The 1,130,458-nt window shown below is 42.9% G+C and overlaps 27 protein-coding genes and 8 long non-coding RNA genes across 60 annotated transcripts in view; 20 read left to right on the forward strand and 15 right to left on the reverse strand.

The window, feature by feature from the left end:
* LOC307216287 (lipase member M-like) overlaps positions 1–12,295 on the forward strand; it is a gene marked incomplete at its 5' end in the record, with an annotated part of 13,410 nt that extends 1,115 nt beyond the window's left edge. The window contains 8 exons of the mRNA XM_079976441.1: positions 134–251; positions 1,151–1,349; positions 3,564–3,673; positions 5,027–5,166; positions 6,207–6,356; positions 8,468–8,539; positions 9,826–9,891; positions 11,932–12,295. Of these exons, the coding sequence (XP_079832567.1) occupies positions 134–251; positions 1,151–1,349; positions 3,564–3,673; positions 5,027–5,166; positions 6,207–6,356; positions 8,468–8,539; positions 9,826–9,891; positions 11,932–12,168 (1,092 nt within the window). The 3' untranslated portion in view covers positions 12,169–12,295. The remainder of the gene's footprint in view (positions 1–133; positions 252–1,150; positions 1,350–3,563; positions 3,674–5,026; positions 5,167–6,206; positions 6,357–8,467; positions 8,540–9,825; positions 9,892–11,931) is intronic.
* Positions 12,296–18,510: 6,215 nt separating this feature from the next.
* On the forward strand, positions 18,511–37,958 carry LOC307216286 (lipase member M-like). 2 transcript variants are annotated; one of them, XM_079976439.1, is made up of 10 exons: positions 18,513–18,701; positions 19,810–19,917; positions 25,493–25,610; positions 26,130–26,328; positions 27,852–27,961; positions 29,125–29,264; positions 32,762–32,908; positions 34,817–34,888; positions 35,175–35,240; positions 35,996–37,958. In XM_079976439.1, exons 1-10 carry the CDS (start codon positions 18,699–18,701, stop codon positions 36,227–36,229), a joined length of 1,197 nt encoding a protein of 398 aa, XP_079832565.1. In that variant the 5' UTR covers positions 18,513–18,698; the 3' UTR covers positions 36,230–37,958. The 2 variants fall into 2 exon arrangements, with proteins under 2 accessions (XP_079832566.1, XP_079832565.1); XM_079976440.1 differs by lacking the exon at positions 19,810–19,917 and having other exon boundaries at positions 18,511–18,701.
* Positions 37,959–45,786: 7,828 nt separating this feature from the next.
* LOC307216278 (lipase member M-like) lies at positions 45,787–63,086 on the forward strand. Of its 3 annotated transcripts, none has more exons than XM_079976417.1 (10): positions 45,787–45,936; positions 47,602–47,710; positions 50,173–50,290; positions 51,307–51,508; positions 53,561–53,670; positions 54,480–54,619; positions 56,133–56,279; positions 57,672–57,743; positions 60,299–60,364; positions 61,913–63,086. In XM_079976417.1, the coding sequence occupies exons 1-10, from the start codon at positions 45,902–45,904 to the stop codon at positions 62,144–62,146; spliced, it is 1,233 nt and encodes a 410-aa protein (XP_079832543.1). In that variant the 5' UTR covers positions 45,787–45,901; the 3' UTR covers positions 62,147–63,086. The 3 variants fall into 3 exon arrangements, with proteins under 3 accessions (XP_079832543.1, XP_079832544.1, XP_079832545.1); XM_079976418.1 differs by having other exon boundaries at positions 45,788–45,936; positions 51,310–51,508; XM_079976419.1 differs by lacking the exon at positions 45,787–45,936 and adding an exon at positions 46,727–47,034.
* A 15,818-nt stretch (positions 63,087–78,904) lies between these two features.
* On the forward strand, positions 78,905–99,601 carry LOC307216273 (lysosomal acid lipase/cholesteryl ester hydrolase-like). 3 transcript variants are annotated; one of them, XM_079976380.1, is made up of 10 exons: positions 78,905–79,171; positions 80,115–80,327; positions 88,789–88,906; positions 90,649–90,847; positions 91,003–91,112; positions 92,311–92,447; positions 93,490–93,630; positions 95,397–95,468; positions 98,020–98,091; positions 99,064–99,601. In XM_079976380.1, exons 2-10 carry the CDS (start codon positions 80,124–80,126, stop codon positions 99,295–99,297), a joined length of 1,287 nt encoding a protein of 428 aa, XP_079832506.1. In that variant the 5' UTR covers positions 78,905–79,171; positions 80,115–80,123; the 3' UTR covers positions 99,298–99,601. The 3 variants fall into 3 exon arrangements, with proteins under 3 accessions (XP_079832506.1, XP_079832507.1, XP_079832508.1); XM_079976381.1 differs by having other exon boundaries at positions 78,906–79,171; positions 80,186–80,327; XM_079976382.1 differs by having other exon boundaries at positions 78,906–79,171; positions 80,201–80,327.
* A 999-nt stretch (positions 99,602–100,600) lies between these two features.
* ANKRD22 (ankyrin repeat domain 22) lies at positions 100,601–116,419 on the reverse strand. 2 transcript variants are annotated; one of them, XM_079976503.1, is made up of 6 exons: positions 116,200–116,419; positions 107,805–107,996; positions 105,699–105,806; positions 103,313–103,390; positions 102,494–102,592; positions 100,601–100,950 (listed from the first exon to the last, which is right to left on the reverse strand). In XM_079976503.1, the coding sequence occupies exons 1-6, from the start codon at positions 116,218–116,220 to the stop codon at positions 100,873–100,875; spliced, it is 576 nt and encodes a 191-aa protein (XP_079832629.1). In that variant the 5' UTR covers positions 116,221–116,419; the 3' UTR covers positions 100,601–100,872. The 2 variants fall into 2 exon arrangements, with proteins under 2 accessions (XP_079832629.1, XP_079832628.1); XM_079976502.1 differs by having other exon boundaries at positions 105,699–105,802; positions 107,801–107,996; positions 116,200–116,416.
* Positions 116,420–125,071: 8,652 nt separating this feature from the next.
* STAMBPL1 (STAM binding protein like 1) lies at positions 125,072–152,084 on the forward strand. 2 transcript variants are annotated; one of them, XM_079976371.1, is made up of 11 exons: positions 125,072–125,330; positions 137,525–137,605; positions 139,001–139,218; positions 140,569–140,644; positions 141,139–141,234; positions 142,413–142,746; positions 145,219–145,343; positions 146,591–146,728; positions 148,875–148,987; positions 150,613–150,712; positions 151,760–152,084. In XM_079976371.1, the coding sequence occupies exons 2-11, from the start codon at positions 137,525–137,527 to the stop codon at positions 151,814–151,816; spliced, it is 1,338 nt and encodes a 445-aa protein (XP_079832497.1). In that variant the 5' UTR covers positions 125,072–125,330; the 3' UTR covers positions 151,817–152,084. The 2 variants fall into 2 exon arrangements, with proteins under 2 accessions (XP_079832497.1, XP_079832498.1); XM_079976372.1 differs by having other exon boundaries at positions 137,525–137,593.
* A 122-nt stretch (positions 152,085–152,206) lies between these two features.
* Positions 152,207–167,932, reverse strand: ACTA2 (actin alpha 2, smooth muscle). The gene is made up of 9 exons (XM_079976446.1): positions 167,779–167,932; positions 160,914–161,084; positions 158,784–158,912; positions 157,082–157,192; positions 156,335–156,419; positions 156,081–156,242; positions 155,376–155,567; positions 153,289–153,470; positions 152,207–152,556 (listed from the first exon to the last, which is right to left on the reverse strand). Exons 2-9 carry the CDS (start codon positions 161,040–161,042, stop codon positions 152,413–152,415), a joined length of 1,134 nt encoding a protein of 377 aa, XP_079832572.1. The 5' UTR covers positions 161,043–161,084; positions 167,779–167,932; the 3' UTR covers positions 152,207–152,412.
* A 6,163-nt stretch (positions 167,933–174,095) lies between these two features.
* Positions 174,096–188,673, forward strand: FAS (Fas cell surface death receptor). 2 transcript variants are annotated; one of them, XM_079975799.1, is made up of 9 exons: positions 174,096–174,235; positions 176,645–176,819; positions 177,524–177,664; positions 178,640–178,751; positions 180,229–180,293; positions 180,849–180,941; positions 181,902–181,957; positions 184,076–184,112; positions 187,580–188,673. In XM_079975799.1, exons 1-9 carry the CDS (start codon positions 174,176–174,178, stop codon positions 187,861–187,863), a joined length of 1,023 nt encoding a protein of 340 aa, XP_079831925.1. In that variant the 5' UTR covers positions 174,096–174,175; the 3' UTR covers positions 187,864–188,673. The 2 variants fall into 2 exon arrangements, with proteins under 2 accessions (XP_079831925.1, XP_079831926.1); XM_079975800.1 differs by lacking the exon at positions 180,849–180,941.
* A 22,446-nt stretch (positions 188,674–211,119) lies between these two features.
* Positions 211,120–476,210, forward strand: LOC307216339. Its single transcript, XR_013839039.1, has 2 exons — positions 211,120–211,227; positions 475,610–476,210. It is a non-coding gene; the product is annotated as an uncharacterized lncRNA (long non-coding RNA).
* Positions 230,833–273,620, forward strand: LOC307216358. The gene is made up of 2 exons (XR_013839059.1): positions 230,833–230,878; positions 273,320–273,620. It is a non-coding gene; the product is annotated as an uncharacterized lncRNA (long non-coding RNA).
* CH25H (cholesterol 25-hydroxylase) lies at positions 256,173–257,700 on the reverse strand. Its single transcript, XM_079976529.1, has one exon. The coding sequence runs from the start codon at positions 257,637–257,639 to the stop codon at positions 256,680–256,682; it is 960 nt and encodes a 319-aa protein (XP_079832655.1). The 5' UTR covers positions 257,640–257,700; the 3' UTR covers positions 256,173–256,679.
* LOC307216281 (putative lysosomal acid lipase/cholesteryl ester hydrolase) lies at positions 266,151–282,340 on the reverse strand. 3 transcript variants are annotated; one of them, XM_079976429.1, is made up of 10 exons: positions 282,139–282,340; positions 281,631–281,806; positions 281,104–281,221; positions 277,556–277,754; positions 276,894–277,003; positions 275,403–275,542; positions 272,905–273,051; positions 272,339–272,410; positions 269,720–269,791; positions 266,151–266,485 (listed from the first exon to the last, which is right to left on the reverse strand). In XM_079976429.1, the coding sequence occupies exons 4-10, from the start codon at positions 277,687–277,689 to the stop codon at positions 266,252–266,254; spliced, it is 909 nt and encodes a 302-aa protein (XP_079832555.1). In that variant the 5' UTR covers positions 277,690–277,754; positions 281,104–281,221; positions 281,631–281,806; positions 282,139–282,340; the 3' UTR covers positions 266,151–266,251. The 3 variants fall into 3 exon arrangements, with proteins under 3 accessions (XP_079832555.1, XP_079832554.1, XP_079832553.1); XM_079976428.1 differs by lacking the exon at positions 281,631–281,806 and having other exon boundaries at positions 276,942–277,003; XM_079976427.1 differs by lacking the exon at positions 281,631–281,806.
* LOC307216360 lies at positions 285,974–286,300 on the forward strand. Its single transcript, XR_013839061.1, has 2 exons — positions 285,974–286,077; positions 286,236–286,300. It is a non-coding gene; the product is annotated as an uncharacterized lncRNA (long non-coding RNA).
* LOC307216284 (putative lysosomal acid lipase/cholesteryl ester hydrolase) lies at positions 289,664–309,334 on the reverse strand. Of its 4 annotated transcripts, none has more exons than XR_013839012.1 (10): positions 309,088–309,333; positions 308,060–308,177; positions 304,511–304,709; positions 303,849–303,958; positions 302,365–302,504; positions 299,906–300,052; positions 299,341–299,412; positions 296,722–296,793; positions 294,125–294,409; positions 289,664–289,766 (listed from the first exon to the last, which is right to left on the reverse strand). XR_013839012.1 is itself a non-coding variant. In XM_079976435.1 (10 exons), exons 4-10 carry the CDS (start codon positions 304,642–304,644, stop codon positions 294,176–294,178), a joined length of 909 nt encoding a protein of 302 aa, XP_079832561.1. In that variant the 5' UTR covers positions 304,645–304,709; positions 308,060–308,177; positions 308,586–308,761; positions 309,088–309,331; the 3' UTR covers positions 292,685–294,175. The 4 variants fall into 4 exon arrangements, 3 of the variants coding, with proteins under 3 accessions (XP_079832560.1, XP_079832561.1, XP_079832559.1); XM_079976435.1 differs by lacking the exon at positions 289,664–289,766 and adding an exon at positions 308,586–308,761 and having other exon boundaries at positions 292,685–294,409; positions 309,088–309,331; XM_079976434.1 differs by lacking the exon at positions 289,664–289,766 and having other exon boundaries at positions 292,684–294,409; positions 303,897–303,958; positions 309,088–309,334.
* On the forward strand, positions 312,929–313,255 carry LOC307216361. Its single transcript, XR_013839062.1, has 2 exons — positions 312,929–313,032; positions 313,191–313,255. It is a non-coding gene; the product is annotated as an uncharacterized lncRNA (long non-coding RNA).
* Positions 321,015–339,366, reverse strand: LOC307216282 (putative lysosomal acid lipase/cholesteryl ester hydrolase). 2 transcript variants are annotated; one of them, XM_079976431.1, is made up of 9 exons: positions 339,156–339,366; positions 338,506–338,623; positions 336,014–336,212; positions 335,177–335,238; positions 331,095–331,234; positions 330,161–330,307; positions 326,342–326,413; positions 323,275–323,346; positions 321,015–321,332 (listed from the first exon to the last, which is right to left on the reverse strand). In XM_079976431.1, the coding sequence occupies exons 1-9, from the start codon at positions 339,282–339,284 to the stop codon at positions 321,099–321,101; spliced, it is 1,173 nt and encodes a 390-aa protein (XP_079832557.1). In that variant the 5' UTR covers positions 339,285–339,366; the 3' UTR covers positions 321,015–321,098. The 2 variants fall into 2 exon arrangements, with proteins under 2 accessions (XP_079832557.1, XP_079832556.1); XM_079976430.1 differs by having other exon boundaries at positions 321,040–321,332; positions 335,129–335,238; positions 339,156–339,364.
* LOC307216289 (uncharacterized protein) lies at positions 348,590–356,337 on the forward strand. Its single transcript, XM_079976444.1, has 3 exons — positions 348,590–348,792; positions 353,473–353,497; positions 355,179–356,337. Exons 1-3 carry the CDS (start codon positions 348,667–348,669, stop codon positions 356,192–356,194), a joined length of 1,167 nt encoding a protein of 388 aa, XP_079832570.1. The 5' UTR covers positions 348,590–348,666; the 3' UTR covers positions 356,195–356,337.
* Positions 365,989–390,692, reverse strand: LOC307217409 (putative lysosomal acid lipase/cholesteryl ester hydrolase). Its single transcript, XM_079978562.1, has 5 exons — positions 390,443–390,692; positions 387,901–388,018; positions 376,569–376,767; positions 375,829–376,042; positions 365,989–367,225 (listed from the first exon to the last, which is right to left on the reverse strand). The coding sequence occupies exons 1-5, from the start codon at positions 390,569–390,571 to the stop codon at positions 366,992–366,994; spliced, it is 894 nt and encodes a 297-aa protein (XP_079834688.1). The 5' UTR covers positions 390,572–390,692; the 3' UTR covers positions 365,989–366,991.
* On the reverse strand, positions 397,206–470,640 carry LOC307216280 (putative lysosomal acid lipase/cholesteryl ester hydrolase). 4 transcript variants are annotated; one of them, XM_079976424.1, is made up of 9 exons: positions 470,426–470,621; positions 469,680–469,797; positions 411,035–411,233; positions 408,448–408,557; positions 407,060–407,199; positions 405,352–405,498; positions 403,778–403,849; positions 402,350–402,421; positions 397,206–397,594 (listed from the first exon to the last, which is right to left on the reverse strand). In XM_079976424.1, exons 1-9 carry the CDS (start codon positions 470,552–470,554, stop codon positions 397,361–397,363), a joined length of 1,221 nt encoding a protein of 406 aa, XP_079832550.1. In that variant the 5' UTR covers positions 470,555–470,621; the 3' UTR covers positions 397,206–397,360. The 4 variants fall into 4 exon arrangements, with proteins under 4 accessions (XP_079832550.1, XP_079832549.1, XP_079832552.1 ...); XM_079976423.1 differs by lacking the exons at positions 469,680–469,797; positions 470,426–470,621 and adding exons at positions 423,480–423,597; positions 424,469–424,681; XM_079976425.1 differs by lacking the exons at positions 397,206–397,594; positions 402,350–402,421; positions 403,778–403,849; ... (2 more) ...; positions 408,448–408,557; positions 411,035–411,233 and adding exons at positions 437,911–439,083; positions 442,485–442,556; positions 449,259–449,330; ... (2 more) ...; positions 456,467–456,576; positions 457,941–458,139 and having other exon boundaries at positions 470,426–470,640.
* An 838-nt stretch (positions 476,211–477,048) lies between the features above and the next one.
* On the reverse strand, positions 477,049–596,518 carry LOC307216359. Its single transcript, XR_013839060.1, has 2 exons — positions 595,871–596,518; positions 477,049–477,371 (listed from the first exon to the last, which is right to left on the reverse strand). It is a non-coding gene; the product is annotated as an uncharacterized lncRNA (long non-coding RNA).
* Positions 477,398–492,554, reverse strand: LOC307217410 (putative lysosomal acid lipase/cholesteryl ester hydrolase; the record flags this gene model as incomplete). Its single annotated transcript, XM_079978563.1, has 8 exons — positions 477,398–478,426; positions 479,624–479,695; positions 481,647–481,847; positions 486,225–486,403; positions 487,281–487,387; positions 488,560–488,758; positions 491,367–491,490; positions 492,543–492,554. The coding sequence occupies 8 exons, from the start codon at positions 492,552–492,554 to the stop codon at positions 478,193–478,195; spliced, it is 1,128 nt and encodes a 375-aa protein (XP_079834689.1). The 3' UTR covers positions 477,398–478,192.
* Positions 502,443–522,237, reverse strand: LOC307216285 (putative lysosomal acid lipase/cholesteryl ester hydrolase). 3 transcript variants are annotated; one of them, XM_079976437.1, is made up of 10 exons: positions 521,990–522,237; positions 516,254–516,362; positions 513,915–514,032; positions 511,716–511,914; positions 510,070–510,179; positions 508,857–508,993; positions 507,711–507,857; positions 506,203–506,274; positions 506,010–506,081; positions 502,443–505,233 (listed from the first exon to the last, which is right to left on the reverse strand). In XM_079976437.1, the coding sequence occupies exons 2-10, from the start codon at positions 516,353–516,355 to the stop codon at positions 505,000–505,002; spliced, it is 1,191 nt and encodes a 396-aa protein (XP_079832563.1). In that variant the 5' UTR covers positions 516,356–516,362; positions 521,990–522,237; the 3' UTR covers positions 502,443–504,999. The 3 variants fall into 3 exon arrangements, with proteins under 3 accessions (XP_079832563.1, XP_079832564.1, XP_079832562.1); XM_079976438.1 differs by lacking the exon at positions 521,990–522,237 and adding an exon at positions 518,119–518,250; XM_079976436.1 differs by lacking the exon at positions 521,990–522,237 and having other exon boundaries at positions 516,254–516,397.
* Positions 528,674–535,467, forward strand: LOC307216701 (uncharacterized protein). Of its 2 annotated transcripts, XR_013839277.1 has the most exons (4): positions 528,674–528,823; positions 530,523–531,950; positions 533,348–535,287; positions 535,322–535,467. XR_013839277.1 is itself a non-coding variant. In XM_079977199.1 (3 exons), exons 1-3 carry the CDS (start codon positions 528,768–528,770, stop codon positions 534,762–534,764), a joined length of 2,901 nt encoding a protein of 966 aa, XP_079833325.1. In that variant the 5' UTR covers positions 528,674–528,767; the 3' UTR covers positions 534,765–535,467. The 2 variants fall into 2 exon arrangements, 1 of the variants encoding a protein (XP_079833325.1); XM_079977199.1 differs by having other exon boundaries at positions 533,348–535,467.
* On the forward strand, positions 541,492–547,923 carry LOC307216663 (interferon-induced protein with tetratricopeptide repeats 5-like). The gene is made up of 2 exons (XM_079977098.1): positions 541,492–541,695; positions 545,790–547,923. The coding sequence occupies exons 1-2, from the start codon at positions 541,691–541,693 to the stop codon at positions 547,225–547,227; spliced, it is 1,443 nt and encodes a 480-aa protein (XP_079833224.1). The 5' UTR covers positions 541,492–541,690; the 3' UTR covers positions 547,228–547,923.
* ASAH2 (N-acylsphingosine amidohydrolase 2) lies at positions 564,456–601,182 on the forward strand. The gene is made up of 22 exons (XM_079976280.1): positions 564,456–564,641; positions 571,398–571,527; positions 571,689–571,823; positions 574,359–574,420; positions 575,916–576,068; positions 577,018–577,194; positions 579,653–579,780; positions 584,030–584,107; positions 586,454–586,574; positions 588,322–588,447; positions 590,199–590,285; positions 591,477–591,581; positions 591,699–591,780; positions 594,418–594,533; positions 595,076–595,170; positions 596,525–596,564; positions 597,080–597,175; positions 597,723–597,818; positions 598,309–598,452; positions 599,293–599,352; positions 599,634–599,722; positions 600,798–601,182. The coding sequence occupies exons 3-22, from the start codon at positions 571,703–571,705 to the stop codon at positions 600,970–600,972; spliced, it is 2,151 nt and encodes a 716-aa protein (XP_079832406.1). The 5' UTR covers positions 564,456–564,641; positions 571,398–571,527; positions 571,689–571,702; the 3' UTR covers positions 600,973–601,182.
* Positions 601,183–601,332: 150 nt separating this feature from the next.
* On the reverse strand, positions 601,333–646,673 carry SLC16A12 (solute carrier family 16 member 12). 3 transcript variants are annotated; one of them, XM_079976365.1, is made up of 8 exons: positions 646,570–646,673; positions 627,319–627,388; positions 618,380–618,597; positions 611,498–611,601; positions 609,839–609,982; positions 607,390–607,981; positions 606,347–606,606; positions 601,333–605,123 (listed from the first exon to the last, which is right to left on the reverse strand). In XM_079976365.1, the coding sequence occupies exons 3-8, from the start codon at positions 618,487–618,489 to the stop codon at positions 604,876–604,878; spliced, it is 1,458 nt and encodes a 485-aa protein (XP_079832491.1). In that variant the 5' UTR covers positions 618,490–618,597; positions 627,319–627,388; positions 646,570–646,673; the 3' UTR covers positions 601,333–604,875. The 3 variants fall into 3 exon arrangements, with proteins under 3 accessions (XP_079832491.1, XP_079832492.1, XP_079832493.1); XM_079976366.1 differs by lacking the exon at positions 627,319–627,388 and having other exon boundaries at positions 646,570–646,639; XM_079976367.1 differs by lacking the exons at positions 627,319–627,388; positions 646,570–646,673 and adding an exon at positions 622,851–622,977.
* Positions 646,674–656,394: 9,721 nt separating this feature from the next.
* PANK1 (pantothenate kinase 1) lies at positions 656,395–688,908 on the reverse strand. 3 transcript variants are annotated; one of them, XM_079976373.1, is made up of 7 exons: positions 688,411–688,846; positions 672,022–672,374; positions 668,364–668,617; positions 667,032–667,208; positions 665,560–665,683; positions 660,702–660,827; positions 656,395–657,973 (listed from the first exon to the last, which is right to left on the reverse strand). In XM_079976373.1, the coding sequence occupies exons 1-7, from the start codon at positions 688,649–688,651 to the stop codon at positions 657,914–657,916; spliced, it is 1,335 nt and encodes a 444-aa protein (XP_079832499.1). In that variant the 5' UTR covers positions 688,652–688,846; the 3' UTR covers positions 656,395–657,913. The 3 variants fall into 3 exon arrangements, 2 of the variants coding, with proteins under 2 accessions (XP_079832499.1, XP_079832500.1); XM_079976374.1 differs by lacking the exon at positions 688,411–688,846 and adding an exon at positions 687,496–687,645; XR_013839011.1 differs by lacking the exon at positions 656,395–657,973 and having other exon boundaries at positions 665,560–665,696; positions 688,411–688,908.
* A 15,385-nt stretch (positions 688,909–704,293) lies between these two features.
* LOC307216029 lies at positions 704,294–708,976 on the forward strand. Its single transcript, XR_013838890.1, has 2 exons — positions 704,294–705,019; positions 708,589–708,976. It is a non-coding gene; the product is annotated as an uncharacterized lncRNA (long non-coding RNA).
* A 1,105-nt stretch (positions 708,977–710,081) lies between these two features.
* On the forward strand, positions 710,082–752,133 carry KIF20B (kinesin family member 20B). Of its 2 annotated transcripts, none has more exons than XM_079976212.1 (33): positions 710,082–710,215; positions 712,251–712,398; positions 712,685–712,771; positions 712,867–712,986; positions 713,165–713,303; positions 714,487–714,671; positions 717,795–717,852; positions 718,101–718,295; positions 718,488–718,599; positions 719,718–719,786; positions 719,873–720,019; positions 721,250–721,412; positions 722,938–723,261; positions 724,073–724,212; positions 724,873–725,002; positions 726,379–726,601; positions 726,979–727,040; positions 727,504–727,623; positions 729,058–729,217; positions 731,578–732,700; positions 735,175–735,313; positions 736,528–736,650; positions 737,773–737,830; positions 738,478–738,603; positions 739,496–739,635; positions 740,987–741,142; positions 742,716–742,883; positions 743,725–743,868; positions 744,594–744,794; positions 746,916–746,999; positions 747,771–747,915; positions 750,237–750,379; positions 751,809–752,133. In XM_079976212.1, the coding sequence occupies exons 2-33, from the start codon at positions 712,252–712,254 to the stop codon at positions 751,878–751,880; spliced, it is 5,403 nt and encodes a 1,800-aa protein (XP_079832338.1). In that variant the 5' UTR covers positions 710,082–710,215; position 712,251; the 3' UTR covers positions 751,881–752,133. The 2 variants fall into 2 exon arrangements, with proteins under 2 accessions (XP_079832338.1, XP_079832337.1); XM_079976211.1 differs by lacking the exon at positions 710,082–710,215 and adding an exon at positions 710,222–710,393.
* Positions 752,134–767,497: 15,364 nt separating this feature from the next.
* Positions 767,498–895,638, forward strand: LOC307216304 (uncharacterized protein). The gene is made up of 2 exons (XM_079976477.1): positions 767,498–767,766; positions 894,355–895,638. Exons 1-2 carry the CDS (start codon positions 767,746–767,748, stop codon positions 895,294–895,296), a joined length of 963 nt encoding a protein of 320 aa, XP_079832603.1. The 5' UTR covers positions 767,498–767,745; the 3' UTR covers positions 895,297–895,638.
* On the forward strand, positions 788,347–789,262 carry LOC307216715. Its single transcript, XR_013839282.1, has 2 exons — positions 788,347–789,095; positions 789,130–789,262. It is a non-coding gene; the product is annotated as an uncharacterized lncRNA (long non-coding RNA).
* Positions 860,837–861,341, forward strand: LOC307216030. The gene is made up of 2 exons (XR_013838891.1): positions 860,837–860,934; positions 861,047–861,341. It is a non-coding gene; the product is annotated as an uncharacterized lncRNA (long non-coding RNA).
* An 85,028-nt stretch (positions 895,639–980,666) lies between the features above and the next one.
* Positions 980,667–1,024,457, reverse strand: HTR7 (5-hydroxytryptamine receptor 7). Its single transcript, XM_079976370.1, has 3 exons — positions 1,023,721–1,024,457; positions 991,439–992,188; positions 980,667–983,110 (listed from the first exon to the last, which is right to left on the reverse strand). Exons 1-3 carry the CDS (start codon positions 1,024,335–1,024,337, stop codon positions 983,068–983,070), a joined length of 1,410 nt encoding a protein of 469 aa, XP_079832496.1. The 5' UTR covers positions 1,024,338–1,024,457; the 3' UTR covers positions 980,667–983,067.
* A 19,950-nt stretch (positions 1,024,458–1,044,407) lies between these two features.
* RPP30 (ribonuclease P/MRP subunit p30) lies at positions 1,044,408–1,063,323 on the forward strand. Its single transcript, XM_079976484.1, has 11 exons — positions 1,044,408–1,044,542; positions 1,045,751–1,045,806; positions 1,047,607–1,047,663; positions 1,048,800–1,048,874; positions 1,050,489–1,050,560; positions 1,054,053–1,054,142; positions 1,054,880–1,054,996; positions 1,057,738–1,057,767; positions 1,058,767–1,058,804; positions 1,060,358–1,060,437; positions 1,061,883–1,063,323. Exons 1-11 carry the CDS (start codon positions 1,044,461–1,044,463, stop codon positions 1,061,987–1,061,989), a joined length of 804 nt encoding a protein of 267 aa, XP_079832610.1. The 5' UTR covers positions 1,044,408–1,044,460; the 3' UTR covers positions 1,061,990–1,063,323.
* Positions 1,063,324–1,064,834: 1,511 nt separating this feature from the next.
* On the reverse strand, positions 1,064,835–1,076,137 carry ANKRD1 (ankyrin repeat domain 1). Its single transcript, XM_079978391.1, has 9 exons — positions 1,075,985–1,076,137; positions 1,072,437–1,072,616; positions 1,070,190–1,070,327; positions 1,069,991–1,070,098; positions 1,069,050–1,069,148; positions 1,068,423–1,068,521; positions 1,068,152–1,068,250; positions 1,066,364–1,066,462; positions 1,064,835–1,065,869 (listed from the first exon to the last, which is right to left on the reverse strand). The coding sequence occupies exons 1-9, from the start codon at positions 1,076,009–1,076,011 to the stop codon at positions 1,065,759–1,065,761; spliced, it is 960 nt and encodes a 319-aa protein (XP_079834517.1). The 5' UTR covers positions 1,076,012–1,076,137; the 3' UTR covers positions 1,064,835–1,065,758.
* Between the last annotated feature and the right edge of the window lie 54,321 nt (positions 1,076,138–1,130,458).

Consider the following 1,130,458-nt stretch of genomic DNA (forward strand, 5'->3'; position numbering starts at 1 on the left):
CAGCTAAATTGGGACACTTGAGGGGTATGGAGTAGGTCTACCAGGATTCACCCAAGGTGGTCTCCTCTCTGGCAGACAGATTAAAACATTATGAATTAAAACATCTCAGCAATTTATTTTATTTCTTTTTCAGAGTGAGCTGATCTGTTACAAAGGATACCCCAGTGAAGAATATGAAGTCTTAACAGATGATGGCTATTATTTGACAATAAACAGAATACCTTTTGGAAGAAAAAATCTTACAGTCAGAGGTATCTGGTATATATTTATATTTTTAAAAATCCTAAGTCTATGAAAGTGGTATAAGAAAAGCCTTAATCGCTAAACCAGTGCTGTGTTTTGAAAATACTAAAGCTTTACTTAAGCTATCAAAGCCTCAGTCAAGCCCAGAAGCGACTGGTCCCAGAAGGCCATTGCATGACCCCTAGAGCCCCACAAAAGCATTCAGAATCACAGGTGGGCTGAAACTGAAGGGGCGGAAGGGCAGGAAAACCAGCTCCACTCCTTGTGTCAAAAGCCGATTTAGGGGGGCGCCACAGGTTCGCCCGCGGTGGGTGCCAAGCCAAAAGGGTGCTTTGGGGGCACTGCAGCTATGATGAACAACAGAAGGTGAGAGGTGGGAGGCACCACTGAAATTTAAAAGTCCAAAATCTGCCACTGCAAGTGTCCTATGTTGAGCAGGAAGGCCTGAAGGGGGCTTATAAGTGCTTTTAGCTGAATGCAGTTCCAAGCCTCTCTGTAAGTGAGAAGCAGCCCGCTTGGTCAGAATCACATGGGAGCATCCCCATAGAAGCACATGGAAAGCTATTGAGTAGAGCATGCTTTCAAGGTCGCTTCAAACCTTCCAGGAAAGTCAGTGGTGGGGTGCGCATCCCTAGTGCATGTGGGGGCTTTGGGAGCAGGGCTGTTGGCTGCACACACGCCTGTTTCAGTGTTCACATGTTCTTTTGAATGCTTGAATAGGGCTTTGCTAAGAAGCCTCTTCTACAGTCAAGGCTCCGATTCATGTGCCTAGCAAAGTTATTGACATAATGGACTGAAATATAAATGATGGTTTCCGAACATGAGAGATATTTCTTAAAATCATCTTTGTTATCATGGCGCGGAAATTCTCATCTGCTTTGTTTTAAAATTTTCTTTTTTAAACTAGGTCCCAAGCCTGTTGTGTTACTGCAACATGGAATGCTTGCAGAAGCTAGCTTCTGGGTCGAAAACATGGCCAACAACAGCTTCGGATTCATATTAGCAGACGCCGGCTATGATGTTTGGCTGGGGAACAGCAGAGGAACGAGCTGGTCTCAGAGACACCAGAATCTGTCAACTGACCAAGATGAATTTTGGGATTTCAGGTAGTTTGGATAGAAAAAAGTAACAATATCATAGCAATTGACGGTATTATCTTGCACATTAACTATTAAATTATGAAGATAATAAATATTCATGAAATTTGCAAACACCTATTATTCACTCAGATTATTCACATTACAAAAGCAAGCATGGCTCATCTACCTGAGTAATGTCAACAGTGATTGGCAGTGCCTCTCCAGGGCTGATGTCAGAGATCAAACTAGGAACCTTATCCATGTAAATAATGGACTCCTACTATTGAAACAGGCTCCATGCCATCAGTTATTCAGATATACACAAACTGATGATAAACATTCCATGAACTTTCAGATTATGCACCTATCATCTTCTCTAAAGAGATGCTGGTAGGTAGGCTACATACCAGAGGTAATGCTCAATGTGTGAGAAGAATTTTGTGTGTGTTGGGGTAGTGGTGGCTATTAACCAGTGCAATGATATAATTTTGCTGAAACAATTAAGATATTCCCTGCCTTTTTGAAAGACTTTTTGACCACAAAGTCATGGAATTCTTCTCTCTTCTCATCCCTACCAGCAGCATCTACATGTTAGGCATGGGCTTTAGCGGGAGAGATCTGCACAGCATAAACTTATATCCAGCAAAATCAGAGTGCTGTTGTTAATCATAATAGTTAATCCTCGTTAGGGATGGAAGGATCTGTCTGTAGAAGTCTACAAGCTGGAGGTTTTTCACATCCTACAGATCTATGTGTGATTTTCTATGTCTGATGCCTGTTAGAAGTAAAACGTGGATCCCAAGACCCTCAAAATAAATTCTGAACAAAATTGGTGAAGCAGCAAAGAGTCTATTGAGTACAATGCGTTCATGCAAGAGCAGGTGTCCAAAGTAGGAACAGCCCAAATTGGCAAGGCACAATCTTATATTCTTTATACCCAAAGCACAGGTTCCCTCCCTTGTTTCCCCACTGGCAGGGTAAATGCAGGGTTTACAGCCTATCATGACCACCTAATTAAAATACTAAAATCCCTGTCTTTGTTGACATCTCCCATTACTCTAGTTCCAATGACTGCTACTCCTGTTTACCTTTCTCCTTATTTGGTCCATGTTTCTTATGGTTTTACACATTGACTCAAGCAATAAATCCACATCCCAACCACTAGTGGATGTAACCGAGTCCCATATTAGTTGAAACGTACAGATAAATCGCATAACGGCTGCAAACAGCCCTATCTATAAGCCTCCTAACCACAAGCTGTTCTAAAAATACATGTAAGCAAGTTTCTGCTGTCTGCGGTCATCTAACCGTTGCAGCCTTGTGGCCTTTTGAAAAGGCAACATTTTTATTCCTCACAATGCCCCTTTCCCCTGATTCATGTGTGAGGGCACGATTGTGGCTGGGTGAACCTGCTACTCCTAGTTAGGGATGGAAGGATCTGTCGGTTTTGGTTCTCTCAGTTTGTCATTTTTTCCCAAACTTAAATTTGGTTCTCCACATATCTGCAGCAATTTGAAAATTTTCTTTTTAACAAGTCTTCAGGAAAATTCTTCAGTGCTTTAGTGCAGATTTCTCTTGATATATTTTGGTGTGCACATTTTATCATGTCATTTTCACTATTTTTTATTCACAGTTTTGCATAATATGTGTATTATTGCAAACTTTTCATTGGTTGGAGGATGGCATCACAACATATGGATAAATATGAATTTTGAAAGACGACCGTGTTTCAGTTGTCATATTGTCTTAGAAAGTGCGAATTTGAAAAATTCAGGTTTCAATGCAATCTGAATCAAATCCCTTCCCCTTCCCTCATCATACCCTTAATTTCAATAGGGTTACACTGAGCAGGACAGTAACTAAAAGCTATAGATCTCTATGCATGTTGGATTTCCACATACGTACTGTGACCTGCACGATTCCAGAATGTGTGGAAAGAAGTAGAAGTCTACATACTGAACATCTTCACATCCTACAGCCTGCTTTTATGTGTGATGGTTCTTCATGAGATTCATGTGTGAAGTGAAAAAACGGGGTGTGGGTGTGATGTTTAGTGATGTTCTGTTGCTGGAAGCAACCGCTGCAAAATTAAAGTGGAGAATAGGGATGGTGGTGCCATCACCTGGTTCTGCACCCACATTTCAAGCAAAACCTTCCAGAAGGCAACTCTGGGTGAACATCTAGGAGTTCAGATGAAGAGGTGTCACTAATTTTGCCATAACATTTAAACCTTTTCTTCAGTTTCCATGAAATGGCCATCTATGATCTTCCAGCAATGATCAACTTCATTCTGAAGAAAACTGGGCAGAAGCAAGTGTATTACATAGGCTACTCTCAAGGCGCTACTATTGGTATGCTAAAGTGGACTGGTCCATTTTTGTCTCTTTCTCTTGTTCTCTCTCTTTCAAAAAAAAAAGTCTTATGTTCTGCCCTTCTGGATCCTGGAGCCAGCTGTAAGGATTCAAGTCTTGCCCCCAGCACTGGCAATGATTTTGTGAATCTGTCAGCACTGTTTTGCCTGCATTCCCTTCATGCTCTTGCTTAACTCACCTATAGGTTACATTGGACTCTCGAGGGAATATCGGGTGGATATGGTTTCTAGTAGACCAGGGATCAGAAATAACCACCCCCCAGGCTAGATGCATCCCAGATCCAGTTTTCAATTGGCCTTCCGGGTCCCCCCGCCCTGCAACCATCAGCTATTCAGTGGGAATGAAAATAACCTGTTATGTTACAGAATAAAACCTTACAATAAGTCTGACAACTTGACAACCTGACAACTCTGACCCTGCTGCTCACACAGCTATGGTCCAGACCTTCCCAGTGTGAGGTCCATTTTAGGGCTTTACAGTAACAAGGCAAACAGAGCTCAGTGCTTGTCCCATATAACTTAGATTATATTACAGTTGCTGTGTAGTGATACCTTTTAAAAAATGCCTATATGTCCTGAAGTCTAGAATAGGTATCAGCAGGGCTCTTTTCTCAGCCAGAACTTACTGGAACTCAGTTCCAGCACCTCTCAGGTGGGCGCCATTGTCCTTGTAAGAGAACTCATGGTGAGTTCTGACACTTTCTGACACCTTTCCCCCCAGAAAAATAACACTTGATATAAGGATGTTGTTATGTAGTTTTGGGTAGTTCCAGGGGCAGAGTTCATTGTAAATCTGTTCATTCACCTAATGAGTATATCTGTAAAAGAGAAACATTTAAAGAATCACCTACATTACTTTACTGGCAACTGGCTTCAACCTAAAGTGAAGAGGGGTGAGGGTTGGGTTTTTCCACTCTTCACTGCCCCTCAGTTTCTTAACAGCAGCTCCAGTGTCCATATAAGGCAGATATAGGGAACCTGTGGTCCTCTAGACGCTGTTGGACTCCAACTCCCATCAGCTCCAGCCAGGAATGATGGGAGTTGTGTTGCAGCAACATCGGGGGGACCACAGGTTCTCCTCTGCTATAGGGCCAGGGAGCAGAGGTGGATCTCATTTCAGTGGTGCCCTGTGAAATGCCAAAATTCAATGCCTTTAATTATAGTAGCAGAGCCCCCAAGGATCTGCACCTAGTGTGACCAAGTCTGTTGTGCTACCCTAAGTCTGCCTCTGCAGGGAGTACCCTTTAAACTGGTGAATGAATTTCTTAACATGGTTATCAGCAGTTCCAAAAGCCCACTGTGTTTTTCTCGTTCGCCCTCCTCTCCCTTTCAGGTTTCATCGCATTTTCAGTCATACCAGAACTGTCTCAGAAAGTCAACATGTTTTTTGCCCTGGCTCCTGTGATTTCTCTTCAGCATGCAACAAGCCCTATGTTGAAAATAAGCTCCATGTTACCTGAATTCTCATCCAAGGTACCCATCAATCACTATTTTATGACCGCGGAAATCAAGAATTTGCAAATGGAAACTCAACCCCCCTTTCAAAATTTGCTCATCTCCAAATTATGGTTCTCTGGCCAAGTAATATGTACAAAAAAATGCATAAACCAGGGTAAAATATTCATATACAGTAAATAGTGAAAATAACATACAAAATGCATTATAATAGGGAAAATTGCTCTGCAAAAATTATGTGTGCTCAGCAACATTGCATACAAAAATGTGCATTGTTCAGAAATTTTCATGCAGACTTGTTTTTTTTTTTTTTTTTAATCACAAACTTGATGTGGGAATTATGCAGAACTGAGCTTAAGCATGGGAGAATGAGAAACGGAGAAAAATTAAATAGATCAGCCTATCCACACCCACTGGCAGAGGAAGGGGGGGCGTGGGGAGAGCGCACCAGCCCAGGCACCATCGAGGAGGGGGCTACAATCGTGGCCACCCCCGGACACATGCCATGCACCCCCCACCATGCCAGGGCCTACGCCCCCGTGAGCAATGCGTCAAGCCCACTGGACGCGCACCATGCCCCTGCGGGCGGTGCATCACCCCCCCGGGCTCATGCCATGCCCCCACGGGGCTCACGCCATGCCCCCACAAGTGACGTGCCATGCCCCTGGGATGCGCGCCAGCCACTCCCCCACCTACTCTCTATCCCTGGTGCCGGAGCATGCAGCTTTGTCACTGTCCACACCCCCAACCTTCCTGCATTGAACTGGAAGGTCTGAAGGGGACTTTTAAGTAGATTTGGTTGGACAGGCATACAAACCTCCCTGTAACTGGATCTGGGTGTTACCAGCGAATGTGGGAAGGTTGGAGATGGAGCAGGTGCAGCTGGCACATGCAGGCACACTGAGGGCACATGGTCACCACATGCTTTCCTCCTCCTGGTCTCCGATTTAAATCTTTTAGGAGGTGCAGCCAGGGAGAAGGAATTCCCTAGAGACATGTAGCTTATTTTGCCACTTTATGAAAGCTTCATTATATATAAGGTCTTTATATCTTTACAGAGCATGCTTGCCAGAGGAGAATTTGTTTTGTCTCGCAAGCCTGCGAGAGACTTTATGCAGAAATTATGCCACGCTTCTTTTATGCAGAAATTATGTGCGCGTCTCATTTTCACTATTACGGGTGGATTCAATGCAACAAATCTAAATATGGTATGTAGATGTGTGAAGAAGACATAGTAGTTGATTACTGGTTTAGCTATATGTTCTACTTTTCACAAGCTTTCATTTTTGAGGCAAAAAGCTTCCAAAGGGAGCAAAAATTCCATGGCTAATTGAAATCTTGATTAGAGTCAGATGAAAATGCTTTACACACTGGAAAAGTCCTGTTGAACAGAAATAATAATAATAATAATAATAATAATAATAATAATAATAATAATTTATTACTTATACCCTGCCCACTGGCTGGGCCTCCCCAGCCACTCTGGGCAGCTTCCAACAGGATATTAGGTTAGGTTTAAAGTCTACTCACATATCCCAAGCAGCGTCTTAAGTTGTAGCAAAAGTCTTTCTCCAGATCTAATCCTTCTCAGTGGCTGGTTAAATTTGCAAGTTATTTTCTCTCCGCTAGTTCAAAGTAAGCCTGCTAAATAAGTCTGAATTTTATCTTTAAAAAAAAGCAGGAGCCCTCTGCTCATGATGACGACATTCGGAGAGTTACCTAGGCGTGTGTGTTTTCCACTCAATGCCCTCTGCCCCCACAATCCCTCGGGATGGGTGTCAGATATTGGGCAACTGTGGCTGAATCTGCCTCCTCTACAACCCTGGAGGAGTTTTGGGGAGGCTAATTACTCCCACATTCCCTCCCTTATCCACACAAAAAGGCTCTGATGGGAAAAAACACACAGCTGTCAGCCAGTCATTTCTACTACACTTCAAACGTTTTCTGAAATCACTGGTGTTTGCCCAAATTCCTCATTCTCACTGAAACTGCATAGCTGCCTGCTCCAGTCCTTTTCTCATTGCAATGTGTCCCCTCTATTCCCCACTACCACCACAAAGTGGTGCTACCTCAGTCTTGGAAACCTGAGAGAGGCAGATGTGGAGCAGCTCGGGTGACCATTGCTAAACATGAAAGGTGAGCAAATGGGATCCCAGAGAGATTAGAGTTCCTGGGTTTACAGCTCAGGGTTTGTCTAGACTGGAAACAAACCATGAACTTGTGTGACAAGCTAAGCCAAACCATGGCTTAGCTCACAGCAGTGCAAGAGCAGGAGGACCCCAAGAGGAATGAAGCAAACTCCTTTCCAGGAATCTTCACACTTGGAACTAAGCCAAGGTTTTTAGCTTAGCATTTCATGTAAACCAATCCCCAAAGTACTATGCACACACAAAATACTATACAACAAGAAATTCAGATATAATCAAAGGAGTAGCAGTATGACTGGGCTTTTAAAATACTTTAAGTCAGGGCCTTTTTTCAGCTGGAACTCACCGGCACCTCTTAGGTGGGCACTGCTGCCATTCTAAGAGAAAGAGGGAGGCGACCTCTTTTTCTAGAAAAAAAATGGCACTGCTTTTAATACTTTCAAAAGCACAGCATTGGGGTTGGACATTACCTTGACAAGCAGCCACTGACTGATCTGTCTTCTGTGATTTTTTCTCGACGCCTTTCAAAGCCAGCATTGCATCTTGCAGAAGCCAATTCCCAGCTGAGCTATGCACTGGGTAGCAAAGATCGTTTGTTTTGTCTGTCCTGAATCTGCCAACCAAAAGCTTCAATGGGTGGCTTCAGGTTATTGAAATACAAGAGGATGAAACCCCAAACCCTCTCCCTCTGCACCATGCATAATTGTATGCCAAGGGTCAGCAAACGTTTTCAGCAGGGGGCCGGTCCACTGTCCCTCAGACCTTGTGGGGGGCCGGACTATTTTTTTGGGGTGTGTGTGTGGAAATGAATGAATTCCTATGCCCACAAATAACCCAGAGATGCATTTTAAATAAAAGCACACATTCTGCTCATGTAAAAACACCAGGCAGGCCCCACATATAACCCAGCGGTGCATTTTAAATAAAATGACACATTCTACTCATGTAAAAACATGCTGATTCCCGGACCGTCTGCAGGCCGGATTTAGAAGGCGATTGGGCCGGATCCGGCCCCTGGGCTTTAGTTTGCCTACCCATGTTGTATGCTATCCTACTCACGTTATTTCTAGACTAGTTACAGATGTAGTTTCCTTTGCCTGTTCCTCAGATTATTATTTTTAAAAATAAATTTTAAAAATGTGTTTGCTTTTCAAATCAAATGTTTCTCACAGAGCCGTGCAGATGTGTATGCAGCTCATTTTCCAGATGCAACATCATCTAAAAACCTTCTGCACTGGATACAGGTAGAGTTGTGCACTTTTAAGCAGATGTGGTGGTCAAGAGGGTTCTATCGTTCTATGGTCTGTCAAAAATTGCAAACTCATATTGACTGCATTTGTGTGTTCAGACCCAGAAACCTCCCCCCTAAATAAATTCACACTGGCCTCAAATTTTGGTTTTGGTTTTTGGCAGAATTTAGGCCACAACTTTATTGATTACAGAAAGTGAATGGTTGCATAGGTTCTGGTTCAACTAGCTCCCTGCCGTGCAGGTATAATAATAATAATAATAATAATAATAATAATAATAATAATTTATTTATACCCCGCCCATCTGGCTGGGTTTCCCAGCCACTCTGGGAAGCATCCAACTGAATATTAAAAACGGTACAGCAACAGACATTAAAAACTTCCCTAAAGAGGGCTGTCTTCAGTTGTCTTTTAAAAGTAAAATAGTTGTTTAGCACTATTAGCACTGACCCAGGGTTCCAGCATAGGTCAGCCAAGGGGGAACACCTGGATAAGCGGAAAGTTGGGAACAAGCTACCCCCGCCACCCAAATGTCCCCCTGGAATCAGGCACAGGCACAACCCCCTCTCAGGGGCTGACCAAACCATTGAGTCCCTGGATTCCTTTAACGGAATACCCTTACATAGGGATGGCGAGAGCGTTCTCCCATCCCTATCACTTGAACCAGAGCCTATCCGCAACCTTACAAGCTGTGATGATTTGCTAAGTGGCAGGCGAAACCCAAATGGCAACAGCCAATCAGCCAAGTGGGAAAAACTCCTGCCATGCCCCTATCCCAATGACAGACGACACACGACAGCATAGCAAGGTCAAGCACAAAGCCCTAAAAGTAGGGAGAGGTGGACTGGTGTTCCGGATGAACGCGCTGAAAGGGGAAGCTTGCATGGGTATAAATAGGTCCCTTGAACTGTTTGGTCTGCGTCCCATTGGCCAGATTGCACCCAGCTATGAGGGACCTACCAATAGGGTGTTGTGGCTGACCAATCATACCTACCCACAACACAGGGAGTCAGTTGTCCAGGTCTCACTGCAATACCTCTTTAAGGGAGGACCCAATATAACACTTAACTGTTAGAGCTTCCACCAAAGAATGCTGGAATTGCTAGTGTGCTTAACATTCCCTGGGAAGCCTCTAACCACAATTAAACCATTTTAAGTTGGTACTATTGTTCTGCTTCAAGCTGTCTGCTGATAATACCAGCAGTGGCAGAGTTTTCACAATGTTCAGTAATATGTATAATGCATTATCTAATTCTATGGCTCTCCTATTATTTTGATAGATAAGAGATTCGGGGTTATTCAGGTATTTTGACTATGGGAACAAGAATGAGGCAAGATATAACCAGGTAAGAGAGAACAATTTTTAGGTGAAAAAATAAGTTTCTTCACTAATTTATATGTATTCCATTTTTTCTCCATGGAGCTCATACGTGGTTCTCCTCCTCCCTGTCATATTCTCATAACAAACCTCAAATGGGTTGTATCCAACTTAGATCTATTCAGCGTAGACCCATTGAAATGGACGGACTTGAGTTAGCCATGTATAGCTTCAATAGGTTTACTCAGATTAGGACTAGCTTGTCTACAACTCTCCATGTAAGCAGAAGCAGAATATCTCTGATTACATGAATAAACGGACATAAATCTGACATCAGGAACCACAAGACAGAGAAACCAGTAGGAGAACACTTCAATCTCCCAGGACATTCTATACAAATTCTCAAAGGAATTTCAGAAATAGACTGGAAAGAGAAGCTGCTGAATTGCAACTTATTACCAAACTTAAAACCATGGAGAGACCTGGTCTGAACAAAGACATTGGATTCTTATCTCATTATACATGACAAAGCCATTTTTCACCTTCTCACCCCTTGCTTTTTCCTGTAAGACCTATTGCAGTCGTTAAGAGTCATCAACAGGCTCATCACAGCTATCTGCCAATCACCCAATCCCACCACCCTTCTGAGTAATACCCCTCCCCACCTTCTCACTATATAGAAGGGTCTGGTGACTTCTGTTTCAGTGTATCTGAAGAAGTGTGCATGCACACGAAAGCTCATACCAAGAACTAACTTAGTTGGTCTTTAAGGTGCTACTGGAAGGAATTTTTTTATTTTGTTCTGATTACATAGTTACTATGGAGAGACCACAGCAGCTGGTGATCATTACAGTTTGTGGGGTCAAGAATCCTAGACTAAATGAATGTGATGTGGGAGACAAGTTCTTAAGCCCTTAAAGAAGAATGCAAACTCAGTATCACTTACCATAGACTAGAAATTAATTACGCCACATTCCACAATATGTTCTTTTTTAAAAACAAAACAAAACAAAACAATTTTTAATTAATTTTCATTTATAACAATCCAATACAAGCCACATTAATACAATACCAAATTATAATACAATTAAAAAAGCCAATTATCCAATACCAAATTAAACAATCCGTGCTCTAGATTTCAGGGAATGATATTCTTATTTCGTTCAGCTCCAATACTCTTAGTTAGTCCAAATGCGACAGTTCCGATCCTGAGTTCTATTTTTATTTTTAATATAAGCAGGGGTGATGCAGATGCCTGGCTTGGAAACAAACTCTGCAGTAAGAGAGGCCCCCAGAGGAAGTGGCCTTACAGTGATTCAGACCGCTGGTCCATCTAGCTCAGAGTTGTGTCACACCAAGGCAGCAGCTCTCCATGATTTCAGACAGGGGTTTCTGCATGCAAAGCAGGCACTCTACCACCTCCTCAAAATGTGGGGTGAATCTCCCAACTCCCAAACTCCTTTTCCTCACTCAGATCAAGCTCTGTGTGCTTGGAGGGGGTCCCAGAGCCATTTCCATCACCTCAAGCACTCTGCCATTCCCATGAAGGGGACATGGTGCTGGCAGCAAAGAAATGAGGAGAACTCTCCTCTTTCTCCTCTCATCATCATTCTAGCTGCATGATGGGCCACAGACCACAGGGGTAGCTCTTCAGGGGAGCTTGTACTGCCACTCAGATTGCCTCAGGGTTTCCCCCCACCATTGGTTTGGGGTTTTTTTTAAATTCACTTTTTTGCAATTTTATAAACCACAAATTCTAAAAGCAGTTTAAATCATTTATACAGAGGACAGAGGTACAATTACTGTATTTTTATATGGGTTTTGGTTGCAAAATGGGGGGGGGGGGGAGAGAGAGCAGCTAATCCGAGGAGAGCCTCAGTGGATTCACTCATCCCAATTTAAATCATGCTAGCAGTCCATGAGTGTTCTAGTTAGGAAGAAGGAAAATCTATCGTCCATATAAACCTGTGAACAGCCCATAGGTAGTCTGAATTGTGTCAAGGTGCTGTCACAAAGAACACTTGTGTGTTTATGTGTGTTTATTGATCCTCTGTCTTTTACTCTCCAGAGCGTTCCGCCTTTGTATAAAGTAGAAGACATGAGTGTCCCAACTGCAGTGTGGTCTGGTGGGAATGACATCATTGCAAGCCCAGGAGATACAGCCATCTTAGTTTCTCGCATCTCTAACCTAGTTTACTACAAAAATATATCATACTGGAACCACTGGGATTTCATCTGGGGCCTCAATGCCCCCAAACTGGTGTACTGCAAAATCATAGAGTGGATGGGGAAGTCTGTAAATTGATATTTTGCTATAATAGATTTAATTCACCATCTTTTATTAACCATTCTTTCTTTTACACCTGTAACAACAAACCCTGTGCCCTGCTAACATGGAGAGCCCTTCTAGGCCACTGAAACCCACAGTTTGCTTGAGTTGCAAAACAATGAAGCTTGGAACTGTGCAATGGAGAACTTGAGAAACAGCAATGGAATACTAGCTCCGCCCAAGGTATGATGGATAACAGCAACAAATGACAAAAGATAGACATAATAAAGTATAAGGACAGAATAATAGCCACACACAAGAAGATCAAAAAGAGAGTTTGAAGGCTTCACCTGAAGGACTGTTGAAAGGATGTTCTCTTTCTATACCAGTATAGTAAAACATTGGTTCTTTTCTGTGTGGCATTCTGGGAGATTCTGGGAGATTCTGGGAATCACTATTGCCCTCCCTTTTTGCCTTTCTTGAAACACTCAAGCTTCACCTTTTTAATCCTATAGCTATCCTTTTAATCCCCCTTGCACATACCAAAGATGTACCATGCACAACATTCCTTTTCTTAGTTCACCTAAAGTTTACCCTGATATATTCTTCTTCAACATATAATTGATTATGTGCTCTTATGCTATGATCAGAATATTAGTGATTGCTTTAGACATATTATAATCAATCTTAGTTATAAGTGGATTAAGAGCTTTCATACCTGTCTAAGCTCTACCTTGTTTAACAGTCTTTGAACTATTAAGATTAATGTTTATTTGTAATCCTGCCTTGTACCCGCCTTATGCAAATATTAACCAATCAGCAATGAGTTTCTTTGTTTGTATGTTAACTAATCAGCTACCAGCACACTGGTGGCAATGTTTGTAATACTTAATAAAAGAGAGGTTCTGGAGGCTGGCCAGAAGGAACGTCTCTCGATCATCAAACTCTTTGTCTGTCCTGATTCCCCATTCCTACAGACTGTAAATTATTTGATGTGTTAATGCAAATGGAAGTCATTAAAACTGCAGCTGCGGTATAAGGGTTTGTTATTATGACTGGTGTGTCATTGGAATTTATAAGTTTTTGGAATGCAGAGTTTTTGGAATGCAGAGTAAATTATCAAATCATCAATTCTGGCATGCAGGAAGCCAACAAAATAATATAATTTGGCATCTGAACATTTGGCATTAATAATTGTATTATTATTTGATATTATAATTTGGTATTGACAATGAGGCTTTTATTGGGTTATTGTAATTGAAAACTAATAAAATTATTACACAGAGAATCAATCCCTCTGCCCACATAACTGCGGTGAATAGGGGCTGGGGCCTGTCTTGTGACATTTCGCTAAACAGAGACAACTACCATTGAATTATCACTGTAAGCACATAGCATGAGAGGCAGAGGATATCCAGTGATATATTCTCTAGTCCAGAGAAATCCCACTGATTTAGTAATAGATTTTGACTTTGCTCAGCAGACACCTCCCTTTCATTGTCAGGACTTTCAGACTGACCAGACCAATCAAAGGCCTGGAATGATTCTGAAACAGACCATCTAGAAACTCTCTTTGGCAACTGAGACAAGGAGGGTTGAGAAGGGAGGACAAGGAACCTGCACACCCCAAAGAAAGAGCTGAGGCCTATCCTGCAATCTTTTTTTCTAAACAGAGAAAAAACAAATTGTGAATTTTCACCAGAAGAATTTAGGGGCACCAGGGCTGAGCAACGAGACACTTAAGGACCACTTCATCAACATCATCATTTTTAATTTGTATACCATCTTTCTAGCTTACAATACCCAAGGTGGTTTACAAGCTGAAGCAATGTACATCTTATAACAATCTAATGCAGTACAAAAATGTGAAAACAAAACAAAACTTTAAAACAAGCAATCTACATCATAAAAGTAACATTCAACAATCATTAGAATAGCATAAAATAAGAATAATATCAACGTATAAAAGTTAAACAGAAATCCACTCAACAGTTACAATAAATAATTTCTAAACTATAATCACTAAAACAACGGCAAGCCACAGTACATAAAATAATACAATACAAATTGAGAAGCAGAGACTAGAGGGTGGAGCAAGGCAGGTAGAAGGAGGCCTTGCCTGATGAAGTCTCTCCCCTCACAGTTCTTCCTCCAGGACCATCTCCCTTATGAGGACTCCCACAGAGCACTGCAACTGCTAGGGACAGTTTTTGGTATTTGTTGCTCTGTTCTAAGAGGGGTTATGAAACAAGACCATTTAGATGTTGTATGGTCTCCATTTATATGCTTCATACACTGCATATGTCCTCGGTGTCCTCTATACGGCGAAGTTAACTTATTGTTATGTGACTCTTATTTATAAAGTGTCCCTTTGCAGGATCTATTTCATCATGATATCTGCAACAGTGTACTGTTGTCTATTTCATCCTAATTGCAATAAAGTGCTTCACACAATTCTTATTCTATGTTTCTTCATTGTTTATCTTGTACGCACATTGTTTTGAAAACTCAGGAGATACTTCTTAAGAAAGATGCATTGACGTTGGGTAAGGAGATGTGATGCTGGAGTGGGACTAGAAGCGTGATTCCTACATTGCTTCAACTGATCACTTCTGTACATTACCCCCTTTGTAAGAGGAATTTATTTTATTTTCTCAGGAAGGAGGAGGAGAGATTCATAGGGACAGGAGGGGAATCAAAATTTGTGACCTATTTTTGATAATGCAGCAGGGGAGGGAAAGTATGTTTTATGAGCAATCTCCCCCTCTCCAGCCGTAATTAAACCAACCACTGTTGTATCATCTGCAAACTTAATGATCTTATTACTGGGGTATTTGGGAGCACAGTCAGCTGTATAGAGCGTGTATAAAAGCGGGCTCAACACGCACCCCTGCGGCATCCCCATATTCGTGATGAGATCCGCAGAGACGTGGGAACCCAACCTGACCCTTTGGGAATGGTTTGATAGAAAGTCTAATATCCACCTGCACAAACATGGTGGAAGTCCCAGGTCTAATAATTTGGGCACCAATCTATGCGGAAGAATAGTATTAAATGCAGAACTAAAGTCTACAAGTAACAGTCTCGCGTAGTTCCCTTGCTTCTCCAAATGAGTCAGGACAGCATGTAAAGCCATTGCCACAGCATCCTCTGCGGATCTCTTTGCCTTGTATGCAAACTGGTAAGGGTCAAGTCCCACTGACAGACAAGATAAGATGCGCTTCCTCACCAGTTTTTCACCACAGGGCGAAAATCATTCACACTGTCTATCTTTGATGTTTTTGGCAGGGGTATAATAGTAGCAGATTTCAGACAGGGTGGAACAGTGGCTTGGGCCAAAGACTGGTTAAAAATCTTCGTAAAGATTCCTGCCAGTTGGTCCAAACAATCTCTTAGCACCCTGCCAGCCACCCCATCCAGGCCCATAGCCTTCCTCGTGTTTACTTCCTTTAATATTCGCCTCACTTCTCCCTCTTCCACCCTCGCAGCATTTCCTGTAGGTAGTGACGCCAATAGCTCTGGCATCCATGTTGGAGTCACTGTTGGTGTCACCTCAAATCGGGCAAAGAAGGTATTCAACTCTCCCACCAAGGAAGCAGTACTCTCTACCACTGATGAATTCCTTGATTTATAACCAGTCAGATGTTGGACTCCCTGCCACATTTGTCTAGCATCATGATTTCTCAGATGGTCCTCAATTTTTCCTCTGTACTCCGCTTTTGCTTTCCTGATACCCCTCTTCAAGTTCACTCTTTCTATGCCATACAATACCCGGTCCCCAGTTCTAAAAGCAGAATTTCTGGCCTTCAATAATCTCCTAACCTCTCCTGTCATCCAGGGCTTCCTATTCGGATACAATTTAACATACTTTTCCCTGGTGACATTTGCTGTGCAGAATCTAATATAATCCAGGACCGTTGATGTATAAGTTTCTGGATCTTCATGGTCGAAGATATTCCAGTCGGTCTCCTGGAAACAGTCCTGCAGTTGCTGAGAGGCTCCCTTAGGCCACACGGTAACCATCCGTGTTTGTATCTGGCCTTGTTTCTTGAGGGGTGTGTATACTGGTGTCAGAAGCAGGGACACATGATCTGAACCACCGAGGTGTGCCAAGGTCTTGACCTCATATGCCCGTCTAATGTTCGTATGCACCTTGTCAAGAGTATTTTCTCCCCTTGTTGCACACTCAATGTGCTGATGGAATTTTGGGAGTACTGCCCTCACATCTGTGTGATTGAAGTCCCCCACAATAATGTGCACAGCCTCCGGGTATCTGCTCAATTTAGCATTGATGTTTTCATGCATACTGCTCATGGCCCTGCATGCATTTGCAGTTGGTGCTATGTACACTGCTGTTAACACCACTGTTGTAAATTCCCGGGGAAGATAGAAAGGTCTGCATTTAATTGTCAGAAATTCCACATCCGGAGAACAGTAGGTATCCAACTTGACAGAGTCCGTACACCAGTTCTGATTTACAAAAATACACACACACACACACCTTGTTTCTTGCCAGAATCCTGTGTCCTGTCCCACCGGTATGTTGTAAAACCTTGTAATTCAACAGCTGTGTCTGGAATAGCTGAATTTAACCATGTCTCTGTGAGTATCAGCACACAACAACCCCAGATGTCTTCCTCCACTCCTACCCGAAGCCTCCATTCATCAAGTTTATTTGCCAATGATCTCACATTAGCGTAAAAGATACTTGGAAGAGGTAGTTTGCATCGTTGTTTCCTTATCTTCCTTGTCTTTGTTCTCTCTTTCATTTGACCTTGTCCTCTGCAGCCTCTCTTCTGCTTCCGCTCTCTCCTCCTCCTCCTCCTCCTCCAACACCAGTAATTTACGATTTCTGGAATCTCGCACGCCCATAGCTGCTCCCACACAGCACAGTTTCTACATCTGTATCTGCTGCTACTTCTGTCTCTGTACAACAGCATTTCGTTTCGACTATAAATAATTCGTCCTAACAAAGCCTCACTCCCCTCCTGGGAGCTCTCAGCCGCAGTGTTTGCACGCGCCGCCATTCTGAAGTCAAATGGAAATGCATCCAGATCAGTGGGTCCCAAGCTTTTTTTGGCCATGCCCCACCTAAGCATCTCTAAAATCCTGATCCCTCCCCCCCATGACATACAATTCTTATTATTCAAAAAGTGAACTATTCATGTGGAGGAAGCCTAAAGGGCCATTAACTATTAATAACTCATTCTCTAACTCCCCCCTTAAAAATCAAATTGCCCCTCTGGGAACCATGAGTCTAGATAGTCTGTTTCATGAAAGTGCAGCTGATGCTACACAACCATCACTGCCACAAGAACCTTGCACCCAAATGGGATATTTGTGACTGGGCAGTAAAGTCTTTTTCTGGCTCAGGTTTATTCTCTCTGATCCAAATCAGAACCCTGGCATGTACACATAGAATAGCAAATCTGTTAGGGCATTAAATAATCCTTAATTAAGCTACACCAGAAAATAATTAGAAGCATAATAAAACAGTTTTTTAAAAAATTAATCAGAGTGCAAGAGGTAAAGCTGGATTTGGGTGCTGTTGATATTAAAGCCGTGTGATTTGTTGAAGCAATATATGCAATATATGTGGAAGAGGTTTAGAACTGGGTATAGCATAAGCCTGATACAGAAAGGCCTCTAGCTAGGACAAATAAAAGGTTCAGCATAGGCCAAAAAAAAAAAAAAAAGGAGGGAAGAAGGGTAGAACCCATGTCTACAGCCCTCACTCCAGTGCCTGGTCTCTGCTTGCCACCATGACCTGCTGCTGCTGCTCTTCAGTAGCTCTCTTTGGCCATTTCAGAGGCCCTTTAAATCTCTGTTTCATCTGCTTCCATGGCCCAGGATCTTCAAAGCTTTTCAGCTTTTTCAAGAGCCTCCAGCAACGCCTGTCTTCATCAGAGTCCAGGTTGGGGCCTGCGTGCAGCTGGCTTTTGTGCCCAGGAGTGGACCAGAGGAACAACCTCCACCCTCAGTCTTCTTTCCAGTCCACCCCCAAGCCATGTCTAGAAGGTCACCCACTATGGCTGCAAAATGGCCAGCCTTCCATGATCACGCACAAGCCAGATCTGTGCCCACCACGGGAATCTGTGTTGGACCTCTCCCGTGGCCTTGCCCCACCAGCTGAGAAGAGGCTGTGACCTTTATGTGGCAGTGAAGAGCAAATAACAGCATTTTAAAATGTCACAACGTTACAAATAAGTACCATAGAAACCATGGGGATCCACACAAAGCATCCTCCCTTGCCGCCCACTTGACCTCATTAGTGGAATTTCTGAGGTGTGTATAAATTGGGAGTTAGGAGGTATGTAATTCTCTACTAAGAACATTGAGCCATTGTTTTCCATGAAGATGTCTAATAGCTAAAATAATTGCCACAGCATTACTGCCATGTTGCGGAGGCTGAGAATGGATGCTGAAGAACTGGCTAGCAGATAAACAAATCCCTTCTTGTGCAACATGAAGAAGGCGTATTTCTAGTGGTTACTAACGTTGGTGCTGTAGAAGGAAGCATTATTTGAAAATCCTGCTCCTGTCAAAGCACAGCAAGAGGACTCAGAATGGTAATATGGTCACTTATTCTATGTCTGGCAAATCTTTATTTCTTACTATGTTTGGCTCTCATCAAAGATGTTCATAGCTTTGACAGTCAGCATCTCCTATAAATAGCTAAGAAGTTTGATGTTGGTCCTTCCTTAGTGCTCTCAAAGGAGACAGACTTAAATGGAAAGTGAGAACAGCAAGTGGGCTTTTTGGGGTCAGAGTTTAAAAGGCAACAGTGGTCAAACAACGTATGGTGTAGCTAGCAACTTTTTTTTTAAGAAGACGCTTTAAAGCAGGAGTGTGGAAGCTGTGACCATCCAGATGTTGTTGGACTCCAGTTTCCATCACTCCCAACCAATGGTCAGGTACTATTGGTGCATGTGCGAATGACCCACTGGTCTGTCTAGGAGTCCCTTTCCCATCTTTGACTGAAATGCCAGCTGCTACTGTTCCTTGATAGAGAGAGCTTGCCAACAGTGAGCCACAGAATAACTTCTAACCTTGATTTCTGTAACGTGCTTTATATGCAGCTGCGACTAGTACAAAAAAAAGTTATTTAGGAAAACCTTTGCTTGAAAGCATTGCACTGGCTGCCAGTTTGCTACTTAGCTAGATTCAAGGTTTGACTACTTTTGTACAAACTCGTAGACATTTATGGACTAAGAGGTCCGGGAAGCCGTCTCTCCCAGTGCAGCCTACCTCAGTCGCTGAGATCTGTGGATAAAGATTTGTTCATGGTGAGACATGCACCTGTTCATAGAGCATGTTGTAACTTGAGTATGTGTTCTTAAGCACTGCTGCTCCAGTTCCCTGGAATTCCTGCCCTAGAAAGGAAGCAAGTTCTATATTTTGATGTTGGTTGAAAACTTTTCTTCCCAAATTAGCCTCCTTGGTTTTTGCAGCTTTGGCATCATGTTTTTAAGGTTGTTTCATGATTTGTACTAGGTTTAAAATGACCATCTATATAGTGTATTTTTGTATGCTACTCAGGTATTCTTTGAATGTAGAGCAGTTTATACATTTTGGAATATATGAATAAAGTGTATATATTTTGCTAGCATAATTGATTGATGTAAGATCCTCCCCCCTTACTTTGTTGTCTCCTCTTCCACCCCATTTATTAAATAGATTTATGGAAAGAAGTTGTGGTTTCTTGCACTTGCTTGCCTATTTGGTATCCTAGAAGACTTGAGTAGGAGAGGAAGAGTTACAAATCCTGAAGTTCACATGAATGTCGTAAGCTACGTAATCTTTTATTAATCTTATTAGAGGCAGGCCTGAGATAGGCCTGAAATGCAAAAGAGCAGTGTTTGTTCCTTCTGTCTTTCCTCCCCCAGTCTAGAACAGGGGTAGCCAACAAGGTCCCCTCAAGCAACTGTTATGGGGCTCCAAATCCCATGAACCTCAGCCTGCAGGACCAATGGTCAGGGTTTAATGGGAGTTCTAGTCCAACAACATCCACAGGGCCGCGTGTTGGCAATCCCAGGTCAATAACATCATGGGGTGGGGAGATGCAATTGGGAGTGATGACATACAAGCTAAAGGGTAATGCAAAACTATTCCTTGAAGTGATACCGATGAGCCTGGAAAACAGGAAGCAAAGAGTACCAACAGTGCTTCCATTTTCCTTCCTAGTATCATGAGCCTTGTGGAGACTTCTTGACAGGGCTGGCCAGGAGGGAGGAGGGAGGGATAACAGGGGGGGGGGAGTTTGATCCTGGGCCAGTGGCCTGTGAGCAGTGGCGGAGGAAGGGGGGTGTGTGGATTGCACCAGGTGCCATCATGATGGGGGTGACAAAATGCCAGCTGAACTCGATGCTGCCTGTATAGTGGAACCGAGTGGGGTTGAGTTTCATTGTGATGCTGATGCGTCCCCTTCCCACCTCTGTGGCCGGGTGCATGCGCAAGTTGACCAGGCCCTGCTCTCCCTGCCTGTCCATGCACCACCCTCACTCGGGAAGCGCCCCTCTCACAGGCAATCGCCTTGCCAGCTGTGTCCCTCCTGCCCGCCTGCCTCCCTTTCTCTCCCAGCTCCCTTTCCTCTCCAAGCCCTCGCTCCCTCGTCAGCCTCTGTCCCCGCCCAGCTTTGCCTTTCCCTCTCCAGCCACGGCAAGCGTGCCCACCCCCCAGCTACCGTTCCACTGTCAAACAGCTCTTCCTGTTCTTACTCAATTCATGAAGCGATGTGACATAAAATTTATTCCATCCCTCCAATCAAGGCAGGGGTGGGAGACCAGCAAAATGCCAGCATAGTGAGTGATCTGTGAGAAAGTTTTTTAAAAAGAAAAGAAGGAGAAGGGGAAGAAAAGAGAATGAAAGCAGATGCAGAGAGAACAACTGTGAGGTCAGCTCAAACTGAACAGAAGGGTTTAGGGAAATCATCTTCTGTGAAGGACCTCTCTTCTCCAAAGCAGGCACTGAAAAGGAGAATAGCTTCCAGTCTCAGAAGCAGGCAACTTTCCAGTCACCCAGTCCCCTCTTCTTCAGAACTCCTCCTCCTCGCCACCAACTTCCTGGCCAACTTCACAGAGCTCCCTGGTTATCTCTGGCACGTGGAGACCCACGGAGATCGGATGACCCCTCCCCAAAAATCATACCTCCCTGGAGATCAGGGAGCAGAAAAGCAAGGGAAGGCAGGATCGGGCCCCCAGGATTTTTTTATTTTTATTTATTGCAAAGGTGCTTCTCTACAACGGTGCCCCCCCTTCCTTCACCACTGGTTACAACATCCAGGTATCACTAACCTGCCAGTCATTTGACTGTATGGGCTTCAGGCAGAGCAGCTCTCACTGCAGCTCCTTGTGAGTGAGAAGGTAGGATGGGGTGGGGGGGAAGACTCTTCCTGCTTTCCCTTCATTCTGTCACCCCCCCCCCCAAATCCTTTCCATCCTCCCTTCTTTCCCTGTTCTATGATGGATGAAGATTGCACAGCTTTTCACCCATCCCCTCCTTATCTTTGCACTCAGAGACACTCCCCCCCCTTCCATGGGCATAGCCAGGCTTTATTTGGGGGGGGCTAGCCTTTATGTTAGGGGGGCGTGCCCCCTCCCACCCGAAATTCCGACTCTCTGCTGTGGGGAGGAAACCTTCCTCCTGCCTTGCACCAGTATCCTGCAAGGATGCAAAGGAATTCTCCCCACTCACCATGGGCATAGCCAGGGGGTGTAGCTGCCCCCCACAATCAAGTAAATAAATAAAAATACTTAACAAACCGACCAATTGCATTGCAGACAACTCAGTTCTGCCCCCCCAACATAAATCCTGGCTATGCCCATGCCACTCAATGCAGAGCATCTGGGCAAACAATGACAATTAATACAAAGGAGGTTCATAGATATAGGAGAGGAATCCCTTCAATAACTTCCCCTGATTGCTCTCTGCCTACCTGTTCTCAGGCAAGGGGGATTAAGGAGGCAGAGGAAATCTTTAGAAGAGCCAGAATGGTTTTTGGGTTGCGGGTGGCGCTGTGGTCTAAACCACTGAGCCTTGGACTTGCCGATCAAAAGGTTGGCGGTTCAAATCCCCGTGACGTGGTGAGCTCCCATTGCTCGGTCCAGCTCCTGCCAACCTAGCAGTTCGAAAGCACGCCAAAGTGCAAGTACAGTGGCACCTCAGGATGTGAATGGGATCCATTCCGGTGCCCCGTTCGCATCCTGAACAGAACGTAAGGCATGACAGCGCATCTGCGTGTGCATGGGTCGTGTTTTGCCGCTTCTGCACATGCACGTGACATCATTTTGACCGTCTGCGCATGTGCGAGCAGCGAAACCTGGATGTAACGTGCTCCGTTACTTCCGGGTGACTGCGGAGCACAACCCAAAAATACTTATCCTGAAACGTATTTATACCGAGGTATGACTGTAGATAAATAGGAACCACTCCAGCAGGAAGGTAAATGGCATTTTCGTACGCTGCTCTGGTTTTGCCAGAAGCAGCTTAGTCATGCTGGCCACATGACCTGGAAAAACTGTCTGTGGAAGCGGACAAACGCCGGCTCCCTCGGCCTGAAAGCGAGATGAGCGCCGCAACCCCAGAGTCATTCACAACTGGACTTAAATGTCAGGGGTCCTTTACCTTTACCTTTACCTTTACAAATTAGAAGTTCTGCCTTAATAGCCAGGCAGGATAGAAGATGCGGAAAAGGAAAGGAAAAGGAACCTAAGTGTTTACTAATCAATGTGCTGCCTGTAAGTAAGCAGAGTAATCTAATTTGCAAGTAGGTGACCTATATGTCTGGACATAGCTGGTTATTTATTTAACTAATCAAATTATATTGGGTCATTTGATGAGAGGATATTTGCACTGCTGACACAATGTTGTTCCTTTTTTTAACCAAATAAGGTGAATCGATTCTTATCTATAATACCCTTATTAGTCATCAACTCCTACACCTTACCTCTGCCCAAGGGAAGCATGGATGTATTTTGGAAAATTCAATAGCACACAGCATTAGGTCATAGTAGAGAGAAAACACGCTGTTGAACAAAAATGGCACCACTTGATCAGCATTGTCGACATACCAGCATGAAGATGCAAGGTAGAGAAAAGTGTCATTTGCTGAATTTCAGCTAGTCATAAAGTTCTCTAAAAATGCAGGAGCTTCATCAGAGACAGAAAGCTGCATACTGTTACTTGGACTGCATCATCAGTGTTTTTCCAAAGCCAGAATAAAGGGATGCATACACATAATACAATGTGAGAAGAATGTCCCCAAGTTGGAGGCTTCCCATATGGTATTTCCAGCTTCTGCTCTTAGTTGTGGTGTGTTTGCTCTGACACTTCACCTTGCCCCTCATGAGATATTTTGTGTGTTTCATATTGTTACAGGAATTCTAGGGTCTCAAATACATACCGTAATAAATGTTGATAATTGCACAAGGTAAACACGCATGCATAAGTACATAAACTGCATGTTTAATGTAGTTCAGGTAAAGGTAAAGGTAAAGGGACCCCTGACAGTTAAGTCCAGTTGTGAATGACTCTGGGGTTTCGGCGCTCATCTCGCTTTACAGGCCAAGGGAGCCGGCGTTTGTCCGCTCCGCAAACAGTTTTTCCAGGTCATGTGGCCAGCATGACAAAGCTGCTTCTGGCACAATGGAACACCAACACCAGAGCAGCACACGGAAACGCCATTTACCTTCCCGCTGGAGCGGTACCTGTTGATCTACTTGCACTTTTTGGGAGCTCACCCCGTTGCAGGGATTCGAACCGCTGACCTTCCGATTGGCAAGCCCTGGGCTCAGTGGTTTAGACCACAGCGCCACCCACATCCCGTACCACCCACATTTGTACCAAGACTTATATAGTTCATATGCCCTGGCTTATGTATTTATACAGTGTATTTATATTCTGTCAAACCTGAATAAAAATAGCAGAAAATGTAAGACAAATAAGCATGGTCCACTGATTTTATGGCTACTTCTTCTGAAGCACCTTTAAAGGTGCTGTCCTTTAAAGCCCTAAATGGTCTCAGTCCAGTATACCTGAAGGAACGTCTCCACCCCCATCGTTCTGCCTGGACACTGAGGTCCAGAGCCGAGGGCCTTTTGGCGGTTCCCTCACTGCGAGAAGCAAAGTAACAGGGAACCAGGCAGAGGACCTTCTCGGTGGTGGCACCCACCCTGTGGAATGCCCTCCCACCAGATGTCAAAGAGAAAAACAACTACCAGACTTTTAGAAGACATCTGAAGGCAGCTCTGTTTAAGGAAGCTTTTAATGTTTAACAGACTATTGTATTTTAATATTTTGCTGGAAGCTGCCCACAATGGCTGGGGTATAAATGATAACTATGAGTAGATCACAGTGTCTTGAGAGTTGGCCACCCCTGTTCTATACTTATTAGCCAAGTGGTGATTCTTATTGTAGCTAAAACAGTACCATCCATGCATAAAGAGGGAGATGTCAGTAGGCTTGAAGGAACCCAAAATTTGGGAGGAAGTCCTTTGTGGGGGGGGGGTGTGACAAATAATTTTCCGCACCGGGTACCACCTGTCCTTGCTACGCCACTGCCTGTGAGGCCTGGAATGAGGGAAGGCCCAAGCCTCTGTCCTGCCTCTGTCCTGACAAGACATCCAAAATGCCAAAGAAGAGCTGTCTGACTTGGCCTCAGCGCTGCCTCCTGCCAGTGAAGCACTACCTGCCTCTGAGGTCATGCCTGAGGGCTCATCCACACTTCTGCTTGTCCTGTGCCTTGAAAACATGGGTCTGAGTGGTTTTCTGCTTGGCCCTAACCTTCTAGGAATGGGTCCAATGGATTTTCCCCTTGCCTCGCTCCTTTCCCATGGAAAAACAACTTTAGCCCTAAATTGGAGCAAACGTCAATCTGGATAAAATCTGAATTGCCGTCTGCTCTTATTGAGTGCTAAAGAGCTGTTTTCCACAGAGAGAAGTGGTGGGACAAGAAGAAGTGTGGCTAAGACCTGAGTCTAAATCTGACAGTAAACCAAAATTAGCAGCATCAACCCACATCTGTCTCTGAGGAGTCAACAACAGTTGCACAACTCAACTGCTGTAAACAAAGGCACACCTTTGATGAAATTTACATGTGAATATCACTATGTACAACTCAACAATTTGTGTACAAAAATGCACAGATGGTACGCTTGTTGAATGTAGTGTATGAAGATATCTGTAGCTCTTAATCAAGAAGAGAACAAACAGCAGAAACTCAACCATCTCCTGTGCCATCTGGTGACTATACTGTATAATGACACTGTTCACATACTGCTTAAATGTCTCCTTCCTGGCAGATAGATTAAGCCATTCCGAATCAAAAGCTCTCAGCATTTTTTTCTTATTTTTTTCTTTTCAGAGTGAGGTGATTTCCTACAATGGATACCCCAGCGAAGAGTACGAAGTGTTAACGGATGATGGCTATTATTTGACAATTAACAGAATACCCTTTGGGCAAAAAAATCTTCCAGTGGGAGGTATCTTGTTATGTGTGTTTAACAACAACAGCAGCAGCAACAACAAAATCCGTAGTCTATCAGCTGAACATACTTACCGTATAGTCCTCCCCATAAGTGAGAACCCTGACTTTCCAGGACCACATGGAGGCATCCCCCTGGAAGCACATTGAGCAGGGCATGCTTCCAAGCTCCCATGAGACTTTCCGGGAAAGACAGTGAGAGGGCAGACACATCCAGTGTTGACTGGGGCCTTGGGAGCACAGCTGGTGGGTGCCTGCCTATCTCCCATTCCCATTTTAATCCCTCACAAATATTTTGAATGCTTGAATAGCGCTTTGCTAACAAGCCTCCTCTACAATCAAGGCTCAAATTCATGCCATTGGATGAGACCACAGCCCAACCAACTTATGGATGTAATGTACTGTAATATAAAGAATGTTTTAGGAATATGGGAGATTCATCAAAAAACATCTTTGTTACCAGGGCACAGAAATTCTTGTCTGCTTTGTTAAAACAAAGACTTTGTTTTCAAAACAGGTCCCAAGGCTGTTGTGTTGTTGCAACATGGATTGATTACAGATGCTAGCTACTGGGTTGAAAATTTGGCCAACAACAGCTTTGGATTCATATTAGCGGATGCTGGCTATGATGTTTGGCTGGGGAACAGCAGAGGGTCAAGCTGGTCTCGGAGACACCAACATTTGTCAACTGACCAGGATGAATTTTGGGATTTCAGGTAGTTTGAACAAAAAAGGAACAGCTTTACAGCCATTGACAATGTTATCTCCCACTTCAACTATGCTGACCTATTCGTCACTGTTGGGACATAGGTTATTAGCCAATCAGCTGTGATACAATACCAAATTATGAAGGTAAAAAGGTAAAGGTACCCCTGACCGTTAGGTCCAGTCACGAACGACTCTGGGGTTGTGCACCCATCTTGTTCTATAGGCCGAGGGAACTGGCGTTTGTCTGCAGACAGGTTCCGAGTCATGCGGCCAGCATGACTAAGCCGCTTCTGGCAAACCAGAGCAGCGCACGGAAACACAATTTACCTTCCCACCGGGGCGGTACCTATTTATCTACTTGCACTTTGACGTGCTTTTGAACTGCTAGGTTGGCAGGAGCTGGGACTGAACACGGGAGCTCACCCTGTCGTAGGGATTTGAACCGCCGCCTTCTGATCAGCAAGCCCTAGGCTCTGTGGTTTAGACCACAGCGCCACCCACATCCCAATTATGAAGGTAGGTAATATTAATGAAATTTCCAAGCATAGTCAAATCTCGATTTCCAAACACCTCCGTTTTGGAACATTTTGGCTCCTGAACACCGAAAACCTGAAAGTAAGCGTTCTGGGTTTTGAACTTTTTCGTAAGCCAAACATCCGACACGGCTTCTGCTTGAGTGCAAGAAGCTCCTGCAGTCAATCAGAAGCCGTGCCTCAGTTGTAAAACATTTAGGAAGCCGAATGGGCTTCTGGAATGGATTACGTTGTTGGAATGTATTTATTCTGATGGCATGGTTCATGGTTCAAGCAAACATGGTTCATTTACCTGAGTATTGTCTACACTGACTGGCAGTCACTGGGGATCTTCACACTCTACAGCCTTTTTCTATGTGTGATTCCCCTTCATGAGATTTTCTTGTGTGTGTATGTGTGTGATTTTTAGTGATGTTCTGTTGCTGGAACCCATAGCTAAAAAAATTAAAGTGGAGAGTAGAGATGGTGGCTCCATCATCTCATTCCACACACACATTTCAAACAAAACTTCCCAGAAGGCAACTCTAGGGAAAACAGGGGTGGTGCATCCCATTTCACCACTTGAAATGGGAAGTGGTGCCCCACTATGTACCCACTTCCATTGGCACCACCACCATGCGCCCACTTCCACTGGCACCACCTCTGCCCACCCTCCACACTCTCTTCGCCACTGGAGGAGAAGCGGCATTGGCACTGGTTTATGGTGCAATCTCGCCAGATCTCACGGAAATCTCACCTGATCTCTCATGCTCCATGAGATCTCACCATGAATGGGTGCCAATGCTGACACCACCTCTCCACCAGTGGTGGAGGTGGCAAGGTATGAGGGGTACTTGCAAGGCTGCTGCCTCAGGGGCTTCCACCACCTGAGGCAGCTGCTTCACCTCACTTCATGAGTGGACCGGCCCAAATGTGAAATATTTGTGAGCTCATAGGAGTCACTAATTTTGCAATAAAATTTTAAAAAGCCCAATCTTATTTCCCAATTACTATTTCAGTTTCCATGAAATGGGCATGTATGACCTTCCAGCAGTGATCAACTTTATTTTGAAGAAAACTGGGCAGAAGCAACTGTATTATGTAGGCTACTCTGAAGGTGCTAGCATTGGTATGTTAAAATTGAACAATCCCATCTCTTTCTCTCTTTCTCCCTTCTCCCCCCCCCCCCTCTGTTGCTCACTTTGTCCTGTGTTTTGCTGTTTTGGATTCTAGAGGCAGCTGTTCCACTATATGCTGCTCATCCCCTTTTTCTGTGTTGGGAGTCAATCTTGCGCCAACCCTGGCACTGTTGTGTCTGCATTCCCTTTGTGACCTTGCTTGACTCCACTATGGAGTACATAGGGCTTTTCAGGAAAAGTGAGAAGACAGCTTTTTTAATATAGATAGATAGATGATAGATGATAGATGATAGATGATAGATGATTGATAGATAGATGATAGATAGATAGATAGATGATAGATAGATATAGATGGTAGATATAGATAGGGGACAGAAATCACCAGCCTGAATGTAAGATACATCCAATGACCTGTCTTCAACTAGTCCTCTTGCCTCCACCACCCATCAGCTTCAAAAGAGGGGAGGAAAGAGGTTCTGAAGTTAGGTGATGGAACCTTAAAACGTGCCCCATCATCTACCATAAGAGCTCTGGCCCTGCTGCTTACGTACACCTAGAGTTCACAATTTCTCAGAGTGAGATTGATTTAAAGGCTCTTCAGTAACAAGAAAATGTGCTTGCACCATTTACCTTAGACTATCTTTCCATTGCGGTACAGTGGTGCCAGTTCTTAAATCAAGAAAGACCTACAGGATCTGAGTGCAAAGTCTAGAATGGCTACGACTATGTAGTTTTTGGTAGCTCAAGGGGCAGAGTTCATCTGCTCATTCACCTGATGAGCATATAATTAAGAGGGAAACATTTCGAGAACAGAATAATCACAACAACTGCCTTCCTTTCCTGGCAGGTGGCTTCAAAGTTGCAGTGGTAGAGGTAGCACTCGGGTTTCTCCATCCTTGGTAGATCTATTGCTATCCCTCAATTTCCTCCCAGCAGCTGCAGTGATCATTTATAATACATATGGGGAATCTGTAGCCCTCCAGATTGCTGTCAGATTCCAACTTCCATCAGCCCCAGTCAATAATATTAGGCCAGCCACAGGCTCTGCATCTCTGCTTTCAGGTCAGGGAATACCCTTTTGGTAAACTGGAGAATCACTGAACATGATTCTAAATGCTCACTGTGTTTTTTCTCCCTCCCTCTTTCTCCTTAGGCCTCATAGCATTTTCAGCCATACCAGAGCTGTCTCAAAAAATCAAAACATTCTTTGCCCTGGCTCCTGTGATTTCTCTTAGGTATGCAACAAGTCTTCCTTTCGAACTTGGTGTCTTCCTTCCTGAATATTCATCCAAGGTACTGGTCAATCACTATTTCATGACTGATGAAATCAAGAAATGCAAAGCTAATGGGTCCCTAAAAGTCACTTCTACCATAAACCCGTGACAAATATTTCTGGTTACTCATCTAGGTTACTGTGTGCAAGAAAAGAAAGATTCTATAAACTGCATGTATCTATAGAAGAATATAACAGACTACAATTTTTGCAGAAATGTTGTGTTCCCCTGAGATTATTCTGAATGCAGGGCAAGTTAGAAATATGCTAGATAAAAAGTAAATTTTGTTCACATGCAATTCATGCACTGCAAAATTTCATCTACCAAAAATGTGTTTGAGAACCAATCACATCAATTGACTTTATTATTTATTATTAATTTCAGTGATTGGGTATGCATCTGTCAGGTGTGTCTGCTGCACACCCAGAAAGGGATGGAGGAGAAATTTAATACAATTTGCATTTATAAGCAAATGTACCAAATATGCACTTTCAAAAACAATATACAATCAAATTCAGCATCCCGGGTCACAACAGTCGCTTAGGGGGTGGAATGTTGCCACCTCTTACCTACATCATGCCGGCTGCATTGTTGTTGCTGGGGTTCTGCCCTCATGGGACAGCACCAGCCAATCAGCTCTCAGTATGAGTGTAGCCGTGGGCAAGTTAACCATGGCGCAGCCAGCCGTTACCCTGTCTCTCGCCCCATCGCTGGTTCACCTGACCCACTCAGCCTCTTTTCATGCTATGCTCAGATATGACCTTGCGATGGACAATTGTCAGTTGCTATATTGTTGGGGCTGGGTAGGATTTTTTTCACTTGGCAAGTTGGCACCAGCCAGTTGGTTTTCGCCCACCTAGTAGCAATCGTCACAGGTTTTCTGAGGTTAGGCATTGGGTGAGCATTTGTTTGGATGGAAGGGAGGTTGTAGCCTTCGCCTGTCCACCTCAGTAAGGTTATCATGTTAAAGGGATCCAGGGTGTGAATGCTGTTCAAAGCCTGGGTGTGGGCTAGGGCCATGTCACAGCCCTTACAGGGACCCCTCAGGCAGCAGTGGAGCAAGCTGATTGGGTGCCTGGGGTGGCTCGCGTGGGGGCGGAGCCAGCAGGGGCAGGACACTCTGTGGGGCCTCCAAGGGGTCTGCCTACATCCTCCCCCTCAGCCACCCTACAGCTGAGAGGGAAGGTGGCGGGCGGGCGGTTTGGGGCAGTGCAGAGCCTGCAGGCGCCCAAGCCACAGAGTCTCTCCCAGTCTTTTTCCACTGAGGTGGGTGACAAACTGGTGGGTGGCACTCACTGCGGGGCCTGCAGCACGCTGAGCCACGCATCTCAGAGACCCTGCACGCCAGTTTGTAACCCTCCTCAGTGGTGACACCCACTGCACCCACCTTGCGATGCCCCTGCCCTCGCGGTGCCCCTAATGGTGGTTTACCCTTAAGTGGACTCCCTGCAGGTGGGCAGGAGTCAAAATATAGCCTGGTTTCACCCCAGGCCCTAAGCCAAACCACTCACATCTGTAACCAATTAAGTTGTGACCTATTTGAACCCATAAACCAATATATTTCGTGTCAGTGTGCTTTATTGTTCTCCTGGGCACTTTGTGGCTCAGGTGACTTGGCACGCAATTGCTCATTTCTCAAAAATTCCTAATCTGAAGTAAAATGTGCAAATAAATGCATACATTAATTAAAATAGCTTCTGGAATGCATTATAAAGGGAGAAATGCTATATAAAAATTGTGTGTACTAGGCAAAATTACGTACAAAAAAGTGTGTATCTGGGAAATGGACAATGACAATTTTCATGTGGACTTTTTAAAAATAAAAATTGCAAACTAATGTGGAAATGTGAAAAACTGAACTTAAGTGTGGGAAAATGAGAAACCGAGAGAAATGTAATTGTCAGATTCATCCATCCACACATATCCGAGCACAATTCAAAGTATTGGTGCTGACCTTTAAAGCCCTAAATGGCCTCGGTCCAGTATATCTGAAGGAGTGTCTCCACCCCCATTGTTCTGCCCATACACTGAGGTCCAGCACCGAGGGCCTTCTAGTGGTTCCCTCATTGCGAGAAGCCAATTTACAGGGAACCAGGCAGAGGGCCTTCTTGGTAGTGGCACCTGCCCTGTGGAATGCCCTCCCACCAAATATCAAAGAAAAAAAACAACTACCAGACTTTTAGAAGACATCTGAAGACATTTAGGGAAGCTTTTAATGTTTAACAGACTATTGTATTTTAATATTTTGTTGGAAGCTGCCCAGAGTGGCTGGGGAAACCCAGCCAGATGGGCGGGGTATAAATAAATTATTATTATTATTATTATTATTATTATTATTATTATTATTATCATCCCAACCTTCCTTTGCTAAGTAGATCAGTCAGATTATCCTTGCAAGCTTCCCTGCAATTAGAACCAGGCATGTTCAGCTGAATGGTCTTATGTAGGAATGGAGAATCAGGACAGACAAAGAGTTTGATGATCCGAGAGACGTTCCCTCCTCGGCAAGCCTCCAGCATCTCTCTTTTATTGAGTATTACAAACATTGCCACCAGTGTGCTGGTGGCTGATTGGTTAACATAAAGACAAAGAAACTCATTGCTGATTGGTTAATATTTGCATAAGGCGGGTACAAGGCAGGATTACATATAAACATTAATCTTTAATAGTTCAAAGACTGTTAAACAAGGTAGAGCTTAGACAGGTATGAAAGCTCTTAATCCACTTATAACTAAGATTGATTATAATATGTCTAAAGCAATTACTAATGTTATGATCATAACATAAGAGCACATAATCAATTATATATTGAAGTAAAATATATCAGGGTAAACTTTAGGTGAACTAAGAAAAGGAATGTTGTGCATGGTACATCTTTGGTATGTGCAAAGAGGGATTAGAAAGATAGCTATAGGATTAAAAGGTGAAGCTTGAGTGTTTCAAGAAAGGCAAGAAGGGAGGGCAATAGTGATTCCCAGAATCTCTCAAAATCTCCCAGAATGCCACACAGAAAAGAACCAATGTTTTACTATACTGGTATAGAAAGAGAACATCCTTTCAGTCTTACAATCCCCTTTCAGCTTTCTCACTGAATGTAGCAGGGTTGGAGATGGAATAGGTGCCCCTGGTGCATGCTGGACATTGGGATCACAATATAGGTGCCCCCTCCCACTCTCCAATTTTAACCTTTTAAGAGGTGCAAACAGCAACAAGGAAACCTCTAGAGACACAGCTAATTCTGCATACAAAAACAATTGAAGTTCAATATAAGTAACACATTTTGCGAGCCCACGTGCTAAACCCTGTCCCTAGAGCCTACCCCCCCCCCCCCAATGAGACATGACAACAGTGTATGGGTTTAAAATTAGGCCACATTATTGAATTTCAGATGTAGGAACCTTGGCTTAGGCCTTGGAAGGGATCCCTCTCATACCCTACAGGGGCTGAGGATGCGCAGGGCAGTCGGACAAAAACAATTAAAGTTCAATATAAGTAACACCTTTTATATCTTTGCAGGGGCTGCTTGTCAGAGGAGAATTTTACTTGCCTTACAAGGCTTGGAAATACTTCATCAACACAATATGCAGTGTTTCACTACTGCATACAGGCTGTGCATATACCATTTTCCTTCCGGGTGGAATCAATTTTACAAATATAAATATGGTATGTAGATGTGTGAAGAAGTCACAGTAGCTAATTACTGGTTTGCTGAATTTTCATGAGGTTCCATTTTTTCAGGGGTGAAAAGCCCCATGGAAAATTGAAAGCTCACTTAGAGGAAGACTGAAGTCAGGTATGCATGGAAAGCAAGTCTCACTGAGCAGAAGAGAACTTCTGAGTAGATGTGCCTAGCATTGCCCTATTACAGCACACTCCTACACATGTCTATTCAGATGCAAGTCTCATTCAGTTCAATGGGATTTATTGTCATGGAAATGGGTGTAGCATTGCAGCCACTGACTTTTACTGGTTTGGGGGTTGGGGATGCACATGTCTGGAGCCCTGATATGATCTGATTTCAGATCAGAAAGTGTTTTTTTAAAAAACCAACCAACCAACCAACCAAAACAAATATGCCTTCATTTCTACTATACTTCCAATGTTTTCTGGAATCGCTTGCCCAAATTTCACTTTGTAAAACAGCTCAAGTTCTTATTCTGGTCCCTTTTTCAATCAGATATATCTTCCTAGTTCCCTATTACCACCACAAAGTGGTGCTATCCCAGGTGCTTATTTCTGTCTTTGGCATGTGAGAGAAGTAGATGGAGCAGCTGCCAACTGATATTTCCTGTGAAACAAGACCCGGGAAATTAGCATAAATAAGACTAGAAATGTTCTGTACTGCAAAGAGGGGTGTGTGGGGTGTATAGGGAGGGGTAGTACCTTTGATGGGGGACATGTCATGTTCCTTCTGGGGTAGTTTGTCCACCTTTGTCCCCCCACCCTGCACTCTGCTCTTACTTGTGGCTCCTAGAAGCTGTCAGCTCTGCTAGTGGCCACACTCCAGGAACAGCTTCGACTGGCTGGTTAAACCAGGTGAGGGGAGTTGATGGGTCTCAAACTCTCAGTGAGTTAGGGGCTTCCCCTGCATGTGAGCGGACCAATAGTGGATCCAACAGTCAAGAAGGTGGTTTTTTTTGCACATGCTCTAGAGAGAAGTGAGGGGCAGATGGGGCTCATCAACTTGGGAAAGTAGCCCCTCTAATAAAAGGAAGACTCTGATCCTAAACTTCTGTTGCCATGTGGGATATCTTCAGGAAAAAAAAGGCTGAGTAAGCTCTACACAAATCCAAAGACTGTTTGGATGGTGCCTTGTACACCTCCTTCTGGCAACTCCTGCAGCCAAACTGTTGCCAAATGTATTGCTCTGCTTTCCTTTGGACCACATCAGCAAGGCCGAGAGAGGGGTCTTGTTATTTGGGCAGCCTCTATGCACATTGCCCAGACTTGCACTCCAAGGAGGTGACTTTAGCAGTAGCTAACGCACTGCAGAGGTGCACTCTACCCGCTTCTCAAGACAAACAGATGCCAACAACTGCAAAGAAAACAAACATGGAGTGATCACATACATTTGAAGCCATGCACGTCTGGTGTGTTTCACCCCAATTTTGTTCTACTTACTTTGGGATTCCTCATGGAGTTAGCATGCCTGCATCCTGTTTTCATAGTGGCCAACCTGATTCCTATAGGAAATCCGCAAGCAGGGCCTCAATCTCCCTAGTCCTTTTCCCCAGCAACTGCTACTCAGAGGTATATTGCCTCTGTCACTAGAGACATTACATAGCCATGTAGTTATGTCACCCATGAATTTGTATTAACCCCTTTTAAAGCCAATCTTGTTCTTGTAATTGCAAGGGGGAGCATAATGTCCCTCTTCTCTCCATTCTTTGCAAAGTATGCATAATTGTATACTTTCTAGCTCACCCTTTTTCTCAACTAAGCTGCCCCAGCAATTGTTGTAGCACTAATTTGTAGGGTAACTGATATTTTTCTTCTTCTTTCCACTAGCTTTTCTGTTTTCTTTTCTTTCTTTTTTTTAAAAAAGTGTTGTTTTTCAAACTTTACTTGCAGAGTCGACTGGATGTATATGCAGCTCACTTTCCAGATCGAACATCATCTAAAAACATTGTACACTGGAAACAGGTAGAGAGTTTTACACTTTGAAGAATAGAGTTCTATGCTTGCATGTACACTCAAAATCACAAATTCATATAGGTTTTATATAACACTAAACTTTCAAAGCTCACACCTAAGAATTACGGAAGAGTTAGTACACTTAACATTCCCTGGGAAGTCCCTGTAAACCTCTTTGTAAGCTGCCTTTACATTTCCACAATATTGTAGATTTAGTTTTCTCAACGGCAGGGTTTTCACAATCCTCAGTAATACGTATCATATAATATCTATGGCTTTCCTATTATTTTGATAGGTAAGAGAATCGGGAATATTCAGGTGTTTTGACTACGGGGATGAGAATCAGGCAATATATAACCAGGTAAGAGAGAGCAATTATTTTTTTTACAGTGAAAATAGAACTCTGCATCAAGGACACTTATTTAGATTGGGTCTGAAATGAGACTTGTTGCGTACCAGCACAACCCAGATAATGTTAACCATTTAGATTTCTTCCCAGGTGAAAGCTCAATTATTTTATTCATTTATTTATATACATCCCACCTTTTCTCGGCAGAGTTCAAGGCAGCACACACGGTTCTCCTCCTCCCCATTAAGCCTAGAGTGATTGTGACTGATCCATGGTCACTCCATGAACTTCATGAATGAGTGGGGATGTAAACTTTGGTCTCCAAGTCCTAGTTCAACAATCTAACCACAATAGTGCAATAGCTCTGAGTTAATGTGAATATGCTCCCTAAAGGTGTTTTCCTCCACAATCTGAGAGCATGGTGGGCACAGGAATGTGTGTATTAGCCGCTCCTTCAACCCCACCCTTCTGCTGGATCCAACCTCAGACCACACATTTGGCCATAGTCTGAAGGGAGGGCCTGGATGTATGTAGTTGTGTGATTGTGGTTTCTGTCACATGCCTAGAAGCTTAGAAATATGTGAGCTCCAACCCTATTCAAAGCATGTTAGAAGACCATGAGTGTTCCAGTCAGAATCAAGAAAAACCCATCCTTCATATAATCCTGTGAACAGCCCACAGGCAGTCTGAATTGTGTCAAGATGCTGTCACTAAGAACACTTGTGTGTTTATGGGTGTTTAATGATCCTCTGTCTTTTACTTTCCAGAGCTTTCCTCCTGAATATAAAATAGAGGACATGACTGTGCCAACTGCAGTGTGGTTTGGGGGGAATGACATAATTGCAACCCCAGGAGATATTGACTTCTTACTTCCTCGTATCACTAACCTGATTTACTATGAAAATATACCACACTGGAACCACTGGGATTTTCTCTGGGGCCTCAGTGCCCCCGAGCTCATGTACAGCAAAATCATAGAATTGATGGGGAAGTCTCTGTAAATAAATACTTTGCTAAGATGGATTCAACTTCATTTCCTTTATTGACACATCTTTCTTTAACACCTGTCACAACAAACCCTGTGCTATGCTGTGCTATGCTGGTGTGGAAAGCCTTTCTAGTATTTAAAGGTGCTTCATTTTTTTCCCTGGATCATGTCCATTGTTTTGGTCACATTTGCCCCATACATTTGAAGCACTATGATACCGTTTTAACAGTTATCATTTCCCCAAAGAATGCTGGGAAGTGTAGTTTGTTAAGGGTGCTGAGAGTTGCTAAGAAAACCCTGTTCCTCTCACAGAGCTACAGTTGTCAGAGTAGCTTAACAATCAATCCCTCTTCCCAGGGAAAGTTTAATGTGTTATTATGTTTTTATATATGTTGGAAGATGCCCAGAGTGCCTGGGGCAACACAATCAGATGGGTGGGGTATAAATAATAAAATTTTTATTATAATTATCATGTAATAGAATTTCATTGAAGAAATGTTGGTGGATATGTTAAAGCTTTCTTGCATTCATGCACACTTGCAAAACCTGTCCTAACTGGTTTCTCAAGCAAGGTGTTTTAGTGAATTGAGAAGTTCTGTAGGTCCGTATAGTTAAAGCCATGGTTTTCCCAGTAGTGATGTATGGAAGTGAGAGCTGGATCATAAAGAATGCTGATCGCCGAAGAATTGATGCTTTTGAATTATGGTGCTGGAGGAGACTCTTGAGAGTCCCATGGACTGCAAGAAGATCAAACGTATCCATTCTGAAGGAAATCAGCCCTGAGTGCTCACTGGAAGGACAGATCCTGAAGCTGAGACTCCGATACTTTGGCCACCTCATGAGAAGAGAAGACTCCCTGGAAAAGACCCTGATGTTGGGAAAGATGGAGGGCACAAGGAGAAGGGGATGACAGAGGATGAGATGGTTGGACAGTGTTCTCGAAGCTACCAACATGAGTTTGACCAAACTGCGGGAGGCAGTGGAAGACAGGAGTCCCTGGCGTGCTCTGGTCCATGGGGTCACGAAGAGTCGGACACGACTAAACGACTAAACAACAACAACAACATGTATGTGAAAGTGTCTGTGTATGAACGACACTCAAATGAATCTCATCCTAGGTTTGGTTTAATCTCACTTATGAGCAACACCATCACTTTTGGATGGAGTTCCTCAGGGATCCATTTCCAAGCTTCTCTCACTAGTTTCCATTTCAGTAGGATCCATATCCTGGTGGCACCCAGCTCTCTCTTCAGAAATCTTCATCTCCATCCGGTCTTGCAGCTCCTGCTGCCTGCAGCAACATTCGGCTTGGATGTTTCATCACCATTTAAAACTCAGCACAACACAGAGCAAACTTCTCATCTATCCTTCCAAGTCTTTGCCTCCTCACAGAAGACATGGTAACACAGAAATGGGCTTTTTCACTGCTGGTGCCAGTGTTGTGGAATTCCCTCCTGGCTAAAATACAAGAGGTGTTGGTATTCCATTGGATCATGTAAACACACCTGTTAAGGCAGGCATTCTCCTGAAATGAACTCCTGATTTTATTGCATTAGTTTTATGATGTTAATTGTGTGTGTGTGTGTGTGTGTGTGTGTGTGTGTGTATTTCTAATTAAGGGTGACTTAATGCCCCAATGGATTGCCCATTGTTTCATTTAATTATGCATTGATTTTGCATTTGCAAACCACTTAGAAACTATTTGCTAAATAAACAAATAAAATATTGCTCATTTTCATTCATGGACAGTGTCTCCATCCACCTTATTGAATTAGGAGCATTGTGATGCATCCTTCCTTCTCTTTTTCTTGCCATATTTGATCCTGAAACAAATTGTTTGACAACTCTGGTTCACATGTTTCTGCACAGGTGAGCCTAGTAGTCATCTTACGACTTTGACTACAGCAACCTCTCTTTCCTGTCCTTCTGTTATGGCTCAGGCCTCTATCCTGACTATGGCCATTAAAACCATCAATGCCATGTTCATCAGAGAATGTGACAGACACCCTTAGATCCTAATGTGAACTTCCTGTTTGCTCATACTCCTAAGCCCTTTTCAGGCATTCCTATGAAGCATGAATCAGATGTGCCCCTGTCATTGCCACAAGAGCAGATGCCACAAGGTGAGAGGGCAAATAGGTAGGAATGGAGGGTGATGAAGGCAGTTTGAGGCCGGCTAGTCACTTTTGAATATTACTGAGCAGGACCCAGGAAATATCATCTTTCCTGCAGCCCCAACCTATGTACCCTACAAATCTGCTGCAGAAGATTGGGTGGAGATTTTGAGGGTTCACAGGAAGAAGAGGGGAATGGCAAATCACTCCCTCAGGAATGCAGGCTGCACAGTGATGGGTGCAACCAAGTTCCGTTAAAAACACATCTCAATTTTAAAACTTAAACTTTTAAAATAACAAAATTTAAAACGAAAAGGGTGGGATGGTAAGTGTTTTATGAGCATTACATGTAACGTCATAGTTTATATGAAGGAAGAAATTCCTAGAAAATAAAAGACAGTGAATCATATTTTTTTTTGGGGGGGGAATACTACACATTGTTTTTAACGACAGCACCTTGACACAATTTAGACCATCTTGGGGCTATTCGCAGGCTTATATGGAGGGTGTTTTTCCCCTTCTTTTTAACTAGAAGACTCGTGGTTCACTAAGAGGCTTTAGCTAGGGGTAGTGAATCCTCTGAGGCTCTCCTCAGATTAGCTCCTGCAAGGATTCCAGCTTCTCTCTTTTTTATGCTTTTGTCTCCGTGTGCTGCAAAGTTAACTCTCACCACTCCACTCTCTGCTGCTGGACTTCTCCCTTCCCATATGCTGCTGTTAAGTCTTCTCTGCTTGACTCCCACCACTACTTTTATCTTCATTGCCCTCCAGCTGACTGTGGCGCCCAGCTTGGGTGCAGTTGGACTTTATCCCCATCCTGGCTACACCCCTCAGCTTGATCCTGATAGGGTAATTTCAAACTTCACGAACGTGGCCAGTCAGGAAGATGTTCCAGTGGCCAGCCACCATGATGAAGTCATTTCACCCTCTTGGGGGAGGAAGGGAGGGGCTTTTTCACAGGGCCACAAGCGCTGTCCACATAAGTGGCCATTTTCCACCCAAAGCCCAATAAAAAGTACATTAATTTACACCCGCTTGAATGGTTTTAATAGTTTTTAGGGTTTGTAGGTATGGTTTTCATTTTAAAAATATTTTGTATTTTTTATATTATAGCTTATTTTTTATATATATTGTTGCAGGAATGTTAAAAGGAACTGCGCAGTAAAATGAAAGGTGGCTTAAAAACTATTGGCATAGGCATTGCATAATGAAGTTTATTAAGCAAATCACTTTAAGGTCATGGATCGTCTATTCAGGATTCATTTCCACAACATTAACGCCACTGTTTCTGAATATTTGTGCATAATATCCCTCATTAGTAAATTGGGAGAACATAGATGTGCATCAAGTCCTTTTCAGGGAAGAAAAAGCAAACTGCACACTTTCCCATGGGATGGAATGATCACAATTTTCCAAAAAGCCCTGTGGGTGCATTGTCTGTATTCACTGGGTGTTTCCCGTGGAACTTATTAAAACATAATAATTTTTAATAATAATTTATTAATTATACTCCTCCCATCTGGCTGGGTTTCCGAAGCCACTCAAGGCCTATAAACCAAGTTCCATTCAAGACCTATGAATCAAGAAGCTGCCTACAATATTAGTGCTACGCGAGTCTTTACAATAAACAAAACAATCGCAGAATCAAATAGTCTCTTGTGAAACACACAAAAGGAATCTCTGTGGCAATTGGTAGTGGTGGCGTTGTTTACGGAGGCATCATTTGAAGATCCTGCTCCTGTCTAAACAGAGCAAGACGACTCTGGAAGGTAATATATTTACTTATTCTATGTTTTAGGGGTGCAGGATATCAGTAAGCAAAACTCTTGTCTTCAATATATTAGGCTCTCATCAAAGATGTTCATAGCCTTGACAGTAAAGGAATTATTCATCAGTTCCAAGAAACAGTTAATATGTTTGATGTTGGTCTTTCCTTGCTATTCCCAAAGGAGACAGAATTAAATGGAATGCAGGAAGGCTACGTTGACTTGGCTTCTCTGTACTGTGCTCAGAGCTCAGAAAGTAATAGAAGACAAGTAAAATATGCTGTGGCTAGCATTTAAATACACATATATATCTTAAAGCAGTGGGCAACCTGTGGTCATCTGGATGTTGTTGGACTCTGGCTCCCATCAGCTCCAGCCAGCATGGCCAATGGTGGGAACCAGCAATGGTGGGAACCAGTGGAAACCAGCAGTAGAGAGCTAACACTTAACCATCTCTGACAAGGTGAAGATAGCTCTAGAAACTATAAACAATGCAGATAGTGTGAGTTGTGCTTCATCTATTCACACTTCTTGTCTGCTTCCACAGTCTTCCATATATCTTTATGTTTTGTAAGGAACTATGAAGATAAGAATCCTGTGGAGGACTGGAATTTTCAGGGTTGTTTTTTAACAATGTAAAAAATAGATGCAGGCATTGTCTATATTGTACAGTTTGCAACATAATTAGTACTATGCATATGCTAACAAGGTCTTACTGGTTTGACATGTGATCTTGAGGGAAATGACGACTATTACTATATTTATATGCATTTATAGCCTAGTTATCACCATATGGTTTCCAGGCAGGTTACAAACACGTAAAATATGGTCTGCTGTTTTCTTCCATGGGAGAATTTTCACCTTGTGTCATGGTCTTTATAAATGCATGACCTACTCATTCAGAACCTTCTACAGAAAGCCAGTTCCTATTTGCACTAGTGTAAATAAGCTCTGGTTCGCCAGAAGTGGCTTAGTCATGCCGGCCACATGACCTGGAAGCTGTACGCCGGCTCCCTCAGCCAATAAAGTGAGATGAGCACTGCAACTCCAGAGTTGGTCATGACTGGACCTAATAGTCAGGGGTCCCTTTACCTTTACAAACCAAATATTAAAGGAAAGAAATGACAAGATAAGAGCCATTTTTCATAATGACCGCTCCCCGCTTAAAACGGGGGGCGCACTTTGCGTGGATGTGCGCAGCCCTAGATCTGGAGCAGCCCCATCAGCATAGGCTTGGCTTTGCCTCCCCTCAGGTGGGATACCTGGAGGTCTCCGCCTACCTCAGTCAGTTGTCCAATCCCACCTGGGGGAAGCGTTGCCAAGGAGACCAGGCCAGGTAGGGGAGGGATTACCTGCCCACACAATAGAGGGAGGATCTTACCTGGGAATCCTCACTTGGCTCCAGAGCTTCTCCCACCCTACCCACCCTCAGTTAATGTCTTCTTTTGCAGGTTAATTTTTCTTCATAGGTTTTGCAGGTTAACTTATCTTCACAGGTATGCGGGCACTGCTACGTTAAGGTCGCTGTTAAAAGGCCAGAAAGGAATCTCCCTGCATTGGCAGGTTTCGCCTTTCCCGTAGCAAAACGTCACAACTTTGGCGGTATCACGCCTTGGGCGGAATCCTTTAGTCCATCTTCCTCTTTGCGGCGGCGATACCAGGGTTCCCCGTTAAAGGGGTTTCTGAAGGGAGGCTTTGACCGTACGCCGAAAGGTCGTCATTGCTCTCCCCTGCGGCGGCGACATAACGGGGGCGGCTATCTCTGCTTGAACATATGTTCTCCAGAGCCGGCCCATCCCCCCCACACACACACTGGATAACCCTGAAGCTCCCTAGGTCCCCGGCTGGGGACTGGGGAGGGAGAACGCCCAATGCCTGAGCCAAGGTCTACCCACATTTGAAATTTAATAAAGTTGTGGCCAATTTAATCCCATAGCACGTTGTCTTGAGTCGTTATTCCATATGACGGGGGGGGGGACCGCGCGGGATCTGGGGACTGCGCCTGTCCATGCAAATGGCTTAGATGGTACACCAGTGATAAAACTATACAAGATCATTCATACGCTTTTTCTCACAATGAACACAGGTAAAAGCTGTCTCTTTCACATTTGTAAGTGTTTGTGTGAAGAAGTCCTTAACTTCTATTTACAGTTCAACTACTGTGTACACAGACTGTACGCTCATTGAACATTACCTGTGAATAACACTTTGAATATATAGCTAGATTATTTGTGAATGTAATGTGTGAACACCCTTATTGTGCCTTTTAAACAAGAACATAGGAGGCACAGGAAATTCCTGACTTCACCCAGATAAAACTATCCCCAGGGCCATCTAGTGACTAAACCATATAATGACCTTATCAACATACTGTTAAAAGTGGCTGCTTAAAGGTCTACTCTCCAGCAGATAGATTAAAATATTATGAATTAAAATATCTGTTTTCTGTTCTTTCAGAGTGAGGTGATTTGCTCACAAAGGATACCCCAGTGAAGAGTATGAAGTGTTAACAGATGATGGTTATTATTTGACAATAAACAGAATACCCTCTGGAAGAAAAAAATATTGCAGTTGGAGGTTTCTCATAATTTCTTTTTAAAAATAAGTCCAAAACAAATCCCTAGCCTGTCAAGGTGGTAAAATAATAGCCTTGACAGCTATGCCAGCACAGAGTTATATACATGCTTGAAGCGACTGGACCCAGAAGGTTATTGGTTGATACCTAGAGCCCCATTAAAGCATTAAGAATAACAAATATGGGTTTAAACTGGATGGGTGAAGGGCAGCACATATGCTCCACTCCTCAACTGTCTTGGGTTGAGCAAGAAGGTCAGAAGAGGGCTTCAAAGTACATTCAGTTGAACGCTCTAAAAAGTCTTCCTGCACTTGAGAATTCAGACTTACCTGCATTACCAGTTAAAGTGAATGTGAGCCCTGTAAGGAAAACCTGAGCTTATAGGGTTAAACAGCTCAGAGTGTGTGTTCTGCCTACTGTGGGGCGGAGAGAGACCACCTGGTGTTTGCTTCCATAAACTCAGAGAATGCATGGATGATGAACAGGGCTACGTGGATTAGCCCCAGGGCTTTTTTCCAGCTAGAACTTTCCGGAACTCAGTTCTGGCACCATTCAGGTGGGAGACATTGCCATTCTAAGAGAACAAGGGAGACGTTCATGGTAAGTTCCGGAACCTCTTCTTTTAGAAAAATAGCACAGGTTATCCCCAAAATTGTGGAGTTGATGGGGAATTCTCTATAAATCAATATTTTGCCGTGATGGATTTGAGTTCATTGAATATATTGATGCTTCTTTTCATTACACGAAATCTGCTTTCGCACCGAAATCAGATGTGAAGTCAATTAGAAATGGGTCAAGATACAGTGGTACCTCGGTTTACAAACAGCCCTGTTAACAAACTATTCAGTTTATGAAATCCGCAAAATCGGAAGTAGTGTTCCAGTTTGCGAACTTTACCTCAGTCTACAAACGGAAGCCTAACTGTGGAAGGGCACTGGTGGTGGGAGGCCTCATTAGGGAAAGCGTTCATTGGTTTAAGAACAGATTTGTTTTAAGAATGGACATCAGGAACAGATAAAGTTCTGTTCTCCTTCTGGAGTTCTGGAATCTCCTTCTTTGGAGGTCTTTAAGCAGAGGCTTGACAACCATATGTCAGGAGTGCTCTGATGGTGTTTCCTGCTTGGCAGGGGGTTGGACTCGATGGCCCTTGTGGTCTCTTCCAACTCTATGATTCCATGATTCTATGATTCTAAGTTCATAAACCAGGGAACCACTGTAGTCTGTTTCATGCAAGCACTGTGGAACCTTGGTTTAGAACAGCTTAGTTGACAAACAAATTAGCTCCCAAACACCGAAAACCCGGAAGTAAGTGTTCTGGTTGTCGAATGTTTATTGGAAGCCGAACGTCTGATGTGGCTTCTGCTTGAGTGCAAGAAGCTCCTGCAGTCAATTGGAAGCCATGCCTTGGCTTTTTCAAATTTTCAATTTTCAAATTGTTTCGGAGTTGAATGGACTTCCAGAGCAGATTAAGTTCAAGAACCAAGGTTCCACTGTACAGCTGAAGCTACACAGCCATCCCTGCCTCAAGCACTTTGCCCCCAAAGGGGATATTTGTAAATGGGCAGTAAGGTCCACTTTTGGGGCTCAGGCTTGTTCTATTTATTCAGTTTGGCCCCTGGCATGCGCTCAAGCAATAACAAATCTATAGCAGTATAAAAGAATCCTTAATGGCTCAGGATTTTTTCTGAGGCAATGTGGATCCTGATATGTGCCCAACCAGGATTGCGATGAGCTATGTTCCCTCTCACTTGTGAGCTTCCAGCTGCCTTACTCTTGCTCCTATATTACCTGCCCTCTTGCCCTGTAGCATCTGCTCTTGTGGCAATGTTGGGGGCATCTCTGTCTCATGTGTCATAGGAATGCCTGGAAAGGGCTCAGGAATATGAGCAAACAGGAAGTTCATGTAAGGAAGAAAGAATGGCTGTCACAGTCTCTGAGTCATGTGACGCAGATGGTTTTAGTTGTAACATTCAAGGAAGAGGCCTAAGGAATGAGAAAGGGGGCAGAGGAGGAAGGGGTTACTGTAGTCAAAAGTAAATGATTGTGCTCACGTGCACACAAACATGTGAAGCAGAGTTGTCACACAATTTGGTAATGGATGAAATATGGAAACCAAAAAAAGAAGAAGAAGGCAAGATCCATCAAAATATTCAGACTCTGAGCCTTATCAACAAGTTACATTGGGACCCTTGTCCATGAATGAAAATGGGCAGCAGTTTATTTATTTATTTAGCAAGTGGTTTGCAACTGTAAAATCAATGCATAATTAAAACAAACAATGCACTGGGACATTGAGGCACCCTTAATTATAATGCACAGTAATAAATATATAATTAAAAGCACACAAACAAAAACAATAACACACCAGGAGTTCAGCGCAGGAGAATGCTTGCCTAAACAGGTGTATTTTCAGAAGCCAGCAGAAACCCAACACAGATTGGACGTCTTGTATTTTAGCAGGGAGGGCATTCCACAACACTGGCACCAGCAGTGAAAAAGTGCATCTCTGTGTTAGCACATCATCTATGAAGAGGTGAGGATTTGGAAGGAGAAATGAGAAGGTTGCTCTCTGTTGTGCTGAGTTTTAAATGGTGACCATCCAAGCAGGAATGTTGTTGCAGGCAGCGAGAGTTGCAAGACTGGATGGAGATAAAGATCTCCAGGATAGAAAAGTAAAGCTGGGTGTCACCAGGATACGGCTGGTGATGAAATGAAAACCAATGGATTTGATGAATGAACTATGTAGAAATAGAAGAGGCTTGGGTCCCTGAGGGGCTCCATCCAAAAGTGATTGCATTGCTCACAAATAAGCGAGATTAAACTGAATCTAGGATGAGATTCTTTCGAATGGCACTCATACACAGACACCTTGCACACATGGATCTTGTCAATCTACTGAAACATCTTGTTCAGAAACCAGTTAGGACAGTTTTTGCAAGAGTTTATAAATGAAGAAAAGCATCCTGTGATATGTAATGACAGTTAAGAGGTGAGAAGGGGAACACAGAGAGTGGTATATGTTTTACTGTGTGTACGTAGGAGGAGTCAGAAGGAGAACACAGTATGGAAAGTGCGGCACTGGATATAATTGTAGAATGTCACAGGGTATGTATTTACAATGGAGGAAAAGAAATGGCCTTGTTGCCTCTGCAGTGGTGGAGTAACCAAAATATTTGAGCATAACACCTTTCCTGGTCAGCGCTACACCTACAGACCTGGGCACTCACGCATATGACAGTGGTGCTGCCAGAAAGTCATTCATACAGGTAGGATGAAATTGATTTAATTGATGCTGTCTCTATGAATGTACCATAAACCTATTATATTAAATAGGAGCCTAGAAGGAAGCACAGGTATCTTATGTCACATGCCTACATGCAGGAATGCAAAAGGAACTGTGCACTAAAATGTAGGGTTGCTTTAAAATGAATGGCATAGGCATGAAAATAAAAGGTTTATTAAGTAGATCACTTTAGTCATGGGTCACCTATTCAGGATTCATTTCCATAACCTTGATTCCACTCTTTCTGCATATTTGTGCATCATATCCCTTGTTAGTAATTTAGGGGAGAATAGATTCTCAGGACGCAGGTGGCACTGTGGGTTAAAGCCTCAGCGCCTAGGACTTGCCGATCGAAAGGTCGGCGGTTCGAATCCCTGCGGCGGGGTGCGCTCCCGCTGCTCGGTCCCAGCGCCTGCCAACCTAGCAGTTCGAAAGCACCTCCGGGTGCAAGTAGATAAATAGGGACCGCTTACCAGCGGGAAGGTAAACGGCGTTTCCGTGTGCGGCTCTGGCTCGCCAGAGCAGCTTCGTCACGCTGGCCACGTGACCCGGAAGTGTCTCCGGACAGCGCTGGCCCCTGGCCTCTTAAGTGAGATGGGCGCACAACCCCAGAGTCTGTCAAGACTGGCCCGTACGGGCAGGGGTACCTTTACCTTTACCTTACCTAGATTCTCAGGGCAAAAAATGCCCCAATTTCCAAAACAGAGCTGTGCATGTGTTCTGCAGTGATTGTGAGTGGTCAGGTCAAGTGCACTGCTACAGATCATCAGTCACATGCATTTATTTCCTCTACACTGGTCACCAGTTTTAATTAGGTGTTCCCGATGGAACTAACCAAGAATGTTGTGCCATTCAAGTCATATAACTAAGGAAGCCGCCCACAGTATTACTGCTATGCTGCTGATACTTTGGTATCAAGAAGAAAGAGAACCGATTAGAAGGAACTGGCAATTGTAAAAACAAATGTCTTGTGAAACATGGAAAAGGAATTTCTCTGGTAATAGATAATGCTGGCAATGTTGGAGGAGGCATCATTTGGATATTCTGTTCCTGCCTAAACACAGCAAGAGGACTCTGAGTGGTAATATTTTCATTTACTCTGGGCTTTTTTGTATATATTTGTCTGCATTTTGAGGGGCATGGGGTATTGATAAGCAAAAAATAAGGGGGAAGGCAAGGTACAGTGTAGCCTGGAATTTTTAAAACAGAATTTTTAAAACAGAACAGAATGAAGATTTGTAGAGAAAGTTTTTTTTCATCTGCCCCTGTGAGTATAACATGCTGTGACTCAAGCAGGTGTTTTTGGCATGCAGCCCCAGTTCCCTGATATTCTCTTCTCCTAGAAGGAAAGCAAGCCCTGGCATGGTTGAAAACTCTTCTTTTCTTCCCCAATTAGTTTACTTGGTTTATGCAGCTTGGACTTCATGCATTTAACACAATTTTATGTTTTCTATTAGGTTTGATAGTTTATTTTTGTATGCTACTCATGTATTGAATTTGGATTTCAGACATTCTGGAATATTTGATTAAAATGTATATATTATGTCTGCATTGTTTATGAAGTAATTGATGTAGGATACCCCACTTTTCCCCTCCTCCTCTTCCACCCCCCTTCTTTCTTTTTCTTTTTTTAAAAAATCATATATAGAAAGAAGATGTGGTGGTTTCTTGTCATTGCTTGTCTAATACAAGCAACAGGGAGCGCAGAAGAACTGAGTGGGAGCAGAGGTTCAAATCCTGAAGTTCACATGAATGTTGTAAGCTATGTACTCCTTTATAAATCTTATGCAGTGGCAGGCCTGAGATGGGGCTAGAATTCAAATCTGAGGGAGCTGAAGAGCAGCTCTTGTTCCTTCTATCTCCCTTCCTCCAGTCTAGAACAGGGGTAGCCATCGAGGTGCCCTCAAGCTCCTGTTGTGGTGCTCCAGTTCCCATGAGCCCCAGACTGCATGACCATTTATCGGGGCCTAATGGGAGTTCTAGCCCAAGGGATGTGGGTGGTGCTATGGGTTAAACCACAGAGCCTAGGACTTGCCGTTTGGAAGGTTGGCAGTTCGAATCCCCGTGATGGGGTGAGCTCCTGTTGCTCTGTCCCTGCTCCTGCCAACCTAGCAGTTTGAAAGCACATCAAAGTGCAAGTAGATAAATAGGTACCGCTCCAGCGGGAAGGAAAACGCCATTTCTGTGCGCTGCTCTGGTTTGCCAGAAGCGGCTTAGTCATGCTGACCACATGACCCAGAAGCTGCACGCCGGCTCCCTCAGCCAATAAAGCGAGATGAGCGCCGCAACCCCTGAGTCGGCCATGACTGGACCTAATGGTCAGGGGTCCCTTTACCTTTACCTAATGGGAGTTCTAGCCCAATAACATCTGCAGGGGCGCCGTGTTGGCAATCCCAGGTCTTGCACATCAAAAGCATAACTATTGGTTAATGGCGTGGGGATATGCAATTGGGAGTGATGACAAACAAGCCATGGGGAAATGCAAAACTTATTTCTGATGATGCAGAGGAGTATGTCGAACAGCAAGGAAAGACAAACAACAGCACATTCTGTTTAGTGCTGTTTACTGTTTAGTGCTGTTTAGTGCTGTTTCTGTTTACTCTCATTTTCCTACTCATATTGAAATACTGCCCCTCAATGAGGCAAAACTTAGATTCACAGAAAGTTTAGGTGTATGTGTCCCCCCGCATCCCCCCCAGAAAAAAGTGCACTGCCTCTTAGTGTCATGAACCCAATACAGTGGTACCTCGGGTTACATACGCTTCAGGTTACAGACTCCACTAACCCAGAAATAGTACCTCGGGTTAAGAACTTTGCTGCAGAATGAGAACAGAAATTGTGCTCCGGCGGCACAGCAGCAGCAGGAGGCCCCATTAGCTAAAGTGGTGCTTCCGGATAAGAACAGTTTCAGGTTAAATACGGACCTCTAGAATGAATTAAGTACGTAACCTGAGGTACTCAGATTCTCAGCCAGATTGTTACCAAACATTTAATCCCACAATTCACCACATAGATTATGTAAAGACTTCTTGGCAGAGCTGGCCAGAGCAGGGAGGAGGAATGGGACAAGAGTGGGGAGTTTGATCCTGGGGAGGGACTCAGTGGCCTGTGAGTTGCTGTGCTGGATGCTGGTTGGCGGGAGAAAGCCCCACCTCAGTACTATTGGATGTCCCAAGCACCAAGGGAGGGCTGCTGATTTGACCCAGGTGTCTCCTTCTGCCAGCAAAACACTCCCCATCTCTGGGGATGTGCCTGAGTCTGAATCAGACAGTGAGCCTCCTTCTCTAAGGATGGGACACAAGCACAAACACCTCCCTCATTCCCTTAGAACAGCAATAGAGCCCACCTGAGAGGTGCCGGAACTGAGTTGGTGAGTTCCGGCAGAAAGAAAGCCTTGCTTACACCTACCCCATGCTCCTTGGAGCTCAGCATTAATGGACTCATTGTACAATGGACTCATTGTAACATAATCTATGTGGTGAATTGTGGGATTAAATGTTTGGTAACAATCTGGCTGAGAATCTGAGTATGGCGTCCAAGAGTGAGAGCCAGGACTTCTGTTCCATAATACTGAAAGCAGTTCAGGAACATTTCTCAATTCTGAGTGTAGATTGAGTGAGTATGAAGGAGGCAGGCACAAACAACATCACAACCTTCTCCAGTCAGACTTCCTCCCTGCTTTTAGATGTTTTATCATTTGTCTTACTACTTTAAAACAGTAAATTGTTTTGGGTGCCTTTGCAGAAAGACAGTATACAAATGCAATGAAATTAGATGGTGGTGGTGATGTGTTGGTACAGCTTCATTTCATACTGAACAGGAGCTTATTGCAAACTAATTTTAAAGCAAAGAGTGAAAGGGTCTTGTGTGACAGAGTCTACACTTGTTGAAAGTGTCTACACAGCTCAACTGCTTTGTACTCAGGTTGTAAACTTGTTGAACATTACATGTGAATAACACTATGATTGCGCTGCTAACTATTGGTGTATGCAAATATATGGAATGTACACTTGTGGTGACATCTGTTTATGGTGTCTTTTAAACAAGCACAGAGCAGACACAGGAAGGGCCTCACTTCACATAGAAACAACTGCTTCCATTGCCATATAGTGACTGACCTATATACTGACACTATCAATGTACAGTTGTTAGCTCCTCTGTGACAGATTAAAACATTCTGAATTCAAACTTCTCAGGAGTTTATTTCTTCTTCTTTTAGAGCGAGGTGATTCGCTATAAAGGATACCCCAGTGAAGAGTATGAAGTCTTAACAGATGATGGCTATTATTTGACAGTAAACCGAATTCCCTTTGGAAGAGAAAATCTTACCCCTGGAGGTATCTGAAAATATTTTTTTCCTTATTTATAGTTCAAAACAAATTGTTGGCCTATCACAGTTGTATATTAAAAGCCTTAATACAGTGCAGAATTATGTAATTACTAGAGCTTTACATAAAGATATCAGACCCTCAGTCAAGACCCAAAGCGACTCAGCCCAGAAGGTTGTTGCATGACCCTCTGGAGCCCCATTGAAGTGTTCAGAAGAGCATATACAGCCTTAAACTGGATGGGTGAAGGGACAGGTACAACAGCTTCATTCCTCAACTGTCTTGTATTGAGCAGGAAGGTCGGAAAGAGACTGAACACCCTAAAAAGTCTCTCCTCAAATGAGAGCCCGGCCTTATCAGGATCACATGTTGATGTCCTCATGGAAGCACATGGAAATGTCTTGAGAAAGCATGCTTATAAATTCCCTTCAGACCTCCCAGGAAGGTCAATGATGGGATGGACAAGTCCACTTCATATCAGGGCCTTGGGAGCATGGTTTGGCATGTGCCTTCCTATTCCCCTTCCCCAGTTTCAGTGCCCACAGATTTTTCTGAATTCTTGAATAGGGCTTTGTTGACAAGCCTCCTCTACAGTCAAAGTTCAGATCCATGCCACTGAATGAGACTAGAGCAGGGGTCACCAACCTAAGGCCCATGGGCTGGAAGGGGCCCGCGGAGATCGTTTGACCGGCCCACGAGCCACCTGCTAACATGCTGCACTAAACCATGCTTCCGTGGTGCTGGAAATTGCATCTGCGCATGCGCAGATACCAGAAATCACAGGCGCATGCGCTCAGGTGAGAGAGAGATCCAGCCCACGAAGGGATCTCTATGGGACCAATCCGACCCAATCAAGATAAACCTTGCTGACCCCGGGACTAGAGCCTAACAAACATACTGAGATAATGTACTGTAATATAAACTATAATCTAATAATATAAACAAGGGATATTTGTCAAAAACATATTTGTTATCATGGCACAGAGATTCTCACCTGCTTTGTTATAATGGTTTGTTTTTTAAACCAGGTCCCAGGCCTGTTGTGTTGCTGCAGCATGGGATATTTGCGGAAGCTAGCTTTTGGGTCGAAAATCTGGCAAACAACAGTTTTGGATTTATATTAGCGGATGCTGGCTATGATGTTTGGCTGGGGAACAACAGAGGATCAAGTTGGTCTCGGAGACACCAGAATTTGTCAACTGACCAAGATGAATTTTGGGATTTCAGGTATTTTGAACTGTAGAATAAACAGTAATTTCACACATTAACTCTGCTGATCTTCAGCATTTTAGTGCAAATTTCTCCAGATCAGCACATTTTTGTATGTAGTTTTGACTAATGTACACATTTTTGCAAGTCGTATCTCCGAATATGGTACATTTTAAATGTTATTTTCACTAATAATATACATTTTATGCACAATTTTACCGAATACACACATTTTTGTAAACACTGAGTGGTTGCCGAACTTAATCACTCAAAAATTTTAAGGATAGCTGAGTTTTGGTTCTCATATCCACAAATTTGATAAATTCAGCTTTAAATGTAGACTGAATTGAATTTCTCCCTATCCCTATTCATATCCCTTTATGTCAATAGATTTGCTCTGAGCAAGACTATGGCTACAATCTATAGGCTTCTATGCATGTAGCTATCCTAAGAAATGAACTGTAGAAACATAACCCTTTGAAATAGGGACTACAAAATTTTGGATCCCTGCACGATTCCAGAATGTGTGAGAAAAAGCAGAAGTCTACACGCAGGGTTTTTTTGCATCCTACAGCCCTATGTGTTATTTTCTATGTCTGATGCCTGTTAGAAGTAAAACGTGGGTCCCAAGACCCTCAAAATAAATTCTGAACAAAATTGGTGAAGCAGCAAAGAGTTTATTGAGTACAATACATTCTTGCAAGAGCGGGTGTCCAAAGTAGGCACACCCCAAATTGGCAAGGCGCAAGTTTATATTCTTTATACCTGAAGCACACGTTTCCCTTGTTTCCTCATTGGCTGGATACATGCAAGGTTTATAGCCTATCATGACCACCTAGTTAACATACTAAAATCCCCACTTTTGTTGACATCTCTCATTACTCTAGTTCCAACGACCACTACTCCTGTTTACCTTTCTCCTTATTTGGTCCATGTTTCTTATGTTTTTACACATTGACTCAAGCAATAAAGCCACATCCCAACCACTAGTGGGTGTAACTGAGTACAGATAAATCACATAACGGCTGCAAACAGCCCTATCTATAATCCTCCTAACTACAAGATATGTGTAAGCAAGGTTCTGCTGTCTGCAGTCATCTAGCTGTTATAGCCTTGTGGCCTTTTGAAAAGGCAACATTTTTATTCTTCACAATGCCCCTTCCCCTGATTCATATGTGAGGGGACGATTGTGGCTGGGTGAACCTATTACTCCTAGTTAGGGATGGAAGGATCTGTCGGTTTTGGTTCTCACAGTCTGTCATTTCCCCCCAAACTTAAATCTGGTTCTCCACATATCTGCATCAATTTGAAAAAAATTTGTTTGACAAGTCTTCATGGAAATTCCTCCGTACTTTAGTGCAAATTTCTCTTGATATATTTTGGTGCGCACATTTTATCATGTCATTTTCACTCATTTTTATTCACAGTTTGCATAATATATGTATTTTTGTAAACTCTTGATTGGTGTGAGGATGGCATCACAACATGTGGATTAATATGAATTTCGAAGGACGACTGTGTTTCAGTTGTCATTTCGTTTTAGAAAGTGCGAATTTGAAAAATTTAGGTTTCAATGCAAACTGAATCAAATTCCCCCCCTTCTCTCATCATACACTGAATGGTTACACTGAGCAGGACGGTAACTAAAAGCTATAGATCTCTATGCATGTTGGATTTCCACATATGTACTGTGACCTGCACAATTCCAGAATGTGTGGAAAGAAGTAGAAGTCCACACACTGAGCATCTTCACATCCTACAGCCTGCTTTTATGTGTGATGGTTCTTCATGAGATTCATGTATGAAATGAAAAAATGTGTGTGTGTGTGTGTGTGTGTGTGTGAGAGAGAGAGAGAGAGAGAGAGAGAGAGAGAGATGTTTAGTGATGTTCTGTTGCTGGAAGCCATCCCTGCAAAATTAAAGTGGAGAATAGAGATGGTGGCTCCATCACCTGGTTCTGCACCCACATTTCAAGCAAAAGCTTCCAGAAGGCAACTCTGGGTGAACATCTAGGAGTTCAGATGAAGTGGTTTCACTAATTTTGCCATAACATTTAAATATTTCCTTCAGTTTCCATGAAATGGCTCTGTATGACCTTCCAGCAATGATCAACTTCATTCTGAAGAAAACTGGGCAGAAGCAACTGTATTATGTAGGCTACTCTCAAGGCACAACTATTGGTATGCTAAAGTGGACTAACCCATGTTTTTTGACTCTCTTGTTCTTTCTCTCTTTCTAAGAAAAAAAATTGGTTAATGTTCTGCTATTCTGGATCCTAGAGCCAGCTGTAAAGATTCCAGTTTGACTTTATACTGCTCATCCCTTTGTGTTGGGAGTCAGCCTTGCCCCAACACTGGTGCTGAATTGTGAACCAGTCAGTATCTATGGGCCTGCATTCCCTTTGTGACTATGCTATGTCCCTGTGAGGGTACACAGGAATTTTCAGGGGGGAAATGAGAAGATAGTTGTAAGGGTGGAGAAAGTGGTGAGGTGTCCTGTTGACCAGCCCATGGGCCAGAAATTGCCAGCCCTTAGGCCAGATGCACCCCACAACCAGTTTCAACTGGTCCTCTGCCCACCTCCAATCAGCAGTTTAAATTTAAAAGAGAAAATCATTACAAGAATAACAGAATAACCTCAATTGCCTTACTTTACTGGCAACAGATTTTAACTTGATAAGTAGAGAGGGGAGATGGTCAGGTTTTGCCACTCATGGCAGATCTATTGCTTAGCCTCAATTTGTGATCCATTGATCGCATAGGGCAGATATAGGGAACCTGTGGCCCTACAGATGTGCTTGGACTCCAACTCCCATCAGCCCCAGCCAGCATGGCAAATGAACAGCGATAGTGGGAGTTGTGGTCCAGCCATATCAGGAGGGCCACAGAATCCCCATCTCTGCTTTAGAGTCTAGTAGGCCTTTGGTAAATTGGCAAATGAATTTCGTACTATGAGCAGTCCTAAATGCTCACTGTGTTTTTCTCCTTAGGCTTCATAGCATTTTCAGCCATACCAGAGCTGTCTCAAAAAATCAAACTATTTACTGCCTTGGCTCCTGTGATTTCTCTTAAGCATGTGACAAGCCCTGCTTCCAAATTTTCCTTCCTACTTCCTGACTACTCATCCAAGGTACACATTAATCTCTATTTTGTTACCAGGAAATCAAAAAATACGAGGCCAGCAGGAATTTAAGAGTAACCTTTCCCTTAACTTCATAACACAAGATAGACAATTGTACCTGTCACCCTCATAGAGATAATGCTATAAAAGAAAAAGCCTATAAACTGTATGATTCTATATAACAGGTTCACATTTTACATAACTGTAGTGTTGCTCTGAGAGCGTACTGGATGAAGGGCTGTTTAGAAATATAAGAAATACAACCTAAATTTGTTTGAGTTGCTATGCATAGCAAAATTTCGGTGTGTTGTTTTTTTAAAAAAAAAGTTTTGAAGAACCAACACAGGCTTTACTATACATTTCAGTGAGCTGTGGATTGCTCTTACAGTGCTGAACAACATAAAGAGAATAAACCAAGAAAAAAGCCCTAAGAATTAAATATTTCAATCTAGGGGAGAAATGCATGTGTACTTTGTGTTTTTGGTCCACATCCAACTAGGAATACATTGTTGTTGTTTAAAAAATCAGTTTGCATTGTAGGAGAACTTACCTCATTTGCACAATGCACACAAAAAAAAGCTCAGCTGCCATTCAAAAGTGACTCATCTCTAAAATTTGGTTCTCCAGGCAGGTTATGAATACAAAAATGCATATACTAGGGTAAAATGTGTATATCAATCCACATGTTAGCAAAAATAGCAGACAAAAATGGTTATATTAGGGGGAAAATGTACCAAAAAATGTATATATTAGAAAAAATTCACACTGAAGAAATTTCAAGCAGACTTGTGCCTAAAAAAAAATGCAAACTGATTTAGAAATGTGGAGAATTGGACTTAAGAGTGGAATATGAAAAACTGAGAGAAATAGAATCAACTAATTCGCACTCCAACCTTCCTACACTGAGGACTCAGCTATCCAGCTGCAAATATATCATTTTAAGTGCATTATACAGCTGTGACACTAAGTGGTGATGTTGAGCTTATGGCAGATTCAATATATTTCTAAAGCATTTTCAGAGACACATTTGTATGTGTCGAGATTCCACCTGAGTTGGAAGATCTGAAGGGGTCTTATGAATAGATTTGGTGGAACATGGTTACAAGCCTCCCTCTAATTGGAACTGGTTGTTATCATTGTTCCTGATTGAGAAGTATGACCAGCTGGATGCCCTTCTAAATCCCTTTCAGACCTTCCCACAGGAAGGTGGACCAGGTACACCTGGCACCTGCACTGAGGGTACGATCAGCATATGGGTCTCTGTTCCCACTCTCCAACTGAAACCTTTAAGACAGGCTTCCTCAAACTCAGACCTCCAGATGTTTTAAGACTACAATTCCCATCAACCCTGACGACTGGTCTTGCTAGCTAGGGATCATGGGAGTTGCCATCTGGAGGGCCAAGGTTGAAGAAGCCTGCTTTAAGAAGCTGCAACCAGCCACAAAATAATTCTAGAGGAACATAGCTAATCCTGCAAATATTTTTTTAAGGTTAAATTGTAACACCTTTTGTATCTTCCCAGAGCTACTTTGTCAGAGGAGAATTTGTACTGTTTCGCAGACCCGTGGCAGACTTTTTCAGGAAATTGTGCAGCGTTACATTGTTGCAGCAATTCTGTGCTCAACTCATATTCTCAACAGGCGGATTTAATGCAACAAATCTAAATATGGTGTGTAGATGTGTAAAGAAAACATAGTAGTTTGCTACTATGATTGGTTTGCTACATGCTCTGAATCTTCACAAAACTTCGTTTTTGCAACAAAAGCTGGGCACCCAAAGAAAAGCCCTGCAAAAAAAATGAAGACTCAGAATAAGATGGGAATCTTGTACAAACTTTAAATAATTCTCATTGAACAGAATATGGCTTACTTGTGAGTAGATAAGCCTATGGTTGCACTATAACAGCACAATCCTATATATGTCTAGTCAGAAACAATTCTTATAGAGTTGAATGGGACTTACTCCCAGGAAAATGGGTTTAGGTGCCAGAAAGTGAATCTCCATCTGCACTATACAGCAGCTTACCACTTTAAACAGTCATGGCTTCCCTCAGAGTGGTTAACAATCAGTGTGTGGGAAATAATAAGAGTCTGTGAGGGGAATTATAGGAGTCACCAAACAACTTTCAGCACCCCTATCAAACTACAGCCCCCAGGATTCTTTAGGGGAAGCCATGCCTGTTTTAAGTGATGTGATACTGCTTTAAAGTTAGGGTGCAGCTGGCATCGGAGACATGTCTCCTGAAGAAAAACGACATTAAAATTTTGGTTCTGTCCAGCTTATGACCTTAAAGACAGAATGCATGCACTGCCTGCCGAGCGATAAGCAGGATGTGGCCAACTCATCTCAAAGGGTGAATCATCTTTAATGCACCTTGTTGCCTTAACAATTGCTGCTACTAAAAAGCTGGAATTTAGCAACATAAGAAAAGCCCTGGGTTTCTCATATTTGGGTCCCCTGGTGTTGCTGGACTACAACTCCCATCATCCCTAGATAGCAAGACCAGTGGCCAGGGATGATGGGAGTTGTAGTCCAACAACAGCTGGGGACCCACGTTCAAGAAACATTGGAAACCAAAGGCCCATGGTGCCCAGCATCCTGTTTTCATAGTGGCCAATCAGATTCCTACAGGAAATACACAATTCAGAAATATATTGTCTCTGATACTGGAGGTACTGCAGAGCCTTCATGACTAATAGCCACTGATAGAGCTATCATCTATGAATTTGTCTCAACCCACTTCAAAGCCACTATCACATCTTGCAAAAGTGAATTCCCCAGCTGAGCTATATACACTGTGTGACAAAATTATTTGCTTGAACTTTCCCGAATCTGCCAGCTTTGGTGGCCTCAGGTTCTTTTGATGTGAAAGGGAGAAATCTCTCTCCCCCGCCCCCGTACAAATGCACTCTTTTCATCCCATTTACAATTATATAGTATTTTCCTCATCCCTTTTCTAAACAAAATAGCCTTTACTTGTAGGGGAGTTTCGGGGGGGGGGGGTTGTTTTAATTTCACTGATTTTTCAGATTGTTGTTTATTTTCCAAATTTTTCCTGCAGAGTCGAATGGATGTGTATGGAGCTCGCTTTATGGATGGAACATCAGCTAAATCTATTGTACACTGGAAACAGGTAGAGTGTTGTATACTTTTTAGCAGCTGTGATGGTCAAGAGAGTTCCATGCTTATATGCTCACTCAAAAATTACAAACTTTCTGAGCCTCCACCAAAGAATCCTGCAACTATTAGTGTACTTAACTTTCCCTGGGAAGCCAGTACAATAATTAAGCCAATTTAAGATTCAGTTAGGTAGCTGTGTTGGTCTGACACAGTCAAAATAAATAAAAAACCTGTCCAGTAGCACCGTAGAGACCAACTAAGTTTGTTCTGGGTATAAGCTTTTTTTAAAAATAATAATAATAATAATATTTATTGAAATTTCCAGATATGACAGAAAAAAAAAAGAAAAAAAAAAGAACAATATAACATTTACTTTTAGGCCTTATTTTCATTAACGTCTTTCCAGGACTTCCCCACCTCACACCCTCTTGTATTCCAATTCCATTACATTAGTTCAGCAAGTTCTTACCCCAAATTTTATGCTCATTATCATTGACCCATTGTTGAAAATATTTTTTCTCCTAAAATCGACCCCTGTTTTCTTCCACGAGTTCCCCTCTTTAATACGCAGAGCAGAATGAAATAACAAAATAAAGAACAAAGTATAATTTTACACCCTTTGGATTCCAAATTTCCCTCCCCCCCTTTCCCGGTTATGATCCCCAATGTCCATCAATGTCTACTGTCAACCTGGAGACCCCACATCTATGTCCAAATCTCTCTCTTTTCCACTTTGCCGTCTTTTTAATAGTCTTTGCCATCTTTTTGGTAATCTTTAGTTTCATACACCCAATCTTGGAAGGGTTCTATCTCAAGAAGGTCCATTTTCTCCATCCAGATCTCTATATTTCAAAGTAAAGCTCAAATTTTCTTTCTTAGTCCTTTTAAATCTGAATGTCCCAAATGTTCCCACTTCCAGCTTTGTTCAATTCTTATTGTTCTCTTTCCTCACTTTCCTCTGGTTTCTTTCCCTGTTCCACTGCAAAAACGTTCTAATTCCAAAAGCTTGTAATTCCTCTACAGAGGCTTTATTTGTTCAGGAACAAAAACTTACGTCAAGTCCCTTCCATTCTTCAATAGATGAATCTATTGTCTCCTTTAGTGTAGAGACCTCTGTAGACAAAATAATGTTTCATTTCTGCAGTTTTCCCAGGAGATAAAAAGTCCCATCGGATTCCATGCGTAATTTTCCACTTGTAGCAGTTCCTGTAGTGTCCCAAAGCCCCCTCTAGAGGGATTATGGTAACTCAGTTTCCTTCCAGATCACTCCCAAATGTCAAAGTAACTTGTTATCCCTTATTTTCAACAATTTATATCAAAATTGTAACAAATATAACCGGCAAAGTTGTTGTAACAAAGTTCTCTTTTTATTCTTCTACTTTGACAGCTACTTTGACAGCTGTCAAAATCTCTGTGTCTCCTCACCAGGCACTCTCTCGGATCACTCCCGATTCCTGGGGGGGGGGGGTTACACTTTTGCTCACACATTCCACTTTTCTCCTCCAGCACAGTCTTGTAATTTTCCATCGTGAAATTAATAACTTTATCAATAAAAAGTAGACCCTTCTCTCGATCTTAGTTGCCAAATCCTTGCTTTAAATCCTCTACAACAGGGGGGAGACGGACTTCCTTTTTGCACCTCCCCCGCTCGTTCCGAATTTAATTTTTTTTTTCCCTTTTAAATCTGATTTCCCAATTACTCACAGGTTATTCTTTTTAGTCCAAATTTTCAATAGAAGAAGTCAGCGCTCTCCATCAAATGGCATGCGGCTTCGCTCGGCAGGGGAAGCGGAAGACTCATAGCACCACACCACCCCCCGTCCCCCGCTCCGTAGCCTTTAAAAAGGCTCCTTCGCGGGTCGGGGGGGCGCAAACAGTGCCCGCCGAGTCACCATGTCCATGGGTTTCAGCGCCCATGGTTTTTGAGGGTCGCCGGCGCGGTAGGACCCAGCCCCTGCTGAGCAGGCTCCCTCCGGAGCTCGGAGGGAGTCCGCCATTCGGCGATGGCGCCAACCCGGAAGTCCTGTTCTGGGTATAAGCTTTTGTGTGTATGCACACTTCTTCAGATACATCTGAAACAGTGGTCCAGTGACTTCTGTTTCAGTGTATCTGAAGAAGTGTGCATGCACACAAAAGCTTATACCCAGAACAAACTTAGTTGGTCTCTATGGTGCTACTGGACAATTTTTTAAGCCAATTTAAGTTGGTGCTATTGTTCTAATATGAGCTTTCTGAACTGGCATGGCTAAAACCTAGTTTTGTTTATTTAGGCAGAGTAGGGAGCTCTTTTCGTCTTATGAAAAAATGGGCACATGAACACCAAGTGTTCTGCAAATCCCTTCATTTCAGAAAGGGATTCCTCACATAAAATATATTTTACCCCAAGGGATATTTACTGCCATAGAGATAAATTCCAAAAGGAACAGGCAACATTTATAATTAGTCAAACAAGGATTTTACAGAAAAGAATAGGTTGGATCAAAAATAGTAATTTTATTATTTGTAATATGTATCACATAATATCTAATGCTAATATCCAATGCTATGGCTTTCCTATTATTTTGATAGATAAGAGATTCAGGATTATTCAGATACTTTGACTACGGGAATGAGAATCAGGCAAGATATAACCAGGTAAGAGCGAACAATTTTTGTTCAGTAAATATGGTGAAAATAGAAATCTGCATCAAGGACATGCATTTACAATAGTTCTGACTATCAGCACAACCCAGTTGATATTAACTGCTTGGAGTTCTCATCAGTGTCAATATAAGAGTTAAGAATTCGCCTAATTTTCTGATGTTCTTAACATGGATTTGCAAAAGTGATTTGGTGACACAAGCTTATATATATATATCAACATATATCGATATATATATATATATATATATATATATATATATATACATATCGACATATTTCCAAATCAGGACAAAGTTGGGTTTTGTTTTGTTTTTTGTCAAAGTTGTTGAGTTTTTTGGGGGGTGGGGGGAATTGGATTTTTAAAACATTTTTTTCTTTAAAAAAATGCCCTAGTTGCCATACATCTAGGTTTTCCCAGACATTTTGCCAATTCGGTGAAAATTTGCCCAGACCCCATTTTGACAGTCCAATTTTGGGATGTATGGTAGCCCTATATACCTCCCACCATTCATCCATGCAGTTCAAGCTGGAATGGGTCATTGTCCCCTCATTTTATCCACATAACAACCCTGTGAGGTAGTCTAGAATGATTGTGATTGATCCAGGGTCAGTCAGTGAACTTCATGGTTAAGGGGGAATGTAAACATGGATCTCCAAGTACTAATTAACAATCTAACCAGTATACCACACTAGTTCACAGTTAATGTGAATGTGATCTCATCAAGTGTTTGCCTCCACATGCTCAGAGAATGTGTGGTGGGTGGGTGGAGCATGGCTATGTACATTAGATCCAACCTCTGACCACACATTTGACAAAGTCTGCAGGAGGAGCCTAGATGTGTCCAGTTTGTCTCCAGGGATTTCTCGTACCCCTGCCAGGGATTTAATATGGGACCTTCTGCATTCAAAGCAGGTTCTTTTCCACCTCCTTAAATGTGGTGTGAATCTCCTGACTCCCAATCTCCTTTTCCTCAGACCAAGCAGCAAATAGTTGGAGGGTCCTCAAAGCCATTCCCACCACCCAAACCACTCCCCACTTTCCTTCTTCTTCCCACATCATCATGTTATCTGTGTGATGAATTACAGAGAGTGTAGCTCTTTCAGGGAAGCTTTCAACTGTCAGTCAGGTTGCCTTGGGTTCTCCCTGCCCCCTGCTCCATTGTTTGTTTGTTTTGTAAATGTGTAGGCCACTTCATGGGCTGAGGCCATCAAAGTAGTGTACAACAAGCTAAAAAGAAATAAGATAGAATACAAAAAAATACAAACTCCAGAAAGCAATAAATCAGTGTCTACAGTTCCTGGGCTTGTAGTGCAAAACTTTGAAAAACCAGGAGCAAATCTGTGGAGAACTGCAGAGGATCCACCCAACCATATTTAAAACATGTTAGCAGACTATAAGTGTTCTAGGTAGAAAGAAGAAAAAATCACCCATCTATACAAGCCTGTGGACTGTCCACAGTTGGTCTGAATTGTGTAAAGATGCTGTCACTAACAACATTTTTTTAAAAAAATAATGATTCATTGTCATTTACTTTCCAGAGTTTTCCCCCTTTGTATAAAATAGAGGACATGACTGTGCCAACTGCAGTGTGGACTGGCGGGAATGACCTGATTGCAAGCCCCAGAGATGTAGCCGTCTTACTTCCTCGTATCACTAACCTAGTTTACCACAAAAATATGACATACTGGAACCACTGGGATTTCATCTGGGGCCTCAGTGCCCCCGAGCTCATGTACTACAAAATCATTAAGTTGATGAGATGCTTTAGCTGAGATGGGATGCCTTAGCTGAGTCATGGTTGCTTTAGCTGAGATTCCTGCATTCCAGCTCTACAATTCTATGATTCCATGAGAATGTCTCTGTAAAGCAATACATTCCTATGATAAATTTCATTTCTTTCCTTTTACACCAGTCACAACAAACACTATACTTGCATTGACAGCCATGTAGGCCACTGAAATCCACAGTATTTAAAGGTCCATTAACATATGTTTAAAGCACTCTTATACCACTTTAACAGTCATGGCTTCCTGGGAACTCACAGAGCTACAATTTCATAGTGGTTTAACAATCATCCCTCTACTTATAGCTCTTTGAAGGGAATAGTGGTCTTCTAACAGCTCTCTGCATCCTTAATAAACTACAGTTCCCAAAATTATTTGGAGTAATTCATGACTTAGTGTTTTAAGAGTGCTTTTTATTTTATTTTAAGTGTATCAGTTTCCTCACCACTGGTTTGTGTATCCTTAACCACATGATTAAGAATATAAGAATTGCCTTGCTGCATCAGACCCCAGGAAAAAGGCCAGGATACAAATGTGATAAAAGAATTACAACCTCACCACACAACTGATTCCCTGCATACTACACTTCCAGAGTGTTTAAAATGTATGGTGCTGAATGAATGTGGCTGCCAGGGTGTGCAGTTAAGGCCTGGACTATCTGAGTGGGATGCACTAGGCGGGGCAATTCAGTTTTGATTCCCTGAGAGTAAAACTAAATAGAAGATATTGAGTGGGTGTTTCTGGTAAGGAACAGTGACAGCCATTCTAGGTGAGTAAAGTCTCCCTGAGACTCGGTTTACAAAAGAGCGTAAAATTATCTGCAAAAAGGTTATGTCTTAAACTTTAGTTTTGTGTCTCACAATTGAAATCATTATGCTTTAAACCTTCAGAGAATGTAATTAAATAAACATTGAATTTTGTTCCAGAAGTGACTCCTTATACTTTGAACTTCAGGGTAGGGAATGAGTAGGCACTGGGCAGCCTTCACAGAAATACAAACCTTGTTGCTGTCTTGACCATCACTACTACAAATAGTTGATTCTGGAGCTCTCCTAGGGATAACAAGGGGAGTTTTATCTATTAGCACATCTACAAAATTGGTCACATTACCCACAACATCCAGGAACAGAGGGGCAGTGAAGAAAAAACTGCGACTTTCTATCTTTTTATAACAAAATAAAATTACATACTACAATAGCTCCTGGACTGAACGTTGTCTGAACGTTGGCAGGCGTATTACCCATGGGCACCTCACTCCAGTGTCCCCAGTCTTCAAGATCACCCACCAAAAAAACCCACCCTAGGGTGATTTCTATTTCCCATTAAATATATCTGTCTGACATTTGGCAGCTTTCATGTCCTCAAAGGGATAAACATACCTGCATCAAATTCTGGGAGAAATATTATAGCTGGAGGTTTTTACTTACTTTTCTTTTCTTTAAAACATACATTTTAAAGGCTCTGTGCACCCACCCACATCCTCTGATGGACTCGTTTGAAATCTAGTTTAGCGCAAATGGTCAACAGTTGTTTCCTTTGAGTGCTTCAACAGTACAACAAAGTATTCTGGACATTTCAGTGTGCTTTGGTGAGCTTTGAAGAGTGATATTACACGTTTTGAGGGCCATCTGCAACAACGAACCTTCAACTCACTATGATTGAAAAGAAAATGAGGGAGAGGGATACCGGCAGCTTCAAGATAGCAAACCAACCTGTTGCAGTAAAAGATATGAGGCTGCTGGATATAAAAGTGGGACAGTTGCCCACCTGATTAGCAATGCGAGATGGCACCCCAGTTGGGCTTGTTATATGTGTCTGGGGAGACTATAACAGATTTGTCAAGAAGTAGGTGGCGCTGTGGGTAAAAGCCTCAGTGCCTAGGGCTTGCCGATCGAAAGGTCGGCGGTTCGAATCCCTGCGGCGGGGTGCGCTCCCGTCATTTGGTCCCAGCGCCTGCCAAGCTAGCAGTTCGAAAGCACCCCGGGTGCAAGTAGATAAATAGGGACCGCTTACTAGCGGGAAGGTAAACGGCGTTTCCGTGTGCGGCTCTGGCTCGCCAGAGCAGCGATGTCACGCTGGCCACGTGACCCGGAAGTGTCTCCGGACAGCGCTGGCCCCCGGCCTCTTGAGTGAGATGGGCGCACCAACCCCAGAGTCTGGCAAGACTGGCCCGTACGGGCAGGGGTACCTTTACCTTTACCTTTTTACATTGATGTGAAGAAAAGATGAAAACTGCCAATGTGTTCGTCAGCTATGTCTGGAACTATGACCATATAAAGCATGAGTGCTAGAGGAAGTCTCGGTGAAGCCTGATGGGCTGGAAGAATACAAGCTGCCATACTGTGACTCATAGTGGGAGTTTGCTTCAACTGAATACAGATTGGTTCTAACCTTCTAGGCACACCAGCAATTTCTGTGACCAATAATAAAATATTTATTTTCATAGGGTTGCCATAGGTCCTGGACATAGCTGGGATTTGGCCATCGGAAATAGTGTCTGGGCATAAATCCCTGAGATGTATGGGAAACTCTGGAGGTATGGCAACCCATCTCGGGGGTGGGTGGGAGCTCAACAACTTTCATGTCTGGATTTTCACTTTCTAAAATATGGCAACCCTACTTTCAAAAGGGGGGGGGCAGGAGAAAATGGAGGATGGCTGAAAAAGACAAATACTGTATAACAAGCAAGCAAGGGCCAGCCAGTAATTGATCTATGTCATAGGCCATCACAACAGGTCTACTTTTAACTGTTACTCTAAGTGGGGTAACAATTGAAACCCATACAGTTCTAATTCTCCCCCAAAATACAACACAGTCTCAATCCTGACAGGCATTTTTCAGGACTAAAGATCACAAAAAACAGCTTCCTTAAGTCATTCTCCTGTCTTTCATTTTTCTAAATGAACAAAAATAGCGCTGAAGTTTGCCTCTTATTTTGGTCCAAAGTGTTTTTAAAAATCTTACTAGAAGTTTATTCTCTTCCCCTTCGACTGATGACTCAGGTATTTGTTCAGGAATACACCTTAGGAGCCAACAAACTGTGATGACTACCTTTTCATTAAGAAGCTTAAGTATTTTATTTCTTTCATATAATTCTTTTTAAATTTTCATTTCATTTCTATACCACTTTATATTTTTCAGGAAAAAAATCTCAAAGCCATTTGCAACACATTAAAACATCAAACAAAACAATCCATAATAAAACATTACTGAAGAAAATCGAACAAAAAGTATACATTCAAAGCAATGTAATCAACAGGAAAACTGAAGCATTATCTTAAAGATTTCAAAACAAAACATCATATGAAGTATGAAAGATAATAGCAAAACAGATTGGAAGTCGAACGCCTTGCAACTCAAACATTTTGGCTCCCAAATGTCCAACACGAATGCCCAACACGGACATTCCAATTGGAAGTCGCGCCTTAGTTTCCAAACATTTTGGAAGTCGAAAGGACTTCTGGAACAGATCCTGTTCAACTTCCGAGGTACAACTGTCGTTTGTTTGGCAAAGGTCAGGTGATATCAGCGGACATTCCAATTTTCCATGTCTTATCCAAAAGTTTCAATGCTAAAAACAGCAATCAAGATTCATTTACACACTATAAAATAAAACTGTCATGAGTCAAGCACAACCCTGTCACTAGAGTTGCTTGTTCTTCATAAAGAAATTGCAATAGGAATTGGTTGGGGGGGGGGGTTGTGTCAGTGAGAAATTAATTCAAGCCTTAGAAGACAATGGAGGCTTGTCAGGGCAAACTACTTCCAAGAGGAAATGTTCCAGGTCTAAGTGAGAATAATATGCCTGTAGACATATCTATATAGACTTATCTATTTCTTTTAACGATGTATTCTTTGGCATTAGAATTCATATTCCCTAGAGAGAACAAAACTGGCTTGAACCTGCACCTCTTTGGGAGCCAAGGCATTTGGATACATCACATTTCAAGCTAAATTCCTTGAAACATTCAAGTCATTTCTTAAAGATAAAGAGACTTTCTCAATTCATAAAGATTATTGAACTGTAGTTTGCTTTAATCCATAGAGTGAGCTTAGATTCTCCCCACTTTTGCTTTGCATTTGAAAGCTATCAGCAACTATCATCTCCATTATATGCAAATCCAACAATAAACTACAGGTGTTATTCCAATCCTACTAATGATTCTAGCTGTTTACAATGGTTTTTAAGATAAATTATGTATTTTCCCCATTCCTTATTAAAATTTTGGTCTTCCTGATTTCTGATTCTTCTGGTCATTTTTTTACAATTTGGCATAATCCATCAATGTGGCATTTGATTGGCAGAACCACCGCCGCTTGGCCTCTTTCTCCTGTCACCATCCCAGCTTTGTGGCGAGTTCCGGCTTTGTGGAACAAGCCAGATTTAGGACCCAGGTGGGGGTCCTGATCCAGCCCATGGGCTGTAGTTTGCCGACCCCTATTTTAAACATTTTTTTTTCAATTTGTTATATATCATTTCCCAAAATTCTTTTACTACTTTACATGTCCACCACATATGATAAAAAGTGCCTTCGGTAACTGGAAATCTCAGGTGGGCAGAGTACAGTTGTGCCTATGTCCTGTTTGCAGGCTTCTGACAAGCATCTGGATGGCCACTGTGAGAACAGGATGTTAGAGTAGAAGGACCAGCAGCCTGGTCCAGCACACTCTTTTTGTGTCCTTATATGCTAGCCAAGCAATCGTGATAATTGATATATTTCCCTGAAACTCATCAGGGCATCTTAGCCAAATTATCAAAACTGAAATACAGCCTTTCTTTGACTCCAAACATAAATGGGAATGTGTTTCAGATGCCTTCCGACAACAGAATCCTTTGGGCCTTTCAGATCTTTTAGCAATGATCCCATATCTCTGGATTACATGCTATGAGTCTTATGACACAGACTATTTCCCTTGTAATGTACAATAGCAGAGATAACTGTCAAGCAAAAGACATTCCTCAGGTTACAGGTAAGTGGTGTTGGTTTCTGTTTCCTTCACTGTGCAGCGAAATGCTTGTCACGGGACATTGTTTTGCATTCCACAGTCAGAGTACTGTTGGGTTCCCATGGGAATGGGAGACTGGATGTGACGTTCACTGGTTTCCTGTTTTTCACTGTTCTCTCGGTGTTCTTTGTTTCCGAGAGGAGTTGTTTCTCTGCTCTCGCAGAGGCAAGATGCATGTTTGTATTCTCTCAGCATAGAAGTGTAAATAAAGTTAAGAATGTGGCACATACTGCTTATCTTCCGCTGTGTGTGACAACGCTCTGTTTGGGCTCCAGAGAAGACGAGCCTGTATCAGCTTCAGCTTCAGATGGGACAAAGCTGGTCAAAATCTCACAAGTGGTAGCTAAGGGGATGTTCACTGCCCATGCAGCTAATGGTTACAAGGAAAAGGTCATATGTGACTGGAGTGACTTATCTATCATCTTTACCTTATGTTTCTGGTATAAAAGAGGAGCCAAGAATGTCAATCATCAAAGTATTTGAACTTTTCAGCAGAGCAAGTGACTTCTGCGAAAGGTTAGTGTGACAACTTTATTTTATTTGTTTTAGAGCTGCATGGAGCCACATGTGGAGATGAATGCTTGTGTGAAGTTTCAAGATGAACAAACTGAGATGAACAAATTGAGAAATGTTATAACTTGTTTCCTCCTCCCCCCCCCCCCCCTTATTCATCTTTAAAGTAATGTGAGAAAAGAATGAGAAGGGCTTTAGAATGGCATGTGCTTTGATTGAAAAAGGAACACGACAAGGTTGTCCCTTATCCCCTCTGTTATTTATTTCAGTCCTAGAGGTGCTTTTGAACATGATTAGGGAGGACCGGTTGGTGCAAGGAATACAGGTCGGAGTGAAACAGTATAAATTGAAAGCCTTTGCAGATGATTTGGTAATAACATTACAGGAGCCAGAATCTAGTACGAAAAGAGTTTTGGAACTGATATATGAGTTTGGTCGGGTGGCGGGATTCAAATTGAATAAGCGAAAAACTAAGGTTTTGGTAAAAAATCTGACATCTTCGGAAACAGAAAGGTTTCAGAATGAGACAGAGTTAAATGTGGTTAAAAAAGTGAAGTACCTAGGGGTTAATTTGACTGCTAAAAATTTGAATCTATTTAAAGATAATTATGAAAAATGTTGGTCAGAAATTAAAAAGGATTTAGAAATTTGGTCAAGATTGAAACTTTCCTTGCTGGGTCGAATTGCAGCTATAAAGATGAATGTATTGCCAAAGATGTTGTTTTTGTTTCAAGCTCTACAGATTGTGGACAGAGTGGAATGTTTTGGAAAATGGCAGAAAGATATCTCTAGGTTTGTCTGGCAGGGCAAAAAGCCCCGAATAAAATTTAAAATATTAACGGATGCAAAAGAGAGAGGGGGGGAGGGTTGCCCTGCCAGATTTAAAGTTATATTATGAAGCTGCAGCTTTCTGCTGGATGAAAGATTGGTTACTTCTTGAGAACACTGATGTCCTAGATCTGGAAGGGTTTAACAATGCTTTTGGTTGGCATGCATACTTGTGGTACGACAAGGTAAAGATTCACAAAATGTTCAAAAACCATATTGTCAGAAAAGCAATATTTATTGTTTGGACAAAATATAAAGACTTATTAGAAAGTAAGACCCCGAGATGGTTATCACCAATGGAGGCTAAGGCCCGGAAGAGACTCAATATGGAGGCCGGCTGGCCGAAATATTGGGAATTAATAGAAAAAATTGGAGACAAATGGAGGTTGCAGAGCTTGGAGAAATTAAAGAATAAGGTGCAAGATTGGTTACATTACGCCCAAATCCAAGAGGTTTTTAAATTGGACAAAAAGATAGGATTCCAGGTGGAGAAGTCGAAATTAGAGACAGAACTGTTGGAACCAAAGACTAAGGTACTTTCGAGAATGTATAACTTGCTGCTTAAATGGAACACACAGGATGAGACTGTTAAATCAGCCATGATAAAATGGGCTCAGGATATAGGGTATAATATTATGTTTGAGGACTGGGAAAGGTTATGGACCACCGGAATAAAATTCACGGCATGTAATGCTTTGAAGGAGAATATTATGAAAATGATATATAGGTGGTACATGACCCCAGTCAAGCTTGCAAAAATATATCACCTGTCTGACAATAAATGTTGGAAATGTAGAGAGGCTGAGGGGACATTCTTTCACCTCTGGTGGACATGCCCTAAAGTGAAAGCCTTCTGGGAAATGATCTATAATGAACTAAAAAAGGTATTTAAATATACCTTTGTTAAGAAACCGGAGGCTTTCCTATTGGGCATTGTCGGCCAGAAAGTGTTAAAGAAGGATAGAAGCTTTTTTATGTATGCGACAACAGCAGCAAGAATACTCATTGCAAAGTACTGGAAGACACAAGACTTGCCCACACTGGAAGAGTGGCAGATGCAATTGATAGACTATATGGAACTGGCTGAAATGACTGGCAGAATCCGAGACTTGGGAGAAGAAACAATGGAAGAGGACTGGAAGAAGTTTAAGGACTATCTACAAAAATATTATAAGTTGTATGAATGTTAAGTATTTGCACGATTTAGAAAATACCAGCTCCAGCAAATAGGCTTTGTAAAATAGAAAATTAAGTTATAAGTAAGAAAAAGTCAAAATTTAAGGCAATATTTGGTTTAATTTTAAGGTATGAGCAATTGATAAAAATTAGTTTAAATTTAGAAGTATAATATCTGGAAAGTACAAAATAAGGTATGAAATAAGGTAATAATTTGCTGACAAGCTGATTATAAATAACGCAGGGTAAGGAGACGCGAGGAAGTCCAGTTAGTTATATAAGAAAAGTTATATTGAATGGTTGGTTATATTTTTCTCTTTTTATTATGTATTTTGAAAATTTAATAAAATATTTATAAAAAAAAAATAGAATGGCATGTGCTTTGGATTCAGAATAACCTTAATAACAGCTTAGAACAGAATGTGATGTGTGTTTATGTATAGCTTGAGCATAGAAATCTATTCTAAGGTGTGTATTTATAAGTTGGATCTACAGGAAATAAGTCACTTTTTAGGTCCACTGAAATCAAAGCATGACTGAATAGCTTGGATTTCTGTACTGTGGCAAGAAGTTTACTATTTTAAGGGTTCATTGCCACAGGTATGGACATCAGTGTTAACTTGCAATTCTGTTTTGAGAACAAGTCATCTGTGCTGCCTCCTGTGGGATCCTTTGGAGGAACACCAATTTATACATATTTTAAATAAATAAATGCAAAAGCCCATACTCAGATCTGAGTATATTACAGGGACACAAGCATAGTGACTATACCAGTAGGTGCTATTTGCATTTCCTCCAATGTGTCTTTCATTCGCAGGGCCTTTAAAAGGATTTCTGTACCCACTAGAATCATTCTTCTCAGTACCAACTGACTAATACAGAGCACCACTATTCATGAATCTATGCTCTTATTGTTACCTAGGAGCAGGATGTGGCCATTTATCGTTTTTATATGCCTGTCCCAAGGACTTGCACATTCAAAAGAACAAGTGAGAAAAAAAGAAAGCTGTGGATCCTGAAGCATTCATGAATACTGTAAGTTGCCTAGTGATAATTGTTCACAATTAATAGGATACATCATCATTGTCACTAGCATACTTCCTCAAGTAAAAAAAAAAAACAACCATCCTTTTAAAGTCCCCTTCTACATTCATTCTATCTCCTAGAACGGGGATCAGCAAACTTTTTCAGCAGGGGGCCGGTGTAGAGATCTCCGCTCGGCCAAGCTGATAAAGCTCATTTTCCTCCGGAATCGCCCCTGACGATAATTAACGACCTGAGCCTTTGATGAGGCCTCAGGCACATTCCCATCCAGCAGAGAATCAAAGCAGCATGCGGAAGTGATGAGATTTATGGCTACATGGCTAAAGAGTTTTATTTCTCACTACGCAGACAGCAAAGAAAAATACATCCTTTCTCTGTGAAAGCAGAGAGCAACTGAACAACAAAGGAACAAAGGAACAGGAAACCACTAACGTCACATCCGTCTCCTGTCTCCTGTGAGACTTCCAGCAGCCTGGACTGTCTCTGGAATATAAACAGAGCCTTGTGACTCTAAGCAGCTGCTCAGTGGCAAAACAGAAACTACATCCGGTCCACTGTCCCTCAGACCTTGTGGGGGGCAAGACTATATTTTGAAGGTGGGGGAATGAACAATTTTTGCCTGCCTGCAAAGAGGCCTGAAGATGCTTTGCTTTACCTGTCCCAGTTGTCTTCCCAATAGCCACAGTTGGGCTTCTCCAGCCAGCCAGGCACTGTGGTGGGGTAGGAGGCTGCATTGGCCAGCGAAGACAGAAGCAGCAGCCCCGGCAGAAGAGCCGTGGACGGAGGTAGGGGAACTGGGGCATTGCTGGAGTTTTTACCCACCACCTACTGCTGGTGCTGCTTCCCGAGAGTCACTGCAGAGAAGACAGAGCCGCCCGCCAACCCGCAAGCAGTGGCTGTGGCCACCGCAACAACCTGCCTGAATGCTATGGGAGGAATGAAGGAGGGAGGGAGGCAGGCAGGCAGATGGCAGTGAAGAAAGCACACGAGAAAGCGGCTCGGAAAAGGGGTGCCGAGAAGGAAGGAAAGGCAGACTAAGGCAGAGGGGGGAGGAGCAGGAGAAAAATGCAGCAGCAGCCAGTGTCACACACACCCTTCACAGCACCACCTTGCTGGAGTGGGCAGGCAGGTGAGCTGACTCCCGCCATCGATGGGAGAGGGAAAGAACACATGCGCTGGCGATCCATGCGGAGATTCCCGGACCATCTGCGGGCCGGATCTAGAAGGTAATTAGGCCTGATTCAGCCCACGGGCCTTAGTTTGACGACCCATGTCCTAGGACATCCAAACTACCAACTATCCATCTCATGAGCAAGTTGAAAACCTGGCCAGAGTGTACAAGGATCTGCCTTTAAAAATCAAAGGATATTAAATAAATTCCTGACAGGTGTACCCTGCTTTCCCCTGTCTTCTTTAACTCATGCTTCTCCCCATCCCTGGCTCTAGTCTAGTTTATTTATTTACCCACTCCAACTTGAAAAGGAAGATATCACTTCAGAAATCCAGATAAGATGTGTTACAATATAAATCCTTCAAGGAGGGGCTAAAACCCCACTCAAATCTCCCTTGAAGAATGAACTTATCATCCACAAAGGCTACAGAAGGTGACAGAAGATGGCTATATTCTGAGCATAAACAGAATACCATCTGGCATTGAGAGTCAGCGGAATTCAGGTATGATTAATTTGTATGCTGTGGAATATGGGAAACGTCAGTTGTAATGTAAAAAGTGAATTCAATGCACCTTCTTCAGCCACATTGCAAGTCTGCAGTCACAACTGAATTGATAAACAAGCATGCCAGCAAATCTAATGCTGGTTGAAACCAAACACCTTTGGCACTTTCTGGACCATAAAGAAGGCTGATCGCCGAATAATTGATGCTTTTGAATTATGGTGCTGGAGGAGACTCTTGAGAGTCCCATGGACTGCAAGAAGATCAAACCTCTCCATTCTGAAGGAAATCAGCCCTGAGTGCTCACTGGAAGGACAGATTGTGAAGCTGAGGCTCCAGTACTTTGGCCACCTCATGAGAAGAGAAGACTCCCTGGAGAAGACCCTGATGTTGGGAAAGATGGAGGACACAAGGAGAAGGGGGCGACAGAGGATGAGATGGTTGGATAGTGTTTTCAAGGTTACCAGCATGAGTCTGACCAAGCTGCGGGGGGCAGTGGAGGACAGGAGTGCCTGGCGTTCTCTGGTCCATGGGGTCATGAAGAGTCGGACACGACTAAACGACTAAACAACAACAAGGGCAATGCCAACACTTGACACTCTTGGGCAATTACTAGGCAAGGCCTTCCAATGCTTACACCTGACCTGATCAATATTGATTTGATCCACCCTTAAAATTTCCCACAGTAATCTAAATATATTGTTACCGCCAAGGATGCAAATCTCTATAGCAAGCTTCCTACTAAATTCCCGACTCCCTCCTTAATCTTGATGAGAAGCAAGAGTTATACTAGCAACTTTGATATAAGTGGGTGCTTGATGCGAGCAAGGTTTGATCAGGTTGGAAACACCGGCCTATTTAAAATTGATTCTTCCTCTATTCTGCTGCAAGGCATTCCAGGAAATGTAAATAGCCACCCACTGCTGCTCACCCCACCAATCTAGCAGGGTGTGTAACAAAGGACACTCCATTTTCTTTCCACCCACTCCCTTCTCTCTCCTACTCTTATTTCCGCCTTCTCACCTCCTCTCTCAATCACTAAGAAAAGCTAGTGTGACATTTGCTTGAGACATCCAGCTGCATGGTGCATTGTTAAGCTTCCCCAAGGAGAAAACAGGGAAGGGAGTTGATGGGAAAGTGCAAGACTTGATGGCCTTCAACCAGGATTTTATTGGTTGGCATCCTTATCTGTCAGCTGAATTGTGAAGATGAGCTCCAGGTGTTGTGAACATGCTGTGAACTGCCAAATTGGGACATATTTAAATACCCAGATTAAGTTCACCATGGTGGGTTGCATAACAGAGATGAAATGAAACCCTAAATGCAATTCTAACTTCACCGTGTTCTTGAGAGTGCTGGAATAATCACTTTTCTCTGAAGGGAGGTCAGCTGGCCATACATGATCCTGGGTGGGAGGACTTGTCACATAAATCCAAAATGCACTGCACTTTCAAACTGCAAAACATTTTATATCAATAAGTACTCTTTCCATATGCAAAATCAAAAGGCACACTCCTGTCAAATTGAAGTGTTTCAGGCTGCATCCTAATCCCACTTATCTGGGAGTAAATCACGCTGAACTGAGTGGGACTTTCTTCTGAGGAGACATGGTTCGAATCGCACCATAAAATTTCTTTAAGTGCAAGAGTCTGGATAGCCCAGAATTTTTAGTTTTACTTCAGTTCTGAATGAAATACTGATTTGCTGCCTGCTTCAAAATGAAGAATGCATTTCAATGCCTCATCAAGGAGGAAGACTCGAAATATGAGGCAGATTTCATAATGACATTTGATGCTTGTTTTAAGGATGTGTTAGTGATGAAACCCACATTTTATTACATTAATTTGAATAATGTTACACAACCATGTTGTGGTAGGAGGGAGTGGAGTTATTACATATATTTTGAAATAAAATTCTCAAAATCTGAAGGATTTTGGTTAAGATCCCCCTGTCTGTAGAGTACACCAGCAGTGGTGTAGAAACGGGGTAGATTAAAACCACCCTCCCAGGAATGGTGTTGCTGTAATTGATGACTTAACCAGGACAAAGCAGTGGTGAAATCCACATGGCTTGGTGATTGCAGTATCCCAGCAACTGCATGTGCACCTACAGGCTGCCACTAACCCACATTTCCCCAAGCTTGCTGCCTCGTTAGCTCGCTCCATTTCCACTGCAGTGCTACTGCTTCAAAGGGACGGGTGCTACTTCACCCCTTCATTATGCTTCTCCTAGACTACAAATAATTCTAGCTGTAGCATATTATTACAACATGTTATGCTTAATGCTTAATCTTTAATGACTAAGAAAAGCATTCTGTTCCTTCTCTAGTTTTGAAACCTGTGGTGTTTTGCCAGCATGTTTTGTTGGGAGATGGAAGCAACTGGGTCACTCATTTTGCCCACAACAGTCTGGGCTTCATCGTTGTAGATGCTAGCTATGATGCTTGGATTGGAAACAGCAGAGGAAGCACACGGTCCACAAGGCACCAAAATCTGACTGTCAGACAAAAAAAATTGGGGGCTTTCAGGTGTGTGTGTGTGTGTGTGTGTGTTTAAAGCCTATTTACCCAACTTTTCAGATAGAAAGGTTCTCAGAGTAGCTTATAGGTCAATTTAAAAAATAATCCAGCCAGTCTATGACATCTGTCAAAATATCACCAGCGCCACAATTTGTGGGGGGCAGAGGTACACCCTTTATCTGTATAGGCTGAAGGTGACTATTATTTATTAGTTTTATTTATTAGTTTTATATACCACCCTTCATCATAATCTTACGGAGGTTCGCTATGTTTTCCCAGGAAGAAAGACCCGTTGAACTTCTTCCAAGTTGATAGTTAAAAGATTTCGCATCTGATGGAAAGCGGTAAGGCTACCAAATCTTGGTAATTACGTAATTCAGAATGTGAATTTGGTACTTCTGAATGTGAGACCTGATAGTTCTCACCTGGCTTGGATTGTAATCTGAGCCAGAGGAGAACTCCTTTCTGCCACTCACCTCCATATACGACAACTGCTGTTGCACCTGGTATATGCCTGTGTATGTGGAGGAGGGAGGGGCAAACAGGAGGAATCTCTCTGTGAGGGGACCACCATATTCCCATCTGTGACAATACACCTGTCTCTCTAAAGATGGCTTTCTGGGAGAATATTGCACCCCATCTGGCCACTGACTCAAGCTCTCAGCTGCTTAATTTGTGAGTGATAGATAGATAGATGATAGATAGATACATAGATAGATAGATAGATAGATAGATAGATCAAAAACAGATGCTGCCACTGTGCCTCAAAATTTTCACTTGCTTACATAAACCCCATAAATTTCTAAATCTACTTTTGCACCCACCATCAAGAAAGCCCTCTCTCAGGTCATTTATGAGGCAAACACAAGAATGATCTTTAAATACATCTCTAAAAGTATATGTTTACCCAAGCTTTCCTGGACCCCGACTCTTAGTTATTGCTTTTTTTTTTAAGACACTAAACAACAATAAATTCAATAAAAAAAAAGACACTACTCAGTTTTATTTGGGATATAAAGCAGTGGCATAGCATAGGGGGCTGGGGAGGTATGGCCCTGGGTGCAAACTCTTGGAGGGCATGAACCAGGAATGACCCGTCCCCAGTAGAGATCCCCACACCCTGCCTGGCTCTGGCAGCATGGGCTTGGTGGGAGCAGACAGTGAACAGCACCCTCCGCACCCTGCCCTGTGGCAGCAATGGTTGAGCAAGCATGTTCCATCTATGCCTGGCATGTGCACATGCACACACACATGCCCTATGCCCTACGCCCGATATACAGTTTTGTATGTTGCCACTTTGTATGTTGCGATCATTCTGTGCGCTTGAATTTTTCCCCATTCTAGTTTTGATGAGATGGCCAAATATAATCTTCTAGCTGTGCTCAACTTCATTCTGAATAAAACTGGACAACAGCAGTTGTATACATTTTTCATGTATATGAAGAAGTTTAAGAAATTAAGAAAGATCATGTGCATGGGCAAAACTCAGTCATTCCACTTGCTTCCTTGTTCACCTGCAAAACTGTTTTTTTTGTGAATTCTAATAGATTATAACCAAATCTGTGCCTTCAAGACTCATCTACAGCCCAGAACTAATGTTTTTCACTATTCCAGGATGTTTCAACACAGTTTGTGGCTGAAAGGTATATGCAATTAAATTGCATTCTGAGACAAAATGCAGTTAGAAATATGTATTTTTGAGAGGAAAGTTCAGATTTAAATGCAAATTATGGTGAGGGTTTTGGAAAAAGTGACAGATTAATGCAGAAACAGGAAGGAAGGGATCTACAGTATTCCTGAAAATGCAGGAAAGTCTCTGAAAGTCCAACTACTGTTTCATTCAGTTCTTCATCAGCCAATTAGTTCAACAAACACTCGTAAGTAGAAAGATGTGTAATTTCTTCATTAACCAATCTTTTTTTGAATTGATATAATATACATGAGAATGAAAAATGCTCTGGAATAGTGCTCATGAGATTATGCAGTCACTGCTAATTATGAAGAACTGAATAAAACAGTAGTTGCTATCCGGAAACACTGTTCAGCAGAGTTCAGAGTTGGACATCAGAATTGAACATTTGCCGATCATACAAATCTTTACAAGCTTGATCTCCGCCGGGTAAAGTCTGGCACCATGACTTATTCAAGGACTTTCAGAGACTTCAGTTTGGTAGTTTTGATGTTTTGCATTATTCCATAAAGTTTTCTGTACTGTAATTGTTTCTGGCCATCGTGTTGCTTTCGATATTGCTGAGTCATATTTTGCAACACTGGGGTTTGTTTGTTTGTCCATTAAAAGTATGCAGGAAAGAACTACTAAATGTGTTTTCTGAACTACTTCACCAATTTTGGCAACAACAAAATTTTGACACACAACAGAACTATGAAAGGCATAGTTCTTTTAGGGTCTCTTGTTAGACAAGACACCACTTTCTGTCACTGAAATGGGATGACAGAGGGGAGCCAGTTCATTCACCTTCCTCCACCTTCTAGTTTACCCCTCCTTTATATAAAGTGGAAGATATGTCTGTGCCAACTGCAGTTTGGTCTGGAGGAAAAAACCTGCTCTCAGACCTGCCAGCCAAACCAAGAACCTTGTTTCTCCCCAATTCATTACCGGGTGGTCTCATCTGGATTTCGTCTGGGGCTTAGATCCACATCAATGGATGTCTAATGAAATCTTTAATCTGGTGAAGCAACATGCTTAACCCAGTGCTGGGGCTTGGATCCACGTCAATGGATGTATAATATATATGTATGTATAATATATAATGAAATCTTTAATCTGATGAAGCAACATGCTTAACCCAGTGCCCAAATGTGTCAGCATTGACTCAATTTATTTTTGAGTCATCGCAAACAAATCTGCTACCAGTGTCCTCAATTCCTCCGCAGAATTAATTATTATTGCATAATGAGCATGAATCTAAAGCCACATCCTTTACAGAATAGCTCCCTCAGCATTCTGAAAAGGCCGCACTGATTTGCGTCACTTCTGTGAAGGTTCTTGTCGAGCCTGACAGATCTCAAGCCTGCTAGTGAGGGGTGGGGGGTGGGGATGGGGCAGGGAGAACAGGTCAATTCTAGGAAGTACAGAAAGGGATCTCCGAAGCCTCTCGACTGCTGTATGTGCTGTGGAGGGAAAAGAGGGGCAGATGGGGCTCACCAGCCTGAGCCCCATCTGCCCCCCATCTAGGAGAAGGAAAACTCTGGTCCTAAAGCTCTGCTGACTTACAAGATTTCTTTGGGAGAAGAAAAGGCTAAGGAGCAAACCCTACACAAGAGTGGAGTCCCTAAGGCGGTTGGATGGCACCTTCTACGCTTCCATCTGGCAACACCTGCAGCCAAGTTGATGTCTAATGGGTTGGGTTGCTCTGCTTTCCTTTGGACCACATCAGTGAGAGACTGAGAGTTGGGTCTTGCGGTCTGGGCAGCCCAGGGCTTCCACACACATTCTCCAGGCCTGCGCCTTACTTCGGTGCTGCTAACGCAGTGGCTTGACTTAACCCCCGGAGGCAGATGGATGCCAACACAAAGCGGAAGAGATAGTTTACGTCATTCAACAGTTTCAAGTGATATTAGCACCGTGAGGTGCAAAGGGGAGAGGCAGCCTTTCCATTTGCTTCGCTTTGTCCTGCTTGCCGGCTGCGATCAAACGCATGTTGTATTTTTAGACGGACATCATGAAATCCACTTAAGGCTCTCTCAGCCATGTATCGACATTCGCACGCAGTCTCTGTGGGCTGTACCGAACTCTTTACAAACAGTAATGAAGGAGGTAATAATGAGTTGCTAGCTTGGATTTGAAGAACTGCTTTTGGTCTCTTCAAAAGGCTGCGATGATAGCGGGGGTGGCGTGGCCCCGGCCGCAATTTTGTGGTGGCGTCACAGCAGGCTCCTTCAACTGAGCAGGGCTCCGCGCCAGAAGGAGCGTGCCTGCTTGCAGCTCCGCTCCCGAGTCACGCCCAATCCGGGAAACAGGAGAGTGGGCAGCGACGCTGCCCGGCGTAAGAGAGCAACCCTCCGGTGTACCTTCTTGAGGACTGCTATTCATCCAGAACTTTTAGCACACTCCCGTTTTATAAACGATTCTGCGAAGCTCAGTCGGGTCTCTGCACTTCTTTTGAGAGAGGACGACAAACTCGCCTAATAACTTAAGCTGTCCAAATAACGTTAGCAATTGCACTTTAGGAACTCTAGCCCAAAGTAAAAAATTGCAACTGTAACCAAGAAGGGTGAGAATCCTGCTTTAGGTGAGTAGTCTGTTTGTATATATAGATTTCCTTCCATGGGGGGGGGGGGTTAACTCCGGGAAATATCGTTCTAGGCTTGGAGAAAGGAAGCTACTCTGATCAACAAAAATAATAGTTCAGGCTTTTGAAATATTTTAGATGATGAGGCAGTGCTCTGGGAATGGTGAACAGAAGACTTCTCCCCCATTGGGGGGTGTATTTTACAGAACCACTGTATGCATACAATGCATGAAGATGACTGGGAAGTTTTGTTAGTGGAACCACACAGGTCTTGAAAACAGAGACTTGTAGTGCTACATCCCTGAAATCCCAGGGGACTTAGGAATCACTGGATCTCCCTCCCCAAGAGCAGAGAGAGATAGAGATAGTTGATCTAGAAGAGCGAGATCAGATGCTGTAGCTCCCCTACACACCACCACAGAAACTTCCATGGTCCTTGAACTACAAATTTTGGAGCTGTAGTATCAGAAGGACCTTAAAAGAAGAGGGAGCTGGTGCCTGGTGAGAGATTTGCAACATGCTGAGGGCAAACCAGAGGAAGACTTGGATCTGAAGGATCCAGAACTTTACCAGTCCCTCAACACATCCCCCTAACCACAGATAAAGCTACCAGGAACTGGTGTGGTTTTCCCCATTGTTCCCAAATTTGAGCAAGGAAAGAAAATGCTGGGAAACAACATAAGAGTCCAACTGATATTTATTTTTTAATTATTTCAGCATGAATCTCAGAGAGAGAAAAATGCTTTAAATGATGCTCTGATCACATGTTATCCAAGGTCATAGCTTTCCTATCTGTTTTACATCCCCGCCCCCATTCCCAACACATTCTTACATCTCCTCCTTTATGTCAAAAAGGATCCGCCAGGGAATTACATTGGTTTCAGAATTTTCTTTCATGTTAACCAAAAGTTTTGGGCACATCATTTCTGCTTTAAATCGGCAGGAACCACATATGATACTACTACTACTACTACTACTACTACTACTACTGTTGTTGTTATTGTTATGCAACAGCATTGTTCCATACAGGTTGAAGATGTGGGGCTTTATTATAGTAGCATGTTTGTGCCAAGGAATTTACAGCTCAGAAGAATTCAAAGCTTCAGAAAAACCTGTGACTGCACATACAGTGGATCCTGAGTGTTTTATGAATGTTGTAAGTAAGACATACTTTTGACTGCTATTTCTTTGTCATTAAACTAAGAGAGATAAAAAGGAATCACCAGTGCTTGTGCCAAAGTACTAGGGGCTATTTCAGATACTACTAGTAAGTATCTATGGGTAGTAATAAACAGGGAAGGGTGATGCCATCAGGCACATTGGGACAGGCTTGTTTACAGAAATTAGAAATTAGAGGAAATGCTTAGTAACAGAGGAGACACCATCCAGGGCTTTGGGGACACAGGTCCAGGGGTATTGGGCATCAAATAAGGGATGGCTCAGTCAGTAGATCACGAGACTCTCCAAGAGTGGTGTGAGAAATACAGCTGCATCTGTAAAGGAACTCTGACCAAAAAGAAGGAAGGCAATACCGGCTTTTACCCTGAAGCAACAGAAACCCCCTTCAGGCCTGTGGTCCAAATCCAGACTTGAATCATTAGGAGCTTAGGTACCTGGTTGGAACACCATCTTTCTGTCTAAAACTCAGCTCTTAAAAACACTTTGTTCTCACCAAATCCATGTCAAAGGAGAGGTTTTTGGATAGGAGATGATTCTGTGCTGGGAGAATACACATACTGAGATTTTGGGGGAAATGACTAGTTCTGTCTTAAGCAGTAGGATTTTCTGCCAAGCAACAAGGAAATTTGTCAAGGATTTAAGATAATGCCTCTGTTGGGTACATAACGCCCCTTAGGGAGCTGCCAAAATTATGCAATCAGTGCCTAGATTGCTGCAGTATAGACTTATGTCCAAGTTTTTAAAATGGGGGTGGGGAGAGTAGCCCAGGTTGCCTTTTTGGTTGCCAAATCCTCAGCTGGTCTGCCACACATGCACACAATCTACTACAGTAATCTCAAAATCCTTTTTCCTCCTGCTTCTGTACAGTAACTCCCCACAGTCCCATCACAGCTTCCAGAATCTCTAGCAGCACAGCAATGGATCATTAGAAGTTACAGTTGAACTTCTGGCCCAAAACTGCTATTCTCATATTTTTCCAATGAAAAGGAAACCTTGTTTTTGTTTGTTTGTTTGTTTGTTTGTAAAATTGTCAACCACCCTTTGGTAAATTATTCAGCTCCCAGCCACTTAGTTATATTTGCTTGGTTGCTTATTTGCTTTTCAGTTAAACCCATGAAAAAAAATGTTTAACATGCATACTCAGAAATCTTCAGCTCAGATGACCTGCTGTCAGAGAGTGAGTGGAACCTGAAATGTTCCTGGATGCTGTGGGATACTTTCCAGGGAAAAAGCTGGTGATCCAGCTTTGAAGCCCTGATCTTCCTATGGAACCCAGAGATAAAAGAGGCAGTTGACAGGTTAGGCTCCTGAGTGTCCTCTCCAGCAGTTTAGAGCCCGAGCAGCTCCTTAGTACTCCGAGGAGCTCCAAGCTATGAAACTAGCCAGACAGAAACTAAAGTAGCACAATTCTTGCTCTGCTGCCAAAAAGAACACATAATCCTGCCTAAAAGGTAAAGGTAAAGGTACCCCTGCCCGTACGGGCCCGTCTTGACAGACTCTGGGGTTGTGCGCCCATCTCACTTAAGAGGCCAGGGGCCAGCGCTGTCCGGAGACACTTCCGGGTCACGTGGCCAGCGTGACATCGCTGCTCTGGCGAGCCAGAGTCGCACACGGAAACGCCGTTTACCTTCCCACTGGTAAGCGGTCCCTATTTATCTACTTGCACCCGGAGGTGCTTTCGAACTGCTAGGTTGGCAGACGCTGGGACCGAGCAGCGGGAGCGCACCCCGCCGCAGGGATTCGAACCGCCGACCTTTCGATCGGCAAGCCCTAGGCTCTGAGGCTTTAACCCACAGCGCCACCTGCGTCCCATAATCCTGCCTACTATGTGGCAATACAGGCAGTGAAAATGCTCATTTTGCACCCTCGTATTGGAGTTATTTTGTATGATCTGGGGCTTACTGAGACCCAGTGTGAGGGATGGACCTCTGGAGCCCTCAAAGACCCACTGTGATCAACTGGCTTATGCACTTAGAGCATCAGGTTTCTCAACTCCAGAGTAATGTTGACTCGGCACTTGTTGCAACTCCTGTTTTGTGGGATCAGTTTTACCTGATGCAGGTGAAATTATTCTTAGATCTCAGGGCAGTTGCATCCAAGCACATGCCCCCTTGCCCCCTGTCCCTCCTAAATCTAGCAGAGGGGGGCTAATTGGTTGGTTGGGTCTGTTGATTAGCAGTATCCAGTGCACAGCGGAATGATGAGGAATATGTGCACATACTCTATATTGCTTTATTTACATTTTAAAAGCTGGTAGATTACAGAAAAACATCTTTGCCTCTGCCGGAGCAGAAAAGGCATCCTCTCTCCTCTGAAGCACAGAGAGACTATCCTCAGTCTCATCACTGTCATCAGGATAACATTGGAAAATACCCACATTCTCCCCCCACTTGGCATTGTACTCAACACTTCTTGTGAGCTTAATTGTCTTAGAGTCAGTCATCCTGTAAGAACCTTTCTCATAACCTAGAAAGATACCATGCAATCCACGCTTGTCTAACTTGGAGTTTTGTGGTGAGTGAACCCACATGTCAGAACCAAAAATTTTCATGTGTTTGATGTATGGCTTCTTGCCAAACATCTTCTCATAGGGGGTACAACCAATCGCTGAAGATAACCTGCGATTATAACTGTAAGTGAAACATGAGAGAGCTTCGGCCCAATAACTCTCTGGAAGATTTGCATCATGTAGCAAGGTTTTTAACCCTTGAAGCAATGTTTGATTTGCCCTCTCGCAAAGTCCATTCTGCCATGGCGAGTGAGGACTAGACAAATCGTGTTGAATTCCTTTCTCAGTCAGAAAAGCTTCAAACTGCTGAGAAGTGAATTCCCCCCGCGATCTGTGAAAAGAATTTTTACCTTCTTACCATGCACATTTTCCAACCAAGCACAGAATTCCTTGAACCTAGGAAAAGCCTCTGATTTCTGCTTGAGATTGTACACATAAATATACCTGGAAAATGCATCAATGAGAACCATGAAGTACCTATTTCCACCCAAAGAGGGCGCTAGTGGTCCAACCAAATCAGCATGAATAATTTGGTATGGTTCGGTAGCTTGCCTACTAGACACCTTACCTTTCGCAGCCATTTTCACCTTGTTTGCTGCGCATGCCTTGCACTTCATGTGGTACCTGCAGGGTTTAATAGTCATACCTTCAACCAAGGCAGGCATTTTAGATACTGCCTCGAAATTCAAATGACCAAATTTTCGATGAAAATCATGAATACATTCTGCATGCAAACATTTGTTAGAACCTGCAATGCAACAAGTGTCATCCTGCACAACATCATCATAATACAAAACATATAAACGATCAACATATTCAGCATACAATACATAATCATTTTTCTTTGTGATGATCCACCTTTTGTTCTTAAAGGAAACGTCAATGTTCCGCTCATTCAGCTGTCCAACGCTGAGCAGATTATGTTTGGCATCCGGCACATAAAGTACATTCTGTATCGCTAAGTCCAAACTGTGAAGAACAACAGTTCCGTAGCCTTTACTGGGAATTGTGTGGTCATCCGCCTGGTGAATCGCACCTTCCTGCGGTGTAAAAGACACGAACAGTCGCTTATCGTTGCACATGTGGTGCATAGCCGCTGAATCAACAACGAAGAAAGATCTAGACGTCTTCTGGACCTCTGCAACTTTTGGAGTGAAGCGTGAGACCATTGCCTTGGGCTGCGTTGTCCTGGACACCGGACCTTTGCCTTTGCTCTGGCCTTTTCCACGCGATGAGCTTTCGCTGCGCTGCTCTGTTTTGGCCCTGGGATATTTGCATTCCCTCTTCATATGGCCTAGACGTCCACACGAGTAGCATTTCACTGCCTTCAAAGCTTTGGCGCCATCTGGTGGTTCCACTGCATTCTGGGATGACATCTGTGAAGACTCCCCCTTTCCCATGCAGCTATCACCCTGGCAATCTGCTTCATTCTGAATCATGGCAGTATTACAGGCTACTCTGAGCTGAGCATGTGGCTGATCGGCATCAGATTCCCCACTTGCATCAGCCAGCCTTCTGCAGCTAGCCATCTTATGCAGCTTGTTAAAATAAAACATAGTAGATCCAGCTTCTGTCCTCAAGTGAGCCTCTCTCAAAACGTCCCAAATTTCTCTGGCTGAGGTCTTATCACGCAATAGACAGAGCTCTTCTAGGGATACTATCAATGTAAGAGTTCCCCTTGCTTTGGAATCTTTAGCTTTCCATGCATCTGTAATTGGAGCTGGGGGGGTGTCTGTAATAACTTCAAACAGACCCTCTTTCCGCAGAATAGCCTCTGCATAGAGAACCCAGTCCGCATAATTTTTCTTATTGAGCTTGGGAATCCCACAAGCATCCTGAAGGGCCATCATGACTCTGGCATTAGCCTTCTGCGTCATCTCTGCTGCTTTAAACAAGCTGTTTTATACAAGCTGCGTCTGTGCTGCTTCAAGCCTCATTCCAAAGGCAAGTTCAAAAGAGCTTTCCCTCTGCTGCCCTAAATCATGCTGCGTCACTGTTATCTGCAGCTGCTTCAGCCCAAAAGCAGCAAAAGTTACTTTCGATTTCCCCAGCATAGCCGCTGCCTGTTCCCGGCAAACGGACATAAAAGTTCAAAGTCCAGCCATAAAGCCATTAATTAGATGCTGGCAGGCTGCCCGGAGCAGTAGCACATACCTCATCAATCATCTTGACGCGCAGAGCAGATAGCGTCCGATCCGTCCCTTTGCATTCCGATCCTTTTGCCTGCATCAGATGACTGCGTCTTTCTTCTGGGCCCGATAACCAAAATGTTGATTAGCAGTATCCAGTGCACAGCGGAATGATGAGGAATACGTGCACATACTCTATATTGCTTTATTTACATTTTTAAAGCTGGTAGATTACAGAAAAACATCTTTGCCTCTGCCGGAGCAGAAAAGGCATCCTCTCTCCTCTGAAGCACAGAGAGAAACACACTGTGTGAGAACAGTGAAAAACAGGAAACCAGTGTACGTCACATCCAGCCTCCCTTTCCCGTGAGAAACTCCAACAGTACTCTGACTGGAATGTAAACATTGTCTTGTGACAAGCACTTCGCTGCACAGTGAAGAGAGCAGAAACCAACAGGGTCGAGAGTGTGGTTAATGCTTCACAGCATGAGAGGGAGGTCCTTGCTGCATTGAAAGAGGTAGTAGTGTGACTTCTCCTAAGGAGAAATGGTCTAGATGCTTTGGATTAGAACAGCTACCAGTCAGTGGTCAATATCCCCTTTTGGGGAAAAGTGGTGGAGCAACTGAAGACATTCTTGGAGGACACAGGTGAGTTCAGGACTGGCCTTGGTCACCCTGATGGATGACCTTTGCAGAGAGTGGGATGGAGGAATGTGACCTTGCTCCTTTTTGATCTCTTGTTGGCACTTGATACCATTGCTTATGGTATACTCGTGGACCAGCTCCAAGGAACTCAAATTTGGGGCACTGCATTACAGTGGTTCCAATCCTACCTTCATGACCAAGTCCAGACAGTAGCATTGGGAGAGGGCCTTTCAGCCCGCTGGTGGCTATCTACATGAAGCCATTGGGAGAGGTGAAATGGATGAGAAAAAAACAAGCTGAACTTGAATCCTGGCAAGAAGGAGGCACCATGGGTAAGAAGCTCCCATGTCTGAATATTTAACCAGTTGCCTACTGTGAATGAGGCTGCACTCACCCTGAAGGAGTGGGTTCACTGTTTGGGGATGCTTCTGGATCCATCTCTTTCACTGGAGGCTCAGGTAGCCTCAGTGGCTAGAACTGCTTTTCACCAACTGCAACTGGTTTGACAGCTGTGGCCATTCCTGGGCTGGGAAAGCCTCGCCACAGTGGTTCATGCAATGGTTACTTCAATACTGGATTACTGCAATGCATGCTAAGTGGGGCTTGCCTTGCGCTTGACCTAGAAGCTGCAACATGATTGCTGGCAGGAGTGAGGCTATATCAGCATATAACACCTGTGCTCAGAAATCTACACTGGTCACCAATTTGCTACTGGGCCAAGTTCAAGGTGTTACAATTAGTATATAAAGCCCAACAGAACTTGGGAACAGTTTACCTACTAGATGTGCCCACTCAATCACTTTGATTGGTGGAATCGGCAGTACTACAGTTGCCACATGATTTTCAGAGTGAATCACCCTATGCTAAAAGTAAGAAATCACCAGCTGTTTAGTGGTATTCAATTCCAGAAGTTTCAAAAATAATGTACTGCAGCCGCACTTTCAGAAAGGACTAGTAATTGAGGAACAATAATTGAGGAACAAAGAATTATCAACTTGAATGAAATCCCGATAAGATTCTTTTTAAATAAGGAGTGAACACAAATTCTTGACAGAAGCTCTTTCATTCCGGTGGGAACATCCAGAGGGAATTCTCTTTACATACAAGGGAAAGAAACAACAATGTGTGGAAGTAATGAAAGTCACATCATTTGTGAGAAAATATAAAAAAGGCTTTTGAGAACTAGTAGAATGTCAGCTTTTAAACCTCCCCCCCTTAAATCTTCTCTTTTCCTTTCCTTCCTTTCTTCCCTCCTCCTCCTTTCCTTCTTGCTCCTCTCCATCTCTACCTATCTACTTCTTCACCTTCTTCTCTTTCTTCTACTTCAAAGAGGGTCTGGGACACAAGTCAGGCAGTCCTAAGCAGCTACCTAATAAAGCAAAATGCATATTTGAAACATTCAAATGAAATTAAAAAACTGGAAAAAGTAAATGAGTTAGTAAGGAAAGAAAAAGATTTATTACAAAAACCTATAAATAATGAAATATTGTGTTGTTGTTGTTGTTGTTTAGTCGTTTAGTCGTGTCTGACTCTTCGTGACCCCATGGACCAGAGCACACCAGGCACTCCTATCTTCTACTGCCTCCCACAGTTTGGTCAAACTCATGTTTGTAGCTTCGAGAACACTGTCCAACCATCTCGTCCTCTGTTGTCCCCTTCTCCTTGTGCCCTCCATCTTTCCCAACATCAGGGTCTTTTCCAGGGAGTCTTCTCTTCTCATGAGGTGGCCAAAGTATTGGAGCCTCAGCTTCACAATCTGTCCTTCCAGTGAGCACTCAGGGCTGATTTCCTTAAGACTGGATACGTTTGATCTTCTTGCAGTCCATGGGACTCTCAAGAGTCTCCTCTAGCACCATAATTCAAAAAAAGAAATATTACAAGAAATTAAATTACGACAAACACAATATTCTATTGTGTTGGTCGCAATTTTATCACTTGTAACATTATATTACAAGAAATTAAATAGAGAGGAAAATAAAAGGAATGAGGCAAAAGAATTTTGAATTTGAAAATAAATCACTTCCAGCTCTAAGATTCTATGAGGATGAACAACAGGGATCTTTAGTTCTTCATTGGCAAAGCACTTGGTTACCTCAGCTACTCACATTCAAAAACACTCCCTGCTATACAGCTGTCATGACACCTACTACTGCATGCTTCCTTCCCACCTTGCCTGCTATAGCTTGCTCAATCACCTCCTCAATAGCAGCTCTTGCTGTTTCCAGTCCTTCAGCACCTTCCTTGAGGATGGAGACAGCAGAGGAGAGAACCTAGAGCAGGCTTCCTCCACCTCGGCCCTCCAGATGTTTTTGGCCTACAACTCCCATGATCCCTAGCTAGCAGGACCAGTGGTCAGGGATGCTGGGAACTGTAGTCTCAAAACATCTGGAGGGCCGAGGTTGAGGAAGCCTGACCTAGAGGTTTCCAAAGCCATGACTCTCAGTATCTACAGGATCTGAGGCCTCCTGCAGCGCTTTCTCCTCCTTCTCCTTGTCTCCCCTGTCTCCTTGTCTCCCCTGCCAGGTCTCTTCCTTCTGACACCCCTCTTCCTCCACCACGAGGGGCACAGTACCTCACAAGTCACTGGCCCCTTCTTTTGGATCCTCCTTCTCCTCCCCACTTGCTTCCTCTGCCCACATGTCCCCCAACACCTTGCGCTCCTGCCTGTTCCTGTTCCTGCTGGTGAGTTAAGTGGGGATGGCAGTGGATCCCTGGAGGATGAATTTGACTATTTGATGAACTATTAATGTTTTATTATGTTTTTATATAGGTTGGAAGCTGCCCAGAGTGACTGGGGCAACCCAGTCAGATGGGTGTGATTAAATATAAATATAAATATAAATATAAATATAAATAATGAATAGGATATCTATGTTAATTGGAGAAATGTGGGAGCATATGTCATGGTTGAGGCTAAAACTTCCCTTGATGCTTTGCCGGCCAGGGCTCCCTCTAGCTCATGGCAGAGCTCCTTGTAGCTGCTTTCTATCTGCTTGGGTGAAGCTGGAAACTCAGCTGTGGTGAATTTCCCTACTGATGGTGCACCTACTTGCTAACAGAGACAGGTGGGCAGAAGGAAGGATGGACGGATGGATGGACAGCACTTAATTACAAAGGAGATGCCTTCAAGCAAACCCATTCTGTTTTCTCCCCAGAGTGAGATTATCCATTATCATGGATACCCAAATGAGGAACACCATGTTGAGACAGAAGACGGATATATACTTACAGTCAACAGAATACCTTGTGGAAGATACTGTGATGCAGACAAAGGTAATTCCGTGGGAAAGGGTAACACCATAACACTGACAAGCCCTACCCCATCACACCCTCAGATTTGCAAATTTTGGCTATAATCCTAATCCCAACTGTGTGTAATTAAGCACTGTTTAATTAAGTAGGAATTAAGTGTTGAGTCCATTAATTAGTCCCTTCATTGATTATCTGGTAAGTGAAGGTTTGCAGCTCAATGCTAGAGTAATGTTGACATTTGCAAACAAGTTAATAATGGACATTGGTATGCAAGGGCAACACAGGAAAAATGCATTGTCGTGCCATATGTGAAGCAAAGCCTCTTGAACATTGTGATCTACACATTTCAAATGAAGTGTCTTGGGCAGAACAAGTAAAGATGTGAACTGGACTAACTTCCACTGACAGTTAATTGGATGATCCAGATCCATTTCAATCTGGTTTCAGGCCTGGTTATGGGACAAAAACAGCTTTGGTCATCTTAGTGGATGACTTACACCAGGAACTGGACAAAGGTAATGTGTCCCTGTTGGTTCTGCTGGACCTCTCAGTGCCTTTCAGTCCCATTGACCATGATATTCTTCTGGGTTGCTTTGCAAGGATGAGATTGGGAGGCAATGTTTTACAATGGCTCTGTTCCTTCCTGAAGGGGCAAACCCAAGAGATGGTCTGGAGACTCCTGTTTGACACGATGGCCATTGGCCTTCAGTGTCCCTCAGGGTTTTCTTCTGTCCCCCATGCTATTGAAACATTTACATGAAACTGCCAGGAGAGGGTGTCCGGCATTTGGGGGCTCAGTGTTACCAGTATGCTGATGACACCCAGCTCTATTTTGACTTTCCACCTAAATCTAAGGAAGTAATCTTGGTTCTAAACCAGCATCTGTCATCAGTAATAGATGAGGGTGGACAAACTGAAACTTAATCCAGACAAAACAGGGGTACTTTTAGTCAGTCAGAAGGCAGAACAGGGAATAGGGATTCAACCTGTGAAGACACAGATTCGCAATTTGGGAATGCTCCTGGAAGCATGGATGCTCAGGTCTCTGTGGTGGCCAGGAGTGCATTTGCACAGTTAAAGCTAGTGCGCCAAGTGTGCCCATTCCTTGAGACATCTGATTTGGCCTCAGTGACACACACTAGCAGAAGGACATCAATGCAATGTACTGTATATGACCTATAAAGCCCTACACAGCTTAGGTCCAAGCTATCTGAAAAAAAATGGTATTCCCTCATATTAACGTGCCCAGGTTTTGAAATTTTTTGGAGAGGACTTTCTCTCCATCCCACCACCCTGACAGGCATGTTTGGTGGTGACCTGGGAGAGGGCCTTCTTGGTGACTGCTCCCAGACTCAGAACTCCCTAGGGAAGCTAGACTGGCTCCATCCTTGCTGTCCTTCTGCCAGCCGGTGAAGATAATCTTGTTCCAACAGGCAATTGGGAATTGGCTGCTTTTAATGAAAGGGCTGGTGCCGTGCCGTTTTTCTTGTAATTGCTGGTATATTTTAAACAGATTTTATATATGTATATAGTTTATAATTCTATCAATATTTAATTGTATAGTAATGGTTGATTTTTCTATGTTTTAAGCAGTTCTTGTGTTTATCTGTAAGTTGCCTTGAGACCCATCATGGGAAAAAGTGGGGTATAAATAAATAAGTTAATAAGAATACATCAAATTGTTTCCTTCCCACACTGAAAATTGGAGTCCCTTATATAGAATATAACAGGCCGTTAACAAAGCATCTCTTACTATTTTACAGGTCCACGGCCCAGTGTGTTTTTGCAACATGCTTTGCTTGGAGATGCTACCCACTGGATTTCGAACTTGCCCAGCAACAGTTTGGGTTTCATATTGGCAGACACTGGGTATGATGTTTGGCTTGGAAACAGCAGAGGAAATCTTTGGTCTTCAAATCATAAAACAATGAGAAGAAATGAAAAGAAATTCTGGAAGTTTAGGTAAGAAAACAAAGATGGTGGATTATGTCATCACATTATCCATGTAGATATTTTTCTTTGGTTTGTGCTAATCCTTGCCTCTTGTTTATCCATTACTAATGCTAATACATCACCAGTGCTTGCTCATGCATTATTGTGTGCATTTCTCTCTCTAGTTTTCATGAGATGGGATACTATGACCTTCCAGCTGTTATACACTTCATTCTGAATAAAACCGGGCAGGAACAACTATATTACATAGGCCATTCTGAAGGCTCCACAAGTGGTATGTTGCAGAATGCAGGCTGTTTTCACATGAGCATCACAATGGGATGTGGAGATATTGTTCCAATGACACACTGAGAAAAACCAGATCTAGAAAGAAACAAAGCTGTCAGGGGGAAGCACAGCATACAGCCAGCTTCTGCTATGATTTGGGTGTTTGTTTGTTTTTTGAATTGGGTGCCTTTTTCTGAGGCCAAAAAGGTGCCAGATTCAAAAAGCGCAGTCCTGGGATGGAAGAACCACTGCGCTTGGAAGGAACTCCCAGTTTGTTCTTTGAAGCCAGAGCCACAACTTGATTTCAAATTGTGGCTGCAAAGAGAGAATCTTCCCCTAAAGCCATGGCTTGGTTTAAATGCAGGGCTGTAGAGGAAGAAAGGGAAAATCTGTGCTCCTAATTCTTCCTTTGCAGCTGCAGGTTTCAACTCGACATAACTGGCATCAAATGTGCCGTATCGGGGAGTGAGAATGTTGAGTCTCTAACTTGTCAGCAGAATCCACTTTCCCACCCCTGGTTCAGTAGGAAATTGCCTGATACAAACTGTGGATGCACATAGCTCAGTACTGTTCACACTAGGGATGGAGAACTTGTGGAATATTTGTTGTTACACTGTCACTCCCATTATTCTTGACCATTAGTCATCCAGGCTGGGGGTCCAACATGTTCTGGAAGGCAACAGGTTCCCTATCCCCAATCTACACTGGATAGGAGCTTCTCTCCACATTCTTGGACAGGTATCTCAGACAGCCCTCACATGGACCAATGTACATCATCCTAGTTAAAAAGGGCAGAGCAGCAAGTGGAACTGAGCTATCCACCCCCTTGCATTCAGCAAGGCTCCCCTTCTTTATTTAAAAGATTTATATTTTGCTTTTCAATCAAAATGCTTCCCAAAGTGACCTACAAAAATGAACACAAATAAATCATAATACATTTTAAAAACCAGATTAAAAACAGGCATTGAATTCCATTTTAGACAGTACAAAATATTATGAAAACCAGCATAAACTAACATGACCATTCCAACCCACCAAGACACCAACTAGCCATTAAAAGGCCCAACAGGAATGGAATATAAATCTAAAGGCACTCAACATGAAGGAAGACAATTACATTTTTATCAACTGCAAGGACTATAAGTATTCTAGAAAGGTGAAGAAATTGACAGCTTGCTGATTTAGGATAAATTTTATTTTCTCAGGTTTCATAGGATTCTCTACTCGGCCAAAACTGGCGGAAAGAATCAAAGTATTTTTTGCTTTGGCACCTGTAGCCACAGTGACATTTTGCACAACCCCACTCACAAACCTAGCGCATATTCCTGAGGTGATCATACACGTAAGTCTTTCTGGGCACTATTTATATGAGCACAGATTAGGCACAGAGTTGAGTAAAGATCTATATTCATAGTCCATATGTGTGTGTGTGTGTGTGTGTGTGTGCGCGCGCACACACACACACACGTATATGCTAGTGCCATCACCCTGCTCTCATTTGTTTGCCAAACTCAGCGTGCCCCGCTATTCTTCCCTAAGGCCCTAAGAGTGCTGTAACAGTTTCTTATAATTTACTAAGGAGTGTCCCATTAGATCTATGGTGGGGGAAGGCAAAGCAGGAAGTGGCACTCTCAGGTATGAGGGATCTCTTGGCCCCCTTCAGCACTCTGGCCACTATCCCCAGCCACAGCAGTTATTCTCCTGTCCAATCCAACCTGCCATATTTGCTGGTCCTACTGCAGTCTCATTGACATTTGCAATGAAGGAAAAGGCATGCAGCCTGGTTTGTGTTGCAGGTTGGGAGCTCTCCCCTATCCAGTGTGGGCAGGAAAGTTTGCATAGAATATGCTCTTCCTCCCAAGCACAGTACCACTGAGGGAATTGGGAAGCAGCTCCAACTGAGGTGTCATCTGGAAGCAGCGGAAATGCCCTGAGAGGAACCTGAGCTAGAGAGTAGGAGGTGCTTGAAGCACATCTGGGCTCTCCTTCGAGAGCTTTGGAGCTGCCTCCCTCCCTCCCTCCCTCTGCTCATTGGCAGCAGGGCTGGACTTGTGGCATCAGGACTTTAAGCAGCCCTCTGTCTATGTGAAAATGATGCTAATAGAAAATAGGAAATGAGCTATGCTACATAATGACATAGGAAGCAGGAAAGGCACTTAAGTGCTATGGAATGATGCGGCTTGGCTGACTCCTCTTCCACATCCTGGCAGTGCCAGTTGCAAAATGGGCATCTACTGGCAACCCAGTAGCAGCCTGAGAAACCACTATAGACTTCCTTCCCTCCTGCCTCCATACACATTCCTCAACAGTGGGAGTCTGTGGGAATAGGGTGTTGATCTTTATTTGGTTTAGTGGTAGCTAATTTCAAATATATTATTTTTCAGGCAATATTTGGCCAGAAAAATATTTTTGATTATGCTATACGTTGGAAAACGCCAGTCTCTAGGTTTTGCACTTATCTGCCTAAATATTGTGCCAAAGTTATTTCCTTTGTGGCTGGATATAACACCCCCAATTTCAACCTGGTAAGTTATATTCTTGTCTTTGTAACACTTAATGGAAATTTTAGGGGAGCTTGTGTTTAAGTAGGTTAGGTATAAGGGAAAGAGACTGATGACCCTGGAAGTCAAGCTGGAACCATGACACATACCAAAAACAACAACAAAAGAGTTGCGGGCAGGGACAGCACCAGATTTCAGGGTGCTCTTGGCTCAGTGTTATTGATGGTCCCCAGAACACACACAAAGCAATTTCATAGATTTATGGGAATTAAATTTTAGGTAAATCAAAATGGCAGGTGGCCACTGGGGGTGGGGGCAAAGCTTGGCTCCCATTCAAACGTGGCACTACCACCCACTAACCACTAAAATGGGTTCGCGGTGAGCTGGGTAGATACCAGACAGACAACATGGACCTGGTTCTGGAGCTTTATGCACAGCCACTATATTGTTGCCATTGCTTATATGTTACACACCCAATCCCCTGAAGTGAGTTGCAGTCCAAGTGGCAAGGGCAGGGCAAGACCTTCTGCCCCTGAAGGTTGATTCTTTCTCTTGAAAACTAGCCCTGCAATCCCAGGTGAGTTTATGATGAGCAAACATGCTTAGGCACATTTTGTTGGTTTCTGCTCTCTTCACTGTGCAGCGAAGTGCTTGTCACGAGACAGGTGTTTACATTCCACAGTCTGTGCTGTTGGAGTTTCTCACGGGAAAGGAGACTGGATGTGACGTACACTGGTTTCCTGTTTTTCACTGTTCACACTGTGTTTCTCTCCATGCTTTAGAGGAGAGAGGATGCTTTCTCTGCTCCGGCAGAGGCAAGATGTTTTTCTGTAATCTACCAGCTTTGAAGTGTAAATAAAGTAATATAGAGTATGTGGCACGTACTCCTCATCATTCCGCTGTGCTTGGGACACTGCAAATTCAACACATTTGACTTTGAGGTACTTCCTGTTGTTGGATTAGAAACAACAACAGCAACAAATAAATAAATAAAAATTTCCTACCTCATCCTTCCTCCCTAGAGGGAGCACATGAATGGTAGAACAATAGAATTTAAAATAAATAAAAAGCATATTGTAAATAATTAAAAACATCTATGACATATAGATTGTTTGGGGTTGCTGGAGTTGAGGATATATTATATCTAAGCTTAATGAGTGCTTAAGCTTTGTTATGTAAAAGCTTCCAGGTTGAAATTATTGAAATGTGGAAATGGATTACCATTTCTCTCCTCTGTCTAGGGGTAGCAAAGAATTCCCATTCCACCTTTATGATGAACATTTGTTTCATCACACAAGTTCTCAGGAAGGAACACAGATCTGCATCACTTTCCTTCTAATTCTGTGCACAAAGTATTGTTATGTATTGCTATGCATTCATGGGGAAGTCATGCAAATGCATCTAATCCATCATGGCAATTTTGTTGACCCCTGTCAATCCAAGAGGCTTCCTGTAAGTACACATGCACTCTTGCACTATGGATGAGAAGCTGAAATGGATAGGCAGGAAGCCCTAATGGACTGTGAGCTTCCTGAAGCATGTCTGAACCACAGATTCCCTTCGAATTCTAGTCCTACAGTCAGACTGGGCTGGCAAACCTGTGGTCCTGTAGTTGTTGTTGGACTCTATCTGTACCTCATCTTCAGACATCATGACTGTTGTATATTCATTTCTCTGGGAAAAAGAAAGGTCTTTGCATGCTGTTGAAAAGGGAAAAGTGTAAATATCAGGTGAGGCTTCCAGAACAGAGCATCATAGCAGCGTAAGCCATGTAGACTGTTCTATTTCAGAGCCGAATGGACGTGTATGGAAGCCATTCTCCTGCTGGAACATCTGTGCAAAATGTGATTCATTGGAAACAGGTATATTGAATTTTCAAATATTATGTTTATTCAATATTTATTAAAATGCCATTGAAGAAATTCATCATAGTGCTATGTCAATTGATCTGGCAAGACAAGCATTTTGGTTTACCAGACAAAATGATCCCCACTCTCCTCCTCCCCCCAAGCTGTTCCATGGGTCCTCTTGACACACACACACACACACACACACACACCCTGAGCCAACTTGAGAGGAAGGGGGAGGCATGCAGGGGGGAAATACCCCTGTTTGGGGGTTTCCTCCCCATGTGTAATTGAAATTTCAGAAAGGTAGCTCCATGCAAGGACTTTCATGCTAGCCAGCTTTACAATTCCCTTCCCCCCCCCCCAAAAAAGACTTTTTTTCTAATGACTGAAGCGCGCACACACACACACACACACACACACACCTATGGGGTTGCAGCACTCGTCTTGCTTTCAGGCCAAGGGAGCCAGCATTTATCCACAGACAGTTTTCCGAGTCATGTGGTCAGCATGACTAAACTGCTTCTGGAACAACGGGACACCGTGATGGAAGCCAGAGGGCACGGAAAGGCCGTTTGGCTTCCCGCTGCAGCAGTACCCATTTATCTACTTGCACTTTGATGTGCTTTCAAACTGCTAGGTTGGCAGGAGCTGGGACAGAGCAACAGGAGCTCACTCCATTGTGGATATTTGAACCACCAACCTTCTGACTGGCAAGCCCAAGGAGGCACAGTGGTTTAGATCACAGTGTCACCTGCACCCCTGTTCTGTTCTGTATATGTATTGGACTGTGTGCAGTTTGCTCACAAGACTTACTCACACATGCACAGAGGTGGAGGAAGGGGGTGCGGGGTGTGTGCACACCACCCCGGGTGTCATTACTGAGGGGGGTGTGACAAAATGAGGGCTTTTTTGTTTTTAAAAATGGCCTCACGAAACTTTTTAGGAGTGACGTGGTGGCTTAGGTGCCTGCAGGTTCCACGCTGCCTGAAATGGCAGCGTGGGACTTGCTTCTGCCTACCGCCTCTCCCTCAGCTGCCCTACAGCTGAGGGGGAGGCGGCGGAGAGGCTCCATGCAGCGGAGAGGCTCGTGGATCTACCCCTTATGGGTAGATCGCCCCACCCCCGGCTGCAGGACACACACCCCTCACCAGGCACCCGAGCGGCTAGCTACACCGCTGCACATGCATACATACAAGATAGAAGTACTAATAAGGAGAAGTACATGAAGCAGAATGCAGCTATAAATAAACCTTACCTTAAAAAGTAGGACCAAAATGAGGGATAGTCGTAAGGGAAGTGTGACACCACCTATGTAACCATAAGGCTAAGACACACACATCAAAGTTCACACAGACACAGGAATCTGGGATTAATTGGGAATGGGGGAGGAGAGAGAGAGAAATCAAAGGTTGGACAAAACAGAGGCTGGACCAACTTTTTCTAAGAAACAGTGTGAGCCCTGCAACTAGAGAGTGTTGCTGAGATTCTAGCCCTGCAGCTCTGAATCAGCCAAGTCCAGATCCCCTCCTCCCACCATGGCATTTTCTTTATCTGATTGTCTTTTGCAACATTTTGGAGAAGGCTGTGTAGGGTCTTATGCACCAAACCAGCACCTTGAACTTAGCCTGGTAGCTAATTTGGCAGGTCAGTTCTTTGAAGTCTGGTTTTCTTATCTAACTTTTCTATTCTATGTTTCGAAACAGTTAACCCAACTCTTCCCCATTCACTTTCTGTATTTCTCCCATCTCACTTTCCCTTGGGCTCTGACTTTCCCACACACCACTAGAGTCTCTTATCTCTGTCATTTTTCAACCCATGCTTTCTACTTGCTTTAAACTGTGCCGAACATCCTATTCCACATCCCTGCTGCCAATCATTCTAGCTCTTCTGTCACAGCAGGATGTTTATTATTTGTGTCTGCAGATTTTGTAGCTATCTACAGAATGGCTGGAAGCAGCTTCCTCCAATGTTTGGAATCAGAGAAAGGATCATGTGGCACATGAAATCTGACTCTATCTAGTACTTCCCAGAAAAGAATGCAATGGGATTCCATCCATGTACTCATATGGAAATAAAGCAACATTTTAAAGAAGCAGTGTATTAATCCATACAGTGGAACCTCGGGTTAAGAACTTAATTCATTCTGGAGGTTTGTTCTTAACCTGAAACTGTTCTTAACCTGAAGCACCACTTTAGCTAATGGGGCCTCCTGCTGCCGCTGCGCCGCTGCTGCACGATTTCTGTACTCATCCTGAAGCAAATTCTTAACCCAAGGTAATATTTCTGGGTTAGCAGTGTCTGTAACCTGAAGCGTATGTAACCTGAAGTGTACGTAACCCGAGGTACCACTGTAGTTGATTTAAAAAATGTTTTCTGGAACTATTAAATGATTATAGACGGATATTCATAATGAGACCATTATAGCAATCTATCCAAAGAACAGGGATAAATAACAGCAGCCTATCTTACAGGGCTGTTATCAAAATTGCTGAAATCCTACATATGACACTTTTTGCATCTTTGGAAATTATACATTTTACAAAAATGCACAATTTATTTCTAGCTGCTTCTGAGAAAACAATTTGAAGGATATGACCATGGTTCAGAGGAAAAGAATATGGAGAAGTACAATCAGGTAGGGCAGTGTTTGAAATTAGAATAACATCTCTGATAGGTATATTGCACATGGAAACTTTTTTGATACTATTTCCCACTTAATACAGATTAGAGGGGGACCACATTAGATTTATGTTCAAAGGCATGCCTATGTCAGGGAGCTAAGCTCAGCCCCCATCCTCACATATTTTTTGCTGTTATCTAAAGTCCATTTTATTATCTTGGGTGTGTTCAAATTTACACACTATTTTAGTAAACATTCTGTTGTGTGCAATTTGGAGGTATTTTACAGGGTTTTTTGTAGTTAGCTTGCTAGTTGACTGAATGTTTTTAAATGTAGTTTAAAATAGGTTTCATTTTCCTAGTTTTTACATTACTATACATAATGTGGAATAACGTCTGGCTGGAATTGTAATTTACAAGTGTAATAACTGAGAGGTAGATTATGAAAAACTATATATGTTTTCAGAAATACAGTGTGCTGAGACACAGTTTATATGCCACTGACAAATGGATTTTGGTTGTGAAAATGGTTCAGTTACATATATAATACCCCAATAATCTTGCCTCTGGATATATTTTACTATATTGCATGCGTAGGCAAACTAAGGCCCGGGGGCCAGATCAGGCCCAATCACCTTATCAATCTGGCCCGTGGATAGTCCGGGAATCAGCGTGTTTTTACATGAGTAGAATATGTCCTTTTATTTAAAATGCATCTCTTGGTTATTTGTGGGGCATAGGAATTCGTTCATTATTTCCCCCAAAAAATACAGTCCACCCTCCAAAAAAGGTCTGAGGGACAGTAGGCCGGCCCCCTGCTGCAAAAGTTTGCTGACCTCTGCTATATTGCTTCAAGGTTCCTGGCCAGAGGGAAGTTACGAGCAACCTGTGTATAGTCCTATTTTGTTTTATAGGTTGCCTTGTTTTTTATATTATCTGCTTGGAAGGAAGTTTTTAGTGGTCATTACTGTTGTTGTTTTATCCCCAGACAAGGCCTCCTGTATACAGGATAGAAGATATTCAAATACCGATTGCAATATGGACTGGAGGGCAAGACTTGTTTGCACAACCAAATGATGTAAAACTATTACGCTCACGGATTACTAACCTCATTTATGAAAAGCATATTCCCGAATGGAACCACCTAGATTTTATCTGGGGAATTGATGCAACTGAGCGCATGTATATGGAGATCATAGAGATAATGAAGAAGTATCCATAGTGCTGGTCAATGATGTTCAGAAGTCTTAGGGAAGGAGAACATGTACACAGAGATCACGGATAAAGCAATTAGAGCTGCTGTAATTGACCACTGAGAATATTCATATTCTTGTTCAGGGGATATCCATAATCTTTGATGCAACTGTACATAGAAATAACTGAGATGATGATGATGAAGAAAAATCTATATACTACACTCAATGCTGCTTTGGAGATGAAGAAATTAATCCCTCTTTCGCAACCTCTTTTCTTTGCAATACCTTTGTAATTTGGCAAGTGTTTAATAAGGTGTGAGCTGAGAGATATTTCGTTAGTTTTCCCTTGATGCAACTATGTTGTTGTAACAAGTTACATATATGGCAAAACAGCACAGTGCTTCCCAAACTTCGGTTGCCTGCTGTTTTTTGGACTACAGTTCCCCTCATCCCTGACCACTGGGTTCTGCTAGCTAGGGATGATGGGAGTTGTAGTCCAAAACAGCTGGAGACCCAAGTTTGGGAAACACTTTTTATTAGTGCTGGTACTACGTACCCTTGAGTACCCCCAAGAGGGGAACCCACTGCTTTCTACTTTACTATTGTGGTGTTGGTCAGAGAAGAAAACAAACTTAATTAGCTGTTTCCTGGGTTTCTTCCCAAACTTGGGTTGCCTGCAGTTTTTTGGACTACAGTTCCCCTCATCCCTGACTACTGGTTCTGCTAGCTAGGGATAATGGGAGTTGCAGTACAGCTCTAGATGGGAAGATGTATCTGTTTGACATTTGAAATGCACAGGGAGAGAGAGAAAAATCCAAACAGCACAATCTAAATAATCTCTGGGCATCTAAAATTGCTCGCTTATTGGCTCCTTCAGTCTTCCGAAGAAAAGAATGGCCTGTGAACACAGCTAGCAGCAAATACTTCCCAGATTATCTTTTAATAAATATTGAAAAGAAAATGATATCTCCTATTATCATTTTGTAGATCTCTGCTGTTAAGTCTTCTGTCTAATTTCAACCTGTCAACCACCCTGTCTGAATTCCCTCTTCCTTTATCACCCTATTTCCCAGGTCCTTAGTGCGGTTTTGCTTCTACTGGGAGTGGGAACAGCACAAAGTAGAAGAGACAGAGATATTCAGCTTCCCAAGCTTTCTGCTCCTACTGAGGCATGCCCACACAGCCCTTTGTTCTGCCATTTATGATGCCCATGTCATAAATTGGCAGCTCTTTCTAATTCTATGTAGTTGAGAATGTACACCTTGTGTAAAAAAAAAAAAAATACAAAATAGATCTTTACTGATTAATCTGTATACATCAAATAAATAGTATTGTTCATACTCTTTACAAACATTCTTTGGTACAGGGGGAATGAAAATTATGAATAGCTCTTAATGTTCATAATGTTAACCGTGTGCTTCTGGTCAAGTCACATCAGCTATTCATACGGAGCGGCAGATTTTAACACAGTCCATCTATGCTGTATAAACTTGGTAGCTGCTGTAAACATGAGGTTACTATAACATGTCAGTGCTGTGGGACTTATTATTGCCCTCATAGATTCCTCCCCTGACTCGGGCTTGAGAACATCACATTATGGGCTAAGTATCCTTCCTTAACATGTTTTCTATGTTGGTGAACTTTAATCTTCTTGCTATGTCAAGTGGAGTCTCTCCTTCCTGGAAAAAAAAGAGATAAAATAAGCAATGATTTGTGTGTGTGTGTGTGTGTGTGTGTGTGTGTGTGTGTGTGTTAGTTAATAGATATTGCTGGGCAACAGGGCTAATCTTTGAATATGGCTTCTTGTGTGAAATGCAATTCCTTCAGATTAGGGATGGAAAGATTTCCCCGTTTCAGTTCTCTCAAGTTTTTGAGTCTTGTATTCAGTTCTCCACATTGCTTGGCGATTTGTACATTTATTTGGAAAATCTTCATGAAACTCCACCAGCATTTCAGTACGAATCTCTCCTCATAAACACTTGTTTGTGTGCAGCTTTGACTTAATATGCATATTTTTGCCAGCAATTTCTCCTAATATAATTCATTTTTGTATGTTATTTTCACTTGTATTAACTTTTAGGTACACTTTTAGATACACTTTCCCCTAATATATGCATCTCTGTAAATAATGGAGAATGAAATAATGAAAGATGGATTAGTGAGAATTTTGAAGGGTGGCTGTATTTCAGCTCTCACATTTTTTAAGAAAGTGCAGATTGGATAGATTTATCTTTAATAATGAACAGAATCAATCTTCTCCCCTATTCCTACTTCAGATTGTGCCAGCTGTCGCCAGCTGTGGGTTCTAGAGTGAAGGAGAATTTCTCCACTGAAATTAATGGGATTTCTCTTAATAATTCCCAATTGTTTATCCATTTTGAGATCAGTACAAAAGAATTGCCACTGGAGGAAGCAATTTTGACCAAAATATTCCCAGTCTTGCTAATATGAACACTTAATTCTTTGTGCAAAGGAATAAAATACTTCCGCTGTTACAAAACCTAATGACAGAAATAACACACACAAAAAGGAAACAAGTCAAATGCTTTTCTTCAACAAAGGCACAGCTTAGTATTGTGGGTCTCTGAACATGGAAAAAGCATATTTGGTGTCTTCATACTGCAATGCAATATTGCTCACCTTGCAGAAGATTTGAGATTATTCAGTTGGTGCAGGTGCTCTTGAGAGCAGATACAGTGTGTGTGTGGGGGGGGGGGGAATCATTCAGAATGAATAGTATAATCCTGCATGGTCCAGCTCTTACATCTCTCCCATAATCAGCTGCACATTTCAGTTTACAGTGGAATGTTTTTAGATGGTAAAAATTAAATTAGAATGCCCAAGGGTTGAGATTGTTTGCAAGATGTAAATTAGGGATGAGAAACATAAAGCTCTCCAGATATTGTTGGACTTCAAGGTGCATAGCCAGTAGATAGGACTCAGGGGTGATGGGAGTCCAACAACTAGTGACATACCTGATATATGGGGAACTATACAAACATCAAGGCTTTCCTCAATCAATTACATGAGAAACAAATGATGAACAGCCTGGGTCTTCCAGAGGGACAAAGCAGTGCTGGCCTTCATTCTAGAAATGAACAACTACTTGGGACAGCAGGTTCTCCCTCAACAATAGTTGGTACCATCCAGAAGAGAGGATGAACCAGAAGCCTAGTCAAAGTCAGTCAAAACTATAGCTGTATTAAGCTCTGACTTTCTTACCTTGTCCTTTATAGAGAGATCAGAACCTGCTCCTACAAGCAGAGGAACAATGGATGGGTTCTTCATTTCACAGGCATAGTGGAGAGCTGTCCTTCCTGACTGAAAAGAACCAAACAATTACCCTTGGAAAGATATGCATTATTATAGAAGCAGACGTTTCAGTCATGTCCTAATGCTTTTCTGTTAACGCATCCTTTATTTCTAGAGGAAAGGAGAGCTGTGAGCCTTGTAACTTTGTAGCTGTGTTATGCTTCTAATGATTGTGTCTCTCTCTCCCCCCCCACACACACAATAAACCCCTAACGGTTTACTCCAACCTCTGCAGTTTTCCCTGTGTCAAAGTTTATCCTTCAGCTTTCATAGGACATGGACCTGTCCTCTTACACTTTCTAAAACAACTTGCACCCTGATGGAATGGTGGTGATGATTAGGAATGCATGTTACTGTCCTACAACTAGTAAGTGAGGGCTGCTGAAACAGAGTAGGGTGCCACAAGTGCTATAGAAAACAAATGATTTAAATTAATGGCCTCTGTGAGTCCAAACTACACATTTGCAGAGGATGCCCCACATGTGTTTTTTTTCCTGCTCTGGATATTTCCACACACATCCCTCTCTTCTTTGGGTATGGTTATACTTTTGGCCTCCACAGTTGCTTACAGACACACCGTTAAGACCATATCCATGGAAGACAATCTTACTCAGCTACAAGTGATTGCCAAAAAAGAAGATGACTTTTTGATCACTCCCAATGCAAAGAGCTGGGGATTCCACTATATCATTGCCCTAGAACCCTCCAAGGATATATATGTCCACTTACATAATCTGTAACATTAACATCAACACCAGCTCTAAGTAGCATCTTGATAAGATTTTCATTCTGCTTACTTCTGGATACCTGTTCCACAGATGGGCAAAGGGGCATTGTTAGAATGACAGTTTATATTCACAATGAGAAAACTCTCATACTGGGTTGTACAACAAAGAAAACTAACTTCTATTCATGATGTGGAACTTTTTAAACATTTTATCGGCAAGATTATATCAAAATGTTTGTTTCCCCCTAGCCTTCACCACTGAAATAAGCAGTTACTTAGTGAATGCAGTCTGTAGTGATCAAAGTTTAATATGCAATGTCACCATCCTATGCAGGTATACTGTGAGGTGGGCTCCATTCATTTCTGTGCATTGTACTTGCAGTTACAAGAATGCACTACATCATGTTATATAAATTCTGTGTGAGAAGCATGCACATATATTTTTTTTTAAAAAAAAAAATGTCATGTGCATGCCTATTTGCTAGGAAGCTGTAATTGGCTTTGTGGCTTTCTAGTATGGATAGTCAACCATAGAAAACAAGTTCTATTGTCACATGTGTGGTGTGGTGCCGGTGTGGTGTAGTGGTTAAGAGCTGTAGTCTCGTAATCTGGGGAACCGGGTTCGCGTCTCCGCTCCTCCACATGCAGCTGCTGGGTGACCTTGGGCCAGTCACACTTCTTTGAAGTCTCTCAGCCCCACTCACTTCACAGAGTGTTTGTTGTGGGGGAGGAAGGGAAAGGAGAATGTTAGCCGCTTTGAGACTCCTTAAAGGGAGTGAAAGGCGGGATATCAAGATAGAACGTTTTTTATGTACGCAACAACAGCAGCAAGAATACTCATCACAAAGCATTGGAAGACACAAGATTTGCCCACTCTGGAAGAATGGCAGATGCAAGTAATAGACTATATGGAGATGGCAGAAATGACTGGCAGAATCCGAGACCTGGGAGAAGAGTCGGTGGAAGAGGACTGGAAGAAATTTAAGGACTACCTGCAGAAACATTGTAAAATATCTGAATGTTAAAATGATGCTGGATTTAAAGAGAATAAGGCATTGGTGACCTAGTTAAAAGGAGTATGCAAAAATCTTTAAAAAGGAAAAGGGGGAAAGAGATTGGAGTAATATTATGTCAAATTTGAACAAAATGGTATAAGGGTTTAAGTTATCAAGAATAGTTAAGATTTGAGAATGAGAAGAGAAAGGAAATTGGAGACATAATAGGTTGAAGTATATAATTATAAACAAGGTTTGAAAGAGGGTTAGAATTTGCTGAACTTGAATGTGTAAAGGGGAACACAGAGAAGGGAGATGTGAGGAAGTCAAGAAAAGAGGGTTATATAGATAATAAGTTTAAAAATGGATTTTCTTTTTATATGTTTACTGTTTTTTGTTTCTTGTTTCTTGTCTCTGTTCTCTTATGATGTGTTTTTTCCTTTTGTTGTTTTATTATATAAAATCTTAATAAATGTCTTTTTTAAAAAAAAGAAGGGTGGGATATCAAATCCAAACTCTTCTTCTTCTTCTACATGTGACAATCACTCAAGGCCTATGGGTGCACACTGGCTTTTGGAAATATTTGAACGGGCCCCGGTATGCAAAGGATGAGGGTCACTTAGGTCAAGGTTGCTATCTTTGGCACACAAGCCAAGGTTGATATCTAATGGCTACAACCAATATATGTATACAGTGGTACCTCGGGCTAAGTACTTAATTTATTCTGAAGGTCCGTTCTTAACCTGAAACTGTTCTTAACCTGAAGCATCACTTTAGCTAATGGGGCCTCCTGCTGCTGCTGTGCTGCCAGAGCACGATTTCTGTTCTTATTCTGAAGCAAAGTTCTTAACCTGAAGCACTATTTCTGGTTAGCGGAGTCTGTAACCTGAAGCGTATGTAACCTGAAGCGTATGTAACCCGAGGTACCACTGTACTTTCTGTTCTGAGAGTGAGACAATGGGATTACCCAGTTGAGTAGATTTACCTTTTAAAGCAAGGGAGCACAAGTAATAGTTGGGCCCATAAAGTATGTTGTGAGAGAAAATATGTCCAGAAAATGGGGTGTGGGGCCAGTGAGGAACCTTGGCACCTCAAGCTTCAGTGGCACCATGTGCAATGCCAAAATCCAGCATTCTGCTTCTCACCTTCTATTGGATGTCATAATTGTGGCAGCCCAGAGGTTCTGTACCTGGTGCGACCAAACTCGTCATGCTTCCCTAGATCTGCTGGTATCTTACAGATTTCACCAACCTGCTGTCCTCTAGATATTTTGGACTACAACTCTCATCAATCCCAGACAAGGTGGCCATGCTGTTTGAATGTCACCAGGTTGGTGAAGCTTTGTGAAGGCTGGTATATAAAGATGATATTTTCATTCTTTTGCTGAACTTACCATGAGCAGATACCCAAGAAGCATAACAGGCATTAAGATGATAATGAGCAGGTAGTCAAGGAAGCTGAACCGTTTTTTGACAGCATAATGTAAACATGTTCGTTCTTTCTAGAGAGAAGCAGAAGAACTTGCATTATATTAGGCAAATAGCTCCAATTCCCTTCCATTTTATACACAGAGTATGTTAGACATGTTGGGACGCGGGTGGCGCTGTGGGTAAAACCTCAGTGCCTAGGACTTGCCGATCGTATGGTCGGCGGTTCGAATCCCCGCGGCGGGGTGAGCTCCCGTCGTTCGGTCCCAGCTCCTGCCCACCAGGCAGTTCGAAAGCACCCCTAAGTGCAAGTAGATAAATAGGTACCGCTTTATAGCAGGAAGGTAAATGGCATTTCTGTGCACTGTGCTGGTGCTGGTTTGCCAAAGCAGCTTCGTCACGCTGGTCACGTGACCCGGAAGTGTCTTTGGACAGCGCTGGCTCCCAGCCTCTTAAGCGAGATGAGCACACAACCCCAGAGTCGGTTACGATTGGCCCATACCGGCAGGGGTACCTTTACCTTTACCTTTATGTCTGACATATTTGGGGCACATTTTCCTTCTTTTTCTCTATTAGAAATTGCCTATGAGAAATATGCCTCAGTAATGGACTGAATGAGAGCCAACAAACTGAAACTCAGTCCAGATAGGTGGTCCCCTAGACAAACTGGGTGGGATTTAACCTGCTCTTGAAGGGATTACACTTCCTCTGAAGGTGCATGTTCGTAGCTTGGGGGTACTCTTGGATCTTTTGCTGTTGCTCGAGGCTCAGGTGGCCTCAGTGGCCTGGAGTGCCTTCCATCAGCTTCAGCTGGTGACCCAGCTACGCCCCTATCTGGCCAGGGATAGCCTAAATACTGTAGTCTATGCTCTGGTAACCTCAAGGTTAGATTACTGCAATGCATTACATGTGGGACTGCCTCTGAAGACAGTTCAGAAGCATCAGCTAGTGCAGAATTCAGAGGCCAGGTTGCTCACCAGAGCAAGATGGTTTGAACATATTACACGGATCCTGGTCTGATTGCACTGGCTACCAATTAGTTTCCGGGCCCAATTCAATGTGCTGGTTTTGACCTATAAAGCCTTAAAGGGTTCAGGACTGCAATACTTCAAGGACTGCCTCTTTCCATATGAACCTACCTGGACTCTGAGGTCGTCTTCTGAGACCCTTCTTCATGTGCCTCTTCCTTGAGAGGTCCAGAGGATGGCAACACAAGAATGGGCCTTCTCTGCAGTGGCTCCTGATCTGTGGAATGCTCTCCCCAGGGAAGTTTGCCTGGCGCCTTCATTATACACCTTTAGGTGCCAGGCCTTTGGTTGATTTGATTGACATCCTATGCCCTTTTAAAATGTGGCTCTTGGGGGGGGTCGTTATTGGGTTGTTGTTGTTATTTTGATTATATATTTTGTGGTTTTATAGTTTGATTTTAGGGGACGCAGGTGGCGCTGTGGGTTAAAGCCTCAGCGCCTAGGACTTGCTGATCGAAAGGTCGGCGGTTCGAATCCCTGCGGCGGGGTGCGCTCCCGCTGCTCGGTCCCAGCGCCTGCCAACCTAGCAGTTCGAAAGCACCTCCGGGTGCAAGTAGATAAATAGGGACCGCTTACCAGCGGGAAGGTAAACGGCGTTTCCGTGTGCGGCTCTGGCTTGCCAGAGCAGCGATGTCACGCTGGCCACGTGACCCGGAAGTGTCTCCGGACAGCGCTGGCCCCTGGCCTCTTAAGTGAGATGGGCGCACAACCCCAGAGTCTGTCAAGACTGGCCCGTACGGGCAGGGGTACCTTTACCTTTACCTTTACCTTTAGTTTGATTTTATTCTGTGAATAAGAACTGTGCACGTGGGAAAGATTTTGCTGAGACATACCTTCTAAATGTCTAAGCTGTGTCTGAGCGTATTTTTTTTATGTATGGGAAAAGTGAATAACAGCATCTATCTTTTTCTGGATATCTGAGGATTTTAAGCTAATCAAATAATGAGTGAGAAACTTACCCCCTCCACTTCAAAGTATAGATCACATTATGACTTTAGTAACATAAAGGAAGACCTCATTGGGTATACGTTTGCTGAGACTTGCCTTATTTTTTATGTTTACATCAGCTTTCATTTTCAGAAGATAACTGACAATTCTGTTGTGCCCCTTTTTGCAGGCACAAATCAATGGTGTGTCTCCTCCAAAGCTGTCCTGGACATTCAAATAATTACTGTCTTCTTCCAGAAGGAGCTGCAGTTGATTGAAGTCATTATTATAAGCTGCCTGACAAATGGGCTGCAGAAGAATAAGAGGTGGGAAATGAAGACAGTTCAACAAAGTGTCTTAGGTTAACAAACTTAGACTTAGACTTGTGGTGTTTTGCTGACTAGACATGAGCATGCAGAGAGCTTTCCATCTACCCTAACCAGATTACTATAAAACCGCACATCTAGATCCTTCATAGAATTGAAGTGTTGGAAGGAACCCTGAGCGTCAACTAGTCCAACTCCCTGCAATGCAGGAATCTCAACTAGATCACACATGACAAATCATCATCCAGCCTCTTCTTAAAAACATCTAAGGAAGGAGAGTCCATCACCATGAATGTAGCTGTGTAAGATTTCCAACATGGCCAAGCTTAAGGGGAGTCTGGGTGTGCAGCAGAGTAGACAAATGAACACTTCACTGGCAGCTGAAACTCACCTTCACTACAGTGTGATAAAAAAAGATAAAGGTAAAAGACCCCTGGGTGGTTAAGTTCAGTCAAAGGCGACTGTAGGGTGCAGCACTCATCTCGCTTTCAGGCCAAGGGAGCCAGCGTTTGTCCGGAGACAGTTTTCTGGGTCATGTGGCCAGCCTAGCTTAACCACTTCTGGTGCAATGGAACACCTTGACGGAAGCCAGAGTGCACAGAAATGCCGTTTATGTTCCCGCTGCAGTGATACCTATTTGTCTACTTGCACTGGCATACTTTAGCAGGAGCTGGGACCGAGCAACGGGAATGAACCTTGTCACGGGGATTCCAACTGCCGACCTTCTGATCGGGAAGCCCTAGGCTCAGTGGCTTAGACCACAGCGCCACAGTGTGAACTGCCCCACATGAAAGAAAATTGTTACAGAGCATACACCCTTACCACCACACAAGTTTTGGGAATGCAAGAAAACTTAAATATAGCGGAGTAGAGAGCAAAACCAGATGAGAAACCGCTACCTTAGATTGCATAATCAATGCAAGTAAAGCAAAAACACAAATGCAACCCCACTACCACCACTTCTTGATAGAAATGTTTGGGCTAGATCTGCCCACACAGTTTAACTTGCAGTTGCAATTGAAATCCACAGAGTGGGGCTAGCAGATTACTCTTTATAGCCTCCGTTCAAAGGAAAATTGACATAGTCTCATTTGGGGATTTGGGGGATATGTGTCAGACTTGCTTCCTTCTGAATTCCTGTTTCAACAGCAATGCCTACCCCAAAAACAAACAGAGTTCTGTTGTTGTTTTTTGTGTCTGCCAAGGCTGTACACTGTACATTTAAAGCACATGTGCTAGTGAATGTGCATATATCAGCAGATTTTGTACATTCTCTGGTCTTTAGGCATAATCCTCAACAGTTAATAGTAATAAACAACAACAACTATTTTGTTATTTATACCCCCTCCATCTGGCTGGGTTTTTCCCAGCCACTCTGGGCAGCTTCCCTCATATATAAAAACATAATAAAACGCCAAGCATCAAAAACATCCCAATACAGGAGTGCCTTCGGATGTCTTCTAAAAGTCATGTAGTTCTTTATCTCCTTGACATCTGGCGGGAGGGCATTCCACATGAGGTACACAGTAATATTTATCTGGAGCCCCAACCCTTTGTTCTTGTTGCTTATCATGGAGGAGTCTGTGGTGTCTTTGTGAAATATGGCTTACTTCATAAAGACCCCACATTTACATGTATTTACACCTGAGTTTTGATGGAGGGAGTGCAGAATATTCTGAGTGCCATGAAATCAGATGATACTGTATACTCAACTCCTATAAAGCAAAATATACAGCAAAAGCCTCCCACCCTGCCTAATGTTTCTAAGTGAGGAGAAGCTAAAGAAAGAGTCACGTGGCATTCAAAACTGCAGTCACAGTTTAAATCCACAGAGTGGTGCTAGCAGATTAGTCACCATTGGCTCAATCCAAAGGAAACCTGCAAGAGTCACAGCTGAAACACCTGACGCTAAAACATCCCGCGTGCTTCCTTGTTCATCTCACATACAAGAATTCTGGCACCCATGTGGCACCTGAAACAGACCTTTCTATGTAGCAGAGGGAAGAGGAGGAGTGCTGTGGCATCTTACAGACAAACTAGTTTATCATTAACTTTCACAAGCAGTAAGAAGACTGAGAAAGTAGTGAGAGAATGCATACTACGTATTCAGATGGACTGGATTCAAAAGCCACCTGAGCTCACCGTGCAAGGACAAAAACCATACATATGGAAGTCTGGAGAAAGAAGAATTGAGAGTAGCTCAGGGAACGGGGGCTGAAGTAGCATCAGTCTATTTTTTGTCTCTCTCGCTTTCACATCTATCCTCTGCCATGCCATGTATTAAGCTGTGACATATTTTTTAAAATACATTAAAGTGTTTATTTAAATCATTGTCCATTTGCAAATGTCTTTTTAAATAATAATAATAATAATAATAATAATAATAATAATAATTTATTATTTATACCCCGTCCATCTGGCTGAGTTTCCCCAGCCACTCTGGGCAGCTCCCAATCAAATGTTAAAAACAGCACAGCATTAAATATTAAAAATGTCCCTAAACAAGGCTGCCTTCAGATGTCTTTTAAAGATAGGATAGCTTTAGGATAGTTTTGAAACACGCATTTTGAGATGAAAACTCTTTGGGAGACATTTGGGAATTCCAGAACCTCGAGGGGGGGGAAGCCATTCCTGGCACATTAGTCTAGGACAAGGGTAGCCAATGTAGTGAACTATAACTCCCATCATGTCTTATCATTGGGGCTTCCGGCTGGGGTTGATGGGAGCTGAAGTTCCAAGACAGCAGCAGAGCACTACACTGTCCCAGACTGGAATCAACGGAAAGTCATTTATACACTGGCTTTCGCAGATCCCAGATGTTCCAAATGGGCTGGGAGCTGAGACTCAGGCTTCCTTTCAGAATTTGCAAAGATCAGATTCCCCGATCACCCCTCATCTCTGTTCAGTGCTGTTCATGCTGTTCAGTAACAGCAACAGCAGCAGGACACGCTCTTTCCTCACATGTGTAATACATATTACACTCATGTCCAAATCTGGAAGGGCAGCAGGGTTGCATCAGAGAAGCAGCAAGGCCAGTGAACCAAAAGTAGTACAAGACCTTAGGTAACTCAACAGGCTTCACTGCTGGTCACTGACAAACTATGGAGTCATCTGTCTTCAATCTTAGTTGAAGGGAATTTACTAAAAGAGCATTTTTAAAGGATATTTATTACACTAGTCAGAGCTCAGACCCTCAAAAGTGTCCCTTTTTCCAGGGACAGTCCCAGATTTACAGAAACCGTCCCAGTTTCTTACTGATCCTGGAATGTCCCACTTTTTCTTCGGACATCCCTATTTTCATTGGAGAATTGTTGGAGGGTATATGGCTATGCGAACCCCGAGCCAAGGAGATAAGTAACTGTACAACCTTTAGAAGACATCTGAAGGCAGTCCTGTTTGGGGGAAGTGTCAGTGTGTGTGTGTGTGTGTACTATATATATATAATGTTTTTATATATGTTGGAAACCACCCAGAATGGCTGGGACTACCTAGTCAGATAGATAAATAATAAAATTATTATTATTACAATTATTATTACTATGGAATGGGATGTACCTATTTTCATTGAAAAAAATGTTGGAGGATATGAGAGCTGATTTGTAGCTCACTTGGAATCATTTAGCTGCCAGCAAGCTTCAATATTCTGCTCTTGCATAGGTTTAAGACTAAAATACAAAAAAGGGCATTCTTATGAACATTTGTCATGGTCACTATTTTATATGCTATAGTAATGATTTAAACACTTTATGTGGGGATGCCCCTACAGAGGTTTCCCTAAATGGCAGTGTGGCACTGGCAGTCCATTTGAATGTGACATTGCGGGGCACTGGGCATGGGCCACTAATCAGCCTAATAAAGGATAAAGGTGGGGTGGATTATACAAAATGGCAAGAATGACTGGGAAAATCAGAAACCAGAAGGACCAGAACTTCAGCAAAGAATGGGAGAAATTTATATTATATTTGACAGACCACTGTAAACACTTGAACTCTTTGGCAGGTCTTAAATAACTCTTGTAATGTTACATAGACTTTGGACGTAATGGAGGACTGGAAAATGAGGGGGGCTTATAGTATGCAGTTGAAAAAGTTAACTAAAGAACCCACAAAGGGGCAGAGGGAAGTCTAGAGATTTGAAAGGATCTTGTGTAATTTTTATTATTTTTGATTTTGTGTGAATGAATTTGTAAAATCAAATAAAAATTATTAAAAAAAAAGTGGGGTGAAAAACACAACAGGTGCAGGTCCCAACTACCAAGGAAGAAAAGGGGAAACTGGTGAACCAAAATACAGGCAAGGATGAGTCAGCAAAAGAGTCGGCAGCAGAAAGAATGAGGATGAATGGAAGCTCATGAGAGAGAAGAAAAGCAAAAGGCAGCATGTGAATGAAGTAGGGAAGTCAGACCATTCTGGTGAAAATAGAAAAGGGAGCTGAAATTGCTGCAGTTCGCATGTTCATCTGTTGTCATGAATGGAAATCAGCCAAACAAATTATTTTTAGGAGATGTAATTCTTTTACACACTGTTTTGACATTTCCTTTACATTGAAATCAAGGTAAGTTACGTAAGAGGTTATGTAACTTACATTGAATAGCGGATGGCAAGATGTTGTTGCTGGCATCCATCTGTCTCGAGAGACAATGGAGTGTACCTCCAGGGGTGAAGTCAAACCACTGTGTTATATAGCAGCACCAAAGTGGCCTCCCTGTGACACAAGCCTGGGCAGTGTGTGTAAAGATCCTGGGCTTCCCAAACGACAAGACCCCCCCCCCCCCTGCTTGCTGATGTGGTCCAAAGGAAAGCAGAGCAATACATTAGGCACCAGTTTGGCTGCAGGAGTCGCCAGATGGAAGTGTAGAAGGTGCCATCCAACTCTGTTAGGACTCCACTCCAGATTTGTTGAAATGTACTCGGAGTCGAGTGTGGATTTCATGCTCTTTATTCAGCTCATAGTAGTGAGGAATGGGATTTCCCCCGAACTGTCTGCTTTATATACATTATTTACACAATGGGCCCCATGTGATTGGCTAATTCTGGGATTCTCCTGTAGGCCAATCAGGTTGCGGATTCACTTCCACCTGGAGTTGGATTGGGTGGCTCCTGCGGACCAATCAAACTCCTGCATTCTGAATCCTTTTGTTCTAGGACCAATCAGACTGCTGCAATTTGGATCCTATTCAACTCAGTACGTAACATTTGTATAGGTTTTACTCCTCAGCTTTTTCTTCTCCCGAAGATATCTGGCAAGGCAGCAGAGATTTAGAATAAGAACTTTCCTTCTCCTAGATGGGCTACCTTCCCAGGTTCAGGAGCCCCATCTGCCCATCACTTCCCTCTCCAGCATATGCAGAAACTGCCTTCTTGGTTGTTAGTCTTGGCCACTCAATCTGCCAGAGCTTGTCTTCGCATGCAGGGGAAGTCTCTAACTCACTGAGTGTTAGAGACCCATTGGCTACCCTCACCTGGTTTAGCTGGCCAGTCAAAGAAGTTTCCTAGGGAGTAGATGTTGTTGCATGCTGACAGCTTCAATAATAATAATAATAATAATAATAATAATAATAATAATAATAATTTTATTATTTATATCCTGCCCATCTGACTGGGTTTCCCCAGCCACTCTGGGTGGCGTACAGAATATATAAAACATACTAAAGCATCAAACATTAAAAACTTCCTGATAGGGTTGCCTTCAGGTGTCTAGGAGTCACAGGTGAGAGCTGAGTTCAGAGTGGGAACCAAAGGTGGACAAACTACCTAAGAAGGAGCAGGACATGCCCCCCATCAGAGGTACTACCCCTCCCCTAACACTCCATGCACACTGTGAGATGAATAATGTAGTATTTTGTGGAAGCTGAACTGTAGTAGAAAGGAGACAGTGCTGATTGTGACAAATACAGGTCAGAATGGAAACTGTGGCCTTCTCACATCCCTGGTGTGAAGGTAGGGTCAGAGGCATAGATAGGGTCCCTTGCACCCTTGGCAAGCAACTGTATTGGCACAGTCCCCTGGGAGGGGGGGGGGGGAGAATCACTTTACCACAATAGCCACATTAGAAATTCCTACATTTTACATGGCCCAAGTACGCAAGGCATCCAGAGAAAGAGACAGGAAAGGAGGAAGAGTGAAAACATTCACATGCCTTTGGGCCATGGTGCAAGAAGGATGGGAAACTTCTCTCGTGTTTGATCTCACCGCAACAGTGGCAGCACATCACCAAACTCCTATATGTCAAACACTCCATAGTCTCCAGTGGTCTACCTTGCCATTTCACTTACTACTTAGCTCCCATCTCTTGTCTAAACTTACAACCTTGTACAGACAACTGGAGACAGATTTCTGGGGTGATTTTTGCACCCTTACTGGGCCTGTGCCCCCAGCAGGGACCAATTTCACCAATCCCTAGGTATGTCTCTGGGTAGAGTGGTAGTCTGACATGAAGGAGAGAATGAATACGAGAGTGCAAAAGTGGAGGAATGGAGGACAGAAAGGGAATGTGTATGTGTGAAAGAGTATGAAATGGAGAAGGTGGGGTGACAAGCAGAGGCAAAACAACAAACACCAACAACCCTAGAAAAATAACAAGAGACAGGCCCAAGGATTTGACTAAAAGCATGAATAAGGAGAAATACCATCAGCTGCAATGTTAAGAGGGGCAAGATTGTAGCTGAATTATAGTGAAGGGTAAGCATTATCAAAGATGGAGGAAACAGATATGGGAAGAAGGAGGTTTGTAAAGTTGGGAGCAGGAGTCTAAACAAACAATAAGAGTGGATCTACTGATCAGAAGAGCTCTAATCTCACCAGTTGGTCCTGAACATAAGAGACACACGCTGGGGTTCTGAAGGCAGTTATGACCCACAAGGAAGTAAGGCAGTAATGCCTTATACAGGAATGCATGCGTTATGCACCTCCAGTAAAAGCAAACAAACCTGGCCCTCTGCCTTTTGCATTGCAATAAAATGTGTGAGTAAAACAAATAACACAGAGGCTAGATTCAAAAGACCCAGATCATTCCCTGAAATGGAATGCTATCCAACCAGACATGACAACTGGTTCATCTATGTGTACGTCAGAAATGTCTTCTTCCCATTCACATTTAACAAGCATTCACATTTTCTCCACATGCTGTACATTTAGATAATGATCCTTTAAAATGTAGAAACAGGTTTTTCTTGAGCAGTGCAGTAGTGCTACACCCCAAAATCACAAACACCAATAAGTTTTTCTCTGAATCTGGGATTAAATGTATTCGGTATTCTCACGCCCTCTAACAGGAATGCTTCTGTTCAGGGTCCCAGGCAGACAGGCATGCTCTCCTCCAGGATATTACAAGCTGAAATAGGTTCAAGCAAGCCCATTCATTGCTGCTGTCCCCAGTTTTCTGGTTTTCTTTTCCAAATGATACTCAACATTCCAAGGCTCCTGGACGTCACGGACCTTACTCAATCCCTATCACTGAGCTTTCTAATGTCTCTGCATATTTTGGGGTTCTCCAAAGAATGCTGATACACCATCTGCTGTTTCTTAATGACTCCCTGTCTATCAGCACACAACTGTCTAAGTTCATTAATGGGGGGAAACATTTTTACAAATGTATACAGATAGTTGACGCAAAATTACACAATTGTTCAAATATATAGTTTGGTTTTTAAAAAACAACAACACTGGATTCCCCCCTCCTAATCAAGCATTCTATACATTTTATAAAATAAAATAACTATCATTTATTACAGTTTTTTCTTCTTTTTTAAATAAGGGCAATTTTGTGTGTGTGTGTGTGTGTGGCTTGTTTCATTAAGGTTCACAGGCCAGGACTTGAACTAAGCTACAGGATGGGTCTAATGTGAGGTGCACATGAGAAAAATTGCTTTTCACCATTTTTTGCCCCTCTCATTAACAAAGATCTACAGAAATATCCATATTGAGGACTCTAGGAAAGAATGCCCAGTTCATGCTGTTTAGCTGCCATAAACCACAATAATCTTTCAAATACCTGCCCTTGCTATTTGTAATCTAATTCACTGTATGAAAAACTGGTTATTACACTTGCTATGATTATGCCTTAGATCCTCAGGTCACTTTTAAAGTTACACTTGAGGAAGTACTTAAATAAGATTTTATAAATCTTTGAAACAGACCTGTTAGACTTCTCTTGTATTCTAGCAGACAAGGAAACGCCTTACATACCTGTGAGTATAATATCCCCATGGCTTTTTTGTATATTGGGATTCTGGCTGGAATCCTCTGCTCCTTCGTGGATTAGCAGGCTCTTGACTTTGTATTGTCCTTCGATTTGATGAAAATGTAACCTGCAAAGTCCTTCAGCCGAGCACTCTGAGCAGCAAACAAGCTCAAGTATTGTACTCAACTCCCAAGCGCTTCCTACTGTTGGCTGCAAGTTGGCTTTCTTAATCAGTCACACCGAGAGCCAATGGTGTGCTTAGAGGCCCTGCCCAGTGAGGCAGAGGTGAGTATTGCTTTGCAGAAAGACTCCCACATCTCCGTAGTACAAGTTACAACAGAAAGAGAGTTGGCTCACTCTTGTCAGTTTGGCAACATAAATTAGAGGTTTCCTTAAAGGAAGCTGTTGAAATAAAAGCAACAGAAACATTAAAAGCTCTTTTAGTTCGTACAATGTGTCTTTAAAGAGGACCAAACTAGCAAAAGAGAATGAAACTGTAAAACCAGAAATGGCAGAATGATTACATTGTTATTTGAGGAGATACAAGCAGCTGCAGACAAAACGTAATGCACATGAATGCCAAACACAAATATATATATATATCTACACACACACACACACACACACACACACACCTGCCCAGGTACTCATTCCAAAATTGTGACTTCTGCACGAGAATTACCATATTTTCCTGTGTATAAAACTAGGGTTTTTTCCTAAAAAATAATGTCAAAAATTAGGGGGGGGGGTCTTATACACGGATACATCTCTCCCCATTTTCTTAAATCTGAGTCCCCCAAAATAGGGGGTATCTTATACATGGGGGCGTCTTATAGACGGAAAAATATGGTATTCAATGTACTGTGCTAATTTTAGCCACCTGCATCCTCTAAATATTGTAGGTCAGGAATAGCCAATATACAATCGTTCCCTCCAGGTGTTGCTGGAATACAAATCCATCAGCCCCATCCAACATTGATGATGGTTGGGAATTATGGGAGTTGTAGTCTAGATCTAGAGGGTACCATCCTGACTATACTTTCTGAAAGTAACTTCAGCTTGACATTTCTGCATTGCAGGGAGTTGGGCTAGATGACAGTTGGGGTTGCTTCCAACTCTACAATTCAATGATGTGATGATTTCTTGGTGAGTTTGGCAAAGGTTCTGGTTGCTCATTTTCACTGTGGAGTGAGCACGGATCCATCAGTGCTACAAGAAAGCACTCTTAGATCTTGCAAAACAAGTTCAGCAGTCCCACCCTGGTACTCTTGCATATTTATATTTACAAGATCATCTCTTGAGTGTGAGCCCAGTGAGGAGGAACTGATCTGCCCCAAGGCTGCACTGATCAAAGGCCTTTCCACCTTCTCCTAGGGAACTACTGTATGGAACTAAAAAGGTCTCAGTCATCACTCAGATTGGGAGGGGAAACTTGGTGGGTTTTTTCAGCATAGCAAAAAGGAATTGGTTGCTACTGCTTATGGTATATGGAAGGTGAGAACTGACACCTCCAGTCTAACCAAGCCAGTCTACAATTATGTCCTTCGTTTAGTACACAAGATTGACAGATAGCAAGTAGTTCTGGCTTCAGTTCCATTTATTGCTTTGGAACTTTGAAAGCACGTTTCAAACTTTAGCTGTATGGCCTTATGTAAATTTTCTTAGTAGTTCATCCTGTTGATTTCAGACACATTAACATGCAATAAATATTCTTAGGCTGGCAGCATATTCCTAACCAGGTTTATTCTGTAATAAATTTCACTGCTGCTAAAGGTGACTTGCTATCCCAAAAATGATGGACTTTCTTTCCTTGGAGATTGGACGGCCATCTGCCATGAATGTGTGAGTCGAGATTTCTGCATTGCAGGGGGTTGGACTAGATGACCCCTGGGGTCCCTTCCAACTTTTGTTGGCAATACAATTCTGTGATTCTAAATAACACCCCGATCTAATACAGACTTAGGTGCGTGTAAGCTCAATTCTTTCAGCTCCACCTACCAGCAAAATGTAGATCTATTCATGCAGCTTTAATGTTTAAAAGGTGACTAGGATCAGCTCTTCAGCTGCAGAACATGTGGCTGAAATCACTGGCCTCAGTCCAGATGTGTGCAAATATAAAAATAACAACTGCTCACACATTGTCCTTTAATGGAAGCTGCCTGCAGTCTAGGGAAACCAGAGCCAGCCTCCCTCTCTAATATTACTGACTCCAAGAATTCCAGCTTTCTTTTTTGGCTGTTCATTTTGGTTGGCGATTTACATGTGCCACACTCTTTTAATGCCATCCAGAAAGCTACATACCTAAGCAAAGATCCTTCTTTACATGCTTGGAACATAGTGACTGGCAAAGTACGGTAACTAGGGCATAAAAGGGCCCCAGGACAAGCATGAAGTGAAGCTCCAAAGGAAGCAAGCAAAGGCCCAGAGGCAGGTGACATAAAATTTTACAGGTAGGCAGCAAGGTTTGGAAAGGCAGCAATGCTGGGAAATAAAAGCTGCTGCTGCTGCTATTTAGTAATTGTCCTTTAGTTATCTGTTCTGTGTTTTAAAGGATGGTGGGGTTTTTCTTTTTTAATCTGTTGTAAACCACCCTGTGGGTTGTGCAAAGAATGGTATATACCGTATTTTTTGCTCTACAAGACGCACTTTTCCCCTCCGAAAAAGTAAGGGGAAATGTGTGTGCGTCTTATGGAGCGAATGCAGGCTTCACGGGCTATCCCAGAAGCCAGAACAGTGAGAGGGAGCACTGCGCAGCGCTCTCTCTCGCTGTTCTAGCTTCTGGCTTAGCCGCGCGAAGTCTTCGCAGGGCAGCAGGGAGCCTTCATCCTGCTGTCCTGCAGAGGCTTCACGCAGCTATCCCTGGCTTTTGTGGGAGGAGGGGGAAGGGACAGAGCGCGCGGCTCTGTCCCTTCTCCCACCTCCCACAAAAGTCCCCAAGAGCCCTACTCCCTTTAAAGAGCGTGCGGCTCTTGCGGGAGGTCGGGGAAAAGCCAGGAGAGCAAGCAGGATTGGTGCGCACCAATCCCGCTTGCTCTCCTGGCTTCAGGGATAGCCCCACAAAGCCGCCTGAGCAAAGAGGGAGGAGAGCTCCCTCTTCGCTCAGGAGGCTTCTTGTTTCTTGTTTTCCTCCCCTAAAAACTAGGTGCGTCTTATAGAGCAAAAAATATGGTAAATCATCTAAATGCAGAGAATAAGGGCAGAGCTTCATGCATCATTAGTCAGCTCTTCTGACTGCCAAATTGCTCAGACTGGCAAGCCAAGCTGGAGGACGGCTGTTATATTAACCTAGCTAGTCTTCTTTCATCAGGGTAGCACTGCAGAGTAGCAATGCTTGGGATCCTGTGAACAGGAACCTGTGGGCTGGACTGGAAGCACATAGATTGAGGTGTGTGGGTCCCACTATCAGATTTCTTGGTCCAAACACACTAGCGTCTTACACAAAGAGGAGCTCCCAAAGGAACTGAGACCTATCGCAGCGTTTTCTCAGGGAGACGTCACCCTCCCCTCCTTTGCAAATGTAGCACAACTGCACAAAATGCATCTTTTTTTCCAAAAACCAAACCCAAAAAAAACTTATTTCCCTTTTCTTGTCTGTGGTGTCACAAGCAGGAAGGGAGACAGCAGGCAAAGCATTCTCCAACCCTTCTCTTAGTTTCAAGTGGAGAAAGGTTGAACACCACCACCTGGTGTGAAGCTGAGAAATGACAGATTGTCATTTGGGGATGTTTAGATTTGAAATAGGAATGGAAAGCATACCACCACATCTTTCCCCCCCAAGGGATGGATATGGGCATATGTGGTGTGTCCTTTTGCCATGCAACAAACTCATGAATGATCTGGAGTTAAGAATGACCAGTGAGTTGGCCAGGTTTGTTGATGGCTCCCAATTATTCAGGGTGGTAAAGATGAAAGAGGATTGCAGAGCTCCATATTGGGAGAATGGGCATTAAAATGGCAGGTGCAGTTAAATGTAAGAGTAATGCACATGAGGGCAAAATGTAACTTCACACATACAATGATGGGGTCTGAATTGGTGGTGACAGACAACGAAAAGGATCATGAGGCTGCGGTGGATATAGCAGATTGAAAATGCTGACCAACCGTGCGGCAGCTATAAAAAATAAATGTTGAGTTCTATGTTACAGATCTTAAAGAGAATAAAACTGCCATGATTTCCCTGCCTTCCTTTGAATTTACTGTGTGACTACACCTTCATTGCTATGTACCACTCTGGTTATTGCATCTGTAAAGAGATGTTGCAGAAAACAGCAACCAAAATGATCGGTAGGTAACCCCTTGTAAACAAAAATTGTAATGTTTGAGGCTATGGAGAAACATATAAGTTACATAAGAGCAGAGGTTTGACTCGGTTATTTGGAAGAGAAGTGGTTTCAGCTTCAGGGTGGATGTCCTTTTGATAGTTCAGCACCAACTTCTGCAGAGTGGGAAGGGACCCTGAGGATCATCTAGGAACATCAAATGTAGAAATATGCATTTGTCCCTTGATGGGATCAAACCTGCAACCTTGGCATTATCAGCACCACACCCTAACCATCTGAGCTATTCAACAGAGTATACTATTACTATTAGATTGATCGATATATTATATTCATTAGTTGCTTTCCTTACAAAAGTGACCCAAAGCAACATATATTAAAACATAATATGTGTCTGTTGACATACAACCCAGCTTTTTCTCCACAGAAATAGAGATTTCTTAAAAGAGGGAGAAAATGTCACATAGGTGTGGTCAGCAGTGTCATTATTTGTTGAGACAAAGTTTTATGAAGATGGTAGGATAGAAGGTCATGTTGTTCTTTTCCATATAAAGATACATCATGAGGTTTAACGGCTAAGTAAATATGACTACAAGAACTAAGTAAAAAACCAACATTTCAATAAACCCAGTACTTCCACAGTGAAAGGAAAAAAGAGGGCAGTTAAATTTTAACTCATGGGAAAGAAAAAGAAATTGTAGGAAATGAATATAGGAAAGCAGAAGTTAAAAACCATCAAGGTGAACTGGAACTAGAACAGGGTTTTGATTTTGGTTGCGGTTTTTAAAGTATCAACAAAAGTTTTTAAAAGATTTTGGTTCATGTTATCCCAGACAAGATGCTGCTGATTCAGAAACATCAAGTTCTTTTTTAAAAAGCTATTTTTATTAAAGCTTGAAAAACAAAGAGAGAGAAAACAATATAGAAATAACAAGTTCTGAAGGAACCAAACAGTCATTTCTGGGAGGAAAGGTTAAAGGTAAAGGTAAAGGTACCCCTGCCCGTACGGGCCAGTCGTGTCTGACTCTAGGGTTGTGTGCCCATCCCACTTAAGAGCCAGGGGCCAGCGCTGTCTGGAGACACTTCCGTGTCACGTGGCCAGCGTGACAAAGCTGCTCTGGCGAGCCAGCACCAGCGCAGCACATGGAAACGCCGTTTACCTTCCCGCTATAAAGCGGTACCTATTTATCTACATGCACTTAAGGGTGCTTTCGAACTGCTAGGTGGGCAGGAGCTGGGACCGAAAGACGGGAGCTCACCCCGCCGCGGGGATTCAAACCACCGACCATGCGATCGGCAAGCCGTAGGCACTGAGGTTTTACCCACAGCGCCACCCGCGTCCCCAAGGTTACTTATTATCAAACCAAAATAACCCACTCAGATGTGTCATATACTTTAGAGGAAGGATAATCTGTTAAAGGGAATAACAACAAAAAAAATGAATGCTCCTCTAAACTTGTTGACGTTTATAGGACACCAATCTATCGAATAGAGGCATACACATTATCTAGATATATTTATATAGATGTTCTTCCCCAAACTCACTAGGAAGCAGAGTTTATACTGGCCATTGTGAGATATGCAACTAGATATCCAGAAGCAGTTGCTTTAGTTTTCACAGATATATTGGCAAAAGTCTCGTTAAACAACATTTTTCATATTAGAAGCAATTGTATGGGTACTGAACCAATTAAGACTGTGCATATGGGGCCATAAGCTTCTTTCTCTCACTGTTCATAGTGCATTAAAGTGGTTTTATATACAGCATGAAAAACCAATTGAGAACTGTCTTCAACATTTGCCAGTACTTTTCTTCTAGAAAAAAAAGGTGCTGGTACTGTGCACCCAGAAAAAAAGCACGGAACATTTCTATCAAGTAGCTTCTGTCTATCTGAAACATCTGCATGGGATACATTTCAAGGAGCCATATCTGATTCATCAGAATCTAAATGTGACCAAAAGACTGAGCCAGTCAATTATAAAATGAAGCCTGGAAACAGGCTAGTGAGTCACATAGTCTCCTCCACCTGATCCCATTGTAATTTGACTGCAAACATATATAGTATATTGTTTTGAGTGATGCTTTGCTTCAGCATAGGATTTGTAGGTTACCTGGAGCTGTCCAGCCACATGTTCCTTTGCACATTCTGCTATGTAACCTAGCTGCCCAACTAACACAGGATCAGGAAAATCTATACTTGCCTTTGGTGGTTCCATTCTATGCTAGATCTGAAATGTACAGGGTTTAGGCCATTTCGATGTTTACTGTTGAGTCATACAAAGAAATGTATACTTGTTTGTATGTATCTAGGTTGCCTCTGGCTGTATTTTGCAAACCAGATTGTGCCCACGTTGGCTTTGCATGGTTCAGCTGCTGGTTGTTTAGTTGACCTTCTTCAGAGGAGCTGGAAGAACAGAGAAAGCTGAAAAGCAGAAGTAAATGCCCTCGGCTAAGGTTCTGTTCCTCAAAACCTGGAATACTCACTTATATGAGTGGTTAGTTTTGACTTTTATTGGTCTAAAGTGTTTTTTTAAAAAATAAAAATTCAATAGATTGCATTAGTATGAGTGTACATAAATTCCCTTCTAGTCTGGTCTCCTTTGTTCAGCAAAGTATCCAGAAAGGGACTTTAAAAACTGAAACATCACACCCCCATGATACGCACTCTAAAAGCTGATACACTTCAGGGTTGTTGAGGTTTATGATAGAGACATCTGCACAGCCCTGGACATTGTTCTCAATTGTTTCAATTTGTTCAGCATAGCAAGCTAATGTATTCCCATTTACCTTGTATAGATCACTGTGGGAGCATCGGTGCATACAACAGCATGAACAATTGCAGGCCTGAGTCCATAGTAGTCCTACTTAATGTAAGTTAAACATGGAACAAGTGATTCTGGAGTTGCAGATTTGGAGTGGTTTTCAGACTTAACTGCAAAGCATTGCATATAAGTGTGTATCTGAAGAAGTGTGCATGCACACGAAAGCTTATACCCAGAACAAACTTAGTTGGTTTCTAAGGTGCTCCTGGACAAAATTATTTATTTATTTATTTCCATTGTATATAAGTACACCTAATAATTTTATAGATGGCAACCACTTTGAAATTTTTTAAAGGTATTAAAGTGATTTTACACATGCTTCTAAATAGAAAATAAACTTGTTATCTGTTGGCTTCTTCCATCAGCACCGCAACCATGGTGACACTTGTGGAAGGACATTATCATGGAGGCTACTTTTTTTTTTTTTTAAAAAAAAAAAGGAATAGATGAATGGATACTGTAATCTGCTTTTCGCCAATCATACCTGACTTATGCATGTCATTTATTACTGAATTCACAAAGGGGTATTAATTTGTTCCTGCGAACTGTATGTACTACAGCTGTAAAGAGTTAATTTTCCCGTTTCCCCACGCTCTTGCCAGAGCAGCACACTGGGGGACACAATATTCTACCCACCATTATATTACAGTCGGTGAGGAGAGGGTGAATGGCTTTTCCTCACAGCAATGGGAAATAGACTTGGATGAGGTATGTACCTTAACTGTGCAAACATCAAGGGAACTTAACCAGCAATAATATTCTACTGTTCAGAACACAGACCTGGTAAAGGTTTCACAGGAGCGAGCGGAAGAAGTGTGCTGGAGGCAAACAACATGTGATCAAAAAAAGGTCGTTCAGTGCACCCATACATATGAGTCAGACTCTTCACTGCTTCAGCTTTGGTTTACTGTGACTGTAGCCAACAATAATTTCCATGGTAGTTCTTGCACCTGCCATGACACATGAATTACGAGGTTCTGCCCTCCCCTACTTCCTCCTCTGACTTCTGAGCCACATTAGAAACAGAATCATAGAATTGCAGAGTTGGAAGGTACCATGAGGGCCATGTAGCCCAACCCACCTGCACTTCAGGAATCTTTCATGGGTTTGGAACGCACGACCCTGAGATTAAGACTCTCCTGCTGTTAACCCTAAACTTTCTTTTTCATTACTGCTGTTATTGTGAATCGTCACGGTTGCAAACTGATCGCTCTGTTCCTTGAAAATAACAATAGAAACACATGCATCGGTTGGATAGCTCAGTTGGTTAGAGCACGGTGCTGATAACGCCAAGGCTGTGGGTTCGATTCCATATAGGGCAGCTGCATATTCCTGCATTGCAGGTGGCTGGACTATCAGCCTTTCTCAACCTGTGGGTCCCCAGATGTTGTTGAACTACAACTCCCATCAAGCCTAGCGAGCAAGGCCAGAGGTCAGGGATGATGGGAGTTGTAGTCCAACAACGTCTGGGGACCCACAGGTTGAGAACCGCTGGATGACGCTCAGGGTCCCTTCCAACTCTACGATTCTACATCTTTTTTAAAAAACAACAACTGTGCAGGTGTCAGTCCAGCCTCACCAGGGCCCTAATTGCTGCTCATACTACCAACCCGCCTCTCAACTCTTCCCATTCCTGCCTGAGGCAGACTCGAGAGAGCTTTACCGCGCCTTTGCTTTGCGCCCCGCCCAACCGCGGTCCAGGTGTGAGCGCGCGCGTGCGCGCGCGTGGCGCCAGCCGGCTGTCTCCGCTGAGGGGAGCAACGGGCCCTTGGCTCAGCCACGGCAGCAGGAGCCCTGCTGGCGGCATTGCGCTCGAGAGCGGCGCTCGCGGCGAGAGATTGCGGCGCGCTCCGCCCCCGGCGCGTGTCACGGATTAGGCGAGCCGAGCAGCGGGCGGCGGCTGGGCTCGGCCCCGCTCATTGTTGGGCCATTGTGGCGGCGGCGGCGGCGACCGGCAGCTGCCGCCCCTTCTCTCTAGCCGAAGCCCTCAGGCGAGGCGGACTTGACGCGACTCTCCTGGCAGCCATGGCTTTGTGGTAAGCTGGCGCGCTTTCTCCTCTTCGAAGGGGATGGCTTTGCTGCAGAGAGATGGAGGGCGGCGACGGGGGGCTGCGGGGGGGGGTCTGCCTCCCGGAGGCGCCGGGCTGGGCTGCAGGCACCTTGCGCTCCCATTCCGAAAGGGCCCGCTCTGACGCGTTGACAAGGCGCCGACCCTCCGCCAGACAAACCTGCGTGCCTCGAGGGGCGGGGGAAGCCTCGAAGCCCTTGTCTTCCGAGTTCCGCCTCTTGCTGCCACAGCCGGCGAGGAATCTCGAGCTTAGGGCATCGGGAAGACGTGCTCCGTGGCTGAGGCTGATCTGACAGATCCCTTTCCCTGGCCATTATTATATACCGCGTTTCCCTAGAGCATCGCCGCTCGGGAACACGCTGTGCTGGAAAGGTGCTCTTTGGTTGCATGATCGGGGTGGAGTTGATCTGGACAACGGGGCGGGCGGCAGTTCCCGCCCCCTTTGAAATGTGACCGAAATGAAGCAGCTTCAGTCGTTTCCAGATGCCATTTGTTTTTAAAGGGACACTTGGAAGGGAGTGCACATTTCACAAACAACATTATAGAGATCTCTCTCTCTCTCTCTCTCTCCCCCCCTCCCTCCCTCCCTCCCTCCCTCTCCCCCACTCTTCTCTTTTTAAAAACAGACTCCACAAATCCCTTAACAGGCCCACTGGGATTTGCAAATCCACATAAGGATTTGCTACCCCATCCCCACCTCCAAGCACCCCTCTTTCCAGGTAAGTGGCGTTTGCCCTAGGGATTTTATTGCATCTGTACCTCAGACTCATTCTTCACTTCAGAGCTGCAGTTTTCTCTTTGCCTGCCCTCAGCACTTTCGCTGCTATGTTATTGATTCCCCAAGGACTTGCAGGTTGCATCAAGATGGCCTTGAATGCAATACAAATACCTTCTGGCGGTGGGGAGAAGAAAGCAATCAAGACAATAAGGTGCAACTGAGAAGATGCTCAGGGAGAATTCTCACCCTCTCTCTATTATAAATGGCTTTCCTTCTTTCCTTTCCCCTTTTTATAGTGAATACAGTATATGACCTTTATAATTTATCACGCCATTATATATATATTAGAGTTACTAATGTCAGGATTAACACAAGATTCTGTTCATACTTGGGTTCAACTGTAAATTGAACAGCAATTAGCACTCTACCAGGTTTTTGGCCTGGTAATTGCTCTTGTTCTAACAGGCACTTTCTCCAGGGGTGTGTTGAAATATTGCCCGTAAATAGCATTGCCAGAATATGAAAAATAAATGTCTTAAGAAAGTGAGAAAGGAGCAACAACTGTGTGAAATTGCGCTGTCTAGAATCTTGTATTGCCTTTCAATAGATAAAGGCTTGGCATAACCTGAACCTAGCTTGCTGTAATGTATTTTAGTAAGCCAACTAGATGTAAAATTGATTGTATTTTAAAATATTGCATAATGATGTCACATTTCTGGACTGGCTCTCCAGACAAAGGATAATTCATAAGATTAGCAATAAATAGGACTGATACGACTGTAAGAATAGATTAGGTCTTGAGAAATTCAGAAATCCAAGTTGAAAAGTGCTGTCAAATTCTAAATTGCTAAGAATGTGACTAGACAGCCACAGTTACAGATGTCATAAACTGGGATTCTAGTGATAGAAGCTTTTTTTTCTTTTTCTTTTTTAAGAAAACATATACTGTATCTGAATTTGGAGTTTTTGTTGTTGGGGCTGTTGGTGTTTAGACTATATAAAGCTGAAAGTTTTGCCAATATTTGCTTATTTTTAGCAGCTATGCTAATGTTCAGTGTTAGGAAACATTTTAAGATCATAACAAATTATATTCCATTGCTAAATGTGCTCGCTCAAAAATGACCTATCTCAGTAGAGCCTAGGAGCAGTTTACATAGTGAATCAGTGCACTGAAATCATGAGTTTAGTGAATTCTGATGGGGTTTTGAATGTGACTGAAAGTTGAGTCACACAACCCTCTCAGCATGTTACCATCCCCAGAGAATACTCAGCCTACAATGAGTTGACTTGGGAGAGCAGTGTGACTGCTGCTGGCAAGCACTGAGTTTGGCACAGTCATTTTAGAGAGTTGGTAGCAGTCATGTTTCTCCCCCTGGCCTAGTAACTTGTCCTCTTGTTTCTAAGTGGTACTTAATGCAGCAAGCTCTGTCTGTTTTCTAATTGGAAGTAGAAAGTTTTTATTCTATTAAGTAGTTGTTGTTGTTTAGTCGTTTAGTCGTGTCTGACTCTTCGTGACCCCATGGACCAGAGCGCGCCAGGCACTCCTGTCTTCCACTGCCTCCCGCAGTTTGGTCAGACTTATGTTTGTAGCTTCGAGAACACCATCCAACCATCTCATCCTCTCTCGTCCCCTTCTCCTTGTGCCCTCCCAACATCAGGGTCTTTTCCAGGGAGTCTTCTCTTCTCATGAGGTGGCCAAAGTACTGGAGCCTCAGATTCATGATCTGTCCTTCCAATGAGCACTAAGGGCTGATTTCCTTAAGAATGGATAGGTTTGATCTTCTTGCAGTCCATGGAACTCTCAAGAGTCTCCTCTAGCACCATAATTCAAAAGCATCAATTCTTTGGCGATCAGCTCTCACTTCCATACATCACTACTGGGAAAACCATGGCTTTAACTATACGGACCTTTGTTGGCAAGGTGATGTCTCTGCTTTTTAAGATGCTGCCTAGGTTTGTCATTGCTTTTCTCCCAAGAAGCAGGCGCCTTTTAATTTCATGAGTGCTGTCACCATTTGCTGTGATCATGGAGCCCAAGAAAGTAATTGCATATATTTTCAATTTAACAAGGGTGGTGCATGTACAGAAGGAAACCTCATGTACACATCCCTTGCACGGGTTGAAATTATGTGCTCAAAAGTATACAGTGGGCATGTTTTCTGGCTTTGGATCCTTCTGTTTAGATTCTGTGTAATTCCAGATATGGGACTGGTTACTGTACAAAGCACTTAACATTCATTTGGAGGAAGTGAACATAATTCATTTGCTACTTCCTGTGTTACCGATTGTGAAGAAGAGGATCTGTAATTTAGCTCTCCCCTCCAAACCCGAGCAGGTGATCTGAGCTGTCAGGCGTTGCAAAGTGGCCATCTGTTGGGTGGTTTTGTTGTTGTTTAGTCGTTTAGTGGGGTCCGACTCTTCATGACCCCATGGACAAGAGCATGCCAGGCACTCCTGTCTTCCACTGCCTCCCGCAGTTTGGTCAAACTCATGCTGGTAGCTTCGAGAATACTGTCCAAATATCTCGTCCTCTGTCGTCTGTGTTTGCATGGCACACTAAACCAGGGTGCTGAAGCTCAGGTCTGCAGACCAAATGTAGCTCATCAGGCTCTTCTTTCTGGCCAGGCCACACCCCTCATTGTTTCTACTTCATACCTTAGCTTTGTGCTGATAACACCAAGGTTGCAGGTTCGATCCCCATATGGGACTGCTTTATAGTCTTGCACTGCAGGGGGTTGAAGTAGTTGATCCTCAGGGTCCCTTCTAACTCTACAATTCTATTATTCTGTAAGTGCTTTTGTCATGTAGTTCAGACCAGCAAAATGGTTAACACTATTGTTAGTTTCTTTTTTAAAAAATATTTTAATTAATTTTTTTTCCTCAGAACAAATATCCAATATCAATAACATTCATTTTCCAATTTCTCCCCTCCCTATTGACTTCCCTCAGCTTCCATTTCTGGTTTATTCTGTCAAATGTTACATCCTGCTGTTTGTATATAGTATAATGTTGTCACATTGTTAAATTTCTTGTTCTCTGTAAATAAAATTGTAAATGTTTATTTAAAACCTGCCAGGGAGTCCATGTCTGTTTGTTTTTTCGTTTCTGCAAATACTGTATGTTGTAAAAGGTTCCCATTCTTTTTCGAAATCACTATTGTCCTTTTCATGCAATTTGGCCGTTAACTTTGCCAACTCTGCATCAACTTTTATTGCCATTGTTCTTTTGATGGTATTTCTCCAGTCTTCCAGTTTTGTGCTATTAAGATTCTTGCTGCTGTTGTCCATTTTTCTTTCAGTAGCTCTTAAATACCCAACAAACACTATTGTAAGTTTCAAAAAGGCTGATTTCACAGTCATTGCTGAATGTTAGACTAAGTTTTTAGCTAAGAGCAAAAAAAACCCAGTATCAGTTCCAGACTGCAAATGCAACCTCTGGTTAAGCAAAAGCAAGCACTTTGGAACTTCTTCTCTTGGGTGCATGAGATGGGAGCAGAAGAGTATGTGAGCCCAGAGTTTGAGGCAGCTCATTATGGAGTGCATGCATAATTCTAACCTGTAATCTAACACCAAGGCTGCCAACCTTTTAGGGGCTGTGAGCACATTTGCAAGCTAGAGAAACACACACACACACACACACACACACGGTGCATCCAAGCATACACCACAGCCTATTCTATTGGCTACAAGAGAGAAATCTGTGTGGAGAGGGGATAGGACCTGGTGGGCACCAGGGAAGGCCTTTATGCTGCCTGGGCACCCATGGGCACAACATTGGTGGTCCCTGTTTTGACGTGATGTCCTGATGTGCTCCAAATGTCAGTAACTGTTGACAGCCGCTGTATCAGAATGTTAGATTTTGATCAGGAAAATTTCTGGGTTCAATTTTCTGCTGACCCATGCAGTTCACTAGGTGACCTTGAGCTCCATCTAACCTACATCACAAGGTTGTTGTGAGGGTGATATCAGTTAAGTCTTGGGCATGTTGCCTTGGGCTCCTTAGAAGAAGGATGGAATACAATCTAATAAATAAATTAGATGGTTTTTTTATGGACTAGTATCTACTGCATATATATATATTTGTTTCACAAACCAGAACTGCATGTAAGCTGTTCTTTTTAAAAATGGGGGGAACTTCCCCCACCTCCCAAACAACATGTTACTTTTGTGTTATAATAAGGGTATTGCCTACCAACAGGCCATTGGTTAAAATCCCATTGCTCACATGAGTGTTATTAGAGGATACACCAGTCTGCTAGCTATGAGCGGATTAGGAGTGTATTGAAGTAATGGGATGCTTAGAATAATCATGCCAGTTGACCTTAAAGAAGTTTGTAGCAAACAAGCATATGGAATGAACTCTTCTCCATCAGCTGAAGGTCACCTTCTTTTGATACCTTTGCTCTGAGTCAAGTTTAAAAATCAATGGAATGGTTTACCTTGATACAGAGGCAGCATTCGTCAGTATCTTTTCTACACACAATAAACAACCAGGATAACCTGAGATCTAACTACTTCCCTCTTGAAGTAGTTCCCTCTATATGATCTGTTTTATTATGATTTTGCTACACACACACACACACACACAGAGAGAGAGAGAGAGAGAGAGAGAGCCCATAGTCACTTCTGAATAAGTATGCAGAGCATTGCATTGTAAAATCAACTAAACTGTTGTTAGAAAGCAGACATATTAAATGATTGTAATAAGATTTTACAGTACTTTCAACCGACAGAAGTGGTTATATATCTTAATCATGTTGTCATCTATAATGTAACTGCTTAAGCTTTCATGGAGCTAATCTTAGAGCTCACTTTGTACATTCAAATGCAGTTTGCTGCCATTTTAATGTTTGACATTTCTGCATAATTTGATGTGAATATGTATCAGTTGAATGTTTGTGTGCCTCTGTTTGCTTTGTGTTATTGATTTGGCTTGACATGTAGTCTACTTTCTTCAGTTACTAAGTTGCTGTTATTGTTATTATTATTAGCCAACCTTCCTACACATGCACTGTATCAGAAATTTGGTGTGCCCTGGCAGCATAAAAGGAAATAATTATCTCTGTTAGTCATTTGCCTAGTCATCAATGGGACTATTTACAAACTCAGAAGCTGCAACAGTGAAAAAATAAAAAAGTATCCCCAGTTCTGAAAAACTTATATGGATACTTATATAGTTACTTATATAGATAACCTGTAGCCACCTAGTTGACATTGCTCAGGAATTCTAAGAAACCAACAAATTGGTGCAGTTTTCAAAGGTTCAGTCTGCCAAAATGGCATCCATTTGTATCCAAACACAGATAAAAGCCTGCTACTTGATCGCAGGAACCATCATGCAAAATTTGCTTATAACATTCATAGCAATCAGACAAACAAATTTCCACAATATAGGTTGGAAGATGAGGGATAGGCACTTGATCAAATATACAGTATTAACTATGTTAAGATACATTAACTGTTAAAACAATAAAGTCATGAGCAGATAGGAAACTTATACTAATTACAAAAACAAATTAGTTAACATTATGATACAATTAAATTCATTTTTTAAAAAATATTTATTTATTCCATACGTTTATATCCCTCTTTTTCTCTGTGATGGAACTCAAGGCAGCATACATGGGCTTCCCAGGTAGACACTGACCAGGCACAGACCTGCGTAGCACAACCAAGGCAGCTGTCTCATGTGCCCTCAAATCATGCCTGGAGTCATTAGACAACTTGCTATAAATTTAAACAGTGCTAGGTAGGGTTTCTATAAACCGGAGCTTTCCAAACATTTCATGTTGGTGACACACTTTTTAGATGTGCATCATTTCGCGACACAGTAGTTCAGTTTTACTAGCAAAGCAGAGGTTAAACCAGGCATAGGCAAACTCGGCCCTCCAGATGTTTTGGGACTACAACTCCCATCATCCCTAGCTAACAGGCCCAGTGGTTAGCGATGATGGGAGTTGTAGTCCTAAAACATCTGGAGGGCCAAGTTTGCCTATGCCTAGGTTAAACTAACCCCTTTCCAGCTCCGGGAGGAGCATAGGGAGTGTTCATGTGGCACATTAATGTGTTGCGACACATGGTTTGGAAAGCTCTGCTATAAATGCTAACTATTCTGCAAATAGTTCTTCTTTTACTTTTATCCTGGAGCATCAGGGCCAGCCTTTATTTAAAATAAAATAAATTAACAACAGATATCACAGAGGTAATTCTCATTCCTGCAGCAAGCAAGATAGAATAATAGGTATTCTTTGGCAGTGGTCTTTGCCACTGATAACTGACTGCTTTCCTGTTCAGATACACCAGTGGTTTTCAACCAATCTTCCATGGAACCCTGGGGTGCCTTGAGTGATGGTCCGGGATGCCAGGGCAACACTGGCCTTTGTTCCTTTTTCCTTCCCTTCCTTCCTATAATGCCTTCACAGATCTTTAGCTCTCAAAGGCTTGCACAGCTGTTTGTTGCAGCATCCCTGCCTACAAGCTCCCCAGGCAAATGGTGCCTCTGGGGCTGGTTAGGGGGTGCTTCCCAGGCCCCTGTGAGGCAGTGTGAGGAGGCACCTCTCCTTGGGGCAGCAGCTGCTGCCTGGAGGACTCCCAAATAGAGGGGAGAGGGAAGAGGGAGAGGGTGCTGAGGGAACACTCTACAAGGTAGGGTGTTCGAAAAAGGGTGAGAGGCTGCCAGCTCTGCAGGCAAGGGCAGACATAACTGGGCTCTTGAGCTCCACAGGGGTGCTGTAGAAAGAATGTAGTTGGTCAAGGGAACTGTGGACTCAAAAAGGCTGAAAACCACCCACAATTACTCTAGGTGGCCAGCTGGAAAAAACTTTCCTTTCCTTCAAGTTTGCCCCTAATTGCTGCAGGGCCAGGAGGAAGAATCTCCATTCCTGCAATTTCTATAACCTCTTTAATTTCATTATGGCATTAAGCTGACACCTGTGTGGTGGCATCCCTGACTTCATGGAATCTTTGATCATATTTGACTGCATCTTTCGCTTCTTCTTTGGTGATCACTTGCAGCCGAGTAAGATTGTCTTCTATAAACATGGTTTTAAAAGTGAGTCTCTAAGTGACTGTGGAGGCCATTTCTGGATCCACAGGTCTTTCCACAGTGGGGACATACAGTAGGTTTCTGGGCAGGAGTTGATCATGGTGAGGGTTTGCCAAGCGTGCCTTCCTCTTAGCACTTTTCTCCCTTTTGTCCTGAGTTCAAGCATCTTCAAAACCCATGACACCTTTGGTAAAGGCTGTTCTCCAATTGGAGTGCTCGCAGGCCAGTGTTTCCCAGTTGACTGCATCTAATAATGGATAGTTAGTTGACAATATTTGATCAGTCAATTGACCCAAGTGGCAATTCTATAATTAAGCAAGGCTCGTCAGATTTGTGGTGCTTGGGATGTCTGGGCTTCCTCTATGCATAAATCAGACGGATTAGGCAGATAAAATGGCCACTCTGAGTAATGACAGCTGTTGCAGGCAAAATTTGCAATGGTGCAAAGCAGAATAAAACTGGAGAAGGTAATAGAAACAGGGCCAAGAGTGCAGGGGACAATCAGCTTCAATAAAGACAGCTGAGAAAAATAATATGCTGGGACAGTAAATTTGTCCACTGCCAAGGGAACTCTCCCAAACCAGAATGCCAAAGCTAATTTGTGTATTCTGCTTAGGACAGGCATGGGGGACAATTGACTGATCAAACAGTACCTGTTGAGCAGTCAATTAACTTCAATCAGTTATTTCATGCATGAAAATAATGCCTACCTTTTTATTGTATACTATGAGATTGTTTTGTAACAATGACAGAGAATAAAGGCTCTATTTCTGAGCCCTGCAAATGCTAAGTTACAACTTGCCCTGTAATTCCTTCTAAATGCATTCCACGCTCTTACCTTCCTATTAACCACATGACCTAGCTCAAGGGTGGCTAACCATTTTTATTTTTTTCAGTCAAGGGCCACATTCACTCTTGACCAATCCTCTGGAACAGGTATTGCTGCTCCACACACTTGTATGCACATCCAAAGGCACACTGCCTCCCTCCTCAGCTGATCCATGCAGTTGATGATGAGGTGGCCTCCATCCACCCCCATTTTTTTTGCCATAGTCGCCAAAATCAGTAGAGTATTGGGGGGGGGGGGGAGATCAGAAACGTTTTCTTAGAGGACCTGGATTAGAATGCCAAAGGGACAGCAAGGATACTCATCGCTAAGCATTGGAAAACCCAAGATCTACCCACACTGGAAGAATGGCAGATGCAACTGATAGACTATATGGAATTGGCTGAGATGACCGGCAGAATCAGAGACCTGGGAGAGGAGAGAGCTGAAGAAGATTGGAAGAAATTTAAGATTTATTTACAAAAATACTGTAATTTGGTTGAATGTTAAGGAGGATGCTAGATCATAAATAATTGAGCACCACTAAATTAGATGTAATCTGGATGATAAAGGAAATAGAGGAAAGTATAATTTTATTTTTTTTTTGGAGAATTATTAGACTAAATTAAATAATGAGACTTAAGAATGTAAACAAGTTGATAAATTGCTGGAAAAAGTTTTACAATGATGCAAGTGGGAGCGAGAGATGTGAGGGAGTCCAAAGAAGTTATGAAAAGATGTTATGATACATGTTATATTGTTTATTATTTTTGCATTTCTGTATTTAAAAAATCTCAATAAATATTTATTAAAAAAAAAAATAGAATGCCAAAGGGACAGTTACCCACCCCATCCTAGCTTCTCCTACTACCTAGATGCTGCACTGCCAGCTCTGAACAGTACAGGTTTGCAGTTCAGTAGGGAGCAACACACACAAGCAATTTCACATAAGTCACAAGTTCCCGTTTATCAGTGGACTATCACTAAATCCATTGGATTTGATGTGGTGAGGTTTTATCAAGTGCTCTGAAACAGTCAGCAATATAGTCAGCCTCCTGCAGGCTCTGTAGGCTCTGAGAGAACTTCGGTTTTCAGAATAGGTGATGAAATAATTATGAGAGATCTTTGGGGGCACTCTTTACCAACTCAGCTTTTTCTCTGCTATCAGATTATTTGGACACTGGGTGTTCAGTATTTTTATTATTTTGGAGGAAGATGGCACACGGTGAGATAATTGGATAATGTCAGCGTTGTGATAGCGGAATGACTTGAATTGTTATTTGGTTTTGAAAATAATGTGTCGATTTATAGACACAGATGTCTTCTGTTTAGGAGAAAGAGATGATGTAAATACATTCTACTGAAAGTATTGTTGAACAACCTATAAATAGCCTATCCTTCAACTCAGTTTGCCAAAGCCAGTTAGGCAGTCAGAGCAAGTTTTGTTGAAATGAAGGGGGCTGAGTGCTGGAGTTAGATACTCCAGTTCTATTAAAAGATGATAGAAGATGAATGCTTATTAAAAAGATTTTTCAGAAACTTTGCAGAGCTATTTTTGCACGGTCTACAGTTCCACCTTAGCCTGATCCTGTCAGATGCTATTTTGGAAAATAAGAATATAGGTTCATGTGCCACGATTTCTGTGGCTCCTCAGAGTGAAGGGAATGGCACTGAGATTGCATCACAAGAATTCCAAAACATGATAGTACAGCAGCTTGATAGCACTGTGCTGATAACAACCAGTAAGCACCACTGCATACAACAAAGCAAAATAATTTTCAAGCCCACCCTCCAAAATTTTGGGAAGATTATTGAAGTGCATATGAATTGCTCAGTTGGAATAAACCTTACTTTCATCTTGGGATAATCAAGTGATAATGCTGTTTATGGCTGCAAGGTGAAATTACTGCTTAATGGTCCAGAACAGTTGATAGATTTTTCATTAATGGGAGCTAATTGTTAGGAAGTAGTTAGAGAACGCTGAGTGTTTTGACTAAGAGTTAGCAGAGCTGGGAGCATTGCACCAGCCCTGCTAAGGGGGAAGACAGCTGATGCAAGAGGGGTATGTGCTGCTGTGTGTGCATGTGAAGAGAGAAAAAGAAACCACTTTTGGAACAGGGCAGGATACAAAGAGAGAAGCTGTGAATGAAAGGCTGGAAGCATTTTGAAGTGCCATTGCCTTTCCAGGGATCTGGTGTGGCATAGTAGATATTGCCTCTTAGGACAACCACTGCTTTCATGTATGCTCTGCTTGCATATTTGTACATAAGCCAAACATTATAAAAATCTCTTTCCCAAAGGAAAGCAAAACCTGGGAGGTGATTTTCCTGGAACTTTTCACCTCTTAAAGAATATGGAACAATATCAGCATGTAGCTCACAGTCCTAGTAAATTTGAGTTAGCATTTTGCATATGCTTATTTTTACTGGCTAAGATATCTATAGATAGCATTTCTGATGTCTGGTTTTGTCACTTCTCTAAATCTACCAGGGTGCAGGTGGAAGAACCAATGAGGCTTGCAAACTTGCCTGTTGATGTTACTAATCACGTTGTTCCTTTTTCAAACCCTGTGTTTTGTTTCTTTGTCTTCAAAGGGTTTATGCGGCTGGGGGGGGGGTGTTGTTGCTGAGCTCACAGGGCTTTTTTTTGCAGAATCAAGCTCCAACATGCTTGACATTTCCATGCTTGACATTCTGAGATAATGACCTTGGTTTATATGAAGAGAGATCTCAAGGGCTTTTCTGCTGAGTTAAGGTTATGTGAATCAGGTACAGGTATACAGTATTTCACTGGAGATGTGAATTGCTCCCCCCAAAGTAGTTAGTTCTACTGCTATTTATATGGTAAAAGGGATATATCAACAGACCTAAGGTATGGTGTATTAAAGACTGTCTACCAATGCATGATAACAGTGTATGTCTTGCCTGGAAAAAAGTAGTGAAGGAACAAATGCTTTCTTACACTTTACATATTTACTTTGTGCAGTAAAACAGAGAACTTGGCTCTTGCTGTAGTGCATTGTCACATATGATATATTGCTAGGAAGGAGCCTACCATGAAAGTATAGTTGTTTCTTTGTTTAGGGTGCAATCTTATGACCCCTGGGAGGGCTTGGGGCTGTGCTAGGGGAGGACCAGGAAATGGCTTGGATTTAAAACTATCCTAGTCCCCTGATGTGCCCCCAAAGCAGGGAAAGCTTGAGATCACGACACACACACCCCAAGCACTTTTTAGAGGGCAATAGCGCAGTGTGAGAGTGCGGCACTCAAAATGGCCACCATGATCTCACATGAAACAATGTGATGTCCCAATTTTTCCAGGGCAGTTGGTAGGTATATATCCAGAAGATATGGCTACCTTTGAAATACAGGTCAGCAAAGCCATGGTGCTTTAAGTACCAATCTATGGATTCATGATTCATGATTCATGATTCATGATTCATATTTCAAGAGACAAATGCTGGTTGGTTACAGCATCGTCAGTATATTTCCTTGGAACTTTGTCATTGGCGTGAGATGTTGGATGAGACTGCTGTTGAGCACTGTATCTTTTCCCATTCTATTTTTGTGGCTAGATGGAAGGACTGGAGAGGAACAGTAAGCTTGGATTGCAAGCACAAAGTAACATGGAACAACCATTCACTGTAAGTTCTTTGGTAAGTGTTAAGGGCTGATGCTTCACGATGCATGGAAAGCTGCTTATCAGACATGTCTGCTTGAATGGTGTGGATATTGGCTTGAGCCTGTTTTTTTGTGAAGCAAGCATCCCACTCAAGCTCAAAATACACCTTGGAACATGTTGTCCATCTTTCCAAAATGTATTGAGTTGGCATAAAATAAAAAAAGTTTATGAATGCTACTTCTTACCCTCCATCGGGTCCATAACTTTTTACTTTTACTGAACTCCTCTGATAATCATATCATTGTTGATAAGTTATCCTAAACCACTCCTTTAAAGCCTTGCTAGGCCCAGACATAATTAAAAATCACAACTTTTAAGGCTTGTGGTAGACATGACAGAAGATGTGGGGCTGCTGCTAAAAATAGGACCATCCTCTCCTCTTTTCCCCCTCCTCCATAATGTCTACTAATACATAATGTATGGTGAGACACTGTCACAGTGAGAGAATATCTTTGCTACATTTAAGTGGCTGCCACTTGGGGACACAGGGAAACTCTCAGTATGGTGGCCTGATGCCATGTGCTTAAACTGCGAGGACAAGGCAGAGATGCAGGACTGCTGTTTTCTTCAGCAGTCTTCCTTTCTCACTATACCTTTGCTTAAGCCTGAATCATGTCTCAAACTTCCCATATTACATTCCTGTTTATGAAAGAGGCTGAACAGAGTGGCTAAAGGTAAAGGGACCTCTGACAATTAAGTCCAGTCACAAATGACTCTGGGGTTGCGGCACTCATCTTGCTTTATTGGCCGAGGGAGCCGGCATACAGCTTCCGGGTCATGTGACCAGCATGACTAAGCCGTTTCTGGCAGACCAGAGCAGCGCATGGAAACGCTGTTTATCTTCCTGCCAGAGCGGTACCTGTTTATCTACTTGCACTATGTCCTTTCGAACTGCTAGGTTGGCAGGAGCTGGGACCGCTGACCAAGGCTCAGTGGTTTACACCACAGCGCCACCTACATCCTGTTTATGAAAGAGGCCGAACAGAGTGGCTCCGGTTGGTTTAAAAAGTGGCGACTGAAAGCTTTATGATTCTGACTTGCGTATATGCAAACGTGAAAGACAACATTTCAGAACAACAACAGCTGTGAAAAATATATCATAATGGGCATAAAGTGCACATCTCTTGCATCATTAAGCAAAATGATTTGGTTTTGAAAATGTGGTTGTGTCCATGTGCATGGAGTAGCTGGGGGTTGGTTTAATGGGATTTCTCCTCTACTATTTTGCAACAGCTCTGATGGAGCAAAATTGAACCTTGCTGAAACCATAGGTGGCAACTGCTAATTGTGGCTCAAGATTTCAGCTCGAGTTCCTTGGATAAGTTCAGTAACCAAAGTGAAATGCAATTTGTGCTGTCTGTTTTAACAGAAAAGGCTAGCAGCTATACCTGACCACACAGATGTTTCACTGAGCCCAGAGGAGCGTGTACGTGCCTTAAGCAAACTTGGTTGTAACATCACAATAAATGAAGACATTACTCCACGGCGCTACTTCAGATCTGGAGTGGAGATGGAGCGCATGGCATCTGTATATCTGGAAGAAGGAAACCTTGAAAATGCCTTTGTTCTCTATAATAAGTTTATAACGTAAGGATTGGTCTGAAGTTATGGATATCAACCTAATCTTAATTTTTAGAAATTTGAGCTAGGGTTCAAACTGAGATGAGGGATTTCTGCTGGGTGATTTAATCTTTCATGTTGCATTTTGAATACATCTGTGTTCCCCCCCTCCACAAACACACACACACACACACACACACACACACACACAGAGAGAGAGAGAGAGAGAGAGAGAGAGAGAGCAGCTTTTTATTTAACTCTTGTCATGCATCTTCAGTACAAATAACCAATGCATACCTTAATAAGCAGCCAGTAATTACAATGGCCACTATCGCCATGCCAACGACTAATTTCATTCTAGCAAGCAACCTCCATCAACTAGAAACTGCAGTATTTTGCCAGTAAATGGGGATAGGGAGCCCTGCCAGTGTTTCCTATAGAGTCAATAAACTAGGCTGCCAGACCTGCTTCTGTTGCTGAGTCACTATTCCATCCCCTAACCTGCGAGTGAGTGAGTGGAAGCTCGCTATGCCATTTTTGAATTCCCTTTGTGCACCTGTGCCTGCTTCTGGCACTCTCTTGGCAGAGTCTTTTTCCCTTCCCCAAGCCCAGTTTTGTTCCCAGACATACTTTAACACAATAGGCTGCATTATGGATGCAGACAAGCTGCTTTCCATGCTGCCTTCTCATTCACCCACCCCCACACTCACATCTGAGAAAAGGAAACAGAAGTCTTACAGCAACTATGTGTTCTGGGGAAAGCCATGTGAGAAGTTAAATGGGAGAATATTGAAGCTCAGTGGTGGGTCATAAGCTTTTCACTCAGAAGGTCCCAGCCTCAGTCCTTCAGTCTAAATGTTCACAACTATTCAGACTGGGACACCTGCCTAAGTTTTGAGAAGTTGTTTTCAGTTGAAGTATTGAAATAGTGCTGGGCTAGTACTCCCGAGGAAAGAGGCAAGAAGAATTGAAATGGAGGGAAGAGAAGGATTGAAAAATTGCATTGTCAGTTACAACAAACAAAGTAGGTACACCAAAGGATAGTTCTAGTGTTTTGTTTTATTCATTATCTATAGTTCTAAGCATAGCATTGACTGCAATTGAGAAGCATTATTTTTCTAGAAGAGCTGCGTGAGAATGAGTGGCACTACAGCATAGTAAATAGTAAACCAATTGTGCACTGAGAACCGACTGTAGAACTGCAGTGTTGTAATTTAAAATCCAAAGGTACAGAAAGCTGCTGTGAATCAAAAAAGGAACACTAGGTCCAGCCTCATACGATTTATGCAGCCAGCTTTTGTCTCTGCAGGAAAACAATGGTGTTGTGGATATTTCTCAGACATGCAAGGTGGAAAATGTGTGTGTCTCGTTTTCTAGTTTGTTTGTAGAAAAGCTGCCCTGTCATCGAGACTACCAGCAATGTGCAGTTCCAGAAAAACAGGATATCATGAAGGTAGAGTTGCTTTTTTTAAAAAAATAAAAATATCAGGCATTTCAGAGGACTTCTTTTTCTTTTCATGAACCAATAACAACAGCACCACCAGCTCTGCTAAGGCATTTGGGCTCTAAAAGCTGATGTTTCCATCGGTGCTGAGGGCTACAGTATGAACTCTGGGTTTGGAAGCCATGTTCTCCTATGGAGACCAGACTTGATACATTTTCTCGTGATTAAATTATGTTAGCCATTTTACCAAGGCAGCAGTGCCATCATGACCTTTGAAATCTATCAGTAGCAAACACAAAGGCAGTTAAGGCCACTGAACAGCCATGTCAATAGAGGCTGGTTCATAGCTCTGAGCCTTAATTTTTTTGTATTTAATTTTAATTTTATACCAATAGACAAATTGGTTATGAGATCAAGATGGTGATCTGGAATGGGAGGAAGGCAAGTATTTATATGCATGCATGCACTTATTTATTTCTTTATTTTAATTCTCTCTAACAAAGAAACTGAAGGACATAGCTTTTCCAAGAACTGATGAATTGAAGAAGGAGTTGTTAAAGAAATATAATGCAGAATATCGGGAATATATGCAAGACAAGGTAAATTCCACCAGAACATTTATATTGTATGTGTTTTTAATTATATGTGTACGCCATCATCAATATTCTGTATAACAAAGCTGGCAAATATATAAACCTTTAGTAAGGAACCCTATAGGTGAATGATATAATTTATTTAGCTTATAAACATTTTGTGGTAGTGGTGGTAAGTAACACTGTTACTATTGATGATAATAATAATAATGTTAAAAATGAACAAAAAGTGAAACTGAACACTAACGTATCAGCTATCTATTGAGAAACCAAAGTCCTTTGTTACCTCTTGATCCATGGAAGTGTTCCACTGGATTGATGCAAACCTTTCCTCCATCCCCCGGCAACACAGACACACACAAGTAGGCAGCTATGCCCAAACAACATGGGTGCCAAGAACTGTACGGCCCACAGGCAATGCATCCATATTCTGCACTGTACTATTCCTTGCCAAAAAGTTTGGCCAATAATCATAGCCAGCTATAAACATGTGTCAGTTCCTTGGCATTATTTATTTTTGCCATTATTCACTTCCTATGCTTGTGCTCATAGAGGAAAGGATCCTTTCCGAGGCCCAAAATATGCATAATGGTGGAAGACCTACTAAATGAAAAGTTCTCATTTTCACTTGCAAAACAAGTGTGGGTGGTGCAACTGAAAGGGTGAGAGAGCTATGCAGCCAGGAGCAGGGTATTGGACAGTTTACCCAGAAGTCTGTTTCTTAAGGTCCAGTACCAGAAGTAAGCCCTGCAGGGGGAAAGTTACAGGCTGAAGGTTTGTTCAGCATTCTCCCCATCCCCATACACTCCTGGCCTTTAAATAGTACAGTGGTACCTTGGGTTAAGTACTTAATTCGTTCCGGAGGTCCGTTCTTAACCTGAAACTGTTCTTAACCTGAAGCATCACTTTAGCTAATGGGGCCTCTTGCTGCCGTCACGCCGCCGGAGCACAGTTTCTGTTCTCATCCTGAAGCAAAGTTATTAACCTAAGGTACTATTTCTGGGTTAGTGGAGTCTGCAGCCTGAAGCATATGTAACCTACAGCGTATGTAACCCGAGGTACCACTGTACTCCACTTTATATGTGAATGGGACAAGTATTTAAACAATTGGATCTGCCATGTCTAATGTGGTTTGAACCACTGTGGGCAGTACATTGGATTTTTTCATGTAATATATTTTTCAGGGCAAATGCAAAGCTGAATTACTCAAGAAGCTAGAGCAACAGAAACTGATAGAAGCAGAGAAGAAGCGGATTGCACAGATTCGTCAACAGCAGCTGGAAACAGAACAGTTTCAGTTCTTTGAAGATCAACTGAAGAAGCAAGAAAGAGCCCGTGATGAGAAAACTAAGGATAATTCAATTACATCTGAGCAGACTGATGGGAGTACGTTATCGTCATGCACTGCAACACATCTGAATAATTCTTTCCCCACAACAATTGCAAACAAGAGTGATGGACAGTCTCCTCCCATAAGTCGGGCCTTAAAGCCAGCTGCTACTCTAAGTGCTGTTCAGAGTAAGAGAGCAATTTTGTTGTTCTTGTCTTCTTCCCGTGTTATTGCACTGTTAGACTCTATAGCCAATTGTGTGGCTAAGGTTCGCAACAGGTGGCATCCAATATAAATTGGAATACAGTGGTACCTCGGGTTAAGTACTTAATTCGTTCCGGAGGTCCGTTCTTAACCTGAAACTGTTCTTAACCTGAGGTATCACTTTAGCTAATGGTGCCTCCCGCTGCTGCCGCGCCACTGGAGCATGATTTCTGTTCTCATCCTGAAGCAAAGTTCTTAACCCTAGGTACTATTTCTGGGTTAGCGGAGTTTGTAACCTGAAGCGTATGTAACCTGAAGTGTATGTAACACGAGGTACCACTGCACATGAAAGATTTCACCTAAAAATCTACACAATGCCAATGATTAAAATCCCAAACTGTTGAAATATTACAGCATAGAGCATGTTCTGAAACTTTGATACACACATAGGTATCTTTTATCTGGTTAGAAATGTGTTTCCACGTTCTGGATGGGGAACTCTGTAAAGGTTGCCCAGTTACTCGTTCAGACCTCCATTTGAACTGAGTGGTTCTTCCCTAAAAAGGAAAAGCCATGAATAAATAATTGGCAGTTCAACCTAACGAAGGTATCCAAGACAATACCTCACTCATGATATGGAAGTCAAGGTGTGCTTTATGTTGTGTGTTTGTGACTGACTTCTAGTATACCCTATTCGTTGGTTTGCTGAAGGGAAATATTTGGGTCTCAGATCTCCCTTCTTTCAGGCTTCCATTCACGTACAGTGGTGCCTCGCAAGACGAAAAGAATCAGTTCCGCGAGTCTCTTCGTCTAGCGATTTTTTCGTCTTGCGAAGCAAGCCCATTAGCGGCTTAGCGGCTTTTAGCGGATAAGCGGATAAGTGGCTTAGCGGCTTAGAAAAGGGGGGGGAGGGGAAAAAAGACGGAAAAACTTGCAAGACATTTTCGTTTTGCGAAGCAAGCCCATAGGGAAATTCGTCTTGCGAAGCACCTCCAAACCGGAAAACCCTTTCGTCTAGCGGGTTTTTCGTCTTGCGAGGCATTCGTCTTGCGGGGCACCACTGTAGCTTGCATTCTTCCATGCCCCTAGTTTACCTTCATAAAGCTGTTTCTCTGTATTCCTCATCACTCCTTTCCCTTTAACTTTAGCTTTTTAATTCACTCAAACCTCTAAACCTCTTTGAAACCCTGATTCTGGAACTATGCTTCCAAAAGTTCAATAAATTCTGTTTAATAACTGCTCGTTCATCCTGGAATGTTGCCGAACGGCCCAAGGTCAGCTAATGACCTTCATGGTTGAGCAGGGATCCCAAACCAGCTTTTCCACCACATCACACTGGCACTCAAATCCTAAAATGCACACACCAAATAAGTGAGACTGCAGCAACTCTAGTAGCTGTCCAACCTATATAGCTTGTGATATTTTATAGAAATTTCAGCCTCTCTTTGTTGCATAAGCCATTTGCCATAAGTAGAGGGCAACAGAAACAGGCGCAGAAGAAAATCACTGCTAGAAATGGGACAGTCACTTGCAGTGTCTTTATATCTACCCTGAATTCTGACTGTAGCTAGGTAGTGTATAAATTTCCAAAATAAATGAATAAATGCAAAATAAATTATTAAAAAATTAGCCTCCAAATTTGTACATGTATTCAAGTCAGTCAAGCGCTTTTTAAATTGTATTGTATAAGAGCATTTTAATACTGTAGACTTCTGCATAAATGTAAAAAGGTAAAGGACCCCTGGACGGTTAAGTCCAGTCAAAGACGACTATGGGGTTGCAGCACTAATCTCACTTTCAGGCCGAGGGATGTTTGTCCATAGACAGCTTTCCAGGTCATGTGGCCAGCATGACTAAACTGCTTCTGGTGCAATGGAACACCGTGACAGAAACTGCTAGGTTGGCAGGAGCTGGGACTGAGCAACAGGAGCTCACCCCATCGTGGGGATTCGAACCACCGACCTTCCGATCAGCAAGCCCAAGAGGCTCAGTGGTTTAGACCACAGTGCCACCCGCATCCCTTACCTTACCTTTAGGTAAAGGTAAAGGTACCCCTGCCCGTACGGGCCAGTCTTGACAGACTCTGGGGTTGTGCGCCCATCTCACTTAAGAGGCCAGGGGCCAGCGCTGTCCGGAGACACTTCCGGGTCACGTGGCCAGCGTGACATTGCTGCTCTGGCAAGCCAGAGCTGCACACGGAAACGCCGTTTACCTTCCCGCTGGTAAGCGGTCCCTATTTATCTACTTGCACCCGGGGGTGCTTTCGAACTGCTAGGTTGGCAGGCGCTGGGACCGAGCAGCGGGAGCGCACCCCGCCGCAGGGATTCGAACCGCCGACCTTTCGATCGGCAAGCCCTAGGCGCTGAGGCTTTTACCCACAGCGCCACCCGCGTCCCTTACCTTACCTTACCTTTATCTCTGCATAAATGACACTCTTACTCTCTCTCTCTTTTTAGACAATGTAGCTGAAGGGCTGCGAAGTGTGGTTCTGCCCAAGGATCTTTGCCACAAATTTCTGCTGCTAGCAGAGGCAAATACAGTAAGAGGAATAGAGACATGTGGAATTCTCTGTGGAAAACTGGTACAGTTGAACCTTCACATTTGTATGGGGAAGGCACTTTTGATAGTACTGTATTTTCCTGTAATGAACTGATATCAGAGCAAAAGCAGATGTGGAGTGTAAGTGTGCTACATAATTGACTTTACTTCTCAGAAATTCTTACTGAACTGTGGTCTGCTGTTTGCCTTTTGGGGGAGGAGCATAAATCATTGATCTTAGGCAATGGGAAGCATGTAATGCTATTAAATAATTCTGCTGTGAAGTTAGACCTCCACTAAAGGATTTTTTGTAATGGTTTTCATGAAACACAAATGATAATTTGTTGCAGGAAAACCAATATTAAATATAGTGGGAGCTAATGCTGTGGCATATCAGATTCTGAATATCAGATTTTGTGTGTATGTATGAGTGGAGAGAAATTATAGCAAATATCACTTAGCTATTATTGCTTGGATTTTGCTTCCTAGATAAATAATGCACACTGTTGCCTAATGTTCACTTTACACCAATAGTTAACTGCGAAATGGTATCTGAAATACGGCTGATATAGAAAGTACTCAACCTGGCACACAGGGGAAAACATACACAGATATTAAAATAATATATATTCTGGCTAGTAAGAAGATTAAAAAAAATTACTGCATTGTGAAACCCAACCCTATCTATGTTTACTGAGAAGTAAATTCCATTCGCAAGTGAGAATAAGATTACATACTAAGAAAAGGTAGCATTTCCTGCCGTATCTTTACATAAGCATGGCACACACTGGCTGTAGCTCAGTGCTTTTAATGCAGAAGGTTCCATGTTCAGTACCAGGCATTTGCAGGTAAGGGTTGTGGAAAAGTGCTGTCTGTATCCTTGGAGTCACTTCCAGTCATAGCTGTAAACTTTTCCCTTTTCTTGCGAGGAATCCTATTCGGAATAAGGGAATTTCCCTTTAAAAAAGGGAAACGTTGACAGCTATGCTTCCAGTCAGTGTAGAAAATGCCGAGCTAGATGGACTAAAGCTTTGACTCAGTTAATATGGCAACTTTCAATCTTCCCTTTAAATGCTTGTCCAGGTATATAATATTTTAATATCAATGTTGACCTCCGTCATTGCTGCTTTGTCTGTTACTGTGATGAACCTGAGTATCGCTTGTTGTAAATCAGCACAGCAACTATGATAAGAGCACTAAAAACTGATCCGGTTGGTAATGGTGATGGTTCTGGGGGTCGACGTTCGGTGCTTGTTCCCAAAGCTATCTTGCCACACTTTTATTTTACAGACCCATAACGAATTCACTATTACTCATGTGATAGTGCCAAAACAGTCTGCGGGGCCAGATTATTGCGACATGGAGAATGTGGAAGAGCTGTTCAGTGTTCAAGACCAACACGATCTCCTCACTCTGGGCTGGATCCATGTACGTATATACATAAATATGCTGTGGATCTCAGTGAAGAAATAGGCAGAAGACATTCCTTACAGAAACAATATTTTTGGTAAACTATTCTAAGGGTGTGCAATGGGGGGTGGGGAATTGGTTTTGTTTTTAAGCCGGCGTCCTTTTTGCTTTATCTTCATTTTAGTTGCATTGGTTTATTTCCATTTCACTCTGGTTTAATTTTTCCATGGATTTCAGTGGAGACCCATCTTGTCTGCTACTGCCTGTAACATGACACATGCACTGACATTTGTTTTTCACATTCGTTATTGTTTTATGCTTGTCGTAATGGAAAGTGAAAGGTAGTGCATTCAGTTTGTTTTCAAAATGAAAGCACTATCCCTAGACTATTCCTCCTTAACCTTTCTGCTACCCACATGTACCAAGTGTTCTGTAGCCCCTTAGGGCACTGGAAATCTTTCAACAAGTACAGGTCTGTCTACTTTTGTTGACTAGATCTTCAGATTTGTTATGCCTACACAGAAGTGCTTATGATAGCAGGGCATATTGTCATCCCATTTTTTTAACAAAAAAATTCTTGTGTGACAGAAAGAGGCAGATGCATCCTTTAGGAGACATTATAAGTACTACTACTGCTACTGCTACTAATAATGATAATGATGCATTAAAAATATATATTCTACCAGTTTAATTAGGATACCATAAACCAGGACATGTTTTGAGCTTTAATTCAATTAATTAAAACATTTGTTTAAAATATTTTTGCTTAGGCAACTCTATCCAGACACGGAGATGGTTATGTGTTTTAATCTTTCTTACTGTTAATTGTCATTATTTTAAACTGATTTACTGATGTACCTTGAAACTGTTTAGATGTTTTATTATAAATAAGTGGTATGCAACTGTTGTTAAATAGGCAAATTAACAAATAAGTCATTAAATGCTGCAGCCATACAAAAAAAAAAAGGCATTGCAAGAATATATATAGCAACTCTAGGTAGGTATAGACACTGATCTTTTCAAAATTTAAATAGCAGTCACAGGGAAACAGTGACCAGGACTGTAGGGAGAGAAGACAACTTTTTCCCCAACACAGCGTTCCTGATTAAAATGCTGGTGTTATTTTGCAAATGTACCCCCGCCCCCAATTGGCCCTGGTAAATACGACTAACTGGCATATACTTTCAATGTGCATTCCCATTCCATATGTCTCACTTTCCTTTGAGTAGAGGTGGGCGCACATGCTCCCAGACCTGTTGCTCAGCATTTTGGGGTTTTTTTTATCATGCTATCAGTGTTCATACCTGCCCTTAGTGTTCCTGGCAAATGTTAGGCCTATATTTGAGTGCTGTGTGCTGCCTGAAGGGATCCATACAGAACAGAGCACATGCAGAAATCGAACGGTGACCGCTGAAGTATGTTCAGCTCATGCCACGTTCAACCTCAAAGCCAAAGAAATGTCCTGAACAGTGGCTCAGGTGAGCTTGCCAGTTGGACATGTGCCAAAGCAATTAAATAATCACTTCAGTATGTGCCAGGCATTGCCTCCCACATCCCCCAATGCCTTGAAAAGTTCTGCAAGAAAACATTTGCTTGGGGACTTCCCATCCCATTTTGAGGGTGGAGTTTAAACTTCAGTCAATCAAGGGGGAAATTCCTCTGGGGAGGCTGTTTTGTGATTGTCACAGGAGTCAGGCAATTAGCACTGTGCACTGTTTTTTCAGCTACAAACAAGAAAGACAGATTACATCCCCGCCTCCTGTACATCAATCGTTTGTATGTCTGACCAAAACAATGCAAATTTTATACCTATACCTGCCAATTTAATTAAATTTTCCATGTAGTAGTTTGTCATTTTCTGCCCCTATTTCATGGTCAAAGGCTTTAGTTTTCTGTTCCTTTCAGTAATTTCCCTTTCCTTACCAGCCCACCTATGGTGCAGTGAGTAACTTACAACCTTTGCTATGACTTTGAAGCACCCTCTTTGCTGATGAGAATTGTCATGCTGTCTGTTTGGGTGAAGGAAATAACATAAACGGTTGCTAGAAAATCATGCAACAAGCCTTCAGACTAACTATGATTTCTCCTTGATTGTATTTGACCTTGATCTGTTAAAAAAAAAAATCCATCCACTAAGTAGACATTTTCCTTTCTTTCTTTGTAGACACATCCAACACAGACGGCATTCTTATCCAGTGTTGATCTTCATACACATTGTTCTTATCAGCTAATGCTACCAGAGGCTATTGCAATTGTTTGTTCACCAAAACATAACGAGTAAGTTATTTCTCTCTCTCTCTCTCTCTCTCTCTCTCTCTCTCTCTCTCTGACTCCATCCATCAGCAATGTTCAGAAAGATGTCTCTGTAATCAGCAAACTACAGAACTACAGACAAAGTGAAGGATTGAAGTACAGGGTTGAAGTACAGGTTTGGACTGGAACTGTATTGTAACTTGGACTGTAACTTAGACTTAATTTTTATTGTTAATTCATATTGGCAATTTTAAGTGGCAATTTAATTTCAGGGTCCCTGTTTTCTTTTAAAGATTTTGATTACTGTATATACTTGTGTATAAGCTGACTTTTTCAGCACATTTTTAATACTGAAAAAGCGCCCCCTCAGCTTATACTTGGGTCCCACTTACTGTTTGCTGCCGCTGCTAGTGCCACCGCCGCTCTGCCAAGCGTGGCTCCTGTGCTTGCCCTTGCAAGCGGCAAAGGCTGTTACTGGCAGAGGAAGAGGAACGAGCAGCCCGAAAGCAGCCCTTTGGGGCTGCTCCTCCACCGCCTTTGCCGCTGTCGGCATTTCCCACCCTAGGCTTATACTCGAGTCAATAAGTTTTCCCAGTTCTTATGTGGTAAAATTAGGTGCCTCGGTTTATATTCGGGTCTGCTTATACTCGAGTCCATAGAGGTCCACATGCATGCATATCCTCATCCACTCCTCACTGGAGGCAAGTTACTGCCTTGGGTAATTTTGTGCTATAGGCATTTGTTTTTTTAACTCAGTTTATTTGGTGGGAATGTTAATTTGTAGGCATATTTATTTTTTGGTGCAATTTTGCTTTACTGTCATGGGGAATGGAAACAGGGAAATAAGGAGATGAACTTTATTTCAAGTGTTGAGCATAAAACTTGAACATACAAAATACGGCATTGGACCATGTAGCCCAGTGTGATCTCGTGTGGTTGGCAGTGGCTTCTCCAGGGATAGGTTCCAAAGCAAGCATCTCTGCCAGCTTTGTTACTTGATATCCTTCTAGTTGGAGATTAAATCTGAGTCTTTTTAACATGTAATGTGCAGGTGCAGTCAACCTTGATGGATTAAGTTAAAAATTAAATGCTTAATCAACTGCAATTATTTTAGTCTGGTTTAGGCAAGTTCAGAATTTTCCACAGCAGGATCTACTTTTTGGATATTACTCTGCTCATGATGTCACACTGGATGCAGTGTGGCATCATTTGCATCATGTGTGTCCAATACGTGAGGCAGCAGTTACAATCCTACATATGTGATGCAAATGTGCTACAGAAATGACCCATTTCATCACTAGGAGAGAGGAAGTATCCTCTTCTCTGGTGAAGGAACCCGCTCTCCTGCTGGTGCATCATCTATAAATACAGTTGGGCAGAGCTGGATTAATCTTAAGCAACTTTTCTTTCATAGGAAGCTGTTACAGTTGCTGTATATACGTACCTCTTCTGCTACTGGTGCTGCATAGAATTGAGCTGTCCGTGTCTTAGTCCTCAGGTGTGAGCTTAAATTGAAATGCTCCTCTGGCAAACTCCCTAAAGTTGCTCATGCATCTGATTTTTCACACATTATTGAGACGTACATTTTATTTTATTTTTTGCTCTGTTCTGTTTGCTTCCTTGGACATAATACTTTCTTTGCTTTCTAGCACGGGAGTCTTCAGACTTACTAATGCTGGCATGTTGGAAGTTTCTGCTTGTAAAAAAAAGGGCTTTCATCCACATACCAAGGATCCTAGACTATTTAATGTAAGCATTACTTCTCAACAGTTTGGCTGAGTATGTCTGTCTGTCTATGTGTTTGTTTGTCCAGCACAATGTCTTGCAGGAGTGAATTCCATAATTGTGTGAGGAAGCACTTCCTTTTCGTCTTCCTTGAATCTCCAAGAGGGAGAGAAGCTTCTCCCCATCCACTCTCTCTTGTCATGCCCCTGTAACTCTTTTTCACATTTAACAAGCCCCCAATTCTGTAACCTTTCCTCAAAAGAGAGTTGTGCTCTGTCATTCTGGGTGTTCTCTTTGTTTGTTTCTGGAATACGCAGAACTCATCTAGAAAGTGGGAGAGAGGAAATGTGAATTTCTCCTTCTCCTTCCCCTTCCCTGGAAATGTTTATTTTTGCCTGGTGAGGAAGAAGCGTAAACTGCATAGGTTTATATATGCAGCCCAGCTGCTCTGAACTAAGTTAAAGTGTACTCTCTTCCATTTCACCCCATTGTTCCTGCTTTTTGGTCACAATTAAAGCACTAATTTTCCAACATCACAGACACCAAACATCCACTTTCATAAGGCTGCAGGAAAAAATGTGGCTGGTCTTACATTGACCAAGATGTGATTTAGGCTGTATGCACAGCATTCAAAGCATATAAAATGTCCCCTCTCCCCCCACAAAAAAGCATCCTGGAAACTGTAGTTATTTAAGGGTGCTAGGCATTGTGCATTGTGAAGGTTAAACTACAGTTCCCAGAATGCTTTGGGGGAAGTCATGTGCTTTAAATGTATGGAATGTAGGCAGCCTGAGACTGGGGAACTACTGCCTCCAATTTGATGTGTGAGTTACAAGAGATGGCAAGGCAAGGATGAGGAGGGAGAATGCTGCTTTATGGGCACCATGGTTCTTTTCCTCTGAACCAGCACTAACCTCCAGGAGAAGTACCATATTTTCAAACAGAAATGCTTTCATGATCTGCTGTCTCTTAAACAGCATGTTCTCGATTGACTTCAGAGGCAATTTGCCTCTTGCAGCAGATTCCTCACCGACGTATATCCGTGATTGATTTTGGCGACTTCTTTTGCAGATATGTAAACACGTCGCTGGGAAAGATGTAAAAATAACTGTATTGGACCTGAGGTGATGTGGATGGGAAAACAAACCACCTCAAAAACAGCTGCCCAAAGGAGAACATGGCTGCCAGATTTTCCTACAGTGTTTTCCAAAAGTTACTGACATTTTATATTTGTACATTTTAGATTTAATAATTTGATATTTATTGCCCTTTCCCATTTTGAGGTTATTTTGTTGTTCTGTCATGATAGAGTTCATGGTGGCATTCAATCAGGATATGTTATTATGCTGAAATACTATGAAAATAAAGTGGACTTGAAACAGTGACAGTGATGGAACATTTGCAGTGCATCTGAATTTTCTGTCTTAGATTCCATGACTTTTGTGAACTGCAGTTTTTCAGCTGAGTAAGAACAACTGGAGGTGTTTTTATTAAGAAAAATTGCAAGCACCCAACTGGTAGCATGTTTACAATTTATTCTATCCCCACCCCCACCCCCCAAAATACACAGAATCTAATTGGAAACATAGCCAGAGCCATTGTTATTAAGATAAGTGGAATGGAGTTATAAAAACATTGCTATTCCTGAATATATTCACAGTAATGTGCTCGGGGAGAGAGGAAAGGAGAGAGAGAGAAAAAAAAATAGGAAAGAGAGAAGCAGTTTAAAAGCATTTGCGGTGAACAATAGATGGACCAGCTTCATCATATTCTTGTTTGCTGATCCACATTTGCTGGAAGGTGGAAAGAGAGGCAAGGATAGAACCACCAATCCAAACGGAGTACTTGCGTTCAGGGGGAGCAATAATCTGTACAAAAGAGAAATTGATGTAGCTAAAATGCTGTATGCAATGATAAAATGAACTGCATGAAGAAATTTAATTCAGTGGAGTGATGCAAGCCATTCCTATGGCAATAATGGGTAAACAAAAGAGTTTTATCTGTCCATACTTGTGTATCTGATACAAGCAGGTAAGAGCTGCTTCTAAAGTCTTCCTATCTAAATGAGTGCTTATGCAATTGTTTTTGACAGGAGAAAAGTAAACACTGGGTTTCGTTCACCTGGGGCAATTCAGTATTCTTGCCAAAGCACTCTTACCTGATCAGATTTATATTTTGCCCTGTTTTTAAAGGCAGTTTAAATTGAGTGGGTGATTTCCTGCAAAACCTTGGGGAAGATCACCAGAGTACTTACAGGAGCTTAACCATGGTATCATCAGGAAATAATCTAATTACATTTTCTTTCAAGAATTTTTTTTAAATGGTGTAAACTTGCCCTAGAATCACTGTGCTGCTGGGAATCCCCTCTGCTTGGTCTTCTACTTTCTTCAGTTCCTGTCTTTCCCCATATTGGCTTGGGAGTGGGATAAGTTGTTTAGTTAGCTTTAATCTTTTCTGCATCAAGATTTTATTAAGGGCTTTACATATCCCTTTCTGGCTTATCTTGGTTACATTAAACTATGTTCAGCTAGCTAGTCACCTTAAAATATTCTGGCCTACTTTGCCACTATAAATTAGATAATAATCAAATAATGCAGTACCTTGATTTTCATAGTGCTGGGTGCCAGGGCAGTGATCTCCTTTTGCATTCGGTCTGCAATGCCAGGGTACATAGTGGTTCCACCAGATAGTACATTGTTTGCATAGAGGTCTTTTCTGATATCAATGTCACACTTCATGATGCTGTTATAGGTGGTTTCATGAATGCCAGCAGATTCCATGCCTGTGATGGTTGAGAAATTATTTATTTAAAATATATTTGCCTTGGCTTTCCAACTTTTGAGCTGCCTCTCCAAGTGTGGATTATAGTCAAGTGTTAAAATACATCCATTATAATAAATTAGGAAAATGGCAATCAGAAAGAAAACAGAACCAGAAACAATTGATAAACTTAAATACATGCAACAACAAAATCATAAATTCAAAATGCACCCGCTGTCAAGGTCTCGGAGAATGAAATAGTTTTAAATTGGTGCCATATATGTTAAGTGGCAGATGGATCCTAAAATTCTAACCATGCCTTAGGATTGTAGAATTGTGGGTGCCACAACTGAGAAGACTGAACCCAGTAGCCACCAACCTGTGAAGGTGTGGACAAGATGTTAGAATGAACCTTAATGAAATACAGTAGAACCTCGGTTCTTGAATGTCTCCATTGACGAACGTTTTGGAACCTTAATGCCGAAAACCCGGAAGTAACTGCTTCGGTTTTCGAATAATTTTTGGAAGCCAAACATACTACACAGCTTCCATTTTGAGTTTCCCTATTGAATTGAGGCTTCCGCTTTCAGTTTTCGAATGTTTCAGAAGTTGAACGATCTTCCAGAACAGATTACGTTTGAAAACCAAGGTACCACTGTAGCCTTAAACTAATTCAAGGCTGAGAGAAATTGTTATTCAAAGCCTAGCATATAGAAGTCAATTAACTGTGTGCACACTTAACTAGAAAAAACCCCCCAATATCTTGTGGCAGGTTGAAGTCAGGCAAAAGTTATTTGAAGTGCAATAATTGGTTTCTTAAAATGTTTCTTATAAAGGGAATGACAGAGCTGAAAGAAGAATAGAGGCACCTTTACAATTTTCAATGCAGGCTAAGAATTCCTAATACAGTTATTCAACATTTACATATCCAGTTAGAGTTGGGCTTTTCAAAACATGCCAATTCATAGGTATATGAATTGACATTCAGAGACCTGGTTTGAATAGAGATATTGGATTCTTGTCTCATTACACACGCTAAAACTATTTTTGGTCATCTGCATACTATCCCTTGCTTTTTCCTTTAGGACTAATTGCAGTTATTAACAGTCGTCAACAGCTTTACCACTGAGTCAGTCACCCATCCCCTACTACCCTTCTGGAAAAAACCCCATCCCACCCTCCCACTATATATAAGGGTCTGGTGACTTCTGTTTCAGTGTATCTCAAGAAGTGTGTATGCACACGAAAGCTTATACAGTATCCAGAACAAACTTAGTTGGTCTCTTAAGCTGCTACTGGACAATTTTTTAATTTATTTCTACTGTGACAGACCAACACGGCTACCTACCTGAATCTAGAATTCACAGGTATGTAACTGCTTGGACCATCTCCCTGGCAAGGAATGCTGCTACTATATCCAAATTTGATTCTCAAACAACTCTTCCCAAATGTTATAGCTGCCAACAATAATATTCATTTACCCTAAGGCAGCAAGTTCACTTCGCTGTCTTAAGCCTTAGTTTATGCTATTTTTGTACACTTGTCAGGGAGCCAGCTCCTGACAAAACATGTCCAGGTTTTTACCACACCATGGGTGAAATGCCCCACATCACCTCTAGCATATAAAGCAAATCAGAAAGTGAAGTGAACTGAGGGATGGGTGTTCAAGGATCATTGGTTGTGTTGGCGTAGAAGCAGTTATGGAAACCTATAGCCCCTGAGAGGAAGTTGGACTCCAACTTTCATCAGCTCAGCATCCATTATCATTACCAGGGATGATGGGAGTTGTAGTCTAATGACATCCTGAGAACCACTTGTTCTCCATTTTTATTAACCAAGTAGGTGTAGCCATTTAGAGCGAGGTGACTGAATTTCTTGCAGGTGTATAATAATATAATTGGCCAATAAACAGTGTAAGTTATCTTACCAATGAAAGAGGGCTGGAAGAGTGTCTCTGGGCAGCGGAAACGTTCGTTCCCTATTGTGATCACCTGACCATCAGGCAGCTCATAGCTTTTTTCCAAGGATGATGAAGAAGCAGCCGTGGCCATCTCATTTTCAAAGTCCAGGGCAACATAGCAAAGCTTCTCCTTGATGTCACGGACAATTTCACGTTCAGCTGCAGATGGGATTCAAAGCAAACATTTGTGTTTAAATTACAAACCGTAGTGTGTAAATCACACTATTTCAGCAATCAAAGAATGATTGATTGATCTTACTCGGCTACGAGTGATCGCCAAAGAATTTTGGCAATCAAAGAAAGGAACTGCATTGCTTATCTTTAATTCAGTTTTATTCATGATAATGAAACAGGACTCTTGCTTTGCTTTTAAAATTGCAATGTTCTGCATTCAAAATAAATAAATACACATCCCAGCAGGAAGCCCCCAAATGTTACGAATTTGCAAAACATTTTGGGCCAGATTGAACTAGCGGGAGCCAGCACTAGTAGAATAGGGCTTTCACACCGCCTCCCATCTGTCTCCACATCACATCCAGGGGGTCAGGAGACATAGTGCTAGGCAAGATGTGCTAATAGAAAAACTTGTTCACCATTACTGAAAGCAACCACGTGTCTGTAAAGCTCCTAAAAGTATGTTCAGCGAATCTCAATCCTAAGTATTTCTCTTACCAGTAGTAACGAATGAGTAGCCACGTTCTGTCAGGATTTTCATGAGGTAGTCGGTAAGGTCACGGCCGGCTAAGTCCAGGCGCATGATGGCATGAGGCAGTGCATAGCCTTCATAGATTGGCACATTGTGGGTGACACCATCCCCAGAATCAAGCACAATCCCTAGATACAACACAAAACGGGCAGAATTTACCCTGATATCTATGTACTCTTCTTCCTTTTCACAAATCCAAAAACTCCCATCACTTTCTTACCTGTTGTACGCCCAGAAGCATAGAGGGACAAAACTGCCTGAATAGCAACATACATAGCTGGGACGTTGAAAGTCTCAAACATAATCTGAAAAGTAATTAAACACAAACAAACAAAATGAAAGTATCGGGTTTGTGCTATCGTCTTTGTTACTCTGTGCAATAGGGTCGTAACCATTAATTACCAACAGCACATAATTTAAATGATTTCCACAATCCTAATCAATGCATCCAGAACCTGCAAATACAGCAGGTTCCACTAACTGGATCAATAGAACTCATGACTAACAGCAGAAGTTTCCGTTAATTTAGAGAGGGTTAATGTATAACATGACATCTTTTCTAAGGAAATAAAAATCAGTACTATGCAGCTATGGGATGTTTACAAACCTAAGAAGGATTAATAGTCACTTCCATTCCTCAGAAAATTACAATTCTCAGGAAACCAGGGTAGTTGAAATGGGTTTCACACCAATATATATGTGGTGCCATGAAATATTAAAAACATGAACTGAAATCCCAACCATTCAATGAAAAGTAAGAGTTAATCCTTTTATTGTCCTGAAGTACAGAGTCCAATACAGATAAAGGTCACCTACAAACTCAGAAGAAAGAACCAGCAAAACCAGTGTATAACCTACATCAACAATCAGAAATACAGCTGGCATCTACACCGTATAGAACTTTAACAGAGAAATACATAAATATATAGTAATTCAAGGACCTTAATGCTAAGAAGAGGCTGTTTACCTGTGTCATTTTCTCTCGGTTAGCTTTGGGGTTCAAAGGTGCCTCTGTAAGCAGAGTTGGATGTTCTTCGGGGGCAACGCGCAGCTCATTGTAGAAAGAGTGGTGCCAAATCTGTATTAATAAAAAGCAAAGTGAATTTTTATTATAATATTATAATAAACAGCCACAGGCCACCAACCCACCTTGACAATATTTCTGAAGCTCCAGTAGCTACAGAACACTTATGAGACATTAGAACTGAATGTTTTAGACTGCAAGTGCTATATCTCCATAGTTTCACCCATGTCAGCCCAGGTAACCTCTTCTACATCAAGGGTAGGCAGATTTTAGGCTTGGATAATTTACTAGACCCTTGTGGCTCAAGAAGGCAGACATAGATAGCATTGTGGACTGAAGTGTTCCTGAGCACTGTGGCATTTGCCCATTCCTTGTGATTATGTTTGTACAGGGGGATGGGAATGGTTAATGTAGATTGACCAATGAGAAAGCTCAGAGGTGGAGCCTACCTGTTTTTGAGACTCAGCCCAGGGGCTTTACCATTGGAAGATAGGAGAGTCAGAGTCAGACAGAGCGAGTAAAAGATGAATATAGCAGTTGTGACAGAGTGAGAGACAGGGATAGAACTGAGAGAGAAGAGTGTGACAGTGTGAGATAGTGCCACATCTAGTTAAGGGCGCGCATTTGAGAAACTGTTCTGAACATATTTAAAACTTGTTTGTTCTTCAATAAACTTTAATCTTCATGTTGACTTTACAACCTGACTGAGACTCAGTATTTCACCAGAAGAAACCTGGTTGGTGGCAGCAGAAGAATAAAGCAGTGGTGTACAGGTCAATAGTCCGTGAAACGACTGGGGGCTCTGTACAAACGCCACAGGCACATGCTTTCAGTAACAAAACTGGAGCTTGCACACAAATCTGTTCTTACACAAATAATCCTGTCCCCCCCCCCCCAAGCTTTCAGCAGCCTAATACAGGAGGTGGGGAAAACACTTTAATCGTCACAATTTTCAAACCATGCAAATCCCAATCTACTCCTCTGCCCACTCTTGATCTATATCTTCTGCCCATGTGGCTAAGTGCACTGCATAATTCCGTCCCAAACTAGCAATGTCTGATTCAGAACTATGAGAGGTGGTGGTGTCACCTATGTGAATGCAATATGCATTGCAGCTGCGATGACTGAGAGCAATGAGGAGAAACAGCTCCCAATAAGCACAATGTGAGCAAGGATAACCTCCATGGGCAGAAGATGTATACATTACCAGCAGTGGTGGAGAAGCACCCACTCCAGATAAAGGAAGCCCTAGCCACCACTTTCCAGAACTTGTTAATTGCATTTTCTTTCTGTGACTTCTTAATTAGTCTTTATGTAGTTCCAAATCATAGCAGCAAATATGCATTCTTGTGAAGTCCTTACTGGAACACCAAACACCATGAACTTATTGGAAAAAAAATTAACGTCCCAATAACAGAAGATATGCAGATTGTTCTCACCAAAAAGACACAGGCAAAACACAACCTTCCACCCCCCTCCGAAAAAAAGACAGCAAAAAAAAAAGACAGTAGAATCCCTGCTTCTACTTATCATTCATAGAATCATAGAGTTGGAAGAGACCACAAGGGCCATCGAGTCCAACCCCCTGCCAAGCAGGAAACATTCATTTTACATTATATTCTATTTTAATTTGTGGTTTAAATACCTTCTCCATATCATCCCAGTTTGTGATGATTCCATGCTCTATTGGATATTTCAAGGTCAGGATCCCCCTCTTGCTTTGGGCTTCGTCTCCTACATAGCTATCTTTCTGGCCCATCCCTACCATCACACCCTAAGTAAGAGAGGGAGAAAAGGTGACGATGACAACAGGCTCATAAGAAAGCAATGAAACAAAGCAAACAAGATGACCCATACCTTCTATTTTACTTTAAAATAAAAGGTTGAGGAAACAGCCTTCATTGTTTCCCCACCGAGCATAACTATAACAAACGTAATAGGAAAAAGTGGCCAATGGAATAGAAACATAGGAAAGCTGTTTTATTTTGGCTCAGATCATTGGTCCCTTTGGCTCAGCATCACCTACACAGATGGAGTGCAGCTTGCCAGAGTCTTGGGCAGGGACCTGACCCAATAATAGTGCTTCCTCAAACCCTTGCATCCAGAGACTGGACCTTCTGCACTCTAGTTCTGCATCTTGTTCTCACTGTGGCGAACAAGATATCTATGCAAAAAAAATTCCTTCCAGTAGCACCTTAAAGACCAACTAAGTTAGTTCTTGGTATGAGCTTTCGTGTGCATGCACACTTCGCCTATAAGCAGGACCCAAGATTAACAGCACTCTTCCCTCTTGTGATTTTCAGCAACCAGTATTCAGGGACATACCACCTCTGACAGTAGAGGCAGAACATAGGCATTGTGGCTAGCAGCTACTGGTAGCCCTATCCTCCATGAATTGGTCTAATCTTCTTTTGAAGTCATCCAAGTTGATGGCCATCTTTACTCCTGGTACATGCTATAAATATGAGTGAACAGCCATCTAGTGGCAAATAATGGACAGCACACTCTTCTCAAGTGCTCCACTTCCATGGCTCACATTTACAGCCTGATCCTCAACCATGTTTACTTGGAAGGAAGCCTCAGGTATTTCAGTTGGATTTGCTTCCAGATAAATAGTATTGCAGCTTTGACAGGGGAAGAAAAAGAGTCATTTTTAGAAGTGTGTTACAATAGATATATTGGTGGACTTGAATATGTGCATTTTCCATTCTTGTTGGGTCACAATGATTATTTGATACAAGCCACAGTTCCATTTATCTGACATGCAAAGACTAGACACACAAGGCCCCACCCCAACTCAGGTCTATAGCTTATGGATATCTCAACAGTTTCAGGATCATTTTAGGTTGTGAATCTGAAGTTTAATGACGTGGCTATTTAAAGTGCATTACTGATGGATGTATTCTGTTTAGCTTGTTCTGTGATGCTTCCCCAGTGCTATCACATAATTGCTGTCTGGAGAGGCTATAGCAGAACAAAAGTGAAACAAAAGAAACCAGAACATTTGTGGTATAAAAAGTTACTAGATTTCAGCAGGAAGTTGTGGGATATGCACTGACTAAAAAGGAAGAAGTGTGGCTACCCCAAAGCATGTAAAGCTATAAACAGTATTAAAAGCAGGACTGTATATTATTGCCCTGATAAAATCATGAGCACAAATCATCATGAATGTGCAATAAAAAGGACATCCTGAGGGGCCCTTAGTAAGAGGTATCTGACTAGTGATATTTGATTTGCTATGATTACTTGATATTTGTCCCCACCCCAAATTTCTTAAAACTCATCTCTATAGCAATCTATGGTTAGTCTACCAACCTACAAGATGTTCTAAATTAGTCAACTAATTAGTCAATTTTACTAGTCAATTCTACTTGTTGATCAAGGTTCTCCCATTCTACCTCAGCAAACACAAAACCAAAACCAAAAAGCACTGTTGAATGCACATGTTGAAAGAATGTAATTATTCTTTTTTCCAAATTATAGAAACTGGCTGAGGAAATAGGGTTGGCAGCCTCTGGTGAAAGTTTACTCTCTTCCAATATGGCTGTTCAAGAGTTTAAACTGCATTTTAAATTGGACCACAACATGCTACATGGCAAAACTCTATTGACATCAACAGGACTGATCTAAAAGAAATTGGATAAGGACTGTGGCATTGTAAAGGGAGTGTGTGGGGGAAACAAAACTTTTCCTTTCAAGGTCCATGTTATTATTGCTAATGAATCCTGTGGCTTCTGTACCAAGCAGTGTTTCAGTAGCTGAACCAGTTATTCACCTGGTGCCTGGGACGTCCCACGATGGATGGAAAAACTGCTCTCGGAGCATCATCCCCAGCAAAGCCAGCCTTACACAGTCCTGAGCCATTGTCACAAACCAGTGCGGTGCTGTCCTCTTCCTCACACATCTTCTAGAGCAACTTTCTCAGACCTTCCACACAAGTACAGACCTATAAAGAGAACAGAGAAGTCTCAATGTAATAAAAGAAAACATTCCCAGGAGTGGTGGTGGTGGTTGGGGGCAGGGGAAAGCTAGCTTTGAGAGTTAACGGAGTCTGGCTCCAATTAGAAGAGACTTAGTAACAGTAGCAAAAAGGGAATCCCTGTCACCTCTCTCAGTTGTCCTGACATGTAGCAGAGCAGCAATTCATGACTTAAAAAGTGGTGGCCTTTGGGACTTGTGGGCTTCCGAAGGGCCATGGCCATTGTAATTGCCTTGAAAGTAGCCCCAATAGCCAACACTCTTCTACCCTGCAATGCTTCTGGATGACAAAGGAGTGAGAAGGAGGGAGATACTCTAATCCTCTCTGCTACCATCTCCATCCTTGACAGTGAGAAAGGAAAGGTGCTTTTGGAGACAAAGAGGCTCGGTAGGGATATGGGGACATGGATTTTGCCCTGAGCTGGAGAACAGCGGGAACATTTTTCTCTTGTTTGAGGCTTAAGAACCCTCAAAATCCATTCCTTGGTCACTTCTGAGTGAACTCAGGATTGCTAGAAAGCAAATAAGGAGTGAAAAGAGAATAAATAAAGGAAGAAGGAAGAGGAGGAGGATGTCAGAGAAGTTGTGCACCAATGGGGTGCAGTCAAAAAAGATATTCAGTCACAATGGCTGGTTTTAGAGCAATATAACTGTCACCAAAATCCTGCACAAAAACTTAGCCTATGTGCCATTAAATTAATGTAAAACATTCCTTCGTATAAGTACCACATGCTTCTGGAATGCAAAGTCCTCTGTTGTTGTTTTTTCCCATCCAGGTTTTACTACCTAATCAAGAGCTTGCTTTTTAAATGGTTCATTAGCAACCAAGGTGGCAATTCCAGGCCAAACTGCGCACCTTATTTAGGGTCCAGATAGAACATAACCAAGGGAACAAGAAAAATTGCAAACACAACACAGTATGGTCATTTAACAGGTTGTTAGGCAATTTGTATTTAGCTTGTAAGTCCTTGAAAGATAATAGCAGGACTCGAGAGTCAGTAATCCTTTAATTAATCCAAACTTGCAATAGAGAAGGACAGCCTTCAGTTCTGAGCTGTAGACTGAGCCAAAATGGTGATTTACAGTGTATAAAGGTAAAGGTAAAGGAACCCCTGCCCATACGGGCCAGTCTTGACAGACTCTGGGGTTGTGCGCCCATCTCACTTAAGAGGCCAGGCGCCAGCGCTGTCCGGAGACACTTCCGGGTCACGTGGCCAGCGTGACATCGCTGCTCTGGCGAGCCAGAGTCGCACACGGAAACGCCGTTTACCTTCCCGCTGGTAAGCGGTCCCTATTTATCTACTTGCACCCGGAGGTGCTTTCGAGCTGCTAGGTTGGCAGGCGCTGGGACCAAGCAACGGGAGCGCACCCCGCCGCAGGGATTCGAACCGCCGACCTTTCGATCGGCAAGTCCTAGGCGCTGAGGCTTTAACCCACAGCGCCACCTGCGTCCCTTTTACAGTGTATATAAGGGTCTAATATCAGATTATCAGCTATTGTCCTCTGGTCTTTGGATCAACAAAGGCTGAAAGGAGGTTCGGGTGCATCCATTTAAATACACAGAACTTAAACCAGTTTCAGGTATTCATGGGTGCACAAATATATCTTATTAAATAAACTTAAATGTTAGTTCTTTTGCCAACACCCAGAAAGGTGTTCAGTACCTGTTTGAGTGTGGAGAGACACAGCATATATAACTAATCTATAGAGTTGTGGTCCCCCCCCCCCTGTAAATAGCATTTCTGTGCAGTCTAGCTTCTGTCACGGTCTCCCGTTTTCAGTGGTGGAGGAACCCTCTCCAGTACCCTGGGCGGGGTGCCGAGGGGCGGGGCAACATCTGGTGATGCATGCATGATGTCTGTACAGAGTGCGCATGTGCAGCATCCTGTATGGACTGCACACATGTGGCAGCCCATACAGTCACTGTGCGAGAGGCAGTCCATACGGATCCCCGTATGGATGGTGCATGAGAGCAGCAGCCCGTACGGATGCTGTTTGAGTGGCGTCCATACTGACTGCGTGCACCCTCAGCCACTCTACAGCTGGGGGGAGGCAGGGGCCATCTTGTCACCTCCCCCCCCCCAGAGTGGCACCCAGGGCGACCCGCCCCTTCCGCCCCCCACTTCTTACGCCCCTGCCCACTGAGCCAGAAGTGGTTTAGTCTGTCTGTGAACAAACGCCAGGTCCCTCGGCTTGAAGCAAGATGAACGCCACAACCCCATAGTCGCCTTTGACTGGATTTAACCATCCAGGAGTCCTTTACCTTTACTATTCCCCCCCCCACTCACCCATCATGCAGTGGGAGTGAAGATAAAGCCACAGAATGTGGCTGTTAGGTACAGAATTCACCCTCCTAAGAATCTGAGCTTACTTTTCTTAAAAAGCAAATGTTTCTTATCGTAATAGAGACAATATAATTCTTACTTACATTTTTATCCCATCATTTCTCCAAGGGTTTCAGAAGGGGTGTGTGTGTGTGTGTGTGTGTGTGTGTGTGTGTTTGTGTAGGCTTTGGATGTGAGATTTCAGTTTGATTTAGTACAGGGTACAAGCAGTTCTGCTAGTCATGAGGAAACTCAAGTGTAACTTAACCCAACCTAATACTGTTATCCAATTTCTTAATTAAGGCCTGCGGTGCTGGATTTTATCAAGGCAGATAAGATCAAGCACTGCAGGCCTTAATTAAGAAACTAGAAGCACTTGATGTTCTCATCATGAGAGCAGCAACATGAAAGCTCAAACTGGTGAAGGTAAAAATGAGATGTCTAGCATGAATACAAAGAACATAGGCTCTAAATGCCTCTAAGAAAAAAGAATGGCATTTCCTGTGCCTTTCCATTGGTATCTGCTGTCACTAATATTTAGTTCATTTTCTTCCAATGTGGACTCAAGGTGAAGCATTTGGGATTCTCAGGTGGCCTCCCATCCAGTCCCAAACATACAAGATGGTGCCCTCAGAACACACCCTGGGACTCAGGAATGGGTGAGGCAGTGTTCAAAGGAAATGCTTTGTGAGCCAGTGAGCCTTTGCTTTGGGTGTGAGAGGGAACCGAATTCAAATGTCTTCTCAACCTGGGATAAGAGATCTTTAAGCAAATGTTTATACCAAAATACAAATACAGAAAGAGGCCACTTCTATACACATCACACAGGGGAAACCTGGGGTTGTCCCAAATTGAGTGAGCTCAGCAAAGAGCTCCTACTAACCTCAGCTCTTCCTTGGGTGGTAATAAATCCACATTTGCAAATCTATATCTGTCACATTTACATTTTGCATTTTTAAAGGTCCACCTCAAAGAACGTGATGTGTCAAATCACTCTTTGTCTCATCAGTCCAGGTTACTTCACATAAAAAGTGGATGAGGGTATAATATAGTTCATCTGAAATGCTCAGGGAGGGGTGGAAATTAAACCTTAAATTTAAAACAACAAGTAGAAGAAGACTTTTTATATTTAGTTTTACTGAAAAGAAATGTTTAATAGCACGTATTTTGGGGAGCTAGTGGCTATATATACTTGACCATTTTACTCCAAAGCACAGAGGAAACCTTACCTAACTTGAGTGCCTCTAGCTAGCCTGTTTGGAACAAACGATTTCCTAATTAGGAAACAAAGTCTTTCAAATGTCTGTTTTTGGAACAGAGCTGGAGAGGTCAAGGGTGGTTTGCTCAAACTCAAGCCAACTGAGCCAAAAATCCTAAGAGGGAGGGGGGAAGGCGGAATGCTGCATTTCTGCCTGAGCAGGGTGAACTCTAAATGAAAACCATATTTAGTAACTAGGATAAATTCAAGCAGATTTTAACATGTGTCTTCTAGTGACAGAGAAGCAAGCAGTGTTCTAAGGCCCCTGGGATGCTCCAGAGTGCTAAGGTGAAAACTGCAGCTGCTAATGTAACCCAGAAACCTGCAACAAACTGACTGTGTGCATCTCTCATGAGCAATCCTATGCATGTTTACTAAGAAATTAAACCCCAGTACATCTAATGGGGTTTATACATAGGATTGTCTTTTAATAGTTTAATCCTATGGATGTCTATTGAGAAGTAAGCCCTGCTGAGTTCAAAGGAACTGCCTGCCAGCAAAAACGTGACCAGCCCCAACCTGGTGCTATCCAGCTGCTGTTGGACTACAACTCCCATCATCCCTGACCGTTGGTGATGCTAAGTGGGGCTGATGGGATTTGTATTCCAACAACATCTGGAGGGCAGTAGCACTTTGGGGAAAGCTGTCCTAAGATGTGCAATTGTCTGCTAATTCTTGCTTCTGGACAGAGCTAAAAGGCATCCCAGCATACCAGGTGTGCTACAGGAAAGGCAAATCTCATTGAAATATACTGTCTGCATATTGTGGCTTATTTAGATATTAGGAGAAGGAAGAGTATCCTTCTATTTTTCCCCACTTTCCAAACAAACAGACTCACAATATGTCAAAGCTGTGCAAGTGAATATCTACAGTATTTATAAGCTGAAATGACAGAAATCAACACAAGGAGAATTTAAACAACACAACTCCGAGTAAAGATTTACTACTGCTGTCCTTTGCAGGTGCTAGGCTGGGCTATAAAGAGAAGAGTTGCCCTCTAGAAAACCATGGAAGGAGTGGGCCATATGAAGCTCTTTTGGAAGGGATTTCTGCAGGGATGGTGTCACGATGGAGAAGGCCCCGGGCTTTGCGCTCTTCTCTCCCCCTCCCTCTCCTCACATACAAGCACTGGACTGCAGGTGGAAAGGGCACAAGCAGCTGTCCTGTCCTGATGACCTGCAGCCTCAATGCAGGCAAAGCTCAGGCGTGGGGGTGTCAGACACTGACAAAAAACCCATGCAGGAAAAGCAAAAAATGGGCTTCCCCCAGTGAGTGAGTGAGTGAGTGAGTGAGTGGTGTGTGTGTGTGTGTGTTTTCTAATAGTTAAATGTCCAAATATATTATCATAGGCAGAGTTCAGCAAGTACATTATATACATGAGAAGAATGGCAACTGTATACTAAGGAAATGCTACAGTAAATATTGTGGTATGTCAACAAATGTTGTCCACTCCAGTTTGGAGGCATGGTGATATAGTGGAGCCGAGCTTAATATGCATCTATTTGCTCCTTCTGTGGGAAAGGGTAGGTAAGGGGGTTTCCTTTGCATTTATGCTAAAAGGTGATGGAGAGGACCATGCTCAGAGCCAGTGTGACTGGAGGGATTCTAGTGCATGTACCCTCCACTGGCACAGGTCTACATATGAGCATTGGACTACCCACAAGCCCCAACTGGGTACAGGGCATCCATGAGAACCTAGCCTGCAGCTATTATTAGGAGAATAAGATGCAAAATGGGACAAAGAACAGAAAGAAGATAGGATTTCAGCAGTTGTTTATTGCATGACAAGCCATACCTGTTGAATATCCCACTTCTATGCAACTTGCAGAACCATGTCCTCTTTTGCATCTAGCCATCCTAGATTATGCTTTTTTTGGTAGAATATACACTCTATAATTTAATTTACCCTTGTTAGTTAACATCAACACTTACACAGAACAAGGGACAGAGTGAAGTTATGACTCACTAAAGGCACTACTTAGGGGTAATACAGCACGTGAAGTAGTAATAGTAATTTTATTTATGCAGCACTATCAATGTATATACATGGCACTTTACACCACGACATAAGCAAAATACAAGTTTCTCCTACATATCTCCTCTTGCTCCAAACTTAAGGCCGTGACTAGAAGTGAATGCATATGATTTCCATTTGGCAAAAACCCCCGAAGGGGTTCCATGTGAAAATGCACACACACACATACTCAATTAGGTCTCAATCCACCAGTTCATTCCAAGCTTGAGAATCCCAGTGAGGGTGTGAAAGAACCTGTCAAAAGCCTGAAGTGGGAAATCCTTTTCAGGTTCACAATGTACAGATTGTGATCTAATATCCACACAGCTTCCAAAGAGCAAGAACACGCTAGGAACAAATATGAATCATAACTGAGAGAGAGAGAGAGAGACCCTTTCCCAGCAAGGATGCTGCTTAAAGAGCAATGCAGCAGGAGAAATAAATACTCTGGCAGAAAGGCTTACAGAGGCTTAGCTACAAATGACATTGCTTATAAACATCATACCAGCTTCATCTTAGATGTGGAAATGCAAAAGTGAGGGTCAGAGAATAAGGCAATGGCACAATCGAGACAAAATTATAGTATCTTTAAGCCCCACCAATTTCACTGGAAAAGTAAAGCATGTGCTTAAATCCTCTCATAAAAATAAACACTTAACTGGATCAGGACAAACAGCACAATCCAGTGCTTGTTTACTCAGAAATAAGTCCCACATCCAAGAATGTTTCCTTAGAATTGCAGCACAGTTACTTAGGATTAAACTCCACTGAGTTCAGACTGACTTACTTCCAAGTAAATGCGCAGTGCATCAGACAGCAGGAGCACAACCTAAGGGTACATGGAACATCCCACTGAAGTAAAATAGCAAACACCAATTAAGCTCAGTGGGCGTGGATTATTGCACATTTACTCATTTATTGTGTGATGAGCTCTCCTAGGCACCACCAATATACTGGATTGAAACAGCAAAGAAAGTCTCTCTCTCTCCCCCCCCCTCCCTTTCTTTCTTTATCTAAACTCATCAGGCAAATCCTGAAATCACTTCTTTGGTTCCCTGCCTCTTACCTGTCAGCGCTTGGCTGGGGAGAGCTGTTCTGGGGTGGTGCACTGGCAAAGTGAACCTTTTCGGCTTATATAGCTCCTTGGCCTGTTCCCCTCCCACCAGCTTCCCAAACAAGGAGCAGAGCAGAGCTCCATCTCCATCTCTCTGTCAAACAGAGCCATATAGGGGCTTCTGCACAAAACTCTCTGATCTGGGTGGCCTCGCAGGGCCCTTGGTCTCCTCCAGTCTGCATTCCTTTCTGCTGTTCGCAAAGCAGGAGGGAGGTTTCAGCAGCACGGTAATATAAACACAGCTAAAATTCAGGATAGCCGCTGAAAGACTACTGGGGGTAGCACACAAGTGACAGGCAGCTTCTGGCAAGGAGTGCATGTTTGAGTCATGCACCCCACAGCGTCCTTGTTAGAAAGCAGGCAGCTGACAAACAGGGCGTGAGGAGAGCTGCCTCTAGCCTGGACAGGAAAACGCCCTGCCGAGTTCCCTTTTGTCGTGGGATTTGGATCAAGAAATTCTCAGCTTGAAGAAGCTGAGTGTATAGGACTGCACCCCAAAAAGAATATATTTCAGCATTTCAGGGTCTGCATGTCTAACGTTACACGAACTGCAGCTACCAAATGCTGCTTAGCTGCACGCATATTAATTACTCAGTCTCACCTACCTCACAGGGTTGTTGCAAAGATAGAAGGTAAGGTGAGGATGGGAAAGTACTCAGCGTCCACAAACCATGTAGAGAGAAATAAACATGCACAAAGCCAAGGAAATACCCCCACTCCAATTTCTTTAAATGCTTCATCAAATGCAAATGCGTGCCCTCCTCCACCACAATGTCATAAAATGACTTCCAGACTGAATATGAACTGGTGAAGCTTCCCCCAGAGTTGTATTTCCATACTAGATGTCACCTGCTGACATCTTCTTTGAGCCTCAGGTGAAAACTGAGTAAAGGGTGGGGAACCAAAGGTGAGCAATCTATCCCAGAAGGAGCAAAATGTGTTCCCCATCAGAGTTGATACCCATCCCCCAACACCCCACACAGCCCAGTGTGCAGTGTTATTATATCATTCATCATCATCATCGTCGTCGTCGTCGTCGTCATACTGCAGCACTTTACATGGCTAAAATAATAGGCTTCTGTAGTAAATAAAACTTTTTTTAAAAAAAAATGGCGCGCAGCTTTATGAAGCAAAAACAGCTGCACTCCTCCAAAGGAAAATACGCACATGCTTTTGCTTTATAAGGCAAGGAAGCCAGCTGTGTGCATGCAAGGATCGTTTTTGTGCTGAAATTGGGTGGTCCTGTTAAAAATGTATTTGTCTCCCTTCTGATTTAGAAAGTGTCGTGTCATTTTGCTAGCTGACAGGATTTCCAAATGCAGCTGCCTCACCATAAGTCACCAAGGTTCTTATTAAAACACGGCTAGAAGAGACACAGAACAGTTTGGGAGGGAGAGGGAGGGAGGAAGAGACTCTCCTAACAGCTTGATTTATTGCAACTGTCGTATAATTTAGTGTGTCTGCAAAGCACAAATGCAAGTGTATAAACGGAAACGTAGACTCTCTGACAAAAAGGAAGGAAGCCCAAGCTGCACTGCAGACTAGATACACATCCAGAGGAAGGTGCGGGGAGGGAGGGGAAGAGACAAACAGAAGTTTGTCTCAGACTTCCTCACTCCCCTACCCTCCAACATTTCTCTGATGAAAATAGGGACGTCCCATTCCATAATGATAATTTCACTATTTCTACCCCACACATCTTATTGGGTTGCCCCAGCACTCTGAGCAGCCTCCAACATATATATAAAAACATAATAATATATTAAACATTAAAAAAACTTCCCTATACAGGATTTCCTTCAGACAGCTTAAGAGCTGGATAACTCCATACCCTCCAACATTTCTCCAATAAAAATAGGGACGTCCTAAGGAAACATTCCAGGATCAATTTGGAAACTGGGACTGCTTCTCTAAATCAGGGACATCCCTGGAAAATAGGGACACTTGGAGCATCTGCATTTCACATACAGTAAATGCTCTTCCTTTATAGCAACTGGGAGGGGATACTTTTCAGTTGTTTTTCCCTATTAGGTGCTACAAAGAGAGCACAAACCATGCCAACAGTGGCATTTTCCCAGTGGTGGCAACACTGTGCTCCTCTTGATGGGGCAGAGCAAGGCAGTAGTGGGGTTGGGGGAAGCTCTCGGACATCAGCGGTGACAACTCTGCCAGTGCCAACCTAGGGCTCCACAGACCTCACTGTCTCCTTATCTTGCAGTCTACAGAAATCAGAAGATGAAATTTCTTCTGACATTTATCACCAGCTAGCATCTGCTGATAAACTCCCACTGAAGTCATGAGCAATCCTAACTCTTGGATGTATTTTTTGAAGGGCTTGGTATAGTTATTTATTAATATCTCAAAATTAAAAAAATTGTCCAGTAGGTAGTCATGTTGGTCTGACGCAGATGAAATAAATAAATTAAAAATTGTCCAGTAGCACCTTAGAGTCCAACAAAGTTAGTTCTCGGTATAAGCTTTCGTGTGCATGCACACTTCTTCAGATACCTGAAGAAGAAATGAAGACTACCTACCTGAATCTATTAATATCTCATAAGAGATAATACAGAAGGCCTGGCTCATTTTTGGAGATTTAGGCTGCAGTCCTATGCACACTTACTTGGGAGCAAGTCCCATTGAATTCAATAAGTCTTGCTGGTAGACATACATAGGACTGTGCTGTTAGGCTTTTTTTGTTTTGTTTTGGTGTTTTTGATGTTGTGCTTTAACAAATGATGCAAACTACCCCAAGGATTAATGGAGGGTTGAAAAAGCAGAAAAAGGAAATGCTCCTTTGCTGTTATTGTTAGGCTGTAATATTGTACACAAGAAGCAATACAAGCTTCTCAGTCACCACAACTTGCTAGCAGTATCTGCTTTTTGTTTTTTTTTAGAACTTTGTGCATTTCTTCCCCCCTCCCAACTGCACATCCTGTGATGAATTAGAAAAACAAGAGCATGATTTCAAAACTCAGCACCTACGTAGTTCAGTCATGTGGAGAACTGCAGTTAGATTTTGAAATACTACTCTCAGACAATAACTGCACACATCTGCCGGCTATAGGTAGTGACACTGGCTGCCATTTTATTACTCCCAGCTGCCATCTTCTAAAAACTGTGGTTTGCCAAGTTCATGAAAGTGGTAAAGGATACATACCAGTGTATTATGATGCCTTCTAAATGATGGGATGTGAGCCATTTGGCAATCTAGATCAGTCAGATGTCTAGGATGAATATTCCCCTCGTGTCACGTAGGATAAAAAGCAAGAACCAGCAAGGGACGATCACACTGGCCTGAGCTAGCTCAGAAGTCGGTCATCTGCTTTGCGTGCAGGAAGCCCCATGTTAAATCTCCAAGTAGGGAGAGACCCTCTGCCTGACACCCTAAAGGGTCACTGCCCATCACTGTAGACAACAATGAGCTAGATGGGCCAGTAGTCTGACTCCGTACAAGGCAGGGTCCTATGTTCCTAAATGTCCTCTTATTATATCCCTGTACTTTATCTTATCTATTTATTTCATAAACTTTATACCTCCTGATTGATTGAAAGAAAGAAAGAACACCTCAAAGTGGTTTACAAAAAAAGATAAAACAATAAAATTATCACTAGGAAAAATTAACAAGACTAATTTAAAATTTTCAGAATGCTAAAATAACAATAGACTAAGAACAGATGAAAACTGTTTGTGTTTTGTAATTATGAATGTCTTTCAGATCTCACATAAACCCTGTTTCAAAGCAGCTGCACTGGTTGCCAGTTTGTCCCAGGGTCCAATTCAAAGTTAACACTAGTGTTTAAAGCCCTAAATGACCGAGACTCCTGATAATACCTGATAAATCTCACTCCTTCCTTACAGACCCGCCTCAGATGCCAAGATCAGCATAGGGAGCCCTCTTGGTTGTTCCACAGCCCTCAGAAGCTCAGCATGATGGTGGCCAAGGACACAGCATTCTCTGGGGCAGCCCCTAAGTTGTGGAACTCCCTCTCCACAACGGTGCGTCTGGCATCTTCTTAAATAGCTCTCATTTTAAAAAAATACCTCTTTACCCTGCTTTCGACACTTGAGCTGTATATCTTCAAGATCCACCTTATTTCTGTGATTGTAATTTTTTTTTTAAAAAAAAAACAACTGTTTTGAACTATTGTGCTTTAATTCTTGTAATCTGCCCTGGAGTTTAAGGATGAAGGGTGGGGAAATTAATGATGATGATGATGATGATGATGATGTTTCAAATAAGTAAATAAACAACATATAAAACATTACATTTCTGATAGAAAATTACCTCAGAACTGACAACGGTGTAGTACAAAGCTCAGACTAGGGAAAACCAGGAGGGGATTCTTTCTGTAAAGCTGAACATTCATGAGAGCCTTGTGGCTAAAATAAAGACTCTGAGATGGAAAAGCATTTACATTTAAGGCTAACGTTGCAGTGATTGGCTGTGAGCACACTAAGGCATCAAGCCAAATTGTTGTTGTTTTTCCAGTCAAAGGGAATGCTTGGGCTATTTGAGGGGAAATGCTGGTTCTACTGTGAACAATGCAATGACAATTTTCAACATATGGTTTTATGGCTAAAACAAGATACATAATAATATGTGAAACACATATTCCATTTAGTTTCTCTCCAGCTGCTGCAGTGTCATCGTGAGCAGGAGTCTTTCGACCTAATCATCTACTACTTACCTCCCAAAGGAACCATTTAAGGGCAAAATGGTTTTTGTGGTTTCTCAACTGCACTGGCTGCTTGGGTACTCAAACTGAGTGGCTTCAGATTACAGGAAGAGATTGGAGCTGAAGCCCAGCTTACCTTACAGACTTTGGGTGGTGTCTAGGGCTGAGCAACATCTGGTTTTCAGTGTTGTGCTATATCACCAGCTAAACATTGCAATACAGTGGTACCTCAGGTTAAGTACTTAATTCGTTCCAGAGGTCTGTTCTTAACCTGAAACTGTTCTTAACCTGAAGCACCACTTTAGCTAATGGGGCCTCCTGCTGCTGCTGCGCCACCGGAGCACAATTTCTGTTCTCATCCTGAAGCAAAGTTCTTAACCTGAGGTAATATTTCTGGCTTAGCAGAGTCTGTAGTCTGAAGCGTATGTAACCTGAGGTACCACTGTATACTGATATATCGCAATATCTGAAATAAGGATGGAACTACGTAGAGGTGAACTGGGTAATGTTCTGGCAACTGCTACTACCTAGGGCAGGCACCCCCAAACTCAGCCCTCCAGGTGTTTTGGGACTACAATTCCCATCATCCCTGACCACTGGTCCTGTTAGCTAGGGATGATGGGAGCTGTAGTCCCAAAACATCTGGAGGGCCAAGTTTGGGGATGCCTGACTTAGGGGGCTAAAGTTGATACATTTTTACTTACCTTTAACATATTGTTACAACTGTTATTTTATAGCACAGAGCAACTGGGGTGGCAGAAATCACGAGAGAAGCGATGACCGACTTCACAGTTTCTCCCACATCACAATATGGTTTATTTACACATGTATACAACCTGAGCCTGTGATGGAGGGGTACACAGCATTAACACCCCAAAAAGTTCTCAGTTCTTGTTTCTCCCATAGCCACAACCTTTGAATCAAACAGTCACTAAACATCCTCTCAAATGTTGCTTTCTAGCTTGCTGCTTTACTTCTAAGTCACATCACTACAAACTCAACTTTCTGGATTTATCTGTTGAGGGAGGGCCCCCCACCCATTTGATGTCTTTCACCAAGCCTCTTAAGCCCCCTTAATGGCTCATCACCTTGGTTCTCACCTCATCAGAATGCTGGCCTGGCTATTCCAATAATTTGAAGCCACCCCAAACACGCATAGGATCACAGGTTTGGAAGGGTATAAGGAATCATCCAGACTGACCACTCCCCCAAACTCATAACAATATTTTGCATTCTGAAGCGTGTGCTGCATCTGGAGCTGTACAAATTCTTATTCCTAAACAGGAAACCTTTGAGGGCCTTTGTACGCATTTGCAAGCTGGAGACACTATTTTGTGCACCTTGCGCACAGTGCAACCGCACACCCAGAACAAAGGAGCTTTCAAAAAGCCTTGTTCTTTCTACCACTTGTTTGACAGTTGAGGTGTCAGGACACCTAGTGGCAAAGACAGAAGTAACAGCAAATGCTTTAAAGATTCATTTGGCTCACTGCAAGAATGACATGACAAGGTCCGTTTGACTTCAGCTGTTCACAGAAGGGTGTTTCCTTATCGTGAAATAGCACGAGCTCTCCAAAGCAGAGTGTGTCACCGGCCCTTCAAGCCGTGTTTACATTGCTGACTATAAGGGGGAGGGAGTTTCTCAGAAGTGCTCTCCTTTCATTTTCTTTTTACATGCACCGGCGAAACAACATGGCCAAGAAACTTGTTCTCTGCCTCTTAACCCTGTGTCTGGTAAGTATTATTTCCCCCCCACATATCACCTCCCTGTAATCATTGAAATACCTGTTACTAGCCACAACATTCTTATTCAGAAGCATTCTGTCAGTCTGTTGTTTTGAGAGTTTTTGCCAACAGTTCTGAAGGAAGGCTGCATGAGAAACGGTAGTCAGAGAGTGGCAGGGTTTGAAACGGTATCCCAAATGATTGGTTTGGTTTAGTGTTTTGAACAGTGTGGTTAGCTGACCCAGAAACAGTTTGTTTTTCTCTTGTGTAGCGGAAAAGAAGGTACTTTGAGAAGCTTGCACCTCAATAAAGATTATTAAAGCCTTTTTTAAAAAACCACAAATTAAAAGCATTAATTCATAAATTATTGGATGCAGCCTGTACAGTAAATTCCTTTTCTTATCTGGCTATGCAACTATCACCAGCACATGATGGTGGTTTTTTCCTTCCCTCAAACGACTAGGTTAGGTAAGTTAAAATCTTTGGATACTTAGTTTATTATAATGCAATGCTGCGTTGTGTCAATAGGAAGTTGGTCATTGTTGTCAACTGGTCGGGACTTCAGCTTTCTTCCTGAATGTATTATTCACAAATATATTTCAGAGAAGCAACAAATCTCTCGCTCTTAGCACGATGCACTTTAATATCTATGGTTGACTGAGTTATTTTACTTTACAAATTAATCAAAGGGAAGTCCCAAGAAAAACTTGAAGGAAAGAGGGAGATGATACGTGGTAACTGTCAAGTCTGGGCATATGCCGTTGAGCTCAAGTCAGTAAGAAAGTACCTATGAGTCATTAAGTGTTATTGTATTCATGTAATAGAATAATATAACAGAATTTTCCATCCTGTGGACCACCACCTCATGCTAGATATGGTATTTTTATGTGCTCTGTTCTGTAGAAAAAGTCCCTGTCTTTTTTCCCCTTTTTCTTTTAAACTAGCGCATTAGGGACAAGATTCTAGATCTTCCTGTCATGCTAACTTTCTAGACACATGGACACATTTCACTTGAGGAACCGTTTAAAGATGCAATTTTCTCATCTTTAGCAATTTGAAGGAGGGTAGTCTCAGCTGGACTCTATCGTGTGAATTTGCCCTGAACATGATGAAGATTAGAAATTCTGTTGTTTCACTCACCTTAGTACAATGCAGCATACAGTGGTGCCTCGCAAGACGAAATTAATCCGTTCCGTGAGGCTCTTTGTATAGCAGTTTTTTCGTCTTGCGAAGCAAGCCCATTGACAGCTTAGCGGATTAGAGCTATTAGCGGTTTAGCGGCTTTTAGCGGATCAGCTGATAAGCGGCTTATCAGCGGATCAGCTGATAAGCGGCTTAGGGCTTAGGAAAAGGGAGAAGAAAGGGAAAAACCCCCGCAGGAACTCGCAAGACATTTTCGTCTTGCAAAGCAAGCCCATAGGGAAATTTGTTTTGCGAAGCGCCTCCAAAACGGAAAACCCTTTCGTCTATCGGGTTTTCCGTCTTGCAAGGCGTTCGTCTTGCGGGGCACCACTGTATTATTATCAGTTTCTTATTATTGTAGTAAGCATTATATAGTAGTTTTGCTACAGATAAGCTCAAGAGATAACAGAAACAGGAAATCTTGTTTTGGGGGAGGTATGGAAGCATGCCAGGTGCACTAGATTTCTAACACTGTATCTGGCAGAATTTAAACTGCAGTGGCACAGAAGCTGCACTGATTGTGACAAGGACAGGCCGGAATGGAAATTCAGGCCTTCTTAACTGCGTAATCAGGGATGATTGTAAAAGGTGCAGGATTCCTTTGCTTCCTTCACTACTCTGCTCAGGAGGGGAGAACTCCCTTGGTCATTGGTCATGTTGCCTGGGGCTGATGGGTGATAGATTTTTAATGAAATGGCAACATTAACTTGCAAAGCAAGGTCACTCAATATGATACCAGACAGGTTACTATGCTATAAAATAACATTTAAGACACAGCATGCCCTTAAAAACACCAAAGGAGCCACAGCTGAGAGTACTCTGGTTTCCAGATGGGGAAGGGCCTACAACATCCCAACAGCTGCTTCTTCTATTTTTCCTCACAGAAAGGAAAACTTAAGCTATGTCCTTGGGGTGCTTACATCTTCCTTGGGGTCACACCAGTAGCCAAGAGTGATTCTCAAAATTACCCACAAGGAAGCCTCCCCCCACAAACTCAGAACTTCCAGTCCCTTCTGTGCACCCTTCTGTCATCAGAGTATATCTGCTTTGTTCTTCATTTTCATATGAATAAAACTTGACAAGGAGCAATTTGGTTGTCTTTATTGCCTATCAGAATCCAAAGAGAACTATTGTCTTTTCGGAAAATGCCATAATGCATTGAAATGCAATATTTATATATTCTCTCTCTCTCTCTCTCTCTCTCTCTCTCTCTCTCTCTCTCTCTCTCTCATATAGGCATTTGATTTCATTACTCCTGGACCATTGCATGAGAATGTGTCTATGTCTATGACGCCCAGAGCACATAAGAAACCTGGGCCAGTGAAAAGTATTTTTAAGCGGAATGTTATCGGGTGTCGGAATGATACACAATATCTGTTTCATGATCTTTGCTGTGATAGTTGTAAGCCCGGTAGGTATGATTGTAAGATAACTGAGAAGCATTTCCATTTTCAGTAGTGGAGAGCTGAAACATGGGTGCATTTTAGGAACATGCTCACCCCTGTGGAACACTCAGCCTCTCCAGGCAGCTTTATACTTTGTTTTTGCATGAACCTGATTGCAATGCAGTAAATGTTAGAGGGAAATGAATTAGGTTCTCATTGCCAAGGCAACCAGACTGATGCTCCTTCTCTCTCTCTCATCCAGTTAGAGCAGAATACAGATGGGGAAACACATTGAAGCCCTGTGCAGGCATTCTAGTCCCCATGAGGGAGTGGCTAGGGAAACCCAGCCAGATGGGTGGGGTATAAATAATTAAATTATTATTATTATTATTATTATTATTATTATTATTATTATTATTATTTTTATTACAGCCGAGATAAGTGTGCTAACTCTGGCCTCTGTTGCCATCACCATCACATTTCATGTGTCATTCTCATAAGGTTATCTAAAAGGAAAGCATTTGAATATTACTCTGTCAAGCTCCACTTAAGTCACATTATTAAATAGTTTGGAAATGGATACCTAATCACTATCTGGTTAGTATTGTTCCTGCAATGATTTGGTACTTAGGTGGTGCTGAACAAGACAAAGTGATTCAGGAAATCTGAGACATTCAAGTGAATCACACCATCTTAATGTTTAAACTGCTTTTTTGTTTTTTTTAAATAGGTTCCTTTGCTAAACGGAAAGGTTGCACAAAGGACAATCCTACAACTTCTTGTGAAAAATGCATAGATGGGGAAGAGTATATGGATAACTACAATTATCTCTCCAAATGTCTGCGATGTGGTCACTGTGACACGCAGCATGGTATGTTCGCAGTCTAGAACTATTGGTTGTGATGCGTATTGCATTAGAGAGAAATGTTTTAAGTGCATGTCTTTGCAGAAAGCCTAGCATGTGCAACACAGAGAAAAGGCTTCTTGTCTCCCTACAAATGTTCCTCCATATATGCATCAGATTGCATGCTGGGTAGGGTGGTGGTGGCAGCCATTGCACACACTGGCCTCTAGGGGATGGGAACCAAATAACAGAAAAGGACTCTTATTTATTAAAACAGCAAACATTATGTGCTGCTGTGGTGAAGACATGTAGACACATGGAACAAAATAGAACACAATGGGTGCAATATAGAAGTTATATCCTGATTTTCATCAACTGAAGACTCTTAAATATATGATCAAGCCTTTGGCTTTTCATTGAACTTCAAGAACACTTAGAATCACAGAGCTGAAGGGGCCTTGCCAATCATCTGTTTCTTTGCAGGGAATACAAGGCTACAGCAGCCCCTAAGAGATGGCTGTCCAGCCTCTGCTTGAAGACCACCAGTACTTGGTTGCTTTGTTGACTTGTCCTTACCATTAAGAAGTGTCTCCTAATGTTTTCCAGAAAATCATTGGGCCGTAGGCCAGCATGCAGCTATTCTCTGCCATTTCCATGGAGGAACAGAAGCACGCATGCACATGAAAGATGGGAGGGTAGCAGCAAGTCTGATAAAGTCCACTGGTGTGAATGAAATTTAGCACACCTTGGTGGCATAACACACTAGGTAATGCAGTGTAAACAGAACATTAGAAACTGGGGAAGAAGTACTAGCATTATAAACAGGAAACCTAACACAACAATCCCAATGGACCTCTTTTTTGTGACAGTCCTTCAGGAATCAGCTTTGTTTCTCTTCAGATTCCAGTCCAATTCATCTGAATCATCAAAACCTGCCCACTATAAAAAGAACCAGTTCCTATATATGTATATAATTTAACAAAATGTTTCTATTTATTTTAGGTTTTGAAGTTGAAAAGAATTGTACCATCCACCAGAATGTAAAATGTAGATGTAGGTCTGGCTACTTCTGCAATTCTTCTGAACCATGCCGCCACTGTTATCCATGTGATGAGTAAGTCTCCTGCACAGTTACTGACTAAAGGGCAATTTGAATGAAAAACAGGGACCGGAGACAGGATCTAAAGCATTTTTGAATTGTAGATCTTGCATTTGAATCTCTGAACCTGCTCCCAATATATGTGGTCTCGGAAATATACAGTATCCACCCCAAAGTTCTAAACACCTATTGCTTTGATGAGATAGGGTTGACTAGGGATGCATGAATCCTTTAAATTGAACAGAGTTTTGTATGAGATATTCCATGCAGTGCACATTTTGTACAGTTTACAACACTCTGCTCCTTAAATATGCATTTTTGTATGATTTTCTAGGCACTGCTCTTGAAACACACCTTTTGCACATCATACTTCCCCCTGCAAAATAGTTGTTTTTATGCATTTCCCCATAAAATCTGCATTTTTGTATGCACTTCCCCATAAAAGATACAGATCCCCGAATTTGAAGAATGCACAACCATCAACCTCTAGGGAGCCACAGATTTTGCACCCCTGCTCTGTATTCATAGGAATGCAACCCTCGATGGTCTGATTTGAAACTTTGTCCAAATCACAGGCTAGTCATTATGGACTACCATAAAATAAGTAAATCCAGAAGGAAGAGAATGCACAATAATTTTCAAACACTAGGTGGCATCTTTGCTCTTCTTCCATGTATTTCCAACCATTCTCTGGGTGTGTTTTGGAGTGGAGCATAATCTGAAGTACGATATACGATATCTTTATTGTCATTGTCCCATGCAGAACAATGAAATTGAAACCTAAGTACATCTCCCACCATTCCCCTCCAGTTTGGCCAATGGTGAGGGATGATGTACAACCATGACCACACCTTCCAGCTTCTCCGTAATGGATTCTAAGTTTCACCTAAACAGGGACCTGAACCTAGCCTAGAAAGCTACTGAGAAGTGCACGGGCTTATGCTTCAAAGTCGTTTTCTGGAGCAGAATGGAATAAGGGTGTGCATCATCAGCAATAAGTATTGGGCACTCCAGGCATGGTATATAAATACCAAGAGCCCACTCTTTTGCTTTTGCATAATCCAAGGATGGGGAAACAGTGGCTTTCCAGATGTTGGACTTCAACTCCCATCGTTCCTGGCTATTGTCTATGCTGGCAGGGGCTGATGGGAGTTGGAGTCCCGACAACAGCTGGACAGCTACTGATTCCATATCCTTGGCCTAGCCTGTGGAACAGTGCCTTCTATTTGTTTCACATAAGGCTCTAACTTCCAGCTCTGGCCATTGACTTCAGAGACTCTGAGCTAGAAAGTCAAAAGATCTAGATTGCAGCTTCTGGGGGGTCCAGCTTGACAATGTCATTGGAGGATACATTCCTCCAAAAGGAACTTCAAAATTCCTATATCATAATCAGAAACTCAAAAAGCAGTAACTTGAGGAAATTGACTATTCTGCTCTGTTCCCTTGACAGATGACCTAATCTTTCCATTGTTTTCAAATAATTTATTCACAGGTGTAGAGGTGGTAAAATTCTAGAAAGTTGCACCCAAACCAATAACACCAGATGTGACAGAGCAGGTAACTGTTGGGATCTTTGACTTAGCTCTGAAATATACCTTAAACAAGGGAATGATTACAAGAGAAGTGTTGGCTTTCGGTCTGCTATTTCAGATGTATGACAATTTCAATTTTCAGTCAGCCAAACTTTGGCCATCCTATCACTGGTCACATGTGGTGCATTTGAATATGATGGGGCTAGTAAATCAAAAGGTCGTTGTGGGGTTGAGACCTCTCCTACATACAGCACTCACCACTGAGCCTTGGGGTGGGTGGGAAGTGAAAGTCGGCATGGATTGACTCAAAAACTCAGCAACCACAGAGTGAAACAGACAGTTGTGTGAATGGGCTGTCAGTTGTTTTCAATCTAGCTATATTTAAGGGGATGTTTGCATTTTGTACTGAGTGTGGTGGGGCTGGATTTCATTTGTTCATTCTACCCATAAAATGGCTTTGTGTCAAAGCTGAGCCTCATGAAGCAGAGACCTGCCATGTGAGCCATGTAAGTCTAAAATGCTTATTGGTGAAAAGTATCTGCATATTCTGTATGAAACTTTGCAATGTTCTACTTAACAGAGATTGCACAAGATAAAACAGCTTCAATTGTTGTACCCGTTGTAGTCAGCATAGTCATCGTGGCGGCGATTGTCATTGGGGTAACGTGGTATGGTAAGTTGATGCACCTTTAAACTACCTTATTTATGTTCTAAAATATTCCGCAACCTGCAATGCATGCTTGAGGGTTGTACTTAAGGCTTATGTAACATAGACATGGGTCTTTTCATGCCCAGCCACGTTTAAGAAAAGTTTGAGAGATTGTCTCAAGGTTCATGTGAACGTACTTCTACAGAACTAAGGTAGCAAGCCTAACCCCTCTTACCTGGGAGTAAGCACCATTAAATTTTACATGGTTTAGTTCTGAGCTGGTATTCCCTCAATCTGTTTTTTTGTCCCCAGCTTTAATCCAAGAGTGGATGGGACTAGCAGGAAATGTAGTCTTTGTACTTCAGGAAATGGGTTTCTAAACAACTTGTTTAATCGAGGTTTTAAACCCCTGATTAAACATACAGTCAGGAGGGGGTGCAAGAAGGAGGTTATGTGTCACCTCACCTCCCACCCTGTCCCCCCATGACTACAGACCTCTGCAGCAATCAGGATCCAACCACCCACTCATCTGGTGAGCAGAGGGTTCAGTACTGCTCAATTTGGCTGCACGGACCTGTTCACCTGATGGAAGCAGGCTACTGGGAACAGCGCAGTGCAGGGCTGTTTGAAAGCCCTTTTGCAGACAGCCTCATGCTGTTGTTTTCAGGGGTTGCCTATCTCACCTTCTTTCCCCCTGTAATCCATCACTCCCCCTACCTTTTGACCATCTCAGATCACTGCAGGTGGGCCAACCCAACTCGAGACAATCTGGCACTGTCTCATCACAATCCAGCCCAAACCTTGACCCACCCAAATAAGCCCGATACAATTTGGGATATGGACTTTGGTCAAATCTGGTTCACAGCCCTAATGGGTACTTCTAGCCAGTGATGTAGAATTCTATGTCCCTTCCTATTGCTACTCCTGTTGTTTTATGAATGTAGTAAAACAAACAAACCATAGTTCTTTTCTGTGTGGCTGCAGTGCGTAAAAAGAAGAAAACTGCAGAGTACAATAACAAAGAGGAGCCAAATGGAATGGTGAGTACTGTATCCTTTCTTATTTTGAATACAGTGCATGACATTTACAATAAAATGGTATATAAATTTTATGAAATAAATATATAAACATAACCCAAGGAATATTGTAAGAAAGAAAGCAGGGGACAATGTTTTTCCTTAGATGAAAAATAGTTTTGCTTATCTTTGTGCTGGCAATGATGAAATAGCCAGTCCGGCCTAGACCAAAATCAGAACCCTGGTTATATAGTAAATTCAAAGCACATTACAGCTGGCCACATAACAAAGTCCTTTGATCTAGATATGTGTATGTCTTTTTCACATTCTTATTTTAATTGAGTTTTATAGTTAGTTGCAAAAAATAAAATAAAATGTACATTGAGTTGCGTATTGAAAACAAAAAAATAATGAACTGAACTGTGTCTTACTGTGTTTTAATTTCTTGGAAGCCACACAGAGTGGGTGGGGTGACCCAGTCAGATGGATGGCATTTAAATAATAATAATAATAATAATAATAATAATAATAATAATAATTATCCCCCCCCACTTTTACCCAACCTGAAGGCATAGTTTAGATCTAAATAATGCTAGTAAAGTTCATACAAGCACTGAAATGGAGAGAGTCTGAAAGCTGCTGACGTCAATATAAAGGAAGATATTAACACAACCATATATTACATAATCTAGGGACGCAGGGGGCGCTGTGGTCTAAACCACAGAGCCTATAGCTTGAGCTCCTGTTGTTTGGTCCCAGCTCCTGTCAACCTAGCAGTTCGAAAGCACGTCAAAGTGCAAGTAGATAAATAGGTACCGCTCCGGCGGGAAGGTAAATGGCGTTTCCGTCAGCTGCTCTGGTTCGCCAGAAACAGCTTAGTCATGCTGACCACTTGTCCCGGAAGCTGTCTGCAGACAAACGCTGGCTACCTCGGCCTATAGAGTGAGATGAGTGCACAACCCCAGAGTCGTCCATGACTGGACCTAATAGTCAAGGGTACCTTTACCTTTACCTATATTACATAATACGGCAGGTACAGTTTGTCCTGTAATAATCCTTGTTCTTGGGCTCAATAAGCATGTGTGCCTTTTTGCAAACCTCATCACAAACTGACTATTAATCTAATCAGAAGATGGAACAATTTGATGGACCTCTGTGCATCATTTGGCCATAGATGTATTTAAATGCTTCTTTAGATCACATTGAAGTCAATGGTATTTAAATGCCATGAGTAACCTTGAGTTAGTTAGATGAGGGTTTGCCAATGTGGTGTTCCCCAGGTGTTCCTGGACTACAATTCCCATCATCCCTGACCATTTTGTCGTGTTTGCTGGGGCTGAAAGGAGGGCACTACATTTGCTATTCCTGTGTTAGATGATGTATCAATAAGACACAAGGTGCCTGGTATGGTGCCCCTGCTGCAAGGGGCCTTGCACCTGGCCTAGGGGGTGGGGCCCAGACTCACCTTGAAGAGCTAAAAGAAGCCCCTGGGGGGCCACTGGGACATTGCTGGAACAATTCTTGGGTTGGGACAACTGGCTAAAATGTTTTAAAATGTTTTAAACAGTTCTAATTTTGGTTCCTCTGTTTCGTTTTTGTCAGGTTGGTGTTGGTTAAATGTTTAGTTCCCCCCGACTCAAATTAATTACATTAATTTGGGTCGGGGGGGGGATTCTTTCCAGTAGCACTGTTTATTGTTCTTGTAGTTAGTGGTTTCTATTGATTTATTGGTTTGTTGCTTGTATAGGATATTTTGTTTTTGACAGTGTTTGAAAAAAGAAAAAATTCTGACCTCCTTTTTACTCTTTTGCCTAGTGTTCAGACCTTAGTTGGCACAAAGAGTCCTTAAGAAAGAGTACTTTGCAGAATGCTGTTTTTATTCTTAAAAAGTCTCCTCCAACCACGATCGACAGCTTTACACACATCAAACACAACCAGCTTTCTACCATCCAACCAACCCAACACCACACTAACATTGACCACTCTATATATACAAGTACAATTTGGTGAAAGGTTGCATGAGTCATTGTAGGCCGCTGACACATGCTGACTTAGTTCTTTTAGCATTAAAGAAACAGCGTTCAATTTTTAGCTGTAACAGTTTTTAATGTTCATGTTTTGTTTTTTTATATATGTTGTAAGCTGCCCTTAGAGGAAATGGAGCCTCTCCGTTATCCAGGTATGGAAATATATATATGATGATTTCATTGTTGTTGTTGTTGTTGTTGTTGTAGTTATTTATTGAATTTATATACTGTCCTATACCCGGAGGTCTCAGAGTGGTTCACAGAATAAAATCAAAATATAAAAGCACAAAATACATAATCAAAATAAAAACAACCCCATAACCCCCCCCCCCAAAAAAACCCACCACATTTTAAAAGGGCATAGGCATGTTGGCCTGTATACAGGGGTGGAGGAAGGAGGTGCTGTGGGGGCAGGATGCCCCGGGTGTCACCACTGGGGGGGGTGACAAAACGCCGGGTGGCACTCACCGTGGGGCCTGCAGCATGCCCAAGCCAAGCGTCTCTCCAGGGAGTGAAACAGCAGCTTGGGCATCCGCTGGCTCCATCTGCCCCAAACGGTCCGCCCACTGCCTTCCTCCCAGCTGTAGGGCGACTATGTGGGAGGAGGCAGGCAGATTCCGGAGGCCCCACGGAGTGTTCTGGCCTGGCTCATCCTGTCTTGTGGGTGGCTGGCCCCGCCCCTGGGTGCAGGACACACGCAGCCCCAGGCACCTGATTGGCTTGCTCTGCCACTGCCTGTATAGCACAGATTTGGCCATGGCATCATCTTAGTTACAGCACAGACTTTTGCAGTATGCTCTACTTTTAGCAGAGTCTGGAAACTTCAGCTGGTTCCGAATGTGGCAGCTAAATTATAAACTGGAGCTGCCTTCTTAGGAGCATGTTAGGAACTGCACTGGTTTCCAATTGTTTCTGGACCTAATTCAAAGTGCTGTGGCGATCTTTAAAGCTCTTTATCATTTGGGACAAGTTTATCTGAAGGAACCCTTACAGGCAAAGCTGCAATAAGGCCTCCTATGTGTTTCATCTACATTGTCAGGAATAGGTAGAGGACCTTATTGGTAGTCATCATTTATGGAACGCCAGAGAGAAGAGGAAAGCAGGGGCTCTCCAATGGTCTTCCACTATATGGATAAGACCATTCTTTTTAGAATTGGACAGTTCAGTGGTTGTCAGGGCCTGGACTGAGGAGGAATGCTGGAGACCGCCTCCCCCTCCTTCTGAACCTTCCAGAGAAGAGGAAGACAGTATTGATTTACAACAGTGGTTTGCAGAAGGTCACGGCTCAGAGATAGAAGAGGGACAAAGATGATAAATAATGAGGGGCGGGGGGAGGAGCAGAGCCAGAGCAGCTGGCTGACACGTTATCATTAGAAAGCATTCCAGACCCACCTTCTCCCAGAACCCAGCGAGCAGTGAAAGTGGGAGAGCAGAAAGCTAAGAGGCAAATGGCCTTAAGCAGCCACCATAAAGGGGGTGGTGCTGTTGACGATTATGAAGGGAAGGGGGGAGGAGATTATTTGGAGCAATGCCATTACCCCAAGAGGCAACATTTCTAAGCTTCTCTCTGTGAACAATGAATAAAAGACATTGGTAAGAACTTATTATCTATCTATTACTGGCAGTCTGGCGTGAGGGGGAGAGATCGGATTCGCTGAAGCCTGATGGGTGGAGTGCAAAAGGGCCAGCAATGGACCCTGTCTGGACTCTGTTGCCATCACATGATAGGAAGTGGCCCAATCTGGGAACTGGGGTAGTCAATGACATTTTTCCAACCGATCAGCACAAGTGCCAGGGCTGTTGATGCGGCACTGGCTTCCCTTCTCTATGAAGCCCACTCACTGTCAGCCAGGATTTAGTATTACATGTTTAGATATGGATACTAGTGAGACAGGTTTACATGTCTTGCTATTTTTTGGTCACTTGATTGTTTTCTTTTTCATTTGTAAAGCTGTCTAGGGAGCTTCTATGAAATTTTCTATAGCACCCTTGTCAGCTTTTCTCTCATCTCACTTTGATTAAATTAATAATAAAAGTCATGTAAAATTTTAATAAGTGAGCTAGATGTCGCATGGTAGACATATGTAACCATCTCCCCCCTTTCTTTCTTTCTTTCTTTCTTTCTTTCTTTCTTTCTTTTTTTCTTTTTTTTTTGGGGGGGGATGAATAGCATTGCTGAATCAACCCAGGTTTTAGAAAGGTAGTTGTTTGCTTTGAAAGCACACACTTCCCCAAGAGGAAAAAAATGTATCGCCTTGGAGAAAGCATTCTTGTTATAGGGACACTTTTAAGCAAGTGTGACTCACTATACGACATGGGTGGCACTGTGGTCTTAACCACAGAGCTTAGGGCTTGCCGCTGAGAAGGTTCGAATCCCCACGATGGGATGAGCTCCCGTTGCTCAGTCCCTGCTCCTGCTAACCTAGTTCGAAAGCACGTCTAAAGTGCAAGTAGATAAATAGGTACCGCTCTGGCAGGAAGGTAAACAGCATTTCCGTGCGCTGCTCTGGTTCGCCAGAAGCGGCTTAGTCATGCTGGCCACATGACCCGGAAGCTGTACGCCGGCTCCCTCGGCCAGTAAAGTGAGATGAGCGCCGCAACTCCAGAGTCGTCCATGACTGGACCTAACAGTCAGGGGTCCCTTTACCTTTAACTCACTACCAAGCTGTGTAAAAATGGAGGTGGAGCAGTCACATGAGAAGACAGTACCTCCTTGGAATAACATATTTATGGCTTTACATAGGCGTCATATATGTAAATGACAGTAAAATTGAGGAAAATATTAAACAGGCAACTCTCAATTTATGTGGGGGTTACATTCTGGGGATAGCATGTAAAGCCAAAATCAAGTATAGTCAAAACACATTAGGTTCAATGGCAGGTGGGATTGACAAAGTCTTTCCCCCCAGAACCTGCCCCCTTTCTCCCTACTTTTTTTTTAAAAAAAGCAAACAAACAAACACAATTTTTTGGGTAAACACTTAAAGATGAATGAGTGCAAGTTAAATGTGCATAAGCTGTGAGTTACCTGTTTATGCAAATAATATGTTGTTGTGGGTTTAGGGGGTCAGTCTGGGTGTTACCTGAGTACCTTCTAATTCTTGGGTCCCCACACACAGTGAAGTCCAAAATCTGTTGCTGAACTCATTGGACAAGGTTCTTTGCAAGACAATGAGCTTCTCTGTCCAATTAAATGTCCTCAACAGCAACCCAAAAGAATGAGCTAGGTTGCAAGAACAAAAAATGTTGTGGTGCCCTCCTGACTAATGCATGAGCCTTTTTTCCACCCCCCTCACCTAGCTGCTATGTAGGAGAGAGATAGGGGGACAGTTGGGTGTGAGCTAAGCTAGAAGCAGGCTGGGACCTGGAACATGCTTGCTCTGTGCTGGATCTAAATCTGTGATGAATGAAGAAGGAAGACCTTTGGGGTCAATAATGCTGTGAGCCCCTCCATATTATGACGAGGTTGTATATATGCATAAATAAAACCATATATCCTAAAGACACCTGACCTTCATTCCAAGGAAGCCAACCCTGGGAAGCACCTGGAACCCCTCGATTCTCTCTCTGCTTGGAGATTTGGATGGTGTGTAACATTTCCCCCATTTTTCCTTTCTAGATATTGATCTGCTCCCTCACATTCCTGTTATTGCAGAGGAGATGCGGCACTCAGAAGTCATGACTTTTGTTCGGAGACTGAATGTGACATCCAATCGCATAGATGTGATCATGAAGGATAATCCAAATGATGGTGCTGAGCAGAAAATAAAGCTGTTGGAATGTTGGTACCAAGAACATGGGATGAAAGATGCTTATAAGACTTTGATCACCACACTGAGAGACCTTCGCTTTCGTGCCACTGCTGATAAGATTGAACAAAAAATAAATGGTGCAAGAAAATAGCAATCAGGCTCCTTCCTGATCACTGGTTTATATACATTCAGTTGATCTTCTGATCACCTCATGCTTTCGTTGGTGTCATCAAATAGTGGATTGGCTACAAAGTGTATGACTTCTGTTCTCTTAATCCAGTGTCTCTCAATGAGGGGTGTGTGAGGATCTAAAGGGAAGGAGGATATGAGTGCTTCCATGATATTTAAATTCTTTAGAAGTTCAAATGAAATAAAGGAGCCTCGTTTGAAGAGGAGCATGAGATTTGTATAGCAGAGAAAAGGAGGCATGGATTAAAAAAAACATTGAGTTAATTCTTCATTGAATGGGATCACACCAATTCAGGAAAACAAAACAAATAATCATGAAATCTTTCTTCTTTCGCTGGCGGAAAAAGAAAATCGATTTGTCAATCCAAAATTCAAAATTCGGGAATATTCAGCACAGCTCTCTTTCTAAAGTGCTGAAACGATACTGCTTGCAGACCAGCACTGTTTATGTGTTTGTTTATCACTGCAAGAGAGTGGGTCTTTTCAGTGGTGGCACCCTGGCTGTCTAATGCCCTGCCCAGAGTGGCTTGGCTGGTTGGTGCCTGCCTTGGAGTGAATTTAGTGCTATTCAAAAACCTTAATATTATTTTCTAGGCCTTTTAATCTGTTTTAAGTTTAAGCTACTTTTGCTTTCTGTTACTTCTTAGTTTTTATTGTTATTGAATTTCACATGGTTTTATTTCTCCTTGTAAGTCACTAGAGAATGCTGTTGCAGCCTATAAAATCGGTTCAGCCTGTAAATATGTAAATAAACAGTTTATTTAAAAAGGTATCACTATTCTCCAGTATTCTCTCCTCATGAAAAGATGGATCCTATATAAATTACCTGTGAAATTTCTTACCATTCAAAAAATATTATGATTTGTCCAAGCACCTTTATCTGAAACCCACCTACAAATTTCTGTATACCCATTCTGAACATCTTCCAAAGGCCAATTAGGCCTGGCAACAGAGATGTTTGAACACAACTCACCCATTTTTACATATTTGCAAATAACAGCTGGGTGTGTGTGGTCCGTATTAGGACATGATGCAAGAACACCGTTGTTTTACTGCTGTGCCATTTTCCAAAATGGAAATTGCAACCCCCCAAGTATATTTTGCCCCATTAAGAGGAGAGCAAGCAAGAGAGCGAGAGATCTACATATATACATTTTCCCCCCTAACAGTGCAAATAGTATGTTTTACCCTAGCGTATGCAGGATGCGGGAGGTGCTGTGGGTTAAACCACAGAGCTTAGGACTTGCCAATCAGAAGGTTGGTGGTTCAAATCCCCGCAACGGGGTGAGCTCCCATTGCTCGGTCCCTGCTCCTGCCAACCTAGCAGTTTGAAAGCACATCAAAGTGTAAGTAGATAAATAGGTACCGCTCCGGCGGGAAGGTAAACAGTGTTTCCGTGCACTGCTCTGGTTCGCCAGAGGTGGCTTAGTCATGCTGGCCACATGACCCGGAAGCTGTACGCCGGCTCCCTTGGCCAGCAAAGCGAGATGAGCACCGCAACCCCAGAGTTGGCCATGACTGGACCTAATGGTCAGGGGTCCCTTTAGGTAAAGGTAAAGGGACCCCTGCCCATACGGGCCAGTCTTGACAGACTCTAGGGTTGTGTGCCCATCTCACTCAAGAGGCTGAGGGCCAGCGCTGTCCGGAGACACTTCCGGGTCACGTGGTCCCTTTACCTTTATCTTTATTCATTTTTGTACCCATTCCATGGCTGGAGAACTGCAATGCAAAATTTGGAGAAGCATGAGTTTTGAATGAGGACTGCATGTTTCAGTTCGCCTATTGTTTCAGAAAGCACAAATGCTAACTGAATTGAATTTCTCCCCCATGCCTACTATAGGGCCAAACAGAAGTGCCCTGCCATTCCTTTCTAGAAATGGCCCTGTGGATGGGGGTCTCTAACTCCTAACCTACAGGCTCTAAGACTGGATGTGTTGGGTCAAGCAGAAAAAAAGAAATGGGGGGGAGGAGGAGGAGAAAATGATTCAAATATTTCAGGAGCCAGATCAAGCTCTCCTGCTCACAAAGGAGACATAAAGCTGATGTAGATTATACCCTTTCCTTCCTAAAAGGTGCACAGACCTTGCATTTCCGTCTGGTGGCGAACTTTAGATAGAATGGAATTTCCCCAGCAGCTGTGGCTATTCAAACCTTTCTTCTCTTCCTCTTTTTTATTTCTATTTTAAGAAAAGCACCTCAGGAATGAGTCATTCCCTCCCAAGAGAAATGTGTAGGCCTGGCCTATATATTAAATGAGGGCTGTAACAGTGGTTTCAACCTTTTCTCCATAATTCAAGAGGCAAAAGTCATTCCAATTCTCCCCCCAAAAGAAAAAAACACCAGAAGGGGGAAGGAAGAGAAATTAAAACATTTGCACAAATAATAGCAATGCATGTGTTTATTAGGAGAAAATCACACCCAAACACTGATGAATTGTCATGAGGATTTTAAAAAGAAATTAATCACAAATTGCTACAAAAATGTGTAGAGCCAAATTTGACATTGGCAAGAGGAGAAACAGAGAACAAACATTGACAGGTCCTTCCATGGCTTCTGAGAGTAATCTCACTGAAACCAGCTGGGCTTACGTCTAAGCAGACCCCATCAGCTTGGGGTATCTGCGATAGCCATGGTAAACATCAAAGCAGGGCAGTCTGTTATTCCACATGCCTTAAATCTGAATTCTTTTTCCATACTGGCTTCACTGACTGCCAGTCTGTAGTCTCTGAGAGTACAGTGGTACCTCAGGTTACAGACGCTTCAGGTTACAGTCACTTCAGGTTACAGAGTCCACTAACCCAGAAATAGTACTTCGGGTTAAGAATTTTGCTTCAGGATGAGAACAGAAATTGTGCGGCGGCAGTGGGAGGCCCCATTAGCTAAAGTGGTACCTCAGGTTAAGAACAGTTTCAGGTTAAGAACGGACCCAAGGTACCACTGTATTCCTGTCCTCAGCAGGAAAAGAGGTTTCCTGAGCTGTTATGTGATACTTGTATGATGGGGAGAATGTCAAACATCCTTAACATAATCAATCAGCTGAATGTGTTTTCGCTTTGTGAAAGTATCCACCAGATGGCAGCATTCTAATAAGAAATAAATTCAGGAAGTCTTTTTTTTTTTCCAGTAAAGAAATTTGGAGTTCCAATTTTTTTAACATTTCTTTTTACTTTTTTAAAAAATGAGATTGAACCCCAAAATCCTTCCAGCACCCAATTCTTGCCTGCCAGTTACAAAACTATTGGTGTTGGAAGTCCTCTATGCTGACTGCCCTAAGATCTTCCAGAGTGTGGAGCCAAACAACCACTGTTACAAAGAATGAGTCAGTCTGCAAGGCCTGCCATAGTGCTGGCAGCCGTCCCCCCCCCCCCCCCCGCCGCCGCCCAGGAGGGAAATGAATGAATTGGATTGCTAAAAACAAACAAAACTGCCAAACTCATTTTTGGAAATTACTGCCTTTCACACAGCCTGCCACAATTATTTTAGCATTTTTAAAATATATATAGCTATAAAATGATCTGTGCAAGTTATGTTGCTCAAGTTTCAGTTACACTGAAACTTGCAGCTTTAACTAATTTATTGGTTAGGTTAATCTCTCTGAAATCTACCAGTGGACCATAAAAGTGCCCCAATTAACTGTCAAGCAGTTTTAAAAGAACTGCTTTTAATACAAATATTTATAAAAGCTGCAGGTGGCAAGCATTATTATTTTTTAAAGGCTCCCCCCCCAATCTCTCCCACACAGGTGAGAATGCCTCTTTTAAGATTGTTACTTATATATAAATAAAAAACAAAGGGTCTTTTACTTATATATAAATAAAAAACAAAGGGTCTACTCAGAAGTAAGTCTTTGAGTTCAGTGGCACTTGCTTTTAGGTTAATGTGTGTTAGACTGCAAGCTATGCCCATGTGATTACTTGACTTTTTCAACCCCAACCATGCCTACTCAGAATTAAAACGAACTTACTCCCAAGTAAGTGGCCATAGCATTGCAGCCGGCAGATTTTTAAATGCAAGAACAGCTCTACTTAAACTCTGCTGCTGCACACCTGTAGATTATAGTAAACTCCATGATCATATTATCAAGAATGGAGGGAGCATATATTTTAAAATATGACAGGTTGATCCAAAATTGAAATTAGAACTTTTGTAGAAGCAGCAATGCAGACTTTTCTCTTCTTTGTTATTATTGGAAGTCATTAAAAAAAATAATTATGGCTATTGAGTCAGCATCAGGTTAACACAAACCAATTGATCCTTGCTATTTAGAAGTTTGGGACATGGGTGGCGCTGTGGTCTAAACCACTGAGCCTCTTGACCTTGTGGATCAAAAGGTTGGTGGTTCAAATCCCCGCAACGGGGTGAGCTCCCGCTGCTCGGTCCCTGCTCCTGCCAACCTAGCAGTTCAAAAGCACGCCCAAAAGTGCAAGTAGATAAATAGGTACTGCTCTGGCGGGAAGGTAAACGGCGTTTCCGTGCACTGCTCTGGTTTCACCAGAAGCGGCTTAGTCATGCTGGCCACATGACCCAGAAAAACTGTCTGCAGACAAACACTGGCTCCCTCATCCTGAAAGCAACATGAGCGCTGCAACCCCAGAGTCGTCTGCGACTGGACTTAACTGTCAGGGGTCCTTTACCTTTACCTTTTTATTTAGAAGTTTGTTTGTCATTGCATTGTCCCAAGGAATCTGTTTTCCAAAGCAGGAGGGCGAAAGCTTCGCCGGCAGCCATGGGACTGAGTGGTGGTTACGAGTAGCCACAAACGGAAATCATTTGGTGCCAGAGGTTCTCCATAAACTGGAATAAACTGTTCCTCATCAACCACAGCTTGCATGAAGCGGATAAGCATGGTTTGCTAGCCTCAGTTTTAATTGCTGGTAGGAGAGCAGTGAGCAAGCACAACATCTCAGTTGCACTTGGGGAAGTGGCTTTGGGGTTCATAAATAATACTTTTAATTGCCACCAATGTATTTATGTTTTAGCCCAAAGGTCTGGCTTTCTTCCACACTTGCATGCTACTCCTATGAGCTACGTGACTCAAAACATGTGACAGAAATGGCCACTTCATTGTACTTGTTCGGTTTGTATAGTAAGCCCTCTACTCCACTCAAGTCTGTTTACCTTGAGACATTTCAAATCTTGCATGCCTGTTGAAGCACAGGGCTGCTCTTCTTCTTCTTCTTCTTCTTCTTCTTCTTCTTCTTCTTCTTCTTCTTCTTCTTCCCTTGAAAAAAGAGAAAGTACACAAATTTAGTTATTTTGCATAAAAGTACAGTGGTACCTCTGGTTACAAATTTAATTCATTCTGGAGGTCTGTTCTTAACCTGAAGTACCACTTTAGCTAATGGGGCCTCCTGCTGCCACCATGCCGCCGTTGCCCAATTTCTGTTCTCATCCTGGGGCAAAGTTCTTAACCCGAGGTACCACTGTATTGGGACAGTGTACAACAGTAAAACATAAAACACAAACTATACAGTAATCATTAAAGTACCTGCAATTTAAACAGCTGCAGACATCAGTCGACATGAAAAGGGCTTCAACAGATGCTTGAAAGTCAAGGCCAGCCCAAGTAGCTCAGTTGGTAGAGCACGAGACTCGTCATCTCAGAGTTGTGGGTTTGAGCCCTATGTTGGGCAGAAAATTCCCAATGCCTTGCATTGACCCTAGATGACCCTGGCGGTCCCTTCCAACTCTACAATTCTATGATTTCAAGACATGCAACAAACAACATAATGCACCATTCCCTGTCAGAGAAAAAGCGATGAGTGAAGGTCTTGCTGCCTGAGGCATTTGCCTCAACCTTGCCTCATGGGTAGGGTGGGCTAGCCTGACTGAAAATCAAATGTGAGCGTAGCTGCTGAATCTCTACTGGAACAATATTCCACAGCATGGAACCATTGGCATAAAATGTCCATGTTACCAGTGCATGGAGTACAGTGGTCAAGTGATCCCAATCCCAATAGGGACATAGTAGGCATAAAAGGCAATGCTGGTGATAGGCATTCCTAACCACCGAGGTGATGTGGACCTCTAATAACAAAGACTATCCCACAGTTTCCCCAAGCTATATAACTGTTCTTTTAGATGGAGTGAAACCCCTTGAATAACAGGCTACCGGCCTATATTCTGGACACCGGATCCACCTACTCACAGTCGCCTTCTTCCTAGGTAATTAGTGTAATCCAGGAACACCTGAAGTTGCTCCATCACCACCCACCTCAAAACCTTTCCTACTTGAAGAAATCCTGAAGAAAAGATGAATACATCTCTGAAGCCAGCAGAGTGCAATAAATTGGGGAATATTTGATTCCTCTTAGGAATGAGGAAGAAATGGATTCATTTCACTTTCCAAGGTGAACCTCCCTAATTTGCAATTTCTAAATCACACCAGCCTAAGGCTGATGTTCTCAAAGGAAGGGACTCACAAGTATGTTACTCCCCCCCACACCAGATGTTTGATAAGTTTTAGGACTGCAGCCTTAGGAAACCCTTTCTACATGTGTCCATTTGCTAGAGAATGTCTTTGCATATGTATTGTGAAGGATACTGGCTATACCCACCAGCCTAGTTTAAGTATGATGCTGAACAGGTAAACAGTTTGTAACTGTGCAGGGATCCACACCACCTGGATCACGTCTAGTTGTCACACCTGAGGTATCTGTTGAAATATCAATGGTACACTGTAGCACATTTTTATTTGTTAATGGCCATTGAGCTTAAATTGTCTACTCTCTGGAATGCTTTGAGCACAACGTAGTTGTGGCAAATGCGGTATGTGAATTGTGAAAATGCAGTATATGATTATGCAGTCTACCTCCAGGCCACACAACAACAACAACCCAGCAACTCTGGGTTGCCCCACCCCAGATCGGTGACATAAACAATCTGGCTCTTCAGAGAGGAACTCCTGATTAGCAATGGCTGAGGCATTCAGTTTTTGTGACTTCATATGTGAATTTCCACCTCTCAGACTAACGTCCTGATAAGAACTTAGCTATCCAACAGATCTTGCACTTTTTTGAATGTAGCAGTGTAGTTCTCAGCAGTTTAAACACGTAAAATGTGGGTGGAGATACATATTTTGAGAGAAAACACACATATAAATATATATTCAAATACGTATACAGTGGTACCTCGGGTTAAGAACTTAATTTGTTCCGGAGGTCCGTTCTTAACGTGAAACTGTTCTTAACCTGAGGTACCACTTTAGCTAATAGGGCCTCCTGCTGCCGCTGCACTGTCGCGATTTCTGTTCTCATCCTGAAGCAAAGTTCTTAACCCGAGGTACTCTTTCTGGGTAAGTGGAGTCTGTAACCTGAAGCATCTGTAACCCAAGGTACCACTGTATGTAGTTTGAGAGGGTCCCCCTCCCCCCCCAAAAAACCCCCCGCATATTAGTGCAGAAATGGGACAGACTGGACTTATGACTAAAAGCTTGTTTAAGTGACACAAACCAAAACCAGACTCCTCCATCCCTTCTCTTCATACAATTCCAAGAAGCAGAGTGTTACTTGGAATACACATTAAAAACCACTGTTCTAGACTCTCTCTTACATATTTATTTATTTTTAAGCATTAGCTTTATCTTCAGCTGACCACACCCACGGAACAGCTTACACAAGATGAATGACAAATAAAACAGTCCCTCCAGCCGATTTACTATCCTAATTGCAAGATGGGCCCGGGTGTGTGTGGAAACAAACCAAGCAAACTCTGGCGCCAGTTCTTAAAGCTACAGTTACACTGGAAACAATTCAGGGAGAGGACAGTGCAGGGGGAGCTGGTATCCCAGCAGTTCTCTGAATTGGTGCTCAGAGAAAAATCCTATTGATTAATCCTTCACATTTCTATAGAGCATCCAAATGTGTACAATTCTCTGCATGTCTACTCAGAAGTCTCACTGAGTTCAATGGGGTTTACTCCCAGGTAAGCAGCTATAGAATTGCAGCCAGAATAGGCAGTGGTCCCTTAAGGTGCTTAAAGGCAGGCCCAGCTCCAAATTTTGGTGCTTTTTGTCCATTCCCCATCACCTACAGGTTCACAAGGTATGTCAAGGTAAAGGACCCCTGGAAGGTTAAGTCCTGTCAAAGGGGACTATGGGGTTGCAGCGCTCATCCCGCTTTCAGGGCGAGGGAGTTGGCGTTTGTCCACAGACAGCTTTCCGAGTCATGTGGCCAGAATGACTAAACTGCTTCTGGTGCAACAGAACACTGTGATGGAAACCAGAGTGCATGGAAATGTCGTGCCTGTCAGTCTGTAGCAGAGCTGCTGAGCAGAACTCAATATCTGTCTCCACCAGTGGCACCATTACAGCAACACTCTCTGGTGCCCTTTTGTCAGGGTGGGACTGTTTTATTTGTCATTCATCTTGTGTAAGTTGTGTTGATTTACAAAGCCTTAAGTGAGCTTTTAGTGTGGAAGCCCTGCTGCCTCCCAGTAGAGGTTCAGTAGAAACCATCCCTCCCTTGTTTTAGACATATTTGAAAATTATAATTTTTTTGGATAGGCCTTTGCAATATGAATGTTCTCAAAATTTATTGATTTCCTTTAATGGTGTTTTCATTGATATTTTGTGCCAATTTTATTTTTACATGTTATACACTGCCTTGACATTTGTGTGTGCGAAAGTGTGGGTTATGAAATACATAAATAAATGAGCAAAGATTTAGTAAATACAGTAGGTAACTATTATCGCCATACTATAGATGCTTAAGTGAGAGAGGACAACTTGCCTGAAACTGAAACTGATTTATTACATGGTAGAACCAGTCTTGGAACCAAGACCTTCCTCTGCGGAAAAAACAACAATAAAAAATAAAATTGTCCAAGCTTTTTATATTCTGTGCATGCCCTGCTTTATTGAACTGCCACCTGATATTCATTTTATTTTTGCTGATTTTTGCTTTTATTATGAAACTGCTACGGGAGCTATGCTAGCCAAAGGGTAAAGGTAAAGGGACCCCTGACCCTTAAGTCCAGTCACGGACAACTCTGGGGTTGCAGCGCTCATCTCGCTTTATTGGCTGAGGGAGCCGGCATACAGTTTCTGGGTCATGTGGCCAGCATGACTAAGCCGCTTCTGGAGAACCAGAGCAGTGCATGGAAACGCCGTTTACCTTCCCGTCGGAGCGGTACCTATTTATCTACTTGCACTTTGACGTGCTTTCGAACTGCTAGGTTGGCCAAAGGGTAGGTCGCTAAATAAAATTATAAGAATGCAGTAATAATAATGATAACAATACATCCCATCTCTGTCTTGAATATGTTAACAGTGCCTATGCAATAAGTTATTCCAATCAATTTTATGATGCAAACTTCTATTAAAAAGCAAACTTCTATTAAAAAGCTTCATACTACTGTTTTACTGGACCCAGCACCCATTGTCCTTTGCTGGTAAATTTGCTGGCTTTTTCTACATCAGTCTCAAGACGGAACTGTTGGGGGGTGGAATAATAACTGTTTTGCACTGCATGTATTCTTTTAATTGAAACAGAGGTGGAACATTTGGTCAGAGGTCAAGAAACAGCCTGGTTGTGGACACAGCTTTGGAATGCCATGGACCTGTTGTAAATTCACAAAAGGAAATGGCATGACTGTGTACAGTAAGCACAGAACAAAGTGATATTCTAGGAAAATACATCCTCAAAGTTAAAAATATTCTATCTCATTTGGGATATGTATGATCATTTTATAAAGCATCAAGGGACTGGTGATTTTTTTTCACACACACACACACACACACACACACACACACACACACACGGTGCACCAAGAAGTTTGGGGCCCAATGTTTTCTGGTCTTGAAAATACTATTGCAAAGGGGAGGGACAGCAGTGGAGGTGGAGTAGACTTAATGATGCTATTGTAAATACGTATGTGATGGTTGTAATAACCATCACATAGCCTACCGTGTTTGATGGGATGTTAAAGGTGTTGCAGCTTGGCATGAACCCATGTGTACAGTGGAAAAACTATATGCAAACCTTGAGCACTTATTAAAGAAGAGAATGAATAATAGTTTCCCGTGTTAATGTCATTTTGGGGAAATGAAAGGAAGCCAGGAAGAGGGATTCAACAACTATTGTATAGTTTACTGGTTTTCTCTAATCTAAGATAATAAAAAACCTCATGAAGTAGCTTCTCTTTTTATTCAAAGAGTAAACAGTTGAAGAGATTTCTGGCACACACGAGGGATGCACTTTGCCTTCTTAAATAGTCAGCATGTTTCTGAAACGGAGAAACAGGAAACTTTTCCAGTTAGGCTGTGTTCTGACTTCTCCGAAGGCAGTGATGCACAGGAAACAGGGCCACAATGTTAAATGTGCTTGGTATGCCCATTTGGTAAATGTGCACAAGAATAGCCAGCTTGATGCTCTGCAGAGATGTTGTTTGACTCCCTTAAGCTACCACAGCCCATGAGCAGGGGTGGTGGGAACTGAAGCCCCCAACAGCATCAGGAAGGCACCAGATTTGGTCCAAAACAATATTTTGCCTTTACATTTCAGCAGCTGTTCTGAAGGGCAAGCCTACTGGACAGCTTTGATTTGGTCCAAAATCACAGCATACCACCCTAAAAACTCTGGCTTTTGTCTATCAGATGTGCAACTCTGCACTGCAACATCAGACAGTGAACCATTCCAAGGCAAGTAGACTAGACATCACCATATGGCAACCAGATTGACAAAGTTGTTGAATGGTGGAACACAGAGGCAGGGAAAACTCAACCCTTTCCACACAATCATGGTTCATCCATATGCGTGGGAACGTTTTCTATCACGTTAGTCCAGGGCCGTGCCAAGACATGTTGCTCCCTGGAGCCCCCACCCATTTTGAGTATAGAATCCAGTTGGTCTGACAGTATAATTCTTCTTATTCAGCACTAGTGCTGTCAGCAGCACCCTCCCCTGCATCTGGGAGCAGCAGCCCAGCTTTGGGAGCACAAGGCAGGCTAGCTTAAAATGCTCTAGAGGAATGGGAGGGATGTTGACCTCCCCCACATACCTCCCTCCCTCTGCTATGGTAGGGTTGGTCCTGTTTTATGCCAGCAGATGTGGCTGCTTCACAAAGAAAAAAAATATCAATAAACTGAAGTACTTACAAACCAGTGGACTCAAATTGCACGAAAGGAGATTCTGACTAAACGTTAGGTAGAACTTTCTGATGGTAAGAGCTGTTCAACAGTGGAATGGACTACCTTGGAAGGTGGTGGACTCTCCTTCCTTGGATGATTTTAAGCAGAGGTTGGATGGCCACCTGCCAGGGATTCAGTGGGTGGCAGCTAGGGAAGGGACCTCTTTAGTTGTGGCACCCTGGTTGTCGAATCTCTCTTAAAGAAGCTCATTTTGCACCTACTTTGGAATCATTTTGACCATATATTCTTTTATTTGTAACAGAGACAGATGGACAGATCAAAACTGATACAGGATCTTATTGCATTTACAACATACAAAACATATAGTGCACATCACTAAGAATTCTTCCCCTCTCCCCAATAACTCTTTTGTAAGATGTTGCTTCTGCTTCTGCTTAAAACAGAAAACTCTTGCTTCCAGATTCAATTTATTAAGTATTATTCAAGTATTTTATGAAAGCCCTGAGTGCCAAACTTTAGCTGGAACCAAAGGACCCTTTGCACATATGTCAAGAACTTCCATATGCACCCTGGCTTATTTCACCACCACTCATCAGATGGTCCTCCTGATGTTGCCTTACAATTTGGAAATGATTTGTGTGTGGAGTGACATGGGAAGTTGCTTTCAGAAGTGTGGGAAGACAGAGCTCTTAAGACCTGCCAGTTAGGAAGCTTTTTTGGAAGCAAGTCATTGTGTCAGAATATTAGGCCTGGTGTAATTGGTCTTTTGGACACAGCAAGAGTAGGAAATCTCAGGCCTAGGGGCCAAACATGGCCCCCCATGTCTCTCTGTTGGGCCCTCAGGGCTCTGCCAGGAGACAAATGTCACTGACCCAGCCCTGTACTCTTGTCTGGCTGGAATGTATTCTTTTGGCAATGCCTTTTGTGATTATGCCTTTTGCTGCCCGAGATGGAGAGATGTATAGTGGGTATGGCTGGCTAGAATGTAGCCTTATGTGCAAAATCACACCGACAAAACTTCACTTTTGCCTCCGACCAGGTCAATGACAGACATGCGGCTCTCAGAAGGTCCGCACGCCCCTGAGCTGAAAAAGGTTTCTGTCCCTGGTGTACCATAATGGAGGAGTGAGGACAGGAATGTGATGAAATGCTGGGTAGAGGTAGAGTGAGTGACAGATAAGAGAGTGTCTCTGTTGGGATTGACAGCTGGAGGTAGTTAAGAAGAGAGATGCTAAAGAGAAAATGAGGGGATGTGATTGGATGGAGAGTAAAAGGACAGCCAGTTTTGGGGGCATCAGAATAGCCACTTATTCTGGATGTTATGTTTGCTAATTATTCACATGTTGATGCTTTAACTGTCTGTGCTCTGGTCTTTGGTTACTCCACATGTCTCCACATGGATGTACTCAAGTAGGAATGTAAAGTGGGGGGGGGGACCCACTGCTCTATGTAAGTCAGTAGATGGTTGATTTTAAGGAAAGCCTGGACTCAGTGGAGTAGCTGACGAAAATGACTTACTGATCTCCTGGAGATGTCAGAAACACTTGTTGCCTTTTTGTTCTTCCAGCTTCCCAAATGACACTGAATGTCAGCCAATAGCTTCCTGGTAAGCTAAACACAGTTTTCTAAACATTTTCAGACATCAACACATCCTTTTTACCATAGAGGGGAAGTCAGACACCCATTGTGTGGCCTATCTAGAGATTGGCCGGAAGATAATGTTTTGGGGGTTTTTCTGCCTGGCACAGCTTCAGTTACTTCTTTGCAAGGAGCACAACTTCAGGATTATAGAGAAGTGCAAGGAATAACGAGGACCTGGATGGCGTGGATTTCCTGCTACAACACATTCATGACTACTTACCGAGAAAAGAACAAACAAGCAAGCAATAAGAAGAGAGGCATGTGTTTATACAAATGACGACTTAAGCTACAGACATAACATGAAGCCGGAGAAGGAAGATTGTGTTTACACAAAAGAGTGCGGAAGAAAAAGAAAGCCAAGACTAAACTCAAAGGCTCGTGTGATTTTAGGTTGTATCAATAGTAGCATCATTTCCTAGAAATAATAGCTCTACTTCATTCTGACATAGTTTGACCTCACCTGGGGTTGTGTGTTCATTCCATGTTCCTGGCTTTAAAGAAGATGAAGACAGACTGGAGTGGGTTCAGAAGATAGCAGCATGGAAAAAAATGAAAGGCTGAAAGAACTGAGTATCTTTAGCCTGGAGAAAAAGCAATTGGTGGGGGCAAGATAGCACTGTGCAGATACCTGAGGAACGGTCACGTAAAAGAGAACAAGTCATAGGAAGACCATGTCCCAGAGAGCAGGATCAGAGGTTTAAGGATGGTAAAATGTGGTTGAAGATTAGGAGACATTTCTTCATGGTTTGACCATGGAACCAATAACTTAGATGGGTGGTGGACTCCTCACTGGAGTTCTTCAAGGAGAGACCGTTATGTCATCCGTTGAAGATGCTCTAGCTCTGGATTTCCTGCATTGAGAAGGAAGTTATACTACAGAGCCTACAAAACCCCAACTCTATGATTCCAAGACACTGGAATGGGCCAGTATTTATTTAGGCAATAATAATAATAATAATAATAATAATAATAATAATAATAATAATTTATTATTTATACCCCGCCCATCTGCCTGGGCCTCCCCAGCCACTCTGGGCGGCTTCCATAGAAACCAAAAATACAGTAAAATATCACACGTTAAAAACTTCCCTGAACAGGGCTGCCTTAAGATGTCTTCTGAATGTCAGGTAGTTGTTTATCACTTTGACATCTGCTGGAAGGGCGTTCCACAGGGCAGGCGCCACTACCGAGAAGGCCCTCTGCCTGGTTCCCTGTAGCTTTGCTTCTCGCAATGAGGGAACCGCCAGAAGGCCGGGCAGAATGATGGGGGTGGAGACGCTCCTTCAGGTATACTGGACCGAGGCCGTTTAGGGCTTTAAAGGTCAGCACCAACACTTTGAATTGTGCTCGGAAACGTACTGGGAGCCAATGTAGGTCTTTCAAGACCGGTGTTATATGGTCTCGGCGGCCGCTTGGGCCTATTTTGCACATGCATTACTTGGCTTCTTTGCATTTGATGACTGGCACCTGATAACATTGTTCTTTGGGCAGCTCACAGCATCACTAAAATGTTAAAATATAAATAATGTTAAAACAAAACAAAACAAGCAGATTTAAACAGAATTTTAAATATTATCAGCAAGACCTTCAAAAGGCCTGGAAAAAGCAAAGGCTCTTTGCCTCACATCAAAATGACTCCAGAGTAGGTGCAAAATAAGCTGCTTTGGGAGAGATTCCACAACCAAGGTGCTACCACTAAAAAGTTCGCTTCCCTAGTCGCCACCCACTGAACTTCACCTCAGGGTCCAATTAGGTACAAATGGGAGGAGATAACCAGAACAAAACACAAACATAAAATGGTCAATCCACCCAGTGCCAGCTGTCAATCTAGCAATCATATCCAGCATGTGAGAATGTGGATATAACAAGGGGTATAAAAAGGCATTGTTTTCTGATCAACCTTGTATTTGTTGCATGCAGCACTGTTTCCATTCTGTTGTAGTTCATCTTCAGCCAAAAATATATATTAATCATCTTGCTGCCTGCTATGGTGAAATTGTGACATTTATGCAGTGCTATTTTTCTAGAAAAAGAGGTGCCAGAACTGAGTTCTGGCTGAAAAAAGCCCTGCATTTATGTAATTTGCATTGTTACTCCACCCCATTCATTTAATTACAAAGGAAACACAATGCAACTGTGGGATAGGGGGAGTAACCAATTACATATCCTTTACAGATTGAGAGCAACAGCAGCAGCAAATACCAATTGTATTTGCTGGGTTGATTTCTCTTCTGGAATAAGGGAACATTTCTGCTCCTGTTACTGTTTTTGTCAGATTTCACACATTGTTTACTGAGCATTCGTGTTCCTGCTGGGAGAAACATAGTCAAGAGAGCCATTGTTGCTAATGCAACATATGGGCACACTAATTCTTGTTCTACATCTATCAGCTGCAATCAAACACATAATGCAGTTCTTCGGAGCGACTCAAATTCCTTCCCCTGCCCTAGAAAAGTATATGAGCAAAAATGACAGTGAGGCAAAAGAAAAGTAAGTGAACATTATTGGTACTCTCCATTATGCCACCATCAAATCTCTTTAAACAATGCTGACTATTGTTTTTCTCCAGCTAACAAACAATGCTTCATTTAGGAACTGTTTACAAACAGAGACTTGGTTGAGACCAACAAACAAGCTGTACTTGCACAATATTGTCTTTCTTGGACAAAAAAAAATTACATGATTGTCTCTTACTGCATTTTCTCAAATTGTTAGCAGATGGAGGGAAAAGATCTAGCAATAAAGTCATGTACTAGTAGTCAGGAGGAGAAATCTGGGAAGCAGGGGATATGTACACAATGAACCTCTGATTGCTTGGAAGCAGTGGGTGCATATTAAGTAACAAATCTATAAAGACCAGTCACTAGAGTAGGTGGTGGTTAGAGGAAAACAATAAGGTCATTGGAAGGAATGGTTTCAGGCTGAAAATCTTGAATCAATTAGATTATTTTTTTTTAAAGCACAGACTGTCACTTGCATTAGAAGAAAGGCATGTTTGGCTACAGCAGGACACTCACAGGTTATGGGTGAATCAATTGCTATTCTATCCAGAGCAGATGGAGGCAAAGGCAGTTTGCAGGCTCTTTTTACTTAGGGGAAGTTGGAGTAAAAACAGTTTGTTCTGGTGCTCTTTTTACTCCAACTTCCCCTAAGTAAAAAGAGCCTGCAAACTGCCTTTGCCTCCATCTGCTCTGGATAGAATAGAAGTTGATCTCCTAGTCTCTTTAGACGACAGCTTTGGTCTATACCTGGTGTCGGAATTGGGGGACGAAAAGCCAGCTGGCTCGGCCCCAGCTGGAGCATCTCCTCTCTTAGCCTTGCCGCTGTGGAGATCCATCAACCTCTTCTCCTCCGATGTGCATCTGTGACTCAAGCAGCAAAGCAGGCTTGAGCACACATTACTCAGCAGTGTAAACTGCACAACAGATGAGGCTTGAGGCATGGACACGATACTAAGCTACGCATTTATTATACATATATCAGGACAAAGAAAACATGGCTTCTCTCCTTGCCGTTTGTCTCAGAGAGACACAGAAAGCAAAAGCAATACAGAGCGGAAGTTCCACTCATGCCAGCAATCTGTGCTGGAATGTAAACAGACATGTGACCTGTAACAATCCACATATCTGCAGCAAAGGGTGGAATGGAATTCCTAACACCTATTTTTTTTAAAAAGCAGCAGTGGCCAAGGACTGCCCTTCGTAGCTCCAAGGGTAGAGAGTGCAAGGGCTGCAGCCCACATGTGCATGGTAGATGGGAACAGAGGCAAAAGTGAGCGAAGGAACTAATAACAACTTCGCCTTTATACAGTGGGCCAGTTTCTACAGACACTTGCACACACCCATCTATCCTCCATTCAGGAATGCTTTATCTGAAATATGTACAAGTCTTGCATTCAGTTATCACAATCAATAAGTGAAAATTTTAAAAAGAAGAAATATAAGCTAGAGTGGCACTCGCATTCCCAGGTGAGGATGCCTTCTATATGATCAAGTCCTGGGAGCATTCATTAATGCTTTTGCAATATTGAGGCTGGACTACAATAATACACTCTCTTAAAGACTCTTTTGGTTGTATTGAAGCTGTAATTGGTGTGGGATATAGTATATTAAAAAAAAACCTTCCTTGAATGGCTTGGAGCCTATGTAACTCGCAAGGTTGGGAAATTGATGGATTGCTTCACTTACAAGCCACTCCCCACCATGAGCTCTGCCCAAAGCATCCTATAGCAATCATTCAAAACATCAAAATGCCACAGCACTAGAAATCCAAAATATACCCAAACAGAGAACATGCTATGTGACAAAAAGAATTTTACAAACATCAAACAAATTCAATATTACAAAACAACCTAGTCTTTAACTCCATAGCAAAATAATGTTTCTGATGCTGCTCTGGCCTCACTCCATGGAACCTGGCTTAAATACAGTTCAGAAGGGAGGGATAGATGACAGACAGCTGGCATACAGGCTAGATGACAGACAGCTGGCTCCTATATCCAACACTGACACATGGCCATCCAGATGTTGTTGTACTACAGCTCTAACCTTCCTTGACCACTAGCCAGACTGGCTGAGGCTGATGGGAGTTGCAGTTCAACAACATCTGGAGGGCCACATGTCTCCCCTATATTCTATTATTACATTTAAGCTGAACCAAGTTAATCGTCTTGGCTGCACTGCCCATCATTTCAAACAACTGGAAAAGTTATCCTCCCAGCTTTGAAACACTCTTCCCCTTGAGATTTTCCAGATTCCAAACCTGAGATGCAGAACTTTCAGAAAGCTCAGCAAAACAGCATTATTTGGGCTGCCGTTTGGAGATGGGTGTTAACTGGGGTGGTGTGAAGTAACTGTAATGCTGTTTGTATGTTTGTCACGTTTAATCACGTTGTGTTCCATTCTGCATGTATTCTCTTGTGCTTTTAAACATTTTTCCTTCCCCACCCCCATACCATCTAGAGATGAGGCTGAGTAGAGAGTGAAATAATAAAAAACATCTGAACAGAGCAACAACAAGGAGAGGCAAATGGGAAATGGAAACCAATCACAAAGCAAAAGTAACATGAGATCAACTTTTTTTGAAATGCTTATAGGGCCTACGCATGCCACTACATAAAAAATAAAGTTATTTGCTTATAAGTCATCATGGTAGAATTTAGCATTTTGCTGAACACTGTGTCTTCTTAAGGAGGCATGTTTAAATCACATTGCAAAAGACAGGATTTAAGCACCCAGTTGCCTGCTTGATTTGAGTCCTTTTTATTTTAACAGAAAACCTATCTGGAGCATGCCCATGTATTTAAAATAGTTACTGGAAGGCCAACTTACTCCTTTGACACTGTTCTCATCTTGCCCAACCACATATTTAGGCTAACAAAGGACAGAAGGTGAAAGAACGACATGTGCATGTAGTTAGTTTAAAAAGAACACACCCCCCCCAATAGTATCTGAAGCAACAGCATTTGACACATGTCTTCTCATGATTAATCATACTGAGTTCAGTGAGACTTTCTACCAGCTAAGCATGTGTGGGGTTGCAACATAAATGCATTTGCCAGTAGAGATTGACAATGTGATCCTGTAGATCCTCTCCAAATAATAGTTTAGACTGAGTGATTTTTTTTTTTACTTATAAACACAACCTGAACATAAAGAGAGAGAGAGAGATTGCATGTTCTTTTGTGGTTCATGAAAATCTTTAATAAAATTTATTTTTTTAAAAAACAAACAAACATCTGTGTAGCCTGACAGAATGCACTGGAAATCATTGTATAATTACAAATGCTTGAGCGTGTATTCTCAGCTCACTTCCCAAAGATTAGACCCTGTTTCTTCCATTTACTATCCAAATGCACACTATACAAGTTGTTTTTAAAATTTCTTAAATGGGCCACCTTTATTTTGAAAGCAGGTACCAATTCACAATGTGATATTGATATGGCTCAAGGCACCCCACCAGCTTCCAGCTAACTCCCCCCTCAACTATTATTTATCCCCCAAAGCTGCTGATTAGCACAAACAGCACCTTGTTGGCCAAAGAGTAATGAGAGAGAGAGAGAGAGAGAGAGCGCGCTGACAGAAAGCTCATATGTGTCCCTTTTCTATATAGGTTGAACATTCCAAATCATTGTCCCGTGGCTTCTTGGTCTTCATAGTTAAAGTCCCTTGTTTAACCATGCTTTCAAAAAAAGCAAGAACTGTTTTGTGCAGATTTTGCGCTTAGTACTTGATGGTTAAATGGCAGTGAAGAGCAAAGCTTACTGTAATTCTTTCATGGGAACAGAGTTTATGATCTATGCTAGCCAAAGTACAGTCATCTCACTTTTCCAAGGAATCTGGGTAAAAATTGGGTCCAATAGAATTAACCTGAGTCTTGAAAAACATGTCAAGCAGAAAGAGGAAGTGGAAAAGAGCATCACTCTTCCAACTTCTTCCTTTGACCCTTTTGTATTTTTCAAGGGAGAAAATCGATAACCACCCTCACTACTTCATAACTAAATGAGGGGCTCAGAAGCTCTGTTTGTGCCAGGGGAAGACCTCATGGGCACCATTTTGCCCGCAAGCACAATGTTAACAACCCCTGTCTTAGACAAAAGGAGAAAGAAGAGGAAGGAAAGGGTCACATTCTGCGACTATCCATGCTACTGCTACAGAGGAAAGGGCCATATGGTAAATTGCACCTGGTTGGGGCACCAATTCTAAAGCAAGAAACAGTATAGACTCAGAGTAAAAGAGCTACAAACTGTACACAGTACAAGGGCTGTAATTTATTATTATTATTATTATTATTATTATTATTATTATTATTAATGACAACCATCCAACACATTCTCCCATAAAATATGCTGCCCACAGTAGGAATTACAAATATGGTGTCCATGTTAGTTCTATTCTTAAGCAACCTTCGATTCCAGCATATTTGTGCACAAGAACTTGCAAAGGGCAGACTGGTGTAATTCTTTTACAGGTGCAAAAATTCTCACATGCCTAGAATCTTTGGTCTAGAGACAGGTAGGTGTTTGTTGCTCAAACATGGCCGTCTTTCTTCACTAGCTGTGAAAGGCCTAGTGATTTTCTTCTGTCCCCAGATATTAGAGAGAAGGAGCACATCACACGCACGTATGCACACACTTTCCTGTTATACAGTTTGTTTTCTATTTCATGATCAAACATGCCACAAGTTTCAGGTCAGATTAATGCTATTGTACTTTCTTCTGTTCCCACCCACTTTGGGCTTCCACACCACACCCCATTCTAGCTTCCATTCACCATCAAGACAACGTCAGAGGACTTTCCCTCGGATTGCAGCACAAGAACAGGAATTGGCACATGAGGAATCATGTTTAAACCGCCCACTCAAAAGAGTCCTGTCTGCTGGCCTGGATTTCAAATCAGGAAATAGGAAGCATGGAATTCTGATTTCCCAGCAGGAGAAAGAGAGGAGGAGAGACTGCTGTTAAATGCCAAGTTCTAATGCAGTAGATGTTAACCTTTTCCTACTGAGGATCCAAGATTAACTACAACTTGGGACAAACCCGTGACTTATTTCTTTTAAAAAGACTTCTCTAGAGTGCCCTACCCAGATAGAAGGGAGGAGAGGGTTGCTGCATACCTACAAAATAACTACGAAACACGTACACTTTTAGTAGATGTAGCTAGCTATGCATAGCTGAGAAAATCCACCATCAATGAAATTCTTTTTTCTGCTACAACCATTAAAGGTACAGGAACCCGATCTTCCTTCTGCTTTGGACTCTGTGTGTCTCTCTCTGTGTTTCTTTTCCATAAGAACATAATATGCTACCAGATGCTTATGAGATGCCCACATGGAGGATGTGAGTGCAATAGCACTCTCTCCTGTTCATATTCCCCAACAACTGGTATTCCATGGGAGCTCCTTGAGATGGCCTACTTGTTGAGCAATCATCCTGAGTTGCTAGCACAAAGCCTACACAGATGTTATATCTTGTATTTCTTTGGGCATTTTTCTTAAGTTGTTATGTTTTCATCCCACATTCATCTTGCTCTGTTTATTTGTGCTCATATGTCTTCCCATTAGTCATTTGTTCATCCCACTCTCTTTGATGCATTTCCCTGGCACTTCCCTAACGGCAAAAAGTCCATCTCTTCTTTTGAAGTGAATTAGCTGCCCTTTGGCCGACGGAGCACTTTAATCCACTTCAATCACACAGAGCTTAATTGGCCTCCCGCAGAACAGCGACAGTTTGAGAAGAACCCTGTCTCTGATCTTGGAGGTGGAAAATAGCCCTTCTGGATACCGATAGCCTTATTCCCCATGAATTTGTCAAATCCTCTTTTAATCCTTTCCAAGCTGGCGGACAACATTACCTTTTGTGGTAGCAAATTCCATCGTTTGTGTGCCATGTGAAGTGCTTTCCTTTTTTCAAAATAATGTTGCAGTGTTCCTACTGGTGCTTACTTAGCTCAGAATGTAGCCATGTCTGCAACTCAACCCACCGGCTAAAGGACAATGCAGCCGTGTATGTTCAGGGTCTCTCTCTTCTCTCTGGCGATCACTCGTAGCTGAGGAAGATTGTCTTCCATAAGCACAGCTTTAAAGATACTCAGCATCCTGCCTTGATGGGTGAATACATTGGCCTGTGTCCAACTAAATTAAGAGTGGATCTAAATTAGCCACAACCATTATTTTCCAATCCGAGGAGAATTAACTGTGGAATGCCACCCACAGTGTTTATCTACACCACAAACATATGTTGCTTCTCACCATCATGACTCTCTGGCCCCACCAATAATCCTAGGAACCATAATTTGGAACTATAGTTCCCAGGGTCATTGAAGAGGCTGGGTGGCAGAAGATTGATTGTTAAATCAATGTAGATTTGTAGAGTAAGAATGGCCAAGAAATGCATTCCTTTAGGAGCACATGGATCGAGTTATATCCTGGCTCTTTCTCTGGGGTATTATCAATGCCGGGAACAGACCTGTCTTATTTTCCCAGGCCTTTTAAGACTTCCAAAGATCTCATATATCTATTTTTTTAATTCTTTCAATCTACTGATTAATCATTGCATTATTTCATTATAACAGTAAGCTGCCTGGAGAATTTTCGTGTCTGGCAAATAAATATAATATAGATGATCACGCACACATGTTGGAAGATTCAAGACAGACCAAAAAAAGTACTTATTTACACAGCACACAGTTAAGCCACAGAATTCACTCCCACTCGATGTAGTGACAGCCACCAACTTGGATGGCTTTAAAAGAGTGTTAGACAAACTGATGGGGCGTATTCTACCAATTCTACCAATCTCTGCCTTGCTTGAATTTCTTATTGGGTGCCAGATGTGTCCTAGTGTTCTTCTCATTACATAGAAGACAGAATGCTCATGCCTTACATGGTTATATGCCCATAAAGCGACACTTGCTAAACTGAACAGTAGAAGACAGACTCTTTTTTGTAGAGGTTTCAGGACCAAGACTGAATGGCTGCCTATCAGGAATGATGTAGCAGTGGATTAGCAAATGGCTTGATTTCCATACCGTGTGGTCAGAATGGTACTCTCTTTGTCAGCACACATAATGGAAATGCAAAGAGCTTTCCGTGGATGTCATCAGTCCTTGCTTTCTCCATGGGCCACTGCAGCTGTAGCAGGACTGAAACCCCCCCCCCTTTCCCCACTACTGAACTGTTACCTGCATCAGCTGAGTCAGTGAGGATAACTTGCACATTGTGGTAGAAGAATGGGAACAAAAGTGACACCTGAGGGTAGCGTCTTGCCTAAGACTATCTAGTAACTTTGTGCCTTAAGCCTTAAGTAAACCCGTCGCTTGGAAGAGACTTTCCAGCTGATCCTGTTAGTCACTGTAGAACAGGGATGTCCAACAGGTCGATCATGATCTACTGGTCAATCCCTGGGAGGTTTTGGTAGATTGAGGACAATTGCTGGCTTCTCCTTCTGGCCCCGCTATCTAGATCACTATACCGGAAGACAGAGCTCTTGCTGTGAGGCTGACTGTTTCATTAGCGATCTCTTGGTGAGTTACTTTTTTATCTATTCCTTCATCCTGATCCCCCCCCAACAGGATTTCCCTCCCTAAAAATGCTCAACAAATTTGACCTGAACCCCCCCCCCAAAAAAAAATATGGGTAGATCATTGCCAGTTTTTAATTGTGTGAGTAGATTGCAGTCTCTTGGAAGTTGCCACCCCTGCTGTAGAACATTCAATAGTGATGTGTCTCTGCCAACAATTAAAATCATTCTTGTCTACCAGAGCACTTGCAGGCCCTTGATCATCATCATCTCACTTATTCTTTGTGGTTTATTCTTGGCCTACTGTGTGATGTGTATATTGCAACAGTGGTACCTTGGGTTACAGACGCTTCAGGTTACAGACGCTTCAGGTTACAGACTCTGCTAGCCCAGAAATAGTACCTTGGGTTAAGAACTTTGCTTCAGAATGAGAACATAAATCGTGCTCCGGCAGCGTGGCAGCAGCAGGAGGCCCTATTAGCTAAAGTGGTGCTTCAGGTTAAGAACAGTTTCAGGTTAAGAACGGACCTCCAGAACGAATTAAGTACTTAACCCGAGGTACCACTGTATTGTATATTGTGTGGTTATATTTTTTAAAATTGTTGTACACCACTTCAGTGAGTTTTGTGAAAATCTTTTAATAAATAAAAATAAAATAGCAGATAATGAACAAGAGAGAGAGAGAGAGAGAGAGAGAGAGAGAGAGAGAGAGAGAGAGACATAATCAGACCCTGCCTGAACTTCAATAATCAATGTGCTTACTCTGTTCTGGTTGAGCAAACAATGTACTCCCTTTCACCTCCAAGCTGAACTATTATGCAAGAGTATCTCCACAGACAGATCTGGATCCAAATCTAGGAGAGTCCAAAAATAGACTAGAGACAGACATGAAACTCTTTCAGATGACAATCAAGGGAGAATCAGTGCTCTTGCTCCAAGTCTGGGGCAGCTGCAGAACCTCTGCAATGCCAGCGGGCCCATGCACTGCCATTTTGGATTCCAAATACAATGGACACACAAATGGGCTGAAAGCTAAATATTTTATTAAACAACAGGTTGGGGGAGACTGTATCAGACCATGGTCCATCTAGCCTGTTGATTGACAGTGGCTTCCATGGGCTCATATGGAGACTTTTGCCCTTGATTATCACCTAAAAGTGATAATCAAGTTCAAAGGTAAATAAGTGGCTGAATCAAAAGGGTGAAATGTTCATTCATTAGATGATGATGATGATGATTACTATTACATGTATCTTATCACATAAGTATTATGACTTAATGCTTAATCATATATCATATCATCTAGAGCATGAATGGGGAAACTGTGATCTTCCAGATGTTGGTGGACTGCGGCTCTCATCCTCCCTCACTTCTGGCCATGCTGACAAGGGCTTGTGGGAGTTGGAGTCCACCACCTGCAAGCCACAGGTGCCCACCCCTACCATACAGACCTGATAACAGAGATTAGTAACCCATGATTGCAAGGAAGGGGGGAAAGGACCACAAACACAACAGTTGTTAAGTGACTGAAGCAAGCTTTTCAGGACATAAATAGCAGAACAAACTGAGGGAGAACTGAGGGTGAACTAGCTAACTATTCTGCTCATTTGTAAAAATGTTGCACTGAGAAGTACAAAAGGGGAAGCAGAGAGAGCATCTATCGTTATATGCCTTCTTTCAATGCATTCGGTAGAAGTGGGACTTCTAAGTATAAGGTCGCCTTATCCAAGAAAGCCTGTTCTACTGTGGCTAGTGGCAGCTCTCCAGGGTTTTTCCCCACAGACATGAAGGAGGAATCTGGCTGATGCCAGGGACTGAAGTGGGGATTTTTACATGCAGATCATGTGCTCTGTCCTCTGATAAGTCATTCCTGTTACTGGGCTCCAGCTTCCACAAGCTCCTGCAGGTGTGGCTAGCAGTCTGGGAGGGATGGGAACTGTAGGCCAATGATCACATTGTCTTGTTGAGATGAGGCAGAGTGGCTTGACTTTTCCCCCTTGTACCCTCATTGCTTTTTTGCCTCGGGTGGAAAATAGCCAGTGATTCATCAGTGGCTTTCCAAAAGACTCAAGTCAGTGTTCTTGAGCAGGTGGGAAGCCTATATGTGTTCTGCTGTAAGGATGCAGAGGCTCCTTTGTGCATTGCACAGACTCCAGTGACTACATTCCCCATTCACTTTTCACACATTCACTGAACCTGTGTGTGTATTGCTGGGTGGAGGCAGAATTCTAAAGTATCTTGCAGAAACAGGATATGATTTTTACATCGTTCCTGGATTTGGGCTAACCAGGGAGAGCAGACCATGAAGGTCAATTTGCCAAGTCTTTTGAATAGACTTTCTGTGCAGACTTTTAACTGCTGTGCTGGCATGCAAGGCAAGAGTCTTTCCAGCATGGAGAAGCAGTGGTGGGAGCAGAAGTTTCACATGCTGTTTTGATGCTTCACACGCAACTCTTAAAAGCATCACAGACCTGCCCAGGGAAATCTATGGGGATTGATGCTTTTCAACTTTTGACTGAAGTTGAGCTGCTTCGTTGTGTATTTTTAATGCTTTCTTACACTCATCCTGGGATAAGTTGTTCTGCAACTCAGAATAACATTTCCCCTCCTTGCTCTAACTCAGCCCTCACCTACATAAGACCCACCAGATTTTTGGGACTGTAACTCGTATCAGCCCCAGCCAGCAGGAAAATTGTAGACCAAAATGTCTTGGCTGCACCAATTTCTAAAGCAACAAAGAATGAGGCAGAAAAAATGGAAACCTTTTTTTTTTTTTTTTTGTAGAGAAAGGTGGGGATGTGGATTCTAGAAAGTGAAGGATAGATTTTGACACAACACTAGCTTTCCTTTTCTCATTTCTGTACTCTCTCTCTCTATTTCACCTTTACAATAATTTTGCAGTCTTGTGATTATAACCTTAGTGCATCTCCTCCAATACAAAGTGACTCCAAACTGGGACACCAACTTCCAGGGCTGCACTCCAGTGTGAGTCACATAACTCACGCAAGAGCATGCCCCCCCCCAAAAAAAACCACCACTTTTTCCAGCATGGTGCCCGAAAATGTTTGATTAGGGGTGCGGTGTAATATAGGGCTTTTTTCAGGGCAAGAGTGTGGCCCAAAATTGCGCAAGATTGCAGTGGCCATTTGGCCACCTCCCGCCACAAGAAAAAATGGTATGTTCCTTTTCTCTGGGACAGTTGATGGGCATATTAATGTTGCAATACATATGGAGCGGTCAGGTGAAAAAAAGGGTGGGGGCTCCTGCAACTTTAGCAGTTGTATAAAAGAAAGGATTTCAGCAAGTGTTAGCTTGGCAAAGGTGCGGGATATTCTTTTGCATCTGGCTTCTCTCAGTGTTATTATTAACCACTCACTCTTGATTTTCAGTGGGCTAAAAACAAACCCCAAAACTTACTACTCAAAGTTGTTTGTACAGTTTCATTTCACAATCCACCTTTTTAGACATGGCTTTTGACTCTGCATAACAATCAGAGGAAGGGAATTTTCACGCCGCTGGGATTTCCCATGGCACCACAGAGACACAGAGTGCTTTCTGTCCCTGTGAAATCAGCTGGGGATTTCCCCATCCTGAGTGCTGACTACATTCTGCTTGGTCATTCGTATTATTTTGCTTTCCCGCAATCCACCTGTACAAACCCTACCAGATTGATCTATTTATATGCAATATCTGAATCATACTTTAAGGTGCTCAGAAGTGACACAGTTTAAAAATCAATGCAATATCAAATCACAAACTACTTCTACAACTAATAAAGGTTAAAACAGCAGAAAGAAGGGGCACTTACCTACTCACCAGAGCTTGGGTGAAAACAATTGAGCACTTTATTAAGGAGGTTCTATTGCAAGCACAGAAACCCTTTACCAAGAAAAGACAGTTAAGAAAGGCTATCAGTGTAAAGACACCTTCAAGAATTTCAGTATAGAACAAAACAAAGCTAATTTGCCTCACCCTAATATCAACCATTAGAGTCACAGGCCCCCCACCGGCAAACGTGGGTGCTGCAATTATTGCTCCTATTATTATTATTATTATTATTATTATTATTATTATTATTATACCACCTTTATCTGCCAAGGCTCTCAAGATGGTGTACATGGTTCTCCTCCTCCTCATTTCATCCTCACAACATGAGGTAGGTTGGGCTAAGAGATGGTGACTGGTCCAAGCTCACTCAGTGAGCTTCAGGGCTGACTGGGGATTCAGACCCTGCTTTCTAACCATTGTGCCACACTGGCTTCCATTAGACCCAGATCAGAGACCAGTTTTGATACAAAAGGGCATGGATAAAAAAGGGGTAGATTTTCCTTCAGAGAGGGCCTAGATGCATGTTTCCCTAGCACTAGAGGGTGTCATGTTGGAAAACCTTGCTGCTACTCAGTGAATTTCTGCACAGAGTGACCTTGACACAATCTTGCATCAGATGTTCACACCTGGTGGCCATTAAATGGATCTTTTTCCTCTGTAAAAACTGTGCCCAGAATCCTGAGTAAAAAGCTGTATTAAAATGAGCAGTTTTAAAAATTAAAATACTGGGGCAGCACATTTCTAACTGTTCCCTTCGCACTGACAGTAATGCCATTGAAAATTGCCAACTTCTTCAACGGCAGCTGAAATTACTGACTGAAGCAGAACCTTCATTTAGTTTCTGCTTTTTATTGTTTTTAGCCATCTGATCACATTTCTAAAGAAAGCCTGGGTATATGTGATGAGGGGAAGGAACTGAAACAGACACCAAGTCATTTCCTTGCTTGCTTCTGCATGCTGTGGCCGTGATGGGCTTTCATGAATCAAACTAGCCTATCATTTATAGCTCTATCCAAATAAAGTAGGGGTAGGCAACATGGTGCCCTTCAGGTATTTGGGTGCCTGGCAATGATGGGAGTTGTAGTCAACAATATCTGGAGGGCTCTACATTGGCTATCCCTTGAACAGGACATTTCATGCAAGACTGTGCAATATTCCAATAGGCATGGCATGATTTCCTTTTTGTGCAAGATGTGGGAAATTGCTCTTGGGCACAGCAGAGTGTGACAGATCATCAGAACTATCAAAGCAGTAGCAGTTGATACAGTAGTGTGGCTGATGTGCTCCCAATGTTGAGCATCACTGCCAGTAATCAAGGAGAGGGGCAAAGTGGCAAGCAATTTTGGCACAGCGTAGGTACGGCAACAGGAGGAACACCACTGCTGCACCTGCACTGCACAGAGCTCCCCGCGGCCTTGCCGTTCTCCCTCTTGGTACTTGGCAATTGTCATGGACTGGCTGGGTACAGAGGAGTGGTGGGAGGCACTATCTGGGGAATCTCCAAGGGAAGAAGGCTCGTAGTCTGGAGACTGGTGGTGGGATGACAATGAGTGGTCAGAGGGGAAATACTGGGGGAGGAGGTGTTGGAAACTGAGGAGGCAACAGGGTTTAGTGAGCAGGAAGAGGCTGTGGCAGAGAGCAGTCCAGAATCAGAGGCAGAGGCAGAAGCAGAAGCAGAAGCAGAAGCAGAAGCAGAGTGGGGTCAAGAGGCAGAGCGGAGGGCAGCTGCTGAAGATTCCAGAGTGTCTCCCTCTCCTGCTGCAGCCAGCTCCCATGTTTCCCAGAACAGAGAAATGAAGGGGGTGGACCAAAGAGAGACAAGGACAGCCCTCTTCTTTCTGCTGAGTGGGGCCCTGACTTCTCTCCCAGTATCCTACCCAGATGACACAACTGCCCAAAACACAGCTGCTTCAGAAACGGCGCTGAATTTGTGCTTGCTACAGCACCCTTATAAAACCTGAAACACAGATATATTGTTAATGAAGGGATTTTGACAAAAGTAACATAACCCTACTGTGCTCTGCCCTTTCCAAAAGAAACAGAGTTTATAATTGAAGTATAGCCCCTTAGGCCCAGAGTTCTGGGAACTGATGTGAAGCTCTTTGGATCGTAGCCATAAGCCTTTTCTTTAAAAACAAAGCATCACATGCTTCATCCACATCCACATTTAAAAAAAAGAAAAGATACAACAGTTCATGCCAGCTTCAGCATAACTCTCTCCCTGCCTCTCCTAGAATGCAGAATCTGCTGCATTTGGCCAAAGTTAAGGAGAACCTACTTCCAAATCCTGTAAATTCTCCCTTGTTCTCTCTTTTCTTTTCTTTTCTTTTCTTTTCTCTTTTGTGTGTGTGTTTGGGGGGGGGGGAGATAGAAGTGCTTGCAATTTTTTTGTGCCAGAGCAAAAGCTTCTTGTAACCGTTCTTAACCTGAGGTACTACTTTAGCTAATGGGGCCCCTCGCTGCTGCTGTGCCGCCACCGCATGATTTCTGTTCTCATCCTGAGGTAAAGTTCTTAACCCGAGGTACTACTTCTGGGTTAGCGGAGTCTGTAACCTGAAGCATTTGTAACCTGAAGCGTTTGTAACCTGAAGCGTTTGTAACCCAAGGTACCACTGTACCCATTTTTAGGCTTCCTAGCCTTCTCTTCCAGACTCCTCCCCCATCATGGAGTAAATAACATGATTTCTTTGCCTCACTCACATTGCCAATATAATTTGGTTTTGTTTGTTTTTCAACACATGTAAGATGCTCCTAACTGGCCTGTACATGCAAGAGACAAGAAAGGCTAGACCTGGCTGTAGCAACTACTCACTCTAAGCTCCACTATAACAACAATACCTTCTCCTTCTTCTTTGCTGCCCTGTCTCCGTGTTTAGAGGTGTGCCTGGTCACTCTCTTGCTGCTCTTCCATTCATCCTTCTCTCCCTACCTGCCACCTCGAGGATGGGATACAGCCAGGAAGCAGCTGCTCTCCCTCCTGGACCACCACCAGCAACCTGGGGACAATAATGAATGAAAGTGCCCTTTCTGTACAAGCACACAGCCCATGTAGTCAGAATACCTGATGTTTTAGAGACAAGCCATGCACTGGACATCAAAAGATAAAAGGCAGGGGGAGGGGGGAGGACAGCCTGGAAGAAAAAAAGAGCACTGGACCTCACCACGTGCTGCTGCTTTGCACTGCACTACTTAAGAAGAAAGCAATCAGTGCATTTTTTCCCCAAGACACACTACCTATTGAAAGGCCAACATGCCTTCCAACGGGTCCCCTCCTCTACTGGTGGTCTCTAGTGGGCTTACCTAGAGACAGTGGTGACTGCAGCAGTGCTCGAGTTTGTACTGATAAGTATTTTGCTATTCCTGCCACAGCTTTGGTGAGATAAGGTATTGGGCTGGATCATTAACAAAGGGGGACCCCATTATAGAGTCTTGGAGGCTGCACAGGCCTTACATCACTCAGCCCTATTTGCCCACTGGAATCTGGATGCTTGGCCTGTGACACAGTGGAGACCATTGTGCTGGCAACTCCCAGGACGTGGCCGCAGCAGACAGGCTCAGGTGTAACCTAACCTGTCTATGTCTTATGCCTAGGTAACCCCACATTCTTGCTGTAATCACTAACGCTGTGGCCTATTTTAACGCATCTTTGGTTCTCATTCTACCTTAGTTCTGCTCCTGGGAGTTAGTCACCTTGTGCAGGACATACAATTACATTGCTATCTTCACAAGAGTGTGGGACATGTGAATTATTTGAGTTCACCTCATAATTTTCCAGGAACAAATGACTCAGGCATCCCTACTCAGCTTATATTGAAGATCAGGGATTTCACCTAATACCTTCATACGCTCTCTCGCTGCAATATGAAATAATCCTCTTAGGTGCACTGTGCTCTGTCCCATGAAAGCAAAATTAAATTTCCAGCAAGGCAGATCAAAAGAGTATGACTAATACTGGATGTGAAATTGGGTTAGAGACGGATTCTCAAAACTTGGGAACTAAAGAGTATGTCTTCGGCATGTCTATACAGGAACCAAATGAAGAAGTTGGTTATTTCTAGTTTCTTTTTCTCTAGGGTCAGCTTTTCAGTTTCTTTCTAGTGTCAAAACCAAACCGAGGCAAAACTGCACACAGAAAAGTATATATTGGAAGAAATGTGAGCTAAAATGCTGATGAATCTTCATCAGTTTTTAAGTATATATACACTAACATGAAACAGACATGGAGAACTGAACTAAAGGTTGGGAAACCAAAATGGACAAATCTGCCCATCCCCAACCAAAAGGCTTCAAAATTCTTGTTAGGGCTGCTCAGGGTTTCATGGTCACCATCACAACCCTTGGGGCTTGTAACCATCCCAAAACATGTGACAAAAGACTTTCTGAACTTGGTTTCCTAAACCAGGCAGGAGGATTGTGATCTGAAGTGGGGTGTTTCATGATATTTGGCTTCATTAGGTAGAGATCACCCACCACAGTGCTGTGTGTCTCTTTGTGTTGTGGGGTTTTGTTGTCGTTGTTGATGATTGCTGCTGACACCAAAATTGATGGAGTCTTGGAGGGGTCTGGAAGATTTAATTGCGATACCAGATCAGGATCAGGATAAGTGGTTAACCATCTGCTGTATTAGAGTGATCCACTCTTGGAGGCTAATGGGATCGCTGAGGGATTCATGGGGCTATGAAAATGTTACAGCTGGTATGGTTAATGTTGAAGTTTTACTAGGGCCATGAAATTCAGAGATGATCCAGGTGGTCCACACAACTATTCCCCCTTAGGAACATGTGAATCTGCTTTATACTGAGTCCATTTTCTACACCAATGAGCAGTGGCTCTCCAGGGTATCAGACAGCAGGTGTTTCCCTGGCCCACCAGGAGATGCTGGAGATTCATTCAGGGATCTTCTGCATGTAAGTCACTTGCTCTCCTACTCAGCTACATACATGGCCCTCAGGCCTGAAAAGGTTGAAGACCATTGATTCTACTTTAGTCATTCCCTCCTGTTTGAAGGTACGAATCAGAAGGGTGCAATTTCAGATTTCAGGGCTGAAGGATAGGGGTTGCAGGGGGGTGGAGGAAGTGTCCCAGAAAATATATCCCCTTTTAGATATATACAAGATTAAACTCAAATGTATGGTTGCACTTCCACTAAATGCATCAATGATCTCAGTAACACAGGTCAAACAGTCACCATGTGTGGTCCTTGGCATGCACACCAAGGACATAAACCTATTTAATAGCTTATACTATTAAGTTGCTCAGCATGAGAACCACAGAGTTGGCTTGAAGATATAGGTGTGTGGTCTGAAATGTGGGAGAGTGAGAAAAACCCCCACCCACCTTCTGAAAAGATACTAAAGGGCCTTTAGGAATAGTGTTATGGCCTCTGACCAGCTGTTCCTTTTGTCAGGCAGATTGCATGTTACCTGCTCAGAATGGTTGGAGGGTGGGAGCTAATAGGTGACAATTTCTCCTGAGTGTCAGCCACCAGAACTTTGAAAATATGATCTTCCTTCCACTGATGAAGGCATGCATGCCTGTGAAGTAGGGATGGAGAAGAAATTTGATTCAGCTCACTTTTAAAGAACTTGCCTAATTTGCACCCTCCGAAACAATACACAGGCTGCATCTACATTGCTATAAAAAATGCTCTGAAAATGCTCCGGGGGGTGCATTTTAAACCTCACAATGGAAAATTTCATAGAGTTCCGATTTCAGCTCTACAGCGCCATCTGATGCCACAGTGTTACAATGCAATTATAACGTCTCATTTTTAATAATGTGGCTGAATCCACAAACTGAAACACAACCATTCTTTAAAACAAAATAAAAAAATTCCTTCCAGTAGCACCTTAAAGACCAACTAAGTTAGTTCTTGGTATGAGCTTTCGTGTGCATGCACACTTCTTCAGATACACTTCGTGTGCATGCACATGAAAGCTCATACCAAGAACTAACTTAGTTGGTCTTTAAGGTGCTACTGGAAGGAATTTTTTTATTTTGTTTTGACTATGGCAGACCAACACGGCTACCTATCTGTAACAACCATTCTTTGAAATTCACATTTCTCTGAATTTTGCAGCGCAGTTCTCCAGCCAAGCAATGCATATATTGGCATAAAGAATGCTTTGGTATAACACACTAAAAGCATTCTATAAGGGAAAATAGCTTGGGGAAAAGTGTGCATATTTGTCAAAACTGCATAGAAAAATGTATATTACGAGAGATTCGCACTAAAATGATGGCGAATTTCCATGAGGATTCTTCTAAATAAATAAATCACAAATTGCCATGAGATGTGAAGAATTGAATTCAAGATTGGGAAAATGAGAAATTGCAGGACCTGTAAAAACGACAGAGCTCAAAGCATCTTAAGGAATCTTGTGCCTCTTTCTGGAAACTGGCATGGAGTAATAGATGGATGGGAATGTTAAGCCCAGTGGCCCCAATTCATCACTCCAAACAACTCCCAAGCCTCTCATTCTGACCCTCGGGACTCTCCAAAATCACACCACCTTCCGAAAAATAACTTCTACAGGTCCTGCTTTTTACACCTTCCTTGGGTGTTTTTCCTGACTGGAATGTGTCCCTGAACTCTGCTAATGCCTCTTCTGCCCTGGAGGGAGGGATGTACAAGTGTGCATAGAAACGAATCTCTTGTACATAGGTAACATAGGTACATAGGTAACATTGCTCTGCCCTCTTTTGCTTGCACAGCACTGATCTGTGACCCCTGGGAGTCGACCCTTGGCTTGAAAAGGGTTTCCCACCCCCAGGGTAAGGGATCTTCTGCCCAAGAGGAGTTTACAGGCTGCCTGCCTGCATATTATAACTAAAGCAAATCTTTCAAAAACACCAGCAGTTTCTCCAGCAATCCCTCCTTCAAAACCCTGCCCTTGGGACTTCTCATTGCTTAGGGAAGTGTGCAGCATATCGCAAGAGGCTTTCTTTGGAGTCTCACCAAGAACATGCAAAGCAGTTCTGTGTGTTGTTTCACACACGGCTCCCTAGCAAGGTTGCAGCAGCTGCGATGTTGGCTATGACCAATGCCTGGCTATTTGTCTACATCTCTCTTGCACTTAGGGCTACATCCATCACAGCTTCTGTGGAAGCAGCAAGTTGGGAAAAGAATGGCTAGTATTATCAATCAGATTTTCATACTTGTGTTGGTAATCCACCAAGGCTGGTTTGACAAAGCACTGAGCTCAGTAACTGGCCGATTTATCAGCTGAAAGTTCATCCTACAAACTCTGAGAGAGAAGATGGTGGTAGGAGGAGCACATAATGTTCTCTCTGTTGCATATGCTTGTATTGTACTTTGTCATCACCAGTTCCACCAACCATTTCATGATTTATTGATTTACTATTTCCTTGTTTGCCTTGGATGATTAAAAAAGACCTCTGCTTTTCTAAGGAATTGAGTTCGTTCGTCTAATTGTCTGAGATTTTTTTTTTTTTACAAACAACTACTTTAGATTTCACAGAAACATTTAGGGTATTTCCAAGAAATTGCATCAAGTGTACTTAGTGCAGACTTGTGAAGAGTTTATGATTAAGCAATAAAAGTGCACAATCAAACAACATTGTTTCTAATGCATGAAATGTCAGGGATCTGAGTCATGTGATCCTTTGCTTCATGGTTATGGAGCTTCATAGCTACAGAGGTGGCTATGACTAATAGCATCTTCAAAAGATTTCTAGCATTTAAAAGTCGGTCACTGCAGAGTAGAACACACCAGATTGCAGAATCTTATCAGACCCTTTGGGATCCCCTTGGTAGCTGGTGGAACCATACCACAACTTATTTCTGAACCATTGTCAGAGTTGGGAAGCAACACCCTTTGTAGGGTAATGGGGCTGACTTTCCACTGGCAACAACTGCATATCTCATTATTTCTCTTTTCCCTTTAAAAGTAGGAGTAGGGGTCAAAGGGAGTGTAGAAAAATGTATGTCATGCAAATTTGCAAGCATTTTGGGAAAGGATATCCAATAGATATGGTGGCCTGTTGCCAATTAATGCCATGGCTAGAAATAGGTGAATGTGACAATTATGGTTTCTCGTTTTTTCCAATCACCTGTTCATTCTCCACATTTCTACATCAGTTTGTGGGGGGGGGGCATTTGGTCAGCAGTGTTGCGCAAGTTTCTCCACTTTATATATGCAATTTTGCCTTTCTCCCTATGTGTGCACACAATATGAAGCACAATATGAAAAGCGGGTGAGAAGAAAGTTAAGGGGAGCATAGAAGACTGCAAGGCAACTGAGTGGAAAAGTGGCTTCAGATAACTTCCCAGCTCTACTTCTTATCCATCACTTTTCAGTGAGTAGCAATGCTGTTGTTTCACGCTGCCAGGTTTTCTGATTCTTTCTCCCACAATTCATCTCTCTAGGGCACAGATTAGCTGTGATCCAGGGCACAAGGCTGAGAGGGTCATGAGAAATGTAGTTTCCTTAAGGGCTATTGTATTAGAAGGTGAGGAGGACTGACAATTACAATAACCCTTGTAAGAAATACACTGCAATGTCCCACAAAGACAAAGAGGAAGCAGGGGAACATACCTCTCCTCTCTATGTGCTGCTGGTCCTGGCCACTACTTGATAGATGAAGGAAGAGGGAGGTGTTTGGAAGGAGCAGGATGGTGATGATCCTCTAGGATGCCAAGAGCTAGCAATTACAGTCGGTCTTAGGAGAACTACATCTCCCAGAGGCCTCAGGGCTTTGCATCCCAGTGTGCTGTTAATCAGTGCACCAGAAAAATGAAAGTGGAGGAGTACAATACACATGACCTCCTCTCTCCATGCATTGCTGCTGGTGGTCCCACAGCAGCAGGGGGTTTGGAGGGCATGGATGGGCTGAGGGGAAGGAAGCCTGGAATTATTCTGTAGCTCAGAATTTGATTTAGGCAGGGAATAAATTCCAAGGGCTGTAAAAGTTCACCTCTCATTTGGGCCAGCTTTATGAGCCTGGGAAGTTCTTTGAGCCTGAGCTCAAGAGAATTTCATCTGGACCTCTATCCCATTGAAATGCCATTGATGACCCCCTTGCTGTCTTACATTAGGTGACTGTTGATATATAACAGGCAGGGCCCTAGAGAGGCCCTGGGCTCCTCCATTTGTGAGGCCAAGGATGACGGTGGGTATTTAAAATTCTGCAATTCACAATTTCTCCTCTAAAGGACCTAAGATGTTATTGTTAAATACCATGGTGATTTTTAAAAATGCATAAAATTAACACTGAAAAACTTTTGCAATAGCTGAACTTTGTAAACATTTTGGGGCAGGCCGCAGGCCGGGTCTTCCTGTTATATACCTACTGGTATTGACAAGGCATCTGACCCACACCTGAATCTCACGGCTCATAGCCTGATGAGTTCTTTGGTCTGCAGCCGCAATGTGGAAATAAAGGATGAGATTGCCCACCAGATACCAGGCACTCTACTATTCAAATTAGGCCCCAGTCTTTTGTTACAATCCCCTTCTCAATTAAGTAATCATTTTTAATCTAGAATTTAAATTCTCAAAACTTTCTTATTTGTTAATTCAAGCAAGTAAACTACTCTCACTTCATTACAAACAGTATTTCTACCTGCAACACACCTGAGCAAACCTGCTCCTCTTCCTTTCACAGATATATTGTTTCCATTTGCAACTGCAGCTGCTTCTGATGAGTTATCATTTAACTCTTTTCGGGGGGGGGGGGGAATTAGCATCAGACGCCATGTGCATGGAAGTTGCCAAATCAATTAACCAACTAGAAGAGTTACTGTTGATAGCATCAGTTTTCCTATAACTTGATATTGCTGGATAGTTCTGATGAACTGCAAAAGCATTTTTAGTTTGCTTTCTGTTGCCACCCTGGAACTTTTCTTTAGTAGTGCCACTTTGTTTTGTATGATTCCTTGCAAATGAAAGAAAACAACTTTTCTGCTTGTATATGTTGATAATATAATTTTGGTTACTGAGAACAAACAAGATTGTACCAAAACAAGATTGGGTGCTGGCCTGGCCAGGACATAGGCATCTTGTGACAAAGGTGACCTGTGTGCGTGCTTGCTTGCTTGCTTAACAGCTGTTGGAAACTTGAAGGTCCCTGCTTTCCCTTCTTATGGTCTTTATATTGGACCTGGAAACTCCAATAGAGAGCATTCCATGTCTCTTAGGCTCTTAGGTACTTCCAAAAATACAGAGTCCATTAATAAAACACAGTGTTCATTCATAAAGCAGTAACATAAATCTCCTTTGCTACATATTGGGTGTGTATTTCAGCGGTTGAACGTACAGGTTTATGGCCATGCTGTAGTGTAGTGCTTATGTGACTGTGAATAAAAGGTGGCTGGGCTCATCATCCTGGGGTTTGAGGGGGGGGGGGGGAGAGGTGACAAAACTGTTTTCCAATAAGTGCCCCGCCTTTTATTTCCATAGCAAGTCCTTGAGTCTGTACTCTGAATAGTGACACCAGGTGCAGGGTTTTCAGTCCTGCACAGTCTAATCAGGGCTGACCTTAAAGCAATTGGAGAAATTTGGCCAAATTGGACCCCATGGGGGCCCCCGCACCAGGGAAATCTAGATGGATTTTATTTATATCTATAAGATTTTGCAGACTTTGGCTGTGACCTGGGGCCCTACAAAAATCAATAAATCAAATCAATAAATCACTGCTTCAAATTGGGTCCCACTAGCTAGTCCTGAGTCTCATAGTTGCTGGGCCTGAGTTGTCCTGCCCTCGCATGAAGTCTTGGGTTTGCAATTTGGGGAGAGGGGAGGTTGCCTGCTGGAGAGTGGGCAGGCTGGCAAGGCCCCCTAGATTTAGAGGCCCTAGGCTTCAGCCTTCTTAGCCTATACATAAATCCAGCACTGATAACAGGTCTTCTTCCACTACAATGACTACACTGGAATGTACTCCCCAAAGAGAGTTAGCCTCCCTGCTTGTCTACTTGAAAATAGCTAAAACTAGCCATTCATTTTTTCACCATAAAAAGGTGCCAATTTGGGGTGATGAAACAGGCGCCCAAAATGCAGAGCCATGTTTCTATGGTACGCAAACAGGCCACGGCATTTCAGTGGAACACATCACTTTACTTTCAGTGTTGTTTCCACCCAGCTCCTGCTTCATGTTCTACTTATAGAATTTGGTGAAGTGGTTTGAATATTGGGTTAGAACTAGCGAGATCCAAGTACCAAACTCCACTTTGGCTATAGAGCTCACCAGCTTACCTTGGACCAATCTCAGCTTAACCTACCTCTCAGGGCTGTTGTGAGGGTAAAATCACAAACGTTGCCTTCAGCTCCTCAGAGAAAGGGTGGGTTATAAATAATGATGAAGCTTGAATTCATGACACTATTGATGGACTGCATGAAAGTCCTTAATTTCCAGTTGAACCTCAAGTATCTAAATGGAATGACTTTTATTTGATAATGCGGTGTATTACTTTTTGCACAGGCCGTAACCAGCCCTATATTTTCCTGTTCACTGTGAAGAATGGAGCTAGTTTAGATGAGAAGAGGTGTCTTTAGGGGCAAGACAGCCCCTTTTTTCAGTTCCCTCTGAGTCTTCAGCTTGAGCTTGTGTTCCTCTTTAATGCTCATTCCCATAGTGAAGGTGAGAAACTAAGTGAGAAAGGGGAGCTTTCTACACAGCTGCTTACCAGTTATAACATAAATCCAAATTCAGCAGTAATTTTCTTGCACACGCACATGCACACACACATATGAATGTGTGTATGTGTGAGAGAGAGATATTACAAAATTAAAATACATATAAAAATACATCCATATATGGGGGATGGAGTCATACAATGAATCATGAAAAATAATTTGCTAAGAAGACAAATGCCCAAATAATGTTTTACAGTCATCAAATTTTTCCCCCTCAAAATCTAGATTTAACCCAAATAAAACACATTGATTTGCATGCATTAAATTAAATCTATTGGGATGTTCTGTGCAGCTGAAGGGAGAGGCGTTCAAGACAGACATAATAAGAATAACATAAAAATAAAATGGTTTCTATAATCTTTCCATATACTTGATAATCACACTAGTGGGATTTTATACTCTCAGAATCTATGTGAAGAAGAGCAGCCCTAAATTCAAAAACTGCAGGCAATATTCCCAGGAAATTGCTATATTGTGCACTTAGCACAGGGTTTTATAGAAGGGGAAGTTTGGGAAACCAGTAAGTCCTTGTGGGGGGTGGGGGAGTTCCAGCCTTTAACCAATGGAAAAGTATTTCCTTGTGGACAAGTGGGCACCATGTTGTTGACCAGAGTGTGTAAATAGAGAAAAGCAGCCAACATATGCAAATTTTGTTGCATGCCACCCCAATCTCCAAGCGGTGCAAGATTCCAGGAGTTCAGGACGCTTACCCAGGATTCATGTTCCCTTCTGAATGAAGGATAGCAGAGACTGCAGTGTCTTTAGGGTATATGGTTTATTTACACATCTATACAACTTGAGCCTATAATGGAGGGGTTGACCGCATCAACACCGCAAGAGGGTCTTGGTTCTCCCATAGCCAAAATTCCTTTGTTTCCTTAATGGCCTATACTTCAAGAAACTTGTCTGGCTATTTCAACAATCTGAATCCTTGATTAGATTTTAACACTTGCTCTATTCAGGAATTAGAAGGGTCTCAGCATATAGCCCACCCCACTCCCCAAACTCATAACAATATACTTATACATGAACAGAAGCAGTTGTCAGGAGGGAATAGAGCAAAATTCACCCCTCTCTCCCAAAGAGCTGCTCACTGTCCCTCTAGTTGGGACATATTTGTAAACAGGATTCCTGAGTCCAGGTTTTTAGCAGAGACTGTCTGCATAACAAACCCTGTAAAATGGGGCCCAGATTAAATCAGCCTTGGTTTAACCAGAGGAAAGAGTGAGTCTTACAACAAACCCTGGGGTTTTCTTCGCACGTAGTTTAAACCATTACATCTTAAGTCGTTGTTGCAGTGTCTATTTTGAGATATTAAAACCTCAGCAGCCGAAAAAGTTATTTCTGAGCAAACCGCCTCATTTTCAACTATAATAGCCCAGCCACTGCAGCAGTACTGCAAGTTTGTGGTTTTATACAAGGAGTGGAACTTGCTATAGGTACATATTTAATTTTGCTTGAAGGGGCAAAAGGTTTCGTATGGGGTCTGGTGGATGACTCCACCACATTTATAAATATAATAATATTCTAAATTCCCTCACAAGTGCACATGCAGACACATATAAAAAATGAATTGGCTTTTAAAATAGACAGTGAAGCTACTTGCAGGGCTCTTTGGGCAATATTAATGTATTCACTGCAGCTAAAATACTTTAAAAAGAAGCTCATTGTTTTAAGTAGTCTGTGTGACAGAGTACTAAATGTATAATCTTTCAAGAACAGGCAGTCATATTTGACAGTATAACACAGGTATTGTTTATGGTATCCTAAGGAACTGGGCAATATTTCATCTCAGCTAAAAGCATGTCTGTTTTCTTTCAAAATGCATTTTTTACCTTACAGGATAAAAATGAATGTGGCTAATTTGGGTCTGATGAACTAAATACACCTGTAATATATTTGAAAGGGAGAGGGGAATGAGCAAATTTAAAGATACTTGCACACACAAAAAATATGAAAGTACACAATAGCACTTACGTTCCTAAGACTTACAGTGGGTGAGTAATTGTTAACTCAAAGGAACAGGATAACACCGTCTAGCACAATTAAATTCTACCAAGCACCACCCACTCGTGTTGTTGTGCCCAGTGAACTGCGCTGACGATTTAGAGGTGTGCTTCATCCTTCAAGACGTCAGTGGCTGTCTCTATCTCCATTCAAGAGTAACAAAATCAGCAACCACTAGAATCCAGAATAAAAGAGACGGGCTGCCTGAATAAAAACAGGTATTGACTAAATAGCACCATTTAGCCTTGGCTTTATGAAAAACCCTCGATGTTCTTTCCTCTTTTAAAAGGAAATGGAAGTGGGCTATGTAATTTGCTTCTAACAACATGAGGCAGATGGGCTGGAGAAGAGGAACAATCCAATGTCATGTGTGTTATAACATGCATAAGTGATTTCCTGTTTGTTTTTTATCCAAGACATTCTGTTTATATGAACTGAAAGGCACTGGGATGCAGCTGTTCATCCAAGAGAACTCAATATATGAACCTGATCGCCCCTTCTGTGCATGCAGTTGGGTCATGTGCCCTGCTTTAGAGAGGGCTGTCTCAGCAGTGAAATTATAGTAATCATTTCTAAATTTGCAACTCTACAAATAAATTAGTATGTGGAAATGTAATGCAAACCAGTGACCCCCCCCCCGTGTGTGGTACATTTCCTCTTTCTGCCTAATGCAGAAGTGGTTGTCCTATTCCAAGTATAAGTGACCAGCAGAAGTTTGGGTGGTAGTTGGAAGGTTCCTTCACAGCCACTAATGCCTGGCTGGCTGACCGAGTGCACATTTGCTGGCCAAGGGCTTGAGGGTAAGAGGTTCCAATGATCCCCTTTTACGAATGAGGAGGAGGTGCTCTGTCAGGAGTTCAGCCTACACTCGAGTAGGACCCTGGCAGAGACACATGCCCGACTGGCATGTTTTCTCCCTCTTGGTTGATTGTTCAGGAACTTCTTCAGCCCAAATATCACAGCGACCGATGCCAACAGACACCGGAACACTTAGGGATCTGCACAGTTTGCACATCATGCACAACAGACTTCAGCAACTCAGCATTTTGGCTAATCTACTTTATTTACATATAAACACACATGGAGCACTGCAACATGGCTCCCTCTCTCTTTAGCATGAGACAGCAAAGAGAAAAAAGAACAAAGGACAATAGTCCCACGTCACAGAACACAGTAACACAAACATCCTGTCTCTGTCACTTCCCACTCTGTGAAGTCAAAACATATACCGTCATGTGGTAGACAACAATCCCATGACTGAAATCATGGAGCAGGAATTCTAACATGCTCTGCATCTAGTTCATTCTACTCTACCGTGGACCGTCTTTATATCATAACTTTGGACCAGTTTATGCCTGTAGTTTTTGCCTGCACAATCAAGAGCAGAGCTGTTAGATGCATCCATTTCTTGCTCTAAAAGTGAAACTTATTTGCACGAATGGTCAGTGTTATCTCCATGTTCTCTCTCAGCACTGCAGTCATGTACAGACACACTACACACATGGAGGTGATTTCAGGAGGTCAGTTATGTAACTCACATGTGTAACTGACATTCAGACCCATGAAAACAAAAGTGCTCAGACTGGGCTGGATCATTCCCACTGAGATGTACTAATGATGCCTACATTTTACTGCTTCTTAATGACTAAATAAACAAACAGGTAATTTTTCTTACTTCCTAATTTAAATATTTTTCAATAAAAAAAAATAAAAAATTGGACTTTTTATCACTACATTGTCCCTGACAAAGAGCTTTGGCTCAAAATAGGTTTTTGGGAGACTTCTATATGACAACTTGGTAGTTAATATCTTTGCAATCAGTTATACCACTTTAGGATATTGCCATCTCTAGAAGGTTAAAAATAAGATTTTCAAGCCAAATCTTACACTCTGATCTCAGAAGTGCTCCTCTCAACATCCTGTTTATTGAGCATTCATCCTGATTTGTTACACAAATATTATGCAAAGATTAGACTGCATCTGGTCTTTACTGAGCCTCCATTCTGATTTGTTTGCAGGGGTGACTATATAACAATAAGCATATACCCTGCATTCATCCTGATTTGTTTCTGGGGTCTTTATACACCTACCCATTAATTATTTGTTCATTTCACACAGTGCATTTTCCTGTCACTTTTCTAACTGCAAGCACTCCAAGGTTTCTTGAGTAAATTTGCTGCACCTCGGCCTTGGGAAGGGCACCTGTCACTCACCTTATGCTTGACAATTTATAGTTAAGAGTCCTACTACTTCTGAAGGGCTTCAGGTTCCCCCTCTTTGACTTGAGGTGACCTAATACAGGAGAGGATGAAACTCCCGTACCTTTCAAAAGTTGTGTTGAAGGGAGAACCTTTGCTGCAGAATGGCTGAAGAAAACATGGCAGGTGGCCCTGCTGATAAAGCTAATATATAATGGGAATGTCATGTATCCTAAATACAAATTATTGAATGATGGACCCTGTGTATTCAGTTGTGGAATGACCAGATGAAATACCTCTGCCACATTAATTTAATTTTCTATCACAATGTTACTATTCCTCTTTGTTTCATCCCCTCTTTTCCTTACTACTCTTAACCCCTTATTATTGTATTATAGCAATATTTGTATATTTACATTTATATATAAATTTTAATTAAGGACACCCTCCAAGTGTCCTTATTTTCCATGGACAGTCCCGTATTTACAGAGGTCATCCTGGTTTCTTATTTGATCCCAGAATGTCCCACTTTTCCTTAGAATGTCCCTATTTCAAATGTTGGAGGGTATGGAGTTATGCGGCCCCCAAACCAAGGAGATAAGTAACTTTACAACCTTTAGAAGACATCTGAAGGCAGCCCTGTACAGGGAAGTTTCATAATGTTTTATTATGTTTTTAATATAAGATGATGATGATGATGATGATGATGATGATGATGATTGAATAGGACATCCCTATTTTCATTGGATAAATATTGGAGGGTATGCAACCACCCACACCAACATAATGGGGAGATGCAACCGGGGGCGGGGGAGTCCAATAAGGACTGAGCATGAAAAAAAATATATGATAAGTGAGAGTTTTTTGTTTCTTGGTATCTGTCCATTTATGGAGAAAACAAAGTTCACTGGGAATCAGCCAGTTTTCAGCTGTTTTCCCACAGGGACTGCCAATCTGTTTCTTCCAGTAAGTCTCTGTTGAGCCTACCACTCATTTCCCGCTGGAATTCTGCTTGTACATTCCCTCTCTTTTGCCCTTAAAATTACTTTTGGCTAATATCTCGCTGCCTCCAAAGAGTATTATTCAGGCTGCTTCACAAGAATGGAGCCAAATGGTTTTAACAAGCTGGCGCAAATAGGTTTAAAGTTTGGATCTAATCAAAGACAGACAATATAGACAGCAACCGTGTTGAGGGCTGATGATAACTGTGAGTCATTTCAGAAGCAGAAAAACTCCAGGACAAACAAAGGGACAAAAGTAAACCACAATACATCTGTCTAAGCTGTAATGATTGACTTTTTAAATTCTGAGAGGTGCTTGAAAGCTTTTAACCAACAATGGCAAGCAATTAATTAAAGCCTGTTGTTCCCAATGTGTGAGGTAGGCTGAGGATACAGGGGAAGTTTCTAGATGAGGAAAGCCCCCCCCCCCCGAGTTTTGCAATATAACATTCTTCTGTGCATGTTCACACTTGCTGGGTGAAGAAATGGAGAAGTCATCAGCTTGCTACCACCAAACTTTGGGACAAGGCCATCAAAATCAGTTCAACAATGTCCTACTCAGCAGTGGGGGAGATAGTGCCCTCGTGACAATGCTGTTGCTCTCTTCTTTTTCTGGGGAGATATGGGGGGGAATGTGACCTGTTGGCTCTTTTTGATCAGCTCAGAAGTTCTGGAACTAGAGGCACCATATCACAGTGGTTTAATTCCTATTTGCAGCACAGATTCCAGACAGTTGCACTGGAGACTTCTGTTCATCTGCTTAGCATTTATACTGGTTTAAAGATGTAAGGGCCTGGGCAGGGAACAGAAAAATGAGTGGTGGCTTGTTTCTTCCCAATTTTTCAGCTTCTGTTTTGTTTTCTTCATTTTGACACCCAACTCTATATCTCCTTTCCACCAAAATCAGGAGAGGCTGCTCTGCTGTCTGGAAGCAGCAATGGGTGGGAGCCAATAACCTGAATCTTAATTAGACAGAGTCACTGATAGTGGGCCATTTCCAGGTCCAGGAGGTCAGTAGATGGCCTGCTCTGGATGGAGTTGCATTCCTCCTGAAGGAAAATGTTCATAGCTTTCTAGGGCCATCATTGTCACCTGAGATTCAGGTAACCCCACTGGCAAGGAGCTTGCCAGGCATGGCCCTCTCTAACAGTAGTGCATGCCGTGGTAGCTACATCTAGACTACCACAATGCACTCTATCTGGGGCTGACCTTGAAAACTGTTTGGAAGCTGCAGCTGGAGCAGAATGTGACTGCCAGGTTACTGATTGGTGCTGCAAGTTGGGATTGTATGTCAGCAATCCTTAAGAAGCTGCTATTGGCAATACCAGATCTGGTGTTAGGTGCTCACTTTATAAAGTACTAAACATCTCAGGGGCCAAGTATTTGAAGGGGCACCTCTCCCATTATCTGCTCATGTCAGTTTCAACTTGCTAAATCCAACAATCGAGTACCAGCAGCAGTGGTGTAGCAAGGTCAGGTGGTACCCGGTGCAGAAAATTTATTGTTAACCCCCCCCCCCCCACACACACATTGAAATCTAGTTGGACTCCCAAGAGACTGCGAACTACTCACAGACTGGCTGTGATCCAACCATTGTCATTGCCAGGAATTGTTCAGCTTTTTAAAGGGAAGGATTGACCAAAGTTATTGAGCTTTTGGGGGGTTACAGGGTTTGGGTCCTGAGTTGAGGAAGCTTCTGTTTCTCTCCTTCACTCCACCCTCCGCTTGTTTGTTTGCTTGCCTGCCTCCTTCCCATCCTCTCCCTGCCTGCCTGCCTGCCTCCTCCAGCAGCCTGGGAATGTGGGGCTGTCAAAACGAAGGCAGAAGGGAGGAAAGCCGCCGGCAAAGCGCTGCAGCTCCTACCCTTCCCAAGATGACTTGGGGTAGGTGGGAGTCGCAGGCAGGTGGCGAGCCAAATGTCACCCCCCTCAGTGATGACACCCAGGGCGATCCGCCCCCACCTTGCTCCACCCCTGACCAGCAGACTGCCAGATGGCCTTTCCAATGCTAGAAAAATGCAACCTGTGCTGCTGATAGAAGTGGTACGACTCATGCAACACATTGGTGACTAATATACATACAATAATTATGAAAATAATTATACATTCTTTATCAATCTTTTGAGAAAAATACAAAACCTTGTGTAAAGCCACAGAGACTTAGGAACAACCCAACTTAAGATGAACTTATAATGTCTGGTTTTGATGGATTTTTCAAATGTTTAACTCAGTCTCTTGTTTTCTTTATATTTTTAGGTAAGTTCATAAAGATACCAACAAAGGGTAAGTTTGATGTTGTTCACAATACTGAGAGATGCTAGTGAAGTTGTAGATGGATGTTAATGAAGTTGTAGACAGGGTGCTGGTGTTTTGCACCTGTTTCACCCTGGCAGTCCAAGTAAGGTCTAATCTCAAAGCCTTGATATGTGTATTGATATTCAATTTCATAAGGAATACTCTTAAGAGATTGATTTGCTTAGCCTTTCTAAAGCTGACAAGCTCCACAAAGCTCACCAGCATGGGGTTTGCCATAGCATCTTCCAACCAAAATATCTTGCTTTCTTTATTCAACCCATGAGTTTGTTCAGAAGACCAAGGATATGAAAGTCTTTTTAGTGACTTAAGGCCACTTATAGAACAGAGGTTGGAAACCTCAGGTGTGGAGGCCAAACACAGCCCTCTATGCCCTTGTCTAGCCCTTAGGATTTGCCCCAGATTACACCTCCTCTTCAGCCACCCTTCTCCTTCCTAGGTCACATTGCTCACCAGCCCTCCTTTGTTCCTCCATTGAGTGTTTTTGTCCTTGAACTCTGACCATGACCCTTGCCTGGATTAAGGATAGAGGGTGGTAAAACTAGCCTACTGTAGAAAGGTCTAGTTGACATTTGTTATTCTTCCCACTTATACCCATGTGTCCCCTGGAAGCTTGCCCAGAAGGAAACATGCTCCTCTGATAAAGGTTCCCCACCCATGTTATAAAAGAAAAGGTTGCTTGGATCATGATGGTCACATGCTCCACATGAATGGTCACCTCTTTATAGTCCTCCCTTTTTTATTCAGCTACTTTGAATTATTCCACATAATAAATTCTTCCCCTTTCCACCATTATTTCATGTATGCAACATCAGTAGGGTTTGTCCTAACATGTAAACTTCCTCAATAAACCACTTATCTGCAATAAAAGTCTTCATGTCATTGGGTTGTTTGCACATAAATCCTGTTCTTGTCTGATCTGGCCACGGCCATGAGTGGGAACCTGGACACCACACAGGTTGCAATCAGTAAGCTGTGGCAAACCTTTTAAAAATACATTGTTCAGAAAGTCCTTGTGGCACTAAAATACTGGATTTGCTGTCAGAAAAATCACTATAAAAATGACTTTATGTTTTGGCCCTGGGACTTGTTTACTGAACAATAGAAATAAAATACATATGAGAAAAGCATTGGCTTGGAGAAGCATTGGCACTGCTTTACTTCTCACATCGGCAAAGTTATCTTCCCAGTAGACTTTAGTGCCAGTTTAGGTAGGACTTTGTGCAAATGTCCTCTCAAAATCCTGCAGCTGTGGCAGCAGCCAGTCATTCCTCCTGAAGCCACTGCCCAAAGCTCTTTTCTTCAGGTAGAGTACAACACTGTGCGTGCCTTGCAGACTGCCCCGAGCCCTATAAGCTATGCTGCTGTCCTCTGATCTGTTCAACTACCTGATCTGTTCAACGCTGATCTGTTCAACCACCAGTGTTGGAGTCAAGCTGTTGGAGTCAAACTCTGTTCAACCACCCATGTTGGAGTCAAGCTCAAATATCAGTCCAGACAACCTTTGTATGTGGAATGAGGATGGGGTGCCATTTTGTCCTGGCAAAATGTCTTGGACCAGCCCTGCTCTTAGCTTCTGGCAGAGGGTGGGATATTGGGGAACAAAAGGATACCACACATAGCAGTTAAATATTGTATAAGCAGTGCTTTATCTTTTTGGTAAAAAAAAAGGAGGTGCCGGTACTCTTGATAAAAAAGCCGTGTGTGTCAGCAAAAAAATAGGAGGTGTCAATACTTTGTGCCATCACAAAAAATAGCACTGTGCAGAAAGGAATGGAGGCTTTAGTTAGAAATGGGGGCAATACAAGTGTGTCCCTATTTTTATGAAACACTGGAGGATACAGTAGTGTATGGTTTCACACGGAAAAACTCTGCAATTGGAAAAAAATGGGGGGGGGGGAAATCTCCAAACTTCCAGTTGGGGGAAGTGGGATTTTAATGAGGTGCTTTAGTGACAGGACACCTGCTTTGCAAACAGAAGGTCACAGGCTGAATGCCAGGAATCTCCAGGTAAGACAGGGAGAGACCCCATCAGAAAAACCTGAAGAGAAACTGTGAAGTTTCATCAAGTCAGGGTAGACTATGCTGAGCTAGACGGTCTGGTTTAGTCTAAAGGAGCTCCTTGGGATGCATTCTTAAAACCAGAGTTAACAGCCCAAAGGTTGTTTGTGTGACGGTCATCAACCACATAATGATATCGCATAATGACTTATTTTAGGCCTACTACACCTCACATGCAAAGAATGTGTGTAAATTTCCAAGGAAGACGGCAATAGCTTGCTTCCCGAGAAGAGCATCCATTTCCTGGTGGCAATTGCAATGCTTCCCATCTGCTGTCTACTCCTCCACAGGCTGAGTAAGCAGAGGCCAATGTCTCCAAGGGCACTCGAAAGTTGGCAGACGCCAACCCCAACCATATGGTTCAACACACCACTTTCCAACTTATTGCTATTCTTTCACATTAATGCTCTAAGTCCTTTAGAGAGTTTATTTGCCAAGATTTAGGGGCTGCCATAAATATCCAAAGGAGTGTACACATTAAAAACTGCTCTTAAAAAAAAATCAATAAAATGGTGACAAAATAATCCTAATGATCAAAGCAAATGAGAAACAACCCAAAGGAGTTAGCTCCCCAAAATGCAGCAGGTTTTATCTTTCCTCCAGAATGTCACAAGGGAAGAGGATAAACAACAAAACCTCTGCCGCCATGGCTAAAAGACCCAGCTTCTTCCACGCAGATTGGAAGAGGAAACACAGCTTGGTTCATAAACCTTTATTTTGGAGGAGGTTCATATGGAAGTTATTCATGGCTTGCACCAGGCCACTATTTGTTTGTTTGTTTGTTTGTTTGTATGGAATATTTACACCAGGCCTGCTAACCAGAAGTGGCTCCACTGTCGAGGACAGCAGCACGCAAGAGCAGCTCCCTGAACAGCACATACAAGCATGTGTTCGGGTCGGTAGGGGTTAACTGATTCAGGAACCAGAGCCATCTTGCCAATTCCCTTCCATGTCCTTTGCAGGACAAATGGACGGAATACTGCTTGAATAATTTACCTTAGTGAAGGGGCTAATCTCAACATTAAAAAAAATAATAATGGCAGGAGAGATGTATATTCTGAGAGGGGCTGGTGTCCCATTGACTCCCATAGCTATGGGTATGGAGCATAACTGCAATGAGAAGCTGTATTGGCCTCACTAAGGGCTCTTCCATACTTCCTTTTGTGCCATGTTTCTAGGCACAGGTCAGCATTTTAAAAAATATGTATGTGATCTTTTTTTCTGCTCTGCCCCTACACAAAACCTGCTGTTTATCACTGAAGCTGGTGAAAGTAACAGGGCAAAAAAATTAAAAACAATAGAGGTTTGTTTTATTTTATTTTTAAAATAATTTTTATTGGTTTTACAAATACAAAATACAAATAAACACAAACTAGTAAAAAACATATCTATAAAAAGAGATACCCTGAATCTTGAGACTCCCCCCCCCCCATTCCTTGCTTGGAGTCTTATTTTAAGCTTCTACAGCTGCATATTCATCCATATTCCAATTTTTATATTAAACCATATTGTCCATAGTATTTTTTTCACCACAAGTGAGTCAAAATCCTGCTCTTGTTTCCATCTGCTTGCAGTGGTCTCCTGGGTAACTTTTAAATTTTCCCCATTCTTTTATAATTTTTTTCTCCTCTTGGTTTCTGAGTTTTCCCGTCAGCTTTGCCATCTCAGCATAGTCTATCAGCTTGATTTGCCATTCTTCTCTGGTGCAGATTTTGTCTTCTTTCCAGCTCTGGGCTAATAGCATCCGAGCAGCTGTTGTTCCATACATAAAGAGTCTTTTGTGCTCCTTTGGAATATTGGTACCTGTAATTCCTAGTAAGAAGCTACTGAAAAAATTGCTTAAAATAACTTTTGTTAAGAAACCAGAAGCTTTCACACAATAGAGGTTGAAAGTGTGACCTGTGCCTAGAAAGGGCTGGGTGAAAGCTAACTGTGGATGAGCCCTGAGTGACTTGAAAACTGGTGTTTTGTACATATATGGTTTTAAAAATGCTTAGCTATTACATGCTGAGATGAAAACATAGCATGATTCCAATTGCTGTCAGTACATTGAATGACCTTGTCACAACCCTGACGAGGTTGTGCTGAGGGCAGCAGTGTCCCTCAGCCCATCTTTACTCTGCTGGGACTTTTCATCTTCAGTTGAAGACAAACAACTAACGTTCACCCATGCAACCATTAAATCAGCATGCAAACTCAGCATCAGTCATCATTTTCTGGAGTTGATTTCGTTTCCAGACAGCTTTCAGAATGAGGCTATGAAGTGGGGAGGACGCTCATGGAATAAAGCGTGTAGGTCAGGAAGGTGGATTTTGTTTGTTTGTGTGTTACTCATCTGATCCCAAAGAAATAGCTTGTGTTACAATATGTTATTACCTCAAAATGTCCTTGCTACAACCCTATGTCAGGGATGGGACTCTAGAGGGCGAGATAGAGGAGGAGGAATGGTGGTCACATACACCCTTCTCCTGATGCTGCAGGAGAAGAGGGAGACAGCCTTGATTTACAGCAAGGCTTTGAGGGATTTGAGGAAAGTCACAGCTCAGAAAGAGATGAACAGAAAAGTTGGGAAGTGTTAGAAGAAGGGACGGGGGGGGGGGACTGTGGCAGGGCAGCCAGATGACACGTTGTCACTGATCCCCAACGTTCTCCCAAACGTTGGGTGTTCGTTAAGAGTCCAGGGACAAAGGACTCAAAGACATTTGATTACAAGTGGCCACCGTAAGGCAAGATGCTGTTACTAGGGAGGAGGGAGGAGGAGCCCTGTTTAGTGCAACGCCATGCTAAGGCTTTTTGCGTTCTTTTGTCTCTCACTATTAAGATTGAATAAAACTCATTAAAAAGGACTCTACTTGTTTTCTCTGCTCTTGCTGCAACCAGGGAGGAGTAGCTTTCCTGAAGCCTTGACACCCTGTGATTTAAGGTAAATCAGTGAAGGCAACTGGGGCTGCATAAAGCAATTCCCCCAGCCAAAGAATTCTGGTGACCAAAGTTTACCCCTGATGGAGCTATAAATCCTAGCACTCATATTCAATTCAAGTGTCCTGCAGATGTTTTGGGCTACAACCCCCACAATCCCCTCGGGCTGAAGGGCACAAGATTGTTGAAGGCTGCTTCAGACACTGTTCCAATTCCCACTGTTCTGTTCCTGTTCTGGAACAGGAAATTCTGTCACCTGCTATGTCCATGCATCTAATACATTTTGGACCAATACATTTAAAATATCTGTTTGAGCAGGTCTTTTCATTGTATGATCCCATGCGCTCAAATACAGTAGACACCAGCTCTTGCTGACGAAGGTGTTTTATTCCACAGGTATCACACGACAATGATTCATAAAGGAAGGCTCAAATGGTGAGAGTAGGAAACAAAATTCAGTGTCGTGCCATTGTCAGGACTGGAGGTGTGGGATGTTGAGAGACAAAAGTAAACCACTGGAAATAATTAACTTGATTTGGCTTAGCAGCTCAGAAGTGAAGAGCTTATTTTATGAATATAATGGAAAACATTCGTAATGAGCTGAACCGAGAAAGAGAGAGCCAACTAGATTCGTAATCTGACATCAGCTGAAATGTTGCTTGCTATACCAAGAAAATGCCGCAAAGAAATAAGTTCTGACTTCAAGGTATTGTTTATGCAATACTTTCAGCCTAAATCATTACTTTTTATCATTATCAGAAGTAATGGGTACTCAGGAAACCAAAAGACAGGGCAAATAGTAATCTGAGAGCAAAATTAACTAAACTGCATAAGCCGCCCAACCAGTTGCTTTGGGAAAGCTTTTATAGAAACCAAAGATGAGGTGGGCACTCTAGGAATCCTCAGTAATGTCAGAGAAGATACTGGAACCAGATCCCTTGTGATGTCAGTGAACAGGGACAGAGAACCTGTGGTTCTCCAGATGTTGTTGGACTTCAACATCCATCATTCCTGACCACTGACCATGCTGGCTGGGATTTAAAAATAATTTCTGGAGAGCCCCAGTTTCCCCATTCCTATCAAAGAGAATGCTGGAACAAGGCTCAGTGCGACAAATATCATGAGCCGACTCAGGCTGAGAAACAAACAAAATATATTTCTACTCCTGAGTCATGAATTGCCAGGCATTTTGGTTCTGCCAATTGATTTACTTCAAAGCACCTTCCCTGCTGAACATCCGGCATTTGCTTCAAATGTATTCTTATTATTATTATTCCAACAGGCTTTCAGCTGAATTCTGATTTTATTGTCTTAACGCATTTCAAGTTTCATTGTGTCGAGTCTCATGTGCAACACTTAGAGATGACTGTGATTAAGAAGTATACAAATCACTAAAATAAAAACAAATGAATTTAAAAGTGAAATACACATTGACTAAGTTCAGTCATAAAGGAAACATAGGAAGCTATTTTACAGTGTGGTGTAGTGGTTAAGAGCGGTAGACTCATAATCTGGGGAACCGGGTTCATGTCTCTGCTCCTCCACATGCAGCTGCTGGGTGACCTTGGGCCAGTCACACTTCTTTGAAGTCTCTCAGCCCCACTCACCTCACAGGGTGTTTGTTATGGGGGAGGAAGGGAAAGGAGAATGTTAGCTGCTTTGAGACTCCTTCAGATAGTGATAAAGTGCGATATCAAATCCAAACTACTACTACTACTACTACTACTACTCTTCTTCTTCTTCTTCTTCTTCTTCTTCTTCTTCTTCTTCTTCTTCTTCTCGCAAAGTCTCTCCAGGGTAGAGGGAATCTTTCCCAGCCCTACCAGGAGATGCCAGGAATTGAACTTGAAAACGTCTGCATGCAAAACTGGTGATCTACCACTGAGCTATGGCCCTTCCCCAAAGAACAACCAAGCTTCTCACTCTGTTACCACACTGGCTTGGGACATGTACATGAATACACACCTGCAAAGTACTTCTTCAGGTTCAGGGAATTAGCCCTTCTAGAACACAACTGGCTGGGGGCAATTTAGCTCAAATGTGCTAGGAGAATTATTTCCCATTGTAACTCTATTCCCTTCCTCCTTTGTGCATGGGGAGAGGAAGTTCAGAACGAGTACCGGTAGTCTCAAACCATGGTTTCATATCCTAGTTTTGGTAGTCCAACAAACCAAAGTTGTAAACAGAAACTGCAGTTTTCTCGAAGCTGGAAAAGGAGCATGTGAACCATAGGCTCACCATGGGACACTCTCACAATGGGAAGCCACATGGTCATTCAACTAAAGAAGGCTTGCCTGAAATATTAGACCCAAATAATCAAGATTTTTAAAAGCACAACATGAACGTAGAGAAAAAATGCCAAAAATTGTTTGGACAAGTGACATGGGGCCAAGAAGTGAAGGCTTTCCAGTTGGCTCCACTCACAAAACCACATCAAATTGTGCAATATACATCGTAATGCTGTCAACCCATTAAAGACCATTTTCTTGTAAGGATCATGGCTAGCAATCAAAGTTTTGCAATGCTGTGGGTAAATAAGCCGTGATGACAGCCAACCACAAAGATGATAAATGGATGCAGACATTTCAGATCTAGACTTGTTGCTATATTTTAAGCTATACAGTAGAGGGAACTATTGTAAGGTTAGCAAACAGGATATATAGAAGGAAATAGTGCGATGATCACAACTCTCTGGGGGTGCATTGAGTTGTTTTAGTTGTGGTTCAATGAAATTTCGCAGTAGATTTTTAAAAAAATTGTAAGCTGTCTTGAGGGTCTGTGGTGATGGAAAAAATTAAGAAAAATGAAAGGGAGAAGTTAGACAGCACTGCAGTTTTCTTTCACAATCAATGGAACATTTATGTCACCCTCTCTAGTTTTCCTAGTATTAATGTATTCTACACAGATATAAGTACATAATAATATATAAACAGTCCTACTGCATCATGCCAATGGCCCATATAGTCCAGCATCTATTCTCACAGTGACAAACCAGATGTGTATCGCAACCCCACAAGCAGGACCTCAGCACAACAGCACAATCCTCTCCTGCCATTTCCAGCTACTGGTATTCAGAAGCATGTGGCTTCCTATTCAGATATTGTCTGGTTTCTAGGGCCATATTTTAGGACAGGGATGGGAAGTCTGTGGCTTTCCAGCTGTTGCTCAGTTACAGCTCCCATCATCCTTGGCAATTGTTCATACTGGCTGAAGCTGCTGGGAGCTGGAGTTCAGTAACCTCTGGAGGGCCATTCAGTCTCCATCCCCATTTTAGGATCATTAGTTGTCACCCATTTCCAGTTCTACCTGGATACACTGAACAAAGATGCAGGCTCCAAGCTATGGGGATCAAGGAGAAGCAAGCAGCATGGGCAACCTTGTAAGTGCAAAAACACATTCTAGCATCTCAAATACTGCTAGCATTTTTATTTTTATTTTAAAGGTAGACTATTGCAATCCTATAGTCATCCATCTCCTAAAACCTTGAGATGGGAATTTTGATGGTAGGATACTAAGAAATTACTGTTGTTGCTCTTTCTTGACCGTTAGGTAGCAGTCTACTGCATCTCTTTCTTCTATATACGGTTAGGTATGGAACCCAATTTCTAAAATGAACTGCAGCAACATCCCAAAAAGTTATTTTATAACCAATAATACATAGAAAACATAACTTTTGAACACAACACAATTGCTCCTGTTCTGGATTTTATCATGCTATTTTACTGTTTTTGTGTTTGAATGCTATTTTGAGATTTTTCAAAAATATACTAAATGGTTTAGAAATGCCTTTAATTAATTAACAAACAAATAACCAGGTCTACATAATTGTGGTGCTTGCTGTACAAAGATTATTTGTTAACTGAGTGTATTCTTGATTTACTGCTGCTGGGACCCTGATTCTGTCCCATATTTGGGAAAGAGCTGGTGGGAAGATGTCACAAAAATCTTTATTGTTAACAAAGGCAAAATACTTGTCTAGCAAACCATTCTTCAAAATCATTCCCTTCTCTTCAATTGGCAGATGTGCTTCAAAAGGGATCTCTGAGTGAGAATCCGGTGGCATCCCTTTCATAGTGTGACTAAAGACTTCAGCCCTTCTCTCCATCCCAAGACAGCTTTAGAGCTGATGAATAAAGTGGAGCTAAGCATAGATCTGTTTATAATATTGCTGAAAGAAAGAAAGAAAAGGACCTGGGCTAGCGATGTACAAATTTGTCCATTTTGGTTTCTCTACTTTCCCCACCCTTATGTTCAGTTCTCCACTTTCCACATCTGTTTGCAATTATTTTTTACAAAGAAAAAAGTCCTCAAGTAACTTTGTTAGCATTTCAGTGTGCATTTCTCCTCATATACACATGCTTGTATGCAGTTTTTGAAAAAGTGCTCATTTTTACAAAGCAGTTTTCACTAAAATATGCATTTTTATGCATACATTTCCCCTGACCCATGCATTTATATGCACATTACTTGGCTGCATAAGTGCACTACAAAATTCTTAGAATTTCAGATTTCAAAATTTTGTCCATTTATTGTTTCGCAAAGGGCCAATTTATTAGGTTCAGTTGTAAATGCAAACTGTTTTTACATAATTTCTCCCAGAACGCTAGTATGGTCCCTCTTTCTTCCAGTCATCTGCAACATTCTTCACCATTAATATAAACTAACAATATAGTTTCATCCAGTATTAACTGAGCTGACCCCCCACAAAATGAATTTTCTGGGAAATATCTTAATTTACCTCATACAAACACAGATTACTTTAAAAATCCTACACAGCTGAGGAATATTTAATGAAATGTCCTGTGTCAGTTTTGACACCTCCCCAAATAGGATGGAGAATTTGCAGAAGCCGTTTCTGCCCGGCTCAAATGTCTCCTTTTTCTATACTTTATCAAGTTGTGAACTACTTCTAGCATCTGCCTTCCAGACTAACATTCTGCAAGTAAGGGATGCTGGAGTATGATGAAGTTTTTTATCAGGGAAGAATGAATGCTGGTCAGTTTGAATTGCTGCTAATTATATACAAGTGGTAGATATTTATGCCAGTAACTTCATTGCTGTTATTTCTATGGAAAGAACTGTGACCTTTCACAATCAATCTACATACTGAAACCCACATTTCTCTGGAAGCATTCAATTGCCAGGGGTAACAGGATTGAACAAGCAAAGTGTTAGTCAAAAGCAATGAAAAATTCATTAGTTACATCCATTGTTTCTTCCAGAATTAATGTTGGAAAAACTTTTATACATATTCCAATGAAAACACAATTCACTTATCATATATGTTCCAATGAAAACATGACTCACTTATAACTAGAGACATTCTGAGGCACAAATATTTAAGTATACTTTGAAAGCTCCCAAGGCCATAAAACACCCCAAAATCAAATGAAGTATATTGCTAAAGTAAACCAGGGCCAGACGATTACATGACTCTCTGTTCAGGCACATTATTGCCTGGAATCTTTATTTGGTTTTATAAAGTGCCCCAAAATAATGTGCTTATAATTTCCTGGGAAATTCCCGGGTTTTAAGCTAATATTGCACATAACAAGGGATAGGAGAGAAATTAAATTCTCCTCTTATTTAAAGGAAAACCTACCAAATTTGCACTTCCCAAAACAATACACAAACCAAAGTACAGGCATCCTTCAAAATCCACACATGGGAATTTTGCAATGCAACCAAGTAACGTGTACAAAGATGTATATACTAGGGTTATGAGTGCATGAAAATGCACATATCAGTGAAAAACAGCAGAAAAACATGTGTTATATTAGGGGAAATTATTATTACTATTTTATTTTTATTTATTAAAATTCTTTTGCACAAATGGGTATATTGGGTCAAACAGCATTTAAGAAGTATGTATTAGAAATTTGCACTAAAGTGCTGATAAACCTTCAGAATGACTTTTCTTCAAAAAAACAATGTAAATTGATGTGGAGACCTGAATTTAAGATGGAAAACTGAGAAACAGAAAGAACAAAAATTGACAATCTCACCCATTCCTGGACAAAAAAGCAGATTTCCTTTGTTGACTATCAATGTAGTTTGGGTCTCAGAAATAAATTAAGATTAATGTCAGCAGTGGGCTGGTTTTAAGGTGATAAGGCACCACAGAGGCCCTGCTCAGGTATTGTCAGCTGGTGAGTTGAAAGGAGCAGAGAGGTGCTCTCCCTGACATTACACCCTCACACACAAACTCCTTACTCACATAGTTCTATGCACTCAAAAGTTTCTCCAGAATCTGGAATACTGATTGTTCAGGCCTCTGGATTTTGGGGTTGCCTTGGTGCATTCAGCTATACTAACAAAGGCCCCCTCCTCCTTCTGAATTGTTTGCTATGGGAGCAATGGATTCTGGAATAAGAATGTAAGATTAACCCTGCTGGATCAGGCCAGTGACCCATCTAGTCTGGCACTGGGCCGTCATAGTGGCCAACGAGATGTCTATGTGAAGCCTGCAAACAGGACCTTAGAGCAACAGTGCTCTGTCTTCATATGGTTTTCCAGTAACTAGATTTCAGAAGCTTAGTTCCTCCAGCTAGAGAGGTAGAACAGAGCCATCAAGGTGAACTGCCAAGTGGTTGTAAAAGGGCCAGACTTTCTGCAGCACTAGGCACTTGAACATTTCCCTCTGCCCTTATAGCAACTGTAACAATATGGGCAAACCAAAGGGCAGGGCTGAACCAGGTAACTTTTGGCAAGGGAGAGTTGTGGTATGGAATAATTTGGTGAGTCAAATGGTGGATTGAAGCCAGTAGGTCAGTGTGTGTGGTTAAATGTGGAAACAGTTTACTGAACTCACCCCGATTAAAAGTATTCAGCAAAATTATTGATGCTAAAGGCAAAGCTAAGCATGAAGATTGTGCGCTGTCTCCTCACATTTTAAACTTTTGTTTCAATGCAGCTGCAGCAAGGCTTTGAATCTGATCTGAGCAGATCCAAGGGGAAGGGTTTTTAAGGCTTTCCCAAGATAGTTTTCTGATTAGAACTGCTCCTGCCCAGCTCTTTTTGTCCTCACTGGAGAAAATGTAGACGGGCCCCAGTATTTTTCTCCTTATAAGCAGGAAAACAAGGACAGCGAGCAAATGTTGATCAGAAAAATGATCTACAGAGAAAGGATTAAGCACCTCTTCCACACCCGTGCTTCAGTCAAATCCACACACACACACACACACACACACACACACACACACTGTATTAAAGTACAAAGCCAAACTGTCTAGAGATACTGCACATTTCTCCCTCACTACAAGTAGGTAAAATGAGCAGGAAATATACCTGGTTGCTGGCTAACTTAGAAGCTGGTTATCTGTAGTTCCCAAACATTAAGCTGGTGTCAGTGTTGAACTTCTTCTCTTTGCTGTATTGTTAAGCAGAATAAACCACAAAAATCTTGCTCACCAAGTTTCCCAATGCTCACCAGCAGCTACAAATTATGAGGAGCAAAGACAGGGGGAATTAGTTACGTAATAAGTTCCGTGCTCAGTGTAGCAATACTGTACTCCTATAGAATTTCTCTGAACTTTGAAGAGAATAAAGCAGCTGCCTATGGCCAGACAGAGCCCTAAGTTGAAGCCCCCTCAGAGCTTTTTATTGAGTCCAGATGCCTTGCAGAGGAAGAAGATGCCAGAAAACTTTGGGTGGGAAACCCCCAGCTCCTTGTAGCTTGGTTTTTGCCATCAGCCACACATGTGGTTCATTTGTTGCATTAGTCAGTATACAAAATAAACAGCCTATTTGGCACAGCCTCAGAAAGGACTGAGGTTTGGGATGTCAGCCACAAACATGGTGAATAAGTAAATATGCCATAGGCAAACTGAGGAAAGTGCAGCAGATAAAAAAATAAGCGTGCAAATTCAGTCACAGTGGTTGTCCACCTAACCAAGACTCATTCCTAAGAAATGCAAGAAACTCAGCAATGGGTAAAGAGCCATCATAATTAAAACCATATAACAACCTGCTCTGAAGAACATATCTTATGAACGTGAATTCCTCAGCTAAAATGCCTCTACTTTTTCAACCCAAGAGGAAAGCGTTTTTTCTCATGATGGCATTATGTTCAGATCTGGTCTTGTACTTTGGTCCTGCTAAATGCAAAGCTCTACAGCTCATCAAACCCTTTTCCTCTTAGGTTGTGGCTGTTTCAGCTCCATGTCCCCAGGATGCTTGCACATCCTGTTGCTTCGTGTGCTTATGCAATCGCCAAGAGTGATCCATGTCCCACTATGATATGAACAGCCTAGGGCGATGACCTGAATGCTCTCATGCCCAAGGGTCCACATAGCTTCAGAGGTGGGAGTGAGGCTGAGCCACCCAGAGTTACATCACTCCTTGTTTGGAAGGTACAGTCAATTACTTCACAGCCACTCCTATTTCCTGCTGCATCCAAATGTCCTAAATGAAAGCAACACCCATCTCTGTCAACACCTTGGCTTCAAGTTTGAGCCCTCGGGTTTGCTGAACACATTTCTTTGAGCACATTTTATGGCACCCGGATCCGCTGCACTTCATAACTTCACTCTTTGCTCTTGTACAAACGATGAGTGACATTGTTATATCAGGACAAATTGAGGAAGAGTTAAGATACAAAAACACTTGTTTTGAGAAATGATCACAAATTGCCTATAGGCTCATCCAGACTTCCTATTGCACTGTGTCCCCCAGGCACAGGACTGAGGTTTAAAGCTCTGTGTCTTGAGGTTTTTTTGTGTGTGTGTGTGTGTGTGTGTGTGTGTGCGTGTGTGTGTTGGGCATAGCACTTTTCCAGGGGAAACCCATGTTTTACCACTGAATTGGAGCAAATGGCAATCAGCAGAAAACCCGGCTGCTGTTTGCTCTGATATAGCAGTTAAATGTGGGTACTCCTGGAGAAAGTGCCAGGACAATCAATCAATCAATCAATCAAGGCTCAGACATGAAGCTTTAAATCCCAGCCCTGTGCCTAGAAAGGTGGCACAAAAAGAAGTCTGGATGAGCCCTGTGTGTTTCAGCAGTCATCCAGGAACAGAATGAACTGTGTGAGAATACCTCCTCAATAGACCATTTACTTTTCAGGATTTTATATATTTATGTATTTCCAGAGTGGTGCATATTCTAGTTATCTCCCACTTGGACTACTGCAATGCACTCTACATGGGGCTGTCTTTGAAGGTGCCCCGGAAACGACAATTAATCCAGATTTGTGACTGGGAGTGGCCACTGAGACCATATGACACAGGTCCTGAAAGAGCAACATTGGCTCCCAGTACGTTTTCAAGCCGAGCACAATTCAAAGTGTTTGTGCTGACCTTTAAAGCCCTAAACGGCCTCGGCCCAATATACCTGAAGGAGCATCTCCACCCCCATTGTTCAGCCTGGACACTGAGGTCCAGTGTCGAGGGCCTTCTGGCAGTTCCCTCACTGTGAGGTTACAGGGAACTAGGCAGAGTGTCTTCTTGGTAGTGGCTCCCGCCCTGTGCAACACCCTACCATCAGATGTCAAGGAAATAAACAACCATTTGACTTTTAGAAGACATCTGAAGGCAGCTCTGTTTAGGGAAGTTTTTAATGTTTTTAATATTATGTTGGGAGCTACCCAGAGTGGCTGGGGAAACACAGCCAGATGGGCAGTGTATAAATTCTTCTTCTTCTTCTTCTTCTTCTTCTTCTTCTTCTTCTTCTTCTTCATCATCATCATCTTCTGGTTCAATGTTCAACTAAGAAATCATCATTGGCCACTCTCTCATTTAAGATATGTCTTAAAGACTCCTTTATGTAAATTCAGGCCACATTTGCACTATACATTTAACACAGTTTCTGAGCACTTTGAACAATCATGACTTCCCCCAAAGAATCATGGGAAATGTAGTTTGTTAAGAGTGCTAAGAGATGTATTCCCCTCACACATCTATAATTAGCAGAGTGGTTTGGCAATCAATGTCAACAAACCTCAGTTCCCAGGTTTCTTTGGGGGAAGGCATGCCTGTTTAAAGTAGTATGATTATGTTTTAAAATGTATTACCTTGATGGAGGCTCATTCCCTTTCCTCCAAGGACCTCAAGGTGCCACACTTGGTTCTCCCTGCTCTCCATTTTATCCTCACAACAACCGTCTTTGGTTGGTTAGGCTGTGAGATAGAGAGTGGCTCAAGGTCACCCAGTGAGCTTCATGGTAGAGTGGGAAATTGAACTCCCAAGTCCTAGTTTGATACAACTAGGCGTTCAGTATTTTTTCTTCTTCCTTCCTGAGTCTTTGAAAGGTCATATGAAAGGGTGCCAATTTCCTCAAAGATGAATGCCGGCACAGGAAGTTTTCTTTTGTTGCTGGTTGGTTCTGTAGAAACTCCCACATTTTTGCTTAGAGAGACCTGTCTCCCCGCCAGCTGCACCTTTCTGCCTCAGGATCACATTACAATATTCCTGCAGCCCTTATATGGCATGAGGAAGTGAACGCAAGCAGCAGGCACTATTAGAAGAAACCTTTAGGGTGCAAAGATCAAGCGATAACTGGAGTTCATAATTAAAGGCTTCAGAAAATTTTGAGAGTCGTAGATCACAAGAGCATTTGCTTTTGCACTTTATTCAACCTTCCTATAAGATTTAGGGCTCATCCAGACTTCCTTTTTTTGCCATGTTTCTAGGCACAGGTCTGGGCTTCAAAACTCCACTTCTGGGCAGTGATTGTTGTTGTTGTTTGTCCCAGAGCTTTCCCCGAGAAACCCTATGCTTTGCTGCTGAATTGGAGCAAATGACAATTGGATTTTCTGTGAGTGCCAGGAAAGAAACACTCAAACACGTGCAGCACAAAAGGAAATCTGGATGAGCCCTTAGAGGTAGCCAGGGATGGGAGTAAGGGCTCATTCACAGTTCTGCTTGTGCCTTTAGATAGATGCATTTAGATATTCTGAACTAGTGGCTGATGCCCATTGTGACTGGTAGGGCAGAAAACAGGAGGTAGAACCAGAGCCAATAGCAAGCAGAGACAACTAATTCTAGTTTTGCCACCATCCTCCTCCTTGCTGCTGAATTCTACATGGGCAACACTGAGACTAAGGACGAAGGGGAAGTTGACAGGTGTTGTCAAGTCCTGGGCTGTCTGTATGCAGGCAGGCAGGCAGGCAGGACTGACTGAGGTTGGTGGGGCAGTGCCCTCATGTACCCAAATGGACCAGCCTCCACTGCTCTAAACTGAGACCCACCTGTACACTCAGGCATGCTCCTATAATGGACCTACAAAATCAGACACTTGTGACTGATGCACACACAAAAGCTAGCATCTCATCTTCTTTGTCTTGTTGCATTTCCTCCTTTATGGACATCCATACTATTAAAAGAATCCTGCAGAGAAAAGCAGCAGCTGAAATATTTCCCCCTTCCCTGCTGAGTTCCCTCAAGTCGAATGTAATCACCATTGTTACCTGGAGGAAGTGTTGTCACCCACCATCTGTGCCTGATGTCACTGCTCACTGCGCCCCTTCCCTCTTATATTTTTCCCCAACAGGATTTGAACTGCTTTTCTCTCTGTCTCTCTCTCTCTCTTTCTCTGATGTGGCTCAGATGTTGTTCAGATTGCTTAGACAAACACACCACGAGCTCCAGTAGTGATGATGCATATAATCAGATTCTGACTTCCTGGTGCCCTTTACAATGGGTGGCATTTAGGCAAAAGACACCCAAGACATCTCAAGATCATGGGCAGATCAGGAGTGATTTGTTCAAAAATTACATAGAAAATTACTTCTTGCATTATGTTTCATGTGCAGGTTTTATATGTTCCCATGTGGTTAGCTTTCTGCATTGCTAATTTAGTGCACAACTGCTGAGTTAGCATCATGACTGCCTACCACCTGGACACAGCCTAACTTGTAGTCCTGCAGATGTTATTGGACTACAGTTTCCATGTTCTATGACTATCAGCTGTGTTAACTGGAGACTGCAGTCTCCACTGTGTCTTCAGTTCTCCAACGAAGCACAAACCTCGAGTGAGTGCCTGGGGGCTCTTGCCACCACTTGGCAGACAGTGGGGAGGGGGATGGAACTCAACTTTTCTAACACTGTGATAACGTTAGAATTATCACAAGTACAGTGTTTGAATGCACAGCAGTATTGTATTTTTCACTGTGAAAAACAACCATTTTTAAAATGTCATCGAAATCCTGGTAACCCAGGTCAGTTCTAAAAGTAAATATGAACTTTTTGCCCAGGTCAGCTGAGCCTGGGTCTCAGTCCCTAAATCTAATCCTGCTCAAATACCTGTGAAAAGCACTAGCTGCATGAAATATTCTAATAATTTTCCATTACCAGGCAAAGCATTTTCAAGGCTCCAGGTCTCGAAACTGTCGAAAAGAAGAAAGCAGAGCAAGATCAAACATGTTGCCTTTAACGTTATATAGATGGTGTGAACTCTCTAGGAGTTTTTATTTCTGATACTTAACTGGATTTGTTAAAAGTAGGGATATATTGGCAACAACAGCATGAGCAATCAAAACTCGAAACCATCAGCACACCCACCACTTGGCAGACAGTGGCAGACCCACCAGCTTTGCAGAAAGTGTTCACATTTGGTGAATGACTAGTTACTGTACAAAGAGAAATAGAATAAACTATTACAAAATCTCTGACAGCTTCTGGTTTAAGCATGTCAAACAGGAAGTACCATGCCTATGTGGTTTGACCTATTTTCATAATGTAAATCATTTCCCCCTTGATCTGAGGCTTGGGCATAGGGGAAGACCCACTGGTCAGCTTTCCATCAAAGCTGTGCCTCCTTCACTTATTCTGTGCTAGGGCAGAGGAACCCTCCAGATGTTTTAGAACTCCCACTAACCTCATTCAGCATAGCCAGTGATCAGGGATGGTGGAAGTTTTAGTCCAGCAGCATCAGGAGTGCCACAGGTTCCCCAGCTCTGCTCCATGCTGAACCAGAAGACAACCTTCTACGTGGTAAGCTGTTCCTCACATGGCTGTGGTATGTATGTGTGTGACGCACAAACCTATGAAGATCCAACTTGCTTTTACATAGATCCAGGAAGTCTTCCATAGATCCAGGAAGTCACCAACAGAGCAGCTGTGAAGATCAGTAGATAGCTATCTTAATTACTTCCACAGTCCATTTGTACTCTTAAGTGGTGGGTGTATAAGTGTATGTCCTACCTTTCAGTTGTACACCATCAATTAAAACAATATGCAATCCATAAAACAGAAAAGACCAAAACAAAAGAGATTAAAAAACCCAAAAAACAGTACCCATACATTGAAGAGGAAGAGGAATGTAAACCAAGTCAAAGTTGTGGCAGAACAAAAAGATGTTGCCAGCACACCAAAAGAGGGACCAACTGCATTTCCTGGCCTAGGCCCTGTCCTTCACTCCAACCAATCTGACCTCTGATGATGGTTGAAGGGCCTCTGCTGATGAGTGCAAGGGAGGGGCAGGCTTGAGAGACAACACAGTCAGTGTGAGAAGCCAGTAGATCAAAACAGTGATGTACATCGCTCTGTTCCCCACACTTTATTTCTACCACAAAGGTCATCTGCAACTATGAAAACTGTTTTTATTTGCCCTTCTTAGCCTTCCACCTTTACTCAAATACAAAAAAAGTGCAACTAGCCCTTCAGTGCTTTGGCATGAAGAGTGGTGATTGGATAATCACCACTCTTCATGCCTCGGGCAAAAGGAGCTTGCAAGGCCTACTAAGTTTCTTATTGGTATGAGCTTTTCTGTGCATGCACACGAAATCTCATACCAATGCCAAACTTAGTTGGTCTCTAAGGTGCTACTGGAAGGATTTTTTTTTATTTTGTTTCGACTATGGCAGGCCAACATGGCTATCTACCTGTTGCAAGGCCTAGGCAGAGAAAGCTGGGTGAGAATATGAAAGCTGTGTGTGCAAGTCTCCTGTGCCTTGTACAACTCTGAATGTGGTCTCTGATGCAGGATTGGAAAACAGGGCTCTGGTGAGACCTTTCACATGGGTGCTGCACCCATGTTGCAAATGACTCAGGTCCCATCTATTTTATTTAAATGCTGCCTCCACCCAGGCAATTTTACAGGCCAGTTATACTTTACAGCCACCACTTAAACTTTGCAGCACCTTTTAGAGCTGTCCATGCAGAAGATATAATCACACATGGTGAGCTTTGGCTACTCACGAAGGTAACACCAACCCAGACTTAAGGAAGGCATTTGGAGTGACATCAAGAAAATTGTGCCATCCATGTCAGGGGTGAGCCACAACACTAAAACAGTTAAAAACCACCCAATAGCTACAATATGGTGCCAGTCCTGAAACGTGCTGTACTAAAATATAAGAAGTGTGTCTAAAGGTCTCATCATCTGATTTATGGCTCGGTGGCAGGGCATATGCTTTGAGATCAAAGGTCCCAGATCCAAACCCAATAATCTCCAGTATAGATGCACTGAGTCCAGTAAGGATATGTTCAGTCCCAGGCATCTCAAGGTAAGACAGAGAAAGACCCTTGTCTGATACCCAGGAGAACAACAGCTGCACAATTTAGATACAGCATGGAGCAAGATGGGCCTGTGGTCAGACTCAGTACAACGCAGCTTCCTATGTTCCTAGATTTGGGAATTTCAAAACATAAAGGCTTGTTTTCTTGAAGCGGAACGGATGCATTAGACACATGAGTCAGTGTAGTAACATACCCATCAACTGGCCTGATAAAATCGGGGCATCCGGTTTTTGGACACCGTGGATCTCCAAAAATGCATGATCTTGGAGCCCAGAAATAAATGTGTGGGAGAGAATATGCCGGATCGTGACCTAGTGTGAGATCACAGAGCCCCAAAACGTGTGTTTTTGATCTCCATGATATGGCGTGAGGCTGTGATCCCATGCATTTTTGAGGCTAGGTGATCTTGCGTGGGTCACATGACTCACACAGGAACAGAGCCATGTCCCAGATATTGGAGGGTTAAAATGTTGGCGGGTATGTAGTAAGTGGTTTCAGTGCTGGATTCTGATCATTGCTTCCAGTGGTCAAATCCCCACAGAGCTAGCCATGAACTCATATGAAAACAGCAAACCCATGTCTCTCTGGCTAATGTTTCATAATAAAAACTGCTGGATGAAGGGTGGTATACCAATTTTAACAACAACAACTGCAAAGAGGGGCATACAAACATATCCACCCATAAGTGTGTAGATAGACTGCCCACCACCCACCACCCACCAATATCTCTGTAGAAATAGAAATTGAAGGGCCGAGTTAATTACAATATTTGTTAATCATTTCTATAGGATGCCTTTCCCCCCAAACCTTCTACTGCAGGGGCTCTCAGACTTTCTACCCCCAGGGCTCACTTGGAAAGGTTGACAACGACTGAGAGCCCAACAGTCACAGAATTCTGGAGGTAGAGATTGCCATACTACAGCTGGCAGTTACTGACATTTTCTACTGATATCTGATTTGTCTTTGGAAATTATTAAATCCTTCCATTTCCACCCCACTCCCAAACTTCTCTGTCTCTCAGCCATCTTTACCAGCATGCAAGCACTTGCTGGTCCAGCCGAAAGACATGGCTAGCGGGGATGGTGCAGGTAAGTGAGGAAGCAATTTGTAGGCTGTGGCATTGAGACTCAACTGAAAGTGGCTCAAGTCCCATGTGTGGGTCTCAGCCCAAAGTCTGAGAAATTCTGCTGCACTGGAAGTTTCCATTAATTTTTCTTCTATGTTCTGTTATGTTCTGCTATTGCCGGTCCTTTCTTTTTCTCCTTTTCTTTTACTGTTTTGAATTATTTCAGATAGATGATAGATAGATATAAATGATAGATAGATTAGATAGATAGAGGATAGATAGATAGATGATAGATAGTAGATAGATAGATAGATAGATAGATAGATAGATAGATAGATAGATAGATAGATGATAGATAGATAGATATAGATAGATAGATAGATAGATAGATAGATAGATGATAGATAGATGATAGATGATAGATGATAGATAGATAGATAGATAGATAGATAGATAGATAGATAGATAGATAGATATAGATAGATGATTGATAGATAGATAGATAGATAGATAGATGATAGATAGGTAGATAGATAAATAGATAGATATAGATGATAGATAGACAGATAGATAGATAGATGATAGACAGATAGATAGATAGATGATTATGATTAGATAGATAGATAGATAGATAAATAGATGATAGATAGATGATAGATAGAGATAGATGATAGATAGATAGATAGATAGATAGATAGATAGATAGATGATAGATAGATAGATAGATAGATAGATAGATGATAGATAGATAGATGATAGATAGATAGATAGATAGATAGATAGATAGATACATAGATAGATAGATAGATAGATAGATAGATAGATAGATGATAGATAGAGATAGATAGATAGATAGATGATAGATAGATGATAGATAGATAGATAGATAGATAGATAGATAGATATAGACAGATAGATGATTATGATGATAGATAGAGAGATATGAGAGAGAGAGAGAGAGAGAGAGAGAGAGAGAGAGAGAGAGAGAGATGAGAGGGGAGATACTGGAAGTTAAAAAGGAACTGTCCCTATAGAAAAATGCTAATTTGGCTGCACCACAATGCTTAGGACAGGTTATAAACAGCTATATAAGCATCACTGCAACAGCGGTACACCAGCATCGTATGCAAATAGGCCAGCACAAATGTTTAGGAAGGAGGATATTTAGGAAGGAGCTTTTACTGGTTTTTTCCCTTCCTAAAAAGAATATTTTCCAGATTCTGCCATTGATGTAGTCCATATCCCTATGAATGAACTTTAAATGCAGTGTGATTAGCTGGAGGGGATGGCAGAAATCACAGTTTAGGAAACCGAGGATGCTTTTTCTTCATGCAATGATCCAAGAGTGTGCCCCATTGAAAATTCATGGGAGCTTACTTCTGAGTAAACATGCATAGGATTACATTGTGAGGCGTGATCTTCACATGTAGCAGAATGACACAATAAGGTTTTAAAGGGGTAGTTGGGCTCTTCAAATTCAGACTACCGGGGGAGGGTGGATATCACATGATTTAATGCTCTCCTGAAGCTGCAGGTAGAAGATCAACACGGCAAGAAGTGGGCTGGTTATAATAGGTTGTGTTTTTGTTTTAATTTTAGGAAGCTTTTTTACATGTGGAACCCATGCAGTCTAAAGTGGTGTGGTCCACCTTGCCACTTGAGAATTGTATCACCTCTTTCTGCTGTGTATGCAGACTATACATTTGATATGACATATTTCAAAGAATTCTGGGAGCTGTAGTTTGTTAAGAGTGCTAGATATGGTAATTCTGTGAGGCAGAAACTACAGTTCCCTGGATTCTTTGGAGGAAGCCATGTGCTTTAAATGTGTGTTGAATATCCTTTATTGTGTGGATCTACAACTGAAATCCTAGACACACGTATTTGGGAGTAAGTCAAATGTAAATAAATAAAGGTCACTTTTGGGTTGGCATGCATAAGATTGGGTTGTCAAATTGGTCACCTAGAAAAATTTATGCATTGCTTTTGAAAAATAGTGTAGAAAATAAACACAAAAGGGGAAAATTGAACAATATAAATATTTAATTTTCCAGTATAAAATAATAAAACATAAATAATTCTGACTGAACAAATTATAACAAATCACATATCCATTAGATCTATTGACAGTCATCAGAAATGTTATCAGGTTAGATGCTTCTTCTTCTTCATTTTTCTTTGTGTGTCCATATTTTATTTCCAATATGAAGCCAAGATATATTCCATAGGAATCATAATAAGCATTAATTTGACTCTCACAACTCATCTTCTCATTTCAGCAAGCAAAAACTCTCTTACATACACATTGAGCATAAACATTAGCCTTATAAAAGCTTGGATAGCCAAAAGAAAATGGACTCACAGTGATAGCCTCTCTCCGATAGCTTCATTAAAACTGCTTGTTCCAAACAACCATAGGGCTATGCATACTTCACAAAAACTGTTCCATAAATACATTAATATAAATAAATGCAGTGCAGTGGTGTGGGTTTGTTTCCAGATGGTTAATCTGGAAAGGATGGCTGAACTCAGCTTCTGGCCAGCTTCTCTGACATGTCATTTTCCCCGACAGCATGGCTAAGCGTTCCAAAGAGACGGTCCCAGTGGGTAAAGTATGGGGCATAGTTGAATTTGAACTTCAAGTGATGGAGATCGTGGTGTGGTGCTCCTCCATACAGACCAAATGGGACCAGTCTGTGGGTCGACCACGGCAAGTCATAGCCAGAATGATCCTCCACCGCAAACCAGATGTTGGCAACGAAGAATGTCATCTCCGTCAAAGGATGACACTTCAACAGCATTGGGCTGATCCCCGCAAAAAAACCCAGCCAAAGCAGTTCCCACATGCTGGCGTACTGGGTGGTGAGAGCAAACGTAGAGATGTGCTTGTGGTGGACCTTGTGGAAGGTCTTGTAGAGCCATGGCACCCGGTGATGGAGCAGATGCCACAGGAAATACAGGAAGTCAAAGAGCAGCAGGCAGAGCGTTATGTCCAGCAAGAGCCTTGGCAAGGCAGGAGCTTTCACTGGCAAACTCACTGGTCTCCAGTACCAATGAGCGACAGTCACTGGGAAAATGCAGACCAGCTGGTGGTAGACGTTTTGAGTCATGCAAAGCACCATCATACTCAGAGTGGGAGAACTCTGGGGCTGGATTTTGTACTTTCTCAAGGCTGGGACTCGAGTGCTGAAGAAGTCCAGAGCGATGAATGGCAGGCAAAAAGCTGTGTATAGCGTAAAGTTGAACAGCACTGGGAAGAAGGGTGACTTGAGCAAAGCCTCCTGCGTTACAATGAAGTCCCAGACCGGCTGCAAAGTCAGCATGCCTTCCCTGTCCTCCAGCCCATCACAACTGAGCAGCTCTCTGTTCTGAACACTGGAGTTCATGTTGCCTTGTGCTGCTGCTGCCGCTGCTTGTCTGTCTGCTGCTGCTGCTGCAACCGGGCTACTTTTAACTAGCCTTCTTTCATCCACTCCTTCATATGACATCACAAAAGAAGGGGGAGGAAATTCCTTTAACTAACCCGTGCAGTTTCCTTTCTTTCTCAAAGTTAAAGAAAGCAAAACGTGTCAAAGGAATTTCCCCATTGCTTATTTCACGCATTTCCCATTGGCTGAGCTGCCCTTGGCCACGCCCCCTCTTCTGCACATTCCATTGGATTTTTCCATTGGACGCAAGCCTGTATAGCCTGTTGCTTATCCAAGCTAGTTTGTGAAAGAAATGACATTCTGCAGGATGCAAAGGCATAGGGAAATAAAAGAGGAACGCGTGCACAACCTCCAGGCAAATGAAATGAGTAGAGTCTGACTAGGGTGTGTTTCAAAAACTGGGAAAGAAGTGAATCACATTCTCAGATTTGTGAGATGTATTGAAAGCACGAGAGTCTAAAAACAAAACCTGGAAACTTAACTTCTGGCTTCTCAACTGTTGGCATGTACTAGAGCAGGGGTAGCCAAAGAGGTGCCCTCCAGCTATTGCTGAACTTCAATTCCTATCAGCTAATAATAATAATAATTTATTATTTATACCCCACCCATCTGGAATAGGGATCAGCAGATAACTAGGGCTGCTAGGCAATCATGTCCATTTTTGTTTCTTTCCCCCATTTTTCCAGTCTTAAGTTTGGCACACTTCATTTCCACATCTGTTTGTGATTTTTTAAGAAAATAGTCTACATGAAAACTCACCGGCATTTGAGTGTGAATTTCTCCTAATTGTATGCAACTTTGCCTAATACAGTCATACCTCATGTTGCATTAGCTTCATGTTGTGTCTTTTCGGCTTGCAAATGCGGCAAACCCGGAAGTGTATACTACCAGGTTTTGCCACGTGTGCTTGCGCAGAAGCGTTCTGCATGCTTCACACATGCACAGAAGCACTCTATTGTGATCTGCACTTGCGCAGAAGCGCCGCTCTAGTTGCACACTTTTCGGGGTGCGAACAGCACCCCGGAACGGATTGTGTCCGCAACTAGAGGGACCACTGTATATGCATTTCTGCAAAGCCATTTCCCCTGCTACAGTGTATTTTTGCATGTTTTCATTCATGTATGTATTTGTATCAACATTTTACCCGTTTTCCTTTTTTTTTTTTTTTTTTGGTACACAGGTGGCTAGAGAACTGCATTGCAAAATTCGGAGAAGTGTGAATTCTGAAGGATGACTGTGTTTCAGTTCATGTATTGTTTTGGAAAGTTCAAATTAGGTTGATTCACCTTTACATAGGGGCCCAGGGGGGTACAAGGTGCGTGGTTTCTCTGCCCTTCTTTTGCACCCTGTGAAACATAAATGCGCAGAGGGGTTTTTTTAAAAAACTGGGCAACAGCACGCCACCCACCTGTGACTCCCAAGCCTGCCCCTTCAGTCAAAACAAAGCAAGAAGGGGGCAGGAGATCAGGGGAGGCTTGGGAGTCATGGGCGTGTGGCGTGCTGTTGCCCAGTTTTTAAAAACTGCACATTTATGTTTCACAGGGTGCGAAAGAAGGGCTTTGCACCTTTATACAATATGCATGCATGCTTGGGCCCAGGGTCTTTTGCCTCACCATCCCCACTACTGTTGCTACTCAGCTTAAAAAAAATAAAAAAAACCATTGGAAAAAATCTGGTAACCATATCCTAGATGCTGTTGGACTCCTAGTCCCATAATCCCTTATCATTGGCCATGTTGACTGATGGGAGTTGGAGTCCAAAAACTCCTGGAAGGCCACTGGTTCCACCCTGCTATCCAACTCTAAAGACGTGATGGGGAAACGATTTGGGTGAGCCATTAGACAATACTTTGTGGAAGAGAATCTGGGTAAAAACTGCCTTTAAAGTTGTTTCACTAAGAATCCAGGAAAATGAACTTGGGTATGAACTTTCCCCACCACAATGAAGCCAAGCCAGTTAAGGAACGTGCAGCCTTAACATTATCTCATGGAACATAGCAGGTTGGGCCAACAAACCAGGGGACCAGCCATTTCGTGAATATATAACGGGTTTTGACATAATAATGCTGCAGGAAACTTGGGCAACTGACAACATAGTTTTTGATGGTTACCACACCTAAGAAATCAAGGCCTCTGAACCACTCGGAAGGGGACGACCAAGGGGGGGCCTAGTAACTCTGGTTTCTACTCAATTGGCGTCACAGGTTACTGGGTGCTCAGTTTTTGAGCAGCTGGCACTGGGGATCACTTTGCATCTGATTGTATATATACCCATTGAATAAAATTACATATGAGCTATGTCAAAATAAATTTAATTTTTTTAAAAAAATCTGTCCAGTAGCACCCTAGAGACCAACTAAATTTGTTCTGGGTATAAGCTTTGGTGTGCATGCACACTTCTTCAGATACACTGAAACCGAAGTCACCAGACCCTTATCTATAGTGGGAGGGTGGGGTGGGGTTTTTCTCAGAAGGGTAGTGGGAGATGGGTGATTGACTTAACATGCCTGATTATGTCAGAATGGGAACAAATGCTGAAAATGTGGCCCTTCTGATGGGTCAAGCAACTGCTGCACCAAACAGAACTTGTGAATGAGCTATCGTGTTCAGCAGGTGGGAGGAGATACATCCCAGATCTCAGTGCTTTCCTATAGACACTGTCTACACACTCTGCTGCCACCTACTGGGTGTACCTGACATGATGCACACTATACAGTCATTTGTGAACGAAGCCCCAAGCTAAAATCTTGCTTTCTAAAAAAAGGTCTTCTGTGTAACATGATTGCACTGGTGGATGCAGCGGCTAGAGTTGATGCTTGCATGCTTTTCCATCTTCACACAAGAAATTATTGTCATTCTGCTTAAGCAATCACATTTGTTTTCTGCAAAAGAAGCTACATTAGGGGGTTGGCTAGATATTGGGAATCTTGCTTTCAGGCATTAGCAAAAGGTTTCTTTGTCTCTGGCTCTCTTTGTTTCTGTTTCTGTTTCTCTCTCTCTCTCTCTCTCTCTCTCTTTCATACATGTTGCAAAAGCAGCATCCTCCGTCTAAAGATGTTACAGAGCAGGTACAAAGCACCATTTGTAAGTGCCACAGCTGCATCTTTTGATGGCAAATAGCATCAACTCACTTTAAATAGTAGCTTGTTCCAGGAAGGTATCCAAATGAAAGCAAAAAGTGGCAGCACTATCAGATTCAAAAAGCAACAAAAACTCCTATGTCTAGGATCTTTAACTAATGATTTCGCCATTACAATGAAAGCTACTTAGTAAAAGGTGAAAAGTATATATGATCTGAATAGAAACCAGAGTTTAAGGATTAAGTATGTTGCTCTGAAGTGTCCATATTGTGAAATGTAATACAGGGATTTTAGAATATTTGTGAGGTTTTCTTTCTTTCTTTTCTCTCTCTTCTATGTGTCCTCCTTTTTTCCCTTATCTCTTTCTATACTTTCCCCTGTTACTTTTTTCTTTTGCCTTTCTCTTTCCTGTCCCCCCCCCTTAGTTTTACCATATGCATTAGATAGTAAGATGGTATAAATTTTACCTGATAAGAATTATATATATATATATATATATATATATATATATATATATATATGTATATATGAGAAAATGTAGAAATTAAACAATGAGTGAGGGGGGCTTGCAGAACACTTCCCCCCTTTCGTAAGTGCACTTGTTTGCTATACAGTGGTACCTCGGGTTAAGTACTTAATTCGTTCCGGAGGTCCGTTCTTAACCTGAAACTGTTCTTAACCTGAAGCACCACTTTAGCTAATGGGGCCTCCTGCTGCTGCCACGCCACCAGAGCACGATTTCTGTTCTCACCCTGAAGCACAGTTCTTAACCTGAAGCACTATTTCCGGGTTAGCGGAGTCTGTAACCTGAAGCATATGTAACCTGAGGTACCACTGTACTGTGTTTGTTGGTACCACTTTTCCATTGGATCACTGCTGGGACAGCTAGAGGTTACATTGGCTAGGAGAAGGCTTAGGGAGGTCTTGATGAAATGGCACTATAGTATGGAGGTTATTATTATTATTCCTACTACTACTACTACTACTACTACTACTATTATTATTTACACCCCACCCATCTGACTGGGTTTCCCCAGCCACTCTGGGCAGCTCCAAGCAGAATATTAAAAACACAATAAAAGATTAAACATTAGAAACTTCCCTAAAGAGGGCTGCCTTCAGATGTCTTCTAAAAGTCAAATGGTTGTTTATGTCATTGATGTCTGGTGGGAGGGCATTCCACAGGGCAGGTGCCACTACCAAGAAGGCCCTCCATCTGGTACCCTGTAACTTCACTTCTTGCAGTGAGGGAACCGCCAGAAGGCCCTTAGAGCTGGACCTCAGTGAGCTGAACCATGGGGGTGGAGACGCTCCTTCAGGAATACTGGACCAAGGCCATTTCTCAACCCATTTCATGTAATACAGATACATTACATTAATTAACTATACATTCCATTCTAAGCCTGCCAGTTTTCTATGGCAGAGGTTGACAGCAAGAGTACTGAGTTAACATCACCCCCAACTCAGAAATGCAGAAGGATTTTCCATCCCCACCTCTGATTTAAGAATGCTCAAAAGAGTTAACAGTGCGAGCTTAGCATCAGAATTACTGGCATTTTCTAGGTACCAAAGAACGTGTTCTTTACCAAAACCTCGGTCAAGGAAACCTGATGGAGAAAATGAACAGGCAGTTATTTAAAAGGATGGGGAGGTTAGCAGGTGTAGAGTGGTTGCACAAGGAAATGGGCCATTGTGGTCTAAACCATGAGCCTCTTGGGCCTGCCGATTGGAAGGTCAGCGATTCGAATCCAGGTGATGGGGTGAGCGCCCCTTGTTCTGTCCCAGCTTCTGCCAACCTAGCAGTTTGAAAACATACCAGTGAAAGTAGATAAATAGGTACCACTGCGGTGGGAAGGTAAATGGAGTTTCCATGCACTCTGGCTTCTATCAGGGTGTTCTGTTGCACCAGAAGCAGTGAAGTCATGCTGGCCAGATGACCTGGAAAGTTGTCTGTGGACAAATGCCAGCTCCCTTGACTGGACTTAACCATCCAAGGATCATTTACCTTTACCTAATACTGATGCATAACAAGGTACAGGGATGTCTAACCACTCCCAAAAGTCTTCCTTTGTAGACAGTGGATCAATGTTTAGGAACTTCCAGGGACTGCCTGGATACTGAGGAGTGGGCACTGGGAAATGGCTTGCTACTATTTTTGTGTTTTTATGCTGTGAGCTTCCCTGTGATCCTCGTATGAAGGGCAGTACAGAAATTTAATTAATTAATGTAAAATAAAAACTCTTGGATCCAAAATTTAAACCACTTGTTCTGAATTGTCAAGCATTTCTGACACAACTGGTTATTCTTATAGACATTCCTGTCATCGGTTTTGAAATTAAAGCTACAGAAATTCTGACATTTTGGATACCCAAGTAATTGCATTATTTCTCTCTGGTCTTGTACAGCTTCTTGCTCCGTGTGGTTTTTGTGACTAAAAGTGATTGTCTGACCATCTCTTTTTTGGAGAAATACTTCCAGAGTATCATATCTACAGGAAAACTTCTTCTTCCTTCTTCCTTCTTCCTTCTTCCTTCTTTTCCTGCTTCCTGCTTCCTTCTTCCTTCTTCCTTCTTCTTTGGCGACCACTTGTAGCAGAGTAAGATGGTCTTCCATAAACACGGTTTCAACAATGAGTCCATAAGTGACTGTGGGAGCCAATTCTGGATCCATCCCAGCACCCTCCCAAACCCCCCAAACCTAGAAACTTATGCGGCCTAGGACCCACATACCTACAGGACCGCCTCTCCTGGTATGCCCCGCGGAGGACCTTAAGGTCTACAAATGATAACACTTGGAGGTCCCAGGTCGCAAGGTGGTTAGATTGGTCTCAACTAGGGCCAGGGCCTTTTCAGTACTGGCCCTGACTTGGTGGAATGCTCTGTCACAAGAGACTAGGGCCCTGCGGGACTTGACATCTTTCCGAAGGGCCTGCAAGACAGAGCTGTTCCACCTGGCCTTTGGTTTGGACTCAGTCTGACCCTTAAGTTTCCCTCCCCTTATGGTTTTGACCTATGGGCTACTTTTAAAATGAGGCTGCTTTTTAAATTGCTTTATTTTCCCCCCTATTATGTTTTTGTTGTAATTTTATTGGTGTTACCTGCCCTGAGCCTAGCTTTGGCCAGGGAGGGCGAGGTATAAATAAAATTTATTATTTATTATTGTTAATATTATTATTATGCATAGTGCACAGGTTTCTTCATTATTTCATAACTGCAAGTATGGTTCCTGGTGGGTGTGGGTGTTTATGGGTGTGTGGGTGTATTTACTGTGTTGGCCTGAATATAAGCCACACCCAAGTATAAGCCACACCTTTAAAAGTGGAAAGGGGGGGAGAAAAAAAAAAAAAGACAATACTCAAATATAAGCTGCTCCCTTAAAATTCCACAGGCACTCACACTCATTCCATTTTACTGTATGTCTGTTTCCGCAATCATATCGCAAAAGCCAATTTTTGTAAGCTTGCGAATTTAAGCTGTACTTTAACTTTTCACGGTCGGGATTTGGAAGAAAAGTGAGGCTTATATTTAGGCCAATACAGTATATCAGTTGTAAGGTGTCATCACTCTGTTTTCATTGGTTGTTATCCAAGGTTCTAATGGTAGGGGTGGGGTGAAGTTGCTCTGAGAAAACAGTGTGGCAGTGGGGGCAAGAGAGAGGCAAGCGAGAACAGGTTAATATAACAGTTTTAGTCCACTGGTAATGGGTGGAAAGGAAAGAGAAGGAACCAGAGGAGAGAACAGTGGAACTGGCTGGAAGTCAAGGGGAAGAGAAAGCTGGAGAGGAGGAGGAATTGAGAAGAGGTCAAGTAGATCTGGAAGGTGGTGTTTCTAGCACTGAGGAGATTAAAGATGAGGCATTGGGAGGAAAGATGGGGAATATACAGTAGGTTGGAGGAAGGTTCTCATGAGCAATTGTGCTTGTGGTAAATGGCTGGGGGGGGGGGTTAAAGGAGGGGCTATAGAAGAGAAGGAGGGTGGGAGTGGATGTCACTTTAGGCCCTTGCAGTGGCAATATTTACTGGACTGAATGTAGCAGCACTGCAAAAGAATTATGTGCCCCCTTTGTCTTCCTTGTTGCTTCCATGCTTCTCTTTGCAGTTATGGAGAGTGGAAACTTCAGCCCTGATTCACCGAGGAAAACATTCTAATACATGGTCAAATCTTGCATTCCAACAACTAGGGACTGACATCAATGCAATTTTTTAAAGAAAATCATTTCCAGTAAATGGTGTTTAGTCCCAAGATGCCAATTTTTAATTAAGTTTGACACATCGTGTTGCTTTTCAAATCATAGGATAGGCTCTGGTTCAGGTGATAGGGATGGGAGAGCGGTCTCGCCATCCCTATGTGAAGGGTATTCTGTTAAAGGAAGAGAGCTGATCTTCATAACTCTGTTATGGGGAGTGGGGTAGTATCCAACTTGGTCATGTTCATTAATATCAATGAGTCTACTCTGAGGAAAACCTAGTTGACTACTACCCAATATCTTGTTTCTAAAAAGCTTCCTAAAAGCAGTTTTCATGTTATCACAGATGTTAGCAAGGTTTTAACAACCCCACTCTCCATGACAGAATTTGGGAAGATCAGATTTACTTTCAGATTTACATTATTATGCAAGTTTAATGACTTAAAGGCTTTTCCCTTCGTCAGGACTACTGTGATGAGAATGCAACTTAAGTTGCATCTCAATACCCCCATTAAAGATGTATGGATTTAAATACTTCTGAGGAGGCCAAACATTTAATTCCCCGAGGGATTAGTAAACTGCACATAGACATCCTAGCAATTGTTATTTTTATACGGAATGGTTTTCATGGATAACAAAGGAACATATAGCATTTCTGTTTTCCATCTTTTCTACAGGTCAGTTACATTTGGTGTGAGACACTGCTGTCCTAGGCATTGTGAGTTGAAGGGGAGAAAGAGAGGTGGGGGAGAGAAGGGGAAGGTAGGGAATGCTTTCGAGGGTGAATTTTCTTAAGAAATATGGGAGTGACATATCCCAACAGAGGCTCCTCTGTCATTAGTGCTTCTCTACCCTTTCTCTATCCAAAGTGAATAAGAAAAACTAGAGATAAGAAAAACTAAGGAATACAACTGCTAACTAAGGGAGGATTCCAATCTAGAGAGAAACTTATCAAATTAAAGTTTACAACTCAGGGGCAGAAAGGAAGAGAAAGAGAGAGGTTAGAACAGAAACTGGTGAGGGAGCTAAGAAAAGGCAGCACTCTATCCCAGAGCAGATAGATCCCATGGCTGGGAAACAACTGGAATTGGACCAGTTCCTCGTCGGAAAGGAGTTGGACATCACCACAAGTACTTTTTCTACCCTCAATAGTCATGCTGTGCTAGAACAAGAATCTGCTACACAGCATAGATGAAGCGAAAGCAACAAAGAATCTTAGCCGCTCCTAAAACAACGGAGGAACACCCATGGTTACTGACAGAATTAGAAAAGGCAAGGTTACTAAGCAAATCTTTCTTATAACTGAGACTGTGATGAACCTGTATGAGAAATTGAATCTTAAGAAATCTTGTAGTGCTTTTCATCAACACACATTGACAGTAATGGGTTCTGAAGGAATATTTCACATTCACTTATAAGTCTGCATTAAATCCATTATCTCTATGTACATGCGCTGTGGGGCATCATAGCCTATGATAAAATCCAAATGTTCCCATTCAGGAATATCCTTGTGGTAAACTAAGTTTGGGATCTGAGGCAGCAAGAGGGCCATGTCCTTTGAGTCTGCAACCCAGTCGTTTCCACCACTCCAGACAGCTGTTGGAAGAGTCATCTGTTGTATGTTGTAGAAAGGTGGTGTTGACTAAAAGAGAGAAGATAAAAAAAAGGTTAAAAACAGTCTGCAAAGACTTCCTGATAAAAACACACACACACTTGCAAAACACACACATATCTAAGTTGAGGGTTGAACCATTAATGTGCGTAACAACTGGGCATTCATCAGAAGTTGTGCAAGAAAGTGTGCACATAATCCATCCATGAAGAGCAAATTGTGCAGATTGCCTGGTCAATTTACATCTCAGGGTTGTTGTTCCAGCCTCATGCTGGGGGGGGGGAGTCCTGCATTGTAGGGGGTTTGACTCATTGACCCCTGTGATCCTTCCCAACTCTGTTATGTGATGATTCTATGATTTTTTGAGTACCTAAACTTTGTTCTTGTCCTTACTGTTACTAAGCAACTGAGCTTGTTTGTTTGTTTGTTTTTAATGGCAAGTGGCCGAGACCCTGGGCTGCAGGGCGCTCTGCCTGGCTGTAAATCCAGCACTGATTGTCTGGATTTACTGATTGTTCCGAAAGAATGAGATGATTTTCATGTAGCATTAAGCCCAACTATGACTGAGCATGAATGTGCACTCTCCCTAAGAGGAGAGCACAGACACTTTGACCCTTCTCTGGTCTCACTACTGCTGTTTTAACATTAAGGCCAAAACCAGGCTCATGCTTTGTCTCACTCCAAACAAACCACAAGATGGAACCAAAGTTTGTTCTCGTATTTACAACTCATGCAGTGTCTTGAGAAAGACAAGCCACATGCCTGGGTTGAGCAACTTGCTAAACCAAACTACGGATTAGTGTGCAGAATCGCAACAGCAGGAGAGTCAAGGGAAGTGTGAAGTGGCCAGGATCTCCTCTCAGGAAGCTCTTCCACACCAGCATTCATGGCAAGCTTTGATTTGGCTTAGAGTTACCTACAAACCAGCTCAGTGTCTTTGACTCATTACTCCTAAGTGTCATCACTGTGATTCTTCCTACTGCTCCAGTTTTGTTAGCACTGAAGAAACATGATTGCAGTTTCAAGACAGACTCTTCTGGCAAATTTCAAGTATGGCTGTTAGAACCAGACTTATATCTTAGTTAGCTAATCTATAGAGGGATAAATTTGAAAGAAAGAATGGAAGCAATCCTCATGGGTGTGATGTATTGCTTTATAGAAAAATGATCTTCATTATATGACAGGGGGTGAAGATAGGCACCTGGCATATGGCAGATTTGTCAACAAATTTACATCCCCATATTACATTTGAGATATATTTTTTGGATATAGAAATTAGATATTCTCAAGGGAATCTGGAGACCATTCCCTATAGTAAATGTGCATCAAATTTAAGAGATATTTTGGCATATCCTAAAGTAAATCCAAAACCTCTTTAACCCCCTAGATATTATCAAGCTGGACCAAATAATTCCCATGTGGGAGATGTAATGGTGGTAAAAGGTATTCCTTGAGCAATCCTGATTTTAATCAAATTTACCACCTTAATGAAGCATATAACCACAATACTCAAGGGAGTGATTAATGAAGATAATGCCCTGACACACTGGCATGGCCACAAGAAAGATTAAGATCTGGACAGGGGAATGCAAAAGTTGCATAAGGACCAAAAAACTCAATGTGTCATGGCTTAAATATTGTATAGAGGAGCAGCATGATGCTAAATCTAAAGTATTGGTGCTTTGAGAACATACATGGTTCAGAGAAACAACTATAGACACAATTTAAAAGGAAGGAAATAAGAGGGATCTATATTCAGGTAGGTAGCCGTGTTGGTCAGACACAGTCGAAATATATTAAAAAATAAAAAATTGTCCAGTAGCACCTTAGAGACCAACTATATTTGTTCTTGGTATAGGCTTTTGTGTGCATGCACACCTCTTCAGATACACAGTGTGCATGCACAAGAAAGCTTATACCAAGAATAAACTTAGTTTGTCTCTAAGGTGCTACTGGACAATATTATATGTATATATATATATATATATATAGAGAGAGAGAGAGAGAGAGAGAGAGGAATCCTTAGATTAAGAACAGTAGCACCTGGTGGACTTAAGGAGAACATAAAATGGGTGACTGTTATACAACAAGTTGAAGATGTACTTTTATTGGAAATTATGCCACATTTCTTGCCATTCCAAGTTGTTATTATTATTGTCACTGCATTGACACAATGCATGGAATTTTTATGAAATGGAGCTAGATGTTAGAATTTTTCAGCTCTGGTCCATCTGGGGCTGATACGGCTCATCTTGGATCGATCACAGCAGAGTACACATCCAGTGTCCGCAACGAAAGGATGAGGCAGGTATGGCGCTACATTGCTAAAAGCTTTATTCCTAAGCTATGCAGAGAGCATACAAATATACATCTTGTCTCTGTGAGAAGCAGAGAGCAACTCCAACAAAGAACGACAGAACAAAGGAAACAGGAAACCAGTGTACATCACATCCCGTCTCCTTTTCCCGTGGGAACCCAACAGTATCTGGACTGTAGAATGAAAACATAGTCCCATGACTTGCAGCTGCTGCTCAGTGAAGAGGGAAACAGAAACCTGATTATCCATGCAATGGCTATTGTTCGTAAAGTAATAGCAGATCCTCTTACGTGAGTTCATTGAAACCACCCATGACCACTGCACTGTCAAATGTTATTTTGGAAAGTTTTTCAATTTGTTTGTGTTTTTGTTTGTTTATTTGCATATGTTCCTATTTTTGAGATATGGTTCTATGTTGTATGCCTTGCTTTAACAGATGGTTGCCGTTAATTTATTTATTTTGTACAAAGCTGTATCAACTGAACATATTGGCTTTTGACTTCACATAAACAAAGGTGCTATTTAGACCTGATTTGGTGATCATACTATGACAAAAGTCAGGTGTCCGTCCCTCCCACTGCCGAGTGGTGGCAAGAGCCCATGGGGTCCCAGGCACCCATACAGGGTTTGTGTCCCTTTGGAGAATAGAAGACATGGCAGACACTTTTGTGGCTTTAAGAAATATTATTTGGATTTACGTAAACAAATAAGTTAATATATTTATGGGCACAACAACCGTTTAAGTTTGTGTATGTAGAACCTGGTGATAAACTTCATTTAAGTCTGTTACCCTTGACTTTTTAATTTTACCTTGGAACTTCATATTATCCACCATGTGTTTTATGAGCAGCAGCCTTTGCCACGAGTACCTGTGGCCAAGCCTTACCAGTATCTACCCTCATATAAACACCTACAGAGAGAAATACTCCATTGTGAAAAATTCTTACCTGGTTGTGGTGAGCCATGTTTGCTTCCTTGCTTCCCCAGTCAAAGCCTTTGAACTTCCCAGCCTTCACAATCTGAAAAAGAGGCGTGTCATACTTTGAAAAACCAAATGGGCAAAGCAGGTGATATAGAAGTGTGCTATGTGAATAGACCATGGCACCGGCATAAACAGGGATGTTGACTGTGTCAAAAACCATGCTATGATTAAGGCTATGCAATAATGTCTAACTTCATCTTTAGTGAGAACAAAAGTTAATGTAAACATACAAAAAAAGGTACACAAAGCTATTTGAAAGCAGTAGACCTGTTTTTTAGTACTGCTCAACCTTCTACGTCTCCTCAGTTTATCTGATATCTCGAGAATGTTTGACACGTGTCCTACTAGAAATGAAGTGTTACTAAAGTGAATCAGGAAGAGGTTTGCATTGGAATCTGGAAGGAGCACCTTGCAAGGAGCTTTGACATCCTTGACTTCCATTAGGATGCTTTGACATCCATTAGGTAATTGACAGATTGGAGGCCCCACCCTGTTGTTGAACTTTGCATGTGAAACTGATCCTGATAAGAATCGGGCCTGTGGAGCAAAAAAAGGTTCCCCAGAACTGATCCAAAATAGAGAGCAGGTTCAAGGGAAGCAGTGGCTGGGAAGAAACAACTCGATTGTGGGATATATGAGCCTCAAATAACCAGCATGTTTAACCCTAGTTAATTCATGAAGGGTTTAAGACAGTCCAGCCAGGCTTAACTAGGTCACTTTGGAAGGAAGGGCTACCAAAGCCATTATTCATTCTCTTTTCCACCCTGTGAATCCAATCAGAAAGGACATCTTAGCTAGATGCTCCAAGCTTCTACCGTATGGCTTTAGCAAGCCAACTTTGAGCTTCTATACAAATAATTCAGATGACACTAAGTTAAAGTGCCTGTCTTTTCTGGCAACTCTTATGGGAAAGCACATGACTCTGTAAATAAACCATTTATAACTTACCAAACATATGCTCTTTTTCTATGCTAAGGGAAAGAAGGGGAGTTTTGGAAGAAACTTAAAGGGAGATATTTAAAAGTTCTAACAGCCTATATTTCCGTGTTTTGTGATTTTAAATTTCTGCTGGAGCTCCCTCACCAAAGTGAATTTGCCCCAAACCTGGATCAAGGCATGTAGGGAATTCTCCTTTTATTCTTTTAAACCATTTACAAACAAACATTAATATCCAACAGAAATGACTCTCATGACACCAGTAAAATTAGCAAAAATGTACAAAACTTGCAATAAATGTTGGAAATGTAAGGAGAAAGAAGGTACATTTATGCATATCTGGTGGGATTGTAAGAAAGTAAGGGGGTTTTGAAAGATGATATACAATGAACTAAAGAAAATGCTAAAATATAGCTTTGTTAAGAAACCAGAAATCTTCCTGCTGGGAATAACAAGAATGGACATAAATAGGAGAGACTGTAAACTTTTTCAGTATGCAATAACAGCAGCAAGAACATTGTTGGCCCAAAAATGGAAACAAGAAGAAGTACCGACTTTGGATGAATGGAGAACAAAATTAACAGACTATGCAGAACTGGACAAATTAACTGGGAAAATTAGATTCCAAAAGTATCATAGGTTTTTTGAGGACTGGGGAAAATTCACAGAGTATTTGAAAACTGTATGTGAGGAATGTACAACGCTAGTGTGCTTTAAAGAAGCTTTGTGAAAATATAAGGAATATTGTAAGAAGGCAAATAAGGACAGAAATATAGTATTTAATGGCAATATTAAAAATAAGGAATGTGAAGATAGGATTTTAATTACGAATGATTATCAGAGAAGTTGAGGGAGGTCCAATAAGCTAAAATATGTGATGTGCAAATTGATATGATTGGAGTTTTTTGTGGAAAAATTTTAATAAAAATTTATATATATAAAAAAAGAAATGACTCTCATGAACAAGTCAGGTTCCAATGCGCTTCTACAATGCCTCTTCTACTGCAGATAGGAAAAAAACAAACCCATTTTATTTAGTGCTACAAGTCTGTGACTTGTACCTCTTTGTCAGATTGTTCTGTTCTACTGCATTCAAGACCATGTGCTCCCAAATCATAGTACTGCCTTGCCTGCCCAATGATATGAAGACACAGCCTTTGCTAGCCAGGAGCCATGCTGATGCTTTGGACTACAACTCCCATCAGCAAAAGGCAGCGTGGACTGGCTGATGGGAGTTGTAGTCCAATCAGGTGGGTAAAGCTTCCAGTACCACTGGGTTCTTCACTGAGACACAACTCAGTAAAATACCACAGAAATTTAGTATTTTGTCCATCTACATGCAGAGGGACTATTTTGACAATAAAAACAAACCGATTGGGGATATTATTGTATCTGTAGCTTTTGAAATACTCCTGTTTGGAAACATTTAAACACAATAAAACTCTCTCAGCTTTAAATCCTTTCTCATAAAAACAAAACATATTTCTGGAGTCTGTAAAAAGAGAGGCTGAGTTATTAAGAATTTTTCTTTCAATCATATTTATTAATTTCATTCTTAAAAGTCTTTGTCAAAGCCTGTTCTGATTGCCCATTCTTCAATCAATACGAAAACCTTTTTTTAAAAGAGAAAAGAGGATTTCGGTGCCACCTGAGTCCAGTGAAGCATGTTCTGGATAGATGTCCCAGCTGGGAAGTGTGATAAATAAACATCGATTCGACTCTGTAAGAAAGCGCAAAGTGATTAGCTGAATTTATCACAAATTGCAACAGCCACTTCCCTTCCATTTGGTTTGTTTGAACAAAAGCAGTGCACCAGAGCTCAACATCGGGATATCACACAGGAATCCAAGTTTATATAGTAACTCCACTTAACACTTTCCATGGGGCAAGCACAGCACACCGTCCAGGGGGGCACAATACTTGCCTTGTCTCAGGCAGTGGCAAACCATGCTATGTCACTGCTCCTTGTGCAGGAGACACCATGGCACCCACACAGGCTTTTACTAGTGCCCCAGAATCTGAGCTCTCCTTTAAATAATAAATCTCTATCCATCATAGACGCAAAATGATGAGGCAAAATGTGCAGTTATCTTCTTTGTTTTGTCTAAGTGTAATTAAGTTATGGATGGCACAAGTAGCAATCACTTCAGAGAAGCCTCCATACACCTACCTTTTTTTTAGAGCACACTCCTACTAAGTAATCCGAAATCTTACCATATTGAAGTTTAGCACATTAAAGCCATGCAACAGGAATAAAACAGTGCCACAAAGATAATCCATTGGGAAACGGTTACACAAGGAAGTAGCACACCATTTCATTGTTCTGTCTTGAGGTAAAAACTGCTTAGTTCCAAACATTTTCTGCCAAAACAAAAACATTAGTACATAAACCATTTTGTTAGTCAATTCTCTTTTTTCCTATGGATACTTCTAACGAGTAGCAACAAAATATTACAAAAAAAACTGTTATGAGAATCTTCCGCTCAAACATTTAGGATAGAATACCCATTCAAATCCCACAAGCACTGTCAGACACAATGACCCTCTGGACCTTCCAAGTGTCCCTGTTTTCCAGAGGCTATCCCAGATTTACAGAAGCCATCCTGGTTTCTGATTTGATCCCAGAAAGTTCCCTATTTTCACCGGAGAAATGATGACGGGTATGGAGTTTTGCAGCCCCCAAGACAAAGAGATAAGTCACTATACAACCTTCAGAAGAAATCTGAAGGCAGCCCTGTATAGGGAAGTTTTTAAATGTTTAATGTTTTGTTATGTTTTCATATATGTTGGAAGCCACCATGAGTGGCTGAGGCAACCCAGTCAGATGGGTGGGGTATAAATAAAATAAAATAAAATAAAATAAAATAAAATAAAATAAAATAAAATAAAATAAAATAAAATAAAATAAAATAAAATAAAATAAAATAAAAAGATGTCCCTATTTTCTATAGGAGAAATGTTGGAGGTTATGATCCTCTGCAATATTTAAGACACAGACATTGTAATTAGAGCCATCTAAGAGATGTGATGCAGTTCAGGTGCATCTTGCCATGTATACAACGTGCAGCTGGAGTGCTTCTAAAGTGGTTCAGGAACAAGCTAGATGGTAATGGTTCCCACAACAGGAACACTAGTTCAGTAGGAGCCCAAATATGCAAAAGACATGAGTTATGCAAACATTTTGCCAAATGTCCAGTAGCTAAATAGATGTGCTTGAAATCATTTAATTCTCCAGTCATTTCAGGGAAAGTGCCTTACTGCTCTATTGTATGCCTAGTGACTTAATTTAGTGTCATGTCTCCTGACTTCATCCCCAGGCTGAGAAGATGAGAAGTAGCTATTCCTCAAATCTGAAAAGGACAGAAGTGTAGCATAGCAGCCAAGCGTGACTAGAACATGGCGGGAAAACTGACCATGCTCCAATGTTGTTTTATGGATTTATAGAGCTAAAAGCAGCAGGGCAGAAGACATAGACAACACAGGAGACCCAAGTAAACAGCCTCCAGCATGATCAGCGAGTGTCTCTGAGCCCTAAAAATGGGCGCATGTGCCTGTAAATATGATCAGCATGGCTCTCTTCCCCTACAGCTATTCATTGTTAATAAGGAATTAAGTCTGCAACTTTAAAGAAATACAGAAATAAAGGTGGAAAGGGGGCAGGGTTGCAGGGGAAAGGGCTTTGGCAATCCCACCTGCCACTGAACCCAAAAAGTTTTGACTCTACTTGGTTTTGACGTTAAGCAAGATCCCTGGAGCACAGGCTTACTGTACTGTAAATAAAGCAATACTGTTATAAATGCATTCCCATGTAACTGTTCAGAATTATTGCTTTAACGGCAACTGAGTTACCCACAGGTGTGATCTGCCACCATATCGAAAAGATTCTCATGGCAATTTTATTAGGAACCGTAGAGAATTGTGCCAAATTCTTTAATATGGGCACTGGATGCAAACAGTATCCATGAGTATAGGGCACCAACACCTTTCTTTTTCTGTCCACAGCAGAAACTGGAACCCATGACACATACAGCAAGGGACAAAAGCCAGCCCCTCATTCTTTTTACCCCCCAAAAGTCCTGGCGCAGAACAGCCAAAGCGACACTGTGCTATCAAGTTGCAGCATTGGCTAGCTTGAGCTCTTTAGTTGTCCAAGAGCATTATAAATGGCCTCAGGTCAAATGGAAAGGGCATCTCCAAGTACTGTATTTTTCCATATATAAGATGACCTGTTTTGACCCAAAAATGAGGTTCGGAATTTAGGGTCATCTTATACACGGGTACTGATGAGGTGGGACAGGCGAATGGTTTTTTGGCACGAGCCTGAGACTGTAAGTGGAGATTTCAGCAACACGAGTGGAAACCACCTATCAGCTGCCCGATCGCCGCCAGAGGCTGCCAATCACACTCCTGCTTGCTGTGACAAGGGCAGCTGTCTATTGACTGTGACAGTGGAATCGGAAGGGCTAGTGACGGCAATTGGGCAGCTGCAACATGAGCGGTTGTGTGCTGCGTTCCAGTGGGTGAGCGATTTTCAGCATTCCCCCCAAATAATCCTCTCCCCAAACCACCTATTTTTTAAATTTTGAGGCCCCCAAAATAGGGGGCGTATTATACGTGTGGGCGTCCTATAGACGGAAAGGGATGGTACTTAGCTACATCCAGCAATATTTGCATTCTGTTGTTTGAACAAATATTTTGTCCAAAATACGTACTTTGAGCTTAGGTTCAGGAACCATTGCAAGTTTGGTCAAAGCCGTGTTGGTCAAATACTTTACAGTGGCTACTGGGGCCAATGCAAAGAATATTTTGATCTTCTTGGCTAGGTGTGGCATGGTTGAAAATGCAATGAGCGCTGGGGGGAGAGAGAGAAATGAATAGAATTAGCAATGTAGTCTTGAAAAAACCCAGTAACAAAATCTTAAACCCGGTTTTCACATAATGCAAAAGCAATCAAGTACACGGAATTGTATGCCCTGCTTTTTTAAAAAAAATCAAAGTGACTTACAAGATTAGTGAAATAAAACAACAACAGCAATAATAGTAGCTAAAACTGAGGATAAGCAAATCTGAAGTTTAGTTCTCCATGTTTCTGGTATTAACTTTTTGTATCTGTAATTTTATGTAGAAATTGTTTGGTTTGGTTATGTAGTTTTTAATATGTTTTATTTATTTTTATGACTACTTTGCTATATTTGTAATTATGTAAATCTTTTCATATTGTAAGCTGCCATGAGCATTGTTTTAACTGTGGAAAGCAGATGTACAAATAAAATGATGGTGATGATTCCCCACTCATTTTTTAAGTGCTTATGAAAATCATTTTAGAGCAATTTTCTTGAAGCTTGCATGATTTGTCTGCAATCTTCTTATCCAGTACTCACAGTTTTGCAAAGCACTTTTTCCAAATGTAACGCTTTTTTGTATATATTTCCACTCATGCATTTTTACCCTAGTATATGATTTTTGTGCACATTTCTTGGATGCAGAACTTCTTTTCAAAATCTAGAGAAGGGTGTATTTGGAAGGATGGTTGTGTTTCACATATTGTTTTGCAAAGTGTTAATGAAGTGGAATAGGCGTATGAAATCACAGTGAAAAACTGACAGAATAGAAAGGCCAGAAGTTTAAAAGAGAAGCAGCAAACCAGAACTCTATAGGTATTAGGGTTGCCAGGGCTCTAGGGCTGACCTAGTCTCCAGGTTTGCCCGCTCCCCTCCAGGGGGATTGCAAGCTTAAGCTCAGCAAGAGCTGGCTGTAAATTGTAACATTGTCTCTCTGGAGCGCGCGGACGCGGGGGGGGGGGTCTTCCCTCCTTCACTTCTACCCTCTCCTCATTAACCTCCATCTCCAGGGCTTTGTGGTGGGAAGGAGTGCAGAGGAAGAAAAGGAACTGGGCTGGGCTCAAGAGGAGGAGAGCCTTAAGAGTGTGCATATGTGCCTTAAGAGTGTGCACTTTTTATAAGCCCCTTAACCAGTTTGAATCATCACCTATATGGGAAATATCACAAGGGAGGAAAATGCAGGAAACTGAAATGCAGGGATTGTTATTCAAGATGCTTCTCCATAGGTGTCCATAGGTTCCATGGAACATCACTGTACCATGAGCAAGATGTCTCTTGAATTTAATATACAACAGCAACTACACATATAATTATGTAGCGAATAGAATTGCCCGCATATGTTTAAGAATCTTGCTAGCCTACCCATTGTGCTGCCCTGGGAATGACCAACATAAAATATTTTTTCCTGACCAGTTTTGTTCAAGACAAAGTTTATTGAAGCTGGAAGGTCGTATTTAGCCATTTCATCAAAACTGCAAAGAAAAAGGAACATGTTTAACAGACATGTATATGCAGTGGGATCTACATTGTGAAAGCCTAAAATGCCCTGTTCTCTGTCCAGTGCAATACAAGAACAAAAAGATTTTTAAAATATCAGTTTCAGGAAGAACAGTATTAATACTGTGGGCAGGAGAGGACTCTGCTTTCCCTCCAACCCATGTCTGTCTGAGAAGCTTCAAATTCCAGCAGAGATTCAGAAGGAGCAATATTGAGTCTCTCCAGATCAAGTCTAATTGCACCTGAAGTTAAGCTGATCTGCTATCATCTATTCTACGGAGTTCACCAAGGCCACATTTCACCAAGGCCATATTTTCCCCAGGAACAAACAAATTGTTTGTTTGTTTAAAGGGACAACTACCAATTTTACTTACTTGGAAATGTATTTCTATACCTCCATATCATATATTATAAGAGGAGGTGGAAAAACATGGCTCCACTAGGAAGAGCATGACTAATTAAAATTTTCCCCAAAGGGTGAACTAGGAACCAGAAACAAGAAATTAGGTTTAAAAAGCTCACTCTACCTGAATAGCCAGAATTCTTGATGCTTCTCAGTATAGTTGATGTGTTTGTTGGACCAGGTGTTACCTCTGGTGTCTCCGAGCCAAACATCATAACCAGCATCAGCCAATATAAAGCCCAGGCTGTTGTAGTCCATATTAAGCACCCAGTTACTGCTAGAACCAAGCAAGCCATGCTGCAAGAACACTGCAGGCCTGGGACCTAAAAGTGAATAGTTATAAGCATAGCTACAATAAGTCATTTCAGTGTCTCCATCCAATAAGATGCAGAAGGGAAGGGCAAGGCACAGGCAGCTTGACCCAGAACAGCCTCACGTGGCCAAGCTCTCCTCACATTGCACCTCTGCTCTCCTTCCCAATAATCACCAGTGATGGTGGTGTTAAGAAGCCAGGAGAACAATGATGCCCCGCTTGTTCTGTCTCACTGACCACTAGTGTGTATCACCTACTATAAACCTGGGATGCAGAGCAGCCCAGCAATTTCACATGTCTGGAATTTCAGTCTGGAATGAGTATCTTCTAAATGCAATATGGAAAGCAAGGTAGAGGTATTTTTAAGAATCAACATAAATCATCAGTTCAGTATTTGTCACATTTGATTTAAAAGTACTGTATGAGAAATCAGAACACTAGCTTTAATATTGTGAAGGATTGCTTTCATCTATCTGGTATCGTATGAATAGCTCAACTATGTAGACCAATTGCAGGCAGCAGTGCTTGTTAAAGTATTGATTAGAGTGTTGATTAAGCTGAAATAATTTACTGCTTGATCTTTGAACTTGATAATGGAGATTAAAGTAGGCAGCCGTGTTGGACTGACACAATTGAAATATAAATAAAAAAAATAAAAAATTGTCCAGTAGCACCTTATAGACCAACTATGTTTGTTCTGGTATAAGCTTTCATGTGCATGCATCTGAAGAAGTGTGCATACACACGAAAGCTTATACCAGAACAAACTTACTTGGTCTATAAGGTGCTACTGGACAATTTTATTTTTATTTTTTACTTATAATGGAGCTTGGCACTGGAAGCAGGAGGCTCAGTCCATCTGCCCTTCCTTCATTGCATCACCTTTACTGCTCAGTTTTCAGATTATCCTTTAATCAAGCTTAACAAAGGCAACGCCTTTAAGCTCTCCTACCACATTTTCATTGGACTGAACTCCTTGCCCAAGTAAAAGCTGCAAACAACACACATAATTACATTGGTAAATTGAGCTGGCAGGGTCTACATTTACCCTGTTAGCTCTCGCCTTTAAAAAAAATTCAATAAATCTGGCAGTGACTCACTCTAGATGGCTGAAGTACATATAGAATCATAGATTTCTAGAGTTGAAGGAACCCCAAGAATCAACTAGTCCAACCCCCTGCAATGCATGCATCCATGACAGATGCCCATCCGACCTCTGCTTAACAGTCTCCAAGGAAGGATAGTCCACCATATCTCATGGGACTCTGTTCCCCTGTTCAACAGCTCTTATGGTCAGAAAGTTCTTCCTGATGTTTAGTCCAAATCTGATTTCATATAATTTGAATCCCTTGGCTTGCTCCATCATCCATGGGACAGCCCTTTAGATATATGAAGATGACTATCATATCTCCTCTCAGTTTCCTCGTTACTAAGCTAAGCCAACCCAATTCCCTCAACTGTTCCTCATAAGGGTTGCTTTCCAGACCCTTTATCATCTTTGCCATCCTCCTCTGCACACACAGAATAAAAGAGGCTAACCCTCATCTAGTCCAACCCTCTGCAATGCAAGAATCTCAAGTAAGGCATCCACGATAGATGGCCATCCAATCCTTACTTTAAAACCTCCAAGGAAGGTCCACCACCTTCCAAAGGAGTCCATTCCACTGTCAAACAGCTCCTACCAATCAGAAAGTTCTTCCTGATTTTTAGATGGAATCACCTTTCTTGTAACTTGAAGCCATTGGTTCAGGTCCTACACTCCAAAGCATTTGTCAATATCTTTCTTAAATTGTGGTGCCCAGAACTGGACACAGTATTTCAGGTGTACTATGACCAAGGCATAATAGAGCTGCACTATTACTTCCTTTGACCTGTTCACTGTACTTCTGTTGATGCAGCTTAGAATAGCATTAGCTTTTTTTGCTATTTCATCACACTGTTGACTCATGTTCAGCATGTGGTATACTATGTCTCCTAAATCCTTTTCATACGTACCACTGGAAAGCCAAGTTTTCCCAATTTTACATTTGTGCAGGACATGACATTGGTCCCTACTGAAATTCATTTCATTAGGCATCCACAATAGATGACCATCCAATCATTACTTAAAGTTTTGGCCAGTTATCCAATCTGTTAATAGCAACTCAAATCCCAATTCTGTCTTTAGTGGCATTGGATACCCCTCCCAGTTCAGTATCTTCAAATTTGATGAACATCCCCTCAGTACCTTCATCCAAGTCATTTATAAAGATGTTGAATAACAAAGGACCCTGGACAGCACTGTACAGCACCCCACTTATCACTTTTTTCCAGGATAATAAGGAACCATTTGTCAGGAGTGCATGCAGAATCCAGACCCTGTGACTGGTAGGGCCTCGCAGGACTGGGGCCTTCCTGAATTTGGCCTGGAAGGGCAAGGCGCGGCCACATAGGTGAGCCTTGACAGAAGACTCATAGCACCTGGTGGCAAGGGCCAGGAGCAGCATTTCCCTCTGTCTCTTTGCCACAGCAACATGCTACCCACCTAGCTGTGCTTTGGCTTCCTGACTCCTGGTATCCTGACTCTTGGACCCTAGGCTTCCTGACTCCTGGTTTCCTGACCCTCGGACTCTTGGCTTCCTGACTCCTGGTTTCCTGATTCGTGGACTCTTGACTCCCTGACCCCTGGACTGCTGACCTGGACTGCTGATTCCTGTGTCCCGTCTTCTACCCCAGTCCCGACGTACCAAGCCGGGACTCCAACTGCCTGTAACCGGGACTGGGACACTGTTAGTCAGCACTCTTTGGGTTTGGTCAGTCAACCAGCTACAAAATCACCCAACAGTTACCTTATCCAGTACAGTCATACCTTGGAAGTCGAGCGGAATTTGTTCTGGAAGTCTGTTCGACTTCCAAAACGTTCAGAAACCAAAGTGTGGCTTCTGATTGGCTGCAGGAAGCTCCTGCAGCCAATCAGAAGCTGTGGAAGCCCTGTCAGATATTTGGCTTCCAAAAATAGTTCGTAAACCAAAACAGTCACTTCTGGGTTTACTGCGTTTGGAAGCCAAAACTTTCGAAAGTTAGACTGTTCAAAAACCAAGGTACAACTGTACTCATTTTACCAGCTTCTCTGCAAGAATATCAAGGGGGCTTTGTCAAAAACCTTACACAATGTCCATAGCATTCCTTTGTTCCACCAGACTTGTACCTCCATCAAAAACTCCATCAGAAAAAGAAATTAGATTCATCTGGTATAAGGTTTTCTTGCAATAAGTAAAAAGTTTCCAAAGCAAGAAATTATTGTTTTTCTAACAAAAAAATTAAAAGTCCTCACAGTATTTGCATGTATACATAGTATATACCTCAAAAAACACACTCACCCGATTTCTGGTTATTTCGTTTCCCATGAGGAATTCTGTTAATACTCAGGATATACCCATCATCTGTCACCACTTCATATGTCTCACTGGGATATCCTCTGAAAGAAATAATTTCACCCTTGGTGGCAGGGGAGAAAAGAAAGGTTTGGTTGGTGTAAGGCTTGGGTCTCTCCCACACACATGAGATGACTGCGGCAGTTGATTAATTAAGATTTATTGGTTCAACAAAAAGCCCTGGTTGGAACTCCACTAATTTCAGTCTTCCTCCGATGCCACTGAGCTCCACCCCCTTTTCCCCCAACAGGAAAACCCCCACCTCCACTTCCTGTTATTTTCACGCTTCTCGGCTAATCTTATGAGTCTACGCAATCAGGGTGAGTGCATTCTCTCTATTTCTATTTCTGTGTCTGTGTCACTATCAGAGCCTTGCAGATGAATTCGTGCTCTCTGTGTCTCTTCGTCTCTGTGTCTACAAAGGTCAAATTCCTGTGGCTAACTGCTTGTCCCCCCCCCCCCTTCCTCTGTGCCTTCTCTTTCGCTGCTTGTCAGAAAGTCCAGTTCTCTGGCAGTTGGGACTGTAAAACTCCTGGACACAGAAGACTACATCTTTACTAGTAATGTATCCCAAACTCCACTCAATCCTCTTGGACGACTTGAAAATTGCTGAAGATCTTTGTGGAGCGCTTAAGGATTTTTCTTCATGCTGTTGAGCAATAATAATGCATAGGGCAAGATGCTAAACTTGCTACTGCTGATACCTAAATGAAGTTCACAGAGCACTGGGGTTACTGGGAATGCTTAAAAAACAAAAACAAAAAAAATGCTGCAAGCTGCCCTGAGCAATGATGCATTGAGAGGGCAGGGTGCATATTTCAAAATCATCATCATCATCATCATCATTTTCTTGTGCCTGCTATCCCAGCATTCCATGAAAAACAAACTTTAGGTATGTGGAATATAGCACAATTAAGCAGCACTAATAACCATAAATGCCTTGAGTTAAGCAAATAAAAGAATAAAAGATGGATGGCTTACAACATCCATAGTAGCTTCTGGGTGTACAGTTCTTCTTTTCATAAATATTCCTGAAGTAACAAGGGCTTGGACCAATCCTGCCCCCATTATGAAGAGCCACATCCTTGATGTGCATGGAAGCAAATCCATCTTTCAGCGTAGAGTACAAGACTGGGCTCCACAAAGCTGGATTAAAGAATATGCGCTTTAACCTATATCATATACTGGACAATGAATTGGCAGAGAGTGTGGCTTAAATAGCTTGCCACTCTTCACCAAGTGCAACACGTTCCTGGAAGGAAAAGAAACATCCTCTCTAATTGATATCACTTGCCCAACTCCCAATATCATCTTACGCAAACTTCTCAGAAGGTATTTCCACTGACTTCTGTGTGACACCTTTCAAGGCAAGTGGGCATAGGACTGCAGTCTCAGTTCAACAAAAGATTAGTCAACGTGTAACAGATCATTTAGTGCAGCAGTTAAGAGTACAATGATCAATTTGCACGTAAACTAAACTGCTACTGGTGCAGGGAGGACAAGTGCCAGAGCACAAGGAATCACCGTTTACCTTCTCGTCTCAGTGGTACCTATTTATCTACTTGTGCTGGTATGCTTTCAAACTGCTAGGTTGGCAGAAGCTGGGACAGAGCAATGGAAGTTCACCCCATTGCACGGATTCAAACTGCTGACCTTCCAATCACCAAGCCCAAGAGGCTCAGTGGTTTAGACCACAGTGCCACCCGCGTCCCAGGCATATGGAGTTAATGTTGGACTGATGAAAAAGAACACTTTGCAAATGTGGTTGACATGCACAACAGACCTTCTGAGAAAGCTGATCACATGACAACAGCAACCACACAGAGAGGCAGCCACCTCCCAATCACTCCATGGGGTGAATCTGCTTCTAGAATTTTCCAGAGAGTTATGGAGGTCACTGGTTCTCCACAGGACTGTAATCAATACAGCAACTACTGGTAACCTCATGTATATTGTATAATGTATAACTCAAAACTACCCAAGTGTGGTGTTTTGAAACACTCACTTACCCTTAATAAATCAGGATATGCATAAGCCAAACTTGCCCTTGCCCTTTCCTGTTTAGCATGTAAAGGATGCCAGGATCCAGCTCTTAATGATGCCTTTCAATTACATGCACACCCAGAAACTACATGCAATGGCTACATTTAATGCAAGAATTACAAGCCATGCTCCTCTATTGCCCCATATCATCTAACTTATATTAAGTCACCATTTTGTGAGTACCAGCAGGATATGTAGTCCACATGAAGAAGAAGAAGAAGTAGAAGAAGAAGAAGAGAAGGAGGAGGAGGAAGAGTTTGGATTTGATACCCCACTTTATCACTACCCAAAGGAGTCTCAAAGCGGCTAACATTCTCCTTTCCCTTCCTCCCCCACAACAAACACTCTGTGAGGTGAGTGGTGCTGAGAGACTTCAAAGAAGTGTGACTGGCCCAAGGTCACCCAGCAGCTGCATGTGGAGGAGCGGAGACGCGAACCCGGTTCCCCAGATTACGAGTCTACGGCTCTTAACCACTACACCACACTGGCTCTCAACTGAGGGAGCAACTGGGACAACTGAGAATAAAGAAGCATGTGGGTGGGGAAAACATGGCTTCCAAAAGAACACAAAAGCTTTAGAACAGGGGAACACAAGTTGGGGAAATACCAAAAAGCAAAACATGTTTGTTGTACAGAGAAAGGTGGAAAACTGAAGAAGAGGAGTGAAAATCCCAACACTCCTACTTGCTACAGAAAAAACTGCAACTCAGCACACATTCAGCAGCATTTGCTGTGGTGCTGATGGTCAACAGGCAGTGCATATGTGTCTGTTCTGATATACTTCTTTTTTAAAAAAGAAAAGTCTGCTGGTACCTGATTCTGATCTGGAAATGGTCATAACTCTGCCAATAGCAGCAAAATCAGCAACTGCAAACTCTTAGATGAAAACTATGAAAAATAGTAACGTTATTAGAACTCACATTTTGTAAAAGAGAGGAGGCTGTGCCTATTAGTAGCTGGATGGAGACATGGTCCTTATTTATTATGGATTGGAATGACACATATTTGGGGAATAAGATTAGATATAATTTAGCTATATTGTTAAACAGATATGAGTGGTTAAGATAATTATCTATGTAATATTTTTCTTTTTTATGTAGTTTGTTATTATTTGTTTCTTTCTCCTCCTTTTCTTCCTTTCCGGTTTAAATTCCTATTGCTGATTGAGGTGATCCCATTCCTGTTTCATTTTTCTCTTTGGAATTTTGCAGATTTGCTTCCATTGCTTATGTTCTGATGTTCTAAGGGAGAGAGAGGGTTCTTCAAAATGTTGATGTTTTTAATCAGAGATTGGTTCAGAGAGCCAGTTTGAATATCTGAACATTTATTTATGAGGTTATGGGAAGAGTCCGAATTTATATACTGATGGCTGTGTCAAGATTTGCTATTTTAATGTATGGGGACTGGGTGGTGAGTAGGGAACTAATGGAAAACAGACTATTAAGTTGATTTCCTTCCATATTCCAATTTAACCTCTGTCATGATATAGACTCTTGTTATGATTTCTACCGTAGTTCTCTATAAATGTTTTTTAAAACATGCACATTAGAATTGCACACCCCTCATGGCAAGTCATATAAAATGTTTTCCTGCAACTGTAATTATGCTCCAAGAACACCATCTGAGACAAAGGCACGAAAGGTTATTGAAGCACAAATGGTTTAGGCAACACTTTTTAGCTCACTTTTTAGCTCACTTTTTAGGCCCTTTGAAAACTTGGGATGTGGCTATCATTATAGCAGCAACAACCACCTTTCAACAGCCAGTTATGTAGTTACATGACAGGGTGCCAATTAGAAGGAAATAGCAACACCCCAAAGAAACATTAGGAAGGCTTTAGTTTGCATCCAACATTGCTGTTCCACTCATGCAACAGACCTCTACTTGCAAAATGGCATTCCATGTACTCTTCTTCCCCCCTGCAGCTTCTTGTGCACCCTCAAAAGCTGCTCCAGTGTGTTGCAGGACCACCTGGAACTGATTTGGTGGGAATAGGTAAGTCAAGGGAAGACCTTTTGCATGAGTGGAACTCAGTTTCTGCAGTGTTGGCTACAACTCTTCATGTTTCTACTTAATAATAATACTTCATTCACTCCATCTCACAGACTGAAGGAAAGATAGGAAGCTCAAGATCTCTGTGCTGACCTTGAATGGTTTTTACTTGTGTTTTATGCCTTTCAGAGCAAACAGAAATACCAACGTATCTGGAATCACACACCATGCCATTTGGCCACAGATGATCAGACAACATATTCAAATCAATTAGCTACTAGTGATATAATTTAAATGATTATGTAAAACCTAAAACTGTAGTTAAAGGCAGATTCTCCCAAAGCATTTGTTCTCTCTCTCCCCCCCCCCAATCTGGAAGGCCCTCCAGCCTGTTGGAGCTTCCGTACGACCGAGCTGTAATGGCTACTCCTTCAACTGTATTTTCGGAACCCATCCAGGCTCTCCTCCAATGGTGATTAATGACCTAAGCCTTTGAATGAGACTCCAGGCACACTCTCCATACATGCAGAGTATCAGACAGCAGCAGAACGAGCCAGAAATATGTGCTACATTGCTACTTTATTTCTAACTACGTAGGACAGAAAAGAATATGCATCTGCTTTCTGTGAGAGACAGAAAACAAACTGAACACAAAGAAACAGGAAACCAGTAACCTCAACATCTGTCTCCCGTGAGACTTCCAACAGTCTGGAATGTCAATAAAGTCTTGTCACTCCAAGAACTGCACAGTGGCATAACAGAAACCTAACACAGCCATCCAGAGCAGATTATGTGGTTGGTAGTGGATCAATCAGCGCTACAGTTTGCATCCTGTATCTCTAACACAGAGATTATTGTGAAAATGATGTTCAACAACTTCACAGAGTTAGTAGTCATGTTAATGAAATTGGAATATTCATACTTAGAAACCAGATCCTTTGAAAGCCTAGATCTTGTGGGGGGAGGGAGGGGGAGGGAGGAAGAGAACTGATTCCTTCATTTCCCAATTGTAAAGTCACCAGAAGCATCTGGCTTACCCACAGTGGAAACATAATACTAGACTAGATGGACCATCACTTTAAACCAAAAGGACTCTTAATAAAAGTAGTGAGCGGCAGATATTGGACGACCCGCGGGTGAGAAATCCCCCCCTTACCTGGGGGGTGTCACCAGGGATAATTACCCCCATATTATCCCTGATAAATTGCACAACTGGGGGGGGGGGGGGAAGTGTCAAAGGTCATGGCAATCGCACCAGAAGTCCTACAGCTCTATATTTTGGGACAATGTTAATTTTTATTTTTTAAAAAAACAAACAGCAAGAGGAGAAGACTGAAGAAGCAGCTACAGCTCATTAGACAGGAGTTTGTGGTGATACTGACCCTTTAACTCTACTTATAGCATTCCAAAACTGGCCATTTTTTAACTGACTGCAGAATGCTTATGGGAAGCAAGCAACAAGTGGCCATTTACTCATCACCAAAAGAAGATCCAAAGAGAATTCAAGTTTGCAAGTACTTGCCTCTGTGTATACATGAAAATCTTGAAATAATTACTATATTTAGTGCTATTGGTGCACCTATATAATTATATTACTTATTGAGCGCTGGAGATTGCTGTTGTGCTGACATCCTTCTTTGAGGTTTCCTATCGGCATTTGGTTGCCCACTGTAAAAAGATGGTACTTGACTTAGATGAGCCCCTGGCCTGATCCAGCAGGCTCTACCTCTGTTCTTAATCTAAATGAAATCTATGTCACCATAGTGGGGAAGACAGCTCATTCTCCTGTCCACGTGCTATGCATTGATGGGGCATGATGCCAAGACTCCTGCTGTTTTTTTCTTATTCTTTAAACTGGACTTGGCCCAGGCAGCTTTTCAAACAGAGGAGTGTTCTCTAGAAAGTAAGGCATATGGGCACTCTAGTGCCTAGCTGTGTCAAATTGGAAGCAAATGGTGCAAATGTGGTCCTGTTGAGGGATGGGTGAAGAGACTGCCATGCCAAGCATAACATGCGAAGGAGCCGCCACATATGAAAGTTCTGCCTGGGGAGGTGGGGAACCATGCTATCTCAGTGTTTCTCAAATGAATCTTCCTAGGCTTCATATGCTCAGCTGTCACCTATCAAGTGTACCCTAAATGATTACACTATGCCCGCAGGCCTGAATGAGTTCGAAGGCTTAAAACTTGCTTTTTAAAAGACTTCCTATGAAAAATGCTTGCAGTACTGGAGGCAGCTACTATGTCTGGTACAGTGGTACCTTGGTTCTCAAACTTAATCCATTCCAGAAGTCCGTTCCAAAACCAAAGCATTCTAAAACCGAGGCTCACTTTCCCATAGAAAGTAATGCAAAATGGATTAACTGATTCCAGACTTTTAAAAACAACTCGCAAAACAGCAATTTAACATGAATTTTACTATCTAACAAGACCATTGATCCAGAAAATGAAAGCAATAAACAATGTACTGCAGTGACACAATCAATCAGTAGCTGAACTGAGTTCCACGCAGTCACAAAAACAAAACAAAAAAGAGCTGCAAAAAAGAAAGAAAGCAGAATAGATAGCAAAAACAGACAGACCTTGGTGTAACACTCAAATCGGAAGTGTGACACTCAAAAAGGAGCATGTTCGGCTTCTGAAAAAAGTTCACAAACTGGAACAATTACTTCCAGTTTGCAGTGCTTGGGTTCCAAGTTGTTTGAGTACCATGGCGTTTGAAAACCAAGGTACCACTGTAAATGTATGTTTCTGCATCTTCACATAGGAACCCACAAGGTATTTTCCTTAAGCAAACAAAATGATTGCTGCAAAGGAAGCAACATTGCAGGGCAGGCTAAATATTGGGAATCTTGTTTTAAGACACTTAAAAGGAGGGATGGTTTCTTTCATGTTCTCTTTATGTTGCAAGAACAGCATCTCCCAGCTAAAGATGTAATAAACGAGTTACAAAGTGTCACTCATAAGGGCCACAGCTCCATCCTGTGGCATCAGACTGCATCAACTTGCTTAAAGTGGTAACTCGTTCCGGAAATGTATCCAAACTAAAGCAGAAGACAGCAGCACTCTTAAGATTCAAAAGGCAACAGGAACTTCCCTGCTTAGGATCTTCCTAATTATGGATTTTGCACATACTGTATAGTTATAATTAAAGCTGCAAGGGGCTTATCCTCACCACCTCAAAATCCACCTTACAGGTTGCCCGTTTCACTTTTCGCCTATATGGTAGGAATGGTACTTCATTTTTGTACTTTCTAGACTGGAGAAATTGAAACACATAACATCTCTGTTCTTTCAGAATTTAGTTTTAAAAGCTTGATCCACATCCAGCCTGTCACTGCCTCCAAGCACTGGTCTAACACCTCAATGCCTTGTTGTCTCATTTTGGATTGGATTGGGAGCTTTATCTACAGCCCCTTTGCTAATAATCCCCAGCATGTAATCCACCTTTTTCACAGCAGCCACAACATCTTTATCAAGCTCTCTACTCTGACCCCATGATCTCATTCCTGGTCCATCACTGCCAGTACAGACCCCATGAGCATATACAGCATGTGAAATTAAGATTTTATCTGCCCCAGTGTGTATTAGTTTATATACTTCAATTAAAAAAAAAAAATCAAAGGAGGATTTCCCATGTTCCAGGTGGCTAGAGATATTGTCCTCATTAAAGTCTCTGCGTTTTTCGCTATTTTCCATTTTCATAACTCTGATTTTAACTGTCCTCATCTTCTCAGAGCAGTTAGTCACTATTTCTGTGACTCACTCTTTTTAAACAGTTCCTTATATTATTAATACTCAGGAGGCATTTTTATTCCATATTATTCTCTGTCCAATTATTTTGAAGTGCAGTCCTCTTTCTTTGATCCCTCCTTCATTCGACGTAGTCTTGTTAAGGCTCTGGGCCTCATTTCAAAGTTGAAGTTCATGGCGGCGTATCAACAAATTCTTTCTGATCTCTCTTAATATGCTGGTGTGTCTTTATGTTTCCATTACGATATGATACGATACGATAATCTTTATTGTCATTGTCCCATACAGAACAATGAAATTAAGTACTGTATTGTGGGGTATGCTTTAGGATCTGTATGTTATATGAGAATTATTTCGGTTTCTTCTAAAGGTTGTCCCCTGTCTCATTCCCTTAGTTATTTTACATTTTTCAGTTATAACATTATTCACTATCAACATCGCTTGTTGTTCTGAATACATTGCGTCTATTCCATTCATATAGGTCTGTCCAAAGTCCATCATTTCAATTAATATACATCCAGGAGACGTTGTCAAATGTCATTCCTCATCTCCAAATATTCTATTACATCCAATATATTTCTTGTATTGTCTTTCATCTGTCTGTCTGGTAAAAACTGAGCCTGATCAGAATGTATCAAATCTGTTGACTTGTCAAAAGCAAGATGGTTCTTTTAAAATTAGATTCAGAAGCAATACAAATGCAAGTGAGTGAGAAGATTACAGGTTTTATTCCAAACAGCAAGCAAAATATACATTCTCAACCAGCACTTCAATCTGCCACCGAGAAGCCCTGAAGAAGTGGCGAAGTGACCTCCAGGTAGCCTTTGATGCACAGCACTGTGGCCAACAGTCTATGACAAACTTCTGACTGTGATGCCCCAAAACTAAGATATTTTATGGATGTTGTGTCCTGTTATGTCAGTACATCAAGAACAAAAAGCCAGACCATAGCTCAAAGGCTTTTACTGACCAATACTATTCACCAACAGGAAACACGTCAAAGACCTTTTTACAATGCATAGAGAAGGTAATAAAACATAGATAACCAAAGTTGGTAAGAGATAGACAGGAAGCGTTGACCATGTTGGATCACTATCTCCTCGAAATTACAATAATCTTCTGCATTATCCATACCTCCTTTAAAATAAGTTTTAAATATTCCACCATTATCCTGGAAAAAAAGCTTATACAGTCATACCTTGAGTTGCGATCGCTGCGGGTTGCGCGTTTTCAGGTTATGGATGCGCCAAACCCAGAAGTACCGGAACGGGTTACTTCTGGGTTTCGACGCTCGCACATGTGCAGAAGCGCTAAATCATGCTTTGCGCATGCGCAGAAGTGCCCAATCGCGTCACATGCGTGTGCAGATGCAGCGCTATGGGTTGCCAACGTGCCTCCCGCACAGATCATGTTCGCAACCCAAGGTTCCACTGTAATTGTTATTTAGCAGGAAAATTGGTCTATATTTACCCCCCCACACACACACACAAACATACACTTCAATGTCTTAATCTTTGTTTTTCCCCACTGTATGTAAATGAAATACCTTCTGGATATTCCCATTTATAGCAGAATTTTTTATTTTTTAAATGCACCCTTCAGGAACTTATAGTTATTCCTTTTCCTCCATAGTCGTGCTGGAATTTCTTTCAAAATTATCACTCTTTGGTTGTCTATGAATCACTTCATCTCATGATTTGATTGTAGAATCCTGTAATTATCTGGGAGTTTAGGATCACTAAAGAGTCCCCGGCTATTTTTTCCACTTTAGCAAATCTTAATTTTATCCTGAAGATCCCATTTACATATTTCTCCAACTCTTCTTTCTCCACCTCCATCCAAGCTGCCAATTCCATTATTATTTTCCCCTTATCTCTTCATCAATTGTTTTAGTTGAGAGCTCTTTAATTTGTCCTGCCAGCCCTTCCACTGACTTTGTATTACATTCAGTTTTGCCCCCATCCTATCCATTTATTCTTTCAGATTTTTAATATGTTCTGTTATGTTATTTCTCATATCTGTAATTAATTCTGCAAGGTCAATTTTGGTTTCTGGGTCTTGGACAGACCCTCTCTTCTCTTGTCCTGGTCTTTGTTGCCATATTTGCTTTATTTTTCCTCTTCCTTTAAATTTATTTTTACTTTCCTCACTCTTATTTCCCCAGTTAAAACTTCTGTTGCAATTTGCCTCCCTCGACTCCAGGTGTCACTTCTACTCCTTTCTCACCTCCCTCCCTGTTCTCCCTCCTTGTTTAGAATCCTGCTTAGGCTTTCACACACTGTCCACTGCTGAGGCAATCAGGTTTCACAACAAAACACTCTTCTCAGCCAACTCTGCAACTGAGTCCCTGACTCCAAGGTCAGGGACAGGAGGAGGATAAACCATAAGCAACCTCAAAAACGGTGAGAGAAGTGCACACCAAGTACACCTCAAATTTATGATCCCAAAATATAGTCTACTCGCAGGGGCTCTGGGATGCTGTCAAAGCTCTGGCACCGCCTTTCCGAAATATAGTCTAAAGCAGAGGCCAGATTTGTAATCCAAAATTTAAGGAGGTAAATAAGAGGTTCAAAAAAATTGTCAACTCTATTCAGCCTAATCCCAAATGTCTGACAACAATACAGAGTGATCTTCACTCCCCAAAATAAACACACACTTTGATTTCTTCAGTTTTTTCTCTGCCTGATCCACAACAGATATAAAGCATGTAAAGTATATAACCATCAATTTTATTGTAACTAAAGTCAAAAGGGGATATATTTGTATCCAACTCTCACCCGCTAATAGCTGTCTCTCTCTACAAATCCAATTCAGTATATGTTTTGAACTTGCCACGGTTGAAACTCTTAAGACTTTCAGTATGTGACATTCCAGTCAGTCCCTTCTGAAAGTTTTAAACAAAATAAATACCTGGGTGGTTTTCGCTATTAAAGAAATATACATCCCATTTAGAACAAAGACCAGATGCAATATGTCTCTCCATTTCCTGTTTACCAGAGAGCAGATTTACTTTCAGTTTTAATCCAACGCAATTTAAAATATCTACATTCATTATCTAAGCCTAATTTATCCAAATTTCACCTTTTTTATATTAGCAGTGTGTCGTCCTCAAATTATTTCACATTTATGAACTGCTTCCATGCAAAGTATGTATCGCAAGAAAGGAGCAGGTATCTGTTTTTTCACCCCATCTCTACGCAAATTTTCTCTTTTCCAACTGTCTAAAATTTAGTTTATCCAATGTGGCTTTAAATTTGTCAGAAAAGGTTGCCGTGTCCTGGCCAAAGTTCATGGCTTCTCGCTTGAGGCTGAAGTCTGCTTCTTCTGCTTCTGCCGCTCAATCCGTCTCTTCTCCCTCTTTGTCTTTTCACGCGGGGTGTGTGTGTGTGTGTGTGTGTGTGTGGACGGGATGGGATGGGACGGGAGAATCTGCAAAACAGCTTCTGAAGCTCCGCACCCAAACTTTCCTTTTGGGCTTCTTTGGGGGGCACAGTACCCTTGTGCTCTCCCCAGGACCTCTTTAGTGATCAAGCCTTTCCCAGAGGTTAAGGCTCCACTTTGCAGCCATTCGCCTCCAACCCCAGAAGCCGATCAGATATACTTTCAGATATACATTATTATGCAAGTTTGAGGAAAAGGCTTTTCCCTTCGTCAGGACTACTGTGATGAGAATGCAACTTAAGTTGCATCTCAATACCCCCATTAAAGATGTATGGATTTTTATTTTTTTAATAATTTTTATTGAATGATTTTATGTTACAAAAAACAATACAGCCATACTACCACTAAATATAATTAAGAAATAAAAATTACATACATCGATATTTAGTTTATTTGTTATTTGCCGTCTTATTTCCTCCCAAACATTGCATACAACGACACACATATGTGCAGACACCCACACCCCTACACCCGCACACAAAATGATAATAATGAAAGTAAATATTTTTTCCCCTTTTATCTTCCAAAATCTTTTCTTCAACTTTGACTTCCTGTCAAGTCCCTTTGCATATATTTTATCTTACATTTGAATGTACACAAAACAGTAAACCTTTCTATATAATTTTTCTAATACATTCTGAAAACATAATAAATCCTTAATTTTTATCCACCTCCTTTTAGTTCCTTTATCACTCGAATGCTAGCACGGAGTCAAAACTATTATTGTATTTTTGAACATATCTTCTATAGCCATCCCATTTTCCCGCAAATTTTTGCTTTGAGTTTCCTCTGAGTTTACTAGTCAGTTGAGCCGTCTCCACCAATTCGTGTAATTTGATTTGCCAATCTGTTATTTTTGGAGCCTCGAGGCTCCAAAGATCTATGGATTTAAATCCTTCTGAGGAGGGCAAAGATTTAATTCCCTGAGGGATTACTAAACTGCACATAGACATCCTAGCAATGGTTGTTTTTTATGGAAGTGTTTTCATGGATAACAAAGGAACATAGAGCATTTCTGTTTCCCATCTTTTCTACGGGTCAGTTACATTTGGTGTGAGACACTGCTGTCATAGACACTGCGAGTTGAAGGGGGGAGAGAGAGGTGGGGGAGAGAAGGGGAAGGTAGGGAATGCTTTCCAGGATGAATTTTCTTAAGAAATATGGGAGTGACATATCCCAACAGAAGCTCCTCTGTCATTAGTGCTTCTCTCCCCTTTTCTCTATCCAAAGTGAATAATTAGAGATAAGAAAGACTAACTAGAAAATTCCAGCAATACAACTGCTAACTAAGGGAGGATTCCAATCTAGAGAGAAACTAATCAAATTAAAGTTCACAGAGAGGAAGAGAGAGAGAGAGAGAGAGAGTGAGAGAGAGAGAGAGATATTAGACCAGAAACTGCTGAGGGAACTAAGCAAAGGCAGCACCCTACCCCAGAGCAGATAGATCCCATGGCTGGGAAACAACTGAAATTGGACCAGTTCCTCATTGGAAAGGAGTTGGACATCACCACAAGTACTTTTTCTACCCTCAATAGTCATGCTGTGCTAGAACAAGAATCTGCTACACAGCATGACAAAGCAAGAGCAGCAAAGAATCTTAGCCACTCCTAAAACATTGGAGGAACACCCATGGTCACTGACAGAATTAGAAAAGGCAAGGTTACTAAGCAAATCTTTCTTATAACTGAGACTGTGATGAACCTATATGAGAAATGGAATCTTAAGAAATCTTGTAGCACTTTTCATCAACACAGATTGACAATGATGAGTTCTGAAGGAATATTTCACATTCACTTATAAGTCTGCATTAAATCCATTATCTCTATGTACATGCGCTGTGGGGCATCATAGCCTATGACAAAATCCAGATGTTCCCATTCAGGAATATCTTTGTGGTAAACTAAGTTTGGGATCTGAGGCAGCAAGAGGGCCATGTCCTTTGAGTCTGCAATCCAGTCGTTACCACCACTCCAGACAGCTGTTGGAAGAGTCATCTGCTGTACGTTGTAGAAAGGCGTTGTTGACTTAAAGAGAGGAGATTAAAAAAAAGTTTAAAAACAGTCTGCAAAGACTCCCTGCTCAAACACACACACTTGCAAAACACAAACATATCTAAGTTGAGGGTTGTACCATTAATGCACATGTTGAACTATTAATGTGCATAACAACTGGGCATTCATCAGAAGTTGTGCAAGAAAGTGCACATAATCCATCCATGAAGAGGAAATTGTGCAGATTGCCTGGTCAATCTACATCTCAGGGTTGTGCTTCCAGCCTCATACTGGGCAAAAAAGTCCTGCATTGTAGGGGGTTTGACTCAATATCAAGAGGCCAAGACCCTGGGCTGCAGGCCGCTCTGCCTGGCTGTAAATCCAGCACTGATTGTCTGGATTTACTGATTGTTCTGAAGGAATGAGATGGTTTTCATGTAACATTAAGCCCAACTATGACTGAGCATGAATGTGCACTCTGTCTAAGAGGATTGCACAGACACTTTGATCCTTTTCACTACTGCTGCTTTAGCATTAAGGACAAACCCAGGCTCATGCTTTGCCTCACTCCAAACAAACCACAAGATGGAACCAAAGTTTGTTCTCATATTTACAACTCATGCAGTGTCTGGAGAAAGACAAGCCACATGCCTGGGTTGAGCAACTTGCTAAACCAAACTACGGATTAGCATGCAGAATCGCAACAGCAGGAGAGTCAAAGGAAGTGTGAAGTGGCCAGGATCTCCTCTCAGGAAGCTCTTCCACACCAGCATTCATGGCAAGCTTTGATTTGGCTTAGAGTTACCTACAAACCAGCTCAGTGTCTTTGACTCATTATTCCCAACTATCATCACTGTGATTCTTCCTACTGCTCCAGTTTTGTTAGCACTGAAGACACATGATTGCAGTTTCAAGACAGACTGTTCTGGCAAATTTCAAGTATGGCTTGAAATTTAGACATATCTTAGAACTAGACATATCTTAGTTAGCTAATCTGTAGAGGGATAAATTTGAAAGAACATACTGGTGTGATGATCTTCATTATATGACAGGGGAATAAAGATAGACACCTAGCATATGGCAGATTTGTCAACAAATTTACATTTGAGATACATTTTTTGGAAAAGTTGACAGCTATTGTATCAACTGAAGTTATTGGCTTTTGACTTCTCATAAGCAAAGGTGATATTTGGATCTGATTTGGTGAGCATACTGTGACAAAAGTCAGGTGCCCGTCCCTCCCACTGCCGAGTGGTGGCTATAGCCCATGGGGTCCCAGGCACCCATACAGGGTTTCTGTCCCTTTGGGGAATTGAAGACATGGTGGACACTTCCATGGCTTTAAAAAATATGCTTTATTCATCTATTTATGCTTTGAGTCTGCCTGGAGGGAGGCCAGATCTTATGGCATGGTCATTTCAAGAGGAAGTGGTGTGGGCAGCCTCTAGCCTGCCTGGTCAAGATGGGTCTCTGTTCTTCTACCTGCTTCTTCATCCCAGCAACCCTTGCTCAAAAACACCCTTTTCCTGTCCCCTCAAATACACACTCTATCACCTTGGCAACATCTCATTCCCCAGGCTAAAAGCTTTCTCTCCCCAATGGCCCATCAACACTTTTTGTCATGTTAACAGGTTTGGTCTTCACTAAGCCTGCCAATCAGGAATTTTCTGTCTGGCACAGTTCTGCAACTTGTACTTTAATCCACATCCCAGTTAATCAAAATCCTAGCATTTTTTTCATTTCTAGGGTTTAGGGAGATCCCTCCCCTGAATCTATAACAAGAACTACTATAACAAGAACTACAAGAACATCTCATGTGCTATCTAAAGAGTTTCTTTTTAATCTGATTGTTCACACCTTGGAGATGGATTCTTTTGATACATGCTCAGTCTATGGATTTATGTTAAGCTACCCAGTATCTACCCTCATATAAACGCCTACAGAGAGACAAAAGTCAGGTGTCCGTCCCTCCCACTGCCGAGTGGTGGCAAGAGCCCATGGGGTCCCAGGCCCCCCTTACAGGGTTTGTGTCCCTTTGGAGAATAGAAGACATGGCAGACACTTTTGCGGCTTTAAGAAATATTATTTGGATTTACGTAAACAAATAAGTTAATATATTTATGGGCACAACAACCGTTTAAGTTTGTGTATGTAGAACCTGGTGATAAACTTCATTTAAGTCTGTTACCCTTGACTTTTTAATTTTACCTTGGAACTTCATATTATCCACCATGTGTTTTATGAGCAGCAGCCTTTGCCACGAGTACCTGTGGCCAAGCCTTACCAGTATCTACCCTCATATAAACACCTACAGAGAGAAATACTCCATTGTGAAAAATTCTTACCTGGTTGTGGTGAGCCATGTTTGCTTCCTTGCTTCCCCAGTCAAAGCCTTTGAACTTCCCAGCCTTCACAATCTGAAAAAGAGGTGTGTCATACTTTGAAAAACCAAATGGGCAAAGCAGGTGATATAGAAGTGTGCTATGTGAATAGACCATGGCACCGGCATAAACAGGGATGTTGACTGTGTCAAAAACCATGCTATGATTAAGGCTATGCAATAATGTCTAACTTCATCTTTAGTGAGAACAAAAGTTAATGTAAACATACAAAAAAAGGTACACAAAGCTATTTGAAAGCAGTAGACCTGTTTTTTAGTACTGCTCAACCTTCTACGTCTCCTCAGTTTATCTGATATCTCGAGAATGTTTGACACGTGTCCTACTAGAAATGAAGTGTTACTAAAGTGAATCAGGAAGAGGTTTGCATTGGAATCTGGAAGGAGCACCTTGCAAGGAGCTTTGACATCCTTGACTTCCATTAGGATGCTTTGACATCCATTAGGTAATTGACAGATTGGAGGCCCCACCCTGTTGTTGAACTTTGCATGTGAAACTGATCCTGATAAGAATCGGGCCTGTGGAGCAAAAAAAGGTTCCCCAGAATTGATCCAAAATAGAGAGCAGGTTCAAGGGAAGCAGTGGCTGGGAAGAAACAACTCGATTGTGGGATATATGAGCCTCAAATAACCAGCATGTTTAACCCTAGTTAATTCATGAAGGGTTTAAGACAGTCCAGCCAGGCTTAACTAGGTCACTTTGGAAGGAAGGGCTACCAAAGCCATTATTCATTCTCTTTTCCACCCTGTGAATCCAATCAGAAAGGACATCTTAGCTAGATGCTCCAAGCTTCTACCGTATGGCTTTAGCAAGCCAACTTTGAGCTTCTATACAAATAATTCAGATGACACTAAGTTAAAGTGCCTGTCTTTTCTGGCAACTCTTATGGGAAAGCACATGACTCTGTAAATAAACCATTTATAACTTACCAAACATATGCTCTTTTTCTATGCTAAGGGAAAGAAGGGGAGTTTTGGAAGAAACTTAAAGGGAGATATTTAAAAGTTCTAACAGCCTATATTTCCGTGTTTTGTGATTTTAAATTTCTGCTGGAGCTCCCTCACCAAAGTGAATTTGCCCCAAACCTGGATCAAGGCATGTAGGGAATTCTCCTTTTATTCTTTTAAACCATTTACAAACAAACATTAATATCCAACAGAAATGACTCTCATGACACCAGTAAAATTAGCAAAAATGTACAAAACTTGCAATAAATGTTGGAAATGTAAGGAGAAAGAAGGTACATTTATGCATATCTGGTGGGATTGTAAGAAAGTAAGGGGGTTTTGAAAGATGATATACAATGAACTAAAGAAAATGCTAAAATATAGCTTTGTTAAGAAACCAGAAATCTTCCTGCTGGGAATAACAAGAATGGACATAAATAGGAGAGACTGTAAACTTTTTCAGTATGCAATAACAGCAGCAAGAACATTGTTGGCCCAAAAATGGAAACAAGAAGAAGTACCGACTTTGGATGAATGGAGAACAAAATTAACAGACTATGCAGAACTGGACAAATTAACTGGGAAAATTAGATTCCAAAAGTATCATAGGTTTTTTGAGGACTGGGGAAAATTCACAGAGTATTTGAAAACTGTATGTGAGGAATGTACAACGCTAGTGTGCTTTAAAGAAGCTTTGTGAAAATATAAGGAATATTGTAAGAAGGCAAATAAGGACAGAAATATAGTATTTAATGGCAATATTAAAAATAAGGAATGTGAAGATAGGATTTTAATTACGAATGATTATCAGAGAAGTTGAGGGAGGTCCAATAAGCTAAAATATGTGATGTGCAAACTGATATGATTGGAGTTTTTTGTGGAAAAATTTTAATAAAAATTTATATATATAAAAAAAGAAATGACTCTCATGAACAAGTCAGGTTCCAATGCGCTTCTACAATGCCTCTTCTACTGCAGATAGGAAAAAAACAAACCCATTTTATTTAGTGCTACAAGTCTGTGACTTGTACCTCTTTGTCAGATTGTTCTGTTCTACTGCATTCAAGACCATGTGCTCCCAAATCATAGTACTGCCTTGCCTGCCCAATGATATGAAGACACAGCCTTTGCTAGCCAGGAGCCATGCTGATGCTTTGGACTACAACTCCCATCAGCAAAAGGCAGCGTGGACTGGCTGATGGGAGTTGTAGTCCAATCAGGTGGGTAAAGCTTCCAGTACCACTGGGTTCTTCACTGAGACACAACTCAGTAAAATACCACAGAAATTTAGTATTTTGTCCATCTACATGCAGAGGGACTATTTTGACAATAAAAACAAACCCATTGGGGATATTATTGTATCTTTAGCTTTTGAAATACTCCTGTTTGGAAACATTTAAACACAATAAAACTCTCTCAGCTTTAAATCCTTTCTCATAAAAACAAAACATATTTCTGGAGTCTGTAAAAAGAGAGGCTGAGTTATTAAGAATTTTTCTTTCAATCATATTTATTAATTTCATTCTTAAAAGTCTTTGTCAAAGCCTGTTCTGATTGCCCATTCTTCAATCAATACGAAAACCTTTTTTTAAAAGAGAAAAGAGGATTTCGGTGCCACCTGAGTCCAGTGAAGCATGTTCTGGATAGATGTCCCAGCTGGGAAGTGTGATAAATAAACATCGATTCGACTCTGTAAGAAAGCGCAAAGTGATTAGCTGAATTTATCACAAATTGCAACAGCCACTTCCCTTCCATTTGGTTTGTTTGAACAAAAGCAGTGCACCAGAGCTCAACATCGGGATATCACACAGGAATCCAAGTTTACATAGTAACTCCACTTAACACTTTCCATGGGGCAAGCACAGCACACCGTCCAGGGGGGCACAATACTTGCCTTGTCTCAGGCAGTGGCAAACCATGCTATGTCACTGCTCCTTGTGCAGGAGACACCATGGCACCCACACAGGCTTTTACTAGTGCCCCAGAATCTGAGCTCTCCTTTAAATAATAAATCTCTATCCATCATAGACGCAAAATGATGAGGCAAAATGTGCAGTTATCTTCTTTGTTTTGTCTAAGTGTAATTAAGTTATGGATGGCACAAGTAGCAATCACTTCAGAGAAGCCTCCATACACCTACCTTTTTTTAGAGCACACTCCTACTAAGTAATCCGAAATCTTACCATATTGAAGTTTAGCACATTAAAGCCATGCAACAGGAATAAAACAGTGCCACAAAGATAATCCATTGGGAAACGGTTACACAAGGAAGTAGCACACCATTTCATTGTTCTGTCTTGAGGTAAAAACTGCTTAGTTCCAAACATTTTCTGCCAAAACAAAAACATTAGTACATAAACCATTTTGTTAGTCAATTCTCTTTTTTCCTATGGATACTTCTAATGAGTAGCAACAAAATATTACAAAAAAAACTGTTATGAGAATCTTCCGCTCAAACATTTAGGATAGAATACCCATTCAAATCCCACAAGCACTGTCAGACACAATGACCCTCTGGACCTTCCAAGTGTCCCTGTTTTCCAGAGGCTATCCCAGATTTACAGAAGCCATCCTGGTTTCTGATTTGATCCCAGAAAGTTCCCTATTTTCACCGGAGAAATGATGAAGGGTATGGAGTTTTGCAGCCCCCAAGACAAAGAGATAAGTCACTATACAACCTTCAGAAGAAATCTGAAGGCAGCCCTGTATAGGGAAGTTTTTAAATGTTTAATGTTTTGTTATGTTTTCATATATGTTGGAAGCCACCATGAGTGGCTGAGGCAACCCAGTCAGATGGGTGGGGTATAAATAAAATAAAATAAAATAAATAAAATAAAATAAAATAAAATAAAATAAAAAGATGTCCCTATTTTCTATAGGAGAAATGTTGGAGGTTATGATCCTCTGCAATATTTAAGACACAGACATTGTAATTAGAGCCATCTAAGAGATGTGATGCAGTTCAGGTGCATCTTGCCATGTATACAACGTGCAGCTGGAGTGCTTCTAAAGTGGTTCAGGAACAAGCTAGATGGTAATGGTTCCCACAACAGGAACACTAGTTCAGTAGGAGCCCAAATATGCAAAAGACATGAGTTATGCAAACATTTTGCCAAATGTCCAGTAGCTAAATAGATGTGCTTGAAATCATTTAATTCTCCAGTCATTTCAGGGAAAGTGCCTTACTGCTCTATTGTATGCCTAGTGACTTAATTTAGTGTCATGTCTCCTGACTTCATCCCCAGGCTGAGAAGATGAGAAGTAGCTATTCCTCAAATCTGAAAAGGACAGAAGTGTAGCATAGCAGCCAAGCGTGACTAGAACATGGCGGGAAAACTGACCATGCTCCAATGTTGTTTTATGGATTTATAGAGCTAAAAGCAGCAGGGCAGAAGACATAGACAACACAGGAGACCCAAGTAAACAGCCTCCAGCATGATCAGCGAGTGTCTCTGAGCCCTAAAAATGGGCGCATGTGCCTGTAAATATGATCAGCATGGCTCTCTTCCCCTACAGCTATTCATTGTTAATAAGGAATTAAGTCTGCAACTTTAAAGAAATACAGAAATAAAGGTGGAAAGGGGGCAGGGTTGCAGGGGAAAGGGCTTTGGCAATCCCACCTGCCACTGAACCCAAAAAGTTTTGACTCTACTTGGTTTTGACGTTAAGCAAGATCCCTGGAGCACAGGCTTACTGTACTGTAAATAAAGCAATACTGTTATAAATGCATTCCCATGTAACTGTTCAGAATTATTGCTTTAACGGCAACTGAGTTACCCACAGGTGTGATCTGCCACCATATCGAAAAGATTCTCATGGCAATTTTATTAGGAACCGTAGAGAATTGTGCCAAGTTCTTTAATATGGGCACTGGATGCAAACAGTATCCATGAGTATAGGGCACCAACACCTTTCTTTTTCTGTCCACAGCAGAAACTGGAACCCATGACACATGCAGCAAGGGACAAAAGCCAGCCCCTCATTCTTTTTACCCCCCAAAAGTCCTGGCACAGAACAGCCAAAGCGACACTGTGCTATCAAGTTGCAGCATTGGCTAGCTTGAGCTCTTTAGTTGTCCAAGAGCATTATAAATGGCCTTAGGTCAAATGGAAAGGGCATCTCCAAGTACTGTATTTTTCCATATATAAGATGACCTGTTTTGACCCAAAAATGAGGTTCGGAATTTAGGGTCATCTTATACACGGGTACTGATGAGGTGGGACAGGCGAATGGTTTTTTGGCACGAGCCTGAGACTGTAAGTGGAGATTTCAGCAACACGAGTGGAAACCACCTATCAGCTGCCCAATCGCCGCCAGAGGCTGCCAATCACACTCCTGCTTGCTGTGACAAGGGCAGCTGTCTATTGACTGTGACAGTGGAATCGGAAGGGCTAGTGACGGCAATTGGGCAGCTGCAACATGAGCGGTTGTGTGCTGCGTTCCAGTGGGTGAGCGATTTTCAGCATTCCCCATAATAATAATCCTCTCCCCAAACCACCTATTTTTTAAATTTTGAGGCCCCCAAAATAGGGGGCGTATTATACGTGTGGGCGTCCTATAGACGGAAAGGGATGGTACTTAGCTACATCCAGCAATATTTGCATTCTGTTGTTTGAACAAATATTTTGTCCAAAATACGTACTTTGAGCTTAGGTTCAGGAACCATTGCAAGTTTGGTCAAAGCCGTGTTGGTCAAATACTTTACAGTGGCTACTGGGGCCAATGCAAAGAATATTTTGATCTTCTTGGCTAGGTGTGGCATGGTTGAAAATGCAATGAGCGCTGGGGGGAGAGAGAGAAATGAATAGAATTAGCAATGTAGTCTTGAAAAAACCCAGTAACAAAATCTTAAACCCGGTTTTCACATAATGCAAAAGCAATCAAGTACACGGAATTGTATGCCCTGCTTTTTTAAAAAAAATCAAAGTGACTTACAAGATTAGTGAAATAAAACAACAACAGCAATAATAGTAGCTAAAACTGAGGATAAGCAAATCTGAAGTTTAGTTCTCCATGTTTCTGGTATTAACTTTTTGTATCTGTAATTTTATGTAGAAATTGTTTGGTTTGGTTTTTAATATGTTTTATTTATTTTTATGACTACTTTGCTATATTTGTAATTATGTAAATCTTTTCATATTGTAAGCTGCCATGAGCATTGTTTTAACTGTGGAAAGCAGATGTACAAATAAAATGATGGTGATGATTCCCCACTCATTTTTTAAGTGCTTATGAAAATCATTTTAGAGCAATTTTCTTGAAGCTTGCATGATTTGTCTGCAATCTTCTTATCCAGTACTCACAGTTTTGCAAAGCACTTTTTCCAAATGTAACGCTTTTTTGTATATATTTCCACTCATGCATTTTTACCCTAGTATATGATTTTTGTGCACATTTCTTGGATGCAGAACTTCTTTTCAAAATCTAGAGAAGGGTGTATTTGGAAGGATGGTTGTGTTTCACATATTGTTTTGCAAAGTGTTAATGAAGTGGAATAGGCGTATGAAATCACAGTGAAAAACTGACAGAATAGAAAGGCCAGAAGTTTAAAAGAGAAGCAGCAAACCAGAACTCTATAGGTATTAGGGTTGCCAGGGCTCTAGGGCTGACCTAGTCTCCAGGTTTGCCCGCTCCCCTCCAGGGGGATTGCAAGCTTAAGCTCAGCAAGAGCTGGCTGTAAATTGTAACATTGTCTCTCTGGAGCGCGCGGACGCGGGGGGGGGGGGTCTTCCCTCCTTCACTTCTACCCTCTCCTCATTAACCTCCATCTCCAGGGCTTTGTGGTGGGAAGGAGTGCAGAGGAAGAAAAGGAACTGGGCTGGGCTCAAGAGGAGGAGAGCCTTAAGAGTGTGCATATGTGCCTTAAGAGTGTGCACTTTTTATAAGCCCCTTAACCAGTTTGAATCATCACCTATATGGGAAATATCACAAGGGAGGAAAATGCAGGAAACTGAAATGCAGGGATTGTTATTCAAGATGCTTCTCCATAGGTGTCCATAGGTTCCATGGAACATCACTGTACCATGAGCAAGATGTCTCTTGAATTTAATATACAACAGCAACTGCACATATAATTATGTAGCGAATAGAATTGCCCGCATATGTTTAAGAATCTTGCTAGCCTACCCATTGTGCTGCCCTGGGAATGACCAACATAAAATATTTTTTCCTGACCAGTTTTGTTCAAGACAAAGTTTATTGAAGCTGGAAGGTCGTATTTAGCCATTTCATCAAAACTGCAAAGAAAAAGGAACATGTTTAACAGACATGTATATGCAGTGGGATCTACATTGTGAAAGCCTAAAATGCCCTGTTCTCTGTCCAGTGCAATACAAGAACAAAAAGATTTTTAAAATATCAGTTTCAGGAAGAACAGTATTTATACTGTGGGCAGGAGAGGACTCTGCTTTCCCTCCAACCCATGTCTGTCTGAGAAGCTTCAAATTCCAGCAGAGATTCAGAAGGAGCAATATTGAGTCTCTCCAGATCAAGTCTAATTGCACCTGAAGTTAAGCTGATCTGCTATCATCTATTCTACGGAGTTCACCAAGGCCACATTTCACCAAGGCCATATTTTCCCCAGGAACAAACAAATTGTTTGTTTGTTTAAAGGGACAACTACCAATTTTACTTACTTGGAAATGTATTTCTATACCTCCATATCATATATTGTAAGAGGAGGTGGAAAAACATGGCTCCAGTAGGAAGAGCATGACTAATTAAAATTTCCCCCAAAGGGTGAACTAGGAACCAGAAACAAGAAATTAGGTTTAAAAAGCTCACTCTACCTGAATAGCCAGAATTCTTGATGCTTCTCAGTATAGTTGATGTGTTTGTTGGACCAGGTGTTACCTCTGGTGTCTCCGAGCCAAACATCATAACCAGCATCAGCCAATATAAAGCCCAGGCTGTTGTAGTCCATATTAAGCACCCAGTTACTGCTAGAACCAAACAAGCCATGCTGCAAGAACACTGCCGGCCTGGGACCTAAAAGTGAATAGTTATAAGCATAGCTACAATAAGTCATTTCAGTGTCTCCATCCAATAAGATGCAGAAGGGAAGGGCAAGGCACAGGCAGCTTGACCCAGAACAGCCTCATGTGGCCAAGCTCTCCTCACATTGCACCTCTGCTCTCCTTCCCAATAATCACCAGTGATGGTGGTGTTAAGAAGCCAGGAGAACAATGATGCCCCGCTTGTTCTGTCTCACTGACCACTAGTGTGTATCACCTACTATAAACCTGGGATGCAGAGCAGCCCAGCAATTTCACATGTCTGGAATTTCAGTCTGGAATGAGTATCTTCTAAATGCAATATGGAAAGCAAGGTAGAGGTATTTTTAAGAATCAACATAAATCATCAGTTCAGTATTTGTCACATTTGATTTAAAAGTACTGTATGAGGAATCAGAACACTAGCTTTAATATTGTGAAGGATTGCTTTCATCTATCTGGTATCATATGAATAGCTCAACTATGTAGACCAATTGCAGGCAGCAGTGCTTGTTAAAGTATTGATTAGAGTGTTGATTAAGCTGAAGTAATTTACTGCTTGATCTTTGAACCTGATAATGGAGATTAAAGTAGGCAGCCGTGTTGGACTGACACAATTGAAATATAAATAAAAAAAAATAAAAAATTGTCCAGTAGCACCTTATAGACCAACTATGTTTGTTCTGGTATAAGCTTTCATGTGCATGCATCTGAAGAAGTGTGCATACACACGAAAGCTTATACCAGAACAAACTTACTTGGTCTATAAGGTGCTACTGGACAATTTTATTTTTATTTTTTACTTATAATGGAGCTTGGCACTGGAAGCAGGAGGCTCAGTCCATCTGCCCTTCCTTCATTGCATCACCTTTACTGCTCAGTTTTCAGATTATCCTTTAATCAAGCTTAACAAAGGCAACGCCTTTAAGCTCTCCTACCACATTTTCATTGGACTGAACTCCTCGCCCAAGTAAAAGCTGCAAACAACACACATAATTACATAGGGAAATTGAGCTGGCAGGGTCTACATTTACCCTGTTAGCTCTCGCCTTTAAAAAAAATTCAATAAATCTGGCAGTGACTCACTCTAGATGGCTGAAGTACATATAGAATCATAGATTTCTAGAGTTGAAGGAACCCCAAGAATCAACTAGTCCAACCCCCTGCAATGCATGCATCCATGACAGATGCCCATCCGACCTCTGCTTAACAATCTCCAAGGAAGGATAGTCCACCACATCTCTTGGGACTCTGTTCCCCTGTTCAACAGCTCTTATGGTCAGAAAGTTCTTCCTGATGTTTAGTCAAAATCTGATTTCTTATAATTTGAATCCCTTGGCTTGCTCCATCCTCCATGGGACAGCCCTTTAGATATATGAAGATGACTATCATATCTCCTCTCAGTTTCCTCGTTACTAAGCTAAGCCAACCCAATTCCCTCAACTGTTCCTCATAAGGGTTGCTTTCCAGACCCTTTATCATCTTTGCCATCCTCCTCTGCACACACAGAATAAAAGAGGCTAACCCTCATCTAGTCCAACCCTCTGCAATGCAAGAATCTCAAGTAAGGCATCCACGATAGATGGCCATCCAATCCTTACTTTAAAACCTCCAAGGAAGGTCCACCACCTTCCAAAGGAGTCCATTCCACTGTCAAACAGCTCCTACCAATCAGAAAGTTCTTCCTGATTTTTAGATGGAATCACCTTTCTTGTAACTTGAAGCCATTGGTTCAGGTCCTACACTCCAAAGCATTTGTCAATATCTTTCTTAAATTGTGGTGCCCAGAACTGGACACAGTATTTCAGGTGTACTATGACCAAGGCATAATAGAGCTGCACTATTACTTCCTTTGACCTGGTCACTGTACTTCTGTTGATGCAGCTTAGAATAGCATTAGCTTTTTTTGCTATTTCATCACACTGTTGACTCATGTTCAGCATGTGGTATACTATGTCTCCTAAATCCTTTTCATACGTACCACTGGAAAGCCAAGTTTTCCCAATTTTACATTTGTGCAGGACATGACATTGGTCCCTACTGAAATTCATTTCATTAGGCATCCACAATAGATGACCATCCAATCATTACTTAAAGTTTTGGCCAGTTATCCAATCTGTTAATAGCAACTCAAATCCCAATTCTGTCTTTAGTGGCATTGGATACCCCTCCCAGTTCAGTATCTTCAAATTTGATGAACATCCCCTCAGTACCTTCATCCAAGTCATTTATAAAGATGTTGAATAACAAAGGACCCTGGACAGCACTGTACAGCACCCCACTTATCACTTTTTTCCAGGATAATAAGGAACCATTTGTCAGGAGTGCATGCAGAATCCAGACCCTGTGACTGGTAGGGCCTCGCAGGACTGGGGCCTTCCTGAATTTGGCCTGGAAGGGCAAGGCGCGGCCGCATAGGTGAGCCTTGACAGAAGACTCATAGCACCTGGTGGCAAGGGCCAGGAGCAGCATTTCCCTCTGTCTCTTTGCCACAGCAACATGCTACCCACCTAGCTGTGCTTTGGCTTCCTGACTCCTGGTATCCTGACTCTTGGACCCTAGGCTTCCTGACTCCTGGTTTCCTGACCCTCGGACTCTTGGCTTCCTGACTCCTGGTTTCCTGATTCGTGGACTCTTGACTTCCTGACCCCTGGACTGCTGACCTGGACTGCTGATTCCTGTGTCCCGTCTTCTACCCCAGTCCCGACGTACCAAGCCGGGACTCCAACTGCCTGTAACCGGGACTGGGACACTGTTAGTCAGCACTCTTTGGGTTTGGTCAGTCAACCAGCTACAAAATCACCCAACAGTTACCTTATCCAGTACAGTCATACCTTGGAAGTCGAGCGGAATTTGTTCTGGAAGTCTGTTCGACTTCCAAAACGTTCAGAAACCAAAGTGTGGCTTCTGATTGGCTGCAGGAAGCTCCTGCAGCCAATCAGAAGCTGTGGAAGCCCTGTCAGATATTTGGCTTCCAAAAATAGTTCGTAAACCAAAACAGTCACTTCTGGGTTTACTGCGTTTGGAAGCCAAAACTTTCGAAAGTTAGACTGTTCAAAAACCAAGGTACAACTGTACTCATTTTACCAGCTTCTCTGCAAGAATATCAAGGGGGCTTTGTCAAAAACCTTACACAATGTCCATAGCATTCCTTTGTTCCACCAGACTTGTACCTCCATCAAAAACTCCATCAGAAAAAGAAATTAGATTCATCTGGTATAAGGTTTTCTTGCAATAAGTAAAAAGTTTCCAAAGCAAGAAATTATTGTTTTTCTAACAAAAAAATTAAAAGTCCTCACAGTATTTGCATGTATACATAGTATATACCTCAAAAAACACACTCACCCGATTTCTGGTTATTTCGTTTCCCATGAGGAATTCTGTTAATACTCAGGATATACCCATCATCTGTCACCACTTCATATGTCTCACTGGGATATCCTCTGAAAGAAATAATTTCACCCTTGGTGGCAGGGGAGAAAAGAAAGGTTTGGTTGGTGTAAGGCTTGGGTCTCTCCCACACACATGAGATGACTGCGGCAGTTGATTAATTAAGATTTATTGGTTCAACAAAAAGCCCTGGTTGGAACTCCACTAATTTCAGTCTTCCTCCGATGCCACTGAGCTCCACCCCCTTTTCCCCCAACAGGAAAACCCCCACCTCCACTTCCTGTTATTTTCACGCTTCTCGGCTAATCTTATGAGTCTACGCAATCAGGGTGAGTGCATTCTCTCTATTTCTATTTCTGTGTCTGTGTCACTATCAGAGCCTTGCAGATGAATTCGTGCTCTCTGTGTCTCTTCGTCTCTGTGTCTACAAAGGTCAAATTCCTGTGGCTAACTGCTTGTCCCCCCCCCTCTTCCTCTGTGCCTTCTCTTTCGCTGCTTGTCAGAAAGTCCAGTTCTCTGGCAGTTGGGACTGTAAAACTCCTGGACACAGAAGACTACATCTTTACTAGTAATGTATCCCAAACTCCACTCAATCCTCTTGGACGACTTGAAAATTGCTGAAGATCTTTGTGGAGCGCTTAAGGATTTTTCTTCATGCTGTTGAGCAATAATAATGCATAGGGCAAGATGCTAAACTTGCTACTGCTGATACCTAAATGAAGTTCACAGAGCACTGGGGTTACTGGGAATGCTTAAAAAACAAAAACAAAAAAAATGCTGCAAGCTGCCCTGAGCAATGATGCATTGAGAGGGCAGGGTGCATATTTCAAAATCATCATCATCATCATTTTCTTGCGCCTGCTATCCCAGCATTCCATGAAAAACAAACTTTAGGTATGTGGAATATAGCACAATTAAGCAGCACTAATAACCATAAATGCTTTGAGTTAAGCAAATAAAAGAATAAAAGATGGATGGCTTACAACATCCATAGTAGCTTCTGGGTGTACAGTTCTTCTTTTCATAAATATTCCTGAAGTAACAAGGGCTTGGACCAATCCTGCCCCCATTATGAAGAGCCACATCCTTGATGTGCATGGAAGCAAATCCATCTTTCAGCGTAGAGTACAAGACTGGGCTCCACAAAGCTGGATTAAAGAATATGCGCTTTAACCTATATCATATACTGGAGAATGAATTGGCAGAGAGTGTGGCTTAAATAGCTTGCCACTCTTTGCCAAGTACAACACGTTCCTGGAAGGAAAAGAAACATCTTTTCTAATTGATATCACTTGCCCAACTCCCAATATCATCTTACGCAAACTTCTCAGAAGGTATTTCCACTGACTTCTGTGTGACACCTTTCAAGGCAAGTGGGCATAGGACTGCAGTCTCAGTTCAACAAAAGATTAGTCAACGTGTAACAGATCATTTACTGCAGCAGTTAAGAGTACAATGATCAATTTGCACGTAAACTAAACTGCTACTGGTGCAGGGAGGACAAGTGCCAGAGCACAAGGAATCACCGTTTACCTTCTCGTCTCAGTGGTACCTATTTATCTACTTGTGCTGGTATGCTTTCAAACTGCTAGGTTGGCAGAAGCTGGGACAGAGCAATGGAAGTTCACCCCATTGCACGGATTCAAACTGCTGACCTTCCAATCACCAAGCCCAAGAGGCTCAGTGGTTTAGACCACAGTGCCACCCGCGTCCCAGGCATATGGAGTTAATGTTGGATTGATGAAAAAGAACACTTTGCAAATGTGGTTGACATGCACAACAGACCTTCTGAGAAAGCTGATCACATGACAACAGCAACCACACAGAGAGGCAGCCACCTCCCAATCACTCCATGGGGTGAATCTGCTTCTAGAATTTTCCAGAGAGTTATGGAGGTCACTGGTTCTCCACAGGACTGTAATCAATACAGCAACTACTGGTAACCTCATGTATATTGTATAATGTATAACTCAAAACTACCCAAGTGTGGTGTTTTGAAACACTCACTTACCCTTAATAAATCAGGATATGCATAAGCCAAACTTGCCCTTGCCCTTTCCTGTTTAGCATGTAAAGGATGCCAGGATCCAGCTCTTAATGATGCCTTTCAATTACATGCACACCCAGAAACTACATGCAATGGCTACATTTAATGCAAGAATTACAAGCCATGCTCCTCTATTGCCCCATATCATCTAACTTATATTAAGTCACCATTTTGTGAGTACCAGCAGGATATGTAGTCCACATGAAGAAGAAGAAGAAGAAGTAGAAGAAGAAGACGAGAAGGAGGAGGAGGAAGAGTTTGGATTTGATACCCCACTTTATCACTACCCAAAGGAGTCTCAAAGTGGCTAACATTCTCCTTTCCCTTCCTCCCCCACAACAAACACTCTGTGAGGTGAGTGGTGCTGAGAGACTTCAAAGAAGTGTGACTGGCCCAAGGTCACCCAGCAGCTGCATGTGGAGGAGCGGAGACGCGAACCCGGTTCCCCAGATTACGAGTCTACGGCTCTTAACCACTACACCACACTGGCTCTCAACTGAGGGAGCAACTGGGACAACTGAGAATAAAGAAGCATGTGGGTGGGGAAAACATGGCTTCCAAAAGAACACAAAAGCTTTAGAACAGGGGAACACAAGTTGGGGAAATACCAAAAAGCAAAACATGTTTGTTGTACAGAGAAAGGTGGAAAACTGAAGAAGAGGAGTGAAAATCCCAACACTCCTACTTGCTACAGAAAAAACTGCAACTCAACACACATTCAGCAGCATTTGCTGTGGTGCTGATGGTCAACAGGCAGTGCATATGTGTCTGTTCTGATATATTTCTTTTTTAAAAAAGAAAAGTCTGCTGGTACCTGATTCTGATCTGGAAATGGTCATAACTCTGCCAATAGCAGCAAAATCAGCAACTGCAAACTCTTAGATGAAAACTATGAAAAATAGTAACGTTATTAGAACTCACATTTTGTAAAAGAGAGGAGGCTGTGCCTATTAGTAGCTGGATGGAGACATGGTCCTTATTTATTATGGATTGGAATGACACATATTTGGGGAATAAGATTAGATATAATTTAGCTATATTGTTAAACAGATATGAGTGGTTAAGATAATTATCTATGTAATATTTTTCTTTTTTATGTAGTTTGTTATTATTTGTTTCTTTCTCCTCCTTTTCTTCCTTTCCGGTTTAAATTCCTATTGCTGATTGAGGTGATCCCATTCCTGTTTCATTTTTCTCTTTGGAATTTTGCAGATTTGCTTCCATTGCTTATGTTCTGATGTTCTAAGGGAGAGAGAGGGTTCTTCAAAATGTTGTTGTTTTTAATCAGAGATTGGTTCAGAGAGCCAGTTTGAATATCTGAACATTTATTTATGAGGTTATGGGAAGAGTCCGAATTTATATACTGATGGCTGTGTCAAGATTTGCTATTTTAATGTATGGGGACTGGGTAGTGAGTAGGGAACTAATGGAAAACAGACTATTAAGTGGATTTCCTTCCATATTCCAATTTAACCTCTGTCATGATATAGACTCTTGTTATGATTTCTACCGTAGTTCTCTATAAATGTTTTTTAAAACATGCACATTAGAATTGCACACCCCTCATGGCAAGTCATATAAAATGTTTTCCTGCAACTGTAATTATGCTCCAAGAACACCATCTGAGACAAAGGCACGAAAGGTTATTGAAGCACAAATGGTTTAGGCAACACTTTTTAGCTCACTTTTTAGCTCACTTTTTAGGCCCTTTGAAAACTTGGGATGTGGCTATCATTATAGCAGCAACAACCACCTTTCAACAGCCAGTTATGTAGTTACATGACAGGGTGCCAATTAGAAGGAAATAGCAACACCCCAAAGAAACATTAGGAAGGCTTTAGTTTGCATCCAACATTGCTGTTCCACTCATGCAACAGACCTCTACTTGCAAAATGGCATTCCATGTACTCTTCTTCCCCCCTGCAGCTTCTTGTGCACCCTCAAAAGCTGCTCCAGTGTGTTGCAGGACCACCTGGAACTGATTTGGTGGGAATAGGTAAGTCAAGGGAAGACCTTTTGCATGAGTGGAACTCAGTTTCTGCAGTGTTGGCTACAACTCTTCATGTTTCTACTTAATAATAATACTTCATTCACTCCATCTGACAGACTGAAGGAAGGATAGGAAGCTCAAGATCTCTGTGCTGACCTTGAATGGTTTTTACTTGTGTTTTATGCCTTTCAGAACAAACAGAAATACCAACGTATCTGGAATCACACACCATGCTATTTGGCCACAGATGATCAGACAACATATTCAAATCAATTAGCTACTAGTGATATAATTTAAATGATTATGTAAAACCTAAAACTGTAGTTAAAGGCAGATTCTCCCAAAGCATTTGTTCTCTCTCTCCCCCCCCCCCCCAATCTGGAAGGCCCTCCAGCCTGTTGGAGCTTCCGTACGACCGAGCTGTAATGGCTACTCCTTCAACTGTATTTTCGGAACCCATCCAGGCTCTCCTCCAATGGTGATTAATGACCTAAGCCTTTGAATGAGACTCCAGGCACACTCTCCATACATGCAGAGTATCAGACAGCAGCAGAACGAGCCAGAAATATGTGCTACATTGCTACTTTATTTCTAACTACGTAGGACAGAAAAGAATATGCATCTGCTTTCTGTGAGAGACAGAAAACAAACTGAACACAAAGAAACAGGAAACCAGTAACCTCAACATCTGTCTCCCGTGAGACTTCCAACAGTCTGGAATGTCAATAAAGTCTTGTCACTCCAAGAACTGCACAGTGGCATAACAGAAACCTAACACAGCCATCCAGAGCAGATTATGTGGTTGGTAGTGGATCAATCAGCGCTACAGTTTGCATCCTGTATCTCTAACACAGAGATTATTGTGAAAATGATGTTCAACAACTTCACAGAGTTAGTAGTCATGTTAATGAAATTGGAATATTCATACTTAGAAACCAGATCCTTTGAAAGCCTAGATCTTGTGGGGGGAGGGAGGGGGAGGGAGGAAGAGAACTGATTCCTTCATTTCCCAATTGTAAAGTCACCAGAAGCATCTGGCTTACCCACAGTGGAAACATAATACTAGACTAGATGGACCATCACTTTAAACCAAAAGGACTCTTAATAAAAGTAGTGAGCGGCAGATATTGGACGACCCGCGGGTGAGAAATCCCCCCCTTACCTGGGGGGTGTCACCAGGGATAATTACCCCCATATTATCCCTGATAAATTGCACAACTGGGGGGGGGGAAGTGTCAAAGGTCATGGCAATCGCACCAGAAGTCCTACAGCTCTATATTTTGGGACAATGTTAATTTTTATTTTTTAAAAAAACAAACAGCAAGAGGAGAAGACTGAAGAAGCAGCTACAGCTCGTTAGACAGGAGTTTGTGGTGATACTGACCCTTTAACTCTAGTTATAGCATTCCAAAACTGGCCATTTTTTAACTGACTGCAGAATGCTTATGGGAAGCAAGCAACAAGTGGCCATTTACTCATCACCAAAAGAAGATCCAAAGAGAATTCAAGTTTGCAAGTACTTGCCTCTGTGTATACATGAAAATCTTGAAATAATTACTATATTTAGTGCTATTGGTGCACCTATATAATTATATTACTTATTGAGCGCTGGAGATTGCTGTTGTGCTGACATCCTTCTTTGAGGTTTCCTATCGGCATTTGGTTGCCCACTGTAAAAAGATGGTACTTGACTCAGATAAGCCCCTGGCCTGATCCAGCAGGCTCTACCTCTGTTCTTAATCTAAATGAAATCTATGTCACCATAGTGGGGAAGACAGCTCATTCTCCTGTCCACGTGCTATGCATTGATGGGGCATGATGCCAAGACTCCTGCTGTTTTTTTCTTATTCTTTAAACTGGACTTGGCCCAGGCAGTTTTTCAAACAGAGGAGTGTTCTCTAGAAAGTAAGGCATATGGGCACTCTAGTGCCTAGCTGTGTCAAATTGGAAGCAAATGGTGCAAATGTGGTCCTGTTGAGGGATGGGTGAAGAGACTGCCATGCCAAGCATAACATGCGAAGGAGCCGCCACATATGAAAGTTCTGCCTGGGGAGGTGGGGAACCATGCTATCTCAGTGTTTCTCAAATGAATCTTCCTAGGCTTCATATGCTCAGCTGTCACCTATCAAGTGTACCCTAAATGATTACACTATGCCCGCAGGCCTGAATGAGTTCGAAGGCTTAAAACTTGCTTTTTAAAAGACTTCCTATGAAAAATGCTTGCAGTACTGGAGGCAGCTACTATGTCTGGTACAGTGGTACCTTGGTTCTCAAACTTAATCCATTCCAGAAGTCCGTTCCAAAACCAAAGCATTCTAAAACCGAGGCTCACTTTCCCATAGAAAGTAATGCAAAATGGATTAACTGATTCCAGACTTTTAAAAACAACTCGCAAAACAGCAATTTAACATGAATTTTACTATCTAACAAGACCATTGATCCAGAAAATGAAAGCAATAAACAATGTACTGCAGTGACACAATCAATCAGTAGCTGAACTGAGTTCCACGCAGTCACAAAAACAAAACAAAAAAGAGCTGCAAAAAAGAAAGAAAGCAGAATAGATAGCAAAAACAGACAGACCTTGGTGTAACACTCAAATCGGAAGTGTGACACTCAAAAAGGAGCATGTTCGGCTTCTGAAAAAAGTTCACAAACTGGAACAATTACTTCTAGTTTGCAGTGCTTGGGTTCCAAGTTGTTTGAGTACCATGGCGTTTGAAAACCAAGGTACCACTGTAAATGTATGTTTCTGCATCTTCACATAGGAACCCACAAGGTATTTTCCTTAAGCAAACAAAATGATTGCTGCAAAGGAAGCAGCATTGCAGGGCAGGCTAAATATTGGGAATCTTGTTTTAAGACACTTAAAAGGAGGGATGGTTTCTTTCATGTTCTCTTTATGTTGCAAGAACAGCATCACCCAGCTAAAGATGTAATAAACGAGTTACAAAGTGTCACTCATAAGGGCCACAGCTCCATCCTGTGGCATCAGACTGCATCAACTTGCTTAAAGTGGTAACTCGTTCCGGAAATGTATCCAAACTAAAGCAGAAGACAGCAGCACTCTTGAGATTCAAAAGGCAACAGGAACTTCCCTGCTTAGGATCTTCCTAATTATGGATTTTGCACATACTGTATAGTTATAATTAAAGCTGCGAGGGGCTTATCCTCACCACCTCAAAATCCACCTTACAGGTTGCCCGTTTCACTTTTCGCCTATATGGTAGGAATGGTACTTCATTTTTGTACTTTCTAGACTGGAGAAATTGAAACACATAACATCTCTGTTCTTTCAGAATTTAGTTTTAAAAGCTTGATCCACATCCAGCCTGTCACTGCCTCCAAGCACTGGTCTAACACCTCAATGCCTTGTTGTCTCATTTTGGATTGGATTGGGAGCTTTATCTACAGCCCCTTTGCTAATAATCCCCAGCATGTAATCCACCTTTTTCACAGCAGCCACAACATCTTTATCAAGCTCTCTACTCTGACCCCATGATCTCATTCCTGGTCCATCACTGCCAGTACAGACCCCATGAGCATATACAGCATGTGAAATTAAGATTTTATCTGCCCCAGTGTGTATTAGTTTATATACTTCAATTAAAAAAAAAAATCAAAGGAGGATTTCCCATGTTCCAGGTGGCTAGAGATATTGTCCTCATTAAAGTCTCTGCGTTTTTCGCTATTTTCCATTTTCATAACTCTGATTTTAACCGTCCTCATCTTCTCAGAGCAATCAGTCACTATTTCTGTGACTCACTCTTTTTAAACAGTTCCTTATATTATTAATACTCAGGAGGCATTTTTATTCCATATTATTCTCTGTCCAATTATTTTGAAGTGCAGTCCTCTTTCTTTGATCCCTCCTTCATTCGACGTAGTCTTGTTAAGGCTCTGGGCCTCATTTCAAAGTTGAAGTTCATGGCGGCGTATCAACAAATTCTTTCTGATCTCTCTTAATATGCTGGTGTGTCTTTATGTTTCCATTACGATATGATACGATACGATAATCTTTATTGTCATTGTCCCATACAGAACAATGAAATTAAGTACTGTATTGTGGGGTATGCTTTAGGATCTGTATGTTATATGAGAATTATTTCGGTTTCTTCTAAAGGTTGTCCCCTGTCTCATTACCTTAGTTATTTTACATTTTTCAGTTATAACATTATTCACTATCAACATCGCTTGTTGTTCTGAATACATTGCGTCTATTCCATTCATATAGGTCTGTCCAAAGTCCATCATTTCAATTAATATACATCCAGGAGACGTTGTCAAATGTCATTCCTCATCTCCAAATATTCTATTATATCCAATATATTTCTTGTATTGTCTTTCATCTGTCTGTCTGGTAAAAACTGAGCCTGATCAGAATGTATCAAATCTGTTGACTTGCCAAAAGCAAGATGGTTCTTTTAAAATTAGATTCAGAAGCAATACAAATGCAAGTGAGTGAGAAGATTACAGGTTTTATTCCAAACAGCAAGCAAAATATACATTCTCAACCAGCACTTCAATCTGCCACCGAGAAGCCCTGAAGAAGTGGCGAAGTGACCTCCAGGTAGCCTTTGATGCACAGCACTGTGGCCAACAGTCTATGACAAACTTCTGACTGTGATGCCCCAAAACTAAGATATTTTATGGTTGTTGTGTCCTGTTATGTCAGTACATCAAGAACAAAAAGCCAGACCATAGCTCAAAGGCTTTTACTGACCAATACTATTCACCAACAGGAAACACGTCAAAGACCTTTTTACAATGCATAGAGAAGGTAATAAAACATAGATAACCAAAGTTGGTAAGAGATAGACAGGAAGCGTTGACCATGTCGGATCACTATCTCCTCGAAATTACAATAATCTTCTGCATTATCCATACCTCCTTTAAAATAAGTTTTAAATATTCCACCATTATCCTGGAAAAAAAGCTTATACAGTCATACCTTGGGTTGCGATCGCTGCGGGTTGCGCGTTTTCAGGTTATGGATGCGCCAAACCCAGAAGTACCGGAACGGGTTACTTCTGGGTTTCGACGCTCGCACATGTGCAGAAGCGCTAAATCATGCTTTGCGCATGCGCAGAAGTGCCCAATCGCGTCACATGCGTGTGCAGATGCAGCACTGTGGGTTGCCAACGTGCCTCCCACACAGATCATGTTCGCAACCCAAGGTTCCACTGTAATTGTTATTTAGCAGGAAAATTGGTCTATATTTACCCCCCACACACACACACATACACTTCAATGTCTTAATCTTTGTTTTTCCCCACTGTATGTAAATGAAATACCTTCTGGATATTCCCATTTATAGCAGAATTTTTTATTTTTTAAATGCACCCTTCAGGAACTTATAGTTATTCCTTTTCCTCAATAGTCGTGCTGGAATTTCTTTCAAAATTATCACTCTTTGGTTGTCTATGAATCACTTCATCTCATAATTTGATTGTAGAATCCTGTAATTATCTGGGAGTTTAGGATCACTAAAGAGTCCCCGGCTATTTTTTCCACTTTAGCAAATCTTAATTTTATCCTGAAGATCCCATTTACATATTTCTCCAACTCTTCTTTCTCCACCTCCATCCAAGCTGCCAATTCCATTATTATTTTCCCCTTATCTCTTCATCAATTGTTTTAGTTGAGAGCTCTTTAATTTGTCCTGCCAGCCCTTCCACTGACTTTGTATTACATTCAGTTTTGCCCCCATCCTATCCATTTATTCTTTCAGATTTTTAATATGTTCTGTTATGTTATTTCTCATATCTGTAATTAATTCTGCAAGGTCAATTTTGGTTTCTGGGTCTTGGACAGGCCCTCTCTTCCCTTGTCCTGGTCTTTGTTGCCATATTTGCTTTATTTTTCCTCTTCCTTTAAATTTATTTTTACTTTCCTCACTCTTATTTCCCCAGTTAAAACTTCTGTTGCAATTTGCCTCCCTCGACTCCAGGTGTCACTTCTACTCCTTTCTCACCTCCCTCCCTGTTCTCCCTCCTTGTTTAGAATCCTGCTTAGGCTTTCACACACTGTCCACTGCTGAGGCAATCAGGTTTCACAACAAAACACTCTTCTCAGCCAACTCTGCAACTGAGTCCCTGACTCCAAGGTCAGGGACAGGAGGAGGATAAACCATAAGCAACCTCAAAAACGGTGAGAGAAGTGCACACCAAGTACACCTCAAATTTATGATCCCAAAATATAGTCTACTCGCAGGGGCTCTGGGATGCTGTCAAAGCTCTGGCACCGCCTTTCCGAAATATAGTCTAAAGCAGAGGCCAAATTTGTAATCCAAAATTTAAGGAGGTAAATAAGAGGTTCAAAAAAATCGTCAACTCTATTCAGCCTAATCCCAAATGTCTGACAACAATACAGAGTGATCTTCACTCCCCAAAATAAACACACACTTTGATTTCTTCAGTTTTTTCTCTGCCTGATCCACAACAGATATAAAGCATGTAAAGTATATAACCATCAATTTTATTGTAACTAAAGTCAAAAGGGGATATATTTGTATCCAACTCTCACCCGCTAATAGCTGTCTCTCTCTACAAATCCAATTCAGTATATGTTTTGAACTTGCCACGGTTGAAACTCTTAAGACTTTCAGTATGTGACATTCCAGTCAGTCCCTTCTGAAAGTTTTAAACAAAATAAATACCTGGGTGGTTTTCGCTATTAAAGAAATATACATCCCATTTAGAACAAAGACCATTTCCTGTTTACCAGAGAGCAGATTTACTTTCAGTTTTAATCCAACGCAATTTAAAATATCTACATTCATTATCTAAGCCTAATTTATCCAAATTTCACCTTTTTTATATTAGCAGTGTGTCGTCCTCAAATTATTTCACATTTATGAACTGTTTCCATGCAAAGTATGTATCGCAAGAAAGGAGCAGGTATCTGTTTTTTCACCCCATCTCTACGCAAATTTTCTCTTTTCCAACTGTCTAAAATTTAGTTTATCCAATGTGGCTTTAAATTTGTCAGAAAAGGTTGCCGTGTCCTGGCCAAAGTTCATGGCTTCTCGCTTGAGGCTGAAGTCTGCTTCTTCTGCTTCTGCCGCTCAATCCCGTCTCTTCTCCCTCTTTGTCTTTTCACGCGGGGTGTGTGTGTGTGTGTGTGTGTGTGGACGGGATGGGACGGGACGGGAGAATCTGCAAAACAGCTTCTGAAGCTCCGCACCCAAACTTTCCTTTTGGGCTTCTTTGGGGGGCACAGTACCCTTGTGCTCTCCCCAGGACCTCTTTAGTGATCAAGCCTTTCCCAGAGGTTAAGGCTCCACTTTGCAGCCATTCGCCTCCAACCCCAGAAGCCGATCAGATATACTTTCAGATATACATTATTATGCAAGTTTGAGGACAAGGCTTTTCCCTTCGTCAGGACTACTGTGATGAGAATGCAACTTAAGTTGCATCTCAATACCCCCATTCAAGATGTATGGATTTTTATTTTTTTAATAATTTTTATTGAATGATTTTATGTTACAAAAAACAATACAGCCATACTACCACTAAATATAATTAAGAAATAAAAATTACATACATCGATATTTAGTTTATTTGTTATTTGCCGTCTTATTTCCTCCCAAACATTGCATACAACGACACACATATGTGCAGACACCCACACCCCTACACCCGCACACAAAATGATAATAATGAAAGTAAATATTTTTTCCCCTTTTATCTTCCAAAATCTTTTCTTCAACTTTGACTTCCTGTCAAGTCCCTTTGCATATATTTTATCTTACATTTGAATGTACACAAAACAGTAAACCTTTCTATATAATTTTTCTAATACATTCTGAAAACATAATAAATCCTTAATTTTTATCCACCTCCTTTTAGTTCCTTTATCACTCGAATGCTAGCACGGAGTCAAAACTATTATTGTATTTTTGAACATATCTTCTATAGCCATCCCATTTTCCCGCAAATTTTTGCTTTGAGTTTCCTCTGAGTTTACTAGTCAGTTGAGCCGTCTCCACCAATTCGTGTAATTTGATTTGCCAATCTGTTATTTTTGGAGCCTCGAGGCTCCAAAGATGTATGGATTTAAATCCTTCTGAGGAGGGCAAAGATTTAATTCCCTGAGGGATTACTAAACTGCACGTAGACATCCTAGCAATGGTTGTTTTTTATGGAAGTGTTTTCATGGATAACAAAGGAACATAGAGCATTTCTGTTTCCCATCTTTTCTACGGGTCAGTTACATTTGGTGTGAGACACTGCTGTCATAGACACTGCGAGTTGAAGGGGGGAGAGAGAGGTAGGGGAGAGAAGGGGAAGGTAGGGAATGCTTTCCAGGGTGAATTTTCTTAAGAAATATGGGAGTGACATATCCCAACAGAGGCTCCTCTGTCATTAGTGCTTCTCTCCCCTTTTCTCTATCCAAAGTGAATAATTAGAGATAAGAAAGACTAACTAGAAAATTCCAGCAATACAACTGCTAACTAAGGGAGGATTCCAATCTAGAGAGAAACTAATCAAATTAAAGTTCACAGAGAAGAAGAGAGAGAGAGAGAGAGAGAGAGAGAGAGAGAGAGATATTAGACCAGAAACTGCTGAGGGAACTAAGCAAAGGCAGCACCCTACCCCAGAGCAGATAGATCCCATGGCTGGGAAACAACTGAAATTGGACCAGTTCCTCATCGGAAAGGAGTTGGACATCACCACAAGTACTTTTTCTACCCTCAATAGTCATGCTGTGCTAGAACAAGAATCTGCTACACAGCATGACAAAGCAAGAGCAGCAAAGAATCTTAGCCACTCCTAAAACATTGGAGGAACACCCATGGTCACTGACAGAATTAGAAAAGGCAAGGTTACTAAGCAAATTTTTCTTATAACTGAGACTGTGATGAACCTGTATGAGAAATGGAATCTTAAGAAATCTTGTAGCACTTTTCATCAACACAGATTGACAATGATGAGTTCTGAAGGAATATTTCACATTCACTTATAAGTCTGCATTAAATCCATTATCTCTATGTACATGCGCTGTGGGGCATCATAGCCTATGATAAAATCCAGATGTTCCCATTCAGGAATATCTTTGTGGTAAACTAAGTTTGGGATCTGAGGCAGCAAGAGGGCCATGTCCTTTGAGTCTGCAATCCAGTCGTTACCACCACTCCAGACAGCTGTTGGAAGAGTCATCTGCTGTACGTTGTAGAAAGGCGTTGTTGACTTAAAGAGAGGAGATTAAAAAAAAGTTTAAAAACAGTCTGCAAAGACTCCCTGCTCAAACACACACACTTGCAAAACACAAACATATCTAAGTTGAGGGTTGTACCATTAATGCACATGTTGAACTATTAATGTGCATAACAACTGGGCATTCATCAGAAGTTGTGCAAGAAAGTGCACATAATCCATCCATGAAGAGGAAATTGTGCAGATTGCCTGGTCAATCTACATCTCAGGGTTGTGCTTCCAGCCTCATACTGGGCAAAAAAGTCCTGCATTGTAGGGGGTTTGACTCAATATCAAGAGGCCAAGACCCTGGGCTGCAGGCCGCTCTGCCTGGCTGTAAATCCAGCACTGATTGTCTGGATTTACTGATTGTTCTGAAGGAATGAGATGGTTTTCATGTAACATTAAGCCCAACTATGACTGAGCATGAATGTGCACTCTGTCTAAGAGGATTGCACAGACACTTTGATCCTTTTCACTACTGCTGCTTTAGCATTAAGGACAAACCCAGGCTCATGCTTTGCCTCACTCCAAACAAACCACAAGATGGAACCAAAGTTTGTTCTCATATTTACAACTCATGCAGTGTCTGGAGAAAGACAAGCCACATGCCTGGATTGAGCAACTTGCTAAACCAAACTACGGATTAGTGTGCAGAATCGCAACAGCAGGAGAGTCAAGGGAAGGGTGAAGTGGCCAGGATCTCCTCTCAGGAAGTTCTTCCACACCAGCATTCATGTCAAGCTTTGGTTTGGCTTAGAGTTACCTACAAACCAGCTCAGTGTCTTTGACTCATTACTCCCAACTGTCATCACTGTGATTCTTCCTACTGCTCCAGTTTTGCTAGCATTGAAGAAACATGATTGCAGTTTCAAGACAGACTGTTCTGGCAAATTTCAAGTATGGCTTGAAATTTAGACATATCTTAGAACTAGACATATCTTAGTTCGCTAATCTGTAGAGGGATAAATTTGAAAGAACATACTGGTGTGATGATCTTCATTATATGACAGGGGAGTAAAGATAGACACCTGGCATATGGCAGATTTGTCAACAAATTTACATTTGAGATACATTTTTTGGAAAAGTTGACAGCTATTGTATCAACTGAAGTTATTGGCTTTTGACTTCTCATAAGCAAAGGTGATATTTGGATCTTATTTGGTGAGCATACTGTGACAAAAGTCAGGTGCCCGTCCCTCCCACTGCCGAGTGGTGGCTATAGCCCATGGGGTCCCAGGCACCCATACAGGGTTTCTGTCCCTTTGGGGAATTGAAGACATGGTGGACACTTCCATGGCTTTAAAAAATATGCTTTATTCATCTATTTATGCTTTGAGTCTGCCTGGAGGGAGGCCAGATCTTATGGCATGGTCATTTCAAGAGGAAGTGGTGTGGACAGCCTCTAGCCTGCCTGGTCAAGATGGGTCTCTGTTCTTCTACCTGCTTCTTCATCCCAGCAACCCTTGCTCAAAAACACCCTTTTCCTGTCCCCTCAAATACACACTCTATCACCTTGGCAACATCTCATTCCCCAGGCTAAAAGCTTTCTCTCCCCAATGGCCCATCAACACTTTTTGTCATCTTAACAGGTTTGGTCTTCACTAAGCCTGCCAGCCAGGAATTTTCTGTCTGGCACTGTTCTGCAACTTGTACTTTAATCCACATCCCAGTTAATCAAAATCCTAGCATTTTTTTCATTTCTAGGGTTTAGGGAGATCCCTCCCCTGAATCTATAACAAGAACTACTATAACAAGAACTACAAGAACATCTCATGTGCTATCTAAAGAGTTTCTTTTTAATCTGATTGTTCACACCTTGGAGATGGATTCTTTTGATACATGCTCAGTCTATGGATTTATGTTAAGCTACCCATTATCTACCCTCATATAAACGCCTACAGAGAGAAATACTGAATTTGTGAGAAATTCCTACCTGGTTGTGGTGAGCCATGTTTGCTTCCTTGCTTCCCCAGTCAAAGCCTTTGAACTTCCCAGCCTTCACAATCTGAAAAAGAGGTGTGCCATACTTTGAAAAACCAAATGGGCAAAGCAGATAATATAGAAGTGTGCGATATGAATAGACTGTGGTACTGGCATAAACAAGGATGTTGAACGTGTCAAAAACCATGCTATGATTAAGGCTATGCAATAATGTCTAACTTCATCTTTAGTGAGAAGAACAAAAGTTAATGTAAACATACAAAGAAAGCTATACAAAGCCATCTGAAAGCAGTAGAGCTGTTTTTTAGTACTGCTTAACCTTCTACGTCTCCTCAGTGTATCTGATATCTTGAAAATGTTTGACATTTGTCCTACTAGATATGAGTTGTCTGTTTTACGCCTACCTGGAAGCAACTCTCATCTAACTTAGGGGAACTTTAGTAAACACACATAGGTTTGGGCTGAAATTTTCTCTTCCGATCTAATATGAATTCTCCTCTCTGCCTCTGGGCAGCTGGATTAAGTTGGGTGGTTGGATAAGTAGCCCAGGTATCCCATTGCTCAGAAATCAGAATATTGTGCAGGGATCAGGAATTTCCACTCCACAGTCCAACTTAGTCTGCCAGGGGATCCAGTCTCACCCAAACACTTTCCGACAAAGACACCCACTTGCCCATCAGCTGATCTCACTCATTTAAATTCTGCAGTATTCCATGCAAACCTCTTCCTGATTAAGGAAGGAGTTTGCATTGGAAGTGTTACTAAAGTGAATCAGGAAGAGGTTTGCATTGGAATCCAGAAGGAGCACCTTGCAAGGAGCTTTGATATCCTTGATCGTTCTAATAGGTAATTAACAGGTTGGATGCCCCACCCTGTTGTTAAACTTTGCATGTGAAACTGATCCTGATAAGAATCGGGCCTGTGGAACAAAGGAATCGGGCCTGTGGAACAAAGGAATCGGGCCTGTGGAACAATTGTGACACAGTCAAAATTGATATAGGCCACTTTAAAGTGTAAATACATCTGTCTAATCATGTCTGTTCAGAACCATTCAATTGGACTTATTCCCAGGGAAGTGTTTCTAGAAATGCAGACTAAGCCACAGAATCAGAGTTAGAAAACACCAACTCCATCCTAAAGATTATTTCACACAATTGATCCAAAATAGAGAGCAGCTTCAAGGGAAGCAGTGGCTAGGAAGAAACAACTTGATTGTGGGATATATGAGCCTCAAATAACCATCATGTTTAGCTCTATAGGTTAGCATGATGGGTTTAAGACAGTCCAGCGAGGAAGGGCTACCAAAGCCATTATTCATTTTCTTTTCCACCATGTATATCCGATCAGAAAGGACATCTTAGCTAGATGCTCCAAGCTTCTACTGTGTGGCTTTAGCAAGTCATCTTTGTGTTTCTATACAAATAATTCAGATGACACTAAGTTAAAGTGCCGGTCGACTAGTGGGAAAAGACTAATAAGTAACCAGAATCCCCCTAGGGGAAACATTGAAACACTACAATGGCTACAGATGGAAAATTACAGGCAGAGATAGAAAGAATGTTCTTTCTTGTGGGAAAGTTGCAGGAGCAGACTACGGTTATGAGTAAACAACTTATAACCTTGAACTCTAAAATAAGTGACTCTGCTGAAGGCACAATGGACTTGACTGGGAAAAAATCTGCAGCTGAATCGGAAGAGATAACTTCGGAACAGGGGGAGAGTGAACAAGGGCCAGTACAGATGGAGAGTACCAACCACAAGCCTACATTGTCAGAACACAAAGAAGAAGACCCTTGGATTACAAATCTGCGAAAGATGCGAAAGAGGAGGGAGGAAGCCCCTGGAACACTTGGAATATTTGAATTTAAAAGAAACAAGAAATATGATTGGGGCTTCCTCTTTGAGTATGGATTAGCTGACCTTTCGCAGCAGCTGGTACCAAGTACTTTGGATGGAAGAAAATCTGATGAGACTGAGCTAGAACTCCTTCGAGACCCGAGGACCAACAAAGAGGGCTACCAACAAAAGCGGCAGAGAGAGACTGACAGAGACTTAAAGGCCTCAGATGTGAGGAATCCAGGCTAAAAACTGTTTTTGTGGACATGGGGACATTGGGAAGGGACAGAAACCGGGGCGGGGGGGGGGGGGAAGAAAAAGAATTTTTTTAAAAAATGTTTATGACTTTTGTGTTTGATTATTATGACCTATTTTTAAGATAGAAGGGAAATTCGTGGAAGGAATTCGAGTCGACCTTAGAAAAGGATTTAATATTTATGAGAAAACTGGAATTTGGCCAAGTAAAAGGAATTAAGTATTTCTTTAAAAATATATATATATATACAATAATAATATGTAAAGGATGAGAGATATGAACTTGCTGAGCTAATTTAATTGAATTAGGATGTATGAAGGGGGGGTGGGGGGAGGTCAAGAACTGGGGTTAGGAAAGTAAGGATTTGAAACTTCATATGTGTTGTCTTTGTCTGTGTGTGTGTGTTTGTCTTTATAAAATGTGAAAAGTCAATAAAAATTTATATATATATATAAAAAAAACTAAGTTAAAGTGCCGGTCTAGCCTGGAGCCATCCTGATGCTTTGGACTCCAACTCCCACCAGCAAAAGGCAGCGTGGACTGGCTGATGGGAGTTGTAGTCCAATCAGTTGGGTAAAGCTTCCAGTAGCACTGGGTCGTTCACTGAGACACAACTCAGTAAAATACCACAGAAATGTAGTATTTTGTCCATCTACATGCAGAGGGACTATTTTGACAATAAAAACAAATCCATTGGGGATATTATTGTATCTGTAGCTTTTGAAATACTCCTGTTTGGAAACATTTAAACACAATAAAACTCTCTCAGCTTTAAATCCTTTCTCATAAAAACAAAACATATTTCTGGAGTCTGTAAAAAGAGAGGCTGAGTTATTAAGAATTTTTCTTTCAATCATATTTATTAATTTCATTCTTAAAAGTCTTTGTCAAAGCCTGTTCTGATTGCCCATTCTTCAATCGATATGAAAACCTTTTTTTAAAAGAGAAAAGAGGATTTCGGTGCTACCTGAACCCAGTGAAGCATGTTCTGGATAGATGTCCCAGCTGGACAGTGTGATAAATAAACATCGATTCGACTCTGTAAGAAAGCGCAAAGTGATTAGCTGAATTTATCACAAATTACAACAGCCACTTCCCTTCCATTTGGTTTGTTTGCACAAAAGCAGTGAACACAACTTGACGCTCTAAACTGGTTACTAATCCCAATATGATGTTACAAAAACAAAAAAACAAAAAACCCCGGAAATTATCTTAGAGCAAGGCATTTCAGTTTTAACTGTCCCAGAACTTAAATGCATTTTTTTTACATTTTATATATCAAATTACTTGCAGTGCTATTCTATGCACATTTACTAAGAAGCAAATTGTACGGTGTTCAACCAGGCTTCATCCCATGTACCTTTGCACAGGAGAAGAAGAAGAAGAAGAAGAAGAAGAAGAAGAAGAAGAAGAAGAAGAATAGAATCATAGAGTTGGAAGAGACCACAAGGGCCATCGAGTCCAACCCCCTGCCAAGCAGGAAACACCATCAGAGCACTCCTGACATATGGTTGTCAAGCCTCTGCTTAAAGACCTCCAAAGAAGGAGACTCCACCACACTCCTTGGCAGCAAATTCCACTGTCGAACAGCTCTTACTGTCAGGAAGTTCTTCCTAATGTTTAGGTGGAATCTTTTTTCTTGTAGTTTGGAACCATTGCTCCGTGTCCGCTTCTCTGGAGCAGCAGAAAACAACCTTTCTCCCTCCTCTATGTGACATCCTTTTATATATTTGAACATGGCTATCATATCACCCCTTAACCTCCTCTTCTCCAGGCTAAACATGCCCAGCTCCCTCAGCCGTTCCTCATAAGGCATCGTTTCCAGGCCTTTGACCATTTTGGTTGCCCTCCTCTGGACACGTTCCAGTTTGTCAGTGTCCTTCTTGAACTGTGGTGCCCAGAACTGGACACAGTACTCCAGGTGAGGTCTGACCAGAGCAGAATACAGTGGCACTATTACTTCCCTTGATCTAGATGCTATACTCCTATTGATGCAGCCCAGAATTGCATTGGCTTTTTTAGCTGCTGCGTCACACTGTTGGCTCATGTCAAGTTTGTGGTCAACCAAGACTCCTAGATCCTTTTCACATGTACTGCTCTCAAGCCAGGTGTCACCCATCTTGTATTTGTGCCTCTCATTTATTTTGCCCAAGTGCAATACTTTACATTTCTCCCTATTAAAATTCATCTTGTTTGTTTTGGCCCAGTTCTCTAATCTGTCAAGGTCGTTTTGAAGTGTGATCCTGTCCTCTGGGGTGTTAGCCACCCCTCCCAGTTTGGTGTCATCTGCAAATTTGATCAGGATGACCTTGAGTCCATCATCCAAGTCGTTGATAAAGATGTTGAATAAGACCGGGCCCAAGACAGAACCCTGTGGCACCCCACTAGTCACTCTTCTCCAGGATGAAGAGGAACCATTGATGAGCACCCTTTGGGTTCGGTCAGACAGCCAGTTACAAATCCACTGAGTGGTAGCATAGTCAAGTCCGCATTTTACCAGCTTCTTTACAAGAATATCATGGGGCACCTTGTCAAATGCCTTGCTGAAATCAAGGTAGGCTACATCCACTGCGTTCCCTTCATCTACCAGGCTTGTAATTCTGTCAAAAAACGAGATCAGGTTAGTCTGACATGACTTATTTTTCAGAAATCCATGCTGACTATTGGTGATCACAGTATTCCTTTCTAGGTGCTCACAGACTGTTTGCTTAATGATCTGCTCCAGAATCTTCCCTGGTATTGATGTCAGACTGACTGGGCGGTAATTATTTGGGTCCTCTCTTTTCCCCCTTTTGAAAATAGGGACAACATTTGCCCTCCTCCAGTCTGCCTGGACTTCGCCTGTTCTCCAGGAATTCTCAAAGATGACTGCCAGTGGTTCTGAGATCACATCTGCCAGTTCTTTTAATACTCTTGGATGCAGTTCATCTGGCCCTGGAGACTTGAAGACATCTAAACTAGCCAGGTATTCTTCTCCTTAGTTATTCTGGACTGTGTTTCCTCTGCTGAATCATTTGCTCCAAATTCTTCAGGTCGGGCATTGTTTTCTTTATCAGAGAAGACTGAGGCAAAGAAGGCATTGAGGAGTTCAGGCCTTTCTGGGTCCCCTGTTTGCATTTCACCATCTTCTCCTCTGAGTGACCCCACTGTTTCTTTGTTCTTCCTTTTGCTACGAACATACCCATAAAAGCCTTTTTTGTTGCTTTTAACCTCTCTAGCAAGCCTGAGTTCATTCTGTGCTTTAGCTTTTCTGACTTTGTGTCTACACGTGCTGGCTATTTGTTTGAATTCCTCTTTGGTGGTTTCCCCCCTTTTCCATTTTTTGTACACATCCTTTTTTAATCTTAACTCAGTTAAAAATTCTTTAGATAGCCACCCTGGCTTCTTTAGGCACCTTCCATGTTTCCGTCTCATTGGTATTGCCTGAAGTTGTGCTTTTATATCTCCCTCTTAACAAACTCCCAGCCATCATGAACTCCCTTTCCTTTTAGTATTACTGTCCATGGGATCTCCCCCAGCACTTCCCTAAGTTTTATGAAGTTGGCTTTCTTAAAGTCAAGAAATTGAGTCCTAGTATGCTTGGCTGCTCCTTTCCGCTGTATAGTAAACTTCAGAAACTTTATTTAGTAAACTTTATATAGTAAACTTTATTTAGACACTCCCTTGAGTGGCATATTGTGGGGCAGTTGCCCAGGGTGCAAAATTCTTAGGGGTGCAAAATTTCAACACCCAGCAATGCCTCAGTACAGCTCTGCTCTTCCGTCACTGGGCTCAGTCGCAAACAGCTTCTCCATGCAAACCAGGAAGTGACCTCTCCAGACAATGGAATGACTCTTCCTTTCTTATCTCTGTGGCTGCAATCTCCTGGATGCCGCAGATGTCGTTATGTGGTTGAATGTGCACACATATTCTGTCCGTTTCCCTCCTTCCCATCCCACTCTATGTGGTCCCTGTTTAAACAACGCCACAGCAAAGGCAAAAAGATGCCGGTCAATGAGCAGGGAGGCCTTGAGGGAGGATAGGCAGTGGTTGCACATGTGTGCTGCTGTACTTGAGCACAGCCATGAGGCTTATTAGGCTTATTATGTCACTGCTCCTAGTGCAAGAGACACCATGGCACCCACACAAGCTTTTACTAGTGGTCCAGAATCTGAGCTCTCCTTTAAAAAATAGATCTCTATCCATCATTGATGCAAAATGATGGGACAAAATGTGCAGGTATCTTCTGTGTTTTGTCTGAATGTAATTAAGTTATGAATGGCACAAGTAGAAATCACTTCAGAGAAGCCTCCATACACCTACCTTTTTTTTAGAGCACACACCTATTAAGTAATGTCAGGGAACTGCCATTGGAGCCAGAGGAGGAGGGAGGGCTCCAGAGGGATGCCGGAGAGCGTCCCAGGAGGGAGAGAGGCAGCCCATCTGTGGGGAAAGGAAATCAGCGTAGCACCAGTGGAGAAGGGGGGCAGATGGGGGAATCGGTGAGGAGGCTCCATGACTCCTCGCCGGAGACCAGCGGGGAGAGCACGGGTCCTCCACTGCCTACACCCTCCCTGTGCAGAAGACTTCCGCGCAGGGAGAGTAGGCGGAGACTTGGCGTCAAAGAACTTCTTTGCTGGAAGAAGTTCAAGAAACGCCCACTGACGGATTCTGCCAGCGATTGAGACAGCCACGGATGAGTGGCTGTCCGGACAGAAAGGGTTCACCTAGGTGACTCAGCCAGGTGTGGCGACGACTTACGCACGAGCAACCCCCTAGAACCATTACAAGTAATTAGAAATCTTACCGCATTGATGTTTAGCACATTAAAACCAGTTCCGATGAAGACAACACTGCCACAAAGATAATCCATTGGGAAACGGTTACACAAATAAGTAGCACACCATTTCATTGTTCTGTCTTGAGCTAAAAACTGCTTAGTTCCAAACATTTTCTGCCAAAACAGAAATATTAGTACATATGCTATTTTGTTAGTCAATTCTCTTTTTTGCTATGGATACTTCTAACGAGTAGCAACAAAATATTACAAAAAAAACTGTTATGAGAATCTTCCGTGCTGCAGGCTGCTGCCTGCAAGCCTTGCAAGCCGGGCTTGCAAGGCTTGCGGATAGCTTCCTGAAGCCTGGAGAGCAAGAGGGGTCGGTGCGCACTGACCCCTCTCTCTCTCCAGGCTTCAGCGAAAGCCTGCATTCAACCCATAGGACGCACACACATTTCCCCTTTTGGGGGGGGGGAGTGCGTCCTATAGGGCGAAAAATACGGTAACTGCTCAGCATTATTGCTTTAAAGGCAACTAAGTTACCCACAAGTGTGATCTGCCACCATACTGACAAGATTCTCATGGCAATTTTATTAGGAACCGTAGAGAATTGCTCCAAATTCTTTAATATGGGCACCAGGTGCAAACAGTATCCACGAGTATAGAATACCAACACCTTTCTTTTTCTGCCCACAGCAGAAACTGGAACCCATGACACATACAGCAAGGGAGAAGAACCAGCCCCTCATTTTTTTACCCCAAAAAGTCCTGGCACAGAACAGCCAAAGCAACACTGTGCTATCAAGTTGCAGCATTGGCTAGCTTGAGCTCTTTAGATGTCTAAGAGCATTGTGAATAGCCTCAGGTAAAATGAAACAGACATCCCCAAATACTGTACTAGCTACATCCTGCAATATTTGCATTCCGTTGTTTGAACAAGTATTTTTTCTGAAATACATACTTTGAGCTTAGGTTCAGGAACCATTGCAAGTTTGGTCAAAGCCGTGTTGGTCAAATACTTTACAGTGACTACTGGTGCCAATGCAAAGAACATCTTGATCTTCTTGGCTAGGTGTGGCATGGTTGAAAATGCAATGAATGCTGTGGGGGGGGGGGAGAAAAATAAATAGAGTTAGCAATGCAGTCTTGAAAAAATCCAATAACAAAATCGTGTATATTATCAAAATTTACAGACTTTCAGCTGTTTGCAGAGCTGAAAATGCACCTTATACTGACTTCTCCAGTACCACTCTTATTTAACCTCTTCATAGCAAGAATCTTTAGTACTTCGTAGAGCAGCTGTAGCTGGGCACACAACCCTTCAGTTGAGGTTTCTGTCTTGATTTCCAAACAGTAGCTTTTTATGTGAATGACATGCTCTCAGAGACCATGATTAATGTGCCATTTTTCATGACATCTCTGGGGTTCACCTCTCTGACACTATATAGAGCCACCCCTATAACAACTCCACTAAGTCTCAGGTTTGGGTCCTGAAATCTCAGGATCTGGGATCATTTTGATCTAGGACCCTACTAGAAATGGTGAATTATAATCTACACATCACAACAGAAAAGGCCCTGCCTTGTTTCTGACCTACTTAAAACTTTTTGGTGCTGCATGTTTTTTCAGTGGTGTAATAATTGTAAATTTACTTGCGCAATACATTCTGTGGCTAATAACAACATTAATAATAATTTTATTTTTTTATACCCAGCCCACCTGTCTGGGTTTCTCCAGCCACTCTAGGCTGTACTAAGAACCAATAAAACATGAAGTGACAGTCAGAGGTGAGGTGACTTTCAAACCGGTTTGGTTATAGAACTATTATTTATGAGACCAAGAAGGAGTGTTCAGCCAACAAGTTCTCTTCTCCTCTTGTCTCAGGGGCCTTAACACATTACATCCCAGGGTTGTTAAACTATAGCTTCCTGGCGGAAATGACTGGCAGAATCTGAGACCAGGGAGAAGAGTTGGTGGAAGAAGATTGGAAGAAATTTAAAGACTATTTATTGAAACATTGTAAAATTATTGAATGTTAAAATGATGCTGGAATGAAACGAAGTGGTTTTAGCAATAATGTTAAAAGGAATATGTAAAAAGGGATTGATATTAGATGAAAATTCGAAATTACAATAGGTGATGACAAAGAATTAAGAGAAAAAGAGAGGGTATGGATTTGCTGAATTAAATATTTGAATTGGAATACAAAAAAGGGAGGTGTGAGGAAGTCATGAAAATAAGTAAATGAACTGCAAGATATAGAAAGAGGGATTTGTTTTTAATTGTCTTTTGTTTTTTTTAATTGTCTTTGTTTTTCTCAGTGTTTGTATTTTTTGTGTTTTCTCTCTACCATTTTTGTAACTCTTTCTTTGTGGAAACTTCAATAAATATTATTAAAAAAAAATAAAAATAAACTATAGCTTCCTGTTACATCCAGACTGGGAAACTATTACCTAAACTCTGACTGCAAACTAGGCTTGATACTGGTTTGCAATCCAGGATTTTAACAGTTTCTCAGTCCAGACAAACCACTTTTTATAAGCCCCTTAACCAATTTGAATCATCACCTATATGGGAAATATCACAAACGAGGAAAATGACCGCTTCCCGCTTAAAACGGAGGGCGCCCTTTGCGTGGACGCGCGCAGCCCCTAGATCTGGAGCGGCTCCATCAGCATAGGCTTGGCTTTGCCTTCCCTCAGGTGGGATACCTGGAGATCTCCGCCTACCTCAGTCAGTTGTCCAATCCCACCTGGGGGGAAGCGTTGCCAAGGAGACCAGGCCAGGTAGGGGAGGGATTACCTGCCCACACAATAGAGGGAGGATCTTACCTGGGAATCCTCACTTGGCTCCAGAGCTTCTCCCACCCTACCCACCCTCAGTTATTTTGCAGGTTAACTTTTCTTCACAGGTTTTGCAGGTTAACTTTTCTTCACAGGTATGCGGGCGCTGCTACGTTAAGGTCGCTGTTAAAGGGCCGGAAAGGAATTTCCCTGCATTCGGATCCCTTCCAGTCGGGATTCAGGCCTCATCATGGGACTGAAACTGCCTTGGTCGCACTGGTTGATGATCTCCGGTGGGCTAGGGACAAAGGTGAGAGCTGTTTCCTAGTTCTGCTGGATCTCTCAGCGGCGTTTGATACCATCGACCATAACATCCTTCTGGACCGTCTTGAGGGGCTGGGAGCTGGGGGCACTGTCATACAGTGGTTCCGCTCCTTCCTCCTGGGCCGTGTTCAGAAAGTGGTGGTGGGAGATGAGTGTTCAGACCCCTGGGCTCTCACTTGTGGGGTGCCTCAGGGTTCTGTCCTCTCCCCCATGCTTTTCAACATTTACATGCAGCCGCTGGGAGAGATCATCAGGAGGTTTGGGCTGGGTGTACATCAGTATGTGGATGATACCCAGCTCTACCTCTCTTTTAAATCAGAACCAGTGAAGGCGGTGAAGGTCCTGTGTGAGTGTCTGGAAGTGGTTGGAGGATGGATGGAGGCTAACAGATTGAGGTTGAATCCTGACAAGACAGAAGTACTGTTTTTGGGGGACAGGAGGCGGGCAGGTGTGGAGGATTCCCTGGTCCTGAATGGGGTAACTGTGCCCCTGAAGGACCAGGTGCGCAGCCTGGGAGTCATTTTGGACTCACAGCTGTCCATGAAGGCACAGGTCAAATCTGTGTCCAGGGCAGCTGTTTACCAGCTCCATCTGGTAGGTAGGCTGAGACCCTATCTGCCTGCGGACTGTCTCGCCAGAGTGGTGCATGCTCTGGTTATCTCCCGCTTGGACTGCTGCAATGCACTCTACGTGGGGCTACCTTTGAAGGTGACTCGGAAACTACAACTAATCCAGAATGCGGCAGCTAGACTGGTGACTGGGGGCAGCCGCCGAGACCATATAACACTGGTCTTGAAAGACCTACATTGGCTCCCAGTACGTTTCCGAGCACAATTCAAAGTGTTGGTGCTGACCTTTAAAGCCCTAAACGGCCTCGGTCCAGTATACCTGAAGGAGCGTCTCCACCCCCATCGTTCTGCCTGGACGCTGAGGTCCAGCGCCGAGGGCCTTCTGGCGGTTCCCTCATTGCGAGAAGCAAAGCTACAGGGAACCAGGCAGAGGGCCTTCTCAGTAGTGGCACCCGCCCTGTGGAACGCCCTTCCAGCAGATGTCAAAGCGATAAACAACTACCTGACATTCAGAAGACATCTTAAGGCAGCCCTGTTCAGGGAAGTTTTTAACGTGTGATATTTTACTGTATTTTTGGTTTCTATGGAAGCCACCCAGAGTGGCTGGGGAGGCCCAGCCAGATGGGCGGGGTATAAATAATATATTATTATTATTATTATTATTATTATTATTATTATTGGCAGGTTTCGCCTTTCCCGTAGCAAAACGTCACAACTTTGGCGGTATCAGGCCTTGGGCAGAATCCTTTAGTCCATCTTCCTCTTTGCGGCGGCGATACCAGGGTTCCCCGTTAAAGGGGTTTCTGAAGGGAGGCTTTGACCGTACGCCGAAAGGTTGTCATTGCTCTCCCCTGCGGCGGTGGCGTAACGGGGGCGGCTATCTCTGCTTGAACATATGTTCTCCAGAGCCGGCCCATCCCCTACACAAACACTGGATAACCCTGATGCTCCCTAGGTCCTCGGCTGGGGACTAGGGAGGGAGAACGCCCAATGCCTGAGCCAAGGTCTACCCACATTTGAAATTTAATAAAGTTGTGGCCAATTTAATCCCATAGCACATTGTCTTGAATCGTTATTCCACATGACGGGGGGGGGGGACCGCTTGGGATCTGGGGACTCCGCCTGTCCACACAATGCAGGAAACCAAAATGCAGGGATTGTTATTCAAGATGCTTCTCCATAGGTGTCCATAGGTTCCATGGAACATCACTGTACCCTGAGCAAGATGTCTCTTGAATTTAATATACAACAGCAACTGCACATATAATTATGTAGCGAATAGAATTACCCGCATGCGTTTAAGAATCTTGCTAACCTACCCATTGTGGTGCCCTCGGAATGACCAACATAAAATATTTTTTCCTGACCAGTTTTGTTCAGGACAAAGTTTATTGAAGCTGGAAGGTCGTATTTAGCCATTTCATCAAAACTGCAAAGAAAAAGGAACAGCCTATGTTTAACAGACACGTATATGCAGTGGGATCTACATTGTGAAAGCCAAAAATGCCCAGTTCAATACAAGAACAGGCTTGGATCTGGCAGATCAGAGATCATCTCCTCCATGGATCCATCAAGTCACCAAGTCTATGAACATTTGTGAAACAGTTATCTGAATTAAGCCATGACTCATCTTCCTTATATATTTCCATTTTCACTGTTCACTAGCAAGCAGGGCCACACTATGAGCTGTTCACTGCAAACTGAAAATGCCCACCAGACAGTTAAGAGCAACCATGTGGCTGCAATGGGGAAAGCAAAAACATTTTGAAAAAGTCAGTTTCAGGAGGAACAGTACTTATGCTGTGGGCAGGAGACGACTCTGCTTTCCCTCCAACCCATGTCTGTCTGAGGAGCTTCAAATTCCAGCAGAGATTCAGAAGGACCAGTATTGAGTCTCTCCAGATCAAGTCTAATTGCACCTGAAGTTAAGCTGATCTGCTATCATCTATTCTATGGAGTTCACCAAGGCCACATTTCACCAAGGCCATATTTTCCCCAGGAACAAACAAATTGTTTGTTTGTTTAAAGGGACAACTACCAATTTTACTTACTTGGAAATGTATTTCTATACCTCCATATCATATATTGTAAGAGGAGGTGGAAAAACATGGCTCCAGTAGGAAGAGCATGACTAATTAAAGTTTGCCCCAAAGGGTGAACTAGGAACCAGAAACAAGAGATTAGGTTTAGAAAGCTCACTCTACCTGAATAGCCAGAATTCTTGATGCTTCTCAGTATAGTTGATGTGTTTGTTGGACCAAGTGTTACCTCTGCTGTTTCCAAGCCAAACATCATAACCAGCATCAGCCAATATAAAGCCCAGGCTGTTGTAGTCCATATTAAACACCCAGTTACTGCTAGAACCAAACAAGCCATGCTGCAAGAACACTGCCGGCCTGGGACCTGAAGAGGAGGAAGAAGAAGAATTTATACCCAGCCCATCTGGCTGGTTTTCCCCAGCCCCATTGGGAGGCTCCCAACACAATTAAAACTACAATAAAACATCAGACATTAAAAACTTCCCTAAACAGGGCTGCCTTCAGGTGTCTTCTAAAAGTCATATAGTTGTTTATTTCCTTGACATCTGATGGGAGGGCATTCCACAGGGATGGGTGCCACTACCAAGAAGGCCCTCTGCCTAGTTCCTTGCTTTAAACATAGTTACAATAAGTAATTTCAGTGTCTCCATCCAATAAGATGCAGCCTCACCTGGCCAAGCTCTCCTCACCTCACACCTCTGCTCTCCTTCCCAATAATCACCAGTGACAGATGTGTTAAGAAGCCAGGAGAGCAACGATGCCCCACATGTGCGGCCTCACTGGCCACTAGTGTGTATCACCAACTATAAACTTGGGACGCAGAGCATGCCAGCAATTTCACATGTCTGGAATTTGAGTCTGGAACGAGTATCTTCTAAATGCAAGTATTTTGGGGTGCAGCTCACCAGGCCCTGCAGATCTGAATTCATTTAAAGTAGCTGGGTGTTTCCTTACCACCTCTTTTTCTATCTTGGGCTGTAGCTCCATCCTTACATCATTTAATATGCCACCACCAGGTTGGGGATCACTTTCTTTGTGATTTAGAGACAGAGGCAAAGGGACTTCTGGTTTAATCACGGATTAATGATTTTATGGTCTTTATTGTACACTATTTACAAAGTCAACACAAGCTCCGATAATTCACTCCGATTCATCATGTTCAGTTGGCGTGAATGACTTACGACACCTCCCCCAGCATTTCAAGTGTGACAGCTTTACGGCTTTCCTTTTGACCTCCAACCTCTTTGGCGCACGCCTCGAAAGAGCCGACTGTACTTCCTCTCCCCCCCCCTCCAAGTCTGAACGCAGCCTCAGCGGAACTGTTTGCTCTAGCTGTTTCGCTGTTTCAGCTTCTTGCACTTCTATGTTCAGGAGATCCCCCCCCCCCCCATGCTGGTGCCTGCTTCTTCTTCATCTCTGACCAGTGTCTTCTATTATGAGCATTAATTCATCCACAATGCCTTTAATTTATATGACTTATTTCCTACAGTTATTCCTCTAATATCATCATCTGCTCTTATATCTCTCACCAGTACCTCTAAGACTAAAATAAACAATAAAGGTGATAGGGGACATCCCTGCCTTATTCCTTTTGTAATTTCACATTCATCTGCAGTTACATTATTAATTATTAATCTCGCTTGCTGTTCTGAATATATGGCTTCTATTCCTCTTTTAAATGTTTCTCCAAAGTTCATTTCTTCCAGGACATTACCATAAAGGTCCAGGAAACATTATCAAACGCTTTTTCCATATCTACAAACATCATTGCTGCTTGTTTTTCATTTCTTACTACCAGATATTCAAAAATATCTATCATAGTCCTTATATATTCTTTCATATGTCTTCCTGGCAGAAATCCTGTTTGGTCTTTATGTATTATTTGTAATAATATGTTTTTCATTCTATTAGGAAATTGGCAATTTAAATTAATGGAATATGCTGAAATGGCTGAATTAACTGGAAGGAAGTCTAAGAAATCAAAATGACCACAAATATAAAAAAGAATGGGAAATGTTTACTGAATTTTTACAAAGACATTGTAAAAGAAGTTAATACAATAGCAGGCTTTTAAAAACACTTGTAATATTAAGAATGTTTAAAATTGGAAATTTTAATAAATTTAGTAAATTATAGACATGTATAATATAAGATATTATAAAAGAACCAGGAGAGGAAATGGAGGGAAGTCAAGGGGTCTGAGTAATCCCAAAATATGGATTTAATATGGTGTGAAGATTTTTATTATTATTGAAGTTGTTTCTTGTGGTTTATATGATGATAATGTTTAAATGTGAAAATTAATTTAAAAAATTTAAAAAAGAAGACAAAGACAAAGCAGTTCTGCCTTTTCTCTGTCACCCAATAGCATATCTCCATATTCTCCATGCAGAGGACCTAATAGCTCAAGAAAGGACTAAAATGTGTTTAACCTAATCTATGGCCTTTTTTGGAATTTTATAGAAAAAATAGGACCAAAACATATAATTAATAAAATCATATTAATAAACATCCATAACCAAACAGATTGTTGAGGTTTTCTTGCAATAAGTAAATGAATTCCAAAGCAAAAACTTATCATTTTTTAAATAATAATTTTAAAAGTCCTCACAGTATTTGCATGTATACAGAATAAATACCTCAAAAAACACACTCACCGGATTCCCGGTTATTTCTTTTCCCATGGGGAATTCTGTTAATACTCAGGATATACCCATCATCTGTCACCACTTCATATGTCTCACTGGGATATCCTCTGAAAGAAATCATTTCACCCTGGGCAGAAAGGGAGAAAAGAAAAGGCAAGGTTTGGCTGGGAGTGTAAAACTCCTGGACACTTCTTTTCTACAGAAGACTACATCTTTAGTAGCAATGGTTCCCAAACTCCACCCAATCCTCTTGGACCACTTGAAAAATGCTGAAGGTCTTTGTGGACCACTTAATGATTTTTCTTCATGCTGTTGAGCAACAATAATGCATAAGGCAAGATGCTAAACTTGCTACTGCTGATACCTAAATGAAGCCCAAAGAGCACAGGGGTTACATGAAGCAGATGTTTGGAGATACTTTGGTAATGCTTAAAAAACTAAAACAAAAAAATGCTGCAAGCTGCCCTGAGCAATGATGCATTGAGAGAGCAGGGTACATACTTCAAAATCATCATCATCATCATTTTCTTGCCCCTGCAATCCCAGCATTCCATGAAAAACAAATTTCAGGTATGTGGAATATAGCACAATTAAGCAGCATTAATAACAAAAAATGCCTTGAGTTAAGCAAACAAAAGAATAACAGATAGGTGGCTTACAACATCCATAGTAGCTTCTAGGTGTACAGTTCTTCTTTTCATAAACATTCCTGAAGTAACAAGGGCTTGGACCAATCCTGCCCCCATTATGAAGAGCCACATCCTTGATGTGCATGGAAGCAAATCCATCTTTCAGCGTAGAGTACAAGACTGGGCTCCACAAAGCTGGATTAAAGAATATGCGCTTTAACCTATATCATATACTGGAGAATGAAAAGCCAGAGAGTGTGGCTTAAATAGCTTGCCACTCTTCACCAAGTACAGACTACATGTTCCTGGAAGGAAAAGAACATCCTCTCTAATTGATATCATTGGTTCAGTCTTGCCCAACTCCCAATATCATCTTACGCAAACTTCTCAGAAGGTATTTCCACTGACTTCCATGTGACACCTTTCAAGGCAAGTGGGCATAGGACTGCAGTCTCAGTTCAACAAAAGATTAGTCAAGGTGTAACAGATCATTTAGTACAGCAGTTAAGAGTACAATGATCAATTTGCAGGTAGCTGATTCAAAGCTCATCTGGGTGGCCTGAGGCACATTATTTTTCAGTCCGTAATCATATGGAGTTGATAGGTAAAGATAAAGGACCCCTGGACAGTTAAGTCCAGTCAAAGATGACTATGAGGTGCAGCACTCATCTCGCTTTTCAGGCCGAGGGAGCCGTCTTTTGTCCACAAAAAGCTTTCTGAGTCACATGGCCAGCATAACTAAACTGCTACTGGTGCACAGAGGACAAGTGCCAGAGCAGAAGGAAACACTGTTTACTTTCCTGTCTCAGCAGTACCTATTTATCTGCTTTTGCTGGTATGCTTTCAAACTGCTAGGTTGGCAGGGGCTGGGACAGAGCAACTGAAGCTCACCCCATTGCACAGATTTGAACTGCTGACTTTCCAATCAGCAAGCCCAAGAGGCTCAGTGGTTTAGACAGTGCCACCCGTGTCCCAAGCATATGGACTTAATGTTGGATTGATGAAAAAGAACACTTTGCAAATGTAGCTGACATGCACAATGGACCTTCTGAGAAAGCAACCACACAGAGAGGCAGCCACCTCCCAATCACTCCAAGGGGTGAATCTGCTTCCAGAATTTTCCAGAGAGTTATGGAGGTCACTGGTTCTCTACAGGACTTTAATCAATGCAGCAACTACTGGTAACCTCATGTATATTGTATAACGTATAACTCAAAACTACCCAAGAGAGGTGTTTTGAAACAGTTACTTACCATTAATAAATCAGGATATGCATAAGCCAAACTTACCCTTGGCCTTTCCTGTTTAGCATGTAAAATATGCCAGCATCCAGCTCTTAATGATGCCTTTCAATTACCGGTACATGCACACCCAGAAACTTCATGCAATGGCTTCATTTAATGCAAGAATTAGAAGCCATGCTCCTCTATTGCCCCATAGCATGGAATGATACGTATTTGGGGAATAAGAATAGATATAATTTAGCTATATTGTTAAACAGATATAATAATTATCTATGTAATATTTTTCTTTTTGATGTAGTTTGTTATTATTTATTTCTTTGTCCTCCTTTTCTTCCTTTTTATATTGTGAGTATTTATTATCAAATTATGGTTTAGATGTCTACGACCATACTATCCTGAACACGCCTGATCTTGTCTGATCTCGGAAGCTAAGCAGGGTAACGCCTGGTTAGTACTTGGATGGGAGACCGCCTGGGAATACCATGTGCTGTAGGCTTTTGCTGTGGGTTAAACCACAGAGCCTAGGACTTGCCGATCAGAAGGTTGGCGGTTCGAATCCACGCAACGGTGTGAGCTCCCATTTCTCGGTCCCTACTCCTTCCAACCTAGCAGTTCAAAAGCACGTCAAAGCGCAAGTAGATAAATAGGTACCGCTCCTGGAGGAAGGTAAACGGCGTTTCCGTGCGCTGCTCTGGTTCGCCAGAAGTCGCTTAGTCATGCTGGCCACATGACCCGGAAGCTGTACACTGGCTCCCTCAGCCAATAACGCAAGATGAGCGCCGCAACCCCAGAGTCGGTCACGACTGGACCTAATGGTCAGGGGTCCCTTTACCTTTACCTATGGTTTAGATGGCTAAAATAATAAATACTTGGATGCAGAAATAAAAATGAATTATTTTCTCATAATGAAATGAGAACCTGATTGTATTTGTACGGCACAGATGTCGTAAGTCAAATTGCCCTCTGGGAAGGGAGTTGCTTTCTTTCTCTCAGAGTCCCAGCACACCTGTCTCGGCATTTGAGTAAATGATGTCAACTTGGACCCTGTGGAGGATCCATTGGAAATGGGGCAGAGTTTGAACTTCCGGTTTAAATTCCTATTGCTGATTGAGGTGATCCCATTCCTGTTTCCTTTTTCTTTTTGGAATTTTGCAGATTTGATTGCATTGCTTATGTTCTGATGTTCTAAGGGAGAGAAAGGGTTCTTCAAAATGTTGTTGTTTTTAATTAGAGATTGGTTCAGAGATCCACTTTGAATATCTGAACATTTATTTATGAGGTTATGGGAAGAGTCAGAAATTATATGGGAGGTTATGGGAAGAATCAGAAATTAAATACTGATGGCTCTGTCAAGGTTTGCTATTTTAATGTATGGGGACTGGGTGGTGAAGGAAAACAGACTATTAAGTGGATTTCCTTCCATCTTCCAATTCAACCTCTGTCATGTAGTTCTCTAAAACTGTTTTTTAAAACATGCACATTAGAATTGCACACCCCTCGTGGCAAGTCATAGAAAATGTTTTCCTGCAACTGTAATTATGCTCCAAGAACACCATCTGAGAGAAAGGCATGAAAGGTTATTGAAGCACAAATGGTTTAGGCAACACTTTTTAGCTCAGGGCCCTTTGAAAACTTGGGATGTGGCTATCATTATAGCAGAAACAACCACCTTTCAACAGCCAGTTATGTAACTGGCAGGGTGCTACTTATTCACCAATAAAAAGGAAATAGCAACACCCCAAATAAACATTAGGAAGACTGAAATATACTCGGAGTCAAGTGTGGATTTCATGCTCTTTATTCAGCTCATAGTAGTGAGGCATGGAAGTTCCCCCAAAATGTCTGCTTTATCTACATTATTTACACAATGGGCCCCACGTGATTGGCTAATTCCGGGATTCTCCTGTAGGCCAATCAGGTTGTGGATTCATGTCCACCTGGAGCTGGATTGGGTGGCTCCTGTGGACCAATCAGACTGCTGCATTCTGGATCCTATTGTTCTAGAACCAATCAGACTGCTGCATTTTGGATCCTTTCAACTCAGTACATAACAAAGACTTTACTTTGTATCCAACATTGCTGTTCCACTCATGCAACAGGCCTCTACTTCCAAAATGGAATTCCATGTCCTCTTCTTCCCCCTGCAGCCTCCTGTGCACCCTCAAAATCTGCTCCAGAGTGTTGCAGGACCATCTGCAACTGAATTTGTGGGAATAAGTAAGTCAAGGCAAGACCTTTTGCATGAGTGGAACTCAGTTTCTGCAGTGTTGGCTACAACTCTTCATGTTTCTACTTTAATACACAGTTTAATGATAATAATAATACCTTTGAAGGTGACCCGGAAACTACAACTAATCCAGAATGCGGCAGCTAGAATGGTGACTGGGAGCGGCCGCCGAGACCACATAACACCAGTCTTGAAAGATCTACATTGGTCCCCAGTATGTTTCAGAGCACAATTCAAAGTGTTGGTTCTGACCTTTAAAGCCCTAAACGGCCTCAGTCCAGTATACCTGAAGGAGCATCTCCACCCCCATCCGTCTGCCCGGACACTGAGGTCCAGCGCTGAGGGCCTCCTGGCGGTTCCCTCACTGCGAGAAGCCAAGTTACAGGGAACCAAGCAAAAGGCTTTCTCAGTAGTGGCACCCGCCCTTTGGAAAGCCCACCCACCAGATGTCAAAGAGAAGAACAACTACCAGACTTTTAGAAGACATCTGAAGGCAGCCCTGTTTAGGGCAGCTACCACTGTATTTTAATACTTTGGTGGAAGCCGCCCAGAGTAGCTGGGGAAACCCAGCCAGATGGGTGGGCTAAAAATAAATTATTATTATTATTATTATTATTATTATTATTATTATTATTATTATTATTAATTCACTCCATCTGACAGACTGAAGGAAGGATAGGGAACCTCAAGATATCTGTGCTGACCTTGAATGGTTTTTACTTGTGTTTTATGCCTCCCAGAACTCAGAACAAACAGAAATATCAACATATCTCTAATCACATACCATGCTATTTGGCCACAGATGATCAGACAACATATTCAAATCAATTAGCTACTAGTGATATAATTTAAATGATTATGCAAAACCTAAAACTGTAGTAAAAGGCAGATTCTCACCAAGCATTTGTTCTCTCTCTCTCTCTCTATCTCCCCCACCCACCCCAGTCTGGAAGGACCTCCAGCCATCCAGAGGAGATTATGTGGTTGGTAGTGGATCCATCAGTGCTACAGTTTGCATCCTGTATCTCTAACACAGAGATGATTTTGAAAATGACGTTCAACAACCTCACAGAGTTAGTAGTCATGTTAATGAAATTGGAATATTCAAACTTAGAATCCATCTCCCTTGAAAGCCTACATCTTGCAGACAAGTGGGGGCGAGAGAGAGAGATGGATAGGGAAGGAGAGGGAAGGAGAGGGAGAGAACTGATTCCTTCATTTCCCAATTGTAAAGTCGCCAGAAGCATTTGGCTTACCCACAGTGGAATAATACTAGATGATCATCACTTAAACCAGAAGGACTCTTAATAAAAGTAAAAATGTGAAAGGGACCCCTGACCATTAGGTCCAGTTGTGGCCGACTCTGGGGTTGCGGCGCTCATCTTGCTTTATTGGCTGAGGGAGCCAGTGTACAGCTTCTGGGTTGTGTGGCCAGCATGCCTAAGCCACTTCTGGTGAAGCAGAGCAGCGCACGGAAACACCGTTTACCTTCCCACCAGAGCTGTACCTAATTATCTACTTGCGCTTTGACGTGCTTTCGAACTGTGAGGTTGGCAGGAGCAGGGACCAAGCAACAGGAGCTCACCCCATCGCGGGGATTCGAACCGCCGACCTTCTGATAGGCAAGTCCTAGGCTCTGTGGTTTAACCCACAACGCCACCCGCATCCCTTTAATAAAAGTAGGAAAATGAAAAAGATGGGTGGGAGCACATTACAAATGATGCTTGTCAACCTGTGTTCACAAGGTGCACAAAGGTGTATGATGCAACAACCAGGTCAGAATCTGGATGAGAGAACTACATACGCATCTCAAATTCCAACATAGAAAAATAAATGACATATAATATGTATCATTAATGCATGTATGAAGAGAGCTGGCCTTAGGAATGCCATGTCAAGGGATGCTCTGTGCTGAGCTCAGTGACTGTGTGTGTGTGTGTGTTTTATGTACTCTCTGCAGTGGAAAAAGCAAATGTCTGTAGTCTTTCTTCTTCTTCAAGGTTCTACACTTTGTTGGGATACTAACTGCAATAATGATCTTCCTTCCATTGGCTTTAAAATATGTTTCATTTTCCACTTTGTTGTTACTTGTAGTAGGTAAAAATCAGTGTAACAAAGCTTTGCTTTAAGATTGTTACCAAGCGCTTAACCTGTAAGAAGTCAGGTAGGTAAAAATGGTTATTCTGACATAAAGAAGGCGTGTTAAAAGATAACAACTGCTATGAAACAAGAAAAATATATTAAAAGCAAAATAAGGCATGGGTTGGTCATGTGGTTACTACAGCTCTATATTTTGTTTTTTGTTTTTAATGTTTTTATTAATTTTTATTTATAACACTCCAATTAATAACATATCAAATCTTGCCATGTCATAATCCAAATAACAAAGCCAATCATACATTCCCAATTATACAATTTACAGAGACTTCCCATGTTCTGGCTGGTCAGGAGAAAATCTTTTGTTTCTTGTTCCTGCCTTTTCTCTCCTGGTTGTTCACATCATAATTCTAATCTTAATCCTTTATTTTATCTTAATAGTTACTAGTATCGACTTTCAATCGTATTTAACTAATCCATATGTATGTTAACATGCAAGAGGAAATTTGCTTTTCTTCTTATTTGTTCACCAAATGTTTTTCGCTGCAGTCCCCCTCAGAGGTCCCTTTCTCATTCCACAGTCTTGTCTTCCAGGACTCTGGGTTGTCTTCCAGCTTTCCTTTGTTTGATGAAAGGTTAAGAAGTTTCAGGTTAAGAACAGACCTCCGGAACAAATTAAGTATGTAACCAGAGGTACCACTGTATAGATTGTTGGGCAGACTGTTTGCAATATTGCAATGTAAATAAACTGTAATCAACAGAAATAAGTCATTTGGCGATTGATCAGCCTTCTTGGAGACCACACAATCCCGCCCTCCAGGCCCTAGAAGGGGGGCTGCTAGACATCCATTCAGCCTCCTCTCTCACTCATAATGAAAAACTTCTGCAAACAGCTGCACTATTTGTTGTCCCAAATTGTTATCTCAAGTCAGCCATCAAATATTTCCTGCTTCCCTTGAAAAAGGGAGGAATTCTCATTTTTCTGTGCTGTGTCTTATTAAGAAACACCATCTTGTTTCTTCTTTTATCTTTATCAAGTCTTTCAAGACTGAGTAAAGCCACACTGTTGAATACAGTATAATTTCTTGATGAGGCTTGGCATAGAAAACCAATTGTAGATATTAAGAAGAGAAAAAGAATGTGCCAAACACCTCTGTAATCCAAATGTCATGATGAGAATCTCTTAGAAGTCTGAGCTTAATCACCAGGGACTGTACAATTCTGCAGGTTTTTTCTTAGTCTTCTTCAGTCCAGACTATGTCTGTTTATTGTCCAAATCAAATTATTTTATCAAACAGATATTTCTGGCTATGAGAGTGACTTCAGAGAGTGCCAGCCGTGTTGTGTTCTGGGACCCAGTGTCCTGCTGCTTGTACCTTGATGCAAACTGACAATCTCAGACAATCTGTGGGTCTACTAGACAGTCCTCCTCCACCCTGGGGAGTCTGCCAGGGCTAATTACCCCCATATCAGCCCTGAATTACCGGCATGGCTGGGATCCGATCGTATGGAAGTCAGCCATTTCCCACTGCCGGAAACAGGAAGCCCACCTTCACTTTAACTTTAATCGATATACGACAAAAGTTCATGCCAGCAAATGTGATTTCTTGTGTGAAATATACCCCGGTTGCAATCCATTGGTTGTCTCCAGCCCCCCTGAAAAGGCCCTTTCTTTTTCAAATCACCATAAATTACATCACTTTATCATCTTGAGCTGAGAATATATCTAAACATGTTTTTGTGCAAAGTCCCTTCATATCTTGCCAGTTCCAATTAGAGACCTCCACAGAGGCCCGCACCACAAATCCTCAGATTCACAAAGTTCTAATAAAATTCCTCTTGCATTCCATTTAGTTAATTAAATCTTTCTTTGTGAGGCTTGCCAAGTCATGAAGTAGCATGTATAGAAAAGAAACAGATGCTCACCTCAAATATACCGTAGCAAAATGACCAAAGTCCTTTCTGGATCAAAACCTTAGCACCCAGTGACTGGTTTGTTTAGCAGGTCCTTTTTGTCTCCTTCTTTTCAGAACATGCCAGTTTCTGAGTCCAAATTCAAATATTTTTTAAGGAACAGGAATGCTCCCGCTCATGGCGCTGGCAATGGAGAGTTTCCAATTTGTGCAATGTTAAGCACCCAGCATCCCTGCCCCCGCATTCCATTGTAGCAAGCGGCAGATATCGGATGACCCGCAGGTGAGAAGTCCCCCCCTGCCATGGGGGGGTCACCAGGGATAATTGCCCCCATATTATCCCTGATAAATGTTAGGATATTTCCGTTCCACCTTAAGAGGGAGCAGGCTGTGTGAGTCAGAGTCTGCGTATTTCCTGTTCACAGGAAATTTATGTTTTTGCTATTGCTTTCGTTTCTCTCTCTGCGCCAGAACACGCTAGCAGGCGGTCATGTTTGTTCTTTGTTCTGACCAACGTTGAATAAACATTCTAAGTGATACCCTTCTGAGTGCAACTTTTGCTGTGTGAATTCTGCTGATAGAGTGTGCATCAGCCCAGGAATGTGGCAATCTATTTCTGGAGCTGGTGTCGCTAATCGCTGATACTGCGTGACTACAGGAGGTCGATGGATCGTCCGGCAGCCGGCTTGGGGCTCAGATGGATTTTATCTCCCTGGCAGTATCCCAACAACAGGTTCCGGGCCCAGATTCACGGCACTTAAAGGAGAGTAAGAGACTGCGACTGCGACTGATCCAGACTGCTGAGGTATGTGTGGGGAAAAGCGAAAGCAGAGGCTTTCCGTTGCCGCAGCAAAGAGACTTTGATGTCCGGCAGGTCTAATTGGCCTGGGAGCCGTGCCAGAGGCTTCGTGATTAATGGGCTGCCGAGATAAGAAGTTTTTCAAGGCATAAAGGCTCACGGCTCAAGCAAAGAGGTGGAATGGAGTTTTTCCAAGCCTCTGAAGCTGCTGAGTGCCCAAAGTTAAACAGGCACAATTATGAGACCTGGGCTGTGTGGTGTGAGAGCTTGCTGCGACAGTTTGGGGTGTGGCATACTGTGTCTGAAGCCCCCCCCAGTTCCTGTGACAGAGAAATGGATGGCTCAGGATTCGAAAGCCATAGACGTAATAGTCTTGTCCGTCACTCTGGAGGAAATTGCTACGCTAGCTGGCAACACCACTGCACGTCAGATGTGGAATGCTTTGAAGAAAGCTCATCTGCCGGTTATCCCAGCCCAGAGTGTGAATGCATCGGAGGTCCTGGCTGTTTCCCAGAATGCGAGTGAATGCAGGGATGCTGAGGGCACCGGTTGCAAGCTGCAGGGGGAGCTGACTGTGATGTCATCCCAGGCAGCATTCCAGCCTCCAGGGGGAGCCAAGGAGTCGGCAGCTGAGAGCTCTGTCTCTGTTTCTCGTGGGAACCAAGGTCAAAGCCTTTGCAGAGGCCGGAAGGCCAGAGGTAAACAAAGACAGATGCCTGCAGATGGCCAGAAGCAGAAGGGGGGCAAGCTGCAAAAGCCCACGCCAGTGGAAAACAAGGCTTTGTTAGCTGGCACTGCTTCACCAAAGGCTAAAGGCAAGTCTGATGGCCAGGAGCAGGGGGGCAAGCTGCAAAAGCCCACGCCGGTGGAAAACAAGGTTTTGCTTGCCAGAAAGACTGCTCCAAAGGCCAAGGGAAGGTTTGTTGTGGACTCAGGTGCGAGCCGCCATTTATCGAAGGATAGGTACCTGTTTATCTCCTTCACACCTCAAGACGGAGAAATCCACCTGGCTGATGGAAGGACGTTGCAAATTGCAGGAGAAAGGACTGTTAAACTTGCAAGTTTGCATACAACCATCAGTAATGTACTTTTTGTTCCTGGAGCAACGGACAGTCTGCTCAGTGTACCACAGCTGATTGTACGTGGTTTTCAGGTTTCCTTCAAGAGCAACGGCTGTTTCATCAGCAAAGGCAAAGAGGACATTTTGCATGCAAAGTTTATAGATGGTTTATTCTGTATAACTTATGATGACAATGCTATTATGTCTAATGTTGATTCTTGTTGTGTTGCACAAACTAACAAGGTTCTTCATGCAGGATGTATTCATGATGCACATCGAAGATTTTGTCACATGTCTTGGCAGGCGCTGGCCAAGATGCCTGGGTTGGTTGTGTTGGTATCTGCTCTCTTCACTGTGCAGCGAAGTGCTTGTCACGAGACAGGTGTTTACATTCCACAGTCTGTGCTGTTGGAGTTTCTCACGGGAAAGGAGACTGGATGTGACGTACACTGGTTTCCTGTTTTTCTGTGTTCACACTGTGTTTCTCTCCGTGCTTCAGAGGAGAGAGGATGCTTTCTCTGCTCCGGCAGAGGCAAGATGTTTTTCTGTAATCTACCAGCTTTGAAGTGTAAATAAAGTAATATAGAGTATGTGGCATGTACTCCTCATCATTCCGCTGTGCTTGGGACACTACAATTTCAACATTTTTGGTTATCGGGCCCAGAAAGACGCAGTCATCTGAATGCCGGCAAAGAATGCAAAGGAATGCAGAGGGACGGATCGGACCATATCTCTGCGCGTCAGGATGATTGATGAGAGGTATGTTGCTTATGCTCCGGGCAGCCTGCCAGCTCCTAATTAATGGCTTTATGGCTGGACTTTGAACTTTAATGGCCATTTTGCCGGGCACGGGCAAAGGCTCAAAGGAACAAACTCCTATGCTGGGGAAAACCGAAAGTACCTTTTAAAAGTGCCTTTGGAATGAGGTTTGAGGCAGCTGCAGTTAAGCAGAGTGGCACAGGCTCACAGGCAGAGGCTGTTTTGAACTTGCTTTTGGAATGAAGCAGCACAGACGCAGCTTGTATAAAGCAGCTTGATTTAATGCAGCAGAGATGATGCAGAAGGCTAATGCCAGAGTCATGATGGCTAGCTGCAGAAGGCTGGCTGATGCAAATGGGGAATCTGATGCCAATCAGCCGCATGCTCAGCTTAGAGTAGCCTGTGATACTGCCATGATTCAGAATGAAGCAGACCGCCAGGGTGATAGCTGCATGGGTAAGGGGGAATCTTCACAGACGTCATCCCAGAGTGCAGTGGAACCACCAGATGGCACCAAAGCTTTGAAGGCAGTGAAATGCTACTCGTGTGGACGTCTAGGCCATATAAAGAGGGAATGCAAATATCCCAGGGCCAAGACAGAGCAGCGCAGCGGAAGCTCATCGCGTGGAAGAGGCCAGAGCAAAGGCAAAGGTCCGGTGTCCAGGACAACGCAGCACAAGGCAATGGTCTCACGCTTCACTCCAGAGGTTGCAGAGGTCCAGAAGACGTCTAGATCTTTCTTCGTTGTTGATTCGGCTGCAACGCACCACATGTGCAACGATAAGCGACTGTTCGTGTCTTTTACACCGCAGGAAGGTGCGATTCACCAGGCGGATGACCACACAATCCCCAGTAAAGGCTACGGAACTGTTGTTCTTCACAGTTTGGACTTATCGATACAGGATGTGCTTTATGTACCGGATGCCAAACATAATCTGCTCAGCGTTGGACAGCTGGATGAGCGGAAAATTGACGTTTCCTTTAAGAACAAAAGGTGCATCATCACAAAGAAAAATGATTATGTATTGCATGCTGAATATGTTGATCGCTTGTATGTTTTGTATTTTGATGATGATGTGCAGGATGAAACTTGTTGCATTGCAGGTTCCAACAAAAGTTTGCATGCAGAATGTATTCACGATTTTCCCCGGAAATTTGGTCATTTGCATTTTGAGGCAGTATCTAAAATGCCTGCCTTGGTTGAAGGTATGACTATTAAACCCTGCAGGTACCACATGAAGTGCAAGGCATGCGCAGCAAACAAGGTGAAAATGGCTGTGAAAGGTAAGGTGTCTAGTAGGCAAGCTACAGAACCATACCAGGTTGTTCATGCTGATTTGGTTGGACCACTAGCGCCCTCTTTGGGTGGAAACAGGTACTTCATGGTTCTCATTGATGCATTTTCCAGGTATTTTTATGTGTACAATCTCAAGCAGAAATCAGAGGCTTTTCCAAGGTTCAAGGAATTCTGTGCTTGGTTGGAAAATGTGCATGGTAAGAAGATAAAAATTCTTTTCACTGATCGCGGGGGGGAATTCACTTCTCAGCAGTTTGAAGCTTTTCTGACTGAGAAAGGAATTCAACACGATTTGTCTAGTCCTCGCTCGCCATGGCAGAATGGACTTTGCGAGAGGGCAAATCAAACATTGCTTCAAGGGTTAAAAACCTTGCTGCATGATGCCAATCTTCCAGAGAGTTATTGGGCCGAATCTCTCTCGTGTTTTGTTTACAGTTATAATCGCAGGTTATCTTCAGCGATTGGTTGTACCCCCTATGAGAAGATGTTTGGCAAAAAGCCATACATCAAACACATGAAAATTTTTGGTTCTGACATGTGGGTTCACTCACCACAAAGCTCCAAGTTAGACAAGCGTGGATTGCATGGTATCTTTCTAGGTTATCAGAAAGGTTCTTACAGAATAATGATGACTGACTCTAAGACAATTAAGCTCACAAGAAGTGTTGAGTACAATGCCAAGTGGGGGGAGAATGTGGGAATTTTCCAATGTTATCCTGAAGACAGTGATGAGACTGAGGATAGTCAAAAGCAGCCACAGCAACCCACACCCACTGATAAAGGTTCTGATTCTGAGTCTGAAACTGAATTGGGTGATTCAGAGGATTTCAAGAGTGCGAAAGCCTCTATGCGACCCTCTGAAAGCTCTGATCAAGAATTGGAGGAACCATTGTTCACAATAGGTCATTTTTCTCCTAAGAAGGAAGAGGAGAGTGTTGAAGACCTACGGCTAATTCGCAGGTCACAGAGAGCCACAAAAGGCAGACCTCCAAAGGGATTTGCTGATGAGTTTGCCAAGATAGCAGTAACAGCTGTTAAAAGCTCCAAGAAGGTATTTGAACCTTCAAGTTTCCAAGAAATCCAGGATTTGGATTCAAAGGAAGCTGAGCCATGGTTAAATGCCATGAAGGCTGAGTTTGATTCCTTGGAAAGGAACAAAACATGGGAACTTGTTCCAGTAGTTCCAGGAATGAAACTGCTTGGAAGCAAATGGGTCTTCAAAGCGAAGACTGATCAAAATGGCAAGATAGTCAGACACAAAGCCAGATTGGTAGCCAGAGGTTTTGCACAGGTACCAGGTGAAGACTATCACGAGACCTACTCACCCACAGTGAGGTATGAGAGCATTAGGCTTATGCTCAAGCTAGCTGCAGAGGAGAATCTACACATTAGTCACCATGATGTGAATACAGCTTTTCTGTACGGATCTCTAGATGAATCACTTTATATGCTTCCACCTGATGGCGTACAGGTAAAACAGGGATTTGTTTGTGCTCTGAAGAAGTCCCTTTATGGTCTCAAACAAAGTGCACGGTGTTGGCACACAAAACTCACTGAAGTATTGTTTTCTCTAGGTTTTCAGCAAGGGAAAGCTGATCCATGTGTATTTGTCAAAGAGGAGGGGCAAAAGAAACTGTATTGTTTGTTTTATGTTGATGATCTTTTATTCTTTTGGGAAGATGTCACAATGTACAATAACGCCCTAGCTCAACTGAAAGAGCACTTTGACATGAAAGATCTTGGTGAGGTAAACAACTACCTATCTCTGGAAATAGAGAGAGATCAAGATGGTAACATTCTAGTACACCAGTCACGGAAAATTGCTGATGTGTTAAGCAAACTAAACCTGATGGATGCTAACCCTGTAGACACACCGATGACAACAGGTTATAAGGTAGATGACACTGAAGAAGCATTTTCTGACACTACACTGTACAGAAGTGTGATAGGCAAGCTAAACTTCATTGCCAGATGTTCAAGACCAGACATTGCTGTTAGCTGTAATTTGCTAAGCAGACAAGTCAACAATCCTACTGTTAAGGATTGGAAAGCTCTGAAACGCATAGCGCGGTATTTGAAAGGCACTATGCATTACAGACTGAGATTTAACAATCAGAAGTCTGGTGGTCTTGAGATATTTGCAGATGCAAGTTTTGGAAGTGACACTACAGACAGGAAAAGCACGTCTGGAGTTTGCTATATGTACAATCAGGGTCTATTTGATTGGTCATGCAAGAAGCAAACAACAGTTAGCTTAAGTACTTGTGAAGCTGAACTGAATGCACTGTCTTATTCACTTAAGGATTGTGAATGGTTGTTACAATTGTGCAAAGACATGAAAATTCCTGTCAAATGTCCAATCCAGGTTTACCAGGACAACAAAGCATATTTGGCTTTGCTGAATTCTGAAGGTTGCAAGCAAAGCACGAAGCACTTGCAATTGAAGTTGCAACATGCTAGGGAACGTATTCAGAAGGGACTCGTAACGGTGTCCTATATGCCAGGTAATGAAATTCCTGCTGATGTATTGTCCAAGATTGTATCAAGGGATCAACACTGTACCTATGTGCAGAAGTTGGGTTTGTACTGATATTGTACGAACACGCTGCCCAGTGATGTTCACAGAAAGGGGGAGGATGTTGGTTTCTGCTCTCTTCACTGTGCAGCGAAGTGCTTGTCACGAGACAGGTGTTTACATTCCACAGTCTGTGCTGTTGGAATTTCTCACGGGAAAGGAGACTGGATGTGACATACACTGGTTTCCTGTTTTTCTGTGTTCACACTGTGTTTCTCTCCGTGCTTCAGAGGAGAGAGGATGCTTTCTCTGCTCCGGCAGAGGCAAGATGTTTTTCTGTAATCTACCAGCTTTGAAGTGTAAATAAAGTAATATAGAGTATGTGGCACGTACTCCTCATCATTCCGCTGTGCTTGGGACACTGCAATTTCAACAGGTTGAAGGTTTGGACATCAAACCTTGTAAGTTTCACATGAAATGTGTATCTTGTGCAGAGAACAAGGTGAATGTTGCTCCAAAAGGCAAGGAGTCTAGCAGGCAGGCTTCCAAACCCTACCAGTTAGTGCACGCGGACCTGGTTGGGCCACTTGCGCCCTCTTTGGGAGGAGCAAGGTACTTCATGGTTCTAATTGATTCTTTTTCAAGGTACATTCATGTCTTTATGCTTGAGCAGAAATCGCAAGCGTTTCCTAGGTTCAAGGCATTCTGTGATTGGTTGGACAATGTTCACGGTAAGCGCATCAGCTGCCTTTTTACCGATCAAGGCGGGGAGTTCACTTCTCAGCAGTTTGAAGCTTTCCTGACTGAGAAGGGAATCCAGCATGACTTGTCTACGCCTAGATCGCCATGGATGAATGGACTTGCAGAGCGAGCAAACCAGACATTGCTTCAAGGTATGAAAACCTTGTTGCATGATGCCAACCTCCCTGAGAAGTTTTGGGGGGAGGTTCTATCGACGGTAGTTTATACCTTAAATCGCAGACTGTCATCACCTATTGGTTGCACTCCGTATGAGAAGATGTTTGGTAAGAAACCGAATGTCAAGCACATGAGAATCTTCGGTTCTGACATGTGGATACATACCCCACAAAGCAACAAGCTTGGGAAGCGTGGGGCACATGGTTTGTTCATGGGGTACGAAAAAGGTGCATACAGAGTATGGATGACTGGATCTAAGTCCATTAAGTTCACAAGGAGTGTTGAGTACAATCCTAAGTGGGGGGGAAATGTGGGAATTTTCCAGAGTTACCCAGAGGAGGATGAAGGTGATGTGAAAAAACCAGATAATGTTCAGAGAGCTGAGGAAGCTGATGATGATGATGATGATGATGATGATCAGAGTTCGGATTCCAGTTCAGTTGGTGGCGCTGCTGCTGGTGTCAATGGAAGTGATGACACAGCAGACTACAAGAGCGCAAAGGCCTCAGTCAGACCATCTGATGCGTCTGACAATGAACTGGAAGAACCACTGTTCACCATTGGTCGCTTTTCTCCTAAGAAAGAGGAGATGAGTCCAGAGGACTTGCGTCTAATTCGCAGGTCTGAAAGAGAGGTCTCCAAAGAGATTTGCTGATGAGTTTGCTAAGACAGCAACTGCTGTTCTTAGTAGCTCAGAGAAGGTATGGGAACCTTCAAGCTTCAAAGAGGTTCAGGAGTTAACCTCTAAAGATGCTGAGCCTTAGCTAAATGCCATGAAGGCTGAAGTTGATTCCTTGAATAGGAACCAAACTTGGGAGTTGGTACCGGTAGTCCCAGGAATGAGACTGGTTGGCAGCAAATGGGTCTTCAAGGCTAAGACAGACCAGAATGGCAAGGTAGTCAGACACAAAGCCAGATTGGTTGCCAGAGGTTTTTCACAGGTACCAGGACAGGATTACCACGAGACCTACTCTCCCACCGTTAAATATGAGAGCATTCGGCTGATGCTCAAGATAGCTGCAGAGGAGAAACTGCATGTTTCCCATCATGACATTAATACAGCTTTTTTGTACGGGATTTTGGACAAGCAGCTGTATATGCTTCCACCTGATGGAATGCAGATACAGAAGGGAATGGTCTGCAAACTGCGGAAATCCTTGTATGGTCTCAAGCAGAGTGCCAGGTGTTGGAACACAAAACTCACTGAGATGTTGCTTTCTCTAGGTTTTCACCAGGGCAAAGCTGATCCATGTGTGTTTGTCAAGGAGGAGGGGCAAAACAAACTGTATTGTTTATGTTTTGTTGATGATCTTCTGATGTTTTGGAAGAATCAGGCTTTTTACCAAAGCACCCTAGCTCAGCTGAAGGAGCACTTTGACATGAAGGATCTTGGTGAGGTATCCAACTATCTTTCTCTGCAGGTGGACAGGGACCAAGCAGCTAATTTTCTGGTACACCAAACACAGAAAATTGCTGATGTATTAACCAGGTTGAATTTGGTTGATGCAAACCCAGCAGACACACCGATGGTGACAGGTTACCAGGTGGACAGTACTGCTGAAGCGTTTTCTGACACTACGCTGTACAGATGCATTCTAGGCAAGTTGAATTTCATTGCTAGATGCTCAAGACCTGACATTGCTGTAAGCACTAACCTGCTAAGCAGACATGCTAACAATCCTACTGTTCAGGATTGGAAAGCTCTGAAGCGTATAGCCCGCTATTTGAAAGGGACTATGCACTACAGGCTGAGGTTCACCAGTCAGAAGACTGGAGGTCTTGAAATCTTTGCAGATGCTAGTTTTGGAAGTGACACCACGGATGGTACTAGCACTTCTGGAGTGTGCTACATGTACAACCACTGTCTGTTTGACTGGTTGTGCAAGAAGCAGACGACAGTGAGCCTAAGTTCCTGTGAAGCAGATCTCAATGCTCTGTCATTTTCACTCATGGATTGTGAATGGTTGATGCAACTGTTTAAGGACATTGGGGTTTCTGTGAAATGTCCTATACAAGTATATCAAGACAATAGATCCTGTTTGGCTTTGCTGAACTTGGAGAGTTGCAAGCAAAGAACCAAGTACTTGCAGATTAAGCTACATCGTGCAAGAGAGTGTATTCAAAAAGGACTGATTCAGGTGTCCTACGTGGCAGGAAATGAAATTCCTGCTGATCTGTTGTCTAAGGTTGTTAACAGAGAACAACTTAAGGTTTATGTACAGAGGTTGCAATTGGGTTGAACCACAGGTACTACAGGTTACACGGAAAGGGGGAGGATGTTAGGATATTTCCGTTCCACCTTAAGAGGGAGCAGGCTGTGTGAGTCAGAGTCTGCGTATTTCCTGTTCACAGGAAATTTATGTTTTTGCTATTGCTTTTGTTTCTCTCTCTGCGCCAGAACACGCTAGCAGGTGGTCATGTTTGTTCTTTGTTCTGACCAACGTTGAATAAACATTCTAAGTGATACCCTTCTGAGTGCAACTTTTGCTGTGTGAATTCTGCTGATAGAGTGTGCATCAGCCCAGGAATGTGGCAATCTATTTCTGGAGCTGGTGTCACTAATCGCTGATACTGCGTGACTACGGGAGGTCGATGGATCGTCCGGCAGCCGGCTTGGGGCTCAGATGGACTTTATCTCCCTGGCAGTATCCCAACAATAAATTGCATGACTGGGGGAAAAGGTGTCAAACGCTATGGCGATTGCACTGGAAATCCTACAGCTCTATATTTTGGGACACTGTTAATTTTCATTAAAAAAAACAACAGCAAGAGGAGAAGACTGAAGAAGCAGCTACAGCTCGTTAGACTGGAGTTTGTGGTAATACTGACCCTTTAACTCTAGTTTTTTAACTGACTGCAGAATGCTTATGGGAAGCAAGTAACAAGTGGCCATTTACTCATCACCAAGAGAAGATCCAAAGAGAATTCAAGTTTGCAAGTACTTCCCTCTGTGTATACATGAAAATCTTGAAATAATTACTATATTTAGTGCTATTGGTGCACCTATATAATTATATGACTTATTGAGTGCTGAAGATTGTTGTTGTGCTGAGATCCTTCTTTGAGGTTTCCTATAGGCATTTGGTTGCCCACTGTAAAAAGATGGTGCTTGACTCAGATAAGCCCCTGACCTGATCCAGCTTCTGATCTGCTTCTGTCCTTAATCTAAATAGAAATCTATGTCACCATAGTGGGGAAGACAGCTCATTCTCCTGTTCACATGCTATGCATTGATGGGGCATGATGCCAAGACTCCTGCTGTTTTTTTCTTAATCTTTAAACTGGACTTGGCCAAGGCAGCTTTTCAAACAGAGGAGTATCCTCTGGAAAGTAAGGCATATGGGCACTCTAGTGCCTAGCTGAGTCACAATGGAAGTGAGTGGTGCAAATATGGTCCTGTTGGGGGGCCACTAGGGGCGCATTGGAAGATGGCTGACAATAACATCTCTCCGACCCACACGAGGTAATTAAGAGGCTGTGCTGGGAGTATTCAGCTTCCCTGCCCCCCCCAAGGGAATGGGGGGACTGCGCTTGCCTGCTGTGCCCATAAATCACCCCCGGATTCGAGGGGGTTAAGGCACTAGGCAGAACGCCCTTGTGTGGACTTCGGCTCTCCTGGGCGCTGTCTCCGATTCGCGCAACTAGCTGCAGCAACTTGAAAATAAACAATTAGGAAGAAGCAAATGCACATTTTTCAAGTGAAGAATGGGAAGTAAAGACTGCTAATTGAAGGGACCTCTGTGAAAGAAGACGGGTCGGATAAACAGGAATATATCATGAGAAGACACACCAAGGCTCGGTATGTCGGCAGTGGGACTGGATGGGGGGAGGGACTTTTCTTTCTTTCTTCTATGTGATTAACCAATTATCTCCCCTCACAAGTCAGAAATGCCGCTTAAATGACCTAAGCTGGATGATTTAAGACTGTGTGGAGATAAACTCCAACCAAAAGTCTCCAGGGCCAGATGAACTGCATCCAAGAGTATTAAAAGAACTGGCAGATGTGATCTCAGAACCACTGGCAGTCATCTTTGAGAATTCCTGGAGAACAGGCGAAGTCCCAGCAGACTGGAGGAGGGCAAATGTTGTCCCTATTTTCAAAAAGGGGAAAAGAGAGGACCCAAATAATTACCGCCCAGTCAGTCTGACATCAATACCAGGGAAGATTCTGGAGCAGATCATTAAGCAAACAGTCTGTGAGCACCTAGAAAGGAATACTGTGATCACCAATAGTCAGCATGGATTTCTGAAAAATAAGTCATGTCAGACTAACCTGATCTCGTTTTTTGACAGAATTACAAGCCTGGTAGATGAAGGGAACGCAGTGGATGTAGCCTACCTTGATTTCAGCAAGGCATTTGACAAGGTGCCCCATGATATTCTTGTAAAGAAGCTGGTAAAATGCGGACTTGACTATGCTACCACTCAGTGGATTTGTAACTGGCTGTCTGACCGAACCCAAAGGGTGCTCATCAATGGTTCCTCTTCATCCTGGAGAAGAGTGACTAGTGGGGTGCCACAGGGTTCTGTCTTGGGCCCGGTCTTATTCAACATCTTTATCAATGACTTGGATGATGGACTCAAGGTCATCCTGATCAAATTTGCAGATGACACCAAACTGGGAGGGGTGGCTAACACCCCAGAGGACAGGATCACACTTCAAAACAACCTTGAGAGATTAGAGAACTGGGCCAAAACAAACAAGATGAATTTTAACAGGGAGAAATGTAAAGTATTGCACTTGGGCAAAAAAAATGAGATGCACAAATACAAGATGGGTGACACCTGGCTTGAGAGCAGTACATGTGAAAAGGATCTAGGAGTCTTGGTTGACCACAAACTTGACATGAGCCAACAGTGTGACGCGGCAGCTAAAAAAGCCAATGCAATTCTGGGCTGCATCAATAGGAGTATAGCATCTAGATCAAGGGAAGTAATAGTGCCACTGTATTCTGCTCTGGTCAGACCTCACCTGGAGTACTGTGTCCAGTTCTGGGCACTACAGTTCAAGAAGGACACTGACAAACTGGAACGTGTCCAGAGGAGGGCAACCAAAATGGTCAAAGGCCTGGAAACGATGCCTTATGAAGAATGGCTGAGGGAGCTGGGCATGTTTAGCCTGGAGAAGAGGAGGTTAAGGGGTGATATGATAGCCATGTTCAAATATATAAAAGGATGTCACATAGAGGAGGGAGAAAGGTTGTTTTCTGCTGCTCCAGAGAAGCGGACACGGAGCAATGGTTCCAAACTACAAGAAAAAAGATTCCACCTAAACATTAGGAAGAACTTCCTGACAGTAAGAGCTGTTCGACAGTGGAATTTGCTGCCAAGGAGTGTGGCGGAGTCTCCTTCTTTGGAGGTCTTTAAGCAGAGGCTTGACAACCATATGTCAGGAGTGCTCTGATGGTGTTTCCTGCTTGGCAGGGGGTTGGACTCGATGGCCCTTGTGGTCTCTTCCAACTCTATGATTCTATGATTCTATGATTCAAAAGCATGTTTTAAGGAGATCGAGGAAAGTACAAGAGTTTTGGGATGACGCAGTAAAAAACAGCGTCGCCATTTTGGCAAGTTCTGTCGAAAAATTTATGTCTGGGAGGAGGAATGGTTTTGTTTTCATACTGCTGGCGAACCTCCTCAGAGGATTAAAAGAAGGCGACAGATTTGCGAAGATTAATGATGGAAAGAGTGCTTTTATTTATGGAAGTGATGATATATGGAAACCATCTCGATATGGCTATTGGACGAACGGAAAAATTCACACAGGATTACAACTTGCTTTTACCTGCTTAAGGAGATTATTAGAAGAGGTCACAAAGAAAAAAGAAAAATATACGAAAATAACAAGATGAGATGTGGAAACAGCAAGATAGGACTGGATAGAATTATAAACATTATTTGGACAGATTTGTGGACATTAATACAGCAGCAAGAAGATGATTGGACCCCCTTAGGAACTTGAAATATGGGTACCTCCAACAAAAATTTAAAATTCGGCTTTGAAATTTGGAATTTATGTGATGTGATTTGATTTGATTTGATTGGTCGGTTAATAATTTTTTTTAATTTTTTTTTTAAATGGTCCTGTTGAGGGATGGGTGAAGACACTGCCATGCCAAGCATAACATGTGAATGAGGCACCACATATGAAAGTTCTGCCTGGGGAGGTAGGGAACCATGCTATCTCAGTGTTTCTCAAATGAATCTTCCTAGGCTTTATATGCTCAGCTGTCACCTATCAGGTGTGCCCTAAATGATTACACTATGCCAGCAGGCCTGAATGAGTCTGAAGGCTTAAAACTTGCTTTTTAAAAGGCTTCCAATAAAAAATGCTTGCAGTACTGGAGGCAGCTACTATGTCTGGTACAGTGGTACCTTGGTTCTCAAACTTAATCCATTCCAGAAGTCCGTTCCAAAACCAAAGCATTCTAAAACCAAGGCACACTTTCCCATAGAAAGTAATGCAAAATGGATTAACTGATTCCAGACTTTTAGAAACAACCCCCCAAACAGCAATTTAACAGGAATTTTACTATCTAACGAGACCACTGATCCATAAAATGAAAGCAATAAACAATGTAGTGCAGTCACACAATCAATCAATCAGTAGCTGAACTGAGTTCCACTCAGTCACAAAAACAAAACAAAAAGAGAGGCCAAAAATAATGCAGACAGACCTCAGCCTAACACTCAGTGTGGCACTCACAACGGAAGTGTGACACTCAAATCAGAAGTGTAACACTCAAAACAGAGCATGTTCAGCTTCTGAAAAAAAGATCACACTTACTTCCAGGTTTGCAGTTTTGGGGTTCCAAGTTGTTTGAATACCAGGGCATTTGAGAACCAAGGTACCACTGTAAATGTCTGTTTCTGCACCTTCACACAGGAACCCACAAAGGACTTTGTGCCTCCTAGGTGGGTCATAAGGAAAGGGTTAAAATGAGTGTGATGTGATTGTCAAGTGGAAACTGATAGGAGGAGTTAGTGTTAAAGTGGATGTTTTTTGGAAGTCAGTTGAGAGTGGGGAGTTGGAGAAGGAAGAGGGAGGATAAGTCTGTGGGTTGGTCGAGTTGTGTTGTGAGGGAATGAGAGGAACTGTTAGGTGGAGTCAGATAGATAGTTGGGATAATCAGTTTGAAGTTGTTAGGAATGTATAAGACAGTATAGAAACTAAGATTAAGAAACTGCCAAGAAAAATTAACCGAAACATTAAACGTGTTCATGCTTATGAAAATAAACTTGATTATTTGTTAATGTTAACAACTGTCTGGACTCTGTGTGTCCCCGAGGGAAACGGGTTGGTGGCAGCAAAGAGGCAATCACAGTGGTGGCACAGGGATCAATAAACCGTCAAACGTCCGGGGACCCTGTGTGATCGCCACAGTCTTTTCCTTAAACAAACAAAATTATTGCTGCAAAGGAAGCGAAGTGGCAAGGCAGGCTAGATATTAGGAATCTTGCTTTAAGACACTTAAAAGGAGGGATGGTTTCTTTCATGTTCTCTTTATGTTGCAAGAACAGCATCTTCCAGCTAAAGATGTAATAACGAATTACAAAGTATCGCTCATAAGGGCCACAGCTCCATCTTGTGGCATCAGACTGCATCAACTTGCTTAAAGTGGTAACTCATTCCGAAAATGTATGCATACTAAAGCAGAAGCCAGCAGCACTCTTAAGATTCAAAAGGCAACAGGATCTTCCTTGCTTAGGATCTTCCTAATTATGGATTTTGCACATACTGTATACTTATAGTTAAAGGTGCGAGGGGCTTATCCTCACCACCTCAAAATTCACCTTGCAGGTTGCCCGTTTCACTTTTCGCCTATATGGCAGGAATGGTACTTCATTTTTGTACTTTCTAGACTGGAGAAATTGAAACACATAACATCTCTGTTCTTTCAGAATTTAGTTTTAAAAGCTTGATCCACATCCAGCCTGTCACTGCCTCCAAGCACTGGTCTAACACCTCAATGCCTTGTTGTCTCATTTTGGATTGGATTGGGAGCTTTGTCTACAGCCCCTTTGCTAATAATCCCCAGCATGTAATCCACCTTTTTCACAGCAGCCACAACATCTTTATCAAGCTCTCTACTCTGACCCCATGATCTCATTCCTGGTCCATCACTGCCAGTACAGACCCCATGAGCATATACAACATGTGAAATTAAGATTTTATCTGCCCGCGTGTGTATCAGTTTACACTTGCTTGGATTGAATTGCATTTGCCATTTTACTGTCATTTTGGAGAGATCCTTTTGAATCCATTTATTCCTACTCTTTCCTTTCTGTTTCTAAATAGTTGCTATTGTTCTCTAGAGCAAATGTGCTTGTGGTAAGTGGCTGAGGGGAGTTTGAAGGAAGAGATATAGAAGAGAAGGAGGGTGGGAGTGGGTGTCACTTTTCGGCCCCTGCAGTGGCAATCTTAACTTAAACTGACTGTGGCAGCATGGCAGAAAAATGATGTGCCCCTTTTGTCCTCCTTATAGCTTCCATGCTTCTCTTTGAAGTTATGGTGAGTGGAAACTTCAGCCCTGGTCCACCTAGAACAACATTCTAATACATGGTCAAATCTTGCATTCCAACAACTAGGGACTGACATCAATGGAAATTTAAAAAAATAATAATTTCCAAGTAAATGTTGTTTAGTCCCAAGGTGCCGATTTTTGAGTAAGTTTGACACATTGTGTTCCTTTCAAGATGAAGGTTTATATATACCCTGCTAATGTTTCTAAGTAACTACAGTGGTTTTGAAGATATTTTACAAATTTTTCTCATTCTTTTTTTAAAATAAGTTTTATTCATTTTCAGTAAAAATCTTCCAATCAATGACAAATCAAATCATTCCAAATTACAATAATAACAATACCACCAATTATATACTCCAATTATAAAAAAAATCAAAGGAGGACGCCCCATGTTCCAGGTGGCTAGAGATATTGTCCTCATTAAAGTCTGCATTTTTTGCTATTTTCCATTTTCAGAACTCTGATTTTTAACCCTCCTCATCTTCTCAGTCCATCAGTCGCTATTTCTGTGACTCACTATCTTTTTAAACAGTTCCTTATATTATTAATACTCAGGAGGCATTTGTGTTCCATATTATTCTCTGTCCAATTATTTTGAAGTGCAGTCCTCTTTCTTTGATCTCTCCTTCATTTGACGAAGTCTCGTTAAGGCTCTGAAGTTTATGTCAGCATAACAACAAATTCTTTCTGATCTCTCTTAATAAGCTGGTGTGTCTTTATGTTTCCATTACGATACAATACGATACGATAATCTTTATTGTCATTGCCCCATACAGAACGACGAAATTAAGTACTGTATTGTGGGGTATGTTTCAGGATCTGTATGCTATATGAGAATTATTTCAGTTTCTTCTAAAGGAGCCCCCCCCCCAGTTCTCCCGGGCCCTGGGAGAACTGGCAGGGCCCATAATTCACTGTCATTCTGTCCTCAAATCATATATAGAAATAATCCATACAAGCAGATGTGTCTTAGAGCAAAGTATACGCCTTTTGTAGTCCAAACGAATTCCATTCTTTTTGTAACTGCACAATACAGCCGCCATCTTTTCCCCCACCCTGTCCTCAGCCTGAGCTGCTTTCATATCAGATCTTACTCTGTCAGTTCCAGTTAGAGTTCTACATTGAGGGCTGTGCATCATTCAATTGAAATTTCACCTCTTGTGCTTCCTTTGAATAATTAATTTCTTTCTGGGTGAGCTTTGCCAAATCATGAGGTAACAGATATGATGAATGCAAAAAGACAGAGGTCTCTTACCTCATTAATCCACGCATTAAGATGAGAGTCCTTTTAGAGTCTGAAATTTAGCATCCATCGACTGTATAATTAGGCAGATTTTTTCTTTTATCTCCTTCCATCTGGAACATGCTGGTTTTTGGTCTGAATCTTATTACGTTTTTGAAAACAGGTATTTTCTGCTTGTGGGAGTGGCTCCAGAGAGTGCCCGGCTCGTTCTGTGAAATTTTTCCCATTCTTGATTATTATTTTTGTTATCTTGATGTCTGATCTTCACAGTCATCTTTGCCATTTCAGCATAGTCCATCATTTTGTTAATCCACTCTTCTTTTGTTGGGACCTTCTCTTCCTTCCACATCTGGGCTAACAACATTCTTGCAGCTGTTGTCACATACATAAACAGTTTTTTAGGTCTATTGGTATTTCTTCTCCTGTTAAACCTAGTAAGACGGCTTCTGGTTTTTTTATTAAACATTGTCTTAAAAAATAATAAGAATATACCATTTCCCAGAAGCCCTTTACTACCTTTCATAACCACCACATGTGATAGAAAGTACCCTCTCTATCCTTATATTTCCAGCATAACTTAGATGTATTTTTGTACATTTTTGCTAACTTTACTGGAGTGAAATACCAATACCAACGGTCCATCATTTTCATATAGTTTTTCTTCAATGCACAACAAGCCATAAATTTTAAATTCTCTTTCCAGAACCTCTCCCATAAATTAATTGTTATGTTATAACCTACATCCTTTGCCCAGTGTATCATCACTACTTTGACTTCTTCATCTTTTGTCTCCCATTCCAACAGTAGTTTATACATTTTTGATAGAAATTTATCATTATTTCCCAGTAGTTCTTTTTCAAACCTCGAAAATTCCTTCCCAAAACCCACTCCTTTATCACACCTGAAAATATCATTGAGTTGGTGATATTGTAACCAATCTGTTAACAAATACCTTATATCATTACATTCTTTCAATTTTAATTGGTTTTCCACATTCTTTAACAATTTGTTGTAAGTTGCCCATTCTCCTTTCATAATGACTTTTTTGACCAATATTGCTTCTAATGGGGAGAACCATCATCGCATTTTATTTTCCAACAGATTTTTGTACTTTTCCTATACTTGATAGCTTGATTTTCTTATAATGTGATTCAAAAATCCCTTGTGTACTTTTGTTTTCCCATACCACAAATAAGCATGCCAGCCATATCTTTTATCATGTCCTTCCAAATCCAAAACCTCAAATTTTTAGTAGTACTCATTCCCGTAGCCAACAAATAGGACACTTCATAATATAATTTCAAATCTGGCAGAGAGAATCCACCTCTCTCTTTAGCATCTGTTAACAATTTGTATTTAATTCTGGGCTTTCCCTCCTGCCAGACAAATTTAGAAATATCCTTTTGCCACTGTTTAAAGTTTTCTGCTCCTCTGACCACAGGTATCAATTGGAATAAAAATAGCCTTCTTGGCAATACATTCATTTTTATCACTGAGATTCTTCCCCACAAAGACAAGTTCATCTTTCCCCATACCTCTGTGACTCTCTTTATTTCTTTCCAAACCTTTAAATAGTTATCCTTAAAAATATTTATATTCTTAGCTGTTAGCCAAACCCCTAGATATTTCACCTTCTTTTCTACCACCAGCTCTGAACCTTGTATAAATTAGTTTTTCTTTTGTTATGTCATATTCTTTAGCAAGACCTTTGTTTTGGTTTTATTAAGTTTAAAGCCAGCTAGTTGCCCAAATTGAGTAATTTTTTCTAGCACCCTTGGTACTTTTGCAAGGGATCCTCAACAGTTATTACTGTTGCTTTCAATTTATATGATTTGCACCCTACTGTGATTCCTTTTATATTTTCATCCATTCTTATATTTCTCGCTAATGTTTCCAAAGTCAAGATGAACAGTAAAGGAGACAGGGGACAACCCTGTCTCGTTCCCTTAGTTATTTTACATTTTTCAGTTATATCATTATTCACTATCAACATCGCTTGTTGTTCTGAATATATTGCGTCTATTCCATTCATAAAGGTCTGTCCAAAGTCCATCATTTCAATTATTATTTTTTTCATATACGTCCAGGAGACTGTCAAATGTCATTCCTCACCTCCAAATAGTCCACTACATCCAATATATTTCTTATATTGTCTTTCATCTGTCGGCCTGGTAAAAACCCAGCCTGATCTGAATGTATCAAATCTGTTGACTTGCTAAATGCAAGATGGTTCTTTTAAAATTAGATTCAGAAGCAATACAAATGCAAATGAGTGAGAAGATTACAGGTTTTATTCCAAACAGCAAGCTAAATATATATTATCAAGCAGCACTTCAATCTGCCACCAAGAAACCCTGAAGAAGTGGCCAAGTGACCTCCAGGTAGCCTTCGATGCACAGCACTGCAGCAAAGAAGGGCAAAGATTTAATTCCCCAAGGGATTATTAAACTGCACATAGACATCCTAGCATTTTTTTTAATGGAAGGGTTTTCATGGATAACAAAGGAACATATAGCATTTCTGTTTTCCATCTTTTCTACAGGTCAGTTACATTTGGTGTGAGACACTGCTGTCGTAGGCATTGTGAGTTGAAGGGGGGAGAGAGAGAGGTGGGGGAGAGAAGGGGAAGGTAGGGAATGCTTTCCAGGGTGAATTTTCTTAAGAAATATGGGAGTGACATATCCCAACAGAGGCTCCTCTGTCATTAGTGCTTCTCTCCCCTTTCTCTATCCAATAGAGATAAGAAAAACTAACTAGTAAATTCCAGCAACACAACTGCTAACTAAGGGAGGATTCCAATCTAGAGAGAAACTTATCAAATTAAATTTTACAACTCAGGGGCAGAGAGGAAGAGAAAGAGAGAGGTTAGAACAGAAACTGGTGAGGGAGCTAAGAAAAGGCAGCACTCTATCCCAGAGCAGATAGATCCCATGGCTGGGAAACAACTGAAATTGGACCAGTTCCTCATCGGAAAGGAGTTGGACATCACCACAAGAACTTTTTCTACCCTCAGTAGTCATGCTGTGCTAGAACAAGAATCTGCTACACAGCATAGATGAAGCAAGAGCAACAAAGAATCTTAGCCGCTCCTAAAACAACGGAGGAACACCCATGGTCACTGACAGAATTAGAAAAGGCAAGGTTACTAAGCAAATCTTTCTTATAACTGAGACTGTGATGAACCTGTATGAGAAATGGAATCTTAAGAAATTTTGTAGTTCTTTTCATCAACACAGATTGACAGTGATGAGTTCTGAAGGAATATTTCACATTCACTGATAAGTCTGCATTAAATCCATTATCTCTATGTACATGCGCTGTGGGGCATCATAGCCTATGATAAAATCCAGATGTTCCCATTCAGGAATATCCTTGTGGTAAACTAAGTTTGGGATCTGAGGCAGCAAGAGGGCCATGTCCTTTGAGTCTGCAATCCAGTCGTTACCACCACTCCAGACAGCTGTTGGAAGAGTCATCTGTTGTACGTTGTAGAAAGGTGGTGTTGACTTAAAGAGAGGAGATTAAAAAAAAGTTTAAAAACAGTCTGCAAAGACTCCCTGCTCAAACACACACACTTGCAAAAAACAAACATATCTAAGTTGAGGGTTGTACCATTAATTCGCATGTTGAACTATTAATGTGCATAACAACTGGGCATTCATCAGAAGTTGTGCAAGAAAGTGCACATAATTCATCCATGAAGAGGAAATTGTGCAGATTGCCTGGTGAATCTACATCTCAGGGTTGTGCTTCCAGCCTCATACTGGGCAAAAAAGTCCTGCATTGTAGGGGGTTTGACTCAATGACCCCTGTGATCCTTCCCAACTCTGTTATTTGGTGATTCTATGATTTTTTGAGTACCTGAACATTGTCCTTACTGTTACTAAGCAACTGAGCCTAGATAGTAACATCTGCCTGTTTGTTTGTTTGTTTTTAATATCAAGTGGCCACGACCCTGGGCTGCAGGCCACTCTGCCTGGCTGTAAATCCAGCATTGATTGTCTGGATTTACTGATTGTTCTGAAGGAATGAGATGGTTTTCATGTAACATTAAGCCTAACTATGACTGAGCATGAATGTGCACTCTGCCTAAGAGGATTGCACAGACACTTTGATCCTTTTCACTACTGCTGCTTTAGCATTAAGGACAAACCCAGGCTCATGCTTTGCCTCACTCCAAACAAACCAAAAGATGGAATCAAAGTTTGTTCTCATATTTACAACTCATGCAGTGTCTGGAGAAAGACAAGCCACATGTCTGGGTTGAGCAACTTGCTAAACCAAACTACGGATTAGCGTGCAGAATCGCAACAGCAGGAGAGTCAAGGGAAGTTTGAAGTGGCCAGGCTCTCCTCTCAGGAAGTTCTTCCACACCAGCATTCATGGCAAGCTTTGGTTTGGCTTAGAGTTACCTACAAACCAGCTCAGTGTCTTTGACTCATTACTCCTAAGTGACATCACTGTGATTCTTCCTACTGCTCCAGTTTGGTTAGCACAGAAGAAACATGATTGCAGTTTCAAGACAGACTCTTCTGGCAAATTTCAAGTATGGCTGTTAGAACCAGACTTATATCTTAGTTAGCTAATCTATAGAGGGATAAATTTGAAAGAAAGAATGGAAGCAATCCTCATTGGTGTGATGTATTGCTTTATAAAAAAATGATCTTCATTATAAGACAGGGGAGTGAATATAGGCACCTGGCATATGGCAGATTTGTCAACAAATATGCATTTGAGATACATTTTTTGGCTATAGAAATTAGATATTATCAAGTGAATCTGGAGACCATTTGCTATAGTAAATGTGCATCTAATTTAAGAGATATTTTGGCATATCCTAAAGTAAAGGGACACGGGTGGTGCTGTGGGTTAAACTACAGAGCCTAGGACTTGCTCTGTTCCCTGCTTCTGCCAACCTACCAGTTCGAAAGCACATGAAAGTGCAAGTAGATAAATAGGGACCGCTCTGGTGGGAAGGTAAACGGCGTTTCCGTGTGCTACTCTGGTTCACCAGGAGCGGCTTAGTCATGCTGGCCACATGACCCAGAAGCTGTATGCCAGCTCCCTCGGCCAATAAAGCAAGATGAGCTCTGCAACCCAAGAGTCGGTCACGACTGGACCTAATGGTCAGGGGTCCCTTTACCTTAAAGTAAATCCAAAACCTCTTTAACTCCCTAGATATTATCAAGCTGGGCCAAATAATTCCCATGCGGAAGTTATATTGGTGGTAAAATGAATTCCTTGTGAAATCCTGATTTTAATCAAATTTACCACCTTAATGAAGCATATAACCACAATACTCATGGGAGTGATTAATGATAATGCCTTTATACATTGGCATTGCCACAAGAAAGATTAAGATCTGGACATGGGAATGCAAAAGTTGCATAAGGACAAAAGAAACTCAATGTGTTATTGCTTAAACACTGTATAGAGGAGCAATGTGATGCTTAATCTAAAGTATTGGTGCTTTGAGAACATACATGGTTCAGAGAAACAATTGTAGACACAATTTAAAAGGAAGGAAATCAGAGAGATCTATAGATTAAGGACAGTAGCATCCGGTGGATTTAAGGAGAACCTAAAATGGGTGTCTGCTATGCAACAAGTTAAATATGTACTTTTAATGGAAATTATGCCACATTTCTTGCCATATCAGTTATTATTGTAGTCACTATATTTACATAATGCATGGAATTTCTATGAAATGGAGCTAGAAACCTGATTATCAATGCAGTTGCTATAGTTGGTAAAGTTATAGCAGATCCTCTTACATGAGTTGAACCTGTATCAACTGAAGTTAACTGGCTTTCGACTTCACATGAGCAAAGGTGATATTTGGATCTGATTTGGTGAGCATACTGTGACAAATGTCAGGTGCCCGTCCCTCCCACTGCCGAGTGGTGGCAAGAGCCCATGGGGTTTGCGTCCCTTTGGGGAATGGAAGATGTTAAATGTTCAGAAAAAGTCAGAAGCCCAAGGCAATATAAGTTCCTCAGTATTCAACATTTGTCAGTAACAACAACTCACTCATGATGTTTAGTCATTTAGTCGTGTCCGACTCTTCATGACCCCATGGACCAGAGCACGCCAGACACTCCTGTCTTCCACTGCCTGCCGCAGTTTGGTCAGACTCATGTTTGTAGCTTCAAGAACACTGTCCAACCATCTCGTCCTCTGTCATCCCCTTCTTCTTGTGCCCTCAATCTTTCCAAACATCAGGGTCTTTTCCAGGGAGTCTTCTCCTCTCATGAGGTGGCCAAAATATTGGAGCCTCAGCTTCACAATCTGTCCTTCCAGTGAGCACTCAGGGCTGATTTCCTTCAGAATGGATAGGTTTGATCTTCTTGCAGTCCATGGGACTCTCAAGAGTTTCCTCCAGCACCATAATTCAAAAGCATCAATTCTTCGGCAATCAGCCTTCTTTATGGTCCAGCTCTCACTTCCATACATCACTACTGGGAAAACCATGGTTTTAATTATACAGACCTTTGTTGGCAAGGTGATGTCTCTGCTTTTTAAGATGCTGTCTAGGTTTGCCATCGCCTTTCTCCCAAGGAGCAGGCGTCTTTTAATTTCATGACTGCTGTCACCATCTGCAGTGATCATGGAGCCCAAGAAAGTAAAATCTCTCACTGCCTCCATTTCTTCCCCTTCTATTTGCCAGGAGGTGATGGGACCAGTAGCCATGATCTTCGTTTTTTTGATGTTGAGCTTCAGACCATATTTTGCGCTCTCCTCTTTCATCCTCATTAAAAGGTTCTTTAATTCCTCCTCACTTTCTGCCATCAAGGTTGTGTCATCTGCATATCTGAGGTTGTTGATACTTCTTCTGGCAATCTTAATTCCGGCTAGGGATTCATCCAGCCCAGCCTTTCGCATGATGAATTCTGCATATAAGTTAAATAAGCAGGGAGACAATATACAGCCTTGCCGTACTCCTTTCCCAATTTTGAACCAATCAGTTGTTCCCTATCCAGTTCTAACTGTAGCTTCTTGTCCCACATAGAGATTTCTCAGGAGACAGATGAGGTGATCAGGCACTCCCATTTCTTTAAGAACTTGCCATAGTTTGCTGTGGTCAACACAGTCAAAGGCTTTTGCATAGTCAATAAAGCAGAAGTAGATGTCTTTCTGGAACTCTCTAGCTTTCTCCATAATCCAGCGCATGTTTGCAATTTGGTCTCTGGTTCCTCTGCCCCTTCTAAATCCAGCTTGCACTTCTGGGAGTTCTCGGTCCACATACTGCTTGAGCCTTCCTTGTAGAATTTTAAGCATAACCTTGCTAGCATGTGAAATGAGTGTAATTGTGTGGTAGTTGGAGCATTCTTTGGCACTGCCCTTCTCCATTCTTAAGGAAATCAGCCCTGAGTGCTCACTGGAAGGACAGATCGTGAAGTTGAGGCTCCAATACTTTGGCCACCTCATGAGAAGAGAAGACTCCCCCCAATAGAAATTGATGAGATAAAAGAGGCTATAAAAGAACTGAAGAGAGGAAAGGCCCCAGGACCAGATGGATTTACATCAGGTTATTATAAAGAAATGAGAGATGTGCTGACGATACCATTGAAAGAAGTTATGAATAATATTTTTTTAAAAAGAGATATCCCAGATACGTGGAAAGAAGCATTTATCACTTTGATTCCAAAACAAGACTCGGATTTAACACAAGTTAAAAACTATAGGCCTATTTCATTATTGAACACGGACTACAAAATATTTGCGGGGATTTTAGCGAAGAGAATGAAAAAGATACTGATAAAAATCATCCATAAAGATCAAGCAGGTTTCCTGCCAGGCAGACAAATGAAAGATAATATAAGGAACATAATTAATATTTTAGAATATCTGATTGCCAGGAATGAGAAACAAGCAATATTAATGTTTGTGGATGCAGAAAAGGCCTTTGATAACATAGTATGGGATTTTATGCTGAAAAATTTAGAGTATATGGATGTGGGGAAAGAATTTTTCAATGGAACCAAGGCAATATATACAGAACAGTGAGCTAAACTGCTAGTCAATAATGTAGTTACAGAAGATATAAAAATATCGAAAGGAACCAGACAGGGCTGTCCGCTCTCACCATTGTTATTTATAATGGTTCTGGAGGTCTTCTTAAGTGCGATTAGACAAAATAAATTAATTAAAGAGGTAACAGTTGGTCAGAATGAATATAAAGTAAAAGCCTTTGCCGATGATCTGGTAATAACAATTGAAGAACCATTGGAAATTGTAAAAGAAGTATTGGAGGAAATAGAACAATTTGGAAAAATGGCAGGATTTAGATTGAATAAGAAAAAGACCAAAATAATTGCTAAAAATATGGAACAAAGTAGGATAGAAACAATGCAACAACAGACAGAGCTAGAGGTGGTGAAAAAAGTAAAATACTTGGGGATTTGGTGAACACCTAAAAACATTGACCTGTTCCAGAATAACTATATGGAAGGAAATAAGGAAAGATCTGGAGGTGTGGGGAAGAATGAAACTGTCTTTTGGGGGTAGAATTTCTATGATAAAGATGAGTGTGCTTCCAAAGATGTTATTTTTATTTCAGGCTATCCCCATTATAAAGGGGGTAGGGACTTTTAAAGAGTGGCAAAGAGTGATTTCAAGGTACATTTGGCAGGGCAAGAAGCCAAGAATAAAATATAAGTTATTAACCAATGTGAAAGAAAGAGGAGGCTTCGCCCTGCCAGATATGAAATTATACTATGAAGCAGCATGCCTTTGTTTGTTAAAAGAATGGATAAAATTAGAAAACAAGGAGTTATTAGATCTCGAAGGCATTGATAACAGATTTGGATGGCACGCATACCTATGGTGTGATAAGAAGAAACTTCATAAAGGTTTTGGGAACCACATCTTTAGGAATTCGTTAATAGAAGTATGGGACAGGTACAAAAATCTATTGGAACCAAAAGTTCCACACTGGCTATCCCTGCTAGAAGTTATGAGCGTAAAGAAAATTAATATGAGAGGTAACTGGATCACATATGGTGAAATGGTAATTAAAGAGGAGGGAAAATGGAAGTTAAAACCATATGAACAAATCAAAGAACATGTATATGATTAGTTGCATTATTTCCAGGTTAATGAAATGTTTAAAAAAGATATAAAAGAATGGGACTATGGAGAAAAAGAGTCAAAGTTTCAATTAGATATAATAAATAATGAATGTAAAATTCTGTCAAAAATGTATAAAATATTTGTCAGAACGAGAGGGGGAGGCAAGGCTCCAAAGCGATGCAGGAGAGGGGACCAGCAGGGGGGAAGGAATTCAGCGTAACACTGGTAGAGAAGGGAGGGAAATGGAGGATTCGGAGAGAGGTCTCCAAGACCCTTCACCCGAGACTAGTGAGGAGAGCGCGGACACGCCTCTGCCTTCCCCTTACTTGCGCAGACGAGTTCCACGCAGGGAAAGTAGGAGACTTGGCGTCAAACAGCTCTTATGCTGGAAGAGGTTCAAGAAACGCCCACTGACGGATTCTGCAAGTGACTGACTGGCCACGGAGTGTGAGCTGTCAGCCAAAGCATGGTTGGCCAGGCAATCTAACCAAAACTGAAGGCAACTTACGCACGAGTAACCCCTTACAACCATTACAATATTGTTGGAATGTAATATGAAAGATGAAGAGGTTAAATCGGTAATGATACAATGGGCCAAAGACTTTGGGTATAATATACAATTTGATGATTGGGGGAAATTGGGGAAAGAAAATTTGAAATTTACTGCAAGTACTGCCTTGAAAGAAAATGTTATGAAAATGTTCTACAGATGGTACATCACACCGGTAAAATTAGCAAAAATGTATAAGATATGTAATAAGTTTTGGAAATGTAAAGAAAACGAAGGAACATTCTATCATATGTGGTGAGAATGTAAGAAAGTAAATGGTTTCTGGGAAGCGATTTATAATGAATTGAAAAAGATGTTAAAATTTACTTTTGTAAAGAAACCAGAAGCCTTTCTTTTAGGGATTACAGGAAAGGAAATAAGAAGAAAAGACTGTAAACTCTTTCTGTATGCAGTTACAGCAGCAAGGATTTTATTTGCTAAAAAATGGAAAGAAGAAATACCGACAATAGAAGAACAGAGAATGAAATTGACAGACTATGCGGAACTGGATAAATTAACTGGGAAAATTAGATATGTTCAAGACCAAAAGTTCATCGAAGACTGGGGAAAGTTTGTAGAGTATCTGAAAAATGTATGTGATGTACAAACAACGCTAGTGGGATTTCAAGAGGCGCTGTAAAAACTGAGAGATATTGTTAAAAAGAAATAGAAGGGGGAGGGAAGACAAATGGCAATATAAATAAAGGGAATGCGTAACTAAGAGACACATACGGATGATTGCCAGAGAAGCTGAAGGAAGTCCAAAAGTGATATTCTGTTATAATTTGGATAAAAATGTACAATTGCATTGGAAAATTAATAAAAAATATATTATAAAAAAAAGAGATGAGAAGACTCCCTGGAAAAGACCCTGATGTTGGGAAAGATGGAGGGCACAAGGAGAAGGGGACGACAGAGGATGAGATGGTTGGATAGTGTTCTCGAAGCTACGAACATGAGTTTGACCAAACTGTGGGAGGCAGTGGAAGACAGGAGTGCCTGGGGTGCTCTGGTCCATGGGTCACGAAGAGTCAGACACGACTAAACGACTAAACAACAACAACCTGAAGCAGAGAAATCACCAAGAAATCCTTTTGGATATAAAGTGGTACCTCGGGATAAGTACTTAATTTGTTCCGGAGGTCCGTACTTAACCTGAAACTGTTCTTAACTTGAAGCACCACTTTAGCTAATGGGGCCTCCTGCTGCTGCCGCACCGCCGGAGCATGATTTCTGTTCTCATCCTGAAGCAAAGTTCTTAACCTGAAGCACTATTTCTGGGTTAGCGGAGTCCGTAACCTGAAGCGTATGTAACCTGAAGTGCATGTAACCTGAGGTACCGCGGTACAGATCAATGACATGATGGAAGAGGGAGCAGAGTGTTTAAGGAAACGGAGGATTTTTCCAAACTAAAATCTGGATTGAAGACAGAAAAACAGTTGCAACTGAATTTTTTCAACCTGAATTGCAAATCGGGCGTATTATCAAAATTTACAGACTTTCAGCTGTTTGCAGAGCTGAAAATGCACCTTATACTGACTTCTCCAGTACCACGCTTATTCAACCTCTTCATAGCAAGAATCTTTAGTAATTCGTAGAACAGCTGTAGCTGGGCACACAACCCTTCAGTTGAGGTTCTTGTCTTGATTTCCAACCAGTGGCTTTTTATTTGAATGACATGCTCTCAGAGACAATGATTAATGTGCCATTTTTCATGACATCTCTGGGGTTCACCTCTCTGGCACTATATAGAGACACCCCTATAACAACTGCACTAGGTCTCAGGCTTGGGTCCTGAAATCTCAGGATCTGGGATCATTTTGACCTAAGACCCTACTAGGGATGGAGCATTATAATCTATACATCACAACAGAAAAGGCCCTGCCTTGTTTCTGACCTACTTAAAACTTTTTAGTGCTGCATATATTTCCTGAGTGGTGTAATAATTGTAAATTCAGTTACGTAAAACATTCTGTGGCTAATAACAACATTAATAGTAATTTTATTTTTTATACCCTACCCATCTGACTGGGTTTCCCCAGCCACTCTAGGCTGTACTAAGAACCAATAAAACATGAAGTGACAGTCAGAGGTGAGGTGAAGTTCAAACTGTTTCCGTTATAGAACTATGATTTATCAGACCAAGAAGGAGTGTTCAGCCAACAAGTTCTCTTCTCCTCTTGTCTCAGGGGCCTTAACATATTTCATCCCGGGGTTATTAAATTATAGCTTCCTGTTACATCCAGACTGGGAAACTGTTACCTAAACTCTGACTGCAAACTAGGCTTGATACTGGTTTGCAATCCAGGATTTTAACAGTTTCTCAGTCCAGACAAACCACTTTTTATAAGCCCCTTAACCAATTTGAATCATCACCTATATGTGAAATAACACTAAGAAAGAAAATGCAGGAAACCCAAAGGCAGGGATTGTTATTCAAGATGCTTCTCCATAGGTGTCCATAGGTGCCATGGAACATCACTGTACCATGAGCAAGATGTCTCTTGAATTTAATATACAACAGCAACTGCACATATAATTATGTAGCGAATAGAATTGCCCGCATGTGTTTAAGAATCTTGCTAACCTACCCATTGTGGTGCCCTCGGAATGACCAACATAAAATATTTTTTCCTGACCAGTTTTGTTCAGGACAAGGTTTATTGAAGCTGGAAGGTCGTATTTAGCCATTTCATCAAAACTGCAAAGAAAAAGGAACATGTTTAACAGACATGTATATGCAGTGGGATCTACATTGTGAAAGCCTAAAATGCCCTGTTCTCTGTCCAGTGCAATACAAGAGCTAAAAGATTTTTAAAATATCAGTTTCAGGAGGAACAGCACTTATGCTGTGGGCAGGAGAGGACTCTGCTTTCCCTCCAACCCATGTCTGTCTGAGAAGCTTCAAATTCCAGCAGAGATTCAGAAGGACAAATATTGAGTCTCTCCAGATCAAATCTAATTGCACCTGAAGTTAAGCTGATCTGCTATCATCTATTCTATGGAGCCATATATTTCCCAGGAACAAACAAATTGTTTGTTTGTTTAAAGGGACAACTACCAATTTTACTTACTTGGAAATGTATTTCTATACCTCCATATCATATATTATAAGAGGAGGTGGAAAAATATGGCTCCACTAGGAAGAGCATGACTAATTAAAGTTTTCCCCAAAGGGTGAACTAGGAACCAGAAACAGGAAATTAGGTTTAGAAAGCTCACTCTACCTGAATAGCCAGAATTCTTGATGCTTCTCAGTATAGTTGATGTGTTTGTTGGACCAAGTGTTACCTCTGCTGTTTCCAAGCCAAACATCATAACCAGCATCAGCCAATATAAAGCCCAGGCTGTTGTAGTCCATATTAAACACCCAGTTACTGCTAGAACCAAGCGAGCCATGCTGCAAGAACACTGCAGGCCTGGGACCTGAAGAGGAAGAAGAAGAAAAAGAATTTATACCCAGCCCATCTGGCTGGTTTTCCCCAGCCCCATTGGGAGGCTCCCAACACAATTAAAACTACAATAAAACATCAGACATTAAAAACTTCCCTAAACAGGGCTGCCTTCAGATGTCTTCTAAAAGTCATATAGTTGTTTATTTCCTTGACATCTGATGGGAGGGCGTTCCACAGGGTGGGTGCCACTACCAAGAAGGCCCTCTGCCTAGTTCCTTGTTTTAGACATAGTTACAATATGTAATTTCAGTGTCTCCATCCAATAAGATGCAGCCTTACCTGGCCAAGCTCTCCTCACTTGGCACCTCTTCTCTCCTTCCCAATAATCACCAGTGACAGTGGTGTTAAGAAGCCAGGAGAGCAACGATGCCCCACATGTGTGGCCTCACTGGCCACTGGTGTGTATCACCAACTATAAACTTGGGACACAGAGCAGGCCAGCAATTTCACGTGTCTGGAATTTGAGTCTGGAATGAGTATCAACTAAATGCAATATGGAAAGCAAGGCAGAGGTATTTGGGGGCACAGCTCACCAGGCCCTGCAGATCTGAATTCATTTAAAGTAGCTAGGTGTTTCCATACCACCTCTTTTCCTATCTTGGGCTGTAGCTCCATCCTTACATCATTTAATATGTCACCACCAGGTTGGGGATCACTTTCCTTGTGAGTTAGAGATAGAGGCAAAGGGACTTCTGGTTTGGCATGAATGGTGGATGGATTATGGGTTTGACAGCTTTGTCAAACTTGGCTCTATGGAGGACCAGTGGGGATGTGCCAAGGTGAGCCCAACCCCCCAAAAAAGTCTCAAAAGTAATTGGAAATATATAATTGGAAAGAAGCTAATGCACATACATCAAGTGAAGCTCGGGAGTGAAGACTGCTGATTAATGGATCTCTGTGAGCTGAGCAATGGGCTGGACAATAAATCAAGTGAAGAATCATCATTAAAAGACTGGTATGTTGGAGTGAAATGGAAAGGGGGGAGGAAAAATCTTTTCTTTTTTTGTCTTATGTGAGTACCAATAACCCTCCCCTCCAGAGAGAAGAATCGTTGTGAATTATTAATCACAAGCAGGAGATCATGAACTGTGTGGAAATGGATTGTTGATCAAAGAGAGGACTGGTGGAATGGAAGGAAAGTTTTATGACGCAGCTACAAATGGAGTTTCGTGAAGAGAGGCTTGCCGATGAGGGGAAGGAGGACCAGGGTCATCGGAATGTGAATGTATGGTTATCGGAATGTTATCTTGACCCTGCAGGGCCCTCTGAGATATAGACTGGCAAGCCTGTGGAAACCGACAGACAGACTGTGGGAATTTTCTTAACGGAGGTGTGGAAATGGCGTCTGTTCTTTATGTGAAATGACTTTTGGAGAGTGTAAAACCCACACAGGAGATGTTTGCTTTTAACCCGCTTGTGAAGATTATCAGAGATCACAAAGAAAGGAATATATGATAACAACAAGAAGATGAGGAAAATAACAAAGAGACTATCTGGACAGAACTGGATAGAACTGTTTAATTAAAGCAGCAGCAAGAGTGATGTTTGAACCCCTTTCGGAGCTTGAAGTATGGGTACCCTCAACAAAATTTTAAAAATCTGGCTGTATAATTTGGAACTAATGTGATTTGGAATTAATGTGATTTGATTGGCCTGTTAATAAAAATTATATATATTTTTTAAAAGTCTCAAAAGAAAGTTTGAAGTGTCGAGGAGTCCTGCAGATCGCGAACGGTGGCTCAGGTTCTGGTCTGTGCCTCTGCACCAAAAGGTGCGGGTGGGGGAGCCGAGAGAAAAGCCAGCGATCTAGGCACCAGCGCAGCTCTGTAGAGTGAAGCCTCTGAACTAGACAGCAGTGCCTACCTTTCCAACTAACTTCAAGCCATTATGAAAGATGAACTTGGAGATGTTTAATATTGAATTTGAAGACAGATGAGACTAAGAGACTTCCTCATTAATTGAGGAAAGTATTAATATTCTCTTGAAGAAGTTGGAGACATTGGAGATAATATTCAAGAGGGAATACTGTGTCAATTTTTAGCAACAAAGATTGGATTACCTTTTAAATTAAATTGAAGGTTGCTGTACAACAGTCTATGCAACCCAGCAAATGATTTGGGATGCTATGGCTGTGGCAGAGATGAAACAGAAGGAACTGGTGGTCCGTCTGAGAAATGTGCCAGAAGAAGGAAAGCAGGATCTAAAAGAATACTTAACTGAGGCCTTAGCAGAATGGCTGGAACTGGATGAAAAATTCCTGGACAGCTCTGCGGACAGGTTCTGTAGAATTAAATGGCAAAGAATAAGAAGATGCCAGAAGATTGTCTGGTATTTTTGAATTCAGGATCTATTAAAGATAGAATGTTCCAGACAAATTATAATAAGAGGTTCCAAACTGAAGGCCAAAACATTATTTTGTTTAAAGAATTTGCTGCTCACCTTCTTAAAATATGCTTCAACCACAAAGTGTTAACCGATGCTTTAAGAAGGAATGATATAAGGTATAGATGGAAATTCCCAGAAGGGCTCACATTTACATACAAGGAGGAAAAAACATAGAATTAAAGAGCCAATTGAAGCAGACGGATTTTGTAGAGAATACAGTAAGTGTCACAGCTAGAGGTGTCTATATCCTCGCTAGTAATGGTAGCAATCACAGCTTAATGGTTTTATGGTCTTTATTGTACACTATTTACAAAGTCAACACATGCTCCGGTAATTCACTCTGATTCATCATGGTCAGTTGGCGCGAATGACTTACGACACCTCCCCAAGCATTTCAAGTGTGACAGCTTTACGGCTTTCCTTTTGACCTCCAACCTCTTTGATGCATGCCTCAGAAGAGCTGACCATACTTCCTCTCCCCCCTCCACGTCTGAACTCAGACTCAGCCAAACTGTTTGCTCCAGCTGTTTCTCTGTTTCAGCTTCTTGCACTTCTATGTTCAGGAGATCCGCCCCACCCCCATGCTGGTGCCTGCTTCTTCTTCGTCTCTGACCACACCTTGCTCTATTCTGTCGGTCTCTTCCCAGCTGCTACATCCTCTCTCTGGCTGCAGCATGTCAGGCAACACAGAGCTCTCAGATAAAGCCCTGATATTAAGGAATTGGGAGGAGGGGAACCACTGCCAGAAGGAGCAGTAGGAGGACAGGAAATAGACGTAACAGATAATAGTACAGAAGAAGAGAAAGGGAGTAAAAAGAAAAAAGGTAAACAGGAAAAGACAAGACTTTAAAGGTAACAATGGTGTATTTGAGGCTATTAAGTTGGAATGTAAATGGATTGAATAACAAAACAAAAAGGATCAAAATCAAACATGTAATATTAAAAAAAAATCTAGATATAGTCTGTTTACAAGCAACACATGTGGTGAAAAAACACAGGAAAATATTGATAAATCCAAAGATGGGTATGGAATTTATAACCTCAGACAAAATAAAAAAGAGAGGAGTAGTGTTATACATTAGGTCAAAATTACAGCCAGAATTTTTATTTAAAGATGAAGAAGGAAGGAATGCAAATTACGTTACAGGGTGATAAGATAATCATAGTTGGAATTTATATGCCAAATGAAAAGTAATCAGAATTCTTTATAAATTTAGAATGGAAATTGCCATTAACCTTTTTTAACACTGTAGAAAATTTAAATCTGAATTGATACTTGGAGATTTAAACATCAGCTAGATAGAGAATATATTTTCTGTTCAGATAATATATTTTCAGTCCAGTGGACAGGATCAACTCGGTAAGGGCCTCAAAATAAATAATTTTAATGATAAAAAAGGTGGAATTATAATCAATAACTCTCTCGGAACATAATTCAATAATTTTAGAAATAAAAGGAGAAAGAATTATACCTTTTAAATGGAGATTAAATGAAGAATTGTTAGATAATCAAGAAATAATAGGGAAATCTGAAAAAGCTTTAAAATTATTTTGAATTAAATTGTAATAAAGGTACAAATATCAGAATAGTGTGGGGTGCTAGTAAAGCAGTAATAGAGGGATTTTTTTATTAACCAAAATGTATATCAAAGAAAGATTAGGGAACAGAAGCTGTGGAATTTGGATGTATTAAAAAGGAAAAAGTGTTAATAAGCAAACCTAAGACAAAAATAATTAAACAAGCAATCAAAATGTTACAAACTCAATATTCAATGATAATCAGGAAGTAGAATGGAAAATAAAGAGAATGAGACCAAGAAATTTTGAACAGGCCAACAAGCCAGGAAAGCTATTGTTGTGGCAATTGACTAAAAGGAAAGCTGGCAATTTGATAAATAAAATAAAAGTTAAAGATAAGATAATTGATAACCCGAGAGAGATTAGAAAACAATTTACCAAATGTTTTTAGGACCTATACTGAGCCGGACAAGAAGATAAAATAGAAATAGAAAGATATGCCAGTGTTTTGAAAAAGCAAAGGTTCTGACTTCCTTTGTCTCCTCAGCCTGGTCCTCGGACCCTTGCTGGCATAAAAGAGTCCACAAGAAGAGAGTCCTTGCAGAGTATTTTTTGCTTTTATTCTTAAAAGCCTTTATCTGCAAAAACAACTGACCAACTGTACACACATCAACACAACCAGCTTCCACCAACCAACCCACAACCACAACAACATTGACCACTCTATAAATACAGGTACAATTAGGAGAAAGGTTGCATGAGTCATTGTAGGCCGATGACTCATGCTGACTTAGTTCTTTTAGCATTAAAGAAACAGCAGCCAATTTTTAGCCATAAGATATATAAGACCAAGAAAAATTGCCAAAAAATCCAAATAAAAAATTGAATATTTTATAGATATTTTTGAATATCTGGAAGTAAAAAAATGAAAAACAAGCAGCAATGATTTTTCTAGATATGAAAATAGCATTTGATAATGTTTCCTGGACCTTTATGTTAAAGGTTCTGGAAGAAATGAACTTTGGAGAAACATTTAAAAGAGGAATAGAAGCTATATATTCAGAACAACAAGTGAGATTAAGAATTAAAAATGTAATTGCAGAAGAGTGTGAAATTACAAAAGGAACAAGACAGGGATGTCCCCTATCACCTTTATTGTTTATTTTAGTCTTAGAAGTACTGGCGAGAGATATAAGAGCAGATGATGATATTAGAGGAATAACTGTAGGAAATAAGTCATATAAATTGAAGGCATTTGTGGATGATTTAGTGATCATGGTAGAAGACCCGATTAATTCATTATTAAAAGTATTAGAAAAAATACAAAAATATGGACAGGTAACAGGCTTTAAATTAAATAAAAATAAAACAAAGCTCCTAGTAAAAAATATTCCAGAACAGGATAAAAAAGAGTTGCAGCAGGTGACAGAAATAACGATATATAAAAAGTGAAATACTTGGGAATATGGTTAACAGCAAAAATATTAATATATTAAAAGATAATTATGGGAAAATATGGGAAAAAATAAAAAGAAATTTAGAAATCAGGGGAAGAATGAATTTATCTTTACTAGGAAGGAACGGGGTAGTTAAAATGAATTGTAATGGCTTGGCTTTCCCACAGAAGTGAGACACCGGTAGTAATTATCTCAGGTTTACTGCTCAAACACATAAATCACTCTGGAGCTCCTTTACTTTGTTTCTGACTCCAAGTTCTCAGTTGCCGAGTCTAAACTCCACCCCTTCCTCTTCTTCCAACAGGGGAAAAAACCCTTTCACTTCCGCTCTTTTTCCCTCCTCTCACTGACCTTTTCGCGCCTTCGAGTTTTGGGGCTGGCTATTCCTGGCCTCTCTCCATCTGTTTCTGAGCTAAGATTGGTATTTTGTTTATCCCTGCTCTGGCTCTCCCTTCCTTGGTCACTATACTCAGGGATCAGATTACCATTAGCTATCTGCTGCCTGCTCTTTGTTCTCTGAAGCCATGCCACTAGGCTGCCCCTCCTCCCTCTCACATTCCAGCTCACATTCCCGTGTCCTTATCTCTCTTTGTCTGTTCTCATTCCCAGCCTCTGTCAGCTCCGGAACGAAGCTGACATGAATGTATTGCCAAAAATGTTATTTTTATTTCAATCAATCCTGGTGATAAGTATTGTGAATTGCTTTAAAGAGTGGCAGAGACATACTTCAAGATTCATTTGGAGAGGCAAGAAGCCAAGAATAAAATATAAATTATTAATAGACCTTAAAGAAAGAGAAGGCTTCTCACTAACGGATATAAAATTATATTATGAAGCCTCTTGTTTGTATTGGATACAGGATTGGATAACATTAAAGAATGTAGGCTTATTAACAGAAGGCCAAGGTACATAGAAGTTTCCAGAACCACATAATAAGAAAGGCAATTTTTCAAGTTTGGGGTAAATATAAAGATCTATTAGAACAAAAAACACCATGGTGGCTTTTGCCACTGGAAGTAATAGCATTCAAAAAAATAAACCCAACTGGGCAACATATAGAGAGCTGTTAATGGAAGTGGATAATAAATTAAAATTAAAGGAATATAATGAAATAAAAGAAGAGGTAACAGATTGGTTACAATATTTTCAATTAAATGAAACATTTAAAAGAAATAAAAAGAAAGGATTTGCATATGAAATTTCAAAATTCCAGAGAAAAATAATAGAAAGTGAATATAAATAACTATAAAAAATGTATAATATTTTGTTGGAATGGGAAACACAGGACAAAGAGGTCAAAAGTGTTATGATAAAAAGGGCAAAAGATGTGGGACATAATATACAGATGACAGATTGGGAAAGATTATGGAAAAATGATATGAAATTCACAGCATGTACGGCTCTTAAAGAGAATTATATGAAAACGAGGTACAGATGGTATCTAACTCTGGTTAAATTATAAAAAATGCATAAGACAAAAGATCATAAGTGCTGGAAGTATAAAGAAGTAGAAGGCACTTTTTACCATATGTGGTGGCAATGTAAGGTTATAATAAGTTTTTGGGAAAAGATTTATAATGATTTGGGGGGGGGGGAAATGTTAAAAATAACATTTGTTAAAAAGCCAGAAGCCTTTTTAATACGAATAACTGGAATAGATATACCGAAAGAATATAAAAACTTGTTTATGTATGCAACAGCCACCCGGATATTGATAGCTCAACATTGGAAAGAACAAGTGCCAACCAAAGAAGATTGGCAGTTTAAATTAATGGAATATGCTGAAATGGCTAAATTAAGTGGAAGGAAGTCTAAGAAATCAAAATGACCACAAATATAAAAAGAATGGGAAATGTTTACTGAATTTTTACAAAGACATTGTAATAGAAGTTAATACAATAGCAGGCTTTTAAAAACACTTGTAATATTAAGAATGTTTAAAATTGGAAATTTTAATAAATTTAATAAATTATAGACAAGTATAATATAAGATATTATAAAAGAACCAGGAGAGGAAATGGAGGGAAGTCAGGGGATCTGAGTAATCCCAAAATATGGATTTAATATGGTGTGAAGATGTTTTATTTTCTATTTTCTATTTTTTATTTTATTGAAGTTGTTTGTTATGGTTTATATGATGATAATGTTTAAATGTGAAAATTAATGTTAAAAAATTATAAAAAGGAAAAGGAAGACAGAGGCAAAGCAGTTCTGCCTTTTCTCTGTCACCCAATAGCATATCTCCATATTCTCCATGCAGAGGACCTAATAGCTCAAGAAAAGACTAAAATGTGTTTAACCTACCGTAGATATTAGGCATATTAGGTAACTGGGCATATAAGACGACCCCCAACTTTTGCTGTTCAATTTTAGAGTTTTAGAGTTATAGAGTTTGAGCACTGCCAGGGGCAGAGCGCCCACCCCTCCGCTGCCTCTGACGTTGCAGCAGCAGCAGCAGCCCAAGGCGAAGCGTTTTTTAAAAAAATAATATTTATTCAAATTTTAAAGATTACAAAGAAAATATTAGAAAAAACAAAAAAAAATAAAAATAAAAAATACAGAAAAAATACAAACAGTTAGAGAAAAAACACAACTCAAACCTTTACATAGCTTTCTTTCCTTTGCTTATTTCCTTGACCTCCTCACACCTCCCTTTTTTGTATTCTAGTTCAATTAAGTATTTCAGCAAATCCTTTCCAGCTTTGTTTTTATCCTAATAATTTGTGGTTCGAGGACCCGACCCCGCGAAGTGAAATGAAGACACAAGGACACGTGATATAAGGTTAATGGGCTAGAAAAGGCCACAACTTTATTGATTACAGCAATGAAAAGGTATTGGCTTAGGCATTGGATCGAAACAAGTGGGTTTATTCACCAGTAGGTGGAGCCTGTTGATGCTGATCCAACTATAGGCTCACCTCCTGCTGTCACCGAGGGTCGTGCCATGGCCTCCTGCCAAGCAGGCATCGGACAGAATACACGACCGCCAGATTCCTTTAACGGAATACCCCTAAACATTGAAGGCATAGGCGATGGCCACACCTAGCACTTCGACACACCACAACACATTATTCCAATGCCTAACCGCCACCCGAGCCAAAAACGACGATGAGGAATGAGGCCAGGGAGAGGCTAGTGTTGCAGCAAAAGGCTGCTGAACACGCTCCCTGGTTGGATGGCCACAGGAGGGGGGCGTGAGCACCAGCCAGGTGAGCTGGAGGCAGGGGGCAAATGCCCCCCTGCTGGGCGGTGCTCGGGCTCCCGCCCACAACCACTCCCCTCTCTTTCAGGGAGGAGAGTCTTTATCTTAATATACTGTAATTTTACATTCTCGTCTTTCACCAATTAAAAAGTCAATTTTTACCTAATCCTTTATATCATTTCTGCTAAAACCACATTACTTCATTCCAACATCCTTCTAACATTCCTGAATTTTACAATGTTTCTGTAGATAAACTTTGAATTTTTTCCAATCTTTATCCTAATAATTTATCTTAATATACTGTAATTTTACATTCACTTCTTACACCAATTAGTCATCCATTTTTACTTTATTTAATCTTACTTCTCCTTAAAACTGATATATTTGTACTTAATCTCTTAAGACATTTCCCCTAGGGTCATAAAAATTTCATTCCACGATTTTTCCAACTCTCATCATTTTTTTTTTAATCTCCATATATACATTTTAAACTCCCAAATTTCTTCCACCGTCCCCCCTCCCCGGTCTCGGCCCCTGCCGTCAGTTCCATCAACCTCCAACAGTCCATCAACCTGGAGATCTTATGTCCGAGGCTCTTAACTCTTCTTCATGTCCCATCTGCCGATCTTCTTGATAATCTTTGGTGCTAAAAAGCAGATCTCAGGAAAGCTCCAACCCATCAATGCTCATATTCCTTCTTAACAGGTCTGCCAGATTTCCATAGTTAAGGCTAGGGCCCATAAAGTATTCCAAATCTTGTTTCACAATTCTTCCAAATCCAAAGGCCCCAAAAGCTCCAATCTCCTCTTGGCTCAAATTCATATCCCCAAAGTCATTTGATCCCCGCATAAGGGGATCTCTCCATCTTTCATTTTCCAGATCAGGCCAGGTTCCCATCTTCAATAACTGTCTTCTCCTAATTACAGTCATATAAGGCCTCATCTTGTAATCCTCCATTTGCCTCTGTAGGGTTAAGGCTCCCCCTTGTATTGCTTTATACTCCACAACAGCAACTTTCTCCTTCTCTAATTCAACAATTTGTTCAGTTAAGAAAGATTCCTGTGCCGGGTTCTTGTCGACTTCTATGCTGATGCCCACTTTTGTTCCCAAAATATCAATACTGGTAGCCATGGCATCCATCTGTTTATGCAGCTTTCCCAACAGATAAAATGTCCTGTTCAATACAGACGCTACTTCTTCCTTAGCTGACATTCTTGAGATGTTCAAGGTCAAAGCTGGTTTCTCACAGTCTTTATCTTTATCTTAAAGCCAATATCCCAGCTGCACTCTTGTAACAATGTCCCAAAACTCCCTCTAGAGGGAAACAGTCTCCATTTGTCAATCCTTTCCAGCACAGTTCCAAAAGCAAAATAGTAACAGTTCCAATTACCTTTTCTTCTTTTTTAAACGCAGAAGCGGACAATAGAAACAATGTCTTTCTTTTATGTCTTGACAGCTAGCTGTCAAATTTATCCTGTTTACCTTCGATGGACTTTTTGCAGACCGTTCCCAGGTTCAGAGACGTGGTGCTTCAATTTTTAATTTTTCAGCTTCTCCTGCAGACTTCCCCTGCTTCCAAGGGGAGTAATAATAATAGTTTCAATCAGTGGAGTTTTAATCCTTTGCGTAAGACTTTCCAAGACCTTAGTTAACAACTTCTTTGCTTCAGTCTATTTACAGAAAGGGAAGGTGGACTTCCTGTTTAAACCTTCCCCGTTCGGTGCCAGATTAAATTATTTTAAGAGTCCAATTTCCCGTTCTACTCACGGGTTGTTGTTTAAAATCCAATTGTCCACAAAAAGAAGTCAGTGCTCTCCGACAACGGCAATGTGGCTTCGCTCCGTGCAAAAAGCGGTCGATTCAAAGCACTGCGCCGCTCACCACCACGTCACTCCAGATTCCCAATACCGGGTCTCCTCACGAGTAGGGGGTGCAAAAGGTGCCAGCCGAATCCCAGGTTCACAGGCTTCTCTACCTGTGATTTCTAAGGGTCTCCGCCTTCGCCGTGGCAGTCAGACCCTGTTTTTCATGGAGCCGGTTCCTCCGATCGGGAGGAGCTCCGCCATTGCCGGAGGTGCTAACCCGGAAGTCCCCAAGGCGAAGCGTTTGGTGGGCGGGAGGGTGAGTGCCGCATTCGGAAGGGCTTTCCGCGTCCCCTTCTGTGGGGAGGGAGGAGGAGCGGCGGCAGAAGGGGCTCCTCTGCTCACCAGCTCCCTCTCCTCCTTTCCAACGCATATAACTGGCGTATAAGACGACCCCTGACTTTTGGGGTGATTTTCCAGGGATAAAAGATCACCTTGTATGCCGGAACATATGGTAATCTATGGCCTTTTTTGGAATTTTTAAAGAAAAAATAGGACCAAAACATATAATGAATAAAATCATATTAATAATCACCCCTAACTAAACAGATTGTTGATTTTTTCTTGCAATAAGTAAACAAATTCCAAAGCAAAAACTTATCATTTTTTAAATAATAATTTTAAATGTCCTCATAGTATTTTCATGTATACATAATAAATACCTCAAAAAACACACTCACCGGATTCCCGGTTATTTCTTTTCCCATGAGGAATTCTGTTAATACTCAGGATACACCCATCATCTGTCACCACTTCATATGTCTCACTGGGATATCCTCTGAAGGAAATCATTTCACCCTTGGCGGAAAGGGAGAAAAGAAAAGGCAAGGTTTGGCTGGGAGTGTAAAACTCCTAGACACTTCTTTTCCACAGAAGACTACATCTTTAATAGCAATGGTTCCCAAACTCCACCCAATCCTCTTGGACCACTTGAAAAATGATGAAGGTTTTTGTGGACCACTTAATGATTTTTCTTCATGCTGTTGAGCAACAATAATGCATAGGGCAAGATGCTAAACTTGCTACTGCTGATACCTAAATGAAGCCCAAAGAGCACAGGGGTTACATGAAGCAGATGTTTGGAGATACTGGACTTCCGGGTTAGCGCGATCCGATTAATGGCGGATTCCCTCCGAGCTCCGGAGGGAATCGGCTCCATTGCAGACGGGTCTCACCGCGACGGCGACGCGGGGACCCTTAGAAACCGCAGGCGCGGAAGCCTGCGGACCTGGTGACTCGGCGGGCACCTAAAGCGCCCCCCCGACCCACGAAGAGCCTTTTTAAAGGCTGCGGAAGGGTACGGGGAGTGGCGTGGTGCTGTGAGTAGACCGCTACTGCAGTGGAGCGAAGCCGCGAGCCATGGCCGGAGACCGCTGACTTTCTTCCCTGAAATTCGGACTTTAACTAATCCGTGAGTAGATTGGAATTTGGACTCTAAAAACTTTATCCTTGAATTCGGCACGATCGGGGGATGTGCTAAAGGGAAGTCCGCACCCCCCTGCCTACAGAAAATTTAAAGCAAAGATCGGAGAACTAAGGTGGAGAGTTCTTTCTTTGGTGTTTTGTAAAAGATAATATTTGCACGAATTTGACAGAAGAAGATTTGTGCTGGAGAGTAAGAGTGGATTTTTAGAAGTTTTTGCTTGAACCTCCCCAGACCCGGGGGTGTCCTTTATGTGAGCTGGAGAAAAAGGAACGAGGAGTTTGACAGCTGTCAAAGGAGCTGTCAAACGGGCAGCGAAAGTTAAAAACTTTATTATTTAATACTTTTTGGACTTAATTTGTTACATTTGAACTAAAGTGGTTGGAAACAAAGTAGGGAAATAACAAAGTAAAGGACTATTGGAAAAGACTATTAAGTAACTAGAATCCCCCTAGGGGAAACATTGAAACATTACAATGGCTGCAGATGGAAAATTACAGGCAGAGTTAGAAAGAATGTTCTTTCTTGTGGGAAAACTGCAGGAGCAGACTACGGTCATGAGTAAACAACTCATAACCTTGAACTCTAAAATAAATGACTCTGCTGAAGGCACAATGGATTTGACTGGGGAAAAATCTGCAGCTGAATCAGAAGAGATAGCTTTGGAATAGGGGGAGAGTGAGCAAGGGCCAGTACAGATGGAGACTACCAACCACAAGCCTACATTGTTAGAATATAAAGAAGAAGACCCTTGGACTACAAATCTGCGAAAGATGCGAAAGAGGAGGGAGGAAGCCCCTGGAACACCTGAAATATTTGAATTTAAAAGAAATAAGAAATATGACTGGGGCTTCCTATTTGAGTATGGATTGGTTGATTTTCTGCAGCAGCTGGTGTCAAGTATTTTGGATAGAAGAAATTCTGATGAGACCGAGCTGGAACTTCCTCGAAACCTGAGGACCAATGAGGAGGGCTACCAACAAGATCGGCAAAGAGAGACTGACAAGGACTTAAAGGCCTCAGATGTGAGGAACCCAGGCTAAAAACTGTTGTTGTGGATGTGGGGACATTTGGAAGGGACAGAAACCGGGGCTGGGGGGGGGGAAGGAGAACTTGTTTTTAAATCTTTATGATTTTTGTGTTTGATTATTATGACCTATTTTTAAGATTAAAGGGAAATTCGTGGAAGGAACTTGAGTCGACCTTAGAAAAGGCTTTAATATTTATAAGAAAATTGGATAAGTAAAATCTGGCCAAATAAATGGTTTTTTAAAAAATATATATATATACAATAATAATATGCAAAAGATGAGAGATATGAATTTGCTGAGTTAATTTAACTGAACTAGGATGTATGAAGGGGGGGTGGGGGGAGGTCAAGAACTGGGGTTAGGAAAGTAAGGTTATGAAACTTTATACGTGTTGTCTTTGTTTATGTGTGTGTATGTCTGTCTTGATAAAATGTGAAAATTTAATAAAAATATTTAAAAAAAAACAAAAAAAAAACCAGATGTTTGGAGATACTTTGGTAATGCTTAAAAAACAAAAACAAAAAAAATGCTGCAAGCTGCCCTGAGCAATTGAGAGGGCAGGGTACATACTTCAAAATCATCATCATCATCATCATCATCATCAGCAGCAGCATCATCAGCATCATCATCGTTTTCTTGACCCCTGCAATCCCAGCATTCCATGAAAAACAAACTTTAGGTATGTGGAATATAGCACAATTAAGCAGCACTAATAACCATAAATGCCTTGAGTTAAGCAAATAAAAGAATAAAAGATGGATGGCTTACAACATCCATAGTAGCTTCTGGGTGTACAGTTCTTCTTTTCATAAATATTCCTGAAGTAACAAGGGCTTGGACCAATCCTGCCCCCATTATGAAGAGCCACATCCTTGATGTGCATGGAAGCAAATCCATCTTTCAGCGTAGAGTACAAGACTGGGCTCCACAAAGCTGGATTAAAGAATATGCGCTTTAACCTATATCATATACTGGACAATGAATTGGCAGAGAGTGTGGCTTAAATAGCTTTCCACTCTTCACCAAGTGCAACACGTTCCTGGAAGGAAAAGAAACATCCTCTCTAATTGATATCATTGATTCAGTCTTGCCCAACTCCCAATATCATCTTACGCAAACTTCTCAGAAGGTATTTCCACTGACTTCCATGTGACACCTTTCAAGGCAAGTGGGCATAGGACTGCAGTCTCAGTTCAACAAAAGATTAGTCAAGGTGTAACAGATCATTTAGTACAGTAGTTAAGAGTACAATGATCAATTTGCAGGTAGCTGACTCAAAGCTCATCTGGGTGACCTGATGCACATTATTTTTCAGACCATAATCCTATGGAGTTGATAGGTAAAGATAAAGGTAAAGGACCTCTGGACAGTTAAGTCCAGTCAAAGGCAACTATGGGGTGCAGCATTCATCTCACTTTTCAGGCTGAGAGAGCCGTCTTTTGTCCACAGAAAGCTTTCTTGGTCATGTAGCCATTATAACTAAACTGCTACTGGTGCACAGAGGACAAGTGCCTGAGCACATGGAAACACTGTTTACCTTTCCGTCGCAGTGATACCTATTTATCTACTTGCCCTGGTATGCTTTCAAACTGCTAGGTTGGCAGGGGCTGGGACAGAGCAACAGGAGCTCACCCCATTGTGTGGATTTGAACTGCTGGCCTTCCGATCACCAAGCCCAAGAGGCTCAGTGGTTTAGACCACAGTGCCACCCGCATCCCAGACATATGGAGTTAATGTTGGATAGATGAAAAAGAACACTTTGCAAATGTGGTTGACATACACAACGGAACTACTAAGAAAGCTGATCACATGACAACAGCAACCACACAGAGAGGCAGCCACCTCCCAATCACTCCATGGGGTGAATCTGCTTCTAGAATTTTCCAAAGAGTTATGGCGGTCACTGGTTCTCCACAGGACTGTAATCAATACAGCAACTGCTGGTAACCTCATGTATATTGTATAATGTATAACTCAAAACTACCCAGGAGAGGTTTTTTTTAAACAGTTACTTAACATTAACAAATCAGGATACGCACGTTAATAAATCAGAATATGCACAAGTAGAACTTATCCATATATATGCCCTTTCCTGTTTTTGCTGCTGTGCCCTTTGGCATGCAAAAGATGCAGCCCTTAATGATGCTTTTCAATTACATACACACCCAGAAGCTGCATGCAATCAGTGCCAGAGGGAGCCTCTCAGGTGCCTGGGGCGGCACGCCCAGGGGCAAGGCACACCGTAGGGCCTCTGGCATCTACCTGCCTCCTTCCACTCAGTCGCCCTTGGGGGGCGACGAGGCAGTGGGTGGACTGTTGGGGCAGTGTGGAGGCTGTGGATGTCCAAGCCACCACGTCTCTCCCAGGAGAGATGCGTAGCTGGATGCGCTGCAGGCCCCGCTGTGAGTGCCACCCAGCATTTTGTCACACACACCCTCAATGGTGACACCCAGGACCTACCGCACCCCCTTCCTCTGCCCCTGCATGCAATGGCTTCATTTAATACAAGAGTTCAAAGCCATGCTCCTCTATTGCCCCATATCTTCTGACTTCTATTATGTCACCTTTTTAAAAGAATATAATGGCATGATACCATTTCATTATTTTAAAAGTCATTTCCTTGATACTAACAGATGGTGAAAAAGGGATGAATTGATTTACAAAAAGTGTTAAAGTTTATTTATTTTTATTTTAACAAAGAATCTTGTAATTATCATTTCCCCTAATAGCTGCCTCAGCTGGTGAGTGCCAGCAGGATTCAGAGTCCACATGGGGCAACTGAGAAGCGAGAAGCACGTGAGTGGGTGAAACAGGGCTTCCAAAAGAACAGAAAAGCTTTAGAATAGGGCAGTTGATGACCTCTGTTGTTCTTTGGGGAGGATTCAGCAGGATTTCCCGAGGTGATGATGGTCAACAGGCAATGCATATGTGTCTGTTCTGATATATTTCTTTTTTTAAAAAAAAGAAAGGTCTCCTGGTACCTGATTCTGATCTGGAAATGGTCATAACTCGGCCAATTGCAGCAAAATCAGCAACTGCAAACTCTTAGAAGAAAACCACAGCATCGTTTATATAACAATGGCTTAATGAAATATGAAAAATCGTAACATTATTAGAACTCACATTTTATAAAAGAGAGGAGGCTGTGCCTGTTAGTAGCTGTATGGAAACATGGTCCTTCTTTATTATGGCCTGGAATGACACATATTTGGGGAATAAGATTAGATATAATTTAGCTATATTGTTAAACAGATATGAGTGGTTAAGATAATTATCTATATAATATTTTTCTCTTTGTTGTTGTAGTTTGTTATTAGTTGTTTCTTTATCCTCCTTTTCTTCCTTTTTATATTGTGAGTATTTTTTATCAAAGTATTATGGTGTAAATGGTTAAAATGGTTAAAATAATAAAGATACTTGGAAGCAGAAATAAATTTGAATTATTTTCTGATAATGAAATGAGAACCAGATTGTATTTGTACTGCACAGCCTCTTTCATGTCATAGACTCCTGTTATGATTTTTACCTTAGTTCCCTATAACAGTTTTTTAAAACATGCACATTAGAATTGCAGTCATAGAGATGGCTTTCAAATGGGCCATTCATCACTTCATGAGCTCTGCCTTTAAGGTTCCACAGGACCACCTTTCTGGAAATTCTTCAACTTTGAATTTCCAGGGAAGGTAATTTCCAGGGAATTTCCAGGGAAGGTAATTGATTTCGGAATATCTGCTGGTGGCTGATGTGTGCATGTGTATTGTGTGTTATGAGATTTAATTCTTTTTAAGTATCTCCATATCAATAAACAATATAGAAGAAAGACTTGTGTAAAATAAACCAATTGCAGCAGAATGGAAAATACCAAATGATAATTTGAGTGAAAGTTGGAGCAGATTGAGTCACACTTGCAGCACCCCTCGTGGCAAGTCATATAAAATGTTTTCCTGCAGCTGTAATTATGCTCCAAGAACACCATCTGAGACAAAGGCACAAAAGGTTAGTGAAGCACAAATGGTTTAGACAACACTTTTTAGCCCAGGGCCCTTTGAAAACTTGGGGTGTGGCTATCTTTATAGCAGCAACAAACACCTTTCACCAGCCAATTATGTAACTCACAAGGTGCTACCATATTCACCAATTAGAAACACCCCAAAGAAACATTAGGAATACTTTAGTTTGCATCCAACATTGCTGTTCCACTCATGCAACAGACCTCTACTTGCAAAGTGGAATTCCATGTCCTCTTCTTCCCCCTACAGCCTCCTGTGCACCCTCAAAATCTGCTCCAGTGTGTTGCAGGACCATCTGGAACTGATTTGGTGGGAATAGGTAAGTCAAGGCAAGACCTTTCGCATGAGTGGAACTCAATTTGTGCCGTTTTGGCTACAACTCTTCGTGTTTCTACTTTATTACAGTTTTGTAAATAGATAGATGATGATAGATAGATGATAGATTAGATAGATAGATGATAGATAGATAGATAGATAGATAGATAGATAGATAGATAGATGATTGATAGATACCAGAGATTCTTATACATCCCTTTACTTGGAACATGATCCCCTTCACTGTGCTGCAGAGAGGGTGTGGTCAGGGGAATTTCTATAAAGAAGTCCCCAAGCTTTGAAAACCCCTTAAGAGTCAGACTGAAAAACTTGTCTCTGAGATTAATTCTCTGGGATTCTTAAACAATTGAGGTCTCAATAAGTTTTTTGAAACAACTCAAGACTCAAAGAAAAGCATTTACTGCATTGAGGAAAGAAATATCAAAGGCATCATGAATACAGTAAAATAATATGTCATGATTATTGCTCAATAGAAATAGTTGAGGCAAAAAACTTTATTCACTCCATCTGACTGAAGTAAGGATCGGAAACCTCAAGATATCTGTGCCCACCTTGAATGGTTTTTACTTGTGGTTTTTACCTCCCAGAACTCAGAAGAAACAGAAATATCAACATATCTGGAATCACACACCATGCTATTTGGTCACAGATGATCAGGCAACATATTCAAATCAAATAGTTACTAGTGATATAATTTAAATGATTATGTAAAACCTAAAACTGTAGTTAAAGGCAGATTCTCCCCAAGCATTTGTTCTCTCTCTCTCTCTCTCTCCTGAAAGGCCCTCCAGCCATGCAGAGCAGATTATGTGGTTGGTAGTGGGTGGGTGGGTGGATCCATCAGTGCAACAGTTTGCATCCTGCATCTCTAAAACTTCTGTTTGTTTTTTTTTAATAATTTTTTTTATTAATTTTCCAATTTTTAACAAACACAACAAAAACAACATGGAAACAAACACATAAAATCATAATTTCTTAACCTTATTTCCATAAGCCTCTTTTCTCGGACTTCCCCATACCTTCCCCTTTTTGCATCCTTTTATTTTTATCAATTATTCAACAACCCTTTTAGCCAATTAAATATAAATTCATTCTCCTTTTCAATTTCACCCTAAATCAAACAAAATTTACCGCTGTAATTCTACGTCTTCCTCTCCCTTAGCATTTTAGCACTCCTCAATTTTATAGTAGCTCTTAAGATATATTTTAAACTTCTTCCAGTCTTCTTCCACAGTCTCTTTCTCTTGGTCACGGATTCTGCCGGTCATTTCTGCCAGTCCCATAAAGTCGATCACTTTTGCCTGCCATTCCTCCAGCGTGGGTAGCTCTTGTGTCTTCCAATACTTTGCTAGAAGAATCCTTGCTGCCGTAGTAGCGTACAAAAAGAAATTTTTATCCTTCCTCGGCACCAGCTGGCCGACCATACCCAAGAGAAATGCCTCTGGTTTCTTATGAAAGGTGCATTTAAGTACTTTCTTAATCTCATTATAAATCATTTCCCAGAAGGCCTTAATCTTTGGGCAGGTCCACCAAAGGTGGAAAAAGGTACCTTCAGCATCTCTAAAACTTCTGGGTAGACCGGGAGAGCAAGGAAGCTTACAGAGATGATTTTGAAAATGTTGTTCAACAACTTCACAGAGTTAGTAGTCATGTTAATGAAATTGGAATATTCATACTTAGAATGCATATCCCTTGAAAGCCTAGACCAGGGGTTGTCCACCTGGTCCCTACTGCCCACTAGTGGGCATTTCAGGATTCTAGGTGGGCAGTAGGGGGTTCTATGGCACAAGCTGAATCGTCCTTCCATCAATCACTGGTTGGCGGTAAGGAAATTTTACCATCAAGAAAGATACATCAGTGGGTGGTAGGTATAAAAAGGTTGACTACCCCTGGCCTAGACCTTGCAGATAAGCGGGAGACAGGGAGACGGAGGGAGAATGTTATGGTTTGGTCTCTCCCACAAACATGAGACGACTCGGGCTGTTAATTATTTCAGATTTATTGCTAAAACAACAAACAAGGACGGAGCTCCTCTACTCATCATCCTCCACAGAAGATGGAGTTGCCCGGACTGAGCTCCTCCCCCTTCCCCAGCACAGAAGCCCCCACCTTTTTTCCAGTATCTTTTGCAAGTCTCGGCCACTTTTGAGATCCTACGAGATTTGGGAGAGAATGCTTCCTGCATTCCAACGTCTGACTCACTGTTGAAGCTCTCACACAGCCGCCTGTCACTCTGGCCCTGTCTTTCATCTCCCCTTTGTTCAGAGCTCAGGTTACAGCTGCTCTCCCTCTCCTATCTGCCTTCTGCTGTTAACTGTTCTCTCTCTATGCCTGCTTCTTCTTCTCCTGTCAGCATCTGAGCTTCGCTGATAGAGAGTGGGAGAGAACTGATTCCTTCATTTCCCAATTGTAAAGTCGCCAGAAGCATCTGGCTTACCCACAGAGGAAACATAATACTAGACTAGATGAACCATCACTTTAAACCAGAACGACTCTTAATAAAAGTAGGAAAATGAAAAAGATGGGTGGGAGCACATTACAAATGATGCTTGTCAACTTGTGCACAAAGGTGTATGATGCAACAACCAAGTCAGAACCAGGTCAGGCTCTACTTCTGTTCTTAATCTAAACAGAAATCTAAACAGAAATCTATGTCACCATAGTAGGGATGGGCCTGCTCATTCTCCTGTCCACGTGCTATGCATTGATGGGGCATGATGCCAAGACTCCTGCTGTCTTTTCTTAATCTTTAAACTGGACTTGGACCATACAGCTACTCAAACAGAGTGTCCTCTGGAAAGTAAGGCATATGGGCACTCTAGTGCCTAGCTGTGTCAAATTGCAAGCAAATGGTGCAAATGTGGTCCTGTTGAGGGGTGGGTGAAGAGACTGCCATGCCAAGCATAACATGAGAATGATCCGCCACATATGAAAGTTCTGCCTGGGGAGGTGGGGAACCATGCCACCTCAGTGTTTTTCAATTGACTCTTCATAGGCTTCATATGCCTCAGCAGTCACTCAGCGGGGCAAGCTGGGGCAGGATGCTCCACGGGGCCCTCTGAGGAGTCTGCCTGCCTCCTCCCACTCAGTTACCACAGTACTGTGATGAGAAATCACTTGAGTTATGTCTCAACACCTCCATTAAAAATGCTTGGATATAAATAATGATAAGCAGTTCAAAAATATTATTTTCAAAGGAATTATTTTGTGTGAACAAACATAGGGATTTCTTTCCAAGGTGATTTTTTTTTGGTAGTGTTTGTAGTTGTTGTTGTCGTCATCATCATAGACATAGACTGATGGTGCTGATTTCTTGAAGGACTATTTCAGGATCACAAACTCACTGATAATTCTGCATAAACTCAACTATCTCTTTATACATGCGCTGTGGGGCATCAAAGCCCAAGATGAAATCCAGGTGTGCCCAGTCAGGAATAAACTTGTGGTAAACTAGGTTTGAGACCTGAGGCAGCAGCAGGGCAAAATCCTTTGGACTTGAAGCCCAGTCGTTTCCAGCATTCCAGAGAGCTGTTGGAATAGTCATTTGTTTAATATCATAGAAAGGTGCTGTTTCCTAAAAGAGAGGGGGAAATAACAACTTAAAAAATACTTTATAAGTTAGGACTCTGCAAAAAATTTCCTGATCAAAACAAATGTACACATGTTCACGCGCGCACCCACACAAACACATATATATTGTCTCCCTGCTTATTTAACTTATATGCAGAATTCATCATGCGAAAGGCTGGACTGGATGAAAACCAAGCTGGAATTAAGATTGCCAGAAGAAATATCAACAGCCTCAGATATGCTGATGACACAACCTTGATGGCAGAAAGTGAGGAGGAATTAAAGAACCTTTTAATGAGGGTGAAAGAGAGGAGCGCAAAATATGGTCTGAAGCTCAACATAAAAAAAAAAAAACCTAAGACCATGGCCACTGGTCCCATCACCTCCCGGCAAATAGAAGCGGAAGAAATGGAGGCAATGAGAGATTTTACTTTCTTGGGCTCCATGATCGCTGCAGATGGTGACAGCAGTCATGATATTAAAAGACGCTTGCTTCTTGGGAGAAAAGCAATGACAAACCTAGACAGCATTTTAAAAAGCAGAGACATCACCTTGCCAGCAAAGGTCCGTATAATTAAAGCTATGGTTTTCCCAGTAGTGATGTATGGAAGTGAGAGCTGGACCATAAAGAAGGCTGATCGCCGAAGAATTGATGCTTTTGAATTATGGTGCTGGAGGAGACTCCTGAGAGTCCCATGGACTGCAAGAAGATCAAACCTATCCATTCTGAAGGAAATCAGCCCTGAGTGCTCACTGGAAGGAAGATCCTGAAGCTGAGGCTCCAATACTTTGGCCACCTCATGAGAGGAGAAGACTCCCTGGAAAAGACCCTGATGTTTGGAAAGATTGAGGGCACAAGAAGAAGGGGATGACAGAGGACGAGATGGTTGGACAGTGCGGGAGACAGTAGAAGACAGGAGTGCCTGACGTGCTCTGGTCCATGGGGTCACGAAGAGTCGGACACGACTAAATGACTAAATAACAACAACAAATATGTTAAGGGGAATATAAATTGAGCACTTAAACTGCATAACAACTGGACATTGTGCAGATTTAAGATGCATTGTGGAGAATAAGCACATCATCCATGAAAAGAAACTTGTTCACATTTCCTGGTAAATATACATGGTTTCCAACAGGCTTTGAACAATGTGCATACATTGACTGTCCTTTGTACATTCTCTGGCCATTTTGCATAATCTCAATCAGGTTTTGTGGAATGTGCTGCATTTTGTGCATTCTGAGGAAATGAGCTGTTTTGTGTGTGACACTAAGTCAAACTATGAGAGCCAACACAACCTGATAATAAGAATTATTCTATATTTAATTATTCTATATTTCAGAGGGCCAGCTTTCCCAAGCCTTATGCCCTCAGATGTTTTGGACTATAATTCCCATCATTGCAGCCAATTGGCTTTATTTCCTGGGTTGATGGGAGCTGTCCTTCAAAACATCTGGAAGGAACTAGGTCGAAGAAGGTTGTTGCATACAAAATTTGTCTATTTATTTCCTTTATCATATCGTTCTCTGATAACCAAGTGTTCATGGAGCTTCATTTTATACTAACATTCCATAGGAGGAAGTCATATTGATGATAGAGGATTCTTTAAGCAAAATGGAAGTAATACACATATAGGCAGATAGAGAGAGACAGAGGGAAGGAGGGAGAACCCATTTCATTTTTGCATTAGTGGCAGGAGCACCAAATCAACATTATTTCAGTTTTAAAAGAGATCCTTCTTGCACATTTCAGATATCATCATGCAAAGCAGACATATGAGTTAACAAATCTACATATGGATAAATTTGAAGGAACATGCATACTGGACATAAGCAGTCTGTATAATGGTGACATATTGCTATATAATAATATAATAATAACAACAACAACAACAACAACAACAACAACAACAATAATTTTATTATTTATACCCTGCCCATCTGGCTGGGCTTCGCCAGCCACTCTGGGTAGCTCCCAATGGAATAGCAAAAGCATGATAAAACTTCTAAACTTCTAAAAGTCAAATAGTTGTGTATTTCCTTGACATATGAAGGGAGGGTTTTCTGCAGGGCGGGCACCACTACCGAGAAGGCTCTCTGCTTGGTTCCCTGTAACCTCACTTCTCGCACTGAAGTAACCAGCAGAAGACCCTTGGAGGAAAGTGTAGACAATATCTTCATTTTATGACAAGGGACTGAAGATAGACACCTGGCATCTTGCAGATTTGTCAACAAACCTACATTCCCATATTAAATCTGAGAGATACATATACATTTGATACAGAAATAAGCTATTTTCAAGGGAATCTGGAGACCACTCCCTATAGTAAATATGTACAATGGTAAAGGTTACATACGCTTCAGGTTACATACACTTCAGGTTACAGACTCCGCTAACCCAGAAATAGTGTTTCAGGTTAAGAACTTTGCTTCAGGATGAGAACAGAAATTGTGCTCCGGCGGCACAGCGGCAGCAGGAGGCCCCATTAGCTAAAGTGGTGCTTCAGGTTAAGAACAGTTTCAGGTTAAGAACACAATTCAGGTTAAGAACACAATTGTATTTACACAATGCAGCAATGCAGCTTCATTTTCTGGTGAATGGAGTCCACTGTGCGAGGCCAGCCCTTGTCCCTAGAGCCAAGTGGGGCCACGCTTGCCTCCTGCTGCCTGTCTGCACAGTGGGGAGCATGGCCGGCCAACATGGCTGTTAACAGATTGAGGTTGAATCCTGACAAGATAGAAGTACTGTTTTGGGGGGAGAGGAGCCGGGTGGGTGTGGAGGACTCCCTGGTCCTGAATGGGGTATCTGTGCCCCTGAAGGACCAGGTGCGCAGCCTGGGAGTAATTCTGAACTGAGCTGTCCTTGAAGGCGCAGGTCAATTCTGTGTCCCGGGCAGCTGTTTATCAGCTCCATCTGGTACGCAGGCCGAGACCCTACCTGCCCGCAGACTTTCTCGCCAGAGTGGTGCATGTTATCTCTCGCTTGGACTACTGCAATGTGCTCTATGTGGGGCTACCTTTGAAGGTGACCCAGAAACTACAACTAATCCAGAATGCGACAGCTAGACTGGTGACTTGGAGCGGCCACTGAGACCATATAACACTGGTCTTGAAAGACCTACATTGGCTCTCAGTACGTTTCCAAGCACAATTCAAAGTGTTGGTGCTGACCTTTAAAGCCCTAAACAGCCTCGGTCCAATATATCTAAAGGAGCGTCTCCACCTCCATCATTCTGCCCGGACACTGAGGTCCAGCGCCGAGAGCCTTCTGGTGGTTCCCTCACTGTGAGAAGCCATGTTACAGGGAACCAGGCAGAGGGCCTTCTCAGTAGTGGCACCCTCCCTGTGGAACGCCCTCCTGCCAGATGTCAAAGAGAAAAATAACTACCAAACGTTTAGAAGACATCTGAAGGCAGCCCTGTTTAGGGAAGCTTTTAATGTTTAGTAGGTTATTGTATTTTAGTGTTTTGTTGGAAGCCGCCCAGAGTGGCTGTGGAAACCCAGCCAGATGGGCAGGGTATAAATAATAAGTTGTTGTTGTTGTTACCTGTTTACCATCGCCCAGCATGTGCTGTCTGGGCGAGGTGGCCAGGGACACAGCAGTGAGGCTGGGCCAGATTCCAGGGCCCAGAAACCACCAGAAACAGCGCAGGAATCCCTGCAAAGGGGTGCCTGATTTGTGCCACTTCAAAACTGTGTGCCCGGAGCCATGGTCCCGCTGCCCCCTCATGCTGTGCCCCTGATACAGTGTGGGGAATTTCTATGAAATGGAGCTAGAAACTATTGTCATCAGATCAACAGTGCAATATTGCGGGTAAAATAATAGCTTCTTTCACTTAAGTTCACTCATGATCCCCGCGGTGTAGAAATTTAAATTGGTAAGTTTCTCATTATATTTACTTACTTACTTCCATACGTTCCTATTTTTGAGATATGGTTCTAATGTTATATGTATTGCTTTAACAGATGATTGCATTTTTTGCAAAGCTGTACCGACTGAAGATGTTGAATTTTGACCACGACACAAGTAAAGATAATATTTGGATCTAGTTGGTGAGATTATTAGTTAAAGTGATTGGTTTATTTGGATATTAGTTACAATTTTTAACAAAAGTGAGAGACTGAACTCATGCATGCAGAATACTGCATAGCAAAATAGTCCACTGAAGAAGCATAAAATGCCAAAATGTGTTTGGTATTTCAGTTATCCAGAAAGTTTGATTAAAAAACATTAAAAATATCTTATATAGCAATATCAGCTATCTAATTAATATAATTAAAGAAGTATAAGACCATCTCATGCATTGTACAGCAATTTTGATATTTTGATAAATAGTTTATAGATTTACATATTAGAATTTGTTAACGTATTCATGGGCATCACAGCCATTAGAAGACATCAGAAATTTTTAATGACTGATGTTTTGTTATGTTTTTATATATGATGTAAGCCAGCCAGAGTGGCTGGGAAAACTGCCAGATGGGTGGGATATAAATCATTATTATCATCATCATTATCATTATCATTACATTTTGTGTATATAAAGCCTGGTTATAAACGTCATGTAAGATTATGACCTTTAACTATTTTGTTTCATATTGCAGCTACATTTTATCCACCATGTATTATATGAACAGCAGCCTTTGCCATCAGTAGCTATTGCCATACCTTACCAATGTCTACCATCATATAAACAGAGAAGGGAGGGAGGGGAGGAGAAAGAGGGGGAAAGAGATGCAATTAGTGAAAAATTCTTACCTGGTTGTGGTGAGCCATGTTCTCTTCCTTGCTACCCCAGTCAAAACCTTTGAACTCCTTACTCCTCCTATTCTGAAAAAAGAAATGTACCATATTTTGAAAAAACTAAATGGGGAAATTATTATTATTGCTGTTAATTATTAATCAATAAATACCTGAGGATCATAGTGCAGTTTACTATATAAAAGCACAAAAGCACACAACATAATAACAAAACAATATGCACAGACACAACAGGCACGGCAGGTTGTGAGGAACGTAGAAGAGAAGAAAAAGTTCTCACCATCTGCTTTTTATTCAATATTTCCAGAGAGAGGCTTGGAACACAGCCTCTTGGGATAATGGTGTTGTCCCGAGTGACTCTCCACCCCCTCCCCTTTTTTCATTTGTCATTGTCATCATCTCCCTATGGGTGCCACAGAGGGCCCTCTGTTTCTGAGCCCCTTGCTCTACTACCTTCAAGGTTCGCTGGGTTCTGGGAGAGAGGGGGGTCTGGAATGCTTTCTAAAGACATTGTGGCCATCAGCTGTTCTCCCTCTGGTGCTTCCTCTTCCCCCTCCACGTCTCCCATCATTTCCCAGCTTTCCCCCTCATCTGCCTCTGAGCTGTGACCTCCCTCAAACCCCTGTTGTAATTCTGAACTGTCTTCTTCTTCTCTGGAAGGGTCAGGCTGGGGAGGAGGTCACTGGGGAGGAGGCCATAGGTTGTGTAATTAGCCAAAGGCCGGGGAGAAGAGGACCAGGGACCAGGAACTTCCACGCCACAAGACAATCTTATTCTGCCAGGGGATCCAGTTTGGCCCAAACACTTCTCCCAAAGTCTCTCACCTACTATCCAGCTGAGATTGCAGCTGAAGCCAGCTGTGTGTGTGTGTGTGTGTGTGTGTGTGTGTGTGTGTGTGTAAATCCTACTCAGTTTGCCAGAATTCCATGCAAATCCCTTCCCAATTCAGAAAGGAGTTTCTCTTAAAAGACTTGTTAAAACAGATCAGCAATAGGTCTGCATCAGAATCTCCAGTGAAAATAAAGAGGAGGGATCAGTTTCATCTGCACCTTGCAACACACTTTGAAATCCTCCATTGCTACAACAGGTAATTGACAGGTAGGCGGCCCCACCCTGCTTTTAAATGTGACCTATGAAACTAATCCTGATAAAAAACTCCTGTGGTATCAAAAAGATTCCCCAACCCTGATTTGTTTTTGCAAGGCCATGAAGAAATTACCAGCAACTACATTCAACACCAGGTGCTCCCAGATCATGGCACTTCTTGGCCAGCCTTATGCTACTGACACACAACCTTCACTAGCCTAGAACCCTCCAGATGTTCTGGACTACAATTCTCATCAACCCCAGCCAGTGTGGCCTGGCTGATGGGAGTTGTCATCTAAGCAAGTTGGCACTACCAACAGCTGAGGATTTAGGTGCTACCTGACTCCAGTGAAGCAGGTTCTGCACAGATGTCCCAGCTGGGCAGTGTGATAAATATACATTGATTCGAGTCTGAAAGAAAGAACAAAGTGATTAGATGAATTTATCTCAAAGTGCAACAGCCATTTCAATTTCATTTGGTTTGTTTGAACAAAACAAGTGCACTCTAGAGCTCTACAGCTGGATATCATGCAGGAATCAGTGTTTAAGTAGCAGTGACATGCCAGTTTTGGAGATCAACTTGACACTTCAAACTAGCTGCAAATGCCAATATTGTGTTACCAAACAAGAGGGAAATTCGCTTGCAGCAAAGCATTGCCCCACAACATAAATACATTTCTACTAATACTGCAATCCTATGCACATTTACTAAGAAGTAAATTGTACTGTGTTCAACCAGGTTACACCCAGGTAACTATGCACAGGATTACAGCCCCAGTTATAATATATTTCTTTATATAGTACAACCAGGGCAATTACAGACATAACAAATAACATCCATTTGTGCAGTGGGCTGGGCCGTTGTGTACATTCCTCCTGTAGGACATGAATTCACTCCACCCTGCTTTGGTGCCATGTCTAGTTGTGTTACCAACCATAATTAAGGGCCACTCCTAGACTCTTATCAGGAGCTATGAACTGAAACTCAGTATTGCTCTTAACTATGGTCCTATTGCATCATGGTGGCAAGGAAGACACAGCCTTCTTGTGACCCATAAGGCATTACTTGCATTCTGTTTTGGGGAAGTGGACCCCTGTATGGGGAATTGCACAAGGGCCCCCAAGCACCTTAACCAGGCCTTGGTGCACACCATGACTTCTCACCTCTTCACATGTTTCTTGGGCTGATGTGCACCATCTTTCAATGCACACAAATATTAAGTTCCAGTTTACAAGTATCTGTACACAAAGCCATATTGGTTCATTTTGTTCTTATTTTTGCTCTTATTTCTATTGTGTATTTAATATTTGTTATATTGTATTGTCTCAATGTGGCAGCTGTGCCCTCTTAAGGTTTTTGCCTTAATGCTACCAGACAATAATTTTCCAACAACAACAATAATAATTGCTCTGCCCATTTGGACACCTCTGAAGATATTTCACCCCATTCTGCAAGTCTTTTTTAAATTTGAGGTGACAATTTCAACCTTCACCAACTTGGACATCTCTGAAGATATCATTGCCCAAAATGTGGGACAGCTCCAACCAATCAGGTTGCCTCTCAATATATCATCACCAAACTTGGTACGAGGACTCCTGAGGTGGATATATTAGTCTTCAACTATGTTTGCATGCAGGGCACCATTTTGAATCAATATGGTAGACTAATTTAACTCAAATTAAACACTTAAATTTAAGTGGCAGTCCTGGGTTGGTTTTTGTGTGCGCGCGCAGCCCAAAATATCACAAATTACACTATCCACTAGTGCTCAATGAAGTAGCCATCTGGGATCCACTTCTCCAGGGGTAATTAAGATATGGATGTTATAAGCAGCAACCATTTCAAAGAAGCCTCCACATACTTTTCTTTAGATCACACTCTTTACCTCCTATTATGTAGTTAGAAATCTTACCAGATTTATGTTTTTCACATTAAAGCCATTCACTAGGAAGAAAAAACTGGCACAAACATGATCAAGTAAGAAACGATTACACAGGTTAGTAGCAAACCATTTAGAAGTTTTGCTTTGAGCACCAAACTGCTTGGTTCCAAATATTACCTGTCAAAACAAAAACATTAGTACACAGGTCATTTTGTTAGTCAAGACTGCTTCCCTAGAGATACTTCCAGCAATATCGGGTAGCAAGAAAATATCACAAACAATATTATGAGAATCTTCTACTCAGATTGTTAGGCTAGAATGCCCATTTAACAATCCATGGCCATAATGATGATAACAGCAATAATTCAAATCCCACATGCATAGTCAAACAAAAGGACCTTCTGCTATATTCAAGACATGGACATTGTAATTTCAGCCATCAAAGAGACAGGATGACACAGTTAAAGTGCATCTTGAGATGTATGCAATGTGCAACTGGCACGCTTGCAACGTGGTTCAGGAACATCATTTCAGTAGGAGCCCAAATATGCAAAAGACTTGCTGTTGTGCAAACATAGCCACAAATAGCCAATAGCCAAATAGTTGTGCTGTGCTTGAAATCACTTAATTTAGGGTTGTCATACGTCCGAACATATCCAAAATACCACATTCAGAAGTAGTGCCCAAATGTGGGGCAAAAAAGCTCAACAATTTGAAATATGGCAATCCTACTTAATTCCCTAGTAATTTCAGCAAATGACGCCTTCTCTATTGTCTACATGGTAACATAAGGGAGAATTATTTTACTGCCTTGTCTTCTGACTTCTCCAGGTTGGGAATACAAGGAGTGGCTGTTCCTACAATCTGAAAAGGGCACTTCAATCTGCTTTTGTCTAGGGTAGAAGTAGTGTAGCATAGAAGCCAAGGGTAAGCTGTGAATCATAAAGCCCCCAAGGTAATCAATTATCCCCCTAGCCACAGTCAGTATGGGGCTTTAGACAATCCACAATCTCTCGTTCTCAATCCTCCCACCAACCAGACTCTAATCTGGGAACAAAACTGATCATGTTACAATGTTGTTGTATGAATTACTGAGCTAAAAGTGGGTGAGGGGGACATTTGGCCAACACAGAAGCCCCCAAAAGCCTCCAACACAATCAGCAAATGTTTCTGAGGCCAGAAAATGAGCTCATGTGCCTGTAACTGCCCACGACTCTGTGATCATCCCAAGTTATTTCTCTAGATTGGTTTGGCTCTCTTGTCCTATAGTCATACATTGTTTAATACTTAAAATAAACCAATAATGTAATAAATACACGCTCCTATAACTGTTCAGCATTATTGCTTTAAAGGCAGCTGAGTTACGCACAGGTGTAATCTGCCATCATACTATCAAGATCTTCATGTAAGTTTGTACCAAGTCCTTTTGCTTGGGCACTTGAGGATTGTTCTCACACCAGCACCTCTTTCTTTCCTGCCCGCAGCAGGTGTTTTGTGCTGGCACCCATGCTACTTACAGCAAGATAGAAAAATGGGCATCCCAATTTTTACAGATCAGCTTAGACTGAGCAACACCCTGTTACCAAATTTCAGCATTCGCCAGCTTGAACAGTTTAGGTGTCTATGAGAATGACAAATGGCCTCAGGTCAAATGATGGATACATTTCCAAGTTCTTAGCTACAGCCAGAGATATTTGCACCCTCTATTTTAAACAAATATTTGGTCCAAAATGCATACTTTGACCAAGGATTCAGGAAGGTGAGTGAACACAGCTGATATTGGGCTGTTAGAATTAACCGTGTTGACCAATGGTGCCAATCCAAAGAACATTTTTATCTTCTGGGCGAGCTGTGGCATGGTTGAAAATGCAATGAATGCTAAGAAACAAGATGGGAAATAGAAATAGAAGATAAATGAATATAGCAAGCACTACTGCCTTGATCACAATACAAGAAAAAAATCTTAGCCTTTTCTCATAACACAAAAGCAATAAAGTACAGTCAATCCTCAATTCCTGAATGGCTCTGTTTTGGAACATTTCAGCTCCCAAACACCAAAAACCCAGAAGTAAATGCTCCAGTTTTTGTACATTTTTCGGAAGCCAAAAGGTTTGATCCTGGCTTGAAATCCAGGATTTTATTCAAATTAAACAAGACTTTGTCAGCTGAGATGAACTGAAGCAACACAAAGCACATAAAACAAGGTTTGTGAGGGGAGTACAGTGGTACCTCGGGTTACAGGCACTTCAAGTTACAGACTCCATTAACCCAGAAATAGTACCTCGGGTTAAGAACTTTGCTTCAGGATGAGAACAGAAATCACACAGCAGCAGTGGGAGGCCCCATTAGCTAAAGTGGTACCTCAGGTTAAGAACAGTTTCAGGTTAAGTACAGACCTCCAGAATGAATTAAGTTCTTAACCCAAGGTACCACTGTATTATATTCCATACACTTCTTTCTCTAAGTCCATAGCAGCTTTGAAACATTTCTTTTATGGGAAATGTTACTAAGGGGAAAATGCAGGAAACCTACACAGGGATTGTTATTCAAGATGGTTCTCCATGTCCAGTGGCTCTATGTGTAACCACTGTACTATGACCAAAATCTCTCTTGAAATTAATATACAAAACAAGGTTTGTGAGGGGAGTACAGTGGTACCTCGGGTTACAGGCACTTCAAGTTACAGACTCCATTAACCCAGAAATAGTACCTCGGGTTAAGAACTTTGCTTCAGGATGAGAACAGAAATCACACAGCAGCAGTGGGAGGCCCCATTAGCTAAAGTGGTACCTCAGGTTAAGAACAGTTTCAGGTTAAGTACAGACCTCCAGAATGAATTAAGTTCTTAACCCAAGGTACCACTGTATTATATTCCATACACTTCTTTCTCTAAGTCCATAGCAGCTTTGAAACATTTCTTTTATGGGAAATGTTACTAAGGGGAAAATGCAGGAAACCTACACAGGGATTGTTATTCAAGATGGTTCTCCATGTCCAGTGGCTCTATGTGTAACCACTGTACTATGACCAAAATCTCTCTTGAAATTAATATACAACACCAACTGTACAAATAAACATGTTGCTATTAGAATTGGCAACATGTGTTTCAGAAGCTTCCTAACCTACCTATTATGGTGCCCTGGGAATGACCAACATAAAATATTTTCTCTTGTCCAGTTTTTCTCAGGATAAAATTGATTGAAGCTGGAAGGTCATATTTAGCCATTTCATCAAAACTGCAAAGAAAAGGAATAACAGACTGTGTTTTACAGACTTGCATACAGACTTCTCCAGCCAATGCAATACAATATCTGGCAAACCAGAGATCACCTCCTCCATGGACTACCAATTCTCTGAACATTTGTGAAACAATCTGATTTAAATTAAGCCATGACTCATCTTCTTTAGATATTTCCACTGGCACTGTTCACTAGCAGTCAATGCAACACTATGAGCTGTTCACTGAAAACTTTAAAAGTCCACCAAATAGTTCACAGTGGCCATAGGGTTCCTGCAATGTGATAGTTTTAACAGGCAAGCTGTCCCTAAATGTCAGATATCAGACCTGGAGAGCCAAATAAGTCATGACTTTAGAACACATTTGCACAAAATAGGAATTGCCAGTAGAGTGCCCATAAACCTGTTGGGTGGTATAAAAATAAAACACAGGCAGATTAGAAGGGGGAGAGGAATGCTTCTGTTGTTGGCACTAGTGTGACTAATACTGGAAGCAAAAGGAGAAACATAAAGCTTTTTAAAAAACCGAGGTTTCCGGAGGCTCTGCCTCGCCTCCTTGCATATCTGAGGAGCTTCAAATTCTGGGCAAGTAACTTTACTCAGAATCAGCAGGACCCACACTAGGTCCCAGGGGCGCCGACTTGTGCCGCAGATTATGGGTGCCCAGCAGCATGTGCAACGTAATGTGAGGTCAGGATGTCACATTGCCCCTTGAGGTCATGAAGTCACAATACATCGCACCCGCCACAGTGGCACCTAGGAGCCCTGGAAGTCACCTTGGAGGCCCTGTTGTGTGGGTGCTGAGCACCCACAACAAAAATTTGGCACTAGCACTTGGTCCTCCCACATCAAATCTAGTTTCACCGGAAGCCAACCTGATCTGTTCTATATCTGATCTATATCTACGGAGTTTAGCAATGCCATATTTCATCCTTTCAGTTGGAGTTATCCCAGCTGTGTGCTTTGTCTTGTTGCCGACATCCATCTGGGTCAGGAAGACTGTGCCTTCAAGGATGAAGTCAAAACGTCAAAGCTTATAGCAAGAACAAACTTAGTCTCTAAGGTGCTACTAGACAATTTTTTTATTTTTTATTTATTTGTCAAAGAGTTACGGTGCCTGCTGCGCTTGTAGAGACTGATACAGGAGAGACAGGTTTTGTCACAGCTGAGACAGATGAAGGCATCTGGTTCTGTGGATGCAGGTGTACCATGCCATTTCTCATCCCAGTGGTAATTTCTCCTCTGTTCTTTACTGTGAATATACGGTACCACCTAACTATCTGTCTCCAGGCACTGCTGTTGTCTGCAAGAGATTCCCACAAGGTGGAATTGATGTTGCTAGCCTTCACATCATGTTTGGAAACGTCTTTGTAATACACAGTTGGTCGGCCAGTGGGCCTGCTGCCTGAAGTCAGCTCCCCATAGAGAACATCTTTGGGGGATCTTATCATCTTCCAGTCTTCATCAGAGCATCTAATTCCCCACATGAACAATATGTGCTGTTTGTTTGTTTGTTTGTTTAAAGAAACAACTACCAATTATATTTACTTGGAAATATATTTCTATACCTTTAGATTGTCAGGGTGCTGTTCAATGTTGAAACAGAAGAGGAAGAGCATGGCAGATTAAAAACCCCAAAAGGAAAACTAGGAACCAGAAACACATAATGAAGTTTAGAAAGATCACTCTACCTGAATTGCCAGAATTCTTCTTGCTCCACAGTATAGTTAATGTGTTTCATGGACCAGCGTGTCTCCGGACAGCGCTGGCCCCTGGCTTCTTAAGTGAGATGGGCGCACAACCCCAGAGTCTGTCAAGACTGGCCCGTACGGGCAGGGGTACCTTTACCTTTACCTTTATCATCTTCCTATGGGACGCAGGTGGCGCTGTGGGTTAAAGCCTCAGCGCCTAGGGCTTGCCGATCGAAAGGTCAGCAGTTCGAATCCCTGCGGCGGGGTGCGCTCCCGCTGCTCGGTCCCAGCGCCTGCCAACCTAGCAGTTCGAAAGCACCTCCGGGTGCAAGTAGATAAATAGGGACCGCTTACCAGCGGGAAGGTAAACGGCGTTTCCGTGTGCGGCTCTGGCTCGCCAGAGCAGCGATGTCACGCTGGCCACGTGACCCGGAAGTGTCTCCGGACAGCGCTGGCCCCTGGCTTCTTAAGTGAGATGGGCGCACAACCCCAGAGTCTGTCAAGACTGGCCCGTACGGGCAGGGGTACCTTTACCTTTACCTTTATCATCTTCCAGTCTTCATCAGAGCATCTAATTCCCCACATGAACAATATGTGCTGTTTGTTTGTTTGTTTAAAGAAACAACTACCAATTATATTTACTTGGAAATATATTTCTATACCTTTAGATTGTCAGAGTGCTGTTCAATGTTGAAACAGAAGAGGAAGAGCATGGCAGATTAAAAACCCCAAAAGGAAAACTAGGAACCAGAAACACATAATGAAGTTTAGAAAGATCACTCTACCTGAATTGCCAGAATTCTTCTTGCTCCACAGTATAGTTAATGTGTTTCATGGACCAGGTGTTCCCTCTACTGTTTCCTAGCCAAACATCATAGCCAGCATCAGCCAGTATGAAGCCCAGGCTGTTGTTGTCCAGATTTGACACCCAGTTATTGCTACTGCCAAGCAAGCCATGTTGCAGAAACACTGCGGGCTTCGGATCTGCAATGGAAGTCTTTTAAGTATAGTTATAAGAGGTAACTTCAGTGTTTCTTTCCAACAAGAACTTTCCATCAACTTTCTTTCCATCAGAACCTTGAATGTCAGTTGTTGTCATTCCATATTTCAAGTAGCAGCCAGTGAAGTGGTGCAGGTGGGGCAATGTTACTCTCATGGCTTCTCGGGTTGCTGGTGCTTACGGAGAACAAGAAGGGAAAGGGAGAAGTGCATGTTGGCGGAGCCAATCCAATTCCCTCACCTCTACGTGCAACACCAGGTCAAGCTCCCCCAACCTTGCCTCTCCCCTCTTCCTCTCAATAAGCTCCAGTGAACCAATGTGTGGGGAAATCAGGAGAGCATTGGTACTCCACAAACACCACTTCACTGGAAGCTACTGCATATCACCTACTATAAACTTGGGGCACAAAGCATGCATGGGCAGCGATTTTATATGCTCATGCATATAAAACACTCCTGAATGCAATATGTAAAGCAAGTCTCCTCCCCCCCCCCTCAAAAAAGGTCCCGTCTCCCCAGTTATTTGTAACAGGCAATATTGAACCATTCCACTCACCTGCCACAGAAGCACCATATATCTTTTTAATTATATTTAACTTCATTTTTAAAAAAAATTATTTATTAAAATTTTACAGAACGAAAAGGGGTTACATAGTAAATGACATACAAAATAAGAATAAAGAAAAAAAGGGAAACAAAATAAAAAAAATACAAAAATGCAAGGAAAAAATTCAAAATACAAAATACAGAGGGGAAAAATTTAAAAACAAATCCATCTTTTCATATCTTATACTTCATTTACTTATTTCCCTGACTCCCTCACACCTCCCCTTTCTGTATTCCAATTCACATTATTTAGTTCAGCAAATCCTTTCCTTTTTGACCTTAATCCAATATCTTAACAAACTGTAACTTTATATTTTCATCTGTTATCTTTTTTTTATATATAATTTTTATTAACTGGCCAATCACATCAAATTAAATCACATCATATAAATTCCAAATTACAAAGCCAAATTTTTAAATTTTGTTGGGGGAACCCATACTTCAAGATCCAAAGGGGGATTCAAATCATCTTCTTATTACTGTGTTAATGTCCAAATCAGTCCCAATCAGTCCAAACAAAGTTCGTAATTCTATCCAGTCTTATCTTGGTGTTGCCACATCATATCTTATTCATATAATTTCTCTTTTTCCTTTACGATCTCTTCTATTAGTCTCCTTAAGCCGATAGCAAGTGTAATATTCCTGTGTGGATTTCCTGTTCCTCCACTAAGTCCAGATGGTTTCCATATATCTCCTTCGTAGATAACATCACTCTTTCCATCGTAAATTTTGGCATTTGTCGCTCTTAAGTCCCACCGAGGAGTTGATTCACGATATGTAAACAACTCTATTTCTCTCTTTCTCCTCCTCCCAGACCCAAGAGCTCCAACAATGCCTCACAAAATGGCGACGGCATTTTTCCTGACTGCGTCACTCCAAAACTCTTAGCTTTCCAGCTTCATCTTGAAACATTGCTTTGGATCGAAAGTTTATCTCCACACAGCCTTAAATCCACAGCTTAAGTCCTTAATTTCTGACTTATTAGGGGAGGGGGATTCTTGTTAAATCACATAAAAAGGTAGAGGCAGGTTTTTCCCCCCCTCCCCCCTCAGTCATTTGTCATACCGTATCTTGACGTTCTTCTCGTATTTTATTGTTGTCTTGTTATCAGAGATCTCTTCTGTCAGCAGTATTTACTCCCCTTTTTCCTTGATGTATGTGCAATTAATCACGTCCAAATTGTTTCTTTTAAAGATCATTGCAACCAGCGGCGCGAATCAGGGACGGCGTCAAGGAGTGCCGAAAATCCCACAGGAGGGCTTTGTGCCTAGTGCCCCCACCCCCACAAATTCGGGGGTGGTATAGGGCACAGCAGGCAAGGGCCGTCCCCCCCACAATCCTGATGGGGTTAAGGAGGCTAATTAGCCCCATCATAGCCTCCAAATTAACTCGTGTGGGTCGGAGAGATGTTATTGTCAGCCATCTTCCGATGCGCCACCTAGTGGCCCCCCATATTTTCATCTGTTATCAATCTATTTTTGCCAATTCATTTTAACCTTGTTGCTAAAACCGCTTCGTTTCAATCCAACATCATTTTAACTTTCATTAATTTTACAATACTTCTGCAAATAATCTTTAAATTTCTTCCAGTCTTCTTCCACCGACTCATCTCCCTGGTCCCGGATTCTGCCAGTCATTTCCGCCAATTCCATATAGTCGATTACTTTCATCTGCCATTCTTCCAGGGTGGGTAGATCTTGTGTCTTCCAATACTTTGCGATGAGTATTCTTGCTGCTGTTGTGGCGTACATAAAGAAATTCTATCCTTCTTTAACACCAATTGGCCGACTATGCCCAGGAGAAAGGCCTCTGGTTTCTTAAGTACCTTTTTCAGTTCATTATAGATCATTTCCCAGAAAGCCTTAATCCTTGGGCACGTCCACCAAAGGTGAAAGAATGTACCTTCATTGTGTTTACATTTCCAGCACTTATTATCGGGCGAATGATATATTTTTGCAAGCTTGACTGGTGTCATGTACCACCTATATATCATTTTCATAATATTCTCTCTTAAGGCATTACATGCCGTAAATTTCATACCTGTGGTCCACAACTGTTCCCAGTCAGCTAGCATTATGTTATGTCCCACATCTTGTGCCCATTTAATCATAGCAGATTTAACCGTTTCGTCCTGAGTATTCCATTTCAACAGCAAGTTATACATTCTTGATAATATCTTAGTTTTGGGTTCTAACAGTTCTGTTTCCAGTTTTGATTTTTCCACCTGGAAGCCAGTTTTTCTGTCCAAATTATAAGCCTCCCTTATTTGATAATAATGAAGCCAATCTCGCACTCTATCTCTTAATTTCTCAAAACTCTGCAATTTCAATTTGTCACCTTCCTATTCCAAAATCTCCCAATACTTCGGCCTTCAATTTAATTTTTTTAAATTTTTAAACAAATGTGTCATTCCACAAACAGCCCTGTGTTCTCTGATGCCTATAACCATGTTCCATCAATGTTGTGTATGTAATAAAACTACGTTGATTTATTGAAACAGATTGATTGAAAAGTAGTGATTTTTTTTTCTTGTCTGTGTTGCTCTCTTCAGACATGGGCTGTCAGGTTGTCCATGACAGAGAGGTGAGATCCAGATCTCAAACAAGTCTGCCTTTAGAAACCTCCTACCCCTTGCAATACTACAGTGCAGTCATTAAATGACTAATGATACATTTTGGGGAAAGCTGTTAAAATATTTCTGAGTATTATGATAGAATTGTTGTTTCAGAATCCAAAGGGGTATGTTGTTTTGTCGTAAGGCCTGCTTCATGAAAAAGCTTTTTTCCAAAACAAAAAAACTTGGGGGCATTGCCACCATATGTGCATAAATGAGCCAGTGACATTACAAATTCTTGAGCTGATATATTTTTAGTCATCTTATTCAATAAGTCATCTTATTCTTACATTTTAAGCCATTTTACTCAAATATAATCTTATATTGGGAGCTTGGCACTGGAAGTAGGTGGCTAAGTCCTCCTGCCCTTCCTTCATCACACCACCTTTGCTTCTCAGGTATTAGGTAGCCCTAATATCTTTCAGAAAAGCAACACCCTTAGACTGTCCTTTGCATTTCTTTTATTATTATTACTTAAGAATTTTCTCAAATTTTAATACATACATATGTTAATTGCCTTTAAACACCCTCATTCACTCTACAGAATACCCTAATTGTTATTTTCTGCTGCTCACAGTTCAGGTCCTTCTTGTAAATCTATCTGACTGTTATACCTCTTCAAGTACTCTACAAAGGGTTTCCACTCCTTCCTTAGCAGTGTCCCCTCTTGATCCCAAATTTTTGCTTTCATACTTGCCAGCTCCACATAATCTATTGGTTAATAATAATAATTTATTATTTCTACCCCACTCTTCTGGCTGGGTTTCCCCAGCCACTCTGGGTGGCTTTCAATAGAACATTGAAAACAGAATAAAACTTCAAACATTAAAATTTTCCCTAAACAGGGCTGCTTTCAGATGTCTTCTAAAAGTTGGATTGTTAGGAAAAGGAGGGGACATTTTATCATATGTGGTGGGATTGTAAGGTAATTTTAAAAATTTGGGAAATGATATACAACGAATTGAAGAAAATGTCCCATTTAACATTTGTTAAAAACCTGAAGCATTTATGTTAGGGATTGTAGGGAAAGATCTGCCAAAAAAGCTGAAAAACATCTTCATGTATGCGACAACGGCCGCGGGAGTTTTAATAGCACAAGGATGGAAGACTGAAGAAACCCCAACTAAAGAATCATGGCAAGAAAAATTGATGGACTATGCAGAACTGGCAAAACTTGTTGGTTTCTGCTCTCTTCACTGTGCAGCGAAAGTGCTTGTCACGAGACAGATGTTTACATTCCACAGTCAATTGCTGTTGGAGTTTCTCACGGGAAAGGAGACTGGATGTGACGTACACTGGTTTCCTGTTTTTCACTGTTCTCACAGTGTTCTCTCCGTGCTTTAGAGGAGAGAGGATGCTTTCTCTGCTCCGGCAGAGGCAAGATGTTTTTCTGTAATCTACCAGCTTTGAAGTGTAAATAAAGTAATATAGAGTATGTGGCACGTACTCCTCATCATTCCGCTATGCTTGGGACACTGCAAATTCAACATTCCTGGTTATGGGGCCCAGAAGAAAACGCAGTCATCTTGAGAATGGAATTTAGAATTCGAATCAGAATGCCGGCAAAAGGATCGGAATGCAGAGGGACGGATCGGACGGTATCTGCTCTGCGCATCAAGATGATTGATGAGGTATGTGCTCATGCTCCGGGCAGCCTGTCAGCTTCTATTTAATGGCTTTATGGCTGGACTCTGAACTTTTAAGGCCATTTTGCCGGGCACAGGCAAAGGCTCAAAAGAACAAGCTCCTATGCTGGGGGAAACCGAAAGTACCTTTTAAAAGTGCTTTTGGAATAAAGCAGCTGCAGCAGTGACGCAGCATGATTTAAAGCAGCAGAGATGATGCAGAAGGCTAATGCCAGAGTCATGATGGCTAGCTGCAGAAGGCTGGCTGATGCAAGTGGGGAATCTGTGGCCACTCAGATTGCTGATCCAATTGCTCAGCTCACAGTAGCCTGTGATACTGCCATGATTCAGAATGAAGCAGACCGCCAGGGTGATAGCTGCATGGGAAAGGGGGAGTCTTCACAGACGTCATCCCAGAGTGCAGTGGAACCACCAGATGGCGCCAAAGCTTTGAAGGCAGTGAAATGCTACTCGTGTGGACGTCTAGGCCATATGAAGAGGGAATGCAGATATCCCAGGGCCAAGACAGAGCAGCGCAGCGAAAGCTCATCGCGTGGAAAAGGCCAAAGCAAAGGCAAAGGTCCGGTGTCCAGGACAACGCAGCACAAGGCAATGGTCTCACGCTTCGCTCCAAAGGTTGCAAAGGTCCAGAAGACGTCTAGATCTTTCTTCGTTGTTGATTCAGCGGCGACCCACCACATGTGCAACGCTAAGCGACTGTTCATGTCTTTTACACCACAGGAAGGTGCAATTCACCAGGCGGATGACCACACAATCCCCAGTAAAGGCTACGGAACTGTTGTTCTTCACAGTTTGGACTTATCGATAAAAGATGTGCTTTACGTACCAGATGCCAAACATAATCTGCTCAGCGTTGGACAGCTGAATGAGCGGAAAATTGACGTTTCCTTTAAGAACAAAAGGTGCATCATCACAAAGAAAAATGATTATGTATTGCATGCTGAATATGTTGATCGTTTGTATGTTTTGTATTATGATGATGTTGTGCAGGATGACACTTGTTGCATTGCAGGTTCCAACAAAAGTTTGCATGCAGAATGTATTCACGATTTTCCCCGCAAATTTGGTCATTTGAATTTTGAGGCAGTATCTAAAATGCCTGCCTTGGTTGAAGGTATGACTATTAAACCCTGCAGGTACCACATGAAGTGCAAGGCATGCGCAGCAAACAAGGTGAAAATGGCTGCGAAAGGTAAGGTGTCTAGTAGGCAAGCTACAGAACCATACCAAATTGTTCATGCTGATTTAGTTGGACCACTAGCGCCCTCTTTGGGTGGAAACAAGTACTTCATGGTTCTCATTGATGCATTTTCCAGGTATATTTATGTGTATAATCTCAAGCAGAAATCAGAGGCTTTTCCAAGGTTCAAGGAATTCTGTGCTTGGTTGGAAAATGTGCATGGTAAGAAGATAAAAATTCTTTTCACTGATCGCAGGGGGGAATTCACTTCTCAGCAGTTTGAAGCTTTTCTGTCTGAGAAAGGAATTCAACACGATTTGTCTAGTCCTCGCTTGCCATGGCAGAATGGGCTTTGCGAGAGGGCAAATCAAACATTGCTTCAAGGGTTAAAAACCTTGCTGCATGATGCAAATCTTCCAGAGTGTTATTGGGCCGAATCTCTCTCGTGTTTTGTTTACAGTTATAATCGCAAGTTATCTTCAGCGATTGGTTGTACCCCCTATGAGAAGATGTTTGGCAAGAAACCATACATCAAACACATGAAAATTTTTGGTTCTGACATGTGGGTTCACTCACCACAAAACTCCAAGTTAGACAAGCGTGGTTTGCATGGTATCTTTCTAGGTTATCAGAAAGGTTCTTACAGAATAATGATGACTGACTCTAAGACAATTAAGCTCACAAGAAGTGTTGAGTACAATGCCAAGTGGGGGGAGAATGTGGGAATTTTCCAATGTTATCCTGATGACAGTGATGAGACTGAGGATAGTCAACATCAAAAGCAACCGCAACAACCCACACCCACTGATGAAGGTTCTGATTCGGAGTCTGAAACTGAATCGGGTGATTCAGAGGATTTCAAGAGTGCGAAAGCCTCTATGCGACCCTCTGAAAGCTCTGATCAAGAATTGGAGGAACCATTGTTCACAATAGGTCACTTTTCTCCTAAGAAGGAAGAGGAGTGTGTTGAAGACCTAAGGCTAATTCGTAGGTCACAGAGAGCCACAAAAGGCAGACCTCCAAAGAGATTTGCTGATGAGTTTGCCAAGATAGCAGTAACAGCTGTTAAAAGCTCCAAAAAGGTATATGAACCTTCAAGTTTCCAAGAAATCCAGGATTTGGATTCAAAGGAAGCTGAGCCATGGTTAAATGCCATGAAGGCTGAGTTTGATTCCTTAGAAAGGAACAAAACATGGGACCTTGTTCCAGTAGTTCCAGGAATGAAACTGCTTGGAAGCAAATGGGTCTTCAAAGCGAAGACAGATCAAAATGGCAAGATAGTCAGACACAAAGCCAGATTGGTAGCCAGAGGTTTTGCACAGGTACCAGGTGAAGACTATCACAAGACCTACTCACCCACAGTGAGGTATGAGAGCATTAGGCTTATGCTCAAGCTAGCTGCAGAGGAGAATCTACACATTAGTCACCATGATGTGAATACAGCTTTTCTGTACGGATCTCTAGATGAATCACTTTATATGCTTCCACCTGATGGCGTACAGGTAAAACAGGGATATGTTTGTGCTCTGAAAAAGTCCCTTTATGGTCTCAAACAAAGTGCACGGTGTTGGCACACAAAACTCACTGAAGTATTGTTTTCTCTAGGTTTTAAGCAAGGAAAAGCTGATCCATGTGTATTTGTCAAAGAGGAGGGGCAAAAGAAACTGTATTGTTTGTTTTATGTTGATGATCTTTTATTCTTTTGGGAAGATGTCACAATGTACAATAACGCCCTAGCTCAACTGAAAGAACACTTTGACATGAAAGATCTTGGTGAGGTAAACAACTACCTATCTCTTGAAATAGAGAGAGATCAAGCTGGTAACATTCTAGTACACCAATCACGGAAAATTGCTGATGTGTTAGGCAAACTAAACCTGATGGATGCTAACCCTGTAGACACACCGATGACAACAGGTTATCAGGTAGATGACACTGAAGAAGCATTTTCTGACACTACACTGTACAGAAGTGTGCTAGGCAAGCTAAACTTCATTGCCAGATGTTCAAGACCAGACATTGCTGTTAGCTGTAATTTGCTAAGCAGACAAGTCAACAATCCTACTGTTAAGGATTGGAAAGCTCTGAAACGTATAGCACGCTATTTGAAAGGCACTATGCATTACAGACTGAGATTTAACAATCAGAAATCTGGTGGTCTTGAGATATTTGCAGATGCAAATTTTGGAAGTGACACTACAGACAGGAAAAGCACGTCTGGAGTTTGCTATATGTACAATCAGGGTCTATTTGATTGGTCATGCAAGAAGCAAACAACAGTTAGCTTAAGTACTTGTGAAGCTGAACTGAATGCACTGTCTTATTCACTCAAAGATTGTGAATGGTTGTTACAATTGTGCAAAGACATGAAAATTCCTGTCAAATGTCCAATCCAGGTTTACCAGGACAACAAAGCATGTTTGGCTTTGCTGAATTCTGAAGGTTGTAAGCAAAGCACGAAGCACTTGCAATTGAAGTTGCAACATGCTAGGGAACGTATTCAGAAGGGACTCGTAACGGTGTCCTATATGCCAGGTAATGAAATTCCTGCTGATGTATTGTCTAAGATTGTATCAAGGGATCAACACTGTACCTATGTGCAGAAGTTGGGTTTGTACTGATATTGTACGAACACGCTGCCCAGTGATGTTCACAGAAAGGGGGAGGATGTTGGTTTCTGCTCTCTTCACTGTGCAGCCAAAGTGCTTGTCACGAGACAGATGTTTACATTCCACAGTCAATTGCTGTTGGAGTTTCTCACGGGAAAGGAGACTGGATGTGACGTACACTGGTTTCCTGTTTTTCACTGTTCTCACAGTGTTCTCTCCGTGCTTTAGAGGAGAGAGGATGCTTTCTCTGCTCCGGCAGAGGCAAGATGTTTTTCTGTAATCTACCAGCTTTGAAGTGTAAATAAAGTAATATAGAGTATGTGGCACGTACTCCTCATCATTCCGCTGTGCTTGGGACACTGCAAATTCAACAAAACTGACATACAAGCTACGGGACAAGGATAACTGTGACTTTAAATGGGAATGGGAACGAATGGGACTTTAAATGGGAATGAATGGGAACCCTTTACAAAGTATTTGAAAATGCAACAAAGCGAACTGGACTCCTTGGCTGACTTTGAATAAACATTCACAAACTTTTTATTGATAATAATCAGCTAAATAGTTTTAGGATTTATACAACTGTGTAACATGCAGAAAATAGCATTTTTAGAGAAATCAAAGACTGGAACTGAGGGAAGTCAGGGGGTGTGGGTGGGTGGGTTCTGTGGGGGGAGGGAGGGAAGGGGGGAAAATGGGGGGAATAAGGATGATATGTTTTTGGATAATATGTTTTAATTTTGAATAAAAAAGTTATTAAAAAAATAGAATAAGTCGGATTGTTGTTTATTTCCTTGACATCTGATGGGAGGGCATTCCACAGGGCGGGCGCCAATACTGAGATGGCCCTCTGCCTGGTTCCCTGTAACCTCACTTCTCACAGTGAGAAAACTGTCAGAAGGCCCTTGGAGCTGGACCTCAGTGTCAGGGCTGAACAATGGGGGTGGAGACATTCCTTCAGGTATACTGGATCGAGGCTGTTTAGGGCTTTAAATTGTGCTCAGAAATGTACTGGGAGCCAATGTAGTACTTTCAGGACCAGTGTTATATGGTCTCGGCGGCCACTCCCAGTTACCAGTCTAGCTGCCACATTCTGGATTAGTTGCAGTTTCTGGGTCACCTTCAAATGTAGCCCCACATAGAGCGTGCTGCAGTAGTCCAAGTGGGAGGTAACTAGAGCATGCACCACTCTGGTGAAACAGTCTGCGGGCAGGTAGGGTCACAGCCGGCGTACCAGATGGAGCTGGTAGACGGCTGCCCTGAACAAAGAATTGACCTGTGCCTCCATGGACAGCTGTGAGTCCAAAATGACTCCCAGGCTGCACACCTGGTCCTTCAGAGGCACAGTAGCCCCATTCAAGACCAGGGAGTCCCCCACACCCTGTCCCCCCAAGACAGTACTTCTGTCTTGTCAGAATTCTACCTCAATCTGTTAGCTGCCATCCATCCTCCAACCACCTCCAGGCACTCACACAGGACCTTCACTTCCTTCACTGGTTCTGATTTAAAAGAGAGGTAGAGCTGGCCTGAATCCCGATTGGAAGGGATCAAAATGGTCCGCATCCTCCAGGCATGCCTGGAGTTGTTCTGCAACCATCCACTCAATCACCTTTCCCAAGAATAGAAGATTTGAGACTGGGCGATAGTTGGCCATATCGGGCGGGTCCAAAGGTGTTTTTTTAAGAAGCAGTTTAATGACCGCCTCTTTCCGTGGGGCTGGGAAGTATTCACCATTCTGCAGTGCCCATCGCCCAGCCCTTCCTGGCTCGCTTTTATTAGCCAGGATGGGCAAAGATCAAGGAGACAGATAGTTGGTTTCACTCGTCCAAACAGCCTGTCCACATCCTTGGAGGTAACAGATTGGAACTGATCCCATGCAACTTGACTAGACAGGACTCTAGCACTTTCCCACCCCAGCCCTGCTCCCGTGGTGGAGTCTACCTCATTCCGAGTCTGAGCAACTTTAACTGCATTTTTTTTTTTTTTTTTTTTTTGCAAAATCATTGCAGGAGATCTTGGGGGCCTTATCAGGCCCCAATGGCACAGGTGGTTCCATTAAATTACAAACCACCTTAAAGAGTCTCCTGCCTGCTGTTTTCTGCAGATGCAATAGAGGCAGTAAAGAAGGTCCTCTTCAACGTCACTATTGCCACTTGGTAGGCTCAATGTTGAGCTCTAACCTGTGTCCGGTCCGATTCAGAATTAATTCTCAGCCACTGGTGCTCTAGCCATCTCAATGATTGTTTCATTGCCCTCAGCTCTGGGAAAAACCATGGGGCTGTCCAGGCTCCATGCAATTGGAGAGGGCACTTTGGAGCCAGGCAGTTGATAGCCCTACTTAACTCTGCATTCCAGCGGGCCACCAGGGAATCAGCTGAAAGGCCATCAACATAGGATAAAATATCTCCTACCACTCTCTGGAAACCATTTGGATCCATTAAGTGGGGGGCGCGGACCATCCGAATCGGTCCCACCTCCCTGCAGAGGGGATGGGTCGCAGAGATGTCCAGTTGCACCAAGAAGTGATCTGACCATGGCACTTCTTTTGTTTCACTTTTACTTAGTGTCAGATCACCCACATCCATAGAGGTAAACACCAGGTCTAAGGCATGTTTAAGGTTTATTTTGCTACTCCTCTTTAGTTGGGATTTCTTGGTCTTTTCACCTTTGTGCATAGATTATTCAATCTGCTGTTGTCGCATACAAGAATAGATTAAGTAGCTTCTTGGGGATATCAGAGTTTGTTACTCCTAAGAGGAAGGCCTCTGGTTTGGTGGGGGGGTGTCTAATATTTTTTTCAGTTCCCCATAAATTATTTCCCAGTATATTTGGCTTGCTTACACGCCTACCACATGTGGAAGAAGATGCCCTACATCTTTTGGCATTTCCACATGACTTGGTTCCCTCCTCCCCCCTCCCCCCCCTTGCATTTCACTTTTCACTCAAGAAAAAGCTGCATACAACACACAAAGCCATTGGTCAATGGAATTGGCAGTGTCACCAACTCTTCACAGCCCTGTTTTTTTTCTCCTTTTTTTTTATTCAGGCTGTGACCCCTATAAATGGCAGAAGAACATATATCTTAAATAACTGCAAAAACACTCTTTTGCAACTAAAGAGATTTCCCCCCCACAAAAAAGATTGCATGCAGTTCCCTATGACTTGGGTCAAGAAGGTATGGAGAGCACAGCTACATCAGGACAGAAAATGGCTGCTGTCAACATGGACTATGAACTATTTATTCCAGCTTCCTCATCTCCTTGTCACCCTATTTCCTTACTTCTTTAATAGTTCAGGAAAGGAGTAAGAAGCACTTGACCTCAACTACCTATATGGCCTATCTTTTGCAATATTATAGAAAAAATAGAAGAAGGACACACTCAATAATCATAATAATAGTGCACATTACCAAACAAACTGCCTATGTTCTTTTGCACTAAATCAAATTTTAGCAAAGCAAGAATTCATCATTTAATAATTAATAATAATAATAATAATAATAATAATAAACCCCCAAAATATTGAACATTTGTATATATGTGTACACACAATATATACCTCAAAGCACACACTCACCCTTGTATGACTGATTTCTTTTGCCATGAGGGATTCTGCTAATACTCAGAATATAACCATCGTCTGTCACCACTTCATATTCCTCACTGGGATATCCTCTGAAAGAAATAATTTCGCTCTGCAGGGTGGAGATGGTGTGGTTGGACAGGTTAACAAGCAACTGTAAGATGTCTACAGACCACTGCTTTTTTCTAGAAAAATAGGTGCTGGTACTCACCATGAAGTTGTTATAGTAAGTCCTATACTTTTAAACAAACAAACAAACAAACAGAGGTGCCGGTACTGTGTACCCTTGAGTACCCCCTGGAAAAAAACACTGCTAAACACTTATTTTCCACATGATAGAATTGATAACTGGAGTGTGCAGATGGGTGATAAGCCAGATAAGGTAGTAAAACAATCTCGTGCCATCACTTATTTGTCAGTTCCAAAGAAATCCAAGAACTGATTACCTGCCTCCCTCTGCTGAAATTAGAAAAAAGGGAGCCTTTTGTTGCAGAATGTCTTCCCAGGATACCTTCCCAGCCAATTGCTGCTGTTGCTGCTGTTCTACATTTTTATGGCTGTTGTTCCCAAACTCTCCCCTTCCCTTGGACCACTTGAAAATTGCTGAGGGACTTGGTGGTCCACTGAATGATTTTTGTTCTTGCTGCTGAACAATTACAATGCACTGTGCAGGATGCTAGAGTTGCTACTGCAGAGCACCTAATTGATGTTCACAGAGCACTGGTGTTCCGTGAAGCAAATGTGGGGAATTTTATTGAGATTTAAAAATAAAATAAAATTCCAAGCTGCCCTGAGCAATGATGCATTGGGAGGGCAGGGTACTACTTCAAAATATTATAATAAATATTTTCTTGTCCCCTAAAACCCCAGCAGTCCATGGAAAATTAACTTCAAGGATGTGGCGTACAGCACCATTAAGCAACACTAATTGTCAAAGATGCCTTGAGGTAAGAAGATGAGAAAGGAAAAGGAAAATGGCTTACAATATTCATAGTCGCTTCTGGGTCTACGCTTCTTCTTTTCCACAATATTCCTGAACTAATAAGCACTTGGACCAAGCCTGCCCCCATTATGAAGAGCCATATCATTGATTGGCGTGGAAGCAAATCCATCTTTGAGCCCAGATATACAAGACTGCTCCTCAGTCACCGAGAAGATGTATTTAGGTTCCGTGGAATGAAATGACAGACAACATGACTTTAAATAGGTTGACATTATTTGTCAAGAGCAAAGAACACCTACCTGGAAAAACAAGTCATGATATGATTGGTTTGGTCTTGCATAACTTCCAGGATATTCCTCCAATGTAATTTTCACTGAGTTCCATTTGATGTTCTTCCAGGCAAGTAGGCAGTCTCAGTTTAACAAAAGGTTTGTCAAAGTGTAAACACTAGTTTAGTGTTCTAATTAAGAGTAAAAACCATCAATCAGCAGGTAGATGGTTCAAATTCAGTGCTATTTTTATAGAAAAATAGGTGCTGGAGCTTCCCATGAACATCTCCATTTGTTTTTTAATAATGGCAGTGACACCCACCTGAGAGGTGCTGGAGCTCACTTCCTGTGAGTTCCTGCTGGGGGGGGAAACCCTGTTCAAATCTCATTTCTTTGGGTGGTTTCAGACACATTATTGTTCTTCTCACTGTAGTCATATGGTGTTCATACTGCCCAAACATACTGGCATGATGAAAAAATACACTTTGAATATTCCTCTTTGGTTAACATCCACAATGGACTTTCTACATGACAAATACAAACATGCGAGGGCAGCCAAGTGGGAGGAGCTGGGATGGCAGACCAGAGTGGCAAAGTTCTCACTTTTCTTCACTGGCCAGGGTTAAAAGCCAGCTGCGTCTGACACTGGCAGTACAGTTGACCAAAGAGCAAACCCTGCCTCCCTCATGCTTCTGTTTTTAAACTTGTCTTAACCTTGCTTTGCTTCCTGTGCCCACTGCAGTTGACTTTGCTATGGTTCTCAAATAGTGTCCATATTCCACTGGGTGGAATCCTAGTCATCGAGTTTATGGGTGAATTAGAAAATGTAATGCTGGTGGGCAACAAAAGAGGTTTAAAGACTGTCTCAAAAAAATTTACACATCACTTGGGAAGACAGGAAAATTAATACCAGTGTACTGGAAGAAGCAAAGATCACCAGTGTTGAAGCAATGATTCTTCAACATCAACTTTGTTGGACTGGTCATGTTGTGCAGATGCTTGATTATCGTCTTCCAAAGCAACTACTCTATTCCAAACTTAAAAATGGAAAGCGTAATGCTGGTGGTCAACAAAAGAGGTTTAAAGACTGTCTCAAGGCAAATTTTAAAAAATGTAGTATAAATACCAACAATTGGGAAAGACTTGCCTGCGAGCGCTCCAAGTGGAGAACAGCCTTTACCAAAGGTATCATGGGCTTTGAAGACATTTGAACTCAGGATGCAAGGGAGAAACGGGCTAAGAGGAAGGCACATTTGGCAAATCCACACCATGATCAACTCCCATCCGGAAACCAATGTCCCCACTGTGGAAGGACATGTGGATGCAGAATTGGCCTCCACAGTCATTTACTGACTCATTGTTAAAACTGTTTTCATGGAAGACAATCTGGAGTGAGTGCTTGAGGGCCCTGCTCTTGCCACTTACCATCTGGCCTGGGGCGGGGCCTGAAGCCTCATAAGGACTGCGTGGTGCTTGCTGCCTGCTGCCCAGGAGGACTCCCCTGAGTGAGTGCTTGAGGGCCCTGCTCTTGCCACTTACCATCTGGCCTGGGGCGGGGCCTGAAGCCTCATAAGGACTGCGTGGTGCTTGCTGCCTGCTGCCCAGGAGGACTCCCCTGAGTGAGTGCTTGAGGGCCCTGCTCTTGCCACTTACCATCTGGCCTGGGGCAGGGCCTGAAGCCTCATAAGGACTGCGTGGTGCTTGCTGCCTGCTGCCCAGGAGGACTCCCCTGAGTGAGTTCCGAGGGCCCTGCTCCTTTCTGCCACTTACCATCTGGCCTGGGGTGGGGCCTGAAGCCTCATAAGGACTGCGTGGTGCTTGCTGCCTGCTGCCCAGGAGGACTCCCCTGAGTGAGTGCCGAGGGCCCTGCTCCTCTCTGCCACTTACCATCTGGCCTGGGGTGGGGCCTGAAGCCTCATAAGGACTGTGTGGTGCTTGCTGCCTGCTGCCCAGGAGGACTCCCCTGAGTGAGTGCTTGAGGGCCCTGCTCTTGCCACTTACCATCTGGCCTGGGGCGGGGCCTGAAGCCTCATAAGGACTGCGTGGTGCTTGCTGCCTGCTGCCCAGGAGGACTCCCCTGAGTGAGTGCTTGAGGGCCCTGCTCTTGCCACTTACCATCTGGCCTGGGGCGGGGCCTGAAGCCTCATAAGGACTGCGTGGTGCTTGCTGCCTGCTGCCCAGGAGGACTCCCCTGAGTGAGTGCCGAGGGCCCTGCTCCTCTCTGCCACTTACCATCTGGCCTGGGGTGGGGCCTGAAGCCTCATAAGGACTGCGTGGTGCTTGCTGTCTGCTGCCCAGGAGGACTCCCCTGAGTGAGTGCTTGAGGGCCCTGCTCTTGCCACTTACCATCTGGCCTGGGGCGGGGCCTGAAGCCTCATAAGGACTGTGTGGTGCTTGCTGCCTGCTGCCCAGGAGGACTCCCCTGAGTGAGTGCCTGAGGGTCCTGCTCCTTCCTGCCACTTACGACCTGGCCCAGGGCAGGGCCTGCCAGGCCTCACTAGGACAGTGTTACTGCAGGAGGGGCACAGAGTGTTTTTAAAATGTTTTTTAAAAAATTCTTTTGGATTTTTTGTATGTGGGGGGTGGGGGTGGGATGGATGTTTGGTTGGGTTTGGGGAATTATTTTTTTTAATTTTTTAATTTTGATGTTTTTGTAATTTTTAAATTTTTTGTTTGTATTGTTTTATTGGTTTTGTTTGTTTGTATAAGTTGTTATTTTGTTCTTAGGGGGAGGGGTCAGGGCTGCCGGGGAGTGGGCCCCAGCCCACAAAATGGCTGGGGCATGTTCCACAGGGGGGGATGCACTGGGACAACCGATCTCAGTGATCACGGGTAGGAGGAGGAGTTACGCTAAGACCAGACCATGTCATTACAGAGGAGGCAGGTTTAGTCGTTGTCTGAGGACTATTCCTGCCTCCGGGTCTGGTCCTGACCGGATGGATACTAGAATCAGCAAGGGATACCCACATGACCTGAAGGTGCTGCTGTGCAATGCCAGGTCAATGATTCATAAGACCACTGCCATCCATGACTTGATCATGGATGGAGGACTTGACCTGGCATGTGTAACAGAGACTTGGTTGGATGAAGCAGATGGGCCTGTCCTTGCCGCTGCTTGTCCACCAGGTTTCTCTTACGCACAGCAACCCAGGTCATGTGGGCGGGGAGGGGGGGTTGCAGTGATTTTTAGAAAGTCATTAGTTTGCACCAGGCATCCTATTGGGAAGACCCAGTTTTCTGAGTGCATGTTCTGGAAGTTGGGCAATAGGGGCAGTACAGGATTCCTTTTGGTGTACCGACCTCCCCGCTGCACCAAGGATTCCCTGCCCGAGCTGCTTCAGGTCGTGGCGGATGTTCTCCTGGAGACACCTAGCTTGGTCGTCCTAGGGGATTTTAACATCCATGCCGACACGACCTTACAAGGGGCAGCTCGGGACTTCGTGGAAAGCATGGCCTCCATGGGGCTGTCCCTGAATAAATCTGGCCCAACCCATAGCCACGGACATGCCTTGGACCTGGTGTTTACCTCTATGGATGTTGGTGATCTGACACTAAGTAAAAGTGAAACAAAAGAAGTGCCATGGTCAGATCACTTCCTGGTGCAACTGGGCTTCTCTGCGACCCATCCCCTCTGCAGGGAGGTGGGACCAATTTGGATGGTCCGCCCCCGCCACTTAATGGATCCAAATGGTTTCCAGAGAGTGGTAGGGGATGCTTTATCCCATGTTGATGGCCTTTCAGCTGATTCCCTGGTGGCCCACTGGAATGCGGAGTTAACCAGGGCTATTGACTGTTTGGCTCCGAAGCGCCCTCTCCGATTGCATGGAGCCCGGAGAGCCCCGTGGTTTTCCACGGATCTGAGGGCAATGAAACAATCTTTGAGACGGCTAGAGCGCCGGTGGCGGATAACTCATTCCGAATCTGATCAGACACAGGTTAGAGCTCAACGTCGAGCCTACCAAGTGGCGATAGCGACGGCGAAGAAGAATTTCTTCACCGCCTCTATTGCATCTGCAGAAAACAGCAGCAGGAGACTTTTTCAGGTGGTTCACAATTTAGCGGAACCACCTGTAACATTGGGGCCCAGTACGGGCCACATGTTCTCCTGCAATGATTTTGCAAAGTTTTTTGCAGATAAAATCGCTCAGATTCGGGAAGAAGTAGACTCCACCGTGGGAGCAGGGCCAGGGCGGGAGAGTGCTAGAGTTCTGTCTAGTCAAGTTGAGTGGGATCAATTCCAATCTGTTACCTCCGAGGATGTGGACAGGCTGCTTGGACGAGTGAAACCAACCACCTGTCTCCTGGATCCTTGCCCATCCTGGCTTATAAAAGCTAGCTGGGAAGGACTGAGCGATGGGCTTCGTGGGGTGGTGAATGCTTCCCTCCGTGAGGGAGCCTTCCCAGACCCGCTGAAAGAGGCAGTTATTAAACCGCTTCTTAAAAAACCATCTTTAGATGCGGCCACAATGGCCAACTATCGCCCAGTCTCAAATCTTCCATTCTTGGGCAAGGTGATAGAGCAAGCGGTTGCCGAACAACTCCAGGCACGCCTGGAAGAAACAGACCATTTGGATCCCTTCCAGTCAGGATTCAGGCCTCATCATGGGACTGAAACTGCCTTGGTCGCACTGGTTGATGATCTCCGGCGGGCTAGGGACAAAGGTGAGAGCTGTTTCCTAGTTCTGCTGGATCTCTCAGCGGCGTTTGATACCATCGACCATAACATCCTTCTGGACCGTCTTGAGGGGCTGGGAGCTGGGGGCACTGTCCTACAGTGGTTCTGCTCCTTCCTCCTGGGCCGTGTTCAGAAAGTGGTGGTGGGGGATGAGTGTTCAGACCCCTGGGCTCTCATTTGTGGGGTGCCTCAGGGTTCTGTCCTCTCCCCCATGCTTTTCAACATCTACATGCAGCCGCTGGGAGAGATCATCAGGAGGTTTGGGCTGGGTGTTCATCAGTATGCAGATGATACCCAGCTCTACCTCTCTTTTAAATCAGAACCAGTGAGGGCAGTGAAGGTCCTGTGTGAGTGTCTGGAGGCGGTTGGAGGATGGATGGCGGCTAACAGATTGAGGTTGAATCCTGACAAGACAGAAGTACTGTTTCTGGGGGACAGGAGGCGGGCAGGTGTGGAGGATTCCCTGGTCCTGAATGGGGTAACTGTGCCCCTGAAGGACCAGGTGCGCAGCCTGGGAGTCATTTTGGACTCACAGCTGTCCATGGAGGCACAGGTCAAATCTGTGTCCAGGGCAGCTGTTTACCAGCTCCATCTGGTACGTAGGCTGAGACCCTATCTGCCTGCGGACTGTCTCGCCAGAGTGGTGCATGCTCTGGTTATCTCCCGCTTGGACTACTGCAATGCACTCTACGTGGGGCTACCTTTGAAGGTGACTCGGAAACTACAACTAATCCAGAATGCGGCAGCTAGACTGGTGACTGGGAGCGGCCGCCGAGACCATATAACACCGGTCTTGAAAGACCTACATTGGCACAATTCAAAGTGTTGGTGCTGACCTTTAAAGCCCTAAACGGCCTCGGTCCAGTATACCTGAAGGAGCATCTCCACCCCCATCATTCTGCCCGGACGCTGAGGTCCAGCGCCGAGGGCCTTCTGGCGGTTCCCTCATTGCGAGAAGCAAAGTCAGGGAACCAGGCAGAGGGCCTTCTCGGTAGTGGCGCCCACCCTGTGGAACGCCCTTCCAGCAGATGTCAAAGCGATAAATAACTACCTGACATTCAGAAGACATCTTAAGGCAGCCCTGTTCAGGGAAGTTTTTAACGTGTGATTTTACTGTATTTTTGGTTTTTATGGAAGCCGCCCAGAGTGGCTGGGAAGGCCCAGCCAGATGGGCGGGATATAAATAAATTATTATTATTATTATTATTATTATTATTATTATTATTACTCGGCTACGAGTGATTGCCAAAGAGTAAGAGAGGTGAATTAGTGCATCACCCTGACCTAAACCAGGTGAACTTGGGGGCAAACCGTAAGAGGGGTCCAGGTGGAAGTCGCTGTCCAGAAGTCAACTGGGGGGACATGGGCCATAGAGCTTCCAATGGCAGCCTGGTGATGACTACCTCAGTAGATCTTAGGGAGGCCATAATCCTTGGCAGGGCCCTTGTAGTAAAGTTAGTACATTTCAAGAAGCTGTTCTTTGGTCAAGCAGAGAACAAGGCCTTGTGGGAAATCAGCAAGCCACAAGAATTATGGGAACTAGGTCATGTTGCTTTAACCCGCAGACCAGCAGGCTCCAAGGGTGTAAAATGTTTATTACGGGAGAGGAATTCTCTGGTTAATTTGAAGGTTTGACACCTGGGGTTAAAGTTATTTTTTTAAAATGAATATTCACCCAGTGTTGTTATCTGTCCTTTAATTGCCTGAGAATGTGCATCTGCATAAGCTCCACAAAGCTCCACGGAAGGAAGGAAGGAAACACCTTTGATCTAGGTTCTGGAGCCCAGCTGTCACAAGTTAAAATTATTAGCCCACAAGCTGGTCATTGGAGAATTTGAATGTAACCAAGGATTGTGATTGGACCTGGGGGTTCTGGTTCCACATGCAAATTGGGGATAAAAGATCTCGAGAATGGCTGGAAAAGCGCACTCTGCAACTTGCAACATTGCCGGGCTGTTAGCAGCGCACCTGGCTACAGTCGTCGTCCTCTTTGTGATGGAGATTCCTGTTTGTCTTTGAACGCGGATCATCTGAAGGACTTTGAATTACCTAGGTGTTAGAAGTGAGTATTAGTCAGTTATATTCTACAATGTTGTTGTTTTTTCTTAGCTTGTAATCCACAAAAGAAGTGCCTGCTTTTTAAGCATGTTATCCTTATGTTTTTAAAATAAATTTTAAGAAAGAAACTTTTCTTGTTCTGTGTGCCTATCCGGAGGGGATGCCTAACTTCTTGGTTGCGCTCTACCTGAGAATTTCTGTCTGCAAGTACGTGGAAACAACTTGTAGAGTGGGGTAACCAGCAATAACGGGGCACGGCCTTCTCCCTGGGTCTGTGGCTCTGGGTTCCCCGAGACAAAGGGAGTGGTGGCAGTATTACCAGTTCTGTTATGTTCTGATTCTGAAAAATAAAGTGTCTGCCAGCCCTGCTCCAGAAACCTGGCCCAGCCGGAGAGCAAAGGCAGGTGAGGGAGGGGCGAGCGGCTGGGGACCTTTACCACAGCCCTGTTCAAAATTTCAGCCCTCCGTCATTCCTCTGACAGGAGGTTAAAATAGATGTACAGTTGTACCTCAGCTCCCAAACACCTTGGGAGTCAAAATTTTCGGCTCCTGAATGATTGAAAACCGGAAGTGAGTGTTCCAGTTTTCGAACGTTATTTCGAAAGTTGAATGCCTGACGGGGCTTCTGTGGCTTCCAATTCTGCAGCCAATCAGAAGCCGTGCTTTGGAAGTCAAGTCAAATGTTTCAGAAGTCGAACGGACTTCCGTAATGGATTCTGTTCAACTTCTGAGGCACAACTCTACACAAAATGGCTGAGCCAAAGTCCACCTATAGTTGTAATCAATAAAATTGTGTCCATTTTTTATGTGTGTGTATAATATTTATTAGTTTTTAATTAAAGGTAAAGGTAAAGGTACCCCTGCCCGTACGGGCCAGTCTTGACAGACTCTGGGGTTGTGCGCCCATCTCACTTAAGAGGCCAGGGGCCAGCGCTGTCCGGAGACACTTCCGGGTCACGTGGCCAGCGTGACATCGCTGCTCTGGCCAGAGCCAGAGCCAGAGCCAGAGCCGCACACAGAAACGCCGTTTACCTTCCCGCTGGTAAGCGGTCCCTATTTATCTACTTGCACCCGGAGGTGCTTTCGAACTGCTAGGTTGGCAGGCGCTGGGACCGAGCAGCGGGAGCGCACCCCACCGCAGGGATTCGAACCGCCAACCTTTCGATCGGCAAGCCCTAGGCGCTGAGGCTTTAACCCACAGCGCCACCTGCGTCCCCGGGAGTTTTTAATTACAATAATCCAATAAGAGCCACATTATCACAATTCCAAATTACAATACAATTTAAAAAGTCAATTATTCAAATACAGAATTAAACAATTTTGGGTGACGTCCCGTGTGCTGGACTTCAGGGTAAAAAGTTCTTCTTTCTATCTGCTTCCATAATCTTGATTAGTCCAATTACAACAGTTCTGGTCTCAATCCTTTATTTAACAGCCACTGATTTCATAACTTTCATTCGTAATTGCATATTTAATAAATTTTATTTCCGCAAGAGGAGTTTATGTCCTGTAAATTTCTGTGTGAGATGTTAAGCTTCCATTTGTTTCTTCATTCTTCTTGTTGTAATCCAGTAATAAAGCATCTCTGCTTCCACTTTTCATTGCGTCACATGCTATTTTGTTTGTCAAAGTCTAACAAAAGGGCTTGTTATCAAGCCATAGCCCTGGGCAGGTCTCCAACTTATCTTTCTCATCCAACACTCAGCCACTAATGATCTGGCGCCCCACCAAACCAATCAATCAAATGTTTATTCGGCTTTACACCCATCATGAAACACAACACAACAAAACAAATGAAATAAAACAGCGGACTCCTACAAGCTATGGTAGATCTTCAAAAGCATAGCCCTAATTGCGATTCAGTGGAAGCCCGGAGCTTTAAAACGTATCAATATTCTCACACAGTTCCATTTTTGTAATAATCCATAGATATTATCTTGTTCTCATTAATTCCTCTTGCTTTCTTAAAAAAAAATATTAATTTTTTCCAACATTCCAATAACAAACAAATACTTTTTGCTCTGCCAAGCTTGTGACTTCCCTCCATCCCTTCAACCGTTTTTTTTTTATTTTCAGGTCTTTATACTGCACTTAAATTGTGGTTCGAGGACCCGTTCACTGCATAGTGGAATGAAAACACAAGGACACGTGATATAAGGTTAATGGGCAAGAAAAGGCCACAACTTTATTGATTACAGCAAGTGAAAAGGTATTGGCTTAGGCATTGGATTACGTCAGCTGACTCCACCCACTCGGAGAGGGGTGAGTCTAAAACAGGGGGGTTTATTCACCAGTAGGTGGAGCCTGTTGATGCTAATCCAACTATAAGCTCTCCCCTGATGTCACCGAGGGTAGTGCCATGGCCTCCCGCCACACAGGCATCGGACAGAATACACGACCGCCGGATTCCTTTAACGGAATACCCAAAAATTGAAGGCGTAGGCGATGGCCACACCTAGCCCTTCGACACACCACAAACACATTATTCCAATGCCTAACCTACCCACCAATACCATGAAAGTTGTGACGATTGCTACGAGGTAGGCAAAAAAACCAAAAATCCTAATGCCAAATGGAAAAATTCCTACCAGGCCCCCTGGACAACCAGGGCGACCAACCTAAGGTCCATAGCAAGGCCAAAAGAAAACTGAGACCCTGAGCTCTAAGGGAGTGGAGGGTGGGTAACTCGTGACAGGACGATGAAGAGTGAGGCCGGGAGGCTGGCGCCGCAGCAATTTACGCTGCCGTACACGCCCCCTCGAAGGCACCTGGTTGGGTGCCTGTCAGTGGGCGTGGGCACCAGCCAGGTGAGTGGGAGGCAGGGGGCTAACACCCCCTGCTTGAGGTGGAGACTGGCTCCCGCCCACAACCCCTCCCCTCTTTTGCAGGAGGAGAGTCTTTTTTGACTTCTGACCTTTGTATCCTTATAATCGACTCTGTCTCTTTGGTCTAAAAAGTTTTTAAAATTTTCATTGCAGGGTTTTTCAATCCCACTAGTGTCTTCACATTTTTAGAGTAATTATTCATATACCAAATACATTTATTCCAGTCTCTTTGAATTTTTTAGTCATCTTGGTTCTGGATTCTACTGGTTAGCTTGGCTAATTTCACATAGTCCATCATATTCATCTGCCACTCCTCAATCGTTAGTAATTCCTGCAATTTCCGCTTTGGGGCTAATAAGGTTCACCGCTGTCGTGGCGTACATAAATAATCTTTTATCTACCTTTGCAATTTCCTCTCCCATCAAACCCAGCAAAAATGCTTCTGGTTTTTTGGGGAAGGTATATCTCAACATCTTTTTTAACTCATTGTAGATCAGTACCCCAAATGCTTTTACTTTATCACAAGTCCACCACATATAATAAAATCTCCATCTTTCTCTTTACATTTCTTTGCCTTAGCCTTTACCGATTTAACATTTATCCTAAAATAGGGTTACCAGATGTCCCCAGTTCCTGGGGACAGTCCCCAGATTCACCAATCTGTCCCCGGACAAAATCTGTCCCCGGAATGTCCCTAGATTTTAATTAATGTCCCCAGATTTATGCCTGGGGACTTCCGGTGAGGTAACATGGTGAGCGCCATGGCAGCAAGCAGCACTGGAGGACCCGGCCACGTCAAAGTTCCAGCCAGCCAATCCGCTGACTGGGGGGGGGCTATTTAAACAGAGGTACAAGCCAGAGAGCTTCCTTCTGGCTCGCTTCCTCGATCAACACTTGCCCCAAACTTGTGCAGAGCTGCCCGTAGCAGAAGAGCCCACAGTGCTCTTCTGCTGTGGGCTCTGTGTGCCCAAGTTGGGGGGGGGGTGAGTGAGGCACTGAGGTGAAGAAGAGGAGGCACTGAGGTGAAGAAGAGGAGGAGAAGCATAGAAAAGAGCTGTGCCATATTGCGAGAGAGGGGGGGAGAGAGGGGGGGAGAGAGAGAGAGACAGACAGACAGACAGACAGACAGACAGACAGACACGGAGTGCGGCTGTGGCTTCTCCTCACAGGAACAAAGAGGTGTGAAAGTGAAGGCTGGGGGGGGCAGGGGGAGGAAGGAAGGCAGGCGGGAAGGATTTTTAGGAAGTCATTAGTCTGCACCAGGCATCCTATTGGGATGACCCAGTTCTCTGAGTGCATGTTCTGGAAGTTGGGCAATAGGGGCAGTACAGGATTCCTCTTGGTGTACCAACCTCCCCGCTGCACCAAGGATTCCCTGCCCGAGCTGCTTCAGGTCATGGCGGATATGCTCCTGGAGACACCTAGTTTGGTTGTCCAGGGGGATTTTAATATCCATGCCAACACAACCTTAGAAGGGGCCGCTCAGGACTTCATGGAAAGCATGGCCTCCATGGGGATGTCCCTGAATAAGTTTGGTCCAACTCATAGCCGCGGACATGCCTTAGACTTGGTGTTTACCCCTACGGATGTTGGTGATCTGACACTAACTAAAAGCGAAACAAAAGAAGTCAGCCATGGTCAGATCACTTCCCGGTGCAACTGGACTTCTCCACGACCCTTCCCCTCTGCAGGGAGGTGGGACCGATTCAGATGGTCCGCCCCTGCTACTTAATGGATCCAATTGGCTTCCAGACAGTGGTAGGGGATGTTTTATCCCAAGTTGATGGCCTTTCAGCTGATTCCCTCATGGCCCGCTGGAATGCGGAGTTAACCAGGGCTATTGACTGTCTGGCTCCGAAGCGCCCTCTCCGATTGCATGGAGCCCAGACAGCCCCGTGGTTTTCCCCAGAGCTGAGGATGATGAAACAATCGTTGAGACGGCTAGAGCGCTGGTGGCGGAAAACTCATTCTGAATCAGACCGGACACGGGCTAGAGCTCAACATCGAGCCTACCAAGTGGCAATGGTGACGGCAAAGAGGGCCTTCTTTGCCACCTCTATTGCATCTGCAGAAAACAGCAGCAGGAGACTTTTTGAGGTGGTTCGCAATCTATAGGAACCACCTGCACCACCAGGGCCTGGTAGGGACCCTAAGATCTCCTGCAATGCTTTTGCAAAGTTTTTTGCAGATAAAGTCTCTCAGATTCAGAAGGAGGTAGACTCCACCGTGGGAGCTGGGCCAGGGCGGGAGAGTGCTAGAGTTCTGTCTAGTCTTGTTACATGGGATCAATTCCAATCTGTTACCTCCGAGGATGTGGACAGGCTGATCAGAAAAGTGAAACCGACCACCTGTCTCCTTGATCCTTGCTCATCCTGGCGGATAAAAACAAGCTGGGAAGGGCTGAGTGATGGGCTCTGCAGGGTGGTGAATGCTTCCCTCTGTGAGGGAGCCTTCCCAGACCTGCTGAAAAAGGTGGTTATTAAACAGCTTCTTTAAAAAAATCTTTAGACCCGGCCAATATGGCCAACTATCGCCCAGTCTCAAATCTACCATTCTTGGGCAAGGTGATTGAGCGGGTTGTTGCCAAACAACTCCAAGCATGCCTGGAGGATGCAGACCATTTGGATCCCTTCCAATCGGGATTCAGGCCTCACCATGGGACTGAAACTGCCTTGGTTGTGCTCGCTGATGATCTCCGGTGGGCTAGGGACAAAGGTGAGAGTTGTTTCCTAGTTCTGCTGGATCACTCATGAGTTGACATTTTTTGTAATTTGGACATATTTAGGTCATATTGAATGAACTAAAAAAATCCTCATGCAGAAATAAACTAGGTTCATTTTCTTACTGAATTCTTTGCATCCCTCAGGTCTGAATACTGAAATGGATTATAGTTGCTTTTTGTGAATGTGTACTAATGTTTATATGTAGAACACCTGAGCATGGGCTAAGTTTGATTTATCTCTGTAGGACGAGTGGATTACCTTGAGAGAAAAAATTGTATCTGTGGAATGCTATTACTTTAGATCTGAAAATTGATTACATTTATGTATGAGTTTACATGTATAACATCTGAGCATGGATTGCTTTACTTCTGTTGTGCCATATGGGTCACTTTAAGAAAGAAATTTTGCATCTGTGGATTGCCAACACCTGTTACTCATACCGATATTGTGCTTGTCCATATAATCCTGCTTTGTAGCAGCCACTGCTTACTGCACCACTACTATGCTATAAGATCCACTATCCTGTAATATTACATATGGTATATACAATTGTTTATGGTTTTCTATATTATTTTTGCTGTAAAAAATATGTGAGATTACAATGTTGTATTTATTTGCATTACCTAGAGCCTGTTCTACTGATGAAGCCTAGGATGGTGAAACAAGGTTAATATTCCAGAAATCCTTGTCTTAGACTCTGTGAAAGGATTCTGTGGAACTGTAACAACCCTTCATGTGGATTATTGGACTCTATGAACAAACAGGTGGAATAGATACTTATACATGTATGAACCTTATGCATGAACTGACTAGAAAAGGAACTGATCCACTGGGTCTTCTGCTTTTTTCCGTTGAACTTTATGAGACTTCCGTTGAAATCTACAATTTGTTACAATGAATATTATACCTTATTTATTCAAAAGTACAGCTGGTTATGTCTTGTGTGTTTATTGATTACTGTTACACATGCAAGTCATCACAAGCACCTGATTGTGCATAAAGTAAAACAAATAAAATGGATCACCTCACATCATTGTGACATCAGGTGATTGAAAGTTGGAGGAGATAACATTCCAGCCTGCTGATGAGATCCACTCCCCCCCCCCACTGCTCTACACTGACTGGCAGCAGTTCTCCAGGGTTTCCAACGTGTCTCTTTCCTGCCCCTCCCTGGAGATACTACAGGTAGAACATGGAACCTCCCTGGGGTGAAGCAAGTGCTCTACTACTGAGCTAAGGTCCACCAAGGACAGTAGTCTAATACATCCTGAGAATCGGCATTCCAGCAACTAGGAGCTGACATCAGTGCAGGTATTGAAAGTCACTTCCAATTGTGCTTGGTCTCAAGGTGCCAGTCTTCCAGTAAGTGTGACATACCAAGTTGCTTTCATTTACTGTTTTGGAACATCTGAATGTCTTCCTAATTCTGTGATGGGCAGTGGGGGTGGCATTCAACTTAGTCATGTTCATTAATTTCAACAGATCTACTCTGCATAAAACTTAGTTCAATACCACCCAAAGCATGTTTTCATATTGCCAATTCCACAGATGTTAGCAAAGAACTTGTCTCCACCCCACACTGCAAAACAAAGTTTGGGAAGATCAGAGTTCCTTTCTTCATGACTACTGTTTTTAGAAGTCACTTGAGTTATGTCTCAACACCTCCATTAAAAATGCATGGATTTAAATAATGATAATCAGTTCAAAAATGTTATTTCCAAAGGGATTATTTTGTGTGAACAAACATAGGGAATTTTCCCCAAGGTGAATTTAAAAAAAAATTGTAGTAGTTATAGTTGTTGTCGTTGTCATCATCATCATCATAGACTGATGGTGATGGTTTCTTGGAGGACTATTTCAGGATCCCAAACTCACTCATAATTCTGCATAAACTCAATTATCTCTTCATACAAGTGCTGTGGGGCATCAAGGCCCAAGAAGAAATCTGTGTGTTGCCAGTCAGGAATCATCTTGTGGTAAACTAAGTTTGAGACCTGAGGCAACCACCGGGCAATATTCTTTGGGGTTGAAACCCAGTCGTTCCCACCATTCCAGAGAGCTGTTGGAGCAGTCATTTTTTTAATATCATAGGAAGGTGCTGTTTCCTAAAAAAGAGGGGGAAATAACAGGTTAAAAAATAGTTTGTAAGTTAGGACTTTGCAGAAACTTCATGATCAAAGCAAACACACACACACGTTATGGGGAATATAAGTTGAGCTGTTAATGTGCATAACAACTGGACGTTGTGCAGATTTGCAAGGTATCATAGAGAATGTGCACATCATCCATGAAGAGGAAATTGTGCGCTTTCCTGGTTAATATACATAGTCTCCAACTGGCTTTGGACAATTCCTTGAAATCACTTGAAATCGTGAACACATTCCTTCCACAGGTTGCACCAGCATCCATTTACAGTGGGCTTGATGGCATCCACTGCCTGCTCAATGCAAAATGATGCAAAATAAAAAAATTCCTTCCAGTAGGACCTTAGAGACCAACTAAGTTAGTTATTGGTATGAGCTTTCGTGTGCATGCACACTTCTTCAGATACACTGAAACAGAAGTCACCAGACTCTCATATATAGTGAGAAGGTGGGGAGGGGTATTACTCAGAAGGGTGGTGGGAATGGGTGATTGGCTGATAGGTGTGGTAAACCAGTTGATGACTGTTAATGACTGCAGTTAGTCTTACAGGAAAAAGCAAGGGATGAGATGGCCAAAAATAGCTTTATCATGTATAATGAGATAAGAATCCAATGTGTCTATTCAGACCAGGTCTCTCCGTGGTTTTAAGTTTGGTAATAAGTTATAATTCAGCAACTTCTCTTTCCAGTCTATTTCTGAAATTCTTTTGTAACATGACAGCTACTTTGAGATCTTGTATAGAATGTCCTGGGAGATTGAAGTGTTCTCCTATTGGTTTCTCTGCCTTGTGATTCCTGATGTCAGATTTATGTCCATTTACGCTTTGGTGTAGGGTTTGGTCTGTTTCTCCAATATAGAGAGCTGAAGGGCACTGTTGGCATTTGATAGCATACACAATGTTAGAAGATGAGCAATTACATAGTCCTGACATGGTATGTTTGATGTTGTTGGGGCCAGTAATGGTGTTGTCCGGGTGCAAAGTTGGCATCTGGGTTTATTGCAGGCTCTGGTACCAGTGTCCATGTTAAGTCTTGTTGCTGTATTATTATGGGTGAGAAGTTGTTTAAGATTGGGTGGCTGTCTGTAAGCAATGAAAGGTCTTCTTCCCAGAGCTTGAGAAAGGGAACTATCATTATCTAGGAGAGGTTATAGATCTCTGAGGATGCGTTGAACTGTTATAACTTGGGAGCTGTGTGTGATTACTAGTAGTGTTCTGTTATTTTCTTTTTTGAGTCTGTCTTGCATGAAGTTTTCTATGGGTCTGCCTCTGTTGATCTGTTGTTTAACTTCATCAGGCAGATATTCTAGTTCTAAAAACGTTTGCTGTAGATCTCTTGGGTGAGAATCTCTGTTTGTAGAGTTGGAGCAGATGTGGCTGTGATGTAGGGCCTGGCTATATACAATGGATTGTTTGGGATGGTAGCTAGAAGCATGTAGATATGTTTGTTGGTCAGTTGATTTATAGTATAAGGTGGTATCTATACACCCATCTTGTATTTTTATAGTAGTGTCCAAAAAATGCATTTATTGCATAGATTGGTTCATAGTTATGTTGATGGTGGGGTGAAAGCCATTGAATGTCTGGTGGAAGGTGTCCAGGGTCTGTTGACCATGTGTCCAGATAATAAAAATATTGTCAATGTATTGCAGGTACAAGAGAGGTTTGAGTGGGTAGGAGGTTAGGAAACGTTGTTCCAAATCTGCCATGAAGATGTTGACATACTGTGGGGCCCATTGCTGTGCCACTGATCTGGAGGAACAGGTCATCACCAAATTTGAAGTGGTTGTGGGTAAGGACAAAATGGCAGAGTTTGGTAGCAAAGTCCACTGTGATTTTATCTGAAATGGTGTTCCTTATGGCTTGCAAACCATCATTGTGTGGGATGTTGGTATAAAGAGATTCCACATCCATAGTGGCTAGTATAGTATTGTTAGGAAGATTATTCAAAAATCGTATTTTCCTCAGAAAATCTGTGGTGTCATGTACGTAGCTGGGAGCACTGATGGCATACGGTTTCAGAAAAGAGTCCATATAACAGGAAACACCCACTGTAATAGTGCCAATACCTGAGATGATGGGGTGTCCTGGATTTCCTGGTTTGTGTATTTTAGGTAGAAGATAGAAAGTTCCTGGTCTAGGTTCCACTGGTGTGTTAGTCCAATTTTATGTAAAAGGCGGTACTGGAAAGTTGTCTGTGAGCCTCCTGGATATAATCAGTTTTGTTCATGGTGATGACAGCTCCACCCTTCTCCGCCTCTTTAATCATAATGTCTGGGTTGTTCCTGAGATTATCTATGGCTCTCCTTTCAGCATGGTTAAGATTTTGTTGTAAGCAATGGTGTTTTCTGGTCACATCCATTTGGATTCTGTGGCAGAAGGAATTGATGTACAGATCTAGTGTGGTATTGCATTCATCAGGAGGGGTCCATGTGGAGTCCCTTTTCGTGTAGCATTTATTCCATGGTAGCTGGTGGTCAATGTTCTGTTCATTAATGTGTTGGGAGGGTGGTGGTTGTTCCCCAGTAGGCTGAGAGATGTTGTGTTGTGGAGATGTTGTTTGTTCTACTTTGTCTTGTCCTTGTGTGTGTTGAAAGTACTCCTTCAGGCGTAAACAGCGGAAAAATGCTTCTAAGTCTCTGCAGAACTGAATCGTGTGGGGATTTCGCAGGGCAGAATGATAGTCCGTGTGAAAGGGCTGATTCCTCAGCTGGGCTGAGTGTTTGCTGAGAGAGATTGACAATATTGTTGATCTTGTTATTTTGATTAGTAGCCTGTAGGTTGGGAAGGTTAGAGAATTTTTTGTTGTTCTGTTTTTTCAGTAATTCTAGTTGGGAGTGGTAAATGGTTTGTGGAACTCTTGCCAAGCTGGGTGATTCCTGACAGAGTTGTCCAGTGCAGAGAGTTCCTCCTTTATAAGCTTCTGTTAGAATACAGAACACCAATCAGATGTTTGAGCAGCTTTTTGGAGAAAGCAGATCAGTATCCATCGTGTTAATCCTTCACAGCTTTAAATCAAAGGGCTAACTGCTCTGCTTTGGCAATGTAGGTCTGCTCGGGCATCTTCTTCCAGAACAGGCCCATCTTGTCTATGTTGAAAACCTGCTCTTGAAGATACTTCTTCTGCTGCAACAGCCTCTTCAGCAGCCTCCATGTCTGCAAATGCAGCTTCACCAGTGCTGGGATGTTCTTCAGATTGAAGCAACCTTTGAAGCAGTTCAGCCAACCACAGCTGGCATTGAACTCCTCAGGCTGCTTGCCCTGTACCAGTATCTACCCTCATATAAACACACAGAGAGAAAGAGAGAAAGAGAGAAAGAGAGAGAGAGAGAGAGATGCATGCAATTAGTGGGAAATTCTTACCTGATTGTAGTGAGCCATGTTTTCTTCCTTGCTACCCCAGTCAAAGGCTTTGAACTTCCCACTCTTCAAACCCTGAAAAAGAGATGTACCATATTTTGAAAAATAAAATGGGGAAATTATTGTTATATTTATTCATTAATTATATTTCTATACTGCCCTACATCCAAGGATCACAGTTCAGTTTACAATATACATAACATAAAAAAGCAACAATTCCCCTCCTTCCCCACCCAGTTTAAAAGAGGCGTAATTAGCCAAAAGCCTGGAAGAAGAGGAAAGTTTTTGTCTGGTGTCTAAAGATACCTAATAAAACCATCAGATGTGCCACCCTGGGGAGAGCATTCCACAATTGGGGATTTGCCACAAAAAAGGCTCATTCTCGTGTTTCCATCTTCCAGACCTCTTGTGGAAGAGGGCACATGTAGAAGGGCCTCAGATGATGACTGTGCCATCTGGGTTAGCTCATATGGAGAGAAGCAATCCTTGGGTACAGTAGCACTGAGCCACTTAAGGCCTTAGAGGTCAAAACCAGTACTTTAAATTAGGCCCAGAAACTGATTGGCCACCAGTGCAGTTGGGCCAGGATTGATGTTATCTGCTCAAACTTGCCTCTCTGTGCAAACAGGCTGCTGAATTCTGTATCCTCAACTTTCTGAACCACCCAAAGAAAGTTATGCAAAGCCATTGAAAAGCCACTGGTATCATTTCAGCTTCTGCAGTTTTTCACTGAGATGTCTAATGAGAATTAATAGGGACACATTTTCCCTGTCTAGATCCAACAAAAGTCATCATATCAGGCAACCAAAGCAGCTTCTCTGTCAAAACTAGGCCTAAACCTCAACTGAAGTGGATCTAGAAAATCCACTTCTTTCAAGACTGCCTGGATCTGGGCGTGATCATCTTCTTCTCTGGCGATCACTCGTAGCCGAGTAAGATTGTCTTCCATGAAAATGGTTTTAACAATGACTCCGTAAGTGACTGTGGAGGCCAATTCTGGATCCACACGTCCTTCCGCAGTGGGGACATTGGTTTCCGGATGGGAGTTGATCACGGTGTGGATTTGCCAAGCGTGCCTTCCTCTTAGCCCATTTCTCCCTTGCATCCTGAGTTCGAGTGTCTTCAAAGCCAATGACACCTTTGGTAAAGGCTGTTCTCCACTTGGAACGCTCACAGGCAAGTGTTTCCCAATTGTTGGTGCTTATACTACATTTAAAAAAAATTGTCTTGAGACGGTTTTTAAACCTCTTTTGTTGACCACCAGCATTACGCTTTCCATTTTTAAGTTTGGAATAGAGTAGTTGCTTTGGAAGACGATACTTAAGCATCTGCACAACATGACCAGTCCAACAAAGTTGATGTTGAAGAATCATTGCTTCAACACTGGTGATCTTTGCTTCTTCCAGTACACTGGTATTAATTTTCCTGTCTTCCCAAGTGATGTGTAAAAAATTTTGGAGACACCGTTGATGGAATCTTTTGAGGAGTTGGAGATGCCATTTATAAGTAGTCCATGTTTCACAAACATACAGTAAGGTTGGTACTACAAAACCTTTGTAAACAAGCATTTTGGTTTCTCTGCAAATGTTCCAGTCTTCAAACACTCTGCGCTTCAATCTGGAGAAAGTCGCACTCGCAGAGCTCAGGCGATGCTGGATTTCGGCATTAGTGTCAGCCCTTGTGGAAAGATAACTGCCCAGGTAGGAGAAGTGATCAACATTTTCCAACATTGCACCATTGAGTTGGATCCGTGGTGCTGCAGAGGGGTTATTTTGTACTTGATGCAGCACTTTGGTTTTTTGGATGTTCAGTGATAGGCCAAGTTTTTCATAACCTTCTGCGAAGATATTTAGGATGGTTTGGGGGTCATCCTCTGAGCGTGCGCACACTACGTTGTCATTAGCATACTGAAGCTCTATGACTTTGCTTTCAGCCTGCTCATTAAAGAGCTTTCCATCTATTCAACAGATGATTTCTACTCCATTGGGGAGTTTCCCTTTGACAAAGTGTAGAATCATGGCAATGAAAATAATGAATAGAGTTGGAACAATAACACAACCTTGTTTAACACCTGATCCCACTGTTAATGGTTCACTTTGAGAGCCATTGTTATCTGCGATTGTTGCTGTCATATTATCATGGAGGAGCTGAATGATGTTCACAAATTTATCTGGGCAGCCAATTTTCAGAAGGACAGTTCACAGAGTATTATGATTTACAGTGTTGAAAGCCTTAGTCAGGTCAATAAACACCATATACAGGGGTTGGTTTTGCTCTCTGCATTTTTCTTCAAGCTGTCAAGTGGTGAAAATCATGTCCACTGTCCCCCTAGAAGGCCGAAAACCATTGGGAATACTCAAAGGCTGACCTGTAATCTCTGAAAGGCTATCTGTAGATTCCTCTAGGCTGGGAGATGAGCTTTTGCCTCATACCTACGGGACCGTCTTTTCCGATACGCCCCATGGAGAGCCTCAAGGTCCATAAATAGCAACACCCTAGTGGTCCTGGGCCCTAAGGAAGTTAGATTAGCTTCAACCAGAGCCAGGGCCTTTTCAACACTGGCTCGGGCCTGGTGGAACACTCTGCCTCATGAGACCAGGGCCCTGCAGGATCTGATTGCTTTCCGCAGGGCCTGTAAGGCAGAGTTGTTCAACCTGGCATTTGGCTTGGAGCCAATTTGATTCCGTCCCCCTCTTTTTTTTTTTTTTTTCCTTTCTCCTCCTGTGATGAGGCTGCATTTTAATATTTTAATGTTTCGATAATTTAATGTTGTATTTTAATCTTGTTTTTAGGTTGTAAACATTCTCTGACAGGACAGTATCCAGCTGAGCCTAATTTTTTTCTTTGATGTCTGCATCGGCATCTGGTGTTGGTGCATAAGCGCTTATAATAGTAGCCATGTAAATAGATCATGGCCCGGGGCATAAACAGGGATTAGTGAATGAATCAATAGTCATGCTGTAACTCAGGCTATGCAATAATGTTTAACCTCCTCCCTTTAGGGAGCAGAACAATGTTGTAAACATCCAAAGAAAGATTTGCAAAGCCATTGAAAAACCACTGGTATCATTTCAGCTTTTGAAGTTTTTCTAGACTATTCATTCTTAACTGACTTGCTATACTGAGAATGATGGAGAGATATACTGCCACTTAGGAGTTGTCTAATTTACACTTACTTGGAAGTAATTCCCATTTAACTTATGGGCTTTCTTTTGTCATGTAATCGGAATTTTCCTTTCTGCTCCCGGCAGCTAGATTACATGGATAAGTAGCTCGGGTAACGCCGTGCAGAAGTGAAATATATGGCAGGGATCAGGAACTTTCACTCCACAAGACAATCTTATTCTGCCAGGGGACCCAGGTTGGCCCACACACTTTCTCCAAAGACTCCCACCTACTTTCCAGCTGAGATTGCAGCTCAGAGAGGCGTTTTCATTGAAAGACTTGGGAAAACAAATCAGCAAGAGGTTTGCATCAGAATCCCAAACTAACACTAAAGGGAGGGACTTGCAACATGCTTTGAAATCCTCCATTGTTACATCAGGTAATTGACAGGTAGGCGGTCCCACCATGCTGTTAAATGTGACCTATGATAATAATAATATTTTATTTATATCCTGCCCTTCACAGCTGAAGCTGGGCTCAGGCTAACAACAGTAAAATAATACAGCATTCTAAAATCAATTCATTATAAAATCAGTTCAAATCAATTTGATGGCAACCACTGAGCTAGAGTTCTGTGAAGAATTACCAAAGGAGGGGGTCAGGCTGTGCCTTGGCAAAAGGCCTGGTGGAACAGCTCTGTCTTGCAGGCCCTATGGAAAGATGTCAAGTCCCGCAGGGCCCTAGTCTCTTGTGACAGAGCGTTCCACCAGATCGGAGCCACAACCTAAAAAGCCCTTGCCCTGGTTATGGCCAGCCTAGCCTCTCTGTGGCCTGGGACCTCCAGGATGTTTTTGTTTGAAGACTGTAAGGTCCTCTGTGGGACATAACAGGAGGTGGTCCCATAGGTACAAAGGTCCTAGGTCGTGTAGGGTTTTAAAGGTTAAAACCAGCACCTTAAACCTGATCCTGTACTCCACCGGGAGCCAGTGCAGCTGGTATAGCACTGGGTGAATGTGATCCCGCAGCGAGGACCCCGTAAGGAGTCTTGCCACAGCATTCTGCACCCGCTGGAGTTTCTGGGTTAGTCTCAAGGGCAGCCCCACGTAGAGCGAGTTACAATAATCCAGTTTTGAGGTGACCATCACGTGGATCACAGTGGCTGGGTCAGGGCGAGAGAAGTAAGGAGCCAACTGCTTTGCTTGGCAGAGATGAAAAAATGCCACCTTTGTTATAGCTGCAATCTGCACCTCCATGGAAAGGGAGGTGTCGAAGATTACACCCAAACTCTTAACAGACAATGCTGGCACTAATTGCGCCCCCGCAAGAGATGAGAGTTGCCCCCCCCAATCCCATATCGTCCCAACCCAGCCAAAGGACCTCTGTCTTCGAAGGATTTAACTTCAACCGGTTCCCACGTAACCATCCAGCCACAGCTTCCAAACATCTGATCAGTGTATCTGGGGCTGAGTCAGGATGGCCATCCATCAACAGATAGAGTTGGGTGTCATCAGCATACTGATGGCAGCCCAACCCAAAACTGCAGACAAGCTGGGCGAGGGGGCACATAAAGATGTTTAAAAGCATCAGGAAGAGTATTGCACCCTGAGGCACTCCACACACCAAGGAGTGGCATGATAACAATTCCCCCCCAAGCGGAAGATTCGAAACCGGGCAGTAATTGGATAGATCTAAAGGATCTAACGATGTTTTCTTTAAGAGCGGGAGCACCACTGCCTCCTTCAATTCCCCTGGGAATGTCCCAGTGCCAAGGGACAAATTGATGATATCCCCTAGGGGGTCCCACACCTCGTCTGGACACGCTCTAATCAGCCAAGACGGGCACGGGTCAAGAGGACAGGTGATGGGCTTTCCAGCTCGGAGGAGTCTGTCCACATTGGCTGGGGATATCCGGTCAAAGTGGTCCAATACTAGACCCGAGGACAGTCGAGGGGCCTCCAGTTCCATTATTGTATCCAAATTGGCAGGGAGGTCACGGCAGAGCAACAGGACCTTCTCTGCAAAAAAGCTTGCAAATGCCTCACAGCTGTATGTCAAATTGTTATTTAAATTTGGTTGTCCCTCCAGGGACGTTAAAGACCTAATTATACTAAATAATTGTGCCGGGCGAGAGCTAGTGGGTGCAATGGTGGCCGAGAAGTAAGACTTCTTAGCGGCCTTCAATGCCATCTCATAGGTTTTCATAAAAACCCTATAAGATGTTCTTGAAGCTCCATTGTGGGCACCCTGCCATACTTGCTCTAGCTGTCTGAGGTCCCATTTCATTTTCCGGAACTCCTCGGTAAACCAGGGAGCCCAGATTCTGCGGGGTCGCAGAGGGCGCTTAGGTGCGATCTCATCAATGGCCGCCAGGAGCCGGATATTCCAGCCCTCAACAAGCTCAGTCAATGAGTTGCCAGGGGGAGCAAGGCTTGGCGGAATCTATCAGGGTCCATCAGCCTCTGCGGGCAGGCCCAAATCGGCTCGCCACCTAAGCAGGGTGGGGGTGGGAAGTCAATCCTGGCTTTCAGAGCGTAGCAATCAGACCATGGCATCTTCATCAAAGGAGACATGATCACATCTATACCTGTGCCAAAGATCAAATCCAGCGTGTGGCCTGCTTGATGTGTGGGGCCCGAAACAAACTGGGAGAGCCCTAGTGTTGCCATGGAAGACACCAGGTCCAGAGCCTGAAACTAATCCTGATAAAAAACTGTCCTGTGGTGTCAAAAGGATTCCCCAACCCCGTTCTTTTCACAGGGCCATGCAGATGTTACCAGTGACTACATTCAAGACCATGTACTCCCAAATCATAGCCCTTCTTGGCCTGCCTTATGCTACAACACACAGCCTTCACTAGCCTGGAGTCCTCCAGATGTTCTGGACTACAATTCTCATCAACCCCAGCCAGCGTGGCCTGGCTGATGGGAGTTGTAGTCCAAGCAGGTTGGCAGAGGTTGCGGTTGCACTCACAACACCTGGGTTATTTATTAAAACACATGTCAACAAAATACCACAGAAAATTAATATATGTTCATCTACATACAGAGGAAATATATTTCCAATTAAAAAAAAATCCACTGGGGGAATGATTATATCTGTTGCTGGTGAAATACTTCTGTTTGGTAAAATACTAATAATACTAATACTAATACTAATACTAATACTAATACTAATAATAATAATAATAATAATAATAATTTTAGTATTTCTAGCCTGCCCATCTGGCTGGGTTTCTACAGACACTCCGGGTGGCTCTCAACAGAATATTAAACAGAATAAAACTTCAAACATTAAAAACTTCCCTAAACAGGGAAGTTAAAAACACAAAAGCATCCTTGGCTTTAAATCCTTTAGCATAAAAGCAAAATATATTTGTTAAATATGTACAAAGAGAGGCTGAATTATATAGTTGAATGCTTCCTTCTGTTATATTTCTAGATTTCTTTCTAATAGTCTGTTCTTTCGAATACAATCAGCAGTGCTATTTTTATAGAAAAAGAGGTGCCAGAACTCATCACTTGTTCTCTTATAATGGCAATGGCGCCCACCTGAGAGGTTCCAGAACTGAGTTCTGGTGAGTTCCGGCTAAAAAAAAGACCTGACAACCATCCATTCAAAGCTTCAATCAATACATTAAGGTTCTTTTAACATAATTTAGGATTTAGGTTCTACCTGAGCCCAGTGAAGCAAGTTCTGAACCGATATCCCAGCTGGCCAGTGTGATAGATACACATCACTACGACTCTGTAAGAAAGAAGAGCAAAGTGGTTAGCTGAATTCATCACAAAGTACAACAACCAACTTCACTTACATTTGGTTTGTTTGAAGAAAACAAGTACACCAGAGCTCAACATCTGGATATTATGAAGGAATCAGTGTTTAGTTAGTAAGTCCACTCACTACCTAAGGCTCTTCCAAAGGCCCTGATGAGGGAACGCAGCATTGGCATCCTGTCCAGATGAGACCATAGCCAAGCCTGCACCCAGGATTGGCAAATGGGGGTGCAGGCTTGGATGTGGGCGAAGCCAGGTGGCAGAGCTGACAGAAGAAGAAAGCTTCCCTCAGGTCCGTATTCAGGACATCTAAACAGCTTGCACCTGGAGCCCTTACCTGAGTTTTTTCATCGGGGTCCCCACCCACCCTTGGTTCAAGTTGCTGCTCTATGACCTTGCTGTGGTTATGATGGTCACCACTTTCTGGGCCAGGTAGGAATTTGTCCACCAGGCAAACTGGCTCTGGCCTAGTGGTTTTGCCTACCTCATGGCAATCATCACAACCAGGATTTCTTGGCAGTGGTGCCACCCTGTGGAACACCCTCCCATCAGATGTCAATAAAATAAACAACTATCTGACTTTTAGAAGACGTTTTAGAAGGGAAGTTTTTAACGTTTGATGTTTTATTGTGTTTTTAAAATTCAGTTGGAAGCCGCCCAGGGTGGTTGGGTAGGCCTGGCCAGATGGGCAGGGTATAAGTAATAAATCTATTTTTTTTATTATTATTATTATTATTATTATTATTATTATTATTATTATTATTACTATTATTTATTACTGGGTTGGTCACTGGGGTAATCTTAGTCTTGGATGGAGGGGAGGTTGTAGTCTCTGCCTGCTCCTCCAAACCCTGGGGTATTCAGTTAAAGGGATCCAAGGGAAGGTGCCATGTCCTTCTGCCCAGTCAGGGGCCAGAGCTCTCTCCCAGATGGCGGTCCCTGTTGGCGTCACCCTATTTGATGTAAGTATTAGGAACCCTAGCACAGATTGACCTACGGCATCACTTCCAACAGGTAGGACAGAAGTATTTTGATTGCCCCATGCCCAAGCCAAACCCTTCATCTGTATTCAATAAAATTGTGGCCTGTTTCAATCCAAAGCAGTCTCGGTTGTCCATTAATTCTCCAGGGGGTTGGGGACTGAGGTGCCCGATGCCTGGCCTGCAATTACATGCACCTCTTTATGGAGATCCGTTTAACACTCTAAACTAGCTGCCATTCCCAATATTATGTTACCAAACAAAATGGAAATTTGGCATTTCACTTTTAGCTGTTCCACAATGTAAATGCATTTCTTTCTTTCTTTTTTTTCAAAAATATTTTTATTCAGCAAATTTAACAAATCAAATTATAAACCAAATATAACCAATTACATTTCCCCCCTCCCTCCCTCTCCCACCCTCCAGAGACTTCCCTCAGCTCCCCTCTCTGATTTGTTCATACATATTATTCTCTGCATGTTGTAAAGTTGTGTCATATATTCTACTAATAAATTTGTGGATGTTTATTCAAAACCTGCCAAGGAGTCCAAATCCTTTTCTTGTCTTTTAAAATAGTTTGTAAATAGTTCCCATTCCTCCTTAAAGTCATGGTTGTCCTTCTCACACAGTTTATGTGTTAACTTTGCCAACTTCGCATAGCTCATCAGTTTTTCTTGCCATTGTTCTTTTGTTGCAATTTCCTCATTCTTCCATCCTTGTGCTAACAAGACTTTTGCCACTGTTGTTGCATACATAAATTTATTTTTCTTGGCAGGTCTTGTCCTAAAATCCCTAACAAAAATGCTTCTGGTTTTTTTGCAAATGTTATTTTGAACATTATTTTCAATTCATTGTATATCATCTCCCAAAAAATTTTAACTTCTCTACATTCCCACCACATATGATACAAAGTACCTTCTTTTTCTTTACATTTCCAACATACACTTAACCCAGTTTTATATATTTCTACCATTTTCACTGGTGTAATATACCATCTATACATCATTTTCATATATTTTTTTTCAAAAGAGGACAATCTGTAAATTTCCAATCTACCTTCCACAGCTTTTCCCAATCCTCAAATTGTATAAAAGGTAAAGTGGCCCCTGACCATTAGGTCCAGTCGTGACCGACTCTGGGGTTGCGGCGCTCATCTCGTTTTATTGGCCGAGGTAGCCGGTGTTTGTCCGCAGACAGCTTCCTGGTCATGTGGCCAGCATGACTAAGCCACTTCTGGCGAACCAGAGGAAGCACACGGAAATGCTGTTTACCTTCCCGCTGGAGCGGTACCTTTTTATCTACTTGCACTTTGTGCTTTCGAACTGCTAGGTTGTCCTATATCTTGTGCCCATTTAATCATGACTGATTTAACCTCCTTAGTTTTCATATCCAATTCTAGCAGAATACTATATGCTTTCTTCAACAACTTCACTTGTTCTTCTATATGCCTCCACACACTCCTGTAAATAATCAGAAATCTTACCATATTTAGATTTTTCATATTAAAGCCAGTTCCTAGGTGGATAATAAAGCTACAGAGATATTCAATTAAGAAACGGTTACACACATGAGTAGCCATCCATTTTACAAATTTGCTTTGAGGAAACATCTGTTTAGTTCCAAATATACCCTGCCAAAAGAAAAACATGAGTACATAGGTCATTTTGTTATTCAAGCCTGCTTTCCTAGAGATACGTCTAATAATATCAAGTAGCAACAAAATACCACAAAAAAATATTGCCCACTCATGGTGACTCCCCCCCCCCCAAGCAAGGCCTCAGCTCCAAAAGGGAACAAACTGGACAAGACAATGTTCTGGGATTTTAGAAACTGGCCACAACTTTGTTGGTTCCAGATGTAGGTTGGATTTGGCTTAGGTGTTGTGTGTATATCCCTCATAGCCCCCTGGTAGAGAGCTGTGCCATGACAGGCAGTGGCGGAGGTTTATGCTTCAGCACCGGGGGGTGGAGAGCAAGCAGGGGCAGGGTTAGCGCATGTCCCAGGGGCATGGCGCGTGTCCTGGGTGCGTGGCATGCTGCCCGCAGGGGCATGATGTGTGTCCTGGGGGCATGGTATGACGCCTGTGGGGGCGTGGTGCCCAGCGCGGGTGGGGAGCAGCTGCGATGGCACCCCAACAGGATCGCGCTGCAGGGGGCAGTGCGCTTCCCCCACACTCCTCTTCCTCCACCAGTGACGACAAGGTCAAGCCCAGGATTAAAGGGTTATCCACAAACTGCAGGTCTGAACATATAAACCTCCCAAGCTGCTGAAGGAAGCTCTATGGCCCATCTGCTGCACCCCTTAGCTTCTGGACAGAGACTTCCTACTAGACCCCTCTAGTTCCCTGTTAGTGCACTAGTCTGGGTTAGGGGTGATACGTCACATCACCCCCAGGCCTTACCCATCACCCCAGACAGTGAAATTGCCAACTCGCCACCAAACCAACCTACAATTGCAACCAATCAAAGATCCTTCAACTAACATTTATTTCCTGCAGGGGGCAGATGTGTGCCATCAGGCCTGAATAAGTCCATTCTGTCAGATTTGATGTCCAGGTGTTGGATAACACAGCCACCAAGACCCATCACTGCTTGACACAGTGTCCGATTAATCTTCACAAGGGCACCATTTTGTGGGCTGGCTTGTTGGCACCAGAATACCCATTAAACAATCTATGGCCTTTTAAACTGTGTGTTGTTTCTGCTTGTTATTATGGTATGTCTTTTTGTGTTTTTAATATTGTAAACCACCCTGTGATGTTGGCGTGAATGGTAGTATAGAAATCTAATTAATTCATTAATTGATAATTCAAATACTACATGCACAGTCAGGCAGAAAAAAACCCTTCTATATTCAAGACACAGACATCGTAATTGTAGCTAAGAGACAAGATGACAGCGGTCAAATGTATTTTGACATGTGTGCAATGAGCAACTGGCGCCCTTCTGAAGTGGTCCCCATAACATTAACATCATTTCAGTAGGAGCTTGAATATGCAAACGACTTGTAGTTATGCAAACATAGCCTCAAAGGGCACTGCTTGCTAAACTGCTTGCCATTTTGCCAAACAGTTGTGCTATAAATTGCATAATTCCTCACTAATTTCAACAAAAGTGCTTTACTTCTCTATAGTCAGCATGGTGACATTAGGGAGAATGAATTTAGTGTCATGCCTCTCGTCTTCATTCCCAGGTTGAGAATGCGAGGAATGGCTCTTCCACCAATCTGAAAGGGGCATTCAGTCTGCTTTTACCAAGGGTAGAAATAGGTGTGTTTGCATTAGTGAAATCACATAAAAAGGGGAGTCGCCTGTCTCAGTTCAGCTGAGTGCAGGGAAGACCTCCTCGCCCTGTCAATGATGCAAGCTCTGCTGTTCCTCCAGCTCACAGTTGAAACATTACTTGTATGGGAAACATTACTAAGTAGGAAAATGGGTGGGGAAGTGGCTGCTACTGAGCCACCCCACATTTCAGCTGTTAGGTGGGGAGGCCTTCTGCTTGTGAGGAGACCCTTCCTAAAGCCAGGAGAACTCTCCAGGGTGTTTCCCATTTGCAGGATTAATTTGCTGGCCCCGCTTGTACGCACGGTTGGGCGCAAATAGAACACATAATGGGGAGTTACCTGTACCAAACCCTTTAATATGGGCACTTGATACAAACAAAGGTATGAGGATCGTCCTCACACTGGCACCTCTTTTTACTGCCCACGTCAGACATTTTGTGCTGGCACCCATGACACAGCAAGATAAAAAGACAGGCATACCCTCCCTTTTTTTTTTACTCAAGAATAGTCCTAGGTATAGAGTAGCTAAAGCAACACTCTGCAGCACTGGCCAGATTGAGCAGCTTAGGTGTCTAAAAGAATGACAAATGGCCTCAGGTCAAATGATGGGTATATTCCCAAGTTCTTAGCTACAGCCAAAGATATTTGCACACTGTAGTTTAAAGAAGTATTTTGACCAAAATGCATACTTTGAGCTTGTGTTCAGATAACCCAAGGAACATTGTCAATGCTGAGTTGGGGAAATCTTTCACGGTGACTTGTGGTGCCAATCCAAAGACCATTTTTATCTTCTGGGCGAGCTGTGGCATGATTGAAAATGCAATGAATGCTAAGAAACAGAATGGGAAATAGAAATAGAAGAGAAATGAATATGGCAACCAATGCAGTCTTGATCAAAATCCCAAAACAAATGATTAGCCCATTTTTCTCACAACATTATTGCTTTTACACAGTGGTACCTCTGGTTACGTACTTAATTTGTTCCGGAGGTGCATTCTTAACCTGAAACTGTTCTTAACCTGAAGCACCACTTTAGCTAATGCGGCCTTCTGCTGCTGCCACACGATTTCTGTTCTCATCCTGAAGCAAAGTTCTTAACCTGAGGTAATATTTCTGGGTTAGCAGAGTCTGTAACCTGAAGCATCTGTAACCTGAAGCGTATGTAACCCGAGGTACCACTGTATTGCGTATTGTAAGGCTTGTGAAGAAGTATTTGCCATCGCAGACACATGATGGGTATGACAAGTGCAGGGGCAGCCTAAAGAATGGACACTGAGGCTGGTATTGGGTTGAATTAAACCACTACATTATTGATTACAGGAAAGAGTAGGTATGACCAAAGCACTGGGCATGTATCCAGCATAAAGGCAGCACACCTGCTATCTGACAGGAACCTGGTCGGGTAGACTTTGGCCTGGGGAGTCACCCCTGACATGGATTGGGTTCCACAACTTGGGAGAAGTGTATTGGCCCATCAGTCCCCCTGTGAACTCCCAGAGAAACCCCCCTAACAGGGTGCCCCTGAAACTAAAAATGTAGCCCAATGGGTGGGTGGGAAATCACAACGGTCAGTCAAGCAGGCAGCCTGCACCTGGCTGCCCCCTTAAATAGCCCAGGGGTGGGCTGAGCACAGCCTCAAAGCCCCTGCCCTGATAGGCCTTGGGGTGTTGCCCACCCACACCTGGTTGCTCCCAGTACGTTTCCAAGCACAATTCAAAGTGTTGGTGCTGACCTTTAAAGCCCTAAATGGTCTCGGTCCTGTATACCTGAAGGAGCATCTCCACCCCCATCGTTCAGCCCGGACACTGAGGTCCAGCACCGAGGGCTTTCTGGCGGTTCCCTCATTGAAAGAAGTGAGGTTACAGGGAACCAGACAGAGGGCCTTCTCGGTAGTGGCGCTCACCCTGTGGAACACCCTCCCTTCAGATGTGAAGGAAATAAGCAGCTATTCTATCTTTAAAAGACATCTGAAGGCAGCCCTATTCAGGGAAGTTTTTAATATTTAACGCTGTACTGTTTTTAACACTTGATTGGGAGCCACCCAGTGTGGCTGGGGAAACTCAGCCAGATGGGCGGGGTATGAATAATAAATTATTATTATTATTATTATTATTATTATTATTATTATTATTAATGCCACAGGGAGTGGCACCAGGTGGTCATCCTGGACCCTCCATGGACCCACCCACAACTGTGCCATGTGGCAAAAGCTACCCACCTAGAGCCCCAGGTAACCAGATATTATGGTCACACACTTCAGTCCAAAATAAACTATGGCAAGAGTATTGAGCCCACACTCATATCCCTTTCTCTTGTAGGCCTTAATGCAATACTTCCAGGGGTTGCTAGACTACAGCTTCTTGTTATATCCAGACTGGGAAACGTTTATTTAAATTGCAAGTACAAACCTGTTGATCCTCGCTTGAAATCCAGGATTTCAATGACATTGAACAACAGTTTGTCAGCTCAAGGAAACCAAAGCAAACAAATACACAGTTAGCAAGGTGTGTAGGGATAATAATAATAATAATAATAATAATAATAATAATAATAACATCCTTTATTAGGCATAGCTGGGATTATTATACTCCACACACCACTTTTTGTCAATCCATAGCAGCTATGAAACATTACTTTTATGGGAAACATTACTAAGTAGGAAAATGTAGGAAACCTACACAGAGATTGTTATTTACAATGCTTCTCCATAGGTCTCCATGGTCTCCAAGTGAAATCTCTACCATAAACAAGATCTGTATTGAAATTAATATACAACACCAACCATACAAATAAACATGTTGCTATTAGAATGGCCTATGTGCGTTTAAGAAGCCTTCTAACCTACCCATTGTGGTGCCCTGGGAATGACCAATATAAAATAATTTCTCCTGCCCGGTTTTGTTAAGGATAAAATTTATGAAAGCTGGAAGGTCAAATTTAGCCATTTCATCTTGACTGCAAAGGGAAAAAAATAACAGACTATGTTTTACAGACTTGAATATGCAGTGAGATCTACATTGTGGAAGCCAATGTTCTCCTGACTACTTCTATAAACATTATGAAACATAGTAATTATGATTAAGCAATAACTCATCCTCCTTAGAAATTTCCACTGGCACTGCTCACTATTAGTCTGTGCCACATTATGAGTTGTTCAATGCAAACTAAAAAAGCTCACTACATAGTTAAGAGCAAATATCAGCACCTAGAGAGCCAAATAAGGCAAACCTGCAGAACACCCCTGCACAGAATAGGGGCTGCCATCAGAGTGCCAGCTAGGCAGTATAAAAATGCAACACAAACAGATTAGAAGAGGGAAATGAGTCCATCTGTTGTTGACACTTTTCTTCATGAAAAAACATATAGCACAACTCTAATACAGGAAGAAAAAAGAGGGGGAAAAAATCTTTTTTTAAAAAAAATGGGAGTTTCAGGAGGAAAAATGTTTTTCCTGTGGGCAGCCAATGGCTCTGCTTCCCCTCCCCCCAGGTCTGAGGAGCTTCAAATTCTGGCCCAGTAACTGTACTGGGAATTCGCAGGACCCACAGTGGGTTCGTCCACACCCAATCTAATTACACCTAAAGTGCAGCTAATCTACTAATATCTGTGGAGTTCACCCAAGACCATATTTCATCCTTTGGTGCTTGAGTTACCCCAACGGTGTGGGTCATATTGTTGTTGGCAACCGTCTGTGTCAGGAGATAATGGAAGGGTGTGAGTTGTGGGGTGAAGTCAAGCCATTAAAGAGTTAGGATGTGGCTGTAGAATCCGATACAGATATATTGTGGCAGCTGGGGCAAATGAAGGCATCTGGATGTGTTGTTGCAAGCGCACCATGGTGCTCCTTCTTTCTGCTCTCCTCCTCTGCTGTGGATGTATGACCTGAATGACTGTCTCCAGGCACTACAGCCATCTGCAAGGGATTCCCACACAGCAGTGTTAGCATCGCCAGCCTTCATGCCAGATTTGCAGACAACTTTGTAACACAGAGTTGGTCTTCCAATGGGCCTGGTGCCTGAAGCCAGCTCTTCATACAGCACATCTTTTGGGAATCCTGCCAACTTCCATTCTTGATCAAAGCATGTAATTCTCCAAATGAATAATATATGTGATTTGTTTAAAGAAACAACTACCAATTATATAGTATATTTGGAAGTGTGTGTGTGTATACACACACACATTTCTACTCCTTCATATTTTGCATTATCAGGGCACTGTTCAATGTTCAAACAGAAGAGAAAGAGCTTGGCAGATTAATCATCCAAAACAGAAGACTAGGAACCAGAAACACATAATGAAGTTTAGAAAGCTCCCTCTACCTGAATCGCCAGAATTCTTCTTGCTCCACAGTATAGTTGATGTGTTTCATGGACCAGGTGTTCCCTCTACTGTTTCCTAGCCAAACATCATAGCCAGCATCAGCCAGTACAAAGCCCAGGCTGTTGTTGTCCAGATTTGCCACCCAGTTACTGCCAGAGCAAAACATGCCATGTTGCAGAAACACTACGTGCTTTGGATCTGAAACAGAAGTGTTTTAAGTATAGTCATAAGAAGTAACTTCTGTGTCTTTTTCCAAACAAGACAGTGATCCATCAGAACCTTGAATGGCATTGTTGTCATTCAATATTACAAGTAGCAGCCAGTGAGGTGGTGCAGGTAAGTCACTGTTGCTCTCGTGGCTTCCCAACAAACTGGGTTTCTGGTGCTTACGGAGAGGGAGAGGGAAGGAAGCAGTGCATATTGGCACAGCCAATCCAATTCTCCCATCTCTGCATGCCATACCAAGACAAGCCCCCCCAACCCTGCACCTCCCCTCTTCCTCTCAATGAGCTCCAGTGAAGTGAAGTTTTGGGAACTCAGGAGAGCAATGGTACCCCACACGTGCCATTTCACTGGAAGCTACTGCATATCATCCACTATAAACTTGGGGCACAGAGCATGCATGGCCAGCAATTTCACATGTCTGGAATAAATCACTCCTGAATGCTATATGAAAAATTAGAGGTCCCTCCCTCCAAAGAAATGTTTTATTGTTTTTACTTATTTGTAAAAGACGTAACAGTCAATACTGAACCGGGGGCCACTAGGTGGCGCATCGGAAGATGGCTGACAATAACATCTCTCCGACCCACACGAGGTAATTTGGAGGCTATGATGGGGGTAATTAGCCTCCTTAACCCCCCCAGGATTATGGGGGGGGGACAGCCCTTGCCTGCTGTGCCCTATACCACCCCCAAATTTGTGGGGGTGGAGGCACTAGGCACAAAGCCCTCCTGTGGGATTTTCGGCACTCCTCGACGCCGTCCCCGATTCGCGCCGCTGGTTGCAATGATCTTTAAAAGAAACAATTTGGACGTGATTAATTGCACATACATCAAAGAAAAAGGGGAGTAAATACTGCTGACAGAAGAGATCTCTGATAACAAGACAACAATAAAATACGAGAAGAACGTCAAGATACGGTATGACAAATGACTGAGGGGGGAGGGGGGGAAAAACCTGCCTCTACCTCTTTATGTGATTTAACAAGAATCCCCCTCCCCTAATGAGTCAGAAATTAAGGACTTAAGCTGTGGATTTAAGGCTGTGTGGAGATAAACTTTCGATCCAAAGCAATGTTTCAAGATGAAGCTGGAAAGCTAAGAGTTTTGGAGTGTCGCACTCAGAAAAAAAATGCCGTCACCATTTTGTGAGGCATTGTGGGAGCTCTTGGGTCTGGGAGGAGAAAGAGAGAAATAGAGTTGTTTACATATCGTGAATCAACTCCTTGGTGGGACTTAAGAGCGACAAGTGCCAAAATTTACGATGGAAAGAGTGATGTTATCTACGAAGAAGATATATGGAAACCATCTGGACTTAGTGGAGGAACGGGAAATCCACACAGGATTATTACACTTGCTATCGGCTTAAGGAGACTAACAGAAGAGATCGTAAAGGAAAAAGAGAAATTATACGAACAAGATATGATGTGGCAACACCAAGATAAGACTGGATAGAATTATGAACTTTGTTTGGACTGATTGGGACTGATTTGGACATTAACGCAGTAATAAGAAGATGATCTGAATTCCCCTTTGGATCTTGAAGTATGGGTTCCCCCAACAAAATTTAAAAATTTGGCTTTGTAATTCGGAATTTATATGATGTGATTTAATTTGATGTGATTGGCCAGTTAATAAAAATTATTTTTTTAAAAAAAAACAGTCAATACTGAACCATTCCAGCAACCTGCCATAGAAGCACCAAATGTCTATTTAATTGAATTTAACTTTTAAGTCGTTTCAGTTTTTATTTTTTTATTTTAAAAAATATACATTTATACAACATTTATACAACACTCTGTTTTTGTTTGTAACAAAAAAGAAAATGATAGCAACTGAAGCAAAGATACATTGTATACCTCACAATACACATGACACTACAATTTATGAAAAAAGAAAAAAGAAAGAAATTGAAAAAAAAAGAAGAAGAAAAGGTAGTTGAGGTTTTACAAAGACTTCCAAACATTCTCATTGTACATTATCTGTTAAATACACTTTTACCGCACAGTTACTTATTTCTTTTATTTTTTTATCATATTTCTATTTAAATTGTCAATTAGCTTTATATACTACAAGGCTCAGTCTAAGTCTGCCAGGAGATTACCCTTTATACAAGATCCTACAAACAAGAAGGAAAAAGAAATTCAGAACTGAAGGAGAAGAGATCATAATAATGAAAGAAGTCCCACTATGTTTACTAAGAAAAAGAGACAAATACCACTATTTTATAAAATATCAATATTTTATAAATGGGAATTTCCTGAAGGACTTTCCTTTAATTTTAAAGGGAAAAGAAGGAAATTCGAAACAGTAGAAGAGTCAGAAATTTTCGCTAGAAAACTTCTGCTTTTACCACAGCTGCAACAATGTGAGCTCCAATTGCAGTAAGCAAGTCGAGGCGTACACTGGTACTGTGAGGGGCAACGTTTGGCTAAACGACCCCTGAAAAGGCTTGGAAGGAAGCTCAAGCCAAAGGAACTTCGGCAGTGTCTCTTTGGAGTCCCGGCACCGCTCACCAAAAGAAAAACGGCTGAGGGGGCAATCCAGGCACAAAGAAGAACATCAAACAGACCGGTGAAAAGCCTCACATCACTAAAGCAACGACAAGATGGTAAAATCTCTATTTCTATATTAAAATAAATGTAAAGTGGTAGCAGCAGCAATAAAACCTACAAGGAAATAAGATAAGAAGAAGAAGAAAGGAACTCAGGGGGGGGAAACCCCTCGCGGAGTGAGTAAACCCAAAACAAAATAAAGAGTAAAAATAGCAGAGGGGAAATAATGCTACCATGAAAGTAAAGGGAAGACAGAAGAACAGAAAAAAAATATAGAGAGAGTGTAAAGAAATCACTCAGATTGCAATTAAACTATTTGAAAAGCACACTATCTGAAACGGACTTACTAGAAAGTGCAAAGCGGTGCAGGCTGCCTGTTATTGTTATTGCCTGTTATTGGAGCTGGGTAGAGTAAAGCAGCCGCTTTGAAATTGAAGGTCCTTGTAGGAAAGATAAAGACAAAGGAATAAGGAACGCTGTGGGGGACGGAAGAAATACAGAAGAAGAAGAAGAAGAAGAAGAAGAAGAAGAAGAAGAAGAAGAAGAAAGATTATAAAATTTAAATAAAATTTATTTAATTAGGATGTCAAAATGGCGCTGAAATTATGGAATTGGAACATTAATGGGATGCATGATAGGAAAAAATGAAATAAAATTGGACAATATTTTAAAAAGGGAAATTTGGACATTATATGTTTACAAGAAACACATGTGGCAAGAAGACATAAAAGAGTTTTGATCAATAAAAGATTAGGAAATGAATTTATATCGTCAGATAAAAACAAAAAGAGAGGGGTTGTATTGTACATAAGAAACAAAATTGAAACTCAGCAAATCTTTAAAGATGAGGAAGGAAGAATAATTGCAGTCCAGATCAAGTGGCAAGGCGAAAAAATAATAATTGTCGAGATCTATGCACCAAATGGAAATAAGACTGATTTTTACAAAAATTTGGAAGGAAAACTGTTTGATTATATGGACCAAAGAATTATAATAATGGGAGATATGAATGGAGTAGTGTCAATGGATATGGACAGATTGAGAGCATCAGGGTTGAGTAAAGAGGGAAAACTACCAAAAACCTTTTTCTCAATGATAAAGAACTGTAATTTAATAGATATATGGAGACTAAGACATCCACTTGACAAACAGTTTACGTTCCATTCGGAATCAAATCAGTCAATGTCGAGAATCGATCAGATATGGGTATCTAACAAATTGACTCCAAGAATCATAAAAGCTGAAATTCAACCAAGAGTAATTTCAGATCACAATCCAATCGAATGTGAAATAAGAGGTTATGAAGAAAGAACTTTCAGGTGGCAAATTAACGATTACCTTCTAGATGATCAAAAAAATTTAGAGGAAGCACGAAAGAAGTTGGTGGAGTACTTTTTGAACAATTGTAATAAGGGTACAAAAATGAATGTAGTGTGGGACGCCAGCAAGGCGGTGATGAGAGGATTTTTTATACAACAGAACTCAATTAAAAATAAAAGCAGAGAAAAGGGCAAGAAGGAAATCTTAAAACAAATAATGCACAATGAACAAAAATTAATCAAGAAAGCAGATAATTTAAAAATAAAACAGACCATAAAAGCTCTGCAAACACAATTTGCGATGATAATAAACAAAGAGGTGGAATGGAATATAAAAAAGCTGCGACAAAGAAACTTTGAGTTTGCAAACAAATCAGGAAAATGGCTGGCGTGGCAAATTAAGAAAAGAAAGAAGCAGAATACAATAAATAAAATCATCATGGAAGGTGAAGAGATAGTCAATGCCAAGGGTATTAGGAAAGGATTCTTGGACTTTTACAGTCATTTATACAATAACAAAGAGAAAAATAATATGAGGAAAATAGAAAGATTCTTAAAAGAAAAAAAGGTGCAGAAGATCCCGACAGAAAAGAAAGAAAGGCTGAATGCCCCTATAGAAATGGAAGAGGTTAAATAAGTCATAAAAGAGTTGAAAAAAGGGAAAGCTCCAGGACCAGATGGATTTACAGCAAGTTATTATAAGGAAATGAGACACATCCTGTCTACACCATTGAGAGAAGTTATGAATAATATTCTTAAGGACAGAGAAATGCCAGAGATGTGGAAAGAAGCTTTTATTACACTTATTCCAAAACAAGACTTGGATTTGACTCAAGTTAAAAATTATAGGCCTATTTCATTGTTAAATACGGACTATAAAATCTTTGCAAGTGTGCTAGTCCAGGGGGGAGGTTACCATGGGGCGAGGTCCAGGACCTGAGTTGAGGGTCGGCAGACAGTCCTCCATGGGCGAAGCGGGGTCCACAGCAAGAAGCCGGGCAAGGACAGGAACTCTGGGGGAACAGGACTGGATGCTGGCCAAAACAGCTCTTCAACAATGTTGCTCCCACAACCTGGGACCGGGCTGACTGGCCTTTATCTTCTCTGAGGCCAGGGGCAGTCCCGGCCCCCAGGAGACCCACCTCTCCTGGCCTTAAGGCGAGCACTCCTCCTGGGAGAAACCAGTTCCCTTCGCCTCTCTGCCCTGAGCCTCTGCAGTTCAGGAGAGGCTGAAGGGTTACTGGGCCCAGGGGGAGACTCACCTGTAGGCACTGAGTCCTCAACCACCTCCGGAGCCAGAGTGGATTCACCTGGTGCCTGCTCCTGAGGATCCGGCACAGGTGCAGGCGCTTCAGAATCAAGGCCCTGCCCCAGTTCAGCCGACCCTGGAGGTGGGGGGACTCCTGTGCAGGCTGGGATTCCTCCAGTTCAGCCTCTGAATCGGATTCCCAGGCCATCACACCAAGTATCTTAGCAAAGAGGTTGAAAAAGGTGTTACAAGAAGTTATACATAAAGATCAAGCGGGTTTCCTTCCTGGCAGACAGATGAAGGATAATATAAGGAATATAGTCAATCTGTTAGAATATCTGACAGCCAGGAATGAGAAACAAGCAGTGTTAATATTTGTGGATGCAGAAAACGCCTTTGATAATATATCTTGGGACTTTATGTTAAAAAATTTAGAACACATGGAGGTGGGAAATGAATTTTTTAATGGAATAAAAGCGATATACACTGAACAAAGAGCTAAGCTGATTGTAAACAATATGACTACGGAAGAATTAAAAATATCAAAAGGTACGAGACAAGGATGTCCTCTTTCACCATTATGTTATTCATAATGGTTCTGGAGATTTTCTTAAATTCAATAAGGAGAAATGAAGCAATAAAAGGTGTGTCAGTAGGCCATAATGAATATAAAGTAAAAGCCTTTGCTGATGATCTGGTAATAACAGTGGAAGAACCACCGGAAAGTTCAAAAGTTGTTTTGGAGGAAGTTGAACAATTTGGTCAAGTGGCAGGGTTTATATTGAATAAGAAAAAAACTAAAATGTTAGCAAAAAATATGGATCAAGGTATGATAGAAACAATGCAACAACAAACGGATAGAAGTAGTGAAAAAAGTTAAATACCTGGGAATCTGGTTAACCCCCAAGAGTATTGATTTGTTTCAGAATAATTATGTGCCAGTGTGGAAGGGAATAAAGAAAGATCTAGAGGTGTGGGGCCGAATGAAGTTATCCTTTTGGGGGAAAATTTCAACGATTAAGATGAGTGTGCTGCCAAAGATGTTATTCTTATTTCAGACAATTCCAATAATTAAGGGGACAGCGATATTTAAAGAGTGGCAAAGAGCAATTTCAAGATATATCTGGCAGGGAAAGAAGCCAAGAATTGTGTATAAGTTATTAACGGATGCGAAAGAAAGAGGCGGCTTCGAAAACCACATCTTTAGAAGATCTCTCATAGAAATATAGGAGAGATATAGAAGTTTATTAGAATGAAGAACTCCCCACTGGCTATCTCCGTTAGAAGTTATGAGTCTTTAGAAAGTCAATATGAGGGGGAACTGGATTACATATAAAGAATTGATTATAAAGGAAGGGGGGAAATGGAAAATGAAATCCTATGAAGGAGTGAAAGAGTATGTGTATGATTGGTTGCATTATTATCAGGTTAATGAAATGTTTAAAAAGGACTTAAAAGAAAGGGGTTATGAAGTAAAAGAATCGAAATTTCAAATAGAAATAATAAACATTGAAAATAAAATTTTGTCCAAGATGTATAAAATCTTGCTAGAATGGTATACAAAAGACGAGGAAGTTAAATCAGTTATGATACACTGGGCCAGAGATTTGGGTTATAATATACAGTTTAATGATTGGATAAAACTGTGGAATGAAAATATAAAATTTACGGCATGTACTGCGTTAAAGGAAAATGTTATGAAAATGATTTATAGATGGTACATCACACCTGTGAAACTGGCAAAAAAGTATAAAACATGTAATAAGTGTTGGAAATGTAAAGAAAAAGAAGGAACATTTTATCATATGTGGTGGGATTGTAAGAAGGTGAAGGGCTTCTGGGAAATGATATATAATGAGATGAAAAAGATGTTGAAATATACGTTTGTTAAGAAACCAGAGGCTTTTCTTCTAGGAATAGTAGGAAATGAAATAAATAGAATGGACTGTAAACTTTTCCAATATGCAGTAACAGCAGCGAGAATATTATTGGCCCAAAAATGGAAACAGGAACAACTGCCGACGCTCGAAGAATGGAGAATGAAACTGATGGAGTATGCTGAACTGGACAAACTAACAGGAAAGATCAGATATATATGAGATCAAAAGTTCATTGAAGACTGGGGAAAATTTTCAGACTATCTGAAATGTGTATAAGATGAGCAAATAACGCTAGTGGGATTTCAAGAAGTTCTGTAAATGATAGAGGTACTGATGAAAACTAAGTGTGTGAAGGTTTATAAAATGCAATATAAAATTAGGAAATGCGTATTTTAAAATTTGAATAATGGATGATTGTCAGAGAGGTTGAAGGAAGTCTAAAAGAGAAAATATGTGATAAATTTGGATTGGATACTATAAATGTATGTTGGAAAATATTTTTAAAAATTTTTAAAAAAGGAACGCTGTGGGGGAAAGGAGGGCAATTTAACAGATAAGATCGAGGGTCTGAAGACGCTGAGTAATCACCAAGAAGGAGGAAGAAGGAAGTAGTGACGAAGACAAAATAGTGAAAGAGTGAAAGAGAGGTTAGTGAATACTGAAAAAAGCATGAAATTAGGTTAAAGGTGTGTGAAAGAAAGTAATAGAAGTGGAAAGAAATTGCAATTGAATAGATTGGAAGTCTAACACAAAGGTGGGATGAGGGGTGGTGGATGGTGATAGGAAAAGGAATTATCTGTGGGGCTGAATGTAGGTATGTTTGTATATATTTAAGGATTGTGTGAAATGTATGTTTGTATGCTTGTATATTCACAATATGTGTGTATTTTATAATAAAAAATAATTAAAATTTTTAAAAAAGAATATTACAAAAAGCTAGAAGAAATATTACTAGCCTCACTACAGGAAATAATGAACCAAACCTTTGAAAAGGGGAAAATACCTGGGGGCCACTAGGGGGCGCATTGGAAGATGGCCGACAATACCATCTCTCCGACCCACACAGGGTAATTAAGAGGCTGTTATGGGAGTAGGCAGCCTCCCTTGTTGCCCCAAGGAAATGGGTAACACTGCCCTTGCCTGCTGTGCCCATAAATCACCCCCAATTCGAAAGAAGGGGGTGAGGGCCCTAGGCAGAATGCCTCGTGTGGACCTCGGCTCTCCTGGACGCTGTCTCTGATCACGCACTAGTTGCAGCAATTTGGAATAATTAATTACAAAAGACGCAAATGCACGTATTTCAAGTGAAGAAGGGGAGTGAAGTCTGCAAATTTAAGTGGCCTCTGCAAAAGATGACGACGGGCTGGAGAAACAGGAATATTTTACGATGAAGATACACCAAAGGCGGTGTATGTTAACAACGGGGCTGAATGGGGGGGGACCTTTTTTACTTTCCTTCTATGTGATTTACAAGAACCCCTCCTCATTAGAACCGTTGGTTGAACTGACCCAAGCAGGATGATTAAGGTCTGTGTGGAGATAAACTTTAACCAAAAGTATGCTTTGTGGAGACCGAGAAGCAATAAGAGCTTTTGGGAATGGCGCAGCAATTAATTCAGAGTCGCCATCTTGCCAAAGGATTTATAGCCGGGAGGAAGAATGGACTTGTTTTCAGACTGCATTCCTAGTGAATCTCCTCAGAGGTTTTGAGAAAGGAGGCAGATTGGTGAAGATTAATGACGCTAAGACTGTTTTGATGTATGGAAGTGATGTTATATGGAAAACGTCTGGATATGGCTACTGGATAAAAAAAAAAAATATCCACGCAGGATTACAAACTGTTCTAAGCAGCTTGCGGAGACTATCAGAGGTCACAAAGAGAAAGGAAAAATATATGAAAATAACAACAAGAGATGTGGAAAATAATAAGAAAGGACTGGATAGTACTGTGAACATCATAAGGTTAGATTTGTGGACATTAAAAGAGCAGTAAGAAGTAAGAAGTTGATTGGATCCCTTCAGAACTTGAAATATGGGTACCCTCAACAAAAATTTAAAATTCGGCTGTGTAATTTGGAATTTATGTAATTGATTTGATTTGATGTGATTGGTTGGTTAATAAAAAATTATTCTTAAAAAAGAAAAAAAAGAAAAAGGGAAAATACCAGACTCCTGGACTGAAGCATATGTTACATTAATACCCAAAGCAGACGGGGATCTCAAACTAATCCCCAACTACAGACCAATAACTTTACTAAATTGTGACTATAAACTTTTTGCTGAAATAATTGCAAATAGATTAAAAGATATATTAAAAGAAATAATAGACCCCAAACAAGCAGATTTCTTACCAGGGAGACAAATATTGAGTAACACCAGGAATGTTGTAGATATTTTGGACTATTTAGAATTTAAAACTGATAAAAAAGCAGCACTTTCCTGCTGGATGCAGAAAAAGCATTTGATAATGTCTCCTGGCATTTTATGAAAAAGCAACTAGAAATATTGGGAGTAGAAGGGCAAATGGGAAAGGCCATAGAAGTGATATACCAACAACAAAAAGCAAGGTTAATTATAAATGGAAACCTGACTGAAGAATTTCCAATTACAAAGGGGACAAGACAGGGTTGCCCCCTTTCACCCCTATTTATATTAGCTTTGGAAGTTTTGTTGCAAAATCTTAGAAAAGATAAAAGGAATTACAACTGGGGGGAAAATCATATGAAGTTAGAGTATTCATGGATGACTTGATAATAACAACACAAGACCCAAAAGAATGTATCCCAGAAGCGCTAGAAGTAATTAAAGCATACGAAAAAGTGGCAGGTCTGAAGGTAAACTACCAAAAAACTAAGATATTAACTAAAAATCTAACTATGGAGGGGGGAGAGAAATACAACAGCTGACAGGATTAACGATTAAAGGCAAGGTAAAATACCTAGGGATCTGGATATCAACAAAGGGTATTAAACTTTATGAAGATAACTACACCAAAGTATAGAAAGAGAATAAAGAAAATATGGAAAACTGGACAAGATTACAACTCTCTCTATGGGGCAGAATCTCGGTAGTTAAGATGAATATACTTCCCAAAATGATCTTTTTATTTCAAACAATTCCGATACTGGGAGGGATGAAGTGTTTTCAAGAATGGGAAAGAGATAAGGCGAGATTCATATGGAACGGGGGGAAACCAAGAATAAAATACCAACTATTAACAGATAAAAAACACTATTTGAGGTTGAATCCTGACAAGACAGAAGTACTGTTTTGGGGGGACAGGAGGTGGGCAGGTGTGGAGGATTCCCTGGTCCTGAATGGGGTAACTGTGCCCCGAAGGACCAGGGGCGCAGCCTGGGAGTCATTTTGGACTCACAGCTGTCTATGGAGGCACAGGTAAATTCTGTATCCAGGGCAGCTGTCTACCAGCTCCATCTGGTACGCAGGCTGAGACCCTATCTGCCTGTGGACTGCCTCAGCAGAGTGGTGCATGCTCTGATTATCTCCCACTTGGACTACTGCAATGCGTGGGGCTACCTTTGAAGGTGACCCGGAAACTACAACTAATCCAGAATGCGGCAGCTAGACTGGTGACTGGGAGGGGCCACTGAGACCATATAACACAGGTATTGAAAGACCTACATTGGCTCCCAGTACGTTTCCGAGCACAATTCAAAGTGTTGGTACTGACCTTTAAAGCCCTAAACGGCCTCGGTCCAGTATATCTGAAGGAGCGTCTCCACCCCCATCGTTCTACCCAGACACTGAGGTCCAGCACCGAGGGCCTTCTGGCAGTTCCCTCACTGCGAGAAGCCAAGTTACAGGGAACCAGGCAGAGGGCCTTCTTGGTAGTGGCGCCCTCCCTGTGGAATGCCCTCCCACCAGATGTCAAAGAGAACAACAACTACCAGACTTTTAGAAGACATCTGAAGGCAGCCCTGTTTAGGGAAGCTTTTAATGTTTGATGTATTACAGTATTTTAATATTTTTTTGGAAGCCACCCAGAGTGGCTGGGGAAGCCCAGCCAGATGGGCGGGGTATAAATAAATAATAATAATAGTAATAATAATAATAATAATAATTACTACTACTACTACTATTCTGAAACTAAATCAACTCCCACAAAAAACTAAATTAAATAAAAAAATATAACAACCAATTCATGACTTGCAGTCAACACGGACTGTGAACCACTTACTCTAGCTTTCCTTTCTCCCTGCCACCATACTTTTCCATTTCTCTAATAGCTCAGGAAAAAAGTAAAATATGCTTGACTACATCAATTTATAAGGCCTATCTCTTTCAAATTTATAGGAAAAATAGAACAAAGACACACTCAGAAATCATAAGAATAGTCACACATTACCAAACAAATTCACTATGTGTTCTTGCAATAACTCAAACTTTTGCAAAGCAAGAAATTGTCATATTATAATTATAATGAAAATTCCCCACACTATTGAACATTTATATATATGCACACACACAAATTATAACTCCAAACACAAACTCACCCTTGTTTGACTGATTTCTTTTCCCATGAGGAATTCTGTTAATACTCAGGATATATCCATCATCTGTCACCACTTCATATTCCTCACTGGGATAGCCTCTGAAAGAAATAATTTCGCTCTGCAAGGCCAAGAGAGTTTGGTTGAGAAGGTTATAAAGTGGCTAAAAAATGCCTAAACACTTATTTTCACAGAAAACAATTGGTAACTAGAGTACGCAGATAGGTGAAAAGCCAGTTAAAGTATTAAGATTGTGAATGTGTCAAACACAATCAGTTGTTTGCCAGTTCAAAAGAAATCTAAGAATTGATTTCCTGCCTCCCTCTGGCATAATTAGAAATGAAGGGAGCCTTCTGTTGCTGAGGGTCTTGGTGTACCACTTAAATATTTTTCTTCTTTCAGTGGAGCAATTATAATGAACTCTGCAAGATGCTAAAGTTGCCACTGTTGGAGCAACTAAATGAAGTTCACAGGGCATTGGCGTTCAGTGAAGCACAAGCTGGGAACTACTTTAGGCTGCTTATTCATTTAAAGAAAATGTTGTAAGCTATGCTGAGCAATCATTCATTGGCAAGACAAAGTATGTATTCAAAATAAAAGAATAATAAATACTTTCTTGCCCTCTAAAATCCCAGCAGCCCATTAAAAAAATGAACTTCAGTTATATGGAGTATAGCACCATTAAGCATCACTTATTGCCAAAGATTCCTTGAGGTAAGAAGACAGGAAAGAAAAGGTTAATGGCTTACAATATTCATAGTAGCTTCTGGATTTACTTTTCTTCTTTTAAATAATATTTCTGATGTAAGGAGGACTAGGACAAGGCCTGCCCCCAATGTGAAGAGCCACATCCTTGACTTGCCTGGAAACAAATCCATATTCCAGCACAGATGTATGACTGCTGCTCCACAGAGCTAGATTGAAGTGACTGTCGATGAGATGCACTGGAACAAATTCCACAGGAACAAATTACAGGTGCCTTAAATAGCTTGCAATTGTTTGACAATTACAAGCAATACCCACCTGGTGAGAAGAAAAAAATTTATGTAATGATGTGATGGAATTGTCCCTTGCTCAACTTCCAACCTACTCAGAAGTCATTTCCACTGAGTTCACGCAAGTGAGCCTTGATAAACCTGCTTAATCTCAGGATCATGCTTTTGAGCAAAAAGATTCCTTGGTTTTACGAGAAGAACTCCATGGTCCCTTCCAACTCAACAGTTTTACGAATCTTACGAAACTCTTTCCTTGGATCTATGCTCTCTTTTCATTTGCCATCGCAATTCATCTGCTGACCTGATGAGTAAAAAGCAAACAGAAAAACCACACCAAAGTCTCCCAAGTAAGCAGAGCACTCAGGGAGTAGGAGAAGAGATCCTCTTGTGGATTGGAAACTGCTAAGAAACAGGAAATCTTAATTTCATATACTGTATAAGCTCCTGGGGTCTGTCCTGACAGTGATTGAGATCATGGGGTCATAGTAGATCGCTTGCTAAAGATGTTGACCCAGTGTGTAGCTGCTTTGAAGGGGGAAATGGTGGGTTTCATGCTGGGGATCATTAGGAAAGGGGCTGTAGATAACGCTCCCAATATCCTAATGGCATTAGGATCCAAGAACCCGTTGAGGTGCTAGGCCAGTATTTGGAGACAGTGACAGGCAGGATGCGGATCAATTTTTAAAAAACTGAATTCTGAAAGAACATCAGTGCTATGTGTTCCAAGTTCTCCAGTCTGGAAAGTGTGAAGATGGACTGTTCAAGATGGAGTTGCAGTCTCCTGAAAGGAATAGACTTATTGTTTAGGGATTATCCTGGATTATTTCAATCTGTGCTACATAGGCTGCCCCTGAAGATGATTCAGAAACCTCAACTTTACAAAAGGAAGCAGTCAGGTTTTTGGCTAAGATTGTGTATACAACCTGTTTTAAAATACATGGGTACAGGGATCTAGGCCCAATTCAAGGTGCCCACATTAGTGTTTAAAGCACAGAATGAATTAGGCCCCAGAATATCTGAAATATCACCGATCCTTGAAAATGAAATCAGCAGATGGGGCTTGGTAGCAGAGGTTCGGGGTGGTGAGTGCCTAGGAGAGCACAATCTCCCTGGCAGCTTCTATTCCTCACAAAAGTGCATCTGCCATCTTACTTGTATAGTTTCCATCATATGGTGAAGACATGTCTTTTTGCCCTGGCCTTTGACATCTGAGATATACATTTTCTTTTAAAGTGCTCAGGTTAAAGGTTTGGTGTGCATAAAATGTGATGTTTGTATGCATGGAAGTTAACTTATGTACCAGTGTGTATTTGGAAAGCAGAGAAGTTTGCAATTCAGGGAGATGGTCCATTCTAGGTGAAAGTGAAAGCCTAGTGGGGTGGTTTTTTCCCCATTCCAGAGGGTTTAGGCTACCTAATGACTCATTACAAGCAGATCCCTCATCAGCAGAAAATTTAAACCTGAAAAGTCAACATCCTTGTATTGTGGGAAACTGGCAGAAAAATTGCCAGCTCGGCATGTTGGGAGAAGGGTTTCTGAGCATCCATCTGTCTTGAGGCACAATGTAACAGGATATGCAAAACCCGTACTTAGAAAGATCCTAGACTGGGGAGTTCCTATTGCCTTTTGAATCTAACAATGTTGCCAGTTTCTGCTTAACTCCAAATACCTCTCTGAAACAATCTATTATATTAAGCAAGTTGATGCTATCTGCTGTCACAAGATAGAGCTGGCCTTCCCATGCTTCCCCTCCTCTTGTCTTGATGGCCTTCTTTCCCCTGGTGTAACTACACCTTTATTCCCTGCCATTATAAGCACTAAACACAAATTTAAACAAATTTAAACAATAATTTCTTTTTCTGTCCACCAGGGATCGCAATTTCAGAAATTAAATTTGGAAGCTGTAATTTAACTAGATTCCACCAGATGACATGCAAGATCACTTCTTTGACTCCAGATCCCTTGAGCATATATATGTAAATTTAAGATTTTTTTTTATTTGCTCCAGTGTGTATCAATTTACCCTTGCTTGGATTGAATTGCCTTTACCATTTCACTGCCTCTTTGAAGAGATCATTTTGAATTCATTTATTCCTACTCTTTTCTTCCTGTTTCTTAACAGTTACTAACCCACAAGATGCCCTCTCCTCCTACTCTAATACACTTACTGGGAAGCCTTTGGCATGGTGTGATTTACTCACTAGGTCAGAAGATGAATTGCAATGGAGATTAAAAAGTGTGCATAGATTTAAGGGAAGAGTTTCATAAGCTAAGTTAGAATGATTTTAAAATCAAACCACAGACCAAACCGTTTTTAAATGCTATTTTATGGATTATGAAGAATTCTCACTTTTATGGTCCCCATTTTCAGCTGTGAATTTCATCTCTGTGCAGCAGTTGGAAAAATGCACTTCAGTTCATCAATGCAAGAAAAAAACCCCCAGGTACAATCATTTGAACAGAGTTCAAGATGCAAATATATAGATTTGTGAAGTTACAAAAAGTGGCTTCCCATAAGTTATAAGTAAAAAAAATAAGTAAAAAAACAAACAAGCCCTATTCACACCATTACAGTCTTGTGACCATTACTCTAATATAGTTAATACCTTAAGATTGCAGATGTGCAGAAAAAGGATCACCTCACATCATTGTGACATCAGGTTATGGAAAGATGGAGGAGATAAGATTCCAGCCTGCGGATCAGATCCACTTCCCACCACTGCTCTAATTATTATTATTATTATTATTATTATTATTATTATTATCATCATTATTATTATTATCAATACCCTGTCCATCTGGCTGGGTTTCCCAGCCCCTCTGGGTGGCTTCCAAAAGAATATTAAAAATACAATAAAACATCAAACATTAAAAACTTCCCTGAACATGGCTGCCTTCAGATGTCTTCTAAAAGTCAGATAGTTGTTTATTTCCCTGACATCTGATGGGAGGGCAATCCAAAGGGCTGATGCCACTGCCAAGAAGGCCCTCTGTCTAGTTCCCTGTAACCTCACTTTTTGCAGTGAGGGAACCACCAAAAGGCCCTCGGCGCTGGACCTCAGTGTCCGGGCTGAACGATGAGAGTGGAGACGCTCCCTCAGGTATACTGGGCCAAGGCCATTTAGGGCTTTAAAGGTCAGCACCAACACTTTGACTTGTGCTCAGAAACGTACTGAGAGCCAATGTAGGACTTTCAGGACCAGTGTTATATGGTCTCGGTGGCCGCTCCGAGTCACCAGTCTAGCTGCCGCATTCTGGATTAGTTGTAGTTTCCGGGTCACCTTCAAAGGTAGCCCCACGTAGAGCGCATTGCAGTAGTCCAAGCGGGAGATAACCAGAGCATGCACCACTCTGGCAAGACAGTCTGTGGGCAGGTAGGGTCTCATCCTGCATACTGGATGGAGCTAGTAGACAGCTGCCTTGGACACAGAATTGACCTGCGCCTCCATGGACAGCTGGGAGTCCAAAATGACTCCCAGTCTTCACTGAAGCAGGACCTGGAGGAATTTTACCCTTATGCTTTTTATATAATCAGTTATCCATATAATCAGTTATCAGTTATCCATATATTCATATATAACCAGATATTTCTATGATGATTTTATATAATCCATGTTTGAACCATGAAAGCTTCTGCTTAGCTTATAGCAAATTGCTTAGAGCTGAAAAATCCTAAATGAACTCTGCCCTAGTACCCTCCCTTGTTCTCTTCGATGTCTCACTGAACAAAAGGGGGGGAAGCAATAAATCTGATGTGCTGGCACTTCCCCCCTGTACCAGACAGGGTCCTGAGCAGCTAAACAGGATGATGCTAACCGATGCTAACCCCAGTATGTCCCAGTATAGCAGATGGTCGTGTAGGAGCACAACAGCCGATGTTCCCTTTTTGCCTTAAGTTTCTGTTTCTTGCCATAAATCTGGGGGAAAGGTTAGAACTGCATGTTCAGACTGTAAAAGCAGAAGTTGGGAGGGAACTCTTTACATGATCAGGGAGCAAAGCTTGAGTGCGTCATTCGTTTATTTGGGCTGTCGTTTGCGATTGTATCCGATTATGTCATGATCTATGATGTATGTACTCAGGTATAAAGCCTCTGGGCGCTAGAGCCCAGTCTTTTGGAAAGGATTCCACTGGGTCAATTATTGCTCAGCAATAAACATCACTTTCTTTTTCTCCACTGCTGCGTCTGTCAATCCTTGGACACTATTTGAGTTGGCCACTGGTACCTTAAAATCCTCGCAACACACACCTGGTCCTTCAGGGGCACAGTTACCCCATTCAGGACCAGGGAGTCCTCCACACCAGCCCGCCCCATGTCCCCCGAAAACAGTACATGTGTCTTGTCAGGATTCAGCATCAATCTGTTAGCTGCCATCCATCCTCCAACCACCTCCAGACACTCACACAGGACCTTCACGGCCTTCTAGGCTGACTGACAGCAGTTCTCCAGGGTTTCCAAAGTGTCTCTTTCCTGCACCTCCCTGGAGATACTACAGGCAGAACATGGAACCTCCTTGGGGTGAAGCAAGTGCTCTACTACTGAGCTAAGGTCCACCGAGGACAGTAGTCTAATACATGCTCAGAACTTGCAGTCCAACAAGTAGGAACGGATATCAATGCAGGTATTGAAACTCATTTCCAATTGTGTTTCATCTGAAGGTGCAAGCTTTTAAGTCAGTGTGACACATCAGGTTGCTTTCAGATTTCAGCTTTATTGTTCTGGGATACTCTGAATCTAGAGTGGGTAGCATTCAATTTAGTCATGGTAATTAATTTCAATACTTCTACTCTTTGTAAAACTTAGTTCAATACCATCCAAATCAAATAGTTCATCAAGTGCAGGTATGCCTTTAAAGAACAAAGTACAAGTTGCAAACATGTAGAGCTGTGAAGTTACAAAAAGTGGCTTCCCATAAGTTAGTTCTGCAGTACAAGTAAAGGAAAACTATTCACAACATTTCAGTCTTGAAAATATTACTCTAATAAAGTTAACGCCCTAAGATGTACACAGGTTCAGACATTGCTAGAACAAAGATGTTAGCAGAGATTGGCACTCTTTGGAAAGCCTCACTATTAGCCAATTGCTGGAATTGGCATATTGCTACACACGGAGCTTTGCAAGCCATGACAATCAGCTGGATCACCTCACATGATTGTGACGTCAGGTGATTTGACAGTTGGAGAAGATAAGGCCCAAGCCTCCTGATCACACCCACTTCCCCACCACTGCTCTGCACTGACTGGCAGATGGTCTCCAGGGCTTCACAATGGGCTCTTTCCTGATCCCACCTGAAGATACTACAGGCAGAACATGGAGCCTCCTAGGTGTGAAGCAGGTGTTCTACCATGGAGGGCAGCATTCTAATACATGCACAAAACCTGCATTCCAACAAGTAGGGACTGATATCAGTGCATATTTCTAAAATTCTTTCCAATAACTTTCAGTTCAGTCTTTCAGTAACTGTGACATGCCAGGTTGCTTTCATGGTGCAGATTGAGTGATTTGGAACACTTGAATGTAGAGCTGGTCTTCCTAACTGTGTTATGGCATTCAGTTTAGTCACGGTAATTAATTTCAATACTTCTCTGAGCAAAATTTAGTTCAATCCAAGATCATGTTTCAGAAAAATTTCATTAAAATAGTTTTCACATCATCAATACAATACCACAGGTGTTAGCAAGGAACTTATCTCCACTCTACCCTGCATGATATTTGGGAAGATCAGATATACATCCCAATATACATTACTGTGCAAAATTAGGGGCAGGTCATCCCCCTTCTCCATGACTACCGTTTGTGATGAGAAATCCTCTTATGTCTCGACGCCTCCATTAAAGGCACTTCCGGGTCTGCAGGCAGACTGCTCGCTCTGAGCATCCTGATTGCTGTGAGGAAGCGGGAAGAGTGCTCAGGCAAAGCACCTCCTCAAAAAAGTCTGAAGGAAAAGTTTGGGTTCCAAAGGGTCCAGCAGTGTCAAAGGACGCTCTCTAGGAGCTCCCAAAACTTCCAAGGGAGCCAAGGGAGATCCAAGATTGAGCACAGACACAGAGCGCAATCGAGACCCACAGCAAACTGCCTTAAGGGCCTCCAAGCTGTTAAATAGGACGTCTCCCCCCCACCCCAGGTGTGGGTATTTATCTGCATGGAAAAAATCTGCAGGGACTAAATTAAGTATGAGAAAAATACTGGCTAATGGTTATTTTTAACAAGCATTCCAGGCGATGAACTGAGTTTAATCTGTGATTTGCCTAAAGCACTGGATGCAGAATTTTTAGACTTTATAAATATTTTCTAACAAGAGAGCCAAACTGGAAAGAATTCTAAATATTGTGGAGTGAATGATAATAATAATAATAATAATAATAATAATAATAATAATAATAATAATAATAATTTATTATTTATACCCCGCCCACTCTGGGCGGCTTCCATAAAAACCAAAAATACAGTAAAATATCACACGTTAAAAACTTCCCTGAACAGGGCTGCCTTAAGATGTCTTCTGAATGTCAGGTAGTTGTTTATCGCTTTGACATCTGCTGGAAGGGCGTTCCACAGGGCGGGCGCCACTACCGAGAAGGCCCTCTGCCTGGTTCCCTGTAGCTTTGCTTCTCGCAATGAGGGAGCCGCCAGAAGGCCCTCGGCGCTGGACCTCAGCGTCCAGGCAGAACGATGGGGGTGGAGACGCTCCTTCAGGTATACTGGACCGAGGCCGTTTAGGGCTTTAAAGGTCAGCACCAACACTTTGAATTATGCTCAGAAACATACTGAGAAGAAAGCGGGATATTGACATTGTGTGTGTTTTTAATATATATTCTAAGGACTATTTTTTATTTCCTTTGCTCCTTTTTTACAATTTAAAAGACACTGACACTGTGGGATTGAATTGAATTTTGTCTGTTTTCTGCTTTTTTGCCATCAAGATAGATGGTTAATTTCTCTTTATTATTATTTATTTGGATCTGACGGGGACTAGATATAAACTGGAGCAGGTGTAATTTACTTTTATTTATATATGGATTAAGAGGTGGGCTTTTGGAAGAAACTGAAGAAAAGGAAAAAGGAGATTTAGTTTGAAAGACCCCAGAATTAACATAAATAAATGGATAATTTCAGGGGCCTTTGAAGCGGCTGAAGAAAGAGTCACACAGCTGAGAGACATGGTTTTTTGTGAATGAAAAAGGGGACGTAAAACCTCTGTTTGAGTTTAGAAGGGGCAAAATTGGGTCTAAAGGCTTCCTTTTTTATTTTATCCACTTTTTTGTAGCTTGGGAAGCTTTGTGAATAAGTTGTAGTGAAAGAGGGAAAACAGGAAATACAGGTTTAGATAATTATATGTGGTGCATAAATGTTATTTCCTGAGGGATTTCCATACTTTGCATAGACAGCTTAGTAATAGTGTTTGCATTTATAAACATAGGGATTTCTTTCCATGGTGATTTTTTCAAAGTAGTAGCAGTTTCACTCATCATCACAGACTCATAGTGCTGGTTTCTTGGAGGACTATTTCAGGATCCCAAACTCACTCATAATTCTGCATAAACTCAATTATCTCTTCATACAAGCGCTGTGGGGCATCAAGGCCCAAGAAGAAATCCATGTGTTCCCAGTCAGGAATAAACTTGTGGTAAAATAAGTTTGGGACCTGAGGCAGCAACCAGGCAACATCCTTTGGGGTTGAAAGCAAGTCGTTTCCACTGCTCCAGAGAGCTGTTGGAATAGTCATTTGTTTAATTTCATAGGAAGCTGCTGTTTCCTAAAAGAGAGGGGGAAATAACTGTTTAAAAAATAGATTGTAGCTTAGGACTCTGCAAAAACTTCCTTATCAAAACAAACACACATATAAGGGGAATATAAATTGAGCAGTTAATGTGCATAACAACTGGACAATTGTGCAGATTTACAAGGCATCATAGAGAATGTGCACATAATCCATGAAGAGGAAATTGTGCACATTTCCTGGTTAATATATATAAAGGCTCCAGCAGGCCTAGGGGAATGTGCATAGATTGAGTGACCTTTGTACATTGTCTGGCCATTATGCATAATCTCCAAATACTGCCAAATTCCACCATAATTGCTCCCTCTAAACCTCCTTGCTCAAACTTCAACTCTCCACATGCATTGACAGACAGTGCAAGGGCTCCTAGGATTGCTAGGCATTGTTTTTGTGCCTCTTTTTTTTACTTTCTGGGCTCTTTTATGGCCATTTTTGCACTTTTTCTAGTGATGTCTAGGTTTGGCGCAATGTGCGTGTGCATAGTCACAAGTGAATGAAAAGTGCTTAAATTGGTCATTGCCTGTATGTGGAGTTTAATCACAGTGGTACCTTGGTTTACGAACTTAATCCATTCCAGAAGTCCGTTATTAAACCAAGGTGTGCTTTTCCATAGCAGTGGGGGACTCAATTTACAAATGGAACACACTCAACAGGAAGCGGAACATGTTCTTATTCCAAGGCAAAGTTCACAAACCAAAACACCTACTTATCCAGAAAGTCTGATTGAAGGACATTAAGAACATCTTATGCAGGCATTTAAATTATCTAAAGAATATGATGGAAGAAGTATAAAAACACCTGTACAAAAAGCTTCATTTTATTCAGATTACTACATAGTTTTTCACATGGTGTGGTTATATTCTTTTGATATATGTTCAGTTTATGGAATTAAATATAGATTTTACTAACATATTTATGGGCATCACAGCCATTATGTTTTCTGTATATACATATATACAGCCTGATTATAAACGTCATTTAAGTTTATCACTCTTAACGTTTTTGTTTTACATTGGAACTTCATATTATCCACCATGTGTTATACGAATATCAGCTTTTCCCACCAGTAGCTATGGCCAAGCCTTACCAGTATCTACCCTCATATAAACAGAGAGAGAGAGAGAGAGAGAGAGAGAGAGAGAGAGAGAGATGCAAATAATGAGAAATTCTTACTTGATTGTGGTGAGCCATGTTTTCTTCCTTGCTTCCCCAGTCAAAGCCTCTGAACTTCCCAGTCTTCTTACACTGAAAAAGAGGTGTACCATATTTTGAAAAATCAAATGGGAATATGGTGGTGATGATGATGACCACGACGATGCCGCTGAAGATGGTGATAATAATAATAATAATATTTCTATACCACCCTTCATCCAAGGAACACAGTTCAGTTTACAATATAAAAGCACAAAAACACATAACATAAAAACAAAGGAACGAACACACACACACACACACACACCCAGTTTAAAAGGCCATTGGTGATGTAATTACGGTAGTCAAAAGCCTGGGAGAAGAGGGAAGTTTTTGCCTGGTGCCTAAAGATAAGTAATGAGCCACCCAGGAGAGAGCATTCAACAAGTGTGCATTCATCACAAAAAAGGCCTGTTCTCATGTTGCCATCCTCCAGACTTTTTGTGGAGGGGGCACATGAAGAAGGGTCTCAGATGATGGTTTCAGGGTCTGGGTCAGTTCCTACGGGGAGAGGCAATCCTTGAGTATAGTGGTACTGAGTCACTTCAAGGCCTTATAGGTCAAAACCAGTACCATGAATTAGGTTCAGAAACTGGCAGCCACTGCAGTTGGGCCAGGATTGGTGTTATCTGCCCAAGCTGTCTTGCCCCAGTGTGCAAACTGGCTGCTGAATTCTGCACCCACTGAAGTTTCTGAACTGTCTTCAAAGGCACCCCCAGGTGTAACATGTTGCAGGATTGTAACCTATAGGTGATCATCATCATCTTTTAATTTGTACACCGTCTTTCTATCTTACAATACTCAAGGCAGTTTACAAGCTGAAGAAACAAAGAATGTAGATTATACATTCTAATGCAATCTAATAATGCAGTCTAATACATTCTAATTATACAATCTAATGCAATACAAAAATGTGATAATAAAACATAACTTTAAAATACGCAACCTACGTCAAATAAAGTAATATTCAATATTCATTAGAATAGTATAGAATAGTATTAAATATCAGCATATAAAAATTAAACAGAAATCCACCCTTAACAATTACAATAAATAATTTCTAAACTACAATCAATAAAACAACAGAAAGCCATAGTGCATAAAGCAATACAATAGGCAAGGCAGGTGGAAGAAGGCCTTGCCTGATGAAGTCTCTCCCTTCACAGTTCTTCCTCCAGGCACTGCTTCCTTATGCGGACTTCCAGGGCTGGGGGTGGGGCAAGGCAGATGGAAGAAGACCAGAGCATAGACAACTGAAGTTAGGCTATCCCTGCCCAGATAGGGTCACAGCTGGGCCATCAGTTGAAGCTAATGGAAGACACTCCTCACCACCAAGACTACCAAAGCCTCATGTGACAGCAAAGGATCCAAAAGTACCCCTAAGTGATGTACCTGCTCCTTCAGTGGGAATGTATCCCATGGGGGATAAAATCAAACCTTAAGGAACCCCACATTGAAGGATCCACAGGACCAAATAGCACTTCCCAAGCATCACCATGCAAGTAGGACCAGAACCACTGCAAAGCATAAGCCCCAACTCACAGAGTGAGTGAGTGCTGCATAGCCCCAACTCACAGAGTCGCTCCAAAAAGACACCATGGTCAGTGGTATCAAAAGTCATTGAGAGGTCCAGGAGAATTAACAGGGACACATTTCCCCTGTCTAGCTCCAGCAGAAGTCATCATATCAGGCAACCAAAGCAGCTTCTGTGCCAAAACTGGGCCTAAATCCCAACTGAAGTGGATCTAGAATATCCCCGGGCATAAACAGGGATTAGTGAATGAATCAATAGTCATGCTTTAACTCAGGCTATGCAATAATGTATAACCTCCTCCCTTTATGGACCAGAAAAAATGTTGTAAACATCCAAAGAAAGATATCGAAAAGCCACTGGTATCATTTCAGCTTTTGCAGTTTTCTAGACTATTCATTCTTAACTGACTTGCTATACTGAGAATGATGGAGAGGTGTACTGCCACTTAGGAGTTGTCTAATTTACACTTACTTGGAAGTAATTCTCATTTAACTTATGGGCTGCAAATTTTTTTGTCATGTAATCTGAATTTTCCTTTCTGCTCCCGGCAGCTAGATTACATGGATAAGTAGCTCGGGTAACCCCTTGTGCAGAAGTGAAACTTTCACTCCACAAGACAACCTTATTCTGCCAGGGGACCCAGGTTGGCCCACACACTTTCTCCAAAGACTCCTACCTACTAACCAGCTGAGATTGCAGCTCAGAGAGGCGTTTTCATTGAAAGACTTGGGAAAACAAATCAGCAAGAGGTTTGCATCAGAATCCCAAACTAACACTAAAGGGAGGGACTTGCAACATGCTTTGAAATCCTCCATTGTTACATCAGGTAATAGACAGGTAGGCGGCCCCACCCTGCTGTTAAATGTGGCCTATGATAATAATAATAATATTTTATTTATATCCCGCCCTCCCCAGCTGAAGCTAACAACAGTAAAGTAATATAGCATTCTAAAATCAATTCATTATAAAATCAGTTCAAATCAAATTGATGGCAACCATTGAGCTAGAGTTCTGTGAAGAATTACCAAAGGAGGGGGTCAGGCTGTGCCTTGGCCAAAGGCCTGGTGGAACAGCTCTGTCTTGCAGGCCCTGTGGAAAGATGTCCCGCAGGGCCCTAGTCTCTTGTGACAGAACGTTCCACCAGATCGGAGCCACAGCCTAAAAAGCCCTTGCCGTGTTTGAGGCCAGCCTAGCCTCTCTGTGGACTGGGACCTCCAGGATGTTTTTGTTTGAAGACTGTAAGTTCCTCTGTGGGACATACCAGGAGAGGTGGTTCCGTAGGTACAAGGGTCCTAGGCCGTATAGGGCTTTAAAGGTTAAAATTAGCACCTTAAACCTGATCCTGTACTCCACCGGGATGAAACTAATCCTGATAAAAAACTGCCCTGTGGTGTCAAAAGGATTCCCCAACCCTGTTCTTTTCACAGGGCCATGCAGACGTTACCAGTGACTACATTCAAGGCCATGTACTCCCAAATCATAGCCCTTCTTGGTCTGCCTAATGCTACAACACATAGCCTTCACTAGCCTGGAGTCCTCCAGATGTTCTGGACTACAATTCTCATCAACCCCAGCCAGCGTGGCCTGGCTGATGGGAGTTGTAGTCCAAGCAGGTTGGCAAAGGTTGCAGTTGCACTCACAGCACCTGGGTTATTTATTAAAACACATGTCAACAAAATACCACAGAAAATTAATATTTGTTCATCTACATACAGAGGAAATATATTTTCAATTAAAAGAACAAATCCACTGGGGGAATGATTATATCTGTTGCTGGTGAAATACCACTGTTTGGTAACTTTAAAAACACAAAAATCTTATTTGGCTTTAAATCCTTTAGCATAAAAGCAAAATATATTTGTTAAATACATTTGTTAAATATTCTACCTGACTCCTGTGAAGTATGTTTTGAACCGATGACCCAGCTGGCCAGTGAGATACGTATACTTCGATTCAACTCTGTATGAAAGAGCAAAACGCTTAGCCGAATTTATCACAAGGGTGCAACAGCCACTTCACTTCCATTTGGTTTGTTTGAACAAAAGCAGTGCACCAGAGCTCATAATCTGGATATCATGCAAGAATCCTTGTTTAAGTAGAAGTTACATGAACCTCTTTATGGATATCAGCTTAACACTCTAAACTAGTTGCCAGTCCCAATATTGTGTTACCAAACAAGAGGGAAATTCGCTTAGAGCAATGCATGTAACTGATCCAAAAAATAAATTCATTTTTACTTTGTACATTCCAAAATACTTACAGTGCAATCCTATGCACATTTACTAAGAAGTAAAGTGTACTGTGTTCAGCCAGGCTTACTTCCAGGTAACTATGCACAGGATTATAGCCCTAACTATAATACTTTTCATTATACAGTACAACTAGGACCAATTCAGACATGACAAATAAGATCCATTGCTGCAGTGGGCTACTGCATTGTGTATATTCCTCCTGTGTGACATGAATTCACCCCACCCTGCTCCAATGTCATGTCCAATTGTGTTACCAAGCATAGTTAAGGGGCACTCCAGGACTAATCAGGAACTATGAACTCAGGAATGCTCTTAGCTATAGACATGTTGCATCATTGTGGCAAGGATGTCACAGCCTTCTTGTAACTCTTAATGGCCCCTCTGCACATTAATGGATCTCAGCAAAGCTAAGACACCTGCTGGGGAAGCATTGCGACCCCCAACTAGGGACAAAACAAAAATCCCAAAGGAGCAAATGTATAAATCAAAACCACAAGTTGTAGCAAAGACTACCCTTCCCTTGCAAGTTGCACCCAGCGAATGAGACACCATCAACGAATCCATCTTTTAATTTATAGTCATCATACACAGACCCTCTACGGAGACCACCCATTTTTTGGTCACAGGTTTGGTCACCTCTAGAGATATTGTTGCCAACTTGGCATAAGGATTCCCATGTGGGGGTGGGGGGGTCTTCATCAATGTTTGAATGCAGGTGCCATTTTCAAACAGAATGGCTGACTTTGCCCAAACTATGCTGATTTGGACACCGGTGGCGCTGTGGGTTAAACCACAGAGCCTAGGACTTGCCGATCAGAAGGTATGAGGACTCATGAGGTTGATATATCTTCATCTTAGTTTGGATGCAGGGCACCAGCTTGAATCAAGAAGGCAGCCCAATTTAAACCAAATCAAACATTCCTCCCCCATCCAAGCAAATAATTTGGGCCAGTTCACGCCCTGCCCGACTTCAGTAGGTAGCCCTAGTTTAGTGTCTGTGTGTACACTCCCCCCAATCACAAATTACACTATCCATTTGAAAATCACATTTTTAAATTAGTTTCTTCAAATTCCTGAGCAGTACAGTACTAGTACTCAATAAAGCAGTCATCTGGGAGCTGCCTCAAGCTCATTTTGTCCTGGAGTAATTAAGTTACGAATGTTGTAGTGGCTATCATTTCAGAGATGCCTCCACACACTTATTTTCTTTAGATCACACTCTCTACCTCCTATTAAGTAGTCAGAAATCTTACCACATTTAGGTTTTTCATATTAAAGCCAGTTGATAGGCACATAAGACTGCTACAGAGATAATCAATTAAGAAACGGTTACACACATGAGTAGCCATGTGTGTTGCTTTGAGGTAACAACTGCTTAGTTCCAAATATTCCCTGCCAAAAGAAAAACATGAGTACATAGGTCATTTTGTTATTCAAGCCTGTTTTCCTAGAGGTACGTCTAATAATATCAAGTAATATCTAATATCTAATAATATCAAGTAATATCAAGTAGCAACAAAATACCACAAAAAATATTGCCCACTCACGGTGACCCCACCACCACCACCACCAAGCAAGGCCTCAGCCCCAAAAGGGAACAAACTGGACAAGACAAAATTATGGGATTTTAGAAACTGGCCAAAACTTTATTGATTCCGGATGTATCATATATGTGGGTTGGCTTGTTGGTGCCAGAATACCCCTTAAATAATCTATGGCCTTTTAAATGGTGTTTTGTTTTTGTTTGTTATTATGGTATGTATTTTTGTGGTTTTATATTGTAAACCACCCTGTTCTCTACCTGAAGGGGAGCATAGAAATTAATTACAGCTGTCTAAGAGTTAAAGTGCATCTTGGCATGTATGCAATGTGCAACTGGAGCCCTTCCAAGGAATCTGAACGGAGCATTCAGTCTGCTTTTGCCAAGGGTAGCAGTAGTGTAGCAATAACAGCCAAGGGTGAGTTGTGAATCATAAAGCCCCCAAGGTGATCAAATATCCCCTGAGCCACCAGGTGGCTTTAAACAACCCAAAATTTCTCATTCTCAATCCTCCCACCTACAGGACTCTAATCTGGGAATAAAACTGACCGTGTTACAATGTTGTGGAATGGGTCACTGAGCTCAAAACAGGAGGAGGGGAGCACTGGCCAACTCAGGACCCCAACCAAACAGGCTCCAACATGATCAGCAAGTATTTTTGAGTCCAGAAAAAAGGGTTAAATGCCACCATACTGTCAAGATCCTCATGGATCTTCCCCATCAACAGGGAGTCATCTGTATCAGATCAGCTGAGCATGGGGAAGAACTTTCCCTGCCTGTTAGCCTGTCAGCCTGTCTGCTGCCGAGCTACTCCGCACGCCAGCTGTTAAGCAGGGAGGCCTCCTGCTCTCAAGGAGACCCTCCCCAGAGCCTGAAGAGGATATCCTCGTCAGGCGCTGGGAAGGGTCTACTCTCAAGCCAGGAGGACTCTCAGGGTGCTCCCCATTTCTGAGATCCACTTGCAGGTTCCTTGGGTGCATGGCCGCACTCAAATAGAGCATGCATAAATGTGGAGTTACCTGTACCAAACCCTTTAATGTGGGCCCTGAATGCAAACATAGGTATGAGGGTTGTTCTTATACCAGCACCCCTTTGTTCGTTACCCACAGCAGATACTGTTAGGACACAGCAAGATGGAAAAATGAGCACCTCATTTTTTTACTACAAAATACTGGTAGTCCTGGGTACAGAGTAGTTAATACAACACCCTGATACAAAGTTGCAGCATTAGCTAGTTTAGGTGTCTATGAGAATGACAAATGGTCTCAGGTCAAATGATGGGTACAAAATGCATACTTTGATCGTGTTGTCAGAAATCTGAAGGAGCTTAGTTGCTATCGGGTTGGGAAAATAATTCACGGTGACTAGTTGTGCCAATGCAAAGAATATTTTTATCTTCTGGGCGAGTTGTGGCATGGTTGAAAATGCAATGAATGCTATGAAACACGATGGAAGATAGAAACAGAAATAGAAGAAAAATGAATATAACAACCAATGTAGTCTTGATAAATACTGAAGAATACAAAATTAGCTCACAAAAACAGTAAAGTCCACAGTATTGTAAGGCCTGTGAAGAAGTGTTTGCCATCACAGGCACATGATGGCCATGGCCAGTACAGGGAGTGCCTAAAGAATGGACACCGAGACTGGTACTGGGTTGAATTAAACCACAACTTTATTGATTATAGGAAAGAGTAAGCATGGCCAAGGCACTGGGCAAGTATCCAGCATAAAGGCAGCCTGCCTGCTATCTGATAGAAACCTGGTCGGGTGGACCTTGTGCTGAGTCACCCTGACATGGACTGGGTTCCACAACCCAGCACAGCTTGGGAGAAGTGTATTGGCCCATCAATCCCCCATGGGCTTCAACCTCCTGGACCCCTCAAACAAGGTACCCACACTCAGCCTACACTTTTCTCCCCTTCTCTTGGGGATCTTAATGCAATACTTCCAGGGGTTGTTAAACTACAGCTTCCTGTTACACCCAGACTGGGAAACTCAGGTAAACCAAAGCAAACAAAAAACACAGTTAAGGTGTGTAGGGATTATTATACTCCATATACCACTTTTTGTCAGTCCATAGCAGCTTTGAAACATTACTTTTATGGGAAGCATTACTAAATAGGAATATGTAGGAAACCTACACAGAGATTGTTATTCATGATGCTTCTCCATAGGTTTCCATAGGCTCCAAGTGAAATCTCTGTACCATAAACAAGATCTGTATTGAAATTAATATACAACACCAACCATAGAAATAAATGTGTAGCTATTACAATGGCCAACGTGTGTTTAAGAAGCCTTCAAACCTACCCATTGTGGCCTGGGAATGACCAACATAAAATATTTTCTCCTGTCTGGTTTTGCTCAGGATGAAATTTCTAGAAGCTGGAAGGTCGTATTTAGCCATTTCATCATAACTGCAGAGGAAAAGGAATATTTACAGACTTGAATATGCAGTGAGATCTACATTGTGTAAGCCGAGCATGCCATGTTCTCCACCCAGCACAATACAAGAACAGATTTGGATCTGGCACACAAGAGGTCACCTCCTCCATGTACTCATCAACTACCAATTTCATAAACATTTGTGAAACAGTAATTATGATTAAGCAATTACTTATCCTCCTTTTTAAAGTTTTTTAAAATGCCAATTTCACGAGTAACAGTATTTATGATGTGAGCTTCCCCTCCCTTCCCCTCTCCCCATGTCTGGCCTAGTAAGTTTACTGGGAATCAGCAGGAATCACACTTGGTCCTCCCACATAAAATCTAATGGCACCCAAAGTTAACCTGATCTGTTGGAAGAAGAAGAAGAAGAAGAAGAAGAAGAAGAAGAAGAAGAAGAAGAAGAAAAGTTTGGATGTGGTATCCCGCTTTATCACTACCCTAAGGAGTCTCAAAGCGGCTAACATCTGCAGAGCTCACCAAAGTCATATTTCATCCCTTTATGCTGGGGTTATCCAGCTCCATTTTGCTGTTGACACCCGTCTGTCTCAGAAGACAATTAAAGAGTGTGCCTTGTGCTGTGAAGTCAAAGTGTTACAATGCCTGCTGTGGATGCAGAATCTGATACACATATATTGTTGCTGCTGGGGCATCACGTTGTACTGATGCAGCTATACCATGGCACTTCTTTCTATGCTCCTTCAGTGGTCATTCCTCCTCTAGTCATTGCTGTGGATGCATGACCTGAATGACTGTCTGCAAGGGATTCCCACACAGTGGGTTTAACACTGCCAGCCTTCATTGTCACATTTGCAGGAAACTTTGTAATGCAGAGTTGGTCTGCCAATGGGCCTGCTGCCTGAAGCCAACTCACTGTAGAACACATCTTTTGGGAACCCTGCCATCTTCCATTCTTCATAAGAGCATATAATTATTCACTTGAAGAATGTATGCTGTTTGTTTGTTTAAAGAAAAAACTACCAATTATATTTATTTGGAAATTTATTTTTATACCTGCATATCTTGTATTTTCAGGGCACTGTTCAGTGTTGAAACAGAGGTGAAAGAGCATGGCAGATTAATCATCCTAAACGGAAGACTAGGAACCAGAAACACATAAGGAAGTTTAGAAAGCTCCCTCTACCTGAATTGCCAGAATTCTTCTTGCTCCACAGTACAGTTGATGTGTTTCATGGACCAGGTGTTCCCTCTACTGTTTCCTAGCCAAACATCATAGCCAGCATCAGCCAGTATAAAGCCCAAGCTGTTGTTGTCCAGATTTGCCACCCAGTTACTGCCAGAGCAAAACAAGTCATGTTGCAGAAACACTACGAGCTTCGGATCTGAAATGGAAGTCGTTTAAGTATAGTTATAAGAGGTAACTTCTGTGTTTCTTTCCAACAAGACAGTGATCCATCAGAACCTTGAATGGCATCATTATCATTCCATATTGCAAGTAGCAGCCAGTGGAGTGGTGCAGGTAGGGCACTGTTGCTCTCATGGCTTCCCAACAAATGGGTTGCTGGTGCTTACGGAGAGAGAAGGAAGCAGTGCATATTGGCACAGCCAATCCAATTCTCCCAACTCCTTGCCACACCAGGCCAAGCTCCCCCAACCCTGCATCTCCCCTCTTCCTCTCAATGAGCTCCAGTGAAGTGTTGAGAAATCAGGAGAGCAATGGTACCCCACACATGCCACTTCACTGGAAGCTACTGTATAACACCTACTATAAACTTGGGGCACAGGGACACAGAGCATGCATGGCCAGCAATTTCACATGCCTGAAATTTGAGTCTGGAAGGAATTACTCCAGAATGCAATATGAAAATCAAGTCAGAGGTCCCCTCCCTCCAAAGAAATGTTTTATTGTTTTCACTTATTTGTACAAGACGTAACAGTCAATATTGAACCGTTCCAGCAACCTGCCACAGAAGCACCAAATGTCTATTCAACTGCATTTAACTATTATGGTGCTGGAGGAGACTCTTGAGAGTCCCATGGACTGCAAGAAGATCAAACCTATCCATTCTGAAGGAAATCAGCCCTGAGTGCTCACTGGAAGGACAGATCCTGAAGCTGAGGCTTCAATACTTTGGCCACCTCATGAGAAGAGAAGACTCCCTGGAAAAGACCCTGATGCTGGGAAAGATTGAGGGCTCAAGGAGAAGGGGACGACAGAGGACAAGATAGTTGGACAGTGTTCTCAAAGCTACCAACATGAGTTTGACCAAACTGCGGGAAGCAGTGGAAGACAGGAGTGCCTGGCATGCTCTGGTCCATGGGGTCATGAAGAGTCAGACACGACTAAGTGACTAAACAACAACATTAAGTTATTTCAATTTTTAAACTAATGTATCATTCCACAAACAGTCATGTGTTCTCCAATTCCTATAACCATGTTCTATCAATGTTGCGTATTTTTTAAAAAAAACTATACCAGGTTGATTGAAACATAGTTGTTTTCTTATCTAAGTGGTGAGATCCAGATCTCAAAGCAAGTCTGACTTTAGAAACTTCCAATACCTTGCAATAGCAAGCCACGCTGTGGTCATCAGATCACTAATGAGATATTTGTGGGAAAGTTGTTGAACAGTTTCTGCCTAATATGATAGAAGTGCTATTTTAGGATTCAAAGTGATACGTTGTTTTGTGATAAGGTTTGCTTCATGAAAAAGTTATTTCCCAAACAAAAAAATACTTGGGAGTATTGCTACCACATGTGCATAAATCAGCCAGTGGCAATACAAATTCTTGAACATATAACTAATACGTTTTTAGTCAGTTTACTCAATAATAATGAGTATAAATTTGATTGCATTTCCCTGGAATCTTACATAAACATCTTTAAAGGGAGTTTTATCCAGATTCTGTTACATAAAGTATCATCTAATGGCTCACAGAAATCTTTTTCGCATCGTGCCATTAGAGTTATGAGGGGTGGCAGCATTTGAGAGTTTAATACTTTATAGATTTGAGAAACAAGGTCTTTACCTAATGGATTATAAGTAGACAGTAGCAAGACTGGGGTATTTTTAAGAATCAGCATATAACATCAATTCAATGTTCCTCTCATTTGACTAGAAGTGTGAGGAACCAGAGCACCAGCCTTGAAATCATACACTTTTTCTTTCCTCCCTTTGGTACCATTTACTGCTTCTTTATTAGAGCAGACCAAATATGTAAGCTAATTTTACATTGCAGTGGATGATAAGGTTCATGATTATTTGTTCAGCTTCACTCCCTCTTTAATCTTACAATTGATACTTGACTCAGTCCAGGGGCCCGTACTTCATTGCACCACCTTTACTCCTCAGATGTCATGTCACCCTCTACTCGCCCTCAGGTTCTCTATCTCATTTCACTCCTTCCTCCTCAAGAAAAGCTGAATAGAACACACACAAAGGCATTGGGCAACCAAACTGGCAGTGCCTCCATCTCCACAGTGAACTAGGTTCTCACTCCTTTTTTAAAAAATAAAACAGTGACCCTCTATGAATGGCTGAAGCAGATATATCTGTGATGAATACAAAAACACTATTTTGAAACTAAATCAACTCCCACAAAAAACTAAAATAGATAAAAAATATCACAACAATTCATATGACTTGCAGTCAACGTGGACTGTGAACCACTTACTCTAGCTTTCCTTTCTCCCTGCCACCATACTTTTCCATTTCTCTAATAGCTCAGGAAAAGAGTAAAATATGCTTGACCTCATCAATTTATAAGGCCTATCTCTTTCAAATTTATAGGAAAAATAGAACAAAGACATACTCAGAAATCATAAGAATAGTCACACATTACCAAACAAATTCACTATGTGTTCATGCAATAAGTCAAACTTTTGCAAAGCAAGGAATTGTCGTATTATAATTATAATGAAAATTCCCCACACTATTGAGAATTTGTATATATGCATACATACAAATTATAACTCCAAACAAAACTCACCCTTGTTTGACTGATTTCTTTTCCCACGAGGAATTATATTAATACTCAGGATATACCCATCATGTGTCACCACTTCATATTCCTCACTGGGATAGCCTCTGAAAGAAATAATTTTGCCACAAAACTAGAAGCAGCCATCAGTGTACTGAATGCCACTTCATAATCCACAGAAGGAAATGGCAGGTAAAATGGCTTAAATAGCTTGCCACTGTTTGTCAACACCTACCAGGAAGGGGGGGGGATTCAATGCAATGATATGGTTGGCTTGGCCTTGCCCAACTCCCAGGATAAGCCTATGGAACCACTGAATTCCATGTGACATTCTTCCAGGCAAGCATGGGTGCCAACCTGGAAAAAAATAATATTGAGGGGCCCATGTAAGCCCCAACTCACATAATTGATCACAAGATGCAACACATGCACATCATTTGAACGGCCATGGCCATCAACTTTGGAGGAGCCCAGCCTCCTCAAATATTTTATAGGGGGACAAAGAGAGTTTGACCCTCTAGGAGTAGACTCCTATGCAAGCAAGCATAGATAGGACTGCAAGCTCAGTTTTTAAAAATAGGTTAGTCAAGGTGTAAAAACTAGTTTAGCGTAGCAGCTGAGAGTACCAAGCATCAATCAGTCAGCAACTGCAGTGGCAGACCTTGGCATCTCAAATTTCAGTGCTGCCCTGTGCAGTGCCAAAACCAAGTGCACACACACGTAGTCTCTTGCCTTCCATTGGATGTTGTTGTTGCAGTACACCAGAAGCTCGGTGCCCAGTGCAACTAAACCCTTTTGCACTCACCTAGCCACATTGTTGGGGGGACGCAGGTGGCACTGTGGTTTAAACCACAGAGCCTAGGGCTTGCTGATCCGAAGGTAGGTGGTTTGAATCCCCACAACGGGGTGATCTCCTGTTGCTCGGTCCCTGCTCCTGCCAACCTAGCAGTTTGAAAGCACGTCAAAGTGCAAGTAGATAAATAGGTACCACTCTGGTGGGAAGGTAAATGGTGTTTCCATGCACTGCTCTGGTTCACCAGAAGCAGCTTAGACATGCTGGCCACATGTCTTGGAAGCTGTCTGCAGACAAACGCCAGCTCCCTCGGACAGTGTAGTGAGATGAGCGCCACAACCCCAGAGTCATCCGCAACTGGACTTAACGGTCAGGGGTCCCTTTACCTTTACCTTTAGGCACATTGTTATCCTTCTAGTCACAGCCATCTGAAGTTTATAATAATAATAATAATAATAATAATAATAATAATAATAATAATAATTTATTATTTATTCCCCGCCCATCTGGCTGGGTCTCCCCAGCCACTCTGGGCGGCTTCCATAAAAACCAAAAATACAGTAAAATATCACACGTTAAAAACTTCCCTGAACAGGGCTGCCTTAAGATGTCTTCTGAATGTCAGGTAGTTGTTTATCGCTTTGACATCTGCTGGAAGGGCGTTCCACAGGGCGGGCGCCACTACCGAGAAGGCCCTCTGCCTGGTTCCCTGTAGCTTTGCTTCTCGCAATGAGGGAACCGCCAGAAGGCCCTCGGCGCTGGACCTCAGCGTCCGGGCAGAATAATGGGGGTGGAGACGCTCCTTCAGGTATACTGGACCGAGGCCGTTTAGGGCTTTAAAGGTCAGCACCAACACTTTGAATTGTGCTCGGAAACATACTGGGAGCCAATGTAGGTCTTTCAAGACCGGTGTTATATGGTCTCGGCGGCTGCTCCCAGTCACCAGTCTAGCTGCCGCATTCTGGATTAGTTGTAGTTTCCGAGTCACCTTCAAAGGTAGCCCCACATAGAGTGCATTGCAGTAATCCAAGCGGGAGATAACCAAAGCATGCATCACTCTGGCGAGACAGTCCGCAGGCAGATAGGGTCTCAGCCTACGTACCAGATGGAGCTGGTAAACAGCTGCCCTGGACACAGATTTGACCTGTGCTTCCATGGACAGCTGTGAGTCCAAAATGACTCCCAGGCTGCGCACCTGGTCCTTCAGGGGCACAGTTACCCCACTCAGGACCAGGGAATCCTCCACACCTGCCCGCCTCCTGTCCCCCAAAAACAGTACTTCTGTCTTGTCAGGATTCAACCTCAATCTGTTAGCCGCCATCCATCCTCCAACCGCCTCCAGACACTCACACAGGACCTTCACCGCCCCTCACTGGTTCTGATTTAAAAGGGAGGTAGAGCTGGCCAACATATTGGGTCAATGAAAAGGGACACTTTGAATATTCCTCTTTGGTTAACCTCCACACTGGACATTCTGCATTGTGACATTTTCTGAGAAAACTGATTGCATGATAACTGCAAAAAACACCGAGAGGTGGTCGTCACCCAATCACTCAGATGGATCTGCTTCCTGAATGAATGAATGAATTGTGGAATCCACCGGTTCTCTGCATGACTGTAATCAATACAGCAACTACTATGATGAAGCACTGCCTCAATCCTACCTGAAAGAGGTGTTTATAAAAAGTTACTTGCAATTAATATTGTGAAAGGAAGAAAAGCATCCCTTGATCTAGAACTGTTTATGTGATGACTAGATGACTAGACGCCCCACTGAATTCAGTTGCTCTAATTCCCAGGGAACTGGGGTTTGGATTGCACTTCCTACTGTGTTTCATTTAAAAAACAAAGGAGTGTATCTGTCATAGTTTGAGTGTTGTGTTTTGGCAGTGATAAACATATAAACATTTTCTGAATAAAGCAGGAATTTAAGGAATAAAAGTTTTCCCTTTTCTTTTTTAAATATTTTCATGTGATTAAGATTAATAATAATCCATTCACAAATTGTGCCAAGAGTCATCGCAAATAGAAAGGAGCTGTAGGATGTGAAGAACCACAGTATGTTAACCACTACTCTGCTCCTTCTTTGGTGATCACTTGTAGCCGAGTAAGATTGTCTTACATAAACACGGTTTTAACAATGAGTCCGCAAGTGACTGTGGAGGTCAATTCTGGATCCACACGTTCTTTCACAGTGGGGACATAGGTTTCGGGGCGGGAGTTGATCATGGTGAGGGTTTGCCAAACGTGCCTTCCTCTCCCTTTCATCCTGAGTTCAAACATCTTAAAAACCCATGACACCTTTGGTAAAGGCTGTTCTCCAATTGGAGCGCTCGCAGGCCAGTGTTTCCCAGTTGTCTGTGTGAAAAACTGGTCTTGCTAACTCTGTTATGGGAAGTGGGGTGGCCCCCAATATGATTGTGTTCATTATTGTCAATGGGACTACTCTGAGTAAAACTTAAGTTGACTATCACACAACATCTTGTTTTTAAAAAGCTTCCTAAAAATAGCTTTCAAATCACAGTGGTACCTCGGGTTACATACACTTCAGGTTACATACACTTCAGGTTACATACTCCGCTAACCCAGAAATAGTGCTTCAGATTAAGAACTTTGCTTCAGGATGAGAACAGAAATCGTGCTCCAGCAGCGTGGCGGCAGCAGGAGGCCCCATTAGCTAAAGTGGTGCTTCAGGTTAAGAACAGTTTCAGGTTAAGTTCAGACCTCAGGAACGAATTAAGTGCTTAACCCGAGGTACCACTGTAATAAGAACTTGTCTCAATCCCATTCTCCATAACAGAGTTTGGGGATATCAGATTTACTTTCAGATATATATTACTATACAAGTTTAGTGGAAAGCACTTCATTTCCTACTGTGATGAGAATACCATCTCAATACTTCCATCCAAGATGTATGAATCTAAATACCTAAGAGCAATGTAAAAATGTAAGTGTCTGATGGATTACTAAACCACACATAGACAACTTAGAATATTTTATGTATTTAAGATGGCAGGGACTTCTTTCCATAGTGATGGTGTTGTTTTTAATTACCCACTATTGGAATGGTCATTATCTGAAATCTCAATTAGCCAAACACAAAGAATAATACCCAAACCTTGCTACACAAATGGCTGATTCAGATATCCAAACAGCTGGAGTTTCCCAATTCTTTACCTATTTGTGATTTGCAGGTTGGTAGCAGCCATTTCAGGAAAAAAGTAAGGAGGGAGGGACAGAGATCGGACAAGTCAGTTTTTCTTTTGTTTGGCTTTTGCTGATTAGCTGCAGCAGTCTGAGGCAGAAAGCATGGATTAGAAATGCTTCCATAGGAAATAATGAAAATCATCAGTTCATTATGCAAATGCTCACCTAACAAATGATTTCCTGGGAATGCATTGTGTTTGGAAAGCAGGACCTGTGTGTAGTCATCATCGTCTTCGCCATAGACTGAGAGTGCTAGCTTCTTGAAGGAATGTTTCAGGATCCGAGCTCCAGAGATGACACAATGATACTTCTGCATTAACTCATTTATCTCTATGTGCATGCAATGTGTGGCATCAAGGCTCCAAATGAAATCCAGATGTTCCCATTCAGGAATATACTTGTGGTAAACTAAGTTTGGGACTTGAGGTAGCAGCAGGGCAATGCCCTTTGGTCTGCAAGCCATTCATGACCACCACTCCAGAAAGCTGTTGTAACAGTCATCTGTTTTACATTGCAGAAAGGTGGTGTTGACTAAAAGAGAAGGGAGAAATAACCATTTTAAAAACAGTTCATTGTTTATAACTCTGCAAAGACCTCCCGATCAAAGCAAACACACACAAGCACATATATGTTAAGATGAATGTAAGTTGAGCAGTTAACGTGCATAAGAAATTACCATTGTGCAGATTCACATGGTGTTGTGAAGAATGAGAACATAATCCAACCATAAAGAATAAATTGTGTACATTACCCAGTTAATATATTTCAACAGGCCTTAGGGCATGTCCATATGTGAACTGCATTTTGTACATTCTCTGGGCATTCTGGAGAAATGAACTGACTTACATGTGACACTAAGCTCAACTATGACACAGAATGAATGTGCAACCTGCTAAAGAGGGCACTGAACTTTCTCTGGTCCCGGTGTTGCTGCTCTGCTGTGAGGTAAGCCATAGTTTGCTTAACATTAATTACACATCCCGGGTATGTACTGTTCTGCCTCACTCCAAACAAACCACAAGCTGTGGAACCAAGGTTTGTTCTTGGATTTACAACTCATTGAGTGTCTTGGGAAAGACAAACTATGGCTTAGCTCAGTAGGAGATCAAAGGGAGGTATGCAGAGGCCATGTGCTCCTCTCTAGGAACCCTCCCACACCAGCATTCACACCAAGCCATGGTTTGGCTTACCATTACCTGCAAACTAGCTCAATGTCATTGACTGATGACACGAAATACCCATCTTTGTGTTCCTCCATGTCCCACCAGTTTTGTTTATTTTCCACTGGACAAATGTACAAGAAGGGGAGGGGGAATCCTGAGACAGAACTGCAGAGTTACTGGATTTCACCTCATTTCTTTCTACATTTTTTCAAAGGGCATGTATAAAACCTATGGATGTAAGAAGACATCATCTTCCATTCCGCCCTATGTTCATCACATGCCGCACTGTTCCCATTCTCCTCCAATTTGCCTTCCACCCAAATATCATTCATCTGACTAACTGCTATGGGAAAATTATGTAACTAGCTTTAGGGACATTGTTGTCCCTAAGATACAAAGATACAAAAAACCATCTGAAAGCAGCAGGTCTTATTAAAGCTTTTGGTGTTCTTCTATATTGCTCATTCACCTATGTCTCCTATTTTACTTAGGGACTCCCACATTACTTAGGGATACTTAAGGATAAGCCAGCTGGTGAGTGGGATCCCATGTAAATCAGATCCTGAATGAGTAAGGAGTTTTCATTCAGATGAATCAGGAAGAGGTTTGCATTGGAATCTTCAACTAAAACAGAGAGAGAATTGTTTCAAGAGCATTGTGCAAAGTGTTTTGAAGTCATTCGTTGTTACATCAGGTTATTGACAAATGTGTGGCCCTACCCCGCTCTTAATTTTGGCCTATAAAACTTATCTTAATAAGAATCTGGCCTGTGGAGCTAAATAGGTTGCCCAATCCTGACATACAGGAATAAAAATCTTAAACAGAGCCATTTCAAAGTGTATTTAGGACTGTAGTCTAAGGGCTTGTCCATACTTCCTCTTGTCCCGTACACAGAAAAGAAGTTTTCTGTTTATCCTGCACTTTCTAGGTACAGGTCTGAGTGGTTTTGCCTTTGCCTCACTGCCCCCTCCCCGGAAAACCTGCTCTTTAGCTATAAACGTGGGGCTACCTTTTGAAGGTGACCCAGAAACTACAACTAATCCAGAACGCGGCAGCTACACTGGTGACTGGCAGCGGCCACAGAGACCACATAACACCGGTCTTGAAAGACCTACATTGGCTCCCAGTACGTTTCCGAGCACAATTCAAAGTGTTGGCGCTGACCTTTAAAGCCCTAAATGGCCTTGGTCCAGTATATCTGAAGGAGCGTCTCCACCCCCATCGTTCTACCCAGACACTGAGGTCCAGCACCGAGGGCCTTTTGGCAGTTCCCTCACTGCGAGAAGCCAAGTTACAGGGAACCAGGCAGAGGGCTTTCTTGGTAGTGGCACCTTCCCTGTGGAACGCCCTCCCACCAGATGTCAAAGAGAACAACAACTACCAGACTTTTAGAAGACATCTGAAGGCAGCCCTGTTTAGGGAAGCTTTTAATGTTTGATGTATTATAGTATTTTAATATTGTTTTGGAAGCCGCCCAGAGTGGCTGGGGAAGCCCAGCCAGATGGGCGGGGTATAAATAATAAATTATTATTATTATTATTATTATTATTATTATTATTAATCACAACAAATGACAATCTGCAGAACACCTGATTGCCATTTGTTCCGATTCAGCACTAAAGATCAGGTTTCCCTAGGGGAAAGTGGTGGAGAAAACAGAGCCCCACCAGCACAAATCTCTCTGTGCCTATTCCAAACAGTTCAATGGGACTTACTCCCAGAGAAGCATGTCTAGGATGGCAGCCCAAGTCACAAAATCAGAGTCAGAAAGAGCAACTCCTTCAAACCCTACTGCAGCCACCAGAGCCGTAAGGATCATCCTACAGTACCACAATTGATCCTAAACAGAGAAGAGGTTCATGGCAAGCCACATTTAGGAAGAGACAACTCCAGATGGCTCAAAGAAACAAGCCAATTTCCAATAGCTCTCTACAAAAACACTCAAATTCTCACGGGCAGAGGAAATACAGATCCATATACAGATCTTCACTGTCACAAGTCCACGACATGTGCCATATGTGGTCAAAGAAGTCCTGCACCTCTTTATCAGCCTGTTCTCATGAATATGATCAGCCATTTAAAGCTGAAATCTATACACAAAACTTATTTTAACATAACTGAGGATTTAGGTGCTACCTGAGCCCAGTGAAGCATGGCCTGGACTGATGTCCCAGCTAGACTGTGAGAAAAATATACCATATTTTTTGCTCCATAAGACGCACTTTTTTCCTCCTAAAAAGGGGAAATGTGTGTGCATCTTATGGAGTGAATGCAGGCTGCGCAGCTATTGCTGAAGCCAGCAGAGCAAGAGCTGTGCAGCACCTCTTGTTCTGCTGGCTTCCCAGTGAAGCAGGAGGAGGAATGGAAGGGAGCCCTTACGGAGCCCCTTCTGTTCCTCCTCCCGCTTCGCTGAAGAGGCGCTGTGCAGCTATCACTGAAGCCAGAATAGCAAGAGCGAGAGCTGCGCAGCTTGCTCTGGCTTTTCAGGGAAGTGTGATATTCAAGGGCAGAGAACTTTCCTGGCACCTGTCTCCCCCTGCTGGAACTATGAGCCTTCTGTTGTAGCCCAGCCTATTTCTGCTGTTGTGTTGTTGTGCTGGCAGTGGTTCCCAACCCCTGACCACCTGAATATCGCTCAGGGTCTCGGTGGGCTACAAAATTACTTTTCTGCCTTTTGTTGAATAATTGCAATATACCGTACTAGAGCACAGATTGGTAACCCTTTCGGACTTGCTTAGGGAAAAGAAGAAGAAAACATGTTGTAAGCTGCCTTGAGCATTTGTATTTGGATGGCAGGAATAGTATTTTGAAACTAGATAGATAGATAGACGGATGATAGATAGATAGATAGATAGATAGATAGATAGATAGATAGATAGAGAGATGATAGCATAGGTAGAGGGAATAGTTGTAGAATCCAGCACTTGTTGCCAAATATGCCTTAACTAAAGCAAATACAACACAAAAAGATAAATAGCTTACAATATTCATAGCAGCTTCTGGATCCAGGTATTTTCTTCTTGGAAGTGTTTTTGAAGTAACAAGGGCTTGGACCAAACCTGCCCCTCTTATGAGGAACCACATCCTTGATCTGTGTGGAAACAAATCCATCTTTCAGCACAAATATACAAGACTGGTCCTCCACACAGCTAGATTAAACCAACTGTCAAAAAGATGCACTGAAAGCTATATTATATTTCACAGAAAGAAATGGCAGATAACATGGCTTACATAGCTTGCAACTAACTGTTCGTCAAGAACAGACAGTGCTTTCCTGGATGGGGTGGGGGAACCCCAGCCAGTTCTCTCCAGTTAATATGATTAGTTTGGCCTTACCCAATTTCCAGCAGCATCTGGAGGACCAAAAACTTGACACACACACCCCCCCCCCCGTGTTGTTAAGCATTCAATTGTGGCTGAAATTGCATAGGTTTAGTAACAAATGTGGTAGCTTTTGGAAACTGGAGCTCACTTTGCTCGAATATGTGACTTAATTTGGAATGTGGTGGAGAGGGGCACGTATGATGCCTTGAGCTCTTTCTAGGAAAGGTGTGATAAAAGGAAAGATTAAAAAAAATAAGGCTAAAATCCTACGCACATTTACTTGAGAGCAAGCTCTGCTGAATGATGAAAGTTATTTTTGAGCAAACCTGTTGAGACACATCTCAACTTCAAGCAGTAACTATTGTCCAACAAAGCCCAAAGCTTCCAATATTATTTTTTGTATGGCTGCCATGCACTGTGTTGCCTAACCATCAAGTTCTTACAGTTGTGACAACAGCTATTATCTATGTCACATGGGTTTAGAACCTGTTTTAAGCAGCATTTATGTAATCTGTTGGTAACGCGATTCTGGAAAGTAGCAGAAGAGTCCCATGATGACACACTGAAGTTTTAACAGACCTATTTTAAATGCTATATTATTTATTGATGCATCAATAAAAGGGAGGGGGAGAATGAATTCAGTTGTTCAAGGCTGTGATTCTATGCTCAGTTATTCAGGAATAAGCCCCATTAAGACACAGAGGGAGTCACTTCGGAGTAGATGTGTGAAGAATTGTGCCATTTACATTAAAAAGTCAAACTGTCCTCCAATCAAATAATTGTCTAGTAACTGTCCTCCAATCAAATAATTTTATTGTCTAGTAACTGTCCTCCAATCAAATAATTTTATTATTTATACCCCCACCCATCTGGCTGGGTTGCCCCAGCAACTCCGGGTGGCTTCCAACCCATAAAAGCATAATGAAACGTCAAACACTTTTTTAAAAAATGGTTGCTATAAAATAAAGTTTCCCTTTAAAGTGGTGAGATTATCATTCCTACAAGGCTGCAATTGCAGGCCACATTACAAACTGAATGGGGGTGGCTTCTGACTGAGGATGGTTACAACTGCAAGGTGACTTCACCCCACCTGCCCGGCAGTCATCGGAGTAAACATGGGAGATGTTTGTAGTGGGAGATTTGGGAAACCCAAAGAACGGACCTCCGGAACGAATTAAGTACGTAACCAGAGGTACCACTGTAAGTCCCGTGGCTTTCGATGACCCTTATTCCCCGCTAAGTTTGCATTGGATTGTGTATTACAACGTGCTGCTTTCATGAATGAGATCCTGTCAGCATAGAACACCTGCGGCGGAAGATCAGCGCTACTTCCCCATTTGCTACGAGGCCTAGCTCAAGGTATCGCTATTAGTACTGTATACTGTATAAAGCCCGTTTCAGCTAGGGAGTTTACTTCCAGGATTGCCTTTCCCCATACTGTATATGTCCACTCCAGCAGTTTGATCTATTGACCCAGCCCTGTTGCATTTTACAGGTACCCCATAATACCAGTTCTGCACGTATGGAACCATAGAATTGTACAGTGGAACCCACACAGGAACCCACAACGCATTGGTCTTCTCCCTAAACATACAGATTTATTCCACCACCCGCCCCCCAACAAGCAATGTTGCGAAACTGGCTAGATATTTGTATTCTTGTTTTCAAACATTAGGGAAAGGTTGGGGCAGCTTCTCTCTTTTTTGATACATGTTACAAAAGCAGTAACTCCCAGCTAAAAATGTTACAGACCAGTTACAAAGTATCACTGGTAAGTGACCATGCACCATCTTGTGGCAGAAAACAGCATCAACTTGCTTTAAATTGTAGCTTGCTCCAGAAATGCTTCCAAATTAAAGCAGAAAGGACAACATTAAGAATTCCCATCTAGGATTTTCTGAACTTCAGACTTTGCATATTCAATCACAATGAAAGCTACTTCTGGGGTACTTCCTCCCTTTTTTCAAATTCACCTGCCAGCCACCCTATGTCTGCTGGTACCACTCCTTCTATTGGATCACTGCTGGGGTGGCTAAGGGAAGGCCTGTGAGTATAACAGGTTTGTGGCCTCAGATAGGAACACCTGTTAACGCCATATAGCATTATTTTAAGTGTTGTGTGTACACTTGTGTGTCTATTGTGGCAGAGCAGTGCCTCTACAATGCGAAGCAGCAATACCACTGAACGGTCACTGATAAACTAGAATTATGAGGTAAACATTATGCATTGCTTTGTGGGGATGGGAGAGAGTAGGGGTCTATTGTTTCAGACAGACAACAGGAAGCAGACTCTGGAGGCACAGTACTACCTATAAGGGTATTCTGTTATCCAAAATCCTTGTTCTGAATTTTCAGGCATTTCTGCCATGATTGAGCATTCTTATGGACCTTCCATTCAACTATTTTAAATTAAGCTCATAGAAATTCCACCAGGGATCTCTGCTTTCTGTAACACAAGTAATTTCCTTCCACTATCCAATCTTGTTTGGATAAGACAGGGGTACTTCATATGTACAATTTTTGTGATTAAAAGCCTTCATTAGAAATATCTTTTCAGAGTATAATACTTGCATCTGTGGGAACGACACATGGAGACCACTTTTAGTTTCATTTATATTTTTATTCAATGCTGTCATTTCCTCCCAAAAAAGCTTAGACAAACATGAGACACAGTGCATGGGTTTCCCAGACTGATTTCTTCAACAAAGTTTAATATTTGCAACTATGCTTCCTTGTTTTTGTTATTAAAATATTAATTTGCACCCAAAGCAGAAAATGGCATATAATAGTAAGATTAAAAAGCGGGCATAACTACAAGTATCAGTTTTCATATTTAGGGGAAGTGGTTAGAATGTCTTAATATTGCACATAAAATGTAGAACTGATATTTGCTGATTTTACAAAACAACCCAAAGTAAAAAAGTATTTTTATTTTTTTAAAAAAACTTTATTAAAGCATTATGAATAATGTTAACTTGTCAGATCCCCATTTCCATCTGTTAATTACAGTTCAGTGCAAAAGTTAGAAAAATTAAGAGAATCAGAGCATAAAGAATCAGAGCATAGACACAATATAATTGAGCATCTTTGGTAGTCAGTCTATGCACTGCCGTTCATTTCATCTCTGCAGAAAAAAAAACACGTCTCCAAGTTGCAAACTGAACTTTGCTTTATAAAATCCAAACCATTCCTTTTAATCATTCTTTATGGATCTGTGAAGTTGCAAAAAGAGTCATTTTCCATATAAGCTAGTTCTGAATTTAGTTAATAAAAATATTTCATGCCATCTCAATTCTGAATTCATCTCACAGTTTGAACATATATTTCCACAACACTTCTTTGATATAGAAAAAAGCTCCATAGGGTCTGAAATATCAAGGAGGTAGGTAGTATTGGACGTTTCACTGAGGCTTGGCCTGTGAAACATCAGCTATAGGAAGCTACCTTGCTCTGAGGATGCATTCAGACATCGGGTTTATTGCATTAGTTTTACTGGTTATAATGCTAAGTGCCTTCTGTCCCGATCACTAACATTCCTTTTATACTATAGCACCTGTTGCATTTTAGAACTTGAGCTTTTTGATCAATATGCTGCCATGTTGTGCTAATTTAAATGGTGGTTAAAGAACTATATGCTGGGATAGTGCCCCAAATTTTGTCAATACAAAACTCCAGCGATTTTCCAAATTAAGACAATTGCAAATTGTTATTATTTCCTGGAGAGAATTAGCATTGGGCATGAGTGCTAAACATCCACTAGATTTCCAGGGGTGGCTGTTGCATTGCGTGAAAGATCACATAAAACACAAAAATGCACAGGTAGGCAAATGCTAGGAAGACATAACTAAGTGACATATGGATGCAGCCTTAGTCTGAACATTTAGCCCATCTAACTCCATATTACCTACACCAGTTGGCAGCAGCTCTCCAGGGTTTCAGAAAGGGGTCTTTCCAAGGTCTACCCAGAAATGACGGGTTAAACATGGGGTGTAAAGGATGTGCTCCACCACTGAGCAATGTTCCACTGGGGACAGCATTATAATACATGCTCAGAGCTTGTATTCCAATAAAAAAGGACTTGTTGGAGAAAGTTTCTTTTTCTTTCAAAACCCTAATAAAATGCATTTAGGCTCAACCTGGAAGCCTTTAAATAAGTGCTACGTACCTTGCTGCTTTCAAAACACAGGGTCGCTGCCTTGGAACAGCACCCACATATTTTAAACATGAACACTGGAAGGCTAATACTTTCGTATATTTCCACAGCTACAGAAGCAAGCCCTAGATGCAGCTCCTCTTTGAAAGAGTCACATGCATTGTTCTCCCAATGCGACACAGTGTCACACATTTTAAGGCATGCATTTTAATTCCTGAACACATGCCAGTTTATCTTCAAAGAAGTAACAGCTTTAGAACACAGTTTGTGCTTTGATCACAAGGGCACAGCTATAAAGCATTTGTCCCTGAGTAGTTCCAGAGCAATCCAGGGAATGCACTTCAGAATAAGGTGGACTATAAGGTCCAACACTCAAAAAAAGAGCCCTAGAGGAATCCCATGTTGGGAACACTTAACCACTGCAGTGTGTTGTTTTCTTCTTGTAATGTGCAGAGTCAGCCAAGATCAGCAAATGATGGAAGCTTCCCACAGGCATTATCAGACACACTTGGAAATAAGCCTACAACATGCACCAATGCTCTCTGATCGGAATACAGATCATCTTCCTAACTCTGCTATGGGAAGTGGGGTGAGACAAGATCTCATTTTACAAAGCTTCCTGATGCTAGCAAGGCTTTAGTCAGAACATTTCTCCACCCCACTCTCCATAACAAGTTTGGGCAGATCAGGTTTACTTTCAGATACTTATCACTAAGACAAGATTAGCAACAAGGCTTTTCCTTTCCTCAAGACTACCACAACGAGAAGAACACTTAAGTTGTGTCTCAACATCTCCATTCAAGATGCATGAGAACACTTATGAGCAGTGCAAAAATGTAAATTTCCTGAGGTATTACTAAACTGCATGTAGACAGGTTAATAAAAGAATACGTATTTAAAGAAGGAAGGATTTCTTTCCATGATTAAACAAAAAAAAGCAGCGTGACCATGCTAGTTTCTTGAAGAAATGCTTCAGAATCACAGCTCCTAGGATGATGTGGCCTTATTGATATTTCTGCATCAGTTGAATTATATCTTTGTACATGCGCTGTGGGGCATCGAGGCCCCAGATGAAATCCAGATGTTCCCATTCAGGGATATTCTTGTGGTAAACTAAGTTCGGGACCTGAGTCATCAATAGGGCAATGTCCTTTGGGTCAGCAAGCCAGTCATGACCTCCAGTCCAGAGAGCTGTTGGAACTGTCATCTCCTTTACTTTGTAGAAAGGTGGTGTTGACTAAAAGGGATGGGGAAGGAAAACAGTTAGTTAGTTAGTTAGTTAGTTAGTTAGTTAGTTAGTTAGTTAGTTTTAAAAAACAGCAAGTTTGAAGTTCAGAATTCAACAAAGATTTATGGATAAAAAAACAGTATATGTATACACAGTCTACATTAGGAATAGGGAATGTGTGGCCTTCTAGATATTGCTGGACCACATCTCCTATCACAGGGTGTCCAACTTCCAAGAGACTGTGATCTACTCCCACTGTAAATAAACTGGCAGTGATCTACCCATTGGAGAGGATGAGCAAAGTTGTGGAGCTTTTTTGGGAAGGGGTAAGTCAAAGTTGTTGAGACTTTTTTAGGGAGAGGGATCAGAGTTGTTGAGCTTTTTGGGGGGGCTATCGGTGGAGATCGCAGGATCGACTAGGATCGACCAGGGACAGCCCACGATCGACCGGTAGATAGACCTGTTGGAAAGCCCTGTCCTATCAATATCACTGGTCATACAGTCGTACCTTGGAAGTTGAATGGAATCCATTCCGGAAGTCTGTTCGACTTCCAAAACATTGGAAAACCAAACTGCGGCTTCTGCAGACAATCAGAAGCCACAGAAGCCCCGTTAGACGTTCAGGTTCCAAAAGAACGTTCACAAACCGGAACAATCACTTCCGGATTTGCGGCAATCGGGAGCTAAAATGTCCAGAGTGTTCGGGATCCAAGGTACGACTGTACTGGCTAGGGCTGATGGGAGTTAGGAGTCCACTGCATTACAAATGAGTGAGAAATTCTTACCTGGTTGTAGTGAGCCATGTTTGCTTTCTTGCTACCCCAGTCAAAGGCTTTGAGCTGCCCAGACTTCACAGCCTAAAAAAAAGAGGCATGCTGCATTTGTAATGTTTGCATATACCTTCACATATTATTTATTTATTTATTGTTTTTATATGCAGGAAGCTTCTTTAAACAGAATTAAGGGTATAGGTTCTACCTGAGCCCAGTGCAGCATGTTCTGAACAGATGTCCCAGCTGGACAGTGTGTTGAATATACATCTACTCGAGTCTGTAACAAACAGCAACATTATCAAGTGAAACCATCACAAAATGGCACAGCCACTTAATTTCTTTTGTTCCATTTGGTTTATTTGAACAAAAGTACTGCATCAGAGATCATGCAGTTCTGTGTTTATTTGCAGCAAAAAAGTAACTACCTACAGCTCTTTACAGAGATCAACTTGGCACTCTAAACAAGCTGCAAATCTCAATATTATGTTACCAGTGACATTACCTTAGGGCAAGGTATTTGAGTTTTTACCTGATTGTCCCACTATATTAGTTTTAACTAACGTCCCACAACATGACTGCATTTTACATATTACGTAGCAAAATTATTTCAGTGAAATCCTATGAGTGTGTTGCGAGAATTAAGTTTTACTGTGTTCAGCAAGGCTTTGCTTCCCAGGTATGTTAAAGCCCTGATAATTCATATAATGATCCAGCACAACTTCCCTAGGGCCAATGCAGATATGACAATAAACAACTGTGAGTGTGTCATGGGATTGCATACTCTCACCTCTCTAGCACATGAACTAATCCTACCCTTGTTTCACGTTGTATCCAATAGCTACCAATCATGGTTAAGGGGCATTCTAGGATTCTAATTGGGAAAAGCTAAAATAGAATTCAGGAGCACTCTTGACCATGTTCATACTGAGTCAAGGTGGCAAGGAAAGAGTGCCTAATGCCACAGCCTGCTTGCGGTCTACAATACATTCTTAAATAGTTCCCTGTGCACCAGCCCTGATTGGTATTCAGGGTGTGGCATAACAACTACAAACATTCATTTCACATCATGGTTCACATTGTAATTCTAAAGCTGTAGTGTGCCACAGATCAATGCATATTTTTACGTGCATTTGTACAAGCTGGAACATAACAACTGTGTTATGTTGCAGCTTGTACAAATGCATAAAAAATATTCAGCATAATTGTATGATTACATGAGTGTACTTTATTCACATTGTTTATCATTGTAACCCTAGGAAAAGAAGAAATCTGGTAGAAAAGAAAGGAAATAATAATAACTACATCTAGAAGATCACCTAATAATCCACACCAACATTTTTTCCCCCTTTCCATTTTTACAAAGTGGGCAGTCAGAACTTAGTTCTATGCCAGGGTCACTGTCTTTTATTTTATTTTTATTTGTATACCGCCCTTCGTCTGCAGATCTCAAAGCAGTTCACAACATAAAATTACAATATACAATCCCATAACAGGAAGAGAAACATATGGAACTATGAGTTATACCCAAGCAATCATGTGTTTTCCAATATGCCAAAGCAACATGTGCAGACACTTGTAAGATTCAAGCAAATTTTGCCCAAGATAAAGTAAGATATGGATGGCATAAGCTGTAATAATTTTAGAAAAATTCACACACATCCAAATTATTTAGATCATTGTCTGTACCTTTTATTAGGTAGTCAGAAAACTTACCATATTTAAGTTTTTCTCATTAAACCCACATAGTAGGAAGAAAACATTGCCACAAAGATAATCAAATACGAAATGGTCGCATAAGTGAGTAGCAAGCCAGCTCATAACTTTGTTCTGAGGGAGAAACTGCTTAGTCCCAAACATTGCCTGCCAAAACAAAAACATTAGTATATAGGTCAGTAGGTTAAGTCAATCGTCTGTTTCCTGCGGATACTGCTAATCTTATCAAACAGCAACAAAGCATGACAAAAAGTATTATGAGAATCTTCTACTCAGTCACTTAGGATAGAGAACCCATTCAAATCCCACATGCATAGGCAAAAGGATCCTGCACTATATTCTCAACACAGACATTGTCTTTTTTTATAATAATTTTTTATTCATTTTCCAAACATTTTTATACAATCAACTCATATTAACTCTCACATTCATCAATTTTTGACTTCCCTCAGTTTCTCTGCAAATCTTTCGTTACTGAACTCAGACATTGTCTTTACAGCCCACTGAAGGAAACAGTAACTACAGCAACACCCTGATGCCAAGTGGCAGCAGCAACTAGTTTGAGCAGCTTAGGTGCTGAAGAGCGTTACAAGCAGTCTCGGGTCAACTGATGTGTTTACATTTGAAACGAGCCACTCATTTAGGCTTTTGTTAAACGGTATGTTCCTTCTTTTCTTCAAGTATGTACAGAGCCAACGAAAAAGCACACTCCCAAGTACTTAGTTACATCCAGCAACAATTGCGGACTGTGGTTCAAGCAAGTATTTGGTCCAAAATACTTTGGATGTGGGTGGCACTGTGGTCGAAACCACTGAGCCTAGGGCTTGCCGATCAGAAGGTCGGTGGTTCGAATCCCTGCGACGGGGTAAGCTCCCATTGCTCGGTCCCTGCTCCTGCCAACCTAGCAGTTCGAAAGCACGTCAAAGTGCAAGTAGATAAATAGGTACTGCTCCAGCGGGAAGGTAAATGGCGTTTCCGTGCGCTGCTCTGGTTCACCAGAAGTGGCTTAGTCATGCTGGCCACATGACCCAGAAGCTGTACGCCTCCTCCCTCGGCCAGTAAAGCAAGATGATTGCCGCAACCCCAGAGTCATCCGTGACTGGACCTAATGGTCAGGGGTCCCTTTACCTTTACCTTTTTACATACCTTGAACATTAGTTCAGGAAACACTCCAATCTTGGCTAGCGGGCTGGTTGAAAACTTTACGGTGGCTACCGGCGCCAGTCCAAAGAACATCTTTACCTTCTTTGCCAGCTGTGGCATGGTTGAAAATGCAATGAACGCTGGGTAATGGGATGGAAAAGGAGAGAAGAGAAATGAATATAGCTAGCTGGGCATTCTCAAACAAAACCCAAGATCAAAATTTTAAGCTCAGATCTCTCATAACACAAAAGCAATGAAGTATTTTATGGCCTGTGTGGAACCATTTACAGTCAGAACCTTTAAGTCAAAAGGAAGTTGTTTGCATTAAGAAATCTGAACCCTTCTTTTATTTATAAACTCAAAGTGGCTTATGAAATTACTATCGTGGCAAACAATTCTAATACAACCAGCACTGGCAAAATTTAAAAGTGGGGGGAAAGATAGATGAAATCAGAGTGAAAACCTGGCATAATAGAAAAGCCTTAGCAGCACACATGAAGGTTAAAACAGAGGGACTCAAGCACACCCCTCTATGGATCTATGGATGGAGTTTTTTAACCTGGGCATTGAAACAGAAAATACCCTTTCTTGCTTTTGACCAACTTAAAATGTTTACGGTTGCATATATATCCTCAACAGTGTAGTAACTGTAAATTCACTTGATCAATAAACTTAAGAATCAACAAAACATGAAGTGACAGTCAGTGGTGAGGTTAAGATATGACTGTGTTGGTTATTCAACTACAGGTTCTATTCAACATAGCACTGAGGCAAATATTCCATTACAGCAAGGACTTTTCCTTGTGCAACAGAATGTTCTCTCCTTGTGTGCCCCCTGAAACTGTCATTGGGTTCACCCAACTCTCCAGATCAAATTTAAAGCAGATGGTACAGGGGAAGGAGTAAATCTCCTTTTACTACTACTATTGCCCTGTGACTTTTCTGACTGAGAATGAGTGTTCGGGCCCACACACTCCCTTCTTGCCTTCTCTCATGGGCCTTAATGCAATACTTCCTGGGTTTGTTGGACTGCAGCTTCCTGTTACAATTGAGTAATGGTTGTTTTTATTTCCAATGTCTGTCCAGTGACACCATGTGTAGTCGCGGTACTATGAACAAGCTTCCTCCTAAAAGTAATTTGGAATAGCAGCTGTACAAAGAAACAGCTGTAGGTATTAGAATTGTCAATGTGCATTTAAGAAACCTGAAAACCTACCCATTGTGGTGCCTTGGGAATGGCCAACATAAAATATTTGCTCCTGTCCGGTTTTGTTCAGGATAAAATCTATTGAAGCAGGAATGTCATATCTAGCCATTTCATCAAAACTGCAAAGGAAAGGAAAAAAACAGCCTATGTTTAACAGGCTTGCATATGCAGTGGGACCCACATTTTGTTAGTCTCAAACGCAATGTTCTCAGCACAATGCAGTCGAAGAAACAGGCTTGGATTTGATAGATCAAAGTTCACCACAGACCCATCAAGTCCCCAATTCTCTGAACGTTTGTGAAGCAGAGTCTTTTTTTTAATCAAGCCATTACTTGTCCTCCTTAGATATCTCCACCGGCGCTGTTCAGAAATGGTCAATGTCACATTATGAGCAATTCATTGCACATGAAGAAAGGCCACTACCTAGTTCACAGCAACCACGTGGCTACCAAAATGTGACAGTTTTGACAGGCAAGCTGTCTCTAGATGTCAGATAGCAGCACCTGGAGAGCCAAACAAGGCAAACCAAACTTCCACCAAAGTTCTTATAAATCATCAGGGCGGTTTACAAATGCAACATCAACAGACTGGAAGAGGAAGACAAATGCTGCTGGAAAAGGGAGATGAAAAAGCCATGTTTCTCCCAGTGTGATAAATACTGGAAACAATGGAAGAAACAACTATTTAAAATGTCAATTTGGGAGGAACAGAATTTATGCAGTGGGCAGCGGAAGGCTCTGCTTCCTCTCATGCCCATGTCTGACGATGTTCTCCCACATCAAATCTAATTCCACCCAAAGTATATTAACACCACTAAGGACGCTTTTTACCACCATCATTATATATTGAATGTCTTACCTGCGCTTCACCCTGAGGTATCAGGGTGGGCTGCAACAATTTTAAAATGCAGTATTAAGAACAGTTAAAAGACTTTACAATAAAAGAAAAGAGGGTGGGTCCTAAATTATACACCTCTGGTGTCAAGGGCCAGAAGAAAGAGATGACTCTTCAGCACATAACAAAAGATACATTAAGTGCACCTCTATGAGGAGGGAACTCCAAAACTTAGGGGCTGCCACACAGAATGCCCTCTCCCAGGTGGTCACTTTCTGAAGCTCTGAGGGTGACAGAACTACCAAGAGGTTCCGTTCTCCCATAGAGTGTTTGTAAACATGGGCACCAGGATAAATTTTCAGCAGGGTTCAAAACACTGAAATGGGAGCAGGCTAGTTTCTCATTTTTTAAAAAAAGAATAATTGCACCTGTACAATTTGCAACATATTACAGATTTTGCAAATGCTAGAAAGAGTTAACTCTTTTTAAAAAAAATTAAGAAAAGGTAGGAATCGGGAAGTTGCAGTTCATCAGCCCTTGCTGCAGATGCTAGTGTCTATAGATATTTTGGTCCTAAGTCGTTTAGAACTTTAAACACTAATGTGAGCACCCCGAATTGGGCCCCAAAATGAATTGCCAACCAGTTTCATCCTTTGATGCTGGGGTTATCCCAATTGTGCATTTCAACCAAACACAATTCCCCATATGTGCAATATGTGCAAGTTTGATTGTTTATTTAACTACCAATATGAAGAGCATGAGTCTAAAGGGCAAAACCAGGAACCAGCGACATGCAAGTAAGTTTAGATATTTCACCCTACCTGAACATCCAGAATTCTTCTTGGTCTGCTGTATAGTGTATGTGTTTTCTGGACCAAGTGTTACCTCTGCTGTTTCCCAGCCAAACATCATAGCCAGCATCAGCCAGCATAAAGCCCAGGCTGTTGTAGTCCAGATTTGTCACCCAGTTACTGCCATCAGCAAGCAAGCCGTGCTGCAGAAACACTGAAGGCTTGGGACCTGAAAGTGAAGTGTTTTAAGCAAAGTTACTGCTTCAGTGTCTGCTTTCAACAAGACTGAGATCCATCAAAATTTTTAATGCCAGTCATGTGATCATTCCATGCCTGCTATAAACATGGGGCAAAGAGAATGCATAGCCAGCAATTCCACAAGTGGTGTCTTTTAGTCTGCAATGAATAGGGGGGCAGTCAACCAAGTTTTGCTCACCGAAATTAATAAGCATGACTAGGTCAACAACAGGTCTACTCCGAGTAAAACTTGGTGGCATACCACCCAATCACTTCTAAATGCAATGTGGAAAGTAGAGCAAACATTTTTTTAATATCCAACCTTTGCTCAGTTCAATACAGCTCTTATTTTATCTGTCCTAGCCCCATACCTTGGAGTGAAGTCCTTTTACTCAAGGAAAAAGCTGCAGACAAGAGAGGCAAAGGCGTTGGGACACTGAGCTGGATGTGCTACCATCTCCACCCTTTTTGAAAGAAGAGGTAGTAGTGAATCTCTGTGAATGGCTGAAGCAAGTGCATCTGTGACAACTGCAAAAAGACTCTTTTGCAACTAAAGAGATCCGCCCCCGCCGCCCCCAAAAAGATCACATGCACTTCCCTGTCACTTGTGTCAAGGTGGTGCGCAGCTCACAGCTACATCAGGACTGAAAACAGCTGATGTCAACATGGACTATGAACTAGTTATTCTAGCTTCCCTTTCTGCCTGCCACCACACTTCCACACTTCTTTTAATAGCTCAGGAAAGGATTAAAATATCCTTGACTTCATCTATTAGTATGGCCTATTTTTTTGAAATCTTAAAAGTAAAAAAGAACAAGAACATGTTGGGCAATTGTGTGCACTTCCTCCCACATTGCTGAGCAACTGGTGAGACCACAAAATACAAAAGCGGAAGAGGACACCTTGGCTGGCAACCATCACTTTTATAGGAAAAAGGAGACCACCATGTTATTTTGCTACATTGGATAGCAAGAGACACCCAAGAAAGCAAAATGGATAATAATAAAAAGAATAGCAGCCTGCCCAGTCATTATCAATATAAAGTATCTATCCTACATCTCCAAGAATGGAGAAGAGAGCCAACAAACTTTCACTGCTTGGGAAGAGACCTGCCAGCACCCTATGGGCAAATCAAGGAATTTGAACGGGGTGGGAGACAGGCAAGAGCTTGTGCCTGGCCTATGTTCTCACTCACTTAGCAAGGCTTCCTGTGCTCCTTTGAACCAAAACCCTCTCATATCCAACTTCTGAGGGTGGGTGGGTGGGTGGGTGGGTGGGTGGAGTAGCTTTAGCTCAGTCCTGCTCAGTCGAGTACAATGTTTCCACATCTAATGCCTTTGGGAAAAGAAGCAGGGAATGTTCACTTCCCCACATGAATAGAGAAAGTGCTGTGCTTTCCCATGCCCTTGGGGCATATGTAATGAAGCCATACAAGCAAAACTGGTCCCATTGGAGGGCAGAATGGTGCCATGTTTTGGATGAACTCCAAGTGTGGTAATATTCATCTGAATGTCTTGCAAATTCTCTGTGGCCCAGATTATGCTACTGCCTTTGTGGGAGGGGAGAACCCTGAAGATGAAAAAGACTCTGAAAATACACTGTGATTTTTTTTAAAAAAAGTAAAAAGCTAAATAATAACACCTACCAGCCTTCCCTTCTATCCTCATGCCCCAATTCTTAGATGGTAAAAGGGTTGCGGGGGAAGGGGACAGATTCATTTTGTAGGAGTGAGCTCAATAGCAAGGTGTGTATAACTGCTTTTTAACTGTTAGTTTCACTGAACAAAGAATCTGTTACTGATAGATCTATAAGAACCCTACATTATCAAACATATTATCTATTTTTGCACTGGTGAAACCTGATGTAAGCCAAATTTCTCCAAAGCAAGAAGCCTTCATTTCTTTCTCTGTATCTATATCTATATCTCTGCAATGTATGGGGCATTTGCATTTATGTGTACACACAATGTATTACCTCAAAACACACACTCACCCTTGTTCCACTGATTTATTTTCCCATGAGGGATTCTGTTAATACTCAGGATATACCCATCATCTGTCACCACTTCATATTCCTCGCTGGGATATCCTCTGAAGGAAATAATTTCGCTCTGGGAGGGAAAGGAAAGAATGGGCAGCATTCAGTTGGGAACGTTAGCAAATGTCTGTAAAAAGGCCTAGACAATTCTTTTCCACAGAAGACAGTCAGTACCTGGAGTGTGCAAAAGGTGCAAAGTCAGAAAAGGGAGGAGGACTGTCCCACACACCAGTTTATTTGTCAGTTCCAAAGAAGTCTAATAAGTTATTGCTGTGGACAACTCAGCAGTCTGTTTGGTGACCGCCTTTAATGCAAAACTGAACAGTATCCCTGAGGCAATTCAGCTTTCTATTTTTTAAAAAAATATATTTAATTATTTTTAAAGAAAAAGAAGAAACATCAAAGAAGTACAAAACAGCAAAACCAATCACAGATATACATCAAAGAAAGAGAAGAAATTAAAAAATAAAAACTCCAATTTTTAAATTCATGTTTACAAAACTTTCTTTCTTGACTTCCTCGCGCCTCCCTTTTTTGTGTTCCTCTTTGTCCAATCAGATACAGCAAATCCTTACCCTCTTTCAAAACTCATTTCTAATTATTAAAATCACTTCTATTATGTCTCCGATCTTTCCTCCTTATATTTAAACACCTTTAGCATATTGTTTACTTTTGACATAATATAACTTTAATCTTTCACCCTTTTTCTATTACATTTTTGCATACTTTTTAACACTGTATCACTAATGCCATATTATTTTTATATCCAACATCAATTTAGCATTCATAAACTTTGCAGTTTTTCTGCAGATAAATCTTAAACTTCCTCCAGTCCTCTTCCACCGCTTCTTCTCCCAGGTCTCGGATTCTGCCAGTCATTTCTGCCACTTCCGTGTAGTCTATTACTTGCATCTGCCATTCTTCCAAGGTGGGCAAATCTTGTGTCTTCCAGTACTTTGCGATGAGTATTCTTGCTGCTGTTGTTGCATACATAAAAAACGTTCTATCTTTCTTTAACACCAATTGGCCGACTATGCCCAAGAGAAAGGCCTCTGGTTTCTTAGGGAAGGTATATTTAAATACCTTTTTCAGTTCATTATATATCATCTCCCAGAAAGCCTTAATCTTCGGGCACGTCCACCAAAGGTGAAAGAATGTACCCTCAGTTTCTTTACATTTCCAACACTTATTGTCCGGCAGGTGATAAATTTTAGCAAGCTTGACTGGGGTCATGTACCACCTATAAATAATTTTCATAATATTCTCTCTTAAGGCATTACATGCCGTAAATTTCATACCTGTGGTCCACAACTTTTCCCAGTCCGCAAACAAAATGTTATGACCTATGTCCTGTGCCCATTTAATCATAACTGATTTAACTGTTTCATCCTGAGTATTCCATTTCAGCAGCAAGTTATACATTCTTGAAAGGATCTTAGTTTTAGGTTCTAACAGTTCTGTTTCCAGTTTCGATTTTTCCACCTGGAAGCCCACTTTTTTATCCAGATTATAGGCCTCTCTTATTTGATAATAATGAAGCCAATCTCGCACTTTGTCTTTTAGTTTCTCAAAACTCTGCAATTTCAATGTATCTCCTTCTTGTTCTAATATCTCCCAATATTTTGGCCGGCAATTCAGCTTTCTAGAGCTATCCGATTAGGTACTTGAGCAACAGACTCATTGAGCCAGCCTCCAGTTTTCCCAAGAATAATTATCAAGGGAAAGTTTGACACCTAACAAATAGTTTAGCACAAGGTTTTTCAGTGTTGTGCCCTCATATGCACACTCAGAGACCTTCCCGTAAATTTGCAGGATTCCACTTTCTCTCCGCACCAGAGAGAGAGAGAGACAGAGAGAGAAGGGGGGGAGGCTTGAAAGAAGCTTGCTGTTGTAGCAAATAGAAGGCATGTTTCAACAATAAGTCCAACCATCCCTGTGTTAGTGGGTCACGAGAGTGTTGAGCAAGACTTGCCAGACAGAAACATTTTGGAATGTGGGCATATAGTTCTGCTATCCGCCAAGTCTGTCACTGCCACTTTATATCTTTTATGGGATTGGTGTTTTTTGTTTGTTTGTTTTGCTTTAATGGCTGTAAGTCACCCTGAGCAATGTAACTGTATCAGAAGGGAAGGTTATGTTCCTAAAAAATAATAATGGTAAGTGAATATTTTCATGCTTCATGTAATCCCAACTTTCAGTAAAAATGCAACTTCAGGAATATCAAGTGTAGAACCAATTGCCACTGATGCCTTTAACTATAATAGATACAACACAGAAGGATAAAAAGGGCTTACAATATTCATAGTAGCTTCAGGGTCGACATTTCGTCTTCTCACAAAGTTTTCTGAAGTTGCAAGTCCTTGGATCAAACTCGCTACGACTATGAGGAGCCACATCCTTGATCTGCATGAAAACAAATTCATCCCTCAGTACACATATGTAAGACTACTTTTCCACAAACCTAAATTAATACTTTTACAGTGTAATCCACAAAGAGAACAGTTAAGGATGTGCGCACATGTTTCACTGAAAGAAACGGTACATAAAGCAGCTTTTGAAGAGTAAGACTAACCGTTTTTATGAATGAACAGTGCTTTCCTAGAGGGAAAACACCTCTGTAATAGAGATAATTGATTTTGGCCTTGCTCAAGATCCAGCATAATTCCATGCACATATACCCAGAAGGCAGTACCATGTGATTTACTTCCAAGAACTGGGTCCAGGTTTGCAGCCTTGGCTTAACAAAATTTTACATGTGGTGTGCTGTCTCAGTGTAATGGTTAAGGGTACAAGTCATGAATTAACAAATATCTCGTCCAAATCTCATCTTACCGGGTGGTTTCACATGGATTGTTACTCTTTTAAGATAATACTGGTCAACTGTATTTGGGTTTTGAAAAAGGACACTTTGAATATTCCTGTTTGGTTGGCATGCCAAATGGATCATTTGAATTGCAACAGCTATTGAAAAGGCTGAATCAACTTGACATGTGCAACCAGAAAAAGGAGCAGTCACCATTCAATCATTTGGTGTGGCGGATCTGCTTTTGAAATTTTCCAGTGACCTGTGGAGGCCACCAGTTCTCCACATGATAGTAATCTTGTGTCAGCTTAACACACTTTGTCTTAAATCAAAAGACCATCCCTTGCTCCCTTTCATATCAGCCATGCCCACACATAATGCTGTGCCAGAAACCCTGACATAATAAACCAGTGTGTGTGCACTCACATATAGGACTATCTCCCTGTTGTTTTGCTGTGCCCTCTAAAAAAGCAACAAATCATGCCAAGAGCCAGCATTTAACAAGAGATTTCCATTATGTGCAAGCCTGGAAACTATAGATAATGACTTCAAAACAAGCCAGAATATGAAGCCATTATCACCTATAGCCAAACCTCTTCTGGCATATATCAGAATATGTATATGTATATGGCATTTCTACAAGGGCATTATATAAACTCATTATTTTAAAAGCCATTTCCTTGATAATTTGAATCATCAACAAGAGAAGGATGAATTTCAAAAGTTGCAAATACTGAATTTAAAAATAATAGTAATCTTGTTGCAGTTATCATTCTCTGTCCAAGGGGAGAGTCTTATCTTTCAGATAAAAGACAGGGAGACATGCCCCACCCCAATATGACATGCAAAACATTATTGAGTTTGGCCTTTGATCTGTGACTATGGCTGTCCTTGTTCTGCAGTTTCCCAACATGCTTTTTAACAGCACATGACTGAGAGAAGATAAAGTTCATTGCAATCACGCTTTCCTGAAACTGCTCTATGATCAGCTAAACAAAGCCTGTTTTAGCTAAAAGGCCAAGGGGAAAGATAACATAAAAGTCAAGGCACCCAGAGAGTCAATGGTATATTAACATTAATCACATTAAACTGCAAACTTTTCTTTCCTTTTTTTTCTAACCCTGCCTTCAGCAGCAGCACAGAGAGTGTAAAGCATGAGAACTTCCCCCTTCACTTTACATCCATGCCAAGAAATCTTCACTTTCTGATCAAAGATGCACACGCAAGGCCAGTAGATCAGGTAACCTTCTTTATCACAGATTTTTTTAAAAAAGTTTTAGTCAGCTTTTGAGCCGAATTGTCTCTTGTGAAAGGCTTTCAGCTTTCAAGGCCTTGAAGAAACAAACGAGGAGTTACCTGTAGACGTTCCAAACCCAAGGGCCACCCAACACAGAGCAGGTTTCAGCAATCCAGCCTCAAGCTTACAAATGTTACTGATGCATGGATTACACTGGTCAAGCTATCCCCATCCTACAGCCAGTCCAGGGAGTTATACTGGTTGTCAGCCTCCTATTCTTCAGTCTCAGTCTTATAGAACTCGGCAAAGAAGAGTATTGGGAGGGGGTGGTGTAAGAGTTGTCTCCGCCTGTCATTGGCCACCTGCTGTTCACCTCCCTGCCTTCCACCCTACTGGTTCCAAGGGGCATTAGCTACCACTGATAATTGATTCATTTTATTTCTTGCATAAAATGTATACACCGCTTGATTGTGTAAAAATAAATAAATCCTCAAAGCCATTTACAAAAAGATAAACCAACACTGATTTAAATGTATCACTGGAAAAGGAAAACACCCCCTATTTCTGTCTCTTCCTTCCCATTTTCTTTTCCCATCAGTGGGTGGATCCTTATTTAATCAAATGGCACAAAAGACATGGCAATATTCCAGGTCTGTAGAAATATATATATATATATATATATATATATATATATATATATGGAGAGATCCTACAGAGAAAAATGGAACAATTTGTTGAGTGCGCGGGGGGGGGGGGGAGACTGGAATGGCTATCTGGAACACTGGACAGGAGCACTCCTTGCAACAACATGTTGTTGCTCATCTCTCTTTCAGAGAACAGAAACATGGAAGCAGCAGGTATTAAGAAACACACAACTGTTCTAAAAGAAGAAGTTAAAGAAGAAGTGTTACCTGCTAGTGGTGCTAACGTTGCCACAAAAGATTTATTTCTCCTTTCACAGACAGCATCTAACAAGCAGAAGTCTCCTGAGAAGTAGGAAAATACGTATTTTCCCACAACCCTAACTACCTTAGCAATGCTCACTGAGGAAACCACTTTGAAAGAGAAATCCCAAAAGAACCTGGAGAGGCTTAAAAAACAGTAACAAAAACATGACAAATCGACACAGGAAACAATCACAAGGTTGGGGAGTACACATGCCTGTACATGCTAAAGTTATCAGCTAACCAGAGAATAACCAGTCTGGCCTGCCCTGGTGCCTTTTAACTGTGAAAGTTTAACAACTGCTGTGATCTGTAGAAACCAGCAGGTGAAGTATTTCTGAGCATGAAAGTGAGCATCAGCACTGGCTAATGTCTGCAGATGAAGCTGCTCTTATACACGAAGGACCTGGTTAACAGGTTGTCAATTCCAGCATAGCACTTTCTCTCTCTCTCTAATTGCCCTGGAATAACCGTCATATTCACAGTCACTAAAATGGGTTAGGATCTCCACTACATTCTGCACAGCTGCAGGGATTACACTGGGAAGTCAGAGGAGCAGTGTTTGAAACTCCCATTGCTCTAGGCGAATTTTGCAACAGGGAATTTCATTAATGTGAGCAGTTTGTGAGCTCTGGGCGCAGTACTGCCACAGCTGGAAGGAAAGAAGGACCTTTTTCTTCCAGTCACTCTCTTTAGCCAGGAGAAGGGGTCTTCTTAAGAATATTAAGGTGGTGTGCAGGGGAAGAACTAGACCGTGTGAAAAATGAACGTAAGATTTTAGCTGCAGTTCATTCATTTTCAGGTTTGTATTCTTGTTGTAAAAAAGTGTGCCTAGACACTCCATTGTGGCATCCATAACCTAAGTTTAAGGTGCCATTTAGCTCCTAGCTTTCCTATTTCAGTTTCTAACACTGCAGAGAAGAGAGGTACTGTGTGTTGCTCTACCCAATTTTCTACAGCACTCAGAGTTGGGACCATGAAGTATTCTCTGATTACAAAATTAGAGCTTCTTTCCTTTCTCCCAAGATGTATATCCCATATATAATTGAAACCTGTCAAGCTACCTTTTACGAAATCAGATCATTGGTCAATCCAGCTTATTACTGCACACACCAGGGGTAGCCAATTTGGTGACCTCCAGATGTTGTTGGACAACAACTCCCATCATTCCTGACCATCGGTCATGTTGGCTGGGGCAAATGGGAACTGTAGTCCTACATTATCTGGAGGACACTACATTGGCTAACCCTAGTCTATGCTGACTAGTGGCTCTCCAGCATTTCAGGCAGGGCTTTCCCCACACTGGTCCTACCTGCGGATGCCCAGGACTGAGTATAGGATTTTTGCATGCAAAGCTTGTGCTCTACCACTGAGCTATGGTCTTCAGCTGATGGATCAGGGCTGTTAGGAGTGCTGCAATGTTAGCACCATTTTCTTACGTGTTTGTTTAGACCTTTAAAAAAAGGAATTACCAGTAGTACAACAACAGTTTTCAGAGTTGTTCAGCAGAGGCAATTTCATCAGGCACAGGTGTCTCTTATCACTGCAAACCAAAGAAAACCCCCACTTCTGCACAACTCTCAAAACTTGAAAAAGATCTGCTGCATCTAGTCCACAGAACTGGGGTGGCCAACATGGTGCCCTCCAGAAGTTGTTGGAACTACAACTCCCATCATGCTGGGCCACTGGTCATGCTGGCTGGGTCTGATGGGAGTAGTACTCCTTATGACATCTGGAGAGCATCGTATCTGCTACCCTTGCCACAGAAGCTTCTGCCACAAGACTCTTAATTTCTACTGCTGTCCCTTTTTAGCTGGCCATCTAGACAGAAAGAAGAGAAAACTGGGCATAAATTTAAACGGATTTCAGGTTGCAGATTAGAATGAACAAGTGCCCTGTGCTGTATATCAGTACCCCTATTTCACACCCAAAATATGCAGCTAGAAGATTAGGGGAAAGCTAATCTTTTTAAAGCACCATCTCACCTCTTAAAACTGCAAGAGCTAAAGGGTCCTAACCTAAAGTGCAACCCATTCTTTGTTCCAAAGAACTTGAGTAACAGACTGAAAGGTTTCATAGGAGGGAGAAGCCAAATGGGAGCAGCAAAATTAAGTTCCTGCCACCCCAAGTAAAACAACCACTATGTTACATCCATCTCCATGCCAGTAATTCATTTGTGATTCATTTCAGTCCGTTATGCAGCATATAAGGAACAAAAAGACACACACTTGAGGGCAAGGCAGGGGGGAGAAGAGGAAGACCTGTAGTGTTAAAGAAGCTAGTTCACTCTACCAGCATGGGAGAATTGTAGAGTTGGAAGGGACCCTGAGGATCATCTAGTCCAACCCCCTGCAATGCAGAAGCACCAATGGGGGGCGGGGGTGCTGTGAAGCCTGCCATTGCCACTTTCCCTCTTTCTAGGTGTTGCCTTATTTGCTGTTGCCAATGCCCTTCTGGCCCATATCGCCATTCCCCACCCCGTACCCTCCAGCATTTCTCCGATGAAAAGAGAGACGTCCCCTCCAACGTTTTCATCCGGATGTCCTCCTATTGCATCCCCTCCGACCTTTCTCCGATGAAAACAGGGGCTTCCTAAGGAAAAGCCGGGCATTCTGGGGTCCAATCAGAAACGGGGACGGCTTCTGTCAACCCGGGACTGTTCCTGGGCAAGAGGGACACTTGGAGGGCCTGCCAACCCCCCGTCCCGAAAGCTTTAGCTGGCGACTATCCCCCCAACCCGAGCAAAGGTCCAGCAACAGGCGTCCCTTCGTGCAGGACACTGGCGCCCTTCAGAACCGCACAGGAGGCTCCTCTCGCCTCCACGACGAGCCGGGGCGTCCCTGCGCGAGTCGCCAGGCTCCAGGCCACTTTCCAGGTCTTGGCGCACCACCTTTGCTTATAGCCCCAGGGAAGGGATCCCTCAGTTCCTGCGGACTTCAATGGCCGCGGAGCACCAAACACAAGAGGCGCCCTGTCGACTCCGCCACCCGGCCTCCCTTCAGGCGATGCCCCAGCATCTCTCCTCGCCCCTCGCGAAGCCACTCACCGGAAAGCCGAGGGACGAAGGAGTTGCAAGCCAGGCTTCTTCCCCTCAGCGGCAAAAGGGGGCGCGCGCCACAGCCAACCCCAAGCCTCGCTTGTCCCGCTCAGGCCACACGCGCCGTCCAATCAGAGCGCGCGGAGAGGGAGAGAATGCCCACCCGCGTCTCTTCCTCCTCCCACCCAGCCGAGGCCTGGGCGCCGGTGGTCGGGGGCTGGCAGAGGCAGCGGGCGAGGCTGAGGGAGCGCGGGCTGGAGTCGGTAATGGCGCCGCCTCTACGCCTTTATGGTCTTCCTCTTCCTCTGGCGTCCGCGCGGAGGAGCTGCTGCTCCTCCCGTGGTGGTGACTCATGCGGGCATGAGCACGTTTACGGGGAGGCGAGTCCCTTTGAACTCCCCGGGAGACCATCCAGGCTAATATTGCCAGCTCTGGCCGGCAGCGGCTCATCCGGGCATCAGAGAAGGGAAGCTTCCCAGCCAGCCCTGCCTAGAGATGCCAAGGACCGAAGCCGAGACCTTCTGCAGGTAGAGCAGAGATGTTCTGCCACTGAGCTACTTCTCAAGTGTCCAGGAGTGGCTGTAGTATGCGGGATAACCAGTGCTTTTTTTTTCTAAAAAAGGGAAATGTTTAGGGGTACAGTGGTACCTCTGGTTACATACTTAATTCATTCCGGAGAACCTGAAACTGTTCTTAACCTGGAGCACCACTTTAGCTAATGGGACCTCCTGCTGCAGCCGCCCAATTTCTGTTCTCATCCTGAAGCAAAGTTCTTAACCCGAGGTACTATTTCTGGGTTAGCCGAGTCTGCACACCTGAAGCGTATGTAACCTGAGGCAGTGGCGTAGCGTGGGTTATCAGCACCCGGGGCAAGGCAAGTAATTTGCGCCCCCTAACCCATGGATTTGCGCCCCCTAACCCATGGATTTGCGCCCCCTAACCCATGGATTTCCCTAACCCCCAGATGTTGCGCCCGGTGCGGCCGGGCGCCCCCCCCCCTGCACCCCGACACGCTACGCCACTGACCTGAGGTACCACTGTACTCTCATTTTGACTCAAGAAAATCACCACTTTATAGTTCAAATCAGGGGAAATAAATACAGTAAACGAACAAAAGTACAAAGAACATGCATTACCTCATATTACACAGCTGACAGCTCACGGTATTGGCATGAGGTTGTGTGCACTAACATCTTCGCGATTCCTCTGCTTGCTGTTGGTGTCGGTCGCCAGATGTCGTCCTTTCAAAAACCATGAATTTACACACACTGAAGGCTTAAACAAACTCAACGGAGGGCCTACCAATTTTATAAATATTAATTTGTCTACAGTGTTTAAATGCAATGAAGCTCTTGTTGGAGTCAGTATTAAATTCATCAGTCAGATTCACAAAATATTGAGGGGTATGCATACCCTGGCATACCCCGGGGGGGGGGGGAAGCACTAGGGATAACCCAGACTGAAATTCTCAGGTGCCAGAAAAGGCTATTTATGTATGCAACAACTGCGGCCCTTGTTTTGTTAGCCCCAAAATGGAAAGTGAGCAAGGTCCCAACTAAAGACGGTTGGCAACTTATGTTGACAGAATATGCACAACTTGCAGATTTAACATATAGAATAAGAGAGCAAGAAGAACATGCATTTAAAGAAGATTGGAAAACATTTATTGGATATATGGAAAATAGCTGTGTACAGCTGGAAATTCTGGCAGCATTAAGACAAATTTAACAGAGTAAATAATTTTTGATGGATGTAAAAGTGGGAAATTGCTTTGAATGGTTATAGTAAAATATGCAGGGATGTATGATATGTAAAATGAACAATGGAAAGAGAAGAAGGGAAGTCATTGGATACAGTGGTACCTCGGGTTACATATGCTTCAGGTTACATACGCTTCAGGTTACAGACTCCGCTAACTCAGAATTAGTGCTTCAGGTTAAGAACTTTGCTTCAGGATGAGAACAGAAATCGTGATCCGGCGGCACGGCAGCAGCAGGAGGCCCCATTAGCTAAAGTGGTGCTTCAGGTTAAGAACAGTTTCAGGTTCTTAACCCGAGGTACTACTGTATTTTAAAGTTTGTAAAATGCTTATTTGAAATTGTAAAACAGAAAATTTAATAAAAATGATTATATGAAAAAAGAAGTGGCTGTAGTATATGATCCATTCAATACCACGAGACTGGGAATTGTAGCTCTGAGAGATCGGCACCCTTAACAGACTACAGTTCCCAGGATTCTTTGGGGGACAATGAGACTGTTAATTGTTACACGTGTGCGCTCAGTGTGTGTTGGAGATGTGACCCATGTTGGGATTGGGCTTTTACAGCACATAGAATCATAGAATCATCAAGTTGGAAGTGGTTCCAAGGGTCATCTAGTCCAACCCCCTGCAGTGCAGGAATCCTGCCCACAGCTATCCCCGGGTGGGCATGAGCCCCCAGCCTTCTAGTTAACAGCGAGATGCACTGGTCCATTGTGCCACAAGGAACTGGGCACACATTACTGACTTGGCTCTGAGAGCCCCAGGTTGGTGAACAGTTTTGGTTTCCTGTGTGTTAGCAGAAATCCCAACAGAGTTGCAGTGGTTTGAGTGTCAAGGCTAGAAGGAGACCCAGGTGTGAATCCACTCAGCCATAAAGCTCAGAGTGACTTTAAACCAGTCATTGAACTCTCAGTCTTGCCTACCTCACAGGGTTGTTGTGAAAACAAAAGGGAGGGAACACACCAGAAAGAGAAAGTGGGAGAAGAAACAGATGGTGAGGGAGATGCTACCTGGATGCTCATCTGGTGATGATGACTTGTCCACTTGCTCAACATGACTGAAGTGAAAAGAGGCCACAATCACTAAAAGGGTCTGAGATTTGGACCAATGAAAACGAGTTCACTAATATTAAGAAAAGTAGCATGCCAATCCCTGTGTGGGAAAAATGTGGCAAGACACTATCAAATGAAAGTGTCCGTTGAGGCATTGCAGTGGGCGGGGGGAGCATAGCAGTTTTTAACAAAAGCCACTTGATTCCCCCCCCCCCCGTCCCCAAATAATAGGCAACCAGTTTTTAAGAGCAAGAAAACTTTGCACCATCTATGACAGGAAGAATGGACTGATCCAACTTGTTCACAAAGTTGCTTCAAATGTAACTTTGATAAACCACTTTCTTCACAGAGAAACCCTAGCTTCCAAGTAGGTGGACCCTGTTCTAGAAAAATGTGTGAAAATTAAGAAAATTGTTAATTTAATCAAAAGCAGTACTCTTCATACAAATTCTCTGCAAAGGAGTGGGTTCTGCACTCCAAACTCTTCTTACGCATAAAAGTGAGGTGATTGTCAGAGGACAGTTGCTCACAAGGCTGTTCTGGTTTTCTTCAGAAATAAATAATCAGCATGTGCTTCGTTTGACAACTCATGGTGGCTTTTACCACATTTGACTGGTTTTTGAGTGGTTGACTGGTTGATCAAAAAGTAAATAATTGTTTCCGTCAATATGTAGAGCAGTTAACTGGTTCTGTGCCTATTTTCCCCTAAAACTGTGTGAGGATGTACAGTGAGTACAATTATTCACTGTGGACACAGAGGCACTGGAATCAAGATATGAGTTACAAGAACAGTTCCTTGAGCTCTCTTGTGACACAACCTTAAAAGGGAAATTTCAGCAAGTAACATTACCAAAGTTTTGGATTTCAGTGACTAAAGAATACATACCCAGAATTGGCAAATGAAACAATCATCCACCCGCTGCTATTTTGTATACCACTTGTCTTGTGATCAGACTTCTCAAGAATCATGATACAAAAAACAACAGTTTAGCTGCATGGAATGAAATGTGACTTAGCCTTTCTAATATCACTCCTCACTGGAATGAAATCTGGAACAACAAACATGCCCAGATGTCTCACTGAAATTTTGAGCAAGTCTGGGGGGAAAACCCACTGGTTTTCAATAGCTTCTCAGCATTTGGGCAAAGAACAACTGTAAAAAAACCCACTGGTTTTCATCTACATAGTAGCAATACTAAGCTTGCTCTGTAAATTGCCATTTTAGGATTAATCATGTGCCTTATTAGTGCTATTAAATATAAATAAAATATGAATATGTGGAAGCAGGTGCCATGTTGCAGGTTGGGAGTCAGAGGTGGGTCTTGGGTCTGGACCATTTGAAACCCACTACTCTAAAGCATAGAAGTGAAATTCTTAAGAAGGTTTATTGTTTTGTCTCACAATGGCTCTGAATACCGTAGAACTTTAACAACGAACATATTCTAGCCAAGATGATGTAGTAACACTGGACAAACAGCTGGTTTCTATTTCTGTTGAAAACACAAACATAATTACCAAAGAAAGGCAACTATGTCAGTTTGTGGATATCACAGCACCACCCTGTGGTGCATAGGCAAATATGGCATGATGACTTGTTTGAGCAAAGCCTCAAGTCCCTTTTTCTTTTGTTGTAAATAAAATGACTGTATGCACTCTATACAACATCTTATATAATCCAAAGGACTGTATTCCTTTTACACAGCATCTTTGTGATCCAGAAGGATCACTTTCTTGCTAAAACATGCTGTTTGGTGGATTTTGGTTGTACTTGTTTTGTACTCTGAATTTTCATGAACTTGAGTCCCAAGAGCTGTGCAGGAGTCATGGAGCCTTGGACTCTCCCCATTGCTTTGGCTGTTGCCAAACAGAGGAGCAAACCCTAGGCTGGCTGGACCCTTCCTCCTGGCTTTCTTTGTCTCCCCTCCTGCATTCCCTGCCTTGCTGCTAAGGATGGGCAAAGGGGAGCAGCTTTGGGGCATCTTCCATGTTGCAGGGAACGAATGGTTCCAGAAAACTGGGGTGGGTGGATGGGTGGAGAGAGGTGGATTCAACATATTTCCTTTTTGCAGAAAGGCAGCAAAACAGATAACTTTTTAAGTGCCTGAGGCATACTGTGTAGATGGTGAGCTGTGTCTGGTTTGCTTTGTCCTTTACAAATTTATGCAGGCCTATTTTAACACACACATGCAATCTGATATGGTAAAATGGATGGGTGGATCACATGTATTAAAAACAAAAAGAGGACACCCCCTGAATAAAATAAACATGTACAGAGAACCAAAATTACATAACAGTGCAATGTTGGGTAATCCGTACTTTCACATCTGAGCACACCCGAGGGTGGGGGTGATGTAGGCCTTGGCTAATCTGCTTCCTCCTTTTTTGCCTGGACTGGTAGATAAGTTCTACTGACACCGCTTTTCTTCCAAATTCAGACCCCAGCAGGCAAACTAAAAGTGCACCACTAGGCTGGTGGCATCAGGCTAGCCGCCTCCCTCCACTCAGCATCTACTAAGACTGCCCGACAGGCACTCCTCACTCCCTGTCATCATTTGCATGGATATGGCTACCCTGCGCAAGCAAACTAGTACACAGCTAGTCCCAGTGGCATTTCAAATTGATGTCCACTTCAAACTGCATGTGTGCAAGCAAGCACCACTTTTGAAACACATGCTTCCCCTGGCCAGGTGCATCTGTGTGGAAGACATACACATGCAAAACAACAACAATAACAACCACCACCACCCAAAAGGCATATATACATATAGCGAGAAGGGGAAACCATTCATGCAGTACCATCCTATCTATGTATTAACTGAGAAAGAAGCCCCGTGTGACTTACTAATAGGGGTAGAAAAGAAATTGGATACAGTTTGGATTTAAAGGCAAAGTTACCAATAATCTGCACTTTCCAAAACATCATGTGAATTGAAACAGCCATTCTTCACAATTCACACTTCCCTGAATTTTCCAGTGCGGTTCTCCATCCATCTCTTAAGTTTCACTTTCCACTTAAATATCCTGTTTTGTACTACAGGAGGCAACTATTTAAAACAGTTGAACTGAACAGAAGCATACCCCTTCTGTACTCAAGTGTGGCTCAGGCTGCAAATCTACAGTATATGCACACACTGCAGGGCTCACTTGTTTTTCAGCGTGTATAGGATTCAGCTTTTACTCCCTGGTAGTATGGCGCTGTGGGTTAAACCACAGAGCCTAAGGGTTGCCAATCAGAAGGTCGGCAGTTCGAATCCCTGCAATGGTGTGAGCTCCCATTGCTCGGTTCCAGCTCCTGCCAACCTAGCAGTTTGAAAGCACGTCAAAGTGCAAGTAGATAAATAGGTACTGCTCTGGCGGGAAGGTAAATGGCATTTCCGTGCACTGCTCTGGTTTGCCAGAAGCGGCTTAGTCATGCTGGCCACATGACCCGGAAGCTGTACGCCGGCTCCCTCAGCCAGTAAAGCCACAACCCCAGAGTCGTCCTGGGGTCCCTTTACCTAGTATGTTAAAAATTGCACCTTTCTCCTCTCTTGTACAGCAACTCAGGGTCTGTAGTGACCAAGTGAAAGGGAGGACATGGCTCTAGCACCTATAACAAACAGACTGCATAGAAGAGGGGAATTTCAGCAGGATTAGCTTGTCAGGCAAAAGAATCTGACCTATCAAGTCAATTCTAAGGCTGCTTAATTTTTTGGTGATTTGTCATACAGCCATCGCTACAGTTTCCACTTTAAAATACACATGGGTACAGCATATAGCCAAACATTTAATCACTGATGTAGTCTAGTCTAAACAGTGTCATGGGATCAGAGGAACAGGAAACAGATTCCCCCCCTTTTTTAATTTCTGTTTCCAGAATCTTGAGCTCATAAGTTTCACTTTCCATTTTTCTTTTACAAGCGGAGAACAGATTCTGATAAGTACTGTGAAGGACTATAAAAAGGAAAGAGCACTCCCTACCATACCCAGTTTTATGGGAAGAGGAAGGTCAAGTTTCATTACACCTTATAAGCAGTCTGAGATTATGGGGTAAGTAGCAAATAATAGGTTACTGTGTACAGTGCTTGCTTCTTGTTTATATTATTCATATGTATGCTATAGATAAAGAGACACTTTTTTTTTTGCTTTGCTGGATAAAGAAATATAGATAACAAAATATGGAGCTTAAAAATTACTTGAGAGAGGGCATTTGAGACTGGTTGCTATCACAAAAAAGATCCACTGTGGCATTGTCACCAATTCATTGGTACTGGAATGGCTAGCAGGATCTCCTCAGAAAAACTTAAACGATTGGCTTACCACGTAACCACCTCACCTGCTTGGTTTTGTAGAAAGTTGCCCATATAGGAATACTTCTCTGCCTGACTCACCAATTACAGTGGTACCTTGGGTTACATACGCTTCAGGTTACATACACTTCAGATTACAGACTCTGCTAACCCAGAAATATTACCTCGGGTTAAGAACTTTGATTCAGGATGAGAACAGAAATCGTGCTCTGCAAGCGCGGCGGCAGCAGGAGGCCCTATTAGCTAAAGTGGTACTTCAGGTTAAGAACAGTTTCAGGTTAAGAACAGACCTCCGGAACGAATTAAGTACTTAGCCCAAAGTACCACCGTAGCTGCATTTTTTTATTCAGAAAGCCTCTTTCTCAGTAAACAGCAGAGAAATGCAGTGAACTGGTGATTCAGGATGAGATCTATTCCTGCCTGGTTAGCTTGCTGTATTTTCTCTCTGTCCTTTGGTATAGATATTTTTTGCTCTCTCTGCATGCATCAATGACACCAAGCTGAGGAAGTGGGATCTAGGTGCATGAGTGTACACAAAAGGCAAGCAGAGAGTGTGTGAATTTGAGCCTGTATGTGTTATTTAGCCTCACACACTTTGGTCAAGAGGCCTTGGACCCATGACAACTAGAGTCCAGTGGTAGGGCTGGGGGCTTTGGTACCTGGATCGGCGGGGCTGGACTATATTGGGGGGGGGGTGAACGAATTCCTATGCATAGTATGCACACCAGGCAGGCCCCACAAATAACCCACAGGTGCATTTTAAAAGGACACATTTGATGCAAGAGCACCAGGCAGGCCAGACAGTATTGTAGATGATATAAATTAAAATTAAAGAATTTTCTTACCTGCACTGATGATAGTCATTGTTTGGATGGGGGGTCCTCGCCTGTGTTTGGTGCTGTGTTGCAGCCTGCTGGGTGTCCTGCTGCCGGCACCTCTTCCGTGCTTCGGGGGTGGGATGGGGGCCCTCCCGCCGGCAGCGGAGGCCAGACCGCCACCATGCAGCCAGCAGGGAGAGCTCCTGCCTGTTCTCCCCACCCTCTCCCCTCCTCCGCAGGGTTGGGGAGGAGGGAGGGAGGAGGAAGAAAGCGCCACTGAGGTGTGAGGGAAGGAGGGGGGAAATGGCGCCCGAAAAAAATCCCCCCCCAAAAATGGTGCAGCCCGAATGATCATGCCAATCCAAGCAGCAATTCCAGGACTGTCCACGGGCCGGATCCAGAGGGCAATTGGGCCTGATCCAGCTTGCAGGCCTTAGTTTGCCGACCCCTGATCTAGCAGGTTATCATTTCTGACAATGTTGTGCTGGTTTTAGATCAGGCATGGACAGGGCAAGTTAGGAGAGGTATTGGTCATGGACTAATATAAATAATGATAAGCTTTCATCAGCCTTTCTTTGCAACTCAGTAATGTGTCTGTCTCTTTTTATTCTCATTGTGTAGTGACATTTCCAAGGATCCTTTATATGAAATACTGCAGCAGATGGACTGCCATTTTACGTGGACATTGCTGGAGGAAGACATTGATCTTGACGAATTAGAGGGAAGAATTGCTGACCAGATTAAGTTTTTAGTGGGCAGAGTTCAACATTATAACCTGCTGGCCTATGTGAAGTACTTGAATGGCAAGAAAGAAGAGGCTCTGGAAAATTTACAAAAAGCTGAAGAGAATGTAAAAATAGAGGACCCAGAAGAAGTCGAAAAGGCAAGCCTTGTTACATGGGGCAACTATGCTTGGATGTACTACCTCATGGGCAAACGTACAGAAGCACAGACCTACATAAACAAGGTGGAAGGTACCTGCAAGGAAAATGGAAGTGCCTCTCCTTATAGGATGGAACTCCCACAGGTGTCCTGTGAAAGGGGGTGGGCACAGCTAACGTTTGGCCAGAATTATACTGCCAAAGAGAGCTTTGCAAAGGCCCTGGAAAAAGAACCTGAAAACGCAGAATTCAATTCTGGCTATGCAACCTCAGTCTATCACCTGGAGAAAGAGTATGAAAAAAGATCTGCTGCAGTAGGTTCATCTCTGGAGCTCCTGAAGAAGGCAGCAAAACTGAATCCGGATGATGCCTTTGTCTTGTCATTCCTTGCATTGAAGCTGCAGGAAACTAATAGAGTGGAAGAAGGAGAAGAGCTCATTGAAGAAGCGCTAGGCAAACACCCTGGCCTTCCGTATGTGCTGAGGTACGCTGCCATGTTTTACAGGAAAAAGGGTGATGTGGAAAGATCCCTGGAGCTTTTGAAGGAGGCATTGAGCTTGACACCTAACTCAGGCTTCCTACATCACCAGATGGGGCTTTGCTACAGAGCACAGTATTTTAAAATCAATGGATCAAAAGACCCATATCAAGACAGAGGACAGGTGGCAGAACTGATCAGACTGTGCATCTTTCATTTCAAATTGGCAGTGGAATTGAAAACCAAATTTTTTCATGCTTATCTGGACCTTGCAAATATGTATGCAGAAGGGAAAGAGCTCCAGAAAGCAGAGGAGACATTTCAGAAAGCATATGCAGTAAGGAAACTTACATGTTCAGAGGAACAGGAGCTCCACTTAAATTATGGGCACTTTCTGGAAAATCACAAAAATTCAAAATCTGAGGCTGTTGAACACTATCTGGCCGGGCTGAGGATTGAAAATGAATCATTTGAGAGAAATAAATGCAAATGGAATTTGAAGATGTTAATAGAAAAGAGAATTAAGGAAGGTCCTGCAGATACTAAGAGTTTGGGAATCCGTGCATTCATTCACCAGCTCGATGGAGAAAAGCAACAAGCAATTGAGTGTTATGAACAAGCTCTGGAAATGGATCCTGAGAATGAAGAATATAGCAGGGTCCTCTTGGAGTTGAGGCTTTCTGTACAAAGGTAAACATTTCTACATGTGGTGCTTTATTAATAGTGTGTGTGTGAGAGAGAGAGGACGGACATTCACCATCTCCTTGTTCCACATTATTGCATTATTATTCCATTACAGTCCAGGAACTGAGTTGATGCTGGTCTGGTTAAGGCTAAGCATTTTACTGTTTTGGATGTTATTGCTCTGACCACTATATTTTATAGCCTCCCTTAACAAATTATTACTGTAGCCACTCCCTTAATAGATTGTGGTAATTATGCAAGAGTAAAGGCATATTGTAGAAGTGCATGCTTCATCGTGTGAAAAAGCCCTTGCCTGAGGAAAGCTAGCATTTCATAGGAAAAGGTTCTAGCCTCACCCCCCCCCAATTGCTAGTTTTTCAATGGGCAGGGACAGTCTAAGCTTGTTCTCCCATATGCACTTTGTAGTGAGTTGTCCACAGACACTCGGCTTGCAGGAGGCCATGAGCACATGCTGGTTCTGTTCCAATTTCTCCCAGGCAGTACACTCACTCTACCCCATAAATTCTTGCACTGAGGGGGAAGGTCTGCAGGGCCGTTAAACAGTGGTAGAAGGCATACTTTTCATGCACAACATCCCAGGCTCAATCCCTGATGGAGCTGGGCAAGATTCCTGCTTGAAACCCTGGGGAGCTAATGGTTTATTGACACCAATGCATAGTGCATTTCCCAGGCAGAAAAACTGGCAATTCATCTCTGGGTTGGATTTCATTCTAAGACGGGAGATAATTTGCAAGTTTTTAAAACTGACCTCTCAGTTGAGGCGGGCTTTTACTGGCAACCCTAGTTAGGATGGTTGACTAGATGGAGGCTGGTTCAAATCTAGCAAAACCTTTTTTAGGTTCTTAAAACAAAAAGCACTTGTTTGATGTTTGCAGATGCCAGCATACAGTAAACCTTTCTGACAAGATTTAGTTACCAGTACTCTTTAGCTCAGACATGGATGACACATGCCTCACAGGGCTTACATGTGAAATATTGTTTTATTTCATTTCACTTTTTAATTTGTATACCGCCCTTCTATATTACTATACAAAAGGCAGTTTACAGCAAAATTCACAACAAAGAACACACACCTTACAATAATCTGATCCAATACAAAAAGTCATAATAAAACATAACTTTAAAATGGAATGACTTATAGCAAATAATATCATGTGAATACATATCAAAAGAATCCAGTCCAGACCCACCAAGATAGCGCAGCAACTAGTAAGTGTAAGCTATAAACATGGAAGGAAAGCCAAGAGGTTAAAAAATGCACAAATGAAGTCAGTTGTCAAACACCTTTTTTTTTAAAAAAAAAGGATAATATGCAGGAATGTGCCTTTCTTTGCAAAATTTTAAAGGGCCTCTCTCTCACCTCCCCCCCCCCCATTTTGCAGTGAAAAACGTTTATACGAGATCCTTCAGCAGCTTGAATCCCATTTTACTTGGGCAGTGTTGATGGAGGACATGGATCGCGATGAATTAGAGGGAAGAATTGCTACAAAGACTGAGCATTTACTATCCAACATCGGAATTTATAACCTGCTGGCCTATGTAAAATTCTTGAATGGCAAGAAAGAAGAGGCTCTGGAAAATTTACAGAGGGCTGAAGAGGCTGTTAAAATAGAGTACCCGGAAGAAGTCGAAAAGGCAAGCCTTGTTACGTGGGGCAACTATGCTTGGGTGTACTACCACATGGGCAAACTTACAGAAGCGCAAACCTACATAAACAAAGTGAAAACTACCTGCAAGGAAAATGGAAGTGCCTCTCCTTATAGGATGGAACGCCCACAGATTTACTATGAAAAGGGGTGGGCACAGCTAATGTTTGGCCAGAATTATACTGCAGAAGCCAAAGAGAGCTTTGCAAAGGCCCTGGAAAAAGAACCTGAAAACCCAGAATTCAATTCCAGCTATGCAATCACAGTATACCGCCTGGAGGATTTTTATGGGAAAAAATCTGCAGCAGAAGGCTCATCTCTGGAACCCTTGAAGAAGGCAGCAAAACTGAATCCAGATAATGCATTAGTCTTGCCTCTCCTTGCGTTAAAGCTGCAGCAAACTAAAAACACTGAAGAAGGGGGAAAGTATATCAAGGAGGCCCTCGAAAAGCACCCAAGCTCTCCTTACGTGCTGAGGCATGCAGCCATTTTTTTTAGGAAAAATGGTGACGTTGAAAGAGCCCTGGAGCTTTTGAAGAAGACATGGAGCTTGACACCAAACAAAGCCTTTCTGCAACACCAGATGGGGCTTTGCTATAGAGCAAAGTATTTTAACATTAAAGGATCAAGAGACAGAGAACAGATGGCAGAATTGATCAGGCTCTGCATTTTTCATTTCGAAGAGGTGGTGGAGGGCAAAACCAAATTCTTCAGTGCTCACCTGGATCTTGCAAACATGTATGCACAAGGGAAAGAACTCCAGAAAGCAGAAGAGACTTTTCAGAAAGTGTTTACAATGAGGAAACTTACTTGTTCAGAGGAACAGCAGCTCCACTTCAATTATGGGCGATTTCAGGAATACCACAAAAAATCAGAATCTGAGGCTGTTGAACACTATCTGGCCGGGCTGAGAATTGAAAGCGAATCATTTCCGGGACATCAATGCAAGCGTAATTTGAAGAAGTTAATAGAAAATAAAATTAAGAGTGGTACCACAGATGCTAAGAGTTTGGGCATCCGTGGCTTCATTCACCAACTTGATGAAGAAAAGCATCAAGCAATTGAGTGTTATGAAAGAGCCCTGGAAATGGATCCTGATAATGAAGAATATATCAGTGCTCTTTTGGAGTTGAAGTTTTCTGTACAAAGCTAAACATTTCAATATGTGGTACTTGGTTCTTCCTTCAAGCTATAACATATATATATATATATATATATATATATATATATATATATATATATAAAATTAAATTTTCTGTTTTACTATTCTAAATACCTATTTAAATATCCTTAAAATATCAGTGACTTCCCTTCTTCTCTTTCCAGGGTTCATTTTGCATATCTTAAATCCCTGCATATTTTACATTAACTATTTAGTATTCCATTATTACATCCATCAAAACTTATTTACACTGTGTTAGAAACTTTTAGGGTTGTGAGATATTAATATATAATGCTTTTAAAACATGTAACATAACTCCTTTTGTTTTTAGGAGTGAAGTATGGTAAGCTGTGTTTTTAGCTCTGTTGAATTGAAAACTTATATTGTGAGCTTTGCAGAGCAGAATGCATCAAGTTCAGCAAGAAATAGTTCAGGTATGCAGGGTAACCAGAGCAGAATAGTTACATCTGTGTCTTGGTTTGTATGTGACTGGATTTTGCTGGCTAAGAAACAGGTTTGACCTAGCACAGTGATGGTGAACCTTTTAGAGACTGAGTGCCCAAACTGCAACCCAAAACCCACTTATTTGTTGCGAAGTGCCAACACAGCAATTTAACCTGTATATCTCATTTTTTGTGTGTGTTTCACGTTTCTTCATTATGACTGCAGTTCTAATAAATAATCCTTCATAAAAGTTATTGCATTATATTCTTCATTCAATTATCTTTCCATTGATATATAATTTTATGGTATAACTGAGTGGTTTTTTTCTTAAAAAGAAATGTTTAGGGGTACTCTCATTTTGACTCAAGAAAATCACCACAGGGGGTGGGGGAATAAATACAGTTCAAATCAGGGAAAATAAATACAGTTCAAATTGAGAAAAATAAATACAGTTGTACCTCAGTTTTCGAACAGCTTAGTTCTTGAACTACTTGGAACCTGAACACTTCAAACCCGGAAATGAGTGTTCCAGTTTTGGAACTTTTTTCAGAAGCTGAACATGCTCTGTTCTGAATATAACTTCCATTTTGAGTGCCACACTTCCGTTTTCCTAGTGAGGGAAGGCGGGCCAGGTGGTAAGCGAGCAGGTAAGGGATGTCACTGCCACCCCTCCCCGCAGCCTGCTCCTGCTTGCTCCTCTAGGCAGCATTGCTGCTTGCACAGGAACGAGTTGGATCGGGGCTGCTCAGCTGGGGAGGTGCAGGCTCCATCACACTTTCCGTTGAGGGGTTCGCAGCTGCACTCCCCTCAAGGGAGAAGTTTAAAGGAGCCCCCACCTCCACATCAGAGCCTCTGCACCACCTGAAGGCAGCCAGGCTGAATAGTTGCTGGGGTTGGGGAAGGTGGAGGCAGCCCGGAAGCTGCATCTGAGAGCCCCTGCACCACCTGAAGGCAGCCAGGCACTCCTCAACTGAGCTGCCCCATCCCGCTCCTACTTGCATGCAAGCAAGAGTGCAGGCAGGGATCTCTCAGTGCGAATCTTCCACTCCACTTCTGAGAGATCCCCGCCTCCACTCCTGCTTGCACTGAGCCCTCCTCTCCTCCTCCTCCCCCACCCTCAGCACGGAAGCTACAGCCCTGCTGGCGCAATGGCACATGTGCCCACAGAGAGGGCTCTGAGTGCCCTCTCTGGCACACGTGCCATAGGTTCACCACCACTGACCTAGCAGATGAGTAATCTGGCAATCTGGATTTTTGCAACAACGAGAGGCATGAAATTGGATTTGTGGTTGTGGCAGTCATGTACACAGAAGATCTGAACCACCACAGTTCAGCTCTGACACTGAGGTCCTCCTTCGAGAGCCTCCTGGTGGTTCCCTCATGGCAAGAAGTGAAGTTACAGGAAACCAGGCAGAGGGCCTTCTTGGTAGTGGCACCCACCCTGTGGATCACCCTCCCATCAGATGTCAAGGAGATAAAGAACTCTACAACTTTCAGAAGACATCTGAATGTTTTTATATCTGTTGGAAGGCACCCAGGGTGGCTGGGGCAACCCAGTCAGATGAGTGGAACACAAATAATAAAATTATTACTATTATTATGCTGGCGGAGCCAAGGGAGATTAACACACCTACATGCCAGCTTTAACGTTCTCCAGCCTGGCACTGACCAGCAGCATTTTCAATCCAGCGGTGGGGCTGTTACCAAGAAGGCAGAGGGCCTATTAAGTAGTGGTGGCTGCCCTGTGGAACACCCTCCCATCAGATGTCAAAGAGATAAACAACTATCTGACATTTAGAAGACATATGAAGGCAGCCCTGTTTAGGGAAGTTTTATTGTATTTTTAATATTTTGTTGGAAGCAGCCCAGAGTGGCTGGGGAAACCCAGCCAGATGAGCGGGGTATAAATAATAAATTGTTGTTGTTGTTATCCAGGCTATTTGAATTGGAGGACAGAATGGGGGGGACCAACATGCTACTGGGGTGGTGTGCTGATCCCAGGGGGTTACTATGCGGCATGGTCTGAGTCCAGTCCGAGGTCGAGGGTATGGCATAGAGGCTGTCCGTCAAGGCTGAAGCGGGGTCCAAGTCAGGTGAGGTCAGGAACTCTGGCAGAAGAGCAGGACAGGTTACCGGCAGGAACAGGTTACCAATAATATTGCTCCCACAACCTGGAACTGGACTGGCTGGCTTTTATCTGCCCTGAGGCATAGGGCGGCCCCGGTCCACAGGTGACTCACCCCTCCTGCAGGAACTTAGTTCCCCCCGCCTCTCTGACCTGAGCCTCTGCAGCTCAGGAGAGGCTGGAGGGTTACCAGACCCAGAGGCAACCTCCTCTTCCCCTGATGGGGCTGAGAGTGGAGCACCTGCAGGCAATGGGTCCTCCATCACCTCAGGAGCCAGAGCAGACTCAGCTGGTGCCTGCTCCTGAGGATCCGGCACAGGTGAGGACCCTTCAGGTGGTCCTGGAGGTGGGGACTCCTGTGCAGGCTGGGATTCCTCAGGTTCAGCCTCTGAATCTGATTCCCAGGCCATCACAGGTGGCCTCTTTCAGGATAATGGAACTGCCTCCCCCTCTGCATGTCTCTCTCTCTGACTCTGGTGGCTTCTCACTTCCTCCCCTCTTTTGAAAATGCATCCCTCCTTCCCTCACCAGCACTGTAGCATTTCAGCAACTGCAGGGAAGGGATTGGATGTTTGTAAGTTTCCTCATGTCAAAATGCCCACGGCCTGGGGAAAAGCTAGCATGCTGCGCGAAAAGCCTCATCTTAGTTTTTCCATGTACATTCTAACCTGGTCAGTAGGCGGTGCTGTTGTCTAGGCAGTTCTCTTAAGGAGAAAGAAGTCTGTTCTTTAGCATTCCTTACAGCTGCATCAGCCGAGACGAAAACTGGTTCCAAATTGCAGTGGGAAGAGTGCCGGTGCCTCTCATTCCACCAAGAAGCTTCCTTTCAGAGGTTCCTTACTCTGAAAGGTGGTCATCCCCAGTGGCATAGCGTGGGGGGTGCAGGGGGGGCCGGCGGCACCGGGCGCAACCTCTGGGGGTTAGGGTTAGGGGGCGCAAATCCATGTGTTAGGGGGCGCAAATTACTTGCCTTGCCCCGGGTGCTGACAACCCAAGCTACGCCACTGGTCATCCCGATTGCTGGGGAGGGAGGGAGGCGAGTGCGACCCTGAACACTGCTGACCATGGGAGCTGCGTGGAAGCAGCTTAAGGAAGTAGGAATATTACAGCAACTTCTGTATCATGGGGATAGTGGTCTGTAGTTTAAACAAAGTCCCCCGACAGCAATCATGTTTTCCTCACAAAGTAAGTCCTAGCTGAAAGCAAGAACTACTGTGTATGCTGCTACATCTTTCTGAGTGGACTCCTGCTTCTCAAGTACGCTAAAATTCTTTATTGTTTTATATAGGCAGTTCTCATTTCCACCCTGGGGTGTGGAAATGTCAAACGGGATCATAATCTATGGGATTTCCGTCTATTTTCCCTATCTCTATACTTGTCCTTGTTACTGGACGCAGTGCGGTGACGCTCCAGGCGTCGTCGTCTCTTTGGTACTTTGTATTTAGAATTAAAGTGGAAAGGTGATCAACATCAGACCGGAAATGTCTGTATGGGATGGATGTTCATTGCTGTATAACCACCCCACAAACCAACAGCTGAGAAGGTGACTCAGGGGGTTGTAGATTTCCTTAAGGTCTTTTTACCCGGTCGTGACTGGTGGGGCGGGAGGCAGGAAGGTCAACGTCCAAGGGAGCTACAGCCAATGGCAGGCAGAGTCATCACAGCTAGTTATAAGAAAGAAGGCTGGCTGAGGTTGGTGGGGCAGTGCCCCCATGCCCCCAAATAATCTGAGCAATAGACTCTGGTTACATACTATTGGTAGCAAGGAAGGACAAATGGTACAGTGGGTGCATTATGCCAGATTTAGCAACTGAGCATTACCACCCTAATAGGACTTGGAGACAGAACTTCTGGAGGAGCAGAGGTGAGCCAGTCAATGATCCCAGCAGGCTCGGCTGTAGAAAGGAAGGAGTCTGTTGCAGGTCACATAGCCAAGCAGGAGGAAGGCTTTGCCAGAGCAGTGAAGTGAAGTCTGAATGGGAGTGCAGGACATCATTTTAATATTTCACCTGGGCTGTCCAAATACCTGAGGTTAGCCTTGGGGCCCAAGCAACACAGGTGCAACCACACCCTGAGCTAATCTAGAATATGTTGAGGACATACAATGTTGTGTGAAGACGAAGAAGAAGAAGAAAGGCTATTAAATGCACATGGCGGGGCAGGGCACGTACTATTGTGTCCTGTGTTCTTTTGACTGCTGATAACGATCATAAGGGACACATAGGATTTGAGATTTCTTCCTGTGGCCTAAATAGCCTCACAATAGAAAAGGGAGAGTCAAGATGCAGGCAAGGAAGATATCTAAACAGCGCTGTTTGGATTCACTGGCTGAGACTAGGCCAGGGGTAGGCAACCTAAGGCCCATGGGCCGGATGTGGACCAATCGCCTTCTCAATCCAGTCTGGGAATCAGCATGTTTTTACATGAGTAGAATGTGTCCTTTTATTTAAAATGCATCTCTGAGTTATTTGTGGGGCATAGGAATTCATTCATTTTTTCCCCAAAAAATATATGCAACACCAGATGGTGCCAGAGAGCAAGACATTTTAATACCCATTTTTCCATAGGGTTTTTTATTATTATTTTGTTATAACAATCTAATTTCTGACTTATTTAAAGTGTTTCTTTTCCTGTGTATCGATCCGCCCCACGTGTCATTAGTTGGCAGTGAGCTACCAGCCCCAATTCAAGGTACTAGTACTAACATATAAAGCCTGAATGGTTAGGGACACGAGTACCTAAAGAGCATCTCCCCCAACATCAACCATTTTGGACCCTACAATTGGCATGTGAGACCTGGGTGGTGCTACCAATGGATGTTGCATGTTTGCCATTGGCCTGTTACAGGGAATCTTCAGTGGCAGTTTCCCATCTGTGAAATGCAATCTCTGGTGAGATGCCACTCTCTGACACACACATTTGATGGCTGGAAGTTGCCGTTCCTGGCAACCCTGAAATTCCTGGTTGGGAAAATGTTTCAACCATTTTCAAAATGTTCTAAAGAGCTTTTGGGTGGGTGCTTTTAAAGATGTGTTCTTATTGTTGATTGGTTTGCTGCCGTGGAAGGTTGGGAAAGAAGATGAGGAGTTGGTGGACAATATTGGGGGGGGAGGGGAAACCTGCTTCAAAAACATTTTAAATTTTTCTTTTCTTTTAAACAAGTAAATGAGGATGTAATAAACAGGGTTGGAAAATCAGTTCTGCAGTGTAATCCTTGCACAGAAACATGTCCCTCTGTACTCAGTGTATTTTAGGATGCAAATCTGCAATATATATACACGTGGGTGGCGCTGTGTAGGACTTGCCGATCAGAGGGTCGGCGGTTCAAATCCCCGCAACGGGGTGAGCTCCCGTTGCTCAATCCCTGCTCCTGCCAACCTAGCAGTTCGAAAACATGTCAAAGTGCAAGCAGATAAATAGGTACCACTCCAGTGGGAAGGTAAACAGCGTTTCCGTGCACTGCTCTGGTTTGCCAGAAGCAGCTTAGTCATGCTGGCCACATGGCCCAGAAACTGTATGCCGGCTCCCTCAGCCAATAAAGCGAGATGAGCGCCGCAACCCCCAAGTCGGTCACGACTGAACCTAATGGTCAGGGGTCCCTTTACCTTTACCTACTGTGGGACTCACTTATTTTTCAGCACAAATAGGATTCAACTGTTGCTCCCTAGTTGTGTGATATAAATTGCACCCTTCCCCTCTCTTGTACAGCAACTCCAGGGCCAAGTGAAAGAGTGGACAGGGCTCTAGCACCTTTAACAAACTCTGCAGAAGAGGGAATTTCAGCAGGTTAAGCTTGTCCGGAAACATAAGGCAGGACTTCAAATCATCAAGTCAATTCTATTGCTGCTTTCTTTTCTTTTCTTTTCTTTTCTTTTCTTTTCTTTTCTTTTCTTTTCTTTTCTTTGGTGATTTGGCAGATTTCTTAATACAGTAAATATGTCACACAGCCATCAGTACAGCTTCTACTTTCAAACACACAGAACCCCACCCCACCACTCATGGGCACGATATTCAGACAAAAAAAATGTCACTGATGTAGTCTAGTGTAAACAGTGTTATGGGATCAGAGGAAAAGGAAACCAATCCCATTCTATCATACCCTCTCGTTTGTTTTTCTAAGTTTCTGTTTCCTAGCTCTTGAGCAGCTAAGTTTCACTTTCCACTTTCGTTTTTGCAAGCAGAGAGCAAACATTTGTCAGTGCTGCAGAGGGCTATAAAAAGGAAACATCAGTAACAACAGTAAGATTTGCCCATCTTTACCGAAAGGCTACCTCCAGTCCCTTCCAGGGCCAAAGGGAGAGAGAGAAAGACCAAGTATATTTTATAATTGATAACAGATCTGGAAAGCATGGGGTGAGTAACAAATGACTGAGTTTCTTCATTTTCTAGGCTACTAGCTCTGTCATCTTAAAATGGTTTATATCCGCTCAGTTCAGTGGTGTTTACTCCCAAGACTACATAGGATTGCTGCCTAAAGCAACAAAACTAAACACACTTTTAAAAAAAAAGTTAGCTCTATTGAGTAAACATAGAATTGTGCTTCCAATGTAACTGTTAATTTGAAAGCTAAGGGTGGATTAAAACGGTTATAGTATTGATGGCTTGTTTCCAGTACAAACTAGTTTCTGGTAGCTCAGTTTAAAAGAAAAGCAAACAATTTGCCCTCAACTTGAATTTGGCCGAAATTGACCTATATGATTGGGTAAATAAAACCAGAAGCAAGTTAGATTATGTGTCAGTTTCTTGCACGTTTTCTTCTCCTATCTGCTTAGTGTGAGAGGAAAGGAATTGCTCTGTTCTTCCAAGTGTTGGAGGAGAGGACAGATGACAAAAGGGTTAGTCAATTTGGTGCAACCCAGATGTTTTGAACAGCTGTTCCTATCACCCATGGCCAGTGACCATTCTGGCGCTGGGGCTGATGAGAATTGTACCCCAAGCATTTGGAAGGCACCATGTTGGCTACCCCGTCAGTGCATTTAATTCAAATTGTATTGGGATGCTACTATATTTGCATGAAACAAAAGACATAAGCCATTGCCAGAGCCAGGTGAGGCACGTTCTCTGAAATGCTTTCAAGGTAACCCTTCTGGTACGCCTATTTTCTCCAAACTAATACCCTGACTTCCTGTTCTCTTACCTGAATAAAGGTAAAGGTAAAGGGACCCCTGACCATTACGTCCAGTCATGACAGACTCTGGGGTTGCGGTGCTCATCTCGCTTTATTGGCTGAGGGAGCTGGCATACAGCTTCCGGGTCATGTGGCCAGCATGACTAAGCCGCTTCTGACGAACCAGAGCAATGCACGGAAATGCCGTTTACCTTCCGGCCGGAGCAGTACCTATTTATCTACTTGCACTTTGATGTGCTTTCAAACTACTGTACTTTCAAACTGCTTTCACTGGCTAAATGCCTCGGGCTCCTGGCATACAAGTGAGCAGCAGGTGTTGCCTTCAGTTGCATGTCAATCTTTACCTCCTTTTTGTTAAACCAAGAGGCGATAAGATCTTCAACCAGTTTGCTTCCAGTCTGTCACTTAGTTTCGCCCATCCTGACTCTGAGGCACAAATATGTGGTTTTATTTATTCATTTAATCACTAAGCCTCAACTCTGCTGTATTGTCTTCAGTGCCTACTAAAGCCTTTTCTTTTGTTTCAGCAAGCCTACCCAGGCTTGTAATCTTAGCATTTCATTTGTTTGTTTTAAATTATTGAGTTTAGTCATACAGTATTTTACATTTTTTAGGTAGTTTGTTTATTTTAAATTGATATTATTATTTCTGTTGTTGTTCTAAACAGCTTAGAGGGCTTTTTTTCTAGTAAGTGGTATGTACATTTTAACCCTAACCTGACCCCATATAAACTGATGCTTCACACAGAGGAGCTGGGACTTCTAGACTGATCTTCCTCCCAGTATTTGCAAATACCCTCCTAACCTCATTCATACGAGTTGGAAGGGACCACATGGATCATGCAGTCCAACCCCTTCAATGCAGGAATCTTGCCCAATGGGGGCTTGAACCCACGGCCCCAAGATTAAAACTCTCAAGGTTCTACCAACTGAGCTATAATTCACTGAAGGCTGTTCATGTGTATCTCTCTTTTTCTCCAGACTGGAAATTCCTCCTTTAGCTAAAATTCTCTTCCCAATCCCTTATCAAATAAACCACACCAACATTTTCTTATCTTTGTTTGCTTTAGAACTATTAGCTTGGATGGCTAAATTCAATCCTACAAATTCTTGTTAGTAATACAGTCTGCTTTAAAAAAAAATTAAAACTGTATTGTAGTTTCCCTTTTTAATCTAAAATGAGAAAATAATCTAAAGCAGTGATTTCCAATTGGCTACGTAATGCAGACCCCTTATTTTTTCAGAAGCTAAGCCATGGACCCCCTAAGATGGTAGTCTTCATTATGTGAATGATGCCTCGGACTCCTGGGTAGATTACACAGACCACAAATTGGGAAAACTGATCTAAAGGATTAATCTGAGTTGTTCCATGCTTAAAGCATCCTTAAAACAGCCTTTTTCTCTGAACACACTTGACACCGAACTTTAAAAAGACCTGTCAGGAGCAAGCATAGACCAATGGTATTGAATAGTATGGGAAACCGCCTTATTAGAAAAACTAACCAACAAGCTGAAACTGACAAGGGGACAAATAGAAGAAGACGCCTTTACCCTGATATGGTTACCCTTTATCACATACACAGCCCGACAAGACAACAAGAAGAACCCACCAACAGCATTCAAATCAATCTGGCTAACCTGATCCAAAAACACCCACCCAACCCACTCACACATGGGGGAAAAGTTCACCACAGCCAGTCACAAACAAACAACCACACTCTAGGCCATCCCCAACCTCTCTCACCACCAAAGAAACACCAAATACAGTGGACGCTCAGGTTGCAAACATGATCCATGCTGGAGGCACATTCGCAACCCGCAGCACCGTGTCTGCGCACGTGCGGGTTGCGATTCGGCACTTCTGCGCACACGCAAAGCGCGATTTAGTGCTTCTGCACATGCGTGACCTGCGAAACCCAGAAATAACCCGTTCCAGTACTTCCGGGTTTCGGCAGGTCAGTAACCCAAAAAAGGTCAGTAACCCGAAAAAATGGAACCTGAAGCATCTGTAACCCAAGGTATGACTGTAAGTGAATAGTAAAGAGAACCTGCACAAACGACACTGACACAAAACCCCACACATACACTAAGTAGAATAGAACCATTGCCACCCGGCCCCATCCCCACTCACCATGCCCCCCTCCACCTCTTTCCCCCCTTTCTTCCTAATGTAACACTAATGTCTCGACAAATGAAACTGATCTGTAGAAAATGTACCGTATTTTTCGCCCTATAAGACGCACTTTTTCCCCTCAAAAAATGAAGGGGAAATGTGTTTGCGTCTTATGGGGTGAATGCAGGCTCCTTGGCTTCAGCGATAGCAACGCAAAGCCTCCGAAGCCTGCGCTCCAGAGGTTTCGCGTTGCTTCCGAAGCCAGGAGAGTCTGCTCTTTGAGGCTGGCGGTGGGGGAAAGCAGCGCTTCCCCCATCGCCAGCCCCAGAGGATGGGGGGCAGGAGGAAGGCGCGCGACACCTTCCCGCTACTCTCCAACCCTCCTGTGGGCTTTTGCGGGAGATGGGGGAATTCCCCCGCCTCCCGCAAAAGCAGGCAAAAGCCGTGTGCTCTTTAAAGGGGCTCTGCGACTTCTGCTGGCTTTTCTACGAGGGGGGGGGAATTCCCCCACCTCCTAGAAAAGCCTGCAGGAGCCGCGCACCCTTTCAAGAGCACGCCGCTCTTTGGGGCTTTTCCCCGAGGAGGGAGAAGGGACTGACTGGCCGTTTCAGTCCCTTCTCCCTCCTGGTCAAAAAGCCCGCAGGAGTCACACTGGGCTCCTGTGGGCTTTTGGGGGAATTCCGCCACCTCCCGCAAAAGCAGGGAGAAGGTCTTGGAGTAGCGCACAGGCTGCGTGCAGCCTGTCCACTGCTCCCAGAGCTGCGGGGGGGGGGATCATATTTTTTTACTTGATCCCCCCCCCCAAAAAAAAAACTAGGTGAGTCCTATGGGCTGGTGCATCCTATAGGGCGAAAAATACGGTAACTTGAAAAAAGAGACATTGCACATACTTTTGTAAACCAAGAAATATTTCATAAAAATATGCTGTTGTTGTTTTTTTAAAAAAAACTTTAAAAAGACCCTCAGTATGTGGGAAAGGTGATTTATTACATGTGTAACAGCTACATATGATAGCTTTCACGTCAGACTTGAACCAGCCACATTGTGAAACTTCTCCCATTTGAAGTACTGCATGCATATGTGGCAAAGAAACAAAATGTAGTCAGTTCTGAAAGATGTTCCATGACAAATGAGTATATGCTTGGGTCTGTGGTTTTTTCAGCATATAAATGTGACTGTCTTTTTTCTCTTCCCTCATGGTCTGTAGTGAAATTTCCAAGGAATCTTTAAAACGGATCCTCTTGGAACTTGAATGCCATTTTACTTGGAGGTTGCTGAAAGAAGACATTGATCTTGAAGAATTAGAGGAAAGAATAATTGAACAGATCAAGTTTTTACTGTCCAAAGTCAGAAATTATAACCTGCTGGCCTATGTGAAGTACTTGAATGGCAAGGAGGAAGAGGCTCTGGAAAATCTGCAGAAGGCTGAAGAGAGTATAAAAACAGAGTACCCAGAAGAAGTCAAAAAGGCAAGCCTTATTACATGGGGCAACTTTGCCTGGGTGTATTACCGCATGGACAAACTTGCAGAAGTACAAAGCTACATAAACAAGGTGGAAACAACCTGCAAGGAACATGGAAGTGCCTCTCCCTATAGAATGAAAATCCCACATATCGATGGTGAAAAGGGATGGGCACTCCTAAAATTTGGGGGAAAGTATCATGAAAAAGCCAAGGAGAGCTTTTTAAAGGCACTAGGAAAAGAACCTGAAAACCCAGAATATAATGCTGGCTATGCAATCACAGTATATCGCCTGGAAGATTATTATGGGAAAAAATCTGCAGCAGAAGGGTCATCTCTGGAACCCTTGAAGAAGGCAGCAAAACTGAATCCCGATAATGCCTTTCTCCTGCCTATCCTTGCACTGAAGCTGCAGGAAACTAATAAAATGGAAGAAGGAAAAGAACTCATTGAAGAAGCGCTAGGCAAATTCCCTGGCCTTCCTTATGTGCTGAGGTACGCTGCCATATTTTACAGGAAAAAAGGTGATGTGGAAAGATCCCTGGAGCTTTTGAAGGAGGCATTGAGCTTGACGCCAAACTCAGGCTTCCTACATCACCAGATGGGGCTTTGCTACAGAGCACAGTATTTTAAAATCAAATTATCAAAAGACCCATATAAAGACAGAAGAAATATGGCAGAATTGATCAGACTGTGCATCTTTTATTTCAAAGAAGTGGTGGAGCGCAAAACCAAATTTGTCTATGCTCACCTAGATCTTGCAAACATGTATGCAGAAGGGAAAGAGCTCCAGAAAGCGGAAGAGACATTTCAGGAAGTGTTTGCAATGAGGAAACTTACTTGTGAAGAGAAACAGCAGCTCCACTTCAATTATGGGCGCTTTCTGGAATACCACAAAAAATCGGAATCGGAGGCTGTTGAACAATATCTGGCTGGGCTGAAGATTGAAAATGAATCACCTAGGAGAAAGACATGCAAATATAACCTGAAGAAATTAATAGACAGAAGAACCAAGATAGATCCAGCAGATGCTAAGAGTTTTGGCATCCGTGGATTCATTCACCAGCTTGATGGAGAAAAGCAGCAGGCAATTGAGTGCTATGAAAGAGCCTTGAAATTGGATCCTGATAATGGAGAATATTTCAGTGCTCTTTTGGACTTAAGACTTTCCTTACAAAACTAACATGCATGCCATTGTATGTTCTTCATTTTTCCCCATCAGTTAATGTAAGGTAATGTAAAAAACACTAGTCACAAACTTTTTGTTTGGCAGTAGCTCCTTATGAGTTTTCTTTTAAGTAATTCAGCTGAGGAAGATAGCTTTCTAATAGGCATTTTGCAAGTTTTAATGTTATTGCTGTGATTACCATACATTGTCACACACATATATGCCTTAAGAGATCGCTGCATCAGATTTTTTTATTTGGAAATGTACAGGCCTGTTTAGAAATGGGATATGTGGAAATTAGTATCTGGGGATCAATGATCGTATTTTAACTGTACCAATTTAAGTGCATTGACTTTGCTTCAAACAGATTTGCATAGCTCAAATGAATTCAAAGAAAGTGACCGGATTATATTTGGCAGCAGCATGCAATAATAATCATTTGTCATTCTAATCTGTGGATCTTAGAATCATATAATTCTGGAGTTGGAATGGACTCCAAGGGACATCTAGTCCAACCCCCTGCGATGCAGGAATGTCAATTAAAGCATCCATGGCAGATGGCCATCCAGCCTCGGCACAAAAACCTCAAATGAAGGAGAGTCCACTCATTTTTAAATAAGTGCTTAATTATCAGGAATTCAGTGTTGCTTATATTTAATAGCATATTTGAATTGCTGTTGTGAACTGCAACAATTAAAGGTATTAAACTAGTCACTGTCTGAGAAATCTTTATGAGGTAATTTCAGACCTATACTTAACAGCTAATATAAATGCGGTGTTTATAACACTATGTAGAGGTCCTTTTTTCAAAGGTTCACTTCTCAAGATTTCCTATCAACAAATGTGCTTGATCTTCTTGTGATGCTGCTGTAAGGTTTTTAAAGAAACATCAGGTTTACCAAAAGCCTGCCAATACCTTCCTGGTATGTGTGGATAGTGCTGTTTTGGCATATAAGCCAAACATTCCACATCAGAAATAATAAGATTCCCAGCTCTATTTCCACAGATAGCCTGCCCAGGAAAATTAAGATGGGAAAGAGCCAGTGCTATTTCAAGCCCTATAAGAAACCCACAGATCGGTATACTCTACTTCATTTCTCTTCCAGTCATCCACTGCGTTTAAGAAAAAATCTACCTCATGGGCAGTTGGTAAGGTTAAAAAGGAATGCTACTGAAGAAAATGATTATAGAAGAGCAGCAGGGTAACTAAGCAGAGCCCTAACCAGTAGTTAGTAACACTGTGCAGGAAGCACTTAGACGCGCAAACGGTTTAGACTGGAATGATCTGCTTAAACCACGACTTAACTGTAGCAACACATATCAAACACACCTTACCACAGCATTGGACTATACACCCCTTGCCAGCTACATAAGAATAAATAAACACTGGCATATAATTGAGGATATCCCCGGCTGCAAAGATCCTCCCCTTTTGGGTTTAAGGAAGAAAGGATCCCTACGTAATCATTAGTCAGAGCTGACTGCCTCAAATTACCAACCACCACCACTAGGGGTTACTATAGGTGTTGGCATTGTAACATGTGCCCGTACAGCCCGCAAGTGAAAGAAATTAAGAGCGCACACATGTGCTTTGCATTTACAATTAATTCAACAATCACTTGTACAGTGGTACCTCTGGTTGCAAATGGGATCCATTCCGGAGGCCCGTTCGCAACATGAAAAGAGTGCAACCCGCAGTGGCGTGTCTGTGCATGCACAGGTTGCGATTTGCCACTTCTGCGCATGCGCATGTCATTTTGTGCTTCTGCGCATGCGCGAGCAGCAAAACCCAGAAGTAACCCTTTCCGGTACTTCTGGGTCACTGTGGGATGTAACCTGATGTAACCTGAAAGAACGTAACATGAAGTGGGCGTAACATGAGGTATGACTAACTCCAAAAATGTCCTCTATTGTATTTGTTGCCCATGTGACAAATTATACATAGGAAATACAACACGTTCCCCTTAAATTACGCATAGGTGAGCATAGATCAAGAATCCTTAACAAGGTAGTCAAGGCTCCTTTAACGCAGCACTATCTCGAAATGAAACATAGTGATATGGACTTATTGTTCTTTGGCATCTGGCAATTCGTTCCTGGGAAATATAGTAAACGGGACATTAAAAAAAACACTAAAACAACAAGAAGCACGTTTAATATTTTTATTTAAAACATTACAGCTGGTAGGATTAAATTCCAAATTTGATCTTTCAGTTTTTATTTAATTACAGCAATGGGCACTGAGATGTTTATCTGTATGGGATGTAAGTATTGATACTATCATTTCCATCCTCTCCTCCATTTCTTCTCCTCCTTGTTAATGTAAAATACCTGCTAAAAGGCCCACAATGAGAGTATAAACACACACACACACACACACACACATATCAATAAGGTTAATTAAATATGAGAAACCACACTTTGCAATGTGGACACAGTGTGAGTACCGTAGTTTCGGTTTAGGTGGGGATATAGCCTCCTTGGTTATACACACACACACACACACACACACACACACACACACACACACATACCCACACCCACATTCAACTGGTCTAGGGTTTCTTCAAGCAGTCATTCCAGAAGGCTGTGTCCCGTATCTTCTCGTGTGGAGAATTCACACTTTGGGGGCTGGGGTGAGCAGTTGCTTTCCTGTCTAGATACTTCCAAAAACTTACCTGCATCATGTATAACTCCTTTGAAAAGTAGACTGCTCCTCCAGAGTCACCAGCACAGGGCTCATAGACCTGTTGTTTTCAAAACCTATTCTAGGGGTAATAACATACAGGCATCCCCACACTTGGGCATGATTGACTCACACATGACCGTGTAGACACGCAACGCCGGGAAATAATTAAATTATTTAATTCATACTTGGAAATGGAGAGAGCTGGAGAGTCCTTGTGGCTTGTGAGGGCACCCTTCCCCAGAACCCAAAGAGGATTTCTGCGAGGGCAGAGAAGAGACTGGAGACATAGCAGGACTTTGCTCAGCCTCCCAGCCTAACAGCTGGTGTGCACAGAAGCCGTCGCCACCACTACTATTCCAGCTTCCTGCCAATCCCAGAGCTTCAATTCCAGTTGAAGTTGCATTTTTAGTACAATATTTTTGATCTGGATTGGAGAGAGAGTGGCAGAGAGGGCATTTAAAGGGTCTTTAGAGGGTGCGCCCAATTTACGTGACTGTCACATGTGTGCACGGGGCACCAGAACATTGCCCCCACGTAAGCAGAGTGTGGCCAGCATTGCTTCTCTGAATGTCAACTCTAGTAAGCCTCCTTTCCATTTGGTGTAGAAGCTTCTCAGTTTCAGCCCTTAAAGAGCAGCTTTCTGCTCGATTGAAGAGCCGCTGAACATGGTATTCCTTGAACGGTTCCTTTTATATTCCTGGTCATGCCACTGAGGGAGCGCCTTTGGGTCAACTGATCCATTTCACAGAAGGCTGCCTTTCTGCTTCCAGTTTGGCCCAGGAAAAGTGAATTGGCACATGCAATGTTTTTAGTGTTAGCTAACTGTCTGGGGCCCCTTCATGGATCACTGCCTTGTCAGGGCAAATAATAATAATATAATAATAAAATAAATTTTTATTTATACCCCGCCCTCCCCAACCAGAACCGGGCTCAGGGCAGCTAACACCAAAACATAAAAGAAAAAGAAAAAACAATTAATTAAAATACGGGTTAAAATACAATTTAAAATGCAGCCTCATTTTAGTAGTAGCCCATAAATCAAAACCATATGGGGAGGGAAACATATGGGTCAGACTGGGTCCAAACCAAAGGCCAGGCAGAACAGCTCCGTCTTGCAGGCCCTGCAGAAAGATGTCAAATCCCACAGGGCCCTGGTCTCTTGTGACAGAGCGTTCCACTAAGTTGGGGCCAGTACTGAAAAGGCCCTGGCCCTAGTTGAGCCCAATCTAACCACCTTGCTGCTCAGGACCTCCAAAGTGTTGTTTTCTGTGGACCTTAAGGTCCTCCATGGGGCATACCAGGAGAGGCGGTCCTGTAGCTACAAGGGTCCTAGGGGCTTGAAGAACTGCAAAAAGCTATGAGCTATGCCATGCAGGGCCACCAAGGACGGAAAGGTCATAGCTGAGAGTTTAGACCAGGCTTCCTCAACCTCGACCCTCCAGATGTTTTTGGCCTACAACTCCCATGATCCCTAGCCAGCAGGACCAGCAGGACGACTAAACAACAACAAAACTGCCTGGCGAGCTGTTTAGATTTCACAGAATTGTAGACCAAGATGTGATTTACTCAACAAGATCTAAGCCTGGTCTGAAACCATAACAAATTTCTATGGTTTAGGTCTCATTAGTCTCAATGTTTCCCTTATAGAATTCGGCAGGAAGAGGAGGACAAAACAACCACTAGTTTGCTCCTCCTGACATTGGCTCTGGCCCCTATTGATGTTGGTTCTCCCTATCTTCTGCCCTATGAACCCTAATAAGTACCAGCTGCCCCTGTATACAAACACAATTATTATTACTGTACCTGATTTTCTATATCATGGAAAGAAATACCTTGGCAATTCGCTAGGATATTTTAAGCACATCAGTTTTTTGATTTTATACCAATGTTATATATCTGATGTTAGACGCCCTGAGCCCGGTTTCAGCCAGGGACGGTGAGATACAAATAAATGATGCTGATGCTGCTTAAGTGATATGATAGAGAACCAAAACCTTCACCTATTCTCATGCAAGAGGAAATGCTGAGCTTGTTTGTGATACTCGAAGTGTTACCATATCTACAACATCTGAAGGATCCTCCCTACCACATTAAAATGTGACATAAGATATGTTCTCCAAATTGCCACATAGTAATGTTATTGTTGTAGAACTACAGAGCAATATATATATATATATATAGAACGAGGAAGCTTTAAGTACTTCCTGATCCAATAACCTAGTACCATGTGAAAAGAATGTCATCTTCCAAGAAAGCAAACAGAAATTGAAACCCTGGCCAGCTCCCTCCCTATCTTCTTCTTCTTTGATATGTTTAAGGATGATGCTGCATATCCTCTTTCTCAACATGGTGGTGCAAAAACATGTATTCATTCTGGGATGTTCCAAGGCAGTGCAAGCATGCATAGGGCTAAGAAGAGGTGTGTGTTTTTGCCACCACTATGTTTACATTTTAAAAGGCATGGATATTAGTAGAAAGTACCCAGTGTCACGCGGGAATTATAAGAAGCCAAAAAAAATAAATACTGAGATTTGTAAGTGCATAATGCAATCTGCTAGTCTCTGCTGGCAAAATAAGGCATGGCAGGCAGAGATCCATTTCTGAAGTTTGCCTGGACTGGACTGTTTGCAAAGTGTTATATGCAATGCCTATTCCTTTAGTTATGGAATATGACAGTGTCATGCAGTGGTTAGGTGCGCAGTGGATCACATCTGGCAATAACACGTGCACCTCCTACTGCAACATCCTGCCCCACTCACACCCAGAAACACCCATGCCCACACCATCCCACACTGATCTCTTCTACAAACACAATATGGCCCAGACTGAAATCTCCCCACATCCCAGTTTAAGCAGCCAAGGTCTCACAGGGTAGAACAATAAGTATCACAAAATGGTAGGTAAAGGTAAAGGGACCCCTGACCATTAGGCCCAGTTGTGGCCGACTCTGGGGTTGCAGTGCTCATCTCGCTTTATTGGCCGAGGGAGCCAGCATACAGCTTCCGGGTCATGTGGCCAGCATGACTAAGCCGCTTCTGGTGAGCCAGAGCAGCACACAGAAACGCTGTTTACCTTCCTGCCGGAGCGGTACCTATTTATCTACTTGCACTTTGACATGCTTTCGAACTGCTAGGGCTAGGTTGGCAGGAGCAGGGACCGAGCAACGGGAGCTCACCCCATTGCGGGGATTCGAACCGCGACCCTCTGATCAGCAAGTACCAGGCTCTGTGGTTTAACCCACAGCACCACCCGCGTCCCTCCCAAAATGGTAGGTATTCCTAAATGAATGGATATGGGAAAAGAAAGAGTATGTAATAATTCAACTGAATGCAGTTAGAGATGCAATAAGCAGGGCTTTTTTTTTCAGCCAGAACTCACTGGGACTCAGTCCCAGCACCTCTCAGGTGGGCGCCATTGCCATTCTAAGAGAACAAGGGAGGCATTCATGGTGAGCTCCGGCACCACGTTTTGTAGAAAAATACAACTGGCAATAAGGGAAATACAGAACAAACTTTACCTGGTGTAAGATCAACACTGGTGCCTTTTTTGTTTGTTTTGGGAGGAAGTATTTCAGTCAAGGTGCATGGATGCAAAAAGGATTAATAAAGAACTGTGATCTTTTTACAATAAATGAGCACGAAGATTTAATCCAGTTAGGAACACATCTTTTGCAATTTGATTTCTTACCTATTAAAAGTTGCCCAACAAAAATTCAAACACTCAAATTCAAAAATTCAGGGCACTTCCAAAATTCCAAAATGAATTAATTAACCAATCAAAACTCCCCAAAGGGTTTGTTGAAAAGACAAAAAAATGCTGCCGGCAAAAGAATATAAACAGGTGAGCTGGCACAGAGCACTGCTGCATGGTTATGGCATGGGCAGAACTACAATTATGGGGTCAGGGAGACTCACTGAAATGTTGGCATATATTTTACAGTATGTCCCATCCTAGTTGTAAAACTCAGTACAGTGGTACCTCGGGTTAAGAACTTAATTCGTTCCGGAGGTCTGTTCTTAACCTGAAACTGTTCTTAACCTGAGGTACCGCTTTAGCTAATGGGGCCTCCCGCTGCCGCTGTGCCGCCACCGCATGGTTTCTGTTCTCATCCTGAAGCAAAGTTATTAACCTGAGGTACTATTTCTGGGATAGCAGAGTCTGTAACCAGAAGCGTATGTAACCTGATGCATCTGTAACCCGAGGTACCATTGTATAACAATGCTGGGAATGCAATACTGGAAGTAATATAGGAGCCAATAGTTAGTTAGTTAGTTAGTTAGTTAGTTAGTTAGTTTAGTTTAGTTAATAAAGGGCAGCAATAATAGTAATCAAGGGCAAAGCAATTTGTCTCTTTACTGTATATATAGGAGTTAGAATTCAGCAATTCTATTTGAGTTCATAAACCCAAGATGACTCCACACAGTTTGAATTAAACCTTTAAAGTGGTTTAGATGCTGGTCCTCAACAGAGGCTCAAGGGAATATCTTGACGTTAGTGTAGCTGAAAATAAGCAAACAAGAGAACAGATGAAAGTTAGGAAATACACTTGGTTAAGATGGTGTTGCCTAGACTGGTAGAGTCTGATTAAACACTACTAGCCTCTACCATTGGTGGCTCCTGTTTTTCTTTAAAGCTTTATATTAGTAAATGCATTACTTTTCATTACCACAGTTTAGCCACTCCAAAGTTAATATAATTTTCTAATTAAAATTATTTCAAAAACACTTTCCTGCATAGGGGTGCACTCATAACAGCTCACAATAAGGCAGCAACCACAAACCATAGCAGCAACAATATAACACAAACCAGCAATAAAATCGTTGTTACAAAAGCATCTCCCTCTCTCTGCCAAGTGATAGCAAGATTCCAGGGGCATTTCAGGCTCTCACCCAGGGTTTGTGTCCCTTTGAAGAATTAAGACACAGCGAGACTGTCGTAGCCAGGACTGTTGGGAGTCATTCTGCAAAGAAACAGTAAAGATGTTTGTACCCTTAAGAACAGTTTCTGTGAGCTTTGGGCAGATTGGGTACAGCTGGTCATGACTACAAAAGGAAGAAAAGCTGCAGTTTGAATTTGCCTGAAGGAAAAACACCCACAAGCTTTTCTGTTTGTTGTTTTGTAATAAAACCTTTATTTGATTTGGTTTTACACTGGTCTCGTGGTGTCATAGCTTCTGTAATCTGCCACCAGAGGGGGAAAAAGCCTTTTAACAGGTTATGGGCACCAGTCCTGAGTGGGCAGAGACAGAGTGTGGGAAAGAACCCAGAGACTGGAAGCAACTCAGTGTTTCTCAATCAGCTGGCTGTGTGAAGGTGTCGGCAGTGAGTGTCTGAGACCAGGAGCCAAACAATTCTTCAAGCCACGTGTGAGTAAAGACTGAGTGGAAAGCTGAAAGCTGGGTGGAGCCATGGCTGGACTTGGAGCTGGAGCTCAAAGGGGAGCTTCATATTTTCCAGTAGAGAAACTGGGAGCATCCAATTATATGTCATGGAGTTTACAGATGCAGGCATTTTTAAAGAAAGAACAATGTTGGACTGTTATTGTTAACCCTCCTGTAAAAGATGAGGATGAAGAAGTAGATGAAGCAGACCAAAGACTGGAGGACAAAGCATATGCCAATTTAATTTTGAGTTTAGAGAAGTCTCAGTTATCTCATGTGCGAGACCTTGAAACAGCAAATGAGATTTGGAAAGCACTGAGAGCAATACACATTAGAGATCCTGCTGGCAGCAAAATTACTCTAATGAGAGCTCTGTACCGAGCCAGACTAAGTGAGGGTGAATATGTTTCAAAACACCTTCAAAGAACGTGTGATTTATTTTCACAGTTAAATGAACTTGGGGAACATTTTTCTGAGCAGAAAAAGGTTTATATTGTGCTGTCTTTACTTCCTGAGTCATGGGATAATTTAGTGATGATGCTGTAGGCAATTCCAGAAAGCAAATTAACAATGCATTTCTTAACTGGGTGTTTGCTTGATGAGGAGGAAAGACGCTATGAGAGGAAGGCGACAACCCCTCACCGTAACTCCAGAAATGGGAGGTGGCCCAGTAAAAGATATGCAACTGATGAGGAGTGGCAACCTAAAGAGATTGTTGACCACGCAGAGGAAGCAGCTTTCACAGTCAAAAGATGCTATCGTTGTGGGTCAACAAAGCATTTGGTACTACAGTGCACTGTGTCTGTGGGAGAAAACACAAGAAAAGGGTAGCTTGCGTTTGCTGGGAAGCGAGGAGACAGAAAGAGTCGAGTCCAGTATGTTTCTGCAGCGGTTCAAGGCACCAGTCACGACATTGGACAGGACTGGATTTTAGACTCAGCAGCAACAAACATTTTTGTTGTCTGCACAAGCGCTTGTAGAAAAGCAACCTTGTAAATCTGTAAATGTAGTACTACCTGGTGGAACAGTGCATGAGTCAGCTGGAAAGGGTAGTGTGAATATTAACTGTTTAAGCACCAAATTTACCCATGTTTTATGTGTACCAAGTTTAGAAAATAATTTGCTTTCACAGTCAAAAGATGCTAACAAGTCTTGCTGAGCAGGGGTTTAAGGTAACCTTCTCTAGTTCAGGCTGTAAAATAAAGAAAGCTGGAAAAGTGGTTACAGCGTCACTAAAAAATGGTTTCTTTTGAAAGACCAGCTAATAAGTGAGTCTGGGGCATGTGTTAAAGCCTGTAATAGAGCCTAGCATGGTGAGTGCCACAATTTGTGGCATCCTCATTTGGGGCATGCCAATTTCCGCAGTATTGCAAAAATGCCAGAATTAAGTAAGGGAATTAAAATGAAAAAATGTTCAGTTTTTCTAGACTGCAATACCTGCAAGGAGTCTAAAAGTAAGTGGGGATCTTATCCTTAAAGTAATAGAATTAGCAAGAAGCCATTTGCTTTAGTACACTCAGACCTTTGTGGGCCATTTGCGGAATCTGAAGGAGGAGCAAAGTTTTTTCTGGTTCTTGTGGATGATTATAGCCAGTATACTTGGGTATACTTGTTAAAGCACAAAAGTGAAACTAGTCAAGTGATTAAAAATTGGGTCAACTATATAGAAAGGCAGTTTCCCTACAAAGTTACCCAATTGCAGAGTGACTGTGGAGGCAAGTTCATGTCTGCAGCCCTTCAGATATGGTTGTAAAAACGTGGTACAGTGGTGCCCCGCAAGACGAATGCCTCGCAAGACGAAAAACCCGCTAGACGAAAGGGTTTTCCGTTTTTTGAGGCGCTTCGCAAGACGAATTTCCCTATGGGCTTGCTTCGCAAGACGAAAACGTCTTGCGAATCTTGGGATTTTTTTCGCTTTCCCCCTCCTTTTCCTAAGCCACTAATAGCCGCTAAGCCGCTAATAGCGCTAATCCGCTAAGCCGCTAATAGGGTTGCTTCGCAAGACGAAAAATCCGCAAGACGAAGAGACTCGCAGAACGGATTCTTTTCGTCTTGCAAGGCACCACTGTATTAGTCACCATAAATCGTGTCCTTTTTCAACTGAAGAAGATTCAGTTGCAGAAAGCAAGATAAGGTCTTTGCAAACAATGCTAGATTCTAGGCTATGTGATTCTGGCTTATCCAGGAAGTTTTGGGGGGAAGCAATTCTCTATGCTACTTACATACAGAACAGATTCTTTCATTCTACCATAAACAATACCTCTCATTTTTTTTGCTTTATGTAAAAAAACATTTTTTGGACCATGTTAAATCTTTTGGTTGTTGGGCTTGGGTTCACATCCCAAAAGGACAGAGAAGGAAAAGAGATCCCAAGGCAAAGAGACTTAGGTTTGTTGGCTATCAAAGTTGGTCAAAAGAGTATCGTTTTGCACTAGGGCATGGCAGAGTTGTGATATCAAGACATGCAGAGTTTTGTGAACAAGATGGTTGGGCTCGTTTACATAGAAATTCAGAAGTTGTTTTATCTTCAGATGATACAGATAAATTTGTGAAATCTGAGGAAGAAAAGCCACAAATTAAAGAAAGTTCTGAAAGTGATAGTGATGAGGAATCAGGGGATGAGGGTCCCAGTACACAATCTCCTAAAGCTGAACCAATTTCTCCTGAGCAAGATGAATTAGAAGGGGAAGATAGTTCAGAGGGGAAAGTGTTCAAGTTAGAAGATCACAAAGAAGCAATAAGGGGGTATCTCCAGAAAGGTTTTAACAAGAAGTTAAAACTGTTGATGTGAAGAATCTATGGGCTCAAACAATCAGCTAGAAATTGGAACGAGCGTCTTGATAATGCTTTAAAAAATCTTGGCTTTAAAAGAACCTTAGCTGATAATTGCTTGTACACTAAAGGAAAGGGTGATAAACAACAATTATGTTTGTCTTATGTTGATGATTTGTTTTATTCTACAAAAAATGACAAGCAAGTGGAAAAATTTGCAGAACAACTAAGAAAGGAATTTAAAGTAAGACATTTGGGACCAGTGAAAAATTATCTCAGTCTAGAAATTTAAGAACAAATGATGGAAGTTTTTTGTTGAGTCAAAAAGATAAAATAATGGAATTACTTGAAAGAAATCATATGCAAAACAGCAAGGCAGTAAAAACCCCAATGGAAATAGGTTTTTTCAAGAATGAAGGAGAATGCACAGAACCAGTAAATCCTGAAATGTACCGTTCAATAGTTGGAAGTTTATTATACATTTCATTGTGCAGCAGACCAGATTTGAGTTATGCAGTTGGAATACTGAGCAGACTAGTAAGCTATCCTACAGAAAATGCCTGGAAAGGCTTAAAACGTATTTTTCGGGTATTTAAAACATACACTTGATTATTGTTTAAGATTGCCATCTTCAGGGTCTACAAAATTGCAGTGTTACGTTGACAGCAATTGGGCCAACCTGCCTGATAGAAAATCCATTTCTGGTATGGTGTTTCAATTTGGGGGTTGGAAGCCCAAAAAGCAAGGAATCGTGACCACATCTTCAACAGAGGCTGAATACTGTGTTTTATCGGAATTGTGTAATGAAATAAAATTTTACATTCAAATCCTCAGTGATTTAGATATACAATGTGATTATCCAGTTCAAATATGGGAAGACAATCAAGCTGCAATAACTTTGGCTGGCTCTGAGCAGTTTAAAAATCCAAACATTTAGAAATTAAGTATCAAAATGTAATCGAAAATGTTAAACAAAACCTGATAATGCTGAAATACTGTGAGAGCATGCAAAATGTGGCTGATATATTTACGAAAGCACTAACTTTCGAGAAACATGCACAACTAGTGACAAAATTAGGAATTGTTGTGCATGATGTATAAATTTGTTTTGTATATGTTGAAAGTACTGTTTTGTTTCAGTTTGTTTGAATGAGAGGGGGTGTTGGGAGTCATTCTGCAAAGAAACAGTAAAGATGTTTGTACCTTTAAGAACAGTTTCTGTGAGCTTTGGGCAGATTGGGTACAGCTGGTCATGACTACAAAAGGAAGAAAAGCTGCAGTTTGAATTTGCCTGAAGGAAAAACACCCACAAGCTTTGCTGTTTGTTGTTTTGTAATAAAACCTTTATTTGATTTGGTTTTACACTGGTCTCGTGGTGTCATAGCTTCTGCCATCTGCCACCAGAGGAAAAAAACCTCTCTAACAAGGACTGTCTTAAGCATATCAAGTGCTGTAGTGCAAAGATCCCTCCGGTGGGCCCCCCCCCACATTTCCCAGAGTTTTCAACCTTTTTTAAGGGGGGGACCCCAGAGTTGTTGGCCTTTTTTTTTTTTTTAAGGGAGCTGACACCACACTTACATTCAAGATTCAGCAGTTCTTCTAATTCATACTCATGATTCAAATCACCACATATCAAAAAGTTAAAGCAACCACCAGTTTGTTGTTGTTTAAATAAATTAATAAAGACACAATTAAGTTCCAGGCCAATTTGTGTTTAAGTACAAAGCTGACTTTTTCAAATATTGTGGGTGTGGGTGTGTGTAAAGCAGTGACATCCTGAACCTAAAAAGGACCCAAAACTTGGGTCACAAAGGCTGCATCCCTACCAGCACTTACTGGAAAGTAAGCTCTGCTGAATCTAATAGGACCTTACTTCTGAGTAGACAGTAGGACTGCAGCAAGAAACACAGCTGGGAATTAGGGCTTTCTATTTTAAGTCTCAACCAGAGGAAAATGTAATATTGGAGAATAGATTGGGGAGAGGGGGCTGACAAGAGACCAAAAACCACAGGTAGCAAGACAAGACGCACTTTCTGGGGAGGAAGTCTTTCACAGTGGCGTAGCGTGGGGGGTGCAGGGGGGGCCGGCCACACCAGGAGCAACATCTGGGGGGCGCGCTCGCACTCGCAGCTCTCTGCCCCTACCTGGCTCACTCAGGGTTAGGGGGCGCAAATTACTTGCCTTGCCCCGGGTGCTGACAACCCACGCTACGCCACTGGTCTTTCACACAGTTGCTTGGGGCAAGGACTGCAGACGGACCATAGTTTGGTTGTGCGTGTGTGTTTTTCAGAAAAACATAGAATTGGATGGGACCCTGCAAGTCATCTAGCCCAACCAACCCCCTGCAATGCTTTTTAGCTTGCATTGATCTCAAAAACCTTCAGTGTCTTTTTTTTCTTTTTTCTTTTAGTTGAATAGGCAATTAACAGGCTTGTTTCACAAATAAGGGAGAAGGAAGGTTGCTGGCTTGATTTGGTTTGCCTTTGTTCTAGTTTTTATTTTTATTTTTTGGAAAATATATTTATTTTCCAAGAACAAAAAAAATACATCAAAACATGACAAAACAACAAAAACAATACATCCAATGAAAAAAAAAGGCATGAAAAAATAAAAATTTAAAAACAAAAACTCCAGTTTTCAGACTCATGTTTACAAAGCTTCATTTCTTGACCTCCTCACGCCTCCCTTTTTTGTATTCCCCTTTGACCAATTAAGTACAGCAACTCCTTACCCTTCTTCAAAACTTATTTCTGGTTATTGTAATCACTTCTATTATGTCTCCAATCTTTCCTCCTTATAATTAAACACCTTTACCATATTAATTCTATTATGTCTCCAATCTTTCCTCCTTATAATTAAACACCTTTACCATATTAATTCTATTATGTCTCCAATCTTTCCTCCTTATAATTAAACACCTTTACCATATTAATTCTATTATGTCTCCAATCTTTCCTCCTTATAATTAAACACCTTTACCATATTAATTGCTTTGACATAATATAACCTTGTTTTTTCTCCCTTTTTCTATTACATTTTTTACATATATTTTAACACTGTACCACTGATGCCATGTTATTTCATATCCAACATCATTTTAACATTCACACACTTTACAGTGTTTCTGCAGATAGTTCTTAAACTTCTTCCAGTCCTCTTCCACCACTTCTTCTCCCAGGTCACGGATTCTGCCGGTCATTTCTGCCAATTCCATGTAGTCTATTACTTGCATCTGCCATTCTTCCAGGGTGGGCAAATCTTGTGTCTTCCAATACTTTGCGATGAGTATTCTTGCTGCTGTTGTCGCATACATAAAAAACGTTCTATCTTTCTTTAACACCAATTGGCCGACTATGCCCAAGAGAAAGGCCTCTGGTTTCTTAGGGAAGGTATATTTAAATACCTTTTTCAGTTCATTATATATCATCTCCCAGAAAGCCTTAATCCTAGGGCACGTCCACCAAAGGTGAAAGAATGTACCCTCAGTTTCTTTACATTTCCAACATTTGTTGTCAGACAGGTGATAAATTTTTGCAAGTTTGACTGGGGTCATGTACCACCTATACATCATTTTCATAATATTCTCTCTTAAGGCATTAGATGCCATAAATTTCATGCCGGTGGTCCACAACTTTTCCCAGTCCGCAAACAAAATGTTGTGACCTATGTCCTGTGCCCACTTAATCATAGCTGATTTAAATGTTTCATCCTGAGTATTCCATTTCAACAGCAAGTTATACATTCTTGAAATAATCTTAGTTTTAGGTTCTAACAATTCTGTTTCCAATTTCGATTTTTCCACCTGGAAGCCCAATTTTTTATCCAAATTGTAGGCCTCTCTTATTTGATGATAATGAAGCCAATCTCGCACTTTATCTTTAATTTTCTCAAAACTCTGCAATTTCATTTTATCTCCTTCCTTTTCTAATATCTCCCAATATTTTGGCCATTTAGCCTGTTCTAGTTTTTAGCATGTGCATAGTACCGTAGTTTCAGACTGTGAGCTGCCCTGATATCTATGGGTGGAGGGCAGTACTAGTAGTAGTAGTAATAATAATAATAATAATGGTGATATTTTTCACAGGGATTAGAGTGAGTGGGTGATAGCCAGCTGCTGGAATGAATGGGGTTGGTACTAAATGGCCTGGCTTGCTTTACAACCCCTAGGGACCTTCTTGGTGGGTTTGGGGGGGGGGCAGAGAAGGAGCCCACAGAACAAGAACAAGAACAAAGGGAGGAGGCTTCCCTTCCCTGGGACAGAGTTGCCCATAACATTAAACACAGGGCACAATTCCAGGGAGAGAAAGAAACCAGGGCAGCAGCTGCTGCTACTAACTGCTCGGGCTAGATGTAGCTGAACAGGACGGGCAAGGGGACCCTGCAAGCAGGGCTGCAAACCCAGCGTGGTGGCTCCGAGGCAGGATACAGGAGGAAGAACCGGAGCAAGTCAGGCGGTGCCGCCTCCTCCTCTTCTTCTCCTTCCTTCCTTCCTTTCTTCAACTCTCCTCCTCCTCGCACTCTGCTTCCCCCTCGCCATTGCCCACCTCACTCTTCCCACAGGGCGGGCAGGCAAAAGAGAGAGAGAGAGAGAGAGAGAGCGCTGCACGCCAGCCAGCCATATGGTTGGCAAGGCGCAGCTGGCTGGCGTGCAGGGAAACGGGAGGCCGCCAGCAAAGCCACGCAGCTCCCCCACTTGCTGGAGCACCTCTGAGAGGCCGGCGCCCTGGCGCAACACTCCAGTAACCCCAATGGGAAAGACGCCTCTGGTCGTAGCTTTAAGAAATAGAGTTTATTCGCCTATTTAGACTTTCAGTCTGCATGGACGGAGTCCAGATCTTACAGCATGGTCCTTTCAAGAGCTGCATATCCCCCACAGCAATGCAGCCTTGGAGTCCAAGGCAACTCTCCCAACCTACCTTCAGCCATCCTGCCCAAGATGGATCCCAGTCTTTTTTCTCTTTCTCCTTCTTTCTTCCCAGCACACCTTGCTAAAAGACTCCCTCTTTCTGTCACCTGATACCCAGTTACCCTAGCAAACCTTCCTGTCAACTGGCTTCTGTACTGTATCTAGCACACCTGACTCCTATCTCTGTTCAGGACTAGCACATGCTCCTGTTCCTCACTCTCCATTGTTTCCAAGCTCTTCTCTTCTTCTTCTGGGGTGTGTCTTGTTTGCCACCCACCCACCCACACCAAACCTGGGTCCATGCCATCTTCATCTGCCCCCACTTTGGAAGCCTCTTGGAGTGGCAGTCTTCACCACTCCTCCTCATCTGATCAGTCCCTGACAGGCTATAACTCTTGTCCTTCAAGTCTAGTTTTTTTTCTGGGGAGAGAGTTTTGAGGGCTAGTTATACTAGTGGTAGTTTTGGGATAGAGGAGTATTCTTTCATATGAGCCGTGCCCTGTGCCCTAGTGGCAAAGCCCAGGCAGAGGTTTCCCATTTTAGAGACGCCTACTGAGTTGGGAAGCTAATGAGTCACTTGCTGGGAGGGTCAGAGTCCTCATAATAGCTACTTACATAGATATATTTAAGACACAAAAGCAAGAGGCAGCTTACTGTGAGCACCCATCTCGTGGGATCATGCAATAAGTGAGTATGCTGCATTCGAGTCTCTTCCTTTTAAAATTAAACTAGGTCATTCCTTAGAAATATCAACCATAATCTTTTATGGGGGAGGAAAAAGGGGAGCAAGAGGATGGCCAAACAAATATTAGAAACTCAGATCACTAGCTTGCCACTTGCTGTGCTTGAGTAGGAAGAGAAGGGAAGGCGTGTGACGGCGACTTTCTTGAGAGAGCGGTTTTGTCTTGATGCTTCACAGCGAGGTTTGGAAGATGTATAGATTAGATGTATATATTGTGACATAGATATCTCCTGTGACTTTCAGAATTCCTTTGTTTCTCCATGAGCACCATGTTAGCCCTGTTTTGTTTTGTTTTGTTGTTTTGATGTTGTGAGCTTTGAGTGAAGAACTTTCCCTCCTCTCCAGCAGAGTTACCTTCCACTGTAAGCTGAGCCCTGTGGGGAGCAGGAATCTGTACTACACAGGGCTTGTAAGAGATCCAGCAGAGCTCCTATCTGATATTGCAGGTGCCTCATTTCCGTATTTATTCATTGATTAAATGTCTCCTATGCAAATAGATAATAATCATGTTTACAGTCCTGTGCCTTTCTTTGGAAGTAGATCTTATTGCAATCTGAGGGACTGAAACTCAGATCACTAGCTTGCCACTTGCTGTGCTTGAGTAGGAAGAGAAGGGAAGGCGTGTGACGGCGACTTTCTTGAGAGAGCGGCTTTGTCTTGATGCTTCACAGCGAGGTTTGGAAGATGTATAGATTAGATGTATATATTGTGACATAGATATCTCTTGTGACTTTCAGAATCCCTTTGTTTCTCCATGAGCACCATGTTAGCCCTGTTTTGTTTTGTTTTGTTGTTTTGATGTTGTGAGCTTTGAGTGAAGAACTTTCCCTCCTCTCCAGCAGAGTTACCTTCCACTGTAAGCTGAGCCCTGTGGGGAGCAGGAATCTGTACTACACAGGGCTTGTAAGAGATCCAGCAGAGCTCCTATCTGATATTGCAGGTGCCTCATTTCCGTATTTATTCATTGATTAAATGTCTCCTATGCAAATAGATAATAATCATGTTTACAGTCCTGTGCCTTTCTTTGGAAGTAGATCTTATTGCAATCTGAGGGACTGAAAGTCCCAAGGACTGACCTGCTCAAGTGTGTCCCTGTTATTGTCAAAATGAATGCTGTTGTCATGTACTGTCCCCTCCGAGGGTGGTGACAAGGCTTTTCAGTTGTGGCTCCCTGTCCAAAACTATCCTTTTTAGCAACAGGTAAATATTTATTTATTTTCTTTACTTTTTTCTAAATAATATTTATTAAAGTTTTAAAAGTTACAAAAAGAAAAGAAAGAGAATTAAACATAACAAAACAATACAATACAAAAACAAAAATACTACATATACATAACAAAAACAAAACAAAAACAATTAAAAAAACACATCCAATACTTTCAATGTTGTTAACTTTCATTTACTTGTTTCAGTGACCTCCTCACACCTCCCTTTTTTGTATTCCACTTCGATTAATTGTTTCAGCAAATCCTTTCCATCTTCCTCAATTTTCTGTCCTATCATTTATCTTAACACATTCTAACATTATTTTTTCCTTTAATCCATCTACAATCTGTTGTACTTAATTGTTTATAGCATTTCTGCTAAAGCCATGTAACTTCATTCCAACATCTTTCTAACATTCCTTAATTTTACAATATTTCTGTATATAATCTTTAAATTTCTTCCAATCTTCTTCCACCAACTCTTCTGCCTGGACTCGGATTCTGCCAGTCATTTCCGCCAATTCCATGTAGTCCATCAACTTCAACTGCCACTCTTCCCGGGTGGGTAAATCTTGTGTTTTCCAATACTTTGCGATGAGTATTCTTGCTGCTGTTGTTGCATACATAAAGAAAGATCTATCCTTCTTTGGCACCAATTGGCCGACCATGCCCAGGAGAAAGGCCTCTGGTTTCTTCAGGAAGGTATATTTAAATACCTTTTTCATTTCATTATAAATCATCTCCCAGAATGTCTTAATCCTTGGGCATGTCCAGCAAAGGTGAAAGAATGTACCTTCAGTCTCATTACATTTCCAACATTTGTTTTCGGGCACATGGTAAATTTTTGCAAGCTTCACTGGTGTCATGTACCACCTGTAAATCATTTTCATTAAATTCTCTCTTAGGGCATTACATGCCATAAATTTCATACCTGTGGTCCATAACTGTTCCCAGTCAGCCATCATTATGTTATATCCAACATCTTGTGCCCATTTAATCATAACAGATTTCACCATTTCATCCTGAGTGTTCCCTTTCAACAGCAAGTTATACATTCTTGACAAGTTCTTAGTTTTGGGATCTAACAATTCTGTTTCCAATTTTGATTTTTCCACCTGGAAGCCCAGTTTTTTATCTGTGTTATATGCCTCCATTATTTGGTAGTAATGGAGCCAGTCTCGCACTCTATTTTTTAATTTTTCAAAACCCTGCAATTTTATTCTGTCTCCATCTTGTTCCAAAATTTCCCAATATTTCGGCCATTTGGCCTCCATATTGAGTTTTTTCTGAGCCTTCGCTTCCATTGGTTACAACCATCTTGGGGTTTTAATTTTCTAACAAATCCTTGTATCTCATCCAGACATTAAACAGTGCTTTTCTAACAATGTGGTTTTTAAACGCTTTGTGTGCTTTAACCTTGTCATACCACAAATATGCATGCCAAATAATATTAAATTACTAGGTTACCAAATCTTCTTCTTCTTCTTTGGTGATTGCTCGTAGCCAGGTAAGATTGTCTTCCATGAACACGGTTTTAACAGTGAGTCTGTAAGTGACTGTGGAGGCCAATTCTGGATCCGCATGTGCTTCGACAGTGCGGACGTAGGTTTCCGGGTGGGAGCTGATCATGGCAAAGGTTTGCCAAACATGCCTTCCTCTTAGCACGTTTTTCCCTTTCATCCTGAGTTCTTAAATCATCTTAAAGTCCATGACACCTTTGGTAAAGTCTCTTCTCCAATTGGAACACTCGCAGGCCAGTGTTTCCCAGTTGTTGGTGTTTATACTACATTTTTTAAAGTATTTTTTTAGTTCTATAGTATGTGATTTGTTTTTAGTATAATTTATAACTTTAACATGGATAAGTTAAAAAGGAACTTTTAAAAAACAGTAGTGGATATCACCTTTTTTCTGCTGTAATCTCCCCATTCTTATTCCACCTGCTCAATCCAACACAAAATTCTAGTTCAGAAATTATGCCCAAATTGTTGTAAAATATTAGTCACAATCCAGTAAGGCTCTACTCCAATGGCATGAGTATCACAACGACCGGTAGATTTTTATCTGCTGCAGCCTTCATCTGCCTTCACAGGCATTGTAACATACTGCTTGTTATCATCCGCCTGTTCTGTCATTGAGGACTTCTTGGATCATTCTTAGTCTAACTGCTCCCCTTTGACCTTACTGCCTTGGGTGACCCTGCTGGGAGTACCAGACTCCCGATGGCTTCACTCACAAGAGTCATAGGAATGTGCAAGCCCACTCACCACTCCAGTGAGTGAGACTAGGTTGCCAAATACTCAAGTTGGGACTAGTGCTTCTGCCAATTAGGGTTGCCAAATGTCAAACGATACAAGATGCTTTTTAATCATGACTAAGTAACCAACAAGTCTAATAACAATAATAATAAAAAATTCTATACCCTACCTATGATAACCTTATCCTCCATTAATTTCTTTCATCCCTTTTTGAAGCTGTGTAAATTAGTGATCATCACGACATATATTCTAGCAGTGAATTCCACAATTTAACGATTCACTGTGTGTGTGCCACTGTATACAGAATACAGATGAAAAAGAAAATACTCTTCCTTCAACATTTCAGAAAGGTACTGTTGTTGAGCTTTTGATAATATGGAAGGTGTATTAAAATGAAATTGATCAAGCAACTAAAAGACCTGTAATTTATCAAACATTAATTACAGGGTAGAAAGTTCTGCATTTCATCTTTGTGTGTCATCAAATTACAGACAAAAAGCTGACTATGCAACTTTTACCTCCCCCATTGCACTCTTGTGCAGTTTTACACAGGGCTGAAACATTTATAAGTCATGGTGAAATCAAGTCCGAGATAAAAGTTCAGTTGGATAACTTTTATGTCTTTGCAAGGTTCTGAATCACCTTCTCAAGATGCTTGACTTTCTCCTCTAGATGATCTGTCTTTAACAGTGCAGATAAAGTTTACAACCTCTTGACCTGTTTCCATGCAAGATGAGACCCAAGCTGAAAAACCCTTAAAAATCAGCATTGTTTAATTTATTTAATTTAAAATCATTTTAAAGTATTATGAGATGATCTAAGGCAGTGGTTTCCAATTAGTTAAGTACTGCAGACCCTCTTTTTTTAAAAAGCCAAGCCATGGACTCCCTACTTTTGAAAATTTTGATATCCCTATGGTTGTTTTTGTTATGCGAATGGTGCCAAGCAGTGCTATTTTTCTAGAGAAAGAGGTGCCAGAACTTGCAATGAATGCTTCATGGCAGTGGCACCCAGCTGAGAGGTGCCAGAACTGAGTTCCAGTGAGTTCCGGCTGAAAAAAAGCCCTAATGCTGCAGACCTCATGGTTGAGTTATGCAGACCCACTAGGGTCCATGAACCAATAGTTGGGAACCACTGATCCAAGGGATCTGTTTTAAGCTACTTGGAGCAGCTAGATAGTGCCATATGCATTGAATATACATCTGAAAATCTCCCCAGATGATTTCCCCAGAAGCTACATGTTGCAACATACAGTTCCTCCCTGAGAAAAAAATATGCACCATGTACCTCCATATACCAATGAGTGTGGCCATCTTTCTGCCTCCCCCCCCCCCCAATATCATTTGTACAGTATATTGCTACCACAAAAATTAGATGGAAAAATATGGCTGCCCTCATCCATACACAGGAGCTGCTAACTTCCCTGCCCCAACAGAGTTCCCCAGAAAGGAACTTCACATAATGATGTATGACTGCTTCCTGGAGCATGTTAACCAGTGCTTTTTGTCTGGGGGGACGCAGGGGTACGCATACCCCTAAACCTTTTGTGAATCTAAGTTTGGCCTCATTGAGGGGTAGTATTTCAATATGAGTAGGAAAATGAGAGTACCCCTAAACATTTTTTAAGAGAAAAAGCACTGCTCTTAACTGCAAAATGAATGAGGGCCCTTATTTGGCTTCTGAGAAACATTCCTTCTTTTGTGGGCAGAGGTGAGTCTGGGCAGTGGCAAAAGTGAATGGATCACTTCTTGTGACTCTTACCTACATTCCAGTCAGGCAAAAGCCAGAGGTCTCTATATCCACAATTCTATCCACAATTCTAAGCCTAGGTTAGCAGGATGCATTACTCCTGGGGCCAAAAAGAGAGGCCTGGGTGACTATATTTGGCCCCTGAACCTGGGGTTCCCCATCCCTGCTATAAAAGAAGAGAAAGACAACCCTTGAACTGCCTCATAAACTGCAAGTAGTTGGGCTGTGTGAAGACTCATGCCCACACCATGCGTTTAAAGCACATTTAAAGTTAATGACTTCCTGCAAAGAATCCCAAGAACTGTGGTTTGTTAAGGGTAGCTGGGAATGGTAGATTTGTGGCAGTTACACACTGCAGTTCCCAGGATTCTTCAGGGGAAAGCCTTGCACTTTTAATATATGGCATGGATGTGACCAAAGATACATGGACATATATCTACTTCCAATCCGAGCACTGGTTCAGGAGCAGGGTGTGTTAAATTGCTTCAAAATAAAGAGTGAATCAAGTTATCCTCATTACTCTCACACTTTCTTTCACTCCTTCCTCCCGGCCCAGCATGCTGTTGCAAAAGGGACCTCTAGCCAGAGGTCTTAACTGATGGTTTGCAGATGGCTTTCTGGCCTCCCCCACTCCATCCATTTCAGATCTCCCTCTTCCTCTCCCACAGGGCTCCCTCAATGCAGCTGAATTTAGGCAGAGCAACCTGCGGCAGTGCCAGATTTACGTATAAGCTAAACAAGCTATAGCTTAGAGCCCCATTCTCTTGGGGGCCCCCAAAAAAAATTAAAGGGAGAAAATCTGGATGTACATTTCCAAAATATAAAATAAAAAAGAAATAAAATAAAACCTACATATAGCAAGAGTGTTTTGTGTTGTGTAGACTCCTATGATGTAAGTAATGGGCCCCGCCTTCTAGCCTGCTCCCTAAAATATCACTGGTTTGCTCATTTCTATATATAGGGTGCCTACATTCTGCATGGACTGGTTGCATGACACCATGTAGCATGCAGCTGCAGTGCAGCACAGTTGAATGTAGGTCAAGCTGTTGTACCTGTTAACTAATATTAAAGAGAGCTTGTAGACTGATGATCAGGCAGCATAGACCATAGCTGTCAACTTTTCCCTTTTCTTGCGAGGAATCCTATTCGGAATAAGGGAATTTCCCTTTCCCATAGTTGACAGCTATGGCATGGACTAAGGGTATGAATCTTATGCCTACTGATTGATTTCATGCAATACATAATTTATAATTATTTTACTTCTTCTTAATTGTATCTCACTATTAATATACTTCTTCTTAATTGTATTTCAGTTCAACAATTACTTTGATAGAATACATATTCTGTTTGTGCAAATGGCTTTAGATACTTATTAGGTCCATAAATTACCATATAGCATATGTTCAACACACACAAAAGTGACAATGTGTTGTTGACAAAGGACAGCTTACCTTCAGTAGCTTAGGGCCTCATCAAACCTAAATCCGGCCCTGCCCTTGGGTCACATTTCCACTCCCCTGTCTCAAAGCAAAGCTAATGATACAAAAAGGCTTGCTGAAACTCAGCTATTAATACAAAGACAGAGCCAGCGATCAGGCTGTGACCAGTACCATAAAGGTTATTACTGAAATAATGCGTATAGTTGCAAAGCAGTTCAGATTAAGACCTTAATGAACAAAGTTTACCCTTAGCAACGAGGCTGCTTAGCCTAATCTTATCTTTGCAATGATTTGTCCTTGGATCTTCTTTATAATTAACAAAGTGGCTGCTTGATGCAATATTCCGAACCTGTTTTCATTTGTGAGAAGGCTATAAGCCATATGCATATCAGTCTCCTCCCGATTCGTTCTGCCTCCATTACCTGTGAAGTCTGTGAGATCAACTCCCCTTGTGGGCTTTCTATAGTTTCCCCACTTTGGCCTGGTCATTTCTTCTTGACTTTTCTTGTCCACAACTTCCCTGCATTTCTCCCCCCAGTCACTAGCACCTGCCTTTACCCCCTTCTTACATTCCCATACACTGCCTTAATGCTGCCACTTTAATCCGCAACAAGGAGAAAGTTGTCTCTGGCTATTGGACATTTTAAGAAGCTGGGGCCAGGAGTAAGAAACAAAGGTTGTGAAAAACCAGTGACCTGATAAAAATCAGTGCTGTGCCTGATTTGCTTTTGAAAAGGCCAAAGAATAATCTGTATCTGTTGATCGCTGAACTTCGCAACCTAAATGCAATAAATGCCAGAAAGTTCAAGGGCTAGATGAAAACTGATCATGTGTTAGCGATCTCTTGCTTTTAGCTAATGCAGTGCACCTTATCAAGGAAACAGCACCAAGTATGTCATTTTTGATAGCTGGCCATATATATATAAATATGCAAGCATTGACATAATGTGCATGGTGGCGAGGTCCATAAGTAACTTGCACATACATTTTATACCCTTACAAAAGTCTCACAAAGTTGTCATTTTGTTTTAATATGTTTCTTTCACAGCTTGAGAAATTTTGAGGTGTCTGTAAAGGTGTGATCAGAAAAGAAGATCCAAAGGCTGCACCGTTTAGCAAGGAAGATCCAAATTTCCAGAATAATTCGTCTTTGATTTCAGTCAACTATTAACAATAAGGTAAGGATGTTTTGCTGTTGTTTTTTCAGTTCGAGAGAACTAGCTGTTTCTTCAGGTTCTGTACACACAATGTAGGCAATAGTCAAAGTTGTGAAGTGATACATCATTCAGGATTTTTACTTCTTCTATTTTACCAGTTACCTCTACTTCTCTTTTTACAGGTGTTGTTTTCAGAATGAAAAAGCCTAAGACAACTCTCTCACGGCTGGCAATTGTCATCACTGTCTTTGTGGTGCTGGTGACAGCGGTTCTTGTGACACTGTTCGTTGTCCACTATTTCTTCAGTGAGAAAAATGGTAACAACAATTACTTAGTGTCTTGTAATATCTATATTGCGGTACCTAAGAGATTTGGTGGTGAATGGCAGCATTCTGAAGAAAGATTCTGAGCAACATTGTGTGTACAAAGTTGCCTTAATCCATTCCGACAATCAATAACACTCTCTTCTAGTATTTTCTGTTCCAATGCAAATTGATTTATTTTGCACAAGCTTTTCTTCTACTTTGTGGTGTGCTGATATGGAAATAGAACTACTTTTATGTATTGTAGCACATAGCAGATGTGCAGCGGCTGATATTTATCCATCAGTTACCTTCCTTGTGTAAGGTAAAGGTAAAGGGACCCCTGACTATTAGGTCCAGTCATGGCTGACTCTGGGGTTGCGGGTCATGTGTATTCTCCCTCAAAGTTAAAGATTTTCCAGAAGTGTTGCTCTGTTAATATTTTGTAGCAAAAGCAATGAAGGTCTTGTGGCCCCTTAAAGAAAAAGTTAATGAAATCTCTAATAATGTTCCAGATTGTGTGACAGCCTGTAAGCGTGAAAGTTTCCTTCAGATGTTTGCACTGTACGGAAAAAGACTGTTTGGCAAATACCCCATTGTGGCGATCACACAGGGTCCCTGGACATTTGACGGTCTATTGATCCCTGTGCCACCACTGTGATTGCTTTCCCGCTGCCACCAACCCGGTTCTCTCGGGTACACACAGAGTCCAGACAGTTGTTAACATTAAATCAAATAAACAAGTTTATTTTATAAGCCTTAACAAGTTTATGGTTTCAGATAATTTTTCTTGTCAGTTTCTTAATCTTAGTTTCTATACCGGCTTATACCTTTCTTAATAACTGCTAACTGATTATCCCAACTGTCTATCTGACTCCTCCTATCAGTTTCTCTCACTCTCTCACAACACAACTCGACCAACCCACAGACTTATCCTCCCTCTTCCTTCTCCAACTCCCAACTCCCTCCCTTGGGTTCCCACTGGCCAATCACTTCACACTCATTTAACCCCTTCCTTATGACCCACCTAGGAGGGCAAACGCCACACCCATTCATGTGCTCTCCTTAGCATGAGTAGAATGCCTCAATCAGGTAATATCCTTCAGCCTGGTCACAGTCAAGGAGTTATCCCAATGTGAACAGGGAGCAATAGTAGCATTTTACAGTTGCCATTGCACCAAATAATACAGTCTGGGTTTGATCTGTTTTACCCTGGTGTTCAGTTTAATATGTTATACAGTGGTACCTCGGGATGCGAACAGGATCTGTTCCAGAGCCCTGTTCACATCCCGAACAGAACGTAAGACAGAACAGCATGTCTGCGCATGCGCAGGTCGCGTTTTGCCACTTCCACGCATGTGTGTGACATCATTTTGACCATCTGCGCATGCGCAAGTGGCAAAAGCTGGAAGTAACGCACTCTGTTACTTCCAGGTCGCCGCGGAGCGCAACCCAAAAGAGCTCAACCTGAAGCATATTTATCCCGAGGTATGACTGTATATTGTTACTATATTTTTCTTGTGCTAATTATGAACATTTCTATTTTAATGTTTGTGTAACTGATTTTTACACTTGAGAAGGATTTACTGTAGCTCAGACTTGGTTGTAAACTGCTGCTTTAGCATAGAGAAGTATCTTACTTACTTAATTAATTACTTCCATATAGTGAGCTGCTTTGGAAGGGCATTTCTGCCCTGAAAGGTGGTATCAGAATATCAAAATAAATAATTCATATCAGCCTGAAGGCGATGTGCCCCCCAAATAGCTGGGGGTGCCCAGATTACATTATATTCAGTAACCATTTTCACCTCATCTGGTGAGGTGAATTAAAGCAAAAGCAGCCACATATGTCTAACAGTTGACAATGGTAGTCCTTCCGACAGAAAGGTAGAACAAATATTCCTTCATATTTAAACCTTGTTTTCAACAAACTGGTAAATCATGTCTGGACTGCACCTGTATCAGAGGTGCAAGATCACATGACTGAACATTCCACTGCACCAAACCAAATGAAAACGTCCTTCCACACAGAAAAAAAAGGTGTCATTGAGAAGGGTTCTAGCCTAGTTCAGATACAGGCATACTTCTTTTTATTGTATTTCACTTCAGAGCGAAGATCCCTTATGAGGATGCAGGTGTAGCTGCAGGCAGCCCAGCTGCTTCTGGGACAAGGAAGCCCCACCCCTCCCCACTGCTGCTGCTGGTGGTCCTCTTCTGGCAGCGGAAATGGAGCTGAGCTGACTAGGGCTGGAGACAGGGCTTTCCCTCCCACCCCTGACGTCAGTGGATGCTGGCTGAATCGATTGCAGTACAGTCTAAACATAACTTTTATATGCACTGGGAACCCCCCCCCCCAAATTGTGTGACTTGCTTTATTGCAATATTCGCTTTATTGCGGTGGTCTGGAACTGAACCTGTACTTTCTCCAAGGTGTGCCTGTATATTTTTAAGTGGCAAGTGGCATCTGTCTTGTCCTGGGCCCCTGCATTGGAAGAAGTGTCCTGTTCTTTTCTGCTTCTAATTGCAGTATTATTCTCATACCTTCTCTAGCTGGCTACATGATTGGTGTTGGTCGAGCTGACTGTACCGGCCCTGTAGCAGAGATACCTTTTGTAAGTACCCAATCTGAGTTTTCTTTCTTCTTTTCACTGAAAGCACAAGCCCATTTCCACCCCCTTTCAGCTTTTTCCTTCTTCTTTTTTTTGACACTCTACAAGGCCTTTATATAGTAGCCCAGAGGAGGACTCAGAGAAGGCAGGCCTTTTCAGTAGTAATGCCCTGTCACTGGATTTTGTTTTTATTTTTTTGTAAGTTGCATCAAGACTTTTGTGGGAAGCAACTTATAACTTGAAATAACGATGACAGTAATGGGGTTTGTTTGCATCAGATTCCCATATACTTGTAGGAGTGAAATGTCTATGTTCCTCATCCAGGGAAGGGCGGGATGCAAATAAAAATTATTATTATTATTATTATTATTATTATTATTATTATTATTATTAAAAGCATCATAATGATAATGATAAGAAGAATGTGTCAGGCTTCAGGGAATCGGCTTCCTACCCCGTGGCCACAAATGAGCAGATCAAATGAAAGCGAATTCTTACCAATTAGTTTCTTTAATAAACACAGTGAAGGATGGCAGTGCTCCCAATTAAGGTCTTTCCCTCCTCTGTCCCTATTAATCTACGTCACTCCTATATCTTGTAATCTGAACTTGGAGCTGCTGTGTTTTCAGTTATGACACTTTCTGAGCTTTCTGGGACTTTGGGAGAGAGGGGTGGATACTCTCCAGAGACTGTGAATCTGTTAACTCTCTCTCTCCTAGTGTTTCTTCTGTTAGCTGTTCCCCATCCAGTATTTCCCAGCTTCTGCCTTTTGAACGATGCCCCTCTGCAAACCACTGTTCCAAATCTATACTGTTTTCCTGCTCCTGAGAAGATTCGGGATCAGGAAGAGAAGGAGGAGGAGGAGGTGGGGGGTGGCTCCCACCATTCTTTCTCAGTGCAGCCCTCCTCATCATGGTCCCTGACAGTATGTTACTATATGTGTATGCACTATGAAAGAAACGGCTATGTTTCCTTTATTAACACGCTTTGCTTCAGAAGCCAGCGCAGGAGAAATGAGAAGAGCCTTCCCCAATGCGTATCAAGGCATTACAAGTACACAAAAGCATTATGCACTCTTGCCCCAGAGTAAGCTCTGTTTAATTAAGGATGCTGGAGCAATTCATTTGTTGCAAATTCCTGAATGAAGTGACCTGAATGAAGTGACCTGAACTGCACCTCTTAGCTATGCACTGGGTTTCACGCTTCTGCAAATGTTGCAGTGCAGTTCTTAGCATGCTGAAATATATCAAAATAAACATTTAAATTATATTTTGATAGAAAATACGATGTTGAAAAAGACTTTTTTGTGGGGGTGGGGTGCGGGGTTAAAACAAACCCATATCTCAGTGCCATAATGGAAAAGAAAGGAATTATGGGTAAATACAGTACAAAAGCGACATGACCTGGAAACATTGAATGCAGGGAGACTTGCTTCTGAATAAATAAGTATGGGATTGCACATTGTGTGTGGCTAAGGAGATGTTGTGTCCCCCTGTAGATGGGCTATGCGAATGCAGATCAGATTGGTGCTGGCATGATCTCACGACTGTACTGTAGAGCATTCATCATAGCAGAGCCCGACGACTGGAGCAAACGAGTGTTGTATGTTTCTGCTGAGATAGGAATGATGTCTCAAAGGCTTAGGCTGGAGGTAAGTGTGGGGCAGGGGTGAGATAGAGTAGCTCTCTTTTCTTTTTTCATTTTAGGTTTTTATATCATCCAAAAATCATTGGCCTCAAAGAATTGTCTCTCTCCCCTACTCCCTTATATATGGAATTGTGATGGGCATAAATATATGGTGTGTGTGTGTGCAGCACAACAATCGATTTGAACAATGTATGGTGTCTTAACCACCACAATCCCTGAGAAGTCTATATATATTGTAGGTGCAAATATAACAGCTCCTGCAAGCCAAGAGCTGAGAGATCTACAATGATCTTACATCCACTATAAAATATCCTAAATCAAAAGAAGTATATTTGTGAAGTAAGAAAAAAAGAGAAAATGTGGTGAGTGAGGAAGAAAATGCAACAGAAAATCATGACCTTATATAAAGAAAGGCATATATTTGGATTCACACCTTGTCTATTGTCACAGAGTGTTTGAATGTTTGTGAAGGTATATATATTCATAACTCATAATATATAATATAATTCCAGCTCTTTTAATACAATATATTTTACTCATCTATTTCAAGATTTCCATTTTATTCCAGTGTGTTTTGCTCAGCAGAAGAAACCCAGGTAGTCTTTCCATTTCTAGCTGTGCCTTCTGTTCCTGGAGTGCTTTAATGCCTTTAACAACCTCTTGAAATGACTATTCTGAGGTTAATTTTGCTGAACAACCTGAGGAAGTAGAATCTTGCCACACAAAAAAATGCCATTGTAAATGTGTTAACCTTTAGGATGCCACTGGATGAGGTTTGTGGAGTATTATTTTCCAACTTGCCAGGAATGGTACCTCAGTGGTAGAGCACATCCTTTGTAAGTCAAAGTTATAAGGTTCCATACCAGGTACATCTTCTTCTTCTTTTCTTTTCAACTAATCTAATAAACATACCAAATCAGAAAATGCAGTAATTGCACCATTGCTGTCCTTAGGTAATGAAACAGCTGAAGGAAAGATATGGCGATCTCTACCAGCATGACAACGTAATACTGTCTGCAGTTCATACCCATTCAGGGCCTGCAGGGTATTTTCAATACACTCTCTTCATGATAGCAGGGAAGGGGCTTATAAAGCCATCCTTGAATGCCATTCTCAATGGGATCCTAGAGGTAAGAACCACCCCAGCCTCTCACTTTTAGTGCTTGACAAGTCTACTGCAGCATTCTGTAGGGAAATATTTATGGAGTTGGTGATAGTCTACGAAAAGGTTAAGATGAACTGGGAGACTTATTTTGAGAGCTAATAAAGCAGTTCCTTAATCTTCTATATACCGTGCACTCATTGGCTAATTAAAAGAGATCATCAGACCAGTACAAATCTAAAGTACAATCGGACCTTGGATCCCAAACGCCTTGCGAGTTGAACGTTTTGGCTCCCAAACTCCGCAAACCCTGAAGTGAGTGTTCCGGTTTACAAATGTTCTTTGGAACCCGAATGTCTGACAGGGCTTCAGCGGCTTCCAATTGGCTGCAGGAGCTTCCTGCAGCCAATCAGAAACTGTGCTTTGGTTTCCGAACGTTTTGGAAGTCAAACGTTTAAGCAATGCATGTGCTGCTACTTGTCTGTTTATCGTGAAATGTGCAACTTGATGAGCATCCCTACTCATGCTCAACTGGAAGTAAGCGGCATTGAACTGAGTGAGCTTTACTTCCACTGTCCATGTAAGCATGTGCAGAACTACAGTGTAGATTCCTAGCCTAGAAACTGCTGGCATTGGATGCGAATTCATGACTGCATCTGAGCTAGTGTTGCTTAAACATGTTAAGTAGTCTGATGTGCATCATTGTCCATGTTCTTATGCTGCTGCCAGCAGTTGGCTGTGTCAGTGGCGTAGCGTGGGGGGTGCAGGGGGGGCCGGCCGCACCGGGCGCAACATCTGGGGGTTAGGGAAATCCATGGGTTAGGGGGCGCAAATCCACAGGTTAGGGGGCGCAAATTACTTGACTTGCCCCGGGTGCTGATAACCCACGCTACGCCACTGGGCTGTGTTAGTGTCCTGGTCCACTAGTCCAAAGGTGAGCTTGTGGGAGTAAGTGGGTACAGGGAGACCAAATAAGGATGTCAAAAATGCCTGAGTGTTAAGTTCTACTGCTTTATTAAAGAAGGGTATGGACTTACAGCAAATCAGCCTGCCGGGTGTCCCAGCCCTTTACAGACATAGGATGGACACCACAGCAAGGAGCTGGCTTGTCAGCAGCAAAGCAAACATGTATACATCCCTTATGCACAAAACAACATACATCAGTTTACCTAGAACCTCCCAGCACACCGGGCTGGTGAGGCCAGGGGTGTATGAAGGGAGGGAGGGGTTGGGCTGTCTCAGGCACCGCCCACGGGGGTGACAAGATGGCCCACTGCCTCCCCCCAGCTGTAGAGCAGAGGAGGGCACGCCTGCATCACCAGGCGGTTTGCCCCGCCCCTTGGGATTCCGACCCAGGTGTCAGAAAGGGTTCCTCCGCCACTGGGTGAGGCCCAGTGTCCAAAGCGTCTCCCCTCTCTGGGCCTACAGCCCAGCATCCCAAGGTCCACAGATTAGCACAGCATCAAAGTGAGCCAATGAGCATAAATTAAAGCAAGTGAATACATAAATATATATGAGCTTGCTCCCATAACAACTCCCAGTTAGTTTTGGTAGTCCACTTAGTTATCTAGACTACCAATAAGGTGTTTGCGGATCTTCCAAAACCATAGGAATCAACTTCTAGGGGCCAAGGTCCCTTTGGCCTCCCCAATAAAATATTTGAAGAACGGGGCGTGGCAATGTTAATGGGCATAGCCATTCAAATGGTGTATGTGTATGCCCCATCATGTGATTTATTGTGCAGGGCAGGACTTACCTTGGCCCACCCAATATTTCATTCAAGTTGGTACCCCTGTACAGAACAGTCTCACCTTTGGTTTGACAGTCTGTTACTGCAAAAGCAGGGATGGTACCTTTCATCGACTAGAGTCCACTTCATCAGATGCATGAAGTCTTATCATCATTTGTCACATATACATAGTATATGGTTACTGACAGAAAAGGGGGGAATGTAAAAAGGGGGGGCTCTGAAATATCACTATGGGCCAAACGGTTATAAAATACGAAAAGGACAGTCTGTGATAATGTGAGAAATTATTAATGTGACTGCAGTCTGAAATTGCTGAATTAGAACTTCTCAGCATGTTTGATTCTGTTTCTTTAGGCTTCAGTTGAGACAATGGTCTCCTGCTATGCTACAAGTCTAAATTAATCCAGCAAAGCTCAGAATGGTTGTGCCATTCACATTTACTGCAACCGAGGAATGATCACTCTGTTTAGCTTTAAATGGAATTAACATAAAACTGCTTTTTGCACCTCAAAGCTATTTGGCCCCACTGTTTACAGTTTTCCTTGCCAGCTGAATGAAGACAAACCTTCATGTATTCAGTGAAGTGAACTCTAGTCCATATGCCACAATAAATCTGTTAGTTCTTTAAGATACCACAGGGATCTTTGTTGATTCCCCCCCAACTTTCTCATGTTAACATCTTGTTTGTGCTGTGATGACCAGTATCTCAATGGTTTTCCTATTTTCTAATCAACAGAGTGTTGATATGGCTCATCAAAATATGACAAAAGGACACGTTTTTATCAATAAAGGCTTGTTAGAGAACTCTCAAATCAACAGAAGTCCCTTTTCTTATCTTCGTAATCCCAAGTCTGAAAAGCTCAGGTAAAGTTTGGGAAGGAAACAGAATTGAGATACTAATATGTTTGTAGGGTTCTGTACTGAGCCATCACTTATTTCTTGTTTCATGAAAGAATATGAACTGAATTTTGTCATGTCTGTGATGGTTATGGCTTAAAAAAAACCCAGCTTAAATTTAGTGATCGTTTTCCACATTTCTCTCGCTGGTCGATTAGTCCTCCACATGTGTTTCCCTCAGCAAATGGGTGGGGAATTAATCAGGGTCAGCTGATTAATTTCAATTGCTGCAGGGGGTGGAGATTGTAATTTTCATCTCACTTGTCTCATCAGCAGACACGACCCATTGAGTCCCTATCACTGGCTTGCCAGAGTAATCTTGTGCCCTCCTCCACCACCACTGCAACTTCCATACCTCCTTCTCTTCTCATCTCACCTGGCTTGTTAACTGTAGTTAAATACTAGTGGAGGCAGCAATGGCACTGCCATTGCTCCCCCTGCCTTGCTGAGGAAAGGAGTCCTTCTTCAGAGCAAGGCTTTCTGGGCAAGGTAGCTTTGGAGAGTGAGCATACTCCCATGGTTTGGTCAAAGCAACTGGAATTTATTCTTACAGTGGTACCTCAGGTTAAGAACTTAATTCGTTCTGGAGGTCCATTCTTAGCCTGAAACTGTTCTTAGCCTGAGGTACCACTTTAGCTAATGGGGCCTCCCACTGCTGCTGTGTGATTTCTGTTCTCATCCTGAAGCAAAGTTCTTAACCCGAGGTGCTATTTCTGGGTTAGCAGAGTCTGTAACCTGAAGCGTCTGTAACTTGAAGCGTCTGTAACCCAAGGTACCACTGTATTAGATTTTTTTGAAGGTTTGCATTACTAAGTAACTTAGTAATTGAAAAGAGACTCTCTAGTAACTTAGACATTTAAAAGACACTCTCTAGCCATGACAGCACATGAATTTTGGGCCACTGAGTCTAGCATGCCTCAGTCTGAGGAAGGAACTTTTATTTTTAACTCCAGAAGAACAACATCCACATACAGCATACACAGAACTAGATAATTAGCATTTGCTTCACTGCAAAAATTATATCTTCTACTTGAGGTATGCAGCTCTTCTCCGAGATCTTTGCATAAGGCGTGGGAATGTCAGCCCTGGTGACATGCACAACAGGTGCGTCAAGGTGGGTGGATGCAGGACCTTGCATAATCCTGGCACAAATTTCAGCTCCTACCCCAAACTGGGGCCAGCCACCTTCCACTGTGACAAGATTATTTGTCTTCATAACACTGGATTCAATAGCTTTGATATCCATTGGCCTAATGGTGCAGAGGTTTATCACATCACCGCCATAGCTGTTACCACTTTAACAGTGGCAAAGCAGAAGCTGGAGGGGCAGGACAAAGAAGACTGGGCTCGCAGCAATGAGGGAGCAAAATGGCAGAAAGGAGATGGGATGGAAGAGCCAGAATAATGTGCCAGCTCTGTTGTCCATCAGCTGTTCTGGAAAGGACTGGATTTAGGTTTGATGAGGCCCTAAGCCACTGAAGGTAATGGAGCCCTTTATATGTCCAGCTGTCCTTTGTCAACAACACATTGTCACAGTTTTTTGTGTTGAACATATGCTATATGGTAATTTATAGACCTAATGGGTATCTAAAGCCATTTGCACATAACTAAATGTGTATTTTAGTATTAGGTAAAAGGTACAACAGTTTGACCTACATTCTACTGTGCTGCACTGCAGTCTGCAGCTGCATGCTACATGTTGCCATGAACCAGTCCATGCAGAATGTAGGCACCCTATATATAGAAATGACCAAACCAGTAATATATTAGGGAGCAGGCTAGCAGCTAGGTCCCATTACTTACATCATAGGAGCCTACACAACACAAAACACTCTTGCTGTATGTAGGTTTTATTTTATTTGTTTTTTATCTTATATTTTGGAAATGTACATCCAGGTGTTTTTTCCTTTAATTTTTTTTGGGGCCTAAGCTATAGCTTGTTTAGCTATATGTAACTCTGGCACTGGTTCTGGAGGGAAGACAGAGGTCTGGATCCAATTATACAAACTCTCTCCTCTGATCTGTTTATTAGCAGCATATGTACCACTTTACAGGTCATGAATAAATGGTTATCATAGTTCTAAAAAGTGGGGGCAGGGGGAAGCAATGGCCTGTTATGAAAGATGTGGTCTTAGCAAACAAGAGCAATAAGCAATGTCATACTTAGATGGGAATCAAAGATAAGCTACATAGCACTTTGGTCAGGAGACTAATGACAGTAAATAGTGCTGCGTATACAGTAGAAGATCAAGCTGGTCTGCACTTTGGACAAGGAAGAAGGTGAACTTATTCTAGGATGCCAACTAAGAAGGAGGAGGAGGAGTTTGGATTTGATATCCCGCTTTATCACTACCCTAAGGAGTCTGAAAGCGGCTAACAGTCTCCTTTCCCCTCCTCTCCCACAACACTCTCTGAGGTGAGTGAGGCTGAAAGACTTCAGAGAAGTGTGACTAGCCCAAGGTCACCCAGCAGCTGCACATGGAGCAGCCGGGAGGCGAACCTGGTTCATCATATTATGAGTCCACTGCTCTTAACCACTACACCACACTGGCTCTCCAGAACTAAGGCTCTAACCAAACAGGAAATCTTAACCTTGTGAAAATTCCTTATCTACTTTTTCAGATGAATGTCTAAAAAATGCAAGTTCACTTTTTGATATGACAGAAATGACTGCCAAAATAAGAGGGGCAGCACCTGCCATCCCAGCTTATTATAGCATTGAATATGACATGCTGTGTGTGCCAAGAAGATCCATTTTTACCCCAAGACTATTCATGTACTTTATGTGTGCATGTGAAACTATGGGAACTGCTTAGAAATGAAATGGTCTCTGTTAACCATAACCTAACCTTACCAAAAAAACCAACAACAGGCGTTAACAATGTGTATCAAACCTTTGTTTGTGAATCATCACATAGACAGACTAAGTGAGATTATCGTCCTGTAGTATTTTGATGTTCTTTAATATATGAAATAAGAACGATTTATCTGAAGGAGCATCTCCACCTTCATTGTTCTACCCGGAAACTGAGGTCCAACACCGAGGGCCTTCTGGCAGTTTCCTCACTGCGAGAAGCCAAGTTACAGGAAAGCAGGCGGAGGGCCTTTTTGGTAGTGGCACCCCCCCCCCCCCCGTGGAATGCCCTCCCACCAGATGTCAAAGAGAAAAATAACTGCCAAACTTTTAGAAGACATCTGAAGGCAGCCCTGTTTAGGGAAGCTTTTAATGTTTAATAGGTTATTGTATTTTAGTGTTTTGTTGGAAGCCACCCAGAGTGGCTGGGGAAACCAGCCAGATGGGCAAGGTATAAATAATAAATTATTATTATTATAGTGACCCTGTACATGCGTGCCAAGTGCTCCATTTATAACATATGCATCTCTTCCTGGCGCTGTTGCCACTGTTCATTCACATGCCTCTGCCTCTGTGCCCACTGTGAACGAGCTCCCTGAGGGAAAGGCATGCAGCCTTCGACTGACAGCTCCCTTAGAGATGGCAGGTGAACAGGCAACAACAGCAGGAAGGAGAAATGTCAGGGACAGCAGGCTCCAGGGGGTGGTAGTTAGCATGTTACTGGAACATGGGTTCTGGCATGGATGATGCATATTTCTGGTGCCAGCCCTGTGCACTACAGCACAGTAGTGCTCTGGACAGTGGTGCCATCAGGGCAGAACTTTGGGGCAGAGGTCCACAGCCTCACTCAGCAGAAGCTCCTTCAAAGTGAGACTGGTTAATCGCTTTCCCCCTTAAAGATGGCGCCTTCGTAAGACTATTCAGTCCAGAGTCTAAAATTATATTACAGCTCCATTGGTTCTTGCAGATTTCCCCTTAATTCAGAGCAAGAGAGAGAGAGAGAGAGAGAGAGAGAGAGAGAGCAGGAGAATTTCATTTCCCCAATTGTGACTTGCATCTGTTTCCAAGTCTGCATTGTGAAGAGTACAGTAGTACCTCTGGTTGCGAATGGGATCCATTCCAGAGGCCCGTTCACAACATGAAAAGAACGCAACCCGCAGCGGCGTGTCTGCGCATGTGCTGGTTGCGATTTGCCGCTTCTACACATGCACGTGATGTCATTTTTCCCCTCTGCGCATGCGCAAGTGGCGAAACCAGGAAGTAACCCTTTCCGGGTCACTGCAGGATGTATCCTGAAAGAACATAACATGAAGCAGACATAACAGGAGGTATGACTGTATCTCTTTTCCTCACGTTATCCAGGTATTCATCAAATACAGACCAAGAAATGGTGGTGCTGAAGATGGTTGCTGACAGCGGCGAAGACATTGGACTGTTTATGTAAGAATTATGAATGTTCCATTTTAAAAAATCAAGGGGAGGTAAATACTATATCAGAATGATTTTTTTCCAGTCACTTTAATTTTTTAAAAGATTAGGATGATCTGGCAGGTGGGTGTGGTGGGACGGAGAGAAATGAGAGACCACACAATGGAAATTTAAAGAAAGTTAGCAGAGAGGGGGAGTTTAAAGAGACCTGTGATATTGAGTGGAATCCAGCTGGTGACCCTCACACTCACAGGAGGGCTTTTGATCCAGTGGATGTCTCTATTAATAAAGAGAGGAGGCAATCAGTTATGAGTTGCCGGTCTCTGCAGCCACAGCAGGCGCTGTGATTCTCCAGTGGTTTGACTTCACCCCTGGAGGCGCACTCCATTGTCTCTCGAGATGGATGCCAACAACAGCCCCTTAGTATTTCCTAGGAAACAGAGCTCCAGAGCAGCACAAGAACAGGAAGGTGCTGGGCGTGGGTGGGCACTGCAGGGGACATGGAGAATTGGCAAGAATCATCTTTTGATAGAAGCACCCACTTGATCAAATAGGTTCTGCGAGCACAAGGGCGACCATTGCAAATAGATAAAGAGAAAAATCAAGCTGTAGGCTTAGATGGAAAAGGGATGTTAAGAGAGACTGGGTTAAAAAGGAAATACAGATTTTGAGTCTCTTGAACTAAACATTCGGGAAAATATTCTGACAGCAAGAGCGGTTCAGCAGTGGAACAGACTCCCACGAGAGGTGGTGGACTCCCCTTCCTTGGAAGTTTTTAAACAGAAGTTGGGTGGCCAACTGTCATGGATGCTTTAGCTGAGATTCCTGCATTGGAGGGGGTTGGACTAGGTGACCCTTGGGGTCCCTTCCAACTCTAAGTAGCCCTTGGTCTATACATGTGGCAGAATGAGGTGACTTTTGAATGCTTCCTGCTTTGTGTAATATATTATATATATATATATATATATATATATATATATATATATACACACACACACACATATATATATTATATTATATATATATATATATATATAATCTTTTTATGTGATTTACATGAATTATCTAAAAAGGCTGCATTAGTGAATATTTTTTAAAAAATTTAAAAATAATTTTTATTAAGTTCCATTTAACAAACCAATCATATCACATTAATTATTCCAAATTATACCAATACATATCATAAAGTCCAAATATTTTGCCAAATTATAATTTTTTTGTTGGGGGTTCCCATGCTTCGAGTTCAGTAAGGGTCCAATCATCTCATATTTCTGCTGCTTTTAGTATTCACCCGTCCGATCTTTCAATCTTCTTGTTGTTATCCTTTTTCTTCTTAATAGCCTCTGAGTTATTTCCACAGGCGAGTTAAAGTAAGCAATATTATACTTCTGTGTGAACTTCGTAAGGCTCTCCCTTTTTTAAAAAGCTGGTAAGCCTTTTGTTTGCAATAAATCTTCACACGCTGATCCAAAAGTCCTCCTCGGGTGGCAAACGCCATTTTTCTCAGTTCCGATGAAATACAATCTAGACTTTTGCTCATTAATTTTCCCAGACAGGTTGCACCATAAATTAGTCTTTCCAGAGAAGATTTGCAAGTCGAACTTGGAATACAAACATGATAACAGAGTAATGGCTCGCCTCCCCCTTTGACTATTAATCTCGCAACATAGTCTCTCTCATAATGGCGGAACCCGATTAAAAACTGCGTCACAAGAGAGCCTTTTATTTTCTTTCCAGATATTTCAAAAAACAAAGGCTTTAGTTGATATTTTTATTTTCACACAGTTTATTTTCCAATCTCACTTGCTATAGGTCATATGATGGTTCTTTGGGGGAGGGTTGTTAGGTAATATCATAATAAAAAAAGAAAAAGTCCCCCTCCTTTCCGTTCCATTTCAACATACTGGCATAGATGTTATTCGTTAATGTTATCTACTTTCCAGTCCATTCCATCACTCTTAACTTCTCAGTGGCTTAATTAGCAGCTAACATGCCCTTTTCTTCGCTCGAAGCATGTGCAATAATTCTTATTTCCAATTTTTCATCTTAAGAAATGCAACTGGAGTCACTCTCAGAGACAGCGTCCGGGAGATCCAAACTCACTCGAGGGCTTTCCGTCCAGTGTCCTCATCCCCTCCTTCTTTCGCACTCGGGGATGATTTATGGGCAACCACGGACGAGGCTGCATCTTCCCTTCCACCGGGAAGAATTTGGGAGGCTTATTTACTCCCATCTCAGCCCCTTAATTACCTCGTGTGAGCTGGAGAGATGGTATTGTCAGCCATCTTCCAAGGCACCCCTAGCGGGCCCCCCCTGAATATTTTTCTAATTTTTAAAATTCTTATTAATTTTTCTTAGGTGGTTTCCAATTCACCCTGTCAGTATGAACAACACCAACCGTCTTACATGTAGTGACAACGTTGGTTATGCAGCTCATCTCCTTGAAGAAGAGAAAAACGTAGGATATTTTCAAGGAAAGGTAGGAACCGTTTACTGTGCTCCCGACATAAATTAGGATTTTACCAATGCAATACCTTATCAAGACTTTCCAATGTTCAGGCTACTGTGATCAGTCAGCATCACTGGTTTATCAGCCAGTGATATCTTCTTTCTTCTTTGGAAATCACTTATAGCTGAGTAAGATTGTCTCCCATGATCATGATCTTAACAGTGAGTCCGTAAGTGACTGTGGAGGCCAATTCTGGATCCACACGTCCTTCTACAGTGAGGACATAGGTTTCCGGGTGGGAGCTGATCATGGTGAGGGTTTGCCAAACGTGACTTCCTCTTAGCACGTTTCTCCCTTTCGTCCTGAGTTCGATCATGTTAAAGTCCATGACACCTTTGATAAAGGCTGTTCTCCAACTGGAGCTCTCACAGACCAGTGTTTCCCAATTGTCGGTGTTCATACTACTTTTGGGGTTTTTAGTATTTTTTTAGTTCTATAGTGTATAATTTATTTTTAGTATAATTTTTAATCTTAGCATGGAGAAGTTAAAAAGGAACTTTTAAAAAACAGTAGTGGATATCACCTTTTTCCAGCTGTAATCTCCCCTTTCTAATTCCACCTGCTCAATCCAGCACAGAATTCTAGTTCAGAAATTATGCCCAAATTCTTGTAAAATATTAGTCACAATCCAGCCAGTTTTAGATACCGCTTCTCTATATGGAAGGCAGGAAATTATTCACTCTCTAGCTGAAACCAATATGATGTACCAGCACTTAATTGGATGATGCCCTTAATTTTTACCTCAGTGTTTTACAGTGGCTTTCAATAATTGTATAATTGGCAATAATTGGCAACCAGCAACAAGGTCTGGGTAACCATTGTTATCTTCTTCAGTGGGGTTGTTCCGCAACAGATCACCACACCTTTACAACATCTGTATTACCGACTCTCAAACTTTAGGATTGTTGAAATATATACAACAAAAAAGTAACCAACTGGAGTCGTGTGACTCAAATTGGGTCTACTAGACCCACAATTTTTAAGCAGTGTGGACTAAAGTCGCTTCTGGAGTCCCTCAAGGATTAGAGGCCTTGAAGCTTAAGCTTCATTAGTTTCCCAGTAGATCTGCCCCGATTGGCTTGATCCAGCAGGCTGTTGTTGTGTTATGTTATATATTGCAAAGATACTACAGTCTCTAGTGGCCTTCCTTTGAAGGAAAGCCAACCTGAAGTACACACTGCAAACCCTGTAACTTCTCAGTGCTTGGAGATTAGGGTGCTCATAAAAAAAGAGCACAATCTGCTAAAAAGGGGATCTAATGGGAAAGGCAGGTGGAGCTCCATAGCAGCTCCTCAGCACAGCGAAAAAGGACAGTCACACCATTTTCACACAACAGCATAAGAAGTCCGACTCCCCCTCCTGCCACATAGTTTCTCACCTTGTAAGGGAAATGTCTACCTATACAGGTGCTCAGTGTATAAACATTACATCACACAAAGTTGAGGGACATGAAATGAAGGGAAACAACAAAGATAGCAGAAATGTTGGGCTCCACTGTGATAAAGGACCATTTACTTCCATTATATCATGCCATATATGACTTAACTGAGGTGGATGGGAGAATCTAGGTGATGCATGCTATCTAGTGAGCATTAACTGGTTTCACATTCTTGCATCTACAAACATTTTCCGTGAGGCACAAAAATGAATGTGTGGCAGACGTTTTGCAGCAATATTTTTGAAGGCATCACCAATGAGACCATTCCTCCCCTTGCAGGGGCCGTATGTAGCAGGTTTTGCATCATCTAACCTGGGAGATGTGTCTCCGAACACAAAAGGTCCACATTGCATTAACACGGGAGAGTCGTGTGAGAACATCAACAATTACTGCCCAGAAGGTGGGGTAGGTATCATTTTAGCTTGATTTATTTAACAAGGTTTAAATATTGCCTAATCAACAAAAACCTTTGAGTGGCTCACATAGCACAGGATAAAATACTCCTTAAAACCGACTGCTAAAATCAATCTATGTCTAGATTGGTTTTGTCTCCTCTCCAGTTTCAATTATAGGGTTCCCAGTACTTCCTTCACACCCTGTAAAACCAATCTCAAAAAGCAGGTTTAGCAAAACCACAACTCATACATACTCAGCCATCTATAAATGTCTCGGTCTTTCTGTTTCAGCGTACTTTGTACATAAATTATCTCAAGAGGAGTTTCAGATACTCATTAAATACAAAATTACACTACTGCTGCCCAAGTTAAATGCTGCTGGCTAATTACATCTTTACCCACGGAAAGAGTTTAGAATTGTTTGTACTGCGCTTTTGCAAATGGTGCTTCATCCAGCACCATTCTAGCTGACATAATGAATTAGGCCAGTAGCAATCCTGATGGCACAACCAAATGGCTTGAGCTCAGCCTGTGAATTTGGCCAGAACCTAGGTGAAATGCAGCCAACGTTTATAGCAACCAATTTCATGAACTTGGGAAGTCATCCTGAGCATCTCTCAAACCAGGACAATGATCCACAATAACCCAGTCTTCTGTAGCTGTTGTTGAGGTTTTTGTCACAGTTCAGTTTAAAGGCGTGGTATGCGGCTGATGCAAATGCTATTTCCCCGTTCCCATTCCGTGCCAATCCTCCTTCTGTTATTTGCATGTGCCTTTCCTAGAAACTCACAATGAGATGCCAGACTGGCAAACAAGGAAAGGGACACATGAGATCAAATAGTGGGTTTGATCTCATTTTGGGGTGGGGGTGGGGGGTTGCAAAGACAACAAATGAAATCCATTCCACAGTAGTGGAGAAACAGCATCCTCCCTGGTGCCCCCAGAGTGGCCTGTGGCAGTGTTAGAATTCTCTTCAGGACATCTATCTTCCCTACAAGATGAGTGAAAGGGAAATATTTATTTATTTAGCATAAATAAATATGTGCGGTGCTTTACAGAGCACCAGAGGCCGCGTTCCTGCCTCAGGGTGCTTACAATCCAAAAATCAACTGAGAGAAAATCAACAAGAGGAAGGGACTCCGGTTAAGATGGCGTCAGGTCAGAAAACTGGCTCCGGAGCTCTGCTGATCACTTGGTTTTAACTTGTGCCAAATCAATGGTTTTATCAACAAGAGGAAGATGAGGAGAGGCAGAGAGTTACTAGAGAAGCAACTGGTGTGTTTGTCTCAGTTGTGTGCACCTAGAGTAGAGCATAGGAACTGAGCTGCAGGAGCAAAGATCACAAGGAGGGATGTACTACTGGGATAAGAGATAAGTGGGGAGACAGTTCCTTCTGATCACATTGGGGAGAAAATAGATAAGCCTCCCCACTTCCTGATAAGGATCCCTCCCCTTCAATGCCTGAATTTAAACCAGGAAAACTAGATGCACAGGTGCCTGTTCTGTATCTAGCAAGCATCTCGGCCAGCCCTAAGGCCCAATTCATATATTTTCCTAGCTATGTGGGAGTCTCATAACAGCAGAGTAATGTAAATAAGTTTCCTGACAGTGCAGGTTCATGGAATTATGATAGAAATACATATAAGAGCTGCCCTCTTTGATAAAACTGCTACAACAGTTTTTGCCTCTGTATACTATAGTATAAAACTATATACTAACAGTTTGTGCCTTTTCCCTTTTATTTGTTCTTTCCAATGTTAGGCCACAAAGTGCATAGCTTCAGGTCCTGGCAAGGATATGTTTGAGAGCACCAAAATAATTGGCAGAAACATCTACTTGAAAGCGAAGGTAAGCTTCGATGGGTTGAAATTCTAGGATGCCTTTGTGTTTTAAAAACAAGCATTCTTCTGACAATTAAGTTTTCATCTGTAAGTCTTTGAAAATGCCTTTGACCATTTCTTCCAGCTGGAAATAGGTAGGTAAAGGTAAAGGACCCCTGGACGGTTAGTGCCAGTCAAAGGCAGCTATGGGGTGCGGCGCTCATCTCGCTTCAGGGTTCTTTTTGCAGTCCATTCCAAGGACATAGGGAGAGTCACAATACATTCTTATCTTGTTTCATATTAATAGGCACCTTATCTGACAGGTAAGGCTGATGGTATGTAACTAGTTCGAACCCAGGAAATGCCACTGAATAGTGATGACTGAATAGTTTGCTGTGAGTTTCTTCCTCTGAAATATTGTTGGTAATAACAGCCTGATTCCTATTCAATAGAGTGGGAATAAATATCACTATTGTGCACAAAACTAGCTGTGCCATAAACAGTTCCTACCATTCTAGTAGGGGGTGGCGGTGCTTTGTTTTGTTTTTAAAGGGCAAATATTCATGACCTATTAAGACTCAGTTCAGATACCCAGGAAGGATATAGTTCATTCTTGTCCTCAGCAGAAGCAGTTTCATTCCATAGATAGTTGATCGTTGTTCTGGCTTTCTTCTCTTCCAGTGTTACCCCCTCCTAACTAGCAGAGAAGATTAAATCGGCTGCATGAGAGAGAACAATAGAACAGAAAAAGGACCGCCAGTAATGACAATTCACCCAAGGCTAATATGGCATGCAGAGTTGACTCTTGGGAGTGGGGCAAAGATGATGGCATCCTTCTGTACACGATAGCACTGCACTTGTCGGAACAGTGCTGGGGTTGCAGTGAAATCAGCAAATGTCTGGGGCAGGTGCAGTGTTCCCAAAAGTGTATCCATTGCTGCCACCCCAGAGCTCACCCAACCTTGCCCCATCCCAAGTGCCTTGTCACTGCCTCTGGAAGGGTACCACTGCCTCCACTTCTCACCCCCTCAGGAACCAACTGTTGACATGGCTGAGACTCACTCCATCTCAGGAGCAAATAGCAAAGCAAGGAGGGGGAGGCTATGCAATAGGACCTCCAGCCTTCCTATGTGTAGGGGAAGTTGGTGGGACAGAGCCTCTGGAAATATAAGCATGCAGATTAGGGTGGGTTTTCCCATGACTGCCATTTGTATTTCAGGAACTGTCTATGAAGGCCTCCGAAGAGATAAGTGGCCCCATCAGATCAAGTCACGAGTGGGTGGACATGGCTAACTTCACTGTGCAGCTCAATGCTACTCACTCGGTAAAGTATCAGCAGCCACCTTGGAAGTCTGTTGCTAGGTAGAAAGTCGGCAAATAAACAACAATACAGAGGCATTTACAAAGCGCATCTTAACTTTTTCATTATGCTTTTCTCAAGGGAAAAACATGTAAACCTGCTGTGGGGTACAGCTTTGCTGCTGGTACTGTAGATGGACCAGGCATCCTGAATTTCACTCAAGGCAAGTGGAGATAAACCTTACAGTTGACTTGCAACTTGCACACTTTTAACTTGCGTGATTACAGCTTTGCATGCCTGGCATGTTGGGTTCCGGAGAGAGGGATGATCACACATGGTAAGTTCAGGCTATGCACTATTTTTCCCTTTGTGCACAGTCCCTGAAAACTAATACCCACGCAAGTTGTAAGTTGTCTGTATATGTTTGCTACTTATTGTTATTGATTGTATAACATTTTGTGATAAGTATGGACCTTGAAATCAGCTAGTGTTGATTTGGAAGGGTCGGATATCTTCTAATCTGATCTGATTTCACCACTGGCCTAAAATTCACCCCTTAGGTGGCCTACCCCAAGATGGCTCCTAACTTCAGGTGTCCCTCTCTTGTGCACACCAGCTAGGCCTTAAACACCCTTAGTCTGATTTTACCCAAATGATTAAAAGGGTAATGGACCCCTGACAGTTAAGTCCAGTCACAGATGACTCTGGGGTTGCGGTGCTCATCTCGCTTTACAAGCCGAGGGAGCCGGAGTTTGTCCTCAGACAGTTTTTCCGGGTCATGTGGCCAGCATGACTAAGCTGTTTCTGGCAAAACCAGAGCAGCGCACGGAAACACCATTTCCGCCAGAGCTGTACCTATTTATCTACTTGCACTTTTTGGCGTGCTTTTGAAACTTCTAGGTTGGCAGGAGCTGGGACCAAGCAACAGGAGCTCACCCCATCGCGGGGATTCGAACCGCGACCTTCTGATCGGCAAGCCCAAGAGGCTCAGTGGTTTAGACCACAGCACCACCCGTGTCCCTACCCAAATGATTAATCAATATCAAAAAGTTGAATTGGCCTTCCTTAGCTTTAACTCCCTCTGTTGTGAACAATAAGAGATTTTGTGGGAGTTCATTCCCTGTATGTTTATTGTATGTAAAGGCTGTTACCTTCTTAAAAGATAGGCTCATGAGAGTGTACAGCCAATCCTCGCACATGATTTGCATCCTCGTACCCTTACGTAGACTACTGTGAGATAAGCCATGTTGTGGACAGCAGTTCCCACTGCTGCAGGCAATGTTTGTTAGTCAGCTTAGCTCAAAGGGTAAGTAATGAAATCGCAAGGCCTTCTGCAGTGAAAATCATGAGCACTATTAAAAGTAGGGCAGCAGCCATTAAAATGTGGTAAGGAATCTTTCTTTGATCTCTCATTTCTACATAAATGTTTTTCTCTATATTAAAGTTCAGTTGGTTGATTAATCATCTCAAACTCTTTAAATGATAAAGGTAAAGGTAAAGGTACCCCTGCCCGTACGGGCCAGTCTTGACAGACTCTGGGGTTGTGCGCCCATCTCACTCAAGAGGCCAGGGGCCAGCGCTGTCCGGAGACACTTCCGGGTCACGTGGCCAGCGTGACATCGCTGCTCTGGCGAGCCAGAGCCGCACACGGAAACGCCGTTTACCTTCCCGCTGGTAAGTGGTCCCTATTAATCTACTTGCACCCGGAGGTGCTTTCGAACTGCTAGGTTGGCAGGCGCTGGGACCGAGCAGCGGGAGCGCACCCCGCCGCAGGGATTCGAACCGCCGACCTTTCGATCGGCAAGTCCTAGGCGCTGAGGCTTTAACCCACAGCGCCACCTTTAAATGATGGGTAGCTGTAATTAGCAGCTTTTTATAGCTTGGGGACATGGGTGGTGCTGTGGGTTAAACCACAGAGCCTAGGACTTGCCGATCAGAAGGTTGGCGGTTCAAATCCCCGCGACGGGGTGAGCTCCTGTTGCTCGGTCCCTGCTCCTACCAACCTAGCAGTTCGAAAGCATGTCAAAGTGCAAGTAGATAAATAGGTACCGCTCCAGCGGGAAGGTAAACGGCGTTTCCGTGCGCTGCTCTGGTTCGCCAGAAGCAGCTTAGTCCTGCTGGCCACATGACCCAGAAGCTGTACGCCTCCTCCCTCGGCCAATAAAGCGAGATGAGCGCCACAACCCCAGAGTCGGCCACGACTGGACCTAATGATCAAGGGTCCCTTTACCTTTACCTTAAGTCATACTTGACAGCAATATGAATTAGTGATAATGTTTTTGGAGGAGCCTAAGCTATTTGTTTTTTTCAAGGTAATGAAATCAAAACTATATATCCATCAGGCTTCTTTTGAAAATACTGTGTGTGTATTTTTTAAATGCACATAATAGGTTTTTATATTAGAACTAAAGCTAGACATTCATTCTCAACATATATATTATTTCAAAAATAAGTAAAATATTAACAGGTTACCTGCTGAAGAAAAATGTGTTCAGCAGCAGCATGAGACTAACATTTAATCAGCTTTTTATAACAGAATAGCATGAGCTTCCATGAGTAATCACATGAGAACATGACAAGAACCCTCTGGCCCATCTAGTCCAAGACTGTTCTCGCCAGCCTTATACCCTTAGCTACCTACTTCTTGAGATGCTCGGTTGGAACCAGTGGAAAGGAAGGTGGAAATGTCAGGCAAAAACCAATCAAGAGAAAACACTCTAATGCTCTTAAAAGCAATGGAAATAGTATGGCTCATGCAGAATATAATGTTCAAAGCAACATCCTCTCTCTTTAGCTCTAGCTTTTTGCCTTCAAAAATCTAATAAACACCTCTTAAACTATCTTACATATTTGTTGACAGGCACAACAGAAGGCAATTCATTGTGGGATGCACTTCGTGATGCATTACTTGTTGAGCCATCCAATGAAACGAAAGAATGCCACAGTCCCAAGCCCATCCTGATTCCTACAGGAGAGGTATGAAACATGAGAATTTGCTGCCAGGTGTGAATCCATTTCAGCTCAGACTTGAGTAATCTAATTGATGTGGACTTAGATAGTCAACATAATGCTGTGCACACCAGTCTTCTCTGAGCAAAAAGGCACTTTCCCAGGCTGGTTTTCCTGGAAGAGGCTGATTGCCATTGTGCAATATTTGAGTTTATTTACAAATAAAATAGGTGGAGCATAGATAGAGGCGCATCTCCTCATACCTCCATTCACTTTTCTCTGATCAGTCACTAGTCCCCACAATTTTGGTGAGGATGAGGATGGGCTGTTTCAGAGGACTCAGCTAGATTGGTAAAGAAAAAGCGATTGATATGCATTATATATGTGATATAACATTGTGCCACCAGATAGCGCTGTGGAGCCCCGTTTTTCTCTACACGTTTTCCCTGTTTAAATTTAGAATGCTTTTAACTGAAACGCTTCTTTGATGTGTCTAGATTCAGCCAGAATGGCACCTTTCAGAATAAAAGCTAACATGAGATTCTCATTTACTTCCTGAATTTCTTAAGCTTTCAAAACCTTACCCATGGCACCCACATGTGATTGATGTTCAAATAGCAACCATTGGATCTGTGGCAATAGTGGCACTTCCAGGAGAGTTTACGTATGTATTCACATTCTACATTGATAGTAAAGTGCATTCATTAATGTGTGTTAAGGACCTTCACAGTGCGTTCAAAAGCAGGATAAATAGTTGAAGGGAAAGAGATAGTTCTGAAAGACCTGCAGCTGTGCATTTGGAAATGGAATGAAAAACAGCTGGGAAAGTGGAAAGGTCAAACAGACAATATGAGTGGCATATTAGTTCTGTATTAAAGTACTGCAAACTTAAAAGGAGAAGGTCCAATGCTTTTTTTTTTTAATAATAATAAAAAAGGTGCCAGTATTCACCATGAAGTTGTCCATTAAGTGCCACACTTTCAACATTTGCAAAAGAAAAGGTGGGGAAAGGTGGGGCTGGTACTAAGTAATAATAATAATTTATTATTTATACCCCGCCCATCTGGCTGGGTTTTCCCAGCCACTCTGGACGGATTCCAACAGAATATTAAAATACAATAGTCTATTAAACATTAAAAGCTTCCCTAAACAGGGCTGTCTTCAGATGTCTTCTAAAAGTCTGGTAGTTGTTGTTCTCTTTGACATCTGGTGGGAGGGTGTTCCACAGGGCGGGTGCCACTACCGAGAAGGCCCTCTGCCTGGTTCCCTGTAACTTGGAACGAGGGAACCGCCAGAAGGCCCTCGGCATTGGATTTCAGTGTCCGGGTAGAACGATGGGGGTGGAGACACTCCTTCAGGTATACTGGACCGAGGTCATTTACCCTTGAATACTCCCAGAAAAAATAGCACTGGAAAAGATCCATTCCCGTTTGACTTTGTACACATTAGCATAGTAACTATGTTATATTTAATACACAGTGGACACAACTGAGCAAAAGATAAGTCATGATTAAGGTTGCAATTCTGTGCCCAATTACCTGCAGTAATATAGGGCTGCAGTATCAGTCGTATTTAAAGCAATGGGACTTAATCTAGTCACTAGCTTGTTCTCTAAGTTTCAGCTTAACTTAAAGTGTAGCTCTGATCTAGATCTACAAGTCCTTTTCTATTCCCTTGTGCAATGTCAGAGATGTCAGTGATTGTTTTTGCCCTTCTCCTAAATCCCCTACAGATTTTGGAAGTACAAATCCCATCAACTCCAGTCAGCATGACCATGGAAGGGATAGCCCATAACATCTAGAGGGCACCAAATGGGGGGATGCTTAATAGTAGTAGTAGTAGTAGTAGTAATATCTGTGTTACATCCATAGATCTCAGGGTGGTTCACAACATAAAAAATCGGTTCTGTACCAAGCACCAACAAAGCTTCAAGGTGCTTTGATAGTCTTGAAACCTGATTTACTTACAGCTCAGTGGAAGGGTATGGACACTGATGTATCTGTTTTTGTGTTTCTCAGGACAATGGCTGGTAGAAGGGTGCGTGAAGCTGTTAAAAGTGTAAGTTCACAGCTTTAAAATTATATGGGATTGCCCATAAGACAGTTCTCCCGCTCTTGATTTATTCATTTCCCCTTTGAATCAATAAGGTAAAGGTAAAGGGACCCCTGACCATCAGGTCCAGTCGTGGCCAACTCTGGGGTTGCAGCGCTCATCTCGCTTTACTGGCCGAGGGAGCCGGCGTACAGCTTCTGGGTCATGTGGCCAGCATGAGTAAGCCGCTTCTGGCTGAATCAATAGACTATTATAAAAAGCTAGCTTGGGCAATAGTTTTTCTACTAGTCCCATCCCGTCCTGCTCACATGCCACTGCCACAGTCTTGCTAAACTGAGGAGGATTTAACCCCCCCCCTACTTATCAGCTGATGAGCGGAGGGTCAAATTCTGCCTCTTTGGCTATGTACCCTACAGGCCCATACAGCTAATGCATGATTCAATCCCAAGGTCATTAGTTCTGAATAGTAATTAGTTCTTCTGCTTCATGCCGATTGACTCATTTGTGCACCTGTTTCTTAGGAATTTGAGAGGCAAGGGAAACCAGGAATGAACATTCTACTTTCGGGACTGTGTAATATTTATACCCACTATATAACTACTTATGAAGAATACCAGGTAAATAAACTGGCACCACCCTTGTACAAAATTTATTTTTCTTTCATATCTGACCATCTTTCATTACAGCTGCAAACTCATTAACACCCACACCAGCAAATGAATGACTCAAAATTACCTCCAGAAAAATTGTGGATAGATTGGAAGCCTCATGTGCATATAAAGGCACTTTTCCAAGGTGCCTGTCATCTAGTAATTTAGCAGGAGCATGAAACAACAATAAACCCCAGAGGGCCTGCTCCCTGTTTTCTGTTGATGCCACTACACCTCATTACACTCCCACAGGGAGTGGAGGTTATTGTTCCTTGTCCTTGCGCACAGAAGCCAGATCAGAGCGGCCGGTCCTCCTTCACCACCTGAGGCAAAACAGGAAGATGCCACCCTGCCTCTGCCTAGCTTACAGGGGTCACATGGCAACTTCGGCACATCTCCAGAAGAAGCCACCACCACCACACAAAAGCAGCAGGGGCAGGCAGGGTACTTTGGCAAGTTCTGAGGCCCTTGATGCCAGCCCAGAACTCAGGTGTTTTCCTATGTCACTTCACAGGTTCAACGATACGAAGGAGCATCCACCATTTTTGGACCACACACCCTTTCTGCTTACATCCAGTCATTCCGTGCTCTGGCCAGGGCTATTGCTAAGGTAACTGCTGAGCTGTACAGATGGGACTCTCTATATTTAATTGAAACAGAAGTGCGGTCTTTTCTTTTGTGTTCTTCAAGGGCTATTTCGTAATGCAGCTTGGACGCTCAGTATTTAGGACCGGCTCTACCATTAGGTAGATGGTGGCAGCGCTAAGCTCTTGCCTCTTCCCTTTTCCATGCCTGTACAGTGGTACCTCGGGTTAGGAACTTAATTCATTCCAGAGGTCCGTTCTTAACCTGAAACTGTTCTTAACCTGAAGCACCACTTTAGCTAATGCGGCCTCTTGCTGCTGCCGCTGTGCCGCCGGAGCACGATTTCTGTTCTCATCCTGAAACAAAGTTCTTAACCCGAGGTACTATTTCTGGATTAGCGAAGTCTGTAACCTGAAGCGTATGTAACCTGAAGCGTATGTAACCCGAGGTACCACTGTACATCATTAAGACGCAACAGACCATTGCCATTTCAAAGCAAATTTAACTCATTTCAGGATACTGTTCCGGACTTGCCCAAACTCCCAGAGCCAGTCATTTTCAACATAAGCCTGAACTTTTTGCTTCCTGTTCTTGATGCAAAACCACTTGGTAGCAAATTTGGGGACGTCGTACAAGATGCACGGTCAACGTACAGGGTGGTATGTATACCATTTTTTTAAAAATAAAATACTACGGTGTTCTTCTTTGTACCATTTTGAACATGGAAATTATGCAGTTTCTTAACTTACATCAAATATACTAATTAAGGATATGCATTTAGGAAATAGAATTAGAAGTTAGAATGGTAGTAGCCCCATTAATATTCATATTGGATTAAATAGACATGAACCAAAAGAACTCCAAATGAGATAACCCCAAACACTTTTTTCATTAATTATTTTCAGCCTTCTTTTTCCACACACACCCTTTCCAGATTTATTTAGCTCTACACACACACACACTCTACTCCAACACACACATGATGAAAGTTGGGCAACTGAAGGGGTGTCCCCCCCCCCAATGCTTTTATGTTGGAAGTGGACTTTTTTTGCCCTACTGCGCAGATCTGTGCAAAGTTAGCTTCTGAAATGCAATCTGAATTTTGAAATACAGAAGAACTAAATCTGAATTAACAAAATACAAATGAAAAACATACGAAAGAAATTACGAAAATAATGTTTAACACCCCCCCCAAAAAAGGTAAAAATATAGCCACTACCCTCCATTCCTCTGAGTTCTTTATTGAACCAAAACAGCACCATTTGTGCAACAGAGAAATAACCCCACCCTCTTTTCAAAGCCACTGTACAATACAGCACATTCCTTTATGTCTGTTTAATGGCTGCTACTATAGTAGGAGCTGAACAAACACCACCCTAGTACTCAGAGGGAAGTAGCGATAATCACCTGACCTCCTTGCGCAGGAGCAGTGTTGTGTGGTGTCTACACACAACATAGCGTTCGTTTCCTCAAGAACAATTCTCTCTCTCACACCTCAGGGCGAAGTTGTCGATGTTCATTTTGTTGGTGCAAATCCAAGGAATTCTGTGGCAAATATGGTAAGAATCTTCAGGGACAGTTTTTTTCTGGGTTTGTTGGTTTCCAGCCCCCCTCCCCATCTTCCTGCATTTATGTGCAGAGATTTGAGGTGCAAGAAATATGGGAGCATAAGGGATACCAAGAGGAAACAAAGGTGAGGAAGGAATAGCACTGGGAACTTTAAAAACACATTGTTTGAAAAAAAAACATTTATGCCAACGTGCCTCTGCAGAGGCAAGTCTCATCTCATGCTTCTCGTGATAATCTCTGGGTCACTGTTCTGTAAACTTTTTTTTTCCAGACCAGTTTCACATTTCTCATAGTAGAGAAATTTGACAATGCTTCCAGAAGTTGGCAAGTAGTGCATGATGATGCCTCATGGGACACCAGGTGAGCCAATTAAATAATAATAATACAGAGAACTGGCAGGAGTTACATTTTCCTCAAACTGCTGTGGGCCAACCTTTTCACAATCCTAAAAGCATTGCTTGCAGGTTGCAGCAATCCTCTTTTTTAAAATGCAAATAGCATCTTTAAGAGGGAGAAAATCAGGAAGGGGACAATTGTAGGCAGGGAGATTTAACCCTTATGCTTCTCTGCCAAAGTACTGACGAAAATTCCATGGTACAAGATGCAAGTTCTTCTTGGTGAGAGCTTCCAGTGAGAGCTTCTATTCCACTCCAAACAGCAATTTACAGAGCAGTGGTTTTTATTGGGACCACAACCTGGGAGGAAATTTTTCTTTCGAAGCCTCCCCACGTGTCATGTAGCTTGTTCTTTATTATGTCCTCCAAAGGCAATGACATGCACCTCTGCTTCCAGATTTGTGGAATGCACTCCCCAGGGAGGCTTGCTTGGTGCAATCTTTTATCAATTTGGGGGCCACCAGGCAACTGCATTCCTTTTTGTGCAAAATTGATCACTGATGCAGCCTGTTTCATACAGTAGAAACAGGAAGTATAAATGTGAAAATACAAAGTTGATGAATTGGCTTATATATAGGTATATTATGTTAACCTTCAGCAATTATGGCTTTAATGTCTCAACATCTAATTTGAAATTTGTTGCTCATAATATCAGGGCCCTTGCTCATCCCAGTTGGGCATAGGAAGCAGACACCATGAAATGCAAACTGTGACATTTCAAATAGTTATCTGGACATATCATAGTCATTAGCTCGCCTACATTCCAATTAAAAACTACTACCGGTAATTGCCTGCTTGCAATCTCATTTCCCAATCCTTTCCTGAAGACAAGGGACTGGGAAGCACACAACAGGGATCCATCGTGTCCCTTTCTCCCATAGAATCATTGAATTGTAGGGCTGGAAGGGGCCACAAGGCTCATCTTGTACAATTCCCTACAGTGCAGGAATATTTTGTCCAATGAAATGTACTTTTCTGGTTACTTTTGCTTGTGTATTCTCTGACTTGGCTTAATCCATCACCCTCGCTCTCCCAACCAGGTTCATCTGGCAAAAAGGCAACTGGGGACGAAGCACATCTCAGTTACAATGGCACATTCAAAACAATACTGAACCAGGAACTTACAGACTACAATACTTTGGTCACAGCAAAGAATTGCTGAGCTCAATTCAGGCATTTAATGGCTCATCTTCCACATTTGAAGTTTCAAACTGAAATCTGCAATTGTAAAATTGGTAGCTAGAAGCTGGAATGTTTATCATAAGGGTGACGTAAATAAATGGGAGGCTTTTGTGTAGCAATAGTGGCCATCTCCATCCTTAGCCTCCCAATAGGACTGACTTCTGGTATGAATTCTGTGACAGTGTTCACAGTCCTCACAATTTGTTTACAGTCCTCTGCTGTGCAGTAGAAAATGAGATGCCAGGCGCAACAGAGATTGTAGGTTGGTTGTGCAGGGGAGTACATTTAAAGGGAGTAAATTTAAAGACAGACACAGCCAGAATATTTGTACCAGCCTTCAAAGCATTTCAAATGAAACACTGTTGTTTCTGGTGTCTCATTCTAGTCTGTAGCTCGTTGTACTTATTCTTTAATAACTATTATTTAATAGCATTTTCATAGATCACAGAACTGTAAAGTTGGAAGGGACCCTGAGTCCAAACCCTCTGCAATGCAGGAATCTTAGGCCCAACATGGGGCTCAAACTCACAACCCTGAGATGAAGAGTCTCATGTTCTGCCAACTAAGCTGAAATTTATAAGTCTATTCTGTGGAATAAATTTATAACTAAGCAAATTTATAAGTCTATTCTGTGGAATAGTGTTCACTGCAGGTGTTCAAAGATTTGTAACACGGGTGCTAAAACATTGCCCCAAAGTTGTGCTGAACTAAATGGGCTACTGTGAAAACCTACTCATTCTCTCAGGACAGAAAAATATGTCTGTACTAATGCAGCCCTGGCCAACTGGATACCCTCCAATTCCCATCCACCCCAGCCAACACAAGCTGTCAAGGCCTAGTGGGAGTTGTTACCTATAACACCTGGAGGAAGCTGTGTTGGCTACCTAGGAGGGCATTAGGAAAGCATACTGTGAAAAGTTGTATGGAGGAAACAATGAGCTGTATCCTTGTGGCAGCACCAGATATCTACCTGCCAGTCCTGGCAATACAGGACTGTGTGTCATGTGAGATCTGAACATCTTTGTGAAAGGAAGAGCAATTGATAACTTCGCTGTGGCTGGGGCATGCATACTGCATGGACTGCAGGCACTAACTCCCCTGAGTTACTCATGAACACAATTAAATTCAGTAGAATATTTAGCCAACTGTAGCTTTGGGGAAGTGTGTGTTCAGTCTTTGATCACTGGTTTGGTTTGGAAATTTTTATACTGATTAACCTTTTGAAACTGATGAAAGCAAGCTGTTAATTTAATATTAAATTGCCTAGCTATTTATGCAACAGACTCACCAGACTCTGATTTACAATGGAAGGATTAGCTCAGAAAATCATCGGTTTTTAGCAGCTAGCAGTGGAATGTCCAAGTGACAACAGACATATTCAAAGATCAATAGTGAGTTCCTTATATATTTGGGGTGATGGCTCCCAAAGTTTCTTTTGAGAACATGTTGGCTTTACATGTTTAACAGGTGAATCCCCCTCTGCAAGCAATCAGTTTAGATTGATCTGGTCCCCATCACCAGTCCCCAAAGCCTGCTGGGTAAGGAGGGAGAGAAAGAAAGAAAGTTGGAAGAAGAAGAAGAGGAGGAGGAAGAAGAAGAAGAGACACCCACTTAATTCTCTGGCCCTGTGCACCACCAGCATGTGTCACCTCATTGATTACCCTTGAGTGACCAAAAATGTTTCCTCATGGTTTGCTTTAAAAGGAACCTTGAAGAGGTCTAGTAGCCATTTGTAAGATCAACCATTATTGGAATGTCTCTCCTGCATGTAGGTAATCATGTAGTAGAATTCTTATTTTTGGCCAATAGAACAGGCAAGGCCCAAAACACACCAACCGTGAACAATGCAAAACCATTTGCCACCCTACGTGGGAAGTTATATATATAAAACCGCTTCAGTACAGATGTGCAGATTCCAGCCATGCCATAAAACAGGTTACTTGAAGTGACCACAACTGCAGAGAGAGAGCTGCCTCACACAAACAGGTTGTACCCACATAACTGCATCATGAACAAGCAAATGTGGCCAGCTACACCTAGAAACAGAGTCACTGCAATGCTTTATAATTGTTGTGCTATTAAGCAAGAGATGTGGCTGAAACGCAGAGAAATACCTTCCATTTGTGCCGCATAATTCTGCTTAGTGTATGCATTTTGGCAAACAGTTTTCTTCTGACAGAATGCATCTTTGTTGGGCAGGGGCTGGATTTCACTAATTATATGCATTCCACATGCACTTTTCAATCACATGTACTGTACACATTCTCAGTTGCAAAAGATGCAAATTTTTAAGGAGCGCTGTGTTTCTGCTCACATATTGTTCAGGAAGTGTAAACTGGGTCTGTTCACTATCACGCTCATCAGAACCCAGAGAATGTTCATTATTAAAAAAAGGTAAAGATAAAGGACCCCTGGACAGTTAAGTCCAGTCAAAGGCAACTATGGGATGCAGTGCTCATCTCGCTTTCAGGCTGAGGGAGCCGTCATTTGTCCATAGACAGCTTTCTGCGTCATGTGGCCAGCATGTCTAAACTGCTTCTGGTGCAATGGAACACTGTGATGGAAGCCAGAGCTCATGGAAACAGTTTAATTTCCTGCTACAGTGGTACCTATTTATCTACTTGCACTGCCGTGCTTTCGAACTGCTAGGTTGGCAGGAGCAACAGGAGCTCACTCCATCACAGGGATTCGAACCGCCAACCTTCTGATCGGCAAGCCCAAGACGCTCAGTGGTTTAGACCACAGTACCACCTGCATTATTAACACCAGATGCATTCACTGAAGGAATGAAGAATTCATCTGCATCAACTTCAAATGCAAACTGAACTCATTTCTCCCCCATCTCTAGCATGCACTCATCAACAATGAATGTTCTCTGGGTTTTAATAAGTGTGCAACTGAGCAGAACAAGCACACAAAGAATTTGAAAGCTAAAATTAACTGCCTTTTAGGAAATCAAAAAGGCTTTAAAATATAGGAACAAACCTTAGTTAAATTTAACGAAGGCCCCTTTCATTGTATTATGCTTCCCAAACAAGAGGGCGAAGCTTACCATAGACAACTGCACTTAAGTGGCTACATCACAAGCAAGAACCCACATGGTTGGATGCATGTACTCAATAAATTTGAGTGTGTTTACTTTGCAGATCAATACTGCAAAAGCTCAGTATTGCTCAGTAGAAAGCTGCCTCCATACCAGCAATGTCGCAAGAACGCCTTGTGATACTAGAGCCAGCTTCGCTATGAGTTTTTTCAAATGGAAATTCGTTCCTTCCATTCGTTCCCTCTGATTACTACAAATTGTTTTCAAGTGTTTTAAAGAAGAAACCTGTGAGAATCGCCAGCCTTTCAAAAGCCACATCCCAGTTGTTTATCAAATCCAGGCACATCATAAAGCATATTTTGTGACCTTTTGAAATGAAGTTAACCACAGTATAAAGCAGCAGTTCTGCAGCTGAGTTCCTTTGCAGAAGTCAATAGGCATCTGTTAATTTTCAGAGTTAACCAAAGAACGCATTTAACCTTTTTTCATCCCTGCTTATTCCAGGCAAGAGCAGCCACGTGCAAAATTAAAAGGCTTTTTACTGTGTCAACATTGTTTTACACACAGTTTTATCATCTATTTGAATGTCTAGTTTGCCTTCTTTGTGCATACAGGGCCACCCTCAACCTCCCCGGCACTGCGTTAGAAACTATCTTAACTACATCCTCAGAGAAGAACTTCCTCCTTCTCTGCTACCCTCATTAGGGCACAGGCTTTTTACCTGCTGAAAGGACAGAAAACAAAAGTCCCATGCAAAGAAGCATTCCTTCTCTCCTTTCTTCCAGTGGGGAGGAACATCTTCAAATAGTGTAGCAAGACTTAACAAAAATCTATCTTAGCAAAAGGTTATTGGGTACGCTAAGGAGAGGGGGAGGGCCCTTTCAAGCACGTTGTCATCTTTTGCTATAACTGTTTGCCTCACTGGCCAGCAGCTCCACACCTCTGTGATCTAATTCTCTAGTTACAGAATAGACAATGGCTCCATTTGTCCAGCTTGGTTGCTTGGCCCCAGGCCTCAAGGGAGTCCGTTTCGCCTTCTTGGCTAGTCTTGCGCAACACAGTAGCAGCGAGCTGAATATCATGGAAAACCCACACAGCAGAAACGAGGCCATGTAGTTGCCAGTTGTGTCCACAAGCCAACCTGTAGGGAAAGATACAACATTGCTGCCATTATTATTATTATTATTATTATTATTATTATTATTATTTCAATTTATATACTGCCCTTTATCAAATGATTCCAGGGCAGTGTACAATATTAAGAATGCATTAAAAGGTAAAGATAAAGGGATGCCTGACCATTAGGTCCAGTCGTGACCGACTCGGGTTGCGGCGCTCATCTCACTTTATTGGCCGAGGGAGGCGGCGTACAGCTTCCAGGTCATGTGGCCAGCATGACTAAGCCTCTTCTGGCGAACCAGAGCAGCGCACCCCGTCGCGGGGATTCGAACCGCCGACCTTCTGATAGGCAAGTCCTAGGCTCCGTGGTTTAATCCACAGCACCACCTGCGTCCCTATGCATTAGGGAGCACCTAACCCTTATGGCTGCAAAGGTCATCCTTGAAAATGTGTTGATGGTACCTGGTGAAATCTCGAAAGCCAGAGGACATGCTGAGCAATATGACAGGCAGGGCTTCCACTCTCTACATTGCTAAGTACAATACAACTAGAAGCAGTAGGAGGTCTTATCAACAACCTCTGTATCCCATGCTTGTCTGCATGGATGTGGGTTGCCCTGCTTTGTCCTCAGAACAATCCCATGAGGAGGGGTCAGGCTGAGAGTGACTGAGTCCTAGTCCCCCAATGAGCTTCACAACTGAGTAAGAGTTTAAACCCAGACCTGCCAGACTGTTTGGTCTGCATAGCTCACATAAGGCGAATGGTTCCAATTTCTTCAGCAGATCATTTGAGTTGCCTTGACGCAGACATTTGGTGGCAGCGGCAAACGCTACTTCTAAATAACAGCACAAGAGTATCCACAGGTGGCCTTTGCATTAGAGCGGTTAAGGAAAACAAGGTGTGATTTCGCACTGAAAGTTCACAGTGAGAGAATGAAGAAAAATACCCAGAAGACAATGAAGAACTCTGTTCAGATCTGTCACATATTACTGGCTTTATAGCAACAATGCAGTATGGTGTCTGCTGTTTTTTTTTTTTGTTTGTTTGTTTCCTCTTAACTGGACCTCTCTAGGGTCCTCTTTCTTGCATTTGCCTTGCATACAGAAGGAATGTATTGCCCTCTGGTGTTCAGTTTAGAGCAAGAGGAATCGAAGCAGCAATTGGAAAGAAAAGGAAGGAGCCGGTAAAGCCATGTACTTGAGATTCATACATAACCAGGGAGGCCGATTCACATACAAAACTGACCTGCAACAGGTGGGCTGATTAGGTAGGGTATTGCATGAAGGAAGTACACCACCCCAAGGGCAGATGACAAGGAAGCTGTGCCCACCACGTCCGCGGTCACCACTGGGAGAAGCGTGATGTAGGCTCCATCAAAATACCCGAAGGTGAAGGAGAAAGGCACAAGGAGCGGAAAGCTCTGGAGCACCGGAAGGAAAAGGCAGCACAGGCCATCCATCCCCACCGCAAAGAAGTAGCAAACATAACGATACTTCTTCAAACACCTGCAAGGCAGTAGGCAAGAGAGTCAGTTGCAATGAAGTCACATTTATTTCATCTGACATCTGATCTTCACTGTAGCTGGGGCCTATCTATCTATCTATCTATCTGCAACTCCTGGGGCTGATCCTCATGTTTTCTGCCTGGACGTGCTCTGTTGCATTTGTTGGATTTTTGTCTCCTTTGGTTGTGGACTCTAGCCTGTAATAAAAAGGTAAAGGACCCCTGGACAGTTAACTCCAGTCAAAGGTGACTATGGGGCTGTGGTGTTCATCTAGCTTTCAGGCCAAGGGAGCCAGCGTTTGTCCACAGACAGTTTTCCAGGTCATGTGGCCAGCATGACTAAACCGCTACTGACGCACAGAGGACTGTGACGAGTGCCAGAGCGCACGGAAACGGCGTATACCTTCCTGCCGCAGCAGTACCTATTTATCTACTTGCACTGGCATGCTTTCGAACTGCTAGGTTGGCAGGAGCTGGGACAGAGCAACGAGAGCTCACCTCGTTGTGGGGATTTGAACAGCTGACCTTCTGATCAGCAAGCCCAAGAGGCTCAGTGGTTTAGACCACAGTGCCACCCTTGTCCCAACTAGCCTGTAATATTTAGCAGGGACACGCAGCCCAAGATGCACTGGATAAAATGGAAACCACCATAAAATTGTTAATGCTGAAGGGGGGAGGAAGGAAAGATGCGCTCTTCTTAACGTGGAAAATAATCCGTGGGGCGTGCAATGGGGCTCGTTATTCCATATCACCCAGCTTTCTATGTCATCGCTCTTGGCCATTACCGTCTATCTGTCAGCCATCCAAAAGTGATGTTGCCGATGATGTCGACGACCCCAAGGATGGACATGAGGAAGGCCGCCTGCTGATGACTCATCCCGACCCTTAAGGCATAAGGCACCAGGTAAACGAAGAGGGGGCTGCAGCCGTAAGCCATGAACAAGACGGACACTGCGAGCACCACAAAGTCTGGCATCAGCAGAAAGTGGTAATCCTGCCACGAGCACTGGCACAGGTATTTGTGGGACCAGACTTTGATCAGAGGGGAGCAGACCGACCACTGCGTCAAGTCCTGCTTCTGTGCTTCCGGCCCAAACTCCTGCTCCGGGAAGTCGGGCATGCTCTTGCGGTCCTCTTTGCCCGCAACCGGTCTCATCAAGGCACCACAGACGCAGAGGTTTAAAACGAAACCTCCCAGGATGAGCAAGGCTCCCCGCCAGGAAAACTGTTCAATTAGGAGCTGGACCACCGGGGCCAGGATGAAGGTGCCAATGCCACTGCCCGACATGGCCATCCCATAAGCCAGGGCTTTCCTCTTGTTGAAATAGTTGCCCACCATGGCTATGGCAGGTGAATAAGAAAGTGCAAATCCCAGGCCTGGAAGAAGAAAATCACAAACACAAGCAAAATATGATTTGTTAGCAATGCAGATTCCATCACTGTTTCTTTTCTCTGTTAACCATGCAAGAGGCCAATGAGATCAGCATAAAGAAAATAGCCCTCCTTCCATAGTTTGCTCTCAGATTTTTGCTATGTTCAAGAGGCACACTGAACTGAGGGCTCGCCATCATATCTTGTAGCAGTGAGTTCCATAGATGGTTCTCATAGTAATTGTCATTCAAGAAGCTGCCAAGGCACGAAGGAAATCTGCTAGTACAAAGTGCTGGTTATTTTGGGGCAATAGCTGAGCTGAAGGCTGATACTGAAGCACTCGCACAATATGTGCTATAACAGGGACCTTTTTTTTCTTAGCAAACAAGCTATTGGCAGCATTTGAGTACAGCATTTCTACAAAATTGTTATTAAACTGCAGGGGTCTGTGCACTAAGCTCCCATCACCGTGGCTATAATGCGAGTTTTAACAAGTCAGCAATTTCTGTGTAAACATTTCCGTTCCTCATTTTTGAAGAAAACGAACTAGCAGAACATTGCAGGTTATTTCACACACACACACACACACACACACACACACACATGCGCACACACGGACACACACACACACACACACACACACACACACGGCTGAATTCGCTGGGGATGATCCCAGGCAATATAATCAGCTGAAGATGCTGGTTCCACATTTAAATTTAGTGAATTAACCACAGAAGGTTAACTGGTGTGCTTACTTCACACTGTCACAATGTGTGGCCTTTAATTGGGGAATCATGTAATCACTTGAAATCTGATGAATTTTCAGAATCCAGAGTTTGAGAGGCAGAATTTTCAGCTGCAGACTTGAGAATCTTAGTGAGAAGTAGTGGGAAATTAGATCAGAACTTCAAAAGGTGTCATTGGTGAGACTCACATTGTAACACCAACATTTGAACAGTCATAGGCACACAATTATGGCATTCCACCAAAACAACAAACCTGCATTTCTGAATTTCAAAATTAAGATCCCATTGTGATTTCCAACATTTGAATTTGCAATCTGAGGATCCAAGTCAGAATTATTATTTTTTTCAAAAGTAACCTTGGCTTTGTTCTGATTGTTTCCTTCATATTCCTGATTTTGTTGACCAGGTTCCCTCCTTTTCCCCTCTCCACATCTCACCATAGTTATGGTTCTCACTGTATGGCTTTGTTCAAGTCACTGTCTCCTTACCTCAGTTCCCAATCTGTAAAATGGAATTATGGTGTCCTAATTCAAATACATAGCTGGGAAACAGACAGCTGGTCATACGTAAAAGCATAAGATGTTCTGATCCATTAACAGATATGTCCACTAATGGAGGAGGAGGGGGGAGTTTCCACACACACCCCACACCCCATCTCCCCTCCTCTCTGCAGCCTTCAGTGTTCCTCCACAAATATGCTCTGAGGGGTCCCTCAACCCTCCAGGACAGATTTTCAGGGACTACCAGAGCCTGCAGGTGGAGAGAGAATCAGCCAACATCATCTCCTCTTGTCCTCCATTAGTGGGTGCCTCTGGTGAAGCAACAGCACTAGGACGACCAGCTGGATTTTGGGCAGCGGCTGCAGCCCTAAACACACACAACACACAAACAAGTCAAATTAGTCTCCTGAGCAACGTGCATGGAGCTCTGCTGCAAGGTTGCAGTTCTCTAGATGCCTATCTGGGGTTAAGTCTCAATGAATTAAGCAGCAGAGCCTATTTCCCAGAAAAATGCACAGAACTGGGCTCTCAGAGGAGGTTCCTGAAGCATGGAGAAAAATAGTATTGATGCTACAATAATAACAGCAATAGTAATAGTAGTAGTAGTAGTATGATACCTGTAAGAATTCCTAAGGAAAGGTAAAGATGCTCTAGGCTTGTGGCAAAGGAGCTCAGGATAAGTCCAGCAGATGCAAGAAGGCCTCCCAGAATGATGCCCACTTGGCAGGAGAGGTGATTGCTGATGAAACTCCCCAGTGGAGCTTAAAATGAAAATGAAGGCAGTCAATGGGGTGCATTTCCATTTGAACACACGTACTTTCACATGGACAGGCATGCACATTGGGGATAGATTTCTGTGTACTAAAAAGGGATGCACACATATCTGTGGTGCTCCCAAATCAAACAGAGAGAAAGGCTGCCATGGGTTCTGCACCCTACCCTCCATAAAGCTTTCAACCATGGCTGTTTCCCCTCAAAAAAAATAAAAATAAATCAAGAACGGTGGGGAGGGGGATAAAAGAAAATATTGGCATCCGCTCTAGAGCCCAGGTGATTTGTGCATTTAAATTAATAACACACTCCCTAAGTTATGTTGAAATGTTATCCTCCGATGAGGAAAAAATAGGTTCTATGCCCCATAATGACTCTGTGCATCTCATAAATGAAATGTGGGTAGAGATTATCTCATAAGGGAATTCTCAGTGAGTGATGGTTTGCAGATGGGGAAGCAATAGACATACGGGTCAAAGGAGCCCATGACCCACGTCATCCCCTTCCCAGGTGACACTTGACAATAGATGTGAGTTGCGATGAGCAGATTGGCCTGTTTCTACTCTGTCTCAGTTCTAAACATACCCATTCATAAATCTGTTCTGTCTTTTTTCCATGCTGGTCTGTGATTTTTTTTGAATGTACGAAAGTTCACACTGGGTGGCATTCAACTAAATTTTACTCACAGTAGGCCCACTGAAATGAATGGGCTTAACTCATTTCCGTAGGCCTGCTCTGAATAAAACTTAAGTCAAATACCACCATTTTTTTTAAAGGTCTTTCATGGAAAGAAGTGCCAATTCCCTTCTGCTTGCGCAAATATGGCTTTGGAGGCCAGGAAGTGAATCGTACCCTGTGAGTTTTGCAATTACAGTCACACCTCGTGTTACATTTGCTTCATGTTCCGGCTTTTCAGGTTACAAACGCGGCCCACCTGGAAGTGTTTACTTCTGGGTTCACCGCACGCGCAGAAGCAATCTGTGCGCTTCATGCATGTGCAGAAGCACTCTATTACGCTTTGCGCATGCGCAGTAGCGGCACTCTACTTATGGACCTTTGGGGTGTGAACGGCACCCTGAAACAGATCACATTCGTAAGTAGAGGTACCACTGTAGTCCAAAACAAAGCGATGGGAGTGCATCCTAAAAGTTTCTCCAATCAGTACCTGCCTTAAACTTTGATTCCCTGATTACTAAAATGCATATTGTGTATTTTAAACCATAACAGGAAAGCAGTGCACTATAAATGAAATGAAACAACTGGAAACCAGAGAGATTGTGTGGAACTGCTTGTTCTGATCATCAGGCAGGTCTAAACCAGAAACTGCTCATTTAGTTCTGGTTTTTTATGACTATGCATCAAACCGTTACTAAAAGGAGACGTGCAGCACAATCTTATGCATATTTGCCCAGAAGGAAGTCCTACTAAATTGAATGAGACTTTTAGGCATAGGACTGCAGCCTAAAAGTACTTCACCCATACACACAATTGATCCAAATACTCACCACAAAACATTGTAGCACAGTCTACTATGGAATGGATCCAAGCTGTCCGGGCATAATCTTGAGCAAAGTAAGTCTGGAACTCCACAAAAAAAATTGAGATGCACCTGGAAAAAAAACACACACATTTAATTCAACATGTTAAGCTACTGCAGTTAAAGAATAAATGGAAACTAACTTAAGATGTATGGTGGATTCCAAGTGAAAGGCAGAGAGTTGATTCAACATGGTTCCTTGTGCTTTTTGAGCTAGGGATGTCAAAGCAAGGGAAAGGGGCGTGGAAATTGCCATAATTCATGTGTTCACCCGAGGGCAGGAATGGAAATAATAGAAACGAATATGAGCACTATTAGCTATCTATATCTATCTATCTATCTATCTATCTATCTATCTATCTATCATCTATCTATTATCTATAATCTATCTATCTATCTATCATCTATCTATCTATCATCATCTATCTATCTATCTATCATTTATCTATCATTTATCTAAAGTTAAGTAACATTCATGGACCTTTAGCCAACAGAATACTCCCCACTGCTCAACCAAAAACCCCCAAATTGAGGCACAGAGGGATTGTGTGTGTGTGTGTTTTATTAAATTTCCTGTTTTATAATTTCAGATAAACATTTTACATGCTTAAGATATCACCGACTTCCCTTCTTCTCTTTTCATGGTTCATTTTACATATCTTATATCCCTGCATATTTTACAAAAACTATACCAGTCGGTTTTCCATTATTACATCCATCAAAACTTATTTACACCATTGAATTTATCTTAATACTGCCAGCATTTTCAGATGTACACAATTATTTTCCATATATTCAATAAACCTTTTCCAATCTTCTTTAAACGTATGTTCTTCTTGTTCTCTTATTCTATATGTTAAGTCTGCAAGCTGTGCATATTCTGTCAACTTAAATTGCCAATTTTCTTTGGTTGGGACCTTGCTCGTTTTCCATTTTTGGGCTAACAAAGCATGGGCCGCAGTTGGTGCATACATAAACCACCTTTTCTTACACGTGGGAGTTTCAGTCTGAATTATCCCTAACAGAAAGAACTCTGGGGTTTTTTTTTGGGGGGGGAGTAATTTTAAACTTTTTTTTCAATTCATTATCAATTATTTCCCAATACTCTTTTACCCTTTTCCATGCCCAGGCACAGAGGGATTTTCAAGGGGGTAGGGGAAGTGAGAGTTTGGGGCCCCTGTGTGCTGCCAACAACAGTTTCTTTGGTTTGAAAATATGCCCCCAGGTCGCAAAAGGTTGGTAACTCCTGATAATCAAGCAGCCCTACCATTAGCAAAGCAAGGAAACCTGAAAATTTTACAGATTTCTTTTTGGGGGGTGGAGATTAGTATTAAAGAATGTCAAATTGTCCATTTCTCCTCACCAGTGTGTGGACTCCATTTAGTTTTCACTTTGAGGGCACCAAGGAGCCTTGGAATGTCTTTGGGCTCAAGGCCCAGTTTGTTATTTCAGGGAGACTTATTTTTAATAGAGTAAGAAGAGCCCTACTGGATCAGGTCCATGGCCCATATACTCCAGCACCCTGTTCTCATAGAGGCCAGCCAGATGCCTCTGGGAAACCCACCAACAGAACTTGAGCCCAACAACACTCTCCTCACTTGTGTTTCCTAGCAACTGGCACTCAGAGGCCTACTGCGTCTGACTGTGGAGGCAGAATATGGTCCTCGTGGCCAATGGACATTGACTATTTAGCCATGGATTTTACCCTGTTGTGAGGGTTACTGGGCCCCTTCTTTCAAATAAGCCCTCAAATATTTCCCTCAAAGAGAAATGAGAAAGATTGTTTCTGTAAGAAACAGGAGGGTGACAGTGGCTGACCGTCTTTTGTGTAGTCTCAGACTAAAGTTCCTATCCCAGGTATGCACAGAGCCTGTACAAGCAGGTGCATTGTTCTGAACAACACAGATCTACTGAGTGGTGTTCTTATGAAGGAATACGAAATGGAGCTTGAAGCTTATAATGTTTATGTCCAATTATTGTGATCTATACATCAGTTTTCACTGTTCTGTGCAAGACACACACACACACACAAGAGGTGTGGATTAAAAGGGCTTTTCTCCGTTTTAGATAAGACATTCCCCTTGCTTCATACAGATAAACAAGCTTCCTCCTAGGAAAACTGCAAACATGACAGAAAACTGCCCTTCCGAGGGGCCCGTGTGTGCACAACTGATGATTAATGGCAGTGTTCGTTTCAAGCTCATCATGATACAGCATTAACTGAAACACGTTCACCTCTGAAAAACAACTCAGAGCTGTCTTTCCGTGCCAGCTGATTTGGCTGGAACACCGAGGCCCATTTTCATGTGCTCCCCAGTTATGTCATCTGTCGCACTTGGTATAGCTGCAGGATATTCCTCCTGGTCCATACTCTGAGGCTTCAGTCTCTTTCCTCTAGACAAGTTAGCAGTGTTAAATATTTGGCTGCCTGCAGTGTTAAATATTTGGCTGGACGTTTCTGACCTTCTTGGGTTGGTGGGAACAAAATTCCATGTATAATTCTATTTCTTAAAGTTTTATCATCAGGAAGAAAATGGAACTGAAGCCACATTTGCAAACCAACAGAGACAGGCTTGCCTAAATCTCCTTCACACCTCGGGGCCAAATGCATTTTAATTTGTGCAATGCACTCTTGAACAGTCCTTGCACAGTTTGTGAAAAGCGGCTCTGAATCAGTGTTGTAGTTTGCATGATATGTGTTATGTGGATGAAGAGGAACACCTGGTGGAATAATTTTGTCTCCAAAACACATGTGTATTATGCAAACGCTGAACGCTGGGCAATTTTTTCTTCTTCTATTTTCTATTTTGAAGGAAGGCAGTATCAGATATTTTCTGGATATCTAAGATGCTTGAAGAGTATATATAGAGAAGGGGCCTTCTTGGGTCACTCACCCGTCTCATTGAGGGTAGTCGTGGAAAGGGATTGCACAACCAATGTCTGAGACATGAGTCATGTCAGGCAAGTCCTCAAAAAACAGGGCAGAACCAAGAAACCTGCTGTCTCTCTCTGTCTCTCACGTTGCCCACCGAGACAAAACAGCATACAGCCCATCAGGTATGTGCAGCAGTCCCATTGGATAGGGATCTTTTTTTACTGAACAAATATTATTATTAAACAAACTTAATAATTACTTTTTGAACAAGTGTAAATCATATTACAAAGCGTCTTGGTCATGGGAAATATTTCCTAAACTGATGTGTCACGTTCTGCACAAGGTGGCTCACATCAAAATTATAACTTTTTTAAAAGTCACCAACTGTCAGGCATGGAGAGTCCTCCCCTCCCTTCAGAAACTTTACAGATAAGAATTAATGAGCAGTTGATAGATTTATAGTCCTTTAATTACAGCATCATGTCGCAAGTACAAATACATAGCTCTCCGCAAGGAGGGCAGTTGGCTAGTCTAATTCTCCTTCCGACTTCCGCAGCATTTTGGGTGTCAATGGGAAGTTTGTCCCTCGCTCTGACTCCTTTGCTCTCTGATACATTCGGCCCTCTGAGTCCATGGAGAACGGGGTGAGGGTCCCCCACACTCTCAAGAGACGTCTCAACTAGATGCCCCCTCTCTTCTGGTTCTCTTGTTATTATGCTGAAACTGGCTAACTCCTCCCTAAGCTGTTCAGGTCCTGTCTCTCTCTCTCTCTGCTTCTGAACATGTGGACAAGGGCGGAGACTCTTCTCCCTTCAGCTCTCCATCAGAGAGAAGCTGGTCTGCCATAGAATGCATTCTCCAGTACTCGCCTTCAGACCATTCCCTGACACCAACATTGCAACCAATCAATCAACATTAACAACGGTTGGGGCAAAAACTACTCAGAATACAGGTGGCAATAATTTTGCGTGCATTCAAGTGATGTGCAGCCACCAATGCATGGGTCCCTTTGGACAGGGGTAGAATGGGTTTATGTGTGCTCCGCTGACATGCATGGGGGCCAAGAACACCCTTGGGTGTCGCCTGTACAGGGCAAGACAACCTTTGAAAAGTCAAGGGGGAGCTGGTTTGTCAGGATTTCCTTGGGTAGAGACTCTGACAAGGAGGCAGTGCTAACAAGAGGTCGTCCTCACCTTGGTTCTTTCATTTGCCATCCTCTTGCATAATTTTTGGAAAGGTTGTGAACTTAGGCCAGTGCTATCACTAAGCAGAGTAAGCCTCAGACAGCAAGATTAGGATGTGATGAAAGAGCAGCGAGTTGTATAAGCCACTTAATCTGTTATTGGATAGAAAAGACCCTTGTGGTCTCTGGTGCTAAGACTAATTTTAGTTATTTAAAGTACTGCTATCGGCCACCCTAACCTCTGCTGAACAGTGCTAGATACAAGGGGTCTTGGCACCCAACCAGGGCTTATGTTTCCTTTGGGCACAATGGAGGCTGTAGGGTCTTTATGAAATATGGTTTGTTACTTACACCTGAGTCTGGATGGAGAGAGGGTTCTGAGCATCACATCTCAAGAGGGACTTGCTTGCTACAGCGACACAGCACTGGATTTAAATGCAACCAAAACATAATTCCTGTGTCTCCTCCATACAGCTTGTCCGTCCCTCAGCCCACATAACCTCTAGCCCCACCCTTCTTTTTCCTCAAAACCCTTGCTAAAAATGCAAGCCAAGCCTCATTTTTAAAAAAGGACATTTTCCCCTGTGGTGACATCACGCCTACTGTTACTCTGGCAACCTCATTTGCTCAGCCTCAAGAATCTGACTGGTCATCAGCACCTTTGTATTCCTTAACGAGTCCCCACCCCAGGCTATGCCCAGGTCTAGAAAAGGAGCTTATTCTGCAGTTTTACTAAATCCAATGCCAAAAACAGTACTTTTAAGTTGCCTTGTAAAGGTCAAACACCCCACCACCGCAAAGGCAGATTACAAAAGAAAATGCAATGCAGTACAATTGCAATGAAAACCTCACATTTATTAATAAAAGCAAGAAATGCACACATAAATTATCCAAGCAAAACTGCTACAGGAAAATAATCTCAGAAGGAAATCAGAAGGAAACAAAGGAGGGTATCCAGGGCTCTCCTGGATATGTATGACGATGGGGTTTGAGGAATCCCAGCAGGAAATGTCTTCTAGAAATGTGAGGCCACTGTGGCCTCCCTCTTGTGCTCTCCACCCTCTCAGTGGCAGGCATGTGAGGGCCTCCATTGCAGATCTTAACATATGGACAGGCTGCAAAGGCAGTCCTCGAAATAACTCAGATCCGAAGCATTTACCGTATTTTTTGCACCATAACACTCACTTTTTTCCTCCTAGAAAGTAAGGGGAAATGTCTGTGCGTGTTATGGAGCGAATGCCTGCGGGTGGCGGGGGGGATCTGCTGCAGTCGTGAGCAGAGGATCCATGGTTCCCCTTCCTTCCCTCCTCCGTGGTTACAAAGCATGGATCCACATGGATCCTCAGGATTTTTGCATTGGGCTACTCCAAACTCACGGTCAGATCACATGTCTGTGGCCACAGCATGAAGCACAAAAATCATATATCCACTATTTCGTTTAGAATATTTTTTTTCTTGTTTTCCTCCTCTAAAAACTACGTGCGTGTTATGGTCTGGTGCGTGTTATAGAGCGAAAAATACGGTAAGTTTTCAAAGCTAAGGTGCCTAACTCTGATTCCCAATGGTTTGATCTGCTCCCTGCCCCCCACAAATTCTTCTGTCCTGCTCAAAATAGATTCCCAAGAGCCCACCAATTTTGAAGGTGGCAGCAAAATGGAAAAAAGTTGGCATAGTGCTGAGGTGTGCAGAGAAGCTTCAGCCCCGTGCCCTGATGGGGATGCAAACTGCTCCCTGTTAAATAAATGTAACCACCTCATTTTGAATTGGTCTTAGCAATGCACTGGCAATCAGCATAAGTGCCTCGTGAACCAATTGCCAGTCTCCTAACAGGACACAGCCAGCTGCATTCTGTACCAATTGAAGTCATCTGGTTGGCCGTACCGAGAAGAGAACATTGAGCACTGGCCTGATCCAGCAGGGATCTTCTTATGTTCTTGGCAGTCTTCAAAGACAGTCCTATGTGAAGCACATTGCAGAAATCCAGCCCGCATATCACTAACACTTGGATAACTGAGGCAAGGTCAGACTGGTGCACAGTTGGCATACCAGTCTAAATTGGTAAAAAACACTCCTGGCTGCTATCACCACTCGAGCTTCCCCAGTTGGCATGGAGAACTCCAGAATTCCACTCTTTGTCCTCCAGGGGAAGTACATGTCCAAACAGCACTGGTTGCAAGCCTCCATCCACTCACTTTATCTGGATGGAACCCATCCTGTCTGGATTCAGTATCAGCTTGATGGCCCTCATCCACTCTATGGGTTGACTAACTCAAAGCCAACAAGTTCAGTAGGTGTACTCAAGAGTATGATACAGCTGGCTACAACCCTACATGTCTTTGCGGCTCTGCAGAGGAAGGTATCATCATGTATCAGGGATGCAGAGGGATGTCACATCCATAGTTCAATGCACTCCCCTCAGGTGATCCACCTGGGTCTTTCTCAATATATGTGACACACTTTTTATGCTGCCTTAGCAAAGTAATCCTCCTGTTATTAGACTTAGAATCATAGAGTTGGGAGGAACTTTGAGGATCATCTAGTCCAATCTCACGCAATGCAGGACTATGCAGCTGTCCCTGTGACCTTGATTTTATCAGCACCATGCTCTAACCAACTGAGCTATCCAATGGACTGCTGTAATCATTCTGCAGATAACGTGGCTAAGAAGTGTCCAGATAAATTAATTAACATCCTCCATTCCTGGACCAAGAGGTAGCATTTCCCACCGCTTTCAAGCAGGGGATAACAACAACAAAAGCTGGGTGAAGAATCACACCCATAAACGCCCTTACCTTGTTACAGCTCTCGTGCAGATAGTAACAAGGAAGCAGCCGATCACAATCATCCACCCCCAGCCACCATCGGGAGGGGAGGCGCTTAAACCTTTCCTTGGTGCAGCCATGGCTGGGATAGGGAGTCTTCCTTTCTGTCCAGAGTCACTCTGCAAGATCTGCCAGTTGACAGGCAAGGCATGAATGGAATGTTACCTGGCACATGGGTTATTTGACATCTGAAACAAAAAAGCAAAAAAGAAACAATAGGGAACAGATCAAAGCAAACCACACATGGCTCTGTCAAAGGCCACTATCAAATAGTTCAATGGAGAGGCAAGCTTTATTGTTTAAAGTTAAGCTTTTTATTTTTAACTCCCAACAACCGCAGGAGTAAATTCTATGCATTGTTGGCAGCAGCTGACTATGGGCCATATTCGCCACTTTAATCCAGAGTCACTCCATTGATCTCACTTCATGTTCTGCCTCACCCATAACAGATGGAATCTCTGTATCTGACAGAAAATCTATCATCAGAATATTTTTAAATCATAGCACGTTAACATTCAAAAATGCATTTGAATGGACTGAATCCTGAACTGCAATGTGCTGTTGTTTTACTTCGATACTTGGGAGCTGGTGAGGTGAGGTGGCTTAGAGTCCAGTCCACAAACCAATATTTACTCAGATGTTCTATTAACATCACTAATTCCTAAGTAACCATGCACAGGATCACAGCCTTAGATGTATGATGCAACATCTGTGTTCATGTAAGAAGGAGGAGGAGGAGGAGGAGGCCTCACAGACTAATCTTCCAGAAGTGCAGAGTAATGACTCTTAAAAGGTATGCATGCAACTTTCATGGCTGAGACAACAGCATTTCGCCCCAGTGGTGGTGGTGGGGGAGCAGTTAACATCTTTCTAAAGTTGGGAAGGGTAGAATGTCAAAGGCATAACTAACATCAAGCAGCCCAACTGTCAAAAGTGCCTTTGAAGATCATCTCCCTTATAGCTTTGCGTGAATGAGGAACTGTATCGGCAAGCTGGAATTTAAAGCCAGACCAAAGATGGGCACCACTAAATCCCAAAGACAGCCAGCCAGTTTCAAATGCAGTCTCTGAAGAATATGCTTCCTTTTCCTAGACCCATTCCCTATTTGTTAGTTTTAAAAGCTTTTATAATATATACAGTACTTTTTAGGTTAAGTTGCCCCTCAGAGGAGTTTTACAACCATGTTCAAATATAAATCCATCAAATCCAAAGGAGAAGCCAGTAAAAGAAATAAAATATTCAGATTGGTTCCAGTCATATGCAAGCCAGCATACCAACAGAATAACCCAGGTATCTCTAAAGAATGTGATGTTGCTCATAGTTTTATTCAAATGGGTATATCGTGGTTTTATTATTGTTGGGATTAATTGTGCTGTAAATCACCATTAGGTGAATAGTGGTAGGCAAATTTACTGAACGAAAGTGAATAAAACACCTTATACCTTCATCTAAAAACCCACACAACCTCTTTCATTGGACCTGTCAGTTGCCTGTCTGTACTCCTGTCAGGGCCCAATTTTAAGGTCTTATTGGACAGGGGTAGGAAGCTGTGTTGAAAGGATTCCCAGTTCTCAGAATTCTCAGTTCCCAAAATTCTCTGGGGAAAACCTTAACAATTAAATGGATATAAAATCCGCCTCATAGATATGAATGGATTTTCTAACTGTGGTGTTGTATAGTTCTCAGAATTCTCTGGAGAAAGTCTTAACAATTACACTGACAGGAAAAACCTCCTCATATTTATGAACCGTTATTAGTTCATAGTATGGATATGCCCTCTTGTTCATCTGAGAACAAGGGAAATGGCTTCCAGGTCAGAGAGCCTAAATTATCTGGAGAAACCCGGGAGCTAAGACACTACCACACTTTCCACCACCTTACTCAAGCAAATGCACTTCATTTGGACCATCAACATTAACATTCTGTTGCTCTGTTGAAAAGGATGTTTCTTCCCCTGCTGAATGAAGAATTCTTTTAAAAAAATAATAATAATAAAACAAATAAGCAAAGCTGTCTGGTATGTGATATAGTTTTCCTTGGAGGGAGACCTAAAATAGCCCAGCTGCAGCCTAATCCTTTAGTGGTTGAACACACAATATTCCTGCTGACAAGAATCACAGGCAGTCCCTTGAAACCTTATCCAATGCCATTTCTAGGAGGGAACTGAGTCCATTTCAAGATAAACAACGATAAGCAGCTTGGAAGAAGCTTTTAGTTCCATTTCAGCTTTATTAGCACTGATCTTGAGGCCAACTCTAATGTTATGGCCCCACATCATAACTACCAATAAAGTACCAGGAATGTGCCCAGGACTCGCATTTGTTATAGCTTGCGCAATGGTCCCTACCTTGACAGAACTCTGGTGTGGTGCCAGCCAGGCCAGGACTTTGGGGCAGAGGGCCAAGGTCCCATTCAGTGGAATGAGCTGTTCATAACAGGCAGCAGTTCTGCACATTTCCCTATACCTGTATATCTGTGCTGGGTAGAAGAGTATTCATGTCTTTCATCCAGTTGTCAAGGGTCTCCGTTCTTTATTTTTAAAACTGTGATCATTAAAGCTGCCTCGTATCCTCTGCTGTGTATCAAGTGCCCTGCTTGAACATACACACCAACTCCAAGCGGGATGTGGTTCTCAGATCAACAGGAGATCTGGCAGGAAAGTGCTTCCTAAGAATCTCAGGATTTTGCATATTAACTTTTATGCATGACTTGTTTTAAACATTTACATTCCATTTCCCCCAAACGTTTCTATAAAAGCTGCTGCTTTATAGCCGTGCACATGACTTACATGCAACCACACCAAAAGTGGAAGGGAGGTTCGGAAGAAGGGTGGTGAGATGAAAAGGAGGGCAGGACTCCTGGCACCTTTAACAGCTGCAGAAAATCCGGATTGCAGCAGGTATAGCAGCCCTGCTCCCCCTTCCATCTGACCACTCTACTCAAACTGTTTTAAGTGCCGAGTGAAAAATCAGTCTGCTTCCAGAAAGAAGTTTATTATGTATCAGTGCTCCACATGCACCCAAGATTATTTCCAGTGTCCTTATGACATAGTGAACATTAAAATGTCAGTACCTAGCTTTCCCCAATCTAATCCAGATTTACCCTACCTGAAGGAAATCCAATGAGTTAAAAAAAAAAAACACCCGATGCCATAACAACCCATTGTCATGTTTCTGGAAGTGCCCTAAAAACCATCACAATCCCCACCCCCCCACACACCCCGATAATGGTGTGTTGCCTTTAACTCATGCCTGAAAGAAATGCAACAGGTACAGTTTCCCCCTATGCCACACTACTTGCTTGTCAGGCAGAATGATCCTCTCCTCCTCTCTTCTAAGTGCTGTTTTGGGGGCTCTCCCAGCTGTCCGATGAGGATTTGGGGAAGATGCAGAGGAGGGAGCCCCACTGCACGAGAGGAAGCCATTGCACTGGTTTCTGTTAGTGTGCCAGCTAAATTTAAACCAGTCCTAAGGGTTGCCTTCAACCAAGTCTTACTCAAAGTAGACCCACTGAAGTTTATTGACTAACTTCGGTTCATTAATTTTAGTGGGTCTATGCTAAATAGGCCTTAGTTCAAGACAACCCCGAGAGACTTCGTCTGGAAAACAAAGGTGTCAAATCTAAATGTGACCTTAAATCTAGAGCTTCCCTAAAAGGCAGCGATTTCTACCTGCTCCTGCAGTGAACAACACAGGATAATATCACCAAGGCAACAATAAACATCCATAAAAATGGCAAAGGTAGTTTCTCTCCCAAATAGGTTTTATCTTAAACATAGCAAACACAGTACATAAAGAGTTCACTTATAATATATCAGTGCTTCAGGTTTAACAAACTGAAGAACAGCATCCTCTTTCTATGCTCCTCCCGATAGAAACATGCAGATGGGGACAGATGTACCCCTGCTTTAAGTCGTTTACATACTGTCTTCTCTTGTTTATTATTTACTACAAAGCTCAATGACTAAGCTTTTTAGTGACGAAACGTCGGATTACCGGAACAACGTCCGAGCACTGAACCACTGGTATATCACCAGTGGACTCTTTATTACTGCATTTGCAATTGTTCAAGATAAAATCTGTTTTGGGAAGAGAAGAAATGAACACTGAACCACTGATATATTACTAGTGAACTCTTTATTGACCGTGTTTGCTATTGTTTAGGATAAAACCTATTTGTGAAAGAAACTGCCTTAGCCATTTTTATGGACGTTTATTGTTTGTTTGCAGATAGTTGCCTTGGTGATATTATCGTGAGTTGATTGCAGTAGTCATTGTTCATTTTTTATTGTTATTCTCCTGCAGTGGGCAGCTGAATGAAGGAGCCGTGTGTGCTAGGCTGCAGTCCATTCATGCAGGGAGATGGTGAGGTCGCTTTAAGAACTGCATGGAAAAGGACATCTCAGTGGGTGTGAAGTGTCATGCAGGGCGAGAAGCTGTACCTGCTGAAATGCACTCTTCTGCATTGCTTTCAGTAGGGCATTCGTAGAAGAGATCTTATAATCCCAGTTACCTTATGGGCATATTGAAAGGATAGCAAATGAGCCTGGATCCTGCAACTGGCAGCTGGCCTCTCTAGCCCACTAAGGGACTTCAGGGGAAAAAGTCACTGCCACACCATACATTTAAAGCACATGGCCTCCCCTCTGGGAACTGTAGTTTACTCCTCGCTTAGTTACAAATCCTAGCACCCCAAACTGCAGTTCCCAGAATCCTTTGGAGGGGGGGTCATATGCTTTAAATGCATGGTATAGATGTGACTTTCTACTGCTGGATTTTTTCAGACCAGGAAGCAGAGGCAGCTGTGAAGCCTGCAGTCAGAGCAGTGAAGGAATGTTCAATGGGAATAAAGAAAACACACCATCCATGGCCGCTGTGCAGTGTTAAATTAGGCTCAATCCTGCACCCCACGAAATAATAAAGAAATTCTAAACCCTGAGAATGAGGAGGAAAATTGAAGGTTTTTTGTTTTTTTGTTTTTTTGGTTTGTTTTTTTTTGCAGGGGAAGAAAACATGGAGGACAGGTTTTGGCACAGAACTAATAGAAATATCCTGTTGAGGCTTTGTTTTTTTAGGGCCATTTGGAAATACCATTGTATTCATCTTAGTGCAATGAGACACACCTTCCTAATCTGTAGATCAAACGTTGAGGAAACTAATCTCTGCATTTCCTCAAGGCAAAAACATCACCAGCATCACCATCACCGTGGGAAACAGACTTTGAAGAGGAAGCATAGCAGCAAGTCAATAAAATGGAAGGTGTTTTTTCCTAGGTGGTATCTCTGTGTTTCTGTTGCTTCCAGGAGGGGGGGGGGGATTTCCCAGTAGTGAATAAGTGATAGGGAAACTTGATGAAAACTGGACAGCTGTTAAAAGCTCAGCAACCCCATGAAGGACGGGAATGGTGAAGCTAAATGGAAATCAGATACATCAGCGTGAGGATACTTAATCTGCCTCAACTCTAGAACTCGTGAGTAGTCGCCATCTAAAAACACCTACTATGAGAAGCTGTACATGTAACAGAAGCTAAAAGCGGAATAAGTACAAGCTCTCGTTCACGTCAACATGAAGTCAGAAACAGCATCCACTTGGGTGGATAACTGCAAAACAGTGTGGGATTAAGTATTAAGGGCTAGACATGATACAGTGGCAGCACTTCAGCCACATTGAAGGGGCACAGGATGGAGCCTGAACAATTAGAAGGAAAGGAAGCAACCAGAAAACCAATGGAATTTCTGACATTTTCTTTTAGGCAGTAGACCCCACACAACATCACAAGGTGGTGTGTCGGTGTTGTTTCTAAATGACCCCTCAGTTTCAAACATAAAACTTAGAAGGCTGATGATCAAGAAACAGAAACCCAATGGGCACGCCCCATGCTTAATCACCCCATGCTTTGGACTTGGGCTACATTTCCCATCAAGATCTCTTTCCCGGACCATTACGCCTGTTCCCTTGTTAAATACAGGGTTGCCATGTGAAACCGTCCTGCCTCTTTAAAAGCTGCAAATCATGATGTCGCTGTAATCTTTCTCACTTTGTTTTCCCCGCAGTCCTACCACCCACCTTTTTTCCAACCACAACCTTGTTCCTCCAGTTATTTAATTAATTCCTCTGTAATATGTATATAGCCCAGAAATCCTGGACTGCACACAAACCCTCACAGAAAGTGTAAACTGGGTACAGGATCTTGAGGAAAAACACTTACTGAAACCAACCAACCAACCAACCAACCAACAATTTCCATTAGTTGGCATCAGAATTAAGTTCCAACCCTTTCGTGGATTCCAGGGGAAGAATTTCTAGGTCAGAGAGCCAGTCCTGGAGACAAGCTGGAGCTTCAGCTTCCCTAATTTTAAAAAGAAACTTGAACAATGACTTTTTAATGAGCACTTCCGGTTCCTCAACTATATCTCTTGGTATTTTCCATCTCTAATTAGTTCTCTCTCATTTTCCCATGGATATAAGTGAGGTCTTCCTTGCTATCAGGGTGGAAATCAAACAAGGCTAGGATCAATTGTTTCCTAGTCTTGAGCATGAAAAGATACCCAACCAGACCACTGGCTTTTTTTTAATTGAGCATGTATTTTGATAATGGACAAAATCCATTACTAGTACTATAATATTAATCTTTCTCAATGGCCATTACTTCCACTTATTGCAGGTTTGCTTGGTGCGCTATGCTTCTGAAAATTATGATGCCTATCATTGTATATCATCAAGCCTCATTGTATTGATTCCACCCTCTCTCAACTACCACCACTGTTGACCATCAGGGGATTTATGGAAGCAATAAAAGAATATATCCAAAAGTAGGGGGTGTCCATAGCTCAACCACAAGAATCATGTGAAATTTCTTTAGACGTATGGGCTTTTTAAAAAGGAGGCTTTAACATGGCAGTTATTGACGAACGTGTTGCAACAATGAGGCTCAACACTGCAGTGCAGTCAGCAATGCAAACACAAATCACAAATCTGACAGAATCTCCATTAACCAAGTTATTAGAAACTCTTTGCTTTAAGAGCTCATTGAGTTTGTGGGAAATGGGTGTGTTTCAGTATACGCTGGAGTTTCCACAAAAGTTCACCTAAAGTAAAATCAGAGGTGAATTTGGAAAGGCCTTGATCAACTAAACTGATCTGTAGGGACTACGAGAGAAGTTGTTGCTGCTGCTAATGTTTTATAAGCGGTAAATAAGAAAATGAGGGTGGGGTGTGGATACACTCACACAAGAGATCACACATGCCTCATTTATTTTCAGTTCCAAAAATCAAGATCTGTTGTATGCCACCGTAGCCCCCTTGCCTCATATGGCTCTGTATCGGCAGCACCAAATACTCTCCAATTCCCAAAATTGACTTGAAAATTTATTCAGTGCTCCTGAATAAACCAAGTTTTGCCTAGAAGCCATAGGTCGATTGAGCAGCTTTGAAGCAGCAATCCTCCCCACCCCCATGTGAATTCTGAGGTCGCCTCCAAATGTCCTTTGCCAATCCCGCTTCAACCCTTGACCTGAAGTTGAGGCAGTCACAGAGGAAAAAGAACATATTGCTTCTGTTTCAGTGCTGCGGCTGCTACAACTGCTTCTGCTATCAGTGCCAATGTTATTTCATATCTATTAGCAGGCAACTGTGTATCAAGAACACACACGGCCTGTGAGTTTATCCTCTAAACCAGGTGGGACTAGGGTTTTATAAGAGACCAGAAGTTTTTTTAGCCAGCAGAAAGGTTCAGAAATGAATGAATGCATGAAATTGTATTGTGACCCAAATACACAAATGTATAAACAGTAGAGACTGAAATAATATGGGATGTGCACTGATGGGAAGCGACCCATTGTGACCACCCCAAACCTTTTGCACATAGAGAAACATTTTAGCATCATGAGCACAAATCCTCATGAATGCTCAATAGAAAGAATATCTAGCTGGGCCCATAGCTACCTAATTTAAACTGCAACACATTATTTTTTAGATTTCTAAATAATGTAAACAGTTTGGAATGGCAACATTAGTTGTTGTTGTTGTTGTTGTTTGTTTTGTTTTGTTTAAAGAATAAAGGCAGTGTGTGAGGCTGCCTCTGAAAACGGTTCAGAAACTTCAACCGGTGCAGAATTTGGTGGCCTGGTTTCTCATTGGGGTAAGATGGTTTGAATATATTACATTGCCCCTGGCCCAACTGCACAGGCTGCCAATTACTTTCCAGGCCCAATTCAAAGTGCTGGTTTTGACCTATAAAGCCTTAAATGGCCCAGTACCACAAGGTCCACCTCCCTCCATATGAACCAACCTGAATGTTGTGATCATCATCTGAGGCCCTTCTTTGTGTGCCCCTTTTACAAGAGGTTTGGAGGCTGGCAACACAAGAACGGGCCTTTTCTGTGCCAGGGAGGCTGACCTGACACCTTCATTATACAGTGGTACCTCAGGTTACATACGCTTCAGGTTACAGACACCGCTAACCCAGAAATATTGCTTCAGGTTAAGAACTTTGCTTCAGGATGAGAACAGAAATCATGCTCCGGCGGTGCAGCAGCAGTGGGAAGCCCCATTAGCTAAAGTGGTGCTTCAGGTTAAGAACAGTTTCAGGTTAAGAACGGACCTCCGGAACGAATTAAGTACTTAACCTGAGGTACCACTGTATACCGGTATATTCAGGTGCCAGGCAGAAATGTTTCTCTTCAACCAGGCCTTGGGCTGATTAACATTCCAAGGGCTTTTAAATGTGTTAATGGAGTAAATGACTTTGCTTCCGTTTTTGTTTTCTTATGTATTTTGTGTTATGTATTTTGCGTTCTTATTTCGTATTTTTGAGTTGTGAACCACCATGCGATTTATTATAATAAATAACAGTAATAGCAACAATAATGTAAACCCCGTGTGTATCTGAATCCGTAACGCTTTGCTTACCTTGTGGATTTGGGAGCTGCCGGGATATGTACCTGTCAGCAGATCAGAGCAAAGAGATAGAAGGACATATCTGTAAGTAAATAAACATAAGGTGGTTCTTTAAAAAAAAAAGAGAGGGATTTATATAAAGTTCATTGTACGTCGCAACGTGAGAAGCTGGGCATGTCCACACTTTTACATCCATATTTTACATTAAGGAGTTCAAGAGGAATGGCAGAGGAGTTGAAGCTAAGATGGGAGATAATCCTGCACCTGATGACATGTAACATCAAGGGATTGGCTCCACACTCTTATCAAAAATGGTCCACAGAGGGTAGGATAATTCTGGATCTGGCTCACAAGATGAAAAAAAAATCCCTATCCCTATTTTCTAGTGCGGTCACTCCAAAACACATCTCACCCCCCAATTTTTGTTAATCAGTAGCCATATTGTGTTACGTTGAAGTCAAGATTTGGCATGTGTTCCAAAGATAAAGGCATAGTTAAGATGAGTGCTACCACTAGGCAGCATGAGATAGTTCGACTCAGGTGAAAAATCTCAGAATTGTCTTAGAGTACATGACTTCTGCTCTCATCTTAAGTCTAGAATAGAATTGTTGGGCTAAAAGCAACACCACAAGCGAAGTATCAACTGGATAAAATGAAATTAAATGAAACAATGAAAGAGAAGAAAAAGAAGTGGAGGTCAAGGGAAAGCACTTTTTCCTTACCTATATGGATGTTAGGAAACTTTGAACTGATCACACAACTAATGCTCTGGTCTTTCAAAGAGAGAGACTCACATTCCATAAGTTTAAAGGTAACTGGTGTGGCCAAGCAAGTCAGCAAATTCTCTGTGCTCAATGAGCAATTTGGAGTTGCTGAATAACTCACATTCCCAAATGTCTATTTTTCTGTATTACACACTTTTCTCAAAAGCTTTATTTTGAACTCCCACAGTAGAACAAAAGAAAAAGACCATGTTGTTATCTGAGCAACCAGCCAGCAGTAACTTCATTAACAGGGAATGGTTATGGGGGGGGGGGGTTGTCCTACAGATTTGCACAGTTGCACTGTAACCGATATGGACAAAGGTTTTCAGGAGCTGCCATTTTCTTCCATTTGGTTGTTGATGTTCTCCCCTGCCCTTCTACCCAAGAGTGTTACATTTAGAAAAAGAACCCCAGTCCATTTTGCCATTTTACTTAAGTGTGTTCATAATGTATTTTTAAAATAATCAAAATAAAAACAAAAACAACCCAATAACACACACACACACACACACCCGATAGCATTGGCTGCCAATCATCCAAAGGCCTGGTTAAAGAGGAACATTTTTGCCCTCACGGCTTACACTATACGACAAGATCTGAAGGTAATTCTGTTATGCCATCTTCAGGATTTGATCAATGGTATTTTCCTGAAGTAAGGGACGCGGGTGGCGCTGTGGGTAAAAGCCTCAGCGCCTAGGGCTTGCCAATCGAAAGGTCGGCAGTTCGAATCCCCGCGGCGGGGTGCGCTCCCGCTGCTCGGTCCCAGCGCCTGCCAACCTAGCAGTTCGAAAGCACCCCCGGGTGCAAGTAGATAAATAGGGACCGCTTACCAGCGGGAAGGTAAACGGCGTTTCCGTGTGCGGCTCTGGCTCTGGCTCTGGCCAGAGCAGCGATGTCACGCTGGCCACGTGACCCGGAAGTGTCTCCGGACAGCGCTGGCCCCTGGCCTCTTAAGTGAGATGGGCGCACAACCCCAGAGTCTGTCAAGACTGGCCCGTACGGGCAGGGGTACCTTTAACTTTACCTTTATTTTCCTGAAGTGGGACGCAGGTGGCGCTGTGGGTTAAACCATAGAGCCTAGGACTTCCCGATCAGAAGGTCAGCGGTTTGAATCCCCACGACGGGGTGAGCTCCCGTTGCTCGGTCCCAGCTCCTGCCAACCCAGCAGTTTGAAAGCACATCAAAGTGCAAGTAGATAAATAGGTACTTCTCCAGCGGGGAGGTAAATGGCATTTCCATGCGCTGCTCTGGTTCGCCAGAAGCGGCTTAGTCATGCTGGCCACATGACCCAGAAGCTGTACACCGCCTCCCTCGGCCAATAAAGAGAGATGAATGCCGCAACCCCAGAGTCAGTCACAACTGGACCTAATGGTCAGGGGTCCCTTTACCTTTACCTTTATTTTCCTGAAGTACAGTGGTACCTCGGTTTAAGAACAGTCCTGTTTAAGAACGATTTGGTTTACGAATTTCACAAAACCGGAAGTAGTGTCCCGGTTTGCAAACTTTACCTCAGTCTAAGAATGGAAGCCGAACGGTGGAAGGGCACCGGTGGCAGGAGGCCTCCTTAGGGAAAGTGCACCTCAGTTTAAGAAGGGACTTCCAGAACCGATTAAGTTCATAAGCCAAGGTACCACTGTACTTGTAAATCCACCCCTACCAAGCCTAAGAGTGTGTGTAAACTAAAGCAGAGCTGATTTGGGATTCTAGCAGGAATCTGAGGCAAACTAGTCATGGAAAAGAAACCTGAGTGAGAAGCCTACAGAGTGGACTTTTCCCATTGTCATTCCATTCCTGCAGGATCCCCAAGAACATGCTCTATGGGGAGCCAGCTTCTGGCACTAGGCCTGTTGGCAGACCAACTCTATGTTACAAAGACGTCTGCTGGCAAAATGAACCCCGTTGTATGTTTGTGCCTGGAGACAAACAGCCAGGTTGTGCTTCCACAGCAGTGACCAGAGGAAGAATGATAGCTGTGAGGAGTGCAGAAAGAAGAAACACCATGGTGCACCTGTAGCAGCAAAACCGGACCCCTTCATCTGCCCCAGCTGCAATCCAACATGTCTCCTCCGCATCGGTCTCTACAGTCAGAGCAGGCACTGTCCAACAGCTTGACCTCATCCTCAGTGGCACACTCCTCCATTGTCTCCTGAGACAGACGGATGCCAACAAAAACTCAGGGGAACACTTCATGTGTCTGATGAAGGGAATTGTAGTCCATGGAAGCGTATGCTTTAAGAAATGTGTTAGTCCTTAAGGTGTCGCAAAACTCATTCTTTTTTGCAGCAAGAGACTAGCACAGCAGTTGTCTGGTAGCCAAGTGGCATGGGAAAATATGGAATATCACAGTCTTACTAAATCAACATGCTATAGAAGTGGAAGACTGACAAATGAACATCAGAAAAATAGGCTTATCCAAAGATGTTATTTGCAATGGTTCGCATATACTGTTTTAGAATAATCAACTATCTACTTAGTTTCCCTCTCTTACAAACATGTCTCTCTCCCACTCCATCATTTCCAAGCTCCTTATGTATACCAGATTGTTAGTTATTATTATTTCTATGAATATCTGCATAGGTATGTTTCATATAGGTGTCATCATTTTTGTAGCAATATATGAATGTATGATTGGACTCTTAAGTATAATACACGTGTTTTTTAAAATAAATAAATAAATAAATAAAGGAGGTAGTGAAGTTGCTGCTACTCTTGAGTAATTCAAACAGGGGTGGGGAACTGAGTCCGGCCGGTGGGCCAAATCCTAATCTCCACATACACCCAGGGGGCAAGTTTGACAGGTGGGCGAGACCACCCACCTGTCAATCACCCGACATCATCATGACAGTGGGACGCAATATTGCCTTTGAAGTTCATTTCTAAGTGATTTCCGTGGAAAATGGAAACAGAAAGCCATCTGCACTCTTTCCAACAGCTGTGCCAGAGGAGAGGAGAGCATGAGCTAGATGCTTGCTGCTGATTGGAACATTCTGTTCTACACTCTTAATGTATGCAGTGCCTGCCTGAGTAGACATGGATGTAAGAATGCTCTTGTTCCCATTAAAGGTCATATGGGGGCCAGGGACAGGAGAAGAGGCCACGTGAGATCAAGGCACACCCTTGCATCTCTGCCATGTGTGTAACCAACATACCCTTGTGCGAACCTCCCAAAGAAAATGGAACACATCTGTGCCAGCTTTTCATTAATACTTGCTTTGTTTTTTGCTTCATTTGGAAAGGATTAATCAACAATGGGATCATTACCCCTGCAGAATTCTGGCTGTGTGCAATGACAGATCAGTTGTTTAAAGCAAAGAAGAAGAAAATAAAAGGGATCAGGGACCATGCGAATAAAAGAAAGATCAGGCGGGCTACCTCTGGTTAAGCTCTTCTCAGGGTCCTCCCTTGGAAACAATGCATTTAAGAGACCCAACAGCCGCAGATAGGTGACAATAGATAGGATTAACTGGAACTCTTTGCTATACCCATTTCATGTCTGAGCTGCATTTTCTTGTGTGGCGGTTTGGTTCAGACATGAAGGTGCCATTGCTTATGGAGCCAAGACAGCCCCACCCACACCTGAGACAAAAGTAGCAGCAGGCTTGGGGAAGCCACAATGTTTGCAGAAGTTCAGGTTTATTCTGGGGCAGCGGCAAGCATTATCGGATGACAAGCATTACTCAGTTCCATTCCAACCTGGCCATGAGACCGAGATGTCATTGATCACCCTTTGTAGAAAGTGGGACGGGGGAGTGTGACCTCGCTTTTGCTTCATGATCTTTCATTGGCTTTCGATTTCATTGGCTATGATATCCTCCTGGACTGGCTCCAGGGAATGGGAATTGGGGGCATAGTTTTACAGCAAGCATGTGCTTCATGTAACCATTTAGTCTGTCTTGGTCATGCAGTTGTGCAATGGGTTGTTTTTATGTAGGCTCCTCAGGTAGTGTGTGCTGAGGTTGCAAGTTTTTTTTTTTTTTTTGAGATTGTTTACTCCTACACTTGTGCGGCTATTATAATTACGCTATATGTATATTAATGTTTTATGTTTAACAAGCTGTGGGATCAGTTAGATCACACATACCATTTGTGGACATTGATGAATGTTACATAGTGGAATATTGTTATGTATCACTACATTGTTTTACAGCAAAATGAATGTTATCAATAAAAGCATAGTTTTCTGTTTGTAAATGAGGTCATCCTCAGTACCTTCCACTAAGTATTTTATCATTATAGCTTTCTTGGGTACCCAAAACCAAAATGATAAGTGTCAATGTTTCTATCAACAAAGGGTTAAATGCAAGATCACTTTGTTCACATTAATCCTCGTATGATTTATTTTTTTTAAGTATGATGAGAAAAGTAAACAATAATCTAATGGTTTCCTGAGCAATTATTGTTACTGAAAAGTTAAGCCACCGAACCAGAGGATAAAAATAATAACCAAGTGATCTACTTGATTTTCCATAGCAATAATGTATCAGCCAGCTTTAAAGTCATTATCCTAAAGGTCTCTCCCCTTTCAACTAAACCACCAAAGAGATAACTTTCTCGTGGGAAACACTTCGCCTTGGATATATATTATTTCCTTTCTTTCCTTTTGGCAGAAAATAAGAGGTTAAAGTTTAATTTTAAAAAATGAAAACAAGAAAAAGATCGGGGGGGTGTAACTTACTTTTAAAACCAAATCCATTCATTATGGGGTTTTTCCCCAGAATACACCACAAACAAAAGAAATGTTATTTCCTTAAAGATTACCGCCCACGCCATTAGCTTCTCACAAAAATGCTAAATGATCAAGCTTAGTGAGAATGATTACAATCTTCTATAACATGAAATAAGATACAAAATATGAAAGCGAAGAAATGATTGAGTCCAATTCACTCCCAGGGGAGACCAGACAGGCACACAATTTTAAGTAAGCTTACGATTTTATAGCTAATTTTAAATGGTTTATATCCTTTATATCTCTTTTGTGACCACTTAGAAATGATGGTGTTACTATATGGCAAATGGCAGAAATCAATCAAATCAATAAAATGATCAATAAAGTATTGAATTTTATGCTTTGATCCAATCCTTCCTCCAAGGAACTCAATGAATGGATGCACCAAATGTAGAGGAAACCTCTTTTCCCACCCAGATGCCTTCCAATATTATGACCTGGTCTGCATGGCGCAGTGAGCCAATTTGTGTTTGAATTTGCAGGTTCCCAGAGAGGAGCTCACAGTACTTTGCTCCTTTCCTGCCCCTCTTGGCTGCTGAATTAAGCTAAGCCAAGATTTGTTCTAGTGTGTCATCCACACCGGGACTCACGATTAACTTTCTCCTCCTCGCTATCAGCTAAGGTCAAGAACAAACCTTGGCTGAAGCTTGTGGTTAGCAAGGAGAGAGCCTAATCATGAGCCCCAGTGCAGATACTGAGTTGATGGCTTGGGCATGGAGGGTGCTAATTCCAACCAAACCTGTGGTTTTGAATCTGCAAAAAGGGGGTCTGTACAAGACGGAACCTGCTGCACTGGCGAAAGAAACCAATCTTTCCGTAAGATAACGGCGCTAGCCAGCCAAGCTAAGTACCCCCATTTGCATCACCAAACAGGCGTCCATGTTATCATGGAGACAATGGAGGGATGGTGTTATACAGGAGGGGGCAAACATGTTCCCTACCCCCTCACCTGGCTGGAGGTGACATCATATTGTAAGGAGGAGAACAGCAAAGGCTGGTTGGCATGTTTAATGTTGACTGGAAGCTGGAAAGACAGGGAGGCTTCTTGCTCTCTGCTGAATCCAAAGCTATGGCATTGGGGACCCCTCACCCCACCCCTAGAACCCTAACAGGGGAGCAAGATCTGTTGGAGCATTGATGTAATAAGCCATTCCATCCTTTGCTCAGGTTGTATATATGTGTAAATACAACCATGTATCCTAAAGACACTACAATCTCCATTGACCTGCATTCCAAGGAAACCAAACCCTGAATGAGCTCCTGCAATCCCTGGAATCTCTTGCTGCTCAAAGATTGGGGCATGCACAGTAATACTCATAGATGCAAATGTAGCCTGACTATCCAAGAGGATTTTCTGGACTCAGAACACTGTATGTGGCCTGGGCCCTCGACCCCACCTGCAGCCTGTATTTCTGTGTATGTCATAGTAATACTAAAACAAATGTCTCTGGCCTGATTAAGATGGTGCACAGCTAGCGTCTCACTTCATGTGAAGTTAAATAAATAAAAAGTGAGAAGGATGCCCCTGCTGGTCTCCACATTTTAGGCCCCAGAAGCTGCAACTTTATACATGCTTACCTGGGAATAGGGAGGGTAGATCAAGCATCACATTGGCCCACAGTCCACTTTTCTCTAGTTTTGCTTGCAGTGTCTTTCTGTGAATTTCTCTAATACTGGGCTTTTTTCCCCTTTTACAAGTTTTTGAATTCGACAGCCTTTGTTCCCATAGGACAGGCATAGGCAAACTCGGCCCTCCAGATGTTTTGTGACTACAGCTCCCATCATCCCTGACCTCTGGTCCTGTTAGCTAGGGATCATGGGAGCTATAGTCCCCAAACATCTGGAGGGCCAAGTTTGCCTCTGCCTGCCATAGAATTTGGTCAGCTACCATCTTTGATCTTAACTGTGTATTCAATTTAACTTCTTTTATTCACTGTTGAGATGATTATGTTAGCCATTAACCACTGTTAACGCATATTGGCTTATTGTTAATCTTTCTCTCACTTTTTGGCCCTGTGATGCAAGCAGAAAGCACAGTCATTGTCTTTCATCTAAATGTGAGTCTATGTTATTTATTAATGTAGTGAAACATGAGCTTTACTTGTACAGTGGTAACTCTGGTTATGAACTTAATTCATTCCGGAGGTCTGTTCTTAACCTGAGGTACCACTTTAGCTGATGGGGCCTCTCACTGCCACTGGCGCGCAATTTCTGTTCTCATCCTAGGGCAAAGTTCTTAATCAGAGGTACTACTTCTGGGTTAGCAGAGTGTGTAACCAGAAGCGTCTGTAACCTGAATCGTCTGTAACCAAGGTGTTTGTAACCTGAGGTACCATTGTATTTTGTGAGTGTTAAAATGTGAGCTGGATGCGTATATTTTTCTAATAACATTGTGACAAATTTATAATATTGTAATAAACAGTTAATGTTTCCATCATGCTGTTTATGCTTACTAATTTTCATTATTAATCCATGGAAAAATACCCAATACTGTATTGTGGATTGTTTTTGTTTTTTTTTCTGGACAGAGCATGTGGGTGCCCTGAAATCTGTCCAAAAATCGAAAGCAACAATCAATGAAATGGGCAGTCATTTGCTTGACAATGTAAATTGTGTAGATGGCAAGAAAAAAGTCACCAAGAAGACAAACTCCGGGGAGGGGATGAAGGTGCATCATCCCCTTAACCTCACTTCCAACAGACGGTAACCCTGAAGCAAGATGCATAATTCAATTAGCAAGGTAAAGGGGCATGGGTGGCGCTGTGGTCTAAACCACTGAGCCTCTTGTGCTTGCAGATCAGAAGGTTCGTGGTTCAAATCCCTGTGACGAGTGAGCTCCCATTGCTCTCTCCCAGCTCCTGCCAACATAGCAGTTCAAAAGCACGTTAGTTCAAGTAGATATATAGGTACCACTGTGGCGGGAAGGTAAATGGTGTTTCCGTGCACTCTGGTTTCCATCACAGTGTTCCATTGCGCCAGAAGCGGTTTTGACATGCTGGCCACATGAACCGGAAAGCTATCTGTGGACAAACGCCGGCTCCCTCGGCCTGAAAGCGAGATGAGCGCCGCAACCCCACAGTCGCCTTTGACTGGACTTAACCATCCAGGGGTCCTTTACCTTTACCTTACTTCAATTAGCAATTACCGGCTCAGTGAGATTTCAGCCAATTCTAAAAGTGTAATAAAAAATTGTAAACAATAGTATTACTTATGAAGAGCTAAAGAGAACTGAAGCAAACTGGCACAGCTAATGTGTCTACCAAGTATCGATGGGAGTCCTACTGAACTCAGTGGAGCTTACTTCCGGGTAGACAAAAGCACCCAAAATGCTTATTTTCCAGTCGCTCCGGAAATTTGCATCATGCGCCATAGGATTACAAAATGTTATCGAAGGACACAACATCTCCTCCTCCAGGAAACAATCCCTTGCTGAGATGTGCAGCAACGGTGCCGCTGTACAACTTTGTTGTTTTGCCAATTTTACATCTCAGCCACAGGTCACTTTGCAAAACGCAGACCAAAGTCAAGCCATTTTATTGTCCCTCCCTCCCAAATGCAGTTTGATTGCAGGATCGCTACTATCAGTACTGCTACATTTTTTGGTAGAGGATATGCCTTTGCTGTGTAGTGACACGAACAGTATGTTTTTCCAACTGTTACAAAAATTCTAAGGTTTCAAATATAAAATAAATGTTTGTAGGTGCACAAGGTAAATACACACATATAAGTATATAAACCACAAGTCTGAAAGAGTACAGAGAGCAATCCTGAAGCCATCTTGACCTTTAATGACCCCCCCCTTATTTCCTGTGCAGAAGGAAATATATTGGAGGAACCTTTTCCAATCGTTCTTTTCACTTACAAATCCTGTCTTAAGGGCATATTTTGTGTATGAATAGGGTATGTCTATGACCTGGCCAGGTAATGCAATCAGTGACCATTATCAGGTATCTTGTCAGACAGGGGACAAGCCACACTCTCTTCTGTTATAGACCGCCTCTTTCTGTGACATGTATATTATGCCTTTTGGGTGGTCTTTGGCTAAGGAGTTGGGCAATTTCAAAATGTCATTCTGGTGCACCTTTGCTCTGGGCCCTCACCTCCTTGCAAGGGGTGGTGGGACTCTGTTGCAACAGAAAAATAAAGATCTCCCTTGCTTTCACTCAATTTTCTCCGATCGACTTAGGGGGAAACTGAATCCTTTGATGGAGAATTGGGCTGTAAAAGCCAACCCCAATTTTTTTCTAGAACACTATTATTGTTCTGGGTTACCTGTATCTAGGAAGCAATGTTATACTTCAAGCATAGGCGCCGACTCCATGGGGCCTGAGGGGGCCCGAGCCCCCTCAAAAATTCGTTTGGGGGGCTCCGCCCCCCCAATAATTTAAGAAAAACAAAGCCACTCCCGATCTAGAGAGGGGGTGGGGTTGCGGGCTCTCGACCCATCAACAATCTCACGGGGCTGGCCCCGCGAGAAGCGGGGATTCCCCCTAGCTCATTAATATTCACCGCCCACGGCGGCAGCCAATCGGCTGCTGCAAAGGGCGGGCCCTCACAGGTTCACTAAAGGTCGGGGCAGCCTGGGGCTCGCCCCTTTCGTTCCCCCAGCAGCAGCGGTTTGGAGGTCTTGGGCCCCCCCAATATTTTTTATAAGTCGGCGCCCCTGACTTCAAGACTTTCTTTGATTTATTTGTATTTTTTTTCCCAGACTTATATTCTGTTACAGCAGACTGGCTCATGTCGAGTTGGCCAAAATGAAAACATTTCTTTCTCCAAAAATGTATTAATAGTAGGAGCACTAGTAGCAGAAGCGGTTATTTTTATGCTATCTTTATAGATAAAAGTAAGGTAGGAGGAAATGACAGCCCACCAACCTGGCCAAGTTCACAACCTAAATTCAGTAGAAAGGGAAACAGATGGAAAGGAAGCCAGAGAACTAGGAACATATAGCTCCATTTCAAATGAGGACTGAGATGTAAAGGGTTAAGAAAGGAGGGGACTGGGGGGGGGGGACCCTGAACGGGCCAAGAAAAAGCACAGACATGTGGAAGTCAAGTTGTAAAGAAGCACAATATGCAGTCCTATAGAACACGTTTGCTGCTTACTTGACATGGAAACCAAGGTGGAAGCCTGAACTCAACCATTTCTATGCTTTTTTATTCAGCGTGACTTCCTCCGTGTAAAGCACTTCAACTCTTTTTTTAAACCAAACTTTTTTGAATCCAGAATCAAACATACTATAATGTTAGTAAGCACACTTAATACACATGGGGTTAGGAGGTTGGGGGGGGGGGACATTTGAGCAAAAACAGAGAGAAAGAGAGCGAGTTGAGGAAACAAATAACGCTGCTCCCTAATCTGTTTTCAGAAACTAAGCAAGACAGGAGGTTTGAAAACTCAGCAGTAAAGCAAAGAGTGAGGCAAAACAGCTTAAGGCTTAGGCTGTTGACTTTGTTCTATTATTTATTTAATAACAAAAGAAAATAACTCTTTGGATATTTTCCATTGTCTCATGACTGCAGCAATGCACAATTTTTTAATTTTTTTAAGAAAGTATGAAGCCTGCTTTTTCCTTAATTTTCCCACACACTCCATGTGCAGAGCCAACGTTGCAAAATATGCAGCTAAAACAAGGAGTTTCCCAGGACATCTCCATACCATACATTTAAAGAGCGTCCAACTCACTTTTAAAGTCCAGGACTTCCCAAAAAATATGGGAACCTTAGTTTGTAAAGAATGTTATGAGGGGAAACTACAATTCCATAGATTTATCCCAATCACTTTTTTAAAACAAATTTGCCACATTTATCACATGTGCAAATGAAAAAGGGCTTTTGCGCTTGTTGCTTCATGAAGAACCAAAGCAGGCAAATGTATAGTTAAGTGGTATACAGAGTCGCGTTCATGAAAGTCCACCATATATGGGGTTTTTTACGGCGAAAGCTTTCGTGAACTACACTCCACTTCATTAGATGATTGAGACATTATTCTGAGTTGAAAGTGTGCATGTATTTCATTCCTAACCATGGCCATTCACACACACAAAAAGTTGTGTTGATAACACAGACATCTTCACACGGGCAAGTCAGCTAACCAATGTCATGTGATTTGTGTTTTTTTAAAAGAATCCACTGTGACAATGCAATCCACAAATGACAGCACTGAACCTCTTGATGTATTGTAATTCTGGAGTTTCACACTGAAGTCTCCACTTGAGGTTCCTTTGCTCCAGAACAGTCACCTTAAGGTCAATTACAAACCACGGCTTAGAATGAGTGAGCAGGCCCCTATAGAGGAGATTATAGCCACTTTGCTCAACCTTGGTTATTTTGCTTCTGCCCTGCATTGAGCCAAGTCATGGATTGGCATAACCTAGACTTGTGATACAGCACTGTCCAGACAAACCACAAGCTATAAACCAGGTTTGACCTACCATGGTTTACAGCTTGTGATTTGTCCAGGAGAGTCAACCATAACCCTGGTTTCCAGTGGTTGCAGATGCTTCTTGAGACTGGGAGGTGGAAGGCAGGGAGACCAGCGGTAAGCAGAACCACAGTGAAAGACAGGAACAGCCAGGTGATACCTGGTTTGCTCCCATCCTCCTTCCCCACAAAGTTCTACATGACTGAGGAGGAAGAATCTGGCAAGCAATGCCACTCCTTAGGCTGGTTGTATGTAACGAGACAGCAGGCAGGGGAGGCTGAGGTTGGTGGGGCAATGCATGCTTCCGATGACACACTAAGCCAAACCATGGCTTAGCTCAGAGGAAGGAGAAATTGGCCACTGTGTTCACTCTGGGAATCTGCACATAAAAATATTTCTGGATCGAGAAATGCTGTGCAGTGGGACTTTGAAATAAACTGTAGCAATGAAAATGGATTTTACAAAGACTGGTGCTACCTGTAATCAAGGCATAACTTTTAGAGCACGCCTTAATCCTGCCGCATTTTATTAAGTTTTCTTGTTGTCCTAGTAATTTGCCAGCATTGAAGGAAACGTTCCTTCATCAGCTCTGCAGGGAACAGGCATGGAAAGCTGTGAGCAGAAGGTGGCCACTCCAATCTGCTTGTTAATACAATCAAATCACTGTACTCAAAAGCCTCCATGCAAAACTCACTCGAACCAGTTCCTCCTGAGCAATGAATTCATCACTAGGCCTCTTTTGTTTGTGTTTTAAGATAGTAAGTGTAATCTGGCAGCATCATTGAGAGAAATGGGAGCTAGTCTAGAGGGCTCCATAAATAAATCCTGACGCAGGACCAAACTAATGGCAGCATAAAATAAGCATGTTTCTCCAAGGTTGAAAGCCTTAAGAAGTTTCTGCAGACTTCCATCTATGCCCAAATTTCACCGTAAATAAGTAAACTGTTGCCGATAAGGCTTGGATCCTAAAAAAATAATAAGGGAAGGAAGTTCATGGAAGGAAAGTTTTGCATCCCATAAACTCCTGCAGTGGTTTACTGGGGGTCTACTGGAAATTGGCCCAAATACTTACCTAAAGAAAATTTGCTTTCCCGCGGACCATGAGCAGAAGAAATCTATATTTAATGAGCCATAGCTCAGTTGCAGAGCATCAAATTTAATCTGCTTTCAATGCAGTGGTTAAATTGCTAGTATCTCCAGATACATCTGGAAGCGCAATTCCCCCCTTTCTGAAACCCTGCCAGTCAGTGTAGACAATACTGAGCTAGACCGACCAGCAGCCTGACTTGGTGTAAGGCGGCTTCCTAAGTTCATTTGAAGAAAAAGAATTATCAGTGCATTTGCACAAGTTCATCCTGTCCAGTGTCCCATATCCAGTGGTGGCACTTTCCCCAATACACAACGAAAAAAGTGGGAGGAAGGGAATGAGAACAAGTATAGGAAGATTGTTGCACACACGCACACACACACACCGCCCAAGACCCACAACATAGATGACAAATTCCATCACATCCATACCACCCACCACCCTGCTTATGGGTGCAGCCAGTGGAGTTCAGGGGGCGCAGCTGCCCATCCAACAAAATAAATAAATAAATAATTTTAACTAACTGACCAATTATGCCACAGATAATGCAGTTCGGGCCCCCTAGCATAAAGTCTCTCCCCCTCCCCCCCGAATAAATCCTGGCTAGGCCCCTGACTCTGCCCATAATTTATCTGCAGATTTCCTGGAAAAGCTTATGACAATTCACACAAATAATGCAATAAAATCCATAAAGATGTCAATCCCGAACCTTTAAAACCAAGCATCCATCCAAGAAGACTACTGTGGCTAATTCCCTTTCCACCCTTTCCAGAGATGAGTTTTTCTACTGCAGGGCAGCTTTTATATGACCCTTCTCCACGAAAGCAATGATACTAGCAACATGTGACAAGAGAATACAGGTTAGAAAGGGTGATGTATTACTTGATCCTTTTCATTGGTGGTTGAACCTGGGTCCTTATCCATGCAGAGCATGTGCTCTAACACTGCATCATGGCCCCCTTCTCAAGATGAACCTCCCCAGACACAAAGGTGGCCCAACCAGAAGAAGAGAAAATATTGATGTACCGGTATATGCATCTTTTAATGTAGGGACAAGGAAAGTTGCACCAACCTTCTACCCCAGCCTTTGCCATCCAGATGTTTTGGACTACAACTTCCATCAGTCCCAACCAGCTGCACTGCCTGGGGCTGCTGGGAGTTGTATTTCAAAACATCCAGAGAGCCCCAGGTGGGCAAAAGTCGTTCTGCACAACTCTGCAGAGATGCAAAAGCCTTTGCATCTGATTACCTACAGCCTAGTCTGGCATGGTGGGGGGGGGGGGGATGCATGCTTCAGATCTGGGTGGAAGAGCATTTGGATAACCCATTCTCAGCGTATTTCCTCACTGCACTGCATCCCTTCCTCTCCCGCTGCTTCCTGCTTTTGAAGTTTGCTCTGGCAAAAGGAATGATTTGAAGGGGAGGGTGAGGAGCGGCCAGTGGGGGGGCATTAGCAAGGCACAAATTCTTGCTTGTAAACAAGCAATGCTTCCAATTGCCATACTTACTAGTTTTAGCTTGTTTCAGTCTGTCGGGTGCACTGAGATCAATGGGGCTTACACCCAAGAAAGCAGGCAAAGGATATGAAGGCATATCGGTACTAGGCAGCTGGGAAAATGTACATCCTTTTAAAACTATGCGCCTGAGTAGAACAGCTGGTTGCCTACATTGACTAGGGTCATTAATTTGCACCTTAGAGACCTCGTTCCAGGGCAGTAAAGTAGGAGATGCTAAAGATGCTGCACTGTTGCCTTTGTCTGCTCTCTTTCCTCACCTGCTTTAGCAAGCAAAATGCCTAGTTTTAGCTCCCCAGGAGGAGGCAGGGACCAAAGGAGGTGCAGCAGCTCCTCAGATACAAGCACAAGTTCTCCAGTGACACCTGGCAACCCACTGAACTGGTAAATATGTTGACAGATCTTCCCTATAATCCTTTGCTCAAAATTCACATGGACCGAATGTTCTTTCCACAGATTGAAAGAATGGGAAATGTCCAGTTTTCCCTTTAAAAACACACACAAAAACCCTGAATTTGTGTTTTATAGGGGCATGGTAAGTGTGTTAATAACTATCTAAGTCCTCTGGGGACTTACCTGAACACAGTGGGACTTACTTCTGAGTAAGCCAGTATAGGATTGCACTGCACAATAGGCAATGTAGTTTTAGCACTCCGCCTATGGGTCTAAAAGCACACCACCACATTCTTGTGTTCTCTGTTAATTAATCTAAACAGACAGCCACTCCCAGTTCCATCTTCCAGGTCACTAATGCACATTAGAATCCTCAGTTTAATGAGCAACTGGGAAGCCAGAATCAGGGACTCCCTGTTCCTGGATACTCCCTGTTCCAAGATTAATCAGCAGGAGGTGCAATTATGTGATCCTATATATGTGGTGCACACCCTGTACAGTGGTACCTCGCAAGACGAATGCCTCGTAAGACGAAAAACTTGCAAGACGAAAGAGTTTTTTGTTTTTTTGAGTTGCTTCGCAAGACGAATTTCCCTATGTGCTTGCTTCGCAAGACGAAAACGTCTTGCAAGTTTGTTTCCTTTGTCTTGCAAGTTTGTTTCCTTTTTCTTAAAACCGTGCATTCAGAGGGTGCAGTTGCGACTTGACTTCGAGGAGCAACTCATAGCACGCGGTGTGGTAGCCTTTTTTGAGGTTTTTGAAGACTTTGGTGATTTTTGAAGCTTTTCCAAAATCTGTGCTTCGCAAGACGAAAAAATCGCAAGACGAAAAAACTCGCAGAACGAATTAATTTCGTCTTGCGAGGTACCACTGTATTGTACTTAAGAACCAGATAGAAATTCTGGCCTCATAAAAGCTTATCAGATGCACTGCACATCATGCAACACCAAACACCTGCTCTTCTACTCTTCTTATAAATTATTTGGAATAATTAACCTCTCTAGATCCATATTCCTAATTACATCGGGGATGCAAAACTCTACTGCAATGTTTCCCAAACTTGGGTCTCCAGTTGGTTTTGGATCACAATTCCAATCATCTTGCTAGCTCGGGATGATGGGAGTTGTAGTTCAAAAACAGTTTGAGGACCGCGTTTGGGAAACACTGCTGTACCCACAATGTGATGGCCTGGGATTCGGACTCGGAGGCTGAACCTGAGGAATCCCAGCCTGCACAGGAGTCCCCGCCTCCAGAAGCAGCTGAGCTGGGGCTGGGGCTTGAGCCTGAAGGGTCCTCACCTGTGCCGGATCCTCAGGTGCATGCACCAACTGAGTCTGCTCTGGCTCCGGAGGTGATGGAGGACCCATTGCCTGCAGGCGCTCCACTCTCAGCCCCGTCGGGGGAAGCTGAGGTTGCCTCTGGGTCCGGTAACCTTCCAGCCTCTCCTGAGCTGCAGAGGCTCAGGGCAGAGAGACGGAAGGAACTAAGTTCCCGCAGGAGGAGTGCTCGCCTCCAGGCCAGGAGAGGCGAGTCACCTGTGGACTGGGGCCGCCCTATGCCTCGGGGCAGATAAAAGCCAGCCAGCCCAGTTCCAGGTTGTGAGAGCAACATTGTTGGTAGCCAGTTCCTGCCTGCACCCTGTCCTGCCGGATCTCCTGACCTCACCCAACTCCCTGCTTTGGACCCAGCTTCAACTTTGACAGACAGCCTCATTACTGCACTCTCGACCTCAGACTGGACTCGGACCACGCCTCATGAAAACCCACAGGACCAGCACACACAAGCTCTTGGGGGTGATGGTTGGAAGTAACCCTTTTTACAATTAAGTTTATGGCAGGGCATCCTCCAGATGTTTCCGGACTATAACTCCCATCAGTACTCATTAGCATGATGGGAGTTGTTGTTTCACACCTTCTGGAAGGCACTATGATGGCTTCTGCTGGTTTGTGGGATGAGAAAAGGCATGTTTGGGCTAAAATTTGGGGAGCTGAGGGATTTGTGGGTAAAGCTTGACCAAGCCAAGCTCTTGTTTCCTTCCGCTTCAGCCCATGCTGTGAGTCACAATTCACTTTCTCACCACTTTTGAGCTTCCTAAGAACACTTTTGCTCCACAACTCTCTCTAGAATCCTGGTTAGCAATTATTTTTTAACAGTGGGAGAGTGGAAGGGAGTCTATATTTTGCCTTGAGTAAAAGCTGAAGAGCCAGCAAGCATCACACGCTCCTCCACCCACTGACTCATTCTGGTAAAAACTGGGCGAAACACAAGCAAAGATCTCTTTAATCCTTTCCTCCCCAATTCATCCATGGTGTTTCCATTGTGAGACACAGGCAAAGAGGCTAAAGAAGAATCGACCCCACCAATGCAAACGGGAGAAAATAATTCTGTTCTTATTCATAACTTACTTGCCAAGATCAAGGGGTGGGTGGGTGGGTGGGTGGGTGGGTGTGCTTTGACTCTCCAGATGTTGAACTATAACTCCCAGCAGCCCCAACAAGCACAACCAGCGGATAGGGATGTTTGTAGTTCGGCAACATCTGGAGGGCCAAAGGTTCCCCACACTTGGCTTAGGTCTTGGCTCACACATAGAAGCACCAGCAGCTGAGAGTGCAGATAGTAAGGGCAGGCTCCTTGGGCCTGGAGGTCATGTGAGAAGATGGTCAGGTGCAAGCAAACAAATAAAACCAGGCTCCTGCATCTTTGATAGTTGCATAGAAAGGGGGATTTCAGCAGGTATAGCTTGCCTGACCAGCGACGTGTGCTGAAATTTCCTCTTCCACACAAATGTTAAAAGTACAGGAGCCTGGTACACTTTTTGTCTCTGACCATCTTAGTTTGGGGGGGGGGGTGCACAGAGTGAGCAGTTCATTGTCAATAGCCTGCCTCTCCTCTCTAGGTCAGGTGTGGGGCTGACCTCCAGCTATTGTTGGACTCCTATAAGCCCCAGGCACCACGGCCAAGGGTAAGGTTACCAGATTTTTTTTTCCAGTGAATCTGGAGACACTTTTCAACTTCAGTTGAAGGGGATAGATTTTGTCAGGGGACTGATTTGTAAATCTGGGGACTGTCCCCAGGAAACAGGGGCATCTGGTAACCTTAACCAAGGGTCCAACAACAATGGGAGGGTCATACTTCTCCCACCCCCTGCTCCAGCCTAACCTCCACTTCCAACCAGCCACCTTTTCTCTTTCAACCTACTTCCCTTACACTTATTTATTTTAAGCATTTTTCACTCTGTTCTTCAAGCAAAAAAAGCCTGCAAGAGCAACTTACATACATAACAGCAAGGATAACAAGACGGTCCTTGCCTGCAGGCTTCCCACCTAAAGTACACAACACAAAAGGGAAAAAACAAAAAGAGATGGGACGGGAGAAAGAAAACAAGCAAAACTCAGGATGCTGCCTGCCTATCACCTGTTTCGTGGGAGAGGGATGCTAGGACATGGTGAAACTTGAAAGGAATCAGAACAAATGCTCAACCAAGACCTGGAATAATCTAACCTCAGGCAACCTTTGTGCAATGAAGAGTCCGGAGGAATGCTCAATAAGCTAGTCACCTGGAGCAGTCCTCAGGCACCGGTTCTTAAAAGTTAGGCAACAGGAGGGCCAGCTTGAATAAAATACAGGGGGGGGGGCCTGTCAGGTAGACCCTGCCCCACATAATCAAACACATGACACGGCGCACACCATTTGAATGGCAATTCCCATCAACTTTGGGAGCCCCGTCCCCTCAAATATTTTATTGGAGGGGGCAAAAGGACCTCGGCCCCCAGGAGTCAGCTCCTATGTTAGACAGTAAGCTCTTATATGAACGACCAGCTGGATAATTCGAGCAAAGGCTTCCCACTCTTAAACAAACGATGCTTAAGTTATATATCACTGCTATTGCTCCCTGTCCTGCCATTCCACCCCTCATGAACACAAAATAGGTGTATGTCTTTCCTTCCTGGGAAACCCAGGAAGGGCAGGGTATAAATAAATTATTATTATTATCATTATTATCATTATCATTATCATTATCATTATCATTATTACAATGTTGCCTGCCGAAAGGCTGCACCGGCTGAATTTCCGCCTGGCGTGTGCAGCTGTGCTTTAAAGCCACAGCAGTGCTACTGCACACCTGGGTAAGGTAGCTCAGCTGGTTAGAGCATGGTGCTGGTCATAACACCAAGGCTGAAGGTTCAATCCATCTAAGGGGTGGGGGGCAGCTGCAGAGTCCAGGGGGCTGGACTAGATGATCCTCAAGATTCCTCTTCCGAACTCTGCAGTTCTAGGATTCTATGGCAAGCAACGCTTTAGGCAATATATGCATATGCATATAGACACGCGCCCGCCCCATGCACCCACGCTCACCTGCGGTCGTCTTGTAGCCGCGCGGGCGCGCGCGCTCTCCCTCCGCCACCGCCGCCGTGGCTTCTCTGGGCGGCCGGGCTGCGTGCGGGGAGAAAGGGTCACCTAGCGCAGGAGAGAGAGGCGGCTCCTCCTCGGAGCCTGCAGCTGCGGCTGCTGCCCCCGGCTCGTCTGGGCGGCGGGGAAGTTAGCGCTGGGCGCAGGCCTGGCCCCCTCGCGCCCTGCCGGGAATCGGATTACAGGGCCGGCCGGCCTCCCTCCCTCCCTCCCTCCCTCCCCGGGATTTATTTGGGGCCCTCGGCACCGCGGAGATTTAGCCGGAGAGCAGCCGGGGGCGGGAGCAAGCGGCTGCTTAATCCAGGCCGGAGGGCAGCGGGGCCGAGCTGGAGGCCGAGGAGGGAGGCGGCTTCCCGCAGAGCCCCGCCGAAGCATGTCTACTCGGGAGTAGGTGGCGCGGAGGACAGGGAGATGCCCAGGAGGGAGACGGAGCTGAGCCGCGCCCGCAGCCCAGCGTGTTTCGTCTCGCCGCGCTTTCCCGCCGCTGCTGTTTGGCCACGTTGGTGCCCAAGGGAAAAAGCCCTCGCTCGCTGCTCTGCTGTATCTGCTCAGCGGCAGAAAGCGGGGTGGCTCCGGCCTGGAAAGGAAAGGAAAGGTCTGGCTAAAGGCCAGAGTGCCTCTGAGCACGGGCAAAGAGCCTTTCCCTCACCGCAATCGGTTACGCCGGAGCCGCGACACATCCTTTCCAAGTGGTTCGCGGAGAAGCTTCTCGTGGGAAAAGCAACAAGCGAGAGAACCGTGTGAAGAATGGACTTTTCACAAATATTGCTCCGAAATTCTCACTGGTCCTGTTCAGATTTTACTCGTGATGGCGATAGTCTGCCTTTCTTCCAAGGAGCTCAAGGTACTATCAGCCTACATTTCTCTCTCTCTAACCCCCACCCACCCCCGCCGGCTTTTATCCTCACAATAAGTCTGTGGTGTAGGCTAGCCTGAAATTAATCCTGGGAACTGTAGAGTACCCCTCTCGGGAGCTATAATTCCCAGAATCCTTAACAAACTGCAGTTCCCAGGATTCTTTTTAGGGTGGTGGGGTGCATGGTGCTTGTGCAGCCCCTGTTTCATTAGGGGGGGGGCTTTAACCTGCGTCTCTCTAGTCCCAATCCAATACACTCAACTATTGCCCAACCCTATCTTAAAAGAAGCCTCTCCTGCCAATGCCATTCAGCAGGCAGGAGAATGTGCTTGTCCTGTAGTAAGTTGTGTTTACAAGGACAAGGAAACGCTGCAAGGTGCCAATCCACCTGGCCTGCTGCCCTGTCCAAGCCTCTGAGTAACAGATTATTCCACTGCTTTAATGGTGTTTATGTTTTATTGTTATACACTACCTTGATGTTTTGATACAGCCATATGCATATATATAGTGTATACAAATAAATAAATGTCATATAATTTAACAGTATTGTAAAGCCAACATATTCAAGGTAGGGAACCCTTTTCATACTCAGGCCTTATTCTCATCTGCGCAACCTTACTGGGCGAGTGGCATATGCCAGTGGTGGGTGGGGGCAGAGGTAAAAGTGTGTGAAACAATGGGTTTGATTTTTATTTATTTTTTGGCCTGCGTGCAGTAGACTTGGTTCTATCCACACTCACAAACCTTCTCTATTCAGACAACCAAGAGCCATTATGAGAGTTCAAGAACGCATTCCAGACAAACAAAAAAGTCAATGAGGTTCTATAAAGCAGGTCTGGCAAGGGGGTGTACGGCCTGGGGAGAGGGCCACATTCAACCTCCAGGGCTTGTGTTTCCCGCCCTTTTTGTGCCCTCTTCCATGTTGTCCATGGGGGGGGGGGTTACACCTTCCATCTAGTTATACTGCACTACTGGCCTGGGGCATTTAGAACCACAAGACAGAACAATACCTGTCAAAAAGGGCATAGCTTCCAGCTAATCTTGTTGGAAAGGAAGCATTGCAATTGCCAAGTGCATTCTATCAACTGTGGCATCTTGGAATTTGCATTTAGTGACTAGTTTCTTGGCAGTTGGTACTAGGGGACATGAAGAATCTTGTCTCTCTTCATGTGAACAAATGAGAACCCCTTCCTGCACCTGGGAATATAAGACCTACAAATGAGCATAAACTGCCCATGCTGGATTACTGTGTAGACTGTCTAAATCAGTTTGCCAGACAGCAAACAACCAGGTGCCCTGGGGAGTTTACATCCCAGCTGTGAATTTGAGGGACTGTTGTCTCCAGCACTGTGGGTTTGGCAATACAGTGGTACCTCAGGTTACATACGTTTCAGGTTACATACACTTCAGGTTACAGACTCCGCTAACCCAGAAATAGTGCTTCAGGTTAAGAACTTTGCTTCAGGATAAGAACAGAAATCGTGCTCCGGTGGCGCGGCAGCAGCAGGAGGCCCCATTAGCTAAAGTGGTGCTTCAGGTTAAGAACAGTTTCAGGTTAAGAACGGACCTCCGGAGCGAATTAAGTACTTAACCTGTGGTACCACTGTATACTACTGCTGTAAATGGAGGTTTCCTCTAGCTGTCATAATAGTCATTGATTCCATTCCATCTAAACTTCTTTAAAAGCTACATATAAAAACACAAAAAACTGGTTGGGTAAACAATATACAGTACCAGAATAATAATTTAAAAAAAATCTTTTTAAATTTAAGGAACAAGAGAGGGAGATGACATGCAAGAATCTACATTCATTCAGAAAACTTTATCCCATTCTTTAGCCAAAAAAGCTCTCCAGAATGGCTTATTGTTCATTTTAGAGATATATATTTATATATTTTTATATAACAACCAGAGTCCTTGCTTTCAGACATGACAGAAAAGGAACAAGGGATGGGGAGGGAAGAGGGCAACTGCCGAACTCTGCACCAAATCCTTGATGTTACAAGGTTCTTGTCCTGATCCACCGGCCCAAAGCAGGGCTTCTAGGAGTGGTTTGGTGCAGACACACTGAAGAAAGATGTCAAAAAACAACAGAATGATCAGTTCCAGTGCTTTATTTTAAGAAGGAAACGTAGGCTTACAGCACAGCCTGCAGAGCCCCACTGCCTTTGCATATGCAGGACGGACACTGCAACAGTGAGAGGCCATCATGACTAGTCTGCACCCAAGCAAACGTTTTATACATTCTTTATACCCAAAGCAGCATGTGTCACTTTGGCCAGAACTTCCCATCACTTCACCTGACTGGATGAGAGCATAGGTGGCAAATACCCAAGTCTTACAGACAGTTCCCCTTTCTGGGCTCAGAGCCCAGCACCCCAAGCCCATCGATAAGGATAACATCAAAGCAAGGCAATCAGTTTATATCACAGCAAGTGAATATAAACATATATGAGTTCATTGTTACAACATCTACCAATTAATTGTGGGGTTCTCTTGACTATGAAGATGGTGTTTGCAGAGCTTCCGGAACAGTTCTTGTAACAGGGGATTGCTGTGGGGTTTTTTGCTTTGACAGTACCTGGGAAACAGCCTGGTGTAGCCAGCCTTCTTGGAAGTCGCTGCAATTGAGCCATACCTTGTTGACCTTAAAGGATGACGACTTGGCGCTCTGAGTCCTTGCCAGAATCCGACACCACCTTGTTGGTTCTGCAGTGCCAACACCCGCAAAGCTGCTCTTCCTTACAGAAGAGTTGGTTCCAAAATCTTCGGGGGGTGTGGTGCCTGGCCCAGCCAGCTGAGAGTAACAGTGAGTGGAGTTGTTGTTTTCCCCACTACCTCCTGCTGCTGCTTCTCTTCTGCCATGAATGTCTTCTCTATGGGCACTTTCAAAGAACCACCTCTCCATTCTGTAATCATGTAGTCCACCATACATGGGAAGGGTTCAGCGGTACAGCATATGCTCTGCATGCGTAAGGTCCCTCCTTTTGTCCCTAGCATCTGTCCTGTTGGGTCAAGTCAAAAAAGGCCTATCTAGTCCAGCATCTGGTTCTCACAGTGGCTAGCCAGCTGGTCTAATGGGAAGTCTGTAAGCAGGACCCAAGTACAACGGCACCCTCCTCACTTGTGATTCCCAGCAACTGATAGAGGCAAAGCACTGGCATTATGGCCATAATGGTGGCATCTAAGTTGGTAGCTATCACTACACCAGGTATGGCTGGGAAGACCCCTCCCTGGAATCCTGGAGGTCTGCTCCTAAGTCAGTGTAGATTACTGAGCTAGACCAATAGCCTGACTGTGGATAAGGCAGCTTCATATGTACCACCCCATTCTCTGCTTCTGTGCAAATTTGAGAGTGCAGAAAGACCCATTTCCTGACAGCTATCTGATATGCTCCAAAGTGAACTGAATCTATTGCAGAGTGTGAATGGTGCCCTATAGTTGACCTCACATCTGCAAGAGACCAGGGTGGGGAGGTGACGTAGAAGGCCATGAAGTATGCTAGTAGAAGAGATCTTCTCTTGTTTAGTAAAGCCATCCGTACAGTGCCAATGGAGCCACCACACCTTTTCCTCCAAGCCACGAGAGGTTGAGGACGGTCTTTGCTGGAGCATCAGTGCCACCTCTGACAATCCCATAAACACAGCTAGTTGCTGGCCAGGACTCTTCCCCGCCCAGCCTGAAAGCCTTTGAAGAAATGGGTGCTTGTTGGGTCTTCAGCCCCACTACCGCATGCGATGTATGCCACCCTTTCAGTTGCAGTGCTTATGTGGGTGTTACTGGAACTCGCCAATAAGAATTATGATAGAGATGACAGCTCCCAATTGGGATGGCTCCAGGTTTTTTTGGGGGGGGCACTTTGGCTAGATATCCTCCATAAGCTTCCCACAGCAAGTCTTGCTCTTCACCAACACTATCACCAGCTGCTGCTGCTGCTGCTGCTGCTTTTCCTTATCACGGCTATCCCCTGCTTGCATGCCAGGCAGAGAGCTAATGAGTAAGTGCAGAGTAGCACTAACTGATCCTTTGCCTGCTGCTGCACCATTGCCTAGGCAGAAATGAGAGAGATGCAGGAAACCAAGTAGGTTGCAATGGGGAGCAGGAGGGGCACGTCCAGGGGGCTCTTGGAAGTGGGCCCTTGACTGATGCCCCATCATGCTGACCCACCTTGCAGTCATAATAATAAAATAAAATTAATAATAATAAAAACCACCAAAATAAGTGACATCTGATTCTCCTATGTTAACCAGGGGAGATGAGGGCTGGCTAGCTAGTTGGCCATTCATTATAAACCCTTTAACACAACAGCAGGTGTGAAGTAAATTACTTGCGGGAAGTAACTTGTTAGTTCAGATTAACATGTGCCAAAGCAAACACCCACACAGATATGTTAGCACAGATTTGTGTTGCCTGTCACATGCTCATCAAAGGGAGTTACCAGGAAATATTTCAAAGAACACAAGGGGGATAAGTAGGAGGTTGTTTACTTAAATGTTTGATCTCCATTGCAGGATGCTTTCAGTTTTTAAAAAAAGCTCCTTGGATTGTGTTTTATTACGATTGTGGTTTAAGTTATTTTGTGGGGGGGTTTTATATCATAATATGTTTTGATGATGTAAACCATCTTCAGTTCTCCCCTCTGCCCTTTTTAATCTTATGTTTGTTTTTGTTTTTTAAAAAATCTTATTTCTACATGTTAATATTTATTATTACCATTATCATTGACAAGAGATTTCTACCATGCTCCTACCACAACTCTAAAAGGGTTCAAGTTAGAGAAAGTTTTGCAAATCAAAAGAAAACTGGTTCTCCCTCCTTTGTAACAACATTTTTTAATATTCAATGTGGCTAATGTCACAGTTTGACTTCACCCCAGAGGCACATTCCATTGTCTCTCAAGACAGAGGGATGCCAGCAACAACATGTCACAAGTATAACCTGCCCTTCATCATAAGATGTTCTCAGGGTGGGTCACACTATATACCAACGCAAAACCACATATATACCAAAACCACATATAAAAACAAAACATGCTTAAAAACTCAATATACTGTTCAATGAAGACCCACTTCTGTTTCACAATTCAGCAGAAAGACCCATTGTTATTCAAAAAGCCTAGAAGAAGAGGAAGTTTTTCAAACTCTCAGTGTCTTGATTAAATACTTGTTGGCCTGATGAAAGACCTAGCAGATAGCATCCACTCCTTGTTAACCGTACTGGATTAATTTGGGGCTTTATCCATTATTAGACATAGCAAACCACACATTATCAAACAAACACCGTATACAAATTGTGCAAAATACGAATTCAGCATAACAAAGTTTGTCCCAGTCAGATCTTTAACTCCAGAGAAAATCAATTTGCATAAATAATACAATATAACACTATCACATCACCAATCAATTAAGAACCACTAAATCTCTTTATAATGGCCCAGTCTTTCTACATGGACAGCACTCAAAAATTCAGCCGCTATTAAAGTAATTTGATCATTCCTGTCCAAGAGCAGGTCCTGAACCATTGGTGGCATAGAATTGAGCCTGTTAAGTTGTAAGGCCTCTAATAATTGTCTTCTGGCATAAATGCCAAAATCACAAGAAAAGAAAATATTTTGGGGCTTTATTTTCTTTCCTAATGTAATTGTCTACTCAATGACACTTTAAAATTGGGAGAAAATAATCACGCAGGATCTTAGGGGAAAGGAACTGCCCTCAATTCATTATACCGTCACAAGGGACTCCTAATAAGGCTTGGACATATCAGAGATAGTATGCACTACCTTTGACCTGTTGGATCCTGTGCCAAGAGGGCTCTCAGTTGGTGGGTTCCTTAATGGATCTAGGACCCAACAACTGCCCCATCTTACCAGTGCATGGTGCCCGCTCTAGTTCAGCAGAGACATAACGTACATTGCATCCTCCATGCAGCGTATATTTGCACAACTCTATTTGGGGAGTAAAGCTCCTAGCATGGCAGCTGCTATTCACACTGATCTCTAGATTTCTTGGCCATGTGCAACAAACAGTGCATGCAGAAGTTTGCACCATACGGATGTTGCTGAAGATTCTCAGCACCTTGCCAAAGTCACATGCCTGTCACAGCATTTTGCCTGGGCCAAGTGGGTCAGCAGCTTGCAAGCTATAGCTGTCTCAACTGGCACTACTGGTTGCAAGCCAATCAGCAGCAGGTGGAGTGTGTGTGTGTGTGTGTGTGTGTGTGTATAGACTGGATGAGTTTTGACTTCAGCTAACATTCACACAACTATGTTCCATGTGTGCATGGATTTACTCAAGCCACATATTCCACATCTCTAAAAAGTGACTACCACATTCGTAAGTCTATTGGCCTCTTCACTCATTCAGCTGTACATGTGTCACTCGGTTTACCAAAGAGGCTAATGACAGGATGGGCTTCTATTCATGGTCTCAAAAGAAACAAGTCATTGGTACACATGTTTGGGAATCACTAGTTTAAATCAAAGATATGTCTTGTGGGCAATATCTAGTTCCCTAAAGCCTGGGGGTTTATGGACAGTCTTCTTAGGAGCTACAACATTTGTTGTGGACCACACAAATGAAAAGTGTGGTTGTACACACACAACACTAAGTTAAGTTATAACTGTGTCTGTGTGAGCTAAAAGACCACTTCTGAGGTTTCCCTTGGCCCATGAAACAAGAACACTTCTCTGTGGTAGCACTCTGTTCACTTGGGTGTTTAAAAACCAGAGAGCAAGTTTTAATTAAAAGAGAAAATCCAGAGGCATCTCACCACAATGTGATTTGCAGAGGCAGCACTGAAAAGGCCATACAACAAGTGGACTCCTAAACAAAAAGAGCCAAATCCTATACTGTCCAGTCCTTCAAACACCATTAGCATGGAAAAAAACATTTAGCTATAGTGAAATAATATACTGTTCAACACTGGCATTAATTGTTTGAAAACACAGCACACAACAATAGCAGGGATAGGTATACGAGTGACAGATAAAAAATAATTTAACGCATGTTAGCTCTTGTCTCTGATTCAAATCTTTCTGACATTATTTCATGTAGCTATTGCTTTCCCTTACCTGGCACACGCAAAAACATATTAAAAGTGACATTCCTTTGCAATTACTTTGACATGCTGCTCTCCGCAGAATTGCTCTTGCATGCAGCAACAGCACATAAGGTGTCCAGTTAGGATATTTTCCAGTGAAATCTGGACATACAAAAACATGTCTGATGTATTACACCTGAAGGGTTTCAAACAAAGTCGGCCAAAGACTACCTGTGTAAGCCTCACTGAAAGGAATGGAGATTATTGCCTCAAAACCAACTAACAGAATTTAGCATTTATGTAGCACCCCTCCATACAATCACTTCAGAAAATCCTTCAACTTTCAAAAACGGATTGGCATTATTACCCCCATGTTACAGATGAAGGGCTGACACAGAACTGATTCACACAAGTATTTCTATCATCTGAGGACCTTAAACAGTGGGGGTGACTTACATGTGTGAACAGACTATTACAGTTAACTACGAATCAGGTCAAACAGGTGCCTGTGAGAAAACCTCAAGCAGGATCCAAGCACATGAGCACTTTCCCCTCCTGTATTAAGAAACCTTCTTGCCTCAAAGTATGGAACAGAGCATAGCCACCATGGCTAGTGGCCACAAGTTTGTCTTTTAAAGCCATTCAATCTGGTGGCCATCACTGCCTCCTGTGGAAGCAAGCTCCAGTTGGACTGTGCGCTGCCGTTATGCTGCAGCCCGGTTTTCTCACCACTTCATATACAGCGCTCTTCAGGGCTGGGAAAGACTCTTGACTGAACGTCCAGCGAAGAGCCACTACAAGGAGACATTTGACCTCCAAGTCTGGGGGTACAGTAGAGACACAATTCTCGTTCTCTGGCCCTTTATATACACAACACATTCTGTATTTTTTAAAAAAATCTGCCTTTGAATCTGAGAATAAGCTTGTCTATTATTATTTCTTACAAAATAAAAACAAACTGTGCACGTTCTGTCAGAAAGCATTTTGGAAGTTCTTAAGAATCACAAAATCCCACAAGAGACGTGTTTGAAAACCTCAAACTCCCGTCCAACAATGCCCTCTACTGGAAGAATTAAAGCATGCAAGAAAGAGATTTGTCTAACAATACAGTGGTACCTTGGGTTACAGACGCTTCAGGTTACAGACTCCGCTAACCCAGAATAGTACCTCGGGTTAAGAACTTTGCTTCAAGGTAAGAACAGAAATCGTGTGGTGGCAGCGCGGCGGCAGCAGGAGGCCCCATTAGCTAAAGTGGTGCTTCAGGTTAAGAACAGTTTCAGGTTAAGAACGGATCTCCGGAACGAATTAAGTTCTTAACCTGAGGTACCACTGCATTTGAAGAGGCCTCCATGAGAGAACACAAGAGGCATTTTCTGACTGGGGGCGGGTGTCACCAAAAGACAAGAGTAAATTACTTTCTCTGCATCGCCTAAACTTCCTGCTGCTTTTTGCATTGTTCTGTCAGGGTTTGCTGGACATATATACTCAGCTCCAGAGTTGCTTGTTAGACAACATGTAAAGTACTGTATCTAAATTCATGTATTTGTTGAGCCTCTAAATGCCTCCCCCACCCTGAAAAGAGTATTCGATGCTGCTGCTCATCCTGCCCATATACCTATTGTAATGTATGTAGGTGTTCTTAAATGCTACTTTATAACTCCGCCCACAAATGTTAAATCCAGTATTTTAGGTATAATGGCAGGGATTTAGGTGTGGAACTGGATTGTCCACCTTTGGGTGTTGTGTTCAGCTGCCTTTTCCTTTTATCCCCTTCTGCATTTTTTTAAACAATCTAACAAATAAGCACCTGTAATGAAAACCTAAAAAGAAAAGAAAAGCAGGACTGTAAAGCGCTTAAATGAAAAGGAGGCAACGGATGCATTCAAAGCCATCACAACAGTAATGGATTATTTTTATTTCAGCCAGGTAAGTGAACAGTTAGTGTTAATTTATTAAAGGTTTCAAGGTAAAGAAATCAAATACTGTATTCCAAACAAATAATTCAAATTTATTAGAGAAAACGTTTGCTCCTTAAAGCTAATGCTGTCGTCCCCTGCCACCACGTGATGGACATTTTACATTTTGCAAAAACAGAACCATCTTTCCAATGTGAATCAACAAGGTAGAAAGGAATTTAGGAAATTAATCTGTTCTTTGCGAGGTCCATAATTTTTGTAGCTGATCAGCCAGGGCATGTAGTTAAATCACAAACATTTTAAAATTTGAACATTTTATACCACTACGTCATTTGTTCCTTGTGGTAAATATCAATAAGAACTTCTAAGAAATAGTATGCATTAATACTCAACATGTGGTCTGACACATTTGAAATTTTAAAAAGTGTCAGATATATGGTATTCGTCTTGTAACAGCCCAAGAACTTTTCAGCATACTAAAAATGTATTTTAAGTAAGGCCCAGTTCTCACAAACAGCAGAGGAGGTGGTTAAACTTGCTGGATTGTACCATTTTCAGATTTCAGGTGGGGGTTCACAGGATTGAATACTTCTCCATATGAAAAAAGAAGAAAAATACATCTGCATGTAGAATGCTGGCATGAGAGGGGAAGAGATATTTTCTTTGCATGCAGGTGCATTCAGGTATGTAAGAACACAGGTCTACCACGTCATCTGCAGACTGTGGGAACTAGCCCTCCTCCTGCCCATGGCCCAATAATATTTTATTTTTTCCCCAGCTCAGCGTACCACAAATAAGGATTTCCGGTGCTACAAGGAATAGATAACTCATTGTGCGCGAGTTTCTGAAAGGAAAGATTGAGGTCTTCTTCCTATTTTCGGTGGATTTGATGACAACATGGGCAGTCAAAGAAAGTTTGGGGAAGATGGAAACACAGTTTAATAATAATAATAAAAATGAAGGCAACAAGATTCATTACTTTACTGCTCACACTATATACTAGTTTTGCGGTTTCACCTGAAACCAACAGCAATCATGAAACGTCATGAAAGATTTAATAAAAAAAATCTCCTAGAGCAATTACTAAAAGAATAATTATATCACACTAGGTCAGTAAACCCCAGAAGAAAAATAATAAAATAAAACCAGTGTCGTCACATATCTTAGGTCCATTTCCCACACAGTATCCACTTTTTAGATACGATCCATAAAAATCTGCCATGTTTGGCCACATTGCACATTTTTTTGTCTTAAAAAAATGTTTTATACAGTTAAAAATGCCTCTTTTTTCTTTTAGATTCCTGGTACGAATTCTGAAGCTAATGTCCAACCCTAAAGTTAAAAGATCAGCTAAAAGGGAGTTTAAATTATTATTTACAAATCCAGCAGGTAAGAGTGTCCATCATGGCTTCTTTCCATCCTCCTAGCAGCTGTCCGTCTTGTAGCAGCTTCTACAGGCATTGGGCTCCTGGAGGCTTCATCATTGATCATCTGTCATTTTAAGCAATTCCAGAAGGGCCCCAACAGCACCGAAATAACCCTTCAAAGTTATTGAAAGGAGAGGAAGGCGTTAGTACGTAATGTTATTTGAGCTCAAACCAATTGTCACAGAGTCAATGAGTTCAGCACAACATAAAACAAATGCTCTCTCTCTCTCTTTAAACAAAGGTGCAAGTCTGAAAACATCTGAAACATCAGACAAGCAGGTACTGCAAAACAAAATACAGTGCTGTTTGAGAGCAGAGGAAGGAATCCATACCAGCCAGGGCCAATTCTAGTGGAAATTCAAGTGAATGCTGGGAGCAGCAAGCAAGCATATTGTCTATTCAATAGAGCTGTTCTCAGAAGTTCTGAACGCTTAAAAGTAGTTGGGCCCAGTAAAAGATGACATAAATATTCCACATTTTGTACAAGTACACTGGGCATGAGGCTTTTACACAAAGCCAGAACTGATTTTATTTGCATGCATATGTCACTGGATGTCATTTGGAACTTCTTCCAGTGGAAGAAATGTTTGGACCTTTGGAAGCGAGTCATCATAACATAAACAGGTAATTTTCCTTGCCTGTATTTTACTTGCACTGAGCTGTGAGTAAGGCACTGGGTACAAGGCCTGAGGACGTGGATAGAGTACTATAAGAGTCACAAGGACATCTGAGCTTGCCGGTATGTTGTGGTATGGAAACAGGCCCTAAGGGAGATTTCACAGTTTCTTATAGCTTTATCGTTCTACTTTCAACTGGTTAAATGGGGGGGGGGGGGACATGGCCCAGCTTCTTATGCATTACAGGTGCCATTTGGAAACTACTTTAACACAGCGTGAGAACCGTAACTATGTGCTGAATTGTTTGCACCATTTCACCATGTGAGTAAAGCAGTTTTCTCCACAATGTTGGAAAGAGTCAGAAAGGGTTATGTGGAGAGGAAGGAGCTGTTACATCCAAATGGTTCACCCAGTGAAGACAGCACCCCCTCTGAATGAATTAAAACAGCCTTCAAGTGGCACTCTTTCCTAGAGTGTGTGCATGTCAACACACACACAAACACGCACACACATACACACACAGAGAGAGAGAGAGAGAGAGAGCTGTGTTTACATGGCATGCTAAACCATAATTTAGCACAAAATCAAAGAGCAGGAATGAGCTTCAGCAAGCATTAGGCTTGCCCTTTCCTCTCCCACCTGTCCAGGAGGCATTTAGATGCTGTCTGCTTGGTTGTTAAGATTAACCACAGTCTCAACTGTTAGTTTAAACAAGCCCACTTCTGTAACTATGGTATGAAGTTGACTTGTTTGAAAATAACAATAGCTAATGGCAACCACAGGGTTTGTCTGGATGACATGACAAATCACATTCAGCGGAAGTAAAAGCCGTAGCTCCTGATACCAAAGTAACCCAAGCTGGGTTGTTTAAACTAACTACAGTGGTACCTTGGTTCTCGAACATAATCCGTTCTGGAAGTCCGTTTGACTTCGAAATGTTAAAAAACTAAGGCGCGGCTTCTGATTGGTGCAGGTGCCCCGGAAACAATAGCTGACAGCCGCACCGGACATTTGGCTTCCAAAAAGCATTTGAAAACCGGAACGCTTACTTCCAGGTTTACAGTGTTTGGGAACCAAGGCATTTGAGAACCAAGGTACCACTGTACTGCAAAGATTAATCACAAGTCCTGGGTACTACAGCAAACTGTGGTTAATATAAACCTACTCAGATTATTGGAATAATCACATGTTTCCCAAGTTTAAGAGGAAAGCCACTCCCGACCTAAGGAGGGGGGGTTGCGGGCTCACGCCCTCGTCTACATTCTCGCGGGGCTGCCAGCAGCCCCGCGGGACTCAGGGATTCCCAGTCTCATTAATATTCATCACCCACAGCACCAGCCAATCGGCTGGCGGTAGGGGCGGGCTTACTAAGGGGCATTTAAGGTCAGGGCAGCCCCGGCTCGCCCCTTTTCTTTCTTTACAGCAGCTGCGCAATACATCATGAATACACAAAAGATTGTGGATTGTTGTCCTGAGGAAGAAGTGCCCCTGATGCAGGCAATGTATTCTATTCAGAGCCAGTTTTTTTATTTGTCTTTTCTGTTTTTGTTTTATTTGGCATTTTAAATTATGCTTGTTATACCTGGTTGAATCGTTTTATTCCTCGTAATTTCATTGTAGTGTCCATGTGAAAGCACATTTGCAATTTTAAATTTATTTGAAATTCATTTTTGGACAAAGGGTGGATTATAAAATTTTGCAATAAAGAAATGAAAGCCACCTGTCAGGAAGAGATGGGAGGAGGAAGCATGCAAGCCCAAAACTCTGTGAAACTTGTACATGTCCTGGAAAATGATAGCATTGTGCAACATGCAAATGTAGCCAGAAACTCCCTGGATCTATCGCTACCAAGCACCTGTGTTCATGAAAACTAACTACAAATACACCTATTCGACTCTATAACACAAAAGATTTTATATTTGCATTCCATTGCTTCAATACTAATTAAGAAGCCTATTCAACTTCTACAGTTCACAGTCTTTCCCCACCCCAGCACAGTTTTGTTAAGACCCATCAATTATCCCAAATTAAAAGTGTTTCTTTCCCATCATCATTGGCTGGCTGCACATAAACTACAACAGCAGATATCACCTCTATATTTGAATGGGTCTTTCTATTTACATTTTGGGAACTGGAGAAAGTCCAATCATAACTCAAACCATGACTTCACTAGCAGATCAACTGAATTACATATATATACATATTTCTTTTGAACAGTCTTTACCTCGTGTTCCAAAAAGAGAGCTTTGAGTTGTCCCTTTGACCAGTAGTCCATGGCATATGCAAGTACCTTCATAGCGACCATGTTTATTCTCAGGAAGTTTCCGACAAACACCACCCTCTCAATGTTCTGCAAAAATTAGGAAAATATATACATTCAACAAGGTGCCATGTTTAGCTTAAAACTTATGGAATTCACAGCTATGATATTCATTCAGTGTTCATCAGATGTCTCCTAACAGTAAAGCATCAGAAAGACAATCAAAACTAGATTACCTTATTTCAATGGGGTTGTAAACCAGTGGAACATTTCCCCTTAAACTAGAACACTTTTTGAGGGCAATGTTATGAAGTTTCTGTACAGTCAAACCTCTGCTCCCGAATGGCTCCATTTTCAAACGAACGAGGCTTGACTGTAGTACTATTAAGACCATCAGAATATTGGGAGATATTAGAACAAGAAGGAGATAAATTGAAATTGCAGAGTTTTGAGAAATTAAAAGACAAAGTGCGAGATTGGCTTCATTATTATCAAATAAGAGAGGCCTATAATGCGGACAGAAAATTGGGCTTCCAGGTGGAAAAATCAAAATTGGAAATAGAATTGTGTTAGAACCTAAAACTAAGAATTTGTCAAGAATGTATAACTTGCTGTTGAAATGGAATACTCAGGATGAAACAGTTAAATCAGCTATGATTAAATGGGCACAGGACATTGGTCATAACATTATGTTTGCTGACTGGGAAAAGTTGTGGACCACCGATATGAAGTTTACGGCATGTAATGCCTTAAGAGAAAATATTATGAAAATGATTTATAGGTGGTACATGACCCCAGTCAAGCTTGCAAAAATTTATCACCTGCCGGACAATAAGTGTTGGAAATGTAAAGACACTGAGGGTACATTTTTTCATCTTTGGTGGACGTGCCCGAAGATTAAGGCTTTCTGGGAGATGATATATAATGAACTGAAAAAGGTATTTAAATATACCTTCCCTAAGAAACCAGAGGCCTTTCTCTTGGGCATAGTCGGCCAATTGGTGTTAAAGAAAGATAGAACGTTTTTTATGTATGCGACAACAGCAGCAAGAATACTCATGGCAAAGTATTGGAAGACACAAGATTTGCCCACCTTGGAAGAATGGCAGATGCAAGTAATAGACTATATGGAATTGGCAGAAATGACTGGCAGAATCCGAGACCTGGGAGAAGAAGCGGTGGAAGAGGACTGGAAGAAGTTCAAGAACTATTTGCAGAAACATTGTAAAGTGTATGAATGCTAAAATGATGTTGGATATGAAATAATATGGCATCAGTGGTACAGTGTTAAAAAATATGCAAAAAATGTAATAGAAAAAGGGTGAAAAAATAAGGTTATATTATGTCAAAGTAAATAATATGTTAAAGGTGTTTAATTATAAGGAGGAAAGATTAGAGACATAATAGAAGTGATTATAATAATTAGAAATGAGTTTTGAAGAAGGGTAAGGATTTGCTGTATCTGATTGGACAAAGAGGAACACAAAAAAGGGAGGCGTGAGGAGGTCAAGAAAGAAGGTTCTGTAAAAATGAGTCTGAAAACTGGATTTTTTGTTTTTATTCGGTGTACTGTTTTTGGTGTATGTCTTTTTTGTATTTGGAAAAACAAATAAATATTATAAAAAAAAAAACCAGAATTGTTTGACAGTGGGATGGACCCCCTTAGGGAGGTTGTGGATGATTTTCACTTAGCAACTACCTTTTTTAAGTAAAGCAGCCCTCATGATAACACAACCTACCAAATGTCCCCCAGATAGCCACCAAAAGACTATACCATCCCATCTTCTCTCCCACCCGTACATATTGTGATACGTATTCTGTGATAGATGAACAAACTAAGGAAGAAAACAGCAAGGGAGAGACACTCTGGGCTCCAATCCTATACACACACCCATCAGTATTTAGCATGACTGATCTGCTTTGGAAAAAACAGGACAGCAAAAATTGTTCAAGTTCACACTACTTAGGGCGGTCAAAGTGTTATCCCCATAGTGCAGTTTCAGTCCCAAACTGACAGTCCAATTAACACCCTTGGGGGCTTGGGTGACTAAATAAGCACCAGTCTCTTCTTATGAATCACTGCAAGTTATTTTTTGCTTGGAAATCTTTCAGGTGTTAATGTGATAAGGACTGGTGTTAATCAAGCACATCTGAAGTCTGCCTCCCCTGACAACTCAGTGCTTTTCCGACATTCCAGTCAGTAAAATCAGAAAATAGTTTGGCATTTGTATGGTGCTTTTTTGAACTTCTCTTTGAAACCTCCACAGAACATTTTTATCTTTACGAGTACCCTGTTAAGTGGGCTGGTGCTGCTTCCATCCCCAAATCTGAAGCTAAGTGATGGCCATTTAGGGCCACCCATCTTGATGTGAGTGAAACCTTTCCTGGGACACAGTCCATGCCCTTTACTACTTAAGCTTCTAGAAATGTTTTTTAAAACAAACAAACAAAAATCCTAAATGTTTATAGAAACATGGAAGCTTCATTTTTATGATGACTTAGGGATAAACACAATGTATTTAGCTAGCTGTCTTACTGTGTAAAAATGTACATGGCTCAACCATGGTCTTAAGAAAAAATGGGGAGCTTAGGGAGGAAAGAACAATTTGCTACTTGCATTCCACGTAACAGAGGCACAGAAGTTTGGCTTTGTATTAGGCAAGCTTCCCATTTTCAATTCTCTGTTAAGGTAGCAATAATGGTTTGGAAGAACATAGGAAATGAGCCATAGATTAACAAACTCCAGACCTTTGTAAAAATGTTGCTTGGTTCAGAAGACCACTGGGATGCAGGTGCAAGCACAGAACCCTAAAATCCATTTTTTTCTCTGTCAAATATAATTCATTAACTCATTCCTTTATTTGTATGCCGCTTTTCCGCACACATATCATGCTCAAAGTGGCTTACAACAAAGCAACAGGGATGCATTTCAAACAATCACCACAAAAACTGTTTCATAATAACACAGCAAAACAATAACATAGCAACAATTTCGTAACGTAGCAAAATAATAGCAATTTCATAGTAACAGTTTATCTGAATCTGTGCAATCCCATCTATTCATATTTGTATCGTATCACAAGTTCCTTCATGATATTCATGCTTTCACAAGCAAATCACCATCATCCTCTTTCAAAACCAAGTATGTCAGGCTACAAGTGGCGATAAGTCTCTTCATTTTAAATGTACCCTGTGTTGCTCACTGTAGCTAACTCTCTATGCTTTGATAGCCCTGTACAATGCTGCTTGAACTCCATGCCACAAGGCAACACTGTAAAGAAGCTGAAAGCAAAGAGAAAGACTACTTGTTTCCCCGAGAAGCTTCTAAGAATACTTTGATATGAAAGGTTTCTTATCATTCAGGAATATTGAAAGACGTTCTCAGTCGCCAACACTGAAGCAATTAACAAATTGATTCGTATGTACTGGATTTGCTGGGTTTGTTATATATTAGACTTCTGCAACTCCACCAAATGCCCCAAAGTTATGGCAGACATGTGGCTGTTGTCAAAACAGTGAACCTGTGTCTTTTCCTTCTCTCTCTCTCTCTCCCTTACTGCAAGAAGAGAAGCTACAGGGCACCAGGCAGAGGGCCTTCTCAGTTGTGGTGCCCATCCTGTGGAATGCCCTCCCATCAGATGTCAAGGAGATAAGTAACTATACAACCTTTAGAAGATATCTGAAGGCAGCCCTGTATTGGGAAGTTTTATTGTTTAATGTTTTGTTGTGTTTTTGTATATGCTGGAAGCAGCCCAGAATAGCTGGGGCAACGCAGTCAGATGGGTGGGGTATAAATAATAAAATTTTTATTGTTATTTTTATATGTGCAACGGAGTATTCCATTGTTGTTGAGTTTACCTGCCTCAACAAGTGACGCACCCATTAAATGAACAGGAGGTAAAATATGGAGCTTACATTAAATGTTAACTATAGATAGATAAGACTGTCCCTGCCCGCAGACTCATAAGTCTACTAGAAACAACACAAAAGGGGGGGGTGGATGGGTAGAGAACAAGAAAGTAAACACTGGAGTAGCTGCTGCTTCAATGGCTGAAGGATGCCCTTGGCAAGAGGTATTGGCTTCACAACTACAGGTGCTGACTTGCCAAAAGCCACCACTGAGCGTCACTGCTGAACAGTGATGCTCTTCCTAGCTCTGCACTGCACTGGTGCCAACTTGCAGGTGTCAAGTTAACAAATGCACACCTTCAAAGGTGCCATGCCATAGTCAACATCACTATCAAACCAGGTTCCATCAGGCATATGAATATGGCTGGAAGCTTTTGTGGGTTGACCTTAAAAAGAATGCAGAGGTGTTTTTGGACGCTACAGGATTCTCCAGACGGTAGCCCAAAATAATAATAATCCAGAATGCTTGAATGAATGACAACCAATTCGACAGCAAGCATTCAGGAAGTATTTCACACAGAGGACCTATCAGTGTACAAAGTAGTATTCACTACTAGCCTCATTCACCACCACATCAGTTCACACGGTTACACTGTTAATATTGGTGGTCTAAGAGGACAAAGCTGAGAAGCAGTCTTTGCACAGAGGTGGGATTCCATTGCTGGTGCTCAACTATAAGAATACGCCAGGAGACGTCAAGCACTGTGTATGAATGAAGAGGCACTGTGATTCTGTTCGTTTTAGCTATTGAAAAGAAAACTCTGTGGATCGTTCTGTCAAAGCTTCACATGAGAGCATGGTGTGCACTGCAAAAAAATATTCTTCGGTATTTAACTAATGGAAAACCAGAGATCAAAGTAACACAGTAGCACAACAGCAGCTTTCCAAAGCTTGCTAATCAGCATGTCCTTACCTCATTCAGAGCACACATCCGAGCGATGGAGCCGATGTTATTGGTGATGGTAACTAAGGTCGCTCTTGCTAGGTCCTCTTTACTGATGGAATCTCGCTTTTCTTTGCTCATCATGTTGCCGAAGCTGCGTGATAATACTAGAGGATATGATCTTTCTTACATTTTTCAGAAAGGTCAAGATATCTAAAAAATACATTTTTCAGTAGTTTGCCCGGGACAAACAGGCGTCACCATTGCAGGATGCAAGACACGCACACAGACACAGAGGCCAACTTTGACAGGTAAGCAGACAACTTTACATCATATGGCTGGCATGGGTTGTCCTGCTCACCTGATAATGTCACTTGTGCAGCGCTTCCCAACTGCCTGACAGTCAGCTGGTTGTCAGGTACTTGGGAACCATGGTGCAAGGGCCTCTGACAGCCCTACACTCAGAAAACGGCTGACAAAGGTTTCTGCAGGGATCAGTGCGCGAGTGCATTCCACATGGAGAACTCAAGTCACACGGCGAATTCAGTAGGGCTGAACTCCTCACCTCTCAGCTGACAGATGGTAAGTTCAACCCTGTTTTCTGCAGTGATCCACTGCATGATCAATTTCCCCATGGGGAACAGTGAAGCAGCCAATCCAACCGCCTCTCTACCTGTGCCACACCTGTCATCACACATGGGGGCAGGTGGAAGTTTGCCAGCCCTGCTTTAAAGGCTATTAATTTTGGTATGAAATACACAGAGAAGCTGTTGGATATTGAGGAAGGGAAAAATTCCTTTCAAGGCAAGATTAATGTACAAGCAACACATCCTGAAAGCAAAGCGATATGATACAAGTGAGCTAAAATTAATCAAACTAGGGTCCTAAGCAGTACACATAATTAATTATACCCACATAAGCATTACACATGGAGGCCCAGCTATAATTTTAAATACAAACACAGGCAACCAAAGTTTATTTTCAGGAAAACTGTTTTGGGAGGGTCCAATTTGATGCAGAACGCATGCAAAACCTTTTCCACAAAACCTCTTATCCACTCCAAATTAACCCCCAGTGATCTGCCCCTCCCCCCACCCTCATGGTATTTCAAATGTGCAGGAAAAAAGCTTAGCAGGGACAATTTGAAAGAGAAAAGCAACAGGTAAGGAAATGGTTACGCAAAGCACACACACTTCTTTCTACTCCTAACTGTCCCTCCTGAAGCAGCTTTTCCTGAAGAACAAAATAGCTACCTACTCAGGTTTGGTTGCAAGCAACATGTTGTTAGACTCTGAATATCTAAATCCAGATTTCCTAAACTTGGCTCTCCAACTGTTTTTGGACTACAACTCCCATTATCCCTAGCTAGCAGAACCAGTGGTCAGGTATGATGGGAGTTGCAGTCCCAAAAACAGCTGGAGAGCCAAGTTTGGGAAAGCCTGATCTAAGTAATCTCCCATCATCTGCAATAACTCATTTATATGTGACCAGTTGATATTTACCTTGATGCTACGGCAGATCCCTGAAGACCAAACCGTTCATAGTCTCCTCCATAAATATCCTTCACCAGCTTATCAACATTGGTGCTGTCCCCTTTAGCTGCCATTTCCAGAGCTTCTTCAAAAGTCTCACAGCCAGTCAGCAAACAACACAGGCCCAGGAATGTACCACCACCGAGACTAGGAGGAAGAGAAGATTCATTTCAGCCAACTTGCAGATTTTCCTGTTTTGTTTTATGCTGGTTTTGCTGTATGTGTTATTTGTTTATTGTTGTAAGTCACTCTGAGTTACTTTTGTTTGGATTTTTTCAAAGCAACTAACAACTTTAATAAATAATAATTGTTAGTAGCAACCGTCTGGATTCCTAAATAGCCTGTTCTCTGGGCAAGCTTCAAATTCCTTTCTTCAAGAAAGCCCCTCAAAATATGATGCACTGGTTAAAGGGTGGTGGAGGAACTGCATCTTGATAGCATTTGGTTGTAATCTGAAGACTGTGTTCTGTTCAAACGTAATCAGACATGGCTCCCCTGGTCAGAGCAGGAGTAACAAGTCATAAAGCCTTGGTTTGTCACTATGTCGAAATCTGGGATTGTGTCTCCCACCGGCCCTCCAAAAACATGATCAGAAAGCCAACAAGAAGTCACAGCTTCATGTTGGCAAGCAACAGTGATTTCAGGAGAAACAAACCACAATGACAAGCCGTGTTTCACAGCTTATTGCTAGTACCAGGGGAGGAGTGAAACAGGAAGGATCAAGCAGTTGCCACCAGCATCCTGTTCAAATCCTGATAAGCCATTGACCATGCCTTATCGTTCTGTGTGAATCAATCTATTGTCAGACTTGCAGGAAGGAAGATAGGAGCAGTACCTGATTTCTAGAAGAAAATGCCTGTGGAGACACCCTGTTTGAAGATAATACTTTTCAAGAATCTGATTTTCAAGCTAAGCTAAAGCAATAAATTGTTGATATCACACCTGCAAAAAGTTGCAGATCTCTTAAGAACATTCTGCTCAAACATGTTGGCTAAGAGTCCTGTGGAATTAAGTGGGGAAGTCTGCTTTGGTCTCAGATCCATAGAGTGTGGTTCAGTAGCTCTGGGGAAGAAGGTGGGTTCAAATCACAGGCTGCGCCATGGTGTCCCTTAGCTCTGAAGCCTCAGCTCAGGGGCATTTTATTTATTTTTCTGCCTCACATATGCTTGAGGAGGTTTAGATAGCATTAACCTGACTTCAGGAGGCCCTCTGTAAAAATAATAAAACAATTCAGAACCTCCAATCTAGACAGGTTGGTATTTTCTTTTAGCAAGAGCTGTTTCCTGCAGATAGTATATTCACCTGGTCCCCGTAACTCTCTTATAGTTGTCCTTGGAATACACAGCTAAGATGCTGACCCCGGAGCCTATGTTAACCAGCAACATAGGAAAAGGATTATCGAGGCAGTAAGGCTTTTTCTGACACCGTTCAGGATCTGCGGGGTTTTCAAAATAATAGCACTCTGGGTGGCCGTTGAAACCGACAGAATCCACATAGAGCAGGCCCTGGATCAAGCAGTCCAACTCATCTAGCTTATGAAGCTGGAGGTCAGCAATCTGGAAGAGAAGTTAATAAATGGACACTCGTTGATACAGTGTTAAGAAACCTAATGGAAGAGTCAAAAGGCCCTGCTGAAGTACTTTGTACTGTTTGAGTTGCACAACAGGTCATCACTAAAGTAATTAAGAAGTATTTGCACAGGAAGTTCATAATCAAGCAAGCAGGTTGGCCATCAGCATGAAAACAAGCACATCACAAGGTCAAGCCATGTTGTGCATTTCGAGGTTTGGGGGTTGTTGTTTTTCGCTCCTTGAAGACACTGCGATACAGACCATAGTTGCTGGGTTTTTTAAAGGAAATCTTAAGTGGTTTCGAAAGAAGGATCTACCCATCCCACTTTCACCTGAAATCAAATAGGTTTTTAATATTGTCCCCAAAGCCTACACAACCTGTTTTCCAAGAGATGAGTCAAACAAAATGCTTTTGTAACTTATGAGAAGCAATATTGCCCTCAGACATTTTCATTTCCCATAACAATGTATGTTGCCAGCTTTAAAGTGCAATTATAAAGCCAGAATCCAGCTATGCAGCAAAGTCCAGCCTAACAGCAACTTTAAAACAAACGTGACCTTTCAAATTTGAGGGACAGGCAACATGGCCTTTGTCCACTGCCTCACAGAAAAAAAGGCCTTCTCTCTAGTGCAGAGGTTTTCGAACCGTGTGCCATATAGCTGCCAGCTCTATAGGCAAACGGTGACATAACTGGGTTTCTGAGGCTTGCAGCATGTTTCCCCACAGAGGAACTGCAGAAAGAATGCAGTTGGTCAAGGAAGCCGTAGGCTCAAAAAGGTTGAAAACCTCTGCTCCAGTGTGAATACCAACAGCCTGGGGATATGCTCTCCGCCTTGCACACCTCTGGTGCTGATCCCCACTTACTTTACTCAGGTACCAAATCTGCAGCCGTGAGATGCACACAGCGAAGAGCAAATACTCCACTGAATTACACACCCTGGGTTTGAGCTCCCTGGCCAACGGTTGCCAATCCCTCAGGTTGAACAAAATTTGTGCAGTTGAATATAAAACACCACACAAAAGTCGAGCCTAATTAAAAATCCACCTTTGCACTGAAGTTCCCATTAGTCATTATAGTTGTGGGTGGTAGGGAAAGAGGGCTAGTTTTTACCATGAAAACAAAAACACACACACACGTACCAAGAACTGGTCTGTTTTCTTAGTCAACCCTCTACAACCACACAGGCAATATAATTGAGTTTTGCATAATGAATGAAGGGTGTATAACTGAAACTGTAGTCCATCACAGGACTGGAAGTATCAGCTGCTTCTGTTACAGTGTTGAAACAGCTCTATTACCATCCCTTCCCTGGAGGGATCCATTCGTTAGTGAAACGTACAATTGAAACCCATAGCTGTGGAACATCAGTTGTTTGCGTATAATGCATGCTCTGAAAATTGTGTTGGGTGGGGGTTTTAACTGACATTTCAAAAGTCGGCAGAGAATAATCGTTCCCACCTCTCTTCTAGAATTAAGGTGCCATAAGGTGAAAAACAAAAGAACGTGTGTGCATGTGTTACATAATCCTCAGCGGCGTGCTCACCCACAGAAAGCAATACAGAAAGAGTATCATCTTACTTAACTTGCCTCACCCATTGCCTCAGGACAGCAGCAAACACTGTAAACATTCTGAGAATTGTAAGTTGACACAGACCTGCCTGAATTCTTAGTGGAATCTGTTCAGGGGTTGTGTGATTTTGAAAAACAAATGCTTCTCTTGTACTTTTAAACAAGAAAAGCAGGCCAAGGAAGTACTGTATTTTTCGCTCTATGGGACACACTTTTTCCCCTCCAAAAATTAAGGGGAAATGTGTATGCGTCCTATGGAGCGAATGCAGGCTCCTTGGCTTCAGCAATAGCAACGCGAAGCCTCCAAAGCGCAGAGGGAGCGCTCCCTCCACGCTCCGGAGGCTTCATGTTGCTTTCGCTGAAGCCTGGAGAGCAAGAGGGGTCAGTGCGCAAAGACCCCTCTCGCTCTCCAGGCTTCAGGGATAGCCACATGAACCGTTTGGAGCACAGCGGGAACTCGTGCTGTGCTCTGAAGGCTTCGGGCTTCAGCAGAGAGGGAGAGCTGCGCAGCGCCCCTTCAGCGAAGTGGGAGGAGAAATGGAAGGGGCTCCGTTTCTCCTGCCACTTCGCTGAAGGGGTGCTGAGCAGAGAGGGGGAGAATTTTTTTTCTTGTTCTCTTCCTCTAAAACAAGGTGTGTCCTATGGTCGGGTGTGTCCTATAGAGCGAAAAATATGGTAGTTACTGTGCCTATGGGAACAGCTGGTATCACTCAAAGAAAAATTACATTGGGGGGTTGGGCATCTTTTTACAGGACTTCCTGACTTCAGGCAAAGTTTTGGAAGCAGCCAGAGAAGAACGTTCTGCAAAATTTATAGATCAGCAACTTCTGCTAATCTTCAGAAAATACCAAAGCTCCCAGTACAAGATCTCCATACAGCTATTTAAATCAGAAACTTTTTTTAAAAAGTCAACCTGCAGTCTAGCATTGTTTTCTTTCTTTTAAATTAAGTGTCATGCCTATAGTTCTACAACTACGGCTCACCTGAGCAGACAGCCATGTTTGGAGGAAAGGAAAGCAGTAGCACCACCAGTTATGTATGGTTTCTTGAAGTGATTCAGAAAACCAGTTCACTGAGCTCTCTCTTAACCACTCACTCAAGCGGCCAGTTTTCCTTAAAAAGCATGGATGTGTAATCCTATAATTCAGTGGTAACCTATCGGCCCTGCCCTCACATCTTTTACACACATACAGCAACCACATATTGAGGAATACCTGCAAAATGCATTCAGTTACTCCCCATAATCTGATTGTGTACAAAGCTGCAGATAGAAGCACACTATAGCCATTTCCCCGATCATGAGGCAGCTGCACAACCTCCATGCCCACAAAAACACCAACAAGGAACGGTCAACCTGACCCCAATGGAACACCAATGCCTGCTAACAAAAAAACAGGAACTTGCTTTGTTGACAGACTCCGACTACAATACACAGTTTGAGGCTGTGTGGCATGCTGAGTCGAAGCTGTGCTTTCCTGCATTTAGTCTTAATACTGATAAAAATAATAAATATAAGGAGAAAATTCTGAGCGTGATGTATGTGTTAATACGGCATAACAAATATTGCCACCCCTGTGCCTCCTTTCTCTCTCCCCCCCAAAGACACCGTCAGTAGTTAGCACTTGTAGTTAACTACTCTCCTCAGTTAGCACTTATTGAAGCTTAAAGGCAGGTTTGCTGGCTTGGAGTGACAAAAATAAACAATGACGTCCTAAGGTCTGACTGACACAAACACACCCCCTGTATTTGATCTGGCAGCACCAGGAAAGGGGTAGGAAAGAGCTCCTTAAACCAAGACATTGTGCAAACAAAACATACCGTTCGAAAGTCTTCTTCAAACTTGTAAGCTCCGCCTCCCGTGGCACAAAGCGTGGTGTGCAAGCTTGAGAAGTTCTTTTCACTACCCATCTGTATGAACCTGTGCATAGCACAGCTTGGAAAACGGATGAAATGAAGGTTCCCTTTCCGCCCACACATAGTCAAGTTTTTCAGTTCAAGGTGGACATCTCGAATCCCAGTTTTACCGTAGGCTGTATTGGAAGTCAAGTACTTCCTGATGCTTTTCAGGTTTTCCACCTCCTCCTGTTCCTCCTCAGCGGTAATGTCCTTTGGTTCAAAGTAGACCAGTTTCACAAGCGTCCCACCAATATCCATGCCAAACCAGGGGAACGCTGGAGAAGGGGCAGGAATAGAAGGGAGACAAAAAGAAGAATTAATGTGAGCATTCTTAAAGTATTTCTAAAGGTGGGACTTTAAGGGTAACAAAGCCATTAAGCTTAGAAACGTGGCGCTGATTGGAAGTGATATTCATGCCCATGTATCTGAAAGCTTTTGTTTGTGTGTTTTAAGTGAAGTTTCAGGTGGCCTAGGATGCCATTACAGAAGGGGGTGGGAGCAAAGGGATTCCAGCAGGGATAGAGTCCCACGGAAAGTTTAAAGGTCCTCTCTTGGATATAATTCAATAATAAGCAGCAAAGCACAAATCATATTTTGGTTACTTATTTAGTACCTCTTCAAAGCAACCGTATCAAGACAGTTAAAATCATACTTCTCTCTCTCTCTGAGCCTGACATGCATATTTAGCATGCAAAATCACTGAATTGTTTATTACAATGGTAGTTCAGAATTTAGAACCAGTAAGCTTGGTCACAAATATGCATTCTCCTAACCCCTGAACCTCAACCCCCAGTTGGCTGCAAAAACAACCACCACCACCACCACTTTTCCAAGAGTTGTATCAGCAAGTTCTGAATATTTCCACCCATTGTTTATTTTCCTCTATCATCTCTGCCCAGTTTCATTAAAATTTAGACTGTAAGCAACTTAGGACAAAGACTTGCCCCTTTTTAATTAATGTTATCCTGTTGTGCCAGGCACATTCACAGTACTAAGCATACAGGTATTTCCTGACATAGATGGAAAACAGAGCAGTGAAAAGCAATCACCTCCCAACCCTATTTCCCATAGCAACTTCCATCTTAATGATAACCTGCACAGGTTTCCACAATGCTGGGGCTGATGGAGGCAAAGCAGTAGGAATACTTTGTGCTCGGAAGAAAGAGCAAGCAGATATCTATGTTCTAGGATGCAGCCCACTCACTATTCTACTTTTAAAAAGCAGCACTGCCAACACCACCCTCACTGCCCATGGAATTGTTTACCCATGCCTATTATTAAGCCTTACGTTCAAACTCAAAGGAACAGCACACAAATGTAGAATTACGTATTTCTTATTACAAACACCTCCTCAAATCTGGATCTATGCACAGCAGGTATACAGTATGTTATTATGGTTGATTCTTAGAATTACTGAATAGAATGAGCCAGGATAAAAAGGGAAGGGAAGAACACTTCCTGGCCAATCACTTTCCCTGTCTCCCTCCTTTGGGGAAACAACGCTCCCAAAATAGTTCCTCTGGTTCTATTTTTGGAACTGACACAAGCGCTACAGGGGGTGTTAGGAACATGCCTGCCCCAACCAGTTGCTCCAAACTGAACAAGGAAACAGATGGAAAACAGCCTCCCGTCAAAGGATAAGATGCCACCAGAAACATATGGGCTGTTTACATAATTTATCCTCTGTGTTGCTTATGCATCGTTGTTGAAATAAGCTACACTTATTTATTTGTTACTGGAAAACATTTAAACAGAAAGTCAATTTGAACAATCCATTTTCTGTGTTGAGGCTGCCCCCAAACCACCACAAGCCCATGTTCACACTCCACACATCAATTATAGCATAAAGGACTAAAATCCTGGGAGTACATCCTATTGAATTCAGTGGGATTTACATTGAAGAAGTGTTTGAAGCTCCCATTGCTCTAGGCGCACTTTTCAAAAGGGAATTTCTTCAGCACGGTCAGCTTCTGAGTTCTGGGCACAGTACTGCGCCCTAAGATTTCAGTTTAAAACTGCAGTGGAAGGAAAGGAGGACCTTTTTCTGCCTCCCCACTTCCAGCCACTCTCTGAAGACTAGAGAAGAGACCCTCTTAAGAGTATTAAGGGGGTGGTCAGGGGAAGGACTACTAGACCAGGTGAAAAATGAACATAGTATTTTAGCTGCAGTTCATTCATTTTCAGCTTTGTATTCTTGTTATAAGAAAAGTGTGCCTAGACACTGTTACACCAATAACCACGCTTAAGGGGTCATTTAGATCCTAGCTTTCATATCTCAGTTTTTACACTGCTTTGAAGTACACATGCCTAGGATTCTATTTCAATGGGATTGACTACTGAGTAGGCAGAAAGAAGGCCACTCATCTATAGGCTGCATGCAGCATTGCAATGTCATTGTGTATTCTGGGAGAGAACTATATTGGCATGCAGGTACTACAGGCACCAGATAAGGCGGGGGCGGCATTAAGAGCCCTTTAAGTGATACTGCTGCTGCAAGGCATGAACTACAGTGGTACCTCAGGTTAACTACTTAATTCGTTCCGGAGGTCCGTTCTTAACCTGAAACTGTTCTTAACCTGAAGCACCACTTTAGCTAATGGGCCTCCCGCTGCCGCCGCACCACCGGAACACAATTTCTGTTCTCATCCTGAAGCAAAGCTCTTAACCCAAGGTACTATTTCTGGGTTAGCGGAGTCTGTAACCTGAAGCGTATGTAACCTGAAGCGTATGTAACCCGAGGTACCACTGTACTGACACAGGGATGTGCTTTCCATGTGGCAAACAAGGCCTCATTTAACTCAGTCTGGAATAGCAAAGCAGTTGGGGAAACAAGTGAGTGAAATATGCAACTATTCTGCACAAATCTGAAGAAAAGAGCAGAATGTTGTCCCTTCTTCCAGTGACTGGGGTTTTTTTTTGGGGGGGGGGGCGGGAGTGGACTAACATTCTCAAGTTTAATTTTTAGCTAGCCATTATGGAGGGCTTAAGAACCAACAGCACTCTCTCTGAAACCTCCAAATGGGCAGCCTAAAAAACCTAAATATATTTGGTTTACACAATTAATTACAAATCAAAGGATGAAGAAATCTCAAAGAGAAACAAGCCCAGCCGGTGCTGTAGCCAAGGTATTTCTATTCCCCACCATCTCCCATTCCTATACTTTTTCTGGACATGTCACCCACTCTTGGATAAATCTAACCTGTTGTGTAGATAAAAAGAGATAAAGATGTACCGGAATCAACCTTGCAGTCTTGAGCTAAGGCAGATAAAATAAATCCAAATACATATAACAGAGATACCTAGACATTTCCCCAAACCCTTCATTAAAGGAATTATTTTCATCTGTATTTCCACTGTGTTGCTAGGACAAGGCTGACCATAGAAAGAGGCATAGTCAATTTTATAATAGTGGGAAGGGTGCTTTAAATTCCTAGAAGGCTCCCTCAGATTCTAAATGCCTACTGGTGAGCAGGCAAAACACTAGCCATGCTACAAATAGTTGCTGTCATAATATTCAAACGGTGGGTGTTGTTCAGTCCAATCAGCTTCTGGAGACTGCACAGCTTCTGGTTTTGGATTTTCATTCTGCGTTTCTGGCAATTTAGAGGAGAAGCCTAATGTTTAAGCTCTTACTGATAGTACCCTTATGACTGAAAGGTAGTGTTAGTATAGTATACATGTTAACCCAAAAACCTGATCCTATGAGTACTCAGAAGCAAGTCCCACTGAATTTAATGGGGCTTCGTCTTACATAAGCATGCAGAGGATTGCATGTTAATGGTTCCCCACAGCCTTTTATGAAACCTTACACTTATTACAAATTGTTATTATGAGTTTTCCCTTCTTGTTTGTAATGTTGCCCTGAGGATTTAAGGTCTTTCATTCATATTCCCAGAGCATCTGAAAGTCCATTTTATAGAAGTTTTAATTTCTAGCCCTTAACAGATAAAGAACATTATGTACCTAAGAGGAAAACTTCAAATAGGGCTCTTCTACACCCACAAACACACACAGTTCACAAAAAGCTTTTGTTGCCTCCAAACCTGTTTTACTTCACAGTTAAAAAAGCTAAACACCTCATCCTTTTGCATGTCTAATTGCTTAACGTATAGCAGTGGTTTTCAACCAGTGTACCGTGGCAACCTGGGGTGCCTGCTTGCACAGCTGTTTATTGCAGCAGCCCTGGCTATAAGCTCCGCAGGCAAATGGTGCCTTTGGGAGGAACCTCTTCTTTGGGGTGGGGGCAGCTCAGAGACCAGTGACAGCAGCAGCAGCAGCTGCCCAGAGGACTCCCAAGGAGAAAGGAGAGGAGACTGAGGGAACCCTCCACAACGTAGGGTGTTTGAAAAAGGGTGAGAGGCTGCCAGCTCTGCAGGCAAGGGGTGACATAACAGGGCTCCTAAGCCCCACGGGGGTGCCGCAGAAAGACTGTAGTTGGCCAAGGAAGCCATGGATTCAAAAACGTTGAAAACCTCTACCATACAGATTTCCTTTTCAATTCTACTAGTGTAATACACAAAAGAATCTGTCAACTAATGGGAGGTTTCTGCAAAGCCTTCTCTCCCATTGCAACACAAAATCATAGTTACACCCTCACCAGATGGATTTGTCAACCTAAGATGACAAAGTTGCATGACAGAGAAGCCACGCTGGCAGAAATGTTCTCTTATTTACCGGGTAATATATCCCAAAATTTAATTATTGCACTTCAAATACAATAAAGAAAATTTGCCATCATAGTGATCCCATTTCCAAGTAATCAGCTTCTGACTGGCATTTCTACAAACAAGCAAAAACAGGAGCCAGATTATTTCACACTCTAAATATTGATCCCCGTAATTTTTTAAAAAATGACGACGACTTCAGCTGTACCACATAAAGGCTGAAGATTAAGCCATATTTGTGTTGAACAGAATCTGCGCTATGATCTCTTAACACACACATCAAGGTGTGTTTGTTTAGTAGCTTCCAACGACAGGTTGTTCATAATGCTAGGAATACACATACTTGACTTTCCATTATTGCCTACCCCCTGATAACACCAGATTTCCTCCACCCAAAGCCAGTGCACAACTCATATCCGCTCACAAAGGACGTGTACTACTGACCAGCGAAAGAATGAAAGAATGATGCCTCATAGCTTGACCTGGCTGCAGCAACAAGTAATATTTGAAGTTCTACACCCTTTACACAAAACTAACTCCCTGCTCTCTCACACACTAAAATGTACTCTGTTAAAGTTGTTGTATCTGGGGGGAAAGCACCCCAGCACAGTGCTTGCCAAAGTCTGCCCGATAGGAGACTAATCTATAAACCACCAGGGAATACTGTCAGTATATGTTTCTGCAGTTACCTGGTGCAACATAAAAGATCTTACTTTTAAAGACACCTTTGTATTTAAGTACTAGCCTGGTACCCATCGGCAACCAAGGACTGGAAGCAGGCAGGTGCATGAAATTATACCCAAACAAGTGAGTCACCCAGGCAAGTAACATCTCCACACACAGGATAGAAGCAGAATGAGCTGCTTCTCCAGCACCCAGCATACAAATGCATTTTTTCAGTCAGTCCCCAACAGGCTGGTAACTTCTTTGGGGGGCGGGGGAGTTGTTACTTACAATGTCATTTTCATAAAACTCCAGAAGGCTTGCGGCCAGCGCCAACAGGGTAATATTTTAGATTATCTAGATTAAACGCTGCAAAAGCTCACATCGTATTGCACTATGGTGCACTGAAGCTCATAACACTAATCCCATTACAGACTTACACAAATCCTGGTTTTTAAGCAACCAAGAACTCTAATTACAGGTAAATTCACACTCACTCTATCGACTTAATTATTTGTGGATGGCAAATTAAAGGAACTTGCCCATTTGCACCACAGCGAAAGAGTTCGTCTGGCAACAGGTGTTCACCAAAATGAAAATGCAGAGCCAGCATAAGTTAGTCTCATCTACTGATGAGAAAGCTTAAAGCTATACTTGAATCTATACAAATCCACGGCCACCATTGATTGGAAGGCTTGTCATTACCACCTGGAGCCTGGCACAGTCTACACCTGCACTTCAGTGCTACTCCACCATTCCTGTACGGTGAACTTTAAATTCAGGGAAATTTCAAAACACAGCTTCTGTTTACTGAGACACGCAAGAGGGGAGGAAAGTGAACAGTGTAAATAAATGACATCCAGCTGTGCCAATGCAAACTTTGCATCAGGCTACAGCCTGTGCAGACACAGTAGGTGCGCTCTCTCTCTCTGGATCATAGCTTATGGCTACAATGACCTGACCTCATGCATAAGCTGTGCAAATGGAACCTGTCTGAACACAGGAAGATGCCTTATTTGAGTCAGACCACTGATCCATGCAGCTCAGTATTGTCTACACTGACAGGCAGTGACTCTCCAGGGTTTCTGGCAGGGGACCCTTCCTGGAGATGCTACGAGTTGAACCCACCTGAGCCCTTTCAGTGTCTTGCACTTCCTCTTCCCTTTGCAAAAGAGGAAGAGGAATTCTCCCATTGTTGGGAAGTACATACATCTTGCTACAAACAGAAACGCAAGTGTATTTTGACCTGGGTTTCCACTCTTCTCCATTTTTAAGAGCAAGCAAAGAGATCCTGAGAGTTTACTCAGTCTGTTCTTGACAGTGGGCTTGTTTTATGTTCTGTGTAAAGAGTAGCTGCCTCTTCTCTTCCATTTGGGGGCAGACAAACAGAGAAAAGGATTTCGACTTCCCTCTTTCACCATCTATCACCTAAAGCACATTTCAGTTTGCTTGCCGGTGTCAGCACAAACAACTTGCAGGCCCCCGGTGTTAGGAGTCGTATTAATTCCTACACTACTTGCAAGCCATTAATCCAACACAAAGGAATTTGAACTGCAGAGAGGAAATCATATGACTGACCTATCAAGGGCACGCAAGCTTTAAAATCCACATGAGGGCAGCAGAGAAATTATAGTACACAAACAAGACACTGGACAGTGGCATTGCAGTTATGTTAATTGCTTGTTGGCATCCATCTGTCTTGGAGGCGATGGAAGAGTGCACCTTCGGGGGTGAAGTCAAACTGTTGGAGGGTTGCAGCGCCTGACGTGCTACGTATTCCCATGTGCCATGTGTATATATCCATTGCCACACTGGATTAGCTCATCCTGACCTACTCTTCAAGCAAGGCCTTTGGGGGCACACATTGAAGAAGACAGGCCAAAAGCTTTCTGAAAGACAATTCTATTTCTTCCAGCAACAATTTCGTTGGGAACAGAGTCCATAGATCTATTTGGGTTTAACGTCTTCTCTCATATACGTAATAGACATAAACTGATAAAACCCATTCTGATTCCAGACATTCTGGCTTACTACCATTATTTTATCCCATTTATATTTCTGCTGTCCTCCCATCTCGCAGGAAATCAGGGAGCAACAATCATAAACATAGGCTAGGCTGAGTTTTGTGGCCAAATGGAAACTGAACCCCAGGCCAATACTATATGCTTACTGTACCACACTGGTTAATATTTATTTCATTACAAAAACTGTAACATGACAAGTCACAGGTTTCAGCTTGTGGATAGCACCTGAATATCCTAAGATTATTAGTTTTCTTGGGTTTGGAATTGTTGTTGGTTGTTTTTTTTTAAGAGCATCCTTCCTTTAGGATTGAAAATAAGATTTAAAAGACGCCTTTGATGCTGTGAAATTCCCATGGCATTGGAGAAGTTACACCCCCACCCCACACCCTTGGCAACTTCTCACTGAATTGTCACACACCCATTATTAACAAATCCAATTAAAATGTTAGCACTGTACAACTGTCTTTTAAAAGAAATCGCTGAATATTTTATATTATCTAAAATTATCATACCACCATTATTCATTGCATTGTTTGGGATTGCTTCTTTTTACTTCTCATCTGTTCAAAAGAACTTGTTAGCAATTCCTGTGCCTAGTCTCATTATTTTAACAAAATCCTGAGAGATGGGAGAAGGTGTCCACTACTGTTGTTATTTCATGTTGAACCAGGTTACAGGAACTTGCACTGGCACAACCCAGTTCTAAGTATCCGTCTGCCTTTTTAAAAAACTACAACTCCCATCAGCCTCAGCTGACATGCCAGTGCTTGCTGGAGCAGGTGGGAGTTGTAGTCCAAAATATCTACTGCAGGGGTGGGGAACTGGCTCCAACTGGTAGTCTGGATCCTTACCTCCTCCATCTCGGACAGGTGGGCAGGGCTTGGTTGAAATGGCCAAATGGGCAGCCCTAAATAGATCTGCAGGCCAGAGTTCCCTCCCCACTAATCTAAAAATGTGCCCGACTGGGAAAGGCTTTTATAAAACTGTGGAATGTTGAAGGAGGAGGACGAGGATGTCAAAGGGTTCAAAAACCAAATCCTATGTGAGGAACAACAGTAGGAGCTGGATATGTTTGACCTTTTAGACAATGGAAAACAACTGCCAGGTAGAAGGGGGAACTTGTTCTGGGCTGCACCAGAAGGCAAGACTAGAACTAACAGGTGGGAAATTATTAAGGAGGCAGCAGAGTTCAGCTAAGAGTTAGGAAAAACTTCTGAATGCTAAGGGTTGATCCACAATGAAACAGGATGCCTCAGGAGGTGATTGTCATCATGAAGAGGGTGGCAAGATGACGAGAGTAAGTGGAAGGAGCCAGGAGAGGCTGAACAAGGGGAAATCCTAGTGGGGTGGGAGGGGGTGATAACTTGGCGCCATTATAGGAAGGTCCCAGAGAATTGGGAGATCTGGATTCAGAGGAAGGGCCCTGTCAGAAGAGCAGCCTGCCTCCGTGGCATCGAAAACCCCAAGTGATACATCACCAGCTGCAGCGGTGGCTCCAGTGCCTGGGTTCAAGCCCAACTATGAGTAGGCTATATCAACACAACCTCCATCTCCCAAGGACGCAGAGGCGCCTGAGTGAGCAGGCCATGCTAGCCCAGCCTCTATGGAGGAGTTCCTGTTTGCTTGCACAGCCCTGAGGCTCAGGACATCAAGCATGTGAATAAGCTGTGCACACCTTGCTCTTCAAAAGGAAGAGTGTGGGGGCCATGCCAAGTATGGGATCAACATCTCAGGTAAGCCTACACATGTACGTATTTTACTGCTCTGTCATGTTTTACCTGCTTGTAACCTGTAGACACACGTTGGGATGCTACACCGACTTCATCAATAAAAGTTTCAAAACCTCCAGTTGTGAGGGTTTAAGGTCTGAGGGGAAGAGCAAGGGCAGTGATGGGCTCTCATTTGACAAGAGGTATTTAGCAGAGACTCAATGGGATAACATAGTTGCAGCCTCCATTACACATCCTGCATTAAGGCAGGGGCTGGATTAGACCAGGCATGGCCAAACTTGGCCCTCCAGGTGTTTTGGGACTACAATTCCCATCATCCCTGACCACTGGTCCTGTCAGCTAGGGATGATGGGAGTTGCAGTCCCAAAACATCTGGAGGGCCAAGTTTGACCATGCCTGGATTAGACGATCTCAAAGTTCTCTTCCAACTCTGGGCGCTCTTAACCATTCAAAGAAAAAGCATATGACTGTGGCTTAGTTCTCAAAGTCATATACTTTTGGGGGTGGGGGCACGTATGATGGTATGCCCATGGGGGGTAGAATCCTACATAAAAAAGGAATTCCCCCCCCCCTCCACAAGCTTAGGCTAGGTTGGAAGGCCTTCTCTTGACATCTAGCTTCCTATGTGCAGGGAAGTTCTTTTTTCTGGACAATTCAATCATGTGAGCCCCTCGTGCTATTTGAAGTGGTACAGCTCAGACCCATGTTTGCCACCTCAATGAGAAGGAGGTCTAAAGCAAACAGGAGGTATCTAAAAGATTACAAGGATCACTTAACTTGATGGCTGCTAACAGCTGGACAATCTAGGGGAAAGTTCATTTGTGGATACTGTGAGAGTACCTTTAACACAGTTCCTGGGTGCACTTTAAACTGGACTAATTGTCCAGAATTGGGAAGGGGGGAAAACAGTCAAGCTGTGTGTGCTATCTAGATTTGGAGTAGGGAATTCTAATCTACTTTACTGATTGAGGGTATAGAGCAAAAAATGGGTAGTTCTGCAATTATCTAGATGGCCTACAAGGGTGAGATCTTTATGTACGAAGTTCATGACTTTTTCTCCCTTGCTGGAAAACCCTGTGCATAGCAACAAGGTTATCGCCCCAGAAAATGCATGCTTACATTTTCATTCATATATTATTATTTTTTAGATTTTTACATGCAGACATGAATCAAACAACAAAGCAAAGCCTGCTGCACATCACACATTACTCTAATGTTCAGACTGCACACGATAAGATCACACCAGGTCATTCGTTATTGCAACACATTGCAAGTCATCTACCATGCAGTCAAGAAGTGCAGGAAGTCAGAAGTGGAAGACTGCACCTCTCACCCTATTCCTGCGACTGCAATCTGTTTTAAGCTGATTTTAATATTATAGTTTTAAATTGCTGTAACTTGCTCTGGGGTCTTATGGTGAAAGGCAGGTAAGAAATGGGGTAATAATAACAACAATAAGTACATGGTTGTGAGGGATGACACAGCTTCCCCCTCCAGTCCTGATGTAATCACTTGCCTAACAAGTACTTAGGACACACCTAACCTCAAGGTGGGTAATAAATAATAACAGTCACCACCAATAAGCTAGTTCTCTTGATTTCTTCAGATTTGGTGACTTGCAGCAGAACACAAGGACTCTGCTGAACACCATTGGGTTTGCATTTTCATGACAGTTCTGCCTATGATGTTTAATCTGTCCTGCATCACTCATATATATACAGATGCATCATTCATACATATACAGTGGTACCTCGGGTTAAGTACTTAATTCGTTCCGGAAGTCTGTTCTTAACCTGAAACTGTTCTTAACCTGAAGCACCACTTTAGCTAATGGGGCCCCCTGCTGCCGCCGTGCCGCCGCCACACGATTTCTGTTCTCATCCTGAAGCAAAGTTCTTAACCTGAGGTACTATTTCTGGGTTCGCGGAGTCTGTAACCTGAAACGTATGTAACCTGAAGCGTATGTAACCCAAGGTACCACTGTACACATGATGCAGGTTAGAATCAAGCCTAGACTACTTCACCGATACAAAAAATGCCTAACACTGTCCAGTTTAGGGTTGTTAAAGTGCTTTCTAGAATGAGGAATTATTTTATTGGATTTATGGAATCACAGGATTGTAGCATTGGAAGGGACGCCAAGGGTCATCTAGTCCAACCCTCTGCAATGTGATCAGGGTTCTGAGGGCTTAGGATAGGCGACAAAATGCCATTTCCCTCCCCCCCCCATTCTCCTTCCCATCAGTGGTTTTAGTCAAGCCTCTAGAAAAAGATACTGTATTTTTCGCTCTATAAGACCACTCACCAGACCACAAGACGCACCTAGTTCTGAATCCCAGAAGCCAGAACAGCAAGAGGGATCGCTGTGCAGCGAAAGCAGCGATCCCTCTTGCTGTTCTGGCTTCTGGGATAGCTGCGCAGCCTGCATTCGCTTCATAAGACGCACACACATTTCCCCTTACATTTTATGAGGGAAAAAGTGAGTCTTATAGAGCAAAAAATACGGTAGTTTCAAAGTTGAAGGGAAGCCTATGGACTGGATTGAATATTTAAGAGAATCATTAATATCATAATAAAATATAAGAGTGAGGGCAGTCTTCTGGGTGTGCAGGACCCGGGCTATTTAGGGTTTTACGAATGATTGCCAGCACACTGAAATAAGTTTGAAGCACTGGAAAGTCTTATGGTCAACTCTCCGCAGAGATGCAGAATTTCTGAGCATTTTATAGGTAATAACACCATTATTATCACCACCACCACCAATGAAAAACCCTCTTGGTTTTTTTGTGAGGAGGGCACAGAAAATGGAAATACGTGCAGCATTTATTTGACTAGCACTACTCAACTAAATTATAATCCTGGGGCACGAAAGGGAACATTCAAAAGCATTAACTCTTGAATCCTCAGATAAGGCTACTTCATTTGCATTGGTTTGCAGCCAGTTTCTGTACAGGCTTTTTTTTTTTAAGAGTTTGTTTTGGTAGCCAAGGTACACAAAGCATGAAAAGCAGTTGCATACTGCCACTCTGGAAAAAGTGCTTTCTGGCAGGCAGGGAAGAATATAGACTCAAGGATAATTCTATACACAAACAGATATGGGCCTATTCGTATGCATAAAGAGCTGGTCAGCCCTGCCCTGATTCAAAGCACTGGACTCAAATCTGCATCTCTCTATATTCCCCACCCTTCAAGGTACTTTGTGCAATGAACCTTGGGCACATGCAAGCTGGAAGAGCTCAGCTCATCCAGGGAACGTCTGATTAAAAAATAACTTTTGAGAAGTTATAGTTTTGAGAAGAAAAAAAACGAACTACAATAGTACCACCTGCCACTGCTGCTATTGGATAACTCTTTCTCTTGTTTTTCCCTCTGCCCAAGGAGGTGGCTATGACCAGTCCCTGCAATTAAGCTAGGCAGCTCAGAGTTCTTTCTCCAGAACTGGGATGCATGCCTGACCCCATGGCATGCACTGAAGAACTGTGAGCACTCTCTAAGAAGCTGCTGCACAAGGGAACCCTGAACCACAAGTAGGTTGAACAAAATAAACACTTTAAACTAGGGTAGTCAACCTTTTTATACCTACCGCCCACTAATGCATCTTTCTTGATGGTAAAAATTTCCTTACCACCCACCAGTGCTCGATGGAAGAATTCAGCTTGTGCCATAGAACCCCCTACCGCCCACCTAGAATCCTACCACTAGTGGGCGGTAGGGACCAGGTTGACAACCCCTGCTCTAAACAGATGCAACCCATAGACATCACCTGGCTACCCAGCGTGAGATCACCACAATTTCCATCTTGAGACCAGTAATGAAGGTTCCATCACAATGCAATGGAATATATCTGTTGAATCCAAATAGAGTTTCAACATAACGCAACATGAGGTCCATTTATTTCAAGTAACCTTCTTTCTCCACAGGTCTGGGTTTCCATGCTGCTTGCTACCAAAAAAAGAGATCTCAACTAGTGTACATTTAATGTTTATATAGCTCTGGCATTATAACTGGACTGATTTTTTTTTTCTTGACACTGAAAAAAAAATAATGTTTTGTGCCATGCAAGAAATTAGTGGTCGGAGATGTACGATTTCTGGAGGCATGTGTTACCAAGACCTTTTCATTAGCAAGTTCCCTTCCCACAAATCAGCTGATGCAATTTGTTGCACCCTTTAACATACATAGCTAACAAGCACCTTTGCAGGCCAATGTTGAATAATCACATTAAACCAGTAAGACTGGATTTTTCATTGTGATGTTCTACTCAGATCTGTTCAGTGCCAATTCTATTTTAGTTTATTAATGAGGGCCGGGGAGAATCACCCAGAGCTTTTTTTCCAAGCTGGCCCAAATGTATCTCAGTGTAAAGATTCTGTACTGTCGTTTTACATTATTTTTGCCCATTCTCTTTAGAAAAAAGTATTAACATAATATGTTATTGTATCTTTAAGGTCTATGTAAAACAACACAAGTTGCAACCTGTTTTTCAAAGAATTTTTTTTTAAAAAAAACCTTTGCATTTGAGTATAAACTGGAACTAACATTATCAGCACAAACGTACTGGCCTAATATTTATTTCATTTGTTTATTAAATTTGTCAGTTGTTTTATCTTGCCCAGGACAACACAAAGTGATTTACAACCAAACAGTCAATATACCCCACATATATACATTAAGATCAGAAGGAAAGAGAAATAAAAACATCCCACTTTGCATTTGTTGAAGATGAAATGAAACACTGTCTTTGACTAGTTTTCTTAAACACAGTGTTTAAACATGACATTAACAACAACTGAACAAAAGGGAATTAGAAAGTTTCCTTTCACCTTTGCTTACTCAAGCCAGGTTTGAAGATTACATGTACAATCTACAGAAATCAAATGACCAAATTCACAATGCAAAACTTTTTTAAAGTTTTGCTTGATATATAGAAAGAAACATACACCTTCAGGGTGCTATCTAACTCATACTCAGGGTAGACCCACTGGAATCAATGGATTTAAGTTAACAATGACTAACTTAAGCATTTTTATTTTAATAGATCTCTGAGCATGACTTTAGTCAGATGCAACCCATAGTAAACAAAATTGGGAGGGGGAGGATGTAGTAGGCCAGCTCTGTAAACCTGCAGACAGACAGTATTCCAGATAGTAGGGCATATTTTTCCTATTTTTAAAATTACTGTAGGAAATGAAATAGAAAAAAATGGCACTGACACAGACCCATCAACTCCAGAGGAGGGAAAAGAGTCAATTGGCACTTGAGTGACTCCATGTAGTCTTACTAACTTACCTGCATCAGAATGAACAGTATCTTTGGAAATTTTGCCTTTTTTAAGTAAGATGAGTAGGTTCCACCTTAAAAGGAAGGGATGCTTAGGCTTAATCACCAACAGTAGGGCTGTGCATTATTTACAGAAGATATTCATCCAAAGCAGCTCATGAAATTCTGATACCACAATAGTCAGTGGCAAAACACTCATCTTTAGAAGAGATGCAATTTCTGTATTTGTGCTGTCAGCCATAATAAATAAATCCATGTGTGAAACAGGATTTAAACCTCAGATCCAGTGAATATGTGATTCCCATGTGCTCAGGTTTACTTTATCATTTCTATCTCTTACCCAGCTATAGAACTGATCTCTCATACTAGCCTGCTCTCTCTCATCATGCATCGATGATGCTACATAATGAGATAACAATAAACTCTTGAGTATTTGTTTTCAATGGAAGTATGAGGGCACATTTTCTGGCTCAGCAAGTTATCCAGAGAGGTAGTTGGCTTTCCTTAAAACAAACAAACAAAAAAGCAGAAGAATGACAAGTCTACATTGCAGCTCAATGCTGTTAAACCTAAACATACCAACCAGCAAGTCCCACTCAAAACAATGGGTCTGGCTTCCATGTAAACAAAATTAGGAACAGGCAATTAATCTCACCGTTTCAGTCATTTCCAAGGCCCCCTTTAGGTGCAAAATATGCTATGAATTTCTAAGTATTCTTGATTATTCACTTTTTTGGGGGGGGGGATCACACACATACATGAGCCCCAAGATGCATGCAGATCAGGTGAATCTCAGAGAGCTCAGATTATTTCTGCATTATAAATAAAAAAGGAAACAAATTGCATAGACCCACAGGGGTGAAAAAGAGCCAACTGATTATCAACTAAAACCCACTCATCCAAAACAGTCTCACCTACTGGAGTTTAACTCTGCCACCTAATCAAAACCTTCCTCTTTTCTTAAAATGCTTTCCCTAAATTTAATGGAAGGCAAAGAGAGAAAGAAGTTCAACTGTCAGTGTGCCATTTACTTACAATGCCTCTCATCAATTATAAGCTTCATTTTGAGCTGCTAAACACCGGCTTCCAGGAGGCTGACAATCCAAGCCTGCGAGTCTTTTACACCCCCCCAACAATCGGCATCCGCTTTAGCAAGGTCACATTTATGCAGGCTGTAAATTGAGAAATCTCTCATTTTAGCGACTTGCACTCAGCGGTGTAGAAACCAAGGCAAGCCCACTCCCTCCCGGCCTCCTCATTGGTCGGCCGCGGGACCGGCCTACGTGGTATCAGTGGGTGTGATCGCCGGGAGTGCGGCCCTATTGGTCGGAGCGAAACGGTACTTAATGAACTGATTGTTGTGCGTTCGAGCAGGAGGCTGCCGCACGCCGCTGGCGGAGCGCGCGCGCAGGAGGAGCTCTTTGGAGAGAAAACCAAACAATGAGAAGGAACGATTGGGTCCTTTAAGGCAGAAAAAGGCATAACGAGCGCGCTAGTAGGGCAAATCAGCCTTTCTAATCTTACCTCCTTCCTGCCTTAAAATACTGTATGTATGTGTGTATACACACACACAGAGTATACATATATATGCATATATATATGTGCATGTATATGAGATTATTATCTGCATCCAGCTAAGCAATCAAATCGTTGCTCTTCAAGCCTTGGATTTCGTCACGGGCAATCACCTTTGACAGCACACACGTGAGCAAGCCAGCAGCCAAGAAGCGCCCTCGCCTCATTCACAAGGCAGCCCCCCCCCCCGCCCCGAGGTGGCCGAATGGTGGTGACTCAGGGCTGCTTGCCACACGGCTGCATCCCGCGATGCAAAGGGCTCCTGCACGCCTGCCTGGAGATGCACAGATGCATGCATGCGCGTGTGCATGCTTGCAAGGCAAACCGCGCTGCCCCCCAGCCCGAGGCGGGCCCTTCTCCGCCTTCCTCACTTACGCGGCCTGTTTTTCTTGCCCGAGTCCATCCTCCGGCGCGTCCGGCATTTCTTCGTCGGCGAGCCCTGGCTGGGCACCGGCGGGTCCTGTCGGAAGAGCAGCGAGCGCGCGGGAGCCTCCCCATTGCTGGGCAGCCCGTGGAAGCCGTTGTGCAGCAGCCCATTATGCAGCGAGCAGGTGGGGGTGGGGGCCGACGCGGCCGCCGAGGAAACGCCGGCTTGGCTTCGCAGCCGCTCCCCCATGGCGGCCGCACCGACAGCGACGGCGACGACGAGGAGGAGGCGGCGGCCCCTCGCCCGCTCCCTCTTTGTCCTCCTCTCCCCTGCAGCGCGCGAGCGAGCGAGCGAGGCAGGGAGGAGACTCTCAGCGCCCGCCGCCTTCGCTCATGCCTCCCCACAGCGGCTCCCTGGCGCCCGGAATGCGCCGCCCTCCCCGGCGCAGGCGTCCTGCCCTCCGCAGGAGAGAGGGAGGACTGACGAGAAGGGGCGGAGGCAGCCGCAGAGTTCCCGGCTCCTTCCAGAGCTGGCGGCGGCGGCGGCCGTGTCGTCCTGAGGAGGCACCTTCTCCCTCTCGCGCGCGGCTTTTGCCTGTGCATGAGGCGGGATTGCGCCTAGTCCAGCGCGAGCGCGCTCCCCCTCCTCCGCGCGCGCACACTTCGTGTCTCACATAGGGACTCCTTAACTCGCCCTCGCGTGGAAGACAAAACGTGGTGAAATAACCCTCCGCGACCTTTTGTTCCCAGGACGCCTCGCGTCTTCTTGACAGCTCTCGCCTTTCCTGCTGAAGAGCTCAAGGCGCAGCTCCTGGGTTTCCACTCACAACGAGCCTGTGAAGCAGGCTAAGCTGGAGGGATAGGGATGGTTGCTGAGCCCTGGTCGGCAGCTAGGGAGCCACAATTCCCTCAAAGTCTCTCCCCCCCCCCCCAACACTCACAGGCTAAAAAGTCGCAGGCCAATTGAGGGGAAAGAACAAACCTGGTAAAAGGGTAGCAGAAAGTCCTTGCTGGGCATTGCTTGGAGTGTTGGACTAGGACTGAGGAAACCCCCGATTCAAATAAATCTCCACTCAGCCGTGTCTCTCAGTGGGGGCAGAATCGTTATAAACAGCATCTCAGGTTGCTGTGAGAGGGACAAGCGTGTTTACTGTTTGAAAGGCATGGATTCGTTTTGATATTTTTTTTGTTTTTAACTAAAAATAATATATCCTTCCCACTCATCAACCTGTCCCTGCTTGCAGAAAATGCCATTTCCACTTGATGGGTGTCAAAAATTCTCTCTTGCCCAAGAGACCTCCCATTCCCAGCCTTGTTTGTTGACAGTATCTGTTTGGTATCTTTATCCACAGTCCTGAAGTTTTACTTGGTGCAGGTTTTATCACCCTCATCTCTTGGTCTCTTTCATGTCCTTTTCCTGCCACTGTGGATTGTGTTTATTTCATAAAATGTAAAGACCATTTGGTTGTAAATACCTCAAAACAGTTTACAAAGAGAATAAATGGATGCACCTAAAGGGAAAAAGGGTGTCAGATGGGGACAGCCTCCCTTGTTTCATCTTGGTGTGTGCTTTACACAGTTGTAATTTGCAAATTGTATTTCCCCATAATGATTGATTTTTATCCCTTTCACCAATCCTGTGAAGTAATATGCTGTCATTAGGACTACTTCATACTTTACAAAACCCCTTCTGTGCAATAACAATTTGCGACTTATGTTTGAACTGTCACGCAATGATTGCACAATCAAGTTTTTCTGCAGTATGTTCGCACAATGTGGACACCGATAAGCTATAGTCAGTTGCAGGTTTCAGTGTTTGTACAAGTCACTGTACACGTTACACCTTATTCCCTATGCAGAGTTTTGTAGGAAAATCACAGATGGAGAATCAAGGCCAATAAATACAACTGAATCCTATGCACATTTATTCAGAAGTATGTCCCAATTAATTCAACGGGTCTTACGCCCCAATAAGGATGCTTAGAATTGGAGCCATTGTGATTCACCCACCTGAATTTGTGGCTAAGGCAGGATTTGCATCCTTGTATGCTCCTGTTGCTCGGTCCCAGCTCCTGCCCACCTAGCAGTTCAAAAGCATGTCAAAGTGCAAGTAGATAAATAGGTACCGCTATGGCGGGAAGGTAAATGGTGTTTCCGTGCGCTGCTCTGGTTTGCCAGAAGCGGCTTAGTCATGCTGGCCACATGACTGGGAAGCTGTCTGCGGACAAACACCGGCTCCCTTGGCCTATAGAGTGAGATGAGTGCCGCAACCCCAAAGTCGTCCACAACTGGACCTAATGGTCAAGGGTATCTTTACCTTTATGCTTTTCTGTAATGCTTAATGTGAGGATTAAACCTTAGACCCTTTGTTATTGTTTCAGTGCCAGAGCTTAACCCTGGAGAGTGAAGTGATAACTCAGTATTTTTCCCTCACCTCTGAATAAGCATAGTCAGTTCTATCACTGTAGATTTGAGTGAAGAGTTCGAAGGGCAAAGGGCATGATTTCTAGTGCCTCTGTTTTTAGATATTACGAAATCCTGTCTATGCACAATCAACTTCCGTAGGTGGCTCCCACTGCATGTGGGCGAGCTTAGGGATCACACAGTTCTGCCCCTGTTCCAAGGCCAATATTGCAAATACATGATCACATCATGGCACACTTTCTGCGTAATACAACATGGAGTCACATCTCCCATTACTTTTTCCACAGAATCCTTTTCTAATGTGGGTGCATTTTAAAAATGTGCAAATTGTATTTTAAGTAGTGTGAATCATGAATAAAGGACACAATCACACCGTTCTTCACACATCTTATTTTGCAAACTCCTGTGAGTCAAATATATACATACTTTTCAGTTCTATGTCAGTATGGCAACAACTACCACCAAATTTCTATATTCAGAGTCACTAACATGGATCAAATTCATTCTTCACTGATAAAGGTGCATACCAAAGGTAGGAAAATACATCTTTTTAACCACTCTAATTTTGAGTACAATAAATATGATGATAAAATGTATTATAGATAAAGGTAAAGGTAAAGGTACCCCTGCCCGTACGGGCCAGTCTTGACAGACTCTGGGGTTGTGCGCCCATCTCACTTAAGAGGCCAGGGGCCAGCGCTGTCCGGAGACACTTCCGGGTCACGTGGCCAGCGTGACATCGCTGCTCTGGCCAGAGCCAGAGCCAGAGCCAGAGCCACACACGGAAACGCCGTTTACCTTCCCGCTGGTAAGCGGTCCCTATTTATCTACTTGCACCTGGAGGTGCTTTCGAACTGCTAGGTTGGCAGGCGCTGGGACCGAGCAGCGGGAGCGCAACCCGCCGCAGGGATTCGAACCACCGACCTTTCGATCGGCAAGCCCTAGGTGCTGAGGCTTTAACCCACAGCGCCACCTGCGTCCCGTATTATAGATAGTGGGTAACAAATCCAAGATGAGTGAACTTCCACCATTGTTACGCCGTTGACTGACAATTCCTTCGTGTTATAAGAAAAAACTGCTCTTTTCCCTTATGGGGTACCCAAGAGCCCATATAGATTCCTCTTTTTTTTATATATATAAATATTTATTAGCATTTCAATAATACACATAGACACACACAAAAAAAGAAAAAATAACAAAAAATACAAAAATTTAGAACAAGAAAACAATTAAAAACAAATGAAATTTCAATTGCTTATTTTCATATAACTTCTTTCTTAGACCTCCTCTCCCCTCCCCTTCTTGTATTCCAGTTCAAATTATTAATCCTGCAAATCCTTATTACTTAATTCTCAACCTTAAACTTAATGATTTTAACATACTGTAATTTTACCTTTCCTCATTCTTCCATTAAATTATTATTGCATTCCTCATTTTCATTTCATTTTAACCATTTTAGACACCAATTTTAACTTATCTAATCTTAAACATCTTATACATCATTTCTTATTCTTTAACATATTTCTTAAAGTCAATATTTCCCTTCCATGGCTTTCCCAACTTCCATACAAATATCAAAACAAATTAAAACAAAGTAATTAATAATTCTGTACCCTTTGGATTACCAGACTCCAACCCCCCTTTCCCGGTTTGGTCCCCAATAAATGTTCATCAATCAATACTGTTTAACCTGGAGATCTCACGTCCGAGGCTCTCAAGTCATCCTCAGTTCCTCTCTGCCGGCCTCTTGGATAGTCCTTTAGGTTAAGCCCCAAGGCTCGAAGGGGCTCTGACCCAGCAAGATCCATGATTTTTTCAGTTGGCCCTCCATATTTAAAATTAATACTAATGAGGTGCTCCACTCTCGAATTTGCAATTTCCAACTCAGTCCAAACTTTCCACCTCAGATTTTTATTCTCCTTTGTTGTCTGCATGCCAGGCCCCAAACTGTAATTCTCCCTTGACATCTGCAAAGTTACCAGTCCACCTTCCTTTTCCTCAAAATCCATAGTCTCATGGCTCTCAAATTCCTCTTGTTGTTGATGTGTATAAACTTCCTGCCTCCACTCCCTGTCAGCTTCAACAATGTTGTTTACTGCCAGGGCCAGAGTGTTCGCATTTGTAGTCAAAACATCTGTCTGATCTTGTAACTTTCCCAGGAGAGCCAGTATTTTGTTGAGTTTAGTCTGATTTTTGCTTCTTTCAGCCATTTTTGTAGTGTCTCTCAGTTTAAAAACCAGTCAGTAAGTTAATTTGTAGCTGCTCTCCCTTATTTTCCAGAAATTGCAACAAATATAGCCAGCAGATGCAACAAAGACAAAGTTCCCTTTATCCTTTCCTTTTGACAGCTATTTTGACAGCTGTCAAAATCTTCAATGGTTCCTCAACAGGTTCTCTCGCGGGACGCCCCCGGGTTCTGGGGGGGTGAAACTTTAGCTCCTAACGTTAAGTTTATCCTCCAGTAAAATTTATAGTGTCAAGCCGTGAAGGTTTTTTTTTTTTATAAAAAAAGAGTTCTCTCGACCTTAAGTTGCAAGCTCTTTGCGTTAGAATATCTACTCAAAGGGGGGGGCGACTTCCTTTTTGACCCTTCCCCGCTCGTTCCCAATTCAAGAAGAATTTGTTTAAGTTCCAAATTCCATATTTACTCACGGGTTCTTGTTTTTAAGTCCAAATGTTCCAAGGAAAAAGTCAGCGCTTCTCCGACAATGGCATGCGGCTTCGCTCCGCAGAAGGAGCAATCGACTCACAGCACCGCGCCGTCCCCCGTCCCCGTTCCTGAGCCTTTAAAAAGGCTCCTTCGCGGTTTGGGGGGGCGCAAATGGTGCCCGCCGAGTCACCACGTTCACAGGCATCAGCGCCTGTGATTTTTAAGGGTCCCCGCGTCGCCGGCGCGGACAAGACCCGATCCTGCGGAGCCGATTCCCTCCGGAGCTCGGAGGGAATCCGCCATTAATCGGCAGCGCTAACCCGGAAGTCTCTATAGATTCCTCTTTTTAGGTTCTCTATTGGAAGGAGAAAATAACAGAGGCCAACCAGAGAATATTGAGAAGCAAGGAGGCTAGTAAGCCTGATCTTTATTAAAGCTGTTGCAACAGGGTGCTCCCCCCCACACACACAGAGAACAAAGGTGTGACCACCCTTATATAGAATTCTTAAATTGCCTGCCCTCAAACTCCAGCCCACCCCCAGAAACATCATACATACATCACAGAAGGGGTGTATCCCAGAAGGGGCAGACTACAACAGAAATCAGTGCGTTGTTTTTATCATGTCTGCCAGGTTACCTGTTAACGGCCACTTGACTGGATTACAGTGGCTCCTCAGGTTACAGACACTTCAGGTTATAGATGCTTCAGGTTATAGATTCCGCTAACCCTAAGATAATTATAGGATAGAAAACAGTTGTTGTTGTTGTTTAGTCATTTAGTCATGTCCGACTCTTCGTGACCCCATGGACCAGAGCACGCCAGGCCCTCCTGTCTTCCACTGCCTCCCGCAGTTTGGTCAGACTCATGTTTGTAGCTTCGAAGACACTATCCAACCATCTCGTCCTCTGTCGTCTCCTTCTCCTTGTGCCCTCCATCTTTCCCAACATCAGGGTCTTTTCCAGGGAGTCTTCTCTTCTCATGAGGTGGCCAAAGTATTGGAGCCTCAGCTTCACGATCTGTCCTTCCAGTGAGCACTCAGGGCTGATTTCCTTAAGAATGGATCGGTTTGTTCTTCTTGCAGTCCATGGGACTCTCAAGAGTCTCCTCCAGCACCATAATTCAAAGGAATCAATTCTTCGGCGATCTGCCTTCTTTATGGTCCAGCTCTCGCTTCCATACATCACTACTGGGAAAACCATAGCTTTTACTATACGGACCTTTGTTGGCAAGGTGATGTCTCTACTTTTTAAGATGCTGTCTAGGTTTGTCATTGCTTTCCTCCCAAGAAGCAGGCGTCTCTTAATTTCGTGGCTGCTGTCACCATCTGCAGTGATCATGGAGCCCAAGAAAGTAAAATCTCTCACTGCCTCCATTTCTTCTCCTTCTATTTGCCAGGAGGTGATGGGACCAGTGGCCATGATCTTCGTTTTTTTGATGTTGAGCTTCAGACCATATTTTGCGCTCTCCTCTTTCACCCTCAATAAAAGCTTCTTTAATTCCTCCTCACTTTCTGCCATCAAGGTTGTGTCATCTGCATATCTGAGGTTGTTGATATTTCTTCCGGCAATCTTAATTCCGGCTTCGGATTCATCCAGCCCAGCCTTTCGCATGATGAATTCTGCATATAAGTTAAATAAGCAGGGAGACAATATACAGCCTTGTCGTACTCCTTTCCCAATTTTGAACCAATCAGTTGTTCCATATCCAGTTCTAACTGTAGCTTCTTGTCCCACATAGAGATTTCTCAGGAGACAGATGAGGTGATCAGGCACTCCCATTTCTTTAAGAGCTTGCCATAGTTTGCTGTGGTCGACACAGTCAAAGGCTTTTGCATAGTCAATGAAGCAGAAGTAGATGTCTTTCTGGAACTCTCTAGCTTTCTCCATAATCCAGCGCATGTTTGCAATTTGGTCTCTGGTTCCTCTGCCTCTTCTAAATCCAGCTTGCACTTCTGGGAGTTCTCGGTCCACATACTGCTTGAGCCTTCCTTGTAGAATTTTAAGCATAACCTTGCTAGCGTGTGAAATGAGTGAAATTGTGCGGTAGTTGGAGCATTCTTTGGCACTGCCCTTCTTTGGGATTGGGATGTAGACTGATCTTCTCCAATCCTCTGGCCACTGCTGAGTTTTCCAAACTTGCTGGCATATTGAGTGTAGCACCTTAACAGCATCATCTTTTAAAATTTTAAATAGTTCAGCTGGAATACCATCACTTCCACTGGCCTTGTTATTTGCAGTGCTTTCTAGGGCCCATTTAACTTCGCTCTCCAGGATGTCTGGCTCAAGGTCAGCAACCCCACTACCTGGGGTGTACGAGACATCCATATCTTTCTGGTATAATTCCTCTGTGTATTCTTGCCACCTCTTCTTGATGTCTTCTGCTTCTGTTAGGTCCTTACTACTTTTGTCCTTTATTATGGTAATCTTTGAACAAAATGTTCCTTTCATATCTCCAATTTTCTTGAACAGATCTCTGGTTCTTCCCATTCTGTTGTTTTCCTCTATTTCTTTGCATTGCTCATTTAAGAAGGCCTTCTTATCTCTCCTTGCTATTTTTTGGAAATCTGCATTCAATTTCCTGTATCTTTCTCTATCTCCCTCGCATTTTGCTTGCTTTCTCTCCCCCGCTATTTGTAAGGCCTCGTTGGACAGCCACTTTGCTTTCTTGCATTTCCTTTTCATTGGGATGGTTTTCGTTGCTGCCTCCTGTATAATGTTGCGAGCCTCCATCCATAGTTCTTCAGGCACTCTGTCCAGCAGATCTAAATCCTTAAACCTGTTCCTCACTTCCACTGTGTATTCATAAGGGATTTGATTTAGATTGTATCTTACCGGCCCAGTGGTTTTTCCTACTTTCTTCAGTTTAAGCTTGAATTTTGCTATAAGAAGCTGATGATCTGAGCCACAGTCAGCTCCAGGTCTTGTTTTTGCTGACTGTATCGAGCTTCTCCATCTTTGGCTGCAGAGAATATAATCAATCTGATTTCGATGCTGCCCATCTGGTGATGTCCACGTGTAGAGTCGTCTCTTGTGTTGTTGGAAAAGTGTGTTTGTGATGACCAGCTTGTTCTCTTGACAGAACTCTATTAGCCTTTGCCCTGCTTCATTTTGCTCTCCAAGGCCAAACTTGCCAGTTGTTCCTTTTATCTCTTGGTTCCCTACTTTAGCATTCCAATCTCCTATAATGAGAAGAACATCCTTCTTTGGTGTCACTTCTATAAGGTGTTGTAAGTCTTCATAGAATTGGTCAATTTCAGTTTCTTCCGCACCAGTAGTTGGTGCATAAACTTGGATTACTGTTATGTTAAAAGGTCTGCCTTGGATTCGTATCGAGATCATTCTATCATTTTTGAGATTGCAACCCAGTACTGCTTTCGCAACTCTTTTGTTGACTATGAGGGCCACTCCATTTCTTTTGCGGGTTTCTTGCCCACAGTAGTAGATATGATGGTCATCCGAACTAAATTCGCCCATTCCCGTCCATTTTAGCTCACTGATGCCCAGGATGTCAATATTTATTCTTGCCATCTCATTTTTGACCACATCCAACTTACCCAGGTTCATGGTTCTTACATTCCAGGTTCCTATGCAATATTTTTCTTTACAGCATTGGACTTTCCTTTCGCTTCCAGGCATATCCGCAACTGAACGTCCTTTCGGCTTTAGCCCAGCCGCTTCATCAGCTCTGGATCTACTTGTACTTGTCCTCCGCTCTTCCCCAGTAGCATGTTGGACGCCTTCTGACCTGAGGGCTTCATCTTCCAGCGTCATAACTTTTATATGCCTGTTGTCTTTGTCCATGGAGTTTTCTTGGCAGGGATACTGGAGTGGCTTGCCGGTTCCTCCTCCAGGTGGATCACGTTTGGTCAAAACTCTCCACTATGACCTGTTCATCTTGGGTGCCCTGCTCGGCATAGTTCATAGCTTCTCTGAGTTCTTCAAGCCCCTTTGCCACGGCAAGGCAGTGATCCATGAAGGGGGATAGAAAACAGAGGAAGATGGAAAGGAATTGCTGAAACAATTAACAGAAGTGGAATACAAAAAGGGAGGTGTGAGGAGGTCGTTGAAATAAGTGAATGAAAGATAACATATTGAAATTGTTTGATGTGTTTTAAACTGTTTTTGTTTTGTTAGTTTAACGTGTTTGTGTTATGTAGTGTTTTTGTATTGTATTGTATTGTTCATTTTTCTTTTTCTTTCTTTGTTGTTTGTAGTGTTTAAATTGTTGGAAAACTAATAAATATTATTTTCAAAAAACAAAAAAAAAGATTCCGCTAACCCATAAATAATACCTCAGATTAAGAACTTTGCTTCAGGACGAGAACAGAAATCGCTCAGCGACGACGACAGCGGGAGGCCCCATTAGCTAAAATGGTACCTCAAGTTAAGAACAGTTTCAGGTTAAGAACGGACCTCTAGAACGAATTAAGTTCTTAACCAGAGGTACCATTGTAGCTGGGGAGCCTGGCCATTCTTTCATTATAACTACTGGGCTCACACCCTATTCATATCTTAAATGTGCCCTTAAGACAGGATTTGTGAGCAAAGAGACAGTGGGGAGATTTCCCATTTCCTTCAACCTTGTAGAGAAATATTTGAGGTCATTTTGGGAGAGAGAAAATGGTTTCAGGAGTTTTCTGTGGGTTTCAGACATGTATGTGTTTGATTGGTACATTTATGAACATCTAATATATATATGACCTTAAAAATCTTACAACACTTTGTTAGGTTTATTGCTAGTTAATAACTAAGAATATATAGTAGGTTGGTCAGAGCTAATTAGGTAATGGGGATCTCTATGCTTTTGGCCAGGATGACACCTCTCCTGCTGAGGGATGACCCAGATATAAGAAGATTGTATGCATGTGTGTGTGTGTGGAAATGTATTTTGCTCTTTTGGAAGGGGCAGAAGAAATGGAGGCAGATAACTCTGAACTGATGAGGCAGTGCCTGATCTCTTTCTGATTATCTGATGTAGGGTAGCAGATATGCTGCTTTGCCTCTTCTTCTGTTCTACTTATATATAAACAGTCATTTTTCTAGAAAAAGAGGTGCCGGAGCACACCATGAACTTCTTCCTTGTTCTCTTAGAATGGCAATGGTCAGTGGTGTGCAGTGAAATTTTCCATAGGAGAACAGCATGATGTATTGATGTTCTGCACCCAAGCATAGCGCCTCCCTCCATAAGCCAGGCAGAAGCTTCCTGGGCTTTGGGAAGGAGGTGCCAGGGCTCTGACAAGATACTGGAGCCCTTCTGCCTCCTTCGCAAAGCTTTGGGAAGGTGGCAGGAGGGTTCCTGGACCCATTGGAGCATCGCACCTCCCTCCCTAAGCCAAGCAGAAACTTCCTGTTATGTACGGAAGTTCTCACCCTGGGCCAGCAGGGGGATATTGTAGATAGTTTTCACTCAGGTCCACATATGCAAATAGGGGATTGAAAGTGATGTTCAGTGCTTGGATAGTTACAGAAAATGGTTACAGGTGCATTGTAGTGGAGCTCTATATAAGCAGGCTGGCTGAATCCTTCAGTTCAGTTCTGTTCTGGCCTCTGAATAAACAAGAGCTGTTTGAAGAATCGCTGTGTTGTCTGATATGTTCACCCACAACTTAACACTTCCCAGGTTTGGGAAGGAAGACCCAAAGGAGCATTTAGGGGACTAGCTTAGTCCCTCTAGTCCAAAGGTCAGCAACCTTAATCAGAAGATGGGCTGGTTGACACTCTGTCTGTCCGTCGGAGGATGGGCTTGAGCATGTGCGCACGCGTGCTCTTCCGGGTCAGAGGAGTGCCTGTACGCATGCGCACAAGCTATTTCTGGCACACATCTGGGTCAGAGGAGTGCCCGTGTGCAAGCGCCATCAACCCGAAGTCGTTCCCCACGCCGCGCCGGGAAGAGCAGGCAGCAGGAGTCACCATGGGCCGGTTAGACAAGCCTCTTGGGCTACTACCAGCCCATGGGCCTTAGGTTGCCGACCCCTGCTCTAGTCCGCTGACCGCATGCCACAGGAAATGGTGCCCCCCTGAGAGGTGCTGGAACTGAGCTCTGGCTGAAAAAAAGCCCCTGTATATAAAACAAATATTATAAAGGTACTGTAAGTCTGCTGCAGTGTTCTCTTATCCAAAGAATGCTAAACCTGTACCAGTTCCCCTATCACTGTTTGCAGCTGTGGAAAGTGCACTGCCTTATATGCAACACATCCCTAATAATATTTTCTTATGTTCCTACTTGGAAGTAAGCCTGCTGAGTTCAATAGGACTTTATCCCTCCTTAAAATGCCTATGATTGCAGGCTAAATCACGGAATGAAGTGTGAAGTGGGTCTTTTCACACCTGATATACTTGGTGTGGGTGTTTATGTGGTCTTTATATAGAAGCCGTATTATCTAAATGACAGTCATCAAAGCAATCTGCTTATAAAAAAATAAAATCCACTTCTCTCCTCATTGGTGTAACTGTATGTAAATAGTACTCCTCTTTATCCAAACATCCCTGGTTTTATCCAAACAAATCTGAAGGGTTGCAGATCTCTCTTACACCATGCAGATGAACAAAATGTTGTAGAGTTTGCTACCGTGTTGACATGAATGCATCAGTCAGTGTAATATCTTAGCACAGTATGAATACAAATACATTTGAAGATTTGATTCCCAGCATTTACTGTGAAAACTGTATTTTCCAGTATTTAAATGGCTATACTTCTTTCCTGCTATTAGAAGGGGCTGTGCTTTCCCATACAAATGCACACCTGCTTTCCTTTAACTCTGCAGCAGGCCATTTACTTGGCTCCTACTGTGAACCTTAGGTCTGTGTTTCTCATCTACATAGGTAATTTTGGAACAGATAAATAGGAATGGTACTAATGTGTGTAAGTCAGCTTCCACCACTCAGATCTAATACCATGTGTGTACTTGTCACTCTCCTGGGCTTTCATAACACTGCATAGTACTGTTACAGTAAGTCAGCGTTACTCAACAGGACAATGCAGATGATTGGCTTACTAAGCAGTTACGCGCAAACCAATATATGTACGTCTTACACTTCAACAGAGGAATCTTTACTGATCTAGAAGGAAACACTACTGATTTATAACTGAATATGTACATTTCCACATGCTTAGATGTGTGTGTCTATCTGTATGTCTGTCTGTCTGTCTTCCTATATGCATATATGATGTAAGTCTGCCTAGAAAGCTAATTGGGTATTTAGTTTCATTGAGCCCAAGCCTTATATGAGAGGGAGAAAAACTTTTTTCCCATTCAATTTTATACACTTATGCTGCCTTCTCTTACTAAATGATGTTCTAGGGACATAGTTCCAACCTGGTATGTTAAATAGATACACACATTAAATGGATTTGGGGTTGGGGTGGTAGACTTGATGACCCCCAGTTTCCCTTCCAAATCAGTAATTCAGACTGTTAAGATTGGAGACTGGGGAAGTATCTGCTGAAGTGGTCAAGCCTGTTAAGGCAACTTACTTTAATAGCTTTGGGGCCTGCCTCTTAAGACAGCAAAGAAATTTCGATTGCCAGGATGTCAACAAAGAAATTTCGATTGCCAGGATGACCCAGTGATATGTTACCATGGGAACTAAACAGTTACAAGTCAATTGTTTTTCAATACAGGACCATGTCAAGGATCAGTAGCAGATCAAGCACAGATTGCAGTTTGAGGAGAGACAAACCACTGGCCTTGGGCTCTGAAAAGCAATCAGAATCTTAGAGTCCTGGCTAAGATATTCTGAGAAAAGGAGATTTGGGCAGCATTGGGAGTGTTAAAAGCTGTGTTTCCACCTTTGCTCAATTGGAGTATTTGTAAATAAATACGAATATTTCACAATACCATAAGCCTCCTGTGACCTCCTTTCTAAGGGAAGCCAAGCCTGGGAAAGCACTGCTCCCCTAGAGCTTTTCCCTTTTGATGAGGGGGAATCTTGGGGATCAAAGACGAGAGAAGAAGAATTCTGCTGACACAATGTGGGGTATCATCCTACGCGTCAAGATTCACAGACCCTGATCAGTAAGCCACAAATTAATTTGCATATTGCATCTTTGTTCCATTGCTATGCAGTAAGCCCACAACTTGACTGCACTGAACTTGTGCACATTCAGCTTTACATGCTTAATAATAATAATAATAGTTTAAATGGGGCAGGCATCCAGGAAAACCCCACCATTGAACTGAATGTGTTTTGACCATACACAATTTTGGCTTTGGGTGTGATCTCTGGAATGCAACCCCTGTGTAAGTTGCAGAGTTAAAGTAAGGCATACTATGATTTTCCTGACACATTATATGAGGCCATTGACCATGCTTGCTGGGGCTGATGGGAGTTGTAGTATAGCAACATCTGGGGGAACAAATGTTCTCCACCCTTGCCTTATACTTTAACAACTTTACTTGAGATGGCATGCATAGCTCAGTTGGTAAAGCATGGGACTCTTAATCTCAGGATCCATTAAGCAAAATATTACTGCATTTTCAGGAAGTTAGACAACATTACTTCCACGGTCCCTTCTAACTCCACAATTCTACGATACTTCTGACTTCAACACTGCAAGCTGATATATGTCGACACAAAAATAAGCTACGTTGACTTAGGTGGGAGTTAACTCCTGGTATTGGCATCTGTCTTTCTTGGGAGACAATGGAGGAGTGCACCTTTGGGGTGGAGTTAAACTGTTGGCAGGTTACAGCGCCTGCTGTGGCTGTAGAGACCATTACGGGAGAGACATGTTTTCTTGCGGATAGAGCAGATGAAGGTGTCTGGCTGTGCTGCTGCAGATGCACCATAGCATTTCTTCTCCCTGCACTCCTCCCAGCGGTCATTCCTAGGTAAGTGAGTATAGGACTGCAGCCTAAGAATCTGAAGTATTTGTTTTGCCATCTTTGAATCTGAAGTTTCGGTTTAAATCATAGTTACATACAGTGGTACCTCAGTTTAAGAACAGCCCTGTTCTTATTTTACTAACTCTGCAAAACCGGAAGTAGTGGCCCGGTTTGTTAACTTTACCTTGGTCTAAGAACAGAAGCCTAACGGTAGAAGGGCACCAGTGGTGGGAGGCCTCATTAGGGAAAGTGTGCCTTGGTTTAAGAATGGTTTTGGTTTAAGAACAGACTTCTGGAATGGATTAAGTTCATAAACCGAGGTACCACTGTACTGTACTTCCCTTACTGAAATCACACTAATGAGAGTTAAAACAATGCAGCAGATGCCTGAGTCGTTTTATACCCTGCATCTCAAAAATGGTAATTAGGCACCAAGTTCCCAAAGATATTGCACGAGGCTAACTTCTCTTGCATTGTTTGGGGCTTCCAGACCTCTGGCTGCAGGCTAGGTCAAAACAAGCGTAACAGGTGCAACATATACTTGCAACACCCAGGAACCAAAAATATTTCCCCAGAGCATTTCATGTGAGTTATTCTTATGCAATGCCAACTTGAGAGAGTGAATCGTGTTCTGGAAAGCAATTTTAATAAGTAGCATTCATGCGCCTTCTCAAATGACAGAGAAAGCACTGTGTAGGGCAGATAATTACAAAAAGAACTTGCTACAGTTACTAGCAAATCTATGCTCCAAGAATTACCATTCCTTTCCATTTTACTCTCTCTGCATTACTGCAGACTTATAATGCTACTTATACATTTCTGTTCAATAGATTATACTATGCCTTAGCGGGACAACACTTCTTGCCATTTCTGCTCACTGAGTTATATATATTCAACCTTTCATAGCCTGTTTTTCTTTCTTTCTAAGGAACAAACATACTGACTGATCTCTGCTGCTACACTTCCAAGGCAGAGATCATGCCTTCTTGTCTGACTCTCAGACCTTGCGCACCTGGCAGATGAAGTTCCACCCGGCACTGACAGCAAGGAGGCATCATTCAGTTAGGATTTTATTAATGCCACTGTAGTTTTATTTTTGGCCTTTTACAGGGACCCATCTGCCATTATATTTATTCTGCCTGAAAAGCAAGTTAAAGAAAAACATAATAACATTAATTTTGTTTCATAGATTATACTATGCCTTAGTGGGACAACACTTCTTGCCATTTCAGCTCACTGAAATTTACAGCCTTCTATAGCCTGTTCTTCCTCTCTTTCTAAGGAATGAACAAACCTTTTTGGGGGATCTCAAAGAAAAACACATCTACAACTAAATTCTATTTAAATTTACAATATATTTTTTCCTATAATACTGAAACATTTATTTTTACAGCTTTCAGTTTTTTTAAAAAAACACACACAACATAATAAAATAAAGCTGAACGTCCATTCGGCATCAAGATCTATATTTAAAATAAGGGTTTTCCTCCTAATACTTCAGAAGATTGCCATTTTTTACTTGTAAGGTAATAAAAGCTTTCTGGGAGATGATATATAATGAAATGAAAAAAAGTTTTTTAAAAAACCTTTGTTAAGAAACCAGAAGCTTTTTTAAAATTAGTAATTACAGGTACCAACATACCAAAGGAGCAGAAAAGACTTTTTACGTATGGAACAACTGCCGCCCGGATGTTATTAGCCCAGAGTTGGAAAGAAGACAAAGTCCCTACCAGAGAAGAATGGCAAACCAAACTGATGGACTATGCCGACATGGCAAAGCTGACTGGAAAACTCAGAAGAGGATAAAATATTTATAAAAGAATGGGAAAAAATTATAAGTTATTGTAAGCAGATGGAAACAAGAGCAGGATTTTGACTCAGTTGTAGTGAAACCCCCTACTATGAGCAATACGGTTTGATAAAGAAATTGGAGTACGGATGAATATGCAGTTGTAGATGTTTAAAATAAGACTCCATGGAGGGGGTGGGGGGGAAGTCTCAAGATTCAGAGAATCTTCTTATACAGATTCTAGTTTTTACTAGTTTGTGCTTATTTGTACTTTGTATTTCTAAAACCAATAAAAAATATATTTTAAAAATTGCCCCTTTTTTGTCTTTGTGAACATTCACGTGTAGTGCAATGTAATTTGGCTTTTAAATCACCAAAGATCCCAGTTGGACTGTTCTGAAAATGCCTACTGTTTGCAGTCCTTGATTTCCAGGAGTAAAGACGATCTTCTTCTGCGTCATCACTTGTTTGATTTTTAGCCTGCCAACTAGACAGAGTCCACAGGATGATGAAGAAACTTCTTGTAATGAGAAATACCCCATTTATGTCAGCAGTTGTCTTCTCATTGCATCAGTTGCTTCCATGGTGAGCAATGTTGCACATCCCCTGTGCTGTTGAACATCTACATCTACTCACAGTCAACACTGCTCCTTGCAACATCTGCATTTATTCCATCCAAATATGTGAGTCAGCATCTAAGCAGCCATTTGTCAATAGGGGTGGGCTGGTAATTAAATCCACCTGGTTACACTCACTCCATGAATGAAATATGACCATGGCTGTAAGCTCCCCATCAGCATAGAAGGGCAGTAGTCAACTAAATACTTGTGCCAGCGCAAGGAGTAGCACCAGTGCCACAGGATTTGCCCCCTCTCCTCCCACATTTGAGGAGGGATATTGGTTTGACAGCTTCCATCCTTTCCTAACCTGGTGAGGATAAGGTTCTTTTTCCAGGGAAGAACTTTTATTTATATATAGAATTTATATCCTGTTCAGCACAAGTGATCCTGGGGCAGTTTACAAGAATTTAAATTACAATAACTAGTACAGTGGTACCTCGGGTTGCATACGCTTCCGGTTACATACGCTTCAGGTTACAGACTCCGCTAACCCAGAAATAGTGCTTCAGGTTAAGAACTTTGCTTCAGGATGAGAACAGAAATTGTGCTCCGGCGGTGCGGCGGCAGCAGGAGGCCCCATTAGCTAAAGTGGTGCTTCAGGTTAAGAACAGTTTCAGGTTAAGTACGGACCTCTGGAACGAATTAAGTACTTAACCTGAGGTACCACTGTAAAGAGAATAGTTAAGATGCGAGGAGAAATCATGGTCACCAATCTACATTTAAATATTACCAGTAGCCTGGCCATGCTGCCCTTGCACAGCAGGTCTTCCGCTGACACCAAATGACAAAGCAGCTGCCGATGAAGCTCAGGAGGAAGAACCATTTGTAACTGAATGCCCAGACTTCTGTCCGTGAGGACACTGCCAGAAGAGGCTCCCCAGCTGATATCAAGGCTTGGACAGAGCTATATGAGATAAAGGCTTCCTACATACACTAGCCTCCTAAGTTATTTAGGGCTTCCTAAACTTTGATCTAGGCCCAGTGACCAACAGGCAGCAAGTGCAGGTCTTTTGAGAGCCAGTATTATTTGATCTCTCATAGATATGCCCATCAAGAGTCTGGCTGCTGCATTTTTCACCAGCTGCAGTTGCTTAAGGACAGAAGTGAGTTGGACTAATCTACTCAGGAGGTTACTACTGCACAGATCACTGTGGCAAAATATCTCTGTTCAGGAACAGCTGAAACTGAAAAGATCAGGGTCCCAATTTGCATTATCACCAAGATGCTAGCAACAGCCACCTCAATGTATTATTCAGGGTGGCGGGGTAAACAAAATCAACAGCAACCAGCTTTAGAGTTGCTTCTTTTTAATTAATTCCCTGACAGTATGAGTCAGCCAGTCATCACCTCTAATTTTATAGTAACTGTGATGAAGCTGGCCTATATTCATCATGGCTTCTAAGGTTTGGTCAGGTTGGTGATTAACAATGCCCAAATTCTTTTTATTTTAGACTGTTGTTACCAGAAACAAATAATAGTCCAAAATGTTTATAGCATGTTGTTGTTGTTTGGTCATTTAGTCGTGTCCAACTCTTTGTGACCCCATGGACCAGAGCATGCCAGGCACTCCTGTCTTCCACTGTCTCCCGCAGTTTGGTCAGACTCATGTTGGTAGCTTCGAGAACACTGTCCAACCATCTCGTCCTCTGTCGTCCCCTTCTCCTTGTGCCCTCAATCTTTCCCAACATCAGGGTCTTTTCCAGGGAGTCTTCTCTTCTCATGAGGTGGCCAAAGTACTGGAGCCTCAGTTTATAGCATAAATACATCTAAACAGTAGAGCCATATATTACAATGCATGATAATACCAAATCCTAGGTACCGGTGAGGATTCCTATTATTACCTCACCCTAGGGTTAGAGATTGATACTTTTAGGGCCCCAAATGGGGAAGTCAAGGGAAGTTGGTGGTATTTATAAGACACACTCATGCTTATAATATTTCCTTCCTCCTTTTCTTTTTTGAGGTGAGACAGATGATGTATTGTTGTCCAATCTGCTAGTTGAAGAAAGTAGCTTCGCTAACCCTCATGGTAGAATCATGGCATGGGGGAAATAGCCAACTTACCCATGTGAATATGTAGTGTCAACAAAGAAACCAGCAAAGGTTCTAGATTGAGTAACATTAATGAAATATTTTATTAGGGTTCCTCCCACACTGGAAAAAAAAATGCTGCATAATGACCTTTAATCACTTCACCTTATAGGATGGTGTAAGGCATTAGTCCTACACCCACTTACCTGGGAACAAGTTCTTCTGAACTCCCTGGGAGTGACTTCTCAAAAAGACGTGTATAAAACCCAGCAAAACATATTAGCAAATGTGATCAATTGGTGGTACTTGGGGTCAATTCCTTTTAATATTAGATTACACAGGGGACACCACCTTTGCAAACAGAATGAATGTTATATCAGTGCTATTTTACTGATGCTTTGTAATTGTTTTATAGATGATTTGTTAATTATGCTACACTATTTATGTTGTAATGTTCTATTAAGTTATTGTTATTTATTGTTTGTAAGCCACTTTGTGACTCCACCCATTCTGGGGTTTTGTTTAACTATAAAAGATAAAAATGTTACTTTAAGGCAAAATAACTACTGAAGGAAGTTTGCTTAAATGAGCATCAATAGCTTTTGTTGGCTGGTGGCCATTAGGCTCACGTCAGTACCATTTGATAAGATCCTAAATAAATTACCCTAATCTGTAAAGCAACATTAGTTTCCCCCCAAAAGCAATCAGCATGTAGCTGTTGTGCACCCAAAGTTGCAGCTTCCTAACCAGTTGCAAAACTCTTATTTTGTATCCTTAGATAACCAGATTACAGCTGCTAAACTATTACTTCACAGAGCCTAGCTCCATGTTTGCAAGTTATAAGCCACATTGGTTAACCTTTTCACACCCATAATCCTTAGTAATGTTATAGAAACTAAGGGGGTTTACTTCTGTTGCCCAAGTCCATGATTAGACAGAGATGAATGGAGGCAGGATGCAGTGAAAAGCAAGGCAGGTCCTTATTTTTCTGTTGCAACAGAGTTCCCTCCCCTCTTTGAAGGAGGCAACAGAGACACAGAACAATGATGTGCAAGCTCCTATAGAAAGACTTTGAAAATTGTTACCCTGTTGACATTGTAACATAAGAGGGTACAATTTTAGCTATTTGCACGAATGTGTGAGTTATTTCAGGCTCAAAGAGACCTTAAACCTGTACAAAAAAGTGACCCCAAAAAAATTATTTCAAAATTAACTTATTTTATAACTACACAAAACAACCTACTTATTTTTAAAACATAACAAGTACATGGTTAGCCCATTCTACAACAAAAGTATGATACACGTGATAGTTGTGGTTTGCGCGCTACGGCTTATGGAACCTACCGGGAATGAAATGACAAAAATTTACTTTTGAGTGGTCAGTGACCCTTTTCTGTCGCACTTCATACCTTATTTTGAAAGAGACCACAATTAGCTTAATTTTGATACCAAAATAAGCCCAGTCGGTTGAAAAGTAAGCGAAACAGGAGGTTTTTTCTAAACTGATGCAGAAATTTCAAAAAATTCTCCTGTGCCCAATTTTGTACCAAAAAATCTTTAAAAATTAATTTGAGGTTAACTCATAGGTATCTTACACACATATTTTTTTTTAAAGAAAATCTGAATCATGAGAGCACAGTCAAGTATTAAAATCATTTGGCGTGGAATGCAGAAATAAAGTAAATAATCAATTCACCAAATCTAGAATGTGGGAGGCCACTTTATCTAAATCATATAATTCGGTATTTGAACGATTGGTATTAATAATTGTATTATAAATTGGTATTGTTATAATGAGGCTATTATTGGATTGTAATTCAAAACTAATGATTTTTTTTTAAAAAAAAGAATCTTGCCAGACTGGATTTGCAGGGAATATTTGCAAGTGAAAAGACAATTGTAAAGTTTTCCCTATCCTCCTACTGCAGAGAAATATTTGAGGTTCTTTTGGGAGAGAGAAGTTGTAAGGAGGATTTCCTGGCGAAATGATTTGTTTCTAATGCATGTTAACTCAAAAAGGGAGCTTATAAAAGGCCTGTTTTTCAATATATAGTGCATGATACGTTCAATGATCTGTTGTTACTCTAAAATACACAAGTGAAAATTGTTAAGTCGCATGGAAATGAGTGCTTAATTTAATGCTCGTTATTGTACTGCTCTTCTGCAATAGAAAAACCTTCAGATCAACCAACTAGTTTAAATTCTGCCTTTCTCGCCCCTACCCTGTCCCGTCCCCCCCATTAAAAAAGACAATTCCAAGAGTAGTAAGTTAATAGGCAGGTCAAAGATCCCAGGGGAGAGAAGCAAAAAACACACCAGGGCATGTTCGAGCTGGATTGTCTCCATACCTTACCATTCATTAACCAATCCCTTACGCCTGAATCAAACTCTCGGCTCAACTAAGTGTTCAGAACGAAACTCTGAAGCCTTCTAACTTGACTCGCGTCAGGCATCTTAACAAATAATGATCCTCCGAGCAACAAAATGATAACAACAACAGCAACAATAATAATAATTTATTATGCATATCCCGCCCAGATGGCTGGGTTTCCCCAGCCACTCTGGGCAGCTCCTAACAGAATATTAAAAACACGATAAAATATCAAACATTAAAAACTTCCCTGAAGGCAGGCCTTCAGAAATCGTCAGATAGTTGTGTATTTCCTTGACATCTGATGGGAGGGCGTTCCACAGGGCGGGCGCTCCCACTGAGGAGGCCTTCTGCCGTTCAGACATGCAGCAGGAGGCCTTCACGTGCAGTGGTACCTCGGGTCACATACGCTTCAGGTTACAGACTCCGCTAACCCAAAAATAGTGCTTCAGGTTAAGAACTTTGCTTCAGGATGAGAACAGAAATCGGGCTCCGGAGGCGCGGCGGAAGCAGGAGGCCCCATTTGCTAAAGTGGTGCTTCAGGTTAAGAACAGCTTCAGGTTAAGAACGGACCTCCGGAACGAATTAAGTACTTAACCCAAGGTACCACTGTATTTGGGACTACAAATACTCCACGTATTCGGGCCGCGGTTTCGTGGTCCAGGAAACACCAGGAGGGTAACCAGCTTGGCAGAGGCATTTCTCCGCTTCCCTTTATTTATATCGGACTTGAGAGCGCACGGAGCCCAAGAACGAGCCCGAGCCCCAAACCCTGGTTCCAAACGAAGCCCTGCCTGCTGCCCTGAGCTAAGCCAGCCGCTGTTCCCACGTGCGCGTTCGCACCCCACCGCTTTCCGCGTCTCCTGCCTTCCGAGAGACACCCAGGCGAAGCTGCCACCCCTACCGTCAACAATCCTTCCTTAGTTCCCGGATGGACGCGGAGCCTCTTGGGATTCGTAGTCTTTCGCCGCGCCCAACGGGCTCCTTATACAGAGAAGCGGCGGGACGCTGCCAGGCCTCCGCGACTACATTTCCCAGCGTGCTCGTCGACGCGGGCGGTTGGCTCCCATGAGCCTCGGCGGCGAGGTTTGAAAAAGAGCGCAGGTGAGCTTCTTTAGCTGGGGCGGCGAGGCCGTTGCCGCTTTTAGGGGCGGTTGTGCGCTTAACGGGGCGAGAAGGGGTGCCGTTGGCTGGGGCGCCGTCCCTGGGATAGGATTGATTTCTTCTGTTTCGTTGCGGGAGACCAGCTGGTTCTCGCACCCGATTGTATGTCGTTTTAAAAGTAAGTAGATAAATGGTGGCTCTGCCTTTGCCCCGTTCGGTCTGCATTCGGGTCCGGAGTCCCGGCATACTTTATTATCAAAACCAAAGCTGAGCTGGTAGCAAGCCTGTCGTTGCAGGCATCGTTGCATTATATCTTATGTTTTTGAAATAACGCACCTGCGCTTTGAATCCGAATCTTGGTAGTGCAAAAAAAGAAAGAAAGAAAGAAAGAAGCACGCCAGACTTTACTAGAGATGAAATTTTGAAGCCATGGGGGAGAAAAACAGCTTTCATTTTCCTGAAGCAAATTCACAGGACAATTGGGGAGGAAAACAAACCCACAGTGCCGTGTTGTTGTTTTTTAAAGCACTCCTTACATATCAAAAGCCACTTGAGGAATAGAATGATCATGTCTGGTTTATTAAAAGTACAGTTTATTCAGGCGATAGTGGCTGTGCATCTGACCCACAGGAGCCCCTGCTAACATGCTAAATCTGTATTTTCACTCTAAGTCTGTAGGTCACTTTAAATACATGTAAATCGGAGGTATGGCATAGGATGCGCTCAGTGTTTTGCTACAGCTGCACATTTGTGGAATATCAGCATCGTTGCTGGGCCATCGTACCTGAAACTTGACCATGTTTCTTTATCTAGGCTTTTGGTCCTTAATTTGTAGTGTTTTAAATACTTGTTACCTCTTTTCAGAGGTTGGGATGTGTTAAGCCTGCCTTTTATATTACGGGTGTGTTTTTCGGTTTTTAATTTGTTTTGGTTTCATAGTACTTTTTTTCGGGACGCGGGTGGCGCTGTGGGTAAAACCTCAGCGCCTAGGACTTGCCGATGGCATGGTTGGCGGTTCGAATCCCCACGGCGGGGTGCGCTCCCGTCGTTCGGTCCCAGCGCCTGCCAACCTAGCAGTTTGAAAGCACCCCCGGGTGCAAGTAGATAAATAGGGACCGCTTACCAGCGGGAAGGTAAACGGCGTTCCGTGTGCTGCGCTGGCTCGCCAGATGCAGCTTGACACGCTGGCCATGTGACCTGGAAGTGTCTGCGGGGACAGCGCTGGCTCCCGGCCTATAGAGTGAGATGAGCACACAACCCTAGAGTCTGGCAAGACTGGCCCGAATGGGCAGGGGTACCTTTACCTTTACAGTGGTGCCCCGCAAGACGAATGCCTCGCAAGACGAATGCCTCGCAAGACGAAAAACTCACTAGACAAAAGGGTTTTCCGTTTTTCGAGGTGCTTCGCAAGACGAATTTCCCTATGGGGTTGCTTCGCAAGACGAAAACGTCTTGTGGGTTTGCTTCCTTTTTCTTAAAGCCATTAATACCCGGGGAATCCGCGCTCCGCAAGACGAAAAAATCGCAAGACGAAGCAACTCGCAGAACGAATTAATTTCGTCTTGCGAGGCACCACTGTACATAGTACTTTTTAACTTTGCACTCTTTTGTAAGTTTATTTGGGTTACTTTTTGTGTAAAAACAACAACAAGACACTTGAAGGACTATGGCACTAAATTGGCCTTCTCAATATGGTGTCCACTGTCCACCAGATGTTTGGATTACAAGTCCTGACAACCTTGGGAATAGCCAGCACTTCAAGTAGTTGTACTCCGAAACATCTGATGGGCACCAGGTTGATGATGACTCTGTTAAACTGTACTGTAGCTGTGCCCATTTTTTCACTCTCCTCTCCTTTTCTGCAAGGAAAGTTCAGACAAACAGGACAAGGCAACTCTAAAATCTGATTAATACTTACAATCTGACATATGAGTTCACATGATGAAGAAATTTGTGTAGAGGTCCAAATTTCATGTTATTGGATGTTCCATTCAAGCAACTCTCCCCCCCCCCCCCGCTTTGTCTTCTTTAATAGGATGGAGTCTAATTTGGATAAGCCATCAATGCTTAGACCATCCTTTATTTCTGCTGTTGAATTGTCCCCAAGAATTATCCCTGTGGATGTTAGTGACATTAGGAAGAATCTCTATAGTGATTTATCATCAATCTCTGATATAAGCCAGGTAAGGGAATTGGACGACTCCAAGTGATAATGGCAATGTCTATTGTACTGTACTTGTGAAAGTGATCCACGCAGAAATGGCTGAGGTGGATGTGATGTCTTGGAATACTCAGTTGCTCATGGAATTAAACAGTTTGTAGTCGAGCTTCTGTGTCGGAAGTTGTTCCCCATGTAGAATAACTTAGCTGTGTATAGTCTATTGAGATTAAAGGCTCATAAAACCAAGAGCCTTGAGTATATGGCAATATTGTTGGACAGCACTGTGGTTTTACTCTTTCCCTCTGTAGAGAGAGAGCTTGGAATCCAGAGAACGCATTCATGTTTGCCTGCGCATTAGACCGTTGATGCAGTCAGAAAAGGAAGGTGATTCTCAGGTGTGATTTAAAAATAAATTCTAAAAGCAAAATTTGTTTAAGAATGCCATCTGCTGAACTAAAAATATCTATTATCTATCTCCCCTTTCTTACAGAATTGTATTTCTGTTCTTGACGCATCAAGTGTTATATTAAAAGCTCCCAAGTCTTCCAAGGTATTCCGGCTTAGTGAAAAAAACTTGCAGCAATTGGTGCAGAAATTTACTTTTTCACAGGTAAATAAAGTGTAAAGGGCTATTGGCGACTCATAACCCTTAGTATGGAAACTTTGCACATAATAATGCTTGAATACTTCTCACTGATTTGAAAAGCTTAATAAAATATAGTCTTGAAAGAAATTGTCTGGAATTTCAGTATGGAAAGCCATAAAATATCTTCTTATTAACTTTTTAGGTATTTGGCCCTGAAACAACCCAGGAAGAACTCTTTGAAGGGACTGTGAAGCAGCCAGTGCAAGACTTCCTGAAGGGACACAGTCGCCTTGTATTTACCTATGGTGTTACAAATGCTGGGAAAACATATACATACAAAGGTACTACTGAGCATCCATATTTCTCTGGACAAAATGTTAACTTGAGTTCCGTGTTACTTGTGTATGCTCTGTGTCATCAAACTGTGTGCTATAGTTATTTCAACTCTCTGAACTACTTATTTTTATTTGGAATATGTGTATAATATGATGTTTTAAAAAATGCATTTTGAATTGGAACATAGGAAACTGGTTTTGTAACCCCGTGTAGTAGTAGTAGTAGTAGTAGTAGTAGTAGTAATAGTAATAATAATTTATTATTTATACCCCACCCATCTGGCTGGGTTTCCCCAGCCACTCTAGGCTGCTTCCAACATAATATTAAAAATACAATAAAACATCAAACATTAAAAACTTCCCTAAAAAAGGATGCCTTCAGATGTCTTCTAAATGTCAGACAGTTGTTTATTTCTTTGACATCTGATGGGCCCTCTAGGTACTCTAAAGCAGGGGTCAGCAACCTTTTTCAGCTGTGGGCTGGTCCACCGTCCCTCAGACCATGTGGTGGGCCAGACTATATTTTGGGGGGAAAAGGAACGAATTCCTACACCCCACAAATAACCCAGAGATGCATTTCAAATAAAAGCACACATTCTACTCATGTAAAAACACTGATTCACAGACCGTCCTCAGGCCGGATTGAGAAGGTGATTGGGTTGCATCCGGCCCACGAGCCTTAGGTTGCCTACCCTTGCTTTAAAGGGTTGTTCCGATCCCTGCCCCCTGAAATATGAGTGAATGGAATAGATCTAAGTATGAACAGCACAAATGGATTTCTAGTTGACCGCCTATATGGGTTTTCCAAGGGTGGGGGAGGGATTACTACATTCAATTGACTTGATCTGTTTTAGCATTTCTGTTTTAGTAAAGAAAACTGAAAGCGCATACTGTGATAATTTTATGCTCTGTATAAATATTTCAAACTTTTCCAATAGCCAAAAGTATTTGAAATGAAATACTTGACTTCGGTGAGTAGGGGTAAAGCGTATTCAGTGTGGTTTAAATGTTGCTTTCCAAAATGGGGGTTGAATATATTTTTATTGGAATGCTGATTCAATCACCTTGTGCTTACTCCAAGGGTAGCTCTAATTCCACATGTATACAGTTCATGTTGCCTCCTTGCCCCCTTTTCCTGATTCTGCTCCAAAAGAGTGTTCAAAGTTCTGTCAAATCGTCCTTATGACAGGTACTAATGAAGATGGTGGCATTCTCCCAAGGGCGCTGGAGATGTTGTTTAAGCGCATCCAAGGCAAACTGTATTCAGAGATGGATCTCAAACCCCATCGTTGCCGAGAACACAGAAGGCTGACTAAAGAAGAAATCAGAGAAGAAATGTCTGTCAAATGCTCACTTCTCCGTCTTATAAAAGAGGTGTGTCAATTTAGAATGCAATCCTGAATACTTACTAGGGATTTAAGCCCCACTAAATCAGTTGGACAGATTTAGAATTATGATAAATTTTAATAACAGCCATTTGTAAAGAAACTGAAAATGGTTGTGTATGTGTGTGTTTTTGTATGTATGTATACATATACACAGGGACGCAGGTGGCGCTGTGGGTTAAAGCCTCAGCGCCTAGGGCTTGCCGATCGAAAGGTCGGCGGTTCGAATCCCTGCGGCGGGGTGCGCTCCCGCTGCTCGGTCCCAGCGCCTGCCAACCTAGCAGTTCGAAAGCACCTCCGGGTGCAAGTAGATAAATAGGGACCGCTTACCAGCGGGAAGGTAAACGGCGTTTCCGTGTGCGGCTCTGGCTCTGGCCAGAGCAGCGATGTCACGCTGGCCACGTGACCCGGAAGTGTCTCCGGACAGCGCTGGCCCCCGGCCTCTTAAGTGAGATGGGCGCACAACCCCAGAGTCTGTCAAGACTGGCCCGTACGGGCAGGGGTACCTTTACCTTTACCTTTATACATATACACATATTACAAAAATTCACTATGCTCTGACCAGAGTTTTCCATGTTGGTGTGATGGTTTTTTTGGCTGTGGGAATTCTTACCTATTTGGCAGAGACTCATTGAGATTAATGGACCACTTGGCCATGTCCATTCATTTGGTGAGTCAACTCTGAGTAGGATTCACATTAGCTGCAACCCATGTGCGTGCTGTGATTGTCCAAAATGCCAGAGAATCTGCTGTGCTTCTGCCTTTACCTTTTCTGCAGTTTGACGTATCTTCATACATTTCTGTTCAGTTTTGTAGAATCTCAGTTCAAGAATAAAAGGTGATTTGACCATGTTAAATACATAAAGAGAAAAAAAAATCCCTGCCTTTCAGTGACAAATCATATCCGAGGTGCCATAATAAATAGTCTATATTGCAACAAAGTATATTGTCAATGTGATACCAGTAGTAGAGAGTGGCATAATAAAAACCACATGGGCACCACATATTATGTAATTATCAAAGCTGTTTGTACAGAATATAAAGGGCAAGCAGGTGTGTCCATTGAATTTTGCAGAGGCGGAAGCAGGAGCTGGCCTCATCCTGACGTTGCTATGCTAGTTGTACATGCATGGGCACTTCCCTTTGAAGGTTGCTTCACCATGATTAGGACCCCATTGACAGGATTCACTTAATGAAACCTATCGGCAGAATCTTAGCGCAGTGGGGCTCCCATCGCCTTCTCATCCCCCCCATGGCCACTTGAAATTGCCTTATGGGGGTCGGGAGAATCCTGGTACAGTGCTTGGTGGGAGGGGAGATTGTTCTGCCTGTCAAGCTGGGATGCTTGCACAGATGAGACATTTCTAATAGTGTCATTTTGAATTCCAGCCTAAGTGCGTACCACTCTTTGACACTAACTGGGGGGGGGGGTCGGGGAACTGCCAGGGGAATCCTACCAGCGGGGGTGGGGGGAGGAAGAAAGAGCTTATTGTTGGAGATGGGATTGTAGCACAGCCCCACAACATTTTTTTTTAAACACAATAGGCCTCAAATTTGTTTGTGCTACACATAATTATTTATTGATAAAATTACATTGGAACTTGGAAAACGAAAAGAAACGACTCCTACCATTACGTGATTTATATAATAAAAAGCGGCTACTTTATAATATGATCATGGGGCACCCAGAAAGTATAAAACAATGCAGCTGCATAAGAACATCAATCATTCACAAAATATAAATGAGCCTCTTACATATGTACAAACTCAATGAGAGGTGTGAGCTTGCTTTTGCCAGGAAATCTCATTTATATTAGGTCCAGTTTGAGGCAAACAAACTCTCATCTCATCAATGCAAATAAGTCTTTCTCTTTTCTGATCTTCCATATTTGTCAGAGTTGAAAATGCCTGTTCACAATATTATGTCATGGAGAACTGTAGAAGAGTAGCCAATGCTATTCTCCAGCGCTCTGTTCGAATGGTGATTCTGGATCACAGCTAGCATTGTCCTCAATATCACTTGATGCTCTCGTTTTGAAAATATATTTATCCATATTCTACACATAGATAGATGGGTACTATACTACACTCAAATGATTAAATGTTTCTTTGGGTGTCCTTGAATCTTCCCACATTTGCCATCCTCTCCTGCCACACCCTTTGAAAACAACTGCCATAGGCCATGTTGTCTGGGGCTGATTGGACCTGGCGGCCAACAACTTATGGAGGGCACCATGTTGAGTTCCAGCTAATGTAACATTGCTTCGTCACAGAGGTCCATCCCTGTACTGTCCATGCTTCCTTCCTATGCCATTGTTCAAACTTTTTTTTTAAAAAAATATTGCCTGACCAGCATGCAACGGTTATCAAAAAAACAGGAACAAAGGAAGCTGCCTTATATCATTGGTCTAGCTAGCTCAGTATTGTCTACACTGACTGGCAGCAGCTCTCCAGGGGTCCAGGCAGAGGAAATCCCCATCCCTGCTGGCGACTGAACCTGCATTTGCAAAGCCGATGCTGTCCCACTGAGCCATCGTACCTTCTCAAGTGCTAAGTATGCTCTGGTACGAATACCGTCTTGTTATGGAAATTGTGGCATGAGTTGGAATCTGCTTCATCAGGTGCATGAGAGGAGGAAGAAAACTTGATGATCCAAAGGCAAAAAAATACAAGAAATAGCTGTAGGTGTTTCCATTGCTATGCAGAGCATAAACTCAGCAGCCTCATGTTTGAACTTTTCTGGAGGAGCTGTGGAATTGTGGTATTTCCATGGAGATTGAAATGTTCTTCCACTGACTTCTGAATTGTTAACATATCCAGATTACTTTGTGAGCTACACAAAGTGGGTTCTGGCCCATGAATGCTTATTCCTTCGGCCCTTAAAGTGCCATACAATGCTGCTGTTGCAGCAGCAGCAGCAGCAGCAGCAGCAGCAGACTCGTATAGGTATGCGTGGTAAGGCTTGCTATGGTTACCATAGAAATGGCAATTTCATTGCAATGATCCATTAGCACATCCTAATTTTCCAGTCCTGCCATAGAAAATATGATAGATGATAGTATCAGTAGAACATCTAGGATAACCCATATTTTGTTTCTGTCTTAATTTTCAGGTTGATTATTCAAGTGTCGTTAATGGGAATCGCAGTGGAATTGCTGATAATTCTGATGGTAAGTTACGTATCCGAAAGCCAAAATTAGGCTCCATAAATTCAGCGTGCACTATTGCCAGTAAGTAATGCTGAAATGAGACTTCCTCTGATACTTTGAAAAGCTGTCATTTTCCAACCTTGGATCTTGTGCTGCAAATAACAATGCTGTCTGAACAATGTTCAGTGCTATTGAAGCAGCCTGTTTTAAATCACATTGAGATGGACTCACTTCAGCAAAATGTTAATGCCACTCCATTGTTCCAACAGAGTTGGATGAACTAGCGAAAGAAGCTGAACAATCTAATGTGGATGAAGGGAGAGGTGCAAAATTCTCCATCTGGGTTTCGTTCTGTGAAATTTATAATGAGTGCATTTACGACCTGCTGCTCCCAGTGTCCAATGATAGAAGAAGGAAGGTGTTGCGTCTGTCACAGGATGTAAAAGGCTGTTCATATGTTAAAGGTGACAAATATCTTAAATCTTTGGTAACCAGTTTCAGTAGCCTTAAGGTGTCCTGCTTATTCAGTGCCCAGGCTGTGTGCAAACTAGCTTTTAATTCAGTGTAATGCTCCTAACTCACATTCTTATTTCCCTTAATTTCTTGCTTTAATTCTTGTTCAGTGGTGAATAATGAACCATTTCTATTTCTTGAAGATCTACAATGGATTCAGGTTTCAAATTTCAAAGAAGCTTTTAAGCTCATGCAACTAGGCCTGAAACATCAGAGTTTTGCTTCCACAAAACTGAATGCCAATTCCAGTAGAAGGTAAGAGGCCGATAGTAAAATTAGGATATGTTCAATGTGTAGTAGCATAATGGTTCACTTTCAGCTTTTACTTGCAAGTTTATGCAACACAGACTTGTTAAAGTAATTCCCAGTACCTAAGGATCCCTACACCGTTCTTGCTCAGATGTGTTTCTTGAAACAATCACCCACATGCTTGTATCTTGTGCTGAACTTTGGGGCTTTTAATTATGTGAAGTTTTCTGTGATTTAATAAATAGTAATGGGTAGGTGATTCCTTGGAGATCCAATGTGATTTTTAATGTTAAGTACAGTAAGCACTTACGGGACGCAGGTGGCGCTGTGGGTTAAAGCCTCAGCACCTAGGACTTGCCAATCGAAAGGTCGGCGGTTCGAATCCCTGCAGCGGGGTGCTCCCAGTGCCTGCCAACCTAGCAGTTCGAAAGCACCTCCGGGTGCAAGTAGATAAATAGGGACCGCTTACTAGCGGGAAGGTAAACGGCGTTTCCGTGTGCGGCTCTGGCTCTGGCCAGAGAAGCGATGTCACGCTGGCCACGTGACCCGGAAGTGTCTCCGGACAGCGCTGGCCCCTGGCCTCTTAAGTGAGATGGGCGCACAACCCCAGAGTCTGTCAAGACTGGCCCATACGAGCAGGGGTACCTTTACCTTTACCTTACAGTAAGCACACAACACAGGGCTTGCGTTCCGGGCGATAACGCGTAAAGCCAAAACTGCATATGGTCAACACACATTGGGTGCAACGGTGGGTGGGATTGCCAAAGTCTTTTTTCCAAGAAACCTCCCTTAAAAAAAATATGGCCAAGTGCATAAAGCTGAATGTGTACAATGTGTGTAAGTTGCAGACTTACTGTACTCCATTGGAGAATAGGGCAGTGAAGAGGCCTGCAATATTCTAAAATCCTTATCTGGGATGTTAAAAGAAGTTAATATGCATGTTTATGTATCTTCCAAATGGTATAAATATATCTTAAAATCTATCACTATATACTAGAATGGAAGAAGTGCCTCGAGGTTAGGAGCTATTAAGATTTTCAAAATGGCAGAAGGCTGCAACGTGTTCACTGATGTTTAAAGATAGCATTGCTGGCAGCAACGTCTGTGTATTTTTGATCTTTCAGCCACAGTATATTCACTGTGAAAATGCTAAAAATTGATCCTGAAGCAACTCGTGTGATGCAAGTCAATGAGTAAGTTTTGTATTTCATGTGTTCTTACCGATTAAAATTGTAAGACCAGGCAACCTAAATTTCCCACTCCTTTTCTTTATCTCCAGATTATTCCTTTGCGACCTCGCTGGCTCAGAGCGTTGTACACGAACCCACAACGAAGGAGAGAGGTTGAAAGAGAGTGGGAATATTAACACTTCCTTGCTCATTCTAGGCAAATGCATCAGTGCCCTGAAGATGAGCCAGCAATCAAAGTAGGTTCTGGGCAAGCGTTTCGCTTCATGTTAAGGGATGGGGGCGGGGGCTTCTAGCAGCTCTCTGTAAAGAGAAGGAAAACACCTTTTGAATGAGAGAAGTATGCATATTCCTCATGCAGATCTCTGCTACCTTTCATGTAACTTAGGTGTTTAAGAGAGACCTAGACTGCTTAACAGCCTGTCCTTAACCCCCCCCCCCCTACCTGACATGATCCCTACAGGATGTGAATCCTAACAAGCGGGAAATGGTATAAAAGGAGGCAGAGTGCTTTAAAGAGCCAGAAATTGCCTTATCTTTCCAAATGTCACCTTTAATCCTTTAACCAGTCCTTAAATAGGAGTAAGAGATCTTTCCATTTTTAGGGCAAGCACATCCTTTTGCTAGTCCGGTGAACCATGATACTTGACCAGTTCTCAATTGGCAGTGCAGTTTCCAAGCTAAAATAATAGATGATGATGATGATTTTTCAAAACTGAACTAAAACATGCAAGTGACAGGGCCATAATGCGATTATAATATATTTAAAAAGCTTTCCCCTGCCCAAAGTGCTGTGTTACCCAAGTTTGCTTGATCAAAGAAGCGAGCTAAAACCTCCCTGACTGTACAAACCAAGCTTGCTGCATGTCCGCTACTTGTTTCTCAGTGAACACCTGCAATGTTTTGAAAGGACAGGTGATGTTCATAAGCGTGAGAGGTACCCAGTAAGATGCTGAATCTGTGTGCGGCTGCCCCATGTGGTGAACCACTGCAGGTAGCAGCCTTCTCCGCAAAGAACCCACTCTTCTGCTCTGGAAGGAGTATTCAATGGCTTTCTGTTCTGGCTGAGCCTTCCTTGAGCAACATACTCTGCCTGAGCTCTGGCGTACTCACAGTTTGTTGGTTTTTGTTTGGTTCTGGCCTACCCTTTGGTATTAACTTGTTATTTGGTCCCAACTACTGACTTTCTCCTATAGTTTTCAGTTTGGGGCTTCCTTCAGGCTGCTGCCCACAACCCATCCTCAATGACAATAATCCTTTACCCCCTTGTCTTTTGGATCTCTGTAGAAACTTGTTAAAAACAAACAAACTGGGAAGCTTGTGGTGAAGAAGCAACAGGCCTGAATGGACCTAAAGCCTTTCAGGCTATGCCTGTTTAAAATGAAGCTTGGCCCCATATCCTAGAAAATCTGCTTGAAAACACTCTTCAAAAAAGTGAACTGCAGCTGTCTTGTTTGTTTCATTTTCAGGCTGCAGCAGCACATCCCCTTTCGGGAAAGCAAGCTGACTCACTTCTTTCAAGGCTTCTTCAGTGGTAAGGGGAAGGTGTGCATGATAGTGAACGTCAGCCAGAGCGCCTCTGCGTATGATGAAACCCTCAACGTGCTCAGGTTTTCAGCAATTGCTCAGAAAGTAAGTGTTCACATTTGTATGAAACTGGAAGTAGATTATTGGAGTCACCATGCAGTTAGAGACATGCAAAAGGCTATGGGTCAGCTAGCTGGCTTCTGCCCTTAGAGCTCTTTTGAAGGGCAGGTGAATGTTTCAGACGTCAGAGTTTGGTAGGACTTACTTGCAAACAAGGAAGTACAGGAATGTAGTCCTAGTACTGGAATATTAATGGTCCATTCAAACAAGATTGTTACCTGTCCTAGCTGAAATTCTTAACTACTTTTGGACCATCTTACACTTTACATTATTATCCCTGAGAAAAGTGTGTGTGTGTGTGTGTGTGTGTGTGTAGGAATTTAAATGCCACACATTTGCTTTCTTACCAATACCTGAAAGAGAATGGAAAGGGGAAAATGTGGTTAATTATGGGACTAATCTACAAGAGTGACAGTAACATCTGGGGGGAGAAAAACGAATCTCAAGTTTTCAAGAACTGATATATGAAGAAGCATCCTTGGCAGCAGCTGCTTATACAAATTAACTTGTGTTTCCTATTCTCTAAGCAGATCATTAAGTGGTATCTTAAATCAAGTACACATCTTCTCTAAAATTTGAAGGCCTTACACAAATATTACCAACCAAGGAAACTTTAAATGTAAACAACCAAACTTCCTCCCCCTTCCAAATCACTGTAACACCTATTCTGAAGTGTCAACTCGACTTCCTTATAATCTCAATTACTGCAAATAACTCTTGTGATATTCATATAAAACAAATCCTTCTGCACTTATGTGGCACATCCACAACCTGTGTGCTTTCTTCAAAGTTTATAAATGGTATCCATGTCTGGTGATTGTGTTGACTCCTGAAGCTTTTAGTTGATAGGCAGAAGCTCACTTATGTACCTGTAAGGTGCCACATATATGAATGATGCTAAACAACAGAGCTAATGATTTGCCAATCTATAGCGGGATAGGAGGGAAATGCAGCCCACCTAGCCTCTGCATCTAGCCCTCGGGCCTCTCCCCAGGCCACGTGCTTCACCATTATCCTCCAGTGCCTTTCACCTAGGGTGTGTTACTGGAACTGTGATCATGTCTCTTTCCTGCCTGGATGGAGAGGGTCACCGGGTTATAAAATGCAGTGCTCCCATCTTAATTGTAAAATGAGACCTAGCATCTTGACATTAATGACCTAGAGGGGCAGTGGACTGTCTTGTTGGGGGTCTTCAGAATGAGGCCAGACAGCTGTTATTTGGGGTGTTCATTCAGTGGATTTCATTCAGTGTGTTGAACTAGCTGGATGGCCTTCAAGGAGGTGTTTGACTACCTGAATGGCATGCAAGACCCACTCCACCACCTCTGCTTCTGTGTCATAATAAAGAAGCTATATGGCATAGGTTTGTGCTGGAAGAAAGCATGGATTCTGGAAATCCTTAAAACGAGCAGGGTTTTGTTTTTGCTTGTTTTGGCAGGAAGCTTTAATAGCAGCTAAAACCACCGTCACAAACTGGCTTTCATATGTTTTTTGCTTCCTTCCTAAATAGGTCATGGTCTTAGATTCCAATGATTCTCCCCCAGAAGAGTCATTTGAGCAGATGGCTGTCAAAGCTGAATCTGAAATGAACACTGAAGAAGATGTGCGTTTACCCGTTAAAAGAGCAACTGTACTCTGGGAGAGGACTTTGGAGGATGTGATGGAAGATGAAGAGGAGGGGGAGGGGGAAGAGCTAGAAGAAGAGGGCAGTGGGATGTATGAGGTAAACTCTGTGGCAGAAACCAGACTTGACAGAGAGGCTGAGCCGGAAGAAATGCCAGACCAAGTGGGAGATGAAGACAGTGACATTGTCATTGAAAAAGAAAAGTACCAGGTATGCCCTTGTGACAGGAATAGCTATGTGGATCTGTTGCAGCAAAAAGGAGGAATGCTTGAAAATAAGGGCCACTGTGTTAATTTGGGGCATTTACAGTCCGCTTCTCTACGGTGTTTCATACTTCAGTCTGCTTACATTTTTTAAAATGAACATAGCAGCCAGTTTGAAAACAATAAAGATGCACTGAAAAATGTCTGCTGGATAGGGCTGCCCACCTGTCAGATGATCTGATGTCACGCTAATACCCTTTTTGCCTGCTTGGTTTGAAATCAGTTGTGGGTGAAGGCATAGCTTGCAAAGTTTCGGTAGTCAGACCGTCAGTTCCTGCAAAGTGCTTTGTAAGGGGCTTTGCAGGATGGCTGTTATGAAGCCCTGTGCAAAGGGCGCTGCAGGCATGATAGGTGGGACCTGCAGATGCCCTTTGGACTGAGCCAGGCCTGTCCCACACTTAAGGTTCTATTTGAGACTGGGTGTAGGGCAGGGCACAGTGGCTTGGCTGATATACCCCCGTGAGCCAAATGGGGTGGTTCTCCACCGTTGCCACAGGTTAAGGCTTGGGATTTGGTGGCCTCTCAAACTTGGTAATTTGATTCCAGGACTTCCTGCCTTTCTATAAACCATTTTAGGTTTTCCACGTCTCCCTAGGGATTCACTAGAATGCATTTTTACGTCAGCCTTTCTTGTGTCTCACAACGTGAGAAGCCACAGGCTTTGGGGCTCCCCGTAAACAAAATGACGATGCGCGATGACAATGAATCCCTAAACATGCCTTCCACGTGCTGACTCTGCTCCCGGTGCTCCTGTTTAGAGGCTGCTTGCTATAATAGAAGATCTGAAAAACAAGCTGATTGCCGAAAAGAAGGACAAGCTGCTCATGGAGCTGAAGATCCGTGAAGAGGTCACACAGGAATGTGCTCAGTATTTTGCAGAAAAGGACAGCCATTTCAAGTAAGTTCCCTGATCTTATATTTCCGAAGGGCTTGCCAACATTGCTTTAATGTTCGGGATTGGCATGCATCCACATACAGCCCAATCCAGCAGCCAGCTGGCTATGAACTGTGCACTGATACCCAAGGGAACAAGGCACACTTAATGTGTGTGGCTTCTTTATGTGCAAACACGTCAGCTTTCAAGGTTCCTGGTTGAAAACACCCCCATGTGCATCTTGCTCCACTGTGGTGGAATACAGAGCTCATAAATCTTAAGGCCCTCTTGGGCAGCAGACTTGGGTTCTTCTACTCCTGGCCCTTCCATTCCCTGAGGGCACACAAAAGGTAATAGCTGCACTGAGGTATCTTCTTGTTGCTCTTATTCAGAGTGTAGGATTTGCCATAAGCCACATTTCCCTGCTTTCCATTCCCAGATGTGTTTTGGCTACAGATATTTTAAAGCAGCTCCCATTTACAAGTCATTTTCTTTATGTCCTCTACCATTCTTTTGTCTTAAGACCTGCACCAGCAGTTGGTGATTCCCAGGAGCCCAGGGGCTTACCATCTTCCTGACATTTTGCCTTTTGCTGCTGCTGTCATCCTCCTCTGGAGTATAGAAGGTTTCTCTTTGGGAGAACCATTTGACATGTATTTCATTTCCGTCACTGGTTAAACTTAGGACATTTGTTGGCCTGACACAAGAAATCATGGAGGACAACTGCGAGGAGCGCATGCAGATTTACAAGGACTTGGTGAAGGAATGCATCCCACTGCCAAATAGCAGAGAAGAAGCAGAAGAGACTCAAAAGGTACAGCGTAATAAGACTGGGAATGCCAGTAACCTTATTCTACCTTGAACCTCTTAAGAGATGTATTTCTAAAGTTTAGCTCTCAAACTCACTGGGGTCCTAATGTAAAAATGGCACCAAACCAATGTGGTTGTAGGGCTCTTGCTGTGCCAACAAAGTCAGACTGTATAGTTCTGCTACCTGAAAGACACTTGAGATGCAGTTTCTACCTGAAATATAAACCTTTCAACAGATAGGTTAGCTAAGTCTAACCGCTGGGTCCCCTGATTTTGAATGCATTGAGGAAGAACAAGAACGTGCAGCCATACAGAAGGACCACATCTCAATTGTAGAACTTCTGCTTTGAATGCTGAAGTTCCCCAATTCAGTCCTCAGCATCTCCATGTAAGTGTTGGAAGAGAACCCTGACTGAAGTCCTAAACAGCAACTTGCCTGAGTTTCACCTGCACAAACTCGGCTTTATGTGGCTGAAGGCCAGCTGGTTGAAATCGCACAGATCCAGCGGAGAACTTAAATGCTCTTTTTGCACAGGGTTTCTTTGGCAGGGAAAGAGCTTTTGAGCTCTCAGACTTGCTTACCCCGGACTTTGGAGAACTTGGACCAGCCTTGCAAGATCTCACAAGAGCCTCCCAGAACCTAGCAAGCATTGGAGAAAGCTTAGAAACTCTCTCCACTGGTTGGGATGGTAAAACCTGTTTAGTGCACCATCTCTGGAAGGTGAGATCGCTCACGCGGGGGCAGTTCCAAGGGGGTGGTTTGAGTATATGCGTTGTTACATATACCCGCCACCCCCTGAACAAAGCCCTTGTGTAAGATGCAAGTTACCTGTACTAGGTGGTGAACTGACTCTTGAAGATGCCATATACAATGCTGCTTTAACGTGAGGGTCAGTCGTCATCATGCCAAATTAGCTGGGGTATATGTGTAGCGTTGGCTGGTCTACCAGACTTCATGAAGGACCCTCCATTCTTGGCTCTCTCCCCATCTTCCTCCAGAGGACTTTTCCAGTGGTCCTCTGGTGTGATATTGCCTCCTAGTGGCCAGTGAAGCTCCTGTATGAGCAATGAATGAATTAATCTTTGTTTGCGTCAGCCATCGGCCATAGCGACAAAAGAACAATGTGATATACAAAGAACAGAAAGAAAAAGTCAATTATATAAAACACACTTTAGGGTCCTGAATCAACAGTCAAATAGTGGACCTTATTCTGATTGCCCCAGCTAAAAACCTTGCAACCTTTGTTGTCATCTGCTCATCTTGATCTGTCAAGAGAAAAGACACTATGGCAGTGGTTGGGCAACCAAAAGAGGGGTGATAAGCCTGTATGAGCAAATTTTCATTGTTCCCCTTTATTTTTGTGTGTTTCGTTCAATAAGGGAGCCGAAGCTAGAGAATCGGGAAATCCAGCTGATTTTTCCTGCGTGGTCGAGTCACTGCAAGAAAACGTCTCTGATATTAAGCAGCAGGCCCAAATAGCGTATGGGATGCTTAGTGCCTTAGAAGCGCCCCAAACAACTATTGAGCGTCTTGAAAAGCAGTTGGCAGAGGTAACAGCTGCGTTATCTCAAACCCGGGAGGAGCTCTTGGCCAGGAAAGAAGGTAGGTATGATGAAGAAACTTAATAAAAGTATTGACTAGGATCTAAAGAAACAAACAGCCAGTTCCATGCACCCAGCAGGACTTTGGCCTTGTGTTTCTTGGCTAGCAGTCTTTCATTACCACAGTAAACTTACATGGAAAAGCAATTTGGGATGTGGCATTGAGACGGGGAAGGGCTCTGTTCTTAAAGGGAAGCAAGTCCAAAAGCCCAGTAGCCTTTTACTTAATATATTGTGTCTACTACTACTTTAAAGTATCAAACTTTGCAGTATCAAATACAGAATGTGGTTAGAACGTCTAATGCATTTCCCAAGCAAATTTGAGCATTTCTTTCCACGACATGTATTTAATGTTAACTTTTAATCACTCTATTCCAGAGCTGACAAAACAGGAGACTCAACTGAGTGAATCTGCTAAAGTGGTTCAAGATGCTACTCAGGTAAGCGTGCTTAGATTTCTTTAACATCTGCCTTTGCAATAGGAGTCTCCAACTTTTCTGGACATTCTGGTTTTGAGTTTTGGGTACCAGTCACAAAATGGCTGTCAGGGGGCATAGCATAGCACAAAAGGACTGTTATGAGGGGTGGCATGGTATAACACAAAACTAGTGATACTATAGTTTTTGCTGATCCCCCCTCCCCCCGTGAGAACCTCATGCTTGTCATGGAAAGTCAGCTATGTCTGCTGGTCCTCATTGTAGTAATACAGCTGTTAAATGTACAATAAGCCTTTTTTCTTCCAATGCTAGAAGGGAGGAGCTCTAAACCCATAGCTTATGAAGCTGTGAAAAATCACCTGGACCTGGCCTACACTTTGCCTCACTGCATGTTGAGTTTCCAAATGGCCACATATTGCAGTGCATTGTCGCATCTAATCCTAAACTTGTTTACCTTCTCCTTAAGAAAATGGCTCTTCAGAACAAGCGCATACAAGAGCTAAGTGAAATTGTGGAGCAAAAGGATGATGAAATAGCAAGGCTGAAAGTTCTGATAAATCAGCTGGAGGCGATCATAAAAGAGTCTGTGAGTGTTTAATTTTCCACTTGTTAATCTCAAAAGTAGCAGTTGCATGTTGACATAGTGGTGCCAAATTAAAATGCTGTCCCAGAGCAAAACTGGGCTCCAAAAGCCACATGCTTAGTACAGTTCCCCCAAGGGGGACTTTTAAGAGCTTTATTTTTTGAACAGCAAGTCTCACAAAAACACTATGAAAATGGAAACTATCAGAAAAGGTGTTTTGTGATAAGACATGAGTGCCTGCTGTTCAAAGAAAGTTAAACACACGCTGCATGCATAAGCCTTTGGGTGTGTCTAAAACATGGCTCCTGGATTCCCTACTTAAAACTTTTTACTTGTATTTTATGTTACCATACAAGCATAATAGGATTTGTCTTGCTGCCTTTGGACAGAGCAAATGCATTTTTGTTCCCAGGGCCTGGTCTGAAAGCACATGATGTAGCAGCAGCCTTTTAGAAGCTAGGCAGGTCTGGTTCTTGGGAACACCGTATATAATGTCTTGAAAAGAAAGCTTGGCTATAAATGCAGTCAAATTTTCCTTAGAAAAGCACCAACTTTGGAGTGCCCTACCTGGGTGGATGGAGCAGCCAAGTAAATTTTGTTGTCCCTGAGAGGGGGCAATGACAATAAAGATATTATTATTATTAACTTTGGATTTCAAGAGGGGCAGAGGATGATCTACCTTAAGGCAGATTTTAAAATGGCAGCAATGTGCAAGGAAGAATGGTTAGACTTTGGAGGATGGAATGGGGAAGATGGTAGTAAGAGTGAACGGCAGTGGGGTAAAATACAGAGGGGGGGGGGAAGGAATGTGTTTTTCTTTTTCTCAAGGGGCTTCACTGTGTGTCAATCACAGCAGTTTTCATCAAAATTGAAGAAATCCCAAATTCTCAAGAGGAATAATGTCTTCTGTCTAATGTAATCTTCCACAAAGTGAGGCATTCCCAGTTTCATTGGGCTCCCAACTCCCATCAACCTGCATTTATGGCCAATGACTAAATCTGATGGAAGTTGTCATTCAGCAACATCTGGAAGGGCGAAGGTTCCCCACCTCCTCTCTTAAGGCAATGTGAGAGCTGCTGAGGGAGTTGAAGACAACAGTGGTCTCTAGCCACTGACTCATTGGTTATTCAAGCACCAGACCAATGAAATTGAAATGGCTGTACAGTGGTACCTCGGTTTTCAAACGTAATCCATTCCAGAAGCCCATTCGACTTCTGAAAAGTTCGAAAACCGAAATTCAATAGCCAACAGCTAGGACTTAGGGTCTTACACTCTGCAGAAGCCGCCTTTCCTGTTTGACTTCCGAGGCACGTTCAAAACCCGAAGCAGTTACTTCTGGGTTTTCGGTGTTCAAAAACTGAAACGTTCGACTTCCGAGATGTTCAAAAACCGAGGTACCACTCTACTAAATTGCCTTCCCTTTTTATATTAATGCAGGAGAGCACAATAGCCGGTATTAAACGACAAATGGCGCAGGAAAACGCTACCAGAGAAAGCTGCTCCTGTTCTCGTCAGCCTGTGGAGAACTGTGTGGGTGGCCGAAAAAAACGATGCTTAGAAGATGCAGAGGAGGTGGAAGGTCCACCTGCGAAGCAAGGTATCATTTCCTGTTCTGCAGATGCAGAGGCTCCTGAGGTCAAAAGCTAACTGCTTGTTAGAATGAGAACAAAAGAGCCCCAGCATAAAGGAAGGGTTGCGAAGAAAGCTGACTGTCAAATTAAACCAGGATGTGCATCTTGCCTGAACTCTTTGTTGCTTATTGTTTTGTTTTATACAAGTCTGAAATAAAAGTGTCTTAATTGCAAACTTCCTTTTTCATGTTGTGTCTATTCCTCATAGAGTAAGTGTAAGTTATCCTTCTGCTGTATGAGCTATACTTTGCTTAGTGAATCTGCTTGTTCAGTTCCTGTGTGCATGTAACTTGATTTTTCTATGTGTTTTAGTCCAAAATATCTGGGTAGGTCCAGTGCAAGTGTAATGTTCCCTAACAATGCTTAAGCATCAGGCGTCTTCTGCAGGTTCCCACCTCTCTTCCATGCTCTTCTTTCCTTTTCAGCTTTTGCATGGTGCACAGCACTCTTATATCCACGCTGAGGTTAAACAGGGCATGGTTAGCGTTATTTGCCAGTTATTTGAGACAACAAAACAACACCAGCACAAACTGGCTTATAAGTAGAAAACCAAATTTACTAGAATAATAGCTAGAATAGAGATAGACTTGTAACCATTCAAACAACAAACATACTAAGGTGCCATGTGCAAAACAAAGCCTGGAGTTACTGTAAACATGGAGTAGATAAATGTACAACTGTATCTTAACTAGTTACATGTGCAGTAAACGTTATACAGACAGGATAAAGAAACCACTCAACAAGTAGCGTGAGTCCAATCACAGAACGGCAGCCCCGTGCCGCCACAACAGCAAGGGTAGCACACTGGAGAATATGAACAAGTTTTTCAAAGCTGTGTTTCAAAGATTGAACTGGATGAGATGTTCTTCAATGGGTCTTGAGGTAGAAACACATGGATCAATCATGGGAAGGCAAATCAAGGCAAGTGGGCAAAAGGAGGTCTGTGCCTGTGAATACTTTCTTTATCCTGAGCAAACCATTTTGTATGACTGGCTTTTCGGACTGATGAAACGTGTAGCGAAACCTGTAATATATCCGGAGAACAGGTGTCCTTTTGCCCACTTGAGTTATTCTCACCAGGGTGGTGGCTTTGATTTGCCTTCCTGTGATTGATCCATGCATACGGCTTTGTGTTTCTAACTCAAGACCCATTGGAGAACATCTCATCCAGTTCAATCTTTGAAACACAGCTTTGAAAAGCTTTTTCATATTCTCCAGTGTGCTACCCTTGCCTTTGTGGCGGCACAGGGTTGCCGTTTTGTAATTGGACTTACACTACTTGTTGAACGGTTCATTTATCTAGTCTATAACGCTTACTGTGCATGTAACTAGTTAAGATACAGTTGTACATTTATCTACTCCATGTTTACAGTAACTCCAGGCTTTGTTTTGCACATGGCACCTTAGTATGTTTGTTGTTTGAATGGTTACAAGTCTGTCTCTATTCTAGCTATTATTCTAGTAAATTTGGTTTTATACTTATAAGCCAGTTTGTGGTGGTGTTGTTTTGTTGTATTATTATTACTGTCACCACATTTGATACTTTAGGTATTTGAGACAGCCAAAGAACATTGCTAGAGAACCAACTGAACAAACAAGTCGCTTTGCGCAATAGGCAACACATCCTACCAATATGAAGGGACCCCCTCCCCACAATGATCTATTGATGTTTGTGTTTAATTTATTTTTACTTTTAACTTATTTCTAACTTTTTATGACTTCATTGTCTGGCTTTACATTTTCATATTGTTGTAAATCGCCGTGATATATTTCAATGACATAACGGTATATAAATGTTTATTATAAATAAATTGAGAAACATCTTGTACTTGGGCCCAGTGCCTAGAGCTGAAGAATCGTATTCTGGGCCTTTTGTAGGAAAAAATTTCAGATGATTCTTTGCCTTTTTAAAGCACGAAAGTGGTTCTTGTAATGTGAATATGGTACTTACTGGTAAAACATCTCAAAGCAGGATTACTCAGTATGGCAAGACCAGAAACAAAGCTAGCCAATAAATGACTGTAACTTAAAGGATAGTATTTAACTCCGTTTACATTAACTGTTAAAGTAAGCTTCCTAGGTCCTTGCCCAGTGATGATGCTCATACCTTTTTAGGTGTTGCAGTTGCCCGATCTTATCCCAAGATCTGAACTTTAGAATGGAGCAGAAATTAAAAAGATGGTCTCCAGCTGTGTGAAAGCACATCCATTTCTGAGTGAACTTGTACTATCCAACAATCTTTTTATTTCCAGATCTTCTGGAAAATATTTGCTTGGTATTGGCTTACTGTTGGATAGAAGTAACCATCTTTTTAAAAATTTTGTAGGGTCAGTTATCAACCAGTCTAAAGATGCCACAGAGACAAAGAACACCAAAGATATGCAAGAAATGAAGGAAAAGGGAGCAATGATGGCATTGCAAGAAACCAATCGAAAGTTAGAAATGCAGTTGGCTACGCTCAGGAAGGAGATGGAAAAAGAGAAAAACGAGAGTGAGGGCTTTTCTAGAAAGATAACCAGCTTGTGTCAGGAACGGTTTTCTTCAGAAGAAAGGGCTTGTATCTTAAGTAGGGAACTCCACCAGCAGCTGGCTAATTGTGAGAAGATAATGGCTGAAAAAGTTGTGCTGAAAGATGAAAATAAGGGTCAAGAAGAGAAAATTCAGGCTCTCCTTCAAGAACTAGAGGCTGTCAGCCAAAATATTGCACAGAAAAAATCCAAGGTAAAAGAGGTTGAGGTAAAAATAGGCGAGCTAAGCAAGCTAGACCCACAGTGCCTCACTGTGGATATTGACCTGGCAAAGCAATCAGAGAAGGCAGAGATTGCCAAAGAAGAGCCTGAGGAAACTCCTGGAACTGCTGTTCGAAAGAGCTCATTTCATTGCAGTATTGAAATTATCTGGGAAATAAGCAAGCAAATCATTCATGCTTCCTCTCAAAAGAGCACCCGTATTGAAGACCTCCTCCAGCAAGTTGAGCAGTTGCAGAGGCAGGCCTTGGATGCTGAGGATCAGGCATCTCAGCTCAAGTTAGAGCTGAGCGAAATGACCAGCCAAAGGGATGTATCCTTGCAGGAAAAAGAATGCCTCCTGAATCAGTTAAGGGACCTGCAACAGGAAAACCTGTCTTATGCTGAAAAATACAGGGAAGAGCAAAACAGAGCCCTTGGCTATTTAGAGACAGTTAAAAAAACTGATGGCCTGTTGGAAGAGTGTAGGGCGAAAGAGGCTGGCATAGCATCTCTGGAGCAAGCATTGAAAGAAAAAGAATCTGCAGTTTTAGCCATGAAAAGAGAGGTGAAAGACATGCAGGAGAAACTCAACCTTTCAGAATCCGAAATGCAGAGGTTAAGTGACCAGGAATCTCAACTGAAGGCAGAAGTTCTAGAGTTGAGGAATAATTTGAGAACCGTTGAAAAGAATAATGAAGAATCAAAGCAAGCAATGGAACGGTAAGAAACTATTTTATCTTCCTAAAATGCAGGCAAGAGCATAAAAGGATGTTAGTTCTTGTATTGCTCTGTTTACAATTCTTTTTCCCAGGAGTGGTTTACATTGTGGTGGTCTCCTATCCCAACATTGCCCGGGGTCAGGTCCCCATTCCACCTTTTTAGCTTCAGTAGTTGAATTGTATTATGTAACAGATTTCTAGATTGGCCCTTATGGTTTTATTGCAAATTGGTGTCGTTGTGTGCCGTCTCTCTTTCTGTGAAGAGACAGCAGTGAGAAAAATACAATGAAAACTTATGTGTCTTCAGACTATTCTGAGCCATTTTTTCAAGTTATGAGCTTTACCGTTGCAAGCTGTTCTAAAATAGTGTAGATTAAATTGAGGAGTGTGTAATAAAGGCATGATGAAGGCTTCAGACATGTGCCATTTCTCTGGGAGTAAGCCCCTCTAATCAAGAATGGCATTTGCTTCTGAATAAGCAAGGTTGGAATTAGGCGGCACATAAAAAAAGGCTTTGAAAATTGATTCATTGGATCTGAACACTGTTGAGTAACTGATGTGCCTAATGGGTAAGGGGCACATGGCACTGGCAGTTAGTGACTTGTGGCGGCACCTCCTCCAACCTGGGGAATTGTGGTTGTATCGGCCAGGTTGTCCTATTGCCTACCTACTCAGGGCAACATCAGGGCAGATTTGAGAGTCAGCAAGGGGGAGTTGCTGTGGTCTATAGAAATCCCCCCTCCTCTCTCCCTCCTCTCTGTCCAGTGGGTGGGTGGGTTTAGAGTGTGTGTTTCTGGCGTTGGGCAATCGGGACAGATTAGGGGTTCTGCTAGTTTACTGCCTGCCTCGTTGCCCAGCAGTCTCCCTGCTTGAGCTGGTTTTAGAGGCCAAGTTAAGGACTCCCAGACTTCTGGTTTTGGGGGATTTCAACATCCATGCCAAGGTGACTGACTCTGGGGTGGCTTGAGATTTCATAGCTGCCATAATAACTGTGGGGTTGTCCTAACATGCTGCCAGCCCAATGCATATGGCAAGCCACACTCTGGCCCTTGTTTTCTCAACTGAGCAGGAACCACCATCGTTCTGCCCAGACACTGAAGTCCAGCACCGAGGGCCTTCTGGCGGTTCCCTTACTGCGAGAAGCGAAGTTACAGGGAACCAGGCAGAGGGCCTTCTCGGTAGTGGCGCCCTCCCACCAGATGTCAAAGAAATTAACAACTATCTGAAGGCAGCCCTGTTTAGGGAAGTTTTTAATGACTGATGTTTTAATATATTTTTAATCTTTTGTTAGAAGCCACCCAGAGTAGCTGGGGAAACCCACCCAAATGGGCGGGGTATAAATAATAAATTATTATTATTACTATTAAAAGGGTGATGTAAAAATGGAGGATATTGACATCAGATCACTTTCTGTTGAGATATAGGCTTTTAGCACCTTTTCCCTCTCTGTAGAGGCAAAGGACCCATTAGGGAGGTTGCTCTCAGAGGCTGATGGATTCAATGGGTTTTCAGACAGATCTGAGGGATTTTCTGGCTGATATGACTGGTGCTCCTGTTGAAGGCTTGGTCAACCTTTGGAGCATCCTCTCAGGCAATTGACAGATCATGATGGTTTTGCTATTCATTGCCGAAATGTTCTTGCTGTTGAACTTTTGCTGCTACTTTATTGTGTCTGTCTTTATAGGTTATTGTACACCTTTTATAGTAATGTATTCATTTTTTCCCAATTTTGTGTTAACATTATGCTTCCAACTTTATGTTATGCAATTTTATGTTATTTCATTCTCTAAAAAAAAACTGTAAGCTGCTTGGAGAGTCATATGGCAAGCGACTAATAAATTAAATCATTAATAATAATGTTACAGTGGTGCCCCGCAAGACGAATGCCTCGCAAGACGAAAAACCTGCTAGACGAAAGGGTTTTCCATTTTGGAGGCGCTTCGCAAAACGAATTTCCCTATGGGCTTGCTTCGCAAGACGAAATGTCTTGCGAGTTTTTCCAACTTTTTTCCCCTTCCCCCCCTTTTTCTAAGCCGCTAAGCCGCTTATCTGCTTATCCGCTAAGCTGATAAGCCGCTAAAAGCTGCTAATAGCGCTAATCCGCTAAGCCGTCAATGGGCTTGCTTCGCAAGACGAAAAAACCGCTAGACGAAGAGAATCGCGGAATGGATTCTTTTCGTCTTGCGAGGGACCACTGTATAATATTTCTACCAGGCTTGCTGAGCCTGGTTGGAAAGTGCTAACAATGGTGGCAATAGCTGAGGCTTGGCTCATGCAAGCAGATGAATTCTACCGAGGCTTTAGTAGGGCATTTGCTGGGTGAGAAGTGCATATTGAACCGAAGAATCTGCAGTTGATAAAAGCTCCTGGAAACCCTCATTCCCTTCTGCTTTTTGATTTCCTAGAATTAGGCCCCAAGGCTTAAAGAAAGAAATTCTCAAATAATCCCCCCCCCCCGCTGCTTTTACTTTCCAGGTTGAATAAGGAGCTCTCTGAGAGCACGACTTTTTCCTCCTGTCTACAAACAGAAATCCAACAGAAAAATGAATTATATGCTGAACTGAAAGAGAAACTGACTGATGCCAAAAAGCAAATTGAGCAAGTTCAGAGACAGGTTTGTAGGAGGAGCAGTCAGGAAAAAACAATTTCTTTAATTTATATACCGTATTTTTCGCACCATAGGGCGCACTTTTTCCCTCCTAAAAAGCAAGGGGAAATGTGTGTGCGTCCTATGGAGCGAATGCAGGGGGGAGGCAGGCGGGAAAAGCCCCCAAGAGCTGCACACAAGCTCCGTGCGCTCTTGCGGGCTTTTCCCCAGGAGGGAGAAGGGACTGACTGGCCGCATCAGTCTCTTCTCCCACCTCGTAGAAAAGCCCACAGGAGCCACGCACCATTTAAAGAGTGTGCGGCTTCTGCGGGCTTTTGTGAGAGGTGAGGGAATTCTCCCACCTCCCAGAAAAGCCGGGAGAAGCTGCGCGCTCTTTAAAGGGGTTGTGTGGCTTCTGCGGGCTTTTGTGAGAGGTGAGGGAATCCCTCCACTTCCCAGGAAAGCCAGGAGAAGCCGTGTAGCCCTTTTAAAGAGCACGCGGCTTCTGCCGGTTTTGCGGGAGGTGGGAGTTTCCCCACCTCCTAGAAAAGCCAGCAGAAGCTGCGCAGCACCTTTAAAGAGCGCACGGCTTCTGCGGGAGGTGGGGGAATTCCCTCACCTCCTGCAAAAGCAGGAAGAAGGTCTGGGAGAATCGCACAGGCTGCCTGCAGCCTGTCCGCTGCTCCCAGAGCTGGGGGGGGGGGAATCATATTTTTTCCTTTGATTTCCACATCTGAAAACTCGGTGCGCCCTATGGTCAGGTGCGCCCTATGGTGTGAAGAATACGGTAATTCTTTAATATATATCAATAGATATCATTATTGTACCACTGGAATTAGATCACTTGCTCTTTATGTGAACTGCTTTGAGCACAGATGTGTGCATATGGAAAATGCAATCTAGAAATGAATTTGACTCCGAGGAAATATCTCCTCCTGACAATCTTTCCCAGTCAGCTGGGGAGTACAAGAGGTTGAGTGTAAGATGTTGTGGGGTTTGAGCCCATCCAGTGCTGGCTGCTGGTCTGGTAGCTAAGAGAGAATTTGGTGCTCCCACTCCTACTGGACACCATTAATCTTACAGTATGCTTTGCTGGTTCACTTTGTTTCTGTGTCCTGCTCCTTGTGCTCCAAGTTGCAACCAAAGTGGGCAACTTTGAACCATGCAGTTGCTTGTGGCTTATATGTGCAGAAACAATAATACAGCATCAAACACCTACAGAGATCTGAATCTCCTTGCAGGTGGGAGACATGCGTGCCAAAGAGAAACTACTATGGAATAAAGTCAGTGAACTTGAAAAGGCCAAAAACCAGTTATCTGAAGAGCTGGTCATCAAACAGCGAACTATCCAGGAATTTAAGAAGGTACTTGTTGTTGTTGTTGTTATAATAAAAATCATGTCGCTTTTGTGTAATATTGTGAGAACTCCCTGCATAACAAATACAGAAGTGTTGGAGTATAGGGATTAAGCATATGACTAGGATGTCCTAGGCCCTGACTGGTTGTGGCTGATGGGAGTTCTAGTCCAGCAGCTTAAGCTTACGTTCTGCTTCCCCTGTTGGACACAGAATACCTACTGTCGGGAATCTCAACTGGGGAGGGTGCTGTCACTTGCATGTCCTGCCTTCAGACTTCCCATAGACATCTGATTGGCCACTTGTGAGAACAGGAAGCTGGATTAGATAGACCTTTTGGTCTGACCCAGTAGAATTCTTAGCATGGGTTACTCCTAACTTAAACATAGCACTATCACCGTCTGTTCCCTATATTATGGATGGGATAATACAGGTACTTTGCACTGGCCCCGTGACGATATCAGAGGTTAATGAAGCACACTGAACACTTTTTAAAATGCAGAGTGAAAGTGTCAAGAAGCGTTTACACAAAACAGATCTCAAATAAGATCAGGAATAGGTCAAGAACCTTCGTGTGCCTATGTCCGTATATGTTGTTCTCTATGCTGCACGGGTGCCGGCTTTTTTTTCAGTCTTACAATGAATTTTCCACTGTGTTTTGCACCTTTCTCCTGCATCACTATAATCCAGTAGCCTTCAGACCTGGGACCCATCTTTTTAACCCAAACCTGCATTGAGAGACCTGTTTAATTTCTCCCCATATATTTGTTTGCTGGTGGTACTGCTGTTTCGACCCATCTTGGATCGGGGATGATCTAGTTGTATTTCCCAACCCACCAGTTGAAGACCAATGCATCAATCTACCTTCCAGATTTGCTGACTTTGCCATAAGTGAAGCCAGAGTTTCATAGTTGAGCTCAGTTTTAGAGTTAAGCTTATGCTACTGAAAAGTTAGGCTGGATCTTGCCCTTCATCAGCATTAAGTTGGTTTAAAGGAAAACTGTTCAGTAGAGTTTATTTCTTAGATTGTTATTGTGTAACAAGGCTTTAAATTTATGAACAGCTATTGATATTGATGTTGTTTTCATTTTTGCACATATGCACCTTTCCCCCCTCTGTGATCCAAATTAGGAAGAGCTGAATAAGAGACTTGAGGAAGCTTTGCAGCAGTATCAGAAAGCATGCAAGGGTATGTAATGAACAGAGTTTGTATATTTTACAGAGATGTGTGCCCTAATTTTGGTTTATGCAAATTGCTTATTGTGTTCACGGTGTTGAATGTTTTTGTTCTGGACTATTATTTCAGTAGTCAAACCTTGCTATTTTTAAATATTGAGTTTGGCTGCAGCTCTAAACAAGTACAGTGGTACCTTGGTTCTCAAACTTAATCCGTCCCGGAAGTCCATTCCAAAACCAAAGCGTTCCAAAACCAAGGTGCGCGTTCCCATAGAAAGTAATGCAAAATGGATTAATCCGTTCCAGACTTTTAAAAACAACCCCAAAGACAGCAAGTTAACTTGAATTTTACTATCTAATGAGAAATGAAAGCAATAAACAATGTACTGCAGTCACACAATCAATCAGTAGCTGAACTGGGTTCCACACGGTCACAAAAACAAAACAAAAAGAGCCACAAAAATGCAAAATAAATAGCAAAAACAGACAGACCTCAGCGTAACACTCAAATCGGAAGCGTAACACTCAAAACGGATCACGTTCAGCTTCTGAAAAAAGTTCACAAAAGTTTGCAGTGTTTGGGTTCCAAGTTGTTTGAGTACCAAGGTGTTTGAGGACCAAGGTACCGCTGTATGTCAGTATTTGTTAATCTTTTTATAGATCTATGTTCCAAAGAGAAAATCATTGAAGATATGAAACTGACTTTGGAGGAGCAAGAACAGACTCAGTCAGAACAAGACCAACAACTTGAAGCCAGGTTTGAAGAGAATAATAAACTCATGGCAGGTAAGTTATGAGGACAGGACAAGCTCCTTTACCCCCTTTTCTGAGCCCAACCTTCCCCCTTTGGTACGTGTGTGTGTGTATCTCTTAAAATATATATTCTTTATAGTTAAAATTTTGTCAAAGCTGCTGTTGAATTTGAGAGGCATAGCCTTGTTAGTACCTTATACAGTGGTACTTTGGGTTAAGTACTTAATTCGTTCCGGAGGTCCATTCTTAACCTGAAACTCATCTTAACCTGAAGCACCACTTTAGCTAATGGGGCCTCCTGCTGCCACCACGTTGCTGTGTGATTTCTGTTCTCATCTTGAAGCAAAGTTCTTAACCCGAGATACTATTTCTGGGTTAGTGGAGTCTGTAACCTGAAGCGTATGTAACCAGAGGTACCACTGTAGCAGCTTGAAGACTAAGAAGTCTTGCTATGGCATAATAAATGTCTATGAACCAGAGCAGGGCTAGGGACGATATGATGCAACCTGTCTTGGGATAGGCAATTTTGGAGGATACAGACCTTCTAAATAAATAATATTAAATAATGTTAAATTGGTAATGGGTGGTGGTAGGGAAGAGAAGGAAGCAGAGTAGTTGAATGTCATGCAGTGCAAAAAGAACAGTTTCTGACAGTACATTTCAAGTTGAATTTGCTGAAATCCAAGCACATATAGCAGCTTTTAATAACAGAGAAATTCCAGAATCCACAGTTGGGAAATACTTTTATTTGGTCCAGCCAAAATGCCACAGAAGCAAGTTCAGGTTCTCCAGAACTCTTCACTGGGCAAGATGTTAAACAAATTGGGATCAGGGTGAGAAATGAAGGAGCAAGTCCAAAAAAATCCCTCCGACAATGCAGTTTATGCAGCCTCTTGCATTGTTATAAATGCATCTTCTCCTGTAGATCTGGAAACGTGGAGGAAAAGGTACCGTGACCTAGAGGAGCAAATGAAGAGTCCGGCACAACAGAAGGTTAGCACAGAATGTGAAAAAAGCACAGAGTTGCTCCATGAAGAACTAAAAAAGCTGCAAGAGAAGCTGAAGGTAATGTTTGGGTTGCTGTCATGGTTTAAAGATTCTATGTGACTTTGTTGCAAACCACTTAGAGTACCTCATTGCCATCTGTCCTGCCTGTTGTCAGAAGAATATTAATAAACTGTTACTGGATAATCTTGGCAGAATTTTCTGAGGGTAGAAGGGGCAGGTAAGCCTGAGCTAAGACCTGTGTGTCTGGAACATCATTATCCAGTTGTTTTAATGATTTTCCACTTGGTGTGAGTCTCTCTTACTTGAGCTCACCTTAGTGACACGGTTTGTTTTCCCCATCATGAAGGAGTAGTGTTACCTATGTAAACTACCCAAATGCATGTGCAACTTGCACCTTTGACTGAACCAAAAGTATCTAGAAATGTGCATTTGCATGGCCTGCTAATACTGGCATGAGCTACTTCCTGCTGGCTCCAGTAGTTTAGAGCTACAAGTGGGTTCTTCTTAGGCCTTCACTGGCCTCTTTATTTCTTCAGCTGCTGTAATTCCCTTCCCTGAACCTAGAACCTTCTGAGGTGGAGGAGGCAAGTGGAAAAAGGATTGTTGCATCCATACAGCTGATAATCCTAAAGCATACTCAGTTCTTCATTTCATACTTGGTAATAATGCTTGGCATCCCATTACAATACACACAAAAAAACTTATTAAGGATAAATAATTAGAATAAGGGGCATAAAGAACAAGGCAAATCAAAGAAAATACACAACACTGATATTTTATACAATTATTAAAGGTCAGGATATTATTAATCCCAGGTCATATATTGGATAGGAGCTTGTACCAGGATCACAGATAGTTTATGAGGGGTGTATTCTTTGTTAAAGATATGCCAGCTGTACTGATGTGCATAGAAACCTATTTTTTTCTTTGCTTCTCACTTCCCTCTGTGGGCCCCTAGCCTCATGCTGTGGCCCCCCATTTATGCATTTCATTGAGTTTCATTGCACGTCTTAAAGTTCTTGCACTAGGGGAACTGCTTAGTTGGGTATCACCCATAGCTACCATGACAACATTATTTGGGTGGAATCTGCCTTTCCTGAGAGTTGTTCATGTGGCTGTGTACAATTTCCCAGACTCTGATGAAATGGAAGCTTCAAATTTCTCCCCTTTGCATGTCAAAAAGAGAGTGGGCAAAAGAAGAGCATGCAAACAGAAGGCTTGCTAATGTGGTATTCACATAATGCTAAACCATGGTTTTGCACTGCCTCTGCAGCATAGCTTTGGAACTACTGTACAAATAACTCAGCAAGGGTGCTTCATGTTGGTAGATTGACACTTTTTTTCTGTAGAAAGGAATAACACGTTCTTTCCAGACTGTGTGACAGCTAAAATTTTAACATTTTGACAGGAATATGAAGAACAACAGAAAACGGATCGCAAAAAGTGGCTGGGAGAAAAAATGGCTCTCATAACTCAGGCAAAAGAAGCAGAGACTCACCGTAACAGAGAGATGAGAAGATTTGTTGTAGACAGAGAACATCATGTGAAGCAGATGGAAGAAGCAGTGAGTAACCATGAGCTCCTAATGCACTAATCAGTTCTAAATGGAAGGGTCAAATAGCAGGTGTATACAGGAGGGGTGTGCTAAGAAGTAAGTTCTGCTGTGTTCAGCGGGATTTACTTTCAGGTAACTGGGTGTAGGATTGCAGTCTTAACCCTTCAAAAGATCAGCAGCCTCTTCCATAGAATTGTAGAGTTGGAAGGGACCATGAGGATCATCTAGTCCAACCCTCTGCAATGCAGGAATCTTTTACCTCACGTGGGGCTCGAACCAACACTCCTGATATTAAGACCCTCATGTTCCACCAGCTGAGCTATTTCGTACTGTTCCTACTCACGGCTCATAGCGTAAAATACTATACCCCATTACCTTCTCTCCAGAGTGCACATTTATAATTAAATCACTTTTATTGATCATTTTCATATCCTGCCTTTTCTTCAAGCAACTCAGGGGGGTGACAGAGATGCTGCATTTTATCTTTATGACAATTCTGCAAGGCAAGTTAAGCAGAGAGATGGTCACTGGCCCCAAATTACCCTTTCACCTCTGGTCCCACTCCAACCCTCTGTCTGTACTGGAATAGTATAATGCATTTTATCTTGGGCCGCCCTTGGAACTTTAATTTGTTCAAAGCGAGGCATCACAGCCATTAGCAGTGCTGATCACTCAGGCTGTATACTTGTGTCAAGAGAATTTCTCTGGCTACTGGTCAATACTTTGAATTTGAAATTTAGACCTTCAATCGGACTGGAGTCTCTTAAAATTCCTCCTTCCATTCAGTCCCCTTGCCATGATCTGCAGATAGCGCCTTGTTCTAGGCTAGTCTTCCCCAACCTGATGCTCTCCGGATATTCTGGAATGCAGCTCCTTATCCCTGACCTTCAGACATGCTGCCTGGGGGCTGTTGGGAAGGTATCAGCTGGAAGTCTGCACTGTGCCAATAATGTTCTCCTTTGGGGAACAAAATCCTGTACCTTCAAAGAATTGAAGGAGCTCAAAAACGTAATTCCAAATGTTGTAGATAAATGGGTATGAATTTACCAAAGTGGTGGGAAACCTTTTTGGATCAGATCGGTATCTTCCCCACCCTGCAGGTCAGCTTTTATAGGTCATAATGATGTCAAGTGATTGATGAGTGGGTGTTCCTGCCAACCTATCAAAGTTGGCCTGTGAAGGTGGAGATAGAACTTTTTGTGCATTAACTGATGCACAGGGAGTTAGATCCAGCTTTCTTCAGGGATCCCCTGTGTGAGTAGCCAATCCAGCCACATCTCTATGTGATGTCATGTGTGCAGCAGGTAGGAGTGGTTTGGGGGAAATGACCTGGGAGTCCAAATGGGAAGGCCTGGCAGGAATAATTTGGCCCATGAGCCCGAGGTTCTCCACCCCGATTTGCTACTTCTCTACCAAATGACACAAACTAGTTTACAATTAGAATAACTTGTAAAAATACAAAAGCTTCCCTGTATTAAAAAACAACAACAACCCTGAAACAACATGTCCACAAAAAGTCATGCAGCTGGGACAATTTCTCCCTAAAGGGTTTTTACTGTGATTTTCAATTCCTTGCCTATAGGAAAAACTTGTGACCGAGAAAGATAATGATCTCCAAAAATGGCGGGCAGAGAGAGATCAGCTGGTGGCAGCTCTGGAAGTTCAGCTTAGCTCTCTACTTTCAAGTAATGCACAAAAAGACCAAGAAATAAAAGAACTGAAGGAAATTGTACTGAAAACTTCTGGCAAGGTCTGTGCAATGCCCTCTCCTTTCTTCGCATCTGCCTTTTTGTATTGATGTGTCTCTCACACATGTATTCTGCTTTTTGTGAAATGTAGTGAAGTATGCTTAAGGGTCTTAATGACATTTCCCCCACTAGAACTTGTTTGATATTTACAAGTCCACTGCTTGGCCTACTGGGTGTTCCATGACTATTAGCTGAATGAGTGATCTGACTCCATGAAACACATGGAGGATGATCTGAAAGTTCTGTTGGTGTGGCATTCGGTCCGTGATGGGCCATTCGCGCACAAAGTGATCACTTAATGTTGACCACCAAAAAAACCCGAGCATGTGGGTTGCAAGCTTCTGAATTAAAAGTTGCTGTGGAAGAACAACAGCTTTTGCCATTGGTGGCCTCACAGATCACATCTGGCAGGCTACACGGCAAAACTTTGTTAAGCACTCTTGCTGATCTGCCTTGGAACAGGAACTATGGCATTTCTTGCAGGTCCAGATTCTTCAAGAATCTAGCTTGTGTTTTTGTAGCTGCTGAATCATGATGGGCATCTTTTTTGTACTATGTGCAATACAAGCTGGCTTTTTAATCATCAGGGATTTCTTTTGACAGATTCAGTGTGACAAATATGATTTGCACGTGTATTTTCAGAAATATTTTGGACTCCTTTTTTAAACAAACAGAATTGTGCACTGAAACATCCACACTGAACATATGTTGTAGTTGGATTAGCTTGTTTTTATATAAAAGAGTGGAATCTAATGTAGTGCACTTTAACCTGTGCTTGACCATTCATTTCTTGATAAATATAGTGAAACACACAGTGCTTTTCTTTTCTTTTTCTTTTAAAAGGATTGCAAAACTACAGCTAAAGAATCTAGAGACGATGTAACAAATAATGTAAGACAAGTTAGTTCTGAGAAATCTACAACTATGTCACCCATTCCAAAAAAAGAAGCAGAAAACAAGATGGACAACCTCTGCGACTATAAACTGGTAATTTAATGTTTTTAGCATCTTACAATGGAATCCTATATGTTACCACTGTTCTCAGTGGGACTTAATAATAATAAAAAAGCTAACAGGTCTATGCCACTGTTTAAAACATTTTCATTAGCAAGACATTGCTCTGCTTTTTGTACTATGTGCAATACAAGCTGGCTTTTTAATCATCAGGGATTTCTTTTGACAGATTCAGTGTGACAAATATGATTTGCACGTGTATTTTCAGAAATATTTTGGACTCCTTTTTTAAACAAACAGAATTGTGCACTGAAACATCCACACTGAACGTATGTTGTAGTTGGATTAGCTTGTTTTTATATAAAAACATTTTGATATTTTGATATTTTTGATATTTGATATTTGATATTTAGTTTTGATATTTTATTGTGTAGTGTATTTGTTGTACAATACCCTGATGTCTTATGAGGAGCAAAATATAAATAGTTATATAAATGGACATTTGTGGCTTTTCAGCAGCAAACAAGCTCTACAGAAGGAGGGCAATTTCATAAGACAGGCACTGTTTTGTAAGATAACTGGTTCTGCATCTTTTATTTTCTTTTTCATGCATATTCTGGTAGGCCTCCATCCTCCAATCTCTCCTTTTCCCTCGGGACTCATGTGGAACTTGCCCCGCCACCTGTCACTCTGAACATTACCTGTGTGATTTTCGTCCTCTCTTCTTTCTGTTTTACGCTGCTTTACTCCAACCGTAGGACCAGTCAGACACCATCCTGGATTCTTGCGAAGTATCTTCAGAGAGCAGCCAAACCAGTCGATTTCCAAAACCTGAAATGGAGATTCAGTTCACACCTCTGCAGCCCAATAAGATGGAAGTGAAGCATCAGGGGAGTTCTGCCACAGTGACCATAAAAGTCCCCAAGGCAAGGAAAAGGAAGAGCAGTGCCATGGATGAGGTATTTATTTAGTCATGAGATTGTTTAATGTTGTTCAGGGTGTGTGCACATACACTGTAAATACAGTTGTACCTTGGAAGTCAAACAGAATCTGTTCAACTTCTGAAACATTCAGAAACCAAGGCGCGGCTTCCGATTGGCTTCCGATTGCACAGGCGCACCGGAAACAATAGCGGAAGCTTCGCCGGGCATTTGGCTTCCCAAAAAAACAATTGAAAACCGGAACACTCACTTCTGGTTTTCGATCGTTTGGGAGCCGGAGCGTTCGACTCCCAAGGTCGAGGTACGACTGTAGTACTTAAAATATTGATTAGAAAAATCCCCAAAAGTTTCAATCCTAAACACATCTTAAAAGCTCACAAACCCATTTGATGAAGTGGGCATGAAACCTTCTGTTATTCTTTAAGGTGCCGCAAGAAGCTTTGTTGTGTTTTAATTATATCATATTTTAGTTGCCCCTCTGGACTGTTCACAGCCGGAAACATAAATTCCATCTTCTAGTCAGTTGCTGTCATCTAAGCAAAGGCAGCACAAGCCAATGCATACAGGACATCTCTGTATTTCCCAGGCGGAGAAGGTCACAGCCCAGGGAATTTGAATTTTACTTTTAGATTGGCTTTCTAGCTGAATGCAGCCTGTACTCTAATTATGGGCAGCCTTCCAATCAGTATATCATTGACAGTGGTAGAAGTGTGCGTCAGGTTGTGCCCATAAAATATCTGGCCTTCCCTTCCACATAAGAGTCCCACCAATTCATAATTAATTTTCACACTAATGGTAGCTTTCTGCTAAAGAGAGCAGTGTGTTATCCTTTTGGATCACTATCTGTGGCAGATACTTTTGGATACTTCTAACACCTGGTGTTAAAACTTCAAAAGAGTGCTGCAGAAGGGACCACATGAATTCATGAATACTTGGAGGAGGTGAGTTCACTGGAAAAATAACTGTTCTCCTCAACTATTTTTCTTCAAGACAAATACACTCTCAAGATGCTGGAAAAGCAGAGTTAGGAATAAATGCACTTCAGATGGTCTCAGTCAGGTACTGGATCTCTTTGAGCTCTATGCTCTAGATGTATGTGTAGATGACAGCAGTATTAGTTCTTCATATTTCATGCGTTGCATCATAACACTTCAATGAAACTAAACCATAGCTAAATTCAGCTTCCAGAGCCCATCTCTCATCAACCACCTATTACCTATTGTGGATAATCTGCTATGCTAGTATACTTGTTTGTCATTCAGAACAGGAGATGTACAACAACTGAAATCAGCCTGCCAGTAACTTGTGTCAATTAATTCTATGAGGCACTTGGGCTACAGTCTTAAGCATCTGTACCTGAAAGTAAATTCTACTAAAATGGGTTGGATTTCCTGCATCAAATGGTTTGGTGTGTGTTTGTTTTATTTTGCAAGTTTTGAGAAACTTGCTCAGGAACTGGGATTATAAAGCTGGCCTTTATTGGTGACAGCACTTTAAAATTCAAAAACTAAAAAATAATAATGAATGGGCTGTTTTTATTTAATTGAGTGGTGGCGATGGAGTCCTGAACTCGATCATCTTCCCATTTAGACACGCAAGCCCCCGCTATATATTCTTTAGTGGACTTTAGTGGTTTATCAAATAGTGTTTGCTACCTCAACCTTCATTTATCCTGAACCTACAGGGTGTCGACATCTTGACAGAAACCTGCAAAAAGGTCCCGACTATTCCACCAACCCGCATCATGCTAGCTATTCATTACAACATAAGTAAACATTCCCATCTCGTTGGCCTATGTGCTGGCTGTCAATGCTAGATGCTGCCATACTGACTTCTGTAGCTATTAAAAAGTTGCCCTTTCACTTCGCTTTATTATATTTCTTTGCATAATTAACACACAGAAGAAATTAGGTGAAACTGGATTAAAACAGCGGTTTCAGTCTTTTCATTTCATTTCAGAGCATGCTTCGTGTTTAAGTAATGTTGTATAATAAGTTCATGAATTTCTGAGCATTGCTTTTAGGTAGATTTCTAACAATAGTTTTCTTTTTCCTTTGAGAAACAATAGTTTTCTTTTTCCTTAAACGGCCCTTCTTAGAAATAGTACTTGGGTGCTGAGCATGCTGCTTTGTTTTTAAGGATTTCCTGAAGAGTGAAAATGAGAAGAATGCTCCATCCCCAGCTAGTACCTGGTCCGGTTCATTATCCAGAGAAAAGAAAAAGGTGTGTGTGTGTGTGTGTGTGTGTACATGTACATGTGTGTGGGAAGGATTGTATCCAATGAATTTAATGATGCAATTGTCCACTTTAATATGAAATCACCATTTTGACTAGCAGATGCTCCCTAATGCTTTGGGCTGTTAAAGGTCATACCCACTTTGCGTGGAGGTTCCGTTTCTGGCCCCTGCACACACTGGTGAAGTAAGCCCATTCCACCTTCTTTCAATTGGACGTGTGCAAAATGGTCATCACCTGTACAGTCATACCTTGGAAGTTGAACAGAATCCAGTCTGGAAGTCTGAAATGTTCGAAAACCAAAGCACAGCTTTGGAAGCTCCTGCAGCCAATTGGAAGTCATGGAAGCCCTGTTGGATGTTTGACTTCCAAAAGAACATTAAAAAACTGGAACACTCCTGGTTTTTGATCATTTGGGAGCTGGAACGTATGGGAGCCGAGTTACGACTGTACTCAGAACACTCGTAAAGTGTTTTGGAAATCCCATTGGGGCATACCAGTGTAATCCCCCCGCTGGCCTCTGGAGGGTAGTTAAGCTCTACCTTAAAATCCTGTGCAAATACCAGTAACTTTTATAATAAAGGCCTCGGCTTTATTAGTTGTATTACACTGTAGCAGGATCCTGCCCCTCCCTCCATAAGATCAGCTGCTTGCTTGCCCGCAGGCAATTGGTTATATGATGGCAAAAGTCTTTCAGGCTGCACTAGATCTTAAGCCTACCATCCTAAGTGTCTGTTGTGATGTTTTGTGTCCCTTCAGCCTGCTCCTGACGGCTCTCCTAGAAAGGATTATCCCTTAAGAAGCAAACAACTTGCATCGGCTATAAGGTCACCTGGAAATGTGGGTGGGGCGCTACAGAAAGTTGGCAATTTCTTTCAGAGTTCTACAAACCTACAGTCCAAAGGTAAACAGCAAACCAGAGATTAATTTATTTCATCTCCTAAAGGTCTTCTGTAACTCCTACTCTAAAGGAGACAGCTTGTGTTGAATCACATGGGGGAAGAACAGAGTTTTCATGTCTGAGGGATCTGTCTTCCATGTCCCCTGTTTGCAGTATTTTCTGGGAGACACACTTAGAGCTGTAATGACACTCTTGTAGTCTGATCCTCTTGCAGAGCTAGGACTTGGAGATGGCTTCAGCCCCTTTGCTGCAGCATTGTCAAACATTGGTTTGGGTGTGAGACTAGGACTGGGGAGACCTGGGTGTGAATCTCCAGTCAGCGATGAAGCTTGAAGGTGACCTTAGAGCAGTTGCTGTCATGGATGCAGAGGAGTGCTTGGAGGCACCGGCTGGGAAACCCCAAGGGGAAGAAGGCTCGGAGCCAGGGGCGTGGTGGTGGGACGATGATGAGCAGTCAGAGGGGGAAGAGAGAGGGGACTGAAGAGACAAGAGAGTTTAGTGAGCAGGAGAGGCTGTGGCAGAGGGCAGTCCAGACTCAGAGGCAGGAGAGGAGGGGGCAAGGAGACAGAGATAAGGCAGGCTGCTGAAGAATCTAGGGAAGCCCCCACTCCTGCTGCAACCAGCTCCCCTCTCCCTGGTCTCCGAGAACATGCAGAGAAATGAACGAGAGTCAAGATGACAAAGCCTTAGGATGCTGGGGAATGAACTGGGGGGGGGGGGCTCAATGGTGGGAAGGTGAGGACTTTTAGTCCTCACAACTGTCTCATTGGGGCAAGACCTATTGGGAAGGGTTGATGGGATCACTAAGCCTGCGCTGTATTGAATCATAGAATCATAGAATAGAATCATAGAATCATAGAGTTGGAAGAGACCACAAGGGCCATTGAGTCCAACCCCCTGCCAAGCAGGAAACACCATCAGAGCACTCCTGACATATGGTTGTCAAGCCTCTGCTTAAAGACCTCTAAAGAAGGAGACTCCACCACACTCCTTGGCAGCAAATTCCACTGTCGAACAGCTCTTACTGTCAGGAAGTTCTTCCTAATGTTTAGGTGGAATCTTTTTTCTTGTAGTTTGGAACCATTGCTCCGTGTCCGCTTCTCTGGAGCAGCAGAAAACAACCTTTTCCCCTCCTCTATGTGACATCCTTTTATATATTTGAACATGGCTATCATATCACCCCTTAACCTCCTCTTCTCCAGGCTAAACATGCCCAGCTCCCTTAGCCGTTCCTCATAAGGCATCGTTTCCAGGCCTTTGACCATTTTGGTTGCCCTCCTCTGGACACGTTTCAGTTTGTCAGTGTCCTTCTTGAACTGTGGTGCCCAGAACTGGACACAGGTGAGGTCTGACCAGAGCAGAATACAGTGGCACTATTACTTCCCTTGATCTAGATGCTATACTCCTATTGATGCAGCCCAGAATTGCATTGGCTTTTTTAGCTGCCGCGTCACACTGTTGGCTCATGTCAAGTTTGTGGTCAACCAAGACTCCTAGATCCTTTTCACATGTACTGCTCTCAAGCCAGGTGTATTGGTTTCTTTGAATAAAGAGTTAACTTCACTGATGGCAGTGATTTTTATTGCTGACTGACACCTGAGTCCTGACAATTGCTTTCTCTCAACCTGACCTTCCTCAGGGCTGTTGTCAGGTTAAAAGGGGAGAGGGGGGAAGAACCACATATCCTACCTTGAGCTCCTTGGAGGAAAGGCAGACTATACACTGTGCCCATTTTTGCTGCATGCATTCCAGTTGTCTTGGTCCTGGTTTGTGAAACCAGACATCAGGAGAGTATCTTTTTGATGAAGGTTTCAGTGTGGTGGCTTAGGTAAAAGAACAGCACAAGCAATAAGATGTGCTTGCCTTATATTTACATTTTATATGTACATTATATTTACATTATTTGCATTATACTTATTTCCAATGGTTGCTATTACAGTGGTACTTCGGGATAAGTACTTAATTTGTTCCGGAGGTCCGTTCTTAACCTGAAACTGTTCCTAACCTGAAGCACCACTTTAGCTAATGGGGCCTCTTGCTGCCGCTGCACTGCTGCTGCACAATTTCTGTTCTCATCCTGAAGCAAAGTTCTTAACCTGAGGTAATATTTCTGAGTTAGCAGAGTCTGTAACCTGAAGCGTATGTAACCTGAAGTATAGGTAACCTGAGGCACCACTGAACATTTTTTTAAAAAATGCTACATTTATTTGCTGTTCATTTGATATATAGTCTGCTGCTGTGGATGCAGTCCTGAGGGGAAGGGGTGCACCTGTGCAGTTTTGCACATAACAGAAAGGTAAAATGTTGCGAAATGCCTCTTCCAGCCAAGAAGCTGATGTCAACGATGAAATCTCCCAGATCTACAGAGCAGGAGTCCATTAAAGAAAACGATAGCAAGCCAAAGCGAGCGAGGCGCAAGCTGTACACAATGGATATTTCTTCCCCTATGGAGTTCTCTGGACAAGTGGTAAGCGGTATCGTGAAAAAAGTTTTTTAAAGGAAGCTGCCCTTGGGGGACAACTCATCTGATAAATTAATTTATTACCTCTCCTTCAGTCCAAGATCCTGGTGTGGGGGTGTATCATAACAATTTAAAAGACAACATTAAAATATTGTTTAAAACAAATTGCAATTGCAGGGATAGAGTGGGTCCTAGACAGTTACATCTCATGCCAAAGGCCAGGGTAAAGTTTGTGTCTTCAGCATACAGTGAAAACTACTGTTGAAGGTACCAGATGCATGAGCTCCACAGCTTAGGAGCTGCCGCAGAGAATGGGCCACCTCCAAGCACCTGAGAGTGTAGAACAGCCAACAGGACCACCTTCGTTCATCTTAACACCCATGACGTGCTGTAAGGAGGAAGTTTCAGCTAGTTGGGTCCAAGTCATTTAGGGCCAGCTAATGTGAGCATACCTTGAATCAGCCCTGGAAATGAACTGGCAGACAACTGGACACTATTATATAGCACAGATAGACGAAAGGGATTTAGGCCATGTTTAACCCTCTTTCCCTATGCCTCCTGCTATTAGAAGCTGCATTAAACAAATATGCTAGCTTGATCTACTGGAAGAATGGCGGAACAAACACATTTCATTTTATGCCAGAGGCTCTCTTCCCTCTCCCGCCATCAAGCTGTGATTTTATGCATATCTGCTAAGGTCCACTGGGACTTAATCCGAAGTAAACACACATAGAATTGTAGTAAGGACTTGTTACCAAGGGCAAACCTGTTTCAGCTAGGGTTTCCAGGATGGCTTCTGATTCCCATGTGGTCGACAATGGCAACAACTGAGAGGTGTCTTCCTCTCTAAATTAGGCTATTGAAACAAAGTGGATTTGGGGGCAAGGGGCAGGAGTGGATTTTGTTGGGAAAGGGTTATGAGCCCAGTTCTGATTCTGAACACGATTCCTGGGATTAGGATGTGCTCATAGGTACCCTGTTTCTTGGTGCACATCCTCTTTCCTGAGCTGCTATTTTGTACCTGTCTCTGATTGGTTAACTTCAGGGCTTGTAGAACCTTGAGGTGTGCCAACGCCTGGTCTGAATAGTTAGTTCATCATGAATTCAGATTCCTTGTCAGCCCACATGGGACAGAGTGTAAGATGTTCATTTCTACATGACTTAGTCAACTAACTTGTGGGAGGGGTTCAAGAAGCTTTATTATGAGCATAGGGGTACAATTACTGAGAGAGCAAAGCCATTTGTCCCTGAGAGTAAGCTGTCCTGGCACGCAGGGCCCTCAATCATGGAAAACACTCTGAAGACTAGAGATTCCTGGCCATTGATCTCACACTTCCATACCGTTCCCAAAAAGTTCTTAGAAAAGTTTCACTTACTTCGGTCCAGTAGTTATTCACTTGATCTGTTAACTGCAGTTCCCTAAATTCCTTTTCAGATCGTGATGGATCAAAAGGAAAGCGATCACGAAATCATCAAGCGACGGCTCCGAACAAAAAAACCACATTGATTTTAGTGTGGGTTATGTGTTGTTGTGTTGGTTTTTTTTTTTTTTTACAGAGAATCATGTACATAATGTAATCCTCAGCTGTTGAATTTCGGAGCACAGCTCTTCTAAAGTAGAAAGTGGGTGTAGATTGGAAATGGTATAGCATCTTTGCTATTAGTTATATGTTCAACTTTGTGCATCCTACTAGTGTTTTGAAATTCCTGTATAGGCTTTGTTGCAGCTGGGAGGATTAAAATAATCGACATCGTTTTGATGTGTGTGTTTGTGTATGTCTTTGTTTCCATCTACTCTCTCCAGAGACAATAATCCACTGCAGTTGTTCTGATCCACAGACCCAGACGAGGGTCTGTGTGAGTGGTTTGATGCAGGGATACCAAAGTAGGTTGTCAAAAATGCCGGAATGGCCAGCTCTAATGCTCTGTTAAAGAAGGGTGAAAACTTACAGCACAACCTGCAGAGCCTCACTGCCTTTACAGACATGGGATGGACACCACAGCAGTGAGAGGTTGTGATGACTTTTCCACCAAGCGCTATTATGTTAACCATTGCTTATATCGAAGACAGCATACATCAGTTTGGCCAGAACCTCCACCTGACCCATGAGGGCATAAGTGGCAACTATCCAAGGCTTACTGATATCTCCCGTCTCTGGGCCCAGAGCCCAGCATCCCAGGGCCCACATAAAAGCAAGCCAATTAGCATATATCAAAGCAAGTGACTATAATCATATATGAGCTCACTCTTGTAAAAGCTACCAATTAATTGTAGGGTTATCTCAACTACCAGGGGGGTGTTTGCAGGGCTTCCAGAACATCTTCAACACGGTGTTGAGTGCATTCTGTGAGTCTGTACTTGCACCAGGTCAAATTAGAAATTTGGCATGGGGCTGACAGTTTCAGAATCTTTGCTTTCATTGCATATTTCTTTTTATCAACTTCATCATCATCATCACTTATATCCGCCTATCTGACAGGGTTGCCCCAGCCACTCTAAAATCTTCCCTAAACAGGGCTGCAATCAGATGTCTTCTAAAAGTTGTACAGTGGTGCCCCGCAAGACGAATGCCTCGCAAGACGGAAAACCCGCTAGACGAAAGGGTTTTCCGTTTTGGAGGTGCTTCGCAAAATGAATTTCCTATGGGCTTGCTTCGCAAGATGAAAATGTCTTGCGAGTTCCTGCGGGTTTTTTTCCTCCCCCCCTTTTTCTAAGCCGCTAAGCCGCTTATCTGCTTATCCGCTAAGCCGATAAGCCGTTAAAAGCCGCTAATCGCGCTAATCCGCTAAGCCGTCAATGGGCTTGCTTCGCAAGACGAAAAAACCGCTAGACGAAGAGACTCGCGGGACGGATTAATTTCGTCTTGCGAGGCACCACTGTATAGTTATGTATCTCCTTGACATCTGATGGAATGGCTTTCCACAGGGCGAGTGCCACTGCTGAGAAGGCCCTCTGCCTGGTTCCCTGTAACCTCACTTCTCGCAGGGAGGGAACTGCCAGAAGGCCCTCGGTGCCGGATCTCAGTGTCCAGGCTGAACGATGGCGGTGGAGACTGTCCTTCAGGTATACTGGGCTGAGGCCATTTAGGGCTTTAAAGGTCAGCACCCAGACTTTGAATTGTGCTTGGAAACATACTGGGAGCCAGCAACCTGAGTTTATAGACTGGGGAGGGGAATCTTAATTTCAGGCATTCTTTGGCATTCTTTGGTCCCCCAACATTGCAGTCAACTCCTCTCCAGACCACTCCTCTGAATTGCTCTACATGTGCAAAAGGAATGAGTGGCTCAGAGAGAAAACTATATTTTGATGCAGGTGCAGTCCATGTTCCACCCACAATTCGCTGCAGCCTTCAAATCTCAACAGCCCTTCATAAGCAAAAGAGTCTCCACTCCTCTATTAAAACGATGAAGGCTGTTTAAAACTTGCAAGCAGCGCCGGGTGAAATCTTGGGGGTGGGAGGGTTGTGAAGCTGAGCGGTACTTCAAGTATTATTTGCTTCTGGTAGTGGCACTCATAAGAAACTTCCACCTGAGCTCACCTTGTGTGTGTGGGATCACCTTTATGAGCTCCGAGAAGTGGCTGCCCCCACTAAGTTGCTACAAGTATATTAAGACAGCCTCTGTATTCTATATTTATCACTCCAGATATGTTGGCTTCCCTCCCCCCCCCATCATTTTGTTTCAATGACAGCAGAGGCGAACACTTCAAAAAACTGCCTGCTTTTCTGTGAAACAATGGAATTTAAGGGAAATTCCATTAAGAGAAAGAGCTCTTCAGCTTGGTTTGGCTGTTTTGATGTACCCAGTTCTAAATGCATCGGTTTCTCACTGGGAAAATCTCTGTTTTTAAAAGAAAAACAAATTAACAAGTGTTCTTGGGCTAAATACGAACAGTATATATTTACTTTAATGACTGTGCTAATGCACATTTGTGCAACTGGCAGGGAGCGAAATTAAGCACTTCAAAAAGTCTCACCACATTAATTCTTCACTTCCCTCAGCCAACACAAAACGTGTGCTCTTTATCTTCTAGTGTCCAAGCAACATAGGGAAGTATTGAGGACTGAGCCCCACATAAATTCTGTGTGGTAGCTCCATGTGGGTCGCCTTCTGGCAATGTTTGCCCTCCCAATGTTGTAGTTCGTGTGAATTTCTTAGATTTGACAAAACCAACGAGCAAGAAAACCGGCCTTTTCATTGCTCCTCACCATGCTTCCAACAGGTTGTCAGCCTTAGTTCAAAAAGCTGTGTAGGTGTGTGTTCAGTTAATATATTCTTCTTAAACAAATATAATATGAAATTCTAAATTTTGGGGGAAAATGGACTTTTAATGTGGTTTAATGATGTCAAAGGATTGCAGTCAGTTGGCAGCGCACCCAGCAATTCTTATGCTATAGAGCAGGGATAGAGAACCTTTTTCACCCTGGTATGTGTTTCCTTCTGGACAGCATTCTGAGGACCACATGCCAGTGGTAGGCAGAGCAGTGAAAGCAAAATTTATGGTTGCATAGCTGAGCCGGCTATGTTCTACACCACCGCCCTCTGTATCCTGCATCTAGGAAAGCAAGATGCTTTATTACAGTTCAAGGACAGATTCACACCAGGCAAAAGCACTTGAGGGAGAAAACAGGGCCAGTAATTCTGTGTGGCCAGACCGAGCGTTCCATGGGTCACCGAGAGAGACCTAGAGGGCTTGCTGTTCCCATCCCCTGCTATACACAGACACAGCTGTCCCCCCCCCCCCGAGCTCAAGATATTTTAAGACGATTGAATATTACTTTATTTTATATAAGTCGCTCCATTTTAAAGTTATGTTTTAGTATGACTTTCTTCTATTGGATCTGATCATCATAAGGTGTGTGTTGTATATTTTGTTGCTATAAACCACCTTGTGTATAGTAATACAGAAAGGCAGTACACAAATTAAAATGAAATGAAAGACAGGCTTGGTAAGAAGATAGTTTATTTGGACAAAGTGCAGTGTGTTTGCTTCTGCAAACAACTTGCAGGTCAAATGATGTATGTCTGCACAAAGACTTGGTCAAAACTCCACATATCCGCTAGATGGCGCTTCAACACTTAAAAACAAAAATCGCATTTAAAGAAAATCTGGTCTCAAACGACTTACTTCCCCTGAGCCACAGAAATAAAAGGGAAGTAAATAACTTTTTTTAAAAAATCTAAACAAAGACATTAAATAACAAGGCCTACGGGTCACTTTTGAGGACTAGTCTAATTTGCGCAGCTTCTAGTCTTTGTTAGAATAAGGCAGGAAGTAATAAATTGCACATGGCATGGCCTAACGTGTGGCATGTCAAGCTGCTACAAATAATAGATTATTTTTTCTATAGGCGGGAAAGGTTTTTTGGCACAAAAACTTCCAACCAGTGGCTAGACAGCAGTCCTTGCCTTCCAAACTATTTTCATTGCTTTTAAGTAATCCCTTTTAAAAAGAATTTGTTTAATAGCCAATCACTCCTATTTATTTTAATGCTGGTATTATTACTATTATTTTATTTATTTGTCACTGAAATTATGTTGCACCCTTCCTCCTCAAGGTGCCCAACTCTAGAAGAGCTGCGAAAGCAAAAATATCTAACTTGGGTGGTGCTTCTTAAAACCAACTCAAGTACAAATGTATTGGCATAGTCATTTCTGCAGCATCCGTCACACAAGAAAAGGTAGAAGCAACAAACTTCATTAGTAGCTACAGAAGCCGCTTTTAGGCATCCTTGTTCAGGCTTCATTAGTAGCTACAGAAGCCACTTTTAGGCATCCTTGTTCAGGCTTCTTTCCAAAACTGGATAGGTCTGCCCTCTGTTGGAGAAGTCCTGGAGTAAGAGGTAGATCATGTGAGACCAGAAGGGCTTTAGCTCGGTGGTAGAACATCTGCTTTACACCCAGAAGGTCCAAAATTGAAACACAGCATCTCCTGGAAGCATCTCCGATGAAAATAGGGATGCCCCATTCCATAATGATAATTTTACTATTTATACCCCACACACCTTATTGGGTTACCCCAGCCACTCTGGGTGGCTTCCAACATACATAATGAAACATTAAGCATTAAAAAAACCACTTCCCTATATAGGATTGCCTTCAGACAGCTCAGGAGTTGCATAGCTCCATACCCTCCAACATTTCTGCAATGAAAATCGGGGCATCCTAAGGAAAAGTGGGACGTTCTGAGATCAAATCAGAAACCAGGACTGCTGCTCTAAATCAGGGACGTCCCCGGAAAATAGGGACACTTGGAAGGTCACTGTAGACATTACTGAGCCAGAAGGGCCCAGTGGTCTTGATGCACATAGAGACCTATAAGCTCAGCTAACTAGCCAGGCTAGAGGCCTTGTGTCTATTGTTTCTTTGTAGTGCCTTATCTTGTGCTAGGAGCAGCTTTACTCCCAAGGTTGTAAACACATTCCTAAGTTCCAGTTACAGATAGGTAGCCGTGTTGGTCTGCCATAGTCAAAACAAACAAAAAAAAAATTCCTTCCAGTAGCACCTTAAAGACCAACTAAGTTAGTTCTTGGTATGAGCTTTCGTGTGCATGCACACTTCTTCAGATACATGTATTCCTGGAAGGAATTTTTTTTTTGTTTGTTTTGACATTCCTAAGTGTCTACGTTTGACAATGAGATGTGCTGTGCCCAGATGTGCCAACCCTCTCAGGTAGAAAGGAATGCAAAGAGAACACATGCAGCAGGGGTTGCTTAGTGAGGGAGTCCTTTGTTTCCTTGCCTAATGAATAGGTAATGAAGGAAAGACCATACATGGTATAATTAGTATTGTGTTGTAACTTTAGATTGGAGGAAGTTTATGCATATGTGTTGCTTTAACAGATAACAGCTATGTATATTAAGCAGGCCCCACCCTTTTGGGCTGGCTCAGCTTTTGGAGAGTGATCCCTCTGAGCCTTTATTGCTAGCAATAAACACCCTTTGTTTTATCCCCGCCATGTGGAGATTTCCTTCAGCCTCGAACGTTATTTTTGCTACAGTCTGACTGTTTTAGGCATCTTCTTGTGTTCCTCTGGCAAAGCGGCAGGATGTTTTCTCAAGAATTCATCTACAGTTGCACATTTCTGCTGTACTTCTTTGTGCTTTATCCCTCTGTGTACTTTGCACACATTTCCTGGTGGAAATGATTATATAAAAAATGAGGTTGAATATGGCTGCATCATTCCCTATCCACGTATACACACTTTGCTTCAAAGGGTTTTATTGGCCCACGCTTTGAAATGATTGTTACTACTGCTCTGTGGCTTTTACAATTATGCTTCCCCACCCTGCTGTGCTCTGTTGATCTGCTGCAGCCATTAATCTGGTGCTGGATTTGATTTGTGTTTTTATGTTGTCTGTTTTGAAACTCTGGATTGTATGTGCATTTAGCTGAAAGGTGGGCTACAGAAGCTGATTTAAAAAAATAATAAAAAATGCCCAGATTACAGGTTGCCCTCTATGTAACTGGAACCGTATACGGTCAGGAAAAATGCAAAGAGCAAAGAAAACGTGAGATCTGTGTGTGGCGGCAGCAGGAGGACGGACGGATGACGATATGTGTTATAGCTCTGGTTGGTTTAGCTACTAACAACAAACTCTAATTTACTGGGAACTCCAGGCCAGGACACCAGGATACCTTAAACTACTTGGCCCCATATCAATCTCTCCAGCCTTTCAGATTGGCCTTGTCCTAGCCAGATAAGAAATTGTGCAAGCTTGGGGTGGCTCCATGATTGGTGGTGCTCCTATCATTATGGAGTTCCCTCTTGATGGAGCTTCACCATGCTCCCTCTCTTTTGAGGCTTGTGATGGAAGGTCTAGAGCAGCTTTCCCCAACTTGGTGCCCATCAGGTGTTTTGGACCAAGTTCCCATCAGTCCCACCCAGAACATCACAACAACCCTGTGAGATGGACCTAGGCTGAGAGAATAATTGACCTAAGCTTGCCCAGGGAACATAATCACTCTGCAAGGATTTGAACACAGGTCTTCCCACTGCAAGTCCAACATGCTGTCTACTCCACAACACTGGTTCTCAAGAAGCATGAAGGTGGACGCCATAAGACTAGACCTTTTTTGCCTTCTATCTATCTATCTGTCCAGAAATATTTTGGGCCAACAATAACATTTCTACAATGTGTGTGTGTGCATCATGTGTAATATGTAATTTTAATACTTGACCTTATCTTTCAGAAAGCTCTCTATCCTACTCCAACGTGCCCCCTCTGATCCATCCCTGTGGACATTATGTTCATATCTCCTTCTGCCCTTAATCAAATATTTAGATCTCTTTAAAAATACCACACTGTCATCTTGTTAATGTTAGCTATGATAAGGGGAATGAGGATTTTGGCACAGCGCAGCACTATGTGTCACTCAAGAGGGTAACGAGATGGAAAAAGGACCTCCTTAATGGAGCTGAGATGGAAGAGGTGGCCAAGTGTTGAGTGTTTGCTACAGACCTGCCATTTCCTGTCACTTCCGATTCTGTTTACAGAATTCAAGCACCGAGTGGCTCTGGATGGACAGGACTGTTCTAGAGAGCAAAGCTTTAAAAATTGTCTCTCTGTGTGTGTGTAGCATTTAAAGATATTATCTCTGATCCATTGAAGGAAGAATGAGCAAAACAAAGAATTCCAAATACGCTGGCAAAATGCCCAGGTATGTGTGTGACACAAGGGCTTGTATATTGCAGCGATGCTAGGTGTGTACTGTGTTCCTGACTGCTTTTCAGGCAGTCGTTTGTTTCATGTGAGGTACTGTGAGGGGTGATGCCCTTAGATTGCTGGAGGGAGGGTCATTTATGGGTAGGGGCGGCACATTGGTGTTTCTCTTGACCTGGACAGTTACATACTATTGCCAGAATGTCAGACTGACTGGCGCCACACATGACAGCCACATTACAGGTGCATCACTCCCACCTCCTTAGAGGTTATTTCCAGAAGTCTCTGTATGTTCTTCAGCTCTCTTAAGTGCTCTACAAGTATAAAGATCAACTGCACAAGTATTAAAATAGAAACATTCATAATAAAAAAAACACACACAAAAAATCCAATTAAAAATCAAAGCAACCATAATTAAAATACCCCCCCCCCCAAATCCAATTGAAACAATACAAACATTAAAACAAGAGACCCAGGTTGAAGAATTGGGGAAATGCCTGTGTGAACAGATGTGTCTTCAAAAGCCGGTGGGATGCCACTTCCGGGTTGGCGCCATCGCCGAATGGCGGACTCCCTCCGAGCTCCGGAGGGAGCCTGCTCGGCAGGGGCTGGGTTCTACCGCGTCGGCGTTGCGGGGACCCTCAAAAACCATGGGCGCTGAAACCCATGGGCATGGTGACTCGGCGGGCACCGTTTGCGCCCCCCGACCCGCAAAGGAGCCTTTTTAAAGGCTACGGAGCGGGTGCCGGGGGGGTGTGGTGCTATGAGTCCTCCGCTTCCCCTGCCGAGCGAAGCCGCATGCCATTTGGCGGAGAGCGCTGACTTCTTCCATTGAAAATTCGGATCAAAGAACAACCCGTGAGTAATTGGAAACTGGACTTAAAAAGGGAAAAAAAATTTAAATTCGGAGCAAGCGGGGGAGGTGCAAAAAGGAAGTCCGTCTCCCCCCTGTCGTAGAGGATCTAAAGCAAAGGATTTAACAACTAAGATCGAGTGCTACCTTGGTTTGATAAAGTTACTAATTTCACGATGGAAAATTATAAGTGGGCTGGAGGAGAAAAGTAGAATGTGAGCTAAAATGCAACCCCCCCCCCCCAGGAACCGGGAGCGATTGGCGAGAGCGCCGGGAGAGGAGAAATAGAGGCTTTGACAGCTGTCAAAGGAGCTGTCAAAGCTGAAGAATAAAAAGAGAACTTTGTTACGAGGACTTTGCCGGTTACATTTGTTACAAATTAGATATAAATTGTTTGAAACAAGGAATAACAAGTTATTTTGACTGTTGGGTGTGATCTGGAAGGAAACTGAGCTACTACAATCCCTCTAGAGGGGCTGTGGGACATTACAAGTATTGCTGGCATGGAATTTGAATTGGACCTTTTATCTCCTGGGAAACTGCAGAAATGGAACACTATTTTGTCTACAGAGGTCTCTACACTAAAGGAGACAATAGATTTATCTATTGAAGAATGGAAGGGACTTGACGTAAAGTTTTGTTCCTGAATAACAAAGCCTCTGTAGGGGATTTAGAAGCTTTTGGAATTGGAACATTTTTGCAGTGGAGCAGGGAAAGAAACCAGAGGAAAGTGAGGAGAGAGAATAATAAGAACAACATGAACAACAAGAACTGGATAAAGCTGGAAGTGGGAACATTTGGGACATCCAGACTTGAAAGGCTTAAAGAAACAAAATTGGAGTTTTTACTCTTAAATATAGAGATCTGGATGGAAAAAATGGACCTTTTTGAGACAGAGTTTTTCCAAGATTCGACGTTTGAAATTAAAGATGATCAAAAAGATGGCAAAGACTATTAAAAAGACGGCAAAGTGGACTTGTGAAGGATTTTGGCTTAGATGTGGGATCTTCAGGATGACAACAGGCATTGATGGACATTGGGGAACGCAACCGGGAAAGGGGGGAGGGAAATTTGGAACCCAAAGGGTGTTAAACTATATTTTATTCTTTTTTCTATTTTCTTTTATTTTAACCTATTCTGCATATTAAAGAGGGGAATTCGTGGAAGGGAGTGGGGTCGATTTTAGGGGAGGGAAAAATATTTTTAACATTGGGTTAATTATAATAAGTTTAAAATTTGGGGTAAGAACTTGTTGAATCTATTTGGAAGAATTGGAATACAAGAGGGGGGTGGGGTGGGGAAGTCCTGGAAAGATGTCAATGAATACAAGGTTACAAAATGGATGTTTTATTTCATTTCTTTTTTATGTTATATCTGAAAATGTTCAATAAATATTATTTTAAAAAAAACAACAAAAGCCGGTGGGATGCCAATACAGATGGGCAGAGGAGTTTGGTTCATTATGACCAATGGAGCGCTGCCATGCCAATCTGAGTCTGCCCTTAGTTCAGCCCCTACCAGTCTGCCTTCTTGCTGGAATCCTCCTTCGTCTCAGTGTTGCCTTTGTAGAACTCATCAGGGAGGAGGATGGAAGGAAAACCAGGGTGGATTGGCTCCACCTGTAATTGGCTCTAGCTCCACCTACTGTTTGTCTCAGTGGGCACCTGGCACTACACAAAATGACAATTCTCTTGCAGCTGATCATGCAAAAAATGGGGGAGAAGGGAAGCAAGCTCTCCTCAGCTCTTCTAGCTGAAGCTAGGTGGGATTCTGTGAGGCAGGAAACAACCAACAGCCTTCCTCTGTGTGATGTCAGTGATTGACTTTAAAGACCTCCTGAGCTCTGGGATCTAAAGTATCCTGGATCCAAACTTTTCAGGGCCTTGTATATTAATTTGAGGATGAGGCATATACCCTCTGTGGGGACTTGCACACAGAAAAGGACTGCAGAGACATGTTTTACAACAGTAAAGGCAACACAGATTTCAGCATGAGTAGCCTTGGTTTCAACCCTTAGCTTTCAGATTCTGGAGGCAGAGCAAATTTGGGAGAGCCAAACCGAAAGCACAAAGTAGACACACACAAACTGTTTCTGACCATTAATCCAGTGTGAAAAGTTGATCTATATAAGACAACTGCCTCTTGTGGTGGTTGTGGGGAGAATTATTTTAAACATCTCTTTCTTTCACAGTAAGTGTCTCAAGTATTGATGTAAAACAATGAGGAGAGGTTGGTGAATGATCTTACAATGTTCAGTTGCTGTAAACTCAGGGGGAAATGCCATCTTGAAATGTTTTGGTGCGCATTCTTAAGCTTGACTCACGAGCTGTGCTTTTACATTTCAAAACGCTGCCTGAAGGATGTATCACTCTTTTGACTTTCGAAAATGGCTTCTTAAGAAGAAGAAGTGCCTGGATATAAAGGAACTCAACTGGCAAAGCATTTTGCGCACAATATTTTTTTTACAGAAGAATGAGTTGTTACAAGTATCAGAACTGCCATCTTTCCTATGTCTCTGCAGTCTTTTTCTGTGTGCAAGTCCCCACAGAGGGTATATGCCTCGTCCTCAAATTAATATACAAGGCCCTGAAAAGCTTGGATCCAGGATACTTTAGATCCCAGAGCTCAGGAGGTCTTCAAAGTCAATCACTGATGTCGCACAGAGGAAGGGTGTTGGTTGTTCCTGCCTCACAAAATCCCACCTTGCTTCTGCTAGAAGGAAGCCATTTAGTGTTGCTTGTCCATACTCTTCACTAATATACACATTTAAGGAGTATGGGGTGTTAGGGGAGGGGGTAGTACCTCTGGTGAGAGACATGTTGTGGGATTGTTTGGGATTGTTTGTCTACCTTTGGTCTCCATCCTGCACTCAGTTCTCACCTGTGGCTCCTAGAAGCTACCAGCTAAACCAGGTGAGGGTAGTCGGTGGGTCCCAAACCCCTGGTGAGTTAGGAATTTTCCCTGCATGTGAAGAAGGGCTCCAGCAGATTGACCAGACAAGACAAATAGTGGGTCCAACGGTCAAGAATGTGGTTTTTGCAAGTGCTGTAGAGAGAAGTAAGGGGCAGTTGGGGCTCGTCAACCTGGGAAGGTAGGCAGTCTAGGAGAAGGAAAACTCTGATCCTAACCTCTGCTGCCTTGTAGGATATATTTGGGAGGAGAAAAGGCTAAAGTGTAAACCCTACACAGATCTGGCGAGGAGTCCCTCAGATGGTTGGATAGTGACTTATACACTTCCTTCCAGCAACTCCTGCAGCCAAGTTGGTGCTAAAACGTATTGCTCTGCTTTCCTTTGGACAACATCAGCGAGGCCAAAAGGAGGGTCCTGTCATCTGGGCAGTCAAGGACCTCCATACACACTTCCCAGGCTTGCACCCCGGAGAGGTCACTTTGGCGCTGCAAACACAATGGTTTGATTTCACCCCTGGAGATGCACTCCATTGTCTCTCAAGATGACAACAACAACATATGCATTTATATGCACACTTTAGTACATGCAGAACACATGACTCAGATAAGTGTGAATCTTGAAGGATAGTTATATTTTAGTCCACTTCTTGTTTTAGATATCACAGATAAGGTAAGTTCAGCTTGAAAGGTGAACTGGGTCGAATTCTCCCCTGTTGCTTGGTGTGAGGCACAGGCAGAGGGGACCAAATGAAGTCATCCTGCAGTGGCGGGAAAGGGAAGTGGATTTTCTCCACTGCTAGCAAATGAAACTGAACTGATTTAAGGTTCCGGTAACAAGGTTTCTGCCGCTAGAGCTCTCTGGAGTGGGATTGTTTCTCAGGGCTGAAGGGGAGAAAATGACTAAGTGGGTGTTTGAAAGAGCAACGGCAAAACAGCTTGACAGATTTTTAAGTAAAGACAAAACTTTTGTGGTAATTGCATTTATGGGATGAATGTCCCTTGTTGTTGCAATAGTGATGCCTCACAGCAGCAATCAAGGAAGAAATGCCCTCTGCAATCAATACAGATGTTGTTTGAGACTCATTTCTCTCTTGGTAATTTCCTGAGAGCCAAGGTGTTGATTCTCTCCCCACCATTTTGATCATGCAAACGTCTCTCTCTTTAACCTCCTGGCTCCATTTCTACATGTGGTACTAAAATGCATCACTCGTCGTTTTCAGATCTATTTGGCTTTCTAAAAAATGGTAAATAGCTGATGGGGGAAGCTCCTAATGAAGACTGCAACCACATCATGCTGGGAGAAGGCCTTACCCTTTCTTTCGTTATTGTGGGCCTGATGAAAAAACCCTCTCCCCACCCTCAGTGGAAGCTACAAATAACACTGGGGGGGGGAATAGTTGCACTGTGCTTGAGGGTGGGGAGAGGAGGAGAAGAGATCCCACTCATAAATGATTGTGCAGAGTAGGAACCTGTGACCCACCAGATGGGACTCCAACTCCCATCAGCCACCCCAACCAATCATGATTGATGTTGGGAGTTGTAGTCTAGCAGCATATGGAAGGCCACGGGTTCCCCACCCCTGATGTAAAGTTTGTTTTTGTTTTTAGTCGTTCAGTCATGTCCGACTCTTCATGACCCCATGGACCAGAGCACGCCAGGCACTCCTGTCTTCCACTGCCTCCCACAGTTTGGTCAAACTCATGCTGGTAGCTTTGAGAACACTATCCAACCATCTGGTCCTCTGTCGTCCCCTTCTCCTTGTGCCCTTCATCTTTCCCAACATCAAAACCAAACACTTGCACTCTTCTTCAGAAGCAGCAAGGCACAAAATTTCCCCCTCCATTTTTAAAAAATGTACACAACCCATGAAAACTGGAGTGACATTCTTAGTGCCCTCTGTTCCTCTGTTCCACTCTAGACCCGTTCCAGTTTGCATACAGAAGGAATAGATCTACTGATGATGCTATTTCCATCGCTGTCCATACTGTACTGAGTCATCTAGAACGACAGGGAACCTACACAAGGCTGTTGTTTGTGGACTACAGTTCTGCCTTTAATACAATTCTACCAGACAGGTTATTCCTTAAAATGACCAATTTGGGTATACATCAGAAGATCTGCTTGTGGGTAAGGAATTTCCTGACCGATAGGCCGCAGACAGTGAGAATGGGACCTTACCACTCTTCTACTCTAGTATTAAGCACAGGAGCCCCTCAGGGGTGTGTGTTAAGCCCCTTCCTCTATTCCCTGTACACATTTGACTGCACCCCACTGTATAAGTCCAACACAATCATCAAATTTGCGGATGATACAACAGTGGTGGGGCTCATTAGTGAGAATGATGAGGCTGCTTATAGGAAAGAAGTACAGGGGTTAATTCAATGGTGTAAAGAAAATAATCTTATGCTTAACACCAAAAAAACCAAAGAACTCATAATTGATTTTAGGCGAAATAAAAGTGTATTTTTACCAATGCACATAAATGGCGAGGAGGTGGAGAGGGTTGGTAGTTTTAAATACCTGGGCACTTACATCTCTGAGGACCTCTCATGGACTGCAAATATTAATATGGTTGTGAGGAAGGTGCAGGGGAGGTTGTATTTCCTGAGAATGCTCAGAGGATTGAATCTATCTCAGCACCTACTTCTGTCCTATTATCATAGTACCATTGAGAGTGTCTTAACCTATAGTATATTATCGTGGTATGGGAGCAGCTCTGAAATGGATAAAAAAGCCTTACAGAGAATAATTAAAATTGCCCAGAATGTTATTGTGCTCCAACTACCAACCCTGGATGAGATCTTCACGTCTCGCAGCTTGAAGAAGGCACACAATATCCTGAGAGATCCCACCCATCCTGCTCACAACCTCTTTGAACTGTTGCCTTCGGGCAGAAGATATAGGACAATGAAAACACGAACCACACGCCTTCTGAATAGTTTCTATCCAAGAGCTCTGATTGCACTAAACAATGATCTCAGGGCCAGTTGTAAGAAATAGCAAGCAGTGAGTAGTAAGGAATGAGATAGGTTTTAGGTTATGCTATGCTTCTAATAGGTTGTGTTATATTCTGGATTATGTATGTTTTAATAGATTATGTCTGAATAGGATGAGAGTGTTGGAGATACGTGCAAATGTGTATGTGAATCCGGTCTTGGGTGTTTGATTTTCATTGTTGTGTATACTGTGTATATACGGACAATGACAATAAATTTATCAAATCAAATCAAATCAAATATCAAATCAAATCAAATAACAATGGCTATAAAGCAATCATAAAATGAAAGTTCTCACTCTTTGGGGAAAGCTGGACGTAAGGTAACCTGCAAGACTAAAAGATGAATGGAGAGAACAGAAGAGCCCGCAAAGGTTACGAAATCTGTAAAAAAAATAAGCCTGCAGAAGCCCATGGCTTCAATGTGCTTTAGGTGTACCTCTATTGAATTGCTGCAGTGCAGCTCAGATTGAAATGTCTTTTTATGAGTGAAAGGGAAATTGGTTCTTCAAGGATTCTTTCTGGCAGCAGATATTTTTTTTCCAGATACTGGTTAGGATCCAGACTGTGTTAGCTGAACCTAGGTCCCGTTGATTTTCAGTGCGAAAAGTTTATCACAACAACTACATTATTTTGCTCTTATTTCAGTGGGGACTAGGTAAAGGTAAAGGAACCCCTGACCGTTAGGTCCAGTCATGACCGACTCTGGGGTTGCGGTGCTCATCTCGCTTTATTGGCCGAGGGAGCCGGTGTACAGCTCATGTGGCCAGCATGACTAAGCCGCTTCTTGCGAACCAGAGCAGCGCGCGGAAACACCATTTACCTTCCCACTGCAGTGGTACCTATTTATCTACTTGCACTTTCACGTGCTTTCAAACTGCTAGGTTGGCAGGAGCAGGGACCGAGCAATGGGAGCTCACCCCGTCGCAGGGATTTGAGCCGCCGACCTTCTGATCGGCAAGTCCTAGGCTCTGTGATTTAACCCACAGCGCCACCCGTGTCCAACTAACTAACTACTTCTAACCCATAGTTGTGCCCAACAAAGAAAGCTGAATAGGAAACACCACCTGTTAAAGAAGAAGCATTTCCTGGTAAAGATGTCTGAAGTTAGTTGGGCTGTTTGGGAGCATTATCCTCTTGTGCATTCCTGATCAGATGTAAAAAGAAATATGAGTTGCACAAGCTGCCTTGCTGAATCTTGCCAATTGCCCCCCTGCTTCCAGCGTTCCTGTCCATGGAGAGACATCTCCTTAGCAAATGTGATTCATTGACTGCTCTGCCAGGGTCATTGCCAGCATTTCTGCTTTTGTCTCATTAGTCCTCCCTTGCCCATAGCTCAGTCTCATAACTAAGAATCACAGCACTGTGAGGGATCCCTCAGATGGCCAATCCCCTGATTGACAACAATATAAAGTTACAATCTGCAGCCTATTAGGCTTTGTTGAAACAGTTTATTTACAGTATAACTATTACATGTGGCCACCCTGTTCTGGCATTTTTTGACATTAATCTACCAAATCCACATGGAAGTTTGCATTTTTAATATGCATTTTTAAAAGTTCTATCCTCTATCTATTACACTGGTCAACAACAAATTTGTTGTCTGCATTTTTTCAGTTGATTTAGGACGAATGTGATGCGCTGAATCCAAAAATCATGTTTGTTTTGCTCAATAAGGTCAAGTTTTTGAGCTATGGCCACATGTCATTTTTTTACGTTTTTGTTCACATGTACGGTTGTGTGGAGCATTTTAGAAGAAGTTGGTGGGGGTAAAATGCCATGTCGAATAATTGTTTTGATTGGAAATGATTATTTTAATGACAAGAAGTATTCAGGTCCGATAGTTCTGGGTGATTATGTCGAAAAGGGATCAGTTTAAAGTCATAAAACCTCAAAATCTTCCATAAATTGGTGCGGCAAAGCATAAAGTTGGGGGATCAAAACTAAGTTAATGGGGCAGCCGCCCCACGAAGTATCCTGATCTTCAATCAGCACGTTGTCCTGTAGCTCATTGTGAGGAAATTCCAGTGCCTATCTTCGGAGAACTTCCTGACATTAGTGACGAAGATGCCTCCAGTGTTGAAGGACATGAAGAAGAAGAAGTGGTTCTTGAAGATGATGCTCCACATCCATTTTCCCAAAAGGAGTTGAATGATCTAGTTCGCGACCTCAGCTTGTCAAAGGACTCTGCCGAACAGTTGGCATCCAGATTGAAGGAAAAAAACCTCCTCTCTGACAGTGCTCGCATCAGCTTCTTCCGCAACAGGCATCAAGAGTACCTCCGTTTTTTCTCGGAAGAGAAGGACTTGGTGTACTGTGCAGATATTGTGCAGCTTCTGCTCAAGCTTGGAGTGCCACAGTATGAACCCAAAGATTGGAGACTGTTCACTGACAGCAGCAAGCGATCACTGAAATGTGTTCTGCTACACAACGGCAACCAGTTTGCCTCTATAGCCCTGGCTCACTCAAGTACACTGAAGGAGAACTATGAAGCGGTGAAGTATGTGCTGGAGAAAATTGGTTATGATCAGCATAAGTGGTTTATTTGTGTTGACCTGAAGATGGTGAACTTTTTTTGGGACAACAGTCTGGCTTCACCAAGTACCCATGTTTTCTGTGCATGTGGGATAGTAGGGACCGTGCTCAGCATTACACGAAGAAGGACTGGCCTGTGCGGGAGGAATTGGTGCCTTGCAAAGAAAGGAACGTCATCAACGACCCTCTGGTGGACAGAGACAGAATACTCTTCCCACTGCTGCACATCAAGCTCGGCTTAATCAAGCAGTTCACCAAGGCTCTGGACAAGGATGGTGACTGCTTCACTTACTTGTGCCAGGCTTTTCCAGGATTGACCATGGAGAAGTTGAAAGCTGGCATCTTTGACGATCCTCAGGGAAGTGTGAATTTTGAAGGATGGCTCTTTTCCAGTTCTTGAATTGTTCTGGAAACTGTGAAATAGGTATGTCATACTTAAATGCAAACTGAAAAGAAATTCTTCCTGATCCCTAACTACAACTTTCAGTAGCCTCAGCCAGGTGTACTCAATTGTTAGGATGATGGGAGTTGTAGTCAACAACATCTGGAGGGTGTCACCATGGCTAAGTAAAGGTAAAGGGATCACTGACCATTAGGTCCAGTCATGACCAGCTCTGGGGTTGTGGCGCTCATCTCACTTTACTGGCCAAGGGAGCCGGCGTACAGCTTCCGGGTCATGTTGCCAGCATGACTAAGCCACTTCTGGTGAACCTGAGCTGCACACGGAAATGCCGTTTACCTTCCCGCCGGAGCGGTACCTATTTATCTACTTGCACTTTGATGTGCTTTCGAACTGCTAGGTTGGCAGGAGTAGGGACCGAACAACGGGAGCTCACTCTGTTGCGGGGATTCGAACCGTCAACCTTCTGATAGGCAAGTCCTAGGCTCAGTGGTTTAACCCACAGTGCCACCTGCATCCCATGTCACATGGGTGCCACCATGGCTACTCGTTTTCTAAAGACTGGTGGCTTGAGATTTCATTTAAATGCATCTTTACTGTGCAATGTGGATAGGCAACCTTGCTTACTGAATGCACACATTGAAAGCTAGAATAACCCATGTATGAAGGCTGGGATGCCAGTCACAGATGCCCAAGGCTGCTGATCACAGCTTGAAGCACTCCCCCCCAACTCTTCACACCACATGTATAAAAAAGAAAAAGTGAAAATAAACAGCCCTGCTTCTCTGTGTTTATTTTGTTCATAAATCTCTCGAATTATGAGAAAGGAGAGGAAGAAGCATCACAACATTTTGATTATGCATAATAAATAGCACAGCAGCTTTTGCAGTGTTTGATCTCAGTAACAATAGTAATAGTACTTAGCTCTTGCACAGTAGTCAAAGGCAACGTATGTCACCACAGTAATGATCCGCAATCCAAACAAAAAGAAATCAGACAAGGAGAGGCATAGCACAGTACGTGTGTCCTGTAAGGTGCTGGCAGGGCAGCTATTTAGGCATGGCAAGGTGCAGATGTGCCTCCTCTCCAGGTTTCAGGTCACCTATGCTTATTCTTAGCGGAACACGGGTGGCACTATGGGTTAAACCACTGTGCTGCTTGGGCTTGCCGATTGAAAGGTCAGCGGTTCGAATCCTTGTGACGGGGTGAGCTCCTGTTGTTTGGTCCCAGCTCCTGCCAACCTAGCAGTTCAAAAGCACCCCAAAAGTGCAAATAGATAAATAGGTACTGCTCCGGCGGGAAGGTAAATGGTGTTTCCGTGCGCTGCTCTGGTTTCGCCAGAAGCGGCTTTGTCATGCTGGCCACATGACCCGGAAAAACTGTCTGTGGAAGTGGATAAATGCTGGCTCCCTCAGCATGTAAAGCGAGATGAGCGCTGCAACCCCATAGTTGTTCATGACTGGACTTAATTGTCAGGGGTCCCTTTATCTTTACCTTTATGCTTATTCTTAGTGTGGAGTGCAACCATATCCCTTCTTATTAAGAGCTAACATAAGCTCAACAAATGCCCATAAGATACCCCAACCACCCTCCATAAATAATATTGATTGTAGCAGTAGTGGCCAACCTAGTGCCCTCCAGAAGTTGCTGGCCTACAACTCCATAATCCCTGACCATCAGCCACGATGGTTTGGGTCCGTGGACTTGTAGCCCAGCATCAACAGGTAAGTACCTACCCCAGACTACAGAATGTTTAAATGATCCCACCATGTGGCCATCTATGTAGGCAGTGGAGCAGGACTGTCCCTGCCTCCAACTTCATGTACTCTACTGGCTGCACTCCTCACAACAGCACAGTGCTTGAAAGGGAAGCGCAATACACACACAGTTCTATGAGTACACGTTCTCCATGCAGATTGAGAACATTCAGAGGGAGAGACTAATTGCATGCACTGCTGTAAAAGCATGGGCTTCTCTTTCAAATGAGTCTAATGACTTCAAAGTATTGGAAGTCATGGTGGTGTGAAGCTGGGGTATGTGGTCCTGTTCTCCCTCTGTGCGTTGAATGTTCATGGGTGTGTGTCTGCTATGAGTCATTCATTCCCCTTACATTGCAAAGCAGATCTTCGAACCTTGTGTTTTCCCCATTCTCAGCACGACAACCTAAAACACCAGGTTCCCTAGCAGTTTGGGCTGTGGTGTATGTTTTAAATTTCTTTTACATGTACTTCCCCCAAGAGGCATCAGCTGCCATGTTCATTAAAAAAATGTCTAGAATGTTTTTGCAGGTGTGTATGTGCGTATTTGCAAATGTGCCTAGTGATTTGCTTTATTTGAACTCTGTTACAGGTGCATGAAAAAAACAACTGCCCTCAAGACACATCAACATCCACTCTGGAGTTTCTTATGACTACATTGATGAACAGTCTTCTTAGTGCAGAAATTCAACTGAAGTAAGCTCCAAAGAATTTATATATATCAGATACAGCCAGACATTTACCTTTAACGTCTCCGAAATCTTTGGTAGTCTTCCTGCTAAAAAATTAAGGCCCGGTGGGCAGAGTCTCTCAGAGGTGTGTCTTCTCCAGAAATCCCAAAGTTTAATTTTAGTGTCACGATGCAAAAACACAACATAGCAAGCCTGTGCCACACAGTTTAGAATAGCCCCTGACACAAAAGGCACAGAGGCATGCTGAGAAATTGTTCAGCCCATTGAACATTATGTACTTGGATGGTAACGTGGGTGGAAACATGAGCATTTCAGAGAGGATGTGAATGGTTAGTGCAGAATCATTATCAGTTTCTTGCGATGCAATTTGTTAATGCCTCACAATTAGTCTCTCAGACCTCGTGAATCGCAGCTCACTGCAGTGAAGCATAAAGCAGCTGACATTCCTTCATTTGGAGAAGAGAGCTGATGTTGATGGAGACTGCATTTTTCGACAAAAGTCAGAGCAAGTTAGTAAATTGAATTGGAATAAATTGTGTGTGTGTGTGAGTGATAAACAGAATATGGGCCCTGCTGTTTTAATGAGGTTTGTCTGCCAAATTTCCTAAAGTCACATTGGCTGGAACGATTAACTCACCCTAGGATGAATTTGCCTTTGCTCAGCACAGTGAGAAGAGAAATCATATCCTACGGATTCAAAGGCATTAAAATTGCACAGCAAAGCGCCCCCACTTGCAAACTGCTTAAGCAAAACAAAGAGCTGGTCCTGGTCCCAGTCAAGAGAACCACACAATACTTATTTATATTTCACCAGAGCAAGGCTGGCAACCCTCTACAACTCCTAGCAAGTTGAGCTATGGGATACCACTGGCACAAAGCCTACTGCAAGTGTGTTTGCCACACCAATACCCACACCAATTTCAAACAACTGTGCCCTGGTTTACCCAATCTTGGTGTCCTCTCTCATCCTGCTCCTCCCAGTCCTGTTCCATTCCTAGCTGTGGACATAAAGGGTCAAAGTTCTACCAATGGAGGGCAATAACCATTTTTGCTATAATAAACAAAGCCATAGCAAACTCCTTAACTGAACTGTTATCCAACCAAGAGGGAGACTACTGGGGCATAAAGGTCTATAATGAATAGAGCTTGCATCATTCTGTTGATTGTTTTCAGTCAGAAAGTCTTGACTGCCAGACAAATTAAACCCACATGAGAGAAATTTGCAGTCTTTGTAGATTCCCTTCCAGCAATATTCACTCTTTCATGATTTTGCTGTATATTTTTTGTTGTGGTTCTATTAGGTTATTGAATGGTTTTTAATATGAGGAATTGTTCTTTTTCTGATTTTATGTTAGGCTTTATTCTCTTGCAATTTTGTACGTTGCATGGAGACTCCTAAGGTGGCAAGCAACTAATAAATTGAATGATAATAATGATTTGTTGCTAAAATCTTCATTACACTGAAGAACTGATACTGTAAGAAGTTCTGCCTTTAAATTTACACAGGGAGAAACCCTTATAGGGCTGCTCCAAATTCTTTTCCTGAACTTTTCCAAAATGAATAGAGCTGAATCTCATTTTGTTGAAATACGTTGGGTCTCCACATTTTCTCTCTCTCTTGGGCATTAGTGCAACATTCAGGATGGTGGGCAGCTCTGTTGAATTTTTGTCCAGCATATGGTAATCCCCAATTCTTTATTTAAGCAGATGAAAAATGAGGGCGGAGTACCAGCAGCCAGGCGTTTGGTCTCCAGAAAGATGAGAAAAGAATATCTCTCCCTTTTAAGCACAATGCTGCTTTTGCATAAGAAATAGAGGGATGGGGAAAAATGAAATTTCTCCTGCTTCCTGTAACATCTGCTTCCAGCACTCAATAGTTTACTGTTTGCTCCTGAATTAATGAGTTTCTATGCCCATATTTTACTCATAACACTGTTGTGGTGAGAGGGGGTGCTTGCAAGGGTACTTTGGTAGCTGGGAGAGAGCATGCTCAACCCTTGACCCCACCCACTGGCTCTCCCCAGCACCTAGACTTCTCTACTGCTGTTTCATTGATTTCTTCCGAAGATGGACTCTGTAGCCAAAAATAAGCTCAGCTGTGGGGAAAATGCCTGGGGTGGTTATTAAGGGAATTATTAGTTGTGCATCCCCCCTAGTCCCATCCATTGATCCTCCTCTGTATGTGTCCCCAACTTCCCCATTCTCCTTCCTTTGTTAAAAGTAAAATAAAATAAAACCAAGGGCTTGAGAACACATGTCAAGATGACAACTAGCTCTGCCCTCAGCTATCCATTCCTGTGCAACAGATTTTCTTCATAGAAGTGTATAAAAAAAGTTCCACCTGGGATTGGCTGCAAACGATGGGCATTATGGAGAAGCAGAATATACACATTGTTCATTGGAATAAATGTGCCAGCAGCTGCTTTCAGCTCAGCACAAAAGAGCCCTCTGCTTTTTGCTGAGCGCCAGTTCACAAGAGCAGCAGGACACATGTCCCCTGCGCCGAGAGGGGAGGGAACATATCAATATTTCCTTTCACTCAAGCCAAGTCTGCTCTAATGCAATGTGTGCTTTCCTTCTTGGCACTTATTCTGGAGACAGAACCATGGTGCTTTTGGAGACACAGGTCACTGAATCAAATTAACCTCTTTCTGAGCACAATTTAAACAGGCAAAATTTTAACTCAAACTAAGAAAAGTTTCTTTGAAGACAACCAGACAACTTGGGGGGGGCAGTTCAAGGAAGGATCATGGTTTGGAGGGGCAGAGCTTAATTTGCATGTGGAAGGTTGCAGGTTCAATCCTTGGCATGTCCAGGAGAAACACTGGGAAGCTGTCAGTCAGTACAAGCCATACTCACGACAGGTCTGATTCAGTATAAGGCGACTTTCTATGTAAGCATGTATAGCATTCCGATTCTGTTGTCTTCCATGAGCATTTTCTTCCCAATCATGCTTATTGTGCCACAATAGTCACACTTCATCCCCAGCATGAATTTCTACTTGAGAGACAAAAAACACACCCGTTCCCCACTACAAAAAGAAACCCTCACACTCAGAGAGAAACTTGGCACAATTCAACTAGAGTTAAACACTCTTAATTCTCATTCATTTGAAGCAGAGATGGGGAATCTCTGGTTCTTCTCCACCTTCTATCAGCTGCAGCCAACATAGTCAACGGACAGGCCCAACCCCAACCCCCAACCCCAGAAAGCCACAGCTTCACCACCTCTGGTTTAAAGTGCTTACACCTCTCCTGTGGAAGTCAGTGCAACTTTGTAAATGAGGGAACATCTCTTGTCTCCCCAAGTGAAGGCCAGCTGCAGCCGAGGCTGGAGTATGGGCTTTGGAAGGAAATTTTAGTAGAAGCTCCTAAAACTCCAGCATTATACAACCTACTTGCAGGTTAGGAGAGCATTCACCTCTGTGTGAGGCGAGGAGACCGAAGGGTTTGGTAAGAACAGAGGAGAACATCCTGCAAATTTCTCCGTAATAAACTCCACTTGTCGATCAAGCTGAATGTGTGTTTGTGATCATATTTGGGAAGACCCCAAAGGGAACAAGGGCAAGAAGAAAGAGAAAAGACCAAAGGAAAGGCTGAACAATCAGAAGAATGGAATAAACTAGACAATGAGCCAGTCTGGTACTGTATATCTCTTTCAATATCACTGAGGAACGTTCTGAGCGTTCAGGAAATTGAGCAGCAGAAAAAGTAAATAGTCCGTCTTTGAACTCACTGAAGTCCTACTGATTTCTTTCAGTCCTGAAGGGCTGCGGGGGGTGGGGTGGGGGAGGAATACTGTAAGATCAGTATATCAAGGCACATTTGAAGCTTAACAGACTGGGACTGATTGGATAATAAAGAGCCTGAGGCAACAGAGTTTTAAAGATGTGAAGCATTTGAATTCTTAAGAAGCAAGACAATAGAAAGGGATGGTAAAGAATTAGCTATGGAGACTCTATAAATTATTCTGGAAGTCTCTCAAGTACTGTGAAAACAAGTTAAAAAATTTTTAAAAAACCTTTTTAGATGTAACAATTATTTGGTTCCATTTAAAGTGATTATATAGGGCACAAATAAACTTTATTCAGAAATTTTATTTCGCAGACCTGATCAGCAATTGTTATCTGCAACACACACACAAATTCATTCTACAGAAACAGAGGGGATAAGAAATGAGATTTTGTGAGACATATTTGAAACGTTGCATAAGCAATTATGTGCATGAGAGATATTTAGCAGATTGCAAGCAGTCTGTACATAGAAAACATGGCAACAAATTATAGAGTGACCCAAGCCCCTGATCTGCTGCGCTGGAGGAGATTTGGATAGAGTAGAGAAGACCCTCTGTTCAGCTCTTTCTGACCCAACCAGCCCCCACTAGCTGGGGAGCTCTGTTGTCCCTGGGGAGCCTCAAGGGTGCACTGCACCTCCTCAAATATTGGGTGGAAGCTACCACCCAGCAGAAACCTCGAAAACGGGGTGTTTCAGCTAAGCCTAGCACTGGATGCACAGGATCCAACCTGGGGACAGTTGCAGCAAAGCAGCATTTCTTCCGCCCTGGGCTGTGTGAGCACTGAAGTTGTGGATGCAGTGCTTAAGGAATCCGAAAACTACTGTCGCAAATTCTGTACACCTGAATTTCTGGACAAACTGCTGCCCGAGGCAGTTGCCTCCCCTTGCCTCATGAGTGGGCTGGCTCTGGAACCTGCATCCACTAGCTTGGACCCAGGACTCAACCTTGAAACATCAAGGGCTTCCAGTCCATCATGCGCAGGGCGAATAATAGGCACTCCCACCCTGACTCAGAGAGGTCTTATGCCCACCATTATTGTGGGCTCTCGCTGCATTTTGGAAGTTGCTAAGGCGAAATTTATATAAGTACAAAAGAACTGGCTAAGATGAAAACCATGTTATATTGCTCAATTGAGCAGTTATAATTGCCTGTGTATCGCCACCCTCTTGCAGTCACTTATACCTCAGAGGACCAGGGATAAAAACGAGAGGAAATGTAACACAAATGTTCCCTGTCACTTGATATCCACTGAACTGTGCTGGGAGTCCTGACTTTCAAGGCCTTCAGTATCAGTCTGAATGTGACCTTTACCTGATCCCAATTTAAAACTGGCAATTTTTCGATAGGGAGCAGCCCTACCCTGGCAAGGACATCGATTAGATGAGCCATCAAAACTTTTCTCATTTTCATGAAATATTGACTATAAGATATCTTGACTGACCTGAGCCTCCGCTGCTGCTCTCAAACAGAAGGTCTTCGGATGCTTTATGATTCTTCCTTAGAAAATTGGATTGTAATGCAAAACGAGAGCTGTTAAATGGTCCACAAATCCTTTTGTGGGTAGGAGGACAGTATTTTAATTGTACTAATAGCTTTAATAAAAAGAGTGTGCTCTTTTGTGGGGTTTGAAATTTTGTATGTAACCAATTTATAGAAGGAAAAACTGAACGGGGGAAAAGAGGCCTATGCTTTAAGATAGTAACAATTGTCTGCCAGATTAAAATGCTTTTTGAGATTCTTAAGAAAATAACACCAGGGTTTTATTCCCCTCCATGACCCATGTACACAATAACTGGTGTGTGCGTGTGTGGAGGGGTGGAAGGAAAGACTTAATTTTGCTGTAAATCTAAAGCGTGGCACAACAACTCTTCAGGAAAATACTATATAAATAAACCTTTCATTTAAAAAATCCCCTCACTGAATACACTGCATACAATACATAAATGATATCTACTTACATCACAGCAGATACTGTGTCCTGTGTTAAGAAGAAGGTAAACCTTTTCAGTCCTTCAGCTCCCTTTTGCAACTTTGTTTCAGCCCCAACCTGCTGAAAGTAACCACTTGATGTATTGCAATACATCTTAGTGCCATATAATGAATTACCGTGTTTTTCTGTGTATAAGACTTTTTGCTAAAAGAAAATGAGCTTTTAGCTTTTTGCTAAAAGAAAATTAGGCAAAAATTCTGTGTCGTCTTATACACGGATAGTGAATGCAAAGGGGGGACATGCGATTAATGGCAGCAGCAAGCAGGAGATTGACAGTGGCGATTGGGCAGGTGATTGGTGGCTGTGGCAAGGCGTGCTGGCAATTGGCTGTGACTGCAGCAATTGGGCAGTCGATTGGCAGCTGCGGCGAGGTGTACGATCGGCAGTGGCGGGCAGGCGGGTGAGCGATTGGTGGAAGAGACCTCCCCACCCCCCAAAAAAGCTAAACTTCTTAATTTTGGGTTTAAAAAAATAGGGGCCGTCTTATACATGGGGGTGTCTTATACACAGAAAAATACGGTATAATACGTCTTGTTGTGTGACATTGTGTGAGTCAGATTATGAGCAAAATACACATAGAACAAATTCTGCATATCAAACCGGTGAAATGAATTGTGACCCCCGCACATACAGGCGCTCTGTAGCTTTTCTTTTGGAATCATCTCTCCTGCTTTTCATGCTGCGATAACCTCTGCTAAATCAAAACGAAAGCTTTCCCCAACGTTCCTCCTCCTCTCTCCAGAGGAGGAGCTGCTTCACTCATGCATTGCTAATGACCTTCAAATATACCCCCTACTGTGCTCTGTCCTATCATGCCATTAAGTAGCATAATTGACAAAAGAGTTGAAATATTCTCCCCCCGCCCTGATGATTGCAGCTATTAATACTTTTTAATAGTTTTAAGGGGAAAGGAAAAACAGATCCTTCTGGGGAAAAACAACAACAGCAACCACATTTTGATGCAACATGCATCACAGACTTTCCTAGATAGTGAACAGTACAAAAAACTTACATGGAAGCACTGGAACCCTTTTGGAAGCCCAAGGGGCTCCTTGTTGTGCAAACGCAAGGTTGGGGAGCCCCGGCTTCAAACAAAGCCTCAACTGTGACCTTGCTAAATGTCCTTAAGGACTCAAAAACATGAGAAGCAATTGACTCGTTTTACATAAGGCTGTAGAGTCTCCTTAACACTTTTGGAGTGTTCACAGCAGTTCGCACATATTTTTTCAGGAAACCTTACAAAGGGTTATCCCCTTGTGTTGCAGATGAAAGGATACTGAGGCTGAGAGATAACAGTCTAAGGCAGGGGTCAGCAAACTTTTTAAGCAGGGGGCAAGTCCACTATCCCTCAGACCTTGTGGGGGGCAGGACTATATTTTTTTTTGGGGGGGGGAAGGAACGATTTTTGCCTGCTCGCAAAGAGGCCTGAAGATGCTTCGCATTACCTGCCTCAGCTGTCGCCCCAATAGCCGCAGTTGGGCTTCTCCAGCCAGCCAGGCGCCGTGGCGGGGTAGGAGGTTGTGTCGGCAGGTGAAGACAGAAGCAGCAGCCCCAGCGGAGGAGCCGTGGACAGAGGTAGGGGAACCAGGGCGTTGCTGGAGCTTTTACCCACCACCTGCTGCTGCTGCTGCTTCTTGAGAGGTACTGTGGAGAAGAAGACAGCCGCCTGCCAACCCGCAAGCTGCGGCCACGGCCACTGTAACAACCGGCCTGAACACCGTGGGAGGAATGAAGGAGGGAGGTAGGCAGGCAGGCGGTGACGAAGAAAGCATGTGAGAAAATGGCTTGGAAAAGTGGTGGAAAGAAGGAAGGAAGGGCGGACTGAGGGAGAGGGAGGAGGAGCAGGAGGAAAAGGCAGCAGCTGCTGAGGTGGACAGGCGGGCAAGCTGATTCCTGCTGTCGACAGTGCCTGGTGTGGGACAAGATTGCTCCATCCCTGAGGAGAAAAGCACCGCCGTGTGAGGGAGAGGGAAAGAATGGGCGCGCTGGCGATCCACACACTGGCAATCCATGCGGTGATTCCTGGATTGTCTGCGGGCCAGATCTAGGTGGCGATTGGGCCTGATCCAGCCCGCAGGCCTTAGTTTGCTTACCCATGGTCTAAGGCCACACCTGGAGGTCATAGCCTGGGGAGCAGAAGGGCTGCTGCTTGTGAAAGCCAGGGAAGAAGATGAGGGGGGAGGAGCACCAATTTTTGGGGCAGCACCCTTGGTTTTTGCTGGCTGATGTGGTGGAGAGTCCTGGATCAGGCTGATGGCTCATAGCTGGCCCAGCTTAGAACCCAGTGTGTCCTTCACAGGCCCAGCTGCACTCCATCCCACCCCAGAAACTTCCCATTAATGGGATTCTTTCCAGCTGCTGCTGGCAAGGGTACCACCGGTTGTAACTTCTGCCCATCCACATTTTTGCGTGGTGGCAGAGGTCCTTGCCAGCAGAGGCAGGCAGAAGGCTGCTGCTGCAGCCAAACGCCACCAGTATGCTGGAATGGGGGTTTGGATTCCTCGGCTTGGCATGGTTCAATTCTGCAGTTTTCTAGCTCACCACTCATAATATTGGCTGCTATGCTAAAATCTCCTGATTAATTTGTATGAGGAATTAATGGAAATTCTGTGAAACAGCAACGCAAACTAACTTGTAGTTAAGGGTGCAATGTTTTGTTGCAGGCCTCACTTTTTTAGCCTATTGTCATTTTCAGGAATCATTACATTGCAAATCCACAATCCCCTGTTACTATCTAGTGCATGTTGTCCATTTTCTTAAGGCATGTATGAGAGAAAGTCTTTTCAGTGTTGGCTCCTCAACGCTTGAGTGTTGGCTTTCTCTGCCTGGCACCTAAAGTGATATATTTTCAGCATCAGGCAAAGAAAAAGATTTTTTTGTTCACTTTACCCTGACCTTTTGACACCTTTTAATATTGTGTATCCCCAGTAGGATTATTGCACCAATTTTTAACGGGGTATTTTGGGGGTTGATGTTGTCTTTTATCTAATTTGATATTTACCTAATAAATTGATTTGTCTTTTAATTTGTGTTGGCTACATTATTATGTGCCACCTAGAGTCTATGCTAATAGGTAACTCATCACGATAAATAATAAACAAATATGTGCATTGAAGTTTATAGGTAGATTGACAAGAACATTAAAAATGTTGAGGAATTGAAAATTAAGGAAACACTTCCTAGCATCTTGGTTCTTTTTCTGTCTCAAAATCCCCCTGCCAGGCCTATGCATTAAAAAACAATCCAGATCGACAGCAGCATTTTCAAGGACACAATCAGCCTCCTTTCTTTCATCTTTGGGCTTGTTATCTTCACCAATGAACTCTAGCCAAACGTATATTCTGGGATGTTGGTAATGGAAGGGAGCTGCTTGCAGTCTCAAGTAAAGCTTGCAATCTTGTGCACCTGAGCTCAGAAGAAAATCCCCTTGAAAGCAGTGGGAATTTGAGGCATGATCAGTAAACATGAATAGGTTCTGGCTGACATTATAGGAATAGAACTTTCAGTGAATGATGAGGGGATTGGTCTAATTCTCAGTCCTTTTTACTTTCACATATGTTTACCCAGAGATCTGCTCCATCCCATTTCTGTATTAATCTGCATTTTAGAAAAACCAACTCTCAAAAATTGCATTTAAATCCATATTTCTAAAACACTTTCCTCCTCACAAAACACAGCTTCCCATGCATATTTGCATTGTTCTGAGTTCAGAACTGCATCAGCAGGAGCGTAGGAAGGAGGGTGTGGGTGGTGCGGCTCATCCTGGTCCCGGGTGTCATCCTTGGGGGGTTGTGTGACAAAATGGCACACCGCGGGGGATGGCACTTACTGCGGGGCCTGGCCTGCAGAGCACCTGAGCCACATGTCTCTCCCAAAATGGCAGCGTGGGGCTTATGTCCACCAGGCGGACTCCGTGGGTAGCTTGCCGTGCCACCCACCTGGGTGGATGGCCGCAGCACCCTGTGTTCAGATCACCCCGCCCTCCTGGGTGGCTCACTCTGCCCCCGCCACTCCGGGTGCCAGAGTAGCTAGCTATGCCCCTGTGCATCAGAACATTGGGGGAGACTGGAAATTGATGAGTAGCTTACGTTCTGATCCATGGGTGTTAGCCTGGGAAGTGCAGATCATCTTGGTTCTTCTCAGAATTCATGAAAATTGAATTCATCCAGCCTAAAAAACCAAATGTACCTCTGGGACCAAGAGGCAGGGAGCATTAGATGGGGCAAATTATTAGTAGGTCAAGAATCCCCTGGCTTGCCACTGCTTCTCCACTCAAAACAGCAGTGTTTTTGTTTTTATTTTTTTATTTTTTTAAAAAAAAACTCTAAGGCATTGATACACACACTTGTGGAGAATTCCCAGCTTGCTTCTTGGTATGTAACCTGAATATACCCATTTTGCACAGAAATACAAATTCATGCTGATCAGGATCCACTCCAGGGTTATTGTATCAATGCAAGAGCACACCCACACCCACACCACACTTTAAGTGTACAGTACCTGAATGGCTGTTCTGCATTATTTATTTCTGTGAACAGAGTTATGATTGATGGTTTGACAGATTTAACAAATACACTCATCTCTGGTCATAAATTGGGGGACTAAGCAGCACAGTTATACTCAGCAGTATATTATAAAATCATGCTGAGCACTTACATTGTGCAGATCTTGTTGATCTCTACCATTATGAAATGGTTTTTGGAGGGGATTGAGTATTTGATTGTTCCCCTATTTTTTTAAAAAAGCTAGATGCAAAACTTTGATGCTAAGGACAAGAGAATGTTTTACAAAGAAAATCTCTAACGTGGGGATTCACATCCTGATCCGCGGTGTAATTGTTGATTATCTCTGAACTTTATTGCCAACAAGCTTGGCTCTAGGTCAGGCATAGGCAAACTTGGCCCTCCAGATGTTTTGGGACTACAACTCCCATCATCCTTAGCTAACAGGACCAGTGGTCAGGGATGATGGGAGTTGTAGTCCCAAAAACATCTGGAGGGCTGAGTTTGCCTATGCCTGCTCTAGGTTTTGAAGGGCCCTGGGCAGGATCCCCACTACCACACGGGTCCCACAGTGACCCCCTTAATTGGACCTCCCAGCCTCTCCTTCATGCTTGCAAGTGGACTTACCTAGTGACCCTGCAATGGGCTGGAAGCCAAAAAACCTGAGCTAGTGGCCACCAGATTTGATCTTCCACAACTTTTTGTAGATAAAATTTGGTTGTCACCAAGCCCTGATCAGAGCCTAGGAGTGGCTTGGCCTATTAAATCATCTCCACTACTGGGAAAGTCTAAGGCTGGTGGCTGCCCAGGTAGTGGCAGGAGCTGTGGGAGCACAGCCAAGACATCAGCCAGGTGGACACTGACAAATGCCCCACTCTGCAGATAGGCTGATTGCCAGAACTGGTGAGCAGGCAAAATGGTGGCAACCAGAAAGCTCACAGCTAGGGCCAATACTGACCTCAGAGCAAGACGAGGAGAAGTCCTAGGTGATAAATACGTGGGGGAGGCATGCTAACACCCACAGTTCATCATACTACCCATTTTCAGAAGACAAGAGGAAAGCCTTTTCAAAAACAATGTTTATTTTCTCTCGCTCTTAATGGTCCAGCCATAAGGGCCCCTCCAGATGTTCTTTAGATTGCACATTCCTGATGAGTTGTGCTCATGATGCTCTTGGGGCAGTCATACATGATTCCAGTTTCAATACACTTTGCACTTGCAAGCATTTTAGGGTAGTCATAATGCTTCATTTCCAATCAATGAAAATCTTGTAACAGTAAGTTTTGACTTGATGAAAACAGAAACGAGACAGGGAATTGAGTGTTCCATTATTCGTCTTGTGGCTGGAACAGAAATCCATGCAGTGAATATGATCAGTATTTGCTGCTGTTGATTCAGTCTGCAAACGATACGCAATTGATTACATCCTCCCCATATGCATTGAAGTTTCTTTGCACTGAAATGTGTGGGGTGGAATAACATAATGATAATGCACTTTACGTAATGAATTACTTAAGTTGCGTATGTAATATAATCACAACAGACAAGACAAAGAATGTTGGAGGTGAAAGACGAACTGCAGTGGAAAGGAATCAGCACTGCATGCAACAAATTCAGGGTGGAACAGAAAATGATACCTTCTTAAACCCCTAGAGAGGAGCAAGAAGAGCAGAAGCTGATGGGGATATTTTTAAAAATGCAATCACACTGCATCTCCTTTCTTGTCTTAGTTGTTTTTCACAAATGATCCCATTCATAGCTTAGGCCAATAGGGGTGGAAGGCGCTCCTTTAAAAGCTTCTGCTGACTTCTTGGCCATATCTCCATTAGAAACTAAACACTACAGGAGCTCTGCAGCAGTGAGAGAAATCTGCCTTCAGGCATGCATTTCAAAGCACATAGGAAGACTCCAGCTACAGGCTGGGCTATTTGTAAGAGTGGCTAGCAGAACAGAAGGGGTGTGTGTCTTGGCATCCTTTTTTCATCTACTCAGCATAAGTCTAGGCAGTTTAATTAGGCTCCTAAGGCTGGCAGCCAGGACAAATAGCAGCCAGGGCACTCCAGTTAGTGCTGCCTCCCACTCTGCCTAGGGAGTGTTTGTTTCTTCAGGAGGCAGGAAGCAGCTAAGGAGAAATGCACCCACACAGAGACCTTGCCTGCAGATCAAAAGAGCCAATGCAATTATTTCTTTCTCCCTTCCAAAGAGGTGCAAACTTTAGCAGCTAAAGAATTTGGAACCCCACACCAGACTATGTTCTGTGACTTAGAGAACAAAATTAGGTCCCTGAATATCAGAACTGTTGCTGTTGTTTACTTATGAATTAAACTTTTAGACCATCCTGCAGGATTTCAGGGCGGTGTACAAATAAGACCTCTTCTTCACAGGCCAGAAGTGTTTTTCACAGCAATGGATTCTCCATTTGCAAAGAAGAACTCTGACATTCAGAAATTAGAGCTTTGTTGTTGTTGTTTTTTGAAGCAGGGATGGTGGGATGTAGAGTTCTCCATTTGCAAGGTCTGCCCTCCTTTGGAAAGAAAGAAATCTGTTCATTATTCATAAGTGGCTATTTTATTTTGCTCTATGCTTTGCAACGACAGCTCATATGTAAATCATTTATATGTGACCTGCTTTTATTTTCTTGCAGTGCCAACCAGCTCTAAGAAACAACTTCACTCACTGCAAAGCAATACATGCTCCAGCCTACCTCTGCCCCCACACAATGATACTCAGTAGTAAAACACATTACCCACCAACTCCTGAAAATAAAATATTTTTCCTTCCAACAGAGTACAGATTTAGAGGAATGTTTTTAACTGCCAATGAAATACAGGAAAAAAATAACTTGAAGCATTCCCCCCCACCCCCTCAAGTGTACCAGTCCCTATTTGAATGTTTTAAGATTTATAAGGTTAACTATATTCCCCCCAGCATTCTACAGCATCCCTGGCTGCCCATGCCTTCTGATTTGGAAAAAAAACCCAAGGGAGGAGCTACCTCATCATAACTTCCCTTGGACTTTAATTGAAGCAGAGGCACCCAGGGAGGCTGCAGAGTGTACACCTTTGGTGAGATAATATGTATAATGAAAGAGAGGGCACTCACAAAAACCTATTGGCCACTGCTTTGTAAGGAAACTATGACACAAACCATGAAGTCAGCTCATGAGAATTTCACCATTTTTTTCCCTTTCCTCTTTGATAGTTTCTTTTCTTATTATTTGATGGACAATAGTGTGTGTGGCAAGGGGAAATGCTAAGCTGGCCAAATGGACACTGATGGTGAGGTCTGTCCTTTGTAGGACAATACTATGATTTTGGTAGACATGCTATTTAGCATGACATGTTCAGGTGTGCGCCTGCACTTTGGGTGAGGGAGTCCCGTTATTGGACATGAGCTTGACTTCTAATGCAAAAGGTTTGCCTTCCTTCTAAACCCTACCACAGTCTTGCAGACCTAGCTGAGCTACAATTCATCCCAGCATCCCTTTAAAAACCAACAAACCAGAAGGTACTACATCTGTAAACTTCCCTTCCCTTGCAATACAACAAAAGCAATGCTGCAGTGCAATAACACCTTCATAGCGTCACAGTTGGGGAAAAGATTCAGAACAAGACTCACACTTCACGGTGGTTCCTCTAGTGTTTTGTTTTGTTTTTAACTCTTAGATGGTTTTTCAATAAAGAGTCGGTGTGATACAATCATATCTCGGGTTACAGATGCTTCAGGTTGGGTTTTTTCCGGGTTACAGACGCGCCAAAACCCAGAAGTACCAGAACGGGTTACTTCTGGGTTTTGGCGGTCGTGCATATGCAGAAGCACTAAATTGCACTTCATGCATGCGCAGAAGCACCAAATTGCAACCCGCGCATGCGCAGACATGGCGCTGTGGGTTGCGAACGTTGTGGGTTGCGAACGTGCCTTCCACACGGATCACATTCGTAACCCGAGCGTCCACTGGATAGTGATTAGAATGTCAGGGTAGGACTGGGGAGAGTGGAGTTCAAGAGTTTAAAGAGGAGAAATTAATACATTCACTTTATATCAAGAGGTCAAAAATGGAACATTAAAGAACACACAGATGTCGCAAAGCTACACATGGCTACTAAGTTTAACTCAGTTCAATGTGAGTTATTTCCAGGCAAATGAGCATAAGATTGCAGCCTTTGTCTCTTTTATCTTGTGGATTGGTTTATCTTCCTCTATGAATCATATAAAGTTCATTGCTGACATTATTATATGGCATGGCCTTAACCGCAGTAGAACCGTATGCCCTTTTATTCTTATAAATTGAAGATTGACGGCATACATTCTATATTTGAGTTATCTATATTTGAGTTTACTTTGGGAGGAGGAGGAGCAAATGAATTCAACCAAGTCAAGTTATTTTCAGGATTGCAAATGGAAATAGTTTTTTTAAAAAATCATTCGTGCATAAGCTGCATTGAATAATATGGGAATCTATCTGGTGTTGTGGTTAGCATGTCAGATTAATGCCAGGATGATCCAGGTTCAAATCCCTAGTTGAGCATGAAAAGCACTAGTGGATAGATTGCCATCTCTTAACATAACCTACTTCACAGGCTTGTTGTGAAAAAAATGGAATAACCATGTGCTTTGCTTTGAAGATAGAAAAGCTAAATATGTAGGGAAAAAAGAGTTCCCAAGGAGACATATACAAGCTAAATGAAAGTCCTGTAACAATTATGGTTAATCTGAACATCAAGGCCAATACTGATGAACCCTTAAGGTAGAAGATTGTAACAATAGCCATATATCAACGACTTGTATAAAAACGTGAAAAACTCACCCAATCAAAAAAAATATAACCAGTGTTCTTCAGTGAATTTTTCAAACATCATACACATTTCAGCTTCCTGATAGCTATCAGCAAAAGTTGTATCTTGAGACATTGCTGAGCATATAATTTGAAGTCATAGGAGTTACTGTATTTTTCCATCTATAAGACTGTGGGAGTCATACAAGCAAGGCAGAGGCTTGTAAAAACTGCAGGGTGCCCCCTGACATTCCTCTGGGCAATGATTACCTTATATGGTAAAAGGGTAATAAAAACTTGACCGGATGAGGTAACATGAGATTGGCAAACGGCCATGCGGCTGGACGGAACAAAGGACAATAAAAAGTGACCGGAGAGGAGAAGAAGTCTGAACGAGCTGCTCTCTCTTATTATGGAAATATTACTGGCTTTCTGCGTCTTTATTTTACCCTAAAGAAGTGCCACTTGTAACGGCAGGCTCCAACAAATGGTGCCCCGTGTGAGGCTCAATTAAAAGAAGAGGAGGCTCAATTAAAAGAAGAGGAAAACTTAAAAGAAAAGAGGCTGACTAAAGGAAGCAGTGTGAGACAGACTTCAAAGAGAACCGTGAGAAGCAACTTAAAGGAAACAGTCTGAGGCAGACTAAGAGGATTTTAACAGACACTGTGAGAGGACTTTCAATCCAAGCAGTGGATATCATCGGCTCACCACGTCCGGCAAGGATTTCAAAGCGCTTATACATCTTTAAAAAAAGATCCCTGGTGAGTTTGATCCCTTTTATATTGATTTTAGAAACATGGGCACCTCTTTGACTACTCCCCAACAGAAATTTTTAAGAGACTTAAAATTTCTCCTCTCCTCCAACAAATTGGAAGTTCTTGATGGTGATTTGATACAGCTCATTCAAGCCATCGATGAGCATTGCCCCTGGTTTGCTGCAAATGGGACATGGGAACTAAAACAATGGGATAAGATTGGAGCACATTTTCATGGACATCCCAGCATAGGTGTTCGAATTTTAAATGCTTGGTGCAAGATTCGTTATGCTATGGGCTCTTTATCACCAAAAAATATCTCCATGGCTTCATTGCCAATACAACCTTCAGCGTCTTTAATTCAGCCTGCTGTTCTGCCATGTGTTCCAGCACTTGTTTTGCCAGCAGCCCCAGACCCCAAACCTCCAGATTACAGTGCCTCACCAGAGGACCCAATCCTGCAAAAATACAGTGGTCTAGCTGGAAATGACCCTGCTCTTTCAGCGGCAGAACAAGCTACCCCTTCTCAACGTGCAGCTTTTGTCTGTTCTTTAAATCAGGATACTGTGGCATTCCCTGTTATTGTGCCCCCTGCTGGTGCTCCAGCAGGAACTCAAGCCCAGCACCAACCTTTTGACTTTAAAATCTTGAAAGAACTGCAATTGTCAGTTAGGACAAATGGACTGCAAGCTCCATTTACACAAGCTCTTTTGGAAGCCACATTAGCCCAGCTGTTGGTTCCAGATGACATCAAGCTTTTGGCACGTACAGTGTTTCCCCCATCAGCAGGTGTATTGTTTGCCCATGAATGGGAAATCGCCTGTCGTGCTTATGCTCCTGCTTTACTGCAACAAGCAAGAGGGAATAATCCTAATCTTACCCTCGCAGATGTGATGGATGCTATGATGGGGCGTGGGCCCTTTGCTCAGGCTTCAGTGCAAGCCACACTGCTGCAGATCTTATTGAGGGATACTGCTCTTGCTGCTCAACAAGCAATGAGAAAAATCCTGGAACCCACCAGTATTCAGTCTAGGTGGGGTTCAATCAGACAAGAACCTAGAGAATCATATTCCTCCTTCATGGACAGGCTGATTACAGCAGTGAGTAGACAAATTGAAAATCCTGAAGCCAAACAAATAATTATCAAACAATTGGCCTTTGAAAATGCAAACGAGGATTGTAAGGTTGCATTACAACCGATAATACACAATCCTGCCACAGACACAGCAGCCATGCTTCGCATTTGTCAGTCTGTAGGTACAGCAGCTCATCTGTTAACAGCAGCGCAAAATAAAAACCAGCCTGTAGCCACCAATACAACGTTTCCAGCGTGGCAAACCAAGATCACCGATACCTCAGTGTGGGTAGAGTGGCCTCCACCAAAAGAAAAATCTGCAGCAATGGCACCATCTTGTTTCTGAACAGCTTATTTCTGAACAATTGACTTTCGGCCACATTGAACCACTTTCATCCCACTGGCCCCAGCAGACAGGAACAGTTTGCTTTTACATTGCCAGTATATAACAATTCGCAGCCCACCCAGCGATATCAGTGGGTTGTTCGGCCACAAGGCATGCGGAACTCCCCTACACTTTGTCAGCATTTTGTGGATGAAGCATCGAAACCTTTCCGCATGCGCCACCTAGAGGTGCTGCACACGAACTGCATCTGGCAGTGTTTGCCTTCCTCACCATTTGCCTTGCCATCCTTTGCTGCACCGTTATACAAGGAAGAGAAGCAGACGACACAGTCCAGTTGAAACCACCATATTTCACCTTATCAGCTGGCAAGCCACAGTCATCAGAATCCTACTCTGGCTGGCAGCATCCACGGCTCAGCCACTCTCGAACTATAAGAACTGTGTTGTTGAATAAGACTTTTAGGGGAGAAAATTATCATAAAATATGGAGGGATAATATTTTTGTACAAGATATGATTAAGTTTACCAGTTTATTGCATGCTTCTAAATGTTGGGTGTGTATGCCTGCCCCCATTTGTTTTCAAATTAAAGAGGGGAAAGAATCATGGGGCATATATCCAAACTGTCAATATACATTGAAATTCACTTTTAATAGCTCTTGTTCTCTTACAGGAACATACAGTGACCATTCTCAGTGCTGTAGGAGTGACACAAGTGCATGGCTATAAACTAGAAAGGAAGCCTACCATGCAGCTTGGAATCAGAATTCTTATATTCTTGGCTTCCGGATGGAAGTTGGCTTCGACATTTATTAATTTTAGTGATCATTATAGTAGTTATTTGCATTATTTTGTGTTGCTGTATTCAATGTATTCCTTCCTTAATCTCTATATGTACTGCATGGTTCTCCAGTCCGCGGCCCGCTTCCGGTTTTACAAGAGTCGCTTATCGCACTCGATATAATCGTATTGGAACGGACATTTATGACTCTAATTAAAAAATAAAGAAAGAGGGCATGTGGGAGTCATACAGGCAAGGCAGAGGCTTGTAAAAACTGCAGGGTGCCCCCTGACATTCCTCTGGGCAATGATTACCTTATATGGTAAAAGGGTAATAAAAACTTGACCGGATGAGGTAACATGAGATTGGCAAACGGCCATGTGGCTGGACAGAACAAAGGACAATAAAAAGTGACCGGAGAGGAGAAGAAGTCTGAACGAGCTGCTCTCTCTTATTATGGAAATATTACTGGCTTTCTGTGTCTTTATTTTACCCTAAAGAAGTGCCACTTGTAACGGCAGGCTCCAACATAAGATGAGGTTTTTTACCCAATTTTTTAGGTCTAAAAAGGTGGGTTGTCTTATCCATGGAATATAGCAATTAAATATATAAACAAATATGGAACTTGCTTTAGCAACCGCAGCTCCTGGCAGTGGCGAGCTGCGGGGCCTCTGTAGTCTGCTTGCTTCCTCCTGCTCTGCCTGCCCTACAGTGGGGAGGGAAGCAGTCCATTTTTGCTGTGCAGTGTCTTCACACGGCTCCATTTGTGCATGGGCAGCGCAATGTTACACAGGAGGAGCACGGCGATTGAAGTCATATCCCCCCCCTCTGCACTTTTAACATCGGCGAAACATTGTGCCTTGAGCTCCTCCTGTGTAACGTTGCACCGCCCGCACACAAATGGAGGTGTGCAAAGACGCTGCACAGAAAGAACAGATCACATGCACAGCCTCCCCCATGCAGCCTCTGCCTGTAGAGTGGGCAGAGTGTGAGAAGGCAAGCAGACTGAGAATGCCCTGTGGGAAAGGCGCTGCCTCTCCAGTTGGCTGCGGCGATCGAAGATATCTCTCCCCTCTGTGCCTTTACTGTGATGTTCACTGATGTTAAAGGTGCAGAGGGAGGGATATTACTTCACTCACCGCGCTCCTCCTGTGTAACGTTGTGCCGCCCGCGCACAAATGGAGCCGTGTGAGGACACCGCACGGCAAAAATGGACTGCCTACAGCCTCCCAGCTGTAGGGCGGGTAGAGTGGGAAGAGGTAAGCAGAATACTGTACAGAGGCTCCGTGGGAAAGGCGAAAAGTGCTAAAAGTAATTGGAAAACAAAGCTTCACCATTCTTCCCCCCAAAGCTCAACTCTGCCCCCCCAAAAGCTCAGCGATTGCCGGCGAGGGAACAGCTGATAGATGGCCTGTTAGACACGTGGGGCTGTTAGCCTCGGGGCAATCCTCCCCCCCCAAAATTTTGACAAGTCAGGGCAATTTCCCCCCATTTTCTTAATTTAGGATCCCCCAAAATAGGGGGCGTCCTATACCTGGGGGCGTCCAATACACGGAAAAATACAGTATATGTTTAAATTATTGTACCCGGGTTTTGTTTTGTTTTTCATTTTTGGCATTTAGAACTCATGCATAAAGAAGTTCTGCACATGAATATATGCCATTGAGGAAGGCTGACTTTTATTGATTGGGCTGCATTTTTCTGCAATAAAACGGCTAGCACATTTGCAAAACTAATCTAGGTCTGGGATGGTTTCAAACTGGCTGGCAAACCGTGTGTTGAGATTCTTATATTGGAGGCAGTTGGACTGGATGACCCTTGGGGTATCTTCCAACTCTAGGATTCTATGTTTTTATACATATTGTTGATGTATGGCTATTATAACAACCCTATAGCTTATGGGTTCAGCCACCTGAAGTTTTTGAACTGCACAGGTTCTGCACAAGGCTGTACTTTTGAAGCTTTTAGAGTTCTGTATCCTTGTTTTTAACTTCTGTATTTATGGTAAGGTCAGATTCTATTCTTAGCACACGAGGAATCCTTAGCCACCTAAGTGGGTACAAAAGCTACTTATCCTCCTCCCCCACCCCCACCCCGTACAAGCTAATAATAACAGCTGGGAGGCATTTGGATCATGGCAACAGTGTGGGAGGAAGGAATTAAATAAAATCCCTTCCCATAACACTCAAACAAATTAGCATCCTCATGCAAGTGCTTTTGAAGCGAACCCTCGGGTACTAATTTTGAAAACCTGTGGGAGATCCCAGTTGCAGATCTCACATATCTTATATCTAGTTGAGCTGGGTATACATGTTTGTGACTGTGCTCCTCGAAGCTGTCTAGTGAACCAGCTGTAGCTAGAGAAGGGTGGGGAACCTTCCATATCCCTCTGCCTGGCTCCTTTCTAGACCAAATTTCCCACTGGCCAAGCTCTAAATCATCCTTGACTTTTGGACCTGGGTGGGATGTGTTACTGGACAGTAATAATGCCTGTTGTTTGCCTGGACAGTGGACAAAGAGATGCGTGTGACTTTTGTGTGTCTGGAATGGCATCTATTATACAAATGCAAAAGTTCCCTCTGTGACTCTGCTCCTTTCTGGCCCCGGCTCCCAACTAGGGATGATGGAGAAATTTGATTCAGTTCACATATAAAGGTGAACTTACCTAACTTGAACTTTCCAAAACAATACAGTCATACCTTGGGTTAAAGACTCCTTGGGTTGCGTGATTTCAGGTTGTGCACTGCGCCAAACCCAGAATTACTAGAATGAGTTACTTCTGGGTTTTGGCACTTGCGCATGCGCAGAAATGCTAAATTGTGCACAGAATCACAACCCGCACATTCTCAGATGTGGCGCTGCAGGTTGCGAACACTGCAGGTTGCGAATGTGCTTCCCGCACGGATCACGTTCACAAAGCGTGTTCTCCATAACAGAGAGCACGTGTTGCGGTTGGGGAAACAGGCCACCCTGCAGTGACTAGGCAAATTTGGTGAGGAACCCAAACCTTTAAGTGGTTAACTTTGGGTTGCTGGGGAGTTTTGATTGTTGCCAATTTGGAGGAGGGGTCAGAGTCTTTAAATACAGGGGCCAGACGTAGGACGTCCTCTTGGCCATTTTGCACCGGATCACCCGCCCTCCCTCCCTTTTATAGGGTGGTTTTTTCATATCGCTTGACCTTGCTATGCCTGTCATGGGGTCGTTCGCCTTGGTGCGGGGGCCTGGTAGGAATTTTGCCATCTGGCTGATTGGCTGGTGCCATTTGGTTTTTGCCTACTGCGTAGCAAATCGTCACAACTTGTAAGGTTGGCGGTTAGGCATTGGTTAAATTGGTGCTTGGAGGGGTAAGTGCCTATCCCTCCAAATGATGCGAAGGGAATTCCGTTAAAGGAATCCAGGGGCTTGCCATTCTTTTCGTCCTTGTCCCCGGAGTCGGACTTGGGCCGTGCAAGCCCCACCGGAACATGAGGGTGAGAGGTGATGGTCTGTGTCCCAGCCTCATTTTCTCACCCAATACTTGTTTCCCATGCTGGCTTCCACTGGTGTCCGGAAGGCCAGCTGGCTTCCGCTGGTGTCCGGAAGGCCAGCTCTGTCCCTGAGGGCAAGGACAGATAGTCATAACCAATGCCTAAGCAACCACTCACATTTTTTGTATTTTAATAAAGTTGTGGCCAAAATTATGCCAAAAACCTTAAACAAAAAATCATGTGTGAAGCGTGAATTTTTTGGTGGGTGGCATTGTGGGACTCAACACGCAACACGAGCGTCCACTATACAAAGAATGAAACACAGTGATCCGTCAAAAATTTACACTTCTCTGAATTTTCTTTAAAGCATGAGGAAGATTCTCCACATATTGGGGCAATTTCTAATACAGTACATACAAATATCATGTTGTTCCACAGGGCCGAACTACACATGGTTCTCAGTATATACCTCTTTTTTCCCTCTTTGGAAGAACACAGCCTTAGATGGGGGTTTTTTTGGTTCCGCAAGGGAAAAGATGCAGATGTTTGTACCTTCATAACTGAGAGGGAGCGATTCATTGCAGGAAAACGGCGAAAGTGAAAACGACAAAGAATTTCCTGCCCCTTCTCCTCCCTCCCACTGCTCTTTCACTTCAGTTTGCAGCTTTGGTGGCTGCCTATTGTAAAATAAAATCCACAGAACTGAGAGAGAGAAACACCCCCACACACACACACACATGATGAGCATCATGTGTACTTTGGCCCATGGTGCCACCTCATTTGCGGCACTCACTCGGCATTCATATCTTTAATGGCTTTCTTTTTTCCCCTAAGTGCATTTTCCTGTTGTTAGTTCTTAAAGAAACAGGTGTTTGTGAGGAAGACTGATGTGCAATTTGTGCCTTTCAGAGACAATTTGTTCTGCTGCTGTACTCATCATCCCAAATACAGAGCAGGGTCACTTTATTGCGCTTGGGGCGGGGGTGGAACCAACATGTACCCTGAGCAAACAATGGATGAAAACGTAAGATCAAAATGGATATACTCAGGGAGATTCAAGCAGCTCACAGAGACCCCTCCTCCACTCGGTTATCTCCCTTCTCTTTTTGCCTTCTCAACCTCACAAACGTTTCGTAAAAGAGCGAGGCTTTTTCCATGAGCCCCTTGAGACCTCATTCTGTTTGGATAATTCTTCTGTTTTCTCTGGGATGCTGATCAACAATATATTAAAACTCTGGTGATTCATCCTCTGAGCCAGAATGACGGCAGAAATAATTCATCAGATTGAAACGTCCAAGCTTCTCTGGCATTGTATTCCTTATTAAAACAAGCTCTGAAATTAGTTATATTTCTCCCTCGTGGGTCAAGCTACTGTTGGATTTTGGAATCAAATGTGCAGGGTTATTTTAAAAAATTATAATCATGCAAATGGCAACAGCTGCTGTGGGTATGCATGCATGCCAATGGGTGACTTCCCCATACAACAAATCCTTCAGAAGATGGGTTTCTTCAGGACTAGATCCATTTTGGGTGACTTTTTTGCTGCTATCTGGTGCTCAGTAAATTGTATTCCCCCCCACCCCTTTTTAATAATTCAAGTATTGTTATTTTTATTGTTATTTGTATACCACCCTTCATCCGTAGATCTCAGGGCGGTTCAGAACATAAAATCACAACATACGATACACAAATACACAATAAAAATAAGAGCAAAAAACAAACCAATAATCCCCCTCCCATAACACATTTAAAAGGGCATCGGTTGTCAATAAACCAAAGGTCTGGTTGAAGAGGAAAGTATTTGTCTGGCGCCTAAAGGTGTCTAATGAAGGCACTGGCCAAACCTCCCTGGGGAGAGCATTCACAAATGGGTAGACACTGCACCCTCCAGACTTTGAATAGAGGAGGCACACAAAGAAGGGGCTCGGAAGAAGAAGAAGAAGAGTTTGGATTTGATATCCCGCCTTTCACTCCCTTTAAGAAGTCTCAAAGCGGCTAACATTCTCCTTTCTCTTCCTCCCCAACAACAAACACTCTGTGAGGTGAGTGGGGCTGAGAGACTTCAAAGAAGTGTGACTGGCCCAAGGTCACCCAGCAGCTGCATGTGGAGGAGCGGAGACGTGAACCCGGTTCCCCAGATTACGAGGCTACCGCTCTTAACCACTACACCACACTGGCTCTCCAGGTACGTCATATTGAACAAAGTACATCAAAGACTTGTCCCGTGACCAGTTGGAATGACTCCTTCAGATTGATGATAAGAGCGACATCTTTCTATGGAACACAACAACAAATAAACTACAGAGAGGCTGTTAAAAGTTCCAAGGGAACTGTGGGGAAAACAACATAACTTCAGGCAGGTGCTAAATTTGTTAAAGGAAACCGAGCCAGCTACATAGCTCAGCTGTACATTATTTTTATTTATTTATACAGTGCCCGTTTGTGCACTTAAGGTTTTAAAACCTGGCTTCTTGCTGCACAGAGCTGTAGAGTTTAAATATGAAACATAAACACCAGCAAGGGCAAATGGAATAAGATGAACCAGTTGAACTGCTGTGCTTGCACAGGCTCCTACATTTATTCTTGCTGAACTCTTTGCTTTTACCCCTTTGTTTTTAAGACCAGCTTGCAAAGTTGCCTCATCTTTGTAACTTCTCATATTGCAACCTTATTAAGCCATGGCCAACTAGACAGGAAAGGGACAGATCTGTAAATCCAGCCAGCTGACCACCAAATCCCTAAGTCGTTAGCCAATATGGTGCCCTCTAGATGTTGAAGAATGCAATGCCCATCAGCACAAGCCTACATGGCCAAGAGCTAGGAATGATGGGAGTTGTAGTCCAAAACATCTGCAGGGTACTATGTTAACTATCCCTGCCCTATATATAGCACAGAGGTTGAGATTTAGGGTGCCTCCAGACTGTTTCTATTTTGGGGTGGCATTCCATCACAAGCCAGCAAATTTAGATTGCATAATTAAAGTTGACTTGGAGATCATGTGCAACAAATTCACTTTCCCTCCGAAAGGGCAAATTGCTTTGCAAAAATGTGTTTATTGGGGAAAATTGCATGCAAACATACATACATCAGGATGAATTTGCACTAAAATGCTGATGAATATTCATGAGGACTTGTTTTTAAAAAATGACAATTTGATGTGTGAATGAGGAGAGCTGAACTGAGGATTGGAAAAACAAGAAACCAAGAAAAAATAGCATTGGTATATTGCCCATCCCTACACAATAGCATTCAATGAGCCACCTCTCTCTCACACACCAATGACAACATTTCCAGAATCTGAGATTACTACACCACTAGAATCCCTTTGTGAGACTGGGGGGGGGGGCACTCAAATTATCTCAAAGCTTGTAGGGATGCAAAAACGTTTGATGCTTCTTAGGTCATATGAGAAGCAGTGATAGCGACAAAGCCAGACAGCAGCTATAAAAACAACTATAACAATTGAGGACCGAATATGAATAATAGCAGGCAGCGTTCTGGGGATGACAGCAGCTTAAACGTCAGTACAAAGTGATGAAATGCAATGAGGCTGTAAGAACTGCCGTCTGATAAAAATATAAAAAGGGATTTAATGCAATCTGACTAAATTGTCTGCACATGTGAAGGACATTAATGCCATAAGAGGTTGAAGGCTGCAGTCTTACATGCATCAACTAATGCTAAGCTTTGCTGAAAGCCCTGGGAGCTATTTTAGGAGAATTGAGTTGCCAGATTCCAAAGGAAGACACTGATGGGCTGGTTCACACACGCATTGATGATTTCAATTCCATGGATTGACTTACATGTGTGAATGAGCCACCCAGAGTCACTTAGGGCCAGGACATAAGGGTAAGGGCTGTAGCTCAGTAGCAGAGCATCCCAGGCATCGATCCTAGATATAGGAGCCAACTCCTAGGGGTTGAAGGGTCTTCGTCCCAATAAGATATCTGAGGGAGCTGGGGCCCCCAAAGTTGATGGGCATTGCCATTCAAACGGTGTGCGTGCACTGTGTCATGTGATCAATTATGTGGGACAGGGCTTATCTGCCCCCTCCCCTATTTTATTCAAGTTGGCACCTTTAGCCTAAACATCTCCAGGCAGGACTGGGGATGTCCCATCTCAGAAACCCTGCAGAGAAGCTGCCAGGTGATATTGACAGAACTAGGCTAGTGATGTTTGGCCATCACTGAGCACCCATCTATGACTCATGTGGGCATATATATATATATATGCACAAGGTCAAGATTGCTAGATGCCAACTTGCTTTCCTGGGAAGTGCCAAAGTGTGCCTTGCAGTTCAGTTAGTTTTTGCTTGTACACCGGTCTTGTGTTTTGTTCACCTTACCACCGGAAGTGGTAGCTGTGATGTAGTTGCTGACCAGTGTATGGGACCACACAATTACCTCTGCTTGCTTCAGTTATAAGGATGAACCATTCTAAGAGCGATTTAATATGCACCAATAGGTTTCTTGCTAAACTACAGTAAAGTGGATATAATTAGAGCAATGTTATAAATATTTAAGGTAGTGCAAGTACAATGAAAGTGATTATCCTGGATTTATGGAATGCACAGTAATCACCCAACTGTCTAGTGAAACAGGCTTTTTGATGGAACTTCTGACAGGGAAGTTTCTTTAATTTCTATCATTTTTGGTACTGAATAGATTGGTTTTTGATTGGCTCAGTAAGCCCCTGTTTTAAAGCTTGCAACAAAACCTCTCATTGTGTTTCGTCTTTGAATGGGTATTTTCTTTAACAAGTATTTCCACTTGGGGCTGAAAGTATCAGTAGAGGCCCCTTTGAAAACTCATTTTGAATGCCTTGGAGTTCCCTAGACGTACTTCAGTAATAAGAAACTATGAAAACAGAATATCTTGGCCATTTGGTTCTTAAACTGCAATCCAAACTTGTTGTATACACCCTCTGCTTCCACTTGGGGGGGTGCCACTGCTGCTAAGTCCTCCACCCTGCCCAGCTGGGAAGGAACCTACCACCAGTGGTTCTTCTGCTGGTGGCATCCTGTGGAAGGACCTGAAATGGGTGTCTAATGAGAGGAATCCAAAGAGCTGTAGATCCCTGAGAGTCCTGATCCTTGGGCTCTGAGAGTCCTGATCCTTGGGCCCCCCAGCTGTGTCTCTCTGGAACTGGCACAGTAACCCTCTTCTACCCTGGTTGATGTAGGTCAACAGAGCTTCAGAAGCAGCAGTTGCTTTGCTCTACCGTGCTGCTCCTTGTCTGGAGGTAGGATTTCTCTCTAATCTGGGGCTCACTTGAGTCCCTCTGTGGACAGGGGGCATTACTTCTAAGTAAACACGCACTGAAAAAGTCTCACTGCAAGTCTCTTTCTCAGCCTCTCAGATCTGTCAATCCTTCAGTGAGCAGGATCTGCTAATAATCATTCATTTATGTCTCCAAGAGTTGTCATAAAATATTTTTACACTCCCCAATCCATCACTCTTTCTGTTCATTCTTAACAGGGTCTAAAAATAGAGAGGAGAGCTATTTATTGAGAAGAAATAAAACAAATGGGTAGAAATAGTTTCATTCTCCCTTGGCACTCAAAATTCCCACGGCTCTTCAAATCTCACCCCAGTCTCCCTCACTCTCTTGGCTGCTTGCGGAGTGTTGGCAGTGTGGGAACTTTGACAACGAAGCTCCTTGCTGCCTTGCTTGAGTCATGTGAGATGTGCTGAGACCAATGGGAATTGCCCATGGTGCAGCTCTACATCATGCCAGCATTACCCTTGGGGCAAATTGGAGAAGCATTGCTGGGGTATGTGGGAAACATAGAAACAAAGGCAAGGAACCATTAGAAGAGCATCATAGCTCAGCAGTAGAACATTTCCTTTTATGTAAAACCTCCCAAGTTCAATCTCATAAGTGCATGCAGCACATTAAAAAAGCAACCAGGGAATTTTATATTTTTACTTATTAAAGAAAAGGCAAACTTTCACTGAATACTCAGTCATAAAGGACATTGTTTTCATTCATCAAACACACTATAACTTAACTAAACTTTTTTTTTAACTAACAACTAAACTTTCCTGGGGAAAAAATACAAAATTTGAAAATGAGACACGAGATACTAGATTTTGGTGATAACAAGGCATATGCAAAGATACAGTCAGTTTTCATGATCTTTAACTTGATAAATGGACCAAAACAGATTAAGGTTTCTTCTCTTTCCTGCCTTAGAGAATGAGAATCACCCTGTTCTTGCGATTGCCTCGCTGCAAAGTGAAGGGCGGGTAATATAAAATAAATTAATTACTGTATACAGATCATCCACTAAATGATGGCACTTCACCCTTGTATTATGTATCTTTGCCAATTAGGTTTGGTAAGGATTAAGGGGGAAAACAGCATGAAAATATATATGATAAATAGATTTGCTAATTTGAGTTTTACAGCTAATTTAGCAATTTATTCCTAAGAAATATTGTAATCATCCAACCTGAATCAGATACATTATCCTCTTATTCCACTAGGAATAAATTAATTCATCATACTTAGTTTAATAAGTTATTTTCTTAAGAGGAAGGAATTAATATTTAGAGCCTTTTTTCCAGTATAGAGAGCCAACTAATCTAAATATTTCAGCCCAGGAAATCTACAAAATCTACCATGAGATTAAATAGGACTAATTTAAAGCCATGGGGAACTTCTTTCACATCCCTTTTACCACAGAGTCCCTCATGATCAACTGCCTAGAGATTACATTTCAGAGGTGGGTGGAGCTAGAGTGCTTCTAGATCTCCTGCTGTCACTTGAAGCTGAGGTGGCCACAGCAGCACAGAGTACCTTCCATCAGATTTTGCTGGTGGCCCAGCTGTGCCCCTATCTGGACAGTGATAGCCTAATTTCCATTGTCTATGCTCTGGTAACCTATAGGTTACAATACTGCAACATGTTATACCTGGGGGCTGCCTCTGAAGACAGTCCAGAAACTTCAGCTGGTGCAGAATTCAGCGACCAGTTTGCACACTGGGGAAAGACACCAATCCTTGCCTGACTGCATGGGTTGCCAGTCCGTTTCCAGGCCCAAATCAAAGTGCTGGTTTTGAACTGTAAAGCCTTAAATGGCTCAGGACCAGAATACCACAAGGCCTGCATCTCCAAATATGGACCAACCTGAACCCTATGCTTGGGCGGAGGGAGGGGTGTGTGGTGGAGGCGGCCTGCCTTGGGTGTCTTTGCTGAGGGGGGTGACATTTGGCGCTTCGCCCGCCTGCGACTCCCAAGCCTACCCTGAGCCGTTGGGGGAAGATGGGAGTTGAGGTGCTTTGCTGGCAGCTGGGAGAGGCTTGAGAGTCGCAGGCGGCGGCACGCCAAATGTCCGCCATTGGTGGCTCGATCCACTCCCGTGGGTGGCTCACTCTATTGGTAAAACCTATTTGGTGTTTCACAACTTTCTGACTAGTTGCAGGACCTTAGCCAGACCTAGCAGAGTAAACGCAGAATCTATGGAAGCAGTTGGCAACTTGGCTGCAGACAGGATAGACAAAGCAGGAACCAGGAACTTGTAGTTAGGTGTTTATTATATACAGTGGACTATTTACAGGAACAGAACATGGATCTTTTGCTAGCTCTCTCTGACACGACTCACAACTCTTACATTCACTGACACACAGAATTCTGAACCTCTGAACCCCGAACTAACACATTCCAGTTAGTAGGCCATTAATTATCACTCCCTTGCGAGAGCTTGACCAATCAGGGAGTTGTCTCCATGTCTCTGTTATCACCAGGCAGACTTACTCCTTCAGATTGCCTTCTGGTTGTCTGCCAAACCTTAACTGACTCTGTGTGAGTAGCTGCATGTACACAGATTCCCAACAGCTCCACCTCTAGTTACAGTGCGCGTGCACCACTCCATGCACTAGAGAGGCTATCCCGCACCTGGGAGGGCACCCTCCACACCCCACTCCCCTCGGGAGCATGCCCCCCCTTGGGAGTGCGCCCACCCTGGGCAGCATGGGCATATCCTCCGCTGCTGACCCTATGATCATCATCTGAGGCCCTTCTTTGTGTGTTTCCCCCACAAGAAGTCTGGAGGGTGGTAACACAAGAACGGGTCTTTTCTGCAGTGGCTCCCCAGTTGTGGAATGCTTTCCCCAGGAAGGCTTGCCTGGCCCCTTCATTACATATTTTCAGACGCCAGGCAAAAGCATTCCTCTTCTCCCAGCTTTTTGGCTAATTTAACAATGTATAGACTTTTAATCTGGTTTTAGGGAGGTATTGTTTTTGTTTGAAACTATGTTATGTATTTTTGTGTTTTTATATTATAAACTGCCCTATGATCCTCAGATGAAGGGTGGTATAGAAACTTAAGAAATAATAATAATAATAATAATAATAATAATAATAATAATAGTATAGAATCCTCATATTATAGAGAGGTAACTGGAAGAAGCTGGTGTTCTGCTAGTCCTTGACAGATGCAGAAATAGTTTGCATATTAACTTTACCGCAGCGCTGATGTCAGTGAATGATTTGGCAGGGGAAGTGAAGCTTCAAATTTGACCGTTCTGTTTTAGTGCTGACAACTTATGAATCAGAATTCTATTGAAAAGCAGTGAGATATCTGTTCCTTTCAAAATAAGTAAAATGCCCGCTTTCTTTATTATGATCCAAACTCTACCCAGTAAGTGCTAGCAGAGGCTATTTTAGGAAAATAAAATGGCTGAACTCAAAACTTTGTCTTTCAAGCTAGAAAAAAATTTCAGGGACATAGATCTAGCAGTTTCCCAGGTTATGACTGAAACCCACAACCCCCCGATAGTAGTGTGAGGTCTCATTAAAGCGCTCTAGACCTTGGCGGATGGGAGAGCTCTGTGTGTTGCAGAGAGCCTGCAAGATATCGTGGAACTGGGGCGATTAGGTGGAAGTCATAAATAATCCATAGGCAGAATGTATACCTACGGCCAACTGTGTCACCGCTCTTTCTAAAAGAGTCTTATGGAAATGCAGTGCGCATTGTTAATACATAATGGAGCCAAGCTAAGTAATGGTTTGTTTGGCAAATAGTGTGATATAATCCCATTTTTCATTTGGACTGGAAAATGGGTTTCAGAAGTTTGTTTACTTGACCCCAAGATACTGTGCACTTGTGCTGCCGGCACAGAAGAAAAATGAAGGCAGCTTTTAGAGATCTGAAACCGTTCCCATTTTATATTCTTAAAATGTTGCCAGTGCTCTTGCCGTCGTGTTGGCAGCTATGAATGAGTGCGCTGGCTCAACTACAAGGCAAAATAAGACAGCACTATTGATTGCACTTACTCATGGTGATTTCTGCTGTTTTCAGTGGAATTTACATGTTTAGGTTGTGTGGTGTGTGTGTGTGTGTGTGTGTGTATGTGTGTGTGTAAAGCTCACACCTGCACTCAGCCTTTGCTGTGTTGTTTGACACATACATAGCTCCTTCATCCCTCCACAAACTTTCATTAGTATAGCCCCACCTTGTTTGATCACCATAAGGAGGAGTCCATGTTTTTGGCTTGCAAATACTTCGCCACTTTCCTCCTGGTTTAGATACTAGTAAGGCACAATCTCAATGGATCTTTCTTTCTTTTGTTCCTGCTTTTGCTTTGTTCTTCTAGAGATGAAGTGATATTTGGATTCATTGACCCATTTCACAGATTTGGTTGCTATGGATTTCTCCTGAACTTAAATGCTGAAATGTGACATAGTTCGTACAAATAGGAAACTTAAAGATGCTTTAAAAGTGGATGGCTTGAAGAAAATATTAAAAGGCAAGATAAAGTCTGCCAAAGTGGTTGTGTGTGTGTATGATTGCTTTCTTAGTAGTTGCTTTGTCAATTACTCATATCCTAATTGCTATTGTTCTGTTCTCATTGCACCTTCTTGATTATTATTATTCTTTTAATCACATTGCATCCATTTGATTATAACACTAAAACTGCTCTTATGGATTTTTCCATACGTTCTTGTGTAGTCATTTAGGCCAACAATATTAATTCTCAATTGTTTCTTTACTGAGCATTGTGCATCAATAAATCATTTACCGTAATTTCATTTCTACTTTTGCATATGTGGTCTTCGTCTCTGATGCAGCTTTACCCCTTAAGGTGCAAATACGGATGATGTCAATATTGTATCAACAAATCACATGTGTCAAAATGTATTCCTGGCAGTACTTTCAGACTGATATCACAGGAAAACATTGTTTTCACATGTAAATTTACTGGATTACTATAGTAAAACAAGAAGGGAGCCTCTCAAAAGTATTTTCAGACACAACTGAAAGTATCTGTGGCAACTTGGCTTACGGCATTGATTTGGAACTGTCCTAGAAATAGACTGAAGTTTCAGTGGAAGAATGCAACAAGGCATTGTGGGTAAATGAGTCTGACAGCTGTGGATAGCAATGAGAATCTTTAAAAGTAGAATTCTACACATTGTGCAAAACAAAAAGGTGTAATTTCACACATTATGCAAAACGAGGTACTGGAATTCTTGTCTCTAACACTTCAATCTGGAAGAGGGCATGCCATATTTTTGAATGGTTTTTCATGTGAAATAAAATAGGAAAATGCTGTCCTTCTTTTAGTAAGTTAGCACACTAGATAGAGGATTTCCCCCTTGATGTGCTTGTTTACTACATTGAGTTGTATCGAGGAGCATTAAAACATATTAAACCTCCCATATCTTAGCCTCTCCTCCTGTCCAACATTATTATGCTGGCAGTGTGGGAGTTCTTCACTGCAGTCCTATCAGAGTAATGAGAAGTATAAGGCTAAAGGGGAGGAGCCTACAAAAGACTCCGCCTTACCCTAGCATTTCCCACTTCTCTGAAGGTTAAAACTGGTGTGAGGAGAAGTTGCATGATGGGTTCTCTCCCCATGGCCTGGGACTTCTCACATTACAAAGCAGAGGAAAAGGGGAAGGGGGAGACAGCACCGACCCAGTAACAAAAATGTAAAGACCTCTTAGGTTTTGTGTCTGTTTCCAGAATTAGTCCATATTCCTATTCACAGGATCATTTAATGGATTAATCCAAGTACCTGACATGTTTGAGCATACATCCATTTCCCTGAGGCAGGAATGTTAAGTTAGCTTTCAGTGTATATCCCCTTACAATCCCCACTAGCTATATCTTGAATACAAAGTATGTGTTACTGCCAAAAGGTACTGGGAATAATTGCTGTTCAGAGCTGCTGACCACTGACTCACATTGTGAAACACATAACCACAGCCTCTCAGTGGGGAGAACAGGACTGTCTCTGCCAACCTGGATATCTGTTGGCTTCTGCCAGGCAGGAAGAAATACAAGAAGGTGTCATGTCTCAGTAGTACCTAGCTTTAGCAGTAATGTCTACTTGAACATGGCTGTGTTTCAGGTCTTCATGTTCAGTCCTTTCCTGGCTTGACCTCTGACCCTGAATGACTGTCAGTCCTGACTGATTCCAGGTTTGTTCTGTTGACACTGCCTTCTGTGTTGCCGTTGGTTCTAGCCTGATTCCTGGCTCCTAGCTCATTCTAGGCCTCACACGATCCATTGTGGTAAAAAGGTAAAGGATGCCTGGACAGTTAAGTCCAGTCAAAGGTGACTATGGGGTTGCAACACTCATCTCACTTTCAGGCAGGGAGCAGGCGTTTGTCCACAGACAGCTTTCTGGGTCATGTGGCCAGAATGCTTCTGGCGCAATGGAACACTGTGAACGCACAGAAATGCCATTTACCTTCCTGATGCAGCGGTACCTGTTTATCTACTTGCATTGGTGTGCTTTTGAACTGCTAGGTTGGCAGAAGCTGGGACAGAGCAACGGGAGCTACCCTGTCATGGGGATTTGAACCGCCGACCTTCTGATCGGCAAGCCCAAGAGGCTCAGTGGTTCAGACCACAGCGCCACCTGCGTCCCATTGTATGCATATGATCACAGAGCTATGACTGGGCATAAGCTTTTCCTACTGTCTTTTCAAGTGCAAGCAGAGGTTTATTCTGATCTTAGCACTGGGGTACTATACTGCTAAGATCAAAGCTATGACTGTGCCAGCTCCTGCTTTGAAATTTGAACCACCTGATATCATATGACATCAAGTGACAGGTGGATGGCCTTGGCAACCTGACAAAAATGGACTGTGGAGGGTAGGCCAGTTCTAGATTTGGCCCTAACTTCTTCACCCCTGTCCTACAGTGATTATTTAAGAGTAGTAAAATGGCAAACCAGTATATTATATTCTGTTTGGGTCCCACAGTTAATCAAACAACGGAAGCTAAATATAATGTCCTGGTATCTAAGTAGTTACACATATGGAATCATTATAAAGGATTAGTAAGTCTGACAATCTCTTCAATCAGGAGCAGATGAAATTCAGGAGGAGGATGGTTTTAACATTTGCAGCAGAAATGATTTATTTAGTTACAGAGAACTGATTAAAGATGAAACAATGATTCAGTTATCAGTGGTCAAAGAAGCTATATGGAATGCTAAGATACATTGGTAGGAATATTTACAGCTATGAAATGTAGTATCAAAATTTATAAGGGAGAATGCAGTGCTGAGAGCATGAACAGAATCTGAACATATAGTAATATAGAAAGGGCAAACATCGGTTATCTAAGAGATATCATCTTTCGTGAAAATACAATTGCAAACAGGAACAGGTAAAGGATTATATGATAAGGTGGGCTTAAGATACAGAAAATAACATAAACCTGGAGCTGTGGGAGAAAGGATGGAGAAAGGATAATAAATTTTCTCTGAATGCAAATGTAAAAAAAAATAATTGCTTTAAAGTTATGTCATGGCATGATGGTATCTGACTCCTGTAAATATTGGAGCAATACATAACTCATATTCAAGAACATGTTGGAGGTGCAAAAAGGACAATGAGATATATTAACTATATGTAGTAGACAAGTAGCTACACAAAAATGCTGGAATGTGATTTTTAGAATAATAACAAATATATTGAAATATGAAGTTCCCTTAGATCCAGTACTGATATTGCTGAACTATATGTCACCTATCTTAAAGAACTTACCTAACTGTTAACAGCTGCAAGGCTGGTATTGGCTCAAGACTGGAAAGTTACCATACATTACTCCTTCCCTGGAAAGAAACTTTAACAAAGTTTGGGACTGGGCTATAATGTCAACAAAAACATGTTATTTAAGAGCAAGAATGGCATGACTATATAAATAAATTCTGGGAAAACCAGTTGCCCCTTTTACAATATTGTCAAGAAAACAATTACCTTCCACAAAAGCAAATTAGAGTTTTGTTAGAATGATTTATTCTATTAGAATAAATTAGAAAATATAAAAAAGGGGGAAAGGGTCATTCCAGCTCTGAAATGATACCCTATTGCTAAAACAACCTTAGCTGATGATCATGGCTTTCTCAAACTTGGGTGACCAGATGTTGTTATACTACAACTCCCATCACCCATAGCTAGTAGGACCAGTGGTCAGGGATGATGGGAGTTGTAGTCCAACAACACCTGGGCATTCAAGGTTGGGAAAGACTGGTTTAGACTGAAGACAATGACTGATTCATGGACATGGAGTAAGCTAATAGTTGAGTGGGTATTCTGAGTCTGGATTTTCTTATATATTATCTTCACTAATAAATTAATGTTACTCCAGTATATGGTATTTTGTACACATCACTTGGTTGCAAAACTGAACTGCACAATCCAGAGCGTGAGTTTCAAAGGACGGTTGCATTTTGGTTCTTGCATAGTTTCGGAAAAGTCCAACTTAGGCATCTTTGCCTTTAAATGTGAACTGAACTGAATTCCTCCCTATCCTTCTTTAGACCCCAATTTTCCCCAGTGGACCTCAGGTACCATATATGGGACTTCTAGGCAGTCTTCCCTCCACACCAACCTGCTTAGCTCAGCATGGTTGCTCGTTGTGCCCTCAAACCAAGCACTACCAGAGCTCATAATCTCTGTCAGCTTCTGACAAGTACTCTTTTCAGATCACTTTTCATATACTACCCAACACTTCTCACTAAGAATTTTTGAGGGATTGGTTCCAAACAGGCAGAGAAAAGTTGCTTGCACTGCAGAAAACTCTTCCCACATTTCAGTGTAGGAGTAATGATGGCATGAAGAAGTACTTCTCATTATGGTAACAATAATGCATAAATGGCAAAAGTAAAGGAGGATGTGTGGGGCCCTTCTTTCAATCAATTGCGCACATCACAATGCTATAATATATCTCCCATTAGCAGGAGTGCTTGTTTCTCTGGAAATATTTATGGGCGTGCAATTAACAAAAGTCAGTAGCCAGCTAGCAACGCAATATAATGCTACAAAAATGGTAATTGTACCCACTTTGGCAAATAACATTTTCGGTCTCATTCTTCGCACAGCTGCCTCCTACACCTCTAATTATTTTAAATCGCACACACACCCCAGCAATCAACATGAACACTTCAGAAATTCTTTAGAAAGGGAAACATATGAGTAAGAAGCAAAAGGAAATGGCAAAATGCTGGTTTATTAGTCTTTGAATAGTACCAGTGAGTATTATGCAATTTGGCTTCAAAAGCATTTCCGATTTGAGGCAAACTAAGGGTGACTACTTGACTAATTTCGAGAGGTGAAAAGAATGGTTTTGAGTAGGAAGACCTGGCTTCCGGTCCACATTTAGTCATAGACCTCACTGTCTGACCTGAATTTCTTTCAGGGCCTAACTAGGCAGGACATTAAATTGTGTTGCTTGCAAAAATGCCAGCTTTTCTTTATTTAATTGCAGGCATGGGGAGGATGGATTGTCTGTTTGTTCTGTTTGGCGCACAGTTTATGGGAAGGTCTAAACCTTTCCCCTCCTGCTGTCCTGATCCCTTGCAGCTTTGTAGATCCCTTGGAAAACCAAAATGCAAAAACTATACAAAACGACAAGAACTGCATGATATTCTGGCTGGTGAGACAAGCTGCAAAAATGTGGGCTGGATTCAGAGCTGGTTGATGGGCTGTACCCAAAAGCAACTGCTCCTCATTGGTTCCTCATCAGGTTGGAGAAGTGATGGGCTGGGCTGCAGGGGTCTGTTTTGGGCCCAGCCTTGTTTACTTGGATGAAGTAGAGGGAGACCCATGAAAGTTGCAGATGATGCCAAACTGGTGGTGGCAGGGTAGCTAATACCTTACAGCACCATGCTTATCATGCTTACTAACATGTCTTACTTCAGTGTGGCTTAGTCCCAGGGTTAGGACTGGAACCTTAGATGTTGGTTAAATTGTAAGGAAAGATAAAATTGATGAATTGCAACAAATGTTGGGGATTACAGTGGCAAAGAAAGTAAAATATTTGGAAATTTGGTTGACATAAAAAAATATTAATTTATTTAATGAAAATTATCAACTGGTTTGGAAGGAGATAAAGAGAGATTTTGAAATATGGAATAGACTAAAGTTGTCATTTTGTGGTAGAATATTTGTGATAAAAATGAATCTATTACCTAAGATGTTATTTCTATTTCAAATGATTCCAATAATTAAAGGAACAGGGCAATTTAAAGAGTGGCAAAAGGTAATTTCAAGATTTATCTGGTAGGGGGGAAAAACCAAGGATAGAATTCAAATTGCTAATAGATAAAAAAGAAAGAGGTGGGTTGTCCGTGCCAGACTTGAAACTTTATTACGAGGTGTCCTGCTTATGTTGGTTGAAAGAATGGATAACACTGGAAAACACAGATTTATTAGATTTGGAAGGTTATGACAATAGATGCGGATGGCACTCTTATCTCTGGTATGACAAAGTTAAAGTTCATAGAGGTTTCACAAATCATGTGATAAGAGCATTAATCTGAAATTTGGGGGGAAAACAAGAATTAATTGAAAAGAAAAGCACCTTGGTGGATTTCACCAGTAGAAGTATTGACGGTAAAGAAATTAAATAAGGAAGGGAGGTGGGCCACCTATGTAGAGATAATGATGGAAACTGATAAAGGTCTGAAATTGAAACCACATGACCAAATAGAAAAGGTCTTTACAGGGTGGTTGCAATATCATCAAGTAAATGATGTCTTTATGGGAGATAAGAAAATTGGTTTTGAAAATAAAAAATCCAGATTCCAAATCGAGCTGTTGGAAGGCAGATGTAAATTGTTATCAAAAATGTATAATTTATTACTGGAATGGTATAAAATGGATGAGCAGATGAAAGAGGTTATGATAAAATGGGCAACAGACTTTGGGTATAATATTGAATATGCTGCATGGATAAAACTTTGGAACAAAAATTTAAAAGTTACAGCTTGTGTGGCCCTAAAAGAAAATGTGATGAAAATGATGTACAGTCATACCCAGTGGCGTAGTGTGGGGGGTGCAGGGGGGGCCCGGCCACACCGGGCGCAACATCTGGGGGTTAGGGTTAGGGGGCGCAAATCCACGGGTTAGGGAGCGCAAATTACTTGCCTTGCCCTGGGTGCTGACAACCCACGCTACGCCACTGGTCATACCTCAGGTTACAGACGCTTCAGGTTGCATGTTTTTGGGTTGCGGACATGCCGAAACCCGGAAGTACCAGAACAGGTTACTTCTGGATTTCAGTGCTTGCGCATGTGAAGAAGTGCTAAATCGCTCTTTGTGCATGCACAGAAGCACCGAATTGCAACCCGCACGTGTGCAGACGCAGCGCTGCGGGTAGCAGATGCTGTGGGTTGCGAACATGCCTCCTGCACGGATCACGTTCGCAACCAGTAAAGCTGGCTAAAATGTATATGGTGAATAATAGAATGTGTTGGAAATGCAAAAAGAAGGATGGAGATTTTTATCATATGTGGTGGACATGTGACAAAATAAGATGTTTTTGGGAGTTGATATATAATGAACTCTCCTGCCAACCTAGCTCTCCTGCCAACCTAGCAGTTCAAAAGCACGTCAAAGTGCAAGTAGATAAATAGGTACCGCTCTGGCGGGAAGGTAAATGGTGTTTCCGTGTGCTGGCCACATGACCTGGAAGCTGTACGCCAGCTCCCTCGGCCAATAAAGCAAGATGACCACCGCAACCCCAGAGTCGGTCATGACTGGACCTAATGGTCAGGGGTCCCTTTACCTTTACCTTATATAATGAACTTAAAAAGATGTTTAAATATACCTTCCCCAAAAAGCTGGAAGCATTTTTGCTGGGGTTGATGGGGGAAGAAATTATGAAAGTAGACCAAAGACTATTTCTGTATGCTACAGTAGCGGCAATAACTTTATTAGCCCCAAAGTGGAAATTACAGGAAATACCAACGATTGCGGAGTGGCAGACAAAAATGATGGACTATGCAGAACTGGCAAAACTGACTTGCAGAATCAGGAACCAGGAGGACTCAAAATTCCTGAGAGACTGGAGTAAATTTATTGACTACATGAATAACCATTGCAAAAGTTTGAAGACACTAGCAGGACTAAAATAATTCCCACGATGTGGACTTTATAGTTTAAGTCATAAATGTGAGACACAGATTTGTAACAGAAAGCCTGTTGAAGGGGGGGAAGGAAGGCTTGAGCTCAGCAGAACGTGGAAAGATTGGATTGGTATTGTAAAGTGAAATTATTGTCTAATGAGAAAATGAATAAAAATTATAATGATGAGGACTGGAACCTTAGAGTCTAAGCTTCAGATAATGAACAGGATTCAGAATAATATTTACAAGATGGAGAACTGGGCTAAAACTAGCAAGCTTGAATTTATGCGGAGATAAGTTTTGCTTTCAGTTCCAAAGGACAGAGATGTGAGCCAGGAGTGCCAATGCAGAGCAGGCAGGTTAGGAACAATGCGTACTTAGCATTATTTTATTTGTTTGATTGTTTAAGGTAGGGTTAGGCAACATCTGGAGGGTACCATAGCAGCTAGCTCTGGTTTAAGGTATTTTTATACCACCCTTTGATACAGAGTTCCAAGGGCAATTTACACAGAAAGAAAATACAAGTACAAGCCCAGTGTCATAACTTTTTTGTATAGTCCAGCTTCCAATTGGAATTAATTTAGTCAAAAGGCAGGTTCTGGAATAGTCCTCACAATTCTGTCCGACACCCTTGTCCTTCCCTCAGGTGCGTGCCACTCACATGCCTAACGTATTTGCTACCTCAGTGGTACTGTGGCCTCCTGTAACTAACCAGAGGCAGGGGAATTTAGCAGTAATCTCCTTGCCACCATTCTGATCAGACAATATACTTGGCCTTGCTAGGAACATGGGATGATGTATGCCAGAACACAGAGTATTAACTGAAGCATTGTGGGCCTCCTGTGAGAAAACCTTTTTCTCTTTATGCACTGCAAGAGCCTGTCATTGATTGCTTCTTGGAATGGCTTTATAGCTGAGCTGGCAGAGCAAATAGCTGATATCAGTATGTGTTTTGGCACAGGGATTTGGGATGGAGTTGTCAGTACTCATAATTTTCTGGTCAGCATTTTTCAATGATTTTTCTCAGCATAAGAAGAGGCCTGGTAGCAAAAGCCCATCTAGTCCAGCATTCTGTTCTTACAGCATCCAACCAGATGTCTGTGGGCTTCACACAAGCAGCACATGAGCGCAGCAGCCTCTGGGAGATCACAAGGAGGGTTGCAGATGCTCCCTTGTTGCCTGTGCTCAGCACTAGATGTTTAGATGTGTATGTGGGGCTTCATGTTCCTGCAGCCCTCTCAATGTTGTAATCTTTCAACTACCATCATCCCTGACCACATTGGCTGTGGCTGATGGGAGTTGGAGACCAAGTCAAGAGGACCACAAGTTCCCCTTCCCTAGTATAGGTAGGCCTATCCTTTGGCACCCCCCCCAACAGCCATCTAAGCTAACTAAGGGTAATCAACACATTTTGTGATGTTAAATTCCAAAAAGATGATAATGTGTTTGAAGTGAAGATGTACTTCATTTTAGCTGTCTGACTCTTCAACCTACTGGCAATCTGTTTTAATGGATGGCCCTCAAGTTGAAGTGAGGGAGAGAATTTTCTCACCGTATCTTTCCCTCATGCCATTAACAATTGTATAAACCTCTCTCTTGTTCCTCTCATCATCTCTCCACCTACCTAGTGTGCACATGGGGGTGGCGGAAACCCTGCAATTTTAGCTGAAAATTTGTTCCAGCCTCTTGATTATTTTACAGTGCAATGCTATGCATGTCTACTCTGAAATAATTCCTGTTGCATTCAGAGGGGCATACTCATAATAAAATATATATTGCATAGGATTTCAGGTTGGCAGAGCGATTCAAACAGGGGCTGAAGGAGGTAAAAAGTGGTAGACTGACCACCACATTCCAAGCCATGGTGATGTATGCTGGCAAAGCTGGAGGAGAGGGGCAACTTCGCTGTTTTTGTTATGGCAGCTCCATGGTGACATAACATTGATAAATGTATGCATCGAATGACATAAATCAGAATGGTTGATTACCCCTTTGCCGGGTGGTGGCAGTTGCAGCCCCTTGCAGATTGTCTGCTACCCCTGGCAGAGTGGACAAGCAGGCTTGACTGGCCACTGATAAGCTAGCCAGCCGGCCCTGCTGCAGGGCAGGATTGCCTGCCAAAATCATTATTTCAAATGGACCAATCAGGAGCCCGCTACTTGGCAGAGTCTTGCTGGTGGACCGCGAGTTGGCTGCTCCCACTCCGGACCACTAGCAAAGCATAAAAGCCAATTGTGCCTGACACCTTCAGCACAGTTGGCAGAAGAGATGCACACAGAATGTATATCTGCCCTAGTAATATCTTGAACTTTTTCACTTAAAGTAAAGCAAAAACAATTCAGCAGCAACTTTTTAGTGTGATTTTCAGTAATCACAAATCAATTAAAACAGTACATTTTGAAAGAGTTTGGGAAACCACATTTAAATAATATTTGAGCTGATGTGCAATCCAGGAGAATTGCTATTTTAGCACTTACAGGAAATGGGTTCCTAGAATAAGCTATAATTACATAGGAGGGGTAAGAAGGATAGCTTTAAAAAAGAGTTTACAATGAGAACTTTGCCTTAGCCTCATTAAGTCACATTCGAAAATTGCTTGACGGAAGGCACTTTTTAAACTTTACCACCAATCACTCATTGGAACTCTTTCAAGCCTTAATTTACTAACATTTTTAAGTACACAGCCAAAACAGAATTAAAGTCAATGGTATGAAGGCGATGAGGTTTAGCAGGAACCGACCATCAAAAGTCAGCTATGGAACATCAAGGGGCAGCTAACTCTCTATACCAAATACCCCAAACAGATTAGCCTAGTAGGCATCATCAATACTAGTCCACACAAATATGTTCTGCAGGGTCACAACACCATAAACTGACTTTTCAGGTTATTTTCATTTGTTGCAATTAGGTTCAGTCGATGTCCAGATTTCAACATATCCTGGAAAACTTTCAAAAAGTGGATACAACCAGGAGTTGGGTAATCATAATCTTGACCTGTGTTGACATGTTCACAAGGACCAGTTTTCCCTAGTGAAGTGCAACACATGGTGATTTCTCTTACGACGAGTGTGGCTACCTTCTAACCAGAGAAGAAGAAACCTCATGCCCCACTGATGAAATTGCTGCCTTCCTGCCCTGCAAGGAACTTGAAGCTGCTTCTGCAATTGTGACTGCATGCTTTCCCCCCAGTGTGTATCATCCAGTTCATGCTATCTTTTTTGCCATGTAGTCTTTTGCCTGTGTATTTAATGGTGTGAAGAAATTGAACAAATGGGCCTGAAAATGGTCCAATGTGCCAAATAACCTCACATTGGCTTTGCCACATTATTAATCTAAATTGTCCCTTGTGATGTGGCACACACAGACAATCTGAATGGTCAGTAGGCACCAATGCCTAGGCTTTCTCAATGTTGTCCTTGCATACCATTGAACAGTGTTTGCTGGGACAATGTACTGAAAGCCCAGGCACTGGTGCACATCAGCCATTCCAATATCTGATAGTTTCAGCAACTGGGACCAGCAAAAGAATATTGCTGTTTGTGGTCTGTTGTTGTTCAGGATTCCATCCAATCCAGTCCAACCCTCCTCCCTGGTTTTCCTGTCCCTCCCAGCCCACATTCAGTATGGAACATGCTCAGACCACCATATTGGCTGGTTTTTTTTGGGGGGGGGTTCACCTCCTTATGGTTTCCCCCCTAACTTTTTTGTAGTTCTGAAAACCTCAGGGTTCTCCAAAACTGCTGATACCTGCGCATGGGTAGTGTTGCTTTGGATATGTAAGGCACTGTACTCCAGGTCAGAACATCGTAAATAGAGGGAATGATCGCATTCATCTTTCATTGAATAAAATCTTGATAGAAAGCCTGGTTTAACAGAACTTGCTTGGAGAAAGGGATGGATGAATCAGCCAATTTTGGTTTCTCTCCGTTTCTCATTTTGACATTCTTGAGCTTAGTTGCCCACATTTCCACATCCATTTGCAATTTTTTTTATAAAAAAGGTCACCATCAAATTCACCAACATTTTACTGCAAATTTCACCTAGCACTCATACGTTTGTGCACAATTTTGTCTTATACACACATTTTTGCAAAGCATTTTCCCTTAATATAATGCATGTCTGTGTGCCCTTTTCAACAATATATGCACTTTTATGCACGCTTGACCCTAGCCCATGCATTTTTGTACATGTTACTCAGCTGGAGAACAGCATAGCAAAATCAGGAGAAGTGTGACTTTTGAATGATGACTGTGCTTCAGTTTGTGTATTGTTTTGGAAAGTGTAGATTAGGTAGGTTCATCTTTAAATGTGAAGTGAACCAAAGTTCTCCCCCACAACTACTTGTAGGGTGTACTTTCAAACATAAATAGTTGTATGCTTCACTGTAAATCTGGGCATTGGTTTTCTGCAGTGACCTGTTCATGTAATTCAGACTAGATATTAAGGTTGGTTTGTTCCCCACCACTGCTACCACCCCCAGTGAATCATAATTATGCTTCTAGTAGATTTAACGTTCAGCAGATGCGCCTACTTGGGAAGCTATCAACATCCACTGGGCAGATAAGGAGGAGCGAGCCTCTTTGCACCCCTTATGAGCAGGTCACAACTCCTGTCTGCTGAATGGCATCTGTAAACATGGCACATTTATTCAAGAAAGAGTCTGCTTTTAAAACAAGGCCCAAAGGCAATCAGAAGGATTATATACTCCAGCGAGCCTATCTTTTATTTAGAGAAACGTGACAGGCAGCTATTTGCTTATGGTAGTGTTGAATACAGAAAAATGGGGGGGGGGTGTTAATTATATCCTGATAGTGTGTACATGATACATAAGGGACTCCTTGAACAGTTACAAATTCTTGAAGTTAATTAACTACATTGGGAAGGGTGACTTTAGGGACATAATTTATCTGGATTTTTTTAAAAAAAACAAAAGCTGTGCAAAGTTTTTGTTTAGGTCTCACCTTTGGGGGAAATGGGCCAAAGATGGTAAACCACAGAGGCATTAGGAGAGAATGTCATACAGATGCTTTAATTCATTTGAGGCTAATAGCAGAGTGAGTGGCAACTGCACACCAATTACATCACCTGCAGCATTTCACAGATGAAAATCGGATCCCTCCCATGCACCAGTAACTGCTGATTGGGATGCAGGTTGATCTGGTGGAGCTGGTCCTGTTTATCCCTTAGCAGAACAACCTCTGATTGTTCCCATCAGCTTCAGTGGGAGCCTTTGGTGGTTGCAAGCAGTGCTCTAAGCAACATGGCAAGACTCACTAGGTTTCTGAGGTTAGACACTATTTTATTTTACCCACAATGTCCCAGAGTGATGCTGTGGTGGTGGTGAATTGTGGAAAATTAATACGGCAGCTAGAACTCAGGCGCCCACCTTGTGCTGTGCACCAATTTCATTTTTTAATGGAAGGCCCAGAGCAGGAAACAGAAATGAGTCTGCTGTAGGCTTGGGAGCTGTCCAGGGATGCCAGGTGCTGATGGACAAAGGTTGCAGTGGAAGGCAGGGCCAATGTCATCCAGTTTTAAATGGGCAACATGCAGAAAGCGGGGACTCCTTTGGGAGGAAGGGCAGGACAGCCATTTTAAAAATGAATGAATAAGTAAATAAATACATAGGTGGCGCTGTGGGTTAAAGCCTCAGTGCCTAGGACTTGCCGATCGAAAGGTCGGCGGTTCGAATCCCTGCGGCGGGGTGCGCTCCCGCTGCTCGGTCCCAGCGCCTGCCAACCTAGCAGTTCGAAAGCACCTCCGGGTGCAAGTAGATAAATAGGGACCACTTACTGGTGGGAAGGTAAACGGCGTTTCCGTGTGCGGCTCTGGCTCGGAAGTGTCTCCGGACAGCGCTGGCCCCTGGCCTCTTAAGTGAGATGGGCGCACAACCCCAGAGTCTGTCAAGACTGGCCCGTACGGGCAGGGGTACCTTTACCTTTACCTTTACATACAAGCTGATGGCTCCAAATGTCAAGAACTATGACTCTAGTCACACCCTAGTCTGTAGGTAGGTAAATAAGTAAATAAATCAATAGTTAAAAATGCCAAAAAATAAACCCTTCATTGTTTTTCTACTTTGTGCACCCCATCGTCATGTTGACCCAAGGAGTATTTCATATATTAATCCCACAGCAGTGGGGAATTAATTTCACAAGAATCCACACACATTGCAAATTTCATTTCATCCTTTTCCAGGAGCCTTAAGATGTGTGCAATTTGGTCAAATTTTATCTAGTTTCAGTCTGTAACACTGACACCACAGCTTTCATGCTATTTTCTTCCTGGCGCCTCTACTTTCCCTTGATCTTCAGCCTCTTTTCTACACAATCAAACACTCCTGTATAGATTTTTCCTCTTCACTTAACAAGCCTATTGATCTCCTCATTTGCAGTATCAATAATTAGACAAAACAGATGCTGCTTTCTTAAGAGTGCATAATCCTAGCAGTCTGATGTAAAGTGGATCCCTTTTGTTTTCAACTGTTCATCAGATGGCCTACAAGCATGTATGCATTTTTATTCTAGATCATGTTTTTATATGCAGCTTCCTCAGAGATGAAATAAAATAATCACACGCTGTCATTTTCTAAAATGCAGCCTGAAAGCTGCCGTCTCCAAGCCATTTATATTCTGACTGAAATGTACAGAAGACCTGACACATCTCAGTTTCTGTCTCTCACGCAATACTTTCAAGCTTTGTGCCATTTTATTTCCAAAATCAGGGAAGGGGAACCTTTGGCCCTCCAGATGCTATTGGATTCCAAGTCCCATCAGCCCCAACTACTATGGTCAACGGTCGGGAACAATGGGTAGTCTAGTAATATCTTGATGGCCACAGGTTCCCCATCCCTTTCCTATACAAGAGACAAATGCAGGCTTGCCCAAATGTACATTGAACAAATATGTGCACAGTCAAGCATCACTCCCTTATGGATATGTGTACAACACGCATTTCGCAAACATGTGTTTGTGGCATTTGCAGATCATATTTTTAGCTGTGCACTTAAAGCACCTATCGTGTCTTAGCAGTAGAGGACCTACTGCAGTCTTCCTCCTTCCATACCACTCATGTCAGAATCCCAAACTCATATAGGAAACAGCCATGGCATGTCTGCTTCCTATGTCAGCACTGCCCTAGTTTCTAAACTGATAGGTGGAATTGTAGCTGGCTGACTGAGTGAATCCCCAAAGTGCTCACTAATGGTTCCTCATCATCCTGGAAAAAAGTGACAAGTGAGGTGTTGTAGTAGGGTGTGTTGAATTTTTCAACTTTCAGATTCCCAAAATGAGAGGCGCTATGACTTGGGAATTCAAAAGATATCTGGGTTAAATTGATATAATTCAGTTTTGCTTGGTAAGTGACTATATAAAATATTGACTTTTTACATTTTTGTGGAATTTCCATTAACATTAAACTTGTCTTATTACATTTTTGGTGATCAAATCTGTGTAAAATCACTTAGAAATAATTAAAATTGTTTGCCAAGTACCAGCAGTTATATTATATATTCCTGAGCATAACAAGCAAGTCAGAAAGTGGAATCGTCAAGAAGACAAGAGAAGAAGACTTGCTAAATTTAAGCAGAGAAGTATGCAGGTTGCTTCAATGCCATCAAATGAAATAATTTTCTCTGTTGATGAAAATGAAGAAGGTTGTGAAATGAGAATTGGAAAACCAAGGATACCTTCCACTTCTAATAAAAAGAGAGCACACCACATTTTTACATCCTGAATAAATCCTCATTCTTCCAGTAAACACTTATCTAGAAGAGACTAATTTAAGAAATGTCAGCCCAAGTGTTATATGATGCTTTAAAGAGATAGCACAATAAGTCACTGTAAATAAATTGTGCTGTTGGGCAAGTGTATTGACATTTACTCTGTCTTTGAGCAGAATGTAGGCAACGTGTTAATTGGTTTTGGTTCATCGATATTTCCCCCTTCGTATACATTCACCAGTGCATAGAGGGCAAGATATTGATATGACAGTGGTCAATTCCTATCTTGTATACTTTTTATTCGGCTTACTTTGAGGCAACTGCCTCTATGAGCTGTAATAACTTTTGACACTTTCCCAAACCTAAAGGCACTATTTTCTGCTTTAATGAATCACACTAAAAATGGAGGGCAATAGTTGCTGAGCAACCTAGTTGGTTTTGCTGAGTAATTTCCTGTATGAGAAACTCTGCACAGTCATTTCCCCAGGGAATTTTTGGAGGGTAATAAGTCTTGCAAATGCTGCTTCCCTGTGGCTGGATTCCATGCCCTGCAATTGGATTCTATGCTACACTGCAATGTTTGAATGGTGGAATCACACAGAATTCACAAACATGGCAGGAAGATGCAAGGAAATTTACTTACTTTCAAATCTTTTAATTGTTTCTCACACTGTGCTCTTATCAATGAATCTGCCAGTCCAGCAGATGGAACTCAAAACAAGAGTATGATCTAACCTTCAACAAAAATGGGAAAGGAATACCAGATTACTATATATTGCAACATCATTTTACACAAATAAAGCCATAGGCCCTAGAGGTAGCTGTCACCATTTTTTATTCATCCTCCCTAACTTCAAGCCATACAAATTCACAAAGGGTGAGAGCAGATCTAAAACTCAATACAGTCATACCTCGGGTTACAGACACTTCATGTTGGTTTCTATTTCCTCACTAAGCAGCAACTGCTTGTCACAAGACATTGTTTACATTCCACAGTCCGAGTTACTGTTGGGTTCCCATGGGAATGGGAGACTGGATGTGACATACACTGGTTTACTGTTTTTCTGTGTTCTCTCAGTTTCTTTGTGTCGAGAGGAGTTGCTTCTCTGCTCTCACAGAGGCAAGATGTATGTCTGTATGCTCTCAGCATAGCTTGTAAATAAACTTCAGCATGTAGCACATTCCTGCTTATCTTTTCGTCTGCGGGACTACGCTCTGCTTGGGCTCAAGATAAGATGAGCCTGTACCAGCTCCAAATGGGCCGGAGCTGGTCAAATCTCACATTTTTGGTTACGGGCCCAGAAATCGGAATTGGAATGCCAGCAGAGGGACGGATCGGTGTTATCTACTCTGCACGTCAAGAAGATTGATGAGATGTATGTGCTCTTGCTACGGGAAGCCTGCCAGTTCCTAATTAATGGCTTTAAGGCTGGACTTTGAACTTTTAAGCCAAAGAAGCTTTTTGCTACGGTGGAGGCTCGGCAGAGGCTTGAAAAACGAAAGTGCTTTTGAAAGTGCTTTTGGAATGGTAGCTTTTGTAAACACAGACACAGCTTGATTAATGGTGCAGATGGCTAATGCAAAGCTAGCTGAAGCTTTTGGGATTCCAAAGCTCAATAAAAGAATTACGTGGAATGGGTGTTATACGCAGAGGCACTTCTGTGAAAAGAGGGTCTGTACAATGTTATTACAGACAACCCCCCCAGCTCCGATGACGGATGAATGGGCAGCTAAGGATTCCAAAGCAAGGGGAACTCTTGCATTGCTAGTATCCCCAGAATAGCTTTGTCTTTTGTGTGATAAGGCCTCAGCCAGAGAGATTTGGGACTCATTTGGATTCTCATTTAAGAACAGAGGCTGGTGCTTCTTTGTTCTACTATGCCAAGCTGCATGATATGGCACTTGCTGAAGGTGCAGATGTGCGTGCTCATCTGATGGAGATGCATAATCTGAGACATGAGCTGCAACAGAGAGGTCTCACCTTTCCAGAGGCTGTGTATTCCTTCATGATACTACATTCTTTGGGTTCAAGTTGGGAGTCCGTTGCCACTCAGATTACTGTTCTGCCAACTGCTCAGCTCATGGTAGCCCATGTTACTGCAGTTGTTCTGAACAAAGCGGACCGGCGTAGTGCTAGCTGCATCGGTAAGGGGGAGTCTTCACAGACATCATCCCAGAATGCAGTGGAACCACTAGATGGCGCCAAAGCTTTGAAGGCAGTGAAATGTTACTCGTGTGGACGTCTAGGCCATATGAAGAGGGAATGCAGATATCCCAGGGCCAAGACAGAGCAGCGCAGCGAAAGCTCAACGCATGGAAAAGGCAAAAACAAAGGCAAAGGTCCGGTGTCCAGGACAACGCAGCACAAGGCAATGGTCTCACGCTTCACTCCAAAGGTTGCAAAGGTCCAGAAGATGTCTAGATCTTTCTTCATTGTGGATTCGGGTGCAATGTGGCACATATGCAACGACAAGTGACTGTTCGAATCTTTTACACCGCAGGAAGGTGCGATTCACCAGGCGGATGACCACACGATCTCCAGTCAAGGCTACGGGACTACACTCTGCTTGGGCTCAATATAAGACGAACCTGTGCCAGCTCCAGATGGGCCGGAGCTGGTCAAATCTCACACTTCAGGTTGTGTTTTTTCAGGTTACGGACTGCCGAAACCCGGAAGTATGGGTTACTTCCGGGTTTTGGCGGTCGCGAATGCGCAGAAGCGCTAAATCGTGCTTTGAGCATGCGCATAAGTGCCAAATCACAACCTGCGTGTGCGCAGAATGTGCTGCTGCGGGTTGCAAATGTGCATCCCGCATGGATCACGTTTGCAACCCAAGCGTCCACTGTATGATGGATCCAGATTCATCATGCTTCAAACATGCACTCTTTCAGGAAGCAAAGGCAGTGGCTGTTTCCATATTTAACCAAACCATATTTTTGGTGTTGCTGGATGTTTCATCCAGAAACCTGCCAAGCTGCTCAGCAACCGCTCTTTCAATCACCTTACCCAGGAATGGAAGATTCGAAACTGGGTGGTAATTGGATAGATCTAAGGGATCTAAAGATGTTTTCTTTAAGAGCGGGCGTGCCACTGCCTCCTTCAGTTCCCCTGGGAATATCCCGGCGCCAAGGGACAAATTGATGATATCCCCCAGGGGGTCCCGCACCTCGTCTGGACACGCTCTAATCAGCCAAGACGGGCACGGGTCGAGAGGACAGGTGGTGGGCTTTCCAGCTCAGAGGAGTCTGTCCACATCGGCTGGGGATATCCGGTCAAAGTGGTCCAATACTGGACCCGAGGACAGTTGAGGGGCCTCCAGTTCCTTTATTGTATCCAAATTGGCAGGGAGGTCATGGCAGAGCAAAAGGACCTTCTCCGCAAAAAAGCTCACAAATGCCTCACAGCTGTGTGTCAAATTGTTATTTAAATTTGGCTGTCCTTCAAGGGACGTTAAAGACCTAATTATACTAAATAATTGCACCGGGCGATAGCTAGCAGATGCAATGGAGGCCGAGAAGTAAGACTTCTTAGCGGCCTTCACTGCCATCTCATAGGTTTTCATAAAAACCCTATAAGATGTTCTTGAGGCTCCGTCACGGGCACCCCGCCATACTCGCTCTAGCCGTCTGAGGTCCCGCTTCATTTTCCAAAGCTCCTCGGTAAACCTGGGAGCCCGGTTTCTGCGGGGTCGCAGAGGGCCCTTAGGTGCGATCTCATCGATGGCTGCCAGGAACTGGATATTCCAGCCCTCAACAAGCTCAGTCAATGAGTCGCCAGGGGGAGCAAGGTCCCGCAAAGCTTGACAGAATCTATCAGGGTCCATCAGCCTCTGCGGGCGAGCCCAAATCGGCTCGCCACCTAAGCAGGGTGGGGGTGGAAAGTCAATCCTGGCTTTCAGAGTGTAGTGATCAGACCATGGCACCTTCATCAAAGGAGACATGATCACATCTATACCGACGCCAAAGATCAAATCCAGCGTGTGGCCTGCTTGATGTGTGGGGCCCGAAACAAACTGAGAGAGTCCTAAGTGTCACCATGGAAGACACCAGGTCCAGAGCCTGTGACGAGGGAGTGGCATCAGCATGGATGTTGAAGTCCCCCAATACCAATAGGTTAGGGAACTCCAAGGCCCAGCCGGCCACCACCTCCAGCAGGCCTGACAGGATGGCTGCTGATGCGCTAGGTGGCCGGTACACCAGCCAGCCAGCCAAGCTCACCTCAGAGCCCCACACTAGGCCAACACATTCAATGCCGGGGATCAATGGCGATGGTAGAGCCCTGAAAGAACAATCTTCCCGGATTAATAATGCCACCCCTCCCCCCGGCCCACAGTCCGTGACTGGTGGAGGACAGAGAAACCCGGGGGTGCCATCTCTCGTAAGGTAACAGTTTCCCCTTCGCGCACCCAGGTCTCCGTCACACAAGCCAGGTTGACCCCCTGCGAGGTGGCGGTTTTGTTGCCTATAGACCTGGCATTGCACAACACCAGTGATGGAGGTGAGTAATCCTTGCTCACCCTACCCTCGTCCCTCGGGATGGGGCGCAGATTGGAAGGGGTACGAGCATATCCGTATCTCGATCCCCTTCGCCTATAACATCTGCCCCCACCGCCATACCTCCCTCGTCCCTCCACGGTAGCAATCCCAAGCCTCATACTAGCCTCCATTTACAAAATAGAAAAACACACCAAACCAAAAACAATTACACCAAACAAAACCAATCCCCACCCCACTCAATATCCAACCCCAAACCAAAATAAAACGGAACAAAATAAAAATACATAAATAAAAACCACTGTTCACGGTGGTACAACCAAGTAAAAAGTAAAAACACCTTTAAAACACTTTAAAATATATAAAAACATTTTCAACATTTTCTGCTGCAGCACCAGTGTCCTTAAAGCTGTGGCAGTAGTGAGTGTGGGCCCCGCCCCCTAGGCCCGGTGGAATTAGCTTGAGGAGGGAGCGGCCTTCCCCAACACTCACAGTGCAGCAGCAGCAGCAGTGCCAATAAGTGTAAATAAGACAGTCAAAGATTAAGTAAGTTTCTAAATGGTTTAGAATTGATTACATCATATAAGTTCCTTCTACTCTTGGTGCTAACAGATTGTCCCCAAGTGAGTCATGGGTAGCTGGGGATGAAGGGACAACGTTGTCCTTTCCAGTGTACTGAATAAACAAGCACCATACGGTTGCAAAATTGTCTTTGGTCTTTGTGTTCAGAATCTAGCATGAGGTGTAAACACAAAAGGTATCAGCAACCTTATGACACATACATGCATCCTAAGTCCTCCTCCTGAGGAGCTTATGTTAACTATCCTTATCTAAGGGCAATTCCCAAGCTCTCTGTATCTGAATAAATATAACGTGGGTTCCTCCCTCCTGCCTTGCCTTCAGTTGTTTTTGTGAACAGCAAGACAGCAATTAGTTATATTTAGAACAGCAATTACATACATTAAATGAGCAGACATTTCAACGAGTTAATGAGCAAGCCAGTGATTAGCATGAAGAAATCCTATTAACCTGGACAACACCATACAGTTGCTGTGTAGTGGGGCAATGTAATTACACAGTCTTTTCCGTAAAATTTAATTGCCCAAACACTTTATGCTTCTCTAACAATAACTCAGAATAATAAACAAAGATGTGCTGCCATTATCCTTTTCCCTGGCAAAGGATCCATTGGTTAGGCCTGTGTGGGTAACAATGGTTTTCCTATGGAAACCTTCCTTAAGAACCTGGCTTCTCAACGTATAAACTTTGCCCAATAAGTACACTCAGTGTGTCATCAGGAGTTAATAAAATGCTCCCAGGCCAAATCATGTTGTTTGGCTTTAGGAGTCCTTTTGTGGACAAAGAAGGGACCATTTTGTCAATTTTATGCATGGGATGGAGAAATCATTCAGCCTTTTCTGAAGGGTGAAAGCTCACAATTAACAATGACATTAATTCATTCATTTGTTCTTCTTTCTTTCTTTCAAGTGACAACAGCAACAGTTGCTTGGCCACCATTTTTCACCTTCCACAATGCCCCAGGGTGGTGATAATGGCATCTGTAATAGACAAATAATTGGTGGAGAATCATTGGAGAAAATTTACTATTCATAAGAAGTAGTTTATAAGCCCATTAAAAAGAAGGGGGACTGTTGGGCCTCCATCCCTAACTTTTCCCTAAGCTGGTTGGGGCTCATGAGAGCTGGAGTCGTCCCCCCCCCAATTTTTTTTTGAAGGGCACAGGATCCCTATCCCTAAAGTATATTCTCATTACCCCTTGTCTTCCATTTGTGTTTTATAAATTCCACCCACTGTATACGATAACAACACCTACCAAAAAAAATACATGGATGTGAACAGGGTTTCCAACGATTCCAGAAATCCCTGTAGACTTCTTGTAACACATGACTGGCAGACAAATAATGGTTACCTACATACTATGAAAAGGCTCACCTGCTGATTTATGCAGCTGGAGCTGTTGGTAATGGCACAAGGGCATGCAAGGTCATTTCCACCCCGATCAGTTCACAACTCTACATGGGAATTGCCTAATTCCCTGGTTTAAATGAATCAGATATCTCAAGTTCTTGGGAGGGGGGGTTCCCCCCAGAAGGAAAATGTTCAGCAACCATTTTTGAATTTACATTTGCCTTTCTCATAAATCAGACCCCCACCCCCACTCCAAAGAGACTCTGAGTTCTACTCATTAGTGTTGTTATAATTAGCTTGTGAAGAAATCAGCAGGATAATTAATCCATTAGGTTTCTGCCTGCAAAATACAACTGTGCCCAAGTGCTTTCAGGAGTTCACAGCTTTTTTATTTCATTCAGATATTGAAAAGATACTTTATACATGCAGTGGGACCTCAGGGCCACATCTCAGTGCAGAAAGAACCCTTGATACCAGCGATTTGAATGGGCTTATACGTGTACTGGATTATGACCTAGAGAGAATGTGCTACAATTGTCCCTATTTTAAACAGGAATGACCTCTAATGGAAAGCTGGATGGTAGAGCACATGGTTCGCATACAGATGTTCCAGGTTCACCCTCCATCATCTCCAGGTAGGACTGTGAAAAACTCCTCTCTGGAACACTGGAGAATCGGTGCTGGTCATTGTAGAGACAAAACTGAGCTAGAAGAACCAATGGGGTGTCTCAAGAAAATACAGATTCTTATAGAGAATATCATCCTAAACTCCTTGGAGGAAAGGTAGAAAATATATCCCTAACATGTGGAGGTGAGGGAAGCTATATGACTTTGGAGGCAGAGCTAGCAGCATGGTGATTCTGAAGACCCTTCAGGGTGAGTTTTAGAGCTATTTAAGAAGAGTTTGGATTTGATATCCCATTTTATCACTACCCGAAGGTGTCTCAAAGTGGCTAACATTCTCCTTTCCCTTCCTCCCCCACAACAAACACTCTGTGAGGTGAGTGGGGCTGAGAGACTTCAAAGAAGTGTGACTAGCCCACGCTCACCCAGCAGCTGCATGTGGAGGAGTGGAGACACGAACCTGGTTCACCAGATTACGAGTCCACCACTCTTAACCACTACACCACACTGGCTCCAAATAAACCAAGTAAGCCAAATAAACCAAGGCAACATCATTCTGGTCAGTCAAGATGAATGTATCGTGATGAAAAACAATAGCTATACCAGCTTTCTATCCAAGCACTAGGGTAGGAGCCTTAGCTAATCAGTAATTTCAGGCAGGTGAATGAGCAGTTTCCCTATTTTCCAGGGACAGTCCCGGATTTACAGAAGCCATCCCAGTTTCTGATTTGATCCTGGAATGTCCCACTTTTCCTTAGGACATCCCTATTTCCACCAGAGAAATGTTGGAAGGTATGTGGCCCACCGAGCCAAGGAGATAAGTATCTATACAACTTTTAGATGTCATCTGAAGGCAGCCCTGTATGGGGAATTATTTTTTTAATGTGTAATGTTTTATTATGTTTATATATATATATATATTGGAAGCCGCCCAGAGTGGCTGTGGCAACCTAGTCACATGGGTGGGGAATAATAATAATAATAATAATAATAATAATAATAATAATAATGGAAAAGGACACCCCTATTTTCATCAGAAAAAAATTGGGGGGTATGAGGTTCAGGGCAAATGATTGGATTGCACCATACCCCCTCCACCAGCCCATTTGATTTCTGTGCTAACTGCAGAGAAAGGAAGGAATCTTTCTCCAAAACCAGAAAGGAAACACTGTCGGCCGACAGATGGATTGCTCTGTCCCTCCTCTGTCAGCACCCCTCACCCACTCCATCCCAAACTATCCTAGTAGAAGGTGGTAGCCTGTGTTTTTGTATTGGCTGCATGTCACAAAGCGTAGTTGATGGTTAAACCACTCTGAGAATTGTAGCTTTGTGAATTATTTTTATTTATTTATTTATTTATTTATTTATTTATTTATTTATTTATAACCTGCTCATCTGGCTGGGTTTCCCCAGCCACTCTGGGTGGCTTCTAGCAAAATATTAAAATACAATAATTCATCAAATATTAAAAGCTTTCCTAAACAGGGCTGCCTTCAGATGTCTTCTAAAAGTCCAAAGGTTGTTTATTTCTTTGACATCTGATGGGAGGGCGTTCCACAGGGTGGGCGCCACTACTGTAACTTTGCTTCTCGCAGTGAGGGAACCGCCAGAAGGCCCTTGGTGCTGGACTTCAGTGTCCAGGCAGAATGATTGGAGTGGAGATGTTCCTTTAGGTATACTGGACTGAGGCCGTTTAGGACTTTAAAGGTCAGCACCAACACTTTGAATTGTGCCTGGAAACATACTGGGAGCCAATGTAGGTCTTTCAGAACTGGTGTGGTCTCGGTGGCTGCTCCTAGTCACCAGTCTAGCTGCCGCGTTCTGGATTAGATGTAGTTTCCGGGTCACCTTCAAAGTTAGCCCCATGTAGAGAGCATTGCAGTAGTCCAAGAGGGAGATAACCAGAGCATGCACCACCCTGGCAAGACAGTCCATGAGCAGGTAGGGTCTCAGCCTGCTTACCAGATGGAGCTGGTAGACAGCTGCCCTGGACACAGAATTGACCTGTGCCTCCATGGACAGCTGTGAGTACAAAATGAGTCCCAGGCTGCGCACCTGGTCCTTCAGGGGCACAGTTGCCCCATCCACCCCCATCCACCCCCTGTCCCCCCAAAACAGTACTTCTGTCTTGTCAGGATTCAACCTCAATCTGTTAGCAGCCATCCATCCTCCAGTCGCCTCCAGGAACTCACACCAGACCTTCACCACCTTCACTGGTTCCAGAGGTAGAGCTGGGTATCATCTCCATACTGATGAACACCCAGCCCAAACCCCCTGACGATCTCTCCCAGCAGGAGGGACTAGGGTGGTCTCCTCAGAACCCTCAGCACCCTTAGCAACTAAACTACCTAGGATTATTAGGGGGGAGCCATGACTGTCAAGTGGTGCTGTGCTGGTTTAAATGTATAGAGCAGGTTGGGCCTATTTCTTTGTGCACTAGAAGTGGGCTTGGTCAACCAGTTCACTGTTAACAATGTTTAGTATTCTGGTCTTTTCTTTTCCCCTGATTGGCTTTGGCAAATCTTACAGTGTCTGGTTGCCTCATATATAAATCCACAGAAAATCCACGAACATATCAGGGAATTTAACTTCAATTCCACCTGCCCCCTGGTAATGGACTTGAAGTTTAGTTTGGGGTCCCTTGCGTCCCAAGGCCCCAGCAATGATGACCCCAGCAATCTCCCCAGACTTTGCAAAAATAAACAAAAGAGAAAAGGAGTCTGGGCCAACAGCCTTCAGTGTTTGAGAATTATGATGCTTGCTTCCTCGTTTCCCCAGACACAAATAGCTGAACTACTCTATCAGTTGTCTCCTTGTCTACTCTATCAGTTGTCTCCTAAATATTCAAAGAGTAGCTTTGTGTCTCTGAGGAATGCTTGTTCTTCAGCATCATTTTTGGCAAACCAAATGATTTTGTTGGCTTTTGTTTTACCTTACAATGCCAAGCACCACTTGCCTGGGGAAGACAACGCAGGTGGCGCTGTGGGTTAAAGCCTCAGCGCCTAGGACTTGCCGATCGAAAGGTCGGCGGTTCGAATCCCTGCGGCGGGGTGCGCTCCCGCTGCTCGGTCCCAGCGCCTGCCAACCTAGCAGTTCGAAAGCACCTCCGGGTGCAAGTAGATAAATAGGGACCGCTTACCAGCGGGAAGGTAAACGGCGTTTCCGTGTGCGGCTCTGGCTCTGGCTCTGGCTCTGGCCAGAGCAGCTATGTCACGCTGGCCACGTGACCCGGAATTGTCTCCGGACAGCGCTGGCCCCTGGCCTCTTAAGTGAGATGGGCGCACAACCCCAGAGTCTGTCAAGACTGGCCCGTACGGGCAGGGGTACCTTTACCTTTTTTACCAGAGAATATGGGCACATAAAGCAGATTAGTGAAACAAAACACCAGATGCTATTAGATAAGGCATATAGATTTCTTAGATTGTCAGAAGAAGGAAATAATGCAGAAATATGGTGGTGGAGCTTTTTAAGAGATCCAGATCTTTTAACAGTGCAGAATAGAAAATGGAAAGTGAATAAATACCAAATTTTCATGATGTATCTCCCTTTACCCTTCAATAAAGAAGGAAGCTGGATTTTGTAATGACTAGATTAAGCAATGACAGCATACAAATGAAACTGTATTTTTGTTTCATACTTATTGTTGGTTTTAACCGGAAAGTATATATAATTACAAATTCAACAGAGAGAAAATGCTTCACTAAAATAAGTGGCAGCAAAACCTTGCAAAGAACTAATTATGTCTGACAAATACTTTCAATTAGTGTTAAATTTAATTGGAGTAAAAATACTGGCTTTGTATAGGAAAATACAAGGGGGGGATATCCTCCACTCAAAAGTAACTTTACAAAATAACTTGACTAGTTGAAAACAACAGCTAATTGGAAGAACCTTCAATTTTGTTAAAACTGTATAAATGGTGGTCTCCGTGATAGTTATGTTATCTGTCAATAACATGGTTGGATCTTAAGACCTGTAACTATATCTTAACACCCAAATGTTGTTAGACGCAGCCAGTGCTTTTTTTCCCTTAAAAAATGTTTAGGGCTACTCTCATTTTCCTACTTGTATTGAAATACTGCCCCTCAATGAGGCCAAATTTAGATTCACAAAATGTTTAGGTGTATGTGTGCTCCTGCGTTGCCCCAGAAAAAAAGCACTGGATGCATTCCCCAAGCCCCTGCCTCTGATTGGCCTTGAGCGCACTGCCTGTCCTTACCTGGGAACCCAATGCAACCAGAGGTGGGTGGCACCTGGTGACCATCCTTTTCGCCGTCCACGCTGGGAGATGGCAGCCCCCCTGGACACACCAAGGCTGTGCCATGTGGCAAAGGCAACCCACCCGGAGCCCCAGGTGAGTGGGCATTGCTGGCACAGGCACATGTTGGCTGCTGCAGGTGCAGGGAGGGCCACAAGAATGGATTCAGTAGACTGGTATTGGGTTGAATTAGGCCAGAACTTTATTGATTACGGGACGCAGGTGGCGCTGTGGGTTAAAGCCTCAGCGCCTAGGGCTTGCCGATCAAAAGGTCGGCGGTTCGAATCCCTGCGGCGGGGTGCGCTCCCGCTGCTCGGTCCCAGTGCCTGCCAACCTAGCAGTTCGAAAGCACCTCTGGGTGCAAGTAGATAAATAGGGACCGCTTACCAGCGGGAAGGTAAACGGCGTTTCCGTGTGCGGCTCTGGCTCTGGCCAGAGCAGCGATGTCACGCTGGCCACGTGACCCGGAAGTGTCTCCGGACAGCGCTGGCCCCTGGCCTCTTAAGTGAGATGGGCGCACAACCCCAGAGTCTGTCAAGACTGGCCCGTACGGGCAGGGGTACCTTTACCTTTACCTTTTTTATTGATTACAGGAAAGACTAGGTTTGGCCAAGGCATTCAGCATGAGCTGATAGGAGCTAAACTTGTGCTAGGGAATCACCCCTGGCAAGGATTGGGTGCCATGACCCCACATAGGTTGCCATTGGGAGAGATATATGGGCCCATTGGTCCTCCTGTGGACTTCCAGATTTCTTTGACAATTTATATCTTAATGGGGCTTTGTGGCTTTGTTCCAAATAATTTTTTGTTGCTTCAAAGCATTGGTGTGAGTTCGTGGGAGGGAAGTCCAATTTCTACATCCAATGCCCAAATGGCCTGTCACTGAGATGGCTAGATGACAAGTTTGTTTTTGCCAGCGCTTCATTCCTTTATTCCTTCTACTAAGTAAAAAGCAGTGGGAGGTGGCATTCTAGCTAGGGGGGTCTTTAATTCACTTAGACACCCTCCTTACTGACACATCAGAGTTAATTTTATACAATTTAGGATTTACTGTAATCTACATTTACTTTTAGAGTTTGCTGCAACGTTTCCAGTTGTAAACAAGACCAACAGAACAAAATATACTAACAGTTCTACACAAAATAAAAAAAAATTCCTTCCAGTAGCACCTTAAAGACCAACTAAGTTAGTTCTTGGTATGAGCTTTCGTGTGCATGCACACTTCTTCAGATACACAGTTCTACAGTATTTGAAATTCATCATCTATTATGAATCACACGTACAAAAATGACCATAATATACTGGCCTTATGAAACAAATGTTAAAAGCCTGAATAAATAGGCATATTGCCAAAAATGAATAAATATCCAATTATGAAAGCATATTTTCTTCTACTTAATGCACAAAGTCTTGTTTTAATTGACAAAAATGGTTCATCACAAGATTGTCATGGATGAACAAGATCTGAGGCTGGCTTATACAATTTTCATGCCTCTTGCAGTTGGATAGCAGCTACTTCTAGGATCAATGAAAGGAACACAGGAAAATTGCAAACAGAGAGAAGCATAATGACTTTATGACTGAAGTGCATAATGTTTTAAATTCATGTTCTTAGAAAAAGTTCTGGTTCCCAAGGCTCAACAAGGACACCTACGGAGAAGTCCTTTTTCTTCATCTGTGCACACAGGGGATCACACTGCTATGCTTGGGATGTGGAAGTTGTGATCTTCCAATTGTTGTTGGACTCTAGCCAACATGGTCCATGGTCAGGCATGATGGGTGTTGTAGTCCAGTAATATCTGGAGGGCCACAGGTTCCCATCCCTGCTCTATGTGTTCAAAAGGATGTGAGTAATGGTTTAACCTGCTCACCCTATTCAGTGAAACTATGTTTAGGCTTCCTTTCTGGGCAGATGCCCATAAACAGAAGCTTACAGTCAAAAGCTTGCTGCGTTTAGTCATGTCCGACTCTTCGTGACCCCATGGACCAGAGCACGCCAGGCACTCCTGTCTTCCACTGCCTCCTGCAGTTTGGTCAAACTCATGCTGGTAGCTTCGAGAACACTATCCAACCATCTCGTCCTCTGTCGTCCCCTTCTCCTTGTGCCCTCCATCTTTCCCAACATCAGGTTCTTTTCCAGGGAGTTGGACTTCCAAAACGTTCAGAAACCAAGGTGTGGCTTCCAGTTGGCTGCAGGAAGCTCCTGCAGCCAAATGGAAGCTGTGGAAGGCACGGCGGACGTTCGGGTTCCAAAGAACGTTTGCAAACTGGAACACACACTTCCGGGTTTGTGGCGTTCGGGAGCCAAAACGTTTTACTCACAAGGCATTCGCGAAACAAGGTACAACTGTATATATCTCATGCTGTTGTTTTTAATTGCCTTTTAGAGGTTCTGATCATGTGTTTTATTATTTTATTGTTCTTTGGCTTCTTTATTTTATGTCCTGCACTCCAGCCTGGTTATCTGTATAGATGAAGAAAAGGTTATAAATGTAATACTAATACTGATACTACTACTACTGCTGCTGCTGCTGCTGCTGCTAATAATAAAGTTTACATGTGTACAAATGTGATGGATAAACTCTGTGACTGTAGATATAGTCAGCAGCAGGCCACTGTGTGGGCAGAAGAGAATGCAGCCATAGGAAATACTGTTCATTACATCTGTGCTGGCCTAAACACCAGACATTAACATTTATTCAACCCACAAAAAGCATTGTGTTGGAATAGTCTACAGTTCCTTGCCAAACCAAGAGCTACCAGGCACATTATATGACTGGGATAAAAGAGCATCATGTGAAATCAAAATTAAACCACTGGCATGGTATCTGTACAGTTATTTAGCCAGGAACAAGAGTCCCCAGTGAGATTATTGACTCCCCACATCCCTTTGAAAAGCTGGTCCCCAGGCCACATTGCAAATCTCAATTTCAAATGCAGCTTGCCAGGTGGCATGGGGACATTTCTGTCTAAGGAACAAGCCTAAAGCCCACATGGGCATGTAGTTGTTTGATTCTTTGGAACCCATTTTTGAGTATTCGTGAACTATTTTGCAACCCCAATTAGAAAATGCAATGCTTACATGTGAGAAGCCCATGTGCAAAACCAGTTGCGGAGGAAGGGGCTTTGGTACCCAGGGCCACGGGGGCATGGCACGTGGCACGTGGGGGTGTCCCAAGGGGGAGGCACTCGCTTGTGCAAGCATCATCCCAATGGGGCGACGCCTGCCTGTGCGAGCGTCCCAATGGGGAGGCGCCCGCCCGTGTGAGCTATTGTCCCAATTGGGTAGGCGCCCACTCGATCAAACATCTCAGGGGGGAGGCGCCCATTCACGGCGATGTCACCCCCCTAGGCTGGCACCCGGGGTGGCCCTCCCCCTGCTCCCTTCCTCCACCACTGTGCAAAACAATATTGTAATATCAGTACCTGTATCCAGAATGCCGAGAATGGCTGCTGTTTCCTGCTACGAGCGAGCACTTGCCATCATGGAGAATATGAAGCAGCCCTAAGTTTAATTGCTAACCCAAGTCAAATCAAATTAAGTATCCATGGAGGTGTGAGCCCTTGATTAAGGAACAGTGTTATCTTAAGCAATTAGACTTTGTAGCCCATAAACAAGTTTCATAACAGACATTTCATGGAAGAAAAGCATAACGTGTTACTTGAGTTGGTGCCATGTTTCTGAACTTCCCTTTTTGAATCCATAACAGACTTAACACTTTTCAAATTTGGAAACTTACTTTTATATTATTTTAATAATTGAAACTATGGTGAGAAAGTGGAACCTGTAATTATGATCAAGGAGCTTTCTTTTGCTGAAGCATCATTCATCAGTTTCAAAAGAAAGGAGCTATACTGCACTCCAGCTGTAATTATGCATTATGGGCTTGCATTTGTTTATGTGAATGTGTGCATCATGTTTACTGATGAGAACTCTGATTTGTTTGGACCAGTGTGAGATGGGTGGCTGTCACGGACAGAAGAGTGGCGTGATTTCAAGGCAGATGTGGCCCCTGCAGATACAGCAGAGACCTGCTTCATTGCACCCACCTTTGCCCAGGTGAAGGTGCTCAGTGAGACCTCTCCGTGGTCCTGCAGACTATCAGTTATTTTTGCCATTTTGATCTGTCTCCTAGGAATCTGATATATATTGGCTAATATTTGTTGCTTGGTGCTGGAAGATGTCAGACTCCATGGAGGCCAACCTTTGACTTGATCTCACGAGTCAAACTTTGGGCTAAACTCAATGCCACCAACATTGACAAAAGATTACTATTCTTGATGAAAAGCCTATATAAAGACTCCAAGTTATATGTAAGAACCTCAGTAAATGGGCAACTAATTGGCCCTGTACCAATCACCAAAGGAGTCAAGCAGGGCTGTATTTTAGCCCCGGCCTTATTCAACTTATATATAAATGACATGGTCAAATACCTAACATCCCCGGAGTTTCATGCCCCCAAATTGGCTAAAAAATCAATTTCAGCGCTCCTCTACACGGACGACGCAGTTCTCTTATCATGAACTAAAGTAGGCCTCAAAAGGCTACTAAGAGAATTCTCAGTCTACTGCAGGAGAGATCAACTGGTGGTTAATCACCAAGAAACCAAAGTCATGGTCTTCGCTAGGAGACACAGACATCACAGATGGGAGATGGACAATCAGCCGATAGAACAGGTCAAAATTTTCAAATACCTCGGAGTAGTTTTCTAGTCAACAGGGGCCTGGGAGGCCCATCATAAATATGCTAGGGAAAAAGCATCTCAAAGCTCCAAAATACTGTCTCGCTTTTACTTTACGAAGGGGGGCAGACATATCCCAGCAGCTCTGGAGGTCTTCCAAGCAAAACCCTTGGCGCAATTACTCTACGGGGCCCAAATCTGGACGGGAAATCATTGCCACACACTTGAAATGGTCCAGTCTAAATTTTTAAGACAGATTCTAGCCGTTCCACCATGCGCACCAAATGCGGCCCTTCGGCTGGAGACTGGCCTCCTTTCCGTTGAAACCCAGACCTGGTTAAGAACATTCAACTATTGGCTTCGCTTAAATTTAAACCCATCCGGGCTACTACCTCTAGTAGCATGAGAGGCTCATAGAAGTCGGTGGTCCAAAGTAGTGCATCAAAAGCTACTTACATGTGGCCTCCAAGCACAGCATCTCCTGAAAATGGGTCTCCCCAAGGCAAAAACCTTTATTGACCAGCGCATGAAGGATATTGAGCAGCAGAATAATCTGGCCTATATTAAGAAATTTAGTGCTTGGTACGCTTATCTGCCCCCCTCCCACTTTGATTTTCGGGCACCTTATTTGTCTACCTTAACCATTCCAAAACTCAGGTGGGCCTTTAAACTGGCCAGACTAAATATGTTATCCTCAGCTGTTCTTGAAGGTAGATATCAAAAAATTTCATTTGAGAACCGGCTCTGCCCCTGTGAAGCTGGCTACATAGAGACTGTGTCACATGTTCTCTTGTCTTGCTCCCTATATAAAGATCTCAGGGACGAGATCATCACGCCGCTCCTATCTGCCATCCCGGGCCGCTCTTGTGAAGCCAAATTGTTCTCACTCCTAGCCGACTAGAACAGCTCGATAACAGAGAAGGTTGCCAAATTTATCGAGAGAGCAATGAGACTGAGAGCTGCTATCTGAATGACATCAGTGTCGTCACCCGGATTCCTCGCCTAGGATCTTATTATTATTATAATTACGTTTTATTATTATTATTTTATTACTTCTGCCAAGTTTTAAGTACTGAGATTATTAATTTATCTGCATCTGGTTATTATTATCTTTCTCCCTGTCCTGACCATCCCTCCGAGGTTATATTTATATTTATAATCTTTCAATTTGGCTGGTCTATTCACTTAACCTGGAACAATCTATCAGAGAAAAGGCCGCCACCCATGGGACAGAGGGTCATGGATGAATGATAATCCAGCTTCTACCTAGGGTTTTAATAGGTCATAAGATTTTATGGTAACTATATTCGTAATGTATTTTTGTCGGTGTTTGTCCTTTGATGCTACGGCCTGTCGGCTACGCAAATAAAGTCTATTCTATTCTATTCTCCATGGAGGCCAGAGTTCTGTGGGCTCATAGTCTGATCACTATGGGACAAATGGAGGCCTCAGAGGTGGAGAGATGCTCTGATGTATCTGTAGAAGATCTGGGCTCCAAGTTGTAGGGTGTGTGCATGTGTGCCTCAGAATGACAATAGCGGCAGTGTGTTGTCTGCTTCTCCCTTTAATTCTCAACCAATTCAACTTATGCCTATTGCAGAAGTGCTACACTTGGCTTCTGAGAGATGCCAGCATGAAGTAAACATAAATATGATAACCGAGAGGAGCTTTCCCCAAGAAATGAGGGGTAGATCACCTCCTGCCCCCTCCCCTACAAACTTAGGGGGCCTCTGCTGATGTGTCTACCCTGCCTAAGCAACCTTCAGTTAGCCTCCTAAAAGCGTCCTATCAGCATTCACTAATAGATGTGATTAACACGAGACTAGAAGAAGCACAGAAACCTACTTTTCCTTATGAGAGCCAGGGGTTTATCCTTTACCAAAACTCAGATATCACTTTCCCCCGAGTTCGTTGTTCGTTTCCAACTTACACAAATGCTAGCCACTCAACAATGAATGTTTGCTTCATATTTCAGATTCATTTGCTAGCCTGATGATTATAGCTTTTTGCCTGTGTTCCTTGGCAGTAGACCACGTTGAAACAACCAGTATAACAGGATACTCCCCCATGCCCATCAACAAGGTATTCAATGTCTTTCAATTAAATAACTTCCTATTGTTTCCTCATCCCTGCCGTTTCTGCTGTCAAATGAATGCACTTAACCACTGCTACCAACCCAATTATGCCTTGTGCTACAATTCATATTGAAGTATGGAGCATTAAGGGCAATCTATATTCATTTCACAGAGTTTCATGAATGTCTCACTCAGTGTTTTATTTGCTTTTCGGGGTGGGGGGTTGGGGGGTTGGGAGAAAGAATGCTGCCCCAGGCATGATTGCAGATCTGACGTGCTGTAATCAGCCATGTCATTATCAATACAGCTCAGAAAAAGCAAATGTTTTCTGCAACACTATCAGTGAGAAACAAAAGCTTTTTCTGTCTGTCGGATTTAGACTTTGCTACAGACAGAGCTGATTGGCTAGCAGGAAATGTCATTCAACTGGTTTTTTTTTTTTTGCCCATGTTTTATTAAACATCTATCGGATAGAGCACCACAGGCAAAATTGTGTGTGTGTGTGTGTGTGTGTGTGTGTGTGTGAAGGCTGGGCTGTGAGAAGCAGCCTGGGGCTGAGCTAGGAATCTAGCACCAAGTGCCAGGGGTCCAGAAAATGCCAAGACTGAAAAGTAAATCAGAACCAAAGTACAAACTAGGAGGCAGGACCAAGAAGAGAGGAGCCAAGCCAGAACTCAAGAAGACAATGTTGCTTAAGCAAGACTCAACTGGAACAGGAAGCCCCCTTATACTCCTTCCCATCCAGGAAGGTCTAGTGTCCAGCCTGGGTGTAAAGTCAATCTAGGGACTGAATGGAGGACTGTGCAAGGCCTACCTGATCAGATTCAAGGCCCAATTCAATTGTCTGGATCTGACCCTGATTTGGTTGAGATCAATATGGACCCAGATCCAGAAATCCAAATACTTCCATTCACTTGCATGCTAATAAAGCCCCCTCCCTGCAGCAAACAGCCAGGTTTGTTTCAGGCAGGTAGCTCCAGGAGTTTTTGTGCTGGGCACCTTAAAAGTTTGCTTTTTTCAACAACAGCAGCAAAAGAAAACAAGAAAAGACACAGAAAACAGAACATAGTGTAACAGTGGGGGGATAAGGAAAATCACAATGCCTAGGACACAGACAATAAACAATTATTATCATTTTTATGGGAATTGGACTGGGATTTATTGGGAAAGGAATGGGAAAGAAAAAAGTTTAAGGCTAGATAGGGTACTGTGAAGGAAACCAAACACAAGGTGAACAAATGGCACCAAACTCTTTCTAAGAGACAGAACTTGGAAATGTGTGAAGGCAGTATGAGTTTGCTGCATACTCCTCAAGTTCTGTGCTTGGACAGTGTGGGGTGAGATTCTAGCCCTAGTCTAGAAGGAAACAAAATCCAGCTTCCCTCTTCCCCCTTCACTCATTCCTCACCCTGGCATTCTCCTTATATGGTATTGTAATTAATAGCTGCAACACTTTTTAGACAGACTGTCTGTCTTTAGAGAGACTTTTTAAAAGTTCTGTATTGGCACAAATTGCTGAAAATCAATTTGGGTCCACCCATCCCACTCTGTTGCAATTTGTAACTGCCTCAAGCTGGTTTAGATTTGGCACAAATAGGTACAAACCGGCCTGATTTGGTTTGGGATTCAGACTTCAGACAAATTGGTTGCACAGCCCTAGTTGCCACCTCCAGCTCAGATTCATTACACAAGTGCACACAGATCCAGCATTATACCAATATTGGCTGGCTCCAAGACTTCAAGGCTGACTCTACCATTAGGCACAGGGAGGCACTTGCCTCTGACAGCATATGCTGGAGTGTTCTGAGCCGTTCCTTCTGAGCCCCCTGGTCATCTCATTCTACTGGAGGACAGAACAGTGTGTACCCCACAACCTACCCTGTGCTCTCTAAGCGAGCCTGCTGCCTTCAGGAAGCTGCCCAGCCATCCGTATTAAAGTAAGATTCAACTACCCGTCCAGTTAGCTTCTGTACCTAGACTCCTGTTCTTCGTCTGAAGCAGCAAAATGCCTAATAGCTCCTTTCTAATGTATATTCACCATGATTGTCATGGCTAACTTAACAGGAGCTTCTAGCCTTGTACACGTCATCCAACCCAATTGGATGAGAGGGTGTAGTACATAGGAATTCTCTTTCAGAGCTACAAAATGGAGTGGGAACATTACTAGCCCTTTGCTTCTATATGTTCAGTCATCTGTCCTGTCTTTTCCCTCAACACTCTCTTGAAGGCTGTTGACAGGCTTATTCAGACACCGTCCTGGTAGTTCTAGCTTCTGACTTCTGGATGGTCCATGGCTCTTTTTTATTTCAAGCATCACTTATATTCAGGGTTCTCCAGTAGGTCCAACTGATGTAATTCTCAGGTCCTTTTGATCATGGCTGAATCCAAAGGTTTCCAGCTTTATTTCTGTAAACTGAGATGCTAAGAAGTGCCCAAACACAAATGACTAACGATATTCATAAGCTCAGAGATGAGACTATTGAATAATAGCAACATATGAAAAGATATCAAAATCACTAAAAATAAAACAAAAAGTCAATTATAGGAAATCTTTTCCTATTTATCCTTTCTAGTGTTACTCTGGCATGTTCTCTGACTAAGACAGACCTATATTTAACTATCTCGCAAGACACATCATTGATGCAAATAAGATACAGAGGCATTTGAATTGAGCGTTGCTGATTGCTAGGTTTGCAACCAGTTAGCTTATCTTGAGAACATTGTCATATATTAAAGGGTTTTTTGATAGAATAGTTGGATATTTTTGTCCTTTCATTTCAGGTAGACAATGCTGAATAATACTAATACTGCTATAAATAATAACAAGTAGCTATAGTGCAGTATAGGGACGCAGGTGGCGCTGTGGGTTAAAGCCTCAGCGCCTAGGACTTGCCGATCGAAAGGTCGGCGGTTCGAATCCCTGCGGCAGGGTGCGCTCCCACTGCTCGGTCCCAGCGCCTGCCAACCTAGCAGTTCGAAAGCACCTCCGGGTGCAAGTAGATAAATAGGGACCGCTTACCAGCGGGAAGGTAAACGGCGTTTCCGTGTGCGGCTCTGGCTCTTGCTCTGGCTCTGGCCAGAGCAGCGATGTCACGCTGGCCACGTGACCCGGAAGTGTCTGCGGACAGCGCTGGCCCCTGGCCTCTTAAGTGAGATGGGCGCACAACCCCAGAGTCTGTCAAGACTGGCCCGTACGGGCAGGGGTACCTTTACCTTTTATAGTGCAGTAATTGCTGCATGTGATCTAGTTGTGATCCTTGCAGGAATCCTATAAGGGAAGATATCACCATCATCATCACCATCATACTCCAGATTGCTGGTGCTGAGGATGACAAAGGGTCCCTTCAGACTGGTGTTTTATTGTCAGTGTATTCTGAAACATGTTCTTGACACAATAAGAGTGCATTTGTGATGGATTTTTTCTGCAATGCTTCCCCAGTGCTGCCACATTTCAGCTGTCTGGAGGGGCTGTGGTGCCACAAAAATAAAACAAAAATAAACCAGAAGATTTGTGGTATAAAAAGTTATTTTATACCACAGGATTTCAGCAGGATGTCATGTGATATGCACTGACTGGAGGTTAATAAGAGGGGGTGGGGATTTGAAGATAAGAAATCTAAATTCAATATTGATATTCTAGAAGGTAAAAATAAAACGTTATCAAAAACATATGATTTATTATTGGATTGGCATAGGAAAGACGAAGAGGTAAAGGAAGCCATGATTAAATGGGCCATTGACTTTGGTCATAATATTGAATTTGAAGCGTGGCAAGAACTTTGGAATGTAAATATGAAATTCACGGCCTGTACAGCATTAAAGGAGAATTTATGGAAGATGATATACAGATGGCATCTTATGCCGGTGAAGCTGGCAAGGATGTACAGAACAAAAAATAAGAAATGTTGGAAATGTGGAGAGGTGGAGGGCGACCTCTACCATATGTGGTGGACCTGTAGTAAAGTGAAGGGCTTTTGGGAATTAATTTATAACGAACTTTTAAAAAAAATTAAATATACCTTTCCAAAAAGACCTGAAGCTTTTCTACTGGGATTGATTGGCAAGGAAATTGAAAAAAAAAGAGAAAAATCTTTTTCTACATGCCACGACAGCAGCCAGAAATATGTTAGCCCAGAATTGGAAAACGGATATAATACCCAATATAATGGACTGGCAGGTTAAAATGATGAATTATGCAGAACTGGCTAGACTATCAGGAAAATTAAGAGATCAGGACGAGCAGAAGTTTCAAGAAAATTGGAGTAAATATTTGATGTATATAAGAAACAATTGTAAATCTTTAAAGACACTGGTAGGGTTGGAATAACTCTTACAGCGTGTGGCAGACAAATATAAGATATAAAGTATGAGATACTAGAATCTATTCGATACTTACCAAAGAAATGGAGGGAAGTCCGAGGCTCGGTAGAGCCTAAGTTAAATATGTAACCTATATATGTAATATTTGAATGTATGTATGTTTATTGAAAATCAATAAAAATTTAATAATAATAAAAAAAGGGTTGGGTATTAAATTCTATGGATAACATCAGTTAAGGTCTTTGGCAAGCACCTGAAGCTCAACAGGGAGGCAGCCTGCCTAATCTTAGCTGGGAGGGAGTTCCACAGAATGTGGCCCACAATACTGAATGCATGTCTTGCATTGGAAAGGAATCATGCATGTGAGTCATGAGGAACCACTAACAGAGTCTCCCTGAAGTCCTCAGTGATTGGGCTTGAATGTTAGGGACCAGGTAGTCCTTAAGTTATCATTGTTGTAAAGGGCCTTGTAAATTAGTAATATTTACAAGGCCCTTACGGGACGCAGGTGGCGCTGTGGGTTAAAGCCTCAGCGCCTAGGGCTTGCCGATCGAAAGGTCGGCGGTTCGAATCCCTGCGGCGGGGTGCGCTCCCGCTGCTCGGTCCCAGCGCCTGCCAACCTAGCAGTTTGAAAGCACCTCCGGGTGCAAGTAGATAAATAGGGACCGCTTACCAGCGGGAAGGTAAACGGCATTTCCGTGTGCGGCTCTGGCTCTGGCTCTGGCTCTGGCCAGAGCAGCGATGTCACGCTGGCCACGTGACCCGGAAGTGTCTCCGGACAGCGCTGGCCCCTGGCCTCTTAAGTGAGATGGGCGCACAACCCCAGAGTCTGTCAAGATTGGCCTGTACGGGCAGGGGTACCTTTACCTTTACCTTTTTACAAGGCCCTTATTAAAATAATAGGGGCGTGGGGGCTCTGTGGTTTAGACTTGCTGATCAGAAGTATCCGTGGTTCAAATCCCCATGGCAGGGTGAGCTCCTGTTGCTTGGTCCCAGCTCCTGCCAACCTAGCAGTTCGAAAGCACGTCAAAGTGCAAGTAGATAAATAGGTACTGCTCCGGCGGGAAGGTAAACAGTGTTTCCCTGTGCTGCTCTGGTTCACCAAAAGTGGCTTAGTCATGCTGGCCACATGACCCGGACGCTGTCTGCAGACAAACACTGGCTCCCTCAACTTATAGAGCGAGATGAGCACCGCAACCCCAGAGTCGTCCACGACTGGACCTAACGGTCAGGGGTACATTTACCTTTACCTAAATTAATACAGGAACCTAGAAATTGCCCCAATAACATATGAGCAGCCAGTGCAAGTTCGTAAGCAATGGTGTTATATGCTGGACTAATAGAATAGCCACATCATTCTGACTATCAGCACTATCAGTTTTCCGAATGTTGACCCTTCTGTAGGCAACATGACATCCTCCAGTGGCTGGGACCCTGGACAGCAGCTGGGCAGCAACGTCTTGTTGCTAGGGCCAGTGTCAGTTCTGTTAATTCCCTTCCAATTCTGGCGTTTTATCAAACAGATAAATAGCCTATTGCCTCCTGCTCTTAGGGTCATATCCATGTACTTGACAGTGCCTTCTGAATGTTTCTCTTTGTTTGCATTTGCCGTTGCTGTTAGTCTGTTGCTATAATGCCCTTTGATATTAAAGATGCTATCTTAAATGGAGTGATTCAAAATGTTGCTCTGGAAGAACTGATGACAGCTCTTTATCTCCAACAAATTTATGGCGAGGCACAATATGCATTACTCTTCAAAACTAAACAAACCACCAGGTTGTTATTGCATTGGAAGCTTTCCTACACTTAGGCATGACTTGAACATCTTCATTAAACAAGAAAAAGGAGAAGAATATCAGAGAGGATGGATAAGATGGGTATTAAGACAAAGATATGTTTTTGAGTGGGAATCAGTTCCCATTCCAGCAGTGTTCAGAAGAAGTGACCTCCTTCCTCCGCCATCTGCAGTGCAAAAGCAGAACATCTGTCCCACCCCACCTCCTCAGAGTGATGAATCTCTTTGCTAGGCTTCAGCCACAAAAAGTGGGATAAAAATGAAACCAACAATACAATAAGTTCCCAGCGCTGTAAATCCTAACTGATGACAGTGGGGAGATAAGAAATAATTAAATGCTCAGCAGCTACTGAGACACACAAGCTGCTATCCAGTTTACTTGTGGGATATTTTACAAGTGACATTTATGAAAGATCCCACCCCAAGAAGGCATCTCTACTTCTGAAATAATCAGAAAGAAAAACAAAATTACAAAGCAGAACATTGGGGTTATCTAGCATCCAGTTCTTCCAGAAGAGTAATTCCATAGCTGTTCTTTAGGGGTTTTATTTAGAAGAAGAAGAAGAAGAAGAAGAAGAAGAAGAAGAAGAAGAAGAAGAAGACCTCCCTAGGCAGCTTGTAACATTATTTTGAATCATTTGTAGTGTTTAACTTAAATTCACTTGTCTGCAGTTTTGATGTACTAGATGTCTGCAGTGAAAGACTTGGCCAGTCATTTCAAACCAATGTAGTTCTCCCCTCAAACTATTATTTAGCTGAGATTTGTTTCTCTACTGGAGGTAAATGACTGTGCGGATGCAGATCTAGGTGGCAATCCTTTATCCATCTACCTAGATTAGGAGTAAATTCCATTGAGTTCAGTGGAACTTCTTTCTTAGGAAACATGTAGGCATGAACTGTGAGAGTTGCTGGATTTCACTAGGGGTTCCTCTTATTTCTTTAAGTAAAAGCGATAATTTTTGGTTGCCATTGCTTCTCCAGATATAAAGTTGTTGTGAGGGATGAAGATGCTTCTGCAAGAAATCTCCCTTCTGTGCATTAATGAAAAGCAAATCAGGTTCCACTACAGCCAGGTAGCACAGAAGAAGGAAGCAATTTCATTTAAAATAATAACTTAAAGGTTAAATAACTTAAAGGTTAAACAACAACATATATACAATAAAAAACCCCTCTCCATTAATAAGCAAGAATGGCCATGTTATATAGCACATCAAAGAAAAGAGACTCTAGAGAGATTCTGGATTATTTGGAACTATTTTGTTTTTACTTTAAAGCACCTTTGACTGGCTTTTTTTTTTTTTTTTGAAGAGTAGACCACCAGAGACAATCACATAAATGATGCTATCCTCATCCATTCCGACTTTGTTCAGACAAATGTATTGTGGGAAATGAAGTGAAATGGCAAAATGTACTTCCATTAATCTGTGAGCCTGCATTTTGTCTCAAAGCCAGTGACTTATCTATTCTTTTTGAGGATGAACTTAAAGCAAAGCTGGGGAACCTTTGGCCCTCCAGATGTTGCTGAACTATAACTCCCATCATCCCTGACCATTAGCTGCGCTGCCCAGGGCTGATGGGAATTAGAGGCCAACAATATATGCAGAGCCAAATGTCCCCTAGCCCTGACTTAAAGCAGACAGGATTCCCCCCTCCACATTCTTCTGGCAGCTTTGCTCATTGCTTGCGTTACATTTTCTAGAACAAAAATGGCAGGAACGTTCTTTGCCAAAGCCAGCGGTTGTTAACATTTTATTTGAAACAATTACAGTTTAAAAGCCCCAGAGGCTGCCCGCGAAAGGCTGCCTCGAATGAGAACGCTGGCAAAACTCTGCAACTTCAATCTGTGCATTGAGAACTACAAGCATTGTGACATTTGAAACAGAACTTCTAGTTGGAAATTAAAACGTGCCGCTGGCAACCTAGGCACATTCGGCCCATGCTGTTAGTCATAACTGTTTCCCATGTCAGCCTAATGGATGTGTATGCACATCTAGCATGCAGCTGGGATGAATAATTTTCGTGGGGATGCTCTGCAAGGCAGCAACACTGGTAAAGGTGTTTTCCACTCTGTCAGATAATGGCGACATGAAAATAGCCTGAGGACAGGAGGGGATGGGGATGATGGTAATCATTGCAAGGATGGAATCACTCTAAAAAATGGCTATTTCACTCTTATCTGTTTCCGCTTTGGAACAGGAATAAGGATGGTGTGAACAGATCAAGCAGCAATTTGACTCCACTGCTCTCGTCTGGGGGCATTTCCTAGATTGTACACCTGATTTCTACAGCTTATCTATTGTGCACACAAGCACACAGACCGTGCGCTTGTTGAATGTTACATGTGAATGGTGGTGTGAGGGTACAGCTCAACTAGCTACATCACAAATACCCTGGCTGTACAAGTGAATACAATGCTAACACCACTCAGACAATTGGGAAATCCCTTTTACAGTTCTGGATCATGTTAGTTGGTTGGCATTCTTCTGTTTTGGGAGACAAAGGAGGAGTGCGCTTTAGGGGGTGAAGTCATCATCATCGTCATCAAACCTTTATTGGCATCACTTACAAACATTCAGAATAAATAGACCAATGCGATCTCATCACCATTTCAACAGTACAGTCATTTGCCAAAGGGAAGAAGAGGCGAGCAAGCTATTTCACCTCTGTGGGACTCCAGAAAGGGCAGGGTCCTGCAGCGTACTTTGGTGGCAGAAAATCAAACAGAGGAACTTGGCTACTGTCTTGGTGAGCTCCTGGTCTTTCCCCTGTAATAAGAAGTGTATAACCTCTGTCTCTGGTTTCCATGTTGGGATACATAGGTGGTCTAAGAATTGTTGGGGGAGAGCATCATATATTATACAATTAAGGGCCATGTGAGCTAGAGTTTCCACCAGGTGGGCATCACATGGGCAGATCCTATCTCCTTCTACCATACCCGCAAACCTACCCCAAAGGAGGTTAGAAGGATTACAGTTGAACCTAGTCAGCGAAAAAGCCTTTCTTTCTTGCAGGTTAAACAAAAATTGTAAATAATTGAGGTTAAATTCCTGCGGGGTGAAGTCAAACTGTTGGAAGGTTGCAGCGCTTGCTGTGGCTGTAGAGACTGAGATAGGAGAGACCAGTTTTGTTGCAGCTGGGGTAGATGAAGGCGTCCGGTTGTGCTGCTACAGGTACACCTTTGGGTTTCTTGTCTCTGCACTCTCCCAGCGGTCATTCCTCCTCTGGTCACTGCCATGGATATATGACTTGTCTGTCTTCAGCCACTATGGCCACCTGTAAGGGATTCTTACATGGTGGCGTTGATGCTGCCAGCCTTCATGTCATGTTTGCAGACAGCTTTCTAATGCAGAGCTGGTCTGCCAACAGGCCTGGTGCCTGAAGCCAACTCCCTGCAGAGCATGTCCCTGGGGGTGTTACTATCTTCCATTCTGTGGATATGAGCTTTATGTACGTGTTGTGGTAGATCACCAGGTGGATGTGAATGAGTTTTGGGCTGTGGGAAGGTATTGAGATTTTATTCTTAACTGTTTGTTAGTTAGTGGGTGGGAGTATGGTTTTGTTTATTGCCAATGTCCCCCCCCCCTCCCCGTTTCACAAATGTGTTGTGTGGAATATTACTGTTATATGATCTCCCCCTTTTCTATCATATAATACATTTATGCACATATATTTTTCCAGCGTATGTTGCTTGGAGACCTTTCAGGTGACAAGTGACTAATAAGTTTAATAAAACAACAACAACAACAACAACAACAACAACAACAACAACAACAACAACAGGCCTTATGCAGACATTCAACCAGAGCTGATGCCAAGGATCGCAGGACCTCAGGTAGGTGGCAGGTGGCACCTCCATGTCCTCTTCTTCTTAATGCCATCACCATTCTCCTCTTTCCTCCTGCTATCCCTCCCCCCATTCTTCAGTTTTTAAAATAAGTTTAAAACAACCTTTCGAGTTGCACTGACAAAACCCAGCAGCAGCCCAGGCGTGCTCCTGGACATCTTACCCAGAAGCCCTCACTCTGGTGTCACCCTTTCTCAGAGCAAGGTGAGGCAAGACAAGGAGGAGGAGAGAGTGGGGTCAACAAAGAGCTTTGCCAGACAGCCCAACTGATAATGAGATGAAAAGCTGGAAGGAGAGTCAATTCAACACACACACACACACACACACACACACACACACACACACTCATTCTGTTTCATAATTGAGCTGTCCCTGCATTCAGCTGAAGGCTAGGAGGCCAGGACTTGAAGATGGTGCACAAAATCTTACTCTCTCTTCACCCACTCCTGGTTATGTAACAGTAAATGTGTGATTAAAATACAGAGTTGAGCTGGGCTTCTGTTTTTCACGAGAGGCTTGAGTCTTGGTCAGTTGTGTTCTGATGTGACCGCATAGCTCAGTCCTCAACAAAACACTTTAATATTATTACTTTTTAAATAAATAAATCTTGGTCATCAGCCAAGATAGACAAGGAGACCTAGCAGACCTGGGCCATTAGGGGCGCGTGAAGATAATGGTTGTGACATTAAACCATAATTACTTCCTTACTAGAAACTGACTTAATTAAGGAAACATTAGCTCTAATGTGCAATTAGGAAATTGGATCCCTTGTGGCTGAACTGGTATGTGTCTGGATGCTGTAGTATGGCTCCCACTCGACGACTGATTTCCTCCACTAGCTTCAGGATGCATCAGGTAGAGGAACCATTCCAGGGGTGCCTCTATATACCGTAATTAACTCTTATTATTATTGTTACAATTTATATACTTCTTTTTGGCCCAAAGGCCCCCTAAGCAGTGAACAACTTATTGAAACAGAATATATAGTGGAGTACAATAAAGTGCCATAAACTAATCAGCAAATAAATTTTTAAAAATGTAAGACAGCAAAATCATGGCATTGCAAAGGTGGGGAGAAATCCTCCCCAAGCCAGAAGTTTGAAGGGTGCTGTTATCAACTCTTATTCATAATACTACTACTACTATCCATTATTATTCCATTTATCTCAAAGCAATAAAAATATGAGTACAGTAACAATGTCCAGGGATTTACATTTTTAAAAAACACAAAAGTCCATAGTAAAAAAATCAATAAGAAGAAAGTCAAAGGCAGAAAAATGTAAAATGCCCGCCAACATAAAACACACAATTCATACAACTGCTTGCCCAGTTTCACTCTCACCATGCATTCCCACAACCACTGCAATCATTCATTACCTCATACATTATTTCTGTCAACCAACCACTCATTCACAAACCACTCACACTGAATAATATTACACCCAAGTATGCATCCAAAGGTTCACTGCCAAGCACACTGTTATGAGTTGGGGGAGAGTCGGCTGCATGCCTGAACCCCCTTCTAATTCCTGGATCCAGCACAGATTCAATTGCTACAATAGCTAGGCCAGCCTGGCAATGGCCCACTAAGTATGGGTTGTTAAGATAACAGAGAGAGTGGCTCTGTGCCAGAGGGCAAATGGATGGGTCTCTCTTCCTCAGCTGTCTGTTTTTGTTAGAAACTCAAAGGCCAGAGCTGACTGATGCGAGCTAGAAGCTAGAAGTTAGAAAGCAGGCTGGGAAGCCAGAGAAAGAGAGTGCTACTTGATTTCTGTTTTTAACATAGCAGTGCCTATGGGAGAAACAAGACCCTCTTGGGGTGCTAATGCTGCGAACCCCTCTATCATAGGTTCAGGTTGCATATATGTGTAAATAAACCATATATCATAAAGACCCCCACAGTCTCCATTGTCCCTCATTCCAAGGAAACTGAACACTGGGTAAGCGCCTGGAACCCACGGAATTTCACACCACTAAGAGATTGGGATGTCAGGCAACAATAACAGATTTCTGCACTGCAGGGGGTTGGACTAGATGATCCTTGTGGTACCTTCCAACTCTATGATGCTGTGAGAGTACACACAGCTTTCTACACACAGGTAGAACTTCCCAACTCAAAGGAACCCATTTCCCCCTCCCTCCCTCTCTCCTTTGCAGCCAGAAACTTTCTCTGCCAAAATGGGTCGTGCAAGGTAAGAGATAATTCATGAGAAAACAAGTTGTATCACAGTGGGCTTGAAATGCTGGGTGATATGTTAGTCATACTCAGAGTAGACCCATGGGTGCTACCCAACTACAAATAGTGAGATATTTTGCCTTGAATATGAGCACAACAGTTAATGTTTACAGGACATTATCACACATACCACCAGAATATATTAACTAGACATGTTCCCATCACTGGCCTTTTGGGCACTCAAGCTGTGCTGTGTTTCCTTGCTGTGTGTAAAAGAGGATCAGGAACTGCATAAGACAACACATTCCTATTCAAAAATATTATGGTACAGTGGACACAAAAAGATGCAAGCTAATTAAAAACTATTCCTAACACCACTTGCCCTGCATGAATGGTGGTCAAAATATATCGCACCAACAACACAGTTAAGAGGCACCAAATTATCTGGTATGTTTATCTGTGTGATTGTGCATATTTTTCAAGGAATTATTGCCAGCTCCTCAGTTTGCTAGACATCCCCAACATGAGATGACAAGCATCGACAACTTGAAGTGTTTTGCAGCCTGCGGCCAGATTTCTCCACAGCAGCTGCAGCAGCTGCTTCAGTGTCCAAAAAGATGTCGAAAGAAGCCCTCCGATTACTTTGCATTACAAAGATTCTGCTACTACTTCATCAGAAAGCAGAAAGCAGGAGACACACAGTGAGAAGGCTGTCGGCGGAAAAAGAAACCAGCAATTAATTAAAAAAAGTATTGCTATGTGTTCGATCTGCAAGGTGCACAATTGCACAGCACGACTTCCAATCACTGCTGCACAACTCCTGTCCTGGAGCCTTTCAAATGCAACTTTAGCAGGGGAATCATAGAATCAAAGAGTTGGAAGGGACCCCAAGGGTCATCTAGTCCAACCCCTGCAATGCAGGAATCTCAGCTGAAGCATCCATGACAGATGGCCATCCAACCTCTGCTTAAAAACCTTCAAGGAAGGAGAGTCCATCACCTCTCATGGGAGTCTGTTCCACTGCTGAACAGCCCTTACTGTCAGAAAGTTTTTCCGACAGTTTAGTTGGAATTTCCTTTCTTGCAACTTGAAGCCAATCATTCAAGTCCTACTCTCCAGAGCAGGAGAAAACAAGCATGCTCCTTCTTCCATGTGACAGCCCTTAAGATATTTGAAGATGGCTATCTCCCCTCCCCCCCATTGATTGTATTTCACATATACATACATCAAAATGCACAAATTTAAACAAAAAGAAAAAATGAAAATATAAAAACTTATGTAGAGAGAGCAGAAAAGAATAAAAGCAGAAACTCCAGAAAGGAAGAAAGAAGTAAGAGATATAAATATATACCTTTCATAAGTACATGTAAAACTTAAAAAGAAAAAGCAAGAAAAGAAAAAGAAAAGAAAAAAGGGAACATACATAAAACAACACTAGTTCATTCTTCAATAAACTAAGACATTTCAGAAAAAGAAACACACTTATTGTGGACTTCCACCAACTTCACAAGAGTTCATTATTTCTGATTAAAGTATAAGGTAAAGGGACCCCTGGCCATTTGGTCCAGTTGTGACCGACTCTGGGTTTGTGGCGCTCATCTCGCTTTATTGGCCGAGGGAGCCGGCGTACAGCTTCCGGGTCATGTGGCCAGCATGACTAAGCCACTTCTGGAAAACCAGAGCAGCAAATGGAAATGCCATTTACCTTCCTGCCAGAGCGGTACCTATTTATCTACTTGTACTTTGACATGCTTTCGAACTGCTAGGTTGGCAGGAGAATTAAAGTCTACCTGTCTGTATTTCAATAAATCCCTCATCTTGGTATCAGGGAGCTTTTTCTTTTGCGGAGGTATTCTAAACACAGCCAGATCTTAGCTGATGAACCTTGGTTCATCAAGTAGTTATTTAGGTAATCCCATTCTTTTTTTAACTATCTGGTTAGACTTATATCTTATTATATCTGTCAGATTCACAAATTCCAAGTACTCACACAGTTTGCACAACCATTCTTCTTTGGAGGGTATATGATCTTCCTTCCAATACTTAGCCACTACAACCTTTGCTGCTGAAGTTGCCTAAAGAAATAGTATTGTTTGCTCTTTAGGGATATTGTTTGTCAAAATTCCCCAAAGAAATTCCTCCGGGTTTTTTGCTGAATGTAATTTTTAATAACTTCTTCATCTCCTCATAGGCCATGTCCCAGAACTTTATAATCTCTGGGCACACCCACCACATATGGTAAAAGGTTCCTACTTGATTTTTGCACCTCCAACACTTGTTATGAGTTTTATTAATTTTTCCCAGCTTTACAGGGGTCCAATACCACCTGTACTGCATTTTCATGAGATTTTCTCTTATTAAGTAACAAGCCATAGGTTTTATATTCTTTTCCCATAGTTCTTTCCATTTGTCCAATTCAGTCGTGTGGCCTAGATCTTGTTCCCATTTTATTATAATGTCTTTCATTTCTTCATCTTTCAACTGCCAATTTAACAGTAACTTATACATTTTGGATAAAGTCTTTTGATTATTATATTGGATGTCTTTCTCCAGGTTTGATATTTTATTATCAAAACCCTTCAATCTTTTATCTTTTTCAAAGACTGCTTCAAAAAAACGAAGATCATGGCTACTGGTCCCATCACCTCCTGGCAAATAGAAGGGGAAGAAATGGAGGCAGTGAGAGATTTTACTTTCTTGGGCTCCATGATCACTGCAGATGGTGACAGCAGCCACGAAATTAAAAGACGCCTGCTTCTTGGGAGAAGGGCAATGACAGGCCTAGACAGCATCTTGAGAAGTAGAGACATCACCTTGCCAACAAAGGTCCGTATAGTTAAAGCTATGGTTTTCCCAGTAGTGATGTATGGAAGTGAGAGCTGGACCATAAAGAAGGCTGATCGCCGAAGAATTGATGCTTTTGAATTATGGTGCTGGAGGAGACTCTTGAGAGTCCCATGGACTGCAAGAAGATCAAACCTCTCCATTCTGAAGGAAATCAGCCCTGAGTGCTCACTGGAAGGACAGATTGTGAAGCTGAGGCTCCAGTACTTTGGCCACCTCATGAGAAGAGAAGACTCCCTGGAGAAGACCCTGATGTTGGGAAAGATGGAGGGCACAAGGAGAAGGGGGCGACAGAGGACGAGATGGTTGGATAGTGTTTTCGAGGTTACCAGCATGAGTCTGACCAAGCTGCGGGGGGCAGTGGAGGACAGGAGTGCCTGGCGTGCTCTGGTCCATGGGGTCACGAAGAGTCGGACACGACTAAACGACTAAACAACAACACTCCAACCAAGATAATCCCATCTTTTTTATTTCTACAAAGTTCTTTAAATTTGGGTAATTACTTATTTCCTCTACCAAATCCCTATAAATTGGCCAATCATTGCTCATATTCTTCCTATGGACTGCTATTGATCCAATGGGTGAGAGTCACCATGGTGTTCTGGTAACCATTATAGGTTTATTTCTCTCCTAGACATTATACAGTGCTTTCCTTACAATGTGATTTATGAATCCCCTATGTGATTTTATTTTATCGTATCCCGTGCCAGCTGAAAGCATTGCCCCAACCCTCTAAATCCAATGTCTGTGTTTTTTTTAGCAATATCCAATCCTTTATACATGTCCAGCATGCCGCTTCATGGGACTGCAATTCCCCCTCTCTCCTTAATGTCTGTTAACACTTTGAATTTTATGCGCAGTTTTTACCCTTGCCAAATAAATTTAGCAAGGTCTTTTTGCCAGTCCTTAAAACTTTTTATCTTGCTGATTATGGGTAGCGTTTGGAATAGGAAAAGCATCTTGGGGAGTGACAGCCCTTAAGTTATTTGAAGATGGCGATCGTATCTCCTCTCAGACTCCTCTTTTCCAGGCTAAACATATCCAGCTCCTTCAAGAACTCCTCATAAGGCTTAGTTTCCAGACCCTTGATCATCTTGGTTGTCCTCCTCTGCACATGTTCCAGCTTGTCAACATCCTTCTTAAATTGTGGTGCCCAGAACTGGACACAGTATTCCAAGTGTGGTCTGACTAAGGCAGAATAGAGTAGTACTATTACTTCCCTTAATCTGGACACAGGACTTCTGTTGATGCTGCTTAGAGTAGCTTTTTTGCTGCTGCACTGTTGACTCATATTAAGTTTGTGGTCCACCAAGACCCCTAGATCCTTTTCACATGTACTGCTAGTAAGCCAGGTGTCCCCCATCCTATATTTGTGCACCTGGCTCTTCCTGCCTAAGTGCAGAACTTTACATTTGTCTCTATTGAAATTCATTTTGTTAGCTTGTGCCCAGTTCTCCAGTCTGTTAAGGTCATTTTGAATTCTGATTTTGTCTTCTGCAGCATTAGCTACCTTTCCCAGTTTGGTGTCATCAGCAAATTTGATGAGCATCTCCTCAATTCCAAATCACTTATAAAGACGCTGAACAACAGCAGGCCTAGGACAGAACCCTGTGGCACCCCACTTGTCACTTTTTTCCAGGATGACAAGGAACCATTAATGAGTACTCTTTGGCTTCAGTCAACCAACCAGCTACAAATCCACCTAACAGTTACCTTGTTCAACCCACATTTGAAATAAAATCAGGCTGTTCTAGTACTAGAATAATTGTCTCTGGCCTGAAGTTATTTCATTTAATTTACTGCATTTATGAATTACAACAAGAAGTCTCGAAGAGATAAAGAATAATAACACACAGCAAAACACACATTAAAAACAAAATCAGACTAAAAAGAAATCCAGTTATTGGTGCTGGCCAAATGCCTGGGTAAACAAAAAAAATCTTTGCCTGGTGCCAAAACCATGCCAAAGTTAGTGCCAGGCAGACCTCATTTGGGAGAGCATTCCATGGATGAGGAACTATTACAGAAAAGGCACATTCTCACATCACCACCCACTGGACCATCTTCAGAGGTCGCACACAGAGGAAGGTCCTCAGAGGATGCTCTCAGGGGCTTGGTAGGTTCATAAGTGGAAAGGTGGTCCTTTAGGTATAGGGGCCCCAAAAGGCTTTAAAAGGGTATTCTGAATCTGACTTGCATATCAGTTTAATCTGTCACTGCTCTTCAAAATTGCAATCGAGATGTGATACCCTGATCTCAGTTTCATTTCCCCCCCATATGTTGAGGGTCTACCATTTCAAAATGCAGTGAGTATCTGGTGGGGATGGATTTCAACAGGGCAGGCAGGCAGGCTCAGGATTCCCAACAATGTCCAAGAGTCCATTCTTGGTCACATTCAAGATTAAATTGCAAGAAAACCAGCATATTTTGGAGAATTTGTTGTTGATACTGTTTATACCTCACCATAATAATAAGATATATAGATGCACCATAAGAATAATCTAAAACTACCTAGGGAGTGACTGGATCACCAGGATGGGGTTTCATTGCATGAAGAGTTGTGAACCATCAGGCAAATATGCAACTTCCTTGTTTCTGCTTCTGATGTGTCTGCTTTGTGCAATTTTTCATTTATGCACACACTGATTAAAAAGACCCTCACTCCATGTTTCCACTTAAAATGCCTGAAGACTGAGTGCTGTTTAGAGTTAAAATGATAAGCAACCCCCCTTTTTTTACTAAAGATTCAACTACACAATGCAAAAGTGCACGGCACATTGTGGGACACTCAGAGCAGGCCTGGGTCACCTCCACATTCTGCAGTCTTTGTAGCTCCATTTGGGTAAATTATAAAGAAAGAAACAGCCTCACAAATTATGATTTCTGTTTATATTGCCAGACTGGTTCACAGAGAAATTTGTGTGGAAATGATGATTGATTTACTTGGCCTATGATTTTCTGTAATTCTTCTCAGACTGAATAATATAATTACAACATCATAACATCTTTTGAGCTCTGTCCTTTCCCTTTTTAAAATCCTACTCTTTTCTCAACCTGCTTTTTTCTTCGAATTTATAACCAGAGTATTATTTACTTTGTTCCTTCCCCAGCCCTGTTGATCTTTAATAGCAAGTCTAATAACTTGTTATTTTTAAAACATTTTTGGCAGTCTGTCTCTCTTATTAGGGTCAACACAGATACAATACAGTCAGCTTCCCAAGTTACTTTCATGCAATTTGGCATCTGGCAAGAGTAAGTTGGCAGTTGATGGTTCAATACACACACAAACACAAACACTAACCGTGTTCAAGTGCCAGCCAAATATTCAAAGAACAGGTCTTATCCAATTTTAAAAGCTTGAATTGACTCATAGGAAGCTGTCTTTTGTCCTAGCCGCTTAATCTTAGCCCTGTGCAATTTGGGCAATAATTGATCTCAGGAATTTGGGGGGTCACGCCCACTGGTCCCAAACTACCCCGGTCTCTCCACACATTGTTTGATTGTTTTTTAGTACACCCACTGTGATTTTCTAGAAAGAATAAAATGTGGGTTTCAAAGTGGCTATAAGTGAGGAATAAATATTATGAAGGTGTCTAATCAAAAGACCGAAAATAAATTACAATCTTCCCAGCAGGCATTTATGGAGGGTGGTGGGGAACATGTAACTTATGAAACTAATAGTCTTTGCTTCAGTTAAGGCACAATCAGCAGTGAATTGCTCTTTCCCCGCCCAGCCCTGATATTTGTCCTTGCTCTGTGTGTACTAAATCTCAGAAAGCATAAAACTGAATAGAGAGGATAAACAGAGCTGAGGCAACAATAGCACATGTTTAACAGTTGTAAATATGTGATTTAATACACAATTTGGGCTTCTGGTTTCAGAGGGTATGGAGATTTTTCCAATGGGACAGATGCATATACCACTAAATCATACATTGCTTTAGATGTGTGGCGCAGGGGATGGGCTACAACACAATGCGCTTTGCCACCCTTCAAGAAGGGCTTAGGATGGATCATCAATAATAGCTATTTGATAAAACCAGGTGAAATATGTATCCTTATCTTCCTTGAACCCCTTGGATGAGATGGTAAAATATGTGTTTATTAGATATGTATTTCTGGCCCACCTTATTTTACCATGTGTACAGTGATAAGTCCATTTCAGCATGTTTTCTGTGGACAAAAAATGGTATACATTTCCACTGGAAATATGCATTTTGGTACATATTTTTCCCTAAAACATATGCTTTTGTACACTTTTATTTAAAGGTCTGAGTGTTCAGACCCCTGGGCTCTCACTTGTGGGGTGCCTCAGGGTTCTGTCCTCTCCCCCATGCTTTTCAACATCTACATGCAGCTGCTGTGAGAGATCATCAGGGGGTTTGGGCTGGGTGTTCATCAGTATGTGGATGATACCCAGCTGTACCTCTCTTTCAAATCAGAACCAGTGAAGGCGGTGAAGGTGCTGTGTGAGTGTCTGGAGGCAGTTGGAGGATGGATGACGGCTAACAGATTGAGGATGAATCCTGACAAGACAGAAGTACTGTTGTGGGGGGACAGGAGGCGGGCGGGTGTGGAGGACTCCCTGGTCCTGAATGGGGTAACTGTGCCCCTGAAGGACCAGGTGCACAGCCTGGGACTCATTTTGTACTCACAGCTGTCCATGGAGGCGCAGGTCAACTCTGTGTCTAGGGCAGCTGTTTACCAGCTCCATCTGGTATGCAGGCTGAGACCCTACCTGCCCGCAGACTGTCTCACCAGAGTGGTGCATGCTCTAGTTATCTCTCGCTTGAACTACTGCAATGCGCTCTATGTGGGGCTACCTTTGAAGGTGACCCAGAAACTACAACTAATCCAGAACGTGGCAGCTAGACTGGTGACTGGGAGCAGCTGCCGAGACCATATAACACTGGTCTTGAAAGACCTACACTGGCTCTCAGTACGTTTCCGAGCACAATTCAAAGTGTTGCTGCTGACCTTTAAAGCCCTAAACGGCCTCGGTCCAGTATACCTGAAGGAGCATCTCCACCTCCATCATTCTGCGCGGGCACTGAGGTCCAGTGCTGAGGGTCTTCTGGCAGTTCCCTCCCTGCGAGAAGCCAAGTTCAGGCAGAGGGCCTTCTTGGTAGTGGCACCCGCCCTGTGGAACGCCCTCCCACCAGAGGTCAAAGAGAAAAATAACTACCAAACTTTTAGAAGACATCTGAAGGCAGCCCTGTTTAGGGAAGCTTTTAATGTTTAATAGGTTATTGTATTTTAGCGTTTTGTTGGAAGCCGCACAGAGTGGCTGGGGAAACCCAGCCAGATGGGCGGGGTATAAATAATAAATTATTATTATTATTATTAAGAATAGCTTAGCAAAATCTGGAGAAGTGTGCCAGCTGAAGGATACCTGTATTTTAATCTGTCCATTAGCCCAGGAGGCACAAATTGGGTTAGTTAATTTAAAAATGCAAAGTGTGCAAAACTCTCCCAAATGGCAACAAGAGGACCTGAGAGGTGTGACAGTGGCATTCTGTGGACCCGTCTCCAAAGAGAGTAGTGAAGGACTATGATTGGCTTCCACTGCACACATTACCAGAGCTTAGAAAGGAGGGAGAGGGACTGGCTGGGCAGCTGGCTGGAAGCCAAGAGGATGGAGGCTTGGAGAATCTCTGTTTGCTGCTGGTATTACAAAATCTTCTCTCTAGCTCACCTGGAACACATCACTTCATGACAGCCAGTCCATCCAGGCTCAGCTAGCCGTGGAGACGATTACTTCTCTGAAACATGAAACAATTATATTTCCTAGAATAATTCCATCCAAGCTCAGAACAAGAGTATTAAATATTTATAAGAGGAAAAAGAACGGATATGTAAATTGGAAACAGGAGAGAAAAGAGCACCATTTTCACCCCTGATCTGCTGACAGTGAGGAACAAAACTCAGTATAGTACTCCGCAGATGAACTCAGAATCAAAGCCCACATTAAGAAGGAAAATTTGATACATTTGATAAGAGGTTATCTCCCTCCACACCATGCAACCGAACACCACCCACACAGTCTGCTTGGAACAATTTTGCAAACGCTCCTCTTGGGGGGGGGGACTGAAGGACTCCCCTTTTGATGGAACACTAATGGCGGAGCGCATTATCTCCTCATCCTCTTTCCCCGATGTCTGGTGGCACTACAAAACCTATTGCACAGCTGATGTTAAAGAGGCTGCTCCCACAAGCAGCTGTCAATCAAGTGGAACATGGACAGAGAAACTTGTCATGTGGTGACATTTCAACCCATGTTTTGTAGTTGTGGGGGGCAGGGAGAATATTGGGGGCCAGTCATGCAGCTCTCATAATACCTGGTTCTCACCAGATTGTCTCTGTTATGTGTGGTAGATGTTTTAGATGTGCAAACTGACTCAGTCTTTCTGTTCCATCTTGACGCTATCTCCTCTCATGTGCTAAGCAGACAACCGTGCTTGGGGACACAATCACAAATTAATTTTTCCCCTCAGAGGATTGAAGGTACACGTAGCTCCCTTCATCTTTAGTCCAACAAGCATTGCAAGTCTCTCAGGTACTCCAAACCTAAAAAACCTTTTGACCACGGACATCAGTAGGACAGAAGAGTCCAAAAATCACACATGGTAAACAATGAGGGGTGCTACCATTATACTACTACTAGTAGTAGTTACCTGTTCTTCGCTGCCGCAGCTCAATACAAAAGGACTGTCTGTCTCCATCTCTGTTGTTGTTTTTTCCTGCAAACTCTCCTAAGTTGTTAAGTCAGCTTGTAGTTTGGCTGGCCAGGAAAAAGGAGACAGATTCTAGGGTGTGGCAGCTGTGGTGGAGAAAATAAAATAAAAAAGCTCTACAGGCAGATTTCTCTCATGGAGAGCTCTGGATTGCAGCCACTGTCTGGCTAAAGCTCTTGGGAAGGGGGAGAGATCAGAGAGACTATGTAGTACAACACTATCAGAACAGAATGTCCTTTCACAGGTAACAAGTTCATTTCCCATTACAATGTATGTTTTCTTCAGTTAATTAAACAACTAACTGATTCATGTTTTCAGCCTGGCTATCTCCCTTATAAGACAAATAAAGGAGGGAAAAAAGTAAGCTGAGCAGCTACTTGGCTTTTTTAAAAATCCTTTACACCCACCAACAGCTTTCAAAACTCAGAGAAACATTGCTTAAGGTACATTAATATTCCTAATGAAGATAAGAAGCAGGACTAAAATGCATTGTCCTAATGATTATTATGACTAGGGATAGATGAAGCTGCCAATTTGAGTTTCTCTCACGTTCTTATTTTTCCAGTCTTCAGTTTAATTCTTTATATCATTGATTTGCATTTTTTTTTTTAAAAAAAAATCCTCATAGAATTTTTGTGTGGAAATTTATCCTGATATACACATTTTTTGCATGGCGTTCTAACTAATCTCAACATTTTTGCAAGTCATTTCTCCTAGTAGAACTCATTTATGTCTGTTATGTTTCCTCTAGCATATGCATTTTTATTCAGACGGGTCTTTCGTATATGCATTTTTGAACACATTATTTGGGTGGAGAACTGAATCACAAAATTCAGAGACATGTGAATTTCAAAGGACAGCTGCATTTCAGTTCACATACTGGCTAGAGAAATGTGAATTGTTACAGGCCTCCAAGAACACATGGCAATTTGTGGAAGGATACCTTTGCTTAAAAACTGAAATGACTTAAAAGTTAAATGTAACTACACAGGTATTTGGTTCTTCTTGTGGTGGTGGGGTGGTGGGGGGTAAAAAACAAAACAAAGAGAAACCTGTTATGTATGAATCATTGCTTATGACTGATATATATTTCAATAAAGAAAAACACAATTATAAAAGAACAGTGAATTATGTTGTTTCTCATTAAAATGCAATAAATCAATAAATCAATTTTCTTTTCCCTCCACCGTGAGTGACACACACCACCACCCATTTTATGGCATGGTGCAAAGCCAAGAATTGGATAAAGATGTGGCTATTCAAATATGTCTCCCATAACTTTCTAAAACCTTCCAGAAGCAGAGACACCAAATGACTTGGCAGATGCTGCAGTCCTAGAAGGCAGTGGAAGATTTTCACTTTTCGGTGTTATATTTTAATGTTGCGTTGCATCCCTCCTTAAGCCTGTGGGGCATGCCGGGACGACACCAAGGAGATGCCACATGCCAATCAGATTTTTAAGAAGCTCAGCTGAGGCCAACAATAGCAGAGTGGGCGAATGCTTGGAATTGCTCTCTCAGTGAAAGGAATGTTCTGCAATTAGAAAATCAAGTCAGAGCAGAGGCTGGCTTACAAGATTTCCATTATTAAAAGGAGCATCAAATTAAGAATGTACTAGTTTATAGACATGGGGGATTTGGTTAAAGGATGCAGCAAAGGCACATTTAGGTTGGAATGTGTTCCCCCCCTCTCTTCACATCCTCTTTTGGGGATTAAAAGGTAAAGGTAAAGGACCCCTGACAGTTAAGTCCAGTCACGAACGACTCTGGGGTTGCGGCGCTCATCTCACTTTACTGGCCGAGGGAGCCGACGTTTGTCCACAGAGAGCTTCCAGGTCATGTGACCAGCATGACTAAGCCTCTTCTGGCAAAAACAGAGCAGCACACGGAAACGCTGTTTACCTTCCCGCCAGAGTGGTACCTATTTTTCTATGTGCACTTTGACATGCTTTTGAACTGCTAGGTTGGCAGGAGCTGGGACCGAGCAATGGGAGCTCACCCTGTCATGAGGATTCAAACTGCCAACCTTCCGATTGGGAAGCCAAAGGCTCAGTGGTTTAGACCACAGTGCCACCCACGTCCCTTCTGGATGTTAGGATGGATTAACTCTTGGTAGCATCAGCAGGACCTGGGGAATAGCAAAGCAGCTGCCATTTTTTTCTGGGTACCCACAACTCTCATCCTCACCAAGCCATAGTTTTTCTGAAGAGAGCTTTTGCATCTCATTTGGAAACAAGGACCCAGAGTCTGGACGAAGAATGGGGAGGCACACAATGCCAGATCCTTGAAGTCCAGTGTGACGTTTCCATAGTCTGTGTTGATTTGGGGAGCCATGTCATCAACTGGTGTTGGTCCACTGTGCTTCATTAAGTCCAGGGTCAATGCAGCCATCTACCAGGAGTTTTGTTTTTTTTTAAAAAAAAAAAAAAAATTATTAACTGGCCAATCACATCAAATTAAATCACATCATATAAATTCCGAATTACAAAGCCAAATTTTTAAATTTTGTTGGGGGAACCCATACTTCAAGATCCAAAGGGGAATTCAGATCATCTTCTTATTACTGCATTAATGTCCAAATCAGTCCCAATCAGTCCGAACAAAGTTCATAATTCTATCCAGTCTTATCTTGGTGTTGCCACATCATATCTTGTTCGTATAATTTCTCTTTTTCCTTTACGATCTCTTCTGTTAGTCTCCTTAAGCCGATAGCAAGTGTAATAATCCTGTGTGGATTTCCCGTTCCTCCACTAAGTCCAGATGGTTTCCATATATCTCCTTCGTAGATAACATCACTTTTTCCATCGTAAATTTTGGCATTTGTCGCTCTTAAGTCCCACCGAGGAGTTGATTCACGATATGTAAACAACTCTATTTCCCTCTTTCTCCTCCCAGACCCAAGAGCTCCCACAATGCCTCACAAAATGGCGAACGGCATTTTTTCCTGACTGCGTCACTCTTAGCTTTCCAGCTTCATCTTGAAACATTGCTTTGGATCGAAAGTTTATCTCCACACAGCCTTAAATCCACAGCTTAAGTCCTTAATTTCTGACTCATTAGGGGAGGGGGATTCTTGTTAAGTCACATAAAAAGGTAGAGGCAGGTTTTTCCCCCCCTCCCCCCTCAGTCATTACCGTATCTTGACGTTCTTCTCGTATTTTATTGTTGTCTTGTTATCAGAGATCTCTTCTGTCAGCAGTATTTACTCCCCTTTTTCCTTGATGTATGTGCAATTAATCATGTCCAAATTATTTCTTTTAAATATCTACCAGGAGTTTTTGGAGCACTTCATGCTTCCTTCCACAGCGAGCTTTATGGGGATGCTGACTTCATTTTCCAGCAGGACTTTGGCACCTGCCCACACTGCCAAAAGTACCAAAACCTGGTTCAATGCCCATGAGATTACTGTGCTTGATTGACCAGCACACTCGCCTGACCTGAATCCCATAGAGAATCTATGGGGCATTGCCAAGAGCCAAGAGAAAGATGAGAGACATGAGACTGAGCAATGCAGACGAGCTGAAGGCTGCTATTGAAGCTTCCTGGTCTTCCATAACACCTCAGCAGTGCCACAGGCTGATAGCATCCATGCCACGCCGCATTGAGGCAGTAATTGATGCAAAAGGGGCCCAAACCAAGTACTGAGTACATATGCATGCTTCTACTTCTCAGAGGTCCAATGTTGCTCTGTTTGCAGTCCTTATTTTGCTGATTTCATTTAATATTCTAATTTTCTGAGATTGTTAATTTGGGGTTTTCATCAGCTGTACGCCATGATCATCACAATTATAACAAATAAAGGCTTGACATATCTCGCTTTGCATGCCATGAGTCTATCTCATATATTAGTTTCACCTTTTAAGTTGAATTACTGAAATAAATGAACTTTTCCACGATATTCTAATTTTCTGAGTTCCACCTGTAGGTAGGGTTGCAAGAAGGCATTGTTTTCTGTTCCACTCTGGATTCATCAACTACACAATTTTTTTCCCTGCTCTGTTGCAGTTTTTTCTTCTACCAAAAGTGACATTATTTGTCTTGCTGCACACTCTGGCAAAAATTACATAATGTACATAACAATTAGTTATGCAAATGCCAGAAGTTACATTGTCATAAATTTATTGCGCCCCATTTATTTCGATGTAAAGGAAACAGTGTAAATGAGGGAGGGCATGGGAAACCAAAGCAACAGCAAATATTGATCATAATTTCTGGATTGATTTTTGTCAGCAACAAGGGACAAATAAGCAAATATCTGCAATTTCCACTCCCGTTTCTGTTTTGTCAGAATTCCCTGGCAGCCCTAGCACAGGCAAGGAGGTCGATAATGTCAGGCAAATTCTACCTCAGGACACTAAATAAAACTGTCACAAGCAGCATTCAACAACTAAGATAAAATATCAGTTTCAATTCCTAGAATCATTTAACTTTGGGGATTTTTTTGTTTTGTCTTAAAACAAAAGCAGCATTAGAGTTTTAATTAAACGTTTTCCTTTGCTGGCCTAGAAGCAGGTGGCAAATTTCAGATAAGAACCCAAAGGCATGCACTAATGTGCTCACTTTGGAACTGTGTTCGCTAGAAGTCATAAAACGTGTCAGAAGAATAATTAACTTTCTTTCATGCAATACACAAAGGCTCCCATTGGAGCCTCAAAATCACTTTTGTAAGATGAGATAGCTTGTAAGGGAAACTTAACTATCATTATGAGATAGGCAAATATTTTGACAAGCTTTACAACTGAGCTAATAATAAAAGTAAGTTAATTCCTTTGTCAAAAGTAATTTTTCTGTTCCAAAATAATCAGCAATTTGAACTTTTATCTTCTTTTGGCTGATTGTTGTAAAATAATAAATAATAATATTAGTGCCTTTAGGATGATGCTTTCAGAGAGGCAGGGATTTCTGCAATTTAAAAGCTGTTAGGAACTCTGTTAACACATTTGCTTCAGTTTTTTATCTGCAAAATCATAAAGAATATTGGTTTCGATTAAGAAATGCTGTGTGTTCCAGTCAATGTTTTATTCCAGACTGCAATAGTAAAGGCACCTTTCTCTATTATGTTAATGCAATATAGATCCTATATTCACTGCAGTTTTGTTGCAATGGTTCAGCTTTCTTTCTTTGTTTCTTTCTTTCCTTCCTTCCTTCCTTCCTTCCTTCCTTCCTTCCTTCCTTTCATCCCTTGCTTGCAGAGCTGGCAGCCTCTCATCCTTTTTCAAACACGCTCCTTTGTGGAGTGTTCCCTCGGCCTCCTCTCCTCTCTCCTTGGGAGTCCTCTGGGCAGCCCACTGCTGCCACCCCTGGTCTCTGAGCTGCCCCCCCCCACCCCAAAGAGAGGTGCCTCCTCACACTGCCCCACAGGGGCCTAGGACTTGTCTGTCCATTCCAAACAGCAAGGGCTGGTGGACTGGCTGGCAGGGCTCCCTGGTCTGCTTGCTTGCTTGCTTGCTTGCTTGCTTATTCCAAGGCCATCTCAGCTCCTGGCAGCCAGCACCCTCCAGCCAGCCCCAGAGTCACCATTCATCTTGGGAGCTTGTAGCCATGGCTATTGCAACAAACTGCTGTGCAAGCCTTTGGGAGGCAGAGACATGAGAAGGCATCAGAGGAGAGAGGGAAGGAAAGAGGGACAGAGTGCAGTGTTGCCCGCAGCACCCCTGGCCAACATTCAAGGTACCCCAGGGTACCATGGCACACTGGTTTTAAACTACTGGCTTAATGCCAATGTGTGGCTTTCCAGAGAGCAGATGATGACTCTTGCCCTCCTCTCCTGGCTCTCCTGCTGCTGTGAGCTAAGCCACAGTTTGACTTAATGTGTTGTCCAAACCTGGTTTGTATTCTCTCTATCTTATTATTACTCTTATTGTTATTTAATAAATTTGTTTACTGCCCTTCATCTGAAGATCACAGGGTGGTTCATGACGTAAAATAGATTCATTTTCACCTGATAAACCAATGAGCAGTAAACCTTAGAATAAACAGGAGTGAGACAAACCACAGGTCTGAGATCAGATGACGCCCTGTGTCAAACCATAGTTCCACTCATGACAGCAGCAGGACTATAGGAGGAGCAACAACACCATAAATTTCTTTCTAGGAACACTCATTGTTAGGAGTGCGTGCAGGAGACGGGCCCTGTGACCAGTAGAGCTTTGCAGGACTGGGGCCTTCCTAAGTTTGTTCTGGAGATGCAAGGTGAGGCCGCTTGGTAACTCACTGCACCTGGTGGCTAGAGCCGGGAAGGGATATAAGGTCAGCATTTCCCTTTGGCTCTTTGCCACAGCAACACGTTTCCTGCCTTGCTGTGTTTGGCTCCTTGCTTCCTGATCCTCTGACCTTGGCTTCTTGACTCCTTGCTTCTTGACCCTCGGACCCTTGACTTTGCAACTTCTTGCTTCTCAACCCTCGGACCCTTGACTTCATGACTCCCTGCTTCCTGACCCTCGGACCCCTGGCTTCTGGACTCTCGTTCCTGCTCCCACCCTGCCATCTTGCCCCCAGTCCCGATGTCCTCAGCCAGGGCTTCGATCGCACGTAGACTGGACCACGACACTCATATTTGTGTGTTTTAATGTTGTGTGTGACCTAGGCCACCTCTCTACTGTCTATCTCTTATATACCACTTCAGAATCTCTAGGAAGTAAAGCAGAAAAGTGCTTGTTAAAGAGCATTGAATTATACTACAGAAAATGTAAATGTCAGGGCGGGGGTGGGGTGGGGTTGCAGTTGGATTTCCTTGTAAGTTTTCCTGCTCATTTAATTATAGTCTTACCATTCATTTCCAATTCTTACCATTCATTTCCAATTCTTTCAATAATTAAAGAAGAGTGTTGTGATTTTGTTGCCTGCAGCAAAATAATTTTTAGACTTCCATTTTTAAAAGTCATTTGTATTAATTAATGTGGATCAAATTTATTACTTCTCTCCTTTAACTATATCCATTTTTTAAAATGTATGAGCAGATTCTGAAGTGGCTTGCACTTCTGACTCCAAATGAACTACATACTGATGCATGGATTCATTATTAAACTGATATGAGGGTATAGTCATGGGGGGGGGGGGGGGAACGACCCATACAACAATACTGCAGTCTGAGGCAGGGACTGTTCTGTCCCATTTGGAACAGTTTTGCTTGCTTTATAACTGTGATGCTTTCATCTCTTTGTGTGTACTCTTATGTTATATTGTTGTAAGCCACCCTGGATCCTTATGGTGAGATCGTACTGCTCGATAAAATAAATTTGATACCAAAACTGTTCAGCAGTCTGATATAATTATCCCACCCACGTTTTATTTACAAATTAGCCATTAACTTGAAAGTTACTGTTTTATAATTTCTTATCAGGATGACAATACTTATCACTTCCCTCCCTAACACAATTGGACACACATACTCAGCCAATGGGAGCATTTCTTCTGAGCTTCAAGATGGGCAAGGGATTACAGTGGTACCTCTGTTTAAGAACAGCCCTGTTTATGAACTATTTGGTTCACGAACTCCGCAAAACAAGAAGTGGTGTCCCGGTTTGCGAACTTTACCTCAGTCTAAGAATGGAAGGCGAATGGTGGAAGGGCACCGGTGGCGGGAGGCCTCATTAGGGAAACCGTGCCTTGGTTTAAGAATGATTTCGGTTTAAGAACAGACTTCCCGAATGGATTAAGTTTGTAAACCGAGGTAGCACTGTATAAGGTTTGTTCAATCATGTTTAGGAGGAAAGAGATTCTTTCTCCCCTGCTCCAAGTGGTGTTTTCCCATTTAGGATCATCCGCTTATGCCTGTTATTAAGTAGAAACAACAACCACCCTTTATCTAGTGGATGCCAAGTTTAGCCCCTATTTTAGTGCCCAGTCTTTTGGCCTGCCGATGGCATTTTAAAACAGTTTTGTGTATGTCAGAGCATGGGATGAGTGTTGCTCTTCTCGACTGCTGTCATTTGGCTTGTTTTAGTTTATGGGATTTTATTGCCAAGGGTTTTAATTTATTGCCTTCTGCCTTGATTATCTGTTATGATAAAAAGGCAGGGCATAAATGTTTTAACATCTATCCATCACTCAATTTTTTTTATTTATTTATTTATTTATTTATTTATTTATTTATTTATTTTTAATAAATTTTTATTGGGTTTTACACAATTTTTATAAACACTCACAATACACATCAACAAAACATAAAATACACAAAAACAAACAAAACATGTATAATTTCCAAGCCCTTATTTCTTAACCTCTTTTCCTGACTTCCCCATCCCTCCCCTTCTTGTATCCCTATTTCCATAGTTAGTTTAGCAAGTTCTTACTAAATTGACTTATATACTTAACTTTATAAACTTATATATACTTAACTTATAAATTCATAAATTTGGCTTACATACTTACACCTTCTTACCTCCTTTTCTAAGGTCGACCCCAGTTCCTTTCCACAAGATTCCCAATTTTTATATTGTTTTTATATTATTTACAAACCAAATAGCAATAAAAAAGACAAAAAAAAACAATTTATAATTTACACCCATTAAATTCCAAATTCCCCCCCCCTCTCCCGGGTTTGATCCCACAAACTGCCCATCAATCCAATCTCATCCTGGATCCCTCACGTCGGAGGCTCTTAAGTCTCTCTCAGGCCCTCTCTACCGGTTTTGTTGATAGTCTTTTATGTTGAACACCATGTCACGAAGAAGCTCATTCCCAAAAGGATCAATATTTCTTCCAACCAGGCCTCCATATTCAAAGATGGAACCCAAATCATATTCCACATTTCTTTTAAATCCAAATGTCCCAAATGGACCAATGACTCCATCTTTCACCTTGTGCAAGTTTGTAACCCATAAATCTTCCAATCTCCCTGTAGGGAGATCTCTAGCATCTTCCTTCTCCACTTCAAACCAAATTTTAATCATCCAAATCTTATTTTCCTTGTAATCCATTTTTAGAGGTTTCTGGTTGTTCTTTTTCTCCAAAAAAATTTCAACTCCTCCTTCTCGCCCCTCTGGAACAACATCTTTCTCTTCTTGTTCAGCTGCAAGATTTTCTTTAGTTAGATCCGTGGTACAGTCAACAAGTTTGTTTACATTGAAACTCAAGGTCTTTACTTCTGAAGCCAAAGCTTCGCTCTGTTCCTGTAACTTTCCCACGGAAAGAAATATTCTCTCTAGCTCAGCCAGTACTTTTCCATCTGCAGCCATTGTAATGTCACCGAACCCCTCTAGAGGGATTCTGGTTACTTAGTATTCTTTCTCCAACAATCAAGTTACTTTGTTCTTTCTTCTTGTTTACAAGAATTTAAAGTCAAATGTAGCAAAAAAAAAAAAAGCTCAGCAAAGATAGGAAAAAACAGATATTTCTGACTTTGACAGCTCGTTTGACAGCTGTCAAATTCCTTATGTCTCCAGCCAATTCCCTCACAGTTCACTCCCGGGTCCCGGGGGGTTGCAATTCTTCTGATACAATACTTATATGTCCAAATTGTGAAATTAATAACTTTCAATCATGAAGATAGAAGAAATAGTCTCTCGACCTTAATTATACAGTTCTTGCTTTAAATTAACTACAATGCTGGGGGGGGCGGACTTCCTTTTGACACCTCCCCCGGTCGTTCCAAATTTTAAAAAAAGAGAGAAATTTTCGTTCTAATTTCCGTTTTACTCACGGGTTACTTCTTTACAGTCCAAATTTCAGGAAGAAAGTCAGCGCTCTTTGGCCATGGCTTGCGGCTTCGCTCCGTAGAAGTAGCGATCTACTCTCAGCACCGTGCCACTCTCCGTCCCCCACTCCAAAGCCTTTAAAAAGGCTTCTTCGCGAGTTGGGGGGGCACAAATGGTGCCCACCGAGTCACCAAGTCCACAGGCTTCCACGCCTGTGGTTTTTGAGGGTCCCCGCGTCGCCGGCGCTGCAAGACCCGTCGTCCACGGAGCCGATTCCCCCCGGAGATCGGAGGGAATCCGCCATTAACCTTTCACGCTAACCCGGAAGTCCCCATCACTCAATTATATTTAAATCAATGGTATGTGCTTCTGAGTGAATGTGTGTCTGATTAGTTTGATAGTATGCCCCCTTCATTATGCTTGTCAGATAAAAATAAATAATCTCAATCTTTCATAATTGTCATGTAGAATGCGGCTGGGTGGGTGTGGGCAGTACTCCTGACATAATTTTAGCTCTGAAATAAATACTCGGTTATTGGGCATTTTGCACTAGTTCCAACATGCACGCACGCACGCACACACACATTCTTGCCATTAAAGATCTAGTTCTGGTACATACAACCTGTAGCTCAACAAGCCAAAAATAACCAACTAGTGATATATGGCAGTTCACCAGGGGAACAATATTATTATTATTATTATTATTACAGTGGTACCTCGGGTTGCATACACTTCAGGTTACATACGCTTCAGGTTACAGACTCTGCTAACCCAGAAATAGTGCTTCAGGTTAAGAACTTTGCGTCAGGATGAGAACAGAAATCGTGCTCTGGCGGTGCGGCAGCGGCAGGAGGCCCCATTAGCTAAAGTAGTGCTTCAGGTTAAGAACAGTTTCAGGTTAAGTACGGACCTCCAGAATGAATTAAGTACTTAACCTGAGGTACCACTGTACTTGCAAATCTCTGGGTGGTTCACAACATAAAAACACAGCATGAAAAACACAAAACAAAAACAAAAAATCTCCCCTTCAACAGCACATTTTAAAAGGGCATAGGATGTCAATGAGCCAAAGGCCTGTTATACACCTAAAGGTGTATAACAAAGGCACCAGCCAAACCTAATTTCTGGTTGACTTTCACCATGTTGGAGGATGGATTTAGTCGCATACCAGAAATGCAGGTTTATGCGATTAAAGTGGGTTAAAATGCTCTGGTGTAAAAAAAAAAAAGATTTTGCGCAGAAAGGAAGGTGGCTATAAAGTGTGGGATAATGATCAATTGACAGCAAGCGGTATATCTTCCATGCAAACTAATAAGGATGAATCTTTAGTACAGAGCAGTTGTATAACCTCCACACAAGTTTAATGAACAAGTAGTCTAGGAGGTTTTTGTGTATAGCGACAAATTTAGAAATAATTTCTAGAAATCCATCCCACCATAGCAGGGCATGCTCGATCTGCCGTCATTTTGCTGTTGAGGACCAACTGCAAAGCCCCCTTCCCCCTCCTCTGGCTCTTTGTTTTTGAGCCAGAATTGGACTGAACTGCCACTCAATAGAGGATTGTTATGTGTAAAACAGGACACACCACCACCCTCTGAGGACTGCAAAATCGGGTGGGTTGTCACAAACTGGGTAGGCTGCAAAACATGGCTCACGCGATGGATTCAGCTTTGTGCTCACGTAAATTCTGCAGGCCTGTGTTGTGTTAAACATTTACCAAAAAGTACTTGGGGCTTCTTTGCTAAAATGGTGTGTGTGTGTGTTCTAGAAGGTAGAGAAACAGAACTCTAGTACCTAAGGCCTAAGAATGGACACTCTGTTATCGAGTTTGTGGACAAATTCACTGAGAAAAAACCCATCTTCTAGTACAGTGGTACCTCTGGTTACGAACTTAATTCGTTCTGGAGGTCCATTTTTAACCTGAAACCGTTCTTAACCTGAGGTACCACTTCAGCTAATGGAGCCTCCCACTGCTGCCGTGCAATTTCTGTTCTCATCCTGGAACAAAGTTCTTAACCTGAGGTACTATTTCTGTGTTAGCGGAGTCTGTAACTCGAAGTGTTTGTAACCCAAGGTGTTTGAAACCCTGGTACCACTGTACTGTGGGTCAGAAGAAACCACAACAACCGTCTTGTAGCTTCTGTTATTCAACACCCAGAAATTGTGGGCAGCAGCATAAATTCCTAGGCATCATAGCAGCATGTTGTTTAGTCATTTAGTCGTGTCCAACTCTTTGTGACCCCATGGACCAGAGCACGCCAGGCACTCTTGTCTTCCACTGCCTCCCGCAGTTTGGTCAAACTCATGTAGGTAGCTTCAAGAACACTGTCCAACCATCTCGTCCTGTCGTCCCCTTCTTCTTGTGCCCTCCATCTTTCCCAGCATCAGGGTCTTTTCCAGGGAGTCTTCTCTTCTCATGAGGTGGCCAAAGTATTGGAGCCACAGCTTCAGGATCTGCCCTTCCAATGAGAGCTCAGGGCTGATTTCCTTAAGAATGGCTAGGTTTGATCTTCTTGCAGTCCATGGGACTCTCATAAGTCTCCTCCAGCACCATAATTCAAAAGCATTTTTAATTCTTCGGCAATCAGCCTTCTTTATGGTCCAGCTCTCACTTCCATACATCACTACTGGAAAAAGTATAGTTTAACTATACAGACCTTTGTCAGCAAGGTGATATCTCTGCTTTTTAAGATGCTGTCTAGGTTTGTCATTGCTTTTCTCCCAAGAAGCAGGCGTCTTTTAATTTCGTGACTGCTGTAGATGCAAACAAAGTATTTTGTAAGTTGGATATATAGAAAGCCTTGTTTAATGTTCCATTAAATTAAAAATGTATGGGATGTAATTTGAGAGGGGTCCTGAAGGCCAAACATGAAATTGATTTCATGAAGATTATGTTAATAAAAATTAACCACCTTTATAAAGATAGCCACATACTGAAAGGAGAGCAAATTATTGGAACTTGTGAATTTGATAAACATCACATCCAAAGCAATGCATGGTAGTTTCATGCATCATATTAGCAGTGATGCCTGGCCTTTCACTGCAGACCACGTCATCCTCACCTCCACCTTATTTCTACAGCATTTTTGCACACACAAAAATTATGCTCATCGCTTACAGCAGTCAGAACACAACATATTGCACCATCACCAGTTCACAAGAACAATTTCATAGTAACAGCAATAATAAAAAAGCAACAACTTACAACAAACATATGACATTTCGATGCTATTAATGTAACATTACATTAGCAAAACGTAACAAAAAATATTTAGGAAGCTTGAGTTCTAGCGACCACTGCTACAAACTAGCTCAATGCCAATTGAGTACAGTGGTACCTTGGTTCTCAAACTCGGAAGTCTGTTCCAAAACTGAAGCATTCTTAAACCAAGGCACGCTTTCCCATAGAAAGTAATGCAAAACAGATTAATTAATTCCAGACTTTAAAAAACAACCCCTAAAACAGCAACTTATCATGAATTTTAACTATCTAGGAAGACCATTGATCCATAAAATGAAAGCAATAATCAATGTACTGTACTATAAAATGTACTGGATCATAAAAATAAAAATTATTTCTTTTTCTTACCTGCACTGACAATAGTCATTATTTGGATGGGGGGTGCTTTTTATCCATTTCCACAGTCTCACAATCAATCAATCAATCAATCAATCAATCAATCAATCAATCAATCAATCAGTAGCTGAACTGGGTTCCACACAGTCACATAGACAAATTAACCAAAAAGCCTCAGAAACAAAAACACAAAATAAATAACAAAAACAAAAGTGCCAAACTTAATCCTTTCTGGAAGTCTGTTCCGAAAAGTTCAAAAATCAAGGCGCAGCTTCTGATTGGTGCAGGCGCCCCAGAAACAATAGCTGACAACTGCATCAGACATTCGGCTTCCGAAAACATTCGAAAACTGGAACACTTACTTCTGCGTTTTCGGCATTTGGGAACCAAGGTGTTTGAGTACCAAGGTGTTTGAGAACCAACGTATGGCTGTAATATTAAATGTTTGGGTCTCAGCCTTCCCACAAGGGTCGTTGCCCCTTTTGACCCACAATTCAGGCAGCAGCTTCCAAAGGCAGGATAGCATCTGAGAACATTCATCCCTTGAAGCTACAGTAACTGCCCTGGAGCTCAGTGGCTTTGTTTCTCCACCACTGCCAACAACTAGCCTAGCAACAAGTCAGAACAACTTTTTCATTAACGGTGCATATTCTCCACCAGACATGGAGAATCATATTCTGACCACCTTCACTGGATTGTTTTCCATTCTGGACATGGAACGAATAGAATCATAGAATCATAGAGTTGGAAGAGACCACAAGGGCCATCGAGTCCAACCCCCTGCCAAGCAGGAAACACCATCAGAGCACTCCTGACATATGGTTGTCAAGCCTCTGCTTAAAGACCTCCAAAGAAGGAGACTCCACCACACAAATTCCACTGTCGAACAGCTCTTACTGTCAGGAAGTTCTTCCTAATGTTTAGGTGGAATCTTCTTTCTTGTAGTTTGGAGCCATTGCTCCGTGTCCGCTTCTCTGGAGCAGCAGAAAACAACCTTTCTCCCTCCTCTATGTGACATCCTTTTATATATTTGAACATGGCTATCATATCACCCCTTAACCTCCTCTTCTCCAGGCTAAACATGCCCAGCTCCCTTAGCCGTTCCTCATAAGGCATCGTTTCCAGGCCTTTGACCATTTTGGTTGCCCTCCTCTGGACACGTTCCAGTTTGTCAGTGTCCTTCTTGAACTGTGGTGCCCAGAACTGGACACAGTACTCCAGGTGAGGTCTGACCAGAGCAGAATACAGTGGCACTATTACTTCCCTTGATCTAGATGCTATACTCCTATTGATGCAGCCCAGAATTGCATTGGCTTTTTTAGCTGCTGCGTCACACTGTTGGCTCATGTCAAGTTTGTGGTCAACCAAGACTCCTAGATCCTTTTCACATGTACTGCTCTCAAGCCAGGTGTCACCCATCTTGTATTTGTGCCTCTCATTTTTTTTGCCCAAGTGCAATACTTTACATTTCTCCCTGTTAAAATTCATCTTGTTTGTTTTGGCCCAGTTCTCTAATCTGTCAAGGTCGTTTTGAAGTGTGATCCTGTCCTCTGGGGTGTTAGCCACCCCTCCCAGTTTGGTGTCATCTGCAAATTCGATCAGGATGCCCTTGAGTCCATCATCCAAGTTGTTGATAAAGATGTTGAATAAGACCGGGCCCAAGACAGAACCCTGTGGCACCCCACTAGTCACTCTTCTCCAGGATGAAGAGGAACCATTGATGAGCACCTTTTGGGTTTGGTCAGTCAGCCAGTTACTAATCCACTGAGTGGTAGCATAGTCAAGTCCGCATTTTACCAGCTTCCTTACAAGAATATCATGGGGCACCTTGTCAAATGCCTTGCTGAAATCAAGGTAGGCTACATCCACTGCATTCCCTTCATCTACCAGGCTTGTAATTCTGTCAAAAAACGAGATCAGGTTAGTCTGACATGACTTATTTTTCAGAAATCCATGCTGACTATTGGTGATCACAGCATTCCTTTCTAGGTGCTCACAGACTGTTTGCTTAATGATCTGCTCCAGAATCTTCCCTGGTATTGATGTCAGACTGACTGGGTGGTAATTATTTGGGTCCTCTCTTTTCCCCTTTTTGAAAATAGGGACAACATTTGCCCTCCTCCAGTCTGCCGGGACTTCGCCTGTTCTCCAGGAATTCTCAAAGATGACTGCCAGTGGTTCTGAGATCACACCTGCCAGTTCTTTTAATAAAGAGAGTGCAAGCAATTTCTGCTCATGTTTCCATTTTCAGCAGAATTCTCTGGTGTCTTTAGTTACTGGCGGTGAATTGAGGAGTAAGTGTTGTTTTCTTGGAAAAAGAGCTTTTGGAAAAATGAGACTCTGGGCAGTCCTGCTATTTTGCAAGCAGGCACAGGAAATAAGTAGCTAAAGCAGCCTGTTTCTGTAACGTGAGTTGAACAACTAATATGCTGAGTAACCAGCCGTTGTGCACATTTGCCACGTTTCATGTGACCTTGAAGAGGGAATTATGCACATTTTCTAGTCAAACAGGTCTTGGGGGATGTCAGTATCTCACCAGAGTTTTCAGATTATTATGCCTATTACACTGAGAATGTACAAAATACAGTTGAGATAGGCATATTCCCCAAGACCCATTGGAGAGTATGCACGCTGCCTAGGGAATGTTCACACTTGAGGCATGGTGGATGCAGATAATGGCTGTTTGTTCTGCATGGTAGCCATTCAACTCACATTATCCCTAATGTTACCTCATGACATCCATGCAAAATACCACACGTGAGGCATAAAGTAACAGGGGAATAAGTGCTACTCTTTTTAGACTGCAGGGAATTCATTAGGAATGTTGTGTTATGAGAATAATCTTTTGGTGTTATTATTCAGAAAGTGTTTGCACAGCATATTTTGCTTTGTTTAAGAATATAAAACATTTCAGTAACTAAGAAACACAGTTCTATCTTCCCTGAGGCCAATTTCTCTGTCAGAGTTTGATACCTTGTCAGTTTTCCTGGTAGTGAAACATTTACTATGGGAATCCTAAGTGAATTCGTTGTGATATATTATACAAAGAGAAACAGTGGTTGAATAAAAAGGCGTGAGCGGCAATCCTTGCCTGCAGCAAGACTGCCATATAACTTCTTTCAAAAGCCCAACACTGTTCATAAAACCAGTCCTTGGGGCCCAACATTGACATGTAATATTCCCCTGTCTTTTCCCCATCTCTTTTACAGAGTGTGGTTACAGAGGCTACAATATGCCACAAATGACCAGTAAAAGGGGGCTCCTTAATCCCTTTCCCTTTGGTATTCATCACCACTAAAACTCAAAATCGCCAGCTAATTTTCTCCCTTTGTGAGAAAATGTACCAGAACCCATGTGACCAATTCATTCACACACCTTCCCAGGTGCCCGGTGGAATGGCTCCCATGCCTGTGTGAACAGAGTGTACGTATGAACACATGGCACAATAGTCTTGATAAAACAAACCACACCACGGCTGTTAAAAATCTCAGGAGAGAAGCTCCCATGGGGTGAGGGGCAATTTCCTTTGGCAGGGAAAGGAAGGGCAGGGCTGCCAGGTGAGATGGTTTACATCTTCCTTTCCCTGCCAAGAGAGGTTGGGAAAAGCTCCCATGTGAGAGCTGGGATGGTCCGCCACTTTCTGTTTGAGAAGAGTTAAGAGCTCCCTTTGAGAGAGGACTCTGAGTTTTCTTTCTAGTTTTGTTCAAATTAATTTGTTTTGCAATGTATTATGTATTATAAAAAAAACCTTAATAACATTTTAGGTGGGGGGAGGAACTTAGAGGAAAGTGGGGAAAAAATAATGAGCCCCTTTTGGGTTATTGTCCCCTTTCCCCCACACACTGTGGTCCCAATGATGACCAGCCCCCAACCTAACCTGTTGTGGCAACTGATATGCTTAGTATTATTAGCTGTGATTCCGGCATTGCAGGAGATGACCAGTTGGATTCCTTCCAGCTCTACAATTCTATGAGTCTATGTCTAGGTTGGCCTTGTGTACTTTGATGGTCAGCTAGGATAAAGTGCTAGGAATGCAGCTGCTTTTCCCAAATACCAGCTTAGAGCACAGCCTGAGCTTGCATACTAATGCTTTGTCCCCCGCCCCCTGCAGCCTACTCCTCACCCTGGGAGATAAAAGCCTTGCACATAACTTTCCCTCCCCATTTTTTATCCTGACAACAACCTGTTGAGGTAGGTTAGGCTGAGATGGTGACTGGTGCCAGTGAACTTTATAACTGGGTAGCGGTCTCTCCACCCCACACCCACTCTGACACTGTCACCAGTGCACCATGCTGGCTCTTGAAACACATGGGTGCATTTGATGAAGGAGAGAAAACAAGTTTAAAGCTTTGCAGAGGAGTAGCCATGTTAGTCACCCGCAGCAGCAGAAACATGGGGTGTATATGTGAACACTGGCAATGTCCCATTTCTGCTGTTGTCAGAATTCTCTGACATCAGTACTGGAGAGATACAGACTAGCATACTATTTCTCAACTAACGTAATGCCAATTTAGCAATCAACGTGAAATTTATTATTTTATTTATTGCCCACGATTCACTGTAAGGTCCCAGGGCAGGTTACAGCATTAAAAACAATATTAAGTTATTTATAGCAGCAATAAATGGTTATTTGAGATCCTCTTACGATGCTTAAATATGACACAACTCTCCCCACCCATCCCAAATCTCACAGTTATCTTTTCATTCAGCTACATTTTGTGTTGTGGGCATAAACTGAAGCTAGGTTCTGAAAACAGATTCAATATGTGGACAATGCATGCAATGGAATAGCCCAGAAAATGCAGGTCAACCGCCTTTATTTTGTTTGGCTGGCACAAACAATTTTTGAAAAAGTGATTGTCCAAGCACAGCAGATTCTATTTATTCAAAAAGGAACTCTGGGTAGTAATTCATCAGAAAAGTAGATCACTTGTCATAATTCTGCAAACCGACAATAAACTCTATAATTGGGCTCTGAAGAATCTTCACTCGACAGAGTTGCTTACAGCCAAACTGACTAATCCTCAAGGCCTTCTTCAACTCCAAATGAAATGTTTGGCTGCCAGTAAACTGTCATAAAATAACAGCAGCTAGTAGTTGGGGAAACCACAAGCAAGCAATATTTCAGTCAGAGGAAATGTGCCTTACAGTAGGTTTGCTCAATTAATGTGGAAAACATTTTCCTCATTTGATTCAGGAAGGACCATAGCTCAGTGGAGGAGAACCTCCACTGCATGCAGATGTCTGTGGTTCAAATCTTGGCATCTTCATGCAGGGCTTTCCCCCTCCTGGCCAAGAAACTGCAAGGAGAGCGAGGAGAAAACATTTCAGAACCCCAGCCCAGCCTTTGTTGTGCTTTGCTTTGTGTTTTCCGCTTTCCAGCGGCCCAGGACTTCGTTAGATCCATCGCTAGCTGTGTGGCTCTGGGACGACGGGGGCAGGATGCTGACATCGCTGGTGCAGTAAGAGTTCATCAGCAAGGAGAATTCACTCAAGTGGCGGGGGCTGCTTGTGCCAACCCTGAAGTAGGTGAGGAAGGGGCGCTGGGTGTGTGTGGGGAGGGATCCTGAAAGGCTGGTTGGGGGGGGGAGGGAGAAGCCAACTGGCTCCTCAGAGAGAGAACTTTTGCCTTCCTTCCCCGCCCCCTTTATACTGGGTAGTAGATTGCAGCCTGGTCTATTGCTTTCATTTTATGGATCAATGGTCTCGCTAGATAGTAAAATTCATGTTAAATTGCTGTTTTAGGGGTTGTATTTCATGGTTTGGAACAGATGAATCCATTTTGCATTACTTTCTATGGGAAAGCACACCTTGGTTTAAGAATGCTTTGGTTTAAGAACAGACTTCCGGAACGGATTAAGTTCGTAAACCAAGGTACCACTGTATTGGAGTCTCCAGGTCCAGTATAAAGAAAATAAGAAGGGAGAGCAGGGACCTTGAAGTTCCCAACAACTGTTAATCAAGCAAGTGGGCACACAGGTCACCTTTGTCATATTGTGTCATGCCTATGTCCTGGCCAGGCCTGCGCCCAATCTTGTTTTTGTACAATCTTGTTTGTTCTCAGTAATCAAAATCATATTATCAACATATACAAACAGAAAAGTTGTTTTCCTTCATTTGCAAGGAATCGTACAAAACAAAGTGGCACTAATAAAGAAAAGTTCCAGGGTGGCATCAGAAAGAACTAAAAATGCTTTTGCAGTTCATCAGAACTATCTAGCAATATCAAGTTATAGGAAAACTGGTGCTATTAACAGTAACCCTTCTAGTTGGCTAATTGAGTTGGCAGCTTCCATGCACATAATGTGTGATGCTAATTCCCCCCCCCCAAAGAGTTAAATGATAAGAAGAAGAGGAGGAGGAGGAGTTTGGATTTGACATCCTGCTTTATCACTACCCTAAGGAGTCTCAAAGCGACTCACAATCTCCTTTCCCTTCCTCCCCCACAACAACACCCTGTGAGGTGGGTGGTGCTGAGAGACTTCAGAGTAGTTTGACTAGCCCAAGGTCACCCAGCAGCTGCATGTGGAGGAGTGGGGATGCGAACCCGGTTCACCAGATTACGAGTCTACCACTCCTAACCACTACACCTCATTAGTTCTCAACTAATCAGAGGCAGCCACAGTTGCAAATGGCAACAAAAAAGGAAGAGGAGCAGGTTTGCTCAAGTATGTTGCAGGTAGAAATACTGTTTGTAATGAAGTGAGAGCAGTAGTTTACTTGTTCAAATTAACAAATAAGGAAGTTTTGAGAATTTATTTTTTAAAAAAATAATATTTATTACTTTTAAACACTACAAAAAAGAAAGAAAAAAAGGGGGGAAAAGACAATACAATACAATATAAAAAAATTACACAACACTAACACAATAAACTAAACAAAACAAAACAAAAACAGTTTAGCACACATCATACAATTTCAGTATCTTATCTTTCATTCACTTGTTTCAACGACCTCCTCACACCTCCCTTTTTGTATTCCACTTCTATTAATTGTTTCAGCAATTCCTTTCCACCTTCCTCTATTTTCTGTCCTATAATTATCTTAACATATTCTAACCTTATTTTTCCTTTAATACTCTAATAATCTATTTATACCTAATTCCTTATAACATTTCTACTAAAGCCATATAACTTCATTCCAACATTTTTCTAACATTCATTAATTTTACAATATTTCTATAAATAGTCTTTAAACTTTTTTCCAATCTTCTTCCACCGACTCTTCTCCCTGGGCTCGGATTCTGCCAGTCATTTCCGCCAATTCCATATAGTCCATCAACCTGGTGATCTTCTGTCCGATGCTCTTAGCTCTTTTCCAAGTCCCTTCTGCAAATCTTCTTCGTATTTATACAAAAACTTTACTTTGTCTTCTACTGATCTTATTTTTATTTTCCTTCCTTTAAAGCTGAAGAATAGACCTTGAGGAAACTCCCACCTAAAGATGATTTTATTCCTTCTCAGCAGGGCAACCAAATCTCCGTAGTTAGACCTAAGATCCAAAAGGTATTTCAGGACGTCTTTAAAAATTTCCACTCTTGGCTGTTGTACTTCTAGGTCCTTCTGGTAGTGCCAACAGTCTCTTATTCTGTTCTTCTCTTTTTTCCCTCCTCTTCCAAATCTGAAGGCCCTCACAGTTTTAAACTCTTCTTGACCCAGATCCAAGTCCCCAAAATCAGCAAATTCCTGTGTGAAGAAGTCTATCAAACTTTCCTTCTCCAATTCAGGTAGGGCTCTGATCCTCAAATTCATCTGTTTTTCTTTAAATTCAATCATAGCAAACGTCAACTTATGGTCATCAAGTTGCCTCTGTAAGGCTGGGACTCTCTCTCTCACCAATTGTGTTACTTTACATTCAGCAGCAGCAGCTTTCTCCCTAGCTTCCTCCGCAGTCTGCCGTATCAAAGTAGATTCCTGTATCAATTTCTTGATTGTTTCTGTGTTGATATTTACCTTTTGTCCCAGATTATTTATACTTTCTGTATTTAAGTCAATTTTAATAGTTGCAGCGTCCACTTTCCAATTTGTCATATCTATTTTCTTGTTAAGCTGTTCCAGTGAATCACTTATCTTACTTAATGCAACCACTAAGGCCTCTTCTGTCGACATTCCTCTTGATTTTAAATATACTGTTACAAAAGCAATAGTGGAAAAAGCAGGGGGGCCTGATATTGAGGCTCTCCTAGATTGCTGCCAAGTCCTCCCAGACCTTAATGTTTTTTCAGGAATTGATTAGTCCGTTTTTTCCTTTCCGTTTGCCATAACATTTAACCAATTCAAGGTCAGTCCCAGAGTCTCACAGCTTTTTATCTTGCAGCTGGAAATTCCCTAGCCCAGCTCTTGTAACAGTTTCAAAAGCTTCCTCTAGGGGGAAACAGTTTCTGTTTATATTAGTCAATAATGTCCTCTTTTAAACACAGCTCAAACAATGAAGTTAGTTTCTATTTTCAGTTACTTTTACTCCTTTTTAAAAGCAGACGGAGACAGTAGAAACAATATATTTCACTTATTAGCTAGCTGTCAACGAACGTTCTAATCGCTGTCAGTGAGCCTTCCAAAGAACGTCAGTCCTGCTAGCAGCCCGTTTCCAGGGTCTGAGCGGCGGTATTTTAACTCTTTTCGCTCTCTCCCGCAGGCATATTCAGTTCACAACTCCCCCCCTTCTCCTGCCTCCAAGGGGGGCGGGTTTATGTTCTTTACCGATGGAAATTTAGTCCTTTACAATAGGCTTTCCAAGGCTTCAGCTTGCAGCCTCAATGCTTCAGTCTATTTACAAAAGGGGAAGGCGGACTTCCTGTGTTGAACCTCCCCGTTACGATACCAAATTAAACGTTTAAAAATCCAATTCTCCTGCTTCAGCTCTACTCACAGGTAATTACTTTAAAATCAAATTGTCCACAGGAAAAAGTCAGCGCTCTCCAGCAACAGCTATGCGGCTTCGCTCCGTGGAAGAAGCAGACGATTCGAAGCACTGCGCCGCTCACCCCACGTCGCTCCGGACCCCCGAAACCGGGTTTCCCGTGAGTAGGGGAGGCGCAAAAGGTGCCCGCTGAATCCCACGCTCACAGGCTTCTCCCGCCTGTGATTTTTTGCGGGTCCCCGCCTTCGCCGTGACGGCCAGACCCAAATTCCCACGGGGCAAATTCCTCCCGATCAGAGGAATTCCGCCATTACCGGAGGCACCAACCCAGAAGTCCTCGGAAGTTTTGAGAATTTACATGCTAGATTAAAATTGATTAATTCATTGAGAAGGGATGGTAAGAAAAGCACTGGGGCCTAATTTGAATAGTAGAGCGCCTGGTATCTGGTAGGCTATCTCATCCTTTATTTCCACATAATGGCTGCAGACCAAATCATTCATCAGGAGAGCTATGAGATTCAGGTGAGGGTCAGATGCCTTGTCAATCCCAGCAGGTATATAAGAGGCTTTCACCCTGGCCCCCAATCGGAAGCCGCATTGGATGTTCAGGTTCCAAAAAATGTTCAAAAAAACTCATTTCTGGGTTTACAGTGTTTGGGAGCCAAAGCGTTCAACTCAGAAGGCGTTCACGAATCAAGGTATGACTGTCTAACGCATTTTGGGGCACATTGCTTGGCTGGGGAACTGCAAATTTTGAAGGACAACTGTTTTGGCTTGTGCATCGGCTCATTAAAAATACAAACAGAATGGATTTTCTCCCCCATCCCTAGTTTTTGGTCAAACAAATCAGATCTGGCTGATTCCAACACCAACACCAAAGACAACCAGTGGCACACCCACATATGGCAATGGTGTGCAGATAGAATTATTCAGCCACTGAAAACATTTCTGCTTGCTAGATGGAACCATCTCCCCTCCCCTCTCTGAAACCCCCTTGAGCCAATTTGGGGGATACATTAGGGAGGAGAGAGGGAAGCCCCACTGCACTAGCCGGACTCATTGTGGTGCCTCTCACTAGCAAAGCTATTGAGCTATCTGACTCTCTTCCCTTGCCTGTCTGTCTTAAGCATTCCTTTCCCCCCTGCTATCAAAGAGAACAGGCCAATATCTTTGGGACAGACCAATGTTTTCTGCATTCACCAGAAGTCAAGAACGAAGTCCATCTTACATACAAAATATCACACTTTGCAAGCGACTGGAGGAGAGCAGAGCAAACTTGCCTTATTTGGAGGGAAGAGAAACCACACTGGCTTGGATCATTATACACATTTCTGATTTATATCAAAAGCTTTTCACTTGTTAAACAAAATGGAGGACTTTAAAAACAGACGTTGAACACTTAAGTAATGCTAGATGTTATTTCACAAGGCTTCAGGCTAAAATGTTTTCAATATCTTTGTTTAAATAGTGCCATTTTGGGGTGTGTTTCAATGAATTTTAGTTCTGTAGGAAGAGTTACCACAGCAACACAATAAAGGCAGGCAGGGGCTGTGGAGAGTGGTGGAGGTAATGCGAGATATTCTAATACCTTTTTGTCAGTCCTCCTCAGTTCTGGAAGAAAAAAACAGTTCTGTCCTGTCCTTTAAGATAAGTGCTTTTGTGTGTGCGCACGCATGCGATGAAAATGGAAACTTTCATTGTTTTCTTACTTCCATTTATTTAATGAATTTCTAGCTGGCCTTTCAGGATACCTTGATTTTACAACATGGTCTAAAAATAAAAAATATATATAAAGCATTAAAAAAACACAACCAGAAATATAGTAAATTGCATATTAATCACACACAACTTGGAATGTTCTCTTAAATGCCAGCACTAATCAAGCCACCACTTAAAAGGTCTTGACCTGCCAGCCTAATAACATTTTGGGGGAAAGGCTTGAGTAGCAGGTGGCAGAGGTAGCTTGTTGAAGACAGTTCTTCTTCACCATTCACTTTTTCTTTTTGGCAAAACCCAGGTTTAGGCAACTTACTAGTGTTTTTATTTTTTTTAGTTAAAGCTATCCATAGCTTAGTATACATGAGCTAAGAAAGCAGACAGATGACAGCAAGGATTATAATTCAGCCTCTACAATCCCCACATACCCTCCAACATGCTGAAGGGAAAAACTGGGATGCCATCTTCCAGAATGCCAGTTTCTCATTTATTTTTTTCTTATGGGAGCACAGTGGCCATTTGGGGTGCCATGATCTCACACTATTTCATGCTGAGACTTCCCCCTGAAAAAAACATTTTTGGGGCAAGGCGCCCTCAAACATGCAGTCTGAGGTGCTGCACAGTATCACAGCTCCCCCTCTGAACTTTTGAGGGAGATTGCGGCATGAAATAGCATGAGATCATAGCACCCAAAATGGTCACTGTGCTCCCCGTAAGAAAAAATGGGATGCCCCAGTTTTACTAGGACAATTTAACGGTATATCCCCAGCAGGAAAATATGCTGACATTGTCACTATGCTGGCAGTGTGTTCAATTCATGAACTTTCAGGGAAAAGAGGAAAGACCAAACAACAGGTGGGTCTCTCCTGTTTTCAAGGAAGGTGCCACAAGCTATTCAGTTGTGGCCATAAGATTATGTTTTTCTACTTGAGGATGGGATATTGGGCAGTGGAGGAAATCAGGCCATTTTGATAATTATTTCCAATGGACCCTGGATCCCCTTTTCCTCGAAGAAAGGTTTCTTTAAGGCCTTTGGGAAATCTGCCTTGCAAGCCAGTATCTAACTGTGCAAGACTGCTATTTCTCTGCCAAGGAAATTAGGCACCCGCTTGGCTTTACTGAGTGTATTTGTGGGAGATACAGTTATAGTGCTTATGTAAGAGAGACTGTAAATCAGAATGACAAGTGCTCTTTTAGTTTAACTAGATGAATAGATCACATCTGTGGAAGATTTACAGCCTATGACACACACAAAAAACCTCCCAAAACCATTGCCTGTAAATTATGTTCATTCAATGACCTGATTTTAGATAAGAAGATCAATGATTTGTGTACTTGATTATGGCTAGCCTAGATTTTCTGGGGAAGACTATGAAAGTGTGGTGCAAAAAATCCCTGAAAGCACATACCTCTTCTGAGGTCTTCTAATTAGAAAAGATGGACTTCATGAAATGTATAAATAGCATTATGGTTTCCTAGAAGACTGTGATAAAAACAGGCCTTTTGATAAGTATTGGGTCTTGTAAAAGACTGGGTGTGACAACAACCTTAAAGCCACCCTGGGTTGTTTGCTGCCTGGGGAAGGGAGATTCAGTCACAACAGAGTGTAGTCCTCTGTCTGCCCACACTTTCTGCACTCAAGAATTTACTGCAAAGGACTTCAAGGGTCCTCTCATCCAACCCCTTGCAATGCAGAAACCAGAGCAAAAGAATATAACCTCAATTTAAAAACCTTCAGTGAAGGGGAGTCCACCACCTTCTTTCCATCCATTCCACTGTCAAACAGCCCTTTCCAACAGAAAGCTCTTCCTAATGTCTTGGTTGTATAAAGCAAGGAGCAAGCAGTCACAGGCACCTAAGAATAATATCATTTCTGGGTTTACATTGTAACCTACTTTTACACCAGTGCAGTTGTGAAAATGCTAGCAAGAGAAACTGATTTATCAAGGTCTGGCTGCTCGTCCTTATTTCATCTAATATACCAGTGCCTCAAAGCTGTGTTGTGAAAAATTTCAGCTCCATTCAGCACTCATGCTCTTGGTCTTCCCCCAGCTTTGAGCATTATCCTAAAGGGGTACAGTTTATAAAAATTCAAGTGAATGCAAAGCTCACCTGACAGGCAGCAGGAAGCATTGGGCGGTATTCAACTAAGGAGTTATGCGAGTGCAATGACTTTTAGCAATGTAACTTGGATGCCCTTACCACTCCCCTATGCCCCTTACGCATTCCCTGAATCTTCTCCAGAAGGTTGGGTGGGTATCTATCGTTTAAAAAACAACAACAAACAAACAAAAAAACAGACTAGAACCAGTGGTCTTGCAAGAAACACCAGAGTCTATCAACCTGTGAGAGTACCAATAAATGGGTTTATTATTAAAAGGCTTTGCTTGGGAACTCTGTGTGTGCATGCATAGCAGTCCTGGGTGGAAATTCTAGACATATGGGGCAGCAAGGGAGAATGATTCATTTACAGAAGCAGGGGGGCATTTGGTTAGCTGAGGATGGTAGAGCTTGAGAACTGAAGGTCCTAACCTAGGGGATAACAGGAAATAAAGGCAGAAAGGTAGGGTAGAACATACCCATGAGAATCTTTGAAGGCAAGGCTATGGAGTTTGGGCTGTTTGCGAAAGGACTGGGAAACACAGTGTTGGAATCTAAGAGGGTCATCATGTGGTATCTGCAAATGTAACACTTTGACAGAGAATTTTATTCCAGGTCTTCTAATTTCTTGTGCCACCAAAGTTCCAAAGGAGGAGGAGGAGGAGGAGGAGGAGGAGTTTGGATTTGATATCCCGCTTTATCACTAGCCGAAGGAGTTTCAAAGTGGCTAACATTCTCCTTTCCCTTCCTCCCCTACAACAAACACTCTGTGAGGTGAGTGGGGCTGAGAGACTTCAAAGAAGTGTGACTAGCCCAAGGTCACCCAGCAGCTGCATGTGGAGGAGCAGAGACGCGAACCTGGTTTCCCAGATTACGAGTCTACCGCTCTTAACCACTACACTACACTGGCCTTATTGATCAAGGGCATTTTCTAGGCTGCAGTTTGACCCTCAAGAGAGTCAACTGACTCCCGTCCATTCAACTAACTTCACAAGCCGATCAGGACACAGCAGGCCCTTAATTCTGAAATACTTGTTCCATTAGTGACACAGACAGCAGACACACACCCCGCAGAAGCCTGTCATAAAGCTAGACCCAAATTTTGACAGGTTAAGCTGATGGCCTGAGGTGTAATGAGAGGAGGCCAAAGAGAAGACTGCAGTAGTTCAGTTAGGGAATGATCAGGATCCAAACCAAAGTTCTGGCTGAAGGGACAGAATGAAAGGGTGGATTCTCACAATGTTGTGAAGGGAAAATGCTCAGTGGAAGAGTAAATATAAGGCGCAAAGGACAGGGAGGAATCAAATAGAAAGTTTCGTGCTTGGTCAGCTGGTGGGGGTTGGAATACGTGATCAACACACACTGTGTAAAGAACTTTCGAATTGTGCTGCATTCCCCCCCCCCCATGTATCTCAGTAAACTAAACTGTTCCCAAAAGTATCTCTCTCTTTTTAGGAAAAAAACAATGAAGGCAGTAGAGATGTACAGTTATATCAAGCACAGGTGCATTTCTGTTTTATTGCCAAGGTAATAACTCTGGTAATCGTTGAAATGATAGTCTCATATCTCATAAACCAGATGCTGCATAATTGCACTGACGCAGCAGCAGCTAGGACTTGATCGGTCACCATGCACTTGCTACCCACTCAGAAATCAACTCCTTAATTGTCCTTCTTTCACTTTAAAGAGCAAAAAAAACAACCAAGCTGGAGAAACATGGTGAAAAACAGTGAATGTAAAACGTACAAAGTCATCCTGCGCCCAACACAACAGCCTGATACTATACATGTTTACTCAGAAGTAGGTTCAGTGGCGCTTACCTTTGTTTAGAATTGCAGCCAAAGACACAATTTTAGGGGTCTACCTACCATTCACATTCCTTTTCTTCCTCCCCGTCCTGATACATTGCCACCTCCTCCTCTGAGGCTCCCTGCCTTGCAGGTCTTTTCCCACTTGGCCTGAGAGGGTAGGACCTTGACTGACTCCAGCTACAAAAGCTGAGACTGCTGAACAGACTCTTGGGCTGGGGTATTGTCCGAGGGGAGGTTACTGCTGCTGTTTGTTTGTTTGTTTGTTTATTGTATCTTTATTTTATATTTTGTTGTGACTTATGAGGAAATGGTTCAGTTTGGTTTTGCATTTTTTAATCAGATCAGATCCCAGCCTTGCAAAGAGCTGCAGGGCTGACCCAGGGAGTTTGACGTGAGCAGTGTCCCGCCCCCTACCCCAAACAAACATGCTCCTGGGGAGATTGCCCTGGCAGTCCCCTCTTCCACGCCACACACCTGTAAAAGGAAAATGAAACAGCAACCTCAAACAGTTAATTTTTTGTATCTGTTTATAAAAAGGACAGGATCATGGTGAATTCTTCTCCATACTAGCACTGCAAATTCTAGGAATGAAGTATCCAATTTGTGATGAATAATTCAATATGTTAAGGAGGAAATGCATTAAAAGGGAGAAATAATGGAGAGAATGGGTGATAAGGCATACTTGTTTATGGTGATGTGCTTCAAATGTTGCCAGTCCTGTCATGTGTTTTTGCCCCCCCCCCTTCAGTCCAACACAAAGAGAAAGAAATTAGCACATCAAGTTGCCCTTTTTGTTTCCTTTTAAAATTATATTTAGAAGATGAAGCTCTAATGAGTCAGATGTTAATTAAGAAATAATCCTTAAGGGCACAGACATTTTGACTGATAGATATGTATATCTACATATATCTACACACAGACCTCATACACTCAATGGGATTTAAGGTATTTCTCAGTAGATATAAAGATGAAATTTGACACACAATGTAATCTGGGGTGCCATGATTACCCAAAAGCTAATTGTTCTTGTGAGGCAATGCAGGCAGAGTATAACTCTCTGCTAAACAACAATGTGTTTGTACCTACAGAATTGCCTGAAGGTAAAAAGCCCATAAGCTGTAAGTGGGTTTTTAAAGTGAAAAAGCTGGCTGATGGTAGTTGTCAGAGGAAAGCCAGGTTGGTTGCAAGGGGCTTTACACAAAGAAAAATGATACATTATGATGAAGTGTTTGCCCCAACAGCAAAGGCTGAAACAGTAAAAATCAGTTTTAGCAATGGCAAGTCTGAGAGGGTTAAAAGTTAATCATTTTGATGTTGCCTCAGCATATTTAAATGCTCCTATTGACACCGAGGTGTATTTACAGCAAATACCAGGTTATGAGCTGGAAAAAGACAGCATGGTGTTAAAACTGCAAAGGGCACTATACGGTTTACACCAAAGTGCATGTCTATGGCATGAATGCATAGACACAACTTTGAAAAAGATGGGATTCAAACAAAGCCTGGCTGATTCCTGTTTATATTCAGCAATGGTGCAAGGAAGTGTTTGTTATTTACTTTTGTATGTTGACGATATCTGTCTAATAACAACTGCACAAAAGCAAGTGTCTTGGTTTATAAACAGCCTAGGTAACAAATACAAACTGAAGCATTTGGGAGAGATTCAGAATTACTTAGGAGTAGAGGTTCAGAGAAATGAAGAGGGCGTCTACTCTCTGAGTCAGAAGGAAAAAATTGAAAAGTTACTGAAGACATATGGAATGGAGAGGGCAAATGAGGTTGACACTCCCATAACTACCCAGTACAAAAATGAACCAGAAGGGCAAAAATGTGAGAATGCAACAGCGTTTCATTCTCTGTTGGGTTCTCTGTTATATATAAGTTGTTGGACAAGACCCGACATAACATTGGCAGTGCACATGTTAAGCCAAAGAAGTGCAGACCCGGCTCAGAGAGATTGGGTAGCACTTAAAAGAATCCTAAGGTATCTGAAAGGCACAAAAGATTACAAACTGGTGCTGGATACAGGATATGATCAGCAAGTGTATGCATACACTGATGCCAGTTGGGGGGACAGAGAAAATGGAAAGTCTACCACTGGATATGCCATATATATTGGAAATGCCCTGGTTCAGTGGAAATCCCAGAAACAAACATTTGTTGCCACAAGTACTTGTGAAGCAGAGTACTCAGCCATAAGCAAATGTGTGTCACAAATAGAGTGGTTTGCTTGTCTAACAAAAGAACTTGGAATACCTTCTGAAATGCCAGTCACTGTGCTAAGTGACAACATGGCTGCACAACAGCTTGCTAACCAACAGAACTTTAAGAGCAAAAGTAAACATATAGCTATAAGATACGGAAATGTGAAAAATGCTTTGAAAAGAAATGTGTTAAAGGTACAGCACTGTAACACAAAATGTAATGTGGCAGATTTGTATACAAAATGTTTGGATGCTCCTAAATTTCGAGACTTAAGAGAATTATTAGGTCTCAAGCCTTTGACTTAAGGAGGAGTGTTGGGATTCGCAGGATACTGAATAAGTCTGCAGGCTTCAACAGGATGATGCAATACTCTGTGAAGTGCTGGGTCAGAGTGACTCAGCAGGAGTGTGTGATTAATGTGATTGGCTATCACCTGTTTTAAAAAGGAAAGCCTGTTTAACAGTGGGTGTGGTTGCTGTGGTGGTTGTGCTGTGGTGTGGTGATGCTGTGTGGAGAGTATTCGTTTGCCTTAAGGAGCAGGTACTCTGCTTGGACTGTTTTTTGTAAATACCTGTATATAGCTCACATTAAAAAGACTGCACTGGGAAAAACCTGGGACTCTGAGCGTTTCTGCTGAAAGCGCCGCGAGGAATTTCGCGACAAGGTCAGTCTGCCTCTCATAGACTTCACAGTCTAACTGCACCTTTTAAGCAGGATAGAAAGACACTCTTTCCACTGTTGTGTCCCCTTTTTCTCTACCTGATGTTATTGCCTCCACTGCCTTGTTTGGTGACGGACAGCAGCAATTTCTCTTACATTTTAACCACAAACCTGGGAGTTGATGGCCACGTTCATACATCTCAGCAGCGATCAAAGTGTCCTGAAAGGAACAATCAATTGACACTGACTTCATGTGGTAGCACAATAGCGTCTTGAAAGAAGTCGCAGTTGGATGGCTCATCCTCGACTTGAAACGAAGCAGAATATTTCATCTCAGGAGTGGTGCCATAATTGCGATGGATGAATGCAAGAAAGAAAGTTGTTTTTCTGTCCTTGGAAGAAACATGCAAGAGAGATCTCCAACTGTGGATATGCTGAAATGTTCCTTTGGGGCAAGAAGTGGATCCATTAGGCTGGCAGAGAAAACAACAACCCCTGAAGAGCATTTTCTATAGAAATAACAATAAAAGACATGCTTTTTCTCATACTTTCCATACTTCTCCCAAAAATTCAAGGAGAATTTGTTGATATTGTGGATGCTCCCATTCTGTTCTTAAAATCTAAGATGCACTGCAATTCTACTCCTCCTAGAGATCTGTATTGTTGGTTTTTGTGTTCCTCATTACCACAACCCAACAATATGAGCCATAGCTGTCAAGCGTCCCTTATTTGGTGGGGCAGTCCCTTATCCCAGTGCCATGTCCCGGTGCTGTCCCTTATTGATGAGGCTTCGTTTGGCTGCTGGCTGGGCTTTCTGCCTTTGGCTCGGAGGGGCTCAGAAATTGAACATACCTGTGCCCGGAAAATCCCTTATTTTGGCTGCTGATTCCTTATTTTCAAATCTGTAAGTTGACAGCTATGATATGAGCATTTCGGTTAGTAATAATTTTTGTCTTTGTTTTTGTTTTAGATTTTGGCTATATTATGACCACCCTTGGACTATCATGCCTTTGCTAGAGAGGCATTATTTAAAGCCATGGGAGAAAGGTTCGTAGTCCAGGGATTGGTGCTGGGATGATGATGATGAGTGGTCACAGGGAGCAGACGAGGTGTCCAAAGCTGAAGAGGTAACAGGGTTTGTTGAGAAGGGAGAGTTTGTGGCAGTACAGAAGTGGAAGCAGAAGCAGGAGCAGGAGGTCAAGAAGCAGAGATACCAGGATGTCTCCACCTCCTGCTGTGAAAAGCTCCCCTACCTCCTGGTCTCCCAGGACCAGGAGATGTATGAAGAGGGAGCAGCAAAGGCAGGCACACTGGTATAGTTTCAGATTGCTTAGGTACCTGTGGGAAGGCAGAGACTTTCAGTTTCCACAACTGCCTATGGGTGCAAGACCTACCAAAGAAGAGTTGCTGTACTCATTAGGCATGGCACTCCTGAGCAGATCCTGTTTCTTCTATTCATTCATTCATTCATTCATTCACACCCCTCCCATCTGGCTGGTTTTCCCCAGCCACTCTGGGTGGCTCCCAACAAAATTAAAAGCACAATAGAACATCAAACATTAAAAACTTCCCTAAACAGGGCTGCCTTCAAATGTCTTCTAAAAGTCAGATAGTTCCTTATTTCCTTGACATCTGATGGGAGGGTGTTCCACTACCAAGAAGGCCCTCTGCCTAGTTTCCTGTAACCTCACTTCTCGCAGGAAGGGGACCACCAGAAGGCCCTCGGAGCTGGATTTCAGTGTCCAGGCTGAACGATGGGGGTGGAGACGCTCCTTCAGGTATACTGGACTGAGGCCGTTTAAAGGTCAGCACCAACACTCTGAATTGTGCTTGGAAACATACTGAGAGCCAATGTAGATCTTTCAGGACTGGTGTTAGATGGTCTCGGTGGCCACTCCCACTCACCAGTCTAGCTGCCGCATTCTGGATTAGTTCACTTCACTTACTTCGTGTGATTTATTGCTGCCTCGCTCCTGATAGCAGCCTACTCTACAAAGCGCAGGAGTAGCATCTGTTTATCTCTGGCTCCACCCACCCCCACAGGCATGCAGCTCCTGGAAGGTTGCCCACAAGGGAACACAGCCCTCAGGCTGGAAAAGGTTCTCTACCCCTGATCCATAGCAAAGAAGCCTCCACAGGAGAAGCTGCTAACATGCAGCAATTGGCACCACTGCATGAGTGCCAACTAGCCTGGAAGCCTACACACAAGTTGCTCACATGTAGACTTATTCACTGCAGTCTGCACCAATGTCGGAAAAATCTAGGGATGGGGCCAGTCTCCCACTGGCTGTGTGATACCCATTGACCCCTTCTTGCAATTCACATGCAAAGGAGCTCTGGCTTCAGTGTGCTGTGGATGCATCAGTTGTCCCTAAAGAGATGTGATTTGTTGCAAAGTGTGAAATAAACACACTCTTCCTCCTCCTATGTAGGAGGGAATAAATATTAATTGTTCATTTGATTCGGGCACCAAAATTTCCCTGGGGCTATGTGTGCGCTTGTTTGTATTGATTAAACCAATTTAGTCAATGCTTTTAAATGTTAATAGTCCATCTCCAATGCATGCCAGATGAACCTAATGCCAAACTGAATAAGAAAAACTGTAAACTAATGTCTGTTATCTATGGGCCATCTTCCATTAATGAGAGAGGAGATTCTGGGAAATTCAACAAACTGCTTAAAATCATTTCACATCCAGACACAATATTACCAGGAATGAAAATAGCACAGCTTTCAGTATGAGTGCCCCTGTTTGACTGTGGTCACAATCAAAGGAAAGCTATTGTGGGTTGTACCCTTGGTCTGTTTTTATTTTTAACCTGATCTTCTTCCACTACTGAGTAATTCACCAGCTTCATCCTTGGAAATTCTCATGGGTGAAAAACATGTCTAAAGATTCCTTTTAAACACTCAAAAATCTCCTTTTCATTTGAAACAGGCAATTATTGCCATGGAAAATTACAAGCATACCATGGTTTTGGAGATGAGAAATGGAAATGATAAAGGGAATGGGGAAATTATTACATAAAGTGATTATAGAAAGCAATGGTTTTCATGGGGAGGGGGGAGATTAATTTACAGAGGAGATGAAAAACACATAGGTAATTAAGTAATAGATTGGGAGATAATGCTTTCCCACTCACATAACCAAATAAGAAAGCTTTTTAATGAAACAGGAGTGATAAATATGAATCTGACATAAAACAAGAGTGTAGGATGCTTGATTTATTTATTTATTCTTTTAATAAACTTATTTATTGACTGTATTGGTATCCTACCTTTCTGTTCGAAGAGACACCGCGATGGCTAAATATAACATTATTTAACAACTGCACATTAAAAGAAAAACATTAACAAGCTGAATGTTGGAAGACTGCTATGCAAGCACCATGTTGGTTTAACAGAGTCATGCCTTTCCAAGAGTGAGGTGGGAAACATTTTATCTGCAGCAGAAACAAGCAGCAATGATGGCCGTGGAAGAACTTTGCCACCACCGACCAGCACCTAGATGGCCTCCATCCATATGCAATAATGATAGGAATACCATGTCAGGTGAGTTAAGATGGATGATGATGATACATACTGTTGTCATGGGACAATGTAGACTAGTAATGCCCCTCTTGTTTCAGCCACTGGACAAATTCACCATCCTCTGGCATGCGCACGCAGGGGAAATTGGTGGGTGTGTATTTGACCTTCCCTTGTCTGCCAGTCCTGCCAATGCCTGTTTTGAGTTTCCTGTTTTGAATTAATTCCCCCCTCTTCTCAGTTGACTTCCAAAATCAGGAGTAAGCCCAGTAGAAGGGTAATTAGCCTTGGTTAAAATCTGCAGAGAAGAATCTGTGGGTTTGGGAGGGGTTAGGTATTTGCAACCTCATGTCAATCCTTTCTTTTAAGTGCCCATCCTGTACCCACAGCTGCCCTCCCACTTCCATGACAAACGTGCATTTTTCAAAGAGAACCTCCAGTTTAGTCCTCAGAAACAACAATTATGGCTTTCACAGAGCACTCCTTGGCACCTTTTGTGAGAAACTCTGTTGTCTCTTTGGAGGGTCATATACTTTCATTGCTTTGTTCCTGGGACCATCTGCCGCCACACTGAAGCAGTGAATCAGGAGGGACCTGATGAATATTGATAGCATCTGGAATGACAACTGGAAGTTTTTAGTAATTATCATTCTAAAACGGTAACAAAAATAAGCTTGGCCACACGCAGCATCCCAATGTACAAAATGATGAACGCATCTTTCCCCCTTTTCACATGTAAAATGGAGGTGGAGAAATGCAAGGCAAAATTCAGAGAACTGCACATTTCAAAGGACTGACCGTGTTTAAGTTCCTGCATAGTTTTGGAAAGTGTAGATTAGGTAGGTTCACCTTCAAACAGAAACTGACAATAACAAACCCCAAAAACCCACATCACTGAGATTGCACGAGGATTCTAGTATTTAAATGGCCCCAAATAGTTTACAGAGTCATAAACTTCAGTATACTTCAGACCAGTATACCTGAAGGAGCGCCTCCACCCCATCGTTCAGCCTAGACACTGAGGTCCAGCTCCAAGGGCCTTCTGGTGCATCCCTCACTGCAAGAAATGAAGCTACAGGGAACCAGGTAGAGGGCCTTCTCAGTAGCAGTGCCCGCCCTGTGGAATGCCCTCCCACCAGATATCAACAAAATAAACAACTTTCTGACTTTTAGAAGACATCTGAAGGCAGCCCTGTTTAGGGAAGTTTTTGATGTTTGATGTTTTGTCGCTTTATTATTATTATTATTATTATTATTATTATTATTCTGTTGGGAGCTGCCCAGAGTGGCTGGGGAAACCCAGCCAAATGGGCGGGGTATAAATAATAAATGATGATGATGATGATGATGATGATGATAAAAGCCTAGAACATCTTGTCAGAAACACACGAGCCACATTACACTGGTCAACAACAAATTTGTTGTCTGCATTTTTTCAGTTGATTTAGGACGAATCTGATGTGCTGATTCCAAAAATCACATTGGTTTTGCTCAATCAGGTCAAGTTTTTGAGCTATGGTCACATGTCATTTTTTATGTTTTTGTTCATACGTACACTTGTGTGGAGCATTTTAGAAGAAGTTGGTGGGGGTAAAATGCCATGTCGAATAATTATTTTGATTGGAAATGATTATTTTAATGACAAGAAGTATTCAGGTCCGATAGTTCTGGGTGATTATGTTGAAAAGGGATCAGTTTGAAATCATAAAACCTCAAAATTTCCCATAAATTGGTGCGGCAAAGCATAAAGTTGCTTACCATGCTTATTTTGGTATTAAACTTGGTGACCAGGATAAAGCTTGGGCGCCACACATGGTGTGCAAGGCATGCATCGAGATGCTACATGGGTGGACCAATGGCAAGAGGAGTCTGAACTTTGGAATTCCCATGGTTTGGAGGGAGCCGACAAACCATGTCACTGACTGCTACTTCTGCGCTGTTGATGTGACTGGGATCAACAGAAAGAACCGGAGCAGCCTCAAGTATCCTGATCTTCAATCAGCACGTCGTCCTGTAGCTCATTGTGATGAAATTCCAGTGCCTATCTTCGGAGAACTTCCTGACATTAGTGACAAAGATGCCTCCAGTGTTGAAGGACACAAAGAAGAAGAAGAAGTAGTTCTTGAAGATGATGCTCCACATCCATTTTCCCAAAAGGAGTTGAATGATCTAGTTCGCAACCTCAGCTTGTCAAAGGACTCTGCCGAACTGTTGGCATCCAGATTGAAGGAAAAAAACCTCCTCTCTGACAGTGCTCACATCAGCTTCTTGCGCAACAGGCATCAAGAGTACAGTGGTGCCCCGCAAGACGAACGCCTCGCAAGACGGAAAACCCGCTAAACGAAAGGGTTTTCCGTTTTGGAGGCGCTTCGCAAAACGAATTTCCCTATGGGCTTGCTTCGCAAGATGAAAATGTCTTGCGAGTTCCTGCGGGGTTTTTCCCCCTTCCCCCCCCCTTTTCCTAAGCCGTTAAGCCGCTTATCAGCTGATCCGCTGATAAGCCGCTTAACAGCTGATCGCTAAAAGCCGCTAAACCGCTAATAGCGCTAATCCGCTAAGCTGTCAATGGGCTTGCTTCGCAAGATGAAAAAACCGCTATACGAAGAGCCTCACGGAACGGATTAATTTCGTCTTGTGAGGCATCAAGAGTACCTCCGTTTTTTCTCGGAACAGAAGGACTTGGTGTACTGTGCAGATATTGTGCAGCTTCTGCTCAAGCTTGGAGTGCCACAGTACGAACCCAAAGATTGGAGACTGTTCATTGACAGCAGCAAGCGATCACTGAAATGTGTTCTGCTACACAACGGCAACCAGTTTGCCTCTATAGCCCTGGCTCACTCGAGTACACTGAAGGAGAACTATGAAGTGGTGAAGTATGTGCTGGAGAAAATTGGTTATGATCAGCATAAGTGGTTTATTTGTGTTGACCTGAAGATGGTGAACTTTTTGTTGGGACAACAGTCTGGCTTCACCAAGTACCCATGTTTTCTGTGCATGTGGGATAGTAGGGACCGTGCTCAGCATTACACGAAGAAGGACTGGCCTGTGCGGGAGGAATTGGTGCCTTACAAAGAAAGGAACGTCATCAACGACCCTCTGGTGGACAGAGACAGAATACTCTTCCCACCGCTGCACATCAAGCTCGGCTTAATCAAGCAGTTCACCAAGGCTCTGGACAAGGATGGTGACTGCTTCACTTACTTGTGCCAGGCTTTTCCAGGATTGACCATGGAGAAGTTGAAAGCTGGCATCTTTGACGGTCCTCAGGTCCATCAGCTCATCAGAGATCCAGAGTTCAGAAACTCAATGAACGAAGTGGAACTGGAAGCGTGGAAGGCATTTGTTCTGGTAGTGAAGAACTTTCTTGGCAACAATAAGGCCAGAAACTACGCAGAACTTGTCAACAACATGCTGACTGCTTTCAGAAACCTGGGCTGCAACATGAGCGTCAAGATGCACTACCTATTTTCACATATGGACCGGTTTCCTGAGAACCTGGGTTCAATGAGTGACAAGCAGGGGGAGAGATTCCATCAGGACATGAAAGAGATGGAGACCAGGTATCAGGGTTGCTGGGACGCAGTCATGATGGCTGACTACTGTTGCACTCTGAAGAGAGACCTTCCTGCCGCTGAGCATTCCAGGAGTTCCAAGAAACGGAAGTTCAAGCCCTGAAGTTTGAAAAATGGTGAAGCAACATGCAATTTACGTGTACTTACCTTTATCAATGCCCACCATTCAGTTTACAGTAATTGATGTTTCTATCAGGTAATCAATATATGTTGTTGGAAAAACATTTTTTTCTCTTAAAAACATATTTAGGATAATATGTGTTGACAAAAATCAGCTGATAATGCCACAAAAATGTAATCGATTTTGTCACAAGATCTGATTTTTTTCGAATCAACATAGCACAAAAACCTGACCTGATGGAGAGAAACGGATGCCATTTCCTGATTCAGCAGTGCAAAAATACCTTAAATCAGTTGTAGAAATCTAGACAACATTCAAAAAGTAAAAAATTGTTGCCCAATGTTATATATGTTGCTATATAGATCTTGTGAGAAGGTCATGTGAGAAGGTCAGGTAGGGTTGCACAAGCAGGGTGGGGTCGCTCACCTGCCTTTACAACCCTACACATTGCTGCCAGTTACTGAGAAGAGGAGGGAGAGGGTCAAGGCAGTGGGGAGTGGGCACAGCTTTGGAGCCAATTGAATGCTCCTATCATTGCATCCATACCACACTGAGAAACTGCTGCCTTGCTTCTCCCTCTCAGTAACTAGCAGTGATGTAAAGTGTTGGGAAGGCAGGTGAGCAACACCATTCCTCTGGCGGCTACTACCTTAGCTCTCCTTTGCTGACGTGTACAGCATGTTTTCTTTAAATCCTTGAGGCTCCAACTGGGTGCTTTAGCTTGCTATGCTGTCTCTTGGCTCCCTTCCGGTATGGAGGATGGATGCTGCAAAGGCCGTGGCTGAGGAAGCAGAGGAACTTGGACTTCTCCTCGCCCAGAGGTTATCTGAAGGGTCAAAGTGACCCAGCTTGTCAGTCCAGGTTTCCCTTGTTATTCCTGCTAATAGGACCACAAATGTGAAGTGGCTGGATAGAAATAAACTGAATTGTGCTAGCGCTAACCACCTACACAAGAAATAAGATAAATGTCATAATATGCAGTGAACGATGAGTCAAACCTATGAAGACATAAAAACTCAGCAGAAAGATTGCAGAGGCTGCCTTGCCTTTTCTGCTATGTGACTCGGTTTGGGAGAAATCGGCCCAGCCCTCAGGCATCACTCCATTTCGGCAACAGCTGGCAAAGTGTATGAGCTGTTTGATTTCCCAATTATCTCGACATCTATTACTCCAGCTAAATTATGCTCTAAGTATTTCAAGCACAATTGGATGAAACAGGACATGATGAGTATCTCCTTAAAATGAGATTGCCAAAGATTAAATGTAGAGTTTCTTATGGGGATGAAAAAACATCCAAAACATAACCTCAGGAGAGGAAGTGCAAACCCCAGCCTCTTATTTACAATGGGTTATGATCACAGAGCGCATAGTTTGGCTGGCTTTCATTTGTCAAGGCAACTGTATTTTTTAAAAAATAAAAATTCCCATTTATATATTTTTAATGCTACAGTGTTGTCCTATAAATCTTGGTTTAATTTTCTCAGTTCTCATCACATTAAGGTGAAAGTTTGCTCAGGCTTTATATCTTCAAATAGTGTATGGTTCGAAAGACTATGAGGTTATGTTGCTGCTGAAAGAAAATGACAGCACAGGGCAACTAGGTTGTGTGCAGGGCAGACACAGTTTTGAATGGGCTGGACAGTTTGATAGCAACATGGTTCTCCTCAGGACAAATATATCTCCTTTCCTTCAGTTCTCCTTCTCTTTAAAACAGGTGGGTTTTCTATCACCATGGGAGGCTATTCTTACATTTTCAGTCACTGCACTAATAGTTCTTTCAATTCAAATCACAGAGACTGCCAAAACCAGGGATGGAGAACCTATTGCCTTGCAGATGTTGTTCAACTCCATCTCCCATCAATCCCTGTGAGCTTGACAAATGGTCAGGGATGGTGGAAGCTGCAGTCCAGAAACATCTAGAAGGCCACAAGTAACCCATGCCTGAGCTAAATTCTGTCTCTGGGAGCACAGTTTGCTCAGTGCACTGAGGACAACTTTTGGAAACATACAACTTCTTGCAATACTATTTTCTCAGGTTTGTCAACCTGCAGCGGCTAAACAGATTCAAGAACAGTTTCAGCCTGCAACCCTATTATGCACACTTACTTCGAAATACCGTATTTTTTGCTCTATAAGACTCACTTTTTCCCTCCTAAAAAGTAAGGGGAAATGTGTGTGCGTCTTATGGAGCGAATGCAGGCTGCGCAGCTATCCCAGAAGCCAGAACAGCAAGAGGGATTGCTGCTTTCACTGCGCAATGATCCCTTTTGCTGTTCTGGCTTCTGAGATTCAGAATATTTTTTTTCTTGTTTTCCTCCTCCAAAAACTATGTGCGTCTTGTGGCCTGGTGCGTCTTATAGAGCGAAAAATACGGTAAGTCCCAGGGAACTCAGTTTCAACAAGCCTGCCAGTTATCTGAAAACCTACTTTTTTTGCTAGTTATAAACTGAACTGGAGGCAAAGAGCCCAGTACTCAGCAATCAGGTGAGAGTCTCTGAAAACAGTCTGTCTGAGAGTTGAGTGTAGTTAGCTAAACTGCAGCACTGGAAGAGCACCACAAATGGACATCTTTGTGGTGGTTATGCACTTAAACCACCCTCATTACAATCATGTTGGACTCATTTGGATGTGAGTGGATTCAGGTAGCATCATTTGATTTTCCAGCCCATTCTCACAGGAGCAAAGATCATACTTCACACCCCTGGACATCCTGTGCGTTTTTGGTATATTTCGTCATTTTACCTACTGTTTGTAACAGTTGGATACTGTTCGTGATTGGCTGGCTACCCTGTAATTACTTTTTCCTACTCCCCACCACAAAAGTTTTGTTTATTGGAGAGACTTGGCCCTCTTGATGTGCACTGCTAGTGCCATGGTGATAGTATTGTGCAAAAAAAACCATTCTAATAACCCCCCCCCCAAAAAAAACTTTCTCCACCCGTTAATGAGAAAAGAAATTGCATCAGAAAATTATCATTTTTTTGAATGAAATTCTTATGAAGGATTTTTGTTGCACTTTTGTTGCATGGGGTTGGGGCAAGGCAGAATGGGGTGTTTGCAGGCTTTTGCAATGGGTTTCAATTATACACGATTTCACTGATGTGTGTGGTGCATCGGAACAAAACTCCTACATAAATAGGGGGCTGTCTATACCTGCTGAGCACACTCAAGGCCCAAGCATAGGGTAGAGTAGCAGTTGTTGTTGTTGTTGTTGTTTAGTCATGTCCAACTCTTCGTGACCCCATGGACCAGAGCACGCCAGGCACTCCTGTCTTCCACTGCCTCCCACAGTTTGGTCAAACTCATGTTCGTAGCTTCGATAACACTGTCCAACCATCTCGTCCTCTTCTCCTTGTGCCCTCAATCTTCCCCAACATCAGGGTCTTTTCCAGGGAGTCTTCTCTTCTCATGAGATGGCCAAAGTATTGGAGCCTCAGATTCAGGATCTGTCCTTCCAGTGAGCACTCAAGGATAGCGGTACAAACTTGTATATCAGCCCCCTTCAAAACACATATATTAGTTATGTTCCAAACATACAATCTCATGAGTCATAAAAAGAAAGTTTCTATTTTAATTCGGAAATTACATTTATGTACTGTATATATCGGAAAGTTGTTTAACTGTAAGATATGTATTTTGGACACCTCTTAAGATGTTATACCCAAATTCTGCATCCTGGTTCCTGAGCTCAAGGAGCAGTTACATTTGTCAGCTACATTTGGATACTATTGGATGCCATTTTGAATTAAGATGGTGGAGGAAACGTTTTGAAACTGCACCGATTTTAACCACTGATTTCAAAGTGGATTCTCAAGCAGTGTCAGGTGCAAAGCTGCTAGTTGTCTGTATTTCAGAAATTACACCATAGCCAACACACTGGGGTTCACCCCACCTTTTTTGATTATCAAAATGCTGAGCATCAATGAGAGTCCTACAAAGCTGGCTGACTCTTTTACACATTTTGGGTAGTTTGGCCCATCAAACACTTGGTAACATTTGATTCAACCTTTCAAAATATCAGATCCTAACTTAATCCTATTCCATCTGCTGGCACTTTATTTAAAAAAAGGAAGGAAGGAAGGAAGGAAGGAAGGAAGGAAGGAAGGAAGGAAGGAAGGAAGACAAGAAAACAAGAAAACCACAGGCTGAGGCAGACTTGACTTTCAGGGGGCAAAATATTCCAAAACAATGGAGCCTTTGCACTGTTACAGTGGTACCTTGGGTTAAGTACTTAATTTGTTCCGGAGGTCCATTCTTAACCTGAAACTGTTCTTAACCTGAAGCACCACTTTAACTAATGGGGCCTCCTGCTGCCACTGCGCCGCTGGATCACGATTTCTGTTCTCATCCTGTAGCAAAGTTCTTAACCTGAAGCACTATTTCTGAGTGTAACCTGAAGCGTATGTAACCTGAGGTACCACTGTATTGTATCTGAGCTGGATCTAAAGGTGCCCTTTTATATATGGAAACCATGAAAAGTCAAACACAGTCCCAAGATGTGCTCCTGTTTGCTCAAAATTGTGCCTGAGCTTGCACAGCTGGAATTATCAGAAGTGCAATAGACAGGAGTGGCCTCAGATGTTTTGCCAAAGCAGGCAAAATGCTTTGCCTCCACCCCCTTCCAACACTGCCCCCAAGACACAAGCCCCCTCCCTGCACCCAACATCGCCCCACCACCGCAATTCCACGCTTGCCCACTAATGTATCAACACTGCCACCACGATGCAGTGACAAGGATGCAGTGTTAGCAGTGAGGGCAAAGGTGCTGTGATGGCAGTGGTGTGGGCAAAGTCTCGGTGGAGTTGACAGCGGCACGACTGGGTGGCGCAGTGGCAGGGAAGGGGGCTAGATTTGCTGCCTGAGGCAAATGGCTTCACCTTGCCTCATGGAACTAACCACCATGACTATACGTCCTCTGCCTATTATAGCACTGAAGGATCGTGTGCTCAAGTGAAGCATTTGCAGATCAGTGTATGTGGCTATTTTCCTTCCATTCACAGTTCCAACCCAGTTTGCCTACATAATTTTAAATGGCATTTTTAAATGTCAGCCTTTTCCTAGATGGTGATTTCATTTCTTGGTCACCAGCTTAAAAGCAAAATAATTCTTCCCTCAGAGGCCTGTTTTTAAAAAGAAAAAAGGGGGGGGGCTTTAGAGAACAAGAGAATTGATATAAAAGCAGCATTTGCACCCTGACAACACAGGCTGACATAGTACTGACTGTTGCCACCCACCCACCTTCCTAACCCAAAGCCTTATACATTACTGACAAATAATGGCATATATTAATCCAGGAGGAAACTGAATGAACAGACTCTTTGGATGAGCTCCCAGAGAACCAGATGCAAAGACAACAATGAAAGGGGGGGAGGATGCAATTCTTTGAGTCCTCTCTGTCTGAAAAATATATAATATGATATGCTTTTTCCCATTCAGCTGTACCAGCAATTACCCTCCATTGTGTTGTGCAAATCCAAAGCTTTTGTATTTAATACAGATTCAGTTAGGGGCATATTTATATTTTATCCTATATTGAATACCAAGTGTTTCCCCCATGGTTTTAACAATTTCTTCCTATTGCTGATAAATTTCATAAGCAATTTTCCGTTGATACCTTTTTTAAAAAAACCACACACACACCCCCCGCAATTATGCTGATAGGAACAGGTAACGATTCTGTAACAAAGCTTTGGCAACTTGAACAGAAGATGTCAGGCATTTTGCTAAGAGTAAAGGAACAGGACTGGTTAGAACCTGAGTCTTTAAGGAAACAACACTCTGAGCAGCAAAACCCTGAGATTGTTGAATCCGGGGATGGGGAAATCTGCTATGTCCCTCCAGATGTGGTATGACTACAACTCCTATCATCCTTGACCATTGTCTATGCTGGCTGGGGCTAATGGGAATTGAAGTCCAACAATATATGCAGCACCACTGGTTCCACACCTCTGCTGCAACAGATGTCCAATTCTTTTCAGTGTGTCCAAAGCATGACCTCTCGTAGAAAGTGTACCTGTCATGGAAAACAATAGGTCATCTGAGTTCCATGTATGCATATGAGCCCCATGGAATTGTGGGCATTATGCTGGGTGAAAATCCCAGAATGCCCCTAGCTCAAATTATATCGCTAACAGCACTATTCCAGTTTTGGAATGACAAAATAGACTTTTTGAAGGGGTGAATATTCGGAAAGATTCAACGGTTCATTCTTAGATAAATTTGAGGTACAATAACAAATGAAGCAGTGCAGTTTAAGAGTGCCTGGTGGCCAATACATTTTGCTACCTTTGAGGTAAAGGACAAGTTGGTTCCTCCCTTCCATGCACTAACAGGACTGACAGTATTACTTCAACATCAGCAATGGGGCAGAACACAAGCAAGAAGCAGGTTAGTTTAGGAGACATGGGGCAGGTTGTGTGGCACATATGCTCTTGGGGTGGATTCCCCCCCCCCCCAATTTTCCATATCACTTATTAATCTTGATGAGAAGTGAGTTTCCCCCCTTCATGGTTTCCACTAAAAATACAAACAAATCTCTTGCATTATATCCATTATTATAAATGCAATATTATATGCATATATACCCCAAGTTTATGTGTTTCCAGCACATAAACAGATACACGCAAAGATCCATAGAACTGCATAAAAATATTTATCAATACGAGGTCACCAACCATTTTGGACCAATGGGCACATTTTGAATTTGGGGAAGGTGTTGTGAAGGCCAGTTACAAAATGGCTGCTAAGCTGGGCATGGCATAACACAACATGGCTGCTGTGTCTGTATTGAGAGTACAATCGTTGCTGCTTCCTCACCACCACCAAAGACAAAAACTTCATGCCTACCATGGGAAGTCAAGGATATCCTGCTGGTCTCTCCTTTTCTCACACATATGGTTGTCCACAGGATTCCACCCCCCAGGGTGGGGATTTTCCCAGGGGGGTGATATTTCCAGGAGATTGCAAAGTAAAACACTGAAAAAGTGGGGTGGATTAATTCATCACAAAAATTGGGAAGAACGGTGTATGTTCTACCACTTATCTCGGGTTCTAAAAATGATTATGAACCTTTTTGGGAAATGAAAGTTGGGAATCCAGGGGTTATGATTCATCCTGGAATCACCCAAGAAGGTTACCACATGTACCATGGCACCCTTGGGTGCCAAGCGGGCAATCCCTGTTACTAAGATATACAAAATTATGCAGCGGAAAGTTAGTACCATATGAGCTTGAGTTTGTTTTATGCACATGATATATATAATATGCATTTTTGTATCATTCTGCATATAATTAGCTGGGCTTTCAACAAAAATATATATGCATAAATGGCTCAGACCATAGAAACTCTGAGCTGGTCAGAGATATTTAAAATTCTTCTGATATAATAACTCATGGCAACTGAAGATGAGGGATAGATTAGATTCAGTTCATATCTGAAGGTGACTCTCTCTAATCTGCACTCCTTGAAACAGCACAATAATTGAAACGCTGCCATTCTTCAAAACCCACACTTTTCTGAATATTGCAATGCAGTTCTCCTACCCAGTAATGTTTACAAAACCACACATACTAGGATAAAGTGTGCAAATAAAAGCACACATTTTTTAAAATAACATAGAAATTATATTATAATTTCCATATAATAACATTATATTGGGGGAAATTGCTTTGGGGGGAAATGTGCATATTAGGCACACAAACCTGTATATTGTGGGACATTTGCACTACAATGCTGGTGAATCTTCATGAGACCATCTTCTTCTTCTTCTTTTTAATGCAAACTAAATGTGGAGAACTGAACTTGAGATTTTGAAGGAAACTGAGGTTGACAGATTCACCCGTCCCTAGTGGCATCCCATAGATCTGCCACGGTAACATCTAGCTTTAGCCTCAATTTCTCTCTCTCCCAGGACAACACCAGATCTATTCAGAGAGATAGGAATTTTACACACACAAACACACCAGCCTTTCTTTCCCTGTCTCCTGGTGAAAAGCTAGAGTAAACAGTCTGGTGACATTATGTTGTTTTTATTGGATGCTCTACAACATAATCTGGGTGCAGGAGGGGAAACGAGTTTCGCTTTAATATATTGCTGTTGTAAAACCACACTGTCATGGCAACCTTTATTGATCCATTTCTGGGTAGCAAAAAAGTTTTTGAACCTTGCAGAGCTCTTCTTCTGACAAAAAATATCTGAATAAAAGAGACCAGAGTGCACTAATGTAAAATTAGATTGGGTGAATTGGTGATGCGAAGGCTAAGCTACTATATCTATTAGGAACAATGTTCAGGAAACATATTGCCCTTCTTATGCATCCATTTCCTCTCAGCCAAGAAAGAAGAGAACTCCCTGACTTTACTGTTATGTTTCCTGAGCAAATGCATGCAAGCGAACATCATTTTGCAAAGAATTCAGCATTGTCCTCCATCTCTTACATCATGAGGTAGGAGAACTTGGAGTGAACAAGAATTGGTTGTTTTCTTCTAGGGGTTTTGTTTCTGCTGTGCAGATGAACCTACATACAGGTGTATAAGAAGGGCCTGTAGCTCAGGAACAGAGCCCATGCTTTGCATGCAAAATGTCCCAGGTTTGATAGGCAGCGTCTCCAGATAGGACACTGGACAGATAAGACACTGGACAGACACTGGACTGCAACTGAGAAAAGGGGAAGAAATTCAGTTGAGTTTGCATTTAAAATCAGATCTATCAAATTCGCATTTTCCAAAACAATACGAGAACCGAAACATAGATATTCTTTGAAATTCGCACTCGGCTGAATTTTGCAATGCAGTTCTCCAGTCAAATGGTGTTTACAAATATGCAGATGTCAGGGGGAGGTGTGAGCTAAAATGAAAATTTTAGTGAAAATCCATTCGGAAAATCCAGGGGAAATTGCTTGCAAAAATGTGTGAATTAGTCAAAAACATGCTCAGTAGGCAAAATGTTCACCAAAATGTTGAAGAATTCTCACGAGGATATTATTATTATTATTATTATTATTATTATTATTATTATTATTATTATTGCATATTACTGCAGAACTTACTTTAAGACTGGGGGGTGGGGTGTAAGAAACTGAGAGAACTGAAACCGACATCCTTAGTTTCATCCTTAGTTACAGAACACCCAAAGGAATATATTTAGAAATAATTGGCTAAATTGAGAACATGAAAAAATTCAGTTGAATAGAATGGAAAACTTCCACACAGTGAAAGAAACTATCCATAAATATTTAGTAAAGGAAAGGAACAGAAACTTTAATGCTTTTCTCATAATAGTTACTCATGAACTTGGGAAAAGCCATTGCAGGTCCACAATGTAAAGCAACACATTTCAACTCTGCTAAAATAAGAACACTGAAAATATCCGCTATTGGGTCCAAAAGACCAGTAATCATAACGAAAGCCTTTATTTTTATTTATTAAAAAAAACACTGAATGGTGGTGCAGATGAATTATTATAATCCATAAAGAAACTTTCTACCACCTAACCCATTGGCTTGTTTCAGACAATTCAGTTAAGCTGCAAGACTATTACCATGTACATGTCATAACAGCAAATGAAATAATACTGAGGAATGCCAAAACAAAATTACTGCTAGATGAAGGAAATGCTTTCTTTGTGCTATTCAGAACATTTGAACAGAATTGCATGGCTCTGCTTGCTGAATTATGTGTCATACCTGGGCTTAGTTTTCTAGCTCTGAGAGAGAGAATTGGCTGTCCATTCCCACCTGCCATTACTATGTTCCACAATACACATTTTGTATGAATGCTAAATATTTTTTTAAAAAAATAAGAAATAAAACATTGTTAAGGTGGCATCTCACCCTGCTTAGATTGATTAAATTTATCCAGGGAGCTATGAAGTATTTTGAAGAGATGTAGTTCAGAAGAGGCAAATTTGAACCAGTTTAACTGGACATATTTCAAGATTGTAAAATATGAGAAGTTGATTGTCAGTCAAAGAGAAGAAACAACAGGATACAACATGCCATTAGGTCGCTGAGTAGCATTGTTTGGTACTGTATGGTCTATCTCAGCCTTCACAATCCTGGTGCCATCCAGATGTTTTGGACCTCAGCTCCACTTTGCCCCAGCCAAACAACCGTGCTAGCTGAAGCTGAAGGCAGAAACATCCAAAACATTCCAAAACATCTGGTGGGCACTAGGTTGGTGAAGGTTTGTCTGTTGTGTTACCATGGGGAAAGGAAATGATTATACATTTTTTTTATGGCTTTAAGATTAGATTATGTAGGGTTGCCATATTTCAGGAAGTGTAAATCCAGGCACAAAAATTGTTGAGCTTTTTTTTAGTTTTGCCCAGAGTTCTTGAGCTTTTTTGCTTTTTTGGTCAACCTCCAAAAACGACCCTGCCAGTATGGATCCAGATTTTCATGGACATTCCGGTTATGTCCAGACATATGGCAACTCTAGATTAGGTTTCACTGGGGTGGAGGGAACTAGATCCTCAATTAGTAATCAATTGGTTATTAAGAGGAGGGGCTATAGTCAACATAGAAGTTAGTCCCACTACGCAAGGGCGGACTTTGGTCTTTCAAATTCACCCCCCTCTCACCTTCCTGCCTCTCACCTTCCATTCTGCTCAATTAACCACATCATAGTTGCAACGCCCTGCAGCACTCCCTAGGCTCAGCACCCAGTGCAACAGAGCCAGCTGTGCTGCCCTAATTCTGCCTCTACACTGCAATCAATAGGGCTTACTCCCAGGGAAATGTGCACAGGACTGCAGTGTCCATTAGACAGATTTGTTCAGGAATGAGGCATGCATTGTTTCCAACCACATCAAACTCAGACTAAGCCCACTGACATCAATGGATTTGACTTGGCTATCTGCGGTCCATTTATTTAAATGTGCCTACTACAAGTGTGACTCAGTTGAATACAGGTTTTTGTATGTCAAACCTCAGCTCTTACTTTTGTATTCTTGTAAGAATAAATTAAAAAGAGGAAAGAAAGCTAAGCTTCGCAGCAAGTTAAGCTTCCTGCTGCATTCCACACAGCAGCACAACATGCATCTTTCAGTTCCCTCAATTTCATATTCCTCTCTGTTATTTTTGGAAATGATCGCAGGAAGAGAGTTCATGTCCTGAAGGGACTAAACATTCCCCAAAGTTCTCTTGGAGTCTTCATACTGTCAATCCAGTCACATCTAATATACTTTGGGATGATGGACAACTGTATTAAAACTACATAAAAGAAGACAACAGAATTGCATTAAATCCGATTTTCTCCACTGGAAGACTCTTTGCCACTTCATTACTTAAATATTAAAGCAGCTCTGGAGGACTTTGAGTTCCTGGAGATATCCAATATGACACCGGGGGGGGGGGGGGGAGCTTCATTTCTCTTGGTCCCAACTCACCCTGCCTGAAGTCATCTGGAGAGTGAGTTTCAAGATTAGTTGAAGCTTGATCCAGTGTAACTTTTAGAAGTGGTAATAAAAATAAAACCTTAGGTTGTAACATTTCAATTTGCTCTTCTTCCTTGCTGCTAACCTGAGCTGAAATGGCAGGATGTTCCCTCTTCCATTCTCCTGGCTATAATTGCCCTTTGCACAATGCTCACCTTCTGCATCTCCATCACCTGATATTTTATTGAGACAGCTGCTCACTGGTTTGTCTATAACTAATTGGATCCCGGAGTTTGAGTAACTTTCCTGAAAGGTATTGTTCCTTCGGCCGATGTTGCTCCCCAAAGCACTGCTAGGATGTTTGCTTGGTGCATATGAGGTTACACACCAAGCTGTGGTCTCTAGGCTCTGTCTTTTATGCTGTTTTAGATAACTTGTTAAAAATTCACTGATCGAGCCCTGCTGCCATGTAGCATGGGGAGAGAGCTGCTTCATGCTGCTGGAGAGCTCTGCAGTGATAATTATCAGAGCCACCTGGTGGGATGGTACCTTCAATGTGACCCCTGGTTGAGTTGAACTGCCAAACTCTTCTTTTCTTTTGTTTAAATGGAATTCTGTCCAACTTTCCTTGCACCTTTTACTATCATATACCTCATTCTGTTGGCTCAAGGTTCTCATTCTTGCATTACTTCAGGGACTGATCCCATTCGAACTTCCTTCTCCAAGCAGGTGGCTTTGCCAAGTTCTGTAGCACTTCACTGTTTGGGCAGAAATTTAGCAGGTTTTGCTCATGGTGTAATTCTGTACCGCCTCCTACACATCTAAGGGAGCTTCCAGAGTGGTATTTATTGTAGACTCGGTGCTGCTCATGCATGCAAGTTTTCTGCAGCAACCACGTGATGTCACTAGTATCAAAATGTCAGCTCAGATTTCCCCCCCACTTAAGACAGATTAGGATGGGGAGAAATTAGATCCAGTTCTCATTTGAAGGTGACATTACCTAATTTGCACTTCCTGAAACAATGTAAATACAAACTCAGGTAATTTAAAATTTCACACCAAACACACCATCGGGGGGGGGGGGGGCTCCAAAATTATCAAGGAATGGACCAGGCCACCTCATAATTCCCTGGCAGCTGTGGAATTGCCACCTCATGACCTGACCAACTATGCCCTACTTCCACTGCCACCACACCTCAGTTCCCGCTGAACTCAGCAGAAGCCAGGTTGCCTTTCAAAGTGCTGCCACTCACTTGCCTTCTCCACCTGGGGCTGGGGAAAGCAAGCAACAGTCCCACATGATGGAATGCCTCCCTCTCGGTGGCAGAAGTGATGAGGTAGGCAAGCAGAACACTGTCTCTTTCACTTCTCCCTTATCTAAACATTGGTTTAGATAAACTATAGTTTTAAGCTGCCAAATAACACAAGGACCAAGCCAGGTAACCTCACACCACAAATAAAGGACCAACCACACATTCAAACATACAGACTTATCTTTAATAGACAGGTGTCAAGAGGCATTATTGGATCTTGGCTGTGAAAGAATTCAAAATCCTTCAGTGTTCCAGAACCCCACTGTCACCTTTTGTGGGGTACCTGTTGCCGACCTGTTGTGCCCACCTGTTGTGGGGTAACCTGGAGTCTTCTTTCTCCAAGGGGAGAAATTTGACCAAAAATATACTAATGTGGCAGAACGAGGTAGGGGTTATGATGGCTATCTCATGTCGCATTGAATATTCAAATATCCTTTCAGAATGTTGTAAAGGAAAGGAAAGTTAGGCACTCTAGGATGTGATGAGGCAATCTTATAAATTGTGGGCACACTGTTTAAAGTAATTCTCTGCTACCTCTGTTTTCTGAGTGGTGTCCCAGAACTCAACACAAATGGCTTGTGTTACGTACGCTGGATCTATGAACCTGTCACTCTGTGCCTGTCTTTTGTCATGGGGAAATTTGTGCCTCGTTAGCCCTCTTCAGGGTGAACTTCTCCTTCCATTGGGAGTCTTCTCCGTGCATTTTGGAGCCCTCATTATGCAGCAGGTAAAGAAGGGTCCTGCTGCTCCCAATTGTGATGGGCTTCAAATGAAGGGGAGGTGATATACAGGAGAGGCAGAGCTTGCAAGCATGCCCTCACTCTCCCTCATTGTATGAAGAAAGAGAACGCCCCAAAATGGCTAAAAATGTTGTCCTAACCAGGGATGGGGGAAGAATTTGATCCAGCTCACATTTGCAGGTAAACCTACCAAATTCAAACTTTTCTGAAATGATACAAAACGGAAACAGACATCTTTCAAAAATTCGCATTTGTCTGAAATTTGCAGTGAAGTTCTTTAGCCATGCAATGTGTATAAAAAATGCATACACTAGAGTAAAGTGTACACAAGAATGCACATATTAGTGAAAATAAAATACAAAATGTAACCTATTCGGAGAAATCCCCACTAAGATGCTGATGAAGTTTCAAGGGGATTTCATTAAAAAAAATATGCAAACTGGTATGGAAATATGGAGAACTGAACTTAAGCTTGGAAAAATGAGAACCTGAGGAAAACCACAGCTGACATGCCTACCGATTACACAATGCCCTTCATCTTAAGGAATGCCGGCTGTCTTGACTCAGGCAGTACTCAATATACCCACGAGGAGGGACTATAATGTCCCATTTCAAGTTGCATGGAGAGGTAGCTTCCTTCAAGTAAATTTGCTCAAGGGACAAAACAAATTGATCATACCATTTGAAATAAGGCTGTTGCTGCTGTGCCTCCTGGAGGAAGGTGATAACTCCCCGCTACAGACCTCGTATTAGTTATGCTTTGAATGACTTCCCCTTCCCTGCTGCAGAGCAAAGCCAATGTTCACACTTGTTAATTTTTCCTCTTGTTTAATATGAATGTTAAAGTGGCAAAGATTTCAGGGCTTCTTTGTTTATTAAAGTTCTTTCTTTATGATCAGGTCGGCTTCCCCATTTCCTTTTTTAACCTGTTAAGTCTTTAGGTAAATGTTAACTCATTCTTTGCTCTCATTCGCTGACTAACTTATTTGGTTTCCACCTCTCTGACTAGTTGTGGGGTTTTTTTTGCTCGTATACCTGCATTTTATTTATATCCCTCATGTCCATCAGCAATATGACTAAGTGAGGTCCATTAATTTCAGTGGGTCTACTCTGAGAAAAACTTCATTGCATCCCAACCATAGTCTCTGAACTCATGTTTTACACTGGGTTATCCTGTGCAAGTGACAAGGTTTGTGTGAGGAAAATATAGGCATCATTTCAAACTACCAGATAGAATCATAGGAAGCTGCCCTATACTGCACAAGACCATTGGCCCATTTAGGGCAGTGTTGTCTACACCAGGGATTCCCAAACTGTGGTCCATAAGCTTCGTTCAGGTGGCCTTCAGTGCCGCCTGTGGATTTGTGGTTGAAGATGGGAGAAAGCACAACCACCATACTAAATATTCATTTTGATTTTTAAATGTATTTTTATTGCTTCTTTTATTTCCCATGTTGCATTTTGTTACATTGCAGTTTGAATTCTATGGAATCCATGTTGTAATATAATAAAACGCAATGTATAATGATGAAAAAGAAGCAATTAAAAATCATCCAGTGTAGTGCATTACAACTGCTACAAAGGGACAGAAAAATAATTAAGTGTCCAACCAAGACCCAAGCAATGTTCAAGTGGGCCATGGAGGAAAGGGTTTGGGAACCATTGGTCTACCCTGATTGGCAATGGCTCTCCAAAAAGGGATCTCTCCCTAGCCGTACCTGAAGATGCCAAGGGTTGAAACTGAGACCTTCTGCATTCAAAGAGATGCTCTGCTGCTGGGATACAGCCCTTCCCAAGCAGATGAACAGCACATGGAGCTTTGAACTGAATTAACATCCATAAAGTCAAGCCTAATGTAACTGATGAGATATGGGGGACAATTCTATATGAATGTTTCTTCAAAAAGGGGAACAAACTTGTCCTTGGCTCAGCAGTAATTGTGGTCCCAAGCATTGTGGTCCCAAGGCACTGCCAGTTACAAGCAGCACATGTGTCTAGCAGAAAGTGTATCCACACTAGCATCAACAAATGCACTCAACAGCAGACTCAGATAAGCAATGAGTTGCAAATGTATTTGTTTCCAGATATCTCCCCACCTGTGTCTACAGCAGCTGTATGTGTGGTGGTAACAAGTGCCCTTCCTGTACCCTGCTTCTTCAAGGTGTACCCTGTTCAGGCATTATTCTCCTCATGTGATTAATTTGAATATGTATTAGAGTTGTTACTTAGAGCTGCGTCTAGGTCTTCTCTATATTTAAGCATCCTTTTGTGCCAGTCACTCCTAGGGTGGGTGTCTTGCTTTTATTTGCTTGTTTACTCCGCAACAAGACAAAATGAAATGTTTGGCATTCCTCCATTTTTTCCATATCAGATCCGTGGCTCCTTGGGTACAGGGCAGGCTCTCAAATCATAAATATTGTAGCATTTTAAAGAGAAACGGGTAACATTCACTTCTGGGAAAATGCAGAATCTTTAGTGATTTGTTCTTTTTGTTTATTACTGCTTAAGATGTTGTTTGCATCCGTTCTGAAACACAGAGCCAAATCAATGCCTACTTCAAAACAAAGAAGACTGAAATCAGGATAATGAGCAGTGCAGCCCTCAATCTGCTGAAACACTTTCGCAGTTCCCTAGATAGATAGATATTCCTGTCTGTTGAGAAATATACTAGATGAGTCGGAGGTGGAGGAAAAGGCTCGTTCCCATATGTCAAAAGGAAGTGCAAAATCATAAGAAACCTGCAAAGAAACAACCTGTGCTGGCTCAATGGATATTGCTGCCCAAGGCAACCTATGCCGGGTCATCATCAGAGTCTGCTCAATGCATTTTGCTGCCTGAGGCAAAGGACAAGATGCCGTGCACCCCCCAAGGCATACACAGAAGCCAATAGGATTGACAGTTTAATCTTATTCCAATACTGGTGAAAGGAAAGTATTCTCCACTGCCCTTGAGGGCAGCCAGCTAGCTTAGGGGGTACAGGGCAGGCCACATGGCACTCACAGCTCTGTCATCTCCCGTCCCCACCGCTCAATATTTGCCACCTGAGGCAGCTACTTCACTCTGTTTCATCAGAGGGCCAGCCTCGAACATCACTATAGGCCAAGACTTCAGCTCCCAGTAGTCCAGGGCTGTGCATGTGGAGCTTGCAAATGCACCCAGCTCTTCATATTCATGATATTTTATGGGAAGAGATTCATAAAACAGAATTAGATAAATGAATGCAGAAATGCCCTTGTCTTTATAATTTTATCTGGATGGTGGCAATCATTTATAGTTTAACAGAGCCATAATATTGTAGTATATCTAGTAACAGTACCTCACTGGATATTCTCTGTGGTTGGTCATATAAATTTAGATATCATCTTCTGCCAGCTATCTTGCAATCTATAATTAAGTTCAAGTGGGAGTTTAGATCAATAAAAATAATATCTTGAGTAGCACATTCATAGTGTGGCTATTCTACCAAGCCATGATAACTGGTGTGCAGCCCATTTTTAACAAATCCCTTTCTGCAGCTGTCATCATTTTTTAAAAAAATGATTACATGGCTTTGTGCTGACCATTTGGTTTTAAGCAAATAAATGACTGACTGATTAATAAAATGGCAAGAATGAAAGACTTATTAATCTTGAGCCTTGCATCACAGGTACCTTTGAGATGCATTAGAAAATATTTGAAATTCAAAGGCTTAATTTAAGAAGAGGCTCCTTAGTGCCAAGATGTCTCATTCTGGACTTCCGTTGCTGCTACTTTAAGTTCCCATTGCCTCTGTTGTGCAGTAAATTGTACAAAATGAAAAGTAATATATCAAACACAGTTTATTGTTTACAAATTAAAGATATTGCTACATGAGATGAAAATATTCCTAAACCGCAAAAATAAACAACACCCCCAAACAAACAACAAACCCCAAATTCAAAACCATTATTAAAATAGTCCCTCAAGGTGTATTTCATTATAGATGAAAGGGCACTGCTGCAGAACTCTCTGGGAAGCATTGTGATATCAAGCAAAAATGTTAACGTGGGATCTCAGAGTATTTTTCTCAACATAACAACATTAGATGAATTTATTGGATCAGGCCGTCTTGTCCAGCATCCTGATCTGACAGTTACTAACAATATGCTTATGGGAAGCCTGAACACAGGACCTGAGCACAACAGCTCCCTCCCCTCGTGCAGTATTGCTGAGCTACTTAATAACGAAAGTTGAAAAATGGATTTGCAAATAGTTTTAATATCCTAATCGGTGCCTTACTTTGTTTGGGACAACTGGAAATCACCAGAAACACACACACCAGTAACAGAATGGTTAAAAAGGAACTCTAGAAATGGGAGAGTTGGACACTGGGTTTTTGGAGAATACTGCCCAAATTCATTTCATATTGAACCCAAACTGTTGGCTTCTGTATTTGGTAAAATAGAAAAAAATAGAGTTGGTGAAATAAAAGGCATTCTCTGGATGCCTAGGATCCAGGTTTGGGGCAAGTACTCTTTGCCGAGAGCGCCCCATTTAAAATGACAAAACATGCAGCAAAGTAAAGCATGGAAATATAGGCTATTAGACCTTTAAAATATCCCCTTCCAAAGCTCCCTGCTTCCCTTAGCATAGAAAGAGACTACACATTTGGTAAGTTAAAAATGGTATACTTACAAACTCTTCGAAGATCTGGTTCATGTGCTTTCCCACACAGCAGCAAGAAAAGACAGGCAACAAAACTTAGGTTAAAGTAGTAAATGCTTCTAAAAAGATTTATATAAAATGTATAAAAACACAAAGATGGCTTGCTAAAGCCACATGGTCTAAGCTTGGACATCCAGCTTAGACATCCTTACTGGCTGCATTCACATGGTTGGGGAGAAAGAGTTTGGTAGCCCTTCCTCCCAAGGTGAGGGGGTGTGACTTAGCTAAGCATGGCAGGACAGCTTACTCTATGGTCTTAACTCCTTCATGCATTAATTAGAATTCAGCATGTTGGTTATATGAGGCTGGATATATCTTACACAAACACCTCTTATTCCTGGGATCTCTTCCCTCCCCCACCACAGTCTTTTTGACCACGTTTAAGTGGAGAAGCAGAGTGTGGGGAGGAGGGGAGGCTCTCAGAAAGCACCATGGTGGGAATCCCACACTCTGAACTCGAGTGACACACATACTTGCAGTAGAAATTTCAGTGCAACCCTCCTATTTCATATCTGTTATGTGGTTCCCCCACTCATAATTAAATAGGCAGAGCTTTCTTGTTATGAAACGATATTAAAGCAGAAAGAGCTGTCTTTTCACAAGGATCACAGCTAAAGCTACAAAACTACCAGAGGACTATGAAAAATTATATTCAATTCTTCTTCTTTTTTCAGCCACTGGAAAAACTCAGTTCCAGCACCTCTCAGGTGGGCGCCATTGCCATTGTAAGAGAACAAGGGAGGTGTTCACGGTGAGTTCCAGCACCTCTTTTTCTATAAAAACAGCACTGATTATATTTTATATCCATTGTAACTTCATAATTAATAAAGAAACAAGTTTCAGACTGAAAGCATTTGTAGAAAGTGATGGTTACTAAGGCACATTGTTTCAACAACTTGCTAGACATCTTTGGCCGTTCTGTCTGTTTCTGGCTACTACCGTAGAACCTTTCTCATTTATCCTGAAGACACAAGAGTGAGCTAGGAATCCTTTCTGCGTTTCTCACAACATCAGAGCATCGGAAACTCTTGAAATTCTACATTGCCATTTTCAGGGCACTCCACTGCACAATCATTTAAATATATTGTTCAAATTTTAGTTAATGAATGTCAAAATCTCACCCTACAGGCCAGCTGTGCCCAGCTGATGAACAAATACTCCTCTCACAGGGCTCCTCTCAGAGTACAATATGTTAGCAGCTGCTACACATTGAGACAGCTATTCCATCCATGCTTTGCATATAAACAAGCTGAAAAAGGAAGTAGCATTTTTCGTCAAAGTCCTTATGAAAATCACAAAATCTATGCCCATGTCTTAGACTGCTGCACATCTCACCAGATGTGACATTATTGCACAGCAAAGAGGCCATAGCCAATTACTAAAGCTGAAGGGCTGCTATTGCATTACACATGTCTGAGAAGCTACACTTTGAGGAGAGCCATTTCTCCGCTGTTTAGGCCTATTATCACCACAAGTTGACTTGCTGCTTTGTTTGCTTTTGTTCCAATCTCTTTTCCTTTAAAGAGGTTTCTCTCCAGGTTTCTTTGATTTGTTTGTCTGTTGCATGATATCCTGCCTTTCATCGTGCGGGGATCCCAGGCTGGTTTGCAACAAAACCAAAATGCACAACAAGAACAATTCAATAGCAAAATAAATTTACAACCAGCTCTTGCATCCCACCTGCAACATTATTAAAACACAAATATGAAAAAGAAATTCTAGGGGTGATATCTGATATTAGTGGTTTTCAGGGTATAGACCCACTGAAAGCAATGGACCACTAAATTGGATATCACTTAATAGATACAAATGTTTCAAAAACAAAAACCCGAAAGCCCCAGAGTGAAATTCAACATTGCGCTAACTTAAAGTTGCTTTGTGGTGCACTAGCTGTGCTAGCAAATTGTTTTGTGTTAGCCGAAGGCTGAGGGTGTGAGTAACAGCTCCCAGATGGTTGTGCAACCAATTGCTTTGAAACAAATTATGCCCAATCACATGTTGTGGTGCTTCCAATGCTTCCTTGTTGTACAAGGAGGTTGCACAGCAAGATTCCACTGGCACAACTATTATGCTGGCTTTTTTCACTTTGTGCAGACATGTTTTTCATTTTTATGCCAGCACAACAGCCTCTCTGCTGGCGGTTCAAGAACCACAGTCTCCTCCTTCACCCACCACACACCAACAAATACCCCCATTTTACACCTTTCCACATGAGCACACTCATCCCATCTCCTGCTAGGCTGTACACCAGCTCCTCATTGTTCCTTTGCAAGCAAGGCCCACTGTGCAAATCTGCTGATTGGTGCTAACAGTGAGTCCCATCAGAAACTTCCTAGTGCAACTGAATGTGTGTACACACACATTTATTTGCATATTATTTTTTGGTGGTGGGAGGAATGCAAGTTTCTAGCATCACCTGCACACACATACTCATGAACATACACACACCTCCCCACCTATATGGGTACAGTGGTACCTCGGGTTAAGTACTTAACTCGTTCCGGAGGTCCGTTCTTAACCTGAAACTGTTCTTAACCTGAAGCACTATTTCTGGGTTGGCGGAGTCGTATGTAACCTGAAGCGTATGTAACCTGAGGTACCACTGCATAGAGATAAATAATGAGATGAACTGTAAAATAAGCACAGTGGCCATTTACAAAGCAGTGCTGATGATAACAGAAACATCCTGGCAGATGTGCAGAACAGACAGTGGTAGTGGAATTTTAAAAATCTTGATTTAGTCATGTAATCACCCTGTATGCAACTCAGCATGGTATCATCCTGCCAAGCAGTAAGGGGGATTTTTCTATGGCATGGATTCCTCCTTGCATTCTACTTTTTGTCCATTTTTGTCTGTCTTCACCACCACCACCAATATTGTTCCAGAAGCACCCCTGGAATTGTAACAGCCCTGACACTGATTTCTCTATGCACGCCCTACAAATTATTATTATTATTATTATAAAGCCATCCAATTTTTTAAAGCCAACAAAGCCAACAAGAGTTCCTTTCTGACTTTTCTTTTGCAGACCTTGTAAATGAAGATGCTTCCCCCAGCAATGAGAAACCATTCTTTCACACAGAAATAATGGCATGTCATTAGAAAAGAGCATTTTCCTGCCAGCCTGTTAATGCTAAGACATTACTTCAGAATAATAAGATGGTTATCGCTCATATTGCTGTACGCATAGCCAAGCAGAACATAATGACAGTTACAAAATCTGAAACGACAGCGTTGCAAATGATCCTACTGAATTCAAGGAGAGTCTCTTGTGAGTAACTTGGTTTTGAGTACTGAAATCCGGATTACGATTTGGAGCAGCATGCCTACCTTGTGATATTTTTGTGTGTCTCACATTCTTACTGATTTTTACCCATTTGTTGTTTTACGTTCTTGAAATACTTAATGAGATTTTTTATTTATTTTTATTTTTTATTTCTTAGGGCTGAAAGACAGCAAATAGGAGAAATCACCACTGGGAAAATGCAAGGGTCGATTTTTGTTTTTGTTTTTGCAATTATGAAAAAGGAAATTCCATTCTAGCCGTGCAATCCTGGGCATGTGCACCCAGAGGTAAGTTCCCCTATGTCTAATGGGGCTTACTTCTGAATAGATGTGTTCAGAATTACAGGAGAGTTGACTAGGCCCTCCCAATATTGTTTTGATTCCGGTTCCCATCAGCCCCAGCCAGCATGGTCCATGATCAGGGATGGTGGAAGCTGTGGCTTGACAGTATCTGGAGGGAGCTATTCATTGGTTACAGTTTTTTATTTCTAAGCTGTGACACATTGAGGTTTGTTTTCCAAATTTAAGCATGCAATTCAGGGTGCAGCTTAAAAAACCCCAAAAGCTAAATGTATGTTTTGCTCATTAAATGCAAAGTTTGCTTGATTTGAGGGCACAAGCCTATGTCTAGATTTATATTTGTCCATTCTGAATTCATAAAGAAGTTTTCCAAGTAGGCATCATTCTAAACCATCCACCTGAGATCTACACCACTGAAGATCTGAGGCTAGTCTTCCCCAACCTAGTGCCTTCCAGATGTTTTGGACTACAACTCTCATCAGCTCCAGCCAACAAGGCCAGTGCTCAGGGATTATGGGAGCTGCAATTCAGAACATCTGAAAAGCCAGGTTTGGGAAGCATTTTTGAAGGCATTTAACCTGGGACCTTTGCACAGAATTTGGTTTGAATATATATTTCAGGCTTAGGACTTCATGTCTCATTAGATAGGACAATAGGTATAATTCCCACGGTAGTTGAGCTTTAGCAATTTACATGCTATAACTCTGGATGAAATTGACGAGCTGTAGTGGCATCTACAGAATACACACAGTATATGATTTCCCCAAATAATTGACCTGGGCATGTCAGTTACTATTCACGGCCGTTTCACAAATACGTCACTTAAAATGAGCCTTCCGTGTGTTGGAAGTAAAAATGGCGTGTTGGAATTGAGAAGTTTTTTAATGTGAGAAAATTTAAGCTACTTTCCCCTCCTCCCTTCTTGTTTCCTTCCTCCTCACACAAAAAACTAAATACAGGATTAATCATGCCATTGTTCCGCTGCCAATCAATTATCCTGAGCTTGCTCTCATTCTATCCCTTCAAGCATTTATTGGAGCAAGAAAACCAAATAAGTGCTGTACTTGGGAGTAGTGAACAACAGAGATTATCATTAAATGAGAAAAACACAAACTGCTGCCATTGTCTGTACTGTAAGCGAAAGGTAATATTTAGCAGTATCTATGGACAGCAGCAAAATTGGCCTGAAAATATCTGCCCTAGAGATGAAATGGTTACTGGTTATGAGAGGTGGACTCCAGAACACTTTGCAGAGGTGATTATGCCGCCATTCATGTTAGCTGACTTCTCTGCCTCTGATCCAAGGGCAGTTTTCTGTTTTGCATGCAGGAACCAACAGAAACATTTATTTTTCTCATTTTAGAAGCCTGGATTATTGTCAGTCGCATACCTGGTATTTAATGTATCATTTTGCTGGTTTGTGGTAGAAAGGAGCAATTCTGTATAACCAGGTCAGTGGAGAACTTTTGCTGAATATAGAGTGCAGGACACACCTTTCCATAGGATTTGTTCAAAAATCAGGGGGATAAATGAATGGTTATACCGTATTTTTCGCTCTATAACACGCACCCGACCATAACACGAACGTAGTTTTTAGAGGAGGAAAATCCGTAGGAATGCCACCCGTAGGCATTCCCTCCATAACACGCACAGACATTTGCCCTTACTTTCTAGGAGGAAAAAAGTGAGCGTTATGGTGCAAAAAATACGGTACTTCTTTCCCCATGCTAGGGTCCCAGTTTGGATCAGGGTACTCGTGCTAGACAATCAATATAAATAAACCTTTCAGTTAAAAGGCACAGCTAAGTAGCCAATGAAATGTGTAGTTTGACCCTATCTTGGACGTTCCTAGCTAGGCTGATAATTCAAACCAGGACTCAGGTGACAGGGCCATGTTTTGTACCCATTTAAAATCTTCAAGTCAATTTCAGCAATTAACAGCCTGCATGCCAGATACCTTATGCAGCAGCTGCCTTTCTGAATGCCAAGTCTGAGGAATGCAGACCGCGAAGGTGCAAAATTGGCGCATGAGCTTGTCATCTCCTTGATTTAAATTACAAGCTGAAGAGGATATTCAGGTGTAAGGGCCATCCTCAAAACGCATTTGCATATTGTTATCTAGGTAAATTTGTCAAACTGGAAGTCTGAGCAATTAAAACTTCAGCAGCAGCATAATAGACAACAAATGTGGCTGGGTTTAAGGCAATTGGTTCCATAGTTCTCAATGTTGTTGTTATTTAGCATTCTTGTTATTTATTTAAGTGTGTGCGCGCGCGCGCACGCATGTGCCTGTGTCTATGTATAACTTTCAGATGTGTCTTAAAAGCAGCTAACAACACCAGAAACAACTGCAAATAGGGTTTAAAACAACACAGAATACATTCGTACCTTGGAATCTATTCTGAAAGTCCATTCGACTTCCAAAACGTTTGAAAACCAAAGTGCTACTTCAATATTTATTGAGAGCTGTTGTGGACACTGGTGGACACAGTGGCACTTGTAGGTGCCATGTTGGCAATCTCCTGGGGGCATGAACTGGCCCTCGGCAAAATAAAAGTAGGATCACTGGGGAAACAGCTGCTAGTAAGCCAGCTATTATTTTGGTACTCCCATTGACATAATAGAAAACAACGTAATTTCATTTTTACAGCAGACAGGAGCAGGGAACCTCAGAATTCAGGAATAAGGGTAAACTAGGTTTGGATGGAAAAGACAACAAGTAATGCCAGCTGCTATTTCCCCTTCATGAATTCATCCAGCACAAAGAATGCCCAACTTTGAAAGGATTTAGTTTCCATCACATTGCCATTGTAATTACGCAGAAGCCAGCGAGTCTCCAAAGCTTCCATTTGATGCATTGTTTCTTGGAGTAGGTTGCGGTTAAGTTTATCAGATGCAACTCAGCTGAGATGTAAATTCAGGCAGCCTGCTGACTAAAAGCCAAAACGCTGTAACTTAATTGAAAAGGATTATAATTATGAAACAATAAAGAGGGTGAGATGATAATGATTACAGAGTATGAGGTTATTGGTAATGATACCCCCAAATTTTCAAGGTGTACCAATCTACCTTATCTTCCGCCTACTGCTGTCACTTCTCCTAATAGGCAAGCCAACTCGCTAATTAGGACATGTCTGTATGTGTGTCTAGAATGTGTAATTGCTAGCCAGAAGTGATAATTATGTAATAGGAAAATGGAATTGAGACCAAGCAGGGAAGGCTTAGGGCCAAGCAAGAAGCGATGTTATAAACTTCTCTAGCACTGGCATTCATGATTCCCACCCAGCCCCACCAGCATGTGAAAGGGGTGGGAAAGATAAGGACCATGTCTTTCATCCTTTGCTCCTGCCATCGTCCTGATTCAGATTTGCTGTCTACTGATGCCATTGGGAACTTTCCTTTCTTTGCAAATAGGTAGTTCATGGCCCCTAGACTGAGGTCAGGACCACAGTTGGGGAAAGAGGTTAAAGCGCCCTTCCCCCATGCCATAGTCCTAATCCAGTTCAGCACTCCTCCCCACCCCACCCCTTGCACCAGCTATTTATGGGGAAATAATCATGCACGTCTAATTTGTTTTAATAGACCATAGGTTGACCATAGTGGAGAACTTGGCATCCAAGAGCATAAAAACAACACCAATTGTCTAAAAGCCAACATCAGACTTAATATAATAATCACCACTGGAAGCCATTTGGAATTGCTAGGTCTTCAAAGCCTTTCTGAAGTTTGGAAGCAACAGAGGCAACCGCACATCCCTGGGAGTGAGTTCCATGGATTAGTTTCTACAGATTTAGGACTACAAAAGCCATTATGTGGTGCAAGAGCTAGGAAAACATGCATATACAACCCCCTCTCACTCCCAAAGGTCTGTAATATAAAATATATTCTATAGATACTTTATGACTTAGTGCAAACCAAAATTCAAAATGGGGAAATCCATGCCATAGAAATCCATTCCTCAAATCCGCAGATTTGCACCATCGAGGAAAATTGTGCCAAAGATTTTTTCATATGCTATGGAACACTAACTAAATATAATGGCTTTCCACTTGGTAAAAACTTAAACATTTTTAATCTTTCCAATGGTTCAAATTTAATAGCCTAAATTTTACCATTTAAGTTTGCAAGCTCGAAACACACAATATTTGCAGGATTTGGAACATATGATTCTGTTGAAAATCATGTGGAGAGTGGCCCACGTACCTTGAGGGTTTTTTGTTTGTTTGTTTATCACCATAAAGGTTCAGGATTGATGAGAAATCCTGACACCATTAGATAGCAAACTTGGTGGTCAGAACGTGCACTTTGAATTCTATTCTTAAGCAGAGAATCAATTTTCTCTTTCCTCTGGCTCATAAAAATAGAATAGTTTTACCACTATGACAGAAACCAGCCGTCGACAGTGGTGAGCAGCATAGAAAAAACACAGAGAGACAGCGAGTATCTTCAGGGTGGAGAGCAGCTCATCTGAACTTTCCTCCTCTCCGGTATTTTTATTATCCTTCCCTTTGTCTAACAGCCTACATGGCCATCTGCCAATGTCTCACGTCACATCGCCCGATAATGGCTTTACGACACCCATCACCATATAAGGTAATACATCCAATACACTGCAAAGCACGGACATGCCAGTCACCGAGGTCAGCGAGGCACCAGGCAGCACTACAAGCCTCTGCCATGGCTTCATGGCTCCCACATGCCCTCTTTCTTTATTTTATTAATCAGAGTCATATATTTCATTACCAATACGTTTATACCGAGCACGATAGGCAACTCTTGTAAGGCCTGAAGCAGGCCGTTGACGGGAGAACCATGCAGTACATACTGAGATTAAAGAAGAAATACATTGTATACAGCAACACAAAATAATGCAAATAACTACTATAAGGATCACTGAAATCAATAAATGTCGATGCCAACTCCCATCCAGAAGCCAAGAATATAACCATGCCCATGGATCAACGGAAGGAGGGGGGGCAAGCGGATTGTGAGCTACCATGGTTTCCATATGATCAATCGTCGCAGATATGCTGACATTATTATCAGGAATAAACATACAACAATGAGAATGAACAAGTGCACATACCTCTCCTTTTGAGGCCAAAATGACATCCAGCACATAATGATTTTGTAATACCACCTCTCTCATTTCAGACACCTCCTGGTTGAGATTCTTCAATGGTTTTATGGTATCATTGAATAATCCTTCAGTCCAATTTGCTAGCCGATGGAGGTCCCTATAGTTCATTGCTGCGCCCACTGGGGGCAGCAAGGCTCGAGAAATCTGGGTACCGGTATATTGATTTATGGGTGAATTAACCTCCTGACGATTTTGTAGTCTAAGAGAAGATGGTAACTTATCAACCTTATACAACAACGGGACCACGATACCCAAGGTACATGTGCCTGTGAGGTTTCGAGGAATGGCTTTGTATGCTTTTTCGCCACAAAGCAACCATAACTCTCTTTGGAGTAAATAGCTGATATTACTACTCTTTTGGGACCAATTAAAGGCTGCAGTAAATAAAGAACTGATATAGCTTTACAACACCCATCACCATATAAGGTAATACATCCAATACACTGCAAAGCACGGACATGCCGGTCACTGAGGTCAGCGAGGCACCAGGCAGCACTACAAGCCTCTGCCATGGCTTCATGGCTCCCACACCACTACAGTGCCCGATGGCACAATTCCATTTTGTTTTGTGCTACACAAACAGAATTTATCCATGTCCCAAAGATATCACAATCCAATTGCAAACAGTGTTGACAGGATAGTTATTACCGGCCTCATACCCATAAATTGCTGCTGTAAGACAGAGCAAGAGAATTGATTCTAAACATTCTAAATCTGTGCAGCAAATGTTCAAACAAAGCTTAAGACTGCTTCCCATACTGCTGCTGCTACTACTATTACTATTACTACTACTACTACTACTACTACTAATGAATACTCCTGTGGGGGCATAAAATTGGGGCATGAAAGAAAGTGGGAAGGGTGTTAAACCACCCCTTTTACTTTCTTTCAGTGATCCTCCCTTCTCACAGGCCCTCTAAGTGCCCCTATTTTCCAGGGACGTCCATGATTTAGAGAAGCCATCCGGGTTTCTGATCTGATCCCGGAATGTCCCACTTTTCCTTAGGATGTCCCTATTTTCATTGATGTTGGAGGGTATGGAGTTACCTGACCCCTGAGACATCTAAAGGCAATTCTGTATAGTGAAGCTTTTTAATGTTTAATGTTTTATTATGTTTTTATGTATGTTGGAAGCCGCCCAGAGTGGCTGAGGCAACCCAGTAACACGTGTACCGTATTTTTTGCCCTATAGGACGCATTTTTTCCCCTCCAAAAATGAAGGGGAAATGTGTGTGCGTCCTATGGGGCGAATGCAGGCTTTCGCTGAAGCCTGGAGAGTGAGAGGGATCGGTGCGCACCGACCCCTCTCGCTCTGCAGGCTTCGCGGACCTCTCCGCAAGCAACGGGAGCACTCCCGCTGCTTGCGGAGAGTTGCTTGCATGCAGAAGCCTGCGCACGCTGAGCTCAGCGCGTCCAGGCTTCGCCGACCTCTCCACAAGCAGCAGGAGCGCTCCTGCTGCTTGCGGAGAGTTGCCTGCATGCCGAAGCCTGCGCGCGCTGAGCTCAGCGCGTCCAGGCTTCGCGGACCTCTCCGCAAGCAGCGGGAGCGCTCCCGCTGTTTGCGGAGAGTTGCTTGCATGCAGAAGCCTGCGCGCGCTGAGCTCAGCGCGTCCAGGCTTCGCGGACCTCTCCGCAAGCAGCGGGAGCCAGCGCTGGGCTCCCACGGCTTGCAAAGAGCTTCCTGTTTGGGGGCTGGGGCGGGGGAAGCTTGGGCCTGGGGGGGGAATAATTTTTTTCTCTTTATTTCCCCCCAAAAAAACTAGGTGCGCCTTATGGGATGGTGCGTCCTATAGGGCGAAAAATACAGTAAGTAACATGGCTGTGGTAACCAAGTAACATGAATACAGTGGACGCTCAGGTTGCAAACGTGGTCCATGTGGGAAGCACGTTTGCAACCTGCAGCACTGCGCATGCGCATGCGAGGGTCACAATTCGACGCTTCTGCACATGTGCAAAGTGCTATTCAGCACTCCTGCGCATGCGCCAAAACCCGGAAGTAACCAGTTCCAGTACTTCCGGGTTCGGCGCGGTGCACAACCCAAAATCACGCAACCCGAAGCATCTGTAACCTGAGGTATGACTGTAGTAAAATTATCATTATGGGATGGGACGTCCCTCTTTTCATTGGAGAAATGTTGGAGGGTATGTTCTCACTATACTCAGACTTCTCCCTGGGCTGATCTACACTCATGGCTTTTAACCTAATGAGTTCCACCAGTGCAAGACCTCTGCAAGGACTTCCAGTTGCTCAGTGTGTTCCCCAAAAATTGACACACAGGGGAAGGAGCGCGGATCATTCCATAAAACAAGCTGCAATGGTTGAGCAGATGGAACTTTTATCACAGTGCAGCATTGAATTCCACCATAGGTTTTGCCTATCCCAAAGATACATTAATTATCCAGAATACCAAAGATAAGTTCAGCTCTGCATTGAAAGACAGGGATAAATTTGTGACTAATTATATGGCCGCCTTTGCAATGCGAGTGCAGAAAATAAAACTTCAGGTTGTCACTCTAAAGGCTCTTTAAAATCTCTGACAGCGCCATTATAATAACCGCAAAGCTTTGATAGAATGAAGATGATCACCAATTAAGTGCATAAAAGCACGTTGCTTTTTAAGGGATCTGACGCAATGTCTAGAGCATTTTTATTCCTGCTGAAACCAACTCTGATTGAAACCAAAATGGCTTGCATCTTGTGTAAAAATTGCCATCCTTGGGGTTTAATTGCTAGGCACGCTTGATTGCATTAATACACAGCTCATTTATTGAAACACAAGTAGAATATTATGAGTGTTTAATCAGGAAGCATTGTGATGAGTCAATATGTAAACACCAACATGAATCCTCCAAACATCTAGCTAATACTAATCAAAAAGCACACTCTTTGGGTAGCTGCATCTGATCTTTGAAACTAAGACCCCCAACTGCACTATGCATTTAAATCCTGGGAATTGTAGTTTGTTAAGGGTACTGGTAGGACACCTCCTCACAGAGCTACAATTCTCAGAATTGTTAAATATTCAACCCCCTCTTTCATGGAATGCTGGAACTGTAGCTTTATCAGGGGCATGGGGACTCATGACAACTCAAGGTCCCCCTTAACAAACTACAGTTCCCAGGATTATTTGGAGTAAGCCACAGCTGTTTAAGGTAGTAATATACGGCTTTAAAGGTATGGTGCAGATATGGGCTTGGAGTCCAGATGAGGTAGCCATTAAGTCTGTATAGCATTGATGGCATGCTAAGCAACAGTGCCACATCAGCCATCAATACAGATTTAGCCCTGACTTCAGTAGATAAAGGATTTTCACCCAACATTTAACTACAGATTTTTAAATTTATTATTCTGAAATCATTTGCCTGCAAATGTTTCTGCTGCAAGTCAACAGAAATTCCATTCTGGCAACTGACCACAAATTTGTAGCCCGTGGATCTTATTATTCTTAGACTAATGCATAATACCAAGCATGACTTTGTTGGAACTCCGCTTGGCCAAGCTGATAACACCTCATCTTCCTCTAAGCTGAGCCTTAGAAATCGTCTCCGACATGTTTAATGACCTGAGTCTTTGATAAGGCCTCAAGCACATTCTATCCAGCAGGGTTCCCAGCACAGGGAAGAGACAAGAGGTTTGGCTACATTGTAAAGAGTTTTATTTCTAAACTACGCAGAACAGAAAAGACATCCTCTCTCTATGAAAGTAGAGAGCAACCGAACAAAGGAACAAAGGAAACAGGAAACCACTAACGTCACATCCCGTCTCCCTTTCCCGTGAGACTGCAAGGTCTCTGGAATGTAAACAGAGTCCTGTGACTCCACGCAGCTGCTCAGTGAGAAACAGAAACTAACAGACTTGTCTACATTTGGAAGCCTGAGCTTAACAAGAAAAGGTCTCTTGCTGGTTCTTGGGCCAGATTGAAAATAAAAGCACTTTATCTTTTCAAAGCAAATCATACTTTTTTTCTTTTCTTTTTTTACACTGTCATCCTTTTTTTATCTGCCTACTCAAGCTATAGTTTAAGGCATGGGACCCTGCTATTAACAATATTGTAACACTATGTATGCTTGTATGTATTTCAGTGAAAACCCAAAGCCTCATATGTATACACAGTGCTATTCAATATATATTTAAAATATTTTAATAAGATATTTATTAAAGTTTTCAAAAATAATACATTATAAAACAAAAAGAAAGAAAAAACAAAAGTACAAAAGTACAAAAATACAAAAATAAAAGCAATTTAAAAACACATAGAGTTTCCACTTACTTATTTTCTTTTGACTTATTTTCCAGACCTCCTCATACCTCCCTTTCTTATATTCCAATTCAAATTGTTTGTTCAGCAAATCCTCACCACTAATTCTTTTAATTATTTCAGAACCTTATTTTCCATATCTCTTAAACATTACAGCTGAAAACCACTTAATTTCTATCCAACATCATTCTAACATTCCTTAATTTTACAATATTTCTGCAAATAGTCTTTAAACTTCTTCCAGTCTTCTTCCGCCGCCTCTTTTCCCTGGTCTCAGATTCTGCCGGTCATTTCTGCCAGTCCCATATAGTCAATCATCTTCATCTGCCATTCTTCCAGAGTGGGTAGATCTTGTGTCTTCCAATATTTTGCGATGAGTATTCTTGCTGCTGTTGTCGCATACATAAAAAAAGTTCTGTCCTTCTTTGGCACCAATTGGCCGACCATGCCCAGAAGAAAGGCCTCTGGTTTCTTAAGGAAGGTATATTTAAATACCTTTTTCAGTTCATTATAAATCATTTCCCAGAAAGCCTTAATCCTTGGGCACGTCCACCAAAGGTGAAAGAATGTACCTTCAGTCTCTTTACATTTCCAACATTTATTATCGGGCAAATGATAAATTTTTGCAAGCTTGACTGGGGTCATGTACCACATGTAAATCAATTTCATAATATTCTCTCTCAAGGCATTACATGCCATAAATTTCAGACCGGTGGTCCATAACTGTTCCCAGTCAGCAAACATAATGTTATGTCCCACATCCTGTGCCCATTTAATCATAACAGACTTCACCGTTTCATCCTGGGTATTCCATTTCAGCAGCAAGTTATACATCTTTGACAAAATCTTGGTTTTGGGTTCTAACAATTCTGTTTCTAATTTCGATTTTTCCACCTGGAATCCAATTTTCTTGTCCAATTTATAAGCCTCCATTATCTGATAATAATGAAGCCAGTCTCGCACTTTGTTTTTTAATTTCTCAAAACTCTGCAATTTCAATTTGTCTCCCTCTTGTTCCAAAATTTCCCAATATTTTGGCCATTTGGACTCCATATTGAGTCTTTTAAAAGCTTTCGCTTCCATTGGTGACAACCACCTTGGGGTTTTATTTTCCAATAAATCTTTGTATCTTATCCAAACATTAAACAATGCTTTCCTGACAATATGGTTTTTAAATGCTTTATGTACTTTAACCTTGTCGTACCACAAATATGCATGCCACCCAAAAGCATTATTAAATCCTTCCAAAATGTCTGTGTTCTCAAGAAGCAGCCAGTCTTTCAACCAGCAGAATGCTGCTGATTCATAGTAGAGTTTGAGGTCTGGCAAGGCAAATCCACCACTTTCCTTTACATCAGTTAATATCTTAAATTTTATTCTGGGCTTCTTGCCCTGCCAGACAAATCTAGAAATATCTTTCTGCCACTTATATTTAAAATATTTTAGCCCATTTATCAGGTCAAATGCCTGCCTAAAGCAGCTTAGAATAAAAAACAAACTTACTTTCTTACAGACTTTCTTTTCTTAAGGAAAAAAAGATCTCATGAGAATTCATTCTTTGAACAAGCAATTTCAACTAATGTGTGCATTTTTGCAAGCCATTTTCCCCAATACAATGCATTTGGGGTACGTTATTCTCACTAATATCTTAATTGTTATGCACACTTTCTCTTAATATATGCATTTTTGTAACCATAGTTTGGTTGGCAAACTGCGAAGCAAAATTCGGATAAGGGTGAATTTTAAAGGACAGGTGTGTTTCAGTCTGCATCTTGTTTCAGAAAGTGCATTTGATTATTCTGCTTCCAATAAGACCTGAATCAAATGTCTTCCCCCATCACTAGCCAGTACCACAAGGCTCCACTCTCTTAAACTGTACCAAAGGGCTATGCTTTTCATTTGGAGATGCACATTTCCTTCCTATAATGCATTGTTGCAAGGATAACGGGAGTCATCACAATATTTCAGTGTGTTCCGAGTGTGGGAGAGAGGATCAGTGGCCTGGTTCAGATGTTTTAAAAAAGAAAAGTTACTTCATGAGATTCATAAGCAACAGCCAAGAGGGGGCTGCTTTAACCTGATGTTCCATGGCAGCTGCATGCTGTTACTCTGGAGTGACTCACACAACACAGAGAAGTATCATGTCACTACAAATCAGTGAGCATAACATGGTGCAAAAAAAAAAAAAAAAAAGAGTAGCACATTATTCCAGACTATTGAGTCTCTGTTTGGAGGCATCTGGCCTAAGGAACACATTGAAAACCGGACTCCTCATGACAGTCTGATGGTTACATGTCTCAGAAATTCTGAGGTGGTCATTCAAAGCAGGACACAACATTTAAATATTATGTATGAGTGGGCCCAGTGACAAAATGTTGCTGTGTTTCGCCAACCCTGTTCAGAGCTGCAGTCCCTTTCAGGCGTCGTGGAGGAGGGAGGGAGGGAGGACCCACCCCTTTGCCCAGTAAAATGACAGGCGAGATACAGGATGTGGATTGTAGCTAATGTTGTGCGTATAAAGGTAAAGGGTAAAGGGACCCCTTACCATTAGGTCCAGTCGTGGCCGACTCTGGGGTTGCGGCGCTCATCTCGCTTTATTGGCCGAGGGAGCCAGCGTACAACTTCCAGGTCATGTGGCCAGCATGACGAAGCCGCTTCTGGCAAACCAGAGCAGCACACAGAAACGCCGTTTACCTTCCTGCTGGAGTGGTACCTATTTATCTACTTGCACTTTGACGTGCTTTCGAACTGCTAGGTTGGCAGGAGCAGCAACGGGAGCTCACCCCGCCATGGGGATTCGAACCACTGACCTTCTGATCAGCAAGTCCTAGGCTCTGTGGTTTAACCCACAGCGCCACCCACGTCCCGCAAGCGGTGGAAGCGGTGGAAGCACGTTGAATGCAGAGGAAACAGGAGTGTGTACACAGCCTACGATTCAACTGCTAGTCCTGTTGGTCTCTGTATGTGGAAAGGGGTCATCCTGCCCTTTGTATCAGAGAGCAACTATGTTAGGCTGGGCCTGCTCACTAGAGGGTGAACAACCTGCTGGGGCTTACTTTGATATTATCTGTGCCTCCTCCTTTCCTCTCAAGGAATCACAGAATGCCAGCCATCTAACTTGATGCCTAGAGCTTTTATCTCTCTATCTGATATGCCACCCCAAGTTTCTGAACACTGTAGCTCATTTATCCACTAAAGGGAGTGATTCTCCCTTTGGCTTTACAGAAAGATCATGTTAGGCATTCATGTCAGACCACACCTGCAATACTGTGTCCAATTCTAGGAACCACAATTCAAGAAGGATATTGACAAGCTGGAACGTGATGCAGAGGAGGGCAACCAAGAGGATCAAGGGTCTGGAGCTGGGTAGGTTTAGCCTGGAAAAGAGGAGACTGAGAGGAGATATGATAGCCATATTCAAATATCTCAAGAGCTATCACGTGGAAGATGGAGCAAGCTCGTTTTCTTCTCATCTGGAGGGTGGGACTTGAACCAATGGCTTCAAGTTACAAGAAAGGAGATTCTGACTAAAAATCAGGAAGAACTTTCTGACAGCAAGAGCTGTTTGACAGTGGAACAGACTCCCTCCTCTCCTTCCTTGGAGGTTTCTAAGCAGAGGTTGGATGGCCACCTGTCATGGATGCTTTAGCTGAGATTCCTGCATTGCAGGGGGTTGGGCTAGATGACCCTTGGGGTGTTTTTCCAACTCTATGGTTCTGTGATTCTGTTATATCAGATAGAAGTTCCCCCAATGTGTGTGTGCGCACACACACCGCTTTTCATCCTTGCTGAAATCAAATGAGTACAATCTGTACACAGGAGCAGGAAGAAAACCATGACATGTCAGTCCGTTTGAGACCTTTAGCTTTCAGCTACTACTTGATAACAAAGAGTGACGTTGACATTTTCTGACTGATGAGGGAGGGTAACCTTCCCAGTCGCAGAACCCAGGAGGTACCTTGATGTGTTCAGAGACTAGAGCACAACTTCAGCCGACTTCTATTTCTCCTCAAATAAACTGCCAGAGCCCATCAGCCACAGCCTACCTCAAAGGTGCTTTTTTATTTAGAATAATAATTTGGTGCCAGGGCTGGCCCAGGATGGTTTGGCAACTTGAGGCAAAAGAGAAAAATGCTTCCTTTGTCCATGGGGCATGGGGGTTGCAGAGGAGTTGGGAGACAAGCACACTCCTTGGGGGCCCAGCTCTGCCACACCCCCAAGCTGTCCCCAGTCAAGCCCCACGGGTTGGCCAGCCCTGCTTGGCACTTTAAAATTGATGAGTCTTTCTTAAGGGATTCATCAGCCAAACCACCAAAGCTGAGTAAGCCCTTTCCTCCTCTTCCATAGGCATTCAAATTACTTTCTAAAATACTCTGGCTTCCTTCTAATGTTAGTTAAGAACAGTGGCAGCATCCTGGGAGGATGGAAGGCAGGGAGGCCAACAGTAGGTGGCACCATAGCCAATGGCAGGCAGGGCCAACTGATTCCTCTTTTGCTGCCATCCTCTTTTCTGAGTCCTGCAAGGAGGAAGCTGATAGCTCTGCACTGGATGTAAGAAGGCAGGCAGGTGGGAAATGACTGAGGGCAGACTGAGGTCAGTGCCTCATTTGCCCTGATAGATCAGCCTCCACCGGTAAGAGTAAGGTAAGGTAAAGGTACCCCTGCCCGTACGGGCCAGTCTTGACAGACTCTGGGGTTGTGCGCCCATCTCACTTAAGAGGCCAGGGGCCAGCGCTGTCCGGGGACACTTCCGGGTCACGTGGCCAGCGTGACATCGCTGCTCCGGCCAGAGCCAGAGCCAGAGCCGCACACGGAAACGCTGTTTACTTTCCCGCTGGTAAGCGGTCCCTATTTATCTACTTGCACCCGGAGGTGCTTTCGAACTGCTAGGTTGGCAGGCGCTGGGACCGAGCAGTGGGAGCGCACCCCGCCGCAGGGATTCGAACCACCGACCTTTCGATCGGCAAGCCCTAGGCGCTGAGGCTTTAACCCACAGTGCCACTGCATCCCTATACCGGTAAGAGTAGAAGCCCCCATTTCAAATGTTCAGGTATCCAAAGCCCCATTCATTCAAATTAACTGAGGATGGTAGAGCACAAGACTCTTAATCTCAGGGTTATAGGTTTGAGCCCCCCTTCGAGCAAACTAGACTAGACGACCCTCACAGCCTCTTCCAATTCTATGATCTTACAACAGATCTGGTTGTATATAAGTTTAACTATCCAAGATTCCTGAAAGAGTTCTGAGAACTGTGGTGTGGTGAGGGTGCTAAGAATTCTCTGTCAGGTTGAGCATCCTTTGACCAACTATTGCCAAGGTTCCTTGAGGATCCCTGGGAGTCTTAAAGCAACCTGTGCTCAATGAACTGCTAAACTACCATTTGGGTCTGTAGGATAAACAGACATGCAGTGCCCTCTGTGTGTTCTTAGTGATTATAATCCTGTGTAAATAACACTCTTGTTTAACCAAGCTTCTAATAATCCAAACATTTCAGTGTTCTTCTTACAAGTGGGGGCAAAAATACACGGCCACTTTGTCCAGGAAAGTCCAGATGAAAGAGGCTGCATTGTAGCACATGCAAAGAATTTATTATCTGCGCAGTTGTAGCTATGATGCAAAGATGAAAGGGGCTCGAGATAAGCAAAATCCAATACGTCAGGGCTATTTAACACTGTATTTCTCTTGTCCAAACAAAAAAGTCCACTTTTGCAAATCTCAAATATTTACCTTTAGCACTAAGCATATTTTTCTACATTAAGCCAAATAATCAAAACTATGAGCAAGAACGAAGGACAAACCCATATTAGCACTTGAAAGCTAGTTATGCTTCCCTGTTCAGCCCCTGTGTGGTGTCCCAACCGATAAATACACAAGCAGTCAATAGCAAACTAAGCTGGAGAAAAAGAGAAGCAAATTCCAATATGAAAAGTGTAGATCAGGGATATACAGATCCAGGGTCTGGATGTAACCCTCCAGGCTGCTCTATTGGGCTTCAGGATTTGGCCTGTTATGTACTGAAGTTCTCACCCTGGGCCAGCAGGGGGATACTGTAGATAGTTATGCAAATGAAGGATCGAAAGTGACGTTTAGTGATTGGATAGTTTTGTATGCAAATGAAGGATCAAAAAGTGACATTCTGTAGCTCTATATAAGCAGGCTCGCTGAGCTCCTCAGTTCAGTTCTGTTCCAGCTTACAAAATAAAGAGCTGCTTTGGAGAAATTGCTGTGTCGTCTGCTATGTCAACCTACAACTTAACACTGGCGACGAGGATGGGATTGATGGACATCAGAGCACAGCCAGATGCGGCCATCCTCTGAACTGAGCTGAATCCCTGAGCTGAATCCCTGAGCGAAATCACTGGACAGAACCAATTCAGAGCTGACTGTTCTGGCTAGAGCACTGTGTTCCATCCATCGCCCTTCACGCCGGCATCGGAATCATGGCTTCACTTGTGCCTCTACCGCCGTTTGCGCCAGCCTCTGAATCATGGGACTCCTACCTCACTCAGTTCGACTGCTACCTCCAAGCCAACGAGCTGACAGCAGTATCAAAGGAACAGAAGCGGGGCCTATTCCTCAGCCTCTGTGGGCCTGAGGTGTTTGAGATGGCCCAAGCATTGGTTGTGCCTGAAGTAGTCCAGGCAACACCATGGGACACGATCCAAGAGAATCTCCGCAACCACTACGCGCCAAAGCCGTCCAAGATTGCTGCCTGCCATGTGTTTTACCACCGGAACCAGGCAGAGGGGGAGTCAATCAACAACTACACCACTGCCCTCAGACAGGCTGCAATGCACTGCGAGTTCCGTGACTTAGACGATGCCCTGATGGATCGAATCGTCTGCGGGGTCCGGGACATCCATCTGCAACGGCGTCTCCTCGCCAAGCCAGACCTCACGCTGCAGAAAGCCATTGAGGAGGCTGTGGCCACGGAAGCTGCTGAACGCTCCGCCCAGGAGATCCGCAAGGCCAGCAGCCCACATCTTGCTAGGAAGCCAGTTCCAGTGCATCGCGAAGAGGCCAGCAGTGATGAGGCATCCTCCAGTGAAGACGATGACGTGCACCAGACAAAGCGGGAGCGCAGGAAGTTCCAACAGAAGTCCAAGGGCCAACCGGAATGTGCTGGCTGCGGAGACAACCATTCCCGTGCCAAGTGTCGATTCAGAGACGCCATCTGTTGGACGTGTTCCAGAAGGGGCCACATCGCTAAGGTCTGCCAATCGGCTCCGTCTGACACCCCCCCTTCACCAACTCGCAAGTCCAAGTCTTCACTCCAGTCTGCCAAGGAAAGCTGTTTCACTCTCACCAACTGCCGCTGCCAGTCTGGAACCACGATTGGCCAAACCGACTCGCCTACGCGACGCAAGCTGAATGTCACGGTGCTCATTGAAGGAGCTCCGTGTGACATGGAGATCGACACCAGGTCTACCCTGTCCATCGTGTCTTGGAGCACCATCAAAAGACTGGTACCCAGAGTGTCCAAAAGGCTACTCGACTCTCACCACATACACCTGAGAGACTACCAGGGAAACAACATTCCTGTGGTAGGCGTTGGCAGGTTCCGGATCGCCTTCAAGGATTTTTCGGGCCTGCTCTGACTGGTGGTGGTCGAAGGTCTCAGCGGCCAAGCCTCCTAGGGCTAGACTGGTTTGATGCCCTCGGCCTAGAAGTCACCGGCATCAACTGCATCTCTAACGCAGAGACTGAGGGTCTGGTCAAAGACTTTGCCAAGGTGTTTGATGGCACTTTGGGGCAATATACAGGTACGCCCATCTCCTTTTGTCTTGATCCACAAGTTGCCCCCATCAAGCTAAAGCCATAGCCTGGTTCCCTTTGCTCTCAAGGCTAAGGTGGACGAACAACTGGACAAGCTGATCGCCCAAGGAGTTTTGGAGCCGGTTGACCACGCCAAGTGGGAAACCCCCATCGTCACGCCTGTCAAGCCAGATGGGTCGGTGAGAATCTCCACTGACTACAAGTGTACGATCAACAAGGCACTTCAGCAGCATGCTTACCCGGTTCCTGTTGTTCAACACCTGCTGCATTTCTTGGGTGAGGGTAAGGTCTTTGCTAAGCTGGACCTTGCCCAGGCCTATCAACAACTGCCCGTGGATGATGCCACTGCTGAAGCCCAGACGATCGTCACCCACCAAGGGGCATTCCATTGCCGCCGTTTGCAGTTCGGGGTGAGTGTGGCTCCTGGCATCTTCCAAAGCCTTATGGGGCATCTCCTGCAAGGGCTTCCAGGCGTAGTACCATATTTTGATGACGTCTTGGTGTCCGCAGACTCAAACCAGCAGCTGTTCGAGTGCCTCCGCGCCGTGCTGACCAGGTTCCAGGAGGCCAGGCTCAAGGTAAAGAGGGAGAAGTGCCAGATCGCCGTTCCACAGGTGGAGTTCCTGGGCTATCTTATCAATGCCTCCAGCCTTCACCTGACGACATCCAAGATCTGCGCTATCCAGCAGGCCCCCATCCCAAAGAACAAGACAGAGTTGCAGGCGTTCTTGGGACTGTTGAACTTTTATAACATGTTCCTGCCCCACAAAGCCACGGTGGCTGAGCCTCTTCACCGACTCCTCAGCACAAAGACACCTTGGTCCTGGGGTCATCGGGAGATGGCCGCCTTCAACGCAGTCAAGGCTCTCCTTTCATCGGACAGTGTGCTGGTACAGTACAGTGAAGCCAGGCCGCTGGTCCTTGCCTGCGACGCCTCACCTTTTGGCATTGGCGCTGTCCTTAGTCACCGTTTTCCAGACGGAAGAGAAGCACCGCTCGCCTACTTTTCCAGGACGCTATCTCCAATGGAACGGAATTACAGCCAGCTCGACAAGGAGGCACTGGCACTTGTGGCTGGAGTGAAGAGGTTCCATGAATACCTCTACGGCAGGACTTTTGACCTCATCACCGACCACAAGCCGCTCCTGGGCCTCCTTGCCAGTGATCTACCAACTCCACTGGTCCTCTCACGGCGCATGCTGCGATGGACTGTTTTCCTGGCTGCCTACCACTACCGGCTCGTCCATCACCCGGGGAAATCGATGGGCCATGCCGATGCCCTCAGCCGTTGCCCTCTTCCAGCGTTTGTGGAAGACCCGGCTCCTCCTGATTGAGGATCTTCCGGCAGCACCTGTATCGGCTGCCACTGTGGCCTCCGCATCTGCCCAGGATCGCACCATCAGCCGTGTGCTCAACTGGGTGTGGAGGGGTTGGCCACAAGGGCCTTTTGCATCGGAGTTCCAGCCCTTCACAACAAGACAACATGAACTCTCAGCTCATCACGGCTGTCTGCTGTGGGGAGACCGCGTCGTGATTCCCCAAAGACTCCGTCAACGTGTCCTGGAGGCTCTGCACGTTGGACACCCGGGAATCGTCAAAATAAAGGCGTTGGCTCGGTGTTACGTCTGGTGGCCTAACATGGACGATGCCATCACTGCCTGGGTTTCCGCCTGTCAAGCGTGCCAAGAATCGAGGCCTGTGCCACCGGCAGCGAAGGGACACGCCCAAGACACCCTGGTCGAGGGTGCACATCGATCTGGCCGGCCCCTTTCACGGCCGGACCTTTATGGTAGTGGTGGATGCCTATTCCAAATGGCTGGAGGTGGCCCTGATGCCCTCCACCACTACCGAGGCCGTCATTCGGGTGCTGCGAGGCCTCTTTGCGATGCATGGGTGTCCTGATGTCATTGTCTCCGACAACAGACCACAGGTCACGTCAAGCACTTTTGAGCGGTATCTTTTGGGACTGGGCATCCGCATGCCCTAACGGCACCATTTCATCTATCCAGCAACGGGCAAGCGGAGAGAATAGTGCGCTCAGCAAAAGAGGCACTGGCGCGCCTGGACTGGGAAGACTGGCACGAGCGGGTCGCCAAATACTTGTTCGTACAACACATCACCCCTCATGCGGCCACAGGGCGGAGTCCTGCTGAACTGCTTATGGGCCGTCGCCTCAGGTCCCCGCTCGACCGGCTGCACCCAGACTTTACCGTGGCAGAACCCCCAGGCTGTGCCAACGCGCCACGGTCATTTGTTCCCGGAAACCAGGTCTTTGCCCGGAACTTTGTGGGGGACATTTCTTGGGTGCCAGCCACAGTAGTGGGAGTCACTGGACCTCGCTCGTACCAGGTGGCACTCGAAGACGGACACTTGTGGTGCCGGCACATAGACCAGCTTAGGCGCAGGGTTGGGGACTTGGACACTACCGTGGTGCCCCCAACTGTGCTTGTGGCTCCGGAACAGACACTTACAGATAGTGAGGCTCCACCTACACCTCTCTCGCAAACTGCCGGCGTGGAGCTGAACCAAGCTGCTTCAGAAGGTCTGTCAGACTTACCACAGACTCAGACCACTGCCATGCCTGACATTCCGCCAACTCCACTTGCGGAGGTTCCACCCACAGCAGCGGATCCAGGGGACTTGGTTTCAACGCCACCTAGGGTCGCAACACAGCCTCAGCAGGAATTGGGTGGCCCCCCGGACTTGGCTACCAGTCCCCGGCGGTCTGACAGAGTTTCCAAGCGCCCAACTTATTTAAAGGACTATGTTGTTAGACATGTATCACTGTTGGTCTAAGTATGTGAAATGTAACCGATATGCTTTTGTGCCTAATTGAACCATTACGTGTAGTGCTGTATATAAGGAAACCATTACGATTGTAATTAACGCCTTATCTCGGTGGGGAGGGGTGTTATGTACTGAAGTTCTCACCCTGGGCCAGCAGGGGGATACTGTAGATAGTTATGCAAATGAAGGATCGAAAGTGACGTTTAGTGATTGGATAGTTTTGTATGCAAATGAAGGATCAAAAAGTGACGTTCAGTGATTGGATAGTTTTAGAACGTTGCAACAGTTACAATTGTTCTGTAGCTCTATATAAGCAAGCTGGCTGAGCTCCTCAGTTCAGTTCAGTTCCAGCTTACAAAATAAAGAGCTGCTTTGGAGAAATTGCTGTGTCATCTGCTATGTCAACCCACAACTTAACATGGCCCAAGCCAAGCTCATCTCCAAACCATTATCTCTCCCTGATCCTCCTTCACATCCACTTTTGGGTGCTTTTTGCCTAGTGGCTGGAATGTGTCCTTGAACTGCTGCAATGCTTGCCTGAACGGAGATTTCTTGGGTGTGTGTTTCTGTGAAGAACCCTCTGACAATGCAACTTACTGTACAGAGGTAAGAGTCACATTGCTCCATCCACTTCTGCCTCTGGCCTCAACCACTGCTGGCATGTAGTTTCCAGAAAGTTCCAACAGGGGGAAGTTCCCTACCTCTGGTATAGATTTTGTGGGATTGTGTGTTAGCTGAATTGCTCTGAAGCAGACCCAAAGCTTAGTGCTGCACTTAGGTAACTTTACACCCTGCTAAAGTTAAGCGGTAATACGCATTACTTCACTTTCTTAAAAATGTGGTCAGCCAGCCCGGCTGCGTTTGGGGGCATTCCTACTTCTGCTCCAAAGTCCTGCTCTGGCACCATAGCAGAAGCTCCCTTGAATCCTGCCTGTTCTGGTCTAGTACTGGTCTGGTCAAGTGGTATGGGCCATGCCATGTTGACATGCAGTGGCTTAGAGTGGGTTACCAGTGCCCGGGGCTGCATGGAGGGAAACAGACAGAGTATGCATGCACATTCAACTGACTAAAGGTGTCCACGTCACCCATGAGATTGCAGCCACAGATATAAGAAAAGAAGAGTCATTCTGTTGTCTGGAGAGGTCACTTCCTGGTTCTCATGGCAAAGCCGTTTTCAACGGAGCCCAGTGACAGAAGTACACAGCTGTATCGAAGCAGCACCAGGTATTGAAATTTTGTGCTCCTAACAATTTTGTGCCCAGGGCAACCAACCCTGTGCCCCTGCAGACATGACAGGACGATGTAATGCTTCATTGATGATAGGGTTACGCAGATGCACTGTATACATTACAAAAGGCCCCACAAATCCTTATTCCCATTTCTACTGAATGGGAAAAGGGATCATCCTATAAACAACCTTGGCTACGCAGGTCAAAAATCCCAGCCACTTAGACAGCAAAAGTTTGTATCTACTCATGCCAGATTAAATTGGGTTAGATAGGCAGTCTCAGCTTTAGGTGATATTTCTGAATGAATGTTCAAGATAACCTTGCAGTAGACTGCTTGTACCCAAGGAACAGTGAGAGATTTTAGTGAGATGGAAATGCACATGCAAAGCCCATCAGTCAATTTTGCACCTGAAGCAAAAGAACACGAAAATGACACATCTCTCAGCTACTGGCTGAATCTCATTTTGTTAATGATGCAGAGAGGCTGGAGGCAGACAATGGGCACCCTCTGGGATCTGCCATCCAAAATGTAACGGTTCATATCACGTCTTCATTGTAAGTTCAGGCTTGCAGGCAATAGTTTCTGTGAGATCCTGGCACAGATAAAACTGATAGCAGGCAGGTCACAGCAAAGAGAAGCAGAAAGTTCTTGCAGAGCCTGTCACCTATCTTCTTCATCATCATCACTACTACTATTATATTTATGTACTATCCTTTTTCCAAGGAGCTCAAAGTGTCAGATAGGTACATAGATGATAACAGAAATCCCTACAGACAACCAGCCACAGTGCCTGGAGACAGACAGTCAGGTCATGTATCCACAACAGTGACCAGAGGAGAAATGACCACTGGAAGGAGCACAGAGAGAAGAAATGCCATGGTGCACCTGTAACAGCGAAACTGGACACCTTCAGGAGGAAGATGAGGAACTTGAGATAATATCAGCCTTTCGACTGGGCAGAAGGCAGGATAAAAAACCAAGGGACTGCCTAATTACATTGAGATCAAAAGAAGAAAGAGATAGAATATTGAATTTGCATTATCAAAAGGCATTGGTGATCCAAAATTGTCAGATACAGATTTTTAAGGACATTCCTAAATACATTTTAGAGGTGAGAACATATTACAAGAGTTTAGTAGACCTGCTGAAGAAAAACACTATACCATTCAGATGGGAGTTTCCACAAGGATTGTCCTTTAACTTCAATGGAAGGAAGATTAAAATAAAAACAATTCAGGACAAAGAACTATTTCTAGAGAAGTATCTGGAGGATCTGCAGAAAGGAACCGTGGAGGAGAGGGAACCACCCGATATAGCAAATTTGTCATTTGGACTTTCACTACCACCATCGGAGGAAGAGCAGAAGCTTGGAGCAGTTGGAGGAACAGCTACCTAAATACAAAATGTCTCTGCAACTCCTTAGTTGGAACTGTAATGGTTTGAACCTTCCTCGGAAAAGAAGACAGGTTTTTCACATTTTGAAGAAAGAACAATTAGACATAATAGGAAAAAAATTTAACAATGGAAGAAAGAGAGAGTTTTCAGAATGAAACAGGTTTGGAAATTACAAAAAGGGTAAAATACCTGGGGGTAAACTTAACATCCAAGAATGTGAACTTATTTAAGGATAATTATGAAAAATGTTGGTCAGAAGTTAAAAAGGATCTGGAAATATGGTCAAGGCTGAAACTTTCCTTGTTAGGCCGAATCGCTACTATTAAGATGAATGTATTGCCTAGAATGCTGTTTTTATTCCAGATGTTGCAGATTGTGGACAAGATGGACTGTTTCAAGAAGTGGCAGAAAGATATATCAAAATTTGTCTGGCAGGGCAAAAAGCCCAGAATTAAATTTAAGATTTTAACTGATGCAAAGGATAGAGGGGGGTTTGCCCTGCCGGACTTAAGACTTTATTATGAATCAGCAGCTTTCTGCTGGTTGAAACACTGGCTACTTCTTGAGAATACTGACATTTTGGATCTGGAAGGGTATGACAATAGTTTTGGTTGGCATGCATATTTATGGTATGACAAGGTAAAGGTGTACAAAAGTTTTAAAAACCATATTGTAAGGAAAGCATTGTACAACGTTTGGATTAGATACAAAGATTTGTTGGAAAGTAAAACCCCTAGGTGGGTGTCACCAATGGAAGCTAGGGAAGTAAAAAAGCTTAATATGGATTCTAAATGGCCAAAATATCATGAGATCATAGAATACGATGGTGAAAGGGTGAAACTTCAGAGTTATGAGAAACTAAAACCTAAGGTTCGAGATTGGTTGCATTACTATCAGATAAATGAGACGTTTAAACAGGACAGGAAAATAGGATTTCAGAAAGAGAAGTCAAAATTAGAAATAGAATTGTTGGAACCCAATACTAAGAATTTATCAAGAATGTATAACTTGCTGTTAAAATGGAATACACAGGATGAAACGGTGAAATCAGCTATGATCAAATGGGCACAAGATATAGGTCATGATATCATGTTTGCTGACTGGGAACAATTATGGACCACCGGTATTAAATTTACTGCATGTAATGCTTTAAAAGAAAATATTATGAAAATGATCTACCGGTGGTACATGACCCCAGTCAAGCTAGCAAAGATTTATCATTTGCCTAATAATAAGTGTTGGAAATGTAATGAGACTGAAGGCACTTTCTACCACCTTTGGTGGACCTGCCCAAAGGTTAAAGCTTTCTGGGAAATGATCTATAATGAAATTAAGAAGGTCCTTAAGTGGACTTTTCCTAAGAAACCAGAGGCTTTCCTTTTGGGTATGGTGGGCCAAGTGGTGTTAAGAAAGGATAGGACTTTCTTTATGTATGCCACTACAGCAGCAAGAATTCTACTGGCAAAGTATTGGAAGACGCAAGAATTACCTACTCTGGAAGAATGGCAAACAAAGGTGATTGATTTTATGGGACTGGCCGAGATGACGGGCAGAATCCGGGACCAGGGGAAAGAGACAGTGGAAGAGGACTGGAAGAATTTCAAAATATATCTCAAAAATAATTGTAAAATTGAGGAATGTTAAGATGTCAGGGGGTAAGAAGTAAAGAATTGCAGCAGTAAACAAAAAAACTTAAGAAATATTTACGAAAAGGAATTAAGACAATGGACTTAAGGGTTGCTAAAGAATTATTAAACAAGGATGCAGGGATGGGGAGGTATGGGGAAGTCAAAGAAAAAAGGTTATGAACCGATGAGTATGAAGTTATATTGTGTTATATTGCTGTTTATTATCTGTGTGGAAAATTAATAAAAATTATTATAAAAAAAAAAAAAAGAAACTGGACACCTTCATCTGCCCCAGCTGCAACAGAGCATGTCTCTCTCATATCAGTCTCTGCAGCCACAACAGGCACCGTAACTCTCCAGCAGTTTGACTTTACCCCGATGGTGGACTCTTCCATAGTCTCTCGAGGCAGGCAGATGTCAACAACACAGAGGTCATATTTTCTGATACCAAGAGAAGCAAGTGATGGGATTCCAGATGTGTGATCAGGATTTGCTCCATAAGAGTGACATAAACAGAGAACTTTCTTTTCGTCAATGTGGAGAATGAACAGCAGGGCTGAAACGAAATTCTGCCATTTTTTGAAATTCAGTGCATTTTCTAAATATAAATCTGGTGCTGTGATGAAGTTGTTGTTTGAAATCCAGAATAAAATTCTGCCTTTAAAATTTGGCATTCATCTATTCCGACTGGTAGGGCCCAGGAAGTGGTGCTTCTTCTGCCATGGACTCACCCCTCCTGACCTCTGCAGGATTCCCCTGTTCCTCCATTTTATTTTGCATGGAAAGGTAGGAAATTTGCTACAAATAAAATGCAGAATACCAAATGTCTGCCAAATATTTGTATAACAAGCAGAGACTATCTGAACATACCGGCAATCAACAGTTGCAGAGGAGTTTTTTGTGGATGAATTCATTTCACTGCTATTGTATATGGATAGACAATTCTAGCAAGTAGAGCTCTGAGTAACACAGCAATCAGGTTATTGGGTTTTTGGGGGGGTTTTAAAGTCTTCCTTCAGAAAGGTATATAATGCTCCAACTGTGTGATCTGAGCACCCTCCAATTTCTGCTTATCTGTTTCAGTGGCAAAAACACAGGATGCTTTATTTCCTTTTTCCAGACGTAGAAAATGAGATGATATATGTGGGGAATGCTGGCACGCTGGACTTCAATAAAGCCTGCTCTCATTCTCTCCCCCCCCCCCCCACCTCTGGTCTGGAAAGGCAGATAGTGTTCCAGGCATGCCATTCACACACACCAGTTCCTGTTTATCCATAAGAATGACACAAATATGCAATAAATTGCTTTCTTTTCCTCAGTGTGACTAAAGCATGAGAAGAACTAAAGCAAACAGTGGTGACAAGAGATTAAGTTCTAGGCCCTACTGACAAATAATCAACAGATCCAAATTAGCATCCACCTGAGAGTTTCATAAGAAAGCCACTCCTGACCTTCTGGTTTATAGCCAGACGCACTGACCCACTGCACCATGTGGCTTCTTAAGGAACTCAAGTGCAACCTCCTCTCAGATCAGGTTGAGCATTGCACACTTGGTTGGACTAACCGCCTACCAACAACACACACACGCACACCCAACCTTGTATGTATCTGGTTTCCTTTTTTTATCACCCATTCAGTCCAGTTGCTATGCCCAGACACCGATTTAGGACACCCACAGCTTCATTTAAACCTGGTGGAAATGAGGGATAAGGCCCTAGCCTCCGTAGGTTTCGGACGAGCCAACGCCCCCCGGAGTCCTTTAACGAACTACCCATCCAGATTTGGGGGAGGTGATGGCGTTCCTCCCCCCCACATCATTTGCATAACAATACCCCTGCCAATGCCTAACCGCCAATACCGAAGTTGTGACGTTTGCTACGAGGTAGGCGAAAAACCAAGTGGCTTCAAAATACAGGAAATGAGGGATAAAATCAACACCAAATCTCTAGATAAACTTCATGTAGAGGCTTAACCTGCATTGGCAGGGGGTGAAATTGCTTGCTTATTTATATCATTTATATCATTACTTTGAATGTATTATCCCCCCTTCACCTTAAGGTCCCAGGGTGGATTACAACAATTTTAAAAGCAATCTGAAAGACTTGCAATTAAAAAAAAAGACAATCTGAAGTGTCAAAGGCATAAAGAGGGGTCTCTTCAGCGTTAACTGAAAATGAAGGCGCCTGATATACTTCTGTGGGGAGGGAGTTTCATAACTTAGGGTCTGCTGCTGAAAATGTCCTCTGCTGGGGCCCCCTGCCTCACTCTTCTGCCCACAGCAGCTAAGGGTGGCAGCTGCCCAGGGAAAGCTGTTGGCAACCACCAATTATACTTGCCTAACAATATCACATGGCTTCTGCTATTCATTGTTTTGCTGACATTCCTTCAGCTCATCGATGACTGAGCAGCCTCTTATTAATGAAAAATGAACATTGTGGATTCACTAAGCCCTGAAGAGCAACAATCAGCTTCACATATGACAAGGACACTGTTTTGTGGGTATTAATAAAGAGATATTTATGGTACATGTCTACTCCCAGGTTGCTAGTTCATGTGTCAAACAAGCGTACATTAGTCGGAAGTCATTTATACTAGGGGAGATGTTCTGAATCTTAATTAGAACATCTGTGGTACTGAGCCATCTTTTGAAAAGTTTCCATGATAATTTAAGGACATAAAATCTTGGCTAGGCAGCAGCATTTCCAGTTGCATATAGCATGGTATGACTGCATCACTCAACTGATCTCTCCACTGTGTACTAGGATAAGAAGTGGGGAAGGTGGTGGTGAGGTCAGCATGGCGCGAATGCGGCAGCAGTGACTTCATCAGTGCATTTGCGCTGTGCCCAACACACCTCACTCTCTTCATCCTAATATACAGCAGCAACTCAGCGGGAGGGAGGTTTGGCCACAAGTGATTGACAGATGGGGTCCCACCCACTTGTTAAAGTTGGTCCATACAGCAGGGAAAGATAAAGATCTGGCCTGCTGGGCCAAAAGGGTTCTCAACACCGGTTGTTGCGAGACATTATTTTGCATGGTGTTAATTTTAAAGTGGAATACAAGAAAGGAGGGCGGGTGGAAGTCAGGAAAATAAGGTTATGAAGGATATGAATTTGAAAAGAGCTTTTTCCCCCTTTTTATGTTAAATTTCTCTTAAGTTTTTTTTAGGTTTGTAATATTTTTCTTTTTTCTGTTTTTTGGCTGTGTTTTGATTGTTTGTTTTTGTTGCTTGAATGTTGGTATATGTTGATGTTTTGATGTTTGTTGTTTTATTGCAATTTTTCTTTTTTGTAAAATTAATAAAATATTATTTAAAAAAATATATTTTGCATGGTGATGTCTGTATGTTTCTAGGCAAAGCTATAGCTTAGAAGCCCGATGACTGCTTGGGATTAGTTCCTTACATACATGAGTGTATGGTGTGAGAATCATAGAATTGTAGAGTCGGAAGGGACCCTGGGAGTCATCTAGTCCAACCCCCGGCAATGTAGGAATATTTTGCCCCACATGGGACTTGAACCCACAACCTTGAGGTTAAGAGTCTCATGCTCTGCCGACTAAATTATCCTGAGTTCTCAGCCAATGAAACAGAAAGTTGGCAGGGGAAAGATATGTTTGCCATGTGGCTGCCCACCTCAAGGCACAACTGGCCTCCGCTAGGGATGGGTGACTCTGCCCATTTTAGTTTATTTCCGTTTCTTGTTTTTCCAAACTTAAATCCAGTTTTGCACATTTCCACATCTGTTTATGATTTTTTTTTTTAAAGAATCCTCATGAAAACCCACCAACATTTTAATGAGAATTTGTCCTAATAAACACTTTTGGGGGGCAAAACAATTCAGTATAATACACTTTTAATGTTTTTTCCAGTAATATATACATGTTTATGTACACTTTATCCTAGCATAAACCTTTAAATACTTAAATGGAAAACTGCACTGCACTGCAAATTTCAGAGAAAGCGGATTTTTTTAATGACGACAGCATTCTGGTTCGCATATTATTTCAGAAAGCACAAATCTGTCCGGTTTGCCTTTAAACGCAAACTGAACCAAATTTCTCCCATATCCCTAGCCTCAGCAAACCAACCCGTTTCCCACCCCAAAATGAAGAAATAGTTCAGTAGGTTCCAAGCCAAGACCAGAGCTGTTTGGGGCTTAGAGCAGTACTAGGGTTCCGATAAGCCCCCAAGGTAAAGGTAAAGGGGTAAAGGGACCCCTGACCACTAGGTCCAGTTGTAGCTGACTCTGGGGTTGCGGCGCTCATCTCGCTTTATTAACCGAGGGAGCCGGTGTGCAGCTTCCAGGTCATGTGGCCAGCATGACGAAGCCGCTTCTGGCGAACCAGAGCAGGGCACAGACACCCCGTTTACCTTCCCGCCGGAGCAGTACCTATTTATCTACTTGCACTTTGACATGCTTTCGAATTGCTAGGTTGGCAGGAACAGGGACCAAGCAATGGGAGCTCACCCCGTCACAGGGATTCGAACCGCCGACCTTCTGATCAGCAAGTCCTAGGCTCTGTAGTTTAACCCACAACGCCACCCGCATCCCCTAAGCCCCCAAGACTCACCTCCAAATCAACCACAGGGTGTGTCCTTCCCATGCTCCTGGCAGTGGAGATAACCTTAGTGACAACATCAGCAATGGCAACAGGGAGGGCTCAGTGGAGCTTCCTGGATTGCTACTAGAGGGCATAGGTTTGCCAGGTCACCAGGTTGCCTCCAGATGTTTTGGACTACAATTCCCAGCAGCCTCGGACCACCCTGCCCAATGATGAAGGATGATGGGAGTTGTAGTCCAAAGCAACAGGAGGGCCACCAGGTTGGATAAAGTTCCCTTATGCCATTTCCCTGGTCCAAAGTGCACTGATCACATCAAAAAATGTAAGGAAGCACACTTCCCAGGTGGTATCTTTCTGTGTTAAATTGGCTTTAGGTATGTCCTGGCACATTAAATAAATGAACTTCTTGAAAAAATGGCAACTGGAAAAGATCAGCATTGATTTGATAAAGGCGAGAAGTGTGCTTGTCCTGCAAAACGCAAGGTTTATTTTTCTGAAAGACAAACACCGAGAGCATGGGAGCAGCTCAGAACTGTTTGTACATAACTGAGTTGTGATTTCAGAAAATGGGTGTCGGTTTTGTGCTGGAAGTTGAATAATAATAATAATAATAATTTATTATTTATACCCCGCCCATCTGGCTGGGCCTCCCCAGCCACTCTGGGCGGCTTCCATAAAAACCAAAAATACAGTAAAATATCACACGTTAAAAACTTCCCTAAACAGGGCTGCCTTAAGATGTCTTCTGAATGTCAGGTAGTTGTTTATCGCTTTGACATCTGCTGGAAGGGCGTTCCACAGGGCGGGCGCCACTACCGAGAAGGCCCTCTGCCTGGTTCCCTGTAGCTTTGCTTCTCGCAATGAGGGAATCGCCAGAAGGCCCTCGGCGCTGGACCTCAGCATCCGGGCAGAATGATGGGGGTGGAGACGTTCCTTCAGGTATACTGGACCGAGGCCATTTAGGGCTTTAAAGGTCAGCACCAACACTTTGAATTGTGCTCGGAAACGTACTGGGAGCCAATGTAGGTTTTTCAAGACCAGTGTTATGTGATCTCGGCGGCCGCCCCCAGTCACCAGTCTAGCTGCCGCATTCTGGATTAGTTGTAGTTTCTGAGTCACCTTCAAAGGTAGCCCCACGTAGAGTGCATTGAAGAGGTGTCTGTTTATTTGAAGTAACGTCCAGCCAGAATTGGCCCTTGCTTTGGTTTGTTGGTGACCAGATCTATTGTCAAGTGTGCCATGAGGGAAGGTCAAAAGATAAGCAAGTGTAATTCTACGTGTACACCAGGATCTATATACTCGTCACCATGCCACAGCATCAAGAGCAGGTAGCAGGTGGGCTCTTCCTGTTCCTGTTCAGAAGTACCACACACACCTGCAGATGTGTCGGTTATCTGAGTGTCTTTGGAAAAACCTCCATCAGTGCACCCTCTTCCCCCAGTGCGGAAGGTCATAGCACTCCTATTCGGCAAGTATGTTACTTGCCCCCCAAATGGAAAGAAGCAGAAGTCCCAGCAAAGGAAGAATGGATACTAAAACTTTTGAAATATGCAGAGATGGCGAAACTTTCCAGAAGAATAAGAAATCAAGATAACAAACTATTTTATAAAAGAATGGAAATGGTTTATTGACTATTTACAGATAAATTGTAAACAGATAGAAACATTGGCAGGATTATTGTAAAACCCTGCAGTGCAATAAGAGTATATATTTAAAGAAGATGAATAAATGAGCAAATTAGGTTAATTTGGATATGCAGAAGATATTAAAAATAAATTTAAGGAACTGCAGAAAGAGGGGGAAGGAAGTCAAGTTTTGAAATGTCAAAATGATTGTAAAATTAGTGAAATGTATGAAATTAGTGAAATGTATAAACTTGAAAAGTATAAATAGAATATTAATCGGGGGGGTAGCGCTCCTATGAAATTGCCAATTTAATGTCCCACAATGACCCCAACATTCCATCTCTCTGGAGCATTGCAGGGAATTGCAGTTAAATTTCCCACTGTGATGGCCTGGGAATCTGATTCAGAGGCTGAACTGGAGGAATCCCAGCCTGCACAGGAGTCCCCGCCTCCAGGGCCGGCTGAACTGGGGCAGGGCCTTGATTCTGAAGCGCCTGCACCTGTGCCGGATCCTCAGGAGCAGGAACCAGGTGAATCCACTCTGGCTCCAGAGGTGGTTGAGGACTCAGTGCCTACAGGTGAGTCTCCCCCTGGGCCCAGTAACCCTTCAGCCTCTCCTGAACTGCAGAGGCTCAGGGCAGAGAGGTGAAGGGAACTGGTTTCTCCCAGGAGGAGTGCTCGCCTTAAGGCCAGGAGAGGCGGGTCTCCTGGGGGCCGGGGCTGCCCCTGGCCTCAGAGAAGATAAAGGCCAGTCAGCGGGCCAGGTTGCGGGAGCAACGTCGTTGATGAGCTGTTTCGGCCAGCATCCAGTCCTGTTTCCCCCAGAGTTCCTGTCCTTGCCCGGCTTCCCACTGTGGACCCCGCTTCGCCCAAGGAGGACCGTCTGCTGACCCTCAACTCAGGTCCTGGACCTTGCCCCATGGTAACCTCCCCCCTGGACCAGCACACCCAAAATGCCCTACAGCACTGCTACCTCAAGGCACTATGGGACACTATGGTGCCAGCCACATGCTGCTCATCAGATCAGTGTGCCAGGAAAAGAGGAGATTAGGTCAAGCAACACAAGCACAAACTGGAGTGGGGAACCCAGACATAGCCCTTTAGTTCTTTCTGTCTGGCCCTTGAAACTCCCCCCAAGCTTCACTCCTCACACACACTGGGTGTTTTTGCCTGGCTGATCTTGTTTGAATTCTGATAATGCCAGAATTATCTGGTTGGAGGATGGGGAGGGGTGAGGACATGTGCATAGAAACTAGCCAACTGTGCAAAGATACAATGGACATCTGTGCTGGTCCAGGGGGGAGGTTACCGTGGGGCGAGGTCCAGGAACTGAGTCGAGGGTTGGCAGACAGTCCTCCACGGGCGAGGCGGGGTCCACAGCGAGGAGCCGGGCAAGGACAGGAACAGGACTGGGTGCTGGCCGAAACAGCTCTTCAACGACGTTGCTCCCGCAACCTGGGACCGGGCTGACTGGCCTTTATCTTCTCTGAGGCAAGGGGCGGTCCCGGCCCCCAGGTGACCCGCCTCTCCTGGCCTTAAGGCGAGCACCCCTCCTGGGAGAAACTTCCAGGTTAGCGCCTCCAGTAATGGCGGAATTCCTCTGATCGGGAGGAATTTGCTTCGTAGGAATCCGGGTCTGGCCGCCACGGCGAAGGCGGAGACCCACTAGAAATCACAGGCGGGTGAAGCCTGTGAACGTGGGATTCGGCTGGCACCTTTTGCGCCTCCCCTACTCGCGGGGAAACCCGGTTTCGGGGATCCGGAGCGACGTGGGGTGAGTGGCACGGTGCTTCAAATTGACTGCTACTTCCACGGAGTGAAGCCGCATAGCTGTTGCCGGAGAGCGCTGACTTTTTCCTGTGGACAATTTGATCTTAAAGCAACTACCCGTGAGTAGAGCAGAGAATTGGATTTTTAAACGTCTTAATTTGGTGCCGAAACGGGGAGGTCTAAAACAGGAAGTCCACCTTCCCCTTTTGTAAATAGATTGAAGCAATGAGGATGCAAGCTGAAGTCTCGGAAAGCCTATTGTAAAGGACTAAATTTCCATCAGTAAAAAATACTAAACCCCCCTTGGTGGCAGGAGAAGAGGGGGAAAAGTTTTGGACTGAGTATACCTGCAGGAGAGAGCAAACAGAGTTAATATACCACCGCTCCGATCCTGGAAACGGGCTGCCAACAGGACTGACCGTGATTAGAACGTTCACTGACAGTTAGTTAAATAAGAGGAATACATTGTTTCCATGGTCTCCACCTGCGTTTAAAAAGGAGTAAAAGTAACAGAAAATTGAAACTAACTTTATTGTTTGAATTGAGTTTAAAAGGACTAATACAAATAGAAACTGTTTCCCTCTAGAGGAACTGTTTCCCTCTAGAGGAAGCTTTTGAAACTGTCACAAGAGTTGAGCTGGGGGAATTTCCAGCTGCAAGATAAAAACCTGTGAGATTCTGGGGACCTTGAATCGGTTAAGAATGTTGACAGAAGAGGCCTTAGTGGTTGTATTATGTAAGACAAGTGACTCACTGGAACAGCTTCACAAAAAGGTGGATGTGGTAACTTCCAAAATTGACAATTTGGGACAAAAAGTGAACACCAATATAGAAACTATTCAGAAACTGACACAGGAATCTACTTTGACATGGCAAACTGCGGAGAAGGCTAGGGAGAAAGTTATTGCCGTTGAACCTAAAGTAACACAATTGGAGAGAGAGTCCCAGCCTTACAGATGCAATTTGATGACCATAAGTTGATGCCTGCTATGATTGAATTTAAAGAAAATCAGATTTCGAGGATCAGAGCCCTACCTGAACTGGAGAAGGAAAGTTTGATAGATTTCCTTACACAGGAATTTGATGACTTTTGGGACCGGGACTTGGGTTAAGAAGAGATTAAAACTGTGAGGGCTCTCGGACTTGGAAGAGGAGGGAAAAAAGAGAAGAACAAAATAAGAGACTGTTGGAACAACCAGAGGAACCTAGAAGAACAACAGTCAAGAGTGGAAATTTTGAAAGACGTCCTGAAATACCTTTCGGATCTTAGATTTAACTACAGAGATTTGGTTGCCCTGTCGAGAAGGAATAAAATCATCTTTAGGTGGGAGTTTCCCCGAGATCTACTCTTTAGCCTCAAAGGAAGGAAAATGAAAATAAGATCAGTGGAAGACAAAGTAAAGTTCATGTATAAATATGAAGAAGACTCGCAGAAGGGACTTGGAAAAGAGTTAAGAGCATCGGACAGAAGATCTCCAGGTTGATGGACTATAGGGAATTGGCAGATATGACTGGCAGAATCTGGGACCAGGGAGAAGAGTCGGTGGAAGAAGATTGGGAAAAGTTTAAAGACTATTTATAAAAATATTGTAAAATTAATGAGTGTTAGAAAAATGTTGGAAAGGAGCTATATGGCTTTAGTAGAAATGTTACAAGGAATTAAGTACAAATAGATTATTAGAGTATTAAAGGGAAAATAAAGTTAAAATATGTTAAGACAATTATATATTAAAGGGAAAAATAAGGTTAGAATATGTTAAGATAAATTACAGGACAGAAAACAGAGGAAGATGGAAAGGAATTGCTGAAACAGTTAATTAAAGTGGAATACAAAAAGGGAGGTGTGAGGAGGTCGTTGAAACAAGTAAATGAAAGTTAAGATACTGAACTTATTAGATGTGTTTTAAATTGTGTTTGTTTGGTTTTGTTAATTTAATGTTTGGGGGTTGGTGTTGTGTGGTGTTTTTGTTTTTGTTTTTGTATTGTATTGTTTTGTTTTGTTTAATTCTTTGTCTTTCTTTTGCAGTCTTTAAAATGTTAATAAATATTATTATTTTTTAAAAAAAGAAACCAGTTCCCTCCACTTCTCTGCCCTGAGCCTCTGCAGCTCAGGAGAGGCTGGAGGGTTACTGGACCCAGGGGGAGACTCACTTTCCCCTGACAGGGCTGGGAGAGGCGCACCTGTAGGCAATGCGTCCTCAATCACCTCCGGAGACAGAGTGGATTCACCTGGTGCCTGCTCCTGAGGATCCGGCACAGGTGCAGGCGCTTCAGAATCAAGGCCCTGCCCCAGCTCAGCCGGCCCTGGAGGCGGGGATTCCTGTGCAGGCTGGGATTCCACCGGTTCAGCCTCTGAATCAGATTCCCAGGCCATCACACCATCCATTTCTCCACCCACCTTTGACTCTGGCTCTGCCCCTTGGCATGTAGCCCTCAGCAGTTAACCCAGATGGAAATGTGGCCCATGAGGTGAAAAGCATTTCCTGTCCCTGCCATGAGCTGGTCCTGGAATAACACTTTATGACATCTGTGCTACAGATTGACCTCCGCTGATTTAATTCAAGCAAAGTTAAACCCTCTTTGGTGATTTGGAAACCAGCTATGCACCTTTCTTAGTTGGTTCTTGTCCACATTAAAAGAGCTGCAAGCTTTTTTTCAAAAATATATAATTTCCTTCTAAGCCTCAAAAGAGAAAAGAAAGCCAATGTAGCAAGGCACTTCATACAGTCTGAAAGTGATTCATGTGATTATCCTTTTCATCCTGAGACTGCAAATGATCTCACAGCAATAATGTCATGGAAAAATATTTCAGAAAGTCATTTCAGCCTTTTCTGCCAGCTCCTATTTGAACACGGTGGGGCTGAGTTTTAGAACGGATGGGATAAGGTAATGATTTTGCCCAAGGCCTCTTAAGTGTCATAGAGTCCAGCTAGGTGGTTTCAAGTTCCTTGGTTAATGTTCAGCCACTCAATTGCACCATCCTCAAACCATTTTAATCATTATAATCACAAGTTATGAGTACCATCAACACATGCTGAATCTCTGGAGCCTCTTATGCTCTGTTTCTCCTTTACATCTGCAGGTGCAGCTTTGCCTCTAATGGACTGGATGAGAGCCAATAAACCAAAGCTCAATGCCGATAAGGCAAAGGCACTTTTAGAATTCAGCTACACAGCTACAAATAAAACGTTTGAAATGTGTTGTAAAGCGCAATATACAAAAGTGACACTAGATGGTGACAGTGAGCTATGCAAAACTCAATGTATTTTTCAAAACTTTTTTAAAAAGCATTTTCACAGCATTTTTTATATGTGTGTAGATTCCAACTTAATGGGGAGTTCACTAAACTGGATGGATAGGAGACTGCCTGCTCTTGACGGGGTTACACTCCCTCTGAAGGAGCAACTACATGGCTCAGGGGTGCTGCAGGATCCATTACTGTTGCTCAGTGGTGGAGAGTGCCTTCCATCAGCTTTTACCAGTGCCCCAGCTGCTCCCCTATCCGGACAGGGATAACCTAGCATCTGTGGCCTACGCTCTGGTAACCTCTAGGTTGGGTTACTGCAATGCTTTATACATGGGGCGGCCTCTGAAGATGGTTCGGAAACTTCAGCAGTTGCAAAATTCAATGGTCAGGTTGCTTACCAGAACAAGACATATTGAGCATATAATGCCAGTACAGTGGTACCTCGGGTTACAGGTCCTTTAACATCTTATAAACAACAACAACAACAACAACAACAACAACAACAACAACAACAACAAAACTTTAAAAACAATTACAAAGGTCCCTCGGTCAATGAGATTACTCCCTCAAGGACAATATGGTGGCTCATGACAGTTGCAGAAAAATGTGCAATACAGTGGTACGTCAGGTTACATACGCTTCAGGTTACAGATTCCGCTAACCCAGAAATATTGCTTCAGGTTAAGAACTTTGCTTCAGGGTGTGAACAGAAATCGTGCTCCAGTGGCGCGGCAGCAGCAGGAGGCCCCATTAGCTAAAGTGGTGCTTCAGGTCAAGAACAGTTTCAGGTTAAGAACGGACCTCCAAAACGAATTAAGTTCTTAACCCGAGGTACCACTGTACTGGCCTGACTGTTTTGGCTACCAATAGTTTCTGGGCCCAATTGAAAGTGCTGGTGCTGACCTATAAGATACCCTCAAACATTTATCCAATGAAAATAGGGACGTCCCATTCCATAATGGTCATTTTACTATTTATACCCCACACATCTTACTGGGTTGCCCCAGCCACTCTGGGCAGCTTCCAACATATATAAAAACATAATAAAACATTAACCATTACAAAGCTTCCCTATAAAGGATTGCCTTCAGACGGCTCAGGGGTTGGATAGCTCCATACCCTCCAAAACTTATCCAATGAAAATAGAGACATCCTAAGGAAAAGTGGGACATTCCGGGATCAAATCAGAAACTGGGATGGCTTCTCTAAATCAGGGACGTCCCTGGAAAATAGGGACACTTGGAGGATCTGCTATGAAGTTTTACACAGCTCAGGACCTCAAAACCTTAAGGAGCACCTCTTCCCATACAAAGTGATCCAGACCCTGCACTTGTCTTCCGAGGCCCTTCTCTAGGTCCCCACTCCCCAAGAGGTTCAGAGTGTGACAACATGAGAATGGGCATGAGAATGGACATTTTAAAGACAAAAACTTGGTGCCCAAGCAGCAGCCCAGCAAGATTTTGAAGCTCATTCTGGAACACCATCAGCTGGGTGCCAAGTTCTGGAAGTCTGAATATGAGTTAGAGGAAAGAGGCAGTGGACTTGCCATCTGAATGTGTGTGATGGTATCTCCCTTTAAAAGGTAAAGGGACCCCTGACCATTAGGTCCAGTCGTGACCGACTCTGGGGTTGCGGCGCTCATCTCGCTTTATTGGCCGAGGGAGCCGGTGTACAGCTTCTGGGTCATGTGGCCAGCATGACTGAGCCGCTTCTGGCAAACCAGAGCAGCGCACGGAAACGCCGTTTACCTTTACCTATTGATCTACTTGCACTTTGACGTGCTTTCGAACTGCTAGGTTGGCAGGAGCAGGGACCGAGCAATGGGAGCTCGCCCCGTCATGGGGATTCGAACCACCAATCTTTTGATCGCCAAGCCCTAGGCTCTGTGGTTTAACCCACAGCGCCACCCACATCTCCCTTTGCCTTTCCCCAAAAACGAATCACCTGAAGGGGATTTATGAGAATACTTGTGAAGCACTCTTTCAGCCCACTAGAATAAAACAAATGCTGAAAGAAAATAGCATTCGATCTCCAAAAACTCACACTCTGCATCCCCACAGCCCTCCTGGGCTGTTTCCATTTTTGGTGACTCCAATTAAATGCCCTCTTCAGACACAAAGCTACTTCTCCAAGCTGTCTCCCTTCCCCTGCCCTCAACTTTGATGGGTGTGACATTCCAAAGGCTGAAGTGAGATCATCCAAAATTAAGGCCTGTGAGGCTCTTCTGCCTATCATCATATGTCAAGGGCAAAATGACAGCAATAGGCCTGTTCACTGCAATCAATATAGCCGAGCTCATAGCAGATTGAACAACTGGATTTGCATTTTGAAATATCCACTTCTGGCTTTCTGCGAGTTCTCATTGTCTTGTCACTTCACATAATAAATCCATTAAAATGAAAAGGGGGGGAAGCAACTGCATTTTGTTCCTTTTCTTCCAGGGAGAAAGCTTCATTGTGTGAAGAACAAAAGCAACACACGCAGTCTTGCCTTGTCCACATGTACAGAAGCAAGCAAGTGCCTGGAGAATGGTCTGACCTAAAGAGTTGCCGGCTGTCAGGGAAGGAGATGTAAGCTGCTCTGGGCTCCTCTCAACAGAGAATCAGCAGAGCTACATAGTTTCATTCATTCCAATCAGGTAAAGAAAAGCAAACTCTTAAAAAACCCCAAAAGGTATACATTCTATGACTCATTCCCCCAAACAGCTGTGGCAAAATATGTGCAGAAAGGAGGTTCTGTGCATAGTCTCTTTCTTTCTATCTGACAGACAGGAAGGTGGGATTCCTTGGTTTGGTTTTTTTTGTTGTCGTCCCACCCCCCAGCATGCCACAAATGGGGACTGCAGAAAAGAAAAGACATATTTTAAATTATCAGTGCCCATTTCATTTTACTCTAACTTATTTTTTAAATCTACCTATTTTATTTTATTTTTACTCCATTACACACCTGTGTGTCACAGTGGCATAGCGTGGGGGTGCAGGGGGGGCCGGCTGCACTGGGCGCAACATCTGGGGGGGGCGCGCTTGCCGCCTCCGGAGTCGCCAAAGAGCCTCGGGCGCAGGCTGTAGCAGAGCCCCATGTCTCGCGGAACCGACGAGCTGTGCGCGCATCCGGGCTGAAGGCGTCCGGCAGGCAGCGGCTCTCAGCGCTTGCCGGGGTCCCCGCGTGTCAGGGCCGCGGAGGGCGCGCCAGGCAGCCCCTCCTCACAGCCCCGCCGCCGCTGCTGCTGCAGCTGCTGGGCCATGTTGCATTTTCCTCGCCTCTCTGCCCTCCTCCTCCTCCGGGCAAGCGGCGTCGTTTGGGCGGCAGCGCCAGCGGCAACTCGCCTCAGATCACCTGACACAGACCCGCCGCCGCCGCCGTGGCTACCTTACCGTAAATACCCCAGCCCAGGCAGCAGGAAGAAGAAGCTGGCAGCGCGGCAGGTTAGGGGTTAGGGGCACAAATTACTTGCCTTGCCCCAGGTTTGGGGGCGCAAATTACTTGCCTTGCCCCTGGTGCTGACAACCCACGCTACGCCGCTGGTGTGTCGTAGTGGTTAAAGGTGGGATTCCTCGTTTACTTTATTTCACCAAGCCAGGACATGGGGCAATTCAGGACCAAGGGCCAAATGTGGCCCTCCAAACCTTTCAAATGGGCCCTTGCAACTTTTCACAAGGCTCACCCCCCTCCCCAGGCACACCCCCTACTGAAACTTTTTCACACTCTCTTTGAGTGTTTTCGGATGGCTGGAAAGTGCAAACCCTGATCACATTTCTTGCTTGCCTCGTTGAAGCATAGAGAACAGTGTGTTTGGAAACTAGCCTGTTGTGTAAATACACCATTTGTATTCATTGTTCTGTTCACTTTTGCCTTTGGTCCTGCACACCACTGGTTGTTGACTCAAAGGGAATGTGGCCCTCAAGCTGAGAAAGGTTGTCCATTCCTGAGTTAGGCCCTCATCCCCCCCCCCACGAAAACTCCTGTCTTCTGTTCTTTGCATTCCATAGTTTTCATCCATTCCTCCTCTGGTTGATCGTTTTTGTCTTAATTTCCCCCTCACAAATTGTATAGCCAGTTCCACCATCCCAAGGTAGCTCACCATTACCAGCTGAGGAAGTAGAATGCACAAAGAATCCAGCCATCCCTATTGTACATATTGCCTGTTCCTCAGCTCTATAGAGGCAAAAATCACACATGAGCGAGAGGTCAGGTGTGGCTAAATAAGGAAGACCGTCCAGGTGGCGCCTGGAAATGGGGGACATCTAGGAGCTAACATATAGATGATTTAACATTGTGAAGCTTGAGCCAAAACAGCCATTATGGTAAGTTATTAAATGGAATTTGCTGGGCATCATGGGACTGTATATCCTGAGTGCTTTGTGCATTTCCACAAGGTTGAACTCTTTTGTTCTGTAAAGTAGATCTCTTTATTGTCTCATTATAGGAGCATCATAAAACAGCTTTACATTGCAGTAAAGAGAGGTCTGGCGGCATTCACCCTCACATCTTTTGTTATCTCAGTTGTGAACTTGATCTCGGGGGGAAATGGAAATATCTGGGTCTTGAAGCTGACCCCAAATAACCTCCAGTGTAATCCTGGGGACACAGACTTGAGACTGAGCAGCCCAATTGCTTGCTTCAGGAGCACTTGTTCATCTGAAATACACACTTGTTCAGCAGTAATGTAATCTCTACAGTCCCTGTGAGGTTCAAAGCTTCGAAATGTTACGCTGAAAATAAATTGGAGATTTAATAACAGGGGTACTGCGTGACTACATTTAAAACTTTCAAGGTGGATTTCAAATCTGAAGTATAACATCTAATTATGCTGAGGGGGCTCTGGAGTTGTACAACTAAAATATTTGACAGATGAGGCATAGCCCAGGATTATGAGTAGGTAGTGTGGCCTAATATGTCAGTATAGAGTGTACTTGGTTGGAAGGACCAACATCCACCTAAAACTGTCCAGGCCAAGGTTGAAGAACCTGTGGCTCTCCACTTGGTTTGGACTCTACATCCCATTAGCCCCAGCCAGCAGGTCCAAATGCCAGGCATGATGGGAGTTGAAGTCCAATAACATCTGGAGAGCCACAGGTTCCTCACTCTACAGAGTTGAGAGAGAAATTCTTTCTCATTTGAATGAGAATTGACAAAATTTGTCCTTTCCAAGTCAATATGTGAGTCAAAACACAGCTCTCCTTTGAGGTTCACTCTTCTTTGCATTTTTACTATGTCATTCTCCAGCCAACATGTGTTTATCAGTAAAAAGTACATACAACAGTGGGTATATTCATTTTTTTAAAAGCATACAGAAGCTAATTCTAATACTAGGCACAATTGCATACAAAGATGTGTGTATTAGGAGATATGTGCACAAAACTGAATAAGATTTTCATGCAAATTTTCATAATTAACAAAAGACAAATGCATGAGGAAGTAGAGCGAACCAAACTTAAGACTGTAAAAATGAGAAACTGAAATTGGCAGCTCCATCCATCCCTAACATAGTATAAGGCAGCTTTATATGGTATATTAAATTTTATTTAAGAGCCAATGACATCATTGACAGAGGTACCCTTTATAGGATCTCCCACAAAACACTGACATGACCAACCCAGTGGACTGCATGGGTCTGTCCCATGGAATCAGCAGTGGCCCAAATGTGGAACAGACCCATGTACTTAAGGTCCAAGCACATGACTGGATCATGCACAGTGTCTCACAGCTGCAGAGGAACTGGCCAGCAACCACTTGTGTGGTGCCAACACTGCAGAAGGACCTATTCAATCAAGCACCATCCATGTGACTGGGACATTTAGACAGAAGTGACTCACATAGATGGAGAACGTTGAAAGGCTACCTGAAAGACTAGAACGGCCTCTCCTTTTAACCACTCTGAGTTTGCTTCTGCACTAGCAAGTTAATCTACAACCATCACCCTTTGCCTTTTTATAGAAAAGCCTGCACAAATCGTTGACATTTTTTCCACAGTATTTCCTGTCTTGCCCTCCCAGCTTGATTCCTAGCAAACTGTATTTTTTAAAAAATCCTCTTGTCGTATCCCAGCAAAGCAATGGGAAGGGAGAGGACTGCATCTTCTCTCCAGCGACTGGTCTCTGAAGAGTGGAGATGGTGTTTTCCTGTCACAGTGCTGGGCTGGGAGGAGAGCTTCGTCCCAGCGCTGTGAGGAGCAAGAGAGCAGTTTTACATAAGGAAATAAGAAGAGCCTGTTGGTTCAGAGCAGCAACATCCTGTTCTCTCAGTGGCCAACCAGATGCCTATGGGAACCCCACAAGCAGGGTCTGAGTGCAATACAGTAGAAGTAGTGTAAATGTGATACCACTGCTCTTCTAGCTTCCCAAACACCGGGGGTCACTGGCACTTACTGGAGCAGGAGGGGCAAAGCACTGGGAGCTAGTTATGTGCAAGTGCATTTGGGCGCTCAATTGGCAGCAGCACCCAGGACCAAGTTCCCACTTGCCATTCCTGGTATGAAAGCCCACCATGCCCACATTTTGCCATTCCATTTGGTGTGGAGCTTAAAGTTTAATTGGATGGATGTTGTCCAGGTATGGTCAAAGGTTGATAACGTGACAACGTCAAGCAATCTGTACTATAGATAAATTACAAATGATGTGCTTGTTCTGAATATATTCCAGATGCTGAAATGCTGAAGAACAGGGCTTTTTATTAGAATCATCACCATCATGTCAAGGATAATGAATAAGTTGAGTGATTTATTGCTCGGAGATCTCTAATTTCATGTTGTAGGTCACTGTGAAGCATTTGGCCCATTAACGCAGCTATGATTTACACAAGACAATTCAATGACAGCCATTTTGCAAGGACACTGAATGTGCCAGAAATAACCTTCTGTGTCTGAAATTTGGGTCCATTACTGGGTAAATTCAATCATATGCATGTATAAAATAAGTGTGTATAATATCACAAACCAAGAATATTAATGTACCCCCTTGTTTCTTTTATTAGTCTGGTGCCTCAGGCGTGGTCTATTGGTATGAGTAAACATTATCTAAATGAAACAAAGAAATGGTTATACTCACAAACAAACTGAGAGGACCACAATCTCGATTCAACAGATGCACTACAACTCCAACAAACAGTTTATTGTGACAGTTTTAGGGGGTGGCTTCTTTTTCACTTTTGCGACACCACATTTGACAGGTGAAAGGAATTCCCCCATGTACCTTGCTCATCCCTGCTCCTAGCTTGTGTAACTACTGTCTGCATACTTTGGCCTATAGCTGTATTTTGTTGAAGCAGAACGAGCAGGTATCTCGTGGGGATGATAATCATACATCAAGCATCCCATTGTAAGGGTTGATTAGATGACCCAAAGGCTATTGTCCAGCTCTAAGGGCAGATTTGCTGGTATGTTAACTAGGGAAGCTTGAATATTTTGTTCAGCATGCAGTTTTATGTGAACAGACATGATTTGCAGTAACTAGAAGGTTTGAAATACAGTTATCCTACAGTTTCTGCACTTGTCTGAATTTTGTGGTGTATTTCTGAGCTCCTCCCCCCTGCATATTTTAGGATAAAGTGCATACAAGAAAATTTGTATTTTAATATGAAATGCAGTGAAAATAATGTGAATTTTTGTGTGCATGTATTTCAAAAAATTATATTGATGTGGTAATGGGACACAACAGCCTTATATAACACACAATGGCACCCACTGGACTCCCACCTGACACTTTGGAACAATGTTTTCCCTTAAGGAACCTGCATTTGGAGGGTGGGCTTAGGGAAGGCGGTAATGTTGGCTGGAGGGGGTTGTTATTTCATGTAAATTTGGGGGGAAATTTAAAAGGAAAATCACGAACATATGCAAAACTGCAGTGCTCTGGAAATAGACTGAGTAGGAAAGGATTAAGGATCACCTTTCTGCATGTGCTCCCTCTTCTCTGACTCGTCGGCTGCCCCATAAAATAAATATGAAGAAGAATAATGGAACTCCAAGTACTTTAAACTTTTAAGTTCTACTACAGCTGGAAATGCCACTCATGTGTATGGGTAAGTGTTCTGATTAAATGAGAACAATTTAGATCTAAGAGTCTTCCTGGGTATTGAACGATCCTTATTTGACTTTTCACTTTTGTGCACGTAGAAGGAAAGGTGGTTAAGAGGATGGGAAGCTCTATAATTCTGCTGCAAACTTATTATGAGACCATTCACTTGTAGTACCCTGTTGATAACAAATTAGGAGGGGGAAAGCTCAATAAACTTTGCATCTTTAAAATGTAATTGAAACTGCAGAGGCTTAAAGTGATAAAACAGTTATCTGAAATCCCCAGAAGCAGAATAACAGGATAGAACTCAGCCCTGTTCACTGACTTCATTATTCCCGTGTTTAGTTTCTCATCTTCTGGAGTTTGTTTCAGTTGCTTCATGATGGTCTACTTCACCAGGAAAGAAGAGATGCAGTCAATTCAAAGCAGCCCAGTTCTGTTTGCTTTGCATGTAGCACCAAAGCTACTTGCCGGTATCCATGGATACTTTGATATGTACCTGCAGCAGCCTGAGTTGAACTGACCTGGATGACAGCACAATATGGAAAGCACTGGAAAGATAATAGTAATAATAATAATAATAATAATAATAATAATATATTTATTTATACCCCACCCATCTGGCTGGGTTTCCCCAGCCACTCAGGGAGGCTTCCAACAAAATATTAAAATACAATAACCTATTAAACATTAAAAGCTTCCCTAAACAGGACTGCCTTCAGATGTCTTCTAAAAGTCTGGTAGTTGTTTTTCTCTTTGACATCTGGTGTGAGGGCGTTCCACAGGGCAGGTGCCACTACCGAGAAGGCCCTCTGCCTGGTTCCCTGTAACTTGGCAGGGAGGGAACCCCCAGAAGGCCCTCAGCGCTGGATCTCAGTGTCTGGGCTGAATGATGGGGGTGGAGACGCTCCTTCAGGTATACTGGACAGAGGCCATTTAGTGCTTTAAAGGTCAGGACCAACACTTTGAATTGTGCTCGGAAACGTACTGGGAGTTTCTTGAAGTTCTCTCAAGTACATTGCAGCATTTGACAGTGGCTGACCCAGACCATTGTGTTAACATTATACGTTTAATGTGTGCTTGAATGCATTGTATTTAAAATGCTGTAAAGGGAAGTTTACCTTCGGCAAGAGGTTCCACTCTGGCAAAAGCATCAGAAAAGGATGGTATTTTCCCATTACAATGAGTTAAGCTACCTGATGACTCATCACTGGAAATATAAGCTGCAGAGCTCTCACAGCAGAAAACTGAAACTTGAGAGGCCAGTGTGTGCTTCTTGGAGATGGCAGCAGTTGCCATCTTTTTCTCAGAACCAAGACTCAAGATGGCTCACCAAATTTAGAACAAGCATGGATAAAACACAAAAAGTTAAAAATATATCAAACAGAATAGTTAAAAAGCAACTAAACTATAATTGAATTAAAACAATGTAGCAAGAAATTTAATGTGCAGATAGTAAAAACAGCAGTACTATTAAAAGCACTTTATTAAAATGCAGCCCTTCAGCTTTTTTTTTTTTTTTAAGATCCTAGAATCCTAGAATCATAGAATCATAGAGTTGGAAGAGACCACAAGGGCCATCGAGTCCAACCCCCTGCCAAGCAGGAAACACCATCAGAGCACTCCTGACATATGGTTGTCAAGCCTCTGCTTAAAGACCTCCAAAGAAGGAGACTCCACCACACTCCTTGGCAGCAAATTCCACTGTCGAACAGCTCTTACTGTCAGGAAGTTCTTCCTAATGTTTAGGTGGAATCTTCTTTCTTGTAGTTTGGAACCATTGCGCCGTGTCCGCTTCTCTGGAGCAGCAGAAAACAACCTTTCTCCCTCCTCTATGTGACATCCTTTTATATATTTGAACATGGCTATCATATCACCCCTTAACCTCCTCTTCTCCAGGCTAAACATGCCCAGCTCCCTTAGCCGTTCCTCATAAGGCATCGTTTCCAGGCCTTTGACCATTTTGGTTGCCCTCCTCTGGACACGTTCCAGTTTGTCAGTGTCTTTCTTGAACTGTGGTGCCCAGAACTGGACACAGTACTCCAGGTGAGGTCTGACCAGAGCATAATACAGTGGCACTATTACTTCCCTTGATCTAGATGCAATACTCCTATTGATGCAGCCCAGAATTGCATTGGCTTTTTTAGCTGCCGCGTCACACTGTTGGCTCATGTCAAGTTTGTGGTCAACCAAGACTCCTAGATCCTTTTCACATGTACTGCTCTCAAGCCAGGTGTCACCCATCTTGTATTTGTGCCTCTCATTTTTTTTGCCCAAGTGCAATACTTTACATTTCTCCCTGTTAAAATCCATCTTGTTTGTTTTGGCCCAGTTCTCTAATCTGTCAAGGTCGTTTTGAAGTGTGATCCTGTCCTCTGGGGTGTTAGCTATCCCTCCCAGTTTGGTGTCATCTGCAAATTTGATCAGGATGCCCTTGAGTCCATCATCCAAGTCGTTGATAAAGATGTTGAATAAGACCGGGCCCAAGACAGAACCCTGTGGCACCCCACTAGTCACTCTTCTCCAGGATGAAGAGGAACCATTGATGAGCACCCTTTGGGTTCGGTCAGTCAGCCTGCTTTTAAAGCTTTTTGCTGTAGGGCTATTTCGCTTAAACCTTAATTAACTTTTTAAAATTGACTGTTTTTAATATGTCTGCCTTTTACCAACTTGTTAAATGTCACCTTGGTGGGGGTTTTTTTTTTGGGGGGGGGGGAGAAGAATCTCATAAAATCTTGTAAATAAGACTTCACCTGGCTCAGAACTGAGAGTGAACTAATCAGATTTGCCCACCGTGTCTTTTCCTTCCCATAAGTCAGAGCTACACTTTCCTTTAAAAAGTGCTAGAACAGGCAGGTGCAAGCTAGGAACAGGTGTGCGCGCGTGATCATTGACTTATAGGTGGGGTTGTTGCACAGAACAGCACTAGCAGCTGAATCGTAACTTTCTCTTTTCGTAAGTAATTTGTTTTTAAAAAAACAAAAAACCAACCAATATTTGGTGTTTTGCAGATCATTTGATCCATGCAAAGTGATCTTTGTTCCTAATGCTCGGTGGAGGAGATCTTTACAGAGTTTGCTGGGTCAGTAGCAGCACTCAGCATCCTCTGGCAGTTTCCAGGGTCCAGCAGTCTATCAGATCTCACCAGCACTGATGGAAGCCCTCGATTCAGGTTTACCGGGCAGCAGTTACATTGCCAATCAAGGTCTGCTGGGGCACAGCCCTTTACCTCTCATTGGCTAGAGAGGGAAGAATCCAAAACCTTGGCGTAGTTTATTTTGTATGGCCAAATGCAAGAATGGTAAAACTCTGGCTATCCAGAAATTGCTGGAGTGCAACTCTCTTCATCCCTGACTATTGGAAATGCTAGCTAAGGCTGATGAGAGTTGGGGTCCAGCACAGGTTCCCAATCTTTGCCCTACAGGCTTGTCCTAAGCATCATGCTGTTAATATATCTCTCTGTTTGACCACATGTGTCCATATCATGCATGCAGCTACAAAGAAGTATGACTACAAGAAATGAGATGTAACGTCCCTCAAAGAGCGGAAGCCCTCAGAATGAATTCCGTGTATGTGTGTGTGTGTGTTAAATAAAGGCATGCAGCAGCCTGATATTATTGGCTGCCCATTTGCCAGTAAATCTCACGCTCATTCGTGTTATAATGAAAATGACAAGTTCATAATATAATGCCGAATGCACACGATTTAATAGACATTTATGAAAATGACACCATGGCTGTAAATTAATTGGTTGCTTTGAAGACCTCTTTAGTCAAATGTCATTTATTGTGCTGAGGGAAATAATTGCAACGGCTAGAAATTGCTTTGTTTTCTACAGCAAGGAGCCTGAACTTTCCTTGCCATAAAACACACTCCCCTGTCTCTAGGGCGGCTACTTTGTCCTACTTTGCAGATAACTACGGTCCTCTATTTATAGAGCTGTGAGGAGACAGCCCTCTCTTTGATGGGCTGCCGGTCCAAATCTGGTTTAAATACTAAGAACCAAAGGAATGCAGAGCAGCAGAAGATGGGGCTTGTCCATCAACAGAGCTGGGAGAGCAGACTAAGCAGGAACAAAATGCATCTGGCCCCACTGTGTGATTTATTTCTATTTAAATTACAGTACAGTAGCTATTTCCAAATTTGCATCTATCCCTATAAATTAGCATATGGTAATTTTATGCAGTCAGTCTACATCCCAATCCCAAAGAAGGGCAGTGCCAAAGAATGCTCCAACTATCGCACAATTGCACTAATTTCTCACGCTAGCAAGGTTATGCTTAAAATTCTACAAGGAAGGCTCAAGCAGTATGTGGACCGAGAACTCCCAGAAGTGCAAGCTGGATTTAGAAGAGGCAGAGGAACCAGAGACCAAATTGCAAACATGCGCTGGATTATGGAGAAAGCTAGAGAGTTCCAGAAAGACATTTACTTCTGCTTCATTGACTATGCAAAAGCCTTTGACTGTGTCGACCATGGCAAACTATGGCAAGTTCTTAAAGAAATGGGAGTGCCTGATCACCTCATCTGTCTCCTGAGAAATCTCTATGTGGGACAAGAAGCTACAGTTAGAACTGGATATGGAACAACTGACTGGTTCAAAATTGGGAAAGGAGTACGACAAGGCTGCATTTTGTCTCCCTGCTTATTTAACTTATATGCAGAATTCATCATGCGAAAGGCTGGGCTGGATGAATCCCTAGCCGGAATTAAGATTGCCGGAAGAAATATCAACAACCTCAGATATGCAGATGACACAACCTTGATGGCAGAAAGTGAGGAGGAATTAAAGAACCTTTTATTGAGGATGAAAGAGGAGAGTGCAAAATATGGTCTGAAGCTCAACATCAAAAAAACGAAGATCATGGCTACTGGTCCCATCACCTCCTGGCAAATAGAAGGGGAAGAAATGGAGGCAGTGAGAGATTTTACTTTCTTGGGCTCCATGATCACTGCAGATGGTGACAGCAGCCACGAAATTAAAAGACGCCTGCTTCTTGGGAGAAGGGCAATGACAGGCCTAGACAGCATCTTGAGAAGTAGAGACATCACCTTGCCAACAAAGGTCCGTATAGTTAAAGCTATGGTTTTCCCAGTAGTGATGTATGGAAGTGAGAGCTGGACCATAAAGAAGGCTGATCGCCGAAGAATTGATGCTTTTGAATTATGGTGCTGGAGGAGACTCTTGAGAGTCCCATGGACTGCAAGAAGATCAAACCTCTCCATTCTGAAGGAAATCAGGCCTGAGTGCTCGCTGGAAGGACAGATTGTGAAGCTGAGGCTCCAGTACTTTGGCCACCTCATGAGAAGAGAAGACTCCCTGGAGAAGACCCTGATGTTGGGAAAGATGGAGGGCACAAGGAGAAGGGGGCGACAGAGGACGAGATGGTTGGATAGTGTTTTCGAGGTTACCAGCATGAGTCTGACCAAGCTGCGGGGGGCAGTGGAGGACAGGAGTGCCTGGCGTTCTCTGGTCCATGGGGTCACGAAGAGTCGGACACGACTAAACGACTAAACAACAACAACAATTTTATGCAGATCCAGGTCTCACCAAGTTTCTTTTCCAGGGAGGGGGTCGTGAATAAATATTTGCCACCTCCACCCACGCAAGACACTTCCTTAATTGTTCCCACTAACTAGAATATAATGGTCTTAAAATACTGTATTTTTTGCACCATAACACTCACTTTTTTCCTCCTAGAAAGTAAGGGGAAATGTCTATGCGTGTTATGGAGCGAATGCCTGCGGGTGGCGGGGGGGATCTGCTCCAGTCGTGAGCAGAGGATCCATGGCTCCCCTTCCTTCCCTCCTCCATGGTTACAAAGCATGGATCCACATGGATCCTCAGGATTTTTGCATTGGGCTACTCCAAACTCACTGTCAGATCACATGTCTGTGGCCACAGCATGAACCACAAAAATCATATATCCACTATTTCGTTTAGAATATTTTTTTTCTTGTTTTCCTCCTCTAAAAACTACGTGCGTGTTGTGGTCTGGTGTGTGTTATAGAGCGAAAAATACAGTACTTGCAACTGATTATTGGTCTATGCAATGCAGAGGGTTGGACTAGATGACCCTTAAGGGTCCTTTAACTCTACAGTTCTGTGATCTAGCTTATTATCACCTACAATGACTGGCAGTGGCTCTTTAGGATCTCAGGCAAGAGTCTTTTCTGGCCAAGGTTTGAATCTGGGACTTAATACGTACAAAACAGATGCGCTACAACTGAACTACGACCCATCCTGAAACCATTCCAGTAATGCAATGGCCAGGTAGAGACAAAATCTGAGGAAACGCACACCTCCCTATAAATGAAGTACATTTTTTTTGCACACAGCTCCTGAAAGTGCAGTACAAACACAGTGACAATGTACGCAGTGCCAAATCCTCATGCGATTTTCTTTAGAAGACAGGCCTGAAGTCTGGGCATGTTCTATATTGATTTAAACCAAGTGTTACCAGAGGTATAAAGCAGTCTTGAATCCAAAGTCTTAAATTCCAAGTTCCTCGATTTAACTGGTTTGTGCAATGGCTTATTTTTCCTGTTTAATGAACAAAAGTTCTAACCAGTGAAATATGAGAGTCAGGCTATCACACTGTCCTTTCGAGTTGTTGCAAAGATCCATTAGTTCATTAAGTCCCTGCCTCTCTTACAGCAGGATATAGAGGAATTAAACTGAGGAATTAAACTGATTCTACTTCATTAGCTCTTAAGCATTCGTTGAAGGAAAGTAGGGAGAGAAGGGATTAACTGTTCTGCTACCCACAAGCACCCGTAAATTGTGAGGCAGGCACTCCAAAATTATAGGATTTTAAAAATTAATACCAGTTTATTAGGTTCTTAAGCTTTTAGGCTGATTTTGCCCCCTCTCCCCCAGACTTAGCTGCACCTCAAGGGTGCTAAGCTGAATTTCTAAAGGGATCGGAGGAGAATATTCTGCAGCAGTATCCTAATTTTAGGAGCTGGTGTTACAAGGGCTTTGTAATTCTGGGTTCATGAAAATTGGAGGAACATAATTTTAATGTACTTATTTAATATTTAATTTGAAACAGTATAATACCTACCTTTCCACTGCAAGGTGATCAAGGCAGCTTATGAGCTGAAATAAAATGGAGTCATAGACTAAAGCAAGTTTTAAAAACACAGGCACAAGCCAGGAACGAGATCCACCACTAGCAAAACAGGGAGGCAAGAAAAGGCATGAATATCAGGGGTTATATCCAATACAGCCATCCTCTTAGTGGATAGACTTCTTCCTTTCCTCTCCCCATGTGGCCCTTGAAAACCTTCAATGTGTGTCAGAAACATAAGTAAAAACCCAGAACAGATTTATTGGGGGGGAGGGAGGGAGGTGCCCATGGGCAGAGGGGAAGGAGAAGAAGTCCCATTATATAAGCAGAAGTCCTTGCACTAACAATACAACTTCATTGGATATAACCCCATGTTATTATTGACCAAAAAGATGGTTTTGACTCAATGCCTAAAAGACAGGGGTAACATCTCTCTGAGAACATTATGTAACTGGCACACGCATTTGGTAGCTACCAACCTACAGTAGTCTCCAAACGTACCTGGCCTCAAAGAAGGGCCTCCATGAACTGACAAGTTCACATGGAAGAAGGTAGATCCTCAGATACCAGACATTACAGCCATGTCCAGACATTTGCCTGAATAGGCAAGTGTTAAAATGTGTAGGGCGGGGTGGTGGGGGAACCACAAGCAATCCCAACCTCCAACACCTTTGTAAACATTGTTGTCCTCCACTCTGTCCCCAACCTGCTCTATCACCCAGTTCCGGTCATCCAGTGAGATTAATAACTGAGTGGATCTCCTCAGTCCTAGCCTGGCACACTGTTGTTGTTGTTGTTGGCACCCATCTGTCTTGAGAGATAATACGCCTCTGGGGGTGAAGTTAAAGCACTGCTTTAGCAGTGCCAAAGTCGCTAGCCTGGGCAATGTGTATGGAGGTCCTGTGCTGCCCAGTTGACAAGAACTCCCCCCCCCCAGCCTTGTGGATGTGGTCCAAAGGAAAGCAGAGCAGTACATTTGGCACCAGCTTGAGTTGCCAGAAGGAGACCTTAGCCCTTTTTCTCCTGAAGTTATCCCACAAGGCAATGGAGGTTTAGGATCAGAGTTTTCCTTCTCCTAGATGCGCTAGGAGGTTGATGAGCCCCATCTGCCTCTTCTAACTACTATGCAACTATTAGGCTACACACACACTCAGCATAACAATCTCCTCTGCTTCATTGGCTAATGCATAGTAAGGTGTTCCAGAGGAACTACACTACCTGTCTTAATTTCCCAATTACAATTTACAATGCAGGTCACACCCTCGGTCCATCTCTCTCAATATTGTCTACACAGACTGGCAGCAGCTCTTTGGGGTTTCAGGTAGTCATTTCCAGTCCTACCTGAGTATATGCCAGGGATTGAACATGGGACCTTTTGCATGCAAAGAAAAGGCTCTGCCATTCAGCCATAGCCCTTCCTGCTTCAATACAGAAGAAACTTGTGCCTGTTATAATGGAAGGAATCCCCCGCCCCTCACAAGGTACCTGCTAGCAGACTGCTGTGTAAATATTAACTGGCTGATTAGCTGGGGTGAGTTGCTGAATCAAGGCTCGGTTCAGTCCTTCTATAACAGAGCCCCTTATACGGCTGTAATTTAAAAAGTTAAGTGGCATACCCGCATCCTGCCAAAAACCGGAGAGCTTTCAATGAGGACCTGTGGATAGGCCTCATCAATTTAAAAGGTCACCATGTTAATTTGTAACGACATAGTGGTTCAGAAGAAATATTGGGAGACCTGTTCTGGGATTTAATTTGAGCAGACTCTTCACAAGAAGACAATTGGTTTCCACGGAGGAACATTTGAAGTCAAAAGCTCCACTGCTGATAAATGACCAGGAGGTTTTTTAAAAAAATCTACTTTTGACAAATCGGTAGAAATGTATAAAATATAAAGATGAGGGTGGGGGGAAGGCTCTCATTCTAAGCATGGAATCACGCCAGTTGTTTTGGGAGCACAGTTCTGCTTCGGTTTTCTGAGCACAATTCAACGAATGTAAGAAAGGAACTGTTGGATCAGGCCAAAGATCCATCTCGTTCCCACGTCTTGTTCTCACAACAGCCAACCAGATGCCTATGGGAAGCCCACATATTGCCTCTGTCAGTGGAGGTGCAGCATAGACATCATGGCTAGCAACCATTGGTAGTCTTATTCACTGTGAATTTGCCTAATCCTCTTTTGAAGCCCCACAAGTTGGTAGGCAACACTACTTCTTATGGTGATCATTATGTTAATGTCTTGGTACTTGTCTTTAAAGAGTTGCTTTATACTGAGCCAGACTGTTGGCCCACGTAGCTGGCAGAGGCTCTGCAGGGTTTCAGGGAGGGGGTTTCTCCTAACCCTACCTGGAGATCTTGGTCCTTCTTTTATGTGAAGCAGATGCTCTACCACTGAGCTATGGGCCTTTTCTAGCCTTTGAAGGTCTATACATCTTGGGATCTGGGTACCTGAAGAAACACCTGTTCCCTCCTCTTCAGCACTAATTCAGAAAGAGAAGGAAGGAGAGAGACAGAGAGAGAGAGCGCAGGGTGGAAGTTGTTCAGATTGTCATACATAATAAAAAAATGGTGAAGGCAGATTATGTTAGCCAAAATGGAGCCACTGATTCAAGATACAAGTGTGCTATGTGGAAACGTTGACATTTGTAGAAGTGCAAAAAGGAAGAGGGGGATAAGGACCACTCCAGCACAACTACCACAACCCAAAGTGCCTTCAAAGAACTGAGCATGCACAGTAGCCACAGAACATTGCCTGGAAAAGAAATCTGGAAAACCAGGGAAGGAGAAGGGATGGAATGTCTTGCTTGAGCTCCTCAACAGTATCTGAATAGAAGGCATTGTAGGCTTGCGGGGACCCTGATCAGAAGCATTCCCCGGAAGATGTTTGGATATACTGCAACATTTTGTTGAAGGTCTAGCTTGTCTGTCACTAGAGGCAAGATGCCAGACATGACAGCAATCACAGACTTCACTGCCAGCTGTCAGAAATGGATATTAACTTTAGCATAACTATTGGATTAAAATCACAAGTGTCATCTCATTTCACAACCTTAATGAAGTAGTGTTGGAGAGCACTGCTTTGCTTGTCAGGCTTCTGTTTGACACAGCAACTTGATTTTATATGGTCATGGCCAAACTCTTGTGATTTGTTTATTCACATTTGGTCAGGGGACACTTTGGAGCAACGCTTAGCCTGTGGAAGATGCCCTTTTCAAAACTGAACAGTCCAGTATTCAAGTGATGTTCTGGCCAGTCTCCCATGTCCCCATATGCTCAGTACAGCACCTTATTTTACTAGACCCACAACATCTTGCCTGCTCTTACTATTAGATGGGGTGCCTTGTTTTTCTTAATTTTGCTTCTTTATCAACCCAAAGGCAAGCTGGTGGCTCAGCTGAAACATCAAATGTCCTTGCAAAACAAAAGGGCATGATCATATACCCTTGTTTTCTGTGCCAGGGACACTGTGTCCTAAGAACAGCCACTTTCCCCCATACAAATGAGAACAGACACAATGGTTCATCATACCATCATTTCTCACAACAAGGATGAATGTAGAAGAAGTAGAAGACCATCTGGTCAGCCACCTCAACTCTTAGTAAGAGCCTCTCAGTGATGCACCTCCACCTGGGACCAAAATGTCAGAAACAGGCAGGGTAGGGCCACTAGAAGAAGATAGCCCAGGATTGAATGAGGCAGAGCTGCCTTTTTGCGAGCCATAATCCATTTGCTAGTAGCAGTTGTGTAGCAGCAGCTGAAAACACATGGGATTAGAGGAGTGATCCCATATCCTCCAACACGTTGAAGGGGAAAGCTGGGGCACCCCCTTCCAGGACACTATCTTCCCATTTGTTTTTCTCACAAAGGCACAGAGGCCATTTTGCTCACCATTAACCCATGTGATTTCGTGCCACAATTTCCCCCTGGAAAAAGGGCTTTCTTTGGGCATGACATCCAAAAATGTGTGTTTTGGGGCGCCACATGAGATCACAACCCTGAAAAAAGTGCTTTTTGTGGAGAAATCGTGGCATGAAATAATGTGTGATCGCAGCACCTAAAATGGCTGCCGTGCACTCATGAGAAAAAAATGGGATGTCTCAGTTTTTCCAGGACAGTTGAGGGGTATGAGATCCCACTCCCTTTTCTCATTTCCCATAAACTGTTATTCATATTTAGAAGAATGAGGCCAAGTGACCATTGAAATTAATTAGTTTTCTCCAAATGTTGTGCTGGAGGTCAAAACAGCCACTGGAATCCGTTCAAGCAAAGTTGCTGGTTTGCTTGGCACAGCAGTCTTTGGGAACAGGTTCAAATGGTCAACAAACTAAAGAGTGATTGCCTCTGCAAGCAGATTTGTTTGGAAAATAATATAAAAGGATGATGTGTTTCTAAGGGGTTGGGGTAACAAGCACTGAAGCAAACATGCTCTCAGTTTGTTCTTCAAGGCTGTTTGTGGCAGCTTAGTGTTTCATACAGAGTTCAATCTTCCCAGATAACTCCATGCATCATAGGGGACATTCCTTTCTGCAGCTGACAAACTGGACTCCTATCCATGAAACCTGAAGCCATAATAAATTCCATCCAAATGCTTATCATCCTGTTTAAGAGGAATGTAATTTATTTAGGGGTGATTGTGGGGTGATGAGGCCTGAATGGGGTAATTAATTGAAGGGCAGTTGATTTGAATCCACTTGGGGTAGGTTACACACAAAAAAACTGATATGAGGTTCCAGGGTGAAGTGCAAATAGAATAATAGATCTGAAGATATTTGAGTGGGTAATGAATGGGAAGTATATTTATTGAAGGTGGGAGATTTGGATGGGAAGTGCATTAGCTTGCTTTCTGTGAAATTCAGCTTCAGATATATATATTTCTCACTTTGTGTCTATTATTGTGAATAAGCATATGCAAATTTGATGTGTTTGGAGAGAGATTAGACGATGTTGGCTATCATATGCTCAGATTTGTGTGCAGGGAGACTAGTTGAAATGGATGGATGGAAAATTCAGTTCAGTTTGCATTTAAAGGTGAACCTGCTGAATTTGAACTTTCTGAAACAATACGGGATCTGAGACACAGTCATCCTTCAAAATTTGCACTTCTCCCAGCTTGTAATGTGTACCAAACCCCCCCCCCCCATCAGTCTAAGTTCATAGTGCTGGTTTCAGTGTATAAAGCCATATGTACACAGCTTGGGACCAGAATACCTGAAAGATCATCTCATCCCTTATATACCCAATCAAGCAGTGCACTCTGTAGGTGAAGGCCTCCTGCAGAGACCATCTTATAAGGAGGTCCATTTTGCACAATGTAGGAATCAGGGCTTTAGGATGGTTCCACCTGCCCCTTGGAAGTTCCGTCCCCTTGAAGATGAGCAGGTGCTGTCTTTTCAGCACCCACTGAAGATTTTCCTCTTTCAATAAATCTTGTAAATTGAAATTTTTCACTGTGTGTATCTGTAATAGGGTTAATCTAAAGATGTCCTGAAGATATTTCTAAAATGCTTTTTTATTGTTTTATCTCTCGTTGTTTGCTGCTCTGGGATCCTTTGGAAGGAAAAGTGGGATCTAAATTTCATAAATGAATAAAAAGAACAACAACAAATGCATATACCGGAGTAAATTGTCCACAAAAATGCTCTTTCTTCCTGTGGTTCCAATTTCCATACATCTGAAAGGGACAAGATGGAAAGAGTAGACCCAGGCAACCTTCAAAGCTGATGAGGCCCATGTGTATCTTGTATTTACTGCAGGTCTACAGCCAAGGTTGAAATATCTGAACTCTGCTGAACTGAACCTCTTGGGAAGCTGTATCAGTGGGTGCAAAGTTGCTGGGAAAGAAACCTTTCTCAGTATTTTTGAATTCTCACTGGATCAAAACAATTTCCTGTATCTTGGATTCTGGCAAGTATGGGAACTTTAAGCAAAGTGCACTCCATTCAGAACGCCTCACCAATTAGAAGCCTTTCCCGTTCATCTAAATTAAAAATCACCCCAAGCCAGCATCCCCACACTTCCAAGTCATGTGCCAGCCACAAGGAGAGAATTATCAAATGATAGGTTTGCATTGCCAAGTCTCCAAAGTAATTACCTTTTGTTCATTTTTCTAATTAATGCTGTGGCCTTTCCGTGAGTTCAAGCCCTGTATGCATATGCCTGGTAGAGCTCAACATTAGCCATGCCTACATTGCCAACCTACTTACCACCTGCGATAGGAAGCTGGGCTGTGCCAATTTAGTCCTTTGGTGCAGGACCTGGAAGGAAAGAATTTGACAGACAAGTCACTCCCAGCGAGGTCCTTCCCCTCACAGTGCCAGCCCTCCTGCCTCTCTCAGTGAGCTCACTGTCTCACCCCTTATTCCACCAGTTGCTCCTCTGTCTTCTCGCGGTTGTTGCCAGGGAGGCGGCCAGAGAGCAGGCCAGTGGCAGGAACTGCTGTTTCTTCTCCTGCCCTTTACTGTACTGTTGCTCACTTGCTTGTTCCATCTGAGCCCGAAGGGAAGGGCAGGTGAGAAATAATGATCTGTGGATCAATGTACATATTTTTCATGCCTGGAGAACTTTATTGCAAAATCCATAGAATTGTGTATTTCAGCGCATAGCTATATTTTGGTTTGCATATTGCCTGGGGAAGTGAAAACCAGTTAGATGCATGTTAAGAATGTCCTCGCCTCTAGTTGGAAATCATGTGCGATGCTGACAACTGAAAGGGAGGGAGTTTTCAACCGTGGGCCTCAGCAGGAGCCTAGCTACCCAATCTCTGGCAGTGGCCCTGGCTACTGTCTGCTGTGATTGGAGTGGCTTTCTCAACAAAGTCTTATGCAGAGGCCTTTCCCAGCCCAACTTCCTGTAACCTTTTTAATTGTAGTTGCTAAGAATGGAAGCATTAACTTCTGGATAGCTCAGTTGGTTAGAGTGTGGTGCTGGTAATGCCAGGGTTGCAGGTTCAATCCCCATCTGTGGTTGGACTAGATCAGGCACGTCCTACTTCCAAGAGACTGTGATCTGCTGCCAGTATAAAAAAAATTGGTTGTGATCTACCCATTGTCATTGCCAGGAGTTGTTGAGCTTTCTTTAGGGGAGGATTGACCAAAGTTGTTGAGCTTTTTTTAGGGAAGGAGTGATCACTAAGGACCACACAGACGATCATCACACCCACAATCGACCGCAATGGACTACATGATTCTCAGTATCACTTCGAAGTGGATGCAGACTGCAGACCACCATGTGATACACACAAAATGGTTGCATTCTTCATCACAGGATCACTCCACTTTCCCAGTGGTAAGATAGACCCACAGTATATGGGAAACATGGACGAGACACAGAGTGCCAGGTTTGGTCCTTACAGAGGTGGTTGTAGTTTGCAGAACAGTTGTTCAGGGGGCACATCGTCCCACAAAGACAGCTGAGAGCTGTTGTTGCTCGTGGCCCTCAAGCTGCCTGGCATAATGGCAACAGAGAACAATGTACAGGCATGAGCCCTCAGCCAGGAAGCCCTGCCAGGTCTGAGGGGGTGTCCCAGGGACCCCCAGAACTGCCATGGCTGCTCCACTGACACACTCTCTACCCCTCCCTGGTCACTTATTCAGCCTCCTCCTTGCCCTTACCATTGCCAGGTAAATTCCATTTGTTTCACTGCCTGGCATAACCAAAGGCATTTTCTGCTGCTGGGAAATGAACAAAGAAGGGCTCGTCCATTCTGTGAGATGTGTCGCTGCAGCCTTTTCTCTTGAGCTGGATGTGTGTCTCACCTCCTCTGGGGGGGCGGCGGCTGGGGGAAGAAGTGACTGTCCCTTGAACTATCTCTGTGGTACAGGCAGAGACCATTTTAAGTGTGACCGCACACATTGCGCCGAACCTGGAAGTGACCCCAAAACGGCACAGAATGGGGCAGGGACAGGGCAGAGGCAGAACATCGTATTTGCAGGCCTTTTCAATAGTGTTTCAAATATACGTAATTTCACTTGAACATGTGATGCCAGGAAATGTAACCCTGCATAAATTAGGAGTTGCCTGTACTGGGAAACATGGGTAGTGGTCAAAGGTTGGGCCTTGCTTCCTCTATGAGGCATCGCCCTCTCTCTGCCTACCAACCTTAGGAAGCCCCTGCCTTGTTGCATTGTTTTAAATGCCAGCTAGAAACTCTCCCATTTCGTCAATGCATAAAATTTCGTTATCTGTATTAGTTTTTAAAAATGGATACTGATTTTTAACAGTGTTTTAATTATTTGTGCATGTGTACTCACTCTCTCATACACATATCATGTAGTTTTTAAGTCTTTCTAAATAAATAAATGTTGCTGAGGGTCTGCACTTGTATATGCTACTTCAAATGATGAGTTTGGTATTATAGCCATGGGCATTCATTTAACACTTTTCACCACGTTTACTGAAGGATTTGGGAATTAATGCAATTCTTTTCTGTTGCAAGCTGATTATATTAAGCTGTTGCACTAATTAGGGATAAAACTAAATGTTTCATTTGAATTTCAGTCAGGAAAAAGGAATTTTTTATGCAAACACACATACATATGCAAAGTCCTGAATCGGTTCTGTTTCTGCTCATTTCCTAATGCTCCAGCTCCCAAAGAAAATGGATCAAATGGATCATGAATTCCATTATATCAATGTCTACCCAGAGCCGAGTTCTTGTCAAATTATATCTAATTGAATCTTTTTCCTTTGATGAACCAGAACTTAACGTGTACAGATAATGCTGAAATAATCTCTTTTTAAAATATGCTTTATTTTTCTTCAGCTCTGAACATAAGAAAAATACAAATCACCCTGATGTTAAGGAAGAGTGGAAATAAATGTTTGTGTGATGACAAAGTGCAATAAAGCTCAGACAAGCCCCCCCCCCCCCATCCTCAGTCTATAATACGATACTGAAATATTGGCTAGATGCTCATACAAATTTAGAATCTAGACTGGACTGAATTGCAAGTGTGAGAGAGACTTTTATGTAGCTTTCTTCTTTGTTTTCATTACAAATTAAATGGACCTGTTCAGAAAACTCAAGGGAGGCTTGAGATCAGAGGTGTGAAAGGAACAGAACACAGAATAAATAATCCACCGTTAGCAGAAATGTAAGGTCCACAGAGTGCACGAATATTTTCTTCCCCCTCCAGGTAGGCTGATGTGAATGGGGTAACCATGTATACAGCCGGCCACAATCCTGCAATCATAGCAACATGAGCTCCTTGGAGGAAAGGCAGGATATAAACGTAATAAAGAAATAAAATATAAATCAATTGGTTTGCGAAACTGCCCAACTGTTTCTGAAGTAAAAGCAGAAAGATTACCACCAGTTATTGTTACTACTCAAGTTATGTGAACAGGCACACATCACTTTCCTGCCCAGAGTCCCTGGCATCCCAGTCTCACTCTTCCTCTTTAAAACAGAAAACCAGATTTATTTAAAATTATTTACACTTAAATTTACATCCCCTCCTCGTATATCTAAACATTGTTTTGTTTAAAAAGTGGATATGTACTTATTCAATTTAAGCGCTGCTGGAATGTAGTGTTTCATGGCTGCAAGTTGAAGCCCACGCTGGAATGCAAACTGCTTCCATTCAGTTGTTTATCCAATTTCATTTTCATCCAGCTGGTAGCAAGCTCATTCTCCCGGTGCTGATCCTTATGCAGTCAGAATGGCACCACCCATGCACAAGAGGGCTGCTACGAGCAAGCTCAAGGGAATCCTATTCACCACCTTCGAGCATCTTCCTGACATGTTCCCCCATTCAGTGAAGTAGGCTTCTGTGGTGCTGTGGACCTTTCTGTTCAGCATCTGATCATCACTCTGCAAGGGCGGATCCCCAGACCACAGCCCAATTACTGTCCTTGTCGTGCAAGGTAGAAACCTTGTCCTTGTCGTGCAAGGTAGAATCACCAAGCTATGGTCAAGTCTAGATTGGGTTCTGACAATATGAACCACAATTTTCTCCTCCTTTCAACAAAGTCTCCTGATTTACTTCCTGCTCTGAAAACTTTCGTAGAATTTGGTGTCCCTCTCTGGATGTAGATTTCAGAGTTAAAAAAAAACAATTTTGTGAAGGACTACTCTTTTGTGTGTGCTTTATTTATAATAAGACCCTATTCATTTCTTTAACAGAAGTGCTACATCAAGCTCAGGAATGGAGATTGGTCCTCAAGGCATTGTTGGACTCCAACTCCCATCATTCCTGACCATTGTCCATGCTGGCTGGGAGGCTGATGGGAGTTGGAGTCCAACAACATCTGGAGGGCTATGCCTGAGCTGGATGTAGCGATTCTATTAAAGAAATTAATAAGACCCACCACAAGCGGTTGGCAAGGAGTAATCTTTCCGATTCCCTGTTTCCATGGCAATCTATAAAAAAAGCTAGAGTGGAGCCAAACCGGGCCACTGAGTTTTGAGAACGCTTTTTGTGCACCTTTCAAATACTCATTTTTGGCAAATTTTCAGAGGGTGCTCGAAAAGTTAGGGAAGTGTTTAGGGAAGGGGAAAGTAGCCCTGTTGCCTTGGCAACCAAGGCAATAAAATGAAGGCAATGCAGCAAAGCAAATAGTATTAGCTTGGGGCACTCAAGTGCAGAGAAGTTGAGCTGATGTTTTAAGTGGGTAGCAGGAATGTGCCCACAAGTCACATCTCTCCCAAGCCACCCTGCACCCTGGCCATCCCTGGCAGCCATGTCTTTGGCAGAAGAAAGTGGCACATGGCTGTATATGCATCTGCCTCCTTTACCCAGTCAGAACTGTTGGGCTGCATGCACAGCATATATTGAGGGCACACACCAGCTACAAAGAATCAGGGGAACTATCATTTCCACTCACAGAGTAACAATTCCTAGCAGTTCCCAGGATTCTTTGGGTGCTTTAAATGTAAGGTGTGCTGAGAGTTTGGTAAATATAGTGCAGTGGTGTACAGAAAGAGTCTGGTAAGAGCCAGTGTGGTGCAGTGGTTAAGAGCAGTAGACTTGTAATCTGGTGAACCGGGTTCGCGTCTCCGCTCTTCCACATGCAGCTGCTTGGTGACCTTGGGCCAGTCACACTTCTTTGAAGTCTCTCAGCCCCACTCACCTTACAGAGTGTTTGTTGTGGGGGAGGAAGGGAAAGGAGAATGTTAGCCGCTTTGAGACCCCTTTGGGTAGTGATAAAGTGGGATATAATATCCAAACTACTACTACTACTACTACTACTACTACTACTCGTCCTCCTCCTCCTCCTCTTCTTCTTCTTCTTCCTCCGGTTGGAAGGATAAAGAAACATGAGGTTTATCAGCAAACAAAGCCATTCTGAGTACAGTGGTACCTTGGAAGTCGAACAGAATCCGTTCCGGAAGTCGGTTCAACTTCCAAAACATTCAGAAACCAAAACGTGGCTTTTGATTGGCTGCGGGAAGCTCCTGCAGCCAATCGGAAGCCATACCGGATGTTCAGCTTCCGAAAACCGTTCGAAAACTGCAACACGTACTTCCAGTTTTCAGTCGTTTGGGAGTCAAAATGTAGGAGTTCCAAGGTGTTCAGCAACCAAGGTACAGGCTTGTTCTGCTTGCGGCTGATATGGAGGCATGAGCACAAACTATATCCTACTGTAAGTGGCTGGAACTGACTTGGAGAAAAAGCAGGAAGGAAGTAAAAGCCAGAAAAGTAGTTACTATGAGAGAAGGGATGAGTGAGGAGGAAAAACAGGTTCTCTTTTTGTATATTGCCCCTGACTGGTTCAGGTAACTTATTGCAAGTGCTGTTGCTTTACTCCCAGCATGTTGTGTACAAAGTCTCGATCAGCTAGACTTCCCAGACTGGTAGAGGAGCTATGTGTGCTTAAGACCCATTTCGCATTAACACTGAATGTGTGCAGCCACTGGTGGCATGGCTGGTAAGCACATTCCCCTTAGTCCCCCACATTAATTGACTGCAGGGGGCAATTTGGTGAACACATCTATGGTCTCTCCATTGATTTCAGTGGGGTATATGCTTGAATGGACATTCTGATACACATCTAGTGTGCATTCTGGAACAACTAGAGCTACATCACAACTTAAGAACTAGGACAATATGTTGCCTTTTTTTGCCTTTACTGGTAAAATTCCATTGGCTATGAAACTTTGTGCATCACCAGGTTCACTAAATGCGGCCCAGTATTCTTAGGATCATGTAATAAAAGAGAAAGAAATGGCCCTGTTAAGTTTTTTAGTGTTTTTTCTAAGCTTTCACCAAAGCTGCAGAATGAGGAATACAAGCTTTGAACAAGTAGTACAAGTTCATTTTGCACCCCTTGAAAGGACACTGTTTTGCCTTGGAAATGGGGTAGAAATCCAACACAGCCGCGATGAAATTCTGCAATTACCTGCACTTCCTGGAAACAAACTGAATATTTTTGTTTGTTTGATCCAACAAGCTTTCTCAGTTGAATGAATAGGTCTCTGCTGTGGGTGTCCATTTTGTATTGCTTTTAAAATTCCACTTCTGTTGTTTTTAACTATATTTGACCATTTTCACTATATTTTGTTCATCACCTTGTGATAGGGATGTAGAATGCAATTAACAACAACAACCAGATAGCTTTCCTTTTATTGGTGCTCTTTGAATGGTCAATGATAACAGTGACAGCTGTGCAAGGACCACTCTGTGCTGAATCACCATGGCACAGATCATCCTAGAGGTGTAGCCTTTTGATTTCCTCTCTTTCATAATACAATAAGGTCCCCACATTTAATCTTGAGTGTGGGAGCCCATTGCAAGAAGACTGTTCTGCTGTTGTTCTCAATCTGCCTGATCAGAGCTTTCCCATTCTCCTATATGGAAATATTAAGGCTGACAGACACTCATTCTATCACTCTCACATCATGGATTCCATTCAGATCTATCTGCAATGTAACCCATTCATTTGAGGAAATCAGTCTTAATTAGCAAAAGGCATTCATTTATGTATGCAGGAACCAGTGCAATGAATGCTGATAATGAAGTATGGATGCACTTCTAGCAAGCTTTGACAGAATGTTGTCTGGGTAATATTATTTATTGTTATCACTACAAAGGACAGATGTGACCCTCGGTCTCATGAAGTTCAAGGCAACAAACATGGTTCTCTGTGAAAAAAGGGGTATCTACACATAAGAACAGGAAATACAGTACACAGAAAGCTGCTGAAATCATACCATTCATATAATTTATTAACACATTTTAGCACACCCCGAAATGACATTGAAATAGGATAACAGACACATAAATTAAGGGTTGCGTTGAATATATTGGGTTTTGCTTGTTGAATCATCTGCAACGAATTCACTGTAGCCCTATATTTTCCTAATATAGTCCAGTGATTCACTATCACCATTTAAATTACCTTCTATGTCAAAGAGAAATGATTTTCCTATTTTAGACCCGATGGCTGCTTTTGAGTAGATCTCATTTTTATCCTTTTGTCCCTTCTTCTTTAGCCAGACATTGGCCAAATACAGAGAATGAACCGATTCACACAGAACACAAACCTCCCTTGGTCCTCCTGCTGGCCACACAGCTTGCAGCTAAGCTACGGTGTGCCTTCGTCTCCTCCAGACAAAGCATGAGCTGTAAACCCAAGAACAAACCTTGGCCACAGCTCATCCTTGTCTGGAGCAAGACAAACCATGTGGTAAAATGCTAAGCCTAACCATGGCTTAGCTCACAGCAACACAGCAACAAGAACTTCAGGAAGAGCGAAGCAGCCACAATCTCCTTCCCAAGGAGTGTATGCGTTCAAGCTATGCCTTCGTTCTCTTGGCATTACATGTCAACCAGCTCAATATCAGTTGCACTAAAGCCCAAAGGAAATCAATGGGACATGTTAGCCAAGGGTCAAACTAGATACGATGTTAACTGCATCCAAGGAGTTAATGTGCATCTTTTAAACAATTTAAATAGCTGCCATGTCTTGGGTGGGTGGGTTATTGAGCTAGGTTCAGAACCAGGATGCAAAGTGTGTGGGGGGGTGTTTCAATTCCATCCCAGGCCCACCACAGTTCTGACAAAAATCTTTAAATGGAAACTTCCATCCCAGGTAAGCACTGGGGATAATTTCTTACAGGCCTGCGGTGTTGGTGAGTCCTAATTCTGTTCCCTCTGCAGCAGCTAATTACATTTTTGAAGCATGCACTTTAATTTCTTTACACACAATTAAGATATCTTTTCGCACTATGGTTGTAAGTCTAAGCATACTTACCTGGGATTAAATCTGGACACCCTTTTGAGTAAACCATGGTTAGGGTTGTGCTGCATCTTCTCATCTGAGACAAGCCTGGCTAACCTTTTGTGCATTGGAGCCAGCCCAGAATATTCCGCACCTTGCAGTGGCAAGCATCTTCACAACCATAATTCTTTGCTTGGAAAACATTAACAACCCTGCAAAATGCATTCTGTATCATAGTCCCTTCCTGGATATTCATAGCACTAGGAAACTGGTATATCTAAACCGCTGCAAGTTTATTTCCTATTTGTGCCTCCAAACCATCGACAAGTTGGCAAAGCATAGACTTTCAAGAAAGCTTATATAATATAAATCTAGTGGTGTCTACACTTCCCATGATTCTCAGCAACAGGAAGAGAAGCAAGTTGGAAAGGAAGTGAGCAAAAAAGGGGGCTGAGGTGGAATGTGCAAAAAATAAACTAAAGCTGTGTTGTTACCCTTCCTATTTTGTCTTCCTGGTCAGAAACAAGTTGTTAAAAAACTGTAACCAAGTGATCTTTATATTTTACATTGACTGATAAAGATGAAAGGTTGCACAGACTTGTATCCAATGCAGCATTAAGCAACTGTCCCATCCCCACAAGGAGTTCCACTTGCATAATGGGACTTTCCCCTCTCTCCTCCCCCTGTGCACCCCCTAAATCTGATCTGGGGTGTCCCTCAAATCTCCAGAGCAGATTTGAGGAACATGGGAGGGGAGGTCTAATTACACAAATGGAAATCCTGGTGCTGAGGGAGATGATGGCTACTTAGCATTGCATTGGATACAGGCCTCAGCCTCCAGTCCCCATCTAGAGTTTCTTCTGTTGCCACAGCTTTTCGATTATTTCTCCTTGTGAGGGAAATATTGATACCCAGGGTGAAATTTTGCCTACTCTTGTTGAAAGGTTTATAAAAGAACAACTAACAGGGCCAGTTGGCAAAGTCATTGGGTTGGCAGGACAAGTAGAGCGAGCCCCTCACAATAAGGCACACCTGAGAGGGATCTCCCTCGCCATTTCAGTCATGCATCCAACTGCTTATTGCCTATGCAATCTTGTCATATTCTCTTCCCCCCACCCACAGACAAAGAAAATGGTTTATTTGTACACAATGGTCATCGGTTCAGCTGAAGAAAAGAAAAGGCGATCAAAAGAGATGTCACTGTATTCCGCTGAAGTACATTTAATACAATATACCAAGCTCATTGACTTTCTTTACAGTATCCCCTTCCCAAGAAGACCCTGTGTGTTTCCTGAGCCCATCACATTCTCCTTGCAGGTTGGATCTTCAATGCTGTTCCTTGTGCAGCAGTGCCTTATTCATTATATGACTGTTTCATCTGCATCCAGTCATAAGTCATGGCTCTTTTTTCTTGAGTAATCAGAGCTCCTCCTGTTTCAAGAAATAAAAACCACAGAAATATATCAAGATGAATGTTCTTTAACTTATAATCATAGTGTACAGAAGAAGATTCCCTGTCCCTTCGGGGAGTCCTATGACATGTCAAGGGTGGGCATGACAGGTCATAGGAGACTTTTAGGAACCGGCCCTTTGAAAGATGGAGGTCAAGTAGGATACAGACAGAATTTGGTTGGTTCAGAAAGCAAGGTAGGATCAACAGGAAGCCTACTCAGAATTGTTCAAGAACAAGTGAAGTGATCTAAAGGTTAAATGGATAGGTGAGAGACCAGTGCTTAGGAGACAGCTATCACTGCAGGTTCTGATCAGAAGTTCCCACTTGATGGATGTGTCCCTATCTGATTGATTTCTGGGAGGCTGGGGACAATCACAACACAACACAAGTGGGGGTTATTTGTCTAAGGTGAAAATCAGTCAATAGGGGTTTTCTGAGTGATGACTACAAGGGAAAAAGGGAAGAGGAAGGACACAGGATAGAGCTGCGATGCTCCTGACTCACCCTGCCAAACATCAGCTCAGAAATGTTGCAGGCCTCTACTTATCAATGGTCTCAACCCCCACGCAAACGGGGAGTTGCCTGTATATGTGTGTGTGTATATATATATTCTGGTCTCTTTGTCACATTTTTATGTGACCAAGGCACAGAACTTAGTTGAGGGGCTAGGACGCTGATGAGATAGGATACTGTAGGTGTCTTGAATAACAATGGTTCCTAGGAATTTTTGTAAAACGAAAACAAGAAAGCAGACTACAGACTGAGACAAAGTTATGGCGAAAGGAAGCAAAATTGCTTAGAAACAATCTCCCCAAATCAGGCTTAAATCCAAAATATGTTGACTTAATTGAATTTACAGATGTTTCCTAGGCCTCCTTCCCCCAGGACACACACACACAGAGAAAGAGAGAAAGAGAGAAAGAGAGATTATTCAGAAGGACTTTTCAGTGGCTGGGGGCAGGGCAAAATCAGATTCGGAGAGGAGGAGGAAATGGGAAACTTTCCTTCTGTGAATTTCAAGTTAATTTGCCTTAAGATCCATACCTCTCATTGCTTCATAGCATGTCATTCATGATCAATAGATTAAGCCTTAACCTATTCAATGTGTCTTATTAGAAACACTCTTCTTCCACAAACTTCCTTAAATGTATCTTTGGATGCAACCCAGGAATCCCAATTGTGTGTTTGCCCTGTAACGCTAATGAAAGGATTACCTTTTTCAGAGTAAAACGAGTGGGATTCCCCACCTCTATATTCAACATTATAATCAGAAATACAGAGAAATACATAAGTAAAACCAAAGAACACATGAATAAAACATTCTGTGAAATGTCAATAAATAATAAAATAGAGCTATGTGATCAATCTTATGAGCCACAGAAATAGATGGGTCTTCAGGAGATGTTTAATACTTTCCATTAAACCTGTTTTTCCTCCAACTGTACTCCAAGAATAGAAATACACCAATTTCTGGGTGGAATAAACATCCCAAGATGGGCATTTATTTAGGGAAAACAGTGGTCCTGGAAGCACCTCCTCTTTGCTAATTGCCCTGTTCCTATGCTAAGCTTGACAGTCACATGTTTGGAAACATGGGCTTGCTTGTGGCAGCATGGAGTTCAGCTTTCTGGAAAGTTCCTGTATAGAAAGATTTCTAGCTAGGTTGGCGAGAAGAAAGACTTCCTCCCACTGAAACTAAGTGCCAACACAGAGGTGTTGAAAATTATTCTTGTTCATCTAATAAAGGTAAAGGTAAAGGTACCCCTGCCCGTACGGGCCAGTCTTGACAGACTCTGGGGTTGTGCGCCCATCTCACTTAAGAGGCCAGGGGCCAGCGCTGTCCGGAGACACTTCCGGGTCACGTGGCCAGCGTGACATCGCTGCTCTGGCGAGCCAGAGCCGCACACGGAAACGCCATTTACCTTCCCGCTGGTAAGCGGTCCCTATTTATCTACTTGCACCCGGAGGTGCTTTCGAACTGCTAGGTTGGCAGGCGCTGGGACCGAGCAGCGGGAGCGCACCCCGCCGCAGGGATTCGAACCGCCGACCTTTCGATCGGCAAGTCCTAGGCGCTGAGGCTTTAACCCACAGCGCCACCTGCGTCCCTCTAATAATAATGCGTTCATCTAATAATAGCATGCAAATAGTGCCCAACAATTGCGGGTAGAGCTCAAAAGACATTTAAGGCTGTGGTCCAAAACATGTTTGCAAGGGATGGAGTAAGTCCCACCAGACACAGTGAAACTTTCTTCTGAGCAAATGAGCACTGAGGACTTATCCACACTTCTTGTCTCACTGCTTTCTGCCAGGGAAAACTGCTCTTTGCTGCTCAGTCAGAGCAAACAGCAATTCAGGTTTCCCCCAGATTGCCAGTTGTTCTGCTCTATCACGAAAGAGCAGCTTTTCCCTTGGAAAGGAGTAGGGCAAGGGGAAAACCTCTTGGACAAGCCCTCAGTTGCATTGCAAGGCACTTAGGAACTGGAAGTACTTTTCTAGCTCTGTTTACTGACATACGTAAAGCAACACTGTCACAATAGTGAAAGAAGACAAAGGCCAAATCCTGCCACTTTCTCCAGCGCTGGTTAAAAAACAAACCCAAGATTGAGCCAAGTCAATATGTAGGAGTATTTGCAGTTTCATGTGCAACAATATTTTGCACATAGAATCCCCCCCCCCATATGCAACAGAGGGGTATTTGTCCTCAAGGCTACCAAGTATTCTGTCATTCAAGCCTACCAACGGTCCTTTGAAGGCAGAATTCATTTCTCTCTGCTTACTTTTTTGAGGAAACAGAGGAGATGGCATGCATTCTCTGAGAGAGGGCAAGTGTTTCACTGCCCAACGCCCAGCAACTTGGATGTACAGAGATTCAGGATTTAGCCCTAAGGGTAGAACTACATGCTACACAGAAAATGGGGCTTCCTTTTCTCTCCATAAACATCTGGTTTAACATGTGCTGTGCCCACAAAGTCATTACAAAGTGCATTTCCTTCCATCAGCGGATAAGTTTTGAGTGGGCTGGAGAAATGCACACTGCAATGATGTAGGGATATGGGTTAAGTTGAATGAAATCCCCAGAGGATGGGGGATGGGGACAAGAGTCAACCCAGGGATGGTGTGTTCAGCAGCAGCTCCATGTTCTTTGTAGTAGGGTGTAGTTTTGCCCTAAAGAACACAAACAAGCAGGCATATCAGCAGGGGGAAAACCCCATTACATACACACAGTATGTTCTTTGGTACCCCATCACTCTAAGCATCCTACTCTGGTGGGGAAGGGCCAGAGGTGATACATGACCAAGCACATTGGGTGAAGATTTGCAACAGACGTCAGAATACGATGCACGCAGGGTTTGGCTTTCATTTTATTAGAAAATAGACAAGCTTAAGTTTTGAAATCAAAACGAAAATAGACATTAGAAATGAAATTAACTAACCATGTGGTTTTATCCAAGGTCAAAACTAGTTTCAGAAGGAAGGAATAATAAATAATAAAGGTCAGTAAATGAATCAAGACAAAATGAACCAAAAAGTACTCTTTTTTTACCATTTTATGTTAAGAATGACTGACCATCAGTAAGAACCATATGTTTGCCCGTTAGAAATTGAAATATGTTCCTGTACAAAGATTATCATTCCAGAAAGAACAAGCGGTGCAGTTAGGTAACTTTGCATTACTTTACTTACTACTGAAAATGTGGTATAAGCCAGCCCTGCTGCCTTGGGAGCCTTGGAAATTCGCCCCAAAGTCTTCCCCTGATGGCACCACTGGCTGGAACAGGATTCCTGGCTACTCTAGATCTCTTACAACTCTGCGCATGTTTACTCAGAAGCAAAGTCTCACGGAGGCTGCCAGCTTATGCAGGCTTACTTATTTTCCAAGTAAAACCTGCATAGGGTTGGGCTGCAAGTTCAATGGGGCTTACTCCCAAGTAATGCATACAAATGACTGCAATCTTTTACAAAGGACAGAAGCTGTCCCCTTGGGAAAGCCCTGGTCAGCGACCCAGGCCTGAGCCCCGCAGAATCAAACAGAGGAGGAGCCAAGGCTGTGACAGCCTCAGGAAGGCAGCAGCTGTAGGTTACAAGCAGAACATTCTGGGTGTAAGGCTGAGAAATTTAAAAAGAGGCCACTGCAAATCTGGAAGAACGGGCCTTTCCCAAAACTACATGGGCAGCGGGGGAATCCCTCAGCTGCAGTTCTTCTGCACGCCAGGATTGTCCACGTTTCCAAAAGAAATGATAGAAGGAGCTGCAATGTGGGCTGAAACAGATTCCTTTTCATACAACATAGGTTATTTAGTTTCCCTACTTTCCCCAAACTATATTTGAAATAAACAGTTTGGCTTGTTTACCTAAAGAGCCAAAGCATGACCTCCGCAGGATGGTAGGCCCTGATAAACCCTACCTTTAGGACCCACAATGAATTTTGAAGCTCGACAAGAGTCATTTAGCATTTTTAAAAAGAAAACAACCACCGCGGTCTTCCCCCTTTCCTGCCAACAAGTGCCTCTGATAAAGCAACGGCTTCATCCATTTAATAAGCAAATCCTCAGCTCAGCGACTGCCTGCAGCAGATTTATTTCAAATCATTTGGCACGTCTCTTACCCTGAACAAATACGGAACACCATCTGTGGAGTGGAAAATCAAAAGCTATGCTTGCATGTGGTCTAAACAGCAATGTAAACAAATAGGTGAAGATACTTTGAAAAATGAACATTAAGAATTTCACCAGCATCCCCACTTGCGTCTACATACTTTCCAGGTGATCTTCCTCCATGATGCTAAGTTTTAGGGTGGTCTCAAATAACCCAGTGGCAGGGTGGAGGTTTTTTTTAATCTTCAATTTTATGGCATGGGTAGGAAACCTTCAGCCTGTAGGGGCCTCTGTCTGGCACCCAGGACTCTCCCAAGGCCATTCCCCACTTCCTGGCCCTTCTCCACACCTTCCTTGATTGCTTTCGCCTGGTTGGAATGTTTTCGTGAACTGTGATAATGGTTCCTGCTTAACTGGAGGAAATATGGAGTGGTGTGTGTGTAGAAACCTCTGGCTTTTGTACAGCTGGACTAGAGCCTACTGTGCGAGGGTAAGTGTCGCATCCATTGCTTCGCTCCTCTCTGCCTCTGACCCTACCCGCCATTCACATACAGAGCCCGGATGGTTGCCCTCAAAGAAATGTGGTCAATGCACTGGAAAAGGTCCCAGAACCCTAGTTTTATGGTGTACTTCTCCCTGGTATCACTACAGACGAAGGGTGGGCTACAAATCCTTATTAATAATAAGCGCACCAATAGATCACTGCTGAGGCGCACACCCAGGATTGAGAGGCCTGAAGAGATTATGATGGTGCCTCTCCAAACATTGCCATTAGCTGTGGACTTTTGGTGACATGACAAAAGCACAAAGCAGGTGAGTGAATACAAAGGTGAGCCAAGCGAAAGGTCTGTTGATTTAAAGTCCTCTTCCTCACCAGGACACAGTGGGGACCCCACTGTGGCATGCCTCATTGCTTGGTCTTCTTCCATGTGGAGGAAGCGAGTGGGCAAATGGAAGGTGGTGGTCATCTGGCTACAGAGTGCTATAATAAGGCAAATTTGCTCACTGAGTGGGATTGCAAACGAGTGGGATCATGGGAAGGTGGCTGATATCCATGGTAGGAAGCTGGCCGATGTCTGGCGAGGGACCCAGCAGAAGCTGGCAGGTGTTGGTGGATGGAAGCCAATGGAATTCACATTCGGAAGCTGCTAGGTGCCGTAAAGCGGAAGCAGGCTGATGTTTGCAGATGTAAGCTTGGTTGAAGCTCATCTTCAGAAGTCCGTTGACAGAAGCCAATGGTTATTTGTGAGTCAAAGCCAGAGTACTAATGTGAATGAGTGGAGCATGAAAGATGAGTGCATGAGTCCGTTGGCATTCTTCATGAAGTCAGCTGGCATGTGTTTGTTTGTTTGTGTGTTGAGGCAAATCATGCGTGTATGTGCTCAAAGGTGATGTGTGGAAGGAAAGTGGTGGATATTCATGAACAGATGAAACCTGTGGACGTTGGCAGGCTGAGTTTAGTGGCTGAAATTGCCAGGCAGAAGGCAGCAGGAGTGCACAGGGGATGCTGCTGGATGGTAGCCATGCCACTCATTGTTCCCGGGATCCTCCACCTGCACCCCACTTTCTAGGGATGTCCAAAGCCAATGAGGTTTTCTGAAGACCACCCATGAAAGCAATGCAGAAAAACTGCATGTCTTAAGGAAACCAACTTGTATTTCTAAATAGACATCCTTCTAAATACATATTAGTGTTTGAAATATTTATTAACCACCCTTCATCAAAATATTCCAGAGCAGTGCACAAAAGTATAAAATAAAACTAATGCAACAAAACAACAGTAAATAAATATATCAAAATACCACAATGCAAAAGCAAATTCCTCTGCCCCCACACCCCCAAGAAACGCTACCTGGGCAAAACATAAAACAAAAATGATCTGAAAGCAACAACCCTGACATCACTCCTGCCATTGTTCATCATGTTCTGGTGCCTAGTATTACTTTCACTTGATAGCTTTCATGCCCCTAATAAGGGAGAGAGGGAGAGCACAATAACTTCCTTTCTTCAGAATTATGGCTGAACGAGAGAGCACACAGGGCCAATTTTCCTACAAAGAAGCAGATGCTCTCAGGCAAAGTCCTGCCAATAGACCACCTGAGCAAACACCTGAACAGATCACACAGGCCTCATTCCCACTAACAGCAGAGGAAGGAGACATCCTGTTCCTTATCTACGCAACATGGACAGAGGGCTGTGCAGAGAAGTTGGTATGTGCAGTCAGGCTTTTGAGACCACTGTGCTACTGAACAGATTGTCCCCCAAAAGCAGGGTAGCACCAGAAATAGCCCAGCAGAGTACCAAGTTCTTCTGCCAAAAGGAAAAGAAAGAGAGAGAAAATGATATCCCAGTGCAAGTGTAAGTCAACGTCATAGCTTCAGATTTTTTGGACAACAACTCCCATCAGCCCTGAGTAGTATGGCCAGTAATCAGGGATGGTGGGAGTTGTAGTCAGCAGCACTGGCTATCTATGCACCACTGCAAGTGTGCATGTTTTTGTACATGCCTAAAAGGGCCCACTGGATCACATCATATACAATAGGACTATGGAACCTGTGGCCCTCCTGCTGAACTCCAACTCCCATCATCGGTTACTATTGGCCATGCTGCCTGGGGCTGATGGGAGTTGGAGTCTATCGCCATCTGGCGGACCAAAAGTTCCTCACCCCAGTTATACAGTTCACCCAGTTGTCTATGTTTGTCGTTCCAATGATTTCAAATAATAGTAATGTACCAAAGCTCTCAAGACAGCACTGCTTCTTTTTGTTAGTTTCTCAACTTCAGTAGAGGATCAGCAAGGATTTTGGTCAAGGTCCCAGGGTTGAAAGATGCATCTTTAGCAACAGTTAGCCTCAGCGGACCCTGCAATCCCGAATCCACTTATTGTTCTATAAAAAGTCTTTGGGACTGACTCAAAGTAAATAATGTTGAGATTCTGCTCATAGGCTGTGATCAGCAAAACTATTGTTTATTTGGGGTCCATCTGTCCTACGAAACTCTTATGCTTTCTAAACGCATTGTCAAGCTAAACTTCAAGAAACAGTGAAAAATAAGCCTAGAAGACATCAAGCAGGCATGCACCTAATCATTTGGACAAAATGCTCCATGGATCATTCACCAGATTTTGCTGGTAATCTGAGGAGTGCAGGAAATAGCAATGGGAGCCAATCAATGGCAGCATCCAACAGCTATGTGCCCACAGCTATTAGGCCTGATGGCTAGTTTGTGGTTATGCTCTCCTGGAAAAAAAAGTATAAGCAGCTACCAAGTTCGGAGTAACACAGTTTTGTATAGCTACACACTAGAAGATCTTCAGACAGACATCCTAAATTAAGATGCTCACTATCTTTTAAAAAAAACAACCCACCCTCTTCACATACGACTGCTTTAATACAAAGAATTTTGGTACTGGGGTATCCAAATACTATGATGATGCTAAGCACTCACACATGAACTTATTTAGTTGTTATTCTGTCTTTCTGGGGCAACTGTAGTTGGGTAGAAAAGGGAACTCTAATTCTTAGCATTCTCTCCAGATTCTTGAGGGGAAAGCTACAACAAACTGGGATAAGACTGACAGAAATTTTCAACTAAAAGAGAATAATCTGCAATCAGACACAATCATTCTTATCTGTATTTGGTGTTACTTGGAAGAGAAAGCTTACACAAAGAACCAGCAAATAAGTGTAATAAAAGGCAAAATGACCTTACAGAACAAACTCTGGCTTTTCAGCAAGCTTCAGGGCCTCGTGCATGCCTGCGGCCGATAGCTTACGGTTGATATTCCTATATCTGCATTGCAGCAGATTGCGATAGGTTGTCCTCAGGTCCCGATTGAAGAAGGCATATATAAAGGGGTTGATGAGAGAGTTTGCATAACCCAACCAGAGAAATGTCCTCTCGACCCACAGGGGGATACAACTGCAAGACGTCCCGCAGATAAAGGGTCTGGCGGTGGAAAGTATGAAAAACGGCAGCCAGCACACCGTAAACGCTCCGACAACAATCCCCAGGGTGGTGGCAGCTTTCTGCTCTCTTTTGAAGATGGAGATGTTCTTCCGCTCGTGCTTAAGCAGCCGCGAAAAATTTGTGCACTCTTCCGATTCCTTGTGCAGTTTCGCGATGCCGTTCGCTGAAACGATCCCTTCATTTTCTTCAGGGCGGGGGAAACCGGCGAACTTATGTTTGGCCGCACTCTTCTTGGCGGCTTTGAAGATCTGGTAGTACATGAAAAGCATCACGGACATGGGAATGTAAAACGCCACCGCCGTGGAATAAATAGTGTAACCAAAGTCTTGGCTGATGAGGCAAACTTTGTTGTCGTTGATATTCTGAGCCCAGCCAAAGAGGGGTGGCAAAGTAATTGAAGCCGACAGCAGCCACACGCTCAGGATCATTTTAGCCATACACTTCCCATTCTGCCTGACGGGATAGGTGAGGGGCCTGGTGATTCCAAGGTACCTAGAAAGCAGAGAGAAAGCAGAGTTAGTGTGCCTTTCGTTAGTTACAAAGTTTGCGGGCAAAACCACTGCTGTTGTAACTTGCAGCGGGGAGCCCTGCAGGCTAAACTGTAGCTAGTACTAAGAATTTGACCTGCAAACAAAAGATTAATCAAGGAGTTTGCATTTCATACCAGCATGGATCTTTAAAACACCCAATTTCTAGGGTAACTAGCAAGCAGGAGAGTAAAAGGTAATGCCAACCAGATTTTATTCTCTCTCTCTCTCTTGCATGAAACAATTCCAGTTTTTGGTTTCTTTTGTGCAGCTTTTTAAGTGTGCTTTACAGCAACCCATCTTCAGGGGTTTGGGAGTTGCATGATGGGAAATGCCAAAATAGGACTGCAACTGTCCAGTACTGTATACCGCTCCATACTGGTTGGCCTTTAGGTCAAAGGATCGAGAGAAAGGCTTCCGCAATGTAAAAACAGGCTGAACACTGTAGCAAGTGAGAGCATACAGAAATGCTGTCTTTTCCCATTTCTACTCAGAGGCTGATTATCTTCATGGTCAGAGCCAAACTAGACATTCAATGGGCAGGTATTTTTTTTTTAATGCAAAAGCATGCATTGGGAAGGATGATAATTACCAGGTTCAGAGCAAACATGGGCGCAGGGTGGGAAAATATAAACCTTTTCTTCCCTGCCTTTGTCCCAAGGATAATCCTCCTTTGAAACTGGTTTTGACTTGGGGGGGGGGATCTGCATTGGCACCAATAACTATTATTTTAGGCTCTACAGAGAGGGCTTCAGGATAGTGGTGGCCAGGATACTGGTTTTGCCATGGGGGGGGGATCTGCATTGGCACCAATAACTATTATTTTAGGCTCTACAGAGAGGGCTTCAGGATAGTGGTGGCCAGTAGTAGCCATTGGGACTGGTAAGGTGATTGGGAGAGAGGCCAAGAGGAGGTGGAGCCAGAGTGACTGACAGGCAACATTTGTTCCCATCCTTCTTCCCGCTAAGATAGACAAGGACAAAGCTGAGATGATGGACAGCCAAGTGCCACTCCTTAGAAAAGCTGAAAGTAAGAAGGTAGGCAGGTGGGGGCTGGCTGAGGCTGGTGGGGCAATGCCAGATTCTCCCTGATGGATCAGTCTCCACTGATTTTGATTCAGGAACAAAGATTGGGTCCGGTTTTCATTCCAAGTTTGGTTTGAGTTCATTCTCCCTAATGCTTCTGTGGGCTCCCCCCCCCCCCCCAAAAAAAAAAACATTTCAAACCTTGCCTTTAAAAATTTGCATGTGGGTGGAGCGGGGGTTGGGGTGTGATTCTTCAAAGCAGAATAAAGCAACAGCTTCAATGAAAATGTTAGTCTTTGGTATTTATAAATGTTCTAAATGCGGCAAAATCAATTTCAAAGAGAGTTAAATGTTTTCATTCTGCTTAAATGAATAAAGGCATTTCACAGCATTATTGAGTCACGCTTCTTATGGGGACTATTTTGGAACACGCAGATTTCTTCCACGGTTTGATTAGCTTACAATGACTTGAAACAAAGGAGCATTTCGTGGTCATTTCACTGCATGAAAGGGCTGCTTGCTTTAATTCTCATATCAATGGTTTTTTGTTAAATAAAATGCATCCAAGTGTTTTTAGATTCCATCCCAGACACAGGATTAAAAAGAAGCTTTACAAGATGGAAGAATTCATGAAGCTAACACCATTTATAATGCTACTCAGCATCGGGTGGGTAACCTGGCATCTTCCATCTACAACTACAAATCCCATAATCTCTGGCTGTTGTTCATGTTGGCTGGCGCTGATGGGAGTTGGAGTCCAACAGTATCTGAAAAGCCACAGGTAAGCCCTTCCCTGCTGTTAAAGAACAGGCAGCTTTTGGAATAGGGTAAGAATAAAACAAATGCTTGTGTTTCACATGTTCCACATGTTCCACATGTTTCTCGACAGTTTTGCCAAGACAGACTGATGGGACAGTTCAACAGTTTGGAATTATGTTCAGTGGGAAAGCAGCGCCCATCTGTCCCTGCAAAAACAACCAAGAATCTTGTGGCACTTCATAAGCTAAGCCAATGTGATACCATCTAGATGTTTTTTGGGTTCCCATCCCAGCCAGTGGTCAGGAATGATGGAAATTGGGAGTCCAACAGCATTAGAAAATCACCAGGCGCCAGGCACATTTTGCACCTGGCTGAGCCTAGGGCTTGCCAATCGGAAGGTCGGTGGTTCGAATCTCCGCGACGGGGAGAGCTCCTGTTGTTCGGTCCCTGCTCCTGCCAACCTAGCAGTTCAAAAGCACATCAAAGTGCAAGTAGATAAATAGGTACCGCTCTGGCAGGAAGGTGAACAGCGTTTCTGTGCACTGCTCTGGTTTTGCCAGAAGCGACTTAGTCATGCTGGCCAAATGACCCGGAAAAACTGTCTGCAGACAAACATTGGCTCCCTCGGTCAGTGAAGCGAGATGAGCACCACAACCCCAGAGTCGTTCGTGACTGGACTTAACTGTCAGGGGTCCTTTACCTTTATCAGCCACTTGATGCCAAGCGAAGATGCCCAGGGACCAGAATGGCACCCAATGTCTCCACCATCTGGAGGTGCATGCCTGGGAATCCTGGGATCTTGACTGTTTTAACACACTAGCAGCCCATTAGATACAATAGAATTTGGCTTGGGGTAGTAAAATGTTCACCAATCCTTTATTTTTTAAGCTTCTGTTTAGGAAGGTTAATGAACATCTAGCCATTTCCTAACTGAGTTTTATTTTTTAATATAAGTGGCTAAGGGTTAAAAACGGTCCCATTTAAGGTCAATCATATGTATATTATATATTTCTGAAGTGCCCACCAATGAAAGTTAATGCGCTGAGGTATTTTTGAGAAATTGCACAAGCAACAGAGCAACGTGATTAAAATGCATTAGATTGAGAAAGACATGTCAGTGCAAAACTATATTGGTTCTACAAAATATGCTATTTGAAATTAAAATACATTAATCTACATAAAAATACATCAAACTAGTCCCACTAATACTTCTATTTCAGCTGCAAGATAAAAACAGCATCAATCTTGTATGCCTCAAACCATTCACCTCAATATATACATTCGATTAACCTTGAAAACTAAGATTCTTCTTTAACACAAAGTAAATAATTCAGTTACCTACTCTGCAGGAAGTCTGGAGAATGGCTGAACAGAAATGTATACATGTATCAGTAGGCATTAGGACGAATTTTGATTTTTGTTTGCTTTTTGATAAGAATCTACCTCATTTGCAGTTACTGAACCAATACGTGAACTGAAACACCTCTATCCTTTGAAATTCACACTTTTCCAAATTTTGCAATGCAGTTTTCCTACCATACAGAAAGTACAGAAAATGCATATATTAGGGGGAAATGTGCAAATATTGGTGTACATATATTGGTGGAAATAATATAGAAAAATGCATTATATATATATTGGAGAAAATTGCTTGCAAAAATACATTATGTTAATCAAAATTGCATACAAAGATATGTGTATTGGGGGAAATTTGCACTGAAACACTGTTGAATTTTCATTGGGGTAGGGGCTTGGGGGGGGACCACAGATTGCTGCAGAAATGTAGAACACTGTGTTTAAGACTGGAAACATGACAACTTAAGAGAACTAAAACTAGCAGATTTGTATACCCCTATATACCAGCCCCTGTGCAGAAAATCACTGAGAGAGGATCTGCAACTTGACACATTTTTCCCCCTCCTAAAGAATCATGGGAACTGTAGTTTACCCCTCACAGAGTTGCAATACAGTCATACCTTGGAAGTCAAACGGAATCTGTTCCGGAAGTCCGTTCGACTTCCAAAACATTCAGAAACCAAGTGCAGCTTCTGATTGGCTGCAGGAAGTTCCAGCAGCCAATTGGAAGCCGCAGAAGCCCCATTGGATATTTGGCTTCCAAAAATATTTTGCTAATCAGAACAGTCACTTCCCGGTTTGCAGTGTTCGGGAGCCAAAACGTTCGAGAACTAAGCTGTTCAAAAACCAAGGTACAACTAATATATATTGATTTACAGTAATTACTTCATGAGCTTGAGAGGCACCTTTTTTCTTCTTTTCTTTACCAAAATCAGACTACTGCCCATACCATCACAAACATTACAGTGGTACTTTGGGTTAAGAACTTAATTCGTTCCGGAGGTCCGTTCTTAACCTGAAACTGTTCTTAACCTGAAGCACCACTTTAGCTAATGGGGCCTCCCGCTGCTGCCGCGCCGCTGCTGCGCGATTTCTGTTCTCATCCTGAAGCAAAGTTCTTAACCCGAGGTACTATTTCTGGGTTAGCGGAGTCTGTAACCTGAAGCCTCTGTAACCTGAGGTACCACTGTATGTTCTATGGGATGGTGTGCTTCCTGGACTCAGGACGGTGCAGTGTCAGTGCAAGCATGACTACCTAGAAGTGTTCAAAGTGGAAATGTAGAGTGAAGCATACCAGAATTTGTCATCACTGCCTGGTTCTGAAGTCCAACCAGTGGAGAGAGATTCTTTGTTTAGGCAGCTGATAAAACCTGGACTGGAATACCTTCAGATTCTGATGCAATAAAACCAAAACGCTGTATCAAAGCAGGCCTTGCAAACATTACACATAGGGGAGCTTTTTTCCTCCAAATCTCTCAGTTTTAGCATCAACTCCACCATCAGGTTTTTTCCCTTTCCTAATTTTAATATGATCCACGCTGATGTCTTTTTGTACTTCCTGTGTTCTTTTCTTTGTCCCTGTGATTGTCTTGAATTCTTTTTTAATGAGTCCCCTATCTTGCAAATGGCTTTTTAAAAGCCTTGTGTGTGTGTATATATATTTACTCCATTTATCTGTCATCCACACGCTTCTCATTTGGCTCCCCTACTGCTCATGGCTTTCTATTTTCCTTTTACCTCTCTGTATGTTTCCTTGGCTATTCATTTTCCTCATTTCCGTCTTCAGAAATAAGCGTTTCATCCCTTTCGAGATCCTTCTTCATTCTGCTTTCATTCAAAAGTCGTTTATAATCTGGCAGCGGAGGTGCTTTCACAGCAGGGTTTCTCCTTTGCCCTTTCTTTCCTCAGATGCCGAGTTTTGAAACCATTTACTTCTAACTCCCAATACGTCCACTGCAAATAATTGCTGTGCCTCCTTTCCTTATCCTTTTTCTGTTTTCTGCACTAGTGAGCTTTTCCAACCCCTCTCTTAGTCATGCAGGTGCTTATCGGTTTTTCACCATTTTTCTTGGAATATATATTTGTACAGTGGTACCTTGGGTTACATACGCTTCAGGTTACATACGCTTCAGGTTACAGACTCCGCTAACCCAGAAGTATTGCTTCAGGTTAAGAACTTTGCTTCAGGATGAGAACAGAAATTGTGCTTTGGTGGCACGGCGGCAGCAGGAGGCTCCATTAGCTAAAGTGGTGCTTCAGGTTAAGAACAGTTTCAAGTCAAGTACGTACCTCCGGAACAAATTAAATACTTAACCCGAGGTACCACTGTATCTATGTTTATCATGAAATGGAATAAAGAAAAATTTTTAAACCCTCTCATAATAGACACGTCTTCATCTTTGCCCATAGATTCCCCTGCTCTGGTCTACTTATTTCTCTGTTATTCTTACATAGGAGCATGAGAAGCTGAAAACACTTCTGTTTGCAAACCAGGAAGTGACTTCTCCAGGTGACTCTTTTTTTCTTATCTCTGCAGCTGCAATCTTCTGGGTGATACAGACACTATTAGGCAGTTGAAGGTGCATGTGTACTCCGTCCCACCCTTCCTCCATGCAGCCCCGGGCACTGGCAACCCATGTTACGCCACTGGCATTGTCCATACTGACTGACTGGGTTTCTGACAGGGTTCTCTCTGTGTCCTGCCTGGAGATGCCAGGGATTGAGTCTGGAGCCTTCACCATCCAAAGCTGAGCTAGGACCCTTCCCTTTCAAAGCACAAAATTCTCCACCTGCTTTCCAGGCATTTCTTGCTCACCCTTCACCACAGGTGATACAGAATGGCTTCCCTTAAGTGACAAGAGAGAGGCGATCCAATTGTGGTTCTGCCTTGTGACATTCAGCAGGACAAAGCGAGTGGATTGTAGCCCAAGTCAAACAAGATGCAGTTGCCAAGAGTAACATCCAACACTACAAGCACACACTCCTCGAGTCCTGAGCTGTTTGAACAGCTGCCTTTGTTTAGTAGATTGTTTTAGTGCAGTATGGTTTATTGAGAAATATATGCACACAAACAATGGCATAGACAGCACACACACATACACAGAGGATTATGACTGCAGTGGTGACATGACAGACATGTCTTTTGCCAGGAAAATAATGAAGAGGCTACTAGCCAGCTTGGATCAGGTTCCCCCAGCAGCACTGCAGTTAGCATGCCTTGTGTTCAATGAATATTCCTGGCCCAAAAAGCAATAAGTGAAGTATATAAACAGTGTGATGCACCAACTTAGATCTCTGGGACCTGCCGTCATTTTGTTGCTCTGTCTCCCTACTATCTTAAGCGCTAGCCGCACCATCTGTTAAATGTAGCTGGCCAGGACGAACTCTGCTCCACCAGATAAAGCAGACAGTGGGGAAAACTAGGGCTCAGTTGAGGCAGAAGCATTTCCCGACCCCTTTGTGAAGGGGAAAGGCTATGGCAGAACATGTCAATGCTGACACAGAGGCCATTTGCCTTCAAACTCATGGGGCAAAGGAGGCAGGTGGAAACCATAGAAAGGAGGGACAAACCCTTTTCTCCCAGAAATGAAAGCTGGGTTTCGAAATCTTTCTCTCTCTCGCGTGCACACACACACACACACTGTCTCTTAGTCCAAGGGTGGGGAACCTCTGGCACCCCAGCCCACTGGGAAAGGCTTTCAAAGCACTGCTCAAGACAGTGCTTTGAAAGGGGCTTCTGTTGACCCCCGCAAGCAGAAATAAAGGCCACCGGACATTATGTCAGGTGATTGACAGGTGGGGTGGGGAAGATAATGATATTGGGCCTACGGAACAGTTCCAGGTTCCCCCACCCCCCGACCCTCGGTTTGTTGGTAGTAACGGATTTAATATTCAACAATACTTCCTCCTTTCCTCAATATATTTAAGTTTCTGAAAGGTTAGGGGGGTGGAAATATGCTAAGACTTTTAAAAAGAAAACTCCTTAGAATGCAAATGATGTAGGAGATGATGAATGCAGCCTTCTCAGCCTACTTCATAGCTTGGATGATAAAGCTGTAACAATATTTATCTTTGGAGAAGTGGAGTCATTTTCAGCGCGCTGTTTTATCCATTACTTGCCTTTGTTCTTCCCTGAGCAAACACGGAAAATATAAAGTCTTGAACTATGCCTGTAATTTGAGAGCCATCCATAGAAGCACAATCAACAGTGTGGAAGGCCGCAAATCACTCAGGACACGAAATAAGTGAATAAAGCAGGGAGGAGAAACTTTCCCCAATTGACAATATTCCGGGGGGGGGGGGGGGGCAGGCAATGTTATGTCTATGACCTGAACTTTGTACAGCAGGTTACATTCCAGAGGCACCTACAACACCCACACCTCAAACCCCACCACTGTCTAACCAGACCGAAAGCAAGAGGCCTTGTCACACTTTGAGGAGACATTTGAGCTGGGCCAAATGCACTCAAGGAGGTTGTGGAACAGGGCTAGTGAGGGCTATTTATCGGCTTTCTTCATTCATATGGTGATCATGCTGAGATAGACTAGGTAGAGTTGCCATATTTCAAAAGGTAAAAATCCGGACACAAACGTTGCTGCAAAATTTGCCAAAATCTACACTTCCAAGATGGGTTGCCATACGGCCGGATTTTCACAGGCATTGAATGATTTCTACCCACACAGTTTCTGATGGTCGAATCTCGGCTATGTCTGGGAAATTCCAGACGTATGGCAACCCTAAGGTAGGGGCTTTGTTTGGAATTAGCGCATGGTCATTCTTGGTTCTCAGCAGTTTGCCTCTATGACAGTTATGTCGTATTTGTTTAAAAATAATCTTTATTAATTAATCCTATTTACTTCTTTATTGCATTCATACCCACCTCTTTCTCCAAGAAGCTCAAGGTGTAATACATGGCTCTCTCTCTCCTAATTTATTTCCACAACAACCCTGTGAGGTAGGTTAGGCTGAGAGGCAGTGACTGGTCCAAGGTCACCCTGTGAGTTTCATGGCTGAGTGGGGATTTGAAACTGTCAGGGAACTGCCACCAGCTCAGAGGCGAGAGATAGAGGGGGAGTTGTGTTACAGGGAGCCTCTGAAAATCTTCCGACGAGGAGGAAAGCCCTACCTCCAGTGGAGAAGAGGTGCAGGGACCAGAGGATGCTAGAAAGAGCCTTAACACTGTGCCTGAGCAAGCCTGAGAGGAGGGAAGCACTGCCAGAACCTTTTCTACTGTTTGCTGTAAGTCACATTGATGCCTTCTGGCATAAGGAAATGATATAAACAAACAAACACTATAGAAAGGGCTTTTTTATAGAAAAAGGGGTGTCGGGACTGTTAAATTGTGGGTTGACATAGCAGACGACACAGCGATTTCTCCAAGTAGCTCTTTATTTTGTAAGCTGGAATAGAACTGACTGCAAACAGCTCAGCCGGCCTGCTTTTATAGGCAGCCGGCTGTCAACATTGTATCAACAACAGCCCAGCGTTTCCCGCCTAAAATAACTGATGTGGACCTGAGTGAAAACTATCTACAGACCTGAGTGAAAACTATATACAGTATCCCCCTGCTGGCCCAGGGTGAAACTTCACTACATAACACCCCTCCCCACCGAGATAAGGCGTTAATTACAATCGTAATGGTTTCCTTATATACAGCACTACGCGTAATGGTTCAATTAGGCACAAAAGCATATCGGTTACATTTCCCATACTTAGACCAACAGTGATACATGTCCAACAACATAGTCCTTTAAATTAGTTGGGCGCTTGGAAACTCTGCCAGACCGCCGGGGACTGGTAGCCAAGTCCGGAGGGCCACACAGTTCTTGCTGAGGCTGTGGTGCGACCCTAGGTGGCGTTGGAACCAACTCCTCTGGATCCGCTGCTGTGGGTGGAGCCTCCGCAAGTGGAGTGGTCTGAGTCTGTGGTAAGTCTGGCAGACCCTCTGAAGCGGCTTGGTTCGGCTCCACGCTGGCAGTTTGCGAGGGAGGTGTAGGTGGGGCCTTGCCATCTGTACGTGTCTCTTCTTGAGCCGCAAGCGCAGTTGGGGGCACCATGGTAGTGTCCAAGTCCCCAACCCTGCGCCTAAGCTGGTCTATGTGCCGTCGCCACAAGCTTCCGGATTCGAGTGCCACCTGGTACGAGCGAGGTCCAGTGACTCCCACTACTGTGGCTGGCACCCAAGGAATGTCCCCCACATAGTTCCGGGCAAAGACCTGGTTTCCTGGGACAAATGACCGTGGCGCGTTGGCACAGCCTGGGGGTTCAGCCATGGCAAAGTCCGGGTGTAGCCGGTCGAGCGGTGACCTGAGGCGGCGGCCCATAAGCAGTTCAGCAGGACTCCGCCCTGTGGCCGCATGAGGGGTGATGTGTTGCCCGAACAAGTATTCGGCGACCCGCTCATGCCAGTCTCCCCGGTCCAGGCGCGCCAGTGCCTCTTTTGCCGAGCGCACCATTCTTTCCGCTTGCCCGTTGCTGGATGGATGAAAGGGTGCCGTTAGGGCATGGCGGATGCCCAGTCCCAAAAGATACCGCTCAAACGTGCCTGACGTGAACTGCGGTCCGTTGTCAGAGCCAAGGACATCAGGACACCCATGCGTTGCAAACAGGCCTCGCAGCACCCGGATGACGGCTTCGGTAGTGGTGGAGGGCATCAGGGCGACCTCCAGCCATTTGGAATAGGCCTCCACCACTACCATAAAGGTCTGGCCGTGAAAGGGGCCAGCCAGATCGATGTGCACCCTCGACCAGGGTGTCTTTGGCGTCTCCCAGGTGTGTCCCTTAGCTGCCGGTGGTGCAGGCCTCAACTCTTGGCACGCTTGACAGGCGGACACCCAGGCAGTGATGGCATCGTCCATATTAGGCCACCAGACGTAACACCGAGCCAATGCCTTCATTTTGACAATTCCCGGGTGGCCAACGTGCAGAGCCTCCAGGACGCGCTGACGGAGTCCCTGGGGAATCACGACGCGGTCTCCCCACAGCAGACAGCCGCAATGAGCTGAGAGTTCATGTTGTCTGGTTGCGAAGGGCTGGAACTCCGATACAAAAGGGCCTTGTGGCCACCCCCTCCACACCCAGTTGAGCACCCGGCTGATGGTGCGATCCTTACCCTCACCCAGGGAATGCAGCAGGTGTTGGACAACAGGAACCGGATAAGCGTGCTGCTGAAGTGCCTTGTTGATCATGCACTTGTAGTCAGCGCAGATTCTCACTGACCCATCTGGCTTGACAGGCGTGACGATGGGGGTTTCCCACTTGCCGTGGTCAACCGGCTCCAAAACTCCTTGGGCGATCAGTTTGTCCAGTTGTTCGTCCACCTTAGCCTTGAGAGCAAAGGGAACCCGGCGTGGCTTTAGCTTGATGGGGGCGACTTGTGGATCAAGGCTAAAGGAGATGGGCGTACCTGTATATTGCCCCAAGGTGCCGTCGAAAACCTCGGCAAAGTCTTTGACCAGACCCTCAGTCTCTGCGTTAGAGATGCAGTTGATGCCGGTGACTTCCAGGCTGAGGGCATCAAACCAGTCTAGCCCTAGGAGGCTTGGCCGCTGACCTTCGACCACCACCAACCGGAGCAGGCCCGAAAAATCCTTGAAGGCAATCCGGAACCGGCCAACGCCTACCACGGGAATGTCGTTTCCCTGGTAGTCTCTCAGGTGTACGCGGTGAGAGTCGAGTTGCCTTTTGGACACTCTGGGTACCAGTCTTTTGATGGTGCTCCATGACATGATGGACAGGGCAGACCCGGTGTCGATCTCCATGTCACATGGAGCTCCTTCAATGAGCACCGTGACGTTCAGCTTGCGTCGCGTAGGCGATTCGGTTTGGCCAATCGTGGTTCCAGACGGGCAGCGGCAGTTGGTGAGAGCGAAACAACTTTCCTTGGCAGACTGGAGTGAAGACTTGGACTTGCGAGTCGATGAAGGGGGGGTGTCAGACGGAGCCGATCGGCAGACCTTAGCGATGTGGCCCCTTCTGGAACACTTCCTACAGATGGCGTCTCTGAATCGACACTTGGCACGGGAATGGTTGCCTCCACAGCCGGCACATTCCGGTTGGCCCTTGGACTTCTGTTGGAACTTCCTGCGCTCCCGCTTTGTCTGGTGCACGTCATCGTCTTCACTGGAGGATGCCTCATCACTGCTGGCCTCTTCATGATGCACCGGAACTGGCTCCCTAGCAAGACGCGGGCTGCTGGACTTGCGGATCTCCTGGGCGGAGCGTTCAGCAGCTTCTGAGGCCACAGCCTCCTCAATGGCTTTCTGTAGCGTGAGGTCTGGCTTGGCGAGGAGACGCCGTTGCAGATGGATGTCCCGGACCCCGCAGACGATTCGATCCATCAGGGCATCGTCTAAGTCTCGGAACTCACAGTGCATTGCAGCCTGTCGCAGGGCGGTGGTGTAGTTGTTGATTGACTCCCCCTCTGCCTGGTTCCGGTGGTAGAACGCATGGCGGGCAGCAATCTTGGGTGGCTTTGGTGCGTAGTGGTTGCGGAGCTTCTCTTGGATCGTGTCCCATGGTGTTGCCTGGACTGCTTCAGGCGCAACCAATGCTCGGGCCGTCTCAAACACCTCAGGCCCACAGAGGCTGAGGAATAGGCCCCGCTTCCGATCCTTTGATACTGCTGTCAGCTCGTTGGCTTGGAGGTAGCAGTCGAACTGAGTGAGGTAGGAGTCCCATGATTCAGAGGCTGGCGCAAACGGCAGTAGAGGCACAAGTGAAGCCATGATTCCGATGCCGGCGTGAAGGGCGATGGATGGAACACAGTGCTCTTAGCCAGAACAGTCAGCTCTGAATTGGTTCTGTCCAGTGATTTCGCTGAGTGATTTCGCTCTGTGATTCAGCTCAGTGATTCAGCTCAGTTCAGAGGCTGGCCGCATCTGGCTGTGCTCTGATGTCCATCGATCCCATCCTCGTCGCCAGTGTTAAGTTGTGGGTTGACATAGCAGACGACACAGCGATTTCTCCAAGTAGCTCTTTATTTTGTAAGCTGGAATAGAACTGACTGCAAACAGCTCAGCCGGCCTGCTTTTATAGGCAGCCGGCTGTCAACATTGTATCAACAACAGCCCAGCGTTTCCCGCCTAAAATAACTGATGTGGACCTGAGTGAAAACTATCTACAGACCTGAGTGAAAACTATATACAGTATCCCCCTGCTGGCCCAGGGTGAAACTTCACTACATAACAGGGACTTTGCAGGGAGCGCCCACCCAAAGTTGTTGAGCTTTCTTTAGGGGGGGCGGGACTTTTCTTCTTCGCTGGCTCACCCTGCCTGCTGCCCACATTGCACAGCCCTGAGTGGAGACAGCACCATAACACTACGGGGCTGCCACAACGCACAAAATAGGTGCTGGAACACAGTTCTGGTGAGTTCCGGCTTTTCCCTGACTACAGAAGCCTGGAGATCTGTCTTGCTCCCACCCTTGGTATAAAGGGTGTGGGAATAATTGCGTGGCCCATCTTTACAATAAAACAGTGCGCCTTCTTTCTATTATGTCACAGAATAGAAGCTCAATTCTTGTATCACTCAACAAAGCTGGCACGAAACTAACAGGATCGGTCATTCTGCCCCTGTATTGATTCCCTCCAAATATCACCAAAATGGCACAGGAAGCAGATATACTAATTAGGCCTTAGTGGACAGTTGTACCTGCTCAGATACAAGGAAACTGCCTTACACTGAGTCAGACCATTGATTCATCAAGCTCAGTACTGTCGACACTGACAGCAGCTCTCCACCGTTTCAGGCATGGACTCTCAGCCCTACCTGGAGATGCCAGGGACTTTCTGAGTCCTGCGAAAATGAAGGGTGCTTCAGAGTCCATAACTTAAGGGCCAATGATACCATAGAGTGTTGGTATTTAGATGTGAGAAACCCAGCTGCAAATCCACTTTGATCCCCATAACTCACGATGAAAGTCACACAGCCAGCATAATATACAAATTATATGTTGGCATCAATCATCCTCCAAGTGGAAAAGCCCAGCTGTTAAGAGTTGAATGGAAATTTTTCTGCTTTTACTAGAGATGTCAGCCAGAGGCATTCCACTGTCAGATGTCAGACCAGAGAGCATTTTAAGAGGTTCACAGATATATGCCATAGCTTGGGGGTCACCAACGCGGTGCCTGCAGATGCCCCCAAGCACACCTTAGCCACCCACAAAACTACTCCGTGACTACAGCTGAAAGTAACCAATAGCCACATTTGAAAACCTAGCTAGAAACCAGGCCAAAACATATTAATTGTGCTAAAACATATCAAAAGCTAAAATTAAGTCAAAGACTCATTTGGAATGCAGTCAGAGTCACCATTTGAAATTTGGAAAGAGCTTTTACGTTCATTAGCAAAAGAGGAATAGAGAAAGACGGTAATATTTTGGGATGGAATGTTTTCCCATTGTTATACATGCTGCTTAAAAGCATAATATTTTTCTAAGTGCCAATTATTGCTGTATGTTCCCATTAAAAGGCAATAAAAACACAAGAAAGCACTAAGTTAATGATACAGGAGTGCTTCGTTCCACCATGGGGAGGAAGGGAAAGGAACCCAGAAATATAACCCCAGCATCGAACAATGGTGCCATTTTCCAAATATACATAGCACAGAAAACAATACGAATGAGTGAACTTGAGACAAAACTATGCAGAAACTCCCCTACTGGAGTTAAGACTGTGCTGAAGCAACATATACAGGATCACAGTAGCACCTTAGTGTACATGCAGGAATTCAAAAATCTCCTTCTAGAACAGGTGTGGAGAATCTTTGAACCTCTAGGTGTTACCAGACTACAACTTCCATCGGTCCCAACAAGCATGGCCAATGGCAGGGGAATTATGGGAGATGAAGTCCAGCAACATCTGGAGGGCCAAAGATCCTCCACATCTACTCTAGAGGCCCACTTTGTCTAACAGAGTACCGCCCCAGAGCCCAACTACAGGGGCCACTTTTGGAGGGATGTAGGGAGATACTACTGTAAGCAGGGAGCAAAGAAGTGGACAGTGTTAGAAACTCAGGTATATAATCTAATCACTAAATGGCACCTTAAACCTCGGTTACAGGTGGCGCTGTGGCCTAAACTACTGAGCCTCTTAGACTTGCCAATCAGAAGGTTGGCAGTTTGAATCCGCACAACAGGGTGAGCTCCCGTTGCTCTTTCCCAGCTCCTGCCAACCTAGTAGTTCAAAAGCACAACAGTGCAAGTAGATAAATAGGTATCGTTGTGGCGGGAAGGTAAAGGGAATTTGTGTGCACTCTGGTTTCCGTCCCTGTGTTCCGTTGCACCAGAAGCAGTTTAGTCATGCTGGCCACATGACCTGGAAAGCTGTCTGTGGACAAACGCCAGCTCCCTCAGCCTGAAAGCAAGATGAGCACTGCAACCCCATAGTCGCCTTTGACTGGACTTAACCGTCCAGGGGTCCTTTACCTTTACCTTTGGTCGTCTTTAACTTTACCTTTCCCAGCCGCCAATCTAGCATCTAGAGATCTCCACATGGTTGCAACTGGACCCGCACTAGTTGCAAAACACACCTGGCACCTGGCTAATTTCTAACACTGGGCCTTTGGAGACTGCCTGGGAACCTTATGTCTTAACTGCCATAATTGAATGAACTGGGGTGGGTAGAGAAAAAGAAGGAATAAAAATTAAGCTACCAACTTTAGATCAAAGACATCAGTACTACCAAAAAAAAAAAAAACTATTAAAGTCACAGGTAGTTTCTTTGGGTTGGGCCTGGCAACCCAGTAAATTGTTGAACCTTTAACTCTGTACCATTTTTCTCTTTTAAACAATACTTCAACACACATCCCTTTGTTTTTGTTTCCTGATGAATAATATCCCCCAGACCGGTGGAATGATACATCTCCATAATCTTACAGGATGTTTCTCCCATGCTAGAAATAATTTATTACTTTTAAAACAACCCACTGACATGTTTAATTTAAAAATATTTAATTGCTGACTGGAAATAGAGGCACAACTAGTCTCTCATCTGTACTATAACTTGGCTTTCTGTACTCCTACACAAATGTTAAAACTGTTTTGCAACCCTTCTTTTCAGTGTAAAGAACAGTGAAAGAAAATGGGGCTGGGGAAAATCATTCCCTGTTAAATCACCTAAAGATTTTCTAGAATCGATCTTCACAGTTACAGCCTGGAGTTGATAAACTGAGTTTTTGGATACTTTCATAAAGAAGCCGGCTAAGGGGTATGTATCTCAGGAGAGGGGAGTGTTGTTGTTTTTCCTTTCATCATAGCACTAAGGAATATAGCAGCCAAGTCTTTTAAAACAAAATAAAATCAGAGTAAGAGAAATGCTAATGGCCATGGGGTCAAATTAGACAGGGCATAAAATGCATCATGCGGGCTTTTAAAAATGCAGACTGCAAAACTGGGAGAAGGCTGATAGTTACTGAAATATCATTAATTATGTTTCTACATCAGTCATTGCAATTCACTTTTTTAAAATACAGTGGTACCTTGGTTTGCAACTGCTTTGGATTACAACCGTTTTGGATTACAACCACGTCAAACCCGGAAGTGCGTATCCCCTTTTTTTGGATTACAACCCATTTTTTTTTGGATTATAACCAATTTTGGGGGGGAGGCTCCACTGGTGCAAACGTGCCTTGGGTTACAACCTGTTTTGGTTTACAACCAGATCTCTGGAACAGATTATGGTTGTAAACCAAGGTACCACTGTATATATCAAAAAATATGCACATCAAATGCAAATGTGAATGTAGTCTCTGGCCTAGTTAGGTGCCAGATTGCCTGTGCAACTTATGAGGGATTTTGGAAAGGAAAAAAAGTCTTTTATTTTGAATGGGCAGCAGAGCTAAGACTGCCCTGGGGGGGGGGAGACATCCAAGGCTGCTGGGCTTTTATTGCGGCCAATGTTTCCTAGCCTGACAACAAAGGAGAACAACAAATGTGGCAGGAATTAGTCAGACTCCCAAGGGAGGTGTGGGGCCATTCCAAGAAACATCCTTAGTTAAGCTTTGCTTTGTGAAATGGCAAGTTCTGAGGAACGTTTAGGCTCCTTTAAAATACCCATGGACCACCGCGACCGTGGGTGACATGAGCTGTGCCTTTCAACTGGTGCAAGTATCCCAAGTCCCACATCGGTGGTGAAAGGGTGTGGTGTAGTCAGGGACAAAGCTCTTGCAAAAGGTTTACAAAGAGCCATTATAAGTCTTGCTGAAAATGCCACTCTAAAAACTGTAACAGCATCCCCATTGTGGAAGCTGTAGTGTGTTATAAGGCCATTGCTGAGAGAAGTTAGGAGACCCCTTTTCCCTTTTCCAGAGCTACAATTCCCAGAGTTCCCTGTGGTGATTAAACCACTGTAGCTCTGGGAGGGGAACAGGAGCCTCCTAACAACTCTAAGCACCCTTAACCAACTACAGCTCCCAGGATTCTTTGGGGGAAGCCATGACTGTTTAAAATGGCATTGTAGTGCTTTTAATGTCCTCTGTGAATGTGGCCAAAACGTGTGTGGATAAGAGTGTAAAGGAGAGAAAGCTGTCAAGTCTCAGGCCTTTTGAGTGAGCCCAACCTTTGATTGGAAGGAAGCCTTTATTATGAACTCTGTAAAGAAAAGCTGCAGCAGTATCTAGCAGTGAGGTGTTTTTAATGTTGGTTGACCCTTGTGCTACAGAGGCCTGACTGGGCTCAACCAGAAGTCAAGCACTGATAGCTGTGCTCTCATTATCCAGCCACTATTCTGTACTTGGCTCTGGTTGGTGGACCTCGGGATTCTAGTAAACATCAAAACAGATCTCACAAACCTGAAGACTCCCTTCACTGTACCCTATAGACAAAAATGAAGCTATTCCATTTTACCATTGATAAAAAGAAAGAAAATTCCTGTACGTAGTAGGATAACCAGACCCTCCAAGAATCATTCCACACAAACTATGCTATGGTGTGCCATTTAAGCAAAGAATGTACTGGAACAAAGTATGCAGGACTAAAATGGCACAGACAGTCCCAGGAAACTCAAATGAGTTCTGGATAAAAGCTTCCCTTGGCCTCCTAAAAAGCAACAACAACATCCACCATATTCCACTTTATGGTTACTAGCCAATCCGATCTGAGAGAAAAGACTTTTCCCAACTGCATCTACATTTATGGATTAAATTACATTTCAATGCACTTAATATTGATGATACAGTATCTATTATGCGCAGCCTTGATGGAGATTTTGGCCAAGGACAGCTAGAAAAGATCTAGATTCTCAGAATGATTAACTTTGCCAATTTAAGTGCACGAACCCTCAGTCTTTTTTCAGAAGCTTACATCCACATGCAGCATCCTAAAATAATTAGTTTTATTTTCAAGAGGTTTATGGCTCCAGTCAAACACAGAGGAGACCGCTGAAGAAAACTAGGCTAAAGCACTCTTCATTGTGCTGGACTGTGGTCTAGTTCCAGAACATTCTACAACGAGCTCAACCAAGTAATCAGAGCAACTGAAACTTGACAATAAAATAATATAATATTCTCTGTGCTGAGCCTTCTCCGAGCACAGTGACCTGCGAGATGTATTTAACTTACTCTTTTCTTGGGAGTATCTTGGAAGAACATAAACCTCAATCTAAGGGGTGTGGGGAGTTTTGTCAATGGTGTGAATTCTGCAGCCCTTTCCTATCGGTCCTGTAACGTTCAAACAAGTTGGGACATCTTCATATCAATACGTACACAAAGGGCAGAGACTTGTTATAAAGTAATCATTGCTGGGAAATATCATGACCTTTCGGAGAGATAAGTGAAACTGTGGGTTGCAGCATTTCCTGCCAAACGAAATGCCTTGGCCTCGGTTTATGAAGTGTTTGCGACTATTTTTAAGCACTGCAGAAACTTAGCAATTTGTTATAGTGAGTGCTCTCGCTGCGTGGCTTGCAAGAAGGATTAAGCAAGGTGATAGTCTCATGAGCCAACTGCTGGATAGGAATCTGCAGTGCTTTCAAGTTTCAGAGCAATCTTTCAGAATGAAGAATCCAGGCATTGCAGAAGATGATCATTGAAGTGTATGCTTATGCTTATGCTTCTTCTTCCTCCTCCTCTTCTTCTTCTTGAAGAGCTAACTGCAGTTTTTATGCTTCAGCTCCCTCCCTCCCTCCTAATGAAATCTAGTTTGAAATGCTAGTTCTTAGCATGCTTGCAAGTAAGTGCATTTAAACATCTGTACATTTAAGCATTGTTGTCTCTCTTTTGGCTTCATTTATTTAAAAAGCGGGGAGAGGAAGAGATACAGATTTGTACAGGTATAATTTAATACCAGAAGACATGTGCAGAAGAAACTAATGTGCCACACCGGATCTGGAAAGAGTGGTTTTCTTTTCTCACTTTCAAGCTACCAAGGGAAAGGGAACAGCCCCTACACAGTTATTTAAAGTAGGATGCTGACAAATTATTGTTGCTGCTGCAACCCCTCAGAGATCAAGCAGAATGGCGCGTCCCCCGTCTATCTACAACAACAAGGTATCACATAAGCGTATCCCAAGGTTACCTTGACCCAGTCGTTGTGGCCTGTTTATTATCTAGGACTCTCTCTGCTGAGGCCAACAGCGAAAAGTAGCTGAAATGTGGCCTGATTTAAGAGAAGCATGACTAAGAGATACTGTACGGCTTGCGTAAAGTTACCTCAGGCAGCAGCATAACACGGAGCCCAGTTTGGAACAACATGAAACAGAAAACAGCAATATTTGCTGTGGCTGCCTCCCTTTCTCGATAAGGATACGCTCCTGTCTCCATCCTCCAAATGGCTTTCTTTCTGGCCATAAATGGCCCATATGTGATTCCCCTATTCCCCTCACAGAGCTACAATTCCCAGAGCAGTTTAAAAATCAATCCCTCTTCATAGGAAACTCTGGGAATTGTAGCTCTGGCAGGGGAATAGGTTTGACTCTGGTTTGGGGAAGGTTTGCTTTCTAACTGCTGAGAAGACAGCATGTCTGAACAAAAATACGTGCACTGTCTCACTCAGACACAATGTCCAGTTCACAGGAGTTGCAAAACCACTGTGTGTACCCGTTTTCAAGTACTGGTACTTTGCTTACTGTGGCAAAACCTCACCATGATCAACTCCCGCCCGGAAACCTATGTCTCCACTGTGGAAGGACGTGTGGATCCAGAATTGGCCTCCACAGTCACTTACAGACTCATTGTTCAAACTGTGTTTATGAAAGACAATCTTACTCGACTACGAGTGATCACCAAAGAGAGAGACGCCTGGGCAGCAATTTTCATTCTATCGCGCACACGCCCTTTGTGATATTAGAAAAAAAATCAAGTAAGCTTTTCATAATCTGTTTGTATAGCAACTAATACATAAAGACAGATACTGCACACGGTTTCAAAAAAATAGAGAGATTATGCAAACTCATAAGACATTTCTGTGGCAATCACTAATTAGTCAAGCTGATTATGGACGCAACCTCGTGCAGAGGCCATTTCTACATTTCCTTCAGAGGCAGTTCATTCCCAAAATGCCAACAGGGCTCTTGATTGTGTGTCATCTTTCTTTGAGTTGTCTCTGATGCAATTCTTTGCTAGTTACTGTTCTAGCATCAACAGCCGCCCTTCACTACGCATGAAATATGCCTCTTCTGGGCACCGCCTGTTCTTCAGGACAGAAATACAAAAATGGAGGCACCAACAAGCAACCAGAAACTGTTCAAACTGGGAAGGGTTGAAATAGCTCAAGAGGTGACCCAAAATAGGTCGACTCACAGGAAAGGATGGAGGGAGGAATTTGATTCCTAAACAATGGCCAAGGCCTACATTTCCCTGGAGTTAATGCCTTGTGAAAGTGGGATGTATTGTACGGCCTGTTTTCATGTGCCCTTACAGAATACCATGTTTGTTTTGTAATTTTGCATGGTTTGTCATTCTGAAGAGTTCCCATAAAGTGGCCTATGACTTGTCAGGGCTCCTTTACCAGATTTGGCTTCCCACAATGCTCAGCGCTTTGCTGCCTTTTCTGTCAACACTCAGAAATTCCGGACCAGAATTACTCCCAAGAGAAGAGACTCAGAAGAAGGGGAAACATTATTCAGACACAGGACTTTCATGCTGCTGCAAGGGCACGATGGAAGAGGGTGGACAAACACCCTGTCCCTTCAACAAACAAATAAATCAGGTTATGGCTCTGGTATGCATGCAAAGGCATTGCTCCAAGGGCCAATTCACACACTGCCCCAGTCTGCATTTTCCAACAAAAGAGTGTGAAAGCAATTCTCAGGATGCTGCCTCCATGCACATATTTCACATGTCAAGGTCTACATTTGATTAGAGTGGTGGTTCTCAAGCTTTTTTCCCCTCTGGGCCACACTTTCAGAATAAAAATTTGCTCCCACTTCACCGATTTTTAAACTGATACACTGGAAAACAAAAAGAAAACAACTTCTAGCAGTGTTTGATTTGTAACACGGAACACAACTACTTTATAATAAGATCAAGCGACAGCCAGAAAGCATAAACAATGCAGCTACATAATAACATGAATCATTCCCCAAATACAAATGAACCTCTTACATATGTACCTCAAGTAGGTATGTAAAATCAGTGAGAGGTGTGGGTTTGTAATATCATGTGATACTCTTGCTCTCATTTTGAAAATTTATCTATCCATATTCTGCACAGAAAAACTTTGATACTATACTACCTTGAAATGTTTAAACATTTCTTTGTCCTTGAATCTTCCTGCCACACTTGTCATCCTCTCCTGCCACATCAGTGCCATGCACAACACCCTTTGAGAACCACTGGATTAAAGCAACAGCTGTAGGGAAAGTTTTTCTTCTCCTCCCCCCCCCCCCGCACACTACCATCCTTCATCCCTGCACCCCCCCCCCCCAACCTGGCTGCTATTTGTAATTTTCCCCATAGGGAAAACTAGCAGCTTCAGAGACTGCAAAGTTATTTTGGATTGAGGAAATGGCACAGTGAGAAAGAGTGAAACATAATACGCCATCTCCCCCAGCACCCTGGCCTCAGCCAAATGCAAACACTTCTTACTTAGGGTGGCCATATAACCCACCTCATCATAATAAGGAAGACTGCTACCTGTTGTATAGGTGCAAACTAGTGATGGTCAGCATCAAGGCCCCTCCTCTCGCCTCTTATAGTGCTTTATCTCTAAACTGGATTTGGACCAAGTTACCCTTCAGACAAATACAGAAGACAATTCTCTGGGTGAAGGACACAGAACCACCCTACTCTTATGTTATATATTAAGCCTGTATCCTAGAACAATAGGCAGGTAGGATCCTAGAATGCAACAACTGATTGGCCTGCAGGAGAAGGCCAAACAGGCTCCAGGAGGGAAGCAGAATCAGCCAATCAGACGGGACTCATTTTGTAAATAATGTATATATAAGCCTGAGGTTTTGGGGGAAATTCAATCAGTGTTTTACAAGCTGCAATAAAGAGCATGAAATCACTGCAGGACTCAGAGTATATTTCATCTTATCTGCTAAAAGCCTTGGAAAAGGTCAAAAGAACCAACCACTGGTGTCACCTGTGGTTCAGCCTTTAGGATGAACCGGGTCCAGAAATGAACTAACACATTTTTGTACCTGAAGCTTTAGAAAATAAAATCTACATGCCGTTCTTCCATGCCAGTAAATATCATAAACTAATTAGGTATTGACTTCATCAAGCTTGCCAAAGCAATAGGACAGCCTTTCTCAACCTCAGGTCCCCAGATGTTGTTGGACTACAATTCCCATCATCCCTAGCGAGCAGGACCAGTGGTCAGGGATGATGGGAGCTGTAGTCCAACAACATCTAGCTGGGAACAACGTTGGCAACCCCTGCACTAAAATAAGGCAGGGAAATCAGTGTGGTAGGTTTTTGTTCCCTTGCTTGTTTGCTGGTTGTTGTTTTTTTCCAGGCATTGTAAGTTTTGTGGGCTTACTTACAAGGCTGCAATAGGCTGTTGTTGCTTTTCTTTTTTCTGGACTCACATATATTTTAGATTTTATTTATTGCAAGAGTTGGCAGTCCTAGAGGCTTTGCGTTTGTTCACTGTATATACAAATTGACCATGCTCACATGGTGTGCCCACCTATCACGTGAAACCTTTCAATCACATGTGGAAAGCTTCTTGGGGAACTAGCATCTCAGTATAAGGGGATATTAGTTCAAGGGTCTTCTCCACACCCTGTAGCAAAAAGAACACACTCTGGGCTCTGAGGTTACTACCAGATAAGGAATAAGAAGAATATCCCTGCCAACCTATAAGCAAGCAATCTGTGCAGCCTTAGAATGATTGATGCATCCATTCCAGATACCTAGAGGGCAATCTCTAACAGGCCTTTTAAAACTATTCACTGAACGCTGGAATGGTGCTACGATATGCAAAGCATGGACTTCCTTTTAGAGTCTCGGCCACCCCAGGGAAGATAATTCTAATAACAGGGATCTTAAATCCCACATCTGAATGATAAAACAGGCACATAAATGTTGACATGCTGATCCAAAGAGCCAGAAGTGGGTATATATTCAGGGACCTGTATTGTGAAAAATCGGAGCCCAGGGGGTGGAAAAGACAAATTGTAGGCTGTCTTGCATCTGATATATGCCTTGTATGCCTCTAGCAAGACAGCCAAATTACCTAGCGATGCTTTAATAAAATATACGGCCACATTAGACTATTGCCCCTTCCCCCCACCCAGCCCTTCAGTATTCTTTCACTTGCTATGCACTGAAGTTCTTCCTCAATAAGCTACGTATTACGTAAATATATTCGGCGCCATTCTTCCCTCTCTAGTAAATAGGGCCCCTTTGCTTTTTACGTATCAGCAAATGGCTTCACTTAGGAACATAGGTGCTAAATATGCAGGACGCTGGGTGCCCAGGCACCTACAAATTTTGAACAAAATTTTGAACCCCCCCAAAGGTTCTATGCCACAGGACCTGCTGACATCACAAGTGTATGTCGCGGTGACATCAGCACACACCGGGCACACACAGTTGTGGGGGGCAAGGCAGCCTGTCTGTTTAGGAAGCATTATGGTACTTCAAAAAGAAAAGCTTTGCCAAGACCCAAAGTCAAGATCCAAATCTGCAAAACCTAACCATGTGCATGTTTGCTCAGAAGTAAGCCCTCAGCCCCTACCAAGATCAATGGCATCTACAGCATGGTTAGGGAACCTAGATTCACAACATTCAACTGAACTTCTAAGTCAGGGTTTGCCAACCTGGTGCCCTCCATATATTTTGGACTATACCTCCCATCAGCCCCAGTTGGCATGGTGGCCATGCCGACTGGGGTTAATGGGGGTTGTAGCTAGGGATGGGGGGGTATCAATTATGTTTGCATTTTAATCAGAAATTGCTAGCAGTCACATTTCTCAAACCAATGCGCAAAACAAGCGCACCACTGTCCTCCAAAATTTGCACTTCTCCAGATTTTATGTTGCAGTTCTCCAATCAAACAATGTGTACAAAAAAAATTGCCTCTGTTGGAAGAAAGTGTACATAAAAATATTTTCCTGGAAAATAAAATACCATATTTTTCGCTCTATAAGATGCACCAGACCACAAGACGCACCTAGATTTTGGAGGAAGAAAACAAGAAAAAAAAAATTCTGAATCTCAGAAGCCAGAACAGCAAGAGGGATCGCTGAGCAGCGAAAGCAGCAATCCCTCTTGTTGTTTTGGCTTCTGGGATAGGTGCACAGCCTGCATTCGCTCCATAAGACGCACACACATTTCCCCTTACTTTTTAGGAGGGAAAAAGTGAGTCATATAGAGCAAAAACTATGGTAATTAAGGAGAACTGATGGAGCAAAAAAAAGGTACATATTAGTCCAAACTGCATACTAAAAAAATGTGTACATATTAGGAGAAATTCACACCAAAACTGTTGATGAATCTTCTTTTGTTAAAAGAAAAACTCAGCTTGATGTGAAAATGTGGAGAACTGAATTTCAGACTGGGAAATGGGATCCTGAGAAAGAAATGAAAACTGACAAGATTCATTTATACCCATCCACAAATTTCAATACCTCAAAGACCATCTCTCCACATACGAACTGACTCAAACCCTGCGATCATCATTTGAGGCCCTTTTTCATGTGCCCCTTCCTGAGAGGCCTGGAGGGTGGCAACACAAGAATGGGCCTTCTCTGTCGTGGCTCCCCGTTTGTGGAATGCTCTCCCCAGAGAAGCTCACCTGGCGCCTTCATTGTGTATCCTTAGGAGGCAGGCAAAAACATTTCTCTATAACCAGGCCTTTTGCTGATGAAACCTTTTATGGCCTTTTAAATAGGTTTGTGGGAAGAGGGTTATTGGTTTGCTTTATGTTTTATTTCGCCTTCAGATTTTGTATTATGTCGTGAACCACCCTGTGAAGGGCAGCATACAAACTTAATACTTAATCAATAATTTGTAAAAGCATCTGGGTTGGCAAAGGCTGATCTGCGCATTAGCACAAAGTTGTCACTTATGTGAGACACAAGCTTTGTAAGCAAGCAAACTATGATTATTTATACAGCACCATCCATCTGCTGTGTACATAAATTACTATGTACTATTGAATTTCACATACACCTCCCCCCCAAATGTCCCATTTGTTTCGGGGGCAGTGGGGGAGGTAAGAGGGATAAATGTTAAGTTTCTTCTCTCCTGTTCCCAGTTGCCCTTTTTGTTATGACTTCCAAGCGCGATTAATCAGAAGTGCGATCTTTTCAGGTGGATGCACATGCGATCTCTTTGCTGGGGTGTAGGGGTAGATGCAGGTCAAGTGGAAGTGCAAGGAAATGGGCGGCAGCCAGACATAGCAGCAAACAGAGGGAAACGCTCCAAAGTGATGTTGTGAATGGAGCCGCCAAAGTAAGCCTGTGTGTCACGACAGGCGAGGGAAGAGAAGCCCCAGATTAAACATGTCCTTTGTTTGTATTTTCTTCTTCCTGCCTCGCTAACAGCTGCCTCTTGCTCTCCAGCAGATGTATAAGCCACAAGAGGCCATGAGTGCCTTTGGTCCAAGAATATGCTGTTGTTGTCGCTTTTATAAAGAAAAATAGAAAACAGGATACCCATGAACAGGAGTTATATTTCAGAATAGCTATGGTTTGAAATGAACAGCTTCACGTTCCATTCCCCCTCCCCCCCACCAGTCAGTACGTAAATTCAGATTTCCTTTGAAGACTGAAAAATGTGGGGTGCCAAAGGGGAAGCATGGTTTGGCTCCGCCCTATGAAAACCCCCAGTGCACAGGCAGTGCTATGGGGCCACATCAACCCTTCACTGGTTATGTGAAATGTTTCCAACTTTTGCATTCACTGGATTCAAATCATGCATTTATAAAGTGTGCTTTAATCAATCTTTTAAATCCAACAATGTAATTAAAATAGTTAATTAGTAGGCAAGCAACATTTAATCCATCAATCAATTTTTGATAATTACTAAGGTTTCTCGGTCAGGGATACCTAAGGGTTAGTGAAACAGGCCCAGGAGGTCACAAAAATCACCTGTCAGACTATGGAGTATAATAATAATAATAATAATAATAATAATAATAATAATAATAATTCATTATTTATACCCCACCCATCTGGCTGGGTTTCCCCAGCCACTCTGGGTGGCTTCCAACGAAATATTAAAAACACAATAAAACATTAAACATTAAAAACTTCCCTAAACATGGCTGCCTTCATATGTCTTCTAAAAGTCAGATAGTTGTTTACTTCCTTGACATCTGATGGGAGGGCATTCCACAGGATGGGCGCCACTACCGAGAAGGCCCTCTGCCTGGTTCCTTATAACTTCGCTTCTTACAGTGATGGAACCACCAGAAGGACCTCAGTGTCCAGGCTGAACAATGGGGGTGGAGACACTCCTTCAGATATACTGGGCTGAGGCCATTTGTGGCAAGATCCAACGGGGGAGAAGCTTCCCGTCCTTCTCTCACTGAGCCGCAAAAGCATGCAATTTTTTTTTGCCCTTCCTCCAAAGGAAAGCAGAGCAGTACATTTGGCACCAGCTTGGCTGCAGGAGTTGCCTGAAGGAGGTGTACAAGACACCATCCAACTGTCTTAGGGACTCCACTCCAGATTTGTGTATGGTTCACTCCTTAGCCTTTTCTTCCAGCAAGGCAGCAGAGGTTTATGATCAGAGTTTTCCTTCTCCTTGGAGGGCTTGATTACAAGAGTTTGAACTATCATGAAGGGAATAGGCTGTACAGTATATGCATGACATACTCAGAACCCATGCAATAAGACCCCACACAAATGCACCCAAAACAACTCACAGCGCAAGACCTTGCTAGACTGGGATTGGGGTGGCCAATCTGTGGCTCGTGGACCACACATGATTCCAGGGCAAGTGAAACATGACAAACCAGAACAGGAAAAACAAGAAAAGTCAGCAGGTGGGCAGGTGAACACAAGTAAAGACTTGTCTTTTTCTCATCACAGACAACACAAGAAAGTAGGAGTGTCACCTATTAGGCTCAGAAGTATAGGGTGCTCCAAGAATTGAGGATTTCTTCAGGGACAAGGGGATGGAAACAAGTAATAGTGGGGCCGTTGCACAGCAAAATTGGAGATTATGAGGAAAAACTGTTATGGAAGAAAAGGACTGGCAGTATTTGTAGAGAACAAGCATCAGGATCAAGTGCCTAGACTAGACTTTCCTAGTCCTGTTTGCTTCTGAGCCTCATTCCTACTACTACTACTACTACTACTAATAGTAATAATATTAATTTATTATTTATACCCTACCCATCTGGCTGGGTTTCCCTGGCCACTCTGGGCGGCAGCCAATGGAATTAAAAGCCCAATAGAACATCAAACATTAAAAACTTCCCTAACCATGGCTGCCTTCAGATGTCTTCTAAAAGTCAGATAGTTGTTTCTTTCCTTGACATCTGATGGGAGGGCGTTCCACGGGGTGGGCGCCACTCCCGAGAAGGCCCTCTGCCTGGTTAGTAATGCGAGTTTTCCAGAAAATTTGGAATTGCAAATTAGTGAAATTTGCATAGGGTTATTTCCCATCAGTGAGTTTTCAGTTTGCATTGGATAACATTCTGATGCCCTAGAGTAAACTAATTTAGCATGCTTAAAGGTAAACACTTTGAAACTGCCAAGCTGGCCTCAGACTGGATTTGAAACTGGCATATATCCATTGTTACAAACCTATGGAACAGGAAATTTTCTGCGGGAAAGTTAGACAGCGGGAAATTTTCCTCTATGCAGCACTTCCCAATAGCAGCTGGTATGGAAGGAGATGCCCTCTAAACACCAGCCTTGCTGTAGCTTAGCTTGATGAGGCTGGGGCAGGACGGGAGCAAGATCAGGGCTGGGCGGACACACCAGTGGGAGCACCAGCCTTGACCTCACAACTGGCCCACTTCATCCCATCCCCATCCAAGGAAGCTGCAAAAGCACACATGTTGGGAGGGCGGCTCCAAGGCTCTGCCCTACTGCAGCAGCTGCTATTGGCACAACCTGTTGTTTGTCAAGCAGCTGCAGTTTGATTGGCCATGGAGACTATTGCTATGTAGCAAACTCAAGCTCCTTTGGCAGCAGAATCTATTTTCTGTCTGTCTCATACTCCATTCTCACCGGATTCTGCCACTCCCCCCCCCCCAGCCCCCAGCCCCCTATTCCCAAAACTCTGACTGACCTGCTTTCTAGTTCATTCTCATTTTCCAGAGAACTGCATGCAACAACATGCTGTCTGGAATTCTGGCGGTTGTTTGCTTTGTCTGCGATTCTTCGGACATCATCTTCCAAAACCTGAAACAGGCTGGGGGCCTTGAGGTCATGTGGAATGTTCTTTAGGCTTTTCTTAATCCTGAGATTGGCTCTAGCCCAGGACTTTGAGGCCCGAGCCCCACTGAAAGTAGAGGAGGAAAATCTGACCACCTGTGCACTGGAGTAAACAAACCACAGGGGATTCGTTTCTCCAGAATTACTCTTCTTTCGTGGAAGCAATTTTTATTTACGCAAGACGAAAAGTAATTGCACTGTCAGCAATATGACATGTTCATTCCTTTCTACTTAATTAGGAGATGTTCTGTAGGTTCGCAGCTGAAGCCCAAGCTCTAGTTTAGCACAATAAAATTAAAAAGCCACTTTCCCCACTACCGCCATGGCTTCGGCACAACCGATATAATTTGTTAGATTAAAAGATAAACAAAAAAGCTGTTCTGACAATTGATAGGGGCTGCAGGATTGGACCCATAAGCAACACCTTCCAGGGTGTTCACTGGCCAGCGGTTATACCCTCAGCAGCTTGGCTTCAGCATGAAAGAGGGAATATTCATGTAAAGATTTACGTGCTCAAAGCTTCTCCGTGGGACTCTGCGTACAGCTAACCTAATATTGAATGAGTTTAAAGTTTATCTCATTCATGTTGATGTCATTTCCACTGAATTCAGTCCAGATGAGCATTCACATACTGGAGACAACAAGCATACAGAATTCTTCCAGGGTTTCACCAGTCCTGATTTTTCTAAAGCAGCAAATACCCGCCTGCTATCCAAATCTGTTGTTCTCCCCAACTTTGCCTTCTTCCTCATGGCCAACATTTAGACTAAGCTCCTTTCTGGAGCAAGGATCCATCTCTTTCACTTAGGAAATAAGAACATACACATTGATTCTAATAAATAAATAAATATGACTAATGCACAAGCACAATATGGCTACCCACCCTCCAATCCATGTGTGTGTGCATGCACAGAATAGTACTAGATTGGGCCTAGGAGTAAGTATAGTGGTACCTTGGGTTACATACACTTCAGGTTACATACGCTTCAGGTTACAGACTCCGCTAACCCAGAAACAGTACCTCGGGTTAAGAACTTTGCTTCAGGATGAGAACAGAAATCACGCAGCAGCGGCACGGCAGCAGCAGGAGGCCCCATTAGCTAAAGTGGTGCTTCAGGTTAAGAACAGTTTCAGGTTAAGAATGGACCTCCGGAACGAACTAAGTACTTAACCCGAGGTACTACTGTATAAGGCTAAATAATAAATCTGGATTATTATTTTTAACAGTACAAAATAGCTTTGGATGCAGAACCAGATATTTCAAGGACCGCTTCTTCCTCCATGAACTGGCTCATCAATTGCATTCCACCATCAAGGCAAGTGTGATTGGCAAGGGCAAAGTGCAGTGCCTTTTTGGTTGTGGCGCCCTAACTATGAAGCTCTTTCTCAGGGAGGTTTAACTGACCCCTTCTCTGTTGTCCTTCAGGCAGTGGATCAAGACTTTTCTTTTCTTCCACCAGACTTGCAATGATTATTTGCTTATGGTTTCCTTTATCTCTTTTAAAATGGGCTGCAAATGCTCTTTTTAATTGATGCTGATATTTTATTTTTGTAAGCTATTGTGAGGGCTTTTTCTATCGCCAAAATGTTGCAAGAGTAAAACCAAGCAAATCCTTACACTGGAAAGGAAGCAGTTCATGAGTCAACTGCAATTAGCCATTTACTATCAGCGTAAGGGGAATAACCTAGATACTTTTGCTTTGAAACATTCCTGCACAGCATCCTAGTACTAAAAGGTAACCCAATGCACCCAGGATGATTTGTAAACAAGCGCAGGTGTCAAAGATTTAGTAGCTCTTTAGGGAGTGCCACATGTTGCCTTAGTATAAATGGAGAAATCGTTCTAACAGACTGCAGCCCCGTGCAGAATTAGGCCGGCTTAAGCCCACTGATTTAACGGGCTTGGGAACACCTAACTGCGTGATGGGGCTGACAGAAAGACCCTGTTTACTATAGAATTATGCAAAGTTGGGAGGCCAATAGGAGGCAGAGGCAGGTAGAATCAACTAAAGGCTCGCCCATACTGCGGTTTAAAGTGACTAGCAAGCTTCCAGAACCTCCATTAATTCTCCCTTGTCTTCATGAGGACCTCCTGCAGAGCACTGCCTTTGCCCACAATTCCCCCTTTCCTCATTCTGGATTTTCTCATACCAGGGATACTCCAGAAAGAAGTGGAAATCCAGATTGAGGGAGGGGAAAGTGTGAGAGTGCAGAGATTTGCAGGAGAACATCATATGGGCGACAGAAAATTAATGGAGGTATGGGAAGCTTGCTTAGTCACATTAAACAGCAGTTTGTTTGTTTGTTTGTTTGTTTGGCCTGACTTTTTACACAGTGTATCTGTTCTTTTACTTCTCAGGTACGAGGATAAACAAAGCAAAAGTGACCCCTGCTGGAACAGTTGTAGAACCTGCCTTTCTGCTCCAGTCAGACAATTTACTACTTCATTCAGTTTTTAGAGCCTTGCCGTAATGCATCGGTTAACTTCGCTCAAGGTCCCTCCATCAGTCTTGGCAACGCAGTATCACAAAGCTGTGATTAGTCCTCATGCCTCAATAGGGGCAACTTTTTAAAAAATGGGAAACTTAAGATGCACTCAAGCAGAATCTCTAGCCATAATGTGAAGGGTGGGCTTTATTTAGAAGGTAGAAAAGCGACTGTGCACACAGATGCCTTAGACCTAAGGTTTCCTGCTTCTGTAAACAAAACAAATACTGTACCACAGCAGCCCGGTTCCAAGCCTTGTTTTATTCTAGATTAAATTCCTCCAGAACGATCACTCTCAATTCAGTTTCTCCCTAACAAAGCTTGGAATCACCTCTCTACGTAAGACACACAGATAAAACCCACCCTGTGCAAATGTGTTACGGGTTTGGTTGCTCACCTCAAATGTTTCTGAGCAATTTCCTTCACAACCTACGCAGAAAACAAAGGTCAAGTGATCTTTAGAACAGCTTGCTATTGCTAAAAACAGACCAGAGCCACCAGTCAACATAAAAGCATGAGGAGACCAGTAAAAAATTCACCATCTCTCATCATTCTTAAAACCACATTGGTGAAATGTATATCAGAATGAAGGTCAGCAAGCAGAGTAAAGAATCTACTTCAAATCCCAAAATCCTCAGTATGGCAACACGTGTTTTTTTTTTAATTAGGCCAACCAACATACCACAAAATAGTGATCAATTTTCTGAGTTTTTCAGAAAAGAACTCTCATCCTAAAGATGAAGCCTGCCATTATCCGAACTTAATCCACATTCCCGAGTGGATTAAGGAACAAACTCCTCTCTAACCCTCTCATGATATTCCTCCTCTTCTCCGAATGGGAATTTCAGGGCATCTTCCCATCTGCACGCCGATCCACGCCAAAAAAAACGCGGCGTCTGAAGCGGTGACCTGGTCTGCTGCTTCCCACACTGCAGCAGCCTCCCGAGGCGCTCGCACGTGTGAACGCACCCGTCGGCTGTCCCGCGAGCAAGTTTTACAAACACACCCAGCGTCCCAAGCCTGAGCTGCTTCGACGCGAAGCCCCCTCCCCGGTTCCCTCGACGGCGCGCCGCCCGCTGCCCGCTCACCTGTCGATGCTGATCACGCAGAGGGTCATGATGGAGGCGGTGCAGCACATCACGTCCATGGCGATGAAGACATTGCAGAAGACGCTGCCGAAGATCCACTCGCCGCCGATGAGGTCGGTGACGCTGACAAAGGGCATGACGGCCACGGCCACCGACAGGTCGGCCAGCGCCAGCGACACGATGAGATAGTTGGAGGGCTGCCGGAGCTTCTTGACGAAGCAGACGGAGATGACCACCAGGCAGTTGCCGGCGATGGTCAGCAAGGTGATGAGCGACAGCGCGGCCCCGATGACCACTTTCTCCACGTTGCCGTAGCTCAGGATCTGCTCCCCGCACTGCGTGTCGTTGTCCGCGAAGCCCGGGCTGGGGCTGCTGCTGCTGCCGGCGCCGCTACCGCTGCCGCTGCCCGCATGGCCGCCTCCCCCGGGGCTGGCCGTGACCCCTTGCAAGAGCTTGCCGCCTATCCCTAAGCGGGGCGGGTGCAGCGAGCCCGAAATCATCGCCGCCGCCGCCGCCGCGCCGCCGGAGCCCAGCTGCCGGGGAGCGTGGGGCGCGAAGCAGCGCCGCGGGCTGGAGACGAGCGGGCAGCTGCCGGCGCCGTGGACGTCGAGGACCATATTGAGGAGGGCTGCCCACCAAGCCAGCAGCAGCCAGCCCCCCGCATGGCCGCCTCTCCGCGCCGCCGCGGCGACTCCCAGCGCTCTGGCGGCGGCGGCGAGGGGCTCCGCCTGCCCGGGCAGGGAGCTCTCCCTCTGCCTCGGCGCCACCAGCACGATCCCCGCGCCGATCCCGCCGCTGCCCCGGCGCCGAGGGCTCTAGCATAGTCCGCTCGGCTCCCGCTCGACGCCGAGGTCCGCCTCCGCAGGGGGCAGTGTGAGCCCCGACACAGCCCAGCCCATTGGCTCAGCCGCAAGCGGGACGCGACAGCCCCACGCAAGCCGGTCGAGGTCCGGCCGGGAAGTTTCTAGGCAGCGACGGCGCTGCTGCAGCCCTCTGCGCAAGCAGCCGCGTCCCTCGACGGAGAGCACCGTCGGAGGCGTGGTCGTGGCGCGCGCTCTGGCCCCAGGGGCAGGGCTCCGTCGAAGGCAGGGCTGCCTGCCTGCCCCCCACCCCTGAATAGATCTCGCGTGTCGCCGACGTTGCACCCTGGGACACGTGCACCGACGGCACTGCGCGCTCCTGGGAACTCAGAGCGCCGTTCCGTCTCCGCGCCTGGTTCACGCGTTCGCGTTTCTGGATTCCACGCGGTGTATTGCAGGCGCTGCGGGGACTATTCACATGCAGCTAGGTGGGGCCGACTGCTGAGAAGATGGCACGCGATGCAATGTGAAGTGATCCTGTCTTGGTACCCATACCCCTCCCCCCTTCCCCCTTCCCCGCATGATTCAGCAGGGCTTTGGACAGCAGGGCAGGCAGAAAACCAACAGGGTGTGGTTATTCACACCACTGAATCTCCTCCCCAGATATTAGGCAAGGGTAACAGAAGGTGTGAGTTCCAGTCTTTTCCTTTAAAATTGCCCTCTGTGTGTGCCTAAATGGGCCAGCACCATCCCATTTTATTTTCTTCCAGCCTTCCGTACTTCCATTAATTCTCCGTTGTCCATATGAGGTTCTCCTCCAAATTACTTCCTTCCCTCACCTTCCCTTCCTTCAGTCCAGGTGTTCCCATCTCCTTTTCCGCTTGTCCATGGAACACACAGAAATCCAGAATAAGGGAGAGAGAAAAATCCAGATTGTTTGCAGGGAGACTGGTCAATGTTTGCTCTTTAATGAGCGCTCACCCTGAACTTGCTGGTATGTGACTGAATCTCACCTGAAAATAGAAACTCTCTTAATTACCTTTGTGGTGATTCCGCTGCCTCACCCCAGCACCCCCAACTTCTCGCACCCCTGCCAGCTGCTGAAGACCAGGGTGCGAAGGAACTGGAAGTAAAGAACCATGAAGCAGAGCAGTGCTGATTCACTGCAATAAGAAAAAGGGGAAATGGCGAGGCTATATTTGACAAGAGGCCTGCCGCTGGATGGACACAGCATTTTCAGAGGCGAAGCTGCTCACATTGTTTGGAGGGTGGGAGCAAGATGGCTCCATTTCAATTTAGGCCAGGTTCAGTGACCTCAAATAAAGAGTGTGGGGATCTTTCTTTTTTATTTTAAGCCCAGCTGAAAAGGGGTTGGGGTGGCATCCGAGCCTCAGAGCTGCTTTTGGGCCCCCTCCTGCAGTTTTTTATGTGAGTGTATGGACTTCAGTAATGCAGAATAGGAGGAAGTGGAAGGGAGGCATTCAGAATTCAAATGCGCTTTCTGGCTAATGGCAGTTTTAGATTCTCTTGTGTAAAGCTGCACAGACCATCTACGTGAGCCAGGAGTGCAGACCTGGAGCGATTAGGAAGAGAATGAAACACCACTGAGAAGGTTCAGAGAACCTTTTCTCACATCACAACCAGCCAGCCTGGCTGAATGGGGCCAAATCTAGTCCAGTGTTTCCCAAACTTGGGTCTCCAGCTGTTTTTGGACCACAACTCCCATCATCCCTAGCTAGCAGGACCAGTGGTCAGGGATGATGGGAACTGTGGTCCAAAAACAGCTGGAGACCCAAGTTTGGGAAACACTGACCTAGTCCAGTTGCCCTGTTCTTACCCATGGAAAGCCCCCCAAGCAGGACCTGAATGCAAATACCCATCTCCCCACTTGTGATTCCCAGCAGCTGGTATAGGGAGGCAGGTTGCCTCCAGCAGCAGACGCCGACTATGCAGGCAGTGAGTGGGGATAGATCTGGGCTCAGACACTTCAGAAATCATCTAATCGTACAGATTTTATTAGTTATCTGTGCCACCAGATGACTACGTTCACAGGGCTGCTTGCATCGAATGCATGAAGATAAAATTGCTCCAAGCACCTCTGCCAGCAGGGCCAAGAGGGAGGGAGGGGTGGGAGTTGGAGTCCAACTGGCCACAGGTTTCCCATCTGTTTGACATCCCAAATTAGGTGCTGCTGCCGTAGCAGAAAAGGGTTGCTTTTTCTATTGAAAAGTGTGGCTTTCCTAAAGGAGCAACGAGTGGGCTTCCTGCTCCGTGTTAAGCTGTAATAGAAATGGAATGTTACATCTATCTTCACCTGAATATCCCCTTTGCGCCTTTGCCTTGGGCTACTTCTGTGCTCTGTGTAGCAGCAAGGCATGTGGAGAGAGAGAGAGAGAGAGAGAGACCCACAGTTCCCTCTCTGCGGTCTGGCAGGGAACACCAAAACAGGCTGGTGCAAGGAAAGGCCATAGCTCAGAGGCAGAACATCTGCCTTGCTTGCAGGAGGTCCAAACTTCAGTTCCCAGCATCTCCAGATAGGGCCAGGAATGAATCCCTCCCTGAAACCCCACAGAGCTGCTACCAAGCACCGTAGACAATACTGAACTAGATGGACCAATGATTCTGACTTGGTATAAGGTGGTTTGCTGTCTTCCTTTTTAAGCTGTGCACAGACAGTAAGCACTCTAATTTCTGGAGTGCTTCTTTCTGAAAATTGGATAGGATTTTGAAGGGTGCAAGAGAGAGAGAGATGGGGACTGTTTCTGAAAGGGAAAAAGAGACAGAAGTACATGGGTGTATGGGGAGCCAGCCTGTGCCTCCTACATCGTTGCACAGAGGGAAGACACTTAAATGAAATATTCCTCATCGCCGTAAAGCGGATGGCATACTCCAGTTAGAATGAGGTGTGGGATTTCACAGCCTCGGGAGCCTTGCACTACATTTGGCAATTTGCATTGAGCCATGTGTTTCTAGCACTTCATATAAATGGATCTGTTCAGGGCTTGCTTCTCCAATTCCACATTTTTAGCTGCTCTCATTTTTATCTGCGCTATGAGAGTTCAAGGAAGCTTACCACCTACCGCTTTGAAGTTTGATGGGCTGCCAATTCAGGTTTCCCTTCCTGCCTTGCCCTGGACAGCAGTGGCTCTTATGACAGTGGAGTGAGCGGGAAGAGATATGTACAAGGCGGGTTGTGGAAGCAGATGCCGACCACAACTCACATTCTCCCTCTACCCTCCTGGCCAAAATAAAAACAGTATATTTCACTCCAAACCTAGAGAGGTAAAACGACTGTTCTTTGTGTCAGCAGCACTGCATCCATGTGAGCTTGGGTGGGGAAACCTTTATATTTGAGATTCTTTTTTAAAAAATTCAGCTCCATCCTACAGAAGCGAGTCCTATCAGTTTCAATAGGCCTGGCCTCTTGAGGCGACCTTTTTTTCTTGAATAAAGAGTTAGCTGCACGACATTGTGTGATTTATTGCTGAGCTGCTCTTGGCACCTGCTCCTGACACTAACTAAAATTATTATCATTATTAAGTCCACTTGACAAGCAGGTTAGGATTTTATGTTCCCACGTGGACAATACAGGAATATGTTTCAGGGAATCCCAGCATGACATGACCAGCCAGCAGACTCCACTGCCAGAAGTGGAACAGCAAATGTTGCCCTCCTGCCCACCCAGTGAAGGTGCATGATACCCAAGACAGGTCAAATTATTTTAGTACCTGAGCACAAAACCCTACAAGTGCAGTGAAAATACAATAATAAATAACCAGCTAGCAGCTAATATGTGGTTGGGATTGCCCTACAGCATGGCTAGTTTCCTGGAAGGACAGACTGATTCTATTTCTTTATCAATGTACAGGTTGAATCGATGGGTAGCAAGGATGCTCACAGGCAGAGACAGTGCCAGCCTCAGAACAGCATCGCTTCAGTCCCCCAAGAGCCTAAAAAACCAGCAGGAGGAGCCTCTTTGCAAGGCAGACAGGGTCTCTCTCTGGCAAAGCTGAAAATGCATCTTTGTCTGCTTGCATCGTAATCCCAGGACAGGCTTTCAGCAGCCACCTGTACAGACGTTCCTAGTTGAGCTGTTTTCACACAGGAGCACTTGGTGACCCAGCACAGACCAATATGTCTATGGCTGTTGGATGAGGAAGGAAAACAGATTGACTGTTACTGTGTGTGTGTATTTTGCTCTGCTTTCAGGCCAGTTGAAGGAAGGAAAGTGAGAAGAAAGACTGTCTTTCTCACCTACTCCCCAGATACCCCCTTTTTTATTTCAGCGGTTTGGACTCCTAAGAATAAGACTAATCAAAGATGCACACGTCACACCTGGTCATGATGCAAAATGTGTGATTCCTTATAACTAGAAAGATAAGGGTATACTCTACCATCTCACCTACTGCATAGCTTAAGCCTCACATGAAGTATGAGGCACTGACATCCACATTTAGGACCTTGTAGCTGTTATGGCCTCTCCCCGTTTTCCCTGGTAAAATAACTTCTCTCCAGGAGCACACGTACATTATTAAAATTTGGTGCAGAATCTTTCTGCAGATCTCGGCTGCAACCCCCCAAGCTACTCTGAATCCATCTGCCTTAACTCCTTTGAGACGTTTGCTTTGTGTGAGCCCCGTCAAAATGAAGGGGAGCTGTCCTCACGGTGCCCTTCTCTCTACAGCTGCATTTTGTTTAAAAGAAAATCCTTGAATGCTGAAGATATTTAAAATCCACTTTGCTCCTTCCCAGGAGGCAACTCTCTGCTGCCTCCGCCTCCAAAAATATAATCGGACCATTGCAGACCTCAAGTTTCACAAAGCTTCTGAAGCAGAATAATCTGTTAATGTTCCAGCAAGTTTACCAAATGCTTCTCCTGGCTCACAGCGAATAAACCCAGCTGCATCTTACCATGCTGGAGAAGGGGACTGAAGACTCTTAACAGTGTGGAATACTGCCAAGTTATCCCCCCAAAAGCTGTTCTCCATCCTGTGCCAAGCAACACTCCCCATAGAGAAGGCATTGGTGTCTCCAGTTTTCTCCAGCATCAAATCGAGCTATGTCAACCATAATAACTAAAATAGCATCAAGTGTTTGGAGGAAGCCACTAGGATTCTTGGCTCCTTTCAGCTTCATGGTGACATACCTCAATAAGGCAGAAAGAATAATATCCAATTGCTACTCAGAATCGAAACGGAAATAAATGTTTTGCCCCGTTCCTACCCTGCTTGTCTTTTTCTTTAAAACGAATATGGAAAGGTAGATTTCTACATTGCAGGGGGTTGGACCAGAGGACCCTTCTACGAATAATTCTAAGTTCAAGAAGAAAATGGCTGCCCAGCCTCGTAATCTCTCAGTTCTGATGAACAGAAGGCACTATCTTCTTCTAGATCTTTTCCTGCATGGGATGCATTCAGATTAACAGCATGCCACATGACAAGTACGTGACCCACCACTAACATGCATGTCTGAATTGGCCCTAAGAGGACAAGCGCCCCTAAAGGCCTAGCCTCTTTCCCTTGGCTGCTTGTTGAAAAGGAGCCTTTTCTCTCCCAGGATGGGTCTTGAACCCTAAGCCCCCAGGAGGCTGTGCAGGCTTCCTGTAGGTACTGTGGGCTTCCCTTCCCTTTGTGTTTTGTGCAAAGAAGCCATGCTTAGGATGAAAGAGCAGAAGGGGAGTCAGATTGCAAGGATACCTGAGGACCGGCAGCAGCAGGAGGCTGCCAGAGGGACATCATCTCAGGTGTCATGTGTGTTGTAATGCAGTAGGAGGGTCCCCTATTATGGTGAGCTCATTGGCTTCCCTTGCAGGCAGTGTGTGGGCCTTGTTGCTGGCACAGTCCTTGACTGGTGACTAAGGGAGGCGTTTTCAGGCAAACTTGAGACATGTCTGTCATTTCCCCTTCACTAAGTTTGGGTTTTCTTCTTGTTTATTTTCCACCTCCTGGGCTGAGCTTATTTATTATTATTATTATTATTATTATTATTATTATTATTATTATTATTAGAGTTTATATACTGCCCTATACCCGGAGGTCTCAGGGCAGTTCACAGAACAAGATCAACATATAAATGCACAATATATATAACCAAAATAAAAACCACAACCCAATAACACCCCCCCAAAAGACCCATAGGGCATAGGATGTCAATCAAATCAACCAAAGGCCTGGTTAAAAGGGAACATTTTTGCCTGGCACCTAAAGGGGTATAAGGAAGGCACCAGGTGAACTTCCCTGGGGAGAGCACTCCATGGACGGGGAGCCACTGCAGAAGAAGCCCGTTCTCATGTTGCCACCCTCCGGACCTCTCAGGGAGGAGGCACACGAAGGAGGGCCTCAGAAGATGATCTCAGGGTCCAGGTAGGTTCATATGGAAAGAGATGGTCCTTGAGGTATTGTGGTCCTGAGCTATTTAAGGCTTTATAGGTCAAAACCAGCACTTTAAATTGGACCCGGAAACTATTTGGTAGCCAGTGCAGTCAGACCAGGATCAGCATAATAGGCTCAAACTCTCTTGTATAGGATTTGGAAGCGGTTCCACTGGTGTAGCAGAGGCTTCTCTCCAACCAAACCTGGCATTTATGGGATTGTTTGGTAATTCACGTCAATGTGGAAGAGATTCTCTGGAGGTAGCAACTTGAGAAACTATTACGCTTCATCCCCTCTTTCACTGCAACTGCTTCCTGGTTGCTAGAAATGGACAGATAACTAGTGTCCTTTGCAATATACTTCCATAAAGGTGCTAGCATAATGTTCTTAAATGCAAAGGTTTTGTCTAGTCTCAGATGGGAGTCTGACTATCATTCCACAGACTGCCCCCCCACTCTATGTGAAGGTGACCCAGTTGGTCCTCTGTCTCGTTCTTACTTCCTTTCCTCCGTTATTTGTCCTATCCCTCTTTCCCTTTTACTGACAACAAACAACGTAATCTCTACAATTCCTTTTAAAGTTATGTAAATTCTTGCCATTATGAGCTGAAAACAGCAAAAACTCTGTGCTGGAGATACGTTGTCTAAATATTTATCATTTTTAAAAAATGAAAGTCTTAAGTAAGTTCTGAAGCTGTGTCATATTTTAGCTTGATATTGATTCCCACCATGAACTGTTTATCAAATGCAGCTCTTGTTTGACTTCCAGGAGAGATGTTGCAGCTGCTGTCTCCTGTGCTGCCATCTCTGTGTTTTGCACAAATAAATCTCCGTCACTTTGCAGCAGAAGGAGGCAGCAATAAAACTCATTTCTCTGGCACTGTCAAAATACATTTCAACGTCTTGACAATTTAAATGCGGAATAAAGGTTTTGCTGATTTAAACAAATTCTGACTCAGTGTGTAGGAATGGGAAATCAAAATATCTTTTTATGGATTTGAGGGGAGGTCATTTTTCCATGTATCAATTTCTCTAGGTGCCTAGATGGAGACATCTGCACATAGTGTGCATACTTCAGAATACTTTCAGGTAATAGTTTTGCAGTCATCAATACAGCAATCCGTTGTGCTCTCTTAAATTCATGTAAGAAAAATAAATGCAGGACCCTAAATCTGTGTCTAAGAACACAGGAAGAACCCTGCTAGATCGGACTAAGGGACCATCTAGTCCAGCACTGAAAGGTGTTGTAAAAGGCATCTGACTCGATGCAAGTATTATTTTCGCTATCTGGCATGCTCCAAATTACAACGCCATCTGATCCGAAGCGCCAACATTTTGACAGCATAAAGAGGAAATATGATTTCCCCATGAATTGTTTTAAAAGCTATTTAGCAGTAGCCGTTTTAGTGTCTCAAAAGCACACAATAGCAAAAGGCATTTGTGTACATAGGCATGATAAAAAAACAGCAACCATAAACTTAATGATTGACTCGAGCTTGGAACAGGAGAAAGTGAAAGCGCACCTAGTAGCCTAAGCTGGATAGAGAAGCCAACTTCTGATAAGCTTCCACAGCAGTGCCGGATTTACATATACAGTGGTACCTCAGGTTACATACACTTCAAGTTACAGACTCTGCTAACCCAGAAATAGTGCTTCAGGTTAAGAACTTTGCTTCAGGATGAGAACAGAAATCGTGCTCCGGCGGCGCGGCTGCAGCAGGAGGCCCCATTAGCTAAAGTGTTGCTTCAGGTTAAGAACAGTTTCAGGTTAAGTACGGACCTCCGGAACGAATTAAGTACTTAACCCGAGGTACCACTGTAAGCCAAACAAGATATAGCTTAGGGCCCCACCCCTAGGGAGCCCTCCAAAAATATACTTCTTCTTAATTGTATTTCACTATTAATATACTTCTTGTATTTCAGTTCAACAGTTACTTTGATAAAATACATATTTTGTTATGTGCAAATGGCTTTAGATACCTATTAGGTCGATAACTTGCCTTACAGCATATATACAACACAAAAAACAATGACAATTTGTTGTTGACAAAAGACAGCGGGACATATAAAGGGCTCCATTACCTTCAGTAGCTTAGGGCCTCATCAAACCTAAATCTGGCCCTGCTCCACAGGAAAGAGTTCCAAAGTCAGGGGTTCTGTCCACACACTTACCTAGCCAAGGACTATCCGTTCATGACGATGGCAGTAGCCATGTGTCCTTTTCCTCATTGTGCACATATGGCATCATGTAAGCCTGGCATTCCACACAAAGCCCTATGTGTGCACACAGCATAAAGCATAAGCTAAGCCTATCTTCCCCAAATTTAATCATATGATTATGTGAACTGGACCTTGGCACGTATGAAAGCATGCATGCACACACCATCTGCCATGGTGGTTGTTTGCATGTGTAAATTGGCCCTAGATCCATCTGTGGTGAATGCTTTGGCTTCAGCATCACAGGATGTCTACTCAGAAGAAAGCCGGACTGAGTTCAGTGGGCCTTACTCCCAGGTAAGGGTGTGTGGAGCTATAGTGTTTTATCTAGGCAGCCAGGGCTCCTCCAGATGACAAGATCTTTCTGCACCAGGTCAGTGAGGACCACTTGCTTTTTAAAATTCTCCCATATATACAGAACTTCCTGTGTGCCCCCTCTGTGTCAAATAACTGGGGTCAAATAAGTGTTGTTTACTTTTTGTAACCTATGGAAGATGGATCTCCCTTGGGAGGACTCTCCTTCCTTGAAGGTTTCTAAGCAGAGATTGGATGGCCATCTGTCATGGATGCTTTCGCTAAGTTTCCAGGGGGGTTGCACTAGAAATATGACCCTTCCACTTCCATGATTCTATGTTTTTCTGCTTCAACAATATTTCATTACGTTCCTATCATTTTATGTAATTGTATTTTGTATAAATTATAAAAAAATTAATAAAACATGTTCTATTTAGAAACAAAAAATTTAAATAGCTACCTTTCTACTGGTAGGAGGGGGGTATGGGCATAGCCAGGATTTTTGTTAGGGGGCAGGCTTTTGTTGGGGGGGGCAGAACCTCAGATTTGTATTGATTCTTACTGGTTTTTACTTATTGGAGGGCAGTTGCCCCCTGCCCCCCTGGTTACGCCCATTGGGTGGCACAGAAAGGAAACAAAGTCAGAAGGGGGCCATGGTCAGAAAAAGGTTAAGAAACACTGATATAAACCATCAATCAGCCCCAAACTTGTGCTGGGTGTCTGTGAGTCTCCAGAAGCCTATTTCTGTACCTTGCTTCACAGGGTGCTATCCGTGGTCCTGACCCTTAGCAGCTTGGGTTTCATTTTCCCAATTTGTTTTTCATTTTCCCCATTGTTGCTTGAATACCACCCTCAGGAGGATGTCCTGCTCCCATGTCTCCAGTGATTACTTCTTTAAATTTTTATCCCACTCTTTGACTCAGAAGGCTCCCAGAGCAGCCTTTGACTTCCGTAATGAGATGGGTTTGCAATCGAACAGACACAACACAAAAAGGAAATGGATAGGGAGTGGGGAAGAAACAAATAAATAAAAGTGCATAGCATCCAACCCTCCCAGAACATGCAAATGAAATTCTTGAGTGATACAAATGCTGCAGAATGATTGCCAGGATAACTAGATCACACTACTTCCCCTTGTCGCATTTGCCTACAATCATGCGGGACATGCCAGCCACATGCTGGATTAATTTTTGCTAGCTATGATTTCCATATGCAGCTCAGCCCATCACAGTCTGGGTTATCTGAGGCTGCATGCAGTGTTTAAAGCAGGAAAACAGGATCTCTGCACATGTTTGGACGAAGCAAATTGCTCTTCTCCTAGGAGTTTATGTCAGTCCTGTCCACCTGTTATAAATTCCCAGAACTTTTATCAGGTAGGGCAGCCACACAGCACACTTTGTGTTTGCTCCTGCAGTATATTTCTCACAAAGGCAGCCTTTTGTAAGTATTTCTGTGTTGCTGAGCATAGTAGGGCAATCATAGAAATGGTAAAATCCGCTTTAGTGCCAAAAGCATAGCAATTACGTATGTTGACATTTTCATCCCAAATAAAAAGAGGCATTTCATCCCAGCATGCAGAATAGATTGGAGTCCGAAGAAAAAGAAAGAGAAAATGCTGGCTTAACAGAAATCTTAAAAAGACTAACCTTTACTTTGTTGAAAAGAGGCAATTATGTGGATCCATTTCAAATGGGGTTTGGCATAGAAAGAGCCTTGGATGTTCTGATGGAAGGCCAATGCCAGGAGAGGGAGGGAGGGAGGGAGGAAGTGTGTGGTCCTGCTAATTTTCCTGGACTTCTCAATAGCTTTCAGTACCATTGACCATGGTATCCTTCTGCATTGAGAGGTGGAGGGTCAGTGTTTTGGTGACTCTGGAGAGACAATTCATAATAATAAATCTTGTGCCAGTAACATGCATTTAGCATTTAGCATAATTATAACAATTGCAGAAGTATAACAGTGCAATAATCAAGACTGGTTACTGAAAACAACAACAGTCTTAGCATCTCGCACAGTCCAGATGTGGCATATGCAACTATGCACAGTCATCACGTCACAACAGCTTGACTGGGACAGACAAAATGAAGCACACTGTTGCTGTGAATTCCTGTCATTGTGTTGACCCTCAAAACAACCTTTTTCTTTTCTGTGGCCACCCCAATCTCTGAGCGGTGCAAGATTCCAGGGGTCCCAGGTTCATGTTGCCTTTGGAATGAGCAGAGACTGTGGTGTCTTTGTGATATATGGTTTATTTACACATACCGTATTTTTTGCTCTATAAGACTCACTTTTTCCCTCCTAAAAAGTAAGGGGAAATGTGTGTGCATCTTATGGAGCGAATGCAGGCTGCGCAGCTATCACAGAAGCCAGCACAGCAAGAGGGATTGCTGCTTTCACTGCGCAGCGATCCCTCTTGCTGTTCTGGCTTCTAAGATTCAGAATATATTTTTTTCTTGTTTTCCTCCTCCAAAAACTAGGTGCGTCTTGTGGTCTGGTGCATCTTGTAGAGCGAAAAATACGGTATATACCTGAACCTACGGTGGAAGGGTTCACAGCATTAACATCCCAAGAGGGTCTTGCTTCTCCTATAGCCACAGCCATTGGTGGACCTACATTTTGGGGGCTCTGTCATGGGGGCCCCTTCGCAACCAGCAACAAGGTCTGGGGTTGTTCTGCAGAAGATCACCACACCTTTACAACATCTGTGCTACTGACTCTCAAACTTTGGGATTGTTGAAATATATACAACAAAAACATAATCAGTTTGAGATGTGTGACTCAAACTGGGTCTACTAGACCCCCAAATTTTAAGCAACATGGAACAAAGTCACTTCTGGGGCCCTGCTAGGATTAGGGCCCCTGAAGCTTAAGCTTCATAATTTCATCTGCCCCTGGCCACAGCCTTAGATTCCAACAGAAATCAGGCATAGCGTTGTCTTCCAGCTGCCCAGTCTGCCAGCTTCTGGCCTTTGTCTTTCTAACTACCAGAGAGTTGAAGAAGGCAGTGGCCCAACACTTCTTTTGTTACCTTAATGGCCCATGCTTAGAGAGCCATAACCTCACCAGGATGCTAATCCCTGCTTGATCTAGGAATTGGAAGGAGGCTCATGAATAAAGCCTACCCCCTCCACAATTCATAACAACATCATTGTGGGTTTTTCAGCCTCCAAACTACCCAGGCTTTTAAGCAGGCAATCCACCATATTTGAAACAACCACCATTGACCATCATTTGATTACTTGGAACTATGGTAAAGGTAAAGGAGCCCTGGATGGTTAAGTCCAGTCAAAGGCGACTATGGGATTGTGGCGCTCATCCCGCTTTCAGGCTGAGGGAACCAGCTTTTGTCTACAGACAGCTTTCCATGTCATGTGGCCAGCATGACTAAACCACTTATGGCACAACGGAATACTGTGGCGGAAGCCAGAGCGCACAAAATGCCATTTACCTTCCCACCACAGCGGTACCTATTTATCTTTTTGCGCTGGTGTTCCTTTGAACTGCTAGGTTGGCGAGAGCTGGGACAGAGCAATGGGAACTGTTTCCGTCACAGGGATTCGAACTGCCGCCCTTCTGTTCGGCAAGCCCAAGCAAGAGGCTCAGTGGTTTTGACTGCAGCACCACCTGTGTCCCACTTGGAACTATATGTGGAGATCATACGTGGTACAAAGTGTTTTGGGAGAGTACACTATTGGTGATCCCACACAGCGGCAAGCGTGTCTTTCACTTTGTTGGTTTGGCACTAGCCAATAATCAAATTTGAGGGCTTTATTGATTCTTGTGAGGATCAGTGACATTGTGCCTCAGAAGCATTGAGGGCAACCATCCACAGCACATTTTGCAAAAGATCTTTCCATGAACTGAAAAAAAAGTCACCCAAGTATCCTTGAAGGAGAATTGGCATTAAGCCTCACCACCTGCTGAAGTGAGGGTGCTGGTTGCTAGCTTACAGACATTTGCAGATGCATCTGAGGTCTCAGCGACTCCAAAACCTGGAGTAACGAAATTATAGCTATAATGCAAAATCAGACAAAAACAACTCAGTTTTGCTGGATCACAGGGAAGCTTCTAACTGTGGAAGAAGCGTTTAGATGTGTGAAGGAGTTTTGTAAACCTAGACATACTATTGCCTCCAGATATCATTTGTGGTAATATTAACAGAAGTAGTCTATTATGAAACTACACAAAATATTGCTTTTCCCATCCTCTACTCTCATTTCTCACATGAAATGGATAGAACAGGTTCTGGGCACAACACCTGTATCAAACAACCATTTTGTGTGGTTACTTTGCCCCCTATCATTGTATGAGAAGATGTCTTGATTTTCCTAGACATTCCAATGGGGGTAGAATGTAAGATATAAGAGTAAAAATGTATGTGTAAAAACAAAATTGCACTAAATTAACGGAGGGGAGCTGTTGCGGTTACTGCTATTATTATTAATCTTTATTTTAGATCTTATTATTATTTATGTGGAAATTGTTCAAATTTGGTTGTGTACTTTTTGATGTTTTGTTTATTGTTTGTTACTGCTTTGGGTTATGTTTGCAGTTTTGTGATTCCCCCCCCCTCCGATGTTGTAAGCTGCCTTGAGCATGGTTTGAACTATGGAAAGCATACAAATAAAATGATGTATGAGAGTATTTGGATTTCAGTGCAACTGCCCACAGCTCTGGCTCTGACAGAATAAAGGACAAGTTCTGCAGGATAAATATATTTGCAAGACTATTTCATCGGCGCTGCTATTTGTATGACATGCATGATCTTTCCTCAGATTTCTTTCCTCAGATGATTCACCATCTTTTTTTCTTCTTCTTTTTTTTCCTTAAAAAGTATGGACCTCAAGTGTTAGGTAGGAGGGAATCAAGGTAAATTTTGGAGTTATGTAAATTAGTAATCCTCAGCGTGGGAGAAAGTAGATGGCATGCTGTTTGCTGCCCTTTATCAACAGCAAAGGCTCTGAAAAACATCCATCTACCTCCTGACTGCAAAACATTGATTCTAGCAGAAACCTGGAAACTTTTTCCACATTCCCAAGTATGGTCCTCAGAGACTGCCTTTTCTTGCTGCTGCAGTGTCACAGTGAAGGATGAGGAACTGAACAATAACATAGCCAAACATGCCTTCCCATATGGCTCCAAATAGGACTCATAAAGGTCTTTTCTAGATTGCCTAGTTTCCGAAGCTACAAAATTACTCCTCCTTGAAAGGTAAATGAAATTAAGCTATGAATTGACACAAACAAGGAACAAGCACTGTCCATCTTAAGTATTCACTGGGGGTGCTCCCCTCGCTTTTTCCTTTACTGATGTCAGAATCTCTAGTCAGAAGCAAGTCCAATAAAACTCAGTAAGTTCCCAGGTAAGTGGGGTCTGTATGCATTCTTTTGCACTACAGATTACCACTAGGTGGCTTTAATTTAGTGCTAGATTGGAAACCACCATAAGTGCTTTGATATTAGAGACTAAGAACACAATAATAGCCTGCTGGTTCAAGTCGTTGGCCCATCTTGTCCAACATCCTGTTCTCACAGATGCCTGTGGGGAACCAGCAAGCAAGATTTAAGCACAGGGTCCCTCTCCCCTGTGGTTTCCAGCGAATGGCATTCAGAAGCAGTGCTGCTTCCAGCTGTGGAGGCAGAGCATAGTCATTATGGCTAGTAGAGATAGTTAAAGCTATGGTTTTCCCAGTAGCGATGTATGGAAGTGAGAGCTGGACCATAAAGAAGGCTGATCACAGAAGAATTGATGCTTTTGAATTATGGTGCTGGAGGAGACTCTTGAGAGTCCCATGGACTGCAAGAAGATCAAACCTATCCATTCTGAAGGAAATCAGCCCTGAGTGCTCACTGGAAGGACAGATTCTGAAGCTGAGGCTCCAATACTTTGGCCACCTCATGAGAAGAGAAGACTCCCTGGAAAAGACCCTGATGTTGGGAAAGATGGAGGGCACAAGGAGAAGGGGACGACAGAGGACGAGATGGTTAGACAGTGTTCTCAAAGCTACCAGCATGAGTTTGACCAAACTGCGGGAGGCAGTGGAAGACAGGAGTGTCTGGTGTGCTCTGGTCCATGGGGTCACGAAGCGTCGGACACGACTAAACGACTAAACAACAACAACAACAACAACAACAACAGAGATGGAGAGCAGAGACTGGGGAAAGAAATGGCCACATGCCCGTGGTTATTCAAGTAAGAGATTCATTCCATGGCTGAACCAGGATTTGAACCAGGATACCCCCAGCCAACAGTGGACCAGCCTGGCTTTGACATACTCACAACACAAACACTTTCTTGAGACGACATCATTGATGGAAAGGTATCCTGTGAGCCATCTATAAGGATGCCGTGCTGGAGAAGAAATAATCGCTTGTGCATAGAGTTTGAAGCATGCTGTGTTTCTGGAGGGAGGCAGTTTTCTGCCCTGAAAATCACTCTCAATCACAATCAAGCATGTGTTCCACGAAAACAAGTTGTCTGCTCTTCCCAAAGGCAAATATACCATCTGGTTCGTTTGTGTGTTGTTGGTTTTTTTTTGCTGAAACAACACAGAGACATGGAAACCTGTTGCTGTCTCTTCTTTCCCCTTGAGCTATATAGATAGAGAACACGGCCAGGTCACAAAGAAGGATTAACAAGATGCCACTGAACTGGACTGGAACCGAAAAAGGACATCTCACATAAGGCAACATCAGTAAAGAGGGTGCAGCAAGACAGTACCAATTTTTAAGAAACCAAGGCAGTTGGCTGTTTTCTGGCGGCATCTGGCCTGCGCCAGGAGACTAGAGACTGAAGAACGATGTTAATTCTTGTGCCATATGTTGATCAACTGATACCTGTGACACTTGCATTAAACTATCATCAGTAAAACCAGCAGATTTGTGTGTTTGTTGCCATAAAATTGTTCCATGTGTCTGCAAGGTATGGACGTTATCCCTGTGGATGTGCAGTGGAAAGGTGATTTTCAAATGTTATCTTAGGAAGACTTAGCGTAGAAATGATTTCACTGTTTTGTACACAGTGGCGGAGCTTCATGCTCCAGCACCAGGGGGAGGAGAGCAGGAGGGGGCAGGGCTGGCACATGTCCCAGGGGCATGGCACGCTGCCTGTAGGGGCATGGCGCCCAGCGCAGGAGGGGCAACAGCTGCAATGGCACCCCACTGTGATCGTGCTGCCAGGGGCAGTGGGCTCCCCCCACATACCTCTTCTTCTGCCAGTGTTTGTACATAAACTCACGTATAACACATATGTTATTTCTGACTTCATAACTATACTAGATCAGCTCTCTGGATTCCTTACTGCTAGGGGCATTGTGCACAGCCATGAAACACATGCAGCTAACGGGTGAGGGGGCGGGGGGGGGGAGCAAAACTGGCAAGAAGAATCCCAGTGAAGGTGGTTTCAGAATTATCCCTCTAATTTCCTTGTCTTTTCTTAATGCTCCTAGAAGGATTTCCAGCGCTGTAATGAATAACAGCGGCAACAGGGGGCATCCCTGTCTAACCCCTCTCTCGATATCAAATCCCTCTGTAATTTCATTAACTTTGTTTTTTGCTTTTTATAGATAGCTTTAAATCCATTCATTATTCTATTTCCTATTCCCAAACTTTCAAATGTCTCCATCAGGAAACTCAACGAGATACAATCAAATGCCTTTTCGACATCTACCAATAACATTACTATTTTTTTACTCGGGTTCATTTCAGCATATTCTAATAGGTCGATAATTATCCTAGTGTTATCTTTTATTTGTCTTCCAGATAGGAAACCGGACTGGTCTTTCCTTATAATTCTTTTTAAAATGATTTTCATCCTATTTCCTAAGACCCCAGTAAAAATTTTATAGTCTATATTCAACATGATGAGGCCTGAATCCCAACTGGAAGGGATCCAAATGGTCCGCTTCTTCCAGGCGTGCCTGGAGTTGTTCAGCAACCACTTGCTCAATCACCTTGCCCAAGAATGGAAGATTTGAGACTGGGCGATAGTTGGCCATATTGGCCGGGTCTAGAATTGTTTTTTTAAGAAGCGGTTTAATGACTGCCTCTTTCAGCAGGTCTGGGAAGAATATTTTCCTGTCGATGTCTATTCCAGTACTGGCCACGCAGGGTCACTGTGTTGCTTCTTGGCTCTTTCTCTCCTCGATGCCTCTCTTGCTTTACAATCTTAGTCTGCTTTTTGGCGTCTTTTCCGGTTCTCACTTTGTTCCTTCCGCCTATGGCAGTTCCTCTGTATCTGCTATGACTGTTTTAGCAAACTCTTCAGCATACCTTTTGGGTGGTTTACCCTTTGTGGTCCTTTCAGAACTGCGTACTATACACAAGTCTTCCGTGCTGGGCAGGCCGTAGGCCTGGGCAGGCTGGGTCATCCTTTTATATACCTGCTGGGATTGACAAGGCATCTGACCTTCACCTGAATCTCTTGGCGGAAATAATTAGCATCACACGTCATGTGCATGGAAGTTGCCGAACCAATTAACCAGCTAAAAGGATTACTGTTAATAGCACCAGTTTTCCTATAACTTGATATTGCTAGATAGTTTTGATGAACTGCAAAAGCATTTTTTGTTTGCTTTCTGTTGCCACCCAAGAACTTTTCTTTATTAGTGCCACTTTGTTTTGTTCGATTCCTTGCAAATGAAGGAAAACAACTTTTCTGCTTGTATATGTTGATAATATAATTTTGGTTACTGAGAACAAACAAGATTATACAAAAACAAGATTGGGTGCAGGCCTGGCCAGGACATAGGTGTCCTGACTGTGACAAAGGTGACCTGTGTGCTTGCTTGCTTGCTTGATTAACAGCTGTTGGGAATTTCAAGGTCCCTGCTCTCCCTTCTTATGGTCTTTGTACTGGACCTGGAGACTCCAATAGAGAGCATTCCATGTCAAGAAGGAGGGCAAGTGGGCACTCTATCAAATGACAGGACAAGAGTTACACGGAGCAGGGCCTTTTCACTGGTGGTGCCCATTGTATGCCTCGCTCTTCCCAGACCTGCTCTCTTTTGGCCTGTATTTTGGAACTTTATAATTTAGGAAGACTTTGGAAGAACTGGTTGACAAGTCTTATCAGTGGCTGACGTATGAGCGGATTTTATTTGCTGCTATTCTGTGCTTCTGGTGCACCAGTGTAATAGAGTTGGCCAGGATGCCAGAAGGGATACAATTTATGAGCTTTCTCCATTATCTGCACAGCAGGGGGTGTTAAGTCAACAGTGCAAAGGCTGAGCTGAAGCATTCCCTGCTGGTTACCTGCTTTCAGCAATAGGGCTTGCTGTTTGGTAGTACCCAATTGGTTAGCTGTCAGTTTCTAGAGCTCCCTATTGGTGGCTCTTAGGTAATTCACAAAACACAGAGTCAATTCATAAAACACTGTGTTCATTCATAAACCAGTAACATAAATTTCCATTGCTACATATTGGGTGTATGTTTCAGCAGTTGAACGTACAGGTTTATGGCCATGCTGTAGTGTAGTGCTTATACGACTGTGAATAAAAGGTGGCTGGGCCCATCATCCCGGGGGTTTTTTTGGGGGTGAGGTGACAAAACTGATTTCCAATAAGTGCCCCCCTTTCTTTCCAAAACATGTCCATGACTCTGTACTCTGAATAGTGCCACCAGGGACCTAGAAGGTGCAGGCCTTTCAGTCCAACCCCTGCACAGTCTCACTAGGGCTGACCTTAAGGCAATTGAAGCAATTGAGCCAAATTGGGCCCTGTGTGCTGTTCCTAAGGGGCCTCCCGCACCAGGGCAATTTAGATGGATTTTATTTATATCCATAAGATTTTGCAGACTTTGGCTGTGAACTGGGGGGGGGGGTGTCAAGTTGTGCCCCACTGCTTCAAACTGGGCGCCTGAGTCTCATAGTTGCTGGGCCTGAGTTGCCCTGCCTTTGCATGAAGTCTTGGGTTTGCAATTTTGGGAGAGGGGAGACTGCCTGCTGGGGAGTGGGAGGGGTGGCAAGGCCCCCTAGATTTAGAGGCCGTAGGCTTCAGCCTGCTTAGCCTATATGTAAATCTGGCACTGCAGCCAATGAAGCTCACTGGGTGCCCACTGTCTCTTAGCCTAACCCACTAAATAGTTGTTGTGGGGATAAAATGGGAAGAGAGAGCTCCTTGAAGGAAAGGTAGGATATAACATAAATGTAGGAATATAGATTATGAAACTTTCAATGAATTCCAGGGGTGTGCTTGAATTACAGGAGAGCCAGAGGGACCCTGGATACTGTACCAGTTGCACAGCTGTCTTAACTACTTTTAAAAGTGCTCGGGGGGCGGGGTATGATATGGCTTTAACAGGAAAGGATGGAGTCTGTGAATGTCATTACAGGCTGCCCTTTCCCTCTATAATTCAAGCACTGACTCCAGGGCTAGGTAAGAACCCAGAAAGCTGCCCCCCTTCATGTCAGGCTATTTGTTCATCTAGCTTAGGATCGTCTCCCAGTTTGACCAGCTCTTCAGGCTTCCAGCAGCGACCTGTCTTTATATGCAAGCTATGCAACCTACAGCTTTGGGTTGTAGAGCATCTCAGAGTCGTGGGTTCAAGCCCCCATGTTGGGCAAAAGATTCCTGCATTGTAGTTTCCCTAGTTTCCAGAGACGTCTTTGATTTAGAGAAGCCATCCCAGTTTCTGATTTGATCCTGGAATGTCCCATTTTTCCTTAGGATGTCCTTATTTTCATTGGAGAAATGTTGGAGGGTATGGAGTTACCCGACCCCCAAGCCGTCTGAAGGCAATCCTGTACTGTATAGGTAATGGTGTGTTTAATATTTTATGATGCTTTTACGTATGTTGGAAGCTGTCCAGAGAAGCTGGAGCAACCCAGTAAAATGTGTGGGGTATAAATAGTAATGGGGCGTCCCTATTTTCATCAGAGAAATGTTGGAGGGTATGGACCCCTTCCAACTCTGCTATGATTTTAAGCTTGGGCCGTCCCACAACCCCGCCTGCTGTGAGACGAGGGCGGAGGAGAAAGAAAGGGTGCGGAAAGACTACAACTCCCAGCATGCAGCGGGGCGCCAGGGCATTAGAAGCGGCGCTTCCCCACACGTGGCTTCAACATGGCTGAGTTTGTGGACCTGAATATTCCCCACTTGGCGGAGAAGGCGTCGCTGCAGAAGCTGGTGGAGGCGGCAGCGCACCGTGAGTGGGCAGCAGGCAAAGAGCGAGCGGGGGCGGCGGGCGGGAGGAAATGGCTGGCTCTGCACCCCCAGCTTGGCTCTGCATGCCCCCCCTCGCGGGTTTGGGATGCCTGCCTTGCCCCTTCTGTCGATGCTCCATCTGCGCTTTTGGAAAGGATAACGCTTGGGGTTGTGCGCGCGCGCGCCTTTGCTCCACTCTTAAATTGGGACTATTTTAATTTTTTTAAGCTACGTACAGAGTTTTTAATTGGAGTTGAAATCTTCATTCCCGTCCTCCCCACCCCCATGAGCAAGGACTTAGGCGCGCCTGTGCTCCCTCTCAGCCCGCGCGCACAGGCTCCGATCCCCGGGTGCGCGGGGATGATCATTTTGTTCCTCGAGACGAGATGGTTCGTAAGGATCTCTGGCGACACGTTGTTGGGCAGGTCTTGCCTCGGGTTGCCCAGGATTTCAGGGTCGTCCCTAAATGGTCGGATTGGGGAAGGCTCCGCACATGCGCTCAGAGGAGGAGGAGCACAGTCCCTAACGCCGATTTTCTTTTTAAGAACCCTAAGGAAGGCTTACTTTGATGGTACCTGAGAACTTCTGGCACACTGAAATAGACCTGGTGTTAGCTCCTCAAAATCAATGCAAGAATGTGTGTGTTTTTTTGGTAGGAAGGTTTCCTAGACAAGGATAGAAGGGTAGAAATAAAACCACTACAGCAGGGGAGCTTTTTGTCTGCAGGATGTGTTTTAAGAAACTGCTCCCTTCTCCCTCCCAGACCTAAGCTGAAATATGGAGCTGGTAGTTAGAGGAGATAATGTTTTTGGGGCTTCTTTTACTGGGTTACTGGCAGATCCTGACATGCAACAAAGCTACGCTTGTTTTCGTTGTATCAAACGTGAGGAATTCTGTTTATTCATTAGAAGTATTTATACCCTGGTTTCCAGCCAAAAAAAAAAAGTATCAGACTTTCTTGTAAACAAATAAAACTAACTGCGTAACATATTCCCTGGTCTTGGATTTAGACTCTGAAAAGGACATGACACAAAAAGGAAAGGATGGAGAGGTGAGAGGAAAGCAAGCAAACAAACTCATACAATCCTGAATAGCAATTGCTATTGTTCCTCTGAGTTGTGCATCTCTGAACATGATGACTAAATTCTATCCATTGTTGTTTTAATTATTATTATTATTATTAAAAATTGCTTGTGCTTTGCTTTTTAGTTGGCTATTCAACTGTTGCAATCAATTACGTCGTTGACTATGATGAAAAGAAGAAGGTAGGACTTTTTATTTTAAAACACTACTGGGGCTTGTGCAGGTGCAGCAAAGCAGACCGTTATAGAAACTTTGCTGAATTGAGAGATGACTGCAAAAGAAGTAGTGGGAGGGTTGTATGCTAGCAGCGATCATGCTGATAATTACATACTATACAGGTGTCCTTTCTTCCCTCTTGTGTATATATACTGAACATGCAGAAGAGGAACAAGGGCACTGAACTCACTCCAGAGGCCCATGCTCACAGGTGTGTGTGTGTGTGTGTGTTAGGGGTCTTTTTCACATGCTCATTTTGCAGCTCTACCCAAATGCAGGACACAGGTGGCGCTGTGGTCTAAACCACTGAGCCTCTTGGGCTTGCTGATCGAATCCCCGCGACAGGGTGAGCTCCCATTGCTCTGTCCCAGCTCCTCCCAACGTAGCAGCTCGAAAGCATGCCACTGCAAGTAGATAAATAGGTACCACTGTGGCGGGAAGGTAAACAGTGTTTCCGTGCGCTCTGGCACTCGTCATGGTCCTCTGTGCACTAGAAGCGGTTTAGTCATGCTGGCCACATAACCTGAAAAGCTGTCTGTGGACAAACACCAGCTCCCTCTGCCTGAAAGCAAGATTAGTACTGCAACCCCATAGTCTCCTTTGACTGGACTTAATCGTCCAGGGGTCCTTTACCTTTTTACCGCTACCCAAATGGAGGAAGTCTCACCACCCCCTGTGTAAAAAAGGTATTGTGGTTGTAGTAGGACATACAGATTAATGGTAATTCAACTGACACATCGGGAAATAAGCTCAGCAGTGTGAGGAGTTTCAATAAATTCTCCACCCTCCCACTTTTGTTCATGGAATCATTTTTCTGGTTGATGGGCATGCTTACTTGGAGGTAAGCCCCACTGAACTCGGGGCCGCCACACAAAAAAAGGCTGTGGCGTAGCCATAATGGCTGCTATAAGCCAATAGTCATTAAGCGTCCATGGCAGTGACTTTCAAACATAAACACTCCTGTATCACGTGATTTCTAGCTGTGCTTCAGATTGAGCGGGAGATAAAAGTGTGCTTCGCATATGAGGAGGCTGGTGCTGAGTCTTTAAGAAAACTCTGAAATTCTATCTTGACTGAAGTTGAACGTGCACCAGAAAACATAAATGAGCATGATCAGCACATTTGAGCCATTAGTGCATTTCACTCTTGTCATCTTTCACAAGAGCATGGATTTCACACTCATTAACTTTGGGAGGATTATGCCCAACCAGTGGGATGTGTATAGTAAAAAAAAGGAATCGTAGAGTTGGAAGAGACCACGAGGGTCATTTAGTGCTGGATTTCTTTTTTGCCCAACATAGGGCTCAACTGACTGAGCTACCCCAGCCAGTCTGAGTGCTTCAGTGGGTCTGATCATAAATGTGTCTGTATAAGCCCTGATTTTCTTACATGTTTATAAGCTGTTAGAGTTTCCTAGTTAGAAACAAAAAAGCTGACTTGAAGCTGCAATCCCATAGGCTCTTACTGGGATCAAATGCTATTAAACCCATTTGGACTCAGAAGTGAATAGACAATGTACAGGAATGCACTTCAAATGTAAGGCTTCACAACAAAGCCTTGTACAACATATGTTTGTCAGGAACTCTGGAATTTGGCCCTCCCAATATTTCTCCAGTCCAGCAAGCACAGTGTATAAAAGATCCCATTCATCTTAGTTTGGTTGCTACTTTACATCATTGTGTTTTTTTTAAAAAATAGCTTCCTAGCTTTTGCTTACATGCTTCATTTAAAACAACTAAGCATGTTTATGTGTTGTTTGTTTCCAGGAAATTGTCAAGCCATTGTCTCCCAAAGAATTGTTTGCAGCCCTGCCTCTTGTACAGGTATGTCCAGATGTGTTTTACTAGCTATAATTTGTTCTCAAGGACATGTTTAGAGTATCTATTGAAGGCAGTGATGTGGGTTTTCTAGATAACTTTTTTCTGTGGGGAATTTTTCTGGAAAAGGAGAGTCATTTGTATCAAAACATTTCCTAGGTTCCTTATTTGACTTACATACTTCCTTTGAGATTTATTGTTGCTATTACTTAAAACGTGGAAATAGTAGTAGTAGCAGCTGTACATGTTAGTACTGACTTATGCAAAGAATCGTGGGAACTGCAGTTTCCTAAGGGTGCTGAGAGTTGCTGGGAGACAGAGCTACATCTGATGGGAGGGAGTTCCACAGGGTGGGTGCCACTACCGAAAAGGCCCTCTGCCTGGTTCTCTGTAATTGACTTCTCGCAGTGAGGGAACCGCCAGAAGGCCCTCAGCGCTGGATCTCAGTGTCCAGGTAGAACGATGGGGGTGGAGACGCTCCTTCAGGTATACTGGGCCAAGGCCATTTGGGGCTTTAAAGTCAACACCAACACTTTGAATTGTGCTCGGAAATGTACTGGGACCCAATGTAGGTCTTTCAAGACCAGTGTTAAGTGGTCTCGGTGGCCGTTCCCAGTCACCAGTCTAGCTGCCGCATTCTGGATTAGTTGTAGTTTCTGGGTCACCTTCAAAGGTAGCCCCACGTAGAGTGCATTGCAACAAGGAAGCAGGGGGGTAATTAGCAGAAATGGTCAGCTGCCTCACTTTCCATTGATGGATTGCAATTTAAGGGTAATTCTGAGTGAAGTTGTTAGAAATGGGCTTGTAAGCAAGGAGCTGCTTAACTGCAGGAGTTATAAGCGTCTTTAGTGAAAAGTAACAGTCTTCTCCACCAGGAGCAGAGTCCTTGAGTTCTCTGTGTAAGGGCTTATTACTTGACTATGAACAGCACAGTTATAGCCCTTTTGTCTGACTAAAAATAGACCTTGGTTGCCAACACTCCTGACGAATTAAAGAAAGGGCAAAGATACAAGATTTGTGTGGGCACCAATTCTGAACACAGCATCATTCTTCATTTTTGTATTAATGATGAGTAGGAGGTATGTTGCCAAGGTTTCTGTTTCACTCCTTTTCCTCACGGCTGCTTCTCTTCTTCTTTGCAGGGGAAATCCAAGCCAATTAAGATTTTATCGAGGCTAACACTTGTTGTTTCTGATCCATCGCACTGCAATATTCTAGTAAGCTTATGATGCAGTTCACAACCTTTTCTATTTCACAGAAAGAAGAAGAAGAAGAAGAAGAGTGGCTTAGAATCTGTTGTGCTTTATAGTGATAGACTACAACTTTGCTATAGGGGACGCGGGTGGCGCTGTGGGTTAAACCACAGAGACTAGGACTTGCCGATCAGAAGATTGGCAGTTCAAATCCTCGCGATGGGGTGAGCTCCTGTTGCTCGGTCCCTGCTCCTGCCAACCTAGCAGTTCAAAAGCACATCGAAGTGCAAGTAGATAAATAGGTACTGCTCCGGTGGAAAGGTAAATGGCGTTTCCGTGCACTGCTCTGGTTCACCAGAAGCGGTTTAGTTACACTGACCACATGACCCGGAAGCTGTACGCCGGCTCCCTTGGCCAGTAAAGCGAGATGAGCGCCGCAACCCCAGAGTCGGCCACGACTGGACCTAATGGTCAGGGGTCCCTTTACCTTTCCCTTACAACTTTGCTGACCTCTGGAACTCTCTTCCATGAGAAATTTGAATGGCCCCCAATGTCTAAATTTGTAGTTTTTTTAAAGTCAAGTCAAATTTACAGACAGTGAAGAAAATCCATAGTTCTTGAGTAATAAATGCTCCAGAATTGTCAGAAACTTAAGAATGGTTGGCAAGGCATGGAACATCACCACCACCTTCATAAATGTCTACCAAAGTTACTAGTTGACAATACAATTTTAGTAATTTGCCTGCCAGCACATCTTTTCGTTATTTATGGAAGAAATGTTACCCTGGCAATCTGGGGAGAAAACCGCAGTAAAAACTTATTTGTTTGCCCATTTGAAGACACTAACTTCTCTCAGGAAAATGGTTGTCTACAAGTGAACCTTGTGCTGAAGAAGCAGCTTCAGCTTTTTGCAGCTGGAGTCAGTCAGGACATCTCCCTCCCAGACCAAATGAAAAAAGGCCTGCATCTAGCCAATGTTGGATGAATCAACCGGCAATCTGGCTTCATGAGCAGTGGAAAAACTGGCCTCGCTTGCACACCATGGTAAACCAAATTTGCCATGGTTTACTTGGTAAACTAAATTTACCAGGAATGTGCAAATGTGCCCACTCACAGGGGCATTCAAGCCTGCTTTGCTTGCCTCCAGTTCTGTTAGCACAGCGCAGGAGCCAAGTCAAGGTTTGGCTTAGTGTATCATCCGAACCTGGTATCATGGTTAAAGTGTCTCTTCCTCAACCATGATCTGTAGCCAAGGTTTGTAGTCTTAGTGGTGAGCTCTTCTCTGGGAGCCAACATGCTTGAAAACAGCATTTTCCCCTATGGAGAGAAAGCAGTTTGTATTCTAAACTCTTCCCCCAGCGCTTTGAATGCAAATTGCTTTTTCAGGAGAGAGGAAAACGCTCCATTTGTCAACAGGGCATTCCCCCCCCCACCCCCTTTAGAAAGTGCATTGGATTTAAAGTGCTGGAGGAGACACGTTGGCTACAAGCAGCTTCTTCCAGTCCCTTCAGTTACAGTTCTCTGCTGTTTGTTGGGGCATTGGCTGAGCTGGGCTATGGCCAGGCTTAAAGCACCAGCTTAAATGGCTAGTCTGAATTTTTTTTTTTAATGTTACACTTTTTCTTTTTTCTGCCCTAGAGATCGACATCTACCAACATAAAATTTTATGACATCTTTGCTGTGTTTCCTAAGAGTGGAAAACTCTTTCATGTAAGTTTTAAAAATTGCTCCCCCCCCCCCCAAGCATTTGAATTGTGAAGGAAGTTGCAAAAACTCAGAAGCTGCTAATGGCACTGCTAATGCCTGATCTCACTCTTTATTTCTTCATGTGGTGTAGTTGCTGCTGTGGATCACAGGTCTGCCAATGGGCAGCTCAGTGATTGATGCCCAAGAGCAGGGGTCAGCAAACTTTTCCAGCAGGGGCTCAGTCCACTGTCCCTCAGACCTTGCGGGGAGGGCCAGACTATTTTTTTTTGGGGGGGGTGAACGAATTTCTATGCCCCACAAATAACCCAGAGATGCATTTTAAATAAAAGCACACATTCTACTCATGTAAAAACACACTGATTACCGGACCGTCCACGGGCCAGATTTAGAAGGCGATTGGGTCGGATCCGGCCCCCGGGCCTTAGTTTGCCTACCCATGCCCAAGAGTGACTCTCCCCAAGGCACTTGCAGATTATTGACTCGCTCTGTGTTTTCGCTAAGACAGGCTGCTCGCCTGTCAGTCACAGTGATGTCAGATGACCCAAAGGGACATTTTTCCTTGGTGGCCACAGCTCAAGCTGCATCTGATGAGGAAGACTTCCTGGACTGGACATAACAAAAAACTGTAGCCGGACATGTGCTTCCTTCATATTGGCTTAGTAAGCCAAGATACTGTTGTCCAAACACATTTGTGAGGGGCTTTGAAGTGTTCAAAGTGCTATATCGGGCTGGGAAGTTTTGGGCCTACAGGCCACATTTGGCCCTTCATTTTTTATTTTATTTTATTTATTTTTATTTTATTTTTTTAAATATTTTATTAAATTTTCATACAAGATCCCTTCACCAAAAAATAGTACACAAAAAAGCCAAAACAAATACACCAAAAAACCATATAGAAAAAAAGAAATAAAAAAGAAAAAAGAAAAAGAAAAAAACCAACCATTCAATACAATTTTTTTTAATATATAACTAACTGGACTTCCTCACATCTCCTTTACCCTGCATTATTTATATTAAAAATATCAGCAAATTATTACCTTGTTTCATACCTTATTTTGTACTTTCCAAATATTATACTTCTAAATTTAAGATAATTTTTATCATTTACTCATACCTTAAATTTAAACATATTGTTGCCTTAAATTTCGACCTTTTCTTACTTATAACTTAATTTTCTATTTTACAAAATCTATTTGCTGGAACTGAGATTTTCTAAATCGTGCAGATACTTAACATTCATACAACTTATATTGTTTTTGTAAATAGTCCTTAAACTTCTTCCAGTCCTCTTCCGTTGTTTCTTCTCCCAAGTCTCGGATTCTGCCAGTCATTTCAGCCAATTCCATATAATCCATCAATTGCGTCTGCCACTCTTCCAGTGTGGGCAAGTCTTGTGTCCACATTTGGCCCTTCAGACCTCGTATCCACTGGCCTTCTCTCTAGGCTACCCCCTTCACTTCTCTGCCTCCTCAAGGGCCTTGAACTGTGAGAGTGACTCTTGTTTGCTCTCCTGCATGAGAATCTCTGATGTAGCCTGTTCTACAGAGGTTGGAGTCATGTCCATTGTCCCAACCTTTCCCACTGCAAGAAGGTTTATACCCACAAAGGGAATTCATCCCGCAGGGTTACACGCATGCTACTACTGCTTCTTGTAGCGATGGACAAGCAGGGATCTAATGGAGATTTCTGTTCTTTCTGATGTGAGGAGAGATTTCACTGAACGCTGCTTCTTGGGTGAATGCCAAGGCAAGAGAAAAAATACTGCTATTCTTTATCTAGCAACAATATGGGGTTTTTAAACTGTAAACGTACAACAGTTGCACACTGGGACAGGAACTAGTTGGATTTTCAAGTGATATATTTGGTATGGAGAGCAGTCCTGTATCCAGCAGATGGCGGTGTTGTCTCTTGTTAAAGGAAGGAAATATTTTTTCCCAGAATAATAGGCCACATTTCAGCATTCTTCCCCTCTTGCCCTCACCCCTACCCCAAGGTTTTCTTTTCTCTGCATACTTAGTATTTTAAATCCCTACAAGTCATGGAAAAATCGAGAGTTTGTACAAAAGCCAGTGGTTAAGTTTTCTTTTCTAACATCATCATTCTGGACGAATGTTGGTCAGCTTTGTTGTTGCTGCTGCTGCAGTTTGAAGAACTCCCTTTCTTGTGGGTTTTGTGTCCCTGGCTGATGCAGATTCTGTTTAAGATTCCTTTTGATGGTGTGAATAATTATGTTGCCACGGTTTCAAGAATGGAATCAGCTGAGTTTTCTTTCTGGTGGCAAGGAAATTGCTAGCTGTCAAGCTTTAACACTGCCCTAGACACTCCCTGAGGGTCCTTGGACAAACTACATCCTCTGTCCTAACCTCTCTTCTGCAATGCTGTCCTGCCTTACAGGGTTATTGTAAGGATCACTGTATGTGATGCTCAAGAGGGGAAAGCCCATAGATATACTATGTTTTGATATTATACGAAGGGAGTGTATGTGCTCTCCAAATTCTCTGGAATATAACCTTTTTTAGTTGGATTCCTCCTTTGCATTCTGAAAGTTTGCTCCAGGGTTTTACATACCATCATTAAGCATATGAGATCTCTGCTCTTTCAATGCTGCTCTGATTAACCCCTTTCCGCCCTGACCTCAACATGCAATGTTGGAAGAATACACTAGGTCCATTGCAAGGGATGAAGAACCTGTGGTCTCCCAGATGCTGTTGGGCTTCGTTTAGTACCACTGTATACCGCTTCGCATGTCAACAGAAATCTCTAAACAGCTTGTATATCTCAAGAAAATGGTGCCGATATAAGAAATGCAGTTTGGATTCTGCATTCTGTACCTCACAGCAGTTCCGTATTTTAAATTACATAATTAAACATCAATAAATGTTTTTAGACAATGTACATTTGTAAAGACAACTTAAGAGCCACAAAAGCAGATCCTGTGGAAAACATCAAAATGCAGCATAATTATAGTATAATATCTTGGAAATCTCGTACGTCTTATAAAAAGAAACACATAATCATACCGTCTCCAAAATCACATACACATTCACAGTACACAAAACTATAACGTAAACACAACAGCCCCCACATACACTTGATTCAACCATCAGGCTCTCTGTACGCCCACCCAATCTACTCAGTTCTCGCTTCAACGAAACCCTTAAATTTTCAACTAAGAATAATCAACATACGGAATAGAAGCAATCCAGTAAAACCACTTATTTCCATCCTATGAAGATGGGAGCTGACAATGTTGGCTAAGACTGATCAGAGCTACCATTCAACCATGCCTAGAAGGCCACAGCTTTCCCCATCCCTGGTCTGGAGTAGAGTCCTTGAGTGCTAACTCTTTCCTTGACACTTGGGCAACAATTGCTTTCCTGTCAGCTATTCGGATGCAGGGCACAATACTAGAACTTGTAGGGAAACTATGCAAGTATGTCAGTGTCTGCCTTTTTTTAAAAAAAGTAACCCTCTGCTTTCAAATTTGCAATACAGGTGGCCTGCACAACCTTAGATGTAGATATTGTGTGCATCAACGTAACAGAAAAGCTGCCGTTCTACATTAAGAGACCCTCTGTGAATGTGGTAAGGTGGCCTGCAAATGTCGTGCGCAGTCCTGACATTCCTCTTTCTCCTTGTGTTTTTCTGCTTGTCCATTAACAGTTTTGTCCTCTGTGGAGAAGCAGGTCAGGTATCGTGTTAGAAACACAGATATATAAGCCCAGGCACCCAATGGATTCTTAAATCAGGGTTACAGTTGCAAAAATGGAATGCCTGGTTGCACATTTGGGGCCAGGCAGCTCAAAGTTTGTATTTTTCAGTAAGACTTTTTTGGTTCCTGAAATTCATTCTGATTGGGCAGGTAAAATATAATTGATAGAATTCTACAGTAATTAAGCAGTATATAAATAGCATTAATTAATTAACAAGGTGGGCATGAGGTTTTGTGGCACTGCTTGGACTTTTATACACCCTGCCAAAATCCAAATTCTCCTGTTGAAACTTTTTTTTAAAAAAAAACCAGAAGAAACAATACCAGATTTGCAGAGGTGTGGAATTGCCAAACACTTTACAGTTTGGAAATCCCAAGTGCGTGAGCATGGAATACTGTGTCGTTTTTATGTTATGTGTATCAGAGGAGGAGGAGGAGGAGGAGGGACTTTTGCTTTTCTAGAGAGCCATTAACTTTGTCCCACTGGGTGCCTCTGCTTTTTGGAGGAGATGAGACAGCAGGGAAAACACATCAATAATATACAATAGCTGTGAGACGTTGACTATGTCAAACTCCCTTCAGCTTCTGTTTGCTTTTCTTTCATGTGAAGGCAATAGATCGAGGCATCTACTTTGAACTTATTTATGTGCCTGCCATCAAAGACTCCACAATGAGAAGATACACGGTTTCAAATGCACTCAGTCTGATGCAGATCTGCCGAGGGAAGGTGAGGCTCAAAATGGGTTTGCCCCACTTCTTTTTCATCAGAACTTTTTTTCCCCCCTTCCAGTTAATGTTGTTTTGAATTAAGAATAGGCAGCTTGAACTGTTCCCCTTTTCCTTCTGTTGGTCTTCGATCACCGCAGGAAATGATCATTGTTTGAGAGCTCGGTGTGACTGATACGTTTCTGACTTTGCAAACTTTTTCGGGAAAGCTGCGGAACTCCTAAAGGAGGGCAGACTATTAACATCATGTTGCCTGTTGAAGGAAGGGAAGAGGGGAAATGTCTGGGTCACTGGCCCTTAACAAGAGTGTCTTCTCAGCAGAATTTGGGCCATCCTAAAACAGGAGCCTTGAAATGCTGTTTGGGGCTCCGGGGGGGGGGGGGAGGCTTCAGGAAGAGGGTGCTTTTTATTAGCCTCTGTGAAACCTTCCCTCTCTGTCAGAACATAACCTCAGCACTTCATGGCAATTTTTTGGCATGGGGGAGGTTGTGGAGAGTAAGAGAAAGAAAAGAGGTCCTCCATCGCTCTCTTTCCTACCTATTTAAAACAGGAAAGTGTTTGGGGTTGTAGTTTTAACCGCATGGTGCATACATAGCCTGCTGCCGTCCTAAGAGTAATCCACAACTTCGGGAGATTATAAGATTTAAGTAGGGGACCTTGGGCCCTTCAGATGCTGCTGAACTATAACTCCCATCAGCCCCTGCAAACATGGCCGGTGTGATAGGAATTTTGAGGTCTTAGATATATGGTAATGTTCATAACCGCACGTACATAGATCAGCACAGGAAGACTGACCTGAAGCCATTTTGATTCCTAAACTGAGCAAATGTTTTCTCTGCAAGGTCAAAGTGGAAAAGCCTCCCCATTGTCATTTCCTTCACAAATCCTGTCTTAAGGGTATGTCTGTGTTTGAATAGGGTGTGAGCCTGTGACGCGGCCCAGGAACTAAGTATTTATCATTACAAAAGATTGGCCAGGCTCCCCAGGCAATCCAATCTAGTAACCTGCCAGACAGGAGATAAACAACGACAGGAGAAAAACAACATTCAAATTTCTGTTTAGACCGCCTTTTCTGTGATGTAGGTATGATGTATCTGAGGGGTGGTCTTAGGTTACACCCCTTCTGTGATGTATGTATGATGTTTCTGGGGGTGGTCTTGATCTACAGGGTGGCAATTTCAAAAGTCTTTATAAGGCCTTGCACGCCATTTTTCTGGGTCCCTCCTCCTCTCCTGTGGGTGAGGGGAGCACCCTCTTGCAACAGTTCAATAAAGATCAAGCTTACTAGCTGCTTTGCTTCTCAATATTATCTGGTTGGTCTCTGTTATCTTCTCCTACTAATAGGGAACCTATGTAAGGACTCTCTATGGGCTCTTGGATACCCCATAAGGGAAAAGGGCAAATTTTTGTTTACAACACCGGTGACCAAGGATGATGGGGATTGTAGTTCAGCAATATCTGGAGGACCCAGTGTTCCCCACCCCTTCTCAAGTAGACCAACCCCTCCCCCTTTCTTCTGCTTCAGCTAAGATGCTAAATATTGCATAGGTCCTGAAAGCCACAGGGAAGGGGTCCTGTGCTTCTTACTTTTAATTGGCAGACCAATATTTGTCTGCATGCCTGTGGGGTCAGCGAAGTTCTATCTTGTGTGGGTGGGGGCCCATTTCATCCCCAGCTGATGGGCCCCAGACTGACACCCCCCTGCCCATGACAAGCAAAAGCAGAATGGGTGCTTGTCTTGTTCATCATTTTGTTCTTGCCGGTCGTGGATGTTGTGGTTTTGAATTAGGATGAGTCAGGTTTGCATGAAATAATGTAACCTATTCCAGTTTTTTTCTGAGAATATATTCTCCAAAGTCCATGCCATGTTTTTTATTATTTATAGCCCACTGTTCCCTCCTGGAGCTGAAGCAGAATACTGTCATACCTCGGCTCCCAAACGCCTTGGGAGTTGAGCGTTCCAGCTCCCCAGTGATTGAAAACCAGAAGTTAGTGTTCCGGTTTTCAAACGTTCTTTTGGAAGCTGAACGTCCGATGGGGCTTCCGATTGGCTGCAGGAGCTTCCTGGAACCAATCAGAAGCCGTGATTTGGTTTCTGAAGTCGAATGGACTTCCGGAACAGATTCTGTTCAACTTCCGGAACAGGTACGGCTGTATATGGGTTCTGCCCCACCCACCCCAACACATAGGCATGTACATACACACACGATTTTATCCTTACGACAACCTTGCGAGGTAGGTTAGGCTAAGCAAAAGTCACAGCCCCAAAGTCACCCAGTGAACTTCATGACTAAGGAGGGCTTTGAACCCTGGCCTATTAGCTCCTACTTCACCTCTCAAATATCTGCAGCACATTGACTTGTAACTGCTCAGTCCAAGCACCTTAATAGAATCTTGATTCAAGTGCACTATAGCAGTGTCTTGGTTTGATTAATCACCATTATTGAATCATTTCCTTGTCTTGACCTTTCCCCTGCGCCCACAGGACTCATCCCCACCCCCCCACCCCCCGGTGTTCTTCATTAGTTTGTGAGGAAGGTGCATATGGCATGTTTGCTTCCCAGTGAGATCTGCACAGTGAATTGTGCACTGCAGTGCACAAGGCTGCTCAGAGGGTGTGTATATAATGTGCCGTTTTGTGTCCACATGGTGGTTCTGCATTGGGGAAAGCCTTTCGAAGAAGAAAGAGAATGCGTTCAGAAACCTACACTAATTAGTTTTTTGTGTTGCCTTATTTCCTAGAATATAATTTTATCCAGTGCAGCAGAAAAGGTAAGTGTGTGTGTGTGTGTGTGTGTGTGTGTGTGTGTGTGTAATCCTGCAATGACTAATGGGTGCTTCACATTCGTGCTTCATTGGAGGACTTGGGTTGCCTACAGAAAATCCTGGGTTCGATCCATGGCATCTTCCATTAGAACTGGGGTTGCTTCCTTTCTAAAATCCTGGAGAGCTGCTTCCAAGTCATTGAAAACAATACTGAGCTAAATGTACCAAGGATCTGACTCTGGTAGCTTCCTGGGTTCCTTTTGAATGATCATCCCTTTGTATTTATCTTTTGCTAACCAAGCAGCATTTGCACACACACACTCCATTTCGTTTGGGGAAACTCACATAGCCTTACCTAAAATTCGGTATTTCTTTGGTCATTTTCTAGCAACTCCTAGGCACGGCTAATCCCTGGTCGTTGACCAGGCAGACTCAGACCAATGGGGTTGGGAGTTCAGCATCATTTGGGGGCTCAAGGGTGAAGAACACTGCCGTAGCATATGTTGTTGTTGTTTAGTCGTTTAGTCGTGTCCGACTCTTCGTGACCCCATGGACCAGAGCACGCCAGGCACTTCTGTCTTCCACTGCCTCCCGCAGTTTGGTCAGACTCATGCTGGTAGCTTCGAAAACACTGTCTAACCATCTTGTCCTCTGTTGTCCCCATCTCCTTATGCCCTCCATCTTTCCCAACATCAGGGTCTTTTCCAGGGAGTCTTCTCTTCTCATGAGGTGGCCAAAGTATTGGAGCCTCAGCTTCACGATCTGTCCTTCCAGTGAGCGCTCAGGGCTGATTTCCTTAAGAATGGAGAGGTTTGATCTTCCTGTAGTCCATAGGACTCTCAAGAGTCTCCTCCAGCACCATAATTCAAAAGCATCAATTCTTCGGTGATCAGCCTTCTTTATGGTCCAGCTTTCACTTCCAAACATCCATACATTCCATACACTTCTCTAGCGTATACAATTGTGTATTTGTCACATGCATAATGGCTTTCTCTTCCATTGCAGCCTCTACAACTACGAGGTCCGTACGATGTGGCGAACCTGTATCCTTTTCAAGTGTGTTTGTTAGGACCTTCAGAACTTTGCTGCCTGAGATACAGCTGTTAGCCTCTCCTTGAAAGGGTAAAACTGTCAGCAGCAGAATGTTCATAAATGATCCTGCTTTTGTGAGAGGAGTGAAAGGTCAGTTTGTTTGGAGAGAGAGCCCAGAGACAAGGAAGGGCTGTGTAGTGATGGCAGGAGACAAGGTGTGAGGCTGAAGCAGTGCTAGGAGTGTGAGAAAGTAGCTGAAGGAAATGGAGGAGGAAGACAAAGCAGTGATTTGAAAAGGAGGGTGTCTGCGAAGGGTGGTTTAGAGGGAGCACGGAGCTGAAAAAGAGAAGGACTAGAGAGGGAAGGGCGGAAATAATCTCCTTAGGTTTTTTTTTGCACAGTGAGCTAAATGGGTCCTGGCTGACAGTGGACCTTCAGGATTCAGCAAGGACAGATTGATAGTTTGGGGTTGGGAGTGACATTCAACATTTTCTCTTTTAAAAGCCCTTTTTAAAAACAATACAGTGGTACCTCAGGTTAAGTACTTAATTCGTTCCAGAGGTCTGTTCTTAACCTGAAACTGTTCTTAACCTGAAGCACCACTTTAGCTAATGGGGCCTCCTGCTGCTGCCACGCCGCCGGAGCACGATTTCTGTTCTCATCCTGAAGCAAAGTTCTTAACCCGAGGTACTGTTTCTGGGTTAGCGTAGTCCGTAACCTGAAGCGTCTGTAACCTGAAGCGTATGTAAACCGAGGTACTACTGTACAATCCACACACAGATATAACAAAGTGGAAAACAGAATACCCAACCCATAATATTACTAGAATAATGGGCAAGGGTTGCCAGATAAGATAAGGCATTCTAAGAAAGTTTAGAACATCCCCACTCCAGTGCCTCAAGATTCCTTTTTGTTGTTGGGCAGCCAATAAATAGAACAGTCTTCCAATGCCTTTGTGTGCAATATCCTGTAAATGCTGCAAATATATATTCTTCTGATGCTCGGTGGTCGTATACTAGCTTACTGTAGTCATACGGTGTTCTTATATTTGGTTGTTGTATCAAAAATACTAAATGAACAGAAAGATCCCAACTTGCCTAGCTAACCTTGAAAATGAATCTGTATTTAAACACCTGTGACCAGAGAAGCAGCTAAGTGGTTCAGATCATTGTTTGGAATATAGTGCCACAACCACCCCAAGTTAAAATATTGGTGTGGCCGACCTGTGGCCCTCTAGAATGATGATGCTGTCTGTGCTGTCTGGGAGCTGGAGACAAATAGCAACGGGTGGTGGAAGTTGTGGTCTTGACAACATCAGGAGGGTTGCAGATTCCCCACCCCTTTAATTTGACAAGTAGTTTTGTCAGACAGGTTATTCTGATTTCCGTCCTCTCAATAGCTGGGGAGCTGAGAGTGATTTGAACATGCTGAACTTTGACAACTTCAATACTCTGTCCTGTGTGCCACAGTAGCTTTTGCAGGTTGGTAGAGGAGTTGTGCTTAGCTATGCCTCAAGCATGTTTTGCCCTCTTTGTGCTTGAATATCCTTAACGAAAGTGGAAAGAGGGTGGCTATTTGGCCTGTCTGAAAGCAATGCCAAGGCAGCAGTTTCTACGAATGGCCGAGCAGTCCTGCTTCATGGAGGTAAGCTGGAACATTAACTGAGATAATGAACATATTTGCAAGAATGTCCAAAGTTAACAAATCTGAAGAAGTGTGCATGCACACCGAAGCTCATACCAAGAACAAACTTAGTTGGTCTCTAAGGTGCTACTGGACAATGTATGTATATGTATTTCTACTGCGTCACACCAACACGGCTACCTACCTAAATCTAAGCAATGTTTTCATAACATCTATTTTAAAAGTGCAATGTGGGCTTATTGTAACATATTAAAATCACAGGGGGGAAATAGTATACCTGCGCTAATGTAAAACTCTAGCTTTATTTATTTATAGTATTTCTACCCACTCATCAATGAATGTGTTCAGTCCCAAAGCAGGCAACAGAAGTCATAGGAAAAGTCGGGGGGGGGGGGGCAAAATACATAAATTACAAAATCGTATAAACAGGTCCAAGAAACAATTTAACAATCTACCATAAGGTAAACAAGCAAAACTACAGCATCAAAATTATTTCCAATTTAACCAAACACCTAGGTAAAAGTAAATAAAACATTCAAGCAGATTGAAACAGAATAAACAACCGGTGGTTTGAGCAGCAGTTCCCACCCGATTTTTCCACTTAATGCAGCCCAACCGTTCCTTCTCTGTCCATCACACAAAGTGGGCTGCACTCTGTGCCAACAGATTCTCACTCTGTGGCTTTTGAGTAGCTTAATATCTTTCCCCCCCACACCCTCCACCCATCCAGGCCCTCACCCTGAGTGGTATAAACTGTGACAGAGCACCTTTTCTGGTTTTGTTGCAGTTCGGCATTTAAAACGCCGTGTTCCCTAGATGAGGATTGCTTGGCACGATGCACTCAGAAGTTGTTGGAGCACGGCTCCCCTCATCTGTGATGTTTAGGAAGTTTTAGAGTCCCAGCGGCAGCTGGAGGGCCACAGGTTCCTGGCCTAGACTACTGTCCTGGATGAGCAGGGGATGTGTCAGCACTGCCTTCATTTAAATGATTCCAAATAAGTGCTTTGACTTTATAGGTCTGCGGAGCTTGGGAGCGTGCAGAATGGTTTGTGCTGACCTATTTTCTGAGGCATCTTGCAAGAGCCGGTTGAGTTGCCCTGTTCACCTGCCCAATTAATGATGCCAAGGCTGCCTATCTTGCCTGGTTATAGCTGACATACCTGTATGGGTCTGTTCATGTGCCGCATTTCATCTGCTCAGCATCCATCTGGCCCTTTTTTGATAGCAAAACGCTGCCATGATGGTGATGGTGGCAGTTGCCACTGCAGTGGATCAGCTCCCTTAGTTGTACAGGTGTGGCCTCCTTGGTTGAAGTCGCTATAGCACAGTGGTGTGCAGCCCTTGCCTTGTGCACTTAGCCGTGCCTCCTTCTGGGTGCCGTTCTGCAAGCCAGCAGCTTGTGATTCGGGGATCTTTCTAAATGTCTCCTTCCGTTTTGATTTCAGAAGCCCGGAAGACTGCCTCTGGTGTAGTGTACACCAAGAAAAAAACTCGAGCCACGGAGGAAGATGAGACTACTCCAGTCAGTAAAAAAGCCAAGACAGCTTTGTGACAAGAAGGCTATTTTCAGGGGAGCCCATCAACCCCCTAACCTCTGAAATACCCCAGTTGTGTGGCTTGGTGAGAATAGGGTGTTTTATGATTTGACAATTCATTGTGGGTAAGCCTTAGTGGAGTGACTTGACCGTGGACGCCGGGGCAGAAGATAATGTTGCATCTTGAAGGAGATGCTCCTCCTTAGCTTCCCAGTGGAACAGGAATGGGAGATTATGCACACTCTCTTTTACGATGAAGGCTTTTGTACTGAAGACTTGCTTTATTTTTTACCAACCCTTTTGTTTGGTAAGTTTCTAGGACTCGAATCTCCCCAGATGCGTAATCACCCTGATTGCTATCAAATCAGTTCATGCACGCACACATAAATGATTGCAGTGTTTTCCTGGCACCTGACCACTGAATTAAAGTCACAGGTTGCAACTGTGAATTCCAAACAGCAGAGCTGTGAGCGTATTCTATTGTTTGTGCCCAGGGAAAGAAGTTGTGTACTCTGCAGTGGGAGCTGAGGTTATATGTTTGCTAACTGTTCCTTATGTGTGTCTATAGTAGGGAGAGCTGACCATCTGGAACATTTTGGGCAACGTGCATTAGGTGCCGTGCAACTAGAGTGGTTTCCACTGCTGTTGCTGCTACGTTTTTAGCTGTTTGCGGAATGGCAATAAACCTGCTGCACCACTGGTAAATTTCAATGTTTTTCTTTAGCGTGGTCTGCCATTTTCCTATCTGCACCTGTGGATGAGTGTAGTATCCATTGCCTGATGTATTTGTTCCCCCCCTCAGAACTGTTTGAACACGCACAATGGTGGTTTCACATCCTGAGCAAGGGGCATGATGATGGTGATGATTTATTTATACCCCAGCCACTCTGAGCGGCTCCCAACAGAATATTAAAAACACTATAAAAGATCATACATTAAAAACCTCCCTAAACAGGGCTGGTTTCAGGTGTCTTCTAAAAGTCAGATAGTTGTTTATTTCCTTAACATCTGATTGGAGGGCATTCCACAGGGCAGGTGCCACCACTGAGAAGGCCGTCTGCCATTGACTAACAAGATTGTTGCCTACGCATATAAGACACAGCTTACTTTCTGCCCAGCTGAAACTGCAACAGCCATCTTCACCTTGACGGGAACAAGAGAATTAAGACTTGGCTGGTGCTTTCTGTCTCATTATCTTGGAATGTCTATTCTTCCACGTCATGCCCTTTTATCTTCAGTTTCCTAAGGCAAGTCTGTAATTGGCTTTCTCCCCAAAGGTGTGTGAGGGGGGAGAGAAGTTCTAAGAGCTTTTCCTTTTATTGCGTTAAATTAAGGGTTTGAATTAAAAGGATCTGCTCATTATGACACTAGCAGAACTGTGCTCTGGAACACAGGTTGCCGTCCAAAGGAGACAGAGTGGGGGAGGGTGGGCAGAGGCGATTTCATGCAGAGAAGGGATGGTTAGCAGAAAAGTTCCGCTTTTCTTTCGACTAGGATCCAAGGCCAGAAGCAAGCCTTCCCAGGGTAAGTCAGACTTCAAGTGAGGGTAAGTCAGACTTCCTCAGCCTTGGTCCTCCAGATGTTTTGAGACTACAATTTCCATCATCCTTGACCACTGGTCCTGCTAGCTAGGGATCATGGGAGTTGTAGGCCAAAAACATCTGGAGGGCCAAGGTTGAGGAAGCCTGGGATAGGTGGTTTTGGAAGGGAGTGCTCAGCCCTGTTCCTTCTGCTTCTCCACTTTAAATTGCCCCTAATTCTCCTCTCAGGACCAATGTATGCTCTCTCCGAAATTTGTATATTCTAGCACATGGGTTGGGCTTCCCTTGCATCTAATTAGATCCCCAATAGCAAAGAGTTTGAAAGGGTTTGCATTGCAACTACATTGTGTCCCAAAGGCCTGCTCACTAGTGCCACAATTAATACATACATACATACATACATACATACATACATATGCTGCCCTTCATTGGAAGATCTCAGAGAGGTTCACAAGATAAAGGAATTGCTGTTTGTGGGCTGTGGCCCTGAAACTCAACAGGAATGCCTGCAAATACCGTCAGTATTGCTTATTACCAAGTAGCTTCAGGTGTTGCTGTTACAGCTTCAAAAGTATTTCATATTTATTTTGCAACTGACGTGCATCGCCGCCTGAAACTCTTGCCTTGGCAGAACTGATTGAGCTTGGCTTTGATCTCTGAGTAAACTAAAAATCATTCAGAAATGTTTACTTTGCAAAGTGTGTGTGTGTGTGTGTGTGTCCTCTTGCCACTGACTTTTCCTCTAATTCAACTAAGATGCTACTTGAGCTTTATCGGTTATAAAGTGGTCTGGTGGTAAGTTTCTATAGAATCCGGACCTGAGCTAGACAGTGGGAATGGTTTGGGACAGGGCTGTCTTAGTTCCCTTCAAGTCATTGAGAAATGTGACCTTTGAAAATTCTTTCCCAGCCTCAGAGTTAATGACTTTCAGGGCTCCTACTAGCAAAGAAGATGGTATCCAATTTTTCATCTTGGTTGAAACGTGTGTTGTGTGTACACACAAACACATGGGAGAAGGAAAGTACACCCTCTTTGAATTCTGTAGTTTTACATGAGGACATTTTGACTTTATTTTTGTTGAATAAATCATAGTGTAATATGTCATGTGTTGTTGTTCATCTGAGATTGTATTTACCTAATTTTAAGAGCTGCTAAGGAACAGATTGTTGTTGTTATGCCCTGATATGTAAAACCACAGAATTCAAAGAAGGTGTACTTCCTTTCCCCCATGACTCTTACCTCCAGCATCTTCTATCCCTCATAACATTTTCAGATAAAGAAATAATACATTCCGGTAGATTAAAGTGAGCGGTTCTGTTGCTTCTTTTAAAACATTTAAATAGGGTTTAATACAAAATGTACATAAAGAGCTATACAAATATACACTACCATTTGTTACAATATCGAGCTTCGACAGTAACTGCAACTTTTCCTCTTCATCTTTGGATTCCTCCTCTTCGTCTGCCCAACTTACTGTCTTGAACACTGCAGTTTAGAGGTAGCCAATATGGCGGCCTCTAGAGGTTCCTAGACTCCCAATTCCCACCAGCCCCAGCCAGCATGGCCAGTCGATAGGGTTGGTAGGGAGGTTTAATCCCACAACACCAGGACAGTGCCATGTTGGCTGCCTCTTGTGTAGTTCAGATAGCCTGAATTAAAAACTTCTGCAGAAGAGCAGAGCCCTTCCTTTTTTTTTTTATTCCACTTTGCTTTCCCCTTTCTCACTACTATTCTCCAACCCTCTGATCTTTGCTTTTTTAACAGCTTGCTCTGACAATAGCAATTCAGCAGAAACCGGGTGACAATAACAAATACTGCCTATCGAAAGAGGCTTTAATGGGAAACACTGCTAATAGGCTCTGAAAGCCTGTTGGCTTGTGTGTGGTTTTTAAAGGGGCTTAATGCTCCTGACTGGTTCAGATTACCACATTAGTAAGATGGTCTTTTTCTATAGAACAGCAGTACCAGCATGACTTATTGAAAATATTGGAAAAGAAACACTATGGGAGAAATGATGGAATAGAAATAAATAAACCAGCTTGAAATCAGTGGCATCTCAACACTCGAAACTGCCTTTGAAGTATTTCAGGACCCTCTTTTGGTTCTGTGTGGCTTTAGCAAAGGCAGCAGGACAAAATGCTTGTATTCTGTGAAGGTGGCGGCATTTATAATGCTTCTGCTCTTCACATTGGTGATATCTTGCTTTTTGCAAGGAAACTGTCCAGTCCATTGACGCTTTGAGTCTTCAGAATGTGTCTATAGGGGAGCTCTTGTAAGAGTTCTCCTTCAGGCTGTTGAATATTTCTTTGGTGCCATTTTGCCACTGCAGAACAAGATCCATTGGAGTTTTCCCCTCCTATGGAGGAAAGTTAGGGAAACGGCATTAATTTTTACCCCCTTGAAATGTCATCATTGCTCTCCTCTGTTTCTGTGACTTAACTTTCTGCAGATGTGGTAGTGGGAAGCTCTCTTAATATTGACTGCTTATGCCTCTTTGAAGTGACAAATGCATCAAAAATGTCTTTCTGGGTGCATGTCAACTTTGAGGGTGTTGCATGGGCAATGAATGTGCATCCCCCACAGACACTAATTCCATTCAACAAGTGCATCTTTCTTGCCCAATAGCACCTATTCCTCACAACCAGTCAATTTGCTAGCACAAATGTTCAAGACTAGAAAGTGAATGTGGACAGCAAAATCTATGAATGTGGAAACCAGCAAAAGTTAGATGCAATCCAATCCTACTGCAGTTGTCTTGGTGTTTTTATTTTAGTAGCTAGTGCCCTGATTTTCTTTATAAACTCAACAAGGCTTACTTAGGAAAACAGCAAAGAGTTAGGGAATACTTACCGCATTCTTCATGTTTAGGTTGGCACCATACATGATCAGGAGTCGAATCATTTTATAACGATTCAGTCTCACTGCATCGTGCATAGGACTATCTCCTTCCTAGAACAGAGGAGACAAAAATGAATATAATGAGCTTTGGGGCTCTACTGGCGTAATAGTGAAAGTACTCAATAAATTACACCATCATCTTGCACCCAATAGTGATAATGATTATTATTTAAGTGTGCTGTTGTGAAGCTGAGTTGAAATGGGTGGTTCAAAGGAATGTTAAGTACTATTGCTATTCTCTCCCTGAAGTTTCCTCCAAGAGATCACAATCACCTGCTATTTTACCAAACTAAAGACACTAACTGAGCAATGGGAAGCCCGTAAACTGCAGGTGTCATTGCACCTCCATCATCCCTCGCTCTTGCTTATGCTCGCTGGGGTTGGTGGATTTGGGAGACTATAGGGCTACAGGCACCAAATTCCTGCAATGCACGTTCCTTGAAAACAGACCAGCATGCTATAGAAGTGATTTGTGCTGTATTATAATAATTGTATGGGACGCAGGTGGCGCTGTGGGTTAAACCACAGAGCCTAGGACTTGCTGATCAGAAGGTTGGCGGTTCGAATCCCTGCAACAGGGTGATCTCCTGTTACTTGGTCCCTGCTCCTGCCAACCTAGCAGTTTGAAAGCACGTCAAAGTGCAAGTAGATAAATAGGTACCACTCTGGCAGGAAGGTAAACGGTGTTTCCATGCACTGCTCTGGTTTGCCAGAAGTGGCTTAGTCATGCTGGCCACATGACCCGGAAGCTTTACTCCAGCTCCCTTGGCCAATAAAGCAAGATGAGCACTGCAACCACAGAGTTGGTCAAGACTGGACCTAATGGTCAGGGGTCCCTTTACCTATAATAATTGTATTATTTGTACCCCACCCATCTGATTGTGTTCCCCCAGCCACTCTGGGTAGCTTCCAACATATCTAGAAACATTAAATAACATTAAGCGTCGAAAACTTCCCTAAATAGGGCTGCCTTCAGATGTCTTCTAAAGGTCAGGTAGTTGTTTATCTGTTTGGCATCTGATTGATTGGAGGGCGTTCCACAGAGCGGGCGCCACTACCGAGAAGGCCCTCTGCCTGGTTCCCTGTAAGTTCACTTCTCACAGTGAGGGAACTGCCAGAAGGGCCTCAGAGGTGGACACGTCATACTCATTGGCATCCCTCTGAGCAGCATTGTGACTCTTGCTGCTTATATATCCTGTGCTTGTAGCCTTGTGGGGGGAAAGGCTTGTACATCCACTTTCCCTTCTACTGCATGGGAATGTTGTTTGATAAGGCTTGCCCTAATAAAAATGTCATACGGAAAAAGCAAGCCCCATGGAAATGGACCTTCAGCTGAAAGGATAACCTTGGAACAACACCACCCAGGTGTTGCCGGGGCTGCCAGATCCCTTTAGCCCCAGCTTGCATAACTTAATAGTCAGGGATGGTGGAATTTACAGCCTGGCTCACACATCTGGAATGCACTTACCTCATGGGTAGGCAAACTAAGGCCCAGGGGCCAGATCCGGCCCAATCGCCTTCTGAATCTGGCCCGCGGATGTTCCGGGAATCAGTGTGTTTTTACATGAGTAGAATGTGTGCTTTTATTTAAAATGCATCTCTGGGTTATTTATGGGGCATAGGAATTCGTTCACCCCCCCCCAAAAAAAAAAATATATATATATATAGTCCAGCCCCACACAAGGTCTGAGGGACAGTGCACCGGCCCCCTGCTGAAAACATTTGCTGACCCTGACTTACCCTGTCTTTGGCATTGAGATCTGCTTCACAGGCGATGAGGTGCTCCCCACATTCGTACTGACCTGTCCTTACGGCCACGTGTAGAGGACTGCTGAGCAACTGGTAGAAAAGGAAGGGCGGGGAGAGGCATAATCAACAGAAGCAGGGCAAGGCATTCTAAAGTGAGAAACAACAAGCTCCGATCTAAAAGGGCCTCTTTTACAAACAGCTCGCAAATCCACTTTTAACTTTTCCCACCTCAGTTTTTCAAATGGAAATAATAATAGCTTACCTTATCTCTAGCATTCCTGTTTATTCCTTTGTTCAGCAAGTACTTCAGGATTTCCACATTGCCCCCACGGCAGGTCCAATGAATAGCAGTGGATTCAAGCTACGCCAGAGGAAAATAATAATAAATATTTGTCGACTGGGTCACATATGATGTGAGTTTTCAGCACCTAATTACTCATGTCCTGATGAGTCTTGGCCACTAGACTTGTGCCCGGTTATTGTTGATAAAAGTTTTATTACTTTGGAAAACTTTATTGAAAAGAAAAGCCTTGTGTTTGAGATAGGAGGAGGTAATACAGTGGTACCTCGGGTTAAGAACTTAATTCATTCTGGAGGTCCGTTCTTAACCTGAAACTGTTCTTAACCTGAGGTACCACTTTAGCTAATGGGGCCTCCTCTGCCGCTGTGTGATTTCTGTTCTCATCCTGAAGCAAAGTTCTTAACCCAAGGTACTATTTCTGGGTTAGTGGAGTCTGTAACCTGAAGCGTTTAACCCGAGGTACCACTGTACTGGTTCCATCTGCAACAGGCTAGGCATGGCTTATTGATGGTTACAGTGGATGAGTAGCGAACGTGTGTCTGTGTGAACCACCCCAAGGAACTCTGCATGTGTCCAATGAGCACTTACCATATCCTGGAATTCAAGGTGGGCTCCTGCTTCTACTAACTTCTCCACAACTGCCAGGTGCCCTTCTGAGCATGCTCTGTGCAAGGCTGTGCGCTTGTACTGTCAAAAGGAATAGTCATAGTGTGGTCAATTTTAACCTGCAAGGCTTTGAAATAAATCATACGACCCTTAGCATGTTGAATATTCAAAACACTTTACACATAAATTAACCCCGCCCGTCTCACCCTTACCAAAACAAGACATGCACATGTAAGGTTTTACATTTCCTTCTCGTGCCTCGCTAAACTTCCCTCCCCCTCGTTTCAATTAAGCTCCTGAAGGCAAGGCCTTCTCTTTCATTACCATGTATGGTGTCATGTACAGATATGTATACAATGCCAGATAAATCATAATTTCTTTTGTTAACAACAGTCCCGTATGGCATTTATGTACTTAACTTGTTTAGTTTTGTCAGTTTATAAGCCCCCCTTCAGTAACAGTAGGGTCTCTTAGCTGTACAATTTAAACAGCATAAATTCATGAAGACAAAACACGACAAGCACAAGGAAATAGATTTTTGATATTGCTTGAATGCCCATTTAAAGAAACAATGCTCTCCTGTCTTGGGAGTTCAGATTACTTTAACCGTGAAAAGTGTATCTGCTTCAAAAGGTAACACTGACAGAGTGGTGGTAGTTTTTAAATTTAACCTTAAGATATAATTTTTAAGGAGGACATAAAAACCTCTTAAAAACTGGTTTGAGAGGCATTCATTCTACCTACGGAAATCTGGAAACAGCAGTGGTTGGGGAGAGATCAGGCTCTTTAAAGAGAGAACCTTCTCTACCCTCATCAAACTACAACTCCCAGGATTCTTTGGGAAAGCCATGACTGTTAAAACTAAGATCAGAGATGTGCGCCTTATAGGAGATTTGGGACAGAAATTGATGAACAAATCATACCTCATCACAAACGTTTGGATCTCCTTTGTCTGCCAGGTATTTTTCAATTATTGGCATCTTATTCTCCAAGGCAGCCTTTAAAAATGTTGGAACATCCACGGGTTCAGTCTGATGGAGAGCAGAAATAAGAGTTAGTTCAGTTCCGTGTGGGGGAACCCCATAAAGACAGCAGAGAAGACTATTTTGCCCCTGAACTTACTATAACTTCTTGCTCAGGCTCCTTTACAACGGGCACTTTAACCTTCTTGAATTTTTTCCTTTTCTTCAGCTGAATGATTTTTTCAAGATCTTCCAAGCTCTCAAGTTTTGGTCTTGCCTCTAATTTCTTTTTCTTGATCTGAACAACAACAACAACAAAAGCAAAAGCAAATAAGAACATAAGAAGATCCCTCCTGGACCAGACCACTGTTTTATCTACTCCAGCATCCTGTTATCACAGTGGCCTACCAGATGCCAGGGCTTTTTTTCCAGCCAGAACTCAATGGAACTCAGTTCCAGACCCTCTCAGGTGGGCGCTATTGCCATTCTAAGAGAACAAGGGTACTGTTCATGGTGAGTTCTGGCACGTCTCTAGGAAAAAAAGGCACTGGAAGTAGCCACTGGGGGTGACTGCTGAGAAATTAGAGCAATATGAGGAACAATAACATTAGCTTCAACATACAATCTCCAGGATCCCTTGGAATCCCCTTCAACAGTTAAAATAATCAGAAAAGGCGTTACTTCAGCTACTAATACTACACTAATGTCAATACACCAATTCAAATTTAAAGATAACACTTGAAATTCTGCTGAAAAAATGCTACTAGCTATTTAAATGTAAGACAGATAAGTGATTAAGGAACCATCCAGACACAGCACAGGGTCACATGTTCCTTAGAATTTATTCTAGTTATAAATATGTGTCAGCCTATATTTAAAGTGCAGGCTACATCTTTAATGCAGAGTAACAATCCAACTTGCTTTTCACAGAACAAGGTGCTAATGAGTGACATAATTTATCCCCCAAATGTAGAATGATTGTTGCTCTGGCAGATTCACTGTATCTCCTTTTTGGAGTGATTCTTGATCAAGTTTCCAGTTGAACCTTCATTGCAAAAAGTGTGTTGGGCTGGGGAAGGGGTGGTTGATTCAAAACCCTTTAAAACCCATGTAGAATTTGGATCCCCTTAAACTTAACACTGTTCTGTAATTCTTCATTTGAATAATCCATCGCCAGGGAAGCTGTAAGATGCTAAATCACCAGCTCACAATAATCTGTTACTTCAAAGGAAAAGTCTGTGGATTTAAATTCCAGTAATGTCTTTCCTATTTTCATATATCTTTGAGGGAGGGCTGGTGGAATCTTATTTTTATTGCCCACCTTAAAATTTTGTTCTCGCTGAGGAAGATTTTTAATAATGTTGCCATTCTTGAAATGATGGGCATAATTATGTTGGCACTGAACCAAATAATTGCAGATGACCTTATCTTATAAACGGAAGGCAAAAATGTTTTTAAGGAGGAACACCCAGATGTCCCAATATATCCTTGGCATGTGAGGGGTGGGATAACACATTATTTGCATGCAGAAAGCCTCAGTGTGAATTGTCTCAGCAGAGATGGGTGAGAAATTTGATTCACATTTTAATGCAAACTGGCCTATGTGCAAACCAAAACACAAGCTATCTTCACAAAATTGTACTTCTCTGAATTTTCGCTGCAGTTCTTTTGTAATTCATATATTAAGACAAAATTTGCATATTTTCCTGAAAATAACATATAAAATGCATTCTGTTGGGGGGAGGATATGTATAGCAGGCGAAACTGCACGGAAGTATGTGTATAGTAGACAGTTACATTAAAGTGATAAATTTTTATGAGAAGATTTTTTAAAAAAATATAAATCACAAATTGATGCAGGTAGGGAAATGAGAAAATGAAATTAACAGATTTGTCCATCCCTAATCCCCAGCATCTCCAGTGAAGAGGAGAGATATCTGCCTGGAGACTTGGGATTAGTTTTTGCTTCAAATACCAAAATGTCTTGGTTTGTCTCTAATCCATGGCTTTCAGCCATAACTGGTAGCCATTTTCCAGATTTTCAGAGACACCATTTCCCCAATCCTGTAGTTTGTGACACTCTTAACTGAATACACTGAATATGCAGAGCGTGGGTTTTTTTTTAATGTAAAACAGGTGTATTCCCTAGGGAGTTGTGGCCTATCCCTTCTAATTTCCTCTCATTCCTGGTTTTCTAGTTATAATTAGGATATGTTGAGTCCCAGTTAATAACATATTGGCAATGTAACAAGACCCTGGGGGTTAGGAATCTTTCTACTGGTTTCCAGTGTACATCTATCAGGACCTATTTTTCTAAACTCCCTTCTTAGTTAGAGGGCAGACCACAGGAATTCGAAACTTCAGAGTTCCAGAAGTGCAAAAAGATACACAAGAAACACAATTTTACCTCAGCTTCTAGCGCTTTCTCTTCTTTGTAGGTCAGATTGTGTCGTGCCACTGAGTGGTCTGTGAGGGTCTTCAGGTCCTCTTGTTTCTCTAACCTTACAGCAGCTTCATACTCTCCATTTTTGAAGTCCTCTGGGAGGAAATCTCCTGTCTCTCTACCGTCTGCCTTTTTGCCTGTCACCTGTCAAAGGAACAATGGTTCAAGAGTGTCAACGCCTTGCTTTCTGACATATTGAGAAGCAGAGCTAACACGTGAGGACAGGGCAAGCAGCCCTCGAGAAATACTGAGGAAACGGAGGTGAAAATGATGGCTCAAAGACAGGGTGCCTTTTCGGAAAGCAATGGGCGAGTTGAAATCATGGCACTGAACACTGTTCATCTGATTCCAAATGCTCAGGGAACAGGTAGAAATGTGCATAGCCCAGCATCTGGAAAGGAAAGCTGTCAATTTAACACCCTTCGCATGACCCAGAGACGGCTTTGTAAGGTTTGTTGATGGAGGGAAAGATGTATTCAGGGGAGATAAGAAGCATGAAGGTCAGAGGTAAGGAGGAGGTTGAAGAAAGGGTGCAAAGTAGGGAGTGGACCAGAAAGAAAAAAAGGTGAGGCTTGGGGAAAGGGCCTGAGAAAAAAAGTCAGCCACCCCCAACCTGGTGCCCACCAGACCTTGCTGGACTCCAACTCTAATCGTCCTCAGCCAGCATGGCCAAAGGTCAAGGATGGTGACAGCTAGAGTCCAGCAACCAGGCTAGAGAAGAATGAAATAAGGGAGCTGAAGCAGGCAGCTTGGGTTATCTTTAGCTTATAGCACTTACAATGAGCTCTCTGCCATTTGGGACAGGAATACAGGAATGAGAGGGAGGACGTCAAGAGACAAGGTTACTGAAGCAAGTGGCCCAACAAGACAGTGGTCTGAAAAATAAAGACTTGAGGATGGGATGGGCATTGCAGGCTTGCAGGCGGGAGAATGGAGAAATCCAGGGGAAAGTAAAACTGGGGTAAAGCCACATATTTGGGCTTAGGGGTAGGAGGGTCTGTGAACTCCACAGATGAAGGAAATGGGCAGGCAAAAGGAGATTTGGGTGCTGTGGGCCAGGGGTGCATTGGGTTGCTAAGTCTAAAGTAGGGCTAGCCAACCTGGTACCCTTCCGATGTTCTGGACCTAAACATTATCACCTACTATGCAGTCACCTCATAGAGAATTATCATTGTACAGTTATCTCTTGTTGTACTGGTTGGGGCTGATGGAAATTGCCATACACAACCTCTGGAGGGCTTTCCTTGATCCTAAGGCTTAAGCCCAGTCAGGACAATTGTCTTAGCTGTGCCATCTCCTGTCACTGAAGCACTGTTGACCCGGCAACTCTAAAAGGACGCCGAAGGCCCAGAAGCAGTGAATGATGGCGGGCTGAATTTCACATATTGATCAGAACTAACCAGACACTTATTGGGCTGCAGGCATTTTGGAACCATCTGGTAACTGGGCCCTTGGAAACAAATAGGCTGACAAGTGAGTAAGTTTAAAATAGAGTTCTCCATGGTGGACAAACGCTATACAAACGACATACATGGATGCAGCAGTATGCATATGGATCCAGGTACAAAATTTCTCCTGTCTTGTTAGAAACAACTAAGTAAATCTGTGGCCTCAGGCATTCTGTACATCACATTTAAAATCAAGTCTTTTTCTTTCCCTGTTGGAAGTGTGCTGTGTGTACAGTAATCAGGCAGTACGATGCATGCATTGGAGCAAGCTAAAGATAGTTGCGACTACATCTCAGTGAAATCAAGGAAGCAAGTTCGATGCATATGACTAATGTATGTTATTCCTGACTAACTTTAGCTGGATTGGGGATGGTAACTGGGATTCTGAGAGCCAGTAGGAGTAAGCCCAAGAGCTTACTGAAACCCTTTTTTTATCATTTTCCCCCCACCCCAATTAATTGGCAGACCTCTATGCCATCTGATTCTGAAATTCCTCATGTAGCGTTTCCAAACTTCTTGCTTAGATGTATTTATTTGTTACAAATCCGCTTTTATTTGAGAATCTGATCCAGCCCTTCCAGGGATCAAAGTCTTAAAAGTTCAATCCTAGGCATGTCTACTCAGAAGTAAGCCACTCATCTGACTTGCTGTGAGATATTTGTGTCTGGGATAGCAGCCTTGATCAATTTTCATTGACTTAAGTCACTAGAGAGTACAACAAGAATGATCGCGTCCTCAAGAACGGCTTGAGAAACATCCCCTCTAGCAAAGTAGTGAACTCAGTAAATGTCTCTTTTACTTGACAGACTGGGCAACTCCTGGGTGAAGCGGATACAATAACGATAGGAAATGCACTCATTGAACCTTTTCAAGAAAGCTGCGAGTCCAAAAGAATCCTGCCTTGTGCTTCCTTCTTTCATTACTAATTCCTGTCATCAATAGCAGTTATGAACATCAGAGGTGAGAAGAGGCCTATTAAGCCACTCAACTCCTTTTGGCTCTTTATTATCCTGCCCGGAATTGTTCCCAATTACTTCTGAATCCAGCTTGCATGCTTGGCACAGCTCAAACATAGCTGGAAACATGCTCACGAGTTTCTTTGCCTAGATGTTAATTTGGACGCAGCTGGCAAGAGTTGAATCACATGTAATTTATGAGATTAGGAGCTGCAATCCATCCCTGTTCCCAGCACAGATAATAGTTATAGTTTGTTTTGAACCACCTTGAAGGTCCCACTGGATCAAAAGATGGCAAAAAAATAAGCAGATATTCCTTCCTTCCTTTGTTTTTTTCTTTAAGAGTCCATTGTATTTCCAAAGGTAGAACCAGCTCCGTTTTTCTTACATGCATAATGATTTACAGCACATAATCCGATTTATACACTCTGGGACTACCCTAAAGTTAGACCATTTTCTTCAGGAAAGATGCTTAGTATTTCATTAATGCTTCCCCTGTGTTGTTAAGGCATCTCACATGTCATTTCAGTCATCGTTACAATAACTTTGTAAGGTAGGCCAACATTATTTACCTCGTGATATAATGCAATAAAGGGTTGGGACTATGCAATACCAGCCTGCTTGAAGCCACCAGGCAAGCCCACAGCTGTGCTGAGATTTGAATTGGGTGGATTTTCAGCTCTTAGCTCCTGCTCTTAACCACCACACAAACTCAGCTGGACAAAATAATAATAATAATAATAATAATAATAATAATAATAATAATAATTTATTATTTATACCCCGCCCATCTGGCTGGGCTTCCCCAGCCACCCTGGGCGGCTTCCAAAAAAATATTAAAATACTGTACTACATCAAATTTTAAAAGCCTCCCTAAACAGGGCCGCCTTCAGAATTACATCCCAGCACAATCTGCTCAAGTCATCATGCATGGCACAGGTTAAGACTACCACCAAAAGAACAGCCAAGCTTCTTGCAGTGGTATAAATCATCACATTAATAAGAGACAATTTGCAGAAGAATGTAATACCCAGCGCACAATTAAACTGGACGCAGTTCAAACCTTAACACAGCAGTTACTATGATGAAAGGTGAGTTTTGTACCTACCAGCTCTTCCACTCTCAGCATCATCATAGTTGCTGCCGCTTATCAAAGAACGATAGTGGTCTCTTGGTGTGTGTGTGTGGTACTCCTTTAAGGATGGATGCCTCCTCCACCCAAGGCAGCTTTACTGAGATAACGCCAATCTAGTTTAGCTTATATATTGCTGGAAGAACTTCTTTGGAGTGAGATAATCTTCCAACCTGGGAATCCGAGTACGCCCTCAGCCCCGCCAGCTCCGAGATAGGTGCTTTCTCATTCCAGGCATGTTAACTAGCCAGATCTAGTGTCAAGGGGTGGGAGGGAGGGAGGGAGGGAGGGAGGGGGAAAGGGGATGAGTCTTGCGGTGTAACCGTGCTGCATATGTGAATCACTGTGAAACGCAAGAGCTTCATTCCATTCGCAAATGACTACATAGCTCAGCAATGCTAGCCATTCTGTCTGTCCAGTGCCCAGTAGGACAGCTGTCTGCAGATACCACACACTGTATCTCGCAAGTGACTTTCACATGAGCAAGAGACACTGGGGGGACAGGACGATTGACCCAGACACCGAGTTCGCAGCATCATTTTCTCATAAGCAAACACCTGATCCTTTCGGTTATGGGAAGCCATTCTTTTCATCATTTTCTGTTCCTGGATGGCAAATAGTTTCGGAGGGAAAGGGCTTTTCTTTTCCTCTCCCTCCGCTCACCATGACAGCACTTGTCTATATTTGTTGGAAGAAGGAATTCTCCGAAGGGATTATGAAGCCAGAATGATGTCTCTGGTGCTAAAAAGGCTCAATGACACGATAAGTTGCCATCAGCGCAAGAGCTCAGAACCCGCCAGCTTTGCATTTTTTCTCCCCCTGAAATCTGTCACTCCTTATAAACAGAATAATGAGTGACAATCTGTGGTTCGAAAAGGAGACGGGGGAAATAAAATTAAACCTTGAGTGGTGATGACTTCCATTGGAAACTGGAAAGATAGGAGGACCACAACATCCTCACAAAGTTGCCCCAAGGTGGTGTTTTGGGGATGTACAGTTGTTGGCTTTTAACTATAAGGAAATTGTACAAGATGTACCAACTGGTGAAAATCAGCAATAGCTAACTGTCCCATGAGCCCCAAGGAATATATGAATATATGAACTTTGAAGTTAGTCCGTACCCCTTCAGATATATTCATTCATTTATTGCTTTTATACATCACAATCTGCCCCAAAGTACTTGAGACAATGTACAAACCTAAACAACAAAATACTACGTGCTTAATAATACACCAGGTTGCTTTGTGGTGTGTGCTTCGGTTCTAACAGGATTTCCCCTTACCCAATGGCAAAAGCTTTTGCAAATAAATAGGTTTTCCCTTGCTGATGGAAAGTAAATTCAGGTTGATCGGTGCAGATAATAATAATAATAATAATAATAATAATAATAATAATAATTTATACCACGCCCATCTGGCTGGGTTTCCCCAGCTACTCTGGGCGGCTCCCAACAGAATATTACAAACACAATAAAATGTCATGCGTGAAAGGGGGCCCTTCTCTCTTGGTCCTCCCCTGAGCAGCAGTTGTTGAGTGTGGCCACCCCCAACGTTCTTGAATATGTATACCTGTGCAAAGTTTGTCTCTGCTCCCGCCCATCTCTGCCTCTGTGCCGAACAGGCCTGAGGTCAGGACGAAGGAGCCTTGCTATCTCTCAGGTGCTCACAATGAGCTCTTGCCAGTGTTACACCGGGAGTTCCAAACCAGCACTGTTTCCAGGGACATTGATACTGCCGCCAAGTTTATTGGTGCTGGTGCTGCCACCGTAGGTGTAGCTGGCGCTGGTGCTAGCATCAGGCCCATATTTGGCAGTCTTATCATTGGCTATGCCAGAAACCCTTCCCTGAAGCAGCAGCTCTTCTCCTATGCCATCCTGGGTTTTGCACTCTCTGAGGCCATGGGGCTGTTTTGCTTGATGGTGGCATTCCTCATTCTCTTTGCAATGTGAAGGAGCCGGATGTGCTGCCTGTCATATGCTCTCCTCTCTTTCCCCCCTGTGTTTAGTCCAGTGTGTATGACAGCCTGATTGTTCTGTGGCAGATAGGGGAAGCCCGTCTGTTAACCAAATCTGTCCAGCTCAGAGGGGGCAAGTAAATAAATACTGTATTGGTATAGAAAAAAAGAAAGAAAGAAAGAAAGAAAAAGATAAAACATCAAACATTACAAACTTCCCTAAGCAGGGCTGCCTTCAGATGTCTTCTGAAAGTCAGATAGTTGTTTATTTCCTTGACATCTGATGGGAGGCCGTTCCACAGGGTGGGTGCCACTATCAAGAAGGCCCTCTGCTTGGTTCCCTGTAACCTCACTTCTTGCAGTGAAGGAACTCCCAGAGCTGGACCTCAGTGTCTGGGCTGAACGATGGGGGTGGAGATGCTCCTTCAGGTATACTGGGCCGAGGCCGTTTAGGGCTTTAAAGGTCAGGACCAACACTTTGAACTGTGCTCAGAAAAGTATTGGGAGCCAATGTAGTATGGTTGTATCTTTGAGGATGAGGGTCTCGCAGCCCCATCTATTTTTGTGGTTCAAAATAAAGCGAGCCTTAATAGCTAGACTTTCTAATCAACATGACAAAGCCAGTGTGATGTAATCACTACAGCAACTGGGGCACTCCAGATGTTTGGGACTACAGTGCCTGCCAGCATGATCAATAGTCATGGATGATGGGAGTTATAATCCAGAATATCAGGAAGGCCACCAAGTTGGGCAAGGTTAGGTTAGAGTGTTCACCTAGCATCAGTTCTCTACCTGCAGACCTCCCAAGTGCCCTGGAAAAAATGAGACACCCTGTTTTTTCGCACGAGATCATGGCAGCCATTTTCAGTGTCATGTTCTTGTGTGCTCTGGCCCTGAAAAAAACAACACTCTCTTTTGGTGCCGCATGCACAGGTCCTGTGATTCACCCAGGAGTGCATCTTGGAAGACTCGTGCCGCAGTTTTGGACAGTATGCCGATCTTCCCCTCCCTCCCTCTCTCTCTCTCTCTCTCTCTCTCTCTCTCTCTCTCTCTCTCTCTACCCCTCCTACCTCACAAAGTTGTTGTAAGACTAAAATGGGTGAATGAAACCATGGCACCTTGGACTCTTTAGATGAAGGGCAAAAGGGAAAGGGGGGGGAACAGTGATCTCTGTTTCAGCCTGTTGGGTCACCTTGTTGAATATGGTGTGACTTCCAGGAAACAAACTGACACTCAGAATGCCTGATTGGAATGGAATGGAATGGAATGGTCTTGAGTAGTCAAGTCAAAACAAGTTATAGAACTTCGGCACTCCCTCTGCGTATAGCAGAAGCTTCCCAAGGCCTTTGCCCTTCATTGAACTCACTGGTTGTAATGTGACACTTCCCAGGCATGCTTCCCCTTCCTCGCTCAACCTATGCAACCCAAACAAAGCCCGATTTTTATATATATATATATATATATATATATATATATATATATATATATATATATATGATTCTATTGGAGACAGTGGCAGTGGCAGGTAAGCCTCAGAAATGAAAGCTATACAGAGTGATAGAAATCCCCAGGCAGTTTCAATGCTACTCATTGCATAGCATTTGTGTTTAATTGCTTAATTGGTTAAGTCAACCTGCTTCCAACCCCTGTTCTCCTGTTTGTTAACAAAGAGATTTCAAAGCCTGGCTGTAAAGTTTTAGTTTAGCTCCTGCAAAGGCAGCTGTTCCCACGGTGGTGAGGCAAGAACATCCTGCATGTCTGAAAAACAAAATGTGGGGAATTCCCAGCCAATAGGGATGGACTGAGCTGTCAATTTTCATTCTCCCAATTTCTCTTTTTCCCCCAGTCTAAAATTCAGTTTGCCACGTTGCTGCAGCAGTTTGCCATTTATTTATTTGAAATTAATCAGTGTTCTGTTGCAAACTTTTCCTAATCAACACATTTCTGTATGCATGTTTTAACAAATATACACATTTTTGCAAGCCGTTTTCACTCATACATGCATGTTATTTTCGCTAACGTTCCCTTAATATATGCATTTTTGCAGCTGGCTGGAGAACTGCACTGCAGAATTCACAAAAATGCAAATTTCTAAGAATAATGTTGCTTGATGCTTCTGGGAAAGTGTGAATTCGCTAAGTTTTCCTTTAACTACAAACTACATTTCACCTTCGTCGACAGATGCACAGCCCCAATGCTGGCATGATCTCAGTAATAAATTGCATTTAATCAAATAACATTGAACTGGATTGATTGTTTGGTTCACTGCAGAAAGGGCTATCGTCTTGCTGCCTCCCATTTCTTATTTCTTCCATTTTCTCTTAAAACGCGAGCTCTTTCTAGCCCAGAGCCAAAAGGCCATCAATTTGACTTTTCACTTTTGATTAAAAAAAACCACCACCATTGTGTGAGTATATAATGGCAGGAACACTTGCGGACTTGCCTCTTGGTGGGACAGGGCCTAGATTTCCAGCTGCTGCAAATAGGTGTAGCTCTGCCTGATATGATCTACTATTCCGCTTCTTGGAAGCCTCCTGGCTAGACGTTGATAGTCATTCCATCAGCACAGTAAGGAACCTCAAAGATGTAGACGGCGGAGTCTTGAAAACGATGATTCAACTCAGTGCTATTGGTGTATTAAACCACCTTCCAATCTTGGATCTGTAGTCGTGCCCACAAACATCACAAGCATGACAAGGTCCAAAAGGACAGGGCAGGTGGGGGCACAGAGGCGCTTTCCCTTTACTGTAAGTATTTTGTTTCATGTTACTGAGTGAATAATTTCCCTTGCTTTAGAGGCAGGAGGATCACTTCCCTGATGCCTATCACATTCACTGGTCTTGCTCTTGGAACATTAAGATGCCTTTCCATTTTTATTTAATTTTTTAGTGTTGCTAGAGCTGGTTAGTGTTGGGTCACAAGCTCTGAGATACAAATAAAAAATACATCTCGTGTGTCTGAATTTCCATATATGACAAATGAAATTATATTTGTGTACTTTCATTTATTTATTACATTTACATACCAGTGTGGTGTAGTGGTTAAGAGCCAGTGTGGTGTAGTGGTTAAGAGCGGTAGACTTGTAATCTGGTGAACCAGGTTCGCTTCCCCGCTCCTCCACATGCAGCTGCTGGGTGACCTTGGGCTAGTCACATTTCTCTGAAGTCTCTTAGCCTTACACCTCACAGAGTGTTTGTTGTGGGGGAGGAAGGGAAAGGAGAATGTTAGCCGCTTTGAGATTCCTTCGGGTAGTGATAAAGCGGGATATCAAATCCAAACTTTTATCTGCCAAGAATCTCAAGGTGGGGCACATGGTTTGCATCCTCCCCATTTCATCCTCACAACAACCCTGTGAGGTAGGTTAGGCTACAAGATGGTGACTGGCCCAAGGTCACCCAGTGAGTGGCTGAGCGGGGATTCAAACCCTGTTCTCCCAGGTCCTAGTCCAACACTCTAACCATTATGCCACAATGCATCAACCCCCGTCATCCCTTCCCTGCATGGCTGTGGATGGCAAGAAGCCACGGGGTGAGGAGAAGGAAGAGGTTTCCAAATCCAATCCCCCTGTGCCCCTTGGAAAATGTGGTTTTCTCAAGAGTCACTGCAAGGTCATTTCCTTGGGGCTACCAGGAGTGAAAGATTGGTAAGAAGGAAAGGAGGACTTGAGGAGGGTGTGGGCTTCAAATTCAGCTCGGCAGAACTTGGACCAGTTTAACTATCTGTTGAGCTATTTCTAGATTTTGTGGGAAACGGCGACGCTTATTTCCAAGTCAATTTGGTGTGAGACATGGGTGATCCACCCACTACTAATTCTGCCTATTGTTTGTGCACGGCTCCCATCTGAGTGTGAAAGAAAAAAACCAATCCCTGTCTAAACGAATAAATTTCTTTTAAATCTACCAGCGTGGCTCAGCAAATTAGCGGTGATGATGCACAGCCAGGCTGTTGAGACAAAAGAACTGATAATAAAAGAAAGAGTGAAAAATCTCAGAATCTGGCACATGCCTGCTCGGAACAGCAGAGCCTTCTTGTGTCAGGTCCTTAAAATAGAACTGAATCATGCTGGTTGCATCATTTACTACAGGGCTTTTAAAAACAGGTCTTCAGTGATGACGGCATCCTTTTTACCATAACTGCGAGGAGCATTCAATTTTATCTCTGAATGTCGCAGTGACGAATGTTTGGGTGCTGTTGGGGGTGTGTGAATGTTATTGTGGCACTCGCCTTTAATGGAAGCAGCAGAAGCAGTTGCCTCACACAGAAATTCAAGGAGGTGAAGCTTCGCTGGCCTCTTACCTTCATGCCAGGAAGGGCTTTGCTTGTTAAATCCCCACATGTCTTCAGCACTGTTAAAAGTACAGGAAGCGGTGTCATTAGAGGGATGGAAAGAAAGAAAATGGTGGGAACCCACCCTAAGCGAACCCATGCCCTCCAACATTTCTCCAATGAAAAGGGGCATCCTATTCCATACTAGTACTACTGTACTATAATAATACTGTAATTTTACTGTTTATACCCCACCCATCTGAATGGGTTGCCCCAGCCATTCTGGACAACTTCCAATGTGTATTGAACTGGTGTAATGTCCTGATTTCAGAGCTCAACTAGAACTGAGGGACCCATTTCAAATTTTCACTAATTGGCTGACCTCAGAGTTTATTTGTGGGCTTCTGATAGGTATCTAGTACACACTGTGAGGACAGGATGCTACCTGTGGTGGGTCTTTGGCCCAATCCAGCACAGCTCGTCTTGTGTTCTTATGCCAATCACTATTCCTCACCCTCGGAGCCAGCTCAGTCATTAGACAATCTGAAGGTGGCAGAAGTCCCCAAGGCAGAAGCTTCATGGCTGCCCCAGCGGTGTTGCAGAGGCAGTGAAATGCGCGAGATCTTGCCCCAAATTGGCACTGATGCTGCCACTGCTTCACTGCCCGCAGTGGAGGTGGCAGGGCAAGCAGAGAAGCAGAAACAGTGGCAGCAGGTGTAAGGTAGCATTTCTTGTCTGAAGCGGTGAAACAGGAGGCACCACCCCTGCTCGTCCTGATCTACCTTGTAGGGTTGTTGCAGCAATAAGATGTGGAGGTGGGGAGGAGAACCATGAGCACACTGGAGGAAGGAGTAGGATAAAACCTTAAGAATATTTTTTTTAAAAAGTGGCAACTGGGAAATTACATTGAACCTCCAAGGACATGTTGCATGATCTGAGTAATGAAAAGACGGAGAGTTGCAACAGCTGTTCTGCAGGATCAAAAGGACTTTTGGGTGGGCGTGTTTTGTATACTTGGAGACCCAAGTATGGGAAACCCTGCTTTAAAGTAAGAATTGCTCTTTTAGTTTTAGCTGTAGATCAGGGGTAGCCAGTGTGGTACCCTCCAAAAGTCATGTGATGTAATTCCCATGCTGGCTGCGTCCAATAACTCTTTGCAGTATCTGGAAGGGCCCACATTCGCCACCCTCACTGTAGAATATTGACTTTCACACTATGTGCAGAGGAAACTTCTCACTGCGAAGACTACACCAATAATTGGTTGAACTCTGAGCTTTTCATGCTGGATCAGAGCTGTCACTAGACAACAATAAAACCTGTGGCTTGCAGCTTCCATACTGGGTTTTCCTTTCCACTTGCCTCCAGCAATACCGTTAAAATAATAGTTTCTAAAAGAATCCTGCTGATCAAATTATGCTAGAATTGTCAGTTCTTTTCAAAGACTGTTAATCTCCCACAGCATGTGACTTGCTCAAAATGTTCACATACGGAAGAATTGCACTGGGGAAATGTGAAGAATCTCCTTACCATTTTTATTTATTTATTTTTGCGCCAGCACACTGGAAAGACTATCTGTGTCGATGTAAGTGATATAGGTATGAAGAAACAATGCAGAATACCTGCCATCTTCCTGTAGCCAATTCCATATGTACAATACAAGATTATGTGTTAAAAGATTCAAGCGTTCTGTTTTTTAAACCTCCCTTATTTTCAGCATGGCAGAAAAGTGTTATAGTTAAGGTGCATGATCTGCAGCACAAAGGTTATGGGAGTTAGGTGGAATATGCAAGGACGGGGGAGAGATTTGATGCCATTTGCATTTAAAGGCAAACCTACCTGATTCGAACTTTCAGAAACAATAAGCAGACTGGAACACAACCATCCTTTGAAATTTGCATTTCTCTGAATTTTTCAATGCAGTTCTCCAACCAAGTACAAAAAAAGCATATGCTAAGGTAAAGTGTACATAAAAATACACATATGGGTGAGAGTAGGGCTCAAAAAATGCATTTTGTTAGGGGAAATCGCTTTGTCAAAATGTGTATATTAAGGAAAATTCTGTTGCTAAAATGTGTAAATTAGGAGAGATTTGTACTAAAACACTGGTGAATTTTCATGATGACTATTAGAAAAAACTGATATGGAAATGTGGGGCACTCAATTTAAGACTGGGAAAATTAGAAACTGAGAGAAGCTGACATTGACAGATCCCTCTGTAACCTGCAAATCCATGGTCAACTGTTTTTCTTGCTGCTTTCCAGGAACTTCTGCTCCTTTTCCTTGATCTCTACGGCATCATCTTCATCCAGTGTCACTGGCCTTGTAACAGTAGCAAGTAGAGGAAATGGCAGCAGGGGGGCTCATACTGAAGTAAGAAAGGGTGGCAGAGATTCCCAGATGGTTGGGACAGAAACCATCACTCTTGGCATGAGAGGGAGGGAAATGTGGATATTCCAGTCTCACAAGCTACTGATGTGAGGGATTTGGATCAACAACATGAATGGTTCTCTGCAGAGGCATCTGGGTCTTCTCTGATGCTATCTGCATCGCCCCTGGTATTGTTCCTCACTCATTTTCCCTTTAAAGTTCAGGTTTCACTAAAGAGTTGTTGGTGGCTGACTCTCAGAAGGAAGGGCAGGCTATTCTCTATCAGCTATAAATTGTTTACAACTAGAAGAGAACAAATATATTCTCATGCAAGAGGAATGCTTGCTAATGTAATCGCGACTCTCGGAGTATTAAAGTATTGCTCACTTGGGAACACATATACTTAGGTAACTGATCTCCAGGCTCCAGCCAAGTAGCCTGGATGAGTAAAAATAAAAATGTTTATGATTATCACTTGGTATTTAATTTTCAGATTAAGCCTTATTGAATGTTGCTTGCAGCAAATCACTTCATGTATTTGAGTTGTGTTGCAGACATGAAAGGAATACAAAGGTTGCAATAACAATTTGAGGCAAGTTTGGAAGCAATGCTTGTGCCTGGTTATTCCCTGGAAGAAGACAGGATTGTGCTGTTGCTTTTCATTTGTCCCAAACAAATCTTCTTAAGTGGCACACTAAAAACCCCAGCATTTTTTAAATGAATGCATAAACCAGGAAAACAAATTCAAGAAATCCAAAGGAGACAGAAACAAAAAAGAACAAGAGAAGAAATCAACAAAAGATATGTACAGTATGTGTCTCACATGTATACACATGTACAGAGTGTGTACAATTATAGGTACACAATCAGGAATATTTTATATTTTATTCCAAATTTCCAAGGATACTGTGTGCAGCTGTTCAAGAATGTTCAAACAGGTAGCATATATAATAAAAGTTCTTCCATGTCACGTGCAAAATACCAATTATGAGCAATTTTTTTTATCCCTAAAATGTTCAAACTATGGAGTGTTTTTCATCTTTGTGCAATAGTCTGCCTCGCAGCAACCAGGAAAAAAATGTTACGAGATCCTTGGATTTTACTGTTTTCTTGTTCAAATATAAGCAATGTAAAAGTTGTGGGAAATTGTGTCAGGGAAAATTGGTTTTGCAAAAAATGTGCGTACAAAAATATGTTTGTTTGGAGAAATTCACACTTAAATTTTCATGAGGACTTAAAAAAAATCACAGACTGATATGGTAATGTAGAGAACTGAACTTTAAACCTGGGAAAAGCTGAGAGCGACTGGAATTGACAGTTTTGCCCATCTCTAAGGAGAGGCCCAGTGGGACGCAGGTGGCGCTGTGGGTTAAAGCCTCAGCGCCTAGGGCTTGCCGATCGAAAGGTCGGCGGTTCGAATCCCTGCGGCGGGGTGCGCTCCCGCTGCTCGGTCCCAGCGCCTGCCAACCTAGCAGTTCGAAAGCACCTCCGGGTGCAAGTAGATAAATAGGGACCGCTTACCAGCGGGAAGGTAAACGGCGTTTCCGTGTGCGGCTCTGGCTCTGGCCAGAGCAGCGATGTCACGCTGGCCACGTGACCCGGAAGTGTCTCCGGACAGCGCTGGCCCCTGGCCTCTTAAGTGAGATGGGCGCACAACCCCAGAGTCTGTCAAGACTGGCCCGTACGGGCAGGGGTACCTTTACCTTTACCTTAAGGAGAGGCCCATTAGTATCAGTCCCATGGGCCCCACAAAAACATTTGCTATGGTTTAGTAGAGAGAACAATTGTCACAGGGATCCAAAGCAGGCTTTGCTCTGATGAAAAAAGATGAAAAAGCGTATTTTTAAAGTATTTGCTGTTTTATCAAGAATGGTTTGCCATTTGGAATTTTCATCCCTGAGAATAAATCTTCTTAGCAATACTAAAATGTGACTAATTTATAAAGCAGTACCCCATGAAAGACTCTCATGATGGTTAACACACCAGCAGCCACCACTTGCCATATTCCATCAATCTCAAACACTTAAAATACCTCCACACCCCACTAATCCTCACCAAGAGCCACCACCTGTTTTTCCACACTCCCCACTCTAGTTTGCCCTTCACGCCAGAGCTCAGATTTCCAACAAAGGCTTTGAAGTGCTCAAAGCTCTTCTATATCCATTCCCTCAGTAATCTTTGTTAAGAGTCCAGCAAGGTAGGACCGTGTCAGCACCACCATCTTGCAGATGGAGGCTTGAGGTTGAGAGAATCTTTCCAAACACAAATATTTCAGTTGCGGCTGAGGTACAATCTAACGACACTACTGATGTCCTGGCTCATAGCCCACAGCCTCAGCCACAGCAGAATAACTACCTCCACAGGCTTGAGCCTGTGGCAGGGCCTTTTCAATCACGGCCCCACTTGATTTCATGTCAGTGTCGAGTGCAGGGATTGGCTGCCATTGGGATTTGGCTCCAAATTTAAAAGGTGCCCAAGTTAAGCACTGCAAGTTGGTGAACCACTGGTGTAGATGTAAGGGAGGACAACCAGTTTGCCTGCCCCGAGCGCTAGGCCTAGAGGGGGCTGCAGAGGATGCTGCAACAATGAAGAACAACGGAAGGTAAGAGGCGGTGAGGTACTGAATTTTGGCATTGCACTGAAATTTTAAAGCCCCAAGTCTGCCACTCCTGGGAGCTCTCCCTTTTTTTCTTTTTTTCTTTTTTGCATTCATGTTCACACTTTATTTGCATTTTTGTACACATTACTTTTTAAACCTTTTTAAAATTTAATTTTTAAAAATTTTCTTTTGACAAAGTAATAATCACAAATAAATAAGAATAAAAATGTGCACCCCACCACCGAGACCATTCTATTGTAACTATCCAACCTCCTCAAATGTCAACACCGCTTGCGATGTTTTGACCCCTTTCCGTTTTAACAGTACAAATTCTACAAACACCCTCCATATCTCCTCAAAATCATTTCTCCTGCATATTCCCTGTCTTACCTTAATGGCACATATTTTATCATTAATAGCTATATCTCACACCTCTTTATACCATTCTTCCATTTTATATTCTGCTTTCCCTTTCCACTTCCTAGCTATAATAGCAATTTGTGCAGCTGTCAATAAATTTGTGAGCAAGTCCTTCATAGCCTGCGAACCTTCCAGCCCATCGTAAATTGATAATAATGCTACATCTGGACTTTTGGTCAGCTTTAACCCAGTGATTTCTGTTATCTCCCCTGGGAGCTCATTCTAATGCTCTCAAGGCTTTACCTCTCAAGGCTTTACTCTATGGCTTTACCTGTCCAACACCAACTGGACGTCACCAGGTTGGTTACTCCTGCTCTAGGGTGTCCTTTTAACTGTGCATTCCTGGTGATTTGGACTCATGATGGGGCAGCGATACATAATCCTGCTTTCTGGACTGTTTGTGCCTGTAAAAGTTTTGGGGTGGACACATTGGATCATTTCCAACAAGTGCTTGGAAATGCAAACAGTGTCGAATTCTGGGGTGTTCTTAGATATCTTAAACACACGCTTGAAACTATATTCTTCAGGTGAGAAAATGGTGGAATGTTTTGCAGACAGTGACTGGGCTAATTTGCCTGCTAGAAAGTCAATAAATGGACTAGTAATACAGTTTGGAGGTTCCCTGATCGAATGGAAATCTCGAAAACAGGGTCTTGTAAGTGTATTCTTCACTGAAGCTGAGTACTCTGAGTGAATTGTGCTGTGAACTGGTCTATTTTAAACAGTTATTGATTGACATGGGAGTGAAATGTGAATCTCCAATAGAGATTCTCTATAGATAATCAAGCATGTATATCTCTTGCTAAATCTGATCATTTTAAAGGAGGATCAAAACATATTGAAATTAAATACAGTGGTACCCTGGTTCTTGCACGTAATCCATTCTTGAAGTCCGTCCGACTCCCAAAACATCCGAAAACCAAGGCATGGCTTCCGATTGGCGCAGGCGTCCCAGAAACAATAGCCGACAGCTGCATCAGACGTTTGACTTCCAAAAAACGTTTGGAAACCAGAACACTTACTTCCGGGTTTTCGGCGGGCGGAAGCTGATTTGTTTGTCAACTAAGCTGTTCAAGAACCAAGGTTCCACTGTACCAGAATATAAAATGTAATGAGGCACAGAATGTAATTATGCCGGTGTACTGTGAAAGTAACCAGAATATTGCTGATGCAATGACATAACCTCTGACATTCCTGGAACGTTAAATGATGGCTGAACGTTTGGGTTTGGATAACCATACTAAGTAAGCACTCTGTTTATGCTCTGTAAATAGTTGTTCTGAAAAGACTGAGAGGGAGTGTTGGGGGTATTGGTCATTCGTTTTCAGAAACTGTCTTCATGAATTTCTGCATGTAAGATTAAACTCTGTCTATGAAGCTGGATTGTTTACACAGGTGCAAAGATAAGACAGTGAAGTCATGGACATGCACAGTGCATTATTGTGAGAGTAACTAAAAGAGAGTTTTGGTTTTGGACTGTGCTGAGAGGATGCAAGCGGATCTGCCACTGTGGGGATCCACAGCAGTCTCTGTAAATAGTAACCGTTAAGCTTAATGACAGGCAATAAAGTAATCTGCCTAGAACAATTGTGTGTTGCTTATCAATCAAGACTCAGGACCGATTTCCTCACACTTCCCTGCGGACTGTATTTCAACTCTGCTAAACGCCTGGCCAGAAGTGCGCCGGGCGAATCTGTTTATAGCAGCTTTCACTCCATAAACAGCCACAAATATTTGGTTTTGTAAATAAATTGCTGAGGGCAAAGTCAATTTGGAATGAGGGTAATCTTTCCTGAATAGATGCATGCTTTCGGTGCTGTCACTGAAAAATAGCTTCAGCATCCGTTTTAGTTGATGCCAAACGTGTTGACGAAAGGGTGGGTAATTTTGACAAAGAAAATGTTGGTAGGTTTACTTGCTGGCTGCATCCAAGTCAATACCTTAGCAATCCTCTATATCTCCCTTGTGCTAGTTGACATTTACAGATCAACCACCTGTCAACCAAAAACAGTATTTAAAGTTCCAAATATGAATGGCTTAAGTGCTGCACATTTTTCTATAATTGTAGCAATGGGCAGGGTAATTTACCAGATTTCTGTTTGAGGTTTATGGAGAGAGCAGTTGCTACAAATATCTTTCATCCCTTCTGTTAAAATTGCAGACGCATTTTACAGAAGTGGTTCTGTGCACAGAGAAATCCCTTCTGTAGAATTTCATCTCTACTCTCTTGAAATAGGTTTGTGTCTCCCATCAGTACTGAAATGAATTGAATATGGTATCTCTGCAGTAGCAGGCCTCAAATCTGCCAGGTCCACTGTTCTGGTCTCACCAGTAGCCAACCAGATACTTCTGAGAAATCCACAAGGGGAACAGGAATGTCCTTCCCTCTCCCTCCTGCCCCACAGTATTTGGTATTCAGTCACTGCTTCTGAGCATGGAGGTTTTGTTTAGCTATCTATTAACAGACCTATCCACAGGGGTGCCAACTTGGATAAAATATTGTGGCGGCCCAGGTATGCCCCACCCCACATAACTTATCACAGGATGCTGTGCACTCACACCATTTGAATGGGAATGCCCATAAACTTTGTGGAGACCCAGCCCTTTCAAATATTTTATTATGGCAGCCAAAGCCCCCACAGCCCTTAGGAGTTGCTCCTATCCCTATCCATCATGATTTTTGTCTTAATTCAGAAGTAAGGGACCAGATATCGTTATGCTCCAGACGTTCTTGCTGTTGAACTCCACTCTCATCAGCCCCAGCCAGCATGGTCAACGATCAGGGATGATGGGAGCTGTAGTCCAGTGATATTTGAAGGGCTGTAGGTTCTCCACCCCTGGTCAGATTCCTTTGTTTCTTTATAAATAAGCAAGAACAAAACCAAACCAATGCAACGACTGATACTTATAAAGTTTTCTATTCAGTTCACACCAAGTAGAGGGCACTTTAGTTTTAGCTTCCCTTTTTATTTTAACAAGCATATTCAGAAACAAACAAAAGCAGAGACTTTGTGTGTGTTAATAGAGGCTTTATGTGTGTTTTCTGAGGAGATATAGTAACGTGGACATGGCATAGCTAGCAGCTGCCTTGAGAGGGGCAGTTCTGAAAGGGGCCTATAAATGTGGTATAAATGAGAGCATGGTGTGCAACTGATGTAATTCTTTCTTTTTCTTTTTCTGAACAATAATTTTTATTGATTTTCAATTACAATAATCCAATGGTAGCCTCATTATAACAATGCCAAATTACAATGCAATTGCTAATCCGAATCATTCAGATGCCAGGTTATATAATTTAGGTGGTCTCCCATGTGCTAGAATTGATGGTTTGATAATTTAGTTTGTTTCTGTGTTCCAAGATCTTATTCCTCTCAATTACATTCCATTCAAAATTACCATCCTTTATTTAACAACTGCAATATTAACTACATCCATTCTTCTTGACACATTAAATCATTTATAAACTTATAGCTGAACCTATATCTTTATTCCTCCTGTGTGTGACAATTATTCTGTCCATGGTGTTCCTTCCTGTCATTGTAAAATGTTATGTCTATCTTTTCCCAGCCGATGCTTCCATCATGCCTTGGGCAGAGCTAATATCCCATTGTTGTTTCAAAAGTTCTCCATTGCTCCGTCGCGTGGTTCATTGTTTTACAACTTTTAACAAAAAGCTCCCGAAGATCTGTGTTCACATTGTTTTACAACTTCAACAGCAGCTGCAAAAATCACACTGTTCCAGTATAAGTTCTGTTTTCAACATTCCCCCCCCCCCTCAGCCTGGGAAGGAGAGTGATCTAAACACGATTCAGATAGCTCAGTAATGAGCCTTCCTTGGCAAGCACGCAGTTTCCATTCACCCCCCTGTTCACCTGAAATTAAGCAGATATACTTCCCACCCATCAAACCAAATTCCAAGTCCTTCCAGCATCATTCAGTTCAATCCACAAACAATAGAGAATAAAGAAAAGTCAGCTCTAAGTTTCCGTTTTGCAAAATAGAGCTTTCCTCCCTTTTCCCTTCCCACCCCCTTCTTTTTTACACACATAGTTCCATTTAGTGTTATATTCCATAGCTGCAATCCATGTATCCATACATAATTTAAACAAGCATTTCAGGGAAGGTTGCCAAATCATAACTGGGAGGGGGGGAATTATATCAAGAAGCCACAGGCTCCTCTCTCCCACACCATTTTTTTTGCACTGAATAAAGTCTTCTTTCAAGTTCAAACCTTAACAACCTTGCAGCTGGTTCAATTCTGCAGTCTATGATCTCATCTCTTCTAGCATGTGCCTGTATATTAGTCAAAATTAAACTCTAATAACAGGAGAAACTCTTAATGGCGGCTTTATTGGCAGGTGAAGTGCTTTTGAACTCAGCGCCTCCCTGCCTCCTGCATTCCATGCCGGAGCGAGAACCAGGTACCGAGACAAACTGCAAGTGAAGCCCGTTCCCCACTGTATCTGGGAGGAACTTGCAAGGAGAATTATCCTCAATCATCCTTGTTTTTCCTTCGCCAACAATCTTCCACTGTCATGGGAGCTGCCTCCATTACGGCAGACCAACACCAGAAGCCGCATCTGATGTAATTCATCTACTATCTCATACTAAGGATTCTCACATATTTTAAATCTGATGGTGATTTGCCACCAGAGATTCTTAAAGCCAATCATTGTGCTTAGGACTATTTGGAGCTGAGGTTTCACAGGACTGCATCTCTGGTTTGCCAGAAGGAGGAAGTGGAGAGCCCTACTGCCCATGGGGAGCTTGTATGTCAGAGGAGGCTAAGCTACAATCTTTCTCTGTGGCATGCCAAGTTCCATGGGATATTATAAAGGTGATCATTCAGTTATGGAGTCACCACCTCTGTAGTCTGAATTGGCATAGTCCAGGAACAGTTGTGCCTTGTGAAATGCCTGAATGATGTGTAGTTCAGCTCTTCAGTAGCTGTATTAGTAGAGGGTCCGTCTCTGGGACCGCAGTGCAGATACAATTCAGCAAGTTAGTCAGCAAAGGAAGATCTGAACTCAGATGGCTATGGCAGGAGAAATTTCTAAGTCACAAGATTTCTATTGGAAAGGAAAGTGGAAAGGTTTCCCATTGCACTCATAGGTGTGTTTAGATAGGCATGTTCATTCAGTCTACATAAAAACATTTACTGAAAAAACCACATGTACACATCCAAACTGGGGGTGTGCTTTTTGTATGTGTACATTCATAAACACCACAAAGTCAAGGCCAGTTATGTGATGTCACAAAAACAGAAGGGGCTTGGCTGAACAAACAAATAATAAACCAAATTGCAGCAGCTGTCTCTCTCCCTCTTTCTCTTTCTCTCTGTCTCTCACACACACATACACACAAAACCTGCCTATACATAGAGAATGCAAACACTTCATGCCTGAAACTATTCCCAGCTGCAGCTGCTGGGTATTCATAATAGATATCTAATTGCTAAAAATGGTGCGCTGTTTACAGGGTCGGTTTTCATGTCACATGGGGACGATGGCGCATTCTTCAGATTGGCTGCGGTGCGCTGAACTGTCCATGCCACAGTATGGGATGCTAGCTTCCTTATTCTGAGCTGTTCGGACTGAAGTCTCTTAAGGTTGTCATTAAAGGTATTTGAGGAATGCTGGTATGGGTGCATGCCAATTCTTCAAAGGTTTAATGTGACATTTCATATCTGAAGTACAAAATTGGATTGTGAGCAGAGAATTTTATTTCCCCTATCCACATTTGAGTGCTTTAGGCTTTTTTATTTTGTTTTGGTTATGGCAGGCATCAAATAGAAAATCTCACAAGCTGCCAGCTTTTAAGTACTAAATGCCATTGCTTGCCATCTATCAATTACTGCCATATGCTAAATGGTGTCCCATTGTGTGCCAGCTGTCAAATATACTTGAATACTAAGTACCATTGCATATCAGCTATCAAATGGAGCCATGGGCACAATATTTCTTTATGTGCATAGCACATAATTTGCTTTATAATATTGTTAAAAATATTCACAGGAATCCAAAGAGCTAAATGGAAACTCTGCTACACTGGCAGGATGCCAGTCACGTGTCTGCCATGGCAGATATGGAGTCATAGAATTGAAAGAGATCCACAAGGGTCATTTAGTCCAACCCCCAATATGCTGGTAGCATAATTCTGATATGTCAGTAGAACATACTGGCAGCAGAGCCATTCCTCTGGTAAAAATACACCAGTGGAATAGGTGAAGCAGGGCAGAGTTATGAGTGGGTTATGGGCAGCACAAAACAATATGTGAACTAAAGCACAGCTCACCTTAGAAATTCACACTTGTCCAAATTTTGCAATACAGAAAATTGAATCTCCTAGATTTCTTGGAGGAATCCATCGGTTTTAAATGTATGGTGTGCATGCAGCCTTTTTCATCTGCTTTTAGTTTGCACAAAACTCAGCATTTCAAATTTAGAAGAAGAAAAAAATGCTACTGCTCTGTTAGTGTGAGACACATTTGCAAATAAACAGCATATTCAATGTGTGACCTAGTTACTTTATCAGTATCATTGCTAAGTGTAGGAAACCATCAAAATGTGTGATATATGAAGAGAAACATGAATAGGAATTTAAATACTGAACTGTAAAAAAAAATCTCTGCCTGATTAATTCCAACTTACTTTCCCCACACACACATGGAATGCAAAATCAGCTGAATTATTGTTCTGCACAGACAGAGCTCTTACTTCAACAGCAACAAAATCCCACATCCCAGAATGGGAACAATGAAGTTATTTTTTCCTCAGAGTATCCTGTCAAAAGAATGCGGATGTGCAGAAATCCCGGCTGAAAAACCACATGGGTGCCATTCTCCACATAAAGTACCCGACAGTCGGTGAGGGATAGCATGTGTGAATGGTCCTTCTTATCAAAACCTCCCTTCATGCGCATGAAATAAGTTGCAACATGAATGCTTGCCTTTCCTGCAGGTGGACAGAAATATAGGAGGGGCATCACTGTCTCACATGTGTGCAGTTAGAAGTGCATTAGCAGGGATCATTCAGTTTATAAACTAAGGGCTAATTCTGTTACTACCAAGTTGACCCAGAGGGTTGTGGTGGAGGAGGTATTGCTTAGCAACCAGTAACAGCGGCATGATTTTCATTGAGATGGCACATGTCCTGGTTGGTTGTGTAGTTTCAAGGGAGTTTCTCCTTTGTATGTTTGGTTGAATGTCTCCTTGCTATGTAAAAGGCCTGAGGCAAGAAACACAAATTAAACACTATTTTTCTTCAATTTCATCAATAAAGTGTTATCAGGATTTCTTTTCTCTCTGGACTTTGTCTGTGTGACTTTCTTGACTCTGTCACCTCTGGTGAACAAGTTTAGCGGTGTAGGTGGGTGGGTGATTATTGTTTCTAAAGTCTGCATATCATGTTTGACTAATGATGACAGCTGGGGAGAAGGGTGTGTGTGTGTGTGTGTGTGTGTGTGTGTGTGTGTGTGTGTACACAGCAATGGCAACAGTGCCTCTATCACAGCACTTTCATCTCTTTTCATCTGTCTCCAACTCTATCGTCCAGGGCATGGGCTTCTTACACTTGTATGCATGTCTCCCTCTTCAAATATTACAAAAAATAGAGAGACATGGATGACTGATAGGGAGAGGCAAGCAATGCTCTTTCTATCATAATGTGTGAAACAACCCTAAGATCGCCCGAGTAGCACAAGGAATGCAGAAAATAGCAAAAATTCAGTCCAGTAAAAATAGTGGAGGAACTGTAATGAAGTCCCCACAGCGGTACACTAACCAAAGCTGACTCAATATATTTTGCTGCCAGAAGCAAAGGACCAAAAGACGTCTCATTCTGTCCATCAGATTGGCAGGTGAATTTCATTTCAAATAGTAGTAATGGGATCTCATCCTCCACTGCACCTGAGAGCGGCAAGCTAGCTTAAGGGGTGCAGGGCAAGGTGAGTCGCACACATAATAGGATCTGTCTGCTCCATGTCCCTCAGCATCTGCCACCTGAAGCAGCCACCTCCATCTGCCTAATGGTAGGGCCAGCCTTGGTTCCGATATCTATTTGTTGCTTCACTCCTGGCTCTTCTTCCTCCCTCCCTCCCTCCCTCCCTCTTGCACAAAGGCTTCCATTCTCAATTTGCTTACTCCGAGTAGATGCCTCTTAACTATTTCTAATAACCAATCAACTGCACATGACACAGAAAATGTGCTTGGCAGACGATCTCGCCTCGAGTCGCTTTGACTTGCAAATCTCCTCCTGATGACAGGCACTCCCTTCAGAGATGTTAATAATAATACTTTTCTTCCCCTGATGGCACTAAGGTCATGAGGGAATAATGCACAACAAATAATTTGACTCATGCACACCTTTTGCTCCGACAGAGAGGCTTGCATTTGCACATAGATTTAAAAAGGACTGATTTCCATAGCAACAGCAGGGATCTGTGAAACATTATGAATGTTGCCTCTGCGTCTGTGTACAGAGCTCTTTCGCAGCACAAGAAGCCCATCAGGATACAGGCTCCACTCTCAAACAGGAGGGTTTGCAGGATTGTGGAAGGAGTCACGGCATATAATATTGCACTTACAGTATTTTAAACTGAAATAAAAACGAGCTGCTGTAAAGCCCCTTTGCTGAATTACTAAATTTCTCCCATTTATACCCTGCTTTGGAGGGGGGGCACAGCCCTTTCATTTGGTTTTAATTAATATTAACAAGCCTCCCTTAAACAGATTTCTGAAGTGTAACAGCAACAGCAAAGAAAGAATAGTGCATAGATCTTAACACACTTCTAGAGCAGAGCGAAACAACATAAAAGGCTAGAGATAGAGTAAAAGAAATCTGTCAGGAGCGTTCAAACAATTGTATGTTCAGCTATTTTTTTTAAAAAAAGTGTTTTTTTGTGGGGGGTTGGTTATACAGTAGCTCAGGGCTGCTAATATTAGCAACAAAATTCTACTGAAGTAAGGAAAAGGAGGTGGGCGGGAGGAAATGAGTTGGAGCAGCCAGAAAGAAAATGACAGCACCATATTTGTAGCAGAGCAAGGAATCCTTTCAAAAGCATGATCGGCAGAGACTGATGTGAACTTTGCTGGCATCACATGCCATCCCTAATGGCTGAAAGAGACAACGGGATGGGAGAGGAACAATAGATACTATTGAGGCATGGGTGCTATTTAGGAATGTGGGTGGTTTCAACCCTGTCCCAGGTCCAGTTCTAGACCACATGCATTCACAACAAATTAATGAGCCTGGGTGGTGGTGGTGTAGTGGTTAGAGTGTCAGGCTAGGACCTCCAAGACCAAGGATGAAATCTCCAGAGGGTGACCTTGAGCTAGTCACTGTCCCTCGGCCTATCTTGCAGCATCGCTGTGAGAAGAAAAAGGAGAGGGGTGAAGTTCACAGGCCATCTTAGCTCCTTGGGGGGAATATCAGTGCAGCTACAAAGAATACATAAATAAAAATAATATTTAAACTGTGCTTGCTGCCCCAAGACTCTTGAGCCAATGTACAAGTTTTGGCATGTCTTTATCCCTCCCTTCAGTAGCATCTGTTGTAAAGGCTCTCCCCTATCTTTTGATCTTCATAAGAGCCCTGTAAGGTAGGGCAGGCAAGTGGCCAGAGGTCACCCACTCACTTCTATGGCTGAGCCAGGAGACTGATCTCTCCCCAGATCTATTTTGAAATTCTACCCACTATGCCATGTATTGTCCTACAAGTCAGTTTCACGTGACTTGCATCTGTAAGTGGGTCAACACTGAGAATATTCCTATCTCATCAGATTGGATGTTATGTCTGTTCACATATTTAGCTACCAGTTATCAACTGCAGAGAAATCAAAGCTGCTTTCTTGATACTGACTTTCAGGGTTGCTGTAAGTATTACAGGTAAATAATGCATGTGAAACACTTCGCACACTTGAAAGAGTTTTATCATCATCATCATCATGCAATTTCCTGGAGTAAGACCCACTGATCTTGAGTATGTGTGCATGCAAAATGTTACAATAACTGTTCATTGTTTTATTGTCCCATTTTCTGTGGGTTATTTTTTTATGTACCATGCTTAGAAAAGTGAATTAAGTGGTAAATAAATGTCTTAAATAAATAAATAATACTGCAGAAGTGATGTACAGTGGTACCTCGGGTTAAGATCTAAATCGTTCTGGAGGTCTGTTCTTAACCTGAAACTGTTCTTAACCTGAAGCACCACTTTAGCTAATGGGGCCTCCTGCTGCCGCTGTACCGCCGCTGCACAATTTTTGTTCTCATCCTGAAGCAAAGTTCTTAACCCAAGGTAATATTTCTGGGTTAGCGGAATCTGTAACCTGAAGCATCTGTAACCTGAAGTGTATGTAACCCGAGGTACCACTTGATATGCATTTGTGAACCAGACATGAGTGACCATGGATGTAAACAATGAAATCGGCTTGTGTATTGAGTACGCGCACCAATGGCACAGATCTTTGAGTCCCATTGAGTGCAATGACGCTTACTTTCAAGTAATTACGTGTAGGATTGCTAGAGTTAAACATAGCTAGAATACATGTTCTTTTCCAAAAAAAAAGGTATTGCTTTGCTTTCTAAGCCCAATATTAAATGTAAGAGTCCTTTTGAACCTATTTTTCCCCTTCTTGTTTTTTACTGAAATGTAAAATGGCATCACTTTGGAAGAAGTAGGTAGAAATAAATGTAGAAATAAATTCCTGAATCTCGTTGCATGGCTTCCTTCTGCTCATCTTCTTTGCCCAAAAATGTAGATCTGTGCTCTGTTGCATAAGTAGCACCAGATATTTCACATGCCTTACATATGCTAATGATGCTAATGTTAGTGATTTTATTATTTATTCCCTGCCAATGTGGTTGGATAGGCATGATGAGAACATGCAACTGAAACAACCACATGTTGCCTCCCCATGTAACCTTGGCAGTATTTCTTTCCTCTTCCTCTGCTTCTTTCCCTGTGTTGACTTAGAGACTGTAAACTACTTGGGGCAGGGACCTCTCCCCTGAACTTTATATAATGACATGCACAATGATGGCACCATGTCAGTAAATAAACACGGACAAATGGCAACCTAGGAACTTATCATGTCAAAATGTAACAACAGGTAACATCCACACCATCTCTTTGAAGCACATTTAAAAGTACATGGATTGTCCCAAAGAATCCTGGGAGCTGAGGTGTATTCCCTACAATCTTCAGCATCCTTGACAAACTACAGTTCCTGGGATACTTTTGGGAGAGTATCGTGCTTTAAATGTGCATTAAATGGGATTGCCCCAGTTTTTCAAAGGATGCTCGGACAGAGCCGTATTTTGTAAGTGTATAATGACTGTGTTGTGAGTTTAAAAGTTCCTATCTTCAGCCTTCTATTCACACTCCTAAGGAAATAATAACTTCTGTTTGCCTGGTGCATTTTTCTGCCTCTAACATGTTAATTTTTTACAGAAACTAATGCCAGTGAAAATCCAGTCTTGAGAAGAAGCCTTTGTATCTATCCCTTCCCACTCTCTTGTCTCTCTCTCTCTCTCTCTCTCTCTCTCTCTCTCTCTCTCTCACTCACACACACACACACACACCTAAATCCTCTATGACCCCATTTTTGGAAATGTGTCAAATCCATAAAATGAGAGGGGCTGAAATGAATGAATTATTGCTGAATCGGTAATATGTCAGGTGGCATTGCCAATGGATGCACTGAAGAAAGACAAATGAAAAGTGAGTGGCCGCTTATCATAAAAACCCTTTTACTGGTGCAGTAAAGAGTCATGTGATTTTCCACCTACTTTTTAAGAGAGTAATAAAATCGGCTCCATTTGGCAATCCTGAGCAAGACAAAAAAGGCACTGACAGACTGAAGGATCTGTTCTGCTGGAAAAATGCAGGAGTGGAAGGATCCAAGCGAGGGACTGATAGCAGCAGAAAGTTATTCACACAATCAAGGCTAATCAACCTGCTTTAAAGAAGAAAAAAACATGGCTTCTGAAGTTTCTGATTACAGAGAAACTTTGGAACACCTGGGAGGCAAAGGCAGAAAGAAGAGAAAGAAATATGCAGTCTGCACTGCAGGGCAGATATCTAGGGGCCCCCTCAGCAGAATGAACATGGAGGTCCCCACAAGCAGCAAGGTGGGCTTATCATGTTTCAAAGTGAAGTAATATGCACATTAACCACCTGCGGATGGACAGATCGGTCAGCTTTTGTTTCTCTCCATCTCACACTTTTCCAGTCTTCAGTTCTCCACATTTTGACATCCGTTTGCTATTATTATTATTATTATTATTATTATTATTATTATTATTATCCCACATGAAAATTCTTGCCCCCATTAAGCAGATGCTGAGACTGAAGGTCCCTGCTTTCCCACAGCTGCCTAAGTCCTCTCCTCGTTTTTTTCCAAGCAATCAAAGACTACGTCTGCGTATTGCCATTCTCTCCTCTGCCCTTTTCATGCCTCTTCTGGCTCTAGGAGACAAGAAGGTGGGGAGCTTATCACACCAGGAGGAGACACCCGTGACTCTTCACCTGACTCATCTCTGCCTCTTGGCCTCCATCCTCCTCCTCTGCTGCTTCATCTTCTGCCTCTGATTCTGGACTCCTCTCTGCCACAAACTCTCCCAGCTCACTAAGCCCTGTTACCTGCTTGGCTTCTGACACCTCTTCCCAGTCTTCTTCCTGTGGCCACTCTCTGTTGTCCCACCACCACTCCCTAGGCTCTGAGCATTCTTCCCTTGGGGGTTCCCCAGCTGGTTCCTCCTACCATTCGTTTGCATCCAACTAGTCCAACCTTGGCCCAGTATACCTGAAGGAGCGTCTCCACTCTCATCGTTAAGCCCAGACACTGAGGTCCAGCTCCAAGGGCCTTCTGGCAGTTCCCTCACTGCAAGAAGCGAAATTACAGGGAACCAGGCAGAGGGCCTTCTCAGTAGTGGCCTGTGGAATGCCCTCCCATCAGGTGTCAAGGAAATAAACAACTATCTGACTTTTAGAAGACAAAGGCAGCCCTGCTTAGGGAAGTTTTTAATGTTTTTTTGTTTTACTGCTCCGTTGTTGTTGTTGTTGTTGCATCAGTTGGGTTCTTCTGCAAAAAGGGAAGAGTCCGCACAGAAGATTATGTGGGCTTTAATTTTGCCTTTCCACCTGTACATGTGGCAAGACACTGAGATCTAGGCCAGCTCACCACCATTTGTACATGCTTGCTACTTAGTTTAAAACTTGTTTATCACATATGCATGTTTCCCAGACATGTCTTAGAAACATCAGCCAAGATTCAAAGCACTGTTATGCTTGGACGTGCCATAGGCTGAAAGGAAAAACAAGCACACACACAGTACGACCAAACTGGTTGAATAACTTGCTTCTTACAACCAAAGCAATGTGTTCATTTTCTCAGTTCCAAGAGAAACCAGTATTTTGTTTTATTTTTGAAGGTGAACATTTTGTCCCAGATGCTGTGTTTACCAAGGGGAAACTAGATTTTTCGTGGGAGTGCCTACACCGGCTACAAATTAGCCTTCTTCTGTGCTAATTAATATTAACATGTAAGGCATTAATTAACATTCTGGTGCCTTTACATGAGAAACAGCTTGACCCAGCTCAGCTGGGATGCTGGCTACTGACTAATGAAAAGTGTTCTGTTTAAGACATTGCCAGAACAATCTTGTTGTGCCTTAATGGCATTAGAAGCTGGGAGTTGGCAGTTTTCCTGCCAGATTGGAATTGGCCTCCTCAGGTTATTATGATATACAGTCTTTAAGAGCCCGGTTGTGGGCTTGGGGAAAGGAGGGGAAACAGAAGGGCAAGGTGACTCTGGCCTTTATGGACATTAGCAAAGCTGAAAGCAATGAGAAATTATGTTTAATGTGTGGTGTGTCTACACGCGCTCAGTAAGTCCCGGTTATACCTCAGAAAATTGCTGCTTCCTAAAGAAACGCTGGGAAGATATGGAATGAAAACATCTAAAAGCAGAGCTGTGAATGACCCTGGTCACACGTGACTAGCTATGTTCACATGGTCATGGCATGAATCACAGACTCATTCCTCAGTGGGATGGGAATCGCACAACAGTGAAGTTGCTGCAAAGTGGCTGTGGATCAGTTCGCAGAGCCGTCTTTCCTATTGGGCTTACTGGTGCGTTGCGCCAGGGCGCTAGCCTCTCAGGGGCGCCCCAGTGAGTAGGGGAGCTGTGCGGCTTGCTGGCGGCCTCCCCTTTCCCTGCATGCCAGCCAGCTGCACGTTGCCAACCATATGGCTGGCAGGCATGCAGCTTGCCTCCCAAGCCTCCACGGGAGGAGAGCGATCCTTGCATAGGCTTGGGAAAAGGCAACAACTCTGGGAAACGGGGGGGGGGGGGAGGGATATTTGCACCACGGTGCCGGATATGCTTAAGACGGCCCTGTCAGTTAGCCTTGGGTTCTACTTTATAAAGGACAGTTCTCTATTGTTTGAGGGTGTCCTCTACTTGGTGGGCTAAAGATGAAGACCCACAGGAAGAGAATCTGCATCACAGGAGTGGACCAACAATGCATGTATGATGAATGTGTTTTTGATCACACAGCATGCACATGCAAATGCTGGTTAGTGATCTCAGTGTCTCAGCTGCCACACATAGATGGAGACAGGCATACACAGGCCCCACATTATCTGTGGTGTGGAAACTGGCTCTCCTCTTCTGCAAATTTATCCCTGTCTTATAAGAGAGGAAGCAGAGAACATACAGGTAATGCAGGTCCCCGTTGCCAGCTTTGCAAGTTAAGACAAACTGTGTGTACTATCTGTTCTAGCAGAGGAGCACATCACTGCAGCCCAAGCCTGGCACTTTGAACTGCTGCCTGAGTCACTTGCCCAAAAATTCACAACGTTGATGGGGAAGAATGGTAGCAGAGCCTGTGTACATGTGTCTTGTTTGGTGTTTGTGTCAGGAGGAATCCCATGACAGAAAAAACTATAGGAGTTCTGAGCAGACAAGCATCAGCAATGCACCCTTCTTGTTGACATCAAATGCCCTTTCTCCATAGTTCCCATACCAATGTTCTCTCTTGTGTGCATAACACAAGGCCACAGTTTGTGTGCATAACACAAGGCCACAGTTGGCACTATGGGTTAAACCACAGAGCCTAGGACTTGCAGATCAGAAGGTTGGCGGTTTGAATCCCCGCAACGGGGTGAGCTCCCGTCGCTCAGTCCCTGCTCCTGCCAACCTAGCAGTTCGAAAGCACGCCAGTGCAAGTAGATAAATAGGTACCGCTCCGGCGGGAAGGTAAACGGTGTTTCCGTATGCTGCTCTGGTTTGCCAGAAGCGGCTTAGTCATGCTGGCCACATGACCTGGAAGCTGTACACCGGCTCCCTTGGCCAATAAAGCGAGATGAGCACCGCAACCCCAGAGTCGGTCATGACTGGACCTAATGGTCAGGGGTCCCTTTACCTTTTTACCCTTACATGTGAGTTATGGTCTTCCCATCTGGTGCTTATATACTGCTTTTGGTGGGTTGTAAATGGGCACTGAGTTGGTCTGAATCCTTTGCTCAGTTTTGGTGGAGGAGTTTGGGGGCAGGGGGATCATATTTTTTTTGCCTTCCATTGAGTTTGATGCATGGTTTTCCTCACTAGTGTAATGCTGCTGGCAATGGGACTGTGGCGTAAAGGTGTATAGGATTTGGCATATTATCTACTTATTGCACTTATACCCATTTATACCTAGTAGTCCAACACTCTATCCACTACATTACACCGCCTGTCTATGTCTGCTTCTCCCTTATCATGTCAACATTATTCTCATGTCTCTGGCCCCTCCTACCTCTGGGCCTTCCACTGGCAGTGCAGATGGACCAGTGCTTTAGACAGACCATCTTGGAGTCGCACTGCCATATTCACAATATCTCATTTCGTGAGAGCCATGTCTGGGTTTATGCTGGCATAGCTGGACTTCCGCCATATTCTAAATTCCCCAGCCAGCATATCTGCAATATCAAATTTCATCCTTACGCTAACTAATCAGGAGCCTCACTTTTGTTGAACATCCAAAATTAAATTTAGGCAGACAGAAGTGTCTGGGGAAAGGGCACAGGCTGCTAATTTTGATCGGGGCCTAGCTAATCTTTTTTATCAGGATGACAAGCTTGCTATTTGCAGCATAGATTGGGGGCAGTTGAAAGTAAATGTGGGCAAAAGGCAAGGGGCATTTCAGGGTGTGGACAGATTGAAAAGATGATGAGAAAGAATGGTAAAAATGCTTGGTCTGTGATTAATAGTTCCTTAAGAGTTCCAAGTGTCCCTATTTTCAAGAGACAGTCCTGGATTTACAGAAGCTATCCCAGTTTCTGATTTGATCCCAGAATGTCCAGCTTTTCCTTAGGACGTCCCCATTTCAAGAGAGGGTATGGAGTTATGTGACCCCCAAGCTAAAGAGATAAGTAACTATACAACTGTTAGAAGACACCTGAAGGCAGCCCTGTATAGGGAAGGGTTTTTTAATGTTTAATGTTTTATTATGTTTTTATATACGTTGGAAGACACCTTAAGTCTCTGGGGCAACCCAGTCAGATGAGCAGGGTATAAATAATATTACTACAATTATTATTAATTAGGACATCCCTGTTTTTATTGGAGTAATGTTGAAGGGTATGTTAAAGCAGATGAATAATTTTTTGCACCAAGAAAATCTTGCTTGTGCTTGCTTATGCCAAAAAGGCAAATTTTGCATAAAGCTACACACACATCAATGTCTGAGTAGTGAAGTGTTTCAGAGGATCCAGGCCCACCATATATCATAGGTTTGATTTCCTAGGGGTGAAGGTAACTCGAGACTGCATTGTTTCTGTAATATAATTATGTACTGTATATGTGAGCCACACCTGCTAAAGGAAGACCCTTTGTCTCATCAAATGCACTAATATATTTTTTTATTCAAAAGAAGACTTAGGAGTGTTTAGAGGGTAGTCCCGATTCTGCTTCGCTTTAGCGAAGTTTCCAGCACCTGATGTCATATATGATGTGTCAGGCATGGGAAAAATGGTTGCCCAAAACGGCTTGGCATACTCAAAATTGTATGTGACAGATTCAGCTCCTTCAATGGCAAAACAATTTGACTGGATGTTGCCTGCTGGCTGCGATTAAAGCGAGATATCATTTTTAGGGTATCGCCCATGGACGAAAATGTCCGCGTTGAATATGCCCTTTTCTGTGGGTTGAGGAGTGCTGTGCATATCAAGCTCCCCGTTTTCAGCAAACACAGGTGCAATGTGGCAAGCAGACCCATGTGGAGATGCTCATGGGCCCCAGAACACGAAAGGCTCGCGTTGTCCCTGTGGGATGAAGTTAGCAGCTCCTTGGAAATCCTGCAGAGGGCCGCAGTGCGCATTCCGAGCGCAATATGCAAGGCATATTATCTTCTTCAAAATAAATAAATACATCTGTGCAACTCATAGCTTTTCCTGTGGGTGAGAGACAGATTTCCTACTGCTCTGTTTAAAAAAATTAATAGCAGATTGCATGGCATGTCCTATCAGATTCCATCCAGAAAATGTCTCTTCCCAAATTGGAAACTCGGATCTAATATTGGCAGGTCCAGACGCAAAGGAGGAAGCAAAGGCATGACAGCGTGCTGAGGAAGTCATGAATGCCAGGAATTCCAGAGTTATATACCACACAAATAGTCACCTTTTCTTTACCCAATGACGGGAGATGAATGCAAACCAAATGACGTGGGCTATCTGCATGATTCACGACTGCAAGTTGAAAGCAGGCTAAAGTACGCCATCCTTGACATTAGGCAGAATGAGGTAGCTGCCTTAGGTGGCACACGTGGAGTGTCGTGAAAGAGCAGCAGATTGTTACTTTATCGATTATTATTGCACTTTCCCTGACAGAGAGAAGAGGAGGTGCTTGTGGGATTTTCTGACCCAGGTGGCAAAATAATTTGGCCAGCCATGGGTGCTATGCACCTTCGCTGGAGGAGGAAGAGGGCGGTTGAAGGTTGCTGCTCAGTCCCATACGGCAAAACATCTGTGTTAGGTACGTACACCCACTGCTCTATACCTGATGGGTGGGAACAGACTGCATTGCACTGACCTTCCCTGCCCTGGTCAAGGTAATTTCCGAATGACTGGGCAAAGTGGCTTACATACAATAAATAATAACAAACATCGCAATTACAACATAGGCTAATTTCACAGTTTGAAAATCCGGATGTACGGCAACCCCATTACAACATAAATTATGCAAAATAATTAACAAATCAGTAAAATAATTGTCATTTATCAAATTTGGGTTTTCTATTGCATTTGAAAAAGAAGGGGTAAATTAACTTAATCCATCCTTAATCCTTCATTCTAAAGAACCAAAAATATATACCAGTTCTTTCCTCCAAAGTCCTCATGATGACTTTCCCCATTACACTCAGCTTTCATGCAGTCTGCTTATTGGCCCCCAAAGCAATCATTTTTGCATGAGGTGTCTATTTATTTAAGAATCATGTTCATTATATGTACATGAAAGCTTCTGAACTTAAGAAGGTCTGCTGTTATTCCTTGGATCGTTCTGATACTAGCAGTCCATGGAGACTTGTGTGCAGTGATAGCTTTATAGGTGTTTCTGGTGATTTATAAGGAATCGCCAGTTTCCCATTCATTTATCCGAAGCCTCCCATGGAAATGTGGCAGGTTTACTTAGAAAGGAAGCTTCACTGCATCTTTTTCTATCCCTTGTCATGAAACCTGATCAAGAAAATGTACAGGTGCAATTGTGAGAAGAGGGTGGGAAGAGCTACAACTCAGGGACAGAGCCCTTGATTCGCATGCAGAAGATTTCTGGTTCAATCCCCAACATCTCCAGATAGGGATGCATATGATTCCTATCTGAAACCCTGGAGAACTCCTTCAGCACTGAGCTACATGTCTGATTCATTATAAGGCAGTTTTCTGTGCTCTTTCTGAGTGCCAGAGGAAATGGTGCCTTCAGTTTTAATCCAGAAAAAAATATATGGGATTCTGCCCAGAGCACTGTTTCAAGTATTATTATTTTAAGGATTGGCTTTTTAAAAAAGGCACTTAATAAACATTTGACTGGATAAACATGCCAAGCGCCTGGGGGGGGGGGGAGTTTTCGAAAAGCCAAAAGCACAGCTCAGGTCATGGTAGGAAGAGGGGGGAAACACTGGCTGCAGTAGGGAGATCTGTCTGCCCATAATCTGTACTCTCTGCACAGAAGTACAGTGGTACCTCGGGTTACAGACACTTCAGGTTACAGACACTTCAGGTTACAGCCTCCGCTAACCCAGAAATAGTACCTCAGGTTAAGAACTTTGCTTCAGGATGAGAACAGAAATCGTGCAGCAGCGGGAGGACCCATTAGCTAAAGTGGTACTTCAGGTTAAGAACAGTTTCAGGTTAAGAACAGACCTCCAGAACCATTAAAGTTCTAAACCTGAGATACCACTGTATCAGCTTTCTAGAAGAACCACTGGCCTGTTTCCTATTGTACAGATTCAATACATAAACAAGGACTGCAGAACCTCTGGCAGGCCGAGGAGGCTTACCTGCATTAGGTTGTCCTATATGGCATCAGATGTGGGGAAGCTGCAGCTACAATGAAGCAGAGACTTGCAGAGTGACACGAAAAGATTCCAAATTAAAGAAATGTCCACTTTTTGATGCAAAGGAAGGCATGGGAGCACTCTCAGACAGCACTCTTGAATCTTTCTTTGAAGCACCAGCAAAGGATCTTCCTCAGCATGTATGGCTGAAAGCCCACCAGTAAAGGAAAAACCGTCCCTTCGCATCACTGGCTTGATTTGAGATAGTGATGCCAAAGAATCTTCTTCTGCAGGCATGCCTCTTGACATTCCTGGCCCACAAAGGCAAAATGTTGCTGTGGGTCGTCCGGTGACATCAGATGACTGACAGTTCTTCAACTTTTTCAGATGCAGGACCCCCTTTTAACCTAGGGTTGCCATACGTCCAGAATTCCCTGGACAAAGGCAGTATTCAGCCCTCATAAGCAGCATCCAAGAGGAAGACCCTGAAATGCCCAGGAAAATCTGGACATATGGCAGCCCATGCCAGTAGTGTCGATTTTGATGAATTTCATTAAAAATAGCTCAAAAACTCATTTTTTAAAAAATAGATTTCTCAAAAAAAAAGCACAACCACCTTTGTGTCCGGATTTTCACTTTTTGAAATATGACAACCCTATTTTAACCCAAATGTGCATTTCAGGACCAATTTGAAGACCAGTGCTTTAAAAGGTAAAACAAAATTAATCGGAGTTCCATTTGTTAAAGGGGGGGGGGGGAGTTTTACATACGGTTACTTCTGAAGCTCAACATGAAAAAAACTAAGGTCATGGCCACTGGTCCCATCACCTCCTGGCAAATAGAAAGGGAAGAAATGGAGGCAGTGAGAGATTTTACTTTCTTGGGTTCCATGATCACTGCAGGTGGTGACAGCAGTCACAAAATTAAAAGACGCCTGCTTCTTGGAAGAAAAGCAATGACAAACCTAGACAGCATCCTAAAAAGCAGAGACATTGCCTTGCCGACAAAGGTCCGTATAGTTAAAGCTATGGTTTTCCCAGTAGTGATGTATGGAAGTGAAAGCTGGACCATAAAGAAGGCTGATCGCCGAAGAATTGATGCTTTCAAATTATGGTGCTGGAGGAGACTCTTGAGAGTCCCATGGACTGCAAAAAGATCAAACCTCTCCATTCTTAAGGAAATCAGCCCTGAGTGCTCACTGGAAGGACAGATCCTGAAGCTGAGGCTCCAATACTTTGGCCACCTCATGAGGAGAGAAGACTCCCTGGAAAAGACCCTGATGTTGGGAAAGATGGAGGGCACAAGGAGAAGGGGACGACAGAGGACCAGATGGTTGGACAGTGTTCTCGAAGCTACCAGCAGTTTGACCAAACTGCGGGAGGCAGTGGAAGACAGGAGTGCCTGGCGTGCTCTGGTCCATGGGGTCACAAAGAGTCGGACACGACTAAACAACAACAACAACACTTCATATTCATGAGAATGGTTTCAGATTCTACATTGCATGACTGGAGCCACCGTCATGGCACCTTGTGCAAGAGAGAGGAAGAAGAAAGAAATGCAGGAGGAGGAGGGGGCGAAGCTTAGGTGGTTTTCCACTAAAACACATTTTCCCTGACTACCTGTTAGTCTCAACCCTGCCCTCTACTGACTGGAGGCTAGCAAGGTTGCTTATACCCAACAACAACAAAAAGCAGATTGAAACAGAGCATCAACTTTAAAAGCAGCCTAACTATAAGCCCCATGTAAATGTATATGCATTTGCCCTACAACTTACAAAGGTTCATATTTGTAGCATATTTAAGCAGGGCAACTACTTCTCTCAGTCCACATATGAGAGCAGGACTTTGCCAAAACTGCTTTTGAGTACAGTGGTATCTCAGGTTACAGACGCTTCAGGTTACGGACTACACGAACCCAGAAATAGTACCTCGGGTTAAGAACTTTGCTTCAGGATGGGAAAAGAAATCCTGCTCCAGCAGCGCGGTGGCAGCGGGAGGCCCCATTAGCTAAAGTGGTACCTAAGGTTAAGAACAGTTTCAGGTTAAGAACGGACCTCCAGAGCAAATTAAGTTCTTAACCCAAGCTACCACTGTACTGCGCTTTTCATTCAATCATCATTTTATTCACGTGTTGTTGTTTTTGTGTTTTTTTTGGCTGAAGTAACTAAATGAAACGTGAAAACAATTTGCATTATGAGTGGTGCCGCTCTATTTGATAGACCCATCAATAAGGATTTAAATCATGGCTGCCAGCTTTAATTGATTCATTGGTGCAATTAAATTATTGAAGATTAAGCTGGATTCAAAATGCAGGGTTTGGGCTTTATTAAAAAAAGCTACTAGTCTTTGAGCTAACCCTGTTTTAGACTTTTTATTATTATAATTATTTTTTAAAAAACAACTTTCTTTACTACCTCTACTAAACTGATTTTGATTGCTGCCTTTGCAGGGTTGGCATACTATATGTAACCCACATTTATTTCAATAAGACATTAGAAACTGGCATCTGAAGAGAAAACACTAGGGTTTGAACTGAATGCTTTAAAGTCTCACTGATTTCAATGGGAGAGGTTAAAATAATGCTTAGCCTCCTACTGAATCAGTGGCCAAGATCCAATCCAAAGCAGAGCAATATGCAACCCAGCCCAATCCTATTTATTTAGAAGGCAGTCCCACTGACTTCAATAGGATTTACTCCCAAGTAAGGATTGTTGTTAAAGTCGCATTGATTTTAGAAGGGCTGAAGATGAGGCAGAAAATCCCACAAGAAGTTCCGCTCTTCTGGCAATAAGAACACAATAATAATAAATTAATTGCCCTTGCACAGCACCCAAAACCAGCTGCCTCCTTCTGTCTAATGGTAGGGCTAGCCCTGCCCCACTAAAAGAAGTAAGCACACAAAGCAAACAGAACTACAGAAAGCAGAGGCAAGGAAGTCATTAAAAATGGCACGTCACAACCCACCACCTTGTTAAGGCAATTAACAGATTTCCTACCCACGGTTTCTGAAGCATCGGTGGAATAAAGGGGGCACCAAATGTCTCAATTTCCTCTTGTAGGTTTTGTGAATGAAATCGACTCATAGCTTTAAAAATCTGGCAACGCCTGCGTCCAGCAGCCACATCTCCAAGTGGAAAAGTTTTAGCTACATGCTGATCCAATATACTGTACTTCCTTCCTTATCATTCCATCTGCACTCCCTCCTACTGTTTTTATTGTTATTATTATTATTAATAATAATAATAATAATAATAATTTTACCCACAGCAACTTGATTCCTATTTTAATTTGAATTAAGTTACTGAGAACTGTGCCAGCTATATTCCAAAGACTTGGGGGTCATTTACAATACTATGATAAAACTTAGCAAACGTTCACACATATATACACCAGAACCATGATTTTGGTCACATAAATCTAGCGCAAACAGAAAAATTTCAGCACTTAACAGAGAGATGATCCTGGCAAAGAGAACTCTGAGATACGAAACATAATATACATACGTAATGCACAAGGAAGACAGCCTTTTGATTTAAATATATGTTGTCTCCAATGCTATACCAGGCGGTTCTGCTAGTGTAATGGGACTTCCATTTCCTCTCCTACCTCCACCCCCCAAAATCTGCTCTAGAGGGTCTCTCAAATCTCAACCCTCCGGAGCTGATTTTGAGAGCACACAGGGGGCAGAGGAGACAGGAAAGGGAGAGTAAATTACCTTGCTCACATGGAAGTCCCTTGCACCAACAGAACTGCAGACATATCTATCTATCATCTATATCTATCTGTCTATCTATATCTATCTATCTATCTATCTATCTATCATCTATCTATCTATCTATCTATCTATCTATCTATCTATCTATCTATCTATCATCTATCTATCTATCATCTATCTATCTATCTATCTATCTATCTATCTATCTTTCTATCTATCTATCTATCTATCTATCTATCTATCATTTTCTCACTTCACAACAAAGTTACCTAGAAACCCCAAACTAAAAGGCAGGAATCTGTGCCAAGCAAACATTAACGTGACTCTTCAATGTCACCAGATAATGCAAGCACACACACACACACATGCATACATACTTAAACAAGTTCCTTGCTTGATATGGCAGTGCTTTATTAATTTTACTCCATATAGACAGCCAGAACCACAACACTTTTGCAAACATAAGACTCTGCTGAGGTTGGGGATAGGTAAAACTGTCAATTTCACTTTCTCACTATTTCTCATTTCCCCAAACTTAGATTCAATTATCCACAACAGTTTTTATGAGTTTGTTTTATAAAGTCCTCATTGAAGGTCATCAGCATTTAAGTGCAAATTTGTCCTAATATACAATTTTTGGCATGAAATTTTTGCAAAACTTATTTCCCCTAGTATTTATATTTTTGCAAAACTTATTTCCCCTAGTATTTATATTTTCTTTACAAAAATACATTTTTGTATATTATTTTCACTAATATATACATTTTATGCACATTTTTAACTTAGTAATTTCATTTTTGTACCAATTACATAACTAGAGAAGGGAAACCAACCCATTTTTTTATCTGGCACAGAGCCATTTCCTTTGTTACCTTAATGACTCATATTTAGGGGGTCATTATCAATAAGCTTGTCTGGCTATTCCAACAATTTGAATCCTTCCTTAGATTTTAAAACTTGCTGGATCCAGGAACTAGAAAGGACAAGGCATAAAGCCTACTCCCCAATACTATTCTAGCTAAGCTTCTCTTATTGTGGTTTTAAATAACCTCCAAGTGCCCTGAAGACATTGAACTATCTTGAGCTTCCTTTTCAACTTTTAACTTCCTCTTAATAAATTCCTTCATTTTTTTGAGGTTTCCCTCTATTGAACTTAAATATGACTCTGTTGGACTTTGTGGGCACCTTTCCAGTTACATATATGCTGAACTTTAGCTGGGGTATGTGTGTGTTGCCAACTGGTTTGAGAAAACATACATCAAACCATGGACACGACTCCCGGTTCCCTTCCCCCTAGCTGGTTCTAAAGGATCAACTTCTCACAGGTCAACTGTTTACCCAGCCTGGTGACTGTAGCTGCATCATCCACTATTAAACTACTTTCTTCCTTAGCTGCCTCTCTTGATTTCTCTCTGCATCTCAAGATCACTCTCAAAGTTTTGGTCATGCCACAAGTACAACATGACTTTTGGGGCTTGGTATTTCTACCCACAACAATTCTGGTGAGGAGATTGTTCCTTTTAAGTTACCTGCTTCACTGGATTTCATTCTGCTCTTTTTGACATATACTGCAGAATGCCCTTCCACCTTCCTCAGGGGTCACATGAACCTTTCTATCTCAGCTCAGTCACTGAGCTCATCTCTCCAAGTTGGTGAGGCTCATTTGACAGAAACAAGAAATCGAGCCTTTAGTGTCATTGGCTGGGTCCTGCGAAAAACCCTGCCTATTTGAGATTCGGTGGGTGCCTTCTGTGCTAACTTGTCGAAACACCTGTCGAAAACTTTCATATTCCACCAGGTCTATGCAAGCAGTTAAGAGTGCAGCCCCCACAATGGGTTGTTGATCTTTGTTGTCAACTTGTTTTTAACCCTTTATGCTTTTATTGTATGGTTTTGTCTTATTTTACTGTTGTAAACCGCTTTGGTTTTTTGTGTGTGATATAGCCGCATAAACATATTTTTATTAAATTAATAGGTAAGGTGTTCATGGACATTTCATGGCAAGGCACATTTGGTATGTAAGCAGCAAGATGGCAAATTGGTCGTTCCTGTGTTTTGGTTAAGCCGCACCAGTAAGCAGCACTTCGCTCCTTTTCTGCACTCGGTACTATGAAAGACTTTACCAACCGCAAGTGTTGTATTGTAAAACCACATTAGCACTGCTTGATCTTTCAAGACACGTATCATCACAGGAATAGATGGTACACGCAGATGTGCAAGTCTGTCATTTCGTGGTGATGACAAAATACTGAAATGAGAAGATCTGTTGCTTAGAGGAAACATGTAAATGTTGGGAAGTGGAACAGAGTCCCACAGAGCAGTCAAAAATCCCGCCAATGGAGGAAGTGAAAGTGGTAGTATAATTAGAAGAACAATTCGCCAGCTGGTGTCAGGAACGTGCCCCCCCCCCGAGTGCAACAGAAGAGTCAGCCTCAGAAACTGAGCTGAGCGAGCAAGGGGCCGACTCTGCAAATGAGAGCTGTCTGTCAGAGTTTAGAGAGGACAGCCCGGCCCCCCTCCTTCCCAAGGAAGACATGGTTAACTCCCAAGGAGAGGAAGAGTTGGAAGTTGGCCAAAGCATTGCCAGGCAACCAGCAAATAAGCCAGAGTCTGAGACTGTGTCTTCTGGAGAAGAGACAGGGGCCAGCCAATCAGTCCCAGAACAAGGAGACTGGAGAAGCTGAGAGAATAACAGAAAGGAAGGAGAAGAAAGGTGGGATTTTGGCAGCCTTCCTGTTGGGGGAGGGACGATGAGTCAGATTGAGCAACTATACTGTTAACGAGAGCATGCGGAATGCCATGCTCTGGATGTGTTTTTCTTGTGTGTGTGTCTGGATGTGTTTTTCTTGTAAATAAACTTACATAAAACTGACGGAGATTCCTTGCTGCTTATCAGGCTGCCTGGCTGCCAGAGATCGTTATAGCCTGAGACACAGTTCAGTGCTCTGGGCACCATGGGAAATAACTCTGATAGACTAGCCCCAACATTTAGGTTTAGTTAAGGAATAAGGGGTCATTTTGGCTCATAAGATGGCATGGTTTAAGGGTGTCTCTGAAAGTGTCTCTGTCCGCTTTCCGAAATTAAGCAGGACTGGGTTTCAGGAGTCCTACGAACGTTGCCTTGATCTCCCTAAGAAGAGGCCTGCTGGATCAGGCCAGCATTCTGTCCCCACATTGGCCAACCAAATACCTAGTGGAAGCTCCGTCCTCCGAGACTTCCTGTGATGGTCGTGCATTCTGCGGTGGCACCAGGGGCCCTGTGAGGAGGGGAAGGGGGGGCGGCTAAAATATTTTTGCACTAAATTTTGTTTAATAAATAAATATATTAAATCTATTAACTATGTATTTAATTATATGCATTCAATTAACTGTGCCTATTAAAAATATTAACTATATTGAAAACACTTTTAATTTACAATATGGAAATTTAATCCAGTGTGTGGCCTGCAGATTCTGTGTCAAAGTTCTGGTACTCTTGCAGCCTACTTGGTCTGACAGGTTGGACCGCCCTGGGCCAATCTCATCCTAACAGCTGGGTTTCATAGGCTTTAATGCGGGGGACGGGGGACGACAAACCTCTCTTTACACATAGAATATTTCCATTCAGCTATATGCTATACAGCAGCGTAGTACATGAGTAATAAGAAAATGTTTAAAACCACAATTTGCCCTTCTTGTAAAATTTGGCTACAGAGGAATGGTTTCCGTTCACCATAAACACAAAGAAATTAATGAAGTGTACAAGCTACATGATCCTCTGAAAGCTGAGCTGTTTCTCCCATTCACTTCGAAAGGAAGCACTTGCCCCCATGCTAAACTTTCCCATTGAAACTAATGGGTTTTGTTTTGAGCGTATTAACTTTGGCTGGGTTCTGCCTGCTGCTAATACTTTTACCAAACAAAAACTATGCAAACAGCTAAGCATCTTCTCAGCTGAATATTTACCCAAAGGCTAAAACACCCCAGGAATGCTTCAGAAGCTGTTGATTTAAGAGTTATTCTGAATCAACCACCTTTGTTTACATAGGTCAGAAATCCCACACGGTTTCAGCCAGGCACTCTTAGGGCCTTTCCATATGTTTTGAAAACAAGCCTACCCTTTCCTTTTAGTGCTTATTAGGGTTGGCAGCATTTTCTGGCCCCGCTCCTATGGCTTTTAACATTAGCCGTGCAGAAATTAAGTAGGCTAAGCTTTCCCCATTACATTTTCTCCATGCCAGGAAAAGCTTCCCATGCTCAGTTTCTGCATGTCAAGCTGCTGTTAAAAGCACAGGAAGAGGTCCAGTTGCGCTTGGGTGCTTGTGTGTTTGTTTGTAAAAGTTGGCAATCTTAAGCACAGCATTTCCTCTAGGTAGATATGTGACTACAGGGGTACCTTGGGTTAAGAACTTAATTCATTCCGGAGGTCCGTTCTTAAGCTGAAACTGTTCTTAACCTGAGGTACCACTTTAGCTAATGGGGTCTCCCGCTGCCACCACGCCACCGTCGTGCGATTTCTGTTCTCATCGTGAAGCAAAGTTCTTAACCTGAGGTAATATTTCTGGGTTAGCGGAGTCTGTAACCTGAAGCGTCTGTTACCTGAGGTGTCTGTAACCCGAGGTACCACTGTATGTTTATAGGCCAGATGAAGTAAGGCATGTTTAGTGAACATGCTGCCCTCCACAAGAACGTAAGAAGAGCCTCCAGGATCAGGCCAATGGCCCGTCTAGTCCAGCATCCTATTCTCACAACCAGGTTCCTGTGGGAAGCCTGCAAGCAGGGCCAAAGCACAAAAGCACTCTCTCCTCCTGTGGTTTCCAGCAACTGGTATTCAGAAGCAGTGCTGCCTCCAACCGTTGTGGCTAGTTGCCATGACTGCCCTATCCTACACCAATTTGTCCAGTTCTCATTTAAAGCCATCCAAGTTGGTGGTCATCACTGCATTCTGTGGGACCAAGTTCCGTAGTTTAACTATGCACTGCATGAATAAGTCATTTCTTTTATCTGTCCTGAAAATCCCAGCATTCAGTGTCATTGGTTTGCATTGGTTGCCTGGATGTTGATGGGCAACAACGTCCATCAACCTTGACCATTGACCATGCTGGCTGGGGCTCATGATAACTGGGGGTCCAACAACATCTGGAGGGTATTGTGTTGCCTAGAACTGAAGCAAGGGAAGGGATGCCCGACTGTGGGGAAATACAGTCATACCTCTGGTTGAATGTGCTTCAGGTTGAGCGCTTTCGGGTTGAGTTCCGCAGCAACCCGGAAGTAACAGAGTGCGTTACTTCCGCATTTTGCCGCTCGTTAAAATGACGTCATGCGCATGCGCGGAAGCGCCGTCGCGTCTTACGTTCTGTTCAGGATGCTGGTAGCTTCGAGAACACTGTCTAATCATCTCGTCCTCTGTTGTCCCCTTCTCCTTGTGCCCTCCATCTTTCCCAACATCAGGGTCTTTTCCAGGGAGTCTTCTCTTCTCATGAGGTGGCCAAAGTATTGGAGCCTCAGCTTCATGATCTGTCCTTCCAGTGAGCACTCAGGGCTGATTTCCTTAAGAATGGATAGGTTTTATTCTTCTTGCAGTCCATGGGACTCTCAAGAGTCTCCTCCAGCACCATAATTCAAAAGCATCAATTCTTCGGCAACCAGCCTTCTTTACTGTCCAGCTCTCAATACTCTCCAATACTTACTTCTGATGAAATATACAGAGGACCAGGATACATGAGTGGCACTAAACTGTTCCTGCTCAGTGTTTCCCTGCACCGACCTCCTTTCTTGGTGATACTATCCTGTTCTCCTATGCATTTCCCAACCTAATTTAAAACAAAATAAAAAAATTCCTTCCAGTAGCACCTTAAAGACCAACTAAGTTAGTTCTTGGTATTTTCACCTTCTCACCCCTTGCTTTTTCCTGTAAGACCTATTGCAGTCATTAAGAGTCGTCAACAGGCTCATCACAGCTATCTGCCAATCACCCAATCCCACCACCCTTCTGAGTAATACCCCTCCCCACCTTCTCACTATATAGAAGGGTCTGGTGACTTCTGTTTCAGTGTATCTGAAGAAGTGTGCATGCACACGAAAGCTCATACCAAGAACTAACTTAGTTGGTCTTTAAGGTGCTAATGGAAGGAATTTTTTTATTTTGTTTTGACTATGGCAGAACAACACGGCTACCTATCTGTAACCCAACCTAATTTGTCAGCTTTCGTTTAAAAATAAGTTTCTAGCCCTTTGGGGGGGGGAATGCATTGGCAGTTTCCCACCCAACCATCAACACTGTTTCTGTCTTCCACTCTTCTGGGCCATGAGTGATAGGGCTGTGCTATGACTGACAATGAGATCACTGTGACAGTGACAGCCATGCTGTGCTTCCTTCCATTTGCACATATTGGCTGGTGAAGGAGAAAGGGACAAGAATTCTACACTCTCCGTCTTGAAAGGTAGTGCAAGGGAGGGCTGTATTACTTCAGCCCCCCACTCTTATGCTCTTAACTGGGTGCCCCATGCTCGGTGAAGCTGATGTGGAACTACTGGAGGGCACCAGGTATTTAAAGGCTAGGGCTATTTAGAGATTGGTGGATATGGACTGGCCCTTGGGGGCAGCTGGTGGACTATTTAGGCAAGCAGGGTACTACAGCATAGGTGGTACCCTCAAAACCAGAAGCTTATTTTAACTCTCCTCCCCCTCCATTTTGCTTCCTGCCCCTCTCATCAGCTGCTTTGTGTAACTTAGGATGGCCTAGCCTACCTCACAGGGTTGTTGTGAGGATAAAATGAAAGGAATAACCATGCATGTCACCTTGAGCTCCTTGGAGGAAAGGTGGGATCTAAGTGTAATAATAACCATCCTCTTTCGTTGCTGGAATTATTCAGGGTTAAGACCTTGCAATCTCACAATATAGGGTACCAAAAAGATACGAAGTCTTTCTAGCCCAGTATTGTCTACACTTTCAACAGTCCTCCAGGGTTTCAGGCAGCTTTGCTCCAACACCACATGTTATTGGACTATGTTATAAGAAAAAACCTGCTCCTTTTCCCTAATGGGGTATCCAAGAGCCCGTATAGAGTCCTTAAGAGGGTTCCCTATCAGTAGGAGAAAATAACAGAGGCCAACCAGAGAATACAGAGAAGCAAAGCAGCTAGTAAGCCTGATCTTTATTAAACTGCTGCAACAGGGTCCTCACTCACCGCACACAGGAGGGAGGAGGAACCCCAAATACAGTAATGGTGCGCAAGCCCTTATATAGACTTTTGAAACTGCCCATCCCGTAGCTCAAAACCACCCCCCAAAACAACATACATACATCACTGAAGGAGGCGTGTTCACAGCAGAAATCCTGTTTGCCAGGATATATGTTAATGGTCTCTGATTGCTTTACCTGGGCAGCCTGACCACTCTTTTGTGATGGTAAATACTTTTAGTTCCTGAATCCAGATCACAGGCTCACCCTATTCACACACAGATACACCCTTAAGACAGGTAGGCAAAAGACAATGGAGAAGCTTGCAGAGAAATATTTTAGGTCAATTTGGGAGAGTCAAAATGGTTTCGGAGAGTCAAAATGACTTCAGGATTGCTCTCCTGTACTATTTCTGACACGTGGTTTATATACCTATGTATGTGTTTGCATTGTACATTTATGAACGTTGATTTTATATTTGGGTTCTTAGAATTCTTATAACAGACTACAATTCCCACCATCCCTATTCACTGGCCATACTGGTTTGGGCTGATTGAAGTTGTGATCCGAATGTCTGGAGGGTACCAAGGTGGGAGATGCTAGTATAAAGAAAACGACAGAGAATTTTGCAGCACCTTAAAGACTTAAAAACTTTCTATGGGATGAACTTTTGCAGACGACAGTCCACTCTTCACCAGATGCATGAAGTGTTATCCTGAACTGCAGGAACATAGATGGGGCAAGGTGTGGAAAGTGAGGTCAGGATAAACGAAATGCAAAGAAGCACAGATAGTGACCATTCTTATTTCAAAATTTAAAAAATCCTTCCAGTAGCACCTTAAAGTCCTACTAAGTTAGTTCTTGGTATGAGCTTTCGTGTGCATGCACACTTCTTCAGATACTTCTTCTTATTTTGTTTTGACTATGGCAGACCAACACGGCTACCTATCTGTAACATTCTTATTTCATCATGGTAATTCACAAAAAGTAGCTGATAAGGCATCTTGGTATTGGTAAGCCAATTAACACATATGTGCTAAAAAATCCTTTGTCTCACTTCTATTCACCAGTGATAGCCTTAAACGTAGAGCCCAGCAGTCTCCCTAGGGGCGCTTTGTGCCAGTCCTCTTTACCTGTGGGGTGTGTCCGTGTGTGTGATTTGATTAAAACTGAGGTCTAGAAGCGGGGCATGGATTTCATTCAGAAGCTCCCACACCCCGCCTTCCTTTCTCCACAATTAGATCACGGATTCGCTGTAAAGCAAATGCAATATGGGATTCCACTTATACGCCCACAATAGTAGTACTATATAACTCAGGGCATGCCAACAAGCACAAAGTAGCGCGTCCGTCAGTGCTGCAGAGGCGCAGGGAAGCTGCCCCGATTGTATCTGGTTATCTCACGTCGGAATAAACTCTCCCACCACGCTGTAGCTACGCACTAACAAGTGCCTAAGCTTCAGCCTGATCACACTTTCAGGGTGGGCAGGGGGAGTCTCACTGAACTTAGCGCGACTTCACTTGTGCGCAAAACATAACTGAAATCGGGCTGCGACAATTCCCTTTAGTTGCGTCCCCCTCGTCCCTCTTTTTAATTGCTGGAAGATGTTGAGACTGAGCGGACGAGAGATCAGAGGGAGGAATAACATTCTAACCCCGCCCCCCAACGCTTTTTCTCTTTTTGCTAGGGGAGTTTGCGCCTCGGGCACCGGACTGCGCTCTCTCTCTTGCTCGCGCGCGCCATTCACATCTAAGAATTCATCCGAAGGCGCGGATAAGGGCAGGCTGGAAGGGCCGCGGCTTCGCGGGACCTTGGCGCGCATGTGCGACGCGCACGCTCCTTCCGCCGAGCCCTGGCAGCATGTGCGCAGCCAGGCCAGGAAGGGTAAACTCCGCGCTCGCCAAAAGGGCCGCCCGACACCATTGGCTCCGCTTGCGCGCGCGCGCGCATGTGTGTGTTGGGAGGGGGGGGGGCGGGAGAGAAGGCGAGTGTGGAAGCTTCGGGAGCGCGCACGCGACGGGAGCCGAAGTCCCCTCAAAGCGGGGCAGAACTTGCCGGCCCTGCTCTTCCCCTGCGAGGCTCCGTGGGTCGGCGGCATGGCTGCGAGGCGGCGGCGGCGGCGGCGAGGGCGGGCGGCGAAAGGCTGTGCCCCAGTTTGCGTCCAATCAGAGAGTGCATTGCGTGCACCGAGCAGGGCAGCAATGCGTAAACAACCAGCCCTGGGAAAGTCCTCCGCCCCCCTGCGCCGCTCCCTCCGCGCCAGGCTTCCTCCTCCTCCTCCTCCTCCTCCTCCCTCCCCCGTGGAAGTCCTGTCAGCTGAACAGCAGCGCCGAGCGCGCCTCGCTTCCCCGCGCCGCCTCGCCTGCCTCCCGCCCGTAACTCCCGCGCCGCGTCCTCGGGGGAAGGTAAGGGAAAGCGTCTTGCCCGGCCCGCCCGCTCGTCCCCGGCCGCCCTGCTGCTCCCTCGCCACCCCAGAGGAAAGTTAAGGCGGGGGAGGGCAGCGGGATGGCGTCGGGGGGGGAGGGGGGAGGAGGAGGGCTCGTCTGTCATAACAAGTTGCTGAACGTGCTTCTGCCGGAATCGCGCCTTGCAGCAGCGGCACCCGAAGCCAAAGGCGGGCTGGGAAGCGAGGCTCGGGAAGGGGCCGGAGCGGAGAGTTAACTTTCTCTCCCGCGTCCCCGCCGCCTCCTCTAATTAAGGAACCTGCGCCGAGTCAAGGGAAGCTGGGACTTCCCATCGCTGGAAAGGGGCAGGAAGGTGTCCTGGCGATGGTGCCTGGGAGCTTCGCAATGGGGAACCGAGCGCAGCACCACCAGCACCGCATCCTCTTGGGTGTCTCTTGCATTTGGCTGCTGCGTCGCTTCTTCCCTGCCGAGCTTTTTTCTAGCATGTCGCTAGTTTTTGACGAAAGGCTCCTGGTCGGGAGGAGCGCCCGTTCCGCCGGCTCCTTACTCCCGAAGTGGCTCGGCCGGCTTCCGCTTCTGGAGCTTGCTCGGATCATTCTTATATAAGATGTCACAGGAGGAGGAGATGGAGGAGCGACGCACGTCCTGGCTGTGGCGAAGGGAGAGCTGGGCGCTCGCTCGGTGTTGACGGCGCCGATGGGCCACGACGCCGCACACAAATACACACACACACACCTGTCTGATCTCAAAAGTGAAACTGACATGCTGATATTACACCTGATCTCGCGGGTGCGGTAAAGGGGATTGTTAAAGGCACTCAGGACTCAGGCATCCCCCCTTCAGACTCCTGGTACCCATCTCCCTGGGCGCATAGTTGTTCTCCCGGCCCCCGCACTTTCGTCATGAAGGAAATAGGGAATAAATATTTGAGGAATTGGGGGCGTGGGTGAAGGGGAAGAGAATCCGGCGCCGTTCCGAATCCGGCTGATTGAGAAGGACCTTCGGTGTAAAGTGGTTTGTGGATTACAACCCACGTGTGTTTTTGCTTGTTAGTATGGCCCGGAGATGGTGACTGACTGAATGGATGAATCATCAGTTCCACAGAATAGTGACTCACCTCGCGCTGTGTGTGTGTGTGTGTGTGTGTGTGTGTGTGTGTGTGTAGAGAGAGAGAGAGAGTCAGATGGACTCACACACACACATTGTAAAAAGATACTAATTGTCCAAAAGCTGTTTTTATTTTATGGTTTTCGTCATTTAATTGACACAAGAACCCTGTGAGGTAGGTCAGGCCAAGAGATGGTGACTGGCCCAAGGTCACCTAGTGAATTTTATGGCTCAGTGGGGATTTGAACCCTGCTCTCCCAGGTCCTAGTCCAACACTCTAACCATTATTACATAACCACCTATGCCATTCTTAACACATTTTGCCTGGGATTGGAGTCTGCTTTCATGCACACCTGTTTAGAATGGGTGTGTTAAATTGTTATCCGAAATGTGCTTTGATGGGGAGTCTCTTTAGGGTCAGGATGTTCCAGTTCATTTGAAATTAATAGGAGCTTTGAACCTTTCCCAGCAATCTTGAATCAGTAAGGTTGAAAGCTTCAAAAGAAATTCATGACCATGTTGCAAGACATGGTGTAGTAAAGTGGCAAGAAGACACCTGATGCAGCCACCTTGCTGAAGCTTGGCAGGTCTAAGTCTTGCCAGTACCTGGATGGAAGACTACCTGAGAGCGCTGTGTTTCGTGATGGAAGGAAAGTGAGATGTAAATGAAATACATAAGCAAGCACCCCTGTAGAATCAAAGTAAATTGACTCCATAAATGTACAGTCTGCAGTTAGTGCCCTGCTACTGTGGTTTGGGATTTATTTATTGGTAATTGATTAAAAAAATTGTATGCCACTGAACTGTTGAAACTCCTAAGCAGTTTACATAACATGTAAGAGATACTGTATAAAGGTCAAAAGTTTAAAACAACTCCAAATGTGAATAGAATCAGTAGTTTAAATACCTATTAAAATACATGTCACATCTGATTAGGCTTGCCTAAACAAAAAGCTTTTTAGCAGGTGCTGATAACAATGCATGTGGGAAAATGGTTGTTTGTACATAAGAGCATGGGCGAAAGTTTATTATTGCAATAATAAACTTTCGCCCATGCTCTTATGTACAAACAACCATTTTCCCACATGCCCTCTTGTTTATATTATAAGAGGGACCCTTAATCAGAATCATATATCTCATTGCCTGTCCAGTATCCAATGTGCATAGGATGGGCCACATGGCCCCAGTAGGACTGTAACTGGGCAAAATAGTACTCCTGTACTACTACTACTACTACTACTACTACTACTACTGTTTTTTGTAGGCATGTACTTTGCCCAGTTCCTTTGCTTCTGGTGGTTCTCTGGTGGTTTCTGATGAGCTGACTAAGGGCTCATCCAGACTTCCCTTTGTGCTGTGCTTTCCAGGCACAGGGCCTGTGCCTTTCAGATCAGTGTCTGAGAGGGTTTTGTTTTGTTTTTATGCCCCCGCACCTTTCCCCAGGAAACCCCGCTGTTTACTGCTGAATCAGAACGCACAGCAAACGGGTTTTCTGTAGATTGTTGTTTGTTTCCTTTCAGTCTTAACAATTGGTTTTCCTGGTGGATGCAGGTAGACTTACAAAGTGTAGACCTGCACCTGCAAAGCATAGCACAAAAGAAAGTCTGGATGAGCTGTAGCAGCAGAGGGCCAGGAGTAGGGGATTAAGGCCTCTCCAGAACAGGTACCAGCAATGGGTCCTGCTAGGGCCCTGGCAGATGTGTCCAAGGATGTTGAATGCTGATGCTAGCCCTGGCTGTGAGAAGCGTTGGGAAGAAGGAGAGAGCCCAGAGCTGCAGAATAGACAGACTGGAGATGGGCAGAATCTGTTGCTAGCTCTGCTATAGCCAAGAGTAGGGAAGTGGAAGCTGGGAGAAAGAATGCAGTGTCCCTTCTGGAAGTGGCAAAAGAGAAGGGAGGACTAGGCCAAGAGCATGTTCTGCAGATGCAATTCAGAGGCCTAGATGGGCGCTAAACAGAAATGAGATGAGTCTAGCCACTACCAAAGTTTGGTGTACCAAACAGTGTTCTCCAGATCTAATTGCTCAAGTGAGTTACCACCTTTAAGGAAAGACAAGCCATTGAGTTAAAAGGGTCTTTGAGCCAAGAGTTGTTTAGGATGGAGAGCATCTTGTGACGTTGCCCCATGGCTGTCCACAAAAGCCAAGTACAAGCATCATCCGTGTCAGTGCTGCATGGCTCAGAATCAGGCAGAGAGCAAGCATGTCAGTAGTAGGACTCTGGTGGCTAATTAACCAGCTTGAAGGCTTTCAGGCTACTGCAAATACAGACAAGTCTGCACAGATCTGTGTGCCTAACAGTGGCCATTTGCTGCAACAGGTCTGCATGGTGGACTTGCACAGTTGTATGATATAGGATGTTGCAGAAGCTATGTCTGTGAAAGCAAACAAGTGTACCATGGCAGCCACGAATGCTGGATCAGAACAGCCGTTTAAATTCTGTCAAATCAGTTGCCCCATTAAAGTTTAAACAGCATTGCCTAATGCCAAATATTACTTGGAAAAAAGAAATAGTAATTGTGATAGCTTTTTGTCATTTAATGCAAAGACACAGAAGGCCAAAGAACTGGTCCAAATACTGCCTTGTGTCACAAACAACCAATGAAGCTGGGTTAGAAAGTACACACAGGAGGCTGGAGGAGTCAGTTGGAGTTAGGTACAACCAGTCAGGGTGTACCAGTTGAGATGTTCTACGAATATCCAGCTGCACAAATATGAGATGGGAGATACTTGGCTTGCCGGCAGTACATGTGAAAAGGATCGGGGGGGGGGTCTTAGTAACATTAGTCAGCAACAAAAAACTAATGCTGTTCTAGGCTGCAGCAACAGAAGTCTGGTGTCCTGATCAAGGGAAGTAACAGTCCCATTTTATTCTGCCTTGGTCAGACCACACCTAAAGTACTGTGTCCAGTTCTGGGCACCATGGTTGAAGAAGGATATTGACAAGCTGGCAGAGGAGGCCAACCAAGATGATCGAGGGTCTGGAAAACAAGCCTTATGGGGAACATAAGGGAGTTTGGTATAGAATCATAGAGTTGGAAGAGACCACAAGGGCCATCGAGTCCAACCCCCTGCCAAGCATGATCAGCCTGGTAAAGAGGAGGCTGAGAGGAGATATGATAGCGCTCTTCAGATACCTAAAGGTTTGTCTTATGGATGGAGCAAGCTTGTTTCCTCCTGCTCTGGAGGGTAGGAGCCAAATCAGTGGCTTCAAATTACAAGAAAGGAGATTCTGACTAAACATCAGGAGGAACTTTCTGACAGTAAGAGCTGTCTGACAGTGGAACGGACTCCCTCAGAATGTGGTGGACTTTCCTTCCATGGAAGTTTTAAAGCAGAATGGATGGCCATCTGTCATAAGATTTAGCTGAGATTGCTGCATTGTAGAGGGTTGAACTGGATGACCTTTGGGGTCCCCTCTAAGTCTACAGTTATATGATTCTAACGTAGGAGTTTTGTTGATTACCCCCTGACATCACTATCCTTAACCTTATTTCTGATGCACTTCAAAGGAATCGGTACTTCTGTTTGGCAGCATCTAATCTCTGGAGCCACCTGCCCTTTGATATTAGGAAAGCAGCTTGGATGTATTGCTTCCAGCACCTCCTAAACACTTTTTTGTTTAGACAAGTTTACCCAGACTAGTGATTTTACTTGTTTTCTGACAAATATAAAAACAACTTTTTTTTTACCCTTTTCTCAGCATGCTAATGAATATATTATTTCATATTAACCGCTTAGATGTTTGCGATGATTGAGCAGAATATAAATCCTGCAAAGTAAAAATAAGTGTTAAAATATTCAAAGTGTCTGTAGAGTGGGACTAAAAGTAGCAAGATTTTCTGTAACTGTAAAGTTGTCATACATTTCTTTTGACTGAGAATGGAAGGACTGCAGCTTTTCTGTTTCAACGGAAATGGATGAAAACCCAACCATAACTGCCCTGTTTCTGGAAAAAGCCCCCATGACTAGTCCTGATAGGACAGCAAGGTTGAGAAGGAATGGGGCAGTGAGCAAGGCAAATTCCATAGATCTGCTGTGCATTGGACTCTGTCTGAAATTGTGCTTGGCTATAGAGACCCTTACTGTAGGTTTGGCTTGAAAATCCAGTTCACTTCAATCCGAAGGTTCTCAGATCCACTGGCAGAATTGAATTAGGCACCCATTTGAGTGGTAACAACATCCTGGTAATGTGTCACAGGATAGGCACTTTGCTGTTCCATTTTTCCTAGGGAAAGAGGAACGCCGCTTTATTAAAGAGTGTACAGTTGTGGCGAAATTTTCAAACTTTACGCGGTTGCCAATTCTCATCTCATATTGTTCATCTTGTATTGTTCTCTCAGTATGAAAACTGCCCATAGCGACACCGGTTGTGTGGGAGTCTGGTGGATCTGAAAGATGCACACTGTCCTTTGTCAGTTCAAAGTGACCCTGTTGCCTATTTATTCCTTTAACCATTGTCTTTATTTGGCTTATTATATCTGACCCTAGCTGTGATTTTGTTCTCATTAGTGGCAACCCTGCAAGTTCATGTAGTTAAAGCAGAACCCAGTGGCTAGCAAGAAGAGGTTGCAAAGCAGGTCAGAACTGCCAGGTTTGAAGTGGCAAAGTTGTCTGCAGTTCCACAAAAGCAGAGAGGCCTCCCTGACTGCAGTAACGATAAACTTTGCTTCCTTTTCGTATATCATTAATATGGCTATTGTACAACTGTGGGCAGCTATACCGACCTGACATCTTATACTACCGTATTTACTCAAGTCTAATGCACCATCGAATCTAATGTGCACCTCAGTTCTCAAAACCTTAAAACCAAAAAAGGTATTTGCTGGTGAATGTACATGTGCCATTGAATCTAATATGCACCTTAATTTTCACAACGTAATTTCGCCAAAAAAAGGTGCGCATTAGATTTGAGTAAATACGGTTATGTCAGTTTCCAGTGCTGTGCAACATGCTCTGGTGTTGCCCTAGCAGAGTAGGCACCATGCCTTTAGAATCATAGAATTGTGGAGTTAGAAGGGACCACAAGGGTCATCTAGTCCAACCTCCTGAACTGCAGGGATCTTTTTGCCCAGCATGGGGCTCAAACCTATGACCCTGAGATTAATAATCTCATTCTCTACCAGCTGAGCTATTCTGCAGGCTCTAATGTTACGTTAGAGGGTTGCAACAGAGGTGAAGGGCAGATGGGCAGGGTCAGGCCGCTAGTGATACTTGCTAGTATCAACACTTCCAAATAATCATTGTAGTGAGGCTCTGTCTGGAGTAGTAGAAATCCATAGGTTATTCTTCCATCATCTGATCCTGCAGCTTTGATCCTGCACAGGTGTATAGCAGGATGAGGGTGAATGAACAGCATGTCAATATAGCTCTGCTATTCAGGAACATTAAAAGGAAACCTCACACTTTGGTGTGGTCAGTGCCAACTGTGCTGGGTACTAGTGGCCTCTGTATATAACAATGGAAGGTTATTGTGTATGTAGCATAGGCGTAGCCAGGATTTTTGTTGGGGGGGGGCAGAACCTCAGTTAGCTGTGCATTTTTATTGATTTCTATTGATTGGGGGGGCTGCCCCTCCCTGCTCCCCTTGGCTACTACGCCCATGGCAGGCAGCAACAGGAGGTGAGATGGTTTGCTAGCCTACAGCAGTCGCTTTATGGTGAAGAAAATTCTCATCCACACTGTTAAGCACCAGGAAGCAGCAATGGAGGCAAGGTGTGCTGAAGCTGATGCCAACAGCCCTTGTTTGCATGATTATCCAGTCAAAAACCATGTAGCTGTAACCCGCATGATTCTGGCTGCAGCCTAACCTTCCTATCCTACACCTCCCAGGGCTAAAAGATATGAGCAAGAATCCTGCCTGGTTGCCATGGAACAATGCTGGGTGATTTCACCCAACGAAGGACCTTGTCAGCCACCACTGGTTACATGACACAGGAATAGTGCGAGATGTGATATATAAGGTCATGGACATCCAACTGGCTAATATAAGCTGCACTGTGGGCAGAAAGTCAAGACAGTCTTGAAAGTAATCTCTAATCACAGGATGTTGTGTTGGAAAAATCAAAGTATTAAACAAGGAAACTTTGCTCAGCACAAGAAGATCAAACAAGTGCTGAATTACATCAGACTTTTCTGCCTTTCCAGACAGCGCAGTATTTTGGATTCTTACCTGAACATAGCTGTCTTTAATGCTCTCACAGTTTTGTATATGTTGAGATAAGATTACATCTAACACAAACCTTCCTGGGCCAGAAGAACCCTACGTTAGCCTGTTCCATTCTTGTTTTGCAATGAAAAAGGGATGAGAAGAGGCAAGGTCATACTTATTGCAGATAATTTGGTTCTCCTTAATGTTCCCAGAAAGATGAGGTAATCTATACACGAACTCTCTAATTCCTCCCAAAGGTCATATCTGAATTCCATGTTGATTTTTATACCTGATAATAAAATCCTGTGACTGGTGAAGGTCAGAAGGAATTATTTAGAAACAGGTGAATTCCACAGACTGGGTTTAATGGAAGTAATAATAAGGCATAGTATTGGCACAGACTGGCGGGGTTTTTTGTGGTGTGTGTGTAAAACACAGGAGTAGAGGCAAGAAACTGTTGTGGGTGTTTAACAAGACTCAACAAGAGCAGTAGTTATCTGAACTTGGGGAAACTGCAAAGTTGTCTGTCCTCTTTATGATTTAACCGAATTAGTAGTAGTTTTTCCAAAGAATCTTGTGCTTCATGAGTAGAGGGAAAGGGCTAAATGAAATACATGTGCAGAGATGGAAGCTTCACATTTAGGCATCATATGCTAACTACAAGTAGTCCATCTTGGGGGGGAGGTGTAGATTTGTAATCATTACTCATAAGCAGCAATGAATACTGTTGTTTTCTCTCATCATCTCTGTAGAAGAAAAGATGGCAGGCAAGTGACATACATTATATTTTGAAGCAGGCCTTTTACCTAATTACGCTTTAGGAAAGGTAAACAGGTAGGAAGGGCATTTCAGTAAGGGCAGAGAAGAAGAAGCATCCTCAATTTTTACTCCAGGTACAGAAAAGGGCTTTCTAGGGCCAATTGTAATCCAAGATCAATGGCACATGAACTTTGAGACATTTGCATATGAACAAAAATACAAGATCTTGTGAACTGCTCCCAGCCAGAATCAACTTTTATATCAACTTCCCATTAAAAAATAAATAAATAAATGTTAGCGTGGTATATTAGTTTTGAAACTGTTAACTGCCACTGGTTTGAAACTAGGATCGGCTCATCTAAAATTGGCAATAGTTTGCAGTGGTGACTGAACGAATAAGCTGCATATGTATTTGTTTCAGTCCGCCATAACAGACTGCATTTTAACCATCCAAATTCGCTTGCCCATTTGTGGAAAAGTAGCTTGAATAAATTAGTGCAGGTGGATGTGTTTAGTTGTTGTTTTTTATTGGTGACAAAGCTGTATTTGCTGTTTGAGGACTTCTCTTTCCCTTTTTCCTTCTCCCTGTAGCTTTAACAAACAGACAGACAGACAGACAGATCACACTGCAGCCTGGAAAGACAAAGCTGCTGAGTTGCTTCATTCACCCATATATTTAAGTGAAAATACCTTTGAATTGTCTAATGAACTAGAACAGGAGTTATAATTCTGCTCTTGTCAGGCACAAGACAGAATTTTAACTGGAATGTTTTGAACTAACTTCTCAGTTGTGAATGCAGGTAGAAGAGGAAAAGGGAGTTTGTAGTAAGGGTAAATAATATGAAACAACAGGTTTTGATAAGATTCTGTAGTTCTTTAGCCGAATTTAAGCTGAGATGCAGTCTGGCAATATGTCTAGGGTGGTACAATGTGGATTTTGTCACAACATATTTTAATCTGGTTCTGAGTGGAATACCTGAACTGCAAATTCTTTTTAGTTCTATGTTTCAATCATTGTTGTATAACATACCATGTGCTATTTTTTTCATGTGTTCCTAATTCTACTGTAATATATGAAGAACCCTTATACTTGGTCCGTTGTTGCAAATTCATATCCTGTACAGGTGTTGTATACAATTGCTTTCTTGATGGTGGAGATGATGGGCATTTGGGACAGAAGTGAAGTTAAATGTAATGTACACAAACAATTAATGAATTTTCACGCACTATTTTGGGCACAGTTTCACTAGAAAGAACCCTGGTGAATGCTGTGAAACCTCCTGACCATTCACGTAGTGCGGTGTGGAAGAAGAAAATAATAGGAGTGATAATAATGGTTTAAGCCAGTGGTGTTTTTCTAGAAAAACATGTGCCAGAATTGAGTTCTGACTGAAAAAAAGCCCTGGTTTAAGCCATCTCCAGGTGTTTTGGAACCCCTGGGCATGTCTAGGGGCACTTCCAGACAATTGTTATTTGCAGGTGGGATTCAGTGGCATATTGGCAACAACAAATTTGCTTCCAAAAAACATTTGGGCTTTTTGCAATAAGGACTGGACTTACAAAGCTTGGTCAACTTTAAGATCCATTTCATCTCTTCTAATGCCCAGTCTAAGGCCCATTTGTAAGCATGCTGTCTATTGTGACATGTTTTTTGTTCATGTTCCTGTGAGGGATTTTTTTTTGCCCAAGTGCATCTCCATCTACCACCGAAAGAAACCACATCCTTTCATCTGAGTTTTAAAAACAGGCATTTCCCTGCTTTTCTATAACCGCCTGGTTCTCACTTGTCTCCTCCATGGCCAAGAAACCCTTTCCACCAATCTGAATCATGGCCCTCTCAACCACCTGGCCCTTACAATCTGGCGCAACAACTTTGAAAGGCTGTGCAACGAGTTGTATGGTGAGTTAGCTAGGGGGAAAATGGGTTACTCTTTTTCTCTGTGGAAAGCAGCTCCAATGCTGAAACAGCACTATGCTCGGACCCTGGTGGGAAAATGAAAGTTAGCATTGCTAGAC

Source organism: Podarcis cretensis, assembly GCF_951804945.1.
Source record: "Podarcis cretensis genome assembly, chromosome: 5".
Classification (NCBI taxonomy): Eukaryota; Metazoa; Chordata; class Lepidosauria; order Squamata; family Lacertidae; genus Podarcis; species Podarcis cretensis.

What these genes read in the sequence shown, in the direction of transcription:
- LOC307216286 (XM_079976439.1), top strand. An exon ending in GATGAATTTTGGGATTTCAG is followed by an intron (nt 26,329 to 27,851) that starts GTAGTTTGAACA and finishes TTACTATTTCAG; the next exon opens with TTTCCATGAAATGGGCATGT. An exon ending in CTCTGAAGGTGCTAGCATTG is followed by an intron (nt 27,962 to 29,124) that starts GTATGTTAAAAT and finishes CTTTCTCCTTAG; the next exon opens with GCCTCATAGCATTTTCAGCC.
- LOC307216278 (XM_079976417.1), top strand. Translation starts at nt 45,902, where the DNA reads ATGACAGTGGTGCTGCCAGAAAGTCATTCATACAG. An exon ending in CTCTCAAGGCACAACTATTG is followed by an intron (nt 53,671 to 54,479) that starts GTATGCTAAAGT and finishes TTTTCTCCTTAG; the next exon opens with GCTTCATAGCATTTTCAGCC. An exon ending in CTATTGTACACTGGAAACAG is followed by an intron (nt 57,744 to 60,298) that starts GTAGAGTGTTGT and finishes TTATTTTGATAG; the next exon opens with ATAAGAGATTCAGGATTATT.
- LOC307216273 (XM_079976380.1), top strand. Translation starts at nt 80,124, where the DNA reads ATGATACTACTACTACTACTACTACTACTACTACTACTGTTGTTGTTA. An exon ending in AAGAAATTCTGGAAGTTTAG is followed by an intron (nt 90,848 to 91,002) that starts GTAAGAAAACAA and finishes TTCTCTCTCTAG; the next exon opens with TTTTCATGAGATGGGATACT. An exon ending in ATGTGATTCATTGGAAACAG is followed by an intron (nt 95,469 to 98,019) that starts GTATATTGAATT and finishes ATTTATTTCTAG; the next exon opens with CTGCTTCTGAGAAAACAATT.
- ANKRD22 (XM_079976503.1), bottom strand. Translation starts at nt 116,220, where the DNA reads ATGGGGATATTATACTCACAG. An exon ending in TGGGGATATTATACTCACAG is followed by an intron (nt 107,997 to 116,199) that starts GTATGTAAGGCG and finishes ATTCTTCTGCAG; the next exon opens with CCCATTTGTCAGGCAGCTTA. An exon ending in ATGTAAACATAAAAAATAAG is followed by an intron (nt 105,807 to 107,804) that starts GCAAGTCTCAGC and finishes GCTTCTCTCTAG; the next exon opens with AAAGAACGAACATGTTTACA.
- STAMBPL1 (XM_079976371.1), top strand. Translation starts at nt 137,525, where the DNA reads ATGGAAGGACTGGAGAGGAACAGTAAGCTTGGATTGCAAGCACAAAGT. An exon ending in AAAAACAGGATATCATGAAG is followed by an intron (nt 140,645 to 141,138) that starts GTAGAGTTGCTT and finishes TCTCTAACAAAG; the next exon opens with AAACTGAAGGACATAGCTTT. An exon ending in TACTCTAAGTGCTGTTCAGA is followed by an intron (nt 142,747 to 145,218) that starts GTAAGAGAGCAA and finishes CTCTCTTTTTAG; the next exon opens with ACAATGTAGCTGAAGGGCTG.
- ACTA2 (XM_079976446.1), bottom strand. Translation starts at nt 161,042, where the DNA reads ATGTGTGAGGAAGAGGACAGCACCGCACTGGTTTGTGACAATGGCTCA. An exon ending in TGCTTCTGGGCGTACAACAG is followed by an intron (nt 156,243 to 156,334) that starts GTAAGAAAGTGA and finishes TGTTGTATCTAG; the next exon opens with GGATTGTGCTTGATTCTGGG. An exon ending in CCAGCACTATGAAAATCAAG is followed by an intron (nt 152,557 to 153,288) that starts GTACTGCATTAT and finishes TCTTTTGTACAG; the next exon opens with ATTATTGCTCCCCCTGAACG.
- FAS (XM_079975799.1), top strand. Translation starts at nt 174,176, where the DNA reads ATGCACCGGCGAAACAACATGGCCAAGAAACTTGTTCTCTGCCTCTTA. An exon ending in TCACTGTGACACGCAGCATG is followed by an intron (nt 177,665 to 178,639) that starts GTATGTTCGCAG and finishes TATTTATTTTAG; the next exon opens with GTTTTGAAGTTGAAAAGAAT. An exon ending in AAGAGGAGCCAAATGGAATG is followed by an intron (nt 181,958 to 184,075) that starts GTGAGTACTGTA and finishes ATATGTTGTAAG; the next exon opens with CTGCCCTTAGAGGAAATGGA.
- CH25H (XM_079976529.1), bottom strand. Translation starts at nt 257,639, where the DNA reads ATGTCATATGAAGGAGTGGATGAAAGAAGGCTAGTTAAAAGTAGCCCG.
- LOC307216281 (XM_079976427.1), bottom strand. Translation starts at nt 282,267, where the DNA reads ATGGATTTGCTTCCATGCACATCAAGGATGTGGCTCTTCATAATGGGG. An exon ending in TTCCTGAACCTAAGCTCAAA is followed by an intron (nt 273,052 to 275,402) that starts GTACGTATTTTG and finishes TTGTTTTGGCAG; the next exon opens with AAAATGTTTGGAACTAAGCA. An exon ending in ACATGGCTCACCACAACCAG is followed by an intron (nt 266,486 to 269,719) that starts GTAAGAATTTTT and finishes TCTCTCTTTTAG; the next exon opens with TCAACACCACCTTTCTACAA.
- LOC307216284 (XM_079976433.1), bottom strand. Translation starts at nt 309,216, where the DNA reads ATGGATTTGCTTCCATGCACATCAAGGATGTGGCTCTTCATAATGGGG. An exon ending in ACGAAATAACCAGAAATCGG is followed by an intron (nt 304,710 to 308,059) that starts GTGAGTGTGTTT and finishes ATTCACTTTTAG; the next exon opens with GTCCCAGGCCGGCAGTGTTC. An exon ending in ACATGCTTCACTGGACTCAG is followed by an intron (nt 296,794 to 299,340) that starts GTGGCACCGAAA and finishes CCTCTTTTTCAG; the next exon opens with ATTGTGAAGGCTGGGAAGTT.
- LOC307216282 (XM_079976430.1), bottom strand. Translation starts at nt 339,284, where the DNA reads ATGGATTTGCTTCCATGCACATCAAGGATGTGGCTCTTCATAATGGGG. An exon ending in CAAGAATTCTGGCTATTCAG is followed by an intron (nt 335,239 to 336,013) that starts GTAGAGTGAGCT and finishes TTTTCTTTGCAG; the next exon opens with TTTTGATGAAATGGCTAAAT. An exon ending in ACATGGCTCACCACAACCAG is followed by an intron (nt 321,333 to 323,274) that starts GTAGGAATTTCT and finishes CCTCTCTTTAAG; the next exon opens with TCAACAACGCCTTTCTACAA.
- LOC307216289 (XM_079976444.1), top strand. Translation starts at nt 348,667, where the DNA reads ATGTCTAATGTTGATTCTTGTTGTGTTGCACAAACTAACAAGGTTCTT. An exon ending in TGGCCAAGATGCCTGGGTTG is followed by an intron (nt 348,793 to 353,472) that starts GTTGTGTTGGTA and finishes CAATTTCAACAG; the next exon opens with GTTGAAGGTTTGGACATCAA. An exon ending in AGGTTTGGACATCAAACCTT is followed by an intron (nt 353,498 to 355,178) that starts GTAAGTTTCACA and finishes TGCTTTCTCTAG; the next exon opens with GTTTTCACCAGGGCAAAGCT.
- LOC307217409 (XM_079978562.1), bottom strand. Translation starts at nt 390,571, where the DNA reads ATGGATTTGCTTCCATGCACATCAAGGATGTGGCTCTTCATAATGGGG. An exon ending in CAGAAGCTACTATGGATGTT is followed by an intron (nt 388,019 to 390,442) that starts GTAAGCCATCCA and finishes CTTTCCGCCAAG; the next exon opens with GGTGAAATGATTTCCTTCAG. An exon ending in CAAGAATTCTGGCTATTCAG is followed by an intron (nt 376,043 to 376,568) that starts GTAGAGTGAGCT and finishes TTTTCTTTGCAG; the next exon opens with TTTTGATGAAATGGCTAAAT.
- LOC307216280 (XM_079976424.1), bottom strand. Translation starts at nt 470,554, where the DNA reads ATGGATTTGTTTCCAGGCAAGTCAAGGATGTGGCTCTTCACATTGGGG. An exon ending in TTCCCAGGGCACCATAATAG is followed by an intron (nt 407,200 to 408,447) that starts GTAGGTTAGGAA and finishes CTTGTTTCTTAG; the next exon opens with CATTCATTGCATTTTCAACC. An exon ending in ACCTGCTTCACTGGAGTCAG is followed by an intron (nt 402,422 to 403,777) that starts GTAGCACCTAAA and finishes TTCTTTTTTCAG; the next exon opens with AATAGGAGGAGTAAGGAGTT.
- LOC307216285 (XM_079976436.1), bottom strand. Translation starts at nt 516,382, where the DNA reads ATGAATTTGTTTTCATGCAGATCAAGGATGTGGCTCCTCATAGTCGTA. An exon ending in TTCCTGAACTAATGTTCAAG is followed by an intron (nt 507,858 to 508,856) that starts GTATGTAAAAAG and finishes TTGTTTTGGCAG; the next exon opens with GCAATGTTTGGGACTAAGCA. An exon ending in ACATGCTGCACTGGGCTCAG is followed by an intron (nt 506,082 to 506,202) that starts GTAGAACCTATA and finishes TCTTTTTTTTAG; the next exon opens with GCTGTGAAGTCTGGGCAGCT.
- LOC307216701 (XM_079977199.1), top strand. Translation starts at nt 528,768, where the DNA reads ATGGGAAGAGGAAGGTCAAGTTTCATTACACCTTATAAGCAGTCTGAG. An exon ending in AAGCAGTCTGAGATTATGGG is followed by an intron (nt 528,824 to 530,522) that starts GTAAGTAGCAAA and finishes CTCATTGTGTAG; the next exon opens with TGACATTTCCAAGGATCCTT. An exon ending in TTGAGGCTTTCTGTACAAAG is followed by an intron (nt 531,951 to 533,347) that starts GTAAACATTTCT and finishes CCCATTTTGCAG; the next exon opens with TGAAAAACGTTTATACGAGA.
- ASAH2 (XM_079976280.1), top strand. Translation starts at nt 571,703, where the DNA reads ATGAAAAAGCCTAAGACAACTCTCTCACGGCTGGCAATTGTCATCACT. An exon ending in TTCTCAATGGGATCCTAGAG is followed by an intron (nt 577,195 to 579,652) that starts GTAAGAACCACC and finishes TCTAATCAACAG; the next exon opens with AGTGTTGATATGGCTCATCA. An exon ending in ATTACTGCCCAGAAGGTGGG is followed by an intron (nt 588,448 to 590,198) that starts GTAGGTATCATT and finishes TTCCAATGTTAG; the next exon opens with GCCACAAAGTGCATAGCTTC.
- SLC16A12 (XM_079976365.1), bottom strand. Translation starts at nt 618,489, where the DNA reads ATGGCTGCACCAAGGAAAGGTTTAAGCGCCTCCCCTCCCGATGGTGGC. An exon ending in TGCACGAGAGCTGTAACAAG is followed by an intron (nt 611,602 to 618,379) that starts GTAAGGGCGTTT and finishes TTTTTTTTCCAG; the next exon opens with GTGCATCTCAATTTTTTTTG. An exon ending in GGATGGCTGACAGATAGACG is followed by an intron (nt 606,607 to 607,389) that starts GTAATGGCCAAG and finishes ACTGCCTTGCAG; the next exon opens with GTGTTTGAAGAAGTATCGTT.
- PANK1 (XM_079976373.1), bottom strand. Translation starts at nt 688,651, where the DNA reads ATGGGGGAGCGGCTGCGAAGCCAAGCCGGCGTTTCCTCGGCGGCCGCG. An exon ending in GGATCTGCCGTAGCATCAAG is followed by an intron (nt 665,684 to 667,031) that starts GTAAATATCAAC and finishes ATTATCACGCAG; the next exon opens with CTTCGGCAACATGATGAGCA. An exon ending in GGATGTGTGCTCTGAATGAG is followed by an intron (nt 660,828 to 665,559) that starts GTAAGGACATGC and finishes TAATTTTTGCAG; the next exon opens with AACATTGAGAGGGTGGTGTT.
- KIF20B (XM_079976212.1), top strand. Translation starts at nt 712,252, where the DNA reads ATGGAGTCTAATTTGGATAAGCCATCAATGCTTAGACCATCCTTTATT. An exon ending in AAGCAGAAGAGACTCAAAAG is followed by an intron (nt 725,003 to 726,378) that starts GTACAGCGTAAT and finishes TCGTTCAATAAG; the next exon opens with GGAGCCGAAGCTAGAGAATC. An exon ending in AGAGCAGTGCCATGGATGAG is followed by an intron (nt 744,795 to 746,915) that starts GTATTTATTTAG and finishes TTTGTTTTTAAG; the next exon opens with GATTTCCTGAAGAGTGAAAA.
- LOC307216304 (XM_079976477.1), top strand. Translation starts at nt 767,746, where the DNA reads ATGGGGCAGCCGCCCCACGAA. An exon ending in TGGGGCAGCCGCCCCACGAA is followed by an intron (nt 767,767 to 894,354) that starts GTATCCTGATCT and finishes GGAGTGCCACAG; the next exon opens with TACGAACCCAAAGATTGGAG.
- HTR7 (XM_079976370.1), bottom strand. Translation starts at nt 1,024,337, where the DNA reads ATGGTCCTCGACGTCCACGGCGCCGGCAGCTGCCCGCTCGTCTCCAGC. An exon ending in TGCGTGATCAGCATCGACAG is followed by an intron (nt 992,189 to 1,023,720) that starts GTGAGCGGGCAG and finishes TCTGCTTTCTAG; the next exon opens with GTACCTTGGAATCACCAGGC. An exon ending in GAAAAGCCAGAGTTTGTTCT is followed by an intron (nt 983,111 to 991,438) that starts GTAAGGTCATTT and finishes TTCTTGAAACAG; the next exon opens with GAGGAGCTCTGATTACTCAA.
- RPP30 (XM_079976484.1), top strand. Translation starts at nt 1,044,461, where the DNA reads ATGGCTGAGTTTGTGGACCTGAATATTCCCCACTTGGCGGAGAAGGCG. An exon ending in TGCAGATCTGCCGAGGGAAG is followed by an intron (nt 1,054,997 to 1,057,737) that starts GTGAGGCTCAAA and finishes CTTATTTCCTAG; the next exon opens with AATATAATTTTATCCAGTGC. An exon ending in AGCAGTCCTGCTTCATGGAG is followed by an intron (nt 1,060,438 to 1,061,882) that starts GTAAGCTGGAAC and finishes TTTTGATTTCAG; the next exon opens with AAGCCCGGAAGACTGCCTCT.
- ANKRD1 (XM_079978391.1), bottom strand. Translation starts at nt 1,076,011, where the DNA reads ATGATGATGCTGAGAGTGGAAGAGCTG. An exon ending in TGCTGAGAGTGGAAGAGCTG is followed by an intron (nt 1,072,617 to 1,075,984) that starts GTAGGTACAAAA and finishes TTCCTTTGACAG; the next exon opens with GTGACAGGCAAAAAGGCAGA. An exon ending in ACCTTGAATTCCAGGATATG is followed by an intron (nt 1,068,522 to 1,069,049) that starts GTAAGTGCTCAT and finishes CCTCTGGCGTAG; the next exon opens with CTTGAATCCACTGCTATTCA.